Below are 1153433 nucleotides of genomic sequence, written 5' to 3'. Positions count from 1 at the left end.
ATTTTTTGACAGAAAACAGAGCTGTTTTTTGGAAAGTGCCTACCTGTAGATTTTGGCCTCTAGCTCAGCCGGCACCTAGGGAAACCTACCAAACCTGTTCATTTCTGACAACTAGAGACCTAGGGGAATCCAAGATGGGGTGACTTGTGGAGCTCTGACGAGGTTCTGTTACCCAGAATCCTTTGCAAACCTCAAAATGTGGCTATAAAAAGACGTTTTCCTCACATTTCGGTGACAGAAAGTTCTGGAATCTGAGAGGAGCCACACATTTCCTTCCACCCAGCGTTCCCCTAAGTCTCCCGATAGAAATTATACCTCAATTGTGTGGGTAGGCCTAGCGCCCGTGACAGGAAATGCCCCAAAACACAACGTGGACATATCCCATTTTTTGACAGAAAACAGCTGTTTTTTGTAAAGTGCCTACCTGTAGATTTTGGCCTCTAGCTCAGCTGGCACTTAAGGAAACCTACCAAACCTGTGCATTTTTTAAAACTAGAGACCTAGGGGAATCCAAGATGGGGTGACTTGTGGGGCTCTGACCAGGTTCGGTTACCCAGAATCCTTTGCAAACCTCAAAATGTGGCTAAAAACACGTTTTCCTCACATTTCGGTGACAGAAAGTTCTGGAATCTGAGAGGAGCCACAAATTTCCTTCCACCCAGTGTTCCCCCAAGTCTCCCGATAAAAATGATACCTCACTTGTGCGGGTAGGCCTAGCGCCCACGACAGGAAATGCCCCAAAACACAACGTGCACACATCCTATTTTTTGACAGAAAACAGAGCTGTTTTTTGCAAAGTGCCTACCTGTAGATTTTGGCCTCTAGCTCAGCCGGCACCTAGGGAAATCTACCAAACCTGTGCATTTTTTAAAACTAGAGACCTAGGGGAATCCAAGACGGGGTGACTTGTGGGGCTCTGACCAGGTTCTGTTACCCAGAATCCTTTGCAAACCTCAAAATGTGGCTAAAAAAATACATTTTCCTCACATTTCAGTGACAGAAAGTTCTAGAATCTGAGAGGAGCCACAAATTTCCTTCTACCCAGCGTTCCCCCAAGTTTCCCGATAGAAATGGTACCTCACTTGTGTGGGTAGGCGTAGCACCCGCAACAGGAAATGCCCCAAAACACAACGTGGACACATCCCATTTTTTGACAGAAAACTGAGCTGTTTTTTGCAAAGTGCCTACCTGTAGATTTTGGCCTCTAGCTCAGCCGGCACCTAGGATAACCTACCAAACCTGTGCATTTCTGAAAACTAGAGACCTAGGGGAATCCAAGATGGGGTGACTTGTGGGGCTCTGACCAGGTTCGGTTACCCAGAATCCTTTGCAAACCTCAAAATGAGGCTAAAAAAATAAGTTTCCCTCACAATTCAGTGACAGAAAGTTCTAGAATCTGAGAAGAGCCACAAATTTCCTTCTACCCAGCGTTCCCCCAAGTTTCCCGATAGAAATGGTACCTCACATGTGTGGGTAGGCCTAGCACCCGCGACAGGAAATGCCCCAAAACACAACGTGGACACATCCCATTTTTTGACAGAAAACAGAGCTGTTTTTTGCAAAGTGCCTACCTGTAGATTTTGGCCTCTAGCTCAGCCTGCACCTAGGGAAACCTACCAAACCTGTGCCTTTCTGAAAACTAGAGACCTAGGGGAGTCCAAGATGGGGTGACTTGTGGGGCTCTTACCAGGTTCTGTTACCCAGAATCCTTTGCAAACCTCAAAATGTGGCTAAAAAAACACATTTTCCTCACATTTCAGTGACAAAAAGTTCTGGAATCTGAGAGGAGCCACAAATTTCCTTCCACCCAGCGTTCCCCCAAGTCTCCCGATAAAAATGATACCTCACTTGTGTGGGTAGGACTAGCGCCCGTGACAGGAAATGCCCCAAAACACAACGTGGACACATCCCATTTTTTGACAGAAAACAGAGCTGTTTTTTGCAAAGTGCCTACCTGTAGATTTTGGCCTCTAGCTCAGCCGGGCACCTAGGGAAACCTACCAAACCTGTGCATTTTTGAAAACTAGAGACCTAGGGGAATCCAAGATGGGGTGACTTGTGGGGCTCTGACCAGGTTCTGTTACCCAGAATCCTTTGCAAACCTCAAAATGTGGCTAAAAAAATAAGTTTTCCTCACATTTCAGTGACAGAAAGTTCTAGAATCTGAGAGGAGCCACAAATTTCGTTCTACCCAGCATTCCCCCAAGTTTCCCGATAGAAATGGTACCTCACTTGTGTGGGTAGGCCTAGCACCCGCGACAGGAAATGCCCCAAAACACAACGTGGACACATCCCATTTTTTGACAGAAAACAGAGCTGTTTTTTGGAAAGTGCCTACCTGTAGATTTTGGCCTCTAGCTCAGCCGGCACCTAGGGAAACCTACCAAACCTGTGCATTTCTGAAAACTAGAGACCTAGGGGAATCCAAGATGGGGTGACTTGTGGAGCTCTGACCAGGTTCTGTTACCCAGAATCCTTTGCAAACCTCAAAATGTGGCTATAAAAACACGTTTTCCTCACATTTCGGTGACAGAAAGTTCTGGAATCTGAGAGGAGCCACACATTTCCTTCCACCCAGCGTTCCCCTAAGTCTCCCGATAGAAATTATACCTCAATTGTGTGGGTAGGCCTAGCCCCCGTGACAGGAAATGCCCCAAAACACAAAGTGGACACATCCCATTTTTTGACAGAAAACAGAGCTGTTTTTTGTAAAGTGCCTACCTGTAGATTTTGGCCTCTAGCTAAGCCGGCACCTAGAGAATCCTACCAAACCTGTGCATTTTTGAAAACTAGAGACCTAGGGGAATCTAAGATGGGGTGACTTGTGGGGCTCTGACCAGGTTCGGTTACCCAGAATCCTTTGCAAACCTCAAAATGTGGCTAAAAAACACGTTTTCCTCACATTTCGGTGACAGAAAGTTCTGGAATCTGAGAGGAGCCACAAATTTCCTTCCACCCAGCGTTCCCCTAAGTCTCCCGATAAAAATGATACCTCACTTGTGCGGGTAGGCCTAGAGCCCACGACAGGAAATGCCCCAAAACACAACGTGGACACATCCCATTTTTTGAGAGAAAACAGAGCTGTTTTTTGCAAAGTGCCTACCTGTAGATTTTGGCCTCTAGCTCAGCCGGCACCTAGGGAAATCTACCAAACCTGTGCATTTTTGAAAACTAGAGACCTAGGGGAATCCAAGATGGGATGACTTGTGGGGCTCTGACCAGGTTCTGTTACCCAGAATCCTTTGCAAACATCAAATGTGGCTAAAAAAATAAGTTTCCCTCACATTTCAGTGACAGAAAGTTCTAGAATCTGAGAAGAGCCACAAATTTCCTTCTACCCAGCGTTCCCCCAAGTTTCCTGATAGAAATGGTACCTCACTTGTGTGGGTAGGCCTAGCACCCGTGACAGGAAATGCCCCAAAACACAACGTGGACACATCCCATTTTTTGACAGAAAACAGCTGTTTTTTGTAAAGTGCCTACCTGTAGATTTTGGCCTCTAGCTCAGCTGGCACCTAAGGAAACCTACCAAACCTGTGCATTTTTTAAAACTAGAGACCTAGGGGAATCCAAGATGGGGTGACTTGTGGGGCTCTGACCAGGTTCGGTTACCCAGAATCCTTTGCAAACCTCAAAATGTGGCTAAAAACACGTTTTCCTCACATTTCGGTGACAGAAAGTTCTGGAATCTGAGAGGAGCCACAAATTTCCTTCCACCCATTGTTCCCCCAAGTCTCCTGATAAAAATGATACCTCACTTGTGCGGGTAGGCCTAGCGCCCACGACAGGAAATGCCCCAAAACACAACGTGCACACATCCCATTTTTTGACAGAAAACAGAGCTGTTTTTTGCAAAGTGCCTACCTTTAGATTTTGGCCTCTAGCTCAGCCGGCACCTAGGGAAATCTACCAAACCTGTGCATTTTTGAAAACTAGAGACCTAGGGGAATCCAAGACGGGGTGACTTGTGGGGCTCTGACCAGGTTCTGTTACCCAGAATCCTTTGCAAACCTCAAAATGTGGCAAAAAAAATACATTTTCCTCACATTTCAGTGACAGAAAGTTCTAGAATCTGAGAGGAGCCACAAATTTCCTTCTACCCAGCGTTCCCCCAAGTTTCCCGATAGAAATGGTACCTCACTTGTGTGGGTAGGCGTAGCACCTGCGACAGGAAATGCCCCAAAACACAACGTGGACACATCCCATTTTTTGACAGAAAACAGAGCTGTTTTTTGCAAAGTGCCTACCTGTAGATTTTGGCCTCTAGCTCAGCCGGCACCTAGGGAAACCTACCAAACCTGAGCATTTCTGAAAACTAGAGACCTAGGGGAATCCAAGATGGGGTGACTTGTGGGGCTCTGACCAGGTTCGGTTACCCAGAATCCTTTGCAAACCTCAAAATGTGGCTATAAAAACACGTTTTCCTCACATTTCGTGTGACAGAAAGTTCTGGAATCTGAGAGGAGCCACACATTTCATTCCACCCAGCGTTCCCCTAAGTCCCCCAATAGAAATTATACCTCAATTGTGTGGGTAGGCCTAGCACCCGCGACAGGAAATGCCCCAAAACACAACGTGGACACATCCCATTTTTTGACAGAAAACAGAGCTGTTTTTTGCAAAGTGCCTACCTGTAGATTTTGGCCTCTAGCTCAGCCGGCACCTAGGGAAACCTACCAAATCTGTTCATTTTTTAAAACTAGAGACCTAGGGGAATCCAAGATGGGGTGACTTGTGGGGCTCTGACCAGGTTCTGTTACCCAGAATCCTTTGCAAACCTCAAAATGTGGCAAAAAAAAACACATTTTCCTCACATTTCGGTGACAAAAAGTTCTGGAATCTGAGAGGAGCCACAAATTTCCTTCCACTCAGCGTTCCCCCAAGTCTCCCGATAAAAATGATACCTCACTTGTGTGGGTAGGACTGGCACCCATGACAGGAAATGCCCCAAAACACAACGTGGACACATCCCATTTTTTGACAGAAAACAGAGCTGTTTTTTGGAAAGTGCCTACCTGTAGATTTTGGCCTCTAGCTCAGCCGGCACCTAGGGAAACCTACCAAACCTGTGCATTTTTGAAAACTAGAGACCTAGGGGAATCCAAGATGGGGTGACTTGTGGGGCTCTGACGAGGTTCTGTTACCCAGAATCCTTTGCAAACCTCAAAATGTGGCTATAAAAACACGTTTTCCTCACATTTCGGTGACAGAAAGTTCTGGAATCTGAGAGGAGCCACACATTTCCTTCCACCCAGCGTTCCCCTAAGTCTCCCGATAGAAATTATACCTCAATTGTGTGGGTAGGCCTAGCCCCCGTGACAGGAAATGCCCCAAAACACAAAGTGGACACATCCCATTTTTTGACAGAAAACAGAGCTGTTTTTTGTAAAGTGCCTACCTGTAGATTTTGGCCTCTAGCTAAGCCGGCACCTACAGAAACCTACCAAACCTGTGCATTTTTGAAAACTAGAGACCTAGGGGAATCCAAGATGGGGTGACTTGTGGGGCTCTGACCAGGTTCGGTTACCCAGAATCCTTTGCAAACCTCAAAATGTGGCTAAAAAACACGTTTTCCTCACATTTCGGTGACAGAAAGTTCTGGAATCTGAGAGGAGCCACAAATTTCCTTCCACCCAGCGTTCCCCTAAGTCTCCCGATAAAAATGATACCTCACTTGTGCGGGTAGGCCTAGCGCCCACGACAGGAAATGCCCCAAAACACAACGTGGACACATCCCATTTTTTGACAGAAAACAGAGCTGTTTTTTACAAAGTGCCTACCTGTAGATTTTGGCCTCTAGCTCAGCCGGCACCTAGGGAAATCTACCAAACCTGTGCATTTTTGAAAACTAGAGACCTAGGGGAATCCAAGATGGGATGACTTGTGGGGCTCTGACCAGGTTCTGTTACCCAGAATCCTTTGCAAACATCAAAATGTGGCTACAAAAATAAGTTTCCCTCACATTTCAGTGACAGAAAGTTCTAGAATCTGAGAAGAGCCACAAATTTCCTTCTACCCAGCGTTCCCCCAAGTTTCCCGATAGAAATGGTACCTCACTTGTGTGGGTAGGCCTAGCACCCGTGACAGGAAATGCCCCAAAACACAACGTGGACACATCCCATTTTTTGACAGAAAACAGCTGTTTTTTGTAAAGTGCCTACCTGTAGATTTTGGCCTCTAGCTCAGCTGGCACCTAAGGAAACCTACCAAACCTGTGCATTTTTTAAAACTAGAGACCTAGGGGAATCCAAGATGGGGTGACTTGTGGGGCTCTGACCAGGTTCGGTTACCCAGAATCCTTTGCAAACCTCAAAATGTGGCTAAAAACACGTTTTCCTCACATTTCGGTGACAGAAAGTTCTGGAATCTGAGAGGAGCCACAAATTTCCTTCCACCCATTGTTCCCCCAAGTCTCCTGATAAAAATGATACCTCACTTGTGCGGGTAGGCCTAGCGCCCACGACAGGAAATGCCCCAAAACACAACGTGCACACATCACATTTTTTGACAGAAAACAGAGCTGTTTTTTGCAAAGTGCCTACCTGTAGATTTTGGCCTCTAGCTCAGCCGGCACCTAGGGAAATCTACCAAACCTGTGCATTTTTGAAAACTAGAGACCTAGGGGAATCCGAGACGGGGTGACTTGTGGGGCTCTGACCAGGTTCTCTTACCCAGAATCCTTTGCAAACCTCAAAATGTGGCAAAAAAAATACATTTTCCTCACATTTCAGTGACAGAAAGTTCTAGAATCTGAGAGGAGCCACAAATTTCCTTCTACCCAGCGTTCCCCCAAGTTTCCAGATAGAAATGGTACCTCACTTGTGTGGGTAGGCGTAGCACCCGCGACAGGAAATGCCCCAAAACACAACGTGGACACATCCCATTTTTTGACAGAAAACAGAGCTGTTTTTTGCAAAGTGCCTACCTGTAGATTTTGGCCTCTATCTCAGCCGGCACCTAGGGAAACCTACCAAACCTGTGCATTTCTGAAAACTAGAGACCTAGGGGAATCCAAGATGGGGTGACTTGTGGGGCTCTGACCAGGTTCTGTTACCCAGAATCCTTTGCAAACCTCAAAATGTGGCTATAAAAACACGTTTTCCTCACATTTCGTGTGACAGAAAGTTCTGGAATCTGAGAGGAGCCACACATTTCATTCCACCCAGCGTTCCCCTAAGTCCCCCGATAGAAATTATACCTTAATTGTGTAGGTAGGCCTAGCGCCCGTGACAGGAAATGCCCCAAAACACAAAGTGGACACATCCCATTTTTTGACAGAAAACAGAGCTGTTTTTTGTAAAGTGCCTACCTGTAGATTTTGGCCTCTAGCTAAGCCGGCACCTAGAGAAACCTACCAAACCTGTGCATTTTTGAAAACTAGAGACCTAGGGGAATCCAAGATGGGGTGACTTGTGGGGCTCTGACCAGGTTCGGTTACCCAGAATCCTTTGCAAACCTCAAAATGTGGCTAAAAAACACGTTTTCCTCACATTTCGGTGACAGAAAGTTCTGGAATCTGAGAGGAGCCACAAATTTCCTTCCACCCAGCGTTCCCCTAAGTATCCCGATAAAAATGATACCTCACTTGTACGGGTAGGCCTAGCGCCCACGACAGGAAATGCTCCAAAACACAACGTGGACACATCCCATTTTTTGACAGAAAACAGAGCTGTTTTTTGCAAAGTGCCTACCTGTAGATTTTGGCCTCTAGCTCAGCCGGCACCTAGGGAAATCTAACAAACCTGTGCATTTTTGAAAACTAGAGACCTAGGGGAATCCAAGACGGGGTGACTTGTGGGGCTCTGACCAGGTTCTGTTACCCAGAATCCTTTGCAAACCTCAAAATGTGGCTAAAAAAATAAGTTTCCCTCACATTTCAGTGACAGAAAGTTCTAGAATCTGAGAAGAGCCACAAATTTCCTTCCACCCAGCGTTCCCCCAAGTCTCCCGATAAAAATGATACCTCACTTGTGCGGGTAGGACTAGCGCCCGTGACAGGAAATGCCCCAAAACACAACGTGGACACATCCCATTTTTTGACAGAAAACAGAGCTGTTTTTTGCAAAGTGCCTACCTGTAGATTTTGGCCTCTAGCTCAGCCGGCACCTAGGGAAACCTACCAAACCTGTACATTTTTGAAAACTAGAGACCTAGGGGAATCCAAGATGGGATGACTTGTGGGGCTCTGACAGGTTCTGTTACCCAGAATCCTTTGCAAACCTCAAAATGTGGCTAAAAAAATACGTTTTCCTCACATTTCAGTGACAGAAAGTTCTAGAATCTGAGAGAAGCCACAAATTTCCTTCTACCCAGCGTTCCCCCAAGTTTCCCGATAGAAATGGTACCTCACTTTTGTGGGTAGGCCTAGAACCCGCGACAGGAAATGCCCCAAAACACAACGTGGACACATCCCATTTTTTGACAGAAAACAGAGCTGTTTTTTGGAAAGTGCCTACCTGTAGATTTTGGCCTCTAGCTCAGCCGGCACCTAGGGAAACCTACCAAACCTGTTCATTTCTGACAACTAGAGACCTAGGGGAATCCAAGATGGGGTGACTTGTGGAGCTCTGACCAGGTTCTGTTACCCAGAATCCTTTGCAAACCTCAAAATGTGGCTATAAAAAGACGTTTTCCTCACATTTCGGTGACAGAAAGTTCTGGAATCTGAGAGGAGCCACACATTTCCTTCCACCCAGCGTTCCCCTAAGTCTCCCGATAGAAATTATACCTCAATTGTGTGGGTAGGCCTAGCGCCCGTGACAGGAAATGCCCCAAAACACAACGTGGACATATCCCATTTTTTGACAGAAAACAGCTGTTTTTTGTAAAGTGCCTACCTGTAGATTTTGGCCTCTAGCTCAGCTGGCACCTAAGGAAACCTACCAAACCTGTGCATTTTTTAAAACTAGAGACCTAGGGGAATCCAAGATGGGGTGACTTGTGGGGCTCTGACCAGGTTCGGTTACCCAGAATCCTTTGCAAACCTCAAAATGTGGCTAAAAACACGTTTTCCTCACATTTCGGTGACAGAAAGTTCTGGAATCTGAGAGGAGCCACAAATTTCCTTCCACCCAGTGTTCCCCCAAGTCTCCCGATAAAAATGATACCTCACTTGTGCGGGTAGGCCTAGCGCCCACGACAGGAAATGCCCCAAAACACAACGTGCACACATCCTATTTTTTGACAGAAAACAGAGCTGTTTTTTGCAAAGTGCCTACCTGTAGATTTTGGCCTCTAGCTCAGCCGGCACCTAGGGAAATCTACCAAACCTGTGCATTTTTTAAAACTAGAGACCTAGGGGAATCCAAGACGGGGTGACTTGTGGGGCTCTGACCAGGTTCTCTTACCCAGAATCCTTTGCAAACCTCAAAATGTGGCAAAAAAAATACATTTTCCTCACATTTCAGTGACAGAAAGTTCTAGAATCTGAGAGGAGCCACAAATTTCCTTCTACCCAGCGTTCCCCCAAGTTTCCAGATAGAAATGGTACCTCACTTGTGTGGGTAGGCGTAGCACCCGCGACAGGAAATGCCCCAAAACACAACGTGGACACATCCCATTTTTTGACAGAAAACAGAGCTGTTTTTTGCAAAGTGCCTACCTGTAGATTTTGGCCTCTAGCTCAGCCGGCACCTAGGGAAACCTACCAAACCTGTCCATTTCTGACAACTAGAGACCTAGGGGAATCCAAGATGGGGTGACTTGTGGAGCTCTGACCAGGTTCTGTTACCCAGAATCCTTTGCAAACCTCAAAATGTGGCTAAAAAAATACATTTTCCTCACATTTCAGTGACAGAAAGTTCTAGAATCTGAGAGGAGCCACAAATTTCCTTCTACCCAGCGTTCCCCCAAGTTTCCCGATAGAAATGGTACCTCACTTGTGTGGGTAGGCGTAGCACCCGCAACAGGAAATGCCCCAAAACACAACGTGGACACATCCCATTTTTTGACAGAAAACTGAGCTGTTTTTTGCAAAGTGCCTACCTGTAGATTTTGGCCTCTAGCTCAGCCGGCACCTAGGATAACCTACCAAACCTGTGCATTTCTGAAAACTAGAGACCTAGGGGAATCCAAGATGGGGTGACTTGTGGGGCTCTGACCAGGTTCGGTTACCCAGAATCCTTTGCAAACCTCAAAATGAGGCTAAAAAAATAAGTTTCCCTCACAATTCAGTGACAGAAAGTTCTAGAATCTGAGAAGAGCCACAAATTTCCTTCTACCCAGCGTTCCCCCAAGTTTCCCGATAGAAATGGTACCTCACATGTGTGGGTAGGCCTAGCACCCGCGACAGGAAATGCCCCAAAACACAACGTGGACACATCCCATTTTTTGACAGAAAACAGAGCTGTTTTTTGCAAAGTGCCTACCTGTAGATTTTGGCCTCTAGCTCAGCCGGCACCTAGGGAAACCTACCAAACCTGTGCATTTCTGAAAACTAGAGACCTAGGGGAGTCCAAGATGGGGTGACTTGTGGGGCTCTGACCAGGTTCTGTTACCCAGAATCCTTTGCAAACCTCAAAATGTGGCTATAAAAACATGTTTTCCTCACATTTCGGTGACAGAAAGTTCTGGAATCTGAGAGGAGCCACACATTTCCTTCCACCCAGCGTTCCCCTAAGTCTCCCGATAGAAATTATACCTCACTTGTGTGGGTAGGCCTAGCGCCCGTGACAGGAAATGCCCCAAAACACAACGTGGACACATCCCATTTTTTGACAGAAAACAGAGCTGTTTTTTGTAAAGTGCCTACCTGTAGATTTTGGCCCCTAGCTCATCCGGCACCTAGGGAAACTTACCAAACCCATGCATTTTTTAAAACTAGAGACCTAGGGGAATCCAAGATGGGGTGACTTGTGGGGCTCTGACCAGGTTCGGTTACCCAGAATCCTTTGCAAACTTTGCCAACCTCAAAATGTGGCTAAAAAAACACGTTTTCGTCACATTTCGGTGACAGAAAGTTCTGGAATCTGAGAGGAGCCACACATTTCCTTCCTCCCAGCGTTCCCCCAAGTCTCCCGATAAAAATGGTACCTCACGTGTGTGGGTAGGCCTAGTGCCCGCAACAGGAATGGATCACACAAGGGTCAATGGTTGTCCTTGCATGAGGGCTACTGTTAACCCTGGAGTGATTCATTCCTGAAGCAGGCACTAGGCGCAGGCACACAAGCGGGGTGTGTTTTCATCAGGACTCGTGGGGAAACACTGGGTGGTAGGAATTTTGAGGATCCATGCACATTCCTGTAGTTTCTGTGATAAAAAAGAAAGGAAAAATAGTGGTTTTTAATCAACGTTTCACTTTTGCAGGGTATTCTGGTAAGAAAACGTTGTTAAATCCAAACACAGCACATTTACGTGGGCTGCCTTGGGTGTCTAGTTTTCAGAAATGTCTGTGTTTGGTAGGTTTCCCTACATGGCTGCCGAGCCCAGGACCAAATACTTAGGTGACTGTCTTAAAAAACGAGGCTGTTTTGTGGTAGGTAATTTTAATGGCTCCCTACAGATCCCTGGACTTCTGCCCATTGGAATGCAAGGCAAATGTGTTTTTTAAGCACATTTTGTGATTTCAAGGGGATTCTGGGTGAAGGAAAACTGTTGAGAGCCACGCAAGTCCCGCACCCTTGGACTCCCCTGGTACTAGTTTGTTAAAGTTAACCCACTACTCACACTGGTTGGTTTTAGCACCTCCGGAAATTATGGTTTCAAAGCATGAATACTTATCAAAGTATCTGAATATTGAAACCAAGCCTTCTGAAGGTGGGCCATAAAGCCGCGTCCAGGCACCAACCTCTGTATGGTCCATTCACACGCCATTCACGCACAACAAACAACCCTTTCATATCGCCAGCCACGGGCCCAATCCAACCAATCACTGCACTCACATTAACTTACCGCTGCCAGACAAGGGCCCATCACATTCACACGCCACAGAACGGAATAAGTTTGACTACATTTTACCACCAAGTAACTGCCTCCTTCTTCCTTAACATTACCAAATGCATGCGTAACAAACCTTTACTAATGACTCCTGTGACAGCCACCTGAGGCTCAGGAAGGCATGTTTTTCATGCACCTTTAACGCACTCTCTGTGCTAAATCCAACTCCTTCCAGTTTGTGGATGCAAGTTGGGGGTGTCCAAGTATGCCGTACAAAGCGATTCCTCGAACCGAGTGAGCATATCTACCTTTGAAACTATGGGAGACATGCTGGGGATTTCTCATGATGTTCCCTAAAGAAAAGGTCATAGGCTATGAAAAAGGGTAGTGTTTGGTACATAGGGGAGTCCATGAGAACGTAGCATATGTCCCAGCCAACATTATGTGCAGTGATGTGACTGTAATGCACTTATACAGCAAACTGAACATCTAAGTTCTGATGGAGGATGAACATGAAAAGCAGGTCAAACACTGACCTATACAAGTCATTCTCCTTCAGTGCTGGGATGGCACCAATGGGTTTGAATCCATAGGTGTAGATGATTTACATCTGTACTACCTTTACTATCTGCCTTCTACCTGTGCAATAACCCTATGAAGGCACTCCTACCATTAGCTTTCCTTACCCATTCATGTCTCTGTTCTCATCAGAGTTCTGGCTAATCCTGTATAATTGCTGAGTGAACCTATACTAGTTTGTGGATGCAAATTGGGGGTTTCCAAGTATGCCGTACAAAGTGATTCCTCGAACTGAGAGAGCATATCTACAGTTGAAAGTAAGGTAGACATGCTGGTGAAGAAAGGGTACTCCGTGACAATGTGGCATATGTTCTGTCCACTAGTATATGCAGTAGGGGGAATATAATGCATGTTAATTGAACAGAACACCGACCAAGTTCTGACGGTGGATTTAGCTCTCAAGCAGTCCAAAAGGAAGTCCAGGATGAAGTAAAAATTCTGTGGCTCCTTGCCTAACGAAGCAGTGGCCCATGGACATTCGGTATCCATGCACTGCCACTGAAAGGATTACCCAACGGCAGCTCAACCTCAGTCGATTTCCCAGAACTTTGCTTTAGTAAGATACAACGTAAAGCAAGTAGGGATACAGAGGCCTGGTTGTGATGGACACTGGGGACAGTAATACCGACTCTCCTGCCGCTTTCCATGCTTCGAGCACACTTTAAAGGGACAACATGGACAATCCTTTTTGGGTGTTTTAGAAATGCGATCAGCAAAGTGTCGCTCCTGCAGCCTTGCCACATCCTCCAGAACATATGAGGTGGAGGCTGCTGCTGCTTCTGTAACAGCAGTGAGGCTTTCAATTACAGACATCTGGAAGTCAAGGAAAGTCATGAGTCTTCCTGTGGTTGTCTGACGGTAAACAACATACTCATTATATGTTGCCATCTGAATCAGGTGGGTAAACAGTTTCTTGTACCAAGTGCGAGTTTTACGACACGCATTGTATGGTTGAAGAACCTGGTTGTTCTTGTCCACTCCGCCCATGTACTTATTGTAATCAAGTATACATATGGGCTTGTGGACTTCGGCCATCTGACCCCAAACCGTGATGGGAGAAGTGCTCTCATCATGAAATGTAGTAGGCACGTATACATCACGCCTATCTAAGAACTTGACTGCGAGCAGTTCGTAAGAACGCAATGCAGTACTCTCTGATTTCTGGAGCTTCTTGCAAACAAGCTCCTGTGGGAATCCTTTGCGGTTACAACGAACTGTACTGCAGGCCACAGTGCCAGCTTTGTAGAGCTCACTGAACAGCTCCACTCCTGTATAGAAATTGTCCACATAAAGGTTATAACCTTTGTAAAGAAGTGGCTGGACAAGTTCCCATACAATCTTACCTGTGACCCCTAACGCGGGAGGGCAACCTACAGGGTTTAGGGTAGAATCCTTCCCTCTATACACTCTCAAGCTGTACACATAGCCAGAAGAGCTCTCACACAGCATGTACAGTTTTATGCCATAGCGAGCTCTTTTGCTCGCAATGTACTGTCTGAAAAGCAGCTGTCCTTTGTACAGGATCAAGGACTCATCGACTGCTATATTCTTTTCAGGAGTATAGATCTCTGGAAACCTGGCAGACAAATATTCCACGACAGGCTGAATTTTGAACAACCTGTCATGATCTGGATGGTCCCGGGGCAATGCAGCAGAATTGTCATTGAAATGCAGCATGCGCTGCAGTAGCAAAAAACAATCTCTGCTCATGTATGGTGTGAAGATGGGAGTTACCCAAACCATGCAAGTAGTCCAGTAGGACTGCAAGGTGGGTTTCTGCACTAACCCCATTTTGAGTGTAAGGCCCAAAAATATCTTCAACTCCGCCAGCGAAGTGGGAGTCCACTGGCGTGCCCTAGAACGGGGCCCTAGAGTGCCTCAGCGCTCCCTCAGAAATTGGTCTGCACGCAAATTTGTTTGCTGCACATTTCTGAAGGAAGTCAACATCCTAAAATAGATAGATGTAGTAGACTGGCAAACAGTTAGCTGTATCGACTTTACATCCAGCGTCACCAGTAAAAGGTGGAATTTGGGGCTGAACTAAACAGGGTGGCTGCCAAGAGAGCACTCTCTCTGTGCTTGCGGCCGCAAGCACGTTCTCTCTGGGTTCGGCTAACCCAATGTGGTCCCACTGCCCAGAATGTGCTTGCGAAGGGACAGCACGGCTGTCGTCATTGTCTCCTTCAGACTCACTGGAAGAGGTGTCGTCGGATGGGACTCCGCCGACTGAAAAATCACTCCCAGATTCTGCCCCATTGTCCTCTCCCTCAGATGCTGTCTCAGTGTCTGCTGTCTCAGTCTCTGAGCCTACATCAGAACTGTTCTCCATAACCCGAGTTTGGGCTTGATCAGCAGTCATCCAATGAGACGCCATTCCTGCTACTGGCTAAACTGTCCCTCAAAATTACTAGCCTCCGTAGAAGGCAGATAGTCACAAAATTGCTCGTGGGTATATTTGTTGTGTACAATAGGAAATGTTGTCACCTTACCTTCGCTTCTTCTCCAATTCTGCAGATTCTCTGTAAACACTGAAAAAAACAAAAAAAGGTATTACTGCACCTTACCACATACCAATCATCAGAGCCTTCAGCGCTGGTGGCACCCAGTGCAACAGTCATTTTTGGTGCTCTGCCTCCCATTACCTCGTCTTCTAATTCCCTCAGTACTACCCAGCAAAAGTGCCACTCATATCTCCAAAGTCCCCCTGGCATAACATTTGTTTTAAAGCGCAGGTAACGCTTGCCTTTACTAATCCACTCAGCTAAATACATATAAATGTATATCCTTTGCAGCAGGACAATAAACCATCTGCGCTACTTTATGGCAACTGCCACTACAGAAAAGACATACATGCATGCATATATATATATATATTTTGTGAACAAGAATCTCACCGCACTCCATGAGGTTCAAATTGGCATGTTTTATTTCAAGCAACATCCATCTACGCGTTTTGACTCTCAAGGAGTCTGGATCACGGTAAATGAGTCCCTCTTTTCTTTCATTTTTTATGCTTGCAATAAAACATGTCAATTTGAACCTCGTGGAGTGCGGTCAGATTCTTGTTCACAAAATATTTTCGAGGTTGCTCTCCTTCGTCACCGAGCACCGGCAGTGGAGTGCGCGGCGCAACGAGGTACAAATAAACGTGTATTTTGATGCAGTCAATAACCACCAGCGCGTTTCGACTCACCTAGGAGTCTTGATCACCGTCCTCGTGGAGTGCGGTTAAATTGTTCGCCATTTTATATATATATATATATATATATATATATATATATATATACATATATATATATATATATATAACTTTTATGTATATGTGTGGTTTCCCTGGGGGGCCAATTGTGGCTCCCAGAAAACAACACACAAAAGAAAAACAAGCATTTACAATGCAATGGGTCCCGCATCTGCTCAAGTTAGAGCTATTAGCGTTATAAACTCCTAACCCGACTTTTCTTGCCACATAAATTGAAAATTTAAAGTTAAACACTTTCACATAAGAGAGCCGATTCACAGTGCCACGGCCACCATGAGCATCAGGTGAAAAGATACACAAAAGGAAAAGAAGTTTGCTCGCAGTTAAACGTAACGGCAAAAGTGCAATTTGCCATGTACCAGGGGCGATGGCCAAGGCGGTAACAAAGCCTCCCCAAGGAGGGACAAAGGTAAACCATTTACCAATGTAATCAAAGGATTTTTGAAGGGCAAGCCCACGAACGAGTGGTAGTGATGGGCGTGAGGTGGGCGTTGTTAAAAGCCCAGATACACACCAACACGTCAGAAAAGCAGCGCATGCGCGCTGCAATGCTCGACCTGAAAAAAGAAAAAAAAATATATATATATATGTGTATATATATATATATATATATATATATATATAGAGAGAGAGAGAGAGAGAGAGAGAGAGAGAGAGAGAGAGAGAGAAAGCAAGACACTAATTTTACATAACTTTTTTTTTCATACATGAGTGCTTTCCCTTGGAAAAGCACTCATGTATAAAAAAAAAAAAATGGCCCCATAGATGGTCACCCTAAGGGCTGACCACCAACAATTTGATTTTTTAAATTTTTTTATTACAATTTAGTTTTCCCTGGGGGGGCGATCGGCCCCCGAGGGAAAACTAGATTTTTTTTTTACCCCCAGGGGTCGGCCCGTGTTCTGAGGGCCGACCCCGCCATTTTGTTTTTCTTTTTTTAATTTTTTTTTCTTTTTTTAAAACAAAATTTAAATCTGGGGGGCACGATCGCCCCCCAAAACAGTACCGACCCCCCCAAAGAAGATCCCTGGTGTCTAGGGGCGTTTCCTGGCCATGGATCTCAGCCGCGCTGCGATCCATGGCCAGGAAACGGTGCCAGGGAGGCATCGATGGAAAGGGGAGGCCGTTTAGGCCTTTTTTTCCCCACCAGAGCATAAGAGGACTCTTACCTGATCCGCTTCTGCTCCGGTTGGGAAAAAAAGTGACGTCAGCGCGCGTCACAATGGGGCAGGAGGGGGGCGGGATGGAGACGCAGAAGTTGTTCAGCGTCTCCAAGGGGGAAAAAAAAGAAAATCCTCTGGTGACCCGCACCAGGGAGGGAGTGTGGGCGTCAGCCAGTGGCCGACTCCCGCACTTATAGGGTTAATATATAATTCTGGTAATCCTAAAAAATCATCATGTCATTTTTAGTTACTCTTGATGATGAATGTGACAAGGAGGACATCAAAATCATTATTGTTATTATTTGTACAGTAGACTGCGATACAGCCCAAGTGGGCAAATATTGCAACTGGCTGTTGGGACGTTTCTCACTCCTAATGCTACAATCCATGAAACTCAGATGTCCTCCTCCTATCTCCAGTGAAATGAAACAAACAAAGTGGATTGGACCAAATTATCAAAACAATCCTTGTGAAAAAACCTTAAGACTAGTCTAAACTCAAAAACGTATTTAAAAAAAATGTTTTTTACATTTATATCCTTTGCAATGGTACCATTTATACCAAGAGACCTGAGGGAATGGTGGTTGGAAGGAAGTTTCTGGCTCCCTACAGATTCCAGAACTTTCCATAACAGAAATGTGAGGAAAATATGTTGTTTTAGTAAAATGGTGTGGGTTTGCAAGGGTTTCTGGGTAAAATAAATGTGGAGTGAGCCACGCAAGTCAACCCACTCTAGATACCCCTAGGTGACTAGTTCTCAAAAATGTTGGCTAGGTTTCCCTAAGTACCAGCTGAGCTAGGATCCAAAATCTTGAGCTACCCACATTTGAAAAATGGATCAGTTTTCAGTGGAAACAATGTGCTGCCTCCTGAAGGAAAGTATCACCTTTCTTGGCATGTTACCCCCAATTTCTACCTGTATGTCAGTATGTTTTGCCTGTCTCACTGGGATCCTGCTGGTCAGGACCCCACTGCTCATAGTTTGTGGCCTAATGTGTGTATTAACTGTGTCACTGAAGTTCTGCTAACCGGAACTTCAGTGCTTATGCTCTCTCGACTTCCAAATGAGTCACTATAGTTTAGTGACTTCATTTACCAATTCAAATTGGCACACTGGACTCCCCTTATAAGTCCCTAGTATATGGTACCTAGGTACCCAGGGCATTGGGGTTCCAAGAGATCCTTATGGGCTGCAGCATTTCTTTTGCCCTCCATCAGGAGCTCAGACAAACCCTTTCGCAGGACTGCCACTACAGCCTGCGTGAAATAGAGCACACACTATTTCACAGCCATTTTCACTGCCCTTAAGTAACTTATAAGTCACCTATATGTCTAATCTTCATTTACTGAAGGCTAGGTGCAAAGTTACTATGTGTGAGGGCACCCTTGCACTAGCAAAGGTGCCCCCACACTGTCCAAGGCCAAATCCTCAGACTTTGTGAGTGCGGGGACACCATTACGTGCGTGTACTACATATAGGTCAATACCTATATGTAGCTTCACAATGGTAACTCCGAATATGGCCATGTAAGGTGTCCAAGATCATGGAATTGTCCCCCCATTCCAAATATGGTATTGGGAGTCCAATCCCATGCATCCTGGGGGCACCACCATGGACCCCAGTACTGCCAAACCAGCTTTCTGAGGCTTGCACTGCAGCTACAGCTGCTGCCACCTCACAGACAGGGTTCTGCCCTCCTGGGGACTGAGCAGCTCAGTCCAGGAATGCAGAACAAAGCATGTCCTTTGGGAGGAGAGTGTTACACCCTCTCCCTTTTGGATATAGGTGTTACAGGCTTGGAAGGAGTAGTCTCCCAGAGCCTCTGGAAATGCTTTGAAGGGCACAGATGATGCCCTCCTTGCTTAAGCCAGTCTACACTGGTTTAGGGATCCCCAGTCCCTGCTCTAGCGTGAAACTGGACAAAGAAAAGGGGAGTGACCACACCCCTGTCTATCACCACCCCAGGGGTGGTGCCCAGAGCTCCTCCAAAGTGTCCCTGGCATTAGCCATCTTGTTTTCTGAGGTGTGTGGGACATTCTGGAGCTCTCTGAGTGGCCAGTGCCAGCAGGTGACGTCAGAGACTGCTCCTGATAGGTGCATACCTGGTTAGGTAGCCAGTCCCCCTCTCAGGGCTATTTAGGGTCTCTCCTGTGGGTTCCTCATCAGATTCAGCTTGCAAGTTTCCACCAGGAATCCGCTGCAACTCCTGCTTCACCCTCTGACCACGGATCAACCGCAGACTGCTCCAGGAACCGCTGTAATTGCAACAAAGTATCCAGAAAGGCTACTGCAACTCTGCAACTCCAGCTCCAGCTAGCAACTGCAACAGTTTCCACTGTGTGCACGCTCTGGGGATCCCCTGTCTTCACCCTGCACCACAAGGAATGAAGAAATCTCCTGTGAAGTGACAGAGTCACTTCCCTGCTCACACAGGCACCTTTTAAGATGACGACCGGTTCTCTGAGACTCCTCTCCTGACGATGAGCGTGCTCCTTGGAACACAGGTGGTGGACCCCTTTGACACAGACTGTCCTAAGGTCCAGTTATCAAAATTTGGAGGAGGTTAGAGCTTCCCTTCCCCGTTTGCGACAGTACCCCTGTGCACCATGTCATCTTCACCTCCTGAGGCCTCTGTGCACTATCTGTAAGAATCCTTTAAGCAAAGCCTGGCCCACGTCCCCAGCACTCCTCGCTAAATTGTTCTCCAGCGGCGTGGGACCTTCTTTTGTAGTGCTGCAGCAACTGCAATTTGCGTCTTTTTTGTCCCCGTGTCCTGGGACCTCGTGGGTGGTGCCTGGTCATCTGTGGGTTCCCTTCAATGTTGGGAGCCCACTCTGCCTCCTCAGTCTAAGTTAAGGCCCCCAGGTCCCCCCTGGCTCCAGACAGTGCCATTTTGACGCAATATGAGACATTGCTTGAACCAAGGCTTGTTGGGGGAATCCCGAGCTGCAACTCACCTACAACGAACATCTCCACGTGGGACATCCTTTGCATCATGCAGGAACCCGCAGCCATCTTCTTTGGTGCTCTTCTGCAGACTTCTTCCAATCGGAGAATCCTCTTTTGCACCATCTTCTAGGTTGGCAGGTGCTCCTGTCCTTCTTGGAATTTTCTGCGACTGCTGGACTTGGTCTCCTCTCTTTACAGGTCTTCAGGTCCAGGAATCCACCATTTGTTGATTGCAGCCTTGCTTGGTTCTTGCAATACCTCTAATCACAACTTGCAGTGTGTCCTGAGGAAAGTTGCAGTATTTACTCCTACTTTCCTGGGCTCTGAGGTGGGGTATTTTACTCACCTTTGTGGTTTTCTCACACTCCCAGCGACCCTCTACACACTACCCTTGCCTAGGGGGGAATTTGTGGTTCGCATTCCACTTTCTTAGTATATGGTTTGTGTTGCCCCAGGCCTATTTCTTCCCATTGCATTCTATGGTATTTTCTATTGTTTGCACTATCCTATGACTATTTACTTACCTGATTTTGGTCTCTAGTGTATATATTGTGTATAATACTTACCTCCAGAAGGAGTATTGCCTCTAAGATATTTTTGGCCTTGTGTCACTAAAATAAAGTACCTTTATTTTTGGTAATACTGAGTATTGTCTTTTATTGTGTATTGCATGTCTCCTAGTTCAGCCTAAGCTGCTTTGCTACAGTGACCTCTAACAGCCTAAGCTGCTAGAACACTACTACATTTCACTAATAAGGGATAACTAGACCTGGTATAAGGTGGAAGTACCTAAGGTACCCACTACAAGCCAGGCCAGCCTCCGACACCTCCATGTTGCGTTTGGTCCGTTTCCTGTTGAGGGTACTAGGTCTACAGATACAAGTGAGGAACCAATTTAATCAACAAATTTTGTTTGCAGTTGCGCCTTTCAAGTGTAAGCCAGTGCATAAGAAATATGAGATTTTGAAAAATACCCCCCAAATCGTACCCTAGTGCAGGTATACACAAATTCGGAGACGTAGAAATAACCACTGCTCTTAAACTCCATATCTTGTGCCCATTTCAGAAATACTTAATTTTCCTTGATATCCATTTTTTACTCTGCCTATTTTGTTATAAGATTTGGTCTATACTCTGTACTTAATGAAAAACCATTGTACGGTGCAGCTCAGTTGTTGGCTCTGGATACCTTGGGTTCTTGGAGAACCTACGAACCATATATATCCTCACAGTGAGAAGGGTCTATCAGATGTAAGTATATATTGCTTTTGACAATCTGCCATTGTAACAAAAAGTTACAGATGAAAATGTTGTTACAAATGCCCATTTTTTCCAATTCATTTTCAAAGTTTCTTTATTTGAACAGTTATTTTCCTTTGTAAGACCTTAAGGGATCTACACATATGATGCCTTGCTGAATTTGGAATTTTGTTTAGCCTTTACAAATCTATAGCCTTCCTGTGTCACCCATGGGTGTCACGCTGGTTTCCACGAAAAACTGGAAGTAGGTTGAGAGCACACAAAATAGGGAAAATAGGCAACATCTTAGAAAAATGCCAAAATTGTGGTAAAAAATTAGGTAATTAGATTCAGCTCTGGATATTCCTGAAAGTTGGGGAGAAAGTGACAATAGGTACAGCAAACCGTTTGTGGATGCCATTGGGGACAAAGGAGGTGCAAATTGCAGTTGGTGCAGCACTACAAAGGAGGGTCCCATGCCACCGGAGGTCAACTCAGCGAGTTGAGCATCGCAGGAAGAGTGCTGGGGACCTGGGCCAGACTATGAACGAAGGAATTTTGCAAATAGTGCTCAGAGGCCTCAGGAGGTGAAGAAGACGCAGTGCATAGGGGTACCGTCGTACTCGGGGAAGGCAAGCTCTCACCTCCTCCAAATTGGGACAGCAGGACCTCAGGACAGTCTGTCAGAGGGGTCCACCACCTGTGTTCCAAGGAGCACAATCGTCGCCAAGAGAGGAGTCCAAGAGAACTGGTTGTCAAGTTAGAAGGTGCCTGCGTGAGGAGGGAAGTGATTCTGTCATTTCACGGGAGATTTCTTCTGTCCTTTTGTTGCAGGGTGAAGAAAGGGAGTCCTCGTAGCGTACACACTGTGGAAACAGTTGCAGTTGCTGGCTGGAGCTGAACTTGCAGAGGAAAAGTAGCCCTTCTGGATACTTTGTTGCTGTTACAGTGGTTCCTGGAGTAGTCTGCGATCGATCCGAGGTCAGAGGATGAAGTAGTAGTTGCAGAGGATTCCTGCTGGAAACTTGCAAGTAGAATCTGAAGAGAAACCCACAGGAGAGACCATAAATAGCCCTGGGAGGGGGATTGGCTACCTTATCAGGTATGGACCTATCAGGAGGGGTCTCTGACATCACCTGCTGGCACTGGCCACTCAGAGGCCTCCAGAGTGTCCCCACACCTTGGGAAGCAAGATGGCTGAAGTCTGGGACACACTGGAGGAGCTCTGGGCACCACCCCAGGGGAGGTGATGGACAGGGGAGTGGTCACTCCCCTTTCCTTTGTCCAGTTTCATGCCAGAGCAGGGACTGGGGGTCCCTGAACCGGTGTAGACTGGCTTATGCAAGGAGGGCACCATCTGTGCCCTTGAAAGCATTTCCAGAGGCTGGGGGAGGCTATACCTCCCAAGCCTCTTACATCTATTTCCGAAGGGACAAGGTGTAACACCCTCCTTCCAAAGGAAATGCTTTGTTCTGACATCCTGGGACTGAGCTGCTCAGACCCTAGGAGGGCAGAACTCTGTCTGTGATGTGGCAGTAGCTGTAGCTGCAGTGCAAGCCTCAGAGAGCTGGTTTGGCAGTACTGGGGGTCCATGGTGGAGCCCCCAGGATGCATGGGATTGGTCCCCCCAATACCAGATTTGAAATGGGGGACAATTCCATGATCTTAGACACCTTGCATTGCCATATTTGGAGTTACCATTGTGAAGCTACATAAAGGTATTGACCTATATGTAGTGCACGTGTGTAATGGTGTCCCCGCACTCACAAAGTCCAGGGATTTGGCCCTGGACATCGTGGGGGCACCTTTGCTGTGCAAGGGTGCCCTCACATTTAGTAAGGCAGAACAAAGGATTTCCTCTGAGAGTAGTCAAGTTGTGTTCAAGTGTGTTTATTGTAGTGCTAAGAATTTGAGGGAAAAGTGCAATGGAATGGGGTGATGATGGAGGAAAGTCCAGGGTATGGTTCCCGTCTGTTTGGAGCATGAGTGCAGTGTCCAAGGGGCCATAGGAAGAGGAGCAAAGGCAGTTCAAAGTGGACAAGGTGACAGAGAGGGACACAAGGGGGACAATCAGGAGAGTCTAATTTCCAGGCAGTGGTTTTGGCAAGTGTCTCTGGCTTTTGCCTGGTTCGCAGGGAACATTTGTGGGGTAGTTCACCTTCTGTAGGGGGAGGCAGTTCTGGTGGCCTATGGGTCCTGTGGCGGGGCCTCCTGCTCACTAGCTGCAGCGGAAGTGGAGGGCTGGTCAATATACTGGCTATTGGTAAGGGCCCACTGGTGTGCTGTTGCATCCCTCATGATGTTGGCCATGTCTGCCAGCACCCCTGCTATGGAGATCAGGGTGGTGTTAATGGCCTGCAAGTCCTCCCCGATCCCCTGATACTGTCCCTCATGCAGCCACCTGTTCTCCTGCACGTTGTCAAGGATCTGGCCCATTGTGTCCTGGGAATGTTGGTAGGCTGCCAGGATCTCGGAGAGTGCCTCATGGAGAGTCGTTTCCATGGTCCTGTCCTCCACCTGATGCACAGCACTCCTCCCAGTGTCTCTTATGGCCTGTGCCTCTGTCCCCTGAATGACGTGCCCACTGCCACTGACCCCAGGTCCCTGATTGTCTGGGGTATGAGTTGTGGACTAGGGTCCCTGTAGAGGTGGGCACACTGCTGATTGACGTGTCCTGGGGACAGAGGTGTGGGTGAGCTGGGTGAGTGCTGTGGTGTTGGATACTGATGGGGGAGGCTCTGTGGTGGACTGTGATTGGGCTTGGGTGACCGGCTGTCCAGTGGTCCCTGATGGACCAGGTAGTTCATCCAGATCCTGAAGTCCAGAGTTACTGTCATCACTGGGGGCATCTTCTGTTGGGGGACTGGATAGTCGTGGCACCTCCTCTCCAATGACATTGGCTGGGGTACCGGTGGGGATGTAAGTGATGTATTATGCTTCATATGTGTGACTTATTGTACATCCCTGGCTTACCCTCTATCATTGGTGTTGCCTTGCCAACTTTTGCTTGTTTATGGTGATGTATTGTGTGATTGTTAGTTTCCCTATGCTGTGTATGCTTTTGTGATGGGTGTCCATGCAGGACTGGGAGGGCTGTTCATGCATTGGTATGGCATGCAGGTCTTTGCATTGTGGTTAGTCATATGTGTAGGTTCAGTGTGTGGGAAGGAGGGGAGTGATGGGAGTTAGACGTTGTGATGCCATGCAGGTATGAGGGGTGATAAGTAGTAAATGTTGACTTACCAGTGTCCAGTCCTCCAGCAACTCCAGTGAGTCCCTCAGGATGCAGTGAAGCCAGTACTTGCTCCTCCCATGCTGTGAGCTGTGGGGGAGGAGGTGGAGGTCCACCACCAGTCCTATGTATGGCGAGCTCTTGCCTTACTGCTATGGAATGTACCTTCCCCCGTAGGTCATTCTACCTCCTCCTGATGTTGTCCCTTGTTCTTGGATGCTGTCCCATGGCATTCACCCTGTCCACAATTCTCTGCCAGTGCTCCATCTTCCTTGCAATGAATATCTGCTGTACCTGTGCTCGAAACAGCGGTGGCTCTATCCTGACTATTTCCTCCACCATGACCCTTAACTCTTCATCAGTAAAACAGAGGTGCCTTTGTGGGGACATGGGTGTTGTGTGGTGTGTGTTGGTGAAAGTCTGTTGAGTAATGTGGTGGGGTGTTGTAAGCAGGGTGCGTGGGGGATGTATGGGTGTAAGTGGTGTGTGTGTGTAGTTGTCGCAGTGGTCTTGTTGTCAGTCTGGTGGCAATGATTTGCATTCGTAAAGGGTTGTGGGTAATGTGGGTGGGTGTTTTATAGTGGTGTGGGTGTGTGTGTGTGATGTGTGTATGAGTGTCAGGTGTGTGTCTTTAGTATTGGTCAATGTGGTGTTGTTTTGATTGTGGGAGTCCATTCTGAGCGTGGCAGTATGTACCGCCAATGGTTTACCACTGTTGAATGTCCGCCGTGGTGATTCATGGGTCATGATGTGGTCGGCGTTGTTTTGTTGGCATAACGGTATGGGTGTTGGTACCGCCACTTTATCACTGACCTTTTGGCTGGCGGATTTGTGTATGTGGCTGTATTCTGTCAGATTGGTGTGTGTGTGTCACATTATGGTGAACGGATATTTGCCAACGCAGTGGTATGTTGGCAGCCCATCACTGCAGTGGTAAGCGGGATTTACCGCCAATGTCATAATAAGGGCCAACGTGTTATATATACAGTTGACCATTGGTTTACACATGTCTCTTCCAGCTTGCTGTGTCATTACAAATGTTGACCATGCCCTGAAACTTTGGACACTTCTACATGCTGACTTTCATGTTCAGGCAGCAGAATACTGTGAGAGGTATTTTGAAATGTTGTTAACCTCTCTGTCTTATGTGCACTCACTACATGTGCAAAGTAACAAAGCAGTGATCTGTTTTTCGGTCATTTATTCAACAGTAGGTAGGTTTGTACAGTGCCAACCTGTTTGACACTCACACATACATGTCCTTTTCACATATCTGATTTTGTTGCTTGCCTACATGTCTGTAGACGGGTCTTGGAGACCGCGTCTTCCCTACCTAGGATCCGCCATTATTCGGCAGGCTCCCTCGAGACGGCGTTGCGTTCCCCTGGCAACGAGGGGACGCCGCGCCGCAACAGCTGCATCAACTTCCGGGTTCCGGAACTTGAAAAGGGGAAGGACGGCGATCCTAGGGCGCGGAACGCCACAGAGAGAACGCCGACCGCAGGAGCAGCTACACAGACAGCCAAACCGAAGACACAGGAGCCCGACACCAGAGTGGGTGAAAAGACGCTGGAAACGGAAAAAGGAGAGACACCGAGGACGCGAGAATCCGCCACGACCCCGGAGGGTCGTGGCTTCGGAAGGTACGGTCCCTCCTAGGGACACGAGGGTCACGGGGAACCACGAGCACTGGGGAAGGGCACCAGGGAGGCGGGAGGAAGGGAAGGGAGGGTTATTGAGTCACAAAGGACGGGGAAGGAAAGGAGCCAGGAACTGCACAGACACCAGGAACCCCAACCCCCCCGTGACACATCCTCACCGACCCACCCTGCTTGCTACCTTTCCCTGTATGAGGACAATAAACAGAACCCGTTCCCACAGAAGGACTTACCCGTTTTCTTTCTTTCCTTCATGCTCCCGGAATCTGAGTGAGGGGTCCGTATCTTCCACCATCAGGACAGACCAGAGGGAGAGGAAACCTAAGGAAGAAAGAAGAAATTAAGGAGGACAGAAAACCCGAGTCTTACCAGAAACCTATAAATACCGAACAAGTGAATATCCTGTGAAAAGAAAACAGAGAATAAAACTTAAAGCATAAGACCCATATACCACTTCTCCGACTCTGCTTTATCCGCTCGTATATCAGCCTACCACAGTGGTGTCAGAAGTGGGATAGGAATTCCCTGGTGGGCTCACGAGCGAGATACATCATGAGTGAATCCCCATCCCTGGAGGATATGATTAAGCAACTTGCAGAAGGACAAAGACATCTGCAGTTGGTGTGGGAAGCACACCAAAGAGAGGCCAAGGAAGACCGGGAGGCCTTACAATCAGCCTTAAAGAGTCAGGCTACGATTTTAGCCAGTAACCAATTAGTACATGAAACCGCATTACAAAAGTTAACCGATACAATAGCGGCCAGTAAGGTTCATCCAAACGTCCCTTGTTCAGTCCTTCAAAAATACCAAGAGGGAGAAGACTCGGATTCTTTTTTTACTAACTTTGAGAGGGTAGCCTCATCCGCTCAATGGCCAGAGGAACGATGGGGTCAGTATGTGGCACCCCTGCTTACTGGATTCCTACAGACAGCATACCAATCCGCCAACCCTGACGGTACTACCCCTTACAAAGATATAAAAAAAAGTATTCTGGCGCGAGTAGGTTATGATACGGAATATTATCGGTTAAAATTTAGGAAAATAAAGTCGAGTACGAACGAAGACCCTCGCTCCTTCTACTTCCGGGTAAAGGACTTGGCTCTAAAATGGCTGGGACCCATAGGGACAACCAGGGAGGATGTCATTAAGACAATCATTTTAGAACAGTATTTGGATTCCTTGCCTCCTAGTACCAAGAACTGGATCAGACAACACCCAAAGGTGGACACTGAGGTTGCTATTGATTTGGCTTGTGCTTACCATCGCTCCGCAGAAATCAAACCCTTATCACCAAGATCCTTCCAAAAAACTCCCACACCGCCACCAAAACCAGTTCCCAGACATTTCCCGGAGGAATCCCTGTTCCCTAAACCCATAGAACATCACCCTATGCAGTCCCCACAATGTTTTCACTGCTGGGAATGGGGCCATATTGCAAGAATATGTCCTAGGAAAGCAGAAGGACCTGAACCCATGGAAATTGGGGTCACTCGGCGTAGGGTTCTCTGTACAGGGAAAGGGAATGAAAAATGTAAACACGTTGTCACAATAAATGGACGTGCCATCTCTGCATTAATCGATTCAGGATGTAGCCAATCGGTAGTCCGGAAAGATCTAATCCATCTTGATACTTCAACCACAGATCAGTGGGTCTCCATCTGCTGTATACATGGAGACAAAGGAAATTATCCCCTTGCACTAGTTAAAGTTGAATGAGGTCCCTTTCAGGATCTGGTCCCAATAGGGGTTATGGATCGATTAATCGAGGACTGCACTATAGGAACTGACTATGCTCGATTCTACGATCTCTTAGACCAAATCCGCGCCCCTACCGTAATCCCAGACTGGTGGACCGAAGCCCCTTTTTCCAATTCTACCATTGAAGACCCTCCCAACCGGAAGAAACTCACGCAAAACGAGAAAAGACGCGAGAAAATCCGATATCAGGAAACCCGAGAGACCAAGGGAGACCCTAAGATAGTAGCAGAAATTAGCAGCATGCCCATCTCCTTCCGAGCCAGCCAGAGAGAAGACCCTACCCTTTCCCACGCCTGGAGCTCGGCCAAAACAGAGATCACCAATGAGGTGGGTCCTTATTTTCTTGTCAAGAAAAACCTCCTTTACCGAATAACTACGACTGTTACAGGAGAAACCAAGCAACAATTAGTAGTCCCTGAACCATTTCGAGCCCAAGTACTGTTTTTAGCCCATAACCAACCCGGGGGAGGTCATTATGGCCGGGAAAAAACAGAAGAATATCTTATGCGTAGATTTTATTGGCCCGGAGTTTATGCCCAGATACGCAGATATTGTTCCCAATGTCCTAGATGCCAATTAACTGAACCAGGAATGCCCAGAAAAGCACCTCTATACCCTTTACCCATTTTTGACATCCCCTTTAAATGGGTGGGTATGGACCTAGTCGCCCCCCTGCTTCCCTCCTCTAAAGGACACACCTACATTTTAGTCATAGTAGACTATGCGACTAGATACCCCGAAGCCATTCCCTTGTCCAGTATGACAACCAAAACAGTAGCACAAGCCATGATAACAGTGTTTTCCCGAATAGGTTTTCCCCAGGAAATACTGACAGATCAAGGTACACCCTTTATGTCAAAACTCATGAAACAAATATGTCAGATATTAGGAATTACCCAACTAAGGACCACAGTCTACCACCCCCAAACAGACGGGTTGGTAGAACGATATAACCGCACCATAAAGACACTGTTGCGGAAAACTGTAGAGGAATCCGGTCGCGACTGGGATCAGAAGCTTCCCTTGGTCCTGTATGCCATACGAACCCACGAACAGTCTTCTACGGGACACAGTACTTTTGAATTAGTTTTCGGGAGACAACCTTGTTGTCTCCTAGATATGGCTGCTGAGACGTGGGAGGAAGAACAGGAAGAAGGGAAAACTCTGATTGACTATGTTCACCAACTAAAAAGTCAATTACAGAACCTCTGGGAAGACGTCCATAGTCATTTAGTAACGGCTCAAACACAACAAAAAACCTACTATGACAGGGGAAGCAAAATACGCTCTTTTCTCCCAAATGACCAGGTCCTCATCATGCGGCCTACGTCTGATCATAAACTGATTGCTAAATGGCAAGGACCCTATAGGGTTATTAGAGCAGTCTCTCCTGTTACCTACCTCCTAGAGATAAATACCTGCCTGAGGAAAACACAAATTTACCATATAAATTTACTAAAACAATGGAGATCTACAGAGGAGACTGAGGGACAAACAGCCACTGGTTGTTTCGTCTCACCATCCAAAGAACTGGAAATAGACCTATGCCCTTTAAGAATAACAAATCCAGAAGGAAAACCCGGTATTAATAAGGAGCTAACCGAAACTGGAATAAATCAGTTATACGCACTTATAGAACAACATCCCCAATTTTTTTCAGAAATACCGGGAAAAACTTCCTTGATACACCACCATATTAAAACACCTGTAGGACACATAGGGGGTCATTCTAACCCTGGCGGTAAAAACCGCCAGGGCGAATGACCGCGGTAGCACCGCCAACAGGCTGGCGGTGCACCGCTGGGCATTCTGACCGCGGCGGTTCACCCGCGGCCAGAATCGGAAAGTCGGCGGTGTACCGACGACTTTCCGCTGCCCGTGAGAATCCTCCATGGCGGCGGAGCGCGCTCCACCGCCATGGGGATTCTGACACCCCCTACCGCCATCCTGTTCCTGGCGGTTCTCCCGCCGGGAACAGGATGGCGGTAGGGGGTGCCGCGGGGCCCCTGGGGGCCCCTGCAGTGCCCATGCCAATGGCATGGGCACTGCAGGGGCCCCCGTAAGAGGGCCCCAAAAGGAATTTCAGTGTCTGCCTAGCAGACACTGAAATTTGCGACGGGTGCAACTGCACCCGTCGCACCTTCCCACTCCGCCGGCTCAATTCTGAGCCGGCGTCCTCGTGGGAAGGGTGTTTCCCGCTGGGCTGGCGGGCGGACTTTCGGCGGTCGCCCGCCAGCCCAGTGGGAAACCCAGAATGACCGCCGCGGTCTTTTGACCGCGGTACGGTCTTCTGGCGGTTCCCGCTTGGCGGGCGGCTACTGCCGCCCGCCAAGCTCAGAATCACCCCCATAGTACGTCTTCATCCTTATCGCATCCCTGAAGCACGGAAACCCATAATCGAAAACAAAATCGAAAAAATGTTGGCACTAGGTGTCATTGAACCCTCTAACAGTCCCTGGAATTCCCCTGTAGTGTTGGTTCCCAAACCAGACGGGTCGATTAGATTTTGTATTGATTTTCGCAAACTTAATGAGATCTCCCTATTCGACACATACCCTATCCCCAGAGTAGATGACATCCTAGAGAAATTAGGGAAGGCCCGTTACTTATCCACCCTTGACTTGACAAAGGGGTATTGGCAGATCCCCCTTTACCCCGACGCCAAAGAAAAAACAGCCTTCTCAACCTCATCCGGTCTCTATCAATTCACAGTTTTACCTTTTGGTCTTCACGGTGCTCCCTCGACTTTCCAGCGCCTGATGGATCAAATCTTAAAACCCTTCCAGACCTTTACCGCAGCCTACCTAGACGACATTATTATTTTTAGCGAAACCTGGCACGATCACTTACTGCATCTTCATACGATCTTTTCCGCATTAACTGAGGCCGGTTTAAACTGCCAACCCTAAGAAATGTATACTCGGTAACACTGAAGTCTCATACCTAGGTTACGTAATAGGGAACGGCACTCTGCAACCGCAGAAAAAACAAAGTTGAGGCCATACTCCAAGCAGCTAGACCAAGAACGAAGAAAGACTTACGATCATTCCTGGGCTTAGTAGGATACTACCGACGATTTATCCCCAGTTATTCGACCATTGCAGCCCCTCTGACTGACCTCTTGACTAAACAGAGCCCCACGAAACTTGCCCCATTCACCGACACCCAAAACTGTACTTTTGAACGATTAAAACAATCCCTTACCACAGACCCAATACTAAAATGTCCCGATTTTTCAAAAAGTTTTCACCTATATACTGATGCTTCCGACGTCGGTCTCGGGGCTGTACTCACCCAGCCCGGTGAGGGGGGATTCGATCACCCCGTGGTTTTTTTAAGTAGAAAACTGTTTCCGAGAGAGACCCATTACCCGACTATCGGAAAAGAATGTCTCGCCACCAAAAGGGCGGTTGACTCCTTACAGTATTATCTTTTAGGCAGATCCTTCGTCCTATATACTGACCATGCCCCTCTAACCTGGCTTGCCTCTCACAAAGACTCTAACTCTAGGATATTGAGATGGTTCCTAGAACTGCAACCATTTACGTTCCAGGTACGCCACATTCCTGGCTCCCAACAGGGTCCCGCCGACTACCTCTCCCGGTTTCCTCCCTCATCCTCCTCGGTCCTCGAGCAGTCCCGATCATGGCAAGGGGACTGTACACGGGTCTCGGAGACCGTGTCTTCCCTACCTAGGATCCGCCATTATTCGGCAGGCTCCCTCGAGACGGCGTTGCGTTCCCCTGGCAACGAGGGGACGCCACGCCGCAACAGCTGCATCAACTTCCGGGTTCCGGAACTTGAAACGGGGAAGGACGGCGATCCTAGGGCGCGGAACGCCATGGAGAGAACGCCGACCGCGGGAGCAGCTACACAGACAGCCAAACCGAAGACACAGGAGCCCGACACCAGAGGGGGTGAAAAGACGCTGGAAACGGAAAAAGGAGAGACACAGAGGACGCGAGAATCCCGCCACGACCCCGGAGGGTCGTGGCTTCGGAAGGTACGGTCCCTCCTAGGGACACGAGGGTCACGGGGAACCACGAGCACTGGGGAAGGGCACCAGGGAGGCGGGAGGAAGGGAAGGGAGGGTTATTGAGTCACAAAGGAAGGGGAAGGAAAGGAGCCAGGAACTTCACAGACACCAGGAACCCCAACCCCCCCTGTGACACATCCTCACCGACCCACCCTGCTTGCTACCTTTCCCTGTATGAGCACAATAAACAGAACCCGTTCCCACAGAAGGACTTACCCGTTTTCTTTCTTTCCTTCATGCTCCCGGAATCTGAGTGAGGGGTCCGCATCTTCCACCATCAGGACAGACCAGAGGGAGAGGAAACCTAAGGAAGAAAGAAGAAATTAAGGAGGACAGAAAACCCGAGTCTTACCAGAAACCTATAAATACCGAACAAGTGAATATCCTGTGAAAAGAAAACAGAGAATAAAACTTAAAGCATAAGACCCATATACCACTTCTCCGACTCTGCTTTATCCGCTCATATATCAGCCTACCACAGTGATGTCAGAAGTGGGATAGGAATTCCCTGGTGGGCTCACGAGCGAGATACATCATGAGTGAATCCCCATCCCTGGAGGATATGATTAAGCAACTTGCAGAAGGACAAAGACATCTGCAGTTGGTGTGGGAAGCACACCAAAGAGAGGCCAAGGAAGACCGGGAGGCCTTACAATCAGCCTTAAAGAGTCAGGCCACGATTTTAGCCAGTAACCAATTAGTACATGAAACCGCATTACAAAAGTTAACCGATACAATAGCGGCCAGTAAGGTTCATCCAAACGTCCCTAGTTCGGTCCTACAAAAATACCAAGAGGGAGAAGACCCGGATTCTTTTTTTACTAACTTTGAGAGGGTAGCCTCATCCGCTCAATGGCCAGAGGAACAATGGGGTCAGTATGTGGCACCCCTGCTTACTGGATTCCTACAGACAGCATACCAATCCGCCAACCCTGACGGTACTACCCCTTACAAAGATATAAAAAAAAGTATTCTGGCTCGAGTAGGTTATGATACGGAATATTATCGGTTAAAATTTAGGAAAATAAAGTCGAGTACGAACGAAGACCCTCGCTCCTTCTAATTCCGGGTAAAGGACTTGGCTCTAAAATGGCTGGGACCCATAGGGACAACCCGGGAGGATGTCATTAAGACAATCATTTTAGAACAGTATTTGGATTTCTTGCCTCCTAGTACCAAGAACTGGATCAGACAACACCCAAAGGTGGACAGTGAGGTTGCTATTGATTTGGCTTGTGCTTACCATCGCTCCGCAGAAATCAAACCCTTATCACCAAGATCCTTCCAAAAAACTCCCACACCGCCACCAAAACCAGTTCCCAGATATTTCCCGGAGGAATCCCTGTTCCCTAAACCCATAGAACATCACCCTATGCAGTCCCCACAATGTTTTCACTGCGGGGAATGGGGCCATATTGCAAGAATATGTCCTAGGAAAGCAGAAGGACCTGAACCCATGGAAATTGGGGTCACTCGGCGTAGGGTTCTCTGTACAGGGAAAGGGAATGAAAAATTTAAACACGTTGTCACAATAAATGGACGTGCCATCTCTGCATTAATCGATTCAGGATGTAGCCAATCGGTAGTCCGGAAAGATCTAATCCATCTTGATACTTCAACCACAGATCAGTGGGTCTCCATCTGCTGTATACATGGAGACAAAGGAAATTATCCCCTTGCACTAGTTAAAGTTGAATGGGGTCCCTTTCAGGATCTGGTCCCAATAGGGGTTATGGATCGATTAATCGAGGACTGCATTATAGGAACTGACTATGCTCGATTCTACGATCTCTTAGACCAAATCCGCACCCCTACCGTAATCCCAGACTGGTGGACCGAAGCCCCTTTTTCCAATTCTACCATTGAAGACCCTCCCAACCGGAAGAAACTCACGAGAAACGAGAAAAGACGCGAGAAAATCCGATATCAGGAAACCCGAGAGACCAATGGAGACCCTAAGATAGTAGCAGAAATTAGCAGCATGCCCATCTCCTTCCGAGCCAGCCAGAGAGAAGACCCTACCCTTTCCCACGCCTGAAGCTTGGCCAAAACAGAGATCACCAATGAGGTGGGTCCTTATTTTCTTGTCAAGAAAAACCTCCTTTACCGAATAATTACGACTGTTACGGGAGAAACCAAGCAACAATTAGTAGTCCCTGAACCATTTTGAGCCCAAGTACTGTTTTTAGCCCATAACCAACCCGAGGGAGGTCATTATGGGCGGGAAAAAACAGAAGAATATCTTATGCGTAGATTTTATTGGCCCGGAGTTTATGCCCAGATACGCAGATATTGTTCCCAATGTCCTAGATGCCAATTAACTGAACCAGGAATGCCCAGAAAAGCACCTCTATACCCTTTACCCATTATTGACATCCCCTTTAAACGGGTGGGTATGGACCTAGTCGCCCCCCTGCTTCCCTCCTCTAAAGGACACACCTACATTTTAGTCATAGTAGACTATGCGACTAGATACCCCGAAGCCATTCCCTTGTCCAGTATGACAACCAAAACAGTAGCACAAGCCATGATAACAGTGTTTTCCCGAATAGGTTTTCCCCAGGAAATACTGGCAGATCAAGGTACACCCTTTATGTCAAAACTCATGAAACAAATATGTCAGATATTAGGAATTACCCAACTAAGGACCACAGTCTACCACCCCCAAACAGACGGGTTGGTAGAACGATATAACCGCACCATAAAGACACTGTTGCGGAAAACTGTAGAGGAATCCGGTCGCGACTGGGATCAGAAGCTTCCCTTGGTCCTGTATGCCTTACGAACCCACGAACAGTCTTCTACGGGACACAGTCCCTTTGAATTAGTTTTCGGGAGAAAACCTCATTGTCTCCTAGATATGGCCGCTGAGACGTGGGAGGAAGAACAGGAAGAAGGGAAACCTCTGATTGACTATGTTCACCAACTAAAAAGTCAATTACAGAACCTCTGGGAAGACGTCCATAGTCATTTAGTAACGGCTCAAACACAACAAAAAACCTACTATGACAGGGGAAGCAAAATACGCTCTTTTCTCCCAAATGACCAGGTCCTCATCATGCGGCCTACGTCTGATCATAAACTGATTGCTAAATGGCAAGGACCCTATAGGGTTATTAGAGCAGTCTCTCCTGTTACCTACCTCCTAGAGATATATACCTGCCAGAGGAAAACACAAATTTACCATATAAATTTACTAAAACAATGGAGATCTACAGAGGAGACTGAGGGACAAACAGCCACTGGTTGTTTCGTCTCACCATCCAAAGAACTGGAAATAGACCTATGCCCTTTAAGAATAACAAATCCAGAAGGAAAACCCGGTATTAATAAGGAGCTAACCGAAACTGGAATAAATCAGTTATACGCACTTATAGAACAACATCCCCAATTTTTTTCAGAAATACCGGGAAAAACTTCCTTGATACACCACCATATTAAAACACCTGTAGGACACATAGGCCCTCATTCTGACCCTGGCGGTCTTTGACCGCCAGGGCGGAGGACCGCGGGAGCACCGCCGACAAGCCGGCGGTGCTTCAATGGGGATTCCGACCGCGGCGGTAAAGCCGCGGTCGGACCGGCACCACTGGCGGGGTCCCGCCAGTGTACCGCGGCCCCATTGAATCCTCCGCGGCGGCGCAGCTTGCTGCACCGCCGCGGGGATTCTGACCCCCCCTACCGCCATCCAGATCCCGGCGGTCGGACCGCCGAGATCCGGATGGCGGTAGGGGGGGGTCGCGGGGCCCCTGGGGGCCCCTGCAGTGCCCATGCCACTGGCATGGGCATTGCAGGGGCCCCCGTAAGAGGGCCCCTAAATGTATTTCACTGTCTGCTGCGCAGACAGTGAAATACGCGACGGGTGCAACTGCACCCGTCGCACAGCTTCCACTCCGCCGGCTCGATTCCGAGCCGGCTTCATCGTGGAAGCCTCTTTCCCGCTGGGCTGGCTGGCGGTCTGAAGGAGACCGCCCGCCAGCCCAGCGGGAAAGTCAGAATTACCGCCGCGGTCTTTCGACCGCGGAACGGTAACCTGACGGCGGGACTTTGGCGGGCGGCCTCCGCCGCCCGCCAAGGTCAGAATGAGGGCCATAGTACGTCTTCGTCCTTATCGCATCCCTGAAGCACGGAAACCCATAATCGAAAACGAAATCGAAAAAATGTTGGCACTAGGTGTCATTGAACCCTCTAACAGTCCCTGGAATTCCCCTGTAGTGTTGGGTCCCAAACCAGACGGGTCGATTAGATTTTGTATTGATTTTCGCAAACTTAATGAGATCTCCCTATTCGACACATACCCTATCCACAGAGTAGATGACATCCTAGAGAAATTAGGGAAGGCCCGTTACTTATCCACCCTTGACTTGACAAAGGGGTATTGGCAGATCCCCCTTAACCCCGACGCCAAAGAAAAAACAGCCTTCTCAACCTCATCCGGTCTCTATCAATTCACAGTTTTACCTTTTGGTCTTCACGGCGCTCCCGCGACTTTCCAGCGCCTGATGGATCAAATCTTAAAACCCTTCCAGACCTTTACCGCAGCCTACCTAGACGACATTATTATTTTTAGCGAAACCTGGCACGATCACTTACTGCATCTTCATACGATCTTTTCCGCATTAACTGAGGCCGGTTTAACTGCCTACCCTAAGAAATGTATACTCGGTAACACTGAAGTCTCATACCTAGGTTACGTAATAGGGAACGGCACTCTGCAACTGCAGAAAAACAAAGTTGAGGCCATACTCCAAGCAGCTAGACCAAGAACGAAGAAAGACTTACGATCATTCCTAGGCTTAGTAGGATACTACCGACGATTTATCCCCAGTTATTCGACCATTGCAGCCCCTCTGACTGACCTCTTGACTAAACAGAGCCCCACGAAACTTGCCCCATTCACCGACACCCAAAACTGTAGTTTTGAACGATTAAAACAATCCCTTACCACAGACCCAATACTAAAATGTCCCGATTTTTCAAAAAGTTTTCACCTATATACTGATGCTTCGGACGTCGGTCTCGGGGCTGTACTCACCCAGCCCGGTGAGGGGGGATTCGATCACCCCGTGGTTTTTTTAAGTAGAAAACTGTTTCCGAGAGAGACCCATTACCCGACTATCGAAAAAGAATGTCTCACCACCAAATGGGCGGTTGACTCCTTACAGTATTATCTTTTAGGCAGATCCTTCGTCCTATATACTGACCATGCCCCTCTAACCTAGCTTGCCTCTCACAAAGACTCTAACTCTAGGATATTGAGATGGTTCCTAGAACTGCAACCATTTACGTTCCAGGTACGCCACATTCCTGGCTCCCAACAGGGTCCCGCCGACTACCTCTCCCGGTTTCCTCCCTCATCCTCCTCGGTCCTCGAGCAGTCCCGATCATGGGAAGGGGACTGTAGACGGGTCTCGGAGACCGTGTCTTCCCTACCTAGGATCCGCCATTATTCGGCAGGCTCCCTCGAGACGGCGTTGCGTTCCCCTGGCAACGAGGGGACGCTGCGCCGCAACAGCTGCATCAACTTCCGGGTTCCGGAACTTGAAAAGGGGAAGGACGGCGATCCTAGGGTGCGGAACGCCATGGAGAGTATGCCGACCGCAGGAGCAGCTACACAGACAGCCAAACCGAAGACACAGGAGCCCGACACCAGAGGGGGTGAAAAGATGCTGGAAACGGAAAAAGGAGAGACACCGAGGACGCAAGAATCCCGCCACGACCCCGGAGGGTCGTGGCTTCGGACGGTACGGTCCCTCCTAGGGACACGAGGGTCACGGGGAACCACGAGCACTGGGGAAGGGCACCAGGGAGGCGGGAGGAAGGGAAGGGAGGGTTATTGAGTCACAAAGGAAGGGGAAGGAAAGGAGCCAGGAACTTCACAGACACCAGGAACCCCAACCCCCCCCTGTGACACATCCTCACCGACCCACCCTGCTTGCAACCTTTCCCTGTATGAGCACAATAAACAGAACCCGTTCCCACCGAAGGACTTACCCGTTTTCTTTCTTTCCTTCATGCTCCCGGAATCGGAGTGAGGGGTTCGCATCTTCCACCATCAGGACAGACCAGAGGGAGAGGAAACCTAAGGAAGAAAGAAGAAATTAAGGAGGACAGAAAACCTGAGTCTTACCAGAAACCTATAAATACCGAACAAGTGAATATCCTGTGAAAAGAAAACAAAGAATAAAACTTAAAGCATAAGACCCATATACCACTTCTCCGACTCTGCTTTATCCGCTCGTATATCAGCCTACCACAATGTCATTAACACAGGCTTTGATTTGTTCACTTAATTTAGCATGGTACTTTTCTGACTACATGCATTTGCATTTCCTACAAGTGATGTGGATAGGTATACATTTTATTGTCAGCCTTCAGCTAATGCTTATTGTCAGACAAGTTGTCATGCTGAAATTAGATTGACTCATAGGGATGACAATGTGGGCCATTTTTATGTAGGACACACTGATGTAGATACAAATAGCTTTCTCTACAGACTTGGATACAATACTTTAGGTTTTAACATATATGTGTATGATCCTAACTTTTAGGTGATTCTGTACTTCTATGCCTTGATTCTTTCATCATTGACGTGGCAAGAGTCTGTTGAGATTGGGATCCTGAGTACACTGTGATACCTTGCCTTGGTTGCATTTCATTCTTTATTAGTTACTGGTGTATGACTTGTTTGATAGAATTCTGTTTGAGTTTGTGAATGTAACATTGATGGTTTCATATGCAGGGAATTTCAACAGCTTGTACCACAAAACTGGTGATCTATCACGTTTGTTACAAATGTTAATGTGGCTTGATACCTATGGGTATGTGTGTGTAGCTAGACTAGTATGGCTGAGACATATGTGTGTTTTGTACTGTTGTTATCTCAATGGTACAAAACATTGACATTTACACATGAATGGGACCAACACTTTAATTGCATGACACAAATGGAATTTACAACTCCTGCTTCCAGTGTTGCTCCAGAACCTTTGGCCAACATACAGGTATACTTCATGTGTGACACATTTACTGATGAAAACATGATTTGTTCACACACCATTGATTTAGTGGATGTTTAACTGATACCAAAATTATGTATGCCATTGAGATAAGTTTCATCTCACACTTAACCATTATGTGTCCTTTGTGTTCATTTTGAGTTGTCTTGTGTGCCACATGATTTTTGTCTTAATTTGTTAACCAGTGCAGACGATGTGGTTCAGTCCATTCACACAGTGTGAGATGAAACAATACTATGTACAGATGTTATATTTCTACTGCGATTACAGGAGTAGTGAATGAATGAAAAATCATTGTCTACATGTTGTAGTAAGTTACCTTTGGGAAAGGGTAGGAATAAACAGTATTAAGCCATTCAGCATATTCCTGTCCTTTCACCCTGTGCTGTCATACAATGTGTTGCCTAGCCAAAACACAGACACCCTTGCATGAAAGTGGCTTTGCATGTCCTCAAAAATTTGACTTAGAGATTTAAATCACACATGTACCATGATGCATGGTGCAAACATGAGGCACACCTCTCGTAAATATGCCCCTAGCTCCATAGACAAGCAGAGATGGCTATTACGTCATACATTAAAAAAAATTGGTTAGTATGTTCTTTATTTCATTAATTGATGATACTGTGCCGGAAGATGTAGGCATCATGCGCACATCCTGGGTATTTGGCCAGCACAGTGATGAACATCTCCAGATGGTCCACTATGGCCTTGACATTGATGGAATATGTGTTCTTCTGGATTCTGTACAGGTATGTTTCAGCAGGGGAAACCAATTGCACATTTGTGCAAACCCTTGCACCTAAGACATGGGGAAATCCTGTAATGGCATAGAAGCCTTGCTTCGTGTCCAGTTGTTGTTGTTGGTTCTTGGGGAAGAGGAGGGACTGGGGTATGAGCCTGATTATGGCATCCAGGACAGAGGATAGGAAGGCAGAAAATGATGCCTGTGAGTTCCCTGCCACTCGGGCTGTTATTATCTGAAAGGAACTTGATGCAGCATGTGGAGCATAGCCACCCGTTTGACCCGTCGAGGAATGTTAGAGGGCTTGGCAGTTGGAGGCTGGCCCATTCTTGAGGGGCAATCCATTGATAGACTCCCTCCAGAGTCTTTAAAATGTGATGACCTCCTCCTCCCTAAGGTCAATGAGTAGACTTTGATGACCTCCTCCTCCCTGTGGTCAATGAGGGATATGGGCGGCTGGAACACACGCTCCCTCCTCCTTCGCTGCCTATGTGGTGGTGGTGGTCTCCTCGCAACTCTTAGCTGCAGATTCACAACTTCCATGGCATGGTTAAGCTTGCCAAAGTGTTTTATGATGCTTAGGTTTTTATACCACAACCACTGCGTCATTTCTTACCTCGGGGTTGTCGATGTTTTCTTGCTCAATTCAGGCTTTGCGAGGCGCATCCCAACGATGCATCACGCATTGTCAAACCCAAAAATAGCACTGCGTTAGGTTTATGTTAGATTTTGAACGGGAACCCCTACCTTGCATATTTTAATTTGTGAAGGCGTAGCTGGTTTAGGCGTAGCTTTTGACTGATGCAATCTTTCAAAAATGACACATTTTGGCAAATGCATTGTCTTATAAATATGGAATACTGCTTGTGTCACTGTTGCGTCAAAATTCACGGAGTAACGCCAGTGCAAGCCTCTCATAAATATGCCACTAACAGAACAAATTAACAAATTCACCAGAGCTCCTCATCCACCTCTGCCAACAAGGTATCACACTGACATTGAGCTTGGTGTGATGCACTCAGAGATGCTGCATTGATTCTTCAAGACAACTAAAGGTGCCAAATCAGGATTCACTAGTGATGCAGGAAGACAACAGAAGGGAAGTGGTATAATGTGGTGCTGTAGTCCTGCAGCTGGTCTTCTCCTCTATAGATTAAGGTGTGCAAAAACTTTTTTTGTGCAAGTGAAGACTTTCATAGGTACTGACTATCAGATGCAGAGGTTACTATTGTGTCACTTGTATTCCTTAGCATAGTCATGTCCTGAACACTGGGAATTTTGCCAATCACTTGCTAATTGCCGCTGGGAATAGGTGCTCTCTTTCCTCTTGACATATCGTTTGTCTTTGAAACTTTGAAACTGGAGGGATGTTTTTTGCACGTTTTCCATGAAATTTCATGAAAGTCTCAATTTTAGTGTGAAAAGCCACATGCAGAAAAAGTTTGGGAACTTTGGTAAATGATCAATAATTTCAAGGTGAATAGAAGAATAGAAGAAGAAAGAAAGAATATCTTCACCACCTGGCTCGCCTCTGTTATAGATTAGACCTGTGCAGAGATCTCCACAATGTGATAGAGACTACTAGTTGCAGATTTTTTACCTTAGTATTATCCCCAGGCATCAGACTGGATCTGAAAGCTTTTCGAGCAGTACCTCTGCATGCCAGTAGGTTATGTTGTTCGGATCCACTTCCACATCGTCTACACCAGAAGTGGCATATGCGGTGCCTCTTTGGATGCCAATCCAGTATTCTGACGTAAGTTCAGTTCTTTCAGCCCCAGTCAGCACAGATCGGAGAGAGTTACCACCAGTCACTTTTTTATCGATTTTTTTTCCTTAATGTTTTGTCAAAGCCATTTTTGAGATTTTGTCTTCTGGTGTGCTAGGGATGTCCCCCAAGAAACCAGCAGATTTCAAACCTTGTGGTGCATGTCACAGGCAGATGTCTGTGATGAACCATACCTGGTTTACCCATGGTGCTTGGAGTGGGACCAAGACTTCAAGGACTGAGAGGACTGCTTTGCCATGCACCCACAGGCTTTTCAGGAACACTCCTGGAATCTCCTCAGCACTTGACATCAGACAACCCGACAAAGCTCAAGATCCCAGCAAGGTCCTGGGATCGCTTTTAACAGTCACAGTCTCAGTCAGTCACTAGGTTAAGTCCCACAAAAAGAAAAAGTCAAAGAAATCAAAGCACTCTTTGACTTCACCACTCTGTAACTTGACTACACAGGTTAAGACCCCTCTAGAGCATCTTTGGGCCCCCTGGGTTTGGGGGGAGTTCTGCTGGATTCCCACCATCAGGTTTTCCCTTGTGTCAGTTGGCACTCTTGGATCTCAAGATCTGGAGCAGCTCAAGCCGCAAGACTGCGACCTTCCACGAGCCCGTCCCAGTGCTGACATTTCCAGCACTGCTGATGCCCGGCGCTGGCACCGACCCTCTCGTCATACCGGACACTAGATAAGCATCATCCGATACTAACTTTGACGCCAGCCGGAACCATGCCCTATGAGTCAGAGCCAGGTCTGGTTTCCTCTGATATGCCTGAGAGGGAGATAATGTGGAGGGGCTGCAGGGCCTTTATGGTTACATTAATCCTCTAGATAAGCCCAAGGACAACTAGTACAAGGAACTGGCTGTTGTCAGTGGTTTGGACACCTCACTAGAAATTGGTGTGATGTCTACTCCCACCATAACTATGGAGCAAGGGGTCTCTTTTGTAACTGTGGTGTACAGGGTGGCTGAGGTCCTGGACCTTCGGCTGCTCTCTGGGGCATTGAAATTCTTGACAGAGGTGCTTCAGCTCAGAGTTTCTCCCTCTGAAACGCTCCTCCCATTTAATGCAGGCCTTACAGGTGTCTTGCTTGGGGCCTGGTTCAAGCCCTGCACAGGGGCTTCTGTGCACAGAACAATCGCCTGCCATCACATAGCTTCTGGTGAACCCAGTTTTCTGACTCTGCATCGCACCCCAAAAAGCTTGGTGGTCAAAAGTTAAACCTGCAGTGTCCCTACAACTCCACTGGATAGAAATTCTAAAAGGCTTTCTACCTTTGGCAAGATGATGTTCTCTTTCGCCAGTCTACCACTGTGGTGTAGGAAAGTACCATCTTGCCTGACATGTTACCCCCATTTTTACTTGCATGTCAGTTTTTTTTTGCCTTTCTCACTGGGACCCTGCTAGCCAGGGCCCCAGTGCTCATAGTTGTGGCCTGAATGTCTTCCCTGTGTGGTGCCTAACTGTGTCACTGAGGGTCTGCTAACCAGAACCTCAGTGCTTATGCTCTCTCTGCCTTTAAAATTGCGACTGCAGGCTAGTGACCATTTTTTCCAATTCTGATTGGCACACTGGAACACCCTTATAATCCCCTACTATGTGGCACCTAGATACCCAGGGTATTGGGGTTCCAGGAGATCCCTATGGGCTGCAGCATTTCTTTTGCCACCCATAGGGAGATCAGACAATTCTTACACGGGAAAGCCACTCAGCCTGTGAAATAACGTCCACGTTTCACAGCCATTTTACACTGCACTTAAGAAACTTATAAGTCACCTATATGTCTAACCCTCACTTAGTGAAGGTTAGGTGCAAAGTTACTAAGTGTGAGGGCACCCTGGCACTAGCCAAGGTGCCCACACATAATTCAGGGCAATTTCCCTGGACTTTGTGAGTGCGGGAACACCATTACACGTGTGCACTACATATAGGTCAATACCTACATGTAGCTTCACAATGGTAACTCTGAATATGGCCATGTAGCATGTCTAAGATCATGGAACTGTCCCCCCATGCCAAATCTGGTATTGGGGTGCCAATCCCATGCATCCCGGGGCTCCAGCATGGACCCCGGATACTGCGAAACCAGCTCTCTGGGGTTTTCACTGCAGATACCACTGCTGCCAACCCACAGACAGGCTTCTGCCCTCCTGGGGTCTGGGCAGCCCAGTCCCAGGAAGGCAGAACAAAGGATTTCCTCTGAGAGAGTGTGTTACACCCTCCCCTTTTGGAAATAGGTGTTAAGGGCCTTAGAGGAGTAGCCTCTCCTGGCCTCTGGAAATGCTTTGAAGGGCACAGATGGCACCCTCCTTGCATAAACCAGTCTACACTGGTCCAGGGATACCCCAGCCCTTGCTCTGGTGCAAAACTGGGCAAAGGAAAGGGGAGTGACCACTCCCCTGTCCATCACCACCCCAGGGGTGGTGCCCAGAGCTCCTCCAGTGTGCCCCAGACCTCTTCCATCTTGAAAGCAGAGGTGTGAGGGCACAATGGAGGCCTTTTAGTGGCCAGTGCCAGCAGGTGACCTCAGAGACCTATCGTGGTAGGTGCTTACCTGACTAGGTGGCAAATCCTCCTCTGAGGGCTATTTAGGGTCTCTCCTGTGGGCTTCTCTTGAGATAACGAATGCAAGAGCTTACCAGAGTTCCTCTGCATCTCCCTCTTCGACTTCTGCCAAGGATCGACTGCAGACTGCTCCAGGAAGCCTACAAAACTGCAACAAAGTAGCAAGAAGACTACCAGCAACATTGTAGCAACTAATCCTGCCAGCTTTCTTGACTATTTCCTGGTGGTGCATGCTCTAGGGGCTGTCTGCTTTCACCCTGCACTGGAAGCCAAGGAGAAATCTCCTGTGGGTCGACAGAATCTTCCCCCTGCTAACACAGGCACCAAACTTCTGCTTCACTGGTCCTCTGGGTCCCCTCTCATCGTGACAAGCTTGGTCCCTGGAACACAGGAGCTGGATCCAAGTGACTCCGACAGTCTAGTGGTCCATCTGTGCAAATTGGGTGGAGGTAAGTCCAGACAGTAATCCTGTGTACTGCATGAACTGCAGCTGCTAGGGCTTCTATGCAATTTTGCAAGAAATCCTTTGTGCACGCACAGCCCAGGTCCCCAGCACTCCGTTCTGCGTTGCTCAACTCACTGAGTCGACCATCGAGTTTGTGGAACCCTCCTTTGTAGTGTTGGGATGACCGCCATGCTCAGTTTCCTTGAATCCATGTTCAAGTACTTCTGCGGGTGTTGCCTGCTTCTGTGTGGGCTTTCTGTGTTGCTGAGCAGCCCTTCTGTCTTCTCTTCCAAGGGGCAACCTCCTGGTCCTTCCTTGGCCCGGGCAGCACCCATTTTCTTCAACAGCAACCTTTGCAGCTAGTGAGGCTTGTTTGCAGTCTTTCTGTGTGGAAACAACTCTGCATCCACAAGCACGCCATGGGACATCTTTTGTGTAAAGGAGACGTTCCTAGCATCTTCTGTTGTTGCAGAATCTTCAGCTTCTTCCACCTGGAGGCAGCCATTTTGCACCTTCATCCGGGGTTTAGTGGGCTCCGGCCCTCCCTGGACACTTTCATGACTCTTGGACTTGGTCCCCTTCCTTTGCATGTCCTCAGGTCCAGGAATCCATCTTCAGTACTTTGCAGTCTGTTGTGGTCTTTGCAGAATCTCCTATCAAGACTTTAGTGTGTTTCTGGGGAAGTAGGGTAACTTTACTCCTACCTTTCAGGGTCTTGTGGTGGGGTATCATTGACACCCTTAGTGTTTTCTTACACTCCCAGTGACCTTCTACACACTACACTAGGCCTGGGGTCCCTAAGTGGTTTGCATTCCACTTTCTTGGTATATGGTTTGTGTTGCCTCTAGGCCTATTGCATTCTATTGTATTCTACAGTGTTTGCACTACTTTTCTAACTGTTTACTTACCTGATTTTGGTTTGTGTGTATATTTTGTGTATTTTACTTACCTCCTAAGGGAGTACATCCTCTGAGATATTTTTGGCACATTGTCACTAAAATAAAGTACCTTTATTTTTAGTAACTCTGAGTATTGTGATTCTTATGATATAGTGCTATTTGATGTAAGTGGTGTAGTAGGAGCTTTGCATGTCTCCTAGTTCAGCCTAAGCTGCTCTGCTATAGCTACCTCTATCAGCCTAAGCTGCTAGAACACTACTAATCTACTAATAAGGGATAACTGGACCTGGCTCAAGGTGTAAGTACCATCAGGTACCCACTATGAGCCAGGCCAGCCTCCAACATGTGGTCAGTGAAGACTGCATGCCTTTTGGACCGATACACCCACACAGTTTGGGATTCAATTGTGCAAATGCTTCCCATGGTCTTGCCCATGGTCTTGCAGGAGGCCCAAGCCATACTGTCACATGCAGAGATACAGCAGGATTCACTATTCGCTGCAGACTGGACACAACTCACTCTCTAGGCAGAGTAATTGTGTCATCAGTGGCACTTAAACACCACACCTGGTTGAGAACCACTGACTTTTCGGGGGATGTTCTAGCTTCCCTTATAGACATGTACTTTGATGGCTCCTGCCTTCTAGGAAAAAAGGCAGACTCAGAGCTGGAGCACATTTAGGCTAGCCAGGCTACTGCCAGATCCTGTGCAAACTACTAGGTGACAAGCCTACCAGGAATAAATGAGTATAAAACACATTGTTGTGTTAGGAAAAAACATGTATAATTCACCACTAAAAAAAGTCTAGGGGGCGAGGTCAAAATGATTGGTGGGTAAGACATCTCCATCTCTCCATCCACGCCACATTAATGCTTCGCATTAGCGCCCTATCCACAGCTCCGCTCAGCCCCAGTGAAAGGGGAACCTGTAGTGACCGACTCGAAGCACAGGCACAGCTAGCTGGTCTCCTTTAAAAGCAGTACTGAGGCGAATTTGGAGACCCGAGCACCCCAGCCTGACACCACAAAGCTCCAGATGGCAGACAGCGTGGCCGGCTACTCTGCTTGGAGCCCTTCCTGAATAGGCCACTAGCCTGAACCTGCATCAGAGGCGACATGGCCCTATTAACTGCCTTCAAGTGGACTCCTAACTGGCCTAGCTCTCCAGCAGACACTGGAAAGAGTCTTTGCCTGTGGGTCCCCCCACCTTTTGAGGCCTTGTGGTGGCTGGAGCTGCTGTGCGGGCTCTCTGCTCTGAACTGCGCCCTCAGGGTGATGGCCCGGTCCATGAACCATCACCACTGGGTGAGTCGGCCTATGGGTCCCAGCCCTCAAGTCTCCTGCCTCTGTTCTCTATATTGTTCGGGAGTCTGAGGTTCCCATGGGGCGTGACATTCATTGACTTTTGCCGTGGCACCTTTCCTCTGCATCTTTGTACTGACCGGCATGGGCAGAGCCAACTCACAGCAGACTGGCCAGGTACAGGCCGGAGCCCTTGGGACCTGAAATTAGACAGAACAAACAAAGGTGATGGGATACAGCTCATAGGGTACCCCTCTGAGCAGAGGCGGTTTGTGGAGGCCCCTCCTCTCTCAGGTGGTGGACTGAAAGGGATACAGTCCTGGATGCAGCAATACCTCCAGCAACTCAACACCTGGTTCTTGCTCAACATTGCTGCGCCTCAGCATGTTTGGGAGTCCTGAACGACCACTTGATGCCACAACAAGTAAAACAAGTGCTGCTGAGACACCCTCTGGCAATTGATCCTTGGGGCTTCCATACCCTTGTCAGGAGAAGTCCCCCCTAGGCACCAGGCTACGGGCACATTACTCACAATACCTGAAATAACCAGCCAACCACTTCATCTCCTCTTGCTACATCACTGTTAGACCCCACACAATGAGTGCCTAGGGGAGGTCTCATAGTGCCTTGATCGCGGATGGACATTGCCTTTGCCTAGCGACTACTCTCCTGGCTGGTCTGTGCTGGTCAGGTAAAACGCACCCCCCCCCCAACTGCCTCTCAGGGCTCCCTGGTGACTGCGTGACACTTCACGTGTGCCTGCCTCAGCCATGTTGGCACTGAGGAATAGAAGGATCGATCCCTCAAGGATATGATAACCAGGACTCTTGTAGGCCCCGTAGGAGAAAAGCCTCCCTCCGCAGGCTCTGACCACATGCAGGACTCCAAAGATGCAGAATATGCTGTCAGACGGTGTAGCTGGTGTACCTTGTGGTACTTGCACCTTGTGCCAGGTCCAGTTATCCCTTATTAGTATATTAGTAGTGTTCTAGCAGCTTAGGCTGATAGAGGTAGCTATAGCAGAGCAGCCTAGGCTGAACTAGGAGACATGCAAGTGTCCGGGGGGGGGCAAAAGCCCACTAAACCCCGGATGAAGGTGCAAAAGGGCTGCCTCTGGGTGTAAGAAGCCAAAGATTCTGCAACAACAGAAGGTGCCAGGAACTTCTCCTTTGGTCAGAAGATGTCCCATGACGTGCTGGAGGATGCAGAGTTGTTTCCATACAGAAAGACCGCAAACAAGCCGTGCTAGCTGCAAGAGTCGCGGTTGAAGGTTTTGGGTGCTGCCAGGGTCCAGGAAGGACCAGGAGGTCACCCCTTGGAGGAGGAGACAGAGGGGGCTCTCAGTAACATGGAGAGCCCACGCAGAAGCAGGCAGCACCCACAGAAGCTCCTGAACAGGTGCTTAGAAGATCTGAGGACGGCGGCGACTCAGCGCAACAAAAGGGAGTCCCACGAGGTCGGAGTCCAACTCAGCGAGTTGTGCAATGCAGGACGGAGTGCCGGGGACCTGGGCTAGGCTGGGCGTTATTTCACTCAGGCTGCAGTGGCAGTCCTGTGTAAGAATTGCCTGAGCTCCCTGTGGGTGGCAAAAGAAATGCTGCAGCCCATAGGGATCTCCTGGAACCCCAATACTCTGGGTACCTAGGTACCATATACTAGGGAATTATAAGGGTGTTCCAGTGTGCCAATAAGAATTGTTAAAATTAGTCACTAGCCTGCAGTGACAATTTTAAAAGCAGAGAGAGCATAAACACTGAGGTTCTGGTTAGCAGAGCCTCAGTGATACAGTTAGGCACCACACAGGGAACACATACAGGGCATATTTTATGAGCATTGGGGGCCTGGCTACCAGGATCCCAGTGACACAGGCAAAAACAAACATACATACAGTAAAAATGGGGATAACATGTCAGGCAAGATGGTACTTTCCTACAGACTGTCTTTTCTGGAGGAGCTCTTTTCCTCCCTCCACGCGGGCCTATAGACAGTCAAAAAAGACCTCTCTTCAGATCTTCGGTAAGTCCTGCGTGAGTTGGACAGTGTTGGCAAAAGAATGGTAGCCTTAGAAGTTAAGGATGATAAACGCAGTGAAGAGATCAAATGGCTCCATCAGGATATTATTTGGCTACAGGAGCAGCAAATTGACCTCCAATCACAGGCCGAGGACCTTGAGAACCGATCGAGATGGAACAACATTTGTATCCCAGGGGTTCCCACAGCCTCCATGGGTTCCAATTTGGGGGAGTATGTAGATGCCCTCTTCCGCCACATGCCGGTAGACCCAGGGAACATGGAGCTAAAACTGGACTTGCTTCATCACGGCAGTGGTCATCAACCTGCCAGTGCCCCCCCTGTGGACATTCTAGTCTGTGTGCATGACTTTGAGATCAAAGAATCGATCTTACTCAAAGCTCTAGATCAACATCCACTCCATTTCCTGGGCCATATGCCTATGCTCTACCAAGATCTAGTGGCCATCATCTTGCAAAAGACAAGGAACTTTAAACCAGTAACAGCCCCTTTGAAGAAGAAGCGGTCTCATATTTGTGGGGCCACCCCTTTTGGATCATCTTCAGACTTGATGGAAAACTCTTCCAGATCAGGTCGCTCATTGATGCATGCCGTCCGGGCAGTCCACAAAATCGATTATCACATAAACGGCTGTGTGGAGAGAAGCCCCACAGTGACCTGACCTGGCGGCCATGGCTTCAGCGAGTCAAGCAGCCATAGATGCGCTTTCTGAATACTCTGACAAGTCTGGAGCCCCATGATGGCGGGGGCTGTTCTGCGCTATGGAAATCTAAGTGGATGGGGTTCTTAAGGGCGGGGATGGGAAACAGTGATTCCCAAGATTCCACCCTACTACACCATGCCTTCCTGTACAGGCTGTATCCTCTCGATGGGGCTCTTTTCCACTTCTCACTTCACCCACCAAACTCACACTCCTTAACAACTATCCATGTTCTATGGACTGATGCCTGAAGTTGTATCTCTTCTTTGTTTGTTGTTTAATTTTGTTCTGCACAAGATAAATTGGCTCTATTGTACAACAAGATCCCTCCCATACTATATGATCTTTCAGTGGCCAGTAGCCCATCACCGACATCCACCCCCCTCACACACTGTCATGGATCTTAAGATTGTCAGCTTTCTTTTTCGGGAACTAGCGACTTATTTATCCTCCTGTGCAAAAATGGTGCACGGGAGTGAGGCGGGCCTAAATAATGGCGCTAAGCGTGCTTAGCACCACTATTTAATGCCTGGTTCAGGGCAGGCTTTAGGGGACCTGTGGACCCATTTCCATGGTCAAACACCATGGAAAGAGCCCACAGGTGCCCTCCCCAAGCCCCAAGAACACCCCACCCACACCAGAGGATGGGGGAACCCAACCCAGGTATGTATATAGGTAAGTAGAGGTAAGTATCTTTTTTTCCAAGGTGCCAATGGGGGCCCTGAAATGCCCCCCCATGGCACTGGGTGCAGTGCACATGCCCAGGGGACCCTTGTCCCCTTTGCTGGCCATTGGGGTGATGGGAATGACTCCTGTCTTTTATAAGACAGGAGTCATGTGTTATGGATGGTTTTGCATCAACAAATGACGCTAGGATGGTTAGAATCATTTTCATTTTTACTCTAAACAGCCTAACGTCACTTTTTGGTGCAAAACCCCCTTCTCCCATACCGCCACTCCCACCAGGCTAACGTCATTTTTTTTTACTCTAGCTCAACCTTTGCCCCGGATTGTGTAATTCTATTAATATGGTGCCCAGCTGGCGCTCTGGAATGATGGAGTTTGCATCAAAAAGTATAAATAAGGGCCTTACTCTATAGGGCCACCCACAGAATGCGCTCCTGATGGTTCTCACAGCAGCTCTGTTCCTCCTGTTCTGTAAAGAAGGATGGAGTGGCCATTCCCTTTCACGTAGATTTGACTGAGAAATCTTATGCACATTAGCTGACATTAAGACACTATCAATCTGTCTCAGGGTGGGAGCCTTCTTTTTTACACTGGAGAATGTATAGGCGCCTAAGGAGCATCAAGAGGTCTTCGTTATGAGCTCCTTAGCTATGGTACTCCAGACCTCTGATGTGGGTGTTCTAGTGGGAGGTGAGCTGAATCTGGTCATGGATAGTGACATAGGCCATTCTGGACAACAGTCGGCGCAAGCAGAGGCCTTACGACATCCAGCTTGTGCTGGCTCTCTGACGTGGGACTCTACGATGTGTGGCACAAACTGCATCCATCATCTAGGAACTACACATTCTCCTAAGCTGCCCATAAGACACATGTCCGAATCGTCCATTTTTTAGCAACTCCAGCCCTGCAGAACATGGACACGGAGGCATCCATTGTCCCCTGTTCACTATCAGTCCATGCACCATCGTCCCTTTCTCTTAGGTTGTTCTTGCCTAGACCTTGATCTTCCCAGTGGTAGTTATGCGACGATATGCTGCAGACTCCGACAACTGTAGCCTCCATTAACATGGCAATAGCGTCATACATCCAAATCAATGACGATGGGGAGACCTTCCGTCCCTCTGTAAAGGAAAACCTGAAGCTAGCAGTCTGCCGTGAGCTACTGGCAATCTCTGTGACTGAGAATCAGCTCCGTTGAGAGCAAGGAGGTGCCCTTGAGCAAAAGGTAGCTGTGCTTGAAACCATATACAAGAGTATGGGAGCCCTTAGGGTATGGAGGGAGCTTGAGCGTTCCTGGCTTCTCCTCTAGCATCTCGATCTAGACAGAGCAGAGTACACCATGGTATGCCTTAAACACAAATTATTTTTGAGCGGCAACAGATGTGACCGCATGCTAATGCATCTACTTCACAACAATGTATATTCAGGGTCGGTAAAAACAATTCATACTGGCCCGCACACCAAAATATGCCCTGCAGATGGAATCGCATCAGCTTTTTGGGACTTCTATGGTTCCCTCTACGCTAATACAGATAGTCCCGGTAGTCTACCAGCACGTTATCTTCTGGATATTCCTGTCATTGCTCTCCCCACAAGCTAAGCCTCAGCTCTGAAGCAACCATTCCTCATACATGAGGTGATCTCAGCCGTAGTTAGGCTGATACTGTGGAAATCTTCAGGACTGGCGGCTTTAACTCACTCTTCTACAAAGTCTTCTGCCAGGAGCTGGCCCCCATTCTCACACGCTTGTATAATTTCATTGCTGAATGGCCCCTATCTGACTCCATGTTGGAGGCTGTCATCTCAGTTATCCCAAAACCAGGCAAAGACCCGGCACTCTGAGGGTCATACAGACCCATTTCACTTTTTAAAATAGATTCAAAGTTATTTGCCAGCATTTCCACCCACCGTCTCAGCCCCTTGATGCCTGGTTTGATTGATCTAGACCAGGCAGGCTTCATTCCCACCAGCCAATGCAGGAATAACACTAAACGACAGCTCCACCTAATAAAGTCCGGTGGTCAAGGATGGAAGCTTTGCTCCTATCCATCAATGCAGAAAAAGCTTTCAACCACATTCACTGGCCTTATCTCCTAGTGGTGCTCTGAAACATCAGGTTTGGAGAGCGGTTCTATAAATGGGTCAGTAATGTCTACAGCAATCCACGGGCCTTCATTAGGGTTAATGGTATATCAACACCACCCTTTCCCGTCCAGAGGGGCACACGGCAGGGTTGCCACCTGTCCCCCCTCCTCTTTGCCCTCTACATGGGACCATTCACACAACGTGTGAGGGACAGCCCAATTTTTTCAGGGATCCCATTCGGAGTGGAACATCACCTGATAAGCCTCTATGTGGATGATGCCATCTTGTCCATAGCAGACCCGGAGAAATCACTCCCAGCCTTGATAGACGAGCTCCACGCTTTTGGACAGCTCTCAGGCTGTAAAGTAAACATGCAAAAATTACAGATTTTGAACCTCACTGTAGGTCCAGTGCTTGAAGCAACCTTCTGATTGCTCTTCCCCTTTGCATGGTCAGCAGATACTATTCCATACTTAGGCACTGAATTAGTCCACTCTGTATCCAAAACAGCAACTGTTACTTATACAGCTCTGCTACTGCAGATCCACAAAGACTTGGAGTCATGGTCCTGCCTTTTGCATGTCGTGGATGGGCAGGGTTGCAGCAGTAAAGATGACAGTGCTGCCACTCATACTTTATGTCTTTCAGACCTTGCCGCTGGTGCCGCTGGTGCCACCCCGGTCCACGATCCGCTGGCAGTAAATATGTTTATTTGGGATGGGAAAAAACCCCAGCTGCACAGACATTTGTTATCCTGGCTGAAAGAGGAGGGTGGACTGGCAGTTCCTCATCTGCTCCGGTATTATAGGGCAGCCCAACTTTGTTTTATTGTGGAATGGACCCGTCCACTCTCAGAAAAGCATTGGACATTTAGGGATCAAGCCATCGCCACTTCCCACATATGAAAGGAGGTCTGGCTTCCTTGCTGGCACAGGGAGTGGACCTTTACTCCTCCCCAGTGACCCACTTTACATTGCAAGTGTGGGGCATAGTTTCAATCAAAGCAGGACTAACAACATTCCCTTCTCCCATGACACCCCAGATTTCCTGCGTGAGTTGCATAGTTCCAAAGATGGTGGGACGGAGGATGCAAGCAAGTGGGCTCTCTTTTCGACCACTTGGGGATAATTCCCCACGATCAACTCAAAGATGATTACTCCCTACATGACGCTGTTCAGGTTCACTACCTTCAACTGCCTCACTGGATGATGAGGTCCTAGATGAGGCAGAATGTGGGGCAAAAAACAACCCCCTGTGAGAAATGGGTGCTTCTTAAAAGTGACAATAGATGCCTTATATCAGAAGTGTGCTCTCTCCTGAATCTGGAGCACCTCCCACCCAAATCTAAAGTGCACTTTCGCTGGGAAGCTGAATTGGGTAGAGCCCTCTCCACTACAGAATGGGCGGACATCTTCTACATGGTACACCACATGGCACACAGTATTTCTAGTGATAAAACGGAATGCAAGATTGCTTCTTATTGGTACCTGACCCCGGCGAGATTGCAGGGGTGGAAACCAGATTGTCGGTGAGGCTTTGGTGGTACCAAGACTCTACTACATCTCTTATGGCACTGGTCCAAGGTTATGTGATACTGGGATGAAGACCTCCATGACATTAAAACCTCAATTCTGAAATTCTCAACCTATACTATATTAGGTCTACCGAACCCCCAGACTTACCCATTTGCTCACACAAAGGCAGACAAATGACACTAGCTCTAGGTTCAGCACATCAAAGAAACCTATCTCTATGGGGCACAGATAAAATTCCTGACCACATATCGTGGTTACGCAGATTATGGAACATTTTAGGAATGGGGAAACTGTCTCTCACAATGGAGCTCAGCTGAACTGGATATGTGGCACTGTGGGCGAGTTAGACTTGGCATCATTGGCATGGTCTCCCCTAACTTTTTGCCTCTACTTCCCAGGTTGCTTCTGTGTGCTGGACTCTGTTTTTGGTGTTTTGTTTGCTCTGGACATTTTACCACTGCTGACCAGTGCTAATGTGAAAGTGTTCCCTGTGTAAATTGTATGCGTACATTGTTTTATCCATGATTGGCATATTTGAATTACTAGTAAGTCCCTACCAAGTGCTAAGGGCCTGAATATCAAATGCTACCAGTGGGCCTGCACCACTGGTTGTGCCACCCACGTTAGTAGCGCTGTAAACATGGCTCAGACCTGCCACTGCAGTGTCTGTGCGTGTAGTTTCAAACTGCCAATTCGACTTGGCAAGTGTACCCATTTGTCAGGCCTAAACCTTCCCTTTTTATACATGTAAGGCACCCCTAAGGTAGGCCCTAGGTAGCCCCATGGGCAGGGTGCATTGTATGTTGAAGGCGGGACATGTACTTATGTGTTTTACCAGTCCTAACAGTGAAACACTGCCAAATTCGTATTTTTACTTTTGCAAAGCCTGTCTCTCTCATAGGTTAACATGGGGGCTACCTTTAAATATCATTAAAGTGCAGATTCCCTTTGGGAGCAGAAAGAAATAAGGAGTTTACGGTCTCTGAAATCACAATTTAAAAATACTTCTTTTAGTGAAGTTGGTTTTTAGATTGTGTGTTTGAAAATGTCACTTACACAAAGTAGACACTTTCTTGATTAAACCATTCTGAGACTCTGCCTGTTTGTGGATTCCCTGTCTGGGTCAGTTTGACAATTGGGATGTTTGAACCTCTCCTCTAGACAGTGACACAAAGGGATCTGGGGTGTAGTGTGCATATCCTGATGGGCCATCTGGGCTGAGGGGAGGGGAGGAGTGGTCACCTACACCTGACAGGGCTGTGCCTGCCTCACACAAGGCAGTCTCCAACCCCCTGGTGTGTGTGTGTGGGGGGCATGGCCTGGGCAAGGCAGGATCTTGAAAACAACAGAGACTTCTCTTTGAAGTAGGCCTACATCAAAGTCAGAAAGGGGTATAAGAAGAGCACCCAAAACCCCTGAAAGTCAGATTACCTCTGGAACCAAAAGGTACCTCTGCCTGGAAAAAAGAGCTGGAGAAGCTGGAAGAGGAGTACTGCCCCTTTACCTGTGACTGTGCTGGGTTGGCCTGCAGTAGCTGCTTCTACCTGAGAGAGGGCAAAGACTGACGTTTGTGTGACTTCCCACTAGTGAAGAATCTCAAAAGGCTTGAGCTGAGGTTACCTCCTGTTGTTGAGGTCTCAGAGACAACAAAGACTTCTCTCTGCCAGCACTTGGGCTTTCTCCTGAGAGTCCTGCCTGCCAAGTGGTGCCATAACCTGTCTCTGGGCCCTTGAAAGGTGCAGCTGGTGGAAAAGGATAGAAATCCACACAAAGACTGTCATGCGGGGAAACTTTCAACTCTCCACTGCATCGTGGCTGGGAGATCGATACAACAACACTAGAGAAACGACGTGCAACACCCGCAGTGGCTGCTGTTAATGATGCACGCCCCCACGTAGCGTGGTTTCTTGACACCGTGCAACAGGATTTCAACGCAACATCGCTGGGCGTGGAAAATCAATGCAAAGCCTGCCCGGACCCGGGGTGCCCATCTCGAGATCGACGCATCACTGTCTTGCGGGAGAAAAGAAATGATTCATGCCGACCCGACCGGAGGAGGAATGACACACGGTCTTGCTTGTAAGTGAGAAATCGACGCATTGGTGGCCTTTTTTTCCGATGCACACTTGTCTGTGCAGCTTTATTTTGACGCTACCAAGGTACTTTTGTGCAATAATAGCGTTCTCACTGTTTTCTGAGGATTAAGACTTTTTTTTTTTTTGTAAATTCATAACTTGACTTATGTATGTCAGATTTTTGTTGTTTTAGTCTTGTTTTGTTTAAATAAATATTACCTATTTTTCTAAACCTATGTTGTGTTAGTTTGTAGTGTTTTCACTAGGTTACTGTGTGTGTTGCTACAAATACTTTACACATTGCTTCTGAAGTTCAGCCTGCCTGCTGGTGCCAAGCTACTAAGGTGGTGAGCGGGGGTTAACTAAGGGTGATTCTCCTTTACCCTGACTTGAGTGATGGTCCTTGCTTGGACAGGGGGGTAACCTGACTGCCAACCAAAGACCCCATTTCTAACAGCCCCCTTCATCCACTTGCTCTTAATTGAATTCTGGAAACTGACATGCCTGGCATACCTGAGAGAACTACATCTGATTCCAGACGCACTCCACTAGTTACTTAGGGAATCCCCCACCTACATGCATACTCACAACTACGTATTAATTGCCTTACGTCTGCTGAAACCGACCCTTTTGCTACACTTAGCTGGAGCCATAGGGGGGAGGCCATTTAAGGAGAGTTTTGATTTGTAAGTTATGCCTTTGTCTAAATGCCTCTCAGATGCTGCCAGCCTCGAGGTTGCAGGCAGAAGCTGTGTATACAATGTTTCTTATGCTTTGTTAGCCACCACAGCCGGCCCCCGGGCCATATGCAAGTATGCTGTGTATGTAACCGCAGGCTGTTAAATTAATAGAAAGAATTGTTCCAAAAAAAAGTCTGAGTTAAAAACGTTAAAGCTTAAAGGGAGACCAAACTCAGGCTATGTAACACTGGTGCCCAAAAAGAGTGGAGGTCTATTCCATAACTACGCCATCTCAACTTCTCCCTGAAGAAGGAGAAGCTCATGATGTTCACTTTAGCTTAGGTCCTGTCTGCTCTCATTCTAAGAAACTGGGTGGTAGTGCTAGACTTGTAGGACAACTTCTTCCTTATCCCCTCTTGCCTGCCTGCAGGTGTTACATGAGGTTCACATTGGGCTATGAGCACTTTCAGTTCACTGTGCACCCCTTTGGCCTTACCAGGGTCTCTTGGTGTTCATCCAGGTGATGGGGTGGTTACAGCTCTAGGAGGCTGGCCTGGTTTTTAGTGGGTACCTAAGATGCTTACACCTTATACCAGGTCCAGTTATCCCTTATTAGTGAAATGTAGGCAGTGTTCTAGCAGCTTAGACTGTCAAGGGGTATCTGTAACAGAGCAGCCAAGGCTGAACTAGGAGACATGCAAAGCTCCTGCAATACCGCTATATTTTCACGGTACTTATACACAATAAAAGACAATACTTAGGCCCTCATTTCAACCCTGGCGGTCATGGACCGCCAGGGTGGAGGGACACGGAAGCGCCGCCAACATGCTGGCCGTGCTTCCAGGGCCATTCTGACCGCGGCGGTAAAGCCGCGGTCAGAAAAGGGGATCCGGCGGTTTCCCGCCGGTTTTCCCCTGGCCCGGTGAATCCTCCATGGCGGCGCTGGTGATTCCGACCCCCTTCCCGCCAGCCTGTTTCTGGCGGTTTACACCGCCATAAACAGGATGGCGGGAACGGGTGTCGTGGGGGCCCTGGGGGCCCCTGCACTGCCCATGCCACTGGCATGGGCAGTGCAGGGTCCCCCTAACAGGGCCCCATAAAGATTTTCACTGTCTGCTTTGCAGACAGTGAAAATCGCGACGGGTGCAACTGCACCCGTCGCACCCCTGCAACTCCGCCAGCTCTATTCGGAGCCGGCTTCCTTGTTGCAGGGTCTTTCCCGCTGGGCCGGCGGGTGCCCTTTTGGCGGTCGCCCACCGGCCAAGCGGGAAAGTCGTAATGACCCCCGCGGTCTTTTGACCGCGGAGCGGTCTTCCGACGGGGTTACTTTGGCGGGCGGCCTCCGCCGCCCGCCAAAGTCAGAATGACCCCCTTAGTGTTACCAATAATAAAGGTACTTTATTTTAGTGACACAAGGCCAAAAATATCTTAGAGGCAATACTCCTTCTGGAGGTAAGTATTATACACAATATATACACTAGTAACCAAAATCAGATAAGTACACACAGAAAATAGTACAAACAGTGAAAAACAAACTAGATTGCAATAGGCCTATGGGCAACACAAACCATATTCTAAAATAGTGGAATCGAATAACAAATTCCTTCCTAGGAAAGTGTAGTTTGTATTGGGGCGCTGGGGGTTTAAGAAAATACCAAAGGTAAGTAAAATACCCCAACCCAGGGCCCAGAAAAACAGGAGTAAAGTACAGCAAGTTTCCTCAGGACACACTAGAAGTCATGATGAAGAATTATGCAAGAACCAAGCAAGACTGCAAGCAACCAATGATGGATTCCTGGATCTGAAGACGTGTGGAGAGAGGATACCAAGTCCAGAAGTCAATGAAGAGTCCAGGAAGAAGGTGCAAAAGTGGATTCTCCGGTTGAGAGAAAAGTACAGAATTGCACCAAAAAAGATAGCTGTGGGTTCCTGCTTGGTGCAGATGTCCCATGTTCAGTTGTTGGATGCAGGCTTTTTCCGTCACTGGATTCTGCCAATAAGCCTTAGTTCAAGCAAATACGTGGTTTGCATCAAAGAGGATCTGCCCAGACCCAGGAGGGACCTGAGGGTCTCAACTCAGACTGAGGACACAGAGGGGGCTCTCAGCACATCAGACAGCTCTCAGAAGACCAGGGAGCACTCACGGGAGTCCCAGAACACGGGGACAAAGAAAATGCAAAGTGTGGTCCTCACAGCACTACACTGGAGGATCCCACGACGCTGCAGAACAACTCAGGGAGGTGGGTGTTGCAGGATTGAGTGCTGGGGGCCTGGGCTACGCTGTGCCAAAGGACTTTTGGAAGAAGTGCACAGAAGCCCAAGGAGCTGCAGAAGATGCAGTGCACAGGGGTACTGTCGCAGCACAGGAATGCAAGCTCTTACCTGCACCAAATTTGGACAGCTGGACCTTTGGACAGTCTGGGTCACTTCAGTCCACCACCTGTGTTCCAGGGATCACGCTCGTCGCCAGGAGAGGAGTCCCAGAGTACCGGTTGTCATCGCAGAAAGGTGCCTGCTGAAGCAGGGAGGTGACTCTGTCACTGCATTGGAGATTCCTTCGGTTCCTCTGGTGCAGGATGAAGACAGGCAGTCCTCAGAGCATGCACACCTTGGAAACTGTTGCAATTGCTGGCTCGAGCTGAAGTTGCAGGTCAGAGTAGCCTTCTTTGATACTTTGCTGCAGTTACAGTGGTTTCTGGAGCAGTCTGCGGTTGATCCGACGGTCAGAAGCTGAAGCAGAGGATGCAGAGGAGTCCTGGAGGCGTCTTGCTAACCAAATCTGAAGAAACACCCAGAGGACAGACCCTAAACAGCCCTGAGAGGGGGATTGGCTCTCTACCCAGGTATGCACCTATTAGGAGGGGTCTCTGACGTCACCTGCTGGGACTGGCCACTCAGAGATCTCCAGAGGGGCCCCACACCTTAGAATCCAAGATGGCTAACGCGAGAGACACTCTGGAGGAGTTCTGGGCCCCACCCGTGGGGTGGTGATGGACAGGGGAGTGGTCACTCCTCTTTCCTTTGTCAAGTTTCACGCCAGAGCAAGGACTAGGCGTCCCTGCATCAATGTAGACTGGATTATGCAAGGAGGGCACCGTTTGTGCCCTTCAAAGCATTTCCAGAGTCTTTGGGATGATACCCCTCCCATGCCTGTAACACCTATTTCCAATGGGAGAGGGTGTAACACCCCTCTCCTAAAGGAAATGCATTGTTCTGGCTTTCTGGGACTGAGCTTCTCAATCCCCAACAAGGCAAAAACCTGTCTGTGAGATGGCAGCAGCTGGGGCTGCAGTGTAAACCTCAGAGAGATGGTTTGGCAGTAATGGGGGTCCATGGTGGAGCCCCCAGGGTGCATGGTATTGGCCCCCAATACCAGTTTTGGATTGGGGGGTCAATTCCATGATCTTAGACACCTCACATGGCCATATTCGGAGTTACCATTGTTAAGCTACATATATGTATTGACATGTATGCAGTGCACGCTTATAATGGTGTTTCCGCACTCACGAAGTCTGGGGAATTGGCTCTGGACAACTTTGGGGCACCTTTGCTAGTGCAAGGGTGCCCTCACACACAGTAACATTGCACCTAGCCTTAAGATAAATAATGGATAGATATATAGGTGACTTATGAGTTACTTTAGTGCAATGAAAATGGTTGTGAAATAGTGTGCACTATTTCTCTCAGGCTGCAGTGGCAGTCCTGAAAAAAGGTTTGTATGAGCTACTTATGGGTGGCAAAAGAAATGCTGCAGCCCATAAGGATCTTCTGGAACCCCAAAGCCCTGGGTACCTAGGTACCATATACTAGGGACGTATAAGGGGGATCCAGTGTGCCTAATAAAATTGGAATATGGAGTCACTAAACTCTAGTGACAACTTTGGTAAGTGGAGAGAACATAGTGCTGGTTAGCAGAACTTCAGTGACACAGGCAAGCATACTGACAACACATATAGGCCACACACTATGAGCACTGGGGTCCTGCCTAGCAGGATCCCAGTGAGGGAGGCAAAACACACTAACAAACAGGTAGAAATTGGGGGTAACATGCCAAGAAAGATGGTACTTTCCTACAGCAGCACATCTGTGGAGTTTGGGGGTTCTAGTCCTTTCTCAAGGGCTGGCTGTTGAAGGCAGGCTTGCCCCAGAAAGCTGTCTCATCTCCTGATTCCAGAGCCAGTGCTGAGTGTTGATCATGGCTGAAGCAGCCAAGTCTGTACTGGCTCCCAAGAAGGGTTCCAAGAAAGCACTCCCGAAAATGCCCAGAAAGGAATGGGAAGGAGGACAAGAGGAGCTTGAAGGAGAGCTATGGCATCTATTTTTAAAAGTGTTGAAGCAAGTGCACCGTCATGTGGTCCTGCAACAAACAGGGCTGGAAGGGTCATGAACCCGGTGCAAGAAGACCTGCACCTCTAGATACTGCTGGAAAGTCAGTGCTTTTCACTGTGGGTTAACATCTGGCAGGATCGCTGAATGCCAGAACGAACTCTGCTGTTGATGCCTAGCAGAGCACAAATGGTGTCTCCATCCAGAGATGGTGCAAGGTCTCTTTCTAGACTGGAGAAAACCTTGGTTAGACCTATTTACCACTGCCGAGAACTAGCCATGTTGGCACTTCTGCATGCTGGAATTTCCAAAACAACTCTTGCTTGGAGATGCTTTTCCTCTCAAGTAGAGATCAGGCCCTTGTATGCCTTTCCACTGATACCACTCCTGCCCAGAGTTCTCAAGAACATCAGGAACGACTGTTCTCCAATCATTCTTGTGGCTCTAGATAGAGCATGGAGAGTATGATATCATAAAACCCCTGAGCATTCCCATCAGCCGTTTGATCAGGATGCCCTTTTGGGAAGATCTTCTATCATGGTGTAGGAGGCTGGCCTGGCTTGTAGTGGGTACCAGAGGTACTTACACCTTGTGCCAGGTCCAGTTATCCCTTATTAGTGTAGAAGAGGTTTTTCTAGCAGCTTAGTCTGATAGAAGGTAGCTATGGCAAAGCAGCTTAGGCTGAACTAGGAGACATGTAAAGCTACTATACCACTGTTGTCATATGCACAATATCATAAGAAAACACAATACACAGAAGTACTAAAAATAAAGGTACTTTATTTTTATAACAATATGCCAAAAGTATATCAGTGAGTACCCTCAGTATGAGGATAAGTTATATACACAAGATATATGTACACTAACCACAATTATGCAGGTAATAGCAAGAAAAATAATGCAAGCAGTGTAAAATTACAGTAGATTGCAATTGGAGCACATAGGTATTGGGGCAACAAAAACCATATACTCCAAAAGTGGAATGCGAACCACGAACGGACCCCAAACAGATGTGAGCTTGTAGAGGGTCGCTGGGACTGTAAGAAAACAGTGAGGGTTAGAAAAATAGCCCACCCCAAGACCCTGAAAGGTAGGTGTAAAGTGCACCTACTACCCCCAGAGAGTACAGAAGTCGTGATAGGGGGATTCTACAGGCAGAGCAAACACCAGCAATGCAAAAACAGTGGATTTCCTGACCTGAGTACCTGTAAGACAAGGGGACCAAGTCCAATAGTCGCAACAGTGTCGAGAGTGGGCAGGAGCCCAGGAAATACCAGCTGAGGGTGCAAGGAAGCTGCCAATGGATGGAAGAAGCTTGGGGTTCTGCAAGAAAGAAGAGAGCTAGGGACTTCTCCTTTGGAACACAGATGTCACCTGTCGCGATGAAGCTTGCAGAGGTGTTCCCACGCAGAAAGACCGCAAACAAGCCTTGCTAGCTGCAAGGGTCGCTGTAGAGGTTTTTGGGTGCTGCTGTGGCCCAGGAGGGACCAGGATGTTGCCACTTGATGGAAGAGACAGAGGGGGTGCCCAGCAACTCAGGGAGACCTCACAAAAGCAGGCAGCACCCACAGAAGTACCTGAACAGGCACTTGGAAGAAGAGTGAACCGAAGTCCATGCGAAGACACAAAAGGGAGTCCCATGACGGCGAACGACAACTCAGAAGGTTGTGCACTGCAGGAATGAGTGTCAGGGACCCAGGCTTGGCTGTGCATGAAGGAAATCCTAGAAGAGTGGGAGCAGCTTAAAATCACGCTGTACCCAGCAATGCAGTCTAGTGTGGGGAGGCAAGGACTTACCTCCACCAAACTTGGACTGAAGAGTCACTGGACTGTGGGAGTCACTTGGACAGAGTTGCTGAGTACCAGGGACCATGCTCGTCAGGATGAGAGGGGACCCAGAGGACCAGTGATGCAGTCTTTTGGTGCCTGCGTTAGCAGGGGGAAGATTCCGTTGACCCACGGGAGATTTCTTCAGAGCTCCTGGTGCAGGGAGGATGCAGGCTACCCCCAGAGCATGCACCACCTGGAAACAGTCGAGAAAGCCGGCAGGATAAAGCGATACAAGGTTGCTAGTAGTCATCTTGCTATTTTGTTGCAGTTTTGCAGGCGTCCTGAGCAGTCATCAGTCGATCCTTTGGCAGAAGGTGAAGAGGGAGATGCAGAGGAACTCTGGTGAGCTCTTGCATTTTTTATCTGGTGAGAACCCCAAAGCAGAGACCCTAAATAGCCAAAAAAGGAGGTTTGGCTACCTAGGAAGGAGGTTTGGCTATCAAGAGAGGTAAGATCCTATCAGAAGGAGCCTCTGACATCACCTGCTGGCACTGGCCACTCAGAGCAGTCCAGTGTGCCACAGACACCTCTGTTTCCAAGATGGCAGAGGTCTGGGACACACTGGAGGAGCTCTGGGCACCTCCCATGGGAGGTGCAGGTCAGGGGAGAGGTCACTCCCCTTTCCTTTGTCCACTTTCATGCCAGAGCAGGGCTGGGGGATCCCTGAACCGGTGTAGACTGGATTATGTAGAGATGGGCACAATATGTGCCCATCAAAGCATTTCCAGAGGCTGGGGGAGGCTGCTCCTCCCCAGCCTTCACACCTATTTCCAAAGGGAGAGGGTGTTACACCCTCTCTCAGAGGAAGTCCTTTGTTCTGCCTTCCTGGGCCAGGGCTGCTTGGAACCCAGGAGGGCAGAAACCTGTCTGAGGGGTTGGCAGCAGCAGCAGCTGCAGTGGAGACCCCAGAAAGGCAGTTTGGCAGTACTTGGGTTCTGTGCTAAAGACCCGGGGGATCATGGAATTGTCCCACCAATGCCAGAATGGAATTGGTGTGACAATTCCATGATCTTAGACATGTTACATGGCCATGTTCGGAGTTACCATTGTGACGCTGTACATAGGTAGTGACCTATGTGCAGTGCACACGTGTAATGGTGTCCCCGCACTCACAAAGTCTGGGGAATTTGCCCTGAACGATGTGGGGGCACCTTGGTTAGTGCCAGGGTGCCCACACACTGAGTAACTTTGCACCCAAACTTCACCAGGTGAAGGTTAGATATATAGGTGGCTTATAAGTTACTTAAGTGCAGTGGTAAATGGCTGTGAAATAACATGGATGCTATTTCACTCAGGCTGCACTGGCAGGCCTGTGCAAGAATTGTCAGAGCTCCCTATGGGTGGCAAAAGAAATGCTGCAGCCCATAAGGATCTCCTGGAACCCCAATACCCTGTGTACCTCAGTAACATATACAAGGGAATTATATGGGTGTACCAGTATGCCAATGTGAATTGGTAAATTTAGTCACTAGCCTGTTAGTGACAAATTTGGAAAGCAGAGAGAGCATAACCACTGAGGTTCTGGTTAGCAGAGCCTCAGTGAGACAGTTAGGCATCACACAGGGAAGACATACAGGGCACATACTTATGAGCACTGGGGCCCTGCCTGGCAGGGTCCCAGTGACACATAGACTAAAACAACATATATACAGTGAAATATGGGGGTAACATGCCAGACAAGATGGTACTTTCCTACACACACCCCCCCCCCAAACGAAGGACAATAAGACTAGCCATGACCTGATGAGTCTTCATTGTCTAAGTGGAAATATCTGGAGAGTCCATCTGCATTGGAGTGGGTACTCCCAGGTCTATGGCCCTCATTCTGACCTTGGCGGGCGGCGGAGGCCGCCCGCCAAAGTCCCGCCGTCAGGTTACCGTTCCGCGGTCGAAAGACCGCGGCGGTAATTCTGACTTTCCCGCTGGGCTGGCGGGCGGTCGCCTTCAGACCGCCAGCCAGCCCAGCGGGAAAGAGGCTTCCACGATGAAGCCGGCTCGGAATCGAGCCGGCGGAGTGGAAGCTGTGCGACGGGTGCAGTTGCACCCGTCGCGTATTTCACTGTCTGCGCAGCAGACAGTGAAATACATGTAGGGGCCCTCTTACGGGGGCCCCTGCAATGCCCATGCCAGTGGCATGGGCACTGCAGGGGCCCCCAGGGGCCCCGCGACCCCCCCTACCGCCATCCGGATCTCGGCGGTCCGACCGCCGGGATCTGGATGGCGGTAGGGGGGGTCGGAATCCCCGCGGCGGTGCAGCAAGCTGCACCGCCGCGGAGGATTCAATGGGGCCGCGGTACACTGGCGGGACCCCGCCAGTGGTGCCGGTCCGACCGCGGCTTTACCGCCGCGGTCGGAATCCCCATTGGAGCACCGCCGGCCTGTCGGCGGTGCTCCTGCGGTCCTCCGCCCTGGCGGTCAAAGACCGCCAGGGTCAGAATGACCACCTATGTCCCACTGTATAGTCCATTTTCTGTAGAGATATGGACCACTTCAACAATTTAGGATTTTCACCTTTCATTTGTTTTAGCCAAAGTAGAGGTTTGTGGTGTGTCTGAACAATAAAGTGAGTGCCAAACAGGTATGGCCTCAACTTTTTCAGTGCCCAGACCACAGCAAAGGCCTCCCTCTCAATGGCAGACCAACACTTTTCTCTAGGGGTCAACCTTCTGCTGATAAAAGCAACTGGTTGATCCTGGCCCTCAGAATTCAGTTGTGACAAGACTGCCCCTACCCCTAATTCAGATGCATCAGTTTGAACAATGAATTTCTTGGAGTAACATGGGCTTTTTAGGACAGGTGCAGAGCACATGGCATGTTTGAGCTCCTCAAAAGCTTTCTGACAGCTAGCTGTCACAATACCTTTTTAGGCATCTTCTTACTTGTGAGATCATTAAGTGGGGCTGCTATGGAGCCATAATTTTTAATGAATCTCCTGTAATACCCATTGATGCCTAAGAAGGCTCTCACCTGGGTCTGTGTTGTAGGGGGAACCCAATCCATGATTGTCTGGATTTCCCCCTGCAGTGGTGCAATCTGTTCTCCACCTACCAGGTGTCCCAGATAAACCACCTTTCCCTGCCCTATCTGGCACTTTGAGGCCTTGATAGTGAGGCCTGCCTTTTGCAGGGCCTCCAAAACTTTCCAAAGGTGGACACGGTGCTCATCCCAGGTGGAGTTAAGGACAGCTATATCATGTAGATATGCTGCCCTAAAAGCCTCCAACCCTTGCAGGACTGTGTTCACCAACCTCTGAAAAGTGGCAGGTGCATTCTTCAAACCAAAGGGCATCACTGTGAATTGGTAGTGCCCTCCTATAGTTGAAAATGCAGTTTTAGGTTTAGCATCCTCAGCCAATTTGATCTGCCAATACCCTGCAGTCAAATCAAAGGTGCTTAGATACTTGGCAGATGCCAGTGTATCTATGAGGTCATCTGCCCTGGGTATAGGGTGTGCATCAGTTTTTGTTACCTGATTGAGACCTCTGTAGTCTACACAAAACCTCATCTCCCTTTTTCCATCTTTTGAGTGAGGCTTTGGTACAAGCACCACAGGACTCACCCATGGGCTTTCAGAAGGTTCAACCACTCCTAGATCAAGCATTTTCTGAACCTCTTGTTTTATGCAGTCCCTGACATGGTCAGGCTGCATATAGATTTTATTTTTCACAGGCATGCTGTCTCCAGTATCAATTGTGTGTTCACACCAAAATGTGGTGCCTGGCACAGTTGAGAAGAGTTCAGAAAATTGTCCAAGGAGATTTATGCAGTTGTCTTTCTGTTCTGCAGTCAGACAATCTGCCAAAACTACTCTCTCCACTAAAGCATCCTCTTCAGTGGAGAAGAGAACAGGGAGAGGGTCCCTCTCTTCTTCCTGTCCCTCATCTTTTGCCATGAGCAGGGTGAGATCAGACCTGTCATAGTAGGGTTTTAGGCGGTTGACACGAATCACCCTAAGGGGACTCCTGGCAGTGCCCAGGTCTACCAGATAGGTATCCTGACCCTTTTTCTCGACAATTAGATGGGGTCCACTCCATTTGTCCTGGAGTGCTCTTGGGGCCACAGGCTCCAATACCCACACCTTCTATCCTGGTTGGTACTGGATCAGAACAGCCTTCTGGTCATGCCATTGCTTCTGGAGCTCTTGGCTGGCCTGAAGGTTTTTACTGGCCTTTTTCATGTACTCGGCCATTCTGGATCTTAGGCCAAGTAGATAGTCCATTATGTCCTGTTTGGTAGCTTTTAAAGGTTGTTCCTAACCCTCGTTCACAAGTGTTAGTGGACCTCTTACAGGGTGTCCAAAGGGGAGTTCAAAGGGACTGAAGCCCACTACTTTCTGGGGTACCTCCCTGTAAGCAAAAAGGAGGCAAGGTAACAGGATATCCCATTTCCTCCTGAGTTTTTCAGGGAGTACCATTATCATACCTTTGAGAGTTTTATTAAACCTCTCTACCAGTCCATTAGTCTGTGGATGATAAGGAGTGGTGAATTTGTAGGTTACACCACATTCCTTCCACATAGCTTTCAAGTATGCAGACATAAAGTTGCTACCCCTGTCTGATACCACCTCTTTTGGGAAACCCACCCTGGAAAGGATTCCCAGGAGGGCCTTTGCCACTGCAGGAGCTGTAGTGGTCCTTAGAGGAATTTGGTTAAGGATATCTTGTGGCATGGTCCACAACCACCAAGATAAACCTGTTGGCTGAAGCAGTAGGAGGGTCAAGGGGGGCAAATATGTCAACCCCTACCCTTTCAAAGGGGACCACAACCACAGGTAGTGGAATAAGGGGATCCTTTAGTGTGCCACCAGTCTTGCCACTGGCTTGGCAGGTCACACAAGACTTACACAAATATTTTGTGTCCTCTGACATCCTAGGCCAGTGAAACAGGGGGACAAGCCTTTCCCATGTTTTTATCTGGCCCAAAAGCCCCGCCAAAGGAATGTCATGTTCAAGAGTTAGGAGGAACTCTCTGTACTGCAGGGGAATGACCAATCTCCCGGCTGCTCCATGTTTTGGGTCCCTTGCCTCCGTGTACAAGAGGTTGTCCTCCCAGTAAACTCTATGTGAGTCACTGACATCCCCATTTTGCTGTTTGACAGCTTGCTGTCTGAGACCCCCTAATGTGGGACAGGTTTGCTGTGCCACACTCAGCTCTTCCCTGGCAGGCCCCCCTCCACCCAAAACCTCAGAAGTGTATGCAGCCAGCTCATCTGGTGAAGGTTCTGCACAGGGAGGAATTTCTTCTTCCTCAGAAGGAGAATCATCTGCAGAGGGAGGGATAGTGGGTAGGGATTTGCCCTTGCTACCCCTATCTTTAGGGAGCACTTGGTCCATTGCTCCAGGATCTAAGTTACCCTGTCCTTTTTGCTTTTTGGCCTGAGCCCTTGTCATAGCAAAAAGATGCCCAGGAGTGCCCAGGATTGCTGCATGAGCCTCAAACTCCACTTCTGCCCAAGCTGATGTCTCTAAATCATTTCCTAGTAGACAGTCTACAGGTAAATCAGAAGCAACCACAACTTTCTCTGGAGCAGTAACCCCCACCCCCGCAGTTGAGATTCACAACAGCCATGGGGTGGCTAAGAGTGTTGTTATGAGCGTCTGTCACTTGGTACTGCTGACCAAGTAGGTGTTGTTCAGGTTGCACCAGTTTCTCTATCACCATGGCAACACTGGCACCAGTGTCCCTGTAGGCCTGAACCTCAATACCATTTATTAGGGGAAGTTGCTTGTACTTATCCATATTAAGGGGACATGCAACCAAGGTGGCCAAATCAATGGCACCTTCAGAGACTAACACAGCCTCTGTGGTCTCCCTAACAAGACCAACCCCAACTAAATTACCAAAAGTGAGACCAGCTACTCCCTTGGATTGGCTATTAGTAGGTTTGCTCCCAACACCACTGCTATTACTAGGGGCACTAGAATTTGCAGTAGGGGTTGTTGTAGTGGGAGGTTTGGTGTTTTTCTTTGGACAACTGGCATCAGTTGTCCAATGGCCTTTGACTTTACACAAATAACACCAAGGCTTTTTAGGTTGATTATTGGAAGAGGATTTGGACCCACCACCCCAAACCAGAGGATTTGTGTGGGCCTGATGAAGACTCAGTTTTACTTTTGTCCCCACCCTTGTCAGAAGACTTACCAACCTTCTTCTTGCCATCCTTGTCAGCACCTGTATGGACTTTTCTGTTCACTCTTGTTCTGACCCATTTGTCTGCCTTCTTCCCCAATTCTTGGGGAGAGGTCAGATCTGAGCCCACTAGATATTGGTGTAACAAGTCAGACACACAGTTATTCAGAATTTGCTCTCTCAGAATAAGATTATACATGCTTTCATAGTCAGAAACTTTACTGCCATGTAACCACCCCTCCAAGGCCTTCACTGAACAGTCAACAAAGTCTATCCAGTCTTGTGAGGACTCTTTTCTGGTGTCTCTGAACTTAATCCTGTATTGTTCAGTGGTTAAGCCAAATCCATCCAACAGTGCATCCTTCAAAACTGCAAAATTGTTCGCATCACTTTCTCTAACAGTAAGGAGCCTATCCCTACCCTTTCCATTGAAAGATAGCCACAATATAGCAGCCCACTGCCTTTGAGGGACCCCCTGTACCATACAGGCCCTCTCAAGTACAGCAAACCACTTGTTGATGTCATCCCCCTCCTTGTAAAGGGGGACTATCTTGTGCAGATTCCTGGAATCATGCTCTCTAACAGGATTACTATCAGGAATACTGCTGGTGCCACCATGGGGTCCTAACCCCAATTTCTGTCTCTCCTTCTCCAGGTCTAGTGATTCCCTATCTAAGGCCAGGTGTTGGTGTTTAAGCTTCAGTCTGGTCTCTTCAACCCTCAACTTTTTGAGTTCCCTTTCTAACATGTTGTCTTCAGGGTGGGTGGGTTGGGAATGCTTTGACACAGAAGATAAATTGGAAACAACAGAGGGGGATCTGTCCCTAACTGACAGAACCCTAACAACTTGGCCTCCAGGAATAAAGACTCCCCTACTATGATGGGAACCTCCATTACTACCAACATTACTAGGTGTCATGCTAGGGGGCAGATCTGGTTCAGAACCCTCCCCACCTCCCTCAAGGAGGTCCCCTGAGTCAGAATGGGAACCTTCTATTAACCTCTCATTTGAAGTGCCTGCTTGGGACTCATCATTCACAATAAGCATGTTATATAGAAACTCTTTTGTTGGGTTCTTTCATATCACTAAACCTCTATCTAAGCAGAGACTCCTTAGGCTCTTATAATTCAAATGTTCATAAGTAGTATTGACCATTTTAAGAGTAGAGTCTTCTACAGACATGATAGTAAAAGGTTTCGAGACAGTGAGAAGGAAGAAAAAGTTTCAGAACTTTTTGAAGAACAGAGAAAAACTTTTTCTAACTTTTAGGAAACTTTTAGAAGTTTTAGAATACTTTTGAGCACTTAGTAGAAAGTGTAAGAGGAGAAAAACAAAACTTTGTGGTTAGGTGTACATACACTGAACTTGTTTATATATTATTCTCTTATGAAAAGTACACAATGACAAAGTGGTAAATAGTTACAAGTACTTATCCCACCACTGCCAACCAATGTAGGAGGATGGCCTGGCTTGTAGTGGGTACCAGAGGTACTTACACCTTGTACCAGGTCCAGTTATCCCTTATTAGTGTAGAAGAGGTGTTTCTTGCAGCTTAGGCTGATAGAAGGTAGCTATGGCAAAGCAGCTTAGGCTGAACTAGGAGACATGTAAAGCTCCTACTATACCACTGGTGTCATATGCACAATATCATAAGAAAACACAATACACAGAAGTACTAAAAATAAAGGTGCTTTATTTTTATGACAATATGTCAAAAGTATATCAGTGAGTACCCTCAGTATGAGGATAAGTTATATACACAAGATATATGTACACTAACCAAAATTATGCAGGTAGTAGCAAGAAAAGTAATGCAAGCAGTGTACAATTACAGTAGATTGCAATAGGAGCACATAGGTATAGGGGCAACACAAACCATATACTCCAAAAGTGGAATGTGAGCCATGAATGGACCCCAAACCTATGTGAGCTTGTAGAGGGTCGCTGGGACTGTAAGAAAACAGTGAGGGTTAGAAAAATAGCCCACCCCAAGACCCTTAAAGGTAGGTGTAAAGTGCACCTACTACCCAGAGAGCACAGAAGTCGTGATGGGGGATTCTGCAGGCAGAACAAACACCAGCAATGCAACAACAGTGGATTTCCGGACCTGAGTACCTGTAAGACAAGGTGACCTATTCCAATAGTCGCGACAGTGTCGAGAGTGGGCAGCAGCCCAGGAAATGCCAGCTGAGGGTACAAGGAAGCTGCCACTGGATGGAAGAAGCTTAGAGTTCTGCAAGAAAGAAGAGAGCTAGGGACTTCTCCTTTGGAAAACGGATGTCCCCTGTCGCGATGAAGCTTGCAGAGGTGTTCCCACACAGAAAGATGGCAAACAAGCCTTGCTAGCTGCAAGGATCACTGTAGAGGTTTTTGGGTGCTGCTGTGGCTCAGGAGGGACCAGGATGTCACCACTTAGAGGAGGAGACAGAGGGGACGCTTAGAAACTTAGGGAGCCCTCACAGAAGCAGGCAGCACCCACAGAAGTACCTGAACAGGCACTTGGAAGAAGAGTGAACCGGAGTCCATGCAAAGTCACAAAAGGGAGTCCCATGACGCCGGAGGACAACTCAGAAGGTTATGCTCTGCAGGAATGAGTGGTGGCGACCCAGGCTTGGCAGTGCACAAAGGAAATCCTGGAAGAGTGCACAGGAGACGGAGCAGCTGCAAATCACACGGCACCCAGCAATGCAGTCTAGCGTGGGGAGGCAAGGACTTACCTCCACCAAACTTGGACTGAAGAGTCACTGGACTGTGGGAGTCAGTTGGACAGAGTTGCTGAGTTCCAGGGACCATGCTCGTTGTGCTGAGAGGGGACCCAGAGGACCAGTGATGCAGTCATCAACACATAGCTTTATTCTGTTACTTTCAACCATAAAAGCAAAACAACCAACAATTGAATGAAAAAGGAAATAGGAATTAAGTTAGAAAAGGATAAGAATAAAATAAAAACATATATTTCAGCCTTAAAACACATAAAATTATTTTCCTTAGAAAAAGCACCTAACCCCCTAATACCTTACATTTAAAATAAATATGGGGTTTTATTTCAGTCTAGGTGTTTAGTTAAAATTTAACAACTAAAACACTTTGGCCCGTATTTATACTTTTTTTAGCGCCGCATTTGCGCCGCTTTTTGACGCAAAACGGCGCATACCTACAAAATACAATGGTATTTTGCAAGTTTGCGCAGTTTTTGCGTCACAAAACGACGCAAATGCGGTGCAAAAAAAGTATAAATACGGGCCTTTTTAAAAAAAAAAATTAAAAAAATTTGGTCCTCATCATCATTTTTTCCCCAGAAAATTAGTACGTATATGCCAAGCAGCTACAATATACTTGCTAACCGCACAAGATAGAGGGAGAGAAGTTTCCCTCATCATGATCCTTAAGGCAACAATACAATGTCTTACCCCCATGTTCCTGCACACAGGTCGTAACCACTTCCGTCGCGTAATCAAATAAGCAGGGCATATAAACATAAAATGTACAATAGATTCTAAAATGTGATTACAACTCGGACAAATATCAGGACTTGGGGTCGCACTCCGTGTACTGCCATAGGATTTAAGAGGCAGACAACCATATCTGAACTGAATATATAGACTCTTACTTAATGGGTCAAGAATTGTATCCATAAATGGTTCCAGATACGGGTACCATTTGAAATCAAAAAATTGTGAAGTCAATCTGCCGTGTGTTGAGCACAGCAGGTAGTTTTCCCTGACATATATCCAGTAAACAATTTTCAAATGATTCTTCTGATCCTTCCTTATACTTTCTGGATGACTCCAAAACTCACTAAGACCCAATCTGTGAAACCATTTTGAGATGTGGTTAAACCAGGGAATGGTAAGTACATTTGGTCTATCTAGAATGTCTTGAATAGACTCCTTGTATGTGGATAGCTCTGGGGTGGTCCATACACGGACCCAGAAAAGCAATGGTCGTAGGGCAATTACATCAGAGATGCGTGAAAGGCCAAGGTCCCAGAACATAGGCAGCAGTGGGGTACTGCGAGGACAGGCCAAAGTTGACCTTACAAAGTTGTTTTCCCCCACTGCAAGCTTGCCAGTGTTCGAGGACCCCCAAATTTCAGACCCGTAGACCGCAGCGCTCTGTGCCTTTGCTCAGTAAATTTTAATAGTTGAAGTAATCACTCTCTCAGAGGTAGACTTGTGAAAGCGTAAAATGGCCCCAGATCTCTGTGCCAGAATAGCTAAACTTTTATCGATTTGGGCCCCCCAATGCAGATTGTTGCTAATTCTCACCCCCAAATAATCTATGGAGCTTACCATACCTAGGGGGGTACCATTATAAAAAATTGAGTATCTCTTAGTGGGGCCACAACCCAGGGTCATAAGTTTAGTTTTGCTATGGTTGAGTTCAAATCCATAGTCACCACAAAACGAACTAAACTTATCCACAAGTACCTGGAGACCCATAGGAGTTCTGGAGATCAGGAGGGAGTCATCAGCAAATAGCAAAATTGGAATTTTATGGTTGTTCAAGGATGGAGCATCATTTTGGCAGTTGGTAACGACTTGCACCACCCCGTTGATAAACAATGTAAATAGTGTTGGGGCAAGAACACAACCCTGGCATACTCCTCTCCTAATATCTATTTTGTCGGTGAGTTCCCCCTGCTTACCTAAATCTATGCCTAAAATTTGCTTCTGGAAGAATACTCTTCCAGTAGAAAGCCAGTGCTAGATGTCACACACACCCTTGAATGCCTAAAGTGCGATATCGCCAGGGTAGTGGTTAAAGAAACATAGACATAGGCCCTCATTATGAACATGGTGGTCCAGACCGACATGCCGGCAGCAGCATGGCGGTCTGGACCTCCATATTATGAACGCAGGGGGGACTGCCACAGGCGGCCCTCCGTCACTGACAGTCTACCACCACCAGGCAGCCTGACGATGGAGGAGTTCTCTATCCGACAGGGCAGCACTGCAAGCAGCTCTGGCTTCCGGATAAAGAACCTGTGTTCCGCCAACCATTCCCTGGCGGTTTCACCCGCCAGGGAAAAGCTGGCAGAAGGGGTGCTCTGGGACCCCCGTGCACAGCCCCGTCACGCAGGTCACTGCCTGATTTACGGGCAGTGATATGCACGACGGGTGCTACTGCACCCGCAGCACTGCGGCATTGACGAAGGCTCCATGTGGAGCCATCAGCAATGTCCAGGCCCAGCAGTATGCTGGTAATACGGTCTGCGGGGTCATCAACGGGCTGGCAGTCTGGGTTCAGACTGCGGGCATGAACACGGCGGGGATTCCCACTGTGTTCATAATGAGGCCCATTGAGTTGTGACACAATGCAGTACAGCAACTTTGGTGTTGTGCTGGATCAAATGTCACTAGATTTGGCCCACACAGTTCTATAAAGTCCTTCATACATTTTGAAATAGTTATAATTACCATTATTGAGAAAAACCTTCAGAGAGATTCTCTTTTCTTGGTGGAGATTTTAAATATTGCAGCAACTCTATTTGCTTAATAAGTTCATCATTCATATTTCAGATTGGAAACCATTGTCGGTGCTCTTCAAGCTTTTAATTAGCATGTTCAGTGTATGAAGTTCTGTTTTTAGCCACACATAGCACAGCTATCAACTTACCTTTGACATCCCATTTAAAAATTTCCTTTGGTGACAAGGATGCTGCACTTTCCACATAAGTGTTATGGTCTTGTCTCAGCACAATAGAAGAACAATATGCCTTGACAATCAAAGGAGCGCAATCTGAAGGAACTACATTGTCAACTCTAGTCTATATACTGCTAAATGGTGTGCTTGTCAATCGAGGATAAGGTGAATCAATTGAGCACAAAGAAATAAAAAGATGAGTCTTTTGCTACTGTGGTGTTTTTTATTCTCCATACGACTAGTATAACCATGGTTTTGCTGAACTATTGAGTTTTAATCTAAAGAATGCACAAAAGAGCTCCTCTCTAACAGTGAGTCAGGCGTTGCCTTCAATTATAAGGTTTCCTACATGAACTGTTGTAAAGCCATCCCATTTCATCAGACAACGTTTTTGACTTTTTAGCATGGTAAATAATATTTTTTAGAGCAGTTTGTGTTCCTGTTTCTTTAGAAACCCATGTCTACCTTCTGAAACGTGTACCTTCTGCCCATTGTCAACTCTTATTTTTTATAAAATAGTATATAGTTATCCATCATCACTTACTTGAATAACAACTCTGTGAGTCTTGGTGAAGCCTAACTCCTTTTTTCGTTTTGTTTAATTGCCTCACAATCCGTTGGATGTGTTTTCTGTAGCCTGGCTTCATCATCTTTTGAGTTTTTCAAAAGTTGCAGTACATGGTGCCATTGCTGATTTCATTCACATTTTAAGATGTTACACTAAGGCCCATGTTTATACTTTGTTAGCGCCGCATTTGCACCACTTTTTAACGCAAAAGCGGCGCAAACTTACAAAATACAATTGTGCGAGAGGTGATGAGTGGAGTTGATTTAGGAAAAGCAAAATAAAGCACAAGAAGATAAATTACACAAACAATAGTACTGTAGTAGATGTGAGGCATTAACATTTATGTAATTATTTTTGATGTTATCGCTACATTTGTTAATCTCAGGTAAAGTAATTCTTTACTGCCATAGAGGATGAATTCTGTGTATCAACTCTGTAAACTCCACTTAGATAAAATAGGTGATTATCTTATTTGTCACAATTGATCCTAGTGCTATTCTGTAATGAGCTTTTTGGATATCAACTGGCCTGTAATAATAGTCTGAGTAGGTGTCAATTGAGATCAGTGGACTCCAACCATAGATGTATAAGCAAATTAGGTTAAATTATTCATAGAGTTTTATATCATGATAAGACAAAATACACAACAAGAGGGGTAGCTCTTAACCTATGCCGCTTTTTGTAGTCAGGATAACTTTCACCAGAAGATTGTGACCTGCAGTGGGCAGAGTGGGCTAAACTTTCTTTAGGGGGAAGTCAGGAATCCCCTTCTACTTTCATCAGGGCAAAGTTTCATGACTTTGTGGGAAAAGTTCTAGGTTTTGCCCAGTTCTTTCTGTGACCTGCACGAGGGCCTCAACTCATTGAGCACTTATTAAACCCATTTCCTTATTTTTTAGATTTAGGACTATATGCTGAAATTGGTAGGGTGTAAAGAACTTGCTCATGTGGAAGATGTTATTTTCCAATCACCTAAATTTGACAAATGTCAAAAACATTGAGGGGCATATTTATACTCTGCACTGAATTAGCGTAATTTTTTTTAATCTAATTCGGTGCAAAACTAATTCCATATTTATACTTTGGTGGTAGACCCATATAGCGCCAAATTTATGAAGTTAAAGTCATTTGTTGGAAGAGGAAACCTACCTTGCCTTAATGAGATGCAAGGTAGGCGTTCCCGTGCCAAAAATGACTCTATGGCTTTAACGCCATATTTATACTCCAGTGCAAAAATGGTGCACGGGAGGGAGGAGGGGTCAAAAAATGGTGCAAAGCTTGCTTTGCCCCATTTTTTAATGCCTGGGTCAGGGCAGGCGTTAGGGGACCTTTGGGCCTATTTACATGGTGGAAATAAGCCCACATATCCCCTCCCCAGGCCGCAGGGGCACCCACACCCACACCAGAGAAACTGCGGAGGATGGGGGACCCCATCCCAGGTAAGTACAGCTAAGTATTGCATTTGATTTTTTAAAGTGCCATAGGGGGCCCTGAAATGGGCCCGCATACATGGCACAGGGTCTCCTGTGCTGGCCATTAGGGTGGTGGGCATGACTCCTGCCTTTTCTAAGGCAGGAGTCATGTGGTATGGTAGGTTTAGTGTCAAAACAATAACGCTAATCTGGTTAGAGTAATTTTTTTTACTTTAACCTGCCTAAAGTCATATTTTGGTGCTAAACCCCCTTCTTCCATACCGCCAGCCCCACCCGGCTAAAGTCTTTTTTTTTTACTCTAGCATACCCTTTGCACTGGCTTGCACTATTCCATAAACTATCCCATAAATATGGTGCCCAGCTGGTGCTAAAAAATGGTGAAAGCCGGTGCAAAACGTTTTGGTGCAAAACTGCAATAAGGCCCAAAGTTTTGTAACTAATGTGCTGGCACAAACAACCCCTCACACACTCTATTTTAAGATTAGTGCAGTCATAAGACCATTTTTTGTCCTTGAAAGATGTATGTCTAAGCTTGTAATAGTAATTTGTGTGATGCCCAATGCTTTACACTTTATTTATTTCACTGCAGGTAAACGCATATGTCCTGGAGAAAATCTTGCAAGCATGGATCTGTTCATCTACTTGACCACCATCCTGCAGAACTTCACGTTGAAACCACTCACCAGTCCCGAAGAACTTGATGCACGCCCAATAGGAATCTTTTTGGGGAATATACCCCGCCCATACAAGTTTTCTTTGATCCCACGCTAATCTCTATGATTGCTAAGCATTATGATCGGTGGTCAAAATGTGCATAATGCTTTAAGTCAATATCTTCAAAGAGGAACAGCATTCTCCTAAAACTACATTTGGTTCCAGTGTTAACCATCTAATGCTTTACTGACCCATGTTCCAGTGCTTTTATGGAAGTAGGCCTGTACATAAATTGACTCAGTATCAATTCAGAAACAGGGCTCACAGGGCTTTGCTAGACAGCGAAGAAAAGATGATATAAGAATTATTCCTTCCTCACGCAGTTATGGTAGGGTGCTGGGGTTAAGGTGACTTAGAAGGTATACTAGTGGCCTTATTTGGTGTTTATCAGAACAGATACTCTGTCAAAACATGACTAATATACCATCTGCCATATTACATGTGCCGTATACTGTAATTCATATGTAATACATGAAGGACTGGACATCCTCCACATTTATAATGGAGCATCCTGTTCATCACACTCTAAATAAGACCACAAGGGGCAGATTTAAGAGCCCCTAGCGCCTCCTTGCACCACATTAACGTCATTTTTTTATGCTAATGTGGCCCAAAGAGGCCAAAATTGCAACGCCAAATTTACAAAGTTGCTCAATGCATGCATTTGTAACCCTTTGCGCTACATTATGCCTGTGCCAGGCATAATGTATGGAAAGGGGCGTCCCCCCGTTAGGGGGGCCGAAAAAATGGCACAAAGAAATGTAAGAGATTTCTTTGCATCATTTTTTTGCCACTTTTAATGCCTGTTCAGAGCAGGCATTAAAAGGAGGCTGCGTGTAGCTGTCCGGAGGGGAATTTCTCCTTACGGACTAGGTGGTATCACACACTATATAGTGTCATGCTTCATCATTTGACTACCTAGCCCCATCCAGGTCGGATAGTACCACCTGGATGTACTCAACCTCAGTAGGGGGTAGCCCAATAGTGGTAATGGGAACAAGGGCCTACTTGTGGAGTACTTGACCACAGAAGCCCACACACGGTCAGGGAGGGGTTCTGACTAGGCGCACACACAAGCGCTAGCCTTTGAAGTATGTGTGACTATAAGGGGACACTTCCCCTCCTCTGGACCCGGGGCGAATTGTCCTGCAATGATAGGGCTTCCGTGGTCAAGTACTCCACAGGTAGGCCCTTGTTCCTATTACCCCTCCGGACAGCTACACGCAGCACGCAAACAAACCTTGTAGTTCAAGATATACAAAGATTCCAGGGCAACTCCTTTGCACTTGCTACCCTAAACACCCCATACACCTTGTGTACGTTGTGTAACTTGGGGAGATAGTGTGGTTTCTTGTCCCCGACTCTCCCTTTTGTGTTAAGATTAAAAGGAGTCTCTCATTGGCTTCAATGTGCCTCTCCGTGATTTGCAGGATTAGTGTCAGAATCTTTTACGCTAATCCTGCAAAGCGTCCAAGTAGTGTCAAACATTCTGACGCTACTTCCTTAACTACTGCCATGGTGTGCCATATATTAAATACGGCACACACATGGTTGCGTTAGGGGGCGCTAGAGGGCACAAGAAAAGTGGCACTGCACTAGGTGCAGTGCCACTTTTCATAAATCTGCCCCTAAATTCTTAATGCACACCTTTAGATTGAGATTGGTTTCTGAACTAGGATGTGGTGAAGGCAAGTATCAAAAAGTAGGAGACAAGGCAGCTGGAGCAGTGATGAGCAGAAAATATTCATAGGAAGTGAGGGGGTTTGGCATTTCTGTACATTATAGGGCTTCTGGTCCTCAAGGAGGAAATGCTGGTGGCCTAAATAAACAGTGTCTGGGACGAATGACTGATATGCAATTCATGGATTGGCATTTTGTGTAACGTTTTCTCACAACTAATTGGTGTATTGGTCCTACTGACACAGTGCTAAACTCTGAACAATGTTTTTTATATTGTAGTAAGCATAACAAACACCCCTATCTTTTCTCGATTGGATTCAGGATGACCATATTTAATATTCAATTTTAAACATTTATGCATTCTTTCATGCACTCAGAAAGTGTGCTCGCATTAGTAAATGCCTCTCAACAACAATCATGAAATGAACCGCTGTTGCTATAAAATATTGCCCCAAAATACATGTTACATTGATAAGGAATGAACAATTAATTTCTCATATATCATTGTGAAAAAAGACACACCCACAATCATCATTTAATTCCCGTAAAACTATGAATAATCACCCCTCATCAGATATTAAGGTTAGCAATGTTCCAGCAAGCAAACGAGTTTTCTTGTTCTACTTTCTTTTGCATCACTGTTTTGGCTGGTACAACAAACACTGGACTGCTCTAAAACGATTGTTAAGCTGGATGTAGAACTAAATATGCTACAGGAACACATAGGCCCTCATTATGTCTTAAGACCACCAAACTCTGGGTGGCGGTCGGACCACCGCAGCAGTGGCGGTCCTACCACCACATTACGACTGTGGCAGAGCTGCCACGGTCCGACCGCCCACACCTCCAGGTTGCCACCAGTTGACAGCCTGGTGGTCTCGGCGGTTGTAATCTGCCAGGGTGGCGCTGCATGCAGCACCTCCCTGGGGATTTCGACTCCCCAATCCGCCAGCCTTTTCATGACGGTTGGACCGCTATGGAAAGGCTGAAAGAATGGGGGCATCGGGCCCCCTGGGGGCCCCTGCATTGCCCATGAAATTGGCACGGGCATAGCATGGGTCCCCATGGTCAGCCCCGTCGCACTTTCCATTGCCCGAATTATGGGCAGAGGAAAGCGCTGCGGGTGCTACTGCACCCAGCCTACCGCCACATTGCCGCTGGCTCGATTACAAGCCAGCATCAATGTTAAGGCCCTGTTTCCTGCTGGGCTGGCAGGCGGAAATGATGTTTCCACCTACCGTCCCAGCGGGAAACTTGTAATAGGGCTGGCGGTGTTCTGGCTGCACTGGTGGTCAGATGGTGGGACGAGTTTGGCAGGCGGCCTCTGATGCCCGCCAGTTTTGTAATGAGGGCCATATTCTTAACACTGACTGTTTCCCATCAATGCTCATTTTCCAGTTTATGTGCAAAGTTGCGCCTTTCGATGACACGCATTCTTGCCCATTAATATAAAGTATGTGCTTAATTTGTGCCAGTGGTTACCGATGCTCAGCACCTGCACTTAATTTTGAACATCAGCACATATTTGTGACAGTCCACCACAAGGTGGCACTCTCTATTTTTGGGCATTTATCAATTTGCTGTACAGTAAAAAATATAACCAGTGCATCTAAGATATTGTTACAACTTTCTGTGAACTGAAATGGTCACAGGTGAAAGGGTATGATGCCACTTTGGAATAGCTGGAAGAGGCAGTGGGTGATGTAAGTGACAGTGGCCTCAGGAAAAATACCATAGGCCCTGCCTCCTTTATTTCTACAAATTAACCACTGACAATACTATCATTTATGTTGGATATCGCTGATGGTGATACACATATAGCCACATCCAGAGAACTGCCATCAATGTCATGAAGACATGCACTATTCCCATGGCTGTTATGATGTTTTGAGAAAAATAAGTGATGAGCGGAATTCTCAGACATCCGTGTACATTTCCTTTGAGTGCATTCAATTTTATTGTTATACACTCACTGCGACAAAAAACAACGATATCGAAATAAGCACTTTCTCTGTGGTTATGTCGTGACAGTGACTGGCCATCCCCTGTCCAAAAAATATAATGCTGCTGTGCATGCAGTGTTCAACCTTATTTTTTTCCTGTACCAGTTCACAAGAATACCGAAGCAAGCATCTTATTAAACTGGAAGTAGATCTAGAAAACATCTGAGATCATATAGTAAATGGACAGTAATACTTATTGATAATGAGTGTTATTTACAACTGAAGGCGTTTCGTGGCATGTGGAGGTAACTTCTTTGTAATACTCAGCAATTCTCCATGCCAGGATTTACTTTTGCATTAAAAATAAAATTAAATACCCGTAGTTTACCCAATTTAAACATTTTGTATTTGCTTTTGATGTACAATATGTCAATCCTTTAAAATAGCACAACACCTCTCCAACCTACCCAAATGCCAGCTTCTTGATGCAAGACAATCAGGATTTAGAGCACAGCAGGGAAACTGCCCTAATAGCAGCAATGGATGTCATCGGGATGATCTTCAACAAAGGGCAAACTGCAGCTCTCCTCCTTCTAGAACTATCAACAGCCTTTGACACCATATCCCACTCCATTGTAATACAACAACTCCACGAAGCACACAGCCAGGGATACGCCCTCAAATGAATTTGCTTCTTCTTCACCCTGAGAGCCTAAACAGTCAACATGCCCCCCTACTATTCTGAAGCATGAGAACTAATAGGAAGAGTGCTTCTCGCTCAGCCCCAAACTCTTCAATATCTACATAACTCCGGTGGCTGATATCATGTGGGCTCACAACATAAACATCCCCACATATTGAAATGACATGCAATTTATACTGTCCCACTGGGACAAATCACCAGGAAAATGTTCACCACATGCATCATCAAAGGGGCCACCTGGATGAAATCCAACTGCCTCAAACTGAACTCAGACAAGACCGAAATAATGGTGTTTGGAAAAGATGCTTTACCAACAGATTCCACTTGGTGGCCAACAGGCCTTGTACCTTCTATCACTCTGCTCAGAAGTGAGAAGCATCAGAATCATCATAGACAACAAACTAGACATGACCGCCCAAGTCAATGCAGTTGTCTTGTCATTGTCCTGTTCCAATACCCCAATGATGCTAAAGAAAAATTTCAAGTGGCAACTAGACAACACCAGGAAAACGATCACCCAAGCCCTTATCACCAGCAGTCTAGACTATGACACCCTGTATAACCAACCAGCTCACAAGAAGACAGCAGTCAAACTAGTCCCCAACCTCCCATGCCAAACCCATATCACACTACACATTAGGGAACTTCACTGGCTAATAATGCCCAAGTGCACATAGTTAAAACTTCTCCCACACCTACAAACTATTCCACAATGCATATCCTGCCTCCCGGAACAGCCAGATTAATTTCCACTAACCTTCCAGATACCTTCGATCCGCCTATCTCTCAGGAGCAGAGTAGAAGGCTGTGCTTTCTCATATATGGCTTGTGAAATCTATAAGGACCTTATACAATGCATCAGAGCCTCCTCCTGTCTTCTTGACTTTCACATAAGGATGAAGGCCTGGCTTTCCAATTATGCCCTTCAGAGCAGGCCCCACACACAGAACACATGGATGTTGAGTGGGTGAGTAGTGCACTATAAAAACACCAAATACATAACATAGCAAAAAAGCAGGCTTGCCCTTTCTTAAATGCTAACAAACTTGAGTACAGGAGTAGACTGCCAGGAGAGGCCAGCCAACACACAGTGTGAGAATCTAGGATAATAAGGGGGTACCTACTGCGCAATGGCACAAAGAAAATGCTGTTGGTTGTAGTGTAGTTTTGAGCCCTGCCCATGAAAGCCCCAGACAGCACCCATAAGATTTAATAAAGTTGTTCCCTTCCAGACCTTTATTTGGGAGCTATGTACCCTTAAGCTATTCTTAAACGTATACAGTGTGAATGTTCTCCCCCACACTAGGGCATGCCCAAAGCCAAGTGACATGAAGGGAAACTAGGTAGACTCCTTAGAACCACTGCCAAAACCTTCATCCCTCTGCTCTGCCTCACACCAATAGTCCCACAAGTTCCATAACCCTGGATTGCGAAGCACCAGGCAATGATGGGATACAGAATATAGCTATTACTTTGCCTCTGCCCATTCTGGCTTGGCACCTCTGCCGCCAATAATCTTTTTCTTAAAATAAAATCGCTGATTTTGTAAATGTCATACCAGTCACAAAACAGCAGCCGAAAAAACATTTTGAGAAATCGTTTGGGTCGCTGACTTGCTCTGTATTGACTATAGACATAGTGGATGTTCCTAAGGCAGGCCTCAAAAAAGTGCTCTGATGATGGGTGTTACTTCGGTCCCAGAAATCCAGGACATGTGAATTATCACAGAAGTATAAAATGCTGAGTCTCCTTATAGAAACTCACTCTTGGCACAGATGTGTGCAGTAACATTGGTACCTGTCATCTGGGTTGACTCCGGAAAGAGCAGAGTCGAGGGACGAAAACTAAGGAGTGTCTGAGGAAGGATAATAGGCAGGCAGTAATAAGAAGCAAAGAGAATGGAAAAGGAAGTAGGAAAGAGGGAGACGAGGAAGGAGAGAATACATTAAGGTGTTAACAAGGAAATTTAAGAAGAAAGGAAAGTAGCAAAAGAAAAAAGGAGAAGCAAAGGGAGGGAGTCAAGATAGAAAATAATGAAAGGGATAAAGGGAAAAGTATGACGAAAGTAAGTACTTTATGGTTTGTATGACGGGAAGGAAAGCGATGAATGAAGAGGAGGAAGGAATGGGGGAGACAAACATCTATTGTAGAGGGAGGGTGACCAGTGATAGTGTCTAGTAGCTGGAGTCATACCCGATTTTCAGGCCATTAACGAAGAATATACTGTATACATATACAACAAATGTAATTTGGAAACATTTGAATAGTCAGTGGTTATTGTTAAAATCTGTCATAGGCTGGTCTTCATTGACCAACGTCAGAAACAATTGGTGTTAGACAAAAGAGGTGTCTGAAATAACTGGTGTAAAAAGATTATACCTTTCCAGTACATCAGTCCTGAAAATTGAGAGCGTGTTAAAACACAGGCTAAAAAATACCAGATACTCGTACCGCAACCAACGGAGTTGAGAAAAATGCCCTCGTAGAAGCCAGCATTTTCTATGCATGTGCATTCTTTGTCCTTATATTCCACTATGATCAATTCAAGTCATTTGTCACTACCAGTTTTTTAAATTTCAATGTAAGGGTAGCTGAGAAATAATGCCTCCTCAAATCGTCCCTTGTCTCAGTTCTTACAATTGTGAGGTGCCTCGCCTCCTTCAAGGGCGCACACGATCTAGCCTTTAGGAAAAAAAAAACTTCCTCTACCTATACTCCACTGGCTTTATTCCCCTTGCCCCACCTCTTGCCTGCAGCCCTGAGGGAGATAAGGACCCAAACATGTCCCGTCATCATCTAGCACAGGTAATCAAGGGGGCAACAAAAAGAGGGAACGAAGGATAAACTTACTGAGATGAGGAAGAATAATTCGAATTATGAAGATTTGTGGTAAGTCATTGTACATTGTACAAATACAAATACACTGATTGTCAATCCTAGTAGCAATTTTTTATAATATCCATCGACAAAAAAATAAAAACACATGATTACATACATTTCAGCAATTGCATAAAATTTACTTATAATAAACATAACAACAAGCAAAATACTACTTAATTCATCAATATTTCCAAATTAAATTATTATCTCAGGCATTACAGTTACCAGGATTTCCCAAAGCGGGGCTTGTGACTCCATTTATTTACTAGCGGCTAGATCACAATTCGCAAGATTGTAATTATTTGCCCGGGTAAGGGTAATCGGAGTAATAAAGATTACTGCTAGTCAGCACATTGTAATTGTAATTGTAATAGTATTTATATAGCGCTTACTACCCCTGATGAGGTGTTGAAGCGCTTTTCGGTGAGTAGCAAGCTACTCCGGAACCCAGCAAGAATTAGTGATGGATTAATATCAGGAAATATGAGTACAGTTTTAGTATTATTATGAGTTCATTTGAGCCGTGGACATGAGAGTTTGTTAGTTAGATTGACTGGAATAATGGAGGGGTGGAGGAGGAAAGAAATCCAGAAGTGTTAATTGGGAGTATATCCCTCGTTTACTCATCCCAAAGGCTTGGGATGAGTAAAGGGGGATGGAGGAGGGAAGAGTCTGTGGATTGGTTAGGGAGATCATAGTAGCAGGGTGAGATAAATGAGGGAGAATTTAGTAGGGTTGTTTGGGAGGTCATGGTAGTAGAGTGAGGTTAGGTGAGTTAGATGTGGAAGCGGAGGGAAGAGTTTAGGCAGAGTTATTTAGGAGATGAAAGTAGTAGAATGGATTTGGGATGAGTCAGAGTGGGAATGGAGGATAGATTGATAGAGACATGACATATGATGATGGATAGATAACTGTGATAAGATGAAAGCAGGGGTTCATAGATATCTAGTATTAAAACCCACGCAGGAGCCATGCAGTAACCCACGAACATGCCAACCACAGAACAACATACACACATACATATATATATATATATATATATATATATATATATATATATATATATATATATATATGCACACATACACACATGAATACACACACATATATGTACATACAATACATAATTAGAACCATGGGTAAATATACTTAGTCAAACAGGTTTAAAGAGTGTGTGTGTATTTTATTGTTATGACATAGTAGCAATAAATATTTTCTAAAGAACTATACATAACTAGAAATAGACACATAATCAGAAAAAAACATTTGTCAACATAGGCATATGCAGTCCATGGTTGTTTGAATATGGTGGTTATGAAGGAAAGAGCCAACTCTTGAGTAGTTTTCTGAAGACAAGAAAGTTGCCTGTGGCTCTTATAGTTGGGGGTAATGAACTCCACAGTTTGGCTGCTTGAACGGAGAATGTACCACCTATAGTCTTTTTCTTGTATGGTAGTGTTTTATGGCGGGGTGCCAATCTTAAGCGGAGGTTTCTTTGTTGGATGAATTTGGTTATTTTGTTTCTGATAAAAAGCAGTCCTTTCCCATGTACAGCTTTGTGGGTAATACAAAGCAGCCTGAAAGTGTATCTTCTGGCAACGGGTAACCAGTGTAGTGCTCTCAAGGCAGGGGAGATGTTGGCTTGCAGCTTTACATGTAATAGTAGCCTGGCTGCGGAGTTCTGAATCCGTTGTAGTTTTTTCATAATAGATAGAGATGATCCATGGTAGAGGCCATTGGCATAATCCAGTTTGGATAGTACAAGCGAGATAGTAGCTTGCACTTTGTGTGGAAATCTGAGGTGGGGAAGATGCGTCGTAGAGTCTTCAAGGTGATGAAGCTTGTTTGTGCTAATTTGTCCACTTGGGCACTCATAGTTAACTTGGAATCCATAGTGAGTCCAAGGTTTTTAACTTCCTTGGATAATTGAAGAGGTGGTCCAAGATCATCCGGCCAGACGCACAGAGGGTCATAATTTTTCCAGTCACCACATATGAGTATTTCTGTTTTGGAGGTATTTAGTTTGAGATGGCTCCAGGTCATCCACTGATCAACGGCTCTGAGGCAACTGAAGATTTCCGAGTTTTCAATGTTTTTGGGGCATTCTAATTTAAGTAGTATTTGTGTGTCATCTGCATAGTTGTAGCATGTGAGATGGAAATCATTGATCAGTTCTGGCAATGATATCATGTAGATGTTGAAAAGCAAAGGTGAGATGATTGATCCTTGGGGGACCCCTGCTTTTGTAGGGTTTGGACGAGAAGGGAGGCGAGTAGATGATATTAGATCTTTTTTGAAGATAGGAAGTAATCCAGTCGAGAGCAGTCCCTTGTATGCCGGCTTCATGGAGTATTTGAATTAGGGTGTTATGGTCAACCGTATCAAAGGCAGCCGAGAGGTCCAAGAGAAGTAAGGCAGCAACTCCATTGAGGTCGACTGTGTTTTTAAGATCATCCCAGATTGCTATGAGTGCCGATTCAATGCCTCTTCCTGGGCGGAATCCATTTTGGAAGTCTGAAAGTATAGAATTGTCTTCAATGAATTGTGACATCTGGGCGAATGCTGCTCTTTCTATCAATTTGCCCAGAAAAGGTCCATTTGTGATTGGTCTGTAGTTGTTGGGGTCCTGCGGGTCTAGGTTTGTTTTCTTTAATAATGGTCGTATGTATGCCTTTTTCAGGTCTACAGGAAAAGTTCCTGTAGTTAAAGAGTTGTTGATGATTCTTCTTACAGGTCCGGCAACAGAAGTAGATTGTAAGTTTGCCTTCAATTCCATTTTCATTAATGTGTTTTCTTTCTGACACGTTTCTTCACATCGTGGAGGCAGGCCTAGCAGCAGATGTCCAGTGTTTCTGAACTCTCCAGAGACGCTTGTTTGGAATTTACCACACCTGAGTGAAAGTGAGTGATATGAATTGCTACTGGTAAGAGGCAGCTATACAGAGGCCCAGAGACAAGTGAAAAAAGAACCACATGTAACCCGTCTTTTTTCAGCCTCTTGTTTATTTCTGGTTTTAAAATAGAGGAATACATTTATTTGCTGTGAATATCAGAGCACTGAGATCATTCAGACATTTGCAGTGGAAAGTTTAGCTCTAGCCCCTTAGTCTTAAACTAGTTTGTGACACAATGCGTACATCTGGCTGCAGTGGGACCCCCTATCAGGGCAGTTAGGTAAGGAAGAATGGATGGTGACAGAGCCCCTTCCCTGCTTCTCTCTACCTACTGGTCTCCAGGAACTACCGATGCTCAGCCTGCCTGTCTAATAGTCCCAGACTGAGAACAGTACAGCACATCAGATCAGGGGGTTACTCTCTGCATATTATTATATATACAGAAAGTATTAACTTATGAAAAAGTGGCCATTGGACAAAAAGCGCTATACATTTATATGTTGAATACTATTACTATTACGGTATCATAACATTATATGTAGTTTGAACAAATAGTAAAAAGCCAGTCTGTATCTGCTAGCAAAAATAATCATTTTTCTTCCTTGAGACTCACTGCTAATGCGGAATTAAAAGAAAAGCAACATTCCAAATGGCGATTATATTTAGGGAAGTGAAGAGACAGTCATTGGAAGGCGACAGCAATCTGCTTACTGGCATAGCAGTGCGCCATCTTCGTGCTCATAGGTAAAAAGGCCTGATGCATTCTTTGAATGCAGGTGGAAATGAAGCCTACACTAGGAAGTATTGGTGACACATCCCTTTATGACTATTTATTACACATCAGGAGTCGTTTTAGGCCAATGAATCTTTTGACCCAGTTGAGAGACACCTTAGGACGAAATAGCTATTCAACATGTCAATCAATATGTCAATAATGTCATCAATACTTATCACAACAATGCATTTCACTTTCGTCAATGACATTTAATTAACTCAAGACGACACCATGATCTTTCAGTCGTGAATAACCACACCAGTTTAGTATAATTTTAGTAAGATTTATTCCATATTAGTTACAATACTACTAGCATAGTCATTAATCTCAAAACCAATAGGCACAATAGCACAGCCACGATATGGCAACTTTGATAAGACTTCATCAATACAGGAATCACAAACATCAGAACATAGCAGAGTGTGAGCTTAGGCTATCCTTAACAGAGTATTGTCAATAAAGCATTAATTTAGTCGTTTGTCTATTTGCGTCTGTTTAATGAACCCCTCTCGACTAACCTCTAATTAGCATTGGCATGTTTGGACTTCATGCAAAACAATTTAAAACACCAATTTGGAAAACATCTAGCTACGGTCCCTGTCAAAAGAGAAGCAGTTGTTACCTAGAAAGGAAAAGCAAACAGACAATCACAATTTCATTGTCATATAGTTACCCTCCAAGATTTTAGGTCAGCACTCAGGTTCAGTCTTCCTCATCAGGACATCAGTTGACTCGCCATCAGTCAGGAACTCAGCTCTCAGGCAAGGGGCACTTCCCTCAAAAGGAGGTAAAGTGTAAATGTGCAATCTAAGGGCAAGGATGGTTCTAAATAATTCAGCCAGTCACTAATAAAAGTGACAAAGTTTCTGGATCATAAAATATAGCTTCAGCATTTCCCCCTCTCCTAGTCTCCTACTCCCTAATTCTAATTCACTTCCTGATGATAGGGGTTTTTATCCCCTTTTCGTTGTACATTCCCCTAAAATTTGGTTAGACAAAAGTTGCACCCCACTATCTTTAACCAATTAAAAACACATTAGGTCATTAAATCTTTCACCCCCCATTAGTTCTCAAGCAGTTTATTGGTCCATATGATTGACGTCTTCAGAGGAAGAATGTCCGGTATGATTTCATCCTTTTGTAATTCTTTGCGCATCTTCAGTCAGTAGCTCCATTGTCTGTACCGGTTTGGTCGACCTTGTATTTAATATTAGTCTACACTGTTGCATTTAGTTAGTACATTTCTACAAGCAATATGAATTTTCATGAGAACGGATCTACTATAGTTACATTCAGCTTCTAGTTTGAAGAAAAAACAAGAGTTCATGTCCTTTAGCGAGTCAGCACACTGCACGTTTAGAAAAACACATTTAATATGAGAGCCAGGCAGCTAGGCCTTGACTCATGCTAACTAAGGCCTACAAGATTTGTTAGCAAACTTTAATAACATATTCATTAATAATTAGTATAAAATCATTCTTTAATATAATATTTCATCAACATTAGTCATTTTTATTAGTCCCCGTATATGTTGGCGGCCACTCCCCGTGGGCACATTTGAAGCTCACGTTTTAGCAAAAACATATTAATACATTTTCTATGCGGCATTATTATACATTGGTTTATAAACATTTCAGGTTAATATAGATTATATAAGCTACGCTCTCTCAGTATGTTGATATGAAATTGATACTGAAGACTGAATGGGCCTGGCCCTAACGAACCACCGGCTAAAGGGGACTGACCCTAAACCCCTCTTTGTTCATTATAGATTACATAGGGTCTTCGGCAGTGCCAGGCCTAAACATAGGATTTAGTAATATACAAGATTAATGAGTAATATGCTATGTTTTCATTTAGATAATTTAGTTTTTAGCACTAATCATTAATTTAGGTTTTTGTGTATTATGAAAGAGGGTGTTTTAGTATTTCAATACATTATGTATGTACTTTTACTAATTGGATTTGTCTTCCTTTAAAATGTATACTCTCTGATTGTTGTGGTTTTATTTGGTATAAATCGATAAATGTGTTGTTTAATGGAACCTGAATCTACACTAAAGCTTGCAGTGCACTACTCATAACTAGACTAGTCCATTCTCCCTCACACTACCTCACACTTTTCCAAACTTCGCCTTGCTCGCTTTGGCATTTTAACAATATTTATATCTACCATGAAATCAGCATTGACAATTATGTGCTTCACCTGATATTGTTAGACATATTTGATCAATAAATAGTAGTGCAGTAAGGAATGGATTTAGATAATAATCATTTTCTCAAGTTTGTTTATAATTTTCAAGATGTAAAAAGCAAATACAAAAGGCGTAGACACTGTGAAACCTTCTAACAGGTTACTAAGTACAGAAACAGTTAACTCGTGACTCGAGTCAACATCGCACAGAGAATATAGTCTGAAACTAAATATGATATCTAGCAATTAAAAATAGTGTTTCTGTTGGAAAGCTAGTAACACCAACAGCATACACGTCTCAGCTATGCTGGTATCCTATGTGACTGTTTGTTTTACAACTTTGAATGTGTGAATGGACTAGTGCATCCATGCACAACAATCATTAATATCTGGTGCATCCGTATCTTAAAGTATTTAAAAAGCACAATGATCAAGCCAACAGTTATGACTTTGAAATAAGTGAAAGTATTTTTTCATTGACTGATGAGTTTTTGTATGTGGTTGTGTAGATGAATAAAAATGGGATTAAGTAAATCGGTGGAGGAATGAAGGCATATAATGAAGAATAAAGGGTGAGTGCATGGATGTTGAAATGTGCAAGTAAGAGCATGGATGGATGTCTTGGTGAATGAATGGTGATTGAGTATAGGATGAGTAAGTTAATGACTAGATACATGGAAGAGTGTATGAATGGCGACCGAAGTCCGAGAGAAAGGCAACCATGCAATGAAGGGAGAGAAGATGCCGCAGGTGGAACTCTGCAGCCGTGATCTACAGGCATGCACAGCAGCTAAGCAACAGCAAACTCCTGTGTCACAGTATCAAGATATCACAGCCAATGAACAACTGAAAAATATTCTCCCAAACAATCTGAAGACGCCGTACCATCTGCGCAACCTCTCAGCCAACAACATATAACAGAACCCCTGGATAGCCCTGTATGAGGCTGGCCTGGCTTGTAGTGGGTACCAAGGGGTACTTACACTCTGTACCAGGTCCAGTTATCCCTTATTGGTGTAGAAGAGGTGTTTCTAGCAGTTTAGGCTGATAGAAGGTAGCTATAGCAGAGCAGCTTAGGCTGAACTAGGAGACATACAAAGCTCCCACTATACCACTGGTGTCATATGCACAATATCATAAGAAAACACAATACACAGATATACTAAAAATAAAGGTACTTTATTTTTATGACAATATGCCAAAAGTATCTCAGTGAGTACCCTCAGTATGAGGATGCCCAATATACACAAGATATATGTACACAATACCAAAAATATGCAGTAATAGCAAAAGGAAGTAATGCAAGCAGTGTAAAGTTACAATAGATTGCAATAGGAGCACATAGGTATAGGGGCAACACAAACCATATACTCCAAAAGTGGAAGGCGAACCACGAATGGACCCCAAACCTATGTGAGCTTGTAGAGGGTCGCTGGGACTGTAAGAAAACAGTGAGGCTTAGAAAAATAGCCCACCCCAAGACCCTGAAAAGTAGGTGTAAAGTCCACCTATGTTCCCCAGAGAGCACCGAAGTCGTGATAGGGGAATTCTGCAAGGAAGACCAACACCAGCAATGCAACCAAAGTGGATTTCCGGACGAGAGGACCTGTGGAACAAGGGGACCAAGTCCAAGAGTTGTGACAAAGTCGAGATTGGGCAGATGCCCAGGAAAAGACCAGCTGAGGGTGCAAAGAAGCTGCCAACGGATGGTAGAAGCTGTGGATTCTGCAAGAACGAAGAGGGCTAGAAACTTCCCCTTTGGAGGATGGATGTCCCACGTCGTGATGAAGCTTGCAGATGTGTTCCCATGCAGAAAGACCGCAAACAAGCCTTGCTAGCTGCAAGGGTCACGGTTAGGGTTTTTGGATGCTGCTGTGGCCCAGGAGGGACCAGGATGTCGCCACTTGGATGAGTAGATAGTGGGGGCGCCCAGCAAGTCAGGGAGCCCTCACAGAAGCAGGCAGCACCAGCAGAAGTGCCAGAAGAGGCACTTCGAAGAGGAGTGAATCAGAGCTCACCTGAAGACACAAAAGGAAGTCCCACGACGCCAGAGGACAACTCAGGAGGTTGTGCACTGCAGGTTAGAGTGTTGGGGACCCAGGCTTGGCAGTGCACAAAGGAAATCCTGGAAGAGTGCACAGGGGCCATAGCAGCTGCAAATCACACGGTACACAGCAATGCAGTCTAGCGTGGGGAGACAAGGACTTACCTCCACCAAACTTAGACTGAAGATTCACTGGACTGTGGGAGCCACTTGGACAGAGTTGCTGTGTTCCAGGGACCACGCTCATCGTGCTGAGAGGGGACCCAGAGGACCGGTGATGCAGTCTTTTGTTGCCTGCGGTTGCAGGGGGAAGATTCAGTTGACCCACGGGAGATTTCTTCAGAGCTCCTAGTGCAGAGAGGAGGCAGGCTACCCCCACAGCATGCACCACCAGGAAACAGTCGAGAAGGCGGCAGGATCAGCAATACAAGGTTGCAGTAGTCGTCTTTGCTACTTTGTTGCGGTTTTGCAGGCGTTCTCAGCAGTCAGCGGTCGATCCTTTGGCAGAAGGTGAAGAGAGAGATACAGAGGAACTCTGATGAGCTCTTGCATTCGTTATCTAAAGAATTCCCCAAAGCAGAGACCCTAAATAGCCAGAAAAAGGAGGTTTGGCTACCTAGGAAGGAGGATAGGCTAGCAACACAGGTAAGAGCCTATCAGGAGGAGTCTCTGACGTCACCTGCTGGCACTGGCCACTCAGAGCAGTCCAGTGTGCCAGCAGCACCTCTGTTTCCAAGATGGCAGAGGTCTGGAGCACACTGGAGGAGCTCTGGGCACCTCCCCTGGGAGGTGCAGGTCAGGGGAGTGGTCACTCCCCTTTCCTTTGTCCAGTTTCGAGCCAGAGCAGGGCTGGGGGATCCCTGAACCGGTGTAGACTGGCTTATGCAGAGATGGGCACCATCTGTGCCCATCAAAGCATTTCCAGAGGCTGAGGGAGGCTACTCCTCCCCAGCCCTGACACCTTTTTCCAAAGGGAGAGGGTGTAACACCCTCTCTCTGAGGAAGTCCTTTGTTCTGCCTTCCTGGGCCAAGCCTGGCTGGACCCCAGGAGGGCAGAAACCTGTCTAAGGGGTTGGCAGCAGCAGCAGCTGCAGTGAAACCCCGGGAAAGGCAGTTTGGCAGTACCCGGGTCTGTGCTAGACAGGGTGCCCACACACTAAGTAACTTAGCACCCAACCTTTACCAGGTAAAGGTTAGACATATAGGTGACTTATAAGTTACTTCAGTGCAGTGGTAAATGGCTGTGAAATAACGTGGACGTTATTTCACTCAGGCTGCAGTGGCAGGCCTGTGTAAGAATTGTCGGAGCTCCCTATGGGTGGCAAAAGAAATTCTGCAGCCCATAGGGATCTCCTGGAACCCCAATACCCTGGGTACCTCAGTACCATATACTAGGGAATTATAAGGGTGTTCCAGTATGCCAATGTGAATTGGTGAAATTGGTCACTAGCCTGTTAGTGACAATTTGTAAAGAGAGAGCATAACCACTGGGGTTCTGGTTAGTAGAGCCTCAGTAAGACAGTTAGGCACCACACAGGGAACACATACATATACGCCACAAACATATGAGCACTGGGGTCCTGGCGGCTAGCAGGGTCCCAGTGACACATAACAAACATACTGAAAACATAGGGTTTTCACTATGAGCACTGGGTCCTGGCTAGCAGGATCCCAGTGAGACATTGAAAACACCCTGACATATGCTCACAAACAGGCCAAAAGTGAGGGTAACAAGGCTAGAAAGAGGCTACTTTCTCACAAGCCCTAATCTTTCGAGAATTATAACACTTCTTTACCATTACTATTCAACAAGGCATTAAGGTAGCAGCAGGGGCGTAGCTTCGGTGGAGAGGGATGGGGCGGAGTTTGCATTGTTATATCCCCCCCTAATAAATTAATTTTCTTATAAGTAGTTGGATAAAGGTGCTTTCAGTCAGGTATTGTGAGATATCAGTCGGATCTCAGCAAGTATTTTTTACATACTCACAGACAAAAAACATGCATGCACTGTGTGAACGTTACCAGAGCACCTTAGGTTGTCTGAACAGTTACTCTTACATGGGGATTACACGAGAATAAGTTGCTGCTTTAAAAAAATTGTCACCTTGAAAAAGTCACATGACGTGATGAACCACATGTTGACTGTTGATGTATGTAATTGTAATGTGGAGTGATGTCTGTTGACTTCACATGAAGACATGGCAATCATCAATTAAAAAATTGGACCAGACTTGAATCTTCATGATTTCTTTTCTTACAAACATATTAAAACTGGACTTCTATTGAGTGCTGTGTTTCCACCCTATTGGAGTATATCAGTTGTACACTGTTCAGTACATGGTTTATGCCTTGGGGTAGTAGGGCATAAGTAACCGTTCAGCACTACCCCTATTGTGTCTGGTTGAATACAATTATCATATTATCCATATTACTTTACGACACTCATAGGATGTGGGGTTGATGTAACCACTACTACCCTTCTTTTTGTTGTATACTTTACAGAATATTATGTTTTCTCTCATACTACTCCTACGAAACCAAATTTTTCTCCCTTTCCACTGCCTCTGAGGGCCAATTCATGCACCTTGCTTGTCCTATCATATATTTAACATTGTGGGGGTCATTTTGACCTTGGCGGTCTTTTTTAAAGACAGCCGAGGGACCGCCGTGCAGAAGACCGCCATTGGTGGCGGTTTGCCGCTCGGCCTATTATGACCGTTGTCAGCTCTCCGTCCTTTTATAGAGGGAGAGCCGCCAACAGCCATATTGGACAAACTACACCTCGTGATATGGATTATTACAGTAACCAACCAAGTCTGCAAACAGCAACTGCTGGATCCTGGTCCTGAAGATCTGCAAAAGAAGGGGACCAAGTCCAGAAGTCAAAAGAAGTTCCAGGAAGGCCAGGAGCTCCTGCCAACCTAGAAGAGGGTGCAAAAGAAAAGTCCCCAGTTGGACGAAGACTGCAGTAATGCACCCTAGGAAGATGCCAGCAGGTTTATGCATGACGCAAAAGATGTCCTGTAGGAGGCTGGCCTGGCTTATAGTGGGTACCTTGTGGTACTTACACCTTGTGCTAGGTCCAGTTATCCCTTATTAGTAGAATAGAGGTGTTTCTAGCAGCTTAGGCTGATAGAGGTAGCTATGGCAAAGCAGCTTAGGCTGAAGCAAAGCTCCTACTTTACCACTTATATCATATAGCACAATATCACAAGAAAACACAATACTCAGAGTTACTAAAAATAAAGTTACTTTATTTTAGTGACAATATGCCAAAAGTATCTCAGAGGATACCCTCACTTAGGAGGTAAGTAATATGCACAAATTATGTGTACACAAACCCAAATCAGGTAAGTAACAGTAAGAAAAGTAGTGCAAACAATGTAGAATCACAATAGGATGCAATAGGTAGAAATAGGCCCAGGGGCAACACAAACCATATACTCCAAAAGTGGAATGTGAATCACAACTGGACCCCAGGCCTATGGTAGGTTGTCGAGGGTCGCTGGGACTGTGAGAAAAAAGTACGTGTGTCCAAAATATCCCAACTCAAGACCCTGAAAAGTAGGAGTAAAGTTACCCTACTACCCCAGAAAGACAGTATATTCGAGATAGGGGATTCTGCAAGAACCACAACTGCGACCAAAGCACTGAAGACGGATTCCTGTACCTGAGGACCTGTAAAGGAAGGGGACCATGTCCAAGAGTCACGCAAGTGTCCAGGGGGGGCAGGAGCCCACTAAACCCCAAAAAAGGTGCAAAAGGGCTGCCTCCGGGTGGAAGAAGCCAAAGATTCTGCAACAACGGAAGGAGCCAGGAACATCTCCTTTGGTCAGAAGATGTACCACGGCGTGCTTGAGGATGCAGAGTGTTTCCATGCAGAAATACCGCAAACAAGCCTTGCTAGCTGCAAAAGTTGCGGTTGAGGATTTTGGGTGCTGCTGGGACCAGGAAGGACCAGGATGTGCCCCTTGGAAGAGGAGACAGAGGGGGTACTCAGCAACTCAGAGAGCCCCCACAGAAGCAGGCAGCACCCACAGAAGTACCAGGACAGGCACTTAGAAGAACTTAGAACAGCAGTTGACTCAGAGTCACAAAGGAGGGTCCCACGACGTCGGAGTCCAACTCAGCGAGGTGGGTAATGCAGGACAGAGTGCTGGGAACCCAGGCTAGGCTGTGCACAAAGGAATCCTTGGAAAAGTGCACAGAAGCCGGAGCAGCTGCAGATCACGCAGTACACAGGATTACTGTCTGGCATGGGGAGGCAAGGACTTACCTCCACCAAATTTGGACAGAAGGGCCACTGGACTGTGAGAGACACTTGGACCCAGCTCCTGTGTTCCAGAGACCACACTCGTCAGGATGAGAGGGGAACCAGAGGACCGGTGATGCAGAGGTTTGGTTCCTGCCTTAGCAGGGGGAAGATTCCGTCGACCTACAGGAGATTTCTTCTTAGCTTCCAGTGCAGGGGGAAGGCAGACAGCCCTCAGAGCATGCACCACCAGGAAACAGTTGAGAAAGCTGGCAGAATGAGGCGCTACAATGATGCTGGTAGTCGTCTTGCTACTTTGTTGCGCTTTTGCAGGTGTCCTGCAGCAGTTAGCAGTCGATCCTTGGCAGAAGTCAAAGAGGGAAGTGCAGAGGAACTCTGGTAAACTCTTGCATTCGTTATCTGAGGAATAGCCCAGAGGAGAGACCCTAAATAGCTCAAAAAGGAGGTTTGGCTCCTAAGAAAGGAGGCTTGGCTACTGAAAGAGATAAGCACCTATCAGGAGGGGTCTCTCACGTCACCTGCTGGCACTGGCCACTCAGAGCTGTCCATTGTGCCCCAACACCTCTGAATCCAAGATGGCAGAGGTCTGGGACACACTGGAGAAGCTCTGGGCACCTCCCCTGGGAGGTGCAGTTCAGGGGAGTGGTCACTCCCCTTTCCTTTGTCCACTTTCGCGCCAGAGCAGGGCTGGGGGATCCCTGAACCGGTGTAGACTGGCTTATGTAGAGATTGGCACCATCTGTGCCCATCAAAGCATTTCCAGAGACTGGGGGAGGCTACTCCTCCCCAGCCCTTCACACCTATTTCCAAAGGAAGAGGGTGTAGCACCCTCTCTCAGAGGAAATTCTTTGCCCCGCCTTCCGGGGCTGGACTGCCCAGCCCCCAGGGGGGGCAGAAACCTATCTGAGGGGATGGCAGCAGCAGCAGCTGCAGGGGAGACCCCGGAAAGGCAGTTTGGCAGTACCCGGGTTCTGTGCTAGAGACACGGGGATGCATGGAATTGTCCCCCCAATACCAGAATGGTATTGGGGTGACAATTCCATGATCCTAGACATGTTACATGGCCATGTTCGGAGTTACCATTGTGACGCTACATAGAGGTAGTGACCTATATGTAGTGCACACATGTAATGGTGTCCCCACACTCACAAAGTCCAGGGAATTTGCCCTGAACAATGTGGGGTCACCTTGGCTAGTGCCAGGGTGCCCAAACACTAAGAAACTTGGCACCTAACCTTCACCAAGTGAGGGTTAGATATAGAGGTGACTTACAAGTTACTTATGTACAGTGAACAATGGCTGTGAAATAACGTGGACGTTATTTCACTCAGCTGCAGTGGCAGTCCTGTGTAAGAATTGTCTGAGCGCCCTATGGGTGGCAAAATAAATGCTGCAGCCCATAGGGATCTCCTGGAACCCCAATACCCTGGGTACCAAGGTACCATATACAAGGGAATTATAAGGGTGTTCCAGTGTGCCAATGAGAATTGGTAAAATTAGTCACTAGCCTGCAGTGACAATTTTAAAGCAAAGAGAGAGCATAAACACGGAGGTTCTGGCTAGCAGAGCTTCAGTGATACAGTTAGGATCCACACAGGGAACACATACAGGGCATTCATTATGAGCACTGGGGTCCCGCCTGACAGGATCCAAGCGACACATAGGCAAAAACAAACATACATAAAGTGAAAATGGGGGTAACATGCTAGGCAAGCTGGTACTTTCCTACAAACCCCCCCTGAACGAAGGACAATAAGACTAGCATTGTCCAGACGAGTCTTCATTGTCTAAGTGGAAATATCTGGAGAGTCCATCTGCATTGGAGTGGGTACTCCCAGGTCTATGTTCCACTGTATAGTCCATTCCCTGTAGGGGTATGGACCACTTCAACAATTTAGGGTTTTCACCTTTCATTTGTTTTAGCCAAAGTAGAGGTTTGTGGTCTGTCTGAACAATAAAGTGAGTACCAAACAGGTATGGTCTCAACTTTTTCAGTGCCCAGACCAAAGCAAAGGCCTCCCTCTCTATGGCAGATCAACACTTTTCTCTAGGGGTCAGCCTTCTGCTGATAAAAGCAACATGTTTATCCTCGCCCTCAGAATTCAGTTGTGATAATACTACCCCAACCCCTAATTCAGATGCATCAGTTTGTACAATTAATTTCTTGGAGTAAGAAGGGCTCTTAGGACAGGTGCAGAGCACATGGCCTGGTTGAGCTCCTCAAAAACTTTTTGACAGCTAGCTGTCCACAATACCTTCTTAGGCATCGTCTTGCTAGTGAGATAATTAAGAGGGGCTGCAATGGAGCCATAATTGTTTATGAATCTCCTATAGTACCCTGTGAGGCCTAAAAGGCTCTCACCTGGGTTTGAGTTGTAGGGGGAGCCCAATCCATGATAGTCTGGATCTTCCCCTGTAGTGGTGCAATCAGTTCCCCACCTACCAGGTGGCACAGATAAACCACTTTCCCCTGCCCTACCTGGCACTTTGAGGCCTTGATAGTGAGGCCAGCCTTTTGCAGGGCCTCCAAAACTTTCCCTAACTGGACCAGGTGATCATCCCAGGTTGAGCTAACAACATCAATATCATCTAGATATGCTGCACTAAGAGTTTCCAACCCTTGCAGGACTGTGTTCATCAACCTCTGAAAAATGGCAGGTGCATTTTCAAACCAAAGGGCATTACTGTGAATTGGTAGTGCACTCCAATGGTTGAAAATGCAGTCTTGGGTTTAGCATCTTCTGATAACCTAATCTGCCAATACCATGCAGTTAGATCAAAGGTGCTTGGATACTTGGCAGAAGCCAGTGTATCTATAAGCTCATCTGCCCTGGGTATAGGGTGAGCATCTGTCTTGGTTACTTGATTGAGCCCTCTATCATCCACACAAAACCTCATCTCTCTTTTTCCATCTTTGGTGTGAGGTTTTGGTACAAGCACAACTGGGCTAGCCCAGGGGCTTTCTGAAGGCTCAATCACCCCTAAGTCCAACATTTTCTGCACCACTTGTTTAATGCAGTCCCTGACATGGTCAGGCTGCCTATGAATTTTACTTTTGACAGGCAAGCTGTCTCGAGTATCAATTGTATGTTCACAGCAGGAAGTAGTACCTGGTATAAGTGAAAAGAGGTCAGAAAACTGACTTAAGAGATTGACACAGTTGTCTTTCTGTTCTGCAGTAAGACAATCCGCTAAGACCACTCCCTCCACTAACCCATCAGCTTCAATGGTGGAGAAGAGATCAGGGAGAGGGTCACTCTCTTCTTCCTGTCCCTCATCTGTTGCCATGAGCAGGGTGAGATCAGCCCTGTCATAGTAGGGTTTTAGGCGGTTGACATGAATCATCCTAAGGGGACTCCTGGCAGTGCCCAGGTCTACCAAATAGGTAACCTCACCCTTCTTTTCAACAATTAGATGGGGCCCACTCCATTTGTCCTGAAGTGCTCTTGGGGCCACAGGCTCCAATACCCACACCTTCTGTCCTGGGTGTTACTGAGTCAGGACAGCCTTCTGGTCATGCCATTGCTTTTGCAGCTCCTGGCTGGCCTGAAGGTTTTTACTGGCCTTTTACATATACTCAGCCATTCTTGATCTTAGGACAAGTATATAGTCCACTATGTCCTGTTTAGGAGCTTTTAAAGGTTGTTCCCAAACCTCCTTCACAAGAGCAAATGGACCTCTCACACGGTGCCCAAATAGGAGTTCAAAGGGGCTGAAGCCCACTCCTTTTTGGGTTACCTAGCTGTAAGCAAAAAGGAGGCAAGGTAACAGGGCATCCTCTCTTCTTCTAAGTTTATCAGGGAGTCCCATTATCATACCTTTGAGAGTTTTATTAAACCTCTGAACCAGACCATTTGTTTGTGGATGGTAAGGGGTGGTAAACTTGTAGGTTACACCACACTCCTTCCACATTGCTTTGATGTATGAAGGCATGAAGTTACTACCGCTGTCTGACACCACTTCCTTAGGGAAACCCACCCTGGAAAAGATTCCCAGGAGGGCCTTTGCCACTGCAGGAGCTGTAGTGGTCCTTAAGGGGATGGCTTCAGGATATCTAGTGGCATGGTCCACTACCACCAGGATGAATCTATTGCCTGAAGCTGTTGGAGGGTCAAGGGGGCCAACTATGTCAACCCCTACCCTTTCAAAGGCCACCCCAACAAGTGGAATTAAGGGGGCCTTTGGAGTGCCACCATTTGTGCCACTGGCTTGGCAGGTCACACAAGAGCGACAAAACTCTTTTGTGTCCTCTGACATATGAGGCCAGTGAAACAAGAGGACAAGTCTTTCAGAAGTTTCGTCTGGCCAAAATGCCCAGCCAAAGGAATGTCATGTGCCAGGGTAAGAAGAAACTCTCTGTACTGCAAGGGAATGACCAATCTCCTGGCAGCTCCAGGTTTAGGGCCCCTTGACTCTGTGTACAAGAGGTTATCTTCCCAAATCACCCTATGGCTATCACTGACATCCCAATTCTGCTGTTTGACATCTTGCTGTCTTAAACCCTCTATTGTTGGACAGATTTGCTGTGCCACACTCAGCTCTTCCCTTGCAGGACCCCCTGCACCCAAAAGCTCAGCAGTGTCTGCTGCCGGCTCCTCTGGTGTAGGCTCTGCACAGGGAGAGGATTCCTCTTCCTCAAAAGGGGAATCATCTCTAGAGGGAGGGATAGTGGGCAGGGATTTACCCTTTCTACCCCCAGTTTCTGGGAGCACTTGGTCCATTGTTCCAGGATCTAAGTTTTCCTGTCCTTTTTGCTTTTTGCTCTGAGCCCTTGTCAAAGCAAAAATATGCCAAGGAATGCCTAGCATTGCTGCATGAGCCTCCAACTCCACTTCTGCACAAGCTGATGTTTCCAAATCATTGACCAGTAAGCAATCTACAGGTAATTCAGTGGCTACCACAACTTTCTTTGGACCAGTTACCCGCCCAGTTGAGATTCACAACAGCACTGGGGTGGCTAAGAGTATTGTTATGAGCATCAGTCACTTGTTACTGCTGACCAAGTAGGTGTTGATCTGGGTGGACCAGTTTTTCTATCACCATAGTTACACTGGCTCCTGTGTCCCTGTAGGCCTCAACCCCATTGATTAGGGGTAGTTGGTTGTACTTGCCCATATTAAGGGGACAAGCAACCAAGGTGGCAACGTCAACGCCACCATCAGAGACTAAAACAGCCTCTGTGGTCTCCCTAACAAGACCAACCCCAACTACACTGCCAATAGTGAGCCCAGCTACACCCTTGGATTGGCTATGTGTAGTAGATTTCCCTCCACCACTGCTATTACTAGGGGCACTAGAGGTTGCAGTAGGGGTTGTGGTGGTGGGAGGTTTGGTGTTTTTCTTTGGACAAGTGGAATCACTTGCCCAACGGCCTTTTACTTTACATGAATAACACCAAGGCTTTTTCTGATTGTTAGAAGAGGATTTGGACCCACCACCACCAGGGGATTTTTAATGTCCTGATGAAGACTCAGAGGGGGTGATTCTCATTACCGCCGCCCGCCTCGCGGGAACCGCCATATGGCCGATCCGCGGTCGAAAGACCGCGGAGGCCATTCAGGCTTTCCCGCTGGGCTGGCGGGCGACCGCCAGGAGGCCGCCCGCCAGCCCAGCGGGAAACCCCAACCCACGAGGAAGCCGGCTCCGAATGGAGCCGGCGGAGTGGGTATGTGCGACGGGTGCAGTTTGCACCCGTCGCGTATTTCAGTGTCTGCATTGCAGACACTGAAATACACAGTGGGGCCCTCTTACGGGGGCCCCGCGGCACCCCCTACCGCCATCCTGTTCCTGGCGGGAGACCCGCCAGGAACAGGATGGCGGTAGGGGGTGTCAGAATCCCCGTGGCGGCGGAGCGCGCTCCGCCGCCATGGAGGATTCCTCCGAGCAGCGGAAAGTCGGCGGGAGACCGCCGACTTTCCGCTTCTGACCGCGGCTGAACCGCCGCGGTCAGAATGCTCGTGGGAGCACCGCCAGCCTGTTGGCGGTGCTCCCGTGGTCGGTGGCCCTGGCGGCCACCGGCCGCCAGGGTCAGAATGACCCCCAGAATGTTTACTTTTGTCCCCACTCTTGTCAGAAGACTTACCATCTTTCTTCTTGCCATCCTTGTCACCCCCTGCATGAACTTTTCTGTTCACTCTTATTCTGACCCATTTGTCTGCCTTCTTTCCCAATTCTTGGGGAGAGGTCAGATCTGAGTCTACCAAGTACTGGTGCAACAAATCCGACACACAATTGTTAAGAATATGCTCTCTCAGGATACGATTATACAGGCTTTCATACATAGTCAGATACTTTACTGCCATGTAACCAACCCTCCAAGGCCATCACTGAACAGTCAACAAAATCTGTCCAGTCTTGAGAGGACTCTTTTCTGGTGTCTCTGAACCTAATCCTGTATTGTTCAGTAGTTAAGCCAAATACATCCAAGAGTTCATCCTTCAAAACTTTGTAATTATTGGCATCACTTTCTCTGACAGTAAGGAGCCTATCCCTATCCTTTCCAGTGAAAGATAGCCACAAGATAGCAGCCCACTGCCTTTGAGGGACCAGCTGTAGCATACAGGCCCTCTCAAGTGCAGCAAACCACTTATTAATGTCACCACCCTCCTTGTAAGGGGGGATTATCTTATGCAGGTTTCTGGAATCTTGCTCTCTAACAGGATTACTGTCTGAAACACTGCTGCTACCACCATGGGGACCTAACCCCATTCTCTGTCTTTCCCTCTCTATATCTAGGGATTCCCTTTCTAAGGCCAGCTGCTGCTGTTTAACCTTCAGTCTGGTCTCTTCCAACCTCAGTTTTCTGAGTTCCCTTTCCATTTTGTTATCCTCAGGGTGGGAGGGTTGGTAATGTTTGGTTACAGAGGAGATTTGGGAATTGGCAGAGAGAGACCTGTCCCTAACTTGCTGGATCCTAGTAACCTGGCCTTTAGGAGTGAAAGATGCTCTAATAATGTGTGAACCTCTCCCACTACCAGTGTCTCTAGGGGGCCTGCTAGAGGGCAGGACTTTGTCAGAACCCTACCCAGCATCTTCAGGGACCTCCTCTGAGTCTGACTGGGAAGCCTCCCCATTTTCCTCTCTTTCTTGAGATGCGCCAGACTGATTCTAGTCATCCTGTAAGAGCAGGTTAAAGAGAAACTCTTTTGTTGGATTCTTGCCTATGCTTCAACCTCTATCGAGGCAGAGACCCCTCAAACATTTGTTTAAACTCTCATAAGTTGCCTGAACAACTTTGGGAGTGACCTCTACTAAAGACATGATAGAAAAAGATTTAAGGACAGTGGGAGAAAAGGTTTTAGAACTTTTGAAAGTACAGAGAAAAACTTTTTCAAACTTTAGAAAACTTTTAAAAGTTTTCAAAACTTTTCAGAAACTTAGTAAAAAGTTTTAGAGCAGAAAAGTAAGCTGTTTTGGTTAAATGTACATATACATATAGCGACCCTTGACCCAAGGGTAGGTCGCTCCCCCTGCCGCTGCAGCTCCTCCAGCTCCTCCTGCCCAGGTTCCTGAGACCTCCAAGCAAGCCCAGCTACCTCGCAGTAAGTAGCCCCCACCTCCCACCTCCCAGCCCCTCGCCCTGCCCTGCGCTACTCACCCTCTCTCCTGCTTCTTTTCTTCTTCTCTGTTCTTCCTCTGCGCTCTCCCTCTGCAGTCATCATCTGTACTCTTCTGTCCCTCCTGCTCCACGTCTTCTCTCTTCATCTGTGTGCTTCTCTCTCTCTCCTTCGCACCGCGACCTGCGTGTGCCTCTTCTTCTTTATCTTCTTCTGTGGTCTTTGTCCTCTGTTCTTCGGCTCCTCTTCTTCTGTACCTTCTTTTGTGGTCTTCTGTTCTTCGTCTTCTGTACCTTCTTTTGTGGTCTTCTGTCTTCTGCTCTTCGTCTTCAGTCTTCTGTCTTCTGTTCTTCGTCTTCTGTACCTTCTTCTGTGGTCTTCTGTCTTCTGCTCTTCGTCTTCTGTCTTCTGTCTTCTGTTCTTCGTCTTCTGTCTTCTGTTCTTCCCGCGCCTGTCCTCCTGCTCCTGTCTCGTCTCTCTCCCTCACTCGCCTCCCCCTCTGTATCACCCTATCTACCCCTATCGCCATCTGCCTCCCTCACTCCTCCTATCTACCTATCTCTCTATCTTTCCCCCCCACTCGCCACCCCCTCTGTTACCACCCCTATCTTCCTATCCTTTCACTCTACCTCTCACCCTCACCCACCTCTACAACCCCCCTCCCCTATCTTCCCAACCTCACTCCTATCTCTCTCCCTAAACTCCTAATCTTCCTAAAACTCTCCCCACCACCCTTAAACGCCCCTCCCCCAGCTCTTCTCCCCTCTACCTGTCCCCCCTCCCTCCGTTTTCCCGCCGCCACCTCCTGCACGCCCCCGCCCCCCCAGCTCCCATTCGCCACCATCTGACCCCTCCCCCCCCTCCTCCCTCTTATGGCGGCCGCTGCCCGACAGTGGTAGCGACCCTTGACCCAAGGGTAGGTCGCTCCCCCTGCCGCTGCAGCTCCTCCAGCTCCTCCTGCCCAGGTTCCTGAGACCTCCAAGCAAGCCCAGCTACCTCGCAGTAAGTACCCCCCACCTCCCAGCCCCTCGCCCTGCCCCGCGCTACTCACCCTCTCTCCTGCTTCTTTTCTTCTTCTCTGTTCTTCCTCTGTGCTCTCCCTCTGTAGTCTTCTTCTGTCCCTCCTGCTCCACGTCTTCTCTCTTCATCTGTGTGCTTCTCTCTCTCTCCTTCGCACCACGACCTGCGTGTGCCTCTTCTTCTTTATCTTCTTCTGTGGTCTTTGTCCTCTGTTCTTCGGCTCCTCTTCTTCTGTACCTTCTTCTGTGGTCTTCTCTCTTCTGTTCTTCATCTTCTGTACCTTCTTCTGTGGTCATCTGTCTTCTGCTCTTCGTCTTCTGTCTTCTGTCTTCTGTTCTTCGTCTTCTGTACCTTCTTCTGTGGTCTTCTGTCTTCTGTCTTCTGTTCTTCGTCTTCTGTCTTCTGTTCTTCCCGCGCCTGTCCTCCTGCTCCTGTCTCGTCTCTCTCCCTCACTAACCTCCCCCTCTGTATCACCCCTATCTACCCCTATCGCTATCTGCCTCCCTCACTCCTCCTATCTACCTATCCACCTATCTCTCTATCTATCTCCCTCACTCACCACCTCCTCCTATCTACCTATCTCTCTATCTTCCCCCCCACTCGCCACCCCCTCTGTTACCAACCCTATCTTCCTATCCTTTCACTCTACCTGTCACCCTCACCCACCTCTACAACCCCCCCTCCCCTATCTTCACAACCTCAATCCTATCTCTCTCCCTAAACTCCTAATCTTCCTAAAACTCTCCCCCCACCACCCTTAAACCCCCCTCCCCTGCTCTTCTCCCCTCTACCTGTCCCCCCTCCCTCTGCTATCCCGCCGCCACCTCCTGCACGCCCCCGCCCCCCAGCTCCCATTCGCCCCCAGCTGACCCTCCCCCCCCTCTCTTATGGCGCCCGCTGCGCGACAGTGGTAGCGACCCTTGACCCAAGGGTAGGTCGCTCCCCCTGCCGCTGCAGCTCCTCCAGCTCCTCCTGCCCAGGTTCCTGAGACCTCCAAGCAAGCCCAGCTACCTCGCAGTAAGTACCCCCCCCACCTCCCAGCCCCTTGCCCTGCCCCGCGCTACTCACCCTCTCTCCTGCTTCTTTTCTTCTTCTCTGTTCTTCCTCTGCGCTCTCCCTCTGTAGTCTTCTTCTGTACTCTTCTGTCCCTCCTGCTCCACGTCTTCTCTCTTCATCTGTGTGCTTCTCTCTCTCTCTTTCACACCGCGACCTGCGTGTGCCTCTTCTTCTTTATCTTCTTCTGTGGTCTTTGTCCTCTGTTCTTCGGCTCCTCTTCTTCTGTACCTTCTTCTGTGGTCTTCTGTCTTCTGTTCTTCGTCTTCTGTACCTTCTTCTGTGGTCTTCTGTCTTCTGCTCTTCGTCTTCTGTCTTCTGTCTTCTGTTCTTCGTCTTCTGTACCTTCTTCTGTGGTCTTCTGTCTTCTGCTCTTCGTCTTCTGTCTTCTGTCTTCTGTTCTTCGTCTTCTGTCTTCTGTTCTTCCCGCGCCTGTCCTCCTGCTCCTGTCTCGTCTCTCTCCCTCACTCGCCTCCCCCTCTGTATCACCCCAATCTACCCCTATCGCTATCTGCCTCCCTCACTCCTCCTATCTACCTATCCACCTATCTCTCTATCTCTCTATCTATCTCCCTCACTCACCACCTCCTCCTATCTACCTATCTCTCTATCTTTCCCCCCCACTCGCCACCCCCTCTGTTACCACCCCTATCTTCCTATCCTTTCACTCTACCTCTCACCCTCACCCACCTCTACAACCCCCCCTCCCCTATCTTCCCAACCTCACTCCTATCTCTCTCCCTAAACTCCTAATCTTCCTAAAACTCTCCCCCACCACCCTTAAACCCCCCTCCCCCAGCTCTTCTCCCCTCTACCTGTCCCCCCTCCCTCCGCTTTCCCGCCGCCACCTCCTGCACACCCCCGCCCCCCAGCTCCCATTCGCCCCCAGCTGACCCCTCCCCCCCTCCTCCTTCTTATGGCGGCCGCTGCGCGACAGTGGTAGCGACCCTTGACACAAGGGTAGGTCGCTCCCCCTGCCGCTGCAGCTCCTCCAGCTCCTCCTGCCCAGGTTCCTGAGACCTCCAAGCAACCCCAGCTACCTCGCAGTAAGTACACCCCCCACCTCCCAGCCCCTCGCCCTGCCCCGCGCTACTCACCCTCTCTCCTGCTTCTTTTCTTCTTCTCTGTTCTTCCTCTGCGCTCTCCCTCTGTAGTCTTCTTCTGTACTCTTCTGTCCCTCCCGCTCCACGTCTTCTCTCTTCATCTGTGTGCTTCTCTCTCTCTCCTTCGCACCGCGACCTGCGTGTGCCTCTTCTTCTTTATCTTCTTCTGTGGTCTTTGTCCTCTATTCTTTGGCTCCTCTTCTTCTGTACCTTCTTCTGTGGTCTGCTGTCTTCTGTTCTTCGTCTTCTGTACCTTCTTCTGTGGTCTTCTGTCTTCTGCTCTTCGTTATCTGTCTTCTGTTCTTCGTATTCTGTCTTCTGTTCTTCCCGCGCCTGTCCTCCTGCTCCTGTCTCGTCTCTCTCCCTCACTCGCCTCCCCCTCTGTATCACCCCTATCTACCCCTATCGCTATCTGCCTCCCTCACTCCTCCTATCTACCTATGCACCTATCTCTCTATCTCTCTATCTATCTCCCTCACTCACTGTAGGAAAGTACCATCTTGCCTGGCATGTTACCCCCATTTTTCACTGTATATATGTTGTTTTAGTTGTATGTGTCACTGGGACCCTGTTCACCAGGAACCCAGTGCTCATAAGTGTGCCTGAATGTGTTACCTCTGTAGTGACTAACTGTCTCACTGAGGCTCTGCTAATCAGAACCTCAGTGGTTATGCTCTTTCATTTCTTTCAAATTGTCACTGACAGGCTAGTGACCAATTTTACCAATTTACATTGGCTTACTGGAACACCCTTATAATTCCATAGTATATGGTACTGAGGTACCCAGGGTATTGGGGTTCCAGGAGATCCCTATGGGCTGCAGCATTTCTTTTGCCACCCATAGGGAGCTCTGACAAATCTTACACAGGCCTGCCACTGCAGCCTGAGTGAAATAACGTCCACGTTATTTCACAGCCATTTTACACTGCACTTAAGTAACTTATAAGTCACCTATATGTCTAACCTTTACCTGGTAAATGTTAGGTGCAAAGTTACTTAGTGTGAGGGCACCCTGGCACTAACCAAGGTGCCCCCACATTGTTCAGAGCCAATTCCCTGAACTTTGTGAGTGCGGGGACACCATTACACGCGTGCACTACATATAGGTCACTACCTATATATGTAGCTTCACAATGGTAACTCTGAATATGGCCATGTAACATGTCTATGATCATGGAATTGCCCCCTCTATACCATCCTGGCATAGTTGGCACAATCCCATGATCCCAGTGGTCTGTAGCACAGACCCTGGTACTGCCAAACTGCCCTTCCTGGGGTTTCACTGCAGCTGCTGCCAGCCCCTCAGACAGGCAGCTGCCCTCCTGGGTTCCAGCCAGGCCTGGCCCAGGATGGCAGAACAAAGGACTTCCTCTGAGAGAGGGTGTTACACCCTCTCCCTTTGGAAAATGGTGTGAAGGCAGGGGAGGAGTAGCCTCCCCCAGCCTCTGGAAATGCTTTGTTGGGCACAGAGGTGCCCAATTCTGCATAAGCCAGTCTACACCGGTTCAGGGACCCCTTAGCCCTGCTCTGGCGCGAAACTGGACAAAGGAAAGGGGAGTGACCACTCCCCTGACCTGCACCTCCCCTGGGAGGTGTCCAGAGCTCCTCCAGTGTGCTCCAGACCTCTGCCATCTTGGAAACAGAGGTGCTGCTGGCACACTGGACTGCTCTGAGTGGCCAGTGCCACCAGGTGACGTCAGAGACTCCTTGTGATAGGCTCCTTCAGGTGTTGCTAGCCTATCCTCTCTCCTAGGTAGACAAACCCTCTTTTCTGGCTATTTAGGGTCTCTGTCTCTTGGGATTCCTTAGATAACGAATGCAAGAGCTCATCCGAGTTCCTCTGCATCTCTCTCTTCACCTTCTGATAAGGAATCGACTGCTGAGCGCGCTGGAAGCCTGCAAACCTGCAACATAGTAGCAAAGACGACTACTGCAACTCTGTAACGCTGATCCTGCCGCCTTCTCGACTGTTTTCCTGCTTGTGCATGCTGTGGGGGTAGCCTGCCTCCTCTCTGCACCAGAAGCTCTGAAGAAATCTCCCGTGGGTCGACGGAATCTTCCCCCTGCAACCGCAGGCACCAAAAAGCTGCATTACCGGTCCCTTGGGTCTCCTCTCAGCACGACGAGCGAGGTCCCTTGAATCCAGCAACTCTGTCCAAGAGACTGCCACAGTCCAGTGACTCTTCAGTCCATGTTTGGTGGAGGTAAGTCCTTGCCTCCCCACTCCAGACTGCATTGTTGGTAACCGCGACTTTTGCAACTTCTCCGGCCCCTGTGCACTTCCGGCGGAAATCCTTTGTGCACAGCCAAGCCTGGGTCCACGGCACTCTAACCTGCATTGTACGACTTTCTAAGTTGGTCTCCGGCGACGTGGGACTCCTTTGTGCAATTTCGGCGAGCACTGTTTCATGCATCCTCGTAGTGCCTGTTTCTGGCATTTTTCCGGGTGCTAACTGCTTCAGAGAGGGCTCCTTGTCTTGCTCGACGTCTCCTCTCTCTCCAGGTCCAATTTGAGACCTCCTGATCCCTCCTGAGCCTCAGCAGCATCCAAAAACACTAACCGCACGATTTGCAGCTAGCAAGGCTTGTTGGCATTCTTTCGGCAGGAAAACACTTCTGCACGACTTTCCACGGCAAGCGGTATCCGTCCACCAAAGGGGAAGTCTCTAGCCCTTTTCGTTCCTGCAGAAACCTCAGCTTCTTCTGTCCAGTAGAAGCTTCTTTGCACCCGCAGCTGGCATTTCCTGGGCATCTGCCCATCTCCGACTTGCTTGTGACTTTTGGACTTGGTCCCCTTGTTCCACAGGTACCCCAGATTGGAAATCCAGCATTGTTGCATTGTTGGTTTGTGTCTTTCCTGCATTATTCCTCTAACACGACTTCTTTGTCCTTAGGGGAACTTTAGTGCACTTTGCACTCACTTTTCAGGGTTTTGGGGAGGGTTATTTTTCTAACTCTCACTATTTTCTAATAGTCCCAGCGACCCTCTACAAGGTCACATAGGTTTGGGGTCCATTTGTGGTTCACATTCCACTTTTGGAGTATATGGTTTGTGTTGCCCCTATCCCTATGTGTCCCCATTGCATCCTATTGTAACTATACATTGTTTGCACTGTTTTCTAAGACTATACTGCATATTTTTGCTATTGTGTATATATATCTTGTGTATATTTCCTATCCTCTCACTGAGGGTACACTCTAAGATACTTTGGCATATTGTCATAAAAATAAAGTACCTTTATTTTTAGTATAACTGTGTATTGTGTTTTCTTATGATATTGTGCATATGACACTAAGTGGTACTGTAGTAGCTTCACACGTCTCCTAGTTCAGCCTAAGCTGCTCTGCTAAGCTACCATTATCTATCAGCCTAAGCTGCTAGACACCCTATACACTAATAAGGGATAACTGGGCCTGGTGCAAGGTGCAAGTACCCCTAGGTACTCACTACAAGCCAGTCCAGCCTCCTACACTCACCACCTCCTCCTATCTACCTATCTATCTTCCCCCCACTCGCCACCCCCCTCTGTTACCACCTCTATCTTCCTATCCTTTCACTCTACCTCTCACCCTCACCCACCTCTACAACCCCCCCTCCTCTATGTTCCCAACCTCACTCCTATCTCTCTCCCTAAACTCCTAATCTTCCTAAAACTCTCCCCCCACCACCCTTAAACCCCCCTCCCCCAGCTCTTCTCCCCTCTACCTGTCCCCCCTCCCTCCGCTTTCCCGCCGCCACCTCCTGCACGCCCCCGCCCCCCACCTCCCATTCGCCCCCAGCTGACCCCTCCCCCCCCTCCCTCTTATGGCGGACGCTGCGTGACAGTGGTAGCGACCCTTGACCCAAGGGTAGGTCGCTCCCCCTGCCGCTGCAGCTCCTCCAGCTCCTCCTGCCCAGGTTCTTGAGACCTCCAAGCAAGCCCAGCTACCTCGCAGTAAGTACCCCCCCCCACCTCCCAGCCCCTCGCCCTGCCCCGCGCTACTCACCCTCTCTCCTGCTTCTTTTCTTCTTCTCTGTTCTTCCTCTGTGCTCTCCCTCTGTAGTCTTCTTCGGTACTCTTCTGTCCCTCCTGCTCCACGTCTTCTCTCTTCATCTGTGTGCTTCTCTCTCTCTCCTTCACACCGCGACCTGCGTGTGCCTCTTCTTCTTTATCTTCTTCTGTGGTCTTTGTCCTTTGTTCTTCGGCTCCTCTTCTTCTGTACCTTCTTCTGTGGTCTTCTGTCTTCTGTTCTTCGTCTTCTGTACCTTCTTCTGTGGTCTTCTGTCTTCTGCTCTTCGTCTTCTGTCTTCTGTTCTTCGTCTTCTGTACCTTCTTCTGTGGTCTTCTGTCTTCTACTCTTCGTCTTCTGTCTTCTGTCTTCTGTTCTTCGTCTTCTGTCTTCTGTTCTTCCCGCGCCTGTCCTCCTGCGTCTGTCTCGTCTCTCTCCCTCACTCGCCTCCCCCTCTGTATCACCCCTATCTACCCCTATCGCTATGTGCCTCCCTCACTCCTCCTATCTACCTATCCACCTATCTCTCTATCTCTCTATCTATCTCCCTCACTCACCACCTCCTCCTATCTACCTATCTCTCTATCTTCCCCCCACTCGCCACCCCCTCTGTTACCACCCCTATTTTCCTATCCTTTCACTCTACCTCTCACCCTCACCCACCTCTACAACCCCCCTCCCCTATCTTCCCAACCTCACTCCTATCTCTCTCCCTAAACTCCTAATCTTCCTAAAACTCTCCCCCACCACCCTTAAACCCCCCTCCCCAGCTCTTCTCCCCTCTACCTGTCCCCCCTCCCTCCGCTTTCCCGCCGCCACCTCCTGCACACCCCCGCCCCCCAGCTCCCATTCGCCCCCAGCTGACCCCTTCCCCCCCCCTCCTCCCTCTTATGGCGGCCGCTTCGCGACCGCGCAGCTGGCAAGCCCGTCTGCGCCTGTCCGTGCCTGGCCCGCACCCAGCGCCACGACCCCTGGTCCTCAGCACTCCCAAGCCCCACTGCTCCGCTACGACCCCACCACCCTCCACGCCCTCAACCCAGGACGCTCCAACACCTGCTTCCAAGCTAACCCAAAACGTACCCATGGACCTTTCGCCTGCCACTCCTGCAAACGTATTTTCCACCACGCAACCACCATGACCACCAGCCCACGCGCCATCAACCACCTCAAATGCATCCTGGTCAACACCCGATCCGTCCACAAGCACGCCGTTGAACTCTGGGACCTCCTGGACTCCACAGCACCGGACGTCGCCTTTTCACATTCCGACGCGAGACCCGCCACCTCCGCACTCAACCCATCCCTCGTCGACAGTGGAACAAAATCCCTGAAGAACAGCTCTTCTCCGCGCTCACCATCAGCCAACCCATCCTCACCACCGACGACTCCAACGACGCAGCCCTCAGCCTCACGAACTGGATCACCAACTGCGTAGACAACCTTGCACCCCTCAGACGCACGCATCGACAGGCCAACACCAAAAAACCTCTCTGGTTCTCTGACACCCTTAAGGAATCGAAGAAAACCTGTCGCGCCCTCGAGAGAACCTGGCACAAGGACCACACCGCTGACAACATGGCGGCCCTCAAGAACGCGACCCGCGAACACCACCACCTGATCCGCGCAGCCAAAAGGAATTTCTTCACCGACAGACTAGACAAAAACAGCCACAACAGCAGAGAACTCTTCAGCATCGTTAAAGAGTTCTCCAACCCCAATGCCAACGCCAACGCCATCACGCCCTCACAAGACCTGTGCGACTCCCTTGCAACCTTCTTCCACCGCAAGATCGCCGACCTCCACAACAGCTTCGGACACCAGACCCAGCCAAGCAACACCGAACCCACACCTCCCGCCATCACCCTCAACGCCTGGACCCACGTCAACACTGAAGAGACCAAAACCACCATGAACTCTATCCACTCCGGCGCCCCCTCGGACCCCTGCCCTCACTTCATCTTCAATAAAGCCGACGAAATCATCGCCCGCACCTCCAGAACATCATCAACTCCTCATTTTCTTCTGCTACCTTCCCCGAAAGCTGGAAACACGCCTAAGTCAACGCCCTGCTAAAGAAACCTACGGCTGACCAAGCGACCTGAAGAACTTCCGCCCCATCTCGCTCCTCCCCTTCCCTGCCAAGGTAATAGAGAAGACCGTCAACAAACAGCTTACCAACTTCCTGGAAGACAACAACCTTCTCGACCCTTCACAATCCGGATTCCGAACCAACGACAGCACTGAAACCGCCCTCATCTCAGTCACAGACGACTTCAGAACCCTGATGGACAACGGTGAAACAGTCGCCCTCATCCTCCTCGACCTCTCGGCTGCCTTCGACACCGTCTGTCACCGCACCCTAATAACCCGCCTCCGCTCCACTGGGATCCAAGGCCAGGCCCTGGACTGGATCGCCTCCTTCCTCTCCAACCGCTCTCAAAGAGTCTACCTCCCACCTTTTCGCTCAGACCCCACCGAGATCATCTGCGGCGTCCCTCAAGGCTCTTCGCTCAGCCCGACACTCTTCAATGTCTACATGAGCCCCCTCGCCGACATCGTACGCAAGCACAACATCATCATCACCTCCTACGCCGACGACACTCAACTTATACTTTCCCTCACCAAGGACCCCGCCAGCGCTAAGACCAACCTACAAGATGGCATGAAGGACGTCGCAGACTGGATGAGGCTCAGCCGTCTAAAACTGAACTCTGACAAAACGGAAGTCCTCATCCTCGGCAACACCCCGACCGCATGGGACGACTCCTGGTGGCCCACGGCCCTTGGCACCGCACCGACCCCCTCAGACCACGCCCGCAACCTCGGCTTCATCTTGGACCCCCTTCTCACCATGACCAAACAAGTCAACGCCGTGTCCTCCTCCTGCTTCCTCACCCTCCGCATGCTCCGCAAGATCTTCCGCTGGATCCCCACCGACACCAGAAAAACGGTGACCCACGCCCTAGTCACCAGCCGCCTGGACTACGGCAACACCCTTTATGCTGGGACCACCGCAAAACTCCAAAAACGTCTGCAACGTATTCAAAACGCCTCCGCCCGCCTCATCTTCGACGTACCCCGCAACAGCCACATCTCCGCACACCTGAGACACCTGCATTGGCTCCCAGTCAGCAAAAGGATCACCTTCCGACTTCTCACCCACGCACACAAAGCCCTCCACGACAAGGGACCTGAATACCTCAACCGACGCCTCAGCTTCTACGCCCCCACCCGTCTCCTCCGTTCCACCGGCCTCGCGCTCGCTGCCGTCCCTCGCATCCGCCGCTCCACGGCGGGTGGGAGGTCTTTCTCCTACCTGGCAGCCAAGACCTGGAACACCCTCCCCACCAGCCTCAGGACCACACAGGACCACTCCGCATTCCGGAGACTCCTCAAGACCTGGCTTTTCGAGCAGCAGTAATAGCGCCTTGAGACCCACACGGGTGAGTAGTGCGCTTTATAAATGTTAATGATGATAATGATGATGATACTGAACTATTTGGGATAAGATTTTCTTATGAAAAGCACCAAATGACAAAGTGGTAAAGCAGTTACAAGTACTTATCCCTCCGCTGCACCACCAATGTAGGAGGCTGGCCTGGCTTATAGTGGGTACCATGTGGTAGTTACATCTTGTGCCAGGTACAGTTATCCCTTATTAGTAGAATAGAGGTGTTTATAGCAGCTTAGGCTGTTAGAGGTAGCTACGGCAAAGCAGCTTAGGCTGAACTAGGACACATGCAAAGCTCCTACTATACCACTTATATCATATAGCACAATATCATTAAGAAACACAATACTCAGAGTTACTAAAAATAAAGGTACTTTATTTTAGTGACAGTATGCCAAAAGTATCTCAGAGGATACTCTCACTTAGGAGGTAAGTAATATACACAAACTATATGTACACAAACCCAAAACAGGTAAGTAACAGTAAGAAAAGTAGTGCAAACAATGTAGAATCACAATAGGATGCAATAGGTAGAAATAGGCCTAGGGACAACACAAACCATGTACTCCAAAAGAGGAATGCGATTCACAAATGGACCCCAGGCCTATGGTAGTTTGTAGAGGGTCGCTGGGACTGTGAGACAACAGTAAGGGTGTCCAAAGTACCCCACCCCAAGACCCTGAAAAGTAGGATTAAAGTTACCCTACTACCCCAGAAAGACAATATAGTCGACATAGGGTATTCTGCAAGAACCACAACTGCTACCAAAGCACTGAAGACGGATTCCTGGAACTGAGGACCTGTAAAGACAGGGGACCCAGTCCAAGAGTCACGCAAGTGTCCAGTGGGGGCAGGATCCCACTAAACCCCGGATGAAGGTGCAAAAGGGCTACCTCCGGGTGGAAGAAGCCGAAGATTCTTTAACAACGGAAGGTGCCAAGAACTTCCCCTTTGGTCAGAAGATGTCCCATGGCATGCTGGAGGATGCAGGAGTGTTTCCACGCAGAAATACCGCAAAGAAGCCTTGCTAGCTGCAAGAGTCGCATTTGAGGATTTTGGGTGCTGCTGGGGACCAGGAAGGACCAGGAAGAGGAGACAGAGGGGGCGCTCAGCAACTCAGAGAGCCCCACAGAAGCAGGCAGCACCCGCAGATGTGCCGGAACAGGCACTTAGAAGATCTTAGGACAGCGGTCGACTCAGAGTCACAAACGAGGGTCCCACGACGTCGGAGTCAAACTCTGTGAGTTGGGCAATGCAGGACGGAGTGCTGGGGACCCAGGCTAGGCTGTGCACAAAGGAATCCTTGGAAAAGTGCACAGAAGCCAGAGCAGCTGCAGATCACGCAGTACACAGTATCACTGTCTGGCGTGGGGAGGCAAGGACTTACCTCCACCAAATTTGGAGAGAAGGGCCACTGGACTGTGGGTGACACTTGGACCCAGCTCCTGTGTTCCAGGGACCACACTCGTCAGAATGAGAGGGCACCCAGAGGACCAGTGATGCAGAAGTTTGGTGCCTGTGTTAGCAGGGGGGAGATTCCGTCGACCCACAGGAGATTTCTTCTTGGATTCCAGTGCAGGGTGAAGGAAGACAGCCCTCAGAGCATGCACCACCAGGAAACAGTCGAGAAAGCCGCCAGGATGAGGCGCTACAATGTTGCTGGTAGTCGTCTTGCTACTTTGTAGCGGTTTTGCAGGCGTCCTGGAGCAGTCAGCTGTCGATCCTTGGCAGAAGTCAAAGAGGGAAGTGCAGAGGAACTCTGGTGAGCTCTTGCATTCGTTATCTGAGAAATAGCCCAGAGGAGAGACCATAAATAGAAAAGAAGAGGAGGTTTGGCTACTAAGAAAGGAGGCTTGGCTACTGAAAGAGGTAAGCACCTATCAGGAGGGGTCTCTGACATCACCTGCTGGCACTGGCCACTCAGAGCTGTCCATTGTGCCCCAACACATCTGAATCCAAGATGGCAGAGTCTGGGACACACTGGAGGAGCTCTGGGTACCTCCCCTGGGAGGTGCAGGTCAGGGGATTGGTCACTCCCCTTTCCTTTGTCCAGTTTCACGCCAGAGCAGGGCCGGGGGATCCCTAACTGGCTTATACAGAGATGGGCACCATCTGTGCCCATCAAAGCATTTCCAGAGGCTGGGGGAGGCTACTCCTCCCCAGTCCTTCACACCTATTTACAAAGGGAGAGGGTGTAACACCCTCTCTCAAAGGAAATCCTTTGTTCTGCCTTCCTGGGACTGGGCTGCCCAGAAACAGGAGCAGAAACCTGTCTGAGGGATTGGCAGCAGCAGCAGCTGCAGTGGAGACCCCAGAAAGGCAGTTTGGCAGTACCCAGGTTCTGTGCTAGAGACCAGGGTATGTATGGAATTGTCCCCCGAATACCAGAATAGTATTGGGGTGACAATTCCATGATCCTAGACATGTTACATGGCCATTTTCGGAATTACCATTGTGATGCTACATAAAGGTAGTGACCTATATGTAGTGCACGCGCGTAATGTTGTCCCCGCACTCACAAAGTTTGGTGAATTTGCCCTGAACAATGTGGGGGCACCTTGGCCAGTGCCAGGGTGCCCACACACTAAGTAACTTGGCACCTAACCTTCACCAAGTGAGGGTTAGACATATAGGTGACTTGTAAGTTACTTATGTGCAGTGAACAATGGCTGTGAAATAACGTGGACGTTATTTCACTCAGGCTGCAGTGGCAGTCCTGTGTAAGAACTGTCTGAGCTCCCTATGGGTGGCAAAAGAAATGCTGCAGCTTATAGGGATCTCCTGGAAACCCAATACCCTGGGTACCTAGGTACCATATACAAGGGAATTATAAGGGTGTTCCAGTGTGCCAATGAGAATTGGTAAAATTAGTCACTAGCCTGCACTGACAATTTTAAAGCAAAGAGAGAGCATAAACACTGAGGTTCTGGTTAGCAGAGCCTCAGTGATACAGTTAGGCACCCTACAGGGAACACATACATGGCAAAAATTATGAGCACTGGGGTCCTTCCTGGCAGGATCCCAGTGACATATAGGCAAAAACAAAACATACATACAGTGAAAATGGGGGTAACATGCCAGGCACGATGGTACTTTCCTACAGAACACCCCCCCCAAAACAAAGGGCAAGAAGGCTAACCTTGCGCAGATGAGTCTTCATTGTCTAAGTGGAAATATCTGGAGAGTCCATCTGCATTGGAGTGGGTACTCCCAGGTCTATGTTCCACTGTATAGTCCATTCCCTGTAGGGATATGGACCACCTCAACAATTTAGGGTTTTCACCTTTCAGTTGTTTTAGCCAAAGTAGAGGTTTGTGGTCTGTCTGAACAATAAGGTGAGTACCAAACAGGTATGGTCTCAACTTTTTCAGTGCGCAGACCACAGCAATGGCCTCCCTCTCTATGGCAGACCAACGCTTTTCTCTAAGGGTCAACCTTCTGCTGATAAAAGCAACTGGTTGATCCTGGCCCTCAGAATTCAGTTGTGATAGCACTGCCCAAACCCAAATTCAGATGCATCAGTTTGTACAATGAATTTCTTGGAGTAACAAGGGCTTTTTAGGACAGGTGCAGAGCACATGGCCTGTTTGAGCTCCTCAAAGGCTTTTTTGACAGCTAGTTGTCCACAATACCTTCTTAGGCATCTTCTTGCTAGTGAGATCATTAAGAGGGGGTGCAATGGAGCCATAATTCTTTATGAATCTCCTATAGTACCCTGTGAGGCCTAAAAAGGCTCTCACCTGGGTTTGAGTTGTAGGGGGAGCCCAATCCATGATAATCTGGATCTTCCCCTGTAGTGGTGCAATCTGTCCTATATCTACCAGGTGGCCCAGATAAACCACTTTCCCCTGCCCTATCTGGCACTTTGAGGCCTTGATAGTGAGGTCTGCCTTTTACAGGGCATCCAAAACTTTCCATAGGTGGACCAGGTGATCATCCCAGTTTGAGCTAAAGACAACAATATCATCTAGATATTCTGCAGTAAAAGCTTCCAACCCTTGCAGGACTGGGTTCACCAACCTCTGAAAATTGGCAGGTTCATTTTTCAAACCAAAGGGCATTACTGTGAATTGGTAGTGCCCTCCAATGGTTGAAAATGCAGTCTTGGGTTTAGCATCGTCTGATAACCTAATCTGCCAATACCCTTCAGTTAGATCAAAAGTGCTTAGATACTTGGCAGAAGCCAGTGAATCAATAAGATCATCAGCCCTGGGTATAGGGTGAGCATCTGTCTTGGTTACTTGATTGAGCCCTCTATAATCCACACAAAACCTCATCTCTCTTTTTCCATCTTTGGTGTGAGGTTTTGGTACAAGCACAACTGGGCTAGCCCAGGGGCTTTCTGAAGGCTCCATCACCCCTAAGTCCAACATTTTCTGCACCTCTTGTTTAATTCAGTCCCTGACATGGTCAGGCTGCCTATGAATTTTACTTTTGACAGGCAAGCTGTCTACAGTATCAACTGTATGTTCACACAAAGAAGTAGTACCTGGCATAAGTGAAAAGAGGTCAGAAAACTGACTTAAGAGATTGACACAGTTGTTTTTCTGTTCTGCAGTAAGACAATCTGCTAAGACCACTCCCTCCACTAAGCCATCAGCTTCAGTGGTGGAGAAGAGATCAGGGAGAGGGTCACTCTCTTCTTCCTGTCCCTCATCTGTTGCCATGAGTAGGGTGAGATCAGCCCTATCATAGTAGGGTTTTAGGCGGTTGACATGAATCACCCTAAGGGGACTCCTGGCAGTGCCCAGTGTAGAAAGTACCATCTTGCCTGGCATGTTGCCCCAATTTTTCACTGTATGTATGTTTGTTTTTGCCCTTGTGTCACTGGGATCCTGCTAGGCAGGACCCCAGTGCTCATAGTGTATGCCCTGTATGTGTTCCCTGTGTGGTGCCTAACTGTATCACTGAGGCTCTGCTAACCAGAACCTCAGTGTTTATGCTCTCTCTGCTTTTAAAATTGTCACTGCAGGCTAGTGACTAATTTTAACAATTCATATTGGCACACTGGAACACCCATATATTTCCCATGTATATGATACTTAGGTACCCAGGGTATTGGGGTTCCAGGAGATCCCTATAGGCTGCAGCATTTCTTTGGCCACCTATAGGGAGCTCAGACAATTCTTACACAGGCCTGCCACTGCAGCTTGAGTGAAATAACATCCACGTTATTTCACAGCCATTTTTCACTGCACATAAGTAACTTATAAGTCAGCTATTTGTCTAACCCTCACTTGTTGAAGGTTGGGTGCCAATTTACTTAGTGTGTGGGCACCCTGGCACTAGCCAAGGGGCCCCCACATCGTTCAGGGAAAATTCCCCAAACTTTGTGAGCGTGGGGACACCATTACACGTGTGCACTACACATAGGTCACTACCTATGTGTAGCGTCACAATGGTAACTCCGAACATGGCCATATAACATGTCTAAGATCATGGAATTGTCACCCCAATACCATTCTGGTATTGGGGGGACAATTCCATGATCCCCCGTGTCTCTAGCACAGAACCCAGGTACTGCCAAACTGCCTTTCCGGAGTTTCCACTTCAGCTGCTGCTGCTGCCAACCCCTCAGACAGGATTCTGCCCTCCTGGGGTCTGGGCAGCCCACTCCCTGGAAGGCAGAACAAAGGATTTCCTCTGAGAGAGGGTGTTACACCCTCTCCCTTTGGAAATAGGTGTGAAGGGCTGGGAAGGAGTAGCCTCCCCCAGCCTCTGGAAATGCGTTGATGGGCACAGATGGTGCCCATCTCCGCATAAGCCAGTCTACACTGGTTCAGGGATCCCCAGCCCTGCTCTGGCGTGAAACTGGACAAAGGAAAGGGAAGTGACCACTCCCCTCACCAGTACCTCCCAGGGTAGGTGCCAAGAGCTCCTCCAGTGTGTCCCAGACCTCTGCCATCTTGGATTCAGATGTGTTGGGGGCACACTGGACTGCTCTGAGTGGCCAGTGCCAGCAGGTGATGTCAGAGCCCCCTCCTGATAGGTGCTTACCTCTCTTGGTAGCCAAACCTCCTTTCTTGGTAGCCAAATCTCATTTTCTGGCTATTTAGGGTCTCTCCTCTGGGCTCTTCCTCAGATAACTAATGCAAGAGCTCACCAGAGTTCCTCTGCACTTCCCTCTTTGACTTCTGCCAAGGATCGACAGCTGACTGCTTCAGGACACCTGCAAAACCGCAACAAAGTAGCAAGACGACTACCAGCAACATTGTAGCACCTCATCCTGACGGCTTTCTCGACTGTTTCTTGGTGGTGCATGCTCTGAGGGCTGTCTGCCTTCACCCTGCACTGGAAGCCAAGAAGAAATCTCCCTTGGGTCGACGGAATCTCCCCCCTGCTAATGCAGGCACCAAAAGACTGCATCACCTGTCCTCTGGGTCCCCTCTCATCCTGATGAGCGTGGTCCCTGGAACACAGGAGCTGGGTCCAAGTGTCTCCCACAGTCCAGTGGCCCTTCTGTCCAAATTTGGTGGAGTTAAGTCCTTGCCTCCCCACGCCAGACAGCAAACCTGTGTACTGCGTGATTTGCAGCTGCTCCGGCTTATGTGAACTTCTCCAAGGATTCCTTTGTGCACAGCCTAGCCTGGTTCCCGAGCACTACGTCCTGCAGTGCTCAACCCACTGAGTTGGACTCGACGTCGTGGGACCCTCCTATGTGACTCTGAGTTGACCGCTGTCCTCAGATCTTCCAATTGCCTGTTCTGGTACTTCTGCGGGAGCTGCCTGCTTCTGTTGGGGCTCTCTGAGTTGCTGAGCACCCCTTCTGTCTCCTCCTCCAAGGGGCAACATCATGGTCCTTTCTGGTCCCCAGCAGCACCCAAAAACCTTTACAGCGAGCCTTGCAGCTAGCAAGGCTTGTGTGCAGTATTCCCGCGTGGAAACACTTCTGCAACCTCCAGCACGCCGTGGGACATCTTCCATCCAAAGGAGAAGTTCCTAGTCCTTTTTGTTGTTGCAGAATCTTTGGCTTCTTCCACCCCGAGTCAGCCCTTTTGCACCTTCATCCGTGTTTTCCTGTGCTCCTGCCCCCTGACATTATCACGACTCTTGGACTTGGTCCCCTTCCTTTTCAGGTCCTCAGGTGCACTAATCCGTCTTCAGTGTTTTGCTGGTGCTTGTGGTTCTTGCAGAATCCCCCTATCACGACTATTGTGTCTTTCTGGGGTAGTAGGGTAACTTTACTCCTACTGTCTAGGGTCTTGGGATGGGGTATTTAGGACACCGTTACTGTTTTCTCACAGTCCCAGCGACCCTCTACAACCTCCCATAGGCCTGGGGTGCATTTGTGATTCGCACTCCACTTTTGGAGTATATGGTTTGTATTGCCCCTAGACCTATGTTTACCTATTGCATCTTATTGTGATTCTACATTGTTTGCACTACTTTTCTTACTGTTACTTACCTGTTTTGGGTTTGTGTACATATAACTTGTGTATATTACTTACCTTCTAACTGAGGGTACTCACTGAGATACTTTTGGCATATTGTCATAAAAATAAAGTACCTTTATTTTAGTAACTTTGAGTATTGTGTTTTCTTCTGATATTTTGCTATATGATATAAGTGGAATAGTAGGAGCTTTGCATGTCTCCTAGTTTAGCCTAAGCTGCTTTGCCATAGCTACCTTCTATCAGCCTAAGCTGCTAGAAACACCTCTATTCTATTAATAAGGGATAACTGGACTTACCTTCACCAAACTTGGACTGAAGGATCACTGGACTGTGGTGGTCACTTGGATCTAGCTCCTGTGTTCCAGGGACCAAGCTCATCAGGATGAGAGGGGACCCAAAGGACTGGTGATGCAGTCTTTTGGTACCTGCATTAGCAGGGGGAAGATTCCATCGACCCACAGGAGACTTCTTCTTGGCTTCCAGTGCAGGGTGAAGGCAGACAGCCCTCAGAGCATGCACCACCAGGAAACAGTTGTGAAAGCCGGCAGGATGAGGCACTACAATGTTGCTGGTAATCATCTTGCTGCTTTGTTGCAGTTTTGCAGGCGTCCTGGGGCGGTCAGCGGTCGATCCTTGGTAGAAGTCGAAGAGGGAGATGCAGAGGAACTCTGGTGAGCTCTTGCATTCGTTATCTGAAGAATTCCCCAAAGCAGAGACCCTAAATAGCCAGAAAAGGAGGTTTGGCTACCAAGGAAGGATGATTGGCTACCAAGACAGGTAAGAGCCTATCAGAAGGAGTCTCTGACGTCACCTGCTGGCACTGGCCACTCAGAGCAGTCCAGTGTGCCCCCAACACCTCTGTTTCCAAGATCGCAGAGGTCTGGGACACACTGGAGGATCTCTGGGCATCTCCCCAGGGAAGTACTGGTCAGGGGAGTGGTCACTCCCCTTTCTTTTGTCCAGTTTCGCACCAGAGCAGGGCTGGGGGATCCCTGAACCAGTGTAGACTGGCTTATGCAGAGATGGGCACCATCTGTGCCCATCAAAGCATTTCCAGAGGCTGGGGGAGGCTACTCCTCCCCAGCCCTTCACACCTATTTCCAAAGGGAGAGGTGTAGGAGGCTGGACTGGCTTGTAGTGAGTACCAAGGGGTACTTGCACCTTGCACCAGGCCCAGTTATCCCTTATTAGTGTATAGGGTGTCTAGCAGCTTAGGCTGATAGATAATGGTAGCTTAGCAGAGCAGCTTAGGCTGAACTAGGAGACGTGTGAAGCTACTACAGTACCACTTAGTGTCATATGCACAATATCATAAGAAAACACAATACACAGTTATACTAAAAATAAAGGTACTTTATTTTTATGACAATATGCCAAAGTATCTTAGAGTGTACCCTCAGTGAGAGGATAGGAAATATACACAAGATATATATACACAATAGCAAAAATATGCAGTATAGTCTTAGAAAACAGTGCAAACAATGTATAGTTACAATAGGATGCAATGGGGAAACATAGGGATAGGGGCAACACAAACCATATACTCCAGAAGTGGAATGCGAACCACGAATGGACCCCAAACCTATGTGACCTTGTAGAGGGTCGCTGGGACTATTAGAAAATAGTGAGAGTTAGAAAAATAACCCTCCCCCAGACCCTGAAAAGTGAGTGCAAAGTGCACTAAAGTTCCCCTAAGGACAAAATAGTCGTGTTAGAGGGAAAATGCAAGGAAAACACAAATCAGCAATGCAACAACGATGGATTCCTGACTGAGGGTACCTGTGGAACAAGGGGACCAAGTCCAAAAGTCACAAGCAGCTCGGAGATGGGCAGATGCCCAAGAAATGCCAGCGGTTGGTGCAAAGAAGCTCTTACTAGGCTGAAGAACTGTGAATACTGCAAGAACGACAAGGGCTAGAGACTTCCCCTTTGGAGGATGGATCCCACACGCCTTGGAGAGTCGTGCAGAAGTGTTTTCCCGCCGGATGGACGCCAACAAGCCTTGCTACACGCAAATCGTGCGTTTGGCGTTTTTGGACGCTGCTGGGGCCCAGGAGGGACCAGGAGGTCGCAAATTGGATCTGCAGAGAGAGGGGACGTCGAGCAAGACAAAGAGCCCTCACTGAAGCAGGTAGCACCCGGAGAAGTGCCAGAAACAGGCACTACGAGGATGCGTGAAACAGTGCTCGCCGAAGTTGCACAAAGGAGTCCCACGTCGCCGGAGACCAACTTAGAAAGTCGTGCAATGCAGGTTAGAGTGCCGTGGACCCAGGCTTGGCTGTGCACACAGGATTTCCGCCGGAAGTGCACAGGGGCCGGAGTAGCTTGCAAAGTCGCGGTTCCCAGCAATGCAGCCCAGCGAGGTGAGGCAAGGACTTACCTCCACCAAACTTGGGCTGAAGAGTCACTGGACTGTGGGGGTCACTTGGACGGTGTCGCTGGATTCGAGGGACCTCGCTCGTCGTGCTGAGAGGAGACCCAAGGGACCGGTAATGCAGCTTTTTGGTGCCTGCGGTTGCAGGGGGAAGATTCCGTCGACCCACGGGAGATTTCTTCGGAGCTTCTGGTGCAGAGAGGAGGCAGACTACCCCCACAGCATGCACAAGCAGGAAAACAGTCGAGAAGGCGGCAGGATCAGCGTTACAGAGTTGCAGTAGTCGTCTTTGCTACTATGTTGCAGGTTTGCAGGCTTCCAGCGCGGTCAGCGGTCGATTCCTTATCAGAAGGTGAAGAGGGAGATGCAGAGGAACTCGGCTGAGCTCATGCATTCGTTATCTAAAGTTTCCCCAGAGACAGAGACCCTAAATAGCCAGAAAAGAGGGTTTGGCTACCTAGGAGAGAGGAAAGGCTACTAACACCTGAAGGAGCCTATCAGCAGGAGTCTCTGACGTCACCTGGTGGCACTGGCCACTCAGAGCAGTCCAGTGTGCCAGCAGCACCTCTGTTTCCAAGATGGCAGAGGTCTGGAGCACACTGGAGGAGCTCTGGACACCTCCCAGGGGAGGTGCAGGTCAGGGGAGTGGTCACTCCCCTTTCCTTTGTCCAGTTTCGCGCCAGAGCAGGGGCTAAGGGGTCCCTGAACCGGTGTAGACTGGCTTATGCAGAATTGGGCACATCTGTGCCCAACAAAGCATTTCCAGAGGCTGGGGGAGGCTACTCCTCCCCTGCCTTCACACCATTTTCCAAAGGGAGAGGGTGTCACACCCTCTCTCAGAGGAAGTTCTTTGTTCTGCCATCCTGGGCCAGGCCTGGCTGGACCCCAGGAGGGCAGCTGCCTGTCGGAGGGGTTGGCAGCAGCAGCAGCTGCAGTGAAACCCCAGGAAGGGCAGTCTGGCAGTACCAGGGTCTGTGCTACAGACCACTGGGATCATGGAATTGTACCAACAATGCCAGGATGGCATAGAGGGGGCAATTCCATGATCATAGACTTGTTACATGGCCATATTCGGAGTTACCATGGTGAAGCTACATATAGGTAGTGACCTATATGTAGTGCACGCGTGTAATGGTGTCCCCGCACTCACAAAGTTCAGTGAATTGGCTCTGAACAATGTGGGGGCACCTTGGCTAGTGCCAGGGTGCCCTCACACTAAGTAACTTTGCACCTAACCTTTACCAGGTAAAGGTTAGACATATAGGTGACTTATAAGTTACTTAAGTGCAGTGTAAAATGGCTGTGAAATAACGTGGACGTTATTTCACTCAGGCTGCAGTGGCAGGCCTGTGTAAGAATTGTCAGAGCTCCCTATGGGTGGCAAAAGAAATGCTGCAGCCCATAGGGATCTCCTGGAACCCCAATACCCTGGGTACCTCAGTACCATATACTAGGGAATTATAAGGGTGTTCCAGTAAGCCAATGTAAATTGGTAAAATTGGTCACTAGCCTGTTAGTGACAATTTGAAAGTAATGAGAGAGCATAACCACTGAGGTTCTGGTTAGCAGAGCCTCAGTGAGACAGTTAGGCACCACACAGGGAACATATACATGCACACCTATGAGCACTGGGGCCCTGTGTGACAGGGTCCCAGTGACACATACATATAGGCCACAAACCTATGAGCACTGGGGTCCTGACCAGCAGGATCCCAGTGACACATAACAACCATACTGAAAACATAGGCCCTCATTCTGACCTTGGCGGGCGGCGGAGGCCGCCCGCCAAAGTCCCGCCGTCAGATTACCGTTCCGCGGTCGAAAGACCGCGGCGGTAATTCTGACTTTCCCGCTGGGCTGGCGGGCGGTCGCCTTCAGACCGCCCGCCAGCCCAGCGGGAAAGAGGCTTCCACGATGAAGCCGGCTCGGAATCGAGCCGGCGGAGTGGAAGCTGTGCGACGGGTGCAGTTGCACCCGTCGCGTATTTCACTGTCTGCGCAGCAGACAGTGAAATACATGTAGGGGCCCTCTTACGGGGGCCCCTGCAATGCCCATGCCAGTGGCATGGGCACTGCAGGGGCCCCCAGGGGCCCCGCGACCCCCCCTACCGCCATCCGGATCCCGGCGGTCCGACCGCCGGGATCTGGATGGCGGTAGGGGGGGTCGGAATCCCCGCGGCGGTGCAGCAAGCTGCGCCGCCGTGGAGGATTCAATGGGGCGGCGGTACACTGGCGGGACCCCGCCAGTGGTGCCGTTCCGACCGCGGCTTTACCGCCGCGGTCGGAATCCCCATTGGAGCACCGCCGGCCTGTCGGCGGTGCTCCCGCGGTCCTCCGCCCTGGCGGTCAAAGACCGCCAGGGTCAGAATGACCACCATAGTGTTTTCACTATGAGCACTGAGGCCTGGCTATCAGGATCCCAGTGAGACAGTGAAAACAGTGACAAACATCCTGACATACCCTCACAAACAGGCCAAAAGTGGGGGTAACAAGGCTAGAAAGAGGCTACCTTCTCACACAACCCCCCCCCAAACGAAGGACAATAAGGCTAACCTTGGCCAGTTGAGACTTTATTGTCTAAGTGGTGATAAGTAGAGAGTAGCTCTGCAATAGACTGGTTACTCCCTTTATCATCCACTATATGGTTACTTCCCTGTGGGGATGTAAACCACCCTGTTTGAAGTTTTTTTAGCTAACCAACAATGTGAAGATGTATTTTCAGAGTTTCTATCAGTAAGTTTTAGTTTAGAGCAGTGGGAATTATCCACTGAACCTATTTGTAATGATGGAAATGCCAGACAGGGATGCTGTCTCAGTAAAGCCATAGCTGGACAAAAACTTTGTCCATTTGGCTGGAAGAGAGAACAGGGATGCTGTTTCTCTTGAGTTGGAGCAGGGCAGGGATGCTGTCCTATGAGCTCCACACTAGGGCAGGGATGCTGTCCTAAGTGTTGTGAGGTAGTGCAGGGTTTCTGCACTAAAGTTTCTCTGGGAGGGTTGGAGGGATGCTCCATGTTAACTAAAATGGTGCTGTTTTTCTCACCAATGTTAGTTATCCCACAGAGAGGTACTTCCACCTCAGGGAGTCCAGCTTTTCCAGCTGATGATTCCCTTGGAACAGGTGCCACCCCAGGAGAGGTTTCTCCCACCACAGGAATAGTATCCTGAATGGTAGGGTGGTTAGGGGATACTGTGATACCCTTTTTACCTGTTGATGGAGAGGGATCCTGAGTTTTCAGGCCTTCTCTCCTTTGCTTTTTCATTTCATTTGAAATGAGAGGGAACAATTCCTCAGGGATGCCCAGCATGGCTGCATGGGCATAAAACTCTACATCAGCCCAACCTGAGGCCTCTAGGTCATTACCTAAGAGACAGTCTACAGGTAAGCTAGGTGATACCACCACCTGCTTAGGGCCAGTAACTCCACCCCAACTAAACTGAATTATAGCTAAGGGAAGAAACTTAGTGGAGTTATGGACATCAATAATCTTATACTGTTGTCCAATGATGTGTTGTTCAGGAGGCACTAGGTTTTCAGTCACCAAAGTGAAACTGGCACCTGTGTCCCTGTAGGCCAAGGCCTCAACACCATTTATTGAAACTGTCTGCCTGTACTTATCCATTGTAAGGGGACAAGCAGCCAGTGTGGCAAGGCCAATGCCACTAGGTGTGACAGAAACTGTCTTGGGACTGATTACATCAGTTTCCACTATGGACCCATAAGTGAACCCAACTACACCCTTTGCTTGACTGTTGCCAGCAGTCCCACCACTAGTACCACTACTGCTAGGGGCACTAGAGCTTGATGTATTAGTGGTGGTAGGCTCAGGGGGTTTACCTGGACAGGACTTATCCCCTGGCCTATGGCCTCTGTTTTTACACACAAAGCACCAAGGCTTTTTAATGTGTGCATGTTGGGAAGAAGAGGAAGAATTTGTTTTATCCCCACCCTCTGAAGAGTGTTTAAGATTTGAAGTGGGATCTTTGGTTTTACCCTTATCCCCATGCTTATCTTGAGATTTTTCACCATCTTTCTTCTTATTGCCATCTTTGTCACCCCCTGTATGAACTTTTCTGTTCACCCTTGTTCTGACCCATTTGTCTGCCTTCTTTCCCAATTCTTGGGGAGAGGTCAGATCAGAGTCTACCAGGTACTGGTGCAACAAATCAGACACACAATTATTAAGTATATGCTCTCTCAGGATTGTGTTATACAGGCTTTCATAATCAGTAACTTTACTGCCATGTAACCACCCCTCCAAGGCCTTCACTGAATGGTCAATGAAATCAACCCAGTCTTGTGAAGACTCCTTTTTGGTCTCTCTGAACTTTATCCTGTACTGTTCAGTGGTTAAGCCATAACCATCCAGGAGTGCATTCTTAAGAACTGTAAAATTATTGGCATCACTTTCTTTCACAGTAAGGAGCCTATCCCTACCTTTTCCACTAAATGATAGCCATAGGATAGCAGCCCACTGCTTTTGAGGGACATCCTGTACAGCACAGGCCCTCTCAAGTGCAGCAAACCACTTGTTAATGTCATCCCCCTCCTTGTAAGGGGGAACTATCTTATGCAGATTCCTGGAATCATGCTCTTTTGCAGGATGACTATGGGGAATACTGCTGCTGCCACCATGGGTATCTAAACCCATCTTCTGTCTTTCCCTCTCTATTTCTAAAGACTGTCTATCCAAATCCAGCTGTTGCTTCTTGAGCTTCAGTCTGGTTTGCTCCACTCTCAATCTATTGAGCTCCCTTTCTAACAATCTGTCATCAGGGTGGGTGGGAGGGACATTTCTAGATACAGAGGTATGATGGGAATGAACAGAAGGAGACCTGTCCCTTACCAAGGGCACCCTAACAGCTTGGCTACCAGCATAATGTGAGAGCACATCATCAGTATGATGTGATTCAACCTCTGTACCAACTATGCTAGACTGTCTAGTAATGGGCAGGCTGAGAAGTTTCTTTCCTGAACCTTTTCCTGGGGGAGTCCCTGGATCAGATTGCGAACCATTAGCTACTTTTTCTACAGATTGGGCACTTATGGCCTTATCCTGTACTCTAAGCATATTAATTAACAGTTCTAAGGAAGGATTCTTCCCTACACTCAAACCTCTCTCTATGCAGAGACTCCTTGCTCCTTTCCAGCTAAGGTGATCATATGCAAGTTTGGACAGTTCAACTTTTTGGCCTGTGCCAGACATTTTTTAGAGAGAGTTAAAGTGATAGACAAAGAGAAAAAAGTTTTCAGAACTTTTTGGAAAGACAGAAAAAACTTTTTAAACTTTTAAGAACTTTTTGAAAGTTTAGAAGTACTTTTCAGCACTTAGAAAAGAGTGAAAAGAGGAAATGCAAAACTTTTTGGCTATGTGTATATACACTGACCTTGTTTTGTATATTTTTCTCTTATGAAAAGTACAATGACAAGAGTGGTAAGTAGTCTCAAGCACTTATCCCACCACTGCACAACCAATGTAGGAGGCTGGACTGGCTTGTAGTGAGTACCAAGGGGTACTTGCACCTTGCACCAGGCCCAGTTATCCCTTATTAGTGTATAGGGTGTCTAGCAGCTTAGGCTGATAGATAATGGTAGCTTAGCAGAGCAGCTTAGGCTGAACTAGGAGACGTGTGAAGCTACTACAGTACCACTTAGTGTCATATGCACAATATCATAAGAAAACACAATACACAGTTATACTAAAAATAAAGGTACTTTATTTTTATGACAATATGCCAAAGTATCTTAGAGTGTACCCTCAGTGAGAGGATAGGAAATATACACAAGATATATATACACAATAGCAAAAATATGCAGTATAGTCTCAGAAAACAGTGCAAACAATGTATAGTTACAATAGGATGCAATGGGGAAACATAGGGATAGGGGCAACACAAACCATATACTCCAGAAGTGGAATGCGAACCACGAATGGACCCCAAACCTATGTGACCTTGTAGAGGGTCGCTGGGACTATTAGAAAATAGTGAGAGTTAGAAAAATAACCCTCCCCCAGACCCTGAAAAGTGAGTGCAAAGTGCACTAAAGTTCCCCTAAGGACAAAATAGTCGTGTTAGAGGGAAAATGCAAGGAAAACACAAATCAGCAATGCAACAACGATGGATTCCTGACTGAGGGTACCTGTGGAACAAGGGGACCAAGTCCAAAAGTCACAAGCAGCTCGGAGATGGGCAGATGCCCAAGAAATGCCAGCAGTTGGTGCAAAGAAGCTCTTACTAGGCTGAAGAACTGTGAATACTGCAGGAACGACAAGGGCTAGAGACTTCCCCTTTGGAGGATGGATCCCCCACGCCTTGCAAAGTCGTGCAAAAGTGTTTTCCTGCCGGATGGAAGCCAACAAGCCTTGCTACTCGCAAATCGTGCGTTTGGCGTTTTTGGACGCTGCTGGGGCCCAGGAGGGACCAGGATGTCGCAAATTGGACCTGCAGAGAGAGGGGACGTCGAGCAAGACAAAGAGCCCTCACTGAAGCAGGTAGCACCCGGAGAAGTGCCAGAAACAGGCACTACAAGGATGCGTGAAACGGTGCTCGCCGAAGTTGCACAAAGGAGTCCCACGTCGCCGGAGACCAACTTAGAAAGTCGTGCAATGCAGGTTAGAGTGCCGTGGACCCAGGCTTGGCTGTGCACACAGGATTTCCGCCGGAAGTGCACAGGGGCCGGAGTAGCTTGCAAAGTCGCGGTTCCCAGCAATGCAGCCCAGCGAGGTGAGGCAAGGACTTACCTCCACCAAACTTGGGCTGAAGAGTCACTGGACTGTGGGGGTCACTTGGACGGTGTCACTGGATTCGAGGGACCTCGCTCGTCGTGCTGAGAGGAGACCCAAGGGACCGGTAATGCAGCTTTTTGGTGCCTGCGGTTGCAGGGGGAAGATTCCGTCGACCCACGGGAGATTTCTTCGGAGCTTCTGGTGCAGAGAGGAGGCAGACTACCCCCACAGCATGCACAAGCAGGAAAACAGTCGAGAAGGCGGCAGGATCAGCGTTACAGAGTTGCAGTAGTCGTCTTTGCTACTATGTTGCAGGTTTGCAGGCTTCCAGCGCGGTCAGCGGTCGATTCCTTATCAGAAGGTGAAGAGGGAGATGCAGAGGAACTCGGCTGAGCTCATGCATTCGTTATCTAAAGTTTCCCCAGAGACAGAGACCCTAAATAGCCAGAAAAGAGGGTTTGGCTACCTAGGAGAGAGGAAAGGCTACTAACACCTGAAGGAGCCTATCAGCAGGAGTCTCTGACGTCACCTGGTGGCACTGGCCACTCAGAGCAGTCCAGTGTGCCAGCAGCACCTCTGTTTCCAAGATGGCAGAGGTCTGGAGCACACTGGAGGAGCTCTGGACACCTCCCAGGGGAGGTGCAGGTCAGGGGAGTGGTCACTCCCCTTTCCTTTGTCCAGTTTCGCGCCAGAGCAGGGGCTAAGGGGTCCCTGAACCGGTGTAGACTGGCTTATGCAGAATTGGGCACATCTGTGCCCAACAAAGCATTTCCAGAGGCTGGGGGAGGCTACTCCTCCCCTGCCTTCACACCATTTTCCAAAGGGAGAGGGTGTCACACCCTCTCTCAGAGGAAGTTCTTTGTTCTGCCATCCTGGGCCAGGCCTGGCTGGACCCCAGGAGGGCAGCTGCCTGTCTGAGGGGTTGGCAGCAGCAGCAGCTGCAGTGAAACCCCAGGAAGGGCAGTCTGGCAGTACCAGGGTCTGTGCTACAGACCACTGGGATCATGGAATTGTACCAACAATGCCAGGATGGCACAGAGGGGGCAATTCCATGATCATAGACATGTTACATGGCCATATTCGGAGTTACCATGGTGAAGCTACATATAGGTAGTGACCTATATGTAGTGCACGCGTGTAATGGTGTCCCCGCACTCACAAAGTTCAGTGAATTGGCTCTGAACAATGTGGGGGCACCTTGGCTAGTGCCAGGGTGCCCTCACACTAAGTAACTTTGCACCTAACCTTTACCAGGTAAAGGTTAGACATATAGGTGACTTATAAGTTACTTAAGTGCAGTGTAAAATGGCTGTGAAATAACGTGGACGTTATTTCACTCAGGCTGCAGTGGCAGGCCTGTGTAAGAATTGTCAGAGCTCCCTATGGGTGGCAAAAGAAAGGCTGCAGCCCATAGGGATCTCCTGGAACCCCAATACCCTGGGTACCTCAGTACCATATACTAGGGAATTATAAGGGTGTTCCAGTAAGCCAATGTAAATTGGTAAAATTGGTCACTAGCCTGTTAGTGACAATTTGAAAGTAATGAGAGAGCATAACCACTGAGGTTCTGGTTAGCAGAGCCTCAGTGAGACAGTTAGGCACCACACAGGGAACATATACATGCACACCTATGAGCACTGGGGCCCTGTGTGACAGGGTCCCAGTGACACATACATATAGGCCACAAACCTATGAGCACTGGGGTCCTGACCAGCAGGATCCCAGTGACACATAACAACCATACTGAAAACATCGTGTTTTCACTATGAGCACTGAGGCCTGGCTATCAGGATCCCAGTGAGACAGTGAAAACAGTGACAAACATCCTGACATACACTCACAAACAGGCCAAAAGTGGGGGTAACAAGGCTAGAAAGAGGCTACCTTCTCACAAGAGGGTGTAACAGCCTCTCTCAGAGGAAATCCTTTGTTCTGCCTCCCTGGGCCAGGGCTGCCTGGACCCCAGGAGAGCAGAAACCTGTCTGAGGGGTTGCAGCAGCTGAAGTGGAAACCCCGGAAGGGCAGTTTGGCAGTACCTGGATTCTGGGCTAGAGACCCGGGGGATCATGGAATTGTCTCCCCAATACCAGAATGGTATTGGGGTGACAATTCCATGATCTTAGACATGTTACATGGACATGTTCGGAGTTACCATTGTGACACTATACATAGGTAGTGACCTATGTGCAGAGCACGCGTGTAATGGTGTCCCTGCACTCACAAACTCTGGGGAATTTGCCTTGAACAATGTGGGGGCACCTTGGCTAGTGCCAGGGTGCCCACACACTAAGTAACTGGGCACCCAACCTTCACTAAGTGAAGGTTAGACATATAGGTGACTTGTAAGTTGCTTATGTGCAGTGGTAAATAGCTGTGAAATAACGTGGACGTTATTTCACTCAGGCTGCAGTGGCAGGCCTGTGTAAGAATTGTCAGAGCTCCCTATGGGTGGCAAATTAAATGCTGCAGCCCATAGGGATCTCCTGGAACCCCAATACCCTGGGTACCTCAGTACCATATATAAGTGAATTATATGGGTGTACCAGTATGCCAATGTGAATTGGTACATTTAGTCACTAGCCTGCAGTGACAAATTTGGAAAGCAGAGAAAGCATAAACACTGAGGTTCTGGTTAGCAGAGCCTCAGTGATACAGTTAGGCACCACAGAGGGAACACACACAGGGCACATACTATGAGCACTGGGGTCCTGCCTGGCAGGATCCCAGTGACACAAGGACTAAAACAACATACATACCGTGAAATATGGGGGTAACATGCCAGGCAAGATGATACTTTCCTACAATTGTCACTAGCCTGCAGTGACAATTGTGAAAAGCAGAGAGAGCATAAACACTGAGGTTCTGGTTAGCAGAGTCTCAGTGATACAGTAAGGCACCACACAGGGAACACATATAGGCCACAAACCTATGAGCACTGGGGTCCTGGCTAGCAGGTTCCCAGTGACACATATCAAACACACTGACAACATAGGGTTTTCACTATGGCCACTGGGCCCTGGCTAGCATGATCCCAGTGAGACAGTAAAAACACCCTGATACATACTCACAAATAGGCCAAAAGTGGGGGTAACATGGCTAGAAAGAGGCTACCTTCCTACAGTGTCTTACCTGTGTGTCACTGAAAGTAGTGCTGTATTATGTTTGTTCTGTTGTCAACATCTTCTTTCTCCTCTGCGTCCTCTTCCTCACTGTACACAGGCTCCACTGCTGCCACAAGACCATCTCCAGGCTCATCCTCCTGCAGAAAAGGCACCTGGTGTCTCAAGGCCAGGTTGTGCAACATACAGCATGCCACGATGATGTGGCACAGCTTCTTAGGTGAGTAGTACAGGGATCCACCAGTCCGATTGAGGCACCTGAACCAGGCCGAAGGTCCTCTCAATTATCCTTCTTGTATGCCCACGTGCCACATTGTAACTTTCCTTTGCCCTTGTCCTGGTATTCCTCACTGGGGTCAGTAGCCATGAGAGGTTGGGGTAACCAGAGTAACCTGCAAATATCGAGGGATATCTGTTAGACACACACTTACCCTTAGGGACAACCCCACACCCAGACACCTACTAATTCTGTGTGGTGACCGTGGGCTCGCCTATAAACCACACCCGGTGCCTCTGGAGTTGGCCTATCACATATGGGATGCTGCTATTCCTCAAGATATATGCGTCATGCACAGAGCCAGGATACTTGGCATTCACATGGGAGATGTACTGGTCCGCCAAACACACCATTCGCACGTTCACCGAGTGATAGCTTTTTTTTTATTCCTGTTCATTTCTCCAGGGGGGACAAATGCCACATGTGTACCATCAAGGGCACCAATGATGTTGGGGATATGTTCCAGGGCATAAAAGTCATCTTTCACTGTGGCCAAATCCTCCACCTGGGTGTAGGAAAGTACCATCTTGCCTGGCATGTTACCCCCGTTTTTACTGTATGTATGTTTGTGTTTTGCCTGTCTATAGCAGGCTGGCCTGGCTTGTAGTGGGTACCAAGGGTACTTACACTCTGTACCAGGTCCAGTTATCCCTTATTAGTGTAGAAGAGGTGTTTCTAGCAGCTTAGGCTGACAGAAGGTAGCTATAGCAGAGCAGCTTAGACTGAACTAGGAGACATGCAAAGCTCCTACTATACCACTGGTGTCATATGCACAATATCATAAGAAAACACAATACACAGATATACTAAAAATAAAGGTACTTTATTTTTATGACAATATGCCAAAAGTATCTCAGTGCGGGGCATATTTATACTCCGTTTGCGCCGAATTTGCGTCGTTTTTTTCGACGCAAATTCGACGCAAAACTAACTCCATATTTATACTTTGGCGTTAGACGCGAGTTAGCGTCATTTTTTTGCGTGAACACCTTCCTTGCGTTAATGATATGCAAGGTAGGCGTTCCCGTCTTAAAAAATGACTGCGATGCATATGCGTTGTATTTATACTCCCGGGCAAAAATGACGCCCGGGAGTGGGTGGGTCTAAAAAACCCGCATTTGCGCCGGATTTTAGCGCCTGGGTCAGGGCAGGCGTTAAGGGACCTGTGGGCTCAAAATGAGCCCAGAGGTGCCCTCCCCTGCCCCCAGGGACACCCCCTGCCACCCTTGCCCACCCCAGGAGGACACCCAAGGATGGAGGGACCCACCCCAGGGACATTAAGGTAAGTCCAGGTAAGTATTATTATTTTTTTTTTTTGTGGCATAGGGGGGCCTGATTTGTGCCCCCCTACATGCCACTATGCCCAATGACCCTGCCCAGGGGACAGAAGTCCCCTGGGCATGGCCATTGGGCAAGGGGGCATGACTCCTGTCTTTGCTAAGACAGGAGTCATTTCAATGGGGGATGGGCGTCGTAAAAAAATGGCGCAAATCGGGTTGTGGCGATTTTTTTGCCTCAGCCTGACTTGCACCATTTCTGGACACCCATACGACATTTTCCCCCTACGCCGGCGCTGCCTGGTGTACGTCGTTTTTTTTAACGCACACCAGACAGCGCCGGCGGCTAACGCCGGCTAACGCCATTCAATAAATACGGCGCCCGCATGGCGCTTCAGAATGGCGTTAGCCGGCGCTAATTTTTTTGACGCAAAACTGCGTTGGCTCAGTTTTGCGTCAAAAAGTATAAATATGGGCCTGAGTACCCTCAGGATGAGGATGCCAAATATACACAAGATATATGTACACAAAACCAAAAATATGCAGTAATAGCAAAAGGAAGTAATGCAAGCAATGTAAAGTTACAGTAGATTGCAATAGGAGCACATAGGTAAAGGGGCAACATAAACCATATACTCCAAAAGTGGAATGCGAACCACGAATGGACCCCAAACCTATGTGAGCTTGTAGAGGGTCGCTGGGACTGTAAGAAAACAGTGAGGGTTAGAAAAATAGCCCACCCCAAGACCCTGAAAAGTAGGTGTAAAGTGCACCTATAACCCCCAGAGAGCACCGAAGTTGTGATAGGGGGTTTCTGCAAGGAAGACCAACACCAGCAAAGCAACAACAGTGGATTTCCGGACTTGAGTACCTGTGAAACAAGGGGACCAAGTCCAAGAGTTGCGACAATGTCGAGAGTGGACAGATGCCCAGGAAATGCCAGCTGAGGGTGCAAAGAAGCTGCACTGGATGGTAGAAGCTGTGGATTCTGCAAGAACGAAGAGGACTAGGAATTTCCCCTTTGGAGGATGGATGTCCAATGTCGTGAAGAAGCTTGCAGAGGTGGTCCCACGCAGAAAGACCGCAAACAAGCCTTGCTAGCTGCAAGGGTCGCGGTTAGGGTTTTTGGATGCTGCTGTGGCCCAGGAGGGACCAGGATGTCGCCACTTGGGTGAGGAGACAGAGGGTGCGCCCAGCAAGTCAGGGAGCCCTCACAGAAGCAGGCAGCACCCGTAGAAGTACCAGAACAGGCACTTGGAAGAGGAGTGAACCGGAGTCCACCTGAAGACACAAAAGGGAGTCCCACGATGCCGGAGGACAACTCAGAAGGTTGTGCACTGCAGGTTAGAGTGTCGGGGATGCAGGCTTGGGTGTGCATGAAGGAAATTCTGGAAGAGTGCACAGGAGCCGGAGCAGCTGCCAATCACGCAGTACCCAGCAATGCAGTCTAGCATGGGGAGGCAAGGATTTACCTCCACCAAACTTGGACTGAAGAGTCTCTGGACTGTGGGAGTCACTTGGACAGAGTTGCTGAGTTCCAGGGACCACGCTCGTCGTGCTGAGAAGGGACCCAGAGGACCGGTGATGCAGTCTTTTGTTGCCTGCGGTTGCAGGGGGAAGATTCTGTCGTCCCACAGGAGATTTCTTCAGAGATCCTGGTGCAGAAAGGAGGCAGGCTACCCCCAGAGCATGCACCACCAGGAAACAGTCGAGAAGGCGGCAGGATCAGCAATACAAGGTTGCAGTAGTCGTCTTTGCTACTTTGTTGCGGTTTTGCAGGCGTCCTGAGCAGTCAGCGGTCGATCCTTTGGCAGAAGGTGAAGAGAGAGATGCAGAGGAACTCTGGTGAGCTCTTGCATTCGGTATCTGAAGAATTCCCCAAAGAAGAGACCCTAAATAGCCAGAAAAGGAGGTTTGGCTCCCTAGGAAGGAGGATAGGCTAGTAACACAGGTAAGAGCCTATCAGAAGGAGTCTCTGACATCACCTGATGGCACTGACCACTCAGAGCAGTACAGTGTGCCAGCAACACCTCTGTTTCCAAGATGGCAGAGGTCAGGAACACACTGGAGGAGCTCTGGGCACCTCCCCTAGGAGGTGCAAGTCAGGGGAGTGGTCACTCCCCTTTCCTTTGTCCAGTTTCGTGCCAGAGCAGGGCTGGGGATCCCTGAACCAGTGTAGACTGGCTTATGCAGAGATGGGCACCATCTGTGCCCATCAAAGCATTTCCAGAGGCTGGGGGAGGCTACTCCTCCCCAGCCCTTCACACCTATTTCCAAAGGAAGAGGGTGTAGCACCCTCTCTCAGAGGAAATTCTTTGCCCCGCCTTCCGGGGCTGGGCTGCCCAGCCCCCAGGGGGGCAGAAACCTATCTGAGGGGATGGCAGCAGCAGCAGATGCAGTGAAACCCCGGGAAAGGCAGTTTGGCAGTACCCGGGTCTGTGCTAAAGACTCGGGGGATCATGGAATTGTCTCCCCAATGCCAGTATGGCATTGGGGTGACAATTCCATTATCTTAGACATTTTACATGGCCATGTTCGGAGTTACCATTGTGACGCTATACATAGGTAGTGACCTATGTATAGTGCACGCGTGAAATGGTGTCCCCGCACTCACAAAGTCCGGGGAATTTGCCCTGAATGATGTGGGGGCACCTTGGCTAGTGCCAGGGTGCCCACACACTAAGTAACTTAACACCCAACCTTCACCAGGTGATGGTTAGACATATAGGTGACTTATAAGTTACTTAAGAGCAGTGGTAAATGGCTGTGAAATAACGTGGACGTTATTTCACGCAGGCTGCAGTGGCAGGCCTGTGTAAGAATTGTCAGAGCTCCCTATGGGTGGCAAAAGAAATGCTGCAGCCCATAGGGATCTCCTGGAACCCCCATACCCTTGGTACCTCAGTACCATATTAGGGAATTATAAGGGTTTTCCAGTATGCCAATGTGAATTGGTGAAATTGGTCACTAGCCTGTTAGTGACAATTTAGAAAGCAGAGAGAGCATAACCACTGAGGTTCTGGTTAGCAGAGCCTCAGTGAGACAGTTAGTCATCACACAGGGAACACATACAGGGCACACTTATGAGCACTGGGGCCCTGGCTGGCAGGGTCCCAGTGACACATACACTAAAACAACATATATACAGTGAAATATGCGGGTAACATGCCAGGCAAGATGGTACTTTCCTACACTGTGTCACTGGGATCCTGCCAGCCAAGGACCCCAGTGCTCATAAAGTTTGCCCTGCATGTGTTCCCTGTGTGGTGCCTAACTGTATCACTGAGGCTCTGCTAATCAGAACCACAGTGTTTATGCTCTCTCTGCTTTTAAAATTGTGACTGCAGGCTAGTTACTAATTTTACCAAATCTTATTGGCATTCTGGAACACACTTATAATTCCCTAGTATTTGGCACCTAGGTACCCAGGTGTTCGAAATGGGGTTTTTGGTTGGCAGTCAGGTTGCCCTCTGTCCAACCAAGAACCATCACTCTAGTCAGGGTAAGTCACACACAATCCAAAATCAGCCTGTGCCCACCCTCTGGTATCTTGGCACGAGCAGTCAGGCTTAACTTAGAAGGCAATGTGTAAAGCATTTGTGCAATAAATCATACAATACCATAATATAGCACCACAAAAATACACCACATAGTGTTTAGAAAAATATATAATATTTATCTGGGTATATGCAGCTCAAAACGATCAAAGATGCAATATGAATTTGTAAAGATATCACTGAAAAGTGATATAAAGTGTCTTAAGTCTTTAAAAAGCAAACAGAGTGTCTTTCAAGCACAAAGTACCTGGTTTCTGGTGGAAAATCTCCGCAAAGGGCCGCAGAAGAAGAGATACGTTGAAAACTAGTGTGTGTGTCGATTTCTCCCCAGCACACACGGACTTGCGTCGTTATTTTTCACGCGGGGAAGTCGTGCGTCATTTTCCGGCGCGCGGACAGTCTTTTTCTATGGGTCGCGGGGATTACCAGATGTCCCGGGTCTGTGCGTGGATTCTCCTGCTTGTTTTCCGGCTGTGCGTCGTTCCCCGGGGCTGTGCGTCGAAGTTTCGCTCTCACGGCAGGCGTCGCGCCGATTTCTCTTTTGGAAGTAGGGCGGCGTTGTCCTTGCGAGGCCGTGCGTCGAAGTTCCGGTCGTCCCGAAAGCATTGCATCGATCAGCGTTGGTGTGCGGCGTTTTTCTTGCCGCGGAACAAGCTGTGCGTCGAAAATTTCGGCGCACGAAGCGTCCAAGTGAAAGAGAGAAGTCTTTTTGGTCCTGAGACTTCAGGGAACAGGAGGCAAGCTCTATCCAAGCCCATGGAGAGCACTTTTACAGCCAGACAAGAGTTCAGCAAGGCAGCAGGCCAACAGCAAGGCAGCAGTCCTTTGTAGAAAAGCAGACAGGTGAGTCCTTTGAGCAGCCAGGCAGTTTTTCTTGGCAGGATGTAGTTTCTGGTTCAGTTTTCTTCTCCAGCAAGTGTCTGATGAGGTAGGGCAGAGGCCCTGTTTTATACTAAGTTGTGCCTTTGAAGTGGGGGTGACTTCAAAGAGTGTCTAAGAAATGCACCAAGCCCCCTTTCAGTTCAATCCTGTCTGCCAGAGTCCCAGTAGGGGGTGTGGCAGTCCTTTGTGTGAGGGCAGGCCCTCCACTCTCCCAGCCCAGGAAGACCCATTCAAAATGCAGATGTACGCAAGTGAAGCTGAGTACCCTGTGTTTGGGGTGTGTCTGAGTGAATGCACAAGGAGCTGTCAACTAAACCTAGCCAGACGTGGATTGAAGGGTACAGAAAGATTTTAGTGCAAAGAAATGCTCACTTTCTAAAAGTGGCATTTCTAGAATAGTAATATTAAATCCGACTTCACCAGTCAGCAGGATTTTATATTACCATTCTGGCCATACTAAATATGACCTTCCTGCTCCTTTCAGATCAGCAGCTGCCATTTCAACAGTGTATGAGGGCAGCCCCAATGTTAGCTTATAAAGGGAGCAGGCCTCACAGTAGTGTAAAAACGAATTTAGGAGTTTTACACTACCAGGACATATAACTACACAGGTACATGCCCTGCCTTTTACCCACATGGCACCCTGCCCTAGGGGTTACCTAGGGCACACATTAGGGGTGACATATGTAGAAGAAGGGGAGTTCTAGGCTTGGCAAGTACTTTTAAATGCCAAGTCGAAGTGGCAGTGAAACTGCACACACAGACCTTGCAATGGCAGGCCTGAGACAAGGTTAAGGGGCTACTGAAGTGGGTGGCACAACCAGTGCTGAAGGCCCACTAGTAGCATTTAATCTACAGGCCCAAGGCACATGTAGTGCACTCTACTAGAGACTTATAAGTAAATTAAATAGCCAAACATGGATAAACCAATCAATAGTACAATTTACACAGAGAGCATTTGCACTTTAGCACTGGTTAGCAGTGGTAAAGTGCCCAGAGGTCAAAAGCCAACAACAACAGGTCAGAAAAAATAGGAGGAAGGAGGCAAACAGTTTGGGGATGTCCCTGTCAAAAAGCCAGGTCCAACACCAGGGTATTGGGGTTCCAGGAGATCCCTATGGGCTGCAGCATTTCTTTTGGCTCCCATGGGAAGCTCAGACAATTCTTACACAGGACTGCCACTGCAGCCTGAGTGAAATAACATCCACGTTATTTCACAGCCATTTTACACTGCACTTAAGTAACTTATAAGTCACCTACATGTCTAACCCTCACTTAGTGAAGGTTAGATGCAAAGTTACTTAGTGTGTAGGCACCCTGGCTCTAGCCAAGGTGCCACCACATTGTTCAGGGCAAATTCTCTGGACTTTGTGAGTGCGGGGACATCAGTACACGCATGCACTACATATAAGTCAATACCTATATGTAGCGTCACTATGGCAACTCCGAACATTGGCCATGTAACATGTCTAGGATCATGGAATTGTCACCCCAATACCATTCTGGTATTGGGGGGACAATTCCATGCATCCCCGGGGCTCCAGCATAGAGCCCGGGTACTGCCAAACTAACTTTCCGGGGTTTTCTCTGCAGCTACCGCTGCTGCCAACCCACTGACAGGTTTATGCCCTCCTGGGGTCCAGGCAGCCTCGGCCCAGGAAGGCAGAAGAAAGGATTTCCTCTGACAGAGGGTGTTACACCCTCTCCCTTTGGAAATAGGTGTGACGGGCTGGGGAGGAGTAGCCTCCCCCAGCCTCTGGAAATGCTTTGATGGGCACAGATGGTGCCCATCTCTACATAAGCCAGTCGGCACCGGTTCAGGGATTCCCTAGCCCTGCTCTGGCGCGAAACTGGACAAAGGAAAGGGGAGTGACAACTCCCCTTACCAGTACCTCCCAGGGGAGGTGCCCAGAGCTCCTCCAGTGTGTCCCAGACCTGTGCCATCTTGGAAACAGAGGTGTTGGGGGCACACTGGACAGCTCTGAGTGGCCAGTGCCAGCAGGTGACGTCAGAGGCTCCTTCTGATAGGCTCTTACCTCTCTTGGTAGCCAATCCACCTAACCTGGTACCCAAACCTCCTTTTCTGGCTATTTAGGGTCTCTGCTTTGGGGAATTCTTCAGATAACGAATGCAAGAGCTTACCAGAGTTCCTCTGCATCTCCCTCTTGACTTTCTACCAAGGATCGACCGCTGACTGCTCCAGGACGCCTGCAAAACCGCAACAAAGTAGCAAGAACACTACTAGCAACATTGTAGCGCCTAATCCTGCCGGCTTTCTCAACTGTTTCCTGGTGGTGCATGCTCTGGGGATATCCTGCCTTCACCCTGCACCAGAAGCTCCAAAGAAATCTCCAGTGGGTCGACGGAATCTTCCCCCTGCTAACGCAGGCACCAAAAGACTGCAACACTGGTCCTCTGGGTCCCCTCTCATCCTGACGAGCCTGGTCCCTGGAACACAGCAACCATGTCCAAGTAACTCCCACAGTCCAGTGACTCTTCTGTCCAAGTTTGGTGGAGGCAAGTCCCTGCCACGTGATTTGCAGCTGCTCTGGCTCCTGTGCACTTTTCCAGGATTTCCTTTGTGCACAACCAGGCCTGCATCCCCGGCACTCCATCCTGCAGTGCACAACTTTCTAAGTTGTCCTCCGGCGTCTTGGGACTCTCTTTTGTGACTTTGCATGGACTCCAGTTCACTTTTCTTTTAAGTGCATGTTGGCGTACTTCTGCGGGTGCTGCCTGCTTCTGTGAGGGCTCTCTAAGTTGCTGAGTGCCCCGTCTGTCTCCTCCTCCAAAAGGCGACCTCCTGGTCCTTCCTGGTCTTCAGCAGCACCCAAAAACCTAGACTGCGACCCTTGCAGCTAGCAAGGCTTGTTTGCAGTCTTTTTGCGTGGGAACACACCTGCAAGCTTCAACGCGACGTGGGACATCAGTCTTCCAAAGGAGAAGTCCCTAGACCTCTTCTTTCTTGCAGAACTCCAAGCTTCTACTAACCGGTGGCAGATTCCTTGCACCTTCAGCTGGGGTTTCCTGGGCTCCTTCCCCCCCGGACATTGTCGCGACTATTGGACTTAGTCCCCTTGTCTTACAGGTACTCAGGTCCAGAAATCCATTGTCAGTGCACTGCTGGTGTTTGTTCTTCCTGCAGAATCCCCCTATCACGACTTCTGTGCTCTCTGGGGTTAGTAGGTGTATTTTACTCCTACTTTTCAGGGTCTTGGGGTGGGGTATTTTTCTAACCCTCACTGTTTTCTTACAGTCCCAGCGACTCTCTAGAAGCTCACATAGGTTTGGGGTCCATTTGTGGTTCGCATTCCACTTTTGGGGTACAGGTTTGTGTTGCCCCTAGACCTATGTGCTCCTATTGCAACCTATTGTAATTCTACACTGTTTGCATTACTTTTCTTGCTCTTACTTACCTAAGTTTGTTTTGTGTACAACTTGTGTATAGTACTTACCTTCTTACTGAGGGTACTCACTGAGATACTTTTGGCATGTTGTCATAAAAATAAAGTACCTTTATTTTTAGTAACTCTGTGTATTGTGTTTTCTTATGATATTGTGCATTTGTTATAAGTGGTATAGTAGGAGCTTTACATGTCTCCTAGTTCAGCCTAAGCTGCTTTGCCATAGCTACCTTCTATCAGTCTAAGCTGCTAGAAACACCTCTTCTACACTAATAAGGGATAACTGGACCTGGCACAAGGTGTAAGTACCTCTGGTACCCACTACAAGCCAGGCCAGCCTCCTACATTGGTTGTGCAGCGGTAGGATAAGTACTTGTAACTACTTACCACTTTGTCATTGTGTACTTTTCATATGAGAATCATATACCAAACAGTTCAGTGTATGTACAATTAATCAAAAAAGTTTGCTTTTCTTCTCTAAAACTTTTTACAAAGTTCTGAAAAGTTTCTTAAAACTTCTAAAAGTTTTCTAAAAGTTAGAAAAAGTTTTTTTCTCTGTGCTTTTTAAAGTTATGAAACTTTTTCTCTCTTCTCACTATCTCTAAACCTTTTGCTATCATGTCTGTGGTAGATTTTGCTCCTAAAACTGTCAATCCTACTTATGACATTTTGAATTACAAGAGGTTAAGGAGTCTCTGCCTAGATAGAGGTTTAGTTATAGGAAAGAACCCTGCAAAAGAGTTTCTGTTCAACTTGCTTATGGTAGATGATGAGACACAAGCTGGCCCATCAAATGAGAGGTTAGAACATATAGAAACGTCCCAGTCTGACTCAGAGGAACACCTTGAGGAAGGTGGGGAGGGTTCTGAACAGGGTCTGCCCCCTAGCAGGACACCCAGTAATGTTGGTAGTAATGGAGGTTCCCATCACAGTAGGGCATCCTTTATTCCTAGAGGCCAAGTTACCAGGGTCCAGACATCTAGGGACAGGTCCCCCTCTGTAGTTTCCAACTTGTCTTCTGTGTCAAAGCATTCCCAACCCACCCACCCTGAGGATAACTCGTTAGAAAGGGAACTCAAAAAATTGAGGGTTGAAGAGACCAGACTGAAGCTTAAACAGCAACAGCTGGCCTTAGATAGGGAATCCCTAGACATTGAGAAGGAAAGACAGAGGCTGGGGTTAGGACCCCATGGTGGCAGCAGCAGTATTCCTGATAGTAATCCTGTTAGAGAACATGATTCCAGGAATCTGCACAAGATAGTCCCCCCTTACAAGGAGGAGGATGACATTAACAAGTGGTTTGCTGCACTTGAGAGGGCCTGTATGGTACAGGGGGTCCCTCAAAGGCAGTGGGCTGCTACTTTGTGGCCATCTTTCACTAGAAAGGGTAGGGATAGGCTCCTTACTGTTAGAGAAAGTGAAGCTAACAATTTCACAGTATTGAAGGATGCACTCTTGGATGGATTTGGCTTAACCACTGAACAATACAGGATTAAGTTCAGAGACACCAGAAAAGAGTCTTCTCAAGACTGGACAGATTTAGTGGACTGTTCAGTGAAGGCCTTGGAAGGGTGGTTACATGGCAGTAAGGTATCTGACTATGAAAGCCTGTACAATCTTATTCTGAGAGAGCATATTCTGAACAACTGTGTGTCTGACTTGTTGCACCAATACCTAGTGGACTCGGATCTGACCTCTCCCCAAGAATTGGGAAAGAAGGCAGACAAGTGGGTCAGAACAAGGGTGAACAGAAAAGTTTATACAGGGGGTGACAAGGATGGCAAGAAGAAGGATGGTAAGTCTTCTGACAAGGGTGGGGACAAAGATAAAAATACTGAGCCTTCATCAGGCCCACAAAAGTCCTCTGGTGGGGGTGGTGGGTCCAAATCCTCTTCCAATAATCAACCTAATAAGCCTTGGTGTTATTTGTGTAAAGTCAAAGGCCATTGGGCAACTGATTCCAGTTGTCCAAAGAAAACACCAAACCTCCCACCACCACAACCCCTGCTGCAAATTATAGTGCCCCTAGTAATAGCAGTGGTGGTGGGAAACCTACAAATAGCCAATCCAAGGGTGTAGCTGGGCTCACTATTGGCAATGTAGTTGGGGTTGGTCTTGTTAGGAAGACAACAGAGGCTGTTTTAGTCTCTGAAGGTGCCATTGATTTGGCCACCTTGGTTGCTTATCCCCTTAATATGGATAAGTACAAGCAACTTCCCCTAATAAATGGTGTTGAGGTTCAGGCCTACAGGGACACAGGTGCCAGTGTTACTATGGTCATAGAGAAACTGGTCCACCCTGAACAACACCTACTTGGTCAGCAGTACCAAGTGACAGGCGCTCATAAAAACACTCTTAGCCACCCCATGGCTGTTGTGAATCTCTCGGAATCTCAACTGGGGGGTGGGGGGGGGTTACTGGTCCAAAGAAAGTTTCGGTTGCCTCAGATTTATCTGTAGACTGTCTACTAGGGAACGATTTAGAGACATCAGCTTGAGCAGAAGTGGAGTTGGAGGCTCATGCAGCAATGCTGGGCATTCCTGGGCATATTTTTGCTTTAACCAGGGCTCAGGCAAAAAAGCAAAAAGGAAAGGGTAACAGGGATCCTGGAACAATGGACCAAGTGCTCCCTAAAGCTAGGGGTAGCAAGGGTAAATCCCTACCCACTATCATTCCCTCTACAGATGATTCTCCTTCTGAGGAATAAGAATTTCCTCCCTGTGCAGAATCTTCACCAGATGAGCTGGCAGCAGACACTGCTGAGCTTTTGGGTGGAGGGGGCCTGCCAGGGAAGAGCTGAGTGTGGCACAGCAAACCTGTCCCACATTAAAGGGTCTCAGACAGCAAGCTGTCAAGCAGCAAAATGGGGATGTCAGTGACTCACATTGAGTTTACTTGGAGGACAACCTCTTGTACACCGAGGCAAGGGACCCAAAACCTGGAGCAGCCAGGAGATTGGTCATTCCCCTACAGCACAGTTCCTCCTAACTCTGGCACACGACATTCCCTTGGCTGGACATTTGGGCCAGATAAAAACATGGGAAAGGCTTGTCCCCCTGTTTCACTGGCCTAGGATGTCAGAGGACACTAAAGATTTTTGCAAGTCTTGTGTGACCTGCCAAGCCAGTGGCAAGACTGGTGGCACTCCAAAGGCTCCCCTTATTCCACTACCTGTGGTTGAAAGGGTAGGGGTTGACATAGTTGGCCCCCTTGACCCTCCTACTGCTTCAGGCAATAGGCCTATCTTGGTGGCTTCGGACCATGCCACAAGATATCCTGAAGCAATTCCTCTAAGGACCACTACAGATACTGCAGTGGCAAAGGCCCTCCTGGGAATCTTTTCCAGAGTGGGCTTCCCTAAGGAAGTGGTGTCAGACAGAGGTAGTAACTTCATGTCTGCATACCTCAAGGCAATGTGGAAGGAGTGTGATGAAACACACAAGTTCACTACTCCTTATAATCTACAAACAAAAGGGCTGGTTGAGAGGTTTAATAAAACTCTCAAAGGTATGATAATGGGACTCCCTGAAAAACTCAGAAGGAGATGGGATGTCCTGTTACCTTGCCTCCTTTGTGCTTAAAGGGAGGTACCCCAAAAAGGAGTGGGCTTTAGCCCCTTTGAACTCCTCTTTGGGCACCCTGTGAGAGGTCCCCTTGCACTTGTTAAGGAGGGTTGGGAACAACCTTTAAAAGCTCCTAAACAGGACACTGTGGACTATGTACTTGGCCTAAGATCAAGAATGGCTGAGTACATGAAAAAGGCCAGCCAGGAGCTGCAAAAGGAATGACATGACCAGAAGGCTGTCCTGACTCAGTACCACCCAGGACAGAAGGTGTGGGTATTGGAGCCTGGGCCCCAAGAGCACTCCAAGACAAATGGAGTGGACCCCATCTAATTGTTGAAAAAAAGGGTGAGGTTACCTACTTGGTAGACCTTGGCACTGCCAGGAGTCCCCTTAGGGAGCTCCATGTCAACCGCCTGAAACCCTACTATGACAGGGCTGATCTCACCCTGCTCATGGCAACTGATGAGCGACAGGGAGAAGGAGTGACCCTCTCCCTGATCTCTTCTCCACCACTGAGGCTGATGGCTTAGTGGAGGGAGTAGTACTGGCAGATTGTCTTACTGCTGAGCAGAAAGATAACTGTGTAAATCTTTTAAGTCCGTTTTCTGAACTCTTCTCACTGATACCAGGTACCACTACTTGGTGTGAGCATACAATCGACACTGGAGAGAGTTTGCCTGTCAAAAGTAAGATTTATAGGCAGCCTGGCCATGTCAGAGACTGCATAAAACAAGAGGTACAGAAGATGTTGGATCTGGGAGTGATTGAGCCTTCTGAAAGCCCATCGGCTATCCCAGTGGTGCTTGTGCGAAAACCTCACACCAAAGATGGAAAGAGGGAGAAGAGGTTTTGTGTAAACTACAGAGGTCTCAATCAGGTAACAAAAACTGATGCTCACCCTATACCCAGGGCAGATGAGCTCATTGATACACTGGCATCTGCCAAGTATCATAGCACCTTTGATTTGACTGCAGGGTATTGGCAGATCAAATTGGCAGAGGATGCTAAACCAAAGACTGCCTTTTCAACTATAGGAGGGCACTACCAATTTACAGTGATGCCCTTTGGTTTGAAAAATGCACCTGCCACTTTTCAGAGGTTGGTAAACACAGACTTGCAAGGGTTGGAAGCTTTTAGTGCAGCATATCTAGATGATATTGCTGTCTTTACCTCCACCTGGGATGAGCACCTGGTCCACCTTTGGAAAGTTTTGGAGGCGCTGCAAAAGGCAGGCCTCACTATCAAGGCCTCAAATTCCTAGATAGGGCAGGGTAAAGTGGTTTATCTGGGACACCGGGTAGGTGGAGAACAGATTGCACCACTTCAGGGGAAAATCCAGAAAATCATGGATTGGGTTCCCCCTACAACTCAGACTCAGGTGAGAGCCTTCTTAGGCATCACAGGGTATTACAGGAGATTCGTTAAAAACTATTGCTCCATAGCAGCCCCTCTTAATGATCTCACAAGTAAGAAAATGCCTAAAAAGGTATTATGGACAGCTAGCTGTCAGAAAGCTTTTGAGGAGCTCAAACAGGCCATGTGCTCTGCACCTGTCCTAAAAAGCCCATGTTACTCCAAGAAATTCATTGTTCAAACTGATGCATGTGAATTAGGGGTAGGGGCAATCTTATCACAACTGAATTCTGAGGGCCAGGATCAACCAGTTGCTTTTATCAGCAGAAGGTTGACCCCTAGAGAAAAGCGTTGGTCTGCCATAGAGAGGGAGACCTTTGCTGTGGTCTTGGTACTGAAAATGTTGAGGCCATACCTATTTGGTACTCACTTTATTGTTCAGACAGACCACAAACCTCTACTTTGGCTAAAACAAATGAAAGGTGAAAGCCCTAAATTGTTGAGGTGGTCCATATCTCTACAGGGAATGGACTATACAGTGGAAGATAGACCTGGGAGTACCCACTCCAATGCAGATGGACTCTCCAGATATTTCCACTTAGACAATGAAGACTCATCAGGTCATGGCTAGTCCTATTTTCCTTCGTTTGGGGGGGGGTTGTGTAGGAAAGTACCATCTTGCCTGGCATGTTACCCCCATATTTCACTGTATATATGTTGTTTTAATCTATGTGTCACTGGGACCCTGCCAGACAGGGCCCCAGTGCTCATAAGTATGTGCACTGTATGTGTTCCCTGTGTGATGCCTGTCTCACTGAGGCTCTGCTAACCAGAACCTCAGTGGTTATGCTCTCTCTGCTTTCCAAATTTGTCACTAACAGGCTAGTGACTCAATTTACCAATTCACATTGGCATACTGGTACACCCATATAATTCCCTAGTATAAAGTACTGAGGTACCCAGGGTATTGGGGTTCCAGGAGATCCCTATGGGCTGCAGCATTTTTTTTGCCACCCATAGGGAGCTAAGACAATTCTTACACAGGCCTGCCACTGCAGCCTGAGTGAAATAACGTCCACGTTATTTCACAGCCATTTACCACTGCACATAAGTAACTTATGTCTAACCTTCACCTGGTGAAGGTTGGGTGCAAAGTTACTTAGTGTGTGGGCACCCTGACACTAGCCAAGGTGCCCCCACTTCGTTCAGGGCAAATTCCCCAGAATTTGTTAGTGCGGGGACACCATTACACGCATGCACTATACATAGGTCACTACCTATGTATAGCGTCACAATGGTAACTCCGAACATGGCCATGTAACATGTCTAAGAATATGGAATTGTCACCCCAATATCATTCTGGTATTGGGGGGACAATTCCATGATCCCCCGGGTCTCTAGCACAGAACCCGGTTACTGCCAAACTGCCTTTCCGGGGTCTCCACTGCAGCTGCTGCCAACCCTTCAGACAGATTTCTGCCCTCCTGAGGTCCAGGCAGCCCTGACCCTGGAAGGCAGAACAAAGGATTTCCTCTGAGAGAGGGTGTTACACCCTCTCCCTTTGGAAATAGGTGTGAAGGGCTGGGGAGGAGTAGCCTCCACCAGCCTCTGGAAATGCTTTGATGGGCACAGATGGCGCCCATCTCTGCATAAGCCAGTCTACACCGGTTCAGGGATCCCCCATCCCTGCTCTGGCGGGACACTGGACAAAGTAAAGGGAAGTGACCACTCCCCTGACCAGTACCTCCGAGGGGAGGTGCCCAGAGCTCATCCAGTGTGTTCCAGACCACTGCCATCTTGGAAACAGAGGTGTTGGGGGCACACTGGACTGCTCTGAGTGGCCAGTGCCAGCAGGTGACGTCAGAGGCTCCTTCTGATAGGCTCTTACCTCTCTTGGTAGCCAATCCTCCTAACCTGGTAGCCAAACCTCCTTTTCTGGCTATGTAGGGTCTCTGCTTTGGGGAATTCTTCAGATAACGAATGCAAGAGCTCACCAGCGTTCCTCTGCATCTCCCTCTTCACCTTCTACCAAGGATCGACCGCTGATTGCTCCAGGATGCCTGCAAAACGCAACAAAGTAGCAAGACGACTACTAGCAACATTGTAACGCCTAATCCTGCCGGCTTTCTCGACTGTTTCCTGGTGGTGCATGCTCTGGGGGTAGCCTACCTTCACCCTGCACCAGAAGCTCTGAAGAAATCTCCAGTGGGTCGACGGAATGTTCCCCCTGCGAACGCAGGCACCAAAAGACTGCAACACTGGTCCTCTGGGTCCCCTCTCATCCCAACGAGCGTGGTCCCTGGAACACAGCAACTCTGTCCAAGTGACTCCCACTGTCCAGTGACTCTTCAGTCCAAGTTTGGTGGAGGTAAGTCCTTGCCTCCCCACGCTAGACTGCAAAGCTGTGTACCTTTGTGATTTGCAGCTGCTCCTGTGCACTCTTCCAGGATTTCCTTTGTGTACAGCCAAGCCTGGGTCCCCAGCACTCCTTCCTGCAGTGCACAACCTTCTGAGTTGTCCTCCAGCATCGTGGAACTCCCTTTTGTGACTTTGCGTGGACTCCGCTTCACTTTTCTTCTAAGTGCCTGTTGGGGTACTTCTGCGGGTGCTGCCTGCTTTTGTGAGGGCTCTCTGAGTTGCTGAGCGCCCCCTCTGTCTCCTCCTCCAAAAGGCAACATCCTGGTACTTCCTGGTCCTCAGCAGCACCCAAAAACCTCTACCATGACCCTTGCAAGTAGCAAGGCTTTTTTGCGGTCTTTCTGCGTGGGAACAGCTCTGTAAGCTTCATTGCGACGTGGGACATCAGTCTTCCAAAGGAGAAGTCCCTAGTCCTCTTCTTTCCTGCAGAACTCCAAGCTTCTTCCAACTGGTGGCAGCTTCCTTGCACCTTCAGTTGGGGTTTCCTGGGCTCCTGCCCCCCGGGCACTGTCGCGACTATTGGACTTAGTCCCCTTGTCTTGCAGGTACTCAGTTCTGGAAATCCGTTGTCAGTGCACTGCTGGTGTTTGTTCTTCCTGCAGAATCCCCCTATCACGACTTCTGTGCTCTCTGGGGGTAGTAGGTGTATTTTACTCCTACTTTTCAGGGTCTTGGGGTGGGGTATTTTTCAAACCCTCACTGTTTTCTTACAGTCCCAGCGACCCTCTACAATCTCATATAGGATTGGGGTCCATTCGTGGTTCGCATTCAACTTTTTGAGTCTAGGGTTTGTGTTGCCCCTATGCCTATGTGCTTCTATTGCAACCCATTGTAATTCTACACTGTTTGCATTACTTTTCTTGCTCTTACTTACCTAATTTTGGTTTGTGTACATATGACTTGTGTATAGTACTTACCTTCTTACTGAGGGTACTCACTGAGATACTTTTGGCATATTGTCATAAAAATAAAGTACCTTTATTTTTAGTAACTCTGCGTATTGTGTTTTCTGATGATATTGTGCATATGATATAAGTGGTAGAGTAGGAGCTTTACATGTCTCCTAGTTCAGCCTAAGCTGCTTTGCCATAGCTACCTTCTATCAGTCTAAGCTGCTAGAAACACCTCTTCTACACTAATAAGGGATAACTGAACCTGGCACAAGGTGTAAGTACCTCTGGTACCCACTACAAGACAGGCCAGCCTCCTACAGGGGGTCTCGGCCTTGCTTATGGAGGACCACGATTATTGCTTCCCGCTGTGAGTCTGAGAGGTGTCCTATCTTGTATGCCTGTTGTAGCATTGTTAAATAAGGCGTAAGCATCTTATTCAGTAATGTTTGATAGTACTCGATTGGTATTCCGTCCCCCCCGGTGCTTTGTTATGAGCTAATTGTCATAAGGCCTGCTGCATTTAGTCCATATCCATGGGTCTATCTAGATTTAATAACTGTGCATCCGTTAGGCGGGTTAGTGGGATGCCTGAAGGAAGTCTCGTAACTGTGTTGGGGATGGGGTTATCCCGGCCGCATATAGAGTTTCGTAGTATTGTTTGAAAGCGTCATTTATTTCTGATTGGGTGGTTACTATTATCCCTGAGTCCAGACGAATAGCCCTGACAGGGGAGTGCAACTGTTCCCCTTTTGCGATCCAGGCCAATAATCTGCTGATCGATCTCCCTCAGAATGTAGTCGCGCCGTGTAATGGCGATACTCAAATTTCCTTAAGCGGGCTTCAGCTTCCCTTCATTGTTTTTTAAGGGTAGTTACTTCTCCACGAGCATCACTGTCTGTCACTGCCCTGCACTCTGATTTGCCTAGTTTTTCCTCGAGGTCGCATAATTCTAGAGTAAGCGCATGCCAGACACACCCTGCCATTGATATACAGATGCCCCTGATCACCACCTTGTGTCCGTCCCACTCAATTGCACGTCATGATTCCGAGCGGTTATTTATTTAAAAATAGGATTCTATATTTTCTGCCAATTTTTGGCGAAAAGGGGGGTCACGTAGTAGAGTAGGCTGTAAACGCCATGTTGGGATGCGTGTGTTTTGTCTGCCCCATTGCAATGCGATTATGAGGGGGCAGTGATCCGATAGGGTATTAGCTGCGTATGATGAGCTGTGTATTAAGTGTGTAATCGTGTCAGAGCATAATACTAAGTCGATTCGTGTGTGAAGTTGATTTACTGGGGGGTAGAAAGAGTACTCTCTGTCGATAGGGTGTAGGTCTCTCCAGGTGTCATGTAGTCTCCATTCGAAGATCCAGGACCGCAGCATCTGAGATAACTTTCTATTGTGAGCACCCTCAAGCGGGGGGTGGGATCTATCTAATGAAATGTCGGGAATACTATTAAAATCCGCCCCCCCCCCCAGTGATAGGCACTGATGGGTCACGCATCACCTGTGTGGATATAGCTCGGACGAAATCCCCTTGCCCTGTATTTGGTGCATATATACCAGCTATAGCCAGCTGTTTACCATCTAGTTCGCCGATTAAATAGACATATCTGCCATCTGCATCTATTTGTGTGTCTTTGATCGAGTAGGGTACACAAGGGGCAATCCATATGAGTACCCCCTTCGCATATGCTGATGCTGCTGTGCCATGGATTGTGCCCGACCATCGTTTACCAATATTACCCAGCGTGGTATTAGTCATATGGGTTTCTTGGAGTATAGCTATATGTATGTTATGGCTTTTAAGGTAGGTTTACACCCTGCGGCTTTTAGTGACATTAGACAGGCCTCTTACGTTCCATGTCACAATGTTATAAGTCGTCATTTTGCTTTGGGAATATGGTCTTGGGTTGTGAACCTTCCTGTAGGATCCCATCACACCTAGGGTCCCACCCCTCATAAGCCCCCCCCCCAGTCACCGACCATCCCACGAGCATAGTGGAAATAATGTGTAATAGGGAGATAAATAGCAGTGAAGATATAAGATAACGTGACTTACAGTGATTAATAAAACGATATACATCGGGGCACAACTGGTGCCAACACAAACATCAATACAAACTGAGTCCATTCGGTGACCCATTTGGGTTAGGGTGGGAACCGAGATGCGGTCTGTGGCGACTTGGTGTCCCGGACCCATGCGAGTGCTCTTGTTCCCTTACGAGCTCCTATGTTGCTGCATCCAGTCCACTTTTGCTGGTGATGTGTTGGTCAGCACGGTGGTTTGTCACAGACATATGCGCTTTCCGGGTTTGTGAGCTTGAGTGGACAGCAGAGACTATATAGCTCTAACCGGTGAAGAACCTAGCTGGCCGAGAGCATCTGCAGCCATTGACATGTGTTGAGATTTTTCAACAGTGCGAGAGTGGTACATGGTGGTACATGGTGTGCTTGCTGCCTTAGAGATCGTCAGCCGTGCATGGTGTGATCGTTGGGCCAGAAGTCAAGGGCGATAAGAGAGGACTGTGTGGGGCTTCCAGTGATTCTGAGTCTGTGGTGCTGGCTCCATTTCCAGCTGGCGTACGCATGATCGCGAACATATTAGCTTTCCTCAGGGCCTGGGCCTGTTCAGCTGCCGCTTGCGATTTATTTGGACGTGACTTGGTCCCTTTGCTTGGTCTTTTCTTCCTGCGAGGGTGCTGGGTGAGCCACTCCTTCTGTTCCGAGTTCTCCTCGACCGGGTCTGGCAGACCCTTAGCATGAAGCCATGTCCACGCGTCCTCCGAGGTCGGGAAGATATGTGTTCTGTCGCCGTCCACTACTCGCAGTCTAGCCGGGTACATGAGGGAGAATGATATATTATTATCACGTAGCACTTGCTTTGCTTTGGCAAACGTGGCGCGTTTGCGCTGTACCTCAGTGGTGTAGTCCGGGTAGGCCGTGATTTGTGCATTCTCTATATTTATGGGGCCTTTGGTTTGGAAGCACCGCAGTACTTGATCCCTGTCTCGGTAGTTTAGAAATCTCGCAATCAGATCCCCCAGGTATCCGTTGCGCTCGCTCCACCAATAGGAAAGGGGTCTGCCCTTGTGGTATCACAGTGTCTTTCAACCACCGCTCTAAAAATGTTTCTGTGTTGGGGAGCCCTACACGCTCGGGCAAGCCCAGGAATCTGACATTATTGCGGCGCGAGCAACCTTCCACATCTTCAGCTCGCTTTTGTAGTGTTAATATTTCATTCTCCTGGCGATGGAGTTGGGCTTTCATATCTGCTAGATCGGGCTAAGCCTCTTTCAGGGCCGACTCATTGGTGGTGACCCCGTCCGCTAGTTTGCAGTGTTCTACTCGGATGAAATTGACTTACGCCACCACCTAGTCGATGTTCTGGTTTCCAACATCTCCTGCAAGACTTTATCGAACTGCTGAGAGTGGGTGGCCAGGGTTTCTGACATTTTGTGCAGGGTGTCAGCTGGAGCATCGGTGTTCATGTTCAAAAGTGTAGGTTCAGCTCTAGACTCAAGGTGCTCCTTTGGGATTTTGGGTTTGACCATAGCTTCCCTTTTTATTGTTGTTCTTACATTGGTTATGGGTTGCTTGTCTTTGAAGTCTCACTGCCGCGCACTATGGGGGTCATTACAACATTGGCGGTAAAAGCCGCTTACCGCCGTGCAGGAGACCGCCAATACACCGCCGCAGCCGCGGAATTCCGCCACAGCTATTATGACCCACATCTCGAAATCCGACAAAATTCAGACACCCACACAAGTCCGCCACACCAAAGGTCAGTGATAAACTGGCGAAAACAAAACCTCCACCGTCACGCCAACAGAAATACGCCCATGCTATCACGACCCACGAATCCGCACACATCTCCAAAACACCGCCACATTGGACAATTCCAAATACACACACCTGATACACATACACACACCACTCCCACACAATCAATACTATATAAAACACACACCCACATTACCCACAAACCCCTATGACCCAAAATTTTGACGAAGGCCAGAGAGACAGCACAGCATAGACAACCCCACCACACAGAGGCGCACAACACCATCACCCACACTACATCCTCGCACAAAACACCACACACCACTACATATCACCACACTCTTCACCACATACACTACCCCACACATCACCTACACCACCCCATGGCACGGCAAAGACACCCCAGGTTCTCGGAGGAGGAGCTCAGGGTTATGGTGGAGGAAATCGTATGGGTAGAGCCACAGCTATTTGGATCACAGGTGCAGCACACCTCCATAGCTAGGAAGATGGAGCTATGGCGCAGAATAGTCGACAGGGTCAACGCAGTGGGACAGCACCCAAGAAATCGGGACGACATCAGGAAGAGGTGGAACGACCTACGGGGGAAGGTGCGTTCCGTGTTCTCCAGGCACAACATCGCGGTACAGCGGACTGGCGGCGGACCCCCACCTCCTCCCCCACAACTAACAACATGGGAGGAGCAGGTCTTGGCCATTATGCATCCTGAGGGCCTCGGAGGAGTCGGTGGAGGAATGGACTCTGGTAAGTCAAATCTTAACTATCATATCCCCCACCCTACCTGCATGCTATCACAGACCCCCACCCTCACCCCCTCCCCTATCACTCCAACTCCTCACATATGTACTACTAACACAAACCACCCATCCCAACACCAAGCCCTGCATGACACAACAAAGCATGGACGCCCATCACTAAACCATGCCCACTGCACATACCCATAACACCCCCCAACCATAATCACACAAGCCCCCACACAGGAATGCTAGCACTGGGGTACACGGTCACCCACCCATTGCACACCATGACACACACAGATGCAATAATAATGCCTTTACACCCCTGCGGGACCACTACCCAACGTCACCAGACAGGAGGGTCCAGACATCTCTACCCCACCCACAGAAGAGGCCTACAGTGATGACAGCAGCTCTGTCCAACTGGATCCAGATGACCAGCCCGGACCATCGTTAGCCTCGGGACAGTCGGTTCCCCACACCCAGTCACAGGCCACCACAGATCTTCCACCCTCTGGTAACACCAGCACAGCACCCACCCCACGGGCCCATACCTCCGTACCCAGGACACATCAACCAGCTGTGTGTCCACCACTACAGGGGACCCAGGATAACCCATCACCCCAACAACAACAGGGACCTGGGGGCAGTGGTAGTGGGCACACGGTCCAGGGGACGGAGGCACAGGAACACAGGGGAACTGGGAGGGCTGCTGTGCAACAGGGGCGGACAGGCCTAGGGAACCCACTCTCCACGAGGACCTCTCCTCCATCATGGGAGCATACCGCCACTCCCAGGAGACGATGGCAACGGTACTGGCCAAGTTTCAGGAGACCCAGCGCCTGCAGGAGGAACAGTATTTGGGCTTCAGGGAGGAACTCAGAACCATCAGCACCACCCTGGGCACCATCGTAGGGGTGCTGAAGGAAATACACAACACCAGGAGGGACATCGTGGCACTCCAAGGGGCCCCTGACACTAGCATGGATGATGAACTGCCCACCAGCTCCGCCGGCGCTAGTGGACAGGAGGCACCGCCACAGGACCACCACACCAGCACCCCACTCCCTGCAGACGGAGAACCACCCCGCAAGCGGTCCCTGAGATCCAGGAACAGGACAGAGCACGATGCCAAGAAATTAGACCACCATGATTGTCATCCTACTGTCCCACTATGTAACCCTGTCCATATTGGAACTGCCCCAGCTCCACTTCCTATGCCCATATGGGCAGTGCACCTGTGAGACTAATAGACTGGACTCTGCCATGGATATTCCTCCACCATAACCCCTCACCATTTTACCACCCCCCTCCAATATTTAGCATTTCAATAAACACACTTGAACCACAAAACAATTTGGAGTCAGTCTGTGATTTTGAAAATGTGTATTACCAATGACACTGACAAAATCCGTTCTCAAATGTAATGTCAATGTACCAATACACACACATTCCCATGGATGGGCATTTGGGCCAAAGTAAAACTTGGGACAGGCTTCTTCCCCTGTTTCACTGGCCTCATATGTCAGAGGACACTAAAGAGTTTTGTCTCTCTTGTGTGACCTGCCAAGCCAGTGGCACGACTGGCGGCACACCAAAGGCCCCCTTAATTCCACTTCCTGTGGTTGGGGTGCCCTTTGGAAGGGTAGGGGTTGATATAGTTGGCCCCCTTCACCCTCCAACAGCTTCAGCCAATAGATTTACAGCTCCTGGAGTGGCAAAGGCCCTCCTGGGAATCTTTTCAGAAAGCCCAAGGGCTAGCCCAGTGGTTCTGGTTCCAAAACCTCACAGTAAGAATGGAAAAAGAGAGATGAGGTTTTGTGTTGACTATAGAGGGCTCAACCAAGTAACCAAGACAGATGCTCACCGTATACCCAGGGCAGATGAGCTGATTGATACACTGGCTGCTGCCAAGTATCTGAGCACTTCTGACTTAACTGCAGGGTATTGGCAGATTAAGTTATCAGAAGATGCAAAAAACCTTAAACTGCATTCTTAACCATTGGAGGGCACTATCAATTCCCTGTGATGCCCTTTGGTCTGAAGAACGCACGTGCCATTTTCAAAGGTTGGTGAACACAGTCCTGCAAGGGTTGGAAGCTTTTAGTGCAGCATGTCTGGATGAAATAGCTGTCTTTAGCTCCACCTTGGATAATCACCTGGTCCACCTGTTGAAAGTTTTAGAGGCCCTGCAAAAGGCAGGCCTCACTATCAAGGCCTCAAAGTGCCAGATAGGGCAGGGGAAAGTGCTTTATCTGGGCCACCTGGTAGGTGGGGAACAGATTGTACCACTGAAGGGGAAGATCCAGACCACTAGGGAATGGGCTCCCCGTACAACTCAAACCCAGGTGAGAGCCTTTTTAGGGATCACAGGGTACTATAGGAGGTTTATTAAGAATTATGGCTCCATTGCAGCTCCTCTTAATACCCTCACTAGTAAAACAATGCCTAAAAAGCTATTGTGGACAGCTAGCTGTCAAAAAGCTTTTGATGAGCTCAAACATGCCATGTGCTCTGCACCTGTCCTAAAAAGCCCTTGCTACTCCAAAAAGTTCATAGTCCAGACTGATGCTTCTGAATTGGGGGTTGGGGCAGTGCTATCACAGCTTAATACTGAGGGCCAAGATCAACCTGTTGCTTTCATCAGCAGGAGGTTGACACCTAGAGAAAAGCGTTGGTCTGCCATAGAGAGAGAGGCTGTATTCTGGGCACTGAAAAAGTTGAGACCATACCTGTTTGGTACTCACTTTAATGTTCAGACAGACCACAAACCTCTACTTTGGCTAAAACAAATGAAAGGTGAAAACCCCTAAATTGTTGAGGTGGTCCATATCCCTACAGTGAATGGACTATAAGTGGAACATAGACCTGGGAGTACCCACTCCAATGCAGATGGACTCTCCAGATATTTCCACCTAGACAATGAAGACTCATCTGGACAAGGTTAGCCTTATTGTCCTTTGTTTGGGGGAGGTTGTGTAGGAAAGTACCATCTTGCCTGGCATGTTACCCCCATTTTCATGCGCTGTCTCTCGGACTGTTGTAATTGCTCTGTGGGCTCTATGCCCACCTACTGGCTTCTTATTGGCTGTGAGCTTGTTCTAATAGTATTCTGTTGTTGCTATTGGTTTCTGGCATGCACTTGGTATGCCTCCTTTTGTGTTTATCTCTCCCAAAGTGCAGCGACCAAGTACAATATTCTAACACAGGTTACCTTTTTGTAACTTTTTTATTTTACTATTTGTAGTGGCACTGTAGCGATTAGTCTGTTTAGTGTTGGTGTAATGTTAGTAATTTTTTTTAACATGCTTAAAGATAGCAGTGCGGGTGTTGGATTATTGTTGTTATTTTTAAACGCGCTTAAAGATAGCAGTGCACGCGTTGGTTTATTGTTGTGATTTTGAAAGGTGCTTAAGGATAGCAGTGCTTGAGTTTTTATTTTATTTTAACGTGCTTAAAGATAGCAGTGGGGTTGTTGGATTATTGTTGTTATTTCTAAGCGTGCTTCAAGATAGCAGTGCACGCGTTGGTTTATTGTTGTTATGTACTGTTTGCACAGTTTCTGTATTTAATTACTTTGCAGCGACATGAAGCAAAGTTTACGTGCATTTACATTGGACCTCATAACACATACATGCTTTGTCTCACATACACTCTGTCACACAAATACACACCACATAGAAGTGCTCTCTTTTACACACACGTACTGTGTGATACACACATCACTCACAGAGACATTGAGATAAAATTTATTTAGCATTTACAGCATGTTAGGTCAACATCCCAGTGTGGTCTTTGGTTGATATTTTGAAGATTTTGTTTTTTCGTTTACTAAATTGAAGAACGTACTGAACCCCTTCTGTGCCTTGGATGAGGTGATCTCGTCCAAGGCACTGGTTCCCGCGCTCCCCCCATGGAAAACCCACCCACACCCCCCGGTCGTGGATGGAACGGGAATCCCTTCCACTTCCACACCCGACCCCCCCCCCGTGACGTCAGCATGAATCGCGCGCTGATTGTCACAGAGGCCTCCTCCTTCGCGCTGGAAGCTCAGCTTCCAGCATGCTCGGAAGAGAAATGCAAAGCATTTCTCTTCCCATCACATGGAGGAGGCTCGGAGAGGCTTCAAAGGGAAGGAAATGTATTTCCTTCCCTTTGAAGTCTCTCTCAGCATTTCAAAAGCCGGATTGTAAAGCAATCCGGCTTTTGAAATGCCCACTAGACACCAGGGATTTTATTTTTATTTGGAAATTGGCATAAGGGAGCGACCCCTTGGGCAAGGGTCGCTCCCAGGGGGGGCTTTTTTTTTTTAAGGCCTTTTCTGCACCCCCTAGGGTCAGATCGGCCTAATAATAGGCCGATCTGACCCTAGGGGGGGCAGAAATCTCTAGGCACCAGGGATCTTTTTTTGTTTTGTTTTGTTATTGTTTTTTTTTTGTTTTTTTAGAGGTGGGGAGCGACCCCTTAGGCAAGGGTCGCTCCCCTAGGGGGCAAATTACATTTAGGCCATTTCTGCCCCCCCTGGGGGCAGATTGGCCTATTTTTATGAGGCCAATCTGCCCCCAAGGGGGACAGAAACCACTATACACCAGGGATTTTTTTTTTATTTGGAAATTGGCATAAGGGAGCGACCCCTTGGGCAAGGATCGCTCCCAGGGGGGGCATTTTTTTTAAGGCCTTTTCTGCCCCCCCCGGGGGCAGAAACCTCTATGCGCCAGAGATCATTTTTAGTGTGTTTTTTTTTGTTTGTTTGTTTTTTTAGAGATGGGGAGCTACCCATTAGGCAAGGGTCGCTCCCCTGGGGGGCAAATTGTATTAAGACCATTTCTGCCCCCCTTGGGGGCAGATCAGCCAATTTTACGTCAATCTGCCCCCAAGGGGGCAGAAACAACTAGGCACCTGTTTTTTTTTTTTACGCCAATGTCACGCAAGGGGAGCGACCCCGTAGGCAAGGGTCGCTCCCGGAGGAGCTTGAGGGGCAAATTTGTTTTAGGCCATTTCTGCCCCTCCTGGGGGCAGATCGGCCTATTGTTGTAAGGACGATCTGCGCCCAGAGGGGGAAGAATCCTCTAGGCACCAGGGGTAATCTTTTTTTGTGTTTTTTTTATTTGTTTGTTTTTTTAGAGATGGGGAGCGACCCATTAGGCAAGGGTCGCTCCCCTGGGGGGCAAATTGTATTTAGACCATTTCTGCCCCCCTTGGGGCCCCCCTATTGTTATTAGGCCGATCTGCCCCCAGGGGGGGGGCAGAAACCTCTAGGCCCCTTAGGGCTAATTTTTTTGGGGGTGTTTTTTTTTGTTTGTTTGTTTGTTTTTTAAGAGATGGGGAGCGACCCATTAGGCAAGGGTCGCTCCCCTGGGGGGCAAATTGTATTAAGACCATTTCTGCCCCCCTTGGGGCAAATCGGCCGATTTTAGGTCAATCTGCCCCCAAGGGGGGCAGAAACAACTAGGCACCGGGGATCTTTTTTTTTGCGCCAATGTCACGCAGGGGGAGTGACCCCGTGGGCAAGGGTCGCTCTCTGGGGGAGTTGGGGGGGCATATTTATTTTAGGCCATTTCTGCACCCCCAGGGCCGGCTGAGCTAGAGGCCAAAATCCACAGGTAGGCACTTTGTAAAAAACACCTCTGTTTTCTGTGAAAAAATGTGATGTGTCCACATTGCGTTTTGGGCCATTTCCTTTCGTGGACGCTAGGCGTACCCACACAAGTGAGGTATCATTTTTATCGGGAGACTTGGGGGAACGCTGGGCTGAAGGAAATTTGTGGCTCGTCCCAGATTCCAGAACTTTCTGTCACCAAAAAGTGAGGAAAATGTGATTTTTTTACCCAAAGTTTGAGGTTTGCAAAGGATTCTGGGTAACAGAACCTGGTCAGAGCCCCACAAGTCACCCCATCTTGGATTCCCCTAGGTCTCTAATTTTCAAAAATACACAGGTTTGGTAGGTTTCCCTAGGTGCCGACTGAGCTAGAGGCCAAAATCCACAGGTAGGCATTTGTAAAAAACACCTCTGTTTTCTGTGAAAAAATGTGATGTGTCCACATTGTGTTTTGGGCCATTTCCTGTTGTGGACGCTAGGCCTACCCACACAAGTGAGGTACCATTTTTATCGGGAGACTTGGGGGAACGCTGGGTGGAAGGAAATTTGTGGCTTGTCTCAGATTCCAGAACTTTCTGTCACCGAAATGTGAGGAAAATTTTTTTTTTAGCGAAAGTTTGAGGTTTGCAAAGGATTCTGGGTAACAGAACCTGGTCAGAGCCCCACAAGTCACCCCATCTTGGATTCCCCTAGGTCTCTAGTTTTCAAAAATGCTAAGGTTTGGTAGGTTTCCCTAGGTTTCAGTTGTTATTTTCTGTAGGAACCCTTGTAGGATCTACACAAATTACCCCTTGCTGAATTCTGAATTGCTGAATTCAGAATTTTGTCTACTTTTCAGAAATGTTTAGGTTCCTGGGATCCAGCATTGGTTCCATGCCCATTTCTGTCACTGACTGGAAGGAGGCTGAAAGCACAAAAATTCATAAAAATGGGGGTATGTCCCAGTAAAATGCCAAAATTGTGTTGAAAAAATGGGTTTTCTGATTCAAGTCTGCCTGTTCCTGAAAGCTGGGAAGCTGGTTATTTTAGCACCGCAAACCCTTTGTTGATGCCATTTTCAGGGAAAAAACCACAAGCCTTCATCTGCAGCCCCTTTTTCCAATTTTTTTGAAAAAAACAACATTTTGACTGTATTTTTGGCTAATTTCTTGGCCTCCTTCAGGGGAACCCACAAAGTCTGGGTACCTCTAGAATCCCTAGGATGTTGGAAAAAAAGGACGCAAATTTGGTGTGGGTAGCTTATGTGGAAAAAAGGTTATGAGGGCCTAAGCGAGAACTATTCCAAATAGGCAGAAAAAGGCCTGGCACAGGAGGGGGAAAAGGCCTGGCAGCGAAGGGGTTAAATATAGCAGTGCACATATTAGCAACACACTCTCATGGACATACACACATTCTCTTTTATACATAATCAGTTTTTCATTTCTCTTTCACACACAAACTCATTTTTTTGTTTTCGTTCTCACTTTTTAAATCATACAGCGCTCTCTCTCATTCTGTTTCTCTCTTTCCCTCTCTCACACACTGCAATAACTTTTTCACACGCAGACTGTCTTCCTCTCTCACTTTATTTTCCCTCTTTCTTTCACACACACACACATGCGCTGTCTTACCTATACATGCTTTTACGCACATACAAACATTGTTTTTCAAATACACACGCGCTCTCTGTTACACACACGTACTCTGTCTCACCCACATCACTCACAGAGACATTTATATATATTTTTTTCGACGTTTTGACCATGTCAGCTTAATACTGCAGCACCTGCTTTGAATTTATGTTATATTTGTACAGTTTTGTTATGAATTACCTCACTGCCATTTTATGCTGACTTTTCGTTCTGTTAATTGACAAATCTCTACAGTGTCAGCACAGTTTTTATTATACACTTACACATTTTAAAACCTTAGCATTGTGCCTGCTTAATTATTTGGCATGTTTTGAAATTTAAAAGCCTACAAGTGCTACTGTCCACTTGTATTTTACTTCTGCAAAGTTTAAAATAGGAGCAGTTACCGTTTAGTTGTACCTCTCTAAAATGTATTACTTCTTAACATCTAGTTAAAGCCCATCACTGACAATTTTGTTTTTGATCCTTAAAGGCATCTGCTACTTTGTTGCAAGGGACAAAAGCAATTTAGCCACAAATAAAGAGTCTGCAGTGGGCAGACAGGGGTCTGTAGTTTGTTTCGGTGTTGCGAAAGAGATTACCAACCTTCCAAAGGGAGAGAACTTGCATAGCTATAAAGATCGATATCGTGAACCTAACCAGCATATGTGGATCTGGATGTTGACGTTACAAGTATGCTAATTCGTTTTCCACTGAAGACGAGTGGTAACTTTCATGGATACAGCCTTGTGTTTTCAAACATTCACACCACTCCAGACTTTTGGCTCAGCTTCTGTTAGTAATTTCAGAAAGGTTCCTAAATATAGCACTGTGAGCGTGGCCTTTTCTTTGTGTTTGCACATTTTTAGATTTCACTTTACAAATTATGCCTAAATTTTGCACCAGCGATTTTTGTTTTAAGTAAGGTATGCACAGCTTTAGTTAAGAAAATTTGCAACATGTTTAATATAGCATTTAGCACATTGTTTTTCACTTCTGTTTGACCAGTTTTACATTTTATATATCTTGCAGTAATCACACGCAAATTTGCTGTGCTTTTCCATTGGTCCTTATAACACACATATGCTCTCTCACACATATACAGTCTCATAGACAGACACTTTTTGCTTTTCCACATACACAATATTTCTCTTTTTCTTACTTACACACTCTTTGTCTTTCTTTATCTCTGGCTATCTTAAACTCCTTCATTTATACAACATTTTCTCTGTTTCTCCCACACCTTACTCACACACAGTACTATCTCTCTCACACCCACCCAATCTTTCATACTTTATCTTCTCTCTCTCTTTTACACAGTTACACACTTTTTAACACCTACAACCTCTCACACACATACACACATCCTGTCTCCGACACAGAAGCGCTCTGTTTTACACACACGCACTCAAATGATACACATTAGTTAATAGATATTCACATACTTTTTTTTAGAAAGTCTGTAGTAGGTCACTACAACCCCGCAGCGTGCGCTTTGCCTTTATCTCCAGGTTGCACAGTTATTTTCGAAATTATTTATTTAAACGTGCTTAAATATAACACACCGTTCGTTGCTTTTCATCTTAGGGTTTCACACTTTCTATTCTTAATTACCTTGCAGCGATATTAAGCACACGTCTATGCTGCTACATTGCTATTAATAACACACACACGCTCTTCCATGCAAATATGGTCTCACAGAATACACACATTCTCTCTCCAACACATAACTTTTTTTCACTCTCTATAATACATACATTTTCTGTTTTTCGTTTTTTATGTCTCATCTCTCTTATTTACATAGCACTCTCTCTTTTTCTCTCTCTTTTGCCCTCCCTCCTTTACAACCAGCACTATTTCTCTTACACAAACACTGTCTCTGTTTTTGATTTTATCCTCTCTCATTCTTTAACAGATACACACACACTGTCTCACACATACAAGCTTTCACGCACATACACACAACCTTTCGCTTATACAAACGTGCTTTCTTTTACACACACGTACTGTGTCTCACCAACATCAGTCACACAAACATTCACATACATTTTATTCACAAGTTACACTGTCAGCTTAACATCGCAGTGTGCGCTGAGCTTTTCATCTCATGTTTTCAGTCTTTTTGTTGAATTATTTTAAAGATTTTTACAACTTTTATTTGGTGTATGCAGTATTACTTCTGTTAGTAATTCTCAAAATGTACTTACATTTAGCAGTGCGTGCATTTTTTTTTATCGGGTTTGCGCAGTGTTAATTATGGTTTAGCTCGCAGCTACATTATTAAAAATTTCCGTGCCGTTACATTGGCTTCATAACACACACACGCTCTCTCACATATACACGCTCTCACAGACATACACACATTCTGTCTTTTACACAATCTGTTTTTATCACTCTCTCACATACAAATGTTTTTTTTAAAAATTCTTTTTCACTTTCTTATTCACATTGCACTCTCTCTGTCTCTCTCTATCTCTCTCTCTTTCCCTCTTTCACACACTGCATGAACATTTTCACATACAGACTGTCTCCCTCTCTCACTTTATCTTCCCTCTTTCTTTCATACACACACACATACGCTGTCTTACCTATACAAGCTTTTACGCACATACATACATCATTTTTCAAATACACACGCGCTCTCTGTTACACACACGTACTCTGTCTCACCAATATCACTCACAGAGACATTCATATAGATTTTATTCGACGTTTTGCCCATGTCAGCTTAATACGGCAGCACCTGCTTTGACTTTTATGTTATATTTGTATAGTTTCTGTTATTAATTACCTCGCTGCCACTTTATGCTGACTTTTCATTCTGTTAATTGACAAAATTCTACAGTGTTAGCACAGTTTTTATTATACACTGACACATTTTAAAACCTTAGCAGTACAGGCTTAGTTGTGTCTGCTTAATATTTTGGTATGTATTAGCATTTAAAAGCCTACAAGTGCTAATGTCCACTTGTATTTTACTTCTGCACAGCTTAAAATAAGAGCAACTACCGTTTAGCTGTGCCTCTTTATGATGTATTACTTATTAACATCAAGTTAAAGCCCATCACTGACAATTTTGTTTTTGATCCTTAAAAGAATCTGCTGCTACTTTGTTGCACGGGACAAAAGCAATTGAGCCACAAATAAAGAGTCTGCAGTGGGCCGACAGGGGTCTGTAGTTTGTTTATGTGTTGCGAAAGAGATCACCTAGCTTCAGTAGGAAGAGAATTAGCATAGCTATAAAGATTGATATCATGAAACTAAACATCATCTGTGGATCTTGAGGGTGATGTTTACAAGTATGCTAATTCGCTCCTCACTGAAGACGAGTGGTATCTTTAATGGATACAGCCTTGTTTTGCAAATGTTTACACCACTCCAGACTTTTTGGGCGTACCATTCTTATTAACAACAAGGTGTGCTTGCATTACACCTAAGTGCTTAAAGTAGGCTAAAAAAATTTTTTAACCTTTAGAGCCAATTACAACTTTGTTTTCTTTTTAGCCAATATGAATACACGTTTTTAACATTCCTTCATTTTTATTTGCTACTTTATTTAGCTTTTGTTAACTTTTATCAGCCTTGCTGATATTTAAACACTGTATATTGCTAAAACTAAGCAGTCTCATTTTTTGGGGGTTCAGATTTTTACAAAGCTAGAGATCACGCAAAGCATATTGATTGTTTCTTTTCAACTTCGGTAAGTGTTCTATATGCTTGTTTTAAAATTAACTAATTACTACTGTGGGAAAAAATTATATTCATTTATTTAGGTAGTTGTACAACTGTATGCCAATTTAAGCAGATTATTGTTATAAAACACTCTTTTTCTCTCTCTCATACACACTGTTTTTCTTCTTCTATGTGTGTCTGCTGCTCTTTCACAAAGGACTGCTCTTTTTCTCTCTCTCTTCCTCCCTTCTACACTAGTTTTGACAAAGCTGTGTCTCTTTAAACTTTTATTATTCATTGCCACTGAATTTTATTTGAAAGGTGCACTCTTAGCTTTTGACATGCATGTGTAACCTTTACATTCTATTGAAGTCAACTTAACTTGGCATATTTTGTTATCGTGAAAATTAGGACCACATCTATTGTTTAACAGTAACCGTTTTCCACAGTTTTAACACCTAGTACTGTCGGCTCAATTTAACATCGCATAGGTATGTATTTTAGTATATTTTATTAGTGTCCACTTTTGTTTCATCACGCATGTGCACTGTTTTAACATAGCAGTGTGTGCGTTGTCTTTTATCTGTTACCACAGCTTCAGTTTGTAATTTTGTTTATGTGCTTACATATAGCAGTGCACGTGTTACCTTTTATCTCCTGTTTGCACATTTAGGGGGTGATTCTGACCCCGGCGGTACAAGACCGCCGGGGCCAGGGTCGGCGGGAGCACCGCCGACAGGCCGGCGGTGCCCCGCAGGGCATTCTGACCGCGGCGGTTCGGCCGCGGTCAGAAGAGGCAAACCGGCGGTCTCCCGCCGGTTTACCGCTGCCCTTAGAATCCCCCATGGCGGCGCAGCTTGCTGCGCCGCCATGGGGGATTCTGACACCCCCTACCGCCATCCTGTTCCTGGCGGTTCGCCCGCCAGGAACAGGATGGCGATAGGGGGTGTCGCGGGGCCCCTGGGGGCCCCTGCCGTGCCCATGCCAATGGCATGGGCACGGCAGGGGCCTCCGTAAGAGGGCCCCGCAAAGTATTTCAGTGTCTGCTAAGCAGACACTGAAATACGCGACGGGTGCAACTGCACCCGTCGCACCCCTGCAACTCCGCCGGCTCAATTCTGAGCCGGCGTCCTCGTTGCAGGGGCATTTCCTCTGGGCCGGCGGGAGCTCTTTTGGAGGGCGCCCGCCGGCCCAGAGGAAATGTCTAAATGGCCGCCGCGGTCTTTTGACCGCGGTGCGGTCATTCAGCGGCGGTACCTTGGCGGACGGCCTCCGCCGTCCGCCAGGGTCATAATCAGGCCCTTAGTTCTGTTACAAAATTTATACACATGCTTAAATATAACAGGACGCGTTTATTATTATCTCATGTGCACTGTTGCTTCCATTTGTAAATTTGAAATTTTGCTTAAATGTAGCTCAAAACGCATTTGCTTTCATCTCCTGTTTCCACAATTTTGATTACTAATTACCTAGCATCTATATTAAGCAAAGCTTCCGTACCAGTACATTAGTCCTAATAATACACACATGCTGTCTCACATATACACGCTGTCATAGACATATGCACATCTTTTCTCTCACACAAAAGCGCTCTCTCTTAACAACGTACTCTGTGTTACTCACATCAGTCACAGAGACATTAAGATAGTTTTTTTTCTGCATTTACAGCATGTCAGGTCAACATCGCTGTGCGGCCTTTGGTTTATATTTCGTGTTTTTCGTTTTGGCATTTAGTAATTTTAAGAATGTACTTAAATATAGCAGTGCGAATAATAGCTTTGAGGTGGTGTTTGCAGTCTTACATTCCGTTAGTAAACTTTAAAATAGACTTAAATATAACAGTGCATGCATTTGTTTTTATCAGGTGTGCGCAGTGTTAATTATTAGATAGCTCACAGCTTTAGTTTTCCAAATTGCCGTGCTGTTACATTAGCTTCAAAACACACACGCGCTCTCTCACATATACACGCTCTTACGCACATTCACACATCCTGTCTCCGACACAGAAGCGCTCTCTTTTACACACACGCACTTGCATCATACACATTAGTTAATATATATTCACAAACTTTTTGGGGAAAGTTTTAAGTATGTCACTTTAACCTCACAGTGTGCGCTTTGCCTTTATCTCCGGTTTGCCCAGTTATTTTCGAAAGTAATTTATTAAACATGCTTAAATATAGTTCTGCCTGCGTTGTTTTTTATGTTATGTTTACAAACTTTCTATTACTAATGACTTTGCAGCGATATAATTCACACCTTTGTAGGAGGCTGGCCTGGCTTGTAGTGGGTACCAGAGGTACTTACACCTTGTGCAAGGTCCAGTTATCCCTTATTAGTGTAGAAGAGGTGTTTCTAGCAGCTTAGGCTGATAGAAGGTAGCTATAGCAGAGCAGCTTAGGCTGAACTAGGAGACATGCAAAGCTCCTACTATACCACTGGTGTCATATGCACAATATCATAAGAAAACACAATACACAGATATACTAAAAATAAAAGTACTTTATTTTTATGACAATATGCCAAATGTATCTCAGTGAGTACCCTCAGTATGAGGATGCCAAATATACACAAGATATATGTACACAATACCAAAAATATGCAGTAATAGCAAAAGGGAGTAATGCAAGCAGTGTAAAGTTACAATAGATTGCAATAGGAGCACATAGGTATAGGGGCAACACAAACCATATACTCCAAAAGTGGAATGCGAACCATGAATGGACCCCAAACCTATGTGAGCTTGTAGAGGGTTGCTGGGATTGTAAGAAAACAGTGAGGGTTAGAAAAATAGCCCACCCCAAGACCCTGTAAGGTAGGTGTAAAGTGCACCTACAACCCCCAGAGAGCGCAGAAGTCGTGATAGGGGGATTCTGCAAGGAAAACCAACACCAGCAATGCAACAACAGTGGATTTCCAGACCTGAGTACCTGTAAGACAAGAGAACCAAGTCCAAGAGTCGCAACAGTGTCGAGAGTGGGCAGGAGCCCAGGAAATGCCAGCTGAGGGTGCAAGGAAGCTACCACCGGATGGAAGAAGCTTAGTGTTTTGCAAGAACGAAGAGGACTAGGAACTTCCCCTTTGGAGGATGGATGTCCCACGTCGTGAAGAAGCTTGCAGAGGTGTTCCCATGCAGAAAGACCGCAAACAAGCCTTGCTAGCTGCAAGGGTCGCATTTAGGGTTTTTGGATGCTGCTGTGGCCCAGGAGGAACCAGGATGTCGCCACTTGGATGAGGAGACAGAGGGGGCACCCAGCAAGTCAGGGAGCCCTCACAGAACCATGCAGCACCCGCAGAAGTACCAGAATAGGCACTTAGAAGAGGAGTGAACCGGAGTCCACCCGAAGTCAGAAAAGGGAGTCCCACAATGCCGGAGGACATCTCAGAAGTTTGTGCACTACAGGTTAGAGTGTCAGGGGCCCAGGCTTGGCTGTGCACAAAGGAAATCCTGGAAGAGTGCAAAGGAGCTGGAGCAGCTGCAAATCACGCGGTACCCAGCAATGCAGTCTAGCGTGGGGAGGCAAGGACTTACATCCACCAAACTTGGACTATGGGAGTCACTTGGACACAGTTGCTGAGTTCCAGGGACCATGCTCGTCGTGCTGAGAGGGGACCCAGAGGACCGGTGATGCAGTCTTTTGTCGCCTGCAGTTGCAGGGGGAAGATTCCGTCGACCCACAGGAGATTTCTTCAGAGCTCCTGGTGCAAGAAGGAGGCAGGCTACCCCCAGAGCATGCACCACCAGGAAACAGGCGAGAAAGCCGGTAGGATGAAGCGATACACGATTGCAGTAGTCGTCTTTGCTACTTTGTTGCGGTTTTGCAAGTGTCCTGAGCAGTCAGCGGTCGATCCTTTGGCACAAGGTGAAGAGGGAGATGCAGAGGAACTCTGGTGAGCTCTTGCATTCGGTATCTCAAGAATTTCCCAAAGCAGAGACCCTAAATAGCCAGAAAAGGAGGTTTGGCTACCTAGGAAGGAGGATTGGCTACTAAGAGAGGTAAGAGCCTGTCAGAAGGAGTCTCTGACATCAGCTGCTGGCACTGGCAACACAGAGCAGTCCAGTGTGCCAGCAACACCTCTGTTTCCAAGATGGCGGAGGTCTGGGGCACACTGGAGGAGCTCTGGGCAGGTGCAGGTCAGGGGAGTGGTCACTCCCCTTTCCTTTGTCCAGTTTCGCACCAGAGCAGGGCTGGGGGATCCCTGAACCAGTGGGGACTGGCTTATGCAGAGATGGGCAGCCTCTGTGCCCATCAAAGCATTTCCAGAGGCTGGGGGAGGCTACTCCTCCCCAGCCATCACACCTATTTCCAAAGGAGATGGTGTTACACCCTCTCTCAGAGGAAATCCTTTGTTCTGCCTTCCTGGGCCAGGGCTGCCTGGACCCCAGGAGGGCAGAAACCTGTCTGAGGGGTTGGCAGCAGCAGCATCTGCAGTGGAGACCCCGGAAAGGCAGTTTGGCAGTACCCGGGTTCTGTGCTAGAGACCCGGGGGATCATTGAATTGTCTCCCCAATGCCAGAATGGCATTGGGGTGACAATTCCATGATCTTAGACATGTTACATGGCCATGTTCGGAGTTACCATTGTGACGCTATACATAGGTAGTGACCTAAGTATAGTGCACGCGTGTCCCCGCACTCACAAAGTCCGGGGAATTTGCCCTGAACAATGTGGGGGCACCTTGGCTAGTGCCAGGGTGGCCACACACTAAGTAACTTTGCACCCAACCTTCAACAGGTGAAGGTTAGACATATTGGTGACTTATAAGTTACTTAAGTGCAGTGGTAAATGGCTGTGAAATAACGTGGATGCTCTCCCTATTGGTGGCAAAAGAAATGCTGCAGCCCATAGGGATCTCCTTGAACCCCAATACCCTGGGTACCTCAGTACCATATACTAGGGAATTATAAGGGTGTTCCAGTATGCCAATGTGAATTGGTGAAATTGGTCACTAGCCTGTTAGTGACAATTTGGAAAGCAGAGAGAGCATAACCACTGAGGTTCTGGTTAGCAGAGCCTCAGTGCGACAGTTAGTCATCACACAGGGAACTCATACAGGGCACACTTATGAGCACTGGGGCTCTGCCTTGCAGGGTCCCAGTGACACATAGACTAAAATAACATATATACAGGGAAATATGGGGGTAACATGCCAGGCAAGATGGTACTTTCCTACAACCTTGTATACTGTTACATTGCTATTGATAACACACACATGCTTTTTCACACAGACATGCTCTCACAGACATACACACACTCTCTCTCCAACACATACGTTTTTTCTCTCTCTCTATAACACATACATTGTCTGTTTTTCTTTGTCTGTGTCTCATCCATCTCTCTTATTGACATAGCACTCTCTCTTTTTCTCTCTCTTTTTCCCTCCCTCTTTTACACACCGCACTATTTCTCTCACACAAACACTGTCTCTCTTTTTCATTTTATTCTCCCTCTTTTTAAACAGATACACACACACTCTCTCACACATACACGATTTCACGCACATACACACATCCTTTCTCTCATACACACTCGCTCTCTTGTACTCACACATACTGTGTCTCACCAAAATCAGTCACACAAACATTCACATAGATTTTACACTAAAGTTGCACCGTTAGCTTAACATCGCAGTGTGTGCTGTGCTTTTCATCTCGTATTTTCAGTCTTTTTGTTTACAAATTTATAAGAATTATAAAATATACATAAATAAAACACTGGGCGCATTAACTTTTATTTGGTGTTTGCAGTATTACTTCAGTTATTAATTCTAAAAACGTACTTAAATATTGCTGTGCGTGCATTTCTTTTTATCAGATTTGCACAGTTTTGATTAATAATTAGCTTGCAGCTATATTATTTAAAGCTTCTGTGCTGTTACATTAGCTTCATAACACACACGCTCTCTCATATATACAGTCTCTCACGAATATACACACATCCTGTCTTCCACACAACCGTTTTTTATCTCTCTCACACACACAAACTCTTTTTCTTTTTTTTTCTTTCTCACTTTCTCATTTATACAGCACTCTCTCTCTTTCTCTCTTTCTCTCTCTCACACACTGCACTAACTTCTTCACATACACTGTCTCTCTCTCTCACTTTATCCTCCCTCTTTCTTTCACACACACACATAGCTTTCTTACTTATACAAGCTTTTATGCACATACATACATCCTTTTTCAAATACACACTCGCTCTCTGTTACACACACGTACTCTGTCTCACCCACATCACTCACAGAGGCATTCATATAGATTTTATTCTAAGTTTGGACCATGTCAGCTTAATACTGCAGTGCATGCTTTAACTTTCATGTTATCTTTGTACAGTTTCAGTTATTAATTACCTCGCTGCCATATTATGCTGACTTTTCGTGCTGTTAATTGACACATTTTAACAGTGTTAGCACAGTTTTATTTTAACTGGCACAATTTGAAACCCTACCAGTTCAGGCTTTGTTGGGCCTGCATAATATTTTAGTATGTATTGACATTTTTAAAAGCCCACAAGTGTTATCGTAAACTTTTATTTTACTTTCGCACAGCTTCAAATAACACCAGTTACAGTTTAGTTGTGCCTGTTTAAAATGTATTATTTATTAACATCAAGTTGAAGAACAACTTTGTTTTTGATCCTTTAAGGCACCTGACGCTACTTTGTTGCAAGGGACAAAAGCAATTTTGCCACAATGAATCTGCAGTGGGCAGAAAGGGGTCTGTAGTTTGTTGCTGTGTTGCAAAACACATCACCTAGCTTCAGTAGGGAGAGAATTAGCATAGCTATAAAGATCGATATCATGAACCTAACCACCATATGTGGATCTGGATGGTGATTTTTACAAGTTTGCTAATTCGCTTTTCTCTAAACACAAGTAGTATCTTTGATGAATATTACCTTTTTTTTTTCAAAAAATCACACCACTCCACACTTTTGGCTCAGTTTCCGTTAGTAATTTTATAAATGTTCCTAAATATCGTACTGTGTGCATTGCCTTTTTATCGTGTTTGCAAATTTTTAGATTTAACATTGGCAATCATGGCAAAATTTTGCTTTGCACGATTTGTGTTTTATGTAAACTATGCACAGCTTTAGTTAAGAATTTTCACAACATGTTTAAATATAGCATTCCACGCATTGCCTTTTTACTTCTATTTGCCCTACTTTAAATATTAATTATCTTGCTGCAATCTCATGCGAAGTTTTGTGCTGTTACATTGGTCCTCATAATACACATACACTGTCTCACACATATACGCTCTCACAGACACACAGACAGACACTTTTTTCTTTTCTAAACATACGCTATTTCTCTTTCTCTTACGTATACACTCTGTGTATTTCTTGCTCTGTCTATCTTTAACTCTCTCATTCATACGGCATTTTCTCTCTTTCTCGCATACCTTACTGACACACAGCACTATCTCTCTCACACACACTCACTATATTTTTAACTTTATCCTCTCTCTCTCTTTTACACACATACACCGTTTCTTACACATACAACCTCTCACACACATAGTCATCCTGTCTTTATACAGAAGCACTCTCTTTTACACACACATACTCGTATCACACACATTACTTATAGATATATACAGTTTTGATTGAAAATTTTGATTATGTCACTGTCACATTGCAGCGTGCGCTATACCTTTATTTCCTGTTTGCATAGTTATTTTTTAAAGCAATTTATAAAACATGCTTAAATATAGCACTGCGTACGATGCTTTTTATCCTATGTCTACACACTTTCCATTATTAATTAGCTTGCAGCAATATTATGCACACTTTTCATGTTGTTACATTACTATTAAAAGCACACAAAAAATCTTTCACACATATATGCTCTCACAAACATACACACATTCTCTTTCTAACACATACTTTTTTTCTCTCTCTTCATAACACATACACTCTCAGTTTTTCTTTCTCTCTATCTCATTCATCTCTCTTATTTACTCACCACTCTCTCTCTTTCTCTCTCTTATGCCCTCCGTTCTTTACACACAGCACTATTTCTCACACAAGCACTGTCTCTTTTTCCATTTTATCCTCCCTCTTTCTTTAACAGATACATCCACGCCCTCTCACACATACAAGCTTTTACACACATACACATCTACTTTATATCATACACACGCGCTCTCTTTTACACACACGTACTGTGTCTCACAAACTTCACTCACACAAACATTCACAAAGATTTTATTCTACATTTACACTATCTCTGTTTGCATTGTTACTTTCATTAGTAATTTTCAAAATGTGCCTAAATATAGCTGTACACGCATTAGTTTGCATTTCCTGTTTACACAGTTTTCATTATTAATTACCTAGCAATTATATTATGCCAAGTTTCCGACCAGTACATTAGTCCTTATAACACACACACACGCTATCTCACCTATACACGCTAGCATCGACATACACACATCCTCTCTCCCACACTATTAGTTTTGCTCTCTCTCCCACACACTCTATTTTTCTCTCTCTCTCTCACTCATACAAACTCTCTATCTCTCTCCGTCTCTCTCCCTCTCTCTCATTCACACAGCACTCTTTCTCTTTCTCTTATTCTCTTTACCTCTCTCACATACACACTGTCTCCTTTTTTCATCTTATCCTCCCTGTCTTTCATACACACATATTTTCTCTCACATACAAGCTTTCATGCACATACACACATCGTTTCTCCCACACACCCACTCTTTCTTATACACACGTACTGTGTCACACACACATCACTCACAGACACATTCACATATATTTTATTAAAAGTATTAAACATCTTACGTCAACACTGCATTGTGCACTTTGCCTTTCATCTCCTATTTGCATAGTTATTTTAGTAAATAATTTCTTAAACATGCTTACATATAGTAGTGCGTACATTAGCTTTCATCTCGTGTTTCCACAGTTTAAATTATTAATTACCTCAAAGCAATAACATGCAAAGTTTCCAGGTTGTCACATTCGTCCTAATAACACACACACACACAAACATGCTCTCATGAACATACACACATCTTAAATCACACACATAAACTTTTTATCACTCACTCTCTTTCTTACATACACACATATCAACACAACTTTAAATTTCAATATTACACATTCAACTTTACATCATAATTCTCTATATTACAAAACTCACTAAAGACGGCTTAAGTTTATATGTTGAGTTATTGTTAAAATAAGCATTGTCTCTCACACACATTTTCTCTCTTTTTTTCTCTTTCTCTTGTTCAAACACTCACACACCACTCTATCTGTTTCTCTCTCTCTCTCTCTCTTCACACACAGCACTCTTTCTCACACACATACACTGTCCCTCTTTTTCACTTTATCCTGCCTCTTTCTTTCCCACACACACAAACACACATACTTTGTCTCACACACACACAAACTTTCTCACACATACACACTCTCAAACACATACATATATTATCTTTAAAGCTAATTACAACTTCATTTTCTTTTTAGCCAATAAAAATACATTTTCCAACAGTTATTTCATTTTTATTCATTACTTTATCATAGCTTTTCTTAACTTTCATGATCCTTCATAATATTTAAACACTGTATATAGCTAAAACAAACCAGTCTTCTTTTTTTTAGAATCCTACAAATCTAACTATCAAGCCTACTACATTGGTTGTTACTTAAAAACGTAGGTAAGTCACTTATATATGTCTTTTTTAAACTAATTAGTTACTACTACTAGACAAAATTATATTAATTTAGTTATGTAGTTTAGCCATTTACATTATTCTGTATGTTTTAATGCATTGCATTTTATCTCCTATTTGCAGAGCTTTGGTTACTAATTTCTTTAACATGCCTATTTCTATTAGTGTGTGTGTTGCCTTTTATTTGTGTTGGCAGAGCTTTAATTACTAATTTCATAAACATGCCTAAATATCACTGATGGCAAGTTGTGTGTGTTCAGCATTGTTTTATGTTTTATTTTTACCTGTAATGTTTAATGAATTCCTAAAGCTGCAAAACTACAAACAAGCTAAATCTACTTCCCTTCAATAGGATAAAAGCAGCTAATTCCAAACAATTTTACCACACTCCAATACAATGCAACCCACTCCAGTCCAATCCAGCACAATGTACTCCACTCTAATACACAACATAACAATTCAAGCTAATTCAATTTCAAACCACTACATCCTGAACCTATTTTACACCCTCCAATCCAATACATAGCATTCAGTACAATCCACAACACCACAGAATTTAACACACTCATTCTAATACACTACAATACATTCCATTCTATAACAATACACCCAACATCAATACAAAACATTCTATTACATACAATACAATCTAGAATAATCCATCCCAATACATCATAAACTAATGTACTCCATTCCAAACAAATACATCTCACTACAATCTACCATATACCAATACATAACACTGCACTGTATTACATTCCAATCTAATCCAAAACACTGCAGTATAAGCCACCCTACTCCAATGAAACACACCCCAGCCCACTCCAATACAACCCACTCCACTCCAATTATCCCACTCCCACTCGAATCATTTAAAACCACTCCAAACAAACCTAACCTACTGTAATCCAACACACTACATTCAAATAAAATCTATCCAGCACAAAACAATTCTAATGCTACCCAGCCCACCTCACTCTAATATAATACACTACAATCCATTCCACAAACTCCTACCTACTCCACATTAATGCATCCTACTCTAATTAAATCTACTGCATTCTAAACTACGTTCATCTGTTCCACTTCAATACAATACAATACAACACTCTTAAATAAAACCATTGCACTTCAAACTATTCCATTCCACTCCTAATTTCTCATGCCAATACAATTCACCCAATCACAATCCATCCTACTCTAATCAACCCAACACCAAATCAAACCACAATCTACAATACTCCACAATCTACAACCACATTAATCCAAATCTACAACACTCTTAGTTACCTCACTACACTCTAACATAGTCCAAACCACTGTATCCTAAATTAGTGCACCACATTACAATACAATTCTATTCAACTCACCCCACTTAAATCGCCCCCATTTTAATACAATCTACTACAACCCCCACACTACTAATCACAGCACTGTAAGCAAATTCATTAGCTCTATTCCAGTTCATCCCAAACAACTAAAATACAAACCACACCACAATACATCCAACTACAATACAAAACAATATGTTTAAATCTATTCTTTTTATGTTTTGCAGGAAAAAAAAGTCAACAAAGTAAGTAACAAATGTATTACAAGTTTATACAATTTTAACAGCTACATCAGCTTAAAGGATAATAACAGTAGAGTAACTAACTTTAAACAATTTAACAAAAGCACATAGCATACTAGCAAAATAATTAATTACAATACATACAACTGCTCCTTTTCAACCATTCTACAACCACCACAATAAAACACAGTGGCCCTCATTCCGACCCTGGCGGTTTGAAACCGCCAGGGTGGAGGGCAACGGAAGCCAGTTGCGTAGATTGGGGGGTGCAGGGGGGGCCGGCCGCACCGGGAGCAACATCTGGGTGGGGGCGCGCTCGCACTCGCGAGTGCTAAAATCCACGGGTTAGGGGGCGCAAATTACTTGCCTTGCCCCGGGTGCTGACAACCCACGCTACGCCACTGACGGAAGCACCGCCAACAGGCTGGCGGTGCTTCCAGGGCTATTCTGACTGCGGCAGTAAAGCCGCGGTCAGAAAAGGGGAACCAGCGGTTTCCCGCCGGTTTTCCCCTGGCCCAGGGAATCAGCGCCGCCATGGGGATTCCGACCCCCTTCCCGCCAGCCTGTTCCTGGCGGTAAAACCCGCCAGGAACAGGATGGCGGGAACGGGTGTTGTGGGGCCCCTGGGGGCCTCTGCACTGCCCATGCCACTGGCATGGGCAGTGCAGGGGCCCCCTAACAGGGCCCCACCATGATTTTCACTGTCTGCTATGCAGACAGTGAAAATCGCAACGGGTGCTACTGCACCCGTCGCACCCCTGCAGCTCCGCCGGCTCCATTCGGAGCCGGCTTCCTCGTTGCAGGGGCTTTCCCGCTGGGCCGGCGGGCGATCTTCTGGAGATCGCCCGCCGGCCCAGCGGGAAAGTCAAAATGACCCCCGCGGTCATTTGACTGCGGTGCGGTCTTTGGGCGGTTTCCGCCCGGCCGGCGGCGCCCGCCGCCCGCCGGACTCGGAATGAGCCCCAGTATATCTAAAACACATTGCAAACCCAGTAACTTTTTATAAGTAACACATACACACAAAACAATAACATTTACATATTTTAAAAAATAACAAATATCTACAAATAGTTAATATGAATACAATTCTAAAAGCTAGTTATCATCGAGGCAATGAAACATTTAATATAAGATCAAGGGGAAAACAATGCCTACCAAATAGTACTTTTGCAATATTACATAACTACTAATAACCTGCACAAAACTGGGATCAAAATGATTTACACTATATTATGGATCTAGGAGATAATTTATATACTCAAATGAATTCTATTAATCATGAAATGCATATGCATCCAGATGATTTACCAAATTATATACAACATAATAATACAATATATTCACTTAAACTAGGAATACCTTATTATGGTGACATACTGCATTGTATTGATCCTTTATATCCTGATTTAAAAACTGCAATAAATATAACAATAAATCTGCATTCTGGAATAATACTGTGCATGAACACATATACAATTTCAATTTTTAAAAGTGCACATACTTATTTTATTTTTGATTCACATAGCCGAGATAGCAAAGGAATGCCTCATCCAAATGGAACATGTATCACTATTGAAATAATGAGCTTTGAAGTCTAATTCAATATATTTACGAACTTGCAAACAGTATTAAAGTTCCAAATGAGAATTATGTTGCTTTTGAACTAACTCCCATAAGTATAAATACAATAAAAAAACACACTTCAAGATGCACACAGAAAATACAAAAAAAGCCTAGAAAATATTACTACCAAAACATTATTTGCACATCAGACACATAAATATAACACAGAAAATGCTTTGTATACTAATATTGGCTTTAATATGTTTACAGACTTAAATATAGCAACAACACCAACCTCTATATCACAAACAAATCTACAGACAATTCCATTTAATATTTTAAATGAAAACACATTTGCACAGTCATTTAAAAGAAAACAAAATATTTTGCCATTGGATAAATTAAATCCCTCTAAAAAAATACCTATGGACAAAAACAACATATGCAACTTAACAAATAGTGAGTTAAACATTGAACAAATCATGGAAACAACAAATAATATAATTAGCAATTTCCATAAGGAAATATTTTATGGTCCAGAATACATTTGTACTATTTGTAATCAATTATGGCATAAACAATCATTAAAAAAATAAACAACAATATCCCAAATCCCAAATTCATACAATTTAATATAACACCAAATCAAACAAACAATATATGCAGCACTTGTTATGCACACGTTAACAGCAATAAAATACCACCCTGTTCATTTGTAAATGGGATGAGGTTTCCAAATATCCCAATACAATTACATTTGCATAATTTAGAAGAAAGATTAGTTTCACCAAGAATTCCCTTCCTCCAAATAAGAACTTTGCCTCGTGGCTTTCAGAAATAATTATCAGGTACTGTAGTTAATGTACCTGCAGATGTTATGACCACAGTTACAATATTACCAAGGAAAATTTATGATGACATGACAATTCCTATAAAATTAAAAAGAAAATTAGCTAATAAATTGTATACACATTTTGAAAATGTCAGACCAAATAGAGTAAAACAAGCAGCATTATGGTCAGCAATACATAGTAACATGTTCAAAGAATATGGAATCACTGTTAATCCAGATTGGAAGTATAAACCACACGAAAGACATGATTATAGTGAAACACCAGAAACAAATGATTCTTCAGATACTTCAGATAATATAGCAGGTGGAAATCTAAATACTATGTTAACAAACGAAACTATTATTAATGATGGTATTAATGTATTAAGTTTAGCACCTGCAGAACATAGCACACCGAGAGGTTTATATGAAGACAAAGATTCTGAATTTTTAGCTTTTCCAACAATTTTTTGTGGAGAACGAAGACCCAATAATAAAAATAGACTTGTACCTGTACATTACAGTACAATATGTCAATGGGAATTAAGAAGCTGTGATAGAAGAGTGGCAAAATCAATTACTAATATTTTCTTTAAACTAAAAAAATTACATATAAAACAAATTCAAGGTAAAATTAACATATCACAAAAAAAACATTTTAACAATGGAAAATGTATAACTGCAAGAGACATAAAATATAATTTAGAAAATATATTACAATACAATGAAGGATATAAAATACTAAAAACTATTCGCAGTTCTCCACCATATTGGGAACATTGCAAAAAAGATATTTTTGCTATGATATGACAACTAGGAATACCAACATTTTTCCTCACTTTATCTGCAGCAGAAACAAAATGGCACCATTTAATAAATATACTGCTAAGAGTACAACAATTAAATGAATACACAGAAGAAGAGTTTGAAAATATGCCTTGGGAAACAAAGTGTACATTAATACAACAAGATCCAATTACATGGGCAAGACATTTTGACTTTCAAGTTCGAAAGTTATTTAATTGCATTTTATTGCATGAAAGTAACCCTATTAGTAAAATAAAAGACTACTTTTACAGGGTAGAATTTCAACAACGAGGTTCACCACATGTCCATGCTTTATTATGGATAGAAAATGCTCCACAGTATGGCGAAACAAACCTAAAAGAAGGAATTCAATTTATTGATAAATATATCACATGTGGTAAATCACAAGATCCACAACTTCAACGTTTAATACCACTACAAAAACATGCACACACAAAAAATTGCCGACAGAAAAACAAAAGAACATGCAAATATCAATATCCTAAATATCCAATGCCAGAAACATTTGCAACAAAGCATTAAAAACATTCACGAAATTATGAATACACCAGATTTTCATACTTTAATTTTTGAATTATTTAAAAAAAAACTTTTAGATATAGGACAATACATTATTTCTATAAGATCAATGTTAGAAACCTTACAATCTTGGAAAGCAAATATAGGGGGTTATTACAACTTTGGAGGAGGTGTTAATCCGTCCCAAAAGTGACGGTAAAGTGACGGATATACCACCAGTCGTATTACGAGTTCCATAGGATATAATGGACTCGTAATACGGCTGGTGGTATATCCGTCACTTTACCGTCACTTTTGGGACAGATTAACACCTCCTCCAAAGTTGTAATAACCCCCATAGACTTACAATTGTATTGGATGCTTACGCTTGTGCTGTCTACATAATTTCATATATTAGTAAATCACAAAGAGGAATGAGCAAAATAATAGCACAAGCAGCCAAATAAGTATATTATAATACCAATATAAAAGAACAGTTGAAGCACATAGGCAACACATTTCTAAACTGTACAGAAATATATGCTCAAGAAGCTGCTTACCTTATTCTTCAAATTCCATTGCGTAAAGGTTCTCGGTCATTTATATTTATTAATACTAAAACTCCAGAAAAAAGAACATATTTAATGCAAAACATAGAAACTATAAATTCTTTACCAGATACATCAACTAATGTACAATATGACAATATTATTCCAAAATATAGCAAGCGACCAAAAGCATTAGAAAATTGTACATTAGCAGACTATGCTTCATTGTATAATCATAAAAGCACAAGTAAACAAAGAAAAACACAAAATGACAATGAACATTTACTCACAGAAACAAATTTCTACAGCTCAGATGAAGAGGAAATTGAAATAGACAACTTAAATCACATAAAAGACATAAATATGGAAATAACCAATACATTAATTACACGCAAATCTAAGAAGATTATACGCTACTGCAGATTTCACAAGAACAATGACTCTGAAAATTATTATAGAGAGCTATTAATGCTATACAGTCCATGGAGAGAAGAAAAAAAAAAAAAATTGAATAACAAAACATACTTTGAAAGAGATATTCAAGTTAACCCCTTCGCTGCCAGGCCTTTTCCCCCTCCTGTGCCAGGCCTTTTTTTGCCTATTTGGAATAGTTCTCACTTGGGCCCTCATACCTTTTTGTCCACATAAGCTACCCACGCCAAATTTGCGTCCTTTTTTTCCAACATCCTAGGGATTCTAGAGGTACCCAGACTTTGTGGGTTCCCCTGAAGGAGGCCAAGAAATTAGCCAAAATACAGTGAAAATGTAATTTAAAAAAAATAAAAAATGGGAAAAAAAGGCTGCAGAAGAAGGCTTGTGGTTTTTTTCCCCTGAACATGGCATCAACAAACGGTTTGCAGTGCTAAAATCACCAGCTTCCTATCTTTCAGGAACAGGCAGACCTGAATCAGAAAACCCAATTTTTCAACACAATTTTGGCATTTTACTGGGACATACCCCATTTTTATGATTTTTTGTGCTTTCAGCCTCCTTCCAGTCAGTGACAGAAATGGGTGTGAAATAAATGCTGGATCCAAGAAACCTAAACATTTCTGAAAAGTAGACAAAATTCTGTATTCAGCAATGGGTAATTTGTGTAGATCCTACAAGGGTTTCCTGCAGAAAATAACAACGGAAATAAAAAAATATTGAAATTGAGGTAAAAAACTGCCATTTTTCTCCACGTTTTACTCTGTAACTTTTTCCTGCAATGTCAGATTTTTTAAAGCAATATACTGTTACGTCCGCTGGACCCTTCTGGTTGCGGGGATATATAGGGCTTGTAGGTTCATCAAGAACCCTAGGTACCCAGAGCCAATAAATCAAGAAAACCTTTGCATTTCCAAAATAGGCACAAGATAAGGTGTTGAGGAACAGTGGTTATTTGCAAATCTCTGAATTCTGGGGTGCCCATACTAGCATGTGAATTACAGGGCATTTCTCAAGTAGACGTCTTTTTTACACACTGTCTTATATTTGGAAGGAAAAAATGTAGAGAAAGAAAAGGGGCATTAACACTTGTTTTGCTATTCTATGTTCCCCCAAGTCTACCGATAAAAATAGTACCTCACTTGTGTGGGTAGGCCTAGTGCCTGCAACAGGAAATGCCCCAAAACACAAGGTGGGGACATCACATGTTTCCACAGAAAACAGAGGTGTTTTTTGCAAAGTGCCTACCTGTAGATTTTGGCCTATAGCTCAGCCGGCACCTAGGGAAACCTACCAAACCTGTGCATTTTTTAAAACTAGAGACCTAGGGGAATCCAAGACGGGGTGACTTGTGGAGCTGTCCCCAGGTTCTGTTACCCAGAATCCTTTGCAAACCTCAAAATTTGGCTAAAAAAACACCTTTTCCTCACATTTCGGTGACAGAGAGTTCTGGAATCTGAGAGGAGCCACAAATTTCCATCTTCCCAGTGTTCCCCCAAGTCTCCAGATAAAAATGGTACCTCACATGTGTGGGTAGGCATAGTGCCCGCAACAGGAAATGCTCCAAAACACAACGTGGACACATCACATTTTTCTACAGAACACAGAGGTGTTTTTTGCAAAGTGCCTACCTGTGGATTTTGGTCTCTAGCTCAGCCGGCACCTAGGGAAACCTACCAAACCTGCGCATTTTTGAAAACTAGAGACCTAGGGGAATCCAAGATGGGTGACTTGTGGGGCTCTCCCAGGTTCTGTTACCCAGAATACTTTGCAAACCTCAAAATTTGGCTAAAAAAACACTTTTTCCTCAGATTTCGGTGACAGAGAAATCTGGAATCTGAGAGGAGCCACAAATTTCCTTCCCCACAGTGTTCTCCAAAGTCTCCCGATACAATGGTACCTCACTTGTGTGGGGAGGCATAGTGCCCGTGACAGGAAATGCTCCAAAACACAACGTGGACACATCACATTTTTCTACAGAGCACAGAGGTATTTTTTGCAAAGTGCCTACCTGTGGATTTTGGACTCTAGCTCAGCCGGCACCTAGGGAAACCTACCAAACCTGTGCATTTTTGAAAACTAGAGACCTAGGGTAATCCAAGACAGGGTGACTTGTGGGGCTCTCACCAGGTTCTGTTACCCAGAATCCTTTGCAAACCTCAAAATTTGGCTAAAAAACAATTTTTCCTCACATTTCGGTGACAGAGAGTTCTGGAATCTGAGGGGAGTTACACATTTCCTTCCACCCAGCGTTCCCCCAAGTCTCCTGATAAAAATGGCACCTCACTTGTGTGGGTAGGCCTAGTGCCCGCGACAGGAAATGCCCCAAAACACAAAGTGGACACATCACATTTTCTCAAAGAAAACAGAGGTGTTTTTTGCAAAGTGCCTACCTGTGGATTTTGGCCTCTAGCTCAGCCGCCACCTAGGGAAACCTACCAAACCTGGGCATTTTTTAAAACTAGAGACCTAGGGGAATCCAAGATGGGGTGATTTGTCGGGCTCTCACCAGGTTCTGTTACCCAGAATCCTTTACAAACCTGAAAATGTGGATAAAAAACACTTTTTCCTTACATTTCGGTGACAGAAAGTTCTGGAATCTGAGAGGAGCCACCCAGCGTTCCCCAAAGTCTCCCGATAAAAATGGTTCCTCACTTGTGTGGGTAGGCCTTGTGCTCGCAACAAGAAGTGCCCCAAAACACTATCTGGACACATCGAAATTAGCAAATAGAAAACTACCTGTTTTTGCGGGGGCATCTGCGTTTTTGGTCCTGGCCTCAGCAGCCATCTAGGGAAACCTACCAAACCCAGGCATTTCTGAAAACTAGACACCAGAGGGAGTCAAGGGAGGTGTGACTTGCGTGGATCCCCCAATATTTTCTTACCCAGAATCCTCAGCAAACCGTAAATCTAGCTAAAAAATAAAAACATTCCCACATTTCTGTGTGGGATCACTGCACCGGGACAAATTTCCTATCACCCAACGCTCCCCTCAGTCTCCCGGTAAAAATGATACCTCACTTGTGTAGGTGGGCCAAGTGTTTGTGACAGGAAAGAGCCAAAAACACGTCGAAATTGAGGGGGAACCAAAGTGGGTCCAAAAGGGCAGTTTGAAAAAAAAACATTTTTAGGCTGACAAGTGCAGCAGAAATTTTATTGGTATAGATGAGACAATGGTGGGTGGTAGGAATTTTGTGGATTACTGCTGATTCCGGAAGGTTCCATCACAAAAATGTGGGAAAAATGTGTGCTTTCCAGCAAAGTTGCAGGTTTGCAGGGCATTGTGGGTAAGGAAATGGAGTGGGGTGCATGTGAAGGACACCACCCTGGAATCAACTAGATGTTTAGTTTTCAGATGTGTCTAGGTCTTGTGGATTTTTGTACATGGCAGCGTCCCAAAGTAAAAAAAAGTGCAGCCCTCACCATTCCAAGTGGGACGATTTTGAGAGTTAGCAAGCTCTCATGGCCCAAATGTAAAACAAAAGCCCCAAATAATCAAATGTCCTCTTGCTTGCCATGGGATAAGATGTTTTAGTGTGCGGGGGAGAGCTGAAAGACTGTTAGCCCCTTCAGTTCGGGTGGGGGAATAAACTAGGCCCATACTGGTTGGTAGCCACCACCCCACTATTTTCTTTTATTTTTTTTATTACCCGGCATCTAGTAGACTTTCTGTCCCCCCGGGGTGTGGATCGGGAGTAATTGCCCAATCTGCCCACTGGTGGGCAGAACAACTTTGGCCCCATTTATTTGGGGTGGTGGTATGGCCATACCCCCAACCTCTTATTTTGAAAAAAAAATCTTCCCTGGTCTCTGGTGGGCTTTCTGCCCCCCTTGGCGGCAGATGGGCATTCCAAAATAGGCCAGTCTGCCCCCAAGGGGGGCAGTTATGGCCAACAGTAATGTGCCCCTATGGGGAGAGACCCTTGCCCAAGGGGCTGGCCCCTCCAAACAAAACACACACATACACACACACCAATCCATGGTGTTTAGAGGTTTCTGCCCCCTTTGGGGGCAGATTGGTCTAACAAAAATAGGCTGATCTGCCCCCAAAGGGGGTAGAAATGGCCTAAATACAATTTCCCCCCCAGGGGAGCGACCCTTGCCTAAGGGTCGCTCCCCATCCATAAAAACATAATGTAAATAAAAAGAAAATATATATCCCTGGAGGCAGATCCACCTAATTATATAAGTACGATCTGCCTCCAGGGGGACAGAAAAGGCCTACAAATATTTTGCCACCCACCCCCCTCGGGAGGTGCCCTTGCCAAAGGGGCTGCTCCCCTTATGTGTTAGAAGAAAAAGAAAAAGAAAATCCCTGGTGTCTTGTGGTTTCTGCCCCCGGGGGGGCAGAAATGGCCTAATAATAATTTGCCCCCCAGGAGCGACCCTTGCCTAAGGGGTCATTCCCCAAACATAAAAAAATAAAAGTAAACAAAAAAATTTGCCCTGGTTTCTAGTGGTTTTCTGCCCCCCCGGGGGCTGATCGGCCTTATAATATTAGGCCAATAAGGGGGGGGGGGGCAGAAATGGCCTAGAAATATTTTGCCCCCCCGAGGAGCAGCCCTTGCCCAAGGGGCCACACCCCTTACTTGAAATAGCCCACAAAAATACATATTTCCGGATGTCTAGTGGTTTCTGCCCCCCCCTGGGGGCAGATCGCAAGGCCAATCTGCCCCCAGGGGGGGCAGAATTGGCCTAATAATAATTTGCCCCCGCTGGAGCTACCCTTGCCCAAGGTGTGGCTCCCCAAACATAAAAAAAACAACAACAAAAAATAACATTTTCCCTGGTGTCTAGTGGATTTCTGCCCCCCATGGTGGCAGATCAGCCTAATAATTTTAGGCCGATCTGCCCCCAGGGGGGCAGAAACAGCTGTAAAATTATTTGCCCCCCTGGGGAGCAGCCCTTTCCCAAGGGGGCGCTCCCCTTATGTGTCCATATAAATAAAAAAAAAAACTAGTGTCTAGTGGTTTCTGCCCCCCTTGGGGGCAGATTGGCCTAATAAAAATAGGTGGTGGAGGTGGTGCTGGTGCGGCTGGTGGTGGTTGTGGGGGAAGCTCCTGCCCATCACCTGCAACCTCAGACGGCTGCACAACCATGGTTGATGGTGTGGGCTCCGATTGAGTCCCAGCACCAGGTCCCTTGTCCTTTCTGCCTGCGGGTGCAGGCCCCTTGCCCTTCCTGGCAGCAGCTGGTGATGGCTCATTGCCCTTCCTGGCAGCAGCTGATGATGGCTCCTTGCTCCTCTTGGCAGCAGCTGGGGATGGCTCCTTGCTCCTCTTGGCAGCAGCTGGGGGTGGCACCTTGACCTTCCTGGCAGCACTTGGGGCAGGCACTCTTTCCGTGTGACTGCATGATGCCCGGGATTCCTTCCCACCACGAGTTCCTGGGGATACTACTGGGCTTGTGGCCTGGGTGGCCGAGGTGCTTGCCTGGGTTTTTCACACCCTGGCCAGACTTGAAGGACTTGGGAGGGGTAGGGAAGAGGTCAATGGTGGAGAGGAAAAGCTGCTTAGGGACATTGGGGTGGGAAGAGTGAGAAGGTCTGGGAGTAGAGGAAGAGGGAGTGGTTGTAGGAGGTGTCTATCCGCTGCGTTTGGGTGCAGGTGCATGGGCTGGGTCTGTTGTGAGGTGGAAGGCTGTTGGGTGTCTGAGTGCTTGCGTTTGTGTACTTTGAGAGCAGGGGGGCACAGACACAGTGGGAGAGGACACAGGGACAAGTGCATGGATGTTGGGATAGTGACTGCCATTGAGGTGTGTGTTCTGATAGATGTGCTGGTGTTGGAGGCAGTGGATGAGGATGTAGTGCATGCAGGTGTGAGTGTTGACGAAACTGGGAGGGAGGTGGAGGGCAAGAAGGAGGCGGCCACAGTGGAGGCAGTGGATGTTGGAATGTCTGCATCTGGATGGTGTTTGTGTAAATGCCTATTGGAGGATGTGTGGTGCCTGTATTTGCCTGTGCCACTCTTGTGTGTTGTCTTGTGTGCATGCTCATCTGCCTGTGTGCTTGGGATAGGTTGGGGTTGAGGGGAATGGAATCGGGTAGAGGAGGTTGGAGGGCAGAGGATGGAAACAGGGACAATGGCTGCCGTCAGAAAGGAGGCCAGAGCCTGGATTGATCTCTGATGGGCCGCCAAGCCAGTGTGAATGCCCTCCAGAAATGCATTGGACTGTTGCATTTGGGCTGCCAGCCCCTGGATGGCATTCACAATGGTTGACTGCCCAACAGAGATGGATCTCATTAGGTCAATAGCCTCCTCATTCAGGGCAGCAGGGCTATCTGGGGCAGGGCCTGAAGTGCCTGGGTTGAAGGAGATGCTCACCCTCCTGTGTGAGCGGGCACGGGCAATTCACTGAGGGGCTGCTGGGAGGGGAGTGCTGGTATGGGGTGGCGGCTGTAGCTGGGTTGGGCATAGAGGTGTCCACCACCACCAGGGAGCTTCCATCGGAGGAGGTATCTGTGTCCGAACTGTCCCCTCCAGTCTCTGCCATGGTGCTCCCCTCGCCCTCACCGTCGGTGGACTCTGCCTCCTTGGTCCTGTGGGATGCAGCTTCCCCCATCGCCGGTACCTCTGTTCATCCGCCACATGATGCTAATGCACATAAGGACAGAATGACAAAACAAAAAGGGGGTGGGGAAGAGGCAAAAGATACACTGGGTCAATGGCTGCACCAACACCACCGTTGGTGTACACAGCACCCTCACACACAGGGAACAGCCCTACACACTATGCAATGCACTACCAGTAACAATGCTAGTCACCAGGGCATGGGGAGGGACACATACCGCCCACTGCAGCATACATGGGACACACACACCCCTGCCCATAAGTGGATGCCTACTAGCTGGTTTGGAGGAATATCACATCAGAACCCTGCCCAACATGGGACCTACACTGCAATGTCAGCCCTGGAATAGGGGCACCCACAGGCACACTTACCCCTCCCGGATACCACCTCACCAGGCGTAAGTAATAATGATGGGCACTGTACTCACCCCCTTGTTGTTGCTGTGATGCCCCCAATGCCCATCCAGCTCCGCATAGGTCACCGCCAGTATGCGGGCCATCAGAGGGTTCAGGGTTCTAGAGGCACCCCTTTCTCGTTGGGAGGCCATCTCCAGCTGGGCCTCCACCATCTTCTGTGCCCCGCATCTCAGATCCTCCCACCGTTTCCGACAGTGGGTGCTCCGCCTGCCGTAGACCCCCCAGGGTCCACACGTCCTTGACAATGCAATGCCATATACCCTTTTTTGATGTGCACTGACCTGCAGGGGAAATACACAGAGGGAAAGGTATTATTTAGACCATCCTGCCTGTTACACTCCTTGCCTACCATAGCCCTCCCATCCCCTTACATACAGACATGGGCCAGCATACATGCTGGAAGCTGCCCAGGGCCCATCCACCAACCCCCCTACACAAGGCCTTCAAACACACTGCTCCATGCATTCATGCCCCATGCATCGCGCTCGCAGTGTACTCACCTCTTGGTCTGGAGGCCCATACAGCAGTCCGTACTGGGGTAGGACCCCATCCACTAGTGTCTCCAACTCCACCAACGTGAAGGCAGGGGCCCTTTCCCCAATCACACGGTCCATGGTAGGTTCCAGACACAGGTCACAGCAGCATATGCAGTGTAGGTCCTCTCCTGTTGAAGGTCAAGTAGCAAGTGAGTGAACAGATAGAAAGTGGCAGTGATGTCAGCGGCAGTGCATACCTTCACTGCCGTTGTACATCACCATTGGCCACTGTACCCCATAGGGCCCAATAGTAACCAATGAGGAGTTGCATGGTGGTTCCCGACCGCCTCCCGCAATGGTGCACAACGTCAGCAGAATGACCTCACTTTCACCTGTCCCTCCATACAGGACAGGCGGATGCCATTTCGGAGGGGGGGGAGGACCATGGATTGTAACAGTGTCACAGATCACAATTGTACATTCAAGACATATGCCACTAATACATTAAAAAATCACATCATGTATTGAACTGTAGTGGCTACAATGTACAGATTATGACCGGGTCCTCACTCTTTTGCCCCATAGATTGCAACCGCCGGGGATGAATCCGAGATGGAGACATTCCCCTGTGTACAGACCCCTGGTGGACTTGGCGACAATGGAGGACAGGCTCATTATCCTCACCTGCAGACTTGACAGGGCCACAATCATGGAGCTGTGTGCCCAACTGCAGCCTGACCTGATATCTGCTATCCGTCACCCCACTGGGATCCCCCCTCTTATGCAAGTGCTATCAGTTCTCCATTTCTTAGCAACTGGTTCTTTCCAAGTGACAGTGGGCTTGGCAGCAGGAATGTCACAGCTGATGTTCTGAATAGGGCTGACCAGGGTGTTGTCTTCCCTGATTAAACACATGTGAAGCTACATTGTTTTCCCCCAGGTGGAGGATTTGGCCACAGTGAAAGCTGACTTCTATGCAATGGGACATATCCCCGATGTCATTGGGGCAATTAATGGAACAGATATTGCATTTGTCCCCCTCCAGAAAAATGAACAGGTCTTCACTCGATAAATGTGCAGATAGTGTGCTTGGCGACCAGTACATCTCCCATGTCAATGCTAAGTATCCAGGCTCGGTGCATGATGCTTTTATCCTGAGGAATAGCAGCATCCCAAATGTGATGGCCCAACTACAGAGGCACAGGGTGTGGCTAATAGGTCAGCCCTGGTTCCCACCCAGTGGATGTTGGTGTATGGGTATGGTGTGGCCATATGGCATAGTGTGTGGCTAACAGTTGTCCCTCGATATTTGCAGGTGACTCTGGTTACCCCAACCTCTCATGGCTACTGACCCCTGTGAGGAATGCCAGGACAAGGGCCGAGAAACGTTACAATGAGGCACATGGGCGAAAAAGAAGGATAATAGAACGTACCTTCGGCCTCCTGAATGCCAGGTTTCAATGCCTCCATCTAACAGGTGCTACTCACCCAAGACGGTCTGCCAGATAATCATAACATGCTGCATGTTGCACAACCTTGTCTTGAGACGCCATGTGCCTTTTCTGCAGGAGGAGGAGGCTGGAGATGGCCGTGTGGCAGCTGTGGACCCTGTGGACAATGAAGATGAGGAGGCAGAGGATGAGGATGAGGACAATAGAACTGCAGAGATTAGACAATATTTCAAATGACACACAGGTAAGACAGTGTAACTTCATAGTTAATTGGCGGTTTTGTGTTTGACATTGTCACTGGCAGGCTGTAAATTTCCACTTCTATACCCACTTACTGTACCCTTTGGCAACTCTTTTTGCAGATGTTAGTGCCCCACTATCGCTCCTGGTGTGTTTCCTGCAGCCAACTACAGGTCTTTCCAATGTATACGTAACTGTACAGTTGAATTGCAATGTTTAAACTTTGTTAAACAAATACATACTTAAATCATTTTACATACTCCATACTTGTATTTTTTCAAAGTGTGTTTATTGCAGTGCTCTGAAGAAAAGTGGGAAGTGCAATGAGCTGGGTTGATGATGGAGGAAAGTCCAGTTTAGAGTCCAGTCTATTGGCAGCACAGGTGCATTGCCCAAGGGGGCATAGGAAGGGGAGCAATGGCAGTTCAAGGTGGACAGGGTGACAGAGTGGGATACAATGGTGACAATCAGGAGAGTCTTATTTCCTGACAGGGGTATTGGCAATAGACTCTGGCTTCTGTCTGGATTGCAGGGGGAGGGGTGCTGATGGCCTATTGGTCATGTGGCAGGGCCTCCTGTCCGCTAGCGGCAGAGGAGGTGGAGGGCTGTTTAGTAGTCTGGCTAGTGGCAGGGGCCTGCTGGTGTGACACTACTTCCCTCATAATGTTGGCCTTGTCTGCCAGCACCCCTGCTATGGAGACCAGGGTGGTGTTAATTGACTTCAAGTCCTCCATGATCCCCTGGTACTGTCCCTCCTGCATCTGCCTGTTCTCCTGCACATTGTCCAGGTTCTGGCCCAGTGTATCCTGGGAATATTGGTATGCTCCCAGGATCACGGTGACTGCCTCCTGGAGAGTCGGTTCCCTGGGCCTGTCCTCCCCATGGTGAACAGTAGTCCTCCCAGTTTCCCTGTTGTCCTGTTCCTCTGTCCCCTGAACTGTGTGCCCACTGCCACTGACCCAAGGTCCCTGATTGCCTTGGGTTTGTGGTGTGCCCTGGGGACCCTATAGTGGTGGACACACTGCTGATTGACATGTCCTGGGGACAGAGGTATGGGTATGCTGGCTAGGTGCTGCAGTGGTGTTTCCTGAGGGTAGAGGCTCTGTGGTGGTGTGTGACTGTGCCTGGGTAACTGACTGTCCGGAGGTCTTTGATGGGCAGGGTTGGTCATCCAGATCCAGGCGAGCAGATTCGCTGTCATCACTGTGGGTCTCTTCTGTGGGGGGACTGGATGTTGCTGGCGCCTCTTCTCAGGTGACATTGGCTGGGATTCCTGTGGGGATGTATATGCAATGTTATTATTTCTGTGTGTGACATATTGTGCATGGGTGGGTTGCCCTCTATGGTTTTTATTGCCCTGGCAGCTTTTCCTTGTGTGAGTTGTTAGGTGGTGGGCTAGGTGATTCTCTAGTGTGCATGCTTTACTGATAGGTGTCCATGCAAGGCTGTGAGTGGTGTCCATGCATTGGTGGTGCATGCTGGGCTTGGCATTTGGATGAGTGGGTTGTGATGGTGGGGTGTCTGGGAGGTGGTGGAGTGAAGGGAGTGAGGGTGAGGGCAGGGCATGTGTTGGCTTGCAGGTAGGGGGGTGATAGTAATAGAGAGTTGACTTACCAGACTCCAGTCCTCCTGCTACTCCTGCCAGGCCCTCAGGAAGCATGATTTCCAAGACTTGCTCCTCCCATGTTGTTACTTGTGGGGGAGGAGGTGGGGGTCCACCACCAGTCCTCTGTACTGCGAGCTGGTGTCTTGCTGCAATGGAACACACCTTCCCCCATAAGTCGTTCCACCTCTTCCTGATGTCATCCCTTGTTCTGGGGTGCTGTCCAACGGCGTAGACCCTGTCCACGATCCTCTGCCATATCTCCTTCTTCCTAGCAATGGATATCTGCTGCACCTGTGATCCAAATAGCTGTGGCTCTACCCGGATGATTTCCTCCACCATGACCCTTAGCTCCACCACTGAGAATCTGGGGTGTCATTGTGGTGCCGTGGGTGTATTGTGAGTGGTGTGGGTGAGGGTGTGTAGGGTGATGTGTTGGGGTGTGTGATGTAAGGTGCGTGGGTGGTGTATAGGTGATGGTGGTCCATGGCTCTGGTTGCGTGAGTGCTCTTGCTATCTCTGTCTATAGGAAATGGTTTGTAGTCATAAATGCTTGCGGGTACTGTGGGTGGGTGTTTTATAGTGGTGTGGGTGTGTAGGTGTGGTGTGTGTATGGGTGTCAGGTGTGTGTAGTTTGAATTGTCCAATGTGGTGTTGTTTTGTATGTGTGTGTGTATTTTGAGCACGGCGGTATGTACTGCCAACGGTTTACCACTATTGAATGTCGCTGTGGTGATTGGTGGGTCATAATGTTGTGGGTGTTGTTCTGTTGACGTAACTGTGTGGGTTTTGGTACCACCAGTTTATCACTGACCTTTCGTGTGGCGGACTTGTGTCTGTGGCTGTATAGTGATGGATTGGTGTGTGTGTGTCATAATATGGCCATGGCAGCGGTATGTTGCCAGCAGTCATCATGGCGGTAAGTGGAATTTACTGTGAATGTCATCGTGAAGGCCTTTTTGTTTGCTGATACCACTTTTACAATTGTGTCAACACATGAGTAAGTCTCCAAGTTGTCTTTTAGATAATTGTTTTAGATTTTTCTAATTGACTAACATTTTTCACAAATTTCTAAAAGTAATTATTAGGGCCCTGGCTAGGTCCCTACAACTTTAGAAAAAGTTCAAAAGTCTTTGCTTTGGTTGTTTATCCAAAAAGGGGAGTTCTAAATTCCAAAAAGCTCTCAACTTTAGTAAGATAGAAAATGTCTGATTCGGAGTCCAGAAACCAGGAGCTCAACCTGGAACCTTATGAGGCATATAGCTATGACCAATTAAGGAAACTGCAGATTTTACAAAATTCAAACTGGAAAAAGCCCCAAAACAGCAAAACTTACGTTTCTGATGGTCCAGTATGAAAAAGATCATCCCCCAGCTGATGATGATGACTCTGAGGTGGATGAAGATCCTATAGGTAATGGAGATGAGGGTAACTCCTCTTCTCACACAAGCTCTATAACACCCACAGACACAGACCTGGAAACTGCCAGGCTGGCCAAAAGACCAGCTTTAGAAAGTCAGCTTTTGGAGATAGAACAAAAGAGAAAAGAGTTGGGCTTGGCACCCATCTCTGGTGGCAGCATACAAGGGTTGAAAGAAAAAGCTTCTGACACTGAATGGCAGATTCTAAATCCTATGACCTCATTAAGGGTGCCGTAATTGAGGCCTTTGGATTTATAACTGAAGAGTGCAGGATGAAGTTCAAGAAGGCAAGAATCCCAGAGCCAAACCTGGGTTGACTTTGTGTACTATTCAATAAAAGTGCTGGGTGGTTGGTTAGCTGGGAACAAGGTACAAGATTACGATGGGCTGTATAATTTATTCATGAAAGAGCATCTGTTGAGTAATTGTTCCAATGATAGACTACATCAACCTCTGGTAGACCTGGGTCCACTTTCCCCTCAAGAGCTGGGGAGGAAGGCAGACCATTGGGTCAGAACAAGGGTTACCAAAACTACCACTGGTGGGGGAGACCAAAAGAAAGAGGCCAAAAAGCTCCCCACCGAGGGAAAGATGTGAGCTAGGGTAAAAACAACAAAGATTCTTCTCAAGGCCCCCAACAATCTTCACAGGAGAGTGGGCCCAGAGACTACTCAAAGACCAGGGGAGGGTACAAAGGGAAACACTTTTACCCCACCAAGGCTTGGTGCTCAGACTGTAAGATAAAAGGTCACCCAACTGGAGACTCTGGCTGTAAACACAAAATGAATGCCTCTAGTAAATGCAGTTACCAATATCCAGATGGGGTCAGAGGTGTGGCCTGACTATGCCAGTGTCCCCACAGCGGCAACCTTAGTCACTGAGCATGGGGTAGAATTATCCTGTGCTGCTTGGCCAAGTAATATGTCCAACTACAAGCAGCACCCTGTGATTAATGGAGAGAAAATAGAAGCTTTGAGGGATAGAGGGGCTAGAATCACTATGGTGACTCAGAACCTGGTACTCACAACTCAGTTCCTAGTAGGGAGGTCTTATCCTGTCACCAATGCTGACAGTGAGACCAAGGGCCTTATTTATACTTTTTGGTGCAAAACTGCACTAAGGCATTTTTGCCCCAAAAAGTTTTGCACCGGCTTGCACCATTTTTTAGCACCAGCTGGGCATCATATTTATGGAATGGTGCAAGCCGGTGCAAAGGGTAGGCTAGCTTAAAAAAAAATTACGTTAGGCAGTTTTGAGTCAAAATAAATGATTCTGACTAGATTAGCATCATTTTTTGACGCTAAGGGGCATATTTATACTCTGATTGCACTGAATTAGCGTCATTTTTATTTTACTCTAATTCAGTGCAAAACTAACTCCATATTTATACTTTGGTGCTAGACCCGTCTAGCACCAAATTTATGGAGATAAAGTCATTTTTTGGAAGTGGAAACCTACCTTGCCTTAATGAGATGCAAGGTAGGCGTTCCCATGCAAAAAAATGACTCTATGGCCTTAACACCATATTTATACTCCCATGTAAAAATGGTGCAAGGGAGGGAGGAGGGGTCAAAAAATGGAGCAAAGCTTGCTTTGCCCCATTTTTTAAGACCTGGGTCAGGGCAGGTGTTAGGGGACCTGTGGCCCTATTTCCATGGTGGAACACCACGGAATAAGCCCAGAGGTGCCCTCCCTAGGCCCTAGGGGCACCCCCACCCACACTAGAGGGACTGCGAGGATGGGGGAGCCCATCCCAGGTAAGTACAGGTAAGTGCATTTTATTTTTGAAAGTGCCATAGGGGGCCCTGAAATGGGCCCCCATACATGGCACCGGGTGCAATGGCCATGCCCAGGGGACCCCTGTACTCTGTGCTGGCCACTGGGGTGGTGGGCATGACTCCTGCCTTTTCTAAGGCAGGAGTCATGTGGCATGGTAGGTTTAGCACCATAAAATTACGCTAATCTGGTTAGAGTCATTTTTTTTTACTCTAACCCGCCTAAAGCCATTTTTTGGTGCTAAACCCTCTTCTTCTATACTGCCAGCCCCACCCGACTAAAGTCATTTTTTAAAACTCTAGGCCAACCCTTTGCACCGGCTTGCACCATTCCATAAATATGGTGCCCGGCTGGTGCTCAGAAATGGTGCAAGCCGGTGCTAAACTTTTTGGTGCAAAACTGAGTTAGTGCAGTTTTGCAGCAAAAAGTATAAATAAGGGCCAATATTTTGTAAGTTTGCGCCACTTTTGTGTCATAAAATGACATGAATGCGGTGCAAAAAAAGTTTAAATCAGGGCCTTGGTGCTAGATGGGTCTAGCACCAAAGTATAAATATGGAGTTAGTTTTGCACCGAATTAGAGTAATAGAAAATGACACTAATTCGGTGCAAACAGAGTATAAATATGCCACAGAGTATAAATATGCCCCTAAATATGGCGTTAAGGCCATAGAGTCATTTTTTGCATGGGAACGCCTACCTTGCATCTCATTAAGGCAAAGTAGGTCTCCACTTTCAAAAAATGACTTTAACTCCATAAATTTGGTGCTAGAGGGGTCCAGCACCAAAGTATAAATATGGAGTTAGTTTTGCACCAAATTAGAGTAAAAAAAAATGACACTAATTACACAGAGTATAAATATGCACCCAAGTTCCACTCCATGACTATTTTAAACTTTGAGTGGGGAGGAGTAGCAGTGCGGAAAGAAGTGGTTGTGTCCTCATCCATCCCTCTAGATTGCTTACTTTGTAAGGACATGGAGTATTCCCCCTGGACTGAGGTACAGCTAAAGACCCATGCAGCCATGCTTGGAATCCCTAAGTGGGTTTGTGTCAAGACTAGACCACAGAGCAAACTTCAGACAGATAAAGGAGAGCTGGATCTTAAAATAGTGGGCCAGCCTCCCAAGACAAAAGGGACCAGCTTCACAACAGATCCCAAGACAGGAGCCTTCTCCTCAGGAGGAGAAGGAGTCACCCTCTTTCAATGGTACTGAACCTGAGGAGCCTGGGCCTTACCACCCTCTATTGTCACTAAAATAAAGCACCTTTATTTTTAGTAACTCTGAGTATTGTGTTTTCTTATGATTTAGTGCTATATGATATAAGTGGTATAGTAGGAGCTTTGCATGTCTCCTAGTTCAGCCTAAGCTGCTCTGCTATAGCTACCTCTATCAGCCTAAGCTGCTAGAACACTACTAATCTACTAATAAGGGATAACTGGACCTGGCACAAGGTGTAAGTACCATCAGGTACCCACTATAAGCCAGGCCAGCCTCCTACATTGGTGGCAGCAGAGGGATAAGTACTTGTAACTGTTTTACCACTTTGTCATTGGTGCTTTTCATAAGAAAAACATATACCAAATACTTCAGGATATACACAGTTAACCTAAACAGTTTAACTTTCCTTCTCTAAACTTTCTAAAAAGTTCTAGTAAAGTTTTGAAAAGTTTTGAAAAGTTTTAAAATGTTTTTCTCTTTTCCCTAAAAGTTTCTAAACTTTTTTCTCTCTATCTTACACTCAGTCTAACAATCATGTCTGCAGTAGAACTTACTCCCACAGTTGTCCAGGCAACCTATGGTAGTTTAAACTTTAAAAGTTTGAGAGGTCTCTGCATTGAAAGAGGTTTATGCATTGGTAAGAATCGTACAAAAGATATTCTCCTTAGCCATCTCCTGGAAAGTGACCAGAACCAGTCTGGCCCATCCCAGGCTCAGGAGGTAGAGGAGGGGGGTACCCAGCCAGACTCAGAGGAGTCCCCTGAGGATGCTGGCAAGGGTTCTTCCAAAGACCTGTCAGCTAACAGGCCATCTATTGACACTGGTAGTGGGAGGGAGTCACATACTAGTAGGGCACCTTTCACTCCTAAAGGCCAGGTTACTAGAGTCCAGCCATTTAGAGACAGGTCTCAATCTGCCAATTCCCACATTTCTTCTGTGTCTCAAAATTCCCAAGCCTCCCTCCCTGAGGATAACATTATGGAAAGGGAACTCAGAAATCTGAGGTTGGAAGAGGCAAGGCTGAAGCTAAAACAGCAGAAGCTGGCCTTAGAGAGGGAATCCCAGGATTTGGAAAGGGAAAGGCAGAGGTTGGGGTTAATTCCCCATGGTGGCAGCAGCAGTGTTTTTGATAGCAATCCTGTGAGAGAACAAGATTCCAGAAACCTGCATAAGATAGTCCCCCCTTACAAGGAGGGGGATAACATTAACAAGTGGTTTGCTGCACTTGAGACGGCCTGTATGGTACAGTTGGTCCCTCAAAGGCAGTGGGCTAATATCTTGTGGCTATCTTTCACTGGTAAGGGTAGGGATATGCTCATTACTGTCAGAGAAAGTGATGCTAATAACTAAAAAGTTTTGAAAGATGCACTCTTGGATTTGTTTGGCTTAACCAATGAACAATACAGGATTAAGTTTAGAGACACCAGAAAAGAGTCCTCTCAAGACTGGACAGACTTTGTAGACTGCTCAGTGAGGGCCTTGGCGGGTTGGTTACATTGCAATAAGGTGACTGACTATGAAACGCTGTATAATCTAATCCTGAGAGAGCATATTTTGAACAATTGTGTGCCTGATTTGTTCCACCAGTACTTGGTAGACTAAGCGCTGACCTCTCCCCAAGAATTGGGAAAGAAGGCAGACAAATGGGTCAGAACAAGAGTGAACAGAAAAGTTCATACAGGTGGTGGCAATGATGGCAAGAAGAAGTATGGTAAGTCTTCTGACAAAGGTGGGGGAAAAGATAAAAAACATTCTGAGTCTTCATCAGGCCCAGAAAAATCCTCTGTGGGTGGTGGGTCCAAATCATCTTCTCAAACTCAGAAAAAGCCATGGTGTTATTTATTTAAAGTAAAAGGCCATTGGGCAAGTGATTCCACTTACCGAAAGGAAAACACCAAGGCCCCCACTACCACAATCCCAACTTCAACCTCTAGTGCCCCTAGTAATAGCTGTGATGGTGGGAAGTCTACTACAAATAGCCAATCCAAGGGTGTAGCTGGGCTCACAACTGGCAGTGTAGTTGGGGTTGGTCTTGTTAGGGAGACCACAGAGGCTGTTTTAGTCTCTGATGTTGGCATTGCCTTTGCAACCTTGGTTGCTTGTCCCCTTAATATGGGTAAGTACAAGCAACTTCCCCTAATCAATGGTGTTGAGGTTGAGGCCTACAGGGATACAGGAGCCAGTTTAACTATGGTTATAGAGAAACTGGTTCGCCCTGATCAACACCTACTTGGTCAGCAGTACCAAGTGACCAGATTACCTATAGATTGCTTACTAGGCAATGATGTGGAGACATCAGCTTGGGCTGAAGTGGAGTTGGAGGCTCATGCAGCAATGCTGGGCATTCCTGGGCATATTTGTGCTTTGACAAGGGTTCAGGCCAAAAACCAAAAAGGACAGGGAAACTTGGATCCTGGAACATTGGACCAAGTGCTCCCAAAAGCTAGGGGTAGTAAGGGTTAATCTTTGCCTACTATCCCTCCCACACCACAAGATTCCCCTTTTGAGGAAGAGGAATCCTCTCCCTGTGCAGAACATACACCAGAGGAGCTGGCAGCAGACACTGCTGAGCTTTTGGGTGCAGCGTTGCCTGCTATGGAAGAGCTGATTGTGACACAGCAGACCTGTCCCACACTAGAGGGGTTTAGACAGCAAGCTGTCAAACAGCAGAATGGGGATGTCAGTGATATCCATAAGGTGAATTGGGAAGACAACCTCCTGTATACTGAGTCAAGGGACCCTAAACCTGGAGCTGCCAGGAGATTGGTCATCCCTTTGCAGTACAGGGGGTTTCTTCTTACCTTGGCACATAACATTCCTTTGGCTGGGCATTTTGGCCAAAGTAAAACTTGGGACAAGCTTGATCCCCTGTTTCACTGGCCTCATATGTCAGAGGACACTAACGAGTTTTGTCACTCTTCTGTGACCTGCCAAGCCAGTGGCAAGACTGGTGGCACAACAAAGGCCCCCTTAATTCCACTTCCTGTGGTTGGGTTGCCATTTGAAATGGTAGGGGTTGACCTAGTTGGCCCCCTTGACCCTCCAACAGCTTCAGGCAATAGGTTTATCCTTGTGGTAGTGGACCATGCCACTAGGTATCCTGAAGCAATCCCCTTAACGATCACTACAGCTCCTGCAGTGGCAAAGGCCCTCCTGTGAATCTTTTCCAGAGTGGGTTTTCCTAAGGAAGTGGTATCAGACAGAGGTAGTAACTTCATGTCTGCATACCTCAAATCAATGTGGAAGGAGTGTGGTGTAACATACAAGTTCACTACTCCTTCTCATCCACAAACAAATGGTCTGGTTGAGAGGTTTAATAAAACTCTCAAAGGTATGATAATGGGACTCCCTGAAAAACTCAGAAGGAGATGGGATGTCCTGTTACCTTGCCTCCTTTTTGCTTATAGTGAGGTACCTCAGAAAGGAGTGGGCTTTAGCCCCTTTGAACTCCTCTTTGACACCCTGTGAGAGGTCCCCTTGCACTTGTTAAGGAGGGTTGGGAACAACCTTTAAAAGCTCCTAAACAGGACATTGTGGATAATGTACTTGGCCTAGGATCAAGAATGGGTGAGTACATGAAAAAGGCCAGTAAAAAGTTTCAGGCCAGCCAGGAGCTGCAAAAGCAATGGCATGACCAGAAGGCTGTCCTGACCAAGTACCACCCAGGACAGAAGGTGTGGGTATTGGAGCCTGTGGCCCCAAGAGCACTCCAGAACAAATGGAGTGGACCCCATCTCACTGTTGAGAAAAAGGGTGAGGTTACCTACTTGGTAGACCTGGGCACTGCCAGGAGTTCCCTTAGAGTGTTCCATGTCAACCGCCTAAAACCCTACTATGACAGGGCTGATCTCACCCTGCTCATGGCAACTGATGAGGGACAGGAAGAAGAGAGTCACCCTCTCCCTGATCTCCTCTCCACCACCGAAGCTGATGGCTTAGTGGAGGGAGTAGTACTTACAGATTGCCTTACTGCTGAGCAGAAGGACAACTGTGTAAATCTCCTAAGTCAGTTTTCTGAACTCTTCTCACTGATACCAGGTACCACTACTCGGTGTGAGCACACAATCAATACTGGAGACAGTTTTACCTGTCAAAAGTAAGATTTATAGGCAGCCTGACCATGTCAGGGACTGCATTAAACAAGAGGGACAGAAGATGCTGGACTTAGGAGTGATTGAGCCTTCAGAAAGCCCATGGGATAGCCCAATAGTGCTCGTCCCAAAACCTCACAGTAAGGATGGTAAAAGAGAAATGAGGTTTTGTGTTGGCTATAGAGGTCTCAATCAAGTAACCAAGACAGATGCTCACCCTATACCCAGGGCAGATGAGCTGATAGGTACACTGGCTTCTGCCAAGTATCTGAGCACTTTTGATTTAACTGCAGGGTATTGGTAGATTAAATAATCAGAAGATGCTAAACCTAAAACCTCATTCTCAACCATTGGAGGGCACTATCAATTCACTGTAATGCCCTTTGGTCTGAAGAATGCACCTGCCACTTTTCAAAGGTTGGTGAACACAGCTGTGCAAGGGTTGGAAACTTTTAGTGCAGCATATCTAGATGTATAGCTGTCTTTAGCTCAACCTGGGATGATCACCTGGTCCACCTGTGGAAAGTTTTGGAGGCCCTGCAAAAGGCAGGCCTCACTATCAAGACTTCAAAGTGCCAGATAGGGCTGGGGAAAGATGTTTATCTGGGCCACTTTGTAGGTGGGGAACAGCTAGCACCACTGCAGAGGAAGATCCAGCCCGTTATGGAATGGGCTCCCCCTACAACTAAAACCCAGGTGAGGGCCTTTCTAGGCCTCACAGGGTACTATGGGAGGTTCATTAAGAATTATGGCTCCTTGGCAGCTCCTCTTAATGACCTCACTAGTAAGAAGATGCCTAAAAAGGTATTATGGACAGCTAGCTGTCAAAAAGCTTTTGATGAGCTCAAACAGGCCATGTGCTCTGCACCTGTCCTAAAAATCCCTTGCTACTCCAAAAAGTTCATAGTCCAGACTGATGCTTCTGAATTGGGGGTTGGGGCAATGTTATCATAGCTTAATACTGAGGGCCAGGATCAACCTGTTGCTTTCATCAGCAGGAGGTTGACTCCTAGAGAAAAGCGTTGACCTGCCATAGAGAGGGAGGCCTTTGCTGTGGTCTGGGCACTGAAAAAGTTGAGAGCATACCTTTTTGGTACTAACTTTGTTGTTCAGATAAACCACAAACCTCTACTTTGGCTAAAAGAAATGAAAGGTGAAAACCCTAAATTGTTGAGGTGGTCCATTTCCCTACAGGGAATGGGCTATACAGTGGAACATAGACCTGGGAGTACCCACTCCACTTCAGATGGACTCTCCAGATATTTCTAATCAGGCAATGAAGACTCATCTGGGCAAGGTTAGCCATATTGTCCCTCGTTTGGGGGGGGTTGAGTAGAAAAGCACCATCATGCCTGGCATGTTACAACCCATTTTTACTTGTGTGTCAGTTTGTTTTTGCCTGTGTCACTGGGATCCTGACAGCCAGGACCCCAGTGCTCATAGTTGTGACCTATATGTGTTCCCTGTGTGGTGCCTAACTGTATCACTGAGGCTCTGCTAACCAGAACCTCAGTGTTTATGCTCTCTCTGCTTTTAAAATTGTCACTGCAGGCTAGTGACCATTTTCGCCAATTTTGATTGGCACACTGGAACACCCTTATAATTCCCTAGTATATGGTACCTAGGTCCCCAGGCCATTTGGGTTCCAGGAGATCCCTATGGGCTGCAGCATTTCTTTTGCCACCCATACAGAGCTCAGACAATTCTTACACAGGACTGCCACTGCAGCCTGAGTGAAATAACGTCCACGTTATTTCACAGCCATTTTACACTGCACTTAAGTAACTCATAAGTCACCTATATGTCTAACCCTCAATTAGTGACGGTTAGGTGCAAAGTTACTAAGTGTGAGGGCACCCTGGCACTAGCCAATGTGCCCCCACATTGTTCAGGGCAATTTCCCCGGACAGAACTGATGTGACCATGCTCATGGTCACAGATGAGGGACAGGAGGATGAGAGTGAACCTCTCCCTGATCTCTCGAGCAATCCACAAGATGGTTCTGTAAATGGAGTGATCGTATCAAACACCCTCTCAGGAGAACAGCAGACTAATTGCAGGAAAGTACTAAACAAGTATGCTGGACTTTTCTCTCTGACCCCCTGGGAAGACAAACTGGTGTACCCATGATGTAGACACTGGTGACAGCCTGCCTGTCAAGAACAAAATTTACAGACAATTTGACCATGTCAGAGAAAGCATAGAAGCTGAAGTTAAGGAAGTGCTGGATTTGGGTGTCATTGAACCCTCACAGATCCCCTGGGCCAGCCCAGTAGTGTTAGTCTCCAAACCTCATTCCAAGGGTGACAAGAAAGAAATGAGGTTTTGTGTGGACTACAGGGGCCTCAACTTAGTAACCAAAACTGAAGCACACCCAATTCCAATAGCTGATGAGCTCATAGACACACTAGGGGCAGCCAAATATCTGAGTACTTTTGATTTAACATCAGGGATTGGCAGATTCGCCTGACCCCCGGAGCAAAAGAGAGGCCAGCATTCTCTACTCCTAGTGGGCATTATCACTTCACTGTTATGCCCTTTGGACTCAAGAACGCACCTGCCACCTTCCAGAGGTTGTTGAATCAAGTCCTGGCTGGGCTGGAAACGTTTAGTGAAGCTTACTTAGATGATAAAGCTGTCTATATTTCCACTTGGCAGGATCACCTGATCCTCCTGGGAAATGTCATTGAGGACCTGCAGAAGGCAGGACTCACTATCAAGGTCAGTATGTGCCATATAGGGCAGGGAAAAGTTGTGTACCATGGCCACCTGGTTGGTGGAGGGCAGGTACAACCTCTACAACCCAAGATTCAGACTATTCTGGCTTGGAAAGCTCCTGCAACCCAGACCCAAGTCAGGGCATTCCTTGGCTTGACTGGATTTAATAAGAGGTTTGTGAAGGATTATGGCACCATACTCGCCCCCCTCACAGAGCTTACCTCCAAGAAGATTCCCAGAAAGATCAACTGGACAGTGAGTTGTCAAGAGGCCTTTTACAATCTGAAGAAAGCTATTTGCTCTGCTCCAGACTAGTCAACGGAATTCATAGTCCTGACAGATGCTTCAGAGTTGGGGACAGGAGCAGTCGTCTTGCAAAGGAATGATGATTGACGTGACCAGCCAGTTGCTTTTATTAGCAAGAAGCTACTCCCTAGGTAACACAAATGGAGTGCCATAAAGAGGAAAGCCTTTGCTGTGGTTTGGGCTCTGAAGAATTTGAGGCCATACCTGTTTGGCTCGCACTTCACTGTTCAGACTGACCACAGGCCTCTCAGGTGGATCCAACAAATGAAAGTTGAAAATCCCAACTTGCTTAGGTGGTCCATCTCCCTACAGGGAATGGCCTTTAAAGTGGAACACAGACCTGGGACTGCCCATGACAATGCAGATGGCCTCTCCAGGTTCTTCCACTTAGAAGATGAAGATTTACTAGGGAAAGGGTAGTCTCATCCTCTTTCGTTTGGGGTGGTAGTGTGAGAGGAGGCCTCTTTTTACATAGTTAGCCCCCACTTTTTGCCTCATGTGCTAGAAGTTGGTAGTGCCCATGGCCCCTGCTAAACAGGTTCCCTGGGCCAGATCTCTTTCATTAAAACTGTTGTTATGCTTGGCACAATTGGTTGTTCTCTTAAATACCTCTGTACGTTCCTAGTAAATGGGTACGCCAGTACCCAGGGCAAGAGTTATTGAGAGTAGGCCCTGGGGGCAGCAGCACTGATTGTGCCACCCCCAAGGGCCATGCACCCAAATGCACCCAGCATTGCCATTGCAGGCTGAGTGTACTGGGGCAACCCTAAAAAGATAAATTCGACATGGCACACTGCATATATTATGGGTAAGTCACCCCTCTAGCAGGCCTTTCAGCCCAAAGGCAGGGTGCACCATACTCTATGTGAGGGCATAGTTGCATGTGCAATATGCCCCCACTGTGTCCTTACTAAACCTTGGACATAGTCAGTGAACAGAGCAGCCGTTTGAATGTATGTACTGGACACTGGTCAAACGCAAGTTCCCCAACTACATAATGGCCACTCTGTACCCTGGGTTGCTTGGTATCAAACAACTCAGAATATTAAACCCAAACTCATACCAGTATTGGATTTAACCTTAAATGTACCCAGCGGCCACCTTAGAGGTGCCCCCTGCAAAGGCTAACCCTAACTGGCAGAGTTTCTGGCTGGTTCCATCCAGCTGCCACTCCAGACAGCCAATATACAAACCTGGGGGAGAGCCCTGGCTCTCTGGTTTGTAAGACAATGTCCTTCCTGGGTGGAGGAGCTAACTTTCCCTCCCTCAGGAAAGCGCAACACGCTGGCGGTGAGCTTCAAAGGGCTACAGCCCCTGAAACTCGAGCCTTCAGGCCTGCTGCTAGCAGCAGAGGGCTTCCCCCTTTGCAAACCCCCACTTTTGGTTGAAGCGAAGGCGGGAAACCAAATAAAGGGTAGGATGAGTGGCCTCACTGAGCATGCACCACCCCTAGGGGCATACATGCGAAGTGGACCCTCTGATTCAGATTTCTCCATCTTGGAATGGAGAGAAACAGCCAATGAGGTTTAGGGAAGTGACCCTTCCCACAGGAAATGGTTATTGTAGTGGGTGTAGTCACCCTAGGGTAAGTTCCCCATTGGACACTTCCAGATTTCCCCTAAAATGCCCACTAAATTCAGTATTTAGTGGGCTCCCCAGACCAAGATTTTGGATTTGAAAAGGACTCAAAGAAGATTCCAGGAAGACAAGAAAACCAGCACCAGAGAAACCGCCAGGACAAGAACTTAAGACCTGCTGCACCAGAAGAGGCGTCAAAACCCCTGCTTGCTGCACCAGAGTCCCGACAGTCACGACAGAGGAGGAACTGAACACTGTACTGACCCCAAGAAACCCAGGGGATCTCCAGGCTTTAAAGATCTCCCTAGATCTCCCTCCTGAGTGAAGGCATCATTCAAGAAAAGCAAGTAAACTGCAAAAGACCAAGAAACCAGTGAAAGACACTTCACTAAATCGCTGATAGCTCTGCGAACGGAAGTCGCAGCTGGACTTAACGACACACAGACGACAGTCCAGAAGTGCCCCCCAACTGTACCAAGTTTGGTGGTGCTGCAATCCCTGGTGGTCGAAATAGAATAATGCCCTCAGTCCTGGTCAGCTGACGTCGGACCAGGAGAAAACCAGCTCCCCCAGAGCTAACAAAGGATCAGGAGAAAGCCCCAGTCAAGGGACTTCAGTAACACCCTGGACCTCCGACCTCCAACCAGAGTGCCTCCGTTGTCCTGCAAACAATCCCCAAAGAGACTTACCTCCAGCTCCAGAGGACTCAGTTGCACACAGACCCCAAGACCTCTAAAACGCCCTGCACCTGGCCATCCTGGGCCTTGCATTGCGGATTCTGCTGTTTGCCCCGGGTCCCCAACCCCTTATGATTACAACATCCAAAGGGGACCCCCAGGTACCACTTTGAATTTGTAAACTAGCTCCTTTTCTAAGTGGCCCATCCGGGTGGCCCTGTGCCAAGAACTTTGCTAATGCTGCTGCCACCAAAACCGGGAACTTTCCGAAGCTCTCCAGCTGGCACAAGGTGCCCACCTACCTCTGCGACCACCCTACAAAAGAAGAGACTGGTAACTCAACGTACGATTTTTAGTGCATTTTTAAAAGTTACTGCCTGTTCATTCCAATGGTGTGTAATTACGCACAGAAAGACTAATTTTGCTAAAACTTTAAAAAGCCATAACAAGAAAAGTATTTAACCTATTCTAAAGATTTTGGTCTCAAAAATTATAAAAACTTCTGAAGTTTTTTTTAAATAAAATCTGGTCTTGAGTTATTCATTGAGTGTGTGTGGTGCATGATTGGATTTGTGAGTACAGCAAATACTTAGCACATCTCCTGGATTAGCCTAACTGTTTGACCAGCTACCTTAAAAATTAGGGCCAGCCTCCCACAGAGAGGTTGTGTGGTGCTTGTGCTGGTGTGAGGAGTGTTGGACTTATATTGTTTTGTGATGTGTCCTGTCTGTGTCTTGTTCATCTTGTGCATTTTGTAATTTTATTGGATTTGTTGTCCTGTTATTGTGTAAGTATTGTTGGGTGTCGTCTTGGGGTAGTTAAGTTTGTTGGGTTAGTTGGGGTATAGTTTTCTTATTTTGGGGGTAATTCGGTTCAAGTGGAGGGAAACTGCAAGATGTCAGGGAAAGGAAGATGACTGGTGATGAATTGGGAGGTTTCACATAGTTGGTGTGCCCCAACCTCCACAACATGGTGGCTATGGGTGGCCGTGTGATCATGGGCTACCCAACTGAGGCAAGGAAGCTGTGCTGGGGTAAGGTGCTTTACCAGCTGCGACACATCTTCTTGGTGGAGCACATGGACCACCAGTTGAAGCACTGGTGGGCAGACCTCATTGCCCGTGAAAGAGATCTCCTGGATCACCTGGTGATTCGGTCTGGTGGAACTGTTGGTAAGTGCCCTTTGTAGATAGCAACATCCTTATTTGCATGACAGAAGGACATTAGGAGGACTGCAGCATGTCATGACAAAGGTGAGGCCAGCAAGTTTTGTGTCTCAGCCAACCTGCATTCATGAGAGGTCAGCAATGCACTGGTTTCAGACAATTTGCACATTTTTCTCTTTGTACATTATCTATTGCAAATACATATTGAAGTGCAGAGAATGGAACACTTATGTGCAATGGTGCAGGGGTTCATGTTTCCCAGGCACAAATGTAAATGTCCATCATGGGCTTCACAACTGTAGAAATTTGTAAAGTAATGTTTAACTGATGACAAACATGATGCTGGAGTATTGTATGTGTAAAATTGTGCAACGCAAGCACTGTGGCTGTTTTAAACCCAGGTGCCACATGATGCCTGTGCCAGGCGTGATGAATGCAAGGTCTGTATTCCTGCATTAGGAGCTACCCAAAAAATGGGCATTTAAATCTACTAGTTACCACTGCGCCTTGCTTCGAGTGAACTTGAATGCGTGCCTAAGGCAGGTTGGTTAAATGACAGTCCTATTGTTCTCAGTATGCCTAATTTCACTTAGCAGGTTTGACACTTTCATGTATGATGCAAAGCATGCTAAGTGCCAACATGATGTCATAGTTTACAATGTCAGTGTCCTAACATGCACCATGGTGTGCCATATGTCAGATATGTGGAGTTATGTGGTGGTAGAAGGGGGTTGAAAAGTCATACATCTGAGTGCTTCCTCCATTTCCACATAGATATACTGCAAAGTACTAAACTTCTGTTAATTGACAGTATCCTGTCCCACGAAATTGTAACGTATGTATCTGAGACATGTATATATGGGTGAATCCCATGTCTGTAAATGTTTTTGTGGGCTATGTCTGTCTGACTGACATGTTATAGATAACAGTTGGTTATTTCTAAAACTAAGTTGACTAGTTTACTCAGCAAAACAAGTGGAATGTGTACCAGTTGTCCATGCTTTTCTTTGTTCAACAATCAACAATCACACAGCTTTGTCTTCCTGTCATGTCTTGCATGTGGACCTCCACTCTACAATATTGGTGAGGTTTCCCCTTTTTGAAGACACCGATGCAGCAGTAAGTGTTTCCTTGTATGTCACATGTGTAGATCAAGGGTTGTGTGTGAGAGAATGTGATTTGTGCAATAGCCAACAAAAGAAAGGGTACCCTGAATAGTAAATGGAGGGGCAAGGCAGGGACACAAATAAACAAGAAAAGAAAAGAAAAATAAATCACACCTCCTGAATAGGTTCTATTAATGGAATCCTTACAGTGATACTATAGCATTGGGCAAGTCAAAGTGTACATATATACATAATAATAATAGCAATATAAATCAATACCTTTGATGTCAAAATGTATTATTCATCCATAATTATTGTATTTTAATTCAAAAAATTTATGGACACAATACAAAGACTCCATCTCAATTATTATTCATACCCACATGCTCAGCTCACCCTCATCAATTAAAAACCACAATATAGAAACATTGCTGACCTAGTAGTTGTTATTTTGCAAATGTTCCATAAAGGTGGAGAGACCATCCTCCATAATCAAATATGATGCACTCAAATAATTTACTTGATGATTTGGGCTTCCTATTTGTAATAATTGGTTTTATTTTTTTTCAAGAAGCACAGCTAACATGATCGGGCAAGGGGGTACACCCACTAGTTTTGATATCTAACCCCATCTGTTTTCTTATTATATCTCTGTACTAGTTAATTAAGGGGTTGTAACCATTTTGCACATTTTGATATGCATGTATACACACTCAGGGTGCAGGAACGCTCAATGAGTGGATGACTGTATTTAGGAATAATATAACATCAGATGTATTCTACTAACACACCGGGTGTGTGATGCAATTTTCAAGTCAGATTGTAGATTGAGCATTCTGTGACATTTGGATTCTCTACATTGATTTATCTACAGATAGTCTTCAATGTACATGACCTCTCTGTATGCATTTTTTATTCAACCATGATGGATTAATATGTTCCCTGAGGAAGGTGTATGACCAGTTGGCCACTTGACACCAAAACGTATGTCGGCATGATCGTGGGACAGAAGTTTGCCTAGATGTTCCTTTGGTGGAGTTCGATGTACATCTTGGGGGTCATTATGACCCTGGCGGAAGGTGGAAAAGCGGCGGTAAGACCGCCAACAGGCTGGCGGTCTTTTTTTTTGTATTATGACCATGGCGGTTACCGCCATGGTCATCCGCCGGTTCTCCGTTCCGCCCGCCAGGGCGAAGATGACCGCCAGGCTGGAGACCTGGGTCTCCAGCCCGGCGGCCGTCACAATACCGCTGGCGGTATTTTGACCCAGCTTACCGCCGTGGATTTCCTGTGGTTGGAACCGCCATGAAATCCATGGCGGTAAGCACTATCAGTGCCAGGGAATTCCTTCCCTGGCACTAATAGGGGTCTCCCCCACCCCCCACCCCCACCCCGACTCCCTCCCCTACACCCCCCACCACCCCTGCCACCCCCCAAAGGTGGCAGGGCCCCCCTCTCCACCCCAACCCCCAACATCACAGAAACTCACACACACACGACACGCACGCACGCAGGCACCACCAACACACACACGCACACACACTGACATACATACCTACATCCACACACACTGTCAGACACGCACACCCACATACAAACATACACACACACATCCATATAGACATACCCACAGACATACACACACTCATTCCCAAAACACGCAACACCCCCGCAAGCATACACGCACTTACACACCCCCTCTACATACACAGAGGCACACCCCCATGCACCCACACAACACACAACATCCCCCCACCCCCCTCCCCTAACAAACGATCGACTTACCTGTTCCGTCGATCCTCCAGGAGGGGACGGGAGCCATGGGGGCTGCTCTGCCGACACCACACCGCCAACAGAACACCGCCACGCCGAATCACATGACATGATTCGGTGGGCGGTGTTCTGTTGGCGTGGCGGTGGAGGTGGAGCAACCTCCACTTCCCCGCTGCCCGCCAGGATGGCTGTTGGCGGCTCTCCGTCCGAAAAAGGACGGAGAGCAGCCAACAGTCATAATACGCTGAGCGGCAAACCGCCACTACTGGTGGTCTTCCGCAAGGCGGTCCCTCAGCGGTCTTGTAAAAAGACCGCCAAGGTTGTAATGACCACCCTTGTATTTAATACACATACTGGAAGAAGATACATTTAAGGATTAAACAATGTAACACAATAGACACTTGGGTGGTCATTACGACCCTGGCGGATTACTTCCGCCAGGGCCGCGGGACGCGGTGGCACCGCCGACAGGCCGGCGGTGCCCCGCGGGGCATTCTGACCGCGGCGGCTTAGCCGCGGTCAGAGAAGGGAAACCGGCGGTCTCCCGCCGGTTTCCCGCTGCCCCCAAGGAATCCTCCAAGCCGGCGCAGCTTGCTGCGCCGGCTTGGGGATTCCGACTCCCCCTCCCGCCATCCAGTTCCTGGCGGTTCTCCCGCCAGGAACCGGATGGCGGGAGGGGGAGTCGCGGGGCCCCTGGGGGCCCCTGCAGTGCCCATGCCAACGGTATGTGCACTGCAGGGGCCCCCGTAAGAGGGCCCCAAAATGTATTTCACTGTCTGCCTTGCAGACAGTGAAATACGCGACGGGTGCAACAGCACCCGTCGCACCTTCCCACTCCGCCGGCTCGATTACGAGCCGGCTTCATGGTGGGAAGGTCGTTTTCCCCCTGGGCTGGCGGGCGGCCTTTCGGCGGCCGCCCGCCAGCCCAGGGGAAAACTTGGAATACCCTCCGCGGTCTCTGGACCGCGGAGCGGTATTCCTGACGCGCAACATTGACGGGCGGCCTCCGCCGCCCGTCAATGTTGGAATGAGGGCCTTGATGTATTCACTATCTGAAGATTCAAATTAGCGACTGTATAATAAACATTTGGATTTTTGGTAATTATTTTAGTGCATCATATTTGATTATGGAGGATGGTCTCTCCACCTTTATTGAACATTTGCAAAATAACTACTACTAGGTCAAGAGTCTATGTATATTTTTTTAATTGATGAGTGTGTGCTGAGCAGGTGGGTACGAACGAGGCTTGAGAGAGGGTCTTTGTGTTATGTCCATGAATTTTTGATTTAAGGTACAATAATGATGGATGAATAATACATTTTGACATCAAATGTATTTATTTATATTGCTATTATTATGTACCTATGTACACTTTGACTTGCTCAACGCTATAGTATCACTGTAAGGATACCATTACTGGAACCTATACAGGAGGTGGGGGGGTTCTTTTCTTTTCTTGTTTAGTTATGATTTGCGCAGTGCCATATTTCCGAATGGTATGTGAGTCAATTAAGACACTATCATCTGTCCTTGGGTATCAACATCCTGGCTGATGGTATGTTGACAATTTGGATTGAGTTAAATGATGCACAGGTGCCAACGTGTGCTGCAATGGATTTGTGAGTCTTTGGAAAATGTTATTATGCCCACAAACACAGTGATGACAGTCAAGATATGTGTCAGAGGTGCTGGCTTTCAGAAGTGTATGGATGTTGCCAACATATAAGTCACAGCACATGTTACTGCACTGTGTGTCACACATTGCACAAATGTACTCTGGACATGGTACAATTTATGTATATGTGTTGAGATCTCCAAGGGGCTTATCAATGAGACAGTTGAACCACCAGTGCTTCACTACTCTCTAGAAATGAAGAGAGACACTGGCCGTGCAAGGAGTTTTTTGAGAAGGCCAACAGCCAGTTAAGTACACATAGAGATTTCATCTCTTCTTCAGATGGTTGTGGGACATGTCTATGGATTGTAGAAAACAAGATGTGTGCAGAAGAACCTTCATGATCTACCCATCATGATGAAAGTGAGGGAGCATGGTCACATCACGTATGTATGAGATGTGCATGGTGAGTGTTTACCTGGTCCTTAGGAGATGTATCAAGCTTGTGCACAGATAGAGATATATTTAAGAGCCTCTAGCGCCACTGCAGGGACACTTTTAGTAAAGCTCCAGTGGTGCTATGCGCTGCACCATATTTACAGGGTGGCGTTAAGCCACTTTTTGTGGCTTAATGCCACCTTGTAAATATGTCCCCTTCATACACAGCACTTTGAGTGGAAGGTGTGTGCAATGGGTAGTGCTGTGGGTGTGCCACTGCAACACCCATTGCATTTTAACACTGCCCCAGATTTACAAGTTTTCATAAACCAGAAGCAGTGCCAAAATGTAACGCCACCGAGGCGTTAGCAAATACTTTTATTTCTCCTGATTATTTGCTCTTTCTATGTGTGCTGAATCCTGCAGCACACATAGAAAGACCAAATCACCATTTAAGATTGTTTTTGTGCAGGAAGGTGTTCCTTTCTGCACAAAACAATCTCCCCCTCAACGCAGTCATCCTTGCACTATGGTGCAATGGTTGATGCATTGGTGCACAGCAGCATATTTAGCACCAGAGCAGGGGGTAACACAGGGGTGCGCCATATTATAATAAGTACGGTGTATGCCTGTGTTTTGAAAATGATGGTGCACAACGCTGCCAAATTTGGCGCAGCATTGTGCACGTCATTTTCTCTTAAATGTGGCCCATAGTGTGCATCATTGGATAGCCGTTATCCCTGCGACATGAACAATATATCGTAGATGCTTGGGAGGCAGATTGGTATACATTTGTATATTAACATTGCTTTAGGATGTCTGGTGGACAACATGTGTCAACTGAAGATGCTGTTTCCATTGCATGCTTGTTCTTCCTCTACCCAACGCAGTTTTTGATGACACGTTTTCCTCATGTTTTAGCTGCCACAATGTCTCCAGCACAAAGGCATGCCTTTAAAAAGAGGGCAGAGCAATTCAGGCACATCTGAGATGTCTAGAGAGGGTACCTCAGGATGGCCAAAAGGTACAGAAGGGAGAAGACATTGGGGCAGTGGCAGGCATTTCCATATGGGGGACCTACAAAACAGCCTGCAACAATCGCCAAGAAGAGTGTGACCTCAACGCAGAGGGTCAGAGGTGCCTCAGCAGGTCCCGCCCCCTCCACATCAACGGCCCATACAACACCAGCATTCCAGTAACAGCCACCATCAGTTGCCACTGGCTCAACCTTTGAAGCAGAAATGCGCAAGGACATGGTGGAGGACAAAGCAATGTTAGCCAAACTGGAGGAGAACAATGCACAGAACTAAAAACCTTTGAAATACATCAAGAAGAAGCTGAAGAAGCTCTGAGTGTGGACAGTGTCCTCTTCCCAGTACCTTCCTTTCCCCTAGAGTCCATTGTAAATAGTTTTTGTGCATTTTAAGTGAGTAGGCATAGCTTAGGTAGCATAGAGTATAGTTGTAGGACATAGTTAGTATAGTTGGGGGGTGGGATTTAGGAATCTTTTTTGTTTTGGGGTGTTGGAGGGGTTATGTATAGGGGTATATTTAAAAAAAAAAGTTTAATAAAAAATACAATAGGTTTAGTTAGTCTATGTTTAGCTTAAGTTCATGTTGTCCTACTCGTCTATTGTCACTTAAGGCGGGTGGGGGCCAATGTTTATTGTGTGGCTTTACATGTATAAGATAAGTTTAGATTAGGATAGATAGCTGTAGGGATAAGTTAAGATAAGTTAGTATAGGTTAGTTTAGTGGAGGTTAGTGTGTAGTTCAGGTTTTTTATAGGTTGTGTTTCTTAGTAAAAGTAAATCTTGTAAGTTTTCTACAATATGGTGTCCATGATGATTGACTGTCTGTGAGAAAGTAGCCTCTTTCTAGCCTTGTTACCCCCACTTTTGGCCTGTTTGTGAGTGTATGTCAGGGTGTTTTCACTGTCTCACTGGGATCCTGCTAGCCAGGGCCCAGTGCTCATAGTGAAAACCCTATGTTTTCAGTATGTTTGTTATGTGTCACTGGGACCCTGCTAGTCAGGACCCCAGTGCTCATAAGTTTGTGACCTATAAGTATGTGTTCCCTGTGTGATGCCTAACTGTCTCACTGAGGCTCTGCTAACCAGAACCTCAGTGGTTATGCTCTCTCTTTACAAATTGTCACTAACAGGCTAGTGACCAATTTTACCAATTTACATTGGCATACTGGAACACCCTTATAATTCCCTAGTATATGGTACTGAGGTACCCAGGGTATTGGGGTTCCAGGAGATCCCTATGGGCTGCAGCATTTCTTTTGCCACCCATAGGGAGCTCTGACAATTCTTACACAGGCCTGCCACTGCAGCCTGAGTGAAATAACATCCACGTTATTTCACAGCCATTTTACACTGCACTTAAGTAACTTATAAGTCACCTATATGTCTAACCTTTACCTGGTAAAGGTTGGGTGCTAAGTTACTTAGTGTGAGGGCACCCTGGCACTAGCCAAGGTGCCCCCACATTGTTCAGGGCCAATTCCCCGGGCTTTGTGAGTGCGGGGACACCATTACACGTGTGCACTACATATAGGTCACTACCTATATGTAGCTTCACAATGGTAACTCCTAATATGGCCATGTAATATGTCTATGATCATGGAATTGCCCCCTCTATGCCATCCTGGCATAGGTGGCACAATCCCATGATCCCAGTGGTCTGTAGCACAGACCCTGGTACTGCCAAACTGCCTTTCCCGGGGTTTCACTGCAGCTGCTGCTGCTGCCAACCCCTCAGACATGCTTCTGCCCTCCTGGGGTCCAGCCAGGCTTGGCCCAGGATGGCAGAACAAAGGACTTCCTCTGAGAGAGGGTGTTACACCCTCTCCCTTTGGAAAATGGTGTGAAGGCAGGGGAGGAGTAGCCTCCCCCAGCCTCTGGAAATGCTTTCATGGGCACACATGGTGCCCATGTCTGCATAAGCCAGTCTACACCGGTTCAGGGACCCCTTAGCCCTGCTCTGGCACGAAACTGGACAAAGGGAAGGGGAGTGACCACTCCCCTGACCTGTACCTCCCCTGGGAGGTGCCCAGAGCTCCTCCAGTGTGCTCCAGACCTCTGCCATCTTGGAAACAGAGGTGCTGCTGGCACACTGGACTGCTCTGAGTGGCCAGTGCCATCAGGTGATGTCAGAGACTCCTTCTGATAGGCTCCTTCAGGTGTTGCTAGCCTATCCTCTCTCCTAGGTAGCCAAACCCTCTTTTCTGGCTATTTAGGGTCTCTGTCTCTTGGGATTCCTTAGATAACGAATGCAAGAGCTCATCCGAGTTCCTCTGCATCTCTCTCTTCACCTTCTGCCAAGGAATCGACTGCTGACCGTGCTGGAAGCCTGCAAAACTGCAACATAGTAGCAAAGACGACTAGTGCAACTCTGTAACGCTGATCCTGCTGCCTTCTCGACTGTTTTCCTGGTGGTGCATGCTGTGGGGGTAGTCTGCCTCCTCTCTGCACTAGAAGCTCCGAAGAAATCTCCCGTGGGTCGACGGAATCGTCCCCCTGCAACCGCAGGCACCAAAGAACTGCATCACCAGTACCTTGGGTCTCCTCTCAGCACGACGAGCGAGGTCCCTTGAATCCAGCAACTCTGTCCAAGTGACTCCCACAGTCCAGTGACTCTTCAGTCCAAGTTTGGTGGAGGTAAGTCCTTGCCTCCCCACGCCAGACTGCATTGCTGGGAACCGCAACTTTTGCAGCTACTCTGGCCTCCGTGCACTTCCGGCAGAAATCCTTTGTGCACAGTCCAGCCTGGGTCCACAGCACTCTAACCTGCATTGCACGAACTCCTAAGTTGTTCTCCGGCGACGTGGGACTCCTTTGTGCGACTTCGGGTGAGCACAATTTCACGCATCCTCGTAGTGCCTGTTTCTGGCACTTCTGCGGGTGCTGCCTGCTGCTGAGAGTGCTCCTTGTCTTGCTCGACGTCCCCTCTGTCCCCTGACGCAATTGGCGACATCCTGGTCCCTCCTGGGCCAAAGCAGCATCCAAAAACCCTAACCGCACAATTTGCAGCTAGCAAGGCTTGTTGGCGGTCTTTCGGCAGAAAAACACTTCTGCACAACTCTCCACGGCGTGAGGGATCCGTCCTCCAAAAGGGAAGTCTCTAGCCCTTGTCGTTCTTGCAGAAACCTACGCTTCTACTGTCCAGTAGCAGCATCTTTGCACCCACAGCTGGCATTTCCTGGACATCTGCCCATCTCCGACTTGCTTGTGACTTTTGGACTTGGTCCCCTTGTTCCACAGGTACCCTCGACTGGAAATCCATCGTTGTTGCATTGTTGGTTCGTGTCTTTCCTGCAGAATTCCCCTATCACGACTTCTATGTCCTTTGGGGAACTTTAGTGCACTTTACACTCACTTTTCAGGGTCTTGGGGTGGGCTATTTTTCTAACCCTTACTATTTTCTAATAGTCCCAGCGACCCTCTACAAGGTCACATAGGTTTGGGGTCCATTCGTGGTTCACATTCCACTTTTGGAGTATATGGTTTGTGTTGCCCCTATCCCTATGTGTCTCCATTGCATCCTATTGTAACTATACATTGTTTGCACTGTTTTCTAATACTATTACTGCATATTTTGGTATTGTGTAGATATATCTTGTGTATATTTGCTATCCTCATACTGAGGGTACTCACTGAGATACTTTTGGCATATTGTCATAAAAATAAAGTACCTTTATTTTTTAGTATATCTGTGTATTGTGTTTTCTTATGATATTGTGCATATGACACTAAGTGGTACTGTAGGAGCTTCACTCGTCTCCTAGTTCAGCCTAAGCTGCTCTGCTAAGCTACCATTATCTATCAGCCTATGCTGCTAGACACCCTATACACTAATAAGGGATAACTGAGCCTGGTGCAAGGTGCAAGTATCCCTTGGTACTCACTACAAGCCAGTCCAGCCTCCTACATTGGTTGTGCAGCGATGGGATAAGTGCTTTGAGACTACTTACCACTCTTTTCATTGTACTTTTCATAAGAGAAAAATATACAAAACAAGTTCAGTGTATGTACACATAACTAAAAAGTTTTGCATTTCCTCTTTTCACTCTTTTCTAAAGTGCTGAAAAAGTACTTCTAAACTTTCTAAAAGTTCTTAAAAAGTTTTAAAAGTTTTTTTTTCTGTCTTTCTAAAAGCTCTAAAAACTTTTTTATCACTTTTTCTGTCACTTAAACTCTTTCTAAAAATGTCTGGCACTGGCCAAAATGTTGATCTGTCCAAACTTGCATATGACCACCTTAGCTGGAAAGGAGCAAGGAGTCTCTGTGTAGAAAGAGGTTTGAGTGTAGGGAAGAATCCTTCCTTGGAATTATTGCTTAACATGCTTAGAGAACAAGATAAGGCCAGAAGGGCCCCATCTGTTGAAAAAGTAGCTAATCGTTCCCAATCTGATCCAGGGACACCCCTAGGAAAAGATTCAGGAAAGAAACTTCAGAGCCTGCCCATTACTAGACAGTCTAGCATAGTTGGTACTGAGGTTGAGTCACACCATACAGATAGTGTTGTCTCACATCATAGCAAAAGTATTGTTTCTCACCATAGTAGAAGTGATGTTTCTGTTAACCAAGCTGTTAGGGTGACTTCTGTAAGGGACAGGTCTCCTTCTGTCCATTCTCACCACACTTCTGTTTCAAGGAATGTCCCTCCCACCCACCCTGATGACAGATTGTTAGAAAGGGAGCTCAATAGATTGAGAGTGGAACAAACCAGACTGAAGCTCAAGAAGCAACAGCTGGATTTGGATAGACAGTCCTTAGAAGTAGAGAAGGAAAGACAGAAGTTGGGATTTGAAACCCATGGTGGCAGCAGCAGTATTCCCAATAGTCATCCTGCAAAAGAGCATGATTCTAGGAATCTGCACAAGATAGTTCCCCCTTATAAGGAGGGGGATGACATTAACAAGTGGTTTGCTGCACTTGAGAGGGCCTGTGTTGTACAGGATGTCCCTCAAAGGCAGTGGGCTGCTATCCTATGGCTATCATTTAGTGGAAAGGGTAGGGATAGGCTCCTTACTGTGAAAGAAAGTGATGCCAATAATTTTACAGTTCTTAAGAATGCACTCCTGGATGGTTCTGGCTTAACCACTGAACAATACAGGATAAAGTTCAGAGAGACCAAAAAGGAGTCTTCACAAGACTTGGTTGATTTCATTGACCATTCAGTGAAGGCCTTGGAGGGGTGGTTACATGGCAGTAAAGTTACTGATTATGACAGCCTGTATAACTTGATCCTGAGAGAGCATATACTTAATAACTGTGTGTCTGATTTGTTGCACCAGTACCTGGTGGACTCTGATCTGACCTCTCCCCAAGAATTGGGAAAGAAGGCAGACAAATGGGTCAGAACAAGGGTGAACAGAAAAGTTCATACAGGGGGTGACAAAGATGGCAATAAGAAGAAAGATGGTGAAAAATCTCAAGATAAGCATGGGGATAAGGGTAAAACCAAAGATCCCTCTTCAAATCTTAAACACTCTTCAGAGGGTGGGGATAAAACAAATTCTTCCTCTTCTTCTCAACCTGCACACATTAAAAAGCCTTGGTGCTTTGTGTGTAAAAACAGAGGCCATAGGCCAGGGGATAAGTCCTGTCCAGGTAAACCCCCTGAGCCTACCACCACTAATACATCAAGCTCTAGTGCCCCTAGCAGTAGTGGTACTAGTGGTGGGACTGCTGGCAACAGTCAAGTTAAGGGTGTAGTTGGGTTCACTTATGGGTCCATAATAGAAACTGGGGTAGTCAGTCCCAAGACAGTTTCTGTCACACCTAGTGGCATTGGCCTTGCCACACTGGCTGCTTGTCCCCTTACAATGGATAAGTACAGGCAGACAGTTTCAATAAATGGTGTTGAGGCCTTGGCCTACAGGGACACAGGTGCCAGTATCACTTTGGTGACTAAAAACCTAGTGGCTCCTGAACAACACATCATTGGACAACAGTATAAGATTATTGATGTCCATAACTCCACTAAGTTTCTTCCCTTAGCTATAATTCAGTTTAGTTGGGGTGGAGTTACTGGCCCTAAGCAGGTGGTGGTATCACCTAGCTTACCTGTAGACTGTCTGTTAGGTAATGACCTAGAGGCCTCAGGTTGGGCTGATGTAGAGTTTTATGCCCATGCAGCCATGCTGGGCATCCCAGAGGAATTGTTCCCTCTCATTTCTATTGAAATGAAAAAGCAAAGGAGAGAAGGCCTGAAAACTCAGGATCCCTCTCCATCAACAGGTAAAAAGGGTATCACAGTATCCCCTAACCACCCTGCCATTCAGGATACCATTCCTGTGGTGGGAGAAACCTCTCCTAGGGTGGCACCTGTTCCAATGGAAGCATCAGCTGGCAAAGCTGTACTCCCTGAGGTAGAAGTACCTCTCTGTGGGATAACTAACATTGGTGAGAAAAAGAGCACCATTTTAGTTAACATGGAGCATCCCTCCAACCCTCCCAGAGAAACTTTAGTGCAGAAACTCTGCACTGCCTCACAACACTTAGGACAGCATCCCTGCCCTAGTGTGGCGCTCATAGGACAGCATCCCTGCCCTGCTCCAACTCAAGAGAAACAGCATCCCTGTTCTCTCTTCCAGCCATATGGACAAAGTTTTTGCCCAGCTATGGCTTTTCTGAGACAGCATCCCTGTCTGGCATTTCCAACACTACAAATAGGTTCAGTGGACAATTCCCACTCCTCTAAACTAAAACTTACTGATAGAAACTCTGAAAATACATCTTCACATTGTTGCTTAGGTAAAAAACTTCAAACAGGGTGGTTTACATCCCCACAGGGAAGTAACCATATAGTGGATGATAAAGGGAGTAACCAGTCTGTTGCAGAGCTACTCTCTAGTTATCACCACTTAGACAATAAAGTCTAAACTGGCCAAGGTTAGCCTTATTGTCCTTCGTTTGGGGGGGGGGGGTTGTGTGAGAAAGTAGCCTCTTTCTAGCCTTGTTACCCCCACTTTTGGCCTGTTTGTGAGTGTATGTCAGGGTGTTTTCACTGTCTCACTGGGATCCTGCTAGCCAGGGCCCAGTGCTCATAGTGAAAACCCTATGTTTTCAGTATGTTTGTTATGTGTCACTGGGACCCTGCTAGTCAGGACCCCAGTGCTCATAAGTTTGTGACCTATAAGTATGTGTTCCCTGTGTGATGCCTAACTGTCTCACTGAGGCTCTGCTAACCAGAACCTCAGTGGTTATGCTCTCTCTTTACAAATTGTCACTAACAGGCTAGTGACCAATTTTACCAATTTACATTGGCATACTGGAACACCCTTATAATTCCCTAGTATATGGTACTGAGGTACCCAGGGTATTGGGGTTCCAGGAGATCCCTATGGGCTGCAGCATTTCTTTTGCCACCCATAGGGAGCTCTGACAATTCTTACACAGGCCTGCCACTGCAGCCTGAGTGAAATAACATCCACGTTATTTCACAGCCATTTTACACTGCACTTAAGTAACTTATAAGTCACCTATATGTCTAACCTTTACCTGGTAAAGGTTGGGTGCTAAGTTACTTAGTGTGAGGGCACCCTGGCACTAGCCAAGGTGCCCCCACATTGTTCAGGGCCAATTCCCCGGGCTTTGTGAGTGCGGGGACACCATTACACGCGTGCACTACATATAGGTCACTACCTATATGTAGCTTCACAATGGTAACTCTGAATATGGCCATGTAATATGTCTATGATCATGGAATTGCCCCCTCTATGCCATCCTGGCATAGTTGGCACAATCCCATGATCCCAGTGGTCTGTAGCACAGACCCTGGTACTGCCAAACTGCCTTTCCCGGGGTTTCACTGCAGCTGCTGCTGCTGCCAACCCCTCAGACAGGCTTCTGCCCTCCTGGGGTCCAGCCAGGCCTGGCCCAGGATGGCAGAACAAAGGACTTCCTCTGAGAGAGGGTGTTACACCCTCTCCCTTTGGAAAATGGTGTGAAGGCAGGGGAGGAGTAGCCTCCCCCAGCCTCTGGAAATGCTTTCATGGGCACACATGGTGCCCATTTCTGCATAAGCCAGTCTACACCGGTTCAGGGACCCCTTAGCCCTGCTCTGGCGCGAAACTGGACAAAGGGAAGGGGAGTGACCACTCCCCTGACCTGTACCTCCCCTGGGAGGTGCCCAGAGCTCCTCCAGTGTGCTCCAGACCTCTGCCATCTTGGAAACAGAGGTGCTGCTGGCACACTGGACTGCTCTAAGTGGCCAGTGCCATCAGGTGACGTCAGAGACTCCTTCTGATAGGCTCCTTCAGGTGTTGCTAGCCTATCCTCTCTCCTAGGTAGCCAAACCCTCTTTTCTGGCTATTTAGGGTCTCTGTCTCTTGGGACTCCTTAGATAACGAATGCAAGAGCTCATCCGAGTTCCTCTGCATCTCTCTCTTCACCTTCTGCCAAGGAATCGACTGCTGACCGCGCTGGAAGCCTGCAAAACTGCAACATAGTAGCAAAGACGACTACTGCAACTCTGTAACGCTGATCCTACCGCCTTCTCGACTGTTTTCCTGGTGGTGCATGCTGTGGGGGTAGTCTGCCTCCTCTCTGCACTAGAAGCTCCGAAACAAATCTCCCGTGGGTCGACGGAATCGTCCCCCTGCAACCGCAGGCACCAAAGAACTGCATCACCGGTACCTTGGGTCTCCTCTCAGCACGACGAGCGAGGTCCCTTGAATCCAGCAACTCTGTCCAAGTCACTCCCACAGTCCAGTGACTCTTCAGTCCAAGTTTGGTGGAGGTAAGTTCTTGCCTCCCCACGCCAGACTGCATTGCTGGGAACCGCGACTTTTGCAGCTACTCCGGCCTCCGTGCACTTCCGGTGGAAATCCTTTGTGCACAGTCCAGCCTGGGTCCACGGCACTCTAACCTGCATTGCACGACCTCCTAAGTTGTTCTCCTGCGACGTGGGACTCCTTTGTGCGACTTCGGGTGAGCATCATTTCACGCATCCTCGTAGTGCATGTTTCTGGCACTTCTGCGGGTGCTGCCTGCTGCTGAGAGGGCTCCTTGTCTTGCTCGACGTCCCCTCTGTCCCCTGACGCAATTGGCGACATCCTGGTCCCTCCTGGGCCACAGCAGCATCCAAAAACCCAAACCACACTATTTGCAGCTAGCAAGGCTTGTTGGCGTTTTTTTGGCGGGAAAACACTTCTGCACGACTCTCCACGGCGTGCGGGATCCGTCCTCTAAAGGGGAAGTCTCTAGCCCTTGTAGTTCTTGCAGAAACCTATGCTTCTACTGTCCAGTAGCAGCATCTTTGCACCCACAGCTGGCATTTCCTGGGCATCTGCCCATCTCCGACTTGCTTGTGACTTTTGGACTTGGTCCCCTTGTTCCACAGGTACCCTCGACTGGAAATCCATCGTTGTTGCATTGTTGGTTCGTGTCTTTCCTGCAGAATTCCCCTATCACGACTTCTATGTCCTTTGGGGAACTTTAGTGCACTTTGCACTCACTTTTCAGGGTCTTGGGGTGGGCTATTTTTCTAACCCTTACTATTTTCTAATAGTCCCAGCGACCCTCTACAAGGTCACATAGGTTTGGGGTCCATTCGTGGTTCACATTCCACTTTTGGAGTATATGGTTTGTGTTGCCCCTGTCCCTATGTGTCTCCATTGCATCCTATTGTAACTATACATTGTTTGCACTGTTTTCTAATACTATTACTGCATATTTTGGTATTGTGTACATATATCTTTGCTATCCTCATACTGAGGGTACTCACTGAGATACTTTTGGCATATTGTCATAAAAATAAAGTACCTTTATTTTTAGTATATCTGTGTATTGTGTTTTCTTATGATATTGTGCATATGACACTAAGTGGTACTGTAGGAGCTTCACTCGTCTCCTAGTTCAGCCTAAGATGCTCTGCTAAGCTACCATTATCTATCAGCCTATGCTGCTAGACACCCTATACACTAATAAGGGATAACTGGGCCTGGTGCAAGGTGCAAGTACCCCTTGGTACTCACTACAAGCCAGTCCAGCCTCCTACACTGTCTGGGTGTTATCATGTCTGCAGTGGCCACTTTAGACAAATGTCTTTGGGTATGCATTCAGTATTAATTGGCATGTGTGACTATGTGTATCTCCTATGACCAAGTACCTGTCTGATTGGCAGCAGTATGACATCAGCCACTTAATACACTTTTCAGTGCAGTTCCTGGCACTCGGATTGTGTATGGATATAAATTCTAAGACAAGTAATCATGCAACATCTATTGTCTGTGCTAAGTTGTGTAACATTCAGTCTTGAAAAGTTAAGCACATTGCACTCCACCTCGTTTGGGGAATGGATACTGGCACACACGGCTGCCCCTTAGTCTTACATAAGCTCATTTTGTTGGTCACATCATTGTTGTAATGGTACAATCATCAGGATACTTCGAGGCACTTGTGTTCTGAACCACACATTCCATATGTGAACTTGCATGGTACCTGTTTATCACATTCTTGGAAGACTCAGACATTTTATCATAGTTCACAATGCTATCAGTCACCTTAATCATGTTTGGACCTATGTGTGTGGCTTTGTGTCAAACAGAAAGCCACACATATCCTTTTGTTCTGTGGTCATTGTCCTAGCGTCACACAATGCATACATGTGAAACAGTTGATGGATCACAGCAAAATACAGTACATATGTGATTATGGTAATTCTTTTACATGTGCAAGTTTTGTACCAGAAGATGTACAATGTACAGTTCACTGGCCCCATGAGAGATCCCAAGCCACTGAATGTTCTGTCAGAGTCCAGTGGTGAGGGACACGTCATAAGACATGTGTAGGAGAGGTGATCATCAGTGAGGAGGTGTCCAATTTCACAATCGGTTGGAATTGAGACTATGGCAGTCTAGGCATGATGCGTCAACAGTGGTAGAGTGAAGAGGCAACATTGTGAGCTGTCACTACACTGGCATGCTCTTAAGCACAGAACTAAAGGGATACTGTCCATGTCGTCAGACTGTAGCCACCAGGTGGTTTCGCTAGTGAATGGTGTTCCTTCCACATCTTCATCCTCTGATGTGTGTGGTGCCTCCTGTGCCATGGGTGGTATTGTTGTTGAAGTTAAGGGGAGCACACACACATCAGGGGATAGAGAAGTGGAAACAAAGGTCCCCGCAGCTGCCTTTTGTGGGAAAGTGAAAGGCATCAATGCAGCAAGAAGGAACTGCTGGTTTCGCAACACATCAGCTACATCACAGTGTTAGGCAGCCATATTTTCAAGGAGGAAGGGCTAATTCCACAGCATGGACTCCAGGACATTTTTAATGGCCCTAACCTGTTGTCAATCATGCTGTTGCCACTTTAGGAGGGCAGTTATTCCACTCTCTGCCTCAGGACAGCAGCTATGTCCACCAGGGACTGCTGGAGTCCACACAGCGGAGAGTCAGTGCCTCTGTTGGCAGCAGAGTTGTCCTTATTTGGACTGAGGCATCTCTGCAGTCCCTTTAGGCTGCCTGGCACGTTCTCCATCTTCACATACACCTGCTGTGTCTAGGAGGCTGAGCTGGTTTGTAGTGGGTACCTTGGGTACATACACCTTATACCATGTCCTGTTATCCCTTATTAGTGAAATGTAGTAGTGTTCTAGCAGCTTAGCCTAACAGAGATAGCTATAGCAAAGCAGCTTAGGTAGAACTAGGAGAAATGGAAAGCTCCTACAATACCACTTATAGTTACACAGTACTTTTACACAAGTAAAGACAATACTCAGTGTTACCACAAATAAAGGAAGTTTATTTTAGTGACACAAGGCCAAATATATTTTAGAGGCAATACTCCTTATGAAGGTAAGTATTATACACAATATATAAACTAGAAGCCAAACTAAAGTAAGTAATTAGACAACGGATAGTACAAACAATAGGAAATGCAATGGGAGAAAATAGGTCTAGGGGCAACACAAACCATATACTAAGAAAGTGGAATGCGAATCACGAATTCCCCCCTAGACAAGTGGAGTGTGTAGAGAATCGCTGGGAGAGTAAGAATACAGCAAAGTTAAGTAAAATACTCTACCCCAGAGCCCAGAAAAGCAGGGGTAAAGTACTGCAAGTTTCTTTAGGACACACTACAAGTCATAATTAGAGTTATTGCAAGAACCAAGCAAGACTACAAAAAACAAATGGTGGATACCTGGACCTGAAGACCTACAAAGGAAGGAGACCAAGTTCAGAAGTCGAAAGAAGATCCAGGAAGGAAAGGAGCCCCTGCCAACCCTGAAGAGGGTGCAAAAGAAGAGTCCCTGGTTGGACGAGGACTGCAGAAATGCACCCAAGGAAGATGTCAGCGGGTTCCTGCATGATGCACTGGATGTCCCACAAAGAGAAGTTGGACGCAGTCGAGTTTTGGTGCTGAATTCCTCCAATAAGCCTTGGTTCTGGCAAATTCGCCTTTTGCATCAAAGTGGCGCTGTCTGGACCCAAGAGGGACCTGAGGGCCTCAAGTCTGCGTGAGGAGGAAGAGGGGGCTTGCAGCACTTCAGAGAGCCCTCAGAAGATCAGACAGCACCCACGGGAGTACCAGGACATGGGGACAAAGGAGAGGCAAAATGTGGTTGGTGCAGCACTACAAAGGAGGGTCCCACGCCGCCAGAGGTCAACTCAGCAAGTTGAGCACTGCAGGATAGAGTGATGGGGACCTGGGCCAGGCTTGCATGAAGAAATTTTGCAAGTAGTGCACAGAGGCCTCAGGAGGTGAAGAAGACACTGTGCACAGGGGTACTCTTGTTCTCAGGAAAGCAAGGTCTTACCTCCTCCAGATTGGGACAGTAGGACCCCAGGACAGTCTGTGTTGAAGGGCCCACTCTCTGTGTTCCAAGGAGCATGCTTGTCACCAGGAGACGAGCCCAATAGAACCGGTCATCGACTTAGAAGGTGCCTGCTTGAGCAGGGAAGTGACTCTCTCACTCCACTGAAGATTTCTTCAAACCTTCTGGTGCATGGTGAAGACAGAGAGTCCCCAGAGTGTGCACACACCATGAAAACTGTTTCAGTTGCTGGCTGGAGCTGAAAATGTGGAAGAAAAGTAGCCCTTCTGGATACTTTGTTGCAGTTACAGTGGTGCCTGGAGCAGTCTGCGGTCGATCTGAGGTCAGAGGATGAAGTAGTAGTTGCAGAGGATTCCTGCTGGAAACTTGCAAGTAGAATCTGAAGAGAACCCAACAGGAGAGACCCTAAATAGCCCTGAGAGGGGGATTGGCTACCTTATCAGGTTTGGACCTGTCAGGAGGGGTCTCTGACATCACCTGCTGACACTGGCCACTCAGAGGCCTCCAGAGTGTCCCCATACCATGGAAAACAAGATGGCTGAAGTCTGGAACACACTGGAGGAGCTCTGGGCACCACCCCTAGGGTGGTGATGAAGAGAGGAGTGGTCATTCCCCTTTCCTTTGTCCAGTTTCGTGCCAGAGCAGGGACTGGGGGACCCTGAACCGGTGTAGACTGGTTTATGCAAGGAGGGCACCATCTGTGCCCTTCACACATTTTCAGAGGCTGGGGGAGGCTACCCCTCCCCAGCCTGTAACTCCTACTTCCAAAGTGAGAGGGTGTAACACCCTGCTCCCAAAGGAAATGCTTTGTTCTGACTTCCTGGGACTGAGCTGCTCAAACTCCAGGAGGGCAGAACCCTGTCTGTGAGGTGGCAGCAGCTTTAGCTGCATTGCGAGCCTGAGAGAGCTGGTTTGGCAGTACTGGGGGTCCATGGTGGAACCCCCAGGATGCAAGGAATTGGCTCCCCAATACCGTATTTGGAATGGGGGACAATTCCATGACCTTAGACACCTTACATTGACATATTTGGAGTTACCATTGTGAAGCTACATATAGGTATTCATTAAATGAAGGTTAGACATATAGGTGACTTATAAATTATTTAAGTGCAGTGAACATGGCTATGAAATAGTGTGTGCACTATTTCACACAGGCTACAGCGGCAGTCCTGTGAAAGTGTTTGTCTGAGCTCCTTATGGGTGGCAAAAGAAATTCTGCAGCCCATAAGGATCTCCTGGAACTCCAATGCCCTGGGTACCTAGGTGCCATATACTAGGGACTTATAAGGGGGGTCCAGTGTGCAAATTAGAATTGGTAAATGAAGTCACTAGCCTATAGTGACAAATTTAAAAGCAGAGAGAACATAACACTTTGGTTCTGGTTAGCAGAGTGTCAGTGACACAGTTAAGCCCTACTGACAACACACACATAAGGCCAGAAACTATGAGCACTGGGTTATTGGCTAGCATGATCCAAGTGAGACAGGCAAAACACACTGACATATAGGTCTTTATCTATGAGCACTGGGGTCCTGGCTAGCAGGATCCCAGGGACACAGTAAAACCACACTGAGACACAAACACAAACAGGCCAAAAGTGGGGGTAACCATGCTGTAAAGAGGCTACTTTCTCACATAACCCCCCCCCCCCCCCACCACCAAAATGAAGGACAATAAGGCTAACCTTGGTCAGTTGAGACTTTATTGTCTAAGTGGAGATAAGTGGAGAGTAGATTTGCAAAAGAGTGCTTACTCCCTTTATCATCCACTGTTTGGTTACTTCCCTTTGGGGATGTAAACCACCCTGTTTGGAGACTTTTACCTAACCAACAGTGTGAGAGTAAGTTCTCAGAGTTCCTATTAGTATGTTTTAAAGTTGGGCAGTGGAATTGCTTCACTGGGCCTTTGTCAAATGCAGTAAATGCTAGACAGGGATGCTGTCACAATAAAGCCATAGCTAGGCAAAAACTTTGTCCATGTGGCTGTAAGAGAGAACAGGGTTACTGTTTCTCTTGAGTTGGAGCAGGGCAGGACTGCTGTCCTATAAGCTCCACACTAGGACAGGGATGCTGTTCTAAGTGTTTAGAGGCAGTGCAGGGCTGCTGCACTAAAGTTTCTCTCGGAGGGCTGCTCCATATTTACTAAAATGGTGCAATTTTGCACATCTGGATTAGTAGTTCAACAGACAGGTACTTTTACCTCTGGGAGTCCAGCTGTGGTTGCTGACGGCTCCTTTGGTTCAGACTCCACCCCAGAAGAGGTTTCTCCCACAACAGGAATGGTATCCTTAGTGGCAGGGTGGGGAAGGGATACATTGATATCCTTTTTACCTGTTGGTGGTGAGGAATCCTGAGATTTCAGGCCTTTTTCTCTCCTTTGCTTTTTCATTTCACCAGAATTGAGAGGAAGCAATTCCTCATGGATACCCTGCATGGATGCATGGCTCCTAAACTCTACCTCAGTCCAACCTGAGGCCTCTAGGCCATTCCCTAAGAGACAAATTACTTTATGGTACTCAGAGAAATGTATAAAACCTCACTGCAAACTGATGTACATTGAGGGACAGTACTCAGACCCTGGTTCTGTAACTGCTCTCCCAGTCGTAATGTTTAGTTAAACAAACTGTTTGGCCAGGCGTCTCTTGTCTTTTGTTTTTGAAGATAAATTAACATTCAAGCAACATGAGTTATCAAGAAAGGTACACGACAACACGTTTCACAATAGATGTTGTTTAAACAATTCGGACTTGACATTGAGGAAGTTAGAGAAGGGATAAAAAGGAGAAGTATTAGTAGGAAGCCTTAATGTTTTAAAAAATTATGCTGACAGAACAATCATGTCATTAATGCTGTCTAAAAACCATTGCTCCATTAGAGTTGATAATGTAAAATCCACACCAAAGGGATGATATTTTAGTAAACCATATGTAGGACTCACTTCCTATATGCTAAGACATTTTTTCCAGTAGTCATTTAGGATGCCACTTCCTTCAGCACTTTTTCATCATGAAATTCAGGATGGGATGAAGGTGTAGATCTCAAATGAGTTTAAAAAGACAGATTAAAATACATCGATGGGTCTGATGATGTTTTAGAGAACATAATGCATGATAAAAGGTTAATACATGCGAGGCAGAAACAGAAGAAAATTAAAAGACAGGAGGAAGAGCAGCAAAATAGAGGTGGAAAGAAAAATGGAGCTTTCACTACGTAAATTAAGAATAATGAAAGGGAAGTGTTAACAGTAAAGGGAAGGTAAATGACAGGAAAATTAAATTTGAAAGAAGGTTTTGATTTCAATACTTTAATTTGAAGTCAAGCTCAGAATTGCATTTAAAAAATAACTATAAGGTTTAGTTGAGATAGGTTAAGTTGGGGATGATGAAGGTCTTGAGCTTTTTGAAATTGTTGCCTTTTTTCACTGCTTTCTTTTTCCGTAATGCCCTACTTTGCTTATTCTTTGGCTTATACTGAATTATTTTATTTTCCACTTTTTAAAATAAATGAGACACACACAGAAAATACATTTCAACCTACACACAAGACTGCAAGAAAACGATATATATTTCATGAGGAAACAAGGTGGACTTACCTAGATCCTAATAAAAGAAACAACATTTTGTTTTCAAAGACAGTGTTATATATTAGGCATGTAATTTCTTCAATTTAGGTAGCGCTTCCAGCAGCTAATTACATCTATAGTAGAAAGTCAAAATAAACTTATGACTCATGCCTAGTAGCTTCCATGCTCAGTATCTTTTAGGGAGTAATAGAATAGGTATTTCGCCAACATTCATAAGCACAGCGTGTTTTTGATTGCAGCAGTTAAGACACTTTCGTTCAAGTCATTCCTTGCCTGTAAGTTACTGCACAAAGGTTCCAGTATATCTTAGCAGTTATTAAAAGAGGCTTGTTGCAGTCCTTGGAGTATTATCATCTCACAAATGCATGGAACTGGGCTTTCCATCATATCCTGTTTCCTGATCAAAGAAATGGAGAAAACAAATTGCAAATCTAACTGATGCAGGTTCTGGACTGAGTGCACCCCAAATTGTTTGGTAGGAAGCTCCCAAGAAAAAAAATTGCATTCAGCAATTTTCTAAAAATTAAGGACATTTAGCTGCACAGAGGGAGAATGAGCTGCCTGGAATTTGTAGTAAACGTCACCTGTATTCTTAAACTGAAAAATAATAAAGAAACTGAAAGGTCATGAAAAAGGCTTTAGGCTTAAGCAGGTGAACTTAAGAGTGATTGATCAATTGTATCAGGAATGCAAATCAGTTTGGCCAAATCATAAAGAATTATTAGAATGGGTGGCTGCTGGTTCCATGTTCAATAATTACAAATGTTGTTCCTTGGCATGGCCATTGGACCCAATGGCATGTAAGGGGACCCATTTCAGGACCCCCAATGGCACTTAAAAAAAAAAAAGTACCTGTACTTACCTATAGTTACCTAGACTTACCCATCCTCCGCTATCCCTCTGATGTGGTTGGGGTGTCCCTAGGGCCTGGGGAGGGCACCTGTGGGCTTATTCCATGGTGTTCCACCATGGAAATAGGCCCACAGGCCCCTTAACGCCTGTCCTGACCCAGGCGTTAAATAATGGTGCAAAGCAAACTTTGCACCAATATTTGACCCCCTCCTCTCCTCCGTGCAAGATTTTAGCACAGGGGATAAATATGGCGCTAAGGCCATAGAGTCAGTTGTGCAAGGGAACGCCTACCTTGCACTTCATTGATGCAAGGTAGGTTTCCATGTCCAAAAAATGACTTTAACTCCATATCTTTGGTGCTAGAGTTAGTTTTTGCATCGAATTTGCGTTAAAAAAAAGACACAAATTCGGCACAAGACAAGTATAAATATGCCCCTTAGACCAAAAGATTAAAATTAGACCAAAAGTTTAACTTTATTCATTGTAAAGTTAGGCTTTAGGTCTAAACTTAGGGGCATATTTATACTTTTGGTGCAAAACTGCACTAACGTAGTTTTGCACCAAAACGTTTAGCGCCGGCTTGCTCCTTTCCTGAGCACCAGCCGGGCGCCATGTTTATGGAATGGTGCAAGCTGGTGCAAAGGGTGGGTTAACGTTAAAAAAAATGGCGTTAGCCGAGTGGGGCTGGTGGTATGGGAGAATGGGGTTTTGCACCAAAACGTGGCTCTAGGCTGGTTAGAGTAAACAAAAAAAATACTCTAAACAGCCTAGTATCATTTTCTGATGCAAAACCATCCATACCACAAACCTCCTGTCTTAGAAAAGACAGGTTTCATGCCCACCACCCCAATGGCCAGCACAGGGGACCAGTTTTCCCCTGGGCATGGCCATGGCACCCTGTGCCATGCAGGGGTCCCCTCGTTGAAATAACACCTAATTATTAACTTAATGATGATGGTAAATACAACATAAATGTTCTTTAGTATTGTGATATAATTTCAAATCAGAAAAAAATGACATATTGAACCGTAGATTCCTAATCAATTCCATTTCTGACAAAAGTGGTGTGAGACCCCCCCCCCCCAGAACAATGGTTTGGTTGTACCCAGCGTTTCCTTAGTCTCACTGTAACTCCTCATCTTTTCGCTTAGTCAACTGTGTTGGATGACAAACATTTTTTTCAGTTCTGTGATAATGTGTATGTGATCCAAATTAACACAGGAAAAATATGATTGGAAATTAAGTATGGGCTGTGCATAAAAACAGACATTTAGCACCCTTATTTTCCTAACTACTACAACACTGAAGCACTGTTTTCCTACCAATAATCACCCCAACATATACACACACAGTTTTATGCAGGAGTATATTGGCTGAAAAGGAGGAGGCATTATGAATTATATTGAGTTGTGTATCATAATCTATTCTCTATCAAAAGGTGTTGGATTGTTGCATACGATTTATTGCTTTGTTGCACCAGAATATTTGTAGTTTACTCAGTCAAACAGTTATACAATCATATAATTAGCTTTAAATTCTGCAGATTTCTATCCATTTGCATATCCCTCCCGGGGTGACCACCTCTCTCCAGCTCCTTAGGGACACTCTTTCTAGTCCTAGACTTTTGTGTTATAGCCTAGGGCATTCTTGGTATGGTAGTGTTATTATGTTTTTTTAACCAATTGGACAAATACACCTGATATCAATGATTTGCAGGTAAAAAGCTCCAGAATACACAATGTGTGTAAAGACCAGAAGTGAACCGCTCACTCAAATTCCTTCTGAGTTTTATATCATTCACGACTTCTAAAAGATGTTTCAGGCATACATGTTTACAAGTGTACCCTTAAGAATAATAAACGACTATGGCGTAGGCAGCTTTTCTGTCTCAAATAAGAAAAGCCTTTCAGAGCTGGACTGAGTGTTCTAGGAGAGTTCCCACTAATATGTTTCAGGGTCTACATGCATTTCTATCAAGCAGCCTAACTCTGCACAAAGGGTGTATTTATAAGTAGAAGTCCACACCTTAATCAGAACACAAACTGAAAGTTTATTCTTGTGTTTTTTCGAGATAGTGTCAATGAAAATATATCATCTTTGGCACAGATTTGCAAAACAATGACATCTGTGTCGCTTTGGCTATTACCTATCTTCTCAGCAATCTTTACTGTATACTGTTGAATATAAGTGAAGCAAATCAATGATAGAAAGAAAGACTCAGTATCTTGGTTAAACATTTTAGAGGAGAGACACAGATTCATCAGCGAGGAACGATGCAGCACTTGTAAGAGACTGGCACATTTCCGAGTCCGCTGCCTACTGGTTCGATGTCAATTTTCTCTGGGAGCACCAGGGGCTTAAAGGTGAAGTTCTGCATGATGGTAGTAAAATACAGAAATAGCTCCATTTTGGCCAGACTCTCCCCTGGGCATATCCGCTTCCCTAAGGAGACACGAAAAGAAAAGCAATGCACGTTTTATTCATTGATATAGCTGAAGAGAGACCAATGGTGGTGAATTTAACGGCGTGGTTAATTCGGTTGGTAACTAAGGGTGGTGTAAAGATGGATAAAGTAAGCAAGGAGTAGTGATTTCAGGTTTAGTTGACCACCTCTCTATGTAATTATTCACACGGTTTCCAGTCAGATCTTTTGTATGATGGCATGATGCATTCTGGCTATTGTACTCTTGTTTTGCTTCCATTTAAATCAATCAATCAATCAGGAATGTGTAAAGCGCAGTACTCACCCGTGAGGGTCATTTAACTAATTAGAGTAAAACACCTGATCTTAATGAAATGGTCAGCAATAAAGACTATGTCCATATAGACTTGAAGGTAGTGATATGAGATTATAAATTAAAAAAATAACAGGGCATAGAGCAAAAAAGACACTGCAGAAGAAAGGACTTTGTGTTCAATTGAAATGGGCTTCTGCATTATAAAATTAAACACCGAATTGAGCGTTATTTAGCCTACTTGATACACAGAGAGTTATTATAGAGTGCAATGCTACATGCTAAAGGTACAACTGAACAGCAACCTATTTGATGGCGTCAACCAAAGTCATGTGTTCGTTTAGTTACTTTAATCTGGTTTAGGTAAGACAATTGTTTGCGAAGGAGTGGCCTATTCCCTTCCACCAACACCTCACTCATCCCACAGATAAATAAAGAATATGGTAGCCTCACAGAGGACATTAAATTATTATTAAAACTGCCTTTTGTTCACTGGGTTGTGCCGACAGTTGCTGTAGATAAATACATGCAAGGTTTGACAAAGCTAACAGTCGTCCTATTTATTGTAATTGAAAGAGCTTTTTCTTTTATTGACAAATGTGTGTGTAGTTGTGTGGATAGGTGAATAAGAGAATCAGCAATAGAACTGAGTGGGTCATTAAATAGAAAAGTGGATTAAAGAGTTGGTGAGAAGAAGCATCGATGGCTGGATGCATAGATAAATGCATTACGTGATGAATGGATGAGTGGGTGCATAGACAGATGAATGAATGTTGAATGTGAGTACATGGAATGGTGAATGTGTAGGTACGTAGAGTGAAAAAGCATAACATAGATCTCTGGCAGCAGTAGTAGAAACTCCAGAAGGAAATCACCATTTGGAATTATGTTCTCCAATCAAAGAACATAGGCAACCCTAAAAAGAAGCTGTGAACAAGTCACAACCAAACGACCAATAGAACTGTCTAAAAGGCAAAGACTAAGGGGCTGGTTTAGAATTTGTTGTAAACTGTCCCAATGGCAATGGAATATTCACCCCACAAAGCAAAATCCTGCCTGCCTCATTTAGAGCCAGCTGTAAATCCAGAGCTAGATTTATGGAGCCCTTGTGCCGTTCCAACGTCACGTTAGCGTCTTTTTTTTACACTAATGTGGCATTGGAAAGGGAAAACGATGTGGTATATTTACAAAGTGGCCCAATGCATGCATTACGCCACTTTGTAACCCCTTGCGCCACATTATACCTGCATAAGGCATAATGTATGCAAGGGAGGATTCCGGCGCTAGGGGGCGCTGAAAAAATGGTGCAAAGGATTCTATGAGATTTCTTTGCCCCAGTTTTATCTTGCTAAGTGCAGGTGTTAGAAAGAGGCTCTCATTGATTACAATGGGACTATGGGTGCTTTGCAGGATTAACATCATCATTTTTGACACTAGTCCTGCAAAGCGCCAGACTAATATAAACAATTATGACATTAGTCACCCTCACTACCTCCATGGTGCGCCGTATAATAAATACGATGCTACCATGGTGGCATTAGGCAGGCGCTAAGTAACGCAAGAAAAGTGGCGCTGCACTAGGTGCAGTGCCACTTTTCATAAATATGCCCCTCAGTATTTAGACAGAGGAGACTACACCGTCCCCACCACCTACAATCACCTCCAACGGCCCAGTGGAGTAAGGGCTGTTGGTGGTTTGGCAGTTTATTTGCCCACTCTGTTTAAGTGGGTGAACACATGTCCATTTTTCACTCTCTGTCACCACCAGATAAAACCTTGTGGTAATAGGCAGTGAGAACTTTAAAATGACCCCCATGGCGAGGGAAGCATTTGGTTTTATTTTCTAAAAGAAAATACTGTGTTGGGGTTTTCTTTTTGATAATAAAAAAATTAAAAGTTTTACCTATAGCTCCCTCATGTTGAAGGAAAGTCCGTCAAACTTTCAGTGCCATTACAGTAACTGCCATAACAGCAGTTCCTGTCAATGCAAGAGATGCTCGCTGGGCTGACAGACATCTCTAAATTTGGCAGGGTTTACGCCTTTAGGAGGATGGAGTACTCTCCCATCTGCCAAACTATAAATCAAGCTCTAACAGAGCAATGCACACTACAAAAGTATGCTGTTTGGATAACGGGTCTTTAATCATCTGCACAATAGTGCGAATCCAAAGGTTATCTAATGCCCTTGGCTAGTGTTCAGTTTTCATCTTGACATTGATGAAGACTACAGAGAACCTTACTTTGGAAAAGAAGGAAACGGGGGCATGGGTAAGTGTGAGAAAGTAGCCTCTTTCTAGCCTTGTTACCCCAACTTTTGGCCTGTTTGTGAGTGTATGTCAGGGTGTTTTCACTGTCTCACTGGGATCCTGCCAGCCAGGGCCCAGTGCTCATAGTGAAAACCCTATGTCTTCAGTATGTTTGTTATGTGTCACTGGGACACTGCTAGCCAGGACCCCAGTGCTCATAAGTTTGTGACCTATATGTATGTGTTCCCTGTGTGGTGCCTAACTGTCTCACTGAGGCTCTGCTAACCAGAACCTCAGTGGGTATGCTCTCTCTGTACAAATTGTCACTAACAGGCTAGTGACCGATTTCACCAATTTACATTGGCATACTGGATCACCCTTATAATTCCCTAGTAAATGGTACTGAGGTACCCAGGGTATTGGGGTTCCAGGAGATCCCTATGGGCTGCAGCATTTCTTTTGCCACCCATAGGGAGCTCTGACAATTCTTACACAGGCCTGCCACTGCAGCCTGAGTGAAATAACGTCCACTTTATTTCACAGCCATTTACCACTGCACTTAAGCAACTTATAAGTCACCTATATGTCTAACCTTTACCTGGTAAAGGTTGGGTGCTAAGTTACTTAGTGTGTGGGCACCCTGGCACTAGCCAAGGTGCCCCCACATTGTTCAGGGCAAATTCCCCGGACTTTGAGAGTGCGGGGACACCATTACACGCGTGCACTACACATAGGTCACTACCTATGTGTAGCTTCACAATGATAACTCCGAATATGGCCATGTAACATGTCTATGATCATGGAATTGCCCCCTCTATGCCATCTTGGCATTGTTGGCACAATTCCATGATCCCACGGGTCTCTAGCACAGACCTGGGTAGTGCCAAACTGCCTTTTCAGGGGTTTCACTGCAGCTGCTGCTGCTGCCAACCCCTCAGACAGGTTTCTGCCCTCCTGGGGTCCAGCCAGGCTTGGCCCAGGAAGGCAGAACAAAGGACTTCCTCAGAGAGAGGGTGTTACACCCTCTCCCTTTGGAAAAAGGTGTTAAGGCAGGGGAGGAGTAGCCTCCCCCAGCCTCTGGAAATGCTTTAATGGGCACAGGTGGTGCCCATTTCTGCATAAGCCAGTCTACACCGGTTCAGGGACCCCTCAGCCCTGCTCTGGCGTGAAACTGGACAAAGGAAAGGGGAGTGACCACTCCCCTGACCTGCACCTCCCCTGGGAGGTGCCCAGAGCTCCTCCAGTGTGCTCCAGACCTCTGCCATCTTGGAAACAGAGGTGCTGCTGGCACACTGGACTGCTCTGAGTGGCCAGGGCCAGAAGGTGACGTCAGAGACTCCTTCTGATAGGCTCCTTCAGGTGTTGCTAGCCTACCCTCTCTCCTAAGTAGCCAAACCCTCTTTTCTGGCAATTTAGGGTCTCTGCTCTGCGGAATTCCTTAGATAACGAATGAAAGAGCTCATCAGAGTTCCTCTGCATCTCTCTCTTCACCTTCTGCCAAGGAATCGACTGCTGACCGCGCTGGAAGCCTGCAAAACTGCAACAAATTAGCAAAGACGATTACTGCGACACTGTAGCGCTGATCCTGCCGCCTTCTCGACTGTTTTCCTGGTGGTGCATGCTGTGGGGGTAGTCTGCCTCCTCTCTGCACTAGAAGCTCTGAAGAAATCTCCAGTAGGTCGACGGAATCTTCCCCCTGCTACCGCAGGCACCAAAGAACTGCATCACCGGTCCTCTGGGTCTCCTCTCAGCACGACGAGCGAGGTCCCTTGAACTCAGCAACTCTGTCCAAGTGACTCCCACAGTCCAGTGACTCTTCAGTCCAAGTTTGGTGGAGGTAAGTCCTTGCCTCTCCACGCCAGACAGCATTGCTGGGAACCGCGTCTTTTGCAGCTACTCCGGCTCCTGTGCACTTTTCCAGGATTTCCTTTGTGTACAGCCAAGCCTGGGTCCACGGCACTCTAACCTGCATTGCACGACCTCCTGAGTTGTCCTCCGGTGGCGTGGGACTCTCTTGTGCAACTTCGGGTGAGCACCCTTTCACTCCACTTTGTAGTGCCTGTTCTGGCACTTCTGCAGGTGCTGCCTGCTTTTGAGAAGGCTTCTTGTCTTGCTGGACGCCCCTTCTGTCCCCTCACACAATTGGCGACCTCCTGGTCCCTCCTGGGCCACAGCAGCATCCAAAAACCCTAACCGTGAGCTTTGCAGCTAACAAGGCTTGTTTGCAGTCTTTTGGCGGGAAAACACTTCTGCATGACTCTTCACGACGTGGGACATCCATCCTCCAAAGGGGAAGTTTCTGGCCCTTGTCGTTCCTGCAGAATCCTCAGCTTCTACCTTCCAGTAGCAGCTTCTTTGCACACACAGCTGGCATTTCCTGGGCATCTGCCCACTCTCGACTTGATCGTGACTTTTGGACTTGGTCCCCTTGTTCCACAGGTACTCTAGTCTGGAAATCCATCGTTGTTGCATTGCTGGTGTTGGTCTTTCCTGCAGAATTCCCCTATCACGACTTCTGTGCTCTTTGGGGAACTTCAGTGCACTTTGCACTCACTTTTCAGGGTCTTGGGGTCGGCTTTTTTTCTAACCCTCACTGTTTTCTTACAGTCCCAGCGACCCTCTACAAGGTCACATAGGTTTGGGGTCCAGTCGTGGTTCGCATTCCACTTTTGGAGTATATGGTTTGTGTTGCCCCTATCCCTATGTACCCCCATTGCATTCTATTTTGACTATACATTGTTTGCATTGTTTTCTATTGCTATTACTGCATATTTTGGTATTGTGTACATATATCTTGTGTATATTTGCTATCCTCATACTGAGGGTACTCACTGAGATACTTTTTGCATATTGTCATAAAAATAAAGTACCTTTATTTTTAGTATATCTGTGTATTGTGTTTTCTTATGATATTGTGCAAGTGACACTAGTGGTACTGTAGGAGCTTCACTCGTCTCCTAGTTCAGCCTAAGCTGCTCTGCTAAGCTACCATTTTCTATGAGCCTAAGCTGCTAGACACCCCTATACACTAATAAGGGATACCTGGGCCTGGTGCAAGGTGTAAGTACCCCTTGGTACTCACTACAATCCAGTCCAGCCTCCTACAGTAAGCGACCTACATAACACAGAGAAAATGAGTATGAAGGAATTGTCTGTTCCTTGGCTGTGTGCCAAATGGTTGACCTTTGTTAGAATGGGCACTTCTGTTAGGATCTCTACCTAACAGTTTTGATACTAGGTGGAATTTGGAGGTCATTTTCACCTCTGTCATTGTTCGGTCCTCAGATGGCAATAGTGACAAAGGAAACCCCTTTCAAATATATAATCTCTTGCAAATATGCCCGTAGCTGATGTACCCTATTCCAACGCCATGGACCAAGAGACCGCTACATTATTTATTTTTTTAATGCAGTAAGCGAAAATGTGGCCAAGCACATTCACAAAGGAAATGGATTAAGTTTCACATTTTTTAAAGCAAGCACGGGGAGATTGTGTAATTCTTCCAGAGCCACATTATTTCAAGATGAAACTGGGATTTGAGCCTGGTTCCTCAGTTTCAAGGTGTGCAGATCTAGCCACTAGACCAGACTACCTCAGCCTCTCTATATTATTGAACATCTCTCAGCACCAGGGGTCTTGTCAGGCTCAGGCGTATTGTCTCAGCACAGAACAGAGTGGCTGTTTCATTTTTCTCTAGGGCATCTACATTTTTTATACATGTAGCTTGGAATTTCTCTGAGTGAATGCATGAACTTGAAACAGAACAAGTGAGAAACAGAGAGATGCAATCTCTGCTCACCACTTCTGACGTGTTCTGTTTCAAACTCATACATTAACGCACAGAAATTCTGAGTTACATATATAAACTCGAGACGCCTCACGTGAAAAAAAAATACTAATGCTGGTTCAACGCTGACTCTGTCCAGCTTCTAATTTGTAAAACAATAAACATAAGTCAGCGCTCAACGTTTTGCTCAGAGGCCCAAAGACTATGCTGTTGAAGATCGGGGTGCTGAATACCAAGGCTGCGTTGTCTTTAGACCATCTCAAGCCACTTTGTTTTCCACCACTAGTGCTTCCCTGCTCAATTATCTCAAACTTGCAGGTTCTTGCTTTCGCCTTTTGTCACATTTTTCCATCCTTTTTTTCCTCCTTCCTCCCACTTGTATTTTTTTCCTCTTTTTGGTTTGGGTCAAATACGTGCTGGTAATCAAAAAAGGGTGCCCGTGGGACCACCTGCAACCACCGACTCAAATTAAACACTGAGTCTGCCTTGTTCAGGAGACAGTCCCTAGGGCCGTATCATGATGCGCTCCATTGCCTCAGCATATAGCGAAGCACCTGCAGTGTGTAAAGTCAATTCATGCCACTCAATATTGCTTGGAGTTACTTAGAACAGCAAGTCTCCGAAAGAGGACGAAGAAAACCTCTTTCAGTCTTTCCAAGCTGTAATTTCTGAAAATGAATCAATATCCCAAAGAAATATTGGTTTAAATGCATTGATTTTAGGTGTATAGGAACCGTTCTCATCATTACACAAAGGCAGCATAGTCCATAATGCTATGGCCCTTTATGTGGTCTATAAACTGTTCAGAATTATGCAGTACTAGTATGCTCTAATCTGCACAAATCTCCATGTGTATCCAATTACTGGAAGACTTGGGTTGGATACGGGTGGAAAACAATTAAAGCTAATAGTACTTTGGGTAGAATGGGTGGGTATTCAATGGCAGGCACCTATTTAATTACTAATATAAAAAGATTATTTTATAGTGAACATACACCCCAATTAAATATTTAGGCATGTTTATTCAGGAGATTTGATCAGCACAAATAATTAAAACACTCAGGTTTTGAGTTTTTTTCTGCCTTTAAGGTGGTCTGATTGCAACCCAGATCAAAATGTACGTTTTTCCAATTTCTCATATTTGAAATGTGCACAGGAAACAACCAAAGTGAACCTGATCTTCAGAAAGGGTGGGTGTAACTAGTGTAGTTCTCTCTAGCATAATTACTCGTAATTACCAAAAAAAATACTTGTAATCATGTGTAGTTACATGGGAACAGTAATACAGCATTAGAACTATTTTCTTTGTGCAAAATGCACCCTCGCATTCAAAATGGGCCCAAGGATGGAGTTTGCGCTAAGAAAATAGCTCTAAATGCTACAGGACATAAACAGCAGGTCAGCAGTCCCTTGCTTTCTTTTAGTTCGTTGTTCCTGTACTCCTGCAGATGGATTTGTGTACCAAATTACTCCTTATTAGTCAAAGTAGCGTAATTGCATAACTTCTGTAATTTTGCATCACAAAAGTAATGCCTAATAACTGGAATTACTTTGTTTAATCCAGCGTAATTAACATTTTGCCCAGGCCTAATATTAAGGAGTGGCCAATGGTATTTATGGAGAAGATCTTTGCTAACAGTATGTGCCCTGATTACAGACGATCTCATGCATAATGTATGGTGTTTTAATAATGATCCTCTTCTGAATCTTTAGCCATTGAAGCGGATGTATGTTTTGCAATTTGAACAGAACTACTACTCCTGAGTTTTGTATGTATTTACTTTTACCAAGTACGCAAGCGCTCCCCGATCAGAATTTGATCTAAAATTGTGCATTTCCAGTGCACTGTGAATGACACCGAGGAACGATGTTGGTCCTGCAACTCATTTTTTTATTTTCTATTTTATATACATGAACGTTTGTTTGATCTAGATTTGAACCTATCTACATGCTCATTGCAACTATCTGTTTGTGAACTTGAAATATACACTATTGTTCCAGGGCTATTTATGTTTTCTTCCTTATTTTAAATTTTAGTTTCCTTTACAAAAAAGAATAATAATAATCCTTTGGTACAAGTATCCCTGTAATGAAGCAATGGTTCCAGACCGCAAACACATCACCTAGTAACAGCATATGATGCTTGATCCTTAAAGTTCATTGAAGCTACTGCCTGTCAGAACTCCTCAAAGTGGCGGAATTCCATGCCACACTTTTGTAACCACCTAATAGGGGGTTATGGTAATGCATCCACGTACTTCAGTAATGGTTCCGGGCCTCAATACACCACATATTTACAATGTTAGAACTGCCTGCTGATGTACCCACTAAAGGTCATACCCATGTATGCATTTGCAAGCCTTATGCATTTTCCAGCATTCTCTAGCCAGTGGCTGAAGTGCAAAATGCAGTAGTGCAAAGTTCGATGGGACATGGAATGCTAGGCACAGGGCGCTGGAACAGGAAACATGCAATTAGGGCATGCAACCTAGACTCCGGAAACAACAAGCACTGACTGTAAAGTGGAGATGAACAGACAGCAGGGAGGTGGACATTCTGTATTGGCTCAATCTGCATGCATAAAAGTGTTCTGCATCGCCATGGTCCCATAAATCTAAGGAACCAATGATATAACAGCATGACTGTAAAGAAGAACTACTGCTTTGAGCAGAGCCTACCAAGCAATGGTTTGATAGCCATCCTGCCAAATCCAGAGTTGAAAAAAAAAGAGTTGAGATTGGACATTTCAGCAGAGGTTCATAAAATGGGGCCCTTGAGTTGGATTGACTAGTCGCAAGTTGTTTCCAACAACAGAGCAAGCTTATGTGCCACAATCACAAACTCGATCAAGTGGGAGAACTAAGCGAATAGCACATCTATTGGTTTACTGCGGATGTTCCATTTTCATCAATCTAAATTATTTTCTTAGTGTTTGGCAACTTTTAACCTATCTCTTATGGAGCTAGAGTATGATAAACCACAGCTTATTGCCTTATTGCTTTCTTGTTAAGACTGTTCTCAGGCCCTGAAAAAACGCTGCATCTATGGTCGATGCTTATTTGTCCATAAGAGCTTTTGTAGTGGATAGTTTGACGGATTATGCCATTAGTTGCAATGGAAAACAATGAACCCGGGAATCATCCTTGGTTTAATAATGAGGATTTTTGTACAAAACGAGTACTGCACAAGGGCCTAAGGAAAGTCTCAGCTGTCAATTTCGTACCCCAGTTATGGGTTTCTACTTTACACAGTACCTATAAGCAGCTAATTCTCAGTAAGAAGTCAGATGCTTTTGAGTAAGGCAGCTATGACCTAAAGACCACTGATATTAGAAAAATAAACACATTTGGTCACTGGTCACCTGTAGGAGAAAGGACATGTGACATGACCCACATCTATAACTGGGTCTGTCTGGGCCAAGGATTTTGCAGCTACCTGTGAGTAATCGTTGGTTGAATCATGCTGAAGCGGGTACGAATTTAAGCTCTATTCTAAAGGCAACTCTAATTTTGATGGGGTACTAGCCCTGAGAACAGGCTAACGCGTTGCCACATAAGACCCAACAAGGACTCAAACAAGGTGCCTGGTGTAGACTGTGCTTTTTGTATTGCTGATATCCACTCCTGGGGCCCAATACTGTTGGTATTCTCCACTGACATTCATACTTCGGAGAATATATTAACATACTGGAATGGTGGAATGATTCACAAAGATTAACATAATGTACCTATAAATAATTGCCCTGTCTGCTATATTAAAGACACAGCAAAAGATGTTTGTAAGATGTTGCTTACTTTTCTTTAACTTTAATACCATCGCTCAAGGAGATTATGGCCCTCATTCTGACCTTGGCGGTCTTTTCGCAAGACCGCCGAGTTACCGCCGCGGTGAAGACCGCCGACCGCGGCGGTATGCCGCTGTGCGCATTCTGACCGCTGGGAGCGTACCGCCGGAAAACCGCCAGCAGCCACACTGGCGGTCGGCGGGAAAGTGGAGACTGGTCAACCTCCACCGCCACGCCAGCAGAACACCGCCCACAGAATTACGACCCACATTTCTGTGTGGCGGTCTTCTGTTGGCGGTCACCTCCCCATGGCTCCTGTCACCTCCCGGAGGACCAACGCACAAGGTAAGTTGATCGTCCGTGAGGGGAGGGGGTGGGGGGGTGTTGTGTGATGTGTGCGTGCATGGGGGTGTGCGTGGGAGTGTGTAGAGGGGGTGTGTGAGTGCGTGCATGCGGGCGGGGAGTGCTGCTGTGCCTATGGGCAATGTGTGTAGTTCGGCGGGTGCGCATGTCGGCATGTATGTGTGCGGGTATGTGTCCCCGTTGTGTATGTGTGTGTGTAGGGGGTGTGTATATGTGCATGTAGGGGGTGTGTGCATGTCGGGGTGCGTGTATGTGCATGTCGGGGTGGGGGGGGGGATGGGGTTCGTACCACCTCTGGGGGGTGGCAGGGGGGTGGAGGGTGTGGGGGGAGGACTCGGGGGGGCAGTGGGGGGTGGGGGAGACCCCTATCAGTGCCAGGGAAGGAATTCCCTGGCCCCGATAGTGCCTACCGCCATGGTTCGCATGGCGGTTCCCGACTGCCAGAAACCGCGGCGGTAAGCAGGGTCATGATACCGTTGGCGGTCTTGGGTCGACCGCCGGACCGGAGTGCGCAGACTCCAGCCCGTCGGTCATGACCGCCGTGGCTGTCGGAGTGGGGAAGTGGCGGTCGGTCGCGACGGTGACCGCCGCGGTCAGAATGCCATTTTTAATACCGCCGGTCTGTTCGCGGTCCGACCGCCGTCTCTCCGCCGACCGCCAAGGTCAGAATGAGGGCCTATGTCTGGTTTTGGGACAAGTGATCAGTGCGTTGACTTCCCACTTTGGATCATGACATAATGCTCTAAACAGGGGGCAACTCCCCTCCCTTTTCCCAGACCAGGGGCTAATTGCTCTTCCCTTATAGGGTAAGAGATCAAGTCCCTATGTGTCTTATATAGGGCCCTAACATGAGCCTTGTGTAGCATTATCTCTACAGCAATAGCATTTGCATGGTTGTATGTGTCAACCATGGTTTTCACAATTTGTGTGCAGTGGTTTGCAGTGATTACCCACACGCACCGTGTGCATGCCGTGTCTTGATTTATCCCACTATTTTCTCTCCCTTATAGGCCTTCCTAACTGAGTTTTCCCTCGGGTAGGCCCAGTGTGCATTTTAACGATTTTGCTCACTTTCTAGCTTAGCCAGCCACTCCTGCATATAGGAGGGATCCTAGGCCCTGACAAATGCCCCACACCAGCTAGGCAATAGGAGAGGGCAGAAACATGTTGGCCATATAGATTTAGACAACACCTTGAACCATTATAATCAGGAGGGTCCCAATTGCTTTCAATCTTACCAACAAACACCGTCATTAAAGGAATAGGATACACAGGTGATTTATTAGGTAATCTTAGCTTATAGTCTCACTCAACTAGATCCACGCTTTATCCAGAAAGATATCATTTTTGCACTCCCTCAGAGTTCCTTTAACAATGAAGTTGAGTCCACCCAGGTGGTACCATCTTACCTGGGTGGGGATAGGTGGTCAAATGATGAAGTATGACACTATAATGTGTGTGAGACCACCTATTCAGTAAGGAGAAAACACCCCCACCCCTTATAGAGCACACAGCTACCACCACCACACCCCATGCTGATAATTAGATCACCATGGGCCAGATGTACCAAAGGATTTTACCCATTCTGTGTCTATGGGAAAAAGCTTTCGTACATATGGCCCCATGTTTGTGATTTGATGACTAGTTGAACAGGCCAGACTAGCCTGTTCACTATGTCCTACCTTAAACATGCACTGCACCCTTCCCATGGGGCTGCCTAGCACTCACCTTAAGGGTGCCTCACATGTATGAAAAGGAAAGGTTTAGGCCTGGCAAGTGGGTACATTTGCCAAGTCGAATTGGCAGTTTAAAACTGCACACACAGACACTGTAGTGGCTGGTCTGAGACATGTTAACAGGGCTACTAATGTGTGAGGCACAACCAGTGCTGCAGGCCCACTAGTAGCATTTGATTTACAGGCCCGGGGCACTTCTAGTGCAATGTACTAGGGACTTTCTGGTAAATCAAATACACCACTCATGGAAAGCCAATTACATATAGATTTTACATAGGAGAACGTGTGCTTTAGCACTGGATATCAGTGGTAAAGTGCACAGAGTATCTAAAACAGCAACAACAGAGTCCAGCCCACATCAACAACCTGGGAAACAGAGGCAAAACGTTAGGGGAGCCACACCAAGGATGCCAAGTCTAACAGACACCATAGATAAGTTTGGAGTTCTAAAATCCTCTACTGTTCCCTGAGTCAGCTTGTCAAATTCCCATGCCACTGACCATAACTTTCTTTCTTCCTTGAGAAGTTTTAAGAATCCTCAAGCAGACTTAGAACCTTGAGTCTGTCACCTCAATATATGGATCAGAGAACTGAACTTGAAATATATTTTGGAGTCGCAGGTAACTGTGCTGCCCCATGATAACTCAATAATGAAGGCAGCATATTGATCTACTTGTGAAATTTGAAGCATTTAAAAAAATGATGATGATACTAACAGCAGGCCAAATTTCAGTGGCCACGTGAGTCAGTTCTTAAAGAATTACTTCTCAATCAAATGAGGAGTCAGCAAGTCGTATGTTATAGGTGGATGTCTTTATGTTACACTTGGCAAAACATTTACAATTCAATATTTAATATTTTTCTTATCCATTTGTCTTTGTTTGTAAGAAAGTTTCAGAAAACAGAAATTAACCAAAAAGTAGGAATTATTGACTAAACATGTCAAAGAAACAAAGGAAGTTCTTGTTTGTTAGGGCCCTAAGATGACCTTAGGTGAAAGTGTTGGGTAAAAAGTCTGTAAAACTATTTGGGCTAATACAGTCTACTGAATGCATGGCCATCAAGTATTAGGTGAGCAAATTAAGCCTGCTGACTAGGAAGACTATGTTCTAAATGATATGCAATCCGATTATAAGGTTAACCTCCATCTTATTTTACCTGCAGCAAAGGGCATCAAGGCATCATTCTTCTTAAAAGATCCATCTTCATATAGAAAATGTCCAGGGTCAAAGGAATATGGGTTTTTGAACTTTGTAGGATCATAATGGACTGATGTCAGCAGAGGAATTACATGAGTGCCCTGAAATCAAGGAGAGAGTTGATGTCAATGAATTTGCAATTAAAGATACAAGATTTATACAAAATGTGTATTACTATATGATAAAACAGATATGACATTATCATTATGAATTCCAGATATTCCTGAAAGATGTAACCCCTTGAGTTAAGCTTTGAGCTTCAGGTTAAGTAGACTGAAATGGCTGCTTATGACACATGATTGAACTGAGATAGGTATAAACCAACCCTAGGCAAAATAGAAACCACTGTAACATCGGCTTGATGTATGAGGAGGAGGGCAAGTGTGGCAGGCTTCTTTTTCAATGGTGAGAGCTTGCTACTGACTTATGGTAGGTCAATAACGGTTATATTTCAAAATGTCAAGGTCAATAGTATCAATATACACCTATACATACTTCAGAGTTTAGACTGCTAACATATTGTGAAATGAAACTTTCAAAGAGAGGTGTGGTGCTACACACATTGAGGATTCATTGGTATACACTACTTTGGAGTCAATCTAAATACAAGCTGATATAAAAAAAAAATAATTCGGTAGTGCAGGAAAGTACCATCTTTCTTGGCATGTTACCCCCAATTTTACATGTATGTCACTATGTTTTTGCCTGTCTCACTGGGATCCTGCTAGCCAGGACCCCAGTGCTCATAGTTTGTGGCCTAAATGTGTATGCCTGTGTAGTGCCTAACTGTGTCACTGAGGCTCTGCTAATCAGAACCTCAGTGCTCATGCTCTCTCTGCCTTTAAATGTGTCACTATAGGCTAGTGACTACATTTACCAATTGGCATACTGGACCCCCCTTTTAAGTCCCTAGTATATGGTACCGGGGAACCAGGGGATTGGGGTTCCATGTGATCCATATGGGCTGCAGCATTTCTTTTGCCACTCATTGGGAGCTCAGACAAGCCCTTACACAGGACTGTCACTGCAGCCTGCGTGAAATAACGCACACGTTATTTCACAGCCATTTTCACTGCACTTAAGTAACTTATAAGTCACCTACATGTCTAACCTTCACTTGCTGAAGGTTAGGTACAAAGCTACTAAGTGTGAGGGCACCCTTGCACTAGCAAACATACCCCCACATAGTTCAGGGCCATTTCCACAGACTTTGTGAGTGCGGGTATACCATTACACACATGCACTACATATAGGTCAATACCTATATGTAGCTTCACAATGGTAACTCCGAATATGGCCATGTAACATGTCTAAGATCATTGAATTGTCCCCCCCATGCCAAATCTGGTACTGGGGGGCCAATTCCATGCATCCTGGGGGCTCCAATATGGACCCCCAGTAATGCCAAACCAGCTCTCTGAGGCTTGCACTACAGCTACAGCTGCTGCCACCTCACAGACAGGGCTTTGCCCTCCTGGGGTCTGGGCAGCCCAGTCCCAGGAAGGCAGAACAAAGCATTTCCTCTGAGAGCAGGGTGTTACACCCTCTCCCTTTGGAAATAGGTGTTACAGGCTAGGGAGGGATAGCCTCCCCCAGCCTCTGGAAATGCTTTGAAGGGCACAGATGGTGCCCTCCTTGCATAAGCCAGTCTACATCGGTTTAGGGCACCCCAGTCCCTGCTATGATGAGAAACTGGACAAAGGAAAGGGGAGTGACCACTCCCCTGTCCATCACCACCCCAGGGGTGGTGCCTAGAGCTCCTCCAGTGTGACTTAGACCTCTGCCATCTTGTTTTCAGAGGTGTGGGGGCACTCTGGAGGCCTCTGAGTGGCCAGTGCCCTCAGATGATGTCAGAGACCCCTCCTGATAGGTGCATACCTGGCTAGGTAGCCAATCCTCCTCTGAGGGCTATTTAGGCTCTCTCCTGTGGGCTTCTTATCAGATTACGACTTGCAAGAATCCAGCAGGACTCCGCTGCACCTCTCTCTGTGACTTCTGCCAAGGATCGACCGCTGACTGCTCCAGGATGTCTGCAAAACTGCAACAAAGTAGCCAGAAGACTACCAGCGACATTGTAGCACCTAATCCTGCGGCTTTCTTGACTGTTTCCGGGTGGTGCATGCTCTGTGGGCTGCCTGCCTTCGCCCTGCACTGGAAGCCACAAAGAAATCTCCTGTGGGTCGACGGAATCTTCCCCGTGCTTCAGCAGGCACCAAACTTCAGCTTCACCGGTCCCCTCTCGCCCTGACGAGCGTGGCCCCTGGAACACAGGTGGTGGACCCAAGTGACCCAGACTATCCAGAGGTCCAACTGTCTGAATTAGGAGGAGGAAAGTCCTTGCCTCCCCTCCCCAGACAGTAATCCTGTGCACCGCGTGATCTGCAACTACAAGGGCTTCTGTGCACATTTCAAATAAATCCTGCATGCACAGCTGGGCCTAGGTCCCCAGCACTCCGTCCTGTGATGCTCAGCTCCCTGAGTTGACCTCGGTGTCGTGGGACCTCTCTTTGCAGTGTTGAGATGACTGTCATGTTCAGTCCTCTTCAACCCATGTTCAAGGACTCCTGCAGGTGCTTCCCTCCTTTCAATGGGCTCTCTACATTTCTGAGGGCCCCCTCTGTCTCCTCACTTGAGTGGTGACATCCTGGTCCTTCCTTGGCCTGGGCAGCACCCTTTTTCTCCAAACACGACTCTTGCAGGTAGCAAAGCTTGTTTCCGGTATTTTGCCAAGGAAACTACTCTGCATCCTCCAGAACAGAGTGGGGCATCTTGTGCACAAAGCAGAACTTACTACCTCCCTTCGTTGGTGCAAAACCACCATCTTCTTCAAACCGGAGGCAGTCATTTTGCACCTTCATCTGGGGTTTAGAGTGTTCCTGCCCAACCCTGGACACTTTAGCGACTCTTGGACTTGGTCCTCTTCCTTTGCAGGTCTTCAGGTCCAAGAATCAGTCTTCAGTGCTTTGCAGTCTGTTGTGGTCCTTGCAAAATCCTTTATCACGACTCTTGTAGGAAAGTACCATCTTGCCTGGCATGTTACCCCTATATTTCACTGTATATATGTTGTTTTAGTGTATGTGTCACTGGGACCCTGCCAATTCCCTAGTATATGGTACTGAGATAGCCAGGGTATTGGGGTTCCAGGAGATCCCTATGGGCTGCAGCATTTCTTTTGCCACCCATAGGGAGATCTGACAATTCTTAGAGAGGCCTGCCAGTGCAGCTTGAGTGAAATAATGTCCACATTATTTCACAGCCATATAGGCTGTATATGTACTTAAGTAACTTAAAAGTCACCTATATGTCTAACCTTCACCTGTTGAAGGTTGGGGGCAAAGTTACTTAGTGTGTGGGCACCCTGGCACTAGCCAAGGTGCCCCCACATCGTTCAGGGCAAATTCCCCGGACTTTGTGAGTGTGGGGACACCATTTCACGCGTGCACTATACATAGGTCACTACCTATGTATAGCGTCACAATGGTAACTCCGAACATGGCCATGTAACATGTCTAAGATCATGGAATTGTCACCCCAATGCCATTCTGGCATTGGGGAGACAATTCCATGATCCCCCGGGTCTCTAACACAGAACCCGGGTACTGCCAAACTGCCTTTCCGGGGTCTCCACTGCAGCTGCTGCTGCTGCCAACCCTTCACACAGGTTTCTGCCCTCCTGGGGTCCAGGCAGCCTTGGCCCAGGAAGGTAGAACAAAGGATTTCCTCTGAGAGAGGGTGTGACACCCTCTCCCTTTGGAAATAGGTGTGATGGCTGGGGAGGAGTAGCCCCCCCAGCCTCTGGAAATGCTGTGATGGACACAGATGCTGCCCATCTCTGCATAAGCCTGTCTACACCGGTTTAGGGATCCCCCAGCCCTGCTCTGGCGCGAAACTGGACAAAGGAAAGAAGAGTGACCACTCCCCTGACCTGCACCTCCCAGGGGAGGTGCCCAGAGCTCCTCCAGTGTGCCCCAGACCTCTGCCATCTTGGAAACAGAGGTGTTGCTGGCACACTGGACTGCTCTGAGTGGCCAGTGCCATCAGGTGACGTCAGAGACTCCTTCTGATAGGCTCTTACCTTTTTTACTAGCCTATCCTCCTTCCTAGGTAGCCAAACCTCCTTTTCTGGCTATCTAGGGTCTCTGCTTTGGGGAATTCTTCACATACCGAATGCAAGAGCTCACCAGAGTTCCTCTGCATCTCCCTCTTCACCTTCTGCCAAAGGATCGACCGCTGACTGGTCAGGACTCCTGCAAAACGGCAACAAAGTAGCAAAGACGACTACTGCAACCTTGTATCGCTTCATCCACCGGCTTTCTCGACTGTTTCCTGGTGGTGCATACTCTGGGGGTAGCCTGCCTCCTTCTTGCACGAGGATCTCTGAAGAAATCTCCTGTGGGTCAACGGAATCTTCCCCCCTGCAACCGCAGGCAACAAAAGACTGCATCACCGGTCCTCTAGGTCCCCTCTTAGCACGACGAGCGTGGTCCCTGGAACTCAGCAACTCTGTCCAAGTGACTCCCACAGTCTAGTGACTCTTCAGTCCAAGTTTGGCGGAGGTAAGTCCTTGCCTCTCCACACTAGACTGCATTGCTGGGTACCGCGTGATTTGCAGCTGCTCCGGCTCCTGTGCACTCTTCCAGGATTTCCTTCGTGCACAGCCAAGCTTGGGTCCCCGACACTCTAACCTGCAGTGCACAACCTTCTGAGTTGTCCTCCGGCGTCGTGGGACTCCCTTTTGTGACTTCGGGTGGACTCCGGTTCACTCCTCTTCTAAGTGCCTGTTCTGGTACTTCTGTGGGTGCTGCCTGCTTCTGTGAGGACTCCCTGACTTGCTGGGCACCCCCTCTGTCTCCCCATCCAAGTGGCGAGATCCTGGTCCCTCCTGGGCCACAGCAGCATCCAAAAACCCTAACCGCAACCCTTGCAGCTAGCAAGGCATGTTTGTGGTCTTTCTGCGTGGGAACACCTCTGCAAGCTTCTTTACGACGTGGGACATCCATCCTTCAAAGGGGAAGTTCCTAGTCCTCTTCGTTCTTGCAAAACACTAAGGGGGTCATTCCGACCCTGGCGGTCATAGACCGCCAGGGCCGGGGCCGCGGATGCACCGCCAACAGGCTGGCGGTGCATCCAGGCCAATTCTGACCACGGCGGTAAAGCCGCGGTCAGAAAAGGGAAACTGGCGGTTTCCCGCCGGTTTTCCCCTGGCCTGAAGAATCCTCCATGGCGGCGCTGCAGGCAGCGCTGCCATGGGGATTCCGACCCCCTTCCCGCCAGCCTGGTTCTGGCGGTTTTGACCGCCAGAACTTGGCTGGCGGGAACGGGTGTCGTGGGGCCCCTGGGGGCCCCTGCAGTGCCCATGCCAATGGCATGGGCACTGCAGGGGCCCCCTAACAGGGCCCCACAAAGATTTTCAGTGTCTGCATAGCCTCCTATAGGTCTCCTTTACACCCTAGGTGTTTTCTCACACTCCCAGCAACCCTCTACACACTACACTTGCCTAGAGCTGGAGTCGTGGTTCGCATTCCACTTACTTTAACTTCAGGAACTTTTCCTGTAGACCTGAAAAAGGCATACATGCGACCTTTATTAAAGAAAACAAACCTAGACCCGCAAGACCCCAACAACTACATACCAATCACAAATGGACCTTTCCTGGGCAAATTGATAGAAAGAGCAGCATTCACCCAGATGTCCAATTCATTGAAGACAATTCTAGACTTTCAGACTTCCAAACTGGATTCCGCCGAGGAAGAAGCACTGAATCGGCACTCATAGCAATCTGGGATGATCTTAAAAACACAGTCGACCACAATGGAGTTGCTGCACTACTTCTCTTGGACCTCTCAGCTGCCTTTGATACTGTTGACCATGACACCCTAACTCAAAGACTCCACGAAGCCGGCACACAAGGGATTGCTCTCGACTGGATTACTTCCTATCTTAAAAAAAGATCTAATATTATCCACTCGCCCCCCCTTCTCGTCCGAACCCCGTCTCACAAAAGCAGGGGTCCCCCAAGGGTCAATCATCTCACCTTTGCTTTCCAACATCTACATGATATCTTTACCAGAACTGATCAATGATTTCCATCTCACATGCTACAACTATGCAGATAACACAAAAATACTACTTAAATTAGAATGCCCCAAAAACATTGAAAACTCACAAATCTTCAGTTGCTTCAGACCCGTTGATCAGTGGATGACCTGGAGCCATCTCAAACTAAATACCTCCAAAACAGAAATACTCATATGTGGTGACTGGAAAAATTATTACTCTGTGCGTCTGGCCTGACGATCTCGGACCACTTCCTCAATTATCCAAGGAAGTTAAAAACCTAGGAATCACCATGGATTCCAAGTTAACTATGAATGCCCAAGTGGACAAATTAGCACAAACAAGCTTCATCACCTTGAAGACTTTACGACGCATCTTCCCCCACCTCAGATTTCCATACAAGGTGCAAGCTACTATCTCGCTTGTACTATCCAAACTGGATTATGCAAATGGCCTCTACCATGGATCATCTCTATCTGTTATGAAAAAACTACAACATATCCATAATTCCGCAGCCAGGCTACTATTACATGGAAAGCTGCAAGCCCACATCTCCCCTGCCTTGAGAGCACTACACTGGTTACCCGTTGCCAGAAGATGCACTTTCAAGCTGCTTTGTATCACCCACAAAGCTATACATGGAACAGGACCGCTTTTTATCAGAAACAAAATTACCAAATACATCCAATAAATAAACCTCTGCTGAAGATTGGCACCCCGCCTTAGAACACCACCATACAAAAAAAAGACTATAGGTGGTACATCATTCTCTGTTCAAGCAGCCAAACTATGGAATTCATTAACCCCAACTATAAGAGCCACATATAACTTTCTTGTCTTCAGAAAACTACTCAAGAGTTGTCTCTTTCCTTCATAACCATCATATTCAAACAACTATGAACTGCATATGCCTATGTTGATAAAAAAAAAATTCAGATTAAGTGTATATTTCTAGGTATTTATAGTTTCTTTAGAAAACATGTATCGCTACTATGTCATAACAATAAAATACACACACACTCTTTAAACCTGTTTGACTAAGTATATTTTACCCATGGTTCTAATTATGTATTGTATTTGCATATGTGTGTGTGTATTCATGTGTGTGTATATATATATATATATATATATATGTATGTATGTATGTGTAGGTGTTGTTTCTGTGCTTGGCATGTTCGTGGGTCATTGCATGGTTCCTGGGTGGGTTGTTATACTAGATATCTATGAATTCCTGCTCTCATCTTATCACACTTATCTACCCATCATCATATGTCATGCCTCTCTCAAACTATCCTCCATTTTCACTCTGACTCATCCCAAATCCTTTCTACTACTTTCATCTCCTAAATAACTCTGCCTAAGCTCTTTCCTCCACTTCCACATCTAACTCACCAAACCTCACTCTACTACTGTGACCTCCCACACAACCCTACTAAATTCTCCCGCATTTATCTCACCCTGCTACTATGGTCTCCCTAACCCTTCCACATACTCTTCCCTCCTCCACCCCCCCTTTACTCATCTCAAGCCTTTGGGTTGAGTAAATTAAGGATATACTCCCAATTAACACTTCTGGATTTCTTTCCTCCTCCACCCCTCCATTACTCCAGTCAATCTAACTAACAAACTCTCATATCCGCAGCTCAAATTAACTCATAACAATACTAAAACTGTACTCATTATTTCCCAATACTAATCCATCTCTTGTTGGGTTCCAGAGTAGCGTGCTACTTACCGAAAAGCACTTCAACGCCTCATTAGGGGTAGTAAGCGCTATATAAATACGATTACAATACAATACTTAGTATATGGTTTTTGTTGCCCCTAGGCCTATTGCATCCTATGTGTTTTACAGTGTTTACACCGCTTTCTGACTGTTTTACTTACCTGATTTGGTTAGTTGTGTATATTTTGTGTATGTTACTTACCTCCTAAGGGAGTATATCCTCTGAGATATTTTTGGCACATTGTCACTAAAATAAAGTACCTTTGTTTTTTAGTAAGTATGAGTGTTGTCTTTCTTATGAAATAGTACCTATATGATATAAGTGGTATTGCATGAGCTTTGCATGTCTCCTAGTTCAGCCTTGGCTGCTCTGCTATAGCTACCTCTATCAGCCTAAGCTGCTAGAACACTACTACACTCTACTAATAAGGGATAACTGGACCTGGTATAAGGTGTAAGCACCATTGGTACCCACCACAAGACAGGCCAAACTCCTACATTGGTGGTGCAGCGGTGAGATAAGTACTTGTAACTGCTTTACCACTTTGACATTGGTGCCTTTCATAAGAAAATCATATTCCTAATACTCAAAAATATACACAAGTAAACTTAACAGTCTTACTTTCACTCTAAAAAAGTTCCTAAAAAGTTTGAAAAGTTTTTTCTCTCTGATCTTGAAAGCGCAAAACTTTTCTTCTTCCCCATAACCTCTTTCTTTTCACCATGTCTATGGTAGAGGCTACTCCCCAAGTTGTGAAACCATCTTATGACAATCTTAACTTTAAAAGTTTGAGGGGCCTCTATACAGAAAGAAGTTTAGGGATTGGTAAGAACTCTACCAAGGATCTCCTTCTTAACCTTCTTGAAAGTGACCAGAATCAGAATGGTCCAACCCAGGATCAGGAGGTAGAGGAGTTGGGTACCCAGATAGATTCAGGGGAGGGTCCCCAGAACTCTGGGGAGGGTACTTCCAAAGACCTTTACTTAGCAGGCCATCTAGTGAAGCTGATAGTGGGAGGGGGGTCGCACAACAGTAGGACACCTTTCACTCCTAAAGGCCCGGTCACTAGGGTTCCAGCAGTCAGAGAAAGGTCCACTTCTACACATTCTCACATTTCCTTTGTATCAGAGACTTCCCAAACCTCCCACCCTGAGGATAACACCCAAGATAGGGAACTTAGAAAGCTGAGGTTGGAACAGGCCAGGCTGAGGCTAAAGCAGCAACAGTTGGCCATAGATAGGGAATACTTAGATGTAGAGAGAGAAATACAGAAGTTGGGGTTAGTTCCCCATGGTGGCAGCAACAGCAGCAATCTTGATAGGCATCCTGTTAGAGAAACAGATTCAAGAAACCTGCATAAGATTGTTCCCCCTTTCAAGGAGGGGGATAACATGCACACGTGGTTTTCTGCACTTGAGAGGGCCTGTATGGTACAGTTGGTCCCTCAAAGGCAGTGGACTGCAGTATTGTGGCTATCTTTCACTGGCTAAGGTAGGGACAGACTCCTTACTGTCAGGGAGGGTGATGCCAACAATTACAAAGTTTTTAAAGATGCACTCTTAGATGGATTTGGCTTAACCACTGAACAATACAGGATAAAGTTCAGAGATGCCAGAAAAGAATCTTCTCAAGACTGGACAGACTTTGTAGACTGTTCAGTGAAGGCCTTGGAGGGATGGTTACATGGCAGTAGGGTGACTGTTTATGAAAGCTTATATAATCTAATTTTGAGAGCGCATATCTTGAATAATTGTGTGTCGGACTTGTTGCATCAATACTTGGTAGACTCAGATCTGACCTCTCCCCAAGAATTGGGAAAGAAGGCAGACAAATGGGTCAGAAGAAGGGTGAGCATAAAAGCTCATACAGGGAGTGACAAGGATGGCAAGAAGAAGGATGGTAAGTCTCATGACAAGGGTGGGGACAAAGACAAAAATAATTCTGAGTCTTCATCAGGCCCACAAAAATCCTCTGGGGGAGGTGGGTCCAAATCCTCTTCTCACAATCAAAAGATGCCACTGTGTTATTTATGTAAAAGTAAAGACCATTGGGCAAGTGATCTCACCTGCCCAAAGAAAAACACCAAGGCTCCCACCACCACAACCCCAACTGCGTCCACTAGTAATAGCAGTGGTGGTGGGAAGAACACTACAAATAGCCAGACAAAAGGTGTAGCTGGGCTCACCATTGGTAATGTAGTGGGGGATAGTCTAGTTAGGGAGACCACAGAGGCTGTTTTAGTCTCTGATGGTGGTATTGATTTTGCCACCGTAGTTGCTTGTCCCTTTAATATGGGTAAGTACAAGAAACTACCCCTAATTAATGGTATTGAGGTTGAGGCCTACAGGGACACAGGAGCCAGTGTCAGCATGGTGATGGAGAAACTGGTTGCCCCTGAACAACACCTACTTGGTCAGCAGTACCAAGTGACTGATGCTCATAACAACATTCTTAGCCACACCATGGCTGTTGTGAATCTCAACTGGGGGGGTTACTGGCCCAAAGAAAGTTGTGGTAGCCACTGATTTACCTGTAGACTGCTTACTAGGAAATTATTTGGACACATCAGCTTGGGCTGAAGTGAAGTTGGAGGCTCATGCAGCAATGCTGGGCATTCCAGGGCACACCTTTGCTCTCACAAGGGCTCAGGCCCAGAAGCAAAGAGGACAGAGAAATGTGGATCCTAAAAAAATGGACCAAGTGCTCCCAAAAGCTTGGGGTAGAAAGGTTAACTCCTTGCCCGCTATCCCTCAATCTCCAGAAGATTCCCCTTTTGAGGAAGAGGAATCTTCTCTCTGTGCAGAACCTACAGCAGAGGAGCTGGCAGCTGACACTGCTGAGATTTTGGGTGCAGGGGGGCCTGCTAGGGAAGAGCTGAGCTTGGCACAGCAGACCTGTCCCATACTAGAGGGTCTAAGACAGCAAGCTGTCAAACAGCAAAATGGGGATGTCACTGATACCCACAAAATCTATTGGGAAGACAACCTCCTGTATACTGAGTCGAGGGACCCTAGACCTGGAGCTGCCAGGATATTGGTCATCCCTTTGCAATACAGAGAGTTTCTTCTTACCTTGACCCATGACATTCCTTTGGCTGGGCATTTGGACCAAAGTAAATCTTGGGACAGGCTTGTTCCTCTGTTTCACTGGCCTTATATGTCAGTGGACACTAAAGAGTTGTGTCACTCTTGTGTGACCTGCCAAACCAGTGGCAAGACTGGTGGCACCCCAAAGGCCCCCTTAATTCCACTTTCTGTGGTTGGGGTGCCCTTTGAAAGGGTAGGGGCTGACATTGTTGGCCCCCTTGACCCTCCAACAGCTTCAGGAAACAGATTCATCGTAGTAGTAGTGAACCATGCCACTAGGTATCCTTGTGCCATACCCTTAAGGACCACTACAGCTCCTCCAGTGACAAAAGCCCTGCTAGGAATCTTTTCTAGAGTGGGTTTCCCTAAGGAAGTGGCATCAGACAGAGGTAGTAACTTCATGTCTGCGTATCTCAAAACAATGTGGAAGGAGTGTGGTGTAACATACAAGTTCACTACTCCTCATCATCCACAGACAAATGGTCTGGTTGAGAGGTTTAATAAAACTCTCAAAGGTATGATGATGGGACTTCCTGAAAAACTCAGAAGGATATGGGATGTCCTGTTGCCTTGCCTCCTTTTTGCTTAAAGGGAGGTACCCCCGAAAGGAGTGGGCTACAGCTCCTTTGAACTCCTCTTTGGACACCCTGTAAGAGGTCCTCTTGCTCTTGTGAAGGAGGGTTGGGAACAACCTTCAAAATCTCCCAGACAAGATATAGTGGACTATGTGCTTGGCCTCAGATCAAGGATGGCTGAGTACCTGAAAAAGGCCACTAAAAGCCTTCAGGCCAGCCAAGAGCTCCAAACGCAGTGGCATGACCAGAAGGCTGTCCTGACACAGTACCATCCAGGACAGAAGGTGTGGGTATTGGAGCCTGTGGCACCAAGAGCACTCCAAGGCAAATGGAGTAGACCCCATCTAATTGTGGAGAAAAAAGGTGAGGTCACCTATTTGGTGGACTGACCTGGGCACTGCCAGAAGGCCCCTTACGGTGCTTCATGTCAATCACCTTAAACCTTACTATGACAGGGCTGACTTAACCCTGCTTATGGCCACAGATGAAGGGCAGGAAGGAGAGAGTGACCCTCTCCCTGACCTCTTCTCCACCACTGACGCTGATGGCTTAGTGGAAGGAGTTGTACTAGCAGATTGCCTACTGCGGAGCAGGAGGACAACTGCATCAATCTCCTTGGACAATTTTCTGACCTCTTCTCACTAATTCCAGGAACAACTACCTGGTGTGAGCACACAATTGACATTGGAGACAGTTTACCTGCCAAAAGTCAAATGTATAGACAGCCTGACCATGTCAGGGACTGTATCAAACAAGAGGTATAGAAAATGCTAGACCTTGGAGTGATTGAACCCTCTGAAAGCCCCTGGGCCAGCCCAGTGGTGCTTGTCCCCAAACCACATAGTAAAGAAGGAAAGAAAGAAATGTGGTTTTGTGTGGACTATAGGGGTCTCAATCAATTAACAGAAACTGATGCTCACCCTATACCCAGGGTATTGGCAGATTAAGGTATCAGAAGATGCAAAACCAAAGACAGCATTTTCAACCATTGGGGGGGCATTATCAGTTCACAGTTATGCCCTTTGGATTGAAAAATGCACCTGCCACGTTTCAGAGGTTGGTGAATACAGTCCTCCAAGGATTGGAAGCCTTTAGTGCAGCATATCTAGATGATATTGCTGTCATTAGCTCCACCTGGGATGATCACCTGGTCCACCTGTGGAAAGTTTTGGAGGCCCTGCCAAAGGCAGATTTCACTATCAATGCCTCAAAGTGCCAGATAGGGCAGGGGAAAGTGGTTTATCCGGGACACCTGGTAGGTGGAGAACAGATTGCACCACTTCAGGGGAAAATCCAAACTATCATAGATTGGGTTCCCCCTACAACTCAGACCCAGTCGAGAGCCTTCCTAGGCCTCACTGGGTACTACCGGAGGTTCATCAAGAATGATGGCACTATAACTGCCCTTCTTAATTACCTAAAATCAAAGAAGATGCCTAAAAAGGTATTATGGACAGCTAGCTGTCAAATGGCTTTTGATGAGCTGAAACAGGCCATGTGCACTGCACCTTCCCTTAAAAGCCCTTGTTACTCCACAACATTCATAGTACAAACTGATGCTTCTGAATTAGGGGTAGGGGTAGTTCTATCACAGCTAAACACAAAGGGCCAGGATCTACCTATTGCTTTCATCAGTAGGAGGTTGACCACTAGAGAAAAGCCTTGGTCTGCCATAGAGAGGGAGGCCTTTGCTGTGGTCTGGGCCTTGAAAAAGTTGAAACCATACCGGTTTGATACTCACTTTATTGTTCCAACAGGCCACAAACCGCTATTATGGCTTAAACAAAAGAAAGGTGAAAACCCTAAATTGTTGAGGTGGTCCATCTCCCTACAGATGGACTCTCCAGATATTTCCACTTAGACAATGAAGACTCATCTGGGCAAGGTTAGCCTTATTGTCCCTCGTTTGGGAGGGGCGGTTGTGTAGGAAAGTACCATCTTTCTTGGCATGTTTCCCCCAATTCTACATGTGTGTCAGTATGTTTTTGCCAGTCTCATTGGGATCCTGCTAGCCAGGACCCCAGTGCTAATAGTTTGTAGCCTAAATGTGTTTGCCTGTGTAGTGCCTAACTGTGTCACTGAGGCTCTGCTAATCAGAACCTCAGTGCTCAAGCTCTCTCTGCCTTTAAATTTGTCACTATATGCTAGTGATTACATTTACCAATTCCAATTGGCATACTGGACCCCCCTTATAAGTCCCTAGTATATGGTACCTAGGTACCCAGGGCATTGGGGTTCCAGGAAATCCACATGGGGTGCAGCATTTCTTTTGCCACCCATAGGGACCTCAGACAAACCCTTACACAGGACTGCCACTGCAGCCTGCATGAAATAGCGCACAGATTATTTCACAGCCATTTTCACTGCACTTAAGTGACTTATAAGTCACCTAAAGGTCTAACCTTCACTTGCTGAAGGCTAGGTGCAAAGTTACCTAGTGTGAGGGCACCCTTGCACTAGCAAAGGTACCCCCACATAGTTCAGGGCCATTTCTCCGGACTTTGTGATTGCGGGGATACCATTATGCGTGCACTACATATAGGTCAATACCTATATGCAGCTTCACAATGGTAACTCAGAAAATTGCCATGTAACATGTCTAAGATCATGGAATTGTCCCCCCATTCCACATCTGGGATTGGGGAGCCAATTCCATGCATCCTGGGGGCTCCACTATGGACCCCCAGTACTGTCAAATCAGCTCTCTGAAGCTTGCACTACAGCTACAGCTGCTGCCACCTCACAGACAGGGTTCGGCCCTCCTGGGGTCTGGGCAGCCCAGTCCCAGGAAGGCAGAACAAAGCATTTCCTCTGAGAGCAGGGTGTTACACCCTCTCCCTTTGGAAATAGGTATTACAGGCTGGGGAGGGGTAGCCTCTCCCAGCCTCTGGAAATGCTTTGAAGGGCATAGACAGAGCCCTCCTTGCATCAGCCAGTCTACACCAGTTTAGGGAACCCTTGTCCCTGCTCTGGCACAAAACTGGACAAAGGAAAGGGGAGTGACCACTCCCCTGTCGATCACAACCCCAGGGGTGGTGCCCAGAGCTCCTCCAGTGTGTCTCAGACCTCTGTCATCTTGTTTTGAGAGGTGTGGGGGCACTCTGGAGGCCTCTGAGTGGCCAGTGCCCGCAGGTGACATCAGAGACCCCTCCTGATAGGTGCATACCTGACTAGGCAGCCAATCCTCCTCTGAGGGCTATTTAGGGTCTCTCCTGTGGGCTTCTCATCAGATTACAACTTAGAAGAATCCAGCACGACTCCTCTTCACCTCTCGTTTTGACTTCTGCCAAGGATTGACCGCTGACAGCTCCAGGACGCTTGCAAAACTGCAACAAAGTAGCAAGAAGACTACCAGCGACATTGTAGTGCCTAACCCTGCCGGCTTTCTCAACTGTTTCCTGGTAATGCATGCTCTGGGGGCTGCCTGCCTTCACCCTGCACTGGAAGCCACAATGAAATCTCCTGCGGGTCGACAGAATCGTCCCCCTGCTTCAGCCAGCACCAAACTTCAGCTTCACCGGAACTCTGGTTCCCCTCTCATCCTGACAAGCGTGGCTCCTGGAACACAGGTGGTGGACCCAAGTGACCCAGACTGTCCATAGGTCCAACTGTCTGAATTTGGAGGAGGTAAGTGTAGGAGGCTGGACTGGCTTGTAGTGAGTACCAAGGGGTACTTGCACCTTGCACCAGGCCCAGTTATCCCTTATTAGTGTATAGGGTGTCTAGCAGCATAGGCTGATAGATAATGGTAGCTTAGCAGAGCAGCTTAGGCTGAACTAGGAGACGAGTGAAGCTCCTACAGTACCACTAGTGTCACTTGCACAATATCATAAGAAAACACAATACACAGATATACTAAAAATAAAGGTACTTTATTTTTATGACAATATGCCAAAGTATCTCAGAGTGTACCCTCAGTATGAGGATAGCAAATATACACAAGATATATGTACACAATACCAAAAATATGAAGTATAGTCTTAGAAAACAGTGCAAACAATGTATAGTTACAATAGGATGCAATGGGGACACATAGGGATAGGGGCAACACAAACCATATACTCCAAAAGTGGAATGCGAACCACAAATGGACCCCAAACCTATGTGACCTGGTAGAGGGTCGCTGGGATTATTAGAAAATAGTGAGGGTTAGAAAATTAGCCCACCCCAAGACCCTGAAAAGTGAGTGCAAAGTGCACTAAAGTTCCCCAAAGGACATAGAAGTCGTGATAGGGGAATTCTGCAGGAAAGACACAAACCAGCAATGCAACAACGATGGATTTCCAGTAGAGGGTACCTGTGGAACAAGGGGACCAAGTCCAAAAGTCACAAGCAAGTCGGAGATGGGCAGATGCCCAGGAAATGCCAGCTGTGGGTGCAAAGAAGCTGCTACTGGACAGTAGAAGCTGAGGATTCTGCAGGAACGACAAGGGCTAGAGACTTCCCCTTTGGAGGATGGATCTCCCACACCGTGGAGAGTCGTGCAGAAGTGTTTTCCCGCCGAAAGACCGCCAACAAGCCTTGCTAGTTGCAAGTCGTGTGGTTAGCGTTTTTGGATGCTGCTGTGGCCCAGGAGGGACCAGGATGTCGCCAATTGCGTCTGGGGACAGAGGGGGTGTCGAGCAAGACAAGGAGCCCTCTCAGAAGCAGGCAGCACCCGCAGAAGTGCCGGAACAGTCACCCAAAGTTGCACAAAGGAGTCCCACGTCGCCGGAGACCAACTTAGAAAGTCGTGCAATGCAGGTTAGAGTGCTGTGGACCCAGGCTTGGCTGTGCACAAAGGATTTCTGCCGGAAGTGCACAGAGGCCGGAGTAGCTGCAAAAGTCGCGGTTCCCAGCAATGCAGTCTGGCGTGGGGAGGCAAGGACTTACCTCCACCAAACTTGGACTGAAGATTCACTGGACTGTGGGAGTCACTTGGACACAGTTGCTGGATTCAAGGGACCTCGCTCGTCATGCTGAGAGGAGACCCAGGGGACCGGTGATGCAGTTCTTTGGTGCCTGCGGTAGCAGGGGGAAGATTCCGTCGACCCACAGGAGATTTCTTCGGAGCTTCTAGTGCAGAGAGGAGGCAGACTACCCCCACAGCATGCACCACCAGGAAAACAGTTGAGAAGGCGGCAGGATCAGCGTTACAGAGTTGCAGTAGTCGTCTTTGCTACTTTGTTGCAGTTTTGCAGGCTTCCAGCACGGTCAGCAGTCGATTCCTTGGCAGAAGGTGAAGAGAGAGATGCAGAGGAAACTCTGATGAGCTCTTGCATTCGTTATCTAAGGAGTCCCAAGAGACAGAGACCCTAAATAGCCAGAAAAGAGGGCTTGGCTACCTAGGAGAGAGGATAGGCTAGCAACACCTGAAGGAGCCTATCAGAAGGAGTCTCTGACGTCACCTGGTGGCACTGGCCACTCAGAGCAGTCCAGTGTGCCAGCAGCACCTCTGTTTCCAAGATGGCAGAGGTCTGGAGCACACTGGAGGAGCTCTGGACACCTCCCAGGGGAGGTGCAGGTCAGGGGAGTGGTCACTCCCCTTTCCTTTGTCCAGTTTCACGCCAGAGCAGGGCTAAGGGGTCCCTGAACCGGTGTAGACTGGCTAATGCAGAAATGGGCACCATGTGTGCCCATGAAAGCATTTCCAGAGGCTGGGGGAGGCTACTCCTCCCTTGCCTTCACACCATTTTCCCAACGGAGAGGGTGTCCTTTGTTTTGCCATCCTGGGCCAAGCCTGGCTGGACCCCAGGAGGGCAGAAACCTGTCTGAGGGGTTGGCAGCAGCAGCAGCTGCAGTGAAACCCCGGGAAAGGCAGTTTGGCAGTTCCAGGGTCTGTGCTACAGACCACTGGGATCATGCGATTGTGCCAACTATGCCAGGATGGCATAGAGGGGGCAATTCCATGATCATAGACATGTTACATGGCCATATTCGGAGTTACCATTGTGAAGCTACATATAGGTAGTGACCTATATGTAGTGCACATGTATAATGGTGTCCCCGCACTCACAAAGTCCGGGGAATTTGCCCTGAACAATGTGGGGGCACCTTGGCTAGTGCCAGGGTGCCCTCGCACTAAGTAACTTTGCACCTAACCTTTACCAGGTAAAGGTTAGACATATAGGTGACTTATAAGTTACTTAAGTGCAGTGGTAAATGGCTGTAAAAATAACATGGACGTTATTTCACTCAGGCTGCAGTGGCAGGCCTGTGTAAGAATTGTCAGAGCTCCCTATGGGTGGCAAAAGAAATGCTGCAGCCCATAGGGATCTCCTGGAACCCCAATACACTGGGTACCTTAGTACCATATACTAGGGAATTATAAGGGTGTTCCAGTAAGCCAATGTAAATTGGTAAAATTGGTCACTAGCCTGTTAGTGACAATTTGTACAGAGAGAGCATAACCACTGAGGTTCTGGTTAGCAGAGCCTCAGTGAGACAGTTAGGCACCACACAGGGAACGCATACATATAGGCCACAAACTTATGAGCACTGGGGTCCTGACTAGCAGGGTCCCAGTGACACATAACAAACATACTGAGAACATAGGGTTTTCACTATGAGCACTGGGCCCTGGCTAGCAGGATCCCAGTGAGACAGTGAAAACTCCCTGACATACACTCACAAACAGGCCAAAAGTGGGGGTAACAAGGCTAGAAAGAGGCTACTTTCTCACAGTAAGTCCTTGTCTCCCCTTCCCAGACAGTAATCCTGTGCACCACGTGATCTGCAGCTACAAGGGCTTCTGTGCACATTTCCAAGAAATCCTGCATGCACATCCAAGCCTAGGTACCCAGCACTCCGTCAACCGATGCTCAGCTCCCTGAGTTGACCTCCTGTGTCGTGGGACCTCTCTTTGCAGTGTTGAGACAACCATCTTGTTTAGTCTTCTTGAACATGTGTTCAAGGACTCCTGCAGATGCTTCCCTCCTTTCAGTGGGCTCTCTACGTTGCTGAGGGCTCCCTCTGTCTCCTCACCTGTGTGACAACATCCTGGTCCTTCCTGGACCCAGGCAGCACCCTTTTTATCCAACCGCAGGTAGCAAGGCTTGTTTGTGGTATTTTGCCAAGGAAACAACTCTGCATCCTCCAGCACGCTGTGTGACATCTTTTGCAGAAAGCAGAACTTCCTACCTCCTTTCGTTGGTGCAAAACCAGCATCTTCTTCCAACCGGAGGTAGTCATTTTGCCCTTTCATCTGGGATTTAGTGGGCTCCTGCCCCCCGGACACTTTAGTGACTCTTGGACTTGGTCCCCTTCCTTTGCAGGTCTTTAGGTCCAGGAATCTGTCTTCAGTGCTTTGCAGTCTGTTGTGGTCCTTGCAAAATCCTTTATCATAACTTTTGTGTGTTTTGGGGAAATAGTAGTACTTTACTCCTGCTTTCCTGGGTCCTGGGTTGGGGTCTCCTTTACACCCTTGGTGTTTTCTCACACTCCCAGCGACCCTCTATACATTACACTTGCCTAGGGGTGCAGTTGTGGTTCGCATTCCACTTACTTAGGAAATGGTTTGTGTTGCCCCTAGGCCTATTGCATCCTATTGTGTTTTACAGTGTTTGCTCTACTTTCTGGTTTTACTTACCTGATTTGGTTAGTTGTGTATATTTTGTGTATGTTACCTCCTAAGGGAGTATATCCTCTGAGATATTTTTGGCACATTGTCACTATAATAAAGTACCTTTATTTTTAGTAACTATGAGTATTGTCTTTCTTATGATATAGTACCTATAAAGTGGGATTGCATGAGCTTTGCATGTCTCCTAGTTCAGCCTTGGCTGCTCTGCTATAGCTACCTCTAACAGCCTAAGCTACTAGAACACTACTACACTCTACTAATAAGGAATAACTGGACCTGATATAAGGTGTAAGTACCATTGGTACCCACCACAAGCCAGGCCAGCATCCTACAGGTAGAACACCACCACCAGCAGGCAAACCATCTCTCAGGGGGTCATTTTGACCCCAGTGGTAAAAACTGCCTACCGCTGAGGCGACGGCCGCCAAAAGACCGTCGCCGTGGCTTCCAGCCGTCTGCTGGATTATGACAGACAGCTGGATATCTGCTATGAGGGTGGCAGAAATCCGGCTGTGGCCATGCCGGCTGAGGCGGTAAGGTGGCGCTGCTGCCAGCAGCAGCACCACGCCACCAGACCGTATCATGACACATGATACAGCCTGGCAGTGTTATGCTGACGGTCGCTGCTGCTGGTAGCAGTGCCCTGTCCCGTCGCCTGCCGGAGTACCCCCTGACAACAGGTAAGTCGGGTGCTCTGACAGGGGTGGCGGTGGGGGTCTGTTGTGTGTGTGTATGTCTGTGCGTGTGTGTGTTGCGTGTTGTATGTGTGTGCATGTATAGATGTGTGAATACGTGTATGTTGTTTTGTGTGAAAGCGTGTGTGCTTGTATGTATGTCAGTGTGTGTGGATGTGTGTGTGAATGGATGTATGCATGCGTGGATGAATATGGGAATGAGTGTGTGTATGCGTGTGTTCATGTGTACATGAAGGTGCATGTGTGAAGGGGGGTCTGGAGAGGATGGGGGAATTTGTGCAGGGGAAGGGGGCGGGGAAGACCCCTATTAGTGACAGGGAAGAGATTCCCTGCCACTGATAGTGCCTACCGCCACAAAAACCATAGCAGTAGGTGGGGTCATAATCCCGCAGGTGGGGAAGTGACGGCCGCCAGGCTGGAAAGTGAAGTCTCCAGCCCAGCGGTCATTACCGCCGTGGCGGTCTGTGTGGTGCATTGGCGGTTTGGCAAACTGCCAATGTCTTAATATGGAGAAAAATATCGCCAGCCTTTTGGCAGTACTTTCCTCCATATTAACGTCATAATGACCCCCTCATTGTTAGAATGGCGTCCTCTGACTTTCTAAAATATCGGGCAGTAATTTTGATTCTCTAGTTAAATACCTTATTTTCCACTCTACACACTTCAAATTATATACAAGGGGGATGTTAAAAGGAAAACTTTGCCTTTTAGTAATGTCCTTATTACATTTTCCTACATTTCCTTTCCCATCAACTACTAGTTTCTGTGATCTGATTTTTGCTGGATCTATGTAAAAGTTTGTAGAGGAGCGGTACTATAAATAAGTTGCTTACTAAAATCTGAGTACAACATATCCAGCTTAAACAAATATTAACCCCTTGTGTGTTGAGGACTGCTTCGAGCCATCGTCAGCCACAGTGGCCTTGTGCTGACGACAGCTCGGAGCCATCCTTGCACACACCAGTGTTACAAATGCTGGTGCTCCCTCCACAGGCACCTCCACCACAAGGCTCTATTGGGGATGCCAGCAGAAGTGTTTCCGATGCCACCCCAATGTCCCCAAAAGCTGCCAGGGATGCGCTGGAAGCCATTTGCTTCCAGCACTTCGGAGAGATGACCTAGCAAAGGTAAGTCATTCTCTAGGGGGCGGGTGGGTTTGGAAAAAAGACACAGGGGGAAATGAAAGAGTTTTTCAATTCCACCTGTGTGTGTTTGGAGCAGGAATCCACATGACTGGACCACCAGGGATTTCTTCTGTTTTGGGGGAATGACCCATTGGGCAAGGGTTGTTACCCAAGTGGGCATTTATTTATTCATGTTTCACTACCCCCTCTTCGGGATGTAATTGCAGCTATTTTTTCAGCTGATTTACCCCCTGGAAGTCGAAATCCACTAGATGCCAGGGATTTCATTGTCATGATAAATAGGGGGAGCAACCCCTTATACAAAGGTTGCTTCCCTTGGGGCATGAGTTTCTTTTTGTATTCCACCCCTCACCTGTGCAGATCGGCTGTTTTAAGGCCAATCTTCCTTCTTGGGGGTGGAGGACCACTAGACACCAGGGAATAATGTTTTAAAGGGGAGTGACCCCTTGGGCAAAGGTGCTCTCCTTGGGATCCATATTTATTTTTATTCCGCCCTCAGCTGAGGGATGATTTTTAGGCCAATCTGCCCTCTGTGGTGTGATTCTGCCACTGAAAGGCAGATTTTTTGTCTTTTTTTTAAATGGATTGAGCCTCAGGTTTTGGTGGTAACTATGTTGTGGGAGATTTGCTTCTGGGATAAGGTTTACTTCCATCTGATGGTATTTGTTTTGCCTTTATCAGGCCACTTTTTGGGGGATCGCCAGTGTATTTTGATTGTTATTTTGTAATCATTTTTATTTGTGTTTTCATTTTCTTTTCTTTTTATTGTAGAGCCAATCATTTCCTTTGTCTTGTTGGTGAATTGTGTTTGCGGTGCAGCTTCAACAGATATGTAGTTTGTGGAGTTGTGGTTGGCAACTTATTTTATAATCTTTTCATCTAATGTACATCCTTCAACTGTTGTATAATTTGTTTTGTTAACTTTTTGTGTGATTGTCTTACAAAGTAATGTATTGATTTGTGCCTATTATTTACAGCCTTGTGATGTTTTTTTCTTTTCATTGGTACTTCTTTAGTGCTTGCTGTGCCTGTGCAGTTGATCCTCAGTCTTTCTGTCTCTGTTAAGTCCATGGTATTGTTTTGGAGTATATAGGCCTTTTCTGCTTTGTACTGATTGAAATTTACTTCCAGAATACTATGTGCCAGTAGTTTTGCTTTCTGTTTGACAAAGCCACAAATTATTACTTAGTTGGCACAGTGTTAGTTATTGTTGACTAATTTGTTGTGTTACTTTTATTAGAAAGGATTATGGCTAGACGCAGTATTACTGCTCAGCAGGTTGCTAGCCTGCATTTTTTCTGACCATGGTTCTGAGACAGACCCTAAATCAGATGAGAAAGTCCAAGATTCTGGAAGTGAAATCTCCATCAGAAAGAAACCATCTGATGAGGAAGTCATTTTCAGTGTGAAGGAAGTGCCTCTTTTAGAGGAGGGCACTGATATGCTGATAGTACAGCAAGAGGCATCTGTATTGCAGTCTGGGACTGAAAGGCCACCCCCATTGGAAGAGTTAAATTCTAGGTTGCCCCAAACATGGTGCAGCTTGCATTGCCTGCATTTTAGCAGTTCTATAGGGTGTGGAGTGAGTACTGAACATTTTCTGCATATAAATATATTTCAGTTGTTTATGGATGATGTATTTTTGGATAAAATTGTTGACTCTGCCAATTTGTATGCTGAACAGTATTTGATGGACAACACTGCCAGACTTAAGCAACAATGCAGAGGAAGCCGGTGGACTTCCACAAATCTGGATGAGTTGAAGAAGGTATTAAGTTTAACTTTTTTGATAGGCTTGATTAGGAAGTTGTCGCTGTCTTCATATTGGTCTACTAGTCCCCTGATGGTAACAGCTATATTTTCTACAACCATGAGTCATGATCAGTATTTGCTTCTGCTTTGGATGCTGCATTTTGTTGATAAGGCTTCAGCATTGCCACAAGATCACCCTGATTGTGACTGTCTCTTCAAGATTTGGCCTTTCCTTGATCATTTTGTAGATTGCTTTCCAAAGATTTGTGCTATAGGAAAATAAAAATTTGTGGATGAGTTTTTGGTCCTGTTGAAAGGCTGTTCAAGGCAGTACATTCCTAGCAAGAGGGCATATTATAGAACTAAGATGTATATGCTGTCTGGTCTGACAATAGTAGTGGACATGTCTATAATTTCAGGGTGGCCACTGGTACGGATTATTCTATTGACCCCCCTGGTAGTATGACAACTTTTGGAGTCAGGGAGAAAATTGTGTGATAACTTGGTAGATTACTTTTTAACAAAGGTCACCACTTACACGTAGATAACTTCTAAACTGGTGTGCAAATGTTCAAGGTGGACACTGTTGCTTGTGGCACAAACCACCCTCACCATAAAGGGTACCCTAAAGAGCTTGCATGTAAAAAGCTTTAGAGGGGACAGTGCAGTGCCTTGTGTAGTGATAAACTTCTAGCTGTGAATTTTTCAGACAGGAGAGATGTCCACATGCTGACCACCATTCACACTAAAAGTATTTCACCTGTGACTGTTTGGGTCATGTTGCTGAAGTGCTCAAACCTGTGTACATTTTAGACTACTATAAGAACATGGGTGATGTAGATAGAGAAGATCAGAGGTTGAAGCCTTACACAGCAGTTCGTAAGGCTTGCATTTGGTATAAGAAATTGGCTTTCCATTTGTCTTATTTAGCAACCTTCAATGCTTTTATTGTATTCAATCATTGTTCTCCAGATTCAAAGATGACTTTTGTTGAGTTTCATCAGCCTGTGATAGGCAGCTTTGTTGCAGTGTAGCAGGTGATTGTTCCTAGAGCTGGTGTGGTGGAGAATGTGGATAGATTGAGAGACCACCATTTTCCTGATTACATTCGTCCCATCCCCAAAAAAATTTGCCTAGAGGAGATGTAGAGTCTGTGTCCGAAGAGACTTGCAAAAGAAGAATTGTGTGTACTCCCCCGAATGTCCTTCTAATCCTGGGCTTAGTGTGACCGCATGTTTTAAGTTGTAGCACATGCAATGGAATTATTGGGACCAACCATGAGCATAAAAGTGAACTAATTAGTCTGTATAATTTTATATTTTTTGTTCAGTTTCATGGTTGGCAGTAGTTTGATGTATTGGTTGTGTTTGAGGTCATAGTTGGAATTTCATCTCCTTTAAGTTGGTTTGTGATTTTTATTGTTAAAAAATAGGTTATGGTAATATGTGTGCAGTGGCACCTGGCTGGTGGTGTGTGTGGAGTGGTGATTTGCTGGCTGTGTGCATGGACTGGCACCTGGCTGGCAGTGTGTGTGGACTGGTGCTTGGCTGGTGGGGTACATTGACTAGAGCTTTGTTGGTGGTTTGTGAGGCCTGGTGCTTGGCTGGCGGTGTGCATGCACTGGTGCTTGGCTGGCGGTGTGCATGGACTAGGGTCTCGCTGGCAGTGTGTGTGGACTGGTGCTTGGCTGGTGGTGTATGTGAGCTGGCATTTGGCTGGTGGTGTGTATGTAGTGGTTTGCTGCTGGTCACTCAGCACACATTACCAGCCAAACACCAGACCATACACTCTGTCAGCCAGGGTCATTACTGTGTCAGTAATGTGGCATATGAAAGTGATGGGCCCTTGAATGGCACTGTCTGTTGATGTGAGTGTTGTAATGTGCTGGGCCCGCAGCTGGTGGTGTGAATGATTTTGTGTGCGTGTTTAAAAATGGGGTCTCTGTGTGGCAGTCAGTTTGTACTACGTCCAAGCAGGGACCCTCACTCTAGTCAGGGCATTGGAGATACACACTTAGATAACCCCTGCTCACATCCTTGGTAGCTTGGCACAAGCAGTCAGGCTTATCTCAGAAGCAATGTGTAAAGTATTTGCACTAACACATAAAGTAATACAGTGAAAACACTACAAAATGGACGACACTCCAGTTTAGAAAAGTAGGTAATATTTATCTAAATCAAACAAGACCAAAATGACAAATATCCGACAGAGACAAGTTAAGATATGAATTTTCAAAAGCATAAGAGTCTTACTCCATAGAAATTCATGGAAATGTTGATTTTACAGAAAGTACCTGGTTTACGTCCAAAATAAAGCTGCACGAGCGCGCGTGCATCGGAAAAGTCAGCGATGCATCGATTCCTTACTCTCAAGTGAGGCCGTGTGTCATTTCTTCTCCGGTGAGGTAGGCGATGTGTTGTGTTGTTTTTCTCCCTCGCAAGAGAGCGATGCGTCGATGTCTGGACAGAGCACCTCGGATCCGCGCAGGTTCACAATGACTTTGACGTCCAGTGATGATGCGTGTGAAATCCGGTTGCACAGTGTTGGAGACCGCGCTGTGTGGGGTTTGCATCGTTATCAGCAGCCCCATGCAGATTGTTTCTCCAGCCATGATGGATCGATCTACCAGTCCGATGCAGGTAGAGAGTCGATTTCACACGCGAAGCGGGTGGCGCGTCGTTTATCAGCCACGTTGCAGATGGTGCGTCAAACATTTTCCCGAACGGTGTTCTCTGCATGGATTTCAGTCCTTGTTCTGCCAACTTCACCTTTTAAGGGCCCAGGGACTGTATAGAGCACCACTTGGCAGGGAAGGGGTCTCAACAGAGAGTCTAGATGCTCGCAGAGGAAGTCTTTGATGGTCCTGAGAATTCAAAACAGGAGGCAAGCTCAGTTCAAGCCCTTGGAGATTCTTCTCAAGCAGGAATGCACAACTAAGTCCAGTCGTTGTCACCTTTCACAGGCAGAAGCAGCAACTGCAGGATAGCCCAACATAGCACAGTTACAGACAGGGGAAGCACTAATCCTCAGGTATTCAGCTCTTCTCCTGGGCAGAAGTTCCTCTTGGTTCCAGAAGGAAATCTGACAATCTGGTGCTTTGGGACCACTACTTATGCCTCTTACTCCCTTTGAAGCAGGCAAATTTCAAAGGAAAGTCTCTGTTATTTACAAGATCCTGCCTTGCCCAGGCCAGGCCCCAGACACACACCAGGGAGTTGGAGACGGCATTGTGTGAGGGCAGGCACAGCCCATTCAGGTGTAAGTGACCAGTCCTCCCTTCACTCTAGCTCAGATGGCTGATCAGGATATGTAGGCTACATGTCAGCTCCCTTCTTGTCACTATCTGTAGGAGATTCACAAACAGTCCCACTGTCAGTTTCACCCAGAAAGGCAATACACAAACAGGCAGTCACAGAATGGTTAAAGCAAGAAAATGCCTACTTTCTAAAATTGTCATTTTCAAAGTAACAATCTAAAACCAGCTTCACTAAAATATGTATTTTTAGATTGTGAGTTCAGAGACCCCAAACTCAGAATCTCCATCTGCTCTCAAAGGGAATCTGCACTTTAATAATAGTTAAAGGCAGCCCCCATGTTAACCTATGAGATAGATAGGCCCAGTAGCGGCTCACGGCGTGTGGCCGGGGCGGATGAAAAATAATAATAAATTTAAAGAATGTACCTGAATGCACCTGCCACCACCACCATCGCGCAGCTCCTTTTGCCTTTGCTGCAAGTACAGGCTTCCGGCCTGCCCTGCAGCCAATCTGCTGGCAGCATGACAGCAGAGTTCAGATTGGTCGGAGCGCTGAGCCTAGGCAGACTTGGAGAGTCTACCTGCTCTCTCCAACCTGGCAATGCAGTTCTGGGTTGGACAGAACTTAGTGTGCATGTATGTTTGGCCGGCCTGAGACATCCAGCCAAACATACATGCATACTGAGGGGGAGTGCTGAGCACTCCCCCCTGTGCTCGTCACCGCCTGTGGCCCTGCCACTTCTACAATACAACGATAATAAACATAGTTTATTATTGTTGCATTGTAGATGTTTGGCAGCTGCTGCTGATGGTGGGGTGGGAGGTTGACGCTCCTCAGCCCAAATGTAGGAGCCGCCCCTGGATAGGCCATGTGTTGGAAATGGCCTTTCTGCAGGGTCATCCCCAAACTTTTTGCTTTCCTCCTTCTCTTTTTCTTACCTAATTTTTGCTGGCTTTAGGACTCTGCACACTTTGTCACTGCTAATCAGGGCTAAAGTGCATATGTTCACTGCTTAAAACATGGTGACATTGGCCCATACCCAATTGGCTTATTTAATTTACTTGTAAGTCCTTAGTCAAGTGCACTACATGTGCCCAGGGCCTGTAAATTAAATGCTACTAGTGGGCTGCAGCACTGGTTGTGTCACCCACATAAGTAGCCCCCTCACCATGTCTCAGGCCTGCCATTGCAGGGCCTGTATGTGCAGTTTCACTGCCACTTTGACTTAGCATTTAAAAGTAAATGCAAGCCTTAGACTGCCCTTTTTCTACATATATGTCACCCCTAACATAGGCCCTAGGTACCCCATAGGGCAGGGTGCTATGTAGGTAAACGGCAGGACATAAACATGTGTGTTCTATATGTCCTGGTAGTGAAAAACTCCTAAATTCGTTTTACCCTGATGTGAGGCCTGCTCCTTTCATAGGATAGCATTAGGGATATCCTCATATACTTTTTGAGTGGTAGATCCTGATCTGAAAGGAGTAGTCAGGTCATATTTAGTATGGCCAGAATGGTGATACAAAATCCTGCTTAATGGTGAAGTTGGATTTTATATTACTATTTTAGAAATGCTACTTGTGAGAAAGTGACAATTTCTCTACACTCAAATCCTTCTGGGCATTCAGATCCACGTCTGGCTAGGTTTGGTTGACCGGTCCCTTGTGTATTCACTCAGACAACCCCAAACACAGGATGCTCAGTCACACTTGCATACATCTGCATATTGAATGGGCCTTCCTGGGCTGGGAGGGTGGAGGGCCTGACACTTACATGTCAAAGGACAGTAGCCTGCCTTCATACAAAGGACTGCCACACCCCCTACTGGGACCCTGGCAGACAGGATGGAACTGAAAGGGGACCTTGTGCGCTTCTAAGCCACTCTTTGAAGGCTCCCTCACTTCAAAGGCACATTTGGATATTTAAGCAGGGTCTCTGGCCCTACCAACGCTGACACTTCTACTTTACAAGACACTTCTGAAGTCAGACACTTCTGGACAAGATACCACTGGAGAAGAAACCCTGAACCAGAACCTGCAACCTGCCAGGAGGAACTGCCTGGTTACCCAAAGGACTCACCTGACTGCTTTTCTGCAAAGGACTGCTGCGTTGCTGTTGCTCTGCTGCCCTGCTGTCCTCTGGCTCTGCTGAGAAGTGCTCTCCAATGGCTTGGAAAGAGCTTGCCTCCTGTACCTTGAAGTCTCAGGACCAAAAAGACTTCATCTCTGCAAATAACTCCTTCTGGTCGAAAATCGACGCACATCCTGAAAGAAACGACGCCCAGCCTGTATCGCAGTGAAAGATTCACTGCACGCCAAACCGGAATGACGCAACCCGACTTTGTAGGAGGCTGGCCTGGTTTGTAGTGGGTACCAAGGGGTACTTACACTCTGTACCAGGTCCAGTCACCACTTATTAGTGTAGAAGAGGTGTTTCTAGCAGCTTAGGCTGATAGAAGGTAGCTATAGCAGAGCAGCTTAGGCTGAACTAGGAGACATGCAAAGCTCCTACTATACCACTGGTGTCATATGCACAATACCATAAGCACAATACCATAAGAAAACACAATACACAGCTATACTAAAAATAAAGGTACTTTATTTTTATGACAATATGCCAAATGTATCTCAGTGAGTACCCTCAGTATGAGGATGCCAAATATACACAAGATATATGTACACAAGACCAAAAATATTCAGTAATAGCAAAAGGAAGTAATGCAAGCAATGTAAAGTTACAGTAGATTGTAATAGGAGCACATAGGTATAGGGGAAACACAAACCATATACTCCAAAAGTGGAATGCGAACCACGAATGGACCCCAAACCTATGTGAGCTTGTAGAGGGTCGATGGGGCTGTAAGAAAACAGTGAGGGTTAGAAAAATAGCCCACCCCAAGACCCTGAAAGGTAGGTGTAAAGTGCACCTATATTCCCCAGAGAGCACAGAAGTCGTGATAGGGGAGTTCTGCAAGGACGACCAACACCAGCAATGCAACCAAAGTGGATTTCCGGACGAGAGTACCTGTGGAACAAGGGGACCAAGTCCAAGAGTCGCAACACAGTGGAGAGTGGGCAGATGCCCAGGAAATGCCAGCTGAGGGTGCAAAGAAGCTGCCACCGGATGGTAGAGGATGTGGATTCTGCAAGAACGAAGAGGGCTAGAAACTTCCCCTTTTTAGGATGGATGTCCCACGTCGTGTAGAAGCTTGCAAAGGTGTTCCCACGCAGGAAGACCGCAAACAAGCCTAGCTAGCTGCAAGGGTCGCGGTCAGGGTTTTTGGATGCTGCTGTGGCCCAGGAGGGACCAGGATGTCGCCACTTGGATGAGGAGACAGAGGGGGCGCCCAGCAAGTCAGGGAGCCCTCACAGAAGCAGGCAGCACCCGCAGAAGTACCGGAACAGGCACTTGGAAGAGGAGTGAACCGGAGCTCATCCAAAGACACAAAACGGGGTCCCACGACGCTGGAGGACAACTCAGGAGGTTGTGCATTGCATGTTAGAGTGTCGGGGACCCAGGCTTGGCTGTGCACAAATGAAATCCTGGAAGAGTGCACGGGAGCCGGAGCAGCTGCAAATCACGCGGTACCCAGCAGGATCAGCGATACAAGGTTGCAGTAGTCATCTTTGCTACTTTGTTGCGGTTTTGCAGGCGTCCTGAGCAATCAGCGGTCAATCCTTTTGCAGAAGGTGAAGAGAGAGATGCAGAGGAACTCTGATGAGCATTTGCATTCGATATCTAAAGAATTCCCCAAAGCAGATACCCTAAATAGCCAGAAAAGGAGGTTTGGCTACCTAGGAGGATAGGCTAGTAACACAGATAAGAGCCTGTCAGAAGGAGTCTCTGACGTCACCTGCTGGGACTGGCCACTCAGAGCAGTCCAGTGTGCCAGCAGCACCTCTGTTTCCAAGATGGCATAGGTCTGGAGCCCACTGGAGGAGCTCTGGACACCTCCCCTGGGAGGTGCAGGTCAGGGGAGTGGTCACTCCCCTTTCCTTTGTCCAGTTTCGCGCCAGAGCAGAGCTGGGGGATCCCTGAACCAGTGTAGACTGGCTTATCCAGAGATGGGCAACATCTTTGCCCATCAAAGCATTTCCAGAGGCTGGGGGAGGCTACTCCTCCCCAGCCCTGACACCTTTTTCCAAAGGGAGAGGGTGTAACACCCTCTCTCTGAGGAAGTCCTTTGTTCTGCCTTCCTGGGCCAGGCCTGGCTGGACCCCAGGAGGGCAGAAACCTGTCTGAGGGGCTGGCAGCAGCTGCAGTGAAACCCCGGGAAAGGCAGTTTGGCAGTACCCGGGTCTGTGCTAGAGACTCGGGGGATAATGGAATTGTCTCCCTAATGCCAGAATGGCACTGGGGTGACAATCCTATGATCTTAGACGTGTTACATGGCCATGTTCGGAGTTACCATTGTGACGCTATACATAGGTAGTGACCTATGTATAGTGCACGCGTGTAATGGTGTCCCCGCACTCACAAAGTCCGGGGAATTTGCCCTGAACGATGTGGGGGCCCCATGGCTAGTGCCAGGGTGCCCACACACTAAGTAACTTAGGACCCAACCTTCACCAGGTGAAAGTTAGACATATAGGCGACTTATAAGTTACTTAAGTGCAGTGGTAAATGGCTGTGAAATAACGTAGACGTTATTTCACTCAGGCTGCAGTGGCAGGCCTGTGTAAGAATTGTCAGAGCTCCCTATGGGTGTCAAAATAAATGCTGCAGCCCATAGGGATCTCCTGGAACCCCAATACCCTGGGTACCTCAGTACCATATACTAGGGCATTATAAGGGTGTTCCAGTATGCCAATGTAAATTGGTAAAATTGGTCACTAGCCTGTTAGTGACAATTTGGAAAGCAGAGAGAGCATAACCACTGAGGTTCTGGTTAGCAGAGCCTCAGTGAGACAGTTAGTCATCACACAGGGAACACATACAGGGCACGCGTATGAGCACTGGGGCCCTGGCTGGCAGGGTCCCAGTGACACATACACTAAAACAACATATATACAGTGAAATATGGGGGTAACATGCCAGACAAGATGGTACTTTCCTACACAACCCCCCCCCCAAACAAAGGACAATAGGACTAGCCATGACCTGATGGGTCTTCATTGCCTAAGTGGAAATATCTTGAGAGTCCATCTGCATTGGAGTGGGTACTCCCAGGTCTATGTTCCACTGTATAGTCCATTCCCTGTAGAGATATGGACCACCTCAACAATTTAGGGTTTTCACCTTTCATTTGTTTTAGCCAAAGTAGGGGTTTGTGGTCTGTCTGAACAATGAAGTGAGTGCCAAACAGGTATGGCCTCAACTTCTTCAGTGCCCAGACCACAGCAAAGGCCTCCCTCTCTATGGCAGACCAACTCTTTTCTCTAGGGGTCAACCTCCTGCTGATAAAAGAAACAGGTTGATCCTGGCCCTCAGAATTGAGTTGTGATAAGACTGCCCCTACCCCTAATTCAGATGCATCAGTTTGAACAATGAATTTCTTGGAGTAACATGGGCTTTGTAGGACAGGTGCAGTGCACGTGGCCTGTTTGAGCTCCTCAAAAGCTTTCTGACAGAAGCATTTTCTTGGAAGTGAGGTCATTAAGTGGGGCTGCTATGGAGCCATAGTTCTTAATGAACCTCCTGTAATACCCAGTGAGGCCTAAGAAGGCTCTCACCTGGGTCTGAGTTGTAGGGGGAACCCAATCTATGATAGTTTGGATTTTCCCCTGAATTGGTGCAATCTGTTCTCCACCTACCAGGTGTCCCAGATAAACCACTTTCCCCTGCCCTATCTGGCACTTTGAAGCCTTGATAGTGAGGCCTGCCTTTTGCAGGGCCTCCAAAACTTTCCATAGGTGGACCAGGTGATCATCCCAGGTGGAGCTAAAGACAGCTATATCATCTAGATATGCTGCACTAAAAGCCTCCAACCCTTGCAGGACTGTATTCACCAACCTCTGAAAAGTGGCAGGTGCATTTTTTAAACCAAAGGGCATTACTGTGAATTGGTAGTGCCCTCCAATAGTCGAAAATGCAGTTTTTGCTTTAGCATCCTCTGATAACTTGATCTGCCAATACCCTGCAGTCAAATCAAAGGTACTTAGATACTTGGCAGATGCCAGTGTATCTATGAGCTCATCTGCCCAGGGTATAGGGTGAGCATCAGTTTTAGTTACCTGGTTGAGACCTCTGTAATCTACACAAAACCTCATCTCTCTTTTCCCATCTTTTGAGTGAGGCTTTGGTACAAGCACCACAGGAGAGGCCCATGGGCTTTCAGAATGTTCAACCACTCCCAGTTCAAGCATTTTCTGAACCTCTTGTTTTATGCAGTCCCTGACATGGTCAGGCTGCCTATAGATCTTACTTTTGACAGGCATGCTGTCTCCAGTATCTATAGTGTGCTCACACCAAGAAGTGGTGCCTGGCACAGTAGAAAAGAGTTCAGAAAACGGACCCAGGAGATTTATGCAGTTGTCCTTCTGCTCAGCAGTAAGACAGTCTGCCAAAACTACACCTTCCACTAGAGCATCTTGTTCTGTGGAAGATAAGAGATCAGGGAGAGGGTCACTCTCTTCTTCCTGTCCTTCATCTGTTGCCATGAGCAGGGTGAGATCAGCCGTGTGATAGTACGGTTTTAGGCAATTGACATGGAGCACCCTAAAGGGACTCCTGGCAGTGCCCAAGTCAACCAAGTAGGTGACTTCTCCCTTCTTTTCAACAATGATGTGGGGTCCACTCCATTTGTCCTGGAGTGCCCTTGGGGCCACAGGCTCCAAAACCCACACCTTCTGTCCTGGTTGGTACTGAATCAGAACAGCCTTCTGGTCATGCCATTGCTTTTGGAGCTCTTGGCTGGCCTGAAAGTTCTTACTGGCCTTTTTCATGTACTCAGCCATTCTGGATCTTAGGCCGAGTACATAGTCCACTATGTCTTGCTTAGGAGCTTTTAAAGGTTGTTCCCAACCCTCCTTCACAAGTGTTAGGGGACCTCTTACAGGGTGTCCAAATAGGATTTCAAAGGGGCTGAAGCCCACTCCTTTTTGGGGTACCTCCCTGAAAGCAAAAAGGAGGCAAGGTAACAGGACATCCCATCTCCCCCTGAGTTTTTCAGGGAGTCCCATTATCATTCCTTTGAGAGTTTTATTAAACCTCTCTACCAGTCCATTTGTTTGTGGATGATAAGGTGTGGTGAATTTGTATGTTACACCACATTCCTTCCACATGGCCTTCAAGTATGCAGACATAAAGTTGCTACCCTAGTCTGATACAACCTCTTTTGGGAAACCCACCCTGGAAAAGATTCCCAGGAGGGCTTTTGCCACTGCAGGTACTGTAGTGGTCCTTAGAGGAATTGCTTTAGGATATCTTGTGGCATGGTCCACTACCACCAAGATAAACCTATTGCCTGAAGCAGTAGGAGGGTCAAGGGGGCCAACTATGTCAACCCCTAACCTTTCAAAGGGAACCCCAACCACAGGCAGTGGAATAAGGGGAGCCTTTGGGGTACCACCAGTCTTGCCACTGGCTTGGCAGGTCACGCAGGACTTACAAAAATGCTTTGTGTCCTCTGACATCCTAGGCCAGTGAAACAGGGGGACAAGCCTTTCCCATGTTTTAATCTGACCCAAATGTCCTGCCAAGGGAATGTTGTATGCCAGAGTTAGGAGGAACTCTCTGTATTGCAGGGGAATGACCAATCTCCTGGCTGCTCCAGGTTTTGGGTCCCTTGCCTCTATATACAAGAGGTTGTCCTCCCAGTAAACTCTATGTGAGTCAGTGACATCCCCATTTTGCTGTTTGACAGCTTGCTGTCTTAGACCCTCTAATGTGGGACAGGTTTGCTGTGACACACTCAGCTCCTCCCTGGCAGGCGCCCCTCCACCCAAAAGCTCAGCAGTATCTGCTTCCAGCTCCTCTGGTGAAGGTTCTGCACGGGGGGGAAATTCTTCTTCCTCAGAAGTTGAATCATCTGTAGAGGGAGGGATAGTGGGTAGTGATTTACCTTTACTAACCCTAGCTTTAGGGAGCACTTGGTCCATTGTTCCAGGATCCAAGTCACCCTGTCCTTTTTGCTTTTTGGCCGGAGCCCTTGTCAAAGCAAAAATATGCCCAGGAATGCCCAGCATTGTTGCATGTGCCTCCAACTCCACTTCTGCCCAAGCTGATGTCTCTAAATCATTCCCTAGTAGACAGTCTACAGGTAAATCTGAAGCAACCACAACTTTCTTTGGACCAGTAATCCCCCCCATTTGAGATTCACAACAGCCATGGGGTGGCTAAGAGTGTTGTTATGAGCGTCTGTCAATTGGTACTGGTGACCAAGCAGGTGTTGTTCAGGGTGTACCAGTTTCTCTATTACCATGGTAACACTGGCACCTGTGTCCCTGTAGGCCTGAACCTCAACACCATTGATTAGGGGAAGTTGCTTGTACTTATCCATATTAAGGGGACAAGCAACCAAGGTGGCCAAATCAATGGCACCTTCAGAGACTAGCAAAGCCTCTGTGGTCTCCCTAACAAGACCAACCCCAACTAAATTACCAGAATTGAGCCCAGCTACTCCCTTGGATTGGTTATTAGTAGGTTTGCTCCCACCACCACTGCTATTACTAGGGGCACTAGAGGTTGCAGTAGGGGTTGTGGTAGTGGGAGACTTGGTGCTTTTCTTTGGACAACTGGCATCAGTTGTCCAATGGCCTTTTACTTTGAATAAATAGCACCATGGTTTATTTACTTGATTAGAAGAGGATTAGGACCCACCACCCCCACCAGAGTGTTTTTATGGGCCTGATGAAGACTCATTTTTAGAGTTGTCCCCACCTGTGTCCCTGTAGGCCTGAACCTCAACACCATTTATTAGGGGAAGTTGCTTGTACTTAACCATATTAAGGGGACAAGCAACCAAGGTGGCCAAATCAATGGCACCTTCAGAGACTAACACAGCCTCTGTGGTCTCCCTAACAAGACCAACCCCAACTAAATTACCAAAAGTGAGCCCAGCTACTCCCTTGGTTTGGCTATTAGTAGGTTTGCTCCCACCACCACTGCTATTACTAGGGGCACTAGGTGTAGCAGTAGGGGTTGTGGTAGTGGGAGGCTTGGTGCTTTTCTTTGGACAACTGGCATCAGTTGTCCAATGGCCTTTTACTTTACATAAATAGCACCATGGTTTCTTTACTTGATTTGAAGAGGATTTGGGCCCACCACCCCCACCAGAGTGTTTTTGTGGGCATGATAAAGACTCATTTTTAGATTTGTGCACACCCTTGTCTGAAGACTTACCATCCTTCTTCTTGCCATCCTTGTCACCCCCTGTATGAACTTTTCTGTTCACTCTTGTTCTGACCCATTTGTCTGCCTTCTTTCCCAATTCTTGGGGAGAGGTCAGATCTGAGTCCACTAGATATTGGTGTAACAAATCAGACACACAGTTATTCAGAATATGCTCTCTCAAGCTTAGATTGTACAGGCTTTCATAGTCAGAAACTTTACTGCCATGTAACCACCCCTCCAAGGCCTTCACTGAATAGTCAACAAAGTCTACCTAGTCTTGTGAGGACTCTTTTCTGGTTTCTCTGAACTTAATCCAGTATTGTTCAGTGGTTAAGCCAAATCCATATAAGAGTGCATTCTTCAAAACTGTAAAATTATTGGCATCACTTTCCTTCACAGTAAGGAGCCTATCCCTACCCTTTCCACTGAAAGATAGCCATAGGATAGCAGCCCACTGCCTTTGAGGGACCCCCTGTACAATACAGGCCCTCTCAATACTGCTGATGCAACCATGGGGTCCAAACCCCAACCTCTGTCTTTCTTTTTCTAAGTCTAGAGATGTCCTGTCTAGAGCCAGCTGTTGCTGTTTAAGCTTCAGTCTGGACTCTTCCACTCCCAATCTATTGAGCTCCCTTTCTAACAGTCTGTCATCAGGGTGGGTGGGTTGGGAATGTTTTGACACAGAAGAATGATGTGAATGAACAGAGGGGGACGGGACCTGTCCCTAACAGTTGGCACTCTAGCAACCTGGCCTACAGGAATAAAATCATCCCTACTGTGATGTGAGCTTAAATTACTACCAGCTATGCTAGGTGGTCTGCTAAGGGCCAGGTTAGGAAGGTCACCCTCTAACACTCTTACTGGGGGCTCCCCTGAGTCAGAGTGTGAGCTATCTCCTAACTTCTCTATTGAAATGCCAGCTAAGGCCCTATCATTTTCAATAAGCATGTTAGACAATAAATCTCTAGAGGGGTTCTTTCCCACCACTAAACCTCTATCAATGCAGAGACTCCTCAAACCCTTCCAGTTAAGGTGGTCATAAGCTGAGCTGACCAGATTAAGAGAAGTTCCTACATCAGACATGATAGAAAAAGGTTTAGGGACAGATAAAAGACAGAAAAAGTTTCAGGACTTGTTAAGGAAACAGAAAAAACTTTTTCAACTTTTTAGAAACTTTTTGAAAGTTTAAGAGTACTTTTCAGCACTTAGCAGATAGTGTAAGAGAAGAGAAGCAAAACGTTTTGGTTAGGTGTACATATACTGAACTTGTTTGTATATTATTCTCTTATGAAAAGTACACAATGACAAAGTGGTAAGTAGTTGCAAGTACTTATCCCACCGCTGCACAACCAATGTAGGAGGCTGGCCTGGTTTGTAGTGGGTACCAAGGGTTACTTACACTCTGTACCTGGTCCAGTTATTCCTTATTAGTGTAGAAGATGTGTTTCTAGCAGCTTAGGCTGATAGAAGGTAGCTATAGCAGAGCAGCTTAGGCTGAACTACGAGACATGCAAAGCTCCTACTATACCACTGGTGTCATATGCACAATATCATAAGAAAACACAATACACAGATATACTAAAAATAAAGGTACTTTATTTTTATGACAATATGCCAAAAGTATCTTAGTGAGTATCCTCAGTATGAGGATGCCAAATATACACAAGATATATGTACACAATACCAAAAATATGCAGTAATAGCCAAAGGAAGTAATGCAAGCAATGTAAAGTTACAGTAGATTGTAATAGGAACACATAGGTATAGAGGCAAAACAAACCATATACTCCAAAAGTGGAATGCGAACCACGAATGGACCCCAAACCTATATGAGCTTGTAGAGGGTCACTGGGACTGTAAGAAAACAGTGAGGGTTAGAAAAATAGCCCACCCCAAGACCCTGAAAAGTAGGTGTAAAGTGCACCTATATTCCCCAGAGTGCACAGAAGTTGTGATAGGGGAGTTCTGCAAGGAAGACCAATACCAGCAATGCAACCAAAGTGGATTTCCGGACGAGAGTACCTGTGGAACAAGAGGACCAAGTCCAAGAGTCTCGACACAGTCGAGAGTGGGCAGATGCCCAGGAAATGCCAGCTGAGGGTGCAAAGAAGCTGCCACCAGATGGTAGAGGCTGTGGATTCTGCAGGAATGAAGAGGGCTAGAAATGTCCCCTTTGGAGGATGGATGTCCCACGTCGTGTAGAAGCTTGCAAAGGTGTTCCCACGCAGAAAGACCGCAAACAAGCCTTGCTAGCTGCAAGGGTCTCGGTTAGGGTTTTTGGATGCTGCTGTGGCCCAGGAGGTACCAGGATGTCGCCAAATGGATGCAGAGACAGAGGGGGCGCCCAGCAAGTCAGGGAGCCCTCACAGAAGCAGGCAGCACCCGCAGAAGTACCGGAACAGGCACTTGGAAGAGGAGTGAACTGGAGCTCACCCGAAGACACAAAAGGGGGTCCCACGACGCCGGAGGACAACTCAGGAGGTTGTGCACTGCAAGTTAGAGTGTCGGGGACCCAGGCTTGGCTGTGCACGAAGGAAATCCTGGAAGAGTGCACAGGAGCCCGACAGCTGCAAATCACGCAGTACCCAGCAATGCAGTCTAGCGTGGGGAGGCAAGGACTTACCTCCACCAAACTTGGACTGAAGAGTCGCTGGACTGTGGGAGTCACTTGGACAGAGTTGCTGAGTTCCAGGGACCACGCTCGTCATGCTGAGAGGGGACCCAGAGGATTGGTGATGCAGTCTTTTGTTGCCTGCGGTTGCAGGGGGAGGATTCCGTCGTCCCACAGGAGATTTCTTCAGAGCTCCCAGTGCAGAGAGGAGGCAGGCTACCCCCAGAGCATGCACCACCAGGAAACAGTCGAGAAGGCGGCAGGATCAGCGATACAAGGTTGCAGTTGTCGTCTTTGCTACTTTGTTGCGGTTTTGCAGGTGTCCTGAGCAGTCAGCAGCCGATCCTTTGGCAGAAGGTGAAGAGAGAGATGCAGAGGAACTCTGATGAGCACTTGCATTCGTTATCAGAAGAATTCCCCAAAGCAGAGACCCTAAATAGCCAGGAAAGGAGGTTTGGCTACCTAGGAAGGAGGATAGGCTAGTAACACAGGTAAGAGCCTATCAGAAGGAGTCTCTGACGTCACCTGCTGGCACTGGCCACTCAGAGCAGTCCAGTGTGCCAGTAGCACCTCTGTTTCCAAGATGGCAGAGGTCTGGAGCACACTGGAGGAGCTCTGGTCACCTCCCCTGGGAGGTGCAGGTCAGGGGAGTGGTCACTCCCCTTTCCTTTGTCCAGTTTCGCGCCAGAGCAGGGTTGGGGGATCCCTGAACCGGTGTAGACTGGCTTATGCAGAGATGGGCACCATCTGTGCCCAACAAAGCATTTCCAGAGGCTGGGGGAGGCTACTCCTCCCCAGCCCTGACACCTTTTTCCAAAGGGAGAGGGTGTAACACCCTCTCTCTGAGGAAGTCCTTTGTTCTGCCATCCTGGGCCAGGCCTGGCTGGACCCCAGGAGGGCAGAAACCTGTCTGAGGGGTTGGCAGCAGCAGCTGCAGTGAAACCCCGGGAAAGGCAGTTTGGCAGTACCCGGGTCTGTGCCGGAGACTCGGGAATCATGGAATTGTCTCCCCAAGCATTGGGGTAACAATTCCATAATCTTAGACATGTTACATGGCCATGTTCGGAGTTACCATTGTGACGCTATACATAGGTAGTGACCTATGTATAGTGCAAGCGTGTAATGGTGTCCCTGCACTCACAAAGTCTGGGGAATTTGCCCTGAACGATGTGGGGGCACCTTGGCTAGTGCCAGGGTGCCCACACACTAAGTAACTTAGCACCCAACCTTCCCCAGGTGAAGGTTAGACATATAGGCGACTTATAAGTTACTTAAGTGCAGTGGTAAATGGCTGTGAAATAACGTGGACGTTATTTCACTCAGGCTGCTGTGGCAGGCCGTGTAAGAATTGTCAGAGCTCCCTATGGCTGGCAAAAGAAATGCTGCAGCCCATAGGGATCTCCTGGAACCCCAATACCCTGGGTACCTCAGTACCATATACTAGGGCATTATAAGGGTGTTCCAGTATGCCAATGTGAATTGGTGAAATTGGGCACACTTATGAGCACTGGGGCCCTGGCTGGCAGGGTCCCAGTGACACATACACTAAAACAACATATATACAGTGAAATATGGGGGTAACATGCCAGGCAAGATGATACTTTCCTACAGACTTCCCGAAGGAGATCGGCACAGCACCAGCGTTGCGACCAGAACTTTGACGCACGGTCCACTGAATCGATGCAAAGCTGACCCAGAATGACGCAACTAAATTTCCTGAGAGGAATCAACGCAGCACCTGCTGTGTGACAGAAATTTCCATGCAACGCCAACCGGATCGAAGCAGCTACTGTGACTTCGTCCTGTAAGCCCCGGATGTCAATGCATCGTCCTCGGGCGTCTGAAAACACCGCAACCCAAAGAGTATCCAAGTACGCACCACAGAAATCGCCGCAAAGCCTTCTCTGCGCGGAAAATAAACGACACATCGTCTGTGTGCGACCTGAGAAATTGACACACACCTCCCCGTTTTCCATGCAGCTCCACCTCTGTGGTCCCTTGCAGAGAATTTTAACAGAAACCAGGTACTTTGTGCTTTCAAGAGACATTTGTTGCTTTTTAAGACTAAAGACACTTTATATCATTTTTACAGTGATATTTCAACATATACTTATTGGTTCTTGATTGTTTTGACCTGCATCTTATCAGATAAATATTATATATTTTTTTATACACTGTGTGGTGTATTTTTGTGGTGTTCTACTGTGTTATTGCATGGTTTATTTCACAAATACTTTACACATTGCCTTCTAAGTTAAGCCTGACTGTTTAGTGCCAAGCTACCAGAGGGTGGGTACAGGATAATTTGGATTGTGTGTGCCTTACCCTGACTAGACTGAGGGTCCTTGCTTGGACAAGGGGTAACCTGAATGCCAACCAAAGACCCCATTTCTAACAATGGTGATCAGTGGTGAGGATAGGACTTGTATTTGAGCAGCAACATGCAATTGCTATGTGTACACTACCTACCCCCAGTTAAAGATCATTACGAGTTGTTTCTTCTGCTCCTCTTTTCTCTCCATTTGGTCATTTTTTTCAAATTTGAATCCTACCTCTCCTTCATAAACGTGGAACTTTGTGTTGTGCCTATGATACCTTAGAACAACTTGAAAATGGATTCTAGCTTCACAGAAGACTAAGACGAGTCAGACCTTGTCCCTGTTGAAACCCTCACCAAGGCTGAGTTGAGGGAGCTTTGCAAAGATAGAGGACTTACTGTGTCAAAGAGATCCACTAAGCAGGAACTGAAGCATGCCTTTGTAGCCTTTGAGGAAGCATGTTGGGAAGAGGAACGTGCAGCAAAGAATGAAAGGGGTGATGGCCCTGAGAAGGGTAATGAGGAGGAGGAGAAAATGACGTAGCAGTTGCTCCAGAGGAGAAAAGGGAACCCACATAAAGTGAGTCCCTTACCGGATCATATGAGGGAAGCAGTGTCTCCTCCTGTTCCCTGTCCCCTGAGGAGCTGAGGGACAGACAGGCTGAGAGGGACCTGAGGCTGCAGCTAGCTCAACTGGCTGCAGGGGAGAGAAGAGCTGAGGCTGACAAAGCCCTAGCAGAGGAAAGAAGAGCTGAGGCTCAGAGGGCTTTAGCAAAAAACAAATCTTGTTGGCTCATGAACTGAGTCTGAAAAGCACGGCAAGTAGAGTCCAGTGGTGGCAGCAAAACTGCAATGTCCAGTGCAGAGAAAGAGGTCAACCTACCCAGAGATTTGGTACCTGACTTCAGAGAGGGGGGACATAGACAGGTAGTTTGAGGGGTATGAGGTCATCCTAGTAGTGCACAGGATCCCTGAGGAGGACTGGGGGGGTGTCCTATGGGGGCATATACCTGATAATGGGAGGGATGCCCTTCTGGCCCTGGATGGGAGAGACAGATTGAGGTATGCAACCATTAAGGAGACCCGTGTCAAGAAATATGGCTTCACCCCAGAGGAGTGCAGGTTGAGATTCAGGGGCAGTAGGAAACTGCCTCACCAGTCATGGGGGGATTTTGTGGGACACTTTTGTAAGGCATTGGATGGCTAGGTGAAGGGTAGTATGTTAAACAATTTTGAGGGGCTGTACAGTTTGATAGCCAGAGAGCACATGTTCAGTCACTGTTTTCCAGGGCTACGCGAACACTTGGAAGAACTTACTTCTTTGACCCCAGGGAACTTGCAAAGGATTGCATTTGGGAGTGATCCTAAGGAGAGTGGTTTAGGTTCCCCTCAACAGAGTGGGGGGGAGGTACACAATGACCCAGATAGGTCCCATAATAGTAAGGGAGGAAAAGGGTCCCATGTCCCTTCTCAAGGTAGGAAGAGAGGTGGGGGTGGGCAGAGGCCCAGGATGTCCTATTCCCAGCCCCAGTGCTTGGACTGTTCCCACAAGGGACCCAAGCATGGTAACCCAATTTGCACCGAAAGACCACCTGGTGAGCTGAGAGGGGTGACCCCTAAGGGCACCCTCACAGTTCAGCTGTCTGGCAGTACCACTTTTCAGAGGAGGGCACGGAAGTCCAGAGGGAGGGGTAAGGTGAGGGTACCAGTGTCAGGGTACCACACCTGAACTGGTGAGAGGTAGAATGGAGAAGGGGTGCGAGACCCATGGGGCTACTGCCCCCCATTCTGAGATGCCTCAAGAGCCCCTTTTAAGCTCCCTACCAGCCCCTGAGCTGGAGGAGAAGCTCCTCCAAAGGCCCCCACTCAGGGTCTCCACTTAGCAGTGCATGGTCTGGGGCCTGGCTCCTGACACTGACAGCTGTCAGTGGCATCTTTTGGTTACTATCCTTGTGGACAGAGTTTTCCCTGGGTTGGGGACAGAAGTCAGACCCAAGGGTTGGAACGGGCCACATCATTTTGTTGGCCATGGTGGTACTGTCTGCATCTGTGAGCAAATTAAAGTTAGGAGCTTCACAGATGGGGTCCTCAGATGAGGAGAAGGGTTCCACCATGGTTCAGTTCAGTGGCCCCAGAGAGTATAGACAGAGGAGCCTCACAGAGTTCAGAAAGGCAGTGGCCATGTTTACAGGGCTACTTATGTGGGTGGCACAATCAGTGCTGCAGGCCCACTAGCATCTGATTTACAGGCCCTCTGAACCTCTAGTGCACTTTACTAGGGACTGTAGGAGGCTGGCCTGGCAGATAGTGGATACCCTGTGGTACTTACACCCTGTGCCAGGTCCAGTTATCCCTTATTAGTAGAATAGAGGTGTTTCTAGCAGCTTAGGCTGATAGAAGGTAGCTATGACAAAGCAGCTTAGGCTGAACTAGGAGACATGCAAAGCTCCTACTATACCACTTATATCATATGCACAATATCATAAGAAAACACAATACTCAGAGTTACTAAAAATAAAGATACTTTATTTTTTTGACAATATGCCACAAGTATCTCAGTGACTACCCTCAGTAAGAAGGTAAGTAATGTACACAAGTTATATGTACACAAACCCAAAACAGGTAAGTAAGAGTCAGAAAAGTAATGCAAACAGTGTAGAATTACAATAGGTAAACATAGGTCTAGGGGCAACAAAAACCATATACTCCAAAAGTGGAATGCAAATCACGAATGGACCCCAGACCTATGGGAGCTTGTAGAGGGTCGCTGGGACTGTAAGAAAACAGTCAGGGTGTCCAAGATACCCCACCCCAAGACCCTGAAAAGTAGGAGTAAAGTACACCTACTACCCCAAAAGAGCACAATAGTCGTGATAGGGGGATTCTGCAAGAACAACAAACACCAGCAGTGCACTGAAAACGGATTCCTGGACCTGAGGACCTGCAAAGCAAGGGGACCAAGTCCAATAGTCGCGACAGTGTCCGGGGGGGCAGGAGCCCAGAAAACCCTGGATGAAGGTGCAAGGAAGCTGCCTCCGGATGGAAGAAGCTTTGAGTTCTGCAAGAACGAAGAGGAATAGGAACTTCTCTTTTGGATAAAAGATGTCGCACGTCGCGATGAAGCTTTCAGAGGTGTTCCCAGGCAGAAATACCACAAACAAGCCTTGCTAGCTGCAAGGGTTGCAGTAGAGGTTTTTGGGTGCTGCTAAGGACCAGGATGTTGCCTCTTGGAGGAGGAGACAGAGATGGCACTCAGCAAATCAGAGAGCCCCCACAGAAGCAGGCAGCACCCCCAGAAGTACCTAAACAAGCACTTAGAAGATTGGTGAAACAGAGTCCATGCAGTGTCACAAAGGAGAGTCCCACGACGTCGGAGGCCACCTCAGAGGGTTGAGCACTGCAGGACGGAGTGCTGGGGACCCAGGCTAGGCTATGCATGAAGGAAATCCTGAAAGAGTGCTCAGGAGCCGGAGCAGCTGCAAATCACGCATTACACAGGTTTGCAGCCTAGTGTGGGGAGGCAAGGACTTACTTCCACCAAACTTGGTTGGAAGGATCACTGGACTGTGGGAGTCACTTGGATAGAGTTCCTGTGTTCCAGGGACCACGCTCATCAGGATGAGAGGGGACCCAGAGGACTGGTGATGCAGTCTTTTGGTGCCTGCGTTAGCACGGGGAAGATTCCGTCGACCCACGGGAGATTTCTTCTGTGCTTCTGGTGCAGGGTGAAGGCAGGCGACCCCCAGAGCATGCACCACCATGAAACAGTCAAGAAAGCCGGCAGGATGAGGCGCTACAATGTTGCTGGTAGTCATCTTGCTACTTTGTTGTGGTTTTGCAGGCGTCCTGGAGCAGTCAGCGGTCGATCCTTGGTAGAAGTCGAAGAGGGAGATGCAGAGGAACTCTGGTGAGCTCTTGCAGTCGTTATCTGAAGAATTCCCCAGAGGAGAGACCCTAAATAGCCAGAAAAGGAGGTTTGGCTACCAAGAAAGGAGGATTGGCTACCAAGAGAGGTAAGAGCCTGTCAGAGGGGGTCTCTGATGTCACCTGCTGGCACTGGCCACTCAGAGCAGTCCAGTGTGCCCCCAACACCTCTGTTTCCAAGATGGCAGAGGTCTGGGACACACTGGATGAGCTCTGGACACCTCCCCTGGGAGGTACTGGTCAGGGGAGTGGTCACTCCCCTTTCCTTTGTCCAGTTTCATGCCAGAGCAGGGCTGGGGGATCCCTGAACCAGTGTAGACTGGCTTATGCAGAGATGGGCACCATCTGTGTCCATCAAAGCATTTCCAGAGACTGGGGGAGGCTACTCCTCCCCAGCCCTTCACACCTATTTCCGAAGGGAGAGGATGTAACACCCTCTTTCAGTGTAAATCCTTTGTTCTGTGTTCCTGGGCCAGGGCTGCCTGGATGCCAGGAGGGCAGAATCCTGTCTGGGGGGTTGGCAGCAGCAGCCGCTGCAGTGGAAACCCCGGAAAGGCAGTTTGGTAGTACCCGGGTTCTGTGCTAGAGACTCGGGGATCATGGAATTGTCCCCCCAATACCAGAATGGTATTGGGGTGACAATTCCATGATCTTAGACATGTTACATGGCCATGGTCGGAGTTACCATTGTGACGCTATACATAGGTAGTGACCTATGTATACTGTACGGGTGTAATGGTGTCCCCGCACTCACAAAGTTCAGGGAATTTGCCCTGAACGATGTGGGGGCACCTTGGCTAGTGCCAGGGTGCCGACACACTAAGTAACTTGGCACCCAACCTTCACTAAGTGAGGGTTAGACATATGGGTGAATTATAAGTCACTTATGTGCAGTGAAAAATGGCTGTGAAATAACGTGGACGTTATTTCACTCAGGCTGCAGTGGCAGGCCTGTGTAAGAATTGTCAGAGCTCCCTATGGGTGGCAAAATAAATGCTGCAGCCCATAGGGATCTCCTGGAACCCCAATACCTTGGGTACCTCAGTACCATATACAAGGGAATTATATGGGTGTACCAGTGTGCCAATAAGAATTGGTAAATTTAGTCACTAGCCTGCAGTGACAAATTTGGAAAGCAGAGAGAGCATAAACACTGAGGTTCCGGTTAGCAGAGCCTCAGTGATACAGTTAGGCACCACACAGGGAACAGATATAGGCTACAAACCTATGAGCATTGGGGTCCTGGCTAGTCTGATCCCAGTGACACATAACAAACACACTGACAACATAGGGTTTTCACTATGAGCACTGGGCCCTGGCTAGCAGGATCCCAGTGAGACAGTGAAAACACCCTCACATATACTCACAAACAGGCCAAAAGTGGGGGTAACAAGGCTAGAAAGAGGCTACCTTCCTACAGGGACTTACTATTAAATCAAATGTGCCAATCAGGTAAAATCCAATTACTCATACAATTTCACATAGAGAGCATTTGCACTTTAGCACTGGTCAGCAGTGGTAAAGTGCCCAAAGTAAAAACAACAGCAAAAACAGAGTCCAGCACACAGCAACAATCTGTGAAGCAGAGGCAAAAAGTTAGGGGAGGCCACGCCAAGGATGCCAGATCTAACAGTGTGTCATGCATGAAAGACGTGTGAATGGCCTTTAAAGCAGTTGGTGTCTTGTCGCAGCTTTACAGCTCACAAGATGTCCTTGGTTCAGTTTTTTGAATTTTCAGCTATTAGCAGTGTTTTTCATTTCTGTGAAATCTCTTGTTAATAAACTTTACATTTTAAACCTTTCACTCACCCTCGTGTCAAATCCAACCAGCATCTGTGGGTACTTGAGGAATACATGGTTGTGCAGCAGTATTTGTCTTTCCTGTCTAAGGAAAATCTACCAAGTTTAGATATGTTCATAAACTAGACTCCCAAGGGAGCACGGGGTAGTGTGCCTCTCATGGATCACAACAGGTTTTCTAACTCAAACTTCACAATTTGACTAAACTCACATATTTTCCTTTCATTTCTGAACCATATTGTTCCAGAATCAGAAAGAAACCACACAGTTCCTACCACCATGTTTTTTTCCACCTGTCCCAATCAAAGTGCTGCCCCACTTGTGTGGCTGGGTCTAGTGCTCACGACAGGAAAGGATCAAACTAACATAATTGGGAGTCCTTGTGAAAGGGACCCTCATTGACCTTAGTTTGGGTTGTTCTATTGCAGGCACTAAGCCCAGCCACTCAAGAGAGGTAATATTTTTATCAGAAGACTTAGGGGAAGGAAGTTTGCGGCTCCCCACAGATTCTAAAACCTTCCATCACAGAGATATGAGAAATATTTGTTTTTTCATTCAAAGTTTGAGGTTTACAATGGATTCTGGGTAACACAAGCAGATGAGAGCCTTGCAAATCACTCCATCCTGTATTCCCCTAGTTATCTAGTTTTAGAAAATGTACATGTTTTCTACATTTCCCTAGCTTCCGACTGAGCTAGGGCCCAAAATCCACAGCTAGGCACATTGCAAAAAAGGGTCAGTTTTCAATGGAAAAATGTGATGTGTCTATGTTGCATTTTGGGCCATTTCTCGTTGCGGGCACTAAGCCTACCCACACAAGTCGAGTACCATTTGTATCATTAGACTTGGGAGAATGCTGGACGGAAGTTTGTGGGTCCTCCCAGATTTCAGAGCATTCCATCACAGAAATGTGAGGAAGACATGTTTTCAGTCAAGGTTTAAAGGTTTGCAATGCATTGTGGGTAACACAGCTTGGTGACAGCCACGCAAACCACCCATCCTGGATTTCCCTAAGTGTCTAGTTTATTAAAATGTACAGGTTTGGTACATTTCTCTAGTTGCCTGTTGACCTATGCCCCAAAATCCCCAACTAGGCATGTTGCAAAAATGTCAGATTTCAGTGGAAAATTTGATAAGTAAACGTAGAAATTTGGTCTGTGTCCTGTCATGGGCACTAGGCCTACTCACACAAGTAAGGTACCGTTTTTATCTGAAGACTTGGTGGAATGCTGCTTGGAAGTAAGTGTGTGGCTCCCCTCAGATTCCGGAACTTTTCATTACAGAAATGTGAGGAAAATCTATTTTTTGTCAAATGTTTTGATTTGCAGGGGATTCTGAGTAACACAACTTGGTGAGAGCCACACAAGTCACATCATCCTGGATTTCTCTTGGTGTCTAGTTTAAAATAATGTTCATTTTTGCTAGGTTTCCCTAGATGACGGCTGAGCCAGGGCCCGAAATCCACAGCTAGGCACATTGCAAAAATAGGACAGTTTTCAGTGCACAAATGCTATGTGTCCACATTGCGATTTGGGCCATTTCCTGGCCTGGGAACTAAGCTTACCCACACAAGTGAGGTACCATTTTAATCAGAAGTCTAGGGAGAGTGCTGGGTGGAAGGAAGTTTGTGGCTCTCCACAGATTTCAGAACTTTCTGTCACAGAAATATAATGAAAATGTGTTTTTAGTCAAATTCTGAGGTTTGCAAATGATTCTGGGTAACAGCCTAATGATAGCCATGCAAGTCACATAATCCTGGGTTCCTCTATGTGTCTAGTTTTCAGAAATGTATACGTTTGCTAGGCTTCTCTAGGTGCCAGCTGAGCTAGGGCCCAAAATCCACAGCTAGGCACATTGGGGAAAAAAGGGTCAGTTTTCAGTGGAAAAATTTGATGTATCCATGTTGTGTTTGGGTTATTTTCCAATGCGGTAACTAAGCCTGCCCACACTAGTAACATACCATTTTCATCAGAAGACTTGGGGAAGTGCTGAGTTGAAGGAAGTTTTTGACTTCTCACAAATTCCAGAACTTTCCATCACAAAAATGTGACGAAAATTTATTTTTAGTCAAAGTTTGAGGTGTGCAAGGGATTCTGGGTAACACAACCTAGTGAGAGTCATGCAAGTCACCCAATCTTGAATTTACCTAGGTGTCTAATTTTCAAAAATGTATAGTTATGCTAGGCTGAGATAGGGCCCAAAACCCCACAGCTAGGCACTTTGAAAAATGAAGGTCAGTTTTCAGTGGAAAAATGTACAGTGTCCATGGGCTGTTTCCTGTTGTAAGCACTAGACTTACCCACACAAGTGAGATACCATTTTTATAAGGAGACTTCGGGTATACAGAATAGTAGAAAAGTGTTATTACCAACAGTATTTCTCTGCATTTGCACCTTCTAAATGTAAGACATTGTGTGAGAAGTCATTTTGAGAAATGTCCTTTAACTCACATGCTAGCATGGGTACCCACAAACTCAGGAATGTGCAAATAGCCATTGATTCAAATCTCCATATCTTGTGTCCATTTTGGAAATACATAGAAGTAATGGTATATTTCTTTTGTAAATCAGTCATTGTGATGAGAAGTTACAAATGAAATTGTGACAAATGCCCATTATTTCCTACCAATTTTCAATATGTTTGTTATTTCAGCACTTAGGGCCAGATTTAGGAAACGTGGCGCTGCACCCAGTGCAGCACCTCTTTTCTTGTGCCCCTTAGCACCTCCTTAATGCCACCATGTGTGCTCTGTATCTAGGATACGGTGCACCATGGCAGTAGTTAGGGAACTAGCGTCATCATTTTTTACACTGGTTCGGAACTTTGTAGAATTAGCGTCAAACATTTTGATGCTAATCCTGCAAAGAACATTGAGACCAATTGTAAACAATACTGTGCCTCCTTTTAATGCCTACTCTGAGCAGGCACTAAAAGTGAGAAACAAAATAACACAAAGAAATCTCTTACATTTCTTTGCGCCATTTTTTCATCCACCCCTAACGGGAGGATGCCCCCTTTCCATACATTTTGCCTGCCAAAGGCATAATGTAGCGCAAAGGGTTACAAAGTGGCTCAATGCATGCATTGTGCCACTTTGTAAATTTTGGCACAGTGATTTAGGCCCCACTGGGCCACACTGGCATAACTAAAATGACGCTAATGTGGCACAAAGAGGTGCTAGGGGCTCATAAATCTGCCCCTTAGTTCCTTTAAGAAAACCTTGAAGGATCTACAAAATTGACCCCTTGCTGAATTCAGACATTTTGTCTATGTATAGCTTTCCGGGATACACCATGGGTTTTAAACCCTGTTTTCACCATAAACTAGAAGTAGGTTGAAAGCACAAAAATTGGAAGAAGGCACAGGCCAAAACAGTGCTAAAAAAGTTGGTTTTCTGAATCAAGTCTGCCTGTTCCTGATAGCTCAGAAGATGGTGATTTTAGCACCACAAGCCTTTCATTGACACTTTTTTCTGCAGCACCTTTTCCCATTTTCTCCCCCTAAAGAAAACAAAATGTAGCTACATTTTAACTAATTTCTTGGTCACTTCAGGGCAATCCACACACCCTGGCTACCTTTAGGATCACCAGGATGTTGGAAAAAAGGACACAAAATAGCCAAACAAAGGCCTAGCATTGGGGGAAAAGGCCTACCAGTGAAAGGGTTAAGGGCCTGATCTAGCATTTGGTGAGTAGCACAGTAACCCACAGGGTCATATAAGGCCTTTGCCTCCCCCAAATGGGTGATTAACCTCCCCTGATGCAGTAGATGTACTGTAGGCATAGCTGAATGGCATTATTTTTTACTCCAACTCAGTCCTAATTTTATTATTCCCAAACAATAACTACAAATCAGAAGTTATTTTGGAATAAAAAAAACTATGGAAATTTGATCCTAGGGCATCAGGCCATTGATTGTTTTAATTGCAGAGAAGCACTAAGATTACTTACCACAAAGACAAACAATTACTCACCACAAAGATAAACTTACACTTTTGTGTAAGTTTACTCTTTTTTGATATTCACAAACTGTAGGAGGCTGGCCTGGTGTGTGGTGGTACCTATGGTACTTAAACCTTATACCATGTCCAGTTATCCCTTTTTAGTGTAGTGTAGGTGTAGGAGGCTGGCCTGGTTTGTAGTAGCCACCAAAGGTACTTACACCTTATACCAGATCCAGTTATCCCTTATTAGTGAAATGCAGGCAGTGTCTAGAAGCCAGGCTGTCTAGGGGTAGCTGTAGCTGAGCAGCCAAGGCTTATCTAGGAGACATGCAAAGCTCATGCAATACCACTGCAGTCACACAGTACTTACACATATGAAAGAAAATACTCAGTGTTACAAAAATAAAGGTACTTTATTTTGGTGACACAATGTCAAAAATACCTTAGAAACTATACTCCCTTAGGAGGTAAGTAATATACACAGTATATTCACTAGAATGCAGTAATAGCTGTAAAAACAGCTACACAACAGTGCAAATAGTGATAATCACAATAGATAGCAATGGGCCTAGGGGGAACACAAACTGTATACTAAAATAGTGAAATGCAAAAGTCAGTTTCCCACCTAGGTAAGTGTAGTATCTAGAGGGGTGCTGGGAGTGTAAGAAAACGCCAAAGGTAAGTAATTGAACCCACCCCTGAGCCTAGGAAAGCAGAAGTAAATCAGAGTAAGTTTCCAAGAACACACAATAACACGTGATAGAAGATTATTGAGAGACTGAAAGACACCAACAATGCTTTTCTGGACCTGAAGACCTGTGGAAGAAGGGGACCAAGTCCAAGAAGCACTCAAGAGTTCAGGGAGAACAAGAGCCCCTGCTAACCCGGATGAAGGTGCAAAAGAAGAACCACTGGTGAAGAAGAACAGTCAATACTGCACCCAAGAAAATGGAGGCGGATTCCTGGCTGGTGCAGATGATGTCCCATGCCGGATGGATGATTGCAGTCTGGTTTGCATTGCTGGATTCCACAAACAAGCCTTGGTACAGGCTGGGACCAGGAGGGACCTGGTGGCCTCTCCCAGGAGGGGGAGACAGAGGAGGCTCTCAGCAACTTGGAGAGCCCTCAGAGGACCAAGCAGCACGCACAGGAGTCCCACAGCACGGGGACAAAGAAGGTGCAAAAGGAGTCCCACGCAGCACTACTCAAAGGACTCCCACCCCACCGGAGAGTGACGCAGGAGACTGTGCGTCGCAGGAATGAGGGCTGGGGGCTACAGCTACACAGTGGATGAAGAACTTCATGGAAGGATGCCAACAAGCCTTGACAACTGCAAAACACACTGTGCATTGGGGTACTGTCTTGCATGGCGAGGCAAGCTGCTACCTCCACGAAAGTTGGACAGTTAGACCTTTGGATCGTCAGAACCACTTCAGTCTACAACCCGTGTTGCTGGATCCATGCATTTCTTCAGGAGAGGGGACCCACGCCACCAGTCATCGCTGCAGAGGAGTGCCTGCTGAATCAGGGAAGTGACTCCTTCACTTCAAGGAAGATTCCTTCATTCTTCTGGTGCGGGCTGAAGACAGGCAGTTCCACATAGGATGCACTACCTGGAAACAATCGCAGTTGCTGGCAGGAGCTGAAGATGCAATGTTGCAGAAGTCGTCTTTGCTTCTTTGTTGCAGTTTGTAGAGTTCCTAGAGGGTCCAGATGCTGCTTCGTTGGTAGAAAATGAAGTAAAAGATGCAGAGGATTCCTGCTGGAATCTTGCAATCGGAATTTGAGGAAACACCCAGCGGAGAGACCCTTAATAGCTCTGAAAGTGGGATTGGTCAGCTACACAGGTAAGCACCTATCAGAGGAGGGTTCTGACATCACCTGGTGACACTGGCCACTCAGATGTTCCCAGAGTGCCCCACCACCTTGGAATCCAAGGTGACAAAACCCAGGTCACTCTGGAGGAGCTCTGGGCACCACCCCTGGGGTGGCGATGGAAAGGGGAGTGTCCAGTTTCACGCCAGAGCAGGGACTGGGGGTCCCTGAACTGGTGTAGACTTGATTATGCAAGGAGGGCAATATCTGTGCCCTTCAAGGTATTTCCACAGGCTCTGGGAGGCTAATCCTCAAATGCCTGTAACACCTATTTCCAAAGGGAGAGGGTGTAACACCACTCTCCCAAAGGAAATGATTTGTTCTGCGCTCCTGGGCTCGAGCTGCTTGAGAAACAGGAAGGCAGAAACCTATCTATGAGGTGGCAGCAGCTGGGGCTGCCTGGAAAACATCAGAAGGGTGGTATGGAAATACTGGGGTGTAGGAGGCTGGCCTGGTTTGTAGTGTGTACCTTGGGTACTTACACCTTACACCAGGTCCAGTTATCCCTTGTTAGTGAATGTAGTAGTGTTCTAGCAGCCTCGGCTGATAGAGGTAGCTATAGCAGAGCAGCTTAGGCTGAACTAGGAGACATGCAAAGCTCATGCAATACCACTTACAGTTACACAGTACTTATGCACAAGTAAAGACAATACTCAGTGTTACCAAAAATAAAGGTATTTATTTGGGTGACACAGTACCAAAAATATCTTAGAGACAATACTTCTTCTGGAGGTAAGTATTATACATAATATATACACTAGACACCAAAATTAGACAAGTAAATAGTCATAGAACAATGCAAAAAGTAGGAAATCCTATAGAAGGCAATGGGAGAAAATAGGTCTAGGGGCAACACAAACCATATATGAAAACAAAGTGGAATGTGAATCACAAATCCCCCCCTAGACAAGTGTAGTGTATGCCGAATCACTGGGAGAGTAAGAATACAGTAAAGGTAAGTAAATTACCCCACCCCAGAGCCCAGAAAAGCAGGAGTAAAGTACTGCAATGTTCCTTAGAACACAACAGCTCATTTTGGGGGATTTTGCAGCAGCCAACCAAGTCTGCAAAGAACAACTGCTGGTTTATTGGACCTGAAGACCTGTAAAGGAAGGGGACCAAGACCAGAAGTCCAAAGAAGTTCCAGGAAGGACAGGAGCCCCTGCCAACTCAGAAAAGGGTGCAAAAGAAGAGTTCCCGGTTAGCAGAAGACTGCAGAAATGCACCCTAGGAAGATGCCAGCGTGTTTCTGCATGATGCAAAAGATGTCACACGGTGTGAAGATCGTTGCAGATGAGATTTCATGTTGGACGGTGCCAACAAGCCTTGGCTACGACAAAAGTACATTTTTCATCAAAATGGCCCAAGATGGACGCAGGAGGGACCTGGGGGCCTCAACTCTGTGTGAGGAGGAAGAGGAAGATCTCAGCACTCTAGAGAGCCCTCAGGAAGCCATCCAGCACCCACAGAAGCTCCAGGTTCTGGGTTCAAAGGAGGTTCAAAATGCAGATGATGCAGCACAACAAAAAAAGGTCCCACACTGCTGGAGAACATCTCAGCATGTTGAGCATCACAGGGTGGAGTGCTGGGGACCTGGGCCAGGCTGTGCATGAAGACATTTTTCAAAGAGTGCACAGAGGCCTCAGGAGGTGAAGAAGACACAATACCCAAGGTGTACCGTCATTCTCAGGGAAGGCAAGGTCCTACCTCCTCCAAACTGCATCAGCAGGACCTCAGGACAGTCTATGTCAACGATGTCCACCCTCTGTGTCCTTAGGTGCACGCTCGGCACCGTGAGATGAGTCCCATGGAACCAGTTGTACCCTTGGAAGGTGCCTGCTTGGAGCAGAGGAGTGACTCCATCACTCCATTGGAGATTTCTTCAGTCCTTCTGATGCAGGATGAAGACAGGGAGTCCCCAGAGCAAGCACAGAGTGGAAACTGTTGCAGTTGCTGACTTTGAGCTAAGGGTGCTGAAGAAAAGTATCTCTTGTAGACATTTTGATGCAGTTACAGCTTTTCTTGGAGGAGGCGGCGGCTGATCCGAGGTCAGAAGAGTCTGAAGTTGTTGCAGAGGATTCCTGAAGGAAACTTGCAAGCAGAATCTGAAGAGAACCCAGAGGAGAGTCCCTAAATAGCCATGAGAAGAGGATTGGCTACCTTATCAGGTATGGACCTATCAGGAGGGGTCTCTGACGTCACCTGCTGGCACTGGCCAATCAGAGCCCTCCATAGTACCCCCACACCTTGCAAAGCAAGATGGCAGAAGTCTGGGACACACTGGAGGAGCTCTGGGCACCAACCCGGGGTGGAGATGGACAGGGGAGAGGTCACTCCCCTTTCCTTTGTCCAGTTTCCCGCCAGAGCAGGGGAGAAGGGGTCCCTGAACCAGTGTAGACTGGTTTATGCAAGGAGGGCACTGTCTGTGCCCTTCAAAGCATTTCCAGAGGCTGGGGAGGCTACCCCTCCCCAGCCTGTAACACCTATTTCCAAAGGGAGAGGGTGTAACACCATGCTCTCAGAGAAAATGCTTTGTTCTGCCTTCCTGGGACTGGGCTTCCCAGACCCCGGGAGGGCAGAACCCTGTCTGTGAGGTGGCAGCAGCTGTAGCTGCAGTGCAAGCCTCAGAGAGCTGGTTTGGCAGTACTAGGGGTCCATGGTAGAGCCCCCAGAATGCATGGAATTGGCTCCCCAATCCCAAATTTGGAATGGGGGGACAATTCCATGATGTTAGACATGTTACATGGCCATATTCGGAGTTACCATTGTGAAGCTACATAAAGGTATTGACCTATATGTAGTGCATGTGTGCAATGGTGTCCCCGCACTCACAATGTAGGGGAACCTTTGCTAGAGCAAGGGTGCCCTAATACTTAGTAACTTTGCACCTAACCTTCAGCAAGTGAAGGTTAGACATATAGGTGACTTATAAGTTACTTGAGTGCAGTAGAAATGGCTGTGAAATAGTGTGTGCACTATTTCACGCATGCTGCAATTGCAGTCCTGTGTAAGAGTTTGTCTGAGCTCCCTATGGGTGGCAAAAGAAATGCTGCAGCCCATATGGATCTCCTGGAACCCCAATGCCCTGGGTACCAAGGTACTATATACTAGGGACTTATAAGGGGGGTCCAGTATGCCAACTGGAATTGGTAAATGTAGTCACTGGCCTGCAGTGACAAATTTAAAAGCAGAGAGAGCATAAGCACTGAGGTTCTGATTAGCAGAGCCTCAGCAACATAGTTAGGCACTACACAGGCATACACATTAGGCCACAAACTATGAGCACTGGGGTCCTGGCTAGCAGGATCCCAGTGAAACAGGAAAAAAAACACTGACATATGTGTTTTTATCTATGAGCACTGGGGTCCTGGCTAGCAGGATCCCAGTGACACAGTAAAAACACACTGACACACACTCACAAACAGGCCAAAAGTGGGGTCAACCATGCTAGAAAGAGGCTACTTTCCTACATGGGGGTCCTCTAAGGAGCCCCCAAAGTGCATGGAATATACAACCAATGCTTGCAAAAGCCTTAGGGAATGATTCCAACATATTTGATACCAAACATGCCTATGTTCGGAGTTACCATTATGTAGCTGGACATAGGTAGTGACCTATGTCCAGTACAAGCGTAAAATGGTGTCCCCCCACTCACGAAGTCTGGGAAAATGGGCCTGGAGTTTGTGGGGGCACCTCTGCTAGCCCTCACACACAGGTACTTTCCACCCTGCCCTCTGAGCTGGAAGGGTTGCCAAAGGGGTGACTTATAAGTGACCTGGTGTAGTTAAAATGGCAGTGAAAGGGTGCTTGCACCTTTTCATGCAAGCTGCAATGGCAGTCCTACAGAACCCTTTGCATGGGCTCCCTATGGGTGGCAAAAGATATGCTGCTGCCCATAGGGATCCCCTGTAACCCCAATGCCCTGGGTACCTAGGGACTTATAAGGGGGGCACCAGTATGCCAATTGTGGATGAAATACTGTGATAACAGTAACCAACTACTAATTTTAAGGGAGAGCGCATAACTACTGGGATCCTGGTTAGCAGGATCCCAGTAGACACAGTCAAACACACTGACAAACTGGCCAAAGGTGAGGGTAGCCAAGCTATAAAGAGGCAACTTTCCTACACAAACTAAGATTTAATAGTAACTTTAAGACTGTGGACAAAAGACCTATCTTTTTATGTGTAGAGTTCTCTGCCCCAACTGTGAAAATTCCACAGTCATAAGGATACTATTAAATCATAGTTTGTGAATACTGAAAAAGAGTAAACCCACACAAAAATGAAAGTTTAGGTTTGTGAATCAGGCATGGGCATTTTTATAAAGTACTGCAAGCCCCACCACATAACAACATTCAAAATATTTTTCTATATTTAATATTGACTTAGTCACTTATGTACGGTATATTACATTACAAAACTCATTCTCAAGGGCCTGATGTACAAAGAGTCCTAATAGTAATTCATAAATTGCACCTAATAACGGTTTGCATTTGTGATTTCCTATTAGGAATCGACTAAAATGGATTCAGTAGAAGCAGGATCTATTTGCACATCAATTTTTATCAATTACATTGGTATTTTGTGAACCAACCTATGTATTACTAACTTGGTTCACAAAATACCAATTCATAGTTATACCAATTCATAATCGCAATTCAACCTGTCTCATGAATATGCATGAGGTAGGTAGCAGATTATGAGCCACTATGATTGGTTAGCATCACATGCATGGGGACCTGCTGGGGTCAGCAGATTACCATGTCTGTGATTGCTTTTGAAGAAAGCATTTTTTTTATTACAGCCCTTTTTCCTGAAAAGCAAATAGTACCCACTCAAAAAATAAATACTTTTTCAAACATTTTTTAGGAGCAATTAGTGGTCCTAGGGATCACTGCTTCTCATAAAAATGCTTTTGTTGACAATCACAAACAGAAAGGAGTACCTTGGTGACCCCTTCCTGTTCAGGTGTGGTTATCACCAATTTTGAATTGGTGGTAAAAAAGTAATGTTTTGCTACTAGATGCTGGTTGAAAAACATCAATACATAAGATTAAAATCAGTATTTGGAAAGGTTACCCTTTACATGCCCCTTCCAAATACTGTTTCTACATTAATTCTAAAATAAATTGAAAACTGTGATTCACTAATGTGTTACTGAATCACAATTTGGGCTTTGAAAATTTAATAAAGCTGTTTTGTGGTTGCAATGCTCAAACTTGAGCTTTGTATCTGTAAAACCGCTTGGTACATCAGGCCTGGAATGCGTTAGCAACTCTATACAGTTTTCAAGTGCAGTGTCAAGTGCAGCATGTTTCAGCTGAAATTCATGACTTGTGTATAGGCACTACTTAAGGGTGTCGGCTGTCTGATGTAGAGAACATGAAATATGAGGGAGATGAAGCATACTCTTTGAGAGATTCCTTAACCACAGATCTACCGCTAGTGTACTGGAAAATGAGTTTCTGTCTGCTTCCAGATTAGAAAAATGTCTGTGACATTGTAAACATTAAACATAATCAGCGGGCCCCTGAGCACAGTGATGAAAGCTCATAACCTGAGGCAGAACGCAGTTAACTCAAAACCTCATTGACGAGACTAAACAGTACATCAACTGAACTGGAATTGCCTTGGGTGGGTGTTACCTAGAACCATGGCAAGCAATAGAGACACACTCTAGACGGTTGGGACCCAGGGACCACCACCTAAGGGCTGCATTACTTCTTTGTGACTACCATGTTAAGCTACAGGAATCGTACCTACAGATTTGTATGGGGGTGAATCTTATGATAATGCTTGAAGCCCCACGACTCTCTACCAACAAGACTATCCTGAAGTTACTGTTTAGGAACAAATTCATGGTCTCATTATCTTTTTGGATGAGGGCTAGGGCAATGGGAATGATTTTACCAGCTTTATTTGCAGAATTGCATCAATATACTGTATTCTTTGAAATTTGTTGTGTGATGTTGTGTAGTTCACAGAAAATCAAATATTCAAAAAGGTTCCGAAGTGAAAGGCTACTTTGCTTAAAGTCAGAGCTGTGGAAGATGGCTGTACCAGACAATGGTCCAGATAAGGGTATAGGTAACTCTTATGCAAAGAGTGAAATTCCAAAGCAGGACTTAGACTAGTTCTAAAGATTTGTAGGACTAAATTGAACTGAACGACATCATTTTATTTAGACAGTGTTAGTTTCTAGTTGTAGGAGGCTGGACTGGCTTGTAGTGAGTACCAAGGGGTATTTGCACCTTGCACCAGGCCCAGTTATCCCTTATTAGTGTATAGGGTGTCTAGCAGCATAGGCTGATAGATAATGGTAGCTTAGCAGAGCAGCTTAGGCTGAACTAGGAGACGTGTGAAGCTACCACAGTACCACTTAGTGTCATATGCACAATATCATAAGAAAACACAATACACAGTTATACTAAAAATAAAGGTACTTTATTTTTATGACAATATGCCAAAGTATCTTAGAGTGTACCCTCAGTGAGAGGATAGGAAATATACACAAGATATATATACACAATAGCAAAAATATGCAGTATAGTCTTAGAAAACAGTGCAAACAATGTATAGTTACAATAGGATGCAATGGGGAAACATAGGGATAGGGGCAACACAAACCATATACTCCAAAAGTGGAATGCGAACCACGAATGGACCCCAAACCTATGTGACCTTGTAGAGGGTCGCTGGGACTATTAGAAAATAGTGAGAGTTAGCAAAATAACCCTCCCCAAGACCCTGAAAAGTGAGTGCAAAGTGCACTAAAGTTCCCCTAAGGACAAAAGAGTTGTGTTAGAGGAATAATGCAAGAAAGACACAAACCAGCAATGCAACAACTGTGGATTTCCAATCTAGGGTACCTGTGGAACAAGAGGACCAAGTCCAAAAGTCACAAGCAAGTCGGAGATGGGCAGATGCCCAGGAAATGCCAGCTGCGGGTGCAAAGAAGCTTCGACTGGACAGAAGAAGCTGAGGTTTCTGCAGGAACGAAAAGGGCTAGAGACTTCCCCTTTGGTGGACGGATCCCTCTCGCCTTGGAGAGTCGTGCAGAAGTGTTTTCCCGCCGGAAGGACGCCAACAAGCCTTGCTACACGCAAATCGTGCGTTTGGCGTTTTTGGACGCTGCTGGGGCCCAGGAGGGACCAGGAGGTCGCAAATTGGACCTGCAGAGAGAGGGGACGTCGAGCAAGACAAAGAGCCCTCACTGAAGCAGGTAGCACCCGGAGAAGTGCCAGAAACAGGCACTACGAGGATGCGTGAAACGGTGCTCGCCGAAGTTGCACAAAGGAGTCCCACGTCGCCGGAGACCAACTTAGAAAGTCGTGCAATGCAGGTTAGAGTGCCGTGGACCCAGGCTTGGCTGTGCACGAAGGATTTCCGCCGGAAGTGCACAGGGGCCGGAGTAGCTGCAAAGTCGCGGTTCCCAGCAATGCAGCCCAGCGAGGTGAGGCAAGGACTTACCTCCACCAAACTTGGGCTGAAGAGTCACTGGACTGTGGGGGCCACTTGGACAGAGTCGCTGGATTCGAGGGACCACGCTCGTCGTGCTGAGAGGAGACCCAAGGGACCGGTGATGCAGCTTTTTGGTGCCTGCGGTTGCAGGGGGAAGATTCCGTCGACCCACGGGAGATTTCTTCGGAGCTTCTGGTGCAGAGAGGAGGCAGGCTACCCCCACAGCATGCACAAGCAGGAAAACAGTCGAGAAGGCGGCAGGATCAGCGTTACAGAGTTGCAGTAGTCGTCTTTGCTACTATGTTGAAGGTTTGCAGGCTTCCAGCGCGGTCAGCGGTCGTTTCCTTATCAGAAGGTGAAGAGGGAGATGCAGAGGAACTCGGATGAGCTCTTGCATTCGTTATCTAAAGTTTCCCCAGAGACAGAGACCCTAAATAGCCAGAAAAGAGGGTTTGGCTACCTAGGAGAGAGGAAAGGCTACTAACACCTGAAGGAGCCTATCAGCAGGAGTCTCTGACGTCACCTGGTGGCACTGGCCACTCAGAGCAGTCCAGTGTGCCAGCAGCACCTCTGTTTCCAAGATGGCAGAGGTCTGGAGCACACTGGAGGAGCTCTGGACACCTCCCAGGGGAGGTACAGGTCAGGGGAGTGGTCACTCCCCTTTCCTTTGTCCAGTTTCGCGCCAGAGCAGGGGCTAAGGGGTCCCTGAACCGGTGTAGACTGGCTTATGCAGAATTGGGCACATCTGTGCCCAACAAAGCATTTCCAGAGGCTGGGGGAGGCTACTCCTCCCCTGCCTTCACACCATTTTCCAAAGGGAGAGGGTGTCACACCCTCTCTCAGAGGAAGTTCTTTGTTCTGCCATCCTGGGCCAGGCCTGGCTGGACCCCAGGAGGGCAGCTGCCTGTCTGAGGGGTTGGCAGCAGCAGCAGCTGCAGTGAAACCCCAGGAAGGGCAGTCTGGCAGTACCAGGGTCTGTGCTACAGACCACTGGGATCATGGAATTGTACCAACAATGCCAGGATGGCACAGAGGGGGCAATTCCATGATCATAGACATGTTACATGGCCATATTCGGAGTTACCATGGTGAAGCTACATATAGGTAGTGACCTATATGTAGTGCACGCGTGTAATGGTGTCCCCGCACTCACAAAGTTCAGTGAATTGGCTCTGAACAATGTGGGGGCACCTTGGCTAGTGCCAGGGTGCCCTCACACTAAGTAACTTTGCACCTAACCTTTACCAGGTAAAGGTTAGACATATAGGTGACTTATAAGTTACTTAAGTGCAGTGAAAAATGGCTGTGAAATAACGTGGACGTTATTTCACTCCGGCTGCAGTGGCAGGCCTGTGTAAGAATTGTCAGAGCTCCCTATGGGTGGCAAAAGAAATGCTGCAGCCCATAGGGATCTCCTGGAACCCCAATACCCTGGGTACCTCAGTACCATATACTAGGGAATTATAAGGGTGTTCCAGTAAGCCAATGTAAATTGGTAAAAATGGTCACTAGCCTGTCAGTGACAATTTGGAAAGAAATGAGAGAGCATAACCACTGAGGTTCTGATTAGCAGAGCCTCAGTGAGACAGTTAGTCACTACACAGGTAACACATTCAGGCACACTTATGAGCACTGGGGCCCTGGGTTACCAGGGTCCCAGTGACACATACAACTAAAACAACATATATACAGTGAAAAATGGGGGTAACATGCCAGGCAAGATGGTACTTTCCTACACAACCCCCCCCCCAAACGAAGGACAATAAGACTAGCCATGACCTGATGAGTCTTCATTGTCTAAGTGGAAATATCTGGAGAGTCCATCTGCATTGGAGTGGCTACTCCCAGGTCTATGTTCCACTGTATAGTCCATTCCCTGTAGGGATATGGACCACCTCAACAATTTAGGATTTTCACCTTTCATTTGTTTTAGCCAAAGTAGAGGTTTGTGGTCTGTCTGAACAATGAAGTGAGTGCCAAACAGGTATGGCCTCAACTTCTTCAGAGCCCAGACCACAGCAAAGGCCTCCCTCTCAATGGCAGACCAACGCTTTTCTCTAGGGGTCAACCTCCTACTAATAAAAGCAACAGGTTGATCCTGGCCCTCAGAATTAAGTTGTGATAGGACTGCCCCTACTCCTAATTCAGATGCATCAGTTTGGACATAGAATTTTTTAGAGTAACAAGGGCTTTTCAGGACAGGTGCAGAGCACATGGCCTGCTTGAGCTCCTCAAAAGCTTTCTGACAGCTTGCTGTCCACAATACCTTTTTAGGCATTTTCTTGGATGTGAGGTCATTAAGAGGGGCTGCAATGGAGCCATAGTTCTTAATGAACCTCCTGTAATACCCAGTGAGGCCTAGGAAGGCTCTCACCTGAGTCTGAGTGGTAGGGGGAACCCAATCAATAATAGTTTGGATTTTCCCCTGAAGTGGTGCAATCTGTTCCCCACCAACAAGGTGTCCCAGATAAACCACCTTACCCTGCCCTATCTGGCACTTTGAAGCCTTGATAGTGAGGCCTGCCTTTTGCAGAGCCTCCAAAACTTTCCATAGGTGGACCAGGTGATCATCCCAACTGGAGCTAAAGACAGCTATATCGTCCAAATATGCTGCACTGAAAGCTTCCAGCCCTTGCAGGACTGTGTTCACCAACCTCTGAAAAGTGGCAGGTGCATTTTTCAAACCAAAAGGCATTACAGTAAACTGGTAATGTCCTCCAATGGTAGAAAATGCAGTCTTAGGTTTAGAACTTCTGACAATTTGATCTGCCAATACCCTGCAGTCAAATCAAAAGTGCTTAGATACTTGGCAGATGCCAGTGTATCTATGAGCTCATCTGCCCTGGGAATAGGGTGAGCATCAGTTTCGGTTACCAAGTTGAGACCTCTATAGTCTACACAAAACCTCATTTCCTTCTTTCCATCTTTAGAATTGGGTTTTGGTACCAGTACCACAGGAGAAGCCCATGGACTGTCAGAGTGCTCAACCACTCCTAGTTCCAACATTTTCTGAACTTCTTGCTTTATGCAGCCCCTGACATGGTCAGGCTGCCTATAGATCTTACTTTTGACAGGTAAACTGTCTCCAGTATCTATAGTGTGCTCATACCAAGAAGTGGTGCCTGGCACAGTAGAGAAGAGTTCTGAAAATTGTCCTAGGAGATTTATGCAATTATCTTTCTGCTCAGCAGTAAGACAATCAGCCAAAACTACACCTTCCACAAGAGCATCTTGTTCTGTGGAAGAGAAGAGATCAGGTAGAGGATCACTGTCTTCTTCCTGTCCCTCATCAGTTGCCATGAGCAGGGTGAGATCAGCCCTGTCATAGTAGGGTTTCAGGCGGTTGACATGGAGCACCCTAAGGGGACTCCTGGCAGTGCCTAAGTCAACCAAGTAGGTGACTTCACCCTTCTTTTCAACAATTGTGTGGGGTCCACTCCATTTATCTTGGAGTGCTCTTGGGGCCACAGGCTCCAAGACCCACACTTTCTGCCCTGGTTGGTACTGAACCAAAACAGCCTTCTGATCATGCCATTGCTTCTGGAGCTTTTGGCTGGCCTGAAGGTTTTTACTGGCCTTTTTCATGTACTCAGCCATCCTTGATCTGAGGCCAAGTACATAATCCACAATATCCTGCTTAGGAGCTTTTAAAGGTTGTTCCCAACCCTCCTTTACAAGTGTGAGTGGACCCCTAACAGGGTGTCCAAAAAGAAGTTCAATGGGGCTGAAGCCCACTCCTTTCTGGGGTACCTCCCTGTAGGCAAAAAGGAGGCATGGTAGAAGGATATCCCATCTCCTGCGGAGTTTTTCAGGGAGTCCCATAATCATGCCTTTGAGAGTTTTATTAAATCTCTCCACCAGTCCATTTGTTTGTGGATGATAGGGTGTTGTGAACTTGTAAGTTACACTACACTCTTTCCACATGGCCTTTAAGTATGCAGACATGAAATTGCTTCCTCTGTCTGATACTACTTCCTTTGGGAAGCCCACCCTGGAAAATATTCCCAGGAGGGCCTTTGCCACTGCAGGAGCTGTAGTGGTCCTTAAAGGAATAGCTTCAGGATATCTTGTGGCATGGTCCACTACCACCAAGATAAACCTATTGCCTGAAGCAGTAGGAGGGTCAAGGGGGCCAACTATGTCAACCCCTACCCTTTCAAAGGGAACCCCAACCACAGGCAGTGGGATAAGGGGTGCCTTTGGAGTGCCACCTGTCTTGCCACTGGCTTGACAGGTTTCACAGGACTTACAAAATTCCTTTGTGTCCTCAGACATCCTAGGCCAATGAAACAATGGAACCAATCTGTCCCAAGTTTTCATTTGACCCAGGTGCCCAGCTAGGGGAATGTCATGTGCCAGTGTTAGGAGGAACTTTCTGTACTCCTGAGGAATCACTAATCTCCTGGCAGCTCCAGGTTTAGGATCCCTATGCTCAGTGTACAAGAGGTTGTCCTCCCAGTAAACTCTGTGAGAGTCACTGACATCCCCATTAGCCTGTTTGACAGCTTGCTGTCTGAGACCCTCTAATGTGGGACAGGTTTACTGTGCCACACTCAGCTCCTCCCTGGCAGGCCCCCCTTCACCCAAAAGCTCAGCAGTGTCTGCTTCCAGCTCCTCTGGTGTAGGTTCTGCACAGGGAGGGAATTCTTCTTCCTCAGAATTAGAATCCACTGTAGAGGGAGGGATAGTAGGAAGTGGTTTGCTTCTACTAGCCCTAGCTTTAGGGAGCACTTGGTCCATTGTTCCAGGATCCAAGCTTCCCTGTCCTTTTTGCTTTTTGGCCTGAGCCCTGCCCTGGGATGCCCAGCATTGCTGCATGGGCCTCCAACTCCACATCTGACCAAGCTGATGTCTCCAAATCATTCCCTAATAGACAGTCTACAGGTAAATCTGAAGCTACCACAACTTTCTTTGGACCAGTTACCCCCCCCCAGTTGAGATTTACAACAGCCATGGGGTGGCTTTGTGTTATGTTGTGAGCATCGGTTACTTGGTACTGGTGTCCAAGTATGTGTTGTTCAGGGTGCACCAGTTTCTCAATCACCATTGTGACACTGGCACCTGTGTCCCTGTAGGCCTGGACCTCAACACCATTTATTAGGGTTAGTTGCTTGTACTTCTCCAAGTTATGGGGGCAAGCAACCAGAGTGGCTAAATCAATAGCCCCTTCAGAGACTAAAGTAGCCTCTGTGGTCTCCCTAATCAGACCAACCCCAACTAAATTACCAAAAGTGAGCCCAGCTACTCCCTTGGATTGGCTATTAGTAGGTTTGCTCCCACCACCACTGCTATTAGTAGGGACACTAGGTGTAGCAGTAGGGGTTGTAGTGGTAGGAGCTGTGGTGCCTTTCTTTGGACAACTGGGATCTGTTGTCCAATGGCCTTTTATTTTACATAAATAGCACCATGGTTTCTTTTCCTTGTTCTGATTAAAGGAGGATTTGGACCCACCACCCCCACCAGAGTGTTTTTGTGGGCCTGATGAAGACTCATTTTTAGATTTGTCCCCACCCTTGTCAGAAGACTTACCATCCTTCTTTTTGTTGCCATCTTTGTCACCCCCTGTATGAACTTTTCTGTTCACTCTTGTTCTGACCCATTTGTCTGCCTTCTTTCCCAATTCTTGGGGAGAGGTCAGATCAGAGTCCACCAAGTACTGGTGCAACAAATCAGACACACAATTATTAAGAATATGCTCTCTCAGGATTAAGTTATACAGGCTGTCATAATCAGTAACTTTACTGCCATATAACCACCCCTCCAAGGCCTTCACTGCCTGGTCAATGAAATCAACCCAGTCTTGTGAAGACTCCTTTTTGGTCTCTCTGAACTGTATCCTGTACTGTTCAGTGGTTAAGCCATAACCATCCAGGAGTGCATTCTTAAGAACTTGGAAATTATTAGCATAATTTTCTTTTACAGTAAGGAGCCTATCCCTTCCTTTTCCACTAAATGATAGCCATAGGATAGCAGCCCACTGCTTTTGAGGGACATCCTGTACAGCACAGGCCCTCTCAAGTGCAGCAAACCACTTGTTAATGTCATCCCCCTCCTTATAAGGGGGAACTATCTTGTGCAGATTCCTGGAATCATGCTGTTTTGCAGGATGACTATGGGGAATACTGCTGCTGCCACCATGGGTATCTAAACCCAACTTCTGTCTTTCCTTCTCTAATTCTAAAGACTGTCTATCCAAATCCAGCTGTTGCTTCTTGAGCTTCAGTCTGGTTTGTTCCACTCTCAATCTATTGAGCTCCCTTTCTAACAATCTGTCATCAGGGTGGGTGGGAGGGACATTTCTAGATACAGAGGTATGATGGGAATGAACAGAAGGAGACCTGTCCCTTACAGAGGGCACCCTAACAGCTTGGCTACCAGTATAATGTGAGAGCACACCATCAGTATGGTGTGATTCAACCTCTGTACCAACTATGCTAGACTGTCTAGTAATGGGCAGGCTGAGAAGTTTCTTTCCTGAACCTTTTCCTGGGGGAGTCCCTGGATCAGATTGAGAACCATTAGCTACTTTTTCACCAGATTGGGCACTTATGGCCTTATCCTGTACTCTAAGCATATTAATTAACAGTTCTAAGGAAGGATTCTTCCCTACACTCAAACCTCTCTCTATGCAGAGACTCCTTGCTCCTTTCCAGCTAAGGTGATCATATGCAAGTTTGGACAGTTCAACATTTTTGCCTGTGCCAGACATTTTTTAGAGAGAGTTAAAGTGATAGAAAAAGAGAAAAAAGTTTTCAGAACTTTTTGGAAAGACAGAAAAAACTTTTTAAACTTTTAAGAACTTTTTGAAAGTTTTAGAAGTACTTTTCAGCACTTAGAAAAGAGTGAAAAGAGGAAATGCAAAACTTTTTGGCTATGTGTATATACACTGACCTTGTTTTGTATATTTTTCTCTTATGAAAAGTACAATGACAAGAGTGGTAAGTAGTCTCAAGCACTTATCCCACCACTGCACAACCAATGTAGGAGGCTGGACTGGCTTGTAGTGAGTACCATGGGGTACTTGCACCTTGCACCAGGCCCAGTTATCCCTTATTAGTGTATAGGGTGTCTAGCAGCATAGGCTGATAGATAATGGTAGCTTAGCAGAGCAGCTTAGGCTGAACTAGGAGACGTGTGAAGCTACCACAGTACCACTTAGTGTCATATGCACAATATCATAAGAAAACACAATACACAGTTATACTAAAAATAAAGGTACTTTATTTTTATGACAATATGCCAAAGTATCTTAGAGTGTACCCTCAGTGAGAGGATAGGAAATATACACAAGATATATATACACAATAGCAAAAATATGCAGTATAGTCTTAGAAAACAGTGCAAACAATGTATAGTTACAATAGGATGCAATGGGGAAACATAGGGATAGGGGCAACACAAACCATATACTCCAAAAGTGGAATGCGAACCACGAATGGACCCCAAACCTATGTGACCTTGTAGAGGGTCGCTGGGACTAATAGAAAATAGTGAGAGTTAGCAAAATAACCCTCCCCAAGACCCTGAAAAGTGAGTGCAAAGTGCACTAAAGTTCCCCTAAGGACAAAAGAGTTGTGTTAGAGGAATAATGCAGGAAAGACACAAACCAGCAATGCAACAACTGTGGATTTCCAATCTAGGGTACCTGTGGAACAAGGGGACCAAGTCCAAAAGTCACAAGCAAGTCGGAGATGGGCAGATGCCCAGGAAATGCCAGCTGCGGGTGCAAAGAAGCTTCGACTGGACAGAAGAAGCTGAGGTTTCTGCAGGAACGAAAAGGGCTAGAGACTTCCCCTTTGGTGGACGGATCCCTCTCGCCTTGGAGAGTCGTGCAGAAGTGTTTTCCCGCCGGAAGGACGCCAACAAGCCTTGCTACACGCAAATCGTGCGTTTGGCGTTTTTGGACGCTGCTGGGGCCCAGGAGGGACCAGGAGGTCGCAAATTGGACCTGCAGAGAGAGGGGACGTTGAGCAAGACAAAGAGCCCTCACTGAAGCAGGTAGCACCCGGAGAAGTGCCAGAAACAGGCACTACGAGGATGCGTGAAACGGTGCTCGCCGAAGTTGCACAAAGGAGTCCCACGTCGCCAGAGACCAACTTAGAAAGTCGTGCAATGCAGGTTAGAGTGCCGTGGACCCAGGCTTGGCTGTGCACGAAGGATTTCCGCCGGAAGTGCACAGGGGCCGGAGTAGCTGCAAAGTCGCGGTTCCCAGCAATGCAGCCCAGCGAGGTGAGGCAAGGACTTACCTCCACCAAACTTGGGCTGAAGAGTCACTGGACTGTGGGGGCCACTTGGACAGAGTCGCTGGATTCGAGGGACCTCGCTCGTCGTGCTGAGAGGAGACCCAAGGGACCGGTGATGCAGCTTTTTGGTGCCTGCGGTTGCAGGGGGAAGATTCCGTCGACCCACAGGAGATTTCTTCGGAGCTTCTGGTGCAGAGAGGAGGCAGGCTACCCCCACAGCATGCACAAGCAGGAAAACAGTCGAGAAGGCGGCAGGATCAGCGTTACAGAGTTGCAGTAGTCGTCTTTGCTACTATGTTGCAGGTTTGCAGGCTTCCAGCGCGGTCAGCGGTCGTTTCCTTATCAGAAGGTGAAGAGGGAGATGCAGAGGAACTCGGATGAGCTCTTGCATTCGTTATCTAAAGTTTCCCCAGAGACAGAGACCCTAAATAGCCAGAAAAGAGGGTTTGGCTACCTAGGAGAGAGGAAAGGCTACTAACACCTGAAGGAGCCTATCAGCAGGAGTCTCTGACGTCACCTGGTGGCACTGGCCACTCAGAGCAGTCCAGTGTGCCAGCAGCACCTCTGTTTCCAAGATGGCAGAGGTCTGGAGCACACTGGAGGAGCTCTGGACACCTCCCAGGGGAGGTGCAGGTCAGGGGAGTGGTCACTCCCCTTTCCTTTGTCCAGTTTCGCGCCAGAGCAGGGGCTAAGGGGTCCCTGAACCGGTGTAGACTGGCTTATGCAGAATTGGGCACATCTGTGCCCAACAAAGCATTTCCAGAGGCTGGGGGAGGCTACTCCTCCCCTGCCTTCACACCATTTTCCAAAGGGAGAGGGTGTCACACCCTCTCTCAGAGGAAGTTCTTTGTTCTGCCATCCTGGGCCAGGCCTGGCTGGACCCCAGGAGGGCAGCTGCCTGTCTGAGGGGTTGGCAGCAGCAGCAGCTGCAGTGAAACCCCAGGAAGGGCAGTCTGGCAGTACCAGGGTCTGTGCTACAGACCACTGGGATCATGGAATTGTACCAACAATGCCAGGATGGCATAGAGGGGGCAATTCCATGATCATAGACATGTTACATGGCCATATTCGGAGTTACCATGGTGAAGCTACATATAGGTAGTGACCTATATGTAGTGCACGCGTGTAATGGTGTCCCCGCATTCACAAAGTTCAGTGAATTGGCTCTGAACAATGTGGGGGCACCTTGGCTAGTGCCAGGGTGCCCTCACACTAAGTAACTTTGCACCTAACCTTTACCAGGTAAAGGTTAGACATATAGGTGACTTATAAGTTACTTAAGTGCAGTGAAAAATGGCTGTGAAATAACGTGGACGTTATTTCACTCCGGCTGCAGTGGCAGGCCTGTGTAAGAATTGTCAGAGCTCCCTATGGGTGGCAAAAGAAATGCTGCAGCCCATAGGGATCTCCTGGAACCCCAATACCCTGGGTACCTCAGTACCATATACTAGGGAATTATAAGGGTGTTCCAGTAAGCCAATGTAAATTGGTAAAAATGGTCACTAGCCTGTCAGTGACAATTTGGAAAGAAATGAGAGAGCATGACCACTGAGGTTCTGATTAGCAGAGCCTCAGTGAGACAGTTAGTCACTACACAGGTAACACATTCAGGCACACTTATGAGCACTGGGGCCCTGGGTTACCAGGGTCCCAGTGACACATACAACTAAAACAACATATATACAGTGAAAAATGGGGGTAACATGCCAGGCAAGATGGTACTTTCCTACACTAGTGTTGAATCAAAATAACTGATTTGGGACTTGCTAGAATGGAACATAAAATGATGCAACCTAAAGGTCCATAGTGTGGTGTAATCGGCCATTAGTCTGAACTGCTTCCAGGACCCGAATATCTGTAGATAGAAAGACAGATTTAGATAATATATATCAGATATCAGGACACTCTCACCTTCCAACTTAATGTGCAACTGTGCAGTTAAAACAGGTTAACATATGAACTGATTACAAAATTGCTATAAATATTAGGGCCTGATTTAGAGTTTGCAGTAAGGATTGTACTCCATCATGGCAATGGAGTAAAATACTCAGTCACCCTGAGAGAGTACCTTTAATTTAAATTTAAATGTGTTCGCTAGCCCAGCGGACATCTCTATTCATTGACTGAAGCCGTGGTCATTACGGTTCCTGTCAATGAGTTAAAAGGTTGATGGAAGTACCGTAAAATTGATGGTACCATCCTTCAATTTTTTAACTTGTCTTATATTTCAGAAACAAAATAAATCCGAAAGCAGAATTTCGTTTTTGAATACACAGAACCTAATGGCCTCTACACCATGGGAGTTTTCATCTATGGTACAGGAGTCATTTAACATTGCTGTCCCATCAGCCAGGTTTTCATGGCAGTAGGGGAAAGTAACTAGGCATTCAACTGCCCACTATAAATCAGATGGGCAGTCGAATGGCCAACTTCTGAGAACCTTGCCCTGTTATGCCATCAGAGGAGTAGGTCAGCAACGGAGGCAGAATAGTCTCCTTCAATGACATACTTAAGGTACGCCTGACTGTAAATTAGACTGGCGGACATTCAGGTTGGCAGAGAAGGTACTCTGCTGCAACAGCAATGGAGTACCATCTATGCCAAACTCTAAATCAACCTCTTAGCCTGTACATAACAAGTCAGTTTGGCCTTGTAATATAAGAATGCAGAACTGTTAGCACGTCAAGTAGCAACTTACACATCTGTGCATTTAATGATTCATCAATAACAATTTAATAGAGTATGTGAGCTGGCTTAGGATCATCTTGATTTACTTTCATTACAAAACCCATATGCAAATATTGGAAAAAGCCTTTTTTATCATGTACTAAATTGTATTAGTTGTGCACCAACTTCTTGCAGAATCATTATGCAATACCTTTGGGATTGTATAACCTCTGAATTTGGTCTCACGAGTAACAGCACGTGGAAGACTAAGGGGAATGACATCTGCAAACCTCTGGATCTCATGGATGACTGCCTCTGTGTAGGGCATCTTGCTTCTGTCTTCAAAATTTGGGCTACGGTTTGGGCCAACCACACGGTCAATTTCAGCATGCATTTTTTCTGTTGAGAAAAACATAAAATGGCAAGCATAAGTCTTTGTACAAATATCTTCTGCTACCATGCCTTATTAGCCACTGTAGTTTTGGGAGCATCATGCTTGTCATGTTTAAAAGCTTTGAGAGGGTATTCCGGAGGACAACCAGGAACCTTTCTTCATGACGTGCTTTTCCAAAGAAGACATTCTGATTGAGGCAGTCTTCTTTAATGAGCTGGGAATTGTCTTGGAGTGTGTGGCAGATATTTAAGTATTTTTGTGTTGGGGATTGCCATGGTTTACATGGCAGTCCTAGACAGAAAAAGCAACTATAGACCTGGCATTAGAATCTTTCTCTAAGTAGGAGGGGTTCATCAGATGCCAGTCTGATTTCCATTGACTCTGCTCTGTGGTTTTCCTGAAACTTGAGCCATTGTCATGTCCTCGATGATCAAGAGCTCATTCTCCCACTTCTAAATAAGTAGGTTCAATTCACAGACACTCACCTGCATGCTCCTCAACATCCGCTCACTCACCAAACACACCACAGAGATCTGGAACCCCTAACCTACCTTTCCTCACAGAAACCTGGGTGAACCATGCATTGGCACCTGACATCGTCATCCCCTGGCTACAAAATTGCCAGGTAAGACAGGCTTCACAAGCTCGGAAGCTAAATCTACACAATCCATTAGCTGCATCACATCCACAAACATATCATCATCCAACAAGGAATGCCTGTCATTCAAGCTCCACGTCACAGTCAACTTCACCGTAAGTGGCACTCTCATTTACAGACCACTGGGACTGTGCATCAACTTCATCTACACCATCACAGACTTTGTTGTACCACTCTCCCTCGATGCTAGCAATTACATAATATTTAAAGACCTGAGCTTCCACTCAAACTCAAGAACACTCACTGAAGCCCTTGGGAGCCTGGGCCTCACCTAATGAGTAAAAGGACCTACCCACATCACTGGACACCTCCTGCACCCTATTTCTACCTACTTTCATAACATCAAAGTCAATGCGCGCGCACCAGTCTCCTGGACAGATCATATCCTCATCAAGCTCAGCATTCCTATCACGGTCTAACACACATGCACCACCACCAGACTAGCCCACTAAAACTGGAGCAGCATCACTGACAAGGACTGGAAACACTGCTCCCAACACCACCCGATCCGAACACAGCAACAGCCTCCCCAAAGCCATCAAGAATTTCAGTATTTGGATCACCTACTGTGCCAGCTCCCTGGTCCCTCTCAAACAGAGCAATACAATAAGATCCAGACCCCAGGCCAGTTGGTCGATAGAGGAACCCAGACCAACCAAACATCACTGCAGACAACTGCAGTGCAAATGTGTAGGAAAGTACCATCTTGCCTGGCATGTTACCCCCATTTTTACATGTATGTCAGTTTGTTTTTGCCTGTCTCACTGGGATCCTGCTAGCCAGGACCCCAGTGTTCATAATTGTGGCCTGAATGTGTATACCTGTGTAGTGTCTAATTGTGTCACCGAGGCTCTGCTAATCAGAACCTCAGTGCTTATGCTCTCTCTGCCTTTAAAATTGTCACTATATGCTACTGACCATTTTCACCAATTTTAATTGGCACACTGTGTAGGAAATTACCATCTTGCCTGGCATGTTACCCCCATTTTTACTTGTGTGTCAGTTTGTTTTTGCCTGTCTCACGGGGATCCTGCTAGCCAGGACCCTAGTGCTCATAGTTTGTGGCCTAAATGTGTTCCCTGTGTGGTACCTTACTGTGTCACTGAGGCTCTGCTAACCAGAACCCCAGTGCTTATGCTCTCTCTGCTTTTAAAATTGTCATTGCAGGCTAGGGACCATTTCACCAATTTTGATTGGCACACTGGAACACCCTTATAATTCCCTAGTATATGGTACCTAGGTAACCAGGTATTGGGGCTCCAGGAGATCCCTATGGGCTGCAGCATTTGTTTTGCCACCCATTGGGAGTTCAGACAATTCTTACACAGGACTGCCACTGCAGCCTGAGTGAAATAATGTCCACGTTATTTCACAGCCAGTTTACACTGCACTTAAGTAACTTATAAGTCACCTATATGTCTAACCCTCACTTAATGAAGGTTAGGTGCAAAGTTACTAAGTGTGAGGGCACCCTGGCACTAGCCAAGGTGCCCCAACATTGTTCAGGGCAATTTCGCCAGACTTTGTGAGTGCGGGGACACCATTACACGCGTGCACAACATATAGATCAATACCTATATGTAGCTTTACAATGGTAACTCCGAATATGTCCATGTAACATGTCTAAGATCATGGAATTGTCCTCCCATGCCAAATCTGGTATTGGGATGCCAATCCCATGCATCCCCGGGGCTCCAGCATGGACCCCGGGTACTGCCAAACTAGCTCTCTGGGGTTTTCACTGCAGCTACTGCTGCTGCCAATCCACAGACAGGTTTCTGCCCTCCTGGGGTCTGGGCAGCCCAGTCCCAGGAAGGCAGAACAAAGGATTTCCTCTGAGAGAGAGTGTTACACCCTCTCCCTTTGGAAATAGGTGTTCAGGGCCTGAGAGGAGTAGCCTCTCCTGGCCTCTGGGAATGCTTTGAAGGTCACAGATGGTGCCCTCCTTGCATAAACCAGTCTACACCGGTTCAGGGATCCCCCAGCCCCTGCTCTGGCGTGAAACTGGACAAAGGAAAGGGGAGTGACCACTCCCCTGTCCATCACCACCCCAGGGGTGGTGCCCAGAGCTCCTCCAGTGTGTCCCAGACCTCTGCCATCTTGAATGCAGAGGTGTGAGGGCACAATGTAGGCCTCTGAGTGGCCAGTGCCAGCAGGTGACGTCAGAGACCCCCCCAATAGGTGCTTACCTGATTAGGTGGCCAATCCTCCTCTGAGGGCTATTTAGGGTCTCTCCTGTAGGTTTCTCTTCAGACAACGAATGCAAGGGCTCAACAGAGTTCCTCTGCATCTCCCTCTTCGACTTCTGCCAAGGATCGAACGCTGAGTGCTCCAGGACACCTGCAAAACCGCAACAAAGTAGCAAGAAGACTACCAGCAACATTGTAGCGCCTAATCCTGCTGGCTTTCTTGACTGTTTCCTGGTGGTGCATGCTCTGAGGGATGTCTGCCTTCACCCTGCACTGGAAGCCAAGAAGAACTCTCCCGTGGGTCGACAGAATCTTCCCCCTGCTAACACAGGCACCAAACTTCTGCATCACCGGTCCTCTGGGTCCCCTCTCATCTTGATGAGCATGGTCCCTGGAATACAGGAGCTGGATCCAAGTGACCCTGGCAGTCCAGAGGTCCTTCTGTCCAAATTTGGTGCAGGTATGTCCCTGTCTCCCCACACCAGACAGTAATCCTGTGTACTGCTTGAACTGCAGCTGCTAGGACTTCTGTGCACTTTTGCAAGGAATCCTTCATACACATCATAGCCCAGGTCCGCAGCACTCTGTCCTGTATTGTTCAACTTGCTGAGTTGACAACCGGCTTCGTGGGTCCCCCCTTTGTAGTATTGAGATGACAGCCGTGCTCAGATTTCTTAAACACCTGTTCAAGTGCTTCTACGGGTTCTACCTGCTTCTGCCTGGGCTCTCTGTCTTGCTGAGCACCCCCTCTGTCTCCTCCTCCAAGGAGCGGCTTCATGGTCCTCTTCCTTTACAGGTCCTCAAAAAAAAAATGACGCAAATGCGGCGCTAAAAAAGTATAAATATGGGCCTTAGTGTTTTCTAACACTCCCAGCGACCCCTTACACACTACACTAGGCCTGGGGTCCCTAAGTGGTTTGCATTCCACTTTCTTAGTATATGGCTTGTGTTTCCCCTAGGCCTATTGCATCCTATTTTATTCTGAAGTGTTTGCACTACTTTTCTAACTGTTTACTTATCTGATTTTGGTTTGTGTGTATATTTTGAGTATTTTACTTACCTCCTAAGGGAGTATATCCTCTGAGATATTTTTGGCACATTGTCACTAAAATAAAGTACCTTTATTTTTAGTAACTCTGAGTATTGTGATTCTTATGATATAAGTGCTATATGATATAAGTGGTATAGTAGGAGCTTTGCATGTCTCCTAATTTAGCCTAAGCTGCTCTGCTACAGCTACCTCTATCGGCGTAAGCTGCTAGAACACTACTAATCTACTAATAAGGGATAACTGGACCTGGCACAAGGTGTAAGTACCATCAGGTACCCACTATAAGCCAGGACAGCCTCCTACAAAATGGAAAATGAGTCGGAACAAATCGTGCAGGAACATGTTCAACTTCACCCAAGACGCTAACAGCAAATAATCTGGCCCACAAACATGCAGCTCTGGTGGACTACATTGATGCCAGCACCAACAGAAGCAAATAAATATTCACCATTGTGAACTATCACCTTCATTTTGGCCACTTCCAGCTCCATTACCTTCTCGTGGTACATCTGTACATCTGTACCAATCTCTCTCAGTTCTTCAGCAACAAAATCAATGCGAATTACAGCATCTTCAGCGTGCAACTTGTTCCCACTGACCTCACCAAAATCTCCTGATCTCATCCAAAGAACTAATGCTAACCACGTGACCCCTCATAACCGCAGAAAAAACTGGAGCCACTATGAGGTCTATCCACTGAGGCGCCCCATCTGTACCCTGCCTCCGCCACACCTACTCCAGAGGACTGAAACCCATTTGAGCCATGCTTACACCCTTCCCAGATACTTGGACACATTGCTAAAGAAGCCTTCAGCAGAAACTTCAACTCCCCGACATCACTCATTCTGGTTTCAGACCCAAACACGTCATGCTGCCACTGATGACATCTGTGTGACTCTGGACAGAGGAGACACACCTGGACCTCTCCACAGCATTTGACACAGTCTCCCATCGCATCCTCATCCACTGCATACATGTCATTGGAATCCAATGTCACTAATTCTGATGAATCTGCTTCTTCCTGACAGAATGTAGTCAGTCAGTCAACTGGCATCATATACCTCGGATGCCCATGACCTCATCTCTGGAGCTTCGCAAGGATCCTCCCTGAACCCAACCATCTTAAGCACATACATGATCCCTCTAGGCAGCATCATCTGCTCTAATGACATCAACATGATCTCCTATGAGACAACACGCAACACATTCTCTGCTTCACGTACAAGATGTCAAGTACCCAGATTAAGTTCAATGCCTGCATCACTGAAAACATTTACTGGATAAAGGCCAACTCTCTTAAGCTAAATGCCGACAAGACTGAAATTGTGATCTTTGGTAAAGCATATCACCATGGGACTCTACCTGGTGGCCAACAGAGCCAGAAGCAACACCCACCCCCACCACCCAGGCCAAGAGCCTCGGCTCGTCATCAACAGCAAATGCAACATCACCACCCAACTTGATGCTATCAGCGCCTCATGCTTCTACACCCAAATGATGCTGAGGAAGAATTTCAAATAACTCCCAATCAGCACCCGAAAAACTGTCACACACACCAGGGTCACAAGCCAGCTTAATTACAGGAACATCCCCTAGGCCGGGACCCACAAAAACTCACCAGAATGCCGCAAGCTATTCAGAACTTGGCAGCTAGAATTTCCCTGAACCTTCCACGCCCGACTCACATCACAGCAGACATGAAGGAGTTCCACTGGCTCCCCATTCACACAATTCAAACACCTTACCCACACCTTCAAGGCACTATACAACACTGGCCCAGCATACTTCAACAAGCCCATCTTCTTTCACAAACCTTTTAAACACCTCCACTCATAGGAACTCTTACTTGCACAGATCTCACGCATACAGAAAACCCGACCCGGCAGTAGGGACTTCTCCCATATCGCTCATAAAGCATGGAATGACCTGCCGCTAGACATAAGAGCCTCACTTTTTGAATCCACCAAGAAGCTAAAGACCTGGGGTTTCGAGTAGTCTCACTAGGCCAGTCGGGTTTTTAGTGACATAAATAAAATGACATTAAAGATGGAAGAGCCCAAACTACATACCTGGTAGCCATCGCAACTGTTTTGCCGCTACAAGACATTGGGCACTTCGACTGGCAATTTGGTAATACCCAGAAGTTGCTCCCAAGTCTGATGGATACTTGGGTGTTGGTTGTGACCGGATACGTCTACCCCAAGGGACACTAGCCCCCTCCAAATGTTTGCAACATGACTATTGTGTTGCAAGAACGAAAAGTCAGCATCAGAAGCCCATAAATCCTGCAAAAAGGACTTCATGGCACCTGAGATCTGTGCCTGGAGTCGTGCCTACTCACTTGTGGACCGAGGACTCGGCCGGACTTCACCCCCGTGGACTGCACAGCATCGGGAGCATCTATTGAGCATCAATAATGCCAAATTTTGGTTGCGCTATCACCTGTTTCAGAATTGATATAACAATGTATTTGACAATACATATATTATGTGGTTTAGCTATAATAAAGTTAAGCGCAGCGCGTAAATGAAATTATTGAAAGTGAATTCACAGAAGAGAATGAGAAATTTATATATAAATAAGCCCTCTAATTTTTGTCTTTAACATGCTAAAATGTAGTACGCATAGGGATTTATATTTATTTACTTAGATTATGGTATTATGATGAAATTTCACATAATCACGATTCATTTTGTATTCTTGTTCCATGTATAATTGTAAAATGCACTTATAATCATGTATTCAAAATGTGCATTCAATGTCTTATTAAGTTAGCATAACCAAAGGCATGAAATGGAAGATTTCTTGTATTTAGCCTTCACCGTGGAGTTTTGCTCGTGTTGCAATATTCTTTCTTTACAGATGCATTTATCAAGTCTACAGTAAATGAAAGTCATGTTGTGTGTCAAAGTGGGATAAGCGAGGATACTTTGGCAAGGACAAAGAAGCGCTAACAAGCTGAGAAGAAAAGACTTCTGTTTGAGTACCAGACACCCTGAGACTTTTAATGCCACTCTTATGTTGGATTTGTGGGATGAGAGACCTGAGGGGAGTTGCCAATTTCAACTGTGCACAGAATATGTAAAACTACTGGTGTTGATGATGTGGACTTCTGGAAGGTTTAGTAGGTTTAATTGGTATTCATCTAATTAGACGAGAGCAGATTCCCTTGAGACGTGGAGGGGTACAAACCTCTCTACTCTTCATTCCTTTGTGTGGCTTTATGCCATACTCCACTTCTCTATTAGAGCTTCTAATAAGGTTTCTGTCATGCTGACATTTTCCTATACTTCCTGAGACTTTATTAGGATTTCCCTATATCTTAGTTTACGTTATTTAGATTAACTTAGATTCTCCAATGATTAGGCAAGAGGATCGTGACTTTTATAATGACCATCAGATTCTGTTTCTCATCTTCGGTATCACTTCAACTGAAATTCTTGTATGCCTTATGCTTATACAAGTTAATCTTGGGCGATGTTTTACTTCACTTTAGGTGACTTTGTACTTATATAGCATGTTCTTGAGATTCATTTTCATCACTTGGGCTCTTAATTTGTAATAAACATTTGAGCTTTATCCTCCTCCTCCTGGATTTAATGTGTGACAAAATAGGTTACTCTGTAAATTAAATTGAAAGGTTGATTTTAACCCTCCTTTACTTCTCTAGCATCCTAAAAACGTATGCTGGAAGAATTAAAATAGAAATATGAAGAATGCCTTGTCTAAAAGTAATGAGAGCTAGAGCCCTTTATTTTAGATCGGTTAGTCCCCAAAGCCCAGTCCCTAGTGCTCATGTCCAGAAATTGGAAGCTCAGCGGAGCTACAGAGATTCTGAAAAAAATCTTGTCAACAGAGGAGTGAGTATCAATAGGGTTATGAGTTACAGTAGTTCATGGTTAGCTAGCAGTGCTTTGTGGAGTTTGGATGGTGTTTTGCAGAGGTGTTTTGAATGTTATGTGAGTGTGGTGTTTCGTAAAAGAAGCTGAAGTTGTTATTGAGTCTGTCGAGATGTAAGATCCTGCGATAGTATTAAGAAGTGTAGAAGACACTATATTGTAATTTTCTGGTAAGTTTGGGTCTTGTAGTGAGACGTTGTCAATGGCACAATTGAGATAGGGACCTATATTGTTCTGCGAATGTAAGAACTGGTTGGTATAGTGGATCCTAATGCAAACTGAATGATACCCCGCAGGTCGAGGTTTTATTCGAAGTGCTTATGACTCTTGTGTGATTGGATACTGTCATTTCTTTAGAGGAGCAGAGAAAGGTTATTTATTTTACAATGTGTGTCCAATGCTAAGAAGAGTGCATGTGTGCAGATTGAAAATGAAGGTGAACCACTGCAAGGAGTGAGATTGATGTCACAGCGTGCAGCCATGGTGTTGGTTGGTTGGTGTAGTGCCACTTCGGTACTGGTTGTCTACAGCACAAGGGGTCGTACTGCTATTAGTTGTTGCTGCTGAATGAGATTTTATTGAAAAATGAATTGTTTCAAGGTCATAAGAGATTTCTTTAGAGGAGATATGCCTGTACCTATTAGAGAAGGAGAAAATGGATCTCCTGCAGATACCCCAGGTCATTATATGGCAATAAATGTAGGGCTTCACAAATGTATTTAGCTTGGTCAGTGGCACAAGAGGAAGGTTCATTGAGATTTCCACTTTAAGGCACATTTAGGTGGTCATTACAACATTGGCGGTAAAAGCTGCTTACTGCCGTGCAGAAGGCCGCCAACATACAGCCGCGGCCGCGGAATTCCGCCACAGCTATTATGACCCACATCTCGAAATCCGACAAAATTCAGACACCCACACAAGTCCGCCACACCAAAGGTCAGTGATAAACTGGCGAAAAAAAACCTCCACCTTCACGCCAACAGAAATACGCCCACGCTATCACGACCCACGAATCCACGCGGCGGTCTTTCAACCGCGGTATTCCATTGGCGGTACACACCGCCGCGCTCAAAATACACACACATTTACAAAACACAGCCACATTGGACAATTCAAAATACACACACATGATACACATACACACACCACTCCCACACATCCATTACAATATAAAACACACACCCACATCACCCACAAACCCCTACGACAGAAAATCTTGAAAGAAGGCCAGAGAGAGACACCACCATCCACAAACTAGCATCCACAGGCACTCAACACCATCACCCACACAACTTCCACGCACAAAACACCACACACCACTACATATCACCACACTTATCACCACACACACCACCCCACACATCACCTACACCAGCCCATGGCATGGCAAAGACACCACAGGTTCTCGGAGGAGGAGCTCAGGGTCATGGTGGAGGAAATCGTCCGGGTAGAGCCACAGCTATTTGGAGCACAGGTGCAGCACACCTCAATTGCAAGGAAGATGGAGCTATGGTGAAGAATAGTCGACAGGGTCAACGCAGTGGGACAACACCCAAGAAATCGGGATGACATCATGAAGAGGTGGAACGACCTATGGGGGAAGGTGCGTTCCGTGGTCTCCAGACACCACCTGGCGGTTCAGCGGACTGGCGGCGGACCCCCACCTCCTCCCCACAACTAACAACATGGGAGGAGCAGGTCTTGGCGATTCTGCATCCTGAGGGCCTCGCAGGAGTCAGTGGAGGAACGGACTCTGGTAAGTCAAATCTTTACTACTATATCCCCCACCCTTCCTGGATGCCATCACAAACTCCTACCCATACCCTCACCCTCATCACTCCACCACCTCACATATACCCCACTATCACAAACCACCCATCCCAACACCACGCCCTGCATGCAACACCAACGCAAGGACACCCATCACTAAAGCATGCCTGCTGCACATACCCATACACCCCCCAAACCATCATCACACAAGTCCCCACATAGGAATGCAAGCACTGGGGTACACGGTCACCCACCCATTGCCCACCATGACACACACAGATGCAATAATTAAGCTTTTACACCCCTGCAGGACCACTACCCAATGTCACCAGATAGGAGGGTCCAAACATCTCCACCCCACCCACAGAAGAGGCCCACAGTGATGACAGCAGCTCTGTCCAACTGGATCCAGATGACCAGCCTAGACCATTGTGGGCCTCGGGACAGTCGGTTCCCCTCACACAGGCACAGGCCACCACAGACCTTCCACCCTCTGGTAACACCAGCACAGCACCCACCCAGCGGGCCCATACCTACATCCCCAGGACACGTCAATCAGCTGTGTGTCCACCACTACAGGGAACCCAGGATAACCCACCACCCCAACAACAACAGGGACCTGGGGGCAGTGGCAGTGGGCACACGGTCCAGGAGATGGAGGCACAGGGGAACTGGGAGGGCTGCTGTGCGACAGGGGGCGGACAGGCCAAGGGAACCCACTCTCCACGAGGCCCTCTCCTCCATTATGGGAGCATACCACCACTCCCAGGAGACGATGGCAACGTCCTGGCCAAGTTTCAGGAGACCCAGCGCATGCAGGAGGAACAGTATTTGTGGTTCAGGGAGGAACTCAGAACCATCAGCTCCGCCCTGGGCACCATCGTAGTGGTGCTGAAGGAAATACTCAACACCAGGAGGGACACTGTGGCACTCCAAGGGGCCCCTGACACTAGCATGGACGATGAACTGCCCACCACCTCCGCCGGCGCTAGTGGACAGGAGGCACCGCCACAGGACCACCACACCAGCACCCCACCCCCTGCAGATGGAGAACCACCCCGCAAGCGGTCCCTGAGATCCAGGAACAAGACAGAGCACGATGCCAAGACCCCCGCCAAGAAATGAGACCACCCTGATTTTCAACCCACTGTCTCACTTTGTCACCCTGTCCATATTGGAACTGCCCTAGCTCCACTTCCTATGCCCATATGGGCAATGCACCTATGAGACAAATAGACTGGACTCTGCCATGGACACTCCTCCGCCATCACCCATCCCCATTTAACTTCCCCTTCCAATATTTTGTATGTAAATAAACACACCTAAAGCACCAAAGGATCTGGAGTCTGTCTGTGAGTTTGAAATAGTGTATTTGCAATTACAGTGACAACATTTCCAGGAAATAGTAATGTCAACATACTTATGTCACACAGCTCTAGTCCATGAGGAATCTAAGCAGATGACACACGTTGGAACCCACACCTGTGAAACCGTAAGGGAAAGTGACAACTCTGTGACCATACACTGGGTGAAATCGACAGACAGGATAGAGGTAGAAGTGTAAAAGTACTTGTAGTAGGCAGGAATGTATTCTCACCTGTGTTTCACTGGAAATATTGCTGGATGACTGAGTCCCTGTTGTCAATGTCTTCTTCCTCTGCTTCCTCCTCATCACTGTCCACAGGCTCCACAGCTGCCACAACACCGCCATCTGGACCATCCTCCTGCAGAAAAGGCACCTGTCGTCGCAAAGCCAAATTATGAAGCATACAGCAGGCCACGATGATCTGACACACCTTCTTTGGTGAGTAGAATAGGGATCCACCTGTCATATGGAGGCACCTAAACCTGGCCTTCAGGAGGCCGAAGGTGCGTTCGATCACCCTCCAAGTCCGCCAGTGGGCCTCATTGTAGCGTTCCTCTGCCCTGGTCATGGGATTCCTCACTGGGGTCAGTAGCCATGACAGGTTGGGGTAACCAGAGTCCCCTAGTAGCCACACCAGGTGCCTCTGTAGTTGACCCATCACATAAGGGATGCTGCTATTCCGAATGATGTAGGCGTCATGCACTGAGCCAGGGAACATGGCATTCACATGGGAGATGTACTGTTCTGCCAAACATACCATCTGTACATTCATGGAATGATAACTCTTCCTGTTCCTGTACACCTGTTCACTCCTGTGGGGGGGACCAAAGCCACATGGGTCCCATCAATGGCACCTATGATGTTGGGGATATGTCCAAGGGCATAGAAGTCACCTTTCACTGTAGGCAAGTCTTCCACCTGAGGGAAAACGATGTAGCTCCACATGTGTTTCAGCAGGGCAGACAACACTCTGGACAACACGTTGGAAAACATCGTCTGGGACATCCCTGATGCCATGGCCACAGTTGTTTGAAAACACCCACTTGCAAGGAAATGGAGCTCTGATAGCAACTGCACTTGTGGGGGGATTCCAGTGGGATGGCGGATTGCAGACATCAGGTCTGGCTCCAACTAGGTACACAGTTCCTGGATTGTGGCACGGTCAAACCTGTAGGTGATGATCCAATTTCTTTCCTCCATTGTCGACAGGTCCACCAGCGGTCGGTACACCGGAGGATTCCCCCATCTCCTCACATGTCCCAGCGGACGGTGCCTATGAAGGACAACAGCGAGTACAGAGTGAAACAACTCAGAGGTATGTACCCACAGTCTATACAGAACACCAATCATACACAAAATCTGGCCTGTATGTGTGTTGAGAGTAGGCCTAGGTATGTGTGACGCAGTTGGTAATTAGGCCATGTGGGCCCCTGAAATGGTGGCTGTCTGACCTCTAAAGCGGGACAATGGGATGTGAGGTAACTGCGCTGGCATTGTACACCGTCGCAGTAGGCGGTCGAAGACCACGGCGCAATGCTGCATTGGTTAACATTGGACCCTATGGGTCCCAGGAGCCAATGACTATGTACGCCGGCGGTGATGGTACGCACCGCCGCGGACGTGACCGCCGCGGACGTGACCGCCATTTTCTAACTGTTTAATCACTCGATACCTGATCTTCGACAGGAGAGGACCTACACTGCAAGTGCTGCTGTGACCTCGGTCTGGAAGAGACAATGGCTTGTGCGTCTGGGGAAAGGGCCCCTGCTTTCACTGCAGAGGAGTTAGAAAAGCTCGTCGACAGGGTCCTCCCCCAGTACACGCTACTCTACGGTCCTCCAGACCAACAGGTAAGTACACAGGGAGCATGTTGTATGGGCTATGCCTGTGTGGAGAGGGCTGGTTGTAAGAAGGAAGGGGGCAGAGTTCTGCGTGCATGAAAGACGGTGAATGCATGTGCCACATGGTAAGGGTAGGGATGTGGGCTTCTCACTTTGACGGTACAGTTGGTAATGACTTCTCTTCTTCCCCTGTACATTTCATGTAGGTCAGCGCCCACCAGAAGAAGGATATTTGGCGTGCCATCGCCAAGGACGTCAGGACCCTGGGGGTCCACCACAGACAGAGCACCCACTGCCAGAAGAGATGAGAGGACATTCGCCACTGGAGCAAGAAGACGGCGGAGGCTCAGCTGGGGATGGCCTCCCAACATGGGAGGGGTGCCCGTCGAACCATGACCCCCCTGATGGTCTGGATTCTGGCGGTGGCCTACCCTGAGTTGGATAGGCGCTTGAGGGCATCACAGCAGACACAAGGGGGTGAGTACACTATCATTCAGCTGACTTTGCGCGCAGTGAAGGTGTCTGGGTGGGGGAGGAGGGCTGTGGGTTCCCCTAGGCTAGGGCGAGTTCCATAGGCTAGGCCCATTCGTAAGGCATTGCCCTGTGGCCCCCACCCCACCTCTGTAGAGTGCCAAGTACAGCAATTCATGCCCCAGGGTCATCTATGTGTGCAGATGTTGTCCATAGCCTTGCAGGCCATTTTCCAGGAATTGCACTGTAGAGCCCAACAGCGCGACGTAGTGCAGGGGGCTGCTGTGTCTGTATTGTCCGCCAACTGTAGTGGTAAGCCATGCACTCAACCTGTCTTTCTTCTGTCCACCACCCTTTTCTTTGCGGTCTCCCTGTTCTTGTGTGCATTGGCATCATCAGGCGGAGGTACAGTGGCACCGGAGCACGAGGGAGCTGCATCCCACATGGGCATGGAGGCCCATACTACGGTCTCTGAATACACCAGTGGGACGGAGGGGAGCGCCACGGAGGTCACAGGATCTGCAACCAGCGACACGGACTCGTCCTCCGATGGGAGCTCCCTTGTGGTGGTGGCAACATCTGTGCCCCCCACTTCAACAGGTACAGCCGCCACCCCCGCTACCAGCACCGCCTTCCCAGTAGCCCCTCAGCCTTCGCCCTGTGCCCGCTCACCCAGGAGGGTGTGCATCACCTTCGCCCCAGGCACCTCAGCCCCTGCTCCTGTCCCCTCTGCTGCCTTCAGTGAGGAGGCCATTGACCTCCTCAGGTCACTCACTGTTGGGCAGTCTACCATTTTGAATGCCATCCAGGGTGTAGAAAGGGAGTTGCAACACACAAATGCATTCCTGGAGGGCATTCATTCTGGTCAGGCTGCCCTTCATCGAACCCTTCAAACTCTGGCCTCAGCACTGATGGCAGCCATTGTCCCTGTGTCTAGTCTCCCCCCTCCAACTTCCTCCACCCAGACCCAATCCCCTGTACCTCTGCCTATCCCAAGCACACCATCGGACCAGCCTGCACATATCTCACCACACAAAGGAAACTCAGGCAAACATAAGCACCACACATCCCCTAGGCACTCATGCAAGCATCACACACATACAGACACACCAACATCCACTGCCTCCACTATGTCCCCCTCCTCGTCGTCTCCCTCCTCCCTCCCAGTCTCGTCTACACTCACACCTGCATGCACTACCACTACAGCCACTACGTCCCGCACCAGCAGACCCACCACCACACCCCACTCACGTGCACTCACCACCCCACTACCATTTGCACGTCCCCTGTGTCCTCTCCCAGTGTGTCTGTGACGCCCCCTCCGAAGATATACAAACGCAGGCACACACCCACCAAACAGCCATCCACCTCACAACAGCCTCCAGCGCATGCACCTGCACCCAAATGCACAAAAAGTTACACCTCCTACAACCACCACCTCTTCCTCCACTCCCAAACCCCCTCCAGCTACCCGTCCCAGTGTGTCCAAACAACTTTTCCTGTCCCCCCTTAACCTATTTCCCACCACCCCCCCAACTCATAGGTCCCGTACTAGCACCTCAGCCCAAAAAATCTCCGGGACCGGTGGTGCCTGTTGTTACAGGTATGTGGAGTGCACCGGGCACCAGGCCAGCCAGTCTGTCACAGAGCCACAGCACAGCCAGTCCCCCCCCTGTGAAGCACCAGAAGTTGGACAGTGCCCAGCGGAAGAGGGGGAAGACTCCAGCCAGCCAAGCCGCTCACAGGGGTCACGGGGGGAGTGTGAACTCAGCTGTGACTCCTCCCAAGGTGGGGAATGGGCAGAAGAAACCTGCAAAGTCTGGGAGGAGCAGCACGGCGGAGATGACCACCAACATCCCCGCTGGCCAGGAGGCCACCGCCAGCCCCATTGTCGCTGCCCAGGAGGCCACCGCCAGCCCCATCGTCGCTGCCCAGGAGGGCCCCGCAAGCCACAGCCCAGCTGACCCATGAAGGACTGCCAGCCACAGCCCAGCTGGGCAATGATGGACCGCAAGGGCAAGGACCACTGAACAGGGCAAGCACCACTGAACAGGGCAAAGACCGCCATTGCAAGCACCGCTGAATAGCGCAAGGACAGCTGAACAGGGCAAGTACCGCTGAACAGTGCAAAGACCGCCATGGCAAGCACCGCTGAACAGGGCAATGACCTCTATGGCAAGCACCGCTGAACAGGTCAGAGACTGCCAACTCAAGCACCTCTGAACAGGGCAAGGACCACTGAATAGGTCAGAAACTGCCAACTCAAGCACCGCTGAACAGGGCAAGGACCGCTGAACAGGTCAGAGACTGCCAACTCAAGCACCGCTGAACAGGGCAAGGACCGCTGAACAGGTCAGAAACTGCCAACTCAAGCACCGCTGAACAGGACGAAGACCGCCATGGCAAGCACCGCTGAACAGGGCAAGGACCGCTATGGCAAGCACAGCTGAACAGGTCAGAGACTGCCAATTCAAGCACCGCTGAACAGGGCGAAGACCACCATGGCAAGCACCGCTGAACAGGGCAAGGACCACTATGGCAAGCACCGCTGAACAGATCAGAGACTGCCAACTCAAGCACCGCTTAACAGGGCAAGGACCGCTATGGCAAGCACCGCTGAACAGGTCAGAGACTGCAAACTCAAGCACCGCTGAACAGGGCAAGGACCGCTATGGCAAGCACCGCTAGCTCATTAGCGGCAGGGGCAGTGACGCAACTGGGACTGTCACGGGGTGAGTGCTGGACTCTGGGCACCAGTCCCCCTCCAGAACCAGTGGAGACATGCATCCACTCCGTCTGTCCTGCATATGATGAAGCACTCTGAGCACCAGTCCCCCTCCAGAACCAGTGGAGACATGCATCCACTCAGTCTGTCCTGCACAGGATGAAGCACTCTGGGCACCAGTCCCCCTCCAGAACCAGTGGAGACATGCATCCACTTGAGAGACTGTGGCTTTACACTCCCCAGGATGGAACAGTGGGCAACCCACCCACTGTAGAGACTTGAGAGACTGTGGCTTTGCACTCCCCAGGATGGAACAGTGGGCAGCCCACCCACTGTAGAGACTTGAGAGACTGTGGCTTTGCACTCCCCAGGATTGAACTGTGGGCAACCCACCCACTGTAGAGACTTGAGAGACTGTGGCTTTGCACTCCCCAGGATGAAACAGTGGGCAACCCACCCACTGTAGAGACTTGAGAGACTGTGGCTTGCACTCCCCAGGATTGTACAGTGGGCAAACCACCCACTTGTTAGACTTGAGAGACTGTGGCTTTGCACTCCCCAGGATATGGCAGTGGGCAACCCACCCACTGTAGAGACTTGAGAGACTGTGGCTTTGCACTCCCCAGGATGGTACAGTGGGCAACCCACCCACTGTAGAGACTTGAGAGACTGTGGCTTTGCACTCACCAGGATACATCAATGGGCATAGTACCCCCTCGTGGATCTGGCGTTGTGCACTCATCCAGGTGAGGTGCCCCCCCTTCCCTTCCCTGATGCCCCTGCAGTGTTCTCTCCGTCATGTTCGGGTATCTTGTGTGGGCGTTGCCCATGCATTTTGGGCCCAGTGGTCCACGGACTATGAATGATGCAACATCTGGACTACTAATCGTGGCATATATTTTGTTTATAGTGTATATATATATATATGTATATTTTTGCTTACTGATTTTTGCTATATTACAATAGTTACACTCATTTCCTTTTGTCTTTGCATTCTTCCAGGGGGGTTGGGGGTTGTTACTGTAATGTATAGATATGCATTGGTGTGTGTGTTGTAGTGGGTGAGGGTCGGGTGGGGGTTGGAGTGTTGAGTGTGTGTGTCCCTGTTTTTTGCCTCCCCCCGCCCCTATGTCGTAGGTACAGTACTCACCGTGGTCTTCGCCGCCGGCGTTGGTGCTCCTCGTAGAAGAACAGGAAGACTAGCGCTGGGAGAATATGAAGTTCTTGGTCCATGCTGTCCTCCTTCCTCGTGGAGTGTGTAGAGGTGAGCGTTTTTCCTTCGAAATGCCTGTTTCCGCCGTGTTTTTATCCACGGTGAATCCACCCCGGAAAAGGTGGCGGATTGGCCTGTCATAATAGTGTGGGCGGTACATTGTCTCCCGCCTGTCTGTTGGCGGTGACCGCCGAGCTGTTTGTTTGTACCGCTGTGGCGGTCTGAGTGTTAAAGTGGCTGTCTTTGTTGGCGGTTTCCATCACGGTCGTAATTGCAAAATTTTTACTGCCGGCCTGTTGGCGGTTTTACCGCTTTAACACCGTCCGCCAGGGTTGTAATGACCACCATAAACTGAGAATTATTGAAAACTTGAGTAGGGTATAGGGTTATAGGAGATAAAACCATCTTCTACACCTGCATAGTGTGAGGCACTGAACGCTTGGGAATTTGCTGTTCATGCTAGAGAGAAAGAGAAGTATCAGGGAAGAGCTTGAAAAGCAGTGCATACTTCTGCTAATGCTAGATGGGATGCTGAACAAAAGAAGTGACGATCTGACATGATAGAGGGAGTTATATTGCACCTAGCTTTGAAGAGCAAAGCATTCAAGAAAAAGAAGGAAAAGCAAAAGAACAAGAACTTGAAGGATTGCAAGTGAACGGAGGCAGGTGATGTGAGAGAAATCAGTGACTGATTCTGGTAATAGCCTTTTAGATGCATTATTGTCAGAACATCCACCTCTGTATAATGAAACCCGAGTGGAGAGAGGAGATAGCACAAAAGGTGGTGCGCAATATAAGATTAGATACTGCTCCAATAAATGTGAAACATGGTTCAGTGAGAGTTACCGGTGAATGTACATCATGAAATAGGAGAAGGTTCAGGAAATAGTTTTCCTGCTAACCCTGCTATCCCAAACACTGTTGTTGCTCTTACTGTCCCAATTACTATTGACCCTTTGGTCCCCATGTACAAGCCTGATTTCCCAGGAAAGACAACTTATGTTTTGGCTGTCCCTAGCACAGCAAGTGCTTTAGGTAGCACTGCTGCATGTCTCGATACAAGAAAATGTGTCCCTGTAGACCCAAGCTCTCAGTGTGTGGCAAGTGCAGATTTGACTTTGTGAATCTTACTGGGTGCAGTTCCATAGGTACATATCAGAGTTTGCCAACTTCCGATGTACCGGTATGGGAGCCACCTTTAAATTCCAGTACCAGTACCATGAAGATGGGGATATGTCTCAGCTTCCTGTAGTGTCACAGAGTCTCAGTGCTAAGGAAATAGACAAGTGTGTGAACGCTTTTAATACCAATATTACTTTGAGTGTCAGCAGGAGTTCCGAGTTGAGCCAGTGAAAGATTCAGTTACATGTGAGAGAGAACTTGGTGGATGTGGCTAAACTGAAATTAGAATTGGACAAGATGATTAGCTGGAATCTTAAACTGATTTGTTTAGATTATCACCATGAAAATGAGATAGTATTCATTTGTAGGGATGTTACCAGACATGCAGGGCAAGTCTATGACAAACTGTCTGAGTTGGCTCAAAAATATGAAATGGATTAGAACAAGACCAAAGCTTTGCAGAGGAGTCACCATTTATGTTTTAATAAAAAAGACAAGACCTGTATAAGAAATTCAGGGATGAAAATACAAATTCAAGAATGAATTCAGAACATTTGGAAATTGAACAAGTTAGACAAATAGGAAAGTTCATGGGTGAGAAAGAAAGAGTTGAAAAAACAGGCAGGCGAACCACCTCCTCCTGTAGTAGGAGGGGCAAACACATCAACATTTCTCACTGAGAAAAGGGCCAGGTGGAGGTTACGTTCATGTGTCTTAGAGTGGAAGTGATTTTGCATCATTCACAAACGACTTTCTGAAGCTGAGGGAAAAACCAATAGAGTGGTACAAGCAGGTTGAGCGATTTGTGATGATTTCACAAGTATTGTGGATTGATTTGAATACACTATTCAACATTGTGGTTCTGAGTGACTTGTGGGCAGAATGTAAGAGAGCCATAGAGTGGCGTGAATCAGAACTGCCTAGTGAGGAAAGGCCCTTAGCCGCTGTTGATGAAAACATATCAGCAGGTGTTGACATTTTTAAAGTCAAAAGTGCCACCCAAAGATATTGATTGAATCAAAATTGACAGAATGACTCGAGAGTCAATTCATATTTATTATGAAAGATTTTTGCAGGCGTTCAAACAGTAGAGTGGAATAGAGATTCTTGAACCAAAGGATTTTGGACATTTTAGGTCGAGGTTTGTGACAGGATTAAGAACTGAAATTAGCATGATGATTCTGCAGCATTTCATTTGTTGGCAGAGTAAATCAGTTTATGACATTTTGAGTTATGCAATCTACTGCAGTGATGAAATAGAGATGAAACAGAAGAAACTAAGGGCAGATTTAAGAAATGTGTTGCTGCACCCAGTGCAGTGCCACTTTTCTTGCGGCCCTTAGCACCCCCCTAACACCATCATGTGTACAAAACCTTTTGAGCTAATCCTGCAAAGCCCATTGAGGCCCATTATACAGCCTCCACTAATGGGGGAACGCCCCCTTTGTATACATTATGCCTGGTGCAGGCATAATGTAGTGCAAAGGGTTAGAAAGGGTTTGTAAATATGGCACAGGGAAAAGGCCACCTTGGCATCAAAAAAGTATGCTAAGGCAGCACTAAAGTGGCTCTAGGCCCTCTTAAATCAGGGCCTAAAGGAGAAGTTAATGGTTGCTCAGATGAGGGCTGCTCAGAGAAATAGTCAGATCCATCCTTTTGTAGGGAATGTAGGTGCTATGTAATGAGTGTATCAGCAGGGATCTACTGCGATGCAGGGTAGAGGTTGAGGTGTCTCAGTTGATCCTAGTACAGGAGTGGATGTTGGTAGACTGAAGAAGACAACCCCATGTCATTGTTGCCACACAGTGGGGTACTGGAAGCTTAATGTAATCTTAAACCATGTAATCAACTCCAGAATTTAAGGTTTGTACCGCCCCTGGTAAATAACCCAAAAAATATGCAAAATGTGCAGAGACAGAGAGTGCAGGCTTTTGACTTCCCACAAGCTCCAATGATGCAGGTTACACAACCCCAGATACCACAACAAACTGCGAATGGCTCTAGATTGAATTCTGTTCACATTCCAGACCTGAACTCAAATGCATTGCAAGATAAAAATCCCTTTCAACCCATGTTCAAAACTTCTGAGAGCTATGGCTCCGATCAGTACGCCTGATGGTGGCTGAGGGGAAGGAAGATAGCATACTTGGGGCAGACTTGGAGGTAGACCAGAGAGATCTATTTATAGATGGTGAAGTGAATGGCCACCCTGTGTCATTTCTGGTTGACACTGGTCCTACCAGTTCTACTCTGAGAACAGTACAAGTCCCAAACCTAACGCTCTAGGGAAAAAAATGATCCAAATTATAGGAGTTGGGAATAAACAACTAACAACCCCAGATACAACAGCTGTACCTGTAAAAATGTGGTCTTTTGAAGAGAATCACCGACTTGTGGTGTGTGATTCTAGTCCAATGAGTCTCTTGGGGAAAGATCTCCTTTGCAAGCTCAAGGTGTCATGTATTGTACGCAGAAAGGCAAGGAAATGTAAACTCATGATGTGGGTGTCTCATTCAAACTGGTGAATGATGGATCTTACACTGCATTGTTTACCATGATGACAATTCATGACTTGCCACCAGACCTTAAAGACGCAGTCAGGGCTGAGGTTGGGGATTTTTCAGGAAAAGACATTGGGTTGATCAAAGGTATTGAACCCATTTGAATTACAGTGAAACCAAATTAGGAATATCTGAGAACTCCCCAATAAAATTTGAATCTTGAAACAATTACTGGGCTTACTTCAGTAATTGAATCTATGATCCAACAAGCCATCATTAAGGAGATTATGCGGAGTCCATAAAATTCACTCATTTTGGGTTTACAGACTCGAAGTGGAAAATATTCCATTGTTCAAGACTTGAGGAAAGTGAACAACCCTGTCCCATGGTGTAGGAGAGTACCATCTTGCCTGGCATGTTACCCCCATATTTCACTGTATATATGTTGTTTTAGTGTATGTGTCACTGGGACCCTGCCAGCCAGGGCCCCAGTGCTCATAAGTGTGCCCTGTATGTGTTCCCTGTGTGATGACTAAGGGGGTCATTCTAACCCTGGCGGTCGGTGATAAAGCGACGGCCAACCCGCCAACAGGCAGGCGGTCCAAAAAATGCAATTCTGACCCTGGCGGGAACCACCAACACAGCCCGCCACTTTAACAGTCCGACCGCCACGGCGGGACCGACAAACAGCGCGGTGGTCACCGCTAACAGGCAGGCGGCAGACAATGTACCGCCCACCCTATCACAACTCACCAATCCGCCACCTTTTCCGGGGCGGGAGCCCGCCGATAAAAACACGGCGGAAACAGACTACGAACGGGAAAACGCTCACCTATACACACTCCACGAGGAAGGAGGACAGCATGGAGCCCGAATTACACATCCTACTGGCTATTGTCTACCTGCTCATCTACCAGGAGTACGAACGCCGGCGCAGACGACAACGGTGAGTACTGCACCTACGACACAGGGGAGGGGGGAGGAGGAAAGGTTACGTGCACACACATACGCGATACACCCACCCCCCCAATACCTACACACCAATACAGAGCAACAAGTCAGAGTGACACCCCCCAAACCCCCCGGAAGAATGCAAAGACATAATTAAAATGAAGTGTAAAATTTATGTATAAAATAGGTTCATTGAAGTCATGGTAAATATGCCATATGAAATATCCAAAAGAAATAATGAACATAGTGCAAAGTATAAACATAGTCAATAAGTCCTGCACAGTCCGTTAAATATCCATAGTCCGTGGGCCAATGTGTACAAACACATGGGCAAAGCCCACACAGGAGACCGGATACCATTGGAGAGAACACTGCAGGGGCATCAGATGATAAAACAACAGGCACCTCAGGGGGAAGGGAAAGGGGGGCACCTCAGCCACATGAGTCCACGACGCCAGATCCACGAGGGGCCTCCATGCCCACTGTACCATCCTGGGGAGTGCAAAGCCACAGTCCATCAGATGGATAACCGACTCCACTGGTATTGGAGAAGGCATGGTGCACAGAGTGCTTCGTGAACATCTGCTCGACACAGAACCGGCACTGTCAATGGACCAGCGGTGCTTGAGACGGCGGTGCCCAGCGGAGCGGTGCTTGAGAGGAAGGCCCCAGCGGAGCGGTGCTTGAGACGGCGGTGCCCAGCGGAGCGGTGCTTGAGATGAAGGGCCCAGCGGAGCGGTGCTTGAGATGAAGGCCCCAGCGGAGCGGTGCTTGAGACGGCGGTGCCCAGCGGAGCGGTGCTTGAGATGAAGGGCCCAGCGGAGCGGTGCTTGACAGGAAGGGCCCAGCGGAGCGGTGCTTGAGATGAAGGCCCCAGCGGAGCGGTGCTTGAGATGAAGGGCCCAGCGGAGCGGTGCTTGAGATGAAGGCCCCAGCGGAGCGGTGCTTGAGATGAAGGGCCCAGCGGAGCGGTGCTTGACAGGAAGGGCCCAGCGGAGCGGTGCTTGAGATGAAGGCCCCAGCGGAGCGGTGCTTGAGATGAAGGGCCCAGCGGAGCGGTGCTTGAGATGAAGGGCCCAGCGGAGCGGTGCTTGACAGGAAGGGCCCAGCGGAGCGGTGCTTGAGATGAAGGGCCCAGCGGAGCGGTGCTTGACAGGAAGGGCCCAGCGGAGCGGTGCTTGAGATGAAGGGCCCAGCAGAGCGGTGCTTGAGATGAAGGGCCCAGCGGAGCGGTGCTTGAGATGAAGGGCCCAGCGGAGCGGTGCTTGAGATGAAGGCCCCAGCGGAGCGGTGCTTGAGATGAAGGGCCCAGCGGAGCGGTGCTTGACAGGAAGGGCCCAGCAGAGCGGTGCTTGAGATGAAGGCCCCAGCGGAGCGGTGCTTGAGATGAAGGGCCCAGCGGAGCGGTGCTTGAGATGAAGGGCCCAGCGGAGCGGTGCTTGACAGGAAGGGCCCAGCGGAGCGGTGCTTGAGATGAAGGGCCCAGCGGAGCGGTGCTTGAGACGGCGGGGCCCTATTCAGCGGTGCCTGTCTTGGCAGGGCCCTGTTCAGCGGTGCTCTTCACGGCGGGGCCCTGTTCAGCGGTGCCTGTCTTGGCGGGGCCCTGTTCAGCGGTGCTCTTCGCGGCGGGGCCCTATTCAGCGGTGCCTGTCTTGGCGGGGCCCTGTTCAGCGGTGCTCTTCACGGCGGGGCCCTCTTCAGCGGTGCTCTTCACGGCGGGGCCCTGTTCAGCGGTGCCTGTCTTGGCGGGGCCCTGTTCAGCAGTGCTCTTCACGGCGGGGCCCTGTTCAGCGGTGCTCTTCACGGCGGGGCCCTGTTCAGCGGTGCCTGTCTTGGCGGGGCCCTGTTCAGCGGTGCTCTTCACGGCGGGGCCCTATTCAGCGGGGCCTGTCTTGGCAGGGCCCTGTTCAGCGGTGCTCTTCACGGCGGGGCCCTCTTCAGCGGTGCTCTTCACGGCGGGGCCCTGTTCAGCGGTGCCTGTCTTGGCGGGGCCCTGTTCAGCGGTGCTCTTCACGGCGGGGCCCTATTCAGCGGTGCCTGTCTTGGCGGGGCCCTGTTCAGCGGTGCTCTTCACGACGGGGCCCTATTCAGCGGTGCCTGTCTTGGCGGGGCCCTGTTCAGCGGTGCTCTTCACGGCGGGGCCCTGTTCAGCGGTGCCTGTCTTGGCGGGGCCCTGTTCAGCGGTGCTCTTCACGGCGGGGCCCTCTTCAGCGGTGCTTGTCCTGTCTTTCAAGGCAGCCAGACCTGGCCAAGACTCCCCGCTTAGTCGCCCTCCGATCTTGCGGTAGCGGGGCCCTCCTGTGATGGAGTCTTGGGTCCGTGGGTGTCGTCCGTCACACCCGGTATGGGGCTGGTGTGGCCCTCCTGGTGCGCTCGGTTGCTGCATGTCTTCTCCGCCCTGCTGCCCTTGCCCTCCTTCGCTGCAGCTCTCTGGCCCTTGCCTCCCTTAGATGATGTGGCAGGTGACGTGGCAAGGCCACTCTCCTTGGTGGCAGCCGTCTCAGGCTTTTCGCGCCGGCCCTTAATTTTTCTTGTCCTCTTCCCAGGGGGTGGGCTGGCTGTCCCCTTGCTGCTGGCCGATGTTCCTTCCCTAGGAGCTGGTGGACTGCAATAGCCCTGCACTATGGTGATAATAGATGCAGGGCTGGTGGTGGCTGAGGTGCTCTTTGGACTCTTACCAGATGGAGGGGGTGGGTCAGGTGATGCAAAGAGGTTAATTTTGGAGAGGAAAAGTTTCTTAGGAGCAATGGGAAGGGTAGGTGCAGTGGGTATGGGAGTGGAGGAAGAGGATGTGGTTGTACGAGAGTCAAGTGTGCTGTCTTTGGGTGCAGGTGCTTGGGCTGGAGGCTGTTGTGAGGTGGATGGCTGTTGGGTGGGTGGCTGCCTGCGTTTGTGTGGTTTGGAAGAGGGGGTGACAGACACAGTGGGAGAGGACAAAGGGGACGTGTAAATGGCAGTGGGGGTGGTGACTGCACGTGTGCTGACTGTAATGGAGGGTGTGCTGGTGATGGAAGTACTGGCTGATGGTGGTGTGCATGCAGGTGTGAGTGGAGACGTCACAGGGAGGGAGGAGGGAGACGAGGAGGAGGGGGACACAGAGGTGGTAGTGACTGTTGGCATGTCTGCATCTGGATGTTGTTTGTGTGAATGCTTGTGGGATCTGTGGTGTTATGTCTGGATGAGCTGCCCTTGGGTGTTGAGGTGTGTGCAGGCTGGTCTGATGGTGTGGATGGGATAGGCTGAGGAGCAGGAGACTGGGACTGGGTGGAGGGAGTTAGAAGAGGGAGGCTGGAGACAGGGACAATGGCTTCCGTCAGTGCTGAGGCCAGAGCATTGAACGATCGCTGATGGGCAGCCTGACCCGAATGAATGCCCTCCAGGTATGCATTGCTCCGATGCACCTCCCTTTCTACACCCTGGATGGCATTCAAAAGGGTAGACTGCCCAACAATGATGGTCTGGAGGAGGTCAATGACCTCCTCACTGAGGGCAGCAGGGGTAACTGGGGCAGGGCCTGAGGTGCCTGGGGCGAAGGAGATGCCCACCTTCCTGGGTGAGCGGGCACGGAGCGAAGGCTGAGGGGCTGCTGGAAGGGCGGGGCTGGTGCGCTGGGTGGCGGCTGTACCTGTTGTGGCGGTGGGCACGGATGTTGCCGCCACCGCAAGGGAGCTCCCTTCCGAGGACGTGTCGGTGTCGCTGACGTCTCCACGGGTCCCCGTTGTGGAGCTCCCCTCGCCCTCCGTCTCACTGGTGAACTCGGAGTCGGTTGCATGGCCCTCCGGGGCCATGTGAGATGCAGCTCCCTCGTGCGCCGATGCCACTTCTCCTCCGCCTGATGATGCTAATGCACACATGCACAGGAAGAAAAAGAAAATGGGTGGGGGGGAGAAATGAAGACAGGTTGAGTGCATGCATTGGCAACACCGTTGGCGGAGAGGACAGACACAGAAGCCCCCTGCACTACGCTGCGCAATCGGGGAACACTACTCAGTTCTTGTGACTAGGCCTAGAGGTCTATGGACGACAAATGCACACATGGGTGATGCAGGACCATGGATAGCTGTACTTGGCACCCTACAGAGGTGGGGGGCGGGGGCACAGGGCGATGCCTAACGGAGGGGACTAGCCTACAGAAAGCGCCCTGGCCTTGAGTTACCCACAGCCCTCCTCCCCAACCCAGACACCTCCACTGCGCGCAAAGATAGCAGAATGTGCAGATACTCACCCCCTTGTGTCTGCTGTGATGTCCTCACGCGCCCATCCAAATCGGGGTAGGCCACCGCCAGGATCCGGGACATCAGGGGGGTCAATTGGCGGCTGGCACCCCTCCTACGTTGGGAGGCCATCCCCAGCAGAGACTTGGCGTCTTTCTGGTCCCGCGGCGGATGTCCTCCCACCTCTTTCGGCAGTGGGTGCCCCGTCTGTTGTGGACCCCCAGGGCCCGGACATCCTTGGCGATGGCACGCCAAATGTTGATCTTCTGATGGGCGCTGACCTATTTGACATGTACAGGGTGGGAAAGGAAATATCATCACTTTTCTGCATGGTAGATGTGAGTGGCCCCCCCTCCCCAACCTTGCCATGTGGCACATGTTCCCATCTGTCGTGCGTTGCACTCCTCATTCGCTCCCCTCCCCACCATCTTACATACACCCCACTCAACACAGGCATAGCCCTTTCAGCGTGCACTCTGTGTACTAACCTGTTGGTCTGGAGGACCGTAGAGTAGCGCATACTGGGGGAGGACCCCATCAACAAGTTTCTCCAATTCTTCGGAAGTGAAGGCAGGGGCCCTTTCCCCAGTCGCAGCAGCCATTGTATCTCCCAGACCGAGGTCACAGCAGCACTTGCAGTATAGGTCCTCTCCTGTGGATGATCAGGTCTCGACTGATTAATCAGATAGAATATGGCGGTCACGCCCGCGGCGGTGCGTACCGCGGCGGTGCGTACCCCGACCGCCGGCGCACATCGTCATTGGCTCCTGAGACCCATAGGGTTCAATGTTAACCAATGCTGCTTTGCGCCGCGGTCTTCGACCGCCTACCGCCACGGTGTGCCACGCCAGCGCAGTGACCTCACATCCCACTGTCACACTTCACAGGTCAGGCAGCCGCCATTTCAAGGGCCCACATGGCATGATTTCTACTGCGTCACACAGGCCTAGGCCTTGCATTGCCACTCATACAAGCCGTTCCATGCATAGCGATTCGTGTACTGTGCAAGCTGTGTGAACGAACCTGTGGGTTGCTTGACTCTGTGCTCCATGTTGTCCTTCCTAGGCACTGTCCGCTGGGACTTGCGAGGAGAAGGATGAATCCTCCCGTGTACCGACCGCTGGTGGACCTGTCGACAATGGAAGAACGACATATCATACTTACATACCGGCTTGACAGAGCAACTATACATGAACTATGGGCCCAGCTGGAGCCAGACCTGATGTCTCCCATCCGCCAACCCACAGGGATTCCCCCTCTGGTGCAGGTTCTGTCAGTACTCAATTTTTTGGCAAGTGGGTCGTTTCAGACAACAGTGGTCATATCATCTGGGATGTCTCAGCCTATGTTTTCTAAGGTTTTATCCAGAGTGTTGTCTGCCCTGATGAAATACATGCGGAGCTACATTATTTTCCCTGAGGTGGGCGAATTGGCTACAGTGAAGGGTGATTTCTATGCCCTTGGACATATCCCCAACATCATTGGGGCCATTGATGTGACCCATGTGGCTTTGGTTCCCCCCAAAGACAGTGAGCAGGTGTACCGAAACAGAAAAAGTTATCATTCGATGAATGTCCAGGTGGTCTGTTTGGCTGACCAGTACATCTCCCATGTAAATACCAAGTTCCCTGGGTCAGTGCATGACGCGTATGTCATGCGAAATAGCAGCATCCCTTATGTGATGGAACAGCTACAGAGACACCGTGTGTGGCTAATTGGTGACTCTGGTTACCCCAACCTGTCGTGGCTACTGACCCCAGTGAGGAATCCCCGGACCAGGGCAGAGGAACGGTACAATGAGGCCCGTGGGCGATCTAGGAGGATCATAGAAAGGACCTTCGGGGTCCTGAAGGCCAGGTTTAGGTGCCTGCATATGACAGGGGGATCCCTCATATACTCACCAAAGAAGGTGTGCCAGATCATCGTGGCCTGCTTTATGCTTCACAATCTTGCATTGCGACGCCAGGTGCCTTTTCTGCAGGAGGATGGTCCAGATGGTGGTTTTGTAGCAGCTGTGGAGCCTGTGGAGAGTGAAGAGGAGGAAGACGACGGGGACGACACGGACAACAGGGATACAGTAATACAACCATATTTTCAGTAGCACACAGGTAAGAATCAGCCATCCCATTTTACATTTACTTAAGGCCTCATGCGTCTCCACTGTCTGTGTTTCCCCCCAGTTCCTGTTGACTGATTTGTGAATTTCCCTTCCCTTTTCAGAGCTGTATGACCCACTGCCTGACTTCTGCTTTCTTTGCCCATGGACTAAAGCTTATTGAAATTGGTATGTTGTCATCACAAAGTAACTGGACATTATTGAACCGTTATGTGTAATACATTTGTTAAGAATACAAGCAGACTCCTGTTTATTTAAGTGGAATAAGTGATTTATTTTAAGTGCTACATATAGGTAAATGATTGGAAAGCGGGGATGGGTGGGGGTGGAGTAATGTCCATGGCAGAGTCCAGTTCTCAGTCGCACAGGTGCATTGTCCATATGCCTGTGGAAGGATGGAGCAGGGGCAGTTCAAGGTTGGACAGGGTGACAATGTGGGACAGTGGGATGACATCAGGGGGTATCTTAGGCTGGCGGGGGTCTTGCAATCCTACTCTGTCTTCTTGTGAGATCTCAGGTTCCGCTTGTGGGGTGGTTCTTCTTCTGCAGGAGGTGGGGTTCTGGTGGCCTGTCGTTGTGTGGGGGCCTCCTGTCCACTGGCGCCGGCGGAGGTGGTAGGCTGTTCCTCGCCTGGGCTAGTGACAGGGGCCCTTTGGGGTGCCACATGGTCCCGCAATGTGGTGACGATCTGGGTAAGGGCCAGGACGATGGTCCCCATTGCGGAACCGATGTTCCTCAGTTCCTCCCTGAACCCCATGTACCGTTCCTCCTGCAGTTCCTGGATCTCCTGGAACCGGGCCAGTACCGTCGCCATCATCTCCTGGGAGCGGTGGTATGCTCCCATGATGGAGGAGAGGGCCTCTTGGAGAGTCGGTTCCCCGGGCCTGTCCCCCCCCGTCGCACAGCAGCCCTCCCAGTTCCCCTGTGTTCCTGGGCCTCTGTCCCCTGGCCGGTGTGCCCACTACCACTGCCCCCAGGTCCCTGTTGTTGTTGGGGTGGGGGGTCAACCTGGGTGCCCTGTAGTGGTGGACACACTGCTGATTTACGTGCCCTGGAGACAGAGGCATGGGCCCGCTGGGTGGGAGCTGTGCTGGTGTTCCCAGAGGGGGTTGGGTCTGGTGTAGCCTGTGGCTGTCTGTGGGGAACCGACTGTCCAGAGGTCCCCGATGGGCCGGGCTGGTCGGGAGACAGAGCTGCTGTCATCGCTGGGGGCCTCTTCTGGGGGTGGGATGGACATCTCTGGACCCTCCGTGGCGGTGTGGTGGCGTTCGGGTCCTGCAGGGGTATAAAGGTATGGTTATTGCTTCTGTGTGTGGGATTTTGTGTGATGGGTGGGTGTCCGTGTACCCATGTGTAGGCATTTCCTTGTGGCGGCAATTGTGAGGGTGGCTTGTGGGGGTGATGTGTGTGTGCAGTGGGCATGCTTTGGTGATGGGTGTCCATGCTTTGGGGTCGCATGCAGGGCTTGGTGTTGGGATGGGTGGGTTGTGATGGTGAGGCTTTTGCTAGGGGTTGGTGTGATGGGGGAGGGGGTGGGGGTGGAGGTATGATTTGGCATTCAGGTGGGGTGGGGGTGGGAAGCAGTAGTGAAGATTTGCCTTACCAGAGTCCATTCCTCCGCCTACTCCAGCGAGGCCCTCAGGATGCAGGATGTGCAAGACTTCCTCCTCCCACGCAGTAAATTCTGGGGGAGTAGGTGGGGGTCCGCCGCCAGTCTTCTGCACCGCTATGTTGTGCCTTGATACCATGGAACGCACCTTCCCCCGTAGGTCGTTCCATCTCTTCCTGATGTCCTCCCGATTGCGTGGATGCTGTCCCACCGCGTTAACCCTGTCCACTATCCTTTGCCATAGCTCCATCTTCCTGGCAATTGTGGTGTGCTGCACCTGTGCCCCGAAGAGCTGGGGCTCTACACGGACTATTTCCTCCACCTTGACCCTGAGTTCGGCGTCACTGAACCTGGGGTGTCTTTGGGGTGCCATGGGGTGGTGTGGTTGAGGTGTGGGGTGGCGTTTGTGGTGATGAGTGTGGTGCGTGTGGTGGTGTGTGGTGTTTGGTGCGTGGATTCTGTGTGGGTGATGGTGTTGTGTGCCTCTGTGTTGTGGGATTCTCTATTCTGTGCTCTGTCTCAAGCCTTCGTCAATGATTTCGGGCGTAGGGGCTTGTGGGTGATGTGGGTGTGTGTTTTATTTTGTGTTGGGTGTGTGGGAGTGGTGTTAGTATGTGTATCAGGTGTGTGTATTTCGAACTGACCAATGTGGCTGAGTTTTCTATGGGTGTGTGTATTTTGACCGCGACGGTGTGTACCGCCAATGGAATACCGCGTTTGAAAGACCGCTGCGTGGATTTGTGGGTCGGAATGGTATGGGCGTATTTCTGTTGGCGTGACGGTGGAGGTTTGGTCAGCGCCATTTTTTCACTGACCTTTGGTGTGGCGGATTATTGAGGATGTCGGGTTTTCGGCGGTTTGGCAGTTGCGGGTCAGAATGACCGTGGCGGTTTGCCGCGGCGGTGTTTTGGTGGCCTTCTGGCCGGCGGTAAGCGCCATTTACCGCCAAGGTCAGAATGACCCCCTAAGTGTCTCACTGAGGCTCTGCTAACCAGAACCTCAGTGGTTATGCTCTCTCTGCTTTCGAAATTGTCACTAACAGGCTAGTAACCAATTTTGCCAATTCACATTGGCATACTGGAACACCCTTATAATTCCCTAGTATATGGTACTGAGGTACCCAGGGTATTGGGGTTCCAGGAGATCCCTATGGGCTGCAGTATTTCTTTTGCCACCCATAGGGAGCTCTGAAAATTCTTACACAGGCCTGCGACTGCAGCCTGAGTGAAATAACGTCCACGTTATTTCACAGCCATTTACCACTGCACTTAAGTAACTTATAAGTCACCTATATGTCTAACCTTTACCTGGTAAAGGTTGGGTGCTAAGTTACTTAGGGCCATATGTACGAACACATTTTCCCATTGACACAGAATGGGACAAACCCTTTGCTACATCTGGCCCTTAGTGTGTGGGCACCCTGGCACTAGCCAAGGTGCCCCCACATCGTTCAGGGCAAATTCCCCGGACTTTGTGAGTGCGGGGACACCATTACACATGTGCACTGTACATAGGTCACTACCTATGTACAGCGTCACAATGGTAACTCCGAACATGGCCATGTAACATGTCTAAGATCATGGAATTGTCCCCAAACCCGGGTACTGCCAAACTACCTTTCCCAGGGTTTCACTGCAGCTGCTGCTGCTGCCAACCCCTCAGACAGGTTTCTGGCCTCCTGGGGTCCAGCTAGGCTTGGCCCAGGAAGGCAGAACAAAGGACTCCCTCAGAGAGAGGGTCTTACACCCTCTCCCTTTGGAAAAAGGTGTCAGGGCTGGGGAGGAGTAGCCTCCCCCAGCCTCTGGAAATGCTTTGATGGGCACAGATGGTGCCCATCTCTGCATAAGCCAGTCTACACCGGTTCAGGGATCCCCCAGCCCTGCTCTGGCGCAAAACTGGACAAAGGAAAGGGGAGTGACCATTCCCCTGACCTGCACCTCCCAGGGGAGGTGCCCAGAGCTCCTCCAGTGTGCTCCAGACCCCTGCCATCTTGGAAACAGAGGTGCTGCTGGCACACTGGACTGCTCTGAGTGGCCAGTGCCAGCAGATGACATCAGAGACTTCTTCTGATAGGCTCTTACCTGTGTTGCTAGCCTATCCTCCTTCCTAGGTAGCCAAACCTCCTTTTCTGGCTATTTAGGGTCTCTGCTTTGGGGAATTCTTTAGATAATGAATGCAAGTGCTCATCCGAGTTCCTCTGCAACTCTCTCTTCACCTTCTGCCAAAGGATCGACCGCTGACTGCTCAGGACGCCTGCAAAACCGCAACAAAGTAGCAAAGACGACTACTGCAACCTTGTATCGCTGATCCTTCTGCCTTCTCGACTGTTTTCCTTGCAGTGCATGCTCTGGGGATCGCCTGTCTCCTCTCTGCACTAGGAGGTCTGAAGAAATCTCCCGTGGGTCGACGGAATCTTCCCCATGCAACTGCAGGCACCAAAAGACTGCATCACCGGTCCTCTGGGTCCCCTCTCAGCACGACGAGCGTGGTCCCTGGAACTCAGCAACTCTGTCCAAGTGACTCCCATACTCCAGTGAGTCTTCAGTCCAAGTTTGGTGGAGGTAAGTCTTTGTCTCCCCATGCTAGACTGCATTGGTGGGTACCGCGTGATTTGCAGCTGCTCCTGTGCACTCTTCCAGGATTTCCTTCGTGCACAGCCAAGCCTGGGTCCCCGACACTCTAACCTGCAGTGCACAACCCCCTGAGTTGTCCTCCGGCGTCGTGGGACTCCCTTTTGTGTCTTCAGGTGAGTTCCGGTTCACTCCTCTTTGTAGTGCCTGTTCTGGCACTTCTGCAGGTGCTGCCTGCTTCTGTGAGGGCTCCCTGACTTTCTGGGCACCCCCTCTGTCTCCTCATCCAAGTGGCGACATCCTGCTCCCTCCCGGGCCACAGCAGCATCCAAAAACCCTAACCGCGAACCTTGCAGCTAGCAAGGCTTGTATGCGGTCTTTCTGCGTGGGAACACCTCTGCAAGCTTCTTCACGACATGGGACATCCATCCTCCAAAGGGGAAGTTTCTAGCCCTCTTATGTTCTTGCAGAATCCACAGCTTCTACTATCCGGTGGCAGCTTCCTTGCACCCTCAGCTGGCATTTCCTGGGCATCTGCCCAATCTCGACTTTGTTGCGACTCTTGGACTTGGTCCCCTTGTTCCACAGGTACTCTCGTCCGGAAATCCACTTTGGTTGCATTGCTGGTGTTGGTCTTCCTTGCAGAATTCCCCTATCACGACTTCTGTGCTCTCTGGGGAATAAAGGTGCACTTTACACCTACTTTTCAGGGTCTTGGGGTGGGCTATTTTTCTAACCCTCACTGTTTTCTTACAGTCCCAGCGACCCTCTACAAGCTCACATAGTTTTGGGGTCCATTCGTGGTTCGCATTCCACTTTTGGAGTATGTGGTTTGTGTTGCCCCTATACCTATCTGCTCCTATTGCAATCTACAGTAACTTTACATTGCTTGCATTCCTTCCTTTTGCTATTACTGCATATTTTTGGTATTGTGTACATATATCTTGTGTATATTTGGCATCCTCATACTGAGGGTACTCACGGAGATACTTTTGGCATATTGTCATAAAAATAAAGTACCTTTATTTTTAGTATATCTGTGTATTGTGTTTTCTTATGATATTGTGCATATGACACCAGTGGTATAGTAGGAGCTTTGCATGTCTCCTAGTTCAGCCTAAGCTGCTCTGCTATAGCTACTTTCTATCAGCCTAAGCTGCTAGAAACACCTCTTCTACACTGGACCTTGTACAGAGTGTAAGTACCCCTTGGTACCCACTACAAGCCAGGCCAGCCTCCTACATTGGTTGTGCAGTGGTGGGATAAGTACTTGCAACTTCTTACCACTTTGTCATTTTGTACTGTTCATAAGAGAAAAAAATATACAAAACAAGTTCAGTGTATGTACACCTAACCAAAACGTTTTGCTTTTCTTCTCTTACTCTATTTGCTAAGTGCTGAAAAGTACCTCTAAACTTTCAAAAAGTTTCTAAAAAGTTGAAAAAGTTTTTTTTTCTGTTTCCTTAAAAAGTCCTGGAACTTTTTCTTTCTTTTATCTGTCACTAAACCTTTTTCTATCATGTCTGGTACAGGTCCTACTCTTGATCTGGCCAGCTCTGCTTATGATAACCTTAGCTGGAAAGGGTTGAGGAGTCTCTGCATTGATAGAGGTTTAGGGGTAGGGAAGAATCCATCTAGAGAATTGTTAAATAACATGCTCATTGAAAATGATAAGGCCTTAGCTGGCACATCAGTTGAGAAGTTAGGAGATGGTTCACACTCTGATTCTGGGGCACCCCCAGTAAGAATGTTAGATGGTATCCTTCCCAACTTGCCTCTTAGCAGACCACCTAGCATAACTGGTACTAATGTGAGCTCTCATCACAGTAGGGATGTCATTCCTGCAGGCCAGGTTGTTAGGGTGCCAACTGTTAGGGACAATTCTCTCTCTGTTCATTCACACCATTCTTCTGTGTCAAAGCATGCCCAACTCACCCACCCTGATGACAGAATGTTAGAAAGGGAGCTCAATAGATTGAGAGTGGAAGAGTCTAGGCTGAAGCTTAAACAGCAACAGCTGGCTCTAGACAGGGAATCTTTAGACTTAGAAAAAGAAAGACAGAGGTTGGGGTTTGGACCCCATGGTGGCAGCAGCGGTATTCCAGATAGTAATCCTGTGAAAGAGCATGATTCTAGGAATCTGCATAAGATAGTTCCCCCTTACAAGGAAGGGGATGACATTAACAAGTGGTTTGCTGCACTTGAGAGGGCCTGTGTTGTACAGGGGGTCCCTCAAAGGCAGTGGGCTGCTATCCCATGGCTATCTTTCAGTGGAAAGGGTGGGGATAGGCTCCTTACTGTTAAGGAAAGTGATGCCAATGATTTTACAGTTTTGAAGAATGCATTCTTGGATGGATTTGGCTTAACCACTGAACAATACAGGATTACGTTCAGAGAAACAAGAAAAGAGTCCTCACAAGACTGGGTAGACTTTGTTGACTATTCAGTGAAGGCCTTGGAGGGGTGTGTAGGAAAGTACCATCTTGCTTGGCATGTTACCCCCATTTTTCACTGTATATATGTTGTTTTAGTTGTATGTGTCACTGGGACCCTGTTCACCAGGGCCCCAGTGCTCATAAGTGTGCCTGAATGTGTTACCTGTGTAGTGACTAACTGTCTCACTGAGGCTCTGCTAATCAGAACCTCAGTGGTTATGCTCTCTTATTTCTTTCCAAATTGTCACTAACAGGCTAGTGACCATTTTTACCAATTTACATTGGCTTACTGGAACACCCTTATAATTCCCTAGTATATGGTACTGAGGTACCCAGGGTATTGGGGTTCCAGGAGATCCCTATGGGCTGCAGCATTTCTTTTGCCACCCATAGGGAGCTCTGACAATTCTTACACAGGCCTGCCACTGCAGCCTGAGTGAAATAACGTCCACGTTATTTCACAGCCATTTTACACTGCACTTAAGTAACTTATAAGTCACCTATATGTCTAACCTTTACCTGGTAAAGGTTAGGTGCAAAGTTACTTAGTGTGAGGGCACCCTGGCACTAGCCAAGGTGCCCCCACATTGTTCAGAGCCAATTCCCTGAACTTTGTGAGTGCGGGGACACCATTACACGCGTGCACTACATATAGGTCACTACCTATATGTAGCTTCACAATGGTAACTCCGAATATGGCCATGTAACATGTCTATGATCATGGAATTGCCCTCTCTATGCCATCCTGGCATAGTTGTCACAATCCCATGATCCCAGTGGTCTGTAGCACAGACCCTGGTACTGCCAAACTGCCCTTCCTGGGGTTTCACTGCAGCTGCTGCTGCTGCCAACCCCTCAGACAGGCATCTGCCCTCCTGGGGTCCAGCCAGGCCTGGACCAGGATGGCAGAACAAAGAACTTCCTCTGAGAGAGGGTGTGACACCCTCTCCCTTTGGAAAATGGTGTGAAGGCAGGGGAGGAGTAGCCTCCCCCAGCCTCTGGAAATGCTTTGTTGGGCACAGATGTGCCCAATTCTGCATAAGCCAGTCTACACCGGTTCAGGGGACCCCTTAGCCCTGCTCTGGCGCGAAACTGGACAAAGGAAAGGGGAGTGACCACTCCCCTGACCTGCACCTCCCCTGGGAGGTGTCCAGAGCTCCTCCAGTGTGCTCCAGACCTCTGCCATCTTGGAAACAGAGGTGCTGCTGGCACACTGGACTGCTCTGAGTGGCCAGTGCCACCAGGTGACGTCAGAGACTCCTTGTGATAGGCTCCTTCAGGTGTTGCTAGCCTATCCTCTCTCCTAGGTAGCCAAACCCTCTTTTCTGGCTATTTAGGGTCTCTGTCTCTGGGGAAACTTTAGATAACGAATGCAAGAGCTCAGCCGAGTTCCTCTGCATCTCTCTCTTCACCTTCTGATAAGGAATCGACTGCTGACCGAGCTGGAAGCCTGCAAAACTGCAACAAAGTAGCTAAGACGACTACTGCAACTCTGTAACGCTGATCCTGCCGCCTTCTCGACTGTTTTCCTGTTTGTGCATGCTGTGGGGGTAGTCTGCCTCCTCTCTGCACCAGAAGCTCCGAAGAAATCTCCCGTGGGTCGACGGAATCTTCCCCCTGCAACCGCAGGCACCAAAAAGCTGCATTACCGGTCCCTTGGGTCTCCTCTCAGCACGACGAGCGAGGTCCCTCGAATCCAGCGACTCTGTCCTAGTGACCCCACAGTCCAGTGACTCTTCAGTCCAAGTTTGGTGGAGGTAAGTCCTTGCCTCACCTCGCTGGGCTGCATTGCTGGGAACCGCGACTTTTGCAGCTACTCCGGTCCCTGTGCACTTCCGGCGGAAATCCTTTGTGCACAGCCAAGCCTGGGTCCACGGCACTCTAACCTGCATTGCACGACTTTCTAAGTTGGTCTCCGGCGACGTGGGACTCCTTTGTGCGACTTCGGGTGAGCACTGTTTCACGCATCCTCGTAGTGCCTGTTTCTGGCACTTTTCCAGGTGCTACCTGCTGCTGAGAGGGCTCTTGGTCTTGCTGTACGTCCCCTCTCTCTCCTGGTCCAATTTGCGACCTCCTGGTCCCTCCAGGGCCACAGCAGCGTCCAAAAATGCTAACCGCACGATTTGCAGCTAGCAAGGCTTGTTGGCGTTCTTTCGGAGGGAAAACACTTCTGCACGACTCTCCACGGCAAGAGGAATCCGCCCACCAAAGGGGAAGTCTCTAGCCCTTTTCGTTCCTGCAGAAACCGCAGCTTCTTCTGTCCAGTAGAAGCTTCTTTGCACCCGCAGCTGGCATTTCCTGGGCATCTGCCCATCTCCGACTTGCTTGTGACTTTTGGACTTGGTCCCCTTGTTCCACAGGTACCCTAGATTGGAAATCCACAGTTGTTGCATTGTTGGTTTGTGTCTTTCCTGCATTATTCCTCTAACACGACTTCTTTGTCCTTAGGGGAACTTTAGTGCACTTTGCACTCACTTTTCAGGGTCTTGGGGAGGGTTATTTTTCTAACTCTCACTATTTTCTAATAGTCCCAGCGACCCTCTACAAGGTCACATAGGTTTGGGGTCCATTCGTGGTTCGCATTCCACTTTTGGAGTATATGGTTTGTGTTGCCCCTATCCCTATGTTTCCCCATTGCATCCTATTGTAACTATACATTGTTTGCACTGTTTTCTAAGACTATACTGCATATTTTTGCTATTGTGTATATATATCTTGTGTATATTTCCTATCCTCTCACTGAGGGTACACTCTAAGATACTTTGGCATATTGTCATAAAAATAAAGTACCTTTATTTTTAGTATAACTGTGTATTGTGTTTTCTTATGATATTGTGCATATGACACTAAGTGGTACTGTAGTAGCTTCACACGTCTCCTAGTTCAGCCTAAGCTGCTCTGCTAAGCTACCATTATCTATCAGCCTAAGCTGCTAGACACCCTATACACTAATAAGGGATAACTGGGCCTGGTGCAAGGTGCAAGTACCCCTTGGTACTCACTACAAGCCAGTCCAGCCTCCTACATTGGTTGTGCAGCGGTGGGATAAGTGCTTTGAGACTACTTACCACTCTTGTCACTGTACTTTTCATAAGAGAAAAATATACAAAACAAGGTCAGTGTATATACACATAGCCAAAAAGTTTTGCATTTCGTCTTTTCACTCTTTTCTAAGTGCTGAAAAGTACTTCTAAACTTTCAAAAAGTTCTTAAAAGTTTAAAAAGTTTTTTTCTGTCTTTCTAAAAAGTTCTGAAAACTTTTTTCTCTTTTTCTATCACTTTAACTCTCTCTAAAAATGTCTGGCACAGGCCAAAATGTTGATCTGTCCAAACTTGCATATGATCACCTTAGCTGGAAAGGAGCAAGGAGTCTCTGCATAGAGAGAGGTTTGAGTGTAGGGAAGAATCCTTCTTTGGAATTATTGCTTAACATGCTTAGAGAACAAGATAAGGCCATAGGGGCCACATCTGTTGAAAAAGTAGCAAATGGTTCCCAATCTGATCCAGGGACTCCCCCAGGAAAAGATTCAGGAAAGAAACTTCCTAGCCTGCCCATAACTAGACAGTCTAGCATAGTTGGTAATGATGGAGAGCCTCACCACACAAATAGTGTTGTCTCACATCATAGCAAAAGCATTTATTCTCACCATACTGGTAGTGATGTTTCTGTTAGCCAAGCTGTTAGGGTGGCTTCTGTAAGGGACAGGTCTCCTTCTGTTCATTCTTCTGTGTCTAAGAATGTCCCTCCCACCAACCCTGATGACAGAATGTTAGAGAGGGAACTCAATAAGTTGAGAGTGGAACAAACCAGACTGAAGCTTAAAAAGCAACAGCTGGATTTGGATAGACAGTCTTTTGAACTAGAGAAAGAAAGACAGAAGTTGGGTTTAGATACCCATGGTGGCAGCAGCAGTATTCCCCATAGTCATCCTGCAAAAGAGCATGATTCCAGGAATCTGCATAAGATAGTTCCCCCTTATAAGGAGGGGGATGACATTAACAAGTGGATTGCTGCACTTGAGAGGGCCTGTGTTGTACAGGATGTCCCTCAAAGGCAGTGGGCTGCTATCCTATGGCTATCATTTAGTGGAAAATGTAGGGATAGGCTCCTTACTGTGAAAGAAAATGATGCTAATAATTTCCAAGTTCTTAAGAATGCACTCCTGGATGGTTATGGCTTAACCACTGAACAATACAGGATAAAGTTCAGAGAGACCAAAAAGGAGTCTTCACAAGACTGGGTTGATTTCATTGACCATTCAGTGAAGGCCTTGGAGGGGTGGTTACATGGCAGTAAAGTTACTGATTATGACAGCCTGTATAACTTGATCCTGAGAGAGCATATTCTTAATAATTGTGTGTCTGATTTGTTGCACCAGTACTTGGTGGACTCTGATCTGACCTCTCCCCAAGAATTGGGAAAGAAGGCAGACAAATGGGTCAGATCAAGGGTGAACAGAAAAGTTCATACAGGGGGTGACAAAGATGGCAACAAAAAGAAGGATGGTAAGTCTTCTGACAAGGGTGGGGACAAATCTAAAAATTAGTCTTCATCAGGTCCACAAAAACACTCTGGTGGGGGTGGTGGGCCCAAATCCTCTTTTAATCAGAACAAGGAAAAGAAACCATGGTGCTATTTATGTAAAATAAAAGGCCATTGGACAACAGATCCCAGTTGTCCAAAGAAAAGCACCAATGCTCCTACCACTACAACCCCTACTGCTACCCCTAGTGTCCCTACTAATAGCAGTGGTGGTGGGAGCAAACCTACTAATAGCCAATCTAAGGGAGTAGCTGGGCTCACTATTGGTAACTTAGTTGGGGTTGGCCTTGTTAGGGAGGCCACAGAGGCTGTGTTAGTCTCTGAGGGGGCTATTGATTTAGCCACCTTAGTTGCTTGTCCCCTTAATATGGATAAGTACAAGCAGCTACCCCTAATAAATGGTGTTAAGGTTCAGGCCTACAGGGACACTGGTGCCAGTGTGACTATGGTCATAGAGAAACTGGTCCACCCTGAACAACACCTACTTGGTCACCAGTACCAAGTAACCGATGCTCACAACAACACACTTAGCCACCCCATGGCTGTTGTTAATCTCAACTGGGGGGGGGGGGTTACTGGTCCAAAGAAAGTTGTGGTAGCTTCAGATTTACCTGTAGACTGTCTATTAGGGAATGATTTGGAGACATCAGCTTGGTCAGATGTGGAGTTGGAGGCCCATGCAGCAATGCTGGGCATCCCAGGGCATATTTGTGCTATGACAAGGGCTCAGGCCAAAAAGCAAAAAGGACAGGGAAGCTTGGATCCTGGAACAATGGACCAAGTGCTCCCTAAAGCTAGGGCTAGTAGAAGCAAACCACTTCCTACTATCCCTCCCTCTACAGTGGATTCAACTTCTGAGGAAGAAGAATTCCCTCCCTGTGCAGAACCTACACCAGAGGAGCTTCAAGCAGACACTGCTGAGCTTTTGGGTGAAGGGGGGCCTGCCAGGGAGGAGCTGAGTGTGGCACAGCAAACCTGTCCCACATTAGAGGGTCTCAGACAGCAAGCTGTCAAACAGGCTAATGGGGATGTCAGTGACTCTCACAGAGTTTACTGGGAGGACAACCTCTTGTACACTGAGCATAGGGATCCTAAACCTGGAGCTGCCAGGAGATTAGTGATTCCTCAGGAGTACAGAAAGTTCCTCCTAACTCTTGCCCACGACATTCCCCTAGCTGGGCACCTGGGTCAAATGAAAACTTGGGACAGACTGGTTCCATTGTTTCATTGGCCTAGGATGTCTGAGGACACAAAAGAATTTTGTAAGTCCTGTGAAACCTTTCAAGCCAGTGGCAAGACAGGTGGAACTCCAAAGGCACCCCTTATTCCACTGCCTGTGGTTGGGGTACCCTTTGAAAGGGTAGGGGTTGACATAGTTGGCCCCCTTGACCCTCCTACTGCTTCAGGCAATAGGTTTATCTTGGTGGTAGTAGACCATGCCACAAGATATCCTGAAGCTATTCCTTTAAGGACCACTACAGTACCTGCAGTGGCAAAGGCCCTCCTGGGAATATTTTCCAGGGTGGGCTTCCCAAAGGAAGTGGTATCAGACAGGGGAAGAAATTTCATGTCTGCATACTTAAAGGCCATGTGGAAGGAGTGTGGTGTAACGTACAAGTTCACAACACCCTATCATCCACAAACAAATGGACTGGTGGAGAGATTTAATAAAACTCTCAAAGGCATGATTATGGGTCTCCCTGAAAAACTCCGCAGGAGATGGGATATCCTTCTACCATGCCTCCTTTTTGCCTACAGGGAGGTACCCCAGAAAGGAGTGGGCTTCAGCCCCTTTGAACTTCTTTTTGGACACCCTGTTAGGGGTCCACTCACACTTGTAAAGGAGGGTTGGGAACAACCTTTAAAAGCTCCTAAGCAGGATATTGTGGATTATGTATTTGGCCTCAGATCAAGGATGGCTGAGTACATGAAAAAGGCCGGTAAAAACCTTCAGGCCAGCCAAGAGCTCCAGAAGCAATGGCATGATCAGAAGGCTGTTTTGGTTCAGTACCAACCAGGGCAGAAAGTGTGGGTCTTGGAGCCTGTGGCCCCAAGAGCACTCCAAGATAAATGGAGTGGACCCCACACAATTGTTGAAAAGAAGGGTGAAGTCACCTATTTAGTTGACTTAGACACTGCAAGGAGTCCACTTAGGGTACTCCATGTAAACCGCCTGAAACCCTACTATGACAGGGTTGATCTCACCCTGCTCATGGCAACAGATGAGGGACAGGAAGAAGACAGTGATCCTCTACCTGATCTCTTCTCTTCCACAGAACAAGATGCTCTTGTGGAAGGTGTAGTTTTGGCTGATTGTCTTACTGCTGAGCAGAAAGACCACTGCATAAATCTCCTGGGTCAGTTTTCTGAACTCTTTTCTACTGTGCCAGGCACCACTTCTTGGTGTGAGCACACTATAGATACTGGAGACAGCATGCCTGTCAAAAGTAAAATCTATAGGCAGCCTGACCATGTCAGGGACTGCATAAAACAAGAGTTTCAGAAAATGCTTGAACTGGGAGTGGTTGAGCACTCTGAAAGTCCATGGGCCTCTCCTGTGGTGCCTGTACCAAAGTATCACTCTAAAGATGGAAAAAGAGAGATGAGGTTTTGTGTAGATTACAGAGGTCTCAACCAGGTAACTAAAACTTATACTCACCCTATACCCAGGGCAGATGAGCTCATAGATACACTGGCATCTGCCAAGTATCTAAGCACCTTTGGTTTGACTGTAGGGTATTGGCAGATCAAGTTATCAGAGGATGCTAAAGCAAAAACTGCATTTTCTACTATTGGAGGGCACTACCAATTCACAGTAATGCCCTTTGGTTTGAAAAATGCACCTGACACTTTTCAGAGGTTGGTGAATACAGTCCTGCAAGGGTTGGAGGCTTTCAGTGCAGCATATCTAGATGATATAGATGTCTTTAGCTCCACCTGAGATGATCACCTGGTCCACCTATGGAAAGTTTTGGAGGCCCTGCAAAAGGCAGGCCTCACTATCAAGGCTTCAAAGTGCCAGAAAGGGCAGGGGAAAGTGGTTTATCTAGGACACCTAGTAGGTGGAGAACAGATTGCACCACTTCAGGGAAAATTCAAACTATCATAGATTGTGTTCCCCCCACAACTCAGACCCAGGTGAGAGCCTTCTTGGGCCTCACTGGGTATTACAGGACGATCATAAAGAACTATGGCTCCATTGCAGCCCCTCTTAATGACCTCACTTCTAAGAAAATGCCTAAAAAGGTATTGTGGACAGCTAACTGTCAGAAAGCTTTTGAGGAGCTGAAACAGGCCATGTGCACTGCACCTGTCCTAAAAAGCCCATGATACTCCACGAAATTCATTGTTCAAACTGATGCATCTGAATTAGGGGTAGGGGCAGTCTTATCACAACTCAATTCTGAGGGCCAGGATCAACCTGTTGCTTTTATCAGCAGGAGGTTGACCCCTAGAGAAAAGCATTGGTCTGCCATAGAGAGGGAGGCCTTTGCTGTGGTCTGGGCACTGAAGAAGTTGAGGCCATACCTGTTTGTCACTCACTTCATTGTTCGGACAGACCACAAACCTCTTCTTTGGCTAAAACAAATGAAAGGTGAAAACCCTAAATTGTTGAGGTGGTCCATATCTCTACAGAGAATGGATTATACAGTGGAACATAGACCTGGGAGTACCCACTCCAATGCAGATGGACTCTTCAGATATTCCCACTTAGACAATGAAGACTCATCAGGTCATGGCTAGTCTTATTGTCCTTCGTTTGGGGGGGGGGGGGGGGGGGGGGGGGTAGGAAAGTACCATCTTGCCTGGCATGTTACCCCCATATTTCACTGTATATGTTGTTTTAGTGTATGTGTCACTGGGACCCTGCCAGCCAGGGCCCCAGTGCTCATAAGTGTGCCCTGTATGTGTTCCCTGTGTGAGGACTAAGGGGGTCATTCTGACCCTGGCGGTCTATGACCGCCAGGGTCGTGGATGACTGAAGCACCGCCAACAGGCTGGCGGTACTTCAAAGCCCATTCCGACCGCGGCGGTAAAGCCGCGGTCGGAAAACCGGGTCCTGCGGTTTCCCGACGGATTTCCCCCGGCTGGGCTAATCCTCCATGGCGGCGCCGCCATGGGGATTCCGACCCCCTTCCCGCCAGCCTTTTTCTGGCAGTTTTCACCGCCAGGAAGAGGATGGCGGGAATGGGTGTCCTGGGGCCCCTGGGGGCCCCTGCACTGCCCATGCCACTGTCATGGGCCACTGGCATGGGCAGTGCAGGGGCCCCTAACAGGGCCCCAGCATGCTTTTCACTGTCTGCCTAGCAGACAGTGAAAAGCGCGACGGGTGCAACTGCACCCATCGCACGCCTGCAACACCGCCGGCTCCATTCGGAGCCGGCTTCAGTGTTGCAGGCCTCTTTCCCGCTGGCCCGGCGGGCGCTACCTTGGGTAGCGCCCGCCGGCCCAGCGGGAAAGTTGGAATTGCACCAGCGGTCTTTTGACCGCGGTGCGGCCAAATGGCGGTTCCCGCCAGGCGGGCGGCAACCGCCGCCCGCCGGGGTCAGAATGACCCCCTAAGTGTCTCACTGAGGCTCTGCTAACCAGAACCTCAGTGGTTATGCTCTCTCTGCTTTCCAAATTGTCACTAACAGGCTAGTGACCAATTTCACCAATTCACATTGGCATACTGGAACACCCTTATAATTCCCTAGTATATGGTACTGAGGTACCCAGGGTATTGGGGTTCCAGGAGATCCCTATGGGCTGCAGCATTTCTTTTGCCACCCATAGGGAGCTCTGACAATTCTTACACAGGCCTGCCACTGCAGCCTGAGTGAAATAACGTCCACGTTATTTCACAGCCATTTACCACTGCACTTAAGTAACTTATAAGTCACCTATATGTCTAACCTTTACCTGGTAAAGGTTGGGTGCTAAGTTGCTTAGTGTGTGGGCACCCTGGCACTAGCCAAGGTGCCCCCACATCGTTCAGAACAAATTCCCCGGATTTTGTGAGTGCTGGGACACCATCACACGCGTGCGCTGTACATAGGTCACTACCAATCATCAACATCGACCTTAGTCCATAAATGTCTTGACCCACGATGTCACTTCCTCTTTCTTTGCTGTTCCGCAGCAGATAAGTACACATATTTTCATTTTCTAATATGACCTTTGCTTGCATGTTCCTAGCATTTTCTTGTTATAAGCTGTATTAGAGACGCAATTTTGTGCCCTTTGTATTACCCTTTGCAGCACTCCTCGCGCTGTGTTTTATTCAGTGTTTTCCCTATTTATTTGCCCATTTTTTATTTGGTGGAGCGGACTACGTGTGGATCACTTAGTCCTTCGTCTATTTCTACTCCTCGCACCCTCGCGCGTCGGAGACGAGACGATCCTCAGTTTTTATTACTTCTGAAAGATCGGCTCGTATATCCTACACACGCTGGACAGGAACCCTGTTTTGTTGTGTTTCCCATGCTCCCTGACGCCCAGCTATAAGGAAATAGCGTGGGCTGTAAAATAAAAGAGGCCCAGCCTAGAGTGCTTCACAGGCAGCTCCCTCCACACTTTATATTGGGCTCTATTATTGCCTGTGTGGGGTTTTTGCACTCCCTCTACTTTTTGGGACAGTTTTGGTCCTTTATATTATACATTATATTATACTTTATTTTGTTCATTCTTTATAATGGTTCAGTGGAATGACCAAGAGCCAGAATATGACACTGATGAGTTAGGTAACCAACTGGAGGTCAACCTAGTGGACGCCCTTAATACTAGAGTTCAACAGTCTGTGAATGATGCCCTGGTGAGAGCCTTAGGACCCTTTTCAGGTCAGCTTTTTGATTATGCATGTTCCCAGGGTTGGATTCAAGGCCAACACTCACAACCCAAAGGAACAAAAGTAAAATCTAAAGCAAAAAATGTAGAAGACTCACTCACAGGTTATAGTGAGGTTCACGCCGACGCTTTTGATAAACTGCGCAAGAAACGTGGTGTGGAACACAACTATAGTTCCAAGAAAGATGCTTCCTTTTCCCCTTCCTCCTCGGATAAGGATTCTTCTTCCAATGACTCGGATGCTCCGGGTCCCAGCAAAAAAGCGAAAAAGATGGATCCACCTTGCCAAGTTTTGGATTTTGACCCTACTGAAATTATGCATTCTAAAGCTTCCAATTGGGTTCCTTCTCCTTAGGTGGCCCAATATGTCCAGTCTAATATTAGGAAAAGCTTTGACAAAGAGGTAAGGTCTCGCCTTCGGGCGGAATGCCCCAGACCAGATCTAGAATGTAAGGTCTCTGATACCCCAGAGATTGATCCCACTATGGTTACGTTCATGAGAAAGTTTGCAAAAGATCCTAAAAAGGGTTTGGATAGATCATGGCGTAATTGTCAAGACAAACTTCTGGACTTGACGGGCCCTTTGACGAAAATTCTCGAGATGGCCTTTCTGGCGACAGAGTCAGACTCTCCGGTAGACACGGATGTTCTAATTGGCTGGGCCCAGAGAGCCATTTGTCAACTTGGTAACACTAACTGTGCTATATCATCAGAACGCAGGAAATCCATACTGATGCACATTGATCATAAACTGTCTGATTTAGCTTCCTCTGAAGCTGGCCCTTCTGTCAATGGTCTTCTTTTTGGGTCTTCCTTTATTAAAGAGCTGGCCAAGTTCTGTTCCACTTTTTCCTCCCTGGACAAGGCCCAGGTGTCTCTTAAGAAAGTGTTTAGACGGGCCTTTTTGTCAGGGCCGGTCGTTATGGAGGACGTATTCAATGATCCTCAGAACTATTACCCCAGAGGCAGAGGAGGTTGGTATGGAGAGCAAGACTCCACCTTCTACCCTACATGCCCCAGAGGAGGTCGTCCTTGTTTCCGCAGAGGTTCCTGCAGAGGACAACAAGGAGCAATACAAGACACAAGTAACTCAGGTGAACATTATTCCTTTCTCACAAGTGACTCTTGGGGGCAGAGTGGGATTGTTTTTAAAAAATTGGAGGAAGATCACTGGAGATCCTTGGGTTCTCCAAACTGTTTTGGGTTTTCACCTAGAGTTTATCAGTACGCCCAAGCAACACAACCCTCCTCTCCAGATGTGTTTTTCCCTAGCAAATCAAGATTTTATAGACAAAGAGGTTCAGGCTTTACTGGACAAAGGTGCCGTACAGTTCTCCACCCCTCACCCTTCCGGTTTCCTCAGCCCCATTTTTGTAGTAGACAAAATAGGGGGAGGTCATCATCTAGTCTTGAATTTAAAGGCCTTCAATCATTGGATTCTGTACAGACACTTCAAGATGGAGGGAATTCACATGTTGAGAGATATTCTATTAGAAGGAGACTGGATGGTACGCCTGGACCTAAAAGATGCATATCTGTCGATCCCAATTTTCCCTCCTCACAGGAGATTTCTGCAGTTCCTGTGGAAAGGTCATTGCCTGGAGTTTCTTGCTCTTCTGTTTGGTCTTTCATCAGCCCCTTGGTGCTTCACGAAGCTACTGAGACCGGTGATGGAATGGTTAAGATCCAAGGGAGTCCGTCTGATCACATACATGGACGATATTTTACTGGCTCAGTCTCCCCAATCCCTTCTAATTTATTTGAACTGGACCATCAATCTTCTGCAAGATTTAGGTTTCCTTATCAATGTGCAGAAGTCATTATTGAAACCGACTCAGGTAATAGACTTCCTGGGTTTCCAGATAGACTCAGTCCTATGTCAACTAATTCTTCCCTCTCAAAAAGTTTGCAAAATCAAGAGGGAATCGAGATCTGTTCTGGCCAGTCCGACTGTATCTTTGAGGAACATTGCCAGGATAGTGGGACTTCTAGCCTCGTCTATTGAGGCAATCTTCCCAGCCCCTTTACATTACCGTGCTCTGCAGAGACTCAAAATCAGACATCTTCAACAGGGTCTGTGTTACTTGGAACAGATTCTATTGACTGTCGAGGTGAAATCTGAGATTCAATGGTGGCTCCATCACATAGAAGCCTGGAATGGCAGAGCGATTTTCGGTTCTCACCCAGAGGTGGTGATCGAGTCCGATGCCAGTCACTGAGGGTGGGAAGCCCGTTGCAACTCTCTAGTGACAGGAGGTTGATGGTCAGAATGGGAACAAACCCTGCACATCAATTGCCTGGAACTACTAGTGGGCTCTTTTGCCATAAAGAGTCTTTCCGCGCAGAAGACAGATTGTTGCATTCTATTAAGGATGGACAATGTCTCAGCAGTGAGATATGTCAACAAGCTGAGGCAGACGAAATCCAGAATTTTGGTAGAAATTGCCAAGGATTTTTGGCATTATTGTCTAACTCAACACCTGGTGGTCATAGCGGAATATCTCCAGGGAGACCAGATCACAATAGCAGATTGGAATTCCAGGTACCTGACAGATCCCAGCAACTGGAAACTAGATCCAGTGATATTCTCTCAGATAATCAAGGAGTGGGTGTAGGAGGCTGGACTGGCTTGTAGTGAGTACCTAGGGGTACTTGCACCTTGCACCAGGCCCAGTTATCCCTTATTAGTGTATAGGGTGTCTAGCAGCATAGGCTGATAGATAATGGTAGCTTAGCAGAGCAGCTTAGACTGAACTAGGAGACGAGTGAAGCTCCTACTGTACCACTTAGGGGGTCATTCTGACCTCGGCGGTAAAAGGCCCTTACCGCCGGTCAGAAGTCCGCCATTCTACCGCCGCGGCCGCGGTAAACCGCCACGGTCATTCTGACCCGCAACTGCCAAACCGCCGAAAACCCGACATCCTCAATAATCCACCACATCAGCGGGCCGCGGAAAACTGGAGATGACCAAACCTCCACCATCACGCCAACACAAACACGCCCATGCCATTCTGACCCACGAATCCACGCGGCGGTCTTTCAACCGCGGTATTCCATTGGCGGTACACACCGCCGCGGTCAAAATACACACACAGCTCCAAAACCCAGCCACATTGGACAATTTGAAATACACACACCTGACACACATACAAACAACACTCCCACACATCCAACCAACTATAAAACACACACACACATCACCCACAAACCCCTACGACCGAAGATCATAGACGAAGGAGAGAGAGACACATCACAGAACAGAGAGCTACATCACACAGAGGCACACTACACCATCACACACACCACATAGAAGCACAAAGCACCACACACCAACACACTCTTCACCATATACACCACCCCACACCTCATCCACACCACCCCATGGCACCCCAAAGGCACCCACGCTTTTCGGACCAAGAACTCCGGGTCATGGTGGAGGAGATCATAAGAGTCGAACCCCAGCTCTTCGGCTCACAGGTGCAGCACACCACTATAGCCAGGAAGGCGGAGCTATGGCAGCGGATCGTGGACAGGGTCAACGCGGTGGGACAGCATCCCAGAAATCGAGAGGACATCCGCAAACGTTGGAACGACTTACGGGGAAAGGTGCGCTCGATGGTCTCGCGACACAACATCGCAGTGCAGAAGACTGGCGGGGGACCCCCACCTACACCACCCGAATTCACAGCATGGGAGCAAGAGGTACTAAACATCCTGCATCCTGATGGCCTCGCTGGAGTACACGGAGGAATGGACTCTGGTAAGTACAATCTCAACTACTTCACCCCCCCCCCCCCAGCATGCCAACCCCCACCACCACCCTCACCCCCAACCCCCCATCACACATCCTCCCTGAGAATGTCTCCCCAGCACAACCCACCCAACACCAACCCCTGCATGCCACCACAAACTATGGACACCCATCACCTAAGCATGACCACTGCACATACCCCCCCCCAACACCCCACAACACCTCCCCCAAGGGAATGACAGCACTGGGGGACAAGGGCACCCATAAATCGCACACAATAGCACACACAGAAACAATAACCATACTCTCTTACCCCATGCAGGACCCGAACGCCAACACACCGACCAGGAGGGTCCAGAAATGTCCACCCCCCCCCCCCCGGAAGAGGCACCCAGTGATGACAGCAGCTCTGTCGACCTGGAACCTGACGACCAGCCCGGACCATCGGGGACCTCTGGACAGTCGGTTCCCCACACACAGGCCACAGCAGACCCAACCCCCTCTGGGAACAACAGCACAGCTCCCACCCAGCGGGCCCATGGCTCAGTCTCTAGGACAGGTCAATCAGCGGTGTGTCTGCCACTACAGGGCCCCCAGGCTAACCCACCACCCCCACAACAACAGGGACCTGGGGGCAGTGGTAGTGGGCACACCGTCCAGGGGACAGAGTCCGGGGGAAACAGGGCAACTCGGAGGGCTGCTGTGCGACAGGGGGGGGAGGAGAGGACCAGGGAACCGACTCTCCAAGAGGCCCTCACCACCATCATGGCAGCCTACCACCGCTCACAAGAGACGATGGCGACGGTACTGGCCAGGTTCCAGGAGATCCAGGCACAGCAGGAGGAACGCTACATGGGGTTCAACAATCATCTCACCCACATCTCTACCGCCATGGGGAGCCTAGTCCAGGCCCTCCACCGGATAGAAGACACGTTGCGGGACCATGTGGCACCACACAGGGCCCCTGTCACTAGCCCGGACCAGGAACAGCCTACCACCTCCGCCGGCGCTAGTGGACAGGAGGCCCCACCACAACGACAGGCCACCAGAACCCCACCTCCTGCTGAAGAACAACCACCCCGCAAGAGGAGCCTGAGATCCAAAAAAAAGACAGAGTAGGATGTCAAGACCCCCGCCAGCATGAGATACCCCCTGAAGTCATCCCACTGTCCCACATTGCCACCCTGTCCAACCTTGAACTGCCCCTGCTCCATCCTTCCACAGGCATATGGACAATGCAGCTGTGAGACTGAGAACTGGACTCTGCCATGGCCATTACTCCACCCCCACCCATCACTGTGTGAATATCATGTACCATTATCTAGCACCAAAAATAAATCACTCAATGCACTGAAATCATGCTGGAGTCAGGCTGTATTATTTACAAATGTAAAACACATTACCGATCAATTATGTTCTGTAAACTTTGTGCTGAACACATACCGAGATCAATAAGCATTAGTCCATGGGCTAACCAAGCAGAAGTCACGCAGTGGGTCATACAGCACTGAAAAGGGAAGGGAGAATCAAACATCAGTTTCAAATAACTGGGGGGTCATAGACAAAGTTGAGAAAAACGAGGCAGTCAGGAAAATTAAAATGGCGTGTGTGATTCTTACCTGTGTGCTACTGAAAATACTGTTGGATAACTCTGTCCCTGTTGTCTGGGTCGTCCTCTGAGTCTTCCTCCTCTTCACTCTCCACAGGCTCTACAGCTGCTTCAACACCACCATCTGGACCATCCTCCTGCAGGAAAGGCACCTGACGTCGCAATGCCAGATTGTGAAGCATACAGCAGGCCACGATGATCTGGCACACCTTCTTTGGTGAGTACATCAGGGATCCCCCTGTCATATGCAGACACCTAAACCTGGCCTTCAGAACCCCAAAGGTCCTTTCTATGATCCTCCTAGTTCGCCCATGGGCCTCATTGTACCGTTCCTCAGCCCTGGTCCGGGGATTCCTCCCTGGGGTCAATAGCCAAGGCAGGTTGGGGTAACCAGAGTCACCTATTAGCCACACACGTTGTCTCTGTAGCTGTTCCATCACAAAAGGGATGCTGCTATTACGCATCACATACGCGTCATGCACTGAACCAGGGAACATTGCATTCACATGGGAGATGTACTGGTCAGCCAAACAGACCACCTGGACGTTCATAGAATGGTAACTCTTCCTGTTTCTGTACACCTGCTCATCGTCTTTTGGGGGGACTAAGGCTACATGGGTCCCATCAATGGCACCAATTATGTTGGGAATATGTCCAAGGGCATAAAAATCACCCTTCACAGTGGGCAAATCAACCTCCTCTGGGTATATAATGTAACTCCGCATGTGTTTCGTCAGGGCAGACAACACTCTAGACAAAACCTTTGAAATCATTGGCTGAGAAATTCCAGATGACATGGCCACTGTTGTCTGGAATGAGCCACTTGCAAGAAAATGGAGGACTGACAGCACCTGCACCAGAGGGGGAATTCCTGTGGGTTGGCGGATGGGGGACATCAGGGCTGGCTCCAGCTGGGCACACAGTTCATGGATGGTGGCACGGTCAAGTCGGTATCGTAGTATGATGTGGCGTTCTTCCATTGTCGACAGGTCCACCAGCGGTCGGTACACACGAGGATTCATCCTTCTCCTCGTAAATCCCAGCGGACGGTGCCTAGGAAGGACAACATGGAGCACAGAGTCAAGATAATCACTGGTACGTTCACCACTGCTTGCATGGCACACGGTTATCTAGGTATTGAAAGGCGTGTATGTGTGGCAATGCCAGGCCTAGGCCTGTGTGTCGCAGTAGAGATTATGCCATGTGGGCCCTTGAAATGGCGGCTGCCTGACCTGTGAAGTGGGACAATGGGATGTGAGGTCACTGCGCTGGCGGAGCACACCGTGGCGGTAGGCGGTCGAAGACCGCTCTACGGAGCCGCATTGGATAACATTGAAGCCTATGGGTTTCAGGAGCCAATGACGATGTGCGCCGGCGGTCGCGGTACGCACCGCCGCGGTACGCACCGCCGCGGGCGTGACCGCCATTTTCTATCTGCTTAATCACTCGAGACCTGATCATCCACAGGAGAGGACCTATACTGCAAGTGCTGCTGTGAACTCGGTCTGGAAGTGACAATGGCTGCTGCGACTGGGGAAAGGGCCCCTGCCTTCACGTCTGAAGAGTTGGAGAAGCTCGTGGATGGGGTCCTCCCCCAGTATGCGTTACTCTACGGTCCTCCAGACCAACAGGTGAGTACACCGGGTGCACATGGAATGGGCGATGCCTGTGTGGAGTGGGGTGGATGTAAGTTGGTGGGGTGGGGGGCGAATGAGGAGTGCAACGCACGACAGATGAGAGCATGTGCTATATTTCAAGGTTGGGGAGGGGGGGCCAATCACATCTAACATGCAGTAAGTTGATGATTGTTTCCTTCCCACCCTGTACATGTCACATAGGTCAGCGCCCATCAGAAAGTCGGGATTTGGCGTGCCATCGCCAAGGAAGTCCGGGCCCTAGGGGTCCACGTCAGACGGGGCACCCACTGCCGCAAGAGGTGGGAGGACATCCGTCGCGGAACCAGGAAGACCGCTGAGTCACTGCTGGGGATGGCCTCCCAACCTAGGAGGGGTGCCAGTCGTACCCTGACCTCCCTGATGTCCCGGATCCTGGCGGTGGCCTACCCTGATTTGGATGGGCGCTTGAGAGCATCACAGCAGACACAAGGGGGTGAGTATCAGCACATTCAGCTATCTTTCTGCGCAGTGGAGGCGTCTGGGTGGGGGAGGAGGGTTGGTGACATTACGCCAGGGCGCTTTCTGTAGTGTAGTCCTCTCCCTTAGGCATGGCCCTGTGCTCTCGGCCCCCACCTCCGTAGGGTGACAAGTCCAGCTATTGATGGTCCAGCCTCACACATGTGCACGCTTGTCGTCTCCTGACCTGTTGTCCGAGTCAGAAATACTGAGTAGTGTGCCCCGAATGCGCGGCTTAGTGCATGCGGCTCCTGTGTCTGTCGTCTCCGCCAACGGTGTTGACATTGCATGCACTCAACCAGGTCTTCTCTTTCTCCCCCCACCCTTCTTCTTCATCTTCTTGTGCATGTGTGCATTAGCATCATCAGGCGGAGGAGATTTGGCATCGGAGCACGAGGGAGCTGCAAGCCACAAGGCCCCGGTGGGCACAGGAACAGACACTGAGGGCCCAAGTGAGCCGGAGGGCGAGGGGAGCACCACGACGGGGACCGCTGGTGAGAGCAGCGACACGTCCTCGGATGGGAGCTCCCTAGCGGTGGCGGCAACATCCGGGCCCCCCGCCTCTACAGGTACAGCCGCCACCCAGCGCACCAGCCCCGCCCTCCCAGCAGCCCCTCAGCCTACGCTCCGTGCCCGCTCGCCAAGGAGGCGGGCGTCTCCTTCGCCCCAGGCACCTCAGTCCCTGCCCCTGTTACCCCTGCTGCCCTCAGTGAGGAGGTCATTGATCTCCTCAGGACACTCATTGTTGGGCAGACTACCCTTTTGAATGCCATCCAGGGGGTAGAAAGGGAGGTGCAACGGAGCAATGCCTACCTGGAGGGCATTCATTCGGGTCAGGCTGCCCATCAACGATCGTTCAATGCTCTGGCCTCAGCACTGACGGCAGCCATTGTCCCTGTTTCCAGCCTCCCTCTTCTGACTGCCTCCACCCTGTCTCTGTCTCCTGTTCCTCAGCCTATCCCATCCACACCATCTGACCAGCCTGCACACACCTCAACACCCAAGGGCAGCTCATCCAGACACAAGCACCACAGATCCCACAAACACTCACCCAAGCAACACACAGATGCAGACATCCCAACAGTCACTACCACCCCTGTGTCCCCCTCCTCCTCGTCTCCCTCCTCCCTCCCTGTGACGTCTCCACTCACACCTGCATGTACACCAACATCAGCCAGTGCTACCATCACCACCACACCCTCCTGTACAGTCCGCACGCGTGCAGTCACCACCCCCACTGCCATTTACACGTCCCCTGTGTCCTCTCCCACTGTGTCTGTCACCACCCCTTCCAAGACACACAAACGCAGGCAGACACCCACCCAACAGACATCCACCTCACAACAGCCTACAGCACCTGCACCTTCACCCAATGACAGCACACCTGACTCTCCTACAACCACATCCTCTTCCTCCACTTCCATCTCCACTTCTACCTTTTACCTTGGCCCTAAAAAGCTATTCCTGGCTAATCTTGACCTCTTCCCCTCCGATGACCTACCCCCTCCATCTGCAAAGAGTCCCAAGAGCACCACAGCCACCACCAGCCCAACTTCGGGTGTCACTGTTGTGCATGGGTTCTGGAGCCCACCCTTTGCCAGCAGTGACACCTCCATCAGCAGCAAGGACACATCCAGCCCCCCCCCGGCAAGAGGACCAGGAAACACAAGGGCCGCCGTGCGAAGACTGACACGGCTGCCCCCAAGGAGCAGAGTTCGCCCACTTCACCAGCCACAACGTCTAGGGGAGGCAAGGGCCCGAGAGCCCCATCTAAGGAGCGTAAGGGCAGCAGGGCGGAGACGTCAGCCAGCAGGAGCGCGGAGCAGGTGGGCCCCACATGCCACATCCCAGCTGTAAAGGAGGACACCAAAGGGCCCAGGACTCCGTCACCGAAGGGCCCAGGAACATCACAGCCGGAGGGCGTCTGAGCACGGAGTCCAGGCCAGGTCTGGCTCCCTTGACTTGAACCTACTGGATGTGCACCGCTGAACAGGGCCCGCCGTGCAGAAGAGCACCGCTGAACAGGGCCCGCCGTGAAGATAGGCACCACTGAACAGGGCCCGCCGTGCAGAAGAGCACCGCTGAACAGGGCCCGCCGTGCAGAAGAGCACCGCTGAACAGGGCCCGCTGTGAAGATAGGCACCGCTGAACAGGGCCCGCTGTGCAGAAGAGCACCGCTGAACAGGGCCCGCCGTGAAGATAGGCACCGCTGAACAGGGCCCGCCGTGAAGATAGGCACCGCTGAACAGGGCCCGCCGTGCAGAAGAGCACCGCTGAACAGGGCCCGCCGTGAAGATAGGCACCGCTGAACAGGGCCCGCTGTGAAGATAGGCACTGCTGAACAGGGCCCGCCGTGCAGAAGAGCACCGCTGAACAGGGCCCGCCGTGAAGATAGGCACCGCTGAACAGGGCCCGCCGTGAAGATAGGCACAGCTGAACAGGGCCCGCCGTGCAGAAGAGCACCGCTGAACAGGGCCCGCCGTGAAGATAGGCACTGCTGAACAGGGCCCGCCGTGCAGAAGAGCACCGCTCCGCTGGGCCCTTCCTGCCAAGCACCGCTCCGCTGGGCCCTTCCTGTCAAGCACCGCTCCGCTGGGCCCCGCCGGGTCCAGCACCGCTCCGCTGGGTCCCGCCGGCTCCAGCACCGCTCCGCTGGGCTCCTTCATCTCAAGCACCGCTCCGCTGGGCCCCGCCGTCTCAAGCACCGCTCCGCTGGGCCCCTTCATCTCAAGCACCGCTCCGCTGGGCCCCGCCGTCTCAAGCACCGCTCCGCTGGGCCCTTCCTGTCAAGCACCGCTCCGCTGGGCCCCTTCATCTCAAGCACCGCTCCGCTGGGCCCCTTCATCTCAAGCACTGCTCCGCTGGGCCCTTTCATCTTCAGCACCGCTCCGCTGGGCCCCTTCATCTCCAGCACCGCTCCGCTGGGCCCCGCCGTCTCAAGCACCGCTCCGCTGGGCCCCTTCATCTCAAGCACCGCTCCGCTGGGCCCCGCCGGCTCCAGCACCGCTCCGCTGGGCCCGCCGTCTCAAGCACCGCTCTGCTGGGCCCCTTCATCTCAAGCACCGCTCCGCTGGGCCCGGCCGTCTCAAGCACCGCTCCGCTGGGCCCCGCCATCTCAAGCACCGCTCCGCTGGGCCCTTCATCTCAAGCACCGCTCCGCTGGGCCATTCATCTCAAGCACCGCTCCGCTGGGCCCCGCCGGCTCCAGCACCGCTCCGCTGGGCCCCGCCGTCTCAAGCACCGCTCCGCTGGGCCCTTCCTGTCAAGCACCGCTCCGCTGGGCCCCTTCATCTCAAGCACCGCTCCGCTGGGCCCCTTCATCTCAAGCACCGCTCCGCTGGGCCCCTTCATCTCCAGCACCGCTCCGCTGGGCCCCTTCATCTCCAGCACCGCTCTGCTGGGCCCCTTCATCTCAAGCACCGCTCCGCTGGGCCCCGCCGTCTCAAGCACCGCTCCGCTGGGCCCCTTCATCTCAAGCACCGCTCCGCTGGGCCCCGCCGTCTCAAGCACCGCTCCGCTGGGCCCCTTCCTGTCAAGCACTGTTTATGGTTCACTGTGCCCACCATGCCTCCTCCTTGACCAGTGGAGACTGTCATCCACCTGATGGACTGTGGCTTTGCACTCCCCAGGATGGCAGAGTGGGCAACCCACCCACTGTAGAGACTTGAGAGACTGCGGCTTTGCACTCCCCAGGATGGCAGAGTGGGCAACCCACCCACTGTAGAGACTTGAGAGACTGTGGCTTTGCACTCCCCAGGATGGCAGAGTGGGCAACCCACCCACTTTAGAGACTTGAGAGACTGTGGCTTTGCACTCCCCAGGATGGTACAGTGGGCAAGCCACCCACTGTAGAGACTTGAGAGACTGTGGCTTTGCACTCCCCAGGATGGTACAGTGGGCAAGCCACCCACTGTAGAGACTTGAGAGACTGTGGCTTTGCACTCCCCAGGATTGAACTGTGGGCAACCCACCCACTGTAGAGACTTGAGAGACTGTGGCTTTGCACTCCCCAGGATGAAACAGTGGGCAACCCACCCACTGTAGAGACTTGAGAGACTGTGGCTTGCACTCCCCAGGATTGTACAGTGGGCAAACCACCCACTTGTTAGACTTGAGAGACTGTGGCTTTGCACTCCCCAGGATGGCACAGTGGGCATGGTGGCCCCTTCGTGGATCTTGCGTCGTGGACTCATGTGGCTGTGGTGCCCCCCCCTTCCCTTCCCCCTGAGGTGCCTGTAGTATTTTCATCAGATGCCCCTGCAGTGTTCTCTCCAAAGGACTCAGGTCTCCTGTGTGGGCTTTGCCCTTGTGTCGCTACACTGTAGCCCACGGACTGTTCCATTTGACTTGGATGTAGCGGACTAATTGCCTCGGTTTGCCATGGCAGTGTGTATAGTATTATTTTGTTATGGATATTTTGCATAGTTGCCGATACGTCTCAGAGTCTATTTTTTATATAAAAATTTGGTTCAAAATTTAATTATGTCTTTGCATTTTTCAGGGGGGTTTGGGTGGTGTCACTGTGCATTGTTGCTCTGCATTGGTGTGTACATAGTTTGGGGGGCTGGGGGTCGCATATGTGTGTGCCCGTAACCTTTCGTCCTCCCCCCTCCCGTGTGTCGTAGGTGCAGTACTCACCGTTGTCGTCTGCGCTGGAGTTCGTACTCGTGGTAGATGAGCAGGTAGACGAGTGCAGGTAGGATGTTTAATTCGGGTTCCATGCTGTCCTCCGTACTCGTGGAGTGTGTTTTGGTGAGCGTTTTCCCGTCCGTAGTCTGTTTCCGCCGTGTTTTTATCGGCGGGGCTCCCGCCCCGGAAAAGGTGGCGGATTGGTGAGTTGTGATACTGTGGGCGGTACATTGTCTGCCGCCTGCCTGTGGGCGGTGACCGCCGCGCTGTTTGTCTGTACCGCGGTGGCGGTCGGAGTGTTAATGTGGCGGGCTGTGTTGGCGGTTCCCGCCAGGGTCAGAATTCCATTTTTTGGACCGCCGGCCTGTTGGCGGGTTGGCCGCCGCTTTATCACCGACCGCCAGGGTTAGAATCACCCCCTTAGTGTCATATGCACAATATCATAAGAAAACACAATAAACAGATATACTAAAAATAAAGGTACTTTATTTTTATGACAATATGCCAAAAGTATCTCAGTGAGTACCCTCAGTATGAGGATAGCAAATATACACAAGATATATGTACACAATACCAAAATATGCAGTATTAGTATTAGAAAACAGTGCAAACAATGTATAGTTACAATAGGATGCAATGGAGACACATAGGGATAGGGGCAACACAAACCATATACTCCAGAAGTGGAATGCGAACCACGAATGGACCCCAACCCTATGTGACCTTGTAGAGGGTCGCTGGGACTATTAGAAAATAGTAAGGGTTAGAAAAATAGCCCACCCCAAGACCCTGAAAAGTGAGTGCAAAGTGCACTAAAGTTCCCCAAAGGACATAGAAGTCGTGATAGGGGAATTCTGCAGGAAAGACACAAACCAATAATGCAACAACGATGGATTTCCAGTCGAGGGTACCTGTGGAACAAGGGGACCAAGTCCAAAAGTCACAAGCAAGTCGGAGATGGGCAGATGCCCAGGAAATGCCAGCTGTGGGTGCAAAGATGCTGCTACTGGATAGTAGAAGCATAGGTTTCTGCAAGAACGACAAGGGCTAGAGACTTCCCCTTTGGAGGACAGATCCCTCACGCTGTGGAGAGTCGTGCAGAAGTGTTTTCCCGCCGAAAGACCGCCAACAAGCCTTGCTAGTGGCAAATCGTGCGGTTGGTGTTTTTGGATGCTGCTGTGGTCCAGGAGGGACCAGGATGTCTCAAATTGCGTCAGGGGACAGAGGGGGCGTCGAGCAAGACAAGGAGCCCTCTCAGCAGCAGGCAGCACCCAGAGAAGTGCCAGAAACAGGCACTACGAGGATGCGTGAAACGATGCTCACCCGAAGTCGCACAAAGGAGTCCCACGTCGCCGAAGAACAACTTAGGAGGTCGTGCAATGCAGGTTAGAGTGCCGTGGACCCAGGCTGGACTGTGCACATAGGATTTCCGCAGGAAGTGCACGGAGGCCGGAGTAGCTGCAAAAGTCGCGGTTCCCAGCAATGCAGTCTGGCGTGGGGAGGCAAGGACTTACCTCCACCAAACTTGGACTGAAGAGTCACTGGACTGTGGGAGTCACTTGGACAGAGTTGCTGGATTCAAGGGACCTCGCTCGTCGTGCTGAGAGGAGACCCAAGGTACCGGTGATGCAGTTCTTTGGTGCCTGCGGTTGCAGGGGGACGATTCCGTCGACCCACGGGAGATTTCTTCGGAGCTTCTAGTGCAGAGAGGAGGCAGACTACCCCCACAGCATGCACCACCAGGAAAGCAGTCGAGAAGGCGGCTGGATCAGCGTTACAGAGTTGCAGTAGTCATCTTTGCTACTATGTTGCAGTTTTGCAGGCTTCCAGCGCGGTCAGCAGTCGATTCCTTGGCAGAAGGTGAAGAGAGAGATGCAGAGGAACTCGGATGAGCTCTTGCATTCGTTATCTAAGGAATCCCAAGAGACAGATACCCTAAATAGCCAGAAAAGAGGGTTTGGCTACCTAGGAGAGAGGATAGGCTAGCAACACCTGAAGGAGCCTATCAGCAGGAGTCTCTGACGTCACCTGATGGCACTGGCCACTCAGAGCAGTCCAGTGTGCCAGCAGCACCTCTGTTTCCAAGATGGCAGAGGTCTGGAGCACACTGGAGGAGCTCTGGGCACCTCCCAGGGGAGGTACAGGTCAGGGGAGTGGTCACTCCCCTTTCCTTTGTCCAGTTTCGCGCCCGAGCAGGGCTAAGGGGTCCCTGAACCGGTGTAGACTGGCTTATGCAGAAATGGGCACCAAATGTGCCCATGAAAGCATTTCCAGAGGCTGGGGGAGGCTACTCCTCCCCTGCCTTCACACCATTTTCCAAAGGGAGAGGGTGTAACACCCTCTCTCAGAGGAAGTCCTTTGTTCTGCCATCCTGGGCCAGGCCTGGCTGGACCCCAGGAGGGCAGATGCCTGTCTGAGGGGTTGGCAGCAGCAGCAGCTGCAGTGAAACCCCGGGAAAGGCAGTTTGGCAGTACCAGGGTCTGTGCTACAGACCACTGGGATCATGGGATTGTGCCAACTATGCCAGGATGGTATAGAGGGGGCAATTCCATGATCATAGACATATTACATGGCCATATTCGGAGTTACCATTGTGAAGCTACATATAGGTAGTGACCTATATGTAGTGCACGTGTGTAATGGTGTCCCCGCACTCACAAAGTCCGGGGAATTTGCCCTGAACAATGTGGGGGCACCTTGGCTAGTGCCAGGGTTCCTACACACTAAGTAACTTAGCACCCAACCTTTACCAGGTAAAGGTTAGACATATAGGTGACTTATAAGTTACTTAAGTGCAGTGTAAAATGGCTGGGAAATAACGTGGACGTTATTTCACTCAGGCTGCAGTGGCAGGCCTGTGTAAGAATTGTCAGAGCTCCCTATGGGTGGCAAAAGAAATGCTGCAGCCCATATGGATCTCCTGGAACCCCAATACCCTGGTTACCTCAGTACCATATACTAGGGAATTATAAGGGTGTTCCAGGAACGCAATGTAAATTGGTAAAATTGGTCACTAGCCTGTTAGTGACAATTTGAAAGAAATGAGAGAGCATAACCACTGAGGTTCTGATTAGCAGAGCCTCAGTGAGACAGTTAGTCATAACACAGGTAACACATTCAGGCACACTTATGAGCACTGGGGCCCTGACTAGCAGGGTCCCAGTGACACATACAACTAAAACAACATATATACAGTGAAAAATGGGGGTAACATGCCAGGCAAGATGGTACTTTCCTACAGTGGGGCAATTGCAAAGTGGATCTTTTTGCTTCTCGGCTCAACTTTCAGATCCCCAAATTCTACAGTTGGTGCCCAGATCCTTATGCACTGAAGACAGATGCATTTCTCCAAGATTGGGCTCAGTTTCGGGGGTATGCTTTTCCGCTGTTTCTGATGATTGCCAGGGGACTGTCTCAGGTATGGAGACAGAAGGCTGAGATCGTTCTAGTGACACCTTTCTGGAGACCTCAACCTTGGTTCCCAATAGCTCTGCAGTTGGCTTGTGCCCCTCCTCTTCTCATTCCTCCCCGTCAGAATCTTCTATTGAATCCAGAGGGCCTTCAACATCCAATGATCTCATCAGAGAAGTTAACTCTGTTGGCTTGGTTGATTTCAGGTCAAGATGGAGTACCCCAGGCATTTCGCAACAGGCAACGGACTACATTAAACAGGCTTGGGCCTGTAGCACCCATAAAAGATATTCCTCTGCATGGCATAGATGGAATAGTTGGTGTGATGGAAGAGGTGTCAATCCAGTGGAAGCACATATTGAATTGATTGTTAATTTCCTGGTGATATTAGCAGGTGCAGGTTTGGCTTATCAGACGATCAATAATATCAGATCAGCCATTTCAGCTGGCCATATTCTTATTGGGGGTAAACCTGTTGGTGAACATCCTTTGATCTGTAAACTGTTGAGGGTTATCCGTTTATCCAAACCTCCTCAAGCAAAGTATACTGTGTTATGGGATGTTAACATTATTTTAAAATTCTTAGATTCTTGGCCTTCCAATAGATACTTGTTTCACAAACATATTTCAGCTAAGCTGACCATGTTATTATGTCTGATTTCTTGTAAGAGGGTGTTGGATGTTAAAGCTCTAGATTTAGCTGGTAGAGTGTATTCTCCTGAAGGGGTTACCTTTACGGTGACCAGAAGGACAAAAACGAATTACAGGTCAGTATCATATTCAATGTATCCAGATAATTCAAAGTTATGTGTGATTCAATGTTTGAAGGAGTATGAAGCGGTTACAGAAGAATTTAGACAAGATATTAATGGTCAATTATTGATTTCCTTGCAAAAACCTTTCAAACCTGTTATGTCAGCTACTATATCTAGATGGATGAGATGGTTAATGAATGAAGCGGGCATAGATACCAAACATTTTGGGGCTCATTCTGCTAGAGGGCCTATGGCCGCCAAATAATATGCTTTAGGATCTCGTCTAGAAGACATTATGAAGGCAGCTGATTCATCTTCAGAAAGTACTTTTCGTAAGTTTTATCACAAGCCTGTGTTGGATGTAGCTACTGTGGTAATGGAACAGCTTTAAACTAGCATAATCGGAGCCTCCGGTCCTGACATAGAATAAAAACTTTTCTAGCTTACGTGTCAAGAATTTTCAATTCTATTAAGGACACGGAGGCGAGGATTATCCCGCCCATAGGAAGAGTTGTTTAGTTGACTCAAAAGTATCTGTTAATTTGATTGTATTTGATTATTATTTATTACCCACCCGTTTTGATTACACTGAACGATTATCAGTTTTATTGAAATTTGTTCAATTATTTGGATATTACCTACCTTTTTTATGTTATCTAAAGGGTCTGATCAGAAAACGTCCTGAATCTCCTGTGCTTTTTGATGAGGATTCCTTTACTTGATTTCTTCCTGGGAGATTTTCCCCACAAGTTTGGGCTCTTGTTGAGTTCTTGTGACATTTGGTTGGAGTTGTTGTTCCTGACTCCTGGTTTCAAGCCTATGTAAGAAGTTTCGATTTCAATTTGAACATCATCTGATTTTACCAAAGAAAGAGGAAGTGACATCGTGGGTCAAGACATTTATAGACTAAGGTCGATGTTGCTTATTGGACCATGTGACTAAATGTAAAGCATCATGGGATGTGTCGTTTTTTCATTTACTGTATTTTGATTGGTTGCTGTTTAGGTCAGTAAAGAGAGAGATAGCATAATCCTCACCTCTGTGTCCTTAATAGAATTGAAAATTCTTGACGGGTAAGCTAGAAAAACATTTATCCCCCTCACAGGGCAATTTAGGGTCTCTCCTGTGGGTTCTCTTCAGATTCTACTTGCAAGTTTCCAGCAGGAAGCCTCTGCAACTATTACTTCATCCTCTGACCTCGGATCAACCACAGACTGCTCCAGGAACTGCTGTAACAGCAACAAAGTATCCAGAAGGGCTACTTTTCCTTGGCAACTTCAGCTCCAGCGAGCAACTGCAACAGTTTCCAAGGTGTGCACACTCTGAGGACTCCCTGTCTTCACTCTGCACCAGAAGGACCGAAGAAATCTCCTGTGGACTGACGGAGTCACTTCTCTTTTAAGTTGACGACTGGTTCTTTTGGCCTCCTCTCCTGGTGACGAGTGTGATCCTTGGAACACAGAGGGTGGACCCCATCGACACAGACTGTCCTGAGGTCCTGCTGTCCTAATTTGGAGGAGGTAAGACCTTGCCTTCCCCGGAAACGACAGTACCCCTGTGCACAGCGTCTTCTTCACCTCCTGAGGCCTCTGTGCACTATTTGAAAAATTCCTTTGTGCTCAGCCTGGCCCAGGTCCCAGCACTCTATCCTGTGACACTCAACTTCCTGAGTTGTACCCTGGCGGCGTGGGACCTTCCTTTGTAGTGCTGCATCAACCACATTTTGCACCTCCTTTGTTCCCATGTCCTGGTACTCCTGTGGGTGCTGTCTGATCTTCTGAGGACTCTCTGAAGTGCTGAGAGTCCCCTCTTACTCCTCACACAGAGTTGAGGCCCCCAGGTCCCTCCTGGGTCCAAACAGCACCACTTTGATGCAAAATGTGACTTTGCTGAAACCAAGGCTTGTTGGAGGAATCAAGCACCAAAACTCGCCTGCATCCAACTTCTCTTCGTGGGACATCCAGTGCAGCATGCTGGAACCCGCTAACATCTTCCTTGGGTGCATTTCTGCAGTCTTCGTCCAACCGGGCACTCTTCTTTTGCACCCTCATCTGGGTTGGCAGGGGCTCCTGTCCTTCCTGGAACGTCTTCCGACTTCTGGACTTGGTCTCCTTCCTTTGCAGGGCTTCAGCTCCAGGAATCCACCATTGTTGTTTGCAGTCTTGATTAGTTCTTGCAATTACTCTAATCATGACTTGTAGTGTGTCCTCAGGAAACTTGCAGTACTTTACTCCTGGTTTTCTGGGCTCAGGGTTGGGATAATGTATTTATCTTTACTGTATTCTTACTCTCCCAAAGATTCTCTACACACTAAACTAGTCTAGGAGGGAATTCATGATTTGCATTCAACTTTCTTAGCATATGGTTTGTGTTGCCCCTAGACCTATTTTCTCCCATTGCATTCTATAGCACTTCTTATTGTTTGCACTATCCTATGACTAATTACTTACCTTATTTGGTGTCTAGTGAATATATTGTGTATAATACTTACCTCCAGAAGGAATATTGCCTCTAAGATATTTTTGGCCTTGTGACACTGAATATTGTCTGTACTTGTGTAGAAGCACTGTGTAACTATAAGTGGTATTGCAGGACGTTTGCATGTCTCCTAGTTTAGCCTAAGCTACTCTGCTATAGCTACCTCTACCAGAGAAAGCTGCTAGAACACTACTACATTTCACTAATAAGGGATAACTGGACCTGGTATAAGGTGTAAGTACCCAAGATACCTACTACAAACCCGTCCAGCCTCCTACAGTGGTGGTGGGATTAGTATTTGTAATTGCTTTACCACTTTCTTGCTAGTGCTTTTCACAAGAAAAGCTTGCTCCAATACTTAGAGCTATACATAATATATGCCTAGAAGTAATTTCTAACTTTCTAAAAAGTTCTTTAAACTTTGCAAAAGTTTTACAAAGTTTCTGAAAAGTTTTCTTCTTTACTCTATAAGGTTAGCTCTGTTATTCTACTTACTTTTTACTCACTTTCCTAAACTTTTTCTCTTTCAATATGTCTACATTGGTGGTGCAGCGGTGGCATTAGTACTTGCAATTGCTTTACCACTTTGTTACCTGTGCTTTTCACAAGAAAAGCTTGCCCCAATACTTAGAGCATATATATTATATACCTAGAAACAATTTTCAAACTTTCTTAAAAGTTCCTTAAACTTTGCAAAAGGTTTTACAAAGTTCTGAAAAGTTTTCTTATTTTCTCTAAAAAGTTAGCTCTGTTATTCTACTAACTTTTTACTCACTTTCCTAAACTCTTTTCAATATATCTTCTGTAGAAGCCACCACTGGAGCTGTCAAGACTACCTATGACAATTTAAACTGTAAATGCTTGAAGGGGCTCTGCATTGAAAGAAGTTTAGGGATTGGGAAGAACCCCAATAAGGAGTTCCTCTGAAATCTCCTCCTGAAGGATGACCAGGGACTCAGCACTGGTCAGGATCAGTCAGATGGGGGAGGTGAAGGAAGAATCCTACCAGGCAGGCTTAGAGGAGCACACTGATAATCCTGGGGAGTGTCCATCCACTGATCTGTCGGTTAATAGGCCCTTTAGTACAACTGGGAGTGGGAAGGGTTCACACACTAGTAGGGCTCCCTTCACACCTAGAGGCCAGGTCAATAGGGTGGCTCAAGTTAGGGACAGATCAGCCTTTGCAAATTCCAATGTTACTTCTGTCTCAGAAGTATCCCACAATTCTAACCCTAAGCACCAGTCCCTAGATAGGGAACTCGGAAAGCTGAGGTTAGAGGAGGCCAGACTGAGGCTACAGCAGCAACAGTTGGCCTTAGACAAGGAATCCCTGGCTGTGAAAAAGAAAAGTCAGGGTTTGGGATTAGTTCCCCAATGTGGCAGCAGCAGTTTCAGGAATTCTGATGTTAGGGAACTCTCATTTGATTTCAGAAATCTGCATAAAGGTGTCCCTCCTTACAAGGATGGAGATGACATATACAAGTGGTTTGCTGCACTTCAGAGGTCCTGTAAAGTTCAGAGGGTTACTTAAGTCCAGTGGGCTGCTATCCTGTGGCTATCATTCTCTGGCAAGGGGAGAGACAGACTCCTTATTGTCAGGGAGGAAGATGCATATAATTACCACATTCTTAAAAGTGCACTCTTAGATGGTCTGGGCTTAACCTCTGAACAATACACAATAAAGTTCAGAGAGACCAGAATGGAGTCATCACAGGATTGGACAGACTTTGTAGACTGTTCAGTGAAGGCCCTAGAAGGTTGGTTAAATGGCAGTAAGGTGACTGACTATGAAAGCCTATATAAATTGATTCTGAGAGAGCATAAATTGAATAATTGTGTCTGACTTCTTGCATCAGTATCCCGTGGACTCAGATCTGACCTCTCTCCAAGAATTGGGAAAGAAGGCAGACAAATGGGTCAGAACAAGGGTAAACAGAACAGTTCATACAAGGGTGACAAGGACAGCAAGAAGAAGGATGGTAAGTCACATGACAAGGGTGGGGACAAAGACAAAAAATCATCAGAGTCTTCATCAGGCACACAAAAATCCTCGGGTGGTGGGTCCAAAACCTCTTCTCACAATCAGAAAAAGCCATGGTGTTATCTCAGTAAAGCCAAAGGTCATTGAGCAAGGGACCCCACTTGTCCAAAAAGAAACACCAAACCTCCCACCACCACAACCCTCACTGCTTCCATTAGTGCCCCCAGTAATAGCAGTGGTGGTGGGAAGAGCACTACTAATAGCCAGTCAAAGGGTATAGCTGGGCTCACCATTGGTAATGTAGTGGGGGTTGGTCTAGTTAGGGAGATCACTGAGGCTGTGTTAGTCTCTGATGGTGGCATTGACCTTGCCACCTTAGTTGCTTGAACCCTTAATATGGATAAGTACAAGCAAATACCACTAATAAATTGTGTTCAGGTTGAGGTTTACAGGGACACAGGTGCCAGTGTCACTATGGTGAAGGAAAAACTGGTTGCCCCTGAGCAGCATCTACTCGGTCATCAGTACCAAGTGACAGGCACCCATAGCAACACTGGTAGCCACCCCATGGCTGTTGGTAATCTCAACTGGGGGGGGGGGGGTCTGGTCCACAGAAAGCTGTGGTATCCACTGACTTGCCTGTAGAATGTCTGCTAGGCAATGATTTGGAGACTTCAGCTTGGGCTGGAGTGGAGTTGGAGTCCCATGAAGCAATGCTGGACATTCCTGGGCATATCTTTGCTCTTAATAGGGCTCAGGTCAAGAAGCAAAGACAACAGGGAAAGTTGGATCCTGGAACGATGGACAAAGTGCTCCCAAAAACTAGGGGTAGGAAGGGCAAACCCTTGTCCACTATCTCTCCCACTCCAGATGATTCCCCTTTTGTGGAAGAGGAATCCTCTGCCTGGGCAGAACCTACACCAGAGGAGCTGCAAGCTGACACAGCTGAACCTTTGGGTGCAGGGGGCCTGCCAGGGAGGAACCGAGTGTGGCACAGCAGACCTCTCCCAACAGTGGAATGGGGATGTCCATGACAGCCACAGAGTTTACTGGGAGAAAAATCTCCTCATACTGAAGCAAAGAACCCTAAACCTAGTGCCACCAGGAGAATGGTCATCCCCCTTCAGTACAGGGAATTCCTTCTGACTCTAGCTCATGACATTCCCTTGGCTGGGCACTTAGACCAGAGTAAAACATGGGACAGACTTGTTCCACATTTTCACTGGCCCCATATGTCAGAAGACACAAAGGAGTTTTGTCGCTCCTGTGTCACCTGCCAAGACAGTGGCAAGACTGGTGGCACCCCAACAGCCCCCTTAATTACACTGCCACTGGTTAGAGTGCCCTTTGAAAGGGTAGGGGTTGATATTGTTGGCCCCCTTGACCCGCCAACAGCTTCTAGGAATAGATTCATCCTTCTGGTAGTAGACCATGCCACAAGGTATCCAGAAGCTATCCTTCTAAGGACCACTGCAGCACCTGCAGTGGCAAAAGCCCTCCTGGGAATGTTTTCCAGGGTGGGTTTCCCTAAGGAAGTTGTTTCAGACAGAGGTAGTAACTTCATGTCTGCATACCTCAAGGCAATGTGGAAGGAGTGTTGTGTAACCTACAAGTTCACCTCCCCTTATCATCCACAAACTAATGGATTGGTTCAGAGGTTTAATAAAACTCTGAAAGGCATGATCATGGGACTCTGAGAAACTCAGAAGGAGATGGGATGCCCCAAAAAGGAGTGGGCTACAGCCCCTTTGAGCTCCTCTTTAGTCAACCTGTTAGTGGTCCCCTTGCTCTTGTTAAGGAGGGTTGGGAACAACCTTCAAAAACTCCAAAGCAAAACATTTTGGACTATGTACCTGGCCTAAGATCTAGAATGGCTGAGTACATGAAAAAGGCCACTAAAAACCTTCAAACCAGCCAACAGCTCCAAAAGCAATTGCAAGACCAGAAGGCTGTCCTGACAGAGTACCAACCAGGACAGAAGGTGTGGGTATGGGAGCCTGTGGCCCTAGGAGCACTCAAGGACAAATGGAGTTTACTCCATCTCTTTGTGGAAAAGAAAGGTGAGGTCACCTATCTGGTGGACCTGGGCACTGCCAGAAGCCCCCTTAGGGTGCTTCATGTCAATCGCCCAAAACCCTACTATGACAGGGCTGACGTAACCTTGCTCATGGCTTCAGATGAGGGGCAGGAGGAAGAGAGTGACCCTGTCCCTGAGCTCTTCTCCAACACTGAAGCTGATGGCTTAGTGGAAGGAGTTTTGCAGTGTTCCTCACTGCTGAGCAGAGGGGGTCTGCAAATCTCCTAGGACAGTTTTCTGACCTCTTCTCTCTCATACATGGTACATCTACCTGTTGTGAACATGCAATTGACACTGGAGACAGTTTACCTGTCAAAAGTAAAATTTACAGTCAGCCTGACCATGTCACAGATTGCATAAAAACTGAGGTCCAAAAAATGTCTAATCTAGGAGTTATTGGGGCCTCTGATAGCCGCTGGTCCAGCCCAGTGGTACGTGTCCCAAAACCGCATAGCAAAGAAGGAAAGAGAGAAATGCGATTTTGTGTGGACAATAGGGGTCTTAATATTGTAAGTAAAACTGATGCTCACCCTATATTCAGGGCAGTTGAGCTAATAGATACACTGGGTTTTGCCAAGTATCTAAGCACCTTTGATATGACTGCATGTAGGAAGGTACCCTCTTTCTAGCCTTGTTACCCCCCACTTTTGGCCTGTTTGTGAGTATATGTCAGGGTTTTTTTAATGTCTCACCGGGATCCTGCTAGCCAGGACCCCCATGCTTTGAAGGGTACAGATGGTGCCCTCCTTGCATAAGCCAGTCTACACAGGTTCAGGTATACCCAGCCCCTGCTCTGGCACAAAATTGGACAAAAGAAAGGGAATTGACCACTTCCCTGTCCATCACCACCTCAAGGGTGGTGCCCAGAGCTGCTCCAGTGTGTCCTATACCTCTGCCATCTCGAATGAACAGGTGTGAGGGTGCAGTGGAGGCCTCTGAGTGGCCAGTGCCAGCAGGTGATGTCAGAGACCCCTCCAGATAGGTGCTTACCTAGTTAGGTGGCCAATCCTCCTCTGAGGGCTATTTAGGGTCTCTCCTGTGGGTTTCTTGTGAGTTAACGAATGCAAGAGCTCATCAGAGTTCCTCTGCATCTCCCTCTTCGACTTCTGTCAAGGATCGACTGCTGACTGCTCCAGGACGCCTGCAAAACCGCAACAAAGTAGCAAGACTACTACTAGCAACATTGCAGCGCCTAATCCTGCCAGCTTTCTTGACTGTTTCCTGGTGGTGCATGCTCTGAGGGCTGTCTGCCTTGGAAGCCAAGAAGAAATCTCCTGTGGGTTGACGGAATCTTCCCCCTGCTAACGCAGGCACCAAACTTCTGCATCACCGGTCCTCTGGGTCCCCTCTCATCTTGACTAGCGTGGTACCTGGAACCCAGGAGCTGGATCCAAGTGACCATGACAGTCCAGAGGTCATTCTGTCCAAATTTAGTGGAGGTAAGTCCTTGCCTCCCCACGCCAGACAGTAATCCTGTGTACTGCGTGAACTGCAGCTGTTAGTGCTTCTAGCCCAGGTCCCCAGCACTCCGTCGTGCATTACTCACCTCGCTGAGTTGACCACCGGTTTCGTGGGACCCTCTTTTGTAGTGTTGAGACAACTGCCATGCTCAGATTTCTTTAATGCCTGTTTAAGTGCTTCTGCGGTGGGTGCTGCTTCTGCATGTGCTCTCTGTGCTGCTGAGCACCCCCTCTGTCTCCTCCTCCAAGGGGCAATCTCCTGGTCCTTCCTGGGCCTGGGCAGCACCCATTTTCTTCAACCTTGACTTTTGCAGCTAGCAAGGCTTGTTTGCGGTCTTTCTGCGTGGAACCAACTCTGCATCCTCCAGCATGCCGCGGGACATCTTCTGACTAAGGGAGAAGTTCCTGGCATCTTCCGTTGTTGCAGAATCTTCAGCTTCTTCCACCCAGAGGCAGCCATTTTGCACCTTCATCCGGGGTTTAGTGGGCTCCTGCCCGCACCTGGACACTTTCGTGACTCTTGGACTTGATCCCCTTCCTTTGCAGGTCCTCAGGTCCAGGAATCCATCTTTAGTGCTTTGCAGTCAGTTGTTGTCTTTGCAGTATCTTCTATCACAACTTTAGTGTGTTTCTGGGGAAGTAGGGTAACTTTATTCCTACTTTTCAGGGTCTTAGGGTGGGGTATCTTGGACACCCTTAGACCCATATTTATACTTTTTGACGCAAACCAGTGCCAGCGCTTGTTTGCGTCAAACATTTTACCGCCGGCTAACGCCATTCCTACGCGCCTTGCGGGTGCCTTATTTAAGGAATGACATTAGCCGGCGCTGCGGACTTGTCGGAGTAAAAAAAAGTGACTCAAACCAGTCAGTGCCAGCATAGGAGAAAATGGGGGTTGTGCGTCTGGGGGCCTCAACTCAGACTGAGGAGGCAGAAGGGGCTCCCAACACTGGAGGGAACCCAAAGATGACCAGCAAGCACCCACGGAGGTCCCAGGACACGGGGACAAAGAAGGTGCAAATTGCGGTTGTTGTAGCACTACGAAAGAAGGTCCCACACTGCCAGAAAACTATCCAGCAAGTTGAGCGTCACAGGAGAGAGTGCTGAGGACCTGGGCCAGGCTATGCATGAAGGATTCTTGCAAATAGTACACAGAGGCCTCAGGAGGTGAAGATGACGCGGTGCACAAGGATACTGTCACAAACGGGGAAGGCAAGCTCTTACCGCCTCCAAATTCAGACAGCAGGACCTTAGGACAGTCTGGGGGTCATTCTGACCCCCGCGGGCGGCGGGAGCCGCCCGCCTGGAGGGAGCCGCCATATGGCCGCTCCGCGGTCGAAAGACCGCGGAGGCCATTCTGGCTTTCCCGCTGGGCTGGCGGGCGACCGCCAGAAGGCCGCCCGCTAGCCCAGCGGGAAACCCCTCCCCACGAGGAAGCCGGCTCCGAATGGAGCCGGAGGAGTGGGTATGTGCGACGGGTGCAGTGGCACCCGTCGCGTATTTCAGTGTCTGCAAAGCAGACACTGAAATACAAAGTGGGGCCCTCTTACGGGGGCCCCTGCAGTGCCCATGCCATTACCATGGGCACTGCAGGGGCCCCCAGGGGCCCCACGACACCCCTCACCACCATCCTGTTCCTGGCGGTCGGAGCCGCCAGGAACAGGATGGCGGTGAGGGGGTCGGAATCCCCCATGGCGGCGCAGCAAGCTGCGCCGCCATGGGGGATTCCCAGGGCAGCGGAAAACCGGCGGGAGACCGCCGGTTTTCCTCTTCTGACCGCGGCCAAACAGCCGCGGTCAGAATGCCCTGCGGGGCACCGCCAGCCTGTTGGCGGTGCTCCCGCATCCCCGGCCCCGGCGGTCCTTGACCGCCGGGGTCGGAATGACCCCCTCTGTGTCGAAGGGGTCCACCACCTGTGTTCCAAGGAGCAGGCTCGTTGCCAGGATAGGTTTCCAAGAAAACTACTCATCGCCTTAGAAGGTGCCTGCTGGAGCAGGCACGTGACTCCGTCACTCCACAGGAGATTTCTTCGGTCCTTCTGGTGCAGGGTGAAGACAGGGAGGCCCCAGAACGTGCACACCATGGAACCTGTTGCAGTTGCTGGCTGGAGCTGAAGTTGCAGAGTCGAAGTAGCCCTTCTGGATACTTGGTTGCAGTTACAGTGGTTCCTGGAGCAGTCTGCGTCGATCCGAGGTCAGAGGATGAAATAGTAGTTACAGAGGATTCCTGATGGAAACTTGCAAGCATAATCTGAAGAGAAACCCACAGGAGAGACCCTAAATAGCCCTGAGAAGAGGATTGGCTACCTTATCAGGTATGGACCTATCAGGAGGTGTCTCTGGTGTCACCTGCTGGCACTGGCCACTCGGAGGCCTCCAGTGTGTCCCCCACCTTGCAAAACAAGATGGCTGAAGTCTGGGACACTTGAGGAGCTCTGGGCACCACCCCTGGGATGGTGATGGACAGGGGAGTGGTCACTCCCATTTCCTTTGTGCAGATTTGTGCCAGAGCAGGGACTGGGGGTCCCTGAACTGGTGTAGACTGGCTTATGCAAGGAGGGCTCCATCTGTGCCCTTCAAAGCATTTTCAGAGGCTCTGGGAGGCTACCCCTCTCAAGCATGTAACGCCTATTTCCAAAGAGAGAGGGTGTAATACCCTCCCCCCAAAGGAAATGCTTTGTTCTGCCTTCCTGTGACTGAGCTGCTCAGACCCCAGGAGGGCAGAACCCTGTCTCTGAGGTCGCAGCAGCTGTAGCTGCAGTGCAAGCCTCAGAGAGCTGGTTGGCCAGTAGTGGGGTCCATGGTGGAGCCCCCAGGATGCATGGAATTGACTCCCCAATACCAGATTTGGAATGGGGGGACAATTCCATGATCTTAGACACCTTACATGGCCATATTCGGAGTTACCATTGAGAAGCTACATATAGTAATTGACATATATGTAGTGCACGCATTTAATAGTGTTGCTGCACTCACGAAGTCTGGGCATTTGGCCCTAGATTGCGTGGGGGCACCTTTGCTAGTGCAAGGGTGCCCTTACACTTAATAACTTTGCACCTAGACTTCATTAAATGAAGGGTAGACATATAGGTGACTTCTAAGTTACTTAAGTGCAGTGAAATGACTGTGAAATGGTGTGTGCACTATTTCACGTAAGTTGCGGTGGCAGTCCTGTGAAAGGGTTTTAGCTCCTTATCGGTGGAAAAAGAAATGTTGCAGCCCATAACAATCTCCTTGAACCCCAATGCCCTGGCTACCTAGGTACCATATACTATGGACTTATAAAGGGGTCCAGTGTGCCAATTGGAATTTGTAAATGAAGTCACCAGCCTATAGTGACTAATTTGGAAGCAGAGAGAGCATAAGCACTGAGGTTCTGGTTAGCAGAGCCATGCACATTAGGCCACAAACTATGAGCACTGAGGTCCTGGCTAGCAGGATCCCAGTGAGACAGGCAAAACACACTGACACACACTCACAAACAGGCAAAAAGTGGCGGTAACCATGCTAGAAAGAGGCTACTTTCTCACAGGCAGGATGACTGTCCCTGGGATCGTATGTGAAGACAGGGCTTCTGTCCTAAGGATTGCAATGCTAGTCAGGAGGGCCGTCTTAGCAAGGCCAGAGCAGGGCAAAACAATATTCCCCATGCTCTAAGAGAGGACAGGGTTGCTTTCCCTCTTGGGTTGGAGCAGGACAGGGTTGCTGTCCTAAAGGTTCTTGTGAGGGTTGCTCTAAATTTACTAAGACAGGGCAGGTATGCTTGTCTATTTTAGTGTTCCCACAGAGAGGGACTTTTACCTCTTGGAGTTCAGCTGTGGTAGCTGTTGACTCATTTGGTACAGGTTCCACTCTAGGAGAGGTATCTCCCCCCACTGGAATGGTATCCTTAGTGGTAGGGTAGGTAAGGGATACTTTGATACCCTTTTTACCTGTGGGGCGAGGAGGATCATGGGGCTTCAGGGCTCCTTCCCTACTTTGCTTTTTCATCTCACTTGAAATGAGAGGAAGCAATTACTCAGGGATACCCAGCATGGATGTATGGGTCCTAAACTCTACATCAGTCCAACCTGAGGCCTCTAGGTCATTACCTAAGAGACAGTCCACAGGTAAGCTAGGTGACACCACCACCTGCTTAGGGCCAGTAACTCCTCCCAACTAAGTTCCACTACAGCTAGGGGAGAGACTGAGTGGCGTTGTTGACATCATTAACATGGTACTTTTGTTGAAGGAGGTGTTGTGCAGGTGACACCAAGTTTTCAGTCACTACAGTGATACTGGCACCTGTGTCCCTGTAGGCCTGGGCCTCAACACCATTTATTTCAATTGACTGCTTGTACTTGTCCATATTAAGGGGACAAGTAGCCAAGGCGGCAAGGCCAATGCCACCAGTGTGACAGAAACTGCCTTAGGTGTTTCTATACCTACCCCAGTTTCTATGATGGACCAAAAAGTGAACCCAACTACACCTTTTGTTTGACTATTGCCAGTAGTCCCACCACTATTACTACCTCTACTAGGGGCACTAGAGTTTGAAGTGGATGTATTAGTGGTGGTAGGCTCAGGGGCTTTACCTGGGCAGGACTTATCCCCTGGCCAATGGCCTTTACCTCTGCACACATAGCACCAGGGCTTTTTACTGTGTAGAGTGAGAAGAAGAGGAAGACGATTTATCCCCGCCCCCAGAGGAGTGTTGTGGACCTGAAGAAGGATCTTTGTGTTTACTTTTATCTCCATGCTTGTCCTGAGACTTCCCAACATCTTTCTTCTTTTCTTTGTCACTCCCTGTATGAGCTTTTCTACTCACATTTGTTCTGTCCCATTTGTCTGCCTTCTTTCCCAATTCTTGGGGAGAGGTCAGATCTGAGTCCAGCAAGTGTTGGTGTAACACGTCAGACATATAATTGTTCAGAATATGCTCTCCTGAGATCAGATTATATAAACCTTCATAATCAGTCACTTTGCTGCCATGTAACCAACCTTCTAAGGCCTTCACTGAACAGTTCACAAAGTCGGTCCAATCTTGTGATGACTTTTTTCTGGTTTATCTAAACTTTATTCTATTTTGCCCAGTGGTTAAGCCAAATCCATCCAAGAGTGCTGTCTTCAAAACATTGTACTTGTCTGCATCATCTTCTCCAACAGTAAGGAGTCCATCTCACCCCTTGCCAGAGAAGGACAACCAAGAAATGGCAGCCCACTGCATTTGAGGGACCCTCTGAACCTTACAGGCCCTCTCAAGTGCAGCAAACCACTTGTAGATGTCATTCCCCTCCTTGTAAGGGGGACCAATTTTATGCCGGTTTCTATAATCAAATGTGTTTTCTTTGACATTATAACTTCTAAAACTGCTGCTGCTGCTGCCACCATGCCCAACTAACCCCAACCCTTTCTTTCCCTTTCCACAGCTAGGCATTCCCTATCTAAGGCCAACTGTTGCTGTTGTAGACTCATTCTGGCCTCCTCCAACCTCAGGTTTCTGAGTTCCTTATCTAAGGACTGGTCCTCAGAATTGGATGTGTGGGACACCTTTGAAACAGAAGTGACATGGGAGTGTGCAGAGGTTGAGCTTTCCCTAACTTGTATAACCCCTGTGACCTGGCCTCTAGGTGTGAAGGGTGCCCTTCCTGGGTATGACCTCTTCCCACTATCAGCTACACTAAAAGGTATGTTAATGGAAAGATCTGTGGAAGGACCCTCCCATTCTTCTTCAGGACCCTCTCCTGAATCAACCAGGTCAGACTCCCCCTCTAGCTTCCCCTCTGGTTCAACATGATTACCAGATTGCTCCTGATCATCTTGCAAGAGGAGATTTAAGAGGAAATCCTTTTTGGGGTTCTTCCCAATCCCTAAGCTTCTCTCTAAGCAAATCCCCCTCAGACTTTCAAAGTTAGGGTTCTCATACGTTGCCTTGATAACGCTAGGGGTAGCCTCAGTAGAAGACATAGTGATAGACAAAGTTAGAGTAAAGTGAAAGTAGTATTAAACCTACTTTATCTAACTTTTAGAGAATTGTTTTTTTAAGAGAATTGTGTTTAGAGTGAAAGTGAGACTGCTAGGTTCACTTGTATATAACTCTAAGTATTAGAGTACACTGCCTTGTGGAAAGCACCAGTGACAGAGCGATAAGGCAATTGCAAGTTCTTATCCCACCACTGCACCACTAATGTAGGAGGCTTGCCCGGTTTGTAGTGGGTGCTCAAGGTACTTACACCTTATACCAGGTCCATTTATCCCATATTAGTAAAATGTAGGCAGTGTCTAGCAGCTTAGGCTGCTTAGGGGTAGCTGTATCTGAGCAGCCAAGGCTGAAATAGGAGACATGCAAATCTCTTGCAATACCACTGTAGTCACACACTACTTACAAACAAGAAAGACAATACTCAGTGTTACCAAAAATGAACGTACTTTATTTTAGTGACACAATGCCAAAAATATCTTAGAGGCTATACTCCCTTAGGAGGTAAGTATTATACACAATATAATAACTAGTAACCAAAATCAGGTAAGTAAACAGTCATAAAATAGTGCAAACAGTGAAAAACACAATAGGTTGCAATGGTCCTAGGAGGAATACAAACCATATAGTAAAATAGTGGAATGCGAATGTCAGTTTCCAACCTAGGCAAGAGTAGTGTGTAGAGGGGGGCTGGGAGTGTACGAAAACAATAAAAGGTAAGTAAAATACCCCAACCCAGAGCCCAGGAAAGTAGGAGTAATGTATAGCAGGTTTCCTCAGAACACACTACAAGTCGTGATGAATATTAATGCAAAAACCAAGCAAGACTGCAAGACACCAACCATGGATTCCTGGACCTGAAGACCTGTGGAGAGAGGAGACCAAGTCCAAGATTCAATGAAAAGTCCAGGAAGAACAGGAGCCCCTGCTAACCCAGATGAAGGTGCAAAAGTGAAAGCTCAGGTTCGAAGAAAAAGTCAGAAATACACCAAAGAAGACAGCTGCGGGTTCCTGCTTGGTGCAAGAGATGTCCCACATCAAGTAGAAGAATGCAGGCTATTTTTTGTCGGTGGATTCCACCAACAAACCTTGGCTCACGCAAGAATGCTTTTGTGGGAAAAGGTGCTGCCCGGGCCCAGGGGGGACCTAGGGGTCTCAACTCAGTATGAGGAGAGAGAGGGGGATCTCAGCACTTTAGAGAGCCCTCAGAAGACCAGGCAGCACCCACAGGAGTCACAGAACATGGGGACAAAGGAGTTGCAAATGGTGGTCATCGCAGCACTACACAAAGGGATCCTACGCTGCTGGAGAACAACTCAGTGAGCTGAGCATCGCAGGAAAGAGTGCTGGTGACCTTGGCTACGCTGTGAATGAAGGATTTCTGAAGGAAGTGCACAGAAGCCCTAGGAGCTGCAAAATACGTGGTGCACAGGGGTACTGTCTGTCACGGGGAGGAAAGATCTTACCTCTACTGAATTTGGACAGCTGGACCTTTGGACAGTCAAGGTCACTTCAGTCCACCACCTGTGTTCCAGGGATCACACTCGACGAGATGAGAGGGGACTCAGAGTACCGGTTGTCGCTGCAGAAGGGTGCTTGCTGAAGCAGGGAAGTGACTCTGTCACACCACAGGAGATTCCTTCAATTCTTCCAGTGCAGGATGAAGACAGGGAGCCTTCTGAGGATGCACAACCTGGAAAGTGTTGCAGTTGCTGGCAGAAGCTGAAGTTACAGAGCTGCAGTAGTCACCTTGGATACGTTGTTGCAAGTTGTAGTGTTCCTGGAGCAGTATGCAGTTGATTCTACAGTAGTTGCTGAAGCAGAGGATGCAGAGGAGTCCTGTTAGAATCTTGTAATCCAAATCTGAGGAAACACCCAGAGGAGAGACCCTAAATAGCCCTGAGTGGGGGACTGTTCCCTAACCAAGTATGGACCTATCCGGAGGGGTCCCTGACGTCACCTGATGGCATTGGCAACTCAGATGCTCCCAGAGTATCCCAACACCTTGGAATCCAAGATGGCTAAACCCTAGTACACTCTGGAGGAGCTCTGGGCATCACCCCTGGGGTGGTGATGGACAGGGAGTGGTCACTCCCTTTTTATTTTTTCGGTTTTATGCCAAAGCAGGGATTGGGGTCCGTGAACTGGTGTATACTGGATTATGCAAGGAGGGCACCATCTGTGCCCTTCAAAGCACTTCCAGAGGCTCTGGGAGGATACCCCTCCCATGACTGTAACACCTATTTTTAAAGGGAGAGGGTGTAACACCCCTCTCCCAAGGGAAATGCTTTGTTCTGCCTTCCTGGATTTGGGCTGCCCATAATCCTTTATTTCCTCTACTAGATCATTCTTTTTGCATAATCTTAGACTATAAACATTTAAACAGTCATACACAGACATTTGCTATCCAAAATTCCCATAGTACAGTTTTAATGAACAATATTGTTTGTAAAAAGAACAAAACTACATTGGACATCACCAATGGGTTTCTCTGTCAAAATGTAGCACCTGTAAGAAGGGATTTAACAGCTTTTACTGCTTTAGGAACCCAGAGACGTTTCTTTAGGCTTCTATGGACATATAAGAATAGTCCAGGTCTGTTTGCTGCCTGTGTAACATCAATTTTACAAGAAACTGACTCAGAGGGGTTGTTCTACATTGATGACATTTACTTTACAGATGATGTTTTAAATACACATTTGGCCAGACTGGATCGAATAATTATTGGATTTGCTCACCATGGCTATAAATTCAATTTTTCAAAATCAAAACTTGCTTTTCTCAGTGTCTTGTTTCTGAAATATTAATTATCAAATGAAGGCAGAAGCCTTGTGCCACACATCTTAGAGAAGTGTGAGCTCTTACAACCACCAAATACCTTGAAAAAGCTTCTATCTCTTTCAAGCTTTCTAAACTTTGGTGGAAATACATACCAGATTACACACAACTGGTTAAACCATTGCATGGTTTCATTTGTCCTGACTTCCAGTCAACAAAGGACTACTGAATTTACTACTACCCTCAGAACATTATAGACAGACATGCTTGCCTCTCAACAGTTACATACTCATGTCAACACTACTAATTTAGTGATCTCCATAATTGTGGATTTTATTGGATACACATGTCACCTTTAATGAAGGTAAAACTGATGGGTTACCCCAGCCCATGGTTGGTACTAAGCATAAGTAGTTGGCAGCATGAGTAATATGAAAGATGTAATATTCCAGCCACAAATAAATATACAGAAAGTTTGGGGGACTGTACCGCTCAGCTGGTTGAATTGAAAGCTCTGGTTCTGGCACTGAAGAATTCCCCACACTTATAGTGTGTGATTCTTATTACCATGTCTAGTTTTTTAATGGTAATTTACAATATTGGTGCTTGATTGGATTTAGACAATCCAAAGGCAATGCAATCAAGTGTAATTTGCTTTGGGAAAAGGTGACAAATTATTCTAAGGGTCATGTCATTCACACATTGAGGCCCTCATTATGACTTTGGCGGTGTTTTTTGAAGACCGCCGAAGCCAATGCAGCTAATAGACAGCGAGTGTTGGTTGTCTGCTGACCGCCATATTATGAGTCCTGAAAGGAGTTCCACCCATGTACAGGCAGAGATCTGCCTGGCTGACGGAGTTAAAGAGACAGTTACACCACCAGCACTGCCACGGCAACAAGACTCTGCCCGCCATATTCTGATACGTAATACGGTGTGGCGGCGTCCTGTATGTCCGTGCGGTGCTGGCAGTGGAAAATGCCAAGACCCATCCCCTCCCGGACCACCACCACACCTAGATAGGTAGGTGTACTGACCAAAAGGGGTGTGTGTGTGTGTGTTTGTATGTGTGGAGGGGGAGTGTGTATATGAATGCGGAGGATGGGTGGGTGACTGTCAGTGTGAGAGGGCCTAGAAGTGTTTGTATGTATGCGTGCGATCTGGTGGGGGGCTGTACGCAAGTATGTGGATGGGAGTGGAGGTGTTGTGTGCATGTGAGTGCTTGTATGTATATGTGTGGCAGTATGGGTGTGTGTGAGTGTGTGTGTGTGTATATATGTGTGTGTGGAGGCTGTGTGTGTCTGCATGTAGGGGGCAGAAGAGGGGATTCTGTCAGGGTGCGAGTGAGTAGGTGTGTGTATTGTGATGCATACGAGTTGGGGTGTATGTGTGTAATTCTGCGACTGAGTGTGAGTGTCTGTATGGATGTGTATGGTTGGGTGGAGGTATTCGTATGGAACTGTGCAGACAAGGGTGTGTGTGTATGTGAATGTATGGATTTGTGACGGGTGGAGGTGTGAATGTTTGCGGAGGAGGGTTGTGTATGTCAGTGTGAGAGAGGGTGGGGGTGTTAGTAATGATGTGTGCAGTTGAGTTTTTTTTTGGAAGTGTGTGGGCGGGTGGGGGGGTGTCTGCATGTGTGTGGATGTGTGGGGGTGCATGTGCCAGCAACAGGAATAGGGATTCCTGTCATCGGATGCGTTACCACCAAGGTTTTCATGGCAGGACGACTGCCGTGAAAAGCCTGGCAGTGTGCTGCCTTGTAATGAGGATGGCAGCCTGCCACCAGTCTGGAGGAGTTCACCGCCGGCCGTGTCAGTGCGACAACATAAATTATAGTCTAGTTATTAATAGTCTTAATAAACAGGAGTCATGCCCACCACTCCAGTGTCCCCTGGGCATGGCCATTAGACCCAGTGCCATGCAGGGGGGCCCATGTTAGGAGCCCCCAATGGCGCAAAAATGTTTTTTAATAAATACTAAATTAAATAAATACTTACCGTTACTTACCTATACTTACACAGTATGGGGTCCCCATCTTCTGGTATCCCTCATTTGTGGGTGGGTGTTCCTGGGGCATGGGCTGGGCACCTGTGGGCCCATTCCATGGTGTTTGGCCTTGGAAATGGGTCCACAGGTACCTTAACACCTGGTTTGACCCAGGCGTTAAATAATGGCGCTAAGCAGGCTTAGTGCCATTATTTAGGCTCGCCTCCCACCAGTGTGCCATTTTTGTACGAGGGATAAATATGGCGCTATGGGCTTAAAATCATTTTTTGGATGGGAACACCTACCTTGCATCTCATTGACATAAGGTGGATTCACGCATCTAAAAAATTGAGCTAACTACAATATTTTGACTCTAGACATGTCTAGCGTCAAAATATAAATATAAAGTTAGGTTTGCACAGTTTTAGCATACAAAATGATGCTAAAATGGTGGAAAAAGAGTATAAATATGCCCCTACTTGTCCAATGTTAAAATTTTAAATACCCCTAGTATTCCCTCTGTTGCATGGTTTGGTGACTGGCAACATGTTATTAAATACACAGAACAACAGTTAAATGAGGTGGCGCAGAATGGTACATACCACTCTTTATTTTCTGGTTCTGACAAGTGGTTGGTGTGGCCTGTAGACACAAATGGATGCAATTCACACCTTTTAACCTCCTCCACATGGATTAAAGCAACCAGATCAGGCTCCTGGTATATTCAGTCACAACACTCAAGTCTAGTAACTTCTTATATTGTAGGAAAGTTATGCCAGCAATGATAAGAACATTCCACCTTATCCATAGGTAAACAACACTTATCTCTTCTTTCTGAAACATGGATTTACAAGATTTTTTGCGAGATCCCAGATCTCCTTGTCCTAAGCATTTCATATATGCCAATTAAAATAAAATTTGGAAAGCTTCTCAATAGGAAGGTGCTGAATGGTTGAGACAAATTGATAAGGAAAATTTTGAAAAAGCATTGGCTGTTGTTGATAATGGCATGACTATATTGTCCACTCATTTTTATTCGCTGAATAATATTGTTTCATTTGCATGTGATATCATACAAAATGACATGCCAATGCTTCAACATAGTCACAGTCTGTTAAAATTCATTTTGCAATTGAGTTGGACATTGCAGGTTTTATAATCAAACAGAATGCCATAGAAATATTTGAATGCAACTTAATTGTTTTTGCCATCTAATTAGTCAAACATTCAACAGCTAATGGTGAAAAAGATGCGACCTACACCATGCTTAATATAGAGCACTTACAGAAACTACCTTTTTCTGTAGCTGAAACACTATTTGTCATTTGACAGTCCTGGTTTCATCTCGTTACCAATCTCTACATTTCATATCACATCATGTCTGAAACATTTTTAAGTTGTCAGATACGAACATATGGGTAGAGATCTTCTACATGAAGCTTGGTTTTTTCCTTCAAATACAGGTGTGTAAGTAGGGACAAAGAGGTTTTTATTGGTGAACAAACAAATGTGGAATTTCTTTGGGCCATTCATTTATCTGTGAAGAGAAAACACTTCATGGAGTTTGTAATCCATCCATGACTAACTTAGCGTATTATTTGAAGGGAGTTCCAGGGAATTCCCATACCCTTGATGAAGTCAGTATTTCTGTTACTTTCTAATGGAAGGTACTTGAATTTAAATGACCAAGGTTGCTGCAGAATGAAACCAGGTGTCCCATATGTAGTTACTGTTTCCAAGGTTATGACTTGCTTTATGAATATCTTGTAGCCTCCTACAAACACGACTGTGGAAGTTACCTTGTGTACAACAGTCCCTATTTATAAAATTAACTTTGCTAATTTAAGACAACTGAAAGCCTTATTGTTTAAAAAATACATGGCATTAGCATCTGTCAGAGGAACATTTGACCTCCAAGTTTCCCATCTTCTGCAGAAGTGCAGTCTCTTTTGCACACTAACTTGCCAGAGTTTTTCAGTGAACTTGTGCGCTGTGTTTTTAATGCTTATAACACAGCTAACATGGTATATTTTTTTACAGTGATTGGTTCAGGATTTGTCTCTGTGTTTCAAACTGTAATGGGAGTGATTCCATCATTCATAGATTCTTTGTTTTCAAGCATTTTTTGAGGCATTCTGCTTGTGTTATTCCTCTTGATTGCTTTAGTGGTTCTAGTTTTGCTGCTCCACAATGGATGTTCCACATCTTCAGTGCTGTAAACACGTGGTACAGTACTTTGTAGTGTCCTTGTAACAGGAATTGAATGGGAACTTGTCTTTCTATTTTCGGGCTGTGAAGTTTTTGAGTGCCCAGCATGTATTTTTACTGTCCATGGGGCTATTTTGAGGATAGTATACACTAGACTTGTGCCTTACCACACAGTGGTCACAGTCTACAGATATGAATATGCTTGTGCATCCTTTGGGGGTACACTAACAGTGTGTCCTATGTTGCTTCTTCTGCTGTTGGATACCTATTATGAGTCACCTTCACCAATTTAGATGGATGCTTCCGTTACAGTTTCTGTAGCGTCTGGCTTCTGCTGAATAGACTGGTAATGACTGTGGTTGTTCAATGGAACTTCATGCCTCTCTGGATCTGTCTGCGAATGCAAGTCCCTTCCTGAATCCCAAAGACTCTATTCACACAGCGAACATTTAAAGGATGCTGTCCTATGATCTGGGTGCCTCCTAGTCCTTTTAATTTGGCCTTTGTATTTACATTTGTCTTATTCATTTTTTTAATAGCTTGCATGTTTTTTTTTTAAATTTGGCAATTTTTATGGCTTTCAGTATCTGCTTGGATTATCGAAGTGTTTTATTGTGTAATATTAGGCTTTTTATATTCCTTTAGTACTACTATATTTTCTGGAGTAGTCTCCTTTCCTCCTTTCTGACCAAGGAGAGGATGTTGTTGAGCTCGCGCAAAATCTCCATGTTAGGTTTCGTTTTAGCTTGGCATCTTTTTAATGACAACTTTCAATGTGTTTTTCCATTAACACAGGAATATGGTTTATACACATTCGTAATCAAACTCACCCTGTAGTCTTCACATCTAGTCCAGGGGCATACAATCAGAATGCAATGCCCTTGTTTTTATTTTTGTACTCATTAGGGGACAACCTGTTTATGCTAGACAAACCAGAGTAGCTGTTCTTCATCTCTACCACAGTGTGATAAGGACAGTGTTTTGTCATATAAAAAGCATTCAAGCTACACTTGATGAGAGGAGCACTTCATGCTGGGATTATCATGAAATCACTGTGAACTGTGACAGAGATGCAGCCCTGCTGACCCCAATCTCCATCCTGCAAAGGTTGCATGCACAGACCACCTGTCTGGCACCCAGGACCAGGGTATGGGGGTCAAACTATCCCAATAGATCTGGAAGAAGGTACTCCCACTATGCTCTCTTTAGAATGTTAATAGTACCAGGAGTAGATTAATATTAGTACCAATTACCATGGTTGAATTGTTTGTGTTGTTAACCATTCTAATAACGTGCATCACAGTAATATGTTTCACCTGTCTAGTAATCACAGCTCATGTTTTCTTTGCAAGAATATGATGGTTTTGATAAATGTTTTGAAAGTCAATTTTTTCATATCTTTCTTATGTGTACGTTGGGAATGCAAGAGTAATAAACAAAAGGTTTAGATCTGTTTCAACAAATTGGTTGGGAATCAGAGTGGTCATGTTCAAGGTTACCAATAACAATCATGATATGTGTAGGCTGAGCCAATATATTGTGAAGCTCTTGCTGACACATACACAGTCCTACTAAACTCATAGGGACCCTATAACAGTCTTTGCTACCTTTATATAAAAATATATTACTTTAATCATCAGTATAATTTGCAAGGAAAGCTCGCCTCATGGAGCACCTGCATCTCCATAAATTAACAGACAAAGGAAGAAAATTACTGGAAGGAGAAATGTCAGAGGAAAAATTTGTGTAAGACATCTCTGACCACCATGCAACAAAGTGATGGCAAAGGAAGGCTTCTCAAGTAAGCTCTAGAGAATAGGCAAACCGAGTATCATAAAGATGTTACACAAGATTTTCAAGGAGGCCAAATCAGCAGAATGTACACACAAACTCTCTAGTAAATGTAGGAAAGTACCATCTTGCCTGGCATGTTACCCCCATTTTTCACTGTATATATGTTGTTTTAGTTGTATGTGTCACTGGGACCCTGTTCTCCAGGGCCCCAGTGCTCATAAGTGTGCCTGAATGTGTTACCTGTGTAGTGACTAACTGTCTCACTGAGGCTCTGCTAATCAGAACCTCAGTGGTTATGCTCTCTCATTTCTTTCAAATTGTCACTGACAGGCTAGTGATCAATTTTACCAATTTACATTGGCTTACTGGAACACCCTTATAATTCCCTAGTATATGGTACTGAGGTACCCAGGGTATTGGGGTTCCAGGAGATCCCTATGGGCTGCAGCATTTCTTTTGCCACCCATAGGGAGCTCTGACAATTCTTACACAGGCCTGCCACTGCAGCCTGAGTGAAATAACGCACACGTTATTTCACAGCCATTTTACACTGCACTTAAGTAACTTATAAGTCACCTATATGTCTAACCTTTACCTGGTAAAGGTTGGGTGCTAAGTTACTTAGTGTGAGGGCACCCTGGCACTAGCCAAGGTGCCCCCACATTGTTCAGGGCCAATTCCCCGGACTTTGTGAGTGCGGGGACACCATTACACGCGTGCACTACATATAGGTCACTACCTATATGTAGCTTCACAATGGTAACTCAGAATATGGCCATGTAATATGTCTATGATCATGGAATTGCCCCCTCTATACCATCCTGGTTTAGTTGGCACAATCCCATGATCCCAGTGGTCTGCAGCACAGACCCTGGTACTGCCAAACTGCTTTTCCCGGGGTTTCACTGCAGCTGCTGCTGCTGCCAACCCCTCAGACAGGCAGCTGCCCTCCTGGGGTCCAGCCAGGCCTGGCCCAGGATGGCAGAACAAAGGACTTCCTCTGAGAGAGGGTGTTACACCCTCTCCCTTTGGAAAATGGTGTGAAGGCAGGGGAGGAGTAGCCTCCCCCAGCCTCTGGAAATGCTTTCTTGGGCACAGATGTGCCCAATTCTGCATAAGCCAGTCTACACCGGTTCAGGGGACCCTTAGCCCTGCTCTGGCGCGAAACTGGACAAAGGAAAGGGGAGTGACCACTCCCCTGACCTGCACCTCCCCTGGGAGGTGTCCAAAGCTCCTCCAGTGTGCTCCAGACCTCTGCCATCTTGGAAACAGAGGTGCTGCTGGCACACTGGACTGCTCTGAGTGGCCAGTGCCACCAGGTGACGTCAGAGACTCCTTGTGATAGGCTCCTTTAGGTGTTGCTAGCCTATCCTCTCTCCTAGGTAGCCAAACCCTCTTTTCTGGCTATTTAGGGTCTCTGTCTCCTGGGATTCCTTAGATAACGAATGCAAGAGCTCATCCGAGTTCCTCTGCATCTCTCTCTTCACCTTCTGCCAAGGAATCGACTGCTGACCGCGCTGGAAGCCTGCAAACCTGCAACATAGTAGCAAAGACGACTACTGCAACTCTGTAACGCTGATCCTGCCGCCTTCTCGACTGTTTTTCTGGTGGTGCATGCTGTGGGGGTAGTCTGCCTCCTCTCTGCACTAGAAGCTCCGAAGAAATCTCCCGTGGGTCGACGGAATCTTCTCCCTGCAACCGCAGGCACCAAAAAGCTGCATTACCGGTCCCTTGGGTCTCCTCTCAGCACGACGAGCGAGGTCCCTCGAATCCAGCAACTCTGTCCAAGTGACTCCCACAGTCCAGTGACTCTTCAGTCCAAGTTTGGTGGAGGTAAGTCCTTGCCTCACCTCGCTAGACTGCATTGCTGAGAACCGCGACTTTTGCAGCTACTCCGGCCCCTGTGCACTTCCGGCGGAAATCCTTCGTGCACAGCCAAGCCTGGGTCCACGGCACTCTAACCTGCATTGCATGACTTTCTAAGATGGTCTCCGGCGACGTGGGACTCCTTTGTGTAACTTCAGGTGAGCACCGTTTCACGCATCCTTGTATTGCCTGTTTCTGGCACTTCTCCGGGTGCTACCTGCTGCTAAGAGGGCTCCTTGTCTTGCTCGACGTCCCTTCTACCTCCTGGTCCAATTTGCGACCTCCTGGTCTCTCCTGGGCCACAGCAGCGTCCAAAAACACTAACAGCACGATTTGCAGCTAGCAAGGCTTGTTGGCGTTTTTTGGCAAGAAAACACTTCTGCACGACTCTACAAGGCAAGAGGGATCCGTCCTCCAAAGGAGAAGTCTCTAGCTCTTTGCGTTCCTGCAGAAACCGCAGCTTCTTCAGTCCAGTCGAAGCTTCTTTGCACCCGCAGCTGGCATTTCCTGGGCATGTGCCCATCTCCGACTTGCTTGTGACTTTTGGACTTGGTCCCCTTGTTCCACAGGTACCCCAGATTGGAAATCCAGCGTTGTTGCATTGTTGGTTTGTGTCTTTCCTGCCTTATTCCTCTAACACGACTACTTTGTCCTTAGGGGAACTTTAGTGCACTTTGCACTCACTTTTCAGGGTCTTGGGGAGGGCTATTTTTCTAACCCTTACTATTTTCTAATAGTCCCAGTGACCCTCTACAAGGTCACATAGGTTTGGGGTCCATTCGTGGTTCGCATTCCACTTCTGGAGTATATGGTTTGTGTTGCCCCTATCCCTATGTGTCCCCATTGCATCCTATTGTAACTATACATTGTTTGCACTGTTTTCTAAGACTATACTGCATTTTTCTGGTATTGTGTATATATATCTTGTGTATATTTCCTATCCTCTCACTGAGGGTACACTCTGAGATACTTTGGCATATTGTCATAAAAATAAAGTACCTTTATTTTTAGTATAACTGTGTATTGTGTTTTCTTATGATATTGTGCATATGACACTAAGTGGTACTGTAGTAGCTTCACACGTCTCCTAGTTCAGCCTAAGCTGCTCTGCTAAGCTACCATTATCTATCAGCCTAAGCTGCTAGACACCCTATACACTAATAAGGGATAACTGGGCCTGGTGCAAGGTGCAAGTACCCCTTGGTACTCACTACAAGCCAGTCCAGCCTCCTACATTGGTTGTGCAGCGGTGGGATAAGTGCTTTGAGACTACTTACCACTCTTGTCATTGTACTTTTCATAAGAGAAAAATATACAAAACAAGTTCAGTGTATATACACATTGCCAAAAAGTTTAGCATTTCCTCTTTTCACTCTTTTCTAAGTGCTGAAAAGTACTTCTAACTTTCTAAAAAGTTCTAAAAAGTTTTAAAAGTTTTTTTCTCTGTCTTTCTAAAAGCTCTGACAAACTTTTTTATCTTTTTCTATCACTTTAACTCTCTCTAAAAATGTCTGGCACAGGCCAAAATGTTGATCTGTCCAAACTTGCATATGATCACCTTAGCTGGAAAGGAGCAAGGAGTCTCTGCATAGAGAGAGGTTTGAGTGTAGGGAAGAATCCTTCCTTGGAATTGTTACTTAACATGCTTAGAGAACAAGATAAGGCAAGAAGTGCCCCATCTGTTGAAAAAGTAGCTAATGGTTCCCAATCTGATCCAGGGACTCCCCCAGGAAAAGATTCAGGAAAGAAACTTCCTAGCCTGCCCATTAATAGACAGTCTAGCATAGTTGGTAATGATGTTGAGTCACACCATACAAATAGTGTTGTCTCACATCATAGCAAAAGCATTTATTCACACCACAGTGGTACTGATGTTTCTGTTAGCTAAGCTGTTAGGGTGAACTCTGTAAGGGACAGGTCTCCTTCTGTCCATTCTCACCATACTTCTGTTTCAAGACATGTCCCTCCCACCCACCCTGATGACAGATTGTTAGAAAAGGAGCTCAATAGATTGAGAGTGGAACAAACCAGACTGAAGCTCAAGAAGCAACAGCTGGATTTGGATAGACAGACTTTAGAAGTAGAGAAGGAGAGACAGAAACTGGGTTTAGAAACCCATGGTGGCAGCAGCAGTATTCCCCATAGTCATCCTGCAAAAGAGCATGATTCCAGGAATCTGCATAAGATAGTTCCCCCTTATAAGGAGGGGGATGACATTAACAAGTGGTTTGCTGCACTTGAGAGGGCCTGTGCTGTACAGGATGTCCCTCAAAGGCAGTGGGCTGCTATCCTATGGCTATCATTTAGTGGAAAAGGTAGGGATAGGCTCCTTACTGTAAAAGAAAATGAAGCTAATGATTACAAAGTTCTTAAGAATGCACTCCTGGATGGTTATGACTTAACCACTGAACAATACAGGATAAAGTTCAGAGAGACCAAAAAGGAGTCTTCACAAGACTGGGTTGATTTCATTGACCATTCAGTGAAGGCCTTGGAGGGGTGGTTACATGGCAGTAAAGTTACTGATTATGACAGCCTGTATAACTTGATCCTGAGAGAGCATATTCTTAATAATTGTGTGTCTGATTTGTTGCACCACTACTTGGTGGACTCTGATCTGACCTCTCCCCAAGAATTGGGAAAGAAGGCAGACAAATGGGTCAGAACAAGGGTGAACAGAAAAGTTCATACAGGGGGTGACAAAGATGGCAACAAGAAGAAGGATGGTAAGTCTTCTGACAAGGGTGGGGACAAATCTAAAAATGAGTCTTCATCAGGCCCACAAAAACACTCTGGTGGGGGTGGTGGGCCCAAATCCTCTTCTAATCAAAACAAGGAAAAGAAACCATGGTGCTATTTATGTAAAATAAAAGGCCATTGGACAACAGATCCCAGTTGTCCAAAGAAAAGCACCAAGCCTCCTACCACTACAACCCCTACTGCTACACCTAGTGTCCCTACTAATAGCAGTGGTGGTGGGAGCAAACCTAATAATAGCCAATCCAAGGGAGTAGCTGGGCTCACTATTGGTAACTTAGTTGGGGTTGGTCTTGTTAGGGAGACCACAGAGGCTATACTAGTCTCTGAGGGGGCTATTGATTTAGCCACCTTAGTTGCTTGTCCCCTTAATATGGATAAGTACAAGCAGCTACCCCTAATAAATGGTGTTGAGGTTCAGGCCTACAGGGACACTGGAGCCAGTGTGACTATGGTCATAGAGAAACTGGTCCACCCTGAACAACACCTACTTGGTCACCAGTACCAAGTAACCGATGCTCACAACAACACACTTAGCCACCCCATGGCTGTTGTAAATCTCAACTGGGGGGGGGTTACTGGTCCAAAGAAAGTTGTGGTAGCTTCAGATTTACCTGTAGACTGTCTATTAGGGAATGATTTGGAGACATCAGCTTGGTCAGATGTGGAGTTGGAGGCCCATGCAGCAATGCTGGGCATCCCAGGGCATATTTTTGCTTTGACAAGGGCTCAGGCCAAAAAGCAAAAAGGACAGGGAAGCTTGGATCCTGGAACAATGGACCAAGTGCTCCCTAAAGCTAGGGCTAGTAGAAGCAAACCACTTCCTACTATCCCTCCCTCTACAGTGGATTCTACTTCTGAGGAAGAAGAATTCCCTCCCTGTGCAGAACCTACACCAGAGGAGCTTCAAGCAGACACTGCTAAGCTTTTGGGTGAAGGGGGGCCTGCCAGGGAGGAGCTGAGTGTGGCACAGCAAACCTGTCCCACATTAGAGGGTCTAAGACAGCAAGCTGTCAAACAGGCTAATGGGGATGTCAGTGACTCTCACAGAGTTTACTGGGAGGACAACCTCTTGTACACTGAGCATAGGGATCCTAAACCTGGAGCTGCCAGGAGATTAGTGATTCCTCAGGAGTACAGAAAGTTCCTCCTAACTCTTGCACACGACATTCCCCTAGCTGGGCATCTGGGACAAATGAAAACTTGGGACAGACTTGTTCCCTTGTTTCATTGGCCTAGGATGTCTGAGGACACAAAAGATTTTTGTAAGTCCTGTGAAACCTGTCAAGCCAGTGGCAAGACAGGTGGCACCCCAAAGGCACCCCTTATTCCACTGCCTGTGGTTGGGGTTCCCTTTGAAAGGGTAGAGGTTGACATAGTTGGCCCCCTTGACCCTCCTACTGCTTCAGGCAATAGGTTTATCTTGGTGGTAGTGGACCATGCCACAAGATATCCTGAAGCAATTCCTTTAAGGACCACTACAGCACCTGCAGTGGCAAAGGCCCTCCTGGGAATATTTTCTAGGGTGGGCTTCCCAAAGGAAGTAGTATCAGACAGGGGAAGCAATTTCATGTCTGCATACTTAAAGGCCATGTGGAAGGAGTGTGGTGTAACTTACAAGTTCACTACACCCTATCATCCACAAACAAATGGACTGGTGGAGAGATTTAATAAAACTCTCAAAGGCATGATTATGGGTCTCCCTGAAAAACTCCGCAGGAGATGGGATATTCTGTTACCATGCCTCCTTTTTGCCTACAGGGAGGTACCCCAGAAAGGAGTGGGCTTCAGCCCCTTTGAACTTCTTTTTGGACACCCTGTTAGGGGTCCACTCACACTTGTAAAGGAGGGTTGGGAACAACCTTTAAAAGCTCCTAAGCAAGATATTGTGGATTATGTACTTGGCCTCAGATCAAGGATGGCTGAGTATATGAAAAAGGTCAGTAAAAACCTTCAGGCCAGCCAAGAGCTCCAGAAGCAATGGCATGATCAGAAGGCTGTTTTGGTTCAGTACAAACCAGGGCAGAAAGTGTGGGTCTTGGAGCCTGTGGCCCCAAGAGCACTCCAAGATAAATGGAGTGGTCCCCACACAATTGTTGAAAAAAAGGGAGAAGTCACCTATTTAGTTGACTTAGGCACTGCCAGGAGTCCCCTTAGGGTGCTCCATGTCAATCGCCTGAAACCCTACTATGACAGGGCTGATCTCACCCTGCTCATGGCAACTGATGAGGGACAGGAAGAAGACAGTGATCCTCTACCTGATCTCTTCTCTTCCACAGAACAAGATGCTCTTGTGGAAGGTGTAGTTTTGGCAGATTGTCTTACTGCTGAGCAGAAAGACCATTGCATAAATCTCCTAGATCAATTCTCTGAACTCTTCTCTACTGTGCCAGGTACAACTTCTTGGTGTGAACACACTATAGATACTGAAGACAGTTTACCTGTCAAAAGTAAGATCTATAGGCAGCCTGACCATGTCAGGGACTGCATAAAGCAAGAGGCGCAGAAAATGTTAGAGCTAGGAGTGGTTGAGCACTCTGAAAGTCCATGAGCTTCTCCTGTGGTACTTGTACCAAAACCCCATTCCAAAGATGGAAAGAAGGAAATGCGGTTTTGTGTAGACTATAGAGGTCTCAACCTTGTAACCAAAACTGATGCTCACCCTATACCCAGGGCAGATGAGCTCATAGATACACTGGCATCTGCCAAGTATCTAAGCACTTTTGATTTGACTGCAGGGTATTGGCAGATCAAATTATCAGAAGATGCTAAACCTAAAACTGCATTTTCAACCATTGGAGGACATTACCAGTTCACAGTAATGCCTTTTGGATTGAAGAATGCACCTGCCACTTTTCAAAGGTTGGTGAACACAGTCCTGCAAGGGCTGGAAGCTTTCAGTGCAGCATATTTGGACGATATAGCTGTCTTTAGCTCCAGCTGGGATGATCACCTGGTCCACCTATGGAAAGTTTTGGAGGCCCTGCAAAAGGCAGGCCTCACTATCAAGGCTTCAAAGTGCCAGATAGGGCAGGGGAAGGTGGTTTATCTGGGACACCTTGTTGGTGGGGAACAGATTGCACCACTACAGGGGAAAATCCAAACTATTATAGATTGGGTTCCCCCTACCACTCAGACTCAGGTGAGAGCCTCCTAGGCCTCACTGGGTATAACAGGAGGTTCATTAAGAACTATGGCTCCATTGCAGCCCCTCTTAATGACCTCACATCCAAAAAGATGCCTAAAAAGGTATTGTGGACAGCTAGCTGTCAGAAAGCTTTTGAGGAGCTGAAGCAGGCCATGTGCTCTGCACCTGTCCTGAAAAGCCCTTGTTACTCTAAAAAAATCTATGTCCAGACTGATGCATCTGAATTAGGAGTAGGGGCAGTCCTATCACAACTTAATTCTGAGGGCCAGGATCAACCTGTTGCTTTTATTAGTAGGAGGTTGACCCCTAGAGAAAAGCGTTGGTCTGCCATTGAGAGGGAGGCCTTTGCTGTGGTCTGGGCTCTGAAGAAGTTGAGGCCATACCTGTTTGGCACTCACTTCATTGTTCAGACAGACCACAAACCTCTACTTTGGCTAAAACAAATGAAAGGTGAAAATCCTAAATTGTTGAGGTGGTCCATATCCCTACAGGGAATGGACTATACAGTGGAACATAGACCTGGGAGTAGCCACTCCAATGCAGATGGACTCTCCAGATATTTCCACTTAGACAATGAAGACTCATCAGGTCATGGCTAGTCTTATTGTCCTTCGTTTGGGGGGGGGTTGTGTAGGAAAGTACCATCTTGCCTGGCATGTTACCCCCATTTTTCACTGTATATATGTTGTTTAGTTGTATGTGTCACTGGGACCCTGTTCTCCAGGGCCCCAGTGCTCATAAGTGTGCCTGAATGTGTTACCTGTGTAGTGACTAACTGTCTCACTGAGGCTCTGCTAATCAGAACCTCAGTGGTTATGCTCTCTCATTTCTTTCAAATTGTCACTGACAGGCTAGTGACCAATTTTACCAATTTACATTGGCTTACTGGAACACCCTTATAATTCCCTAGTATATGGTACTGAAGTACCCAGGGTATTGGGGTTCCAGGAGATCCTTATGGGCTGCAGCATTTCTTTTGCCACCCATAGGGAGCTATGACAATTCTTACACAGGCCTGCCACTGCAGCCTGAGTGAAATAACGCACACGTTATTTCACAGCCATTTTACACTGCACTTAAGTAACTTATAAGTCACCTATATGTCTAACCTTTACCTGGTAAAGGTTGGGTGCTAAGTTACTTAGTGTGAGGGCACCCTGGCACTAGCCAAGGTGCCCCCACATTGTTCAGGGCCAATTCCCCGGACTTTGTGAGTGCGGGGACACCATTACACGCGTGCACTACATATAGGTCACTACCTATATGTAGCTTCACAATGGTAACTCCGAATATGGCCATGTAATATGTCTATGATCATGGAAATGCCCCCTCTATACCATCCTGGCATAGTTGGCACAATCCCATGATCCCAGTGGTCTGTAGCACAGACCCTGGTACTGCCAAACTGCTTTTCCCGGGGTTTCACTGCAGCTGCTGCTGCTGCCAACCCCTCAGACAGGCAGCTGCCCTCCTGGGGTCCAGCCAGGCCTGGCCCAGGATGGCAGAACAAAGGACTTCCTCTGAGAGAGGGTGTTACACCCTCTCCCTTTGGAAAATGGTGTGAAGGCAGGGGAGGAGTAGCCTCCCCCAGCCTCTGGAAATGCTTTCTTGGGCACAGATGTGCCCAATTCTGCATAAGCCAGTCTACACCGGTTCAGGGGACCCCTTAGCCCTGCTCTGGCGCGAAACTGGACAAAGGAAAGGGGAGGGACCACTCCCCTGACCTGCACCTCCCCTGGGAGGTGTCCAAAGCTCCTCCAGTGTGCTCCAGACCTCTGCCATCTTGGAAACAGAGGTGCTGCTGGCACACTGGACTGCTCTGAGTGGCCAGTGCCACCAGGTGACGTCAGAGACTCCTTGTGATAGGCTCCTTCAGGTGTTGCTAGCCTATCCTCTCTCCTAGGTAGCCAAACCCTCTTTTCTGGCTATTTAGGGTCTCTGTCTCTTGGGATTCCTTATATAACGAATGCAAGAGCTCATCCGAGTTCCTCTGCATCTCTCTCTTCACCTTCTGCCAAGGAATCGACTGCTGACCGCGCTGGAAGCCTGCAAACCTGCAACATAGTAGCAAAGACGACTACTGCAACTCTGTAACGCTGATCCTGCCGCCTTCTCGACTGTTTTCCTGGTGGTGCATGCTGTGGGGGTAGTCTGCCTCCTCTCTGCACTAGAAGCTCCGAAGAAATCTCCCATGGGTCGACGGAATCTTCCCCCTGCAACCGCAGGCACCAAAAAGCTGCATTACCGGTCCCTTGGGTCTCCTCTCAGCACAACGAGCGAGGTCCCTCGAATCCAGCAACTCTGTCCAAGTGACTCCCACAGTCCAGTGACTCTTCAGTCCAAGTTTGGTGGAGGTAAGTCCTTGCCTCACCTCGCTAGACTGCATTGCTGAGAAGGCGGCAGGATCAGCGATACAAGGTTGCAGTAGTCGTCTTTGCTACTTTTTTGCGATTTTGCAGGCGTCCAGAGCAGTCAGCGGTTGATTCCTTGGCAGAAGGTGAAGAGAGGGATGCAGAGGAACTCTGATGAGCTCTTGCATTCGTTATCTAAAGAATTCTCCAAAGCAGAGACCCTAAATAGCCAGAAAAGGAGGTTTGGCTACCTAGGAAGGAGGATAGGCTAGCAACACAGGTAAGAGCCTATCAGAAGGAGTCTCTGACGTCACCTGCTGGCCCTGGCCACTCAGAGCAGTCCAGTGTGCCAGCAGCACCTCTGTTTCCAAGATGGCAGAGGTCTGGAGCACACTGGAGGGGCTCTGGGCACCTCCCAGGGGAGGTGCAGGTCAGGGGAGTGGTCACTCCCCTATCCTTTGTCCAGTTTCGCGCCAGAGCAGGGCTGGTGGATCCCTGAACCGGTGTAGACTGGCTTATGCAGAGATGGGCACCATCTGTGCCCATCAAAGCATTTCCAGAGGCTGGGGGAGGCTACTCCTCCCCGGCCCTGACACCTTTTTCCAAAGGTAGAGGGTGTAACACCCTCTCTCTGAGGAAGTCCTTTGTTCTGCCTTCCTGGGCCAAGCCTGGCTGGACCCCAGGAGGGCAGAAACCTGTCTGAGGGGTTGGCAGCAGCAGCAGCTGCATTGAAACCCCGGAAAAGGTAGTTTGGCAGTACACAGGTCTGAGCTAGAGACTCGGGTGATCATGGAATTGTCTCCCCAATGCCAGAATGGCATTGGGGTGACAATTCCATGATCTTAGACATGTTACATGGCCATGTTCGGAGTTACCATTGTGACGCTATACATATGTCGTGACATATGTATAGTGCATGCGTGTAATGGTGTCCCCGCACTCACAAAGTCCGGGGAATTTGCCCTGAACAATGTGGGGGCACCTTGGCTAGTGCCAGGGTGCCCACACACTAAGTAAATTAGCACCCAACCTTTACCAGTTAAAGGTTAGACATATAGGTGACTTATAAGTTACATAAGTGCAGTGGTAAATAGCTGTGAAATAACGTGGACGTTATTTCACTCAGGCTGCAGTGGCAGGCCTGTGTAAGAATTGTCAGAGCTCCCTATGGGTTTCAAAATAAATGCTGCAGCCCATAGGGATCTCCTGGAACCCCAATACCCTGGGTACCTCAGTACCATTTACGAGGGAATTATAAGGGTGTTCCAGTATGCCAATGTAAATTGGTGAAATTGGTCACTAGCCTGTTAGTGACAATTTGGAAAGAAATGAGAGAGCATAACCACTGAGGTTCTGGTTAGCGGAGCCTCAATGAGACAGTTAGTGATAACACAGGTAACACATACAGGGCACACTTATGAGCACTGGGGTCCTGGCTGGCAGGGTCCCAGTGACACATACAACTAAAACAACATATATACAGTGAAATATGGGGGTAACATGCCAGGCAAGATGGTACTTTCCTACAACCGCCATAGGCCGGCGGTAAAAAGTTTGCAATTATGACCGTGGTGGAAACCGGCAACAAAGACATCCACTTTAACACTCCGACCGCCACGGTGGTACAAACAATCAGCGTGGCGGTAACCGCCAACAGACAGGCGGAGGAGAATGTACCGCCCACACTATTATGACAGGTCAATCCGCCACCTTTTCAGGGGCGGATTCACCGTGGATGAAAACACGACAGAAACAGGAATCCCAAAGGGAAAACGCTCACCTCTACACACCCCGCGAGGAACGAGGACGCCATGGACCCGGAACTTCAAATTCTTCCTGTAATAGTCTTCCTGCTCCTCTACCAGGAGCACGAACGCTGGCGGCGAAGACCACGGTGAGTACTGCACCTGCGACACAGGGGAGGGGAGGGAAAAAACAGGGACACACACACGCAACACCCCCACCCACTACAACACACACACTAATACAGCATGAAACATTACAGTTACACCCCCCAAGCCCTCCGGAAGAATGCAAAGACAATAGAAAATGAGAGTAACCATTGTAATATATGAAAAGCAAGTAGGCGGAAATAGATATATACACCATGTATATAATATATACCAAGCAAAGTAGTCCAGGTAGTGTTCTAAGAAAGTCCGTGGAACACTGGGACCACACGGTATGGGCGAGACCCACACAAGATCCCCGACCATGACAGAGAGAACACTGCAGGGGCATCAGACAGCAACTAAACAGGCATCTCAGGGGGAGGGAAAGGGGGGCACCTCAGCCGCTTGAGTGCACGACGACAAATCCACGAGGGGGCCACATGCCCACTGTTACATCATGGGGAGTGCAAAGCCACAGTCTCTCAAGTCTCTACAGTGGGTGGGATGCCCACTGTTCAATCCTGGTGAGTGCAAAGCCACAGTCTCTCAAGTCTCTACAGTGGGTGGGTTACCCACTGTTACATCCTGGGGAGTCAAAGCCACAGTCTCTCAAGTCTCTACAGTGGGTGGGTTGCCCACTGTTCAATCCTGGGGAGTGCAAAGCCAAAGTCTCCCAAGTCTCTACAGTGGGTGGGTTGCCCACTGTTACATCCTGGGGAGTGCAAAGCCACAGTCCCTCAAGTCTCTACAGTGGGTGGGCTGCCCACTGTTCAATCCTGGGGAGTGCAAAGCCACAGTCTCTCAAGTCTCTACAGTGGGTGGTTTGCCCACCGTTACATCCTGGGGAGTGCAAAGCCACAGTCTCCCAAGTGGATGCCTTCTCCACTGGTTCTGGAGGGGGCTTTGTGCCCAGAGAGCTTCATCCTGCTAAGGAGGGCTTTGTGCCCAGAGTGCTTCATCCTGCTAAGGACAGAGGGAGTGGATGTATCTCTCCACTGGTTCTGGAGGGGGCATGGTGCCCAGAGTGCATCATTCACCCCGTGATGGACTCAGTTGCGTCAGTGCCCTTGCTGCTCATGGGCCAGCGGTGCTTGAGACGGCGGTGCTCTGTGCAGCGGTGCTTGAGATGGCGGTGCCCTGTGCAGCGGTGCTTGAGATGGCGGTGCCCTGTTCAGCGGTGCTTGAGATGGCGTTCTCCATTGCAGGGTCTCAGCTGCTGGCGGTCCTTCATGGCCCAACGGGGCTTTTGCTGGCGGTCCTTCATGGCCCAATGGAGCTTTTGCTGGCGGTCCTTCATGGCCCAACGGGGCTTTTGCTGGCGGTCCTTCATGGCCCAACGGGGCTTTTCCTGGCGGTGGCCTCCTGGGCAGCTGGGCTGGTGCTGGCGGTGGCCTCCTGGGCAGCAGGGCTGGTGCTGGAGGTGGTCTCCAGGGCAGCAAGACTGGTGCTGGCGGTGGCCTCCTGGGCAGCAGGGCTGGTGCTGGCGGTGGCCTCCTGGGCAGCTGGGCTGGTGCTGGCGGTGGCCTCCTGGGCCGCTGAGCTGGTGCTGGCGGTGGTCTCCTGGGCAGCTGGGCTGGTGCTGGCGGTGGCCTCCTGGGCAGCGAGGATGATGGCGGTCTTCTCCGCTGTGCTGCTCTTCCCAGACTTTCCGGGTTTCTTGTGGCCCTTTCCCACCTTGGAAGGTGTCACAGCTGACTCCACATTCCCACCGGGACCCATGGGAGCGGCTTTGGTGGCTGGAGTCTTCCCCCTCTCCCGCCAGGCACTGGCCAACTTCTGATGCTTCACAGGTGGGGGACTGTTTGTGCTGTGCCTCCGTGCCACACTGGCTGCCCTGGTGGCCGGTGCACTACAGATTCCGGTGACTACAGGCACCACTGGTCTTGGAGATGTTGTGGCTGAGGTGCCAGTTCTGGACCTATGAGATGGACGGGGTGGGGGAGGTGTGGGAAAGAGGTCAAGGGTGGACAGGAACAGTTTTTTGGACACACTGGGACGGGCAGCTGGAGGGGGTTTGGGAGTGGAGGAAGAGGTGGTGGTTGTAGGAGGTGTACGTTTGGTGACTTTGGGTGAAGGTGTATGCGCTGGAGGCTGTCATGAGGTGGATGGCTGTTGGGTGGGTGTGTGCCTGCGTTTGTGTATCTTGGGAGGGGGCGTCACAGACACACTGGGAGAGGACACAGGGGACATGTGAATGGTAGTGGGGGTGGTGACTGCACGTGAGCGGGGTGTGGTGGTGGGTGTGCTGGAGAGGGAAGTAGTGGCTGTAGAGGTAGTGCATGCAGGTGTGAATGTAGACGTCACTGGGAGAGAGGAGGGAGATGAGCAGGAGGGAGACACAGTGGAGGCAGTGGATGTTGGTGTGTCTGAATGTGTGTGATGCTTGCGTGAATGCCTTTGGGATGTGTGGTGCTTATGTTTGCCTGACTACTCTTGGGTATTGACGTGTGTGCATGTTGGTCTGTAGGTGTACTTGGGATGGGCTGAGGTAGAGGGAATTGGGTCTGGGTGGAGGAAGTTGGAGGAGGGAGGCTAGAGACGGGGACAATGGCTGCCATCAGTGCTGAGGCCAGAGTCTGAAAAGCTTGGTGAAGGGCTACCTGACCAGAATGAATGCCCTCCAGGAATGCATTAGTTTGTTGCAACTGCCTCTGTACACCCTGGATGGCATTCAAAATGGTAGACTGCCCAACAGTGAGGGACCTGAGGAGGTCAATGGCCTTCTCACTGAGGGCAGTAGGGGTGACTGGGTGCAGGGCCTGAGGTGCCTGAGGCGAAGGTGATGCCCACCCTCCTGGGTGAGTGGGCACGGGGCAAAGCCTGAGGGGCTGCTGGAAGGGCGGTGCTGGTGGGGGGGTGGCGGTTGTACCTGTAGATGCGGTGGGCACAGAGGGTCCCGCCACCACAAGGGAGCTCCCATCAGAGGAGGAGTCGGTGCCGCTGGTCTCAGCTCCTGTCCCCGCTGTGGAGCTCCCCTCGACCCGCCATCCCACTGGTGAATTCGGAGTCCGTAGTGTCACCCTCCAGGGCCATGTGGGATGCAGCTCCCTCCTGCTCCGGTGGCACTGCTCTTCCACGTGATGATGCTAATGCACACAAGAACAGGGAGACCACAAAAAGGGGGGGAAAGAAAGTAGGAAGACATGTTCAGTGCATGCAATAACGCTACAGCTGGCGGACACAACAGACACAGCAGCCCTCTGCACTACGCCATGCACTTAGAGTTCCCTAATTATTCACAGGGCCATATGGTACAAGGCCTATGCCCGATTGTGGCACAAATGGAAGTCACAGGAGCCTGACTAGGGGTAGATGGCACTGGTGGGGTGGGGTGCCACATGGCCTGCCTTACGAAGGGACCTTGCCTACAAAACTCGCCCTGGCCTAGGGGTACCCACAGCCCACCTCCCCCACCCAGACACCTCCCATGCGCGCTGAATCAGATGAATGTGACTGTACTCACCCCCTTGTGGCTGCTGTGATGCCCTCAAGTGCCCATCCAACTCCGGATACACCACCGCCAGGATCCGGAACACCAGGGGGGTTATGGTGCGATGGGCACTCCTCCCACATTGGGAGGCCATCCCCAGCTGGGCCTCCGCCGTATTCATGCTCCAGCGGCAAATGTCCTCCCATCTTTTCCGGCAGTGGGTGCTCCGTCTGTGGTGGACCCCGAGGGTCTGGACTTCCTTGGCGATGGCATGCCAAATATCCTTCTTCTGGTGGGCGCTGACCTACAGGAATAGTACAGGGGAAAAGGAGAAGATATAACCGTCCGGACCGTCACAGTCATTGGCCCACATTCCTACCCTTGCCATGACGCACAATCACTCACCGTTGTTTTATGCACGCCTCATTCCCCCCCCCCAATCTCCCATCCACACCACTCCAAACAGGCATTGCCCGTACAGCATGCTCACAGTGTACTCACCTGTTTGTCTGGAGGACCGTAGAGCAGCGTGTACTGGGGGAGGACCCCATCCACTAGTTTGTCCAACTCCTCTGATGTGAAGGCAGGGGCCCTTTCCCCAGACACTTGAGCCATTGTCGCCTCAAGACTGAGGTCACAGCAGCACTTGCAATGTAGGTCCTCTCCTGTTCAAGATCAGGTATCAAGTGAGTGAACAGAGAGAAAATGTCGGTCACGTCCACGGCGGTGCGTACCGTCACCGCCGGCGTACATCGTCATTGGCTCCTGGGACTCATAGGGTCCAATGTTAACCAATGCAGGATTGCGCTGCGGTCTTCGTCTGCCTACTGCGACGGTATACAATGCCAGCGCTGTTACCTCATAACCCCTTGTCCCACCTTAAAGGTCAGGCAGCTGCCATTTCAGGGGGCCACATGGCATTAATTGTAAATGCGTTACACATATCTAGGCCTTGCATACACACTAAGACAGGCACATAGTGGATTGACAAATGTGTGGAATAAAGTTGTGTTTTCATACTTCAGTGTTGGCTCACCCTCTGCTCTCTGTTCTCATCCATAGAGCACGTCCGCTGGGGCAGATGAGGAGATGGCGGCATCCTCCGGTGTACAGAGCGCTGGTGGACCTGTCGACAATGGAAGAGCGACATGTAATTGTCACCTACAGACTTGACCGTGCCACAATCCATGAACTGTGTGCCCAGTTGAAGCCAGACCTGATGTCAGCTATCCACCATCCCACAGGTATCCCCCCTCTAGCGCAGGTCCTGCCAGTACTCCATTTCCTGGCGAGTGGGTCTTTTCAAACTACAGTGGCCATAGCATCAGGGATGTCCCAGCCTATGTTCTCAAACGTGTTGTCCAGAGTGTTGTCTGCCCTGCTGAAACATATGCGCAGCTACATCGTTTTCCCTCAGGTGGATAATTTGCCTACAGTGAAAGGTGACTTCTATGCTTTGGGACATATCCCCAACATCATAGGTGCCATTGATGGGACATATGTGGCCTTGCTCCCCCCGCAGGAGAGAACAGGTGTACAGAAACCAGAAGAATTACCATTTGATGAATGTGCAGATGGTGTGTTTGGCCGACCAGTACATCTCCTATGTGAGTGCCAAGTTTCCTGGCTCAGTGCATGACGCTTACATTCTGAGGAATAGCAGCATCCCTTATGTGATGGAGCAACTCCAGAGGCACCATGTGTGGCTATTAGGTGAGGACTGTAGGAGGCTGGACTGGCTTGTAGTGAGTACCAAGGGGTACTTGCACCTTGCACCAGGCCCAGTTATCCCTTATTAGTGTATAGGGTGTCTAGCAGCTTAGGCTGATAGATAATGGTAGCTTAGCAGAGCAGCTTAGGCTGAACTAGGAGACGTGTGAAGCTACTACAGTACCACTTAGTGTCATATGCACAATATCATAAGAAAACACAATACACAGTTATACTAAAAATAAAGGTACTTTATTTTTATGACAATATGCCAAAGTATCTTAGAGTGTACCCTCAGTGAGAGGATAGGAAATATACACAAGATATATATACACAATAGCAAAAATATGCAGTATAGTCTTAGAAAACAGTGCAAACAATGTATAGTTACAATAGGATGCAATGGGGAAACATAGGGATAGGGGCAACACAAACCATATACTCCAAAAGTGGAATGCGAACCACGAATGGACCCCAAACCTATGTGACCTTGTAGAGGGTCGCTGGGACTATTAGAAAATAGTGAGAGTTAGAAAAATAACCCTCCCCAAGACCCTGAAAAGTGAGTGCAAAGTGCACTAAAGTTCCCCTAAGGACAAAATAGTCGAGTTAGAGGAATAATGCAGGAAAGACACAAACCAGCAATGCAACAACTGTGGATTTCCAATCTAGGGTACCTGTGGAACAAGGGGACCAAGTCCAAAAGTCACAAGCAAGTCGGAGATGGGCAGATGCCCAGGAAATGCCAGCTGCGGGTGCAAAGAAGCTTCGACTGGACAGAAGAAGCTGGGGTTTCTGCAGGAACGAAAAGGGCTAGAGACTTCCCCTTTGGTGGACGGATCCCTCTCGCCTTGGAGAGTCGTGCAGAAGTGTTTTCCCGCCGGAAGGACGCCAACAAGCCTTGCTACACGCAAATTGTGCGTTTGGCGTTTTTGGACGCTGCTGGGGCCCCGGAGGGACCAGGAGGTCGCAAATTGGACCTGAAGAGAGAGGGGACGTCGAGCAAGACAAAGAGCCCTCACTGAAGCAGGTAGCACCCGGAGAAGTGCCAGAAACAGGCACTACGAGGATGCGTGAAACGGTGCTCGCCGAAGTTGCACAAAGGAGTCCCACGTCGCCGGAGACCAACTTAGAAAGTCGTGCAATGCAGGTTAGAGTGCCGTGGACCCAGGCTTGGCTGTGCACAAAGGATTTCCGGCGGAAGTGCACAGGGGCCGGAGTAGCTGCAAAGTCGCGGTTCCCAGCAATGCAGCCCAGCGAGGTGAGGCAAGGACTTACCTCCACCAAACTTGGGCTGAAGAGTCACTGGACTGTGGGGGTCACTTGGACAGCGTCGCTGGATTCGAGGGACCTCGCTCGTCGTGCTGAGAGGAGACCCAAGGGACAGGTAATGCAGCTTTTTGGTGCCTGCGGTTGCAGGGGGAAGATTCCGTCGACCCACGGGAGATTTCTTCGGAGCTTCTGGTGCAGAGAGGAGGCAGGCTACCCCCACAGCATGCACAAGCAGGAAAACAGTCGAGAAGGCGGCAGGATCAGCGTTACAGAGTTGCAGTAGTCGTCTTTGCTACTATGTTGCAGGTTTGCAGGCTTCCAGCGCGGTCAGCGGTCGTTTCCTTATCAGAAGGTGAAGAGAGAGATGCAGAGGAACTCGGCTGAGCTCATGCATTCGTTATCTAAAGTTTCCCCAGAGACAGAGACCCTAAATAGCCAGAAAAGAGGGTTTGGCTACCTAGGAGAGAGGAAAGGCTACTAACACCTGAAGGAGCCTATCAGCAGGAGTCTCTGACGTCACCTGGTGGCACTGGCCACTCAGAGCAGTCCAGTGTGCCAGCAGCACCTCTGTTTCCAAGATGGCAGAGGTCTGGAGCACACTGGAGGAGCTCTGGACACCTCCCAGGGGAGGTGCAGGTCAGGGGAGTGGTCACTCCCCTTTCCTTTGTCCAGTTTCGCGCCAGAGCAGGGGCTAAGGGGTCCCTGAACCGGTGTAGACTGGCTTATGCAGAATTGGGCACATCTGTGCCCAACAAAGCATTTCCAGAGGCTGGGGGAGGCTACTCCTCCCCTGCCTTCACACCGTTTTCCAAAGGGAGAGGGTGTCACACCCTCTCTCAGAGGAAGTTCTTTGTTCTGCCATCCTGGGCCAACCCTGGCTGGACCCCAGGAGGGCAGCTGCCTGTCTGAGGGGTTGGCAGCAGCAGCAGCTGCAGTGAAACCCCAGGAAGGGCAGTCTGGCAGTACCAGGGTCTGTGCTACAGACCACTGGGATCATGGAATTGTACCAACAATGCCAGGATGGCATAGAGGGGGCAATTCCATGATCATAGACATGTTACATGGCCATATTCGGAGTTACCATGGTGAAGCTACATATAGGTAGTGACCTATATGTAGTGCACGCGTGTAATGGTGTCCCCGCACTCACAAAGTTCAGTGAATTGGCTCTGAACAATGTGGGGGCACCTTGGCTAGTGCCAGGGTGCCCTCACACTAAGTAACTTTGCACCTAACCTTTACCAGGTAAAGGTTAGACATATAGGTGACTTATAAGTTACTTAAGTGCAGTGTAAAATGGCTGTGAAATAACGTGGACGTTATTTCACTCAGGCTGCAGTGGCAGGCCTGTGTAAGAATTGTCAGAGCTCCCTATGGGTGGCAAAAGAAATGCTGCAGCCCATAGGGATCTCCTGGAACCCCAATACCCTGGGTACCTCAGTACCATATACTAGGGAATTATAAGGGTGTTCCAGTAAGCCAATGTAAATTGGTAAAAATGGTCACTAGCCTGTCAGTGACAATTTGGAAAGAAATGAGAGAGCATAACCACTGAGGTTCTGATTAGCAGAGCCTCAGTGAGACAGTTAGTCACTACACAGGTAACACATTCAGGCACACTTATGAGCACTGGGGCCCTGGGTTACCAGGGTCCCAGTGACACATACAACTAAAACAACATATATACAGTGAAAAATGGGGGTAACATGCCAGGCAAGATGGTACTTTCCTACACAACCCCCCCCAAACGAAGGACAATAAGACTAGCCATTACCTGATGAGTCTTCATTGTCTAAGTGGAAATATCTGGAGAGTCCATCTGCATTGGAGTGGCTACTCCCAGGTCTATGTTCCACTGTATAGTCCATTCCCTGTAGGGATATGGACCACCTCAACAATTTAGGATTTTCACCTTTCATTTGTTTTAGCCAAAGTAGAGGTTTGTGGTCTGTCTGAACAATGAAGTGAGTGCCAAACAGGTATGGCCTCAACTTCTTCAGAGCCCAGACCACAGCAAAGGCCTCCCTCTCAATGGCAGACCAACGCTTTTCTCTAGGGGTCAACCTCCTACTAATAAAAGCAACAGGTTGATCCTGGCCCTCAGAATTAAGTTGTGATAAGACTGCCCCTACTCCTAATTCAGATGCATCAGTTTGGACATAGAATTTTTTAGAGTAACAAGGGCTTTTCAGGACAGGTGCAGAGCACATGGCCTGCTTTAGCTCCTCAAAAGCTTTCTGACAGCTTGCTGTCCACAATACCTTTTTAGGCATTTTCTTGGATGTGAGGTCATTAAGAGGGGCTGCAATGGAGCCATAGTTCTTAATGAACCTCCTGTAATACCCAGTGAGGCCTAGGAAGGCTCTTACCTGAGTCTGAGTGGTAGGGGGAACCCAATCAATAATAGTTTGGATTTTCCCCTGAAGTGGTGCAATCTGTTCCCCACCAACAAGGTGTCCCAGATAAACCACCTTACCCTGCCCTATCTGGCACTTTGAAGCCTTGATAGTGAGGCCTGCCTTTTGCAGAGCCTCCAAAACTTTCCATAGGTGGACCAGGTGATCATCCCAGCTGGAGCTAAAGACAGCTATATCATCCAAATATGCTGCACTGAAAGCTTCCAGCCCTTGCAGGACTGTGTTCACCAACCTCTGAAAAGTGGCAGGTGCATTTTTCAAACCAAAAGGCATTACAGTAAACTGGTAATGTCCTCCAATGGTAGAAAATGCAGTCTTAGGTTTAGCATCTTCTGACAATTTGATCTGCCAATACCCTGCAGTCAAATCAAAAGTGCTTAGATACTTGGCAGATGCCAGTGTATCTATAAGCTCATCTGCCCTGGGTATAGGGTGAGCATCAGTTTTGGTTACCAAGTTGAGACCTCTATAGTCTACACAAAACCGCATTTCCTTCTTTCCATCTTTAGAATTGGGTTTTGGTACCAGTACCACAGGAGAAGCCCATGGACTGTCAGAGTGCTCAACCACTCCTAGTTCCAACATTTTCTGAACTTCTTGCTTTATGCAGTCCCTGACATGGTCAGGCTGCCTATAGATCTTACTTTTGACAGGTAAACTGTCTCCAGTATCTATAGTGTGCTCACACCAAGAAGTGGTGCCTGGCACAGTAGAGAAGAGTTCTGAAAGTTGTCCTAGGAGATTTATGCAATTATCTTTCTGCTCAGCAGTAAGACAATCAGCCAAAACTACACCTTCCACAAGAGCATCTTGTTCTGTGGAAGAGAAGAGATCAGGTAGAGGATCACTGTCTTCTTCCTGTCCCTCATCAGTTGCCATGAGCAGGGTGAGATCAGCCCTGTCATAGTAGGGTTTCAGGCGGTTGACATGGAGCACCCTAAGGGGACTCCTGGCAGTGCCTAAGTCAACCAAGTAGGTGACTTCACCCTTCTTTTCAACAATTGTGTGGGGTCCACTCCATTTATCTTGGAGTGCTCTTGGGGCCACAGGCTCCAAGACCCACACTTTCTGCCCTGGTTGGTACTGAACCAAAACAGCCTTCTGATCATGCCATTGCTTCTGGAGCTCTTGGCTGGCCTGAAGGTTTTTACTGGCCTTTTTCATGTACTCAGCCATCCTTGATCTGAGGCCAAGTACATAGTCCACAATATCCTGCTTAGGAGCTTTTAAAGGTTGTTCCCAACCCTCCTTTACAAGTGTGAGTGGACCCCTAACAGGGTGTCCAAAAAGAAGTTCAAAGGGGCTGAAGCCCACTCCTTTCTGGGGTACCTCCCTGTAGGCAAAAAGGAGGCATGGTAGAAGGATATCCCATCTCCTGCGGAGTTTTTCAGGGAGACCCATAATCATGCCTTTGAGAGTTTTATTAAATCTCTCCACCAGTCCATTTGTTTGTGGATGATAGGGTGTTGTGAACTTGTACGTTACACCACACTCCTTCCACATGGCCTTTAAGTATGCAGACATGAAATTGCTTCCCCTGTCTGATACCACTTCCTTTGGGAAGCCCACCCTGGAAAATATTCCCAGGAGGGCCTTTGCCACTGCAGGTGCTGTAGTGGTCCTTAAAGGAATAGCTTCAGGATATCTTGTGGCATGGTCCACTACCACCAAGATAAACCTATTGCCTGAAGCAGTAGGAGGGTCAAGGGGGCCAACTATGTCAACCCCAACCCTTTCAAAGGGAACCCCAACCACAGGCAGTGGGATAAGGGGTGCCTTTGGAGTGCCACCTGTCTTGCCACTGGCTTGACAGGTTTCACAGGACTTACAAAATTCCTTTGTGTCCTCAGACATCCTAGGCCAATGAAACAGTGGAACCAATCTGTCCCAAGTTTTCATTTGACCCAGGTGCCCAGCTAGGGGAATGTCATGTGCCAGTGTTAGGAGGAACTTTCTGTACTCCTGAGGAATCACTAATCTCCTGGCAGCTCCAGGTTTAGGATCCCTATGCTCAGTGTACAAGAGGTTGTCCTCCCAGTAAACTCTGTGAGAGTCACTGACATCCCCATTAGCCTGTTTGACAGCTTGCTGTCTGAGACCCTCTAATGTGGGACAGGTTTGCTGTGCCACACTCAGCTCCTCTCTGGCAGGCCCCCCTTCACCCAAAAGCTCAGCAGTGTCTGCTTCCAGCTCCTCTGGTGTAGGTTCTGCACAGGGAGGGAATTCTTCTTCCTCAGAAGTAGAATCCACTGTAGAGGGAGGGATAGTAGGAAGTGGTTTGCTTCTACTAGCCCTAGCTTTAGGGAGCACTTGGTCCATTGTTCCAGGATCCAAGCTTCCCTGTCCTTTTTGCTTTTTGGCCTGAGCCCTTGTCAAAGCAAAAATATGCCCTGGGATGCCCAGCATTGCTGCATGGGCCTCCAACTCCACATCTGACCAAGCTGATGTCTCCAAATCATTCCCTAATAGACAGTCTACAGGTAAATCTGAAGCTACCACAACTTTCTTTGGACCAGTTACCCCCCCCCAGTTGAGATTTACAACAGCCATGGGGTGGCTTTGTGTTATGTTGTGAGCATCGGTTACTTGGTACTGGTGTCCAAGTATGTGTTGTTCAGGGTGCACCAGTTTCTCAATCACCATTGTGACACTGGCACCTGTGTCCCTGTAGGCCTGGACCTCAACACCATTTATTAGGGTTAGTCGCTTGTACTTCTCCAAGTTATGGGGGCAAGCAACCAAAGTGGCTAAATCAATAGCCCCTTCAGAGACTAAAGTAGCCTCTGTGGTCTCCCTAATCAGACCAATCCCAACTAAATTACCAAAAGTGAGCCCAGCTACTCCCTTGGATTGGCTATTAGTAGGTTTGCTCCCACCACCACTGCTATTAGTAGGGACACTAGGTGTAGCAGTAGGGGTTGTAGTGGTAGGAGCTGTGGTGCCTTTCTTTGAACAACTGGGATCTGTTGACCAATGGCCTTTTATTTTACATAAATAGCACCATGGTTTCTTTTCCTTGTTCTGATTAAAGGAGGATTTGGACCCACCACCCCCACCAGAGTGTTTTTGTGGGCCTGATGAAGACTCATTTTTAGATTTGTCCCCACCCTTGTCAGAAGACTTACCATCCTTCTTTTTGTTGCCATCTTTGTCACCCCCTGTATGAACTTTTCTGTTCACTCTTGTTCTGACCCATTTGTCTGCCTTCTTTCCCAATTCTTGGGGAGAGGTCAGATCAGAGTCCACCAAGTACTGGTGCAACAAATCAGACACACAATTATTAAGAATATGCTCTCTCAGGATCAAGTTATACAGGCTGTCATAATCAGTAACTTTACTGCCATGTAACCACCCCTCCAAGGCCTTCACTGCCTGGTCAATGAAATCAACCCAGTCTTGTGAAGACTCCTTTTTGGTCTCTCTGAACTTTATCCTGTACTGTTCAGTGGTTAAGCCATAACCATCCAGGAGTGCATTCTTAAGAACTTGGAAATTATTAGCATCATTTTCTTTCACAGTAAGGAGCCTATCCCTACCTTTTCCACTAAATGATAGCCATAGGATAGCAGCCCACTGCCTTTGAGGGACATCCTGTACAACACAGGCCCTCTCAAGTGCAGCAAACCACTTGTTAATGTCATCCCCCTCCTTATAAGGGGGAACTATCTTGTGCAGATTCCTGGAATCATGCTCTTTTGCAGGATGACTATGGGGAATACTGCTGCTGCCACCATGGGTATCTAAACCCAACTTCTGTCTTTCCTTCTCTAATTCAAAAGACTGTCTATCCAAATCCAGCTGTTGCTTTTTAAGCTTCAGTCTGGTTTGTTCCACCCTCAACTTATTGAGTTCCCTCTCTAACATTCTGTCATCAGGGTTGGTGGGAGGGACATTTCTAGAAACAGAGCTATGATGGGAATGAACAGAAGGAGACCTGTCCCTTACAGAAGCCAACTTAACAGCTTGGTTTACAGAAACATTACTACCAGTATGGTGAGAATAAATGCTTTTGCTATGATGTGAGACAACACTATTTCTATGGTGTGGCTCATCATCATTACCATCTATGCTAGATTGTCTAGTAATGGGCAGGCTAGGAAGTTTCTTTCCTGAATCTTTTCCTGGGGGAGTCCCTGAATCTGATTGGGAACTATTAGGTACTTTTTCAACAGATGGGGCACCTATGGCCTTATCCTGTTCTCTAAGCATGTTAATTAATAGTTCTAAGGCAGGATTCTTCCCTACACTCAAACCTCTCTCTATACAGAGACTCCTTGCTCTTTTCCAGCTAAGGTTGTCATATGCAAGTTTGGACAGATCAACACTTTGGCCTGTGCCAGACATTTTTTAGAGAGAGTTAAAGTGATAGAGAAAGAGACAAAAGTTTTCAGAACTTTTTGGAAAGACAGAAAAAAACTTTTTAAACTTTTAAGAACTTTTTGAAAGTTTAGAAGTACTTTTCAGCACTTAGAAAAGAGTGAAAAGAGGAAATGCAAAACTTTTTGGCTATGTGTATATACACTGACCTTGTTTTGTATATTTTTCTCTTATGAAAAGTACAATGACAAGAGTGGTAAGTAGTCTCAAGCACTTATCCCACCACTGCACAACCAATGTAGGAGGCTGGACTGGCTTGTAGTGAGTACCAAGGGGTACTTGCACCTTGCACCAGGCCCAGTTATCCCTTATTAGTGTATAGGGTGTCTAGCAGCTTAGGCTGATAGATAATGGTAGCTTAGCAGAGCAGCTTAGGCTGAACTAGGAGACGTGTGAAGCTACTACAGTACCACTTAGTGTCATATGCACAATATCATAAGAAAACACAATACACAGTTATACTAAAAATAAAGGTACTTTATTTTTATGACAATATGCCAAAGTATCTTAGAGTGTACCCTCAGTGAGAGGATAGGAAATATACACAAGATATATATACACAATAGCAAAAATATGCAGTATAGTCTTAGAAAACAGTGCAAACAATGTATAGTTACAATAGGATGCAATGGGGAAACATAGGGATAGGGGCAACACAAACCATATACTCCAAAAGTGGAATGCGAACCACGAATGGACCCCAAACCTATGTGACCTTGTAGAGGGTCGCTGGGACTATTAGAAAATAGTGAGAGTTAGAAAAATAACCCTCCCCAAGACCCTGAAAAGTGAGTGCAAAGTGCACTAAAGTTCCCCTAAGGACAAAATAGTCGTGTTAGAGGAATAATGCAGGAAAGACACAAACCAGCAATGCAACAACTGTGGATTTCCAATCTAGGGTACCTGTGGAACAAGGGGACCAAGTCCAAAAGTCACAAGCAAGTCGGAGATGGGCAGATGCCCAGGAAATGCCAGCTGCGGGTGCAAACAAGCTTCGACTGGACAGAAGAAGCTGGGGTTTCTGCAGGAACGAAAAGGGCTAGAGACTTCCCCTTTAGTGGACGGATCCCTCTCGCCTTGGAGAGTCGTGCAGAAGTGTTTTCCCGCCGGAAGGACGCCAACAAGCCTTGCTACACGCAAATCGTGCGTTTGGCGTTTTTGGACGCTGCTGGGGCCCCGGAGGGACCAGGAGGTCGCAAATTGGACCTAAAGAGAGAGGGGACGTCGAGCAAGACAAAGAGCCCTCACTGAAGCAGGTAGCACCCGGAGAAGTGCCAGAAACAGGCACTACGAGGATGCGTGAAACGGTGCTCGCCGAAGTTGCACAAAGGAGTCCCACGTCGCCGGAGACCAACTTAGAAAGTCGTGCAATGCAGGTTAGAGTGCCGTGGACCCAGGCTTGGCTGTGCACAAAGGATTTCCGCCGGAAGTGCACAGGGGCCGGAGTAGCTGCAAAGTCGCGGTTCCCAGCAATGCAGCCCAGCGAGGTGAGGCAAGGACTTACCTCCACCAAACTTGGGCTGAAGAGTCACTGGACTGTGGGGGTCACTTGGACAGTGTCGCTGGATTCGAGGGACCTCGCTCGTCGTGCTGAGAGGAGACCCAACGGACCGGTAATGCAGCTTTTTGGTGCCTGCGGTTGCAGGGGGAAGATTCCATCGACCCACGGGAGATTTCTTCGGAGCTTCTGGTGCAGAGAGGAGGCAGGCTACCCCCACAGCATGCACAAGCAGGAAAACAGTCGAGAAGGCGGCAGGATCAGCGTTACAGAGTTGCAGTAGTCGTCTTTGCTACTATGTTGCAGGTTTGCAGGCTTCCAGCGCGGTCAGCGGTCGTTTCCTTATCAGAAGGTGAAGAGAGAGATGCAGAGGAACTCGGCTGAGCTCATGCATTCGTTATCTAAAGTTTCCCCAGAGACAGAGACCCTAAATAGCCAGAAAAGAGGGTTTGGCTACCTAGGAGAGAGGAAAGGCTACTAACACCTGAAGGAGCCTATCAGCAGGAGTCTCTGACGTCACCTGGTGGCACTGGCCACTCAGAGCAGTCCAGTGTTCCAGCAGCACCTCTGTTTCCAAGATGGCAGAGGTCTGGAGCACACTGGAGGAGCTCTGGACACCTCCCAGGGGAGGTGCAGGTCAGGGGAGTGGTCACTCCCCTTTCCTTTGTCCAGTTTCGCGCCAGAGCAGGGGCTAAGGGGTCCCTGAACCGGTGTAGACTGGCTTATGCAGAATTGGGCACATCTGTGCCCAACAAAGCATTTCCAGAGGCTGGGGGAGGCTACTCCTCCCCTGCCTTCACACCGTTTTCCAAAGGGAGAGGGTGTCACACCCTCTCTCAGAGGAAGTTCTTTGTTCTGCCATCCTGGGCCAGGCCTGGCTGGACCCCAGGAGGGCAGCTGCCTGTCTGAGGGGTTGGCAGCAGCAGCAGCTGCAGTGAAACCCCAGGAAGGGCAGTCTGGCAGTACCAGGGTCTGTGCTACAGACCACTGGGATCATGGAATTGTACCAACAATGCCAGGATGGCATAGAGGGGGCAATTCCATGATCATAGACATGTTACATGGCCATATTCGGAGTTACCATGGTGAAGCTACATATAGGTAGTGACCTATATGTAGTGCACGCGTGTAATGGTGTCCCCGCACTCACAAAGTTCAGTGAATTGGCTCTGAACAATGTGGGGGCACCTTGGCTAGTGCCAGGGTGCCCTCACACTAAGTAACTTTGCACCTAACCTTTACCAGGTAAAGGTTAGACATATAGGTGACTTATAAGTTACTTAAGTGCAGTGTAAAATGGCTGTGAAATAACGTGGACGTTATTTCACTCAGGCTGCAGTGGCAGGCCTGTGTAAGAATTGTCAGAGCTCCCTATGGGTGGCAAAAGAAATGCTGCAGCCCATAGGGATCTCCTGGAACCCCAATACCCTGGGTACCTCAGTACCATATACTAGGGAATTATAAGGGTGTTCCAGTAAGCCAATGTAAATTGGTAAAAATGGTCACTAGCCTGTCAGTGACAATTTGGAAAGAAATGAGAGAGCATAACTACTGAGGTTCTGATTAGCAGAGCCTCAGTGAGACAGTTAGTCACTACACAGGTAACACATTCAGGCACACTTATGAGCACTGGGGCCCTGGGTTACCAGGGTCCCAGTGACACATACAACTAAAACAACATATATACAGTGAAAAATGGGGGTAACATGCCAGGCAAGATGGTACTTTCCTACAAGGACATGGACCCTATACAGTGTGAATATTTGTCTGGGTCTGGGGTTGTCCCTAAGGGTTAGTGTGTGTCTAACAGTTGTCCCTCGATATTTGCAGGTGACTCAGGCTACACCAACCTGTCATGGCTACTGACCCCAGTGAGGAATCCCAGGACAAGGGCAAAGGAACGCTACAATGAGGCACATGGGCGAACTAGGAGGGTTATAGAGAGGACCTTTGACCTCCTGAAGGCCAGGTTCAGGTGCCTCCATATGACAGTTGGTTCCCTATTCTACTCACCAAAGAAGGTGTGCCAGATCATCGTGGCCAGCTGTATGCTGCGCAACTTGGCTTTGCGACAACAGGTGCCTTTTGTGCAGGAGGATGGTCCTGAAGGAGGTGTTGTGGCAGCTGTGGAGCCTTTGGACAGTGAAGAAGAGGAGGCAGAAGAAAGAGATATCGACAACAGAAACACCATGATTCATCAATACCTCCAGTGAGACACAGATAAGAAGACATCACTGCCTCCTACATCTGATACACTCGTTCTACCTCTCATCTGTCAGTCACTTTCACCCAGTGTATGGACCCTGAGTTGTCACTTTCCCTTTTGATTTCACAGATGTGGGCCCCACTGTGTGACCTCTGCTATGTTACCTCATGGACTAGAGCTGTGTGACATAGGTATATTGACAATACAATGGACATTGCTATTTCCCTCAGTTATTGTAAATACATATTTGTGAAAGCACGGACTGACTCCAGATAGTTTTGTGATTTAAGGGTGTTTATTTAAGTGCTAAATAGTGGAGGGTGTTGTAAAATGGTCAGGGGTGATGGTGGAGGAATGTCCATGGCAGAGTTCAGTCTATTAGTCTCACAGGTGCATTGTCCAAAAGGGCATAGGAAGTGGAGATGGAGCAGTTTAAGGATGGACAGGGTGACAAAGTGGGACAGAAGGATGACAATCAGGGTGGTCTCATTTCTTGGCGGGGGTCTTGGCATTGTTCTCTGTCTTTGTCCTGATTTTCTCAGGAACCGCTTGCGGGGTGGTTCTCCATCTGCAGGGGGTGGGGTGCTGGTGTCGTGGTCCTGGGGCGGTGCCTCCTGTCCACTAGGGCGGGCGGAGGTGGTGGGCAGTTCATCGTCCAGGATAGTGTCAGGGGCCCCTTGTTGTGCCACAGTGTCCCTCCTGGTGTTCACGAGTTCCTTCAGCACCCCTACAATGGTGCCCAGGGTGGTATTGATGGATTTGAGTTCCTCCCTGAACCCAAAATACTGTTCCTCCTGCAGCCGCTGGGTCTCCTGAAACTTGACCAGTACCGTTGCCATTGTCTCCTGGGAATGGTGGTGGGCTCCCATGATGTTGGAGAGGGCCTCGTGGAGAGTGGGTTCCCGGGGCCTGTCCTCCCCTGTCGTACAGCAGCCCTCCCAGTTCCCCTGTGTTCCTGGGCCTCTGACCCCTGAACCGTGTGCCCACTACCACTGCCCCAGGTCCCTGCTGTTCTTGGGGTGGTGTGTTAGCCTGGGTTCCCTGTAGTGGTGGACACACTGCTGCTTGACGTGTCCTGGGGACAGAGGTCTGGGCCCACTGGGTGGGTGCTGTGCTGGTGTTTCCAGAGGGGGAGGCTCTGTTGTGGCTTGCGCCAGTGTGAGGGGAACCGACTGTCCTGAGGTCCCGGATAGGCCGGGCTGGTCATCTAGATCCAGTTGGACAGAGCTGCTGTCATCACTGTGGGCCTCTTTTGTGGGTGGAGTGGACACGTCTGGAACCTCCTGTCCGGTGACGTTGGGTAGGGGTCCTGCAGGGGTGTAAAGGCATGATTATTGCATCTGTGTGTGTCATGGTGTGCAATGGGTGGGTGACCCTGTACCCCAGTGCTTCCATTCCTGTGTAGAACCTTGTGTGCTAATTGTTTAGGGGTCTGTGTAGGTATGTGTAGTGGCCATGCATTGGTGATGGATGTCCATGCTTTGTTGTTGCATGTAGGGCTTGGTGTGGGGATGTGTGGTTTGTGATAGTGGGACATATGTGAGGAGTGAGTGATGGGGGTGAGGGCGAGGGTGGGGGTATGTGATAGCATGCAGGTAGGGAGGGGAATGTAATAGTTAAGAGTTGACTTACCAGAGTCCATTCCTCCAGCTACTCCTGCGAGGCCCTCAGGATGCAGTATAGCCAAGTCCTGCTGCTCCCATGTTGTTAGTTGAGGGGGAGGAGGTGGGGGTCTGCCGCCAGTCCTCTGAACAGCGATGTGGTGTCTTGAGACCACGGAACGCACCTTCCCCTGTAGGTGGTTCCACCTCTTCCTCATGTCATCCTGTGTTCTTGGGTGCTGTCCCACTGTGTTGACCCTGTCCATGATTCTGCGCCATAGCTCCATCTTCCTAGCTATGGTGCTGTGCTGCACCGGTGATCCGAATAGCTGTGGCTCTACCCGGATGATTTCCTCCACCATGACCCTGAGCACGTCCTCAGAAAACCTGGGGTGTCTTTGCAGTGCCATGGGGTGGTGTGGGTGATGTGTGAGGTGGTGTGTGTTGTGATGTGTGGGGTGATGTTTAGGGGTGTTTAGTGTTCAACACCTTTCCCAAATTGATATAGACTGGAGTGAGAATAGTAAATGTCATCCCTTCAGTGTCCAACACCTCCCCAAAGTGGTTTAAATTGGAGTGGGGATAGTAAACGTCAACCTTTTCTTGTCCAACACCGTCCCCAAATTCGTACAGATTGGAGTGAGAATAGTAAGTGCAACCTTTCTAGTGTCAAACAACTTCCCCAAATTGGGTTAGATTGGAGTGGAAATAGTAAATGTCACCCCTTTAGTGTCCAACGCCTTCTCCAAATTGGTATAGATTGGAGTGGGAATACTAAATATCGTCCTTTTAGTGTTATTTAATTAGTATTGTGCATGTTTAAAAAGCAAATAAAAAAATACAAAATTAGATGTTAGTAATAAATATTATGAATTACTCATTTTTAAAGACTAAGTACATGTAACAATTATTAAAATTTAATTTATGTTTTCAAATTTAAATGTAATGTATATTTGTGTATTTTTAAACAAATATATGTCAACTTAAATGTAAACATTTATTCATAGATAAATAAATGAAACCATTTTAATACATTTTTGTTAAAAAAGTAAATCTTATTTGTATGGTACTTTATGCTGTTCATTTTCCACTTTTTTCATCATTTTATATTTTTAACCTGTCTTAAATTGTTTTATGTATATATTTCCAACATCATTTTAACATAAGTTTTTTCAGTATCAATCAATCGTTTATTCAGTCTAAGATTAGACCATTTCAAAAGATAAAAGTGACCATACATACAGAGAAATAGAGATCATAACCATCACAAAAAAAGGAAGCATTAACAGTTGGTACACTGCTTGTCCAGCGGGCCAGAAGTTAAATAAAACTCCTCAGTTTGTACTTACTAGCTAAATAAATATCATTTGCCAAAACAGTTACAAAAAAACAGATAATATGCCAAATCCTTCAAAAAAGTACCTATGAAAACTATTCTAGAGCAAATTATACTTGAGAAATGGTTCATAGTACTTCATAGAGGATTTCATAAACAATTAAAAACCAAACAATTAAAATGGTACCATAGAGTCTTAAATGAGCTGATCAAGGAGATTAAATCTTACCATTTGCAAAATGCTATGTGCTAAGATAATATAAATCGATTTAAAACAAATAGTATACCAAATCTTTTCTAATGATGTCTATAAAAACTATTCTAAAACAGATTTATACATGCAAATAGATCATCAAACTACATAAATTGGTTCCTGTTTGCGAAAGTTAAAAACCAAGCAATAAAAATAGATCATAAAACTTCATAAAATGGTTCCTACTTATAAAAGTTAAAAACCAAGCAATGAAAAAGGGTACCCTGAAATTAGCCTCATCTCTTAAATAAATTGATTAGGGGAATTAGATCTTGCAGTTTGCGAAGTCCTATATGCTAAGATACTATAAACCGATTTAAATGGAGAAACCCACTAGAAAACATACACAGGGGTGCAATCTAATATCATGGATAGATCAGCACTAGTAGTCATATTTAAGATCCCTCTCTATTGAGACAGTCCTCGTCTGCTAACTGCTAGACCATTCCTCAGCCAGTGGATTAAGATCTAAAATAGTCCTACTGCGGATTGTCCATGCTGCTGATAGGTATTTAGAAACAGAATTTACTATCAGCATGGAAGTATCATATTTGCATCATCTATAGGCACTGATTCGGTTTTGTAATAACAGTGCTTTGCACAAGGGAATAATCCACTTTCCGCTGGGGCATTTATACAAGGGGCAAAAAATAGGATATGCTCAGGAGTTTCCTTGCATAAATGGCAGTTTATACATTTGTCAGACATAGGACTATTGGACGGCCACCGAGCCGTAAAGCTGTTGACCGCCAATGTTCCGTATCTGAACTGAAGGAGTAACGTTCGGGCGCGTGCTGGTATGGGGAGATCCAGGAAACTTTCAGGCCAGGGTTCATGCTTGACTAGCAGAAACTCTGCTGTCAGCCGACCTGGCCCATTTGAGCAAAAAAACTCCTCATAGATTTTCCCCCAATATCGTTCTTTGATCAGCAATCTGGCATTAGCAGGAATCATCTCAGGATTCTCCCAAAAGTGGGAGAAGCCCAACTTGACCCAAACTGATTTCATCTCCCTCAACCAGCGAACTTTTTCCCATCCCTGGAAAGGTGGTATTAGATCTTTGACTGCTGTCCTAAAGGGTTCGAGTTCTTCCGTTTTCCATAGTCGAACCCAGTATAGAAGTGGCCTTAAGTATGCTATATCTTTGATGCTATTTATACCCAGGTCTAATCTTTGGGGGAGCATCGGCGTGCCCTTCCCTAGTCTAGATATGGAAATTGTTTTCTTTAGTTTGGAGGGTGTCCAGTTGTCTGTATGAACCCCAGAGTTCCGCTCCATACAGGGCAGCGGCACGGATTTGGACTTTATAAATTTCGGAAATAAGAATCAAAGGGGGGCTTACTGCAGTACTGGCCTTCCGTTCTAGCACTCAGCTTCTTTGGCTGATGGTAAGCGCCCCTTTCCTTATGGCTGCGTCCCAGCTGCCCTTGTCAGATAATCTAATGCCCAAGTAATCGTATTCCATTACCCTCTCCAAGAGGACTGAATCCATCATTATATTTGCTTTGAGCTTCTTGTTCTGGGCACTATATATCATAAGTTTTGTTTTCTTAGCATTGATGTCCAGCCCGTAATCTCTACAAAATACACAAAACTGGTTAACCAGATTTTGGATTCCCATGGGTGTTTTGGCCAGCAGGATAGTATCATCCGCATAAAGTAGGCATGGCACTTTGTTCCCGGGAAACTTTGGGGAATCATTAGTACAATTTGCTAAATAATTGATACAATTATTTATGTATAGGAGAAAAAGGGTAGGGTCTAAGACACAGCCTGTCTGACTCCTCTCTCAATGGCCACTGGATCTGTTAGATCGCCATCCTTACCTCTCCTAATTTGTGCGTAGGTGTTCTCATGTAATCGGGCATAAGTTTCAAAAGACCATTTGGGATGCCCATGTTGGCTAATGTCAGCCATAACTGGTTCCTGGGGACCAGATCAAATGCGGCTCTAAGATCAACGAAAACTACAAATAGATTACCCCCTCCTGCTTCCACAGTCTTCCATTTGATTGTTAGAAATCTTAAGACTTGGTCTATGGTACTGACTGCTGGCCTAAACCCTGCTTGCAAGTCGGAAATAGCATTAGTTTCCAGAATCCATTCTTCTAGATGAAACAGGATTTGCTTTGCAAACTTTTTGGGAAATTATCAAGTAAGGAGATTGGGCGGTAGTTGGCAGGGTCAGAGGGGCTGCCTTTCTTGAAAATGGGGACTATCTCTGCTCCCAAACCAGGAGCTCGGGACAGGCGCTCCTGCAGCTACTGCATTAGAGACCAGGTTCAGGTATGGGGCCCATATATCTGGACTTGTCTTTTACAGGTCACCTGGAATTTTATCAAGGCCAGGGGCCTTTCCCCATTTCAGTGAAGCAATCGCAGCCTTGGTTTCTGCCAGGGTAAATTCGATTGGGAGGATCTCAGAGGACATAATATGGTTCAATTCTCTGGTAGTAATGCCTGAGGTCCCAGAGTATAATCAGCCAAAATGATCTGTCCACTCTACAGGGAGTATTGAGGCACCAGGCGAATGGTTAGGTTCTTCTCTAGCATCAGCCACCAGTTTCCAGAATTTCGAAGTATAATTCGCTGTTGCAGACTCCAGGAGGGAGGCCCATCTGGATTCATCCCATCTCCTGCGGGCTCTACTTAGTTCCTGTTTGTAATCTTTCCTTGCTTTCCTTATATGCTCTGTCTGGCCCCCTCCTAAAGCTCTCAGTAGTTTGTGCTGTGCTTCCCTGCATGAGGCACTGAACCACCTTGCGTTGCACTTCTTTCTTGCTTTTTTGGCAATCTCTTTGGTAAAAAGGTGTTTTAAAGAATTGAATAGTTGTGTGTGGGCTGCTATAAGCCCTTCACTATTTTCTGAAAGCAGGGGTATGCGCTCCATATGGTCAGCCAACTGGCTGTACACAGATGTCATTATACCTGTGTCAGTGCTTGCAAATTCCCATTTAACGTTTCGTCTATTATTGGTCAATGCGAGCTGCTGCTCGTAAATCTTGGGGCAAGGGACTTCAAGTAGGGGTAATAGACTCCTAAGTGATAAAGTCAGTGGCTCATGATCACTTTCCTCGTGTTCTACAATGTTCATGTCAACCATATGACCCCACAGCCGGATATCAAGCAAAATATAGTCTTTCTGGCTCTTCTGTGTTCCACGCCTAAATGTAGGATAAAGATCGAGGTCCGAGCGGGAACGACCGTTACAGTCCCGAAGGCCATGTGCCAGTGTAATGTCCACAACTTGATGTGTTAGTCTGTTCATTCTCGGTCTTTTGCTTGACACCAGTTGGGGAATACCCCAATAGGCGTCCTCTTCTTTGTATAGTTCCTGGGCCAGCGAGTAAGGTTCAAAGGTAACATTAAAATCCCCTGCGATAAGAATAAAATGGGAGGATGATTTACAGGAGAGGAAGCTATCCAAAATAGTCAATGCGTCTGACTCATATTTACTACCCAAGCTCCTATTATAGATGTTAATTATTAGGAGCGGTTTCTCCTTAAGGGATGGTATTGATAAACCCATCAAATCGGGACAGCCCATGTCAATTATTTCAATCCGGCATTTAAGGGAGCAGCTAAGCCATATAAGCAGCCCACCTGAGGGTCTCCCGGAGTTTGCCTTACTTGCTGGGACCCAATAACTTTTGAAACCAATTCTGTATTTGGGCTCCAATGCCCACGTTTCTTGAAAAAGGCATATTTTATGTTCATCTATAAATTTGCCCCATTCAGGGATACTCATTTTATTCTCCAACCATGCAATATTCCAGCTAAGAACTGTGTCTAGGCCGTCTAATTTGTCTTGGGGAGCTTTGGCCGTAGAGTTCCCTCTTACAAATGGAGTGCCGTGGGGAGGTTTAATACCCCTTTCAATCGTAACTAAACCGCCCTCAGTTGGGATTCCCACTACGTTGTCGCCCAAGATATTACTTACCCCGTTTGGAACAGGGCATGGCATAGTCAATTCGGATGCCTGGACTGGTGGAGAGGACCCGTGATTGCTGGGGCCTATTAAATCTGGGGCTAGGTTGGTCTCATTCGCCTTACCCTCCTTACTGGTTCCCCAAAAACAGGTCTCCAAACTCTGATCACAGAAGGAAAGAGGGGGACTGTTTTCCATCCTAGAGGGTTCTAGCTGGGCTAGTGTAGGGGTTAACGTGTAATCTCTGATGTCTACAGTAAGAATCTGATCGGCCTCAGGACTACCTAATCCCATTTCGTGTGTTTCAATGTTTCCGGCTATAGGATACTTCTTATCCCAATTTTTAAACCCTTGGGGTTTGGGTGAGCCATGCACAGGGCTGATTTTTAGTCAATCAATTTCAGAAAGCGAAAGGGAGCTACGTCCCAAATGGGAGTCAGGCTGCATCTGCAAACTGGTGGCACCTCTGGGTGGCATTTGCGCCCCCTTAGTAGCTGGTAAAACTTTATGAGGGTAAAAAGCCTGAAGTCTGCACAGGGATATTTCTTCCCCTAGAGGGTTAGATTGGCACACATTCAAAGAGAGCTGCTGGACGAGGATAGGTGAATCAAAATTGATAACGATACAATGTCCCGTGCCGGGGTTCTTGAGTGGACCCACCCAACCCACCCTCCTCACCATTAATATTGAGGGTACCATATGAAAAGCGAATCTAGCGTTTCTGTGTAGCCAATGAATAACCTTATTTTTCAGTTCTGTAAATGTTTCAGAGATGTTGGTTTTAAGTTTGGGAACACTTGTGATAACAAGCACATAAGGGCAAGCTTCCGGCAGTAGATGTAAAGTTCTCGGATTGGTTCCTTGATCCCTATGCGTCCGATCTACTGATGGATGGGTCTGATCAGGGGTATCTTTGTGGGATTTTGTGCCCATATTATTGGAAAAAGCAGCTCCGTCACTCCCCCTTGGAAATAGAGAAGCAGTCTTAGAACACTTGGCTTTTGAGGCATTGACCAGTCTAACAGTTGGAGCCCTCACCGGTTGGTATAAACGATCAGGGCAGTTCGTTAGAGGGTTATGATCCATGCTCAGTGATAGGGGAGGGCTACTAGCACTGTTGCCTGGAGGGCTCGGGGGAAAATTGTGGCGGGAATACTGCAAATCTGGAGAGGGAAAGATGGTCATCTGCTTGAACTTGATGAGACCATCTAGTTTCTCCTCAATGGCTGATAGGCGAGTTGTTATAGGGTGTAGCCTTTTAGAGAGCTCGTCTTTTATATGTTCAATTATATAATACATTTCTGGACGGTTGTTGTTAGGTGCTTGGGCTGATATATGGTCCTTGGTCCGAGTTGATGCGACATGATTGGGGGAGTTCAAAATGCGGGCCTGTTTGTTCCTTAGGTTTGCCTCCCCTCGTTTTCTTTTACCCTTTATGTTGTACTCTGAGATGGGTACTGACCTATCTGGGAGGGGCTGTGCAAGTTCTGGAGGCTGTATAACATTTTCCAGAGTCTCCACAGCGAACTCTTGGGTAGTTAGAGGTGAGATAGCCGGGGCAGGCTGAGAAACGGGTGGATGGAGGGATTGTGCTGGAGTTTGCGGTGGAGCCCCCATGGCTGATGGGGGGGGGCAGTTAGACGGCGCTCCACCATTTCAAATTCCTTTTCTAGTGCCCCAACCGCTTACTGGAGAAAACCATCTAGGGTCTTGTTGTTACCGGCCTTTTCCAGGGGTACCCCCCCTTCCATTTACCCATCTTGACTATTTAGACTCTTTTTATCCAGCCGGAATTTTGACAGTCTTTTCCTGTAGGTGCTTTTCCTCACCTGTTCCCACCCTATTTCCGCCCCACTGGGGCCTTGCTGGAGAGGCTAGAACGACAGAAGGGCACTAATGTGCTGCTCACCTACGGTCGTATGGTGTCCTGGCGATTGCAGTGTGTTCGACCGCTAGTCGCCGGCCTCAGTCTCAAGATGAAAATGGTGTGGCCCAGCCTTCTCTGGTTGCCGACGGGCGCAGGACGGGCCCGCCCTTGGCCCAGGCTTCGCCCGGGCACCGCCCGCGCGCGTCCCGCGATGCGGGAGCGCTGTTGAAGATTTAAAGGGCTCCTGCCCTAGTGGAAACAAATGTTGCCGCCCTCCGTGCGCGTCCCGCGAAGCGGGAGCGCTGTTGAGGATTTAAAGGGCTCCTGCCCTAGTGGAAACAGATGTTGCCGCCTCCAGCCGCCCACCGTGCGCGTCCCGCGAAGCGGGAGCGCTGTTGAAGATTTAAAGGGCTCCTGCCCTAGTGGAAACAAATGTTGCCGCCTCCAGCCGCCTTCCGTGCGTGTTTTTTCAGTATATATTTAATAATTGTATATATTTTATAGTATTATTTAATGTATACTTGTAGGAGGCTGGCCTGGCTTATAGTGGGTACTTGATGGTACTTACACCTTGTGCCAGGTCCAGTTATCCCTTATTAGTAGATTAGTAGTCTTCTAGCAGCTTAGGCTGATAGAGGTAGCTATAGCAGAGCAGCTTAGGCTGAACGAGGAGACATGCAAAGCTCCTACTATACCACTTATATCATATAGCACTATATCATAAGAAACACAATACTCAGAGTTACTAAAAATAAAGATACTTTATTTTAGTGACAATATGCCAAAAGTAACTCAGAGGATATATACTCCCTTAGGAGGTAAGTAAAACACACAAAATATACACACAAACCAAAATCAGGTAAGTAAACAGTTAGAAAAGTAATACAAACACTGTAGAACACAATAGAATGCAATAGGACACAATAGGCCTAGGGGCAACAAACCATATACTCCAAAAGTGGAATGCGAACCACGAAGGGACCCCAGGCCTAGTGTAGTGTGTAGAGGGTCACTGGGAGTGTAAAAAACACTAAGGGTGTCCAAGATACCCCATCCCAAGACCCTGAAAAGTAGGAGTAAAGTTACCCTACTACCCCAGAAACACACTAAAGTCGTGATAGGAGATTCTGAAAAGACCACAACAGACTGCAAAGAACTGAAGATGGATTCCTGGACCTGAGGACCTGTAAAGGAAGGGGACCAAGTCCAAGAGTCACGAAAGTGTCCAGGGGGGCAGGAGCCCACTAAACTCTGGATAAAGGTGTAAAATGTCTGCCTTGGGGTGGAAGAAGCTGAAGATTCTGCAACAACAGAAGATGCCAGGAACTTTTCATTTGCACAGAAAATGTCCCACGGCGTGCTGGAGGAGGCAGAGTTGTTTCTATGCAGAAATACCGCAAACAAGCCTTGCTAGCTGCAAAAGGTCGCGGTTGAAGAAAAAGGGTGTATCCTGGGCCCAGGAAACACCAGGAGGTCGCCACTTGGAAGAGGAGACAGAGGGGGTGCCCAGCAACACAGAGAGCCCATGCAGAAGCAGACAGCGCCCACAGAAGTAATTGAACACAGGTTCAAGAAAACTGAGCATGGCGGTCATCTCAACACTATAAAGGAGGGTTCCACGAAGCCAGAGGTCAACACAGCGAGTTGAGCAATGCAGGATGGAGTTCTAAGGACCTGGGCAGTGCTGTGCATGAAGGATTCCTTGCAAAAGTGCACAGAAGCCCTAGCAGCTGCAGTTCAGTCAGTACACAGGATTACTGTCTAGCATGGGGAGGCAAGCACTTACCGCCACCAAATTTGGACAGATGGACCACTGGACTGTCGGGGTCACTTGGATCAAGCTCCTGTGTTCCAGGGACCACGCTCGTCAAGATGAGAGGGGACCCAGAGGACCGGTGAAGCAGAAGTTTGGTTCCTGTGTTAGTAGGTGGAAGATTCCGTCGACCCACGGGAGATTTCTTCTTGGCTTCCAGTGCAGGGTGAAGGCAGATAGCCCCCAGAGCATTCACCATCAGGAAACAGTTGATAAAGCCAGAAGAAGGGCAGAAGCCTGTCTGTGGGTTGGCAGCAGCGGGTGCTGCAGCGAAGACCCCAGAGATATAGTTTGGCAGTACCCGGGGTCCATGCTGGAGCCCCGGGGATGCATGGGATTGGCACCCCAATACCATATTTGGCATGGGGAAACAATTTCATGCTTTTAGACATGTCACATGGTCATATTCGGAGTTACCATTGTGAAGCTACACTTTGGTATTGACCTATATGTAGTGCACGTGTGTAATAGTGTCCCTGCACTCACAAATTCCGGGGAAATTGCCCTGAAATATGTGGAGGCACCTTGATTAATGCCAGGGTGTCCTCACACTTAGTAACTTTGCACCTAACCTTTACTAAGTAAGGGTTAGACATATAGGTGACTTATAAGTTACTTAAGTGCAGTGTAAAATGGCTGTGAAATAACACAGACGTTATTTCACTCAGGCTGCAGTGGGAGTCCTGTGTTAGAATTGTCTGAGCTCCCTCTGGGTGGCAAAAGAAATGCTGCAGCCCATAGGGATCTCCTGGAACCCCAATACCCTGGGTACCTAGGTACCATATACTAGGGAATTATAAGGGTGTTACAGTGTGCCAATCAGAATTGGTCAAAATGGTCACTAGCCTGCAGTGACAGTTTTAAAGACAGAGAGAGCATAAACACTGATGTTATGGTTAGCAGAGCCTCAGTGACACAGTTAGGCACCACACTGGGAACTTATTCACGCCACAACTATGAGCACTGGGGTCCTGGCTAGCAGGATCCCAGTGAGACAGGCAAAAACAAACAAACATATATGTAAAAATTGGGGGTAACATGCCAGGCAAGATGGTACTTTCTTACAATACTTTCCAATTTTTTAAACTTATTTCACAATTGTTTTACATGTTTAATATTTTGTAAAATGTTTTAATATACTTATTCAACATTTTTACATTTTTTTCCATTCATTTCAATAGGGAGATTGTCTTTCATTAGTTTCATTTATCAGCCATGGTTTTACCGCAACCTTCAATTTGTAGCATGTGTCATTTTTAGTCCATTTTCCGGGATCTAGGATGCAATAAGGTGCTGCTGTTTGTTAGAACAGGTAAATCCTTTTTAAATGTTTTTCAAGGTTTCTATGGTAGAGAGATCTTGGGGGAAGTTAGTCATAGTGTTGATTGTGGGTTTCTTGAACATTTAGGGCCTGATTATGAGTTAGGGAGTCTTTGGACCACCATATCAGAAGCTGTCTGACTGCCGCAAGCTAGACGGTCTGACCACCAGATTATGAACCTGTTGGAAAGCCTGTTCCAAGACCACAGCAGGACCCCGGCCACTGCCAAGTCTCCTGCGACAGCTGCCACAGCGGTCCAGTACGTAGCAGCTGCAGGAGGCTGTACCAGTGTGGTTGCCGCTGTCCAAGCCACAACTTGCTTTTTCAGCAGAGCTGTCAGCGGCTGTGGGAAAGCCATGCAAAGGTCAGTGGAAAGGTAGGAAAAGGGGTCTGGTGTCCGACTGCCAAACTTGTAATTGGGCCCTTAGTTGTATTATTAGTAGTGTTTTTCACTAGTGTGTAGATTAGGGTTTTTGTACTTTTTTAAATAATGTATTATTATGTTATGTTACATTGTGTTATGCTACTTGTTTTATGATGATTAAGTGTAATGCATATGTACTTTTGGAAGTACAATATGTTTTGTAGGTGGGTTTTGTTGTTTACATGTTTTTGTCAAAGAATGTGTTCTATGGACACAGGGAGTTACTGGGTTGCTTTTTTAAGGAAATCACTTTTGGTTTATAGTAAGCCAATATTTTTAACTTCATTTCTGTTTATTTGATTTTCCAGGAGTGTTTTTCTTTTAAACACCTTTACGGGTTTTCTGTGGTTCCTACTTTGGATTGTTTTGAGGGATATCTATTGGATTTATTTTATTTTTACATTTTCCTTGGGCATTTTGAAAAATATTTTTCCTGTTTGTAGTGGATTAATTATTTTTGACTATGTGAATACAGAGAATGATTTGCTGGTACAGAACAGTAAGTCATATTCATTTTATTAAGGTTGGTTGGGAAATGTTATTTTATCGTTTGTTTAAATATTATCTGATTTATATTTGGAAATGCGTGGTTTATGTGTTTTATTTAGATTTAATTTATTTTACGTGATGGATTGAGTTTGTTCTTTTAACTTTTTGGTTGACGAGGTTTACATTTTTCAATTAAATAATTGTCATTTTTTTATTAACTCAGTCTTGTTTAACATTAAAGTTTTAGTTCATTTTTAGACCGAAGTAATAAAATATTATGTTTAATATTTATATAAAAAAGATTGTCATGTTGATTCAAATTTTGTGACAGTTTTATGGTAATTGGTAGGTTAATATTTATTTTATAATATGCTTCTGCCTATTATTTTCACATATTCATTTCCTTTTTTGTTAATGAACATGTTGTCTTTTCATTGCAGCGTGTTGCATATTCTTTTAGTCTGTATGCTAAGTTTAGATGCAATTTGGTTTACACATTGCTCCATTCGTAGTTGTTTGTAGCTTTCCTCTTTTTTAATGCTTCGAAATTTATAGAGTGTAGGTTGGATTCTGCTTGGTGTGGTTTGGAAGGCATTGGGCCATCCTTCCACTTTGTTCTTTGTTTTAACTTCCTGTGTCAAGGTGCTGTCATAGATATTCCACCATGTAATTTGGAATTTGGGTTGGCATCTGTGTCCAGAGGGATCCAGTATGCCAACCCCAATGACTTCAACATAGCCCATAATAATAATATAAATAATAGGAATATTAAGAAATAAATATATATTCACTGAAAAACAAAGGCTACAGGGACATTATAGTTAGGTTCTGAATTTACTTGCACAAAACCAGAGAAATTTAGCAGTTATTAACAATAACTCACACCCTGAGGTAACTATAACTTTTGCCCCCCATAAACAGTTTTTTCTCATTAATAATTTAATTGCAAATGTTGCAGTAACAATATAAAAGATGTGATAGAAGTTGTCATCAATGATGTAATATGTGGAGTAATTAACTATGCATGGCGAAGGCACAAGGTATAGTTATCTTAGGGCGCAAGTTATAGTTACTGTAACCTTTGTTTTTTCAGTGAATGTCCATGTTTTTTTTAGCAAGCACAGACATAAATATAACCAGCACCTAAGGCCAGGCACGGGGCCAACCCTCCTGCATGCACCCACACACAAGCTGTGCATGGCCTTAGGGTGTGCGCAGCATGAGGTTGGATGCAGTAGTCGTTTTTTGCCCCAATTTTTCTCTGGATCCATGGATCCACCAGTAGATCCGTAAGTCCACGGATCCTTGGATCCACCTGTGGATCCACAGATCAGATAAAAAAATAATTGGGCTTTTTTTGCCCATGAGGGGTCCCTAATGAACCCCTGTATATGTCCTACGGCTTAGGATCCCTGTATCCTGACACCTTATGTGTTTTTTCATTCTTGTTTTCCCACCCCGAGCTGATGCGACAAACAAAATGGCAGCTGCAACTTCTCTGTCAGGTTGTGGACAGCCAATCACTGCCTTGCTTTTTCCCCAGACAGATCTGTGGGTCCGGACCCACGGAGGAGCCGCCTCACTATATATCTATATTTTGTAAACTCTAATATCTCAGAAACTACTGAATGGATTTACTTCAACACAAAAAGCATGCTTTCTGGACAAAGAGCTAGCTTTCTGCCAAATTTGGTGTAATTGCCTTTATTGGTTCAAGCTGTAGTCGTGTTCAAACATTTGAAAAATTCCATTGACGTAGAATAGGGAAAAGTGTTTTGGGACCCCCCTTTTTCTCGGCCCCTGCTTGACGGATCACCCCAAAACTTTCAAGACAGCAGCTAAACTGCTATCAAGTTCCTGACTACTTCATTGGATAAATTGCATGAGCATCTGTCTGCAAACTACCAAACCTAATTTCCTGGACCATCTGGTAGTCAGTCCGTCAATTTAATTTTGGATTTTCTATATTTTCCTTAAGAACAACGACTATAAGGTTCTGATGATCATTTTAGATTGATTTAAATTCAATACCCCTATATAATATGGACTCTGTTCAATATTGAAACATCACAAATTTGTGAATGAAGCCACATATTTGTAAATATTTTAAAAACGAGTCCTCGGTGACCCAAATTTTCCTTAAGATCTACAAATGTGTGCATTGTTCAATTAAAAAAAGCTGACTCATTGCATATATGCCACAGATTTTCCACATATTGCAGGCTGGATCACAGAAGATGCCTGAGTAGGAAATGTCTTACTATGGTTGTATGTAGCAAAAATAATATTTTTAAATAAAAAACGTACATCAGCCAAATCGCTCAAATCTGTACTGCAGCATATACTATTTTGAATTTTACCTCTGCAATGTGGTTGGGATTGTATAGCCTAAGAAAACACAACTTAGCATTTACACTAAAACAAATGTCATAAAATAAAGGGGCATCTTGGTTCATAGAGGTAGTGACTAAAAATTCAATTATCTTCCCTATTCTGTCTCCCACAGCACCCTGCAGCAGCCATAACCAGAATTCAACATGACGAACATGCACAATAGCCCATCATTTTATTATCAGCAACCTCATTCAACTGTAAATCTTAACTTACGAAAAGATTTCCAATGTAACAATTCACAGAAACAACACTGTGAAACCTCCAAAGGACAGATGAGAAGAAGGCAAAGTACAGAAACAGAGAGAAAAGAGCATTTTGATATCTAAAACCTTGTATCCCACAACGTTTCCCCTTCTGGAGAATGATCACCAACATAACAACGCCAATCTCCTGGAACTACCAAACCCAACCACAGCGTGAGCAAAACAAGGTAGCATTCACCCATAGTCCAAAAGCAACCCCTCCAAAAGGGATCTAGTTGACTCTGCCTCTAAAAGGATGTATAATTTTCTCTGATGCTTGACCCTCAATCTCACTAGGAGCCCATAGAAGCAGTTAGCTCTCCCTTGACCACCAACAGTCTTAATCGCCAAAGTGTCTGAATGGGGACCTGCAAGAAAAGGAATCTGGCTCAGTATCTCTCTCCCCTCTCCAACCCAGTTGGTCCCTCTTCAAGTCCTCAGGAAAGTCCTTACGCTGTGGTCATTAATGGTTGATTAACCATGTTTGCATTTCCAATGGCAGTTCCTAGTTCTACACTCAGTTTCACCTCCTTATTTGTGGCCAATACAGCTAAGGATTAGATTGACCTGAAGCTCTAGTTGCACATATAGCTTCAGCAGATTTGTGACAGGGCAAAACTTGAAGGCGGTGAGGTCTTCCTCATTAGATTTTGCCCACTTCCTCAGTAAACTTTGCACACGCCTACTTCACAGTGTTGATGTCTTGCTGTGTCAAGAATCCGCTTCACCTTTGTCACAAAGCTAGACATCCCGTCAAATATTTGTTATATTATCTGAACTGTGATTCTGGCTATCACATCTGCATGTAAGATGTTAATGAAATTTAGCAAGGTTTTCTCCCCTACAGAGAGCACTACTCCAACATCAGCGTCCTCCACTCCTTCTTTCTGCTGCTTCCTGCTAGAGGTAGAGCAGGAACCAAAATAATACTTCTTTCTATTTTGTTTATTCTGATCCTTTCAGACACAAGCCACTTCTTTACTTTGAAGGGTTGTTTCTTTGATCTCCGCTTGTCTTAACTTGTCAAAGGCCTGTTCAGTATAGCATCTCAGGGAAGCACACATATCCTGCATGCGTTCTACAATGGGCTGGTCTATATTGTGCCCCAGTGAGAAGAGACACTGTAGGGACCAACCCACCATTGAGGATCAGTACTATTACTAATCTCTGCAGTGACTGACTGCTGCATCTCTGGTTCTTCCACTGCCCTCAGGTAGGTCCTTAACCTCACCTTTCATTTAACTCAACCACTTCAGAGGATTTAAAACCACTGACCACATCCAATCACTACTCTGTGGGGACTGTGAGGATCGGCTTGCCACCATGGTCAACATCATGCTGACTGCACACAGTTGATAGGCCACACCACCTGAGGAAGAGCACTGTCTCTCCTCTTTTTGGATCAGCCCTGGAAAGTGTTCTCCATCATTCCTCCAGGCTCCCTGCTGCTTCCCCCATCCACACAGCTGCTATGATCCACATATGGTTATCACCAGGAGACACAGTGGGCGGATAAGGGATGAAATATCCAAACCCAAGACTAGGCAGCCATCTTGGGCCCTGATCAGTCACAGCCCTCTTTAACCTGTTAATCTTTTAAAAGACAGTCCATCAAAACTCCACTCACTTTCCCCTCCCTCAAGAGGTGCACTAACACAAAAAGACAACACAGAGATGCAAATTACTATAGCAATTCTAAAAAATAAGTGCCCTCCTGGACGGACCAGTTGAAGGGCCTACAGAAAGACCAGAATATACATTCAACTTCTCACCCTTCTCTCCACCTTGATGCCCTCGTCCTCTTATCCTACATCTTAGGTATGACTTTATCTCTATTCATACCCATTTTTTGACTGAAGTTGGTGGTAACTGACTCAGACTGTGCCCTGGGCACAGCTAACCAGGCGCAGGGCCAACGCTCTGAATAAAAAGGTATATGGAAATGAGATATAATTAGAGATGCCGGAGACTAACCCCAAGGGGTTTCAAACTACCTATAAGTCCCTAATATATAATAGGGCAGGGAGGTTTAGAGGTCCAGTAGATTTCCTGTACTGGAATGTGCACTGCTCTGTTGCCTGCTGTCATGTTTAAGACAGCTCTGCTTTGCAGTCTGTCTTTAAAAGTAAAATGTAAGCAAACTCGACTTTGGAATTAGTGGAAATCTACCTTATTTTTACATATGTCACATCTAAGGGTTTCCCTAGGTGCCCGAGGTTTGGTTGCTGTGTAGCTATAAGCAGGGATATTATAAAAGATGTTTTACATGCCCTTTTGGGAGAAAAACTGTCCGTTTCATTTTTCCCCATTGTAGATGCTAAGCTCCATTGGCTAGCATTGGAATATTTTATTTAAGAATCAATATTGCTTGGAAGGAGCTACAAATGTCATTTGAAGACTTAAAAGATTGTAATGAGAAATCCAACTCCTTGACACTGTTGTACCTAGTACAGAAGAAAGGTTATAGGAATTTATTTTCTGCAAGCCTAAATCTAGCCTTCTAGCAGCCTCTCCTGATTGGTCTCCCTTAACAGGCTTAGCCAAGCTGCTTTGTTGAGGTGATAAATGGTCTGCACAGAGCAGAGATTGACTGATAGTTGGAGCTCTGCATCTGCAATGAGCAGATCAAAAAGGGGGTTGGGTACATCAAACTGGGCTTCAAAGAGAGCAGAACAGTAAGGGATGCCAGCCAGGCCTACACCCTCTTCCTTTACGCTCCTGCCGGATGGCAGACCAATGAATGGAATTCCCAGAAGGTCTGGAGAGGGGTGTTAGTGGAAATGAGCCACACCAGTAGGTTGGTTTAGCCAGGTCTTTGTCTCCTGGAGAGGAATACCCCATCCTGAAAGTTAAAGTGCAGTGCTTATGGGACAAGAATATGCTGCACTTTGAAAGAAGCTGTCTTGTTTTTGGGTGGCAGTCTCTACCTCATTGGACAGGGGTGTCCCTCGCTTGTCACCCCAAATCATTGACTACATATGTGAAAGCTGCATAACAAGTCAGATTCACTGCCTGAAACTACAAGGAGAAGAAGGACTGCCCTGCTGGAACTCTGGTCGGCACCCCAAAGGATTGCACTCTAGAGGACTGCTCCTGCTGTACACTGGGAACTACAGTCCTAAGGATTTTGCCTTTCTTCCAAAAGGATCAAGGAGAAGACTCCCTGAAAGTAACAGGTTAACAGAGCTTCCCTGCACCATCTCCCTCAAGAAGCCCCTAGCCTGGAATGCATCCAGTGGCCTTTTTAGGATTTGGCAAGGTGCATTGTGGGAACTGTAGTTGTAAAGTTCAAAGGACCATCTCAGAGCTTCTAGACCCTTGGATTTGTGTTTTGGACACCTTGAACCATCATGGGGACTTTAAGGAAGAAGTTCCAGAAGTTTGGGGAAGTCTGGAGCAACTTTGGGAAAAAGCTCTATAAGTGGACTGACCCGACATCAAGAATCAAGCTGAATACCTTCAACTGCAGCCTGGCACGGATTGCAGGTTCATCCCACTAGAAGTTCCGGAGCTCCAGACTTCCAGGATTTAACTGGACCTCACGGAGGAGCAAACCAATGATGTTGCATTGAAATCAACCTGCACGAGGGGACTACACGACGTTGAGAGAAAATCTTCCAGACAGGTTTCTAAGTCCAAAGGTACAATTTTGACCGGGCCCTCCTGCTTAGTGTATCCAGTCAGAGCTCCATTGTGGTCAGCCTCAAACTTTAAATTTGTACCGGTCAAGCAAGATCAGATGTCCCAAGTTGGCGCTATAGGTTTTTAAGCACTAGAAAGTGTTTAATCTTTAAAAATTCATACCTTCTGTTCCCTATATGGGATTTTTGTCTTTTTTATGTCATTTTAAAGATAGAAATATTTCTTATTTTTATAAATTAGTGTGGGATTTTTATTGTGTGTTGTGTCTCACTTATTTAATGTATTGGTGTTTTTAAATGCTTTGCATACCTGTATCCTGAATTTAGCCTGCCTGCTCACAGTCAGCTACCAAGGGTTTAGCCAGGGGCTATGGTATTGATACCTTGACCGGAACTTTATATTGCGTTGGTGGCCTCATTGCTAGTGGTAGGTGCATACTTACCCCTGCTAATAATCCACCTTCCAACAGACTGGCATACTTCCCAATTATGGATTCAGTAGCTTCTGACCATCCCGATTTCTACTTTCAGATAGATAATGTTTAGACAAATAATGCCTACTCCTCAAGCGACATAGCTTAATTGTATATTGCCTAAACCTCGTAAAATACAGAATACAATGCACCAGGACGCACATGAGAATATTGCAAACTTTATCGAATGAACCAATCTGAGTTCAAATAAAATTAAAGTTTGTAGCATCTTCGGTGATGTACCGAAGAATATTTAACCATTTTCTCCAAAATCAAATGAATAAATGTTTTTAAAAGATAGGAAGCAATTGTATTTAGACTCCAGATGGTTATAGCACTTTTCTTGCTATTCACCTCAGAGGATTCAATGAGTCTTATCTCTTTGCCACAGTGTCATTTTTTCTACATAAGGATTTGTGATGCGCAAATAATTGCATCATTTGTATTTATTTCCATTTGCAAAAAAGCATCAAATACAAAAACCAAACCGTCCTTAAAAGTTAAAAGCGCTGGCAACACAGAATGCAAAGTTACATAAAAAGTAATATGGGCAATAAATCCAAATGACAAGTTAACAGTCAATTAAAAATGTACAACATAAAAAGTCATCAAAGATATCTGGCTCTTCCTTACAACCCATTAACCATCCTGCTTCTCAGTTTGTCTTTGAAAAATGTAAGTTTAAAGGAATTTTTCTATTCGCAGTAGAGGGACTCTAGCTGGTGTTACCTCTTTTTGCCTGGTTTTATGTAGCAAATATGCTTTATAAAAGTTCAATGTTTGCTAAACAAACATTTAAAAAAAATCTTACTTGTTGGAAACGGGAACATTCAATCACAGTATTATGAATGTTCTTCGTATTTAATTTACCTGCTATTTTTGGATATTTCATCAAAATCAAGAATCCATATCTCAGGGTGGTGCTGACAGTTTCTGTCCCGCCAAACAGCAAATTCTGCATGCTCATTAACAAGGCCAAGTCATAAAATGCAGTTGAGGGGTTATCCTTTTCCTGAAAATGAAACACAGGATTTAATAGTACAGGAATAGCTTTCATACTACTTTGATAAACATTCTTTTTAATCTTGCCTTGGAATAAGCTTCCCCATATCAAGAGTCGGTGGATTTTGCTCTCATGTAGGGGTGAGGCGTAAGTAAACTCTGCTCTGCCGGCAGACTTTGCAAAGTTTTGCTAACTCTCCCACTCCGTGCTCCAATTTGAGCAAGACTTTTGGTTTACTGCCCACCCCTTTTTATACCAATTAATGCAATTAATCACAAGCAAACAATATTATTTTAGTTAGGGTTTTCATTCTTTTGTATCCTATAAAGAAGCTTATTAGCACCAAAAGCAAGCTGCAAATTTATTGAATATGTATTTTAAGAGATGTGCCCATACCGTACACATTTTGCGCTGCTGCTTTTCCTGCACACACTCTGTACAGTCTTCGGAGGCAGCGCGCAGAGTAGGGACTAAAGGGGGTGAAGTGTAATATTCGGTAGTTGCTGAAAAAGGGACGGATGGAGCGCTAAATGTTAGTTGTTATGATTGTGACTTAAGTATAAACTAAATGGCTTTCAGCAGCAGGACTCAGATCGGACCTGCTGCAATGATAGTGCCACACAAACTGAAGTGTCTACTCACCTGTAGTGCTGATGGGTCACCGTTTTTAGGGTCGAGCCTGCGTCGCATGCACTTGCGCATGTGTTTCGCTTGCAAGACGCTTTAGGAGTTAGAAAAGGGCTCGGAGCCCTGTCCACGTCACGTCAGTGTCTTTCATTGGTTCGTGGGCTTGCCTGTTAAAATCTGCTTCCTTTCATTAGTGGAAGGCACGCATACGTCATGCCTTTTCCGATGGTTAGCCCTCCTCCAGCACAGCAACCAAGTACGGAAAACATGCGAGGCTCGCTGTTTTCCGTCCGGTTAGTGCAGAGGTCTTCAAAGTGGGGGGCGGGCCCCCTTAGGGAGGGGCCTCACGTGATCCGAGAGGGGGAGCGCCAGACTCTGCCCAAAAGAAGCGTTATACAGATAACAGTGCTTTGTTTTGAGCAGAAACATCATACTGCATTTTTTAAAAGGTAACAATACTGAACTGCAATGTTTAAATAAGTCTAGACATATTTAAACATTGCCATCTTTATAAAATAATTGTGAAAAATTCTGAGGGGGGTCCATTGATTTTTATTTTTCATCTGGGGGGGCGCAGCATTAAGAAGTTTAAAGACCACTGGGTTAGTGAACTACTTTTTATCTTTTGTTCACAGCGCGACCTCGATTGGCAGAAGTCGAGCCCTTTCCATTACATCGACTATGTTACATAGTTAATTGCACTTTTGCCGGTTACTTAGATATTTGCACTTTTGCCGATAGGTTTCACAACGAGTGAACTGTAGCAGCGCGATCGCGCAGTTTTTTTCCATTCAATGTGGTAAAAAAAATCCGGTAGGGAGTTTACAACTGCTAATAGCTGTAACTCGTTTCTTCTGTGAGTCTCCTTCACACTTATGCTCATCGCGGCGCTTAGAATCAGATCCCACCGCCTTCTGTCCCCACCGCCCCTCGGCCGTCCCTCAGTTTCCTGTTCGTGCCATCCCCACAAACCCTCCTACCGCATTCCTTGTGTTTTTTCCCCTGTAAATTGTGTGCTTTTTCACCACCTCCCTACAGGATTGGTTAGTGTTTTAGTGCAGCAAACTTATGCATTAGGGACCACTGAGCTGTTTGTTCTGGGCCTTTTATTGGACTGCTTGTGAACGTAATTGCTTTCGGAAGTCTGCTGCATGTTTTCCTCGCTTATTTAATTGAAGCTATGCTCTCTGGCTCGGCTCTTCAGAGGCTGAGGTTTCATTTTTCCTCAGCAATTTGGTTCCTCTTAGGGCCAGTCACAGGCTCTGACATGTTTTCCTTGGATAAGATGGTTTTAGGGGCTGCTGGGTCCTGCTTCCTTGTGGTGGTCTTTTGTTTGCACCCACGAAGATGTCTGCGAAAATCTTTGTTGCTTTATTCCCCTAAAGACTTTGAGAAAAGCTGTAATCAAAGCACAAGAGTAGGAAAACACCTAATCGATTTAACTGACGGTGTGACCATATCTGTTGAGGGATCATAAGTGGTGCTTTAATTGCCCAGGTACTACTAGTTACTCAGTACCTGCACTTCTTTCATTTGTAAGGAATAGCAGCAGTGCTCCTGTGCTTTTAATCAGGGCACATCCACGTTTCTCAGCAACAAACAGGTGTTTCGGAAAAGGAGTACCTGCTTTTCTATATTTCTATTTCAAGCACTTCCCAGAACTACGAAATTTGTAAAGTGGAAGCTGTCCTTAAGGGAAAAAATGCACTCTGTGTGTGTGGTGCCTGCATGGATATGAGAGAGTGGGCATCAATCTTATGTACTGGTGATGCTTCCGCTCATGGCCCTTTTTCAATACGCTGTTTTTCAGGCACTTTGCAGAAGCTGAAGTCTGCTGCCCTTGGAGGCATGCTCCCTCACTTCAGCCTCACCCATCTGGAAGGATATTCAGAGGAAGTCTGCCTCTTGAATATTAATTAAATATAATTTCTGCAAATCCGTGTAAACTGCTTCTTTATATTGCTCTAGATTAGTGCATCAGGTAAAACAAAAAAAAGTGGCCATCACATGGCAGATCCTGTGCAAAGACAGAACTGCGCTGCAGCCCTGCCAGTTGTGCTTTTGCCTCTACAGTGTTGTAGAAGTGTGTTTTATCAGGGAAATTATTATTATGATTATTATTAATAGTATCATTATTATTATTATTATTAGGGTGGTGAAAGTGTTATTCTATTGGAATTAGCATGGCAGATTTAAATTAGGATGCTAAATGGCAACATTTTCCATTTTTCACTGTAGATAGATGAAGAAGTTGGCAGTGCTTTAATTACAGGCAGGGCCACGGGAATGGGGTGGCAGGAAAATACCTTATTATGATGCAGGGTTAACCATTTTATATGGCAAGAAAAGTCCAGTTATGAATGTACAACGTCAGTAGCTCTCACTCAGTTAACAACATTTGGATAGCTAGTGTGTGAATCTTAATTCAATAAGAAAGAAGTTGTGATGTACAAATATAAGGGCCTTTGTGAATATAAGTCAGGCGTTGCACTAATTGGCTCAAAGGATTTCTGTGAACACTAGGGTCCTCACTTGCAAGGCCTTTAGTGCAGGGCAGCGCAGCAAGTGCCTTGCTGCACTGCCCTGCACCACCGGGAAAGGGCAGAAATATGCTGTATCTACAAGATACGGCGCATTTCTGTCCTTTGCCCCTGCGTTCCTCCTGCACACAAATTGCTGCCATGCACCAACGCAGGCACCCTTGCACCATGGTGCAAGGGTGGCTGTGTGGTGGGGATGATTGAAGGCACACCTTCCTGCACAAAAGCAATCATAAGGGGTATTTTCCACTTTCTATGTGTGCTGCAGAATGCAGCACACATAGAAAGAGAAAAAATCAGGGAGAAATAGAGATATTTCTCCCCGTTGAGTCACTCTTATGCTACCCCTGAGGGGATGTAGGATTCTGGCAGATTCCTAGACTTGTAAATCTGGGAATGCGTCAGATTCCTTTGGGTTCTATGGGTGTTGTGTGGGAAAACCTCAAGCAACACCCATGGAATGTCCCTTTAGTAGGAGGCTGGCCTGGCTTATAGTGGGAACCTGATGGTACTTACACCTTGTGCCAGGTCCAGTTATCCCTTATTAGTAGATTAGTATTGTTCTAGCAGCTTAGGCTGATAGAGGTAGCTATAGCAGAGCATCTTAGGCTGAACTAGGAGACATGCAAAGTTCCTACTATACCACTTATATCATATAGCACTATATCATGAGAATCACAATGCTCAGTGTTACTAAAAATAAAGGTACTTTATTTTAGTGACAATGTGCCAAAAATATCTCAGAGGATTTACTCCCTTAGGAGGTAAGTAAAATACACAAAATATACACACAAACCAAAATCAGGTAAGTAAACAGTTAGAAAAGTAGTGCAAACACTGTAGAATGCAATAGACCTAGGTGCAACACAAACCATATACTAAGAAAGTGGAATGCGAACCACTTAGGGACGCCAGGCCTAGTGTAGTGTGTAGGGGGTCACTGGGAGTGTTAGAAAACACTAAGGGTGTCCAAGATACCCCACCCCATGACCCTGAAAAGTAGGAGTAAATTTACCCTACTTCTCCAGAAACACACTTAAGTCGAGATAGGAGATTCTGCAAAGGCAACAACTGACTGCAAAGCACTGAAGATGGATTCCTGGACCTGAGGACCTGCAAAGGAAGGGAACCAAGTCCAAAAGTCACGCAAGTGTCCAGGGGGGCAGGAGCCCACTAAACCTCGGATGAAGGTGCAAAATGGCTGCCTCCGGGTGGAAGAAGCTGAAGATTCTGCAACAACGGAAGATGCCAGGAACTTCTTTGCACAGAAGATGTCCAATGGTGTGCTAGAGGAAGCAGAGTTGTTTCCACACAGAAAGATCGCAAACAAGCCTTGCTAGTTACAAAGGTTAGGGTTAAAGAAAATGGGTGCTGGCCGGGCCCAGGAAGTACCAGGAGGTCGCCCCTTTGAAGAAGAGACAGAGAATGCACTCATCAAGACAGAGAGCCCATGCAGAAGCAGGCAGCATCCGCAGAAGCACTTGAACAGGTGTTCAAGAAATCTGAGCATGGCGGTCATCTCAACACGACAAAGGAGGGTCCCAAGAAGCCGGCGGTCAACTCAGCGAGTTGAGCAATGCAGGACGGAGTGCTGGGGACCTGGGCTGTGCTGTGCATGAAGGATTCCTAGCAAAAGTGCACAAAAGCCCTAGCAGCTGCAGTTCATGCAGTACATAGGATTACGGTCTGGTGTGGGGAGGCAAGGACTTACCTCCACCAAATTTGGACAGAAGGACTACTGGACTGTCGGGGTCACTTGGATCAAGCTCCTGTGTTCCAGGGACCACGCTTGTCAAGATGAGAGGGGACCCAGAGGACTGGTCATGCAGAAATTTGGTGCCTGCGTTAGCAGGGGGAAGATTCCGTCGACCCATGGGTGATTCCTTCAGGGCTTCCAGGGCAGGGTGAAGGCAGACAGCCCTCAGAGCATGCACCACCAGGAAACAGTCAAGAAAGCCAGCAGGATTAGGCCCTACAATGTTGCTGGTAGTCGTCTTGCTACTTTGTTGTGGTTTTGCAGGCATCCTGGAGAAAGTCAGCGATCGATATTTGGCAGAAGTTGAAGAGAGAGATGAAGAGGAACTCTGGTGAGCTCTTGCATTCGTTATCTGAAGAGAAACCCACAGGAGAGACCCTAAATAGCCCTCAGAGGAGGATTGGCCACCTACCCAGCTAAGCACCTATCAGGAGGGGTCACTGACGTCACCTGCTGACACTGGCCACTCAAAGGCCTCCATTGTGCCCTCACACCTGTGCTTTCAAGATGGCAGAGGTCTGAAACACACTAGAGGAACTCTGGGCACCAGCCCTGGGGTGGTGATTGGCAGGGGAATGGTCACTCCCCTTTCCTTTGTCCAGTTTCGCACCAGAGCAGGGGCTGGGGGATCCCTCAACCGGTGTAGACTGATTTATGCAAGGAGGGCACCATCTGTGCCCTTCAAAGCATTCTCAGAGGCCCAGAGAGGCTTCTCCTCTCAGTCCCTTAACACCTATTTCAAAAGGGAGAGGGTGTAACACCCTCTCTCAGAGGAAATCCTTTGTTATGCCTTCCTGGGACTGGGCTGCCCAGACCCCAGGAAGGCAGAATCCTGTCTGTGGGTTGGCAGCAGTGGTAGCTGCAGTGAAAACCCCAGAGAGCTAGTTTGGCAGTACCGGGGGTCCATGCTGGAGCCCCGGGGAGACATGGGATTGGCACCCCAATACCAGATTTGGCATGGGGGGACAATTCCATGACCTTAATATGTTACATGGCCATATTCAGAGTTACCATTGTGAAGTGCACCCGTGTAATGGTGTCCCCACACTCACAAAGTCTGGGAAATTGCCCTGAACAATGTGATCTCACACTTAGTAACTTTGCACCTAGCCTTCACTAAGTGAGGGTTAGACACATAGGTGACTTATAAGTTACTTAAGTGCAGTGGAAAATGGCTGTGAAATAACGTGGATGGTATTTCACTCAGGCTGCAGTGACAGTCCTGTGTAAGAATTGTCTGAGCTCCCTATGGGTGGCAAAAGAAATGCTGCAGCCCATAGGGATCTCCTGGAACCCCAATACCATGGGTACCTAGGTACCATAGACTAGGGAATTATTAAGGTGTTCCAGAGTGCCAATCAGAATTGGTAAAAATGGTCACTAGCCTGCTGTGACAATTTTAAAGACAGAGAGAGCATAAGCACTGAGATTCTGGTTAGCAGAGTCTCAGTGACACAGTTAGGCACCAGACAGGGAACACATTTAGGCCACAAACTATGAGCACTGGGGTCCTGGCTAGCCAGATCCCAGTGAGACAGGCAAAATCAAACTGACACTCAAGTTAAAATGGGGGTAACATGCCAGGCAAGATGGTACTTTCCTTCACCTTTCACGCAGTGTATTGCAGAAACGTGGTCTATATTTGCAAGGCCATGTGTGGCTTTGTGTGGCGTGGTAAATATGGGCTGGCCCAATGAAAGAGACAGGAGCCAATGTGACTACTGGGAAGTGTCACCTGGTGTCTAAAGAGCAGGTAGTTCCCTGTGTACTTCACTAAGTAGTTGCAGTAGATAATTCAGAGTGCCTCTTAAAAGTGGTGCAGGTTTCCTTTGAGTGTGGGGGGTCTCAGGTTCCTTGAGAGTAGCTGTGAGTCCAACCAGGCCTGCTGACTGTCTGCTAGGCAATATCCTGGAGGATTCCCCTTGGAGTGAGGTGAAACACCGGTCTCACTTGGAGATGTTGGGTCTGCCTGGGTGGGTGTGTGTGACCACCAGGTATACTGCAGCCCGTCAGGGTTATCAGGAAGCCCTGAAGCCTGAAAGAATGGCCCAGGTGCCTGCCAGAAAGGGGAAGGGCAAGGAGGGCTTGAAACCCACCCAAGGAGTTCCCACAGTCTGGGAGGAGGCTGACCCTGGGGGGGGAAGCCCTGGTTCCTACAGGGGAACAAGTGGCTGAATTGGGGGAGGTGCTGAAGAGGTGAGTAGTGGGTACCTTTGGTACTTACACCTTATAACAGGTCAAGTTATCCAATACTAGTGAAGTGTAGGTGGTGTCTAGAAGTCAGGCTTTCTAGAGGTAGCTGTGGATGAGCAGCCAAGGCTTATCTAGGAGACATGAAAAGCTCATGCAATGCCACTGTAGTCACACAGAACTCACACACATGAAGGAAAATACTCAGTGTTACAAAAATAAAGGTACTTTATTTTGGTGACACAAATACTAAAAATACCATAGAGACTATACTCCTTTAGAAGGTAAGTAATACACAAATTTTATGCACTAGTATGCAGAAATAGGCATAAAAACAGTTAGAATACAGTGCAATTAGTGAAAATCACAATAGATAGAAATGGGCTTAGGGGGAGCACAAAAGGGGGAGCACAAAACATATACTAAGAAAGTGGAATGCGAAAGTCAGTCTCCCACCTAGCAAGTGTAGTGTGTAGAGGGGAGCTGGGAGTACTAGAAAACCCCAAAGTTAAGTACCAGAACCCACCTCATTGACCAGAAAAGCAGGAGTAAAGCAGGAGTAAATCGCAGTAACTTTCCAAGAACACACACAGAAACGAGAAGAATAACTATGCAAAACTCAAAAGAGACTGCAAGACACCAACAGTGGATTCCTGGAAAAGAAGATCTGTGGAAGAAGGGGACCAAGTCCAAGAAGCACAGAAGAGTCCAGGAAGAGGAGCCTCAGCTAGCCTGGATGAAGGTGCAAAAGGAGAGAACCACCAATGATGAAGAAAAGTCAGCACTGCACCCAAAAAGACGAAGTCGGGTTCCTGGAGGATGAAACTGATGTCCCATGCCAGATGGAGGATTGCAGTTGAGTTTGCGTCGTTGGAGTCTGCCAACAAGCCTTGGCACATGCAAAGCTTGTGGTTAACGAAAAATGGTGCTGTCCGGGACCAGGAAGGACCAGGTGGACTCTAGCCAGGAGGGGGAGTCAGAAGGTGCTCTCAGCAACTCAGAGAGCCCACAGAAGACCAGGCACAACACACAGGGATCCCACAGCACGGGGACAAGAAAGTTGCAGAAGAGGCCCATGCAGCACTATGGCAAAGGCTCCCACACCGCTAGAGAACCACTCAGGAAGCTGAGCATCGCAGAACAGAGTGCTGGGGGCTGGAGCTACAAGATGCATGGAGGACTTGGAGGAAGGATGCCAACGAGCCTTAGCTAGTTGGAAGAGAGGACCATCAGAACCACTTTAGTCTACCACCCGTGACGCAGGATCCACGCAGCTCAGCAGGAGAGGGGATCCATGCATCTGGTAGTCATTGCAGTTGGTGCCTGCAAAAGCAGGGGAGTGACTCCTTCACCCTAATGGAGACTACTTCGCTCTTCTGATGCAGGCTGAAGACGGGCTGTCTTCAGAGGATGCATGACCAGGAAACAGTTCCAGTTGCTGGCAGGAGCTGGAGATACAATGTTGCAGAAGGCGTCTTGCTTCTTTGTTCTAGCTTGTAAAGTTCATGGAGGGTCCAGACGCAGTTTTTTCAGTGGGACGTCGAAGTGGAGGATCTGGAGGGTTCCTGCTGGAGTCTTGCTATCCGAACCTAAGGAACCACCGAAAGGACAGACCCTAAATAGCCCTGAGAGGGGGATTGGTCACCTAACCACGTATGGACCTATCAGGAGGGGGTCTCTGACATCACCTGCTGGCACTGGCCACTCAGACCCTCCCAGAGTATCCCACCCTCTTGGAATCCAAGATGGCAAAACCCAGGGACACTCTGGAGGAGCTCTTGGCACCACCCCTGGGGTAGTGACAGACAGGGGAGTGATCACTCCCCTTTCCTTTGTCCAGTTTCACACCAGAACAGGGACTGGGGGTCCCTGAACAGGTGTAGACTGGATTATGCAAGGAGGGCACCATTTGTGTGTGTGTGTGTGCAGCATTTCTAGAGGCTCTGGGAGGCTACCCCTCCCATGCCTGTAATACCTCTTTTGAATGCGAGGGGTTGCAACACCCCTCTCCTAAAGGAAATGCATTGTTCTGCCTTCCTGGGATTGAGCTGCTCAATCCCCAGGAGGGCAGAAACCTGTCTATGAGGTGGCAGCAGCTGGGGCTGCAATGGAAACCTCAGAGAGCTGGTTTGGCAGTACTGGGGTAAATGATGGAGCCCCCAAGGTGCATGGAATTGGCCTCCCCAATACCAGATTTTGATTGGGGGTTAAATTTCACAATGTTAGACACCTCACATGGCCATATTCGGAGTTACCATTGTGATGCTACATATATGTATTGACATATATGTAGGCACATTTATAATGGTGTCCACGCACTCACGAAGTCCGGGAAATTGGTCCTGGATAATGTGGGGGCACCTTTGCTAGTGCAAGGGTGCCCTCACACACAGTAACTTTGCACCTAACATTCAGGAAATGAAGGTTAGACATATAGGTGACTTATAAGTTACCTAGTGCAGTCAAAATGGCTGTGAAATAGTGTGTGCACTATTTGACACAGGCTGCAGTAGCAGCCCTGAAGAAAGGTTTTTATGAGCTCTTTATTGATGGGAAAAGAAATGAGGCTGCCCATAAAGATCTCCTGGAACCCAAAGGCCCTCTGTACCTAGGTACCATATACTAGGGACTTATAAGGATGGGTCCAGGGTGTCAATCAGAATTGGAATATGGAGTCACAGGGATGTGGAATTCCTATCGCCTGATGCCTGGGACATCTTGTTTGGGGTCAAGGGCAACAAGTTTTTATGTTTACTTTGTTCTTGGGACAAGTAGGCCCAACCCCCTGCAGCACAAACCCTTTGGCTGCCTGTTTACAGAGAGTTGAACTCTCTGCAGTTGAGGTAATGTGTTTCCAAAGGACAATGCTGTTCAAACTTGTATTTATGGTTCATTATTTGAAAGCCTTCATTATTAGGGTACGTGCTGTAAATAAATGTTTTAAGGTCACACTTCACTACTGACGTTGGTTCCAGTACAAAAAAAAAAAAAAACGTGTACACACATGTTTGAAAAGTTTAGGCTAAGAGGCTAAGTATAATGCTCCCAGAATGCTCTCTGATTATATGCAAATGAAGTGTCATTTAGTAAAATGTGTTGATGCATGCTAGTATTTCCCAAAAATATTTCTAATGGAAAATCAGTGTAACCATTTTCAACACGATTATGGGAAGCATGAAAATAAACAAACACTGACAAAGCCAACTGATCGGACATATTTTTATAAGTCTTTTAGTTTCATCAATGCGTGTCTTGTTTTGACATGGCTTTTGTAACACTTTATTGTTGTGGGAGCTACCAGGCCCTCAACATTGTAACAAACATTGGCAAAACCCCCCCAAAAAGTTTTTGAACTCTTAAAGCACACGTTGCCACCAGCGGCATAACAAAGGCCCCGCAGCCGCCCTCCAGGGGGCCCCGTCAGCCCAGCACCTGCCCTGAATGAGTCTGGAGAGGGGGCTCCTCCATGTTCTTTGCAAAGGGGCACCCTCCAGTTTCGTTACGTCACTGATTGCCACTGTAGTTCCTGACACTGAACAAAACTACTTTGTGTGGCAATATGCTCCTTGTGGAAGAGCAGAATGCGATCACTCACAGTAAAGCCAGCCGAAAGAGAGAGAAATAGAAGTTTAATAAAAACAAAATGTCTTTGTTAACACCAGACCTAATTAGGGACCAAGACCCACATGTAGGTAGCTTTTTGCATGTCGCAAACAGCGACTTTCGCTGTTTGCGACGTGCAAAAAGCACATTGCGATGCACAAACCCAGTTTTGCGATTCAGTAACCTGGTTACCGAATCACAAAACGGGTTTGCGACTCGCAATTAGTAAGGGGTGTTCCCTTCCTAATTGCAACTCGCAGTGCAATGTAGGATTGTTTTGTGACCGCGAACGCGGGCGCAAACCAATCGCAGTTTGCACCCATTTCAAATGGGTGCTAACACTTTCGCAAAAGGGAAGGGATCCCCATGGGACCCCTTTCCCATTGTGAATGTCACTGTAAACATTTTTTCAGAGCAAGCAGTGGTCCTGTGGACCACTGCCTGCTCTGAAAAAATGAAACGAAAACGTTTCATTTTTCGTTTTTGTTATGCATCTCGTTTTCCTTTAAGGAAAACGGGCTGCATTACAAAAAAACCTGCTTTATTGAAAAACAGTCACAGACATGGTGGTCTGCTGTCTCCAGCAGGCCACCATTCGTGAGGGGGTCGCAAATTGCGACCCACCTCATGATTATTCATGATGTGGGCATTTGCGAAGCCCTTGCGAATCACAGATGGTGTCAAGGACACCATCCTACATTCGGATTTGCGACTCGCAATTTGCAGGTCACAAATCAGAACCTACCTACTTGTGGCCCCAAATTCTTAAAGAAAGTCACAAAAGTGCACCCATGGTATATGTCGTACCCCTATAAAATATTTGTGAACTGTATTTTAGCGTGGGTAAATACGATGTGTAGATTTGCTCATGTGAAAATCTATTGAGCATTTGCAAGTTCATTTTCCCTCCAGCCACTTTCTTCCCAACCCTGGAAGAAGTTCTAATTCTGCCATTGTCAGGAGTAAATGTCCAACCTTTCTTATTATGGGAAAATATTAGAGAGAAGCTGGTAAAAATCTTTAAAACATGCAGGTTAGTAGGTTTGCAGACTCAAAGGCATTCCAGCCCTGGAACTATTGCTTACTGCTTCCTCCAGCCCCAGTATGCAGATCTGCAGAAAGGTGGCAAAATAAGGAAATTGCTACAGTAGGGATTGAAACTCCAAGTATTCAAGCCCTACTATGGTAGTAGCCCTGGCATAATCAGAGAGGCTATTAATTGCTGCCATAATTTGTCGCCACACTACATGGCACCAAAGGGACAAGTAGATCTTTTTACAGGACAAGTAGTTTTGAGAAGCAACCTGTACCCTGGACAAGTAGATATTTTAATAAATTCCACACCCCTGAGTCACTAAACTATAGTGACACATTTGGTACAGAGAGAGAGCATAAGCACTGGAGTTCTGGTTAGCAGAACTCCAGTGACCCAGTCAAGCATACTGACAACACTCATAGGCCACAACTATGAACACTGGGGTCCTGGCTAGAAGGATCACAGTGAGACAGTAAAAATACACTAATGAATAGGTCTCAAACTATGAGCACTGGGGTCCTGGCTAGCAGGATCCCAGTGAGACAGTAAAAACACACTGACAAACAGGCCAAAAATGAAGGTAACCATGATAGAAATAGGCTACTTTTTCACAGAGGTGGCCTACAAGTTCACTACTCCTTACCACCCACAAGGAAATGGTTTAGTTGAGAGGTTCAACTGAACCCTGAAGGGCATGATTATGGGTCTGTCAGAGCCCATGATGCATAAGTGGGACGTCCTCTTGCCATGTGTTCTGTTTGCTTATAGGGAGGTACCATAGAAGGGACTTGGTTTTAGTCCCTTTGAACTGTTGTGTGGCCACCCTGTGAGGGGACCTCTGAGTCTGGTAACAGAGGGCTTGCGGAAGGCCTTGAGTAAGAACCCCCAAGATGTGTTTAGTTAGATGCTGGCCTTTAGAAAACAGACAGCCCGCTTTAGGAGACTCGCTCAGGAGAACCTAGAAGCAAACCAGGAGGACATGAAACTCTGGTATGAGCAGAATGCCACTCTGGTAGTGTTTCAGCCTGGCCAGAAACTGTGGGCCATGACCCCAGTAGAGCCTTGTGCTCTCCAGGATAAGTGGACTGGGACTTTTGAGTTGGTGGAGCATAAGAGTGATGTCACCTACCTGGTGAACTTGCACATTCCTGGGAACCCCTTAAGGGTCCTACATGTGAACCGCCTCAAACCTCACTTTGAGAAGTCTGAGCTAACAATGTTCTTGGTGACAGATAATGGGGTGGAGGAGGAGAGTGATCCTCTTTCAGACCTCTTGTCTCTCCAGGAGAAAGATGAGTCTGTGGAGGGTGTGAACCTATCCCCCACAGTGACCTCAGAGCAACAGAAGGACTGTCACCAGTTGTTGGGGCAGTTTGCCTCCTTGTTTTCCTTAACCCAATGGGTCATTCATCTGTGTATACATGATTTGGACACTGGGAACAGTCCACTTGTAAACACAAACGATTTACATGGTGACTGACAAGGTCAGGGCTAGCATCAAGGATGAGATTTCCAAGATGTTGGTGTAAGGAGTATTGAGTTCTCCAGCACTCCTTGGGCCAGCCTAGTGGTCTTGGTCCTAAAGGTTGCTGCCCCCTTTGCTACCCCAGAACTTAGGTTCTGTGTGGACTAGCATGGACTCAACGCCATCATGAAGACTGACGTGCATCCCATCCCTAGAGCTGAAAAGCTTATGGATTGGTTGGAAGCTGCCAAGTTCCTCAGCACATTTGACTTCATTTCGGCGTTCTGGCAGATTGCCTTAACTGATGGGGCAAAGGAGAGGTCAGCATTTCCCACCCCAGATGGGCACTACCAGTTCCGGGTTATGTCCTTTGGGATGAAAAGTGCCCCTGCCACCTTTCAGAGGTTGGTCAGCCAGGTTTTGGCTGTGGTGGAGGATTTCAGTGCAGCCTACCTGGATGATATTAAAGTGTTCAGCTCCAGCTGGGAGGGACACCTGCGGCACCTCTGTGAAGTGTTGAAGGCTCTGCAGAAGACAGGACTCACTATTAAGGTTAGTAAATTGGAAATCAGGCAGGGATCAGTGGTTAACCTGGAACACTAGGTGGGGATTTGTCACGTGGCACCCCTGCAACCAAAGATTGATACCATTCTGGCTTGGTAGCCTCCCAAGACCCAGACAGAGGTGAAAGGCTTTCTAGGTCTCACAGGATACTACAGGAGGTTTGCCAAGGGGTACGGCACTATTGTTGCCCCCTCAACTGAGTTGACCTCTAAGAAACATCCCAAAAAGATTATGTGGACTGAGGCCTGCAAGACTGCTTTTGATGGCCTGAAGACAGCCATGTGCACGACACCCGACTGCTCCAAGGAATTCGTTGTGCAGACTGATTCTTCAGAGGAGCCTCTGCCAAAGAGAAGAGCTGAAGAGTTAGAGGAGGAGTACTGCCCCTTTGCCTGTGACTGTAATTTGCTGGGTTGGCCTGCAGTTGCTGTTTCTGCCTGACAGAGGACAAAGACTGGACTTTGTGGTATATTCCTACTTGTGAACTGTCTCCAAGGGCTTGGACTGAGCTTGCCTCCTATCTTGAAGTCTCAGGGCCATCAAACACTTCCACTGCCAGCACCTGGACTCTCTTGCTGAGATCCTACCCTGCCAAGTGGTGCCCACTCCAGTCACTGTGCCCTTGAGATTGAAGCTGGTAGAGCCATGACTGAGATCCACGCACAGGAGCCGTGCTTGAAAGACTTTGAGGCACCCCCTTCAACACGACTGTAAAAATGATGCACCACCTGCATCGCGGCTCAGAAATCAACACACTTCCTTCATCACGGCTGAGAAATTGATGCATCACTTGCATCCCGGCTCGAGAAACAACGCAACACCCACTTGCGGCTGTTAAAATCAACGCAACCCCTATGCAGCGCAGTTCCTCATCACTGTGTGGCCGGATTTCGCAAGCATTGTTGGTGGGTGTCAAAATCAATCTAAACCTCTGTGGAACCGAGGTGCCCAACTAGAAATCGACGTATCACTCTCTTGCGGAAGAGAAAAACTACGCATCACCTACCCGACCAGAGAAGAAACAACGCACGGCCTCAGTTGCGAGAAAGGATTTGATGCATCACTGACTTTTCCGACTCACGTTTGCAGGTGCGGCTTTATTTTTTACGCAATCCAGGTTGCTTTGTGTGACATCCACACATCCATTGTTTTCAATCGAGTAAGACTCTTTTTACTCTAAAAATTCATAACTTTACTTGTGTGTGTTGGAATTTTGTCGTTTTGGTCTTGTTTGATTTAGATAAATATTAGGTATTTTTCTAAACCTGTGCTGTGTCTGTTTTGTAGTGTTTTCACTGTATTACTGTGTGTGTTGGTACAAATACTTTACACATTGCCTCTGAGATAAGCCTTGTGCCAAGCTACCAAGGGGGTGAGTAGGGATTATCCTAGGTGCATATCTCCCTTGCCCTGACTAAAGTGAGGGTCCCTGCTTGGACAGAGAACAAACTGACTGACAACCACCCTTCCAAAAGTGGTGCCACCAAAGGCAGTGGTATAAGAGGAACTAATGGCTTGCTACCTGCTTTGCCACTGGAGTGGCTGGTAACATAGGAATGACAAATCTCCTTTACTTTCTCTGATATCTGAGGCCAGTAAAAGTGACTGATCTGCCTGTTCCAGGTCTTGGTATGTCCTAGATGTCTAGCTAAAGGGTTTTGATGGACTAGGTTGAGGATAAATTATCTGTACTGTTGGGAATCTACCACTCTCCTGGTTTCCCCTGGTTTGGGGATCGCTTGCTCACTATACAGGATTTCCTCCTCCCAGTATACCATTTAGTTACCACTGACATAATATTCCTCCTGCTTGACAGCTAACAGTCTCAGGCCCTCAAGATCTGAACAGGTCTTTTTTCCCCTTGCTCAAGTCCGCTCTGTAGGAAACATCTGTTTCCTTGAGCTTTGCCAGGTCAGGCAAATCTCTCAAGGAAGAACCCTCCTGCTCACAGACCATGGCCCTCCCTCTGAGGGTTAGGATCCTTCTGGTCCTGTGGACATTTGGAAGTGACATTGCCAGACTTCCTACCTCTTCTCTTGGTACTAGGGCTTTAGGCCATTTTTTCAGGCTCCAAAGTCTCTTGACTTTCCCTTAAAGCCTTTTGAGCTCTAGTGGATACCCATACCCATTCAGGGTGACCCAGCATTGCTAGCTGATTCTTTCTTTCCACCTCTGCCAAATCAGTAATTTCTAGGTTGTTTCCCAGTAGACATTCCACTGGTATGGCAAGGGGCACAGCTACTTTCTTAGGGACAGCAACCCCTCTCCACTTAAGCCTACCACAGCTATGGGATGTGAAACTGTTACATTGTCAGAGTTGACTATCTGATGCATCTCCTCAGGAATGATCTGACCTTGGGAAACCGGCATAGCAAAGAACATGCTGGCCCTTGTATCCCTCAAGGCCTGAACTGTTGTACCATTTATTCTTGACCACTGTCTGTACCTTTCTATACTGGCAGGCCAGAGGGCCAAGGGTTCAACTTCCTCTCACACCATGGAGACTAAGGTGGCTTAAGTTTAACCCCTGCAGCCCCCAGGGACCATTTCCACCCCTTCCCCACATTGGCAATACCCTTAGAATTGTCACATTTGGGTGACATATCAGTTTATGCAGCATTTTCCCTCTTGTGCCCTGTCTGTTTACAGACATAGCACACCCCATCCTTTGTTGGATCATAATTCTTTCCTAGGCACCCCCTCCACTTTGACTAGGATATGGTCTGTTCTCCCCTCCTATGGCATATTTTGGGATCTCTTTGGAAGTTACTGACTTTTTAAACTTGGCCCCATCTTTCCCCTGAAGGGGGGTTGTCTTCCTTTCTTGTGTTCACCACCTTTGAACTACTTGGGCACCTTGGAGCGTCCCCATTGTTCAGATATGTTCCCCAGCTCTCTCCGGCTAGACAGCTTAAAATCTAGCAGATGCTGGTGTAACTTCCGTGAGCTACAATTTGTAAGTATATGCTCTTTTACCACTAAATTGTAGAGCCCCTCATATGTATCTAGCCTGTTACCTTTAATCTAACCTTCCAGTGACTTCACAGAGGTATCTGAAAAAGTCTACCCATGTCTGATTTGACCCTTTGTGTGCATTCTTAAACGTTTGTCTATACTCCTCTGGAGTGAGATCAGATAGCTCAAGGAGTGTCTCCTTCATGTGGGTGTACGATTCTGCCACCTCATCCTCAAATGTCAGCAGCCTACCTCTCCGTACTATTGGTATGAGCTCCCACAACTAGGGACCCCAATGTTGTGCACCCACTCTTCTCATTCCAAGAGGTCTCTCATGATGCCAGCCTTTTGGCTATGCCGTCCTGCTTTACATACTTAGGAACACTATGCTTTGGCAACCTGAGATCATAGGCATCCTCTGCAGTCACCTCTGGTTCCTTGCTGCTGCCACCATTGCCTTGAGGACCCATCCCCAGTCTGATTCTCTTCTTTTCTAGGGCCATTCTCCTTACTTCTAGAGCTTCCTCTCCTGAATCTTTAGGAGTCTGAACTTGGGTCTCCTCACTCTCAGATAGGAAGTTATGCTTTGAACAAATTTGGGGGGCCACACTCTCCTGGTTCCCCTCTGCTTCAAAGAGATCTGTGCCATCATCCTCATCCCTACTGTCATAGGTGATCTTTCCCTCCACCTGAGCTTGAGTTCTCCTTGATTTTTCACAGGTTCTGAGGGCTTTCTTGAGATCTTCTATTTTGGCAATGATTCTTGGAAAGATGTTCCTGTCCCTGCACAAAATTCTCATTGCCTTTGGAATTACAGAAGTTGACACTTGTGAAACACATTGCTCAATGTTGATTTAGCAGGTTCTCTTAGTGGTTGCTAATATATTAATTGTCTAGTACAGCTAAACACAAGTATCCCATCGCTCTGTACCAATGCAAGGATTTGGGTATATTATATGGCTGTGCAGTCTTATCATGGAATACACTTTTACAAACTGTCTTAGGTCCAGAAAGGCTTGTTTGAAAGCCTTAAGCTCAATCTGGGTAGTTATAGCGTTCGAGCAGCAAGGCCTACACAAAAGAAATGAGTGCAAAACATTTAAAAATAGACTATATTAATGAATTGTTAGAGTCCAAGATGAGCCAAATCTACCAGAGGATTCCGGCGATACCAATGTTTAAAGAGTGTTTCACTTTATAACACAAGCGCAAACAAGCACTGGTCAATCAAAAGTTTGGAAACTTTTCAACAGGTTGTAAAAGTTAGTTCAGCTACTCTGGAACAGCGTGGACGACCAAATCCAACAGGATGAATTTCTGGGGGGCAAAATAGTAGATTCGGGCAGATGCGTGGCAACTATAGCATTTTGTAGTCCAGTTCCAAACTTTACAGCATGGCTGCCATAGATTATAATGGAAGGTTCCTGTTGCTGGGGATACAGGATGAAAAAATGCTGAAAGACGGTCTGGTTGAATCATGGTCAACTGGGGTGTCTTCGTGGTGATCACTCGGTCCACGGATGATGTGGGGCAACTTTGGCCACAGAGGTCGGAGTCCCATTAGGTCCTCTTTGAGACAATGGAAGGTCAGTTGAGGCTGGGGTACTGGTCTCCAGACACAGCGGTCAGAGCAAAACCCTTTAGTGGAGGCTTGTGTCCCTCTTGAGTAACCAATCTGGACTCAGACGTCACTCCCTGCTGACTAACAGAGCTGTGGGTAACTGTGGGCTACATGCCCACTGAAAACTGGTTTAAGCGCTGGTTTCCCCTCTGTAGAACTACCCATCATCCATACTTTTCGTCCCAGTTCTTACTTCCTTGGGGCTTGTGTGAGAAAGTAGCATCTTTCTAGCATAGTTACCCTCACTTTTGACCTGTTTGTGAGTGTTTGTCAGTGTGTTTTTACTGTGTCACTGGGATCCTGCTAACCAGGACCCCAGTGCTCATAGATAAAAACCTATATGTCAGTGTGTTTTGCCTGTCTCGCTGGGATGCTGCTAGCCAGGACACCAGTGTTCATAGTTTGTGGCCTAATGTGTGTTGTCAGAAGTGCTTGACTGTGTCACTGAGGCTGTGCTAACCGGAACCTCAGTGCTTATGCTCTCTGCTTTTAAATTTGTCACTGTAGGCTAGTGACTTAATTTACTAACTTCAATTGGCACACTGGACCCACCTTATAAGTCCCTAGTATATGGTACCTATGTACCCAGGGCATTGGGGTTCCAGGAGATCTTAATGGGCTGCAGCATTTCTTTTGCCACCCATAAGGAGCTCACACAAACCCTTTCACAGGACTGCCTCTGCAGCCTGCGTAAAATAAAGCACACATTATTTCATGGCCATTTTCACTGCACTTAAGTAACTTATAAGTCACCTAAATGTCTAACCTTCACTTGCTGAAGGTTAGGTGCAAAGTTAGTAAGTGTGAGGGCACCCTTGCACTAGCAAAGGTGTCCCCACATAGTTCAGGGCCATTTCCCAGGACTTTGTGAGTGCGGGGACGCCATTACATGCGTGCACTACATATAGGTCAATACTTATATGTAGCTTCACAATGGTAACTCTGAGTATGGCCATGTAAGGTGTCTAAGATCATGGAATTGTCCCCCCATTCCAAATCTTGTATTTAGGAGCCAATTCCATGCATCCTGGGGGCTCCACTATGGACCCCCAGTACTGCCAAACCAGCTCTCTGAGGCTTGCACTGCAGCTACAGCTGCTGCCACCTCACAGACAGGGTTCTGCCCTCCTGGGGTCTGAGCAGCTCAGTCACAGGAAGGCAGAACAAAGCATTTCCTTTGGTAGCAGGGTGTTGCACCCTCTCCCTTTGGAAATAGGTGTTACAGGCTGGGGAGGGGTAACCACCCCTGGCCTCTGGAAATGCGTTGAACGGCACAGAAGGGTGCATAAAGCCAATCTACATGGGTTCAGGGACCCCTTGTCCCCTGCTCTGGCATGAAACTGGACAAAGGAAAGGGAGTGACACACTCCCTTGTCCATCACCACCTTAGGGGTGGTGCCCAGAGCTCCATCAGTGTGTCCCAGACTTCAGACATTTTGCTTTGCAAGTTGTGGGGGCACTCTGGAGGGCTCTGAGTGTCCAGTGCCAGCAGGTGAGGTCAGAGACCCCTCCTGATAGGTCCTCACCTGATAAGTCACCCTCCGAGGGCTATTTAGGGTCTCTCCTGTGTTTTTTTTTCAGATTCTACTAGCAAGGTTCCAGCAGGAAACCTCTGCAACTACTACTTCATCCTCTGACCTCGATCAACCGCTGACTGCTCCAGGAACCGCTGCAACAGCAACAAAGTATCCACAAGGGATACTTTTCTTCTGCAACTTCAGCTCCAGCCAGCGACTGCAACATTTTCCACAGTGTGCATGCTCAGAGGACTCCCTGTCTTCATCCTGCACCAGAAGGACTGAAGAAAATCTCCTGTGGGGTGACGGAGTCACTCCCCTGCTCACGCAGGCACCTTCTAAGTCGATGACTGGTACTCTTGGACTCCTCTCACAGCAACGAGCGTGCTCCTTGGACCACAGAGAGTGGACCCCATCAACACAGACTGTCCTGGGGTCCTGCTGATGCAATTTGGAGGATGTAAGACCTTGCCTTCCCTTAGAGCAACAGTAACCCTGTGCCCAGCGCCTTCTTCACCTCCTGAGGCCTCTGTGCACTATTTGCAAAATTCCTTTGTGCACAGCCTGGCCCAGGTCCCCAGCACTCTATCCTTTGACGCTCAACTCACTGAATTGACCTCCGGCGGCGTGGGAACCTTCCTTGCAGTGCTGCACCAACCGTGTTTTGCGCCTCCTTTGTCCCCATATCCTGGGACTCCTGTGAGTGCTGTCTGGTGTCCTCAGGGCTCTCTAAAGTGCTGAGAGACCCCTCTTCCTCCTCATACAGAGTTGAGGCCCCCATATACCTCCTGGGTCCAGCCAGTGGCATTTTGATGCAAAATGAAACTTTGTTGTAACCAAGGCTTAGTGGGAATTTCCAACACGAAATCACATCTGCATCCATCTTCACGTCATGGGACATCCATTGCATCATGCAGGAACCCGCTGGCATCTTCCTAGGGTGCATTTCTGCAGTCTTCGTCCAACTGGGGACTTTTCTTTTGCACCCTGTTCTGGGTTGGCAGGGGTTCCTGTCCTACTTGGAACTTCTTTTGACTTCTGGACTTGGACCCCTTCTCTTGCAGGTCTTCAGGTCCAGGAATCCAGCAGTTGTGTTTTGCAGACTTGGTTGGTTATTGCAATAATCCCAATCATGAGGTGTAGTGTGTCCTAAGGAAACTTGCAGTACTTTACTCCTGCTTTTCTGGGCTCTGGGTGGGGTTATTTACTTACCTTTACTGTATTCTTACTCTCCAGCGATTCTGCACACACTACACTACAGGGAGTGCAGAATTATTAGGCAAATGAGTATTTTGACCACATCATCCTCTTTATGCATGTTGTCTTACTCCAAGCTGTATAGGCTCGAAAGCCTACTACCAATTAAGCATATTAGGTGATGTGCATCTCTGTAATGAGAAGGGGTGTGGTCTAATGACATCAACACCCTATATCAGGTGTGCATAATTATTAGGCAACTTCCTTTCCTTTGGCAAAATGGGTCAAAAGAAGGACTTGACAGGCTCAGAAAAGTCAAAAATAGTGAGATATCTTGCAGAGGGATGCAGCACTCTTAAAATTGCAAAGCTTCTGAAGCGTGATCATCGAACAATCAAGCGTTTCATTCAAAATAGTCAACAGGGTCGCAAGAAGCGTGTGGAAAAACCAAGGCGCAAAATAACTGCCCATGAACTGAGAAAAGTCAAGCGTGCAGCTGCCACGATGCCACTTGCCACCAGTTTGGCCATATTTCAGAGCTGCAACATCACTGGAGTGCCCAAAAGCACAAGGTGTGCAATACTCAGAGACATGGCCAAGGTAAGAAAGGCTGAAAGACGACCACCACTGAACAAGACACACAAGCTGAAACGTCAAGACTGGGCCAAGAAATATCTCAAGACTGATTTTTCTAAGGTTTTATGGACTGATGAAATGAGAGTGAGTCTTGATGGGCCAGATGGATGGGCCCGTGGCTGGATTGGTAAAGGGGTGAGAGCTCCAGTCCGACTCAGACGCCAGCAAGGTGGAGGTGGAGTACTGGTTTGGGCTGGTATCATCAAAGATGAGCTTGTGGGGCCTTTTCGGGTTGAGGATGGAGTCAAGCTCAACTCCCAGTCCTACTGCCAGTTCCTGGAAGACACCTTCTTCAAGCAGTGGTACAGGAAGAAGTCTGCATCCTTCAAGAAAAACATGATTTTCATGCAGGACAATGCTCCATCACACGCGTCCAAGTACTCCACAGCGTGGCTGGCAAGAAAGGGTATAAAAGAAGGAAATCTAATGACATGGCCTCCTTGTTCACCTGATCTGAACCCCATTGAGAACCTGTGGTCCATCATCAAATGTGAGATTTACAAGGAGGGAAAACAGTACACCTCTCTGAACAGTGTCTGGGAGGCTGTGGTTGCTGCTGCACGCAATGTTGATAGTGAACAGATCAAAACACTGACAGAATCCATGGATGGCAGGCTTTTGAGTGTCCTTGCAAAGAAAGGTGGCTATATTGGTCACTGATTTGTTTTTGTTTTGTTTTTGAATGTCAGAAATGTATATTTGTGAATGTTGAGATGTTATATTGGTTTCACTGGTAATAATTAATAATTGAAATGGGTATATTTTTTTTGTTGTTAAGTTGCCTAATAATTATGCACAGTAATAGTCACCTGCACACACAGATATCCCCCTAACATAGCTAAAACTAAAAACAAACTAAAAACTACTTCCAAAAATATTCAGCTTTGATATTAATTAGTTTTTTGGGTTCATTGAGAACATGGTTGTTGTTCAATAATAAAATTAATCCTCAAAAATACAACTTGCCTAATAATTCTGCACTCCCTGTAGTCTAGGAGGGAATTCGTGATTCTCAATCAACTTTCTTAGTATATGGTTTGTGTTGCCCCTAGACCTATTTTCTCTCATTACATTCAATAGCATTTCCTATTGTTTGCACTATCCTATGTCTAATGACTTACCTTATTTTGGTGCCTAGTATATATATTGTGCATAATACTTACGTCCAGAATTAGTATTGCCTCTAAGATATTTTTGGTACTGTTTCACCCAAATAAACCACCTTTGTTTTTGGTAAAACTGACTATTGTCTTTACTTGTGTATAAGTACTGTGTAACTATAAGTGGTATTGCATGAGCTTTGCATGTCTCCTAGTTCAGCCTAAGCTGCTCTGCTATAGCTACCTTTTTCAGCCTAAGCTGCTAGAACACGACTACATTTCACTAATAAGGGATAACTGGACCTGTATCAGGTGTAAGTACCCAAGGTACCCACTACAAACTAGGCCAGACTCCTACAGCTTGCCTCCTCGAACAAGTTGTTTCCCCTCCTTAACCCTGTTACCAGCCCATCTATCTGAACAAAGGGCAGTCCCTCAAGAGTGTGATCACGTTTTGCCAACCAAAGCTACCTTCCTCTTTAAAGCTCGCCTTTCGGGCTAATACCCTTCATGGCTTCCTGCAGAGGGGAGGTAACACCTCGTCCTGCAGCAGGCTGCTATTGTTCCTAAGCCTGGGAGTTGTTCACATAAATCACCAAGTTTCAGAAAACTGTCTGCTGGCAAGTGCCCATGTGAGGCTAACGGACCAGCTACGTCACAGCGTATCAATTTTCCAAAAGTGTAATTCCTTTAATAGTGGCATTAAATTTAACCTGAACATCAGCTTGGGTTTAGTGCCACAATGAATTTGATACCTTGTAGTACTCAGTTAGGTAGTTCCATTCAGAAGTTAGCCGGCTGGGGTGCCAGCCAGTAACCTTTTCTAGTCAATGGGGCTACTAACCGTTCTGCAGCAAAACAATTTGGAAGTAATGCTGCTAAGACATATATAAAAATTATAAGTCCTAGTTAACAGTCTACAGCTCCAGGCATAGGGCTCTATAGGCCTTTCCTAGGGGAGATCTACATATGTTGCTAAGGGAAGTGGTGGCTTTGCTATTGGTTTGAATGGCAAAGTCGAACTAGAAGTGTGACCCCTGCTCTTCCAGTCTGCAGTAACAAATGCAAAAACAACAGATGATGGACGGACTGCAGAGCAAATCAAGCATTCACCCCCAGTCACAGATCTGGGTTTAATCCATTCGTTTTTTTGCTTGGCATGCCATTCCAGTTTGGACCCAGCCATATGCAAATCAGTCTTGACCCTGTTCCCCATGGGAACAGTCCCACCCGAACTGCCAGGCCAGGTCTTCCCTGGACCAGAAACAAGCATCCTGGGACTGGTTGCAGGGCATCAGCCAGGATAGCTTGAATCTGGTGGCATAACAAGCACAGGCCCACATCTGGGCATACCCTTCCCACTTGGGGCAACAAATGCAAAGACAACAGATGATGGAAGGAATGCAGAACAAATCAAGCATTCACCCCAAGTCACAGATCTGGGTTTAATCCATCAGCTTTTTTTGCTTGCCATGCCATTCCAATTTGGACCCAGCCATATACAAATCAGTCTTGACCCTGCTCCCCATGGGAACAGTCCAACCCGAACTGCCAGGCCAGGTCTTCCCTGGACTAGAAACAAGCATCCTGGGACCGGTTTCAGGGTTTCACCCCTCATCAGCTAGGCTACCTTGAATCTGGTGGCATAGCAAGCACGGGGAACACATCTGGGCATACCCTTCCCACTAGGGGCAACAAATGCAAAGACAACAGATGATGGACGGAATGCAGAACAAATCAAGCATTCACCCCCAGTCACAGATCTGGGTTTAATCCATCAGTTTTTTTGCTTGCCATGCCATTCCAGTTTGGACCTAGCCATATACAAATCAGTCTTGACCCTGTTCCCCATGGGAACAATCCAACCCGAACTGCCAGGCCAGGTCTTCCCTGGACCAGAAACAAGCATCCTGGGACCGGTTTCAGGGTATCACCCTTCATCAACCAGACTAGCTTGAATCTGGTGGCATAACAAGCACGGGACCCACGTCTGGGCATACCCCGCCCACTTGGGGCAACAAATGCAAAAACAACTGATGATGGACGGAATGCAGAGCAAATCAAGCATTCACACCCAGTCACAGATCTGGGTTTAATCCATTGTTTTTTTTTGCTTGCTATGCCATTCCAGTTTGGACTCTGCCATAATCAAATCAGTCTTGACTCTGTTCCCCATGGGAACAGTCCAACCCGAACTGCCAGGTCAAGTCTTCCCAGGACCAGAAAGAAGCATCCTGGGAACGGATTCAGGGTATCACCCTTCATCAGCCAGGCTAGCTCGAATATGGTGGCATAGCAAGCACAGGGCCAAAGTCTGGGCATACCCTTCCCACTTGAGGCATACAAATGCAAAAACAACAGATGATGGACGGAATGCAGAGCAAATCAAGCATTCACCCCCAGTCACAGATCTCGGTTTAATCCATCAGTTTTTTTGCTTGCCATGTCATTCCAGTTTGGACCCAGCCATATGCAAATCAGTCTGGACCCTGTTCCCCATGGGAACAGTCCAGCCCGAACAGCCAGGCCAGGACTTCCCTGGACTAGAAACAAGCATCCTGGGACCGGTTTCAGGGTTTCACCCCTCATCAGCTAGGCTACCTTGAATCTGGTGGCATAGCAAGCATGGGCCCCTCATCTGGGCATACCCTTCCCACTTGGGGTAACAAATGCAAAGACAACAGATGATGGACGGCATGCAGAACAAATCAAGCATTCACCCCCAGTCACAGATCTGGGTTTAATCCATCAGTTTTTTTGCTTGCCATTCCAGTTTGGACCCAGCCATATACAAATCAGTCTTGACCCTGTTCCCCATGGGAACAGTCCAACAAGAAACTGCCAGGCCAGGTATTTCCTGGACCAGAAACAAGCATCCTGGGACCGGTTTCAGGGTATCACCCTTCATCAGCCAGGCTAGCTTGAATCTAGTGGCATAGCAAGCACGGGACCCACGTCTCAAAGAGTGGCACAATCAGTGTGAAGCCCTGGGTGGGCACTCTGCCTTACATGCCCTTGGTACCCTGGGTACCATATACTAGGTACTTGTGTATTTCAGTACTTGCCAATCTGGGATGACCAATTCGACACATACTTGATGAGGGGTTAGAACACTTGCACTGAGGACTAGATAGCAGGCCTGAGTGCACTCTCAGAGTCGAAAAAACGTCTGCATCAATTAAACAATGTAGGGGTGAACAAGCACCAACAGACATTTCTTTACAACTATGAAGTGACATTGATCCTAAATAAAATAGTTCAGCTCGGAATGTGTACATTCCTGACAACATCAGAATACTCTGATTTGGCCCTGCCTGTATATGTAAGATATTATCTTCAAATATATTTTATTTATACGTTTTTTATCTCTCCCCTTACACCCCAACTTTGCCTTTTCTTACACAAAAAATTGCTTCCTACCTCTGCCATCTTGGTGATGAAACAGTCCATAATGTCTCTGGGACAGCTGGGATCATGTGTTTCCAGATGGGATTTTAATTCACCTAGAATCACTTCTGACAAACTATTAAAGTTTGTAAAGATATGTTGGTGTTGTCCTGGGAGGTAGTTCATGATCTCTGGGTAGATATTGTACATCTGCAACATGAAAACAAAAGGGATTAGACATTAATTGAAGGTAAATTTGTTATGTGGAAAAAGGCAAGTACAGCACAAAAAATAAGTATTAGATCATTGCTATTGTCTCTAAGATCACAGAGTATTCTACAACCAGTTCACAAACCTCTTTGGCACCTCATCAGAGAGGTGTTGAGGGCAATACAATATATTATAAAAGTTCCTAATTGTGTGAAGCATACCCCTCAACCCAAAACACACATCTTCAACCGCTACATATTCAGTTGACCTGCATATATAAGGAACTGCACTGTGAGTGTGCATGACATATATTGCACAATGCGTACCACAGCATGAAAACTACATGAGAAACTAACACCTAAGCTTAACTAAATAATGAAAACATGCCTCCCTCTGAAAATCACTTCTGCAAAGCATCACATAAAGTAAGCACCATATATGTAGCCATTCCATACATCAAATCACACCATACAGATTCTTGGTGTCTGTGTATTTCCTGTTCCAGTGTTGGTGTGGTTCCAACATTAAGTATGAAAACGTATAGGGGCAATTGGTTATTGCTCTCTACCCTTAATCAATACATTTATAGACCAAGTGATATCTGTAGGAGGCTAGCCTGGTTTGAAGTGGGTACCTAGGGTACTTGCACTATCTATCTAGGAGACATGCAAAGCTCATGCAATAAGACTGTAGTCACACAGTACTCACACACATGAAAGAAAATACTCAGTGCTACAAAAATGAAGGAACTTTATTTTGGTGACAGAAAATGCAAAAAATACCATAGAGACTATACTCCCTGCTAGCCAGGACCCCAGTGCTCATAGTTTGTGGCCTATATGTGCTCCCTGTGTGGTGCCTAACTGTATCACTGAGGCTCTGCTAAACAGAACCTCAGTGTTTATGCTCTCTCTGCTTTTTAAATTGCCACTGCAGGCTAGCGACCATTTTCACAAATTCTGATTGGCACACCGGAACACCCTTATAATTCCCTAGTAGATGGTACCTAGGTACCCAGATTATTGGGGGTCCAGAGATCCTTATGGGCTGCAGCATTTCTTTTGCCACCCATCGGGAGCTGAGACAATTCTTACACAGGACTGCCACTGCAACCTGAGTGAAATAATGTCCACGTTATTTCACAGCCATTTTACACTGCACTTAAGTAACTTATAAGTCACCTATATGTCTAACCCTCACTTAGTGAAGGTTAGGTGCAAAGTTACTAAGTGTGAGGGCACCCTGGCACTAGCCAAGGGGCCCCCACATTCTTCAGGGCAATTTCCCCAGACTTTGTGAGTGTGGGACACCATTACATGCGTGCACTACATATAGGTCAATACCTATCTGTAGCTTCACGATGGTAACTCCGAATATGGCCATGTAACATGTTTAAGATCATGGAATTGTCCCCCCCATGCCAAATCTGGTATTGGGGTGCCAATCCCATGTATTCCCGGGGCTCCAGCATGGACCCGGGTAATGCCAAACCAGCTCTCTGGGGTTTTCTCTGCAGCTACCGCTTCTGCCAACCCTCAGACCGGTTTCTGCCCTCCTGGAGTCTGGGCAGCCCAGTCCCAGGAAGGCAGAACAAAGGATTTCCTGTGAGAGAGGGTGTTACACCCTCTCCCTTTGGAAATAGGTATTAAGGGCTGGGGAGGAGTAGTCTCCCCCAGCCTTTGGAAATGATTTGAAGGTCACAGATGGTGCCCTCCTTGAATAAGCCAGTCTACACCGGTTCAGGGATCCCCCAGCCCCTGCTCTGGCACGAAACTGGACAAAGAAAATGGGAGTGACCTCTCCCCTGTCCATCACCACCCCAGGGGTGGTGCCCAGAGCTCCTTCAGTTCATCCCAGACCTCTGCCGTCTTGAATGCAGAGGTGTGAGGGCACAGTTGAGGCCTCTGAGTGGCCAGTGCCAGCAGGTGATGTCAGAGACCCCTCCTGACAGATGCTTACCTGGTTAGGTGGCCAATCCTACTCTGAGGGCTATTTAGTGTCTCTCCATTGGGTTTCTCTTCAGATAATGAATGCAAGAGCTCACCAGAGTTCCTCAGCATCTCTCTCTTCAACTTCTGCCAAGGATCGACCGCTGGCTGCTCCAAGACGCCTGCAAAACCGCAACAAAGTAGAAAAACGACTACCAGCAACATTGTAGCGCCTAATCCTGCTGGCTTTCTCAACTGTTTCTTGGTGGTGCATGCTCTGAGGGCTGTCTGCCTTCAACCTACACTGGAAGCCAAGAAGAAATCTCCTGTGGGTCGACAGAATCTTCCCCCTGCTAACGCAGACACCAAACTTCTGCATCACTGGACCTCTGGGTCATCTTTCATCTTGACAAGCGTGGTCCCTGGAACACAGGACCTGGATCCAAGTGACCACGACAGTCCAGTGGTCCTTCTGTCCAAATTTGGTGGAGGTAAGTCCTTGCTTCCCCCCGCCAGACAGTAATCCTGTGTAATGCGTGATCTGCAGCTGCTAGGGCTTCTGTGCACTTTTGCAAGGATTCCTTCAGGCAAAACACAGCCCAGGTCCCCAGCACTCTGCCTGCATCGTTCAACTTGCTGAGTTGACCACCGGCTTCGTGGGACCCTCTTTTGCTGTGTTGAGACAACTGCTGTGCTCAGATTTCTTGAATGCCTGTTCAAGTGCTTCTGCGGGTGCTGCCTGCTTCTGTATGGACTCTCTCTGTTGCTGAGCACCCCCTCTGTCTCCTCCTACAAGGGGCGACCTCTTGGTCCGTCCTGGGCAGCACCCATTACCATCAACTGCAACTCTTGCAGCTAGCAAGGCTTGTTTGCAGTCATTCTGCATGGAAACAACTCTGCATCCTCCAGCACACCGTGGGACATCTTCTGACCGAAGGAGAAGATCCTTGCACCTTCCGTTGTTGCAGAATCATTGGCTTCTTCCACCTGGAGGAAGCCCTTTTGCACCTTCATCTGGGGTTTAGTGGGCTCTTCTCCCCGGACACTTGCGTGACTCTTGGACTTGGTCCCCTTCCTTTGCAGGTCCTCAGGTCCAGGAATCCGTCTTCAGTGCTTTGCAGTCAGTTGTTGCCTTTGCAGAATCCCCTATCTCGACTTTACTGTCGTTCTGGGGTAGTGGGGTAACTTTACTCCTACTTTTCAGGTTCTTGGGGTGGGGTATCTTGGACACCCTTAGTGTTTTCTTACACTCCAAGCGACCCTCTACACACTACACTAGGCCGGGGGTCCATTTGTCGTTTGCATTCCACTTTTGGAGTATATGGTTTGTGTTGCCCCTAGTCCTATTGTGTCCTGTTGCACCCCATTGTATTCTACAGTGTTTGCACTACTTTTCTAACTGTTTACTTACCTGATTTTGGTTTGTGTGTATATTTTGTGTATTTTAGTTACCTCCTAAGGGAGTATTTCCTCTGAGATACTTTTGGGATATTGTCACTAAAATAAAGTACCTTTATTTTTAGTTACTCTGAGTATTGTGATTCTTATGATATAGTGCTATCTGATATAAGTGGCATAGTAGGAGCTTTGCATGTCTCCTAGTTCAGCCTAAGCTGCTTTGCCATAGCTACCTTCTATCAGCCTAAGCTGCTAGAAACACCTCTATTCTACTAATAAGGTATAACTGGACCTGGCACAAGGTGTAAGTACCACAAGGTACCCACTATAAGCTAGGCCAGTCTCCTACAGTAATTTCCTACAATATCTGTGTTAGAGAGTGGGCCGAATGACAGGGAGGACAGAGTAAGAGGAGAGGGACCTTCTTTGGTGGTGGAAGTCAGACCTTGGCATGGTGTGATAAAGAAGAAGTCAGGGCTAGAAGTCACAGTAAACTACTGACGTAACTTCTCTGGGGAGGTCCTACTTTTGAAACAGGATGATAACCATTTCTTATAAAATATATGTGAAAATAAAAGATACATGGTCATCATTTAGGGGTCACATCTGCAACGTCTGGCTTGCCCCTTGTGACCCCAGCAGTGCTTCATTTGTGCTTGTTGTTTCCGGTGCTGAGCACCAGCACTTATTGTTGAGGGCCGGCACTTATTCTTCGCCCCAAAGCATTTGCTGCGAGCAAAAGACACATATGGGAAAGACGGAGGAAGAGAAAAATGAAAAAGCTTCACAATCGGAGAAAGCAGAAAGCTGCAAAAGTGAGCTGAAGTGGCAGGGAGTGGTTTTAAATGAAATGCAGTGGCCCGAGATGGCTTCAGGATTACGCTATCTCAATATTCCATGTTCCCATATTTAATTGCAACAGCCGCGAGCTTTGAGCACCGGCACCTTGTTATTTACAAATTAAGCATTGGACCCCAGGCAAGTCTTTTCTGACCCGCGACCATACAGGTGGCAAAAGGGTGAGTAAAAATGAGTGTGAGGGAGTGGCAGAGTGTGTGAGTGAGAATGAGTGAACAACAATGAGTGAGCGTCATTGTGAGTGAGGACGAGCAAGAATAACAGTGAGTGCAAGTGATTGTAAGTGACAAAGTATGAGTGAGCTCGATTAAAAGTGAATGCAAGTTTGAAATAATGAGGAAGCATGGGTAAGTGAGACTGAAAATAAGTGACAGTGGATGTAGGAAAGTACCATCTTGCCTGGCATGTTACCCCCATATTTCACTGTATATATGTTGTTTTAGTGTATGTGTCAATGGGACCCTGTCAGCCAGGGCCCCAGTGCTCATAAGTGTGCCCTGTATGTGTTCCCTGTGGGATGACTAACTGTCTCACTGAGGCTCTGCTAACCAGAACCTCAGTGGTTATGCTCTCTCTGCTTTCTAAATTGTCACTAACAGGCTAGTGAGCAATTTCACCAATTCACATTGGCATAACGGAACACCCTTATAATTCCCTAGTTTATGGTACTGAGGTACCCAGGGTATTGGGGTATCAGGAGATCCCTATGGGCTGCAGCATTTCTTTTGCCACCCATAGAGAGCTCTGACAATTCTTACACAGGCCTGCCACTGCAGCCTGCGTGAAATAACGTCCACGTTATTTCACAGCCATTTACCACTGCACTTAAGTAACTTATAAGTCACCTATATGTCTAACCTTCACCTGGTGAAGGTTGGGTGCTAAGTTACTTAGGGGGTGATTCTAACCCTGGCGGTCGGTGATAAAGCGGCGGCCAACCCGCCAACAGGCCGGCGGTCCAAAAAATGGAATTCTGACCCTGGCGGGAACCGCCAACACAGCCCGCCACATTAACACTCCGACCGCCACCGCGGTACAGACAAACAGCGCGGCGGTCACCGCCAACAGGCAGGCGGCAGACAATGTACCGCCCACAGTATCACAACTCACCAATCCGCCACCTTTTCCGGGGCGGGAGCCCCGCCGATAAAAACACGGCGGAAACAGACTACGGACGGGAAAACGCTCACCAAAACACACTCCACGAGTACGGAGGACAGCATGGAACCCGAATTAAACATCCTACCTGCACTCGTCTACCTGCTCATCTACCACGAGTACGAACTCCGGCGCAGACGACAACGGTGAGTACTGCACCTACGACACACGGGAGGGGGGAGGACGAAAGGTTACGGGCACACACATATGCGACCCCCACCCACCCAAACTATGTACACACCAATGCAGAGCAACAATGCACAGTGACACCACCCAAACCCCCCTGAAAAATGCAAAGACATAATTAAATTTTGAACCAAATTTTTATATAAAAAATAGACTCTGAGACGTATCGGCAACTATGCAAAATATCCATAACAAAATAATACTATACACACTGCCATGGCGAACCGAGGCAATTAGTCCGCTACATCCAAGTCAAATGGAACAGTCCGTGGGCTACAGTGTAGCGACACAAGGGCAAAGCCCACACAGGAGACCTGAGTCCTTTGGAGAGAACACTGCAGGGGCATCTGATGAAAATACTACAGGCACCTCAGGGGGAAGGGAAGGGAGGGGCACCACAGCCACATGAGTCCACGACGAAAGATCCACGAAGGGGCCACCATGCCCACTGTGCCATCCTGGGGAGTGCAAAGCCACAGTCTCTCAAGTCTCTACAGTGGGTGGCTTGCCCACTGTACCATCCTGGGGAGTGCAAAGCCACAGTCTCTCAAGTCTCTACAGTGGGTGGGTTGCCCACTCTGCCATCCTGGGGAGTGCAAAGCCACAGTCTCTCAAGTCTCTACAGTGGGTGGGTTGCCCACTCTGCCATCCTGGGGAGTGCAAAGCCACAGTCTCTCAAGTCTCTACAGTGGGCGGCTTGCCCACTCTGCCATCCTGGGGAGTGCAAAGCCACAGTCTCTCAAGTGGATAACAGTCTCCACTGGTCAAGGAGGAGGCATGGGGAGCACAGTGAACCATAAACAGTGCTTGAGATGAAGGGGCCCAGCGGAGCGGTGCTTGAGACGGCGGGGCCCAGCGGAGCGGTGCTGGAGATGAAGGGGCCCAGCGGAGCGGTGCTGGAGATGAAGGGGCCCAGCGGAGCGGTGCTTGACAGGAAGGGCCCAGCGGAGCGGAGCTTGAGACGGCGAGGCCCAGCGGAGCGGTGCTTGAGATGAAGGGGCCCAGCGGAGCGGTGCTTGAGATGAATGGCCCAGCGGAGCGGTGCTTGAGATGAAGGGCCCAGCGGAGCGGTGCTTGAGACGGCGGGGCCCAGCGGAGCGGTGCTTGAGATGAAGGGGCCCAGCGGAGCGGTGCTTGAGATGAAGGGGCCCAGCGGAGCGGTGCTTGACAGGAAGGGCCCAGCGGAGCGGTGCTTGAGACGGCGGGGCCCAGCGGAGCGGTGCTTGAGATGAAGGGGCCCAGCGGAGCGGTGCTTGAGATGAATGGCCCAGCGGAGCGGTGCTTGAGATGAAGGGCCCAGGGGAGCGGTGCTTGAGACGGCGGGGCCCAGCGGAGCGGTGCTTGAGATGAAGGGGCCCAGCGGAGCGGTGCTTGAGACGGCGGGGCCCAGCGGAGCGGTGCTTGAGATGAAGGGGCCCAGGGGAGCGGTGCTTGAGACGGCGGGGCCCAGCGGAGCGGTGCTGGAGCCGGCGGGGCCCAGCGGAGCGGTGCTGGAGCCGGCGGGGCCCAGCGGATCAGTGCTTGACAGGAAGGGCCCAGCGGAGCGGTGCTTGACAGGAAGGGCCCAGCGGAGCGGTGCTCTTCTGCACGGCGGGCCCTGTTCAGCGGTGCCTATCTTCACGGCGGGCCCTGTTCAGCGGTGCTCTTCTGCACGGCGGGCCCTGTTCAGCGGTGCCTATCTTCACGGCGGGCCCTGTTCAGCGGTGCCTATCTTCACGGCGGGCCCTGTTCAGCGGTGCTCTTCTGCACGGCGGGCCCTGTTCAGCGGTGCCTATCTTCACGGCGGGCCCTGTTCAGCGGTGCCTATCTTCACGGCGGGCCCTGTTCAGCGGTGCTCTTCTGCACGGCGGGCCCTGTTCAGCGGTGCCTATCTTCACGGCGGGCCCTGTTCAGCGGTGCCTATCTTCACGGCGGGCCCTGTTCAGCGGTGCTCTTCTGCACGGCGGGCCCTGTTCAGCGGTGCCTATCTTCACGGCGGGCCCTGTTCAGCGGTGCTCTTCTGCACGGCGGGCCCTGTTCAGCGGTGCCTATCTTCACGGCGGGCCCTGTTCAGCGGTGCCTATCTTCACGGCGGGCCCTGTTCAGCGGTGCTCTTCTGCACGGCGGGCCCTGTTCAGCGGTGCCTATCTTCACAGCGGGCCCTGTTCAGCTGTGCTCTTCTGCACGGCGGGCCCTGTTCAGCGGTGCTCTTCTGCACGGCGGGCCCTGTTCAGCGGTGCCTATCTTCACGGCGGGCCCTGTTCAGCGGTGCTCTTCTGCACGGCGGGCCCTGTTCAGCGGTGCTCTTCTGCACGGCGGGCCCTGTTCAGCGGTGCCTATCTTCACGGCGGGCCCTGTTCAGCGGTGCTCTTCTGCACGGCGGGCCCTGTTCAGCGGTGCACATCCAGTAGGTTCAAGGGAGCCAGACCTGGCCTGGACTCCGTGCTCAGACGCCCTCCGGCCGTGATGTTCCTGGGCCCTTCGGTGACGGAGTCCTGGGCCCTTTGGTGTCCTCCTTTACAGCTGGGATGTGGCATGTGGGGCCCACCTGCTCCGCGCTCCTGCTGGCTGACGTCTCCGCCCTGCTGCCCTTACGCTCCTTAGATGGGGCTCTCGGGCCCTTGCCTCCCCTAGACGTTGTGGCTGGTGAAGTGGGCGAACTCTGCTCCTTGGGGGCAGCCGTGTCAGTCTTCGCACGGCGGCCCTTGTGTTTCCTGGTCCTCTTGCCGGGGGGGGGCTGGGTGTGTCCTTGCTGCTGATGGAGGTGTCACTGCTGGCAAAGGGTGGGCTCCAGAACCCATGCCCACAGTGACACCCGAAGTTGGGCTGGTGGTGGCTGTGGTGCTCTTGGGACTCTTTGCAGATGGAGGGGGTAGGTCATCGGAGGGGAAGAGGTCAAGATTAGCCAGGAAAAGCTTTTTAGGGCCAAGGTAAAAGGTAGAAGTGGAGATGGAAGTGGAGGAAGAGGATGTGGTTGTAGGAGAGTCAGGTGTGCTGTCATTGGGTGAAGGTGCAGGTGCTGTAGGCTGTTGTGAGGTGGATGTCTGTTGGGTGGGTGTCTGCCTGCGTTTGTGGCCTAATGTCACCCCCAACCCTCCTCCCCCACCCAGACGCCTCCACTGCGCAGAAAGATAGCTGAATGTGCTGATACTCACCCCCTTGTGTCTGCTGTGATGCTCTCAAGCGCCCATCCAAATCAGGGTAGGCCACCGCCAGGATACGGGACATCAGGGGGGTTAGGGTACGACTGGAACCCCTCCTAGGTCGGGAGGCCATCCCCAGCAGTGACTCGGCGGTCTTCCTGGTTCCGCGGCGGATGTCCTCCCACCTCTTGCGGCAGTGGGTGCCCCGTCTGACGTGGACCCCCAGGGCCCGGACTTCCTTGGCGATGGCACGCCAAATCCCGACTTTCTGATGGGCGCTGACCTATGTGACATGTACAGGGTGGGAAGGAAACAATCATCAACTTACTGCATGTTAGATGTGATTGGCCCCCCTCCCCAACCTTGCAATATAGCACATGCTCTCATCTGTCGTGCGTTGCACTCCTCATTCGCCCCCCACCCCACCAACTTACATCCACCCCACTCCACACAGGCATCGCCCATTCCATGTGCACCCGGTGTACTCACCTGTTGGTCTGGAGGACCGTATAGTAACGCATACTGGGGGAGGACCCCATCCACGAGCTTCTCCAACTCTTCAGACGTGAAGGCAGGGGCCCTTTCCCCAGTCGCAGCAGCCATTGTCACTTCCAGACCGAGTTCACAGCAGCACTTGCAGTATAGGTCCTCTCCTGTGGATGATCAGGTCTCGAGTGATTAAGCAGATAGAAAATGGCGGTCACGCCCGCGGCGGTGCGTACCGCGGCGGTGCGTACCGCGACCGCCGGCGCACATCGTCATTGGCTCCTGAAACCCATAGGCTTCAATGTTATCCAATGCGGCTCCGTATAGCGGTCTTCGACCGCCTACCGCCACGGTGTGCTCCACCAGCGCAGTGACCTCACATCCCATTGTCCCACTTCACAGGTCAGGCAGCTGCCATTTCAAGGGCCCACATGGCATAATCTCTACTGCGACACACAGGCCTAGGCCTGGCATTGCCACACATACACGCCTTTCAATACCTAGATAACCGTGTGCCATGCAAGCAGTGGTGAACGTACCAGTGATTATCTTGACTCTGTGCTCCATGTTGTCCTTCCTAGGCACCGTCCGCTGGGATTTGCGAGGAGAAGGATGAATCCTCGCGTGTACCGACCGCTGGTGGACCTGTCGACAATGGAAGAACGCCACATCATACTACGATACCGACTTGACCGTGCCACCATCCATGAACTGTGTGCCCAGCTGGAGCCAGCCCTGATGTCCCCCATCCGCCAACCCACAGGAATTCTCCCTCTGGTGCAGGTGCTGTCAGTCCTCCATTTTCTTGCAAGTGGCTCATTCCAGACAACAGTGGCCATGTCATCTGGAATGTCTCAGCCAATGTTTTCAAAGGTTTTGTCTAGAGTGTTGTCTGCCCTGACGAAACACATGCGGAGTTACATTATATTCCCAGAGGAGGTTGATTTGCCCACTGTGAAGGGTGATTTTTATGCCCTTGGACATATTCCCAACATAATTGGTGCCATTGATGGGACCCATGTAGCCTTAGTCCCCCCAAAAGACGATGAGCAGGTGTACAGAAACAGGAAGAGTTACCATTCTATGAACGTCCAGGTGGTCTGTTTGGCTGACCAGTACATGTGAATGCAATGTTCCCTGGTTCAGTGCATGACGCGTATGTGATGCGTAATAGCAGCATCCCTTTTGTGATGGAACAGCTACAGAGACAACGTGTGTGGCTAATAGGTGACTCTGGTTACCCCAACCTGCCTTGGCTATTGACCCCAGTGAGGAATCTCCGGATCAGGGCTGAGGAACGGTACAATGAGGCCCATGGGCGAACTAGGAGGATCATAGAAAGGACCTTTGGGGTTCTGAAGGCCAGGTTTAGGTGTCTGCATATGACAGGGGGATCCCTGATGTACTCACCAAAGAAGGTGTGCCAGATCATCGTGGCTTGCTGTATGCTTCACAATCTGGCATTGCGACGTCAGGTGCCTTTCCTGCAGGAGGATGGTCCAGATGGTGGTGTTGAAGCAGCTGTAGAGCCTGTGGAGAGTGAAGAGAAGGAAGACTCAGAGGACGACCCAGACAACAGGGACAGATTTATCCAACAGTATTTTCAGTAGCACACAGGTAAGAATCACACACGCCATTTTAATTTTCCTGACTGCCTCGTTTTTCTCAACTTTGTCTATGACCCCCCAGTTATTTGAAACTGATGTTTGATTCTCCCTTCCTTTTCAGTGCTGTATGACCCACTGCGTGACTTCTGCTTGGTTAGCCCATGGACTAATGCTTATTGATCTCGGTATGTGTTCAGCACAAAGTTTACAGAACATAATTGATCGGTAATGTGTTTTACATTTGTAAATAATACAGCCTGACTCCAGCATGATTTCAGTGCATTGAGTGATTTATTTTTGGTGCTAGATAATGGTACATAATATTCACACGGTGATGGGTGGGGGTGGAGTAATGTCCATGGCAGAGTCCAGTTCTCAGTCTCACAGGTGCATTGTCCATATGCCTGTGGAAGGATGGAGCAGGGGCAGTTCAAGGTTGGACAGGGTGACAATGTGGGACAGTGGGATGACTTCAGGGGGTATCTCATGCTGGCGGGGGTCTTGACATCCTACTCGGTCTTTTTTTTGGATCTCAGGCTCCTCTTGCGGGGTGGTTGTTCTTCAGCAGGAGGTGGGGTTCTGGTGGCCTGTCGTTGTGGTGGGGCCTCCTGTCCACTAGCGCCGGCGGAGGTGGTAGGCTGTTCCTGGTCCGGGCTAGTGACAGGGACCCTGTGTGGTGCCACATGGTCCCGCAACGTGTCTTCTATCCGGTGGAGGGCCTGGACTAGGCTCCCCATGGCGGTAGAGATGTGGGTGAGATGATTGTTGAACCCCATGTAGCGTTCCTCCTGCTGTGCCTGGATCTCCTGGAACCTGGCCAGTACCGTCGCCATCGTCTCTTGTGAGCGGTGGTAGGCTGCCATGATGGTGGTGAGGGCCTCTTGGAGAGTCGGTTCCCTGGGCCTCTCCTCCCCCCCCCTGTCGCACAGCAGCCCTCCGAGTTGCCCTGTTTCCCCCGGACTCTGTCCCCTGGACGGTGTGCCCACTACCACTGCCCCCAGGTCCCTGTTGTTGTGGGGGTGGTGGGTTAGCCTGGGGGCCCTGTAGTGGCAGACACACTGCTGATTGACCTGTCCTAGAGACAGAGCCATGGGCCCGCTGGGTGGGAGCTGTGCTGTTGTTCCCAGAGGGGGTTGGGTCTGCTGTGGCCTGTGTGTGGGGAACCGACTGTCCAGAGGTCCCCGATGGTCCGGGCTGGTCGTCAGGTTCCAGGTCGACAGAGCTGCTGTCATCACTGGGTGCCTCTTCCGGGGGGGGGATGGACATTTCTGGACCCTCCTGGTCGGTGTGTTGGCGTTCGGGTCCTGCATGGGGTAAGAGAGTATGGTTATTGTTTCTGTGTGTGCTATTGTGTGCGATTTATGGGTGCCCTTGTCCCCCAGTGCTGTCATTCCCTTGGGGGAGGTGTTGTGGGGGTGTTGGGGGGGGTATGTGCAGTGGTCATGCTTAGGTGATGGGTGTCCATAGTTTGTGGTGGCATGCAGGGGTTGGTGTTGGGTGGGTTGTGCTGGGGAGACATTCTCAGGGAGGATGTGTGATGGGGGGTTGGGGGTGAGGGTGGTGGTGGGGGTTGGCATGCTGGGGGGGGGTGAAGTAGTTGAGATTGTACTTACCAGAGTCCATTCCTCCGTGTACTCCAGCCAGGCCATCAGGATGCAGGATGTTTAGTACCTCTTGCTCCCATGCTGTGAATTCGGGTGGTGTGGGTGGGGGTCCCCCGCCAGTCTTCTGCACTGCGATGTTGTGTCGCGAGACCATCGAGCGCACCTTTCCCCGTAAGTCATTCCAACGTTTGCGGATGTCCTCTCGATTTCTGGGATGCTGTCCCACCGCGTTGACCCTGTCCACGATCCGCTGCCATAGCTCCGCCTTCCTGGCTATAGTGGTGTGCTGCACCTGTGAGCCGAAGAGCTGGGGTTCGACTCTTATGATCTCCTCCACCATGACCCGGAGTTCTTGGTCCGAAAAGCGTGGGTGCCTTTGGGGTGCCATGGGGTGGTGTGGATGAGGTGTGGGGTGGTGTATATGGTGAAGAGTGTGTTGGTGTGTGGTGCTTTGTGCTTCTATGTGGTGTGTGTGATGGTGTAGTGTGCCTCTGTGTGATGTAGCTCTCTATTCTGTGATGTGTCTCTCTCTACTTCGTCTATGATCTTCGGTCGTAGGGGTTTGTGGGTGATGTGGGTGTGTGTTTTATAGTTGGTTGGATGTGTGGGAGTGTTGTTTGTATGTGTGTCAGGTGTGTGTATTTCAAATTGTCCAATGTGGCTGGGTTTTTGAGCTGTGTGTGTATTTTGACCGCGGCGGTGTGTACCGCCAATGGAATACCGCGGTTGAAAGACCGCCGCGTGGATTCGTGGGTCAGAATGGCATGGGCGTGTTTGTGTTGGCGTGGCGGTGGAGGTTTGGTCATCTCCAGTTTTCCGCGGCCCGCTGATGTGGCGGCCTTCCTTGGATGTCGGGATTTTGGCGGTCCCGCCGTTGTGGGTCAGAATGACCGTGGCGGTTTGCCGCGGCGGTAGAATGGCGGACCTCTGACCGGCGGTAAGGGCCTTTTACCGCCGAGGTCAGAATGACCCCCTTAGTGTGTGGGCACCCTGGCACTAGCCAAGGTGCCCCCACATCATTCAGGGCAAATTCCCCAAGCTTTGTGAGTGCGGGGACACCATTACACGCGTGCACTATACATAGGTCACTACCTATGTATAACGTAACAATGGTAACTCTGAACATGGCCATGTGACATGTCTAAGATCATGGAATTGTCACCCCAATGCCATTCTGGCATTGGGGAGACAATTCCATGATCCCCCGAGTCTCTAGCACAGACCCGGGTACTGCCAAACTACCTTTCCCGGGGTTTCACTGCAGCTTCTGCTGCTGCAAACCCCTCAGACAGGTTTTTGCCCTCCTGGGGTCCAGCCAGGCCTGGCCCAGGAAGGCAGAACCAAGGACTTCCTCAGAGAGAGTGTGTTACACCCTCTCCCTTTGGAAAAAGGTGTCAGGGCTGGGGAGGAGTAGCCTCCCCCAGCCTCTGGAAATGCTTTGATGGACACAGATTGTGCCCATCTCTGCATAAGCCAGTCTACACCGGTTCAGGGATCCCTCAGCCCTGCTCTGGCACGAAACTGGACAAAGGAAAGGGGAGTGACCACTCCCCTGACCTGCACCTCCCAGGGGAGGTGCCCAGAGCTCCTCCAGTGTGCTCCAGACCTCTGCCATCTTGGAAACAGAGGTGCTGCTGGCACACTGGACTGCTCTGAGTGGCCAGGGCCAGTAGGTGACATCAGAGACTCCTTCTGATAGGCTCTTACCTGTGTTACTAGCCTATCCTCCTTCCTAGGTAGCCAAACCTCCTTTTCTGGCTATTTAGGGTCTCTGCTTTGGGGAATTCTTTAGATAACGAATGCAAGTGCTCATCAGAGTTTCTCTGCATCTATCTCTTCACCTTCTGCCAAAGGATCGACCGCTGACTGCTCAGGATGCCTGCAAAACCGCAACAAAGTAGCAAAGATGACTACTGCAACCTTGTATCACTGATCCTGCCGCCTGCTCGACTGTTTTCCTGGTGGTGCATGCTCTGGGGGTAGCCTGCCTCCTTCTTGCACCAATAGCTCTGAAGAAATCTCCTGTGGGACGACGGAATCTTCCCCCTGCAACCACAGGCAACAAAAGACTGCATCACCCATCCTCTGGGTCCCCTCTCAGCACGACGAGCGTGGTCCATGGAACTCAGCAACTCTGTCCAAGTGACTCTCACAGTCCAGTGACTCTTCAGTCCAAGTTTGGTGGAGGTAAGTCCTTGCCTCCCCACGCTAGACTGCATTGCTGGGTACCGTGTGAATTGCAGCTGCTCCGGCTCCTGTGCACTCTTCCAGGATTTCCTTTGTGCACAGCCAAGCCTGGATCCCCAACACTCTAACCTGCAGTGCACAACCTCCTGAGTTGTCCTCTGGCGTCGTGGGACTCCCTTTTGTGTCTTCGGGTGAGCTCTGGTTCACTCCTCTTCTAAGTGCCTGTTCTGGTACTTCTGCGGGTGATGCCTGCTTCTGTGAGGGCTCCCTGACTTGCTGGGCACCCCCTCTGTCTCCTCATCCAAGTGGCGACATCCTGGTCCCTCCTGGGCCACAGCAGCATCCAAAAACCCTAACCACGACCTTTGCAACTTGCAAGGCTTGTTTGCGGTCTTTCTGCGTGGGAACACCTCTGCAAGCTTCTTCACGACGTGGGACATCCATCCTCCAAAGGGGAAGTTTCTAGCCCTCTTCGTTCTTGCAGAATCCACAGCTTCTACCATCCGGTGGCAGCTTCTCTGCACCCTCAGCTTGCATTTCCTGGGCATCTGCCCACTCTCGACTTTGTCGCGACTCTTGGACTTGGTCCCCGTATTCCACAGGTACTCTCGTCTGGAAATCCACTTTGGTTGCATTGCTGGTGTCGGTCTTCCTTGAAGAATTCCTCTATCACGACTTCTGTGCTCTCTGGGGGTAGTAGGTGCACTTTACACCTACTTTTCAGGGTCTTGGGGTGGGCTATTTTTCTAACCCTCACTGTTTTCTTACAGCCCCAGCGACCTTCTACAAGCTCACATAGGTATGGGGTCCATTCGTGGTTGCATTCCACTTTTGGAGTATATGGTTTGTGTTGCCCCTATACCTATGTGCTCCTATTGCAATCTACTGTAATTCTACATTGCTTGCATTACTTCCTTTTGCTATTACTGCATATTGTTGGTATTGTGTACATATATCTTGTGTATATTTGGCATCCTCATACTGAGGGTACTCACTGAGATACTTTTAACAATTTGTCATAAAAATAAAGCACCTTTATTTTTAGTATATCTGTGTATTGTGTTTTCTTATGATATTGTGCATATGACACCAGTGGTATAGTAGGAGCTTTGCATGTCTCCTAGTTCAGCCTAAGCTGCTCTGCTATAGCTACCTTCTATCAGACTAAGCTGCTAGAAACATCTCTTCTACACTAATAAGGAATAACTGGACCTGGTACAGAGTGTAAGTACCCCTTGGTACCCACTACAAGCTAGGCCAGCCTCCTACAGTGGGAATGAGTGTGAATGGGTGATAACGTTTGAGTGGGTCATACTGAGAATGAGTGTGAATGAGTGACAATGAATAGGACTGAGTGAGTGCAAGAGTGAGTGAGAACAAATGAGTGTAAGTGAGGGTAAATAAATGAGAGTTATTGCACTGGCATTCTGCAGACAATTCTTAGCATGACGTGTCTGTCACAAAATACTGACACCGGCATACTGGTGGTATTTCTTGGCATAATGAGCACTAATGGTAAAATTATAGTAAAGGCATACTAGTGATGATTCTTGATATACGGGGCACCCTCTGAAAATGACAGGTCCTGGTATATTGGAGGTAATTTGTGTCATAACGGAGGATAACTGTGGCATATCGGAGGGGGCAACCATGACAAAATGTTGGCCCTTAGATACTACAGGTAATTTCGGACATAAGGGTCACCCATGACATTTAGGTGACATTAATAGAACATTTCTGGCACTGGCATACTTCATGTGATTTTTAGCATTAGAGGCATCCATGGCATATGAAGAGCACCCATGACAAAAGTGGGACCTGGCACAATGAAGGACGTTTTTGACATACAGTGGCACCCAGATCAAAGTTTGTAAAAAGAGAGTCCATTCCTGAGGAGCATCAGGTTTCATTCTCTGGGCACACCATGAAAAGAGTTGAATGAATACGTAATGAAAGGCCCATTCAAAACCTGTGGCTTTTTTTGGTACTTTATGGAAAAATTGTGCTTTAAATGCACTGTATGACCTCTTTTTTTCTAAATGTTCTCATGTAACAGTACCCTGGAGCCCACCCAGAAGAGGCCTGGCTCACTCATTTAACTTGTTCCTTACAAATCAGGGAGATTATTACTCACCACCACTTTCAAAGATCATGTCAGCACCCTAACATATGTTACATCTTATACAGATATTTGTCTGTTTTGTGTTGTCATATGAATCCTTCAGTTATTATGGAACTTCAGTAACGTCAATTATTGTAGTATCATCAGGATCATGTGGCCTAACTTTTGGGGATGAGTCGGGGGTCATAGGTCATATTATGTCATTTCCATTGATGTCATCAAGGTCAAAGTGTTTCTAATGTCCCTTTCGCTAGCTCTCCCATTTTGGTGAATTGATGTTCATGCAAGGGTAGTGACAGCAAGCTATCTTTCTCAGGGCCAGCTCACCTCAACACACTCACAAAATGTATCTGGTGTCTGTGGTGACTGGATTACACTATGAGGTATTGCTGTGTTTCCATATCTTGAAGACTATCTTTCATGTGATTCTTCTTTTTCTAAGGCAGAGCAAGATGTGGAATTAGTGTGCAGTCTTCTTCAAGACTTGGGACTGATCATCAATCCGAGAAACCCAAATTGTTACCTTAACTAGTGACATTTTTAGGGCCAGTGATCGACACACAAGAGGGTGAATGTTCCTCCCTTACAAGACGATAATGACTTTCACAGCCTATTGTCAGCCCAAACAGTTCCAGCCAGGAAGTGGTTGTAGGTCCAAGGGTTCATGGCGGCATTCATAGCAGTGATGCCTTGGGCAATGTTCCATTTGAAACCCATTCTGGATTATATTCTACAGCATTGTCCCAAGTGCCTCAGGACTTCGTGGTCGTATTCCCTGTCAGACCACAAATAGTTCAGAATCTACAGTGGAGGTTGGTGGAGGAGACCTTCATGAGGGACATTCCATTTGATCTGCCCACTCCACTGATACTCACTAGAAATGTGAGCCTTTGGGGATGGAGAGCAGTTCTCCAGAGTCAGAAGGTGAGGGGTCAATTGACCAAGGGAGAGAGGGTGCACTTTTCCAGTTGGAAAAAATTGGTGGTGATTTGGGAGGCTTTTCAAACTTTCCACTCTCAGTTGGAGGGAACAAATCTGTCAGTGAGAACAGACAATAGAATTGCCAGATTTACCTCAACTGGCAAGGAGGGACAAGGATCAGCAGCTGAACGAATTGTCAAAGGAGATTTTCTGCTGGGCAGAGCGACATCTCCTATCTGTGAAGGCAGTTTATTTTCAAGGCAAACTCAATCATCAGATAGATGCTCTCAGTCGGGGTTTACTGTCATCAGTCAATTATCACATCTCTTGCTTTTACTTCAATTTAGTTTGTGCTCATTTTGGGAATCCCAAGTTCAAACTCTTTTCTTCACCACAGAATGCTAGGCTTACCATGTTTTATTTGGAGATCCCAGCTCCTCAGTCTCCTGAGGTGGATGCTTTTTCTGTCCTGTGGCCCTAGGTGAATCTGTATGCTTTCCCTCTGAAGCCCCTCCTCCTGAGGGTGCTACAGAATATTTGGTAGGAGAAGCATACAGTGATTCTGATTGCCCCATTTTGTACTCATAGGGTCTGGTCTTCTCACCTGTTTCAGTTGCCAGTGGGTGATCCTTTTATTTTTCCACTGTGTTATCCTCTTCAGTTTTCACAATCTCTCATTGGAGGTCCTTCACCGTTTCAGTCTGGTGGCCTGGAAATTTAGAGGACAGGGCTAGAGAAATTGGGATGTTCTCAGCAGGTAGCAATAGATATACAGTCATCTTGGAAAACGTCCACTCTCAAGTCATATTCTGAACACTGGATGATGTTTCCCTCTTGGCATTTGAAATCTGATTCTATTAACCTCTTTAAGGTTTTAGAAATTTTACATGAGGGTTTCTTGAAGGGCTTAGTCCAACAACTTTGTGGGCCCAGTGGTCTTCAATCTCAGCCTTTCTTCTTCTGATGATGATATGTCTCAGGTAACCCTGGTGGTTTGTGCGCTCCTTAGGAGCTTTAGACTCACATGACCGGTAGTTCCTTGTTTGGTTCCAACTTGAGATCTTTCAGTTATCCTGAAGGGCCTTCTGGAAGTCACTTTTAAGCCTTTATAGCTACCTCAGTTTTCATGTCTGTCAGTTAAGGCTGACCTCCTCATCAGTAACCCGTCATCGAGGAGATGGGAGTAATCAAGATCTTTAGCCATCGCTCACCCTTACTTGAGATTTTTTTTCCAAACAGGGTAGACCCAAAACTTGTCCTGAAAGTTGACTCAAAATTTAATCTGTCTCAAGAAAATGTTCTTTCAATTTTTTCTTCGGAGGTACATTCTGATGAACCGTCCTCTCTGAATGTCAATAAGCCTCTTTGGATTTATTTGGACCATAATCTGCCTTTTCAAGTCTTCAGCTCACTGTTTGTATTTTTTGGTATGACTAATTAAGTGCCAAAATATCTACCCATACTGCTAGTAGGTTGGTAAAGTTGGCAATAGTCCAAGCATAGCGTTCAGTGCAGATGGATCGACAAAGTGATGTCCAGCGTAGGTCTACAGGATCCATTTCAGCTACCTCGGTGGAGGAAATATGCAGGTCAGTGACAAGGTCTTGCCCAAAAACTTTTGTGAATTGTTGTGCATTGGATTAGTCTCTCTCAGCAGAAAAAAAATTGGGGCTGTGGTTTTGGGTTCTGCAATTTTCACCCTAATAAATTCTGTGTCCAGCAAGATAAAGTTGTTGCAAATTCTTATAGTGTGTTTTACCTGCTGTATCTTCAAGGAAGTAGGACTGGGACGAGGAGGACGGATGATGGATAATGAACACATTACTTACCATTAATCTTGATTACCCTGAATCGTAGTCCTCCTCTCCCTCATCCCTCAATTAGCTCCTCTTCAGAGCTGCCAAGTTTTCAGTTTGCCCATGTGTGAGCGTTTCATATTTTCAGAATGCCTATGTTTGACAATTTACTTCATTATATGTGACACTTTGAGTTGATGCTTTACCAGAGCACTGGGGAGGAGCAGATTGATAGGGACTGACAGCACAGGGAAATAGCCAAGGTGGCAATGATCTAAGTGGACAAAAATATGGAGCTAGAGGACCGAAATGCATAGGGATAAATGTAGTACTGGGCAAAGAGCAGGGTGAGCTTCGAGGAAAAGAGTACAAAGCATTATGGAAGGGGATATAGGTTGAGGGCTGAAAGCATGGGTAATATAAAGCATGAGAGCAGAGAGCACTAAGGCAGATAAGAGGGACAGGGAGTAAAGGGAGGAGAAATAATGGAATAGTATCCATAGAGCCTACATATCACACTTACCCTGGAGCTAAAACCACCCTGTATTGTTGCCTGTGGCCCTTGTTGCTCCTGATTCTGTTGGCACCTCAGTGCTCCTTGATGCTCTCTGCTATGCCAGGCAGTGGGCAAAGCTGAAATAGGACCATGAGAACAGATAGGGTGGAGGGAGAGAGCCCCCAATCTCCACAATAGAAACTCCCTGGATCGTCAGCTCTGTCAGAGGGTCTCAAGTGGTGCCAGTTTGCAGATTTATACAGCACCGAGCAGAAATTTGTGAGGGTGGGAATATTAAAGAAGTTTACTGCCATTATTTTTAGTTTTTTTTTTAGTCAGGCTATGTTGAAAGCCCAAACACTCTAGGGAACAAAAGACTGCGGTCTCCATGGCAACCTGAACTCTCCATGAACCCAGGCTTACCTGGGCACCTGTCAGCAGCAGGCTGCAGGCTATATTTAAACACACTACTCTGTGAAGTGCCTCAAACTATTCCAAATGTAAAGAGGAGCTCCAATTGCATGACTAATGCATTTCAGTTAGGGAATGCGGGGACAAGCACTGAAATCCATTAGTCTAACTCAAGATGCGTGGCACTTGGCAGATATGCCTTCTTGCTTCTGTTTTAGCTTGTAAAAACAGGAGGAAGGAAGGGGAGGATACAATATTATTCCTCTGGGTTAATGGGAATAGAAAGGGGACTCTCTTGTTTCTTAGAAAGTATTTTCATTATGATCTGTGCTAGGAGTCAAGCCTCAAGGAAGTAAGGACTGGGATGAGAGGGACTACGATTCAGGGTGACGAAGACTACTTCTGAGTAATTTGTTCCTTAGCTACATTAAATCATCTTTGTATGATGTCAGCTTAGCAGTAAAATCTATTTGCATGAACTCTTTCAAACATTTATCTCAGAGTCTGCAATAATAGTTCTGTCAAATGAACAAGCATGACATGGGGTAGAGTGTATCTCTATTGTAATTATTTGAGCAGTATCCTTCAGTGAATGATTAACAGACAAAGAAGCTTTCAGTGATTATATAACGTTATAATTTGATTAATACATGATTTACCAGACTCCATTTTCCTTCCTTCTTCCTGACTTGTTCTTACTGCTGTTAATCCTCAGTTAGTAAACAAAGGTTTGGATCAGGCCAAAGACTTGACCAATTAAATTGATTGATAGCACATTCTGAGAAAGTTAATGAGTCCATGTGAAATTATACATTAATAGAGACAATAGCGTGGCATTCAGGTTTGAGGGGTGAAAACCTAATTATATGTTTTACAGTATGCTTGGGCAGAGCTTGTGTACCAACCGTTCCCCAGGTGTTGCTCATGATCCTAAAGTTATCATTGATTGTGTTGACGATGGTCAGAAGTCTCTTGTCCTCGTAATCAAATCGGCTTCCAAAGACGATGGAGCAGATAATATTAGAAACTGTGCGGCTGAAGAAGACCGTAGGGTCAACGGGTGCCACTGTGAAAAGAAAGGTACAAAGATCTCAAACAGACATAAAAGTAAATTTAAGACATATAATGGCTGACTTGTACATTTAAAGTGATTGGGTCACTTCAATGGCAAACAGTAAAAATAAAATCTTCAGGAATTATTCACACACTTGCTCCATGGAAAAACAAGAACGTGATTTTCCAACAGGAAAAGTTTTATATTGTATATATTGTCTCTAAAACTATAAAAACAACAATATACCAGGTCATTTTAACTGTCAGTCCTGGTTGTCGTGTTACCTACCTCTGGCATCAAAAATACTCACTCTTTGTGTTCTTAAATTCTTTGACCAAATACTGGGCCTCTTCCTGAATTCTCTCCTCAGCACTTCTTTTCCCCATCCCAAAATTCCTCAGAGTCAAGAGGGCGAACCTGCGGCGATCCTTCCATTTTTCACCATTGCTAAAACCGACTCCTGAAAAAAGGGATTATGATAAAATTCATGTTTATGTGTTGTAGGACAACAAACAGGACCAGCTTGTAGCTGGTAGAACCTGGTGACTTCGTTTTTTTTGGTGCCCCCTTCAGTGACCTTCTACATGGGTTCCCATACTACCATCCTCCAACAGTACCCCTCATCTCTCCATTGCACCTCTCTTGCATGTATTTTATTTATTTTAAAGCGGTACTCATACCGTTGGAGAGTGTCCTAGCACTCTACGTCACACACATTATACAGAGATAGTGAACCATACGTGTGTAAATCAGTCTGTAGGAAATATTAAATAAGACAAGGAGGATTACAAGGTGTAGGAATTACATTTTATCCATATTAATAGACAGTATTTTTAAAGAGTGTTTGGTCTGGAAAAACATCAACCCTGGAATTAAAAAGTACCACAGTGGTTGTCTGTAGAAAAAAAGGTGTATTCTACCCAAAGTAACCCTTTTAACAGTGTTAGGATAATGAAAGACAGGGGATAACACAAGGTGCCAATCTTATTCCTTGCAGTTAGCATACAGCTTTTTAATGTGCTATACTATGATTGTATATTATGAACTGCAAGTAACACAAGAATCTCTGTGACAAAAGCAGTAATTAACAGAGCTATCCACATAAAAGTACAGTTCTGTGATGCATGATCCCCCTTCTTTTCAGTAAGCATATTAACCTTCTGTAGTACTTTATGATAAGTCAAAACTGCCACTAGACAATACTCATTTTCTCTTCAGCAGGGACATTAATCACAAGGGTTATCCTGACATTTTTATTGTTACCTGAAAACTGCCTGACACACAAAACACAGTGGGTGGTTTTAACCCCAAAAATTATTTGTAAACATAGATGAGAGGTCATCACTAGGTGCGGCAACCCTTTAGAGATGGCCTTGACAACAGTCTTTGCAAAATCACAGAGCTTTCAAACTTACGGACGGTTCTTAAACAACTTAGGATAATTTGGCCACTTAATCATCTCAATGTAAGTGACGTCACATGATGTTTGATTCAATCGAATAATAGAAAGTAAGCTATCAAGAGTTGTAGGTGATAAATATGTAAAACATGAACTAAATAGAAACCTGAAATTAAAAAAAAATCACTTTTCAAATAGGCACGTAAACTGAAACCGCATTTAGTGCATAATACCTTGAGTTTTATATAGCACTATGGACTTTAGCTGTTTTTAAGCACTGTAAACTGCAGTGCTTGAATGATTTTAGAGTGTGTGTACTGGCCATTAATGTCAACACGCTAAAGTCACAGGGGATGTGAAAAGAAGTGTATTTAACGCGATCATCTCCTAGAGGATAAAGTTACTGTGGAGGGTCGAGGGGTACATGTTGAAATGCATTTACCCAACTATATGGCTCAAACTTATGTGGCGAAGGTGTAGGAAAGTACCATCTTTCTTAGCATTTTACCCCCAATTTTACCTGTATGTCACTATAATTTTGCCTGTCTCACTGGGATCCTGCTGGTCAGGACCCCAGTGCTCATAATTTATGGCCTAATGTGTGTGGTGTGTTTAATGTTTGACTGTGTCACTGAGGCTCTGCTAATCAGAACGTCAGTGCTTATGCGCTCTCTGCTTTTAAATTTGTCACTATAGGCTAGTGACTTCATTTACCAATTTCAATTGGCACACTGGACCCCCCTTATAAGTCCTAGTATATGGTACCTAGGCACCCAGGGCATTGGGGTTCCAGGAGATCCTTATGGGCTGCAGCATTTCTTGTGCCACCCATAAGGAGCTCAGGCAAACCCTTCCACAGGCCTGCCACTGCAGCCTGCGTGAAATAGTGCACACACAATTTCACAGCCACTTTCACTGCACTTAAGTAACTTATAAGTCACCTATATGTCTAACCTTCAGTTGCTGAAGGTTAGGTGCAAAGTTACTAAGTGTGAGGGCTCCCTTGCACTAGCAAAGGTGCACCCAAATAGTTCAAGGCCATTTCCTGGGACTTTGTGAGTGCGGGTACGCCTTACACATGTGCACTACATATAGGTCAATACCTATATGTAGCTTCACAATGGTAACTCTGAATATGGCTGTGAAAAAGTAGCCTCTTTCTAGCATGATTACCCCCACTTTTGGCCTGTTTGTGAGTGTGTGTCTGTGTGTTTTTACTGTGTCACTGGGATCCTGCTAGCCAGGACACCAGTGCTCATAGATAAAAACCTATATGTCAGTGTGTTTTGCCTGAGTCACTAGGATCCTGCTAGCCAGGACCCCAGTGCTCATAGTTTGTGGCCTGTTATGTATGTCTGTGTAGTACCTAACTGTGTCACTGAAGCTCTGCTAACCAGAACCTCAGTGTTTATGCTCTATCTGCTTTTAAATTTGTCACTGTAGGCTAGTGACTTAAATGACCAATCTCAATTAGGATACTGGCCCCCCCTTATAAGTCCCTAGTATGTGGTACCTAAGTACCCAAGGCATTGGGGTTCCAGGAGAGCCATATGGGCTGCAGTATTTCTTTTTCCACCCAAAAGGAGCTCAGACAAACCCTTACACAGGACTGCCATTGCAGCCTGCGTGAAATAGTGCACACACGATTTCACAGCCATTTTCACTATACTTAAGTAATTTATAAGTCACCTATATGTCTAAACATCACTTGCTGAAGGTTAGGTGCAAAGTTACTGGATGGGGATCACCCTTGCACTAGCAAAGGTGCCCCCACATTGGGGGCCATTTCCCTGGACTTTGTGAGTGCGGGACGCCATTACATGTGTGCACTACATATAGGTCAATACCTATATGAAGCTTCACAATGGTAACTCCGAATAGGGCCATGTAACATGTCTAAGATCATGGAATTGTCCCCCATTCCAAATATGGTACTTAGAAGCCAAATCCATGCATCCTGGGGGCTCCACCATGGACCCCCAGTACTGCCAACCCAGCTCTCTGAGGCTTGCACTGCAGCTACAGCTGCTGCCACCTCACAGACAGGGTTCTGCCCTCCTGGGGTCTGGACAGTCCAGTCCTAGGAAGGCAGAACAAAGCATTTCCTCTGAGAGCAGGGTGTTACACCCTCTCTCTTTGGAAATAGGTGTTACAGGCTGGGGAGGGGTAGCCTCCCCCAGCCTCTGGAAATGCTTTAAAGGGCACAGATGATGCCCTCCTTGCATAAACCAGTCTACACTGGTTCAGGGACCCCCTTCTCCCCTGCTCTGGTCTGAAACTGGACAAAGGAAAGGGGAGTGACCACTCCCCTGTCCATCACCACACCAGGGGTGATACCCAGAGCTCCTCCAGGGTGCAAGGTGTGGGGGCACTCTGGAGGGCTCTGAGTGGCCAGTGCCAGCAGGTGACACCAGAGACCCTTCCTGATAGGCCCATACCTGATAAGGTAGCCAATCCTCCTCTCAGGGCTATTTAGGGTCTCTCCAGTGAGTTCTCTTCAGATTTTGCTTGCACGTTTCCTTCAGGAATCCTCTGCAACAACTTCAGACTCCTCTGACCTCGGATCAACCACAGCCTGCTCCAAGAAACGCTGTAACTGCTACAAATTGTCTACAAAAGACACTTTTCTTCAACAACCTCAGCTCCAAGTCAGCAACTGCAACAGTTTCCATGGTGTGCACGCTCTGGGCACTCCCTGTCTTCATCCTGCAACAGATGAGCCGAAGAAATCTCCAGTGGGGTGACGGAGCCACTCCCCTGCTCCAAGCAGGCACCTTCAAGATGACGATTGGTACCCTGGGACTCCTCTCATAATGACGAGCGTGCTCCTAAGGACACAGAGGGTGGACATCATCAATATAGACTATCTTGAGGTGCTGCTGATGCAGTTTGGAGAAGGTAAGACCTTGCCTTCCCTGAGAGCGATGGTACCCCTGTGTACTGTGTCTTCCTTGCCTCCTGAGGCCTCTGTGCACTCTTTGCAAAATTCCTTCATGCACAGCCAGGCCTAGGTCCCCAGCACTCCATCCTGCAATGCTCAACTCGCTGAGTTGTTCTCCAGCGGCGTGGGACCTTCTTTTGTTGTGCTGCATCAACTTTATTTTGCATCTCCTTTGAAAACTGTGGCTCCTGGGAGTGCTGGCTGGCATCCTGAGGGCTCTCTAAAGTGCTGAGAGCCCCCTCTTCCTCCTCACACAGAGTTTAGGCGCCCTGGTCCCTCCTGGGTCCATTCAGTGCCATTTTGATGGAAAATGCACTTTTGCCGTAGCCAAGGCTTGTTGGCACCTTCCAACACGAAATCTCATCTGCAACGATCTTCACACCGTGGGACATCTTTTGCATCATGCAGGAACCCGTTGGCATCTTCCTAGGGTGAATTTCTGCAGTCTTCGACTTACCAGGGACTCTTCTTTAGCACCCTCATCTGGGTTGGCAGGGGCTCCTGTCCTTCCTGGAACTTCTTTCGACTTCTGGACCTGGCCCCCTTCCTTTGCAGGTCTTCAGGTCCAATAATCCAGCAGTTGTTCTTTGCAGACTTGGTTGGCTGCTGCAAAATCCCAAAAACGAGGTGTAGTGTGACCTAAGGAAACTTGCAGTACTCTACTCCTGCTTTTTTGGGCTCTGGGGTGGGGTAATTTACGTACTTTTACTGTATTCTTACTCTCCCATCGATTCTGCACACACTACACTTGTCTAGGGGGGAATTCGTGATTCACATTCAATTTATTTAGTATATGGTTTGTGTTGCCCCTAGACCTTTTTTTCTCCCATTGCATTCTATAGGATTTCCTACTGTTTGCATTGTTCTATGACTATTTACTTGTCTAATTTTGGTGTCTAGTTTGTATATAGTGTATAATACTTACCTCCAGAAGGAGTATTGTCTCTAAGATAGTTTTGGTACTGTGTCACTGTAGGAGGCTAGACTGGCTTGTAGTGAGTAACAAGGGGTACTTGCACCTTGCACCAGGCCCAGTTATCCCTTATTAGTGTATAGGGTGTCTAGCAGCATAGGCTGATAGATAATGGTAGCTTAGCAGAGCAGCTTAGGCTGAACTAGGAGACGAGTGAAGCTCCTACAGTACCACTAGTGTCACTTGCACAATATCATAAGAAAACACAATACACAGTTATAATAAAAATAAAGGTACTTTATTTTTATGACAATATGCCAAAGTATCTCAGAGTGTACCCTCAGTAAGAAGATAGCAAATATACACAAGATATATGTACACAATACCAGAAATATGCAGTATAGTCTTAGAAAACAGTGCAAACAATGTATAGTTACAATAGGATGCAATGGGGACACATAGGGATAGGGGCAACACAAACCATATACTCCAAAAGTGGAATGCGAACCACGAATGGACCCCAAACCTATGTGACCTTGTAGAGGGTCGCTGGGACTATTAGAAAATAGTAAGGGTTAGAAAAATAGCCCACCCCAAGACCCTGAAAAGTGAGTGCAAAGTGCATTAAAGTTCCCCAAAGGACATAGAAGTCGTGATAGGGGAATTCTGCAGGAAAGACACAAACCAGCAATGCAACAACAATGGATTTCCAGTCGAGGGTACCTGTGGAACAAGGGGACCAAGTCCAAAAGTCATAAGCAAGTCGGAGATGGGCAGATGCCCAGGAAATGCCAGCTGTGGGTGCAAAGAAGCTGCTACTGGACAGTAGAAGCTTAGGTTTCTGCAGGAACGACAAGGGCTAGAGACTTCCCCTTTGGAGGACGGATCCCTCACGCCGTGGAGAGTCGTGCAGAAGTGTTTTCCCGCCGAAAGACCGCCAACAAGCCTTGCTAGCTGCAAATCGTGCAGTTAGTGTTTTTGGATGCTGCTGTGGCCTAGGAGGGACCAGGATGTCGCCAATTGCGTCAGGGGACAGAGGGGGCATCGAGCAAGACAAGGAGCCCTCTCAGCAGCAGGCAGCATCCGGAGAAGTGCCAGACACAGGCACTACGAGGATGCGTGAAACGGTGCTCACCCGAAGTCGCACAAAGGAGTCCCACGTCGCCGGAGACCAACTTAGAAAGTCGTGCAATGCAGGTTAGAGTGCCGTGGACCCAGGCTTGGCTGTGCACAAAGGATTTCCGCCGGAAGTGCACAGAGGCCGGAGTAGCTGCAAAAGCCGCAGTTCCCAGCAATGCAGTCTGGCATGGGGAGGCAAGGACTTACCTCCACCAAAGAGTCACTGGACTGTGGGAGGGACCTTGCTTGTCGTGCTGAGAGGAGACCCAGGGGACCGGTAATGCAGTTCTTTGGTGCCTGCGTTTGCAGGGGGAAGATTCTGTCGACCCAATGGAGATTTCTTCGGAGCTTCTAGTGCAGAGAGGAGGCAGACTACCCCCACAGCATGCACCACCAGGAAAACGGTCGAGAAGGCGGCAGGATCAGCGTTACAGAGTTGCAGTAGTCGTCTTAGCTACTTTGTAGCAGTTTTGCAGGCTTCCAGCGCGGTCAGCAGTCGATTCCTTGGCAGAAGGTGAAGAGAGAGATGCAGAGGAACTCGGATGAGCTCTTGCATTCGTTATCTAAAGAATCCCCAGAGACAGAGACCCTAAATAGCCAGAAAAGAGGGTTTGGCTACCTAGGAGAGAGGATAGGCTAGCAACACCTGAAGGAGCCTATCAGAAGGAGTCTCTGACGTCACCTGGTGGCACTGGCCACTCAGAGCAGTCCAGTGTGCCAGCAGCACCTCTGTTTCCAAGATGGCAGAGGTCTGGAGCACACTGGAGGAGCTCTGGACACCTCCCAGGGGAGGTGCAGGTCAGGGGAGTGGTCACTCCCCTTTCCTTTGTCCAGTTTCGCGCCAGAGCAGGGCTAAGGGGTCCCTGAACCGGTGTAGACTGGCTTATGCAGAAATGGGCACCAAATGTGCCCATGAAAGCATTTCCAGAGGCTGGGGGAGGCTACCCCTCCCCTGCCTTCACACCATTTTCCAAAGGGAGAGGGTGTAACACCCTCTCTCAGAGCAAGTCCTTTGTTCTGCCATCCTGGGACAAGCCTGGCTGGACCCCAGGAGGGCAGAAACCTGTCTGAGGGGTTGGCAGCAGCTGCAGCTGCAGAGAAACCCCTGAAAAGGCAGTTTGGCAGTACCAGGGTCTGTGCTACAGACCACTGGGATCATGGGATTGTGCCAACTATGCCAGGATGGCATAGAGGGGGCAATTCTATGATCATAGACATGTTACATGGCCATATTCGGAGTTACCATTGTGAAGCTACATATAGGTAGTGACCTATATGTAGTGCACGCGTGTAATGGTGTCCCCGCACTCACAAAGTCCGGGGAATTGGCCCTGAACAATGTGGGGGCACCTTGGCTAGTGCCAGGGTGCCCTCACAGTAAGTAACTTTGCACCTAACCTTTACCAGGTAAAGGTTAGACATATAGGTGACTTATAAGTTACTTAAGTGCAGTGTAAAATGGCTGTGAAATAACGTGGTCGTTATTTCACTCAGGCTGCAGTGGCAGGCCTGTGTAAGAATTGTCAGAGCTCCTTATGGGTGGCAAAAGAAATGCTGCAGCCCATAGGGATCTCCTGGAACCCCAATACCCTGGGTACCTCAGTACCATATACTAGGGAATTATAAGGGTGTTCCAGTAAGCCAATGTAAATTGGTAAAATTGGTCACTAGCCTGTTAGTGACAATTTGAAAGAAATGAGAGAGCATAACCACTGAGGTTCTGATTAGCAGAGCCTCAGTGACACAGTTAGTCACTACACAGGTAACACATTCAGGCACACTTATGAGCACTGGGGCCCTGGCTGACAGGGTCCCAGTGACACATACAACTAAAACAACATATATACAGTGAAAAATGGGGGTAACATGCCAGGCAAGATGGTACTTTCCTACAGTCACCCAAAAAAATATCTTTATTTTTGGTAACACAGAGTATTGTCTTTACTTGTGTATAAGTACTGTGTAACTATACGTGGTATTGCATGAGTTTTGCATGTCTCCTAGTTCAGCCTACACTGCTCTGCTGTAGCTACCTCTATCAGCCTAAGCTGCTAGAACACTACTACTTCACTAATAAGGGATAACTGGACCTGGTATAAGGTGTAAGTACCCAAGGTACCCACTACAAACCAGGTCCGCCTCCTACAATGGCCATGTAAGGTGTCTAAGATCATGGAATTGTACCCCAATTCCAAATATGGTAGTGTGGAGCCAATACCATGCATCCTGGGGGCTCCACTATGGACCCCCAGTACTGCCAAACCAGCTCTCTGAGGCTTGCACTGCAGCTACAGCTTCTGCCACCTCACATAGAAGGTTCTACCTTTCTGGGGTCTGAGCAGCTCAGTCCCAGGAAGGCAGAACATAGCATTTCCTTTGGGAGTAGGGTGTAACACCCCCTCCCTTTGGAAATAGGTGTTACAGGCTGGGGAGGGGTAACCTCCCCCAGCCTCTGGGAATGCTTTGAAGGGCACAGATGGTGCCCTCCTTGCATTAGCCGGTCTACACCGGTTCAGGGACCCCTTGTTCCCTGCTCTGGCGTGAAACTGGACAAAGGAAACGGAAGTGACCACTCCCCTGTCCATCACCACCCCAGGTGTGGGGCCCAGAGCTCCTCCAGTGTGTCCCAGACCTCTGACATCTTGAATGCAGAGATGTGAGGGCACAATGAAGACCTCTGAGTGACCTCTCCCCTGTCCATCACCACCATAGGGGTGGTGCCCAGAGAACTCCTCCAGTGTGTCCCAGACTTCAGCCATCTTGCTTTGCAAGGTGTGGGGACAATCTGGAGGGCTCTGAGTGGCTAGTGCCAGCAGGTGACGTCAGAGACCCCTCCTAATAGTTCCTTATCTGATAAGGTAGCCAATCCCCTTCTCATGGCTATTTAGGTTCTCTCCTGTGGGTTTTCTTCAGATTCTACTTGCAAGTTTCCATCAGGAATCCTCGGCAACTACTACTTCATCCTCTGACATCGGATCAACTGCAGTCTGCTCAAGGAACCACTGTAACTGCAACAAAGTATCTAGAAGGGATACTTTTCCTCTGCAACTTCAGCTTCAGCCAGCAACTGCAACAGTTTCCACAGTGTGCACGCTCTGAGGACTCCCTGTCTTCACCCTGCACCAGAAAGACTGAAGAAATCTCCCGTGGGTAACGGAGTCACTCCCCTGCTCACGCAGGCACCTTCTAAGTTGATGACTGGTTCTCTTGGACTCCTCTCCTGGTGACAAGCATGCTCCTAAAAACAGAGAGAGTGGACCCCATCGACACAGACTGTCCTAAGGTCCTGTTTTCCCAATTTGGAGGAGGTAAGACCTTGCCTTCCCCCAGAATGACAGTACCCCTCACGCATCGCATCTTCTTCATCTTCTGAAGCCTCTGTGCACTACTTGCAAAATTCCTTTGTGCACAGCCAGGCCCTGGTCCCCAGCACTCTATCCTGCAATGCTCAACTCACTGAGTTGTTCTCCGGTGGCATGGGACCTTCCTTTGTAGTGCTGCTCTAACCGCATTTTCCACCTCCTTTGTCCCCATTTCCTGGGACTCCTGTGGGTGTTATCTGGTACCCTGAGGGCTCGCTGATGTGCTGAGAGCCCCCTCTTCCTCCTCACACAGAGTTGAGGCTCCAGGTCCCTCCTTTGTCCAGATAGCGCCTAGTTGATGCAAATTGCGACTTTGCTAGAACCAAAGCTTGTTTGAAGAATCCACCTCCAAAACATGCCTACATCCAACTTCACCACGTGGGACATCCATTGCATCATGCAGGAACCTGCAGCCATCTTCTTTGGTGCTCTTCTGCTGTCTCCTTCCAACCGGAGAATCCTCTTTTGCACCATCTTCTAGGTCGGCAGGGGCACCTGTCCTTTATTTTTGGTAACACTGAGTATTGTCTTTTATTATGTATAAGTACTGTGTAACTATAATGGTATTGCCGGAGCTTTGCATGTCTCCTAGTTCAGCCTAAGCTGCTCTGCTACAGCTACCCCTATCAGCCTACGTTGCTATAACACTACTACATTTCACTAATAAGGGATAACTGGACCTGGTACAAGGTGTAAGTACCCAAGGTACCCACTACAAACCAGGCCAGCCTTCTACACCAACCCATCCCAAGCACACAGGCAGACGAGCATGCACACAAGACAACACCTAAGAGTAGCAAACACAAGCACCACACTTCATGCCACAGGCACTCACACAAACACCATTCAGTTGCAGACACAACAACATCCACTGTCTCCACTCTCTCCCCCTCCTCCTCCTCCCCCTCCTACCCAGTTACACCCACACTCACACCTGCAAGCACTACATCAATATCCACTACCAGCATCATCATCACATCAAGCAGAACACACACTTCACTGTCAGACACCTCCACAACATCCATGCACGCGTCCCCTGTGTCCTCTCCCACTGTGTCTGTCACCCCCTTCTAAAGGACACAAGCGCAAGCACACACCCAACAGCCATCCACCTCACAACAGCATACAGCCCATGCACCTGCACCTGTACCCAAATCCAGCAGACATACACCTCCGAAGACCACTCCCTCATCCTCCGCTCCCATAACTCCTCCCTACTCCCGCCCCAACGTCCCTAAAAAACTTTTCCTTTCCCAGATTGACCTCTTCCCTACCCCATCCCCAGTCCTTCACGTATGGGCAGCGTACCAAAGACCCAGCCCAGCACTTCAGCCAAACAGTCTATGGGGACAGTGGTAGCACCACCTGCTCGTGGTGGTAGGGATACTAGCACAACAACACTGTAGGGGAAGAAGGCAGCACAACCTGGGATGAAAAGGAACAGTCCAGCTCCAGCTGTGAGGAAGGGGAAGGAGCCTGCACCAGCTGTGAAAAAGGGGAAGGAGCCTGCACCAGCTGTGAAGAAGAGGAAGGAGCCTGCACCAGCAGGCAGAGAGGGGAAGAGCCCGTCCACCTCTTCCAGGAAGGGTAAGGGATCCCCAAACCATGACCAGGAGGACAAGAGGCACTCTACGCCAGCGGAAGCTGTCAGGCAAACACTGCCACCACGAGCAGCTGTCATAGGGCCCCCCACCGCCAGCCTTAGATGTATTGACATCACAGAGGGCAGGGGCTGCCCAGGCGCCTCCCCCAACCACCACCAGTATGCAGCCATCACAGAGTGCAGGGGCTGCCTAGAAGCCTCCCCCAAACACCACCAGCATGTAGCCATCACCGCCGGCAGGTGCAATGTAGTCCATCCTCCAGTGGTTACTGTGCGAGCTGCCCCCTCCAGAACCAGTGGGGTATTCACCCACTTGAGAGACTGTGGCCTTGCACTCCCAAGGACAAAGCAATGGGCATGTTGCCCCCTCCAGAACCAGTGGGCAAGTAACCCGCTTGAGAGACTGTGGCCTTGCACTCCCCATGACAAAGCAAGGGGCATGTTGCCCCCTCCAACACCAGTGGGGCATTCACCCACTTGAGAGACTGTGACCTTGCACTCCCAAGGACAAAGCAATGGGCATGTTGGCCCTTCAAGAAGCAGTGAGCAAGTCACCCACCTGAGAGACTGTGGCCTTGCACTACCCAGGACAAATAATGGGCATGTTGCCCCCTCCAGAACCAGTGGGCAAGTCACCCGCTTGAGAGACTGTGGCCTTGCACTCCCCAGGACAAAGCAAGGAGCATGTTGCCCCCTCCAACACCAGTGGGGTATTCACACACTTGAGAGACTGCAGCTTTGCACCACCAGGATAGAGCAATGGGCATGTTGCCCCTTCTAGAACCAGTGGGCTTGATCCCGCATCTGGCTGAGGTGCCCCCCCTCCCTCTGAGGTGCCTGCCTATTTGCAAACTGATGGCCCTGCAGTGTTCTATCCGGATGTGCTCAGGATTCGAGTTGGGCATTGGATTGTGCCCTGTGCCAATGTGGGCCCTTTGAACTTTGGACTGGGTAGTGTCCCTTTTTTATACAAGTGTACATATCTGTTTCACGGCCAAATCGGATTATTAATTTTGATGTTGAACTGATTACAATCACTTTCATCAATTCCTGTTGTCCTTGCATTATTTTGCAGATGTTCTGGGTCAAATTGTTTTTGTAGTGCAGCTGGTTGTGTGTGTGGTGTGTGTGTGAATGGTGTGTGTTGTTCGAACTTGTAGCTCAGGTTCCATGGCAGCGTCATTCTTCCCTGTGTCTCCAATGGGGAGTCCTTTGACTTTTGTGCTCTGTTTCTGCCAGGCTTTTGTTGGCGTTGGTACCGCACCGGAAAAGGTGTCGGTTTGCAGGGTCTTAATATGGTGGGCTGAACTTTGACTTCCGCCTGGCTGTAGGCGGCTACCGCTGTGGTGGCTGTTGTTTCTGTCCTGGCAGTTGGTGTGGTACATTGGCTGTCTATCGGAGATATCACCGCCATGGTCATAATTTGGCTGTACTTACCGCCAACCTGTTGGCAGTGTTACTGTCAGTTTATCACCCACTGCCAGGGTCATAACGAGGACCTAAATCTCCGGCTACAATAACTTTAGCCCTGTGCTGGTGTATTTCAGTTGACTCATCTAGTTGTGTTGTAACTGGAGAGTCGCATCCAGCAGGCATTGACCTCGCATGAAAATTTATGAAGACCAGCAACACCCCAGTTTGAGCCGAAGGCCCAGTAAGTCAAGGGAGTCAATATGCAGTAATTCATGGTGGCATACAATGTCGCATTTGAACAGAGCCATCAGCCCACCCATGGCCCATCCAGATTTTTTGGGCACTTCTGCTTCCACACTGTAAGTGGCAAAGCCATTAATGAAAACATTTCAATTGCCTAAGTCTCTTGAAACAGAGATACATCATACTGCTGTATAAAAGCTACCTAGTCTTTACTAATCAACTTAGATTTAAGCCCAGCAATGTTCCACGAAATTAGACTAAAGCCCTCTTGCGGGACTTGTGGCTGCAGGAGAGTGCTGGTAACACCTGCTAGATTGGAGTTTGACACAAAACAGCCATGGGGTGCAATAGTATATAGAGTGCAATTAATTATGTATGCAAAATTGTCTATGCATGAATGCTATTTAACTTTTATATTTTTTCTCCATGGTGAAAATATTTTCTCCCCTTAAAAAACTCATTTGGTATGTCATCAGTGATGTCATCAGTGATGTCATGAATATATCTTGAGTGATGTAATATGTGAGATCATAAGCAGTGAATTGTGGAGGAACAAGTTATAGCTAGTTTACTGAACTATAGCTGGCAAATTCTGATGTTTTAAGGTGTTACAAGGGCCTTATTTGTATCCATTTCAACACCTAAAGATAACATCACTATATATATATCTCCGTGGGTGTCACTGTGATAAAACAACTACTGGAGTGTCAAATTTGCAAGGAGAATACTATGGAAATTAAATTGAAAACAGTTAGAATATAGATAATGGATGTGATGCTGGTGGTTAACATCTAAGACTAATTATCCAATGAGAGTGACTATAGGTGTTATCAAATTGCATGTCATGTGACTTTAAGCTCAAATGACCGCCATTGAGAAAGTCAGTGAGTGCTGAAACATGTCTCAAGATGCTGAAAATCTTCATTTTCCCTACCTGTGAGTGCTCCATTTTGTCTTTGCTGCAATATAAAATGTGAACTGCCACTTACACTTCAGAGGCACCCGTAACTATGGAGTTTGGCAGTGCAGTGGCTTTTGGTGTATATATATATTTATAAATATATATATATATTTATAAATATATATATATATATATATATATATATATATATATATATATATATATCGAGACAAGCAGCTCCACTGAAAGCCGGCTATATCCACCATGCGAGGCTGGTGCTGACCAACAATTTGACATTCCTGCCACCTTAGCAGAAAAAAGTCGCACCCAATGTGTCAGCTTCTCATCCAAATTCTTTATTTGACTTGGCTACACGTTTCAACACCGAAGTGTCTTCATCATGGCCCAATCGAACAAATTTGTGCCCAATCACCCTTATACTTAAATACACTCAGTTCATGGACATTAAAGAAATACTAACATGAACAGAGGCAAAAACAAAAAACAACAAAAAAGTTTCACATTATTATTTGTACTTCCCCAATTTATCAAAAAGAATCAAAATGTTATCAATAGGTGTAGAAATAAAATAATGACTACCAACACAACAACAAACTAGTCATTTATCAATTCCTACTGCGATGAACAGATCTATAATTCCTTCAAATCTTATTACAACTAAACTAATTCCATGATATCGTTTACATGAAATGTATTTAATTAAATATCAGGTCAGTGGCCAATCAACCACAAAAATATATAATTAAAATAAATAAATATATTGAATAAATCATGGATTACATAGATTTAATAATTCATAGCACTAATAATATCATAATACATTGACAAAACAAATAATCTGTCATCATAATGGAAGATCCACACCCACCCCATGAAACTTTTACATGTGAAAATAAATAAGAAACCCCACAAATGTTATTCAATTCCAATATTCAAACTAATGACAGCGCGAAATGGAGATACTCTTAAAGACCTATATATCAATAATTTAATCACATCAAACCAACATGTACATGAAGTTCCTCGTCCTTGTTCAGGCTCCCGGGTGATTTGCTCCCAAGGAAGATAATAAATTCTGATTCCCTCACTCTTAAAAGCCTTTCTCGATCACCTTCAGGTATAGTCCTTTCAATTCTATCAACACCAAAAAATACCAAACACATCCCGATTGGGTGTTTTCACCTAATGTCTGGCAACTGGATAAGAAATATCACAATTCTTGATCACCCTATAATGGTCTAAAATCCTCTTTTTCACAGGGCCAATAGTGCTACCAACATATTGTAATCTACAGGGACATTGTAATACAGTAATGCAGTGATCTGAACCACAGGAGTGTTTTAGTCACTTTCTCACTGGCTACTCGCAATATTTTATTTGGATACCCTCTTGCTCTAAATCATTTAATCATCCACTCTTCCTTCCTCCTCTTTATAGAATTCAAGAGTACTACAATTCCTTCTAGCCCTAAGTAATTTACCATATGGGATGTTCTATCTCATATTAGTAGGATGATAACTTAGCATGCAGGATACTGTTGCCCACTGTGCCTCTGAAATATAGCCTTGTCTGCAACTTCATATCCTGTACTTCTAATAACAAATCTAGAAACTCCATTCTCGTAGAGTATATCTTCCTAGTAAATCTCAAAATTAAAGTGTTTCGAGAAATATGATCCAAAAATTCATCCAATTCCTGATATGTACCCTCCCAGATCATGAAAAGATCGTCAATGTATCTTGTCCAAATAGAAATATGTCTGGTCCATTTCTCATTCTCCTCCACCCACACCTGTGTGGCCTCCCACCAGCACATAAAGATCCCAGCATAACTAGGAGCAAAGCAGCTTCCCATCACAGTCCCGGCCAATTGGCGATACCATGTATCCTTAAAAATGATTTTTTTTTTATTTAAACACAATTCCAACATTTCTAGTAACATCGTAGAATGATCGTACTTACTAAGTAATCTATCACGAAAGAAAAATCTGCACGCCTGAATCCCCATGTCATGCTGGATACAGGTATATAAGGACTCAACATCCAAAGTAACTAATAAAAAATGTGGGTCCCAAGGGATCCCCTCAATCTTAGAGATACAATTCATACTATCTCTACAATAAGAGGGTAAGGCCAACACATATGGGAGAAATAAAAAATCCAAGTACATGGATGTACGTTCCAAACGATTATTTGCAGAGATAATGGGTCTACCTGGTGGATTGTTATAATTCTTATGTACTTTTGGTAACATATAAAAACAAGGTACAGTATTCATCTGTAATGGGTAACCCCCTATCTCTCCAATCAAACAAATTAATATGATATTGACATACCGATCTATTATAATTTTGAATAAATGTCACTTCACAATTCCCAGTATTATTCAATTGTCTCACTGCTTCATTACAGCACTTGTTAACATCCTGAAAAACAACATTTCCTCCTTCGTCTGAGGGTTTAATAACAATACTCTGATCCATAAGAGTTTTTAAGGTTTAAGGCATTTTTTTGTTCATTGCTAAGATTCAATACATAGGGGGTCATTCTGACTCCCGCCGGCTGGGGTAACTGCAGGGGCAGCGGGAGCCGGCGAATGACCGCACCGCGGTCAAATGACCGCGGTGGCCATTCTGGCTTTCCCGCTGGCCTGGCGGGTGACCGCCAGAAGGCCGCCCGCCAGCCCAGCGGGAAAGCGCCTTCAACGAGGAAGCCGGCTCCGAATGGAGCCGGCGTAGTTGAAGGCGTGCGACGGGTGCAGTGGCACCCGTCGCAATTTTCAGTGTCTGCTTGGCAGACACTGAAAATCTTAGTGGGGCCCTGTTAGGGGGCCCCACGACACCCGTTACCGCCATCCTGTTCCTGGCGGTGAAAACCGCCAGGAACAGGATGGCGGTAAGGGGGTCGGAATCCCCATGGCGGCGCTGCTGAGGATTCTCTGGGGCAGTGGGAAACTGGCGGGACACCGCCGGTTTCCCGTTTCTGACCGCGGCTGTACCGCCGCGGTCAGAATGCCCATGGATGCACCGCCAGCCTGTTGGCGGTGCATCCGCGGTCCCCGGCTATGCTTGGCCTTATGGCAGACTTCAAAAAGATCACGAATAACAACCTCTTGAAACATATCAATGGAGTCATGGATAGTACGTGGGTTAAACCTAGACTTTAATTTAAATGGAGTAGTTTCCGACCTATCCAGTTCTGAATCCAAAGACTCAAGAAACTCACGCTCACTCATACCAGTGGTTTCAACTTCCTCCAATTCAGCCAAAGTTAGTAGCCCCTCTATATCACTCAAACATAACTCAGGTGATGCAGAATTAATTACATCTGAAGTGATATCTAATTCAGCATGTCTCCTCTTGTTTTCTTGTTGTAAAAATAACTTTCTCAATTTTAATTTACGTATAAAGAGGAATAAATCAATTCTAGTTCTACAAAAATCAAAGTCAGCCTTAGGGCAAAAAGATAGACCAAGTTCCAATAGTGATTGTTCTGCTGCAGTTAGTTGATGTCCAGACAAATTAATCACTGTAAGTGAACCATCACCGTTCATTTCTTCTCCGCTTGTCTTGTAAGTCTCCCTCGAGATGTTGTATCTTTGGCCACTGCAATTGCCCCTTCGTACCCTTTTTCGCCTACGTTGCTTCCTCCTCTTCCTCTTGAGGGTCTGCCCCATGCAATCTGATTTCTTTGTAAAAAAACTATATTCATCCAACAAAGTAAAAGGAAGAGGGTCCTTACAAGCCATTGTCTGGGCATCGTCATAAACTGATGAATGATTTTCAGAACTAGATTCCGATGTTGCCAATTCTTGTTTCCTCAAAGAGCCCACCTGTTTATACTGCTTGATAGCTTCATCAAATCTGCGCCTAAAAGTGAAAATTCTCCCCTTGGCATAGTCCTGTCTATCCCTTAAAAACTTTCGTCTCTTCCTATGTTTAATATCTTCCTCATATTTTTCCAGTCTTTTTTTCCATTTGGCTCAAACAATTATTTATTACCTCTTGTTCCGGATGTTTGTCTAAAATTTGCTTAATTTTAGGTAATTCTTCTGTGACCTGATCTAAATCCAAGGACGCATATTTCACCAACAATTTCAACATTGACTTGCATGCATCTGCCATCAATTTAGACCATTCCTCCAGAAATTTAGGGTTGGGGTTCTGCTACGTAGGAGTAATAAGGATCCAAAGGCCTCGTGGAACCCTCCCTACTTCAATATAATTCTCCAATTATATCACTTCCCAACTTTTATTGATTTCCTTTTTAGATCATTTCTCATAAAGTGTCCGTTGTTGCTTAATTGTCCTCACTGCAGTTTCATCACCTTGAGTTAAAGTTCCCAAATTATTCAGGGATGATTCATCAGTTTCGTCGAAAAGATCTCTAGCAGCTCCTAAACGTTTTTGATGAATTCCACTCATTTTGTACACCTACCCTATCACGAATTTCTCCACAGAGCTCCCAAAAGAAACATAACTATTCTATAAAAAAAAGAGAAGCAAAAGGACACGTTTCACCTTAAACCTGTAATAAGACAGGTGACGCCTCTGCTGTTTGCAGCATTCACTTATTATCCTGATGCTTTAACAATGTGCTTCATAATGGGCCTCAAAATCCTCATAAATCACTTAAAAAAATAAACTGATGTATTATAAATTTGCAAAAAAGAAGAAAGAAGTATGTATTAGCTCACCACAACTTTGAGGCTAATCTTCGTGTTCCCGTAGTGGATTCCTTAAGAAGCGGTGATTCAAAGAACCAACAGCGTCTCAGACACGTTTGTCACTGCTGACGCAGAGTTTAGTCAGCGCTCGTGTCACTGCTGACGTTGACACTTCCAGGGACTACAACTCCCAGGGATCCTCAAACACATCCGTCAGCGTCAACTCCAAGACCTGTCTAGGATGAACCGAAACGTACTCCAGACACCGTTGCCACCTCATGGAAACATTTAGTAAGTCCTTAAGAAACCAAATCTGATAGAGGATGCAGGCACCATTAAAAAAATATAATAAAGCACAAGTCTATGACGGCAGCGGGAGCCGGAAATAGTATGTTGAAACAAACAGTTCCACTGAAACATACACCATGCGAGGCTGGTACTGACCAACGGTCGGGCCCCCGTTGAAAAATCAATTTTATATTCCTGCCACCTTATTTCATATAGCAGAAAAAAGTCACACCCAAAGTGTCAGCTTCTCAGTCCAAATTCTTTATTTGACTTGGCTACGCATTTCAAATTTGTGCTCAATCACCCTTAGACTAAGCCATTAGTCTAAGGGTGATTAAGAACAGATTTTTTCGATTCGGCCATGATGAAGACACTTCTGTGTTGAAACGTGTAGCCAAGTCAAATAAAGAATTTGGATTGAGAAGCTGACACGGGTGTGTCTTTTTTCTGCTATATGAAATAAGGTGGCAGGAATATCAAATTGTTATGTATCTATATATATATATGTAGCCACCCAAGGGTAAGTGTCACATTGGACATTACCAGGTTCCCCCTAAAAATGCCCACTAAATTCAGTATTTAGTGGGCTCCCCTAGATCACAAATTTAGATTGAACAGGAAGAAATAATGCAGCACCAAAGAACCCGCCAGGATGAGAACAGAGGACAAGCTGCACCAAGAAAAGGCTCCCAGACCCCTGCTAGCTGGACCAGAGTCCAAACAATCATGACTGTGGAGGAGCTGACCACTGGACCAACCTCAAAAGCCCCAGAGGACCTCCAGGCTTCACAAATAGCCTAAATCTCCCTCCTGAGTGGAGGCACCACTCAAGAAATGCAAGAAACCTACAAAGGACCAACATACCAGTAAAGGTCACTTCACTGAGTCATGGATATCTCCGTTACTGGAAGTCTCAGCTGCACCCGATAACACACCGATGAACAACCAGAAGTACCCTACAACTTTGCCAAGTTTGGTGGCACTGCGCCCTCTGGTGGCCGACATACAGCAATACCCTGGCACTGGTCAGCTGACATCGGACCAGCAGAAAACCACCTCCCCCCGAGCTGAAAAAGTATCAGGAGGAAGCCCCAGTCAAGGTACTTCAGGAACACCCTGGACCTCTGACCAGAGTGCCCCCGTCGTCCTGTAAGCCGTCCTCCAAGATACTCACCTCCAGTTCCAATGGACTCCGTTGCGCACAGCATCCAAGACCTCCAAAAAGCCCTGCACCTGGCTGCCCTGGGGTTTGCATCGCGGGATCTGCTGTGTGCCCAGGGTACCCAACCCCTTGCAACCTCAACAGCTCAAAGGGACCACCAGGCAACAACTGTAAATCTGCAAACCAGCATCTTCTCCAATTACGCACAGAAAGACTAACTTTGCTAAAACTTTAAAAAGTCATAACAAGAAAAGTACTTAACGTATTCTAAAGATTTTGCTCTTAAAATGTATATAAAAGTCTTAAGTATGTGTGTGGTGCATGATTGGATTTGTGAGTACAGCAAATATTTAGCACATCTCCTGGATTAACCTAACTGCTCGACCAGCTACCATAAAAATTAGGGCATAAGGTGGTCTGATTTTCACCTCTGGAAACCAATGTGTGGTTGCCTGAACCCTCTACATAGTGTGCTTGGGTTTGCACATTGCATAGAGGGCCAGCCTCCAACATTTGTTGTATAAGCGGTGGGATAAATACTTTTGTGTTTGCTGATACCACTTTTACAATTGTGTTAACACACAAATAATTGTCAAAATTGTCCTTTAGTTAATTGTTTTAGATTTTTCTAATTGACAAACATTTTTCACAAATTTCTAAAATATTTGTCATGGTCCTGGTTAGGTCCCTACAACTTAGATGTTTTTAAAAGTCTTTGCTTTAGCTGGTTATCCAAAAAGGGGAGTTCTAAATTGCAAAAGGTTCCAACTTTAGTAAAATATAAATGTTTGATCCAGAGTCCAGAAACCAGGAGCTCAGCGTGGAACCTTATAGGCATATAGCTATGACCAATTAAGGAAACTCTGCAGACTATACAAGATTCATACTGGAAAAAGCCCCAAAACAGAGAAACCTAGGTTTCTGGTGGCTCAGTATGAAATAAATCATCCCCCAGCTGATGATGATGAGTCTGAGGTGGATAAAGATCCTGTGGTGAATGGGGACGAGGGTAGCTCCTCTTTCCCCACAAGCTCTATAGCACCCACAGACACAGACCTGGAACTTACCAGGCCGACCCAAAAACTGGCTTTAGAAAGTCAGCTTTTGGAGATAGAACAGAAAATAAAAATGTTGGGCTTGGCACCCATCTCTGGTGGCAGCTCCAAGTGTTAGAAGAAAATGCTTTTAGCATCAAACTCCCAAAATGAGTTTTCCCTCCCTTCACTGAAGGGGATGATATAGTGAAATGGTTTTCTGCCTTTGAAAGAGCCTGTATAGGAGGGGAAATTGAAAAGACACACTGGGGCACACTCCTGAGGGAGTTATTCTCAGGGAAGTGCAGGGATAGGCTGCTGACACTGAATGAGGCAGATTCTAAATCCTATAACCTCATGAAGGGTACCCTAATTGAGGCCTTTGGATTTACAACTGAAGAGTACAGGGTAAAGTTCATGGAGGATCGAAAATCCCAGAGCCAGACCTGGGTTGACATTGTGGACTATTCAGTAAAAATACTGGGTGGTTGGTTAGCTGGGAACAAAGTACAAGATTCTGATGGCCTCTATAATTTATTTCTGAAAGAGCATCTGTTGAGTAATTGTTCCAGTAGTAGGCTACATCAACATCTGGTAGACCTGAGTCCACTTTACCCTCAAGAGTTGGGGAGGAAGGCAGACCACTGGGTCAAAACAAGGGTTACCAAAACTTCCACTGGTGAGGGAGACCAAAAGAAACAGGCCAAGTAGAACTGCCAAGGGAAAGATAGGAGCCAGGTAAAAAACTACAAAGAGTCTTCTCAAGGCCCCCGAAATTCTTCACAGGAGGGTGGGCCCAGAGACTACTCACAGTCTAGGGGAGGGTACAAAGGGACATGATCACTCCATCCACAGAACCATCTTGGGGATTGCTGGAGAGGAGATCAGGGAGAGGTTCACTCTCATCTTCCTGTCCCTCATCGGTGACCATGAGTATGGTCACATCAGCTCTGTCAAAGAAGGGTTTTAGGCGGTTGACATGAATGATAGTTTTGGGGTTTTTTGCAACTGCCCAGGTCCACCAGATAAGTGACCTCCCCTTTTCTTTCGAGAATCGGATAGGGCTTGGACCATCTGTCCTGGAGGGCCCTTGGAGTAACAGGCTCCAACAACCAAACTTTCTGCCCTGGTTGGATCTCCACCATAGCAGCTTTTTGGTCATACCAAAGCTTTTAAATTTCTTGGCTGGCCTGAAGATTTTTGCTGGCATTCTCCATGTACCCAGCCATCCTGGAATGTAGGTCAAGCACATAGTCCACAATGTCCTGCTTGGGCTCTTTGGGAGTTCTCTCCCAGCCTCCCCTGACAAGACTCAGTGGTCCCCTAACAGGATGCCCAAATAAAAGTTCAAAGGGTGAAAAACCCACTCCCTTTTGAGGCACTTCTCTGTAGGCAAACAGCAGGCAAGGAAGTAGGACATCCCATCTCCTTCTGAGTTTTTCAGGGAGTCTTTCAATTATGCCTGTTAGGGTCTGGTTGAACCTTTCCACCAGCCCAATGTCCTGTGGATGGTATGAGGTAGTGAATTTATAAGTCACTCCATATTCCTGCCACATGTGTTTTAAGTATGCAGACATGACGTTTGACCCCCCCCACTGATACTACCTCCATAGGGAACCCCACACTGGTAAAGACACCCAGGAGGGCTTTTGCCACTGCAGGTGCAGTGATGGTCCTAATGGGAATAGCCCCAGGATACCTAGTGGCATGATCCACTACCACTAGAATGTATCTATGTCCTGATGCTGTTGGAGGGTCAAGGGGGCCAACAATGTCAACCCATAACAACCACAGGAAGTAGAATTAAAAGGACCTTTAAGTGCTCACCCGCTTTGCCAATGGATTGTCAGGAGGGACAGGACTGGCAAAAGTCCTTCACTTTTTGAGACATATCTGCCCAGTAGAAGTGGTTAACTAACCTACTCCATGTCTTGTTCTGGCCCAGATGCCCTGCTAGGGGGATGTCATGGGCTAAAGTGAGAAGGAAGTCACTGAACTTCTGTGGCACTACCACCCTCCTGATTGCACCTTGCTTGACGTCTCTGTTCTCAGTGAACAGGAGCCCCTCCTCCCAGTAGAGCCTGTGGGTACCACTGACAATTCCTATCTCCTCCTGAGCAGCTTGCTGTCTCAGGCCTTCGAGAGTGGGACACTCTCTTTGTCTTTGGCACAGATCTTCCCTAGAGGGTCCCCCCAGGCCCAAGAGCTCTGGGTGGTAAGGCCCAAGTTCCTCAGGCTCAGTTCCCTCTAAGGTGGGTGACTCATCCTCCTGAGGATAGGGGTCCTGTCTTATGATCTGTTGTGAAGCTGGTCCCCCAGTCTTCTTGCCTTTTCTCTTGGGAGGCTGGTCCACTATTTCAGGATCCAGCTCTCCTTTTTCTCTCTGATGCTTTCTCTGTGCCCTCGTCTTGACACAAGCCCACTCAGGGATTCCAAGCATTGCTGCATGGGTCTTTAGCTCTACCTAACCCCAGGGGGAATGCTCCAGATCATTACCAAGTAGACAATCTACAGGGATGGATGAGGACACAACCACTTCTTTCTACCCTGCTAATCCTCCCCATTCAAAGTTTACCATAGCCATGGGGTGGAACTTGGTCTTATTGTCAGCATTGGTGACAGGGTAGGACTTCCCTGCTAGGAATTGAGTTGTGGGGACAAGGTGTTGAAACACCATAGTGATGCTAGCCCCTGTATCCCTCAGAGTTTCTATCTTTTCCCCATTAATCACAGGGTGCTGCCTGTATTTGGTCATATTACTTGGCCAACCAGCACAGGATAAATCTAACCACCCTCAGTGACTAATGTCACCTCAGGGAGGACACTGACATGGTCCGGCCCCACCTATGACCGCATCTGGATGTTGGCAACTTCATTTACTTCAGGTTGACTAGAGGCATTCTTTTTGTTTTTACAGCCAGAGTCTCCAGTTCGGTGCCCTTTTGTTTAACAGTCTTGACACCAAGGCTTGCTGGTGTCAAAGTGGACAGCAGACTGATTGCAGGAAAGTGCTCAACCAGTATGCTGGGCTTTTTTCTTTGACCCCTGGGAAGACAAATTGGTGTACCCATGATGTGCACACTGGTGGCAGCCTGCTTGTCAAAAACAAAATTTACAGACAGTCTGACCATGTCAGAGAAAGCATAGAAGCAGAAGTCAAGAAGATGATGAACTTGGGTGTTAATGAACCCTTAGAGAGCCCCTGGGCCAGCCCAGTATTGTTAGTCCCCAAACCACACCCCAAGGGTGACAAGAAAGAAATGAGGTTTTGTGTGGACTACAGGAGACTCAGCTCAGTAACCAAGACAGATGCACACTCAATTCCAAAAGCTGATGAGCTCATTGACAGATTAGGGGCAGCCAAATACCTGAGTCCTTTTGATTTAACACCAGGTTACTAGCAGATTGGTCTAACCTCAGGAGCAAAAGAGGGGTCACCGTTTTCTACTCCTAGTGGGACTTATCAGCTCACTATGATGCCCTTTGGACTAAAAACTACACCTTTGAAATTTTGGTAAACCAAGTCCTTGCTGGGTTGGAAACTTTTAGTATAGCTTACTTAGATGACATAGCTGTCTATAGTTCCACCTGGCAGGATCACCTGATCCACCTGGGAAAGGTCCTTTAGGCCATGCAAAAGGCAGGACTCACTATCAAGGCCAGTAAGTGCAGATAGGGCAGGAATAAGTTGTGTACCTGGGCCACCTGGTTGGTGGAGGCCAAGTACAACCTCTACAACCCAAGATTCAGATTATTCTGGCTTGGGAAGCTCCTACAATCCAGACACAAGCCAGGGCATTCCTTGGCTTAACTGATTATTACAAGAGGTTCGTGAAGGATTATGGCACAATAGTTGCCCCTCTCACAGAACTTACCTCTAAGAAGATTCCCAGAAAGATCAACTGGACAGTGAATTGTCAAGAGGCTTTTGACACTCTGATGATAGCAATGTGTTCTGCTCCAGTACTACAAGCACCAGACTATTCAAGGGAATTCATAGTCCAGACAGATGCTTCAGAGTCAGGAATGGGAGCATTCCTCTCCCAAAGAAATGATGATGGATATGACCAGCTAGTTGCTTTTATCAACAAAAATCTACTCCCTGGGAAACAAAAATGGAGTGCCATAGAGAGGGAAACCTTTGCTGTGGTTTGGGCCCTAAAAAAATTGAAGCCATACTTGTTTGGCTCTCACTTTACTGTTTAGAATGACCACAGGCCTCTCAGATGGCTACAACAAATGAAAGGTGAAATTTCCAAACTGCTTAGGTGGTCCATCTCCCCACAGGGAATGGACTTTAAAATGGAACACAGACCTGAGACTGCCCATGCCAATGCACATGGCCTCTCCAGGTTCTTCCACTTAGAAGATGAAGACTCATTAGGGAAAGGGTAGTCTCATGCTCTTTCGTTTGGGGGGGTAGTGTCGGAGGAGGCCTATTTTTGCATGGTTAACCCCCACTTTTTGTCTGATGTTGATGTGTTCCAGAAGTTGGTAGTGCCCAGGGTGCCTGCTAAACTGGTTCCTTGGTCCAGAGCTCTTTCCATAAATCTACTGTGATGCCTGGCACAATTGGATACACTCTTCAGAGTAGATCCCTGAGGGCAGCAACACTGATTGTGCAACCCCCAAGGGTCCTGCCCCCTGATGCACCAAGCACTGACATTGCAGACTGAGGGGGTCATTACGACCCCAGCGGTTGGTCTAATAGTGGGGATAGTACTGCAAACAGGCTGACGGTCCATACCACCATATGACTGTAGGAGGCTGGCCTGGATTATAGTGGGTACCTACTAGTACTTACACCTTGTGCCAGGTCCAGTTATCCCTTATTAATAGATTAGTAGTGTTCTAGCAGCTTAGGCTGATAGAGGTAGCTATAGCAGAGCAGCTTAGGCTGAACTAGGAGACATGCAAAGCTCCTACTATACCAATTATATCATATGGCACTATGCAGGTCATTCTGAACCTGGCGGGCGGCGGGAGCCGCCCGCCTGGCGGGAACCGCCAAATGGCCGCTCTGCGGTCAGAAGACTGCGGAGGCCATTCTGGCTTTCCTGCTGGGCCGGCGGGCGACCGCCAAAAGGGCGCCCGCCGGCCCAGCGGGAAAGACCCTGCAACAGTGAAGCTGGCTCCGAATGGAGCCGGCGGAGTTGCAGGGGTGCGACGGGTGCCAGTGGCATGGGCAGTGCAGGGGCCCCACGACACCCGTTCCCGCCATCCTGTTCCTGGCGGTAAAAAATGCCAGGAACAGGATGGCGGGAAGGGGGTCGGAATCTCCATGGCGGCGCTGCTTGCAGCGCCGCCATGGAGATTCAGCCCATGCAGGGGAAACCGCCGGATTCCCTTTTCTGACCGTGGCTTTACCGCCGCGGTCAGAATGGGCTGGGAAGCACCGCCAGCCTGTTGGCGGTGCTTCCGTGGTCCCCGGCCCTGGCGGTCTTGGACGGCCAGGGTCGGAATGACCCCCATAGACTAAAACAACATATATACAGTGAAATATGGGGGTAACATGCCAGGCAAGATGGTACTTTCCTACAGGAGTTAGCTCCCCAACCCAGGAAGGGCATTGTCTTACAAACCAGAGACCCATGGCTCTCCCCCAGGTTTGTATATTGGCTGTCTGGAGTGGCAGGCTGGATGGAACCAGTCAGCAACTCTGCCAGTCAGGGTTAGCTTTTGCAGGGAGCACCTCTAAGGTGACCTCTGGCTACATTTAGGGATACATCCAATACTGGCACCAGTTTGGATTTATCATTCTAAGTTGTTTGATGCCAAACAACCAAGGGTGCAGAGTAGCCATCATGTAACTGGGAAACTCGTGTTTGACCAGTGCCCAGTACATGTATGTAAAATGGCTCCTTTGTTCACTCACCCTGTCTTGGGTTTGTCAAGGACACAGTGGGGGCATATTGCTCATGCAGCTATGCCCTCACAAAGTATGGTGCACCCTGCTTTGGGCTGGAAGGCCTGCCAGAGGGGTGGCTTACCCATAATATATGCAGTGTAGTGTGGACAGGGCACACAGAGGGTGTGCCATGTTGAATTTGTCTTTTTAGGTCTCCCCCAGTACACTCAGGCCTTCATTATGACAAAGGTGGTATATGCTGCCTACCGCCACGGCGACGGCCGCCAAAAGACCACCTCCCTGGCTACCTACCTTCTGCCATATTAAGACCGTAGCTGGAATTTCGCCAGAAGGCTGGTGGAATTCCAGCTACGGTCATGTCGGTGGACAACAGTAAGGTGCACTGCTGCCAGCAGCAGCGTCATGCCAGAAGACCGCCACAGACCGTATCATGACCCATGATATGGTCTGGTGGTGTTCTGCTGGTAGGCGCTGCTGCATCGCGTCTCCTGCCGGAGGACACTCTGCAAGCAGGTAAGTCGGGTGCTCCGACAGGGGAGAGGGGTGGATAGTATTGTGTGTGTGTGGGGGTGGGGGTGTTTGTGTCTGTGTGGTTGCATGGGGGTGTGTGGTGTATGTAATGCGTGTGCGCATGAATGAATGTGAGTGTGCGTATATGTTGTGGTGTGTGAATGCGTGTGTGCTTGTATGTATGTCAGTGGGTGATAGTGTGTGTATGCATGCATGAGTGAATGTAGTTATGCGTGTGTGTATGCGTGTGTATATCTGTGTGTGTAGGTGTGTGTATGTTGGGGGATGGAAGGGGGAGGGGAGAATGGGGGGAATCTGAGGAGGGGTGCATGGGAGACCCCTATCAGTGCCAGGGAAGGAATGTCCTGGCACTAATAGTGCCTACCGCCAATGTTTTTGTGGTGGTAAAAAAGCCATGGAAACCATGGCGGTGGGTTGGGACATATTACTGTGGGCAGCCTAGTAACGGCCACCGGGCTGCAGACTGTAGTATCCAGCCTGACGGTCATTACTGCCATTGCGGTCGGTGTGGTACATTGGCGTTTTGGCTTTTGCCAACCACCAATGTCATTGTAGGAAAGTACCATCTTGCCTGGCATGTTACCTGCATTTTTACTTGTGTGTCAGTTTGTTTTTGCCTGTGTCACTGGGATCCTGCTAGCCAGGACCCCAGTGCTCATAGTTTGTGGCCTATATGTGTTCCCTGTGTGGTGCCTAACTGTATCACTGAGGCTCTGCTAACCAGAACCTCAGTGTTTATGCTCTCTCTGCTTTTAAAATTGTCACTGCAGGCTAGTGACCATTTTCACAAATTCTGATTGGCACACTGGAACACCCTTATAATTCCCTTAGTATATGGTACATAGGTACCCAGGGTAGTGGGGTTCCAGGAGATACCTATGGGCTTCAGCATTTCTTTTGCACCCATAGGGAGATCTGACAATTCTTACACAGGCCTGCCAGTGCAGCCTGAGTGAAATAACATCCACGTTATTTCAAAGCCATTTACCACTACACTTAAGTAGCTTATAAGTCACCTATATGTCTAACGTTCACCTGGTGAAGGTTGGGTGCAAAGTTACTTAGTGTGTGGGAACCCTGGCACTAGCCAAGATGCCCCCACATTGTTCAGGGCAAATTCCCCGGACTTTGTGAGTGCGGGGACACCATTACACGCGTGCACTATACACAGGTCACTACCTATGTATAGCGTCACAATGGTAACTCCGAACATGGCCATGTAACATGTCTAAGATCATGGAATTGTCACCCCAAAGCCATTTTGGCATTGCGGAGACAATTCCATGATCCCCCGGGTCTCTAGCACAGAACCCGGGTACTGCCAAACTGCCTTTCTGGGGTCTTCACTGCAGCTGCTGCTGCTGCCAACCCCTCAGACAGGTTTCTGCCCTCCTGGGGTCCAGGCAGCCCTGGTCCAGGAAGGCAGAACAAAGGATTTCCTCTAAGAGTGGCTGTGACACCCTCTCCCTTTGGAAATAGGTGTGATTGCTTGGGAGGAGTAGCCTCCCCCAGCCTCTGGAAATGCTTTGATGGGCACAGATGCTGCCCATCTCTGCATCTGCCAGTCTACACCGGTTTAGGGATCCCCCAGCCCTGCTCTGGCGCGAAACTGGACAAAGGAAATGGGAGTGACCACTCCCCTGACCTGCACCTCCCAGGGGAGGTGCCCAGAGCTCCTCCAGTGTGCCCCACACCTCTGCCATCTTGGAAACAGAGGTGTTGCTGGCACACTGGACTGCTCTGAGTGGCCAGTGCCAGCAGGTGACGTCAGAGACTCCTTCTGATAGGCTCTTACCTTTCTTACTAGCCTATCCTCCTTCCTAGGTAGCCGAACCTCCTTTTCTGGCTATTTAGGGTCTCTGCTTTGGGGAATTCTTCAGATACCGAATACCGAAATAACATAAACCATATATGCACACACACAGAGTGTACACCTAGTGTCATTTGCTTTACATTTTGAAACTACATCCTGCTGGCACTGCTCCCTGGAGAGGCCCAGTGGTGCAGCAAAGAAGCCATGGGCTGTGGTAACAGCAAGAAATATATGGCCTCTGTCCACTGGATGAATATGAAAAGAAAGCCAGAGTGTGAGCGCATTGGGTCACTACTACCCCTGAGTACTGGCGCCACTGCACCTGCTAAAATATTGAAAGCAATGCCCCTATATAAGCTTTTTTCACTTCTCTACCCGCTGAGCATCACCTTGCCTGCACCCAAAGCTTTTTCCCTGCTGGGAGAGAAAACAACACAAGGCCCAGTCCAATAGGGTGCAGTCTCATGCTGTCCTTTCTGTGTCCCACATATTAACTTTGACCAGGGCTCCCTTCAGGAAAATCTGTCAGCATGAACTGTGATTCCTTTTATTTTTGACTACTATTCATTTGTAAATCAGTCACCTCATGCCCCTGCTGGGACTAATGTGGCCGCTTTAGCAAATTAAATACTTGCATTTCAAACATAAAATGAAAATAATTATCCAGATACTACTATGAGCCAGGCAAGGGGCCTCTTGGGAAGAACAAAGCAAGACGATGTGGCAGTGGCCCCCTTCACCCTCCTATTAGCTCACCCACTGCTTGTTTTGGACATTCTTTGAAAAGTAGACTGGTTGGCATATCTGGGTTAGAAAGATCCACACTCTGGAGTGCCAAACAGGGAGCCACATCATTGGTTTTGTCAATTTCTGTGAGGCGGGAAGATGTGGGAATTTACCTGACTGCCATTCAGCTTATTGTCTGCCCCATAGTGCTTCACTAAAGTGTTGAAACATGGGTACCTTTCTGAGGTCCAGAGGGGTCAGCATGATCCTTGAAATGGAAGACTTGCTGTTCATAGCTCAGAACAATTGCATAATGCAACAGCAGGTGGATATGGTGATATCACTGTTACAGTATTTAGGTTTTGTGATCAATTGGGAAAATCAATCCTGTGCCCCACTCTGGAGATGGAGTTTTTAAGCTTAAATATAGATTCAACTGAGACTTTCTTGAGATTTCTTCAGAAATAAATCTGATTCCTCCGAAAAGAGATCAGGAGAACCAAAGAAAAGGTTGATGAACCTAAACAAAATAGGGGCAAGCTGACTGCATCAATGCAGGCAATGCACCGAGACCTCTGCATTAGTGAGCCTTACAAAGAATTAAGATTTTCCATTTGAAAAGAGGGTTCTCATAAGTGGACAAGGTACTCTGGTCCCTCGAAGGCGCATATTTTGTGGTGGCTCAGTCACATGGAGATTTGGAATAGCTGAGCCATCTTTGGTTTCAAACCAAACATGGTGATAGATTCAGACACCAGCTGTCTAGGCTGTGGGGCACATTGGATTAAAATATCGACAGGAGGTTCATAATCAGAATTAGAGATGAAGCTGCATATCAATTGCCTAGAGTTATTTGCTGTAGGATAGTACCATCTTTCTTGGCATGTTACCCCCAATTTTACTTGTTTGTCAGTATGTTTTTGCCTGTCTCAGTGGGAGCCTGCTGGTCAGGAAACCAGTGCTCACAGTTTATGGCCTAATAGTACACACACTATTTCACAGCCATTTTCACTGCACTTAAGTAACTTAGAAGTCACCTATATGTCTAACCTTCACTTTGCTGAAGGTTAGGTGCAAAGTTACAAAGTGTGTGGGCTCCCTTGCACTAGCAAAGGTGCCCCCGCATAGTTCAGGGCCATTTCCCGGGACCTTCTGAATGCAGGGACGCCATTACATGTGTGCACTACACATAGGTCAATACCTTTATGTAGCTTCACAATGGTAACTCCGAATATGGCCATTTAAGGTGTCTAAGATCATGGAATGGTCCCCCCATTCCAAATGTGGTATTGGGGAGCCAATTCCATGCATCCTAGGGGCTCCACAGTGAACCCCCAGTTCCCCCAAACCAGCTCTCTGAGGCTTGCACTGCAGCTATAGCTGCTGCCACCTCACACACAGGGTTTTGCCCTCCTGGGGTCTGAGCAGCTCAGTCCCAGGAAGGCAGAACAAAGCATTTCCTCTGAGAGCAGGGTGTTACACCCTCTCCCTTTGGAAATAGGTGTTACAGGCTGGGGAGGGGTAGCCTCCCCCAGCCTCGGCATATGCTTTGAAGGGCACAGATGGTGCCCTCCTTGCATAAGCCAGTCTACACCGGTTCAGAGACCTCTTGTCCCCTGCTCTGGTGCGAAACAGAACAAAGGAAAGGGGAGTGACCACTCCCCTGTCCATCACCACCCTAGGAGAGGTGCCCAGAGCTCCTCCAGTGTGTCCCAGACTTCAGCTATTTTGCTTTGCAAGGTGTGGGGGCACTCTGGTGGGCTCTGAGTGGCCAGTGCCAGCAGGTGACATCAGAGACCCCTCCTAATAGGTCCATACCTGATAAGGTAGCCAACCCCCCTCTCAGGGCTATTTAGGGTCTGTTCTGTGGGTTCTCTTCAGATTCCACTTGCAAGTTTCCAGCAGGAATCCTCTGCAGCTAGTACTTCATCCTCTGACCTCGGATCGACAGCAGACTGCTCCAGGAACCGCTGTAACTGCAACAAAGTATCCAGAAGGGCTACTTCGACTCTGCAACTTCAGCTCCAGCCAGCAACTGCAACAGTTTCCATGGTGTGCACGGTCTGGGAACTCCCTGTCTTCACCCTGCACCAGAAGGACCAAAGACATCTCCAGTGGAGTGACAGAGTCACTTTCCTGCTCCAGCAGGCACGTTCTAAGACGAAGACCAGTTCTTTTGGACTCCTCAACTGGCGACAAGCTTGATCCTTGGAGCACAGGTGGTAGACCCCTTCGACACAGACTGTCCTAAGATCCTGCTGTCCAAATTTGGAAGAGGTAAGAGCTTGCCTTCCCCGTTTGTGACAGTACCCCTGTGCACCACGTCATCTTCACCTCCTGAAGCCTCTGTGCACTATTTGCAAGAATTCTTCATGCCCAGCCTGGCCCTGGTCCCCAGAACTCTATACTGTGATGCTCAACTCGCTGAGTTGTTCTCCGGCGGCATGGGACCTTTTTTTGTAGTGCTGCAACTACCGCAATTTTTACCTTCTTTGTCCTGGTGTCCAGGGACCTCCGTGGGCGCTGCCTGTTCATCTGTGGGTTCCCTCTAGTGTTGGGAGGCCCCTCTGCCTCCTCAGTCTGAGTTGAGACCCCCAGGTCCCTCCTGGGACCAGGCAGCGCCATTTTTATGCAAACCGCAACATTGCTTGAACCAATTCTTGTTGGACGAATTCAACGCTGCATCTCACCTGCATCCAACATCTGCACGTAGGACATCCTTTTCATCATGCAGGAAACCGCAGCCATCTTCTTTGGTGCTCTTCTGCAGACTTCTTCCAACCGGAGAGTCCTCTTTGGCACCATCTTCTAGGTTGGCAGGGGCTCCTGTCTATCCTGGAATGCTCTGCAACTTCTGGACTTGGTCTCCTCTCTTTACAGGTCTTCAGGTCCAGGACTCCACCATTTGTTGCTTGCAGTCTTGCTTAGTTCTTGTAATAACTCTAATCACGACTTGTAGTGTGTCCTAAGGAAACTTGCAGTACTTTACTCCTGCTTTCCTGGGCTCTGGGGTGGGGTATCTTACTCACCTTTGTGGTTTCTTACTCTCCAGTGACTCACTACACACTGCACTTGTCTAGGGGGGAATTTACGATTCGCATTCCACTTTCTTAGTATATGGTTAGTGTTGCCCCTAGACCTATTTCTTCTTATTGCATTCTGTGGTATTTTCTATTGTTTGCACTATCCTATGACTAATTGCTTACCTTATGTTGGTGTCTAGTGTATATATTGTGTATAATACTTACCTCCAGAAGGAGTATTGCCTCTAAGATATTTTTAACATTGTGTCACTAAAATAAACTACCTTTATTTTTGGTAACACTGAGTATTGTATTTTATTTTGTATAATTACTGTGTAACTATAGTGGTATTGCAGGAGCTTTGCATGTCTCCTAGTTCAGCCTAAGCTGCTCTGCTACAGCTACCTCTATCAGCCTAAGCTGCTAGAGCACTACTACATTTCACTAATGAGGGATAACTGGACCTGGAATAAGGTATAAGTGCCCAAAGTACCCACTACAAACCAGCCCAGCCTCCTATCCAGGCTTCTTTACTTTGAAGACTTTCACCAAAGACACGAACCAATGTCGTGTCCTTCTGACGATGGACATCTCATCAGTGGTGAACTACATCAATCACTAAGGGGGCAGAAAATCAAAGATATTGGCTGATCAGGCAAAGTATTTCTGGCATTTTTGCCCGAGTCATGAGATCTCAAAGAAGGCAGAATATCTACATAGTCTGTGCAACCAGATGGAATCTGTGAATTAAGATACCTGGTAAATTCAAGCAACTGGAGATTGAAGTTGTTGCTGAAAAAACAATTACAGACTCTCTGGGGTCCAGGCCTTTCCACATCCAGACTGAAGTGTCACTTGGAGACACAACCAATGGCTCTATCTATTTATGCCTTAACGCAGGATTGGGAAAACTAGCTAAATTATACAATTCCATTATTTGGATGATCTCAAGGACAATTGTTCAGCATAAGTGTTGGAGCAAATTGTAATCACTCTGTGGAAGACAACACATATCCTCATGTAAAATACATATTGGTGCAACAGCGTCTTTTACAACTAATGGCCTGGAGGTCTTCAGGGAAAGATGGGTATCAGAGAATGTTAGGAACTCGCTACCAGATTCTTCAAGAAATCTGGGCTAAATGGTCTGGCTGGTGTTTGGAGTGACAGATGGATCCCACTTCCATAGCTGTAGATCAATACTGAATTTCCATTTGGAGTTAGCTGAAAGGAGATAGGGCTGAAAAATAATTTATATATATATATATATATATATATATATATATATATATATATATATATATAAATATATATTGGACCTGGCCCTTTTTGCAGGGTTATCCCCAAATGTTTTGCCTTCTTTTTCCTGCTTTTTCTGACTTGTTTTTGTTGGCTTTAGGACTCTGAGCACTTTACCACTGCTGACCTGTGCTAATGGTGCTCTATTTGACCCTTCCTTCCCCCCATGCATGATGATTTTAGCACAGGGGATGAATATGGCACTATGGCCATAGAGTCATTTTTTGCACTGGAGCGCCTACCTTGCATCTCATTGACGCATTGTAGGTTTCCACGTCCAAAAAAATGGCTTTAACTCCATAACTTTGGTGTTAGATGGGTCTAGCACCAAAGTATAAATATGGAGTTAGTTTTGCACCGAATTTGCGTAAAGAAATGACGCAAATTTGGTGCAAAACAATTATAAATAGGCCCCTTAATTTACTAGTAAGTCCCTAGTATAGTGCACAATGTGTGTCCAGGGCCTGCAAATCAAATGGTACTACTAGGTCTGCAGCACTAATTGTGCCACCAACATGAGTAGCCCTGTAAACATGTCTCAGAAGAGCCACTGCACTGTATATGTGGGCAGTTTTGAACAGCTATTTCAACCTTGCAACTGCACCCACTTGCTAGGCCCAAACCTTCTCCTTTACTACATGTAAGTCACCCCTAAGGTGGGCCAAAGGCAACTCCATGGGGAGGGTGAAGTGTATTTGAAAGGTGGGACATATGCTGGTGTGTTTTCCATGTCCTTATAGTGAAATACTGCTAAATTTAGTTTTCACTATTACAAAGCCAATCTCTCCCATAGGTTAACATGGGGATTTCCTTGAAATATCTTTTTTGGGTGATTTTCCATTGGAAGCACATAGAGATGTGGAGTTTGGGGTCTCTGAACTCACAATTTAAAAATACATTTTTGGGTGAAGTTGATTTTTAAATTGAAAATTTGAAAATGCCACATTTAGAAAGTGAGCATTTTCTTGCTTAACCATTATATGCTTCTGCCTGGCTGTGAAATATACATCTGCGCCAGGATGACAGGTGGGCTCTTTGTGAATTCACTCTAGAGAGTCACACAAAGGGAGCTGAGGTGTGGCCTGCATATTCTGATGGATCTTCCTGAGCTAGATTGGTAGGAAGAGCTGACACTTGCACCTGAATAGGGCTGTGTCTGTCCTTACACAAAGCAGTCTCCAACCCCCTGGAGTGTGCCTGGTGCCAGGGTAGGAAAGGCAGGATCTTGTGCACTACAAAGACTTCCCTTTGAAGTTTGCCTACTTCAAAGGCAGAAATTAGTATAATTATTGGACCTCTGAGACCACAACTTTAGACCACTTCTCGACTGAGACCAGGAATAAGAGTTAGGTGCTGTAGGAGGGACTGCCACTCTGCCTGTTGCTTTGCTGTGCTGGCCTGCTGCTTGATGCTTGTGTCCTGGGAGTGAAACATCTTTGTTTCCTTGTTTTCCAAGATGCCGTGCCTGGGGTCTGTGCGACTCCATGACTGGCCTGCATTACCTCGCAAGTGGTGTCGGACTGTTTGGGAATGACTCCGTCAAGACGTCTTGATAGCCCTAGTTGGAGCTATTGCGTTTCTAAGTGCTTCACTAAGATTTAGCTCTTCATTATGACCCTGGCGGTCTACTGACCGCCAGGGCCACAGTGGCAGTGAAGACTGCCAAATTATGAGTGTGGCGGGTTGGCAGAGGCCAACCCGCCACATCTCCAATCATACCACTAGGGCAGTCGACCCACTGGGCCGGAGATGAGTATCTCCAACCCCGTGGTCCACAGCAGGCTGCCGGCTGTATTAGGAGCCGCCTTTCCAACAGGATTTCTGCTGCGGTAGCACAGCCAGAAAACCCTGGCAGAAGGGCTACCAGTGACAATTTCTTCCTGTCACCGGCAGACGACTGCCCAACCCCGCTAGCACAATACTCCCCCTGTCCCCATCCAGGTACAGCGCCCCCCTCCAGGTACAGCATCAACCCTCCCCCCACCATGACTCCCTCTCTGGGTACAGCACCCCCCTCCCCCACCCCCTCTCCAGGTACAGCATCCCCCTCCCTGCATACATGCACACGCACACAGACACCCACATGCACACTGCATACACTCATTCACCAGCACTGCCATACACTCACATGCATCTATACACACATTCAGTTCAACACTTATTCTCTCATTCACCACAACACTCACACTAGCATTCACCACAACATTCATTCTCACATGTGCACATGCATACACACATGCATTCATACACGCATACACACACACATACACACTTACATTCACACATGCAGACAACACCCACACACACACACACACACACACACAACACCCCCAACACCCCCCACCCTCCCACCCCCCTCCTCTGTTGGACGATCAACTTACCTGGTCCGGGGAGGAGGTCGTCCGGCAGAGAATGGGATCGGGCTATACCACTTCCGGCACAGCCCCACCATCAGGACACCGCCGGCCATAATACAGGTCATAATACGGCTAGCGGAGTCCTTTTGGTGGGGCGGGGCCGGTGGTGGTACCGCCCCAGCACCTCTGATCACCAGCACGATTACTGCTGGATTTCCACCCAAAATGTGGTGGAAAGCCAGCAATACTCGTAATATGGTGGGCGGAAGACTTATGGCGCCCATGGCTTTGGCGGTCTTGCACAAAGACTGCCAAAGTCTAATGAGGGCCTATATCTTTAAAAAAATCTCATCTTATCTTTGCTTGGGTTTGCTGGGTTTTTGCTGTTTTGGTCACGTTAAATATTGGATGTTTTTCTAAACTGGTGTGGAGTACTTTTGTGTTGTGTGTTCACTGTGTTACTGTGTGTGTGTGTACAAATACTTTACACATTGCCTCTGAGATAAATCTGACTGCTCGTGCCAAGCTACCCAGGGGGTGAGCAGGGGCTAGAGGGAGGGTCCCCACTTGGACAGGGTGCAAACCACTGCCAACTATAGACCCCGTTTCTAATAATATAAATTAGCATTTCCTGCAGCTCACATTTACATAGTTGGAAGTCCTGTGGGAGAGCATCATTGGGTTTGTTGTCTATTGAAGAGAATTAAGATGCAGGTGTCCCTCAACTGCTTGACAATAAATAGTGCCATGAATGAGGTATTACATATGTTTATCAGTGTCTAGATAATGAGACTCTGTCTTTCAGTAACTTGTCAAGTAAATTAGTAATGCTCCTGTGTATGATATCATGGAAATAGGAGTCAGTGTACGGGCATTGTATGGGTCATGCTGTTCTTTTTATTTAGAAAGGGATACCTTTATGGTGGCTAGAGGAATGAAGACACATTCAAGGTTGGTTCCTTATTTAGCTTTTCCCTTGCAAACCAAATTTTTCAAGGTATGTTGTCCTAAGGAATATGAAAGACGTTTGAAGGATTTGAGACTTTAAGATGTGATATAACTGTTTAATGCACAAAAGCCTCCTCATCAAGGAGTAGCCTCTCATATTCTGGCATGGTCCGTTAAATGGATTATGAATGAGACTTGTGTTGGTGTGTTAGCACTTGGCTCACTCTCAGAGGTGTAATGCTTTCAAAGGTGCACCAGGCAGGTACGTATCAAGCATTCATTATAAAAGCTGATGAATTGTCTGGAGACCCAGTTTTAAAGGAATTTTACTGCAAATCAGATGAAGGAATGTATGTATATATAGTGAATAAGCTTTTAAAAAGCATTAAAGTAGCCTCTATATATTGCTATAGAACTGGGAGTTTCAGAATTATGTTAAAGAAAGACTTGATTCTATTAAAGACACTAGCTGAGTGTTTGATTAATTCTGTGGTGTGTATTACAGATTCATGGGATGCAGCTTTTTGAATAAATATGTTTAAGTTCTTGCTTGCTGCTAGTGAGTAGTACATATTTGAGACCATTATACTGCCCTCAATGATTATGATAGAATCCAGAGTTTCTTTAAAGTAGTCCAGAAACTCTTGATTGTGCTGTTTGACCAGAAGTGTAGTATGAGTGAGTGAAGATGTACTGAGCACTTATGCTGCAGAATGTGTTTCTCAAAGCCCTTTATATCTTACAGTTGGTGACAGGTAGATTCAGAGACTGCAGTATTTGAATTCTAAACACGTGGTAGTCTAAACTGATGTGTAACATATAACTGTAATGAACCAGCCTACATTTGTACCTCTCTATGCAGGCCACTTCTTTTCTTTGACAACAAAGATGAGCATGTGCCAATGTTAAGATGAAACTCACTGCAGGCAAGAGAAATATGTCTGGAGAAGAGATAGAAAATGTAAACCGCTTGCTAGGGTTACCAAAGAGAATTGGCCATCAAGATGATTACATCGAATTTTGTCTGGGCAATGGAAAAAAACATTTTTGATGATATGGAAGGTTGTGGAAAGAGAACCAATGTCCCTACTTGTGTTAATCAGGACACCTGTATAATGCTGGTGACTTGGGTAAGTCTTGGGACTTGGAATGAACTGAGTGAACAATATGGGACAAAATATCTGTTTGCTATCAATCTTTACAAGACATTGTTGGAGAATTTTGGCACCTTGATGAAGGATACTGATGTTAGACACATACACATAGGGACAGTTATAGGAAATGTAGAAAATGCACATGAAAATATGACGCAACAAAAGACATTGGCAGAAAGCGTTATGCAGATTTAAGGATTAAAAAAACACAGCAGGCCAAATCCAATGCTGACCAGAATAAGGTGAAAAGTTCAATTGAGGACACTGAAATAAGTTACTTGAAAGAATTGTCGTTAAAAGCTAACTTGTGTTTAGGAAACATGTAGGTATTTACGACTTTAGGCATGCAGGCTCAATGGCACATATTTCCTGTTTCCAAATAGATTATAAAACTGATTAGACAATGAGTGCAGGAAATCTAATCAGCTCAGACTACACAGAGGTCTTAGGGTTACAATGATAAGTCACACAAGGTATTAAAATTGTATTTGCTGTAGAAATTTATGTATTCAAGCATGAAGAATGGTTAGTTTGCCCAGCATTGTTAAACCCACAAGTGAAGAATGTGCAGAGGATTGGTTTAGAGTTAAGGGGTTACAATGTCACAGGTGTTCATTTTGTTTCTGTTTCAATCTATGACTGGCCATTCAAACATTATTTACTGTCATGTAATAAAGTATTATGTGATTTTGTATATAAGAGGCTGTCTGTGCCACAGCATTTTGAGACGAGCTTCCTGCCTGTGTGAGGAGGGTCAATCTCCATGTCGTGACATTAAAGGACTGTCTTTTCATTGCCAAAGTAGTTTGTCTTTTTTTCTATTTTGTATTTTTTATTTGCCCAACAATACTTGGTGACCCAGTATAGGAGGTCTCATTCTTGTTTTGACATGACTGCTGCACCAAAGGACCACCCACCCCCACCTGCGTAGATTATTGCACATCTTTGACTGGGTAAGCAGATGCCACGGTTTCTGAAGTTCACAGAGATTGGGAAAGAGCCCAGGAACTGCTGTCTTTTAAAGGTGAGGGCAAATGTGGACTATCGTTCCATGCTATCTATTTACTATAACGCTTAATTTCCTTGCCAATGGTAAACACATGTGTAGAAATATATGGTTATAAGCGCTATAAGGCTATTGCATGCAAGATTGTGTACATGTGTTGTACAATATTAGGAAAGGCACTACATAACTGGTTCACTTGTTGTTCTTAGTGACGAGCTAGAAGTGGTCAATGTGGGTGATTTGAAATTCGGAGGGAGCCAAAAACATGTTTTGTGTTGACAGAGAGGGACAGCGAAAAGCTGATGTCACTAAACTTTACATCCAGATAAGACCTAAACACTCAAATTGCTGTCCTGGTCCTAATGTCTGGAAGTCATTCTGTGGGCTGAGAGATGCACAGTTTGAAAAGGTTACCTTCTCTGAACGAGGAGAAAAGTGACCAGGGGTGATCAGTGGCATTTACTATTTTAGAATAGAATAATGTTGATTAATTTGGCGCAACATAACAGGTTAACTTGTTATTCCTAACAACAAGTTAGATGTAGTCAATTTGGGTAATTTGAAATTGGGGATTGCCAAAGCATGTCTTTTGATTTGACATAGAGGGACAGAAGGAAGGCTAAAGCTGTTAAACTTTACCTCTAAATGCAATCTGGACACTCAATTTACCACCATGGATCTAATATCCAGAAGTCACTCTATGGTCTGAGAGACGCATAGGCCCATATTTATACTTTTTGCTGCAAAACTGCGCTAATGCAGTGGTGTGGCCCATTCCAACCCTAGAATGTGACTCCTGTACCCCCCCGGGACAACTCTGTCCACCAGGACAGCAACCCACAGTGGCCACTGACAGCTGTCAGGGATGAGAGCCAGGCCCTTGGCCTTTCAGGTCTCTCTAGCCACTGTGACTTTGCAGAGTGGAGGGCTGTAGTCCAAATAAATCAAAAATGCCAATCATGGATAAACCAATCACCAATACAATTTACACTGAGAGCATTTGCACTTTAGCACTGAATAGCAGTAGTAAAGTGTCCAGAGTCATAAAGCCAACACAAACAGGTCAGAAAAACATAGGAGGAAGGAGGCAACACGTTTGGGGGATGACCCTGGAAAATGGGCCAGCCTCAACAATGAGCTGATTGTGTTGGTATTAGGAGAAAAAGAGAAGGATTCCACAGTTAGGAAAGCTCGAGTGCTAGTATCGCATAGGCTCTCAATATTCTAATGAGACTACAGGATTTGAGCGGCAAAATGGTCTGTGGTGTGGGGGACTGAGTCTTAACCCACTACAGGTGACACCTGTTGCCCCAATCCCGGTTTTGCTCAGTCTAACTATCAGTGCCTCATCTCTACCCAAGAGCAGAGATGATTGGGCAGTGGAGCGCATTACATAATTGACTCCTCAAGGAAATCGTGGTAACTCAGGTATCATCTGTTTTCTCTCAGTTACATTAGTCTCACATACACAATGACAAAACAGAGGTAGTATATGTTTCAATAAGGTTTTAATGAAGCAACTGCATCTTAGATAACAAAGCGTGTGCTGCAATAACCCGGAAGATACAACATGACAGAATTAGAATTGTGACAAGAGAGTGAAGCATAGAAATAATGCTACCATATTGTCAGTAGAGTCAATAGACTAATTCCTACCTAGGATATAATTGAGCACAGCATGTTAAGCTCTAGTTCTGCCCTTCAGGTACCCCTGGGAAGACATCATCCCTCATACCTGAGCAAGGGACTGAAGTCTGCATAAGCAGCTGTAGCGAAGCATTCTGCAATCAGCATACAGTTGTGGTCCTCTGGTTGGAATCTCCCTCTAATGTGTAAGGTACAAGGAAGTGTTTTTATAATAAAACAGCTGATGTTCTGAGAAAATGTCCCTATGCAAGGATGTGTATTTTTCCATGAATACCAGAGACAAAACTTTTACCTCGTTCACCGGCAACCTATCTTACTGCAGCCTTAAAAACAAGCACAGAGTGAACAAGAATGTCTTGTTTGATAACATAGTGCTGGCCTAGGCAAAAACAGCTAGACAGAGAGGAATAAAACAAGCCTGCAAACTTGGCTATTGTTAAAATAATAAATACGCAGAATAAAATATTTCAAGGTTAAAGTGCACAGCAGCAGGCCTAGTGTGCTAAAATAACGTGCATTGAGCTATAACTAAAATGACTACACAACAATAGAGCTTAAGAGATTGCAATTTCAGGGAACCCATGGCCAACCAGACTCAGGGATGTGATCTTGTGAAGCTAAGGGAGGACTGACACTACATGATAGATCAGTACAGCGCATGAGTATTCAATCAGCTTTGTACAGTACAGATCTCACCCCTAGTGAGATAGTGGCAAAAGGAGAGAATAGTGTTATGCCACACGTTAAGAATTTAATGGATTGGATTGAACAACTAGAATCACAGATGAGTCCATGGCCACAAAACAAATCTTTTGATCCGGACAAAATGGCAAATGCAGGAGAAGGCATTATTTTGGGGAAGGAGATCCAGACTGGGATTATCCCTACATGCAGAAGTGTTTGCGTGTATGGCAGAAATATGCTAGACAGCATAATCCCTTACATACATTGTTTTTCAAAAAGCTTGAATGAGAAATGGTACCCGTCATTGAATCTAGATATGATGGGTATGTATTGAATTTACTAAGAACAGTGATTTGGGATCAGTTGAGGAACAGGTATTCTGAGAGGCCAGATATTGGATCTCTTACGGCTCAGTCAATGCAGTCAAGGGAGACACCTGCTCAGTTCCTTATTAGCATGAAAGAGAAAGGAATCTAAGAAGTAGGTCAGGGATTAGATGTAACAGGAGGGAACGCTGTATTATTTTATAATGTGGTGAAAAAAAGGTTACTCTCCGATGTTTAGGATTTCCTAGATAATATTGTGGCATTAGAAGCCACACACTGGACAGAGATACAGGTGCATATATTTCATTTTTGTAAAAGGAAACACGAAATAGAGAGAAACAAACAGGAAGTGAAAGAGAAAGCAACAGCCAAATTAGTATAGGAAACTTTGGCAAAGAAAGAAGCAGTGGAAGGAACTGTAAGGGCAGCTGCCACTCAGATGATTGCAATATCTATAGGATCGGTTCCAGGGAGTACTCAACAACAATACCCACAGCAACAGCACATTATAGGGATACAGGGAAGTAGTAGAGGAGGACAAGAAGTAATAGGAAGAGATAGGGTGGGTCCTCAAAGACTGAATTAGCTATGTCACTATGTTCAGATATACAGAGATTTTATTTGAGATTGTAGAACTAAGTGATGGGATGCACAAAATGGAAGGGTAGACGTTTATAATCAGCCAGGAAATACAGCGGTACAGTCACAACCTAATCCGCAAATCGCATATGTTCCTCAGGCACCATCACAAAATTGCAGCCACCAGTAATGCCACAAGCACAACAGGTGGTGCCTCAGCAAATTTATTGGACACCCCAATGGTGATTCCACCTCAAAGTGGACAGAGAGTTGTAGTTGTGAGAGGAGGGGATCCTTTTCAAATGAATTCTGTGGGAGGATATGAACAATCAAGGTGCCTGCAGAACATTTGAATGTGTCCAGTATTGACCATGACACACAGGCCAGGGGAGGAACCCACTGTGCCGGCTATCAATGACAAAAGGTATGCATTTCTCATAGATAGAGGAACAACTAGATCCTGTATTAAAGTGGGGGGGCCTAACGATTTGTAACAGATCAATGGACACACAGGGATTCTCAGGGGAAGTAATGATGGTTCCTTTCACCAAACCAGTGGAGATGGAAGTAGGAGGGAAGTACATTGATCGCTGTTTATTGTTTTCTCCAGCAGCCCCAGCTAATTAACTAGGAAGAGATTTTATGGCCAAATTAAATATGACTATTCATTTTGAATCTGATGGTACCATGATTTGTTTCACCTTCCAAGGTGATGAGAGTAACAGTAGATTCCTCCACTGGAGACCAAATCAAAACATGACCTCTTGTTGTGGAGGAATTTACAACAATGGTGTATACAATCAAAGCAGAGACATCAGAGTTATTGGGAAAAGAGGTTCAGTTACCTGAAGAATTTCTTTTTCAGCTACAAGGGAAAGTCTCTTAGGTGCTTGACACTGAATTAATATTGCAAATAGAGGCCTTAGACATAATATCAATCTAGTGTGCTGTGATAGCCAGTGACTACAATAATGTCTTATGGACATGATTTATTTTGATAAAACCAGGAAAATGGTTAGAGGCATATTGGATGGATGACCAACTGTTTTGTGTTGACAGTTCTAAGAAAACAGTTGTGGTTTTTCAAAGTGACATACCATTGAGCACAGTGTTGGAAGTGAGGACGCCCACAACGGGAAGATCTTTCGATTCTGTTAAGGAAGCAGATCTGTTCCAAGTACCATACATTTTATGGACTTAGGGTCCTCATGATGTAGTCCCTATATGTACTGTTGCCCTATTCTGAATTACTTTAAAGGAGTGCTGTCTTACCCAGAGTGAGACAGTATCCTCTTTCTAAGGAAGCAAACAAGGTAATTGCCCCTACTATACAGGCCTTGTTACAGCAAGGAGTTATTTACCCTGGAGTGTCTGTGAGAAAGTAGCCTCTTACTAGCATGGTTACCCCTACTTTTGGCCTGTTTGTGAGTGTATGTCAGTGTGTTTTTACTGTGTCACTGGGATCCTGCTAGCTAGGACCCCAGTGCTCATAATTTGTGGCCTAATGTGTGTGTTGTCAGTAGTGCTGGACTGTGTCACTGAGGCTCTGCTAACCAGAACCTCAGTGCTTATGCTCTCTCTGCTTTTAAATTTGTCACTGTAGGCTAGTGACTTCATTTACCAAATTCAATTGGCACACTGGACCCCCCTTATAGGTCCCTAGTATATGGTACCTAGGTACCCAGGACATTGGGGTTCCAGGAGATCCTTATGGGCCGCAGCATTTCTTTTGCCACCCATAAGGAGCTCAGACAAACCCCTGCACAGGATTGCCGTTTCAGCATGCGTGAAATAATGCACACATTATTTCACAGCCATTTTCACTACACTTAAGTAACTTATAAGTCACCTATATGTCTAACCTTCAATTGCTGAAGGTTAGGTGCAAAGTTACTAACTGTGAGGGCACACTTGCACTAGCAAAAGTGCCCCCACATAGTTCAGGGCCATTTCCCGGGACTTTGTGAGTGCGGGATGCCATTACACACGTGCACTTCATATAGGTCAATACCTAAATGTAGCTTCACAATGGTAACTCAGAATATAGCCATGTAACATGTCTAAGATCATGGAATTGTCCCTCCATTCCAAATGTGGTATTGGGGAGCCAATTCCATGCATCCTGGGGGCTCCACTATGGACCCCTAGTACTGCCAAACCAGCTCTCTGAGGCTTGCACTGCAGCTACAGCTGCTGCCACCTCACAGACAGGGTTCTGCCCTCCTGGGGTCTGAGCAGCTCAGTCCCAGGAAGGCAGAACAAAGCATTTCCTCTGAGAGCAGGGTGTTACACCCTCTCCCTTTGGAAATGGGTGTTACAGGCTGGGGAGGGATAGCTTCCCCAGCCTCTGGAAATGCTTTGAAGGGCACAGATGGTGCCCTCCTTATATAAGCCAGTCTACACCGGTTCAGGGACCTCTTGTCCCCTGCTCTGGCGTGAAACTGGACAAAGGAAAAGGGAGTGACCTCTCCCTTGTACATCATCACCCTAGGGGTGGTGCCCAGAGCTCCTCTAGTGTGTCCCAAACTTCAGCCATCTTGCTTTGCAAGGTGCGAGGGAACTCTGGAGGGCTCTGAGTGGCCAGGGCCAGCAGGGGATATCAAAGACCCCTCTTGATAGGTCCATACCTGATAAGGTAGCCAATCCCCCTCTCAGGGCTATTTAGGGTCTCTCCTGTGGGTTCTCTTCAGATTCTGCTGGCAAGTTTCCTTTAGTAATCCTCTGCAACTACTACTTCATCCTCTGACCTCGAATCAACCGCAGCCTGCTCCAGGAACCGCTGTAACAGCAACAAAGTGTCCATAAGGGATACTTTTCCTCTGCAACTTCAGCTCCAGCCAGCAACTGCAACAGTTTCCTCAGTGTCATTCTCTGGGGACTCCCTGTCTTCATCCTGCACCAGAAGGACCGAAGAAATGTCCCGTGGGGTGACAGAGTCACTCCCCTGCTCACGCAGGCACCTTCCAAGACGACGACCGGTACCCTTGGTCTCCTCTCACAGTGACGAGCGTACTCCTATGGACACCTACGGTGGACCCCACCGATATAGACTGTCCTGAGGTCCTGCTGATGCAATTTGGAGGAGTAAGACCTTTCCTTCCCTGAGAGCGATGGTACCCCTGTGTGCTGCGTCTTCTTGACCTTCTGAGGCCTCTGTGCACTATTTGCAAAATTCCTTCATGCACAGCCTGGCCCATATCCCCAGCACTCCATCCTGCGACGCTCAACTCACTGAGTTGTTCTCTGGCAGCGTGGAATCTTCCTCTGTTGTGCTGCACCAACTGCATTTTGTACCTCCTTTGTCCCCGTGTCCAGGGATTCCCATTGGTGCTGCCTGGCATCCTGAGGGCTTTCTAAAGTGCTGAGAGCCCCCTTTTCCTCCTCACACAGAGTCTCTCCTGGGTCCAGCCAGCGCCATTGTGACGCAAAACGCATATTTGTCGTAACCAAGGCTTGTTGGTGACTTCCAACACAAAATAACATCTGCATCCATCTTCACGTTGTCGGACATCTTTTGCATCATGCAGGAACCCACTGGCATCTTCCTAGGGTGCATTCCTGCAGTCTTCGACTAACCAGGGACTCTTCTTTTGCACCCTCTTCAGGGTTGGCAGGGGCTCCTGTCCTTCCTGGAACTTCTTTTGACTTCTGGACTTGGTCCCCTTCTTTTGCAGGTCTTCAGGTCCAGGAATCCAGCAGTTGTTGTTTGCAGACTTGGTTGGTTACTGCACTAATCCATATCACGAGGTGTAGTGTGTCCTAAGGAGACTTGCAATACTTTACTCCTGCTTTTCTGGGCTCTGGGGTGGAGTAATTTACTTACCTTTACTGTATTCTTACTCTCCCAGCGATTCTGCACACACTACACTTGTCTAGGCGGGCATTTGTGATTCACATTCTACTTTCTTAGTATATGGTTTGTGTTCCTCTTAGACCTATTTTCTCCCATTGCATTCTATAGCATTTCCTATTGTTTGCACTGTTCTATGACTACTTACTTGTCTAATTTTGGTGTCTACTGTATATATTGTGTATAATACTTTACTCCAGATGGAGTATTGTCTCTAAGATATTTTTGGTGCTGTGTCACCAAAATAAATACCTTTTTTTTGGTAACACTGAGTATTGTCTTTGCTTGTGAATAAGTACTGTGTAACTATAAGTGGTATTGTATGAGCTTTGCATGACTCCTAGTTCAGCCTAAGCTGCTTTGCTATAGCTACCTCTAACAGCCTAAGCTGCTAGAACACTACTACTTCACTAATTAGGGATAACTGGACCTGCTATATGGTGTAAGTACCCAAGGTACCCACTACAAACCAGGCAAGCCTCCTACAGTGTCTCCTTGCAACATCCCAATTTACCTGCTTAAGAAGTCTAGGGGCAATAATTGGTGCATGGTTCAAGACCTGAGCTCCCTGAATGATGTAATGGTACCAGAGTTTCCAATTGTTCCTGATCCATCTATCATTTTGACAAATATTCTGCAGTTTGCTAAGTATTTTTCCATTATTGATCTGAAGAATGCATCCCTCTTCATCCAATCACTATTTGACAGCGTTCTCTTATCACAGGACTCAAGGTCATATTCTCATTTACCCCAGGGGTATTTTGAGTCCCAGACTATTTTTAACAGAGTGGTAAGAAAAGGTTTGTCAAATTTTCAGTGTGACAGCACCTTGTTGTAATATGAAAATGATTTACTGATTTATAGCCCTACAAAGCAGCTGTGCAGAAAGAACTCTATATTTATCTTAGTTAATCTTGCACAAAGATGATACAAAGTAGAGCCATATTCATTATAATTACTCTTAAGAAAATCAGTAAAAGAAAAGAAAGCAAATAGATTGATTCATATAAAGACACAAACACTACATTTCAAACAAATATGTAATTAGGTACAAAGAGAGTTAATTAACAGTAATCTTTTTACAACTTAGGGTACCACATTTTCAAAGTGCATAAGTGCATAAAGTGCTTATGACAATTACAGTGCTAGTGCCTTTCAAAATTCGGACTTTTTTGGATCAATACAAAGCACGTTTTCAAAGTGCATAGGTGCATTAAAAAACAGAGTTCAGAATTTGTTTATGAAATCATCATCTCAAATGGAGTCCAAATGTATTTAAATTCATGCAAGTTGCCAGTTCTCCTAGCATATGCCTTCTCAAATAATTCTACTCACTTCAACTTTGTCAACCACTCCTGTGAGGTAGGCACTAGTGTTGTACATCAGCATTGAAGAATCAGTGACATTGCAACAGCTATTGGTGATGCGATGAAACCTCTGCCCAGCTTCTTCAACTGTTTGATTATGATCATGTCTACAGCCATTTAATTCTGTAATTAGAGCATTATGGGTTTGATCAAGGGCCTTTTGAAGTTCATTGATGTGTGGTTCCCTGACCTGTTGTTGAACAGATTTATGAATAATGACTTGGCCATATAATTCTGCTTTGAATGACTCCCATACTGAAAATGGGGAAGCTGCACCTTGATTGACTTAGAAAAACTCCAGAGTTTTTTTTGTATTATTTATTTATCGAGTTTTAGTACATAATAGCAATAACATACACAATACGAACATTCAGACACCAGTGAATAGTATACTTTGGCAGTAATACCGTTTTCAGCCTTCCTTCGCGGCCATCCCCTTATCATGACAGGAGACTGACTACCCCTTTCACATCTTTAAATGAATAATGCATATAACAATTCTGTTTTTGTCTTTGCCCTGTACCCCATCCGTGCGGTGCAGCACAACCCGTCTTTTGCTGCAAAGTGTGAACAGTCTATAACAATTTACATAATTCAAACATTGACCCCCATCTCCCCTTCATCAAAACCTTTGCATGTGATGCGGGTGTGGCAGATTGCCCTATCGCAGCTAAGGAGCCCAGTACCCTAGGGCCCCCTGCTCCTGTTCAATGAGTACACCACCCGCTCCTCGCCCCTGCTCCTGCCTCTCAGAGTAAGTCTAGAAGGGGCCCCAAATATCCCTTGGACGGCTGCAGCTGGGAAGGAGTTCACCATATACATCAGACTGCAGACTGCAGTAATTCATATCCCTTGTCCACTCCCCCATCGTTGGTGAAGGAACGTAGCCACTCGTCTCTTTGCCAGAAGGAGCCCCACAGCTATTAATCGTTTAGTCATGGGTGGTAATCGCTTATCATAACCTATCAACGCCAGCATGGAGTCTGGCTCCATCAACACATTAGTGATGAAACCCAACTCTCGGAAGAGCGCCTGCCAGAAAAGCTACATGCCCGGACAAGCCCATGCCTCATGTAAGAATCTGGCTGCATCCTCTGAGTATCTAGAGAACTGTGCATTGTCTCAGAAGCCCCACCTGTGTAACCGGGATGGGGTATAATAAACCTGGTTAAGGTATTTGAAGTGCATGAGCCTATGGCATCCATTAAGGGAAATGGTTTTAGTTGCTGAACAACAATATTTCCATTGCTTATCATCTATAATAATTCCCAAGTCCCACTACCATGGCAGTCGAGCCCTAAACAATTCTGTTCTATGCGCTTGATATAACGTGACCTGGTGCAGAGTACTGCAGCAGCGACATCAGAGCGAGGACTGGAGAAGGCTCGAGGAGCTCATCCCCCAATATTTCCCGCAGCCCAGCACGTGCTCTATAATAATAGAACCTAGTCAGAGGTGTAATATTGGCCTTGTCTTATTGCACCTCTTTCCAGCCCTGTAAATTACAACTTCAACAGTAACAATGGCCAAATCCTGTAACACTTTAACAGCGTCCCGTTCCCGCAACATCAGGAACCAAGCACCCCACTCCAGAGGCATGGCTGGTGAGTATAGCAAGGACCCCGCCTGACTCTCCATTAATTTCTGTCAGGCGAATGATGTTGTATTGAGCGAGTCCAACATCCCGTACCGGCTTTGGTCTGTCAAACAGAACCCAAGGCAATTTGGCTGGTGCTGCCATTCCCTTCTCCAGCCGAACATGAGGCAGATCTGCCGGTCTGTTTACCCAATAATGCACAAACTGTGCTTGCGCAACTTGGTAATAGACTTCTAGATCTGGAGCACCCAGACACCCATATCATACCGGAGACTCGAAGTCTGCCATCTTACTCTAGGCTGTTTTCCCACCCATGTCAGGCTGCTCAAGAGATTTTTTAACCTATCAAAAATGGTGCGGGTGAGGATAATCAACAGAAAGAGGCACCACCATTTTCATAATTGCCACTCTCCCAGTGAGGGAGAGAGGAAGCCCAATCCAGTGCTCAACTGCTTTGTGCAGCCGCTGCACCACTGTGCTATAATTATCTTGCAGCACTACGGCTGGGTCAGAGTGAATCTTGATCCTCAAGTAGCGAACAGAATCAACTGTCCACTGTAGTGGATACTCCATTGTCACCGGGCCAGGACTCCAAGTAAGGGGGAACACCATTGATTTATCCCAGTTTACGCAGAGTCCAACATGAGACCTAAACAGTAGCACTTCATGCAACACTGGAGCAAGGATCCCTTCTTGATCCCTGACATATAGCAAGGTGTCATCCGTATACATGCCGACACTATCAGGGTATAATATGGAAAGCTCAATCCTCTGTATGAATGGTATTCCCTGAGCGTGCATAATAACGGCTCTGCAACTAATGCATACAATAGGGGAGAAAGGGGGCATCTCTGCCTTGTTCCTCTCCTATTAGAGATAGGGGGAGCCACTATGCCATTCAACAACAGTTTAGTAACTCGCTGAGTGTACAGTACCCTGACCAGTTTTATAAAAATGTGTTCACAGGGAGGTGGTGGTCCCTGGAGCCCACGGGGTTCCTTGTGGCCACGCTTTACAAATATTACCAAAAGCCCTGGGGAGGTGGTGGTCCTTGAGGCATGGGGGTCTGCGTGGCCCCCCCAACATAGTTTATAAAATGTAGCCCTGAGGAGGTGGTGGTCCTGTGGTACATGGTGTCCATCCGTGTGACCCCCATATATATTTTTTTATGTTGTCCTGTGGAGGTAGTGGGCCCTGGAACCCAGGGGCGGGGTTCACATGGCTCACTGCATAGTTTTAAACATTTTTCAAAAGGGAGGTGGTAGTCCATGGGGCTCAGGGGTGTCTGTGTCCCTGGTACCTAGGGTGTCTGCATGCCCCCTCCTATGATTTTTCATTATGTAACCCAAGGGAGCTGGTGGTCCCTGGGGGTCTGCATACCCCTAATTTTTTATTATGTAGGCCTGGGGAGGGGGTGATCCAGGGGCACAGGGGGGTCTAGGCGCCCCCAATATACTTTTTCAAAATTGTCCAAAGGAGGTGGAGGTCCCCGGGACCTGGTGGAGTCTGCACTGCCACCCGTAAGTTTTTTTTAAATATGTAGCCCCAAGGAGGTGGTAGTCCCCAGGGCCTGAGGGGTTCTGTGCAGCCCCCATATATTTATTTAGGGTAGCCTGGGGGGTAGTGGTCCACAGGTTCCAGGGGGGCCGTGCTTCCCCCCCAAAGACATATATTTAATGTTGCCCCTTTTAAGCTCCAAATCCCTTTGGCCGTGCTTGGTGCAGGGTTTGGTGGTTGTATGGGTGTGTGAATAGGTGTGTGAGTGGTTGTATAGGTGTGTGAGAGGTTTTGTAGGTATGTGACTGGGTGTGTGAGTGGCTGTGTGGGTATGTGAGTAGTTTTGTGGGTATGTGAGTGGGTGTATGAGTGGATGTGTGGGGGTGTGAGCGGGTGTGTCAGCAGTTGAATGAGTCTGTAAGTGGGTGTGTGGGTGGTTGTTTGGATCTGTGAGTGGGTGTGAGTGGTTGTGTGTGTGTGAGTAGTTGTGTGAGTGGATGTGGGAGTAGTTCTATTGATGATGTCATCAGTGATTGTAGGAGGCTGGCCTGGCTTGTAGTGGGTACCAGAGGTACTTACACCTTGTGCCAGGTCCAGTTATCACTTATTAGTGTAGAAGAGGTGTTTCTAGCAGCTTAGACTGATAGAAGGTAGCTATAGAAAAGCAGCCTAGGCTGAACTAGGAGACATATAAAGCTCCTACTATACCACTGGTGTCATATGCACAATATCCTAAGAAAACACAATACACAGAGTTACTAAAAATAAAGGCACTTTATTTTTATGACAATATGCCAAAAGTGTCTCAGTGAGTACCCTCAGTATGAGGATAAGATATATACACAAGATATATGTACACAAACCAAACTTAGGTAAGTAACAGCAAGAAACGTGATGCAAGCAGTGTAGAATCACAATAGGTTGCAATAGGAACACATAGGTATGGGGGCAACACAAACCATATAGTCCAAAAATGGACTGCGAACCACAAATGGACCACAAACCTATGTGAGCTTGTAGAGGGTCACTTGGACTGTAAGAAAACAGTGAGGGTTAGAAAAATAGCCCACCCCAAGACCCTGAAAGGTAGGTGTAAAGTGCACCTACTACCCCCAGAGAGCACAGATGTCGTGATAGGGGGATTCTGCAGGAAGAACAAACACCAGCAATGCAACAACAGTGGATTTCCAGACCTGAGTACCTGTAAGAGAAGGGGACCAAGTCCAAGAGTCGTGACAGTGTCGAGAGTGGGCAGGAGCCCAGGAAATGCCAGCTGGGGGTGCAAGGAAGCTGCCACTGGATGGAAGAAGATTGGAGTTCTACAATAAAGAAGAGAGCTATGGACTTCTCCTTTGGAAGACGGATGTCCCACGTCGCGATGAAGCTTGCAGAGGTATTCCCACGCAGAAAGACTACAAACAAGCCTTGTTAGCTGCAAGGGTTGCAGTAAAGGTTTTTGGGAGCTGCTGTCGCCCAGGAGAGACCAGGATATCGCCACTTGAAGGAGGAGACAGAGGGGGCGCCCAGCAACTCAGGGAGCCCTCACAGAAGCAGGCAGCACCCACAAAAGTACCTGAACAGGTACTTGGAAGGAAAGTGAACCGGAGTCCACGCGAAGTCACAAAAGGGAGTCCCACGACGCCAGAGGACAACTCAGAAGGTTGTGCACTGCAGGAAGTAGTGTCGGGGATCCAGTCTTGGCTGTGCATGAAGGAAATCGTGGAAGAGTGCACAGGAGCTGGATCAGCTGAAAATCACACAGTTCCCAGCAATGCAGTCTAGCGTGGGGAGGCAAGGACTTACCTCCAACAAACTTGGACTGAAGAGTCACTGGACTGTGGGAGTCCCTTGGACAGAGTTGCTGAGGTCCAGGGACCATGCTCATCAGTCTGAGAGGGGACCCAGAGGACCAGTGATGCAGTCTTTTGGTGCCTGCATTATCAGGGGGAAGATTCCGTCGACCCACAGGAGATTTCTTCAGAGCTCCTGGTGCAGGGTGAAGGCAGGTTACCCCCAGAGCATGCACCACCTGGAAACAGTCGAGAAAGCCGGCAGGATGATGCAATACAATGTTGCTAGTAGTCGTCTTGCTACTTTGTTGCTGTTTTGCAGGCGTCCTGAGCAGTCAGCGGTCGATCCTTTGGTAGAAGGTGAAGAGGGAGATGCAGAGGAACTCTGGTGAGCTCTTGCATTCGTTATCTGAAGAATTCCCCAAAGCAGGGACCGTAAACAGCCAGAAAAGGAGGTTTGGCTACCAAGGAAGGAGGATTGGCTACCAAGAGAGGTAAGAGCCTATCAGAAGGAGTCTCTGACGTCACCTGCTGGCACTGGGCACTCAGAGCAGTCCAGTGTGCCCCCAGCACCTCTAAATCCAAGATGGCAGAGCTCTGGGACACAATGGAGGAGCTCTGGGCACCTCCCCTGGGAGGTGCAGGTCAGAGGAGTGGTCACTCCCCTTTCCTTTGTCCAGTTGCGCGCCAAAGCAGGGCTGGGGGATCCCTGAACCGGTGTAGACTGGCTTATGCAGAGATGGGCACCATCTATTCCCATCAATGCATTTCCAGAGGCTGGGTGAGGCTACTCCTCCCCAGCCCTCACACCTATTTCCAAAGGGAGAGGGTGTTACACCCTCTCTCAGAGGAAGTCCTTTGTTCTGCCTTCCTGGGCCAGGGCTGCCTGGACCCCAGGAGGGCAGAAACCTGTCTGAGGGGTTGGCAGCAGCAGCAGCTGCAGTGGAGACCCTGGAAAGGAAGTTTGGCAGTACAATTACATGATCTTAGACATGTTACATGGCCATGTTCGAAGTTAACAATGGGACGCTATACACAGGTAGTGACCTATGTATAGTGCATGCGTGTAATGGTGTCCCTGCACTCACAAAGTCCGGGGAATTTGCTCTGAACGATGTGGGGGCACCTTGGCTAGTGCCAGGGTGCCCACACACTAAGGGGGTTATTCTAACTTTGGAGGAGTGTTAATCCGTCCCAAAAGTGACGGTAAAGTGACGGATATACCACCAGCCGTATTACGAGTTCCATAGGATATAATGGACTCGTAATACGGCTGGTGGTAAATCCGTCACTTTTCCGTCACTTTTGGGACGGATTAACACCTCCTCCAAAGTTAGAATAACCCCCTAAGTAACTTTGCACCCAACCTTCACCAGGTGAAGGTTAGACACATAGGTGATTTATAAGTTACTTAAGTGCAGTGGTAAATTGCTGGGAAATAACTTGGACGTTATTTCACTCAGGCTGCACTGGCAGGCCTGTGTAAGAATTGTCAGAGCTCCCTATGGGTGGCAAAAGAAATGGCGCAGCCCATAGGGATCTCCTGGAACCCCAATACCCTGGGTACCTCAGTACCATATACTATGGAATTATATGGGTATACCAGTATGCCAATGTGAATTGGTAAATTTAGTCACTAGCCTGTTAGTGACAAATTTGGAAAGCAGAGAGAGCATAACCACTGAGGTTCTGGTTAGCAGAGCCTCAGTGAGACAGTTAGGCATCACACAGGGAACACATATAGGCCACAAACTCATGAGCACTGGGGTCCTGGCTAGCAGGGTCCCAGAGCCACATTAAAAATATACTGACAACATAGGTTTTTCACTATGAGCACTGGGCACTGGCTAGCAAGATCCCAGTGAGACAGTGAAAACACCCTGACATATACTCACAAACAGGCCAAAAGTGGGGGTAACAAGGCTAGAAAGAGGCTACTTTCTCACACAACCCCCCCCTCAAACTAAGGACAATAGGGCTAACCTTGGCCAGTTGAGTCTTTATTGTCTAAGTGGTGATAAGTGGAGAGTAGCTCTGCAATAGACTGGTTACTCCCTTTAACTTCCACTATATGGTTACTTCTCTGTTGGGATGTAAACCACCCTGTTTAAAGTCTTTTAGCTAACCAACAATGTGAAGATATATTTTCAGAGTTCCTATCAGTAAGTTTTAGTTTAGAACAGTGGGAATTGTCCACTGGACCTATTTCTAGTGATGAGAATGCCAGACAGGGATGCTGACTCAGTAAAGTCATAGCAGGCCAAAACCTTGTCCATATGGCTGTAAGAGGGAACAGGGATGCTGTTTCTCTTGTATTGGAGCAGGGCAGGGATGCTGTCCTATGAGCTCCACACTAGGGCAGGGCTGCTGTCCTAATGGTTTTGAGGCAGAGCAGGGTTGCTGCACTAAAGTTTCTCTGGAAGGGTTGGAGGGGAGCTCCATGTTAACTACAATTGTGGACTTTTTCTCACCAATATTAGTTATCCCACAGAGAGGTACTTCCACCTCAGGGAGTACAGCTGTGCCAGCTGATGGTTCCCTTGGTACAGGAGCCACCCCAGGAGAGGTTTCTGCTACCACAGGAATGGTATCCTGAATGGCAGGGTGTGTAGGGGATACTGTGATGCCCTTTTTACCTGTTGTTGCCATTCAACCACAGTTTAGCAACTCGCTGAGTGTACAGTACCCTAACCAGTTTTATAAAAATGTGTTCACAGGGAGGTGGTGGTCCCTGGAGCCCACGGGATTCTTTGTGGCCGTGCTTTAAAAATATTACCAAAAGCCCTAGGGAGGTGGTGGTCCTTGAGGCATGGGGGTCTGCGTGCCCCCCCCACATAGTTTATAAAATGTAGCCCTGAGGAGGTGGTGGTCCCGTGGTACATGGTGTCCATCTGTGTGACCCCCATATATATTTTTTTATGTTGTCCCGGGGAGGTGGTGGGCCCTGGAACCACGGGGCGGGGTTCACATGGCTCACTGCATAGTTTTAAACATTTTTCCCAAGGGAGGTGGTGGTCCATGGGGCTCAGGGGTGTCTGTGTCCCTGGTACCAAGAGTGTCTGCATGCCCCCTCCTAAGATTTTTCATTATGTAACCCAAGGGAGCTGGTGGTCCCTGGGGGTCTGCATACTCCTAATTTGTTATGATGTAGGCCTTGGGGGGGTGATCCAGGGGCACAGGGGTGTCTAGGCGCCCCCAATATACATTTTCAAAATTGTCCAAATGAGGTGGAGGTCCCCGGGACCTGGTGGAGTCTGCACTGCCACCCGTAAGTTTTTTTAAATATGTAGCCCCAAGGAGGTGGTAGTCCCCAGGGCCTGAGGGGTTCTGTGCAGCCCCCATATATTTATTTAGGGTAGCCTGGGGGGTAGTGGTCCACAGGTTCCAGGGGTGCCGTGCTTCCCCCCCAAAGACATATATTTAATGTTGCCCCTTTTAAGCTCCAAATCCCTTGGGCCGTGCTTGGTGCAGGGCTTGGTGGTTGTATGGGTGTGTGAGTAGGTGTGTGAGTGGTTGTATAGGTGTGTGAGAGGTTTTGTAGGCATGTGACTGGGTGTGTGAGTGGCTGTGTGGGTGTGTCAGCAGTTGAATGAGTCTGTAAGTGGGTGTGTGGGTGGTTGTTTGGATCTGTGAGTGGATGTGAGTGGTTGTGTGTGTGTGAGTGGTTGTGTGAGTGGATGTGGGAGTAGTTCTATTGATGATGTCATCAGTGATTGTAGGAGGCTGGCCTGGCTTGTAGTGGGTACCTGAGGTACTTACACCTTGTGCCAGGTCCAGTTATCACTTATTAGTGTAGAAGAGGTGTTTCTAGCAGCTTAGACTGATAGAAGGTAGCTATAGAAAAGCAGCCTATGCTGAACTAGGAGACATATAAAGTCCTACTATACCCCTGGTGTCATATGCACAATATCCTAAGAAAACACAATACACAGAGTTCTTAAAAATAAAGGTACTTTATTTTTATGACAATATGCCAAAAGTGTCTCAGTGAGTACCCTCAGTATGAGGATAAGATATATACACAAGATATATGTACACAAACCAAACTTAGGTAAGTAATAGCAAGAAACGTAATGCAAGCAGTGTAGAATCACAATAGGTTGCAGTAGCAACACAGAGGTATGGGGGCAACACAAACCATATAGTCCAAAAGTGGAATGCGAACCACGAATGGACCCCAAACCTATGTGAGCTTATAGAGGGTCGCTGGGACTGTAAGAAAACAGTGAGGGTTGGAAAAATAGCCCACCCCAAGACCCTGAAAGGTAGGTGTAAAGTGCACCTACTACCCCCAGAGAGCACAGATGTCGTGATAGGGGGATTCTGCAGGAAGAACAAACACCAGCAATGCAACAACAGTGGATTTCCAGACCTGAGTACATGTAAGAGAAGGGGACCAAGTCCAAGAGTCGCGACAGTGTCGTGATTGGGCAGGAGCCCAGGAAATGCCAGCTGGGGGTGCAAGGAAGCTGCCACTGGATGGAAGAAGATTGGAGTTCTACAATAAAGAAGAGAGCTATGGACTTCTCCTTTGGAAGACGGATGTCCCACGTCGCGATGAAGCTTGCAGAGGTATTCCCACGCAGAAAGACTACAAACAAGCCTTGTTAGCTGCAAGGGTTGCAGTAGAGGTTTTTGGGAGCTGCTGTCGCCCAGGAGAGACCAGGATATCGCCACTTGGAGGAGGAGACAGAGGGGGCGCCCAGCAACTCAGGGAGCCCTGTAGGAAAGTACCATCTTGCCTGGCATGTTACCCCCATTTTTCACTGTATATATGTTGTTTTAGTTGTATGTGTCACTGGGACCCTGGTAACCCAGGGCCCCATTGCTCATAAGTGTGCCTGAATGTGTTACCTGTGTAGTGACTAACTGTCTCACTGAGGCTCTGCTAATCAGAACCTCAGTGGTTATGCTCTCTCATTTCTTTCCAAATTGTCACTAACAGGCTAGTGACCATTTTTACCAATTTACATTGGCTTACTGGAACACCCTTATAATTCCCTAGTATATGGTACTGAGGTACCCAGGGTATTGGGGTTCCAGGAGATCCCTATGGGCTGCAGCATTTCTTTTGCCACCCATAGGGAGCTCTGACAATTCTTACACAGGCCTGCCACTGCAGCCTGAGTGAAATAACGTCCACGTTATTTCACAGCCATTTTACACTGCACTTAAGTAACTTATAAGTCACCTATATGTCTAACCTTTACCTGGTAAAGGTTAGGTGCAAAGTTACTTAGTGTGAGGGCACCCTGGCAATAGCCAAGGTGCCCCCACATTGTTCAGAGCCAATTCCCTGAACTTTGTGAGTGCGGGGACACCATTACACGCGTGCACTACATATAGGTCACTACCTATATGTAGCTTCACAATGGTAACTCCGAATATGGCCATGTAACATGTCTATGATCATGGAATTGCCCCCTCTATGCCATCCTGGCATTGTTGGTACAATTCCATGATCCCAGTGGTCTGTAGCACAGACCCTGGTACTGCCAAACTGCCCTTCCTGGGGTTTCACTGCAGCTGCTGCTGCTGCCAACCCCTCAGACAGGCATCTGCCCTCCTGGGGTCCAGCCAGGCCTGGCCCAGGATGGCAGAACAAAGAACTTCCTCTGAGAGAGGGTGTGACACCCTCTCCCTTTGGAAAATGGTGTGAAGGCAGGGGAGGAGTAGCCTCCCCCAGCCTCTGGAAATGCTTTGTTGGGCACAGAGGTGCCCAATTCTGCATAAGCCAGTCTACACCGGTTCAGGGACACCTTAGCCCCTGCTCTGGCGCGAAACTGGACAAAGGAAAGGGGAGTGACCACTCCCCTGACCTGCACCTCCCCTGGGAGGTGTCCAGAGCTCCTCCAGTGTGCTCCAGACCTCTGCCATCTTGGAAACAGAGGTGCTGCTGGCACACTGGACTGCTCTGAGTAGCCAGTGCCACCAGGTGACGTCAGAGACTCCTGCTGATAGGCTCCTTCAGGTGTTAGTAGCCTATCCTCTCTCCTAGGTAGCCAAACCCTCTTTTCTGGCTATTTAGGGTCTCTGGGGAAACTTTAGATAACGAATGCATGAGCTCAGCCGAGTTCCTCTGCATCTCTCTCTTCACCTTCTGATAAGGAATCGACTGCTGACCGCGCTGGAAGCCTGCAAACCTGCAACATAGTAGCAAAGACGACTACTGCAACTCTGTAACGCTGATCCTGCCGCCTTCTCGACTGTTTTCCTGCTTGTGCATGCTGTGGGGGTAGTCTGCCTCCTCTCTGCACCAGAAGCTCCGAAGAAATCTCCCGTGGGTCGACGGAATCTTCCCCCTGCAACCTCAGGCACCAAAAAGCTGCATTACCGGTCCCTTGGGTCTCCTCTCAGCACGACGAGCGAGGTCCCTCGAATCCAGCGACTCTGTCCAAGTGACCCCCACAGTCCAGTGACTCTTCAGTCCAAGTTTGGTGGAGGTAAGTCCTTGCCTCACCTCGCTGGGCTGCATTGCTGGGAACCGCGACTTTGCAGCTACTCCGGCCCCTGTGCACTTCCGGCGGAAATCCTTTGTGCACAGCCAAGCCTGGGTCCACGGCACTCTAACCTGCATTGCACGACTTTCTAAGTTGGTCTCCGGCGACGTGGGACTCCTTTGTGCAACTTCGGCGAGCACCGTTTCATGCATCCTTGTAGTGCCTGTTTCTGGCACTTCTCCAGGTGCTACCGGCTTCAGAGAGGGCTCCTTGTCTTGCTCGACGTCCCCTCTCTCTGCTGGTCCAATTTGCGACCTCCTGGTCCCTCCTGGGCCTCAGCAGCGTCCAAAAACGCTAAACGCGAGATTTGCAGCTAGCAAGGCTTGTTGGCGTTCTTTCGGCGGGAAAACACTTCTGCACGACTCTCCACGGCGAGAGGGTTCCGTCCACCAAAGGGGATGTCTCTAGCCCTTTTCGTTCGTGCAGAAACCTCAGCTTCTTCTGTCCAGTAGAAGCTTCTTTGCACCCGCAGCTGGCATTTCCTGGGCATTTGCCTGTCTCCGACTTGCTTGTGACTTTTGGACTTGGTCCCCTTGTTCCACAGGTACCCTAGATTGGAAATCCACAGTTGTTGCATTGCTGGTTTGTGTCTTTCCTGCATTATTCCTCTAACACGACTTCTTTGTCCTTAAGGGAACTTTAGTGCACTTTGCACTCACTTTTCAGGGTCTTGGGGAGGGTTATTTTTCTAACTCTCACTATTTTCTAATAGTCCCAGCGACCCTCTACAAGGTCACATAGGTTTGGGGTCCATTCGTGGTTCGCATTCCACTTTTGGAGTATATGGTTTGTGTTGCCCCTATCCCTATGTTTCCTCATTGCATCCTATTGTAACTATACATTGTTTGCACTGTTTTCTAAGACTATACTGCATATTTTTGCTATTGTGTATATATATCTTGTGTATATTTCCTATCCTCTCACTGAGGGTACACTCTAAGATACTTTGGCATATTGTCATAAAAATAAAGTACCTTTATTTTTAGTATAACTGTGTATTGTGTTTTCTTATGATATTGTGCATATGACACTAAGTGGTACTGTAGTAGCTTCACACGTCTCCTAGTTCAGCCTAAGCTGCTCTGCTAAGCTACCATTATCTATCAGCCTAAGCTGCTAGACACCCTATACACTAATAAGGGATACCTGGGCCTGGTGCAAGGTGTAAGTACCCCTTGGTACTCACTACAAGCCAGTCCAGCCTCCTACATTGGTTGTGCAGCGGTGGGATAAGTGCTTTGAGACTACTTACCACTCTTGTCATTGTACTTTTCATAAGAGAAAAATATACAAAACAAGGTCAGTGTATATACACATAGCCAAAAAGTTTTGCATTTCCTCTTTTCACTCTTTTCTAAGTGCTGAAAAGTACCTCTAACTTTCTAAAAAGTTCTAAAAAGTTTTAAAAGTTTTTTTCTCTGTCTTTCTAAAAGCTCTGACAAACTTTTTATCTTTTACTATCACTTTAACTCTCTCTCAAAATGTCTGGCACAGGCCAAAATGTTGATATGTCCAAACTTGCATATGATCACCTTAGCTGGAAAGGAGCAAGGAGTCTCTGCATAGAGAGAGGTTTGAGTGTAGGGAAGAATCCTTCCTTAGAACTGTTAATTAACATGCTTAGAGTACAGGATAAGGCCATAAGTGCCCAATCTGTAGAAAAAGTAGCTAATGGTTCTCAATCAGATCCAGGGACTCCCCCAGGAAAAGATTCAGGAAAGAAACTTCCTAGCCTGCCCATTACTAGACAGTCTAGCATAGTTGGTAATGATGATGAGCCACACCATATAAATAGTGTTGTCTCACATCATAGCAAAAGCATTTATTCTCACCATACTGGTAGTGATGTTTCTGTTAGCCAAGCTGTTAGGGTGGCTTCAGTAAGGGACAGGTCTCCTTCTGTCCATTCTCACCATACTTCTGTTTCAAGGCATGTCCCTCCCACCCACCCTGATGACAGATTGTTAGAAAGGGAACTCAATAGATTGAGAGTGGAACAAACCAGACTGAAGCTCAAGAAGCAACAGCTGGATTTGGATAGACAGACTTTAGAAGTAGAGAAGGAGAGACAGAAACTGGGTTTAGAAACCCATGGTGGCAGCAGCAGTATTCCCCATAGTCATCCTGTAAAAGAGCATGATTCCAGGAATCTGCACAAGATAGTTCCCCCTTACAAGGAGGGGGATGACATTAACAAGTGGTTTGCTGCACTTGAGAGGGCCTGTGTTGTACAGGATGTCCCTCAAAGGCAGTGGGCTGCTATCCTATGGCTATCATTTAGTGGAAAAGGTAGGGATAGGCTCCTTACTGTGAAAGAAAATGATGCTAATAATTTCCAAGTTCTTAAGAATGCACTCCTGGATGGTTATGGCTTAACCACTGAACAGTACAGGATAAAGTTCAGAGAGACCAAAAAGGAGTCTTCACAAGACTGGGTTGATTTCATTGACCAGGCAGTGAAGGCCTTGGAGGGGTGGTTACATGGCAGTAAAGTTACTGATTATGACAGCCTGTATAACTTGATCCTGAGAGAGCATATTAATAATAATAATTGTGTGTCTGATTTGTTGCACCAGTACTTGGTGGACTCTGATCTGACCTCTCCCCAAGAATTGGGAAAGAAGGCAGACAAATGGGTCAGAACAAGGGTGAACAGAAAAGTTCATACAGGGGGTGACAAAGATGGCAACAAAAAGAAGGATGGTAAGTCTTCTGACAAGGGTGGGGACAAATCTAAAAATGAGTCTTCATCAGGCCCACAAAAACACTATGGTGGGGGTGGTGGGCCCAAATCCTCTTTTAATCAGAACAAGGAAAAGAAACCATGGTGCTATTTATGTAAAATAAAAGGCCATTGGACAACAGATCCCAGTTGTCCAAAGAAAGGCACCAAGCCTCCTACCACTACAACCCCTACTGCTACACCTAGTGTCCCTACTAATAGCAGTGGTGGTGGGAGCAAACCTACTAATAGCCAATCCAAGGGAGTAGCTGGGCTCACTATTGGTAACTTAGTTGGGGTTGGCCTTGTTAGGGAGGCCACAGAGGCTGTGTTAGTCTCTGAGGGGGCTATTGATTTAGCCACCTTAGTTGCTTGTCCCCTTAATATGGATAAGTACAAGCAGCTACCCCTAATAAATGGTGTTGAGGTTCAGGCCTACAGGGACACTGGTGCCAGTGTGACTATGGTCATAGAGAAACTGGTCCACCCTGAACAACACCTACTTGGTCACCAGTACCAAGTAACCGATGCTCACAACAACACACTTAGCCACCCCATGGCTGTTGTTAATCTCAACTGGGGGGGGGTTACTGGTCCAAAGAAAGTTGTGGTAGCTTCAGATTTACCTGTAGACTGTCTATTAGGGAATGATTTGGAGACATCAGCTTGGTCAGATGTGGAGTTGGAGGCCCATGCAGCAATGCTGGGCATCCCAGGGCATATTTTTGCTTTGACAAGGGCTCAGGCCAAAAAGCAAAAAGGACAGGGAAGCTTGGATCCTGGAACAATGGACCAAGTGCTCCCTAAAGCTAGGGCTAGTAGAAGCAAATCACTTCCTACTATCCCTCCCTCTACAGTGGATTCAACTTCTGAGGAAGAAGAATTCCCTCCCTGTGCAGAACCCACACCAGAGGAGCTGGGAGCAGACACTGCTGAGCTTTTGGGTGAAGGGGGGCCTGCCAGAGAGGAGCTGAGTGTGGCACAGCAAACCTGTCCCACATTAGAGGGTCTCAGACAGCAAGCTGTCAAACAGGCTAATGGGGATGTCAGTGACTCTCACAGAGTTTACTGGGAGGACAACCTCTTGTACACTGAGCATAGGGATCCTAAACCTGGAGCTGCCAGGAGATTAGTGATTCCTCAGGAGTACAGAAAGTTCCTCCTAACACTGGCACATGACATTCCCTTAGCTGGGCATCTAGGACAAATGAAAACTTGGGACAGGCTTGTTCCCCTGTTTCATTGGCCTAGAATGTCTGAGGACACAAAGGAATTTTGTAAGTCCTGTGAAACCTGTCAAGCCAGTGGCAAGACAGGTGGCACCCCAAAGGCACCCCTTATCCCACTGCCTGTGGTTGGGGTTCCCTTTGAAAGGGTAGGGGTTGACATAGTTGGCCCCCTTGACCCTCCAACTGCTTCAGGCAATAGGTTTATCTTGGTGGTAGTGGACCATGCCACAAGATATCCTGAAGCTATTCCTTAAAGGACCACTACAGCACCTGCAGTGGCAAAGGCCCTCCTGGGAATATTTTCCAGGGTGGGCTTCCCAAAGGAAGTGGTATCAGACAGGGGAAGCAATTTCATGTCTGCATACTTAAAGGCTATGTGGAAGGAGTGTGGTGTAACGTACAAGTTCACAACACCCTATCATCCACAAACAAATGGACTGGTGGAGAGATTTAATAAAACTCTCAAAGGCATGATTATGGGTCTCCCTGAAAAACTCCGCAGGAGATGGGATATCCTTCTACCATGCCTCCTTTTTGCCTACAGGGAGGTACCCCAGAAAGGAGTGAGCTTCAGCCCCTTTGAACTTCTTTTTGGACACCCTGTTAGGGGTCCACTCACACTTGTAAAGGAGGGTTGGGAACAACCTTTAAAAGCTCCTAAGCAGGATATTGTGGACTATGTACTTGGCCTCAGATCAAGGATGGCTGAGTACATGAAAAAGGCCAGTAAAAACCTTCAGGCCAGCCAAGAGCTCCAGAAGCAATGGCATGATCAGAAGGCTGTTTTGGTTCAGTACCAACCAGGGCAGAAAGTGTGGATCTTGGAGCCTGTGGCCCCAAGAGCACTCCAAGATAAATGGAGTGGTCCCCACACAATTGTTGAAAAGAAGGGAGAAGTCACCTATTTAGTTGACTTAGGCACTGCCAGGAGTCCCCTTAGGGTGCTCCATGTCAACCGCCTGAAACCCTACTAAGACAGGGCTGATCTCACCCTGCTCATGGCAACTGATGAGGGACAGGAAGAAGACAGTGATCCTCTACCTGATCTCTTCTCTTCCACAGAACAAGATGCTCTTGTGGAAGGTGTAGTTTTGGCTGATTGTCTCACTGCTGAGCAGAAAGACAATTGCATAAATCTCCTAGATCAATTCTCTGAACGCTTCTCTACTGTGCCAGGTTCCACTTCTTGGTGTGAGCACACTATAGATACTGGAGACAGTTTACCTGTCAAAAGTAAGATCTATAGGCAGCCTGACCATGTCAGGGACTGCATAAAGCAAGAGGTCCAGAAAATGTTAGAACTAGGAGTGGTTGAGCACTCTGACAGTCCATGGGCTTCTCCTGTGGTACTGGTACCAAAACCCCATTCCAAAGATGGAAAGAAGGAAATGCGGTTTTGTGTAGACTATAGAGGTCTCAACTTGGTAACCAAAACTGATGCTCACCCTATACCCAGGGCAGATGAGCTCATAGATACACTGGCATCTGCCAAGTATCTAAGCACTTTTGACTTGACTGCAGGGTATTGGCAGATCAAATTGTCAGAAGATGCTAAACCTAAGACTGCATTTTCTACCATTGGAGGACATTACCAGTTTACTGTAATGCCTTTTGGTTTGAAAAATGCACCTGCCACTTTTCAGAGGTTGGTGAACACAGTCCTGCAAGGGCTGGAAGCTTTCAGTGCAGCATATTTGGACGATATGGCTGTCTTTAGCTCCAGCTGGGATGATCACCTGGTCCACCTATGGAAAGTTTTGGAGGCCCTGCAAAAGGCAGGCCTCACTATCAAGGCTTCAAAGTGCCAGATAGGGCAGGGTAAGGTGGTTTATCTGGGACACCTTGTTGGTGGGGAACAGATTGCACCACTTCAGGGGAAAATCCAAACAATTATTGATTGGGTTCCCCCTACCACTCAGACTCAGGTGAGAGCCTTCCTAGGCCTCACTGGGTATTACAGGAGGTTCATTATGAACTATGGGTCCATTGCAGCCCCTCTTAATGACCTCACATCCAAGAAAATGCCTAAAAAGGTATTATGGACAGCAAACTGTCAGAAAGCTTTTGAGGAGCTGAAGCAGGCCATGTGCTCTGCACCTGTCCTGAAAAGCCCTAGTTACTCTAACAAATTCTATGTCCAAACTGATGCATCTGAATTAGGAGTAGGGGCAGTCCTATCACAACTTAATTCTGAGGGCCAGGATCAACCTGTTGCTTTTATTAGTAGGAGGTTGACCCCTAGAGAAAAGCGTTGGTCTGCCATTGAGAGGGAGGCCTTTGCTGTGGTCTGGGCTCTGAAGAAGTTGAGGCCATACCTGTTTGGCACTCACTTCATTGTTCAGACAGACCACAAACCTCTACTTTGGCTAAAACAAATGAAAGGTGAAAATCCTAAATTGTTGAGGTGGTCCATATCCCTACAGGGAATGGACTATACAGTGGAACATAGACCTGGGAGTAGCCACTCCAATGCAGATGGACTGTCCAGATATTTCCACTTAGACAATGAAGACTCATCAGGTCATGGCTAGTCTTATTGTCCTTCGTTTGGGGGGGGGGGGGGTTGTGTAGGAAAGTACCATCTTGCCTGGCATGTTACCCCCATTTTTCACTGTATATATGTTGTTTTAGTTGTATGTGTCACTGGGACCCTGGTAACCCAGGGCCCCAGTGCTCATAAGTGTGCCTGAATGTGTTACCTGTGTAGTGACTAACTGTCTCACTGAGGCTCTGCTAATCAGAACCTCAGTGGTTATGCTCTCTCATTTCTTTCCAAATTGTCACTAACAGGCTAGTGACCATTTTTACCAATCTACATTGGCTTACTGGAACACCCTTATAATTCCCTAGTATATGGTACTGAGGTACCCAGGGTATTGGGGTTCCAGGAGATCCCTATGGGCTGCAGCATTTCTTTTGCCACCCATAGGGAGCTCTGACAATTCTTACACAGGCCTGCCACTGCAGCCTGAGTGAAATAACGTCCACGTTATTTCACAGCCATTTTACACTGCACTTAAGTAACTTATAAGTCACCTATATGTCTAACCTTTACCTGGTAAAGGCTAGGTGCAAAGTTACTTAGTGTGAGGGCACCCTGGCACTAGCCAAGGTGCCCCCACATTGTTCAGAGCCAATTCCCTGAACTTTGTGAGTGCGGGGACACCATTACACGCGTGCACTACATATAGGTCACTACCTATATGTAGCTTCACAATGGTAACTCCGAATATGGCCATGTAACATGTCTATGATCATGGAATTGCCCCCTCTATGCCATCCTGGCATTGTTGGTACAATTCCATGATCCCAGTGGTCTGTAGCACAGACCCTGGTACTGCCAAACTGCCCTTCCTGGGGTTTCACAGCAGCTGCTGCTGCTGCCAACCCCTCAGACAGGCATCTGCCCTCCTGGGGTCCAGCCAGGCCTGGCCCAGGATGGCAGAACAAAGAACTTCCTCTGAGAGAGGGTGTGACACCCTCTCCCTTTAGAAAATGGTGTGAAGGCAGGGGAGGAGTAGCCTTCCCCAGCCTCTGGAAATGCTTTGTTGGGCACAGAGGTGCCCAATTCTGCATAAGCCAGTCTACACCGGTTCAGGGACCCCTTAGCCCCTGCTCTGGCGCGAAACTGGACAAAGGAAAGGGGAGTGACCACTCCCCTGACCTGCACCTCCCCTGGGAGGTGTCCAGAGCTCCTCCAGTGTGCTCCAGACCTCTGCCATCTTGGAAACAGAGGTGCTGCTGGCACACTGGACTGCTCTGAGTGGCCAGTGCCACCAGGTGACGTCAGAGACTCCTGCTGATAGGCTCCTTCAGGTGTTAGTAGCCTATCCTCTCTCCTAGGTAGCCAAACCCTCTTTTCTGGCTATTTAGGGTCTCTGTCTCTGGGGAAACTTTAGATAACGAATGCATGAGCTCAGCCGAGTTCCTCTGCATCTCTCTCTTCACCTTCTGATAAGGAATCGACTGCTGACCGCGCTGGAAGCCTGCAAACCTGCAACATAGTAGCAAAGACGACTACTGCAACTCTGTAACGCTGATCCTGCCGCCTTCTCAACTGTTTTCCTGCTTCTGCATGCTGTGGGGGTAGTCTGCCTCCTCTCTGCACCAGAAGCTCCGAAGAAATCTCCCGTGGGTCGACGGAATCTTCCCCCTGCAACCGCAGGCACCAAAAAGCTGCATTACCGGTCCCTTGGGTCTCCTCTCAGCACGACGAGCGAGGTCCCTCGAATCCAGCGACTCTGTCCAAGTGACCCCCACAGTCTAGTGACTCTTCTGTCCAAGTTTGGTGGAGGTAAGTCCTTGCCTCACCTCGCTGGGCTGCATTGCTGGGAACCGCGACTTTGCAGCTACTCCGGCCCCTGTGCACTTCCGGCGGAAATCCTTTGTGCACAGCCAAGCCTGGGTCCACGGCACTCTAACCTGCATTGCACGACTTTCTAAGTTGGTCTCCGGCGACATGGGACTCCTTTGTGCAACTTCGGCGAGCACTGTTTCACACATCCTTGTAGTGCCTGTTTCTGGCACTTCTCTGGGTGCTAGCGGCTTCAGAGAGGACTCCTTGTCTTGCTCGATGTCCCTTCTCTCTGCTGGTCCAATTTGCGACCTCCTGGTCCCTCCTGGGACTCAGCAGCGTCCAAAAACGCTAAATGCACAATTTGCAGCTAGCAAGGCTTGTTGGTGGTCTTTTGGCGGGAAAACACTTCTGCACGACTCTTCACGACGTGTGACATCCATCCTCCAAAGGGGAAGTTTCTAGCCCTTGTCGTCCCTGCAGAATCCTCAGCTTCTACTGTCCAGTAGCAGCTTCTTTGCACCCACAGCTGGCATTTCCTGGGCATCTGCCCATCTCCGACTTGCTTGTGACTTTTGGACTTGGTCCCCTTGTTCCACAGGTACCCTCGTTTGGAAATCCATCGTTGTTGCATTGCTGGTTTGTGTCTTTCCTGCAGAATTCCCCTATCACAACTTCTGTGCTCTTTGGGGAACTTTAGTGCACTTTGCACTCACTTTTCAGGGTCTTGGGGTGGGCTATTTTTCTAACCCTCACTGTTTTCTTACAGTCCCAGCGACCCTCTTCAAGGTCACATAGGTTTGGGGTCCATTCGTGGTTCGCATTCCACTTTTGGAGTATATGGTTTGTGTTGCCCCTATCCCTATGGGTCCCCTTTGCATCCTATTGTAACTATACATTGTTTGCACTGTTTTCTAAGACTATAATGCATATTTTTTGTATTGTGTACATATGTCTTGTGTATATTTGCTATCCTCATACTGAGGGTACTCACTGAGATACTTTGGCATATTGTCATAAAAATAAAGTACCTTTATTTTTAGTATATCTGTGTATTGTGTTTTCTTATGATATTGTGCAAGTGAAACTAGTGGTACTGTAGGAGCTTCACTCGTCTCCTAGTTCAGCCTAAGCTGCTCTGCTAAGCTACCATTATCTATCAGCCTAAGCTGCTAGACACCCTATACACTAATAAGGGATACCTGGGCCTGGTGCAAGGTGTAAGTACCCCTTGGTACTCACTACAAGCCAGTCCAGCCTCCTACATTGGTTGTGCAGCACTGGGATAAGTACTTTGCAACTACTTACCACTTTTGTCACTGTACTTTTCATAAGAGAAAAATATACAAAACAAGTTCAGTGTATGTACACCTAACCAAAAAGTTTTGCATTTCCTCCTTTCACTTCTTTTCTAAGTGCTGAAAAGTACCTCTAAACTTTCTAAAAGTTCTTAAAAAGTTTTAAAAGTTGTATTTTCTGTCTTTCCAAAAGTTCTGAAAAACTTTTTCTTCACTTTTTCTTTCACTTAAACACTTTCTAAAATGTCTGGCACAGGCCAAACTGTTGATCTGTCCAAACTTGCTGATGATCACCTTAGCTGGAAAGGAGCAAGGAGTCTCTGCATAGAAAGAGGTTTAAGTGTAGGGAAGAATCCCTGTAGAGAACTGTTGGTTAACATGCTTGTTGAACAGGATAAGGCCAGAGGTGGCACTTCTGTTGAAAAGTTAGCTGATGGTTCCCAATCTGATTCTGGGGCACCCCTAGCAAAAGATTTAGAAGGGAAACTTCCTAGCCTGCCCATTAGCAGACAACCTAGCATAGTTGGTACCGATGTTGAGTCACATCATACAGAGAGTGTGGTCTCACATCACAGTAAGAGTATTCCTTCTCATCATAGTAGAAGTGCTGTTTCTGTTAGCCAAGTTGTTAGGGTGCCATCTGTTAGGAACAGGTCTCCTTCTGTTCATTCTCACCATACTTCTGTTTCTAGGCATGTCCCTCCCACCCACCCTGATGACAGAGTGTTAGAAAGGGAGCTCAATAGATTGAGAGTGGAGGAATCCAGACTGAAGCTCAAGAAGCAACAGTTGGATTTAGATAGGCAGTCCTTAGAGATAGAAAGGGAAAGACAGAAAATTGGGTTTGAACCCCATGGTGGCAGCAGCAGTATTCCCCATAGTCATCCTGCAAGAGAGCATGATTCTAGGAATCTGCATAAGATAGTTCCCCCTTATAAGGAGGGGGATGACATTAACAAGTGGTTTGCTGCACTTGAGAGGGCCTGTGTTGTACAGGATGTCCCTCAAAGGCAGTGGGCTGCTATCCTATGGCTATCATTTAGTGGAAAGGGTAGGGATAGGCTCCTTACTGTGAAAGAAAGTGATGCCAATAATTTTACAGTTCTTAAGAATGCACTCCTGGATGGTTATGGCTTAACCACTGAACAGTACAGGATGAAGTTCAGAGAGACCAAAAAAGGAGTCTTCACAAGACTGGGTAGACTTTGTTGACCATTCAGTGAAGGCCTTGGAGGGGTGGTTACATGGCAGTAAAGTTACTGATTATGAAAGCCTGTATAACTTGATCCTGAGAGAGCATATTCTTAATAATTGTGTATCTGATTTGTTGCACCAGTACCTGGTGGACTCTGATCTGACCTCTCCCCAAGAATTGGGAAAGAAGGCAGACAAATGGGTCAGAACAAGGGTGAACAGAAAAGTTCATACAGGGGGTGACAAAGATGGCAATAAGAAGAAAGATGGTAAGTCTTCTGACAAGGGTGGGGACAAATCTAAAAATGAGTCTTCATCAGGCCCACAAAAACACTCTGGTGGGGGTGGTGGGCCCAAATCCTCTTCGAATCAAAACAAAGAAAAGAAACCATGGTGCTATTTATTTAAAATAAAAGGCCATTGGACAACAGATCCCAGTTGTCCAAAGAAAAGCACCAAGCCTCCTACCACTACAACCCCTACTGCTACACCTAGTGTCCCTACTAATAGCAGTGGTGGTGAGAGAAAACCTACTAATAGCCAATCCAAGGGAGTAGCTGGGCTCACTATTGGCAACTTAGTTGGGGTTGGTCTGATTAGGGAGACCACAGAGGCTGTGTTAGTCTCTGAGGGGGCTATTGATTTAGCCACCTTTGTTGCTTGTCCCCTTAACATGGATAAGTACAAGCAACTTCCCCTAATAAATGGTGTTGAGGTTCAGGCCTACAGGGACACTGGTGACAGTGTTACAATGGTAATAGAGAAACTGGTCCACCCTGAACAACACCTACTTGGTCACCAGGACCAAGTAACCGATGCTCATAACAACACCCTTAGCCACCCCATGGCTGTTGTGAATCTCAACTGGGGGGGGGGAGTTACTGGCCCAAAGAAAGTTGTGGTTGCCTCAGATTTACCTGTAGACTGTCTATTAGGGAATGATTTAGAGACATCAGCTTGGGCAGAAGTGGAGTTGGAGGCTCATGCAGCAATGCTGGGCATTCCAGGGCATATTTTTGCTTTGACCAGGGCTCAGGCCAAAAAGCAAAAAGGACAGGGTGACGTGGATCCTGGAAGAATGGACCAAGTGCTCCCTAAAGCTAGGGGTAGCAAAGGTAAATCAGTACCTACTATCCCTCCCTCTACAGTGGATTCTACTTCTGAGGAAGAAGAATTCCCACCCTGTGCAGAACCTACACCAGAGGAGCTGGAAGCAGACACTACTGAGCTTTTGGGTGAAGGGGGGCCTGCCAGGGAGGAGCTGAGTGTGACACAGCAGACCTGTCCCACACTAGAGGGTCTAAGACAGCAAGCTGTCAAACAAGCAAATGGGGATGTCAGTGAACCTCACAGAGTTTACTGGGAGGACAACCTCTTGTACACTGAAGTAAGGGATCCAAAACCTGGAGCTGCCAGGAGATTGGTGATTCCTTAGGAGTACAGAAAGTTCCTCCTAACTCTTGCTCACGACATTCCCTTAGCTGGACATTTGGGGCAAATGAAAACTTGGGACAGGCTTGTTCCCCTGTTTCATTGGCCTAGAATGTCAGAGGACACAAAGGAATTGTGTAAATCCTGTGAAACCTGTCAAGCCAGTGGCAAGACAGGTGGCACTCCAAAGGCACCCCTTATTCCACTTCCTGTGGTTGGGGTTCGATTTGAAAGGGTAGGGGTTGACATAGTTGCCCCCCTTGACCCTCCTACTGTTTCAGGCAATAGGTTTATCTTGGTGGTAGTGGACCATGCCACCAGATATCCTGAAGCAATTCCTCTAAGGACCACTACAGCTCCTGCAGTGGCAAAGGCCCTCCTAGGAATCTTTTCCAGGGTGGGCTTCCCGAAAGAGGTGGTATCAGACAGGGGAAGCAATTTCATGTCTGCTTACTTAAAGGCCATGTGGAAGGAGTGTGGTGTTACATACAAGTTCACCACACCCTATCATCCACAAACAAATGGACTGGTGGAGAGATTTAACAAAACTCTCAAAGGCATGATTATGGGACTCCCTGAAAAACTCCGCAGGAGATGGGATATCCTTTTACCATGCCTCCTGTTTGCTTACAGGGAGGTACCCCAGAAAGGAGTGGGCTTCAGCCCCTTTGAACTCCTCTTTGGACACCCTGTGAGAGGTCCCCTAACACTTGTTAAGGAGGGTTGGGAACAACCTTTAAAAGCTCCAAAGCAAGACATAGTGGACTATGTACTAGGCCTCAGATCAAGGATGGCTGAGTACATGAAAAAGGCCAGTAAAAACCTTCAAGCCAGCCAAGAGCTCCAGAACCAATGGCATGACCAGAAGGCTGTTTTGGTTCAGTACCAACCAGGGCAGAAAGTGTGGGTCTTGGAGCCTGTGGCCCCAAGAGCACTCCGAGATAAATGGAGTGGACCCCACACAATTGTTGAGAAAAAGGGTGAAGTCACCTGCTTAGTTGACTTAGGCACTGCCAGGAGTCCCCTTAGGGTGCTCCATGTCAATCGCCTGAAACCCTACTATGACAGGGCTGATCTCACCCTGCTCATGGCAACAGATGAGGGACAGGAAGAAGACAGTGATCCTCTCCCTGATCTCTTCTCTTCCACAGAACAAGATGCTCTAGTGGAAGGTGTTGTACTGGCAGATTGTCTTACTTCTGAGCAGAAAGACCACTGCATAAATCTCCTGGGTCAGTTTTCTGAACTCTTCTCTACTGTGCCAGGTAGCACTTCTTGGTGTGAGCACAATATAGACACTGGAGACAGCTTGCCTGTCAAAAGTAAGATCTATAGGCAGCCTGACCATGTCAGAGACTGCATAAAGCAAGAAGTGCAGAAAATGTTAGAACTGGGAGTGGTTGAGCACTCTGAAAGTCCATGGGCCTCTCCTGTGGTACTTGTACCAAAACCTCATTCCAAGGATGGAAAGAAGGAAATGCGGTTTTGTGTAGACTACAGAGGTCTCAACCAGGTAACCAAAACTGATGCTCACCCTATACCCAGGGCAGAGGAGCTCATAGATACACTGGTATCTGCCAAGTATCTAAGCACTTTTGACTTGACTGCAGGGTATTGGCAGATCAAATTATCAGAAGATGCAAAAGCTAAAACTGCATTTTCAACCATTGGAGGCCATTACCAATTCACAGTAATGCCTTTTGGGTTGAAAAATGCACCTGCCACTTTTCAAAGGTTGGTGAACACAGTCCTGCAAGGGCTGGAGGCTTTTAGTGCAGCATATCTGGACGATATAGCTGTCTTTAGCTCTAGCTGGGATGATCACCTGGTCCACCTATGGAAAGTTTTAGAGGCCCTGCAAAAGGCAGGCCTCACTATCAAGGCTTCAAAGTGCCAGATAGGGTAGGGGAAGGTGGTTTATCTGGGACACCTAGTTGGTGGGGAACAGATTGCACCACTACAGGGGAAAATCCAAACTATTTTAGATTGGGTTCCCCCTACTACTCAGACTCAGGTGAGAGCCTTTTTAGGCCTCACTGGGTACTATAGGAGGTTCATAAAGAGCTATGGCTCCATTGCAGCCCCTCTTAATGACCTCACTTCAAAGAAAATGCCTAAAAAGGTATTATGGACAGCAAACTGTCAGAAAGCTTTTGAGGAGCTGAAGCAGGCCATGTGCTCTGCACCTGTCCTGAAAAGCCCTTGTTACTCTAAAAAATTCTATGTCCAAACTGATGCATCTGAATTAGGAGTAGGGGCAGTCCTATCACAACTTAATTCTGAGGGCCAGGATCAACCTGTTGCTTTTATCAGCAGGAGGTTGACCCCTAGAGAAAAGCGTTGGTCTGTCATAGAGAGGGAGGCCTTTGCTGTGGTCTGGGCACTGAAGAAGTTGAGGCCATACCTGTTTGGTACTCACTTCATTGTTCAGACAGACCACAAACCTCTACTTTGGCTAAAACAAATGAAAGGTGAAAATCCTAAATTGTTGAGGGGGTCCATATCCCTACAGGGAATGGACTATACAGTGGAACATAGACCTGGGAGTACCCACTCCAATGCAGATGGACTCTCCAGATATTTCCACTTAGACAATGAAGACCCATCAGGTAATGACTAGTCTTATTGTCCTTCGTTTGGGGGGGGGGTTGTGTAGGAAAGTACCATCTTGCCTGGCATGTTACCCCCATTTTTCACTGTATATATGTTGTTTTAGTTGTATGTGTCACTGGGACCCTGCCAGCCAGGGCCCCAGTGCTCATAAGTGTGCGTGAATGTGTTACCTGTGTTATGACTAACTGTCTCACTGAGGCTCTGCTATCCAGAACCTCAGCGGTTATGCTCTCTCATTTCTTTCCAAATTGTCACTAACAGGCTAGTGACCAATTTCACCAATTTACATTGGCATACTGGAACACCCTTATAATTCCCTAGTCTATGGTACTGAGGTACCCATGGTATTGGGGTTCCAGGAGATCCCTATGGGCTGCAGCATTTCTTTTGCCACCCATAGGGAGCTCTGACAATTCTTACACAGGCCTGCCACTGCAGCCTGAGTGAAATAACATCCACGTTATTTCACAGCCATTTACCACTGCACTTAAGTAACTTATAAGTCACCTATATGTCTAACCTTTACCTGGTAAAGGTTAGGTGCAAAGTTACTTAGTGTGTGGGCACCCTGGCACTAGCCAAGGTGCCCCCACATTGTTCAGGGCAAATTCACCGGACTTTGTGAGTGCGGGACACCATTACACGTGTGCACTACACATAGGTCACCACCTATGTGTAGCTTCACAATGGTAACTCCGAATATGGCCATGTAACATGTCTATGATCATGGAATTGCCCCCTCTATGCCATCCTGGCATAGTTGGCACAATCCCATGATCCCACGGGTCTGTAGCACAGACCCTGGTACTGCCAAACTGCCTTTTCAGAGGATTCACTGCAGCTGCTGCTGCTGCCAAACCCTCAGACAGGTTTCTGCCCTCCTGGGGTCCAGCCAGACTTGGCCCAGGATGGCAGAACAAAGGACTTCCTCTGAGAGAGGGTGTTACACCCTCTCCCTTTGGAAAAAGGTGTTAAGGCAGGGAAGGAGTAGCCTCCCCCAGCCTCTGGAAATGCTTTCATGGGCACAGATGGTGCCCATTTCTTCATAAGCCAGTCTACACCGGTTCAGGGACCCCTCAGCCCTGCTCTGGCGCGAAACTGGACAAAGGAAAGGGGAGTGACCACTCCCCTGACCTGCACATCCCCTGGGAGGTGCCCAGAGCTCCTCCAGTGTGCTCCAGACCTCTGCCCTCTTGGAAACAGAGGTGCTGCTGGCACACTGGACTGCTCTGAGTGGCCAGGGCCAGCAGGTGACGTCAGAGCCTCCTTCTGATAGGCTCCTTCAGGTGTTGCTAGCCTATCCTCTCTCCTAACTAGCCAAACCCTCTTTTCTGGCTATTTAGGGTCTCTGCTCTGGGGAATTCCTTAGATAACGAATGCAAGAGCTCATCAGAGTTCCTCTGCATTTCCCTCACCACCTTCTGCCAAGGAATCGACTGCTGACCGCGCTGGAAGCCTGCAAAACTGCAACAAAGTAGCAAAGATGACTACTGCAACTCTGTAACGCTGATCCTGCCGCCTTCTCGACTGTTTTCCTGGTGGTGCATGCTGTGGGGGTAGTCTGCCTCCTCTCTGCACTAGAAGCTCTGAAGAAATCTCCCGTGGGTCGACGGAATCTTCCCCCTGCTACCGCAGGCATCAAAGAACTGCATCACCGGTCCCCTGGGTCTCCTCTCAGCACGACGAGCGAGGTCCCTTGAATCCAGCAACTCTGTCCAAGTGACTCCCACAGTCCAGTGACTCTTCAGTCCAAGTTTGGTGGAGGTAAGTCCTTGCCTCCCCACGCCGGTCTGCATTGTTGGGAACCGCGTCATTTGCAGCTACTCCAGCCTTTGTGCACTTCCGGCTGAAATCCTTTGTGCACAGCCAAGCCTGGGTCCACGGCACTCTAACCTGCATTACACGACTTTCTATGTTGTCCTCCGGCGGCGTGGGACTCCTTTGTGCAACTTCGGGTGAGCACCATTTCACTCCTCTTTGTAGTGCCCATTCCGGCACTTCTGCGGGTGCTGTCTGCTACTGAGAGGGCTCCTTGTCTTGCTGGGCACCCCCTCTGTCCCCTGACGCAATTGGCGACATCCTGGTCCCTCCTGGGCCACAGCAGCATCCAAAAACCCTAACCACACGATTTGCAGCAAGCAAGGCTTGTTGGCGGTCTTTCGGCGGGAAAACACTTCTGCACGACTGTGATGCTATTAGTTATGTTTGACCAATGACTTTGTGTTTCACCACTGCGCATATTAGTTGCTCAATGTTCACCAGTAGCACATTGTATGTTTTGTTCAGCCTAGCCGCCTATTGGCTTTGACATTGCATTAGCCATTAGAATCTGTATTCTGCCTATTGGCTTTGACATGCTGTATTCAGTTTAGCTGCCTATTGGCTTTGACATGATATTAGACATTACATTTTGTATTCAGCTCAGTTGCCTATTGGCTTTGACATGATATTAGATATTGCATTTGATATTTAGGTTAGCTGCCTATTGCCTTTAACGCGGAGTTAGACATTGCAGTTGAGAATCCAAGCTGTATTTTTCCAAGCTGTGTTTTTGCACAAGATGAACCAAGATGTTTTCTTCAAACCAACCTAGACCTGATAAGAGAGAGTACATTTGGTGTTTTCCTTTCTGCTCAGGCTTGGGAAGAGGAGAAGTCTAGGAGATCTGGCCAGTCTCCAAAGGCTTGCGTAGTTTTCCCGAGTCTGAGAGGAGGGGGCACGCTTTTGTAAAGGATGACTCGGGCTTCAGAGAATTAGATTCGAATCTGCTTGACTTCGGGCTGGAACTTGGTGCCAGTTGCCAGTCTCCCGTGTGGGTAGATAATCTCTTTCTCGCAGTTGACCGGAGTCATCAACTTGCAGACCCCAGAAAGATGAAGCTGTAAATAGTTTCTCACACGGTTAAGTATTTGATTGTATATGCTTTGCATTCAATATCTTATAAATATAACCTGCTGTGTACATTGCAACTGAGAAGTACTGTGATATATTTTGTTTTCATTGCTGCAATACTTTTACTCATTTGAACGTGTGCTTGAAATCTATTAATTCGTCCCTCAAGAACTTGTGGGTGGGGAGGAATTAACAACAATAAAGGTCTTCTTTGAACTCAGAAGTGCATTCTTGATATGTTCTGTAAGCTCTGATACGAGATAAGAAGGAAAGCAGAAAATTTTTGTACCAAGAGTGGGGTAGGGTCGAATTATAGATTTCTACGTGCACAATTTAAAAGTGTAATTGTCTTTTGTTGTTTGGAGAATGTCAGAAGCACGGCAGACCATGTTTGAAAATGCATGTGTAGTTAAACTGCCTGATGGTGCTGTGAGAAACATGTTTTGTTGTGATAAAGCATATTTAGAAAATGTGCCTTTTGGAAGCAATGATGTTCCTTTTGTTTTTGACAGAAGGGTTTGGATACTTTTATCTGCTTACAGAGAAATGCAGGAGAGATGTTGGCAGTTAGAACATGAAAATAAGAATTTACGTGAGCAAATTAGCCAGAATATATTAATGCAAGATAATGCTGAAAGTTACAAAACTGTTGTTTTAGAAGAATCTGTCTTTTCCCATTCCAGTAATGAGGGAGTTAAGACAGCTGTGAGCCACTCTGAGCCGTGTGAGCCAGTTTTTTTGGCAGTCAAAGTGCATTCTTTAACTGATAACACGGAGAGAGCTCAGAATTTGATTTACTTGCAAAATGAAGTAAAACGAACGATTTTAGAGTTTCTTACTGTTTGCATTAAGCAAGAGACACCGAGTTTCATTAGCTTGTTTGATTTTTGGAAACAGAATAGCCCTCATTTGAGTGAAATCTTAACACTTTGGTATAGGGTCACTGGAAAAATTATATGCAGCTGCGCGCTTGTGATTTGGCAAATGAAATAATTCAGACTTTAGGTTTCTGCGCAGTGCAAGAGGGAACACTGATTTACATGTAAATCATGAACAGGGGAAGAAAAGAGTGCCCCTAGCTAGGATCATACACTGGATCTGGTACTTGCAAGACAGGGCTAGAGTACCAAAGGTAAAAGAGTCACCAGTGAAATTGGGTTCACCATTTGAATTCGTGTCCACTGAGGATAAAAAGCATGTTTGTTTGACTAATGATTTATTGACAGAAATGTTGTTTTCTGGCACAGGAGAAGGAACAGTATTGTACAATGTGTGTCGGATTTTAAAGCAAGAGCTGCTTGAGATGTGTCATTTTTACACTGATTCTTGGTTCACTGCCAATGGTTTAGCCGTTTGGTTTTCCACATGGCTTGTGCTTAACTGGTTCAATTCCTTTGCAGATGTTAAAGAGAAAAATTCAGAGAGAGAAGTGTTCACCCAGAATTCTGACTTAGTGGGGATGGCTAAGTGGGTGCACCAGAAATGTGAACAGCTGGGAGAAAAAGCCACTTACAGGTGGGCAGAGAGGAGTGAGATGCACATTCCTCTAGATTTGATAAAAACTGTGCAGCACGCACAAAAGCAATCTGTCATGCAAGCAGTCACAGAGCAGTTGGGGAGAGGAAAGTTACCGGAACAGAAATGGCAAATTGATCAGGTTTTAGGGGGAGTGATTGCTGCAAATTACCAAGAAGAAATCAAAATGATGCTGATAACTAGAAAATAATCTGATTCATTTATACAAATTGGAGACAGAATGGCCCAACTTGGCAAAAATGCAGTGAATGGAGGTTTGGTAAAGAATCAGTCTGCCCCAGCCCTTCTGACAGTGCAAGAAAGGGGAAGCTGTAGTGCAGCAGATAAAAACCTCAGTGTTGAGGTGTGGGTTGAAGCCCCAGATGACCCTCCAGAACCTGCAGAAATAATAACAAAGGGCCCTAAAAACGTCCTGCTGATTATAAAACAGGGAAAGAAAGAGGAAGGGTACATTTCAAATGACAAATGTTATTTGCAAGAAAAGTCATACTTTTTTCTTTTGCAGATCCTACCACGTTTCGCCACTGTCCCTGAGTGTGCTGTGTGGTCCCCCTTCGGGTGTGTGCGTGTGGGGTCGGGGAAGGGACCGAACCCCCAACCTGAACCTGACTGAGTAAAGTACAAGCACCATGGATCCATTTTGCGCAAATGGCGCCTTCAGTTCAAGTTCAACTTGTTTGATTGCATTCTTCCACTGGAACTAAGCAACCTTAACAGTTAACTGTCTGTGTTTTTTCGTGTGGAACTCTGACTTTCACTTACCTTCCAGCAAACCTTTCAGGTGGACCGTGCACCTTTACATGAGTAGTACATCAAATTGCTATTTTAGAGACAACTATCATCTCATTCAAAGTATAAAAGTTTCAGTCTTTTCTGTGTAGATGTATCTGATGTGAAAGGTTATGAGATCAATGTGTTAATCCACTTCCATTGCTTTACAGGGATTGCTTTGATCATTCAAATCTGATTTGCTTACAATGTATTATTTTTTTTTTTTTGTGCTGATGTTTTTTTTTTGTTTGAAACAAGAGATATGTGAAACAAAAATTCATTGGTCATAGGGTGGAATGTGATGCTATTAGTTATGTTTGACCAATGACTTTGTGTTTCACCACTGCGCATATTAGTTGCTCAATGTTCACCAGTACCACATTGTATGTTTTGTTCAGCCTAGCCGCCTATTGGCTTTGACATTGCATTAGCCATTAGATTCTGTATTCTGCCTATTGGCTTTGACATGCTGTATTCAGTTTAGCTGCCTATTGGCTTTGACATGATATTAGACATTACATTTTGTATTCAGCTCAGTTGCCTATTGGCTTTGACATGATATTAGATATTGCATTTGATATTTAGGTTAGCTGCCTATTGCCTTTAACGCAGAGTTAGACATTGCAGTTGAGAATCCAAGCTGTATTTTTCCAAGCTGTGTTTTTGCACAAGATGAACCAAGATGTTTTCTTCACACCAGCCCAGACCTGATAAGAGAGAGTACATTTGGTGTTTTCCTTTCTGCTCAGGCTTGGGAAGAGGAGAAGTCTAGGAGATCTGGCCAGTCTCCAAAGGCTTGCGTAGTTTTCCTGAGTCTGAGAGGAGGGGGCACGCTTTTGTAAAGGATGACTCGGGCTTCAGAGAATTAGATTTGAATCTGCTTGACTTCGGGCTGGAACTTGGTGCCAGTTGCCAGTCTCCCATGTGGGTAGATAATCTCTTTCTCGCAGTTGACCGGAGTCATCAACTTGCAGACCCCAGAAAGATGAAGCTGTAAATAGTTTCTCACACGGTTAAGTATTTGATTGTATATGCTTTGCATTCAATATCTTATAAATATAACCTGCTGTGTACATTGCAACTGAGAAGTACTGTGATATATTTTGTTTTCATTGCTGCAATACTTTTACTCATTTGAACGTGTGCTTGAAATCTATTCATTCGTCCCTCAAGAACTTGTGGGTGGGGAGGAATTAACAACAATAAAGGTCTTCTTTGAACTCAGAAGTGCATTCTTGATATGTTCTGTAAGCTCTGATACGAGATAAGAAGGAAAGCAGAACAACGACTCTCCACGGCGTGGGGGATCCATCCTCCAAAGGGGAAGTTTCTAGCCCTTGTCGTCCCTGCAGAATCCTCAGCTTCTACTGTCCAGTAGCAGCTTCTTTGCACCCACAGCTGGCATTTCCTGGGCATCTGCCCATCTCCGACTTGCTTGTGACTTTTGGACTTGGTCCCCTTGTTCCACAGGTACCCTCGTTTGGAAATCCATCGTTGTTGCATTGCTGGTTTGTGTCTTTCCTGCAGAATTCCCCTATCACGACTTCTGTGCTCTTTGGGGAACTTTAGTGCACTTTGCACTCACTTTTCAGGGTCTTGGGGTGGGCTATTTTTCTAACCGTCACTGTTTTCTTACAGTCCCAGTGACCCTCTACAAGGTCACATAGGTTTGGGGTCCATTCGTGGTTCGCATTCCACTTTTGGAGTATATTGTTTGTGTTGCCCCTATCCCTATGTGTCACCATTGCATCCTATTTTAACTATACATTGTTTGCACTGTTTTCTAAGACTATAAGTGGCCACAAGAGCACTCCAAGACAAATGGAGTGGATCCCACATAATTGTTGAAAAGAAGGGTGAAGTCACCTACTTAGTTGACTTAGGCACTGCCAGGAGTCCCCTTAGGGTGCTCCATGTCAATCACCTGAAACTCTACTATGACAGGGCTGATCTCACCCTGCTCATGGCAACAGATGAAGGACAGGAAGAAGAGAGTGACCCTCTCCCTGATCTCTTCTCTTCCACAGAACAAGATGCTCTAGTGGAAGGTGTAGTACTGGCAGATTGTCTTACTGCTGAGCAGAAAGACAACTGCATAAATCTCCTGGGTCAGTTTTCTGAACTCTTCTCTACTGTGCCAGGCACCACTTCTTGGTGTGAGCACACTATAGATACTGGAGACAGCTTGCCTGTCAAAGTAAGATCTATAGGCAGCCTGACCATGTCAGAGACTGCATAAAGCAAGAGGTGCAGAAAATGCTTGAACTAGGAGTGGTTGAGCACTCTGAAAGTCCATGGGCCTTTCCTGTGGTACTGGTACCAAAACCTCATTCCAAAGATGGTAAAAGGGAAATGAGATTTTGTGTTGACTACAGAGATCTCAACCAGGTAACCAAAACTGATGCTCAACCTATACCCAGGGCACATGAGCTAATAGATACACTGGCATCTGCCAAGTATCTAAGCACTTTTGATTTGACTGCAGGGTATTGGCAGATCAAGTTATCAGAAGATGCAAAAGCAAAAACTGCATTTTCAACCATTGGAGGCCATTACCAATTCACAGTAATGCATTGTGGGTTGAAAAATGCACCTGCCACTTTTCAAATGTTGGTGAACACAGTCCTGCAAGGGCTAGAAGCTTTTAGTGCAGCATATCCAGATGATATAGCTGTCTTTAGCTCCAGCTGGGATGATCACCTGGTCCACCTATGGAAAGTTTTGGAGGCCCTGCAAAAGGCAGGCCTCACTATCAAGGCTTCAAAGTGCGAGATAGGGCAGGGGAAAGTGGTTTATCTGGGACACCTGGTAGGTGGAGAACAGATTGCACCACTTCAGGGGAAAATCCAAACTATTATAGATTGGGTTCCCCCTACAACTCAGACTCAGGTGAGAGCCTTTTTAGGCCTCACTGGGTACTACAGGAGGTTCATAAAGAACTATGGCTCCATTGCAGCCCCTCTTAATGACCTCACATCTAAATGCCTCAGAAGGTATTGTGGACAGCAAACTGTCAGAAAGCTTTTGAGGAGCTGAAGCAGGCCATGTGCTCTGCACATGTCCTGAAAAGCCCCTGTTACTCCCAAAAATTCATTGTCCAAACTGATGCATCTGAATTAGGGGTAGGGGCAGTCTTATCACAACTTAATTCTGAGGGCCAGGATCAACCTGCTGCTTTTATGAGCAGGAGGTTGACCCCTAGAGAAAAGCGTTGGTCTGTCATAGAGAGGGAGGCCTTTGCTGTGGTCTGGGCACTGAAGAAGTTGAGGCCATACCTGTTTGGCACTCACTTCATTGTTCAGACAGACCACAAACCTCTACTTTGGCTAAAACAAATGAAAGGTGAAAACCCTAAATTGTTGAGGTGGTCCATATCCCTACAGGGAATGGACTATACAGTGGAACATAGACCTGGGAGTACCCACTCCAATGCAGATGGACTCTCCAGATATTTCCACTTAGACAATGAAGACTCATCAGGTCATGGCTAGTCTTATTGCCCTTCGTTTGGGGGGGGGGGGTTGTGTAGGAAAGTACCATCTTTAGTTGTATGTGTCACTGGGACCCTGCCAGTCAGGGCCCCAGTGCTCATAAGTGTGCCCTGTATGTGTTACCTGTGTTATGACTAACTGTCTCACTGAGGCTCTGCTATTCAGAACCTCAGTGGTTATGCTCTCTCATTTCTCTCCAAATTGTCACTAACAGGCTAGTGACCAATTTCACCAATTTACATTGGCATAATGGAACACCCTTATAATTCCCTAGTATATGGTACTGAGGTACCCAGGGTATTGGGGTTCCAGGAGATCCCTATGGGCTGCAGCATTTCTTTTGCCACCCATAGGGAGCTCTGACAATTCTTACACAGGCCTGCCACTGCAGCCTGAGTGAAATAACATCCACGTTATTTCACAGCCATTTACCACTGCACTTAAGTAACTTATAAGTCACCTATATGTCTAACCTTTACATGGTAAAGGTTAGGTGCAAAGTTACTTAGTGTGTGGGCACCCTGGCACTAGCCAAGGTGCCCCCACATTGTTCAGGGCAAATTCACCGGACTTTGTGAGTGCGGGACACCATTACACGCGTGCACTACACATAGGTCACCACCTATGTGTAGCTTCACAATGGTAACTCCGAATATGGCCATGTAACATGTCTATGATCATGGAATTGCCCCCTCTATGCCATCCTGGCATAGTTGGCACAATCCCATGATCCCACGGGTCTGTAGCACAGACCCTGGTACTGCCAAACTGCCTTTTCAGAGGATTCACTGCAGCTGCTGCTGCTGCCAACCCCTCAGACAGGTTTCTGCCCTCCTGGGGTCCAGCCAGACTTGGCCCAGGATGGCAGAACAAAGCACTTCCTCTGAGAGAGGGTGTTACACCCTCTCCCTTTGGAAAAAGGTGTTAAGGCAGGGAAGGAGTAGCCTCCCCCAGCCTCTGGAAATGCTTTCATGGGCACAGATGGTGCCCATTTCTGCATAAGCCAGTCTACACCGGTTCAGGGACCCCTCAGCCCTGCTCTGGCGCGAAACTGGACAAAGGAAAGGGGAGTGACCACTCCCCTGACCTGCACATCCCCTGGGAGGTGCCCAGAGCTCCTCCAGTGTGCTCCAGACCTCTGCCCTCTTGGAAACAGAGGTGCTGCTGGCACACTGGACTGCTCTGAGTGGCCAGGGCCAGCAGGTGATGTCAGAGCCTCCTTCTGATAGGCTCCTTCAGGTGTTGTTAGCCTATCCTCTCTCCTAACTAGCCAAACCCTCTTTTCTGGCTATTTAGGGTCTCTGCTCTGGGGAATTCCTTAGATAACGAATGCAAGAGCTCATCAGAGTTCCTCTGCATTTCCCTCACCACCTTCTGCCAAGGAATCGACTGCTGACCGCGCTGGAAGCCTGCAAAACTGCAACAAAGTAGCAAAGATGACTACTGCAACTCTGTAACGCTGATCCTGCCGCCTTCTCGACTGTTTTCCTGGTGGTGCATGCTGTGGGGGTAGTCTGCCTCCTCTCTGCACTAGAAGCTCCGAAGAAATCTCCCGTGGGTCGACGGAATCTTCCCCCTGCTACCGCAGGCATCAAAGAACTGCATCACCGGTCCCCTGGGTCTCCTCTCAGCACGACGAGCGAGGTCCCTTGAATCCAGCAACTCTGTCCAAGTGACTCCCACAGTCCAGTGACTCTTCATTCCAAGTTTGGTGGAGGTAAGTCCTTGCCTCCCCACGCCGGTCTGCATTGTTGGGAACCGCGTCTTTTGCAGCTACTCCGGCCTCTGTGCACTTCCGGCTGAAATCCTTTGTGCACAGCCAAGCCTGGGTCCACGGCACTCTAACCTGCATTACACGACTTTCTATGTTGTCCTCCGGCGGCGTGGGACTCCTTTGTGCAACTTCGGGTGAGCACCATTTCACTCCTCTTTGTAGTGCCCATTGCGGCACTTCTGCGGGTGCTGTCTGCTTCTGAGAGGGCTCCTTGTCTTGCTGGGCACCCCCTCTGTCCCCTGACGCAATTGGCGACATCCTGGTCCCTCCTGGGCCACAGCAGCATCCAAAAACCCTAACCACACGATTTGCAGCTAGCAAGGCTTGTTGGCGGTCTTTCGGCGGGAAAACACTTCTGCACGACTGTGATGCTATTAGTTATGTTTGACCAATGACTTTGTGTTTCACCACTGCGCATATTAGTTGCTCAATGTTCACCAGTAGCACATTGTATGTTTTGTTCAGCCTAGCCGCCTATTGGCTTTGACATTGCATTAGCCATTAGAATCTGTATTCTGCCTATTGGCTTTGACATGCTGTATTCAGTTTAGCTGCCTATTGGCTTTGACATGATATTAGACATTACATTTTGTATTCAGCTCAGTTGCCTATTGGCTTTGACATGATATTAGATATTGCATTTGATATTTAGGTTAGCTGCCTATTGCCTTTAACGCGGAGTTAGACATTGCAGTTGAGAATCAAGCTGTATTTTTCCAAGCTGTGTTTTTGCACAAGATGAACCAAGATGTTTTCTTCAAACCAACCTAGACCTGATAAGAGAGAGTACATTTGGTGTTTTCCTTTCTGCTCAGGCTTGGGAAGAGGAGAAGTCTAGGAGATCTGGCCAGTCTCCAAAGGCTTGCGTAGTTTTCCCGAGTCTGAGAGGAGGGGGCACGCTTTTGTAAAGGATGACTCGGGCTTCAGAGAATTAGATTCGAATCTGCTTGACTTCGGGCTGGAACTTGGTGCCAGTTGCCAGTCTCCCGTGTGGGTAGATAATCTCTTTCTCGCAGTTGACCGGAGTCATCAACTTGCAGACCCCAGAAAGATGAAGCTGTAAATAGTTTCTCACATGGTTAAGTATTTGATTGTATATGCTTTGCATTCAATATCTTATAAATATAACCTGCTGTGTACATTGCAACTGAGAAGTACTGTGATATATTTTGTTTTCATTGCTGCAATACTTTTACTCATTTGAACGTGTGCTTGAAATCTATTAATTCGTCCCTCAAGAACTTGTGGGTGGGGAGGAATTAACAACAATAAAGGTCTTCTTTGAACTCAGAAGTGCATTCTTGATATGTTCTGTAAGCTCTGATACGAGATAAGAAGGAAAGCAGAAAATGTTTGTACCAAGAGTGGGGTAGGGTCGAATTATAGATTTCTACGTGCACAATTTAAAAGTGTAATTGTCTTTTGTTGTTTGGAGAATGTCAGAAGCACGGCAGACCATGTTTGAAAATGCATGTGTAGTTAAACTGCCTGATGGTGCTGTGAGAAACATGTTTTGTTGTGATGAAGCATATTTAGAAAATGTGCCTTTTGGAAGCAATGAAGTTCCTTTTGTTTTTGACAGAAGGGTTTGGATACTTTCATCTGCTTACAGAGAAATGCAGGAGAGATGTTGGCAGTTAGAACATGAAAATAAGAATTTACGTGAGCAAATTAGCCAGAATATATTAATGCAAGATAATGCTGAAAGTTACAAAACTGTTGTTTTAGAAGAATCTGTCTTTTCCCATTCCAGTAATGAGGGGGTTAAGACAGCTGTGAGCCACTCTGAGCCGTGTGAGCCAGGTTTTTTGGCAGTCAAAGTGCATTCTTTAACTGATAACACAGAGAGAGCTCAGAATTTGATTTACTTGCAAAATGAAGTAAAACAAACAATTTTAGAGTTTCTTACTGTTTGCATTAAGCAAGAGACACCGAGTTTCATTAGCTTGTTTGATTTTTGGAAACAGAATAGCCCTCATTTGAGTGAAATCTTAACACTTTGGTATAGGGTCACTGGAAAAATTATATGCAGCTGCGCGCTTGTGATTTGGCAAATGAAATAATTCAGACTTTAGGTTTCTGCGCAGTGCAAGAGGGAACACTGATTTACATGTAAATCAGGAACAGGGGAAGAAAAGAGTGCCCCTAGCTAGGATCATACACTGGATCTGGTACTTGCAAGACAGGGCTAGAGTACCAAAGGTAAAAGAGTCACCAGTGAAATTGGGTTCACCATTTGAATTCGTGTCCACTGAGGATAAAAAGCATGTTTGTTTGACTAATGATTTATTGACTGAAATGTTGTTTTCTGGCACAGGAGAAGGAACAGTATTGTACAATGTGTGTCGGATTTTAAAGCAAGAGCTGCTTGAGATGTGTCATTTTTACACTGATTCTTGGTTCACTGCCAATGGTTTAGCCGTTTGGTTTTCCACATGGCTTGTGCTTAACTGGTTCAATTCCTTTGCAGATGTTAAAGAGAAAAATTCAGAGAGAGAAGTGTTCACCTAGAATTCTGACTTAGTGGGGATGGCTAAGTGGGTGCACCAGAAATGTGAACAGCTGGGAGAAAAAGCCACTTACAGGTGGGCAGAGAGGAGTGAGATGCACATTCCTCTAGATTTGATAAAAACTGTGCAGCACGCACAAAAGCAATCTGTCATGCAAGCAGTCACAGAGCAGTTGGGGAGAGGAAAGTTACCGGAACAGAAATGGCAAATTGATCAGGTTTTAGGGGGAGTGATTGCTGCAAATTACCAAGAAGAAATAAAAATGATGCTGATAACTAGAAAATAATCTGATTCATTTATACAAATTGGAGACAGAATGGCCCAACTTGGCAAATATGCAGTGAATGGAGGTTTGGTAAAGAATCAGTCTGCCCCAGCCCTTCTGACAGTGCAAGAAAGGGGAAGCTGTAGTGCAGCAGATAAAAACCTCAGTGTTGAGGTGTGGGTTGAAGCCCCAGATGACCCTCCAGAACCTGCAGAAATAATAACAAAGGGCCCTAAAAACGTCCTGCTGATTATAAAACAGGGAAAGAAAGAGGAAGGGTACATTTCAAATGACAAATGTTATTTGCAAGAAAAGTCATACTTTTTTCTTTTGCAGATCCTACCACGTTTCGCCACTGTCCCTGAGTGTGCTGTGTGGTCCCCCTTCGGGTGTGTGCGTGTGGGGTCGGGGAAGGGACCGAACCCCCAACCTGAACCTGACTGAGTAAAGTACAAGCACCATGGATCCATTTTGCGCAAATGGCGCCTTCAGTTCAAGTTCAACTTGTTTGATTGCATTCTTCCACTGGAACTAAGCAACCTAAACAGTTAACTGTCTGTGTTTTTTCGTGTGGAACTCTGACTTTCACTTACCTTCCAGCAAACCTTTCAGGTGGACCGTGCACCTTTACATGAGTAGTACATCAAATTGCTATTTTAGAGACAACTATCATCTCATTCAAAGTATAAAAGTTTCAGTCTTTTCTGTGTAGATGTATCTGATGTGAAAGGTTATGAGATCAATGTGTTAATCCACTTCCATTGCTTTACAGGGATTGCTTTGATCATTCAAATCTGATTTGCTTACAATGTTTTTTTTTTGTTTTTTTTTGTGCTGATGTTTTTTTTTTTGTTTGAAACAAGAGATATGTGAAACAAAAATTCATTGGTCATAGGGTGGAATGTGATGCTATTAGTTATGTTTGACCAATGACTTTGTGTTTCACCACTGCGCATATTAGTTGCTCAATGTTCACCAGTAGCACATTGTATGTTTTGTTCAGCCTAGCCGCCTATTGGCTTTGACATTGCATTAGCCATTAGATTCTGTGTTCTGCCTATTGGCTTTGACATGCTGTATTCAGTTTAGCTGCCTATTGGCTTTGACATGATATTAGACAATACATTTTGTATTCAGCTCAGTTGCCTATTGGCTTTGACATGATATTAGATATTGCATTTGATATTTAGGTTAGCTGCCTATTGCCTTCAATGGAGAGTTAGACATTGCAGTTGAGAATCCAAGCTGTATTTTTCCAAGCTGTGTTTTTACACAAGATGAACCAAGATGTTTTCTTCACACCAGCCCAGACCTGATAAGAGAGAGTACATTTGGTGTTTTCCTTTCTGCTCAGGCTTGGGAAGAGGAGAAGTCTAGGAGATCTGGCCAGTCTCCAAAGGCTTGCGTAGTTTTCCCGAGTCTGAGAGGAGGGGGCACGCTTTTGTAAAGGATGACTCGGGCTTCAGAGAATTAGATTTGAATCTGCTTGACTTCGGGCTGGAACTTGGTGCCAGTTGCCAGTCTCCCATGTGGGTAGATAATCTCTTTCTCGCAGTTGACCGGAGTCATCAACTTGCAGACCCCAGAAAGATGAAGCTGTAAATAGTTTCTCACACGGTTAAGTATTTGATTGTATATGCTTTGCATTCAATATCTTATAAATATAACCTGCTGTGTACATTGCAACTGAGAAGTACTGTGATATATTTTGTTTTCATTGCTGCAATACTTTTACTCATTTGAACGTGTGCTTGAAATCTATTCATTCGTCCCTCAAGAACTTGTGGGTGGGGAGGAATTAACAACAATAAAGGTCTTCTTTGAACTCAGAAGTGCATTCTTGATATGTTCTGTAAGCTCTGATACGAGATAAGAAGGAAAGCAGAACAACGACTCTCCACGGCGTGGGGGATCCATCCTCCAAAGGGGAAGTTTCTAGCCCTTGTCGTCCCTGCAGAATCCTCAGCTTCTACTGTCCAGTAGCAGCTTCTTTGCACCCACAGCTGGCATTTCCTGGGCATCTGCCCATCTCCGACTTGCTTGTGACTTTTGGACTTGGTCCCCTTGTTCCACAGGTACCCTCGTTTGGAAATCCATCGTTGTTGCATTGCTGGTTTGTGTCTTTCCTGCAGAATTCCCCTATCACGACTTCTGTGCTCTTTGGGGAACTTTAGTGCACTTTGCACTCACTTTTCAGGGTCTTGGGGTGGGCTATTTTTCTAACCGTCACTGTTTTCTTACAGTCCCAGTGACCCTCTACAAGGTCACATAGGTTTGGGGTCCATTCGTGGTTCGCATTCCACTTTTGGAGTATATTGTTTGTGTTGCCCCTATCCCTATGTGTCCCCATTGCATCCTATTTTAACTATACATTGTTTGCACTGTTTTCTAAGACTATAAGTGGCCCCAAGAGCACTCCAAGACAAATGGAGTGGATCCCACATAATTGTTGAAAAGAAGGGTGAAGTCACCTACTTAGTTGACTTAGGCACTGCCAGGAGTCCCCTTAGGGTGCTCCATGTCAATCACCTGAAACTCTACTATGACAGGGCTGATCTCACCCTGCTCATGGCAACAGATGAAGGACAGGAAGAAGAGAGTGACCCTCTCCCTGATCTCTTCTCTTCCACAGAACAAGATGCTCTAGTGGAAGGTGTAGTACTGGCAGATTGTCTTACTGCTGAGCAGAAAGACAACTGCATAAATCTCCTGGGTCAGTTTTCTGAACTCTTCTCTACTGTGCCAGGCACCACTTCTTGGTGTGAGCACACTATAGATACTGGAGACAGCTTGCCTGTCAAAGTAAGATCTATAGGCAGCCTGACCATGTCAGAGACTGCATAAAGCAAGAGGTGCAGAAAATGCTTGAACTAGGAGTGGTTGAGCACTCTGAAAGTCCATGGGCCTTTCCTGTGGTACTTGTACCAAAACCTCATTCCAAAGATGGTAAAAGGGAAATGAGATTTTGTGTTGACTACAGAGATCTCAACCAGGTAACCAAAACTGATGCTCAACCTATACCCAGGGCACATGAGCTAATAGATACACTGGCATCTGCCAAGTATCTAAGCACTTTTGATTTGACTGCAGGGTATTGGCAGATCAAGTTATCAGAAGATGCAAAAGCAAAAACTGCATTTTCAACCATTGGAGGCTATTACCAATTCACAGTAATGCATTGTGGGTTGAAAAATGCACCTGCCACTTTTCAAATGTTGGTGAACACAGTCCTGCAAGGGCTAGAAGCTTTTAGTGCAGCATATCCAGATGATATAGCTGTCTTTAGCTCCAGCTGGGATGATCACCTGGTCCACCTATGGAAAGTTTTGGAGGCCCTGCAAAAGGCAGGCCTCACTATCAAGGCTTCAAAGTGCGAGATAGGGCAGGGGAAAGTGGTTTATCTGGGACACCTGGTAGGTGGAGAACAGATTGCACCACTTCAGGGGAAAATCCAAACTATTATAGATTGGGTTCCCCCTACAACTCAGACTCAGGTGAGAGCCTTTTTAGGCCTCACTGGGTACTACAGGAGGTTCATAAAGAACTATGGCTCCATTGCAGCCCCTCTTAATGACCTCACATCTAAATGCCTCAGAAGGTATTGTGGACAGCAAACTGTCAGAAAGCTTTTGAGGAGCTGAAGCAGGCCATGTGCTCTGCACATGTCCTGAAAAGCCCCTGTTACTCCAAAAAATTCATTGTCCAAACTGATGCATCTGAATTAGGGGTAGGGGCAGTCTTATCACAACTTAATTCTGAGGGCCAGGATCAACCTGCTGCTTTTATGAGCAGGAGGTTGACCCCTAGAGAAAAGCGTTGGTCTGTCATAGAGAGGGAGGCCTTTGCTGTGGTCTGGGCACTGAAGAAGTTGAGGCCATACCTGTTTGGCACTCACTTCATTGTTCAGACAGACCACAAACCTCTACTTTGGCTAAAACAAATGAAAGGTGAAAACCCTAAATTGTTGAGGTGGTCCATATCCCTACAGGGAATGGACTATACAGTGGAACATAGACCTGGGAGTACCCACTCCAATGCAGATGGATTCTCCAGATATTTCCACTTAGACAATGAAGACTCATCAGGTCATGGCTAGTCTTATTGCCCTTCGTTTGGGGGGGGGGGGTTGTGTAGGAAAGTACCATCTTTAGTTGTATGTGTCACTGGGACCCTGCCAGTCAGGGCCCCAGTGCTCATAAGTGTGCCCTGTATGTGTTACCTGTGTTATGACTAACTGTCTCACTGAGGCTCTGCTATTCAGAACCTCAGTGGTTATGCTCTCTCATTTCTCTCCAAATTGTCACTAACAGGCTAGTGACCAATTTCACCAATTTACATTGGCATACTGGAACACCCTTATAATTCCCTAGTATATGGTACTGAGGTACCCAGGGTATTGGGGTTCCAGGAGATCCCTATGGGCTGCAGCATTTCTTTTGCCACCCATAGGGAGCTCTGACAATTCTTACACAGGCCTGCCACTGCAGCCTGAGTGAAATAACATCCACGTTATTTCACAGCCATTTACCACTGCACTTAAGTAACTTATAAGTCACCTATATGTCTAACCTTTACCTGGTAAAGGTTAGGTGCAAAGTTACTTAGTGTGTGGGCACCCTGGCACTAGCCAAGGTGCCCCCACATTGTTCAGGGCAAATTCACCGGACTTTGTGAGTGCGGGACACCATTACACGCGTGCACTACACATAGGTCACCACCTATGTGTAGCTTCACAATGGTAACTCCGAATATGGCCATGTAACATGTCTATGATCATGGAATTGCCCCCTCTATGCCATCCTGGCATAGTTGGCGCAATCCCATGATCCCACGGGTCTGTAGCACAGACCCTGGTACTGCCAAACTGCCTTTTCAGAGGATTCACTGCAGCTGCTGCTGCTGCCAACCCCTCAGACAGGTTTCTGCCCTCCTGGGGTCCAGCCAGACTTGGCCCAGGATGGCAGAACAAAGGACTTCCTCTGAGAGAGGGTGTTACACCCTCTCCCTTTGGAAAAAGGTGTTAAGGCAGGGAAGGAGTAGCCTCCCCCAGCCTCTGGAAATGCTTTCATGGGCACAGATGGTGCCCATTTCTGCATAAGCCAGTCTACACCGGTTCAGGGACCCCTCAGCCCTGCTCTGGCGCGAAACTGGACAAAGGAAAGGGGAGTGACCACTCCCCTGACCTGCACATCCCCTGGGAGGTGCCCAGAGCTCCTCCAGTGTGCTCCAGACCTCTGCCCTCTTGGAAACAGAGGTGCTGCTGGCACACTGGACTGCTCTGAGTGGCCAGGGCCAGCAGGTGACGTCAGAGCCTCCTTCTGATAGGCTCCTTCAGGTGTTGCTAGCCTATCCTCTCTCCTAACTAGCCAAACCCTCTTTTCTGGCTATTTAGGGTCTCTGCTCTGGGGAATTCCTTAGATAACGAATGCAAGAGCTCATCAGAGTTCCTCTGCATTTCCCTCACCACCTTCTGCCAAGGAATCGACTGCTGACCGCATTGGAAGCCTGCAAAACTGCAACAAAGTAGCAAAGATGACTACTGCAACTCTGTAACGCTGATCCTGCCGCCTTCTCGACTGTTTTCCTGGTGGTGCATGCTGTGGGGGTAGTCTGCCTCCTCTCTGCACTAGAAGCTCCGAAGAAATCTCCCGTGGGTCGACGGAATCTTCCCCCTGCTACCGCAGGCATCAAAGAACTGCATCACCGGTCCCCTGGGTCTCCTCTCAGCACGACGAGCGAGGTCCCTTGAATCCAGCAACTCTGTCCAAGTGACTCCCACAGTCCAGTGACTCTTCAGTCCAAGTTTGGTGGAGGTAAGTCCTTGCCTCCCCACGCCGGTCTGCATTGTTGGGAACCGCGTCTTTTGCAGCTACTCCGGCCTCTGTGCACTTCCGGCTCAAATCCTTTGTGCACAGCCAAGCCTGGGTCCACGGCACTCTAACCTGCATTACACGACTTTCTATGTTGTCCTCCGGCGGCGTGGGACTCCTTTGTGCAACTTCGGGTGAGCACCATTTCACTCCTCTTTGTAGTGCCCATTCCGGCACTTCTGCGGGTGCTGTCTGCTTCTGAGAGGGCTCCTTGTCTTGCTGGGCACCCCCTCTGTCCCCTGACGCAATTGGCGACATCCTGGTCCCTCCTGGGCCACAGCAGCATCCAAAAACCCTAACCACACGATTTGCAGCTAGCAAGGCTTGTTGGCGGTCTTTCGGCGGGAAAACACTTCTGCACGACTGTGATGCTATTAGTTATGTTTGACCAATGACTTTGTGTTTCACCACTGCGCATATTAGTTGCTCAATGTTCACCAGTAGCACATTGTATGTTTTGTTCAGCCTAGCCGCCTATTGGCTTTGACATTGCATTAGCCATTAGAATCTGTATTCTGCCTATTGGCTTTGACATGCTGTATTCAGTTTAGCTGCCTATTGGCTTTGACATGATATTAGACATTACATTTTGTATTCAGCTCAGTTGCCTATTGGCTTTGACATGATATTAGATATTGCATTTGATATTTAGGTTAGCTGCCTATTGCCTTTAACGCGGAGTTAGACATTGCAGTTGAGAATCCAAGCTGTATTTTTCCAAGCTGTGTTTTTGCACAAGATGAACCAAGATGTTTTCTTAAAACCAACCTAGACCTGATAAGAGAGAGTACATTTGGTGTTTTCCTTTCTGCTCAGGCTTGGGAAGAGGAGAAGTCTAGGAGATCTGGCCAGTCTCCAAAGGCTTGCGTAGTTTTCCCGATTTTGAGAGGAGGGGGCACGCTTTTGTAAAGGATGACTCGGGCTTCAGAGAATTAGATTCGAATCTGCTTGACTTCGGGCTGGAACTTGGTGCCAGTTGCCAGTCTCCCGTGTGGGTAGATAATCTCTTTCTCGCAGTTGACCGGAGTCATCAACTTGCAGACCCCAGAAAGATGAAGCTGTAAATAGTTTCTCACATGGTTAAGTATTTGATTGTATATGCTTTGCATTCAATATCTTATAAATATAACCTGCTGTGTACATTGCAACTGAGAAGTACTGTGATATATTTTGTTTTCATTGCTGCAATACTTTTACTCATTTGAACGTGTGCTTGAAATCTATTAATTCGTCCCTCAAGAACTTGTGGGTGGGGAGGAATTAACAACAATAAAGGTCTTCTTTGAACTCAGAAGTGCATTCTTGATATGTTCTGTAAGCTCTGATACGAGATAAGAAGGAAAGCAGAAAATTTTTGTACCAAGAGTGGGGTAGGGTCGAATTATAGATTTCTACGTGCACAATTTAAAAGTGTAATTGTCTTTTGTTGTTTGGAGAATGTCAGAAGCACGGCAGACCATGTTTGAAAATGCATGTGTAGTTAAACTGCCTGATGGTGCTGTGAGAAACATGTTTTGTTGTGATGAAGCATATTTAGAAAATGTGCCTTTTGGAAGCAATGAAGTTCCTTTTGTTTTTGACAGAAGGGTTTGGATACTTTTATCTGCTTACAGAGAAATGCAGGAGAGATGTTGGCAGTTAGAACATGAAAATAAGAATTTACGTGAGCAAATTAGCCAGAATATATTAATGCAAGATAATGCTGAAAGTTACAAAACTGTTGTTTTAGAAGAATCTGTCTTTTCCCATTCCAGTAATGAGGGGGTTAAGACAGCTGTGAGCCACTCTGAGCCGTGTGAGCCAGGTTTTTTGGCAGTCAAAGTGCATTCTTTAACTGATAACACAGAGAGAGCTCAGAATTTGATTTACTTGCAAAATGAAGTAAAACAAACGATTTTAGAGTTTCTTACTGTTTGCATTAAGCAAGAGACACCGGGTTTCATTAGCTTGTTTGATTTTTGGAAACAGAATAGCCCTCATTTGAGTGAAATCTTAACACTTTGGTATAGGGTCACTGGAAAAATTATATGCAGCTGCGCGCTTGTGATTTGGCAAATGAAATAATTCAGACTTTAGGTTTCTGCGCAGTGCAAGAGGGAACACTGATTTACATGTAAATCAGGAACAGGGGAAGAAAAGAGTGCCCCTAGCTAGGATCATACACTGGATCTGGTACTTGCAAGACAGGGCTAGAGTACCAAAGGTAAAAGAGTCACCAGTGAAATTGGGTTCACCATTTGAATTCGTGTCCACTGAGGATAAAAAGCATGTTTGTTTGACTAATGATTTATTGACTGAAATGTGATTTTCTGGCACAGGAGAAGGAACAGTATTGTACAATGTGTGTCGGATTTTAAAGCAAGAGCTGCTTGAGATGTGTCATTTTTACACTGATTCTTGGTTCACTGCCAATGGTTTAGCCGTTTGGTTTTCCACATGGCTTGTGCTTAACTGGTTCAATTCCTTTGCAGATGTTAAAGAGAAAAATTCAGAGAGAGAAGTGTTCACCCAGAATTCTGACTTAGTGGGGATGGCTAAGTGGGTGCACCAGAAATGTGAACAGCTGGGAGAAAAAGCCACTTACAGGTGGGCAGAGAGGAGTGAGATGCACATTCCTCTAGATTTGATAAAAACTGTGCAGCACGCACAAAAGCAATCTGTCATGCAAGCAGTCACAGAGCAGTTGGGGAGAGGAAAGTTACCGGAACAGAAATGGCAAATTGATCAGGTTTTAGGGGGAGTGATTGCTGCAAATTACCAAGAAGAAATAAAAATGATGCTGATAACTAGAAAAGAATCTGATTCATTTATACAAATTGGAGACAGAATGGCCCAACTTGGCAAAAATGCAGTGAATGGAGGTTTGGTAAAGAATCAGTCTGCCCCAGCCCTTCTGACAGTGCAAGAAAGGGGAAGCTGTAGTGCAGCAGATAAAAACCTCAATGTTGAGGTGTGGGTTGAAGCCCCAGATGACCCTCCAGAACCTGCAGAAATAATAACAAAGGGCCCTAAAAACGTCCTGCTGATTATAAAACAGGGAAAGAAAGAGGAAGGGTACATTTCAAATGACAAATGTTATTTGCAAGAAAAGTCATACTTTTTTCTTTTGCAGATCCTACCACGTTTCGCCACTGTCCCTGAGTGTGCTGTGTGGTCCCCCTTCGGGTGTGTGCGTGTGGGGTCGGGGAAGGGACCGAACCCCCAACCTGAACCTGACTGAGTAAAGTACAAGCACCATGGATCCATTTTGCGCAAATGGCGCCTTCAGTTCAAGTTCAACTTGTTTGATTGCATTCTTCCACTGGAACTAAGCAACCTTAACAGTTAACTGTCTGTGTTTTTTCGTGTGGAACTCTGACTTTCACTTACCTTCCAGCAAACCTTTCAGGTGGACCGTGCACCTTTACATGAGTAGTACATCAAATTGCTATTTTAGAGACAACTATCATCTCATTCAAAGTATAAAAGTTTCAGTCTTTTCTGTGTAGATGTATCTGATGTAAAAGTTTATGAGATCAATGTGTTAATCCACTTCCATTGCTTTACAGGGATTGCTTTGATCATTCAAATCTGATTTGCTTACAATGTGTTTTTTTTGTTTTTTTTTGTGCTGATGTTTTTTTTTTTGTTTGAAACAAGAGATATGTGAAACAAAAATTCATTGGTCATAGGGTGGAATGTGATGCTATTAGTTATGTTTGACCAATGACTTTGTGTTTCACCACTGCGCATATTAGTTGCTCAATGTTCACCAGTAGCACATTGTATGTTTTGTTCAGCCTAGCCGCCTATTGGCTTTGACATTGCATTAGCCATTGGATTCTGTATTCTGCCTATTGGCTTTGACATGCTGTATTCAGTTTAGCTGCCTATTGGCTTTGACATGATATTAGACATTACATTTTGTATTCAGCTCAGTTGCCTATTGGCTTTGACATGATATTAGATATTGCATTTGATATTTAGGTTAGCTGCCTATTGCCTTTAACGCAGAGTTAGACATTGCAGTTGAGAATCCAAGCTGTATTTTTCCAAGCTGTGTTTTTGCACAAGATGAACCAAGATGTTTTCTTCACACCAGCCCAGACCTGATAAGAGAGAGTACATTTGGTGTTTTCCTTTCTGCTCAGGCTTGGGAAGAGGAGAAGTCTAGGAGATCTGGCCAGTCTCCAAAGGCTTGCGTAGTTTTCCCGAGTCTGAGAGGAGGGGGCACGCTTTTGTAAAGGATGACTCGGGCTTCAGAGAATTAGATTTGAATCTGCTTGACTTCGGGCTGGAACTTGGTGCCAGTTGCCAGTCTCCCATGTGGGTAGATAATCTCTTTCTCGCAGTTGACCGGAGTCATCAACTTGCAGACCCCAGAAAGATGAAGCTGTAAATAGTTTCTCACACGGTTAAGTATTTGATTGTATATGCTTTGCATTCAATATCTTATAAATATAACCTGCTGTGTACATTGCAACTGAGAAGTACTGTGATATATTTTGTTTTCATTGCTGCAATACTTTTACTCATTTGAACGTGTGCTTGAAATCTATTAATTCGTCCCTCAAGAACTTGTGGGTGGGGAGGAATTAACAACAATAAAGGTCTTCTTTGAACTCAGAAGTGCATTCTTGATATGTTCTGTAAGCTCTGATACGAGATAAGAAGGAAAGCAGAACAACGACTCTCCACGGCGTGGGGGATCCATCCTCCAAAGGGGAAGTTTCTAGCCCTTGTCGTCCCTGCAGAATCCTCAGCTTCTACTGTCCAGTAGCAGCTTCTTTGCACCCACAGCTGGCATTTCCTGGGCATCTGCCCATCTCCGACTTGCTTGTGACTTTTGGACTTGGTCCCCTTGTTCCACAGGTACCCTCGTTTGGAAATCCATCGCTGTTGCATTGCTGGTTTGTGTCTTTCCTGCAGAATTCCCCTATCACGACTTCTGTGCTCTTTGGGGAACTTTAGTGCACTTTGCACTCACTTTTCAGGGTCTTGGGGTGGGCTATTTTTCTAACCGTCACTGTTTTCTTACAGTCCCAGTGACCCTCTACAAGGTCACATAGGTTTGGGGTCCATTCGTGGTTCGCATTCCACTTTTGGAGTATATTGTTTGTGTTGCCCCTATCCCTATGTGTCCCCATTGCATCCTATTTTAACTATACATTGTTTGCACTGTTTTCTAAGACTATAAGTGGCCCCAAGAGCACTCCAAGACAAATGGAGTGGATCCCACATAATTGTTGAAAAGAAGGGTGAAGTCACCTACTTAGTTGACTTAGGCACTGCCAGGAGTCCCCTTAGGGTGCTCCATGTCAATCACCTGAAACTCTACTATGACAGGGCTGATCTCACCCTGCTCATGGCAACAGATGAAGGACAGGAAGAAGTGAGTGACCCTCTCCCTGATCTCTTCTCTTCCACAGAACAAGATGCTCTAGTGGAAGGTGTAGTACTGGCAGATTGTCTTACTGCTGAGCAGAAAGACAACTGCATAAATCTCCTGGGTCAGTTTTCTGAACTCTTCTCTACTGTGCCAGGCACCACTTCTTGGTGTGAGCACACTATAGATACTGGAGACAGCTTACCTGTCAAAGTAAGATCTATAGGCAGCCTGACCATGTCAGAGACTGCATAAAGCAAGAGGTGCAGAAAATGCTTGAACTAGGAGTGGTTGAGCACTCTGAAAGTCCATGGGCCTTTCCTGTGGTACTTGTACCAAAACCTCATTCCAAAGATGGTAAAAGGGAAATGAGATTTTGTGTTGACTACAGAGATCTCAACCAGGTAACCAAAACTGATGCTCAACCTATACCCAGGGCACATGAGCTAATAGATACACTGGCATCTGCCAAGTATCTAAGCACTTTTGATTTGACTGCAGGGTATTGGCAGATCAAGTTATCAGAAGATGCAAAAGCAAAAACTGCATTTTCAACCATTGGAGGCCATTACCAATTCACAGTAATGCATTGTGGGTTGAAAAATGCACCTGCCACTTTTCAAATGTTGGTGAACACAGTCCTGAAAGGGCTAGAAGCTTTTAGTGCAGCATATCCAGATGATATAGCTGTCTTTAGCTCCAGCTGGGATGATCACCTGGTCCACCTATGGAAAGTTTTGGAGGCCCTGCAAAAGGCAGGCCTCACTATCAAGGCTTCAAAGTGCGAGATAGGGCAGGGGAAAGTGGTTTATCTGGGACACCTGGTAGGTGGAGAACAGATTGCACCACTTCAGGGGAAAATCCAAACTATTATAGATTGGGTTCCCCCTACAACTCAGACTCAGGTGAGAGCCTTTTTAGGCCTCACTGGGTACTACAGGAGGTTCATAAAGAACTATGGCTCCATTGCAGCCCCTCTTAATGACCTCACATCTAAATGCCTCAGAAGGTATTGTGGACAGCAAACTGTCAGAAAGCTTTTGAGGAGCTGAAGCAGGCCATGTGCTCTGCACATGTCCTGAAAAGCCCCTGTTACTCCAAAAAATTAATTGTCCAAACTGATGCATCTGAATTAGGGGTAGGGGCAGTCTTATCACAACTTAATTCTGAGGGCCAGGATCAACCTGCTGCTTATATGAGCAGGAGGTTGACCCCTAGAGAAAAGCGTTGGTCTGTCATAGAGAGGGAGGCCTTTGCTGTGGTCTGGGCACTGAAGAAGTTGAGGCCATACCTGTTTGGCACTCACTTCATTGTTCAGACAGACCACAAACCTCTACTTTGGCTAAAACAAATGAAAGGTGAAAACCCTAAATTGTTGAGGTGGTCCATATCCCTACAGGGAATGGACTATACAGTGGAACATAGACCTGGGAGTACCCACTCCAATGCAGATGGACTCTCCAGATATTTCCACTTAGACAATGAAGACTCATCAGGTCATGGCTAGTCTTATTGGCCTTCGTTTGGGGGGGGGGGGTTGTGTAGGAAAGTACCATCTTTAGTTGTATGTGTCACTGGGACCCTGCCAGTCAGGGCCCCAGTGCTCATAAGTGTGCCCTGTATGTGTTACCTGTGTTATGACTAACTGTCTCACTGAGGCTCTGCTATTCAGAACCTCAGTGGTTATGCTCTCTCATTTCTCTCCAAATTGTCACTAACAGGCTAGTGACCAATTTCACCAATTTACATTGGCATACTGGAACACCCTTATAATTCCCTAGTATATGGTACTGAGGTACCCAGGGTATTGGGGTTCCAGGAGATCCCTATGGGCTGCAGCATTTCTTTTGCCACCCATAGGGAGCTCTGACAATTCTTACACAGGCCTGCCACTGCAGCCTGAGTGAAATAACATCCACGTTATTTCACAGCCATTTACCACTGCACTTAAGTAACTTATAAGTCACCTATATGTCTAACCTTTACCTGGTAAAGGTTAGGTGCAAAGTTACTTAGTGTGTGGGCACCCTGGCACTAGCCAAGGTGCCCCCACATTGTTCAGGGCAAATTCACCGGACTTTGTGAGTGCGGGACACCATTACACGCGTGCACTACACATAGGTCACCACCTATGTGTAGCTTCACAATGGTAACTCCGAATATGGCCATGTAACATGTCTATGATCATGGAATTGCCCCCTCTATGCCATCCTGGCATAGTTGGCACAATCCCATGATCCCACGGGTCTGTAGCACAGACCCTGGTACTGCCAAACTGCCTTTTCAGAGGATTCACTGCAGCTGCTGCTGCTGCCAACCCCTCAGACAGGTTTCTGCCCTCCTGGGGTCCAGCCAGACTTGGCCCAGGATGGCAGAACAAAGGACTTCCTCTGAGAGAGGGTGTTACACCCTCTCCCTTTGGAAAAAGGTGTTAAGGCAGGGAAGGAGTAGCCTCCCCCAGCCTCTGGAAATGCTTTCATGGGCACAGATGGTGCCCATTTCTGCATAAGCCAGTCTACACCGGTTCAGGGACCCCTCAGCCCTGCTCTGGCGCGAAACTGGACAAAGGAAAGGGGAGTGACCACTCCCCTGACCTGCACATCCCCTGGGAGGTGCCCAGAGCTCCTCCAGTGTGCTCCAGACCTCTGCCCTCTTGGAAACAGAGGTGCTGCTGGCACACTGGACTGCTCTGAGTGGCCAGGGCCAGCAGGTGACGTCAGAGCCTCCTTCTGATAGGCTCCTTCAGGTGTTGCTAGCCTATCCTCTCTCCTAACTAGCCAAACCCTCTTTTCTGGCTATTTAGGGTCTCTGCTCTGGGGAATTCCTTAGATAACGAATGCAAGAGCTCATCAGAGTTCCTCTGCATTTCCCTCACCACCTTCTGCCAAGGAATCGACTACTGACCGCGCTGGAAGCCTGCAAAACTGCAACAAAGTAGCAAAGATTACTACTGCAACTCTGTAACGCTGATCCTGCCGCCTTCTCGACTGTTTTCCTGGTGGTGCATGCTGTGGGGGTAGTCTGCCTCCTCTCTGCACTAGAAGCTCCGAAGAAATCTCCCGTGGGTCGACGGAATCTTCCCCCTGCTACCGCAGGCATCAAAGAACTGCATCACCGGTCCCCTGGGTCTCCTCTCAGCACGACGAGCGAGGTCCCTTCAATCCAGCAACTCTGTCCAAGTGACTCCCACAGTCCAGTGACTCTTCAGTCCAAGTTTGGTGGAGGTAAGTCCTTGCCTCCCCACGCCGGTCTGCATTGTTGGGAACCGCGTCTTTTGCAGCTACTCCGGCCTCTGTGCACTTCCGGCTGAAATCCTTTGTGCACAGCCAAGCCTGGGTCCACGGCACTCTAACCTGCATTACACAACTTTCTATGTTGTCCTCCGGCGGCGTGGGACTCCTTTGTGCAACTTCAGGTGAGCACCATTTCACTCCTCTTTGTAGTGCCCATTCCGGCACTTCTGCGGGTGCTGTCTGCTTCTGAGAGGGCTCCTTGTCTTGCTGGGCACCCCCTCTGTCCCCTGACGCAATTGGCGACATCCTGGTCCCTCCTGGGCCACAGCAGCATTCAAAAACCCTAACCACACGATTTGCAGCTAGCAAGGCTTGTTGGCGGTCTTTCGGCGGGAAAACACTTCTGCACGACTGTGATGCTATTAGTTATGTTTGACCAATGACTTTGTGTTTCACCACTGCGCATATTAGTTGCTCAATGTTCACCAGTAGCACATTGTATGTTTTGTTCAGCCTAGCCGCCTATTGGCTTTGACATTGCATTAGCCATTAGAATCTGTATTCTGCCTATTGGCTTTGACATGCTGTATTCAGTTTAGCTGCCTATTGGCTTTGACATGATATTAGACATTACATTTTGTATTCAGCTCAGTTGCCTATTGGCTTTGACATGATATTAGATATTGCATTTGATATTTAGGTTAGCTGCCTATTGCCTTTAACGCGGAGTTAGACATTGCAGTTGAGAATCCAAGCTGTATTTTTCCAAGCTGTGTTTTTGCACAAGATGATCCAAGATGTTTTCTTCAAACCAACCTAGACCTGATAAGAGAGAGTACATTTGGTGTTTTCCTTTCTGCTCAGGCTTGGGAAGAGGAGAAGTCTAGGAGATCTGGCCAGTCTCCAAAGGCTTGCGTAGTTTTCCCGAGTCTGAGAGGAGGGGGCACGCTTTTGTAAAGGATGACTCGGGCTTCAGAGAATTAGATTCGAATCTGCTTGACTTCGGGCTGGAACTTGGTGCCAGTTGCCAGTCTCCCGTGTGGGTAGATAATCTCTTTCTCGCAGTTGACCGGAGTCATCAACTTGCAGACCCCAGAAAGATGAAGCTGTAAATAGTTTCTCACATGGTTAAGTATTTGATTGTATATGCTTTGCATTCAATATCTTATAAATATAACCTGCTGTGTACATTGCAACTGAGAAGTACTGTGATATATTTTGTTTTCATTGCTGCAATACTTTTACTCATTTGAACGTGTGCTTGAAATCTATTAATTCGTCCCTCAAGAACTTGTGGGTGGGGAGGAATTAACAACAATAAAGGTCTTCTTTGAACTCAGAAGTGCATTCTTGATATGTTCTGTAAGCTCTGATACGAGATAAGAAGGAAAGCAGAAATTTTTTGTACCAAGAGTGGGGTAGGGTCGAATTATAGATTTCTACGTGCACAATTTAAAAGTGTAATTGTCTTTTGTTGTTTGGAGAATGTCAGAAGCACGGCAGACCATGTTTGAAAATGCATGTGTAGTTAAACTGCCTGATGGTGCTGTGAGAAACATGTTTTGTTGTGATGAAGCATATTTAGAAAATGTGCCTTTTGGAAGCAATGAAGTTCCTTTTGTTTTTGACAGAAGGGTTTGGATACTTTTATATGCTTACAGAGAAATGCAGGAGAGATGTTGGCAGTTAGAACATGAAAATAAGAATTTACGTGAGCAAATTAGCCAGAATATATTAATGCAAGATAATGCTGAAAGTTACAAAACTGTTGTTTTAGAAGAATCTGTCTTTTCCCATTCCAGTAATGAGGGGGTTAAGACAGCTGTGAGCCACTCTGAGCCGTGTGAGCCAGGTTTTTTGGCAGTCAAAGTGCATTCTTTAACTGATAACACAGAGAGAGCTCAGAATTTGATTTACTTGCAAAATGAAGTAAAACAAACGATTTTAGAGTTTCTTACTGTTTGCATTAAGCAAGAGACACCGAGTTTCATTAGCTTGTTTGATTTTTGGAAACAGAATAGCCCTCATTTGAGTGAAATCTTAACACTTTGGTATAGGGTCACTGGAAAAATTATATGCAGCTGCGCGCTTGTGATTTGGCAAATGAAATAATTCAGACTTTAGGTTTCTGCGCAGTGCAAGAGGGAACACTGATTTACATGTAAATCAGGAACAGGGGAAGAAAAGAGTGCCCCTAGCTAGGCTCATACACTGGATCTGGTACTTGCAAGACAGGGCTAGAGTACCAAAGGTAAAAGAGTCACCAGTGAAATTGGGTTCACCATTTGAATTCGTGTCCACTGAGGATAAAAAGCATGTTTGTTTGACTAATGATTTATTGACTGAAATGTTGTTTTCTGGCACAGGAGAAGGAACAGTATTGTACAATGTGTGTCGGATTTTAAAGTAAGAGCTGCTTGAGATGTGTCATTTTTACACTGATTCTTGGTTCACTGCCAATGGTTTAGCCGTTTGGTTTTCCACATGGCTTGTGCTTAACTGGTTCCATTCCTTTGCAGATGTTAAAGAGAAAAATTCAGAGAGAGAAGTGTTCACCCAGAATTCTGACTTAGTGGGGATGGCTAAGTGGGTGCACCAGAAATGTGAACAGCTGGGAGAAAAAACCACTTACAGGTGGGCAGAGAGGAGTGAGATGCACATTCCTCTAGATTTGATAAAAACTGTGCAGCACGCACAAAAGCAATCTGTCATGCAAGCAGTCACAGAGCAGTTGGGGAGAGGAAAGTTACCGGAACAGAAATGGCAAATTGATCAGGTTTTAGGGGGAGTGATTGCTGCAAATTACCAAGAAGAAATAAAAATGATGCTGATAACTAGAAAATAATCTGATTCATTTATACAAATTGGAGACAGAATGGCCCAACTTGGCAAAAATGCAGTGAATGGAGGTTTGGTAAAGAATCAGTCTGCCCCAGCCCTTCTGACAGTGCAAGAAAGGGGAAGCTGTAGTGCAGCAGATAAAAACCTCAGTGTTGAGGTGTGGGTTGAAGCCCCAGATGACCCTCCAGAACCTGCAGAAATAATAACAAAGGGCCCTAAAAACATCCTGCTGATTATAAAACAGGGAAAGAAAGAGGAAGGGTACATTTCAAATGACAAATGTTATTTGCAAGAAAAGTCATACTTTTTTCTTTTGCAGATCCTACCACGTTTCGCCACTGTCCCTGAGTGTGCTGTGTGGTCCCCCTTCGGGTGTGTGCGTGTGGGGTCGGGGAAGGGACCGAACCCCCAACCTGAACCTGACTGAGTAAAGTACAAGCACCATGGATCCATTTTGCGCAAATGGCGCCTTCAGTTCAAGTTCAACTTGTTTGATTGCATTCTTCCACTGGAACTAAGCAACCTTAACAGTTAACTGTCTGTGTTTTTTCGTGTGGAACTCTGACTTTCACTTACCTTCCAGCAAACCTTTCAGGTGGACCGTGCACCTTTACATGAGTAGTACATCAAATTGCTATTTTAGAGACAACTATCATCTCATTCAAAGTATAAAAGTTTCAGTCTTTTCTGTGTAGATGTATCTGATGTGAAAGGTTATGAGATCAATGTGTTAATCCACTTCCATTGCTTTACAGGGATTGCTTTGATCATTCAAATCTGATTTGCTTACAATGTTTTTTTTTTGTTTTTTTTTGTGCTGATGTTTTTTTTTTTGTTTGAAACAAGAGATATGTGAAACAAAAATTCATTGGTCATAGGGTGGAATGTGATGCTATTAGTTATGTTTGACCAATGACTTTGTGTTTCACCACTGCGCATATTAGTTGCTCAATGTTCACCAGTAGCACATTGTATGTTTTGTTCAGCCTAGCCGCCTATTGGCTTTGACATTGCATTAGCCATTAGATTCTGTATTCTGACTATTGGCTTTGACATGCTGTATTCAGTTTAGCTGCCTATTGGCTTTGACATGATATTAGACATTACATTTTGTATTCAGCTCAGTTGCCTATTGGCTTTGACATGATATTAGATATTGCAATTGATATTTAGGTTAGCTGCCTATTGCCTTTAACGCAGAGTTAGACATTGCAGTTGAGAATCCAAGCTGTATTTTTCCAAGCTGTGTTTTTGCACAAGATGAACCAAGATGTTTTCTTCACACCAGCCCAGACCTGATAAGAGAGAGTACATTTGGTGTTTTCCTTTCTGCTCAGGCTTGGGAAGAGGAGAAGTCTAGGAGATCTGGCCAGTCTCCAAAGGCTTGCGTAGTTTTCCCGAGTCTGAGAGGAGGGGGCACGCTTTTGTAAAGGATGACTCGGGCTTCAGAGAATTAGATTTGAATCTGCTTGACTTCGGGCTGGAACTTGGTGCCAGTTGCCAGTCTCCCATGTGGGTAGATAATCTCTTTCTCGCAGTTGACCGTAGTCATCAACTTGCAGACCCCAGAAAGATGAAGCTGTAAATAGTTTCTCACACGGTTAAGTATTTGATTGTATATGCTTTGCATTCAATATCTTATAAATATAACCTGCTGTGTACATTGCAACTGAGAAGTACTGTGATATATTTTGTTTTCATTGCTGCAATACTTTTACTCATTTGAACGTGTGCTTGAAATCTATTCATTCGTCCCTCAAGAACTTGTGGGTGGGGAGGAATTAACAACAATAAAGGTCTTCTTTGAACTCAGAAGTGCATTCTTGATATGTTCTGTAAGCTCTGATACGAGATAAGAAGGAAAGCAGAACAACGACTCTCCACGGCGGGGGGGATCCATCCTCCAAAGGGGAAGTTTCTAGCCCTTGTCGTCCCTGCAGAATCCTCAGCTTCTACTGTCCAGTAGCAGCTTCTTTGCACCCACAGCTGGAATTTCCTGGGCATCTGCCCATCTCCGACTTGCTTGTGACTTTTGGACTTGGTCCCCTTGTTCCACAGGTACCCTCGTTTGGAAATCCATCGTTGTTGCATTGCTGGTTTGTGTCTTTCCTGCAGAATTCCCCTATCACGACTTCTGTGCTCTTTGGGGAACTTTAGTGCACTTTGCACTCACTTTTCAGGGTCTTGGGGTGGGCTATTTTTCTAACCGTCACTGTTTTCTTACAGTCCCAGTGACCCTCTACAAGGTCACATAGGTTTGGGGTCCATTCGTGGTTCGCATTCCACTTTTGGAGTATATTGTTTGTGTTGCCCCTATCCCTATGTGTCCCCATTGCATCCTATTTTAACTATACATTGTTTGCACTGTTTTCTAAGACTATAAGTGGCCCCAAGAGCACTCCAAGACAAATGGAGTGGATCCCACATAATTGTTGAAAAGAAGGGTGAAGTCACCTACTTAGTTGACTTAGGCACTGCCAGGAGTCCCCTTAGGGTGCTCCATGTCAATCACCTGAAACTCTACTATGACAGGGCTGATCTCACCCTGCTCATGGCAACAGATGAAGGACAGGAAGAAGAGAGTGACCCTCTCCCTGATCTCTTCTCTTCCACAGAACAAGATGCTCTAGTGGAAGGTGTAGTACTGGCAGATTGTCTTACTGCTGAGCAGAAAGACAACTGTATAAATCTCCTGGGTCAGTTTTCTGAACTCTTCTCTACTGTGCCAGGCACCACTTCTTGGTGTGAGCACACTATAGATACTGGAGACAGCTTGCCTGTCAAAGTAAGATCTATAGGCAGCCTGACCATGTCAGAGACTGCATAAAGCAAGAGGTGCAGAAAATGCTTGAACTAGGAGTGGTTGAGCACTCTGAAAGTCCATGGGCCTTTCCTGTGGTACTTGTACCAAAACCTCATTCCAAAGATGGTAAAAGGGAAATGAGATTTTGTGTTGACTACAGAGATCTCAACCAGGTAACCAAAACTGATGCTCAACCTATACCCAGGGCACATGAGCTAATAGATACACTGGCATCTGCCAAGTATCTAAGCACTTTTGATTTGACTGCAGGGTATTGGCAGATCAAGTTATCAGAAGATGCAAAAGCAAAAACTGCATTTTCAACCATTGGAGGCCATTACCAATTCACAGTAATGCATTGTGGGTTGAAAAATGCACCTGCCACTTTTCAAATGTTGGTGAACACAGTCCTGCAAGGGCTAGAAGCTTTTAGTGCAGCATATCCAGATGATATAGCTGTCTTTAGCTCCAGCTGGGATGATCACCTGGTCCACCTATGGAAAGTTTTGGAGGCCCTGCAAAAGGCAGGCCTCACTATCAAGGCTTCAAAGTGCGAGATAGGGCAGGGGAAAGTGGTTTATCTGGGACACCTGGTAGGTGGAGAACAGATTGCACCACTTCAGGGGAAAATCCAAACTATTATAGATTGGGTTCCCCCTACAACTCAGACTCAGGTGAGAGCCTTTTTAGGCCTCACTGGGTACTACAGGAGGTCATAAAGAACTATGGCTCCATTGCAGCCCCTCTTAATGACCTCACATCTAAATGCCTCAGAAGGTTGTGGACAGCAAACTGTCAGAAAGCTTTTGAGGAGCTGAAGCAGGCCATGTGCTCTGCACCTGTCCTGAAAAGCCCCTGTTACTCCAAAAAATTCATTGTCCAAACTGATGCATCTGAATTAGGGGTAGGGGCAGTCTTATCACAACTTAATTCTGAGGGCCAGGATCAACCTGCTGCTTTTATGAGCAGGAGGTTGACCCCTAGAGAAAAGCGTTGGTCTGTCATAGAGAGGGAGGCCTTTGCTGTGGTCTGGGCACTGAAGAAGTTGAGGCCATACCTGTTTGGCACTCACTTTATTGTTCAGACAGACCACAAACCTCTACTTTGGCTAAAACAAATGAAAGGTGAAAACCCTAAATTGTTGAGGTGGTCCATATCCCTACAGGGAATGGACTATACAGTGGAACATAGACCTGGGAGTACTCACTCCAATGCAGATGGACTCTCCAGATATTTCCACTTAGACAATGAAGACTCATCAGGTCATGGCTAGTCTTATTGCCCTTCGTTTGGGGGGGGGGTTGTGTAGGAAAGTACCATCTTTAGTTGTATGTGTCACTGGGACCCTGCCAGTCAGGGCCCCAGTGCTCATAAGTGTGCCCTGTATGTGTTACCTGTGTTATGACTAACTGTCTCACTGAGGCTCTGCTATTCAGAACCTCAGTGGTTATGCTCTCTCATTTCTCTCCAAATTGTCACTAACAGGCTAGTGACCAATTTCACCAATTTACATTGGCATACTGGAACACCCTTATAATTCCCTAGTATATGGTACCAAGGTACCCAGGGTATTGGGGTTCCAGGAGATCCCTGTGGGCTGCAGCATTTCTTATGCCACCCATAGTGAGATCTGACAATTCTTACACAGACCTGCCAGTGCAGCCTGAGTGAAATAACGTCCACGTTATTTCACAGCCATTTACCACTGCACTTAAGTAACTTATAAGTCACCTATATGTCTAACCTTTACCTAGTAAAGGTTGGGTGCTAAGTTACTTAGTGTGTGGGAACCCTGGCACTAGCCAAGGTGCTCCCACATTGTTCAGGGCAAATTCCCCGGACTTTGTGAGTGCGGGGACACCATTTCACACATGCACTATACATATGTCACGACATATGGATAGCGTCACAATGGTAACTCCGAACATGGCCATGTAACATGTCTAGGGTCATGGAATTGTCACCCCAATGCCATTCTGGCATTGGGGAGACAATTCCATGATCCCCTGAGCCTCTAACTCAGACCTGGGTACTGCCAAACTACCATTCCCGGGGTTTCACTGCAGCTGCTGCTGCTGCCAACCCCTCAGACAGGTTTCTGCCCTCCTGGGGTCCAGCCAGGCTTGGCTCAGGAAGGCAGAACAAAGGACTTCCTCAGAGAGAGGGTGTTACACCCTCTCCCTTTGGAAAAAGGTGTCAGGGTTGGGGAAGAGTAGCCTCCCCAGCCTCTGGAAATGCTTTTATGGGCACAGATGGTGCCCATCTCTGCATAAGCCAGTCTGCACCGGTTCAGGGATCCCTCAGCCCTGCTCTGGTGCGAAACTGGACAAAGGAAAGGGGAGTGACCACTCCCCTGACCTGCACCTCCCCTGGGAGGTGCCCAGAGCTCCTCCAGTGTGCTCCAGACCTCTGCCATCTTGGAAACAGAGGTGCTGCTGGCACACTGGACTGCTCTGAGTGGCCAGTGCCAGCAGGTGACGTCAGAGACTCCTTCTGATAGGCTCCTTCAGGTGTTGCTAGCCTATCCTCTCTCCTAGGTAGCCAACCCTCCTTTTCTGGCTATTTAGGGTCTCTGCTTTGGGGAATTCCTTAGATAACGAATGCAAGAGCTCATCAGAGTTCCTCTGTATCTCTGTCTTCACCTTCTGCCAAGGAATCGGCTGCTGACTGCGCTGGAAGCCTGCAAAACTGCAACAAAGTAGCAAAGACGACTACTGCGACCTTGTAACGCTGAGCCTGCCGCCTTCTCGACTGTTTTCCTGGTGGTGCATGCTGTGGGGGTAGTCTGCCTCCTCTCTGCACTAGAAGCTCCGAAGAAATCTCCTGTGGGTCGACAGTATCTTCCCCCTGCAACCGCAGGCACCAAAGAACTGCATCACCGGTCCTCTGGGTCTCCTCTCAGCATGACGAGAGAGGTCCCTTGAACTCAGCAACTCTGTCCAAGTGACTCCCACACTCCAGTGACTCTTCAGTCCAAGTTTGGTGGAGGTAAGTCCTTGCCTCCCCACGCGAGACTGCATTGCTGGGAACCACGTGTTTTGCAGCTACTCCGGCTCCTGTGCACTCTCCGAGGATTTCCTTGTGCACAGCCAAGCCTGAGTCCCCGGCACTCTAACCTGCATTGCACAACCTCCTGTGTTGTCCTCCGGCGGCGTGGGACACCCTTGTGCAACTTCGGGTGAACACCTATTCACTCCAATTTGTAGTGCCTGTTCCGGCACTTCTGCTGGTGCTGCTTGCTTCTGAGTGGGCTCTGTGTCTTACTGGACGCCCCCTCTGTCTCCTCACGCAATTGGTGACATCCTGGTCCCTCCTGGGCCACAGCAGCATCCAAAAACCCTAACCGCAGGTTTTGCAGCTAGCAAGGCTTGTTTGCAGTCTTTCTGCAGGAAAAAACTTCTGCCCGACTCTTCACAACGTGGGACATCCATCCTCCAAAGGGGAAGTTTCTAGCCCTTGTCGTTCTTGCAGAATCCTCAGCGTCTACCATCCGGTGGCAGCTTCTTTGCACCCACAGTTGGCATTTCCTGGGCATCTGCCCACTCCCCACTTGATCGTGACTTTTGGGCTCGGTCCCCTTGTTCCACAGGTAATCTCGTCTGGAAATCCATCGTTGTTGCATTGCTGGTGTTTGTCTTTCCTGCAGAATTCCCCTATCACGACTTCTGTGCTCTTTGGGAACATAGGTGCACTTTGCACCCACTTTTCAGGGTCTTGGGGTGGGCTATTTTTCTAACCCTCACTGTTTTTTTACAGTCCCAGCGACCCTCTACAAGGTCACATAGGTTTGGGGTCCATTCGTGGTTCGCATTCCACTTCTAGATTATATGGTTTGTGTTGCCACTATCCCTATGTGCCCCCATTGCATTCTATTGTGACTATACATTGTTTGCACTGTTTTCTATTGCTATTACTGCATATTTTTGGTATTGTGTACATATATCTTGTGTATATTTGCTATCCTCATACTGAGGGTACTCACTGAGATACTTTGGCATATTGTCATAAAAATAAAGTACCTTTATTTTTAGTATATCTGTGTATTGTGTTTTCTTATGATATTGTGCAAATTATACTAGTGGTACTGTAGGAGCTTCACTCGTCTCCTAGTTCAGCCTAAGCTGCTCTGCTAAGCTACCTTTTCTATCAGCCTAAGCTGCTAGACACCCCTCTACACTAATAAGGGATACCTGGGCCTGGTGCAATGTGTAAGTACCCCCTGGTACTCACTACAAACCAGTCCAGCCTCCTACACTGGGTGTCTTGTTAGAGGGCAAATGCTGATCAGAACCCTCCCTACCTCCCTCAAGGAGATCCCCTAAGTCAGATTGTGAACCTTCTATTAACCTCTCATTTGATGTGCCTGCTAGGGACTCAACATTTACAATAAGCATGTTAAACAGAAACTCTTTTGAAGGGTTCTTTCCTATCACTAAACATCTTTCTAAGCCGAGACTCCTTAGGCTCTTGTAATTCAAATTGTCATAAGTAGTATTGACCATTTTAAGAGTAGAGTCTTCTACAGACATGATAGTAAAAGGTTTAGAAATAGTGAGAAGGAAGACAAAGTTTCAGAACTTTTTAAACAACAGAGAAAAACATATTTTTCTAACTTTTAGAAACCTTTTAGAAGTTTTAGAAAACTTTTCAGAACTTTGTAAAAAGCTTAAGAGGAGAAAAACAAAACTTTCAGAACTTTGTAAAAAGCTTAAGAGGAGAAAAACAAAACTTTTTGGTTAGGTGTACATACACTGAACTGTTTTGTACATTATTCTCTTATGGAAAGTACACAATGACAAAGTGGTTAGTAGTTACAAGTACTTATCCCACCGCTGCACAACCAATGTAGGAGGCTGGCCTGGCTTGTAGTGGGTACCAGAGGTACATACACCTTGTGCCAGGTCCAGTTATCCCTTATTAGTGTAGAAGAGGTGTTTCTAGCAGCTTAGACTGATAGAAGGTAGCTATGGCAAAGCAGCTTAGGCTGAACTAGGAGACATGTAAAGCTCCTGCTATAGCACTGGTGTCATATGCACAATATCATAAGAAAACACAATACACAGAGTTACTAAAAATAAAGGTACTTTATTTTTATGACAATATGCCAAAAGTATCTCAGTGAGTACCCTCAGTATGAGGATAAGATATATACACAAGATATATGTACACAAATCAAACTTAGGTAAGTAATAGCAAGAAAAGTAATGCAAGGAGTGTAGAATCACAATAGGCTGCAATAGGAACACATAGGTATTGGGGCAACATAAACCATATACTCCAAAAGTGGACTGCAAACCACGAATGGACCCCAAACCTATGTGAGCTTGTGGAGGGTAGCTGGGACTGTAAGAAAACAGTGAGGGTTAGAAAAATAGCCCACCCCAAGACCCTGAAAGGTAGGTGTAAAGTGCACCTACTACCCCCAGAGAGCACAGAAGTCGTGATAGGGGGATTCTGCAGGAAGAACAAACACCAGCAATGCAACAACAGTGGATTTCCGGACCTGAGTACGTGTAAGACAAGGGGACCAAGTCCAATAGTTGCAACTGTGTCGAGAGTGGGCAGGAGCCCAGGAAATGCCAGCTGGGGGTGCAAGGAAGCTGCCATCGGATGGAAGAAGCTTGGAGTTCTTCAAAAAAGAAGAGAGATAGGGACTTCTCCTTTGGAAGATGGATGTCTCACGTCACGATGAATCACGCAGAAAGACTGCAAACAAGCCTTGCTAGCTGCAAGGGTTGCAGTAGAGGTTTATAGGTGCTGCTGTGGCCCAGGAGGGACCAGGATGTCGCCACTTGGAGGAGGAGACAGAGGGGGCGCCCAGCAACTCAGGGAGCCCTCACAGATGCAGGCAGCACCCGCAAAAGTACATGAACAGGCACTTGGAAGGAAAGTGAACTGGAGTCCACGGGAAGTCGCAAAAGGGAGTCCGACGACGCCGGAGGACCACTCAGAAGGTTGTGCACTGCAGGATAGAGTGTCGGGGACCCAGGCTTGGATGTGCACTAAGGAAATCCTGGAAGAGTGCACAGGAGCTGGAGCAGCTGCAAATCATGCGATACCCAGCAATGCAGTCTAGCGTGGGGAGGCAAGGACTTACCTCCACCAAACTTGGAATGAAGAGTCACTGGAGTGTGGGAGTCACTTGGATAGAGTTGCTGAGTTCCCGGGTCTACGCTCGTCAGGCTGAGAGGGGACCCAGAGGACCAGTGATGCAGTCTTTTGGTGCCTGCGTTAGCAGGGGGAAGATTCCGTCGACCCACGGGAGATTTCTTCAGAGCTCCTGGTGCAGGGTGAATGCAGGCTACCCCCAGAGCATGCACCACCTGGAAACAGTTGAGAAAGCCGGCAGGCTGAGGCGATACAAGGTTGCTAGTAGTCATCTTGCTACTTTGTTGCAGTTTTGCAGGCGTCCTGAGCAGTCAGCGGTCGATCCTTTGGTAGAGGGTGAAGAGGGAGATGCAGAGGAACTGTGGTGAGCTCTTGCATTCGTTATCTGAAGAATTCCCCAAAGCAGAGACCCTAAATAGCCAGAAAAGGAGGTTTGGATACCAAGAAAGGAGGATTGGCTACCAAGAGAGGTAAGAGCCTATTAGAAGGAGTCTCTGACGTCCCCTGCTGGCACTGGCCACTCAGAGCACTCCAGTGTGTCCCCAGCACCTCTAAATCCAAGATGGCAGAGGTCTGGGACACACTGGAGGAGCTCTGGGCACCTCCCCTGGGAGGTGCTGGTCAGGGGAGTGGTCACTCCCCTTTCCTTTGTCCAGTTTCGCACCAGAGCAGGGCTGGGTGGTCCCTGAACTGGTGTAGACTGGCTTATGCAGAGATGGGCACCATCTGTGCCCATCAAAGCATTTCCAGAGGCTGGGGGAGACTACTCCTCCCCAGCCCTTCACACCTATTTCCAAAGGGAGAGGGTGTAACACCCTCTCTCAGAGGAAATCCTTTGTTCTGCCTTCCTGGGACTGCGCTGCCCAGACCCCAGGAGGGCAGAAACCTGTCTGAGGGGTTGGCAGCAGCTGCAGTGGAAACCCCGGAAAGGCAGTTTGGCAGTACCCGGGTTCTGTGCTAGAGACCCGCAGGATCATGGAAATGTCCCCCAATACCAAAATGGTATTGGGGTGACAATTCCATAATCTTAGACATGTTACATGGCCATGTTCTCATTTACCATTGTGACGCTACATATAGGTAGTGACCTATATGTAGTGCAAACGTGTAATGGTGTCCCCGCACTCACTAAGTCCGGGGAATTTGCCCTGAACAATGTGGGGGCACCTTCACTAGTGCCAGGGTGCCCACACACTAAGTAACTTGGCACCTAACCTTCACCAAGTGAGGGTTAGACATATAGGTGACTTGTGAGTTACTTATGTGCAGTGACAATGGCTGTGAAATAACATGGATGTTATTTCACTCAGGCTGCAGTGGCAGTCCTGTGTAAGAATTGTCTGAGCTCCCTATGGGTGGCAAAAGAAATGATGCAGCCCATAGGGATCTCCTGGAACCCCAATACCCTGGGTATCTAGGAACCATATACAAGAGAATTATAAGGGTGTTCCAGTGTGCCAATGAGAATTGGTAAATTTAGTCACTAGCGTGCAGTGACAAATTTAGAAAGCAGAGAGAGCATAAACACTGAGGTTCTGGTTAGCAGAGCCTCAGTGATACAGTTAGGCACCACACAGGGAACACATATAGGCCACAAACCTATGAGCACTGGGGTCCTGGCTAGCAGGATCCCAGTGACACATATCAAACACACTGACATCATAGGGTTTCCACTATGAGCACTGGGCCCTGGCTAGCAGGATCCCAGTGAGACAGTAAAAACACCCTGACATATACTCACAAACAGGCCAAAAGTGGGGGTAACAAGGCTAGAAAGAGTCTACCTTCCTACAGCGTCTTAGGGTCAAATTGTGCAGCATGCATCATACCACAACAATCTTGCCGGGAGTAGCATAGGGATACATCTGTCAGATGGAGGCACCTGAACCTGGCTTTCAGGAGACCAAAGGTCCGTCAACAATCCTCCTGGTACGCCCATGAGCATCATTGTACTTATTTTCAGCCCCTGTTCTCAGATTCCTAACAGGGGTCAAGAGCCAGGACAGGTTTGTGTAGCCAGAGTCGCCTGGAAGAAGTGTGGGAAAACACATTAGCCTTGCACAATGGCATGGGGTGTGACTCCTGTAGGCATACACTCACATACATTGGGTGGGGACCCAGGCTCACCTATAAGCCACACTCTGTGCCTCTGTAATCGTGCCATCAGCTGTGGGACGCTGCTATTCCTCAGGACATAGGCATCATGCACAGACCCAGGATACTTGGCAGTGACTTGTGAGATATACTGGCCTGCAAGGCACACCATCTGGACATTGAGTGAGTGGAAACTTTTCCTATTCCTTCAAACCTGTTCATTGGCCCAGGGGGGGGAGGGGACCAAAGCAATATGGGTCCAGTCAATGGCCCCATCGCATGTGGTATGTGTCCCATTGCGTAGAATCCAGCCTTCAAAGTGGGTAAATCATCAACCTGGGAGAATGCGATGTAGCTGCACATGTGTCTGAGCAAGGTAGCCAGAACCCTTGCAAGCACACTAGAGAACATTGGCTGTGACATTCCTGCACCCAAGCCCACTGTCACCTGGAAAGAACCTGTTGCCAGGAAATGGAGCACTGAAAGTACCTGCACAAGTGGGGGTATTCGCTGTGGTGCAATGGAGTGCAGGTAGCAGATCAGTCTCCAATTGTGCACACAGCTCTGTGATTGTGGCCCTGTCCAGAGGATAGGTGAGTATGAAATGCCTGTCCTCCAGTGTAGCCATGTCCACAAGGGGTCTGTACACGGGTGCTTGCCTCCTCCTCCTATTCCTCCATAGTGGTTTGTACCTAAGGGTCCCAAAAGTTAAAAGGGAGTGACAACAGGACCTATGGACACACAACATCAGAGTACAGGGAGCATGTATGTATGATAGACACTAGAATTGTCTAGCTGTGTACATTCAACACCAATGACACACTTTTTAATTAAACACATGATTACTAGCAGTAGAAAATGGCACAAGCCTTTCCTGTATGCAGGGACAGGTGGAAGGAACCTCACTCCGCCGCATTAGGTGTCATGGCAGTAGGCAGTCTGCACCGCCGTACAATTCCTTATTGGATAACATGGGGCTCTATGGAGTATAGGAACCAATGATGATCCATGCCGGCGGTGACGGTGTTCACCGCGGCAAACGTGACCACCATTTTCTACCTACTACTTCACTTGATTCCTGACTTTCCACTGGACTACATCTCCACTGCGTGTGCTGCTGTGACCTGTGTCTGGTACCGCCCATGGCCCGTGCTATAGGGGAAAGGGCCCCAGCCTTCACGTTGGAGGAGTTGGAGAGGCTCGTGGATGGGGTCCTACCCCTGTATGGGCAGTTGTATGGGCCTTCACAGCAAAAGGTGAGTACATCATGGGTATGTTGCATGTGACATGGCTGCATGTAGATGCATATGGGTACTGGCAGTCTGTCATTTAGGGGGGTATGGCTGCAGGCAATGTGAATGAAGAGGTACCTGTGTGTGCCTGATGAGGGACAAATGCTGTATGTAGGCCATTTGTTTGACAGGCTAGATTGTCTGGTTTATGGTGTCCCTCTGTCTGTGTTTCCTCTGCAGGTCAGCGCCCATCAGAAGGGGTTGTTGTGTGCCATTGCCAAGGACGTGCGGAACCTGGGGGTCCATAGCCAGCAGAGCACCCACTGGAGGAAACAGTGGGAGGACTTTAGACACTGGGCCCCGAAGACCGCGGAGGCCCAGCTGGAGATGGCCTCCCAACGAGGAGGGGTGCCCATCGGAGCCTCACCCCCCTAATTGCCTGCATACTGTGGTGGCCTACCCAGAGCTGGATAGGCGCTTGAAGGCAGCACAGCAGCCACAAGGGGGTGAGTATAGTGTGAGAAACATTCATCATTTGTAGCCTGGCATGGGCATTGGGTGCAGGGTTCTAGTCAGTGGATGCCCCAATATGCCAGTTTAGACATTGCTGTGTGGTTTACCTTAGGTATTTGGGTGGTATGCATCTTTTAATTGCTATGTAGCTGGCTTTCATTGGCAGACAGGGCTTAGTTGGTCCTAGTAGGTGTGCAGATGTCAGTGTTTGGCTCCTACCTGCAGTTGTACCTAGCCAATGGTATGCCATTGGAGTTCATACAGCCCATTCTTAGTCCCAGTTAGTGATAGTGATGTGTATGACATCTGTGAAGTTAGTGATGTAATTGACCCTGTGCTCCCTTTATTTCTACCCCCCTCTCCTTTTGTCATCCTGTCCATGTGTGCATTAGCATCATCTGGCGAAGGAGCAGGGGCACCGGCGAGTGAGGGAGCTGTAGCCCACGGGACCCAGGAGGCTGAGGGGACCAGTGGGATGGAGGGGGAGGGAAGCACCGGAGGGGCAGGAGCTGATACAACTGACTCTGATTCCTTCTCCGATGAGAGCACCCTGGTGGTGGCAGACCCCTCTGGGACCAGCCCAAATACTTCATCTTCCACCACCCCTGTACCAGCACCGGCCTCCCAATAGCCCCCCACCAAGTTGCCCATGCCCACTCACTCAGGAGGGTGGGCGTCTCCTCAGCCCCAGGCACCTCAGGCCCTGCCCCAGTCAGCCCTGCTGCCCTCAGCAAGGAGGCTATTGACCTCCTGAGATCCATCTCTGTCGGGCAGTCAACCATTGTGAATGCCATGCAGGGGCTGGTATCCCAGATGCAGCAATGCAGTGCCTTCCTGGAGGGCATTCACAGTGGCCCTACAGAGATTGTTTCAGGCTCTGGCCTCCTCTCTGACAGCCGCAAGTGACCCTGTTTCTTTCGTCCCCCCTTCAACCACATCTTCCCAGTCCCAATATCCTCTCCCCAAACTCATCCCACGCACACATTATTACAAGCGTGCAACCAAAACAAGACAAGACTCGCACAGTCAAACACAGGCAGCACACTTCAGTCCACAAGCACACACACAATCAACACACAAATGCACACACATCAGCCACTGCCTCTACTGTCTCCCCCTCTTCCGCCCTCACAGTAACATCCGCACTCACACCTGCATGCACAACATCAACAGTCCCCAATACTGCCACCTGCACAGCTTTTCCCACAGTTGTCAAAACAGCAGACCCACAGACATGCACCCCGCACACCACATGCACAGTCACCACCACCACCATCACCACCTCATGCAGCACACCCACCTCACTTGTGGACACCACCACAACATTTATCCACAAGTCCTGTTTGTCCTCCTCTACCCTGTCTGCCCCCCTAAGACACACAAATGCTCGCACTCAGACCCCCAACAGCCATCCACCTCACACATGCACACTGTCCATGCACATGCACCCAAGTCCAGCACACCTCCTCCTCCAACAACCACTACATCTACCTCCACTCCTGTTCATCCTCCCACAGCCAGCCCCATTGGTCCTAAGAAGCTTTTCCTTTCCCGCCGTGACCTCTTCCCTCCCCCTCCCCCATCCCAATACCTCAAGCACAAAATCAAGCCCTGTTCCTCCCCCTGATACTTCTGCTGCCACTAAGGGGTACAAGAGTGGCACTCCGGCCCCCCACCCCATGCCCACACCTCAGTCACCTAAACAGAAGAACAAGGACCAGCCCCCTCCAAAAACTAAGCCCAAGGACGCCCGGCGAAGAAACCTCCCACTGCCCCCTGCCCCCAGTGATGTCTGACGACCATTTCCACAATGCCCCTGCCCAGTGGAGTGACTGGGCTGTCAGGAGTCAAGTTGGGTTTTGGAGGTTGCCCTTTCTGTACGTATTAGTATTTCAAGGTCACTCATTCTACAATTGTGGTCGCTGTTCCCACATAATTAAAGTGGTTGCACCAAAGGTATGTGTCCTGGCTTTCTTTGCTCCTGGGTTCTGTTGCTGTTGTTTTACTCTGCAGATTGTTCTGGGTGTGTGGTATATGTGCTTGGTGTGTGTTGTGCGTGTGCCACACTCCCCTCCCTCCCTTGTGTGCTAGGTGGTTGTACTCACAGTCATCGTTGGTGCTCCTGGACAGCCATGGCGTGGTACAGCATCGGGAAGACTTGCAGTTCTGGTTTCATGATGGCAGCAGACTCCTCTGTGTCTCTGGAGGTGAGTGTCTCCTTTTATATGATGTGTTTCCACCAGGCTTTTGGTGGCATTGCTAATGCCTTGGAAATCCTGGTGGTGGTGTAATAATATGGTGGGCGGATCTTTGCCTTCCGCCTGCCTGGAGATTGCTACTGTTGTGTTCAGTGGTCGTACCGCACTGGCAGTTGGGGGATAGTTTGGCTGTCTATTGGAGGGATCACCACCATGGTCATAATTTGGCCCCCCATCGCCAGCGTGGCAGTCAGCTGACTGCCAATATCATAATGAGGGCTTCAGTGTTACAAAATAAAAGGTACTTTATTTTGGTGACACAAATTCCAAAAAATACTATAGAGACTATACTCCCTTAGGAGGTAAGTAATACACAAATTATGTACACTAATATGCAGAAATAGCTATAAAAAGGTTAGAAAACAGTGCCAATAGTGAAAATCACAATAGTTAGAAATGGGCCTGGGAGAACACACACCATATACGAAGAAAGTGGAATGCGAATGTCGGTTTCCCAACTAGGCATTTGTAATGTTGTAGGAAAGTACCATCTTGCCTGGCATGTTACCCCAGTTTTTACTTGTGTGTATGTTTGTTTTTGCATGTGTCACTGGGATCCTGCTAGCCAGGACCCCAGTGCTCATAACTTGTGCCCTTTATGTGTTCCCTGTGTGGTGCCTAACTGTATCACTGAGGCTCTGCTATCCAGAACCTCCGTGTTTATGTTCTCTCTGCTTTTAAAATTGTCACTGCATGCTAGTGACTAATTTTACCAAGTTTGAATGGCACACTGGAACACTCTTATAATTCCCTAGTTAATGGTACCTAGGTACCCAGGGTATTGGGGTTCCAGGAGATCCCTATGGGCTGCAGCATTTCCTTTGCAACTCATAGGGAGCTCAGACAATTCATACACAGCAGCCTGAGTGAAATAACGTCCACATTATTTCACAGCCATTTTAGACTGCACTTAAGTAACTTATGAGTCACCTATAGGTCTAACCGTCACTTGGTGAAGGTTAGGTGCAAAATAAGTAAGTGTGAGGGCACCCTGGCACTAGCAAAGGTGCCCCCACATTGTTCAGGGCAATTTTCCCGGACTTTGTGAGTGCGGAGACACCAGTACATGTGTGAACTACATATAGATCAATACCTATAGGTAGCTTCACAATGGTAACTCCAAACATGGCCATGTAACATGTCTAAGATCATGGAATAGTCCCCCCAATACCAATATGGTATTGGGGTGCCAAACCCATGCATCCCCGGGGCTCCAGCATGGACCCCGGGTACTGCCAAACTAGCTCTCTGGGGTTTTCTCTGCAGCTACCATTGCTGCCAACCCTCAGACAGGTTTCTGCCCCCCTTGGTCCTGGGAAGCCCAGTCCCAGGAAGGCAGAACAAAGGATTTCCTCTGAGAGAGGGGGTTACACCCTCTCCCTTTGGAAATAGTTGTTAAGGGCTGGGGAGGAGTAGCCTCCCCCAGCCTCTGGAAATGCGTCGAAGGGCACAGATGGTGCCCTCCTTGCATAAGCCAGTCTTCACCGGTTCAGGGAGCCCCCAGCCCTGCTCTGGTGTAAAATTGGACAAAGGAAAGGAGAGTGACCACTCCCATGTCCATCACCATCCCATGGGTGGTGCCCAGAGCTCCTCCAGTGTGCCCCAGACCTCTGCCATCTTGAATGCAGAGGTGTGAGGGCACAATGGAGACCTCTGAGTGGCCAGTGCCAGCAGGTGACGTCAGAGACCCCTCTGGATAGGCTCTTACCTGGTTAGGTAGCCAATCCTCCTCTGAGGGCTATTTAGGGTCTCTCCTGTGGGTTCCTCTTCAGATAACAAATGCAAGGGCTCACCAGAGTTCTTCTGCACTTCCCTCTTCGAATTCTGCCAAGGATCTACCGCTGACTGCTCCAGGACGCCTGCAAAACCACAACAAAATAGCAAGAAGACTCACAGCAAGATTGTAGTGCCTAATCCTGCCAGCTTTCTTGACTGTTTCCTGGTGGTGCATGCTCTGAGGGTTGTTTGCCTTCACCCTGCACTGGAAGCCAAGAAGAAATCTCCCGTGGGCCGACAGAATCTTCCCCCTGCCAACGCAGGCACCCAACGTCTGCATCACTGGTCCTCTGGGTCCCCTCTCATCTTGACGAGTGTGGTCCCTGGAACACATGAGCTAGATCCAAGTGACCCTGACAGTCCAGTGGTCATTCTGTCCGAATTTGGTGGAGGTAAGTCCTTGCCTCCCCACGCCAGACAGTAATCCTGTGTACCTCGTGATCTCCAGCTGCTAGGGCTTCTGTGCACTTTTGCAAGACTTCCTTTGTGCACATCACAGCCCAGGTCCTCAGCACTCCATCCTACATTTCTCAACTTGCTGAGTTGACCTCCGACTTCGTGGGACCCCCTTTTGTTGTGTTGGGATGACCGCGGTGCTCAGATTTCTTGAACTCCTGTCCAGGTACTTCTGCAGAAGCTTCCTGCTTCTGCGTGGGCGCTCTCTGTTGCTGAGTGCCCCCTCTGTCTCCTCTTCAAAGGGGCGACCTCCTGGTCCTTCCTGGGCCCTGGCAGCACCCAAAATCTTCAACCGCGCCTCTTGAAGCTAGCAAGGCTTGTTTGCGGTCTTTCTGCGTGGAAACAACTCTACATCCTCCAGGATCTCGTGGGACATCTTCTGACCAAAGGAGAATTCCTAGCACCTTCCGTTGTTGCAAAACCTTCAGCTTCTTCCACCCAGAGGCAGCCCTTATGTACCTTCATCCGGGGTTTAGTGAGCTCCTGCCCCCTGACACTTGCGTGACTCTTGGACTTGGTCCCCTTTCTTTGCAGGTCCTCAGATCCAGGAGTCCGTCCTCAGTGCTTTGCAGTCAGTTGTTGCCTTTGCAAAATCTCCTATCTCGACTTTACTGTCTTTCTGGGGTAGTAGAGTAACTTTACTCCTACTTTTAAGGGTCTTGGGGTGCGGTATCTTGGATACCCTTAGTGTTTTCTTACACTCCCAGCGACCCTCTACACACTACACTAGGCCTGGGGTCCAGTTGTGGTTCGCATTCCACTTTTGGAGTATATGGTTTGTGTTGCCCGTAGGCCTATTTTCTCCTCTTGCATTCTATTGTGTTCTACAGTGTTTGCACTACTTTTCTAAGTGTTTTACTTACCTGATTTTGGTTTGTGTGTATATTTTGTGTATTTTACTTACTTCCCAAGGGAGTATATCCTCTGAGATACTTTTGGCATATTGTCACTAAAATAAAGTACCTTTATTTTGAGTAACTCTGAGTATTGTGTTTTCTTATGATATAGTGCCATATGATATAAGTGGTATAGTAGGAGCTTTGCATGTCTCCTAGTTCAGCCTAAGCTGCTCTGCTATAGCTACCTCTATCAGGCTAAGCTGCTAGAAAACTACTAATCTACTAATAAGGGTTAACTGGACCTGGCACGAGGTGTAAGTACCATCAGGTACCCACTATAAGCCAGGACAGCCTCCTACATTGGTGATGAAGTGGTGGGATAAGTACTTGTAACTGCTTTACCACTTTGTCATTGGTGCTTTTCATAAGAAAAACATATACCAAATACTTCAAAATATACACAGTAACCTAAAGGGTTTAGCTTTCCTTCTTTAAAACTTTCTAAAACGTTTCTGAAAAGTTTCTGAAAACTTTCAAAAGTTTTCAAAAGTTTGAAAAAGTTTTTCTCTGTTCTTTAAACAGTTCTAAAAACTTTTTTCTCTCTCTGTCCTAACCTTTTTCTGTCATGTCTGCAGTAGAGCTTACTCCCACAGTTGTCCAGGCAGCATATGGGAATCTAAACTTTAAAAGTTTGAGGGGTCTCTGCATTGAAAGACGTTTAGCAATCAGTAAGAATCCTACAAAAGATCTCCTTAGCGTTCTCCTAGAAAGTGACCAGAACCAGTCTGGCCCATCCCAGGATCAGGAGGTGGGGGTTTGGGGGTTACCAGCCAGACTCAGAGGTTGCCCCTGAGGATGCTGGGGAGGGTTCTTCCAAGGACCTGTCAGCTAGCAGGCCATCTAGTGACACTGGTAGTGGAAGGGGGTCACACACTAGTAGGGCACCTTTCACTCCTAAAGATAAGGTTACTAGAGTCCAGCCAGTTAGGGACAGGTCTCTCTGTGCTAATTCCCATATTTCTTCTGTGTCTCACAATTCCCAAGCCTCCCACCCTGAGGATAACTTAATGGAAAGGGAACTCAGAAAGCTGAGGTTGAAAGAGGCCAGGCTGAAGCTTAAACAGCAGCAGCTGGCCTTAGACAGGGAATCTCTGGATGTGGAAAGGGAAAGGCAGAGGTTGGGCTGAGTTCCCCATGGTGGCAGCAGCCGTGTTTTTAATAGCAATCCTGTTAGAGAGTAGGATTTCCAGAAACCTGCATAAGATAGTCCCCCCCTCACAAGGAGGGGGGTGACATTAACAAGTGGTTTGCTGCACTTGAGAGAACCTGTATGGTACAGTTGGTCCCTCAAAGGCAGTGGGCTGCTATCTTGTGGCTATCTTCCACTGGTAAGGGTAGGGATAGGCTCCTTACTGTCAGAGAAAGTGATGCTAACAATTACAAAGTGTTGAAGGATGCACTCGTGGATGGATTTGGCTTAACCACTGAACAATACAGGATTAAGTTCAGAGACACCAAAAAAGAGTCCTCTCAAGACTGGACAGACTTTGGAGACTGTTCAGTGAAGGCATTGGAGGGTTGGTTACATGGCAGTAAGGTGACTGACTATGAAAGCCTGTATAATCTAATCCTGAGAGAGCATATTTTGAACAATTGTGCCTGATCTGTTGCACCAGTACTTGGTAGACTCAGATCTGACCTCTCCCTAAGAATTGGGAAAGAAGGCAGACAAATGGGTAAGAACAAGATTGAACAGAAAAGTTCATACAGGGGGTGACAAGGATGGCAAGAAGAAGGATGATTAGTGTTCTGACAAGGGTGGGGACAAAGATGAAAAAAAAAAATCTTAGTCTTCCTCGGGCCCACAATAATCCTCTGGAGTTGGTGGGTCCAAATCCTCTTCTCACAATCAGAAAAAGCCATGGTGTTATTTATGTAAAGTAAAAGGCCATTGGGCAAGTGATGCCACTTGTCCAAAGAAAAACACCAAGGCTCCCACTATCACAACCCCAACTGCAACCTCTAGTGCCCCTAGTAATAGCAGTGGTGGTGGGAAGTCTACTACAAATAACCAATCCAAGGATGTACCTGGGCTCACTATTGGCAGTGAAGTTGGGGTTGGTCTTGTTACGGAGACCACAGAGGCTGTTTTAGTCTCTGATGGTGGCATTGACTGTGCCACCTTGGTTGCTTGTCCCCTTAATATGGGTAAGTACAAGCGACTACCCCTAATTAATGGTGTTGAGGTTGAGGCATAGAGGGACACAGGAGCCAGTGTAACTATGGTTATAGAGAAACTGGTTCATCCTGATAAACACCTAGTTGGTCAGCAGTACCAAGTGACTAATGCTCACAACAAAACACTTAGCCACCCCATGGCTGTTGTGAATCTCAAATGGGGGGGGGGTTACTGGTCCAAAGACAGTTGTGGTAGCCACTGAATTACCTATAGATTGCTTACTAGGCAATGATTTGTAGACATCAGCTTGGGCTGAAGTGGAGTTGGAGGCTCATTCAGCAATGCTGTGCATTCCTGGGCATATTTTTGCTTTGACAAGGGCTCAGGCTAAAAAGCAAAAAGGACAGGGAAACTTGGATCCTGGATCAATGGTCCCAAAAGCTAGGGGTAGGAAATCCTTGCCCACTATCCCTCCCTCACCAGATGATTCCCCTTTAGAGGAAGAGGAATCCTCTCCCTGTGCAGAACCTACACCAGAGGAGCTGGCAGCAGACACTACTCAGCTTTTGAGTGCAGGGTGGCCTGCTAGGGAAGAGCTGAGTGTGGCACAGCAGACCTGTCCCACACTTAGGGTTTGAGACAGCAAGCTGTCAAACAGCAGAATGGGGATGTCAGTGATAGCCATAAGGTGTATTGGGAAGACAACCTCCTATATACTAAATCAAGGGACCCTAAACCTGGAGCTGCCATGAGATTGGTCATCCCTTTGCAGTACAGGGAGTTTCTTCTTACCTTGTCACATGACATTCCTTTGGCTGAGCATTGGGGCCAAAGTAAAACTTGGGACAGACTTGTTCCCCTGTTTCACCGGCCTCATATGTCAGAGGACAACAAACAGTTTGGTCGCTCTTGTGTGACCTGCCAAGCCAGAGGCAAGACTGGTGGCACTCCAAAGGCCCCCTTAATTCCACTTGCTATGGTTGGGGTGCCCTTTGAAAGGATAGGAGTTAACATAGTTTGCCCCTTTGACCCTCCAACAGCTTCAGGCAATAGGTTTATCCTTGTGGTAGTGGACCATGCCACTAGGTATCCTGCAGCTATTCCCTTAAGGACCAGTACAGCTCCTGCAGTGGCAAAGGCCCTCCTGGAAATCTTTTTCCAGGGTGGGTTTCCCTAAGGAAGTGGTGTCAGACAGAGGTAGTAACTTTGTCGCGTGGGCTCTCATTATCCTAAATGAGACTACTGGATTTCTAGGCAGCAGGATCGTTCACGGTGTGGGAGACTGAGTCTGACCCACTTGGAAGGACCTCTGTCACCCTAAACCCGGTCTTGCTCCGGCTAACTAGCAGTGCCTCATTTCTCCAACAAAGAGGAGATGATTGGGCAGCCGAGCGCATGACATCTTTGGAACTTCTCAGGGAAGTCGTGGTCACTCAGATCCAAACCAGTTCTCTCATTTACAGTATGATCTCATATACAAATGACAAAGGCAGTATAAGTTTTAATAAAACAACTGCATTTTAGATAATAAGGCGTGAGCCGCAATAACCAGAACCATACAACACAGTAGGATTGAAATAGTCACGAGGAGAGTGAAACATAAGAACAACGCTATCATGGTGTTTAATAATTTCTACTCTCCCTCAGCTAGTTCTATTTTGAGCACAGCATGTTAAGCTTCTAACTTGCCTTTCTGAATCCCTTGGGAGACATCAGCCCTTATACCTGAGCAAAGGCCTGTGATCTGTTTCAGCATCTGCAACAAGGCAGTCAGCGTCTAGTTGTGGTTCCCTGGTCGGAATCTCCCTCTTGCGTGTATTGGGATAAGGAAGTGTTTTTATAACTAACATGTCAGCTTGATCACAAAATGTCCCTACGCAGGAATGCCAAAGACTAAACTCCTACCACGTCTATCGGCAATGTACCAGACTGTATCCTTGACAGAAGCACAGAGTGAACAGGAATGTGTTATGGAGAACTTCAGTGCTGAAGTAGGCTAAACAGTGCGATATGAAATATAAAACAAGACCGTAGAACTGGCTATTTGAAAAATAACAGTACGAAGCCGAATAAAAGCATTTAGAGCAAAGTGCACAGAGGCTCTAAGCTGCGAGCAAAGGAATAAAATACATCCAGGGCAAAATGCACAAAGGCCTAAAGCCTGAAGCTAATGCGCAAAGGATACGTAAAACTGACCACACTACAACTTCATGTCTGCATACCACAAAGCTATGTGCAAGGAGTGTGGTGTAACATACACGTTTGCTACTCTTATCATCCACAAACAAATGGTCTAATAAAAAGGTTTAATAAAACTCTGATAGGTATGATAATGAGACTCTCTGAAAAACTCAGAAGGAGATGGGATGTCTTGTTAACTTGCCTCGTTTTTGCTTACAGGGAGGTACCCCAAAAAGGAAGGGGTTTTAGCCCCTTTGAACTCCTCTTTGGGCACCCTGTGAGAGGTCCCCTTGCACTTGTTAAGAAGGGTTGGGAACAACCTTTAAAAGCACCTAAACAGGAGATTGTGGACTAAGTACTTGGCCTAAGATCAAGAATGGCTGAGTACATGAAAAAGCCCAGTGAAAATCTTCAGGCCAGACAGGAGCTACAAAAGCAATGGCATGACCAAAAGGCTGTTCGACCCAGTACCACCCAGGACAGAAGGTGTGGGTATTGAAGCCTGTGGCCCCAAGAGCACTCCGGGAGAAATGGAGTGGACCTCATCTAATTGTTGAGAAAAAGGTGAGGTTACCTACTTGGTAGACCTGGGCACTGCCAGGCGTCCCCTTAGGGTGCTCCATGTCACCTGCCTAAAACCCTTCTATGACAGGGCTGATCTCATCCTACTCATGGCAACTGATGAGGGACAGGATGAAGAGAGTGACCCTCTCCCTGATCTCTTCTCCACCACTGAAGCTGATGGCTTAGTGGGAGGAGTAGTGCTTGCAGATTGCCTTACTGCAGAGCAGAAGGACAACTGTGTAAATCTCTTAAGTCAGTTTACTGAACTCTTCTCACTGATACAAGGTACCACTACTTGGTGTGAGCACACAATCAATACTGGAGACAGCTTACCTGTCAAAAGTAAGTTTTATTGGCAGCCTGACCATGTCAGGGACTGCATAAAACAAGAGGTTCAGAAAATGTTGGAATTAGGAGTGATTGAGCCTTCAGAAAGCCCATGGGCTAGCCCAGTGATGCTTCTCCCAAAACCTCACAGTAAGAATGGTAAAAGAAAGATGAGGTTTTGTGTTGACTATAGAGGGCTCATCCAAGTAACCAAAACAGATGCTCACCCTATACCCATGGCAGATGAGCTGATAGATACACTGGCTTCTGCCAAGTATTTAGCACTTTTGATTTAACTGCAGGGTTTTGGCAGATTAAATTATCAGAAGATGCTAAACCCAAGACTGCATTTTCAACCACTTGAGGGCACTATCAATTCACTGTGATGCCCTTTGGTCTGAAGAATGCACCTGCCACTTTTCAAAGGTTGGTGAACACAGTCCTGCAAGGGTTGGAAGCTTTTAGTGCAGCATATTTGGATGATATAGCTGTCTTTAGCTCCACCTGGGATGATCACCTGGTCCACCTGTGGAAAGTTTTGGAGGCCCTCCAATTGGCAGGCCTCACTATCAAGGCCTCAAAGTGCCAGATAGGGCAGGGGAAAATGGTTTATCTGGGCCACATGGTAGGTGGGGAACTGATTGCACCACTGCAGGGGAAGATCCAGACTATTAAGGAGTGAGCTCCCCTATAACTCAAACCCAGGTGAAAGCCTTTTTAGGCCTCACAGGGTACTATAGGATGTTCATCAAGAATTATGGCCCTCATTACAACCTTAGCGGGAGGCTGAGGCCGCCCGCCAAGGTTGAACCGCGGGGCAGCCGCCAATGCGGGCGCACTCCCGCTGGGTCTATTATGAGATCTCCGCTGGGCTGGCGGGTGGAAACCTGGTTTCTGCCCACTGGCCCCGGTGGGGATCTCGGCCGCAGCACAAGAGCCGGCTCCAAATGGACCCGGCAGTGTTGCGGCTGTGCGACGGGTGCAGTTGCACCCGTCGCGCTTTTCACTGTCTGCATAGCAGACAGTGAAAAGCTCCATGGGGCCATGGCAGGGGGGCCTCTGCAACGCCCATGCCTGCGGCAGGGGCCCCTCGACTCCCCTATCCGCCAACCTTTTCATGGTGTTTCAAACCGCCATGAAAAGGCTGTTGGGAGGGGGACTCGTAATCCCCTCGGACAAAAGTGGCGGAAAACCGCCAGTCCTGGCGGTGCAACCGCAGCGCTTCCACTGCAGTCGTAATCCCCCATGGAAGCACTGCTAGCCTGTTGGCGGTGCTTCCTCCAAAACAGCCCTGGCGGTCAAAGACCATCAGGGTTGTAATGACCCCCTATGTCTCCATTGCAGCTTCTCTTAATGACCTCACTAGTAAAAAGATGACTAAAAAGGTATTGTGGACAGTTAGCTGTCAAAAAGCTTTTGATGAGCTCAAACAGGCCATGTGCTCTGCACCTGTCCTAAAAAGCCCTTGCTACTCCAAAAAGTTCATAGTCCAGACTGATGCTTTTGAATTGGTGGTTGGGGCAGTGCTATCACAGCTTAATACTGAGGGCCAGGCTCAACCTGTTGCTTTTATCAGCAGGAGGTTGACCCCTAGAGAAAAGCGTTGGTCTACCATAGAGAGGAAGGCCTTTGCTGTGGTCTGGGCACTGAAAAAGTTGAGACCATACCTGTTTGGTACTCACTTTATTGTTCAGACAGACCACAAACCTCTACTTTGACTGAAACAAATGAAAGGTGAAAACCCCTAAATTGTTGAGGTGGTCCATAGACCTGGGAGTACCCACTCCAATGCAGATGGACTCTCCAGATATTTCCACTTAGACAATGAAGACTCACCTGGGCAAGGTGAACCTTATTGTCCCTCGTTTGGGGGGGGCTTGTGTAGGAAAGTAACATCTTGCCTGGCATGTTATCCCCATTTATTCTTGCGTGTATGTTTGTTTTTGCCTGTGTCACTGGGATCCTGCTAGCCAGGACACCAGTGCTCATAACTTGTGCCCTGTATGTGTTCCCTGTGTGGTGCCTAACTATATCACTGAGGCTCTGCTATCCAGAACCTCAGTGTTTATGCTCTCTCTGCTTTTAGAATTGTCACTGCAGGCTAGTGACTAATTTTACCAAGTCTGATTGGCACACTGGAACACCCTTATAATTCCCTACTATATGGTAGCTGGGTCCCCACGGTATTGGGGTTCCAGGAGATCCCTATGTGCTGCAGCATTTCCTTTGCCATCCATAGGGAGCTCAGAAAATTCTTACACAGGACTGCCACTGCAGCCTTATTGAAATAACATCCACTTTATTTCACAGCCATTTTACACTGTACTTAAGTAACTTATAAGTCACCTATATGTCTAACCCTCAGTTTGTGAAGGTTAGGTGCAATGTTACTAAGTGTGAGGGCACCCTGGCACTAGCCAAGGTGCACCCACATTGTTCAGGGCAATTTCCCCGGACCTTGTGAGTGCAGGGACACCATTACACGCGTGAACTACATATAGGTCAATACCCATGTGTAGCTTCACAATGATAACTCTGAACATGGCCAAGTACCATGTCTAAGATCATGGAATTGTCCCCCCAATACCAATGTGGTATTGGGGTACCAATCCCATGCATCCCCGGGGCTCCAGCATGGACCACGGGTACAGCCAAACTTGCTCTCTGGGGTTTTCTCTGCAGCTACCATTGCTGTCAACCCTCAAACAGGTTTCTGCCCTCCTGGGGTCTGGGCAGCCGAGTCTCAGGAAGGCAGAACAAAGGATTTCCTCTGAGAGAGGGTGTTACACCCTCTCCCTTTGGAAATAGTTGTTAAGGGCTGGGGAGGAGTAGCCTCCCCCAGCCTCTGGAAATGCGTCGAAGGGCACAGATGGTGCCCTCCTTGCATAAGCCAGTCTACACCAGTTCGTGAAGACCCCAGCCCCTGCTCTGGCATGAAACTGGACAAAGGAAAGGAGAGTGACCACTCCCCTGTCCATCTCCACCCCAGGGGTGGTGCCCAGAGCTCCTCCAGTGTGTCCCAGACCTCTGCCATCTTGAATGCAGAGGTGTGAGGGCACAATGGAGACCTCTGAGTGGCCAGTGCCAGCATGTGACGTCAGAGACCCCTCTTGATAGGCTCTTACCTGGTTAGGTAGCCAATCCTCCTCTGAGGGCTATTTAGGGTCTCTCCTGTGGGTTCCTCTTCAGATAACGAACGCAAGAGCTCACCAGAGTTCCTCTGCACTTCCTTCTTCGACTTCTGCCAACGATCGACAGCTGATTGCTCCAGGACGCGTGTAAAACCACAACAAAGTAGCAAGAAGACTACCAGGAACATTGTAGCGTCTAATTCTGGCGGCTTTCTTGACTGTTTCCTGGTGGTGCATGCTCTGAGGGCTGTCTGCCTTCACCCTGCACTGGAAGCCAAGAAGAAATCTCCTGTGGGTCGACAAAATCTTCCCCCTGGCAACGCAGGCACCAACCTTCTGCATCCCCTCTGGGTCCCCTCTCATCTTGACAGGCATGGTCCCTGGAACATAGAAGCTGGATCCAAGTGACCCCGTCAGTCCAGTGGTCCTTCTGTCAAAATTTGGTGGAGGTAAGTCCTTGCTTCCCCACGCCAGACAGTAATCCTGTGTACTGCGTGATCTGCAGCTGCTAGGGCTTCTGTACACTTTTGCAAGATTTCCTTTGTGCACAGCACAGCCCAGGTCCCCAGAACTCCGTCCTGCATTGCCCAACTCACTGAGTTGACCTCCAACTTCGTGGGACCCACTTTTGTTGTGTTGGGATGACCGCCATGCTCAGATTTCTTGAACGCCTGTACAGGTACTTCTGCAGGGGCTGCTTGCTTCTGCGTGGGATCTCTCTTTTGCTGAGCATCCCCTCTGTCTCCTTCTCCAAGGGGCGACCTCCTTGTCCTTCCTGGGCCCTGGCAGCAACCAAAATCTTGAACCGTGACTCTTGCAGCTAATAAGGCTTGTTTGCGGTCTTTCTGCGTAGAAGCAACTCTGCATCCTCCAGCGCACCGTGGGACATCTTGTGACCAAGGAGAAGTTCCTAGCACCTTCAGTTGTTGCAGAATCTTCGGCTTCTTCCACCCGGAGGCAGCCCTTTTGCACCTTCAACCGGTGATTAGTGGGCTCCTGCCCACCCTGGACACTTGCGTGACTCTTGGACTTGGTCCTTTTCTTTTGCAGGTCCTCAGGTCCAGGAATCCATCTTCAGTACTTTGCAGTCAGTATATGGTTTGTGTTTCCTCTAGGCCTATTTTCTCGTGTTGCATTCTATTGTGTTCTACAGTGTTTGCAATACTTTTCTAAGTGTTTTACTTACCTGATATTGGTTTGTGTGTATATTTTGTGTATTTTACTTACCTCCTAAGGGAGTATATCCTCTGAGATACTTTTGGCATATTGTCACTAAAATAAAGTATCTTTATTTTTAGTAACTCTGAGTATTGTGTTTTCTTATGATATAGTGCTATATGATATAAGTGGTATAGTAGGAGCTTTGCATGTCTCCTAGTTCAGCCTAAGCTGTTCTGCTATAGCTACCTTTATCAGCCTAAGCTGTTAGAACACTACTAATCTACTAATAAGGGATAACAGGACCTGGCACAATGTGTAAGTACCATCAGGTACCCACTATATGCCAGGCCAGCCTCCTACAAATGTGTAGAGGGACGCTGGGAGTTTTAGAAAACACCAAAGGTAAGTAATAGGACCCACCCCAGAGCACAGGAAAGCAGGAGTAAATCACAGTAACTTTCCTAGAACGCACAAGAACACGAGAAAGAAGATTATGCAAGAACCAGAAGAGAATGCAAGACACCAGAAGAAGGGGACCAAGTCCAGGAAGCACAGAGGAGTTCAAGGAGAACAGGAGCCCCTGCTAACCCGAATGAACGTGCAAAAGAGGAACCACCGGTGAAGTACAACAGTCAGTACTGCACCCAAGAAGATGGGTGTGGGGTTCCTGGTTGGTACAGATGATGTCCCACGCCAGGTGGATGATTGCAGTCTGGTTTGCGTTGCTGGATTGTGCCAACAAGCCTTGGCACATGCAAAGCTTGCGGTTAGCAGAAAATTGCGCTACCCGGGACCAGGAGGGACCTGGTGGAATCTACCCAGGAGAGAGAGTCAGAGGGGGCTCTCAGCAACTCAGAGTGCCCTCAGAAGACCAGGCAGCGTGCACAGGAGTCCCACAGCATGGGGAGAAAGGAGATGCAAAAAAAAAAGAGGCGCATGTAGCACTACAACAAAGGGTCCCATGCCACCGGAGAACCACGCAGACAGCTGTACATCACAGGATAGAGTATTGGGCGCCAGAGCTGCATGGTACATGAAGAACTTCATAGAAAGATGCCAACAAGCCTGTGCAACTGCAAAAAATGTTGTTCACGGGGATACTGTCTTCTCTGGGGAGGCAAGCTCTTACCTCCACCAATGTTGGACAGTAGGACATCAGTACCACTTCAGTCTACCACCTGTGACGCTGGGTCTAACCAACTCATCAGGTGAGAGGTTCCACACCACCGGTCATCGCTGTAGAGAGGTGCCTGCTAAAGCAGGGGAGTGACTCCTTTATTTCAAGACAAATTCCTTAATTCTTCTGATGCAGGCTGAGGACAGGTTGTCCTCGGAGGATGCACAACCTTTAAAACAGTTGCAGTTGCTGGCAGGACCTGAAGATACAATGTTGCAGAAGTTGTCTTTGTTTCTTTGTTGCAGTTTGTAGGTTCCTGGAGGGTCCAGATGCAGTTTCTTCGGTAGAAAGGTGAAGTAAAGGATGCAGAGAATTCCTGACGGAGTCTTGCAATCCGAATCTGAAGAACCATCCAAGAGAGAGACCCTAAATAGCCCTGAAAGGGGGATTGGCCAGCTAAACAGGTAAGCACCTATAAGATGAGGGCTATGACATCACCTGCTGGCACAGGCCACTCAGATGCACCCAGAGTGCCCTGCCAACTTAGAATCCAAGATGGCAAAACCCAAGGACCCTCTGGAGGAGCTCCGAGCACCACTCCTGGGGTGATGAAGGACAGGGGAGTGGTCACTCCCCTTTCCTTTGTCCAGTTTCGCGCCAGAGTAGGGACTGGGAGTCCCTGAACCGATGTAGACTGGATTATGCAAGGAGGGCACCAAATATGCCCTTCACACCATTTCCAGTGTCTTGGCAAAGCTTTCCCTCCCAAGCCTGTAACAACTATTTCCAAAGGGAGAGGTTGTAACACCCCTCTCCCAAAGGAAATCCTTTGTTCGGCCTTCCTGGGCTTGAGCTGCTTAAACAGCAGGAGTGCAGAAACCTGTCCGAGAGGTGGCAGCAGCTGGGGCTGCCTGGAAAACCTCAGAAGGCTGGAATGGCAATACAAGGGGTCCTCTAAGGAGCCCTCAGAGTGCATGGAATCATACTACCAATGCTTGCAAAAGTCTTGGGGTATGATTCCAACATGTTTGATACGAAGCATGCCTATGTTCGGAGTTACCATTATGTAGCTGGAAATAGGTTGTGACCTATGTCTAGTACACGTGTAAAATGGCGTCTCCGCACTCATGAAGTCCGGGAAAATGGTCCTGGAGGTAGTGAGGGCACCTCTGCTAGTGCAGGGGTGCACTTACGCACATGTACTCTGCACCCTGACCTCAGGGCTGAAGGGCCTGCTATAGGGCTGACTTATAATGACCTGGTGCAGAGTAAATGGCAGTGAAAGGGTGCATGCACCTTTTTACACAGGCTGCACGGGCAGTTCTGCAGAAGCCTTTGCATGTGCTCCCTATGGGTGGCAAAATAAATGCTGCAGCCCGAGGGATCCCCTGGAACCCCAATGCCCTGAGTACCTCAGTACCATATAATAGGGACTTATAAGGGGGCATCAGTACGCCAATTGTGGGTGCAATACTGGATTATCAGTATGGAATAACTATAATTTAAGGGAGAGAGCATAACTACTGGAGTCCTGATTTGCAGGGTCCCAGTAGACACGGTCAAACACACTGACAAACAGGCCAAAAGTGGGGGGAACCAAGTTAAAAAGAGGCTACTTTCCTGTACCTGCCTGTCCCTCTTTCTCACTGCATTCCCTGGGCTCTCAGCCCTGTTGCCTGCCTGTACCTCCTTCTCACTGCTTTTCCCGGCTCTCAGCCCCATTGTGTGTGTGCCTGCTGCCTGCCTGTCCCTCCTTCTCACTGCTTTCTCTGGGCTTTCAGCTCCTTTGTGTGTGTGAGTGCTGCCTGCCTTCCTTGTTTGGGACCATGTGTTGAACCTTAAGGCCCCCATTGCCCCAACTGGCTCCACTCCTCCTGCGGGAGCCAGCATTGCTCACACAAGCAGGGAGCTGGTGAAACTGCAGCTTCCTGAGTGCAGGAGCAATACTTTCATCGATTTCCCTGCCTGCATGCCTAGGGGCAGGGAAAGAGATGGAAGCTCTGCTCCAGCAAGCCGGAGCATTTTGGCAGCTCCCACTGACCAGAAGTGGAGTGTGTGCTTTTGTTTGGCGGCAGCTGTCACAGCTCCTGCCAAGCAAAAGCAAACAGCTGGCTCCTGAGGTGCCTACCCTCAGGAGTATTACCCTTTTTTGGCCCTGCCACTACGCAAAAGCAGAATGTTCGATCTCACAACTCATGACTTCATTGATATTGATAAAGTGAAGAGAAGTCATGTATTGAGGTCATTGTACTCCTACAGAGAATTGTTTGAGCTTGATGTTTTTGACTGCTAAGGGGGTTTAGATTTTCATTAAATTATGTAATATGAGATGTCATCAGTGATGTCATAAATGATGTCATAGAACATGCCATGAGTGATGTCATATGTGGGGATATGAGCAGAGCATGGGAGCTCAAGTTATATAGTCAGTGCTGCTAACTATCACTGGTGATTTTCTGTGGGTTTTTTAAAGTTCAAAACGTTAACTTTGTCACTGACAAATTTGCGTAACCGTAATGTTACTTTCACCTTTGTTTTTTTCTGTGTGTTTGTGTGCATGCATGCTTGGTTACATGCGTGTGAGTGTGTGCATGTGTGTGTGTGCCAAAGCTGGTCTGCGTAACGATTGGATGGTAAGTGGAAAATCCTGCAATTTCATGAAGACATGCCAACAGGAGGAGAATTCAGTGGTGGAGTTTCCTCCATCATAAGGATAGTACGGAAGTGGCAATTCAGCCAGTGTATTTTTCTCCTATTATAACATTTCTGCCAAAATTAAAGGATTTTTCATTATGACAACTCTAAATCAAGGTGAGTGACTTATTTTATTAGTCTTACAAGTGTCCATTAAGGAACAGCGATCAATTACCAAACTTACCATGCCCTTTTGTGCAGCTGAGAAACACGGGATAGTCTCCACGGTCAGCAAACTCTTCTGCTTGATCGATCAGGGCCTCCTTCATTGCATCATAACCGCAGATTACCAAACATGGTTTGTTTCCCAAGTAAATTGTATAGACGGGACCATACTTTTTATGTAGCTGTAAAATAACATAATAGTCAGCACCGGTGATGACAGACAAACATTCCAGAGCAACAAAGAAATCTTGAGATTATAATCAAAGTTGAGCACCATACAAACCACAAAAATAAATAAGAATAAAATTACCCAAATACTGTGCTGCAAAATAAATGCAGATTACAAAATGTGGCTTATTTTAAGAAAATGTGTTGATAAATCAAAATAACACTGCATGGCCAGCAATATTTTGTTTTTTAAACAAATTCCAAATTTCTTCTGAAAACTATACAGCTAGGTTATCTACAGAACAATTATGCAACTACATTAACTGAAAGTGTCTGTACATTTTGCTATTAAAGTTCTTTCATTCTTCCAAATTTGTCATTTTTTTCATTTCTAGCAGGCATGATTTAGTATTGCCAACAAATAAGTAACATTGCTGTCTTTATTATTAAAATGAACAACATGGCTGGACAGTTTGCTACTTTGCAGGAGTGAATGCCATTTTGCCAAAATTAAGAATTCGCAAACAAGAGCTCAGATCAGGTTAAGAATTTGCAGACATATAGGCACACAGGCATCTGGTCTAATTTTTGTGCATTTGATCAGTTATAACGATGTTTTTTTTTTAAAGACGATCTCTGTTAATGACAGCATATTACTTAGTAAAGGAAGGCTGAACTTTCATTGTGTATGTCATCTGCTATAAATCTTGTGAGATTTCCTCTTTGAAATAAATAAAAGATAATCCACAATCGATGGGGTGATATTTTTGATATTTAGGATATGCTATTAAAGAAAGACCATATTTTTGTATAGTATATTCTGAGAGACCACTCACTTGTTGGAAGTTAGACTTGGCATAATCCACAAGCCACAAAAGAGTCACTGAGTACTTGATTTTTTTCCGTACTTGCTATAATCTTACTGTCATGGAGAGAAAAATATCCTTCCACTAATTGGCAATGAGATGCCAAAAAGAGACATTTTAATGTAGCATCTAAGGTGTCATTGCTTAATTACAACTTGTTACTGTAGTGTGCTCTAAGTGTCCTGAAAAGAAGTAGGAGTATTTGTCCAGAATGAGTAAGAAGAAAGATCCAGATTTACAAGTCTTTGCACTGCTGTGCATTACTCTGTGTCAAGGGGTTGTTCCATGGGTGGTACATGTGCTTCCCCATGCAAACTCCCATGGCTTTTGATGCAAATCCCTGTCTACTAACAATAGTTGACAGGGTTTTGGAACAAAAAGTAATGCCACTTTGAAGCAGGGATTAAAAAGGAGAAATGCTTTTATTTCTCCTATCTTCTCCCACCTTGTATGGTACAAAGGTATGTGCGAGGGACTCAGCAGCATGATTCTGCGGCAACGCTAGGGAGAGGCAAGGTGAGTGTCATATCTCTGCAAATATGCACGTCCCGGTTCTCTTCCTGTCAAGCAATGATGTATTGAGCAACAGTTTGCTGAATCTTTGCAATTGACTAAAAAAAGAAAAATAACTTGGCATTAGGTTGGTATGTGACAATTACCAGGTTTACATTATCACTAAAGTTGCAGGCATGAAGAGTCTTGTACAATGTAATTTTACTCCCAATGCAACTGTATGAAACATGATTGGAACTCACATAATGATAGTATTTTATAATACATGGGATTCTGTAATCCCTGTTAACCCGATTATCTAATTTCTTTATAATCAGTGACTTGTAATGCATCCAGTCACCGATTATACAGAAAAGATTTCAGAGCTCATCTATTGTAAGGTATTACAGTCGAGTTCTTATGTCACAATGCCTGCTGCAGGCGTGAGCAGCAGAGGTGAAAAGCAAGTCAGGTGACAGAGGAAAATTGAAGCATCTGTTTAAAGCAACAAAAATGGAATGTTGCTTCTGCTCTATTTTAAGAGCTTACAATGACAAGCAGAGAGAATATGTTTATTTCTCCGCACTTCTTAAGTACAGAAAAGCTATAATCTTTCTGCATGTTTCTACTCATTCCAAGCTACTGCAGCTTTGTATAAAAAAAACTGACTTGTATTGAACTGTTTCTAATAAGTGTTTGCCATAAATATCTAACAGGTTTTTGATGTGTTTAATTTTGCACTAATGGTTTTATGTTTATTCTTCATGTTTGCAAAAGTGGATGTTCTTTCAAATAAAAAGAGCTGCGCACCTAGGGCCAGATTTACAAGAAAGTGGCACATCAACTTTTCTTACGCCCCCCCCTGCAAGCCCTAACGACACCACATGTGTGCTGTGGTTACAATACAGTGCACCATGGCGCTCATTTCCACAATAGCATAATAATGTATTACGCTATTATGGCGCTTTGCTGGATTAGCGCCATAAATTATGGTGCTAATGTAGCAAAGCACTAGGGAGGCCCATAGGCTACTACGGGCCCATCAGTTTAACACCTGCCACGAGCAGGCGTTAAAATGACTGAAAAAATGTTACAGTGAAATCTTGTAGATTTCACTGTGCCATTTTTTGCGGCCTCCCTCCATGGGAATGCCCCACTTGCATATATTACACCTGGTGCAAGTATAATGGTGGGCAAGGGGTTACAAAGTGGCACAATGTTAGCATTGCACCACTTTGTAAATCTGGTGAAGGAGAATAGTCTCCTTAACGCCACATTAGCGTAAAACAAAGTACACTAATGCCGACCAAATACCAGAGTTGGTGACCAGTTACGAAAGATGTAGTGAGATTGCATGTGTGCCCCCTGTTTGTCAGGGACACTTATATTCACAGACATCTAAACTCAGAAAAGCGTACACACACCTACACATGCACACACACACGTGCACACACACACACATACTGCTAGGCACATAAAAACATTAGAACACATAAACACACACATAGAGACAGGCACAAACTCACACACAGACCACATGTAGATAATGGACTCCTATTTAACTCAGTGCAGCCACTTTTTCACTAAGGATCTCATTACGAGGTTGGCGGATCAACCGTCAGCCCACCAGCCCTGTGGAGAGGAGTCCGCTGCAGAGTTGGCGGTCTCCTCTGGCCCAATTACAAGGTTTCCACTGGGCTGACTAGTGGAAACCTCAGAAAACTGAGGTTTCCGTTGGTCAGCCCAGTGACAACTATGTGGCGGTATTGGCCTTGGCTCCCAATGGAACCGAGGCTAATGCCTCACACAGAGTCCCTCGGATTGCACACTGTCTGCCATAGCAGACAGTGTGTATTCTGAGGGTGCTGGGCAGGGGGGCTCATGCACTGCCCATTCCCATGGCATTCATGGGCCCCCCTGTGACCCCAAGCACTGGGTTTCTGCCAGCCTTTCCATGGCGTGGTCCCCACCATGGAAAGGCTGGCGGAAACAGGAGTCATGATCGGTTCTGCACTGAGTTCAGCACCACCATGGATGACTACGAGTCCAACCGCTATCAGCCCCTTCGGGAAGCATGGACCCTGTTGTGACAGCGGTCCCCTGGTGGTTCGACTCCTAGGGTCGTAATGTGCAGATGTCAAGGAGTGCGGCGGTCTGACCTCCACTGCAAGTTGGTGGTCTTTGAACCACCAGACTCCTAATTAGGCCCTAAGCTTTTGAAATATCAACAAGGCACGGATACAAGAGTCAAACTTCACTGAGACATGGCATAGACAACTTATGCACATTTGTGCACATCATTGCTCATATGCTATAGTACATTAACTCAATGCTTGTTGTCAGTGTGTTTGAGGTCCCCATTTACCATTTCCACCTTCAATTTAACACTGGGGAGGCAGGTCAGGATCAGGATTTCAAAGCTGAGAAGAAATCAACAGAATCCAATTTGAAAGTGAAGAAATGTGAGTAAGTTTTCTTTTTTTAATGAAAATCAGGCCCAATGTAGATCGTGTATTATTAGAGTAGATGCAATGCTGATGAAAGCTGTTGACCAATAGTAAAGGTAAAGGTAAGGGTGTGTGAGTGTCTTCATCTTCTTACTATTGGAGGCTGAAATCTTCTGTAAAATGTGATTAGGAGTGTATACGGGTTGGTCATTCATTTAATTAAGGAAACCATCAAAAAAGTGTTTTTTTGCTACGTGGGGGGACATAAAATGCTAAGCCTCAGTTGTTTAGGAGGCATGTTTACAATCTCCACATTGAGGCACCGAATTCAGACATTTATTGAGTTATGATGTTGTGTTTTACGGATTCTTGATGCATAAAGTTTATCTCCACTAGGTTTTTTCTCTTAACAATACTGATGAAAATAAAATACCTGACATCTGGAACTTGCAACTGCCCAGTTTCCAGCTTTCAGTTTTATGCCTCAGTGTTGCATGAAACAGGAGAGAGCTGTGTGCGTGTTCCAAGGGTCAATAGATCTCCAGAAGCTCCAATTGTGCTTGCACAGTAAGTTAGGTAACTAAAACAATTCATGTGTTTATAAATGAAAGTGAGTGAACGTGAATATGAGTGAATTACAAAGAGGAAGTAAGAATGAGTGAGAGTGAGCATGAGTGAAAGTGAGAATGAGTGAATGAGAGTAAGATTGAGTAGATGTGGTTGAGAGCGAGTGAGTGAGTGAGAATGAGTAAAAGTGAGTGACAATGAGTGTGAATGTGAAAAGCACTTTTGGGATAGATGTGAGTAAAAATGAGTGAGTCAGAGTGAGTGAAAAAACATGAGATAAGTGAGCCCGAGAAAGAGTGAATAATAATAAAAATGAGTGCAAGTTAGCGTGGGTGAGAATGTTACATTATTACTAAAGCCTAAATTGTTGCCATAAGACTAAGGTATCCTTATTAGCGAGTATAGGAGTGAGTGCACTTGAGAGTGAGTAAGAATGAGTGTGACTGAATGGGTGGAAATACATTCGGAATAATGGAGACTTGCTGAATGAGAGTGAATGCGAATCTGGTGCTATGTTTGTGACTTTACCCTTGTCCCTGACTAATGGCAGCTTATTATTAACTTACAGAGGCTCACATGGCAACATGATGGTACTGGCATACTGATGGTAATGCTTTACATAAGAGACATCTGTGATTAAATACTAAGACTGGCATAGTAGAGGCAATACTTGGTTGATGGAACACCAATGCCAAGATGCTGGTGCTACTATACTGAAGGTAATTCTTGGTTAATGACCAATAGAGCAAAATACTGGCACTTGCATGCAAGGGGTAATTCTTAGCATATGGGGTACCTGTTGACAAATGCTTGTGCTGGCATATTAGAGGGAATTCTTGACATATGGGGAGCATGTAGCAAAAGTCTGTTGCTGATATATTGGGGGTAAATCTTGGGAGGACACTCACATTTTATCCACAGCATACCTTAATGTGAGTAAAAGTCAATTTTATAGCTAAGCTACAGGAAAGAGTGAAAACGTACTTGAGACTTATTTTCCACTTTTTATCAAAAATGAATTTAAGTGTGAAAGTAATGTTTTGGTATCTGTGAGTGAAAATCACATTTCAAAAAGTATACTTTCTGTTTTCTACAAGTCAACCAGTACTAAACCAATTCTGCAGGATGCCTTTCCTCCAAGTTTGCTATTAGGATCTCAATTAGAAACGAAGTTCAAAACTGCCAGAAAACAATCTAGCCTAATTTAAAGTCTTAACAATTGACGTAGTGCAACCACTGACCGTTTAGCTGCAATGAGCTACATAACCTGAGCCATCAAGAACAGATGATATCAATCAAAAAGGAATGCAGCAACACCCTCTCCTTCATTTGAACATCTCAAATAGGAACCTTATTGTCAGAAACTGTTCCATCAAGAAGGGTCTCTCACACATTTGGCTCTACCAATAGCAAGTAGGAAGTGCTGTCCCGCAATAGGGAGGGAGGGAGGGGGGTTTCCTAGGAGGCAACCTGGCTAGTGCCATCTTGAATGTAAGGCTCAGGAATGTTTACTGTAAGGTAAAAGAGGAAGCGCTGCAAAAGGAGGTTGACATTTACTAGGAATCCTGACAACATTGTGCCCAGGACATTTTCCAGTCACTTGCTAGTGCCCTCAAAATAATGCACTCATTACATGCTCAGAATATTAATGGGCCTGGATGACCAACTGAAGGAAAGAAGTATTCTTGATACCTGTGGTATAAATCTAAAAAATGTCATTATCTCCCAAGGACTAGGACTGCTCTCCAAAGGGCACTTGCCTGGTCTATGACTCACTACCATTGGGATGCAAAATGCAGAGAAAATGTTGTTCATTGCAGGCAATCCAATTGGCCTGTTGTTAGTGGACTATATTGGAACTAGTGAAAGTTTTGGTTGGAGGACGAACATGTGCCTATAAGCCTGCTCTAGTGACATGAGGACTGAAGGAATGTCTAGGCACAAACTTTCCAGCATCAAGAATTAGAAAGATGCAGTATCTTTTAACTTCCAGATGGCTGGGATGATGCTGTGAGTTTAACCCAGTGAGTGTGGTCCCTTTGCTGTCCAGAATTCCAGATTTGTCCCACTCTAACTTCACGGTGGAGTTGTCTAGCATTGAGGCGCCCTACTCAGCCTCGTCTTCCACTTTTCCTCCTCAGGGGATTTTGAGAACCACACATTTTCATAGGCAAAACTTGGGACCACATACGTTGGCATATATAACCTAGATTTGCTCCAATTATGCCAACAAAACTGAAGGGTTTATCATGAATCCTATAACAGTGTGTCCACCTTTGTGATATCCTCACTAGTGTGAACCACTTGCCTCACTTCTGTAAAACATTCTAAGAACCAACCAGAAAATGTAATTTGTTTACCAATCAATCAATCCCTGGACCATCGTGGTCCATCGTGGTCTGGCTGAAATTGGGCCTTGGTCCCAATCTACCACAAGCATTGACATTGAATAGTGATTTTTCAATTCATTAGTACTTATTTGCTTAAAACCATCTTAGCCTATACCTCTGGTTCCCTTTGTCTGCTTTTAATTGTTTGTACCATTTTGTTTTTTAATTTTTAGTTTTTATAAATGTGCTTGAGAATTTTATTGCATTGTGTATGGAGCCTAGTCTGAGGCAATGGGATAGGTCACTGAATATGGTTTTTGAGTCTGGCCCCCAGGGCTGATTCAAGGATATCTCACTGTGAGAAACACTCCGACACGTATTTTCCTTCAACTAGCCTCCTGGGATGAGAAGGCTGCATCGCTGGTCCTTCTATTCCCTCTTCCCTGTACTCAGTTTGTTCTTGAAGTCACCCTTCTCCAGAGCCTCTTGCCTACCTCTCGGAAGGGTAGTGTCACCTCGGGGGCAAGCCATGCTCTGGAACTGCTCCACTTTCCATGGGCTGTTTCATTTTTATGTTTATGTGGGAGCTTCACCATGTCATTCACCTTATTTTACATGACGTATCCCCCAACCCCTCAAATATTTTTATGTAATAATTCTCCACATCTTTGCATGTCATTGTGAAGCCCAGAGCGGGGGTTATCTGAGGCAATGCAGAATGCACGGACAAGGCTATATCCTCTCAGGGCTCAAACCCTGTGGTGTTTGAGGGTAGTTGTGCATATGCCAGGGGAGAAAGAATTTCTGAAGTTTTGTTTTATGTACCTTGGAGTCTCCTCCAATATTAAACACATTTTCGATTAGGTGGCAGTTATATTATCAACTACAAAAAGTAGGCATGTTATCTTGAGAGGAAAATTCAATAAGGGAGCTCCACAAGCATGAAGATGTAGTCCACCACTCACTACAGTGAGAAAATATTCTAGTAACATCTCACATTCATTGTAAAATGTATGCATCAGTATGACCTTATATTTGGTTGACTTGACGGCACATTTGACAGCATATTGGTGCAAGCTTACCTTTGTAGAAATAGTGCCAATTGCAAGAAAACTATAGAAACACAAAAACAAATTCATGTTCAAAATATACCTTTTAGGTGCAAAATTATTTTAGGTGCACAATCACCACTGTTTCAAAGCACACAGGTGTGTGGTATTACATATAGGAGCAAACTTCTTTTTTGCCCATTAGTATTAGTTCATCAAATTTAATTACAGTGATTCCAGGAAGCAAGAATCTCTGACCCAAAGTGGAAATAACCTGTGGACATGTGAATACCCTTTCCACAGGTTTTTCCCCGATCCAGGGGGATTATCATGCCCAAATCACTCTCATTTTCTGCCTGCTTGGAGCAACGGTAAGTTGTGTCAGAAGTATTTGTGAGGGTAAATATGTGCATGGCAAGAGTGTGGCAAAAGGGGTGACAGGAGAGCTGCAGGAGCTTTTGCTGCACTCCCTATTAAATATGCGAAAGGCAGGGTGGGGCACTGCTCAGCAGCTATCCACAGTCCCATTGAATCACACATTGTTCTGCAATGGTATTTCCAAGCCTGAGATTGTTAGGTAAAATGTGTTCCAATTCAGCAATCCCAAGATTGTATGCACCAAGCTACTTAGCAACGGAGCATGGGCTACAATAGTGTCCTGGTATAGAAATTCTGCTCTAGGCCACTCATTATCAGGGTGATAAGTGCAAATCGAATTTCAGTATATATCTACCCATGATTAAATATCAATAGGAGTGTGGAAACACATTTAGCAGCACAAATCACAACTAGGAAGAAAAATACAATAGGTTGCTAAAGCACATATCAGCATGGTACAACATCACATTGAGGTTCAAATTCACCCTGTAACAACATTAGCAAGAATGTGAAAAACTTTTAGGAGCACTAATAATATTTGTTTTGTGCAAAACCGTTGTATGTCACATTTAGCTGCTGGTACGGCATCAACTGTAATTTATAGACACTTTTGGGATCACAAATTACATTTAGAATGCAAAATACATTTATATATTGCACAGAATCAAATGACGGTGCATTAACACATTTAGGTGCAAAAGCACACAATGCAAAGCCAAGAATGCAATAGCACATTTAGGTGCAAAACCACGATGCGCAAATCAAAATGTGTAGAAGAATGATGCCATATGACAAGGGTAAAGTGGTACATAAGAGTTGGTTGACAAGACACTGAGGTGTAAAATCCCTCTTGGCATAAAATTGCATTTGTATGAAAAACATTAAGGGCCAGATGTATCATTCTTCACAATAGCGATTACCTAATTGCGATTTTTTGCAAATCGCAATTAAGTAATCGCTATTGGAATGCATGAAACTCCAGGAGTTTCATACTGCGATTCGCAAGGGCTCGCAAATGGACCTACCTCATTAATATTCATGAGGTAGGTCGCAATTTGAGAGCCATTGCGAATGGCTACGATCACAGGGATTTTCAATCAAGCAATCTTTTTTTTTTTTTTTTAAATGCAGACTGTTTTCCTTAAAGAAAACCGGGATGCGTTTAAAAATGAAAAATTTCTTTTCATTTTTTAAGAGTAGGCAGTGGTCCGTGGGACCACTGCCTGCTCTAAAAAACGTTTTCGCATGTATTCACAAAGGGGAAGGGGTCCATTGGAGACCCTTTCCGCTTTGTAAATGGGTTACCAGCAATTTGAAATTGGTGGTAACTGGGATTGTTTTGCTACTGCGTTCACGGTCACAAAACAATCATACATATCTCTGCGATTCAGTATTAAGAAGGTACGCCCTTGACACGCCCCTTACAAATACCGAATCTGTATGTAGTCGCAAATACAATATGAGATTTGGTAACAAGTTACTGAATCGCAAATTGGACATGTTACATACCAAAATGCATTTTTGCGATTGCAAACATTTTTTATACATCTGGACCTAAGAAACACATTGCAGTAAGGTGTAAATTAACTTTTAGGTAAAATATTACTTTCAGGTGCAGAAAAAAACTTGTGCAAGCAAGCAAAATCATAGGTATGTGCAAAAATTATATTAAGGTGAAAAATCTGTCTTCGTACAACAGCATCACGAGTGTGGAAGCATTTAGGAGTAAAAATGATATAAATATGTTTCTAATTATATTGTTATAACATGATATTTTATAAGGAATTCTATCCTCTTGGGTACTGAGGATGTGCTGAAGTCATTCAATACACCAGTGCATAGGTGGCAAGGACAGCTCCAGCATGTGGCAGCAAGAATGCACCACTAGACCCCAGGGATGCCTTTTTGCAACAGGGAGCAGCCCATTGAGCAAAGGTCACTCACCATTTATTGGGATATATGTTTGGACCAATGTTTGACCCCTTGGAGGTAAATTGGCAATTTTGCAGGTTGTTCTGCCCCCAAACATGGCAGAAAACCACTAGACACCAGGGAATCATTGCACAGGCTTATCAATGAGTAGCCCCATGGTCAAGGGTCGCTCACCATGTTGAAAAAGGTATGTTATTTGTTTGCACCATCTGGGGCAGATAGGCCATTTTTATAGGTGGATCTTCCCCTGAGTGTGGAATACCAATAGACACCAGGAATGTTATTGATATATGTTGGTAAAGCAGTCCCTTGAGCAATGGCAAATCCCCAGTATTGCCCACACAATGTTCTTTGTTTCCACTCCCCCAGGGGCATATCAGATTTTCTATTAGGCCAATCTGCCAGCAAGGGTGACTGGAAACCAAAAGATACCAAGGTATAAGTTTGAGGGGGGGTGGGTGTGTGTATGTGTGTGTGTGTGTAAACTCTGGTTTGGCTGGCTGTGTGTACACTGCCATTCGACTGATGGTGTGTGTGGATTGGTGTCTGGCTGGGGGGGTGTTTGGCTGCCGTTTGGCTGGTGGTCTGTGTGAACTAGTGGTTGGCTTGCATTTGTCTGGCAGCTGAGGAACGGGTGAATCTCCTCTGAGGTGCTAATTTTATTTCTCTTTAATTTGTGCCCTGTTTGGAATCAGATTAGACAGTCACATTGTCAATCTGCCCCCAGGTGCAGACTTAATTGTCTTTTGTAATGTTAACTGTTTTATTTCTTGCCATAATTTGGATTTTTTAACTTAATGCTTTATTTCTTCTTTTAAATGTGGTGCAATGCTTTTGAATTTCTTGGTGGTGATGTTTACTTGAGGTTTCAGCATTGGTAGATCTGCAGTTTGTGTAGTTGCAGGTGTTTGGAAAGGAAACTTTTTTGTGATATTTACTTCAAATGAATATTATTGCCCTGCATTAACTGTTGTGGTAAATGTAGCATATTTAGCTTCTGTTTTATCATGATTCAAACTCTTGTTTGGATTTGTGCAAGATGTGTATTGTGTTGTCTTGTGTATAGTGTTTTTTAGTTTTCCTTTCCAGTGGGATGTCATTGGTGCTCACAGTGTCTGTTCATACTAGGTGCGGTTGATCCTCAGTTTAGCTGTCTGTAGCAAGTGAGAGATATTATTGGGAGTATAAAGTTCATTGCATGTTTTTATTGATAGTTTTTGCTAGGTCTTTATATGTCAATCATTATATTTACTGTTTGATACAACCACAGTTTGTTGAGTTTGAATGTGACACAGTGTTGTTTATTGTTGTTTTGTTGTTGTGATAGTTTCATTAGTAAGCAGTTGATTGCCCATAGGATCACCCCCCAGCAGTCTGTTGGTTTGCTGTTTGAATCTGTTTCTGAACATGGCTCTGAGACTGACTCTGCATCTGTGGCAGGGGACCAAGTTGAAGATTCTGGTAGTGAATTTTCAGGCCGACAGAAATCACTTAATGATGAATCCTGTATTAGATGGAGTGCCTAATATGCTGATAGTGTTGCAAGAGCAAGCTGGATTGCATTTAGGGGCTGGAAAGCTTCCCATTGGAAGTGCTTAACCCTGGGTAACCCCTAACATCATGCTGCCTAGGGATATATGTGGAGATCTATGTGTAAGAGTATTTGGTCCTCTTTCAAGGCTGTTTGGCACTTGGTTTTTAAACACTACAATTCAGCAAGAGAACACATTATGGTTTGATGCTGTGTATATTGTGCAAAAGTGCCACTGGATATGTGTATAATTTCTGGGTGTACACTGGTCTAAATTCTTCAATTAACCCCCACTCCCCGGTCACCTTCCAGTTTTGGAGTAAGTGAAACAATTGTGTTGGAAATTGCCAGAGGTCTTTTCAATAACGGTCACCATTTCTACGTGAACAATTTCTATATATGTGCAATTTTTTTAAAGAATTGATAAAAGTGGGCCCTGTGGCATGTGGCACAATCTGCGCTAACCATAACAGTTACCCTAAAGAGCGTATATGTATAACACTTGAAAGGAGACAAAGCTGTGCTTTGCATAGTAGTGAAAATCTTGTATGGAAATTTTCAGACAGAAGAAATGTCCACATGCATGCTCACAACTGTTCATGATGAAAGCACTTCACCTGTGACTGCTTGGGTGCAATTAGCTCAAACCCAGGTGCATTTTAGACTACACAAGCACATTGGAGGTGTAGATAGGGTAGATCAAAATTGGAGACTTACAACTCGGGATGGGTGTAGCTCGTGTAATTCAGTATTGCGTAATCATTCAGAATTTCCTAAAAGTTCCATGAGATTACACTTGATTAAAATGAGAAGAGTAATTCTGCATTTAGCGCTATTTACTAGCACAAAAAGGCCCCTCTCCATTCCAAAATGGACCTGGTGATGTATTTTGCACTACGTGATAGCACTAAATGCATTAGAAATAAATAGTGAGCTCTCCCTAAAAGTGCTGCTGGGGTAGGGTTTTCCCCAATTCACTACCGAAATTTAGCACTATTTCTTTAGCGCAAAATGTTCCCTTCGGTCCAAGATTGATGCAAATATGCTTTTTGCACTAAGAAACTGTGCTAAATATAGCAGAATGCAAATACCAAGTGGGCACTCGCCATTGCTAAATGTGCTCTTGTATCGGGATTTTGTTCCCGTAATTACTCTTAATTGCACAAGGAGGAGTAATTGTGTTATTATCAGTAATTTTGTGTAAAAAAATAATGCAGATGTTCTGAAATTACTCCAATTATTCAGGCATAATTAAAATCTCACCAGGTCTATTTATAATGTTGTTCAAACGTAATACATCTAGAACAAGAAGTTGGTTGTTCATGTGTTTCATTTGGCATCCTACAATTCTTATGTTGTTTTCAAATATTGTTCTCCAGATTCAAAGATGAGTTTTGTTCAGTTTCAGCAGTCTGTAATAGGCAACCTTGTAACAGTTGAACTGGCAAATGTTTCCAAAATCGGTGTGGTGGAGGATGTGATAGATGAAAGATTGCCACTCTACTGAATACATTACCGCAACACCTAAAAAAGACTTTTCTTGTCAAATGTGTAGAGTCTGCATCCAAAGAGGAGTAACAAAGGACAGGTGTATGTACTGCCCCGAGAGTCCTTCTAATCCTGGCCTTTATGCACCAATATGTTTTAAATTTCACTGTATGTAAATCAAGCATTGGGAGCAATCATGAGAGTAAAAGGGAACTGACTGTGGGCTGCATTGCAATATAATTTCTGTTCTGTTCAGATGCCTGGTTGGCAGTAATGTGATGTGGTATCTTACTCCTGTGGTATATGTAGTTATAGTTGCTATTTCATCTTCTGCCAATAGATTGGTTCTTTCTATTTAAAAAAATGTACTATTTTTAGTTGATTGCTTTTTTTTCCTGACTGTGATTTGCGCGTGTATTCTGTTGATTGTGGGAGTGTTTTAAGAAATGGAAATGGTGTGGCGCTTCAGGTGATGTCTGAGTGGCGTTTGGCTGACAGTGAGTATGCACTGTCATCTGGTTGGTTGTGTGTGGGTGGCTCATTTCTGGCAGGCGATGTGTGTATGAATTGCATTTGGCTGGTGGTTTGTGTATGAACCGGCATTTGACTAGCAGTGTTTGGGGTCTGGTGTCTGGCTGGTGGTGTGTGTGAACTGGTGTTGGCTGGTGGTGTATGCAGACTGGCAGCTGGCTGGGAGTGTGCATGTGCAGTGACTTGCTGCTGGTCTCTACACACACACACTGGAAGCCAAATGCCAGTCCATACACACCATCAGACAAATTCTAGTTCACACATTTCACCAGCTGCCAGGTGGTGTGATTGTGAGTTAGCCCTTTGAGCGTATGAAAGTGATGGGGCCATGATTGGCACCGTTTAATGATGTGAGTCTCGTAATGTGCTGGGGTCGAGCCTAGTGGAATGAGTTCTACATTTTCATTTTTGTGAAATCTTTTGTTCATAAAATTTACATTTTCAACTTTTCACTCATCCTCATGCCAAATCCAAACAGTATTTGTTTGCTGTCCCTCTTGTGTGGCTGGTCTTAATGCTTGAGACAGGAACAGATCAAACTAAGGCCAATGAGAGTCCTTGCAAAGGAACTCTTATTGACCTTGGTTTGATCTGTTCTTGTAACAAGCACTAGATCCAGCCACAAAGGTAGGACAGGGTTTTTACTGGGAGAAGTGGAGCTCCACTGGGTGGTAGGAATTTTGTGGATGCCTGCTGATTCCGGAAGTTTACGTCATGGAAATGCAAGAAAAATATGTGATTGTAGGCTTCTAAGTCATTGTGGGTAAGAAAGGCACACCACCCTGGACTCCTCTGGGTGTCCTCTGTTAAAAACTGTCTGGGTTTAGTATGTTGCCCTGGGTTTCTTTCAATCCCTAGTAAAAAAAAAACGCAGCTATCCCCACTGCCAAATCAGGTGGTTTTTGTGACAGAAAATATTGATGCCTTGTATTTTGGGTCCTTTCCTATTCTTATTACGGCACTAGGCCTACCTGCACAAGTGAGGTATCATTTTTATCCGGAAACGAGGGGTAATGCTGCAGATTCCAAAGGTTCCACTTGCAGGATATGTAAGGAAAATGTGTGTTTTTAGCCAAGGTTTGAGGTTTCCAAGAGCTTCTGGGTACAAACATTATGATGTGTCAATGTTGAATATTAGGTGCTTTTCTTTTATGGTCAATAGGCCTATCCACACGAGTGATGTATCGTTTTTATCAGGAGATTTGGGGGAATGCTATGTCATAGGAAATTTGTGGTTCCCCACAATTCTATAACAATCCATCAAAGGAATGTGAGGAAAATGTGTTTATTTAATCAAAGTTTGAGGTTTGCATGGGCTTCTGGTAAGAAAACCTGGTGAGAACCACGCAAGTCACCCTCCTTGGATTCCAGTTGGGTATCTACTTTTAAAAAATGTGTAGGTTTGCTATGTTTCCCTAGGTGCCAGCTGAGATAAGGCCCAAACTTCATAGCTACCCACATTACAAAAAAGGGTCAGTTTTCAGTGGAAAAAATGTGATGTGCCCTTGTTGCCTTTTGTGTCCAATTCTTGTTGCAGACACTTGGCCAACTCACACAAGTGAAGTATCATTTGTATTGGGAAGCTTGGTGGAACTCAGAGTAGTAGAAAATGTGTTATTATCAATTAGATTTCTGTGCCTTTGTGCCATCTAAATGTAAGCCAGTGTGTGAGTGTGTGAGAAAGTAGTCTCTTTCTAGCCTTGTTACCCACACTTTTGGCCTGTTTGTGAGTAGATGTCAGGGTGTTTTCACTGTCTCACTCGGATCCTGCTAGCCAGGGCCCAGTGCTCAGAGTGAAAACCCTATGTTGTCAGTATGTTTGTTATGTGTCACTGGGACCCTGCTAGCCAGGACCCCAGTGCTCATAGGTTTGTGGCTTATATGTGTTCCCTGTGTGATGCCTAACTGTCTCACTGAGGCTCTGCTAACCAGAACCTCAGAGGTTATGCTCTCTCTGCTCTTTCTGCTTTTGAAATTTGTCACTAACAGGCTAGTGACTAAATTTACCAATTCACATTGGCATACTGGTACACCCATATAATTCTTTAGTATATGGTACTGAGGTACCCAGGGTATTGGGGTTCCAGGAGATCCCTATGGGCTGAAGCATTTCTTTTGCCACCCATAGGGAGCTCTGACAATTCTTACACAGACCTGCCAGTGCGGCCTGAGTGAAATAACGTCCAAGTTATTTCCCAGCCATTTACTTATAAGTCACCTATATGTCTAACCTTCACCTGGTGAAGGTTGGGTGCAAAGTTACTTAGTGTGTGGGCACCCTGGCACTAGCCAAGGTGCCCCCACATCGTTCAGGGCAAATTCCCCGGATTTGTGAGTGTGGGGACACCATTACACGCATGCACTATACATAGGTCACTACATATGTATAGCGTCACAATGGTACCTCCGAACATGGCCATGTAACATGTCTAAGATCATGGAATTGTCCCCCCAATGCCATTCTGGCATAGGGGGACAATTCCATGATCACCTGCGTCTCTAGCATAGTACCCGGGTACTGCCAAACTGCCTTTCCGGGGTCTCCACTGCAGCTGCTGCTGCTGCAAACCCCTCAGACAGGTTTCTGCCCTCCTGGGGTCCAGGCAGCCCTGGCCCAGGAAGGCACAACAAAGGACTTCCTCTGAGAGAGGGTGTAACACCCTCTCCCTTTGGAAATAGGTGTGAAGGCTGGGGAGGAGTAGCCTCCCCCAGCCTCTGGAAATGCTTTGATGGGCACAGATGGTGCCCATCTCTGCATAAGCCAGTCTACACCAGTTCAGGGATCCCCCAGCCCTGCTCTGGCGCGAAACTGGACAAAGGAAAGGGGAGTGACCACTCCCCTGACCTGCACCTTCCAGGGGAGGTGCCCAGAGCTCCTCCAGTGTGTCCCAGACCTCTGCCATCTTGGAAAAAGAGGTGTCTGTGGCACACTGGACTGCTCTGAGTGGCCAGTGCCAGCAGGTGACGTCAGAGGCTCCTTCTGATAGGCTCTTACCTCTTTTGGTAGCCAATCCTCCTTCCTAGGTAGCCAAACCTCCTTTTTTTTTGGCTATTTAGGGTCTCTGCTTTGGGGATCTCAGCAGATAACGAATGTAAGAGCTCACCATAGTTCCTCTGCATCTCCCTCTTCACCTTCTGCCAAAGGATCGACCGCTGACTGCTCAGGACGCCTGCAAAACCGCAACAAAGTAGCAAGACGACTACTAGCAACCTTGCATAGCTTCATCCTGCCGGCTTTCTCAACTGTTTCCAGGTGGTGCATGCCCTGGGGGTAGCCTGCCCCCTCTCTGCACCAGGAGCTCTGAAGAAATCTCCCGTGGGTCGACGGAATCTTCCCCCTGCAAAAGTAGGCACCAAAAGACAGCATCACTGGTCCTCTGGGTCCCCTCTCAGCATGACGAGCATGGTCCCTGGAACTCAGCAACTCAGTCCAAGTGACTCCCACAGTCCAGTGACTCTTCAGTCCAAGTTTGGTGGAGGTAAGTCCTTGCCTCCCCAAGCTAGACTGCATTGCTGGGTACCGTGTGATTTGCAGCTGCTCCGGCTCCTGTGCACTCTTCCAGGATTTCCTTTGTGCGCAGCCAAGCCTGGGTCCCCGACACTCCTTCCTGCAGTGCACAACCTTCTGAGTTGCCCTCCGGTGTCGTGGAACTCCCTTTTGTGACTTTGGATGGACTCCGGTTCACTTTTCTACCAAGTACCTGTTCAGGTACTTCTGCAGTTGCTGCCTGCTTCTGTGAGGGTTTCCTAAGTTGCTGAGCGCCCCCTTTGTCTCCTCCTCCAAGTGGCGACATCCTGGTCCCTCCTGGGCCACAGCAGCACCCAAAAACCTCTAACGTGACCCTTGCAGCTAGCAAGGCTTGGTTGCGGTCTTTCTGCGTGGGACCACCTCTGCAAGCTTCATCGCAACGTGGGACATCCATCCTCCAAAAGAGAAGTTCCTAGCTCTCTTTTTTCATGCAGAACTCCAAGCTTCTTCCAACAGGTGGCATCTTCCTTTCACCCTCAGCTGGCATTTCCTGGGCTCCTGCCCACTCTCGACAATGTCGCATCTATTGGATTTGGTCCCCTTGTCTTACAGGTACTCAGGTCTGGAAATCCACTGTTGTTGCATTGCTGCTGTTTGTTCTTCCTGCAGAATCCCCCTATCACGACTTCTGTGCTCTCAGGGGGTAGTAGGTGCCTTTTACACCTACCTTTCAGGGTCTTGGGGTGGGCTATTTTTCTAACCCTCACTGTTTTCTTACAGTGCCAGCGACCCTCTACAAGCTCACATAGGTTTGGGGTCCATTCGTGGTTCGCATTCCACTTTTGGAGTATATGGTTTGTGTTGCCCCTATACCTATGTGCTCCTATTGCAATCTACTGTAATTTTACACTGCTTGCATTACTTTTCTTGCTATTATCTGCATAATTTTGGTTTGTGTACATATATCTTGTGTATATAACTTATCCTCATACTGAGGGTACTCATTGAGATACTTTTGGCATATTGTCATAAAAATAAAGTACCTTTATTTTTAGTACTTCTGTGTATTGCGTTTTCTTATGAAATTATGCATATGACACCAGTAGTATAGTAGGAGCTTTACATGTCTCCTAGTTCAGCCTAAGCTGCTTTGCCATAGCTACCTTCTAACAGCCTAAGCTGATAGAAACACCTCTTCTACACTAATAAGGGATAACTGAACCTGGCACAAGGTGTAAGTACCTCTGGTACCCACTACAAGCCAGGCCAGCCTCCTACAGAGTGACAGAAAGTACCATATTTCCTGGCATGTTACCCCCAATTTCTATCTGTTTGTCTGTGTGTTTTTACTGTCTCACTGGGGTCCTGCAAGTCAGGACCCCAGTGCTCATAGTTGTGGCCTATATGTGTTGTCAGTATGCTTGATTGTGTCACTGAAGTTCGGCTAACCAGAACTCCAGTGCTTATGCTCTCTCTACTTACCAAATTGGTGACTATAGTTTAGTGACTCCATATTCCAATTCTAATTAGCACACTGGACCCCCCCTTTATAAGTTCCTAGTATATGGTACCTAGGTACCCAGGGCAATGGGTTTCCAGGAGATCCTTATGGGCTGCAGCATTTCTTTTGACACCCATAAGGAGCTCATACAAACACTCTTTCAGGACTGCCACTGCAGCCTGAGTGAAATAGTGCACACACTATTTCACAGCCATTTTCACTGTACCGGGTAACTTATAAGTCACCTATATGTCTAACCTTCAGTTACTGAAGGCAAGGTGCAAAGTTACTGTGTGTGAGAGCACCCTTGCACCAGCAAAGGTGCCACCACATTGTCCAGGACCAATTTCCCAGACTTCGTGAGTGCGGGGACACCATTATAAGCGTGCACTACATACATGTCAATACATATAAGTAGCTTCACAATGGTAACTCTGAATATGGCCATGTGAGGTGTCTGTGATTGTGAAATTGAACCCACAATCCAAATCTGGTATTGGGGGGCCAATTCCATGCACCCTGGGGGCTCCATCATGGACCCCCAGTACTGCCAAACCAGCTCTCTGAGGTTTCCACTGCAGCCCCAGCTGCTGCCACCTCACAGACGGGATTCTGCCCACCTGAGGATTGAGCAGCTCAGACCCAGGAATGCAGAACAATGTATTTTCTTTAGGAGATGGGTTTTACACCCTCTGCCATTGGAAATAGATGTTACAAGCATGGGAGGGGTATCCTCCCAGAGCCTCTGAAAATGCATTGAAGTGCACAAACTGTGCCCTCCTTGCATAAGCCAGTCTACACCGGTTCAGGGATCCCCCAGCCCTGCTCTGGCACGAAACTGGACAAAGGAAAGGGGAGTGACCACTCCCCTGACCTGCACCTTCCAGGGGAGGTTCCCAGAGCTCCTCCAGTGTGTCCCAGACCTCTAACATCTTGGAAAAAGAGGTGTCTGTGGCACACTGGACTGCTCTGAGTGGCCAGTGCCAGCAGGTGACGCCAGAGGCTCCTTCTGATAGGCTCTTACCTCTTTTTGTAGCCAATCCTCCTTCCTAGGTAGCCAAACCTCCTTTTTTTTGGCTATTTAGGGTCTCTGCTTTGGGGATCTCAGCAGATAACGAATGTAAGAGCTCACCAGAGTTCCTCTGCATCTCCCTCTTCACCTTCTGCCAAAGGATCGACCGCTGACTGCTCAGGACGCCTGCAAAACCGCAACAAAGTAGCAAGACGACTACTAGCAACCTTGCATAGCTTCATCCTGCCGGCTTTCTCAACTGTTTCCAGGTGGTGCATGCCCTGGGGGTAGCCTGCCCCCTCTCTGCACCAGGAGCTCTGAAGAAATCTCCCGTGGGTCGACGGAATCTTCCCCCTGCAAAAGTAGGCACCAAAAGACAGCATCACTGGTCCTCTGGGTCCCCTCTCAGCATGACGAGCATGGTCCCTGGAACTCAGCAACTCAGTCCAAGTGACTCCCACAGTCCAGTGACTCTTCAGTCCAAGTTTGGTGGAGGTAAGTCCTTGCCTCCCCAAGCTAGACTGCATTGCTGGGTACCGTGTGATTTGCAGCTGCTCCGGCTCCTGTGCACTCTTCCAGGATTTCCTTTGTGCGCAGCCAAGCCTGGGTCCCCGACACTCCTTCCTGCAGTGCACAACCTTCTGAGTTGCCCTCCGGTGTCGTGGAACTCCCTTTTGTGACTTTGGATGGACTCCGGTTCACTTTTCTACCAAGTACCTGTTCAGGTACTTCTGCAGTTGCTGCCTGCTTCTGTGAGGGTTTCCTAAGTTGCTGAGCGCCCCCTTTGTCTCCTCCTCCAAGTGGCGACATCCTGGTCCCTCCTGGGCCACAGCAGCACCCAAAAACCTCTAACGTGACCCTTGCAGCTAGCAAGGCTTGGTTGCGGTCTTTCTGCGTGGGACCACCTCTGCAAGCTTCATCGCAACGTGGGACATCCATCCTCCAAAAGAGAAGTTCCTAGCTCTCTTTTTTCATGCAGAACTCCAAGCTTCTTCCAACAGGTGGCATCTTCCTTTCACCCTCAGCTGGCATTTCCTGGGCTCCTGCCCACTCTCGACAATGTCGCATCTATTGGATTTGGTCCCCTTGTCTTACAGGTACTCAGGTCTGGAAATCCACTGTTGTTGCATTGCTGCTGTTTGTTCTTCCTGCAGAATCCCCCTATCACGACTTCTGTGCTCTCAGGGGGTAGTAGGTGCCTTTTACACCTACCTTTCAGGGTCTTGGGGTGGGCTATTTTTCTAACCCTCACTGTTTTCTTACAGTGCCAGCGACCCTCTACAAGCTCACATAGGTTTGGGGTCCATTCGTGGTTCGCATTCCACTTTTGGAGTATATGGTTTGTGTTGCCCCTATACCTATGTGCTCCTATTGCAATCTACTGTAATTTTACACTGCTTGCATTACTTTTCTTGCTATTATCTGCATAATTTTGGTTTGTGTACATATATCTTGTGTATATAACTTATCCTCATACTGAGGGTACTCATTGAGATACTTTTGGCATATTGTCATAAAAATAAAGTACCTTTATTTTTAGTACTTCTGTGTATTGCGTTTTCTTATGAAATTATGCATATGACACCAGTAGTATAGTAGGAGCTTTACATGTCTCCTAGTTCAGCCTAAGCTGCTTTGCCATAGCTACCTTCTAACAGCCTAAGCTGATAGAAACACCTCTTCTACACTAATAAGGGATAACTGAACCTGGCACAAGGTGTAAGTACCTCTGGTACCCACTACAAGCCAGGCCAGCCTCCTACAGAGTGACAGAAAGTACCATATTTCCTGGCATGTTACCCCCAATTTCTATCTGTTTGTCTGTGTGTTTTTACTGTCTCACTGGGGTCCTGCAAGTCAGGACCCCAGTGCTCATAGTTGTGGCCTATATGTGTTGTCAGTATGCTTGATTGTGTCACTGAAGTTCGGCTAACCAGAACTCCAGTGCTTATGCTCTCTCTACTTACCAAATTGGTGACTATAGTTTAGTGACTCCATATTCCAATTCTAATTAGCACACTGGACCCCCCCTTTATAAGTTCCTAGTATATGGTACCTAGGTACCCAGGGCAATGGGTTTCCAGGAGATCCTTATGGGCTGCAGCATTTCTTTTGACACCCATAAGGAGCTCATACAAACACTCTTTCAGGACTGCCACTGCAGCCTGAGTGAAATAGTGCACACACTATTTCACAGCCATTTTCACTGTACCGGGTAACTTATAAGTCACCTATATGTCTAACCTTCAGTTACTGAAGGCAAGGTGCAAAGTTACTGTGTGTGAGAGCACCCTTGCACCAGCAAAGGTGCCACCACATTGTCCAGGACCAATTTCCCAGACTTCGTGAGTGCGGGGACACCATTATAAGCGTGCACTACATACATGTCAATACATATAAGTAGCTTCACAATGGTAACTCTGAATATGGCCATGTGAGGTGTCTGTGATTGTGAAATTGAACCCACAATCCAAATCTGGTATTGGGGGGCCAATTCCATGCACCCTGGGGGCTCCATCATGGACCCCCAGTACTGCCAAACCAGCTCTCTGAGGTTTCCACTGCAGCCCCAGCTGCTGCCACCTCACAGACGGGATTCTGCCCACCTGAGGATTGAGCAGCTCAGACCCAGGAATGCAGAACAATGTATTTTCTTTAGGAGATGGGTTTTACACCCTCTGCCATTGGAAATAGATGTTACAAGCATGGGAGGGGTATCCTCCCAGAGCCTCTGAAAATGCATTGAAGTGCACAAACTGTGCCCTCCTTGCATAAGCCAGTCTACACCGGTTCAGGGATCCCCCAGCCCTGCTCTGGCACGAAACTGGACAAAGGAAAGGGGAGTGACCACTCCCCTGACCTGCACCTTCCAGGGGAGGTTCCCAGAGCTCCTCCAGTGTGTCCCAGACCTCTAACATCTTGGAAAAAGAGGTGTCTGTGGCACACTGGACTGCTCTGAGTGGCCAGTGCCAGCAGGTGACGCCAGAGGCTCCTTCTGATAGGCTCTTACCTCTTTTTGTAGCCAATCCTCCTTCCTAGGTAGCCAAACCTCCTTTTTTTTGGCTATTTAGGGTCTCTGCTTTGGGGATCTCAGCAGATAACGAATGTAAGAGCTCACCAGAGTTCCTCTGCATCTCCCTCTTCACCTTCTGCCAAAGGATCGACCGCTGACTGCTCAGGACGCCTGCAAAACCGCAACAAAGTAGCAAGACGACTACTAGCAACCTTGCATAGCTTCATCCTGCCGGCTTTCTCAACTGTTTCCAGGTGGTGCATGCTCTGGGGGTAGCCTGCCTCCTCTGTGCACCTGGAGCTCTGAAGAAATCTCCCGTGGGTCGACGGAATCTTCCCCCTGCAAAAGTAGGCACCAAAAGACAGCATCACTGGTCCTCTGGTCCCCTCTCAGCACGACGACCATGGTCCCTGGAACTCAGCAACTCTGTCCAAGTGACTCCCACAGTCCAGTGACTCTTCAGTCCAAGTTTGGTGGAGGTAAGTTCTTGCCTCCCCAAGCTAGACTGCATTGCTGGGTACCGTGTGATTTGCAGCTGCTCCGGCTCCTGTGCACTCTTCCAGGATTTCCTTTGTGCGCAGCCAAGCCTGGGTCCCTGACAATCCTTTCTGCAGTGCACAACCTTGAGTTACCCTCCGGCGTCGTGGGACTCCCTTTTGTGACTTCGGGTGGACTCCGGTTCACTTTTCTACCAAGTGCCTGTTCAGGTACTTCTGCAGGTGCTGCCTGCTTCTGTGAGGGTTTCCTAAGTTGCTGAGCGCCCCCTTTGTCTCCTCCTCCAGGTGGCGACATCCTGGTCCCTCCTGGGCCACAGCAGCACCCAAAAACCTCTAACGTGACCCTTGCAGCTAGCAAGGCTTGGTTGCGGTCTTTCTGCGTGGGACCACCTCTGCAAGCTTCATCGCAACGTGGGACATCCATCCTCAAAAAGAGAAGTTCCTAGCTCTCTTTTTTCTTGCAGAACTCCAAGCTTCTTCCAACAGGTGGCATCTTCCTTTCACCCTCAGCTGGCATTTCCTGGGCTCCTGCCCACTCTCAACAATGTCGCAACTATTGGACTTGGTCCCATTGTCTTACAGGTACTCAGCTCTGGAAATCCACTGTTGTTGCATTGCTGGTGTTTGTTCTTCCTGCAGAATCCCCCTATCACGACTTCTGTGCTCTCAGGGGGTAGTAGGTGCCTTTTACACCTACCTTTCAGGGTCTTGGGGTGGGCTATTTTTCTAACCCTCACTGTTTTCTTACAGTCCCAGCGACCCTCTACAAGCTCACATAGGTTTGGGGTCCATTTGTGGTTCGCATTCCACTTTTGGAGTATATGGTTTGTGTTGCCCCTATACCTATGTGCTCCTATTGCAATCTACTGTAATTTTACACTGCTTGCATTACTTTTCTTGCTATTATCTGCATAATTTTGGTTTGTGTACATATATCTTGTGTATATAACTTATCCTCATACTGAGGGTACTCATTGAGATACTTTTGGCATATTGTCATTGTAGGAAAGTACCATCTTGCCTGGCATGTTACCCCCATTTTTCACTGTATATATGTTGTTTTAGTTGTATGTGTCACTGGGACCCTGTCATCCAGGGCCCCAGTGCTCATAAGTGTGCCTGAATGTGTTACCTGTGTAGTGACTAACTGTCTCACTGAGGCTCTGCTAATCAGAACCTCAGTGGTTATGCTCTCTCGTTTCTTTCAAATTGTCACTAACAGGCTAGTGACCAATTTTACCAATTTACATTGGCTTACTGGAACACCCTTATAATTCCCTAGTATAGGGTACTAAGGTACCCAGGTTATTGGAGTTCCAGGAGATCCCTATGGGCTGCAGCATTTCTTTTGCCACCCATAGGGAGCTCTGACAATTCTTACACAGGCCTGCCACTGCAGCCTGAGTGAAATAACGTCCACGTTATTTCACAGCCATTTTACACTGCACTTAAGTAACTTATAAGTCACCTATATGTCTAAACTTTACCTGGTAAAGGTTAGGTGCAAAGTTACTTAGTGTGAGGGCACCCTGGCACTAGCCAAGGTGCCCCCACATTGTTCAGGGCCAATTCCCCGGACTTTGTGAGTGCAGGGACACCATTACACGTGTGCACTACATATAGGTCACTACCTATATGTAGCTTGACAATGGTAACTCCGAATATGGCCATGTAACATGTCTATGATCATGGAATTCCCCCCTCTATACCATCCTGGCATAGTTGGCACAATCCCATGATCCCAGTGGTCTGTAGCACAGACCCTGGTACTGCCAAATTATCTTTCCTGGGGTTTCACTGCAGCTGCTGCTGCTGCCAACCCCTCAGACAGGTTTCTGCCCTCCTGGGGTCAAGCCAGGCTTGTCCCAGGATGGCAGAACAAAGGACTTCCTCTGAGAGAGGGTGTTACACCCTCTCCCTTTGGAAAATGGTGTGAAGGCAGGGGACGAGTAGCCTCCCCCAGCCTCTGGAAATGCTTTCATGGGCACATTTGGTGCCCATTTCTGCATAAGCCAGTCTACACCGGTTCAGGGACCCCTTAGCCTTGCTCTGGCGCAAAACTGGACAAAGGAAAGGGGAGTGACCACTCCCCTGACCTGCACCTCCCCTGGAAGGTGTCCAGAGCTCCTCCAGTGTGCTCCAGACATCTGCCATCTTGGAAACAGAGGTGCTGCTGGCACACTGGACTGCTCTGAGTGGCCAGTGCCACCAGGTGACGTCAGAGACTCCTTCTGATAGGCTCCTTCAGGTGTTGCTAGCCTATCCTCTCTCCTAGGTAGCCAAACCCTCTTTTCTGGCTATTTAGGGTCTCTGTCTCTGGGGAAACTTTAGATAACGAATGCAAGAGCTCATCCGAGTTCCTCTGCATCTCTCTCTTCACTTTCTGCCAAGGAATCGACTGCTGACCGCGCTGGAAGCCTGCAAAACTGCAACATAGTAGCAAAGACGACTACTGCAACTCTGTAACGCTGATCCTGCCTCCTTCTCGACTGTTTTCCTGGTGGTGCATGCTGTGGGGGTAGTCTGCCTCCTCTCTGCACTAGAAGCTCCGAAGAAATCTCCCGTGGGTCGACGGAATCGCCCCCCTGCAACCGCAGGCACCAAAGAACTGCATCAACGGTCCCTTGGGTCTCCTCTCAGCACGACGAGCGAGGTCCCTTGAATCCAGCAACTGTGTCCAAGTGACCCACACAGTCCAGTGACTCTTCAGTCCAAGTTTGGTGGAGGTAAGTCCTTGCCTCCCCACGCCAGACTGCATTGCTGGGAACCGTGACTTTTGCAGCTACTCCGGACTCTGTGCACTTCCGGTGGAAATCCTTTGTGCACAGCCAAGCCTGGGTCCACGGCACTATAACCTGCATTGCACTACTTTCTAAGTTGGTCTCCGGCGACGTGGGACTCCTTTGTGCAACTTCGGGTGAGCACCATTTCATGCATCATCGTAGTGCCTGTTTCTGGCACTTCTGTGGGTGCTACCTGCTGCTGAGAGGGCTCATTGTCTTGCTCGACGTCCCCTCTGTCTCCTGACGCAATTTGCGACATCCTGGTCCCTCCTGGGCCACAGCAGCATCCAAAAATACTGCCTGCATGATTTGCAGCTAACAAGGCTTGTTGGCGGTCTTTCGGCGGGAAAACACTTCTGCACGACTGTCCACGGCATGAGGGATCCGTCCTCCAAAGGGGAAGTCTCTAGCCCTTGTTGTTCCTGCAGAAACCTAAGCTTCTACTGTCCAGTAGCAGCTTCTTTGCACCCACAGCTGGCATTTCCTGGGCATCTGCCCATCTCCGACTTGCTTGTGACTTTTGGACTTGGTCCCCTTGTTCCACAGGTACCCTCGACTGGAAATCCATCGTTGTTACATTGCTGGTTTGTGTCTTTCCTGCAGAATTCCCCTATCACGACTTCTATGTCCTTTGGGGAACTTTAGTGCACTTTGCACTCACTTTTCAGGGTCTTGGGGTGGGCTATTTTTCTAACCCATACTATTTTCTAATAGTCCCAGCAACCCTCTACAAGGTCACATAGGTTTGGGGTCCATTCGTGATTCGCATTCCACTTTTGGAGTATATGGTTTGTGTTGCCCCTATCCCTATGTGTCCCCATTGCATCCTATTGTAACTATACATTGTTTGCACTGTTTTCTAAGACTATACTGCATATTTGTGGTATTGTGTACATATATCTTGTGTATATTTCCTATCCTCTCACTGAGGGTACACTCTGAGATACTTTGGCATATTGCCATAAAAATAAAGTTCCTTTATTTTTAGTATAACTGTGTATTGTGTTTTCTTATGATATTGTGCAAGTGACATTAGTGGTACTGTAGGAGCTTCACTCGTCTCCTAGTTCAGCCTAAGCTGCTCTGCTAAGCTACCATTATCTATCAGCCTATGCTGCTAGACACCCTATACACTAATAAGGGATAACTGGGCCTGGTGCAAGGTGCAAGTACCCCTTGGTACTCCCTACAAGCCAGTCCAGCCTCCTACATTGGTTGTGCAGCGGTGGGATAAGTGCTTTGAGACTACTTACCACTCTTGTCATTGTACTTTTCATAAGAGAAAAATATACAAAACAAGTTCACTGTGTGTACACATAACTAAAAAGTTTTGCATTTCCTCTTTTCACTCTTTTCTAAAGTGCTGAAAAGAAGTTCTAAACTTTCAAAAAGTTCTTAAAAGTTTACAAAGTTTTTTTTCTGTCTTTCTAAAAGCTCTGACAAACTTTTTATCCTTTTTCCATCACTTTAACTCTTTCTAAAAATGTCTGGCACAGGCCAAAATGTTGATCTGTCCAAACTTGCATATGACCAACTTAGCTGGAAAGGAGCAAGGAGTCTCTGAGTAGAAAGAGGTTTGAGTGTAGGGAAGAATCCTTCCTTGGAATTGTTGCTTAACATGCTTAGAGAACAGTGTAGGAAAGTACCATCTTGCCTGGCATATTACCCCCGTTTTTCACTGTATATATGTTGTTTTAGTTGTATGTGTCACTGGGACCCTGGTAACCCAGGGCCCCAGTGCTCATAAGTGTGCCTGAATGTGTTACCTGTGTAGTGACTAACTGTCTCACTGAGGCTCTGCTAATCAGAACCTCAGTGGTTATGCTCTCTCATTTCTTTCCAAATTGTCACTGACAGGCTAGTGACCATTTTTACCAATTTACATTGGCTTACTGGAACACCCTTATAATTCCCTAGTATATGGTACTGAGGTACCCAGGGTATTGGGGTTCCAGGAGATCCCTATGGGCTGCAGCATTTCTTTTGCCACCCATAGGGAGCTCTGACAATTCTTACACAGGCCTGCCACTGCAGCCTGAGTGAAATAACATCCACGTTATTTCACAGCCATTTTTCACTGCACTTAAGTAACTTATAAGTCACCTATATGTCTAACCTTTACCTGGTAAAGGTTAGGTGCAAAGTTACTTAGTGTGAGGGCACCCTGGCACTAGCCAAGGTGCCCCCACATTGTTCAGAGCCAATTCCCTGAACGTTGTGAGTGCGGGGACACCATTACACGCGTGCACTACATATAGGTCACTACCTATATGTAGCTTCACAATGGTAACTTCGAATATGGCCATGTAACATGTCTATGATCATGGAATTGCCCCCTCTATGCCATCCTGGCATATTTGGCACATTCCCATGATCCCAGTGGTCTGTAGCACAGACCCTGGTACTGCCAAACTGCCCTTCCTGGGGTTTCACTGCAGCTGCTGCTGCTGCCAACCCCTCAGACAGGCATCTGCCCTCCTGGGGTCCAGCCAGGCCTGGCCCAGGATGGCAGAACAAAGAACTTCCTCTGAGAGAGGGTGTGACACCCTCTCCCTTTGGAAAATGGTGTGAAGGCAGGGGAGGAGTAGCCTCCCCCAGCCTCTGGAAATGCTTTCTTGGGCACAGATGTGCCCAATTCTGCATAAGCCAGTCTACACCGGTTCAGGGACCCCTTAGCCCCTGCTCTGGCGCGAAACTGGACAAAGGAAAGGGGAGTGACCACTCCCCTGACCTGCACCTCCCCTGGGAGGTGTCCAGAGCTCCTCCAGTGTGCTCCAGACCTCTGCCATCTTGGAAACAGAGGTGCTGCTGGCACACTGGACTGCTCTGAGTGGCCAGTGCCACCAGGTGACGTCAGAGACTCCTGCTGATAGGCTCCTTCAGGTGTTAGTAGCCTATCCTCTCTCCTAAGTAGCCAAACCCTCTTTTCTGGCTATTTAGGGTCTCTGTCTCTGGGGAAACTTTAGATAACGAATGCAAGAGCTCATCCGAGTTCCTCTGCATCTCTCTCTTCACCTTCTGATAAGGAATCGACTGCTGACCGCGCTGGAAGCCTGCAAACCTGCAACATAGTAGCAAAGACGACTACTGCAACTCTGTAACGCTGATCCTGCCGCCTTCTCGACTGTTTTCCTGCTTGTGCATGCTGTGGGGGTAGCCTGCCTCCTCTCTGCACCAGAAGCTCCGAAGAAATCTCCCGTGGGTCGGCGGAATCTTCCCCCTGCAATCGCAGGCACCAAAAAGCTGCATCACCGGTCCCTTGGGTCTCCTCTCAGCACGACGAGCGAGGTCCCTCGAATCCAGCGACGCAGTCCAAGTGACCCCCACAGTCCAGTGACTCTTCAGCCCAAGTTTGGTGGAGGTAAGTCCTTGCCTCACCTCGCTGGGCTGCATTGCTGGGAACCGCGACTTTGCAGCTACTCCGGCCCCTGTCCACTTCCGGCGGAAATCCTTTGTGCACAGCCAAGCCTGGGTCCACGGCACTCTAACCTGCATTGCACGACTTTCTAAGTTGGTCTCCGGCGACGTGGGACTCCTTTGTGCAACTTCGGCGAGCACCATTTCACGCATCCTCGTAGTGCCTGTTTCTGGCACTTCTCCGGGTGCTACCTGCTTCAGTGAGGGCTCTTTGTCTTGCTCCACGTCCCCTCTCTCTTCAGGTCCAATTTGCGACCTCCTGGTCCCTCCTGGGCTCCAGCAGCGTCCAAAAACGCCAAACGCACAATTTGCGACTAGCAAAGCTTTTTAGCGTCCTTTCAGCAGGAAAACACTTCTGCACGACTTTACAACGTGAAAGGGATCCGTCCACCAAAGGGGAAGTCCCTAGCCCTTTTCGTTCCTGCAGAAACCTCAGCTTCTTCTGTCCAGTCGAAGCTTCTTTGCACCCGCAGCTGGCATTTCCTGGGCATCTGCCCATCTCCGACTTGCTTGTGACTTTTGGACTTGGTCCCCTTGTTCCACAGGTACCCTAGATTGGAAATCCACAGTTGTTGCATTGCTGGTTTGTGTCTTTCCTGCATTATTCCTCTAACACGACTACTTTGTCCTTAGGGGAACTTTAGTGCACTTTGCACTCACTTTTCAGGGTCTTGGGGAGGGTTATTTTTCTAACTCTCACTATTTTCTAATAGTCCCAGCGACCCTCTACAAGGTCACATAGGTTTGGGGTCCATTCGTGGTTCGCATTCCACTTTTGGAGTATATGGTTTGTGTTGCCCCTATCCCTATGTTTTCCCATTGCATCCTATTGTAACTATACATTGTTTGCACTGTTTTCTAAGACTATACTGCATATTTTTGCTATTGTGTATATATATCTTGTGTATATTTCCTATCCTCTCACTGAGGGTACACTCTAAGATACTTTGGCATATTGTCATAAAAATAAAGTACCTTTATTTTTAGTATAACTGTGTATTGTGTTTTCTTATGATATTGTGCATATGACACTAAGTGGTACTGTAGTAGCTTCACACGTCTCCTAGTTCAGCCTAAGCTGCTCTGTTAAGCTACCATTATCTATCAGCCTAAGCTGCTAGACACCCTATACACTAATAAGGGATAACTGGGCCTGGTGCAAGGTGCAAGTACCCCTTGGTACTCACTACAAGCCAGTCCAGCCTCCTACATTGGTTGTGCAGTGGTGGGATAAGTGCTTGAGACTACTTACCACTCTTGTCATTGTACTTTTCATAAGAGAAAAATATACAAAACAAGGTCAGTGTATATACACATAGCCAAAAAGTTTTGCATTTCCTCTTTTCACTCTTTTCTAAGTGCTGAAAAGTACTCCTAAACTTTCAAAAAGTTCTTAAAAGTTTAAAAAGTTTTTTTCTGTCTTTCCAAAAAATTCTGAAAACTTTTTTCTCTTTTTCTATCACTTTAATTCTCTCTAAAAAATGTCTGGCACAGGCCAAAGTGTTAATCTGTCCAAACTTGCATATGACAACCTTAGCTGGAAAAGAGCAAGGAGTCTCTGTATAGAGAGAGGTTTGAGTGTAAGGAAGAATCCTTCCTTGGAACTGTTACTTAACATGCTTAGAGAACAGGATAAGGCCATAGGTGCCCCATCTGTTGAAAAAGTACCTAATAGTTCCCAATCTGATTCAGGGACTCCCCCAGGAAAAGATTCAGGAAAGAAACTTCCTAGCCTGCCCATTACTAGACAATCTAGCATAGATGGTAATGATGATGAGCCACACCAAATAAATAGTGTTGTCTCACATCATAGGAAAAGCATTTATTCTCACCATACTGGTAGTAATGTTTCTGTAAACCAAGCTGTTAGGGTGCCTTCTGTAAGGGACAGGTCTCCTTCTGTTCATTCCCATCATAGCTCTGTTTCTAGAAATGTCCCTCCCACCAACCCTGATGACAGAATGTTAGAGAGGGAACTCAATAAGTTGAGGGTGGAACAAACCAGACTGAAGCTTAAAAAGCAACAGCTGGATTTGGATAGACAGTCTTTTGAATTAGAGAAGGAAAGACAGAAGTTGGGTTTAGATACCCATGGTGGCAGCAGCAGTATTCCCCATAGTCATCCTGCAAAAGAGCATGATTCCAGGAATCTGCACAAGATAGTTCCCCCTTATAAGGAGGGGGATGACATTAATAAGTGGTTTGCTGCACTTGAGAGGGCCTGTGTTGTACAGGATGTCCCTCAAAGGCAGTGGGCTGCTATCCTATGGCTATCATTTAGTGGAAAAGGTAGGGATAGGCTCCTTACTGTGAAAGAAAATGATGCTAATCATTTCCAAGTTCTTAAGAATGCACTCCTGGATGGTTATGGCTTAACCACTGAACAGTACAGGATAAAGTTCAGAGAGACCAAAAAGGAGTCTTCACAAGACTGGGTTGATTTCATTGACCATTCAGTGAAGGCCTTGGAGGGGTGGTTACATGGCAGTAAAGTTACTGATTATGACAGCCTGTATAACTTGATCCTGAGAGAGCATATTCTTAATAATTGTGTGTCTGATTTGTTGCACCAGTACTTGGTGGACTCTGATCTGACCTCTCCCCAAGAATTGGGAAAGAAGGCAGACAAATGGGTCAGAACAAGAGTGAACAGAAAAGTTCATACAGGGGGTGACAAAGATGGCAACAAAAAGAAGGATGGTAAGTCTTCTGACAAGGGTGGGGACAAATCTAAAAATGAGTCTTCATCAGGCCCACAAAAACACTCTGGTGGGGGTGGTGGGTCCAAATCCTCCTTTAATCAGAACAAGGAAAAGAAACCATGGTGCTATTTATGTAAAATAAAAGGCCATTGGACAACAGATCCCAGTTGTCCAAAGAAAGGCACCACAGCTCCTACCACTACAACCCCTACTGCTACACCTAGTGTCCCTACTAATAGCAGTGGTGGTGGGAGCAAACCTACTAATAGCCAATCCAAGGGAGTAGCTGGGCTCACTTTTGGTAATTTAGTTGGGGTTGGTCTGATTAGGGAGACCACAGAGGCTACTTTAGTCTCTGAAGGGGCTATTGATTTAGCCACTTTGGTTGCTTGCCCCCATAACTTGGAGAAGTATGAGCAACTAACCCTAATAAATGGTGTTGAGGTCCAGGCCTACAGGGACACAGGTGCCAGTGTCACAATGGTGATTGAGAAACTGGTGCACCCTGAACAACACATACTTGGACACCAGTACCAAGTAACCGATGCTCACAACATAACACAAAGCCACCCCATGGCTGTTGTAAATCTCAACTGGGGGGGGGGAACTGGTCCAAAGAAAGTTGTGGTAGCTTCAGATTTACCTGTAGACTGTCTATTAGGGAATGATTTGGAGACATCAGCTTGGTCAGATGTGGAGTTGGAGGCCCATGCAGCAATGCTGGGCATCCCAGGGCATATTTTTGCTTTGACAAGGGCTCAGGCCAAAAAGCAAAAAGGACAGGGAAGCTTGGATCCTGGAACAATGGACCAAGTGCTCCCTAAAGCTAGGGCTAGTAGAAGCAAACCACTTCCTACTATCCCTCCCTCTACAGTGGATTCTAATTCTGAGGAAGAAGAATTCCCTCCCTGTGCAGAACCTACACCAGAGGAGCTGGAAGCAGACACTGCTGAGCTTTTGGGTGAAGGGGGGCCTGCCAGAGAGGAGCTGAGTGTGGCACAGCAAACCTGTCCCACATTAGAGGGTCTCAGACAGCAAGCTGTCAAACAGGCTAATGGGGATGTCAGTGACTCTCACAGAGTTTACTGGGAGGACAACCTCTTGTACACTGAGCATAGGGATCCTAAACCTGGAGCTGCCAGGAGATTAGTGATTCCTCAGGAGTACAGAAAGTTCCTCCTAACACTGGCACATGACATTCCCTTAGCTGGGCACCTAGGACAAATGAAAACTTGGGACAGGCTTGTTCCCGTTTCATTGGCCTAGGATGTCTGAGGACACAAAGGAATTTTGTAAGTCCTGTGAAACCTGTCAAGCCAGTGGCAAGACAGGTGGCACCCCAAAGGCACCCCTTATCCCACTGCCTGTGGTTGGGGTTCCCTTTGAAAGGGTAGGGGTTGACATAGTTGGCTCCCTTGACCCTCCTACTGCTTCAGGCAATAGGTTTATCTTAGTGGTAGTGGACCATGCCACAAGATATCCTGAAGCAATTCCTTTAAGGACCACTACAGCACCTGCAGTGGCAAAGGCCCTCCTGGGAATATTTTCCAGGGTGGGCTTCCCAAAGTGTGAGAAGGTAGCCTCTTTCTAGCCTTGTTACCCCCACTTTTGGCCTGTTTGTGAGTGTATGTCAGGGTGTTTGTCACTGTTTTCACTGTCTCACTGGGATCCTGATAGCCAGGCCTCAGTGCTCATAGTGAAAACACCATGTTTTCAGTATGGTTGTTATGTGTCACTGGGATCCTGCTAGTCAGGACCCCAGTGCTCATAGGTTTGTGGCCTATATGTATGTGTCACTGGGACCCTGTCACACAGGGCCCCAGTGCTCATAGGTGTGCATGTATATGTTCCCTGTGTGGTGCCTAACTGTCTCACTGAGGCTCTGCTAACCAGAACCTCAGTGGTTATGCTCTCTCATTACTTTCAAATTGTCACTAACAGGCTAGTGACCATTTTTACCAATTTACATTGGCTTACTGGAACACCCTTATAATTCCCTAGTATATGGTACTGAGGTACCCAGGGTATTGGGGTTCCAGGAGATCCCTATGGGCTGCAGCATTTCTTTTGCCACCCATAGGGAGCTCTGACAATTCTTACACAGGCCTGCCACTGCAGCCTGAGTGAAATAACGTCCACGTTATTTCACAGCCATTTTTCACTGCACTTAAGTAACTTATAAGTCACCTATATGTCTAACCTTTACCTGGTAAAGGTTAGGTGCAAAGTTACTTAGTGTGAGGGCACCCTGGCACTAGCCAAGGTGCCCCCACATTGTTCAGAGCCAATTCACTGAACTTTGTGAGTGCGGGGACACCATTACACGCGTGCACTACATATAGGTCACTACCTATATGTAGCTTCACCATGGTAACTCCGAATATGGCCATGTAACATGTCTATGATCATGGAATTGCCCCCTCTATGCCATCCTGGCATTGTTGGTACAATTCCATGATCCCAGTGGTCTGTAGCACAGACCCTGGTACTGCCAGACTGACCTTCCTGGGGTTTCACTGCAGCTGCTGCTGCTGCCAACCCCTCAGACAGGCAGCTGCCCTCCTGGGGTCCAGCCAGGCCTGGCCCAGGATGGCAGAACAAAGAACTTCCTCTGAGAGAGGGTGTGACACCCTCTCCCTTTGGAAAATGGTGTGAAGGCAGGGGAGGAGTAGCCTCCCCCAGCCTCTGGAAATGCTTTGTTGGGCACAGATGTGCCCAATTCTGCATAAGCCAGTCTACACCGGTTCAGGGACCCCTTAGCCCCTGCTCTGGCGCGAAACTGGACAAAGGAAAGGGGAGTGACCACTCCCCTGACCTGCACCTCCCCTGGGAGGTGTCCAGAGCTCCTCCAGTGTGCTCCAGACCTCTGCCATCTTGGAAACAGAGGTGCTGCTGGCACACTGGACTGCTCTGAGTGGCCAGTGCCACCAGGTGACGTCAGAGACTCCTGCTGATAAGCTCCTTCAGGTGTTAGTAGCCTTTCCTCTCTCCTAGGTAGCCAAACCCTCTTTTCTGGCTATTTAGGGTCTCTGTCTCTGGGGAAACTTCAGATAACGAATGCATGAGCTCAGCCGAGTTCCTCTGCATCTCCCTCTTCACCTTCTGATAAGGAATCGACCGCTGACCGCGCTGGAAGCCTGCAAACCTGCAACATAGTAGCAAAGACGACTACTGCAACTCTGTAACGCTGATCCTGCCGCCTTCTCGACTGTTTTCCTGCTTGTGCATGCTGTGGGGGTAGCCTGCCTCCTCTCTGCACCAGAAGCTCCGAAGAAATCTCCCGTGGGTCGACGGAATCTTCCCCCTGCAACCGCAGGCACCAAAAAGCTGCATCTCCGGTCCCTTGGGTCTCCTCTCAGCACGACGAGCGAGGTCCCTCGAATCCAGCGACACCGTCCAAGTGACCCCCACAGTCCAGTGACTCTTCAGCCCAAGTTTGGTGGAGGTAAGTCCTTGCCTCACCTCGCTGGGCTGCATTGCTGGGAACCGCGACTTTGCAAGCTTCTCCGGCCCCTGTGCACTTCCGGCGGAAATCCTTCGTGCACAGCCAAGCCTGGGTCCACGGCACTCTAACCTGCATTGCACGACTTTCTAAGTTGGTCTCCGGCGACGTGGGACTCCTTTGTGCAACTTCGGCGAGCACCGTTTCACGCATCCTTGTAGTGCCTGTTTCTGGCACTTCTCCGGGTGCTACCTGCTTCAGTGAGGGCTCTTTGTCTTGCTCGACGTCCCCTCTCTCTGCAGGTCCAATTTGCGACCTTCTGGTCCCTCCTGGGCCCCAGCAGCGTCCAAAAACGCCAAACGCACGATTTGCGTGTAGCAAGGCTTGTTGGCGTCCATCCGGCGGGAAAACACTTCTGCACGACTCTCCAAGGCGTGGGGGATCCATCCTCCAAAGGGGAAGTCTCTAGCCCTTGTCGTTCCTGCAGTATTCACAGTTCTTCAGCCTAGTAAGAGCTTCTTTGCACCAACCGCTGGCATTTCTTGGGCATCTGCCCATCTCCGAGCTGCTTGTGACTTTTGGACTTGGTCCCCTTGTTCCACAGGTACCTTCAGACAGGAATCCATCGTTGTTGCATTGCTGATTTGTGTTTTCCTTGCATTCTCCCTCTAACACGACTATTTTGTCCTTAGGGGAACTTTGGTGCACTTTGCACTCACTTTTCAGGGTCTTGGGGAGGGTTATTTTTCTAACTCTCACTATTTTCTAATAGTCCCAGCGACCCTCTACAAGGTCACATAGGTTTGGGGTCCATTCGTGGTTCGCATTCCACTTCTGGAGTATATGGTTTGTGTTGCCCCTATCCCTATGTTTCCCCATTGCATCCTATTGTAACTATACATTGTTTGCACTGTTTTCTAAGACTATACTGCATATTTTTGCTATTGTGTATATATATCTTGTGTATATTTCCTATCCTCTCACTGAGGGTACACTCTAAGATACTTTGGCATATTGTCATAAAAATAAAGTACCTTTATTTTTAGTATAACTGTGTATTGTGTTTTCTTATGATATTGTGCATATGACACTAAGTGGTACTGTAGTAGCTTCACACGTCTCCTAGTTCAGCCTAAGCTGCTCTGCTAAGCTACCATTATCTATCAGCCTAAGCTGCTAGACACCCTATACACTAATAAGGGATAACTGGGCCTGGTGCAAGGTGCAAGTACCCCTTGGTACTCACTACAAGCCAGTCCAGCCTCCTACATTGGTTGTGCAGTGGTGGGATAAGTGCTTGAGACTACTTACCACTCTTGTCATTGTACTTTTCATAAGAGAAAAATATACAAAACAAGGTCAGTGTATATACACATAGCCAAAAAGTTTTGCATTTCCTCTTTTCACTCTTTTCTAAGTGCTGAAAAGTACTACTAAACTTTCAAAAAGTTCTTAAAAGTTTAAAAAGTTTTTTCTGTCTTTCCAAAAAGTTCTGAAAACTTTTTTCTCTTTATCTATCACTTTAACTCTCTCTAAAAATGTCTGGCACAGGCCAAAAAGTTGAACTGTCCAAACTTGCATATGATCACCTTAGCTGGAAAGGAGCAAGGAGTCTCTGCATAGAGAGAGGTTTGAGTGTAGGGAAGAATCCTTCCTTAGAACTGTTAATTAATATGCTTAGAGTACAGGATAAGGCCATAAGTGCCCAATCGGTAGAAAAAGTAGCTAATGGTTCTCAATCTGATCCAGGGACTCCCCCAGGAAAAGGTTCAGGAAAGAAAATTCTCAGCCTGCCCATTACTAGACAGTCTAGCATAGTTGGTACAGAGGTTGAATCACACCATACTGATGGTGTGCTCTCACATTATGCTGGTAGCCAAGCTGTTAGGGTGCCCTCTGTAAGGGACAGGTCTCCTTCTGTTCATTCCCATCATACCTCTGTATCTAGAAATGTCCCTCCCACCCACCCTGATGACAGATTGTTGGAAAGGGAGCTCAATAGATTGAGAGTGGAGCAAACCAGACTGAAGCTCAAGAAGCAACAGCTGGATTTGGATAGACAGTCTTTAGAAATAGAGAGGGAAAGACAGAAAATGGGTTTAGATACCCATGGTGGCAGCAGCAGTATTCCCCATAGTCATCCTGCAAAAGAGCATGATTCCAGGAATCTGCATAAGATAGTTCCCCCTTACAAGGAGGGGGATGACATTAACAAGTGGTTTGCTGCACTTGAGAGGGCCTGTGTTGTACAGGATGTCCCTCAAAAGCAGTGGGCTGCTATCCTATGGCTATCATTCACTGGAAAAGGTAGGGATAGGCTCCTTACTGTAAAAGAAAATGATGCTAATAATTTCCAAGTTCTTAAGAATGCACTCCTGGATGGTTATGGCTTAACCACTGAACAGTACAGGATAAAGTTCAGAGATACCAAAAAGGAGTCTTCACAAGACTGGGTTGATTTCATTGACCAGGCAGTGAAGGCCTTGGAGGGGTGGTTACATGGCAGTAAAGTTACTGATTATGAAAGCCTGTATAACACAATCCTGAGAGAGCATATACTTAATAATTGTGTGTCTGATTTGTTGCACCAGTACCTGGTAGACTCTGATCTGACCTCTCCCCAAGAATTGGGAAAGAAGGCAGACAAATGGGTCAGAACAAGGGTGAACAGAAAAGTTCATACAGGGGGTGACAAAGATGGCAATAAGAAGAAAGATGGTGAAAAATCTCAAGATAAGCATGGGGATAAGGGTAAAACCAAAGATCCCACTTCAAATCTTAAACACTCTTCAGAGGGTGGGGATAAAACAAAGTCTTCCTCTTCTTCCCAACCTGCACACATTAAAAAGCCTTGGTGCTTTGTGTGTAAAAACAGAGGCCATAGGCCAGGGGATAAGTCCTGTCCAGGTAAACCCCCTGAGCCTACCACCACTAATACATCAAGCTCTAGTGCCCCTAGCAGTAGTGGTACTAGTGGTGGGACTGCTGGCAACAGTCAAGCAAAGGGTGTAGTTGGGTTCACTTATGGGTCCATAGTGGAAACTGATGTAATCAGTCCCAAGACAGTTTCTGTCACACCTAGTGGCATTGGCCTTGCCACACTGGCTGCTTGTCCCCTTACAATGGATAAGTACAGGCAGACAGTTTCAATAAATGGTGTTGAGGCCTTGGCCTACAGGGACACAGGTGCCAGTTTCACTTTGGTGACTGAAAACATAGTGCCTCCTGAACAACACATCATTGGACAACAATATAAGATTATTGATGTCCATAACTCCACTAAGTTTCTTCCCTTAGCTATAATTCAGTTTAGTTGGGGTGGAGTTACTGGCCCTAAGCAGGTGGTGGTATCACCTAGCTTACCTGTAGACTGTCTCTTAGGTAATGACCTAGAGGCCTCAGGTTGGGCTGATGTAGAGTTTTATGCCCATGCAGCCATGCTGGGCATCCCTGAGGAATTGTTCCCTCTCATTTCAAGTGAAATGAAAAAGCAAAGGAGAGAAGGCCTGAAAACTCAGGATCCCTCTCCATCAACAGGTAAAAAGGGTATCACAGTATCCCCTAACCACCCTACCATTCAGGATACTATTCCTGTGGTGGGAGAAACCTCTCCTGGGGTGGCACCTGTTCCAAGGGAATCATCAGCTGGCAAAGCTAGACTCCCTGAGGTGGAAGTACCTCTCTGTGGGATAACTAACATTGGTGAGAAAAACAGCACCATTTTAGTTAACATGGAGCATCCCTCCAACCCTCCCAGAGAAACTTTAGTGCAGAAACCCTGCACTACCTCACAACACTTAGGACAGCATCCCTGCCCTAGTGTGGAGCTCATAGGACAGCATCCCTGCCCTGCTCCAACTCAAGAGAAACAGCATCCCTGTTCTCTCTTCCAGCCAGATGGACAAAGTTTTTGCCCAGCTATGGCTTTTCTGAGACAGCATCCCTGTCTGGCATTTCCATCACTACAAATAGGTTCAGTGGACAATTCCCACTGCTCTAAACTAAAACTTACTGATAGAAACTCTGAAAATACATCTTCACATTGTTGCTTAGCTAAAAAACTTCAAACAGGGTGGTTTACATCCCCACAGGGAAGTAACCATATAGTGGATGATAAAGGGAGTAACCAGTCTATTGCAGAGCTACTCTCTACTTATCACCACTTAGACAATAAAGTCTCAACTGGCCAAGGTTAGCCTTATTGTCCTTCGTTTGGGGGGGGGGTTGTGTGAGAAGGTAGCCTCTTTCTAGCCTTGTTACCCCCACTTTTGGCCTGTTTGTGAGTGTATGTCAGGGTGTTTGTCACTGTTTTCACTGTCTCACTGGGATCCTGATAGCCAGGCCTCAGTGCTCATAGTGAAAACACCATGTTTTCAGTATGGTTGTTATGTGTCACTGGGATCCTGCTAGTCAGGACCCCAGTGCTCATAGGTTTGTGGCCTATATGTATGTGTCACTGGGACCCTGTCACACAGGGCCCCAGTGCTCATAGGTGTGCATGTATATGTTCCCTGTGTGGTGCCTAACTGTCTCACTGAGGCTCTGCTAACCAGAACCTCAGTGGTTATGCTCTCTCATTACTTTCAAATTGTCACTAACAGGCTAGTGACCATTTTTACCAATTTACATTGGCTTACTGGAACACCCTTATAATTCCCTAGTATATGGTACTGAGGTACCCAGGGTATTGGGGTTCCAGGAGATCCCTATGGGCTGCAGCATTTCTTTTGCCACCCATAGGGAGCTCTGACAATTCTTACACAGGCCTGCCACTGCAGCCTGAGTGAAATAACGTCCACGTTATTTCACAGCCATTTTTCACTGCACTTAAGTAACTTATAAGTCACCTATATGTCTAACCTTTACCTGGTAAAGGTTAGGTGCAAAGTTACTTAGTGTGAGGGCACCCTGGCACTAGCCAAGGTGCCCCCACATTGTTCAGAGCCAATTCACTGAACTTTGTGAGTGCGGGGACACCATTACACGCGTGCACTACATATAGGTCACTACCTATATGTAGCTTCACCATGGTAACTCCGAATATGGCCATGTAACATGTCTATGATCATGGAATTGCCCCCTCTATGCCATCCTGGCATTGTTGGTACAATTCCATGATCCCAGTGGTCTGTAGCACAGACCCTGGTACTGCCAGACTGACCTTCCTGGGGTTTCACTGCAGCTGCTGCTGCTGCCAACCCCTCAGACAGGCAGCTGCCCTCCTGGGGTCCAGCCAGGCCTGGCCCAGGATGGCAGAACAAAGAACTTCCTCTGAGAGAGGGTGTGACACCCTCTCCCTTTGGAAAATGGTGTGAAGGCAGGGGAGGAGTAGCCTCCCCCAGCCTCTGGAAATGCTTTGTTGGGCACAGATGTGCCCAATTCTGCATAAGCCAGTCTACACCGGTTCAGGGACCCCTTAGCCCCTGCTCTGGCGCGAAACTGGACAAAGGAAAGGGGAGTGACCACTCCCCTGACCTGCACCTCCCCTGGGAGGTGTCCAGAGCTCCTCCAGTGTGCTCCAGACCTCTGCCATCTTGGAAACAGAGGTGCTGCTGGCACACTGGACTGCTCTGAGTGGCCAGTGCCACCAGGTGACGTCAGAGACTCCTGCTGATAGGCTCCTTCAGGTGTTAGTAGCCTTTCCTCTCTACTAGGTAGCCAAACCCTCTTTTCTGGCTATTTAGGGTCTCTGTCTCTGGGGAAACTTCAGATAACGAATGCATGAGCTCAGCCGAGTTCCTCTGCATCTCCCTCTTCACCTTCTGATAAGGAATCGACCGCTGACCGCGCTGGAAGCCTGCAAACCTGCAACATAGTAGCAAAGACGACTACTGCAACTCTGTAACGCTGATCCTGCCGCCTTCTCGACTGTTTTCCTGCTTGTGCATGCTGTGGGGGTAGCCTGCCTCCTCTCTGCACCAGAAGCTCCGAAGAAATCTCCCGTGGGTCGACGGAATCTTCCCCCTGCAACCGCAGGCACCAAAAAGCTGCATCTCCGGTCCCTTGGGTCTCCTCTCAGCACGACGAGCGAGGTCCCTCGAATCCAGCGACACCGTCCAAGTGACCCCCACAGTCCAGTGACTCTTCAGCCCAAGTTTGGTGGAGGTAAGTCCTTGCCTCACCTCGCTGGGCTGCATTGCTGGGAACCGCGACTTTGCAAGCTTCTCCGGCCCCTGTGCACTTCCGGCGGAAATCCTTCGTGCACAGCCAAGCCTGGGTCCACGGCACTCTAACCTGCATTGCACGACTTTCTAAGTTGGTCTCCGGCGACGTGGGACTCCTTTGTGCAACTTCGGCGAGCACCGTTTCACGCATCCTCGTAGTGCCTGTTTCTGGCACTTCTCCGGGTGCTACTTGCTTCAGTGAGGGCTCTTTGTCTTGCTCGACGTCCCCTCTCTCTGCAGGTCCAATTTGCGACCTTCTGGTCCCTCCTGGGCCCCAGCAGCGTCCAAAAACGCCAAACGCACGATTTGCGTGTAGCAAGGCTTGTTGGCGTCCATCCGGCGGGAAAACACTTCTGCACGACTCTCCAAGGCGTGGGGGATCCATCCTCCAAAGGGGAAGTCTCTAGCCCTTGTCGTTCCTGCAGTATTCACAGTTCTTCAGCCTAGTAAGAGCTTCTTTGCACCAACCGCTGGCATTTCTTGGGCATCTGCCCATCTCCGAGCTGCTTGTGACTTTTGGACTTGGTCCCCTTGTTCCACAGGTACCTTCAGACAGGAATCCATCGTTGTTGCATTGCTGATTTGTGTTTTCCTTGCATTCTCCCTCTAACACGACTATTTTGTCCTTAGGGGAACTTTGGTGCACTTTGCACTCACTTTTCAGGGTCTTGGGGAGGGTTATTTTTCTAACTCTCACTATTTTCTAATAGTCCCAGCGACCCTCTACAAGGTCACATAGGTTTGGGGTCCATTCGTGGTTCGCATTCCACTTCTGGAGTATATGGTTTGTGTTGCCCCTATCCCTATGTTTCCCCATTGCATCCTATTGTAACTATACATTGTTTGCACTGTTTTCTAAGACTATACTGCATATTTTTGCTATTGTGTATATATATCTTGTGTATATTTCCTATCCTCTCACTGAGGGTACACTCTAAGATACTTTGGCATATTGTCATAAAAATAAAGTACCTTTATTTTTAGTATAACTGTGTATTGTGTTTTCTTATGATATTGTGCATATGACACTAAGTGGTACTGTAGTAGCTTCACACGTCTCCTAGTTCAGCCTAAGCTGCTCTGCTAAGCTACCATTATCTATCAGCCTAAGCTGCTAGACACCCTATACACTAATAAGGGATAACTGGGCCTGGTGCAAGGTGCAAGTACCCCTTGGTACTCACTACAAGCCAGTCCAGCCTCCTACACAAAGGAACTAGTATCAGACAGAGGAAGCAATTTCATGTCTGCATACTTAAAGGCCATGTGGAAGGAGTGTGGTGTAACGTACAAGTTCACAACACCCTATCATCCACAAACAAATGGACTGGTGGAGAGATTTAATAAAACTCTCAAAGGCATGATTATGGGTCTCCCTGAAAAACTCCGCAGGAGATGGGATATCCTTCTACCATGCCTCCTTTTTGCCTACAGGGAGGTACCCCAGAAAGGAGTGGGCTTCAGCCCCTTTGAACTTCTTTTTGGACACCCTGTTAGGGGTCCACTCACACTTGTAACGGAGGGTTGGGAACAACCTTTAAAAGCTCCTAAGCAGGATATTGTGGATTATGTACTTGGCCTCAGATCAAGGATGGCTGAGTACATGAAAAAGGCCAGTAAAAACCTTCAGGCCAGCCAAGAGCTCCAGAAGCAATGGCATGATCAGAAGGCTGTTTTGGTTCAGTACCAACCAGGGCAGAAAGTGTGGGTCTTGGAGCCTGTGGCCCCAAGAGCACTCCAAGATAAATGGAGTGGACCCCACACAATTGTTGAAAAGAAGGGTGAAGTCACCTACTTGGTTGACTTAGGCACTGCCAGGAGTCCCCTTAGGGTGCTCCATGTCAACCGCCTGAAACCCTACTATGACAGGGCTGATCTCACCCTGCTCATGGCAACTGATGAGGGACAGGAAGAAGACAGTGATCCTCTACCTGATCTCTTCTCTTCCACAGAACAAGATGCTCTTGTGGAAGGTGTAGTTTTGGCAGATTGTCTTACTGCTGAGCAGAAAAACCATTGCATAAATCTCCTAGGACAATTTTCAGAACTCTTCTCTACTGTGCCAGGCACCACTTCTTGGTGTGAGCACACTATAGATACTGGAGACAGTTTACCTGTCAAAAGTAAGATCTATAGGCAGCCTGACCATGTCAGGGACTGCATAAAGCAAGAAGTTCAGAAAATGTTGGAACTAGGAGTGGTTGAGCACTCTGACAGTCCATGGGCTTCTCCTGTGGTACTGGTACCAAAACCCAATTCTAAAGATGGAAAGAAGGAAATGCGGTTTTGTGTAGACTATAGAGGTCTCAACTTGGTAACCAAAACTGATGCTCACCCTATACCCAGGGCAGATGAGCTTATAGATACACTGGCATCTGCCAAGTATCTAAGCACTTTTGATTTGACTGCAGGGTATTGGCAGATCAAATTATCAGAAGATGCTAAATCTAAGACTGCATTTTCTACCATTGGAGGACATTACCAGTTTACTGTAATGCCTTTTGGTTTGAAAAATGCACCTGCCACTTTTCAGAGGTTGGTGAACACAGTCCTGCAAGTGCTGGAAGCTTTCAGTGCAGCATATTTGGACGATATAGCTGTCTTTAGCTCCAGCTGGGATGATCACCTGGTCCACCTATGGAAAGTTTTGGAGGCCCTGCAAAAGGCAGGCCTCACTATCAAGGCTTCAAAGTGCCAGATAGGGCAGGGTAAGGTGGTTTATCTGGGACACCTTGTTGGTGGGGAACAGATTGCACCACTTCAGGGGAAAATCCAAACTATTATTGATTGGGTTCCCCCTACCACACAGACTCAGGTGAGAGCCTTCCTAGGCCTCACTGGGTACTACAGGAGGTTCATTAAGAACTATGGCTCCATTGCAGCCCCTCTTAATGACCTCACATCCAAGAAAATGCCTAAAAAGGTATTATGGACAGCAAACTGTCAGAAAGCTTTTGAGGAGCTGAAGCAGGCCATGTGCTCTGCACCTGTCCTGAAAAGCCCTTGTTACTCTAAAAAATTCTATGTCCAAACTGATGCATCTGAATTAGGAGTAGGGGCAGTCCTATCACAACTTAATTCTGAGGGCCAGGATCAACCTGTTGCTTTTATTAGTAGAAGGTTGACCCCTAGAGAAAAGCGTTGGTCTGCCATTGAGAGGGAGGCCTTTGCTGTGGTCTGGGCTCTGAAGAAGTTGAGGCCATACCTGTTTGGCACTCACTTCATCGTTCAGACAGACCACAAACCTCTACTTTGGCTAAAACAAATGAAAGGTGAAAATCCTAAATTGTTGAGGTGGTCCATATCCCTACAGAGAATGGACTATACAGTGGAACATAGACCTGGGAGTAGCCACTCCAATGCAGATGGACTCTCCAGATATTTCCACTTAGACAATGAAGACTCATCAGGTCATGGCTAGTCTTATTGTCCTTCGTTTGGGGGGGGGGGGTTGTGTAGGAAAGTACCATCTTGCCTGGCATATTACCCCCATTTTTCACTGTATATATGTTGTTTTAGTTGTATGTGTCACTGGGACCCTGGTAACCCAGGGCCCCAGGGCTCATAAGTGTGCCTGAATGTGTTACCTGTGTAGTGACTAACTGTCTCACTGAGGCTCTGCTAATCAGAACCTCAGTGGTTATGCTCTCTGTGAGAAAGTAGCCTCTTTCTAGCCTTGTTACCCCCACTTTTGGCCTGTTTGTGAGTGTATGTCAGGATGTTTGTCACTGTTTTCACTGTCTCACTGGGATCCTGATGGCTAGGCCCCAGTGCTCATAGTGAAAACACTATGTTTTCAGTATGTTTGTTATGTGTCACTGGGACCCTGCTAGTCAGGACCCCAGTGCTCATAAGGTTGTGGCCTATATGTATGTGTCACTGGGACCCTGTCACACAGGGCCCCAGTGCTCATAGGTGTGCATGTATGTGTTCCCTGTGTGGTGCCTAACTGTCTCACTGAGGCTCTGCTAACCAGAACCTCAGTGGTTATGCTCTCTCATTACTTTTAAATTGTCACTAACAGGCTAGTGACCAATTTTACCAATTCACATTGGCTTACTGGAACACCCTTATAATTCCCTAGTATATGGTACTGAGGTACCCAGGGTATTGGGGTTCCAGGAGATCCCTATGGGCTGCAGCATTTCTTTTGCCACCCATAGGGAGCTCTGACAATCCTTACACAGGCCTGCCACTGCAGCCTGAGTGAAATAACGTCCACGGTATTTCACAGCCATTTTACACTGCACTTAAGTAACTTATAAGTCACCTATATGTCTAACCTTTACCTGGTAAAGGTTAGGTGCAAAGTTACTTAGTGTGAGGGCACCCTGGCACTAGCCAAGGTGCCCCCACATTGTTCAGAGCCAATTCCCTGAACTTTGTGAGTGCGGGGACACCATTACACGCGTGCACTACATATAGGTCACTACCTATATGTAGCTTCACAATGGTAACTCCGAATATGGCCATGTAACATGTCTATGATCATGGAATTGCCCCCTCTATGCCATCCTGGCATAGTTGGCACAATCCCATGATCCCAGTGGTCTGTAGCACAGACCCTGTGTACTGCCAAACTGCCCTTCCTGGGGTTTCACTGCAGCTGCTGCTGCTGCCAACCCCTCAGACAGGCATCTGCCCTCCTGGGGTCCAGCCAGGCCTGGCCCAGGATGGCAGAACAAAGAACTTCCTCTGAGAGAGGGTGTGACACCCTCTCCCTTTGGAAAATGGTGTGAAGGCAGGGGAGGAGTAGCCTCCCCCAGCCTCTGGAAATGCTTTCTTGGGCACAGATGTGCCCAATTCTGCATAAGCCAGTCTACACCGGTTCAGGGACCCCTTAGCCCCTCTGCCATCTTGGAAACAGAGGTGCTGCTGGCACACTGGACTGCTCTGAGTGGCCAGTGCCACCAGGTGACGTCAGAGACTCCTGCTGATAGGCTCCTTCAGGTGTTAGTAGCCTATCCTCTCTCCTAGGTAGCCAAACCCTCTTTTCTGGCTATTTAGGGTCTCTGTCTCTGGGGAAACTTTAGATAACGAATGCATGAGCTCAGCCGAGTTCCTCTGCATCTCTCTCTTCACCTTCTGATAAGGAATCGACTGCTGACCGCGCTGGAAGCCTGCAAACCTGCAACATAGTAGCAAAGACGACTACTGCAACTCTGTAACGCTGATCCTGCCGCCTTCTCGACTGTTTTCCTGCTTGTGCATGCTGTGGGGGTAGCCTGCCTCCTCTCTGCACCAGAAGCTCCGAAGAAATCTCCTGTGGGTCGACGGAATCTTCCCCCTGCAACCGCAGGCACCAAAAAGCTGCATTACCGGTCCCTTGGGTCTCCTCTCAGCACGACGAGCGAGGTCCCTCGAATCCAGCGACTCTGTCCAAGTGACCCCCACAGTCCAGTGACTCTTCAGCCCAAGTTTGGTGGAGGTAAGTCCTTGCCTCACCTCGCTGGGCTGCATTGCTGGGAACCGCGACTTTGCAGCTACTCCGGCCCCTGTGCACTTCCGGCGGAAATCCTTTGTGCACAGCCAAGCCTGGGTCCACGGCACTCTAACCTGCATTGCACGACTTTCTAAGTTGGTCTCCGGCGACGTGGGACTCCTTTGTGCAACTTCGGCGAGCACCGTTTCACACATCCTCGTAGTGCCTGTGTCTGGCACTTCTCTGGGTGCTACCTGCTTCAGTGAGGGTTCTTTGTCTTGCTCGACGTCCCCTCTCTCTTCAGGTCCAATTTGCGACCTCCTGGTCCCTCCTGGGCCCCAGCAGCGTCCAAAAACGCCAAATGCGCAATTTGCGTCTAGCAAGGCTTGTTGGCGTCTTTTCGGCAGGAAAACACTTCTGCACGACTCGCAAAGGCAAGTGGGATCCGTCCACCAAAGGGGAAGTCTCTAGCCCTTTTCGTTCCTGCAGAAACCTCAGCTTCTTCTGTCCAGTCGAAGCTTCTTTGCACCCGCAGCTGGCATTTCCTGGGCATCTGCCCATCTCCGACTTGCTTGTGACTTTTGGACTTGGTCCCCTTCTTCCACAGGTACCCTAGATTGGAAATCCACAGTTGTTGCATTGCTGGTTTGTGTCTTTCCTGCATTATTCCTCTAACACGACTATTTTGTCCTTAGGGGAACTTTAGTGCACTTTGCACTCACTTTTCAGGGTCTTGGGGAGGGTTATTTTTCTAACTCTCACTATTTTCTAATAGTCCCAGCGACCCTCTACAAGGTCACATAGGTTTGGGGTCCATTCGTGGTTCGCATTCCACTTTTGGAGTATACGGTTTGTGTTGCCCCTATCCCTATGTTTCCCCATTGCATCCTATTGTAACTATACATTGTTTGCACTGTTTTCTAAGACTATACTGCATATTTTTGCTATTGTGTATATATATCTTGTGTATATTTCCTATCCTCTCACTGAGGGTACACTCTAAGATACTTTGGCATATTGTCATAAAAATAAAGTACCTTTATTTTTAGTATAACTGTGTATTGTGTTTTCTTATGATATTGTGCATATGACACTAAGTGGTACTGTAGTAGCTTCACACGTCTCCTAGTTCAGCCTAAGCTGCTCTGCTAAGCTACCATTATCTATCAGCCTAAGCTGCTAGACACCCTATACACTAATAAGGGATAACTGGGCCTGGTGCAAGGTGCAAGTACCCCTTGGTACTCACTACAAGCCAGTCCAGCCTCCTACATTGGTTGTGCAGTGGTGGGATAAGTGCTTGAGACTACTTACCACTCTTGTCATTGTACTTTTCATAAGAGAAAAATATACAAAACAAGGTCAGTGTATATACACATAGCCAAAACGTTTTGCATTTCCTCTTTTCACTCTTTTCTAAGTGCTGAAAAGTACCTCTAAACTTTCAAAAAGTTCTTAAAAGTTGAAAAAGTTTTTTTTCTGTCTTTCCAAAAAGTTCTGAAAACTTTTTTCTCTTTTTCTATCACTTTAACTCTCTCTAAAAATGTCTGGCACAGGCCAAAGTGTTGATCTGTCCAAACTTGCATATGACAACCTTAGCTGGAAAAGAGCAAGGAGTCTCTGTATAGAGAGAGGTTTGAGTGTAGGGAAGAATCCTTCCTTGGAACTGTTACTTAACATGCTTAGAGAACAGGATAAGGCCATAGGTGCCCCATCTGTTGAAAAAGTACCTAATAGTTCCCAATCTGATTCAGGGACTCCCCCAGGAAAAGATTCAGGAAATAAACTTCCTAGCCTGCCCATTACTAGACAATCTAGCATAGATGGTAATGATGATGAGCCACACCAAATAAATAGTGTTGTCTCACATCATAGCAAAAGCATTTATTCTCACCATACTGGTAGTAATGTTTCTGTAAACCAAGCTGTTAGGATGCCTTCTGTAAGGGACAGGTCTCCTTCGGTTCATTCCCATCATAGCTCTGTTTCTAGAAATGTCCCTCCCACCAACCCTGATGACAGAATGTTAGAGAGGGAACTCAATAAGTTGAGGGTGGAACAAACCAGACTGAAGCTTAAAAAGCAACAGCTGGATTTGGATAGACAGTCTTTTGAATTAGAGAAGGAAAGACAGAAGTTGGGTTTAGATACCCATGGTGGCAGCAGCAGTATTCCCCATAGTCATCCTGCAAAAGAGCATGATTCCAGGAATCTGCACAAGATAGTTCCCCCTTATAAGGAGGGGGATGACATTAACAAGTGGTTTGCTGCACTTGAGAGGGCCTGTGTTGTACAGGATGTCCCTCAAAGGCAGTGGGCTGCTATCCTATGGCTATCATTTAGTGGAAAAGGTAGGGATAGGCTCCTTACTGTGAAAGAAAATGATGCCAATAATTTTACAGTTCTTAAGAATGCACTCCTGGATGGTTATGGCTTAACCACTGAACAGTACAGGATAAAGTTCAGAGAGACCAAAAAGGAGTCTTCACAAGACTGGGTTGATTTCATTGACCATTCAGTGAAGGCCTTGGAGGGGTGGTTACATGGCAGCAGAGTTACTGATTATGAAAGCCTGTATAACACAATCCTGAGAGAGCATATACTTAATAATTGTGTGTCTGATTTGTTGCACCAGTACCTGGTAGACTCTGATCTGACCTCTCCCCAAGAATTGGGAAAGAAGGCAGACAAATGGGTCAGAACAAGGGTGAACAGAAAAGTTCATACAGGGGGTGACAAAGATGCCAATAAGAAGAAAGATGGTGAAAAATCTCAAGATAAGCATGGGGATAAGGTTAAAACCAAAGATCCCACTTCAAATCTTAAACACTCTTCAGAGGGTGGGGATAAAACAAATTCTTCCTCTTCTTCCCAACCTGCACACATTAAAAAGCCTTGGTGCTTTGTGTGTAAAAATAGAGGCCATAGGCCAGGGGATAAGTCCTGTTCAGGTAAACCCCCTGAGCCTACCACGTCTAATACATCAAGCTCTAGTGCCCCTAGCAGTAGTGGTACTAGTGGTGGGACTGCTGGCAACAGTCAAGCAAAGGGTGTAGTTGGGTTCACTTTTGGGTCCATAGTAGAAACTGGGGTAGTCAGTCCCAAGACAGTTTCTGTCACACCTAGTGGCATTGGCCTTGCCACACTGGCTGCTTGTCCCCTTACAATGGATAAGTACAGGCAGACAGTTTCAATAAATGGTGTTGAGGCCTTGGCCTACAGGGACACAGGTGCCAGTTTCACTTTGGTGACTGAAAACCTAGTGCACCCTGATCAACACATCATTGGACAACAGTATAAGATTATTGATGTCCATAACTCCACTAAGTTTCTTCCCTTAGCTATAATTCAGTTTAGTTGGGGTGGAGTTACTGGCCCTAAGCAGGTGGTGGTATCACCTAGCTTACCTGTAGACTGTCTCTTAGGTAATGACCTAGAGGCCTCAGGTTGGGCTGATGTAGAGTTTTATGCCCATGCAGCCATGCTGGGCATCCCTGAGGAATTGTTCCCTCTCATTTCAAGTGAAATGAAAAAGCAAAGGAGAGAAGGCCTGAAAACTCAGGATCCCTCTCCATCAACAGGTAAAAAGGGTATCACAGTATCCCCTAACCACCCTACCATTCAGGATACTATTCCTGTGGTGGGAGAAACCTCTCCTGGGGTGGCACCTGTTCCAAGGGAATCATCAGCTGGCAAAGCTGGACTCCCTGAGGTGGAAGTACCTCTCTGTGGGATAACTAACATTGGTGAGAAAAACAGCACCATTTTAGTTAACATGGAGCATCCCTCCAACCCTCCCAGAGAAACTTTAGTGCAGAAACCCTGCACTACCTCACAACACTCAGGACAGCATCCCTGCCCTAGTGTGGAGCTCATAGGACAGCATCCCTGCCCTGCTCCAACTCAAGAGAAACAGCATCCCTGTTCTCTCTTCCAGCCAGATGGACAACGTTTTTGCCCAGCTATGGCTTTTCTGAGACAGCATCCCTGTCTGGCATTTCCATCACTACAAATAGGTTCAGTGGACAATTCCCACTGCTCTAAACTAAAACTTACTGATAGAAACTCTGAAAATACATCTTCACATTGTTGCTTAGCTAAAAAACTTCAAACAGGGTGGTTTACATCCCCACAGGGAGGTAACCATATAGTGGATGATAAAGGGAGTAACCAGTCTATTGCAGAGCTACTCTCTACTTATCACCACTTCGACAATAAAGTCTCAACTGGCCAAGGTTAGCCTTATTGTCCTTCGTTTGGGGGGGGGGTTGTGTGAGAAAGTAGCCTCTTTCTAGCCTTGTTACCCCCACTTTTGGCCTGTTTGTGAGTGTATGTCAGGATGTTTGTCACTGTTTTCACTGTCTCACTGGGATCCTGATGGCTAGGCCCCAGTGCTCATAGTGAAAACACTATGTTTTCAGTATGTTTGTTATGTGTCACTGGGACCCTGCTAGTCAGGACCCCAGTGCTCATAAGGTTGTGGCCTATATGTATGTGTCACTGGGACCCTGTCACACAGGGCCCCAGTGCTCATAGGTGTGCATGTATGTGTTCCCTGTGTGGTGCCTAACTGTCTCACTGAGGCTCTGCTAACCAGAACCTCAGTGGTTATGCTCTCTCATTACTTTTAAATTGTCACTAACAGGCTAGTGACCAATTTTACCAATTCACATTGGCTTACTGGAACACCCTTATAATTCCCTAGTATATGGTACTGAGGAACCCAGGGTATTGGGGTTCCAGGAGATCCCTATGGGCTGCAGCATTTCTTTTGCCACCCATAGGGAGCTCTGACAATCCTTACACAGGCCTGCCACTGCAGCCTGAGTGAAATAACATCCACGGTATTTCACAGCCATTTTACACTGCACTTAAGTAACTTATAAGTCACCTATATGTCTAACCTTTACCTGGTAAAGGTTAGGTGCAAAGTTACTTAGTGTGAGGGCACCCTGGCACTAGCCAAGGTGCCCCCACATTGTTCAGAGCCAATTCCCTGAACCTTGTGAGTGCGGGGACACCATTACACGCGTGCACTACATATAGGTCACTACCTATATGTAGCTTGACAATGGTAACTCCGAATATGGCCATGTAACATGTCTATGATCATGGAATTGCCCCCTCTATGCCATCCTGGCATAGTTGGCACAATCCCATGATCCCAGTGGTCTGTAGCACAGACCCTGGTACTGCCAAACTGCCCTTCCTGGGGTTTCACTGCAGCTGCTGCTGCTGCCAACCCCTCAGACAGGCATCTGCCCTCCTGGGGTCCAGCCAGGCCTGGCCCAGGATGGCAGAACAAAGAACTTCCTCTGAGAGAGGGTGTGACACCCTCTCCCTTTGGAAAATGGTGTGAAGGCAGGGGAGGAGTAGCCTCCCCCAACCTCTGGAAATGCTTTCTTGGGCACAGATGTGCCCAATTCTGCATAAGCCAGTCTACACCGGTTCAGGGACCCCTTAGCCCCTGCTCTGGCGCGAAACTGGACAAAGGAAAGGGGAGTGACCACTCCCCTGACCTGCACCTCCCCTGGGAGGTGTCCAGAGCTCCTCCAGTGTGCTCCAGACCTCTGCCATCTTGGAAACAGAGGTGCTGCTGGCACACTGGACTGCTCTGAGTGGCCAGTGCCACCAGGTGACGTCAGAGACTCCTGCTGATAGGCTCCTTCAGGTGTTAGTAGCCTATCCTCTCTCCTAGGTAGCCAAACCCTCTTTTCTGGCTATTTAGGGTCTCTGTCTCTGGGGAAACTTTAGATAACGAATGCATGAGCTCAGCCGAGTTCCTCTGCATCTCTCTCTTCACCTTCTGATAAGGAATCGACTGCTGACCGCGCTGGAAGCCTGCAAACCTGCAACATAGTAGCAAAGACGACTACTGCAACTCTGTAACGCTGATCCTGCCGCCTTCTCGACTGTTTTCCTGCTTGTGCATGCTGTGGGGGTAGCCTGCCTCCTCTCTGCACCAGAAGCTCCGAAGAAATCTCCCGTGGGTCGACGGAATCTTCCCCCTGCAACCGCAGGCACCAAAAAGCTGCATTACCGGTCCCTTGGGTCTCCTCTCAGCACAACGAGCAAGGTCCCTTGAATCCAGCGACTCTGTCCAAGTGACCCCCACAGTCCAGTGACTCTTCAGCCCAAGTTTGGTGGAGGTAAGTCCTTGCCTCACCTCGCTGGGCTGCATTGCTGGGAACCGCGACTTTGCAGCTACTCCGGCCCCTGTGCACTTCCGGCGGAAATCCTTTGTGCACAGCCAAGCCTGGGTCCACGGCACTCTAACCTGCATTGCACGACTTTCTAAGTTGGTCTCCGGCGACGTGGGACTCCTTTGTGCAACTTCGGTGAGCACCGTTTCATGCATCCTTGTAGTGCCTGTGTCTGGCACTTCTCCAGGTGCTACCTGCTTCAGTGAGGGCTGTTTGTCTTGCTCAACGTCCCCTCTCTCTGCAGGTCCAATTTGCGACCTCCTGGTCCCTCCTGGGCCCCAGCAGCGTCCAAAAACGTGAATCGCGCGATTTGCGTCTAGCAAGGCTTGTTGGCATCCTTTCGGCCGGAAAACACTTCTGCACGACTCTCCAACGCGAGTGGGATCCGTCCACCAAAGGGGAAGTCTCTAGCCCCTTTCGTTCCTGCAGAAACCTCAGCTTCTTCTGTCCAGTCGAAGCTTCTTTGCACCCGCAGCTGGCATTTCCTGGGCATCTGCCCATCTCCGACTTGCTTGTGACTTTTGGACTTGGTCCCGTTGTTCCACAGGTACCCTAGATTGGAAATCCACAGTTGTTGCATTGCTGGTTTGTGTCTTTCCTGCATTATTCCTCTAACACGACTATTTTGTCCTTAGGGGAACTTTAGTGCACTTTGCACTCACTTTTCAGGGTCTTGGGGAGGGTTATTTTTCTAACTCTCACTATTTTCTAATAGTCCCAGCGACCCTCTACAAGGTCACATAGGTTTGGGGTCCATTCGTGGTTCGCATTCCACTTTTGGAGTATATGGTTTGTGTTGCCCCTATCCCTATGTTTCCCCATTGCATCCTATTGTAACTATACATTGTTTGCACTGTTTTCTAAGACTATACTGCATATTTTTGCTATTGTGTATATATATCTTGTGTATAATTCCTATCCTCTCACTGAGGGTACACTCTAAGATACTTTGGCATATTGTCATAAAAATAAAGTACCTTTATTTTTAGTATAACTGTGTATTGTGTTTTCTTATGATATTGTGCATATGACACTAAGTGGTACTGTAGTATCTTCACACGTCTCCTAGTTCAGCCTAAGCTGCTCTGCTAAGCTACCATTATCTATCAGCCTAAGCTGCTAGACACCCTATACACTAATAAGGGATAACTGGGCCTGGTGCAAGGTGCAAGTACCCCTTGGTACTCACTACAAGCCAGTCCAGCCTCCTACACTCTCTCATTTCTTTCCAAATTGTCACTGACAGGCTAGTGACCATTTTTACCAATTTACATTGGCTTACTGGAACACCCTTATAATTCCCTAGTATATGGTACTGAGGTACCCAGGGTATTGGGGTTCCAGGAGATCCCTATGGGCTGCAGCATTTCTTTTGCCACCCATAGGGAGCTCTGACAATTCTTACACAGGCCTGCCACTGCAGCCTGAGTGAAATAACGTCCACGTATTTCACAGCCATTTTTCACTGCACTTAAGTAACTTATCAGTCACCTATATGTCTAACCTTTACCTGGTAAAGGTTAGGTGCAAAGTTACTTAGTGTGAGGGCACCCTGGCACTAGCCAAGGTGCCCCCACATTGTTCAGAGCCTATTCCCTGAACTTTGTGAGTGCGGGGACACCATTACACGCGTGCACTACATATAGGTCACTACCTATATGTAGCTTCACAATGGTAACTCTGAATATGGCCATGTAACATGTCTATGATCATGGAATTGCCCCCTCTATGCCATCCTGGCATAGTTGGCACAATCCCATGATCCCAGTGGTCTGTAGCACAGACCCTGGTACTGCCAAACTGCCCTTCCTGGGGTTTCACTGCAGCTGCTGCTGCTGCCAACCCCTCAGACAGGCATCTGCCCTCCTGGGGTCCAGCCAGGCCTGGCCCAGGATGGCAGAACAAAGAACTTCCTCTGAGAGAGGGTGTGACACCCTCTCCCTTTGGAAAATGGTGTGAAGGCAGGGGAGGAGTAGCCTCCCCCAGCCTCTGGAAATGCTTTCTTGGGCACAGATGTGCCCAATTCTGCATAAGCCAGTCTACACCGGTTCAGGGACCCCTTAGCCCCTGCTCTGGCGCGAAACTGGACAAAGGAAAGGGGAGTGACCACTCCCCTGACCTGCACCTCCCCTGGGAGGTGTCCAGAGCTCCTCCAGTGTGCTCCAGACCTCTGCCATCTTGGAAACAGAGGTGCTGCTGGCACACTGGACTGCTCTGAGTGGCCAGTGCCACCAGGTGACGTCAGAGACTCCTGCTGATAGGCTCCTTCAGGTGTTAGTAGCCTATCCTCTCTCCTAAGTAGCCAAACCCTCTTTTCTGGCTATTTAGGGTCTCTGTCTCTGGGGAAACTTTAGATAACGAATGCAAGAGCTCATCCGAGTTCCTCTGCATCTCTCTCTTCACCTTCTGATAAGGAATCGACTGCTGACCGCGCTGGAAGCCTGCAAACCTGCAACATAGTAGCAAAGACGACTACTGCAACTCTGTAACGCTGATCCTGCCGCCTTCTCGACTGTTTTCCTGCTTGTGCAGGCTGTGGGGGTAGCCTGCCTCCTCTCTGCACCAGAAGCTCCGAAGAAATCTCCCGTGGGTCGACGGAATCTTCCCCCTGGAATCGCAGGCACCAAAAAGCTGCATCACCGGTCCCTTGGGTCTCCTCTCAGCACGACGAGCGAGGTCCCTCGAATCCAGCAACACTGTCCAAGTGACCCCCACAGTCCAGTGACTCTTCAGCCCAAGTTTGGTGGAGGTAAGTCCTTGCCTCACCTCGCTGGACTGCATTGCTGGGAACCGCGACTTTGCAGCTACTCCGGCCCCTGTGCACTTCCGGCGGAAATCCTTTGTGCACAGCCAAGCCTGGGTCCACAGCACTCTAACCTGCATTGCACGACTTTCTAAGTTGGTCTCCGGCGACGTGGGACTCCTTTGTGCAACTTCGGCGAGCACAGTTTCATGCATCCTCGTAGTGCCTGTTTCTGGCACTTCTCCGGGTGCTACCTGCTTCAGTGAGGGCTCTTTGTCTTGCTCGACGTCCCCTCTCTCTTCAGTTCCAATTTGCGACCTCCTGGTCCCTCCTGGACCCCAGCAGCGTCCAAAAACGCCAAACGCACGATTTGCGACTAGCAAGGCTTGTTGGCGTCCTTTCGGCGGGAAAACACTTCTGCACGACTCTCCAAGGGGAGAGGGATCAGTCCATCAAAAGGGAAGTCCCTAGCCCTTTTCGTTCCTGCAGAAACCTCAGCTTCTTCTGTCCAGTCGAAGCTTCTTTGCACCCGCAGCTGGCATTTCCTGGGCATCTGCCCATCTCCGACTTGCTTGTGACTTTTGGACTTGGTCCCCTTGTTCCACAGGTACCCTAGATTGGAAATCCACAGTTGTTGCATTGCTGGTTTGTGTCTTTCCTGCATTATTCCTCTAACACGACTACTTTGTCCTTAGGGGAACTTTAGTGCACTTTGCACTCACTTTTCAGGGTCTTGGGGAGGGTTATTTTTCTAACTCTCACTATTTTCTAATAGTCCTAGCGACCCTCTACAAGGTCACATAGGTTTGGGGTCCATTCATGGTTCGCATTCCACTTTTGGAGTATATGGTTTGTGTTGCCCCTATCCCTAATTGTAACTATACATTGTTTGCACTGTTTTCTAAGACTATACTGCATATTTTTGCTATTGTGTATATATATCTTGTGTATATTTCCTATCCTCTCACTGAGGGTACACTCTAAGATACTTTGGCATATTGTCATAAAAATAAAGTACCTTTATTTTTAGTATAACTGTGTATTGTGTTTTCTTATGATATTGTGCATATGACACTAAGTGGTACTGTAGTAGCTTCACACGTCTCCTAGTTCAGCCTAAGCTGCTCTGCTAAGCTACCATTATCTATCAGCCTAAGCTGCTAGACACCCTATACACTAATAAGGGATAACTGGGCCTGGTGCAAGGTGCAAGTACCCCTTGGTACTCACTACAAGCCAGTCCAGCCTCCTACAAACAGGATAAGGCCAAAAGTGCCCCATCTGTTGAAAAAGTAGCTAATGGTTCCCAATCTGATCCTGGGACTCCCCAAGGAAAAGATTCAGGAGAGAAACTTCCTAGCCTGCCCATTACTAGACAGTCTAGCATAGTTGGTACTGAGGTTGAGTCACACCATACAGATAGTGTTGTCTCACATCATAGCAAGAGCATTCATTCTCATCACAGTAAAAATGATGTTTCTGTTAGCCAAGCTGTTAGGGTGCCCTCTGTAAGGGACAGGTCTCCTTCTGTTCATTCTCATCATACTTCTGTATCTAAGAATGTCCCTCCCACCCACCCTGAAGACAGATTGTTAGAAAGGGAGCTCAATAGATTGAGAGTGGAACAAACCAGACTGAAGCTTAAGAAGCAACAGCTGGATTTGGAGAGACAGACTCTAGAAGTAGAGAAGGAGAGACAGAAACTGGGTTTAGAAACCCATGGTGGCAGCAGCAGTATTCCCCATAGTCATCCTGCAAAAGAGCATGATTCCAGGAATCTGCACAAGATAGTTCCCCCTTATGAGGAGGGGGATGACATTAACAAGTGGTTTGCTGCACTTGAGAGGACCTGTGCTGTACAGGATGTCCCTCAAAGGCAGTGGGCTGCTGTCCTATGGCTATCATTTAGTGGAAAAGGTAGGGATAGGATCCTTACTGTGAAAGAAAATGAAGCCAATGATTACAAAGTTCTTAAGAATGCACTCCTGGATGGTTTTGGCTTAACCACTGAACAATACAGGATAAAGTTCAGAGAGACCAAAAATAAGTCTTCACAAGACTGGGTTGATTTCATTGACCATTCAGTGAAGGCCTTGGAGGGGTGGTTACATGGCAGTAAAGTTACTGATTATGACAGCCTGTATAACTTGATCCTGAGAGAGCATATTCTTAATAATTGTGTGTCTGATTTGTTGCACCAGTACTTGGTGGACTCTGATCTGACCTCTCCCCAAGAATTGGGAAAGAAGGCAGACAAATGGGTCAGAACAAGGGTGAACAGAAAAGTTCATACAGGGGGTGACAAAGATGGCAACAAGAAGAAGGATGGTAAGTCTTCTGACAAGGGTGGGGACAAATCTAAAAATGAGTCTTCATCAGGCCCACAAAAACACTCTGGTGGGGGTGGTGGGCCCAAATCCTCTTCTAATCAAAACAAGGAAAAGAAACCATGGTGCTATTTATGTAAAATAAAAGGCCATTGGAGAACAGATCCCAGTTGTCCAAAGAAAAGCACCAAGCCTCCTACCACTACAACCCCTACTGCTACACCTAGTGTCCCTACTAATAGCAGTGGTGGTGGGAGCAAACCTACTAATAGCCAATCCAAGGGAGTAGCTGGGCTCACTTTTGGTAACTTAGTTGGGGTTGGTCTTGTTAGGGAGACCACAGAGGCTATATTAGTCTCTGAGGGGGCTATTGATTTAGCCACCTTAGTTGCTTGTCCCATTAATATGGATAAGTACAAGCAGCTACCCCTAATAAATGGTGTTGAGGTTCAGGCCTACAGGGACACTGGTGCCAGTGTGACTATGGTCATAGAGAAACTGGTCCACCCTGAACAACACCTACTTGGTCACCAGTACTAAGTAACCGATGCTCACAACAACACACTTAGCCACCCCATGGCTGTTGTAAATCTCAACTGGGGGGGGGTTACTGGTCCAAAGAAAGTTGTGGTAGCCACAGATTTACCTGTAGACTGTCTACTAGGAAATGATTTGGAGACATCAGCTTGGTCAGATGTGGAGTTGGAGGCCCATGCAGCAATGCTTGGCATCCCAGGGCAAATTTTTGCTTTAACCAGGGCTCAGGCCAAAAAGCAAAAAGGACAGGGAAGCTTGGATCCTGGAACAATGGACCAAGTGCTCCCTAAAGCTAGGGCTAGTAGAAGTAAAGCACTTCCTACTATCCCTCCCTCTACAGTGGATTCTACTTCTGAGGAAGAAGAATTTCCACCCTGTGCAGAACCTACACCAGAGGAGCTGGAAGCAGACACTGCTGAGCTTTTGGGTGAAGGGGGGCCTGCCAGGGAGGAGCTGAGTGTGGCACAGCAAACCTGTCCCACACTAGAGGGTCTAAGACAGCAAGCTGTCAAACAGGCTAATGGGGATGTCAGTGACTCTCACAGAGTTTACTGGGAGGACAACCTCTTGTACACTAAAGCAAGGGATCCTAAACCTGGAACTGCCAGGAGGTTAGTGATTCCTCAGGAGTACAGAAAGTTCCTCCTAACTCTAGCCCACGACATTCCCCTAGCTGGACATCTGGGACAAATGAAAACTTGGGACAGACTTGTTCCCTTGTTTCATTGGCCAAGGATGTCTGAGGACACAAAGGAATTTTGTAAGTCCTGTGAAACCTGTCAAGCCAGTGGCAAGACAGGTGGCACTCCAAAGGCACCCCTTATTCCACTGCCTGTGGTTGGGGTTCCCTTTGAAAGGGTAGGGGTTGACATAGTTGGCCCCCTTGACCCTCCTACTGCTTCAGGCAATAGGTTTATCTTGGTGGTAGTGGACCATGCCACAAGATATCCTGAAGCAATTCCTTTAAGGACCACTACAGCACCTGCAGTGGCAAAGGCCCTCCTGGGAATATTTTCTAGGGTGGGCTTCCCAAAGGAAGTAGTATCAGACAGGGGAAGCAATTTCATGTCTGCATACTTAAAGGCCATGTGGAAGGAGTGTGGTGTGACTTACAAGTTCACCACACCCTATCATCCACAAACAAATGGACTGGTAGAGAGATTTAACAAAACTCTCAAAGGCATGATTATGGGTCTCCCTGAAAAACTCCGCAGGAGATGGGATATCCTGTTACCATGCCTCCCTTTTGCCTACAGGGAGGTACCCCAGAAAGGAGTGGGCTTCAGCCTCTTTGAACTCCTCTTTGGACACCCTGTTAGGGGTCCACTAACACTTGTCAAGGAGGGTTGGGAACAACCTTTAAAAGCTCCAAAACAAGATATTGGTGATTATGTACTTGGCCTCAGATCAAGGATGGCAGAGTATATGAAAAAGGCCAGTAAAAACCTTCAGGCCAGCCAAGAGCTCCAAAAGCAATGGCATGACCAGAAGGCTGTTTTGGTTCAGTACAAACCAGGGCAGAAAGTGTGGGTCTTGGAGCCTGTGGCCCCAAGAGCACTCCAAGATAAATGGAGTGGACCCCACACAATTGTTGAGAAAAAGGGTGAAGTCACCTATTTAGTTGACTTAGGCACTGCCAGGGGTCCCCTTAGGGTGCTCCATGTCAACCGCCTGAAACCCTACTATGACAGGGCTGATCTCACCCTGCTCATGGCAACTGATGAGGGACAGGAAGAAGACAGTGATCCTCTACCTGATCTCTTCTCTTCCACAGAACAAGATGCTCTTGTGGAAGGTGTAGTTTTGGCTGATTGTCTTACTGCTGAGCAGAAAGACCATTGCATAAATCTCAAGGGTCAGTTTTCTGAACTCTTCTCTACTGTGCCAGGTACCACTTCTTGGTGTGAGCACACTATAGATACTGGAGACAGCTTGCCTGTCAAAAGTAAGATCTATAGGCAGCCTGACCATGTCAGGGACTGCATAAAGCAAGAGGTGCAGAAAATGTTAGAACTGGGAGTGGTTGAGCACTCTAAAAATCCATGGGCTTCTCCTGTGGTACTTGTACCAAAACCTCATTCCAAGGATGGAAAGAAAGAAATGCGGTTTTGTGTAGACTACAGAGGTCTCAACCAGGTAACCAAAACTGATGCTCACCCTATACCCAGGGCAGATGAGCTCATAGATACACTGGCATCTGCCAAGTATCTAAGCACTTTTGATTTGACTGCAGGGTATTGGCAGATCAAATTATCAGAAGATGCTAAACCTAAAACTGCATTTTCAACCATTGGAGGACATTACCAATTCACTGTAATGCCTTTTGGATTGAAAAATGCACCTGCCACTTTTCAGAGGTTGGTGAACACAGTCCTGCAAGGGCTGGAAGCTTTCAGTGTAGCATATTTGGACGATATAGCTGTCTTTAGCTCCAGCTGGGATGATAACCTGGTCCACCTATGGAAAGTTTTGGAGGCCCTGCAAAAGGCAGGCCTCACTATCAAGGCTTCAAAGTGCCAGATAGGGCAGGTTAAGGTGGTTTATCTGAGACACCTTGTTGGTGGGGAACAGATTGCACCACTTCAGGGGAAAATCCAAACAATTATTGATTGGGTTCCCCCTACTACTCAGACTCAGGTGAGAGCCTTCCTAGGCCTCACTGGGTATTACAGGAGGTTCATTAAGAACTATGGCTCCATTGCAGCCCCTCTTAATGACCTCACATCCAAGAAAATGCCTAAAAAGGTATTATGGACAGAAAACTGTCAGAAAGCTTTGGAGGAGCTGAAGCAGGCCATGTGGTCTGCATCTGTCCTGAAAAGCCCTTGTTACTCTAAAAAATTCTATGTCCAGACTGATGCATCTGAATTAGGAGTAGGGGCAGTCCTATCACAACTTAATTCTGAGGGCCAGGATCAACCTGTTGCTTTTATTAGTAGGAGGTTGACCCCTAGAGAAAAGCGTTGGTCTGCCATTGAGAGGGAGGCCTTTGCTGTGGTCTGGGCACTGAAGAAGTTGAGGCCATACCTGTTTGGCACTCACTTCATTGTTCAGACAGACCACAAACCTCTACTTTGGCTAAAACAAATGAAAGGTGAAAATCCTAAATTGTTGAGGTGGTCCATATCCCTACAGGGAATGGACTATACAGTGGAACATAGACCTGGGAGTAGCCACTCCAATGCAGATGGACTCTCCAGATATTTCCACTTAGACAATGAAGACTCATCAGGTCATGGCTTGTCTTATTGTCCTTCGTTTGGGGGGGGGGGGTTGTGTAGGAAAGTACCATCTTGCCTGGCATGTTACCCCCATTTTTCACTGTATATATGTTGTTTTAGTTGTATGTGTCACTGGGACCCTGTCATCCAGGGCCCCAGTGCTCATAAGTGTGCCTGAATGTGTTACCTGTGTAGTGACTAACTGTCTCACTGAGGCTCTGCTAATCAGAACCTCAGTGGTTATGCTCTCTTATTTCTTTCAAATTGTCACTAACAGACTAGTGACTAATTTTACCAATTTACATTGGCTTACTGGAACACCCTTATAATTCCCTAGTATATGGTACTAAGGTACCCAGGGTATTGGGGTTCCAGGAGATCCCTATGGGCTGCAGCATTTCTTTTGCCACCCATAGGGAGCTCTGACAATTCTTACACAGGCCTGCCACTGCAGCCTGAGTGAAATAACGTCCACGTTATTCACAGCCATTTTACACTGCACTTACGTAACTTATAAGTCACCTATATGTCTAACCTTTACCTGGTAAAGGTTAGGTGCAAAGTTACTTAGTGTGAGGGCACCCTGGCACTAGCCAAGGTGCCCCCACATTGTTCAGGGCCAATTTCCCGGACTTTGTGAGTGCGGGAACACCATTACACGCGTGCACTACATATAGGCCACTACCTATATGTAGCTTCACAATGGTAACTCCGAATATGGCCATGTAACATGTCTATGATCATGGAATTGCCCCCTCTAGATCATCCTGGCATAGTTGGCACAATCCCATGATCCCAGTGGTCTGTAGCACAGACCCTGGTACTGCCAAACTGCCTTTCCTGGGGTTTCACTGCAGCTGCTGCTGCTGCTGCTGCCAACCCCTCAGACAGGTTTCTGCCGTCCTGGGGTCAAGCCAGGCTTGTCCCAGGATGGCAGAACAAAGGACTTCCTCTGAGAGAGGGTGTTACACCCTCTCCCTTTGGAAAATGGTGTGAAGGCAGGGGAGGAGTAGCCTCCCCCAGCCTCTGGAAATGCTTTCATGGGCACATTTGGTGCCCATTTCTGCATAAGCCAGTCTACACCGGTTCAGGGACCCCTTAGCCCTGCTCTGGCGCGAAACTGGACAAAGGAAAGGGGAGTGACCACTCCCCTGACCTGCACCTCCCCTGGGAGGTGTCCAGAGCTCCTCCAGTGTGCTCCAGACCTCTGCCATCTTGGAAACAGAGGTGCTGCTGGCACACTGGACTGCTCTGTGTGGCCAGTGCCACCAGGTGACGTCAGAGACTCCTTCTGATAGGCTCCTTCAGGTGTTGCTAGCCTATCCTCTCTCCTAGGTAGCCAAACCCTCTTTTCTGGCTATTTAGGGTCTCTGTCTCTGGGGAAACTTTAGATAACGAATGCAAGAGCTCATCCAAGTTCCTCTGCATCTCTCTCTTCACCTTCTGCCAAGGAATCGACTGCTGACCGCGCTGGAAGCCTGCAAAACTGCAACATAGTAGCAAAGACGACTACTGCAACTCTGTAACGCTGATCCTGCCTCCTTCTCGACTGTTTTCCTGGTGGTGCATGCTGTGGGGGTAGTTTGCCTCCTCTCTGCACTAGAAGCTCCGAAGAAATCTCCCGTGGGTCGACGGAATCGCCCCCCTGCAACCGCAGGCACCAAAGAACTGCATCACTGGTCCCTTGGGTCTCCTCTCAGCACAACGAGCGAGGTCCCTTGAATCCAGCAACTGTGTCCAAGTGACCCCCACAGTCCAGTGACTCTTCAGTCCAAGTTTGGTGGAGGTAAGTCCTTGCCTCCCCACGCCAGACTGCATTGCTGGGAACTGTGACTTTTGCAGCTACTCCGGCCTTTGTGCACTTCCGGTGGAAATCCTTTGTGCACAGCTGAGCCTGGGTCCACGGCACTCTAACCTGCATTGCACGACTTTCTAAGTTGGTCTCCGGCGACGTGGGACTCCTTTGTGCAACTTCGGGTGAGCACCATTTCACGCATCCTTGTAGTGCCTATTTCTGGCACTTCTCTGGGTGCTACCTGCTGCTGAGAGGACTCCTTGTCTTGCTCGACAACCCCTCTGTCTCCTGACGTAATTTGCGACATCCTGGTCCCTCCTGGGCCACAGCAGCATCCAAAAACACTAACTGCACGATTTGCAGCTAGCAAGGCTTGTTGGCGGTCTTTCGGCGGGAAAACACTTCTGCACGACTGTCCACGGCGTGTGGGATCCGTCCTCCAAAGGGGAAGTCTCTAGCCTTTGTCGTTCCTGCAGAAACCTAAGATTCTACTGTCCAGTAGCAGCTTCTTTACACCCACAGCTGGCATTTCCTGGGCATCTGCCCATCTCCGACTTGCTTGTGACTTTTGGACTTGGTCCCCTTGTTCCACAGGTACCCTCGACTGGAAATCCATTGTTGTTACATTGCTGGTTTGTGTCTTTCCTGCAGAATTCCCCTATCACGTCTTCTATGTCCTTTGGGGAACTTTAGTGCAATTTGCACTCACTTTTCAGGGTCTTGGGGTGGGCTATTTTTCTAACCCTTACTATTTTCTAATAGTCCCAGCGACCCTCTACAAGGTCACATAGGTTTGGGGTCCATTCGTGATTCGCATTCCACTTTTGGAGTATATGGTTTGTGTTGCCCCTATCCCTATGTGTCCCCATTGCATCCTATTGTAACTATACATTGTTTGCACTGTTTTCTAAGACTATACTGCATATTTTTGGTATTGTGTACATATATCTTGTGTATATTTCCTATCCTCTCACTGAGGGTACACTCTGAGATACTTTGGCATATTGTCATAAAAATAAAGTACCTTTATTTTTAGTATAACTGTGTATTGTGTTTTCTTATGATATTGTGCAAGTGACATTAGTGGTACTGTAGGAGCTTCACTCGTCTCCTAGTTCAGCCTAAGCTGCTCTGCTAAGCTACCATTATCTATCAGCCTATGCTGCTAGACACCCTATACACTAATAAGGGATAACTGGGCCTTGTGCAAGGTGCAAGTACCCCTTGGTACTCACTACAAGCCAGTCCAGCCTCCTACATTGGTTGTGCAGCGGTGGGATAAGTGCTTTGAGACTACTTACCACTCTTGTCATTGTACTTTTCATAAGAGAAAAATATACAAAACAAGTTCAGTGTGTGTACACATAACTAAAAAGTTTTGCATTTCCTCTTTTCACTCTTTTCTAAAGTGCCGAAAAGTAGTTCTAAACTTTCAAAAAGTTCTTAAAAGTTAAAAAAGTTTTTTTTCTGTCTTTCTAAAAGCTCTGACAAACTTTTTATCCTTTTTCCATCACTTTAACTCTTTCTAAAAATGTCTGGCACAGGCCAAAATGTTGATCTGTCCAAACTTGCATATGACCACCTTAGCTGGAAAGGAGCAAGGAGTCTCTGTGTAGAAAGAGGTTTGAGTGTAGGGAAGAATCCTTCCTTGGAATTGTTGCTTAACATGCTTAGAGAACAGGATAAGGCCAAAAGTGCCCCATCTGTTGAAAAAGTAGCTAATGGTTCCCAATCTGATCCTGGGACTCCCCAAGGAAAAGATTCAGGAGAGAAACTTCCTAGCCTGCCCATTACTAGACAGTCTAGCATAGTTGGTACTGAGGTTGAGTCACACCATACAGATAGTGTTGTCTCACATCATAGCAAGAGCATTCATTCTCATCACAGTAGAAATGATGTTTCTGTTAGCCAAGCTGTTAGGGTGCCCTCTGTAAGGGACAGGTCTCCTTCTGTTCATTCTCATCACACTTCTGTATCTAAGAATGTCCCTCCCACCCACCCTGAAGACAGATTGTTAGAAAGGGAGCTCAATAGATTGAGAGTGGAACAAACCAGACTGAAGCTCAAGAAGCAACAGCTGGATTTGGAGAGACAGACTCTAGAAGTAGAGAAGGAGAGACAGAAACTGGGTTTAGAAACCCATGGTGGCAGCAGCAGTATTCCCCATAGTCATCCTGCAAAAGAGCATGATTCCAGGAATCTGCACAAGATAGTTCCCCCTTATGAGGAGGGGGATGACATTAACAAGTGGTTTGCTGCACTTGAGAGGACCTGTGCTGTACAGGATGTCCCTCAAAGGCAGTGGGCTGCTATCCTATGGCTATCATTTAGTGGAAAAGGTAGGGATAGGCTCCTTACTGTGAAAGAAAATGAAGCCAATGATTACAAAGTTCTTAAGAATGCACTCCTGGATGGTTTTGGCTTAACCACTGAACAATACAGGATAAAGTTCAGAGAGACCAAAAAGAAGTCTTCACAAGACTGGGTTGATTTCATTGACCATTCAGTGAAGGCCTTGGAGGGGTGGTTACATGGCAGTAAAGTTACTGATTATGACAGCCTGTATAACTTGATCCTGAGAGAGCATATTCTTAATAATTGTGTGTCTGATTTGTTGCACCAGTACTTGGTGGACTCTGATCTGACCTCTCCCTAAGAATTGGGAAAGAAGGCAGACAAATGGGTCAGAACAAGGGTGAACAGAAAAGTTCATACAGGGGGTGACAAAGATGGCAACAAGAAGAAGGATGGTAAGTCTTCTGACAAGGGTGGGGACAAATCTAAAAATGAGTCTTCATCAGGCCCACAAAAACACTCTGGTGGGGGTGGTGGGCCCAAATCCTCTTCTAATCAAAACAAGGAAAATAAACCATGGTGCTATTTATGTAAAATAAAAGGCCATTGGAGAACAGATCCCAGTTGTCTAAAGAAAAGCACCAAGCCTCCTACCACTACAACCCCTACTGCTACACCTAGTGTCCCTACTAATAGCAGTGGTGGTGGGAGCAAACCTACTAATAGCCAATCCAAGGGAGTAGCTGGGCTCACTTTTGGTAACTTAGTTGGGGTTGGTCTTGTTAGGGAGACCACAGAGGCTATATTAGTCTCTGAGGGGGCTATTGATTTAGCCACCTTAGTTGCTTGTCCCCTTAATATGGATAAGTACAAGCAGCTACCCCTAATAAATGGTGTTGAGGTTCAGGCCTACAGGGACACTGGTGCCAGTGTGACTATGGTCATAGAGAAACTGGTCCACCCTGAACAACACCTACTTGGTCACCAGTACCAAGTAACCGATGCTCACAACAACACACTTAGCCACCCCATGGCTGTTGTTAATCTCAACTGGGGGGGGGGTTACTGGTCCAAAGAAAGTTGTGGTAGCCACAGATTTACCTGTAGACTGTCTACTAGGAAATGATTTGGAGACATCAGCTTGGTCAGATGTGGAGTTGGAGTCCCATGCAGCAATGCTGGGCATCCCAGGGCATATTTTTGCTTTAACCAGGGCTCAGGCCAAAAAGCAAAAAGGACAGGGAAGCTTGGATCCTGGAACAATGGACCAAGTGCTCCCTAAAGCTAGGGCTAGTAGAAGTAAAGCACTTCCTACTATCCCTCCCTCTACAGTGGATTCTACTTCTGAGGAAGAAGAATTTCCACCCTGTGCAGAACCTACACCAGAGGAGCTGGAAGCAGACACTGCTGAGCTTTTGGGTGAAGGGGGGACTGCCAGGGAGGAGCTGAGTGTGGCACAGCAAACCTGTCCCACACTAGAGGGTCTAAGACAGCAAGCTGTCAAACAGGCTAATGGGGATGTCAGTGACTCTCACAGAGTTTACTGGGAGGACAACCTCTTGTACACTGAAGCAAGGGATCCTAAACCTGGAACTGCCAGGAGGTTAGTGATTCCCCAGGAGTACAGAAAGTTCCTCCTAACTCTAGCCCACGACATTCCCCTAGCTGGACATCTGGGACAAATGAAAACTTGGGACAGACTTGTTCCCTTGTTTCATTGGCCTAGGATGTCTGAGGACACAAAGGAATTTTGTAAGTCCTGTGAAACCTGTCAAGCCAGTGGCAAGACAGGTGGCACTCCAAAGGCACCCCTTATTCCACTGCCTGTGGTTGGGGTTCCCTTTGAAAGGGTAGGGGTTGACATAGTTGGCCCCCTTGACCCTCCTACTGCTTCAGGCAATAGGTTTATCTTGGTGGTAGTGGACCATGCCACAAGATATCCTGAAGCAATTCCTTTAAGGACCACTACAGCACCTGCAGTGGCAAAGGCCCTCCTGGGAATATTTTCTAGGGTGGGCTTCCCAAAGGAAGTAGTATCAGACAGGGGAAGCAATTTCATGTCTGCATACTTAAAGGCCATGTGGAAGGAGTGTGGTGTGACTTACAAGTTCACCACACCCTATCATACACAAACAAATGGACTGGTAGAGAGATTTAACAAAACTCTCAAAGGCATGATTATGGGTCTCCCTGAAAAACTCCGCAGGAGATGGGATATCCTGTTACCATGCCTCCTTTTTGCCTACAGGGAGGTACCCCAGAAAGGAGTGGGCTTCAGCCCCTTTGAACTCCTCTTTGGACACCCTGTTAGGGGTCCACTAACACTTGTCAAGGAGGGTTGGGAACAACCTTTAAAAGCTCCAAAACAAGATATTGTGGATTATGTACTTGGCCTCAGATCAAGGATGGCTGAGTATATGAAAAAGGCCAGTAAAAACCTTCAGGCCAGCCAAGAGCTCCAAAAGCAATGGCATGACCAGAAGGCTGTTTTGGTTCAGTACAAACCAGGGCAGAAAGTGTGGGTCTTGGAGCCTGTGGCCCCAAGAGCACTCCAAGATAAATGGAGTGGACCCCACACAATTGTTGAGAAAAAGGGTGAAGTCACCTATTTAGTTGACTTAGGCACTGTCAGGAGTCCCCTTAGGGTGCTCCATGTCAACCGCCTGAAACCATACTATGACAGGGCTGATCTCACCCTGCTCATGGCAACTGATGAGGGACAGGAAGAAGACAGTGATCCTCTACCTGATCTCTTCTCTTCCACAGAACAAGATGCTCTTGTGGAAGGTGTCGTTTTGGCTGATTGTCTTACTGCTGAGCAGAAAGACCATTGCATAAATCTCAAGGGTCAGTTTTCTGAACTCTTCTCTACTGTGCCAGGTACCACTTCTTGGTGTGAGCACACTATAGATACTGGAGACAGCTTGCCTGTCAAAAGTAAAATCTATAGGCAGCCTGACCATGTCAGGACTGCATAAAGCAAGAGGTGCAGAAAATGTTAGAACTGGGAGTGGTTGAGCACTCTGAAAGTCCATGGGCTTCTCCTGTGGTACTTGTACCAAAACCTCATTCCAAGGATGGAAAGAAAGAAATGCGGTTTTGTGTAGACTACAGAGGTCTCAACCAGGTAACCAAAACTGATGCTCACCCTATACCCAGGGCAGATGAGCTCATAGATACACTGGCATCTGCCAAGTATCTAAGCACTTTTGATTTGACTGCAGGGTATTGGCAGATCAAATCATCAGAAGATGCTAAACCTAAAACTGCATTTTCAACCATTGGAGGACATTACCAGTTCACTGTAATGCCTTTTGGATTGAAAAATGCACCTGCCACTTTTCAGAGGTTGGTGAACACAGTCCTGCAAGGGCTGGAAGCTTTCAGTGCAGCATATTTGGACGATATAGCTGTCTTTAGCTCCAGCTGGGATGATCACCTGGTCCACCTATGGAAAGTTTTGGAGGCCCTGCAAAAGGCAGGCCTCACTATCAAGGCTTCAAAGTGCCAGATAGGGCAGGGTAAGGTGGTTTATCTGGGACACCTTGTTGGTGGGAAACAGATTGCACCACTTCAGGGGAAAATCCAAACAATTATTGATTGGGTTCCCCCTACTACTCAGACTCAGGTGAGAGCCTTCCTAGGCCTCACTGGGTATTACAGGAGGTTCATTAAGAACTATGGCTCCATTGCAGCCCCTCTTAATTACCTCACATCCAAGAAAATGCCTAAAAAGGTATTATGGACAGCAAACTGTCAGAAAGCTTTTGAGGAGCTGAAGCAGGCCATGTGCTCTGCACCTGTCCTGAAAAGCCCTTGTTACTCTAAAAAATTATATGTCCAGACTGATGCATCTGAATTAGGAGTAGGGGCAGTCCTATCACAACTTAATTCTGAGGGCCAGGATCAACCTGTTGCTTTTATTAGTAGGAGGTTGACCCCTAGAGAAAAGCGTTGGTCTGCCATTGAGAGGGAGGCCTTTGCTGTGGTCTGGGCACTGAAGAAGTTGAGGCCATACCTGTTTGGCACTCACTTCATTGTTCAGACAGACCACAAACCTCTACTTTGGCTAAAACAAATGAAAGGTGAAAATCCTAAATTGTTGAGGTGGTCCATATCCCTACAGGGAATGGACTATACAGTGGAACATAGACCTGGGAGTAGCCACTCCAATGCAGATGGACTCTCCAGATATTTCCACTTAGACAATGAAGACTCATCAGGTCATGGCTTGTCTTATTGTCCTTAGTTTGGGGGGGGGGGGGTTGTGTAGGAAAGTACCATCTTGCCTGGCATGTTACCCCCATTTTTCACTGTATATATGTTGTTTTAGTTGTATGTGTCACTGGGACCCTGTCATCCAGGGCCCCAGTGCTCATAAGTGTGCCTGAATGTGTTACCTGTGTAGTGACTAACTGTCTCACTGAGGCTCTGCTAATCAGAACCTCAGTGGTTATGCTCTCTCATTTCTTTCAAATTGTCACTAATAGGCTAGTGACCAATCTTACCAATTTACATTGGCTTACTGGAACACCCTTATAATTCCCTAGTATATGGTACTAAGGTACCCAGGGTATTGGGGTTCCAGGAGATCCCTATGGGCTGCAGCATATCTTTTGCCACCCATAGGGACCTCTGACAATTCTTACACAGGCCTGCCACTGCAGCCTGAGTGAAATAATGTCCACGTTATTTCACAGCCATTTTACACTGCACTTAAGTAACTTATAAGTCACCTATATGTCTAACCTTTACCTGGTAAAGGTTAGGTGCAAAGTTACTTAGTGTGAGGGCACCCTGGCACTAGCCAAGGTGCCCCCACATTGTTCAGGGCCAATTTCCCGGACTTTGTGAGTGCGGGGACACCATTACACGCGTGCACTACATATAGGTCACTACCTATATGTAGCTTCACAATGGTAACTCCGAATATGGCCATGTAACATGTCTATGATCATGGAATTGCCCCCTCTATACCATCCTGGCATAGTTGGCACAATCCCATGATCCCAGTGGTCTGTAGCACAGACCCTGGTACTGCCAAACTGCCTTTCCTGGGGTTTCACTGCAGCTACTGCTGCTGCCAACCCCTCAGACAGGTTTCTGCCGTCCTGGGGTCAAGCCAGGCTTGTCCCAGGATGGCAGAACAAAGGACTTCCTCTGAGAGAGGGTGTTACACCCTCTCCCTTTGGAAAATGGTGTGAAGGCAGGGGAGGAGTAGCCTCCCCCAGCCTCTGGAAATGCTTTCATGGGCACATTTGGTGCCCGTTTCTGCATAAGCCAGTCTACACCGGATCAGGGACCCCTTAGCCCTGCTCTGGCGTGAAACTGGGCAAAGGAGAGGGGAATGACCACTCCCCTGACCTGCACCTCCCCTGGGAGGTGTCCAGAGCTCCTCCAGTGTGCTCCAGACCTCTGCCATCTTGGAAACAGAGGTGCTGCTGGCACACTGGACTGCTCTGAGTGGCCAGTGCCACCAGGTGACGTCAGAGACTCCTTCTGATAGGCTCCTTCAGGTGTTGCTAGCCTATCCTCTCTCCTAGGTAGCCAAACCCTCTTTTCTGGCTATTTAGGGTCTCTGTCTCTGGGGAAACTTTAGATAACGAATGCATGAGCTCAGCCGAGTTCCTCTGCATCTCTCTCTTCACCTTCTGATAAGGAATCGACTGCTGACCGCGCTGGAAGCCTGCAAACCTGCAAATAGTAGCAAAGACGACTACTGCAACTCTGTAACGCTGATCCTGCCGCCTTCTCGACTGTTTTCCTGGTGGTGCATGCTGTGGGGGTAGTCTGCCTCCTCTCCGCACTAGAAGCTCCGAAGAAATCTTCCGTGGGTCGACGGAATCGTCCCCCTGCAACCGCAGGCACCAAAGAACTGCATCACCGGTCCCTTGGGTCTCCTCTCAGCACAACGAGCGAGGTCCCTCGAATCCAGCAACTGTGTCCAAGTGACCCCCACAGTCCAGTGACTCTTCAGTCCAAGTTTGGTGGAGGTAAGTCCTTGCCTCCCCACGCCAGACTGCATTGCTGGGAACCGCGACTTTTGCAGCTACTCTGGCCTCTGTGCACTTCCGGTGGAAATCCTTTGTGCACAGCAAAGCCTGGGTCCACGGCACTCTAACCTGCATTGCATGACTTTCTAAGTTGGTCTCCGGCGATGTGGGACTCCTTTGTGCAACTTTGGGTGAGCACCATTTCACGCATCCTTGTTGTGCCTCTTTTTGGCACTTCTACGGGAGCTACCTGCTGCTGAGAGAGCTCTTTGTCTTGCTCGGCGTTTCCTCTGTCTCCTGACGCAATTTGAGACATCCTGGTCTACAGCAGCATCCAACAACACTAACTGCATGATTTGCAGCTAGCAAGGCTTGTTGGCGGTCTTTCGGCGGGAAAATACATCTGCACAACTCTCCACGGCGTGCGGGATCCGTCCCCCAAAGGAGCAGTCTCTAGCCCTTGTTGTTCATGTAGAAACCTAAGCTTCTACTGTCCAGTAGCAGCTTCTTTGCACCCACAGCTGGCATTTCCTGGGCATCTGCCCATCTCCGACTTGCTTGTGACTTTTGGACTTGGTCCCCTTGTTCCACAGGTACCCTCGACTGGAAATCCATCGTTGTTGCATTGCTGGTTTGTGTCTTTCCTGCAGAATTCCCCTATCACGACTTCTATGTCCTTTGGGGAACTTTAGTGCACTTTGCACTCACTTTTCAGGGTCTTGGGGTGGGCTATTTTTCTAACCCTTACTATTTTCTAATAGTCCCAGCGACCCTCTACAAGGTCACATAGGTTTGGGGTCCATTCGTGATTCGCATTCCACTTTTGGAGTATATGGTTTGTGTTGCCCCTATCCCTATGTGTCCCCATTGCATCCTATTGTAACTATACATTGTTTGCACTGTTTTCTAAGACTATACTGCATATTTTTGGTATTGTGTACATATATCTTGTGTATATTTCCTATCCTCTCACTGAGGGTACACTCTGAGATACTTTGGCATATTGTCATAAAAATAAAGTACCTTTATTTTTAGTAGAACTGTGTATTGTGTTTTCTTATGATATTGTGCAAGTGACATTAGTGGTACTGTAGGAGCTTCACTCGTCTCCTAGATCAGCCTAAGCTGCTCTGCTAAGCTACCATTATCTATCAGCCTATGCTGCTAGACACCCTATACACTAATAAGGGATAACTGGGCCTGGTGCAAGGTGCAAGTACCCCTTGGTACTCACTACAAGCCAGTCCAGCCTCCTACATTGGTTGTGCAGCGGTGGGATAAGTGCTTTGAGACTACTTACCACTCTTGTCATTGTACTTTTCATTAGAGAAAAATATACAAAACAAGTTCAGTGTGTGTACACATAACTAGAAAGTTTTGCATTTCCTCTTTTCACTCTTTTCTAAAGTGCTGAAAAGTAGTTCTAAACTTTCAAAAAGTTCTTAAAAGTTAAAAAAGTTTTTTTTCTGTCTTTCTAAAAGCTCTGACAAACTTTTTATCCTTTTTCCATCACTTTAACTCTTTCTAAAAATGTCTGGCACAGGCCAAAATGTTGATCTGTCCAAACTTGCATATGACCACCTTAGCTGGAAAGGAGCAAGGAGTCTCTGTGTAGAAAGAGGTTTGAGTGTAGGGAAGAATCCTTCCTTGGAATTGTTGCTTAACATGCTTAGAGAACAGGATAAGGCCAAAAGTGCCCCATCTGTTGAAAAAGTAGCTAATGGTTCCCAATCTGATCCTGGGACTCCCCAAGGAAAAGATTCAGGAGAGAAACTTCCTAGCCTGCCCATTACTAGACAGTCTAGCATAGTTGGTACTGAGGTTGAGTCACACCATACAGATAGTGTTGTCTCACATCATAGCAAGAGCATTCATTCTCATCACAGTAGAAATGATGTTTCTGTTAGCCAAGCTGTTAGGGTGCCCTCTGTAAGGGACAGGTCTCCTTCTGTTCATTCTCATCATACTTCTGTATCTAAGAATGTCCCTCCCACCCACCCTGAAGACAGATTGTTAGAAAGGGAGCTCAATAGATTGAGAGTGGAACAAACCAGACTGAAGCTCAAGAAGCAACAGCTGGATTTGGAGAGACAGACTTTAGAAGTAGAGAAGGAGAAACAGAAACTGGGTTTAGAAACCCTTGGTGGCAACAGCAGTATTCCCCATAGTCATCCTGCAAAAGAGCATGATTCCAGGAATCTGCACAAGATAGTTCCCCCTTATAAGGAGGGGGATGACATTAACAAGTGGTTTGCTGCACTTGAGAGGGCCTGTGCTGTACAGGATGTCCCTCAAAGGCAGTGGGCTGCTATCCTATGGCTATCATTTAGTGGAAAAGGTAGGGATAGGCTCCTTACTGTGAAAGAAAATGAAGCCAATGATTACAAAGTTCTTAAGAATGCACTCCTGGATGGTTATGGCTTAACCACTGAACAATACAGGATAAAGTATAGAGAGACCAAAAAGGAGTCTTCACAAGACTGGGTTGATTTCATTGGCCATTCAGTGAAGGCCTTGGAGGGGTGGTTACATGGCAGTAAAGTTACTGATTATGACAGCCTGTATAACTTGATCCTGAGAGAGCATATTCTTAATAATTGTGTGTCTGATTTGTTGCACCAGTACTTGGTGGACTCTGATCTGACCTCTACCCAAGAATTGGGAAAGAAGGCAGACAAATGAGTCAGAACAAGGGTGAACAGAAAAGTTCATACAGGGGGTGACAAAGATGGCAACAAGAAGAAGGATGGTAAGTCTTCTGACAAGGGTGGGGACAAATCTAAAAATGAGTCTTCATCAGGCCCACAAAAACACTCTGGTGGGGGTGGTGGGCCCAAATCCTCTTCTAATCAAAACAAGGAAAAGAAACCATGGTGCTATTTATGTAAAATAAAAGGCCATTGGAGAACAGATCCCAGTTGTCCAAAGAAAAGCACCAAGCCTCCTACCACTACAACCCCTACTGCTACACCTAGTGTCCCTACTAATAGCAGTGGTGGTGGGAGACCTACTAATAGCCAATCCAAGGGAGTAGCTGGGCTCACTTTTGGTAACTTAGTTGGGGTTGGTCTTGTTAGGGAGACCACAGAGGCTATATTAGTCTCTGAGGGGGCTATTGATTTAGCCACCTTAGTTGCTTGTCCCCTTAATATGGATAAGTACAAGCAGCTACCCCTAATAAATGGTGTTGAGGTTCAGGCTTACAGGGACACTGGTGCCAGTGTGACTATGGTCATAGAGAAACTGGTCCACCCTGAACAACACCTACTTGGTCACCAGTACCAAGTAACCGATGCTCACAACAACACACTTAGCCACCCCATGGCTGTTGTAAATCTCAACTGGGGGGGGGGGTTTACTGGTCCAAAGAAAGTTGTGGTAGCCACAGATTTACCTGTAGACTGTCTACTAGGAAATGATTTGGAGACATCAGCTTGGTCAGATGTGGAGTTGGAGGCCCATGCAGCAATGCTGGGCATCCCAGGGCATATTTTTGCTTTAACCAGGTCTCAGGCAAAAAAGCAAAAACGACAGGGAAGCTTGGATCCTGGAACAATGGACCAAGTGCTCCCTAAAGCTAGGGCTAGTAGAAGTAAAGCACTTCCTACTATCCCTCCCTCTACAGTGGATTCTACTTCTGAGGAAGAAGAATTTCCACCCTGTGCAGAACCTACACCAGAGGAGCTGGAAGCAGACACTGCTGAGCTTTTGGGTGAAGGGGGGACTGCCAGGGAGGAGCTGAGTGTGGCACAGCAAACCTGTCCCACACTAGAGGGTCTAAGACAGCAAGCTGTCAAACAGGCTAATGGGGATGTCAGTGACTCTCACAGAGTTTACTGGGAGTACAACCTCTTGTACACTGAAGCAAGGGATCCTAAACCTGGAACTGCCAGGAGGTTAGTGATTCCTCAGGAGTACAGAAAGTTCCTCCTAACTCTAGCCCACGACATTCCCCTAGCTGGACATCTGGGACAAATGAAAACTTGGGACAGACTTGTTCCCTTGTTTCATTGGCCTAGGATGTCTGAGGACACAAAGGAATTTTGTAAGTCCTGTGAAACCTGTCAAGCCAGTGGCAAGACAGGTGGCACTCCAAAGGCACCCCTTATTCCACTGCCTGTGGTTGGGGTTCCCTTTGAAAGGGTAGGGGTTGACATAGTTGGCCCCCTTGACCCTCCTACTGCTTCAGGCAATAGGTTTATCTTGGTGGTAGTGGACCATGCCACAAGATATCCTGAAGCAATTCCTTTAAGGACCACTACAGCACCTGCAGTGGCAAAGGCCCTCCTGGGAATATTTTCTAGGGTGGGCTTCCCAAAGGAAGTAGTATCAGACAGGGGAAGCAATTTCATGTCTGCATACTTAAAGGCCATGTGGAAGGAGTGTGGTGTGACTTACAAGTTCACCACACCCTATCATCCACAAACAAATGGACTGGTAGAGAGATTTAACAAAACTCTCAAAGGCATGATTATGGGTCTCCCTGAAAAACTCCGCAGGAGATGGGATATCCTGTTACCATGCCTCCTTTTTGCCTACAGGGAGGTACCCCAGAAAGAAGTGGGCTTCAGCCCCTTTGAACTCCTCTTTGGACACCCTATTAGGGGTCCACTAACACTTGTCAAGGAGGGTTGGGAACAACCTTTAAAAGCTCCAAAACAAGATATTGTGGATTATGTACTTGGCCTCAGATCAAGGATGGCTGAGTATATGAAAAAGGCCAGTAAAAACCTTCAGGCCAGCCAAGAGCTCCAAAAGCAATGGCATGACTAGAAGGCTGTTTTGGGTCAGTACAAACCAGGGCAGAAAGTGTGGGTCTTGGAGCCTGTGGCCCCAAGAGCACTCCAAGATAAATGGAGTGGACCCCACACAATTGTTGAGAAAAATGGTGAAGTCACCTATTTATTTGACTTAGGCGCTGCTAAGAGTCCCCTTAGGGTGCTCCATGTCAACCGCCTGAAACCCTACTATGACAGGGCTGATCTCACCCTGCTCATGGCAACTGATGAGGGACAGGAAGAAGACAGTGATCCTCTACCTGATCTCTTCTCTTCCACAGAACAAGATGCTCTTGTGGAAGGTGTAGTTTTGGCTGATTGTCTTACTGCTGAGCAGAAAGACCATTGCATAAATCTCAAGGGTCAGTTTTCTGAACTCTTCTCTACTGTGCCAGGTACCACTTCTTGGTGTGAGCACACTATAGAAACTGGAGACAGCTTGCCTGTCAAAAGTAAGATCTATAGGCAGCCTGACCATGTCAGGGACTGCATAAAGCAAGAGGTGCAGAAAATTTTAGAACTGGGAGTGGTTGAGCACTCTGAAAGTCCATGGGCTTCTCCTGTGGTACTTGTACCAAAACCTCATTCCAAGGATGGAAAGAAAGAAATGCGGTTTTGTGTAGATGTAGGAAAGTACCATCTTGCCTGGCATGTTACCCCCATTTTTCACTGTATATATGTTGTTTTAGTTGTATGTGTCACTGGGACCCTGGTAACCCAGGGCCCCAGTGCTCATAAGTGTGCCTGAATGTGTTACCTGTGTAGTGACTAACTGTCTCACTGAGGCTCTGCTAATCAGAACCTCAGTGGTTATGCTCTCTCATTTCTTTCCAAATTGTCACTAACAGGCTAGTGACCAATTTTACCAATTTACATTGGCTTACTGGAACACCCTTATAATTCCCTAGTATATGGTACTGAGGTACCCAGGGTATTGGGGTTCCAGGAGATCCCTATGGGCTGCAGCATTTCTTTTGCCACCCATAGGGAGCTCTGACAATTCTTACACAGGCCTGCCACTGCAGCCTGAGTGAAATAACGTCCACGTTATTTCACAGCCATTTTACACTGCACTTAAGTAACTTATAAGTCACCTATATGTCTAACCTTTACCTGGTAAAGGTTAGGTGCAAAGTTACTTAGTGTGAGGGCACCCTGGCACTAGCCACGGTGCCCCCACATTGTTCAGGGCCAATTCCCCGGACTTTGTGAGTGCGGGGACACCATTACACGCGTGCACTACATATAGGTCACTACCTATATGTTGCTTCACAATGGTAACTCCGAATATGGCCATGTAACATGTCTAGGATCATGGAATTGCCCCCTCTATACCATCCTGGCATAGTTTGCACAATCCCATGATCCCAGTGGTCTGTAGCACAGACCCTGGTACTGCCAAACTGCCCTTCCTGGGGTTTCACTGCAGCTGCTGCTGCTGCCAACCCCTCAGACAGGCATCTGCCCTCCTGGGGTCCAGCCAGGCCTGGCCCAGGATGGCAGAACAAAGAACTTCCTCTGAGAGAGGGTGTGACACCCTCTCCCTTTGGAAAATGGTGTGAAGGCAGGGGAGGAGTAGCCTCCCCCAGCCTCTGGAAATGCTTTCTTGGGCACAGATGTGCCCAATTCTGCATAAGCCAGTCTACACCGGTTCAGGGGACCCCTTAGCCCTGCTCTGGCGCGAAACTGGACAAAGGAAAGGGGAGTGACCACTCCCCTGACCTGCACCTCCCCTGGGAGGTGTCCAGAGCTCCTCCAGTGTGCTCCAGACCTCTGCCATCTTGGAAACAGAGGTGCTGCTGGCACACTGGACTGCTCTGAGTGGCCAGTGCCACCAGGTGACGTCAGAGACTCCTTGTGATAGGCTCCTTCAGGTGTTGCTAGCCTATCCTCTCTCCTAAGTAGCCAAACCCTCTTTTCTGGCTATTTAGGGTACCTGTCTCTGGGGAAACTTTAGATAACGAATGCAAGAGCTCATCCGAGTTCCTCTGCATCTCTCTCTTCACCTTCTGCCAAGGAATCGACTGCTGACCGCACTGGAAGCCTGCAACACTGCAACAAAGTAGCAAAGACGACTACTGCAACTCTGTAACGCTGATCCTGCAGCCTTCTCGACTGTTTTCCTGGTGGTGCATGCTGTGGGGGTAGTCTGCCTCCTCTCTGCACTAGAAGCTCCGAAGAAATCTCCCGTGGGTCGACGGAATCTTCCCCCTGCAACCGCAGGCACCAAAAAGCTGCATTACCGATCCCTTGGGTCTCCTCTCAGCACGATGAGCGAGGTCCCTCAAATCCAGCAACTCTGTCCAAGTGGCCCCCACAGTCCAGTGACTCTTCAGTCCAAGTTTGGTGGAGGTAAGTCCTTGCCTCACCTCGCTAGACTGCATTGCTGGGAACTGCGACTTTTGCAGCTACTCCGGCCTCCGTGCACTTCCGGCGGAAATCCTTTGTGCACTGTCCAGCCTGGGTCCACGGCACTCTAACCTGCATTGCACGACCTCCTAAGTTGTTCTCCGGCGATGTGGGACTTCTTTGTGCGACTTCGGGTGATCACCGTTTCATGCATCCACATAGTGCCTGTTTCTGGCACTTCTCTGGGTGCTACCTGCTGCTAAGAGGGCTCCTATTCTTGCTCGATGTCCCCTCTACCTCCTGGTCCAATTTGCGACCTCCTGGTCCCTTCTGGCCCACAGCAGCATCCAAAAACGCTAACCGCACGATTTGCAGCTAGCAAGGCTTGTTGGCGTTCTTTCGGCGGGAAAACACTTCTGCACAACTCTACAAGGCGAGAGGGATCCATCCTCCAAAGGGTAAGTCTCTAGTCCTTTGCGTTCCTGCAGAAACCGCAGCTTCTCCTGTCCAGTAGAAGCTTCTTTGCACCCGCAGCTGGCATTTCCTGGGCATCTGCCCATCTCCGACTTGCTTGTGACTTTTGGACTTGGTCCCCTTGTTTCACAGGTACCCCAGATTGGAAATCCACAGTTGTTGCATTGTTGGTTTGTGTCTTTCCTGCATTATTCCTCTAACACGACTTCATTGTCCTTAGGGGAACTTTAGTACACTTTGCACTCACTTTTCAGGGTCTTGGGGAGGGTTATTTTTCTAACTCTCACTATTTTCTAATAGTCCCAGCGACCCTCTACAAGGTCACATAGGGTTGGGGTCCATTCGTGGTTCGCATTCCACTTTTGGAGTATATGGTTTGTGTTGCCCCTATCCCTATGTTTCCCCATTGCATCCTATTGTAACTATACATTGTTTGCACTGTTTTCTAAGACTATACTGCATATTTTTGCTATTGTGTATATATATCTTGTGTATATTTCCTATCCTCTCACTGAGGGTACACTCTGAGATACTTTGGCATATTGTCATAAAAATAAAGTACCTTTATTTTTAGTATAAAGGTGTATTGTGTTTTCTTATGATATTGTGCATATGACACTAAGTGGTACTGTAGTAGCTTCACACGTCTCCTAGTTCAGCCTAAGCTGCTCTGCTAAGCTACCATTATCTATCAGCCTAAGCTGCTAGACACCCTATACACTAATAAGGGATAACTGGGCCTGGTGCAAGGTGCAAGTACCCCTTGGTACTCACTACAAGCCAGTCCAGCCTCCTACATTGGTTGTGCAGCGGTGGGATAAGTGCTTTGAGACTACTTACCACTCTTGTCATTGTACTTTTCATAAGAGAAAAATATACAAAACAAGTTCAGTGTATATACACATAGCCAAAAAGTTTTGCATTTCCTCTTTTCACTCTTTTCTAAGTGCTGAAAAGTACTTCTAACTTTCTAAAAAGTTCTAAAAAGTTTTTAAAGTTTTTTTCTCTGTCTTTCTAAAAGCTCTGACAAACTTTTTTCTCTTTTTCTATCACTTTAACTCTCTCTAAAAATGTCTGGCACAGGCCAAAATGTTGATCTGTCCAAACTTGCATATGATCACCTTAGCTGGAAAGGAGCAAGGAGTCTCTGCATAGAGAGAGGTTTGAGTGTAGGGAAGAATCCTTCCTTGGAATTGTTACTTAACATGCTTAGAGAACAAGATAAGGCAAGAAGTGCCCCATCTGTTGAAAAAGTAGCTAATGGTTCCCAATCTGATCCAGGGACTCCCCCAGGAAAAGATTCAGGAAAGAAACTCCCTAGCCTGCCCATTACTAGACAGTCTAGCATAGTTGGTAATGATGATGAGTCACACCATACAAATAGTGTTGTCTCACATCATAGCAAAAGCATTTATTCTCACCACAGTGGTACTGATGTTTCTGTTAGCCAAGCTGTTAGGGTGCCCTCTGTAAGGGACAGGTCTCCTTCTGTCCATTCTCACCATACTTCTGTTTCAAGGCATGTCCCTCCCACCCACCCTGATGACAGATTGTTAGAAAGGGAGCTCAATAGATTGAGAGTGGAACCAACCAGACTGAAGCTCAAGAAGCAACAGCTGGATTTGGATAGACAGACTTTAGAAGTAGAGAAGGAGAGACAGAAACTGGGTTTAGAAACCCATGGTGGCAGCAGCAGTATTCCCCATAGTCATCCTGCAAAAGAGCATGATTCCAGGAATCTGCACAAGATAGTTCCCCCTTATAAGGAGGGGGATGACATTAACAAGTGGTTTGCTGCACTTGAGAGGGCCTGTGTTGTACAGGATGTCCCTCAAAGGCAGTGGGCTGCTATCCTATGGCTATCATTTAGTGGAAAAGGTAGGGATAGTCTCCTTACTGGTAAAGAAAATGAAGCTAATGATTACAAAGTTCTTAAGAATGCACTCCTGGATGGTTATGGCTTAACCACTGAACAATACAGGATAAAGTTCAGAGAGACCAAAAAGGAGTCTTCACAAGACTGGGTTGATTTTATTGACCATTCAGTGAAGGCCTTGGAGGGGTGGTTACATGGCAGTAAAGTTACTGATTATGACAGCCTGTATAACTTGATCCTGAGAGAGGATATTCTTAATAATTGTGTGTCTGATTTGTTGCACCAGTACTTGGTGGACTCTGATCTGACCTCTCCCCAAGAATTGGGAAAGAAGGCAGACAAATGGGTCAGAACAAGGGTGAACAGAAAAGTTCATACAGGGGGTGACAAAGATGGCAACAAAAAGAAGGATGGTAAGTCTTCTGACAAAGGTGGGGACAAATCTAAAAATGAGTCTTCATCAGGCCCACAAAAACACTCTGGTGGGGGTGGTGGGCCCAAATCCTCCTTTAATCAAAACAAGGAAAAGAAACCATGGTGCTATTTATGTAAAGTAAAAGGCCATTGGACAACAGATCCCAGTTGTCCAAAGAAAAGCACCAAGCCTCCTACCACTACAACCCCTACTGCTACCCCTAGTGTCCCTACTGATAGCAGTGGTGGTGGGAGCAAACCTACTAATAGCCAATCCAAGGGAGTAGCTGGGCTCACTATTGGTAACTTAGTTGGGGTTGGCCTTGTTAGGGAGGCCACAGAGGCTGTGTTAGTCTCTGAGGGGGCTATTGATTTAGCCACCTTAGTTGCTTGTCCCCTTAATATGGATAAGTACAAGCAGCTACCCCTAATAAATGGTGTTGAGGTTCAGGCCTACAGGGACACTGGAGCCAGTGTGACTATGGTCATAGAGAAACTGGTCCACCCTGAACAACACCTACTTGGTCACCAGTACCAAGTAACCGATGCTCACAACAACACACTTAGCCACCCCATGGCTGTTGTTAATCTCAACTGGGGGGGGGGTTACTGGTCCAAAGAAAGTTGTGGTAGCCACAGATTTACCTGTAGACTGTCTACTAGGAAATGATTTGGAGACATCAGCTTGGTCAGATGTGGAGTTGGAGGCCCATGCAGCAATGCTGGGCATCCCAGGGCATATTTTTGCTTTGACAAGGGCTCAGGCCAAAAAGCACAACGGACAGGGAAGCTTGGATCCTGGAACAATGGACCAAGTGCTCCCTAAAGCTAGGGCTAGTAGAAGCAGACCACTTCCTACTATCCCTCCCTCTACAGTGGATTCAACTTCTGAGGAAGAAGAATTCCCTCCCTGTGCAGAACCTACACCAGAGGAGCTTCAAGCAGACACTGCTGAGCTTTTGGGTGAAGGGGGGCCTGCCAGGGAGGAGCTGAGTGTGGCACAGCAAACCTGTCCCACATTAGAGGGTCTAAGACAGCAAGCTGTCAAACAGGCTAATGGGGATGTCAGTGACTCTCACAGAGTTTACTGGGAGGACAACCTCTTGTACACTGAGGACAGGGATCCTAAACCTGGAGCTGCCAGGAGACTAGTGATTCCTCAGGAGTACAGAAAGTTCCTCCTAACTCTTGCCCATGACATTCCCCTAGCTGGGCATCTGGGACAAATGAAAACTTGGGACAGACTTGTTCCCTTGTTTCATTGGCCTAGAATGTCTGAGGACACAAAAGATTTTTGTAAGTCCTGTGAAACCTGTCAAGCCAGTGGCAAGACAGGTGGCACCCCAAAGGCACCCCTTATTCCACTGCCTGTGGTTGGGGTTCCCTTTGAAAGGGTAGGGGTTGACATAGTTGGCCCCCTTGACCCTCCTACTGCTTCAGGCAATAGGTTTATCTTGGTGGTAGTGGACCATGCCACAAGATACCCTGAAGCAATTCCTTTAAGGACCACTACAGCACCTGCAGTGGCAAAGGCTCTCCTGGGAATATTTTCTAGGGTGGGCTTCCCAAAGGAAGTAGTATCAGACAGAGGAAGCAATTTCATGTCTGCATACTTAAAGGCCATGTGGAAGGAGTGTGGTGTAACTTACAAGTTCACTACACCCTATCATCCACAAACAAATGGACTGGTGGAGAGATTTAATAAAACTCTCAAAGGCATGATTATGGGTCTCCCTGAAAAACTCTGCAGGAGATGGGATATCCTTCTACCATGCCTCCTTTTTGCCTACAGGGAGGTACCCCAGAAAGGAGTGGGCTTCAGCCCCTTTGAACTTCTTTTTGGACACCCTGTCAGGGGTCCACTCACACTTGTAAAGGAGGGTTGGGAACAACCTTTAAAAGCTCCTAAGCAGGATATTGTGGATTATGTACTTGGCCTCAGATCAAGGATGGCTGAGTACATGAAAAAGGCCAGCAAAAACCTTCAGGCCAGCCAAGAGCTCCAGAAGCAATGGCATGATCAGAAGGCTGTTTTGGTTCAGTACCAACCAGGGCAGAAAGTGTGGGTCTTGGAGCCTGTGGCCCCAAGAGCACTCCAAGATAAATGGAGTGGACCCCACACAATTGTTGAAAAGAAGGGAGAAGTCACCTATTTAGTTGACTTAGGCACTGCAAGGAGTCTCCTTAGGGTACTCCATGTAAACCGCCTGAAACCCTACTATGACAGGGCTGATCTCACCCTGCTCATGGCAACTGATGAGGGACAGGAAGAAGACAGTGATCCTCTACCTGATCTCTTCTCTTCCACAGAACAAGATGCTCTTGTGGAAGGTGTAGTTTTGGCTGATTGTCTTACTGCTGAGCAGAAAGACCATTGCATAAATCTCCTAGATCAATTCTCTGAACTCTTCTCTACTTTGCCAGGTACCACTTCTTGGTGTGAGCACACTATAGATACTGGAGACAGTTTACCTGTCAAAAGTAAGATCTATAGGCAGCCTGACCATGTCAGGGACTGCATAAAGCAAGAGGTGCAGAAAATGTTAGAACTAGGAGTGGTTGAGCACTCTGAAAGTCCATGGGCTTCTCCTGTGGTACTTGTACCAAAACCCCATTCCAAAGATGGAAAGAAGGAAATGCGGTTTTGTGTGGACTATAGAGGTCTCAACTTGGTAACCAAAACTGATGCTCACCCTATACCCAGGGCAGATGAGCTCATAGATACACTGGCATCTGCCAAGTATCTAAGCACTTTTGATTTGACTGCAGCGTATTGGCAGATCAAAATGTCAGAAGATGCTAAACCTAAAACTGCATTTTCAACCATTAGAGGACATTACCAGTTTACTGTAATGCCTTTTGGTTTGAAAAATGCACCTGCCACTTTTCAAAGGTTGGTGAACACAGTCCTGCAAGGGCTGGAAGCTTTCAGTGCAGCATATTTGGACGATATAGCTGTCTTTAGCTCCAGCTGGGATGATCACCTGGTCCACCTATGGAAAGTTTTGGAGGCCCTGCAGAAGACAGGCCTCGCTATCAAGGCTTCAAAGTGCCAGATAGGGCAGGGGAAGGTGGTTTATCTGGGACACCTTGTTGGTGGGGAACAGATTGCACCACTTCAGGGGAAAATCCAAACAATTATTGATTGGGTTCCCCCTACCACTCAGACTCAGGTGAGAGCCTTCCTAGGCCTCACTGGGTATTACAGGAGGTTCATTAAGAACTATGGCTCCATTGCAGCCCCTCTTAATGACCTCACATCCAAGAAAATGCCTAAAAAGGTATTATGGACAGCAAACTGTCAGAAAGCTTTTGAGGAGCTGAAGCAGGCCATGTGCTCTGCACCTGTCCTGAAAAGCCCTTGTTACTCTAAAAAATTCTATGTCCAAACTGATGCATCTGAATTAGGAGTAGGGGCAGTCCTATCACAACTTAATTCTGAGGGCCAGGATCAACCTGTTGCTTTTATTAGTAGGAGGTTGACCCCTAGAAAAAAGTGTTGGTCTGCCATAGAGAGGGAGGCCTTTGCTGTGGTCTGGGCTCTGAAGAAGTTGAGGCCATACCTGTTTGGCACTCACTTCATTGTTCAGACAGACCACAAACCTCTACTTTGGCTAAAACAAATGAAAGGTGAAAATCCTAAATTGTTGAGGTGGTCCATATCCCTACAGGGAATGGACTATACAGTGGAACATAGACCTGGGAGTAGCCACTCCAATGCAGATGGACTCTCCAGATATTTCCACTTAGACAATGAAGACTCATCAGGTCATGGCTAGTCTTATTGTCCTTCGTTTGGGGGGGGGGTTGTGTAGGAAAGTACCATCTTGCCTGGCATGTTACCCCCATTTTTCACTGTATATATGTTGTTTTAGTTGTATGTGTCACTGGGACCCTGGTAACCCAGGGCCCCAGTGCTCATCAGTGTGCCTGAATGTGTTACCTGTGTAGTGACTAACTGTCTCACTGAGGCTCTGCTAATCAGAACCTCAGTGGTTATGCTCTCTCATTTCTTTCCAAATTGTCACTAACAGGCTAGCGACCAATTTTACCAATTTACATTGGCTTACTGGAACACCCTTATAATTCCCTAGTATATGGTACTGAGGTACCCAGGTTATTGGGGTTCCAGGAGATCCCTATGGGCTGCAGCATTTCTTTTGCCACCCATAGGGAGCTCTGACAATTCTTACACAGGCCTGCCACTGCAGCCTGAGTGAAATAACGTCCACGTTATTTCACAGCCATTTTACACTGCACTTAAGTAACTTATAAGTCAGCTATATGTCTAACCTTTACCTGGTAAAGGTTAGGTGCAAAGTTACTTAGTGTGAGGGCACCCTGGCACTAGCCAAGGTGCCCCCACATTGTTCAGGGCCAATTCCCCGGACTTTGTGAGTGCGGGGACACCATTACACGCGTGCACTACATATAGGTCACTACCTATATGTAGCTTCACAATGGTAACTCCGAATATGGCCATGTAACATGTCTAGGATCATGGAATTGCCCCCTCTATACCATCCTGGCATAGTTGGCACAATCCCATGATCCCAGTGGTCTGTAGCACAGACCCTGGTACTGCCAAACTGCCCTTCCTGGGGTTTCACTGCACTGCTGCTGCTGCCAACCCCTCAGACAGGCATCTGCCCTCCTGGGGTCCAGCCAGGCCTGGCCCAGGATGGCAGAACAAAGAACTTCCTCTGAGAGAGGGTGTGACACCCTCTCCCTTTGGAAAATGGTGTGAAGGCAGGGGAGGAGTAGCCTCCCCCAGCCTCTGGAAATGCTTTCTTGGGCACAGATGTGCCCAATTCTGCATAAGCCAGTCTACACCGGTTCAGGGGACCCCTTAGCCCTGTTCTGGCGTGAAACTGGACAAAGGAATGGGGAGTGACCACTCCCCTGACCTGCACCTCCCCTGGGAGGTGTCCAGAGCTCCTCCAGTGTGCTCCAGACCTCTGCCATCTTGGAAACAGAGGTGCTGCTGGCACACTGGACTGCTCTGAGTGGCCAGTACCACCAGGTGACGTCAGAGACTCCTTGTGATAGGCTCCTTCAGGTGTTGCTAGCCTATCCTCTCTCCTAAGTAGCCAAACCCTCTTTTCTGGCTATTTAGGGTCTCTGTCTCTGGGGAAACTTTAGATAACAAATGCAAGAGCTCATCCGAGTTCCTCTGCATCTCTCTCTTCACCTTCTGCCAAGGAATCGACTGCTGACCGCGCTGGAAGCCCGCAAAACTGCAACATAGTAGCAAAGACGACTACTGCAACTCTGTAACGCTGATCCTGCCGCCTTCTCAACTGTTTTCCTGGTGGTGCATGCGGTGGGGGAAGTCTGCCTCCTCTCTGCACTAGAAGCTCCGAAGAAATCTCCCGTGGGTCGACGGAATCGTCCCCCTGCAACCGCAGGCACCAAAGAACTGCATCACCGGTCCCTTGGGTCTCCTCTCAGTACGACGAGCGAGGTCCCTTGAATCCAGCAACTGTGTCCAAGTGACCCCCACAGTCCAGTGACTCTTCAGTCCAAGTTTGGTGGAGGTAAGTCCTTGCCTCCCCACGCCAGACTGCATTGCTGGGAACCGCGACTTTTGCAGCTACTCCGGCCTCTGTGCACTTCCGGCAGAAATCCTTTGTGCACAGGCAAGCCTGGGTCCACGGCACTCTAACCTGCATTGCACGACTTTCTAAGTTGGTCTCCGGCGACGTGGGACTCCTTTGTGCAACTTCGGGTGAGCACCGTTTCCCGCATCCTCGTAGTGCCTATTTCTGGCATTTCTCCGGGTACTACCTGCTGCTGAGAGGGCTCCTTGTCTTGCTCGACGTCCCCTCTGTCTCTTGACGCAATTTGCGACATCCTGGTCCCTCCTGGGCCACAGCAGCATCCAAAAACAGTAACTGCACGATTTGCAGCTAGCAAGGCTTGTTGGCGGTCTTTCGGCGGAAAAACACTTCTGCAGGACTCTCCACGGCGTGAGGGATCCGTGAGGGATCCGTCCTCCAAAGGAGGACGTTCCTGCAGAAACCTAAGCTTCTACTGTCCAGTAGCAGCTTCTTTGCACCCACAGCTGGCATTTCCTGGGCATCTGCCCATCTCCGACTTGCTTGTGACTTTTGGATTTGGTCCCCTTGTTCCACAGGTACCCTCGACTGGAAATCCATCGTTGTTGCATTGCTGGTTTGTGTCTTTCCTGCAGAATTCCCCTATCACGACTTCTATGTCCTTTGGGGAACTTTAGTGCACTTTGCACTCACTTTTCAGGGTCTTGGGGTGGGCTATTTTTCTAACCCTTACTATTTTCTAATAGTCCCAGTGACCCTCTACAAGGTCACATAGGTTTGGGGTCCATTCGTGATTCGCATTCCACTTTTGGAGTATATGGTTTGTGTTGCCCCTATCCCTATGTGTCCCCATTGCATCCTATTGTAACTATACATTGTTTGCACTGTTTTCTAAGACTATACTGCATATTTTTGGTGTTGTGTACATATATCTTGTGTATATTTCCTATCCTGTCACTGAGGGTACACTCTGAGATACTTTGGCATATTGTCATAAAAATAAAGTACCTTTATTTTTAGTATAACTGTATATTGTGTTTTCTTATGATATTGTGCAAGTGACATTAGTGGTACTGTAGGAGCTTCACTCGTCTCCTAGTTCAGCCTAAGCTGCTCTGCTAAGCTACCATTATCTATCAGCCTATGCTGCTAGACACCCTATACACTAATAAGGGATAACTGGGCCTGGTGCAAGGTGCAAGTACCCCTTGGTACTCACTACAAGCCAGTCCAGCCTCCTACAGTCATAAAAATAAAGTACCTTTATTTTTAGTACTTCTGTGTATTGCGTTTTCTTATGAAATTGTGCATATGACACCAGTGGTATAGTAGGAGCTTTACATGTCTCCTAGCTCAGCCTAAGCTGCTTTGCCATAGCTACCTTCTATCAGCCTAAGCTGAAAGAAACACCTCTTCTACACTAATAAGGGATAACTGGACCTGGCACAAGGTGTAAGTACCTCTAGTACCCACTACAAGCCAGGCCAGCCTCCTACAGATTGACGGAAAGTACCATATTTCCTGGCATGTTACCCCCAATTTCTATCTGCTTGTCTGTGTGTTTTTACTGTCTCACTGGGGTCCTGCAAGTCAGGACCCCAGTGCTCATAGTTGTGGCCTATATGTGTTGTCAGTATGCTTAATTGTGTCACTGAAGTTCTGCTAACCAGAACTCCAGTGCTTATGCTCTCTCTTCTTACCAAATTGGTGACTATAGTTTAGTGACTCCATATTCCAATTCTAATTAGCACACTGGACCCCCCTTTATAAGTTCCTAGTATTTGGTACCTAGGTACCCAGGGCATTGGGTTTCCAGGAGATCCTTATGGGCTGCAGCATTTCTTTTGACACCCATAAGGAGCTCATACAAACATTCTTTCAGGACTGCCACTGCAGCCTGAGTGAAATAGTGCACACACTATTTCACAGCCATTTTCACTGTACCGGGTAACTTATAAGTCACCTATATGTCTAACCTTCTGTTACTGAAGGCTAGGTGCAAAGTTACTGTGTGTGAGAGCACCCTTGCACCAGCAAAGGTGCCACCACATTGTCCAGGACCAATTTCCCAGACTTCGTGAGTGCGGGGACACCATTATAAGCGTGCACTACATATATGTCAAGACATATAAGTAGCTTCACAATGGTAACTCTGAATATGGCCATGTGAGGTGTCTGTGATTGTGAAATTGAACCCACAATCCAAATCTGGTATTGGGGGCCAATTCCATGCACCCTGGGGGCTCCATCATGGACCCCCAGTACTGCCAAACCAGCTCTCTGAGGTTTCCACTGCAGCCCCAGCTGCTGCCACCTCACAGATGGGATTCTGCCCTTCTGAGGATTGAGCAGCTCAGACCCAGGAATGCAGAACAATGTATTTTCTTTAGGAGATGGGTTTTACACCCTCTGCCATTGGAAATAGATGTTACAAGCATGGGAGGGGTATCCTCCCAGAGCCTCTGGAAATGCTTTGAAGTGCACAAACTGTGCCCTCCTTGCATAATGCAGTCTACACCGGTTCAAGGACCCCCTGTCCCTGCTCTGGTGCGAGACTGGCCAAAGGAAAGTGGAGTGGTCACTCCCTTGTCCATCACCACCCAGGGGTGGAACACAGGGCTCCTCCAGAGTGTCCCTGACGTACCACCAGACGCGAAACATGTAGACCCGATCACTAGAGGCACCATAATTGGTTCAATCCTCTTGTATAAGTGTTGGGAGTACGTGAGCATTACCACTCACTTATTTTGACTCCCCTTCCATTTTTAATCTTGGTCTCCATCTTATTGGTACTGATTAAACTTATGATTAATATTATTTGATGGATAACCAATTTTAATATTTCTCTCTCTCCTTGATTGCTCGGATACTTGAAATTTTCCTTCTGTATGATCTGATTCCACCTGCTACTATTAGAGCAATACGGTTAAGAGCCCCCCTCGGGGAGCCCGTTAGGCATTGCAACACCAGCCTAACGAGGAGCTCTCCCAATGATGAAGCCAGTCATCCAGTGTGATGCTTGAGGGTTCTCGCTGTTGTTGAATTAGGTCTCCCTTCTTTCTTCTTCTTATTGATTGGAACAGTGTACCTTTAATTTCTTTGGAATTTGTCCCTGACGTTAGCCATCTTAGATTCCAAGGTGTGGGGACCTCTGGGAGCATCTGAGTGGCCAGTGCCAGCAGGTGACATCAGAGACCTCTCCTGATAGGTGCATAGCTGGGTAGGTAGCCAATACCCCTCTCAGGGCTGTTTTGGGTCTCTCCTCTGGGTGTTACTTCAGATTTGGTTTGCTAGACTCCTCTAGGACTTCTCTGCATCCTCTGCTTCAGCTTCTGACCGGCGGATCAACCGCAGACTGCTCGAGGAACCACTGTAACTGCAACAAAGTATCCAGGAAGACTCCTGTGACCTGCAACTTCAGCTCCAGCCAGCAACTGCAACAATTTCCAAGGTGTGCACACTGAGGAATGCCCGTCTTCATTCTGCACCAGAAGAACCGAAGGAATCTCCAGTGGAGAGATGGAGTCACTTCCCTGCTTCAGCATGCACCTCTCTGTGATGATGACCGGTACTCTGGGACTCCTCTCCTGTCGACGAGCGTGATCTCTGGAACACAGGTGGTGGACTGGTGATCCTGACTGTCCAAAGGTCCAGCTGTCCAAGTTTGTTGGAGGTAAGAGGTTGCCTCCACATGCCACAACAGTAATCCTGTGCATCGCGTCTTCTGCAGCTCCTTGGGCTTCTGTGCACTTCTTCCAAAAGTTCTTTGCGCACAGCACAGCTCAGGTCCCTAGCACTCTATCCTGAAACACTCAGCTTCCTCAGTTGTTCTCTGGCGGTGTGGGACCCATCTGTGTAATGCTGCAGCAACGGCAATTGGCAACTCCTTTGTCCCCATGTCCTGGGACTCCTGCAGGTGCTACCAGGTCTTCTGAGGGCTCTCTAAAGTGGTGAGAGCCCCATCTGTCTCCTCAGTTGGAGTTGAGACCTCCAGGTCCCTCCAAGCCCTGGGCAGCGCCTCCCTGATACAAAAAGTGTATTTGCATGAACCAAGGCTTGTTTGCGGAATCCAGTGATGCAAACTGCCTTCATTCAACGACTCAATGTGGGACATCTCCTTCACCAAGCAGAAACCCGCAGCTATCTTCTTTAGTGCATTTCTGTACTTTTCTTCCAAACGGAGAATCCACTTTTGCACCTTCTTCTAGGTTGAAATGGGATCCTGTTCTTCCTGGGCTCTTCATCGTCTTCTGGACTTGGTCTTCTCTCTCCACAAGTATTTAGCTCAAGGAATGCATTGTTGGTTTCTTGCAGTCTTGCTTAGCTCTTGCATTATCTTCTATCTCGACTTCTAGGTTGTCCTGAGGAACCTTGCTGTACTATACTCCTGTTTTCCTGGGCTCTGGGGTGGGGTACTGTAGGAAGGTAGCCTCTTTCTAGCCTTGTTACCCCCAATTTCTCTCTGCCTTTGAAAATGGTCACTGTAGGCTAGTGACCATTTTTACCAATTCTTATTGGCACACTGGAATACCCTTATAATTCCCTAGTATGGTACCTAAGTACCCAGGGTATTGGGGTTCCAGAAGATCCCTATGGGCGGCAGCATTTCTTTTGCAACCCATAGGGAGCTCAGACAGTTCTTACACAGGACTGCCATGGCAGCCTGAGTGAAATAACGTCCACGTTATTTCACAGTCATTTTACACTGCACTTAAGTAACTTATAAGTCACCTATATGTCTAACCGTTACTTAGTGAAGGTTAAGTGCAAAGTTACTAAGTGTGAGGGCACCCTGGCACTAGCCAAGGTGCCCGCACATAGTTCAGGGTAATTTCCCCAGACATTTTGAGTGTGGGGACACCATTACACGCATGCACTACACATAGTTCGATACCTATATGTAGCTTCACAATGATAACTCCAAATATGGCCATGTAACATGTCTAAGATTATGGAATTGTCCCCCCATTCCAAATCTGGTATATTGGGGTGCCAATCCAATGCGTCCCTGGGGCTCCAGCATGGCCCCCGGGTACTGCCAAACCAGCTCTCTGGGGTTTTCACTGCAGCTACCGCTGCTGCCAACTCACAGACAGGATTCTACCCTCCTGGGGTCTGGGCAGCCCAGTCCCAGGAAGGCAGAACCAAGGATTTCCTCTGAGAGAGGGTGTTACACCCTCTCCCTTTGGAAATAGGTGTTAAGGGCCTGAAAGGAGTAGCCTCTCTTGTCCTCTGGGAATGCTTGAGGGGTACAGATGGTGCCCTTCTTGCATAAACCAGTCTACACCAGTTCAGGGATCCCCCAGCCCCTGCTTTGGCGTGAAACTGGCCAAGGAAAGGGGAGTGACCAATCCCCTGTCCATCACCACCCCAGGGGCGGTGCCCAGAGCTCCTCCAGTGTGTCCCAGACCTCTGTCATCTTCAATGCAGAGGTGTGAGGGCACAAAGGAGGCCTCTGAGTGGCCAGTGCCAGCAGGTGATGTCAGAGACCCCTCCTGATAGGTGCTTACCTGACTAGATGGCCAATCCTCCTCTGAGGGCTATTTAGGGTCACTCCTGTGGGCTTCTCGTCAGATGACGAATGCAAGAGCTCACCAGAGTTCCTCTGCATCTCCCTCTTCGACTTCTGTGAAGAATCCACTGCTGACTGCTCCAGGATGCCTCCAAAACTGCAACAAAGTAGCAAGAAGACTACCATCGACATTGTAGCACCTAATCCTGCCGGCTTTCTCAACTGTTTCCTGGTGGTGCATGCTCTGGGGGCTGTCTGTCTTCACCCTACACTGGAAGCCAAAAAGAAATCTTCAGTGGGTCGATGGAATCTTCCCCCTGTTAACGCAGGCACCAAACATCTGCATCACCGGTGTAGGAGGCTGGCCTGGCTTGTAGCCGGTACCAAGAGGTACTTACACTCTGTACCAGGTCCAGTTATCCCTTATTAGTGTAGAAGAGGTGTTTCTAGCAGCTTAGGCTGATAGAAGGTAACTATAGCAGAGCAGCTTAGGCTGAACTAGGAGACATTCAAAGCTCCTACTATACCACTGGTGTCACATGCACAATATCATAAGAAAACACAATACACAGATATACTAAAAATAAAGGTACTTTATTTTTATGACAATATGCCAAAAGTATCTCAGTGAGTACCCTTGGTATGAGGATGCCAAATATACACAAGATGTATGTACACAATACCAAAATGATGCAGTAATAGCAAAAGGAAGTAATGCAAGCAATGTAAAGTTACAGTAGATTGCAATAGGAGCACATAGGTATAGGGGCAACACAAACCATATACTCCAAAAGTGGAATGCGAACCACGAATGGACCCCAAACCTATGTGAGCTTGTAGAGGGTCGCTGGGACTTTAAGAAAACAGTAAGGGTTAGAAAAATAGCCCACCCCAAGACCCTGAAAAGTAGGTGTAAAGTGCACCTATATTCCCCAGAGAGCACAGATGTCGTGATAGGGGAATTCTGCAAGGAAGACCAACACCAGCAATGCAACCAAAGTGGATTTCTGGACCAGAGTACCTGTGGAACAAGGGGACCAAGTCCAAGAGTCGCGACAATGTCGAGAGTGGGCAGATGCCCAGGAAATGCCAGCTGAGGGTGAAAAGAAGCTGCCACCAGATGGTAGAAGCTGTGGATTCTGTAAGAACGAAGAGGACTAGGAACTTCCCCTATGGAGGATGGATGTCCCATGTCGTGAAAAAGCTTGCAGAAGTGTTCACTCGCAGAAAGACCGCAGACAAGCCTTGCTAGCTGCAAGGTCGCAGTTAGGGTTTTTGGATGCTGCTGTGGCCCAGGAGGGACCAGGATGTTGCCACTTGGATGAGGAGACAGGGGGGGCGCCCAGCAAGTCAGGGAGCCCTCACAGAAGCAGGCAGCGATACAGAAGTACCAGAACAGGCACTTGGAAGAGGAGTGAACCGGAGTCCACCCGAAGACACAAAAGGGAGTCCCACGACACCGGAGGACAACTCAGAAGGTTGTGCACTGCAGGTTAGAGTGTCGGGGACCCAGGCTTGGCTGTGCACGAAGGAAATTCTGGAAGAGTGCACAGGAGCCGGAGCAGCTGCAAATCACGTGGTACCCATCAATGCAGTCTAGCGTGGGGAGGCAAGGACTTACTTCCACCAAACTTGGACTGAAGAGTCATTGGACTGTGGGAGTCACTTGGACAGAGTTGCTGAGTTCCAGGGACCACGCTCGTCGTGCTGAGAGGGGACCAAGAGGACCGGTGATGCAGTCTTTTGTTGCCTGCGGTTGCAGGGGGAAGATTCCGTCGTCCCACGGGAGATTTCTTCAGAGCTCCTGGTGCAAAAAGGAGGCAGGCTACCCCCAGAGCATGCACCACCAGGAAACAGTCGAGAAGGCGGCAGGATAAGCGATACAAGGTTGCAGTAGTCGTCTTGGCTACTTTGTTGCGGTTTTGCAGGCATCCTGAGCAGTCAGCGGTCGATCCTTTGGCAGAAGGTGAAGAGAGAGATGCAGAGGAACTCTGGTGAGCTCTTGCATTCGGTATCTGAATAATTCCCCAAAGCAGAGACCCTAAATAGCCAGAAAAGGAGGTTTGGATACCTAGGAAGGAGGATAGGCTAGTAACACAGGTAAGAGCCTATCAGAAGGAGTCTCTGATGTCACCTGCTGGCCCTGGCCACTCAGAGCAGTCCAGTGTGCCAGCACACCTCTGAATCCAAGATGGCATAGGTCTGGGGCACGCTGGAGGAGCTCTGGGCACCTTCCCATGGGAGGTGCAGGTCAGGGGAGTGGTCACTCCCCTTTCCTGTTTCCAGTTTCACGCCAGAGCAGGGCTGGGGGATCCCTGAACCGGTGTAGACTGGCTTATGCAGAGATGGCCACCATCTGTGCCCATCAAAGCATTTCCAGAGGCTGGGGGAGGCTACTCCTCCCCAGCCCTGACACCTTTTTCCAAAGGGAGAGGGTGTAACACCTTCTCTCTGAGAAAGTCCTATGTTCTCCCTTCCTGGGCCAGGCCTGGCTGGACCCCAGGAGGGAAGAAACCTGTCTGAGGGGTTGGCAGCAGCTGCAGTGAAACCCCGGCAAAGGTAGTTTGGCATTACCCAGGTCTGTGCTAGAGACTCGGGGGATCATGGAATTGTCTCCCCAATGCCAGAATGGCATTGGGGTGACAATTCCATGATCTTAGACATGTTACATGGCCATGTGCGGAGTTACCATTGTGACGCTATACATAGGTAGTGACCTATGTATAGTGCACGCGTGTAATGGTGTCCCCGCACTCACAAAGTCCGGGGAATTTGCCCTGAACGATGTGGGGGCACCTTGGCTAGTGCCAGAGTGCCCACACACTAAGTAACTTAGCACCTAACCTTCACCAGGTGAAGGTTAGACATATAGGTGACTTATAAGTTACTTAAGTGCAGTGGTAAATGGCTGTGAAATAACATGGACGTTATTTCACTCAGGCTGCAGTGGCAGGCCTGTGTAAGAATTGTCAGAGCTCCCTATGGGTGGCAAAAGAAATGCTGCAGCCCATAGGGATCTCCTGGAACCCGATACCCTGGGTAACTCAGTACCATATACTAGGGAATTATAAGGGTGTTCCAGTATGCCAATGTGAATTGGTGAAATTGGTCACTAGCCTGTTAGTGACAATTTGGAAAGCAGATAGAGCATATCCACTGAGGTTCTGGTTAGCAGAGCCTCAGTGAGACAGTTAGTCATCACACAGGGAACACATACAGGGCACACTTATGAGCACTGGGGCCCTGGCTGGCAGGTTCCCAGTGACACATACACTAAAACAACATACATACAGTAAAATATGGGGGTAACATGCCAGGCAAGATGGTACTTTCCTACACAACCTCCCCTCCAAACGAAGGACAATAAGACTAGCCATGACCTGATGAGTCTTCATTGTCTAAGTGGAAATATCTGGAGAGTCCATCTTCATTGGAGTGGGTACTCCCAGGTCTATGTTCCACTGTATAATCCATTCCCTGTAGAGGTATGGACCACCTCAATAATTTAGTGTTTTCACGTTTCATTTGTTTTAGCCAAAGTAGAGGTTTCTGGTCTGTCTGAACAATGAAGTGAGTGCCAAACAGGTATGGCCTCAACTTCTTAAGTGCCCAGACCACAGCAAAGACCACCCTCTCTATGACAACGCTTTTCTCTAGGGGTCAACCTCCTGCTGATAAAAGCAACAGATTGATCCTGGCCCTCAGAATTGAGTTGTGATAAGACTTCCCCTACCCCTAATTCAGTTGCATCAGTTTGAACAATTAATTTATTGGAGTAACATGGGCTTTTTAGGACAGGTGCAGTGCACATGGCCTGTTTCAGCTCCTCAAAAGCTTTCTGACAGCTAGCTGTCCATAATAACTTTTTAGGCATTTTTTTGGAGGTGAGGCCATTAAGTGGGGCTGCAATGGAGCCATAGTTCTTAATGAACCTCCTGTAATACCCACTGAGGCCTAAGAAGGCTCTCACCTGGGTCTGAGTTGTAGGGGGAACCCAATCTATGATAGTTTGGATTTTCCCCTGAAGTGGTGCAATCTGTTCTCCACCTACCAGGTGTCCCAGATAAACCACTTTCCCCTTGCCCTAACTGGCACTTTGAAGCCTTGATAGTGAGGCCTGCCTTTTGCAGGGCCTCCAAAACTTTCCATAGGTGGACCAGGTGATCATCCCAGGTGGAGCTAAAGACAGCTATATCATCTAGATATGCTGCACTAAAAGCCTCCAACCCTTGCAGGACTGTATTCACCAACCTCTGAAATGTGGCAGGTGCATTTTTCAAACCAAAGGGCATTACTGTGAATTGGTAGTGCCCTCCAATAGTCGAAAATGCAGTTTTTGCTTTAGCATCCTCTGATAACTTGATCTGCCAATACCCTGCAGTCATATTAAAGGTGCTTAGATACTTGGCAGATGCCAGTGTATCTATGAGCTCATCTGCCCTGGGTATAGGGTGAGCATCAGTTTTTGTTACCTGGTTGAGACCTCTGTAATCTACACAAAACCTCATCTCTCTTTTCCCATCTTTTGAGTGAGGCTTTGGTACAAGCACCACAGGAGAGGCCCATGGGCTTTCAGAATGTTCAACCACTCCCAGTTCAAGCATTTTCTGAACTTCTTGTTTTATGCAGTCCCTGACATGGTCAGGCTGCCTATAGATCTTACGTTTGACAGGCATGCTGTCTACAGTATCTACAGTGTGCTCACACCAAGAAGTGGTGCCTGGCACAGTAGAAAAGAGTTCAGAAAACTGACCCAGGAGATTTATGCAGTTGTCTTTTTGCTCAGTAGTAAGACAGTCTGCCAAAACTACACCTTCCACTAGAGCATCTTGTTCTGTGGAAGAGAAGAGATCAGGGAGAGGGTCACTCTCTTCTTCCTGTCCTTCATCTGTTGCCATGAGCAGGGTGAGATCAGCCCTGTCATAGTAGGGTGTTAGGCGATTGACATGGAGCACCCTAGGGGGACTCCTGGCAGTGCATAAGTCAACCAAGTAGGTGACTTCTCCCTTCTTTTCAACAATGATGTGGGGTCCACTCCATTTGTCTTGGAGTGCTCTTGGGGCCACAGGCTCCAAGACCCACACCTTCTGTCCTGGTTGGTACTGAATCAGAACAGCCTTCTGGTCATGCCATTGCTTTTTGAGCTCTTGGTTGGCCTGAAGGTTTTTACTGGCCTTTTTCATGTACTCAGCCATTCTGCATCTTAGGCCGAGTACATAGTCCACTATGTCTTGCTTAGGAGCTTTTAAAGGTTGTTCCCAACCCTCCTTTACAAGTGTTAGAGGACCTCTTACAGGGTGTCCAAATAGGAGTTCAAAGGGGCTGAAGCCCACTCCTTTCTGGGGTACCTCCCTGTAAGCAAAAAGGAGGCAAGGTAACAGGACATCCCATCTCCTCCTGAGTTTTTCAGGGAGTCCCATTATCATTACTTTGAGAGTTTTATTAAACCTCTCTACCAGTCCATTTGTTTGTGGATGATAAGGTGTGGTAAATTTGTATGTTACACCACATTCCTTCCACATGGCCTTCAAGTATGCAGACATAAAGTTGCTACCCCTGTCTGATAAAACCTCTTTTGGGAAACCCACCCTGGAAAAGATTCCCAGGAGGGCTTTTGCCACTGCAGGTGCTGTAGTGATCCTTAGAGGAATTGCTTCAGGATATCTTGTGGCATGGTCCATACCACCAAGATAAACCTATTGCCTGAAGCAGTAGGAGGGTCAAGTGGGCCAACTATGTCAACCCCTACCCTTTCAAAGGGAACCCCAACCACAGGCAGTGGAATAAGGGGAGCCTTTGGGGTGCCACCAGTCTTGCCACTGGCGTGGCAGGTCACACAGGACTTACAAAAGTCTTTTGTGTCCTCTGACATCCTAGGCCAGTGAAACAGGGGGACAAGCCTTTCCCATGTTTTGATCTGACCCAAATGTCCAGCCAAGGGAATGTTGTGTGCCAGAGTTAGGAGGAACTCTCTGTACTGCATGGGAATGACCAATCTCCTGGCTGCTCCAGGTTTTGGGTCCCTTGCCTCTGTGTACAAGAGGCTGTCCTCCCAGTAAACTCTATGTGAGTCACTGACATCCGCATTTTGCTGTTTGACAGCTTGCTTTCTTAGACCCTCTAATGTGGGACAGGTCTGCTGTGCCACACTCAGCTCCTCCCTGGCAGGCCCCCCTCCACCCAAAAGCTCAGCAGTGTCTGCTGCCAGCTCCTCTGGTGAAGGTTCTGCACAGGGGGGACATTCTTCTTCCTCAGAAGTTGAATCATCTGTAGAGGGAGGGATAGTGGGTATGGATTTACCCTTACTAACCCTAGCTTTAGGGAGAACTTGGTCCATTGTTCCAGGATCTAAGTCACCCTGTCCTTTTTGCTTTTTGGCCTGAGCCCTTGTCAAAGCAAAAATATGCCCAGGAATACCCAGCATTGCTGCATGAGCCTCCAACTCCACTTCTGCCCAAGCTGATGTCTCTAAATCATTCCCTAGTAGACAGTCTACAGGTAAATCTGAGGCAACCACAACTTTCTTTGGACCAGTAACCCCGCCCCCCAGTTCAGATTCACAACAGCCATGGAGTGGCTAAGAGTGTTGTTATGAGCGTCTGTCACTTGATACTGGTGACCAAGTAGGTGTTTTTCAGGGTGTACCAGTTTCTCTATTACCATGGTAACACTGGCACCTGTGTCCTGTAGGCATGAACCCCAACACCATTGATTAGGGGAAGCTGCTTGTACTTATCCATATTAAGGGGACAAGCAACCAAGGTGGCCAAATCAATGGCACCTTCAGAGACTAAAACAGCCTCTGTGGTCTCCCTAACAAGACCAACCCCAACTAAATTACCAAAAGTGAGCCCAGCTACTCCCTTGGATTGGCTATTAGTAGGTTTGCTCCCACCACCACTGATATTACTAGGGGCACTAGAGGTTGCAGTAGGGGTTGTGGTAGTGGGAGGCTTGGTGCTTTTCATTAGACAACTGGCATCTGTTGTCCAATGGCCTTTTACTTTACATACATAGCACCATGGTTTCTTTACTTGATTAGAAGATGATTTTGACCCACCACCCCCACCAGGGTGTTTTTGTGGGCCTGATGAAGACTCATTTTTAGATTTGTCCCCACCCTTGTCAGCAGACGTACCATCCTTCTTCTTGCCATCCTTGTCACCCCCTGTATGAACTTTTCTGTTCACTCTTGTTCTGACCCATTTGTCTGCCTTCTTTCCCAATTCTTGGGGAGAGGTCAGATCTGAGTCCACTAGATATTGGTGTATCAAATCAGACACACAGTTATTCAGAATATGCTCTCTCAGGATTAGATTGTACAGGCTTTCATAGTCAGAAACTTTACTTCCATGTAACCACCCCTCCAAGGCCTTCACTGAATAGTCAACACAGTCTACCCAGTCTTGTGAGGACTCTTTTCTGGTTTCTCTGAACTTAATCCTGTACTGTTCAGTGGTTAAGCCAAATCCATCCAAGAGTGCATTCTTCAAAACTGTAAAATTATTGGCATCACTTTCCTTAACAGTAAGGAGCCTATCCCTACCTTCTCCACTGAAAGATAGCCATAGGATAGCAGCCCACTGCCTTTGAGGGACCCCGTGTACCATACAGGCCCTCTCAAGTGCAGCAAACCACTTGTTAATGTCATCCCCCTCCTTGTAAGGGGGAACTATCTTATGCAGATTCCTAGAATCATTTTGTCTCACAGGGTTGCTATCTGGAATACTGCTGCTGCCACCATGGGGTCCAAACCCCAACCTCTGTCTCTCTTTTTCTAAGTCTAGGGATTCCCTGTCTAGAGCCAGCTGTTGCTGTTTAAGCTTCAGTCTGGACTCTTCCACTCTCAACTTATTGAGTTCCCTTTCTAACATCCTGTCATCAGGGTGGGTGGGTTGGGAATGTTTTGACACAGAAGAATGATGAGAATGAACAGAGGGAGACCTGTCCCTAACAGTTGGCACCCTAGCAACCTGGCCTGCAGGAACAAAACCATCCCTACTTTGATTGGAGCTTCTAATACTACCAGCATTGCTAGGTGGTCTGCTAAGGGGCAGATTAGGAAGGGCACCCTCTAACACTTTTACTGGGGTTTCCCCTGAGTCAGAGTGTGAGCTATCTCCTAACTTCTCAATTGAACTGCCAGCTAAGGCCTTATCATTTTCAATAAGCATGTTAGAAAATAATTCTCTAGAGGGGTTCTTTCCTACCACTAAACCTCTATCAATGCAGAGACTCTTTAGGCCCTTAAAGTTAATGTGGTCATAAGCTGTACTGGCCAAATTTAGAGGAGTTCCTACATCAGACATGATCGAAAAAGGTTTAGAGACATATAAAAGAAAGAAAATATTTTAGGACTTTTTAAAGAACAGGAAAAAAAACTTTTTCAACTTTTTGAAACTTTTAGAAAGTTTAGAAGTACTTTTCAGCACTTAGCAGATAGTGTAAGAGAAGAAAAGCAAAACTTTTTTTTTTTGTTAGCTGTGCATACACTGAACTTGTTTTGTATATTTTTCTCTTATGAAAAGTACAATATGACAAAGTGGTAAGTAGTTACAAGTACTTATCCCACCGCTGCACAACCAATGTAGGAGGCTGGCCTGGCTTGTAGTGGGTACCAAGGGGTACTTACACTCTGTACCAGGTCCAGGTATCCCTTATTAGTGTAGAGGGGTGTCTAGCAGCTTAGGCTGATAGAAAAGGTAGCTTAGCAGAGCAGCATAGGCTGAACTAGGAGACGAGTGAAGCTCCTACAGTACCACTAGTGTCATATGCACAATATCATAAGAAAACACAATACACAGATATACTAAAAATAAAGGTACTTTATTTTTATAACAATATCACAGTAAGAGTGTTGCTTCGCATCACAGTAATAGTGTTGTTTCTCATCACAGTAAAAGTGTCACTTCTGTAGGCCAGAATGTTAGTGTGACATCTGTTAGGGCCAGGTCTCCCTCTGTTCATTCCCACCACTCTTCTGTCTCAAGACATGCCCAACCCACCCACCCTGATGACAGAGTGTTAGAAAGGGAGCTCAATAGATTGAGAGTGGAACAATCCAGGCTGAAGCTCAAGAAGCAACAGCTGGATTTAGATAGGCAGTCCTTAGAGATAGAAAAAAAAAGACAGAAATTGGGCTTAGAAACCCATGGTGGCAGCAGAAGTATTCCAAATAGTCATCCTGCAAAAGAGCATGATTCTAGGAATCTGCACAAGATAGTTCCCCCTTACAAGGAGGGGGATGACATTAACAAGTGGTTTGCTGCACTTGAGAGGGCCTGTGTTGTACAGGATGTCCCTCAAAGGCAGTGGGCTGCTATCATATGGCTATCTTTCAGTGGAAAGGGAAGGGATAGGCTCCTTACTGTAAAAGAAAGTGAGGCCAATGATTTCAAAGTTCTTAAGAATGCACTCCTAGATGGTTATGGCTTAACCACTGAACAGTACAGGATGAAGTTCAGAGAAACCAAAAAGGAGTCTTCACAAGACTGGGTAGACTTTGTTGACCATTCAGTGAAGGCCTTGGAGGGGTGGTAACATGGCAGTAACGTTGCTGACTATGAAAGCCTGTATAACTTAATTCTGAGAGAGCATATTCTTAATAATTGTGTGTCTGATTTGTTACACCAGTACCTGGTGGACTCTGATCTGACCTCTCCCCAAGAATTGGGAAAGATGGCAGACAAATGGGTCAGAACAAGGGTGAACAGAAAAGTTCATACAGGGGGTGACAAAGATGGCAAGAAGAAGGATGGTAAGTCTTCTGGCAAGGGTGGGGACAAATCTAAAAATGAGTCTTCATCAGGCCCACACAAACACTCTGGTGGGGGTGGTGGGCCCAAATCCTCTTCAAATCAAAACAAAGAAAAGAAACCATGGTGCTATTTATGTAAAATAAAAGGCCATTGGACAACAGATCCCTGTTGTCCAAAGAAAAGCACCAAGCCTCCTACCACTACAACCCCTGCTGCTACACCTAGTGCCCCTAGTAATAGCAGTGGCGGTGGGAGCAAACCTACTAATAGCCAATCCAAGGGAGTAGCTGGGCTCACTTTTGGTAACTTAGTTGGGGTTGGTCTTGTTAGGGAGACCACAGAGGCTGTGTTAGTCTCTGAGGGGGCTATTGATTTAGCCACCTTGGTTGTTTGTCCCCTTAAAATGGATAAGTACAAGGAACTACCCCTAATAAATGGTGTTGAGGTTCAGGCCTACAGGGACACAGGTGCCAGTGTTACCATGGTAATAGAGAAACTGGTCCACCCTGAACAACACCTACTTGGTCACCAGTTCCAAGTAACCAATGCTCATAACAACACTCTTAGCCACCCCATGGCTGTTGTGAATCTCAACTGGGGGGGGGGGGGGGGGTTACTGGTCCAAAGAAAGTTGTGGTTGCCTCAGATTTACCTGTAGACTGTCTATTAGGAAATGATTTAGAGACATCAGCTTGGGCAGAAGTGGAGTTGGAGGCTCATGCAGCAATGCTGGGCATTCCAGGGCATATTTTTGCTTTGACAAAGGCTCAGGCCAAAAAGCAAAAAGGACAGGGTGACTTGGATCCTGGAAGAATGGACCAAGTGCTCCCTAAAGCTAGGGTTAGTAGAGGTAAATCACTACCTACTATCCCTCCCTCTACAGTGAATTCTACTTCTGAGGAAGAAGAATTTCCACCCTGTGCAGAACCTACACCAGAGGAGCTGGAAGCAGACACTGCTGAGCTTTTGGGTGAAGGGGGGCCTGCCAGGGAGGAGCTGAGTGTGGCACAGCATACCTGTCCCACACTAGAGGGTCTAAGGCAGCAAGCTGTCAAACAAGCAAATGGGGATGTCAGTGACTCTCACAGAGTTTACTGGGAGGACAACCTCTTGTACACTGATGCAAGGGATCCAAAACCTGGAGCAGCCAGGAGATTGGTGATTCCTCAGGAGTACAGAAAGTTCCTCCTAACTCTAGCCCACGACATTCCCTGAGCTGGACATTTGGGGCAAATGAAAACTTGGGACAGGCTTGTTCCCCTGTTTCATTGGCCTAGAATGTCAGAGGACACAAAGGAATTTTGTAAGTCCTGTGAAACCTGTCAAGCCAGTGGCAAAACAGGTGGCACTCCAAAAGCACCCCTTATTCCACTACCTGTGGTTGGGGTTCCCTTTGAAAGGGTAGGGGTTGACATAGTTGGCCCCCTTGACCCTCCTACTGCTTCAGACAATAGGTTTATCTTGGTGGTAGTGGACCATGCCACCAGATATCCTGAAGCAATTCCTCTAAGGACCACTACAGCTCCTGCAGTGGCAAAAGCCCTCCTGGGAATCTTTTCCAGGGTGGGCTTCCCAAAAGAGGTGGTATCAGACAGGGGAAGCAATTTCATGTCTGCTTACTTAAAGGCCATGTGGAAGGAATGTGGTGTGACATACAAGTTCACCACACCCTATCATCAACAAACAAATGGACTGGTGGAGAGATTTATCAAAACTCTCAAAGGCATGATTATGGGACTCCCTGAAAAACTCCGCAGGAGATGGGATATCCTGTTACCTTGCCTCCTTTTTGCTTACACGGAGGTACCCCAAAAATGAGTGGGCTTCAGCCCCTTTGAACTCCTATTTGGACACCCTGTGAGAGGTCCTCTAACACTTGTCAAGGAGGGTTGGGAACAACCTTTAAAAGCTCCAAAGCAAGACATAGTGCACTATGTACTTGGCCTAAGATCTAGGATGGCTGAGTACATGAAAAAGGCCAGTAAAAACCTTCAGGCCAGCCAAGAGCTCCAAAAGCAATGGCATGACCAGAAGGCTGTTTAGGTTCAGAACTAACCAGGGCAGAAAGTGTGGGTCTTGGAGCCTGTGGCCCCAAGAGCACTCCAAGATAAATGGAGTGGACCCCACATAATTGTTGAGAAGAAGGGTGAAGTCACCTACTTAGTTGACTTAGGCACTGCCAGGAGTCCCCTTAGGGTGCTCCATGTCAATCGCCTGAAACCCTACTATGACAGGGCTGATCTCACCCTGCTCATGGCAACAGATGAGGGACAGGAAGAAGAGAGTGACCCTCTCCCTGATCTCTTCTTTTCCACAGAACAAGATGCTCTAGTGGAAGGTGTAGTTTTGGCAGATTGTCTTACTGCTGAGCAGAAAGACCACTGCATAAATCTCCTGGGTCAGTTTTTTGAACTCTTCTCTACTGTGCCAGGCACCACTTCTTGGTGTGAGCACACTATAGATACTGGAGACAGCTTGCCTGTCAAAAGTAAGATCTATAGGCAGCCTGACCATGTCAGAGACTGCATAAAGCAAGAAGTGCAGAAAATGGTTGAACTAGGAGTGGTTGAGCACTCTGAAAGTCCATGGGCCTCTCCTGTGGTACTTGTACCAAAACCTCATTCCAAGGATGGAAAGAAGGAAATGCGGTTTTGTGTAGACTATAGAGGTCTCAACCAGGTAACCAAAACTGATGCTCACCCTATACCCAGGGCAGATGAGCTAATAGATACACTGGCATCTGCCAAGTATAAAAGCACCTTTGATTTGACTGCAGGGTATTGGCAGATCAAGTTATCAGAGGATGCAAAAGCACAAACTGCATTTTCAACCATTGGAGGCCATTACCAATTCACAGTAATGCCTTTTGGATTGAAAAATGCACTTGCCACTTTTCAAAGGTTGGTGAATATAGTCCTGCAAGGGCTGGAAGCTTTTAGTGTAGCATATCTAGATGATATAGCTGTCTTTAGCTCCAGCTGGGATGATCACCTGGTCCACCTATGGAAAGTTTTGGAGGCCCTGCAAAAGGCAGGCCTCACTATCAAGGCTTCAAAGTGCCAGATAGGGCAGGGGAAGGTGGTTTATCTGGGACACCTGGTAGGTGGAGAACAGATTGCACCACTTCAGGGGAAAATCCAAACTATTATAGATTGGGTTCCCCTACAACTCAGACCCAGGTGAGAGCCTTCTTAGGCCTCACTGGGTATTACAGGAGGTTCATAAAGAACTATGGCTCCATTGCAGCCCCTCTTAATGACCTCACATCTAAGAAAATGCCTAAAAAGGTATTGTGGACAGCTAGGTGTCAGAAAGCTTTTGAGGAGCTGAAGCAGGCCATGTGCTCTGCACCTGTCCTAAAAAGCCCCTGTTACTCCAAAAAATTCATTGTCCAAACTGATGCATCTGAATTAGGGGTAGGGGCAGTCTTATCACAACTTAATTCTGAGGGCCAGGATCAACCTGCTGCTTTTATCAGCAGGTGGTTGACCCCTAGAGAAAAGTGTTGGTCTGCCATAGAGAGGGAGGCCTTTGCTGTGGTCTGGGCACTGAAGAAGTTGAGGCCATACCTGTTTGGCACTCACTTCATTGTTCAGACAGACCACAAACCTCTACTTTGGCTAAAACAAATGAAAGGTGAAAACCCTAAATTATTGAGGTGGTCCATATCCCTACAGGGAATGGATTATACAGTGGAACATAGACCTGGGAGTACCCACTCCAATGCAGATGGACTCTCCAGATATTTCCACTGAGACAATGAAGACTCATCAGGTCATGGCTAGTCTTATTGTCCTTCGTTTGGGGGGGGGGGTTGTTTAGGAAAGTACCATCTTGCCTGGCATGTTACCCCCATATTTCACTGTATATATGTTGTTTTAGTTGTATGTGTCACTGGGACCCTGCCAGCCAGGGCCCCAGTGCTCATAAGTGTGCCCTGTATGTGTTACCTGTGTTATGACTAACTGTCTCACTGAGGCTCTGCTAATCAGAACCTCAGTGGTTATGCTCTCTCACTTCTTTCCAAATTGTCACTAACAGGCTAGTGACCAATTTACCAATTTACATTGGCATACTGGAACCCCCTTATAATTCCCTAGTATATGGTACTTAGGTACCCAGGGTATTGGGGTTCCAGGAGATCCCTATGGGCTGCAGCATTTCTTTTGCCACCCATAGGGAGCTCTAACAATTCTTATACAGGCCTGTCACTGCAGCCTGAGTGAAATAACGTCCACGTTATTTCACAGCCATTTTACACTGCACTTAAGTAACTTATAAGTCACCTATATGTCTAACCTTTACCTGGTAAAGGTTGGGTGCTAAGTTACTTAGTGTGTGGGCACCCTGGCACTAGCCAAGGTGCCCCCACATGGTTCAGGGCCAATTCCCCGGAATTTGTGAGTGCGGGGACACCATTACACGTGTGCACTACATATAGGTCACTACCTATGTGTAGCTTCGCAATGGTAACTCCGAATATGGCCATGTAACATGTTTAAGATCATGGAATTGCCCCACCAATGCCATCCTGGTATTGGGGAGACAATCCCATGATTCCCCGGGTCTCTAGCACAGACCCGGGTACTGCCAAACTACCTTTCCCGGGGTTTCACTGCAGCTGCTGCTGCTGCGAACCCCTCAGACAGGTTTCTGTCCTCCTGGGGTCCAGCCAGGCTTGGCCCAGGAAGGCAGAACAAAGGACTTCCTCAGAGAGAGGGTGTTACACCCTCTCCCTTTTGAATAAGGTGTCAGGGCTGGGGAGGAGTAGCCTCCCCCAGCCTCTGGAAATGCTTTGATGGGCACAGATGGTGGCCATCTCTGCATAAGCCAGTCTACACCAGTTTAGGGATCCCTCAGCCCTGCTCTGGCGCGAAACTGGACAAAGGAAAGGGGAGTGACCACTCCCCTGACCTGCACCTCCCCTGGGAGGTGCCCAGAGCTCCTCCAGTGTGCTCCAGACCTCTGCCATCTTGAAAACAGAGGTGCTGCTGGCACACTGGACTGCTCTGAGTGGCCAGGGCCAGCAGGTGACGTCAGAGACTCCTTCTGATAGGCTCCTTCAAGTGTTGCTAGCCTATCCTCTCTCCTAAGTAGCCAAACCCTCTTTTCTGGCTATTTAGGGTCTCTGCTTTGGGGAATTCCTTAGATAACGAATGCAAGTGCTCATCAGAGTTCCTCTGCATCTCTCTCTTCACCTTCTGCCAAGGAATCGACTGCTGACCGCGCTGGAAGCCAGCAAAACTGCAACAAAGTAGCGAAGACGACTACTGTGACCTTGTAACGCTGATCCTTCCGCCTTCTCGACTGTTTTCCTGGTGGTGCATGCTGTGGGGGTAGTCTGCCTCCTCTCTGCACTAGAAGCTCCGAAGAAATCTCCCGTAGGTCGGCGGAATCTTCCCCCTGCAACCGCAGGCACCAAAGAACTGCATCACCGGTCCTCTGTGTCTCCTCTCAGCATGACGAGCAAGGTCCCTTGAACTCAGCAACTCTGTCCAAGTGACTCACACAGTCCAGTGACTCTTCAGTCCAAGTTTGGTGGAGGTAAGTCCTTGCCTCCCCACGCCAGACTGCATTGCTGGGAACCGCATGTTTTGCAGCTACTCCGGCTCCTGTGCACTCACCGAGGATTTCCTTTGTGCACAGCCAAGCCTGGGTCCACGGCCCTCTAACCTGCATTGCACAACCTCCTGAGTTGTCTTCGGGTGGCGTGGGACTCTCTTGTGCAACTTCGGGTGAGCACTGTTTCACTCCACTTCGTAGTGCCTGTTCTGGCACTTCTGCGGGTGCTGCCTGCTTCTGAGAGGGCTCTTTGTCTTGCTGGACGCCCCCTCTGTCCCCTCGCACAATTGGTGACATCCTGGTCCCTCCTGGGCCACAGCAGCATCCAAAAACCCTAACCGCAAGCTTTGCAGCTAGCAAGGCTTGTTTGCCTGGTCCCCTTCCTGTGCAGGTCCTCAGTTCCAGGAATACGTCTTCAGTGCTTTGCAGTCAGTTGTGGTCTTTGCAGAATCTCCTATCACGACTTTAGTATGTTTCTGGGGAAGTAGGGACACTTTACTCCTACTTTTCAGGGTCTTGGGGTGGGGTAACTTGGACACCCTTAGTGTTTTCTTACACTCCAAGTGACCCTCTACACACTACACTAGGCCTAGCGTCCCTAAGTGGTTCGCATTCCACTTTCTTAGTATATGGTTTTTGTTGCCCCTAGGCCCATTGCAATCTATTGTGTTTTTCACTGTTTGCACGATTTTCTGACTGTGTACTTACCGGATTGTGGTTACTAATGTCCATATTGTGTATAATACTTAACTCCAGAAGGAGTATTGCCTCTAAGATATTTTTGGCCTTGTGTCACTAAAATAACGCAGTGTTACCAAAAACCTTTATTTTTGGTAACACTGAGTATTGTCTTTTATTGTGTATGTGTTGGGTGACTATAGTGATATTGCAAGAGCTTTGCATGTCTCCTAGTTCAGCCTTGGCTGCTCTGCTACAGCTACCCCTAGAAAGCCTAAGCTGCTAGACACTGTCTACATTTCACTAATAAGGGATAACTGGGCCTGGTATAAGGTGTAAGGACCTTAGGTATCCACTACAAACCAAGCCAGCCTCCTACAGTGAGCAAGAAGACATTTTGAAAAATGCCCTCTAAACTAAATGGTAGTAGGAGTACCCACAAAACCCGAGATGTACAAGTATCCATTGATTTTAACCTCAGTATCTGATGTACATTTCCGAAATACTTATGTTTGCTTCTTACACATTTTTCAATCTTTATATTTCACCATATGGATTTCTGTATAGTCGGTACACAATAAAAAACCATTGTGAGGTGCAGCTCAAATGGTGGCTCTGGGTACATCGGGCTCTTGGAGAACTTACAAATCCGATATGTCCCCTTGACTAGAGTGGTCTACTGGACGTAACAGTAGATTGCTTTTTGTAAATCTCCCATCATTACAAGAAGTTACAGATAAAAGCATTGTATTAAACAGCTGTTTTTTCCTACTCATTTTAAAAATGTTTTCATTTTTACAGTTCATTTGAGAAAACCTTCAAGGATCTTCACAAATGCCCCTTGCTGAATTCAGAATTGTGCCTACTTCTCAGAAATCTATAATTTTCTGTGATCACCCATGATTTTCACACCCTTTTCCCCTACAAACGGGGTTGAAAGCACAAGTTTTTTTTGATTGAGCTCTGCATTTAGCTGAAAGCTGGGTAGATAATGACACTAGTACAGCAAACCTTTCATTGATGCCATTTTCAGAAAAAATACACTTTTTGCAGAGCACTTTTTCCTATTTTTCCCCAAAACACAAAGGGACATATTTATGAGCCCCTAGCACCACTGGAGTGTCACTTTATGTGACGCTCCGGTGGTGCTAACCTCTGCTCCATATGTACAAGGAGATGTAACACCACTTTTTGTTATCTGCGTCAGAGGGGCGTGCAATGGGTGTTGCTGTTGGCGTTTTCCATTTTGACGCTGCCTCAGATCTACAACATTTTGTAAACCTGAGGCAGTGCCAAAATCTAACGCCACCCATGGGGGTGGCGTTAGCAAGGCACAACAAGGAGGAATACTTTTATTCCTCCTAATTTGGGGCTTTTTTCTATGTGTGCTGCATTCTGCAACACGTATAGAAAGAGCAAAATGCCAAAAATTATTGTTTATATGCGGGAAGGTGTCCCTTCCTGAACATAAACAATCATTAGAAAATTACGCTTTGGCACTTCTGTGTGTGCTGCATTGTGCAGCACACACAGAAGTGCCAAAGCGCATTAGTGATTTTTATATGCAGGAAGTGACACCTTCCCGCATATAAACAATCACACCCCTCAACACAGACATACTTGAACGATGGTCAAGGATGCCTGCGTTGGCGCTGGGTGCTAAATTTAGCACCAGTGCAGGGGACTACACAGGGTTGCGCCGTATGCCACTTTTGGAGAAGAATCACGCTCTGTCATTTTCCCATAAATATGGGCCAAAATTTCAAAAATATTGTGATTATTTTCTCATACCCCTCCAGGCACCTAAAAACCTTTGGAATCCCCAGGATGTTGGGAAAAAGGCCACACTTTTGTTGTGGCTAGCTTAGGTGGAAAACATTATTGAAACGTAATTGTGAACTGCCTCAAATAGCCCAAAAAGTAGGGGTGGGTGATAAACTCTGTTTCGCAGGTGGAGTTTGCATATACGTTACGCATGTAAGACAGAGTTTCATCCAAACTTCACTGGCTTCCGTGTGGGGGAGTTCTTTCTCAAGTGTGACTCGCCAACGGTTAGTTGGTGAGCGCAAGTGAGAATCAGCATCCCCTAATGCATTTTCTGGGAACTAGGAAGGCACCTGGGGAGATTTTCCCAACACGGGCAGTCATGACCGTTCACTTTGGGAAAGCTACCACTTAAGTAGAAAATCTATTCGAGTAGAGGTAAAACCAACTCGAGCAGCAGTGCCCTTTGGCACACAACGTGGTGCTATTTGTACTGATTTCTCAGGGCAGAACAATCCCCAGGCGCTCACAGAGATTTTATGTAACTCTGCAGAATCCACAGAGTGAAACTCTGTGAGGTCCACCCACCCCCATAAAAAAGGGCTTAGCATTCTAGGGGTAACAGTTTAGCAGCCAAGGGGCTAAAGGAATACCTCTAACCTCCTCTCTGTGTATGTTTTTTATGTTGATATGATATACCAGACATAAAAACTGCATTTTCTCATGCGTGTAATCGTAACTGATAGGTGAAAACATTGAAAGCAACCACACATTTGTAACCTTCTTTCTTCCCAGTTCCTCTGGCAACAGTACTTTAAATCTTTCTGAACAGGACTTGTGAGCTTAAAATATGTACTAGAAAAAGAATAAAGTATTTGAGTAAGTGGATCTAGGGGTACACTATGGAAGACAGATAGGGTATTGTTTACTGTGTTTCTCACAAAACATTCAGCAATGCTTTAGCAATATCCTTGCTAAATGCACACTAATATAATTATCCAAACCTCCACAGATTCCAAACACCATCAATGAGAGATAAATAACGAGTTTGATCAGACACTAGTTGGAAATGTTGAGAATAAGTGAGAAGAAAAAGCATTTCAGACAAGTGGAGCTGTTCCACCTGACTCAATTTGTTTCTTGTTTATGTAATAGATTTTTCAGGATTTCAGGATTTGCTGTAGTTGCAAATTGATCAAATAAATCTGTACTGCAAAAACCTCCACGTATTTTCAGTATATATTTTCAAAATACATTCTTTGCAGAGCTTCATGGTGTGGAGATAAATAAGTCATTTTGAATGGTCTCTGTTTGTTTTAGTGAGTTTTTGATTGATTGATTGATTGATTGATTATGCAATTTATAAAACACATAGCTACCCATCGGGTTTCCCAGCACTAGCCAAAATTATGATAGTCAGCAACCAGATCTCCCAGGACTATATCGTCGGGAACAACCATGTTTTCAGCAGTGAACGGAATTCCAGAAGGAAATTGCAGTTTTTCAGACATAACGGGAGGTTATTCCACAATTTAGGTCTAAGAACACAGAAGGAACATTCACCTTGTCGGACCCTCCTGGCTCTAGGGACAACAGCTAGGTTCTGATAACTTGATCTGAGAGTACGCTGCAGCACATAGTAGGTGATTTCAGTGCTCAAGTAGGAGGGGCAATGTTGTGGAGACATTTATACATGAAGAAAAGTGCTTTAAAATGCACCTGTATTTCCATAGGCAACCAATGGAGAGATTTTAGCTCTGAGCTGTAAATGGAATACAGGGGAGAATTCTTTCCAGCCATTTTAAGATGCCAAAACAGGCGGCAGCCACCTTAGTTATCTTTTGCCTCATTGACAGCTCCTGATCCAGCCACACTCCCAGACTCTCTATCGATGCAAAAGGGAGTGGAGGAGTGCCCAAATATGTCAGCCAGAGATGTGGGCCCAATTATGAAGGGGATTTACCAACCAATAGTAATTCAGTCTTGTTTCCATTCAGCTTCAGAACATTTCTGGACATAGAGTCTGCCACCTGCTGAAGACAGAGTAGAGGTGCAGCCACGGTTGACTGGTTCTTAGATAACAGAGAGACAACAATTTGGGTATCATCCACGTAGGAAAAGAGAGTAAGGCCAAAACTCTCAACAATATTAGCCAATGGTCTCACACAGAGATTAAATAGTAAAGGGCTCAAAATAGAAACCTGAGGCACTCCTGATATAAGAGCATATGACTTAGATCTGCATTGGTTTGAATGAACCTGAAAGAAACAACCCTTCAAAAAGGATTCTATCCAGGCGAGTGCTTTGTCCCGTACACCCAAGCCATAAAGTCTCCTAAGTAATATATCTTGTTTGACAGTATCGAAGGCTGCGCTCAAGTCTAAAAACAGGAACGCAGCTGCCCCTCCATCATTTTGGAAGATAAAATCAGGCGCAGTACTACAATCAACGCAGATACTGTATTATGAATTTTCTAAAAAAATCAGTGAGTATAATTTACAAATCATTTTGTGTAATGTTTTGTGTCATACTTGTTGCACAAAATTCCCAGAATTCCACTATAATGCCGCTCCACGTAATTATGTGCCATTTGTGCCAATAATTTAAAGCAAACTCACAAGAATAAAAAGAACATTCAAAATATGCCGCTGTCTGTTTGCGCTACCGGTGTTTTTTTTCATTATCTTTAACTGTGAAATGCTGCTTGTATTTCATGTATGGACAATTTTGTATGAGGTTCACCAAATGTTTACACAGTTATGGAAATGAAGGGCCTTTCCCACACCCTGATTTAAGTGGGAGGGACCTGGATGGAGAAGCATGGGACAGTTCACACATGTTGCACCAGGACAGGAGGGATACTTGGACTACCTGTGCTACATCTAGCATGGACATGCACATTTAGCCATCACTGATATATACCTAGTAAAATCTAATGAGGTAAAAAGACTTACCTCCATTAAGGATCGAACAATGTCTCCGAGCTTCAGCTGTAGAAGATTACCAATCAGTGGTAGGGGCATCGGGCCTGGTGGCAATTCTCGTTTTTCTGTCAGCATTTTGACATAGGTAAGTATCAGAAAGGTGATAGCAAACACCAACAAAAGTATGGCCGTAGTGCTGAAATCCATTTTAGTGACTGATATTGGTGTGTTGGTGTCTTGTTATTCAATACTGCAGTCGCAAATGATGATGTTTAGCTGGAGACAAAAAAGTAAAAAGTTAATTCATGAAGAGTTGTTCAATCTTTACATTGCTGTTCAAGTACGCTCAATAAACAAGGGCCCTTATTTATGTTTTTTTTATGCAGAACAGATGATGAACGGAATGCGGAACAAATCAAACATTCACCTCCACTCACACATCTAAGTTAATCCAATGTTATTTTTGCTCACCATGCCAGTTTGGACCCAGCCATATGCAAATTACTCTTGACCCTGCTCCCCTTGGAAACAGTACAGCCCTAACCGCTAGGCTAGGTTGTCCTTGGACCAGAAACAAGCATCTTGGGACCAGATTCGGGGTATCACCCCTTATCAGCATGGCTAGCTTGAATTCAGTGGCACAGTGAGCATGAGACCCTCACCTGGGCATACACTTTCCACTTAGGGTGACAAGAGCAAAAAAGAACAGATGATAAACGGAGTGCTGAACAAATCAGACATTCACCCCCAGTTACACATCTGCATTTAATCCATCTTTTGTTTGCTCATTATGCCACCCTACCCAGCCATATGCCAATCAGTCTTGACCCTGCTCCCCATGTGAACAGTCCAGCCTGAACTGCCAGGCTAGGTCCTCCCTGGACTGAAAACAAGCATCTTGGGACCGGTTTCAGTGTATCACCCCCCATCAGCCATGCTAGCTTAAATCCAGTGCACAGTGAGCACTGGACCCACGTCTAGGCATACCCTTCCCACTTAGGACAACAAAAGCATAAAGAACAGATGATGGACTCAATACAAAAACAAATCAAACGTTCACCACCAGTCACAGATCTGGGTTTAATCCATCTTGCTGTGCTACCCTACGCCAAAGTGAAAGGGGGAATGCACCGTATTTGTGCAATGCAGCAGCACCAACGTAGGAACCCTTGCACCATGATGTAAGTGTGCCTGTTTTGCATGCAGGATTGTTTTTGTGCAGGGAAGGGCATAATGCAGCACACATGCAAAGAGGAAAAAACAAGGAGAAATACAAATATTTCTCCTTGTTACATCTCACTTCAGGAGGCGCCACGTGTTAGCACTTCCCCAGGTTTACGTGATTAAGCAAATCTGGGGCAGCATTAAAATCCATGGGTCTTGTGTGGGAAAACCCACTGGAATGCCCATGAAACACCTCCCTGGCTCAAAGTAAGGCAACACAGTGACTTGTGCTGCTTTGCCTTATTTCACATCTATGGGGCCATTCAAAGGCATATAAAGTGGCTTTGTGTGGCCTCATAGATATGGTTAAGAGGGTTGCACCACCAAAGAGTCACAAAAAGTGATGTGTCGTCAGTGCAAAACTCTCATAAATAAGCCCCAAGATGTGAACCCTCGGTAAAGCAGTTAGATCTAATGGCATCTACGCAAAGGGTGACAAACTTAGGCATTTGCTTTTGTACTGTGTGTTTATAACCAGCAGATAGACAATTCATGTAGTCCCGCTATGGTGTTGCTATATCTGTATTTAAACAAAACTGTGAGCCTGAAAAGTGATGCTGAAAAGTGGCGCTGCACCCAGTGCAGAGCCACTTTTCTTGTGCCCCTTAGCTTCCCCCTAACACCACAATGTGTGTTCTGTATCTAAGATACGGGGCACTATGGTGGTAGTTAGGGGAACTAGTGTAAAAATGTATGATGCTAGATTGGAGCTTTGCAGGATTAGCATAAAAAATGTTGATGCTAATCCTTCAAAACCCATTGATGCCTATTGTAAAAAATGGTGTACCTTCTTTTAGCACTTGCTCTGAGCAGGTGTTAAAGGTGCCTCTAAAATTGACGCAAAGAAATCTTTTAGATTTCTTTGTGCATTTTTTCCAACCCACCTAATGGGGGAATGCCATCTTTGCATACCTTATGCCTTGCACAGGCATAATGTAGCTCAAAAGTTTACAAAGTGGCGCAATGCATGCATGGAGCCACTTTGTAAATTTGGTGTGGAGATTTTGGCCTCGTTGGGCCACATAAATCTGCCCCTGTATGTTTAGTCTGGGAGCTCCCACAAATTGTTTACTATAGATGAGCAAGATTTGGATCCATATATCCAATTAAAATTGTATAAAAACTAATAGTCTCATAATGTATGAAACAAACAAACTTGAAATCCATACCAGAAACATGAATGTCTAGCATCACAAATACAAGGTACGGAAACAACTTGCCACTGAAGAACAAATTTTTGTTGTATGCTGGAAAAAGTTGTGGAAGTATCAGTTTTTGTACCAAACTGTGTTAAACACCTAGAAAACAGACTGTTTCAATGTGGTTTCAGTAGATCACACTGAAGTGCCTGTTAGCATTGGGTGCAATGCAAATTCCACTGGACTTCATTATTGTATTCACGTATTACATCATTTTAGGTACACTTTTGTTTCTTCTGATAAACTGATGGATCAATTAAAGCCTGCACACTTTGCTAAGTGTTTTCTGCCTTTGTGTACTCCAGTATGTTATTAAAGGAGATGCAAGCACATACTAAATATATCACTGAAAGGCCCATTTCCCCCCACACGTTTTACAACAGCATATACTATTACTATACACATTTAAAAAAAAAAATCAAAGAATATTACAAGAAAATAAATATTAGAAACACACATACAAAATAAAAAAAATACATTTGCCATTTAAAATATAGTATTAATCCAACAATCCAACAAATACACATAAAAAGATAACAAAATCTCATAATTTTATCACAGAAGAAACTTAACAGCTACATGAAAATGACACTCAGCTAGGCTACACAAAGAAAGGCCAGAAAGAAGACTTCAACAAATAATCAGCCACATTCAAAGGTGAGTTTAAAAATGAACGTATCTGCAATGCAACCCAAGATAATTGTAAAACACAAATATTTAAACAAATTACTCTCTTTTTTGTCCATAAAAATTCTTAAATACTGAAGAAATACTTCAGCAAAATTGAAGTACTGCACACCAAAACCTCCTACTGCACACTAGTTAACCTAGACAATGGTACGTTCAAATTAAGTAAAATAAAAACAGCTATAAAAGTAAAACAAGGATGTACATTAAACTTACATAAAACTTAAATGTAAACTCTGCCATCCCCAAAAATGATCAAACCTGTATTTTAAACATAATTCTAAAACAAATATTTTCTCACTAACAGGAAAGGAAAGCCTGTCTGACCTAAATCTCAACTATATGAAAGAAAAGCCACAGCACATATATAAGTATAAATTGCAAAATGTTTGAAACCATGTTTAAATTATGTTAACAAACATTATAAATGTTTTTACAAATGTATTAATAAAATTATACTACTTGTGGACACATATATCTCATCAGGGAAAGGCAAACAATTGCTTTCTCACAATTTTATTCATATACAGTGAAAAAAGCACAAAGGACGAGATCATGAATTGGAAGTGTACTCATTTTGATGCAAATGCTTGTTATGGAAGTTCTACAATGAAAAACAATATTGTAATTAATGGTAAACACCTGGAAGAACGAGTCCGGAACCACGAGGTTGTGAAAAACGAAAGCAAAACAACTCTTTCGTTTTCCACGACTTCCTGGTTTTGGTACCTTAACCACGCATGTCTGAACAACGTACATGCGCGGTTAAGGTACAGAAGAAGGGAGTCAGAGTGGACACGGTGAAGGAGGAGGTAAGTTGGGCTGGGACTGGGGCTGTTTTTTGGGGGGGTGGGGGGGCTCTGGTGATTAGGGTTTGGGGGTAGGGTTTAGGCTTAAGGAGTGGGCTGGGGGGTTTAGGTTTTAGGGGCGGTGTGGGGACTCAGGGTATTTTTAGTTTTTGGGGTGGGGGGTTGGGGTTGATTAGGGTTTGGGGAGGGGTGGTCATGGTTTAGGTTTAAGGGGTGGGGTGGGGGGCTGGGGTGAAAACATGCTGGATTGTGCATGCTGATTGGTAATGCCTTTACCAGGAATGCGTTTACAACGGTAAAATCGTTGTAAATGCATTTGTGGTAAAGGCATTAGTGGTAAAAATGAGGTCGTTGTTCCGACCTCGTTGTTGAGCCACGGGTGGTTTAGGCACCCGTGGTTCTGAGATATAACCGCAATTAACTGTAAGGAAAAACAGGCTTCTTGCGGGTCTCACCTTCCACCCAGCACACTTTTTGCACCCAGTTGGACTGGTAGGCAGGTGTTTTGGCTTTGAGATTGCGCTGAGGCCTGCTCACTAGATCCTAGTGCTAGTGTTATAATCCCCTACAATATGTATGTCGAATTAGCTATCCATTGGCAAGGACTGACTTACTTATAAGTCCCTAGTACATGGTAACAAGACCATGTAAGGCAGAGGGTCCAACCAGGGCTGCAGCACTGATTGTGCCACCTTGTATGTGATAAAGTACAAAATGTCTCCCAGACTGCAGACCGGGAGCGCAGTGGTCACACTGCTTGTTCGACTTTGATAGTCCAACTAATGGCAATACTACCCTTTCCCTTATCAATATGTGTAAGTGTCCTGTAAGGAAGGTCAATGGTCCCTATGGTGGGGAGCTATTTAATATTAAGTAGGACATTTTTTATATATATGTCTTAGAAGCAACACCTCTCAATTGTTATTTTGCTGTGGAATGGCTAGTAGCCTATTGTCTAACACAGGGTTACTAGCTGACCCCTCAGCCTGACTAACTTCTGAATTGCTAATTGCATGCCACTCCTGGTTAGGCGTATAATATGGAGTTCCTGTATTTGTCAATACACTAAAGTGTTATAAGTGGAGCGGCATTACTGATCTATTAATAGCACAAAAATGGAAAATGAGGAATGCATTGAATTGCCACATTTAAGGGTTGAATACAACACATGCAGGAATGTAGGAGTTAAAAAATTGTATGCCACTCCTTGTTAAGATGTATTATGTTGGATTAATGTATTGGGTGCCACACTAAGGTGATACTGCTCTATTGGCACCATAAAGATGGAAAATGGTGAGCTCATTGGGTTACTGCATTTAAGGGTTAGCTGCCTAGTTGTTGAATACAAGCCAAACAGCATGCAGTGTCACACACGGATAAATGTAGAATTTAACAAGCATTGGCAAAGCCAATAGGTCTCACCTATGCATGAGCTTTTGGCTTTGCCAATGTGTTTTAGCTATGTTTTACCCTTGCATCGCTGCTGTTCAGCATTGCTAAAAGTTAATGGTGTTGAGGAGAGTGTCATAGCGTGTCATAGGGTTGAATGGTGAAGAGTGGAATAGAGTCTTGTAGAGTGGAATGGCAGAGAGTGTGTGGGAGCGGCATAGTGTGGATTCCAGTAGAGTGGCATACACTGGAGTGGCATAGAGTAGAGTGGACTGGTGTAGTGTGCATTGGTGCAGAGTGCTGTAGTGTATAGCACATAGAGTGCAGTGGTATTGAGCGCAGTCACATTTAATTCAGTGGCATACAATACAGTGTCATAGAATGTGGTGGCACAGATTAGAGTGGTGCATACTATGGTGCAGTGGTATAGAGTGTAGTGTCACAGAGTAGAGTGGCACAGAGTGGAGTGGCACAGAGTAGAGTGGTACAGAGTAGAGTACAGTGGCATAGAGTACAGTGGCATGAGGTGCAGTGGAGCAGAGTGGCATAGAGTGTGCAGAGTGGAGTGGCATAGAGGTGAGTAAATCAGAGGGCAATGGGGCAGAGTAGAGTTGAGTGGCATGGAGGGCAGTGGTATAAGGGGCAGAGTAGAGCTGAGTGGCATAGAGTGCAGGGGTGCAGAATAGAGTAACAGAGTGGTGCAGAATAGAGTATAGTGTCATGGAGAGCAGTAGCATAGAAAGCAATTGCATAACGTTGAGTAGTGCAGAATAGAGTGGCATAGACTGCAGTGGCCTACAGTAGAACAGAGTGGTGAGGAGTGGAGTGGTGTAGAGTTGAGTGATGCAGAGGGCAGTGCAGCAGAGTAAAGTTGAGTGGCATAGAGTGCAGTGGTGTTAGAGTGGTGCAGAGTAAAGTATAGTGCCATAGAGTGCAGTGGCATAGAGTGCAGTGGTGTAGAGTGGAGTAGCATAGAGTGGAGTAATGCAGAGTAGAGTGACGTAGAGTGGAGTAGAGTGGTATAGAGAGCAGTGGCATAGAGTGCAGTGATGCAGAGTAGAGTGCAGTGGCATTGAGTGCAGTGACATAGAGTGCAGATATGTAGAGTGCATTGGGCAGAGTGAGAGGTTAAGAATAGAGTGGCATAGAGTGAGGTGCCACAGAGTGGAGTAGAATTGCATAGAGTGCAGTGGCATAGAGTAGATTGTTTCAGAGTACAGTGAAGTGGCATAGAGTGGATTGGTGCAGGGTAGAGTGCAGTTATGTAGAGTGGCAAAAAGTGTAATGGTGTAGAGTAAAGTGGTGTAGAGTGCAGATCGATTAGAGCTGCGTACAGTGGATTGGCATATAGTGCAGTTACATAGAGTTGAGTGTTACAGAGTACATATACTCCTAAGGGAGGGTAGCTCGGACAGGTCTAATAAGTGTGAATTTACTATGTTTTGACAACAGCTCTATGAAATGAAGCTTTCATATGTGAAGTGCTGCTTTCACAGACTTTCCCTATTATTGTGATCTCTTAACTAGTCAGTGATAGGTTGGAAGGTATACTGATTCTTTGTTCATGCAAAATGCTGAGAAATTGACCAGCTGAATATATCCATGCTGCCAATTACTTATGCACTTTAAACACGTAGGGCCTGATTTTAGAAAAGTGCTCCTTAGCGCCCCCTTAATGTCACCATGTGTGCGCCATATCCGAGATACGGCACACCATGGCAGTAGTTAAGGAAAACTGTTGACGCTAGTTCAGAGCTTTGCAGGATTAGCATAAAAAATCTGATGTTGCTCTGAGCAGGCGTTAAAATGTGCCGAAAGAAATGATGCAAAGAAATCTCTTAGACTTCTTTGCACCATTTTTTCCATCCCCCTAGTGGGGGAATGCCCCCTTTGCATACATTATGCCTGGCACAGGCATAATGTAGTGCAAAGGGTTGCATTGTGCCACTTTATAAATTTGCCACACCGATTTTGGCCTCGTTGGACCATATTAGCTTAAAAAAATATATGTTCATGTGGAGCCAGGAGGCACTCTTAAACCTGACCCTTATTCCTACACAAATGGATTAGTCTTTGCAGGATCTGAAGTTGCCCAGTTCTGGGTTGTACTTATAGAAATCATGTTTGCACAATGTATTTGGCTGCTATACAACTCACACTTTAAATATCTGCTGCTGCGGTTTGTAATCTAATTTATGTAAGAGTGCTTAATATTGATCCGCACAAGACACTTTGGGGGTCATTCTGACCCTGGCGGCCGGTGGCCGCCAGGGCCACCGACCACGGGAGCACCGCCAACAGGCCACGAGCATTCTGACCGCGGCGGTTCAGCCGCGGTCAGAAGCGGAAAGTCGGCGGCTCCCGCCGACTTTCCGCTGCTCGGGGGAATCCTCTCCGCCGCCATGGGGATTCTGACACCCCCTACCGCCATCCTGTTCATGGCGGGAAACCCGCCATGAACAGGATGGCGGTAGGGGGTGCCGCGGGGCCCCTGGGGGCCCCTGCAGTGCCCATGCCAATGGCATGGGCACTGCAGGGGCCCACGTAAGAGGGCCCCGCAAAGTATTTCAGTGTCTGCTTTGCAGACACTGAAATACGCGACGGGTGCAACTGCACCCGTCGCACCCCTGCAACTACGCCGGCTCAATTCTGAGCTGGCGTCCTCGTTGCAGGGGCATTTCCTCTGGGCCGGCGGGCGCTCTTTTGGAGACCGCCCGCCGGCCCAGAGGAAATGTCTGAATGGCCGCCGCGGTCTTCTGACTGCGGTGCGGTCATTTGGCGGCGGTACCTTGGCGGACGGCCTCCGCCGTCCGCCAAGGTCAGAATCAGGGCCTTTGTCATTTACTATCTGCCACGTCAAAATCTTCTCGGCTGAAATGTATGCAGATTTTTCAATTATCTGTTATGTGGAGAAAATGTCCAGTTGAATATGGGCGGCTGCCATATACTTATGCACTTCATATATTCATGGTTACACAAGTGGACTAGTCTTCACAGTGTATTGGAGTCTGGGATGTATTTTAAAGACACTATTTTTGCACAATCTATATGGCTGCTATATGTTCTGCATCTCAGGTATATGCTGCTGCGGTTTAGGACTGGACTTAACTCAAGTTGTTTAATATTGGGTTGTACAAGGTATTTTGTTTTTTATCACTGGGCATTTTAAGAACTTCCTCTGTGTTTATCTTTAGTCTAAATGGTCTTTAGTTTTTGCGTTGTCTATATAACGTATGTTTTCCACATCCAGCTCAAAAAAAGGAATGTTATAGAGTAAAGTGCATTGGCGTACAGAGTACTGGCATAGAGATCAGTGATGTAGATAGAGTGGAGCCATGAAGAGTAGCTTGGTGTGGCCTAGATTGGAGTGGTGTAGAGTGCAGTGATGAAGAGTGAAGTAGTGTAGAGTACAATGGCGAAGAGTGCATTGGCACAGCATAGAGTGGTAAAGGGTAGAGTAGTAAGACGTAGCATGAAGTGACGGAGAGTGCAGTGGCAAAGAGTTGAGTGGTGCAGAGTGCAGTGGCGCGGAGTGGCATAGAGTGAAGTAATGTAGATAGAGTGTCGTGGTGTGGAGTGGTGCAGAGTAGAGTGGAGTGGGGTAATAGCAAATTTTTATTTAAAATGACCACTACCCTTGCACAGACATACAGGGGGATATTTACAAGGATTTTGCGCTGCCCTTGCACCATTTTTTGTGTGCAAAAGCAGTGCTAACCGAGCGTGGCGCTAGTCCTGTCTAGCCGATTTTTCCTAGATGCCAGTAATTTTTTAGTTGCTCTGCTTTACTCTGCGCCGACTAATGACAATGGTATGGAAGGTAGGTGTTCCCTACTAAAAAATTATACTATCCCGCTAGTGACATATTTACAAGCCTGCCGCAAAAAGACACATGCCTAGGAAAAATGGCGCTAACCATGATTAGCATCAACATTTTAATGCTTTGTCAGACCAGGCGTTAAAATGAAGCTCAAGCACTGCTACATAGGGAAAACACACACAAGGCACTCTGGCAACCAACAGAAGAACATGGACCTGTTACTGCTCCAGCTAGGCAACCGGCGGCGATGATGCCAAGCAGCACCAGCACCACAACAGCACCCTCCATCAATACAACAGCAGCTACAAACACAGCACAGAAGAGAGTGGGTATATCGCCAACAGGCCACCATCTTTGGCCTCAGGGAAGAAGAGTGCATCCGATACTATCATCTGAAGTATACATGCCCCTTAGTGTGGATACATGCCCCTTAGTATGGAAGGAGTATGCAATAAGTTTTGCAATGGGCATGCTACTGCAACATACTTTTCATTTTGGTGGTACCCCACATTTACAACAATTAAACCTGAGGCAGCACCAATAAACAATGCCACCCTAGGTGTGGGATTACCACGGTCCAGTGAACAAAAGAAATTGAGGCTCTCTTCATGAACACTTTTTCTATGTGTGATGCATTCTGCAGCACACTCTAAAGAGGAAATTGCCATCATTGATTGGTTGTGCACAGGTAGGGACACCTTACTGCACAGGAACAATCACCCCTGCAATGCAGGCATCACTGTACCATACTGCAAGGGTGCTGATGTTGCAGCCTGGCAGCTGACTTTCTGCCAGCACACTGGTAGAGGACAGAAATGCACAATATCTAGTAGACAAAGTACTTCACTAGCCTTTACCAGTGTTGCAGGGCAATGCAGCAAAACACTACCTGGGCTGTCCTGTGCTTCAGGGGCATGTAAACTAGCCAGATACATGGTAACACATCTGAAGTTACTATGCCACACTTAGCATTATGTCTACAGGCCCACATGCATGCTAGCAAGGAAATATAGATGGCAGGGCTATGTACATGGGAGGTGTACCATGTACAGTGAGGGGTTCCACATGCAACACAAAGGGCACAACACCCATCTCATGACACACACCATAAAAACCAGGTTTAACTCAGATAATATGGCACATTGGCAGGTCAAATGTGACAGGAAAAATGTAAACTAATCTGCAATATCAGACAGCTCCTGCATGGGTGGGGTGTCATGCCAACAAAATCACACAATCACCACACCACTGAAGCTGTACCCCTGACTAGAAGGTCATCAAAACACAACAATACAATTGTGCATGCAAACAGGAACGCACACAAGCTAAGATGCAAATAAGAGTTTCTACATCATTGACAAACACTGTGCAAAGCCAGTTGGGAGGAAACACAAGGGCAACTATGACTCTGTCTCTCTTTCCCCATTGCAACGGATCAAGGATATGGCACCAGCCATCCATAAGTGATGACACCTTATGGGAAGCCACACACTGATGCTGAGAAGGCATAAAATGAGACACACAGAAGAACAAGGAATGTGGTTGAGAGGACATTTGGCATCCATAAGTCCTGGTTCAGATACCTTGATTTATCAGAGGAGACTGTTATATGTACCACCCCTTGTGTGCATAATCATACTAGTTTGTGCAATATTGCATAACATTTGAGGTAGGACCAATGTTCCCTGGGATGAACAGGTGGAGGACCCAAGGAGGAGGATGGGGACAATGACGATCCATCTCAGGAGGGAGATGCACAAAATACTCCTGTGGGGGCACGCAGAGGGACAAATATTATGCAAAACGTCTTTGCCTAAACATTGTACCCAATTACACACTGTGCACCAATATCTCAATAAAATCACTTGACCACACATTTGTCCTAGAGCATTTGTCAGATTCAAATACATCAACAACTCAACCACAGCTTGGAAATCATGACTATGCCACAACAGTTGGAAATCAAGTAAGAGCACACTCAGGAAGTACCGAAAACTACAACAATGCACTGATATATTAATGTGCATGTGTAATGTTTGCTTTGCCAGTTGAGCACATATGCAACGTAGCAACACACATATCACATAAGTCTGTCTGGTTGAAATTTGACAGCAGACAAATTGTGAATCCATATGATGAAAGCTGTACATAAGTCTGGCCTTGGACTTGTGAGTAGTCAGTACCTACAAAAGAATGTCAGTGTCAGCTATGTGACAACTCAGTGTCTGAATGCCACAATCACAAGTGATAACTTAGAACATGTCCCTCAGTGACACACACATATATGACATATCGGCCCTGATTTATACTTTTTTTGTGCCGCATTACTGTCATTTTCTGACGCAGCAGCGGCGCAAACTTACAAAATTCAATTGTATTTTGTAAGTTTGCGCCACTTTTGCATCAATAAATGACAGTAATGCTGCACAAAAAAGTATAAATCAGGGCCATAGTGAGTAAACTACAGAGGATACTGCATCTGCAAGCCCCTTCCTGTCACACTCATTTCAGCTGTCATCTTCCATGTATGCCAAAAGATGACATTGCATGTCTCAAAACTTTGCTAAACAGCAGGTGGCAATCAAGACACAGACATGTGAACACATGCATGTTGTAATCATGGTTGTCGGAACAAACCACTCAATCAACCCACACATATTGTGCATCTGACAAAGGATGTTGGCTGCAGCTGTGTGAGTGCCCATGGAAACCACACACATGTTGAAGGATAGCTGAGATACTTGTCTACTCACCTGGCCCAGCCACTTTGTGGACGTGGCTCACTGACTACACAAGTGCTGTGACTGGAGTCTGGAAATGTGTGGGTGTCAGTCACTCATCCTGCATATAGTGGTCATGATACAGAAAATAGGGCTTGACCAGTAGAAGAGCAAATGTCCATTTACAAATGTCACATGGTCCAGATACTGTGACGAACATGAAGGACTGGACAGCGACGATGATGAAGATGAGGAGCAAGTACAAATTGCCCAAACACTGCCAGCAATAGGGCACCTGAAGCCCACAATACACAATCTGGTTACATTGTGTGGGAATGTAAACACAATGTCAAACACTCACTTAAAAAAAGACTGAAACTATGGAAGGCAATACACATAAGCGCACACACTGTGTAGGCCAATGAACATCCCAGTCACACTGTCAGCAAGTCCCCCTGTGTACCTGACCACCACAAACAAGTATAAGTGATGCATGTTGGAACTAACACCATCTGTAACCTAGGTCTGCAGGCATGTCCCTTTCACACTTCCTCTCAATAAAGTACCAATGCTTAAAAGGAACAAATACCATCCTTAAACACAGTTTCATGTAAGTCACTAGTAGATAATAGAACAAAGCTGACATTAACAACCTGTAAGTCTCTAGTAGATAATAGGGCAAGGCTGACAATAAGAACCTGTAAGTCCCCAGTAAATAATAGGGCATGGGATTAATTTGCACAGTTGGATTACTGCACATGACTGTGCACTGATGTGTAGCCTACCATCCCTGTATGACGGCTGGCCTGCCATGCAGACTCTGTGCTAAAGGAAGAGGTGTATGTGCAAGGAACATTGTCACAAAATGCAAACTCAATGTACCCCCTAGGTATCCCAGTTTGTGTAGAACGCAAATTTGAATATGGACAAATGCAAATATGCATCATGGGGCCTGGTGTTTGGGAAAATAACCTCTTAACACTTACATATCATAGAGATATATCAACAGAGGGTAAAGTTGTTCACCAACATAAGCAAAAATATTGCTCTGAAGGAGGTATATGTTCCATTAATGTATTTGAAGGGTTGTTAAAGTCATATCCCAGGACAGATGCTGAAAATATAACGCATGAAGAACACTTGTATGCATGTCATGTAAATAAGCACATTCATGACAAATGTGGGTTTACCACATCACAAAAATTGCCTGCACAGGGAAGAGTAAGTTAAACATGTTAAGTGACAGCCTGATGTATGCCCCTTGGGACACACGTCAAATTGTCACACTAGTGCACTGCCATAGGGGTGGGTAATCTGCCTACAATCCAGTGAAAGTCATCAGCATCCCTGGATATAGACTTAGCAAGGGTATGATGTACATAAACATGTTGTGCAGATGGGCCACATATCTCAAGCTGCAAGGCTACACAAACCAACCAAAAGCCCTCTGCGTAGTGTGATTCTAATAATGCATGTACCCTCACATCTGTACACTCACAGTACACATATTGTGCACATGGCAAGACATGAAGTTGGGAAACAGTAATGCTCCTCTGGTGCTAGCGGTTTGTAAATGAGACCTGAAGTATCACAGCACTTGCCTGCAGCACACATTGTCACCACCCCCCTCACCTCGGTCCCATATTGTTTGACATGTGCGCAGTCCTACATGTGGGTGCACAGACCACATTCCATGGCTAGTCCATGGTATCCCTGGGGCTAAAGTAAGCAATGCATAGATCGGCCAGCACTTAAGGCCATATTTACAAGAAAGTGGCTCATCAGCTTTGATTCTCCACCTTTTCTTGCGTCTCCACACCATCGTAACGACACCATTTGTGCACCGTATTTGCAATACTGCTCACCATAGCACACTTTAGGGCAGTAACTTCATAATTTATGATGCTGTTGTGATACTTTGCAGGATTAGCACCATAAATTGTGGCACCAATCCTGAAAGGTGAAGGAAGGACGATTGAAAGTAATGTGCAACTCATTTTAATGCCTGCCTTGGGGGGGCATTAAAAATGACTAAAAATGATGCAGTGAAATGTTGTCAATTTCACTGTGCCATTTTTACGGGCTTCCCTGCGTGGGAACGCCCCCACGTGCATACATTATGCCTGCCGCAGGCATAATGTGGCACAAGGGGTTACAAAGAGGCACAATGCACTGTGAAATTTTGTAAAAATTACAAAGGGTAATGGCCTCTTTAACACCATACTAGCATTGAAAAAATGATGCCAGTGTTGCATTAACAGGCTCTAGGGCCTTGTAAATCTGGCCCATAGTTTGCACATGAGGCAACCCTCAGAAATTGTAATTTCCATGGAGTATATGAAATCATATTGTCTAATCCTTGTAAGGCATGTACCATCACCCATATATACTCACAACACATACATTTTACACATTTCATGGGATGAGTATGTGCAACACCAACATTGACAGGCAAGACAACAATCCACATCTTGGTGAAAATGTATACATGTGTTACACATGACAACATACATCTTCACACCTATGACAGACATTGCATGCATTTTCACAATGCCTGTTTTTTTAAAGCACTGCGTTTGCCAAAAATGACCCATACATGCGACGCATATGAACGTCCTCATGCTGCATTGTCATGCAACATAAAAAAGATGTATTGGCCCGTTGCGTCAGAAAAAAATGACACATTGCAAAAAAAGTGCAGCATCACAGGAAGTGAGGTAATGGAGCTGCCATGCTGCACCATCAGGAACTACAAAGTAGGTTTCACTTTCTGCTACAGTCAGTCTTTTTGTCTGTCTTGGAGTAAGGGCCAGACTAGTGTTGTGTGTTGAATAGTCATGAATATGTGATGAGAAAAGTGGTGCAGGAGTAAAAGGAGTCATGGCTGAGTGTCCTGTGACCCATGTATGTCCAGAGTGCCATTACAATTAGCCATGCTTGAAAAATGTTGCAGAAGGAGTTCATCTGCAAAATTTAAATACTGCAGCTGAGATGTGTATGCATGGGTCCAGCACATATATGTACAGGTAAACTTGCCTTACCAATGTATGTCACAGAGACATGTCAAACGACCTATTTGAGCACTCACCAACCACCATTGTGATGCACTGTCCGATACTCTGTGTTATATGTTGTTACATTGCCAACCCATGTCAACCTCACAGAACTTGACATGTGTGATTGACCTGAGGGATGCCCGTGCAACATTGTCATTCGACATACTATCACTCAATACATCATCAGGTAGTGGTGGTCATGACAATGTCCATGATGTGATGCAAACAGCTTCATACAATGTACAGCATTAGCCATTGCTGTTCCAAAATCCTTGAGCAGATAAGGGGTAGGGTATGCATGCACCCACATATGTGATGGTGGTGCTCTGTGCTGGGGAGCAACATACTGACCAGATTTCTGGACACATATTAAGGCAATGGGCAGCATAGTGAGACACATCAAGTGGCTCGGGGCTATGCATAATGCCATGGCACAACTCACCAGGTACTGGCCTGTGTGGTCATGAGAATAGTATCACGCACCTCTGTGTGAAAAGGATGACTGCTCTACGCTCCATTTCAACATATGATACCTGTCACATCCATTTTCCATGTAGCAATGTCACCCAAATAGCCATCTGCCCCCAGCACCCACACAGCAGGAAAGTCTCAGGCCTCACACACACACCAGTATCTACAGGGGAAGGACAATCCACTGCAGCCCCAGGACCATCATTACCAGCTGCATCCATGAGCGCTGCTAGCACATCCCAGGTAGTCCAGCAGTACATAGAGCCCCCTTTTGTGAATTCAGAAGAGAGCTTGCTGACCAGAAATACAGGATTTCAAGGTTGGAACACCGGACTGAGCAGATCATGGTAATGCTCTGTAAAATAAAGGCCCACATCACCAAAATATTAGGGGTGGGCAGAGCTCATGGAGTTCTACTCCGTGTATTCTGCGGAGTTGGCTTACAGCTCCTTGGAATTCCGTGGAGTTCTGCGTGCTGCAGAGTGGCAGCAGCCCAATGTGGCACCCTGGCCCGAATGTGCTTGATCTCAGAAGTGCTAAGCAGGGTCGGGTCAGGTTAGCCAGACCTGATCCTGTTTAGTGCTTTAGAGATCGGGCACATTCAGGTCAGGTCCCTAGGCAGCAAAAGATTCTGTTATAGGCCTCTTGTGCTGACACAGCCCACCGGCCTGGAGCCAGCTGTTCTCACACGTACACATGTCCCTTCACAAACTGCCCTCCTTCACAAACTTGCTACAGAGGGCCAAGCACACTCTCTGTCTTGCATCAGCCTTGAAATCACTTTGTCAGCACTTACATCCAGCCTCAGACTGCCCTTTCTTTAGGGACCAGCACTAGTGGCAGCAAACCAGCTCACCACCAGCAGCCTGGTATTTTCACAAAGTGCACAGCCTTGCTTAGCACTGGGCTCTAAGGCACTCTCTCAGGCCACACACATCTCTATCCGGTGGGGGCTGCCGGACTATCACTCACTTGGTCACCAGCTCTTTCTGCTGACCTCAGCACCATACCCTATAACACTGCTTCCTTTCACAGGGACTCTGGGGAGACAGGTTCTTTTTAACTGGAGCTCTCATGGGACCCACCCACGCCCACCCTCCTCATATGCAAATACTCTCCATACCCAATGACGGCCTCCGTGCACATAAAAGAGAAAGTGAAACGAAGGTTGTACCTGGGTACAGCGTCCAGGGGGCGTGGACTGCCACTCTGTCTCCTTCTTCCTCCTGCTCCCAGGCTGCTCAGGAGAGTGAAAGGAGGCAGGAGAGAGGCCTGGCCCTGGATCCAGAGCTGGCACCAGTGCAGCCCCTTGTAGCAGCTCAATGCCACAGCTGACGATGTGACATCTGCATTTAGGGCAGAGTGTAAAGTGCAGCCCAGTTATGAGCCACACAGAGCAAGCACAGACTGTCTGACTCTCCGCAGGGATATCATAATACAGTGGTCAGGGTGCTGCTGTTTTCTGGACCACCAATGCAGCTGGCTGGCAGTAAAACAGCTGAAGTCATAATCAGGTCCTTCTCTTTTTGGGAAGCTGAAAAATCTTCAGCAGGACAAGACATAGGGCTGCATCCACGGCAGTTCTACAAGGCCACATTCACCTTGGCAAAGGAGCACTGAACAGGAATTGCTACTGTGGAGAAGAACGTAGCAGGAGCAGCCACAAAGACAATCCAATTGGTGCGTAGGCGAGGAGATTGGTCCCAGTATCTTTCTAATTCCCCGGGCAGTTTTTGAGAAAATATATTTTAAGTCCTCATTTTGTGTTTTGGGAAATCTGGGAACATTTAGAACAACAAAAAAGGGTCCATTACTGGTGAGATACCACTATGGGGTTCAGGGCTCACTTAGGCTGGGTCCAGGTGAAGGTACAAGGTGGTGGGAACCCTTTGTTTCCCTGTAGCTCAGAACAGGAGGTCAGCAAGCTAGCCCTGAGAGTCACTCTGGTAGTTCTGGATTCTGGTGAAGATGCAGAGCTCAACAGCAGGCCTTCCCTTTGAAGGTTCAAGGCAGCTACCAAGGAGCAAAGCAGTTGTTCCAGGTACAGCAAGGCAGTATTATAGAGTGCACTGCAGGTCACAGTAGCAAGCAGTCCCCTGAGTGTATTTTCATAGGCCCAGGAGTGAACCGAAGAGGTGATGTCTGAGGTCCTATTTTCATACCCTGGTGTTCTTCTTCTGGAAGATGGGAGAAACTTCTAGACAGTGGCTTTGAAGCGCAAAGAATTTCCAGACTCCTCTGCCCTGGCTCCAGGTTGGCTGCAGTGACATGGTAGAGGTGATAGGTCCTCTGTGTGAAGGCAGAGCAACTTCTATTCAGTTGCAAGTGGGTCTGTCCTCAGCTTGGTCCCCCATCCTGCCACCAGATGGCCCCTTCAGCACACCTAATCCCTCCAACATGTGACTGTTAGGAAGCAAAGTCTAACTGTCAGTTACACTAGTCATGTGACTCAAAAATGGTAAGGGCAGAAAAATGCGGACTTTCTAAAAGTCGTATTTTCAAAATTGTAATTCAAAATTGACTTTACCATTAAATAGGGGCTTTCTTCACAATTCCAAAGACACCAAACATGAGACAGCTATCAGATCCCAATTGGAAAATACAGCTTGTAATAGGGAATATCCAATGTTATCCTATGGGAGGGATAGGCCTCACAGTAGTGAAAAATGAATTTAGGGTTTTTTCACTACCAGGATAACTAAAAATAAAAGGTACATGTGCAACCATTCAATTACAAGGCACCCTGTCCTATGTACTAGATTAACTACTTCCACCCCAATTTAAACTTTTTTGGGGGAAGTTGTTAGACACTAAAGAGATCACATGTAGTAATTCCCAATCCAATCAAAACCATTTTAGGAAGGTGTTAGACACTAATGACTTATATTTACTATTTCCACTACAAACTAATCCATTTTGGAGAAGATGTTGGACACTAAAGGGGTCACATTTACTATTCCCACAACACTGTATATTATTTTACAAACCCATTAACACCAGTAAAATAACAATAATTGTTATTTAGACTAAATGCTTATAATTTGCATCCATGCTCTAAACATTAAATATTGCAAAATAAGAAATAGAACATAACAGGCAATATTAACAACATTTAGAAATAAAAAATAAAAAATCCTAAAAAATGTGTAAATAAATGTTTAAAAAAATCAACTCATAACATTGATATAGATTAAATATTCCTAAAATACAAGGTTGTACATTTATGAAACATGTGTACTAATAATGTAAATATTATAAACATGACATGTTTATATAATAACCTAAACATTGAGATTCATTTTTTAAAGAAAATAAAATGAATAATAATTTTAAAATGACGTAAAACATTTAGAAAGTGATGAAATGTAAATAAAGATAAAGTCAATATAGGCAAGCAATAACTACACATATACATAAAATTTAAATGAAATATGAATGGAGTTCAAATCTTAAAAAAATATTCTAAATGTAATCATTTTAACAGTAATTTATTTAAAGTTATACTAAAACTTTAACAATTACCAAGCAAAAAATAAGTTTTCAGTGTTAAATATTACATTTCAAAGTGTTTTGTTTTAACAAATTACAAATACAAAGCTTACAATCTCAATCTAAAAGATGAAGTAAAATATAAATAGTAAAATAAATACTTGAATATCCAGTCACCATTTCCCCATATAAACCCAAAATCCAAATATTAAAAGTGATATGAAACATTTTGTTTATTTTAAACAATCATACAATCAAAACACATGACAAAAATGTTCACTTTAATATTTATTAACTACACATTGAGTATTTATCAAAAAGAAATTAAAAGTATACAATTTATAAAAAGTACAAGGAAAAACCAAAATAATGGCCCTCATTACAACATTGGCGGTAAAAGCCACTTACCGCCGTGCAGAAGACCGCCAAAACTCCGCTGCGGCCGCGGAATTCCGCCACAGCTATTATGACCCACAGTTCTGAATCCCCCAAAATCTAGACACCCACACAAGTCCGCCACACCAAAGGTCAGTGATAAACTGGCGAAAACAAAACCTCCATCGTCACGCCAACAGAAATACGCCCACACTATCACGACCCACGAATCCACGTGGCGGTCTTTCAACCACGGTATTCCATTGGTGGTACACACTGCTGCGCTCAAAATACACACACATTTACAAAACACAGCCACATTGGACAAATCGAAATACACGCACCTGATACACATACACACACCACTCCCACACACCCAATACAATATAAAACACACACCCACATCACCCACAAACCCTTACGACAACAAATCACGAACGAAAGCCAGAGAGAGACAGCACCAGCAAGAACAACAGCATCCACAGGCACACAACATCATCACCCACATAACTTCCACGCACCTCACACAACACCCCACTACATATCAGCACACTTATCACCCTACACTCCACCCCACACATCACCTACACCACTCCATGGCACGGCAAAGACACCCCAGGTTCTCGGAGGAGGAGCTCAGGGTCATGGTGGAGGAAATGGTCCGGGTAGAGCCACAGCTATTCGGATCACAGGTGCAGCACACCTCAATTGCAAGGAAGATGGAGCTATGGTGAAGAATAGTGGAGAGGGTCAACGCAGTGGGACAGCACCCAAGAAATCGTGAAGACATCAGGAAGAGGTGGAACGACCTACGGGGGAAGGTGCGTTCCGTGGTCTCAAGACACCACCTGGTGGTTCAGCGGACTGGCGGCGGACCCCCACCTCCTCCCCCACAACTAACAACATTGGAGGAGCAGGTCTTGGCGATTCTGCATCCTGAGGGCCTCGCAGGAGTAGGTGGAGGAATGGACTCTGGTAAGACAAATCTTATCTATTACATTCCCCACCCTACCTGCATGCCAGCACATACCCCCACCCTCACCCCCAGCACTCCAACTCCTCACATATGTCCCAACATCACAAACCACCCATCCCAACACCAAGCCCTGCATGCAACAACAAAGCATGGACACCCATCACTAAAGCATGCCCACTGCAAATACCCATACACCCCCCAAAACCTCATCACACAAGGTCCCACACAGGAATGCTGGCACTGAGGTACACGGTCACCCACCCATTGCACACCATGCCACCCACAGATGTAATAAACATCCTTTTATACCCCTGCAGGACCCCTACCGAACGTCACCTGACAGGAGGGTCCACACATGTCCACACCACCAACAGAAGAGGCCCACAGTGATGACAGAAGCTCTATCCAACTGGATCTAGATGACCAGCCCCGTCCATCGGTGACCTCTGGACAGTCGGTTCCCATCACACAGTCACAGTCCACTACAGAGCTTCCCCCCTCTGGAAACACCAGCACAGCACCCACCCAGAGGGCCCATACCTCCGTCTCCAGGACACGTCAATCAGCTGTGTGTCAACCACTACAGGGAACCCAGACTAACCCACCATCCCAACAACAACAGGGACCTGGGGGCAGTGGCAGTGGGCACACGGTCCAGGGGACGGAGGCCCAGGAACACAGGGGAACTGGGAGGGCTGCTGTGCGACAGGGGGTGGACAGGCCAAGGGAACCCACTCTCCACGAGGCCCTCTCTTCCATCATGGGAGCCTACCACCACTCCCAGGAGACGATGGCAACGGTACTGGCCAAGTTTCAGGAGACCCAGCACCTGCAGGAGGAACAGTATATGGGCTTCAGGGAGGAACTCAGAACCATCAGCTCCACCCTGGGCACCATCGTAGTGGTGCTGAAGGAAGTACTCAACACCAGGAGGGACACTGTAGCACTCCAAGGGGCCCCTGACACTAGCATGGACGATGAACTGCCCACCACCTCTGCCGGCGCTAGTGGACAGGATGCCCTGCCACAGGACCATCACACCAGCACCCCACCCCCTGCAGACGGAGAACCACCCTGCAAATGGTCCCTGAGGTCCAGGAACAAGACAGAGCACGATCCCAAGACCCCTGCCAAGAAATGAGACCACCCTGATTGTCATCTTACTGTCCCACTTTGTCACCCTGTCCATACTTAAACTGCCCCAGCTCCACTTCCTATGCCCATTTGGGCAATGCACCTGTGAGACTAATAGACTTGACTCTGCCATGGACATTCCTCCGCCATCACCCCTCACCATTTTACTACCCCCTCCAATATTGAGCACTTAAATAAACACACTTAACGCACAAAACAATCTGGAGTCTGTCTGTGATTTCGAAATAGTGTATTAGCAATTACAGTGACAAAATGCTCTTTCAATTGTAATGTCAACATACCTATGTCACACAGCTCTAGTCAATGAGGAATCTAAGCAGATGTCAGACAGTGGGACCCACATCTGTGAAATCGTAAGGGAAAGTGACATCTCAGTGACCATACACTGGGTGAAAACAACACACAGTAGAGAGGCAGTAATGTATATATTCCTCACTGGGGTCAGTAGCCATGACAGGTCGGGGTAACCAGAGTCACCTGCAAATGGTGCGGGACAACTGTTAGACACACACTAACCTGTAGGGATATCCCATTCACATGGGAGATGTACTGGTCTGCCAAACATACCATCTGTACATTCATTGAATGATAACTCTTCCTGTTTCTGCACACCTGTTCACTCCTGTGGGGGAATACCAAAGCCACATGGGTCCCATCAATGGCACCTATGATGTTGGGGATATGTCCCAGGGCATAGAAATCACCTTTCTCTGTAGGCAAATCCTCCACCTGAGGGAAAACGATGTAGCTCCGCATGTGTTTCAGAAGGGCAGACAACACTCTGGACAACACGTTGGAAAACATAGGCTGGGACATCCCTGATGCTATGGCCACTGTTGTTTGAAATTAGCCACTTGCAAGGAAATGGAGCACTGACAGCACCTACACTTGAGGGGGGATTCCTGTGGGATGGTGGATTGCTAACATCAGGTCTGGCTCCAACTGGGTACACAGTTCCTGGATTGTGGCCTGGTCAAGCCTGTATGTGATAATCACATGTCTTTCCTCCATTGTCGACAGGTCCACCAACGGTCGGTACACCGGAGGATGCCGCCATCTCCTCACATGTCCCAGGAGACGGTGCCTATGAAGGACAACAGCGAGCACAGAGTCAAACTACTCAGATGTACGTACCCACAGTTTACACAGATCACCATTCATACTCAAAAAGTGGCCTGTATGTGTGTTGAGTCTAGGCCTAGGTATGTGTGACACAGTTGAAAATGAAGCCATGTGGGCCCCTGAAATGGCGGCTGCCTGACCTCTAAAGTGGGACAATGGGATGTGAGGTAACTGCGCTGGCGTTGTACACCGTCGCAGTATGCCGTTGAAGACCGAGGCGCAATGCTGCATCGGTTAACATTGGACTCTATGAGTCCCAGGAGCCAATGGCGATGTACGCCGGCGGTGACGGTACGCACCGCCGCGGACATGACCGCCATTTTCTATCTGTTGAATCACTCGATACCTGATCTTCGACAGGAGAGGGCCTACACTGCAAGTGCTGCTGTGACCTCGGTCTGGAAGAGACAATGGCTCGAGTGTCTGGGGAAAGGGCCCCTGACTTCACATCGGAGGAGTTGGAGAAACTCGTGGATGGGGTCATCCCCCAGTACACGCTACTCCATGGTCCTCCAGACAAACAGGTAAGTACACAGGGAGCATGATGTATGGGCTATGCCTGTGTGGAGAGGGCTGGATGTAAGAAGGAAGGGGGGAGAATGCTGCGAAGGAAGGGGGGTGCATGAAATGACAGTGAATGCATGTGCCACATGGCAAGGATAGGGATGGGGGCCAAAAACTTTGATGGTACAGTTGGTAATAACTTACTCTTCCCCCTGTACATTTCATGTAGGTCAGCACCCACCAGAAAAAACATATTTGGCGTGCCATCGCCAAGGACGTCCGGACCCTGGAGGTCTACCACAGACTGAGCACCCACTGCCGGAAAAGATGGGAGGACATTCGCCGCTGGAGCAAGAAGACGGCGGAGGCTCAGCTGGGGATGGCCTCCCAACGTGGGAGGGGTGCCCGTCACGCCATGACCCCCCTGATGTTCAGGATCCAGGCGGTGGCCTACCCGGAGTTAGATGGGCGCTTGAGGGCATCACAGCAGCAACAAGGGGATGAGTGCGCTCTCATTCTGCTGACTTTGCACTCAGTGGAGGGGTCTGGGTGGGGGAGGTGGGCTGTGGGTTTCCCTAGGCCAGGGCGAGTTCCGTAGGCAAGGTCACTCCGTAAGGGAGGCCATGTGGCACCCCACCCCACCTCTGTAGAGTGCCAAGTACACCTAGTCATGCCCCTGTGTCATCTATGTGTGCAGATGTCGTCCATAGCCTTGTAGGCCATTTCCCAGGAATTGAACAGTGGAGCCCAAGAGCGTGGAGTAGTGCAGGGGGCTTGTGTGTCTGTTGTTTCCGCCAACGGTAGCAGTAATGCATGCACTCAACATGTCTTTCTTCTGTCGTCCCCCCCCTTTTTGCGGTCTCCCTTTTCTTGTGTGCATTAGCATCATCAGGTGGAGGAGCAGTGGCACCGGAGCACCAGGGGGCTGCATCCCACATGGCCATGGAGGGCCACACTATGGACTCGGACTTCACCAGTGGGACGGAGTGTGAGGGGAACTCCACGGCGGGGACAGGAGCTGAGACCAGTGACACGGACTCGTCCTCTGATGGGAGCTCCCTTGTGGTGGCGGCAACCTCTGTGCCACCCCCATCTACAGGTACAGCCGCCACAGCCCCTTCCAGCACCGCCTTCCCAGCAGCCCCTCAGCCTTTGTTCCGTGCCCGCTCACCCGGGAGGGTTGGCATCCCATTCGCCTCGGCACCTCAGGCCCTGCCCCAGTCACCCCTGCTGCCCTCAGTGAGGAGGCCATTGACCTCCTCAGGTCCCTCACTGTTGGGCAGTCTACCATTTTGAATGCCATCCAGGGTGTAGAAAGGCAGTTGCAACAAACAAATGCATTCCTGGAGGGCATTCATTCTGGTCAGGCGGCCCTTCAGCGAGCTTTTCAGACTCTGGCCTCAGCACTGATGGCAGCCATTGTCCCTGTGTCTAGCCTCCCCCTTCCAACTTCCTCCACCCAGAGCCAATCCCCTGTACCTCAGCCTATCCCAAGCACACCTACAGACCAGCATGCACACACGTCAACCCACAAGGGAAGCTCAGGCAAACATAAGCACCACACATCCAACAGGCACTCACGCAAGCATCGCACACATGCAGACACACCAACATCCACTGCCTCCACTGTGTCCCTCTCCTCCTCGTCTCCTTCCTCCCTCCCTGTCTCGTCTACACTCACACCTGCATGCACTACCTCTACAGCCACTACGTCTCTCTCCAGCACACCCACCACCACACCCCGCTCATGTGCAGTCACCACCCCCACTACCATTCACACGTCCCCTGTGTCCTCTCCCAGTGTGTCTGTGACGCCCCCTCCAAAGATACACAAACGCAGGCACACATCCACCCAACAGCCATCCACCTCACGACAGCCTCCAGCACATGCACCTTCACCCAAAGTCAGCAAACAAACACCTCCTACAACCACAACCTCTTCCTCCACTCCCAAACCCCCTCCAGTTACCCGTCCCAGTGGGTCAAAAAAACTTTTCCTGTCCAACCTTGACCTCTTTCCCACACCTCCCCCACCCCGTCCGTCTCATAGGTCCCGAACTAGCACCTCAGCCACAACATCTCCGGGACCAGTGGTGCCTGTAGTCAACGGAATCTGGAGTGCACCGGCCACCAGGGCAGCCAGTGTGGCACGGAGCCACAGCACAGACAGTCCCCACCTGTGAAGCATCAGAAGTTGTCCAGTGCCCGGCGGGAGAGGGGGAAGACTCCAGCCACCAAAGCCGCTCCCAGGGGTCCCGGTAGGAGTGTGGAGTCAGCTGTGACACTTTCCAAGGTGGGGAAGGGCCACAAGAAACCCGGCAAGTCTGAGAAGAGCAGCACGGAGGAGAAGACCGCCATCATCCCCACTGCCCAGGAGGCCACCTCCAGCACCAACCCAGCTGCCCAGGACAGGACCGCCAGCACAAGCCCACCTGCCCAGGACAGGACCGCCAGCACCAGCCCACCTGCCCAGGACAGGACCGCCAGCACCAGCCCAGCTGCCCAGGACAAGACCACCAGCACCAGCCCACCTGCCCATGACAGGACCGCCAGCACCAGCCCAGCTGCCCAGGACAGGACCGCCAGCACCAGCCCACCTGCCCAGGACAGGACTGCCAGCACCAGCCCAGCTGCCCAGGACAGGACCGCCAGCACCAGCCCACCTGCCCAGGACAGGACCACCAGCACCAGCCCACCTGCCCAGGACAGGACCGCCAGCACAGGCCCAGCTGCCCAGGAGGCCACCGCCAGCACAGGCCCAGCTGCCCAGGAGGCCACCGCCAGCACAAGGCCCACTGGGCCATGAAGGACCGCCAGCACAAGCCCTGCTGGGCCATGAAGGACCCCAGCACAAGCTCTGCTGGGCCATGAAGAACCGGCAGCAAAAGCCCCGCTGGGCCATGAAGGACCTCCAGCAAAAGCCCCGCTGGGCCATGAAGGACCGCCAGCAAAAGCCCTGCTGGGTCATGAAGGACCACCAGCACAAGCCCCGCTGGGCCATGAAGGACCGGCAGCAGCTGAGTCCCTGCAATGGAGACCGCCACCTCAAGCACAGCTGCACAGGGCACCGCCGCCCTTAAGCACAGCTGAACAGGGCACTGCCGTCTCAAGCACCGCTGAACAGGGCACCGCCGTCTCAAGCACCGCTGAACAGGGCACCGCTGTCTCAAGCACCGCTGGCCCATGAGCAGCAAGGGTACTGACGCAACTGAGTTCATCACGGGGTGAATGATGCAGTCTGGGCACAAAGCCCCCTCCGGAACCAGTGGAGACTGTCATCCACTACCTCTGTCCTTAGCAGGATGAAGCACTCTGGGCACAAAACCCCCTCCAGACCCAGTGGAGACTGTCATCCACTACCTCTGTCCTTAGCAGGATGAAGCACTCTGGGCACAAAGCCCCCTCCAGAACCAGTGGAGTATCACATCCACTACCTCTGTCCTTGGCAGGATGAAGCACTCTGGGCACAGAGCCCCCTCCAGAACCAGTGGATATTGCCATCCACTACCTCTGTCCAAAGCAGGATGAAGCACTCTGGGCACCATGCCCCCTCCAGAACCAGTGGAGACTGTCATCCACTTGAGAGACTGTGGCTTTGCACTCCCCAGGATTGAACAGGGGGCAACCCACCCACTGTAGAGACTTGAGCGACTGTGGCTTTGCACTCCACAGGATTGAACAGTGGGCAAACCACCCACTGTAGAGACTTGAGAGACTGTGGCTTTGCGCTCCCCAAGATTGAAAAGTGGGCAACCCACCCACTGTAGAGACTTGAGAGACTGTGGCTTTGCGCTCCCCAGGATTGAACAGTGGGCAAACCACCCACTGTAGAGACGTGAGAGACTATGGCTTTGCACTCCCCAGGATTGAACAGTAGGCAACCCACCCACTGTAGAGACTTGAGAGACTGTGGCTTTGCACTCCCCAGGATAGAACAGTGGGCAACCCACCCACTGTAGAGACTTGAGAGACTGTGGCTTTGCACTCCCCAGGATGGAACAGTGGGCATGTGGCCCCCTCGTGGATTTGGCATCGTGCACTCAACCGGCTGAGGTGCCCCCCCTTTCCCTCCCCCTGAGGTGCCTGTTTACTTACTCTCTGATGCCCCTGCAGTGTTCTCTCCGTCATGGTCGGGGATCTTGTGTGGGCCTCGCCCATACCGTGTGGTCCCAGTGTTCCACGGACTTTATTAGAGCACTACCTGGATTACTATGCTTGGTATATATTTTGTACATGGTGTATATATATATTTCTGCCTACTTGCTTTTAATATATTACAATGGTTACACTCATTTTCTATTGTCTTTGCATTCTTCCGGGGGGTTTGGGTGGTGTAACTGTGATGTATTGATATGCATTAGTGTGTGTGTTGTAGTAGGTAAGGGTGGGGGTGTTGTGTGTGTATGTCCCTTTTTTTTCCCTCCCCCCTCCCCTGTGTCGTAGGTGCAGTACTCACCATGGTCTTCGCCTCCGGCGTTCGTGCTCCTGGTAGAGGAGCAGGAAGACTATTGCAGGTAGAATTTGGAGTTCCTGATCCATGGCGTCCTCGTTCCTCGTGGGGTGTGTAGAGGTGAGCGTTTTTCCTTCGGTATTCCTGTTTCCGCCGTGTTTTTATCCGTGGTGAATCCGCCCCGGAAAAGGTGGCGGATTGGCCTGTTGTGATACTGTGGGCGGTACATTGTCCTCCGCCTGTCTGTTGGCGGTGACCGCCAAGCTGTTTGTTTGTACCGCCGTGGCGGTCGGAGTGTTAAAGTGCCTGTCTTTGTTGGCGGTTTCCGCCACGGTCGTAATAGCAATTTATTTTTCGACGCTTCATCACCGCCAAAGAGGTTTAAGCATTGGTAAGAAACCTACCAAAGATTTTCTACTTAGCATTCTCCTAGAAAGTGACCAGAAACAGTCTGCCCCATCCCAGGATCAGGAGGTAGAGGAGGGGGGTACCTAGCAAGACCCAGGGGAGTCCCCTGAGAATGCTGGGGAGGATTCATCCAAAGACCTGCCAGCTAACAGGCCTCCTAGTGACACTGGTAGTGGGAGGGGGTCACACACTAGTAGGGCACCTTTAACTCCAAAAGGCCAGGTTACTAGAGTCCAGACAGTTAGAGACAGGTTCACTTCTGCCAATTCCCACATCTCCTCTTTGTCTCAGAATTCCCAAACCTCCCACCCTGAGGATAACACTATGGAAAGGGAATTCAGAAAGCTGAGGTTGGAAGTGGCCAGACTGAAGCTAAGACAGCAACACTTGGCCTCAGACAGGGAATCTCTAGATGTAGAGAGGGAAAGGCAGAGGTTGGGGTTAGTTCCCCATGGTGGCCGCAGCAGTGTTTTTTATAGTAATCCTGTAAGAGAACAAGATTCCAGAAACCTGCATAACATAGTCCCCCCTTACAAGGAGGGGGATGACATTAAAAAGTCGTTTGCTCCACTTGAGAGGGCGTGTATGGTACAGTTAGTCCCTCAAAGGCAGTGGGCTGTTATCTTGTGGCTATCTTTCACTGGTAAGGATAGGGATAGGCTCCTTACTGTCAGAGAAAGTGATGCTAATAATTACAAAGTTTTGAAGGATGCAATCTTAGATGGATTTGGCTTAACCACTGAACAATACAGGATAAAGTTCAGAGATACCAGAAAATAGTCCTCTCAAGACTGGACAGACTTTGTAGACTGTTCAGTGAAGGACTTGGAGGGTTTGTTACATGGCAGTAAGGTGACTGACTATGAAAGCCTGTATAATCTAATCCTGAGAAAGCATATTTTGAACACTTGTGTGTCTAATTTTTTGCACCAGTACTTGGTAGACTCAGATCTGACCTCTCCCCAAGAATTGGGAAAGAAGGCAGACAAATGTGTCAGAACAAGAGTGAACAGAAAAGTTCATACAGGGGGTGAAAAGATGGCAAGAAGAAGAATGGTAAGTCTTCTGACAAGGGTGGAAACAAAGGTAAAAAACATTCTGAGTCTTCATCAGGCCCACAAACATTCTCTGGGGGTGGTGGGTCCAAATCCATTTCCCACAATCAAAGGAAGCCATGGTGTTATTTATGTAAGAATAAAGGCCATTGGCAAGTGATTCCACCTGTCCAAAGAAAAACACCAAGGCTCCCACTACCACAACCCCAACTGCAACCTCTAGTGCCCCTAGTAATAGCAGTGGTGGTGGGAAGTCTACTACAAATAGCCAATCAAAGGGTGTAGCTGGGCTCACAATTGGTAGAGTAGTTGGGGTTGGTCTTGTTAGGGAGACCGACACAGGCTGTTTTAGTCTCTGATGGTGGTATTGACTTTTCCACCTTGGTTACTTGTCCTTTTAATATGGGTAAGTAAAAGCAACTTCCCCTAATAACTGGTGTTGAGGTTGAGGCCTACAGGGATACAGGAGCCAGTGTAACTATGGTTATTGAGAAACTTGTTCACCCTGATCAACACCTACTTGGTCAGCAGTACCGAGTGACCAATGCTCATAGCAACACTCTTAGCCACCCCATGGCTGTTGTGAATCTCAACTGGTGGGGGGGGTTTACTGGTCCAAAGAAAGTTGTGGTAGCCACTGATTTACCTGTAGATTGCTTACTAGGCAATGATTTGGAGACATCAGCTTGGGCTGAGGTGGAGTTGGAGGCTCATACAGCAATGCTGGGCATTCCAGGGCATATCTTTGCTTTGACAAGGGCTCAGGCCAAAAAGCAAAGAGGACAGGGAAACGTAGATCCTGGAGCAATGGACCATGTACTCCCATAAAACTTGTGGTGGAAAGGGTAAATCCTTGCCCACTATACCTCCCTCTCCAGAAGATTCCCCTTTTGAGGAAGAGGAATCCTCTCCCTGTGCAGAACCTACACCAGATGAGCTGGCAGCAGACACTGCTGAGCCTTTGGGTGCAGGGGGCCTGCTAGGGAAGAGGTGAGTGTGGAACAGCAGACCTGTCCCATACTAGAGGGTTTAAGACAGCAAGCTGTCAAACAGCAGAATGGGGATGTCACTGATAGCCATACGGTCTATTGGGAAGATAACCTCCTATATACTGAGTCAAGGGGCCAGAAACCTGGATCTGCCAGGAGATTGGTCATCCCTTTGCAGTATAGGGAGTTTCTTCTGACCTTGGCACATGACATTCCTTTGGCTGGGCATTTGGGGCCAGAGCAAAACTTGGGACAGACTTGTTCCATTGTTTCACTGGCCTCACATGTCAGAGGACAATAAAGAGTTGTGTTGCTCTTGTGTGACCTGCCAAGCCAGTGGCAAGACTGGTGGCACAACTAAGGCCCCTTAATTCCACTCCCAGTGGTTGGGTTGCCCTTTGAAAGGTTAGGGGTTGACATAGTTGGCTCCCTTGACCCTCCAACAGCTTCAGGCAATAGATTCGTCCTTGTGGTAGTGGACCATGCCACTAGGTATCCTGGAGTAATTCCCTTAAGGACCACTACAGCTCCTGCAGTCGAAAAGCCCCTCCTGGGAATCTTTTCCAGAGTAGGCTTCCCTAAGGAAGTGGTGTCTGGTGTCAGACAGAGGTAGTAACTTCATGTCTGCATACCTCAAAGCTATGTGGAAGGAGTGTGTTGTAACATATAAGTTCACTACTCCTTACCATCCAAAGACAAATGGTCTGTTTGAGAGGTTTAATGAAACTCTCAAAGGTATGATTATGGGACTCCCTGAAAAACTAAAAGAAGGAGATGAGATGTCCTGTTGCCATGCCTCCTTTTTGCTTACAGGGAGGTACCCCAAAAAGGAGTGGGCTTTATCCCCTTTGAACTCCTCTTTGTGCACCCTGTGAGAGGTCCCATTGCACTTGTGAAGGAGGGTTGGGAACAACCTTTAAAAGCTCCAAAGCAAGATATTGTGGACTATGTACTTGGCCTAAGATCTAGAATGGCTGAATACATGAAAAAGGCCAGTAAAAACCTTCAGACCAGCCAAGAGCTCAAAAAGCAATGGCATGACTAGAAGGCTGTCCTTACCTAGTACCACCCAGGACAGAAGGTATGGGTATTGGAGCCTGTGGCCCCAAGAGCACTCCAGGACAAATGGAGTGGACCCCATCTCATTTTTGAGAAGAAGGGTGTGGTTACCTACTTGGTAGACCTGGGCACTGCCAGGAGTCCCCTTAGGGTGTTCCATGTCAATCACCTAAAACCCTACTATGACAGGGCTGATTTAACCCTGCTCATGGCAACTGATGAGGGACAGGAAGAAGAGAGTGACCATCTCCCTGATCGCTTCTCCACCACTGAAGCTGATGGCTTAGTGGAGGAAGTGGTGCTTGCAGATTGCTTTACTGCTGAGCAGAAGGACAACTGTGTAAATCTCCTAGGCCATTTTTCTGACCTCTTTTCACTGATCCCAGGTACCACTACCTGGTGTGAGCACACAATCATTACTGGAGACAGTTTACCTGTCAAAAGTAAGATTTATAGGCAGCCTGACCATGTCAGAGATTGCATAAAACAAGAGGTACTGAAGATGCTGGACTTAGGAGTGATTGGGCCTTCAGAAAGCCCATGGGCTAGCCCAGTGGTGCTTGCCCCAAAACCTCACAGTAAAGATGATAAAAGAGAAATGAGGTTTTGTTTTGACTACAGAGGTCTCAATCAAGTAACCAAACATTTTGCTCACCCTATCCCCAGGGCAGATGAGCTAATAGATATATTGGCTTCTGCCAAGTATCTAAGCACTTTTCATTTAACTGCATGGTATTGGCAGATTAAATTATCAGACGATGCTAAACCCAAAACTGCATTTTCCACCATTGGAGGGCGTTACCAGTTCACTGTTATGCCCTTTGGTTTGAAAAATGCACCTGCCACTTTTAAGAGGCTGGTGAACACAGTCCTGCAAGGTTTGGAAGCTTTTAGTGCAGTATATCTAGATGATATAGCTGTCTTTAGCTCCACCTGGGATGAGCAAATGGTCCACCTATGGAAAGTTTTGGAGGCTCTGCAAAAGGAAGGCCTCACTATCAAAGCTTCAAAGTGCCAGATAGGGCAGAGGAAAGTGGTTTATCTGGGCCACCTGGTAGGTGGGGGACAGATTGCACCACTGCAGGGGAAGATCCAGACCATTATGGAATGGGCTCCCCCTATAAAACTTAAACCCAGGTGAGAGCCTTCTTAGGCCTCACCGGGTACTATAGGAGGTTCATTAAGAACTATGGCTCCATTGCAGCTCCTCTTAATGACCTCACTAGTAAGAAGATGCCTAAAAAGATATTGTGGACAGCTAGCTGTCAAAAGGTGTTGGTCTGCCATAGAGAGGGAGGCCTTTGTTGTGATCTAGGCACTGAAAAAGTTGAGACCATTCCTGTTTGGTACTCACTTTATTGTTCAGACAGACCAAAAACCTCTATTATGGCTTAAACAAATGAAACTTGAAAACCCTAAATTGTTGCACACTGGCCATTCCTGCACCGTATAAAGACTTCCATGATGTCTTTAGTTAACAGAAGGCCACCCAGCTGCCACCACTTAGGTCATTCGATTGTCGTATAGACTTCATTCAAGGGGCAACATTACCATGTAGTAGGATATATGCTCTATCTGAGCCTAGGAATCGATATCTGTGAGACTACCTGGATGATCTATTAGCTAAGGGTTTTATTCGCCATTCAACGTCACCAGTATCGTCATCTTTGTTCTTCGTGCCCAAGAAGAATTGCGAGCTGTGCGGCTGTATAGATTATCACCTAGAGAACAAAGTGACCATAAAAAATTGGTATCCAATTCCGTTAGTCCCGGTACTTTTAGATCAGGTACGTTAGTCGACCATTTACACTAAACTCGACCTCCGAGGCGCCTACCACTTGATCCGAGTGATGAAGGGGGATGAGTGGAAGACGGAGTTCCGAACTAAATTTGGGCTCTTCGAGTACACAGTGATGCCCTTCGGGTTGTGTAACGCTCCTACAGCGTTTCAATTTTTCATCAATGAAGTTCTGCAGGAGTTTCTGGATATCTGTGTAGTGGTATACATAGACGACATTTTGATCTATTCATCTTCCACTGAGGAACATATAGGGCATGTAAGAGTGGTATTACAAAGGCTTTGTGAGCATCATCTCTTCGCCAAGCTGGAAAAATGTGGTTTTCACACAACAACTGTAGAATTCCAGGGATATGTGATCACTTCCGATGGAATTTCCATGGATAGGTCCAAGGTACAGGCCATCCTGGATTGGGTAGCCCCAAGATCCATCAAGTAAGTGCAACAGTTTTTCGGCTTTGCAAATTTTTATCAGAGATTTATACCCCACTTTTCTACTGTGGTACCTCCCATAACTCATCTCCTACGAAAGAGGGTTAAGTTCCTCTGGGATGCAGAAGCTGAGAAACCCTTCCAACATCCTAAAAACACATTCACTGAAGCACCCATTCTCCATTATCCCGACCCGGCTCAGCCATTTTTCGTGGAAGCAGACGCTTCCCAAATGGCAGTGGGTGGTGTCTTGTCCCAACACGATTCTGAGTCTGGGCATTTCCATCCAGTACCTTACTTCTCAAAAAAATTGCTACACGCAGAGCAAAATTACACGGTGTCGGAGCGGGAACTTCTGGCCATCAAGCTTGCCTTCCAGGAATGCCGTCACCACCTACTAGGAGCTAGACACACCATAACTATTTACACAAATCACCATAATTTACAGTTTTTTCAAGCGACCAAACCCCTGACACCTCATCAATTACTCTGGCTGCTGTTCTTTAACGAGTTTGACTTCATAATCACCTATAGGCCGGGTACTACACAATAAAAGGCAGACACATTGTCTAGGATGGGTTTCTCCTCTGATGTGGCGCTAGAACAGGTCAGAAGCATTATAACCCCAGAAAGAATCGTGGCTGTGTGGACTTCCGAAGAGTTCCTTGAGAAAATACGGGTAGCCCAACACAAGTTTCCCTGTTCAAATGATGTGTTTGAAAAAGAGGGTTTACTATACCATGCTGATCAGTTGTACGTCCCTACCAAAGAATTACAGGATACAGTGTTACATTGGGGACATGATTCTGTTGACGCAGGTCACCCGGGTGAGAAAAAGATGTTAGATCTCTGTCAAAGATGGTTTTGGTGGCACACACTTGTGCAGGATGTCAGAAGCTACGTCCAGACTTGTTCCACCTGTGTTCGGGCTAAAACCCCACATACTCCAGCCACAGGATTGTTACTTCCCATGCCAATTCCGGTGGCCCCATGGCATACCATAAGTATGGATTTTATTTCTGATCTCCCAGCTTCCAATAGACGCACTGTCATATGGGTGGTTGTAGATTACCTAACTAAAATGGCTCATTTTGTTCCATTAAAATGCCTCCCTACAGCTTCCAAGCTCTCTGATTTGTTTGTCCAACACATTGTACGGCTTCATGGGTTGCCCACCACAATTGTTTCTGATTGTGACCCCCAATTTATATCAAGGTTTTGGCATAGCTTCTATTCTTCTGTTGGTATGGACTTCCGCTTGTCCTCTGCATATCATCCACAAACGGATGGGCAGACGGAACGTGCCAAACAATCGCTGGAGCAAATCCTGAAATGTTACATTGACACATGGTCTACTGAGTGGGATAAGGCTTTACCTCTTGTTGAATTTGTATATAACAACAGTGTCCACATAGCTACAATAGTATCCCCATTTTACTGTTTGTTTGGTCTGCATCCAAGAATGCTATCTATAACTGGGTCCCAAACATCCACAAGAGTCCCATCAGTACAGAAACACCATAAAGAGTTACAGGAGATTCAAAAACAAGTACAACACCATTTAAAATCTACCAAGCTCAAGTAAAAAAACTAGCAGACAAAAGAAGGAGACCTGCTCCCTCTTATCAGGTAGGAGATCAAGTGTGGCTCTCATCAAAAAATCTCCATCTTGCAGGATCCAGAAAATTAAACCCCTGATTTCTAGGCCCCTTTCCTATTGCTAAAATCATTAATCCTGTGGTAGTAGAACTGACATTGCCAGATGATTTCAAGGTACACCCCGTGTTTTATGTGTCGTTACTCCGTCCCTATTCCTCTGATACCCCCGATGCCCCACCACCTCCCCCGGTAAAAGTACATGGGGAATGGGAATTTGAAGGGGCCAAAACTCTTGACTCCAGGCGCATCTGTGGTGTTCTACACTATTTATTAGCTTGGAAAGGCTATGGACATGAGGACAATTTGTGGGAACCCACGTCCACAGTTCATGCTCCACGTCTTACTAAGAAATTCCATCTCCTGCACCCTCCAAGCCCCGCCCTTTGAGAGGGTCCTTGGTCGGGAGGACTGTCAGGAATCCCCAAGGTGCCTCCTGCGTTATCTGTCAGCATCCCCAGGGATTAGGGTTAAATCATATCTCTGTTCTTGGTTAAACCATCATGTTTCGAAGTAAACATAATGTGCTGTGTTATACCATTGGTTTTATCAAATGCTTGTTTTACCAATGCTTGTTTGCTAATGTGAGCAGGTGTAGACATGTGCTTCTAATTGGGTGTGGTGTGGACATGTGCTTCTAATTGGGTGTGGTGACTCATCCACATGTTGAACTCAACTACTTTCCTGATTGGCTATAAATAGCAGAGTGAAGTATGCCTCCCTGCTTGGCTTTGTTTTGCTTCCTGATCTCAGCATCTGATTTGGCAGTCCAGACCCTGCTGTCATCCTCGTATACAGGACTTTTGAGGCAATTATTTTCTTTGTTCCTGTACCAGCTGACACCGGGCTTTCCTCCAGCTCTTTGGAAAAGACTACAGCTAAGTGACTAGTATTCTCCATGGAGTTTGTTCTTTGAGTGCCGCGCTTTCCTAGAACAGCTGGTATATGTCAGACCTCGTATTTGGCAGAGTACTTATCTTGAAGAGACAAATGCATTTCTGAACATTCTACATTATTATTGTAGTTACTTGCCTAAATGTGCTTCAGGAAATCTGCTTGAGCTCAAGTACCACAAAAAGTGACAGTGCAATTTTAAAAGAGCATTTACGTGACTTTTCTTTCTCTAATAGCATAACTCTTGGATTTAAATTGTGTCATTCATGCCTGTGTTTCAGGTTTGAGGAATTTGCTTTTGAAGGGTTTTTCACACACATAGTGAAACCAAATCAAACTGTGCCACCCTAACTGTTTCAACCCAGAGTGGACATTTGTTTTTCTTGGACTGTTTTTGTTCCTTTTAGTTTAACCCTTTGCATGCAGGAAAGTTCTACGTGATATAATTAATGCCCTTGTCTTTCTTGTGCATGATAAGTACAACCACAGTTCTAATTGTAGTGTGCAACAGTTAATCTCTCTGAAGCCAGCCCTAGTGTCGCACTACTTATTGTTATGATACTCAGTTTGGGTTTTTGATAATGCAGTATTAGTAAGTGGGCCAACAGTTATTATTATCCAAGAAAAGTGCTGGAGCATCCCAGTGTTCTTCTACCGCTCCCGTGCCCATATCAGAAAGAGAGATTCAGTTTCAAGGAAGTTGAGTGCACTAACTCTACTATCACTCTGTCAACAACGACCTGCCCCCCGAAGATACAGGGTGGCTAGCTGGACCGGCAATACGTGGCAGTCTTTTATCTCTTTCTCTTCCACTCGCCCTTTCCTACTGGGACACCTGCGGGGTTTCTGTGTCCACCAGGAAATGCCAAGAGGTGTTCCAGGAGGTCAGGGGCACACCATCGCCCCTGCAGACATCCTGCTTTTCAGGTGAGTGGCCCATCTCGACACATGCCACCTAGTACATATGGGGCATGGCATTGTGCCACCTGAGCCTCACCAAGAGTTCCACTCAGATGACACTTGAGGCACCTACATATGCCCATAAATACCTTGGGGCATATTCATGAGCCACAAGCGCCACCAGAGCATCACTTTTCAGGATGCTCCGGTGGCGCAATGCCTGTGCTGTTTTTACAAGGTGCTGTTAAGCCACTTTTTGTGGGTTAATGCCACCCTGTAAATATGACCCCTTCACATCCAGCACTTTGTGTGGAAGGGATGTGCAATGGGTATTGCTGTGGGCATGCCTCAGCAACACCCTTTACAGTTTGTCTCTGCCTCAGATTTACGAGTATTAGTAAAGCTGAGGCTGCGCCAAAAAACTTACACCAGCCCAGGGGTGGTGTTAGCAATGCGCAACGAAGAGGTAAACTTTTATTCCCACTCGTTTTTTCATTTTCTATGTGTGCTGCAAAATGCCAGGCATGATTGTTAGTGTGGGAAGGTGTCCATTCCTGCAAATAAAATATCATAAAAAATATGCTTTGGCACAACTGCACTCTACAGCACACATATAAGAGCCAAATCGCCATGAGTGATTGTGTATGTGCAGGAATGGACACCTTCCCACACATAACCAATCAAACCTTTCAACAAAGACATCCTTGCATGATGGTGCAAGGATGCGTGCATGGCGCTAAGCAGTTCTATTTAGTGGCAGCGCAGGGAACAACACAGGAGTGCAGTGTATGCAAATGAATAAGGGACATCCCTGTGTTGTGAAAATGACTGAGTGGGGTGCTGCCACTTTTAGCGCAGCATTGCGCTCTGTTATTTTCCATTACTAGTGAGCTTGACTCATCTGTGATGCACAATCCTACACATAAGTACAACCATAATCTTGGGTCAGTGACATGTCACTGAGCCTCCAGTGGCAAATACATGATGTTCCATGTCAACAGTCAATACAATTGAATATTGATTTTACACTCTCTCATTTGAGAGAATGGTGGCTCACCTCCTGCCTACCTGCCTGTCCTAGATTTTCCTGATGACATGGAGGACCAGTGCCAACCCTCAAAGAATAGACTCTCCAGGATGTCCTAGGAGCACTCCATACACCACCTTCAGTCACAGGGAGGAGACACAGCGTTGCAGGGTCTCCATGTGCACCACCCAGCCACCAACACACACCACCAGCCAGTACTCGCACGGCCCTGGATTCTGAGGACCCAGAGATCAGCTTTCAGAGGACAGTGGTAGGAGTCTAGCGGGAGCTAGCAAAGCAGGTTCAGGTGGGGATCGAGACCATGGCAGGCAGGCGAGAGGGAATGCGGACGTCCCTCAGTCCAAATAAGGACAACTCAGCTGCCATCAGAGGCACCTACTCCCTGCTACATGGACTCCAGTAGTCTCTGGTGGACATAGCTGCAGAAGTGAAGCAGAGAATACAACAAATGCCCTCCCAAATGCCAGCAGCATGCAGAATACCCTGGAGTCAATATAGTGGAAAGTGGCCTCCCTCAGGGAAAACATGGCTGCCTACCACCATAATGTTGCTGCTGTTTTGAAAAATCTGCAGTTTCTTCTTGCAGCAGTGATGCCTTATGTGTTGCTACAAATGGCAGCTACCGGGACCTTTGTTTCCACATCTCTATACCCTGAAGTGTGTGTGGCCCCCTCTACTTCTACAGCAGCATCAGCTATGGCTCAGGAGGCACCACACACATGAGAGGATGAAGATGTTGAAGGAATAACATTCACAAGGAAAAGCACCCGGTAGCACCAGTCTGTCCCACGTGGACAGTTTCTCCTTAGTTCTGGGCTTAAAATCATGTCAGTATTGTGACAGTAGGAAATGTGCTGTCATTGTCTCTTCCATATCAATTGGCAATTTTATGCACACCTCACTAACACACACTACTCCTAACCATGTCTCATGACATGTCCCTCAACCCTGGACTCTGATTGTGCTACATATGGCAAACTTTCACTCAGGGGTCTGTGAAATTGGATTTGTAAATTAATCACAATTACAATTGCACCTGTAAATAAAGCATCTTGTACATATTTAGCATTTCTACGTTTACTGTGATCCATCTACTCAGCTAAAAGATAGCATTATGTCAATCTATGTTAATGTGTACAGAATATCAGTACATGAGTGCATGACTGTCAGACACAAAGCCACACACTAGGATCTGAACAAGGAAAAGCTGAATGATGGTGTAGCCAGCTACAACCAACTTACTGTGTAAACCAAATGATGTTGAACCCATATCCTTTGAAGTAGACATATGACATGTATGGCTCTGAACCCAATCACAGGTAATTTACACAGATGGGAGTACCAGTACAACTTATTTGTGTGGAATTAGAAAAAGCTAACCATGTCAATGATGGCCACTTGTCAGTGTTGCAAGATACAGTTCTAAATTTGCCTGTTGTCAGATGTACCACACTTGCCAACACTTAAATAGCAGGACCCCACCAATGACATGTGAAGGACCATATTTAAATGTCCAGGATAAAGAATACATACACATTGTGAATGCCTGGAACACTGGATGGCAAATGTATGCACTAATGGACAGGATGTAGCAGCCATTCTGACAGCTCCTTGGACATAGGGGATGCATATTGGAAACCTGGGAAATCAAAACACTAAGCATACCCTAGGCCATTACCCCAATTTGCCCACTGTACTCATGAGACGCCCTAGACTGTATGAGGCTGCTCCTCTATGTAGTGTGCAAAACTAGACACACTGTGCAGGGGGTCCAGGGAACCACACGGTTTCCAGAGGCAAAAACTAGATCACCTAATGCTCTAATTCTTGAGGTAACTTGGTCGAGTAGTTAGGCTAATCTTGAAGAAGTGCAAAGCATTTGCTATACTTACAGTATCAATCATGCACCACACACACTCAAAGGAATACCTCAAGACCAAGGGCCAGATGTATCAAACATTTTTGCGATCGCAAAAATGCATTTTAGTTTGTAACAAGTCCAACTTGTGATTTGGTAACTTGTTACCAAATCGCAACTTGGATTTGCGACTACATACCGATTCGGTATTAGGAAAGGGCATGTCAAGGGCGTCCCTTCTTAATACTGAATCGCAGAAGTATGTATGATTGTTTTGTGACCGTGAATGCGGTTGCGAAACAATCGCAGTAACAACCAATTTCAAATTGGTGGTAACCCATTCGCAAAGAGGAAGGGTCCCCATGGTCATTGGCTGTCTGGAGGTGGCAGGCTGGCTGGACCCAGTCGACATCCATTCCAGGTTAGTTAGCCTTTGCAGGGGTCACCTCTGAGGTGACCCCTGAGTACATTTTTTAATAGATCCAGTCCTGTTACCAGTTTGGATTTATCATTCTGAGTTGTTTGATACCAAACAACCCAGGGTTCAGAGTAGCCATCATGTAGCTGGGAAACTCATGTTGACCAGTGTCTAGCACATATATTAAAATGGCTGCTCTGTTCACTCACTATGTCCCAGATTTGGCAAAGACACAGTGGGGGCATATTGCTCATGCAGCTATGCCCTCACATATAACATAGAGGCACCCTGCCTTAGGAAAGGCCTGCTAGAGGAGTGACTTACCTCTATGGTATGGCAGTGCTGGGTGCATCTGGATGCATGACTGTACAGGGTGGCACAATCAGTACTGCTGCCTTCAGGGGCCTATTCCTAGTACCTCATGCCCTGGGTACCTAAGTACCATTTACTAGGGACTTATAGTGGCAGCTAAAGGTGTTTCCAATTACCTTTGCAATTTTAGGGAAAGAACACTGGTACAGGGAACCTGGTTAGCAGGATCCAAATGCACTCCAGTCCAAGTTGCATTCAGAAACCAGGCAAAAAGTGGTGGGGGGGCACAGCAACAAGGTGCCAGTTTCCCACAAAGACACTCAATCACATTAAAAAACTTATTAGGTTAAGATGAACAGGAATTATTTCAAAACCATATACCAAGAAAATACCTAAAAACCTACCCAATGCTAAACTAACCTATACTAACTATACTTAATTAACATCTACACCTATCTAACCTATTCTAAACTTATCTTACGCATGTAACACAATACTGTAAACATTGGTTCCCACCTCCCTGAAGAGACAAGATACAAGTAGGACAGCATAAACTATGACTACACATGTACTATGACCTAAACAAATATATAGGCCCTCATTTCGACCAAGGTGGTAAATTACCGCCAGGGCAAACGCGGCGGTAGTACCGCAGACAGGCCGGCGGGTAATCCGCCGTGTTTTTCGACTGTGGCGGAAGCACCACGGTCTTACCGCCGGGACCGGCGGTTTCCACCACGGATGTCCTGGAGATTTGGCTCTGCCTTACCGCCAGCCTGTCTGTGGCGGTAGATACTGCCATGGAAAGGCTGGTAGTAAGGGGGGTCATGGGGCCCCTGCACTGCCCATGCACTTGGCATGGGCAGTGCAGGGGCCCCTAGGCACAGCCCCACCCTGCTTTTCACTGTCCTCACAGCAGACAGTAAAAAGCGCAACGGGTGCAGCTGCACCAGTTGCACGCCCGCAACACAGCCGGCTCCATTAAGAGCAGGCTGCAATATTACGGCTGACATCCCCGCTGGGCCGGCGAGGATGTTGAAATGCGGCTGGCGAGTTTGCGGCCGCATAGGCGTCTGCTTGGCGGTTCACCCTTGGCAGGCGGCCTGACGCCCGCCAAGGTTGTAATGAGGCCCATTGTTTTTTGATTTTTTTAATGTTATTTTTTTTTTCATACACAAATACCCCAACATGACCCCCCAGCCAACCCCCAACAATACAATAATGTAGGAGAACCCATCCTCCACTATACTTAACATAACCTATGCCTACCCTACACTAACCTAAAGCTACACATCTAAAACCCAATATAAAACTATGTTAACCAGTAAAAGGGAGGGGAAGGAACTGGGAGGTTGCACAATATTAAAAAGTTCACTTCCTGCTTTTCTAAATCTTCTTGATGTATCGCAACATCCTCTGTTTCTCTGTTGATTCCTCCTCAAATGTTTTCCATCCGTCTAAAATCTTGCCAATGTCCCTTCTCATGTCCTGTTCGAACTGGCTCAGGACTACTGCTGCAGGTGGCTGTACTTGTAGCTGCGTGATGACCGCTGTAGCTGACATGGATGGCCTTGGTCCAGCTGTGGCCCCCTGCCCCCCTGATGGCTTTGCTCCAGTGTCCTTGTGTGGCTGCAGTGGAGGTCCACCATGGTCAAACGCTCGCCATTGTCTTGATGCTTTTTCACTCCTCAACCTCCTGCCCATTCAGAGGTATCCAACCTCAATATCCAATATGTGGAGTTAGCGTTCAGCCCTCTTGTGGAATGCTCCCCCCTGTTCATGTGTCATGTTGGCAGATGAACTATGAGAAGCAAGCATCAGTATGAGCATTGGGTGGATGTTGTACAAATATATAATGTACACTGCAACTGCCGGTAACACATACAGTCCAACACACAATCCTCAACAATCACTTACTCCTCCTCTATGACTGTTTCCTACCACCCATCAACAGTATCATGTACATGTCAGTGAGATGACGACAATCCATTGCTAACCAACAGGGCCCAGAGCTGATTGGACAAATTTGTCCATGATCAACATTTGTGTCTTCTAACTTGTGAGGATCACGTGCCCCAACAAGTCTGGATTTCCTGTGTCCCTGTGCATAAGGGGAGCTGTGTATGCAATCCATCACCTCGACACCCCTGTTGAAAAATCAAGGCTTGCCTAGTCATCATGGAAGCAAGGTGTGGGCCATGTGATAGGGAGTATGGTAACTTCCCACCTGCTACTCTAAGGTTTGGCAAATCAACATTAATGTGTCCTGGTGTAATACCTGGCCTGAGCCTACGTTACAAGGGGGCATGCCATTGCCTATGATGTGGCCACATGTACAACTGATGCAATGTCCCCAGAAAGTTTGGCCAAAGCCTGAGCTGCACATCAAAGTTGTCAACACATTACAGAACTGAAGCCTCCTACCCTGTGCTGTGTATTGCTACGTGTTAAACGGCACACACATTGTGGCTGTATGGGTGCCCTTAGGCCCACACTGAGTTTGGCACTGCACTGGGTGCTGCAACAATATCCAGAAACATTGTACATCATTTGCACATGCATTTCAGATATCATCAAAGTTCCAGGTACGCACACAGTATTCACATCATATGCATATGTGATGTTACCTACATTACTCACAAATATCATGGTGGCAGGACCATGTTGTGAAAACTGCTGAGATCTGGCGTGGGAAGAATTATAGACTTTTCACACAACCATCTGGAGCTTAGTTGTCTACTAATTGTGTACACTACTGACTGTTGTACAGCACAATATGGCTTGCAGTACTATAGACTCATTGTATATGAAGGGTACTAAGGGACGTGTGGTGTATTTGTCTCCTACATAAGCCACATGGTGCTGTGACAAAGGATTGTGACAAAGGCATGCCATGTACATAAACTGCTGCCCTGAGACCTATCATGGTAGACATCAATGAATAAGTGGCCACCCATTACAATTCCTATTTCACACAATTCCAGCACAGCACATGTTGCAACTTGAACTACAAGCAAGCCATTATTATTGCACAGCATTTCAACATACATGATGTCACCATCCATTCTCCAATTAAATCATATCATTGGTCAGGCAAAACCAACTTTCATAGCGTTCCACACTTCAGACTGACTCACACCAAACCCTGGATTAGCACATATGACACACAAGATAAAACTTACTGGTTGCATCTGGGTCTTCAAATCGGGCGACCTCTCTTACGATGTAGGTGCAGGTCCACCTGCAAGACATGAATGGAAAACATTGCTTACTGTAATTTTTAAATATCAGTTAATGGACAACATTGTTCACTGTTAATGTGTTAGGCTGAGTGAGCAAGTCATCCTACTGGTAGATCAGAGCAACTGACAAACAACTATGATCAGTCAATCACACATAGTCTCAGATGTTGTAGACCCACATATCTACAAACCATCACTGTCCCTGATACTCCTGTGGCACTTCTCACTGCACCATTTATACATGGAATTGTCATGCAGGTGTCTGTTAGCTCTACACTTCCATGACCATATGGGACTGCTTGACACTGTATATTGCATCAGAGGGGATTGTGATGCTTGTTGCAGTAGCTGTCCCATTGTCACACCCAAAGCATTTGAGCCTGCCTCAAATGTTGTAGATATCTACCTCATTGTCACAAAAACCTGACAAACCACAGTCCAGGGATTGTGTGGGTATTCCAAGGTGTTGAGGAATGGCGTGATACATCCTTCACTGAAGTGAGTGATATGTGTGTGCCATCCCAAGGCACACACATGAGCAATAATGCTGTGAGAGTATACTCATGAGAAGATAGTTGTACCTACCTGCACTTTAACTGATTGAAATTATGGCTGTATTGCCAATACTGTGTGGCAAGCCATTGTTTCCATGGTATATCATTATTTGTCCAGGGAGGGATAAGAACATGTGCATAGAAATATGCTTCAACACAGAAACACTTGCTCTGTGGTCCAAGGATGCATTTGATGGTGCAGGTTATTGAATGATGTGCCAGTTTTGGAGCAGATGCAGGGCAGCCCCATACTGTCAGTGAGATGTGGCAGTCCTGTGGAACTGAGTCTGCACATATGTGAGGTAATAAAGATAGGATAGGGTATACACAATGAACTGGAACAGGGAAGTGTTAGTAGTCTGAACCCAGTGCATGGTCATGCTCTCTTACACAGCCTTGGCCAATGACACAAAGGGGCCGATAGAAAAACAGGGGTGCAGCACCAATTGCATCTATACAGTCCTTGTGACCCTAAGTGCACCCCTTATCCCCACCATGTGAGCGTGTAATGAGAATTAAGACACAGCATCATACAGGTAGCATCCAACTGCATCTATTTCTGTGTAGGTAAATGATGTACTCAGCAGGAGTTGCAACAGATCATCACAACTTCTGCTAAGTACATGGGGGCCCATCTCACACGTTTGTATGCCCACATAACACACCTGCTTTCAGTAGCCATTCAGAGTGCATGAAATGAGGGATTTCTCATTTTACTCAGTGTCTTATACATTTGCCTCCCAATGTTTTGTGACCCCCTTCCATAACTGATGCATGGTGCAGGCTTCATTTGGTGATGCTCATTTCCGAGTTGACCTATGCATTCGTAATGGTTGTGCAGAGAAAATGGTACATCTGGCAAGCATTGGCTTCATTTTTGTACATTAGAATTGCAGGCCTGAGTTGGCGCTGGGACTCTTCATACAGGTAGCATACAACATGTCCAGATCCACAACCATTACATGCAGCACTCGATCGTATCTGCAACTGTCAAGGACATGCAAAAGTAAGGACTTTGTATGGAAATAGGAAACTTACCAACTTCTCCACCAATCTCTATGCCCAGATGATCCAGCAGATCCTGCTCCCTTGTCACGAGATCTGCCCAGCGAAGCTTGAGTTGGTATTCATTCCTTCCTGTCCCAAAGATCCATGAGAGGTAGTGAAGCACCTTGGCCCACCGCAGCCACCTTGCCTCTGTGGGGTAACCAAGAATGACACAGCCACCCAGTTGGAGCATCATGGGGAGGTAGTGCTGAACAGGCCAGATGAACCCCCAGCTCACCGGCCAAAATCCGCACCATCCTCCCTTTACCAGACATACTGGACTGCAAATGCAGTTCACCCAAAACACACAAAAAAATATTCCTAACACCTAACCCAACTACCCCAACTACTATACTACCCTAGACAAACACCCCACAATACAGAGACAAAAACAGTACACTTGCAATACAAAAGACAAGTTTAAAGACAAAGAAAGCACACCACCTACAACACCACTAGGGGCACATGTGAGGTGGCACTGGAGTAGGTGCTGCCTCATTTCTCATGATTCTGCCCCATGGTCTTTAATGTCAGATATTTTTGTATATGTATGTGTATGACACAATACAGCAGAGAGGATAATGTGCACACTACAGGTATGCCAGGTATGTGAACATGATGTGTAGTTGGTTATGGCACCACTTCGGTGGCATTTGATTTAGGGTCTGCCAGAGGCTTGCACACCATGATTTACTTGGGACTCTGCCTTTGTGTGACTTACTCAAAATGACCATGGCCTATGCCATTGATATCCCTGGGCGCGTCTTTGTTTGGCATAATATGTGTGTGTGATCTGTATTTAATTGTCAACTCTGTGGACACTTGTAGTGGTTTGTGAGGAGCTTCTGTATGCAAAGGGGACTTGGCTCCACCTGTCCACATGTGGTGTGCCAGTCAGTGAGTGTCTGTGTTATCTACATGTCGGCGTATGTGTTTGTGAAGTGCACTGTATGCAGTGTAGTGTGGCATATTGCATATGTGTTGTTGCCTGTACATCTATGTGGCCCTACCCATGAGTATTTAGTGTGGTGTTTGTTTTGTTTGTCCTAGATGGTTAGTGTGTTGTGTGTTATGATTGATATGGTGACTTACCTATGAGTAGTCCAATGCCATATTGTCCATCCTGGAACCGCTCGTTGATGGTGCAATGGTGAAATATGTATGCATCAAGGACGCTGCAGGGATATTTAGCAAGAATGTTGGTGAAGAGGCCACAGTGGTCCACGATGGCCTGCACATTGATAGAATGTGTGTGCTTGCGGTTCCTATATTGGTATTCCGTTACTGCTGCTGGCAGCAGTTGCACATGGGTGCAGTCCATTGCACCCAGCACATGCGGAAACCCAGTAATTTGATAGAAACCTTGCTCGGTGTCCTGCTGCAGATGCTGGGTGTTTGAGAAGCAGATGTGGTGGGGTGTGGGCATAGAACAGCGTCCAGGACCTTAGGTAGAATGACGTAGAAGGATGACTGGGAGATATCAGACACTTGTGCACCCGTTATCTGAAATGAACGAGATGCCAGCATATGGAGGACAGCAAGAAGTTTGGTCATGGGTGGAATGTTAGTGGGAGTTTGCACCCTTGCTGTAATGTGTGGCGCAATATGGTGCAGCAGGCGTACAATGGACTCCCGGTTGAGTCTGAACATCCGGATCACATCTCGTTCTTTCAGTCGAAGGATGGTTGTGCGCTATCTGAAGATCCTCTCTGTCCTTCTGCGCTGCCTTTGTGGCTGCTGTAGTGGTGTTTGGGGTTGCTGTGGTGGTGGTGATGGAGGGACCTGCTGTCTTCACTGACATCTGCGGCGTGTGCCAAGCTGGAGCAGTACCACTTCCAAGTTCTCCTGGAGGTTTCAAAAGCTCCTTCTGTGTGTTTTCCTTGTGTTGTGATGTGTGGGCCTCTTTTTAACGCCTGGTCTGACCAGGTGTGAAACTTTGACGCTAATCAGACTTAGGGCCATTTTTTAAGTCTGCTTAGTTGGTTTTTGTGTCGGTAGGAAGATATGGTGCTAGAGGGCTAGCATCATTTTTTGGAAGGGAACGCCTACTTTCATCTCATTGTCGCAATGAGGTGCAAGGTGGTTTAGCACCCCCTTAAAATGTGTCTAACTTCAAAAATTTTACGTTAGACGAGTCTAGGTCAAAATATAAAAATGAAGTTATTTTTGCACTGCTTTAGCATAAAAAAAATGACGCTAAGGCGGCCCAAGCATTTCATAAATATGGGCCATAGTACAATAATCCCTACTGAGTAACAAACACCAGCAAGCAGCTTTTGCACATTTGGTATTGCCTTGTTTGAGTGGACTTTTTCTGGCATTTAATGTGGCTAATATGAATGTAGCTATTTTCTGAGGGTCACTTGGATCCATATGTATCATGCATACGCTTTTGCTGTGAGCCACATAACAAAATGTGCTTGGGTTACGCTTGCCTAACAAATGTTGTGATGACTTGGGTTTGTCAGTTAATTAGATAAGCATATGGGATTAGTGCTACTCATATGAAGCACCCATTAGTCCCTCTGTTAAAAACAACATTTTGATGGTAAACGCAGCCCTTATTATCTCTAGCCCATGGCATTTCTGATCTTCGTTGCGGAACTATTGTAGTCTAAAACCTAATTCCAGTAATATACCCCTACTGTAAATCCATAATTATGCAGAACCCCCCCGGCAGTGAAGCCACATAATTCTAGTGGCACTGGGCTGCAAGGAGTGGAGTTTCCTGCCCAGCAACTGTACCACCTCCCCTGCCATCTGGCAAGGAGCTCACACTACAATATAAGAGAGCTTGATTGGTGCACCTAGAAGGGTGGGCATTGCCAAAGCGTAATTCTGTATACAAACACAGACAGACATCAGTGATTGTATCGCTACTTGTACAAACACACCTTGAATACATCTATGCCAAACCATTGCCCTCTGTATTCACACCTGCTCCATCACCTGCACTCACCGTGCCAGCCTCCTTCATGATGATCTTCACCAGCATGATGCGGGCCCCGGGGGCTGTGACGCTTCTTGTCAGGGCTCATGCTACCTCCATGGTTCGGTGTGCCAGGCCGCTGCTGGTGTTGATGGTGGGGAGGCGGCACCTAATCTGATGGAGTGCACTGCAGTTTCTAAGGCCCTGGGCTCTGGTCCATTGCTGACAAGCACACCAATCCCTGTCCCTCTGTCGTAGTTTGGACTCTTGCTCTGGGCAAGACTGCTGGTTAAAGAATGACAGTACTTTTGCTTGTAGGGGACTACGCCTTTCCTACAAGTCGCAACTGTTGTCCCAACCTTACCGGCTCACTAGCAGCACCTCACCAGAAACACAATAGTAAAAGGTGATTTGTGGCAGCCTTTACGCATGGACTCGAGAATAAGACATCTCAGGGAGTGTCGTGGTTAAACGGAGATTACCCCTTTCTCACAGATATATCATGTCTCATTCAAACACAGGCAATAACAAAGATGCAGTAGAGTTTCAATAGTTTTTATTTAACATAACTGCAATTTGCGATAAGTTGCATGGGCTGCAATGATTAGGATAATGAATAATGCAAGGAACAGAATTGTGAAGACGAGAGTCATTATTACAAAGACCTACACCATCTTACAATGCATAAAAAAGACATACAAGATGTTATATGCCCTGATACCCTAATGTGAGAGGCCTAACCCCCTACCTAAAGGAGAGCTGGGTTTGCTATACCTAATCTGCCAATGCCATGTCCATGAGAGGAGCCCCCAACCCTCGTTACCTTGGAATGAGGTCTCTATCTCAGACTCCGCAGGGACACGAAGACTGGGTCAGCGTCAAGACGACTGCAGCATCGATATCAGCGATGGTGGCGATGCCCTCTGGTCGGAATCCCTCTGATTATCTGTCTAAAGTGCGATGTATTTGTACAGATCCACAAGGACCCCTGATGTAGGTGTGTTCCCAAACAATAGATAACAGACATGCTTGGGACGGCAATTAATATAAACAATCCCTTGAAAGTATAGAGAGGGAAAATCCCTAAGTGTGAACACCTACTGTTTGTTTGTCTTTGTTGCTTGATCTTGACGCCTTAGCGCAGTGACACTGATAATGCAAAGCATAACAAGTGGCCTAACTATAAACAAGGCAGCCATCTTAGAAGAATTAAACAATTAAATGGGCTAAGACAGAGCAAGCTAAGTAGGTTAAAAGTCACTAGGTGACAGGGGCAAGAGTCTGCAAGCCAGAGGCTAAGCTCACTCCTGCTATCCCATTAAAATGAACTAGGATTCACTACACCTCTACCTCCTCCAGTGCAGATTAACAGCTCCTGAGGAAGAGGCCATCAGCGCTCGGGCACAACAGTGGGCTCCTTAGAACTTCTCCTTTTGAAGTTCGGAGTGGCTGGGACTCCTGCTCAGGTTAGCAGGATTGGCTGACATCCTCCCTGCTCTCATTGGTTGCTGTTGAGGGCAGCGCATGCTCGGATTGGCTAGCAAATCACCTGCTCCCATTGATTGCTGCCTGTTGAGGGCAGCGCAGGTGGGGTGAGCTCGAGCATACCTGCCAAACTCTGTTCTGCCGGCAGTAGGCGGAGTTTTTTGCCAAAGTTGGAGCGTGGAGTAGCAAAAACTCTGAGAACTCTGCTGGCTGAGAGGAATTTGACACCCACCCCAACTTTTATACCATTTTACAGACAGTACATATGAGTCCTCTTTTGAGATTTTTGTGGTTATATTCTCTTGAAAATCTAAGTTTCTGACTGTAGCTCTGACACAGCCTTTGTGCTCTCACAGCAGTAGCAATAGTGATGGCTCCAAGCAGGAGTATATAAGACCAGGACACAATAAAGTGAAAAATCTTAGCACCTGGCTATCATTAGTCTTTCTGAGCAGTCATCAGGCACAGACAAAATGGCAGGCCCTGGTTAGAAATGATGTCGCCTTTAATTAAAGAAACCTCTAAACTACCTCTCACGCTTACCATCTCCCCAAGAAATAATGAGAAGAACATTGCTAACAAGGACCTCACTATATGTATCTGGGTAGCCTTTTCAACATACTCTCTCACTTTAGTGTCTGAGGCTCCACCCTCCAGCCACAGGTATGCAGTACTTACACATACACTGTATGAATCTGTAGCTACTCTCCGTCACATGACTTGCTACACCAGGGGTCACCCTAAGTCACAGATCTAGGTTTAATCCATCATATTTTACTCTCCACATCACCCTAGATTAGACCTAGCCATAAACAATTTATTCTTGACCCTGCTCCGCATGGGAATAGTCAAGCTCAAACTGACAAGTCAGGTCCTTCCTGGACTGGAAACAAGCATGCATGGACCAGATTCAGGGTGTCCCCCTCATCAACAGGGCTAGCTTGAATCCAGTGGTGCAGAGAGCAAAGGACCCATGTCTGGGCATACCCTAGCTACTTAGGGTGTATAGCAACAACACAAGATAAAATGATTAACGAAGTGTTGAAACTTTTCAAACAGTCACCCCAGTCACAGATCTGGGTTTAACACATCATTGTTTTGCCTGCCCCCATCACCCAATTTTGGACCCAACCATTTGCCAATTAGTTTATACCCTGATCCCATGGGAAAAGTCCTGACAGAACTGCCAAGCTAGGGTCTCCATGGATCGGAAACAAGCATCCTGCAACTGGTTTCAGAGTATCATCCCTCATCAGCCAGGCTATCTTGAATTCAGGGGTACAGCGAGCAAGGGACCCACGTCTCGCATACCCTAGCCACTTAGGGTGCACATAGCAATGCCACAAAATAAAATGATGGACGGAGTGCTTAAACTTTAAAAAAACTCAGCCACAGTCACAGATCACAGGATGCTTGTTTCCGGTCCAGGGAGGACCTGGCCTGGCAGTTTGGGCTGGACTTTCCTAATGGGGAGCAGGGTCAAGACTTATTTGCATATGGCTTGGTCCAAACTGGAATGACATGGGTAGCAAAAAAATTATTGATTTAGGCCCAGGTCTCTGTATTGGGGGTGAATGTTTGACATGGTTCAGCATACTGTCCATCACTTGTTTTTTTTTGCATTTATTGCCCTAAGTGGGATGATTATGCCCAGACGTGGGTCCTGTGCTCCCCTTACCACTGGAGTAAAGTTAGCCTGGCTGATGACGGGGTAATACCCCGATACTGGTCCTAGGATGCTTGTTTTCAGTCCAGGGAGGACCTGGCCTGGTAGTTCAGGCTGGACTGTTCCCATGGGGTGCTGGGTCAAGACTGATTTGCATATGGCTGGGTCCAAACAGAATGGGATGGGTAGCAAACAAGTGATGGATTTAGGCCCAGATTTATGTACAGGGGGTGAATGTTTAACATTTTCATTATTCGGCATTCTGTCCATCCATTGTTCTTTTTCCATTTGTCGCTGTATGTGGGACAGGTATGCCCAGACCTGGGTCTTGTGTTCCCAATGCCACTGAAGTCAAACTACTCCGGCTGATGAGAGGTGATACCCCAAAACTGGTGGCAGGATGCTTGTTTCCAGTCCAGGGAGGATCGGGTCTTGCAGTTCAGGCTGGACTATGTTGGTCATTATGAACATGACGGGAAAGACCGCCGACCGCCGTGTCTGTGGTGAACAGAATCCCGTCGTTGGCGGCGAATGGAAACCTGCCATATAATGATTGAAAAGCCCAACCCGTCAAAAATTCCCAGACCACCACTCCCCGCCAGGACCCTGTCGGTGGGTATCCCGGCCCAGCCCACCGCCAAGCACACCCACATCCCACCCTGCAAATAATGATGCACAAATCACCTCGGCGGACAGTGGAGGACGGACGACCATTGGCGGCTGCGACCGCCACGGGCGGCAAGTGGACACAACAGCAACAAGTGCACACATTGGATAGGCGTATCACCTACACACCTGACACACAGCCAGAACCCCATAAAACACCCCCAGACACACCCCACAATCCCTTGCAACGAAACCAGGACCAGAAGACGGAGAGCACCAGAGCCAGACAGCAAACGCCAGCATACAGGACACGCATATCCAGCCACACAGGAGCACCCCTACCCCGTCCCCAGTTCCCACACCATCCACCACACTCACCATGTCCCCCCCAAAAAATCCATGCTTCACCGAAAGGGAGCCAAGGACCATGGTGGATGAGATCCTGAAGGTGGAGCCACAAATATTTGGGTCTGAGGTGCAGCACACACCCATCGCGTGGAAATTGGAGCTGTGGCAGACCTTTGTGAACAGGTGAATGCGTTGGGACACCATCCACGCACCTGGGACGACATCCGGAAGAGATGGAATGACCTGTGGGGGAAGGTCAGGGCCCTGGCATCTAGGCACCACATCGCAGTGCAGAAGAATGGGGGAGGACCACCACCAACACCACCGACTACACCGACTGGGAGGAGAAGGTACTTGCCATCCTGCACCCAGAGGAACTTACTGGAGGAATGGACTCAGGTAAGTCATCTACAATTACCCCATATACAACACATCTGCAATGCATGCACCACCCCACCCACACCCACCTCAACCTACACCCCACCCAGCCATTACCCACCACATCTACCACCCAGCATGACCTACAACCCACTAACAGGCCCACATCACTCCTACTGTGCACAGCCATCCACCCCTGCACGTACCCACAATGGAATAATACCCCCACCACAATGCAACCCCACCACTGCCACTAAATGCAATGTCCACCTCACAAAGGCACCCTGGAAGGCCACTGAAAGTAACACCAGCACAAAATAGCCCAGTTCTGTACACCTCAAACCTTCAGGCATATGTAACAGACATGTCTATGTCCCCCAACAGGCACCACCACCAATGCAACCCTAATGGAGGGGACAAGGCGTGTCACAACCCTCCAGGGAGACAGAGCACATCACAAGACCTTGGCGAAGGATCCCTGGACACTGATGAGCAGGCAGGCCCCTCACACAGTCCTGGATTCTCACCATGCAGCAGCCCCACCCAGGAAACCACTGTCACCCCTAACACCCAGTCAAGACCAGCAGGCCAGGTGAGGCGTACTCACACCAGTGTACCCAGGGCACAGACTGGTGGAACACAGCTACAGAGGCCACAGTCTCCCACTCCCAACATGCAGGAAGGCGAGGGCTCCAGTACAAGTGGCATGTCAAGACCTGCGCAGGGGACACTGGCACAGTGTGCTAGGGCAAGTTCAAGTGTCCCAGTGGGTCAGGGGGTAGGGCACCGGATGGATGCGGCAGCCCAGGATGTTATTGCAGAGGTATTGGGCGCCTATCAACATACCCAAGACAGGTTGCCACAGATTGTGTCCACCCTGGAGCAAAGTCAGAGGATGCAGCTGGAACAACACCAACAGGCCATGGAGCAGTGGAAAGAGCACAATGGCCACCGTTGCTGGAGAACTGCTGCAGTTGGTAAACAAACAGTCTGACACCCACACCGGACAAGAGGCCCCCCCAAAAGCACTGGACAACCAGCAGCAGATGACCCAAGCAGCATAAAAACAGCACAGGAAATACCCTCCCAGGAATCACAAGGGCCAACCATGCCACCTCAAGAAGCTCCACAGCAGGCGCCCAAACGTAGTCTTAGGCCAAGATATGGCACTGGAAACCCAGCTAAGAACAAGCCCCCGTCCAACAACTGACACTGCTATTAATGCAAAGCAACCATCCCACCCATTCACCAACAACACTTAGCTGAGGGCAAATTGAAGTACTATTCTACAAAATGGACCCATCTAAGACATCCAACAGGGCTGGCACCAAGTAGGTTTTGAGGACACCCAACCCTTACGACTCCCATCATTGTATATAGCAGAATTCTCTCTATTCTACCAATAACACACATTTCACACCTGTAACACTGTCTCCTGTCTTCAATGTTGAACAAAGTGGAGTATGGATGCAACTGGCAGAGAACAACTTTATTGTCAATTTGTGCTTGATGGTGGTACGGTGTGTTTTAAATTAGGCAAGGATGGAATGCATTTATTGTCTGTCAGTACCATGCAGAAGTGGTCCATGTATCGCCTATCATGACCAATCCCCCCTATATGACAGAGCACACTGACAGTATCAGTCACTATCCCCAATGACAGGCTTAAGTTCCACACAGTTATTGGAAGTAGAGTTGTATCAGTTGGTTCCTAGAATGTAGACACCAGAATCTACCCTTCAGGAGACCTATAGTATGCTCTATCACCCTCCTAGTACGTCTATGGGCCACATTGTATTTCCTCTCTGCATCCGTCCTGGGATTCCTCACTGGTGTCAGGAGCCAACGCAAGTTTGGATATCCAGAATCACCTAGAAAATGGTTCAATACAGAGTCATCATTGTAATGTCCCTTAGTCAGACAGGCTGGTTTTCTGCAATGTGTCAGTTAGTGACAAGCAAACTTACCTATGATCCACCCTCTCTCCTGTTGTAGTTGTTCCATCTTCTGTGGCACACTACTATTCCTCAACATAAATGAATCATGGACTGAACCAGGAAACATTTCATTCACATGGGAAATGTACTGGTCTGCAGTACTCACCAATTGGGTGTTTATTGAGTGAAAGCTCTTCCTGTTTCTGTACACCTGTTCACTCACTCTTGGGGGGATGATGGGTATGTGTGTGCCATCGATGGCACCTATGACAACGGGAATGTTTGCAAAGGCATAGAAGTCAGACTTGATGGCAGGGAGGTCAGCACTTTGGGGGAATCGCACATAGGATTGGAGATGTTGTACAAATGCATTCAGAAATCTTGTCAGTACCTGGTTCAACATTGGCTGTGAGAAACCAGCACCCATGCCCACTGTCACTTGAAAAGAGCCTGTGGCCAGGAAATGGAGTGCGGAGAGCACCTGCACCTCAGTTGGAAAGGAATGGCATGGTGATTACAATTTCCGGGAGTTAGTGCAGGATCCAGTAATGCACCTTGGTCCTGAATAGTTGCACGTGTGAGTCTGTAAGTGATAATGATCTGACGCTCCACCATGGTCCCCATATCTACAAGTGGTCTGTACACCGATGGTGCCCTTCCTCACCACAAGGGTCAGTACCAACGAAGGTTACAAAAGGAGTGATGTGCACACATACATAGGCAAAATCTGCAAAATATATGCACTGCATTGTTCATAGTAGTGTCTGTACAATAACTGCTACCTGACAGATGTACATGTACATCACTAGTAGGGAACAGAGTAATTCATGTGTGCTACTATACGGAATGGATAGAGGCCTAGGTGCTTCATGCGGCTAGTAGGCCCTGCATTGTGAGTAGTAGGAATTTCAAGATGCGTAGGTGATGGCAAAATGTCTGCTCACTGTAGTTCTGCCCCTTCGTTGTGGAAGTGACCTAATACCGCTAGCGGATGTTGTCACAGCGTATGGCGGTGTTGACCGCTGTTCGCACCCTCATTGGCTAACATGGATGCCAATGAGGAATCCTGGTGTATCATGATCGCCGCCGGCGGTGACGGTGCATACCACCACGGAACGTACGCGCATTTGTCATCGTTTGATCACTTGACTCCCTGATCTCGTGCGGGCAGGTACTCCACTCTGTGTACTGTTGTGGCCTGCCACTGGCTATGGATGTTCCACGTGGTGCAGGGGAAAGGGCCCTGGCCTTCACCCAGGAAGAACTGGAGAAGCTAGTGGAAGGGGTCCTGCCCCTGTACAGCAGATTCTACGGACGGCCAGAGGTACAGGTGAGTCTTGGTTTGGGGGGCACTGTGTGAGTAATGGATGGTGTGGATTGCACATATGTGTGCTCCTCTGAGCCTGGATGGGCCATGGTGCATGGAATGCTGCCTGCCACTGTCCTGCATGTCTGAGAGTACTGTCAGTCCTATGTTGGACAATCTGCCAGCTGTTCCTATCGTGGAAGTGCCTGACCTCTGTTTTCCATTTCTGTGCCACCCTTCTAGGTCAGCGCCCACCAGAAGAGGGCACATTGGCATGCCATCGCCAAGGAGGTACGGACCCTGGGGGTCTACAACCGGCAGAGCAACCACTGTCGAAAGAGGTGGGAGGACCTGCGGTGCTGGGCGCGAAAGATCACTGAGGCCCAGCTGGGGAAGTCCTCCCAACGTGGAAGGGGTGCGTGTCGGGCACTGACCCCCCTCATGCAACGGATCCTGGCGGTGGTGTACCCAGATCTGGATGGGCGCTTAAAGACTGCACAGCAGTCACAAGGGGGTGAGTACTCACTGACCATACTTCAGTCTGGGAGGATGACTGTGGGCGCGATAGGGCTCATGCTGCTAAGAGCAGTGAATTTGACTGGTGTCCATCTACTGTATGTTCCCCAAAGGGTGTAGGGGTGTCCCTGTCAGGTTTCACCTACCTCAGCTCCAGGGGATGATTGTAGGGGATGGTTGTAGATCAGTATTCTGGTCAGTAGTCAGGGGCATGGGCATGGGCATACTGCACAGTGCTGCCTGTTGGGTGTGTTTGCTGGGTGGGTGTATGTCTGGCCATTGTGTATCAGCATCCAGCTATTTGCAAGTGTCTCTCCTGTTTTATCTCCCCATCATCTCTTGTGTTGGTTTGGTACAGCATCAACATCAGGTGAGGGACTGAGGCATCGGCAAGTGGGGAGGCAGCGGCCCACAGATCCTCCGAGGCAGAGACAACGGACACCCAGGGGACAAATCGGTGAGAGGGCAAGGAGACTTCCACGGGGGGAGGATACTACCACAGGAGGTAGTGACTCTGAGACCTCCTCTGATGGGGATCCTCCGGCGGTGGTGGACCTTAGTGCACACACCACTATCGTGAGATCTTCCGCAACCACCCATACCATCACTGCCCTCCCTACTGCTCCCCACTGAGTTGCCTGTGCCCGCCAACCCAGAAAGGTTGGTGTCTCCTTCGCCCTATGCACCTCCTCCCCTGCCCCAGTCAGCCCTGCTGCCCTCACAGAGGAGGCTATTGACCTCCCGAGAACCACCTCTGTAGGGCAGACAACCATCGTCAAAGCCATCCAGGGCCTGGCATCAGAGGTGCAGCAGACCAGTGCCTATATGGATGGCATTCACGGTGCCATGTCTGCCCTACAGAGATCTTTTCAGGCTCTGGCCTCCTCTCGGATGACAGCCAGTTACCCTGGCCATTCCGTCCCCCCTCCAACCTCCTCTACCCCTTCCAGAACCGCACTCCCTTCACCCATCCAAAGCACATAATCAGACCTGCTTACAGGCACATCAACACACAAGAAGCACACTTCAAAAAACAAGCACCACACCTCCCACCACAAGCATTCACGCAGCCAACAGACACCTGCACACACAACAACGTCCACTTCCCCCAGTGTGCCCACCTCTTCCGCCTCCCTGTCTGTTCCCTCGACATCCACACCCTCATGCACTGCACCTTCACTCACTGTTACTGCTCCTCTTCCTGCACTCACCACAATAGCAGACAGCCATACATGCACCCCATACACCACACCTGCACTCACCACCTCTACTATAGTTGACACATGCAGGGCATTTACCAGGCTTGAGACACCCACCCAACATACATCCACACCAGCTGTCTGTCTTCTCCCACTGTGTCCACCCCCACCTCCCAAAACACACAAATGCACAAAGACACCCACCCATCAGACATCCACCACACCACAGCATACTGAGCAGCCATCTGCACCCACTATATGCAAACCTACACCCCATACATCAACTCCCTCTGCCTCCACTTCCACGCCCTCATCCACGCCCACCCCAATTGCTCCCCAAAAACTTTTCCTCTCCCGTGCTGACCTCTTCCAATCCACTGACCCACCCCGTCACAGCCCACCCCGGTCCAGCCTTCCCATTCCCGTGCACCTTACCCGGTGAAGAAGAAGGCCCGGTCAGAGCCTAGGCCATCCAGCTCCACCCGAGCCAAACAGCCCCCACCCCCTTCAAAGGGGAAGCCAACCCCCCTCCAACCTCCACAAGAAAGTCAAAGTCCCACCTCCGTCGAAAATCCCCACCCCTCCACCCCCTTCTGTGCGGTGCCTGGATCCCCACATGGTGCCCCGTTCTGTGGAGTACCCGGCACTTGTGGGAGTCAGGTGTGGCCATTTGTGGCACAGGACAATGTACATTTTATGGACTGGCCATTGGCCCTTTTAGCATTGTTTGGCTCAGTGAGCTAATAATTAAAGTTTCTGTGTGGCCTGTGTTTGGGCTGCACGCAGTTACACCCTGGTGTTTGTTTTAATTTTTTATGGGTGTGGGGCTATTGTATGTACTATGGTCAGGTTGCAGTGGCGTTCGGTCAGGTACGTACCTCTTGGTGTGGGGTGTCTGACTTGTGCTGCTGAGAAGGGTTGGGAGGGCGTTGCAGCGTTGGTGGGGTGGGTGGGTATGTAACTGTGCCTTTTCCTCCCTTGTGTCTTAGGTTGCGGTACTTACCGTCGTCGTCTTCGACGGCGGTCTCGGTCGTGTAGATATATGGCAAGGAGCAGGGCTGGCATGATCAGCAGCTCTCTGTCCATGGCTGCCGCTGCACGTTCTGTGGAAATCCGGTGAGTGTTTCCTTATATTTGGTTCATTTCCGCCTGGCTTTGTGTGGCAGCGGTTCCCGCCCCGAAACTGGCGGCGGAATGGTGGTTTATAATTTGATGGGCGGGTTGGGCCTTTCCGGCAGCCTGTGGGTGGACTCTGCCGTCGTTGGCGGGAATCCTTTCCTGGTGGTAGGTGGTTTGCGGGATGCGTGTGTTTCGTTTGGATCCTTATTTGGTGGTCCGGACCGCTCCTCTGTTGGCGGTTTCTACCGCCGGCGTAGCGGAACGGACCGCCATGTTCATAATGAGGGCCTATGTTTATGGGGGGGCAGGGTCAAGACTGATTTGCATATGCCTGGGTCCAAACTGGAATGGCATGGATAGGAACAAAACTGTGGGTTTAGGTCATTTTTCAGCTTTCCGTCGATCACTTGTTCTCTTTGCATTTGTTGCCCTAGGTGGGACTGGTACACCCAGACCTAGATCCTGTGCTCCCCATTCCACAGGAATCAGGCTAACCTGGCTGATGAGGGTTGATACCCTGAATCCAGTCCAAGGATGCTTGTTTCCAGTCCAAGGAGGACCTGGCCTGACAGTTTGGGCTGGACTGTTCCCATGGGGAGCAGGGTCAAGACTGATTTGCATATGAACTGGGTTCAACCCGGAAAGTCATGGGTAGCAAAAAATTATGGATTTATGCCCAGGTCTCTCTACTGGCAATGAATGTTTGACATTGTTCAATATTCCATCCATCACTTGTCCTTTTTGTGTTTGTCTTCCTAAGAGGGACGAATATGCCTAGACGTAGGTTCCATGCTCCCCCATACCACTGCAGTCAAGTTAGCCTGGTTGTTGAGGGTTGATACTCTGAAACGGGTCCCAGGATGCTTGTTTCTGGTCCAGGGAGTACTTGACCTGCAGTTTAGGCCGGACTGTCCCAATGGGAGCAGGGTCAAGACTGATTTGCATGTGGTTTGGATATGATCCTGCAGAGAGGGCCAAGTCCAATATTATCCTCCTGGCTATGTTTCTTCAGTCCCTAGTCTCACTTCCTTGTCCTTCTGATCATTACCATCCTGTTCTTGCTATTCATCATCCTCATCCTTCTAGTGATTATGTGCTCACTGGCCCTAATTATCTTAGTCATTATAGTTTGGGATCTCCTATGCCTAGTTCTCTTGAACCTGGTCCATCAGCCATATTAGTCACAGTCTCCTAGGTTCAGCTCATCCTGGTCCTTCTTGTTCTATTGTGCTGGTTATCCCAATCTGGCACTTCTTGTTCTCCCCAGTTTTGGCCAATCCTGGTCTAGTTCCTTTGTGGATATTTTGGCTCTAGTCACTCTGTCCTTGTTCTCCTCATCCCGAACCTCCTAGCTCTGGTAATGCAACCTCTGGCCCTACTGGTATCCTTGGTCCATCAGGGCTCCTGTGTCCCGACCATCTTAGTGTTTGTCTCCTGGTTTCAGTTGTCCTGGTCTTCCTGGATTTGATCCTTGTCCTCTAGGTCCGTCTAGCACTGCAGACACAGGTCTTGGCCCACTTGATCCATGTCCTTCTTGTTACTCTTAAGCCTGGTAATTTTGGTCCTGGTCCCCTGGGTCACCATTGTCCATATTGTCAGGTCCTCTTGGTCTTCAAGATTGTAGTTGGCCTTCTTACTTGTGATCCTCCTGACCCTGATACTGCTACACAAGATGATTGCTTCTCCCTACTTAGTAGTCAAATCCCTGGTCCGTGGTCCTGACTTTATTACTTTCCTAATTTTGGTTTGTGTGTATATTTTGTGTATTTTAATTACCTCCTAGGGGAGTATATCCTCCCAGATACTTTTGGCACATTGTCACTAAAATAAAGTACCTTTATTTTTAGTAACTCTGAGTATTGTGATTCTTATGATATAGTGCTATATGATATAAGTAGTATAGTAGGAGCTTTGCATGTCTCCTAGTTCAGCCTAAGCTGCTCTGCTATAGCTACCTCTATCAGCCTAAGCTACTAGAACACTACCAATCTACTAATAAGGGATAACTGGACCTGGCACAAGGTGTAAGTACCATCAGGTACCCACTATAAGCCAGGCCAGCCTCCACCACTCAGGACAGTTAGTGTCAATGGTGTCCACCCTCTGTGTTTCCAGGAGCACGCTCGTTGCTGTGCAAGGAGTTCAGGAGTACCGGTCGGTGCCTTCGTGAGCAGGGGAGTGACTCCGTCACCCCACAGGAGATTTCTTTGGTCCTTCTGGTGCAGGATGAAGACAGCGAGTCCTCTAAGCGTGCACACCGTGGAAACTTGCAGTTGGTAGCTGGAGATGAAGTTGCAGAGGAAAGTATCCTTTCTGGATACTTTGTTGCTGTTACAGCAGTTGCTGGAGCAGGCTGCGGTTGATTCGAGGTCAGAGGATGAAGTAGTAGTTGCAGAGGATTCCTGCTGGAAACTTGCAAGTAGAATCTGAAGAGAACTCACACCTAAATAGCCCTAGGAGGGGGATTGGCTACCTTATCAGGTAAGGACCTATCAGGAGTGGTCTCTAACATCACCATCTAACAGCACTTGCCACTCAGAGCCCTCCAGAGTGCCCCCTTAACTTGCAAAGCAAGATGGCTGAAGTCTTTGACATACTGGAAGAGCTCTGGGCACCAACCCTAGGGTGGAGATGGACAGGAGAGGGGTCACTCCCCTTTCCTTTGTCCAGTTTCGCACCAGAGCAGGGGACAAGGGGTCCCGGAACCGGTGTAGACTGGCTTATGCAAGGAAGGCACCATCTGTGCCCTTCAAAGAATTTCCAGAGGCTGCGGGAGGCTACCCCTCCCCAGCCTGTAACACTTAGTTCTAAAGGTAGAGGTGTAACACCCTGCTCCCAAAGGAAATGCTTTGTTCTGCCTTCCTGGGACTGAGCTGCTCAGACCCCAGGAGGGCAGAACCCTGTCTGTGAGGAGGCAGCAGCTGTAGCTGCAGTGCAAGCCTCAGAGAGCTGGTTTGGCAGTACTGGGGGTCCATGATGGAGCCCCCAGGATGCATGGAATTGGCTCCCCAATACCAGATTTGGAATAGGGGGACAATTTCATGATCTTAGACACTGTACATGGCCACATTTGGAGTTACCATTGTGAAGCTACGTATAGGTAGTGACCTATATGTAGTGACCGTGTGTAATGGCGTCCCTGCACTCACAATGTCCAGGGAAATGGCCCTGAACTATGAGGGGGCACCTTTGCTAGTGCAAGGGTGCCCTCACACTTAGTAACTTTGCACCTAACCTTCAGCAAGTGAAGGTTAGGCATATAGGGGACTTATAAGTTACTTAAGTGCAGTGAAAATTGCTGTGAAATAAAGTGTGCATTATTTCATGCAGGCTGCAGTGGCAGTCCCATGAAAGGGTTTGTCTGAGCTCCTGATGGGTGGCAAAAGAAATGCTGCAGCCCATAAGGATCTCCTGGAACCCCAATGCCCTGGGTACCTAGGTACCGTATACTAGGGTCTGATAAGGGGGTTCCAGTGTGCCAATTGAAATTGGTAAATTAAGTCACTAGCCTATAGTGACAAATTTAAAAGTGCAGAGAGGATAAGCACTGAGGTTCTGATTAGCAGAGCCTCAGTGTCACAGTTAACATTATACAGACACACACAATAGGCCATAAACTATGAGCACTGGGGTCCTGACCAGCAGGATCTCAGTGAGACAGGCAAAAACATACTGACATACAGGTAAAATGGGGGGTAACATGCCAAGAATGTTGGTACTTTCCTACAATTGTATGTTTGATCCTTCTCTGTCCGGTCTGCTGGTGCTCATCTGACTGGCCTTTGTTTCTCTAGCTTTCGAAGTCTTCCGGTCCTCTTGCTCCATCCTAGTCGTAATAGTCCTCCTGTGCTGCCTGTTCCACCTTGCTCTTGTTCTACTGTCCCTGGTCACCTGTGTCATGGATCTCTTAGTAATGATTCTCCTGACTTGTTCTTCTTTATTTCTGTGGCACTGGTCCTCATAGTTCCCATGTTGTGGGTCACCCTAGTTCATATAGCCCTTGTCACCATAGTTGAGGGTCCCCCAGAGTTTGACCTTCAAGATCCTTCTGATGCTGTTTCCACTGGACCAGGACATCCTGGCTCATAATATTCCACATGGTCCTACTACCCTTGGTCCATTCTAGTCATGGGCCCATATCTACAAGAAAGTGATGCATAATAGATGATGCACCACTTTTCTTGCGCCCCCCCCTACGGGCACCTAATGACACCATGATTGCGCCGTATTTATGATATGGCACACCATGGCAGTCGTTAGCACAATAGCATCAACATTTTTGGCGCTTTGCTACTCTAGCTTAAAATTTTTTGACTTTAGTGTAGCAAAGTGCAGGGAGGCCCATTGATTACAATGGGTGCACCATTTGAACACCTGCTCTAAGCAGGCATTAAAAATGACGTAAAAAATAGCGCAGTGAAATCTTGTAATGCTTGCATTGCGCTACTTTGTAAACCTGGTGCTGCAGAAAAAAACACCTTAACGTAAAAAAAATGCTGTTATGGAGCAGCTAAGGTGGCACAAGGGGCTTGTAAATAGGCCCCATGTTCTTTTTAGTCCTGTACAATTCGCTTTTGATCTAATCTCTGTGGTTTTGGTCCTCCTGTATCTGGTCCTCCTTTCCATTGTTCTTCTGGTACTGGTCCTCTTTGGACTTTCCACCTTGGTCTGCTATTCCTGGCCCTGGTCAGCCTCATGCCTATGGCCCCGGTTGGTGTCCTCAGGCCCTCGTACCCCTTCTTATTGGGGACTTCTGATACCAGGGACTTCTGATACTACCCCCTCTAGTCTTATTTTTCCTTGTTCCTTTTCTTCTCATCTGTTTGTTCTTGGTCCGCTATGGCCTTGGCATCCCTGGCCCTTGTGAATTAAGGGCCATATTTATGACCCAGGCTGCAACACTTTTGAACCATGCGCCGTGGTGCAAGAGTGATGCAAACCTTAAGTCATATTTTTGAAGCCACAGAAAGCCACATTGCGTGGCTTTTCAATGGCTTAAAACACCTAGAGTAATGCAACGCAGCGCAAAGTGCTGCATTGCATTACTCTCCACTTGGGAGGCATTCCATGGGCATTGTGATCCCACCAACTCCCATGGTTTTTTATTCATTTCCATATTTACCAAACTGGGTAGACCTGGGAATGTGCCAAAAATATATGCCTCCCCAGGAGAGGCGCAGTGAGAAATATATTTATTTCTCCTTGTTTTTTCATCTACGTGTTCTGTATTCTGCAGCACACATATAAAGAGGAAAAATACTCTCAGGATTGGTTTTGTGAAGGAAGGTGCCCCTTCCTGCACAAAAACAACCATGTCTACAACACAGACACCCTTTTTCCTATAGTGCAAGAGTGCCTGTGTTGGGGCTAGGCTGCCAAAATCACGCCAGCACAGGGGAAAAGGACAAGAATGTGCTCTATTGGATAAATATGGTGCATTCCAGCCCTTTCTCTGTGATGCAGGGCAGCATAGAAAGGAGACTTTCTGTGCTGCTCTCCACCACAAAAGCCATAACTAGCACCAAGGTCTCACTGGTTCATCTTGTCCTGTCTTCATGACTCTGGTCGTCTTAACCCTCCTGCTTGTCCTCCTTCTGGTACTTATTCATACTTCCTCTCCTATGGTCTTACCTCTTCTTACAACAGGTCCTCTCCACAATTACTTTATTTTCAGCCATGTACAGCCTCTAAGACTGTTACTCAGATTTCTTTATTTTTTGTCTTCCAGTTTTCTTTTCCTGAGACAACACTGTCAAGGACAGAAATTGAGCGCCCAGGAGCACAGGACTTAAAAATCTGTTTAGCATGTTAAAAATTAAACTTCTATTTTATGGTACATTATTAGGGGTGATTCAAAATGTATGTTTAACTGAAGGAACTACTCATGACAAGAGACGAATGAACCTCTATGCTTGGTAAGTAGTATGGAAAAGAGAATTGTTTCAACTGGCAGATGAGTGAATAGATATTCCTCTTGTGAATTCTCCTGATGCATTACATACCTGTTGTAGGAAAGTACCATCTTGCCTGGCATGTTACCCCATATTTCACTGTATATATGTTGTTTTAGTTGTATGTGTCACTGGGACCCTGCCAGCCAGGGCCCCGGTACTCTTAAGTGTGCCCTGTATGTGTTACCTGTGTTATGACTAACTGTCTCACTGAGGCTCTGCTATTCAGAACCTCAGTGGTTATGCTCTCTCAATTCTTTCCAAATTGTCAATAACAGGCTAGTGACCAATTTCACCAATTTACATTGGCATACTGGAACACCCTTATAATTCCCTAGTATATGGTACTGAGGTACCCAGGGTATTAGGGTTCCAGGAGATCCCTATGGGCTGCAGCATTTCTTGTGCCACCCATAGGGAGATCTGACAATTCTTACACAGGCCTGCCAGTGCAGCCTGAGTGAAATAACGTCCACGTTATTTCACAGCCATTTACCACTGCACTTAAGTAACTTATAAGTCACCTATATGTCTAACCTTTACCTGGTAAAGGTTGGGTGCTAAGTTACTTAGTGTGTGGGCACCCTGGCACTAGCCAAGGTGCTCCCACATTGTTCAGGGCAAATTCCCCGGACTTTGTGAGTGTGGGGACACCATTACATGCGTGCACTATACAAATGTCACGACATATGTATAGCGTCACAATGGTAACTCCGAACATGGCCATGCAACATGTCTAGGATCATGGAATTGTCACCCCAATGCCATTCTGGCATTGGGGAGACAATTCCATGATCCCCCGAGTCTCTAGCTCAGACCCGGGTACTGCCAAACTACCTTTCCCGGGGTTTTACTGCAGCTGCTGCTGCTGCCAACCCCTCAGACAGGTTTCTGCCCTCCTCGGGTCCAGCCAGGCTTGGCCCAGGAAGGCAGAACAAAGGATTTCCTCTGAGAGATGGTGTTACACCCTCTCCCTTTGGAAATAGGTGTGAAGGGCTGGGGAGGAGTAGCCTCCCCCAGACTCTGGAAATGCTTTGATGGGCACAGATGGTGCCCATCTCTGCATAAGCCAGTCTACACCGGTTTAGGGATCCCCCAGCCCTGCTCTGGCACAAAATGGACAAAGGAAAGGGGAGTGACCACTCCCCTGACGAGTACCTCCCAGGGGAGGTGCCCAGAGCTCCTCCAGTGTGTCCCAGACCTCTGCCATCTTGGAAACAGAGGTGTTGGGGGCACACTGGACTGCTCTGAGTGGCCAGTGCCAGCAGGTGACGTCAGAGACCCACTCTGATAGGCTTTTACCTCTCTTGGTAGCCAATCCTTCTTTCTTGGTAGCCAAACCTCCTTTTCCGGCTATTTAGGGCCTCTCCTCTGGGGAATTCTTCAGATAACGAAGGCAAGAGCTCACCAAAGTTCCTCTGCACTTCCCTCTTTGACTTCTCCCAAGGATCGACCGCTGACTGCTTCAGGACGCCTGCAAAACCGCAACAAAGTAGCAAGAAGACTACCAGCAACATTGTAGCGCCTCATCCTCCCGGCTTTCTCGACTGCTTCCTGGTGGTGCATGCTCTGGGGGTCATCTGCCTTCACCCTGCACTGGAAGCTAGGAAGAAATCTCCTGTGGGTTGACGGAGTCTTCCCCCTGCTAATGCAGGCACCAAAAGACTGCATCACCGGTCCTCTGGGTCCCCTCTCATCCTGATGAGCATAGTACCTGGAACACAGGAACTCTATCAAAGTGACTCCGACAGTCCAATGATCCTTCAGTCCAAGTTTGGTGGAGGTAAGTCCTTGCCTCCCTACGCTAGACTGCAAACCTGTGTACTGCGTGATTTGCAGCTGCTCCGCCTTCTGTGCACTCCTCGAAGGATTCCTTTGTGCACAGCCTAGCCTGGGTCCCCAGCACTCCATCCTGCAGTGCTCAACCCTCTGAGTTGGACTATGACATGGTGGGACCCTCCTTTGTGACTCTGAGCCTGCTCCAGTTCACAAATCTTCTAAGTGCCTGTTCAGGTACTTCTGCGGGTGCTACCTGCTTCTGTGGGGACTTCTCTGAGTTGCTGAGCTCCCCTTCTGTCTCCTCCTCCAAGGGGTGATATCCTGGTCCTTCCTGGTCCCCAGCAGCACCCAAAAACCTCTACTGCAACACTTGCAGCTAGCAAGGCTTGTTTGCAGTATTTCTGCGTGGGAATACTTCTACTACCTTCAGCACACCGTGGGACATCTCTCATCCAAAGGAGAAGTTCCTAGCTCTCTTCGTTGGTGCAGAATCTTAAGCTTCTTCCATCCAAAGGCAGCTTCCTTGCACCTTCATCCGGGGTTTCCTGGGCTCCTGCCCCCCTGGACACTATTGCGACTCATGGACTTGGTCCCCTTGCTTTGCAGGTCCTCAGATCCAGGAATCCATCTTCAGTGCTTTGCTGGTATTTGTGGTTCTTGCTGAATCCCCCTATCACGACACATCGTGTTCTTTTGGGGTAGTAGGTGTACTTTACTCCTACTTTTCAGGGTCTTGGGGTGGGGTATCTTGGACACCCTGACTGTTTTCTTACAGTCCCAGCGACCGTCTACAAGCTCCCATAGGTCTGGGGTCCATTTGTGATTCGCATTCTACTTTTGGAGTATATTGTTTGTGTTGCCCCTAGACCTATGTTTGCTTATTGCATCCTATTGTAATTCCACTCTGTTTGCATTACTTTTCTAACTCTTACTTACCTGTTTTGGGTTTGTGTACATATAACTTGTGTATATTACTTACCTTCTTACTGAGGGTACTCACTGAGATACTTGTGGCATATTGTCCTAAATAAGTACCTTTATTTTTAGTAACTCTGAGTATTGTGTTTTCTTATGATATTGTGCCATATGATTTAAGTGGTGTAGTAGGAGCTTTGCATGTCTCCTAGTTCAGCCTAAGCTGCTTTGCCATAGCTACCTTCTATCAGCCTAAGCTGCTAGAAACACCTCTATTCTACTAATAAGGGATAACTGTGTTGTAATTTAATAGCGATTAGATTAAGCATTAGCAGAAGACATCTTGTATTTAGCAACTATTGTGAACATTTTGTGGAATCCATTTTGTATTGATGGCAGCCATTTTCTCTGCCATGTGCTCGCCATGTGCTCTGTCCTACCTTTCTGTTAACTACTCTTGAAAATCTGTCTAGTGACAAGTTATATTTAGCATCTCCCACTTTTGCACATGCCCAGTAAGATCTACAGCTGTTAGTAATCAGTAACAGACAGTAATGTGTCAACTAGTCCTTGAAAACTGTTAGCCCCTCCTACCTGTCGACTGTGCATTTCCATATGACCTTATATGTATATAAGTCTTGCTTCTATAATTGTACCACCTTCTTTTACCCCCTTCATGGGTATAAAAGGACCATGCTCTCTTAGTTCAGTGTGCTACTTCAAACATTACCGAAGGGTGCTGTTTGAACTGTAGTACCACCTCATGAGGTTTAATAAACTTTGACTTTTATTTCAGATTCTGTGCCAACTTCTTCCTATATGGTCTGAGCACTTTGCGAAGAGAAGGGCGAACCCCTTGCACTAGTAGGCCTTGCTGAGGCTTACTTTGATAAATTGGCGCCCGAACAGGGACTCATCGGCGAATCGGACGCCCGACAGATTGGTCGCGACGAAGGATTGGGAACTCGCTGCAGACGATCAATGCCTGAGGACACCCGAGTCTTGGCAACCACAGCGTTTTTCCCTTCTTTCTGATTTGACCATCCAGGTGGCGCCGGTCCTCGACTGAGATCCTTTTTGTTCATTCATCATGCAGTGACCATTTGGTTGATTTTAGAACTTGGCAGTTGGAACCTGGACGCCCTGTGATTAGTAAGAGCCGTTTTACGGCACTTGATGTGGGTTTTGATGCCTTTGTTTGGTAATGAAGTTTAGCACCACTTACTGTGGCTCTCGTGTTTTGGGTGACTAGTCAATTTGTGTCCTTTGAATTGATATATAAATTGCAATTTATATAGGCAGGTAATGAGGAGAATTTTCGCCTATTTAATTTTGATTTGAACGGCACCTTAAGTGCTACTTTGATTATAATATTGCATATTCTGCACTATTTTTGGCATGCCTGTTTTTAGCGCACTTCGTAGGATGTGTTGCTTTTGTAATGGTACCAATTTGAGACAGGAAGAATCGCAACCGGCACCCCCGGAGGGGACGCCCAATAGAGATATGTATGTTAAACATGGTCTTTCTTCTATAATGTACAGCACATTATGGAATAAATACACTTGCGCGGATCCTGAGTTACGTTGGCCTATGCATGGTTCATTTGATTTGCGAAAGATTGAGCATGTGGAACAATGTATGTGTAAGCGAAGGTCTAGGCAAGATATGTTTGACTGTGTACGAATGTGGGAGAAAAAAGTGCGTGGACGAGTGAAGCGTGAGCAAGCCTTGCTTGAGAAAGAGCAGCGGAAGAATGTATATGTGAAAGCACTGGAAATGAGAAATGAATAAATAAATGACTTAAAGGAGCTAGAAGAGAAAGAACGTAAATTACAGGTAACTGGCCAATACACTGTTAGGCAACCTCTCTATCCTATCCTTAATAAACCACACAATGATTTTTTGTTACCAGATCGCCCTCCACCTCCGTATGTCGTTCCTTCTGCCCCTCATGAGTTAGCTGAGGTCTCCGGTTCGGAGCAACAGAAGATACGAGACAGTCGCTCTATGTTGCCTGCTAACCGTGCGTCTGAGCTTAGATCTATAGCTCGTAAAACAATTCGTAGCGTTGTCTCTGCTTCTGAAGTTTTAGACAACATGAAAGGGTGGAGGGAAAAGGAGCAGCTATATTTTACTGAGGCATTTGGCACAGAAGTTATTGAACTATTTCGGAAATATTCTGATGAGTTAGAGCCCGATGATGTGGCAGCTGATCATAAGCAAATGCGTGATGGTCTTTTTGTTTTCTCCCAGGTGGCTGATGCAATCAGGCATTATGTGAAATTATGTGTTGTGGCAGTCAGTTTGCAAGAGGAGAAAAGGGCCGTGGACATAGTTGCACGGACATCTCAGACCGGCGGGATGCAAGGTTTCATCTTCGGAACAGATAAGACTATGATAGTTCACGCGAAACCAATGCGGGAGGCTGCGCCTTCGTATGTTCCTCCTAAAGGATTGGGTACAAATGATGATAAAACTTCTGTTGATGCTAAGGGTAATTTTATTTATAATAGGGTGTATGCTCCTTGGAATAGGGCAGATGTAATGGCAGTTAAAACAGCATTACCTGACCCGCGGAAAAATCCAGCCGCCTTTTATGAGGAAGTTGAGGGAGCAATTAGTTCTTGTACTATGACTTTGGCTGATGTTGATTTATTTTTCGGATTGATATTACTGCCAGATATGTGGAGAACTGTTCGTAAAGTTGATGATTGTGTAGTTTTTGGGGCTTCATGGAAAGAATTAGAGCAGATGGACGAGGATAGGCAACCTGCGAAAAAGCCATATCAGTTGATTCTAGATCTTCCCGCAGCCATATTAGTTAAGTTAAAAACGATTATTCCCCCTAAAAAGATAGATTGGACTGTTTTAGCGTCTTGTAAGCAAAAGGCAGATGAATCGGTCTCTGATTTCTGTACACGCTTTGAAGAAGCATTTCATGATTTTAGAGGCCAGTTATTGTCAGATGATATGGGCAGACATTTGTTTGTCGATAAATATGTCGCAAATCTGTTACCAGGAATATCTAGTCGTCTAAAAGCTAGTGAAAGTTCATGGACTACCTCTACTCCAGTTTCTCTTTTGACTATGGCTCAGTATTATGAACGTCAGGAATTAGAAGCAAAAGGTAGCGAGGATAAAAAGATTAAAGAATTAAAGACGAAGGTTATGTTGGCTCAAGCTTATGGTCCGCCTTTTAGAGGTAGTGATAGAGGTGGACGTGGATCTTATGGTTCTTCTTACACTCGTTCCAATTTGTGTGTTGATCAGTGTGCGTATTGTAAGAAATTTGGGCATTGGGCTGCCAATTGTCCAGCACTACGTGTTCAGCAGTGTTCATGTGGTCGGGGACAAATGAGAAATCGCTCAGGATATTCAGGGCCTAGAAGAAGCACGAATGATCATGCTAGGGTTGATGCTAATGTACGAGGGCAGGATGGGTTTAACACTTTTGATAGACGGAACCAATACCAGATGTCTAACTATGTGCAGCCTGATTTCCAAGATTCTGCATATGCATAGGATTGCCTAGGATGGGGTAAGGAATCAGTTGAAGTTCCAGTAGATCAGAGGGGTCCCTATGTTACAGCACATGTTTTGGGTTCTACTGACCAGTTTCTGGTTGATACAGGAGCTACTCATAGCGCCTTGTCTAAACAATTGATTCCAAGGGCTCCCCTGTCTGGCTTAACCATTACATCAATAGGTTTCGATGGAACACCTTTCCCTAGCCCATTGTCACAACCACTTGCATTCCATGTTGATAAATTTACTGCTCCATGTCCATTTTTGCTTTCTCCAAATACACCAGACAATATTGTGGGTCTTGATATGCTCAAGTATTTCAGGGCTACAATACGATGCTCTCCTGAAGGGGTGTGTGTTATTTTGAATGATAATCATCCTGTGATGGAAAGAGTTTGTCTTGTTAAAGAGGATATTGCATTAGCTTCACTCCCTAGTACTTTGTGGGCTACTTCAGATACTGATGTGGGACAAATGATTATTCCACCGGTACATATTAGTGTCAAGGAGGGAGCTGTATTGCCACGTTTGCCTCAATAAAAAATTTCACAGGAGGGCGAAGAAGCACTCACGAATTGTGCATGATCTTATTGCAGTTTGAGCTGTTGAGAAAGTTCTGTATAATGTTTGTAACAGTCCGATTCTTCCTATTCTGAAAAAGGATACTGATACTAGGATTTACCGATTCATTATTGATTTACAAGAAGTCAAAAAGATTGTGGTACCACAATATCCTGTGGTATCTGACATCACAACACTTCTTACTTTGGTTCCCCCGACAGCAAGTACGTTCTCTGTGATAGACTTGAAGAATGCTTTCTTTTCGATCCCTATTCATCTTGACAGCCGAAATTTGTTTGGTTTTACTTTGAATAAACGATCATTTAGATTTTGCAGAGTTCCTCATGGCTATACTGAGAGTCCTAGTATTCATAGTCAAGCGTTAAAATGACAACTTGATTCTTTTGTTTTGCCTGAAGGTGTGGCTCTCATACAATATGTTGATGATATTTTGTTGGCAGCTGATACCCCTGAGCAATGTGAAAAGTGCACTTTGTCCTTACTTTCTTTTCTTGCTTCACACCATCATAAAGTGTCACGAAAGAAATTGCAATATTGTAGACCAAAGGTAACCTATTTAGGTCACCTTTTGTCTAATGAGGGCCGTGCACTTACATCAGATCATATTCAAGCAATTTTAGACACACCAGTACCCTCTACTCAGAAAGATGTTCGTGCATTCCTTGGTCTTACTTCTTTTTGTAGGCAATGGATATTAGGGTTTTCACAATTGTCAAACCTTTGCTAGCACTTTTGACTAAAGATACTCCAATGCCCCTCCCATGGGCAGATAAATGTGAGACTGCTTTCCGGCAGCTACGACAAGGCCTTTGCTCAGCACCAGTGTTAGGTATTCCAGATTACACAAAGCCTTTTGCACTTTACATACTTGAGAAAGATGGATGTGCATTGTCAGTTTTAGTACAGACACATGGCGATAAGCAGCGTCCCTGTGCACATTTTTCAGCAGTACTTGATCCTGTCGCTCGAGCGTTGCCTGGGTGTTTTCGTTCAGTTGCCGCAACAGCTGTGTCAATACGTCAGAGTGAAGGGATAGTTTTGTCACATAAGCTGTTGGTGTTAGTACCCCATGCGGTTGATGCTCTTTTAAATCAAACAAAGACGCAACATTTAACTAATTGTTGCCTGACGGGATATGAATTGACATTGCTGGCTCCTCACATTACACTGAAGAGATGTGCAACACTAAATCCAGCAACTTTGTTGCCATTTCCTGTGACTCAGCCTCAGACACAAGAAACACACGATTGTATATTCTTTACCGAAGAACAGATAAAGGGTTGTATTGATTTACAAGATACGCCCCTTCCAGATGTAGACAGGGAATTGTTTGATGTTGCCAGATGGTACGACCTCAGCTGCATAGGCAATCACCACAATACACACGGTAGTGGAGACAGCTCGTATACCACAGAAGTCCGCTCAAGCAGCTGAACTAATAGCTTTGACACAAGCATGTGAGCTTAGTACTGACTTATGTGTGAACATTTATACAGACAGCCACTATGCTTTTGGAGTGGCTCATGATTTTGGTTTGCTTTGGAAGGAGAGAGGCTTTCTCACATCCCACGGGATGCAGATAATGCACAGAGAATTAGTGCATAACCTCTTGACTGCATTGACATATCCAAAGAAACTAGCTATTGTGAAAAGTAGTGCACACAAGAAAGTGACAGATAAGATAGGGCAAGGTAATGCCCTTGCGGACCGCGTAGCACGTGAGACTGCGATGCAGTGAAGTACTACTTCTATGTATGTAGTGAAGTCACAAGCTGAACATTGGCATAATGCTAGACAAGACGTATTAGATACACAGAAATCTGCTTCTGGGAAAGAACGTGAGCAATGGTCTGAAGAAGGAGAATTGGATGATGAGGGCTGTTGGCAGAATAAGCAGATGGATAAATGGAAATTGCCTATAGCTTTTGTACAACCTATGGTTCAGAGTCACATGGGTTGCCACATGTTGGAGCTTCAACAATAATGAAGTTGCTTACACAAGTTTGGGAGCATCCAGAAATTTCCATAACAGCTAAGAGAGTAGTACAGTCTTGTTTGATCTGTTTACAATACAATCCTGGAAAAGGGACACGAACTCCTGTGGGAGGGTTTGCTACACCAACTGCACCTTTCGAAGTTCTACAAATGGATTATATTCAGCTTGAACACTGCAACAATTTAAAGTATGTCTTGGTGGTGGTATGTGCCTTCAGTAAATGGATAGACGCGTACCCCGCAAAGGATAATACTGCCATTACCACAGCAAAGGTGCTTTTGAAATAATTTTACCCTAGATTTGGTGTTTGCAGACTTTTATGGAATGATAACAGACCTCATTTTGTTGGGGAAGTTACTAAGTATGGCCTGAAAGGATTAGGGATCAAACAGAAGTTCCATGCGGTTTTCCACCCACAATCAGCAGGGTTGGTGGAAAGGTATAATGCTACTTTGAAGCTGAAGTTAGCGAAGATACAGGCTTCCACATCTTTAACTTGGCCAGATGTATTACCGTTGGCATTATTGTCTATTAGGTCAGTGCCACACTCTCGAATAGGCCTTACCCCATATGAAATAGTGTTTGGAAAGCCAATGAACATTTGGGGAGTTCCTAAGCCAAATTCTGTATATGATGTACCTTGTGTTCTGATGAATGATTATTTGGCACAGTTAACCGACAATTCGGTTTCTATTCATCAACAGGTTCGAGAAGCACATCCTGACAGATCTACAGGTGAAGGCCATGAACTCCGACCTGGTGACCAGGTGATGATTAAGTCCTTTGAAAGATCAAGCAGCTTGGAACCAAGGTGGAGAGGCACAGAGCAGGCGCTCCTTGCGACAAGGACAGCATTTCGAGTGACGAACCGAAAGAATTGGGTCCATAGTACTCACTGCAAGAGATTGCTACCTACCTTGGTGGTACCTGCTGTGCTGACCGATCAATGAGAGATTTTGACTACAGAGAATGACCATGCTATATCACCTGACGAATCTGCAGAGTTCTTTCCGGACCATACGATTTCTGGAGTGTCGCGATATAATTTGAGACCGAGGAAAGACCCCGTAGTGCTGGAGAAAACTGGTTGAGCTACCGCCCTGGGTTAGTGAAACGGAGAGCCAATGTGGCAAGGGGGGGATCAGCCATGCATTAGAGTAGTGACATCCGTCTTGGCCCGTGGTGAAGAAATCAGCAGCTGTCCAGGGATAAGAGCTCCAACGATTGTTTTTAATTAATTTCTGAAAGGGTCGATTATCACTGTTGCTAAAATGAATAACAAACTGATCATTAGTACTATGGGGTTTGTTATTGTTTTGGTGGTTAAAGCAATAATCACCTGGTTTGTTGAAAAGAAGGCTCCTGCTTGTGAGTTTTTTGTTGCCACTACTCCAGCACCAGAGGATCACTATTACTTTACGCTTCCCTATGAGGAGCAGAAGCACCGTCAATCGTACTTCAATAATACTTTCATTCAGATGTTGCATCATACTCATAATACTACAAATACTACTAACTGTTGGGTATGTGGAATGATACCTGCGCATCTAAAGAAAGGAGGAGCACCTTTCATTCCTCTTCCTTTTTTTTTTTGATAAAGAATTTTTATTGATTTTTGCAAGAAAAAGAAAAACCATGATACAAACGTCAAAACACGATGCCAACGGGCATCCAACATTGGTCGAACCTGTGATCCCAGACAGCACATTTTATTAGAGATGACATGTTATTCAGGAGCCTAGTGCGGCATCCCATTTCCCCCATATCCTATTGTATTTATTCGGACATCCTCTAGCCTCATATACAAGTTTTTCACTCTGCGCGCACCAATCCACTCCCCGTCTCCATTTAGCCAATGATGGGGCACTCTTGGCCTTCCAGTTTGCCACTATATCCCTCTTAGCCATTAAGCACGCCACCCCGAGGAAAATTCGATCTGGTCTCCTTAGCTCGGTGTCACCCATAATCCCAAGGAGGAGGGGCAGAGGCTCTCTCTCTATATTCTCCTGCAACACCTCTGAAACCTCCCCCAAGACAGCTCCCCAATAGGCTACCATGGCCGGGCAGGTCCATACCATGTGGAAGAAGTCAGCTGTAGGGTTTCTGCAGCGGGGGCACTCCGCAGTGGGGCGGAGGCCCGCTCTGTGTAGTTTGTCGGGTGTGAGGTATGCTGTGTGCAAAAAATAAGTTTGTATCAGTCTAAGGCGGGTAGCGATCACCAGGGCACGTGGGGCCATTAGCGCCTCACCCCATTCCCTCTCCTCCATGGGGCCCACCCACCCCTCCCATCTCTGGCGAAGTACCCCCAGGGAACCCGAGGTGCCGGAGACCAGGGTGCGATATATCTGGGAAACACCTCCCCTGCCCAGGCCCCCCATCAATGCCTTGGCCTCCATGAGGCTGCATTCGGGTATGGTTTCTCCCACTCGGATATGTACTGATAAGGCATGCCGGAGCTGGAGGTATCTGTGGAACTGTGTCTTATTTAATTAAAAGTTTTTCTGAAGATCTTCGAAGGGCCGCATGTGTGACCCGTTCCAGACATCGCCTAGTGTGGAGATGCCTATGTTATCCCAGTTCTGAAACCCATCCAGGCCCGCCACCTCCACTAATTGCCTCCCATGCCACAGTGGGGTCTGTTGGGTAAGTCGTCCCCACCACCCCGTCGATTTTTGAGCCGTCCGCCATCCCTGCAGAACCACCCTGGTCACATCTGGGACGTCTCGAGAGATCGGACCTCCATAGAGGGTGTCCAAAATCCGTGGGTAACCCATCGTTTGGAGCTCCAGTCAGTATGCCGGGTCTGTCCACCCACCCCCCATCCAGTCATTAATCACAAGTACTTGTGACGCGAGGTGGTAGCAGTGGACACTGGACATGCCCAAACCTCCATCATATACATCTCTCTGGCAAGTTTTGAGCGCTAACCGTGGACGGGCTCCGCTCCATATAAATTGGCGCGCCAATGATTCCATTTCCCCAAACCATTTCCTAGGGATGGGATGGGGAAAATTTTGTAGGAGATAGAGGAGCCTAGGAAGGATCATCATCTTGTAGAGCGCTATTCTACCAAGCAGGTTAAGAGGGAGTGTCCTTCAGTGTAGGAGATCACTTCTGATTTTTCTGGTTAACGGTGTAATGTTAAGTTCCCACGTCAACTCAGGGAGAAGTGAAATATATATTCCCAGGTATTTAAAGCTGTTTCTTCGTATTGGAATATTCCACTGCCAGTCCACACAATCTCCGGAGCGGTGTAGGGGGACCAATAGGGACTTGGCGGGGTTCAGGATCAACCCCGAGGCCTCTGCGAAAAGGCCCAGGATCTCTAGCACGCGGGGCCACTTTTAGCCAGGTTGGAGATGTATAGGAGGACATCGTCTGCGTATAGCGCCACACGGTCCTCTGCACAAGCGGGCCAGGACCAGACTTCGATCAGGGGATCTCCTCGCAGCAGTATCGCAAGAGGCTCTATCATTAATGCGAAGAGCAGTGGGGATAGCGGGCAACCCTGTCGGGTTCCGCGGCCAATAAGGAACGGGTCGGAGACCACTCCATTCACCCGGACTTGAGCTGTCGGTTTGGAGTACAGGAGTCTCACCAGGCCTCGGAATCTGGGACCAAGCCCATTTTTCTGCAGGACCAGTTCAAGGTAGGACCAATCCACTGTGTCAAAGGCTTTTTCAAAGTCTAGTAAGAGTAAAGCCAAGGGTGCGTGTGACAGAATCTTGCGATGTATCAGAGCCAGATGCAACCGCCTAATGCAGTGCCTGGTACTACGAGTGGGCATAAAGCCACATTGGTCAGGGTGCACTAGTGTGGGCATTATCTCTTTCAATCTAGAGGCCAGGGTCGAGGAAAGCACTTTGATCTCAATATTTAGAAGTGAGATAGGTCGGTACGCCGAACAATGCCGCGATGGGGGTTGGGTTTTGGGGAACACTACTATCGTAGCTTGGTCGACCTCGGTGGGCAATCGGCCTAGTTTCTCGGCTTCTCCATACATGTTGAGTAAGTGGGGACCCAATATATCACTGCATTTGCTATATAGCTCTGCCGGGAGTCCGTCAGGGCCTGGGGTCTTGCCCGGTGCCAGGTTGGAAATTGCACTGGTGATCTCTGCAAGGCTAATAGTTTCATCCAGCCTATCTCTTGTCTCCAGGGAGATCCTGGGGAGAGTGACCTCATTCAAGAGGGGAGTCTCTTTCTCAATGGCAAGACGGGGGTGCATTGCATAGAGGCGGGCATAGTAGGAGGCAAAGCTTTGTGCAATTTCAGCAGGTGTCCTGGAGAGGGAGCCCGAGGGCTCTAAAATCTCAGGTATAACCCTGCTGGCCAGAGGGCGAGCGGCCAGCCAGTGCAGGAGCTTCCCATTTTTATCCCCCCAGCCATATATACGGGCTACCAAAGCTCTCCAAATGCACCTAGCCGAATCCAGCATTATGTGTTTAATTTCTTCTCTAACCATAGTCAGCTGCCTCAGGGCAGCGGCAGACGAAGAGGTCGCTTGTTGGCGTTCCAGTCTCAGGGCCCTGGCCTCCAGGTCAGAGATCTGGGAGTTCCTGTCCCGCTCGCGGGAGCGGAGAAGGTGCTTGGCATGCCCTCTGAGGGTAGCCTTACAGGCGGCCCATGATGTTCCCGGGGACCGGACCGACCCCATATTCAGATCAAAATATTGAGTTAGTTGATTTCTGATCTCCTGGGTATAGTCTTTGTCTTGTAAGTACCATGCGTTTAGGCGCCATACTGGGCGTCTGGAGGGATCTGCTCCACCCAGGTGGACCCGCACTGGTGCGTGGTCCGAGACTCCCCGGGGGAGTATCTCTGCCCCTGTGACGCTCGAGAGGTCCAGAGCGGACATGAATACCAGATCTATTCTGGATTGCGTCCGGTGGGCGGCCGACGTGTGGGTGTATCGATGATCCCTAGGGTGCCAGGTTCTCCATACCTCGCAAAGGCCAAGGCTCTCGGTCCAGCTAGTAAGAGCCGAAGCCCTGGCTAATCTACTGGCCGTAATCTCGCCGGATACATCCAAATCGGGATCGAGAACCGCGTTGAAGTCCCCTCCCAGCAGGGTGGTCCCCTGGGGCAATCCCACAACCACTCGGCGAAGCAAGTGCAGGAAGGCATCAAGTCTCACCGGGGGGGCATACGCAGATATAAAATTTATCGGTGTTCCATGAAGAGTCCCTGTGGCCACTACAAATCTGCCCTGTGGGTCGGCCTGCATGGCTGTGATCACCACAGGCAGAGAGCGGTGAAGTAAAATGGCTACCCCTCTAGAGCCCCTGGAGAAGCCCGCGTGGTATACTCTGTCATATCCTCCCCGTATGAGCATGGGGCACCTAGACCCAAGGAGGTGGGCTTCCTGCAAGAGGGCTACTAAGGGGGAATATCTGCGGAGAGTGTTAAATACTGCTGACCTCTTAATCTTGTCCAACAGGCCATTTACGTTCCAGGAAAGGACCTGAGTTAATGAGTGCCAGGCATGAGTTGCATAAGTGTTGTATAGAGCTGAGTATCAGGCTGTGGACCCAGGGACGACCATTCCAAACATAACAGTGAAGTAATAAGGAAGCTAACCAACTTATTCCTATCTAGGCTTACTTCAAAAACCCATCCCCCCAACCACCCCCCTCCCCAGACTCCCACCCCGGAAGCATCTGTCGCCCAAATACCCAACCAGAACCAGCCAGCCAGCAGGACTGTCCTTGGGGTGGAGTGGTGGACCCCTCCATATAATCGAATCAATTACAATTGGTGGTAACCTGCCAAGTCTCGGGTGCCATATAGTAGAGAGGCTTGACGCCTTCTGTTGTGACCCTTGTAAGGTCTGCATAGGTAAGTCGGACATCCCAAGTCTTTTGGACTCCCATCAGCGGGTGTCAAATGTGTCATATTAACCGAGGGCCGGGGACTGGCTCAAGCTGTTGTCATCTGTCGTTTGGCTTGAGGTCTGAGGCCCAGAAGGGTCCGCGGGTTTCCTCTCTGTTTGTGAGCCAGAGTCTCGGATTTCCTCATTATTTGCCAAAGTGTTTGTGTCTTTCGGTCTCCCTCTCCGGGATCTGGTGCGCCTCCGGCTCCGACCCGAGGGGCCCTCTCCGTGTGTCCCAAGGGCAACCCGCGGGCTCCGATGCCCTCCTCCGTCAGCCAGTCCCAAGCCTCTTCAGGTGTTTCAAAAAAGTGCGCTCACCCGGCCAAGAGGACCTTGAGCTGTGCGGGGAAGAGGAGCATGTATGAAAGTTGCATCGCTCTAAGTTTCTGCTTAACGTGTTCGTACGACCGCGGCGGATCTGGACCTCACGGGTGTAGTCTGGGAAAATAAGGATTTTGTGGTTCTCCCATTGAAGATCTTCTGATCTCCTAGCCTCTTTAAGGATATTGGCCCTCATTCCAACCCTGGCGGTCATAGACCGCCAGGGTGGCTGTCCACGGAAGCACCGCCAGCAGGCTGGCAGTGCTCATGTGGTATTCCGACCGCGGCTGTAAAGCCGCGGTCGCCCAACCGGGTCCGGCCGTTTCCCGCCGGATTAGCCCCGGCTGGGAGAATCCTCCATGGCGGCGCTGCAAGCAGCACCGCCATGGGGATTCCGACCCCCTTCCCGCCAGCCTGTTTCTGGCGGTTTTCACCGCCAGAAACAGGATGGCGGGAACGGGTGTCCTGGGGCCCCTGGGGGCCCCTGCACTGCCCATGCCACATGTCAGAATGACCCCCTATGTCCCTTGCACGTTTGTTGTTACTACGGTTACAAAGAGGGCGTGGGGAGAGGCTTTCAGGCCCAAGTTGTGGTCTTCCCCACCTTTGGGATCCGGTGACTCCACGATGAGTCCAGCTCCGTCCCGGCCCAGCTGCTAACTGCCATTAGATATTAAATGTTAAGGGGGGGGTAGGGCATCTTCTCTCCCTAACTCCTCTCCCCTCCCCCACCCCGTTCTCACTTCGTGCCGGTACCTTCAATAGGGCCTCGACCGGCCCTGGTGTTGATTACGCTGCTTCAGTGACGCCACTAGGTCACTCAAGGCTCTCGCCCTCCGTTAGGTCAGATCGGGTTTGTTTCCCGGTGTGGCCGCGGTCCGCGGCGGGCCTGCTCAGATCAGGGACTCGGAGAGGGTGGCCCCAAGTCTCTCCATTCAATTGCTGGTTATTCGGTCGTGCCGGTATCCTCAGAACGGCCTCATCTTGCCCCGGTGTCTCCGCTGCACTCCGTGGACCCCCAACATGCCTCTGTCGTCACTCAAGGCACCAGGGAGTCCCTCTCCGCAACCGCCTTTCCGCCGCCTCAGCCCCGGCCAGCGGGGTCTCCCTCGGATGCAGCGCAGCCGCTCAGCTCCCTCCGGCCGATGTCATCGAGCCGGCGCACGGCCGCAGCCTCATCCACACGGCGCTCTCTCCCCCCGGACGCAGCAGCGCTGCTCCTACATGCCGCAGGGACCGTGTTTGGAGCGCAGCCTCAGCCCCCTCCAGGGTTCTCTCCTTACCCCGTCACACCCCTGTTCCAGCGCGGCCGCGTCGGGAGGGATCGCCGGTCCGGCCCCGGTTCAGCCTCAGAAGACAGCCCCGGCCGCCATTTTGTTTTCAGGGACGGGACAGGTGCGTCTCGAGTATGGGGCCGCTTTCATTAAGCGCTCACCGCCGGAGATTCCCGGGGATCCAGGGGTCGCAAGAACTGTCAAGACGACGTCCTCAGCTCGGTCAGGCCACTCTAACTGCGGGCAGATGACGGAGGGGTCCAGAGCACTCTCAGAGTGCGACCGCCATCTTGACGCCCGAAGCCACGCCCCCTCCTCTTCCTTTTTTACACAATGGTTCAAAACTTTTACCGCCGGCTAACGCCATTCCAAAGCGCCATGCGGGCGCATGATTTATTGAATGACGTTAGCCGGCGCTGCGGACTGGTGTGCGTAAAAAAAAATGACTCACACCAGGCTGCGCCGGCGTAGGGGAAAATGGAGCTTGGGCGTCAAAAAATGGGGCAAGTCAGGTCTGAGGCAAAATTCAGGCCTCAACCCAATTTGTGCCATATTTTTTGACGCCCAACCCCCATTGAAATGACTCCTGTCTTAGCAAAGACAGGAGTCATGCCCCCTTGCCCAATGGCCATGCCCAGGCGACTTCTGTCCCCTGGGCATGGTCATTGGGCATAGTGGCATGTAGGAGGGCACAAATCAGGCCCCCCTATGCCACAAAAAAAATACGGAAGAAAAACTTACCTGAACTTACCTTAACTTCCTTGGGATGGGTCCCTCCATCCTTGGGTGTCCTTCTGGGGTGGGCAAGGGTGGCAGGGGGTGTCCCTGGGGGCATGGGAGGGCACCTCTGGGATCCTTCTGAGCCCACAGGTCCCTTAACGCCTGCCCTGACCCGACGTTAAAAAACGGCGCCCATCAGGCTGGGCGCCGTTTTTTAAGGCCTGCCCCCTCCTATGCGTCAAAATGAAGTCACAGTATAAATAAGGCGCACAGGCCTTAAAGTAATTTTTGGGAAGGGAATGCCTACCTTGCATATAATTAACGCAAGGCTGGTTCCCCCTTCCAAAAAATGACGCACATGGTGGAACTTTGACGCCCGCGGGGTCGGACGTCAGAGTATAAATATGGGGCAGGGTTTGCACCGATTGTGCGTCAAAAGTTTTGACGCACATTCGGTGCAAAGAGAGTATAAATATGCCCCCTTGTATTTAGCAACGATTGTGAACATTTTGCGGAATCCATTTTGTGTTCATGGCAGCCATTTTCTCTGCCATTTGCTCGCCATGTGCTCTGTCCTACCTTTCTGTTAACTACTCTTAAAAATCTGTCTAGTGACAAGTTATATTTAGCATCTCCCACTTTCGCACATGCCCAGTAAGATCTGCAGCTGTTAGTAATCAGTAACAGACAGTAATGTGTCAACTAGTCCTTGAAAACTGTTAGCCCCTCCTACCTGTCGACTGTGCATTTCCATATGACCTTATATGTATATAAGTCTTGCTTCTATATTTGTACCACCTTCTTTTAGCCCCTGCGTGGGTATAAAAGGACCATGCTCTCTTAGTTCAGTGTGCTTCTTCAAACATTACCGAAGGGTGCTGTTTGAACTGTAGTACCACCTCATGAGGTTTAATAAACTTTGTCTTTTATTTCAGTTTATGTAATGGGCAGGGTTTGCATTTTGGAATGAGGAGACTTTGCATATCTGTTTATTCCTAGTCCAGTAAGTCCATACCAAAAGGTAGTTACGGGGTGTTTAAATACCTGTAAGGTGAACTTTCCAGTATTTTGTGACATTGTAAACATAATTTCAGGCTGTGCCTCTCATCTGTAAAGTGACAAAAATGTGAAGGAAGAATTTGACCTGGATTAAAGCATTATGGGGGTCATTACAACATTGGCAGTAAAAGGCGCTTACCGCCGTGCAGAAGACTGCCAACACACCGCCGTGGCCGCGGAATTCCGCCACAGCTATTATGACCCACATCTCGGAATCTGACAAAATTCAGACACCCACACAAGTCCGCCACACCGAAGGTCAGTGATAAACTGGCGAAAACAAAACCTCCACTGTCATGTCAACAGAAAAACGCCCACACTATCACGACACATGAATCCACACGACGGTCTTTCAACCGCCACATTGGACAATTCGAAATACACACACCTGATACACATACACACACCACTCCCACACACCCAATACAATATAAAACACACACCCACATCACCCACAAACCCCTACGACCACAATTACAGAGAGAAGGCCAGGGAGAGACACCACCATCAACAAACTAGCACCCACAGGCACACAACACCATCACCCACACAACTTCCACGCACAAAACACCACACACCACTACATATCACCACACTTATCACCACACACAGACACCCCAGGTTCTCGGAGGAGGAGCTCAGGGTCATGGTGGAGGAAATCGTCCAGGGTAGAGCCACAGCTATTTGGATCACAGGTGCAGCACACCTCAATTGCACGGAAGATGGAGCTATGGCGAAGAATAGTCGACAGGGTCAATGCAGTGGGACAACACCAAAGAAATCTGGAGGACATCAGGAAGAGGTGGAACGACCTACGGGGGAAGGTGCGTTCCGTGGTCTCAAGACACCACCAGGCGGTTCAGCGGACCCCCACCTCCCCACCCACAACTAACAACATGGGAGGAACAGGTCTTGGCGATTCTGCATCCTGAGGGCCTCGCAGGAGTCAGTGGAGGAATGGACTCTGGTAAGTCAAATCTTAACTATTACATCCCCCACCCTACCTGCATGCTATCATATACCCCCACCCTCACCCCCACCCCTATCACTCCAACTCCTCACAAATGTACCAATATCACAAACCACACATCCCAACACCAAGCCCTGCATGCAACAACAACGCATGGACACCCATCACTAAAGCATGCCCGCTGCGCATACCCATAAAACCCCCTAAACCATCATCACACAAGCTCAACACACAGGAATGCCAGCACTGGGGTACATGGTCACCCACCCATTGCACACCATGACACACACAGATGCAATATTCATGCCTTTCCACCCCTGCAGGACCACTACCCAACGTCACCAGACAGGAGGGTCCAGGCAATGTCCACTCCACCCACAGAAGAGGCCCACAGTGATGACAGCACCTCTGTCCACCTGGATCTAGATGACCAGCCCAGACCATCGGGGGCCTCGGGACAGTTGGTTCCCCTCACACAGGCACAGGCCACCACAGACCTTCCCCCCTCAGGAAACACCAGCACAGCACCCACCCAGCGGGCCCATACCTCCGTCCCCAGGACACGTCAATCAGCTTTGTGTCCACCACTACAGGGAACCCAGGATAACCCACCACCCCAACAACAACAGGGACCTGGGGGCAGTGGGCACACGGTCCAGGGGACGGAGGCCCAGGATTACAGGGGAACTGGGAGGGCTGCTGTGCGACAGGGGGCAGACAGGCCAAGGGAGCCCACTCTCCACGAGGCCCTCTCCTCCATCATGGGAGCCTACCACCACTCCCAGGAGACGATGGCAACGGTACTGTCCAAGTTTCAGGAGACCCAGCGGATGCAGGAGGAACAGTATTTGGGGTTCAGGGAGGAACTCAGAACCATCAGCTCCACCCTGGGCACCATCGTAGGGGTGCTGAAAGAAGTACTCAACACCAGGAGGGACACTGTGGCACTACAAGGGGCCCTTGACAGTAGCATGGGCGATGAACTGCCCACCACCTCTGCCGACGCTATTGGACAGGAGGCACCGCCACAGGACCACCACACCAGCACCCCACCCCCTGCAGACGGATAACCACCCTGCAAACGGTCCCTGAGATCCAGGAACAAGACAGAGCACGATGCCAAGACCCCCGCCAAGAAATTAGACCACCCTGATTGTCATCCCATTGTCCCACTTTGTCACCCTGTCCATATTGAAACTGCCCCAGCTCCACTTCCTATGCCCATATGGGCAATGCACCTGTGAGACTAATAGACTGGACTCTGCCATGGACACTCCTCCGCCATCCCCCCTCACCATTTAACTTCCCCCTCCAATATTTTGTATTTAAATAAACACACCTAAAGCACCAAAAGATCTGGAGTCTGTCTGTGATTTCGAAATAGTGTATTTGCAATTACAGTGACAAAATGTTCTTGAAATAGTAATGTCAACATACCTATGTCACACAGCTCTAGTCCATGAGTAATCTAAGCAGATGACACACGTTGGGACCCACACCTGTGTAACCGTAAGGGAAAGTGACAACTCAGTGACCATACACTGGGTGAAAAGGACAGACAGGATAGAGGTAGAAGTGTAAAAGTACATGTAGTAGGCAGGAATGTATTCTCACCTGTGTTTCACTGGAAATATTGCTGGATCACTGAGTCCCTGTTCTGCACGTCTTCTTCCTCTGCTTCCTCCTCATCACTGTCCACAGGCTCCACAGCTGCCACAACACTGCCATCTGGACCATCCTCCTGCAGAAAAGGCACCTGTCGTCGCAAAGCCAAGTTGTGAAGCATACAGCAGGCCACGATGATCTGGCACACCTTCTTTGGTGAGTAGAATAGGGATCCACCTGTCATATGCAGACACCTGAACCTGGTCTTCAGGAGGCCGAAGGACCGCTTGATCATCCTCCTAGTTCACCCATGGGCCTCATTGTAGCGTTCCTCTGCCCTTGTCCTGGGATTCCTCACTGGGGTCAGTAGACATGACAGGTTGGGGTAACCAGAGTCCCCTAATAGCCACACACGGTGCCTCTGGAGTTGACCCATCACATGAGGGATGATGCTATTCCGCAGGATGTAGGCGTCATGCACTGAGCCAGGGAACATGCATTCACATGGGAGATGTACTGGTCTGCCAAACATACCATCTGTACATTCATGGAATGATAACTCTTCCGGTTCCTGTACACCTGTTCACTCCTGTGGGGGGGGACCAAAGCCACATGGGTCCCATCAATGGCACCTATGATGTTGGGGATATGTCCAAGGGCATAGAAGTCACCTTTCACTGTAGGCAAATCCTCCACCTGAGGGAAAACGATGTAGCTCTGCATGTGTTTCAGAAGGCCTGACAACACTCTGGACAATACGTTGGAAAACATAGGCTGGGACATCCCTGATGCCATGGCCACAGCTGTTTGAAAAGACCCACTTGCAAGGAAATGGAGCACTGATAGCACCTGCACTTGAGGGGGGATTCGGATTGCTGACATCAGGTCAGGCTCCAACTGTGTACACAGTTCCTGGATTGTGGCACAGTCAAACCTGTAGGTGATAATAACATTTCTTTCCTCCATTGTCGACAGGTCCACCAGCGGTCAGTACACCGGAGGATTCCGCTATCTCCTCACATGTTCCAGCGGACAGTGCCTATGAAGGACAACAGCGAGCACAGAGTCAAACAACTCAGAGGTATGTACCCACAGTCTACACAGAATACCATTCATACACAAAATGTGGGCTGTATGTGTGTTGAGACTAGGCCTAGGTATGTGTGACGCAGTTGGTAATTAGGCCATGTGGGCCCCTGAAATGGCGGCTGCCTGACCTGTAAAGTGGGACAATGGGATATGAGGTAACTGCGCTGGCGTTGTACACCGTCACGGTAGGCAGTCGAAGACCGCGGCGCAATGCTGCATTGGTTAACATTGGACCCTATGGGTCCCAGGAGCCAATGACGATGTACGCCGGCGTTGATGGTACGCACCACCGCGGACGTGACCGCCGCGGACATGACCGCCATTTTCTATCTGTTGAATCACTCGATACCTGATCTTCTACAGGAGAGGACCTACACTGCAAGTGCTGCTGTGACCTCGGTCTGGAAGAGACAATGGCTCGTGCGTCTGGGGAAAGGGCCTCTGCCTTCACATCGGAGGAGTTGGAGAAGCTCGTGGATGGGGTCCTCCCCCAGTACACGCTACTCTACGGTCCTCCAGACCAACAGGTAAGAACACAGGGAGCATGTTGTATGGGCTATGCCTGTGTGGAGAGGGCTGGTTGTAAGAAGGAACGGGGCAGAGTTCTGCATGCATGAAAGATAGTGGGTGCATGTGCCACATGGCAAGGGTAGGGATGGGGGACACTCACTTTGACGGCGCAGTTGGTAATGACTTCTCTTCTTACCCTGTACATTTCATGTAGGTCAGCGCCCACCAGAAGAAGGATATTTGGCGTGCCATCGCCAAGGACGTCAGGACCCTGGGGGTCCACCACAGACGGGGCACCCACTGCCGTAAAAGATGGGAGGACATTCGCCGCTGGAGCAAGAAGACGGCGGAGGCTCAGCTGGGGATGGCCTCCCAACGTGGGAGGGGTGCCCGCCGAACCATGACCCCCATGATGTTCAGGATCCTGGCGGTGGCCTACCCGGAGTTGGATGGGCGCTTGAGGGCATCACAGCAGACACAAGGGGGTGAGTACACTCTCATTCAGCTGACTTTGCGCGCAGTGGAGGTGTCTGGGTGGGGAGGAGGGCTGTGGGTTTCCCTAGGCCAGGGCGAGTTCCATAGGCTAGGCCCCTCCGTAAGGCATGGCCCTGTGGCCCCCCACCCCACCTCTGTAGAGTGCCAAGTACAGCTATTCATGCACCTGTGTCATCTATGTGTGCAGATGTCGTCCATAGCCTTGTAGGCCATTTCCCATGAATTGCACTGTAGAGCCCAACAGCGCGACGTAGTGCAGGGGACTTCTGTGTCTGTCTTGTCCGCCAACGGTAGCGGTAATCCATGCACTCAACATGTCTTTCTTCTGTTCCCCCCCCTTTTTTGTGGTCTCCCTGTTCTTGTGTGCATTAGCATCATCAGGCAGAGGAGCAGTGGCACTGGAGCACGAGGGAGCTGCATCCCACATGGCCATGGAGGGCCACACTACGGAATCAGAATACACCAGTGGGACGGAGAGCGAGGGGAGCACCACGGCGGGGACAGGAGCTGAAACCAGCGACACGGACTCGTCGTCCGATGGGAGCTCCCTTGTGGTGGCGGCAACATCTGTGCCCCCCGCATCTACAGGTACAGCCGCCACCCCCCCTACCAGCACCGTCCTCCCAGCAGCCCCTCAGCCTTCGCCCCGTGCCCGCTCACCCAGGAGGGTGGGCATCACCTTCGCCCCAGGCACCTCAGCCCCTGCCCCTGCCACCCCTGCTGCCCTCAGTGAGGAGGCCATTGACCTCCTCAGGTCCCTCACTGTTGGGCAGTCTACCATTTTGAATGCCATCCAGGGTGTAGAAAGGCAATTGCAACAAACCAATGCATTCCTGGAGGGCATTCATTCTGGTCAGGCGGCCCTTCACCGAGCCTTTCAAACTCTGGCCTCAGCACTGATGGCAGCCATTGTCCATGTGTCTAGCCTCCCCCCTCCAACTTCCTCCACCCACACCCAATCCCCTGTACCTCTGCCTATCCCAAGCACACCATCAGACCAGCCTGCACACACCTCACCACACAAGGGAAGCTCAGGCAAACATAAGCACCACACATCCCACAGGCACTCACACAAGCATCACACACATACAGACACACCAACATCCCTGCCTCCACTGTGTCCCCCTCCTCGTTGTCTCCCTCCTCCCTCCCAGTCTCGTCTACACTCACACCTGCATGCACTACCTCTACAGCCACTACGTCCCGCACCAGCACACCCACCACCACACCCCGCTCACGTGAAGTCACCACCCCCACTACCATACACACGTCCCCTTTGTCCTCTCCCAGTGTGTCTGTGACGCCCCCTCCAAAGATACACAAAAGCAGGCACACACTCACCCAACAGACATCCACCTCACGACAGCCTCCAGCGCATGCACCTGCACCCAAAGCCACAAAACGTACACCTCCTACAACCACCACCTCTTCCTCCACTTCCAAACCCCCTCCACCTACCCGTCCCAGTGTGTCCGAACTACTTTTCCTGTCCAGCCTTAACCTATTTCCCACACCCCGTCCCAAACTTGCACCTCAGCCACAACATCTCTGGGACCAGTGGTGCCTGTGGTCACAGGTATGTGGAGTGCACCGGCCATCAGGACAGCCAGTGTGGCACGGAGCCACAGCACAGCCAGTCCCCCCCCTGTGAAGCACCAGAAGTTGGCCAGTGCCCGGCGGGAGAGGGGGAAGACTCCAGCCACCCAAGCCACTCCCAGGGGTCCCGGTGGGAGTGTGGACTCAGCTGTGACTCCTCCCAAGGTGGGGAAGGGCCACAAGAAACCCGGCAAGTCTGGGAGGAGCAGCACAGCGGAGAAGACCGCCATCATCCCCGCTGCCCAGGAGGGCCCCGCCAGCCCCATCCTCGCTGCCCAGGAGGCCACCGCCAGCCCCATCCTCGCTGCACAGGAGGCCACCGCCCGCCCCATCCTCGCTGCCCAGGAGGGCCCCGCCAGCCACAGCCCAGCTGCTCAGGAGGCCACCTCCAGCCCCACCCTCACTGCACAGAAGGCCACCGCCAGCTTCATCCTCGCTGCCCAGGAGGGCCCCGCCGACCACAGCCTAGCTGCCCAGGAGGCCACCGCCAGCCCCATCCTCGCTGCCCAGGAGGGCCACACCAGCAACAGCCCAACTGCCCAGGAGGCCACCGCCAGGCCCATCCTCCCTGCACAGGAGGCCACCGCCAGCCCTATCCTCGCTGCCCAGGAGGGCCCCGCCAGCCACAGCCCAGCTGCCCAATGAAGGAACGCCAGCCCCAGCCCAGCTGGGCAATGAAAGACAGCCAACTCAAGCACCGCTGAACAGGGCACCGCCAACTCAAGCACCGCTGAACAGGGCACCGCCAACTCAAGCCCCGCTAGCCCATGAGCGGCAGGGGCACAGACGCAACTGCATTTTAATATATTCCAGTGGTTACACTCATTTCCTTTTGTCTTTGCATTCTTCCGGGGGGGTTGGGGGTGTTACTATAATGTATAGATATGTATTAGTGTGTGTGTTGTAGTGGGTGAGGGTGGGGGTGTTGCGTGTGTGTCTCCCTGTTTTTTGCCTCCCCCCTCCCCTGTGTCGTAGGTGCAGTAATCACCGTGGTCTTCGCCGCCGGCTTTGGTGCTCCTGGTACAAGTGCAGGAAGAGTATCGCGGGTAGGATTTTGAGTTCCTGGTCCATGGTGTCGTCGTTCCTCGTGGAGTGTGTAGAGGTGAGCGTTTTCCCTTCGAAATTCCTGTTTCCGCCATGTTTTTATCCCCGGTGAATCCGCCCCGGAAAAGGTGGCGGATTGGTAGGTTGTGATACTGTGGGCGGTACTTTCTCTTCCACCTGTCTGTTGGCGGTGACCGCCAAGCTGTTTGTCTGTACCGCCGTGGCGGTCGGAGTGTTAAAGTGGCTGTCTTTGTTGGTGGTTTCCGCCACGGACGTAATTCCATTTTTTTTACCGCCGGCCTGTTGGCGGTCTTACCGCCGCTTTAACACCGACCGCCAGGGTTGTAATGACCACCTATGTGTTATACAATACATTGGCAAACATGCTATTCAGGTTGCAAGTGCTTGCATGATTCAAAGTGTGTTGGTGTGCTCCCCACACAAAGTGTATGTTCCTCACTGTCCTCTGCACCCACATCGCTCTTTCCTGCATATTGAGCGCAGACTTTTTAAGGCCTTGGCAGGGTGGACTCTGCCCCAGGGCACCAGCCTTTCAGGTGGCTCCGTGATAGAGCCAACTCTGTTTTGCAGATTACCTTTGGCCTGATGACCTTGAATAATTCTTAAACATATCATTTTGAACACTGCTTCCCCTTAATATATTTTTTAATGTGAGTGATGTGTGAGAATCTGTTACAGACATTTTTCAGAGAAAGGTTGTGTTTATGTTTCATGCAACATCAATAAAAGAGTTTATTTTACATCCAAAAAGGACCTCACATGTGAGAAATGAGAGGGTGTCACATCACAGAGATTATATGCAATAACATTACTGAGCTGCTGCTGTGATACAATACTGAAACACACATCGATAGCCCGGAGTATTAGATGTAACAAATTTATATTTCAGATGAGTGCCTGTGCACTCCTAGGGCCAAATTTAATAGAAAATGATGGTGTGCGGTGCTGTGCCAAATTTGGCAGCGTATCGCACTGTCATTTTCAAAACAAAGGGAGATGCACTATTTACTAGGATACGGTGCACCCTGTGTTTGCCCTGCAGAGGCGCTAAATTTGCTGCTGTGCACCAACGCAGCAACCCTGGCACCATAGTTCAAAGATAGCTGCGTTGAGGGTGAAATTGTTTTTGTTCAGGGAGGAACACCTTCCTGCACAAAAACAATCTTAAATGGTGATTTGCTCTTTCTATGTGTGCTGCAGAATGCAGCACACATAGAAAGAGCAAAAAACGAGGAAAACTGAAAACATTTAACCTCGTTGCCCCTTGCTAACGCCACCCCTGGGGTAATGTTAGATTTTGGCGCAGCCTCAGGTGTACGAAAACTCATAACTCTAAGGCAGTGTCAAAATACAATGGGTGTTAAATGCAATGGGTGTTGCTGTGGCACTCCCACATCAACACCCATTGCAAGCCCCTTCCACACAAAGTGCTGCATGTGAAGGGGGCGTATTTTCGCCACCTTGTAAATACAGCACAGGGAATTGCGCCACCAGAGCGTCACACAAAGTGATGTTTCGGTGGTGATAGGGCCTTTTAAATCTGGCCCTTAGTAACCTCATCAAAAAGGGCTTGAAAGAAATGAAACTGGATCATAAATTCAAAGCTGTTCCGAACAAGTGTCTCAAAAATACATTCTGCCCCCAGGTCACCAAAATCCTCAAGATGTCCCTGATTGAACCCCACGATTGCGTGTACACTGAATCATCTATGGTTACTGTTTAAATCATCATGTAATCCTAATAATAACACTAGTATAAACAAAAGTACAATTTTGCAGCACACTTACTAACCTTGTTTATCTCTAACATACAGTAATCATAAAACATTCTATTCCTTTTTAGGTCTCATTAAGCAGTTTTAGCTTTCTGCTAGAGCTCATGTCACTACTGTAAAAAACATAGGGGCATATTTAAAAGGAACTGGGGCATCGGCTCTGATGCACCAGTTTACTTGCGTCACCCTATGCCTCCCTAACGACACCATGGTAGCGCTTTATTTACAATACCATGCACCATGGCACTTGTTAGCACAATAGCGTCAAAACTTTGGATGCAAGTGTGGTACTTTGCTGGACTAGCTACAAAAATGTTGATGCTAGTCCAGCAAAGCTCAGGGAGGCCCTTGGGAAAGAGTCTAGCGTCACTTTAACGCATGCCCTGGGCAGGCGTTAAAAAATTATGCTGTTATGGTGCAGTGAAATCTTCTCAATTTTATTGCGCCAATATTTTGGGCCTCCCTGAATACATTATACCTGGGGCAGGTATAGTGAGGCACAAGGGTTTACAAAGTGGTGCAATGCTAGCATTGTGCCACTTTGTAGATATGGTGCAGGGCGAGGACCTGTTTAGCGCCGCTGTACAGTCAAAAACAATGGCTCACGGGGCTTGTAAATATGCCCCACAGTACAATGGATTACAGAGGAGTAGACATCGCTCACCTCCGTGATTTGGTGTCTCTTGTCCCCCGCCCCCTCACTCCTCCACCTCGGGACTGCTTGCATTAAAATGCGTGATGGACTATTGTACACCTCAAAACTACAATAATCCGTACCCCACTTGTCACACAAAGATTCTAAATACAAAGCATTAATGTTTTCACTGCAGCACATGAAACAAAGGTATTTATGTAATGTTTTTGTCAGGGCTAAAGCCGGTGAGTGACTCTAACATGGTTCTCTAATAGCTTTTATTTCTGCAGATTGGGATTTGACTCCAGGAAGGTCACGAGACATCTCACAAGATCAACAACAGTAGCAACAATCTTGCCCGGTTTTGGAGATACAATCGCGATATCAATGGGGAGAACTCTCCACATGCTTTTGAGTTCTGCGGGTTTACAAACTTCTATACGTGGGCTATGGCTGCAGAACATCGCAACTCATGCACTCCCTGGAGGATCGTTGTGTTGTTGTGCCAAGTTGTACAAATACGTGTGTATTTCTGTAACTCATCATAATCATTAAATCTACGAGCTCAAGCTTTGTCGTTTCTATCACATTAACCTATAAGTCACTGTATTGGGTTAACGCATGCAGAGTAATACACGTCAATGTCTGGACTATCATTTCTTCTCTCATTCCTCACCTTAGTGGCTCGTGCTATGGACACAAGCAGATCCACTAACCCCATTCCCTCTTCACTCCAGTCTAAACAAGCCTTGGAAAAGCCAATAGGTCTCGCCTCTCGGCTTTGTCAATATATATTTAGCTATGATATACAGCAGCTTTGCAGCATAGCGGAAAGAAAAACGAAAGTGACGTAACTCAGCTAGTGCTGGGCGTCATAGCTCTTTTTTCATATGTTATAATACAGCACAGTGCTATTTTGAAATAATATTCACCCATGCAACGGGACAAAAAATGTATGGGGAAAGCGCTATGACGGCAGTGTTAGAGGGGGTAAAGCAGCATGAAAATGTGAGTAGTAGGGGGTAAAGCCCTTCATGTCATTATAGATGTAAGTAGTGTGCCAAATGCCGGTTATGTTGTGTGAACTGCAGAACTTAATTATTACCGCAGAAAACACAAAAAACTTGTGTTGCGTTTACTTGTCACCGTCCAATCTGATAGTTATCCTTTCAATATAGAGCCTAGCCCTTGCCTCCCCCAAAACCGCTCTTCTCTTTCATAGTTGCACCTCCCATGTTTTGTGACCTCAGTCGACCTTTCATACGAGAGTGCTTTCAGTATAATTCCAGCAGATGGTGATGTTGCCGTTTTTTAACGAACCTTATCGACATACTACAGTACATTTGGGGCCGTATTTATACTCTGGTTGCGCCGAATTTGCGTCGTTTTTTTCGACGCAAATTCGACGCTAAACTAACGCCAACTAACGCCATATTTATACTATGGCGTTAGAGGCGAATAGCGCCAAAGTTCCCGGAATGTGCGTCATTTTTTAGCGTGAACCCCTTCCTTGCGTTAATGATATGCAAGGGAGGCGTTCCCGTCTAAAAAATGACTCCCAGGCCTTTACGTGGTATTTATACTCCCGGGCAAAAGAGACGCCCGGGAGTGGGCGTTGCTAAAAACGGCGCATTTGCGCCGCTTTTTAACGCCTGGGTCAGGCATGGCGTTAAGGGACAAGTGGGCTCAAAATGAGCCCAGAGTGCCCTCCCCTGCCCCCAGGGACCCCCCCTGCCACCCTTGCCCACCCCAGGAGGACACCCAAGGCTGGACGGACCCACCCCAGGGACATTCAGGTGAGTATTTTTTTTATTTTTTTTAAATAATTTTTGGTGGCATAGGGGGGCCTGATTTGTGCCCCCCTACATGCCACTATGCCCAATGACCATGCCCAGGGGACAGAAGTCCCCTGGGCATGGCCATTGGGCAAGGGGGCATGACTCCTATCTTTACAATGATAGGAGTCATGTTGATGGGGGATGGGCGTCGAAAATAAATGGCGCAAGTCGGGTTACGACGATTTTTTCGACGTAACCTGACTTGCCCCATTTTAAGACGCCCATGCGCCATTTTCCCCCTACGCCGGCGCTGCCTGGTGTACGTGGTTTTTCTCGCGCACACCAGGCAGCGCCGGTCTGCTTGCGCCGGCTAACGCCATTCAATAAATACGGCGCCCGCATGGCGCTGCAGAATGGCGTTAGCCGGCGCAAAACTTTTTGACGCTAAACTGCGTTAGCGCAGTTTAGCGTCAAAAAGTATAAATATGGGCCTTGATGGTTTAGTAAATTAGAACGCCTGTAGACATGACATTGTCCTGCGCTTTAGGGACAATATGTTACTTATGAAAATATACTGTAAAATTAAGTTGAATATGTACGTTGTGATTGTGAGCACTCTCATAGTATAAAATGAAGTTGGATATATACGATGTGAGCACTCTGATGGGAGATGTATTATGATAGTGCTTTTTCATAGCGCTATAATGCAGCACAGCACTATTTTTCATAACTTTCAAACATTCAGCAAGGCTAATCGTTTTAGGAAAGCGCTAACACCGTGGGGTTGGAAGGGGTAAAGAAACACGAAAAATGGAAAGATTAACTGAATTATAGGATGATCATCGGAGGGACACTGATTAAGGTAAATATATCTGTGTTTGGTCCTTGCTCAACGGAACAACATACATTTAGTCCAAAGCACACCCTGACTCAATAGGTGGCAGCAAATGGTGCCAATTTAACCAACGAATGGTGAGCAATTGTCAGGATGCAAAACTTTTATATCGCAAGCGAGAGCACATGCGCTCACGCAGGCTCGATGTTAAAAAAAGCAGACCCTTGTATTGGCTGTGTTCCTAAGCCACTCTCTCTGCTTTTTTCGGTGAGCCTCCACACTCCCATTTTTGTAAAAAGTTGCCAGGAATTCTACGGCTGTCATACCATTACTTCTATTTCAGTATGAAGCTTTGTTTGCTTATCTAACTTACATCCCCAAAAGTAGACTTACTGTTTTAGTGTCCGAAAGCCTCTGCAGATGCGTTCGGATGAAGGAGATGGTGAAGGGTTCTGGATTTCAGAATGGGAAGTGCTGCAAAGGCTGTGCCTCTCTTTGTACTGGAGCCTCACTTGCTCTCCCTCTGCAGGGATTTCGAGGGATTTTGTCAGATGAGATTGTAACTCCACCCTACCTGCAATTTTATGTTTAACCCTTTCTTATCATTGCACACGTTCTCCAGTTCCAGCTGTCAGCGTCCCTCTTTCTTCCTCCACTTGTACACCGTCTCAATTTAGAGGGAGGCACCAAAGCAAATGAAGGTATGAAGAAAGGTAAAATATATTTAAAAAAATGTGATTGCTGACAAAATACTGCAGTAAATAATTATAGATTTAACGTGAGCACATTCTGTTAGGCCATACTGCCATGAGAAAATAGATATATTACTAGAGACCATTCGTTGGATTACTTTTTAGGTCTCTCAACAGACAGTTTTAGGTGTTAGGGCCACCTATTGTTACCCGTACTTTAATACATACTTTGGTTGGCCGTTGAGACTGCTTCTTGTTCATGCTTCAATGGCCTTGTTCAGCTTTCCACACAGTTCTTGTGCTCGTCCCACTTCTGTTTTTTTTCAGTTTCACTGTATTTTGATGGAATTAGTTCTATCCTTCAACTGCTCACATAAGAAACCAACTTTTCCCCATATATGTATTTATAGCATTTGACATTTAGGTCTCCTTGGTAATGCATGTACTTTCCTTTACCTCTCAGTAGTTGGCTGTTGTCGCTCTCTCCACAGCAGGACATTAACATCATAACTCACCCCCCACAGAGTCTCATTACTCATCCATCTCTGTGTCAACCCCGATAGATACTATCTTGCACATTTAAGGAAACAGCTGAAGAGATATTCCATTACACGGGTGCTGTACAGACAAGTGACTGGTTCAACCTCTCTATTGTAGGGTGGCTTTTCCAAAAACATCAATTTTTACTCATCACCTCAGTAATGACTGTCATCATCAAAACCTAGAATTAGGACATATATTAGGGCCATTTCACTGGTGAACTCACACAGTGCAGAGCAGCAAGTAACCTTGCTGTGCTGCACTTTGTCACTGGGAAAGGACAGGAGTGTGCCAAATTTAAGGCAATACAGCGCATTCCTCGCTTTCCACTGTGTTGGAGCACTTTTGGCTTCCTAGCCCCAACATACACACCCTTGCACCATGGTGCAAGGGCGCCTGCATTACATGCAGTTTAAACACCAATGAAGAAGGTCCAAATTTCCCTTCCTTTGGAATGCCCAAAAGTGTTGATTTGAAAAGTGGGTAGTCAGGTGGGGGTTTGGACCAGTTTTCCCCAGGAGAAACAAGCATCTGTAAATACTAGAGTTGAGAACCCACTTAGGTCATTTTAAGAGTTGTGGTACAATTTCAGATTGCATGCAGACAATAATATATCAGATCCACGTTTTTTAGTTCAGGTGCATTTATTAATTCCCGACATGGGAAAAATCTTGAAAATTGCAAGAAGAGACAGCCGACACGTGTTTCACCCCTTGTGGTGTGTTCACCTAGGGCTTTCTCATATAGTATTTTCTACAAATATTTTTACTGTACAGTAATTATAGATGGTAAACATATTTTAAACATGTATATAATATTTAAACATACTTGTCTAACCAAAAGTAAACAAATTAGCTATATTTGTGATAGTTAAAACATTAAAATAATATATATACATCCACATTTATATAAAGAAACACATTTAGGCCCTCATTACACCCCTGGCGTTCCAAGAGGGGATTACGACCGCAGCGGTAGTGCCGCGGTCGCACCGCCGGGGCCGGCGGTTTCCCGCCACATTTGCCCCTGTTGTGATTAATCCTCCAGGGCAGCGCTCCTTGCAGCGCTGCCCAGGGGATTACGAGTCCCCCTACCGCCAGCCTTTTCCTGGCGGTTCAAGGCTGGCGGTACGGGGAGTCGCGGGGCCCCCTGACAGGGCCCGTGCAGCTTTTCACTGTCTGCATAGCGGACAGTGAAAAGCGCGATGGGTGCAACTGCACCCGTCGCACGGCCGCAACACCGCCGGCTCCATTTGGAGCCGGCTCCCATGTTGCGTCCCACATCCCCGCTGGACCGGCAGGCAGAAACTCTGTTTCCGCCCGCCGGCCCAGCGGGGATGTCATAATGGGCACTGCGGTAGTGCGGCCGCATTGGCGGCGCCGCCCACCAATGTTGTAATGACCCCCTTAGTATTTTAAAAGGAGTATTTTATTAATAAATTTACATTGATCATAGTATATAAATGTTATTAGATACCTTTTAAAATATTATACATGAGTAAAAAGCAAAAAATTAACAAATATTAAGTTAGAAATGGGGTCTCTGGTTGACAGTCAGTTTGCATTCTGTTCAGGCAGGGACCATCACGCTAGTCAGGGCAATGGAGATACACACTCAAGATAAACCCTGCTCACCCCCTTTGTAGCTTAGCACAAGCAGTCAGGCTTATCTCAAAGGCAATGTGCAAAGTATCTGTACCAACACAAACATAGTAATACAGTGACAATACTACAAAATGGACGCCACACCAGTTTACAAAAATAGGAAATATTTATCCAAATCAAACAAGACCACAACATCAAAAATCCAACATGGACAAGTCAAGATATTGATTTAAAAAAAAATAAGAGTCTTGCTCCATAGAAAACAATGGAAATGTTGATTTTACACAAAACACCTAGTTTGCGACGAAAATAAAGCCGTACGGACAAGCGTGCATCGGAAAAGTCAGCGATGCATCGATTTCTTACTTGCAAATGAGACCGTGCGTCAATTGCTCTCCGGTCGGGTAGGCTATATGTCGTTTTTCTCTCCCACAAGAGAGTGATGCGTCAATTTCCGGACAGGGCATCTCGGATCCAAGCAGGTTCACAATGACTTTGATATCCAGTGACGATGCATGTGAAATCCGGTTGCACGGTGTTGGAAAACCATGCTGCGTGGGGGTATGCATCATTATTAGCAGCTGCAAGTGGGTGTTACGTAATTTCTACAGCAGCGATGAGCTGATCTACCAGCCGCGTTGCAGGTGGTACGTAAAAAATGTTCCCATACAGTGTTCTGTGTGTGGATTTCAGTCCTTGTTCTGCCAACTTCTCCTTTCAAAGGCCCAGGGACTGGATGGGGCACCACTTGGCACGGCAGGAGTCTCAGCAGAGAGTCCAGGTGTTGGCAGAGGAAGCCTTTGTTGGCCCTGAGACTTCAAAACAGGAGGTAAGCTCAGTCCAAGCCCTTAGAGATTCTCCTCAAGATGGAATTCGCAACCAAGACCAGTCTTTGTCCTCTTTCAGGCAGAATCAGCAAATGCAGGCCAACCCAGCAAAGCACAGTCACGGGCAAAGGTGCAGTACTCCTTCTCCATCTCTTCAGCTCCTCTCCTTGGCAGAGGGTCCTCTTGATTCCAGAAGTAATCTAAACATCTGAAGTTTTTGGTCCCCTACTCATCCTCCTTTCTGCCTTTGAAGTAGGTAAACTTCAAAGGAAAGTTTCTGTTGTTCACAGGATCCTACCTTGCCCAGGCCTGGCCCCAGACACACACCAGGGGGTTGGAGACTGCATTGTGTGAGGGCAGGCACTGCTCATGCAGGTGTAAGTGACTACTCCTCCCTCCACTCTAGCTCAGATGGCTCATCAGGATATGCAGGCTATACCCCAGCTCCCCTTGCCTCACTGTCTAGAGGGGATTCACAAACAGCCCAACTGTCACTCTGGCTGAGACAGAGAATCCACAAACAGGCAGTGTCACAGAATGGTTTAAGCAAGAAAATGCCCACTTTCTAAAAGTGGCACTTTCAAACAAACAATTTAAAAAAACTTTACCAAAATATGTATTTTTAAATTGTGAGTTGAGGCACCAAACTCCACATTTCTGTCTGCTCCCAAAGTGAAACTGCACTTAAAAGATATTTAAAGGCAGCACCCATGTTAACCTGTGAGAGAGATAGGCCTTGCAACGGTGAAAACTGAATTTGGCAGTATCCCACTGTTAGGACATGTAAAACACATCAGTATATATCCCACCTTTAGCATACACTGCACCCTGCCCATGGGGCTACCTAGGGCCTACCTTAGGGGTGCCTTACATGTTTAAAAAGGGAAGGTTGGGGCCTGGCAAGAGGGAACACTTGCCAGGTAGAACTGGTAGTTTAAAACTGCACACACAGACACTGCAGTGGCAGGTCTGGGTCATGTTTACAGGGCTCCTTATGTGGGTGGCACAACCAATGCTACAGGCCCACTAGTAGCATTTTATTCACAGGCACCGGGCACCTCTAGTGCACTTTACTAGGGACTTACTAGTACATCAAATATGCCAGTCATGGAAAAGCCAATTACACACACAATTTACACAGGGAGCACTTGTACTTTAGCACAGGTCAGCAGTGGTAAAGTGCCCAGAGTACCAAAAACAGAGTTCAGCACACAGTCAACCTGGGAATCAGAGGCAAAAAACACAGGAGAGACCACGCCAAGGATGCCAGGTCTAACACCAATAAATATAACATTCTGATAACATTTTAAATCAAACTAAGCTTCTAAAAATGCATTGTCAACATTTATTAAACTATTGCTAATAATGTGAACGATGTGTAAATCAATTCATAAATATTTCTAATTCTTACATCAATTACATCAAAGTTTAAAACGAAATTCTAAAATGTAATGCTAAAAAAGTAAACAAAGTACAAAAAATAGTTTTTAAATAAAACTCTACACACAGCATCAAAAAATTATATAGTTCAATGTAGACATGTGATTTGCTATTCTATCTCTAATCTTACAAACATTTGGAAAAGTACATATAATATGGAAAGTAATATTCTCACTGAAGGCTTACTTTAACATTACATTTATATTTGTAAAAAAACTAAATAAAAAAAACCGATGTTTTAAATATATTGTTTTAAATCGTACACACCATAAAACTGCATTCCAAATATATATTCTAAAGATTTTTACGTTTTTTAAAACCAATTATTATGACGGCTACAAGATCACCAGGAGAGATCGCACCAACCAAGTCGGAGGAGGAATCACCATCATATTCAAGGACTCCATCAACGTCACCACTTTCACCGAAGACACCCCCCTCCCCACCGAACACTTGCACTTCCAGATCCACACCGACCCCAGGACAACCCTCAGAGGAACTCTCATCTACAGACCCCCTGGACCACGCGCCCTCTTTAGCGAATCCATCACTGACTTCATCTCCCCGCACGCCCTAGCCTCGCCGGACTACATCCTCCTTGGAGACCTCAACTTCCACCTGGAGCAGAACAACGACCCCAACACCACCACCCTGCTCGACAACCTCGCCAACCTCGGTCTCAAGCAACTGGTGAACACCCCCACCCACATCGCCGGACACACGCTCGACCCCATGTTCTCTGCCAGCAACCACGTATCCTTCAGCCACTCATCCGTAATACACTGGACCGACCACAGATGTGTCCACTTCACCTTCAGACGCAAGACTCTCCACCTCCGCACACAACCCATCCCACGCAGACATTGGAACAAAATCCCCACGGAACAGCTACTCTCCACTCTCAGCGACAACCAACCCACCTTCTCCACCAACCCCAACAACGCAGCCCTCAACCTCACTCATTGGATCACCAATTGCGCGGACAACCCGCACCCCTCAGATGCCCCCCAAGACAGACCAACACCAGGAAACCTCAATGGTTCACCGACACCCTCAAGGAATTAAAAAAAAACTGCCGTACCCTCGAGAAAGCTTGGTGCAAAGATTACACCGTAGGAAACATGTCTGCCCTCAAAAACGCCACCCGCGAACACCATCAGCTGATCCGCGCCACCAAAAGAACTTCCTTCACAGACAGACTGGACAAGAACACTCACAACAGCAAAGAACTCTTCAACATCGTCGAAGAGCTCTCCAATCCTAACGCCAACTCCAACTCCATCACGCCCTCACAAGATCTCTGCAACTCCCTCGCTATCTTCTTCCATCGAAAGATCACCGACCTTCACGACAGCTTCGGTCATCAGTCCCAGCCAACCACCACAGAACCTACTACCCCAGCCATCACCCTCAACGCCTGGACTCACATCAGCGCGGAGGAGACCAAAGCTACCATGAACACCATCCACTCCGGTGCCCCCTCGGACCCCTGCCCCCACTCCATCTTCAACAAAGCCGACGACATCATCGCCCCGCATCTCCAGACCATCTTCAACAGCTCGTTTGCTTCTGCCACCTTCCCCGAGAGCTGGAAAATACGCGGAAGTCAATGCCCTCCTGAAGAAACCTACAGCGGACCCCAGCGACCTGAAGAACTTACGCCCCATCTCGCTCCTCCCCTTCCCTGCCAAAGTCATCTAGCAACTGACCAACTTCCTTGAAGACAACAACCTACTCGACCCCTCCCAGTCTGGATTCCGAGCCAACCACAGCACAGAAACCGCCCTCATCGCATTCACAGATGACATCAGAACTCTGATGGACAACGGAGAAACAGTCGCCCTCATCCTCCTCGACCTCTCGGCGGCCTTCGACACCGTCTGCCACCGAACTCTAATATCCCACCTCCGCTCCACCGTTATCCAAGGACAGGCCCTGGACTGGATCACTTCTTTCCTCTCTAACCGCTCCTAAAGAGTCTACTTGCCTCCGTTACGCTCAGACCCCACCGAGATCATCTGCGGCGTCCCACAAGGCTCCTCGCTCAGCCCGACTCTCTTCAATGTCTACATGAGCCCCCTCTCTGACATCATACGCAAACACAACATCAACATCACCTCCTACACCGACGACACTCAGCTGATACTTTCCCTCACCAAGGACCCCACCAGCGCCAAGACCAACCTGCAAGACGGAATGAAAGACGTTGCAGAATGGATGAAACTCAGCCGTCTGAAACTGAACTCAGACAAAACGGAAGTCCTCATCCTCGGAAACACCCCGTCCGCTTGGGACAACTCTTGGTGGCCCACAGCCCTTGGCACCGCACCAACCCCTTCAGACCACGCACGCAACCTCGGATTCATCCTGGACCCAATTCTCACCATGACCAAACAAGTCAACGCCGTATCATCTTCCTACTTCCTCACTCTCCGCATGCTCCGAAAGATCTTCCGCTGGATCCCCGCCGACACCAGAAAAACGGTGACCCACGCCTTCGTCACTAGCTGTCTGGACTACGGAAACACCCTATATGCAGGAACCACCACAAAACTCCAAAAACGTCTTCAGCGAATACAAAACGCCTCCGCCCGCCTCATCCTCGACATACCCCGCAACAGCCACATCTCCGCCCACCTGAGACACCTGCACTGGCTTCCCGTCAACAAAAGGATCACCTTCTGGCTCCTCACCCACGCACACAAAGCCCTCCACAACAAGGGACCCGAATACCTCAACCGTCGCCTCAGTTTCTACACACCCACCCGTCAACTTCGCTCAGCCAACCTTGCACTCGCCGCTGTCCCTCGCATCCGCCACACTATGGCAGGTGGGAAATCCTTCTCCTACCTAGCGGCCAAGACATGGAACTCCCTCCCCGCCAACCTCAGGACCACCCAGGACCACATCGCATTCCGGGGGCAGCTCAAAACCTGGCTCTTCGAGCAGCAGTAACCCTCCTCCCCTAGCGCCTTGAGACCCTCACGGGTGAGTAGCGCGCTTTATAAATGTTTTGATTGATTGATTGATTGATGCATGTATAATATATAAGTTTGTATTCAACTATAACTCACCATTGTAAAATGTAGTGTGTTAAGGCAAATCATATAATTTCACGTCATAAGTGGTGTTATTAATGCAGTGATTTCACATTCTATAATGTCTCTAATATGGAAGGGTATCGGAACTGGATGGAGAAGGGACAAGTTATATTTAAACTAGCATGGTGAGTGATGTGAGAAGACTGTGTACAGAGGTGCATGAGTTATGTGCATTTTAGGATGGTGCATAAGTTAATTGTTAGTTCTGAGTATGACGTATATTAGTGTGAAAGCGGTGCTTAAATGATAAATTTAACATGTAACTATAACTGTACTTGCATGCATTGCACCACTTTTTAAATATGGCGCAGAAAATTAGGCCTTGTTGGGCCACATTAGCATCATAAAAACTGACGCTAATGTGGTGCAAGGAGGTGATAGGCCCTTTCAAATCTGAACTATAATGTCTTACAGTGTATTTCCAATTCTTTTTAAAAAATGTTTTTTGTTTTTGCGCTACTTCAGTACCACTGCAAAATTCTTTTAATCAACATATATATAAACTTATATATATTTTCCATACCTATTACCGCTTTAATACAGTGGTGACAGGCAGGGGAAAAATACCAAATCTAGTACTTATCCATATTGAATGGAATAACACAGAACACAGGGAAACCCGAGGTAAAAAGAAGATGGCTGCATTTAACTTTTGTAAGGGCAGTCTTTAGGTAATCAGCTAATGACTAGTCATCTCTATATACCTTTGGAGTACTGTGGTACTACTGCAGTCACAGATATAACTAAATAAAAATACTTACAATTTAAAAAATGCTTACCCCATTTACCTGTAGTGCCACTCAGAATCATCTGCGCACCACTAAAATACAACTCTTCCAAATTTTGACCAAATTTGACTGATGGGTTTTGCGCTACGCAAAATACAAAAGTTTATGTAAAATTTGTTGGATTTCATGCCTGTTTTGGGACCGCCTTCGTTTCTTTGTACCTCTTTGCCAAAATGCCATGAAACTTTCAGGACTCTAAGAATGAAACGGGGCAGTAGTTTGTTAAAGTTTTACTGGTGCAAATGGGTGCAAAGTTATGAAGGAGCAAATATAAAAAGAAATCCCTATTTCTGCTCACCCTAACTATAACTACAAAGCGGTTACCGCCACTCTGTAGAGCACACAGAAGCGTGATTTTATGCTCCTATCTGATGGACTTTTTTCTTTTGATTGAGATACAAAGAGTAGTTAATGATAATAAACAATTCAATCCCCTGCGTCACCCATTTGGCCCCACAAAAAGGACCAGGAATCGGTGTTTGAAGTTAAGTCGATTTATTCCTGATCAATAATTAATTGAATGTATATGCATGTCATGTAAATATTAAGACAATACAGGATTACAGCTGGCAAGCTAAAATATTGCAATCGAGTCAATCTCAACTGATTTAGATATAAAGCAAAAACAACCACAGCATTACTGAAACTGAGAATTAGAAATAGGTGTTCCATAAATAAACTCCCATTCTCTTTCCTAAACATGAAACAATTGTAAGCCATCTAGTCAGGGTTTAAAATTGGAATGAGGATGATTGGAATAAGGCTTAAGGATGCTTTGGAAGAGGTCTTAGGGAAATTTGTAAATACGAGAAAGTGTCAGCATAGTGAAGAATTCAGTAGAAATATTCCAAAAATTTAGCATTAAGCTTCACACTTGCACATACGAAGGAAGCAGAGAGGTCTGTGCCCCTCGAAGTCTAGGTTTATCTGCCTTAACGTTTCACAGCATAAGCATTAAGTAAATAAGCAGAAACTCTAAAATCAGTAGAATTTCCCCCTCCCTTTCAGGAACAAATCGGCTTCTCAGTCATCAAGTGAAGTTGTAACATCATCAAGATTTCTCAAGTCCACGAGACCAAAGGTCAGTGATAAAATGGCGATAGCAAAAACCACACCATTATGCCAACAGGAATACGCCCACAGTATCACGACCCACAAATCAACAAGGCGGTCTTTCAACCGCTGTAAACCATTGGCGGTGCACAAAATACACACACATTTACAAAACTACACCACATTGGACAATTCAAACTACACACACTTGACAGACATACACACACCACACCCACACCACTGTAAAACACACACACACAATACCCACAACCCACGTCAATCAGCAGTGTGTCCACCACTACAGGGACCCACACCACTCTAAAACACACACACACAATACCCACAACCCCTTTCAATCAAAAAAATATAGCTAACTGAGAGAGACAAGCCAGGAGCATCCACTCAACCTGAGCCACAAAACACCATCACCCATACACCATCCACGCACATCACAGCATACACAACAATACATCACCCCACATATCACCCCACACATCCTCACACATATCACTCACGCCACATCCATGGCACCCCAAAGACACTCCATGTTTTCTGAGGAGGAGCTAAGGGTAATGGTGGAGGAAATCATCCGGGTAGAGCCACGGATCACAGGTGCAGCAGACGACCATTACTAGGAAGATGGAGCTATGGTCGAGAATCGTGGACAGGGTCAACGCTGTGGGACAGCACCCAAGAACCAGGGATGACATCAGGAAGAGGTGGAACAACCTACGGGGAAAGGTGCGTTCCATGGTATCAAGACACCAGATTGCTGTACAGAGGACTGGTAGTGGACCCCCACCTCCTCCCCCACAACTAACAACATGGGAGGAGCAAGTCCTGGCGATCATGCATCCTGAGGGCCTCGCAGGAGCAGCAGGAGGACTGAACTCTGGTAAGTCAAATCTTACCTACTTCATCCCCCCACCCTACCTGCATGCCATCAAAAACTCCTACCCCTACCCTCACCCCATCACTCGACCAACTTGCATATACCCAACTAGCACAACCCACCCAAGCCAAAACCAAGCCCTGCATGCACCACCAATGCATGGACACCCATCACAGACCTGCATGGACACCCATCACCCCAGCATTCCCAATAGAGAGACTCACCCAGCCCAAAAATCACCACCCACACAAGGCCAAGCCGAAAGGGAAATCACAATCATAGAGGGAAACACACCCATGCACAAGATGGCACATGCAGATGCATTAGCATTGCATTTGCATCCCAACAGGACCCCTACCCAACAACACCGGACAGGAGGTGCCAGCTACATCCAGTAGCCCCCCAGAAGAGGCCCACAATGATGACAGCAGCTCTGCACGCCTGGATCAGGATGACCAACCTGGCCCATCAGGGACCTCTGGACAGTCGGTCCCCCTGCCACAGTCCCAACCCACCACAGAGCTTCCCCCCTCAGGAAACACCACCACAGCGCCCACCCAGCGGCCCCATGCCACTGTCCCCAGGACACATCAATCAGCAGTGTGTCCACCAATATAGGGACCCCAGGCAACCCCACAAACCAAGGATGATCAGGGACCCGGGGTCAGTGGCAGTGGGCACACGGTTCAGGGGACAGAGGCACAGGACAACAGGGAAGCTGGGGGGTCTGCTGTGCGACAGGGGGAGGACAGGCCCAGGGAACCCACTCTCCATGAGGCACTCTCCAACATCCTCGGAGCATACCATCATTCCCAGGAGACCATGGGCCAGGTACTGGCCAAGTTGCAGGAGACCTAGCGGCTGCAGGAGGGACAGTACCTGGGGATCAGGGACAAAAATATACACCATCCTGGTCACCATTGCAGGTGTGCTGGCTGACATGGGCAAGACCATGAGGGAGGCAGTGGCACAACAAAGGGTGCCTAACACTAGCCAAACCAAGGAACAGCCTTCCATCTCCTCCGGCACTAGTGGACAGGAGGCCCAGCCACAGGACCAACAGGCCACCAGCACCCCACCAACTGCAGAAGGAGATCTACCCCGCAAACGGTCCCTGCGATCCAGGCAGAAGACAGAGAACATTGCCAAGACCCCCACCAAGAAATAGGACTCTCCTGATAGTCACCCTTCTGTCCCACTCTGTTACCCAGTCCACAATGAACTGCCATTGCTCCCCTTCCTATGCCCCATTGGACAATCCACCTGTGATACCAAGAGACTGCACTCTAACTGGACATTCCTCCACCATCACCCCAGCGCCTTGCACACACCCCTATACTTATTGGCACAAAAATAAACACACTTGAAACAAACCATACTCGAGTCAGTGTAATTAATCTCAAATGTATTCTTACAACATTATCAAAGCATTGCAACATATATGTACAGTGAAATATACTACAGGAGGACCTTTGGTGGGCAGCAGTACATATAGCAGGAGCCAGAATGGAGCACACAGCTCTGAAAATAGTGAATCCAAAGGGAACAGTCAGTGGCCATAGACATAGGGTAAGAGGCTGCCATGTACAATGTCAAACAGATTCCTGAAATGTTAAGTGGAGTTACAGTCGCTTACCTGTGTGTCACTGGAGGTACTACTGTATTATGTTTGTTCTGTTGTCCACATCTTCTTCCTCTGCCTCCTGTTCATCACTGTCCACAGGCTCCACCGCTGCCACAAGACCATCTCCAGGCTCATCCTCCTGCAGAAAAGGCACCTGGCATCTCAAGGCCAGGTTGTGCAACATTCAGCATGCCACGATGATCTGACACACCTTCTTGGGTGAGTAGTACAGGGATCCACCAGTCAGATGGAGGCACCTGAACCTGGCCTTCAGGAGGCCGAAGGCTCTCTCAATTATCCTCCTTGTACACCCATGTGCCTCACTGTAACGTTCCTCTGCCCTTGTCCTGGCATTCCTCCCTGGGTCAGTAGCCATGAGAGGTTGGGGTAACCAGAGTCACCTGTAAATATCGAGAGACAACTGTTAGAAACACACTAACCCTTAGGGCCAACCCCAAACCCAGACACCTACTTATACTGGGTGGGGACCTTGGGCTCACCTATTAGCCACGCCCAGTGCCTCTGGAGTTGGCACATAACATATGGGATGCTGCTATTCCTCAAGATATAGGCGTCATGCACAGAGCCAGGGTATTTGCTATTCACATGAGAGATGTACTGGTCCGCCAAACACACCATCTGCACATTCATCAAGTGATAGCTTTTTCTATTCCTGTAAACCTGTTAATTTCTCCGGGGGAGGAACAAATTCCACTTGTGTACCATCAATGGCACCAATGATGTTGGGGATATGTCACAGGGCACAGGGCATAAAAGTCAGCCTTCACTGCGCATGTGTTTCAGCAGGGCAGACAACACTCTGGTCAACACATTGGAGAACATTGGCTGAGACATTGGCTGAGACATCCCTGATGCCATGGCCACTGTAGTTTGAAAGGAACCACTTGCCAGGAAATGGAGCACTGAGAGGACCTGCACTAGAGGTGGGGATTCATGTGGGCTGCTGGATAGCTGACATCAGGTCTGGCTCCAATTGGGCACAGAGGTCTTGGATTGTGGCACGATCAAGTCTGTATGTGTTGATAATGTGTCTGTCCTCCATTGTCGACAGGTCCACCAGGAGTCTGTACACCGGAGGATGCCGCCATCTCATAATTTGCATCAGCGGTTGTAGCCTATGGAGGAGAACGGTGAAAGAGGGTCATATTTCCACATAGATCGCACTAATGTTGCTGAATTTACCTCACAGAAGCAGTATGTGAAGTCGAGAGTCAGTTGATGTGCCAATATATGCTGTGACGCAGTTAGGTGCCATGCCATGTGCCCCCCTGAAATGGCGGCTGCCTGATCTGTGAGGAGGGACAAGTGGAAATGAGGTAATTGCACTGGCGTTGTGCGCCGTCGCGGTAGGTGGTCGATGACTGCAGCGCAACTTCGCATTGGTTATCATTGGGCCCTATGGGTTCCAGGAGCCAATGGCGATGTACGCTGGCGGTGACGGTACGCACCGCCGCGGACGTCACCGCCATTTTCTAACTATTCACTCACTTGCTACCTGACCATCAACAGGAGAGGACCTCCATTGAAAGTGCTGCTGTGACCTGAGTCTGGAAGCGACAATGGCTCATGTGTCTGGGGAAAGGGCCCCTGCCTTCACTGCGGAGTGTTGGAGAAACTTGTGGATGGGGTCCTACCCCAGTACACATTGCTCTACGGTCCTCCAGACAAACAGGTGAGTACACTGTAAGCATGATGTGTGGGCAATGCATGTTTGGAGTGGTGTGGATGTAAGCCACATGTTGGGGGGTGCTGAGGCGTCCTAGCCTGAGTGCTGCATGAGAGGTGGTCAGTTTATGTGCATCAGGGCATGGGTGTGAACTGGTGGGCAATGGGTATGCCAGTCCGGACAGGTGAGTGATTTTCTTTTCTGCTGTCTTTTCCCTCCAGGTCAGCGCCCACCTGACAAAAGGATGTTTGGCATGCCATTGCCAAGGAGGTGCGGACCCTGGAGGTCTATCACAGGCAGAGCACCCACTGCCGCAAGAGATGGGAGGACCTGCACCGCTGGACCAAGAAAACGGTGGAGGGCCAGCTGGGGCTGGCCTCCCAATGTGGAAGGGGTGCCCGTCGCACCATGACCCTCTGTTGTTCCTCATCCTGGCGGTGGCCTATCTGGAGTTGGATGGGCGCTTGAGGGCATCACAGCAGCCACAAGGGGGTGAGTACAGATTCAGATTCATGACTGTGCGCGCTTTAGGAGGTAGCTGGGTGGGGGATATGGGCTGTGGGTGCCCCTAGGCCAGGGCGATCGTGGCAGGGTAGGTCCCTTGTGTGCAGGCTCTGGCGCACTCCTACCCCTATGGTGTAAGTGGCCATATACTACTGTGCAGGGTCCTGTGGGCGTCAGGTGGGCAGATGCTGGTGCTAGGCATTGTACCCCATGGGCTTAGTGATTGGTTGGGCATGGTCTAGTGCATAGGACAGCTCACTGTGTGTTGTGTACGCCAACAATAGTGTTGTTGCTGGCATTGACCAAGTGTATCCTCTGTCTCTCCTCCCCATTTTTGTTTTGTTACCCTGTCCTTGTGTGCTTTAGCATCATCTGGCAGAGGAGCAGAGGCAGGGGCAATGGAGGGAGCTGCATCCCACATGGGCCTGGAGGCCGAATTCACCGAGGGTGAAGGCACCAGTGGGACGGAGGGCGAGGGGATCTTCACGACAGGGACAGGAAGGGACACCACTGACAGCGACTCCTCCTCCGATCGAAGCTCCCTGATGGTGGCGGACACTCTGTGCCCACCCCAACAACAAGTACAGCCGCCAGCCCCCCTACCGGCACCACCCTCCCAGCAGCCCCTCACCGTGTTTCCCGTGCCCGCTCACCCAGGAGGGTGGACATCTCCTTCGCCCCAGGCATCTCAGGTCCTGCCCCAGTCAGCCCTGCTGCCCTCAGTGAGGAGGCTATTGACCTCCTGAGATCCCTCTCTGTTGGGCAGTCAACCATACTGAATGCCATCCAGGGTCTAGCAGCGCATTTGCAACAAACAAATGCATACCTGGAGAGCATTCACTCTGGCGTGGTTGCCTACCAGAGAACATTTCAGGCTCTGGCCTCTGCACTGATGGCAGCCATTGTCCCTGTTTCCAGCCTCCCCCCTCCAACTTTCACTACCCAGACCCAATTCCCTCTACCTCAGCCTATCCCAAGCACACCTTCAGACCATGCACCCAAATCACCACACAAAAGTGTCTCAGGCAAACATAACCACCACACCTCATTTCACAGGCACTCACACAAGCACCATGCCCATGCAAACACACCAACATCCACTGCCTCCACCGTGTCCCCCTCCTCCACCTCCCTACCTGTAGCATCTACACTCACACCTGCATGCAGTACATCTTCATCCACTACCTCCATCACCAGCACGCCCATCACAACACAGCCCACAGGAGCAATCACCACCCCACAACCATGCACACATCCCCTGTGTCCTCTCCCAGTGTGTCTGTGACCCCTCCTCCCAAAGTACACGAACGCAAGCACCCACCCACCCAACAGCCATCCATGTCACAACAACATCCAGTCCATTCACCTGCAGTCAAACTCAGCAGACGTACACCTCCTACAATCACTCCCTCTTCCTCCACTCCCAAACCCTTTCCATCTTCCCATCCCAGTGTGTCTAAAAAACATTTCCTGGCAAACATTGACCTCTTCCCTGTGCCTTCCCCCCGTCCTTTCCCTCGGGCCAGGGTGTCAAGATCCCACTCCAGCACCTCAGCCACCATGTCGGCATCCGCTGTGGTACCTGTAAGTCCCAGAGGATCAAATGGGGCACCTGTCAGGGCAGCCAGTGTGCCACCGACCCCTGCAAAGGACCAATCCATTCTGCCACCTGCCAAGGTGAAGAAGGGGCCAGCATGCAGCACGGCCAAGAAGCACGACCCACCCAGCAAGCCCTCCTCCAAAACTCAAGCTGCCAGTGCCAAGGTCCCAGCAGCATCTGCCAAGGTGGGGAAGGGGAAGAAAACCCAAGGCAAGGCACTTCAGGCCTCAGAGGCTCCAGATGAGGGACTGGTGCCCAACATCGGTACCGACAGCACAACAACCTGTACCGCGGAAAGCACCGTTGGGGGCATCGCCACTTGCACCACCACCTGCACCGCCACTGCCACAACAACTGTCAGCAGCATCATCCCCAGTAGGCAGCTGTCCGAGGCACCAAGAGACAGCCTGGTGTCTCCCTCCACCTCTACCAGCACCTGCACCACGGCCAGTACCGGCAGCATCCCCGCCGCAGACACTGCCGCAAGCACCGCCTCCTGTACTGCCATCAGCACCGCCACATGCCCAGCCGGTGCCACAACAACTGTCAGCAGCAGCATCCCCGGTGGGCAGCCATCTGGGCCTGCAGTAGCCGGCCTGGACCCTCCCACCACCACTTGAAGCACCCCCACCAGCACCGGCACTACTACCAGTTTGCAGCCTTAGTCACCGCAGGATGGAGTCTGGCCCTGCCTCCATGGAGTATCATGCTATCTGTTCCCTGAAAATCTCGTGCCTCAGACACCCAGGTGAGGGAATGTGTACTGCCACACCCCAAGTGCAGCATCACTGGGCACAAAGCCCCTCCAGAACCAGTGGAGAGATGCATCCACTATAACTATCCTTGGCAGGATGAAGCAGACTGGGCACAAGGCCCCCTCCAGAACCAGTGGAGAAATACATCCACTATCACTATCCTTGGCAGGATGAAGAAGACTCGGCACAAGGCCCCCTCCAGAACCTGGGCACAAGGCACCCTCCAGAACCAGTGGAGAATACATCTACTATCACTATCCTTGGCAGGATGAAGCAGACTGGGCACAAGGCCCCCTCCAGAACCAGTGGAGAAGCCATCCAGCAGAGAGACTGTGGCTTTGCATTCCCCAGGACCAAGCAGTGGTCAAACCACCCACTTGAGAGACTGTGGCTTTGCACTCCCCAGGACCAAGCAATGGGCAAACCACCCACTTGAGAGACTTGAGAGACTGTGGCTTTGCACTCCCCAGGACCAAGCAGTGGGCAAACCACCCACTTGAGAGACTTGAGAGACTGTGGCTTTGCGCTCTCCAGGACCAAGCAGTGGGCAAACCACCCACTTGAGAGACTTGAGAGACTGTGGCTTTTCTCTCCCCAGGACCAAACAGTGGGCAAATCACCCACTTGAGAGACTTGAGAGACTGTGGCTTTGCACTCCCGAGGACCAAGCAGTGGGCAACCCACCCACTTGAGAGACTGTGGCTTTGCACTCCTCAGGACATCGCTGTGGGCATGTTTCCCCCTCCAGGAGCAGTGGCGTGGTACCATCTTCCGGCTGAGGTGCCCCCCACTTCCCCCTGAAGTGCCTGTGTGTTTACGACCTGATGCCCCTGCAGTGTTCTCTCTGTTTTGAGGCAGGGGTCAAGTGTGGGCTTCGCCAATGACATTTTGGCCCAGTGGGGATTTGCAACAGACAGTGTACGGCCTTCTGTACATATTGTAAATATTTGTATATACTGTTTTTCTAATCGTTAACTATATCTGCATGCTTCAAAATATCACTTTTTGAACTCAATTCCTTTTGTCCTTGCGTTCTTCCAGGGGGTTACGGGCTGTAAATGTAATGTTGCTGCATGTTTTTGTGTGTATGGTGTTGTGGGCGAGGGTGGGGGAGGGGTTTTGCATGTTGGGTGTGTGTGTCACTCTCTTTTTCCTCCCCTCTCCCCTGTGTGCTAGGTGCAGTACTCACTGTGGTCATCCCCGCCACCTTTGATATCCGTCATTTATGAGAAGATACACCAGCATGGGGAACACCTGTAACTCGGGCTCCACTGCGTCCTGGTTCTTAGTTGCTTGTCGAGAGGTGAGTGGTTTCCTTTCCATACACTGTTTCCGCTGTGCTTTTGATGTCAGTGGTACCGCCCTGGAATAGCTGGCAGATTGGCAGGTTGTGATAGGGTGGGCGGTACATTGTCTTCTGCCTGTCTGTTGGCAGTGACCGCCGCAGTGTTTGTTGCTACCGCAGTGGCTGTTGGAGTGTTAAAGTGGCTGTCTATGTTGGCGGTTTCTGCCGTTGTCGTGATCCCATTTATTTACTGCTGGCCTGTTGGGGGTATTACCGCCGCTTTAACACCGACCGCCAGGGTTGTAATGAGGGCCATAATGTGCATTTCGAATACATGATTATACATGTGCAGATGTTAAGCTTTTTGTAATGAATGCAAACATATATTTAAAAAAGCATGTTACTTCAACATAAGCAACTTACGATATAAATGTTGGGCTTCCTCCATCATGGAATGAAGCTATTATCCCAATTATTCTAAAACCATGTAAAGACCCCTAAAAATGTAAGTCATACTGCCCAATATCCCTTTTAAATAGTGATTATAAAATCTTGGCAAAAGTGTTGGCAGGTAGGCTGGCGGGAGGGTTTGGGAAAGTTAATTCATACAGACCAGAAAGGATTTTTAAAGGGAAGATACATGCATTAATTGACTCACAGGTTGATATGTTCAATTGGCTATGCCACTACATGTCAAACACAGCTGGCGGTTGCAATGGTTGATGCTACAAAGGTGTTTGATAGGGTAATTGGACCTATTTAAATGAGGTGCGTGAGGCTTATAAACTGGATAGTCAGTTTATAAAGACATTATTAAAAATTTACCACGATCCGTGTGCTAGAATTTTGGTTAATGGTTCACTTAATCCTTCATTTAAGACAGAAAGGGGAACGAGACAGGGGTGCCCGTTATCTCCACTCTTGTTTGATCTATATAGTGAACCATTGGCTAGCAGTATTAGAAGGGACCAGAGGATTCCCCCATTCACGTGTAGGAAGCTATCTAGGAAAGTTTTGCTATATGCAGACGATTTGATGGTATATACGTCTAACTTGAGCCAGGCTATGCCGGCACTGGACGAATTGATGGTGAAGTTTGGGGAAATATTGGGTTATGCGGTTAATAATCAAAAGACAGAGGTTATGGCATGGAGTATGGTTACAAGTACCCCTATAGTTAATAAGCAGGTGTTTACTTAGGGGTTATTACTTAGGGGTTATTATATCACAGGATATAAGTAAATTAGCGGATACAAACTTTATAAAAGTGATGAGAGAAGTAGATCAGTTAATGAGAAAATGGACCATTCTTGACCTAACTATTATAGAACGGGTAAATGTAGTTAAAATGGTAATAGTGCCTACATTTAAATTTATTTTTACCTCAATACCATTAATGTATAACCAAGACTGTTTTAGGAAACTCTAAGGGAAAATAAGTAGTTTTATCTGGGCTTCTTAGTAAGTTTGTCTTTCCTGGAAAAAGCTGAGAAGGAAAAAAGAGAAAGGAGGATTGGAAATATTACGTGTGTGCTTTTTTTCTGAAAATGCAAGGGAATTTTTTAATCAATCAGGATACTCGGATGTGGGGCAGATCTTGACAGTAATGATGGAGGAAAAGTATGAACAGCAGAAGAGTTTTTTATACAAATTTGGAGACCCCACATTTTTCGAAATAATCCGATTTAAGTTGCTGCAGGATCTAGCAAAACTCTGGTATAAGGTTAGGAGGATTACAAATCTATCCTATTATAGCGAACATGCACCTGTTTGGGACTCACCTGGCTCACCTGAATGGACAAAAGATGCTTTGGCAACCCCGTTAAGAGAAGCTGGATAGTTGGAATGGCGACAGTTTTGTTACAATGGAGAAATAAGGTCATATGAAAATTTGAATGGAGAGGCAAGGGGTAATTTGTCTAAATTTAAATATCTTCAGATAAAAAGTTGGGTTAATCATCAAAATAAGGAAGTGGGAGGTACGAGCAGTCTGAAAGAATTGATGCAGCGGGTAGCCGTTCTGAAGAAAGAAGTGGCCAGATGGTACTGGCCGATTCCAGACATTGTGGACGGTGAATTTACTTTCCCAGAAGAGTTATGGAAAGAATGCTTACCAGAGTCACAGCAAAAGGATTTATGGCAAGTATCTGTTACACTTTTGTATAATATGGTTAAATCAGCTGCTTTAAGAAGGAATCATTTGTTTTCTATTGATAGAGTCTTCTGGCCCTCAGAAAACCTCTCCAGACTGGATTGGAACATCACGGTTAGTTGCAGAAAATGCAGAGTGGAATCCACAGACGATTTACATATGTTTGTAGAATGCCCAAGGCTTAGTAAGTTTTGGGAAGAGGTAGGTGCAGCAATTAAGGAAATACTTCCTCGGAGCCCCAAGGTATGCATGTCATTAGTCATCTTTGGATGTCAGCATAAAGTAGCCAAGATATATAAGGATGATGCTAAACTGTTCTTTTACATGATGCTGGTGGTAAGGAGAGAAATATTTAAAAAGTGGATCAGTGTCCTCTCTCCCATTTTTTTGGAGTGGAAAGACTCTGTGATGTATAACTGGAGACTTGGTGTGAGGGTGGATAGTAAGAGATGCAGGTTTTTGGACCCCCTGAAACAATTGTTGGATACTAGAATGGATATGGGAAGGCAGTAAGTTAGGGATTATGTGTACATCCGGACATCACTACGCCGTATTCCGATGACTGTTGGAAATGTGGTTATAGTGGAGATCAGATACATTCCAGACAAGTATGGCTCTTAGGATGTGAGCTATAAGGAAAAGATGGAACCCCCCCTCTTTTTCGGAAGTGGAATGTCAGAAGATTAATGAGGACCAAAAACTATATATATATATATATATATATATACATATATATATATAAATGTTGAATGTAAAAAATGAATACATGTAGGCATTTTAAATGAACATTAATGTGCATGTTTATAAAGCTTCGATCTTTCACTGGTCACACTTCATTAATGCATCAGGATATACACACATGTTAATAATAATACAAGTAAATATAATGTCAAACATGAATGTGTATTTGCACAATGGTCAACGTGTGAAGGATGGAGTCTAAATTGGTCTACTCCAGGCCCCCGTCTGATGCCGATGTACGCCATCACATTCACACACTTGTGAATCCATATCAGGTGAGATCAAGACAAAGCCTTGAATTTTCAGCAACTTTTGTCAGGTATTCTCCAGATGTTTCATGTCATCTTAAAATCTACACTGACTCAATTTCCATATCTCTTCTAGTTTTTTTCAATTCCTTCAAATGTTGTTTTCCTTTCTATAAAGCATGACGTATTAGGTGTGTAAGACTTCTTTTTCCATAAAGGAATGACACCCTAAGTAAGAGGAAAGTAACTTCCTGTAGCTCACCTCAGTGGAGGTAGTCCCAGTATATGGGTAAAAAGGAGAAACAAAATAAACTCTGTCAAACTCTTACAGTCACATTTGGTTGTGTTTTTTTTAATGAGGTATGTATTCAAAATATGATTATGTGCCATAAACTCTCTCAAACTCAGACACTTCTTTTAGGAGTAGCTCCTTCTTGGATTCAGACAGTGAAATGAGGAGGGTGGACGCCAGAGAAAAGGGAAGAGGTGGGGTCAACAAGGCTTCTTTAATCCTCAGGAGTTTTCTGGGTTCCCACCTCCCCAGAATGACAGCATGTTGGGTTGGGCATCCAATTTTGGGGTCCCACCGGGCTATGGAATGACCCAGTTCCAGCCCCCTCAGAATCAGCCTTTGTTCTATCTGAATTGGCCTCCTTCTTTTTTAGAGAGAAGGAGAGGAAGAGGCAAAAGAATAGGAGTGACATGGGAGAGCAAGAGCATGCCACAAGAGCTGATGCATTTGGGAGATGCAGCTCCAAGAATGCAGGGCCTAAAAGTACTGTAAAAAACAACAGCAAACACGTGTTAGACGAGGCAGAGACCAGAGTTTTGAATAAAGGTCTAGATATCGTCCCCACTCCAAAAAGTGATGTTTTCAAATTAGAAATAGAGACAGCACAGTTTCTGTGCAAAATAGGGTTAAGGCAGTCATTATGAACATGGCGGGCCACACCGCCATATAATGTACCCCATGAGGGCTGCCATCGGCACCTCTCACTCACCGCCAGGCTGCCTCCGTCAGGCATCCTGGCGGCAGTCGGAAACATTATCCGACAGGGCAGTGGTGCTGCCCCTCAGATAATGTTTCCTCAGCCACCAGCCTTTCCCTGGTGGGTTTTCCCACCAGGGAAAGGCTGATGGAAGGGGTACACCGGGGTACCCCTGGGGGCCCCTGCACTGCCCATGCACTTGGCATGGGCAGTGTAGGGGCCCCGGTGCATTGCCCCATCACGCAGGTCACTTCCTGATTTTCGGGTAGTGATCTGTGTGACGGGTGCAGCTCCATCCGCCGCACAGAGGCATTAGCGGCGGCTCCATGTGGAGCCGCCGTCAATGTCTCGGCTAGGCCTTCCTGTGGACCGGCAGGCAGAAACAATGTCCACACAGGAATGTTCCTAGTATGGCCGGCGGGGATCCGGGACGCTGGCGGTCAGTGTTTTGACCGCCAGCATGAACACAGCGGTTTTTACCACTGTGTTCATAATGAGGGCCTAAGAGTGTTATTTCAAGACAGACGCAGTCCTGAACAAGAAAAAGACACAGGACTGCAGCTGAAATCCACCTTCCTATGGCTACCTCAGAGATGTCTCCAGAGGTATTGGTCTTTGAAAATTCGGTCCACAGGGACCCTTATAAGCTGGGGGGAGACCCCCATAACCAATTTTGTTACATGAGTAATGAGAAGAAAAGACCTCTGTATGCACTGTCAACAGACAAGTCAATTGTAAAAAAAAACAGCAGACAAGGGGGGAGCACCTGTTATCCTCTCGGGGGAAATGTATAGGTCTGAGTGCTTAAACCTGCTGAATGACAATCGGAACCATAAGCGTCCGACAAAAGATTAGACTCTAGAGGTGTGGGAAGAGATAGCCTTCCTAGTAACAAAAGACCTGAGCAATGATTGGATTATCAAACATGAGGGGAGGGGGATTTGCTTCACCCAGAAACAGTACCTCATTTTTATATATTACTCAAGGTGCATAAAACAAATTCCCTCCCCCAAGGAAGACCAATTGTATCAGGTACTGGTTCTCTGTTAGAACCTGTGTCACAGTTTTGTGATTTTTTTCTTCGGCCTTTGGTGAGAAAAATGGGAACTTACCTACAGGACACAAAGGATGTCCTCAATTTGTGAAAGACCTAATCCTTTGATGACACGAGGGAGCTGTTGATTAGTTTGGACGTTGAATCCCTATATAAGAATATACCACAGTAAGCAACTCTACAAGACTCTGTACTCGATCTGGCCCACTTGGCACTAACACAGAACTTTTTAGAGTTTGAGGGAGAGTTTTTCCTTCAGGTCTACAGTACATCTAGGGGGAGAACATTTGCTTCCAGTCTGGCATACCTTTATGTGCACTCCTTTGAGTCAGAGGACATCTTGCATGATTCCAATGCCTTCAGCAAAAAGATTCCTCAGTGGAAACTTTACTTTGACGACATACTCCTGATCTGGACAGGGACCCAGTAGGAAGAGGGTACTTTTGCAGAATGGTTAAATGTACTGAACCCTTATCTACATTTTACGGCAACGGTGGGAGGTAATGAGCTACATTTTCTAGATCCATTGATCAGGGAAAAAAATGGGCACCTGGAGACTGAGGTGTTCTAAAAGCCTTAAAGATTGCAATAGCCTTCGAAGGTTTGATATCTTCCATCTACGTGCATAGCATCAGAATTTTCCTGTAGATCAGTTCTTATGCCTGAGATGCAATTGCTCTGATATAGCATTGTATGAAGTACATGCAGAGAGATTATACGATATGAAGTGGGTTGTCCAGGCGAATCTATGGAAAACATGCCCTGACATGACAAGACCATTGCTAATTTTCTAACAATGCTGGATCTACAAGCTGCGTACAGACCTCTATGGGCTCAATGATGAGGTCCCGTGGGGGACCATGGATGCATGACAAAAAGGACATTTTAATATTCTGCTAGGTGGATGATTGTGTCAACTCCCATCCCCCTAATAGTTCATTTTTTTCTGCCAAAAGTCTTTGCTCTGTGTGGACATCAAACACACTGGCTCCGTTCCATGACATCAGGAAGGGTGCACCTTTAAGTTTTCGATTGTTTCAAATAGAGCGTGTGCCCCTATGGGGTAATACGAGTATAGAACCCATGCTGAGTGATGGTTGTTGTGGAATGATAGAACTGTCAGCCGTTTCAGGTATGAAGTGATTTGATGCAGCAATGAATGTTAAGATTTGGCATACTCCATAAATGTGTCTCTCAACTGGCATTTTTGTGTAGGGTGAAATGTCTATTAACTACCACACATAGGGGGTCATTCCGACCCTGGCAGGCGGCGGGCGCCGCCCGCCGGGCGGAAACCACACAAACACCGCGGTCAAATGACCGCGGCGGTGATCACAACTTTCCCGCTGGGCCGGCGGGCGATCTCAAGCAGATTGCCCGCCGGCCCAGTGGGAAAGCCCCAGCAAAGATGAAGCCGGCTCCGAATGGAGCCGGCGGATTTGCTGGGGTGCGACGGGTACAGTGGCACCCGTCGCGATTTTCAGTGTCTGCTTTGCAGACACTGAAAATCTTAATGGGGCCCTGTTAGGGGGCCCCTGCAGTGCCCATGCCACCGGCATGGGCACTGCAGGGGCCCCCAGGGGCCCTACAACACCCATTCCCGCCAGCCTCTTCCTGGCGGTGTAAACCGCCAGGAACAGGCTGGCGGGAAGGGGGTCGGAATCCCCATGGTGGCGCTGCATGCAGCGCCGCCATGGAGGATTCCCTGGGGCAGGGGAAAACTGGTGGGAAACCGCCGGTTCCCCTTTTCTGACTGCGGCTGAGCCGCGGTCAGAATTGCCCCGGAAGCACCGCCAGCCTGTTGGCGGTGCTTCCTCTGCCCTCTGCCCTGGCAGTTACAAACCGCCAGGGTCAGAATGAGGGCTTAATCTTTGGAAGAGCGACTTTTGGCTTGTTTGTAAATGACTTTTGGGCTTATGAAATCTTCACCTCTAGATCAGCCCACGATGGGACTTCATGTCCCAGAATCTTTCTGGAGTATCCCTGGGGCAATTCTTGGGATGTGTGCACTCATGTGGGAATGCACACATTGACTCTAATGTCTGGGACATACTCACACTCCACTATGGTAATAAAGGTCACAACACCCAATGTATTATACCTAATTACAAACCTTTTATGCGCTTTCTCCTGTGGGAACATACTGAGTGTAGCTTTGGACTGATGGTCAGCTTTTAACATAGCCTTGTGTTGAATCTACATTTCCCAGCATCCCCTGTAGGCGCACCCAGATGAGGTAACACACCTGGGCCCATATTTATACTTTTTTAGCGCCACTTTTGCGCCACTTTTTGATGCAAATGCGGTGCAAAAAGAGTATAAATATGAGCCTAAGTATCGGTATTGAGGAATTGAAACAGGTCAAAGTAGTCGCATGTGTATTTAAGGCTGCCTTGGTAGTGGCACGCATACTGTTCGGCAATGACAGGCAGCATGAAAGTTTCCAGCTCATGGGCCTTTTGGAGTTGTGAGTAAAATGAGTTCCCTTTTGGGGGCAAAGGGTTTGAGAGTGCGAAATGCTGGGGGCCGATGCCGAGGTCACAGAATGTTTTGGGCATCATGTATGATTATGATCGAAGCGTCAATGGGTCTTTTGGTGTTAGATGCTGCATAACTGTAAATGCCCAAAGAAGTGATGAGTCCCAGTCTCGATTATCACTATTTTAAGGATCTAAGGGGCAGATTTATGAAAAGTGGCACTGCACCTAGAGCAGTGTCACTTTTCTTGTGCCCCTTAGCGCCCCTTTAACGCCACCATGTGTGAGCCGTATTTAAAATATGGTGCACTATGGTTGTAGTCAGGGGTACTAGCGTCATAATTTTTTACGCTAGTCTAGTGCTGTTGGAAAATGGGTTATTGGTAAGGGCAGATAAGTACCTACACTTAGCAATATGCCACTAACCTCCACTTAGGTCCAGTGAGGTGTCAATAAATTAAACCCAGCTCAACCCTTGGTAGCTTGGCAACGAGTGACAAGGCTTAACTTAGGAGACAAAATGTAAAGCATTTAAAAATCACAAATCAGTAAATAAGTAAAAGACAAAATACAATAAAAATCCAATACCAATTTGGCAATTAGACTATATTTTTATCTTTAAAATGACACCAAAACGATTAAAATTGGCTAAGGGGAACCAGAGATATACATTTTTTAAGAATTAATGTTTTCTAGTGCATAGAAGCAACCAGCACTTAAAGGGTTAAAAAAGGTCACAATGGAAAGGAACAAAGTCCAGAGTTAAGTCCACCCGCGAGGTAACACTGTCACACTTTGTGAGAAAACAGGGATTTATTATAACAATTCATCTGATACCAAACTTGTTGTATCTGTAACTTAAGGGGATTTTAAAAATTAAAATCAAGTCTCCCCATTCTAGCCTATGGAGGCCATTCGCTACAATGAGGGAAAAACAAATTTGGCTGTTTTACCTCACCAGGGCTTAAAAAACTATTTTTATACGGTCCTTGCTTATCGTTACATGGCACTCAGTCCTAGGGGCACATAGGGCTCACCTTAGGGGTGACATATGTAAAAATAAGGTAGTTTAGCTTTGGAACTATTTTTAATTCTAAAGTTGAATTTGCATGTAACTTTAATTTAAAAGCAACCAACAAGGCAGACCTGCCCTTAAAATGACACTGGGCACCTGAGCAGTGCACCCATGGGTGCACTACCTATGCTGGGGTCCCTAAAAATACATGCCCTACCATATACTAGGGACTTATAGGTAGGCTGACTTAGCCAATTATAATTAGCTTAATTTGCATACTCATTTAATACAGAGCACGGGCCCTGGGACAGGTTAGCAGTGCACAGGGCACCCTCAGAGTCAAGAAAACACCAGCAAAAAGTGAAAAATAGGGGCAAAAAGTCAGAAGGTCTCTGCAATCAGCCCTGTCTTCTGTCGAGACGGGGCCACACACCTGAAAAGCAGAATGTCTGCAGGGGTGATGGTATGCCCCGACCTCCTGGAACACCTCTCAGCACTTCCTGGTGGAAACATAAACCCCGGCAGGTGTAACAAAAGGAAAGGGGGAGTGGAAGAGAAAGAGACAAAACACTGCCACGTCTTGCCGGTCCAGCCAGGCACCCTGTATCTTCGGGGGGCAGGTCGTTGTTGACAGAGGGACAGTAGAGTTAGTGCACTCAACTTCATTGAAACTGAATCTCTCTTTCTGATATGGGCACAGGAGCGGTAGAAGAACACCGGGATGCTCCATCACTTTTCTTGGATAATAAAAACTGTTGGCACAATTACTAACACTGCTTTACCATAAACCCAAACTGAGTACCATAACAATAAGTACTGCGACACTTGGGCTGGCTTCATAGAGAATCACTGTTGCACACTACAATTAGAACTGTGGTTGCACTTATCATGCACAAAAAAAGACAAACAAGGGCATTAATTATATCACGTGTAACTTTCCTTCATGTATAGGGTTAAACTAAAAGGAACAAAAACAATCCAAGAAATACAAATGTCCACTCTGGGTTTAATCAGTTAAGCTGGCACAGTTTGGTTTGGTTTCACTGTGTGTGTGAAAAACCCTTCAAAAGCAAATTCCTCAAACCTGAAACACAGGCATGAATGACACAATTTAAATCCAAGAGTTATGCTATTAGAGAAGAAAAAGTCATGTAAATGTTCTTTTAAAATTGCACCTTTTGTGGTACTTGAGCTCAAGCAGATTTCTTGAAGCACATTTAGGCAAGTAACTACAAAAATAATGTAGAATGTTCAGAAATGCATTTATCTCTTCAAGATAAGCACTCTGCCAAAATACAAGGAATTAAATACACCAGCTGTTCTAGGAAAGCGCGGCGCTCAAAGAACAAACTCCATGGAGAATATTAGTCACTTAGCTGCAGTCATTTCTGGAGTGCTGGAGGAATACCTGGGGCTGGACTGCCAAATCAGATGCTGAGATCAGGAAGCAAAACAAAGCCAAGCAGGGAGGCATGCTTCAGTCTGCTATTTATAGCCAATCAGGAAAGCAGTTGAGTTTCCACATGTGGATGAGTCACCACACCCAATTAGAAGCACATGTCTACATCACACCCAATTAGAAGCACATGTCTACACCTGCTCACATTAGCAAACAAGCATTGGTAAAACAAGTATTGATAAAACCAATTGTATAACACAGCATATTATGTTTACTTAGAAACATGAAGGTTTAACCAAGAACAGAGATATGATTTAACCCTAATCCCTGGGGATGCTGACAGATAATGCAGGAGGCACCTTGGGGATTCCTGACATTTTCTCACATAAGTGCCCCCAGCCCACACGCCCAGGAGACTCAGCCCAACCCTGGGAGAGTCTTCCTGGCTTGTCAGGCGAGGAAGACAGTGAAGAAAACAGGGTGTCGCTTTGCAGGGCCTTCTCTGCCTTACAACCTCCTGTCAGGGTAACTCCCTCTGGGTAGTGAACCCATCCCAATAGTGAAAGGACCCATTTTAAACTGAAATTTCCCTCTAAGGGGGTCTTCCTCCTCTCTCTCTGCCAACCTAGGTAGGAATGTGCCCACCTCCCCATCCCTAACTTTGCTAGGGCAACACCTAGCTTACCCAAAGAGATCACCCAACACTTGAGCAACCCTACCATGACCAACACGGTCAGGGGGCCTACTTTGCTTTGGCCCTCGGTTCTGCCTCCCAGGCCAAGTGCAGTGCTGTCATAAAGGCAAGCACCCAACAGAGGCTACTGACAGCTGTCAGCACCCGGAACCACACCCTAAGCTCTCCACTGGCAGGTGGCTGAGCTGCTTTCAGGGCAACTGGGGGCCCTGAACCTCCGCCACTGCCATAACCCTAAAACCTACTCTGTCCTAAAACTATCCACTCCGTCCTAAAAACTACCCTGACCCCTGCTCTCAACCTTAAAACCTACCAGGTCCCAAAAACTACCCCACCCTGTCCTAAAAACTGCCCGACCCCACCCTAAAACCTAAAGCATACTGTATCCTAAAAACTACCCCACCCAGTCCTAAAATCTACCCAACCCTCCACCCTAAACCCTAAAACCTACCTTATCCCTTCCTAAAAACTACCCTGACCCCTGCTCTGCCCTAAACCCTAAAACCTAACACTCCCTGTCCTAAAATCTACTGCCCCTTGTCCTAAAAACTACTCCGACCCCCTGTCCTTACCCTAAACCCCAAAACCTACCACCTTAGACCCTGCACTAAACTTTAAAACTTACCTTGTTCTATCCTAAAAATAACACTGACCCCCTCCCCCAAACCCTCAAGCCTACCCCACCCTGTCCTAAAACTACCCTGACCCAGTCCCTGCCCTAACCCTAAACCCTACCCCGTCCTAAAAGCTAACCCACCCTGTCCTAAAAACTATCCCAACCCCAACCCTAAACCCAAAAAACCTACCCTATCCTAAAAATGTACCCCACCCTGTTCTAAAAACTACCCTGACCTTCCCTACCCTAAACCCTAAAATCTACCATATCCTAAAAATGACCCCACCCTGTCCTATAAACTACCCTGCCTCCAACCTGTACCCTAAAACCTACAAGTCCAAAAAACTACCCCACCCTGTCCTAAAAATTAACTAACCTCCCACCCTAAACCTTAAAACCTACCTTGTCCTAAAAACTACCCTGACACCCGTCCTGAAACCCTAAAACCTAACCTGTCCTAAAAACTACCCCACCCTGTCCTAAAAACTACCCCGACCCCTGCCCAAAACCCTAAAACCTTCCCTGCCTTGTCCTAAAAATTACACTGACCCCTGCTTCACCCTAAACCCTAAAACCTACCCCACCCTGTTCAAAAAAATGACTCCACCCTGTCCTGAAAACTACCTGGACCCCCTACCTACCCTAAACCCAAAAACCTACCCTGTCCTAATAACTACCCCACCCTGTCCTAAAATCCAACCCAACTCCCTGCCCTAAACCCTAAAACCTACCTTGCCCTGTCCTAAAAACTACACTGACCCTTGCCCTGCCATAAAACCCTAAAACCTAACCGACCTGTCCTAATAACTGCCCTGCCTTGTCCTAAAAACTACAGCGACCCCCTCCATCCTTACCACTAAACCATAAAACTTTCCCTGCCCTGTCCTAAAAACTACCCTGGACCCTGCCCTAAACTTTAAAACGTATCCTGTCCTATCCTAAAAACAACACTGACCCCCTCACCACCCTAAACCCTCAAACCTACCCCACCCTGTCCTAAAATACCCTGACCCCCATCCCTGCCCTAACCCTAAAAACTACCATACCCTGCCCTAAATGTTAAAACGTATCCTGTCCTATTCTAAAAACAACACTGACCACCTCCCCACCCTAAACCCTCAAACCTCCCCCACCCTGTCCTAAACTACCCTGGCCGCCCATCCCTTCCCTAACCCTAAAAACTACCCTGTCCTATTCTAAAAACAACACTGACCCTTCCCCACCCTAAACCCTCAATCTTACCCCATCCTGTCCTAAACTACCCTGACCCCCATCCCTGCCTTAACCCTAAAAACTAACATACCCTGTCCTAAAAACTACCCCACCCTGTCATGAAAACAACTCTGACCCCCTTGTCCTAAACCCTAAGACCTAACCTGTCCTAAAAACTACCCCACCCCTGCCCAAAACCCTAAAACCTAATCTGCCATGTCCTAAAAACTATACTGACCCCTGCTTCCACCCCAAACCATAAAACCTACCCCACCTCCTAAAAACGACTCCACCCTGTCCTAAAAACTACCCAGACCCCCTACCCGCTCATAACCCGAAAACCTATTGTAGGAGGCTGGCCTGGCTTATAGTGGGTACCCTGCAGTACTTACGCCCTGTGCCAGGTCCAGTTATCCCTTATTAGTAGAATAGAGGTGTTTCTAGCAGCTTAGGCTGATAGAAGGTAGCTATGGCAAAGCAGCTTAGGCTGAACTAGGAGGCATGCAAAGCTCCTACTATACCACTGATATCATACAGCACAATATCATAAGAAAACACAATACTCAGAGTTACTAAAAATAAAGGTACAAACCTACAAACGTTTGAGGGGTGTCTGCTTAGAAAGAGGTTTAAGCATTGGTAAGAATCCTACAAAAGATTTCTCTTTCACCTGCTCTTAAAAAGTGACCAGAACCAGTCTGGCCCATCTCAGGAAGAGGGGGTAGGAGGGGAAGGTACACAATCAGACTCAGAGGAGTCCCCTCAAGAGATTGGGGAGGGTTCTTACAAAGACCTGCCATCTAGCAGGCCACCTAGTGACACTGGTAGTGTTAGAGGGTCACACATTAGTAGGGCATCTTTCGCTCCTAGAGGCCAGGTTACTAGGGTCCAGCCAGTTAGGGACAGGTCTCTCTCTGCCAATTCCCAAATCTCCTCTGTGTCCAAACATTCCCAAGCCTCCTACCCTGAGGATAACTTAATGGAAAGGGAACTCAGAAAGCTGAGGATGGAAGAGACCAGACTGGAGCTTAAACAGCAGCAGCTGGCCTTAGACAGGGAATCCCTGGATATAGAGAGGGAAAGACAGAGATTGGGGTTAGTTCCCCATGGTGGCAGCAGCAGTGTTTCAGATAGTAATCCTGTTAGAAAGCAAGATTCCAGAAACCTGCATAAGATAGTCCCCCCTTACAAGGAGGGGGGTGACATTAACAAGTGGTTGCTGCACTTTAGTGGGCCTGTATAGTACAGTTGGTCCCTCAAAGGCAGTGGGCTGCTATATTGTGGCTATCTTTCACTGGAAAGGGCAGGGATAGGCTTCTTACTATCAGAGAAAGTGATGCCAATAACTACAAAGTTTTGAGAGATGACCTCTTGAATGGATTTGGCTTAACCACTGAACAATACACGATTAAGTTCAGAGACACCAGAAAAGAGTCCTCTAAAGACTGGACAGATTTTGTTGACTGCTCAGTGAAGGCCTTGGAGGGTTGGTTGCATGGCAGTAAAGTTTCTGACTATGAAAGCCTGTATAATCTTATCCTGAGAGAGCATATTCTTAACAATTGTGTGTCTGATTTGTTGCACCAGTACGTGGTAGACTCAGATCTGACCTCTCCCCAAGAATTGGGAAAGAAGGCAGACAAATGGGTCAGAACACAGGTGAACAGAAAAGTTCATAAATGGGGTGACAAGGATGGCAATAAGAAGGATGGTAAGTCTTCTTACAAGGGTGGGGACAAAGTAAGCATTCTGAGTCTTTATCAGGCCCACAAAAATCCTATGGGGGAGGTGGGTCCAAATCCTCTTCAGACAATCAGAAAAATCCTTGGTGTTATTTATATAAAGTAAAAGGCCATTGGACAAGTGATTCCACTTGTCCAAAGAAAAACACCAACCACCCACCACCACAACCCCAACTGCAACCTCTAGTGCCCCTAGTAATAGCAGTGGAAGAGGGACGTCTACTACTAATAGCCAATCCAAGGGTGTAGCTGGGCTCACTATTGGCAGTGTAGCTGGGGTTGGTCTTGTTAGGGAGACCACTGAGGCTGTTTTAGTCTCTGATGGTGGCATTGACTTTGCCACCTTGATTGCTTGCCCCCTTAATATAGGTAAGTATAAGCAACTACCCCTAATCAACGGTGTTGAGGTTGAGGCGTACAGGGACACGGGAGCCAGTATAACTATGATGATAGAAAATCTGGTCCACCCTGATCAACACCTACTTGGTCAGCAGTACCAAGTGACTGATGCTCATAACAACACTCTTAGGCACCCCATGGCTGTTGTGAATCTCAACTGGGGGGGGGGGGGTTACTGGTCCAAAGAAAGTTGTGGTAGCCACTGAATTACCTGTAGATTACTTACTAGGCAATGATTTGGAAACATCAGCTTGGGCAGAAGTGGAGTTGGAGGCTCATGCAGCAATGCTGGGCATTCCTGGGCATATTTTTGCTTTGACAAGGGCTCAGGCCAAAAATTCAAAAGGACAGGGAAACTTGGATCCTGGAACAATGCACCAAGTGCTCCCAAAAGCTAGGGGTAGAAAGGGTAAATCCTTGCCCACTATCCCTCCCTCTCCAAAAGATTCCCCTTTTGAGGAAGAGGAATCCTCTCCCTGTGCAGAAACCTACACCAGAGGTGCTGGCAGCAGACACTGCTGAGCTTTTGGGTGCAGGGGGGCCTGATAGGGAAGAGCTGAGTGTGGCACAGCAGACCTGTCCCACACTAGAGGGTTTAAGACTGCAAGCTGTCAAGCAGCAGAATGGGGATGTCAGTGATAGCCATAAGGTATATTGGGAAGACAACCTCATGTACACTGAGTCAAGAGACCCTACACCTGGACCTGCCAGGAGATTGTTCATTTCCTTTCAGTACAGAGAGTTTCTTCTTATCTTGGCACAGGACATTCTTTTGGTTGGGCATTTGGGGCAGACGATAACTTGGGAGAGACTTGTACCCCTGTTTCACTGGTCTCATATGTCAGAGGACACTAAAGAGTTTTGTCGTTCTTGTGTGACCTGCCAAGCCAGTGGGAAGACTGGTGGCACTCCAAAGGCCCCCTTAATTCCACTTCCTGTGGTTGGGGTGCCCTTTGAAAGGGTAGGGGTTGACATAGTTGGCCCCCTTGACCCTCCAACAGCTTCAGGCAATGGATTTATCTTAGTGGTAGTGGACCATGCCACTAGGTACCCTGAAGCCATCCCCTTAAGGACCACTACAGCTCCTGCAGTGGCAAAGGCCCTCGTAGGAATCTTTTCCAGAGTGGGTTTCCCTAAGGAAGTGGTGTCAGACAGAGGAAGTAACTTCATGTCTGCATATCTCAACTTAATGTGGAAGGAGTGTGGTGTAACTTACAAGTTCACAACTCCTTACCATCCACAAACAAATGGTCTGGTTGAGAGGTTAAATACAACTCTCAAAGGTATGATAATGGGACTCCCTGAAAAACTCAGAAGGAGATGGGATGTTCTGTTACTTTGCCTCCATTTTGCTTACAGGGAGGTCCCCCGAAAAGGAGTGGGCTTCAGCCCCTTTGAACTCCTCTTTGGGCACCCTGAGAAAGGTCCTCTTGCTCTTGTTAAGGAGGGTTGGGAACAACCTTTAAAAGCTCCTAAACAGGACATAGTGGACTATGTACTTCACCTAAGATCAAGAATGGCTGAGTGTATGAAAAAGGCCAGTAAAAACCTTTAGGCCAGCCAGGAGCTGCAAAAGCAATGGCATGACCAGAAGGCTGTCCTGACTCAGTACCACCCAGGACAGAAGGTGTGGGTATTGGAGCCTGTGGCCCCAAGAGCACTCCAGGACAAATGGAGTGGACCCCATCTAATTGTTGAAAAGAAGGGTGAAGGTACCTATTTGGTAGACCTTGGCACTGCCAGGAGTCCCCTTAGGGTAATTCATGTCAACCGCCTCAAACCCTACTATGACAGGGCTGATCTCACCCTGCTCATGGCAACTGATGAGGGACAGGAAAAAGAGAGTGACCATCTGCCTGATCTCTTCTCCACCACTGAAGGTGATGGCTTAGTGGAGGGAGTGGTCTTAGCAGATTGTCTTACTGCTGAACAGAAAGACAACTGTGTTAATCTCTTAAATCAGTTTTCTGAACTCTTTTCACTTATACCAGGTACTACTTCTTGGTGTGAACATACAATTGATACTGGAGACAGCCTGCCTGTCAAAAGTAAGATTTATAGGCAGCCTGACCATGTCAGGGACTGGATTAAACAAGAGGTACAGAAAATGTTGGACTTAGGGGTGATTGAGCCTCCAGAAAGCCCCTGGGCTAGACCAGTTGTGCTTGTCCCAAAACCTCACACTAAAGATGGAAAAAGAGAAATGAGGTTTTGTGTTGATTATAGGGGGCTCAACCAAGTAAACAAGACAGATGCTCACCCTATACCCAGGGCAGATGAGCTCACAGATACACTGGCTTCTGCCAACTGTCTAAGCACTTTTGATCTAACTCCAGGGTATTGGCAGATTAGGTTATCAGAAGATACTAAAGCCAAGACTGCATTTTCAACCATTCGAGGGCACTACCAATTCACAGTAATGCCCTTTGGTCTGAAAAATGCACCTGCCACCTTTCAAAGGTTGTTGAATACAGTCCTGCAAGTGTTAGAAGTTTTTAGTGCAGCGTATCTAGATAATATTGCTGTCTCTAGCTCAACCTGGGATGATCACCTGGTCCACCTATGGAAAGTTTGGAAGGCCCTGCAAAAGGCAGTCCTCACTATCAAGTCCTCAAAGTGCCAGATAGGGCAGGGGAAAGTGGTTTATCTGGGTCACCTGGTAGGTGGGGAACAGATTGCACCACTACAGGGGAAGATCCAGACTATTATGGACTGGGCTCCCCCTACAACTCAAACCCAAGTGAGAGCTTTTTTAGGCCTCACAGGGTACTATAGGAGATTCATCAAGAATTATGGCTCCATAGCAGCCCCTCTTAATGATCTCACTAGCAAAAAGATGCCTAAGAAGGTATTGTGGACAGCTAGCTGTCAAAAAGCTTTTGAGGAGCTCAAACAGGCCATGTGCTCTGCACCTGTCCTAAAAAGCCCTTGTTACTCCAAGAAATTAATTGTACAGAATGATGCTCCTGAATTAGGGGTTGGGGCGGTGCTATCACAGCTGAATACTGAGGGCCAGGATCAACCTGTTGCTTTTATCAACAGCAGGTTGACCCCTAGAGAAAAGCATTGGTCTGCCACAGAGAGGGAGGCCTTTGCTGTGGTCTGGGCACTGAAAAAGTTGAGACCATACCTGTTTGGTACTCACTTTATTGTTCAGACAGACCACAAACCTCTACTTTGGCTAAAACAAATGAAAGGTGAAAACCCTAAATTGTTGAGGTGGTCCATATCCCTACAGGGAATGGACTATACAGTGGAACATAGACCTGGGAGTACCCACTCCAATACAGATGGACTCTCTAGATACTTCCACTGAGACAATGAAGACTCATCTGAGCAAGGTTAGCCTTATTGTCCTTCGTTTGGGGGGGGTTGTGTAGGAAAGTACCATCTTGCGTGGCATGTTACCTCCATTTTTCCTGTATGTATGTTTGTTTTTGCCTATGTGTCACTGGGATCCTGCTAGGCAGGACCCCAGTGCTCATAATATATGCCCTGTATGTGTTCAATGTGTGGCGCCTAACTGTATCACTGAGGCTCTGCTAACCAGAACCTCAGTGTTTATGCTCTCTCTGCTTTTAAAATTGTCACTGCAGGCTACTGACTCATTTTACCAATTCTCATTGGCAACTGGTACACCCTTATATTTCCCTTGTATACGGTACCTAGGTACCCAGGGTATTGGGGTTCCAGGAGATCCCATTGGGACGTAGCATTTATTTTGCTACCCATAGGGAGCTCAGACAATTTTTACACAGGACTGCCACTGCGGCCTGAGTGAAATAACATCCACGTTATTTCACAGCCATTTTTCACTGCACATAAGTAACTTATAGGTCACCTATGTGTCTAACCCTCACTTGGTGAAGGTTAGGTGCCAAGTTGCTTAGTGTTTGGGCACCCTGGCACTAGCCAAGGTGCCCCCACATTGTTCAAGGCAAATTCCCCGAATTATGTGAGTGCGGGGACACCATTACATGCGTGAACTACATATAGGTCACTACCTATATGCAGCGTCACAATGGTAACTCCGAACATGGCCATGTAACATGTCTATGATCATGGAATTGTCACCCCAATACCATTCTGGTATTGGGGGGACAATTCCATGCATCCCTAGCACAGAACCCGGGTACTGCTAAACTGCCTTTCCAGGGTCTCCACTGCAGCTACTGCTGCTGCCAACCCCTCAGACAGGTTTCTGCCCCCTGGGGCCTGGGCAGCCTGGTCCCAGGAAGGCAGAACAAAGGATTTTCTCTGACATAGGGTGTTACACCCTCTCCCTTTGGAAATAGGTGTGAAGGGCTGGGGAGGAGTAGCCTCCCCCAGCCTCTAGAAATGCTTTGATGGGCACAGATGGTGCCCTCTCTGCATAAGCCAGTCTACACCGGTTCAGGGATCCCCCAGCCCTGCTCTGGTGTGAAACTGGACAAAGGAAAGGGGAGTGACCACTCCCCTGACCAGCACCTCCCAGGGGAGGTGCCCAGAGCCCCTCCAGTGTGTTCCAGACATCTGTCATCTTGGATGCAGAGGTGTTAGGGCACAATGGACAGCTCTGAGTGGCCAGTGCCAGCAGGTGACATCAGAGACCCCTCCTGATAGGTGCTTACCTTTCTCAGTAGCCAATCCTCCTCTTTGGGCTATTTAGGGGTCTCTCCTGTGGGTATCTCACCAGATAACGAATGCAAGAGCTCAACAGAGTTCCTCTGCACTTCCCTCTTCGACTTCTGCTAAGGATCGACCGCTGACTGCTCCAGGACGCCTGCAAAACCGCAACAAAGTAGCAAGAAGACTACCAGCAACATTGTAGCGCCTCATCCTGCCAGCTTTCTTGACTGTTTCCTGGTGGTGCATGTTCTGAGGGCTGTCTGCCTTCACCCTGCAGTGGAAGCCAAGAAGAAATCTCTTGTGGGTCAACGGAATCTTCCCCCTGCCAACGCAGGCACCAAACTTCTACATCACCAGTCCTCCGGGTCCCCTCTCATCCTGACGAGCATGGCCCCAGGAACACAGGAGCTGCGTCCAAGTGCCTCTCACAGTCCAGTGGCCCTTCTGTCCAAATTTAGTGGAGGTAAGTCCTTGCCTCCTCACGCCAGACAGTAATCCTGTGTATTGCGTGAACTGCAGCTGCTCGGGCTTCTGTGCATTTTTGCAAGACTTCCTCCGTGCACAGCCTAGCCCAGGTCCCCAGAACTTTGTCCTGCATTTCCCAACTCGCTGAGTTAGACTCCGACGTCGTGGGACCCTTCTTTGTGACTCTGAGTTCACCGCTGGCCTCAGATCTTCTAAGCGCCTGTTTTGGTACTTCTGTGGGTGCCCCCTGGTCCTTCCTGGGCCTTAGCAGCACCCAAAACCCTCAACCGTGACTTTTGCAGCTAGCAAGGTTTGTTTGTGGTCTTTCTGCGTGGAAGCAACTCTGCATCCTCCAGCATGCCGTGGGACATCTTTTGATCAAAGGAGAAGTTCATGGCACCTTCCGTTGTTGCAGAATCTGTGGCTTCTTCAACCCGGAGGCAGCCCTTTTGCACCTTCTTCCGGGGTTTAGTGGGCTCCTGCCCCCCCGGACACTTACATGACTCTTGGACTTGGTCCCCTTCCTTTACAGGTCCTCAGATCCAGGAATCCGTCTTCAGTGTTTTGCTTGCAGTTGTTGTCCTTGCAGAATCCCCTATCTCGACTTTACTGTCTTTCTGGGGTAGTAGGGTAACTTCACTCCTACTTTTCAGGGTCTTGGGGTGGGGTATCTTGGACACCCTTAGTGTTTTCTTACACTCCCAGCGACCCTCTACAACGTACACTAGGCCTGGGGTCCATTTGTGGTTCACATTCCACTTTTGGAGTATATGGTTTGTGTTGCTCCTAGGCCTAGTTCTACATATTACATTCTATTGTGATTCTACATTGTTTGCACTACTTTTCTAACTGTTACTTACCTGTTTTTGGTTTGTGTACATGTAATTTGTATATATTACTTACTTCCCAAGGGAGTGTATCCTCTGAGATACTTTTGGCATATTGTCACTATAATAGTAACTCTGAGTATTGTGTTTTCTTGTGATATAGTGCTATATGATACAAGTGGTATAGTAGGAGCTTTGCATGTCTCCTAGTTCAGCCTAAGCTGCTCTGCTATAGCTACCTCTATCAGCCTAAGCTGCTAGAACACCTCTATTCTACTAATAAGGGATAACTGGACCTGGCACCAGGTGTAAGTACCACAAGGTACCCACTATAAGCCAGGCCAGCCTCCTACACCATGATCCCACCCTAAACCCTAAAACCTACACTGCCCTGTCCTAAAAAGTACCTTGACCCCTGCCCTAAACCCAAAACCTACCCTACCCTTTCTTAAAAACTACCCCGATCCCCTGCCCAGCCCTAAACCCTAAAAGCTACCATGTCCTAAAAACTAGCCTGACCCCCACCCTAAACTCTTAAACCTACTCTTGTCCTAAAACCTACCCCGCCCTAAACCCTAAAACCTACCCTGTCTAAAAAACTGCCCCTACCTGTCCTAAAAACTACCCAACAACCCACCTTAAACCCTACAACCTACCCTGTCCTACAAACCACCCCACCTTCTCCTAAAAACTACCCCCTCCCCATCCTAAACCCTAAAACCTACTCTGACCTAAAAACTATCCCACTCTGTCCTAAAATCTACCCTGACCAGGCCCTAAACCCTAAAACCTACCCTGTCCTAAAAAGTACCCTGACCCCTGCCTTAAATCCAAAACCTACCCCACCCTGTCTTAAAATCCGCCCTGATCCCCTGCCCAGTCCTAAACCCTAAAGCCTACCCTGTCCTTAAAACTAGCCTGACCCCCCACCCTAAACCCTAAAACTTACCCTGTCTTAAAAACGACTCTACCCTGTCCTAGAAATGACCCTCACCCCACCGCCCCTGCCCTAGATGCTAAAACCTACTTTGACCTGTCCTAAAAAACACCCAAACACCCACTCTGCACCCTAAACCAAACCCTACCCCACCCTGACCTATAAACTACCCTGACACCCCGCCCTGTTCTAAAAACTACTCCAACCTCCACCCTCAAGCCTGGCCTCACTTACCTCTCTCTCATCTGCTCTCTCCTCCTTCCTGTTCCGCCCAGACATCTAGACCACTTTCTCTGACGTTATCATGCATATGCGTAGTAAATGCATGCGTGGTAAACACATGCATAGTAAACACATATGTGTGATAAAGGCCGCGTGGTCAATGCATAGCGTTGCATTGACAGCGCTGTAAATGATGTTTCCCGCCCTGTACTAGTGGGTTGTGTATAAGTTATAAGTGAACTGCTTCCTGTGTCCCAGGTATTTAGAACGCTATCTGGAATTGATTTCAGAAGGTGTCTGCAGCCACTATTTGGATACCAAAAATGTTGGAAGGCTTGAGGTTGGATGATGATGAAATATCAGCTATCCTGGCTGCACCCTACATGCTGGAGGATACTACAATTTCCCAGACTATTTCTCAACTAGTTGACTGGGATGAGCTAGTGGAAATAAAAAAGAGCCAAGTGAAAATAGCCTTACAAGGGGCAGTCCTGACAGAATGTTTACGGGCTAATAAAGCCTTGACTGGACTGCTTGTTCCTAATGAACCAAGGATGTCAGTTAGTGGAGGCAAGATGGCGGCCACAAGTTGCTAGCGGCTCTCTCCCCCTCGCGGCTCCGATGTTTGATTGCTCGCGCTCGCAGAGGAACGAGAGCAGATGATGCGGCAGGATGACGCCGCGGTTCTGGGAGGTGTTGCTCTTTTCAGTTGCTGAGCTTTATTCTGCAATGCGGTAAGCCGGGCTGTCGAAGTAAGCCTCAGCAAGGCCTACTAGTGCAAGGGGTTTGCCCTTCTCTGCACAAAGTCCTCAGACCATATAGGAAGAAGTTGGCACAGAAACTGAAATAAAAGACAAAGTTTAATAAACCTCAAGAGGTGGTACTACAGTTCAAACAGCACCCTTCGGTAATGTTTGAAGTAGCACACTGAACTAAGAGAGCATGGTCTTTTTATACCCATGCAGGGGCTAAAAAGAAGGTGGTACAATTATAGAAGCAAGACTTACATACATATAAGGTCATATGGAAATGCACAGTCGACAGGTAGGAGGGGCTAACAGTTACTGTCTGTTACTAATTACTAACAGCTGCAGACCTTACTGGGTATGTGCGAAAGTGGGGGATGCTAAATATAACTTGTCACTAGACAGATTTTCAAGAGTAGTTAACAGGAAGGTAGGACTGAGCACATGGCGAGCACATGACAGCATGTGGCAGAGAAAATGGCTGCCATGAATACAAATGGATTCAGCGAAATGTTCACAATAGTTGCTAAATACATGGGGGCATATTTATACTCCGTTTGCGCCGGATTTGCATTGTTTTTTTTTACGCAAATTCGACGCAAAAAGAACTCCATATTTATACTCTGGCGTTAGACGCGTCTAGCGCCAAAGTTCATGGAGTTTGCGTCATTTTTTAGCGTGGACACCTACTTTGCGTTAATGATATGCAAGGTAGGCGTTCCCGTCTAAAAAATTGACTCCGAGGCATGTGCGCCGTATTTACACTCCCGGGCAAAAATGACGCCCGGGAGTGGGCGGGTCAAAAAAAATGACATACAGCCGCTTTTGCGTCATTTTTTAGCGCCTGGTCAGGGCAGGCGTTAAGGGACCTGTGGGCTCGGAAGGAGCCCAGAGGTGCCCTCCCATGCCCCCAGGGACATCCACTGTCACCCTTGCCCACCCCAGGAGGACACCCAAGGATGGAGGGACCCATCCCAGGGAACTTAAGGTAAGTTCAGGTAATTTTTTTTTTTTTTTTTTTTTTTGTGGCATAGGGGGGCCTGATTTGTGCCCCCCTACATGCCACTATGCCCAGGGGACACAAGTCCCTTGGGCATGGCCATTGGGCAAGGGGGCATGACTCCTGTCTTTGCTAAGACAGGAGTCATTTCAATGGGGGTTGGGAGTAAAAAAAAATGGTGCAAATCGGGTTGAGGCGAAAATTTTGCCTCAGCCTGACTTGCCCCATTTTTTGACGCCCAAGCTCCATATTCCCCTACGCCGGCGCTGCCTGGTGTACGTCATATTTTTTTGACGCACACCAGGCAGCTACGCCGGCTAACGCCGGCTAACGTCATTGAATAAATACGGCACCCGCATGGCGCTTCAGAATGGCGTTAGCCGGCGTTAGATTTTTTGACGCACCACTGCGTTGGCGCAGTTGTGCGTCGAAAAGTATAAATATGGCCCAAGATGTCTTCTGCTAATGCTTAATCTAATCACTACTAAATTACAACAGGGCTAGCCGTGGAAACCTCTCCGGCCACCACGTTTGTAGCAGCAACAGCTTGGAGGCCCTTTGTGTTTTCAGGAGGCGGCGGCTGTTGTGAGGGCAGGAGCCCTTTAAACCCATTTCCATCGCTCCCACCCCGCGGGTCGCGCTTTCAGGAGGCGGCGGCTGTTGTGTGGGCAGGAGCCCTTTAAACCCATTTCCAGTGCTCCCGCCCCGCGGGACGCGCTTTCAGGAGGCGGCGGCTGTTGTGAGGGCAGGAGCCCTTTAAACCCATTTTCAGCGCTCCCGCCCCGCGGGACGTGCTTTCAGGAGGCGGCGGCTGTTGTGAGGGCAGGAGCCCTTTAAACCCATTTCCAGCGCTCCCGCCCTGCGGGACGTGCTTTCAGGAGGCGGCGGCTGTGGTGTGGGCAGGAGCCCTTTATAACCATTCCAGCGCTCCTGCTGTGCGGGACGCACGCGGGTGGCGCCCGGGCAAACCCCGGGCCAAGGGCGGGCCCGTCCTTCGCCCGTCATCGACCGGAAGAAGCTGGGCTGGGCCCCCCCTCTAACGTTTCCTCTTCCCGTTTGGTGGTAATTTCTCTTGGAAGTTGTTAAAGGTGCTGTGGGAGATCGTCATCTAAAATGGGGAAGAGAAAGATTAACTTGCAAAAGGGGGAAGGTGGGCCCAGCTCTATTCAGTCCTCTATTACCAGCTATTTATCTTCTTTGATGGGGGCCATTGAATCTGAACTAGAGCAAGTAGAAGAAAGGATTGGGGCTGTTCGAAATACTGTTCAGCAGCCCCCTTTGGAACCTATTGTCCACATAACTACTAAATCAAAGGATGGGTTACCTCCATTGGCTTAGCCTATCAACATAACACAATCTGCTCAATGGAATATGCCCCCTCCAGTTTTACCCAAACTTTCAGTCCAAAGTGTTAACTCGTCCCTGGAATGCTCCCCGGCATTTTCTCCACCATCGAAGAAGAGGAGGGCGGGTAAAAAGTCCAAGAATACAAAAAAGACGTTAGGCTTAAAAAATCGTTCACATATTTTACTGGCACTTAGTCTTAATGAATCACTTGTTTTGGTTTCAACGAACGATCATCCTAAAAGAAATTATGCTTATAGCAACCCTTTTGATGTAATAGACTCCATACTTAAATCTTTTTGTGCTACTCTAGAGGAAAAACTTACTATCATGATAACCAAAAAACTAGATTGTTTTTGCGATAGCGTTCTTAGTACCCTTACTCAGTTACCAAATCCAGAAGTACTGACAAAGGAAATGGTACCGAGCTGGGTTGTGGCAGCAAATGCCAAACCAATTACCCATATTGACACCTTATGATGCCGGCTTACCTATGACCAGACCTTTGGCTATACCGGGCCTAGGTAATGCTGCAACTAGTTTGCCACAAGCAACTCCTAAAGAAGCCACATTCCCTGGCCCAAATCGTCCATCGCCGAATAACTTTACAAATCAAGAACATGTACTGCATCTTCCTCCGGATTGTATTCCATATGTTTTGGTGTTATCAAATGTACCTCCTCTAGACAGTAACAAAAAAGAAGACACCCAGGCTTTGATTAGGAAGTCTGCCCGCTGGCTGAAATCTAAATTTAAGGCCAAATGTCATCCGAATAATAAGATCCTTATGGCACGTAGAGTGAGGCAGGTGGACCATCAAAGAAACAGGGACAATGGAGACTGTGTCGTAATTAATTTTGCTAACCTGTGCTCAGTTGATCATCTCTTGGCAAATTTAGATTGTTCTTATTCCCCAGATAAAGGGATACAAATCCATTCATTTTGCCATTTTTACGACCATTCTCTTTTTTCCCAGCGTACTAGCGCCGTCCCTAGCTCTTATAGCTTAGCCCCGTTTAGGCCATACGCGCTTGTAAATGTTCCCACCAGCAATTATCCTCTGTCTTCTAATTTTCTTGACGAAAATGATTGACTAAAGGTTATTGACAGTCCGGGTCACAAAAACCTGTTGAGATCAATGACTGATGATGACTGTGACGAACTTGTTCAGGGAGTTAGAGTGAGGATTCCAGACAGCTCCCATTTGAACAATATTGATAGTTTGGTGCCTCACTCAGGATTAAAACCTTTATCCCTGATTAGTTGCAATATTGCGGGGCTTCGATCTAAAATAAGTAATCCGGACTGAGTGAGTATTATATCATCCTTTGACATAATCTGCCTACAGGAAACTTGGTCCCAAGATATGCTTTTTTTGGACTGGTATACAACTCTTTACCAGCCGGCAGAAACTTCTACAATGGGAAGAGCACGTGGAGGTCTTTTAATGTTCATATCATTACGTTTACCATCATTGAAGGCTTCCTTAATTTGGTCCTCTCCTTATTTTATGATTGTTTTATTATCTATTAGGGGGTGTAAAGGCATTTTGATCTTAAATTTGTATGATAATGTCCAACGCGGCCTCCTTAAAGGAACATTAGAGGACGTTGTGGATTTCATTAATTCCTCTATTAAACTGCAGGACGAAGAGTTAGTAGTCTTGTGGGTCGGCGATTTTAATACCTCCTTATGCTATCAGGAAAATCTAGAATTGTGCGCTATTCCTACTGAAGGCAGAGAATCGTTAATTCATTTTACTCACTCACCTGAAGGAGAAGCTTTGAACTCCTTCTTATGTAATTTTGATCTGGTTCATGTTAGGGAGAAAATGGCACTAGATTCCCTAAATGTCCCAACGTTTACAGGGAATGTGAAAGGGAGCACTATTGATTTTATTCTTATTGGCTCCCCAGATTATCATTTAATTTGTGATTTTAAAATAATCCCTCATTGTGCCAGTGACCACAACCCTCTGTGTATCAACCTAGACTTAATTATAGATCAGGTACCTAGGGATAAGGGTTTGAGAAGAAATACTACTTTTCATGTAAACTCCGGTTTACGCTTGAAGTGGGATAGAATAAACTATCATAATTTTTAATCAAGAAATCATAAGATCTTGATTTGATTCCATTAACATACGTTTATCTCAGCAGCTTGATCATGACCATATTGTTCAAGAATTTGAAATTCTAAGTAATGCCATTTCACATGCCCTGGTGGTGGACAGGCCTACCAAGGGCTTGCCTGGCCATAAATGGTTTGATTCTGCAAGTTCTATTGCCCATAAAAAATTAAAGGATACCCTTAAATCAGTTCCTTCTTCTCGTCACTTAATTAAATCTGTCAGGGCCGAGTATAAGGCCACTTTGTTAAAAAGGAAATCAGAGATAAGGTCTAAGGCATGGGAAGAGCTTCAGGCCGCATCCAATCTGAAGGACTCTTCAAAATTCTGGAAAGTGGTCAATCATTCCTATTTTACGGATAGTAACATTAAGGTTGATGACTGTTTTATTGTAGAGTAAGTGTGGTTGAACCACTTTAGGAAAGTATTTGATCCAGAAAATGATCTCCACATCAGGGAGGATAACATCAATAACCGGACTAATATACACCCCAATATTAATACCTTAGATATTTCTTTTGACCTACATGAGATCCTTGGAGCCATAACCCGCTCAAAACAAGGGAAGGCCCCCTGCCCTGATGGTGTCCCCATTGACATTTTTAAATCCATGCCCAATCTCTGGGGCCCTTTAGTAACAAATGTTTTAAGAAATGTTGTCAAAACTAATATACCTTCTTCTTGGAAACTGGCAATTATTATCCCTATTTTTAAAAAGGCAATAGGCAAGACCCTTCCTGCTACAGACCTATATCTTTGATTGACTCCACAGCTAAGATTTTGGGTAGTGTGATTTTATCTCGCCTGGAGGATTGGGAGCTACAGACACAGATTTTGTCTCCAATTCAATTTGGTTTTCGACCCGGTTTGGAACAGTCGAGCAAGTATTAAATCTGCATCTCATTCTTAACAAATATGTAACTGCCAAAAGGGAGGCAATTCATATGGCTTTTATTGATTTATCCAGCGTCTTTGACTTGGTAAACAGGGAGAAGCTGTGGCAAATCATGGAAACTCTGGGATGCGATGTGACTCTACTGGATCTCACAAAGCGCCTTCATATGGATTTAAAGGTGTCAGTTCAGTATGGCCCATCGGGACAGAGAACTGCCCCCATTTCCTCTTTTATGTATTTTGGCCCCCTTTCTTTTTCTGATATATATTAATGGGCTTTATGTTTTTGTGACAAAAAAACGGGAAGGACGTGCCAAAGATGGGTCAGAGATTGCTCCAAGTTTTACTATATGCAGATGATGCTGTACTTATTGCACGTACTGCAAATGGTTTACAAGGCCTGTTGGATCTTTTTTTGGACTTCATGTTGGAGTTAGATTTAAAAGTTAATTATTCGAAGACATTTGTTATGACATGTGGCCCTGAAATACAAAATCTAAAACATTTACTATGGGGGGCAATATAATTAATAAGGTGAGGGATTTCTGTTATTCAGGCAAGCATATAAGCTCTACTATGCTTTGGAACACTCACCTCAAATTTAAGACTCAGCAAATGTCAAGGAATATTGAAGCAATCTTTAGTTTTACTAGTAAACTAGGCCATAGACCGTCTTCTCAGATTATGACGCTATAGAACTCAAAGTGTGTCTCAGCAGCCTTTTATGGGGCTGGAGTTTGGGGTTACATTAAAATACCCACTCTCCAATGTACTGAAAATAAATTTAATGCCAGACTATTGATGGTACCTAAGTGTATAGCAAACATCATTATCCACGAGGAAGTAGGCCAATGCTTTTTAGAGGACTCGGTCTCAATTGCCCTCCTTCTGTTGTGGATTAGATGTTGGACGAATCCAGTGGCTAGTCTTGTGCGGGAATGTATTACGGAATGCACTCAATTGGCTAACTCAAACAGGATCCCATGGCTTTCGTATTTGCGATCATCTTTTGATAAGCTGGGGCTAAGGCATATGTATGAGGAACCGATAATGCTAACTAATACTGTAAAGCCCCTGTTGAAAGCACGGCACTCTGAGCATACTTTTCACAAAAGACTTTATAGCTGTCTTAACTTGAAATCTTTAGATTCTTATATTCAGATTGCTACGGTTTTATAGATTGAACCTTATTTGACTTGGTTTTCATGCCCAAAAATATATTCTCTTCTAACTTCTTTTAGACTAAATTTGATTCAATTTAAGGTGGCCTTTCCCAAGCAGTGTATTTGGCAAAAAGATTTACCGCCCTGCCCTTGTGATGCCAGCTCAAAACAAAGCACTTCTAATTTTTTCTTCTTTTACTCTCTTTATGCCTCCCCTAGAAATTCTTTCATTTTACCTATTTTACGTACTTTAAGACCAATCCATTATAAGGAAGCTTTGATATATTTTCAGAAATTACCAAATGATAAAATTAGCTATCAGGTTTTAAATTTGATTAAGTCATCTATTGCTATTAGGAACCGGTATTAACATTTTGTAATATTTATTAATTTTATTCCATGCTGATTTTAAAATCTTATTCTTAATTTCAGAATTCTCTACCCTATATATGTGGTTTAGTATAGCTTGTATTCGAGTGGAAGAAAGGTTTTTATGATATTTTATGGTATTTGAACAGTTTTTTTAGTATTATATTGCATGAAACTAGTAAACGCTTTGATAAGAATATTGGAATATTTGTGAAAGAGGAACTTTGATAAGATTATTCTGCCATCCTTTTCTTTGACAATATATGTAAGATGTGTTTTCACTTTTTTTCATCTGTTTGTTTTTCGGAAATCTGATCTAAATTTGTACTTTTATGGCAATTGCCGAATAAAGTTCTTTGACTGACTGACTGACTAATTACTAACAGCTACAGACCTTACTGGGCATGTGCAAAAGTGGGGGATGCTAAATATAACTTGTCACTTGACAGATTTTCAAGAGTAGTTAACAGGAAGGTAGGACAGAGCACATGGCGAGCACATGGCAGCATGTGGCAGAGAAAATGGCTGCCATGAATACAAATGGATTCCGTGAAATGTTCACAATAGTTGCTAAATACAAGATGTCTTCTGCTAATGCTTAATCTAATCGCTACTAAATTACAGCAGGGCTGGTCATGGAAACCTCTCCGGCTGCCACGTTTGTAGCAGCAACAGCTTGGAGGCCCTTTGTGTTTTTTGTGCTCTGGTGCTTTCCCGCTCCTCTCTGTTTCAAGCAGGCCTACAAGCAGCCATGGCCCCTAAGGCTGTGCGTGGGAGCTGAGTGAAGCTGGGAACGCAGGATCGGCGTCTCTCTCGTCTTCCGTCTCGAGGAGGCGCTTCCAGGAGTAGTAGCAATGGCAGTACTGGGGGACAAGCTACAACAAGAGCTGAGGGGGCTCAGGAGGCCACGGAAAGTAACCACACAGTGACGAACCAAAACCGTAAGTCGAGAAGTGAGGCCAGCTTGGTTGGTACGCATGGGGGGGTAATAATCCCCTTAATGTTCAAAGCCCCACAAACCATGGAAGCCTTAGTGGGCAACATAGATAGAAAATCTCCTAACTCCGATCCTCTACAGGCAAGGCTTGCAGCTGTGACCGAGGCGACTGGTGATAGTATCTACACAGTATCCACAGTGTCCACAGTTCTTGAAGATAGAGTAGTGCCCCAGATTGATGGTATTAGTGAGGGAAACAGACCTCTGGGCCAAAGTAATTCTGTGAGGGGCTTGTCTCTGGATTCCTTATGTGTCTCTATGTCTAACACCAGTGGCAATAAGCAACGAGCATTGTCTGAGGGAAAAATTCACCAAAAGCTGCAAGGCATTTCCGCTATAGATACCTTGAAGCAGCCTCAGAACTCGCAGGTTGTGCATCAGTGCCTGATGGTGACAGAGGCGGCAAGAATCGTAATAACTGAGGAGAATCTGGCTACTTCAGCATGTACCCTCCTGGCTCCCCGCAACCCATGCAATCTTCAGCAGGGGAAAGAGGATTATCACGTGGCGGGTGAGGGTGGTGAGAATTTTTATTCTCTCTCGGACCTGGCCAGAGACTCACATGACCCTGGTAGTAGTTTTTCCACAGATTCAGAAACAGGGAATAACCCTTCTGCTCCTCCTCCCATGCTAAGACAGACTGCGATTAAGTGCCCTGGAAGGTGAGGCGATGGAGATGTGGAGAAAATGGAAAAAAAGGCAATAAAGAGAAAGGTGCGGGGGGCGAGAGAATGTCTTGGGACTATTCGGGAACACAACAAATCCTAATGATGGATGAGCTTCTAGAAAGCCCAGGTGGTCATGAGAAAGATGCTACGAAGTTACAGGTGACTTCCCCCTCGCTTGCTCTTATTTACGAGACTATCATGGTGCAACCTAAACAGACAAAGGGGGACAGCAAAAAAGTCAGAGTGGCCACAAAGCAACTACAAGTAGCAGTCAGTAAGATAGCAAAGTCCTGTTCAGAAATTGGTGAACGGATTGCCACGATTGAGGCTCGCTCTGATGCCCTGGAAACAGATCTGGGAGCGGTGACGCAACAAGCCGCTATGCACGACACCCAGCTCGTTGACATTCAATGGAAAATTGAGGACTTTGAAAACCGGCAACGCCACAACAACCTACGTATCTTGGGGATAGAAGAAGGAATAGAAGGGCAAGATGCAAGGGTCTATATAATCAGGCTGTTTAAGGCAGAATTTCCAGAACAGTCTGGCTGGGACTGGGAGAAGGAGATCCAAAGAGCCCATAGGTTCCATGTGAAGAAACAGATGAGTACAGGAGGAGCTGGGTCAAGTTTGCAGCAACCTAGAGCCCTTATTGTCTATTTTGGCAATTACTTGCTGCGGTAGATAGCTTATGAAAAGGCTCTTCCTAACTCTAAGATAAGCTGTGAGGGCTGTACCTTTTTTTCTCGCCCTGACTTTTGTAATGCAACAGTAAAGAGACGTTGGCGTTTGAGACAACTGATCAGCTCCTTCCAGGGCAAGGGAGCCGAAGCATTTTTGCTGGCCCCGGCTCGACTTAAGACAGTATTTAAATGCACCGCGCAAATGTTTACATCAGAGAACAAAGCTAAAGAATGCCTGTAGTCTTTGACTTAACAAGGGAGAGGGAAAGGATGGAATGGGGTGGAGGTGGTATAAATATATAAAGAACCACATGGACAAGTAAGCTGTAGAAGAGGCAGGGTGATGAAAGGAGGGGTAAAGTGTGGGATAGAATCAGGGAAAATGAGCGGCGATATGGGTTGCACTATCTTGGTGCTTGAAAGAAATTATTTTTTTGATGTGGTGTTTTTCTCTCATCTGCAGCATGATGTAGTGGATATTATATTTTTTTTATTAGGGGGATAGTCCTAGGAGCCTAGGAGGGGTGAGCGCCCTGTCCATCTTACAGACTTAGTCTGACTGCCTCATTTGGTAGGGCATTAGGGGGAGGGGGGTCGAGTGGGGGTGCATTTTAGGGGGATTTGGGGGGGTTTGGGAGGTTGGGGGGGCAGGGGTTGGGCTCAGGGAAGTATGTTGGCTTTGAGGATCCATACAATTAAGTACAAGAAGGTACTGAAGTTTTCTCCATGCATTATTAGGCTTGGTTTAATTATGGGAGTATGTGTCAGTTTTTCAAATGGGGCACTGTAACACTTTTCGGTTTGCTACGATTACTATTTGTGGCCTGAACGATACGTCGAAAAGGTGCTTGGCTAATCAGGGGTTAAAGATGTTAAAAGCAGACGTAATCTGCTTGCAGGAGACGCATGTTGCACCATCAAAAAAGCATTTTTTGAATTTTCAGGGTCTGCAAGTGCTAGCTTATACAACCCAAACTACAACAACAAGAGGGGTTGCGGTACTCGCTCGCCGAGATTTGCTTAGGGTGGCAAAAAAAAGGGTTGATAGACTGGGTCGCTGGGTTATATTGGCATGTATACTGGGGGAGTTTCGCTTTACCCTGTGCTCCATTTATGGGTCTAATTTAGCTGACCTTGATATTATAGATAGTTTGAATGTGGAGTTGGCTGCCTGGCCTATTCTGTTGGTTATATGTGGTGACTTGAATATACACATTGAGGCGGGTACCCTATTGCAGAATCAGGACTCATGCGGGAAGAAAGCCGAAGGTCCACCGTGCTGTGCAGTTTTTAGTCCAGAGTCATGGACTTGTGGACGCTTGGCAGCATGATGCGCCATTTATCCGGGGTCCACCTTCTTCTCCTACCCGTATCGGAAATCTGTTCGATTGGATTATTTTTTCTTGTCATCATCTCTGTATGAGGGACTGTCTATAGAGAAGTTTCCTAGGGTTATATCTGATTATAATCCTCTGGTGGTGCAATTTTCAGTTCAATGCAATGTGCGGCATCAAAGACCCTGGTCTTTTGACCGGGGCTTACTTTTAGACCCTGCCTATGTATCTCTAATGAAAAGATGAATTCCGGAGTTTTTAGGTTTTAATCGGGCACAGCTTCACCTGGGATGCTCTGGGACACCTAAAAGGCAACTGTTCTAGGGGAAACTTTAAGTTATGCCTTAAAGCAGGAAAAACAACGTCGCTCAGTTTTGTCAGTGGCGTTGGAGGACTTAGCTTCTCTGGAGCGACAGATTGGGTGGTTGAGTGTGAATAGTCAGTCCTTACAGAGTATCCTGAGTAAGATAGCGGCCACGAAAGCTAGGGTTATGCAGCTGTATGTAAATCAAGATTTTATCAAGTTTCAGACGTGTGGGCAGGAGTCCTATGAGCTTAGTGAGAAGGTAGGCAAATTGCTTGCTTATAACATTAGGCAGAGAGTGACCGGGGTATTATTCCTGCTATTAAGGATACTCAGGGGCAGATTGTGCAGGGGGACTTGGCGATATTGGACGTCTTTAAAGATTATTATTCGGTGCTGTATCAGCAGGAGAACTTACCTGGTAGGGATCAAGCGGAAAAGATTAGTCAGTATTTGATGGAAAATCCTGGCCCTAGACTATCATTAGATGAAGGCTGCCAACTGGCTGCTCCTATTTTGATTGATGAGATTATAGCAGCAGTAGCCTCTCTGCCTAATGGGAAAGCCTCTGGGCCGGGTATGATACCACTGGAAATTTATAAAACTTTTTTTGATCAATTAAAAGACATATTCAGGCACTATTTGTGTCAGTTCAGGATGGCGGGCAAGCGCCAGGTTCGTGGCTAGAAGCCAACATTGCGTTTTTTTTAAAGAAGGAAAGGTACCCACTGTTGCCAGGCTCCTATTGCCCTATTTCTCTGATAAATGCAGATGCGAAACTGTATGCAAATATTTTCACAACCAGATTGAATAGAATAATTGGTGGGCTTGTCTCTCCGTGGCAGCATTGGTTTATTCCTGGACATGGGACGGCCGACCACATTAGGCAGATCATTGCTATGCTGGACGCATCTCAAGCTGCAGCATCCCCAATGTCATTAATTTTGTTAGATGCTGAGAAAGCTTTTGACAGAGTGAGATGGGAGTATCTTTGGGCAGTGTTGATGAAAGCTAATATTGGACCTGGTTTTATTAGGGCTATTCAAGCCCTATATCAGAAATCTACGGCTCGGATTTATATATCTGAGGTAGCATCCAATATTATATATATCACAAGGAGTACGAGAGAGGGCTGTCCCTGTTCACCTTTGCTTTTTGCCCTCTACGTTGTTCCTCTAATTAGGAGGCTTCTTCATAGCAACTTCATTCCGCCTATGAATACTGTTGAGGGCACGTTGAAAATCCTGGCGTTTGTGGATGATATAGCCATTACTACACCTGATCCTGGGCTGGCTATTGCAGAACTAGAAATGTAAATGGCAGATTTTGGTGTGGTATCAGGCTATTTATTAAACAGGGCTAAGAGTCAAATAATGGGGAACGAGTGGATTTCTATGATTCATAATAGAAGGGTTGAACAAGTCACTTACCTGGGAATTAGGTTAACGACTAAATTGGAGCAGATTGTGAAAAAAAACATCACCACCGTAATTGCTAAGTCCAGGAAAGAGCAGCGCCTCATGACTAATTTACATTTAACGATTGTAGGGCGCTGTAATATTATTAAAATGCTATTTTTACCTAGGGTCCTATATCTTTTCCGTACTATTCCACTGGAAATCAGGAAAGATTGGTTTAAATACATGGAAAACTTAGCAAACAGTTTCATATGGTCCTTTTCTAACCTCGGCGGGCATACAAGTACTTGGTGCTTCTAAGAGAGAAAGGTGGCTGGGCTGCCCCTAATTTTCTATTCTATTATTGGGCGATAGTTTTACAATTTATTCAACCCTTAATTATTCATGAGTTGGATAGGGATGGTGGTGGGGCGACATGTATGTGTCCGTGTCCATCTATTTATAATATGATCGGGGCAATTATGCTAGCACACCCTTGATGAGGAATACTGAGCCCAGTTATTTCAAAAAAGTCAAATTCAAGACTGTCTGGGCGGCTTATAGGGTGTGGACCAGAATTAAAGCCTGTATGGGAATAGAACGCATAAATTCTTACACTCCGATTATGAACTCATCTATACTCCCCGATATTTTTAGGGATAAACAGAGTGCCAAATGGATACAACAGGTTGTTTGTAATATTGGTGATTTCTATGTAAGAACCCACATTAAAAAGTTTGAAGAGCTGAGGACGGAATTTAAACTTGACATTAGAGACTTTTTAAAATATCTACAAATAAGGGACTTCTTGTTGAAAACGCCAGCGCATGTCAGTGGCTCAATGGGGGGTAGAATTCCTATATGACAGGCTAGTTCTCTATATCCACTTTTTCTGGAAACATTAGTGGATGATTTAGGCAATCATGTTGTGAGGTGGGCCCAAAGCATCGGGGCATCTGAGTCTACTTTCTTGACTTCTCTAGACATAGGTCAGCACCTTTTGCTCGCGGCCGGCCCTCCAGCACAGCATTATAAAACGCTATTTCAATTATATTACACACCGGCCAAGTTAGCTAAATGGGGTAGCTCAAGGGGGGTGGTATACCCCCGCTGTAAGAGCGAGATGGCTGCCCTGGAACACATGTTTTTTGGTTGCGGTAGACTGCAAGAATTTTTTTAAGATGTGGCTAATTTTGTCTCTAGCCTTTGCCGGCAGGTGGTGGTGGTCACCCCCCAGCTTGTACTGCTTGCGTCGATGATGCTGAGTATTCGCTGAAGCTGCAGAGGTTTTTGTTTTTATCCATGTCAGTGGCTCGTTGTTGTATTACATCGGACTGGCTAGAGCCGGCATCTCCATCATTTAATCGATGGCTAGCCCGCTTAAGCTCGATGTATTATTTTAAGAAGTGCTGTTATGCGATTAAGGGAGTTACTCGAAGGCGGATCAGCAACTCTATTTGGGCTCCACTTGCATGATGGCTCGAAGCTAGCACGGTATGAACTTTAGCCGATCTATATTAGGCTTCATTTTGCACTTTATAAACTTTATTGAATTTAAATATTAACTGTTGTTTATTATATATGGAGGGATTATTGTACTGTATTTGCATCTATTTGTAGTTATATGTCTTCAAAAAAACATAAATAAAAAATTAAAGAAAAAAAAGATGATCCAAGGATCTTTTTGGAAGATGTAAAGTTTAAAAAGGACTGGGCCTCTTAGCATGGCAAAGGACATGGGATTGGTTAATCTTTTTTAACAAGATTGCAAAAAGGCTAGGAGATGCTATGCTGTTTAAAATTAAGACCGGTGAGAGTAATTTGAAAACAGGTCTGAGTGCCACTTTGTTCAAGAAAAAACTTGAAAAATCAGATACGACGATACCGAGTATAAGAATATTTAACACAACAAATAGAGAAGTTTGAGAAAGACCTTAAGAAATTCTCCCATGAGAAGGTGTACCCCTGTTCAAAGAATGATTATGTGCCAAAACTCTCTCAAACTCAAACACTTCTTCTAGGAGTAGTTCCTCCTCGGATTAAGGCAATGAAATGAAGAGTGGTAGCCACCAGAAAAAGGGGAAGAGTTGAGGTCTGTGACAAGGTCAGAGCAATGGAGGCAGAAAGGCGGTACCTTGGTTTGTGATTTCTTTATTTCTGTGGTATAAATATGGTACAGGCTGCGTTATACAAGTATCTATTCTTCTTTCTTTTCTCTCTCTCTTTTCCCTTGCACGATCTTCACCCTCTTGATTTCGGTTTATCTTCTTTTACAGGTGGGGACTCAGGAGGCGCATAGGAGGAAAGAAGAACATATAACGGTGGTTTTAGGAGGTAGGTATTAGTGGTGTTACCCTCTCTCTTTCTCTCTCTCCTTTCTGACTTGTCTGCCCCTTTTCTTCCTGCCTTCCTACATTTTTCTTCTCTTTCTTTGGTTTTATGTTTTCCATTTCTGTTCTAGGCTGGTTAAAGTCTCCTCTCGTTTGTCCTTTCTCTTCTCTATGTTTTTCTGTCTTTCTTTCTCTGTTTCTTTGGTGCAAGGATGTCTGGATATCTTCTGTCTTTTCTCTCTTATTTTACTGGCCTGGTCTCTCTTTTCTTTTCTTTTGTAGGTGTGAACCTGTCTTTTCTTTTGGTTCTGTTTTATATCTGTTCTGTGTCTCTAGTCCCTCTAGTGACCAATTATGCGTGGCAAGTGGAAGGAAAAACCCAAAGGAAAAGCAAACATATTAGGGAAACTAAATCATGGCTATGCACAGGTTACACACTATACCGTTTCTCCTTCCTCTTCCCCTTGATGAAGGTGCAACCCACTCTCCCTGTTATCCCCAGTCCCCATTTTGGGTTTGGACCGTACCTGACGGGGCCATGCTCTTCCTAGAGCTTGGCCGGTCCGCTCACTTCATCTCTCCTCCTGACACTCTCTCTCTCCGGCTCCTCTGCAGGTTGTTTGACTCCTCCGCACCGCGTCCTCTCCTCCGTTCCGTGCACGGCTTCAGCCTCAGGGAAAACTGCTCCTCCACCAGTTCCATCGCTCCGGGTTTAAAAACCCCTCCTTCATCCGCAATCGTTCCGTGTTGCTTAGCAGACGCCCTTCCCACGTCTTCTGGGTCAGGTTTACCATACGCGGAGGTGCCCCAGGGGTACGTCCGGTCCACATCTCCAGTTCCCGGACTACTACATCCACTCACCCTAGATAGTGGCTGATGGAGCCACTGGTCAGTGGGATATCTAGGGAGATAATCCGCATTGGGAAGAAGGGAGCCCAGTGAATGTTGCACCTGGAAGGAAAAGGATTGTAGGAATAAAAACCACAGGATAACTCTTGCGTTAGTGTCTTTGTGCCGTGCCAACCAGGTCAGGAAAGCATGATCCATGAATAATGTAAAGGAACGGCCCGCTAAGTAATATCGCAGGGATTCAATAGCCCATTTTATCGCAAGACATTCTTTTTCAATGGTGGGATAATGTCCTTTGCAGGGGAAGAGTTTTCTGCTAAGGTATACAACAGGATGATAGTGACCCTCCCTGTCCCTTTGAGACAAAACCGCTCCTGTACCTTGTTCTGAAGCGTCGGTTTGAACCTGAAAGGATTTTTGAAAATCAGGGGAACGTAACACTGGTTTGGCTGTCAGAAGGTGTTTCAAACGTACAAACCGCTCTTTCGCTACATCAGTGAGGTGGGTGATCTGATTAGGTCTGTTTTTCCCTAGTAGGTCAGTAAGGGGGGCGCGATCTCCGAAAAATGAGGGATGAACCATCTATAATACCCTACCATCCCTAAGAAAGCTCTAACATCCTTTTTCCGTCAAGGGAAAGGGATCTGGGTGACAGCATATACCTTTTCTGTCTGAGGCTTCAACATTCCATGTCCTATCACATATCCTAGGTAGTTAATGGTATCCTGTCCTAGCCAGCATTTTTCTGGATTTGCTGTAAGTCCTGCCTGTCTAAGTGCTTGTAAATCTTTGATATAATGGATGTATGGTCTTCCCAGGTCTCACTATAGATGACAATGTCATCTAAGTATGCAGCCGCAAACTCCTGAAAAGGTCGCAATACCATATCGTTGGAAGGTAGCGGGTGCACCATGTAGACCAAATGGAAAAACAGTAAACTGGTATAAACCTTATGGTGTGGAAAACACTGTTTTTTCTTTGTCCTCCTCCTCAAGAGGAATCTGCCAATAACCCTTAGTTAGGTCTAACGTGGTCATGTATTTTGCCTTCCCCAATCGTTTGAGTAAGTCATCAATTCTAGGCATGGGATACGTATCAAAGTGTGAGAGTGCATTTACTTGTCTGAAATCTATACAATGGCGAATAGAACCATCCAGTTTTGGGACCAAGACTATGGGAGAGCACCAAGGACTAGAGGAGGGCTCAATAACCCCTGCCTGTAACATTTCCCTCACTTTCTTCTCCACCATCTGTTTTCTCACCTCTGGTATCCGATAGGGTCTTTGTCGTGACACTCAGTTACCTATGGTACAGATGTGATGTGTAATTAAATGGGTTCTTCCTGGGTTTTTTGTAAATACATCGGGGTTAGAATGAACTATACTGTGCAACTGGGAATACTGAGTTGGGGAGAGTGAGGTACCTAATTGGGGCATAGGCCCCTCTTGGTCTTGTCTCGTCTCAGTGGGATATAGAGGTATTTCAGGTTCAGAACCAGAGGAAATAAAGAGATTACTGTTATGACTTTCTGAGTCATGCCATAGATTTAGCAAAGATTGATGTGATATATCTGTTCTCGATCTCACCCGATGGGTATTTCAATTTTGTATGTTACAGGAGTAACCTTTTCTAGAACAGTAAGGGTCCCTGCCAGTGGGCGAGTAATTTTTTATCTGTCATTGGTAATAGGACTAATACTCATTGTCCTATTACTAACTGTCGGGGTTTGCTCTGGGTATCGTAATAAGCTTTCTGTCTTTCTTGTGCTTCTTTCAAACTTTTGTGGGCTTCCTCCCAAATGCTGTGTAAATTTTCCTTTTGTTCCCTGTTGTGGGTCAACACATCTTTGATTTCTTCATCTGTCTCTTCCCACTGTTCTGCTAACATTTCTAACAAGGTACGTGGTTGTCTCTCAAAGAGAAGCTCAAAGGGGCTGTGTCCCGTGGCTAATTGTATGTGAGTCCCTTCCCAGATTCATTAATGATTTTGCGTAAGAGGTTTTTGATAGTTTTGTTATAGTGCTCAACAAGGCCATCAGTTTGGGGATGGTATACAGAAGTACGGATTTGTTGGACTCCCAATGCTTGACACACTTCTGCCATCAACCGGGACATAAAAGGAGTCCCTTGTTCCGTAAGGATCTCTCTGGGGGACCCAACTCTGGAAAAAAACTCTATCATAGCTTATGTTATAGTTTTTGCAGTCATACTGGCTAATGGAATGGCCTCCGGATATCGTGTAGCGTAGTCAACTAGTGCTAAAAGGTATTGATGACCTTTTGTAGATAGGATCAGGGGTCCCACCAGATCCATGCCAACCCACGTGAAGGGAACTTCTATGATGGGTAGGGGATAGAGAGGGACTCTTAGATTTGTGGATGGATTTATCAGTTGACACTTGGGACATGACTGACAATGTTTTCAGATATTGCCATAAACCCCTGGCCAATAGAATATTTTGATTATGGATTACTCTGTTTTTTCCCTTTCTAAATGTCCTTCACCACTATCTCCATGTGCTAGATGAAGTACATGTTCTCTATATTCCTGGGGAATCACCAACTGATGTCCTCTGTTGTTGGACAAAGGACATATTCTATGCAATATGGACCCACTATAAGCCAGGCCAGTCTCCTACACAGTGTGCCAATCAGAATTGGTCAAATTAGTCATTAGCCTGCAGTGGCAATTTTAAAAGCAGAGAGAGCATAAACACTGAGGTTCTGGTTAGCAGAGCCTCACTTACACCTTGTGCCAGGTCCAGTTATCCCTTATTATTAGATTAGTAGTGTTGTAGCAGCTTAGGCTGATAGAGGGAGCTATAGCAGAGCAGCTTAGGCTGAACTAGGACACATGCAAAGCTCTTAGTATACCACTTACATCATATAGCACTTTATCATAAGAATCACAATACTCAGAGTTACTAAAAATAAAGGTACTTTATTTTAGTGACAATGTGCCAAAAATATCTCAGAGGATATACTCCCTTAGGAGGTGAGTAAAATACACAAAATATACACACAAACCAAAATCAGGTAAGTAAACAGTTAGAAAAGTAGTGCAAACACTGTAGAATACAATAGGATGCAATAGGCCTTGGGGCAAAAAAAAACATATACTAAGAAAGTGGAATTCGAACCACTTAGGGACCCAGTCCTAGTGTAGTGTGTAGAGAGTCACTGGGAGTGTAAGAAAACACTAAGGGTGTCCAAGATACCCCACCCCACGACACTGAAAAGTAGGAGTAAAGTGTCCCTACTACCCCAAAAGGACACAATAGTCGTGATAGGGGGATTCTGCGAGCACCAGCAAAGCACTGAAGATGGATTCCTGGACCTAAGGACCTGCAAGGCAAGGGGACCAAGTCCAAGAGTTGTGATAGTGTCCAGGGGGCGCTCAGCAGCTCAGAGAGCCCCCACAGAAGCAGGGAGCTGGCTCAGAGTCACAAAGGAGGGTCCCACGACGTCGGAGTCCAACTCAGAGGGTTGAGCACTGCAGGATGGAGTGCTGGGGACCCACGCTAGGCTGTGCACGAAGGAATCCTTGGAGGAGTGCACAGAAGCCGGAGCAGCTGCAAATCACGCAGTACACAGGTTTTCTGTCTGGCGTGGGGAGGCAAGGACTTACCTCCACCAAACTTGGACTGAAGGATCACTGGACTGTGGGAGTCACTTGAATAGAGTTCCTGTGTTCCAGGGACCACGCTCGTCAGGATGAGAGGGAACCCAGAGGACCGGTGATGCAATCTTTTGGTGCCTGCGTTAGCAGGGAGAAGATTCCATCTACTTATGGGAGATTTCTTCTTGGCTTCCAGTGCAGGGTGAAGGCAGGTGACCCCCAGAGCATGCACCTCCAGGAAACAGTCGAGAAAGCCGGCAGGATTAGGTGCTACAATGTTGCTGGTAGTCGTCTTGCTACTTTGTTGCGGTTTTGCAGGCTTCCTGGAGCAGTCAGCAGTCGATCCTTGGCAGAGGTTGAAGAGGGAACTGCAGAGGAACTCTGGTGGGCTCTTGCATTCATTATCTGAAGAATACCCCAGAGGAGAGACCCTAAATAGCCAGAAAAGGAGGTTTGGCTACCAAGAAAGGAGGATTGGCTACCAGAGGGGGTCTCTGACGTCACCTGCTGGAACTGGCCACTCAGAGCAGTCCAGTGTGCCCCCAACACCTCTGTTTCCAAGATGGCAGAGGTCTGGGACACACTGGAGAAGCTCTGGGCACCTCCCCTGGGAGGTACTGGTCAGGGGAGTGGTCACTCCCCTTTCCTTTGTCCAGCTTCACGCCAGAGCAGGGCGGGGGGATCCCTGAACCTGTGTAGACTGGTTTATGCTGAGATGTGCACCATCTGTGCCCATCACAGCATTTCCAGAGGCTGGGGAGGCTACTCCTCCCCAGCCCTTCGCACCTATTTCCAAAGGGAGAGGGTGTAACACCCTCTCTCAGAGGAAATCCTTTGTTCTGCCTTCCTGGGCTGGGGCTGCCCAGACCCCAGGAAGGCAGAATCCTGTCTGAGGGGTTGGCAGCAGCAGCAGCTGCAGTGGAAACCCCAGAAAGGCAGTTTAGCAGTACCCGGGTTCTGTGCTAGAGACCCGGGGGATCATGGAATTTTCCCCCCAATACCAGAATGGTATTGGGGTGACAATTCCATGGTTTTAGACATGTTACATAGCCATGTTCGGAGTTACCATTGTGACGCTATACATAGGTAGTGACCTATGTATTGTTCACGCGTGTAATGATGTCCCCGTACTCACAAAGTCCAGGGAATTTGCCTTGAACGATGTGGGGGCACCTTGGCTAGTGCCAGGGTGCCCACACACTAAGTAATTTGGCACCCAACTTTCACCAAGTGAGGGTTAAACATATAGGTGACTTATAAGTTACTTATGAGCAGTGAAAAATGGCTGTGAAATAAACGTGGACCTTATTTCACTCAGGCTGCAGTGGCAGAGCTGTGTAAGAATTGTATGAGCTCCCTATGGGTGGCAATAGAAATGCTGCAGCCCATAGGGATCTCCTGGAGCCTCAATACCCTGGGTACCTAAGTACCATATACAAGAGAATTATATGGGTGTACCAGTGTGCCAATGAGAATTGGTAAGTTTAGTCACTAGCCTGCAGTGACAAATTTAGAAAGCAGAGAGAGCATAAACACTGAGGTTCTGGTTAGCAGAGCCTCAGTGATACAGTTAGGCACCACACAGGGAACACATATAGGCCACAAACGTATGAGCACTGGGGTCCTGGCTAGCAGGATCCCAGTGACACATATCAAACACACTGACAACATAGGGTTTCCACTATGAGCACTGGGTCCTGGCAAGCAGGATCCCAGTGAGACAGTAAAAACACCCTGACATATACTCACAAATAGGCCAAAAGTGGGGGTAACAAGGCTAGAAAGAGGCTACCTTCCTACACAACCCCCCCCAAATGAAGGACAATAAGGCTAACCTTGGCCAGTTGAGTCTTTATTGTCTAAGTGGTGATAACTAGAGAGTAGCTCTGCAATAGATTTATTACTCCCTTTATCATCCACTACATGGTTACTTCCCTGTGGGGATGTAAACCACCCTGTTTGAAGTTTTTGATCTAGCCAACAATGCGAAGTTATATTCTCAGAGTTCCTATTAGTATGTTTTAGTTTAGAGCAGTGGGTATTGTCAACTTAACCAGAACTGATCAATGATTTCCATATCACATGCTACAACTATGCAGATGACACACAAATACTACTTAAATTAAAATGCCCCAAAAACATTGAAAACTCACAAATCTTCAGTTGCCTCAGAGCCGTTGATCAGTGGATGACCTGGCGCATCTAAAACTGAGGGGCATATTTATACTCCGTTTGCGCCGAATGTGCGTCAAAAATTTTGACGCACAATCAGCGCAAACGTTGCCCCATATTTAAACCCTGACGCCCGAGGCCGTGCACAAGCAAAATCTGCAGTGTGCGCCGTTTTCTGGAAGCGGCACCCCGCCCTGCGTTAATGATATGCAGGGTAGGCGTTCCCGTCCAAAAAACGACGCACACTGCCGCGCGTCGTATTTATGCTTCCAGGCATAAAGGACTCCCGGCCGGTAGGCGGAGCAAAAAAATGACGCAAAACCCGATGTGCGTCAAAATTTACCGCCTGGGTCAGGGCAGGCGTTAAAATGGGGCAAACACACCTGTATTTAATCAGAACACACAGAACAAACAACAGAGCAGCAGAGCAGCAGAGCAGCAACAGGGAGACATGGAGGTGATTTTTATTCAGCGTGCACGTAGACGCAGAGCCCTGCAGCAACAACAGCAGCCACAACAACAACAGCAGGGACCCCAAAGACAGCGCAGAAGGCAGGAGAGGATATTCCACCCAAGAACAACCCTGCATGGCCTCAGGGAACACGACATCATCCAGAGGTACCGGTTGAACTGGCAGGCCATTCAGCAGCTGCTCAGAAATATCGAACAGCAGTTGGCCCCCACTTTGGTGACACCCCGCACCATACCAACAGAAACAAAGCTGCTTGCCGTACTTCACCTGCTGGCAAGTGGCTCGTTTCAGACAACTGGTGCCCTGGTTGGTGGAATATCACAACCATCATTCTCCGCATTCCTGCCAAAAGTACTGGATGCCATCATTCGCCTGACACCCCGCCACATCTGCTTCCCTAACACACTGCAGAAGCAGCAGGAAACTAAACAGGGGTTCTACGCCATCAGTGGCTTCCCACACGTCCTTGGTGCAATCAACTGCACACACGTACGCCTTGTGCCACCTGCTGCTACAGAACACCTCTACCGCAACAGGAAACACACACATTCAATCAACGAGCAGGCCATAGTCGATCACCAAGTACTGATCAGCAACATCGTGGCTAAATATCCTGGGAGTGTACATGACACATTCATCTTCCGCCACAGCACCATCAACCAACACTTCCAGGATGGACGGTCTGGCAATGGACTACTTGTTGGTAAGGACAAAAATCGAACTCTTATACACACTGCACAGCAACCCTCTAGGACAAACAACACACACCACAATAGCAACACCTAGCCTGGAACACACTGAGGTACTCACATCACTAGCCATGTGTCAGAAGTCACCATTGAACCTGTCGCACATTGGAATGTACTCCACAGCTTAATGTGAAGACATGAATGAGTGTGGTTGCCTAAATGTCACCTTGCAAATTGGAAGTGTCACAATAACCTGTACATTAACACATTGCATAAGTCTTAAGGTATGGGGTGTCCAGGGTACTTTCATATGAACGTTTCAAATACACTTTCATGTTTTAACTCTGCATTGAACTATCATCTCACCCCCAGTGAAGACACACGGACACCTGTATCACAAGTCACAATGCAAGGGAGGGCACACTGTTATTTAAAAAAAAATACAGACTGCTGACAAAAGGCTAGCTAACAAACACTTGCTCAGCCAAGGAAAAAACCCAATGCTAAACTTTTACCCTACAAGTATAGGTTGTCACATTAGTACACAAAAGAGTCACAGACAACACAAGACAACTACTGCAATCAGAGGTCTGTACAAGAGTGCTTACTACATCTAATTGATCCCATTCTGTGTTTCTATTTCAGCTGCTCAGGGGTATGGCATCCAGCCTTGGCTAATGACACCATATGGGAACCCCACTACTGCTGCAGAGCGGGCATACAACGACGCCCATAAGAGGACACGCAGCATTGTTGAGCGGACCTTTGGGATCCTAAAGTCAAGGTTCCGCTGCCTTGACATCACTGGTGGTAGCCTACTCTATTCCCCAGAGATGGTCTGTAAGATCATACTCACTTGTGCCATATTGCACAACATTTGTGTAAACAGGAACATTCCCCTCCTTGAAGCAAACCCAGACATGCCTGAAGATGACGAAGATGAGGATGCTGGCCTGCAACAGGAGGGGGAACAACAAAACACGGCAGCAGGAGTGCGTAGGCGCCAACAGCTTGTCAATAATTTTTTTTCTTAATTTTTTATATCAACACTTATAGCACAATTGTAAATAAACACCGATAACAAACACCACATCATGCTTTGGCCTATTCATTTCTGACCACCTTTAGTTCTAAATTGCTGAAAAAGGATGTCGTCTCATTGAGCAATAATGATAAAATACTCATCACACAAAAAAAAAAAACATCACAAATGTCTGCACAGAGGGTAGGATGTTACATGATACATTACCATCCACCGAGGCCAACAGGAGTACCAAAGTGCCAATTACACATGCCTGATCCAGACACCTGAAAAAGTCTCTCACTCAGACCAAACATGTAGATCATTTGAAAGTCCCATTTCATGTGTTCAGTGACAGGGTGGGACCATCCATGTGTACGTGACCATGTCCTCAATGGCTTCTCTCAAGTTTTTGATATAAACAATACCCAATCGGAACAACATTAGCTGCCACTAACTCATGAGGAGACCTTGAAGTTACAGTGACAACATACACCCAGACACGTGATAGTGGATCCACATTCCCACACACATATAACCATATGTCATCCAATCAACCAAATATTTGCAAGCTGCCCATCACAGTAGTGTCCCAGTTCAAACCTAGCAGGCAAAATTTAACATACCACTAAACCAGGTAATGCATAAAGGGCCACATACATCAACAACCTATTTGTCATCAGCACATGAGGAACGCTGAGAGTTTGCAAACATAGTCATTGGAAAATGGTATGTCAGATTGCTCCAAATCAACAATAGTGCAAACGTCAAATGGGCAAATGAGATGAATGAATGGCCAACAGTGATTCATACCCTATGGCCTTACATTAGCCTGCTGCTGCAGGTTTTGCATAACCGAATAAATGAAAGCCATGGATAAATCAGCAAATCTGGAAGGGCAATGCGTAGGGTGCTGGGGGCCTAAGTCCACCTCTACCGGCCCCCAAATATACAAGAATCATGTACTTGTGAAGTAAACACATGCATAAGGCGCATATGTGGCCTACATGTCAAAAGTCAAACACAAATCAGATACACAAAATCATAATAGGACATGGTTAGCCCCATAAAAAATGTAAGTGACTATTGCACTGCCTGTTTGGAATATAGATATATGCATTACGATGAAAATTGTGGGCACATTTTAGAGAAGGAATACATCATGGTATACCATTCATCATTTGAAAATAGCTATCAGCAATTACCCCAAATATGTGTACAAATATGGTTAATACATTTTCTGAAGGTATCATAATTATTACAGTGTGAATGCCATCTATACATCCAATAAGGGACATGTGTCATAGCTAACCACAAATGTGTATCACATAGCACCGTTTGGCCATGACAAATTTCCTTCCCCAACTGTAAAAAATGAAGACATCATTTAATAATGCGGCAAAATTCCACGCATACAGCATGGGCGTCATAATTTTTCCACGTACAGGAGTGCACAGAATGCAGAGTCAAAAAATCAGAGATGAAAATTAATAAATTAATAAGCTACAGTACATGTCCACCATATTGTGTATGAAGCGTCAAATTTCCGCGCAGACAGCATGGGCGTCATAATATTTTCACATACAGGAGTGCACAGAATGCAGAGTCAAATATAAATGGTCATATATGTTTCACATATTTGCCAGAAAATTATAATTCTGCTCTAGAACTGTAAACTCAGCCTCACACAGAAATGTAAGGGAACAATGAAGAAATTACTTTTGACTCTGCATTATGTGCAATGTTATGCGTCAAAAAATATGACGCACAATGTGTATGCGTGAAAATATGACGCAAAACGGAAAAATAAAAACGGCGGCCATTTTATGCAGGAAGTGATGTAATAGGATATCCTGTTTACAAAATCTGTACTGTGAGTTAACTTTCACTTTCACTTTGCAGTCTCAGATCTTTTCTAGAATGTGTGGTTGTGTTGAAAGTGTAGTCCTGTGTTTAACTGCTTTTGTGTCCTGTGTACCTTGTATTTTGTCTTTTTGTGTTCCTAGTCTTGTTGTGTAATATTGTCTTAGTCTGTTTAGTGTACTTTTGTCCAATCCTGTTTTTGTTTGTATTGTCTGTGGGAGTCTGTTCTGGGTAGTTTAACTTTGGGGTTAGTTGGGCTATTTTTATTAAGTTTCATTTTTCCTTCACTACTCTACCTTTCCCCATTTCCCACTTTTACTTGTCTATCTCATTTTTCTCCTTTAAATTACTAAATATGTCAGATAGGCCTCGGCTTGCCAGGATGGGTGAGGAGGAATTGGGGGGATTTATTTGGCTCGTTTGCCATTTCCTCCCACTCATGCTGGAGGCTGGGGGCCGTGTGATACAGGGGTATTACACGGAGGCACAGAAAGTCCGGTGGGGGAAGGTGCGCCATCACCTGGTCCGGGTCTACGGGAGCATGAGGAATGAGCATCAACTGAAGCACCGCTGGGCTGATCTCATATCCAGGGAGCAGGACCTGCTGGACCACCTGGGAATCAGTATTGGTGGCCATGTTGGTGAGTACAAATAAATTACATGTGAATAAATGAAATCTGTGTGGGGACATGTGGTGATTGTTACCCAATCTGCTAGATAAGTAGCTGACTGTGTATAATGCTAGGGAAACCTAGGGCCATATTTATACTCCGTTTGCGCCGGATAGGCGTCTTTTTTTTTACGCAAATTCGACGCAAAACTAACTCCATATTTATACTCTGCCGTTAGACGCGTCTAGCGCCAAAGCTTTTTAGCGTGGACACCTACTTTGCGTTAATGATATGCAAGGTAGGCGTTCCCGTCTAAAAAATTGACTCCGAGGCATGTGCGCCGTATTTACACTCCCGGGCAAAAATCACGCCCGGGAGTGGACGGGTCAAAATAAATGACGTCCAGCTGCTTTTGCGTTGTTTTTTAGCGCCTGGTCAGGGCAGGCGTTAAGGGACCTGTGGGCTCGGATAGGAGCCCAGAGGTGCCCGCCCATGCCCCCAGGGACCCCCCCTGTCACCCTTGCCCACCCCAGGAGGACGCCTAAGGATGGAGGGACCCATCCCAGGGAACATAAGGTAAGTTCAGGTAAGTAATTTGTATTTATTTTTTGTGTGGCATAGGGGGGCCTGATTTGTGCCCCCCTACATGCCACTATGCCCAATGACCATGCCCAGGGGGACAGAAGTCCCCTGGGCATGGCCATTGGGCAAGGGGGCATGACTCCTGTCTTTGCTAAGATAGGAGTCATTTCAATGGGGGTTGGGAGTTTAAAAAAATTGCGCAAATCGGGTTGAGGCGAAAATTTTGCCTCAGCCTGACTTGCCCCATTTTTTGGCGCCCAAGCTCCATATTCCCCTACGCCGGCGCTGCCTGGTGTACGTCATTTTTTTTCACGCACACCAGGCAGCTCCGCCGGCTAACGCCGGCTAACGTCATTGAATAAATACGGTGCCCGCATGGCGCTTCAGAATGGCGTTAGCCGGCGTTAGATTTTTTGACGCACAACTGCGTTGGCGCAGTTGTGCGTCGAAAAGTATAAATATGGCCCCTAATGTGTATTTGTTGCAGAATGTGTCGGAAGACCAATGCTAGCAGTCAGATGGCTCATGTTTTCAACACATACCGGATGCCTGTAGCTGTATGTAATGTAGTGTTGCCTTTGTGTCAGACAAGCGACACGTTAATGCCTCTATCTTAAACCTAAAGGTCAGATTGGCCAGTGAGAAAGTCATGTAGAAACAACATACCTACATATGTTGATGCCATAGCTAGACAGAAAATTGTATACCCATGATGATGCTATAAATGTGTGCTGGCTTCACGTCACATGAAGTCAGCTATGTTGTCCACACATATGTCACATGTGTGTCTGGATGCTGTGTGTTGAAAATGTCCACCTAGCCTGTTTCATTGTGAGGGGTCATGCAGTCCTCAAGTAACCATCTTTTGGATGTCTCTCTGGGATGCACATGATGAAATGTATGCAAGCCATAATTGTTGGGGCATACTAATGGAGGGGTATCTTTGACAACACCTGACTGTCCTGGCCACTGCATGTGTGTAGTAGGGTCTGTAACTGTAGTAGGAGACTCATCCAATGTTAATGTTTATAAAAAATCATCCATGCAGTATGAGTATGTGGGAAAGTGTATTATTACCATGTCATATTCACACAGTGTCATAGTAACTGCAATCATTTGTCAGAGCATCGAGTCTGAGTATATTCTTCCTTTCATGCTTTACAGGTGGACCAGCACCGTACACCGTGGGAGAGGTGGCACATTTTGAGGACCCCGATACCTACAGTGAGTGTGGCCTGAGTGCTATGTTTAATTTTGTGCTAGTGATGCATGATGGACTACTGTGGGCCTGATTCTAACTTTGGAGGACAGTGTTAAACCGTCCCAAAAGTGGCGGATATACCACCTACCGTATTACGAGTTCCATAGGATATAATGGACTCGTAATACGGTAGGTGGTATATCCGCCACTTTTGGGACGGTTTAACACCGTCCTCCAAATATGAATCAGGCCCTGTGTGTTCAACAAAATTCATGATTTGATGCGCTGCCCGTTCATTGGCATTGTTGCTTTAGTGGGATTTCAAATATCACTTCTGTTTCTGTAGACCAATACTTAGCCATCTCTCAGATTTAGGGGCTGTAGGTCATTCCAGTTGGGCCGCAATGGGGAATGGGATGAGTCATGTGGAATACACTGGTTAATGTAAGACTTGCTCTGGGACTTGGCTTGAACTGAGTCTGCATATCAGACTGACATTCTCCCAGATAGCCTTGGCAAATGGCTTTGATGAAATGTGCATCTTCCTAGTTGAGGATGCACTGTGTACACTGTAGGTTGGATCTTCCGGGGGCATGTACTTCCACTAGTTGAACTAGAAGTGTGTGTGACTAGAGTGCAATGGCCTAGGTGTTCTGTCGACTCATGATCATGGGTGTTCTAGCTCCTCTGTATGTGTTGTAAAACATGCCTCACTGATAGTATGTGATGTTGGCCTAAGTCAGAGCATTTTGACATGGTTGGACCTTGGATGTGACAATGTTTGGCTGACTCCAACGTCTTGCTAGCCCTTCATAGGTGTTGTGTGTGAAGGCACATACTTGTTGACCTTTCTATACACTCCTGGGTGTGCATTGAACATGGGATTGTTGGTTGTTCTTCCCACCCTACCCTCAAAGACTGCCATGTTAATGGGAAACAGGGTACCTAGGACTGTAGCAACCAGTATGTTACACGTACTTGTGACCTTTAGCAACTTTGTTTAGAACCCAGGGCCAGATGTAGCAAACAGTTTTCAAGTTGCAAATGGCATAAATTGCTCTTTGTGAGTCGCAAACGTCTGTTTGCTATGCAGAAATGTATTTTGTGATTCTGAACATACTTGCAAAATGCATTTCCGACTCGCAAATAGGAAGGGGTGTTCCCGTCCTATTTGCGACTCGCAGTGGTATGCAATTCCATTTGCGACCGAGTACGTGGTCGCAAAGGGAGTCGCAGTTACCATCCACTTGAAGTGGATGGTAACCCACTCGCTAACTGGAAGGGGTCCCCATAGGAACCCTTCCCCTTTGTGAGTGGACCCAATTTTTTTTTCCAAAACAGCCAGTGGTCCAAGGGACCACTACCTGCCCTGAAATAATCCAAAACTAAAGATTTTGTTTTTTTTTCTCAGTGCAGCTCGTTTTCCTTTCAGGTAAACGGGCTACACTTGGGAAAAAATAACCGGCTTTATTTCAAAGCAGTCACGGCCATGGAGGTCTGCTGTTCCCAGCAGGCCTCCATCCCCGTGAGTGCCCATAGTCGCTAAAGGGGCGCAAATTAGGACCCACATCATTGATGTTAATGAGGTGGGTCTTAGCGACCCCATAGCGACTCGCAGACGGTGTCGGAGACACCGTTCTGCATAGCAAATTGCAAGTCGCAATTTTCCATCTTCCTACATCTGGCCCCTAGTGTACACATTCGGTTATGGCCCATGGGTTCAATATTAGCACACAACATATTACAAATGGCATTGAGTGAGGATTGTGATAGTTATCACATAGAGTGACATATGTAGTGAAGTCAGTATGCGGAAGAGGTGCAGCCATAATGTCAGATGCCTTAGGCATAATTTGGATGAGTAGTTTAGGGTGATGTCATCCATCATGTAGAGACATGGATATGCTAGGTGTGAGATGCCCTTATGTATGCAGGCTTCACATGTACTTCCTCTGAGCCTTTAAGTGAACTATGTTGTGACAATTGCTGCAACAAATACATTACTAGTAATGTACAAATAACCCATTGTGCTATTCCACCCAATGCAATTCCAAAGGAAAATATTTGCCTTTTCTCTTCACAGCTGCAAACATGAGTGCCGCAGATAGACACCAATTTGAGAGGCGTGGCATGCGATACAGGCACATCCTGCAGGTGCAGTCTGGGTACCGGAGGATGGCCCGCAAATATCACTCGGATCGGGCCTCCGGGGCATGGTGGGCCTCACCACAGGGTCGGCCTACATTGCCCACAACAGCCACCAACACCACATCCACCAGGTCTCCCCAAGTGGCCCCAGCAACGTCGGGAACAGTAGACCCTGGCTCATCCTCAAGACCTGGACCCAGCCATGTTCTACAACCAGGACAGTCCAGTGGGCAGTCAACTCCTGGCACAAGCTTAACCTCGGCCGGCACACAAACTACATCAGCCCCTCCTGTGGACCCAGCCGCATTCCTGGCATTGAGTAGAAAATTGGACAAGCTGTTCAATAAGGTGGACAACCTGAGCCAGGATGTGGCCTATATAAAAAAAAGGGTCAGCTCCATCAGGCGGACCCTACGGATGGCGAACCTCTAGGACTTTTGCCCTGTTGAACTTTTACCCCTCCCCTCTCTCCTCTTTTCTACTGATAGTTGGGTTTTGGGGATTAGTATTAGGTTAGTATAGGTAATTAGCTTAGTTAGTGTTAGGGAAGAGGGTGGGGGGTCCTTATTCTTTCTATCTTTATTTTTTGTGTGGGTGGGTGGGTGGGGGGCAATGTTGGGATTCCTGTTATTTAAAAACAAAAAACAAAAAACAAAAAAATTATAAAAAATATACAAAAATTTACAAAAAAATATATGTTTGTTTAGGATAGTATAGTATGTGTGTAGGTTAGTAAGTGTTGTCCTGCATGTGTCCTGTCTCATAATGGTGGGTGGGGGTTTGATGTTTAGATCGTTTAGTGACATGTGTAGAGTAAGTTTAGCTTAGGTTAGTTAGGGACAGTTGTGGGTTAGTAGTAGTCAGGTTAGATTAGTGTAGGTATTACCTTTCCCTTAGTTGCCTCTTGTGTTAATAAATAGTAATAAATATATAGTTAACCCTTTACATGATGCGTTAGGTGCTACTTTATCATGGCCTTGACATCAGTGTAGCTGAAGATTTTTGTATGACATTTGTGTCCTATGCTCGCCATCCCCAGGAAATTGAGGTTTAACATGCCAGCTACCCGTGTGCTAACTTGGTAAGTATCCACCATTTGGGAGACCCACCATTGGTAGTTTGCATTGATCACCAAGGTTTTGTGTTGGTGAGTATGTATTCTACTTCACAAAGTGTGCTTCCAGACTTGTTATTGTGGGTAATTTAATAGGTCGGACTGCAGTGTGAAGTTCAGGGAGATCTTTGTAGATGAGGAGTTGTTAACACTCTTGTCTTGTTGCCTTCATTGCTGACCTACATCATGTGTGTACTAATTCAGCATGACTTTCCTTCATGGAAGTATACTCAGAAAGGGTGATTGATGCAGTGTAATTTGTTAATGTTTCCTTACATTTTGCAGCATAATTTCATGTTTTAGTATTGCATGGTGCCTACATTTCTCAGCCACCATTAGTTGACTAGAATAGCTATAGATGGTGCATCATTCTGTCCAACACAGCATGATTGTGTGTGGTTAGTCCCTTCATCAGTTATTCTCCTCAGTATGGTAAGGCTATGATGCAATCCTGGCCACTGCACAGATGTTTCAGACTACATGATATCAGGACAGTTGTATTGACAATCTACATGGTTGCCACACAGGCACTTTGGAGTTATGTACTGCACAGTTGAAGTGTGAAATAACACAGAGACATGATAGGTGTGCAAGTGCTATTTATATATAGGTGCTGTATTGCAAAATGTCCATTGTCCATGTTTGCTGGGTCAGTTCTGGTGCATTCTTACATGGTGATCCTACAGAAGGGGTGTGGATGATGCTCCTGACATGCTGGGGTGATGTCACGGACAGTGAAGAGGGACAGGAATTGGCAAATAGTAGGAGAGAGACATTCACTGGCAATGGTGACAAGTCATACAGTGGATTGCAGAACAGTCATTGAGTGTAGTTGTAGTGAGACTGGGATTTGACAAAACGTAGGACCTTGGTGAAAGTAGGCTATGGTGCAGGGACTAGTGCTTCCGGGTACTCTTCCGTGAGAATGTTATCTGTTCCATGTCTTCTTCTTCTGATGTGTGTGTTGCCTGGTTTGTCCTTGTTGTTGTTGTTTGTGAAGGGGCAACACACACCTCAGTGTTAGAAGACGTGGAGGCAGACATCCCGGGGGCTGCTCCCTGTGGAGTTATTAAGGGCAGTACTGCAGCAAGGAGGGCCTGCTGGTTTTTGAGAATGGCAGCCACATCACGATGGTAGGCAGCCAGGTCGGCCTTGAGGGGTTCAATGTTGCATTCGTGCACACGTTGAATGGATTGCAGTTGTAGATGTTGTGTCAACTGGATGACAGCTGTGCTGATTTCCTTCTGTGTTTTGGCAAGTTACTGCAAGAGAGATGTTAGGGCTTGCATAGCAGCTGCCTGATCAGCAGAAGACATCATGCACGAATGCACCCCCTCAAGGCTGGCTGCCATAGTTTGCATCCCCACCCGCACCTCCTTGGCCAGCTCCCGCTGTACCCCAACAACGGTTCTTTCGAAGCTGGTGCCAGTGTCGTCAGAGTCCTCAGCTGTGTTGGAGCTGGCAGGTATTACAATTGGGGTGGCGGGTGGTTCTACTGTGGTGGCTGCTTCTTCTGTGCTCCTCCTTGTGACTGAAGGTGGGGTTTGGAGGCTTTCAAGGACCATTTGGATGGTCTCCTGTGGAATGTTTATGGGCTCATCATCCATGTCATCAGGGAAATCAGGGACAGGCATATCGGCAGGAGATCCATGTTCCTCTTCAATGAAACAGGGTACAATTAGTGTATCTGTGTTGTGACAATTTTGCAATCAGATACAAGCCTTTGGATGCCTTAACTTTGTGCTCTGTGTTTGTCTTGGTATCTGCTGTCCTTCATATGGGCATTGTTGTAGGCCTATGGCCCACCTATGTGTCACATGTATGATATAGAGCTATCAGACTTGTCTGCCTAATTGCCTCTAGGTGTTGCTTTGTAACAATTTAGGAATAGCCATCTTTTTGTCCTACTCGTCCCTCCGTGTTTAACTATTCTTATGGAGAGACATTTTGTTGGGTGGGCTCTCATTATCCTACTTGAGATTACTGGCTTTCTAGGCAGCAGGATAGCTAATGGTGTGGGGGACTGAGTCTGACCCACTTGTAAATAACTCTGTCACCCTGATTCTTTCTTTTTGCTCTGGCTAACTAGCAGTGCCTCATGTCTCCCACGGCAAAGTAATGATTAGACATCCGAGCGCATGACATCTTTGGAACTTCTCAGGGAAGTCGTGGTCACTCAGATCCAAACCAATTCTCTCTTTTCCAGTATGATCTCATACACAAATGACAAAGACAGTATTTGTTTATATGATGATTTCATTGAACAACTGACTTGTAGATATTTAGGTGTGAGCCACAATAACCCAAACAATACAACATGGTAGAATTGAAATAGTCAGCAGGAGAGTAAAACATTAGTACAAAGCTATCATGGTGCCTAACTGTTTCTACTATCCCTCTGCTTGTTCTATTTAGAGCACAGGATGTTAAGCTTCGAGCTTGCCTGTCTGAATCACTGGGGAGACATCATCCCTCATATCTGAGCAATGGCCTGTGATCTGGTTCTGCATCTGCAGCAAGGCAGGCAGTGTCTAGTTGTGGTTCTCTGTTTGGAAACTCCCTCTTGCGTGTCTTGGGACAAGGAAGTGATTTTATAAGTAATATGTCATCGTGATGACAAAGTGTCCCTACGCAGGAATGCCAAATCTTAACCCCTACCACATCTATCGGCAATGTACCAGACTGTATCCTTGACTGGGGCACAGAGTGAATATGTTCTGGCGAACTCCAGTGCTGAAGTAGGCAAAACAGTGTGATTTGACTAATAAACAACACCGTAGGACTGGCTATTTGCAAAATTAACTGATAGGAAGCCTAATAAAAAGCATTTAGTGCAAAGTGCTCAGAGGCTCTTAGATGTGAGCAAATGCGTAAAAGTACATTCAGGGCAAGGTGCACAAAGGCCTAAAGCCTGAAGCTAATGCGCAAAGTATACGTAACACTTACCACACTACACTTTGACTGGCTGTGGGTGTTGTGAATGCCCTTGCAGCACACTTGCCTCTCAGGACCTGCCCCAAACACTTTTAATTCACATTGCCCGAAATGTACATGTAATGTGGCATATCCTATGCATGTCAATGTTAGGATGTGGTATGGATGTAAACATTATTGATGTTTGGAGATGATGTTGGGTCATGTGTGTTTAATTGGATTGCCCTGTTTATCGTATCAAGGTCCTATTTGGTTGTCAGACTGTGCAGGTGTGTTTCAGTGACCAGTTGCCTGTGTCCCCTCCTCAATGTTGTTGTCTGAGCAGTATGACATTAGTGATGTTGCCTTGTTAGCCAGGCACGTGAGGGACCCTGACGTATGCAGCATGTGTGTGTCCTTAGTGCTGTGTGGCTCCTATTGCTGTTTACTTTGGCTGATGTATGTGTCAAGTATGGGCATTGGCATTTGAGTGTACTGGTGCCTTTGTCTTATTTCTATAAATAGTTGCAGATGTCATCCTCACCCCCTAATTTAGGTATGTATGTTCCATGGGGAGGTTCCTGCCATTTGCTACTATAGCTGCACAGAGATGAGAGGTGTTATTGTCAACTGTTGTCGCAGTTACATTGCAGTTGTTGTTTTGGCTACTGGATTACTGATAGGGATAGGGATAGTTGATGTAGGATAGATTTTGACAGACAAGTGCCTGGATGTGAGTTTGACGTAGTGGCCTTCCCACCTGTCGCTGCTTTCCCTTGGCTCTATTGTTGTAATTACAGGATGGCCCCATGGGACTGTTGTTGGTGCTGTATATTGTCGTGCCCCACCTTCAGTCTGTGCTGGCCATGCCCCCCTGCCGTGCCCCTTTACCCATGCCACTTCATATATATGCTGAGTTACATGCATTGTGTAGTAGGTATTCCCCCCCCCCCGGTTGCAGTTATCATTATTGTATTATGATTCCCCATGCGACTTACCCTGCATGTGCATTGTGTCGTGGTAGTCTGCGCTGTCCTGTCCTTGAATCCCTGTGACGATCTCCTCAGGGATGACGGCTGCGACCATCTCCTCCATGTGGTCCAGGGCCTCCTGGTGTGCTGGACTCCCCCCTCCAGTCTGCAGTGCTGCCTTCCTGTTCCTGGCCATTTTTTCTTTTGTCCTACGTTTGCAGTCATGCCAGCGTTTCTTACACTCTGTGACTGTCCTGCGTTCTTTAGCCACACTGTTGATCTTGTCCACAATTTTTTGCCATATGGCCTCTCTCCTACTGATTGGCAATTTAGAGGTGATGAACAATTGGTGCTGTTGTTCCGTCACCTCTTTAACCAGGATTTCCTGCTCCTCTGCACTGAAGCTACACTTTCTTTTTTTTCTGAAAATTTCCTGGTTCCGGTATGGGTCCTCCTGGCTGGTTCCTGGTCTGCTGTCATCTTCCTGGGGTCTGTAGTGGCATCTGGGATCCATTTTGGCTCTCCTCTGCTGAAAGGGCAGTGTTCGCGGGTAAATTTGACGCTATTGCGTCAAACAAAACAGCGCTTTCCAGGTTGCGCTGTCGTAAATCGACCCACAGTGATGTGCGTCGCGTAAACGTTGGTTTTCTTTACGACTTGACGCCGCTGTGTGCGTCACGAAATAATGACTCCCACCTGCTGTTTGCGCCGCCGTGCGTCAAAGTATAAATTTGACGCCCGCACGGCGCATCGAAATGGCGTTAGCCGGCGTTAATATTTTTTACGCAAAGCTGCGCCGGCGCAGCTTTGCGTCAAAAAGTATAAATATGGCCCTAAGTACCTCCAAAACAGAAATACTCATATGTGGTGACTGGAAAAGTTATGACCCTCTGTGCATCTGGCCTGACGATCTCGGACCACCTCCTCAGTTATCCAAGGAAGTTAAAAACCTAGGAATCACCAGGGATTCCAAGTTAACTATGAATACCCAAGTGGACAAATTAGCACGAACAAGCTTCATCACCTTAAAGACTTTACGACGCATCCTCCCCCACCTCGGATTTCCACACAAGGTGCAAGCTACTATCTCGCTTGTACTGTCCAAACTGGATCATACCAATGGCCTCTACCATGGATCATCTCGATCTGTTATGAAAAAACTACAATGTATCCAGAATTCCGCAGCCAGGCTACTATTACATGTAAAGCCGCAAGCCCACATCTCCCCTGCCTTGAGAGCACTACACTGGTTACCCGTTGCCAGAAGATGCACTTTCAAGCTGCTTTGTATCACCCACAAAGCTATACATGGAACAGGACCGCTTTTTATCAGAAACAAAATAACCAAATACATCCAACAAAGAAACCTCCGCTCAAGATTGGCACCCCGCCTTAGAACACCACCATACAAGAAAAAGACTATAGGTGGTACATCCTTCTCCATTCAAGCAGCCAAACTATGGAATTCATTACCCCCAACTATAAGAGCCACAGATAACTTTCTTGTCTTCAGAAAACTACTCAAGAGTTGGCTCTTTCCTTCATAACCACCATATTCAAACAACTATTTGCCTATGTTGATAAATAGTTTTTTCAGATTATGTGTATATTTCTAATTATGTATAGTTTCTTTAGAAAATATGTATCACTACTATGTCATAACAATAAAATACACACACACACTCTTTAAACCTGTTTGACTAAGTATATTTTACCCATGGTTCTAATTATGTATTGTATGTGCATATGTGTGTGTATTCATGTGGGTGTGTATGTATATATATATATATATATATATATATATATATATGTATGTATGTATGTGTATATGTTGTTTCTGTGCTTGGCATGTTCGTCTGTCATTGTATGGCTCCTGGGTGGGTTGTTATACTAGCTATCTATGAATTCCTGCTCTCATCTTATCACACTTATCTACCCATCATCATATGTCATGTCTCTATCAAACTATCCTCCATTCTCACTCTGACTCATCCCAAATCCTTTCTACTACTTTCATCTCCTAAATAACTCTGCCTAAGCTCTTCCCTCCGCTTCTACATCTAACTCACCAAACCTCACTCTACTACCGTGATCTCCCACACAACCCTACTAAATTCTCCTGTATTTATCTCACCCTGCTACTATGCTCTCCCTCATCCCTCCACATACTCTTCCCTCCTCCATCCCCCTTTACTCATCCCAAGATTTTGGGTTGAGTAAATTAAGGATATACTCCGAATTAACACTTCTGTATTTCTTTCCTCCTACACCCCTCCATGACTCCAGTCAATCTAACTAACAAACTCTCACATCCGCGGCTCAAATTACCTCATAATAATACTAAAACTGTACTCATTATTTCCCGATACTAATCCATCACTAATTCTTGTTGGGTTCCAGAGTAGCGTGCTACTCACCGAAAAGCGCTTTGACGCCTCGTCAGGGGTAGTAAGCACTATATAAATACGATTACAATACAATACAATACAGTATCAAATGATGAGAATGCCAGACAGGGATGCTGTCTCAGTAAGGCCATAACTGGGCAAAAACTTTGTCCAAATGGCTGTAAGAGAGAACAGGGTTGCTGTTTCTCTTGAGTTGGAGCAGGGCAGGGATGCTGTCCTATGAGCTCCACACTATGGCAGGGCTGTTGTCCTAAGTGTTGTGAGGCAGTGCAGGGTTGCTGCACTAAAGTTTCTCTGGCAGGGTTGGAGGGATGCTCCAGGTTAACTAAAATGGTGCACTTTTTCTCACCAATATTAGTTATCCCACAGAGAGGTACTTCTACCTCAGGGGGTACAGCTGTGTTAGCTGATGATTCCCTTGGTACAGGTGCCAACCCAGGAGAGGTTTCTCCCACCACAGGAGTGGTATCCTGAATGGCAGGGTGGGTAGGGGATACGTTGATACCCTTTTCACCTGTTGTTGGAGAGGGATCCTGAGTTTTCAGGCCTTTTTCTCTCCTTTGCTTTTTCATTTCAGCTGAAATGAGAGGAAGCAATTCCTCAGGGATACCCAGCATGGCTGCATGGGTATTAAACTCTACCTCAACCCAACCTGACACATCTAGGTCATTACCTAAGAGACAGTCTACAGGTAAGTTAGGTGATACTACCACCTGCTTAGGGCCAGTAACTCCACCCCAACTAAACTGAATTATAGCTAAGGGAAGAAACTTAGTGGAGTTATGGACATCAATAATCTTATACTGTTGTCCAATGATGTGTTGTTCATGAGACACTAGGTTTTCAGTCAACAAAGTGATACTGGCACCTGTGTCCCTTTAGGCCTGAGCCTCAACACCATTTATGGAAACTGTCTGTCTGTACTTATCCATTGTAAGGGGACAAGCAGCCAGTGTGGCAAGGCCAATGCCACCAGGTGTGACAGAAACTGTCTTGGGACTGACTACCCCAGTTTTTATGATGGACCCATAAGTGAACCCAACTACACCATTATGTTGACTGTTGCCAGCAGTCCCACCACTATTACCATTACTGCTAGGGGCACTAGAGTTTGATGTATTAGTGGTGGTAGGCTCAGGGGATTTACCTGGACAGGACTTATCCCCTGGCCTATGACCTTTATTTTTATACACAAAGCACCAAGGCTTTTTGATGTGTGTGTGTTGTGAAGAACAGGAAGAATTTGATTTCTCCCCACCCCCTGAAGAGTGTTTAGGATTTGAAGAAGGATCTTTGGTTTTACCCTTATCCCCATGCATATCCTGAGATTTGTCCCCATCTTTCTTCTTGCCATCCTTGCCAACTCATGTATTAACTTTTCTGTTCACTCTTGTTCTGACCCATTTGTCTGCCTTCTTTCCCAATTCTTGGGGAGAGGTCAGGTCTGAGTCTATCAAGTACTGGTGTAACAAATCAGACACACAACTGTTAAGAAAATGCTCTCTCAGAATAAGATTGTACAGGCTTTCATAGTCAGATACTGTAGACGGGTCTCCTCGACCGCTTCCCGTGACTCTCAGAACTGGCGCCGTTCGCACGCCTCGCTCAATCCACTTCCGCGTCCCCATGTTATCATGGGAACGCCGTCGGACGCCTCAGAGACGGATTTCCGGATAGGGGATTGAAAAGCAACGACGGACTGTACAGAAGGCGCGCGTTGTATGGAGCCGAGGAAGACGGAGGAGAAACAACCACCGGACGCCAAGAGGGAGCTTCCTGGTCCTGCCCAGACGCCGGAGACCCGCGAGGCAGCTTCCACTGGAACACGAGACACAACGGTCTACGAATCCCGCCACGACCCCGGAGGGTCATGGCTCTACAAGGTACGGTCCTTCCTAGGACAGAAAACCCACAGAAAGACAACAGGGGCACAGGGGAGGGGAACCGGGGAGGTGGGCCAGGAGAAAGGGACCACCGGGGAAACACTGGAGAGCACTTTGGGGCACAGCTCTGAATGAGAAAAGGACAGAGCGTGTCAAAAGTACCCGAGTCCCACATCCTCACAGCTGAGCACCCTTCACCGCCAAAACCCTGAGAACCCTCTTTCCCTGCATGCACCCCTAAAGAAACCCAGATAAATATCCCACAACAAACTTACCTTTGGTATCTCCTCTGTTTGTTTTCCGGTAACCGCGGGAGACAAGAAGACCCGACGTCCGCCGAGCCTAAAAGAAGAGTAAAGACAAGACGATTAACAGCGAACAGAGGAATCCACAAGACGTACGAACTACACAATACCTGTAAAGCACTTGAATTATACTAGATCACAAACTAAATAAAAACAAATCATTCACCCTATCTAAGTCTCTGACTCCTCTGTACCACCAGGAGCCTACCACAGATCCCTTACTGCCATGTAACCACCCTTCCAAGGCCTTCACTGAACAGTCCACAAAATCTGTCCAGTCTTGAGAAGACTCTTTTCTGGTGTCTCTGAACTTAATCCTGTATTGTTCAGTGGTTAAGCCAAATCCATCCAAGAGTGCATCTTTGAAAACTTTGTAGTTATTGGCTTCACTTTTTCTAACAGTAAGGAGCCTATCCTTACCCTTTCCAGTGAAAGATAGCCACAAAATAGCAGCCCACTGCCTTTGAGGGACCAACTTTACCATACAGGCCCTCTCAAGAGCAGCAAACCACTTATTAATGTCATCACCCTCCTTGTAAGGGGGGACTATCTTGTGCAGATTCCTGGAATCTTGCTCTCTAACAGGATTGCTATCAGGAATACTGCTGCTGCCACCATGGGGAACTAACCCCAACCTCTGTCTTTCCTTCTCTATGTCTAGGGATTCCATATCTAAGGCCAGCTGCTGCTGTTCAAGCTTCAGTCTGGTCTCTTCAACCCTCAACTTTTTGAGTTCCCTTTCTAACAAGTTATCCTCAGGGTGGGTGGGTTGGGAATGCTTTGGCACAGATGAAATATGGGAAGTTTCAGAGGGGGACCTGTCCCTAACTGTCTGGACCCTGGTAACCTGGCCTCTAGGGATAACGGATACCCTACTGTTATGGGAACCACTATCACTACCAGCATCACTAGGTGCCCTGCTAGGGGGCTGGCCCTTGTCATAACCCTCCCCAGCTTCTCCAGGGGACTCCTCTAAATCAGACTGGGAAGCTTCTCCCTTTTCTAACCTCTCATGTGATGGTCCAGACTGGTTCTGGTCCTCTACAACAAGCATGTTAAAGAGAAACTCTTTTGTAGGGTTCTTTCCTATACTCAAACCTCTATCCAGGCAGAGACCCCTCAAACTTTTATAGTTTAAACTCTCATACGTTGCATTAACAGTTTTCGGAGTGGGCTCTACAACAGACATGATGGCATAGGTTTAAGGATAGTGAGAAAGAAAAAACTTTTAGAACTTTAGAAAGCACAGAAATAAATGTTTTCTAACTTTGGGAAAACTTTTAGAAGTTTTCAAAAACTTTTCAGAACTTTGTTAAAAGTTTTAGGATAGAAAAGTAAACTTTTTTGGTTAAGTGTACATATACTGAACTATTTGGTATATGATTCTCTTATGAAAAGTACAAAATGACAAAGTGGTAAAGCAGTTGCAAGTACTTATCCCACCGCTGTACCACCAATGTAGGAGGCTGGCCTGGCTTCTAGTGGGTCCCCTGTGGAACTTACACCTTGTGCCAGGTCCAGTTTTCCCTTATTAGTAGATCCGTAGTGTTCCAGCAGCTTAGGCTGATAGAGGTAACTATAGCAGAGCAGCTTAGTCTGAAATAGGAGACATGCAAAGCTCCTACTATATCACTTATATCATATAGCACCGTATCATAGGAAAACACAATACTCATAGTTACTAAAAATAAAGGTACTTTATTTTAGTGATAATATGCCAAAGTATCTCAGAGGATATACTCCCTTAGGAGGAAAGTAAAATACACAAAAAATACACACAAACCAAAATCAGGTAAGTAAAACACTTAGGAAAATAGTGGAAACACTGTAGAACACAATAGAATGCAATAGGAGACAATAGGACTAGGGGCAACACAAACCATTTACTCCAAAAGTGGAATGTGAACCACGAATGGACCCCAGGCCTAGTGTAGTGTGTAGAGGGTCGCTGGGAGTTTAAGAAAACACTAAGAGTGTCCAAGATACCCCACCCCAAGACCCTGAAAAGTAGGAGTAAAGTTACCCTACTGCCCCAGAACGACACTAAAGTCGAGATCGGGGATTCTGCAAAGACAGCAAATGGCTGCAAAGCACTAAAGACGGATTCCTGGACCTGAGTGTAGGAAGGTACTATCTTGCCTGGCATGTTACCCCCATATTTCACTGCATATATGTTGTATTAGTCTATGTGTCACTGGGACCCTGCCAGGCAGGGCCCCAGTGCTCATAAGTATGTGCCCTGTATGTGTTCCCTGTGTGATGCCTAACTGTCTCACTAAGGCTCTGCTAACCAGAACCTCAGTGGTTCTGCTCTCACTGCTTTCCAAATTTGCCACTAACAGGCTAGTGACTAAATTTACCAATTCACATTGGCATACTGGTACACCAATATAATTCCCTAGTATATGGTACTGAGTTACCCAGGGTATTGGGGTTCCAGGAGATCCCTATGGGCTGCAGCATTTCTTTTGCCACCCATAGGGAGCTCTGACAATTCTTACACAGGCCTGCCAGTGCAGCCTGAGTGAAATAATGTCCACGTTATTTCACAGCCATTTACCACTGCACTTAAGTAACTTATAAGTCACCTATATGTCTAACCTTCACCTGGTGAAGGTTGGGTGCAAAGTTACTTAGTGTGTGGGCACCCTGGCACTAGCCAAGGTGCCCCCACATCGTTCAGGGCAAATTCCCCGGACTTTGTGAGGGCGGGGACACCATTACACGCGTGCACTGTACATGGGTCACTACCTATGTACAGCATCACAATGGTAACTCCGAACATGGCCATGTAACATGTCTAAGATCATGGAATTTTCACCCCAATGCCAATTCCATGATCTCCCGGGTCCCTAGCACAGAACCCGGGTTCTGCCAAGCTGCCTTTCCGGGGTCTCCACTGCAGCTGCTGCTGCTACTAACCCCTCAGACAGGTTTCTGCCCTCCTGGGGTCCAGGCAGCCCTGGCCCAGGAAGGCAGAACAAAGGATTTCCTCTGAGAGAGCGTATAACACCCTCTCCCTTTGGAAATAGGTGTGAAGGCTGGGGAGGAGTAGCCTCCCCCAGCCTCTGGAAATGCTTTGATGGGCACAGATGGTGCCCATCTCTGCATAAGCTAGTCTACACCGGTTTAGGGATCCCCCCAGCCCTGCTCTGGCGCAAAACTGGACAAAGGAAAGGGGAGTGACCACTCCCCTGACCAGTACCTCCCAGGGGAGGTGCCCAGAGCTCCTCTAGTGTGTCCCAGACCTCTGCCATCTTGAATGCAGAGGTGTGAGGGCACAATGGAGACCTCTGAGTGGTCAATGCAGGCAGGTGATGTCAGAGACCCCTCCTGATAGGCTCTTACCTGGTTAGGTAGCCAATCCTCCTCTGAGGGGTACTTATGATCTCTCCTGCGGGTCTCTAATCAGATAACGAATGCAAGAGCTCACCAGAGTTCCTCTGCACTTCCCTCTTTGACTTCTGCCAAGGATCGACCGCTGACTCCTCCAGGAAGCCTGCAAATCCGCAACAAAGTAGCAAGAAGACTACCGGCAACATTGTAGTACCTCATCCTGCTGGCTTTGTCGATTGTTTCCTGGTGGTGCATGCTCTGAGGGCTGTCTGCCTTCACTCTGCACTGGAAGCCAAGAAGAAATCTCCTGTGGGTCAACGGAATCTTCCCCCTGCTAATGCAGGCACCAAACTTCTGCATCACTGGTCCTCTGGGTCCCCTCTCATCTCGACGAGTGTCATCACCTGCCTGCATTGACCACTCAGAGGTCTCCATTGTGCCCTCACACCTCTGCATTCAAGATGGCAGAGAACTGGGACACACTGGAGGAGCTCTGGGCACCACCCCTAGGGTGGTGATGGACACTGGAGTGGTCACTCCCCTTTCCTTTGTCCAGATTTGTGCCAGAGCAGGGGCTGGAGGCTCTCTGAACTGGTGTAGACTGGTTTATGCAAGGAGGGCACCATCTGTGCCCTTCAAAGCATTTCCAGAGGCCAGGAGAAGCTGCTCCTCTCAGTCCCTTAACACCTATTTCCAAAGGGAGAGGGTGTAACACCCTCTCTCAGAGAAAATCCATTGTTCTGCCTTCCTGGGACTGTGCTGCCTACACCCCAGGAGGGCAGAAACCTGTCTGAGGGTTGGCAGCAGCAGTAGCTGCAGAGAAAAACCCAGAGAGCTAGTTTGGCAGTACCCGAGGTCCATGCTGGAGCCCCGGGGATGCATGGAATTGTCACCCCAATAGCAGAATGGTATTGGGGTCACAATTCCATGATCCGAGACATGTTACATGACCATGTTCCCAGTTACCATTGTGAAGCTACACATAGGTATTGACCTATATGTAGTTCACGTGTGTAATGGTGTCCCCGCACTCACAAAGTCTGGAGATTTTGCCCTGAACAATGGGGGGGGGACCCTGGCTAGTGCCAGGGTGCCCTCACACTAAGTAACTTTGTACGTCACCTTCACTCAGTGAGTGTTAGACATATAGGTGACTTATAAGTTACTTAAGTGCAGTGTAAAGTGGCTGTGAAATAGCGTGGACGTTATTTCACTCAGTCTGCAGTGTCAGTCCTGTGTAATAATTTTCTGAGCTCCCTATAGGTGGCAAAAGAATTGCTACAGCCCATAGGGATCTCCTGGAACCCCAATACCCTGGGTACCTAGGTACCATATACTAGGGAAATATAAGAGTGTCCCAGTGTGCCAATGAGAATTGGTAAAATTACTCACTAGCCTGCAGTGACACTTTTAAAAGCAGAGAGAGCATAAACACTGAGGTTCTGGTTAGCAGAGCCTCAGTGATACAGTTAGGCACCCCACAAGGAACACATACAGGGCACACTTTATGAGCACTGGGGTCCTGGCTGGCAGGATCCCAGTGACACAGGAAAAAACAAACATATACACAAGTAAAAATGGGGGTAAGATGCCAGGTAACATGGTACTTTCCTAGAGGTGGTGGGTCCAAATCCTCTTCCCACAATCAAAAGAAGCCATGGTGTTATGTTTGTAAATGTAAATGCCATTGGGCAAGTGATTCCACTTGTCCAAAGAAAAACACCAAGGCTCCCACTACCACAACCCCAACTGCAACCTCTAGTCCCCCTACTAATAGCAGTGGTGGTGGAAAGTCTACTACAAATAGCCAATCTAAGGGTGTAGCTGGGCTCACCATTGGTAGTGTAGTTGGGGTTGGTCTAGTTAGGGGGACCACAGAGGCTGTTTTAGTCTCTGATGGTGGTATTGACGTTGCCACCTTGGTTGCTTGTCCCGTAATATGGGTAAATACCAGCAACTTCCCCTAATAAATGGTGTTGAGGTTGAGGCCTACAGGGACACAGGAGCCAGTGTCACCATGGTGATTGAGAAACCGGTTCACCCTGATCAACACCTACTTGGTCGGCAGTACCAAGTGACTGATGCTCACAATATCACTCTTAGCCACCCCATGGCTGTTGTGAATCTCAACTGAGTGGGGGGGGGAGGTTACTGGTCCAAAGAAAGTTGTGGTAGCCACTGATTTACATGGAGAGTGCTTACTAGGCAATGATTTGGAGACATGAGCTTGGGCTGAAGTGGAGTTGGAGGCTCTTGCAGCAATGCTGGGCACTCCAGGTCATATCTTTGTTCTCACAAGGGCTCAGGCCCAGAAGCAAAGAGGACAGGGAAATTTGGATCCTGGAACAATGGACCAAGTGCTCCCAAAAGCTAGGGGTAGAAAAGAGAAATCCTTGCCCACTCTCCCTCCCTCTCCAGAAGATTCCCCTTTTGAGCAAGAGGAATCCTCTCCCTGTGCAGAACCTACACCAGATGAGCTGGCAGCAGACACTGCTGTGGTTTTGGGTGCATGGGGGCCTGCTATGGAAGAGCTGAGTGTGGCACAGGAGACCAGTCCTACCCTAGAGGGTTTGAGACAGCAAGCTGTCAAACAGCTGAATGGAGATGTCATAAGGTGTATTGGGAAGACAACCTCCTTTATACTGAGTCAAGGGACCCTAAACCTGGAGTTACCAGGAGATTGATTGTCCCTTTGCAGTAAGGGAGTTTCCTCTAACCTTGGCACAAGACATTCCTTTGGCTGGGCATTTGGGCCAGAGCAAAACTTGGGACAGGCTTGTTCCATTGTTTCACTGACCTCATATGTCAGAGGACACTAAAGAGTTGTGTTGCTCTTGTTTGACCTATCAAGCCAGTGGCAAGACGGGTGGCACACCAAAGGTCCCCTTAATTCCACTCCCTGTGGTTGGGGTGCCATTTGAAAGGGTAGCGGTTGACATAGTTGCCCCCCTTGACCCTCCAACAGCTTCAGGCAATAGGTTTATCCTAGTGGTAGTGGACCATGCCACTAGGTATCCTGAAGCAATTCCCTTAAGGACCACTACAGCTCCTGCAGTGGCAAAGGCCCTTCTGGGAATCTTTTCTAGGGTGGGTTTCCATAAGGAAGTGGTGTCAGACAGAGGTAGTAACTTCATGTCTGCATACCTCAAAGCTATGTGGAAGGAGTGTGGAGTAACTTACAAGTTCACTACTCCTTATCATCCACAGACAAATGGTCTGGTTGAGAGGTTTAATAAAACTCTCAAAGGTATGATTATGGGGCTCCCTGAAAAACTCATAAGGAGATGGGATGTCCTGTTGCCATGCCTCCTTTTTGCTTATAGGGAGGTACCCCAAAAAGCAGTGGGCTTTAGCCCCTTTGAACTCCTCTTTGGGCACCCTGTGAGAGGTCCCCTTGCACTTGTGAAGGAGGGTTGGGAACAACCTTTAAAAGCTCCAAAGCAAGACATTGTGGACTATGTACTTGGCCTGAGATCCAGAATGGCTGAGTACTTGAAAAAGGCCAGTAAAAACCTTCAGGCCAGCGAAGAGCTCCAAAAGCAATGGCATGACCAGAAGGCTGTACTGACCCAGTACCACCCAGGACAGAAGGTATGGGTATTAGAGCTTGTGGCCCCAAGAGCACTCCAGGACAAATGGAGTGGACCCCCTCTCATTGTTGAGAAGAAGGGTGAGGTTACCTACTTGGTAGACCTTAGGGTGCTCCATGTGAAGCGCCTAAAACCCTACTATGACAGGGCTGACTTAACCCTGCTCATGGCAACTGATGAGGGACAGGAAGAATAGAGTAACCCTCTCCCTGATCTCTTCTCCACCACTGAAACTGATGGCATAGTGGAGGGAGTGATACTTGCAGACTGCCTTACTGCTGAGCAGAAAGACAACTGCATAAACCTCCTAGACCAATTTTCTGACCTCTTCTCACTGATACCAGGTACAACTACCCGGTGTGAGCATGCAATGAATACTGGAGACAGTTTACCTGTCAAAAATAAGATTTATAGGCACCCTGGCCATGTCAGGGATTGCATAAAACAAGAGGTACAGAAAATGCTGGACTTAGGAGTGATTGAGCCTTCAGAAAGCACATGGGTTAGCCCAATGGTGCTTGTTCCAAAACCTCACAGTAAAGATGGTAAAAGAGAAATTATGTTTTGTGTTGCCTGCAGGGGTCTCAGTCAAGTAACCAAAACTGATGCTCACCCTATTCCCAGGGCAGATGAGCTGATAGATACACTGGCTTCTGCCAAGTATCTAAGCACTTTTGATTTAACTGCAGGTTATTGGCAGATTAAATTATCCGAAAATGCTAAACCTAAACCTGAAACAGGTTGGTGAACACAATCCTGCAAGGTTTGGAAGCTTTTAGTGCAGCATATCTAGATGATATAGATGTCTTTAGCTCCACCTGGGATGAACTCCTGGTCCACTTATGGAAAGTTTTAGAGGCCCTGCAAAAGGCAGGCCTCACTATCAAGGCTTCAAAGTGCCAGATAGGGCAGGGGAAAGTGGTTTATCTGGGTCACCTGGTAGGTGGAGAACAGATTGCACCACTGCAGGGGAAGATCCAGACCATTATGGAAAGGGCTCCCCCTACAACTCAAACTCAGGTGATAGCCTTTCTAGGCCTCACAGGGTACTATAGGAGGTTTATCAATAATTATGGCTCCATTGCAGCTCCTCTTAATGACCTCACTAATAAGAAGATACCTAAGAAGGTATTGTGGACAGCTAGCTATCAAAAGGCTTTTGATGAGCTCAAACAGGCCATGTGCTCTGCACATCTCCTAAAAAACCCTTGTTACTCCAAGAAGTGCATAGTCCAGACTTATGCTTCTGAATTAGGGGTTGGGGCAGTGCTATCACAGCTTAACACTGAGGGCCAGGATCAACCTGTTGCTTTTATCAGCAGGAGGTTGACCCCTAGAAAAAAGCGTTGGTCTGCCATAGAGAGGGAGGCCTTTGCTGTGGTCTGGACACTGAAAAGGTGAGACCCTACCTGTTTGGGACTCACTTAATTGTTCAGACAGACCACAGACCTCTATTATGGCTTAAACAAAGAAAGGTGAAAACCTTAAATTCTTGAGGTGGTCCATACTCCTACAGGGAATGGATTATACAGTGGAACATAGACATGGGAGTAACACTCCATTGCAGATAGACTCTCCAGATATTTCCACATAGACAATGAAGACTCATCTGGGCAAGGTTAGCTTTATTGTCCCTCATTTGGGGGGGTTGTCTAGGAAAGTACCATATTGCCTGGCATGTTACCCCTATTTTTACTTGTGTGTCAGTTTGTTTTTGCCTGTCTCACAGGGATCCTGCTAGTCAGGACACCAGGGCTCATAGTTTGTGTCCTAAATGTGTTCCATGTGTGGTGCCTAACTGTGTCACTGAGGCTCTGCTAACCAGAATCTCAGTGCTTATGCTCTCTCTGCTTTTAAAATTGTCACTGCAGGCTAGTGCCTATTTTCACCAATTCTGATTTGCACACTGGAACACCCTTATAATTCCCTAGTATATGGTACCTGGGTACCAGGGGTATTGGGGTTCCAGAAGATCCCTATGGGCTGCAGCATTTCTTTTGCCACCCATAGGGAGCTCAGACAATTCTTACACAGGACTGCCACTGCAGCCTGAGTGAAATAACGTCCACGTTATTTCACTGCCATTTTACACTGCACTTAAGTAACTTATAAGTCACCTATATGTCTAACCCTCACTTAGTGAAGGTTAGGTGCAAAGTTACTAAGTGTCAGGGTGCCCTAGCACTAGCCAAGGTGCCCCCACATTGTTCAGGGCAATTTCCCCGGACTTTGTGATTGCGGGGACACCATTACAAGCGTGCACTACATATAGGCCAATACCTATATGTAGCTTAAAAATGGTAACTCCGAACATGGCCATGTAACATGTAGAAGATCATGGAATTGTCCCCCCATGCCAAATCTGGTATTGGGGTGCCAATACCATCCATCCCCGGGGCTCCAGCATGGACCCCGGCGACTGCCAAACTAGCTCTCTGGGGTTCTCACTGCAGCTACTGCTGCTGCCAACCCACAGACAGGCTTCTGCCCTCCTGGGGTGTGAGCAGCCCAGTCCCAGGAAGGCAGAACAAAGGATTTCCTCTGAGAGAGGGTGTTACACCGTCTCCCTTTGGAAATAGGTGTTAAGGGCCTGAGAGGAGTAGCCTCTTCTGGCCTCTGGGAATGCTTCGAAGGGCACAGATGGTGCCCTCCTTGCATAAACCAGTCTACACCGGTTCAGGGATCTGCCAGCCCCTGCTCTGGCGCGAAACTGGACAAAGGAAAGGGGAGTGACCACTCCCTTGTCCATCACCACCCCAGTGGTGGTGCCCAGAGCTCCTCCAGTGTGTCCCAGACCTCTGCCTTCTTGAATGCAGAGGTGTGAGGGCACAATGGAGACCTCTCAGTGGCCAGTGCCAGCAGGTGATGTCAGAGACCCCTCCTAAAAGTCCTTACCTGGTAAGGTGGCAAATCCTCCTCTGGAGGCTCTTTAGGGTCTCTCCTATGGGTTTCTCTTCAGATAACGAATGCCAGAGCTCACCAGAGTTCCTCTGCATCTCTGTCTTTGACTTCTGCCAAGGATCGACCGCTTATATGCTCCAGGACGCCTGCAAAACTGCAACAAAGTAGCAAGACGACTACCAGCAACATTATAGCACCTAATCCTGCCAGCTTTCTCAACTGTTTCCTGATAGTGCATACTCTGAGGGCTGTCTGCCTTCACCCTGCACTGGAAGCTAAGAAGAAATCTCCTGTTGGTCGACGGAATCTCCCCCCTGCTAACACAGGCACCAAACTTCTGCATAACTGGTCCTCCGGGTCCCCTCTCATCTTGACGACCGTGGTCCCTGGAACAGAGGAGCTAGATCCTAGTGACCCCGACAGTCCTGAGGTCCAACTGTCCAAATTTGGTGGAGGTAAGTCCATGCCTTCCTACGCCAGACAGTAACCCTGTGTACTGCGTGAACTGCAGCTGCTAGGGCTTCTGTGCACTTTTGCAAGGAATCCTTCATGCATTGCATAGCCCAGGTCCCCAGCACACTGTCCTGTATTGCTCAACTCGCAGAGTTGACCACCGACTTCGTGGGACCCTACTTTGTAGTGTTGAGATGACCGCCATGCTCAGATTTCTTGAATGCTTGTTCAAGTACTTCTGTGGGTGCTGCATGCTTCTGCATGGGCTCTCTGTAATGCTGAGCATCCCCTCTGTCTCCTCCTCTAAGGGGCAACCTCCTGGTCCTTCCTGGGCCCAGGCAGCACCCATTTTGTTCAACCATGACCTTTGCAGATAGCAAGGCTTGATTGTGGTCTTTCTGCGTGGAAACAACTCTGCATCCCCCAGCTCTCTGTTAGACATCTTCTGTGCAAAGAAGAAGTTCCTGGCGTCTTCTGTTGTTGCAGAGTCTTCAGCTTCTTCCACACAGAGGCAGCCATTGTGCACCTTCATCCGGGGTTAAAAGGGGTTCCTGCCCAACCGGACACTTTTGTGACTTTTGGACTTGGTCCCCTTCCTTTACAGGTCCTCAGGCCCAGGAATCCGTCTTCAGTGCTTTGCAGTCTGTTGTGGTCTTTGCAGAATATCCTATCAGGACTTTAGTGTGTTTCTGGGGAAGAAGGGTCACTTTACTCCTACTTTTGAGGGTCTTGGGGTGGGGAATCTCGGACACCCTAAGTGTTTTTTAACACTCCCAGTGACCCCTACATACTACACTAGGCTTGGGGTGCCTAAGTGGTTGGCATTCCACTTTCTTAGTATATGGTTTGTGTTGCACCTAGGCCTATTGCATCCTATTGTATTCTACAGTATTTGCACTACTTTTCTAACTGTTTTACTTGCCTGATTTTTGTTTGTTTGTATATTTTGTGTATTTTACTTACCTCCTAAGGGAGTATATCCTCTGAGGTATTTTTGGCACATTGTCACTAAAATAAAATACCTTTATTTTTAGTAACTCTGAGTATTGTGTTTCTTATGATATAGTGCCACATGGTATAAGTGGTATAGTAGGAGCTTTGCATGTCTCCTAGTTCAGCCTAGGTTGCTCTGCTATAGCTAACTCTATCAGCCTAAGCTGCGAGAACACTAGTAATCTACTCATAAGGGATAACTGGACCTGGCACAAGGTGTAAGTACCATCAGGTACCCACTATTAGCCAGGCCAGCCTCCTACAGGAGGGACCTCTTACATGTCCATCACCACCCCAGGGATGGTGCCCAGAGCGCCTCAGTGTGTCCCAGACCTCTGCCATCTTGAATGCAGAGGTGTGAGGGCACAATGAAGGCCTCTGAGTAGCCAGTGCCAGCAGGTGTTCTCAGAGACCCCTCCTGATAGGTGCTTGCCTCACTAGGTGGCAAATCCTCCTCTGAGGACTATTTAGGGTCTCTCCTGTGGGCTTTTCTTCAGATAATGACTTGCAAGAATTCACCAGAGTTCCTCTGCACCAATCTCTTCGACTTCTGCGAAAGGATTGACCGCTGACTGCTCCAGGACGCCTGCTAAACTGCAACAAAGTAGCAAGAAGACTACCAGCGGCATTGTAGCACCTAATCCTGCCGGCTTTCTCAACTGTTTCCTGGTGGTGCATGCTCTGAAGGCTGTCTGCCTTCACCCTGCACTGGAAGCCAAGAAGAAATCTCCTGTGGGTTGACAGAATTTTCCACCCGTTCCAGCAGGCACCATACTTTAGCATCACCGGTACTCTGGGACTCCTCTTATCCTGCCGAGCATGGTCCCTAGAACACAGTTGGTGGACCCAGGTGACCCAGACTGTCCAGTGGTCCAACTGTCTAAATTTGGAGGAGGTAAGTCCTTGCCTCCCTTTTCCAGACAGTAATCCTCTGCACCAAGTGAACTGCAGCTGCTAGGGCTTCTGTGCACTTTTGCACGGAATCCTTTGTGCTCAGCCTAGCCCAGGTCCCCGGCACTCTGTCCTGCATTGCTCAACTCGCTGAGTTGACCACCGGCTTCATGGGACCCACTTTTGTAGTGTTGAGATGACCACCATGCTCAGATTTCTTGAACCTGTGTTCAAGTACTTCTGCGGGTGCTGCCTTCTTGTTCGTGGGCTTTCTGTGTTGCTGAGGGCCTTCTCTGTCTCCTCTCCCAAGTGCCGACATCCTGGTCCTTCCTGGGCAGCACCCTTTTCTTCAACCACAACCTTTGCAGCTAGCAAGGCTTGTTTGTGGTCTTTCTCCAAAGAAACAACGCTGCATCCTCCAGCACTCCATGTGACGTATTCTGCCCTAAGGAGAAGTTCCTAGCTCCTTTTGTTGTTGCAGAATCTTCAGCTTCTTCCATTCAGAGGCAGACATTTTGCGCCTTCATCCGGGTTTAAATGGGCTCCTGCCCCCTCGCACACTTTCGTGACTCCTAGACTTTGTCCCCTTTCTTTGCAGGTCCTCAGGTCCAGGAATCCATCTTCAGTGCTTTGCAGTCTGTTGTGGTCTTTGCAGAATCCTCTATCACAAGTTTAGTGTGTTTCTGGGGAAGTAGTATCACTTTACTCCTACTTTTCAGGGTCTTGGGGTGGGGTATCTTGGACCCCCTTACTGTTTTCTTACACTCCCAGTGACCCTCTACACACTCCACTAGCCTAGGGGTCCATTTGTGGTTCGCATTCCACTTTCCGAGTATTTGGTTTGTGTTGCCCCTAGGCCTAGTGTATCCTATTGTATTCTACAGTGTTTGCACTAATTTTCTAACTGTTTTACATACCTGATTTTGGTTTGTGTGTATATTTTGTGTATTTTACTTACCTCCTAAGGGAGTATATCCTCTGTGATATTTTTGGCACATTGTCACTTAAACAATGTACCTCTATTTTTGGTAACTCTGAGTATTGTGTTTCTTATGCTATAGTACATATATATGATATAAGTGGTGTAGTAGGAGCTTTGCATGTCTCCTAGTTCAGCCTAAGCTGCTCTGCTATAGCTACCTCTATCAGCCTAAGCTGCTAGAACACTACTAATCTACTAATAAGGGATACCTGGACCTTGCACAAGGTGTAAGTACCATCAGATACCCACCATAAGCCAGGCCAGCCTCCTACAGGCATTTACACTTCATGCCATGCCAGGTATCTCTTATTAGTGTAGTGTAGTCAGTGACTAGAGGCTAGGCTCTTTAGAGGTAGCTGTGGATGAGCAGCCAAGGCTTATCTAGGAGACATGCAAATCTCATGTAATGCCACTGTAGTCACACAGTATTTACACGCATGAAAGAAAACACCCAGTTTTACAAAAATAGAGGTAGTTTATTTTGGAGGCATAAATACCAAAAATACCATAGAGGCTATACTCCCTTAGGAGGTAAGTAATACACAAATCATATACACTAGTATGCAGAAATAGGCATAAAAATAGTTAGAAAACTGCAATTAGTGAAAATCACAATAGAGAGAAATAGGCCTTGGGGAGCACAAACCATCCACTAAACAAGCATTTTCAATGCAATAGGTCTCGCATTTTAAAATATTTGAGCTATTGGTAATGTAATTGCTTAATGTGTTTGTATGTGCAATAAATTTGGGTTATTTGTGAACAAATTTGTTTTGTGAGATATAAGTGTATTGAATTTGTATATAATGTAAGCATTTTGTTATGTGCCGTAAAATATGAATATGGTGTTTTTTTGTATTGTAATGTAAAATGGTATGTAACTGAAAATTGAATGCCACTTTAATGTCGGCAGCGCATCGGTTTGGCAGAACTGTTTGTGTCTGGGTTTTGTGATGTTTAAGTAAGGTAAAAGAGATAAAATCAACCAAGGAATTGAAAGCAAACAAAGGAACTATTTTTTATAGAGGATAGAAACATATGTGCATTTAACTTCAAAGAGGTATAAAGTGGGGTAACAGCAAGGTGTTAAAAGGAGTTTGTGTTATTTGTGTGAATCATGGAGGCAGTGGTGCATTTAAACAATGAAAAGATGGTTAAGTAGATAGCAGTGGGTTGAGGACGAGTCAGCAACCTTAAATATGTCAATGTATTTTTACCACCAGGAAGCAATTCTAAATGAAAGTTAAGATTAGGCTATGTGAATAGTAGTAAAAATGTTTTGTATTTTATATTAGCTTAAAGAAGCTAAACATGCAGTGTGGCACTGAGGTATGTCGGACAGAAAGCGAGCTGGAGGGAGCATTTCACAGAGAGACAGATGCAGAGAGGAGTTTATTGAATCACGTTATAAATAGATTAGATACCATAAGGGCCGTGTGCTGCTGGTTTGGAGCCCTGCTGCTAAAGCACGCAGGAAGGTAGACGCCATTGTAATAGTATTTGCTGTAGCTTGCAAGTTAAATGTTATGAAAGAAATAAACACAGGGGGTCATTACAACATTGGTGGTAAAAGCCGCTTACCGCGTGCAGAAGACCGTCAACACACCGCCGCGGCAGCGGAAATCCGCCACAGCTATTATGACCCACAGCACGGAATCCGCCAAAATTCAGACACCCATACAAGTCCGCCACACCAAAGGTCAGTGATAAACTGGTAAAAACAAATCTTCCACCGTCATGCCAACAGAAATAAGCCCACACTATCATGACCCACGAATCCACGCGGCAGTCTTTCAACCGCGGTATTCCAATGGCGGTACACACCGCTGTGCTCAAAATACACACACATATGCAAAACACTACCACATTGGACAATTCAAAATACACACACCTGATACACATACACACACCACTCCGACACACCCAATACAATATAAAACACACACCCACATCACCCACAAACCCCTACGACCACAATTACAGAGAGAAGGCCAGAGAGAGACACCACCATCAACAATACTAGCATCCACAGGCACACAACACCATCACCCACATAACTTCTACGCACCTCACACTACACACCACTACATATCAGCACACTTATCACCCCGCACACCACCCCACACATCACCTACCCCACCCCATGGCACGGCAAAGACACCCCAGGTTCTCAGAGAAGGAGCTCAGGGTCATGGTGGAGGAGATCGTCCAGGTAGAGCCACAGCTATTCGGAGCACAGGTGCAGCACACCTCCATAGCTAGGAAGATGGAGCTATGGCAAAGAATAGTGGACAGGGTCAACGCAGTGGGACAGCACCCAAGAAATCGGGAGGACATCAGGAAGAGGTGGAAAGACCTACGGGGGAAGGTGCATTCCGTGGTCTCAAGACACCACCTTGCGGTTCAGCGAACTGGCGGCGGACCCCCACCTCCTCCCCCACAACTAACAACATGGGAGGAGCACGTCTTGGCGATTCTGCATCCTGAGGGCCTCGCAGGAGTAGGCGGATATAGGAGGCTGGCCTGGCTGGTAGTGGGTACCAGAGGTACTTACACCTTGTGCCAGGTCCAGTTATCACTTATTAGTGTAGAAGATGTGTTTCTGGCAGCATAGGCTGATAGAAGGTAGCTGTAGCAGAGCAGCTTAGGCTGAACTAGGAGACATGCAAAGCTCCTACTATACCACTGGTGTCATATGCACAATATCATAAGAAAACACAATACACAGAGATACTAAAAATAAAGGTACTTTATTTTTATGACAATATGCCAAAAGTATCTCAGTGAGTACCCTCAGTATAAGGATGCCAAATATACACAAGATGTATGTACACAATACCAAAAATATGCAGTAATAGCAAAAGGAAGTAATGCAAGCAGTGTAAAGTTACAATAGATTGCAATAGGAGCACATAGGTATAGGGGCAACACAAACCATATACTCCAAAAGTGGAATGCGAACCACGAATGGACCCCAAACCTATGTGAGCTTGTAGAGAGTCGCTGGGACTGTAAGAAAACAGTGAGGGTTAGAAAAATAGCTCACCCCAAGACCCTGTAAAGTAGGTGTAAAGTGCACCTACAACCCCCAGAGAGCAAAGAAGTCGTGATAGGGGGATTCTGCAAGGAAAACCAACACCAGCAAAGCAACAACAGTGGATTTTTCAGACCTGAGTACCTGTAAGACAAGGGGACCAAGTCCAAGAGTCGCGACAGTGTCGAGAGTGGGCAGATGCCCAGGAAATGCCAGCTGTGGGTGCGAAGAAGCTGCAACCAGATGGAAGAAGCTGGGTGTTTTGCAAGAAAGAAGAGGACTAGGAACTTCCCCTTTGGAGGATAGATGTCCCACATCGTGAATAAGCTTGCAGAGGAGTTCCCACGCAGAAAGACCGCAAACAGGCTTTGCTAGCTGCAAGGGTCGCGGTTCGTGTTTTTGGATGCTGCTGTGGCCCAGGAGGGGCCAGGATGTCGCCACTTGGATGAGGAGACAGAGGGGGCACCCAGCAAGTCAGGGAGCACTCACAGAAGCAGGCAGCACCCGCAGAAGTACCTGATCAGGCACGTAGAAGAGGATTGAGCCGGAGTCCACCCAAAGTCAGAAAAGGGAGTCCCACGACGCCGGAGGATAACTCAGAAGGTTGTGCACTGCAGGTTAGAGTGTCGGGGACCCAGGCTTGGCTGTGCACAAAGGAAATCCTGGAAGAGTGCACAGGAGCCGGAGTAGCTGCAAAACACGCGGTTCCCAGCAATGCAGTCTAGCGTGGGGAGGCAAGGACTTACCTCGACCAAACTTGGACTGAAGAGTCATTGGACTGTGGGAGTCACTTGGACAGAGTTGCTGAGTTCAAGGGACCTTGCTCGTCGTGCTGAGAGGAGACCCAGATGACCAGTGATGCAGTCTTTTGGTGCCTGCGGTTGCAGGGGGAAGATTCCGTCGACCCACAGGAGATTTCTTTAGAGCTTCTAGTACAGAGAGGAGGCAGACTACTCCCACAGCATGCACCACCAGGAAAACAGTCGAGAAGACGGCAGGATCAGCGTTACAAGGTTGCAGTAGTTGTCATTACTACTTTGTTGCAGTTTTGCAGGCTTCCAGTGCGGTCAGCAGTCGATTCCTTGGCAGAAGGTGAAGAGAGAGATGCAGAGGAACTCTGATGAGCTCTTGCATTCGTTATCTAAAGAATTCCACAAAGCAGAGACCCTAAATAGCCAGAAAAGGAGGTTTGGCTACTTAGGAGAGAGGATAGGCTAGCAACACCTGGAGGAGCCTATCAGATGGAGTCTCTGACGTCACCTGCTGGCCCTGGCCACTCAGAGCAGTCCAGTGTGCCAGCAGCACCTCTGTTTCCAAGATGGCAGAGGTCTGGAGCACACTGGAGGAGCTCTGGGCACCTCCCAGGGGAGATGCAGGTCAGGGGAGTGGTCACTCCCCTTTCCTTTGTCCAGTTTCGCGCCAGAGCAGGGCTGGGGGATCCCCGAACCGGTGTAGACTGGCTTATGCATAGATGGGCACCATCTGTGTCCATCAAAGCATTTCCAGAGGCTGGGGGAGGCTACTCCTCCCCAGCCCTGACACCTTTTTCCAAAGGGAGAGGGTGTAACACCCTCTTTCTGAGGAAGTCCTTTGTTCTGCCTTCCTGGGCAAAGCCTGGCTGGACCCCAGGAGGGCAGAAACCTGTCTGAGGGGTTGGCGGCAGCAGCAGCTGCAGTGAAACCCCGGGAAAGGTAGTTTGGCAGTACCCGGGTCTGTGCTAGAGACTCAGGGGATCATGGAATTGTCTCCCCAATGCCAGAATGGGACCTCCTTTTGTGACTTCGGGTGAGCTCCGGTTCATTCTTCTTCATAGTGCCTGTTCCGGCATTTCTGCGAGTGCTGCTTGCTTCTGAGTGGGCTTTTTGTCTTGCTGGACGCCCCCTCTATCTCCTCACGCAATTGGCGACATCCTGGTCCCTCCTGGGCCACAGCAGCATCCAAAAACCCTAACTGCGACCCTTGCAGCTAGCAAGACTTGTTTGCGGTCTTTCTGCTTGGGAACACCTCTGCAACCCTTTTGGCATATTGTCATAAAAATAAAGTACCTTTATTTTTAGTATATCTGTGTATGTGTTTTCTTATGATATTGTGCATATGACACTAGTGGTATAGTAGGAGCTTTGCATGTCTCCTAGTTCAGCCTAAGCTGCTCTGCTAAGCTACCTTTTCTGTCAGCCAAAGCTGCTAGACACCTCTTCTACACTAATAAGGGATACCTGGACCTGGTGCAGAGTGTAAGTACCCCTTGGTACTCACTACAAACCAGGCCAGCCTCCTACACTAGGGAATTATAAGGGTGTTCCAGTGTGCCAATTAGAATTGGTGAAAATGGTCTTTAGCCTATAGTGAGAATTTTAAAGCCAGAGAGAGCAAAAGCACTGAGGTTCTGGTTAGCCGAGTCTCAGTCACACAGTTAGGCACTACACAGGGATACACAAACAGGCCACAAAATATGAACACTGGGGTCCTGACTAGCAGGGTCCCAGTGAGACATATAAAAAAACACTTACAGTTAGGGTTTTCACTACGAGCACTGGGGTCCTGGCTTGCAGGATCCCAGTGAGATAGCAAAAACACACTGACATTTACTCACAAACAGGCCAAAAGTGGGGGTGCTAGAAAGAGGCTACCTTCCTACAGGTGTCCAGTGTATATATTGTGTATAATACTTACCTCCAGAAGGAGTATTGTCTATAAGATATTTTTGGTACTGTGTCACCCGAATAAATACCTTTATTTTTGGTAACACTGAGCATTGTCTTTACTTGTGTATAAGTACACTGTAATTATAAGTGGTATTGCAGGAGCTTTGCATGTCTCCTACTTCAGCCTAAGCTGCTCTGCTAAAGCTACCTCTATCAGCCTAAGCTGCTAGAACACTACTACATTTCACTAATAAGGGGTAACTGGACCTGGTATAAGGACCCAAGGTACCCACTACAAACCAGGCCAGCCTCCTACATTGGTGGTGCAGCTTTACCACTTTGTTACCTGTGCTTTTCACAAGAAAAGCTTGCTCCAGTACTTAGAGCATATATAATATATACTTAGAAACCATTTTCTGACTTTCTAAAAGTTCTGAAAAGTTTTCCTCTTTTCTCTAAAAACTTAGCTCTGTTATTTTACTAACTTTTTACTCACTTTCCTAAACTTTTTTCTTTCAATATGTCTTCTGTAGAAGCTACCTCTAGAGGTGTCAAGACTACCTATGAGAATCTAAACTTTAAGAAGTTTGAGGGGTCTCTGCATTGAAAGAGGTTTAGGGATTGGGAAGTTTCTCTTAAATCTTCTACTCCAGGATGACCAGGGACTCAGCACTGGTCCATATCAGACAGGGGAAGAGGTAGAGGATGACTCTAACCAGGAGTGCTCAGAGGAGCAAGATGACAATCCTGGCGAGGGTCCTTCCACAGACAAATCTGTCAACAAGCCCCCTAGTATAACTGGAAGTGGGAAGGGTTCACACTCAAGTAGGGATCCTTTCACCCCTAGAGGCCAGGCCACTAGATTGGCCCCTGTCAGGGATAGGTCTGCCTCTGCAAACTCTCATGTTACTTCTGTTTCGGATTCTTCACATAATTATAACCCTGAGGAACAGCCCCTATATAGGGAACTCAGAAAGCTGAGGTTAGAGGAGACAAGACTGAAGGTAATGCAGCTGCAGTTGGCCTTAGACAGGGAATCCCTGACTGTGGAGAAAGAGAGTCAGGGTTGGGGTTATTTCCCCATGGTGGCAGCAGCAGTTTTAGGAATACAAATGTTAGGGAACCTTCATTTGATTCTAGGAATCTGCACAAAGTTGTCCTTCCTTACAAGGAGGGTGATGACATCAACAAGTGGTTTGCTGCACATGAGAGCGCCTGTAAAATTCAGAGAGTCCCTTGTGTACAGTGGGCTGCTATCTTTTGGTTATCCTTCTCTGGCAAAGGGAGAGACAGATTTCCTATTGTCAGAGAGGATGATGCAGATAATTACCAAATTCTTAAGAATGCACTCTTGGATGGCCTGGGATTAACCACTGAACAGTACAGACTTAAATTCAGAGAAACCAGAAAGGAGTCATCACAGGACTGGACAGACTATGTAGACTGTTCTGTGAAGACCCTAGAAGATTGGTTACATGCTAGTAAGGTGGCTGATTATGAAAGCCTATATAATATGATTCTGATAGAGCATATCTAAAATAATTGTGTTTCTGACTTGTTCCATCATATCTTGTGGACTCAGATGTGACCACTCCCCAAGAATTGGGAAAGAAGGCAGACAAATGGGTCTGAACAAGGGTGAGCAGAAAAGCTCATACAGGAGAGTGACAAGGATGCCAAGAAGAAGGATGGTAAGTCACATGACAAGGGAGGGGACAAAGATAAAAAATCATCAGAGTCTTCATCAGGCCCTCAAAAATCCTCTGGGGTGGTGGGTCAAAATCCTCCTCTCACAAAGATAAGAAACCTTGGTGTTATATGTGTACAGCTAAAGGCCATTGGACAACTGATCCTCATTGTCCAAAGAAAAACACAAAAAATCCCACCACCACAACCCCAACTGCAACCACTAGTACCCCTAGTAATGTAGTAGTGGTGGGAATAACACTACTAATAGCTAGTCAAAGGGTGTAGCTGGGCTCACCATTGGTTTTGGAGTTGGGGTTGGTCTAGTTAGGGAGATCACTGTAGGAAAGTACCATCTCGCCTGGCATGTTACCCCCATTTTCACAGTATGTATGTTTGTTTTAGCCCTTGTGTCACTGGGATCCTGCTAGGCAGAACCCCAGTGCTCATAGTATGTGCCCTGTATATGTTCCCTGTGTGGTGCCTAACTGTATCACTGAGGCTCTGCTAACCATAACCTCAGTGTTTATGCTCTCTCTGCTTTCTAGATTTGTCACTGCAGGCTAGTGACTAAATGTACCAATTCTCATTGGCACACTGGTACACCCATATAATTCCCTTGTATATGGTACTGAGGTACCCAGGGTATTGGGGTTCCAGGAGATCCCTATGGGCTGCAGCATTTCTTTTGCCACCCATAGGGAGCTCAGTCAATTCTTACACAGGCCTGCCACTGCAGCCTGAGTGAAATAACGTCCACGTTATTTCACAGCCATTTTTCACTGCACTTAAGTAACTTATAAGTCATCTATATGTCTAACCCTCACTTGGTGAAGGTTGGGTGCCAAGTTACTTGGGGCCAGATGTAGCAAAGGGTTTTTCCCATTCTGTGTCAATGGGAAAATGTGTTCGTACATATGGCTCTTAGTGTGTGGGCACCCTGGCACTAGCCAAGGTGCCCCCACATTGTTAAGGGCCATTTACCCGGACTTTGTGAGTGCGGGGACACCATTCCACTTGTGCACTATACATAGGTCACTACCTATGTATATCGTCACAATGGTAACTCCGAACATGGCCATGTAACATGTCTAAGATCATGGAATTGACACCCCAATACCGTTCTGGTATTGGGGTATTGACAATTCCATGATCCCCCGGGTCTCTAGCACAGAACCCGGGTGCTGCCAAACTGCCTTTCCGGGGTTTCCACTGCAGCTGCTGCCAACCCCTCAGACAGGATTCTGCCCTCCTGGGGTCTGGGCAGCCCCAGCCCAGGAAGGCGGAACAAAGGATTTCCTCTGAGAGAGAGTGTTACACCCTCTCCCTTTGGAAATAGGTGTGAAGGGCTGGTGAGGAGTAGCCTCCACCAGCCTCTGGAAATGCTTTGATGGGCACAGATGGTGCCCATCTCTGCATAGGCCAGTCTACACCGGTTCAGGGATCCCCCAGCCCTGCTCTGGCGCGAAACTAATCAAAAGGAAAGGGGAGTGACCACTCCCCTGACCAGTACCTCCCAGGGGAGGTGCCCAGGGCTCCTCCAGTGTGTCCCAGACCTCTGCCATCTTGGAAACAGAGATGTTGGGGGTACACTGGACTGCTCTGAGTAGCCAGTGCCAGCAGGTGACATCAGAGACCCCCTCTGATAGGCTCTTACCTCTCTTGGTAGCCAATCCTCGTTTCTTGGTAGCCAAACCTCCTTTTCTGGCTATTTAGGGTGTAGAATTACAATAGGATGCAATAGGTGAACATAGGTCTAGGGGCAACACAAACCATATACTCCAAAAGTGGAATTCGAATCACGAATGGACCCCAGACCTATGAGAGCTTGTAGATGGTTGCTGGGACTGTAAGAAAACAGTCAGGGTGTCCAAGATACCCCACCCCAAGACCCTGAAAAGTAGGAGTAAATTACCCCTACTACCCCAATAGGACCCCATAGTTGTGATACAGGGATTCTGCAAGAACCACAAACACCAGCAAAGCACCGAAGACGTATTCCTGGACCTGAGGACCTGTAAGGCAAGGGGACCAAGTCCAAGAGTCGCGATAGTGTCCTGGGGGAGCAGGAGCCCAGGAAACCCCAGATGAAGGAGCAAGAAGGCTGCCTCCGGGTGGAAGAAGCCAAGGATTCTGCAACAACGAAAAGGGCTAGGAACTTCTCCTTTGGATGGAAGATGTCCCACTGCATGCTGGATGTTGCTGAAGTGTTTCCACGCAGAAATACTGAAAACAAGCTTTGCTAGCTGCAAGGGTTGCCGTGGAGGTTTTGGGTGCTGCTGGGGACCAGGTAGGACCAACGATGTTGCCCCTTGGAGGAGGAGACAGAGGGGGTGCTCAGCAACTCAGGGAGCCCCCCACAGAAGCAGGCAGCACCCGCAGAAGTACTGCAGCAGGCACTTAGAAGACTTGTGAATCGGAGTCCACGCAGAGTCACAAAGGAGGGTCCCACGATGTCAGAGTCCAACTCAGTTGGTTGAGCACTGCAGGACAGAGTGCTGGGGATCCAGGCTAGGCTGTGCACAAAGGAATCCTTGGAGAAGTGCACAGAAGCCGGAGCAGCTGCAAATCATGCAGTACACAGGTTTGCAGTCTAGCGTGGGGAGGCAAGGACTTACCTCCACCAAACCTGGACTGAAGTATCACTGGACTGTGGGAGTCACTTGGATATAGCTCCTGTGTTCCAGGGACCACGCTCGTCGAGATGAGAGGGGATCCAGAGGACTGGTGATGCAGAAGTTTGGTGCCTGCGTTAGCAGGGGGAAGACTCCTTCAACCCATGGGAGATTTCTTCAGGATTTCCAGTGCAGGGTGAAGGCAGGCTACCCCCAGAACATGCACCACCTGGAAACAGTTGAGAAAGCCGGCAGGATGAGGCGCTACAATGTTGCTAGTAGTCGCCTTGCTACTTTGTTGCGGTTTTTGCAGGTGTCCTGAGCAGTCAGCGGTCGATCCCTTGGTAGAAGGTGAAGAGGGAGATGCAGAGAAACTCTGGTGAGCTCTTGCATTCGTTATCTGAAGAATTCCCCAAAGCAGAGACCCTAAATAGCCAGAAAAGGAGGTTTGGCTACCTAGGAGGGAGGATTGGCTACCAAGAGAGGTAAGAGCCTATCAGAAGGAGCCTCTGACGTCACCTGCTGGCACTGGCCACTCAGAGCAGTCCAGTGTGCCACAAACACCTCTGTTTCCAAGATGGCAGAGGTCTGGGACACATTGGAGGAGCTCTGGGCACCTCCCTGGGAGGTGCAGTTCAGGGGAGTGGTCACTCCCCTTTCCTTTGTCCAGTTTCGCGCCAGAGGAGGGCTGGGGGATCCCTAAACCGGTGTAGATTTGCTTATGCAGAGATGGGCACCATCTGTGCCCATCAAAGCATTTCCAGAGGCTGGGGGAGGCTACTCCTCCCCAGCCCTGACACCTATTTCCAAGGGGGAAAGGGTGTTAAACCCTCGTTCAGAGGAAATCCTTTGTTCTGCCTTCCTGGATCAGGGCTGCCTGGACCCCAGGAGGGCAGAAACCTGTCTGAGGGGTTGGGAGCAGCAGCAGCTGCAGTGGAGATCCCAGAATGGCAGTTTGGCAGTACCCGGGTACTATGCTAGAGACCCGGAGGATCATGGAATTGTCCCCCCAATGCCAGAATGGCATTGGGGTGACAATTCCCTGATCTTAGACATGTTACATGTCCATGTTGGGAGTTACCATTGTGATGCTGTACATATAGGTAGTGACCTATGTACAGTGCACACGTGTAATGGTGTCCCCGCACTCACAAAGTCCGGAGAATTTGCCCTGAACGATGTGGGGGCACCTTGCCTAGTGTCAGGGTGCCCACACACTAAGTAACTTTGCACCCAACCGACACCAGGTGAAGGTTAGACATATAGGTGATTTATAAGTTACTTAAGTGCAGTGGTAAATGACTGTGAAATAACGTGGACGTTATTTCACACAGGCTGCAGTGGCAGTCCTGTGTAAGAATTGTCAGAGCTCCCTATGGGTGGCAAAAGAAATGCTGCAGCCCATAGGGATCTCCTGGAACCCAAATACCCTGGGTACCTCAGTACCATATACTAGGGAATTATATGGGTGTACCAGTATGCCAATGTGAATTGGTAAATTTAGTCACTAGCCTGTTAGTGACAAATTTGGAAAGCAGAGAGAACATAACCACTGAGGTTCTGGTTAGCAGAGCCTCAGTGAGACAGTTAGGCATCACACAGGAAACACATACAGGGCACATAACTATGAGCACTGGGGCCCTGCCTGGCAGGGTCCCAGTGACACATAGACTAAAACAACATATATACAGTGAAATATGGGGGTAACATGCCAGGCAAGATGGTACTTTCCTACATAACCCCCCCCAAACAAAGGACAATAAGACTAGCTATGACCTGATGAGTCTTCACTGTCTAAGTGGAAATATCTGGAGAGTCCATCTGCATCGGAGCGGGTACTCCCAGGTCTATGTTCCACTGTATCGTCCATTCCCTGTAGAGATATGTACCACCTCAACAATTTAGGGTTTTAACCTTTCATTTGTTTTAGCCAAAGTAGAGGTTTGTGGTCTGTCTGAAAAATAAAGCGAGTGCCAAACAGGTATGGCCTCAACTTTTTCAGTGCCTAAACCACAGCAAAGGCCTCCCTCTCAATGGCAGACCAACGCTTTTCTCTAGGGGTCAACCTTCTGCTGATAAAAGCAACTGGTTGATCCAGGCCCTCAGAATTCAGTTGTGATAAGACTGCCCCTACCCCTAATTCTGATGCATCAGTTTGAACAATTAATTTCTTGGAGTAACATGGGCTTTTTAGGACAGGTGTAGAGTACATGGCCTGTTTGAGCTCCTCAAAAGCTTTCTGACAGCTAGCTGTCCATAATACCTTCTGGGGCATTTTCTTGCTTGTGAGATCATTAAGAGGGGCTGCTATGGAGCCATAATGTTTAATGAGTCTCGTGTAGTACCCTGTGGGGCCTAAAAAGGCTCTCACCTGGGTCTGAGTTGTAGGGGGAACCCAATCCATGATTGTCTGGATTTTCCCCTGTAGTGGTGCAATCTGTTCCCCACCTACTTTCCCCTGCCCTATCTAGCACTTTGAGGCCTTGATAGTGAGGCATGCCTTTTGCAGGGCCTCCAAAACTTTCCAATGCTGGACCAGGTGCTCATCCCACGTTGAGCTAAAGACAGCAATGTCATCAAGATATGCTGCACTGAAAGCCTCCAACCCTTGCAGGACTGTGTTCACCAACCTCTGAAAAGTGGCAGGTGCATTTTTCAAACCAAAGGGCATCACTGTAAATTGGTAGTGCCCTCCTATAGTTGAAAATGCAGTCTTTGGTTTAGCATCTTCTGCCAATCTGATCTGCCAATACCCTGCAGTCAGATCAAAAGTGCTAAGATACTTGGCAGAAGCCAGTGTATCAATGAGCTCATCTGCCTTGGTTATAGGGTGAGCATCAGTTTTTGTTACCTGATTGAGACCTCTGTAGTCTATACAAAACCTCATCTCCCTCTTTCCATCTTTGGTGTGAGGTTTTGGTACAAGCACCACTGGGCTAGCCCATAGGCTTTCAGAAGGTTCAATCACTCCCAGATCCAACATTTTCTGCACCTCTTGTTTAATACAGTCTCTGACATGGTCAGGCTGCCTATAAATTTTACTTTTGACAGGCAGGCTGTCTCCAGTGTCAATTGTGTGTTCACACCAGGATGTTATACCTGGCACAATTGAAAAGAGGTCAGAAAATTGTCCAAGGAGATTGATGCAGTTGTCTTTCTGTTCTGCAGTCAGTCAATCTGCTAAAACTACTCCCTCCACAAAGGCATCTGCTTCAGTGGTGGAGAAGAAATCAGGGAGAGGGTCACTCTCTTCTTCCTGTCCCTCATCTGTTGCCATGATCAGGGTGAGATAAACCCTGTCATAGTAGGGTTTCAGGCGGTTGACATGAATCACCCTAAGGGGACTCCTGGCAGTGCCCAGGTCTAACAAATAGGTAACCTCACCCTTCTTCTCAACAATTAGATGGGGTCCACTCCATTTGTCTTGGTGTGCTCTTGGGGCCACAGGCTCCAATACCCAAACCTTCTGTCCTGGTTGGAACTGGATCAGAACAGCCTTCTGGTCATGCCATTGCTTTTGCAGCTCCTGGCTGGTATGAAGGTTTTTACTGGCCTTTTTCATGTACTCAGCCATTCTGGATCTTAGGCCAAGTACACAATCCACTATGTCCTGTTTAGGAGCTTTTAAAGGTTGTTCCCAACCCTCCTTCACAAGAGTGAGTGGACCTCTTACAGGGTGCCCAAAGAGGAGTTCAAAGGGGCTGAAGCCCACTCCTTTCTGGGGTACCTCCCTGTAAGCAAAAAGGAGGCAAGGTAACATGACTTCCCATCTCCTCCTGAGTTTTTCAGGGAGTCCCATTATCATATCTTTGAGAGTTTTACTAAACCTCTCTACCAGTCCATTAGTCTGTGGATGGTAAGGGGTTGTGAACTTGTAGATAACATCACACTCCTTCCGCATTGCTTTCAAGTATGTAGACATGAAGTTGCTACCTCTGTCTGATACTACCTCTTTAGGAAAACCCACCCTGGAAATGATTCCCAGGAGGGCCTTTGCGACTGCAGGGGCTGTAGTGGTCCTTAGAGGAATTGCTTCAGGACATCTTGTGGCATGGTCCACAACCACCAAGATAAACCTATTGCCTGAAGCAGTAGGAGCTCAAGGGGGCCAACTATGTCAACCCCTACCCTTTCAAAGGGCACCCCAACCACTGGAAGTGGAATTAGAGGGGCCTTTGGAGTGCCACCAATCTTGCCACTGGGTTGGCAGGTCACACACAACTTGCAAAAATCTTTGGTTTCCTCTGACATACTAGGCCAGTGAAACAAGGGGACAAGTCTTATTCACGTTTTTATCTGGCCCAAATGCCCAGCCAAAGGAATGTCATGTGCAAGAGTGAGAAGAAACTCTCTGTAGTGCAGGGGAATGACCAATCTCCTGGCTCCTCCAGGTTTTGGGTCCCTTGCCTCTGTGTACAAGAGGTTGTCTTCCCAGTATACTCTATAACTGTCACTGACCTCCCCATTTTGCTGTTTGACAGCTTGCTGTCTGAGACCCTCTAATGTGGGACAGATTTGCTGTGCCACACTCAGCTCTTCCCTGGCAGCCCCCCTGCACCCAAAAGCTCAGCAGTGTCTGTTACCAGCTCATCTGGTGAAGGTTCTGCACAGGGAAGAAATTCCTCTTCCTCAGAAGGGGAATCATCTGTCGAGGGAGGGATAGTGGGTAAGGATTTACCCTTGATACCCATAGCTTTAGGGAGCACTTGGTCCATTGTTCCAGGATCCAAGTTACCCTGTCATTTTTGCTTTTTGGTCTGAGCCCTGGTTAGAGCAAAAATATGCCCAGGAATGCCCAGCATTGCTGCATGAGCCACTAACTCCACTTCTGCCCAAGCTGATGTCTCTAAATCATTCCCTAGTAGACCTTCTACAGGTAAAGCTGAGGCAACCACAACTTTCTTTGGACCAGTAACCCCTTCCCGCCCAGTTGAGATTCACAACAGCCATGGGGTGGCTAAGAGTGTTGTTATGAGCGTCTGTCACTTGGTACTTCTGACCAAGTAGATGTTGTTCAGGGTGGACCAGTTTCTCTATCACCATAGTTACACTGGCTCCTGTGTCCCTGTAGGCCTGAACCTCAACACCATTTATTTGGGGAAGTTGCTTGTACTTATCCATATTAAGGGGACAAGCAACCAAGGTGGCCAAATCAATGGCACCTTCAGAGACTAAAATAGCCTCTGTGGTCTCCCTAACAAGACCAACCCCAACTACATTGCCAATAGTAAGCCCATCTACACCCTTGGATTGGCTATTAGTAGGTTTCCCATCACCACTGCTATTACTAGGGACACTAGAATTTGCAGCAGGGGTTGTGGTGGTGGGAGGTTTGGTGTTTTTCTTTGGACAACTGGAATCAGTTGCCCAATGGCCTTTGACTTTACACAAATAACACCAAGGCTTTTTAGGTTGATTATTGGAAGAGGATTTGGACCCACCACCCCCAGAAGATTTTAGTGGGCCTGATGAAGACTCAGCATGTTTACTTTTGTCCCCACCCTTGTCAGAAGACTTACCATCCTTCTTCTTGCCATCTTTGTCACCCCCTGTATGAACTTTTCTGTTCACCCTTGTTCTGACCCACTTGTCTTCCTTCTTTCCCAATTCTTGTGGAGAGGTCAGATCCGAGTCCACTAGGTATTGGTGCAACAAGTCAGACACACAGTTGTTTAGAATATGCTCTCTCAGAATAAGATTATACAGGCTTTCATAGTCAGGTACCTTACTGCCATGTAACCACCCTTCCAAGGCCTTCAGTGAACAGTCCACAAAATCTCTCCAGTCTTGAGAGGACTCTTTTCTGGTGTCTTTGAACTTAATCCTGTATTGTTCAGTGGTTAAGCCAAATCCATCCAAGAGTGCATCCTTCAATACTGTGTGGTTGTTAGCTTCACTTTATCTAACAGTAAGGAGCCTATCCCTACCCTTTCCAGTGAAAGATAGCCACAAAATAGCAGCCCACTGCCTTTGAGGGACCAACTGTACCATACAGGCCTTCTCAAGTGCAGCAAACCACTTAATAATGCCATCCCCCTCTTTGTATCTAGTGCAGATTCCTGGAATCATGCTCTCTAACAGGATTACTATCAGGAATACTGCTGCTGACACCAGGGGGTCCTAACCCCAACCTCTGTCTTTCCTTCTCAGTGTCTAGGGATTCCCTATCTAAGGCCAGCTGTTGCTGTTTAAGCTTCAGGCTGGTCTCTTCAACCCTCAACCTTTTGAGTTCCCTTTCTAATAAGTTATCTTCAGGGTGGGTGGGTTTGGAATGCTTTGACACAGGTGACAAATTTGAAACTTCTGAGGGGGACCTGTCCCTAACTGTTTGGACCCTGGTAACCTGGCCTCTAGGAATAAATGATGCCCTACTGTGATGGGAACATCTATCACTACCAGCATTACTAGGTGCCCTGCTAGGGGGCATACCCTTATCAGAACCCTCCCCAGCTTCCTCAAGGGGTTCCTCTGAATCAGACTGGGAAGCTTCTACTAACCTCTCATTTGATGGGCCAGACTGGTTCTGGTCATCCACCATAAGCAAGTTAAACAGAAACTCTTTTGTAGGTTTCTTTCCTATAACTAAACCTCTATCTAATCAGTGACTCCCTAAGCTCTTGTTGTTCAAAATGTCATAAGTAGCATTGACAGTTTTGAGAGTAGAATCTACCACAGACATGATAGTAAAAGGTTTAGAGATAGGGAGAAGAGAAAAAAAGTTGTAGAACTTTTGAAAGCACAGAGAAAAAAACTCTTTCTAACTTTTAGAAAACTTTGAGAAGTTTTAAGAAACTTTTCAGAACTTTGTAAAAAGTTTCAGGATAGAAAAGCAAACTGGGTTAAGTGTACATACACTGAACTGTTTGGTATATGATTCTCTTATGAAAAGTACCAAATGACAAAGTGGTAAAGCAGTTGCAAGTACTTATCCCACCGCTGCAACCAATGTAGGAGGCTGGCCTGGCTTGTAGTGGGTACCAAAGGTACTTACACCTTGTGCCAGGTCCAGTTATCCCTTATTAGTAGAATAGAGGTGTTTCTAGCAGCTTAGGCTGATAGAAGGTAGCTATGGCAAAGCAGCTTAGGCTGAACTAGGAGACATGCAAAGCTCCTACTATACCACTTATATCATATGCACAATATTATAAGAAAACACAATACACAGAGTTACTAAAAATAAAGGTACTTTATTTTTATGACAATATGCCACAAGTATCTCAGTGAGTACACTCAGTAAGAAGGTAAGTAATATACACAAGTTATATGTACACACACCACAAATAAGTAAGTAAGAGTAAGAAAAGTAATGCAAACAGTGTAGAATTACAATCGGTTGCAATAGGCAAACATAAGTATAGGGGCAACACAAACCATATACTCCAAAAGTGGAATGCAAATCACGAATTGACCCCAGACCTATGGGAGCTTGTAGAGGGACTGTAAGAAAACAGTCAAGGTGTCCAAGATACCCCACCCAAGACCCCGAAAAGTAGGAGTAAAGTACACCTACTACCCCAAGAGAGAACAATAATCGTGATAGGGGGATTCTGCAAGAACCATAAACACCAGAGGTGCACTGAAAATGGATTCCTGGACCTGAGGACCTGCAAAGCAAGGGGACCAAGTCCAATAGTCGGGACAGTGTCCAGGGGGGCAGGAGCCCAGAAAACCCCGGATGAAGGTGCAAGGAAGCTGCATCTGCTTGGAAGAAGCTTGGAGTTCTGCAAGAACGAAGAGGACTAGGAACTTCTCCTTTGGAAGAAAGATGTCACACGTCGCAATGAAGCTTGCAGAGGTATTCCCATGCAGAAATACCGCAAACAAGCCTTGCTAGCTGCAAGGGTTGCAGTAGAGGTTTTTGGGTGCTGCTGAGGCCCAGGAAGGACCAGGATGTCACCACTTGGAGGAGGCAAGAGAGGGGGTGCTCAGCAACAAAGAGAGCCCTCACAGAAGCAGGCAGCACCCGCAGAAGTACCTGAATAGGCACTTGGAAGATTTGTGAACCGGAGTCTATGCAGAGTTACAAAAGAGGGTCCCACGACGTCGGAGGCCAACTCAGCGGGTTGTGCACTGCAGGACGGAGTGGTGGAGTCCCAGGCTAGGCTGTGCACAAAGGCAATCCTGGGAGAGTGTACAGAAACCGGAGCAGCTGCAAATCACGCATTACACAGGTTTGCAGTCTAGCATGGGGAGGCAAGGACTTACCTCCACCAAACTTAGACTGAAGAGTCACTGGACTGTGGGAGTTAGTTGGACAGAGTTGCTGTGTTCCAGGGACCATGCTCGTCAGGATGAGAGGGGACCCAGAGGACCGGTGATGCAGTCTTTTGGTGCCAGAGTTAGCAGGGGGAAGATTCCGTCGACGCAGGGGAGATTTCTTCTGAGCTTCTGGTGCAGGGTGAAGGCAGGCTACCCCCAGAGCATGCACCACCTGGAAACAGTTGAGAAAGCAGGCAGGATTAGGCATTCCAATGTTGCTGGTAGTTGTCTTGCTACTTTGTTGCGGTTTTGCAGGCATCCTGGACAGTCAGCGGTCGATCCTTGGTAGAAGTCGAAGAGGGAGATGCAGAGGAACTCTGGTGAGCTCTTTCATTCGTTATATGCTGCGAGACCCTAAATAGCCAGGAAAGGAGGTTTGGCTACCATGGAAGGAGGATTAGCTACCAAGAGAGGTAAGAGCCTATCAGAGGGAGTCGCTGACGTCACCTGCTGGCACTGGCCACTCAGAGCAGTCCAGTGTGCCCCCAACACCTCTGTTTCCAAGATGGCAGATGTCTGGGACACACTGTAGGAGCTCTGGGCACCTCCCCTGGGAGGTACTGGTCAGGGGAGTGGTCACTCCCCTTTCCTTTGTCCAGTTTTGCGCCAGTGCAGGGCTGAGGGATCCCTGAACCGGTGTAGACTGGCTTTTGCAGAGATGGGCACCATCTGTGCCCATCAAAGCATTTCCAGACGCTGGGGGAGGCTACTCCTCCCCAGCCATTCACACCTATTTCCAAAGGAAGAGGGTGTAACACCCTCTCTCAGAGAAAATCCTTTGTTCTACCTTCCTGGGCCAGGGCTGCCTGGACCCCAGGAGGGCAGAAACCTGTCTGAGGGGTTGGCAGCAGCAGCTGCATTGGAAACCCCTGAAAGGCAGTTTGGCATTACCCAGGTTCTGTGCTAGAGACCCAGGGGATCATGGAATTGTCCCCCCAATACCAGAATGGTATTGAGGTGACAATTCCATGATCTTAGACATGTTACATGGCCATTTTCGGAGTTACCATTGTGACGCTATACATAGGTAGTGACCTATGTATAGTGCACGTGTGTAATGGTGTCCCCGCACTCACAAAGTCCAGGGAATTTTCCCTGAACGATGTGGGGACACCTTGGGTAGTGCCAGGGTGCCCACACACTAAGTAACTTTGTACCCAACCTTCACCAGGTGAAGGTTAGACATATAGGTGACTTATAAGTTACTTATGTGCAGTGTAAAATGGCTGTGAAATAACGTGGACTTTATTTCACGCAGGCTGCAGTGGCAGGCCTGTGTAAGAATTGTCTGAGCTCCCTATGGGTGACAAAAGAAATGCTGCAGCCCACAGGGATCTCCTGGAAACCCAATACCCTGGGTACCTCAGTACCACATACAAGGGAATTATATGTGTGTACCAGTGTGCCAATGAGAATTGGTAAATTTAGTCACTAGCCTGCAGTGACAAATTTAGAAAGCCGAGAGAGCATAAACACTGAGGTTCTTGTTAGCAGAGCCTCAGTGATACAGGTAGGCACCACACAGGGAACACACACAGGGCACATACTATGAGCACTGGGGCCCTGCCTGGCAGGGTCCCAGTGACACAAGGACTAAAAATAACATACATACAGTGAAATATGGGGGTAACATGCCAGGCAAGATGGTACTTTCCTACACAGAGGTGCCTCCATGACCTACAAGACCATATTCCCGGACTTCGTTAGTACGGGGATGCCATTTTGTGCGTGCACAGAACATAGGTCACTACCTATGTCCAGCTTCACAATCGTAACTCCGAATATGGCTATGTTTGGTATCAAACATGTTAGAATCATAACCCAAGGCTTTTGGAAGCATTGGATGTGTGATTCAATGCACTCTGGGGGCTCCTTAGATGACCCCCAGGATTGTCATTCCAGCCTTCTGAGGTTTTCCAGGCAGCCGCAGCTGCTGCCACCTCTTAGACAGGTTTCTGCCCTCCTGTTGCTCAGAGCTCCTCAAGAGGGTCCCTGGGTTTTGTCATCTTGGATTCCATGTTGGCAGGGATCTCGGCGAGCACCTGAGTGGTCAGTGCCAGCAGTTGTCATCAGAGTCTCCCCCGATAAGTGCTTATCTGTTTGGCTGACCAATCCCCCTTTCAGGGCTATTTAGGGTCTCTCTTGGGTGGTTCTTCAGATTCGGATTGCAAATATCTATCAGGAATCCTCTGCATTCTTTATTTCTCCTTCTTACCAAATAAACTGTATCTGGATCCTCTAGGTACTGTAAAAACTGCAACAAAGAAGCAAAGACGAGTTCTGCAACATTGTATCTTTAGCTCCTGCCAGCAACTGCAACTGTTTCCCGGTCGTGCATCCTCGTCCAACTTTGGTGGAGGTAATTGCTTGCCTTCCCACGCAAAACAGTACCCTCTTTCAGCGCATGTTTTGCAGTTCACATGAAGTACTCTAAGAGGACTTCCAGGAGTGCCTACGTCCACTAAATAAGTGACCTCACCCTTTTTCTCCACTATGATGTGTGGTCCACTCCATTTGTCCTCGAGAGCCCTGGGTGCCACATGTTCCAGTACCCACACCTTCTGTTCTGTTTGGCACACATTCAAGACTAACTTCTGGTCATGCCATTGTTCCTGTAACTCCTGGCTTGCCTGAAGGTTTTTAGTGGCCTTTTTCACATACTCAGCCATTCTAGATCTTAAGCCATGCACATAGTCCACTATATGTTGCTTAGAGGGCTTCAAGGCTTGCCCCCACCTCTCTTTCAGAAAAGCTAATGGACTCTTAACAGGGTGACCACAAAGGAGTTTAAATGGCTGTAGCCCACTCCCTTCTGGTGTACCTCCCTGTAGGCAAAAAGGAGACATGGTAACAGGACATCCCATCTCCTTCTGAGCTTTTCAGAGTCCCATAATCATACCTTGTAGGAGGCTCCTCTGGTTTGTAGTGGGCACCAAAGGTACTTACACCTCATACCAGGTCCAATTATCCCTTATTAGTGAAATGTAGTCAGTGTCTAGCAGCCAGGCTAAGAGGAGCTGCAGCTGATCTAGGAGACATGCAAAGCTCTTGCAATACCACTGTAGTCACACAGTACTCACACATGAAAGAAAATACTCAGTGTTTAAAAAAAAAAGGTACTTTCTTTTTAGTGACACAATGCCAAAAATTACTGAGAGACTATGCTCCCTTAGAAGGTAAATAATATACAAAGAATATTCACTAGTGTGCAAATAGTGAAACTCACAATAGGTTGCAATGGGCCTAGGGGGGACACAAACCATATACTAAAATAGTAGAATGCGAAAGTCAGTTTCCAACCTAAGCAAGTGTAATAAGTAGAGTGGTGCTGGGAGTGTAAGAAAACACCAAAAGTAAGTAATTGGACCCTCCCCAGAGCCCAGAAAAACAGGAGTAAATCACAGTAAGTTTCCTGAAACACACAAGAAGTCGTGATAGACGTTTATGCAAAAACAAGAAGAGACTGCAAGACACCAATCATGGATTCCTGGGCCTGAAGACCTGTGGAAGAAGGGGACCTGTTCCAAGAAGCATTGAAGAGTCCAGGGAGAACAGGAGCACCTACTAACCCAGATGAAGGAGCAAAAGAAGAACCACCTCTGAGAAGACAAAGTCAGTTATGCACCCAAGAAGACAGATGCGGGTTCCTGGTTGGTGCAGAAGATGTCCCACGCCGGATGGATGATAGCAGTCTGTTTTGCGTTGCCAGATTCTGCCAACAAGCCTCGGCACACGCAAAGCTCGTGGTTAGCAGAAAATGGCACTGCCTGGGACCAGGAGGGACCTGTGGCCTCTTCCTCAGAGGGGGAGGCAAAGGGGGCTCTCAGCAACTCAGAGAGCCCTCAGAAGACCAGGCAGCACGCACAGGAGTCCCACAGCAGGGGAACTGTAAGGGCACCGAATACGTGGGAAGAGGTCTATAAGGGTGTTTTCAATTGGTAGGCTCTTTCTTTTCTTTTCATCACTGTCTCTTCTAAACAAAAAATAATAACTTGAACATAATAATTGGCTTAGGGCTGTCACTCTCTTAACCCATCTTTTCTTTCTCTTTGGTAGCTTTCTAGAGGGAGGCCCCGTGAACTGTTTTGGCTGGTCCTGGGTCATCGGTCTTCCTGAGGACTTCCCTCAAACAAAATACAGAAAGGACAGTATCAGGTAAGTGTCCACTTAGGAATATCATAGGGGTATCTCTCCAGGGTGCCAGGGGGTGTAGGAGGTGAGTGAGGGTGAAAATAGTACTGCTCAAATGCACACACAGTGATTTACCCCTACAATATTGAAGTCAACTACTTGGTAGTGCATGCAAGGAAGCCAGTTTCTCCCCCTTATTACTGAAGGTTTTCTCCTGTCTCTCCCTCCCCTGGTCCTCTGAAATGCCTTTGAGCTGCTGCCCGACCCTCCTTCCAACAAGCCTGTACCTTGTGCAGCCACGCTCCTCCTGGAACGTAGCCGGGCTGCTTCGCCATGTCCTTTTTCTGGGATGGAGCCGGATTCTTCATATGCTCCCTCAGCGACTCCTCCTCCTTCTACTTGCTTCCCTGCACATCATCCCGGTGTCTTTCTTGTCCCACGTCACATTCCTCTTCTGGATCTTCTTACTCGATGATCCTGTTCATTGGGGAGAGAGCCACGTCTCTCCCGATCTCCTTTTCTTCCGGCGTGGTGCTCACCGAAAGGTTGCGACTCCGGAAATGCTCTGCATCCTGTGAGGCAGAGATTCTTTTTAAAGTGCCCCAGGGCACTCCATGGGGAGTTCTTTGCATGCGTCGTGGTCAGGCGTGGGGGTCAGGCTATGACGGGGACAAAGGAGATGCAAAAGGAGGCCCATGCAGCACGACACAAAGGGACCCCATGTCGGCAGAAAAGCTGTGGGTTGCAGGATGGAGTGCTCTTGGCCTAAGCTGTGCTGTGCTGTGCATGAAGAACCTCAGGAAGGTTGCACACAAGCCTTGGCACCTACAAGTCACGTGGTGCATGGGGGTACTGTCTTGCGTGGGGAGGCAAGCTCTTACCTCCAACAAAGTTGGGCAGCTGGACCTTGGGACTGTCAGGGTAACTTAAATTCACCACCCGTGTTGCTGGATCCACGCTCGTTGTCTGGAGAGGGGGCCCACGCCACAGGTCATCGCTGCAGAAAGGTGTCTGCTGAAGCAGGGAGGTGACTTTGTCACTCCATGGGAGATTCCTTCGGTTCTTCTGGTGCAGGCTGAAGATAGGCAGTCCTCGGAGATGCACAACCTGAAAACAGTTGCCATCAGGAGCTGAAGATACAATGTTGCAGAAGTCGCCTTTGCTTCTTTGTTGCAGTTTGTAGAGTGCCTGGAGGGTTCAGCTGTGGTTCCGTCGACAGAAGATGAAGTAAAGGATGCAGAGGATTCCTGCTGCAGTCTTGCAATCTGAATCTGAAGAAACACCCATGAGAGAGACCCTAAATAGCCCTAAAAGGGGGATTGCTAGCTAAACAGGTAAGCACCTATCACGGGAGGGCTCTGACATCACCTGCTAGCACTGGCCACTCAGATGCTTCCAGAGTGCCCCACAAACTTGGAATCCAATACGGTAAAAGTCAGGGACACTCCGGGGGAGCTCTGGGCACCACCCCTGGGGTGGTGATGGACAGGGGAGTGGTCACTCCCCTATCCTTTGTCCAGTTTCGCGTCAGAGCAGGGACTGGGGGTCCCTGAACTGGTGTAGACTGGAATATGCAAGGACGGCACCATCTGTGCTCTTCAAAGCATTTCCAGAGGCTCTGGGAGGCTACCCCTCCCATACCTGTGACGCCTATTCCCAAAGGGATGCAGTGACAAAATTTAAAGGAGGGACAGCATAATCACTGGGGTCCTGGTTAGCAGGATCCCAGTGAACACAGTCAAGCACACTGACATCAGGCAGAAATTGGGGGTAACATGCTAAAAAGAGGATACTTTCCTACAGTCCAGAGGGGGGCCCTCAATGTACCTTGCATGGGGCTCCATCCAGTTTCATTACATCACTGAACATAACGGGCACATCCACCTCAGTCTCCAACCATCACTGACTCCTGCCCTTTGTGGTGGCAGACTACTTTTTCCTGTACCTTGACAGTTCCCTGTTTCACATCCTCCAACTGAGACATATGTGGCATGGTGAGACAGTTCCCCTTCAGACTCTCTCCTGCCACATGCTACGCTACATCCAGGACACATGACATGTAGGATGTTGTGCCCCTATTGACTCTCTTCTCTCATCTGTTCCCAGCTACAACAAGGGTGACACTGTCAGACACAGCAGTGCATGTGTATTGGTCAGGCTCCCTTGCAGGACACATATCCATTTTGACCTCCTTGCTGTGCAATCTCTACCCATTCAGACAGAGTAGCAGTTCAAGCTACTCAGTCAGCAATTACAATGTACTTCACAACCAGGGGCCTACTGGGGCCAGATACCATCTTTAGTTTCAACACACATGAGGCCAGATGTATCAGGGTTTTTTGCATTCGCAAACAATGTGAATGCCCGTTTGCGAATGCAGAAAGCCAGTTCAGAATGTATGAAAGACATTCTGAACGCAATTTTAAGGAATCACGATTCCTTAAAATTGCGACCCTGTTTAGAGAGTCACAAATTGCGACTCTCTAAATAAGAAATCGCAACTAAGGATTCCTTATTTGCGATTTGTTAGCACATGTATGAAGCCATTCCTAAATGCGATTTGGGCATTTAGGAATCGCTATTTACCACCAGGTTGAACCTCGTGGTAACCATGTGCAAAATTTAAAAATGCACTTAAAATGCATTTTTAAAATGTACATGTAAAGCACACATGTCCTTTTGGCATGTGTGCACCATACATGTCCCCAAAATTCAAATGTGGGGGTGCAGCAGAGGGTGCCTTAGGCCCCCAGCACCCTGGGGTTTTGCATTTCCAAAATTGCAATTTCTGGTTAAGAAATTGCAATTTTGGAAATGCTAAAGATTTGCAGATATGGGTTAACAGGCATTTGCATTCACATTTGCGATTTTTAAGAAATCGCTATTACCGAATCGCAAAAATCATACATACCGTTTTGCATTTCTGAAATAGCGATTTCTTAAAAATCGCTATTTGAGAATCGCAAATCGGTTGTATGATACATCTGGCCCATGGTCCTCTGGTGTGCATCACTTGCATTCACCCACACCCAGTCTGATTTAGTACATGGCATAAGTTCTGGTGGTCCCTACCATGGCAGCTGACACCTGTGTGGTCTCACCCGCACGTCGGGACAGTTGTGTGCTATGTAGTGTCATGCCAGTTAATATACACATAGCTCTTGGCATGTTCCTATGTGTTGATACTTCACATGCCCCACACCTGCCCCCCCTTTCATATGAGCTGTTTCTGGTACGATACGCCCATTCCATTCCATTGCTTTACATTCCAGATCTGTGTGCATAGGCCCAAGTAAGACACAGTGGCCATTAAGTCGTGCAGTGTTCTTGTGTCCATGCACATGGTGTTGTTTCAGTCCCTTTACATTGTGGGACTGGTAGTTTTGTTGGCTCATGTTGTACGTTCCATTGCATGTGCCAGTATTCAAAGGTGGACCAGGACTAGCGCTGTACTTAACACATACAATGAAGAAATGTGACAGAGGAGAGAGAGCATAATCACTGGGGTCCTGGTTAGCAGGATCCCAGTGAACACAGTCAAGCACACTGACATCAGACAGAAAATGGGGGTAACCATGGCAAAAAGAGGGTACTTTACTACAACAAGGCAGAGTGCGATAGTGTACAGTGTGAAAGCGAGATGTTAGGATCACAAATAATTCTTGACCAGACCCACATCACCTGCACAGGAGCTGTGGGCTGAATACTGGCCACAGGTAACGCAGGCACCTTGGGGATCAGGTGCAATGTGCACAGTAGTGGTGTCAGCATGTCTAAACATAATCAGCATTATGAAAATGAGTGCAAATCACAATGGTAGATGTGAACCTGGCCTCTTTACATACATGTAGGAATAGTTGGCCCTGTGAGCTGTGTAACTCTGTCACAATATGTGTCATGACACAAAAAGTCACACAGTGGTTGTATGACTAATGCAGAGATACTGCAATCTGAAAGGCATTTATAGTGCAACTTGGACTCGATACCTCAGTATAATAGACATCCTACACAGCAATGTAGTATTGAAAGTCTAATAGTAGCAAGTCAGATTGTCAATCAGATTACTCATGTCAACAGCTAACACAGTACGCCACTAACATATCTCTATCTCATTGCAGAGGATGTACCTAAGCCCCCGACAACCTGCCTGTCTGGGATGAGGATCTTGATAAGGATGGCAGCCTGTCAACCCTTGACCAAGACACCCTCCACTAAATCCTGGCCTCCTTTTTTACACCATCTCTGTTTGAGTGGAAGGGCCGACAGCATTGCCAGAGGGCCAGAGGACCCACTCATCCCCCAACAAAAAACACCTGCCAGCCTACCACCAACCGTTGACTCAGAGGACCTCCAAGTAGAATTCCAATGTTGTGTGGTAGGAGTCCAGCAGGAGAGGTTGGATGTGGTATGGGTGGGGATGGAGACCGTGGCAGATACCCTAGAGGCAGTCTGTAGGTGCATCAGTCCCAATAAGGACACATCACCAGCTATAAGAGGCACCTACCCTCTGCTCTGTGGCCTCGAAAAGTCCCCGACCGACATTGCTGGTATCATGAGGCAGAGGGACAAGAAACTACCCTGCAAAAGTGGCACCAGCCAGGTTGCCAACCAGCTGGAGGCAATCTACAACATCCTGGAGTCCACGGAGCAGAAGCAGGACACATTCATAGCTAAAATGGGTGCCCTAACACCATGACGTAGGTGCTGGCAAACCAGCAGGCCCTTCTTAATGTAGTGCTGCCTCACTTTTTGACAGAGAGAGTTGGAGCTGCGGACAGGGAATCCACACCTTCAGCGCCTGATGTGTGTGTGCCTCTGTCACCTCCGGCACCAACAACATACCACTTATGGGAAGCATCACACACATCAGAGCAGGAAGATGTGGACTTCACCTCTTTCCACCGAAAAATTGCCCAGCAGCATTTCTCTGTGCCAAATGGTCAGTTTCTCCTTTGCCCTCTGCTGATGACCATGCCAGTGTACTTCCCAACCGCTATTGTACTCAATTTGCCCTCCCACCTATTGATCTCACCCATTTGTGGACTGTTGATTTGGCCTATCTACCCCATTGACAATTTCCTCCTCCTCTTTCTCACCGAAACACTCCTCTCCTGCACATGTCCCATGCAATGTATCTCCCATTGACTCTGTCTGGACTTCCTGTGGCTTGAAAAATCTGTTAGGTTTGTTGCAGAAAGAACTGTGCCTGTGGTCATAAACAAATGTACACATGTAAATAAATGTACTTAGTTCAACCTGTATGTTGTATGTCTATTGGTGTCTGAACTAAGTAGACCATGGTGGATGTTGTACCCCAAAGACACCAACTACTACCCAAAGGGATGTGTGTCATAGAACCATGGGCAAAGTTACACGGTCCAAGGGAAATATATTTGGCAAACCCTATGTGTATCAAGACCAGAAAGTAGTTACTCAAAGTCACAAGCATGGAGTCCAACAAGTGGCATTCAGTAAATGTTAAATGTGAATTCCAGCACTGGTGGGGAGCACATCCATTGATACTAGACAGCAAACAACACTACTGTGACAAACAAGTTATGTAAGGGTGAGTGTGTAAGTAACTGGCATTAGTGTGTGGGCCAAAACCGCACAGAAGAATGACAATAGTTTGACATGAGCAAATATCTAATGCATGTGGCACAGCTCACACGCACACTGCAACAGTATTGGAATACCTCTTTTGCTCTGTGTGTCCATTCACAGCAGGAATGCCACTTACATCATTTAATCATGTGTGAGGATCCCTTATGTCAATCCATTGCACACCTCACTGGATCTGGTCCGTAGGTATTCCACCTAGTCACACATGGAAACAAACACTTCTTGGAAAACCCGCAGCATGTGTCTAACACCACCTTACAATACATGTCAGCACCTACACGATTAATCAAAGTATCAAACACATTTTATTGATATCTAAAACTAACTATCCTAATTTATCCTACCTATCCTAACTTAAATAATCCTAAACTAACCTAACCCATTTAATCTACACTAATTTATCCTAAAACTATCTTATTCTACCTACACTTAATTTATCTAATTGCTACACATATTCCACACCAGACATATTACACATGAACCTCCCACCACCTTTAAAACACATAGGGGGTCATTACAACCCTGGCAGACGGTGTTAAAGCTGCGGTAATACCGCAAACAGGCCAACGGAAAAAAAAAGGGAATTATGACCCTGGCGGAAACCGCCAACAAAGACAGCCACTTTAACACTCCGACCGCCACGGCGGTACAGACAAGCAGCGCAGCGGTCACCGCCAACAGACAGGCGGAAGACAATGTACCGCCCATAGTATCACAACCCGCCAATCTGCCACCTTTTCCGGGGCGGATTCACCGTGGATAAAACACGGTGGAAACAGCTTTTGCAAAGGGAAAACGCTCACCTGAACACATCCCACGAGGAAGGAGGACTCCATGGAGCCGGAATTACAAATACTCCCTGCCCTTGCGTTTCTGCTCCTCTACGACCAACATCTACGTAGGCGCCGAAGACAACGGTGAGTACTGCACCTACGACATAGGGGAGGGGGGAGGCAAAAGTTAGGGGGACACCCACCAAACACCCCCACTCCCACCCCCAACCTCACATAATACAACATACACCCCAATGCATTCCCAAAAATCACAGTAACAACCCACAATCCCCCCGGAAGAATGAAAAGACAAAACGAAATTCGGTCAATCATTGTAATGTGGCAATATACATGTCATAAAAAAATATACAAATATAGATGAAAATCAGCCATAATTATATACAGTACGAGAAGTAGTGCAGATATGTACATAACAATGTCCGTGCGCCAACAGTCCAAAAATGCATGGGCGAGGCCCACAAAGGATACCTGACCACAATCGGAGAGAACACTGCCGGGGCATCAGATAGAAATACTACAGGCACCTCAGCCGGATTACTGCAAAGCCAGATCCATGACGGGGCTCCATGCCCATTGATGTATCCTGGGGAGTGCAAAGCCACAGTCTCTCAAGTCTCTACAGTGGGTGGGGTGCCCACCGTGCCATCCTGGGGAGTGCAAAGCCACAATCTCTCAAGTCTCTACAGTGGGTGGGGTGCCCACCGTGCCATCCTGGGGAGTACAAAGCCACAGTCTTTCAAGTCTCTACAGTGGGTGGGGTGCCCACCGTGCCATCCTGGGGAGTGCAAAGCCACAGTCTTTCAAGTCTCTACAGTGGGTGGGGTGCCCACCGTGCCATCCTGGGGAGTGCAAAGCCACAGTCTCTCATGTAGGTGCAGGTCTCCACTGGTACTGGGGGGGGACTGGTGCCCAAACTGGATGAGTCCCAGCTGTACATGGGATAAGGATGCCTGATGTGGCGGTCTATTAATTTCTGCCCGGTGCTTGCCCTGTTCAGCGGTGTTTTGCCATGGCGGTCTTTGCCCTGTTCAGCGGTGTATTGCCATGGCGGTCTTTGCCCTGTTCAGCGGCGCTTTGCCATGGCGGTCTTTGCCCTGTTCAGCGGTCTTCACCATGGTGGTCTTTGCCCTGTTCAGCGGTGCTTAGCCATGGCGGTTCTGGACTGTTCAGCGGTGTTTTGCCATGGCGGTCTTTGCCCTGTTCAGCGGTCTTCACCATGGCGGTCTTTGCCCTGTTCAGCGGTGCTTAGCCATGGCGGTTCTGGACTGTTCAGCAGTGTTTTGCCATGGCGGTCTTTGCCCTGTTCAGCGGTCTTCACCATGGCGGTCTTTGCCCTGTTCAGCGGTGCTTTGCCATGGCAGTTCTGGACTGTTCAGCGGTGTTTTGCCATGGCAGTCTTTGCCCTGTTCAGCGGTGCTTTGCCATGGCGGTTCTGGACTGTTCAGCGGTGTTTTGCCATGGCGGCCTTTGCCCTGTTCAGCGGTGCTTTGCCATGGCGGATCTGGACTGTTCAGCGGTGTTTTGCCATGGCGGTCTTTGCCCTGTTCAGCGGTGCTTTGCCATGGCGGTTCTGGACTGTTCAGCAGTGTTTTGCCTTGGCGGCCTTTGCCATGTTCAGCGGTGCTTTGCCATGGTGGTTCTGGACTGTTCGGCAGGTGCTTTGCCATGGCGGTTCTGGACTGTTCAGCGGTGCACTGACATGGCGGTTCAGGTACGGACATTGGTGTGTGGCATGACGTTCCCTACACTGGGCATTGGTGTGTGGCATGACGTTCCATCATAACCCACCTGGGCTGTGGCAGCCGGGGCCCTCCTGGGCACTGACTCCGGCGGTGGCGGTGGTCTCCTGACCAGTGACGATATTTGGGCCCTCCTGCGCTGTGACTCTGGCGGTGGTCTCCTGACCAGTGACGATACTTTGGCCCTCCTGGGCTGTGACTCCGGCGGTGGTCTCCTGACCAGTGACGATACTTGGGCCCTCCTGGGCTGTGACTCTGGCGGTGGTCTCCTGACCAGTGACGAGGCTTGGGCCCTCCTGGGCTGTGACTCTGGCGGTGTTCTCCTGACCAGTGACGATACTTGGGCCCTCCTGGGCACTGACTCCGGCGGTGGTCTCCTGACCAGTGATGATACTTGGGCCCTCTTGGGCTGTGACTCTGGCGGTGGTCTCCTGACCAGTGATGATACTTGGGCCCTCCTGGGCTGTGACTCTGGCGGTGGTCTCTGGACCAGTGACGATACTTGGGCCCTCCTGGGCTGTGACTCTGGCGGTGGTACCTGGACCAGTGACGATACTTGGGCCCTCCTGGGCAATGACACCGGCGGTGGTCTCCGGACCAGTGACAACGGTGCTGGTGGTTGTGTCTCGACCGTCGGAAATGATGGAGCACTTCTCCGCCGTGACACTCACAACAGGCTGGGCAGACTGTCTCTGGCCCTTCCCCACCTTTGGTGGAGTCACAGCTGACTCTCCAATCCCCTTGGAACCCATGTCAGTTGTTTTCCCACCAGGAGTCTTCACACGGTCCCGTCGTCCACTCTCCAATTTTAAAGCCTTTACAGGGGGTGGGCTGCCAGTGCCTTGGCTCCGGGTCACACTGCCTGCCCTGGTGGCCGGTGCACTCCACAAACCTTAAACAGGCACCACTGGTATTGGAGGCGCTACGACGGGACTGATGAATTGTAGGGGGGTGGGGGCAAAAAGGTCTACTTTACAGAGGGACAGTTTCTGACGAACACTGGGATGGGTAGTTGGAGGGGGTCTGGGAGTGGAGGAAGAGGAGGTGGTTGTAGGAGGTGTCACTTTAGGTGTTTTGGGTGCAGGTGCAGGTACTGGAGGCTGTCGTGAGGTGGATGGATGTTGGGTGAGTGATTGCCGGCGTTTGTGTACTTTGGGAGGGGGCGTCACAGACACACTGGGAGAGGACACAGGGGACGTGTAAATGGCAGTGGAGGTGGTGAGTGCAAGTAAGCGGCTTGTGGTGCTGGGTTTCCTTGTGCGATTCGTGGTGCCTGTAGATGTGGTGCATGCAGGTGTGTGTGTAGACGAGACTGGGAGGGAGGAGGGAGAAGAGGAGGAGGGGGACACAGTGGAGGCAGTGGATGTTGCTGTGTCTGTACATGGGTGAGGCTTGCGTGAGTGCCTGTGGGTTGTGTGGTGCCTATGTTTGCTTGAGCTACCTGTGTGTGCTGACTTGTGTGCATGCTGGTCTGTAGGTGTGCTTGGGATGGGCTGGGGTACTGGAGATTGGGTCTGGGTGGTGGAGGTTGGAGGGGGAGGCTAGACACAGGGACAATGGCTGCGATCAGTGCTGAGGCCAGAGATTGCAGGGTTCGCTGAAGGACAGCCTGACCAGAATGAATGCCCTCCAGGAATGCATTACCGTGTTGCAACTCTCGTTCTACACCCTGGATGGCATTCACAATGGTAGACTGCCCAACAGTGAGTGACCTGAGGAGGTCAATGGCCTCCTCACTGAGGGCAGCAGGGGTGACTGGGGCAGGGCCTGAGGTGCCTGGGGAGAAGGTGATGCCCACCCTCATGGGTGAGCGGGCACGGGGCGAATGCTGAGGGGCTGCTTGGAGGGCGGTGCTGGTAGGGGAGGTGGCAGCTGTACCTGTAGAAGTGGGGCGCACAGATGGTGCCGCCACCACAAGGGAGCCCCCATGTCGCTGCTTGGTGATCCGGTGGCCGACGTGAAGCTCCCCTCGCCCTCCGTCCCACTGGTGCATTCAGAGTCCGTGGTGTGGCCCTCCATGGCCATGTGGGATGCAGCTCCCTCGTGCTCCGCTGCCACTGTACCTCCACCTGATGATGCTGATGTACAAAAGGACAGGGAGAGCAGAAAAAGGAGGGGAGACATAAGAAAGAGAGTTTTAGTGCATGGCATACCCCTACTGTTGGCGGACAAGACAGACACAGCAGCCCCCTGCAATACGCCATGCTCCTGCCCTCTGCACATGCAATTTCTGGGATATGGCCCACATGGCAATGTTGGACATCTCCGCACATGGATGCCACAGGGGCAACTATACCTCAACTTGGCACTCTGCTGAGGTGGGGTAGAGTGCCACATGGCCTACATTACGGAGGGGCCTTGCCTACCGAACTCGTCCTGGCCTAGGGACACCCACAGCCCACCTCCCCCACCCAGACACCTCCACGGCACGCATAGTCAGCAGAATGAGAGTGTACTCACCCCCTTGTGTCTGCTGTGATGCCCTCAAGCGCCCATCCAACTCCGGGTAGGCCACCGCCAGGATCTGGAACATCAGGGGGGTCATGGTGCGACGGGCACCCCTCCCACGTTGGGAGGCCATCCCCAGCTGAGCCTCCGCCATCTTCTTGCTGCAGCGGCGAATGTCCTTCCATCTCTTACGGCAGTGGGTGCCCCGTCTCTGGTGGGCCCCCAGGGTACGGACCTCCTTGGCGATGGCACGCCAAATGTCCCTCTTCTGGTGGGCGCTGACCTGCATGACATGCACAAGGAAAGAGGAACAGTCATTACCAACTGCACCGTCGTTGTAAGTGGCCCCCTCCCTACTCTGGCCCATTCATTCCCATGCATTAATGTTCTATGAACTGTGCCCCCTTCCCTCTTCCAACCAGTCCTCTCCACCCAGGACTAGCCCATACAACGTGCTCCCTGTGTACGAACCTGTTGGTCTGGAGGACTGTAGAGTAGCGTGTGCTGGGGGAGGACCCCGTCTACCAGTTTCTCCAACTCCTGAGCAGTGAAGGCAGGGGCCCTTTCCCCAGACGCAGTAGCCATTGTCGCTTCCAGACCAAGGTCATAGCAGCACTTGCAGTGTAGGTCCTCTCCTGTCGAAGGTCAGGTATCTAGTGATTGAACAGATAGAAAATGGCGGTGACGTCCGCGGCGGTGACGTCCGAGGCGGTGACGTCCGAGGCGGTGTGCATCATCACCGCCGGCGCACCTGTTCATTGGCTCCTGGGACCCATAGGGTCCAATGTTAACCAATGCAGCATTGCGCAGCGGTCTACGACCGCCTACCGCGACGGTGTGCAACGCCAGCGCAGTTACCCCACAATCCCATTGTCCCAGTTTAGAGGTAAGGCACCCACCATTTCAGGGGCCCACATGGCTTGATTTACCTCAGCGTCACACATAGCTAGGCCTACACTCAACACACATACAGGAAGGGTTTTGTGAGTGGTGTAGTCTTGTGTGTAACTGTGGGTACATACCTGGAGGAATAATGACTGATTTGTCGCTGTTGTCCTTCGTAGGCACCGTCAGCTGGGACATTTGAGAAAATGGCAGAATCCTCCGATGTACCGACCGCTGGTGGACCTGTTGACAATAGAAGAAGGACATGTCATCGTAACCTACCGGTTTGACCGTGCCACAATCCAGGAACTATGTACCCAGTTGGAGCCAGACCTGATGTCACCAATCCGCCATCCGACAGGAATCCCCCCTGACGTGCAGGTGCTGTCAGTGCTCCATTTCCTTGCAAGTGGGTCTTTTCAGACAACAGTGGCCATGGCATCAGCGATATCCCAGCCTATGTTTTCCAACGTGTTGTCCAGAGTGCTGTCTGCCCTGCTGAAACACGTAAGGAGATACATCATTTTCCCTGAGGTGGCAGATTTGCCTACAGTGAAAGGTGACTTCTATGCCCTTGGACATATCCCCAATGTCATAGGTGCCATTGATGGGACCCATGTAGCTCTGGTCCACAGGAGTGAACAGGTGTACAGGAACAGGAAGAGTTATCATTCAATGAATGTCCAGATGGTATGTTTGGCAGACCAGTACATCTCCCAAGTGAATGCTATGTTCCCTGGCTCAGTGCATGACGCCTACATCCTGCGGAATAGCAGCATCCCTGATATGATGGCTCAACTCCAGAGGCACCGTGTATGGCTATTGGGGGACTCTGGTTACCCCAACCTTTCCTGGCTATTGACCCCAGTGAGGAATCCCAGGACCAGGGCAGAGGAACAGTATAATGAGGCGCATGGGCGGACTAGGAGAGTGATCGAACGCACCTTCGGCCTCCTGAAGGCCAGGTTCAGGTGCCTCCATATGACAGGTGGATCCCTATTCTACTCACCGAAGAAGGTGTGCGACATCATCATCGCCTGCTCCATGCTCCATAATTTGGCTTTGCGACACCAGGTGCCTTTTCTGCAGGAGGATGATCCAGATGACGGTGTTGTAGCAGCTGTGGTGCCTGTGGAGCCTGTGGACAGTGATGAGGAGGAAGCTGAGGAAGAAGACAACGACAACAGGGAGTCAGTCATACAGCAATATTTCCAGTGACACAGGTGAGAACATTTTCACGTTTAACATTACATTAACTTTCACACGTCTACCTCTATCATGTCTGTCAGTTTCAACCACTATTTGGTAACTGAGTTGTACCTTTCGATAACTGTTTCACAGGTGTGGTTACCAACGTGTCATCTGCTTGCATCCTTCAAGGACTTGTGATGTGTGACATAGGTATGTTAGCTTTACAATAGGTAACGCATTATCACACTATCATTGATAATACATATTTACTAAGTCACAGACTGACTCCAGATTGTTTTGTGTTTCAAGGGTGTTTATTGAAGTGCTAATTATTGGAGGGGGTGGTAAAATGGTGAGGGGTGATGGTGGAGGAATGTCCATGGCAGAGTCCAGTCTATTAGTCTCACAGGTGCACTGCCCATCTGGGCATAGGAAGTGGAGCTGGGGCAGTTTAAGTATGGACAGGGTAACAAAGTGGGACAGTGGGCGGACAAAGAGGGTGGTCTCATTTCCTGGCGGGGGTCTTGCCATCTTGCTTTGTCCTGTTCCTGGATCTCAGGGACCGCTTGCGTGGTGGTTGTCCGTCTGCAGGGGGTGGGGTGCTGGTGTGGTGGTCCTATGGCGGGGCGTCCTGTCCACTAGCGCCGGCAGAGGTGGTGGGCAGTTCATCATCCTGGCTAGTGTCAGGGGCCCCTTGGAGTGCCACGGTGTCCCTCATGGTGTTCTGTATGTCCTTCAGCACCCCTACGATGGTGCACAAGGCGGAGCTGATGGTCCTGAGCTCCTCCCTGAACCCCAAATACTGTTCCTCCTGCAGGCACAGGGTCTCCTGCAACTTGTCCAGGACCGTCGCCATCGTCTCCTGGGAGTGGTGGTATGCTCCCATGATGGAGGATAGGGCCTCGTGGAGAGTGGGTTCCCTTGTCCTGTCCGCCCCCTGTCGCACAGCAGCCCTCCCAGTTCCCCTGTGTTCCTGTGCCTCCGTCCCCTGGACCGTGTGCCCACTAACCACTGCCCCCAGGTCCCTGTTGTTGTTGGGGTGGTGGGTTCTCCTGGGTTCCCTATAGTGGTGGACACACCGCTGATTGACCTGTCCTGGGTAGGGAGGTTTGGGCCCGCTGGTTGGGTGCTGTGCTGGTGTTACCAGAGGGTGGAAGGTCAGTGTTGGGCTGTGCCTGTGCAAGGGGAACCGACTGTCCCGAGGCCCACGATGGTCCGGGCCGGTCATCAGGATCCAGTAGGGCAGAGCTGCTCTCGTCACTGTGGGCCTCTTTTGGGGGTGGAGTGGTGTTGTCTGGACCCTCTGGTGTGGTGACGGTCCTTCGGGTTCCTGCAGGGGCATAAGAGCATGATTATTGCATGTGTGTGTGTAATGGTGTGCAATGGGTGGGTGTTTGTGTACTCCAGTGCAAGCATTCCTGTGTGTGGGTTTGTTTGATGATGGTTAGGGGGTTGTTCTGGGTATGTGCAGTGAGCATGCTTTAGTGCTGGGTGTCTATGCTTAGTTGTGTCATGCAGGGCTTGGTGTTGGGATGTGTGGTTTGTGTTCTTAGTACATTAGTGAGGAGTTGGAGTGATAGGGGAGGGGGTGAGGGGAGGGGTGTGTGATAGCATGCAGGTAGGGTGGGGGATATGATAGTTAAGATTTGACTTACCAGTGTCCCATCCTCCACCGACTCCTCCGAGGCCCTCTGGATGCATGATGGTCAAGACTTGCTCCTCCCATGTTGTTAGTTGTGGGGAAGGAGGTGGGGGTCCGCCGCCAGTCCGCTGCACTGCGATGTTGTGCCTGGAGACCGTTGAACGCACCTTCCCCGTAGGTCGTTCCACCTCTTCCTGATGTCCTCCCTATTTCTTGGGTGCTGTCCCACGGCATTGACCCTGTCCACTATTCTGCGCCATAGCTCCATCTTCCTGGCTATTGATATGTGCTGTACCTGTGAGCCAAATAGCTGTGGCTCTACCCGGATGATTTCCTCCACCATGACCCTGAGCTCCTCCTCGGAGAAGCGGGGGTGTCTTTGGCGTGACATGAGGTGGTGTGTGTGATGTGTGGGGTGGTGTATGTGTTGATGAGTGTGGTGATGAGTAGTGGTGTGTGGTGTTTGCTGCGTGGATGTTGTGTGGGTGATGGTGTTGTGTGCCTCTGTGTGATGGGGTTGTCTATTCTGTGCTCTCTCTCTGGCCTTCGTTCTCAATTTTGGTCGTAGTTGTTTGTGGGTGATGTGGGTGTGTGTTTTATATTGTATTGGGTGTGTGGGAGTGGTGTTTGTATGTGTATCAGGTCTGTGTATTTTGAATTGTTCAATGTGGTGGTGTTTTGGTGATGTGTGTGTATTTTGAGCGCGGCGGTGTGTACTGCCAATGGAATACTGCGGTTGAAAGACCGCCGCGTGGATTCGTGTGTCGTAATAGCATGGGCGTGTTTCTGTTGGCGTGGAGGTGGAGGTTTTGTTATCGCCAGTTTATCACTGACCTTTGGTGTGGCGGAGTTGTGTGGGTGTCTGAATTTTGTCGGATTCCGAGCTGTGTGTCATAATAGCTGTGGCGGAATTCTGCGGCAGCAGCGGTGTATTGGCGGTCTTCTGCACGGCGGTAAGCGCCTTTTACCGCCATATTCACACATATCATCAACATAAATTACTCCTACAAACAAGATAAGTGTGTATATAATTCTGAACAGATATATATTTTTTGTATTTTTTTTAAACTGGTGTTTTTTTATTTTTTGAAAACATATAAGAAATATAACCCCACATCACTTAACAAACTACCCAGCCATATCCCCATCTAACAAGATGCAAGCTATAAAATCTAAAACATCACTTACACTACACAATGCTAAACTATCCCTATGCTAATGTCTAACCTAACCTAAAATACAAAGAGTATAAAATAAAGAAAAGAAATGGGGAAGGGTAGGAATAAAAGCAATCTCTTAAATTTGGGTAGCTATCCTGTCTATCATCTGCTGCACACTGTTAATGTTGCACATTATGATGTTCAATTGCTGCTCAATCCCACCTACATTGCATTTCAGTTCGTCTAGGTCATTCATGGTCTGCAGCTTAAATGATGGCTGTCCTGGGGTTGGTGCGTGTGACTGGGTCAAAGGCACAGTTGGCCCTAAAGGGGTGCTGGGTCCTGATCCATCAGCACCACCTTGGGGAACATTATTAGCATGGCAGGATCCAGCCTTTGCTTGTCGTAGGTGGATAGGGGGTTCGTTATCCCAAGTGCCAGTAGACCTTTCCTTCACATATCATTGACCTATCCTCCGGTAGGCCCAGGCAACATGTCTGAGGTAGCGGTAGCATTCCAGCCTGATCCCATGGGCCTTGGCCTGGTCCGGGGTCATGTTGTCTGTTAGAGAGGATTGAAATAAGTATCAGACTAAGCTGGACTGTACACCTTAGATTTAAGATTTGTCTTTGGTCAAAAAAAACATCACATGTGCCATATCCTGACCCAAAGTGACCCTTATGATAGTAAAAAGGACAAGGACTCTTTAGAGATGTAAACTTCCCCACATGTAATTATGCAAAGGTACTCATGATTCAAAATTGTAGGAATATAAATTGGCAGTTTATGACTGAATATACCTGACACCTAACATTACTGAGACTGCTTTGTAAATGTAATGTAGTGTACACAGGGAATGGCACACATGGTCACACAAGTTACTCCCTGGGGTGATTCAATCAGGATGTAATGGTGTGGAGATATAGATGAAGGGTGGTTAGGTATTCTCATCTCATGCTGGCCTGTTGGACACATCTACAATTTTGACACGTGTAAATACATGGAACCATATAAAAAGATCAATGGACTGAAATACAAAAAAAACATGTGGCCTCATACAGATCCTAGTATCTAGCAATACAAGTTAGTTTGTATTGCCCCCTGATGGACATAATCTCAACCCACAGTCATCTGATTAGTGTGTGCATGAATGCTGTAGTTCTCATATGTATAAGTATTCCGTGCTGTAATTTGCATGTCTTGGCCTACAGTTCATCAAGGATGACATTTTTTAAAGTGGCCCGGTATGGGTAACACCAGCAGTAGTTGGACTGTGTAATGGCCTATATGCTGCCCACACAGTGCAGACATGCATGTGGTCTTCTACAAATGTTCTACTCACTTACACAAACATTAAAATTGTGTGGTCATAAGTTGCTAATATGTCATTGGGCCCAAGAGGACAAGAGTCAGGTCTTTACATGCATTACCCTTGGTGGATTAGTGACATGTGCCATATCTAAGCATGCCAAATTTGTCTGCACTGAGGTACGAATCCTCCCATCCTGTGTGGCCTTGACCTAGTAAAATACTATACATTTCCATGTGTATTACTACACTAGTAACATGCAATAGACAGGCTGATTGCAAATGACCCATACGAAGGCAGGTTCACATGTTGGACATCCATCCTCTGTTGCCTTCCAACATTTCGCTAATATGTAGCAATGTGAGGGATGGTCTGCTTCTGCACAATGACAGATCACATTTATCAGGATACATGACACTAATGTGGCGTTGGAATGGCGCTAGGAGTTCTTAAATATGCCCCGTTATTGTCTTTCCTTTTGCGGTTGGTGCTATTGCTGTTGTGTTTTTAACCTTAATAGAGCTAGCCATTGATGAAGATTGTTTGAGGATTGCTGTGTTATGATAGTTAACCATTCTTCTCCATCTTTTAAATGGTTTGCGGGATATATTTACACAGCAGCACAACTGCTTTATTCTTAATTAGAACAATTATAGTTACATGGTACAGCCTGAAACCCTCCTGCATATCTTTGGTTCCCTATAGCTAGCTGGACCTCGTAGATTTGGGCTGGCCCCCTCACCTTGCGATATTGAGCATCTGGTGGCAAACGTTCTCTCATATAGTTTATTCTTTCTTTCTTCCGAAGGATTGGGTCTCCGTGCTAATGAAAAGATTCCTCCCCTTGGTCTCTTTTGCCTAAAATCATTCCACGTTTGATGCTATAATCATACCTGAAGAATTGCTCTTCTTGTTTGCTGTTTACCAGATAGGTTAGAATGTGTTTAAAAGAAAGCTACTGAGAGACATTCCTGTCCTGAGCCCCTGTGAAATATATGGCAATTGACTGTATGCTGGAAAGAGCCATAAGAGTGGTTAATGCTAAAATTGAGTTGTCTGAGATAAGGCTATATGTGGGCCTGGATACTGCCCCTTTTGGTGCCTCGCCCATATGGGAAAATATTCAAGCCATGACCGGCACCTGCAAGTGTCTTAATTCTTTATGTCAGAAACTGCAAAGGACTAAGATAACCAGGTACAAGCCCCTCTTTATGAAAAAAGACTGTGGACCTTAATCGAATTATAGCTAAAGGCAAGAGTCAAAAAGTACGTAGTCGGGCACAGCAGAGGAAGACCAGGGCAGTAAACAAAGATCTAGTAAATGGCACAGTTACATTACAAGCTGCTGGGGGCAATCTGGAATCTAGCTGTCCCAATCAAGGTTTTATGCATCTGTTCTTAGAAAAAAGCAGAGTGTCTTAGAGAAGTTATTAAGCAGGAACTAGTCCCCTTATTTGCTCTTCTACAGATCATGGAGGCTCAATTTTTGGTATTAAAAGATATGATTAAAGTAATGCAGTGAGGGTTGTGGGCAAGATGACGGGTGGCTAGGACATGTTTTGCTACGCTCCATCACGGCCACCCACTATGAAAGCCTGAATAATCTAATCCTGAGAGAGCATATTTTGAACAATTGTGTGTCTGATTTGTTGCACCAGTACTTGGGAGACTCAGATCTGACCTCTCCCCAAGAATTGGGAAAGAAGGCAGACAAATGGGTCACAACAAGAGTGAACAGAAAAGTTCATACCGGAGGTGACAAGGATGGCAAGAAGAAAGATGGTGAGAAATCTCAGGATAAGCATGGGGATAAGGGTAAAACTAAAGATCCTTATTCAAATCCTAAACACTCTTCAGGGGGTGGGGATAAATCAACGTCTTCCTCTTCTTCACAATCCACACACATTAAAAAGACTTGGTGCTATGTGTGTAAAAATAAAGGCCATAGGCCAGGGGATTAGTCCTGTGCAGGTAAACCCCCTGAGCCTACCACCACTAATACATCAAACTCTAGTGCCCCTAGCAGTAGTGGTAATAGTGGTGGGACTGCTGGCAACAGTCAAAATAAGGGTGTAGTTGGGTTCACTTTTGGGTCCATCATAGAAACTGAGGTAGTGAGTCCCAAGACAGTTTCTGTCACACCTGGTGGCATTGGCCTTGCCACACTGGCTGCTTGTCCTCTTACAATGGATAAGTACAGGCAGTCAGTTTCAATAAATGGTGTTGAGGCTCAGGCCTGCAGGACACAGGTGCCAGTATCACTTTGGTGACTGAAAACCTAGTGTCTCTTGCACAACACATCATTGGACAACAGTACAAGATTATTGATGTCTATAACTCCACTAAGTTCCTTCCCTTAGCTATAATTCAGTTTAGTTGGGGTGGAGTTACTGGCCCTAAGCAGGTGGTAGTATCACCTAGCTTACCTGTAGACTGTCTCTTAGGTAATGACCTAGAGGCCTCAGGTTGGGCTGAGGTAGAGTTTAATACCCATGCAGCCATGCTGGATATCCCTGAGGAATTGCTTCCTCTCATTTCAGCTGAAATGAAAAAGCAAAGGAGAGAAAAAGGCCTGAAAACTCAGGATCCTTCTCCAACAACTGGTGAAAATGGCATCAAAGCATCCCCTACCCACCCTGCCATTCAGGATACCATTCCTGTGGTGGGAGAAACCTCTCTTGGGGTGGCACCTGTGCCAAGGGAAACATCAGCTGGCACAGCTGTACTCCCTGAGGTGGAAGTACCTCTCTGTGGGATAACTAATATTGGTGAGAAAAAGTGCACCGTTTTAGTTAACATGGAGCCTCCCTCCAACCTTCACAGAAAAACTTTAGTTCTGCAACCCTGCACTGCCTCACAACACTTAGGACAGCAGCCCTGCCCTAGTGTGGAGGTCATCGGACAGCATCCCTGCCCTGCTCCAACTCAAGAGAAACAGCAACCCTGTCCTTTCTTACAGCCATATGGACAAAGTTTTTGCCCAGCTATGGCTTTACTGAGACAGCATCCCTGTCTGGCATTCTCCTCACTTGAGATAGGTCCAGTGGACAATTCCCACTGCTCTAAACTTAAACATTACAATAGGAACTCTCAGAATATAACTTCATATTGCTGGCTAGCTAAAAAACTTCAAACAGGGTGGTTTACATCCCCACAGGGAAGTAACCCTGTAGTGGATGATAAAGGGAGTAATCAATCTATTGCAGAGCTATTCTCCAATTATCACCACTTAGACAATAAAGACTCAACTGGCCAAGGTTAGCCTTATTGTCCTTCATTGGGAGGGGGGGGGCTGTAGGAAGGTAGCCTCTTTCTAGCCTTGTTACCCCCACTTTTGGCCTGTTTGTGTGTATATGTCAGGGTGTTTTTACTGTCTCACTGGGATCCTGCTAGCCAGGGCCCAGTGCTCATAGTGAAAAACCCTATGAGGTCAGTACGTTTGATATGTGTCACTGGGATCCTGCTAGGCAGGACCCCAGTTCTCATAAGTTTGTGGCCTATATGTGTTCCCTGTGTGGTGCCTAACTGTATCACTGAGGCTCTGCTAACCAGAACCTCTGTGCTTATGCTCTCTCTGCTTTTAAAATTGTCACTGCAGGCTAGTGACCAATTTTACCAATTCTGATTGGCACACTGGAACACCCTTATAATTCCCTAGTATATGGTGCCTAGGTACCCAGGGTAATGGGGTTCCAGGAGATCTCTATGGTCTGCAGCATTTATTTTGCCACCCATAGGGAGCTCAGACAATTCTTACAAAGGACTGCCACTGCAGCCTCAGTGAAATAACATCCACGTTATTTCACAGCCATTTTACATTGCACTTAAGTAACTTATGAGTCACCTATATGTTCAACCCTCACTTAGTGGAGGTTAGGTGCAAAGTTACTTAGTTACTGGCACTAGCCGAGGTGCCCCCACATTGTTCAGTGCATTTTCCACAGACTTTGTGAGTGCGGGGTCACCATTACACGCATGCACAACATATAGGTCAATACCTATATGTAGCTTCACAATGGTAACTCCGAACATGGCCATGTATCATGTCTAGGATCATGGAATTGTCCCCCCAATACCAGAATGGTATTCCATGCATCCCTGGGTCTCAGCATAGAGCCCAGGTACTGCCAAACTAACTTTCCGGGATTTTCTCTGCAGCTACTGCTGCTGCCAACCCTCAGACAGGTTTCTGCCACCCTGGGGCCTGGGCAGCCCAGTTACAGGAAGTCAGAACAAAGGAATACCTCTGATAGCGGGTGTTACACCCTCTCCCTTTTGAAATAGGTGTGAAGGGCCTGGGACGATTAGCCTCTCCTGGCCTCTGGAAATGCTTTGAAGGGCACAGATGGTGCCCTTCTTGCATAAGCCAGTCTACACCGGTTCAGGGACCCCTTCTCCCCTGCTCTGGCACGAAACTGGACAAAGGAAAGGGGAGTGACCACTCCCCTGACCAGCACCTCCCAGGGGAGGTACCCAGAGCTCCTCCAGTGTGTCCCAGACCTTTGCCATCTTGGATGCAGAGATGTGAGGGCACAATGGACAGCTCTGAGTGGGCAGTGCCAGCAGGTGACGTCAGAGACCCCTCCTGATAGGTGCTTACCTTTCTCTGTAGCCAATCCTCCTCTCAAGGCTATTTAGGGTCTCTCCTGTGGGTATCTCACCAGATAACGAATGCAAGAGCTCGCCAGAGTTCCTCTGAACTTCCGTCTTCGACTTCTGCCGAGGATCGACCGCTGACTGCTCCAGGACGCCTGGAAAACCGCAAGAAAGTAGCAAGAAGACTACCAGCAACATTGTAGCGCCCCATCCTGCCGGCTTTCTCGACTGTTTCCTGGTGGTGCATGCTCTGAGGGCTGTCTGCCTTCACCCTGCACTGGAAGCCAAGAAGAAATCTTCCATGGGTCGACGGAATGTTCCCCCTGCCAACGCAGGCACCAAGCTTCTGCATCACTGGTCCTCTGGGTCCCCTCTCATCCTGACGAGCGTGGTCCCTGGAACACAGGAGCTGGGTCCAAGTGTCCCCGGCAGTCCTGTGGCCCTTCTATCCAAATTTGGTGGAGGCAAGTCCTTGTCTCCCCACGCCAGACAGTAATCCTGTGTACTGCGTGAACTGCAGCTGCTTGGGCTTCTGTGCACTTTTGCAAAACTTCCTTTGTGCACAGCCTAGCACAGGTCCCCAGCACTGCATCCTGAATTGCCCAACTCACTGAGTTGGACTCCGACGCCGTGGGACCCTCTTTTGTTGTTCTGAGTTGACTGTTGTCCTCAGATCTTCTGTTCAGGTACTTCTGCAGGTGCTGCCTGCTTCTGCGTGGGCTCTCTGTGTTGCTGAGTGCCTCCTCTGTCTCTTTCTCCGAGGGGCGACCTCCTGGTCCTTCCTGGGCCCTGGCAGCACCCTAAATCCTCAATCGCAACTCTTGCAGCTAGCAAGGCTTGTTTGAGGTGTTTCTGCGTGAAAGCAACTCTGCATGCTCCAGCACGCCGTGGGACATCTTCTGACCAAAGGAGAAGTTCCTGGAACCTTCCGTTGGTGAAGAATCTTTGGCTTCTTCCACCCAGAGGCAGCCCTTTTGCATCTTCATCCAGGGTTTAGTGGGCTCCTGCCCCCCCTGGACACTTGCGTGACTCTTGGACTTGGTCCCCTTTCTTTGCAGGTCCTCAGGTGCAGGAATCCGTCTTCAGTGTTTTGCAGTCATTTGTTGTCCTTGCAGAATCACTATCTCGATGTTACTGTCTTTCTGTGGAGTAGGGTAACTTTAGTCCTACTTTTCAGAGTCTTGGGGTGTGGTATCTTGGATACCCTTAGTGTTTTCTTATACTCCCAGCGATCCTCTACACACTACACTAGGCCTGGGGTCCATTCGTGGTTTGCAGTCCACTTTTGGAGTATATGGTTTGTGTTGCCCTTAGGCCTATTTCTCCCTATTGCATTCTATTGTGTCCTACAGTGTTTGCACTACTTTTCTAACTGTTACTTACCTGATTTTGGTTTGTGTGTGTATATTTTGTGTATTTTACTTACCTCCTTAGAGAGTATATCCTCTGAGATACTTTTGCCATATTCTCGCTAAAATAAAGTACCTTTTTTTTTAATAACTCTGAGTATTGTGTTTTCTTATGATATAGCACTAAGTGATATAAGTGGTATAGTAGGATCTTTGCATGTCTGCTAGTCCAGCCTAAGCTGCTCTGCTATAGCTACCTCTATCAGCCTAAGCTGCTAGAACACCTCTAATCTACTAATAAGGGATAACTGGACCTGGCACAAGGTGTAAGTACCACAAGCCAGTCCAGCATCCTACAGGTGTCAAAAGTCATCGCAGTCCTGCGCTTATCCTAGGTGCCTATCATGAAATCGCTGTTTTGCGGGAGAGAAAAACGATGCAGCGCCTACCTCACCGGAGGAGAAAATAATGCACGGTCTCGCTTGCGAGTGAGAAATCGACATATCGCTGACTTTTTTGACGCACGCTCTCCTGTGCGGCTTTATTTTTTAAGCAAACCAGTTACTTTGTGTAAAATCAACGTTTCCATTGTAAGACTCTTATTCTTTTGAAAATCCATATCTTGACTTGTGTTGGATTTTTGTTGTTTTAGTCTTGTTTGATTTAGTTAAATATTCCATATTTTTCTTTACTGTTGTGGTGTCCATTTTGTAGTGTTTTCACTGTATTACTGTGTGTGTTGGTACAAATACTTTACACATTTCCTTTGAGATAAGCCTGACTGCTTGTGCCAAGCTACCAAGGGGGTGAGCAGGGGTTATCTTGAGTGTGTATCTTCATTGCCCTGACTAGAGTGAGGGTCCCTGCTTGGCAGAGTGTAAACTGACTGCCAACCAGAAACCCCATATCTAACATTGGTGATCAGCGGTGAGGATAGGACTTGTATTTGAACTTGACATATAGGGGGTCATTCTGACTCCCGACGGGCGCGGTCACCGCGCGCCCGGCGGGAGCCGCCAAAATACCGTACTGCGGTCGGAAGACCGCGGCGGGTATTTTGAGTTTTCCCCTGGGCTGGCGGGCGGCCTTCAAAAGGCCGCCCGCCAGCCCAGGGGAAAACGACCTTCCCACCATGATCGTAATCGAGCCGGCGGAGTGGGAAGGTGCGACGGGTGCTACTGCACCCGTCGCGTATTTCACTGTCTGCTATGCAGACAGTGAAATACAAGCGGGGCCCTCTTACGGGGGCCCCTGCAGTGCCCATGCCATTGGCATGGGCACTGCAGGGGCCCCCAGGGGCCCCGCTACACCCCCTACCGCCATCCTGTTCCTGGCGGCCGAACCGCCAGGAACAGGATGGCGGTAGGGGGTGTCAGAATCCCCAAGGCGGCGCAGCATGCTGCGCCGCCTTGGAGGATTCTGACGGGCAGCGGAAAACCGGCGGGAGACCGCCGGTTTTCCTGCACTGACCGCGGCCAAAGCGCCGCGGTCAGAATGCCCTAAGGGGCACCGCCAGGCTGTTGGCGGTGCTCCCGTGGTCGGTGGCCCTGGCGGCCACCGGCCGCCAGGGTCAGAATGACCCCCATAGTGATTAAGTGTACACTGCTGTTTTTAGTGCAGACTACTGTGAAGAAAAGGTGCCAAAGGTGGGCTCTTGAGACAGTGCTGTTTCAGTATGAGATGAAACACTGGGAAGCAACGATACCAGATGATTCTGAGGAGAAGGACTACTCTGATGAGGAGGGCAGTGGCCCTGAAAGGGGACATGTGAGAGAGGGATGGTTCCCAGCTCAGGAGCAGAGGCTGAGAGAGTGAGATAAAGAGCTTGCGAGGGCTGAGGCTGAGAGAGCCTTAGCCCTGGAAAAATAATTGTTTGTAGCTCATGAGCTGACCTGTAAAGAGCTGAAGATGGAAGCCAGGAGGACTGAGACCAGTTCTGATGGTGGCAGCAAAAGTGTTACATCCAGTACTGATGAAGAAGTGCACATGCCCAGAGACTTGGTGCCCAACTTGAAGGAGGGTGTTAACATACACCAGGAGGTTCAGGGGTATGGGGTAGCTCTAGTGGTGTGCAGGGTCCCTGAGGTGGATTGGGGAAATGACATGGAGAGTCATATTCCTTGTGGTGGAGGGACACTCTACTGGCTCTAGGTGACAGTGACAGGGAGAGGGGTTCCCCCCAGGTAGAGTACCTGGTTGTGGAGTGTAGAGACACCCCAGAAGAGTGTTAAGGAGAGCCAGGTGCTGTCGCACCAGTCTCAGAAGGGTGATGTGGGGTACTTTTTCATGGCTGAAGCACTAGATGGTTGGGTAAAGGGAAGTTTGGTTAACACATGTGAGGGGCTGTGTGATGTGATTGCTGGAGAATATATATCCAGTCCTTGTCCAGTCCTTTTTTTCCAGAACTATGCCAATACCAGGTGGAGTGTGAGTTCACTAACCGCAGGGAACTCGTACTGGAGGCAGACCTCTGGGTGAGTGCCAGAGAGTCTGAAGAGGAATATGGGGGGGCTCCTGAAGGGAGTGGTCTAGGTATTTGCCACCCAGGTGAGGTGGGAAAAGCTTGCAGTGTCCCAGGTAGGTCCCAGAGTAGTGGGATGGGTGAGGAACCCCATGTCCTGTCTCAGAGGAGAGGGAATGGGGGTGGGCTGAGTCCCAAGGTGCCCAAGATCCAGTCCCAGAACCTGGAGGGTTCAATGAGTGAACGCCAGGAGGGGAGCCGCACCTGTACCATAGGGCCATCCACTGAGAGAGACCCCATGGTGTCAGGAGAACTTGAGGGGGGGGGTCGGCTGTAGCCAACATCCCACCAGTTCTGGTGTCTGGCAGTACCACTCCTGGTGAGGGGGTGCAGAAGTCCAGACAGAGGGGTGAGAGGGGGTTGCGGGCCCCAGGGGAGAGCCTGGAGAGTCGTGGGTCAGCTCTGAGGTCAGATCCCCCCAGGAATGACCTTGGTGATACCATTTCTGGGCTGTGGGGATCCAGGCTCTGCCAGGTGGGCAGAGGTCAGGGGCCAGTACCAGCCCGACTCGCAGGCATGGTTTTCTATCACCATGCGGCCAGATTTCACACGCATCATCACTGGGCATCAAAAGTCAATGCAAGCGTGCTCGGATCTGAGGTTCCAGTTTGGAAATCGATGCACTGCTCTCATGCGGGATAGAAAATCGATGTAGCGATTACCCGACCGGAGGAGAAAACAACACTTGCAAGTGAGAAAGTGTTGCATTTCTGACTTTTTGGACGCACGCTCGCCCTTGCGGATTTATTTTTGAAGCAAACCAGGTACTTTGTGTAAAATCAATCTTTCAATTGTTTCTATGGAGTAAGACTCTTATTCTTTTGAAAATCCTTATCTTGACTTGTGTATGTTGGATTTTTGTTGTTTTGGTCTTTTTTGATTTAGATCAATATTACCTGTTTTTCAAAACTGGTGTGGTGTCCATTTTGTAGTGTTTTCACTGCATTACTGTGTATGTTGGTACAAATACTTTACACATTGCCTTTGAGATAAGCCTGACTGCTTGTGCCAAGATACGAAGGGGGGAGCAGGGATTACCTTGAGTGTGTACCTTCATTGCCCTGACTAGAGTGAGGGTCACTGCTTGGACAGAGTGTAAAGTGGCTGCCAACCATACACCCCATTTCTAACAATTGACATACATTTTCATTCAATAGCACTATTCAGTATATATTCTACCCTCTTTTATCAGCAAATTAGAAATAAATGTGTCTGGATTATTTTCTCCTTGGGTAGATCCTGCTCCTGTTTCTGCACATATTTCATGCACAGGATGCACATCCATTGACTTTGCTCTAGGGCAAACATGATGCTGGAGAAAACCTTGAAACCAGATACATTTTGTGAGAGTGTGGATGTTAGCTGGCCCCGAGAATGATAGCTTGCTGTCACTATCTCTTCATGGATGTCCTTTCACCAAAATGCTAGGGTTAGCGGAAGTGACACCAGTCACTTTGACATTGATGACATCAAAGGAAACAACATCATGTGACTTTCGACCCCTGACTCTTCCCAGAAAGTGAGGTCACATGTCTTTAATTCTTATGATGCTACAATCATTGGCATTGCTGAAGTTCCAGAATAACTGAATAATTAATATGATAACACAACACAAACAAATGTCTGGTTAAGATACCACCTATGTTTGGGTGCTGACATTATCTTTGAACGTGGTGGAAAGTAATACTTGCCCTGATTAATAAGAATGAGTGAAGTGAGTGAGCCACACCATTTCTGATTGGGCTCAAGAGGGTTCTTCCATGAGAACATTTTGAAATGTGTGCCCAGCCAATGAAACCTGATGCTCGTCAGGAGTTGACTCAGTTTTTTTCAGACTTTGTTTTTGGAGACGCTGTATGTGAAAAAATAACCTCCATTGTTCCAGGTGCAGCTTTTTGTCATGGGTGCCCCTCACACACCATGAATGTCCCTAATTCCAAAACCCACTTGCAGTATGCCTGTGCCAGAACTTTTCTATTAATGTAATCTAAATATCATGCGTGACCCTTATTTTCAACATTACCTTTAGTATCTGTGGGCCAGCTTTTTTTCATGGTTTCCCCCTCAATACACCATGGATGTCCTCTCTTATGACATGAATTACCTCCACTGTGCTAGAAAAAGTATTTCTCAATGGATGCCTCTTATGCCAAGAATCACTGCTAGTATGCCATCACTAGTATTTTAACATGGGTGCCCGTTATGCAACATAATACAACTAGTATGCCAGTATCAGTAGTTTGTGACAGGTGCATATCATGCTAAGAACTGTATGCAGCATACCTGTGCCAGAATTATCCATGGGTGTCTCCATAGATTAAGAATAAACTTCAGTATGCTACAGCAATGGTAGGCTTGCAAGCATAACACTATATTCTTACTAATCCCCTCTTACATTCACTCACTCTCACTCATTCTCACTCACTCATTTATTTTCAGTCACTTGAACGCATTCATTCTCACTCACTCTTTTGCACTTACTCATTCCCACTCATTCTCACTCATTCTTACTCTGACTCACTCATACATCCTCACTCACTCATACTCCCGTTCCTTCATTCATACTCACTTTCACGTATTTTCAGTCTGACTCACTCATTCTTCCTCATTATTTCAAACTCACATTCACTTTAAATCTTGCTCTCTCATACTTTATCCCTTACAATCACTTTCACTCACTGTTACTGATTCTCTCACACAATGACACACTCAATGTTGCTCAGTCATTCTCACTTGCATGTTCTAACACTCCCTCACACTCATTTCCTCTCATCCAATCTCACTCATCTACTCACACTCACTTGCAAATATATTTACTCTGGCTCACTCATTCTCATTTAGTATGACTCCTTAAACTTATTTGCTGAACCTCAATCTCACTTGTTCTCACTCACCACCTGGCACCGACCTTTACCCACTCATTTTACTCATGCACAAATGCTCACATGTACAGACAAGCAGGCTTGCACATGCACATTGTGTCCTTCTCACACAAACACACTCTCAACTGCAGTCACTCACAGTACATACATTTCAAAGTATTTTTCTACATACAATTCCGGCCAGCAAAGCTCCTGTTCCACCTCCCGGTGGTTCATTTTATATTACAATAATAGTAAAAAGTTTAATGGGTAGTATATACATAGACAGCAGAGCGCCAAAGACAAAAAGAGTGAGCTGCCAAGTCTTCTTGGCATTAACTTTTCCACATCTGGGGTCACAAAAGAATTGCCAGGGCTCACATGGGGCAAGTTAGGAGTTACAGCTGCGACCCATAATAACCCCTAAAATGACCTTTTTATTTTTGGCATATATATTACAAGAGATGATTATCATCCTGTGTAAAAAGTAGGACTTCCCCCAGAGAAGTTACATCAGTAGGTTGCAATGAGGTTTAGTCCAGACTTATGCTGGATCACATCGTGCCAAGTTATGACTTTCACCTTCAAAGATCCCTTTCCTCTCACTCTCTCCTCTCTGTCTTACCACCGACTCTCTAACACAGATATCACTTGGGATATAAATGTACTGATTAAGCATAGAGATCATTAACCAATCGTCCCTGTTGTAGCATCTCCCCCAGCCTCAGTACCAACCAATAACAATGCCACGCATGGAGCTGTGTACTACACACCTTTATTCACCACGATCTAACACTTGAGTCACAGGTCTACGCAGTCCTTCAGGAGCCATAGAGTTCTGACATTCATAAATCAACTTGACACTACATCTCCCCCTCTGTTAAATAAAAAATTACAATGTTTTACAAACATATACAAAATCATAAGACTTCAAAGCGCCTTAATCCATTACGACAACACAGAAGCGACAAGAGTCTGGGTTTTTTCAATTGCCCTTTCTGATGCCATTCTGTATGTTGATGTCAGTTTCTGATGAGTGATAAGTCACATGTTTGAAATGTGGGGAATCTTGTGTAATGTATTTCTCTGGATGTTTGGCAGTCACTATGGGGGTCATTAGGACCCCGGCGGTCGGTGATAATGTGGCGGTAGTACCGCCAACAGGCTGGCTATATATGCAGCCACATTATGACATTTGTGGATTGGCTGAAGCCAATCCGCAAATATATCACTCCGACCGCCATGGTGGTAGCAGCCACCGGGCCGGAGATAACAATCTCCATCCCGGCAGCCGCTAATGTACCGCCGCCGGCATTTTGACCCTGCTATCTGCCATGGTTTTCATGGTGTTCGTAATGCCACGAAAACCACAGCGCTAGGCCCTACCAGAGACAGGGAATTCCTTCCCTGTCACTGGTAGGAGGCCCACCCACCCCCCAACACTTCCCAGACGCCCAACCCCATCCATCCATGCTCTCCCCCTTCCAATCCCCCACCCCCCATACACCCACACTCACAGCATGCACCACGCATACACACACTCACTTACATAGGCATACACACATTCACACATGCATGCATCCATTCATTCTCGCACACATCTGTACACATTCACACTGACACGCATTCACATTTCCATTCATACATGCATTCTCACACATGCACACACACACGCAAAGAACACTACCCACACATTTGCTGTCACGCACACACTTACACATTCATACACATTCCCCCCCCTACACACACACAACAGCCCCCACCTCCCTCCCCTGTCAGAAATCCAACTTACCTGCATCCAGGGGGTCTTCCGGCAGGGGACGAGGCGCTGCTACCCCCAGCAGCACCCACCAGCAGAACACCACCAGGTGTATTTTTTGTCATATTACAGCTGGAAGCGGTCTACTTAACACTATCTGCCAGTATGGCCACAGCCGGATTTCCGCCCTTCTTGTGGCGGCAATCCAGCTGTGGTCATAATTTGGTGGATGGATGTTAGCCCCGGCAACGGTCTTTTGGCAGCTGTCACTGCGGCAGTAGGCGGCATTTACCGCCAATCTCAAAATGAGGGCCTATGTGTCCTTTGCTGTCTATTACATGGAATAGCTCAGTATCGAAGGGAGTATCAGACTTATGTTTTCTTGGCTGATGGATATCCTCTTGTGAAATCAATGTCTTATGCATGTCGCCTCCTGTCTGCATAGGCCTTCATTTTACTTTTACAAACAAAGGTGCTTATTTACAACCCCCTTGCGCTGCCGTAGCATAATTGTTTTCTGATACAACGGCGGTGTAGAACAGTCCTCCGCCCGCACAATATTTACAAACTGGGGTAATGAGACCATTGTGCCAGTTTGGAAACCCTTACGCCACATTATACCTGCGCCAGGTATAATGTATGCAGGGGAGGCGTTCCCCCTCAAGGAGGTCCTTAGAAATGGCACAGTTAAATCTAAAAGACTTCACTGAATCATTCTAATGTCATTTTTAATGCCTGCTCATGGCAGACATTAAAGTGCACTGTGCTTTTTTTTTTAATGGGCCTTCCCGCGCTTTGCTGGACTAGCATCAAAAAGTTGTACACTGGTCTAGCAAAGCACCAAATTCTGATGCAGCTGTGCTAAAGAGCACCATGGTGCGCTGTATTGTAAATGCAGCACTACATGGAGTTGTTATGGGGTTGCAGGGTGGTTCAATCAAACTGGTGCATCGTGAGTGATGTAGTAATAGGAGTTTGTAGTAAATGAGGCCCCACGTCTTTAGTACAGGCATCTTCCTCAGTCCTTGATTTTGTATTGATCCATTGAGGTAACTTGGTCCTCATAGCTCTCCCGTACATCAAAGTTGCAGGGCTTTCATCTGTGGTTGTGTTAGGAGTCAAATGGTAAGCTTGTAGGGAACAATTCAAGACAGTTTTAATGTCAATCTTTTCCAGTGCAGCACTCTGAACACCTTACTTCAACCTTCTCCTGAAACATTTAACAAGGCCATTAGCCTGTGGCCAAACAGGTGTGCTCTTATGATGCTTCAAGTTAAGATGAGTGAGGAAGTATTTCAACTGTTGAAAGGTGAGCCATTGCCATATTTTCAAAATCGCAGTAATGCCCCAAACATGCCACCTAGCCTCTTGGTGACTCTGTCTTGAGTAATAGATGAAAAAGGGAGCATTCATCAACAATCACAATCAATTTATGCCCATTGTTAAAAGGACTAAGAAATTCAACAGCAGTTTTTTCCCACACATGCTTTGACAACTCTGACATGCGTAAGGGGTGTTGAGTAATTTTTTATGATAGGCAGTTACATAGATGACATGCTTTCAACTCTCTATAAATTCTTTCATCAAGATGAGGAAACCAGACTCAGGCGGTCGCCGCCCGCCATGCGGTTACCGCCGAATGACCGCACTGCGGTCAAAAGACCGCGGCGGTCATTCCAACCGGCCGCCCGCCAGCCCAGCGGGAAAGCCCCTGCAATGAGGAAGCAGGCTCCGAATGGAGCCAGCGGAGTTGCAGGGGTGCGACGGGTGCAGTGGCACCCGTCGCGATTTTCACTGTCTGCAAAGCAGACAGTGAAAATCTTGGTGGGGCCCTGTTAGGGGGCCCCTGCACTGCCCATGCAAGTGGCATGGGCAGTGCAGGGGCCCCCAGGGGCCCCACGGCACCCGTTCCCGCCATCCTGGTTCTAGCGGTGGACAGGGGGTCGGAATCCCCATGGCGGTGCTGCAAGCAGCGCCGCCATGGAGGATTCCCTGGGCCAGGGGAAAACCGGCGGGAAACCGCCGGTTCCCCTTTTCTGACCGCGGCTTTACCGCCGCGGTCAGAATAGCCCAGGAAGCCCTCTGCCACGGCGGTCATGGACCGCCAGGGTCAGAATGACCCCCTCAGTCTTGGAGAGCTTATTTTGTAGCAACGATTCCACGATGTCTTTCATGGGCTGCTTCAATTATCTGTTGGCACAGTCTCTCCCGGTTTAAAGTTTTCAACCTTTCAGGATAATGCCTTCTTGAGTCACAGACAGTTCATCATTGACATTCTTTAACGTCTGGTATTTACTGTCACTGGTAAGAGGTTGAGTGTGCTGGTTCCATAACTGTTGTGTAATAATGTCTTTCAGTGGTAACATATCACAATCTTGACTCATGTCAGTGACAATTTTCTCCAACAAAATGGCAACTGGTGTGTTTGATTTCACAATGAAGTTTATCTAGGCTTTAGCCATTATGGAAGGGGTACCAGGACACTGTATGGGCACTCTGGAGAAGTAGCTGCCCTGGTTGATGCACAATTGTATAGTTGTACTCTTGTAATCATAGACTCCAAAGTTCAATGTGAGGAGGCATTTGGATTGCCAAAGAAGGCCAGCAATGCTTGATGATCAGTCACATAAAAATGTAAAAGGCTTTCTGTATAAGAACATGTGGAATTGTTCACAAGCCCACACCACTGCTAAACATTATTTTTCAGGTTGTGAATAAGCAAGTTCAGTCTGGGACAAACTTTTGCTTGCATATGCCACAATATGTCTTCGAGCATTTGGGTGTCCACTGTTCTGTGCAAAGATTGCGCCTAACCTCACTGGGCTAGTGTCCATTATGACCTCTGTATGGAGCTTTGGTTTGAAATATGCTATATCAGTAGCGTTTTCAATAGCTTGTTTGATTCCCTTAAAGCTTTGATCACATTTATGTGACCAATTAAATTGAATATTTTTTTTTTCATTAAGTCTCTCAATAGAGCACTCACAATGGCAAAGTCTTGTAGGTCTCTGGAACTGTAACTGGTCATGCAAAGGAATGAAAGTAAAATGGAAACATCTTGTGTGGGGCTTGCTGTTGGCAATGCTTGCACTTCATCTGGATCTGGTGTCATTCCCCCATCAGAAAAGATATGACCAAAAAATGTTAGTTTGTCTTATTGAATTCACATTTCTCAGTATTCAAGTCAAACCTGTATCAACAAGTAAACGGCACACTTGCTTGAGAGCTTTATTATGCTCATTCTGTGTAGCTCCGAAAACTAATATGTCATTGCTGTAGTTGAAAGCATTTATGACAGGCTGTATGATGTGTCAAATTACATCTTGAAAAATCTCTGCAACTGATGACGTAGTGGCACTTAGGGGGTCATTCTGACCTCGGCGGTAAAAGGCACTTACCGCCGGTCAGAAGACCGCCATAACACCGCCGCGGTCACGGTAAACCGCCACGGTCATTCTGACCCGCAACTGGCAAACCGCCAAAAACCCGACAACAACAAAAGTCCGCCACACCAACGGCCAGCGAAAAACTGGCGATGACCAAACCTCCACCGTCACGGCAACAGAAATACGCCCATGCTATTCCGACCCACAAATCCCCGCAGCGGTCTTTCAACCGCGGTATTCCATTGGGGGTACACACCGCGGCGCTCAAAATACACACACTCTTACAAAACACAGCCACATTGGACAGCTCAAAATACACACACCTGAGACACATACACACACCACTCCCACGCACCCATTACAATATAAAACACACACCCACATCACCCACAAACCCTTACGACCACAATTGCGACTGAAGGCCAGAGAGAGACAGCACAGAATAGAGTACACCATCACACAGAGGCAAATCACAACATCACCCACACAATATCCACGCACAAAACACCATACACCACCACCCTCACCACACTCTACAACACATACACCACCCCTCACCTCATCCAGACCACCCCATGGCACCCCAAAGACACCCCAGGTTTTCGGACGCAGAACTCAGGGTCATGGTGGAGGAAATAGTTCGGGTAGAGCCCCAGCTGTTCGGGACACAGGTGCAGCACACCACCATTGCCAGGAAGATGGAGCTATGGCAAAGAATAGTGGACAGGGTCAACGCTGTGGGACAGCATCCACGAAATCGGGACGACATCAGGAAGCGGTGGAATGACCTACGGGGGAAGGTGCGTTCCATGGTATCAAGGCACAACATTGCGGTGCAGAAGACTGGCGGCGGACCCCCACCTACTCCCCCAGAATATACAGCATGGGAGGAGCAAACATTGCACATCCTGCATCCTGAGGGCCTCGCAGGAGTAGCTGGAGGAATGGACTCTGGTAAGTCAAATCTTCACTACTTCATTCACCCCAACCCCACCTGCATGCCAAATCATACCCCCACCCTCACCCCGACCCCCATCACACCAACACCTTGCAAATGACTCACCATCACAACCCACCCATCCCAACACCCAGCCCTGCATGCGTCCACAAAGCATGGACACCCATCACCAAAGCATGCCCACTGCACATATCCATCTTCCCCACAAGCCACCGTCACAACAGCCCCCACAAGGGAATGCCAACACTGGGGTCCACGGCCACCCACCCATTGCACACTATGGCACACACAGAAGCAATAACCATACTCTTATACCCCTGCAGGACCCGAACGCCACCACACCGCCCAGGAGGGTCCAGAAATGTCCATCCCACCCCCAGAAGAGGCCCCCAGTGATGACAGCAGCTCTGTCTCCCTGGACCCAGATGACCAGCCCGGCCCATCGGGGACCTCGGGACAGTCGGTTCCCCTCACACAGCCACAGGCCACAGCAGACCTACCCCCCTCTGGGAACACCAGCACTGCTCCCACCCAGCGGGCCCATGCCTTTGTCTCCAGGACACGTCAATCAGCGGTGTGTCCACCACTACAGGGCACCCAGGTTGACCCACCACCCCAACAACAGCAGGGACCTGGGGGCAGTGGTAGTGGGCACACGGTCCAGGGGACAGAGGCCAGGGAAACAGGGGAACTGGGAGGGCTGCTGTGCGACAGGGGGGGGACAGGCCCAGGGAACCCACTCTCCACGAGGCCCTCTCCTCCATCATGGGAGCATACCACCGCTCCCAGGAGACGATGGCTACGGTACTGGCCAGATTCCAGGAGATCCCGGTACTGCAGGAGGAACAGTACATGGGGTTCCGGGAAGAACTCCGAGCCATTAGTTCCGCAATGGGGACCATCGTCGTGGCTCTTACCCAGATTGTCACCACATTGCGGGACCATGTGGCACCACAAAGGGCCCCTATCACTAGCATGGACCAGGAGCAGCCTACCACCTCCGCCGGCGCTAGTGGACAGGAGGCCCCCACACAACAACAGGCCACCAGAACCCCACCTCCTGCAGAAGAAGAACCACCCCGCAAGCGGTACCTGAGATCTAGGAAGAAGACAGAGTAGGATGCCAAGACGCCCGCCAGCAAAGGATACCCCCTGATGTCATCCCACTGTCCCACATTGTCACCCTGTCCAACCTTGAACTGCCCCTGCTCCATCCTTCCACAGGCATATGGACAATGCACCTGTGAGACTGAAAAGCTGGACTCTGCCATGGACATTACTCCACCATCACCCATCACCGATTTTCAACCATGTCCCTAAATTTAGCACTTAAATAAAATCACATATTGCACTAAAATTATCTGGAGTCTGCTTGTATTTTGAACAAATGTATTAGACATAACGGTGCCAAAATGATCAGTTACATTGTGATGACAACATACCACTGTCACACAGCTGTAGTCCATAGGCAAACAAAGCAGAGGTCACGCAGTGGGGCCCACATCTCTGAAAACGGAAGGGAAAGTCACAACTCAGTTAACATAAACTGGCGGGAAACAGAGACAGTAGAGAGGCAGGAGACTGTAAGTACATGTAAAATGGCGGTGTTGATTCGTACCTGTGTGTTATTGAAAATACTGTTGTATCACTGTGTCCCTGTTGTCTGTGTCGTCCCCGTCGTCTTCCTCCTCTTCACTCTCCACAGGCTCCTCAGCTGCCACAACACCACCCTCTGGACCAACCTCCTGCAGGAAAGGCACCTGGCGTCGCAAAGCCAGGTTGTGAAGCATACAGCAGGCCACGATGATCTGTCACACCTTCTTCGGTGAGTACATTAGGGATCCACCTGTCATATGCATGCACCTAAACCTGGCCTTCAGGAGGCCGAAGGTTCGCTCGATCACCCTCCTAGTCCGCCCATGGGCCTCATTGTACCGTTCCTCTGCCCTGGTCCGGGGATTCCTCACTGGGGTCTGTAGCCACGACAGGTTGGGGTAACCAGAGTCACCAATTAGCCACACACGGTGTCTCTGTAGCTGTTCCATCACATAAGGGATGCTGCTATTTCGTATGATGTACGCGTCATGCACTGACCCAGGGAACTTGGCATTTACATGGGAGATGTACTGGTCAGCCAAACAGACCACCTGGACATTCATAGAATGATAACTTTTTCGGTTCCTGTACACCTGTTCACTTTCACTGGGGGGAACCAAAGCCACATGGGTCCCATCAATGGCACCAATGATGTTAGGAATATGTCCAAGGGCATAGAAATCACCCTTCACTGTAGCCAAATCGCCCACCTCAGGGAAAATGATGTAGCTCTGCATGTATTTCATCAGGGCAGACAACACTCTGGACAAAACCTTAGAAAACATGGCCGCTGTTGTTTGGAATGATCCACTTGCCAAAAAATGGAGTACTGACAGAACCTGCACCAGAGGGGGAATCCCTGTGGGTTGGCGAATGGGTGACATCAGGTCTGGCTCCAGCTGGGCACACAGTTCCTGTATAGTGGCTCGGTCAAGTCTGTATGTCAGTATGACATGTCTTTCTTCCATTGTCGACAGGTCCACCAGCGGTCGGTACACGGGAACATTCCTCCATCTCCTCGCAAGTCCCAGCGGACGGTGCCTAGGAAGGACAACATGGAGCACAGAGTCAAGCAAACCACAGGTACGTTCCCACAGCTTGCACAGTACACGAATCGATATGCATTCAATGGCTTGTATGAGTGGCAATGCAAGGCCTAGGCCTGTGTGACGCAGTAGAAATTAAGCCATGTGGGCCCTTGAAATGGCGGCTGCCTGACCTGTGAAGTGTGACAATGGGATGTGAGGTCAATGCGCTGGCGTGGCACACCGTGGCGGTAGGCGGTCGAAGACCGCGGCGCAAAGCCGCATTGGTTAACATAGAACCCTATGGGTTTCAGGAGCCAATGACGAAGTGCGCCGGTGGTCGCGGGACGCACCGTCGCGGGACGCACCGTCACGGTACGCACCGCCGCGGGCGTGACCGCCATTTTCTCTCAGCTTAATCACTCGAGACCTGATCATCCACAGGAGAGGTCCTATAATGCAAGTGCTGCTGTGACCTCGGTCTGGAAGAGACAATGGCTGCTGCGACTGGGGAAAGGGCCCCTGCCTTCACTTCTGAAGAATTGGAGAAACTCGTGGATGGGGTCCTCCCCCAGTATGCGCTACTCTACGGTCCTCCAGACCAACAGGTTAGTGCACTGGGACTATGCTTGGTGGGCAATGCCTGGGTTGAGTGGGGTGAATGAACGAAGGTGCGGAGGGGAGCGTATGAGGCATGCATCAAACGACAGATGAGAGCATGTGCCACATGGCAAGGGTGGGGATGGGACATCGAGCATGCAGAAAATGTTGATATTTTGTTTTCTCTCCCTGTACGTGTCACATAGGTCAGCGCCCATCAGAAAGTCGACATTTGGCGTGCCATCGCCAAGGACGTCCGGACCCTGGGGGTCCACAACAGACGGGGCACCCACTGCCGCAAGAGGTGGGAGGACATCCGCCGCGGGAGCAGAAAGACCGCGGAGGCTCTGCTGGGGATGGCCTCCCAACGTAGGAGGGGTGCCACTCGTCTATTGACCCCCCTGATGTCTCGGATCCTGGCGGTGGCCTACCCAGATTTGGATGGGCGCGTGAGGACATCACAGCAGACACAAGGGGGTGAGTACAAGCACATTCTGCTATCTTAGCGCGCAGTGGAGGTGTCTGGGTGGGCGAGGAGGGATGTGCGTATCCCTAGGCCAGGGCGATTTATGTAGGCTAGTCCGCTCCATAAGGCATGGCCCTGTGCCCCGCCCTCCAGCTCTGTAGGGTGCCAAGTACAGCTATCCAAGGCTTGTGTCACCTATGTGTGCAGATGTCGTCCATTGGCTTGTAGGCCAAGTCTCACTGATTGAGTAGTGTACCCCAAGTGCGCTGCACAGTGCAGGGGACTTCTGTGTCTGTCCTCTCCGCCAACTGTGTTGCCAATGCATGCACTCAACATGTCTTTATTTCTCCCCCCCCCTTTTTTTGTCTGCTCTTCCTGTTCATGTGTGCATTAGCATCATCTGGCGGAGGAGAAGTGGCATTGGAGCACGAGGGAGCTGCATCTCACATGGCCCAGGAGGGCCATGCAACGGACTCTGATTTCACCAGTGAGACGGAGGGCGAGGGGGGCTCCACAACGGGGACACGTGGAGACATCAGCGACACCGACACGTCCTCGGAAGGGAGCTCCCTTGTGGTGGCGGCAACATCCGTGCCCACCGCAACTACAGGTACAGCCGCCACCCAGCGCACCAGCTCCACACTCCAAGCAGCCCCTCAGCGATCGCCCCGTGCCCGCTCGCACACCAAGGCGGGCATCTCCTTCGCCCCAGGCACCTCAGGCCCTGCCCCAGTTACCCCTGCTGCCCTCAGTGAGGGGGTCATTGACCTCCTCCGGACGCTCATTGTTGGGCAGTCTACCCTTTTGAATGCCATCCAGGGGGTGGAAAGGGAGGTGCATCGGAGCAATGCATACCTGGAGGGCATTCATTCGGGTCAGGATGCCCATCAGCGATCGTTCAACGCTCTGGCCTCAGCACTAACGGCAGCCATTGTCCCTGTCTCCTGCCTCCCTCCTCCAACTCCCTCCACCCAGTCCCACTCCCCTGTCCCTCTGCCTATCCCAGACACACCTACAGACCAGCCTGCACACACCTCAACACCCAAGGTCAGCTCATCCAAACATAAGCACCACACATCCCACAAGCATTCACACAAGTAACATCCACATGCAGACATACCAACAGCCACTGCCTCCTCTGTGTCCCCCTCCTCCTCGTCTCCCTCCTCCCTCCCTCTGACGTCTCCCTCACACTTGCATGCACCACTTCATCAGCCACTACGTCCATCACCAGCACACCCACCAGAACACTCCGGACACGGGCAGTCACCACCCCCACTGCCATTTACACGTCCCCTGTGTCCTCTCCCAGTGTGTCTGTCACCCCGTCTTCCAAACCACACAAACGCAGGCAGCCACCCACCCAACAGCCATCCACCTCACAACAGCCTCCGTCACAAGCACCTGCACCCAACGACAGCACACTTGACTCTCCTACAACCACATCCTCTTCCTCCACTCCCATACCCACTGCACCTACCCTTCCCATTGCTCCTAAAAAGTTTTTCCTCTCCAAACATAACCTCTTTCCATCACCTGACCCACCCCCTCCATCTTGTAAAAGTCCAATCAGCACCTCAGCCAGCACAAGCCCTGGACCTACAAGGACCATAGTCCAGGGATATTGGAGTCCACCACCTTCGAGGGCAGCTACATCGGCCAGCAGCAAAGGGACAGCCAGCCCACCCCCTGGGAAGAGATCCAAAAAAGGCAAGTGCCGGCACGAGAGGACAGAGACGGCAGCCTCCACAGGCACCACCCTGGCACCGTCAGGAAGTGGGGTGCCACCTGGCACATCTCCAAAGGGAGGCAAGGGACACAGAGGATCAGGCAAGGATGGCAAGGGCAGCATGGCCGACAAGTCCGGAAGCAGGCGAGCTGCCCAGGAGGGCACCACCAGACCCATTCCGGGGGTGAAGGAGGACACCCACGGGCACGGAACACCAGCACAGGAGGGCCCCGCAAGCGAGAAGTCGGATGGCGAGTGAACACCATATATTGGCTAGATCTGGTGCCCTGGAGACACATGTGAAGAACCGCTGAACAGGGCCCCGCCGTCACAAGCACCGCTGAACAGGGCCCTTCAAGACAAGCACCGCTGAACAGGGCCCTTTAAGACAAGCACCGCTGAACAGGGCACCGCCGTCTCAAGAACCGCTGAACAGGGCCCTTCAAGACAAGCACCGCTGAACAGGGCACCGCCGTCTCAAGAACCGCTGAACAGGGCCCTTCAAGACAAGCACCGCTGAACAGGGCACCGCCGTCTCAAGAACCGCTGAACAGGGCCCTTCAAGACAAGCACCGCTGAACAGGGCACCGCCGTCTCAAGAACCGATGAACAGGGCCCTTCAAGACAAGCACCGCTGAACAGGGCACCGCCGTCTCAAGCACCGCTGAACAGGGCCCCGCCGTCTCAAGCACCGCTGAACAGGGCCCTTCAAGACAAGCACCGCTGAACAGGGCCCTTCAAGACAAGCACCGCTGAACAGGGCACCGCCGTCTCAAGAACCGCTGAACAGGGCCCTTCAAGACAAGCACCGCTGAACAGGGCCCTTCAAGACAGGCACCGCTGAACAGGGCCCTTCAAGACAAGCACCGCTGAACAGGGCCCTTCAAGACAAGCACCGCTGAACAGGGCACCGCCGTCTCAAGCACCGCTGAACAGGGCCCTTCAAGACAAGCACCGCTGAACAGGGCCTTTCAAGACAAGCACCGCTGAACAGGGCCCGCCGTCTCTGCACCGCTCCGCTGGGCCCTTCCTCTCAAGCACCGCTCCGCTGGGGCCCGCAGTCTCTGCACTGCTCCGCTGGGCCCTTCAACTCAAGCACCGCTCCGCTGGTCCCTTCCTCTCAAGCACCGCTCCGCTGGGCCCTTCCTCTCAAGCACCGCTCCGCTGGGCCCTTCCTCTCAAGCACCACTCCGCTGGGCCCTTCCTCTCAAGCACCGCTCCGCTGGGCACCGCCGTCTCTGCACCGCTCCGCTGGGCCCTTCAACTCAAGCACCGCTCCGCTGGGCTCTTCCTCTCAGGCACCGCTCCGCTGGGCCCTTCAACTCAAGCACCGCTCCGCTGGGCACCGCTGTCTCTGCACCGCTCCGCTGGGCCCTTCAACTCAAGCACCGCTCCGCTGGGCCCTTCCTCTCAAGCACCGCTCCGCTGGGCCCTTCCTCTCAAGCACCGCTCCGCTGGGCCCCGCCGTCTCTGCACCGCTCTGCTGGGCCCTTCAACTCAAGCACCGCTCCGCTGGGCCCTTCCTCTCAAGCACCGCTCCGCTGGGCCCTTCCTCTCAAGCACCGCTCCGCTGGGCACCGCCGTCTCTGAACCGCCGTCTCTGCACCGCTCTGCTGGGCCCTTCAACTCAAGCACCGCTCCGCTGGGCCCTTCAACTCAAGCACTGCTCCGCTGGGCCCTTCCTCTCAGGCACCGCTCCGCTGGGCCCCGCCATCTCTGCACCGTTCCGCTGGGCCCTTCAACTCAAGCACCGCTCCGCTGGGCCCTTCCTCTCAAGCACCGCTCTGCTGGGCCCTTCCTCTCAAGCACTGCTCCGCTGGGCCCTTCAACTCAAGCACCGCTGACACATTGGCAGAAGGGGCAGGCCCGGATCCGTGTCCGACAGGGCTGCACGATACACTCTGGGCACCAAGACTCCTCCAGTACCGCTGGAGTCTGTCATCCACTTGTGAGACTGTGGCTTTGCACTCCCCAGGATGGCACAGTGGGCAAGCCACCCACTGTAGGGACTTGAGAGACTGTGGCTTTGCACTCCCCAGGATGGCACAGTGGGCAAGCCACCCACTGTAGGGACTTGAGAGACTGTGGCTTTGCACTCCCCAGGATTGAACAGTGGCCATGGAGGCCCCTCGTGGATCTGGCATCGTGGACTCATGTGGCTGAGGTGCCCCCCCTTCCCTTCCCCCTGAGGTGCCTATAGTTTTCCTATCTGATGCCCCTGCAGTGTTCTCTCCAATGGATTCGGGTCTCATGTGTGGGCTTTGCCCATGTGTTCAGGACCATTGGCCCACATACAATGACAGAAAGCCAATTTTGACGGGACAATGTACATATGTGTATATAGTTATGGGATGTTCGACTTACTTATTTACTTAGCCTTACAATATATTTGAATTCCAATAACATATTATTTTGTCTTTGCATTCTTCCGGGGGGTTTGGGGGGTGTCACTCTGAGTTGTTGCTCTGCCTTGGTGTGTAGGTAGTTGGGGGGGGAGGGGGTGTCACGTATGTGTGTGCCCGTATTCATTTCTCCTCCCCCCTCCCCTGTGTCGTAGGTGCAGTACTCACTGTTGTCTTCTGCGCCGGCGTTCGTGCTCCTGGTAGAGGAGCAGGTAGACAATTGCTGGTAAGATGTGTAGTTCTGGTTCCATGCTGTCCAGATTCCTCGTGGAGTGTGTAGGGTGAGCGTTTTCCCGTTCGTAGTCTGTTTCCGACGTGTTTTTATCGGCGGGGCTCCCGCCCCGGAAAAAATGGCGGATTGGTGAGTTGTGACAGGGTGGGCGGTACATTGTCTGCCGCCTGTCTGTTGGCGGTGACCGCCGCGCTCTTTGTTTGTCCCGCGTGGCGGTCAGAGTGTTAAAGTGGTGGTCTGTGTTGGCGGTTCCCGCCAGGGTCAGAATTCCATTTTTTGCACCGCCTGCCTGTTGGCGGGTTGGCTGCCGCTTTAATACCGCCCGCCAGGGTTGGAATGAGGTCCTTAGTCTTTTATATCGGAACAGACAAACATGTGTGGAAAAGATTGCAATGTACCTGCTATTCTCCTCGAGTTCCAACTCATGATATCCTTTGTTTGAAAAAAAGGTGAAAAAATACTTTTACACCATTCAATTGTGTTATCATGTCAGCAATGTGTAGAACTGGATGTCCTTCTCTTTCAGTCACCTTGTTCGCCTGGTGTATGTCCACACATATGCGTACAGCCCCTTTACTGTCTTTTTTTGGGAATACCACTATAGGAGAAGCCCATGTAATCAGATCAGTAAAACACTCAATGACATCATGTTTGGGTAATGATTCAAGTTCCTTTTCAACAGCTTCATGTAAATGAAATGCAATTCTTTTGTGTCTTTGAGCAACAGGATGGACGTCTTCACTAATTTACATTTTTACTTTCATAGTCGTAAGCTTTCCTAACCCATGAAACAACAAAGGGACTGAGATCAGTCCCATATCAACAGCTGTGCTGAAATTGAGTAAACAGGCACTTAACGCTGTACCTTGAAGTCCATGAATGGGCACTTGCACGTTTGTCTTCTTGTGTTTCATTGTCGCTACGAATAAAACTTTACTTATGATTTGCATTGGTAAAGCCCATGTGTATACTTTAGTTTTCTAAGGCGTCAGTCAGGGCACTGGAGATAGTTAATTATATTTCTTCTCAGACATAATATGTATTGATGCATAACTGTTGATTATGAAAGGTCTTGAACAACCGTTTATTTTCAGTGTAATCTTCAGATAATGTTTGAATGACTTTGGTGCTTTTGCATGGTGACTTTTCTTTCCCTGGTATTTTTCCTCACAAGCTGCCAGCCTAACATGTGCACATTTTTCTGAGGTAAACATTGACAATGAGCAATCATCTTCTTCATTTTTACTTGATGTTGATACTAAAGAACTTGTTCACAATTATTTAGATAACGATCAACTTTGTTTGGTGTTGATTAGTCTCAATTGGTGATGTTGCTTGGCCTTGTGGGCATGCGTTTAATATCACTTCTGAAAAAGTCTACTTCCACTTTCTCTTCCCGCAATGACTCACTTTCTTTTCACTTCACCCTACAAACCATTGCAAAATGGTTGTCCTGCCACAGCTGTGTCACGTGCCATTCTGTTGGCCACAGTTGTATTCTAAACACAAAACATTTCTTTGTTACTGCAGCACATGACATGGATATTTTTTATGTCTTTGTCTAGACTCAAATGCGAACCAGACATTAACATGGGATAGTCTAATGCCAAAATTGCCACCCAAATTCTCACAAGACCAACAATAAAAGCAGCATGCCAACGGAGGCACAGTTTCTCAGTGCAACTTGGGTTTTTCTGTACCTCTGATGACTATGAACTGTTTTTTATTCCCAAGGTGTATTGTGGGCAAGTTACACTAACACAAGTATTCTGTGTGAATATTGTCAAACGTACCATTGCTCCTTTCCATAGACAATGTAAGTGGGTAAGGGGCAGAATCATGAAAGTTGCTGCGCAGGGAAGCGCAGCAAGTCACCGTGCTCCTCTGCCTTGCATCGCAGGGAAACAGCAGGGAAACAGCAGAAGTGCACCATATTTAACTAATATGGCACATTCCTGTTTTTGTGCAGGAAGAGACACCTTCCTTGCACAAAAACAATCCTGCAAGGCTTTTTCCTCTTCTTATGTATGCTGCAGAATACAGCACAAATAGAAATAGGAAAAAACGAGGAGAAATAAAGATGTTTGTCCTTGTTATGCCTCACCTGGGGAAGTGTAGGGTTTTGATGCAGTCACAGGTTTACCAGGGCTGGAAAATATGGGATTCATCAAAAAACATGAGAGTTGCATGGAAAGACCCATGCAACGCCCATGGAATGCCTCCGTTGTGCAAAGTAAGGCAACGCAGCGATTTGTGCTGCCTTGTCTTACAACACGCAAGGAGGCTTTGTGTGGCTTCAAAATTATGATTTAGTGGTCTGCGTCATGCGTGTACCACATTGTGTGTTGCAAGCAAGAGGGTTGCTTTTCCTTTTATGAATCCTGAACCAAGGGTACAAGCCTTCTGCGTAAAGATAGTACTGCCATTTATGCAACATCCACAAAAATCACACTAGAACAGAAATAAACATTATACATGCTGTTAAGCTGTCAGTAAATAGTAATAATAAATACAGCAAATGAATGTGTGATACACATACTTGGTCACTTGGAGATACATGCAGGTCCTACAATAAAACAATAATTTGGCATGTGCCAAGAACAATAACAGAAATCACAATCACAGAAAAGTTTAAGACACAATTTGGTGACTTGCCCCTATGACTAAAATCTGTAGATACCTGGTTGAAGCTTCCTCAAGTACCCCTAAATCTATAGAAACATATTTCAAAATCTTTTAAAGCAAACCCTAAAATGCCCGCGAGGTAGAGTACCTTTGTCCTATTTCAATGATCAGTTTATCAAAGATTTATTAGATATAAGAAGACACTAATTGCTAGCCTAATTTGAGCAACACACATTGATTTCCATGCATTCAGATACTATTAAAAAAGTCACCCAACCACACACACATATCCCATACCAGTCATGACATACAAATAAGTGCATACAAAACTAGGGGTGGGCAGAACTCGTGGACTTTCACTCTGCAGAAATCCACTGAGTTATATGATAACTCAGTCAGATTCTGCATAGATCAGCGAACCAGCGGAAGTCGGCACATCGCACTGCTCAACCTAATGTTTAGCCCTGGGAGCTCGTTCCGCATTGAAAAATCAGTGTCAATAGCACCTCACAGTACACCAGAGGTGTAGGAGGCTGGCCTGGCTTGTAGTGGGTACCAGAGGTACTTACACCTTGTGCCAGGTCCAGTTATCCCTTATTAGTGTAGAAGAGGTGTTTCCAGCAGCTTAGGCTGATAGAAGGTAGCTATGGCAAAGCAGCTTAGGCTGAACTAGGAGACATGTAAAGCTCCTACTATACCACTGGTGTCATATGCACAATATCATAAGAAAACACAATACACAGAGTTACTAAAAATAAAGGTACTTTATTTTTATGACAATATGCCAAAAGTATCTCAGTGTGTACCCTCAGTATGAGGATAAATTATATACACAAGATATATGTACACAAACCAAACTTAGGTAAGTAATAGCAAGTAAAGTAATGCAAACAGTGTAGAATTACAATAGATTGGAATAGGAGCACATAGGTATAGGGGCAACACAAACCATATACTCCAAAAGTGGAATGCGAACCACGAATGCACCCCAAACCTATGTGAGCTTGTAGAGAGTCGCTGGGACTGTAAGAAAACAGTGAGGGTTAGAAAAATAGCCCACCCCAAGACCCTGAAAGGTAGGTGTAAAGTGCACCTACTACCCCAGATAGCACAGAAGTCGTGATAGGGGGATTCTGCAGGAAGAACAAACACCAGCAATGCCACAACCGTGGATTTCCAGACCTGAGTACCTGTAAGACAAGTGGACCAAGTGCAATAGTTGCGACAGTGTTGAGAGTGGGCAGGAGCCCAGGAAATGCCAGCTGAGGGTGCGAGGAAGCTACCACCAGTTGGAAGAAGCTTGGAGTTCTGCAAGAAAGAAGAGAGCTAGGTACTTCTCCTTTGGAAGACCAATGTCACACGTTGCGATAAAGCTTGCAGAAGTGTTCCCACGCAGAAAGACCGCAAACAAGCCTTGCTAGCTGCAAGGGTAGTGGTAGAGGTTTTTGGGTGCTGCTGTAGCCCAGGAGGGACCAGGATGTCGCCACTTGGAAGAGGAGACAGAGGGGGCACCCAGCAAAGTAGGGAACCCTCACAGAAGCAGGCAGCACCCGCAGAAGTACCTGAACAGGAACTTGGAAGAAAAGTGAACCGGAGTCCACCCAAAGTCACAAAAGGGATTCCCACAACGCCGGAGGACAACTCAGAAGGTTGTGCACTGCAGGAAGGAGTGTCGGGGACCCAGGCTTGGCTGTGCATGAAGGAAATCCTGGAAGAGTGCACAGGAGCTGGAGCAGCTGCAAATCACACAGTAACCAGCAATGCAGTCTAGCGTGGGAAGGCAAGGACTTACCTCCACCAAAGTTGGACTGAAGAGTCACTGGACTATGGGAGTAACTTGGACGGAGTTGCTGAGATCCAGGGACAACGCTCATAGTGCTGAGAGGGGACCCAGAGGACCAGTAATGCAGTTTTTTTGTCCCTGCGGTTGCAGGGGGAAGATTCCGTCGACCCACGGGAGATTTCTTCAGAGCTCCTGGTGCAGGGAGGAGGCAGGCTACCCCCAGAGCATGCACCACCTGGAAACAGTCGAGAAAGCCGGCAGGATGAGGCGATACAAGGTTGCTAGTAGTCGTCTTGCTACTTTGTTGCGGTTTTGCAGGCGTCCTAAGCAGTCAGCGGTCGATCCTTTGGTAGAAGGTGAAGAGGGAGATGCAGAGGAACTCTGGTGAGCTCTTGCATTCGTTATTTAAAGAATTCCCCAAAGCAGAGACCCTAAATAGCCAGAAACAGAGGTTTGGCTACCAAGGAAGGAGGATTGGCTACCAAGAGAGGTAAGAGCCTATCAGAAGGAGCCTCTGATGTCACCTGCTGGCACTGGCCACTCAGAGCAGTCCAGTGTGCCACAAACATCTCTGTTTCCAAGATGGCAGAGGTCTGGGACGCACTGGAGGAGCTCTGGGCACCTCCCCTGGGAGGTGCAGGTCAGGGGAGTGGTCACTCCCCTTTCCTTTGTCCAGTTTTGCGCCAGAGCAGGGCTGGGGGATCCCTAAACTGGTGCAGACTGGCTTATGCAGAGATGGGCACCATCTGTGCCCATCAAAGCATTTCCAAAGGCTGGGGGAGGCTACTCCTCCGCAGCCATCACACCTATTTCCAAAGGGAGAGGGTGTTACACCTTCTCTCAGAGGAAATCCTTTGTTCTGCCTTCCTGGGCCAGGGCTGCCTGGACCCCAGGAGGGCAGAAACCTGTCTGAGGGGTTGACAGCAGCAGCAGCTGCAGTGGAGACCCCGGAAAGGCAGTTTGGCAGTATCCGGGTACTATGCTAGAGACCCGGGGGATCATGGAATTGTCCCCCCAATGCCAAAATGGCATTGGGGTGACAATTCCATGATCTTAGACATGTTACATGGCCATGTTCGGAGTTGCCATTGTGACCCTATACATAGGTAGTGACCTATGCATAGTGTACGCGTGTAATGGTGTCCCCGCACTCAAAAGGTCCGGGGAATTTGCCCTGAACGATGTGGGGGCACCCTGGCTAGTGCCTGGGTGCCCACACACTAAGGGCCATATTTATACTTTTCGATGCACAACTGCGCCAACGCAGTTGTGCGTCAAAAAATCTAACGCCGGCTAACGCCATTCTGAAGCGCCATGCGGGCGCCGTATTTATTCAATGACGTTAGCCTGCGGAGCTGCCTGGTGTGCGTCAAAAAAAATAACGTACACCAGGCAGCGCCGGCGTAGGGGAATATGGAGCTTGGGCGTCAAAAAATGGGGCAAGTCAGGCTGAGGCAAAATTTTCGCCTCAACCCGATTTGCGCCATTTTTTTTTACTCCCAACCCCCATTAAAATGACTCCTGTCTTAGCAAAGACAGGAGTAATGCCCCCTTGCCCAATGGCCATGCCCAGAGGACTTATGTCCCCTGGGCATGGTCATTGGGCATCTTGGCATGTAGGGGGGCACAAATCAGGCCCCCCATGCCACAAAAAAAAATGTAAAAAAATACTTACCTGAACTTACCTTAAGTTCCCTGTGATGGGTCCTTCCATCCTTGGGCGTCCTCCTGGGGTGGGCAAGGGTGACAGGGGGTGTCCCTGGGGGCATGGGAGGGCACCTCTGGGCTCCTTTCGAGCCCACAGGTCCCTTAACGCCTGCCCTGACCAGGCGCTAAAAAACTACGCTAAAACGGCTGGACGTCATTTTTTTTTACCTGCCCACTCCCGGGCGTCATTTTTGCCCGGGAGTGTAAATACGGCGCACATGCCTCGGAGTCATTTTTTAGACGGGAACGCCTACCTTGCATATCATTAACGCAAAGTAGGTGTCCACGCTAAAAAATTACGCAAACTCCATGAACTTTGGCGCTAGACGCGTCTAACGCCAGAGTATAAATATGGAGTTCGTTTTGCGTTGAATTTGCGTAAAAAAAATGACGCAAATCCGGCGCAAACGGAGTATAAATATGCCCCTAAGTAACTTTGCACCCAACCTTCACCAGGTGAAGGTTAGACATATAGGTGACTTATAAGTTACTTAAGTGCAGTGGTAAATGGCTGTGAAATAACGTGGACGTTATTTCACTCAGGCTGCACTGGCAGGCCTGTGTAAGAATTGTCAGAGCTCCCTATGGGTGGCAAAAGAAATGCTGCAGCCCATAGGGATCTCCTGGAACCCCAATACCCTGGGTACCTCAGTACCATATACTAGGGAATTATATGGGTAACCAGTATGCCAATGTGAATTGGTAAATTTAGTCACTAGCCTGTTAGTGACAAATTTTAAAGTAAAGCGCAAGCATAACCACTGAGGTTCTGGTTAGCAGAGCCTCAGTGAGACAGTTAGGCATCACACAGGGAACACATATAGGCCACATACTTATGAGCACTGGGGTCCTGGCTAGCAGGGTCCCAGCGACACATAACAAACATACTGACAACATAGGGTTTTCACTATGAGCACTGGGCCCTGGCTAGCAGGATCCCAGTGAGACAGTGAAAACACACTGACATATACTCACAAAAAGGCCAAAAGTGGGGGTAACAAGGCTAGAAAGAGGCTACTTTCTCACAAGATGGTGTTGTCTTTTGAGTTGCTTTTGCTGCAGTTAAAAGAGATTTACTACTTGAATGGCTGCTTTCTCACTGTGAACGGCTGCGACCGCCTGTGTTGGGAAAATCTCTCCTGGTACCCGCCTGAAAATCATGCTTGATGATGCCAATTCTTACCGTTGGCGAGTGCCGCATGAGAAAAAACTCTGCTATTTGGTAGTTGGTTGAATTTGGCCTCATCTCTGCATCACAAGTATAATGCGGAGTTGCAAAATTTCCCCCAACTCCACTGGCGGAGCTGAATTTATCACTCACAACTATACATAAGCACATTCTCACAGAGTACTTACTTGGCATGGACATATTTGTCCCCTTAGCATCACAACATGTTTTTCGGCCACAGCTAAGCACAAAACAAAAAATGATGCTACAGCTACAAAGTCGCGCCGAAGAATATCTGGAAGACGTAAATGCAAAACTGCAGAGGCAAAAATTCCATGGAACAGTGACTGACAGAGCAAATATACCATTGAGGACAACAGTGCATAACGTCAGTGATTACTCATTCAATTGACTGAGGTATTGATCTCAGGAGCATGGACTCTTTGTAGCAATGTCTTGAACTCACATTCTTACACCAAATCTTCCTGAAATAGATATCATTCAAGGAATTTCGCTATAAATGTTATTTTTGTGGGTGAAAACTTTAGCTACCATGGGAAACTTTCCATGAATTTTTAAACATTGCGATTTTCTCCAGTCATTTTTCATTCACGTGATCGTGGCATCTTATCACTCAAATCAATACAGAAATGGCTTATTTTTCATTTATGTGCATCTGGTGTTCCCATAGTCACTCAAGAAGACAGTGAATCTCATCTTCCCCGTCACATGCAATTATGCCCCCATAACCTCAAAATCCTCTCTTATTGCTAATGTTCACCTATCTCAGATGAAGAACCCTCCCCATTCCCTCTTTTCAAAGAGGTCGCTGAACTGCATCACCTGGAGGGCAGAGCTGTGTCATATCCTTAAAGAAATGGTGCAGCTCTGCTCTGTCCGTGCATTGGCGCACTTTCTGACTGTGTAGCACCACTGCAGGAACCCTTGTGCCACAGTGCATGAGGGTTTGCATTGTGGTCAAGGTAGGTTTTGTGCAGGAGGGCGTACCTTCCTGCACAAACACTACTGCTGTATCGATTTACAAATTGACATTTGGTTGGCTTTGTAAATACCAAAAAGGAATTTGTGTAGGAACTGTGTCATAAAAGTGACACAACCCAGAAGCAAAATCTTTGTTAAAGATAGGCCAAAGTGATGCAATGCAGTGCAGAAACCTTTCTTGATCCACTGGACTGCACCACTTCTTTGTAAGTATGCCCCCTAATTCAGTGCTTCCCAAATGCTTTAGAACCACATCCTAAAGTTTTGAAAGACAACCTTTTGTGACCCACCCAGCTTTAATGCAAATGAGGCTGGGGTGTTTTTTTAAATACAATAGTAAACATGCTTTCAACATGCTGTGAATTACCAAAATACTATGCACACTTTTTGTATTACTTTCTTTTTATTTATTTATTTTTTAATATTTATTTATTGATTTTCATGAATTCAACAAGCTTAAGCCTAACAAAGGAAGGTCAACAATGTCAAAGTGAACAACTTGCATATTGATTTGAGACAGAGAGATTTTACATATAAAGCATAAAAAAGAGGCACAAACATATGCTTCATTGATTCACCTGCCTCGTCCATTTACATCCTACACCTACCTCCAAAATTGCTTTTCATGTTTTACTAACCATCACCAATTTCTAACCCATATCACCAATGAGAAGTAGTAACCTTTCAAGAATCAGACATCCGTATGGTCAGACATTATTATAGTGCATATCCCTTACAGCATTCTCAGGAATCCCTAGCTTGCTCAGCATCCATTTGATATAGGGTACCTCATAGTGGATTGCATGCAGATTGATGGCTGGCCGAGTGAGCAAAAGGGCATCTGGATGAGACAGCAGGTATGGACACAGGGGGTCCCAGACATCCCTGGGCCCAGAGTTCAGGGGCAAGGGTTCCGCATACAGTGATAGTTGGACATTACAATAGACAAGGTCATTTGACCATTCCTTAAATTTAGGAGCTCATTGAGGTACTGGGTTTTTCAGAACCGGTACTGATCCGGTAACCCAGCGGTGCCAGGGTACACCCAAAGACCTCGGGTACTTTCCTGATTCAGACTACAGAAACTCAGAGTCTTCTAGGTGAAGTCAAAGATCGAATTTATTGGCTGCAACCAATTGACAAGTGTCCTAGAAGTACAACAGCACGATTTGTATGTTCTCAGTAGACTGTGTGTCAATGCAAAATCAGGTTTCCTTATATACAGTTTTTTAAGCTTCAGGCAAACATTCTTGACATTTTGGTTGGTCATTCACATGTTTTCACTACAAAGGAAAAACCAGTGTCATGATGAAACCTCATATTTCATGTCATCCAGCCCATAATAAATTACCCGGCAAGGCCTAGAATTTCACATCAGATAAGTGTGGACCCCCAATAAAAACGGGCACCTCCCCCTCGTAAAGTAAGAAGAAGAAAAGAGCAGGTGCAGGTGTGAGCAAGTTAGGCAGGGTGTGTGAGCGATAATAAGGGTTTTATGGCCTGGTGTGCCTTGATGCTATCTGATTCGCCCACTGGGAGAGGGACTGACCAAACAGGTTTGGCCTGAGGCAATGGTTCCAGCTTGCCCAGGTCAGAGAAAAGTCAATCAAGGTGTACGTGTCCTTGGAATCAAATCTGACTGTATTATAAGCCTATGTGAGGGCAACTTTTAAAAATGGCTGCCGTGTATAAAATGGGAGCCACGAGTGCAGGACGAAAATGGCGATTTCGAGGTGAAAACGCTGCTGGAATTGAGCGAAAATGCTCATGCTTAGTGTACTAGTCATTATCGGTCTTTTGATACTAAAATCGTACTGCTGTGGCAAAGTAAATTACATGGGTCCAGAATTTTTAGAACCACATCATCCCCTCCTCTATCAACATTTAATTCTCCGTTTGGCCAGTAGCAACACCAGTGATATAAACAGGGCTCGAGCTACTGTGAGTATCCCAGTAGGTTTAGTAAGGGAGTGAGCATAGGAGATGAGTCCGTCATATCCCTCAGAGCCTTTTCTATACCACGCCAATATTCTCCAATACACCCGTCTTTCCATGCTAAGTGGAGGAAATCAGCCCTCCCCGCTTTACAACGTTGCCATCTGTCATCTTTTGGCAGCCCATATTGGTATAATCTACGCGGAGTATAGATAGCTCTGTGTAAGTATTTATTGTGTATAATGCGGAGAAGACTACTGGAGACAACCCTCCAAGTATGGGCACAACATTCCAACCAGATGTCATCCGTCAGTTCCACTCAAAGCTTGGCCTGCCATCTATCATGGGCTCGGATGCCTCTGGTGTGGCCTCCCTTTGTATAGTGCAATAAAGAGCAGAAACCAGCTGCCGCTGCGATTCTGCCTGCAGTAGTGTGTGTAGTGTGTTCAGTGTTTGTGGTTCCTCAGGGAAACTGTTGGTGACAGCTTTAATACTGTATCTAATCCTAATTTATAGGAATGTATCTAGTGGAGCTGGCTCACCTTCTGCAAAAAAATGCTCTTTTATTTTGAGTTTGCCATTTTCATACAAGTTGCTCCAGCTGGAGCAGCCTATCCGCCTCAGGAGTGTCCGGCAAGTCTGCTGAATCTAGAAAATGCAGTACTGTGCCTAGTTAGGCTGTTGGAGGGAGTTGGCTCATATATCCCTCCTCCACAGCTGGGTGCGGCAGGTATGGGGTGGATTTTAACCAATGTATAGAGTAATGGGCTTGTGCACAGTGATAATATAATTCAAACTTTGACGCCTCAAAGCCACATTTTGAGAAGGGAAGGGTAAGAATATCCCATCCAATTCGAGCCCGCCCTTCCCCCCATGCTAATCGGACCATTTGAGTGCAGGGGCCTGAAAAAAGGTGGGCCTGGGCCGGCATGGTATGTTTAAATAGAGGCATAGGAGCTTAGGAAGTATGATAATCCTCATAAGGCCTGTATGGACTGCTTAGGACAATGGCAGGGATATACACCTAGTAACACTATCAGTAATATTTGTTAGTGCCACCCCATAGTTAGCCCTAAGCCTTTCCTCTGTGTTTAAAGTAATCCTCACTCCTAAATATTTGAGGTCAGTGGAGCACCATTGCAGCAGGTAGTCTGGGGTGAAGGACTGCATATGGGGCATCAATGGAAAAATATGAGATTTTCCCCAATTTATCTCTATGCTGGCTAGCTCCCCAAAATGATTACATTCCCGAAGCACACCATTCACGCTAATCTGCAGTTCCTTCAGGTACAGAGTGATGTCATCCCCATAGAGTGACATCAGAAGATATCTCAAAGGGGTAGTAACGGGCATATTCTCAGTGGTTTTGCAGGAGCTTTGCAGCCAGGGGGTCCCCCGCTAGCACAAAAAGAAGTGGCAACAGTGGACACCCCTGTCTGGTGCCCTTAGAGATTCACATTGGATCAAAGAGCAAGCCATTTATCCACATTCTTGCTGTGGGTTGTGTGTATAAGAGGGCTATCCAGTCCAAGGAGCCTCCACGGAGGCCCATGTGACGCAGCGCTGCCATCAAGTAATCCCCCTCAAGGGAATCAAAGTAGCATCTAAAAAGATAGCCGCCACGTCCAAATCAACATCTAAATCCGGCATGAATGCGAACACTGTTCTCAGATTATGTGAGGTTGATTTTCCTAGGACAAATCCAGACTAATCTGGCTGAACCAGAAATGGGAGGAGCAGGGAGAGGCGATTTGCAAGCATTTTCACTAGTATTTTAGCATTGCAATTGACAGGAGACAGGTCTATATGAATAGCATTTATTAGGAGATTTGCTAGGTTTCAGTAGGGCTAGGATCAGCGCCTCCTGCATATTGGGGGACAGCCCTCCGCTTTCTCTTGACTCATTGTATAACTTATTTATTATGGGTATCAAGAACTCTACATACGCTTTATAAAAGTCTGCATAGAGGCCATCGGGCACTGGGGCCTTTATCATTTACAACTGCACAATTGCCTCATGTATTTCCTCTTCTGTGAAGCCTACAGCTAGGAATTCATGCTGTGTATCACTACTCCAGCCTAACACTACATTATCAAAGTACAGAGAGAAACCAGGTTGCAACACCCTGTATGAACCATAAAGATTCTCATAGAAGCGTGCAAATGTTAGGAATATGTTTACTGTGTCTCTGCAAGTAATCCCCTCTGGTGTCTTGATTTCGAGAATGTCATTGACTGCCAATGTTTTGCAAGTCATAGTTGCCAAGGTGTGGCCTGGTCTTTCTCCTTCCCCATAAGCACGGGCCTTGGCATATTTATCTCAATATGGGCGCTCCTTCTCTGCCTGCTCCTTGTCCTCTGAGAGAGTTGCCCATATAGTGGCCAGTGCCTCAGGATCAGCAGTGGTATTTTGGAGTGGTTTGAGGCATTTAAGTTTTGCCTCTAATTTTTGGAGGTCAGTGCAAAGGGCACACTGCACCCCATAGCTCCTTGCGAGGCAAATATCTCTAATGGTAACTTTAAAGACCTCCCAAACTGTATTAATACTTGGGACAGAATCTATGTTTCTGCTCAGGAATTCTGCAATTTGCTTTCTCAGCTCCTCTCAGAATGGTGTGTCTAGAAGTATTTCTGGGGCACATTCAGTATTAGTGGAATGATGATCATAATATATATTCTCGCAAGATGCTGGCCTCCCGGATCAAGGGACCCACTCCCCTCGAGACAAGCCAGTAATCTATATTGTACCAGCTATTGTGTACACCCGAATAGTACATACCCTATAGAACTTCTGGATTAGCATGCCTCCGAGCATCTAGTATGTAATTTTTCTCCATGATATCAGCAACATGCATTGTTGCCACACTACATCAGGAGTAGGTTGGCCCTGATCTATCGGCAACAGCGTTTAATGCAAAATTGAAGTCTCTTCCCTTATAGTATAAAGGAGGGATCAATATCTGAGATCAACCCCCACAACTTATCATAAAAAGTAGGATCATCTATGTTAGATCCGTAGCAATTTGTTATTACGTGGTGGGATCTCAGCTTGCCCCAAATTATAGTGTATCGACCTTGATCATCATTAGGTGAACCCTGAGATTGGAAAGGCACCCACTGCACATAATGGTAATTGCCCCACGCGCGTATAAGGAGTATGTCGAAATCTGCTGACATGCAGCCCATCTAGCAGCAAATGTCACTCCTGCCTTGGGGGCAAAGTGCATCTCCTGTAATAGACTAATGTAGATGTCATGTCTTTCTAGGTAGGCTATTATGGGGGTCATTCTGACCTCGGCGGTAAAAGGCCCTTACCGCCGGTCAGATGTCCGCCATTCTACCGCCGCGGCCGCGGTAAACCGCCACGGTCATTCTGACCCACAACGGCGAAACCGCCAAAATCCCGACATCCACATCAGCGGGCCGCGGAAAACTGGAGATGACCAAACCTCCACCGTCACGCCAACACAAACACGCCCATGCCATTCTGACCCACGAATCCACGCGGCGGTCTTTCAACCGCGGTATTCCATTGGCGGGACACACCGCCGCGGTCAAAATACACACACAGCTCCAAAACCCAGCCACATTGGACAATTTGAAATACACACACCTGACACACATACAAACAACACTCCCACACATCCAACCAACTATAAAACACACACCCACATCACCCACAAACCCCTACGACCGAAGATCATAGACGAAGGAGAGAGAGACACATCACAGATTAGAGCTACATCACACAGAGGCACACTACACCATCACACACACCACATAGAAGCACAAAGCACCACACACCAACACACTCTTCACCATATACACCACCCCACACCTCATCCACACCACCCCATGGCACCCCAAAGGCACCCACGCTTTTCGGACCAAGAACTCCGGGTCATGGTGGAGGAGATCATAAGAGTCGAACCCCAGCTCTTCGGCTCACAGGTGCAGCACACCACTATAGCCAGGAAGGCGGAGCTATGGCAGCGGATCGTGGACAGGGTAAACGCGGTGGGACAGCATCCCAGAAATCGACAGGACATCCGCAAACGTTGGAACGACTTACGGGGAAAGGTGCGCTCGATGGTCTCGCGACACAACATCGCAGTGCAGAAGACTGGCGGGGGACCCCCACCCACTCCACCCGAATTCACAGCATGGGAGAAAGAGGTACTAAACATCCTGCATCCTGATGGCCTCGCTGGAGTACACGGAGGAATGGACTCTGGTAAGTACAATCTCAAATACTTCACCCCCCCCCCAGCATGCCAACCCCCACCACCACCCTCACCCCCAACCCACCATCACACATCCTCCCTGAGAATGTCTCCCCAGCACAACCCACCCAACACCAACCCCTGCATGCCACCACAAACTCTGGACACCCATCACCTAAGCATGACCACTGCACATACCCCCCCCCCCAACACCCCCACAACACCTCCCCCAAGGGAATGACAGCACTGGGGGACAAGGGCACCCATAAATCACACACAATAGCACACACAGAAACAATAACCATACTCTCTTACCCCATGCAGGACCCGAACGCCAACACACCGGCCAGGAGGGTCCAGAAATGTCCATCCCCCCCCCGTAAGAGGCACCCAGTGATGACAGCAGCTCTGTCGACCTGGAACCTGACGACCAGCCCGGACCATCGGGGACCTCTGGACAGTCGGTTCCCCACACACAGGCCACAGCAGACCCAACCCCCTCTGGGAACAACAGCACAGCTCCCACCCAGCGGGCCCATGGCTCTGTCTCTAGGACAGGTCAATCAGCGGTGTGTCTGCCACTACAGGGCCCCCAGGCTAACCCACCACCCCAACAACAACAGGGACCTGGGGGCAGTGGCAGTGGGCACACCGTCCAGGGGACAGAGTCCGGGGGAAACAGGGCAACTCGGAGGGCTGCTGTGCGACAGGGGGGGGAGGAGAGGCCCAGGGAACCGACTCTCCAAGAGGCCCTCACCACCATCATGGCAGCCTACCACCGCTCACAAGAGACGATGGCGACGGTACTGGGCAGGTTCCAGGAGATCCAGGCACAGCAGGAGGAACGCTACATGGGGTTCAACAATCATCTCACCAACATCTCTATCGCCATGGGGAGCCTAGTCCAGGCCCTCCACCGGATAGAAGACACGTTGCGGGACCATGTGGCACCAGACAGGGCCCCTGTCACTAGCCCGGACCAGGAACAGCCTACCACCTCCGCCGGCGCTAGTGGACAGGAGGCCCCACCACAACGACAGGCCACCAGAACCCCACCTCCTGCTGAAGAACAACCACCCCGCAAGAGGAGCCTGAGATCCAAAAAAAAGACAGAGTAGGATGTCAAGACCCCCGCCAGCATGAGATACCCCCTGAAGTCATCCCACTGTCCCACATTGCCACCCTGTCCAACCTTGAACTGCCCCTGCTCCATCCTTCCACAGGCATATGGACAATGCACCTGTGAGACTGAGAACTGGACTCTGCCATGGCCATTACTCCACCCCCACCCATCACCGTGTGAATATCATGTACCATTATCTAGCACCAAAAATAAATCACTCAATGCACTGAAATCATGCTGGAGTCAGGCTGTATTATTTACAAATGTAAAACACATTACCGATCAATTATGTTCTGTAAACTTTGTGCTGAACACATACCAAGATCAATAAGCATTAGTCCATGGGCTAACCAAGCAGAAGTCACGCAGTGGGTCATACAGCACTGAAAAGGGAAGGGAGAATCAAACATCAGTTTAAAAGAACTGGGGGGTCATAGACAAAGTTGAGAAAAACGAGGCATTCAGGAAAATTAAAATGGCGTGTGTGATTCTTACCTGTGTGCTACTGAAAATACTGTTGGATAACTCTGTCCCTGTTGTCTGGGTCGTCCTCTGAGTCTTCCTCCTCTTCACTCTCCACAGGCTCTACAGCTGCTTCAACACCACCATCTGGACCATCCTCCTGCAGGAAAGGCACCTGACGTCGCAATGCCAGATTGTGAAGCATACAGCAGGCCACGATGATCTGGCACACCTTCTTTGGTGAGTACATCAGGGATGCCCCTGTCATATGCAGACACCTAAACCTGGCCTTCAGAACCCCAAAGGTCCTTTCTATGATCCTCCTAGTTCGCCCATGGGCCTCATTGTACCGTTCCTCAGCCCTGGTCCGGGGATTCCTCACTGGGGTCAATAGCCAAGGCAGGTTGGGGTAACCAGAGTCACCTATTAGCCACACACGTTGTCTCTGTAGCTGTTCCATCACATAAGGGATGCTGCTATTACGCATCACATACGCGTCATGCACTGAACCAGGGAAAATGGCATTCACATGGGAGATGTACTGGTCAGCCAAACAGACCACCTGGACGTTCATAGAATGGTAACTCTTCCTGTTTCTGTACACCTGCTCATCGTCTTTTGGGGGGACTAAGGCTACATGGGTCCCATCAATGGCACCAATTATGTTGGGAATATGTCCAAGGGCATAAAAATCACCCTTCACAGTGGGCAAATCAACCTCCTCTGGGAATATAATGTAACTCCGCATGTGTTTCGTCAGGGCAGACAACACTCTAGACAAAACCTTAGAAAACATTGGCTGAGACATTCCAGATGACATGGCCACTGTTGTCTGGAATGAGCCACTTGCAAGAAAATGGAGGACTGACAGCACCTGCACCGGAGGGGAAATTCCTGTGGGTTGGCGGATGGGGGACATCAGGGCTGGCTCCAGCTAGGCACACAGTTCAAGGATGGTGGCACGGTCAAGTCGGTATCGTAGTATGATGTGGCGTTCTTCCATTGTCGACAGGTCCACCAGCGGTCGGTACACGCGAGGATTCATCCTTCTCCTCGCAAATCCCAGCGGACGGTGCCTAGGAAGGACAACATGGAGCACAGAGTCAAGATAATCACTGGTACGTTCACCACTGCTTGCATGGCACACGGTTATCTAGGTATTGAAAGGCGTGTATGTGTGGCAATGCCAGGCCTAGGCCTGTGTGTCGCAGTAGAGATTATGCCATGTGGGCCCTTGAAATGGCGGCTGCCTGACCTGTGAAGTGGGACAATGGGATGTGAGGTCACTGCGCTGGCGGAGCACACCGTGGCGGTAGGCGGTCGAAGACCGCGATACGGAGCCACATTGGATAACATTGAAGCCTATGGGTTTCAGGAGCCAATGACGATGTGCGCCGGCGGTCGCGGTACGCACCGCCGCGGTACGCACCGCCGCGGGCGTGACCGCCATTTTCTATCTGCTTAATCACTCGAGACCTGATCATCCACAGGAGAGGACCTATACTGCAAGTGCTGCTGTGAACTCGGTCTGGAAGTGACAATGGCTGCTGCGACTGGGGAAAGGGCCCCTGCCTTCACGTCTGAAGAGTTGGAGAAGCTAGTGGATGGGGTCCTCCCCCAGTATGCGTTACTCTACGGTCCTCAAGACCAACAGGTGAGTACACCGGGTGCACATGGAATGGGCGATGCCTGTGTGGAGTGGGGTGGATGTAAGTTGGTGGGGTGGGGGGCGAATGAGGAGTGCAACGCACAACAGATGAGAGCATGTGCTATATTGCAAGGTTGGGGAGGGGGGGCCAATCACATCTAACATGCAGTAAGTTGATGAATGTTTCCTTCCCACCCTGTACATGTCACATAGGTCAGCGCCCATCAGAAAGTCGGGATTTGGCGTGCCATCGCCAAGGAAGTCCGGGCCCTGGGGGTCCACGTCAGACGGGGCACCCACTGCCGCAAGAGGTGGGAGGACATCCGCCGTGGAACCAGGAAGACCGCGAGTCACTGCTGGGGATGGCCTCCCAACCTAGGAGGGGTGCCAGTCGTGCCCTGACCCCCCTGATGTCCCGGATCCTGGCGGTGGCCTACCCTGATTTGGATGGGCGCTTGAGAGCATCACAGCAGACACAAGGGGGTGAGTATCAGCACATTCAGCTATCTTTCTGCGCAGTGGAGGCGTCTGGGTGGGGGAGGAGGGTTGGGGGTGACATTAGGCCAGGGCGCTTTCAGTAGTGTAGTCCTCTCCCTTAGGCATGGCCCTGTGCTCCCGGCCCCCACCTCCGTAGGGTGACAAGTCCAGCTATTGATGGTCCAGCCTCACACATGTGCGCGCTTGTCGTCTCCTGACCTGTTGTCCGAGTCAGAAGTACTGAGTAGTGTGCCCCGAATGCGCGGCTTAGTGCATGCGGCTCCTGTGTCTGTCCTCTCCGCCAACGGTGTTGACATTGCATGCACTCAACCAGGTCTTCTCTTTCTCCCCCCACCCTTCTTCTTCATCTTCTTGTGCATGTGTGCATTAGCATCATCAGGCGGAGGAGATTTGGCATCGGAGCACAAGGGAGCTGCAAGCCACAAGGCCCCGGTGGGCACAGGAACAGACACCGAGGGCCCAAGTGAGCCGGAGGGTGAGGGGAGCACCACGACGGGGACTGCTGGTGAGAGCAGCGACAGCGACACGTCCTCGGATGGGAGCTCCCTAGCGGTGGCGGCAACATCCGGGCCCCCCGCCTCTACAGGTACAGCCGCCACCCAGCGCACCAGCCCCGCCCTCCCAGCAGCCCTTCAGCCTACGCTCCGTGCCCGCTCACCCAGGAAGGCGGGCGTCTCCTTCGCCCCAGGCACCTCAGCCCCTGCCCCTGTTACCCCTGCTGCCCTCAGTGAGGAGGTCATTGATCTCCTCAGGACACTCATTGTTGGGCAGACTACCCTTTTGAATGCCATCCAGGGGGTAGAAAGGGAGGTGCATCGGAGCAATGCCTACCTGGAGGGCATTCATTCGGGTCAGGCTGCCCATCAACGATCGTTCAATGCTCTGGCCTCAGCACTGACGGCAGCCATTGTCCCTGTTTCCAGCCTCCCTCTTCTGACTGCCTCCACCCTGTCTCTGTCTCCTGTTCCTCAGCCTATCCCATCCACACCATCTGACCAGCCGGCACACACCTCAACACCCAAGGGCAGCTCATCCAGACACAAGCACCACAGATCCCACAAACACTCACCCAAGCAACACACAGATGCAGACATCCCAACAGTCACTACCACCCCTGTGTCCCCCTCCTCCTCGTCTCCCTCCTCCCTCCCTGTGACGTCTCCACTCACACCTGCATGCACACCAACATCAGCCAGTGCTTCCATCACCACCACACCCTCCTGTACAGTCCGCACGCGTGCAGTCACCACCCCCACTGCCATTTACACGTCCCCTGTGTCCTCTCCCGCTGTGTCTGTCACCACCCCTTCCAAGACACACAAACGCAGGCAGACACCCACCCAACAGACATCCACCTCACAACAGCCTACAGCACCTGCACCTTCACCCAATGACAGCACACCTGACTCTCCTACAACCACATCCTCTTCCTCCACTTCCATCTCCACTTCTCCTACCTTTTACCTTGGCCCTAAAAAAGTTTTCCTGGCTAATCTTGACCTCTTCCCCTCCGATGACCTACCCCCTCCAACTGCAAAGAGTCCCAAGAGCACCACAGCCACCACCAGCCCAACGTCGGGTGTCACTGTTGTGCATGGGTTCTGGAGCCCACCCTTTGCCAGCAGTGACACCTCCATCAGCAGCAAGGACACATCCAGCCCCCCCCCGGCAAGAGGACCAGGAAACACAAGGGCCGCCGTGCGAGGACTGACACGGCTGCCCCCAAGGAGCAGAGTTCGCCCACTCCACCAGCCACAACGTCTAGGGGAGGCAAGGGCCCGAGAGCCCCATCTAAGGAGCGTAAGGGCAGCAGGGCGGAGACGTCAGCCAGCAGGAGTGCGGAGCAGGTGGGCCCCACATGCCACATCCCAGCTGTAAAGGAGGACACCAAAGGGCCCAGGACTCCGTCACCGAAGGGCCCAGGAACATCACGGCCTGAGGGCGTCTGAGCACGGAGTCCAGGCCAGGTCTGGCTCCCTTGAACCTACTGGATGTGCACCGCTGAACAGGGCCCGCCGTGCAGAAGAGCACCGCTGAACAGGGCCCGCCGTGAAGATAGGCACCGCTGAACAGGGCCCGCCGTGCAGAAGAGCACCGCTGAACAGGGCCCACCGTGCAGAAGAGCACCGCTGAACAGGGCCCGCCGTGAAGATAGGCACTGCTGAACAGGGCCCGCCGTGCAGAAGAGCACCGCTGAACAGGGCCCGCCGTGAAGATAGGCACCGCTGAACAGGGCCCGCCGTGCAGAGGAGCACCGCTGAACAGGGACCGCCGTGCAGAAGAGCACCGCTGAACAGGGCCCGCCGTGAAGATAGGCACGCTGAACAGGGCCCGCCGTGCAGAAGAGCACCGCTGAACAGGGCCCGCCGTGCAGAAGAGCACCGCTGAACAGGGCCCGCCGTGAAGATAGGCACCGCTGAACAGGGCCCGCCGTGCAGAGGAGCACTGCTGAACAGGGCCTGCCGTGCAGAAGAGCACCGCTGAACAGGGCCCGCCGTGCAGAAGAGCACCGCTGAACAGGGCCCGCCGTGAAGATAGGCACCGCTGAACAGGGCCCGCCGTGCAGAAGAGCACCGCTGAACAGGGCCCGCCGTGAAGATAGGCACCGCTGAACAGGGCCCGCCGTGCAGAGGAGCACCGCTGAACAGGGCCCGCCGTGCAGAAGAGCACCGCTGAACAGGGCCCGCTGTGAAGATAGGCACCGCTGAACAGGGCCCGCCGTGCAGAGGAGCACCGCTGAACAGGGCCCGCCGTGCAGAAGAGCACCGCTGAACAGGGCCCGCCGTGAAGATAGGCACCGCTGAACAGGGCCCGCCGTGCAGAAGAGCACCGCTCCGCTGGGCCCTTCCTGTCAAGCACCGCTCCGCTGGGCCCCGCCGTCTCAAGCACCGCTCCGCTGGGCCCCGCCGTCTCAAGCACCGCTCCGCTGGGCCCTTCCTGTCAAGCACCGCTCCGCTGGGCCCCGCCGTCTCAAGCACCGCTCCGCTGGGCCCCTTCATCTCAAGCACCGCTCCGCTGGGCCCTTCCTGTCAAGCACCGCTCCGCTGGGCCCTTCCTGTCAAGCACCGCTCCGCTGGGCCCTTCCTGTCAAGCACCGCTCCGCTGGGCCCCGCCGTCTCAAGCACCGCTCCGCTGGGCCCCTTCATCTCAAGCACCGCTCCGCTGGGCCCTTCCTGTCAAGCACCGCTCCGCTGGGCCCTTCCTGTCAAGCACCGCTCCGCTGGGCCCTTCCTGTCAAGCACCGCTCCGCTGGGCCCCGCTGTCTCAAGCACCGCTCCGTTGGGCCCCGCCGTCTCCAGCACCGCTCCGCTGGGCCCCTTCTTCTCAAGCACCGCTCCGCTGGGCCCCGCCGTCTCAAGCACCGCTCCGCTGGGCCCCTTCATCTCAAGCACTGTTTATGGTTCACTGTGCCCACCATGCCTCCTCCTTGACCAGTGGAGACTGTTATCCACTTGAGAGACTGTGGCTTTGCACTCCCCAGGATGGCACAGTGGGCAACCCACCCACTGTAGAGACTTGAGAGACTGTGGCTTTGCACTCCCCAGGATGGCACAGTGGGCATGGTGGCCCCTTCGTGGATCTTGCGTCGTGGACTCATGTGGCTGTGGTGCCCCCCCCCTTCCCTTCCCCCTGATGTGCCTGTAGTATTTTCATCAGATGCCCCTGCAGTGTTCTCTCCAAAGGACTCAGGTCTCCTGTGTGGGCTTTGCCCTTGTGTCGCTACACTGTAGCCCACGGACTGTTCCATTTGACTTGGATGTAGCGGACTAATTGCCTCGGTTCTCCATGGCAGTGTGTATAGTATTATTTTGTTATGGATATTTTGCATAGTTGCCGATACATCTCAGAGTCTATTTTTTATATAAAAATTTGGTTCACAATTTAATTATGTCTTTGCATTTTTCAGGGGGGTTTGGGTGGTGTCACTGTGCATTGTTGCTCTGCATTGGTGTGTACATAGTTTGGGGGGGTGGGGGTCGCATATGTGTGTGCCCGTAACCTTTCCTCCTCCCCCCTCCCGTGTGTCGTAGGTGCAGTACTCACCGTTGTCGTCTGCGCCGGAGTTCGTACTCTTGGTAGATGAGCAGGTAGACGAGTGCAGGTAGGATGTTTAATTCGGGTTCCTTGCTGTCCTCCGTACTCGTGGAGTGTGTTTTGGTGAGCGTTTTCCCATCCGTAGTCTGTTTCCGCCGTGTTTTTATCGGCGGGGCTCCCGCCCCGGAAAAGGTGGCGGATTGGTGAGTTGTAATACTGTGGGCGGTACATTGTCTGCCACCTGCCTGTTGGCGGTGACCGCCGCGCTGTTTGTCTGTACCGCAGTGGCGGTCGGAGTGTTAATGTGGCGGGCTGTGTTGGCGGTTGCCGCCAGGGTCAGAATTCCATTTTTTTGGACCGCCGGCCTGTTGGCGGGTTGGCCGCCGCCTTATCACCGACCGCCAGGGTTAGAATCACCCCCTATGTGTCTGTACTTATATGGATCCCCAGACCCTGTACATTCCACGTGAGACACCTCAGTGGCTCATTAGTGGTGTCCGTACGTGAATCTGTGTTTTGTTGTCTACTTTGACTAGGCATGAGTGCAATATATTATAATGGAATGGTTAGGATAGTGCCCAGTCCAAAGATTTACTCCCTGATGTGACCTTTGCCAAACATAGTAGAAATAATCAAAACTTAGTAACTTCCCCATACCCCTCCCTCACGGTTCCTAGATCCACCAATCTTCACACAGCAGATCTCAGCACATCCTCAGGTGCAGTTCAGAAAGCGACAGAGCTCTCTAGATTCAGTTGCACACTTGTGTCTGTCAGCAGGTTCCCTTCTCAGTTTGCGGATCGGCCCAGGCTCTGGGCAGCCACCATCTTGAGCCACCAGTGAGTCTCCTGGTTTCCTCATGTTTTTATGCTTACTTTCGAGCAGCTGACTCTCCATTCCTCTCCCATCAGGTGGTGGTAAATTGAGGGAAGCTTACTTTAGTCACAAAATGCTGACGATTATGGTGGATTGTGCTCCCAGGCCACAGGAGTCTCACATAAGTGCAGCCATCTTGCATTCCGGCTCTATGGTGCCCTCCATTGTGTTCCTTTCAACCAGCAATTGCTTGTAAATGTCACACCCCTGACCACACCCTTCAATATGTTTTTATTGGACTATGGCCAAGATATTGATCCACCCATAATCGTGGCAAATAGTGAATTGCACTGAATCTGGAACACTTTTCAGATTGAGGGGCTGGCCTGTGGCATCTGTTCACTAAATCACAAAGCTTCTGGAAAAACCTTGGTGTTGATATGTGGGAAAGTGGGTTATTAGTAGTGATAAGTAGGGACCTGCCACTAGTAAAAAGCAACAAGCACAATAAAAGGTTCAGTCAGAATCTCAGTACATTAATCTCTTGCTCAACTTCTTGTAACAGGCAGGCAGGCTTAACTTAGGAAAAATGTGTGGAATGCATGTAAAAACACCAATACATGAAATAAGTAGGACACAGCACTGTAGGAGGCTGGCCTGGTGTGTGGTGGGTACCGATGGTACTTACACCTTATACCAGGTCCAGTTATTCCTTATTAGTGTAGTGTAGGCAGTGTCTAAAAGCCAGGCTCTCTAGAGGCAGCTGTGGATGAGCAGCCAAGGCTGATCTAGGGGACATGCAAAGATCATGCAATACCACTCTAGTCACGCAGTACTCACACACATGAAAGAAAATACTCAGTGTTACAAAAATAAAAGTACTTTATTTTGGTAACACAAATACCGAAAATACCATTGAGACTATGGCCCTCATTATGACCCTGGCGGTGAGTGATAAAGTGGGGGTAAGTCAGCCAACAGGCTGGTGGTAAGTTCCACCAAATTATGACCATGGTGGTGATAACTCCCATAGACAGCCACTGTACCACACCAACCTCAAGGGCGGAAACAACACTCACCACGGCTGTAGCCGCCAACAGCCATGCGGAAGACAAAGTACTGCCCACCATATTAAGACACAGCAAACCTCCACCTTTTCAGGGGCGGTACCCACCATAACAAAAGCCTGGCAGTAACAGAGATCAGAAGTGAAAGGACTCACCATTGGAGACACAGGGAAGAAGTACGCTGCCATGGAACCCAAACTGAAAGTTTTCCAGATGATCTTTTAGGTAATGCTTCACCTGGAACACCAACGCCAACGAAGACGACAATGGTGAGTACAGCCGCCTAGCACACAAGGGAGGGTGGGAGGAAAACGAGAGTGACACACACATGCATGAAACACACCCGACCCACACACACACACCATACACAAACCAATGGTACACAACACACAGCATAATAAAACAATGACCAGATTGCTGAAGCACTGACAATGTATTAGCATAGCAAAACCTACCACACAAACCAAATATTTTTACAGGTATACATGAAGGACCAATGCACAGTCCAAAGTCACAAGGGCACCCAAGGCCACAGGCCAAAGTCCAAGGCCCAACCTGTATCCTGACACATCTGGAGAGAACACTGCAGGGGGATCATTTTGCAAGTGGGAAGACACCTCAGGAGGATGGGGGGATTCAAATCAGCCAAATACGGGAACTTGGGAAGTGCAGTCTGATGGCTGCACTTCCCCAGCTGATGGTGGGGGCCCGTGACAGCTGGTGTTGGTGGAGGTGACAGCCTCTGCTGGCGTATAGTGCTTCGTCTCCTCCAGTACATGGGGCGTGGATCCCTTACCCTTCCTGGCAGGTGTGTGTGGGATCTTCTCCTCTCTGCCTGGTGGAGCAGGCTCGTTCCCCTTCTTTCCAGGTGGTGCAGGCCCCTTCCCCTTCTTTCCAGGTGGTGCAGGCTCCTTCCCCTTCTTTCCAGGTGGTGCAGGCTCCTTCCCCTTCTTTACAGGTGGTGCAGGCCCCTTCCCTTTCTTCCCTGGTGGTGCTGGCTGCTTCCCCTTCTTTGATGGAGGTGTGGTAAACTTACCACCAGGAGTAGGTGGTGCTACCACTGTCCCCATGGACTGTTTGCCTGAGGTGCTGGGCTGTGTCCTTGGTACCCTGCCCATACGGGCAGGACGGGAGGAGGGGTAGGGAAGAGGTCCAATTGGGAAAGGAAAAGCTTTTTAGGGATGGCGGGCGGGAGGAGGGAGGAGTAATGGGAGTGGAGGATGAGGGAGTGGTTGTTGGAGGTGTATGTCTGCTGGACTTGAGTGCAGGTGCATGGGCAGTATGCTGATGTGAGGTGGATGGCTTTTGAGTGTGTGAATGCTTGCGTTTATGTCCTTTAGGAGGGGGGGGACAGACAGGGTGGGAGAGGACAGAGGGGACACTTACATAGCTGTTGTGGACGTGTCTGCCAGTGAGGTGTCTGTTCTGCTTGGTGTGGTGATGCTGATAGTGGATGTTAATGTAGTGCATACAGGTGTGAGTGTGGACGTGACTGGGAGTGAGGTGGTGGAGGAGGAGGAGGGGGAGACAGTGGAGGCAGTGGATGTTGTCGTGTCTGCAACTGTATGGTGTTTGCGTGAGTGCTTGTGGGATGAAGTGTGGTGCTTGTGTTTCCCTGTGCAACTCTTGGGATGGGTTGGGGTTGAGGAGAATGGGACTGGGAAGTGGGAGTTGGAGAGGGGATGGTAGAAACAGGGACAATGGCTGCCATCAGAGAAGAGGCCAGAGCCTGAATCGATCTCTGTTGGGACGCTAATTCACAGTGAATGCCCTCCAGGAATGTGCTGCATTGCTGCCTCTGGGATGCCAGCCCCTGGATGGCATTCACTATGGTTAACTGCCCTACAGAGATGGATCTCAGGAGGTCAATAGCCTCCTCAGTCAGTGCAGCAGCGATGACTGGGGCAGGGCCTGAGGTGCCTGGGGCAAAGGAGATGCCCAACCTCCTGGGTGAGCGGGTGGGGGCAACTCGCTGAGGGGCTACTGGGAGGGTGGTGCTAGAATGGGGGGTGGCAGCTGTACCTGCAGCTGGGGTGGTCACAGATGTGTCCTCACATCGGAGGAGGTATCAGAGTCTGTGTTTTCTCCTCCAGTCTCCGCCTTGGTGCTCCCCTTGCCCTCCATCAAACTGGTTCCCTCTGTGTCGGTGGACTCTGCCTCCTGGGTCCTGTGGGATGCAGCTCCCTCTGTCGCCAGTGCCCCTGCTCGTCCGCCAGATGATGCTAATGCACACAAGGACAGGATGACAAAACAAGAAAGGGGGGGAGACAAAGGATACACTTGGTCAATGACTGCACCAACACCACCATTTGCATGCACATCACCATCACACACAGGAAACAGGCTTAAGCACTATGTATTGCACTACCAGTGAAATGGCTAGTCACTAAGGCAAGATGAGGACTACACACCGCCCACTGCAGCACACCTGGGACCCACGATGTCCTGCCTGAAATGGACTATTAACAAGCTAGGTTACCTGTATTTGCCAAGCAACCATTACCCTATAGATGACTCACGCTGCAATGTCTGACCTGGCCTGTCCTTAGGGGCACCCACTAACACACATCCACCAGCCGGATACCACCCCAGAAGCAAAATTATGTCAACAAAACCCACAGTACTCACCGCCTTGTGGCTGCTGTGATTGCCTCAAGTGCCCATTCAGCTCAGGGTAGGCCACCGCCAGTATGCTGGCCATCAGGGGTGTCAGGGTCCGATGGGCACCCCTTCCTCATTAGGAAGCCATCCCCAGCTGGGCCTCCGCCTTCTTCCGTGCCCACCGTCTCAGGTCCTCCCACTGTTTCCGACAGTGGGTGCTCCGCCTGCCATAGACCCCCAGAGTCTGCACTTCCTTGCCGATGGCACGCCATAATCCTTTCTTTTGATGGGCGCTGACCTGCAGAGGTAATACATGCAGGAGAACTGCATTAATCAAACAGTCCAGCCTGTCATGGCCCACCACACCCGATTCCATCACCATTGACACACACATAGGTCCTCTTCACAGCATGTTCACCACCAACAGACAATCATCCCACCCTTACACGATGCCTTCACACACATCTTCATGCATCCATACCACATGCATTGTGCCCAAAGTGTACTCACCTGTTGGTCTGGAGGCCCATACAGCTGTCTGTACTGGTGTAGGACCCCATCCACCAGTCGCTCCAACTCCTCTGAAATGAAGACGGGGGCTCTTTCCTCAGTCACACGGGCCATAGTAGGTTTCAGACACAGGTCACAGAAGCCCACGCAGTGTAGGTCTTTGCCTGTTGATGGTCAGGTCAGGCGGTTGCCAGTTTAGGGGGGGGGGGGGGGCAGGCCTATCGACAGTTTCTGCTTCACAGGTTAAAAAGGGACATACTTTGACATTTACACTGTCCCAATACATAAGTGCACCATGTTGTCTGATGTTGTGGTTTAGTTGTTCAGATTGTGACAGCCTACTCACTCTTGTGCCTCTTAGATACCTGCCACTGCGGATGAATAGGAGGTCGAGACAAACCCCCCATGTAAAGACCCCTGGTGGACTTAGCTACACTGGAGGACAGCAACATTATCCTCACCTATCGACTGGATAGGGCCACAAACACAGAGCTGTGTACCTAGTTGGAGCCTGACCTGATATCTGCTATCCGTCATCCAACTGGGATCCCCCTTCTTGTGCAAGTGCTATCAGTGCTCCATTTCCTGGCGACACGTTCTTTCCAAGTGACAGTGGGCTTGGCAGCAGGAATGTCACAGCCAATGTTCTCAATTGTGCTGGCAAGAGTGTTGTCTGCCCTGGTAAAACACATGTGCAGCTACATAGTTTTCCCCAAGGTGGAAGATTTGGCCACAGTGAAGGCCGAATTCTATGCAATGGGACATATCCCCAATATTATTGGGGCGACTGACAGGACACATATTGCGTTTGCCCCTCCCCACCAGAATGATCAGGTGTACAGGAATCGTAAGAGTTTCCACTTCGTGAATGTGCAAATGGTGTGCCTGACGGACCATTACATCTCCCACATCAATGCCAAGTATCCTCGGTCAGTGCATGATGCCTTTGTCCGGAGGAATAGCAGCATCCCAAATGTGATGGCCCAACTACAGAGGCACAGGGTGTGGCTAATAGGTGAGCCTTGGTCCCCACCCAGTGTATGCCTCTGGTGTTGACCTCATAGTATAGTGTGTGGCTAAATGTTGTCCCTCAATACCTGCAGGTGACTCTGGTTACCCAAACCTATCATGGCTGCTGACCCCTGTGAGGAATGCCAAGACAAGGGCTGAAGAAAGTTATAATGAGGCACATGGGTTAACCAGAAGGATCATCGAGAGAACCTTTGGCCTCCTGAAGGCCAGGTTCAGGTGCCTCCATCTGACAGTTGGATCCCTGTGCTACACACCCGACAAGGTCTGCCAGATAGTCATGGCATGCTGCATGTTGCACAACCTAGCTCTCAGATGCCATGTACCTTTTCTGCAGGAGGAGGGGACTGGAGATGCCCCTGTGGCTGCAGTAGACCCTGATGACAGTGAGGATGAGGAGGCTGAAGAAGAGGATGAGGACAACAGAACCACAGTTATCCGTCAGTACTTCCAAAGACACAGAGGTGAGTCAGTGCAACTTCACATTTCAATGACTATTGGTGTATCCTGTGTGGCTGTGGCATGATGGCATTACCCACCTTTTACCTCTACTTACTGTCACTTATGGATTATCATTTTACAGATGTTGGTGCAATGACAAATGTGTACTGATGTGCTGACTACAGCCAGCTACAGGTCATTATTTCTATGCTCTCAGACTGGACAGCTCATTTGCAACGGATGTAACTGTTTCAACACATGACATACAAGTATTTAAGTTGTGTTCAAGGGTGTTTATTGTAGTGCTAAGAAATTGCGGGGAAAGTGCAATAGAATGGGGGGATGATGGAGGAAAGTTCCAATCAGTTCCAGTCTGTTTGTAGCACAGGTGCAGTGTCCAAATAGCCATTGGAAGGGGAGCAAAGGAAGTTCAAGGTGGACAAGGTGACAGTGTGCGGCACAAGGGGGACAATCAGGACAGTCTCATTTCCTGGTGGTGGTCTTGGCAATTATCTCTGGCTTCTGTTTGGATCGCAGGGAACGTTTGTGGGGTGGTTCACCTTCTGCAGGGGGAGGGATGCTGGTGGCCTGAGGGTTCTGTGGCGGGGCATTCTGGCCACTAGCGGTAGCGGAAGTGGAGGGCTGTTCAGTTGACTGGCTAGTGGTAGGGTCCCACTGATGTGCTGTTGCCTCCCTCATGATGTTGGCCATGTCTGCCAGCACCCCTGTGATGGAGATTAGGGTGGTGTTGATGGCCTGCAAGTCCTCCCTGATCCCCTGATACTGTCCCTCCTGCAGCTGCCTGTTCTCCTGCACGTTGTCAAGGATCTGGCCCATGGTATCCTGGGAATGTTGGTAGGCTCCCAGGATCTCTGAGAGTGCCTCCTGGAGAGTCGGTTCCCTGGTCCTGTCCTCCCCCTGGTGCACAGCAGTCCTCCTAGTGTCCCTGTTGGCCTGTGCCCCTGTCCCCTGAACGGTGTGCCCACTGCCACTGAGCCCAGGTCCCTGATTGTCTTGGGGGCGAGGTGTGGCCTGGGGTCCCTGTACAGGTGAGCACACTGCTGATTGACATGTCCTGGAGACAGAGGTGTGGGTACGCTGGGTGGGTGCTGTGGTGTTGGCTCCTGATGGGGAGGCTCTGTGGTGGACTGTGATTGTGCTTGGGTGACCAGCTATCCAGTGGTCCCTGATGGGCCAGGTGTGTCCTCCAGATCCTGAAGTGCAGAGTTACTGTCATCACTGGGGGCATCTTCTGTTGGGGGGCTGGATAGTCATGGCACCTCCTCTCCACTAACATTGGCTGTGGTACCTGTGGGGATGTTAATGATGTATTATGCTTCATGTATATGATATATTGTACATCCCTGGCTTCCCCTCTATCGTTGGTGTTTCCCTGCCACCTTTTGCTTGTGTATGGTGATGTATCGTGGGAATGTTAGTTTCCCTATGCTGTGCATGCTTATTGATGGGTGTCCATGCAGGGATGGTAGGGCTGTCCATGCATTTGTATAGCATGCCGGGCTTGGCATTGTGGTTAGTCAAATGTGTAGGTGCAGTGTGTGGGATGAAGTGGAGTGATGGGAGTGAGGGGTGTGATGGCATGCAGGTATGGGGGTGATAAGTGTTAAATGTTGACTTACCAGTGTCCAGTCCTTCTGCTACTCCAGCAAGTCCCTCAGGATGCAGTAATGCCAGTACTTGCTCCTCCCATGCTGTGAGCTGTGGTGAGGGAGCTGGGGGTCCACCTCCAGGCCTCTGTATGGCGAGCTGGTGCCTTGCTGCAATGGAACATACCTTCCCCCGTAGGTCGTTCCACCTCTTCATGAAGTCATCCCTTGTGTTTGGGTGCTGTCCCATAGCATTCACCCTGTCCACGATTCTCAGCCAAAGCTCCATCTTCCGGGCAATGAATATTTGATGTACCTGTGCTCCAAAAAGCTGTGGCCCTACCATGACAATTTCCTCAACCATGACCCTTAACTCTTCCCCAGTGAAATGGGGGTGCCTTTGTGGTGCCATGGGTGTTGTGTTGTGCGTGTTGGTGAGAGTGTGTTGAGTAATGTGGTGGGGTGTGTGATGTGGAGTGCATGAGGGATGTATGGGTGTGAGTGGTGTGTGTGTCTAGTTGTCTCTGTGCTGTTCGTGTCAATCTCCTGGCAGTAATCGTTGTTGGTAAAGGGTTGTGGGTAATGTGGGTGGGTGTTTTATAGTGATGTGGGTGTGTGGGTGTGGTGTGTGTGTGGGTGTCAGGTGTGTGTCTTTGGTATTGGCCAATGTAGTGTTGTTTTGTATGCGGTTGTCCATTCTGAGCACGGCGGTGTGTACCGCCAATGGTTTACCGCCGTTGAATGTCCTCCATGGTGATTCGTGGGTCATAATGTGATGGGCATTGTCTTGTTGGCGTAACGGTATGGGTGTTGGGTCTGCCACTTTATCAATGACCTTTGGTATGGCAGATTTGTGTATGTGGCTGTATTCTGTCGGATTGGCGTGTGTGTGTCATAATATGGAAAACGGACCGCAGTGTTATGTTAGCGGCCGTCAGCTCGGCGGTAAGCGGGATTTATCGCCAATGTCATAATGAAGGCCTATATTCCCTGAGGAGGTAAGTAACACACAAAAGATATACACTAGCATGCAGAAATAGGCATAAAACAGTTAGAAAACAGTACAATTATTGAAAATCACAATAGTTAGAAATGGGCCAACGGGGAGAACAAACCATATACTGAGAAAATGGAATGCGAAAGTCGGTCCCCCACCTAGGCAACTGCAGTGTGTAGAGGGGAGCTGGGAGTACCAGAAAATCCTAAAGGTAAGTACCACAATCCACCCCAGCTACCAGGAAAGCAGTAACTTTCACAGAACGCACACACAAACGAGAAGAAGAATTATGCAAAACTCAGAAGAGACTGCAAGGCACCAACAGTGGATTTCTGGACAAGAAGATGTGTGGAAAAAGGGGCCAAGTCCAAGAAGCACAGAAGAGTCCCTGCTAACTCTGATGAAGGTGGAAAAGAAGAACCACCGGTGGAGATGAAAAGTCAGTACTGCACCCAAGAAGATGAAGTCGGGTTCCTGAAGGGTGAAAGTGATGTCCCACACCTGACGGAGGATTGCAGTCAGGTTTGCGTCGTCGGAGTCTGCCGACAAGCCTTGGCACATGCAAATCTTGCGGCTAGCGGAAAATGGTGCTGCCGGGGACCAGAAAGGACCAAGTGGACTCTGCCCAGGGAGGAGGAGTCAGAGGGGGTGCTCAGCAACACAGAGTGCCCACAGAACACCAGGCAGTACACACGGGAGTCACACAGGACGGGGACAAGAAGGTTGCAGAAGATCCCACGCAGCACTACGATAAAGACTTCCACGCCGCCGGAGAACCACTCAGGAAGCTGTGCATTGCAGGATAGAGTGCTGGGTGCTGGAGCTACAAGATGCATGAAAGACTTGGAGGAATGATGCCAACAAGCCTTGGCACCTGCAAAAGACGCGGTGCACAGGGGTACTGTCTTGCGTGGGGAGGCATAGCCTTACCTGCACCAAAGTGGGCAGCTGGAAGAGAGGACTGTCTGGACCACTTCAGTCCACCACTCGTGATGCAGGATCCACGCAGCTCAGCAGGAGAGGGGATCCACGCATCCGGTCGTCATCGCAGTTGGTGCCTGCAGAAGCAGGGGAGTGACTCATTCACCCCAAGGGAGATTCCTTCTTTCTTCTGTTGCAAGCTGAAGACAGGTTGTCTTCAAAGTATGCTCGACCGGGAAACTGTTGCAGTTGCTGGCAGAAGCCAGAGATACAGGCCCTCATTCTGACCTTGGCGGGCGGCGGAGGCCGCCCGCCAAAGTCCCGCCGTCAGGTTACCGTTCTGCAGTCGAAAGACCGCGGCGGTAATTCTGACTTTCCCGCTGGGCTGGCGGGCGGTCGCCTTCAGGCCGCCCGCCAGCCCAGCGGGAAAGAGGCTTCCACGATGAAGCCGGCTCGGAATCGAGCCGGCGGAGTGGAAGCTGTGCGACGGGTGCAGTTGCACCCGTCACGTATTTCACTGTCTGCCAAGCAGACAGTGAAATACATTTAGGGGCCCTCTTACGAGGGCCCCTGCAATGCCCATGCCAGTGGCATGGGCACTGCAGGGGCCCCCAGGGGCCCCGCGACCCCCCCTACCGCCATCCGGATCCCGGCAGTCGGACCGCCGGGATCTGGATGGCGGTAGGGGGGGGTCGGAATCCCCTCGGCGGCGCAGCAAGCTGCGCCGCCTTGGAGGATTCAATGGGGCGGCGGTACACTGGCGGGAGCCCGCCAGTGTTGCCGGTCCGACTGCGGCTTTACCGCCGCGGTCGGAATCCCCATTGGAGCACCGCCGGCCTGTCGGCGGTGCTCCCGCGGTCCTCCGCCCTGGCGGTCTTTGACCGCCAGGGTCAGAATGACTGCCACAATGTTGTAGGAGGCATCTTGCTTCTTTGTTGCAGCTTCTTGGTTCCTGCAGGGTTCAGTTGCAGTTTCTTCAGTGAGAAGTCGAAGTGGAGGATGAAGAGAATTCCTGCTGGAGTCATGCAATCTGAATCTGAGGAACCACCCAAAGGAGAGACCCTAAATAGCCCTGAAAGGGGGATTGGTCACTTAACCAGGTAAGCACCTATCAGGGGTGGTCTCTGACGTCACCTGCTGACACTGACCACTCAGATGCTCCCAGAGTTCCCTGCAAACCTTGAATGGCAATACCGGTGGTCCTCTAAGGATCCCCCAGAGTGTATGGAATCATACAACCAATGATTGCAAAGGCCTTGGGGAACGATTCCAACATGTTTGATACAGAACATGCCTATGTTTGGAGTTACCATTATGTAGCTGGGCATAGATAGTGACCTATGTCCAGTACACGCATAAAATGGCATCCCCCCATACTCATGAAGTATGGGAAAATGAGCCTGGAGTCTGTGGGGGCACCTCTCCTAGTGCAGGGGTACCCTCACACATAGGTACTTTGTCCCCTGCCCTCAGGGATGAAGGGCCTGCTATAGGGATGACTTCCAAGTGATCTGGGGGCAGTGAAAGGGTGCTTGCACCTTTTCACGCAGGCTTCAATGGCAGTCCTGGAGAAGCCTTTGCACAAGCTCCCAGTGGGTGGCAAAATATATGCTGCAGCCCATAAGGATCCCCTGAAACCCCAATGCCCTGGGTACCTGGGTACTAGGGACTTACAAAGGGACACCAGTATGCCACTTGTGGGTGAAATACAGACTTTTGGGAGAGAGAGCAAAATCACTGGGGTCTTGGTTAGCAGGATCCCAGTGAAGACAGTCAAACACATTGACATCAGGCAGAAAATGGGGGTAACCATGCCAAGAAAGAGGGTACTTTCGTACAAGCACACAATGAAAATCCAACACCAATTTGAAGAGGTATGAAATACGATTATCTTTACAACAACCCCAAAACAACAAGCATCCAATTTAGGGAACCTGAGATATAAATTTCTAAAGAATAAATCAAAAAGTGTGTTTTCTAGTGCTTTAAAACCAATAGCCCCAACCGGGGACATCTGGTCACGCTTGACTGGGACCAAATCACAATTTAAGACTGACCGCAATGAAGCCCTGGTTGGATAAACTGAGAGGGAGGCCTCGTCCAAAGGTTTACCTGTAAACTTAGTTGTTTTTTTCTGAAGCTTTTCCTTTGTCGTCGGCAAGGCTCCTTGTCAGGCCAAGATCTGATGCACGTCGTCAGCTTCACCCAGCGCAAGTTCCTGGTCAACTACTGAAAGTCTTGTGGAGAAGGTAAAACTCCAGATCTTCAGCGGGGCAAACCTGAATTTCAGGCCAGGTGGCAGTCCGACATAGGTGGCTTGACTCTTGTTGATGAGTCGGTCACCTTATGGAGATTTTTTGCAAACGTTCTCCAATCTTCCGAGTCTCCTTCCAGAAGTCTGCCTTTGGGACTCCAGTGGTCCTCAGCACCAATCCAGGCGTCTTGAATCTCTGAGATGGTCCTTGAGAATGAAGTCCAGTTGAAGGTGGTGAGCTGGGCTCTTCTTGGTGGGGATGTTGCAAGTGAACCTCTTTTAACCTGTTGCTTTCAAGGACTCCACTGCTTCACTCTCCTGAAGCCAGGCAAAGTCCTTATAGCTGTAGTTCCTTAATGTGCAGCAGGTGCAGTCATGCAGAGGGAAGTCCTTTAGGGTGCAGACCAGGGTCCCAGCAGGGCAGTCCTTCTTCTCCTTGTAGTTCAGGCAGTGATCTGAGTTGATGGAGAACTCTCCCATATTTATTCAGTATTCCTGATGTGGCAAGCAGTGGGGTACCCCTGATCAATGGGGTGTAAGTTGACACCCTCTGGTGTGACCGCTTTCTGCGAAGTGTGGCAAAAATCAATCCCAGTAAACACCATTCTTCCAAAATCCAAGATTGAGGAAATTTCTCCTTGAGATTAAGATCTGTCTAAGCCATCTCACTGGTGTGGCTTATTTTCCTTAATACCCCCCCTCCAGCCCCTCTGCTAATCTAATCACTAGGGCTCCCATCTGACTGAGGTGGAAGAAAGTGGGAGCTAGCCTGTGTGCTGTTTTAAGTGCCATTGTCCCTTTGAAGACCAGTTAAGGTACTCAGCCCCCTTCCTGCCTTTTGCTCTGCAGCATGCAGATCTCCCCTCACCGGATGTCCCATTGTCTCAATGCAGGCCACTTGGCACCTCATTAAGGCAGCTTGGCTCAGCCTAGCAGAGGCTGGGAAATTAGAGGAGAGCTGCTGCAAAGTTGGATTGTGTCTCACAGAAAAAAGTTATATAACTTATTTTCTGTTGTATTTATGATAAATCTAACAGCGGCAAATTGTTTGAATTATTCTAACTATTATTTTAAGTTAATGAATGAAAAATGTAGCCCTTTCCTTGTGATAGTTATACTTTAATGAAGTTTTCCTGTGTTAGCCTATGGAGCTACTGTACTACCGTGGGAAACACGAAATGTGCTATTTTCCACACCAGGGCAAATAAAACATATGTTATACTGGCCCTGCTTATGGCTATAAGGCACCCAGGGGAGACCTAAGGGGTGACATATGTAAACCTAAGATAGTTTGAGACTTTGGAGGTACTTTTATTTCCAAAGTCGAAGTTGCATATAATTTACTTTTAAAAGGAGCCTGGAAATCAGGGTTGCCTATAAAATGATAGCAGGCACTACAGCAGTGCACACTAGAGTGCATTAAAACCACTGGGCCTCTAATCCTCCATGCCCTATTATATACAAAGGACTTATAGGTAGGCTGTCATAGCCAATTATAATTATACCTAATTTTCATATTCCTTTTACACCGAGCAGTGGCCCTGGGTCTGGTTAGCAGAGCCCAGGGCACAGTCAGAGTCAGTAACCACCTGTATCAGTCACAAAAAAATGGGGGTGATCAGGGCAAAAGGATGACTTTCTCACAAAATACCAGTGATTTTAGGAAATATGAGAAAAAACTCCTTCTGTAGCGGAATATCGGGTAAGGCCTCATATCCATTTTTATGTTCAATTGGTGCATTCTGGGCCCTATATATGTAGATATACATGTTTCAGTTTTATACAGCAAGGGCATTGGAAAGCTTTACATGAGCCCCACATGAATTCACTTAAGCTCTGATTCATTTTGTTTTAAGAACAGGAGATTAAGTAATACACAAGTCATCCACAAATGGGACAATTGTGTGTGATTACCTATTGGAAGCACGTTGTCGGTGGACATGCCTTTGTGAAGAGAACAAACAGCAGTTAAAAATACTGGTAGGTTTACCTGGAGTCCTGCTTGGGAATATTTGCAAGGTTTTGTTTTAAAACTTGACTTAGAAGCATAGTTCAGTACCTTTCCACTAGTGGTGCTGGAACAATTTTCAAAATGGGGAAGCTGACATCATTGTTACATCACTGAAGTAATAGGGATTGTGAAATATCTTTGTTTCACACAACTTATACCAATGTATTCAACAGTAGAGTGGTGAGGGTGCAGTATGTAGCAGGTGATGCATTTTTTAGCACACTTTCACAAATATATTTCTAAAACATGGGCCCAGAAGATTAAATAGGGCCTAGCGTCATTCAAATGCCATAGTAGCGTGATTTCTTTTACGCTAATGTGGCTTTGGAAGGCCAAAAACAGCACACCATATTTACGAGGTAGCACAATGCTTGCATTACACCACTTTGTAACCCCTTGCGCCACGTTATACCTGCACCAGGCATAATGTATGCAACGTGGTGTTACGGCACCAGGGGGCTGGAAAAATGGCCCAAAGAACTCTATAGGATTTCTCTGGGTAATTTTTATCAGCATTTTGCTGTTAAGAGCCGGCGTTAAAGGGAGGCTCCCATTGTTTTCAATGGGCCTCTGGGTGTTTTGCAGGATTAGCTTCATAATTTTTTATGCTAATCCTGCAAAGCACCAGACTAGCATAAAAAATTATGACGCTAGTAGCCCTGACTACTACCATGGTGCGCACTTTTCATAAATCTGACCTTTGTGTGGTAGAGCACTTTCATTTACAAGCAGCACATTTTCCTTTGCAATAGCCACTATGGGGCATATTTATACTTTTTGACGCAAAAAGTTTACCATTGGCTAGCACCATTCCTGGACGCTGGCCGGGCATCATATTTATGGAATGGCACTAGCAGACGGAAAGGCCTGGCTAGCGTCTTTAAAAAGGACGCTAGCCGGGTGGGGGAGGCGTAAGGGGAACGGGGGTTTAGCGTCAAAGAATGACGCTAGTACAGGCAGAGGCATAAATATCCCCTGACCATACTAGCGTCATTTTGGGACGTTAAAACCCAATGGGCATGACTCCTGTCTTAGTGAAGACAGGAGTCATGCCTCTCAGCCAAATAGCCAGGCTCAGGGGACTTATGTCCCCTGGGCATGGCCATTGGGTACAGTGCCATGTAGGGGGGAGGGGCAAGTTAGGCCCCCCCATGGCACTTCGTAAGTTTTTAAAACAATTACCTGTACTTACCTCACTTACCTGGGATGGGGTCCCTCATCCTCTGCTGTCCCTCTGGTGTGGGTTGGTGTGTCCCTGGGGCCAGGGAAGGGCACCTGTGGGCTCTTTCCATGGTTTTTGACCATGGAAAAAGGCCCACAGGCCCCATAACACCTGCACATACCCAGGTGTTAACTAATGGCGCTAAGCAAGCTTAGTGCCATTATTTAAGGGCCCCCGTGCTTGTTTTTAGCACGGGGGAAAATATGGCGCTAAGGCCATATGGTCATTTTCTACACGGAAAGCCTACCTTGCATCTCATTGACGCAAGATAGGTTTCCATGTCCAGAAAATGACGTTAACTCTATAACCTTGGTGTTAGACATGTCTAGCGCCAAAGTTTAAATATTGAGTTAAGTTTGCGCTGGATTATTGTGAAAAAAATTATGCTAAACCAGTGCAAAGTAAGTATAAATATGCCCCTACATATGATTCACATGATAATGTGTGTGCTTCACCAAGTAAAAATGTCTTAATTTGTTTTGATCGCATTGAAATCCTTGTTTCCATAACACTTCAGAATTACAAAAAAGTGTTTAATGTGTGCTTTCCTAACTGTTGATATATTTCTGAAATAGGTATGCAGTTTATTTACAGGTTATACATTTTGTTGTGTTTTACAAAAAATGGCATTCTACAGCCTTTCCTTTCACACTGTAATTACTTCATCAAGAGTGTCACATAATTTACTTACAAACTACTCTCACTCTGTAGTCAGAGAGTGAAAAGTAACCACCAATTCCCATGTTCAAATATGGAGCAATTTGTCAAAAGACATAGGGGCATATTTCAGAAAAGTCACGCTGCACTCATGCAACTCCACTTTCCTTGCGCCCCTTAGTGCCCCCTAATGCATCCATTTGTGCCCTGTATTTAACAAACGACCCACCATGGTGGTAGTTAGGAACTAGCGTCAACATTTTTGACACTAGTTTGGCGCTTTGCCAGATTAGCGTCAAATATTTTGCGAAGTACCTAGAGGCCCATTGAAAAGAATGTGCACCCCTCGCATGCATTATGCCTGGCGCAGGCATAATGTGGTGCAAGGGGTCAAAAGTGGTGCAATGCATGCATTCTGCCACTTTGTAAATATGGCGTGTGGAAAAAGCCACTTTAGCGTTGTCCTAGCGCCAAAAAAATGACACTATGATGGCGTGCTAAGGTGGCACTAAGGACTCTTAAATATGCCCCTTAGCCTGATATTTGACCTCTGTCTTTGAATGTCTCTGTCTTTGAATGGACAGAAATTGTGAGAAGTTAAATACAAATTGTAAAGGCATCTTTATTTATTGCTCTTTCAAGATCCACCAGAAATTGGCTGGTGAGCCACCAGTGGGTCGCAACCCACAGTTTGTGAAATGCTATCCTAGTGAATTCACCAGCTGATAGATGCTCAGCAGCCTAGTATCTCATCTGAGGGTTAACCTGCCCAACTACAAACTCTATGCTTTGCTTCACCTCTTTCCTGGGTCTGTTTCTTATTATTTGAATGATGTATCTTTGGCTGGTCTAAAAGGCTTAAAAGAAAGGAATATTTGAAAAGTATTTACATGGAGACCCTGGTGGATGGTCCTCAAGTTTGCCTGCGAGGGTGGAGATCATGACCTCCACCAGCGTGGTGGAGGACCATCTGCAATATTTAGAGATCCTGATCTAGCTGATGGCTTTCTCAGTGCTGCAAAGGATTCTGCTACCATTATAGGTCCCTTCACAGGATTGAAAGCTTGCAAGTGGGTGACGTGTATAAAGTGTCTGCCTGATTTTTTTTTGTTAAAGAAAAACAAACTGCCAATGTGGGAGTTTGTTTTGCTTTCACTAAACGGAAATGAGATGTTCCCGGCATGTAGAGACATCTTCCCTGAATGTGTGTGTGTGGGGGTGGCATTTAAAATGTTCTTGCCCTGTTTCCACCATGACACATGGCAAATAAGAGCAGGGAAAGTGAGTGATGGTTATCCTGCCCTCAGCTGGGGTAAAACAACCATCACTGTGACCCAGCAGTGCTGTGGAGGAAGGACTGCTGGGTAATGTGATGCCACTGGCCCAGCAAACGGAGAATCTCCCAATGTATCCCAACATTTCCCTTGATTCTCTGATTCTAGATATAGTGACTACCAACCCACCTCAGCTGGAGTAAACAATCAAATATATAATTGACTGACACTTTCATCATGAAAAGTCTCTTCCGTTCAAAGTGGCACAATATAAATGACACTTCAACTATCAAATGGTTGAAGTAGGATGATGCAGATCTCTTTTCTGTGCATATTTTGATTTTGTTCTAATATTTATTCTGGATTTTCTGTGGTTACTGAAGTTCCAGGCAAATGCTAAAGTTATTTTAACCAGGCCTTAAAACCATGACTGATTAATCTGCTCACGCTTGAAAAGGCCAGTTTGAGCTTCTATAATTTCTCCATGTCTTGACTTACTGCACAGCAATATATGACCCTGGCTAGTGGCACCCTGTGTTCTTTGCATTACCCTGAGGGCCCAAAATGCAAACAGACATGCACCCTTGAACTTAATATTATCCATTGCTCGCTGATGTACAACACCCTCATTTCCCTTGCTGCACTGCACTCAATGCTGTCACGCACGCATATCACCTAGTGCTCCCATGAGGGCCCTCATGCATTGCTCCACCAAAGAGCACCACACATCACACGGTGCTCGCCTTCAGTGAATCGCCCGTTGCTTTTGTGGTATTTGGTTAATTTACATTAATTTGTAAGGGGGTATGTTAGAGGTTTGATGGACCTTTTGCCTGCGCTTCGAGTAGTTCCCACCATAGGGCTCAGTATCAATACAAATCAATAGAAATGACAATCAATAACATCAATAATCTTAGAAGTCAGTAACTTGCACTCACCATGACCTTTCGATCGTGAAAAACCACATCTTTATGTAAAAGTTAGAATGTTCATTTCCCTAAATTATCAATCCTTATATCACGTAACTTAGGCCCTCATTACAACCCTGGTGGTAAATCCCACTTTCCGTCATGCAGAAGACCGCTAACATACCGCTGCGGCCACGGAATTCCACTACAGGTATTATGACCCACAGCTCGGAATCTGCCACAATACAGACACCCACACAAGTCCGCCACACCAAAAGTCAGTGATAAACTGGTGATACCAAAATCGACACGTCACACCAACAGGAATATGCCCACACTATCACGACACACAAATTAACGCGGCGGTCTTTCAACCGCGGTATTCCATTGGCGGTACACACCGCCACGCTCAAAATACACACACATTTAAAAAACACAACCACATTGGACAATTCGAAATACACATACCTGCTACACATACACACACCACTCCCACACACCCAGTACAATATAAAGCACACACCCACATCACCCACAAACCCTTACAACCAAAATTTTGAAAGAAGGCCAGAGAGAGAGACTACCTAAAATAACACCAGCATCCACAAATACACAACACCATCACTTACACAACATCTGCACACCTCAAACAACACACACCAACACATCCCCTCACACATAACAAGAGACACCACCTCACACATCACCCACACCACATCGTTGGTACCTCAAGACACCCCAGGTTCTCTGAGGAGGAGCTCAGGGTCATGGTGGAGGAAATCGTCTGGGTAGAGCAACAGCTATTCGGATCACAGGTGCAGCAGACATCCATAGCAAGGAAGATGGAGCTATGGCGCAGAATTGTCGACAGGGTTAACGCAGTGGGACAGCATCCAAGAACACAGGATGACATCAGGAAGAGGTGGAACGACCTACGGGGGAAGGTACGTTCCGTGGTTTCCAGACACCAGATTGCTGTACAGAGGACTGGCGGTGGAACCCCACCTCCTCCCCCACAACTAACAACATGGGAGGAGCAAGTCTTGGCAATTATGCATCCTTAGGGCCTTGCAGGAGTAGCAGGAGGAATGGACTCTGGTAAGTCAAATCATTACTACCTAATCCCCGACACCCCACCTGCATGCCATCACATCCCACCACCCTTACGCTCACACCCATCATCCACACAACCCACACATCTCAAAATCAAGCCCTGCATGTAACACCAATGCATGGACACCCATCACCAAAGCATGTCCAGTACAGAGACTCACTCATGCCCCAAAATCACCAAACACACAAGTACCAAGCCAATAATGCAAGCACAGGAGTATAGGGTCACTCACCCATTGCACAAGATGGCACACACAGATACAATAACTATGCATTTATACCCCAACAGGACCCATACCCAACATCACCGGACAGGAGGTGCCAGACATAACCAGTCCTCCCACAGAAGAGACCCACAGTGATGACAGCAGCTCTGCATGCCTGGATCAAGATGACCAGCCCGGCCCATCAGGGACCTCGGGACAGTTGGTTCCCCTGACACAGTCACAAACCACCACTGAACCTCCCCCCTCAGGAAACACCACCACAGCACCCACCCAGCGGGCACATTCCTCTGTCCCCAGGACACTTCAATCATCAGTGTGTCCATCACTACAAGGAACCCAGCAACCCCACTAACACAGGACGATCAGGGACCTGGGGGCAGTGGCAGTGGGCACACGGTTCAGGGGACAGAGGCACAGGATAACAGGGAAGCTGGGAGGACTGCTGTGCGACAGGGGGAGGACAGGCCCAGGGAACCCACGCTCCACGAGGCACTCTCTAACATCATGGGAGCTTACCACTATTCCCAGGAGACCATGGGCACGGTAATGGCCAACTTGCAGGAGACCCAGCAGCTGCAGGAGGAACACTACCTGGGGATCAGGGAGGACTTGAAGTCCATCAACACCACCCTGGTCACCATTGCAGGGGTGCTGGCAGACCTTCTCAACACCAGGAGGGACACAGTGGCACACCAACTGGCCCCTGACACTAGCCTGGACAATGAACAGCCCTCCACCTCTGCTGGCGCTAGTGGACAGGAGGTACCACCACAGGAGCAACAGGACACCAGCACCCCACCCCCTGCAGATGGAGAACTACCCCGCAAACGGTCCCTGAGATCCAGGAACAAGACAGAGAACATTGCCAAGACCCCCACCAGGAAATAAGAACCCCCTGAATGTCACCCTTCTGTCCCACTATGTCACCCTCTTCATTCTTAAACTGCCATTGCTCCACTTCCTGTGCCCCTGTGCACCCGTGAAACAAATAGACTGGACTCTGCCATGGACATACCTCCACCATCACCCCAGCCCATTTCACAACCCCCTCTACATATTTGCACAGGAATAAACACACTTCAATCACAAAATAATCTGGAGTCAGTTTGTGCTTTCACAAATGTGTAATTGCAATATCTATGGAATATAGCAATGTTAATGTACTTATTCACATACCAATGTAACACAGCTGTAGGCCAGGAGTAAACATAGCAGAGGGCACAAAGTGGGACCAAGATCTGTGAAATGGAAAGCCAAAGTGTCAAGTCAGTGTCCATACACTGAGTGAAAAATACAGACTTATGCTAGCTCCAACAATAGTATGAGTTGTGAGAAGCAGTTACATCTTCTTACCTGTGTCTCACTGGAAATATTGCAGGATGATGATGTTTCGGTTGGCCACAGGCTCCACAGCTGCCACAAGACCACCATCTGGCCCATCCTCCTGCAGAAAAGGCAATTGGTGTCGCAAAGCCAGGTTGTGCAGCATACAGCAGGCCACGATGATCTGGCACACCTTCTTCGGTGAGTAGTATAGGGCACCAACTGTCATATGGAGGCACCGGAATCTGGCCTTCAGGAGGCCAAAGGTGCGTTCGATTATCCTCCTAGTTCGCCCATGTGCCTCATTGTAGCGTTCCTCTGCTCTTGTCCTGGGATTCCTCACTGGCGTCAGTAGCCATGACAGGTTGGGGTAACCAGAGTCACCTGCAAATGTCGAGGGACAACTGTTAGACACACACTAACCATTAGGGACAACCCCATACCCTGACACCTATGTCAACTGTATTGGGACATTGGCCTCACCTATTAGCCACACACGGTGCCTCAGGAGTTGCCCCATCACATAAGGGATGCTGCTATTTCTGAATATGTAAGTGGCATGCACAGAGCCAGGATACTTGGCATTGACATGGGAGATGTACTGGTCTGCCAAACACACCATCTGCACATTCATCGAATGGTAGCTCTTCCGGTTTCTGTACACCTGTTCATTCCTGCGGAGGGGTACAAATGCCACATGAGTACCATCAATGGCACCAATGATGTTGGGGATATGTCCCAGGGCATAGAAGTCACCTTTCACTGTGGGCAAATCCTCCACTTGAGGTAAAACGATGTAGCTGCGCATTTGTTTCAGCAGGGCAGACAACACTCTGGACAGCAAATTAGAGAACATTGGCTGGGACATCCCTGATGCCATGGCCACTGTTGTTTGAAAGGAGCCACTGGCCAGAAAATGGAGTACAGACAGGACCTGCACTAGAGGGGGTTTCCCTGTGGGATGGCGGATAGCTGACATCAGGTCCAGCTCCAACTGGGCACACAGTTTCAGGATTGTTGCACAATTGAGTCCGTATGTGATTATGATGTGTCTCTCTTCCATTGTCGACAGGTCCACCAGGGGTCTGTACACCGGAGGATGCCGCCATCTCATCACCTGCCCCAGCGGACGTGCCTTATGGAGGAGAACAGCGAGCAGAGAGTCAACCAACACTGAGGTATCACAATATGTTATTTGCAGAAACGTTATTAATCCGCAATGTGCCGGTATCTGTCTGTATTCCCGGCCTAGATAGGTGTGACGCAGTTTTTATCCATCCCATGTGGCCCCCTGAAATGGTGGCTGCCGGACCTGTAAGGTGGGACAAGGCGATATGAGGTAACTGCGCTAGCGTTGTACACCGTCGCGGTGGGTGGTCGAAGCCCGCAGCACAATTTTGCATTGGTTAACATTGGGCTCTATGGGTCCCAGGAGCCAATGACGATGTACACCGGTGGTGACTGTATGCACCGCCGCGGACGTCACCGCCATTGTCTGTCTGTTCACTCACTTGATATCTGACCTTCAACAGGAGAGGACCTACACTGCCAGTGCTGCTGTGACATGTGTCTGGAAGCGACGATGGCTACAGTGTCTGGGGAAAGGGCCCTTGCCTTCACTTCGGAGGAGTTGGAGAAACTAGTGGATGGGGTTCTCCCCCAGTACACGCAACTGCACGGTCCTCCAGACAAACAGGTGAGTACACTGTGAGCATGCTGCATGGTCAATGCATGCTTTGAGTGGTGTGGATGGAAGATACATGGGGTGGGGGGCTGAGGCCTGCATGTGCGGATGGGGAGTGTATTTGTGTCAGGGCATGGGTGGGAACTGGTGGGCAATGACTATAATGGTCTGGACGGGTGAGTAATTTCCTTTCCCCCTGTACCAATTCCTCTAGGTCAGCGCCCACCAGAAGAAGGGTATTTGGCGTGCCATCGCCAAGGACGTCCGGACCTTCGGGGTCTACCACAGATGGAGCAACCACTGCCGTAAAAGATGGGAGGACCTGCGCCACTGGACCAAGAAGATGGCAGAGGCCCAGCTGGGTATGGCCTCCCAACGTGGAAGGGGTGCCCATCGCACCATGACCCCCCTGATGTCCCGGATCCTGACGGTGGCATATCTGGAGTTGGATGGGCACTTGAGGGCATCACAGCAGCCACAAGGGGTGAGTACAGTCTCATTCAGCTGACTCTGCACGCATAACGAGGTGTCTGGGTGGGGGAGGTGGGCAGTGGGTTCCCCTAGGCCAGGGCGAAGTTGGTAGGCAAGGTCCCTTGTGAGGCAGGCTATGTGGCACCCCAACCCCACAAGTGGTAATAGCCATCTACACCTAGTCAGGCTCCTGTGACATTCAGGTGTGCAGGAATTGGGCTTAGGCCTCCTACCCCATGGTCATCTGAAATTTCTAGGAACTGTTAGTGCATGGCGTAATGCAGAGGGCTGCTCTATGTGTGTTGTGTCCGCCAACGGTAGTGGTGTTGCATGCACTGAACATGTTTTTCTTCTGCCTTTCCCCCCTCTTTTTGTGGTCTCACTGATCTTGTGTGCAATAGCATCATCAGGCGCAGGAGAATTGGCACTGGAGCAGGAGGGATCTGCAACCCACTTGGCCCTGGAGGGTGAAGCAACGGAGTCTGAAGCCACCAGTGGGACGGAGGGCGAGGGGATCTCCACGATGGGGACAGGAGCATACACCAGTGACAGCGACTCCTCCTCTGATGGGAGCTCCCTTGCTTTGGCGGGCACCTCTGTGCCCACCACATCAACAGGTACAGCCGCCACCCCCCCTACCAGCACCACCCTCCCAGCAGCCCCTGAGCGTGTGTCCCGTGCCCGCTCACCCAGGACGGTGGGCATCTCCTTCGCCCCAGGCCCCTTAGGCCCTGCCCCAGTCAGCCCTGCTGCCCTCAGTGAGGAGGCTATTGACCTCCTGAGATCCCTCACTGTTGTGCAATCTACCATTGTGAATGCCATCCCATCCAGGGTGTTGAGAGGCACTTGCAACAAACAAATGCATACCTGGAGGGCATTCATTCTGGGCAGGCAGCCCAACAGAGAGCATTTCAGGCTCTGGCCTCGGCACTGATGGCAGCCATTGTCCCTGTGTCCAGCCTCCTCCCTCCAACTTCAGCCACCCAGACCCAATCCCCTGAACCTCAGCCTATCCCAATCACACCATCAGACCAGCATGCACACACATCAACACACAAGAGTGGCTCAGGCAAACATAAGCACCACACATCCCACAGGCACTCACACAAGCCCCATCCCCATACAGACACAGCAACATCCACTGCCTCCACTGTGTCCCCGTCCTCCACGTCCTCCTCCTCCATCCCTGTCTCGTCTCTACTCACACCTGCATGCACTAAATCCTCAGCCACTACCTCCATCACCAGCACGCCCATCACCACACACCGCTCACGTGCACTCACCACCCCCACCACCATTCACACATCCCCTCTGTCCTCTCCCAGTATGTCTATGAGCCCTCCTCCCAAAGTACACAAACGCAGGCACACACCCACCCAACAGCCATCCACCTCACAACAGCCTCCGGCCCATGCACCTTCACCAAAATTCAGCAGACGTACACCTTCTACAACCACTACCTCTTCCTCCACTCCCAAACCCCCTCCATCTTCCCGCCCCAGTGTTTCTAAAAAACTTTTCCTGTCAAACTTTGACCTCTTCCCTTCACCTCCTCCCCCCGTCCTTCCCCTAGGGCAAGGCTTTCCAGGTCCCAGCTTAGCACCTCAGCCACCAAATCCACAGGCACAGTGGTGCCAGCAAGTGCAGGATCATCGAGTGCGCCACCCATCAGGGCTGCCAGTGTGCCACGTAGTGAGGGCAAGGACATTCCGCCACCTGCCAAGGTGAAAAGGTGTCCACATCCCAGAGGGAGAAGCCAAAACTACCAGCCACCAAGGGCTCAGCAAAAATAAAAGGGGATAGTGGCAAGACAACTGTGGCATCATCAAAGATGGGGAAGGGCCAAAAGCAGAAGAGCAGGTCAGGAGAGGGCATGGTGGCACCAACTGAGGGACCAGTGTCACAACTTCTGTTCACGACAACATTGCACCGCCACCTGCACCGCTACCTGCACTGCCACCGACCTCAGCGACAGTCCCCAGCCTCTTCCCCAGTGGGCAGCCGTCCCTCAGGAGGTGCTGACCCATGCACCGAAGCAAGCACCGCCGCCACAGACACCGCCACAAGCACCGCCACCGGCCCCGCGACGTACTGGGAAAGTGGCACCACTGCTGACATGTCTACCATCCCCAGTGGTCAGTCTTCTGAGGCTGGAGGAGAGTTCCTGGACCCTGGGCAGCTTCCATGAGGCATGACTTCCATCATTGTTTGCACCTGCAGGTGGAAGGCAAAGCTGCAGCAGTGTGGGGTATGTCTCTGCCTCCATGGCGTATCATGCTACCTGTACCTCGCCAATCTCGTGGCACACACATCCAGGTGAGGGAATTGTACCGGCCACACTGCACGTGGAGCACTCTGGGCACAAAGCCCCCTCCTGAACCAGTGGAGAGATACATCCACTACCTCAGTCCTTGGCAGGATGAAGCACTCTGGGCACAAAGCCCCCTTCAGAACCATTGGAGAATGACATCTACTACCTCAGTCCTTGGCAGGATGAAGCACTCTGGGCACAAAGCCCCCTCCAGAACCAGTGGAGAAAGGCATCCACTTGAGAGACTGTGGCTTTGCACTCCCCAGGATACAGTAATGGGCATGGAGCCACCTCGTGCAGCAGTGTTGTTGTGCGTTCATCTGGCTGAGGTGCCCCCCTCCCCCTGAGGTGCCTGTATATTTTCGAACTGATGCCCCAGCAGTGTTCTCTCCGTTTCCAGTCAGGTATCTAGTGTGGGCTTCACCCATGCATTTTGGGCCCAGTGGTCCACAGACAATGATTGGTACACTATCTGTACTTGTGTAGTTGGTGTACATATTTGTATATACTGAATTTTGATTTTTGACTATCAGCTTTTTCATGATTACACTGGTTACAATCATTTCCTTTTGTCCTTGCGTTCTTCCAGGGGGTGGGGGGGGGTGTATACGTAATGTTGCTGCATGTATTTGTGTGTATGTTGCTGTGGGTGAGGGTGGGGCTGGGGGTGTTGCATGTTGCATGTGTGTGTCACTCTCTTTTCCCCCTCCCCTGTGCTGTAGGTGCAGTACTCACCATGGTCGTCGCCACCGCCGGTTGTATTCCTGAGAAGATACTCCAGATTGGGCAGGACGTGTAGTTCGGGCTCCATGGCGTCCTGGTTCCTCGTTGGGTGTCGAGAGGTGAGTGTTTTCCCTTCTGTGTACTGTTTCCGCCATGCTTTTGATCACGTTGGTTCCGCCCCAGAAAAGGTGGCAGATAGGCGTCTTGAAATACAGTGGGCAGTACTTTGTCTTCCACCTGTCCGTTGGTGGTGTTTGTTTCTACCGCCGTGGCGGTCGGAGTGATAAAGTGGCGGTCTGTGTTGGTAGTTTCCGCCATGGTCGTGATTCCATTTCTTTTTCCGCCGGCCTGTTGGCAGTATTACCGTCGCCTTAACACCTACCGCCAGGGTTGTAATGAGGGCCTTAGTCTCAAAATCAAATGTTAAGCATACAGAACAATATTGGCTGCCCAAATCTTCTAAAGAATCACAGTTTAATCAAGGCTTGGACCACTACACATTCTGAGGTTACAGTACAAATCAGAAACAAGAATAATGGCGCAAGACAAATGCCATACATTTAGATTGAGCAAAGAAAAGACATGAACTGTTATTAGAGGTAGGGAGCATCATCAGTGAATATCCTAACTAACCTTCAGATTAGAATAGCATGTTTGGACTTCATGCAAAACAATTTAGTCAACACAAATTTGGAAAGACATCTAACTATGGCTCTATCAAAATTAACGGTTGGTACCTAGGAACAAAAATAAATAGACATAGCAATCAGTACCATCGTCTTATACATTCCCTCAGTATGGGTCAGCAAGCTGAGACAGTCTTCATCAATTAGACATCTGTTCGGTCAGCAAGGCATCGGAATTCAGCATTAAAGTTCAGGAAAGCAAAGTCTCTTCATGGAGGTCGGAAAGAATAATATTTAAGCGCTCAGGATGATTAAGAAGAATATAGCTAAAAAGCTCTCTGGACAGTTTGAAAGAATAGGGCTAATGGTCTATCTCCTCTTGGTGAAGTCTGGCTAAGTTGGATTCCCTATAACTTCTTTCCACGTTGCTATTGGTCGAAGAATGGTATGTTTACGTTAAGTCCAATGAAAGTAGAACTCCGAATATAAAAATGTACTAAACCACTGTTCACATGTCGATGATTGGCTCCTCTTCTCCTGTTCCCATCATTGAGCTCGTCAGGTAACAAATTTGTATCAGCTTATACGCCAGTCAGTGCATCCATTGTCTGCTCCTGGCAAGGTCATCTTTCATACACTAAATTATACAAAGTATCCTTAGCTAGTACAACATATTCTAGCAAGGAGTTCTCATAGGAAAGAATTCTAGTTACTAACATTCGGTCCATGCAAAGGAAAATCACAATTTATTTCTATTAAGCAGCTATTTTATAATTCGCCTAAGTAATGCAGCTTGACATGAGGCTGTGCAACTAGGCCCAAAACCTCGCTAAATCACAGTCTATGATTAAGAAACCAAGTACATAATACATGACCTTTAATAAGACATACTACAACATTAATCCAAACATAAGCTTGACATTTTACATTAATAAGCTGTTAATAAGTACACTTCATGATTATTGATGGTCACTCAAATAGGCACATTTTCAAATGTGTGTATTATTTTCCTACGTTAACTCATTTGCTATGCGGATTCAACACTCAAAATACATGACTATTCATTAGTGAAAGTTCAGCGTTAACAATCCCTCCTCTGATGACTAAATATATCATCACATCTACATCTTCCCCCACAAAGTTTCTGCTTCCGCTAAAATTTGTCAGCCCTACTGGAGGAAAGTACCATCTTCCTTGGCATATTACCCCCATTTTTACCAGTATGTCAAAATATTTTTGCCTGTCTCACTGGGATCCTGCTGGTCAGGAACCCAGTGGCAATAGTATATGCCTAATGTGTGTGTCTGTATACTGCTTGACTGTGTCACTGAGGCTCTGCTAACCAGAACCTCAGTGCTTATGCTCCCTCTGCTTTTAGATTTCTTACTGTAGGCTAGTGACTTCATTTACAAATTTCAGTTGTCACAATGGACCCCCTTATAAGTCCCTAGTATATGGTACCTAGGTACCCAGGACATTGGGGTTCCAGGAGATCCATATGGGCTGCAACATTTCTTTTGCCACCCATAAGAAGCTCAGACAAACCCTTACACAGGCTTGCCATTGCAGCCTGTGTGAAATAACGCACATGTTATTTCACAGCCATTTTCACTGCACTTAAGTAACTTATAAGTCACCTATATGTCTAACCTCCACTTGCTGAAGGTTAGGTGCAAAGTTACTAAGTGTGAGGGCACCCTTGCACTAGCAAATGTGCTCCCACATAGTTCAGGGCCATTTCCCGGGACTTTGTGAGTGCGGGAACGCCATTACACGCATGCACTACATATAGGTCAATACCTATATGTAGCTTCACAATGGTAACTCTGAATATGGCCATGTAACATGTCTAAGATCATGGAATGGATCCCCCATTCCAAATATGGTATTGGGGAGCCAATTCCATGCATCATGGGGGCTCCACTATGGACCCCCGGTACTGCCAAACCAGCTCTCTGAGGCTTGCACTGCAGCTACAGCTGCTGCCACCTCACAGACAGGGTTCTGCCCTCCTGGGGTCTGGGCAGCCCAGTCCCAGGAAGGCAGAACAAAGCATTTCCTCTGAGAGCAGGGTGTTACACCCTCTCCCTTTGGAAGTAGGTGTTACAGGCTGGGGAAGGGTTTCCTCCCCCAACCTCTGGAAATGCTTTGAAAGGCACAGATGGTGCCCTCCTTGCATAAACCAGTCTACACCAGTTCAGGGACCCCTTGTCCCCTGCTCTAGCACGAAACTGGACAAAGGTAAGGGGAGTGATCACTCCCCTGTCCATCACCACCCTAGCGGTGGTGCCCAGAGCTCCTCCAGTGTGTCCCAGACTTCAGCTATCTTGCTTTGCAAGGTGTGGTGGCACCCCGGAAGGCTCTGAGTGGCCAGTTCCAGCAGGTGATGTCAGACACCCCTCCTGATAGGTCCTTACCTGATAAGGTAGCCAATACCCCTCTCAGGGCTATTTAGGGTCTCTCCTGTGGGTTCTCTTCAGATTCTGGTTGCAAGTTTCCCTCAGGAATCCTCATCAACTACTCCTTCATCCTCTGACCTCAGATCAACCACAGCCTGCTCCAGGAACCACTGTAACAGCAACAAAGTATCCAAAAGGGATAATTTTCCTCTGCAACTTCAGCTCCAGTCAATATTTATTGTATTATTTTCTATATTATCCCTTTCCCAATGTTGCTGAGCCAATTTCCCACTGAAGTAAATCCTTTGCCAACTTCATTCTTTCAGCTCTTTTAAATCAGCACTTTCATTAGTCAGATTAGTAAGTAAGCTTCTAATTTCTTGGCTACTATCAGGAATATTTGAACCACAATGCTTCAAAGTAAGCATTTTGCAAACTCCACCATCCTTTGCTAAAAGAATGTGTACAGCAAGACGGTTATGAAGAGTCATAGATCTTACCACAGCTATTTCTGTATCAATTAGGATCATGGCTCCTGAAAAATTAGTCAACATGTTATCCATAATAGTACACAACTTTTGAATCTTTATAGACTTCAGGACAACTCCTACTGAAGGAATTATTTCTCCAAATGTATCTTCTACTATACTAGAAGGAGACTCTCTCTTTTGTTTAAGGTGATGTAACTCAGTCATTTACGGTAAACTTTCCAAGTCCTCAAGTTGAAATATTTTGAGAAAACTATCCCCAAGTAAAAAGTGCCATTCCATCCTCTTGGAAGACGGTAATAAGCATTTGGCCCACCGATGTAATGTATTCCAGGAATTGCTGGATTCTGTCCATCCAACTTAAATGTCCATTTACTCTGAAACAAATGTTTACATTCACTCGTTCCCACAAACAACGTGTCAGTACTAGATTTAGGCCTATATACACAAAGCTTCCCTACGTATTGCACATCTAAAGCTAAACTCCCTTGTGTTTTTATTTCACTTATTACATGATAATTTCTAAAAGTCCTTTTCTCCAAACCCTTTTCTGACTTCTCCTTTAATGCCTTTCTCCTGTCATCGGTCTGATCCAAGAAGATCTTTTCTAATGGTGTAAGCAAGCATGTCAGGTTATTTCTATGCACATATGCAGTGCCAAAAATTAGTAACTACACAGCAAAAATCAAGAACAAAATCTTCAATCTTCTTTCAGCAATTATTTACAACTTTCAGTCTTACTTCCGGGGTCCTTTTGTCAAAATCGGCAAAGGTTGTCAAAATCAGTTTAGCAGCTTGTCAAATCAGGTTATCTTCTCAAATCAGGTTATCAAAAGTATTCCAGTTACTTTCAACAGTCCCTTTTTCTTCTTTGTACTTTTCTCAGCTTGTAGTTTCCACAGTTTAGTTCATTGATTTCCTTCAAGTGCCAAAATTTTGACCTTGAATGTCTTGATTAAAACAAAAGGACAAAAATTATCTTTTATTAACCTGTTGTTGCATATGCCCATTCAGGACCTGTGTACCTTTGACTTGCAATTCTTTTTCTTTTCAACTTTCAATCTCCATTCAATTCTCCTTGATTTTCTTTCAGATCTTCTCTCCTTGTCATATCTATATCCTCTTCAATTGCTGTCACTGCAACTGCTTCCTTTCTCTCTGCTTGTGACTCTGGCCACTTATCTCATTTCAGTGGACCCTTTCTCAATGCTCTTTTCAGTGTTGAACTTGAAACTTCTTCTTGCCATGCAGGATTTTCTCTTGACGGACCTGCGACTGGTTCCAGGGGGAGTCAGACCACATTGGCCTTGATCCGCCTCAACTGCTTCCCCTTCGGGGTCTGGCATATGCTCTGTTTGTCCCTCAAAATCGTATACTTCTGAGAGAGCCCTCCTCTGACTAGACTCTCCTGCTGCCTCAAATGAGATTGGCTCACTGTCACTCTCCTGTAGCTCTTCTCATTTGTCTCTCACAGCAGTGACTGAACCGTTCTCAATGTGCTCAGATCCGGCCTCAGTTCCTCTTTCTCCTGCTCCTTGATTTTGAGACGTTTGCAGTGTAGTGACTTCCACCTGATGAGAGAAAGAGCAAACCACATCAGCCAGACCCTTGCAGTAGTCCAACACCATATCATCTGTTATGTTCACAAGAGCATTTGTAGGAACCGCTTGAAACCTCATTGCTCTGCCCATGAGGATCTCATGCGGTGACAATCCCGTCTTCCTGTCAGGTGTGTTTTTCATTGTCATTAGAACTAACAGTAGTGCGTCTGGCCCGTTCAGATTCATGGATGCACACATTTTCACCATTCTTGATTTCAAGGTACCATTCATCTGTTCCACCAGTCCTGATGCTTCAGGGCGATAACTACAATGCAACTTCTGCTCAATGTTTAAGGCTGCAGATAGTAATTTAACTGCTTCATTGGTGAAGTGCCTTCCTCTATCTGATTCTAAAGAGATTCGAAACCCAAAATGTAGTATCAGTTCCCTAAGCAGTAGTTTCGCTACTGTGGGGCTGTCATTTCTTCGTGTAGGATAAGCTTCAATGCAATGACTAAAGGTACAGACAATCACCAACACATGTCTCAATCCACCACACACAGGCTTCTTAATAAAATCCATCTGTGTTCTGCTGAATGGACCTCCTGCTCTTCCATTGTGGCTCAAATTGACCACTGTCCCTTTTCCCGTGTTCATTTTTTGACAAATGACACAACAATGGCAAACTGCTTCAGCAACTCGGATTGAACCAATTCTGTCTGAACAATCAAATCATTGCATCCCTCCCAACATGTGCTTGACCATGATAATATCTAGCCATTTGAGTCAACAAACTGTTTGGCAGTACTAATTGACCCTCTTCTGAAGCCCACAATTCATCCTGTTGCTGTAGGAAGGTAGCCTCTTCCTAGCCTTGTTACCCCCACTTTTGGCCTGTTTGTGAGTATGTCAGAGTGTTTTCACTGTCTCACTGGAATCCTGCTAGCCAGGGCCCAGTGCTCATAGTGAAAACCCTATGTTGTAAGTGTGTTTGTTATGTGTCACTGGGATCCTGCTAGCCAGGACCCCAGTGCTCATAAGTTTGTGGCCTATATGTGTTCCCTGTGTAATGCCTAATTGTCTCACTGAGGCTCTGCTAACCAGAACCTCTGTGGTTATGCTCTCTCTGCTTTCAGGCTAGTGACTAAATTTACCAATTCACATTGGCATACTGGTACACCCATATAATCCCCTTGTATACGGTACTGAGGCACCCAGGATATTGTGGTTCCAGGAGATCCCTATGGGCTGCAGCATTTCTTCTGCCACCCATAGGGAGCTCTGACAATTCTTACACAGGCCTGCCAGTGCAGTCTGAGTGAAATAACGTCCACGTTATTTCACAGCCATTTACCACTGCACTTAAGTAACTTATAAGTCACCTATATGGGTGCAAAGTTACTTAGTGTGTGGGCACCCTGGCACTAGCCAAGGTGCCCCACATCGTTCAGGGCAAATTCCCCAGACTTTGTGAGTGCGGCGACACCATTACACGCGTGCACTATACATAGGTCACTACCTATGTATAGCGTCACAATGGTAACTCCAAACATGGCCATGTAACATGTCTAAGATCATGGAATTGTCACCCCAATACCATTCTGGTATTGAGGGGACAATTCCATGATCCCCCGGGTCTCTAGCACAGAACCCGGGTACTGCCAAACTGCCTTTCCAGGGTCTCCACTGCAGTTGCTGCTGCTGCCAACCCCTCAGACAGGTTTCTACCCTCCTGGGGTCTAGGCAGCCCTGGCCCAGGAAGGCAGAACAAAGGATTTCCTCTGAGAGAGGGTGTTACACCCTCTCCCTTTGGAAATAAGTGTGAAGGGCTGGGGAGGAGTAGCCTCCCCCAGCCTCTGGAAATGCTTTGATGGGCACAGATGGTGCCCATCTCTGCATAAGCCAGTCTACACCAGTTCAGGGATCCCCCAGCCCTGCTCTGGCGCGAAACTGGACAAAGGAAAGGGGAGTGACCACTCCCCTGACCTGCACCTCCCAGGGGAGGTGCCCAGAGCTCCTCCAGTGTGTCCCAGACCTCTGCCATCTTGGAAACAGAGGTTTTGGGGGCACACTGGACTGCTCTGAGTGGCCAGTGCCAGCAGGTGATGTCAGAGACTCCTTCTGATAGGCTCTTACCTCTCTTGGTAGCCAATCCTCCTAACCTGGTAGCCAAACCTCCTTTTCTGGCTATGTAGGGTCTCTTCTTTGGGGAATTCTTCAGATAACTAATGCAAGAGCTCACCAGAGTTCCTCTGCATCTCCCTCTTCACCTTCTACCAAAGGATCGACCGCTGACTGCTCAGGACGCCTGCAAAACCGCAACAAAGTAGCTAGACAACTACCAGCAACATTGTAGCGCCTAATCCTGCCGGCTTTCTCGACTGTTTCCAGGTGGTGCATGCTCTGGGGGTAGCCTGCCTTCACCCTGCACCAGGAGCTCTGAATCTCCTGTGGGTCGACGGAAACTTCCCTCTGCTAACGCAGGCACCAAAAGACTGCAACACTGGTCCTCTGGGACCCCTCTCATCCTGACGAGCGTGGTCCCTGGAACTCAGAAACTCTGTCCAGGTGACTCCCACAGTCCAGTGACTCTTCAATCCAAGCTTGGTGGAGGTAAGTCCTTGCCTCCCCACGCTAGACTGCATTGCTGGGTACCGTGTGATCTGCAGCTGCTCCGGCTCCTGTGCACTCTTCCAGGATTTCCTTCCTGCACAGCCAAGCCTGCGTCCCCGACACTCCTTCCTGCTGTGCATAACCTTTCTGAGTTGTCCTCCGGCGTCATGGGACTCCCTTTTGTGACTTCGCGTGGACTCCGATTCACTTTCCTTCCAAGTGCCTGTTCAGGTACTTTTGCGTGTGCTGCCTGCTTCTGTGAGGACTCCCTGAGTTGCTGGGCACCCCCTCTGTCTCATCTTCCAAGTGGCGACATCCTGGTCCCTCCTGGGCCACAGCAGCACCCAAAAACCTCTATTGCGATCCTTGCAACTAGCAATTCTTGTTTGCAGTGTTTCTGCATGGGAATACCTCTGCAAGCTTCATTGCGATGTGTGACATCCATCTTCCAAAGGAGAAGTTCCTAGTTCTCTTCTTTCTTGCAGAACTCCAAGCTTCTTCCAACCTGTGGCAGCTTCCTTGCACCCTCAGCTGGCATTTCCTGGGCTCCTGCCCACTCTCAACACTGTCGCTACTATTGGACTTGGTCCCCTTGTCTTACAGGTACTCAGGTCCAGAAATCCACTGTTGTTGCATTGCTGGTGTTTGTTTTTCCTGCAGAATCCCCCTATCACGACTTCTGTGCTCTCTGGGGGTAGTAGGTGCACTTTACACCTACCTTTCAGGGTCTTGGGATGGGCTATTTTTCTAACCCTCAAAGTTTTCTTACAGTCCCAGCGACCCTCTATAAGCTCACATAGGTCTGGGGTCCATTCGTGGTTCGCATTTCACTTTTGGAGCATATGGTTTGTGTTGCCCCTATACCTATGCGCTCCTATTACAATCTATTGTAATTCTACACTGTTTCAATTAATTTTCTTGCTATTACTTACCTAATTTTGGTTTGTGTACATACATCTTGTGTATATAACTTATCCTCATACTGAGGGTACTCACTGAGATACTTTTGGCATATTGTCATAAAAATAAAGTACCTTTATGTTTAGTAACTCTGTGTATTGTGTTTTCTTATGATAGTGTGCATTTGACACCAGTGGTACAATATGAGCTTTACATGTCTCCTAGTTCAGCCTAAGCTGCTTTGCCATAGCTACCTTCTATCAGTCTAAGCTGCTAGAAACACCTCTTCTACGCTAATAAGGGATAACTGGACCTGGCACAAGGTGTAAGTACCTTTGGCACCCACTACAAGCCAGGCCAGCCTCCCACAGTTGCTGTACACATTTCATTTTCCCCCATGATCATTTTTCCTCCCTGTCGACATTATTCTGCAGTGCTCTCAGTTCTTCCAAGGTATCTATAACATGCCATGCATAATTCGGTCATGTCTCATCTTCTTCAGGTAACAATACCCACTTATCCTTGAATGATATACAGTTCAATTTGTAGAACCTTGTGACTTGATCCGCATATCCATTTCCCATAGACACAAAATCTTGCGATTTCAGATGTGCACTGCATTTCACCACTGCAATCATTTCAGGCATCTGGATAGCCTGCAACAACTCTTGAATTCTCTCACCATTTCTTACTGGTTAACCAAAAGAGGTCAAGAAACATCTCTGAGACCACACTGGCCAAAATAGTGCACTAACCCAAATCCATACTGGCTATCCATATAGATAGTAACTTTAAAATGTACAGAAACATGGCATACTCTAGTAAGGGCTACCAGTCTGCTACTTGTGGAGAGTATAGTGCTCGAAGCCAGGACTCTTCAAGTATACCAGAAATTGTGCACACAGCATATCCTGCTCTCAGTGATCCCGTATTGTCCCTTAGACAGGGACCATCAACAAAGATAATTTGGTCACTTTCTTCCAATCTGGTGTCTCTAATATCAGGTCTCGGTTTTGTGCACAGATCAGTTACTTCAAGACAATCATGTTCAATATCTTCCACTTTTTCAATCTCAACAGTCTCATTCTGGAGTAAGGTTGCCGGGTTAAGCACTGTACATCTTTTTAGTGACACATTAGGTGACCCCAAGATGCTTGTCTCATAGCGAGTCAATCTGGCACATGTCAGGTATTGCGTCTTGGTCCTTGTAAGTAAAACGTCAATAGAGTGACCATAATAGTCAGGGGATGTCCTATCACAATGCCTTCACACTGTGCGAGGCTCTGTACAACAACTGCAACAGAAGGCAAGCAGCCTGGTAAAGCTGCTGCAACTGGGTCCAAAGTAGCTGAAAAATAGGCTACTGGGAGGTTTACACCTCCATGGACTTGAGTCAAGACAGACAAAGAATATACATCATGCTTGTGACAGAACAACGTGATGGGTTTTGTGTAGTCAGGCATTCCCAAAGCCAGAGCTTTGCACAAACTCTCTCTCAATTCAAAAAATGCTTTCATACATACCTGATCTAACAATAGGGGATCAGTGACTTCTTTGCGAGTCAGCTTCTGCAATGGCTTTGAAATGACTGAAAAGTTGGGAATCCATTGGCGACAGTAACCTACCATTCCCAAAAACATCTGACATCTCTCTATGTGGCTGGGGGACTCATCTGCAATTTAACAGTGACCCTTTATCTGGATATTTTCCCTTCTCTATCTGGTGACCTAAATACTTCACTTCTTTTTGACAGTATTATTATTTAAGTGGAGACACTTTATGACCATTCTTTCCCAAATGGTTCAGTAAAGCAATTGTGTCATATTTGCAGTCTTCCTTCATTTTGGATGCAGTCAACAAATCTTCAATGTACTGTACCAATGTCGATTGGGAAGGCATTTCCAGTGACTCCAGTTTTTTTTCAAGATCTAGTTGAATATGGAAGGTGATTCTGAAAACCCTGAGGAATTCTACACTAACAGTAAACTTGATCTAAAAATTTGAAACAGAAGAGAAATTGACTATCCTCATGAAGAGAAACAGAAAAGAAGGCTTGTGACAAGTCTATGACGGTAAACCATTCAGCATCGCATGGAATCTAAAATAAAATCACTGCTGGATTTGGAACTATGGGACAACATTTAATGACAATGTCATTTATTTTTCTCAAATCCTGGAAAATCCAAATTTTCCCAGAGGGCTTTCGCAATCCCATCATCAGTGAATTACATGGACTGCTCAACACTTCTTTCAAGACCCCTTGGTTTAAAAATTCTGCAATTATGGGAGCAACCTTCTCAATGATGTCCTGTGTCATGTGGTACAGGGGAATCTGGGTAAAACTTGTGTTCGGCTTCAGTGGAACTTTAACTGGCTCAACTCCCTTTATCAGGCCAATCCTTTACCTGTCAAAACCTACACTCTCTCTTTAACAGTTCCCTGTAAGTTAGGAGGAAGATCCTTTATTGTAAAAACTGAAAAGAAACAATCAGGGCCTACCCCTTGATGTACTGGGTTTTTCAGAACCCAGTGGTGCCAGGGAACACACCCTAAGACTTCGAGTCCTTCCTGTTTCAGACTACAGAAACACAGAGTCTTCTTGGTGAAGTCAAAGATCTTGTTTATTGGCTGCAGCCAGTAACAGGTATCCTAGAAGTACAACACGGTGTATATTCTTAGGAGACTGCTTCTCTTGCAAAGCTAACCTTCTCTTTTATACAAAATATTATGCTTTAGGCAAACATTCCTTATTTTACAGTTGACCATTCACATATTTTCACTACAAAGAAATAGCAGGTTTATGATGACAAGCCCATATTCCAGTTTGTCCAGCCCTCAATCAATTACCCGGCAAGGCTTAGTACTTTCATCAGATATCGACGGACCCCCAATATAAACGGGCACCTCCTCCTTGTAAAGCAAGTCATAAAGAAAGAAACAGGGACAGGTGTGTGTAAGATTAGGCATGGTTTGTGTGTGATGAAAGGTTTATGATGTGTTATGCCTTGATACTAATCTCATTCGGCCACTGGGAAAGAAACTGGCCGAACAGGTTTGGCTTCAGGCAGTGGAGTCAGCTTGCCCAGGTCACAGAGGAGTCAGCAAAGATGTACGTGTCCTTCAGACTCGTTTTCAGCATTAGACATTGGCCTATGGGAGGGCAATCATAAAATGGCTGTCGTTTAAATGGAACACGAGGGTTCAGGACGGAAACTCTGATATTCGGGTGATTTTGTTACCCGAATATGAATACAATGCTTGTGCATACTATTCTAATCATTCCCGGTCTGCTGATACTAAAATCGTTGTGATACGACGATGTTTATAACACGGGTCCAGAATTTTCAGTACCACAGACCCTCCTTTTGCCCTTACATAGGCAATAACCTATACTCATGCTAATCTGAGTCCAGGTCTATATTCATAAAGCCGTTGAGATGTTTCTGTAGCATCATCCTATTACTTAGCTCGTCCCATGATACAGGCTTCCTTACACACGATGTAGCACAGAGGCCATATATTGCAAGAGCACACTGTACACACAGACAGGACAGGAAAAAAATGGCTAAGATCATCCCAATGACTACCAGAGTCTTCCATCCCCAGGCGGATATCAGCTCCCAGAACCACCCCATCAATGACCAATCTCCTTTATCCACGTGAATAGATTCGGAGATCTTATGCAGTTTGGAAATGGCCTGGTAGACTGTCGGAGCGTCATCTGGGATGAAAACACAGCAACTTGATTAGATCACTTTACATACCCCACCTCGGTCTGCAAGTATGACGTCTAATGCGACCCTGTTCTGAAGAGTCATAAGGCGATCCGACTGGAGCTCAGCAGTCAAATTACTAAGGGCACCGGCGGTTTCAACTACCGTGGATTCAACCACCCTTGTCAATTGCCTTATGTTCCTGCTGTTAACCATAGGGCCCCAAAACGGCAGAAAACCCTTTACGAAATCTCCAAATTCTTGTCCTGTAGTGTCTTCTTTACTTATGACACCTCTAACTATCCTTGTCTTATGGTAATCTGCCGCGGCCGTGTGGGTGGGAGGTAACAGGAACGAAACGAAACATGTGCCTGAGAAGTCAGGAGGCAACCATGTATAGGCTCTATTATGGCAGATGAAATAGGTACCCTTAGCTGCTAAGAACGAAGGAGAAGTCTGAGACGCAAAAACATATGTTTCAGTGCAGATACTTTTCCCTAACTGAGCTCTGGGATTCTTGCCATTACCTTGCAGACATAGGTGACCCTGATGGGGTACAATCCAAATCGGGGAGGATCTCTTTGCTCACTGGTTCCCACTCAGAGTAACTCCATATCCTATTATGTTCCATCCAATATATGGTAGTGTCTCATCTCTCGGGATAGTCTCATAGGAAATATCTTCCCTAATCATATCTACTATACCCTTAGCTAGAGCACTATTCTTAGGATTATCTTTCACAGAACGTAGGGGGTTGGCTTCATACGCGTATATGAACACCGTTCTATATGCCCATACAGAACCATTATGGCTGAAAGGCAGGACCAGATAAGGGATACCTTTATCAGTAGTATGAGGCATAAGACCACACACCCAACAGTTAGTTGTGTTCACTACTAATTGGTGTTGGTGTAGAAGCTGAATGAATGAATTGTTGACAAATTCTAATCTTCTGGCAGACTCGTGTTCAGGCAGGGGGTGAAAAGAATGCGAGGAAACAGTAGAAGGAGGTATGGGCTGTGTAATGGGTGCAAATATCACTTGAAAAGAGAATAAAACATATCCTATTAAAAACGTCATTACACTAAGCAACATGAAAATACATAATATCAAAAATCGTTTCTTTGTCATTATTATACCCATTCTGGCTTTAAAGTCCATCTGTCTGGCAGGTCTCTCATTCTTGAAAAACTCCATCCTCTCTAATTGCTGCTCGTGGTGGTAGGGTGTTCTATGCTAGGGAATGCTTCTGTCAGTCTAGGGCAACTCCCTTAGACCGACCAGAATTGTCGACCTAACGTCTTCAGCTGCACTCCAAAGACTTGGGCAACCATGACCCTACAGCTGAACCCGGATGGCGGTTCGAAAAGAAAAAACAAAAATAAGAAAGTTTCTCAGATGAGAGAGCCGCACTTAAAAAAAAAAAAATAGCAAAGGAACGGAAAAAAATTATTTGTCCTTAGTTCTTGGTCTCAAATTATAACGGTTTTTCCCAGGTACTGTCTGGTTCTGGAACAAGAGTTCAGGCTCCGTAGTGTTCAATCGAATTGACGGTGGCACAGCTTCTTGCAAATCATTGTCACTTTCTTGTTCAGAAATTGTTCCTTTTACACGTGCATCGCTAAATGGCAAAAAACGAGGCACAGTCTCAGTCTCAGAGTCAGCGATCCCCTCCTGGACCCACCGGTCGTACGGTAGAGGAAAAGGGACCCTCTTGCAGTGTACGCCGTGGATCCAGTTCTTTTTCCCTTCCACTCGAACAGCTGATCTTATTGAGAGAAGGACGAGGTGGGGGCCGGTCCAACAGGGCTGGTCATTCCTTGTCCGCTGGAAGTTTTTGACCAGCACCCATGATCCAGGATCGATAAGATGTCCTGGAGCTTCAGAGACCTGAGGCAGAGTATCGTGAACCTGTTGGTGTAGAACACGCAATTTAGCCGTCAATTCATACAAATAATCAAGCAGTACAGGGTGTTCGATCTCACTGAATTTTGTTGGTCTTGGCACTCCCCATATGTTGGCCGGGCGGCCGAACACAATTTCATAGGGACTAAGTCCCACTCGCGAATGCACAGTCATTCTTGTTGATAGGAGTGCTAGAGGCAGAGCGTCAGGCCATCTAATACCAGAGCTCGCTTGTATCTTTGCCAACTTCAGTTTTAGCGTGCCAATATAGCACTCTACTAGTCCAGCTGATTGGGGGTGATTTGCAGCGTGAAATTTTTGCTGGATACCTAGCCCTTCAGATACTTTTTTCATCACTCGACCCACAAATTCACTCCCATTATCACTCCAGACCATTCTCGGCATTCCAAACCTAGGGAAGAATTCTTTAGCAAGGGCTTTAGCTGTGGATAAGGCAGTGTTGTCTTTTAAGGGATATGCTTCTACCCATCTTGAAAAAGCACCAACAACAACAAGTACGTATTTCAGATTGTTGCACCTTTCCATGTGGATGAAATCTAGCTGCAAAACCTCGAATGGATACGTTGGAGGCGCAAAATGACCAGCTGGAGTTGGAGTTCCCCTACCAGGATTGTATTTCAGACACACCATGCAATTCTTGACCACATTCTCTGCACATTTAGGAATTCCAGCATTTTCCCATACTGGAGCCAACAACTTACAAATCCCTTTCACACTGATATGGGCCATTCCATGAGCCATTGTCACCACTGCAAGCACATACGCATCGGGTAACAACCATCGCTGATGTTCTGACAAGTCAACCCAACAACCATTTTCATCCAATTTACCCGTACTCTCTTTCCACACGCTCAATTCTTTCTCTGAAGCTTCAGCTTGAAGAGACTTCACACCCTCTATCGTATCTTCACATATTCCAACGTTACCAACCCATCTTGCGGGGCCTGCAACATACATTCGATTCATCACATCTTTTGCTGTTTCTTTTGCGATTTCGTCAGCAGATGCATTGCCACGACCGACATCATCAGTAACCTTCTTGTGTGCACTGCATTTCACTATCGCAACTTGTAATGGCAAGGTCAGTGATTCAAGAAGCTCATTCACCAACTGACCATGCTGAATTTTAGCTCCATGCGAAGTCAGGAACCCACGTTCTTTCCACAATCGTCCAAAACTATGGGCCACACCAAACGCATACTGGCTGTCGGTATATATGGTCACTTTCATTCCTTTCGATAACACACACGCTCTCGTAAGTGCAATCAGCTCTGCTGCTTCAGCTGAATTATGTGGTATACGTGCAGCTTCAACAATCATATGCAAAGTTGTGACAGCATATGCTGCAGTCGTATCACCATTCGGAAGCTTGAAGCATGAACCATCCACCCATAAGGTACCATCACACTTTACAAGAGGAGTATCTTTAAGATCTACTCTCCCTTTCGTTTCTTCTTCTGTCCTAAGAAAACAATCATGTTGTTCAGCATCATCTGTCTCTACTGAAATCGGCAATAACGTGGCTGGATTTAACGTATTGCACCTCTTTATGTGCACATGACTCGCTAACAGTGTCAACTCATAACCTGACAATCGAGCACTAGTTAAATGCTGTGTCTTGGTCCTGTTTAACAACGTGTCCACTGCATGTGGAACCATCACAATCAACGTATTATTCATCACTAACCCAGCAGACTGTCGAATAGAAACAGCTGCTGTCGCTGTGGCTCTCAAGCAACTCGGCAATGCTTTAGCTACCGGATCCAAAGTTGGCGAAAAATATGCGCATGGGCGCTGCTTGTCTCCAAAAGACTGCGTCAGCACTGACAATGCACAACCCTCTTTCTCATGGACATACAGTGTTAAGGGCTTACTGTAGTCAGGAGTACCCAACACAGGAGCCGAACACAATGCATTACGCAATTCGGAAAAACTTTTCTGACAATCTTCAGACCACGGAACGGGGTTCGGTGTATCTTTATAGGTCAATGCTACCAAAGGTTTGGCCAGCAAAGAAAAATTCGGTATCCATTGTTTGTAGTATGATGTAATGCCCAAGAAAGCACGTACTTCTCTCTGTGTCTTTGGCACACTCAATTTTGCAATTGCCTGAATTCTTTCTGAGGTCAGTTTCCTTCCCTCCTTCGATAAGAGATGACCTAAGTAGGTCACTTCTTGTCGACAATATTGCAGTTTTGAAAGGGACACTTTGTGATGTAAATCAGACAAATGACGCAACAACAACAAGGTTGCTTCTTTACAAATCTCTTCAGTATCTGTAGCGACTAGCAAATCATCAATGTACTGAATAAGGGTAGCGCCGTCAGGTAAAACAATTGCATCAAGCTGTGTTTTTAACCCCTTCGCTGCCAGGCCTTTTCCCCCTCCTGTGCCGAGCCTTTTTTGGGCTATTTGGAGCAGTTCGCGCTTAGGCCCTCATAACTTTTTGTTCACATAAGCTACCCACGCCAAATTTGCGTCCTTTTTTTCCAACATCATAGGGATTCTAGAGGTACCCAGACTTTGTGGATTCCCCAGAAGGAGGCCAAGAAATTAGCCAAAAAACAGTGAACATTTTGTTTTTTTCAAAAAAATTGGAAAAATGGGCTGCAGAAGAAGGCTTGTGGTTTTTTCCCTGAAAAGGGCATCAACAAAGGGTTTGCAGTGATAAAATCACCAGCTTCCCAGCTTTCAGGAACAGGCAGACTTGAATCAGAAAACCCAATTTTTCAACACAATTTTTGCATTTTACTGGGACATACCCCATTTTTACGATTTTTGTGCTTTCAGCCTCCTTCCAGTCAGTGACAGAAATGGGCATGAAACCAACGCTGGATCCCAGAAACCGCAACATTTTTGAAAAGTAGACAAAAATCTGAATTCAGCAAGGGGTCATTTGTGTAGATCCTACAAGGGTTTCCTACAGAAAATAACAACTGAAAAAGAAAAATATTGAAATTGAGGTGAAAAAAACATCAATTTTTCTCTACGTTTTACTCTGTAACTTTTTCCAGCAATGTCAGATTTTCGAAAGCAATATACCGTTACGTCTGCTGGACTCTTCTGGTTGCGGGGATAAATAGGGCTTATAGGTTCATCAAGAGCTCTAGGTACCCAGACCCAATAAATGACCTGCACCCTGCAGTGGGTTTTCAATCTATGCAGGGTATACAGCAATTCATTTGCTGAAATATAAAGAGTAAAAAATAGCTATCAAGAAAACCTTTGTATTTCCAAAATGGACACAAGATAAGGTGTTGAGAAGCAGTGGTTATTTGCACATCTCTGAATTCCGGGGTGCCCATACTAGCATGGGAATTACAGGGCATTTCTCAAATAGACGTCTTTTTTACACACTGTCTTACATTTGGAAGGAAAAAATGTAGAGAAAGACAAGGGTCAATAACACTTGTTTTGCTATTCTATGTTCCCCCAAGTCTCCCGATAAAAATGATACCTCACTTGTGTGGGTAGGCCTAGCGCACGCGACAGGATATGCCCCAAAACACAACGTGGACACATCACAGAAAACAGAGGTGTTTTTTGCAAAGTGCCTACCTGTAGATTTTGGCCTGTAGCTCAGCCGCCACCTAGGGAAACCTACCAAACCTGTGCATTTCTGAAAACTAGAGACCTAGGGGAATCCAAGATGGGGTGACTTGTGTGGCTCGGACCAGGTTCTGTTACCCAGAATCCTTTGCAAACCTCAAAATTTGGCTAAAAAAACACATGTTCCTCACATTTCTGTGGCAGAAAGTTCTGGAATCTGAGAGGAGCCACGAATTTCCTTCCACCCAGCGTTCCCCCACGTCTCCCGATAAAAATGATACCTCACTTGTGTGGGTAGGCCTAGTGCCCGCGACAGGAAACGCCCCAAAGCGCAACGTGGACACAGCCAAATTGGTGAAGGAAAACAGAGGTGTTTTTTGCAAAGTGCCTACCTGTAGATTTTGGCCTGTAGCTCAGCCGCCACCTAGGGAAACCTACCAAACCTGTGCATTTCTGAAAACTAGAGACCTAGGGGAATCCAAGATGGGGTGACTTGTGTGGCTCGGACCAGGTTCTGTTACCCAGAATCCTTTGCAAACCTCAAAATTTGGCTAAAAATACACATGTTCCTCACATTTCTGTGGCAGAAAGTTCTGGAATCTGAGAGGAGCCACGAATTTCCTTCCACCCAGCGTTCCCCCATGTCTCCCGATAAAAATGATACCTCACTTGTGTGGGTAGGCCTAGCGCCCGCGACAGGAAACGCCCCAAAGCGCAACGTGGACACAGCCAAATTGGTGAAGGAAAACAGAGGTGTTTTTTGCAAAGTGCCTACCTGTAGATTTTGGCCTGTAGCTCAGCCGCCACCTAGGGAAACCTACCAAACCTGTGCATTTCTGAAAACTAGAGACCTAGGGGAATCCAAGATGGGGTGACTTGTGTGGCTCGGACCAGGTTCTGTTACCCAGAATCCTTTGCAAACCTCAAAATTTGGCTAAAAAAACACATGTTCCTCACATTTCTGTGGCAGAAAGTTCTGGAATCTGAGAGGAGCCACAAATTTCCTTCCACCCAGCGTTCCCCCACGTCTCCCGATAAAAATGATACCTCACTTGTGTGGTTAGGCCTAGCGCCCGCAACAGGAAACGCCCCAAAGCGCAACGTGGACACAGCCACATTTTTGAAGGAAAACAGAGGTGTTTTTTTCAAAGTGCCTACCTGTAGATTTTGGCCTGTAGCTCAGCCCCCACCTAGGGAAACCTACCAAACCTGTGCATTTCTGAAAACTAGAGACCTAGGGGAATCCAAGATGGGGTGACTTGTGTGGCTCGGACCAGGTTCTGTTACCCAGAATCCTTTGCAAACCTCAAAATTTGGCTAAAAATACACATGTTCCTCACATTTCTGTGGCAGAAAGTTCTGGAATCTGAGAGGAGCCACGAATTTCCTTCCGCCCAGCGTTCCCCCACGTCTCCCGATAAAAATGATACCTCACTTGTGTGCGTAGGCCTAGCGCCCGCGACAGGAAACGCCCCAAAGCGCAACGTGGACACATCCAAATTTTTGACGGAAAACAGAGGTGTTTTTTGCAAAGTGCCTACCTGTAGATTTTGGCCTGTAGCTCAGCCGCCACCTAGGGAAACCTACCAAACCTGTGCATTTCTGAAAACTAGAGACCTAGGGGAATCCAAGATGGGGTGACTTGTGTGGCTCGGACCAGGTTCTGTTACCCAGAATCCTTTGCAAACCTCAAAATTTGGCTAAAAATACACATGTTCCTCACATTTCTGTGGCAGAAAGTTCTGGAATCTGAGAGGAGCCACGAACTTCCTTCCACCCAGCGTTCCCCCACGTCTCCCGATAAAAATGATACCTCACTTGTGTGGGTAGGCCTAGCGCCCGCGACAGGAAACGCCCCAAAGCGCAACGTGGACACAGCCAAATTGGTGAAGGAAAACAGAGGTGTTTTTTGCAAAGTGCCTACCTGTAGGTTTTGGCCTGTAGCTCAGCCGCCACCTAGGGAAACCTACCAAACCTGTGCATTTCTGAAAACTAGAGACCTAGGGGAATCCAAGATGGGGTGACTTGTGTGGCTCGGACCAGGTTCTGTTACCCAGAATCCTTTGCAAACCTCAAAATTTGTCTAAAAATACACATCTTCCTCACATTTCTGTGGCAGAAAGTTCTGGAATCTGAGAGGAGCCACGAATTTCCTTCCACCCAGCGTTTCCCCACGTCTCCCGATAAAAATGATACCTCACTTGTGTGGGTAGGCCTAGCGCCCGCGACAGGAAACGCCCCAAAGCGCAACGTGGACACAGCCAAATTGGTGAAGGAAAACAGAGGTGTTTTTTGCAAAGTGCCTACCTGTAGATTTTGGCCTGTAGCTCAGCCGCCACCTAGGGAAACCAACCAAACCTGTGCATTTCGGAAAACTAGAGACCTAGGGGAATCCAAGATGGGGTGACTTGTGTGGCTCAGACCAGGTTCTGTTACCCAGAATCCTTTGCAAACCTCAAAATTTGGCAAAAAATACACATGTTCCTCAAATTTCTGTGGCAGAAAGTTCTGGAATCTGAGAGGAGCCACGAATTTCCTTCCACCCAGCGTTCCCCCACGTCTCCCGATAAAAATGATACCTCACTTGTGTGGGTAGGCCTAGCGCCCGCGACAGGAAACGCCCCAAAGCGCAACGTGGACACAGCCAAATTGGTGAAGGAAAACAGAGGTGTTTCTTGCAAAGTGCCTACCTGTAGATTTTGGCCTGTAGCTCAGCCGCCACCTAGGGAAACCTAGCAAACCTGTGCATTTCTGAAAACTAGAGACCTAGGGGAATCCAAGATGGGGTGACTTGTGTGGCTCGGACCAGGTTCTGTTACCCAGAATCCTTTGCAAACCTCAAAATTTGGCTAAAAATACACATGTTCCTCACATTTCTGTGGCAGAAAGTTCTGGAATCTGAGAGGAGCCACGAATTTCCTTCCACGCAGCGTTCCCCCACGTCTCCCGATAAAAATGATACCTCACTTGTGTGGGTAGGCCTAGCGCCCGCGACAGGAAACGCCCCAAAGCGCAACGTGGACACAGCCAAATTGGTGAAGGAAAACAGAGGTGTTTTTTGCAAAGTGCCTACCTGTAGATTTTGGCCTGTAGCTCAGCCGCCACCTAGGGAAACCTACCAAACCTGTGCATTTCTGAAAACTAGAGACCTAGGGGAATCCAAGATGGGGTGACTTGTGTGGCTCGGACCAGGTTCTGTTACCCAGAATCCTTTGTAAACCTCAAAATTTGGCTAAAAATACACATGTTCCTCACATTTCTGTGGCAGAAAGTTCTGGAATCTGAGAGGAGCCACGAATTTCCTTCCACCCAGCGTTCCCCCACGTCTCCCGATAAAAATGATACCTCACTTGTGTGGGTAGGCCTAGCGCCCGCGACAGGAAACGCCCCAAAGCGCAACGTGGACACAGCCAAATTGGTGAAGGAAAACAGAGGTGTTTTTTGCAAAGTGCCTACCTGTAGATTTTGGCCTGTAGCTCAGCCGCCACCTAGGGAAACCTACCAAACCTGTGCATTTCTGAAAACTAGAGACCTAGGGGAATCCAAGATGGGGTGACTTGTGTGGCTCGGACCAGGTTCTGTTACCCAGAATCCTTTGCAAACCTCAAAATTTGGCTAAAAATACACATGTTCCTCACATTTCTGTGGCAGAAAGTTCTGGAATCTGAGAGGAGCCACGAATTTCCTTCCACCCAGCGTTCCCCCACGTCTCCCGATAAAAATGATACCTCACTTGTGTGGGTAGGCCTAGCGCCCGCAACAGGAAACGCCCCAAAGCGCAACGTGGACACATCACATTTTTTCATTGAAAACAGTGCCTACCTGTAGATTTTGGCCTCTAGCTCAGCCGGCACCTAGGCAAACCTACCAAACCTGTGCATTTCTGAAAACTAGAGACCTAGGGGAATCCAAGATGGGGTGACTTGTGTGGCTCGGACCAGGTTATGTTACCCAGAATCCTTTGCAAACCTCAAATTCTGTCTAAAAAAACACATTCTCCACACATTTCGGTGACAGAAAGTTCTGGAATCGGAGTGGAGCCACAAATTCCCTTCCACCCAGCGTTTCCCCAAGTCTCCCGATAAAAATGATACCTCACTTGTGTGGGTGGGCCAGGTGCCTGCAACAGAATAAGGCCCAAAACTTGTAGAGATAGAGGGGATAGCACAGCAAGTTTATAAGGACATATTCTTTTATACATCTTTAGACTGACTCTGCTTTGGGGACCCACATAAGTGAGGTGTCATTTTACTTGGGAGGCTGAGGGGAACACTGGGGAGTAGGAATTTTGTGCTGCAGTGGTGATCCTACGAAGAAAAGTCAGGAAAATATGCTTATTTTAAGCACATTGAGGTTTACAGAGGAGTCTGGGTAAGAAAATGTTGTGGGATCCACGCAAGCCACACCTCCCTGGACTCCTTGCGGTGTCTAGTTTTATAAAATGTCTGGGTTTGGTAGGTTTCCCTAGATGAAGGCCGCACACAGGACCAAAAACATAGGTGCCCTCTCCCCCCCAAACACATGTAGTTTTGTAATATATCGTTTTGATGTGCCCACATACGTCCGTGATGTGCCAAACACTAAAATTTTGAAAAGAAACACAGTTAGGTTATGTGAAAAAGACCCCTCACCCACCAACCAAGTTGGTGGCATGCTTCATCATCGGGGTCCCACCTGAGACACCTAGCGTGTCACAGGTGTGCTGCGACGCCTGATTACAGCGGAGCAGGTTTTGTCATTTTTACCACACATACTGGTTGGATTTGGCACGAGGGTGAGTGATGGTTCAGTGGATCAAATTTTACTAACAAGAGCTTTCACAAAAATGAAATGCACCGTTAGTAACTGAAAGGCAAAAAACTGAACCAATGACTCACAGCTTGTGAGCTTTAAAGCCGCGACAAGGCACCAACCGCTTTACAGTCCATTCACACAACTTACATACATGAAACACACAAGGCCATTCACACCGCCAGCCACGGGCCCAGCACATTACAACACTCACATCGACAGACAGCGCCACTCAAGGGCCCATCACTTACATACGCCCACGTGCCTGATACAACAATCACACCAGCTAATGGGAGTGTGTGGACTGGTGTTTGGCTGGCAGTGTGTTGCAGTAGCCAACAGCAAGTCAATATGTACACTCTCAGCCAAGCCCCACTCCACCCACAATGGCATCATTTTTTTTTTTTTTTTTTTAACAGAGGAACCCCTAACTAAGTAGAAAGAATTACAAAACTACAAACACAAAAGCTCTAACTAAGAACATGACAGAAATGCTAACCATGAAACTAAACACATGAAAATACAAAACAGACATGAGTTTACACTCATGGTTGTTCCCAGAAATTCTTCTGGGTGTGGTAATTCTTAAAACAAGCACCGACACACAGCCCAGGCTTTGAAGGACAATCCGGGCAGTACATTCGAGACTCCCTCCGGATACCTCTTCGAAAACACACTCTACATTTCTTAGCTGGAAAGTCTTTTTTGGGTGTGGGAGGAATGTGCTCAGCAAAGTGGCGATCTTTCAATCTAGCCACATCCTCCACCACTGCTTCTCTAGGAACTCTGGCCTGTTCCACCACAATAAGGCTCTCTATCACTGACTCCTGAAATTTCACAAATGTCATCTTTGCCTCTGGAGACCTATCCCTAAACACAATAAAAGCATTGAAGGTTGCTAAGTGGAAGAGGTGAAGTGCTAACTTCTTATACCAAACGTAAGACTTACGAATAGCAGTATAAGGTTCCAACCTCTGATCAACTCTATCTACACCTCCCATGTGCTTATTATAATCTAAAATGCACACAGGTTTGCGCACTTCAGCAACCTGGCCCCAAACAGTCACAGGGGAAGTACTCTCATCATGGATGGTACTTAGCATGTAGACATCCCTCTTATCTGAAAATTTCAAAGCTAGCAGCTCCTCGTTCCGCAAGGCACAGCACTGTCCTCTCTCAAGTTTTTTACAGACAAGCTCCCTTGGATAGCCTTTCCGGTTAGAACGGATTGTGCCACAAGCAACTGTGTCCACTCTAAACAATTCCTTGAGCAATTGCACACCAGTGTAGAAGTTATCTACATACAAATGGTGACCTTTGTTGAACAGTCGTCTACCAAGATCCCACACAATTTTCTCAGTAACTCCAAAAGTGGAAGGACAACCAGGGGGGTCAATATTGGAATCCCTACCAGCGTACACACGGAAACTATACACATATCCTGTCCTACTTTCAGACAGCATATACAATTTAATTCCATATCGTGCCCTTTTGCTAGGAATGTACTGCCTAAAAACCAAACGACCCTTGAAGAGGACCAAAGACTCGTCCACACTTAACTCTTTGCCTGGAACATAGACCTCCGAAATCCGATCTACAAAATGATCAAGGACAGGCCTAATCTTAAAAAGACGGTCAGAATCTGGGTGATCTCGTGGCAAGGCTAATGCATTGTCAACAAAATGCAGCATCCTAAGAAGAAGCAAATACCGATTACGACTCATGGTCGCTGGAAATATAGCTGTTGCCATCAAGGGACTAGTAGACCAATAAGAAGCCAGTGACGGCTTCCTTATCAACCCAATCAAAAAAGTCAAACCCAAAAACTTTTTTAACTCCTCCAAATTTGTGGGAATCCACTGGGCAGCTCTAGAGTGTGGCCTAAGTCTAGCAGCGTTGTCCCTCAAATGCTGCTCCGCATACAAATTAGTCTGCTCAACAATCTCTTCCAAAAACACATCATCCATGAATAACTCAAAGAAATTGATAGGCATAAAGTTCTCTGTATTGGCGTTACACCCCGGGAGACCAGTAAAGGCAGGCAACTCTGGCTGCTCTATGTTTGGGGCAACCCAGACATCAGGTCTTATAACGGGAAACCTTTCAGCCCCAGGTTGCTGCACTATTGGAACATCAATGTCCTCCTCTAAAACAGGCCCTTCATCTGCACTGAGTGTGGCTTCATCATCAGAAGATTCCCCTCCAAGAGAAACATCACTGCCAGAATCTCTGACTTCCTCCTCTGCCTCAGATGCAGAGTCTGTCTCATAGTCATGATCAGACTGTGACTCAAAAAGCATACCAACCACCTGCTGAGCGGTCATCCTGCGGCTAGCCATGATATCTCCTGCTAAAATTAACTGGACAAATTCACCATCAACAACCAGCACTGTGTAAGACAAGTGACAAAGTGTAGCTTTGTTAGTAAGAGTTATAAACTCAAAAACTATACCGCTCACTTGCCTGAAAAAGCTTGTTTCACCAGCAACTACACAGCAATCACCAATGATATCCCACTAAAAATAAATAAAGAAAGGCAAATTAGAAATAAGACAAAACAAATATCATTGTGCACAAACCTAAGGACAATTTCACACACAATCCTGCATTTAGTACACCCCCTACAAACATGTCATTCATGCATGGCAACAATACTCCTTTGGAGTAAATTGTTTTTACTTACCTAAAACATGCAACTGTGCAAACTGCAGGTCAACCACCGCCAAAACCGCAAGGAGCCACAGCAAATAAAGCAAAAGCTTTGAACTAGAACAAAAAGGAGGAAAACATTTTTTATCACAAATGCAAAGACTTCTTCAGTTGACAAACACCCCACCATCAAACATTTAGAAATTGGTGCCTAAGTGGATTCTGCCATAGGGGCAGATGGGCCTACTAATAAAATAGACCTGTCTACCCCAAGGAAGCCAGAAAATACCTTTAGTAGTGTGTCCCCATGGGGAGCGACCCTTGCCAAAGGGGACAGCCCTCAAAAAAAAAAAAACAACAAAAAAAAAAAACACACACAACACTATCCCTGGTGCCTAAGTGGCTTCTGCCCCCCTTGGGGGCAGGTGGGCCTAAGAAAATAGGCCCATCTGCCCCCAGGGGGTGTAGAAATGGGCAACAGGTCAATGCCCCCCTTGGGGGGGCACCCCGTGACCAAGGGGACGCCCCCCCACAAAAATAAACAAATAAAAAAAAACCCTGGCGTTCTAGTAGTTTCTGCCCCCCTTGGGGGCAGACCAGCCTAAAAATAATAGGCTGATCTGTCTCCAAGGGGTGCAGAAATGGCCTGGGTACATGTGCCCCCAAAGTGGGGAGCGACCCTTGCCCAAGGCCCCACCCATCCACTAACACACACACACACACACACACACTATCCCTGGTGCCTAAGTGGCTTCTGCCCCCCTTGGGGGCAGGTGGGCCTAAGAAAATAGGCCCATCTGCCCCCAGGGGGTGTAGAAATGGGCAACAGGTCAATGCCCTCCTTGGGGGGGCGCCCCGTGACCAAGGGGACGCCCCCCCACAAAAATAAACAAATAAAAAAAAATCCCTGGCGTTCTAGTAGTTTCTGCCCCCCTTGGGGGCAGACCAGCCTAAAAATAATAGGCTGATCTGTCTCCAAGGGGTGCAGAAATGGCCTGGGTACATGTGCCCCCAAAGTGGGGGGCGACCCTTGCCCAAGGCCCCACCCATCCACTAACACACACACACACACACACACACATACACACACACACTATCCCTGGTGTCTAAGTGGCTTCTGCCCCCCCTTGGGGGCAGGTGGGCCTAAGAAAATAGGCCCATCTGACCCCAGGGGGTGTAGAAATGGGCAACAGGTCAATGCCCCCCTTGGGGGGGCGCCCCGTGACCAAGGGGACGCCCCCCCACAAAAATAAACAAATAAAAAAAAATCCCTGGCGTTCTAGTAGTTTCTGCCCCCCTTGGGGGCAGACCAGCCTAAAAATAATAGGCTGATCTGTCTCCAAGGGGTGCAGAAATGGCCTGGGTACATGTGCCCCCAAAGTGGGGGGCGACCCTTGCCCAAGGCCCCACCCATCCACTAACACACACACACACACACACACACACACTATCCCTGGTGTCTAAGTGGCTTCTGCCCCCCTTGGGGGCAGGTGGGCCTAAGAAAATAGGCCCATCTGCCCCCAGGGGGTGTAGAAATGGGCAACAGGTCAATGCCCCCCTTGGGGGGGCGCCCCGTGACCAAGGGGACGCCCCCCCACAAAAATAAACAAATAAAAAAAAATCCCTGGAGTTCTAGTAGTTTCTGCCCCCCTTGGGGGCAGACCAGCCTAAAAATAATAGGCTGATCTGTCTCCAAGGGGTGCAGAAATGACCTGGGTACATGTGCCCCCAAAGTGGGGGGCGACCCTTGCCCAAGGCCCCACCCATCCACTAACACACACACACACACACACACACACACTATCCCTGGTGTCTAAGTGGCTTCTGCCCCCCTTGGGGGCAGGTGGGCCTAAGAAAATAGGCCCATCTGCCCCCAGGGGGTGTAGAAATGGGCAACAGGTCAATGCCCCCCTTGGGGGGGCGCCCCGTGACCAAGGGGACGCCCCCCCACAAAAATAAACAAATAAAAATAAATCCCTGGCGTTCTAGTAGTTTCTGCCCCCCTTGGGGGCAGACCAGCCTAAAAATAATAGGCTGATCTGTCTCCAAGGGGTGCAGAAATGGCCTGGGTACATGTGCCCCAAAGTGGGGGGCGACCCTTGCCCAAGGCCCCACCCATCCACTAACACACACACACACACACACACACACACTATCCGTGGTGTCTAAGTGGCTTCTGCCCCCCTTGGGGACAGGTGGGCCTAAGAAAATAGACCCATCTGCCCCCAGGGGGTGTAGAAATGGGCAACAAGTCAATGCCCCCCTTGGGGGGGCGCCCCGTGATCAAGGGGACGCCCCCCCACAAAAATAAACAAATAAAAAAAAATACCTGGCGTTCTAGTAGTTTCTGCCCCCTTTGGGGGCAGACCAGCCTAAAAATAATAGGCTGATCTGCCCTCAAGGGGGGCAGAAATGGCCCTAAAAGACATGCCCCCCAAAGGGGAGCGACCCTTGCCCAAGGGGGCGCCCCCCCATCCACTACACACACAATCCCTGGTACATAAGTGGCTTCTGCCCCCCTTGGGGGCAGATGGACCTAAAAAAAATAGGCCGATTTTGCCCCCGAGGGGGGCAGGAGAGTCCAAAAGTTTCCTGCCCCCTTGGGGGGGCGCCCCTTGCCCAAGGGGGCACCCCCCCCACATAAATACACATAAAAATAAAAAACCCTGGTGATCTAGTGTTTTCTGCCCCCCTTGGGGGCAGATCTGGCTAAAAAGTAGCCAATCTGCCCTCAAGGGGGGCAGAAATGGCCCGAAAAGACATGCCCCCCAAAGGGGAGCGACCCTTGCCCAAGGGGGCGCCCCCCCCATCCACTACACACACAATCCCTGGTGCCTAAGTGGCTCCTGCCCCCCTTGGGGGCAGATGGACCTAAAAAAAATAGGCCTATCTGCCCCCAAGGGGGGCAGAAAAGGCCAACAGTTCTCTGCCCCCTTGGGGGGGGGGCGCCCCTTGCCCAAGGGGGCACCCCCCCCCACATAAATACACATAAAAATAAAAAACCCTGGTGATCTAGTGTTTTCTGCCCCCCTTGGGGGCAGATCTGGCTAAAAAGTAGCCAATCTGCCCTCAAGGGGGGCAGAAATGGCCCTAAAAGACATGCCCCCCAAAGGGGAGCGACCCTTGCCCAAGGGGGCGCCCCCCCATCCACTACACACACAATCCCTGGTGCCTAAGTGGCTTCTGCCCCCCTTGGGGGCAAATGGACCTAAAAAAAATAGGCCGAACTGCCCCCAAGGGGGGCAGAAAAGGCCAACAGTTCTCTGCCCCCTTGGGGGGGCGCCCCTTGCCCAAGGGGGCACCCCCCCACACATAAATGCACATAACTATATACATCCCTGGTGATCTAGTGTTTTCTGCCCCCCTTGGGGGCAGATCTGGCTAAAAAGTAGCCAGATCTGCCCCCAAGGGGGGCAGAAATGGCCGTAACTAATTGCCCCCCAAAGGGGAGCGACCCTTGCCCAAGGGGCCGCTCCCCGCGTGCCAGAAACAGGTAAGTAAACAACAACAAAAAAAATCCCTGGTGTCTAGTGGGCATTCCTGCTGCCCGATCGCAATGCGATCGGACAGCAGGAATGCTCAAAGAGACACCGGGGAAAAGGAAAAGCCTTTCCTTTTCCCCGGTGCCTCTTTAGCCCCAATCCCCCACCCACCGGGAAGAGATTCTTACCTCTTCTCTCGTCGCCGCACAGGAAGCAAATGGCTTCCTGTGCGGCGAGGATCCCATAATGAAGTCAGCGCGCGATCGCGCGCTGACGTCATTATGGGGGGGTGGGGGGGTCGGGGGTGGAAGGGGAAGGGCTTCCCCTTCCATCCCCGACTTTGGGGGGTGGGAGGGAAGCACACAGAGGGAGCGAGAGCGCTCCCTCTGGGCTGTGTGCCGAGGACGTAGTGGTTACGTCCTCGGCACAGCAGCACTGTGCCGCGGGACGTAACCACTACGTCCGCGGCACAGAATGGGTTAAAGCCTGACTATATATTGATGGACTTTCACAGTAGCCTTGTGGAGCGCGTTTGAAGCGGAAACTTCGGCCTCCTAAACTGAAGCCAAAAATATCCCTGCTCTCCTTTGCAATCGGGATGCTGAAGAAAGCATTCTTTAAGTCAATCACCGAGAACCAGGTGGCGGAAGCTGGAATCATAGTCAATATGGCAGTGATATCAGGAACAACTGGAAACTGCGGCACAACTGTTTTATTTACCTCTCTAAGATCAATCACGAGCCTGTAAACAGGTGGCTTAGATGGGTCAGTACGTTTCAAAACAGGTTAGAACAGGACTGTTACAAACGTTGCCTCTTGTCTCTTCAATTACATCTTTTTCAATTAAATCATAAATGATCGCTAGCAACGCCTTTTCACCTTCACTAGAGATCTTGTATTGTTGAATGCGTGGTAATTTAACATTGGCTTTCAATGTCACAACATAAGGCGGTATTTCCAACAGACCCACGTCATTAGGACCAGTAGCCCAAATGGTATCAGGAAGAAACGACAATTCGGTCGGAAGTTTATCCTTTGACAAATACATTGGAGAGACCATTTTCCTACCCAGTGTAAGTTGTACTCCTGAAGGTGAACAATATAATGTTGCATACAATCTTTTCAACAAATCCAATCCTAACAAGTTTTCACCACAACCTGTTGTCAGAATAAGGGGTGCTTCCAATTCACAAGGTCCAACAGAAAGGGACATAGGACTAGAAATCGGGTTCCTAACCGGGGCGCCAGAAAAACCTACTGAAACATTCATCTCGCCAGACAAAGGTGCGCCAGGGAGCTTTGAGTGCATAATAGAACTCTTTGTAGCACCAGTATCCAACAGAAAAGGCTCCGACACACCTGATGTAATCACCTTAACATAAGGTCCATTCTGATCTACTGGAACTAAAAAAACTCCCTCTCTTCGTCTATGGCTGTCCTAGCAATTATTACCTTCCAGATTCTCATCTTCTGCATAGTAGTCATCAGCATAGTACTGAGCCGTCCTACCAGACGCGTTATGTTGCTGGTCAAAACTATTCATTGAGTTTTGAGACAGAAAGGAACGCGTGTTCTGGGGGAAACTTCCACGTCCTCTACCTCTAGGAGCTTGTTGAACACCTCGACCTCTTGCGCCAGAAGCACCATTCGTACGCTGTAACAAAATAGGACAACTATACTTGAAATGACCCTCTTCTTTACAATATGAACACTGATTTGGACCTACAGGAACACGTGGTTGAGAAAACTCGAACCTTTGCGAGTTTCTCTGGAACTGTTGAGGTTGCTGACAGTTACTCTGACCACCACGTGGTGGATACGCCTGTTGTAAAAGAACCTTCGGCTTCAATTCTTTAGTTTTCTTGTCTGCTCTATCCTTCTCATCTTTATCCCTATTTTCGTAGTACTGTGCAGTAGCCAATATTTGTGCTGAAGAGGAAACGGCCCAAGAACTCTCTAAATCCTTCAATTTCTTACACAGCTCGGCAAGCAAATTGTGCACAAACTTGTCGACGAACAACCGTTGACCACCTTCTGTACTCATATCTTGACCACTGTGGTCGATAAACGTTTCCTCAAACCTGGTGAAGAAATCAGACACTGTTTCATCTTTCTTCTGCTTACACGCAGACAATTTATCCCAATTCACACGCATCGCAGGCATTAAAGTCTTCATGTAAGTAATGATCCTAGCAGGCAGTTCTGCTACCAAAGGCTCAGGCTTGGCACCACCAACTTGTCTATCATTTGCAGCACTAATATTAGCCCATGAGTCACCTAACTCTTGTGCATGATCTGTATGGCGAATCAATCCCCACAAAGGCTGTGGAACAACATTCCCAAATAACATGTCTATGTCGGCTAAATTCATAATGCATGAGTCTGCAGTCTGTGATAATTCCGTATAATACCCTGCAGGGTTTTTACGGGGATCAGGCAAAGTCTGCTTAAGGGCTAAAACTTCAGCTCGCTTCCACGGAACATGTACCCAAACACGCTGAAAATGAGCTGGGACAGCATCAATTTGATTAGCAACATCAGCCGCAACGGCGTCCTTCCATACCGGAGGGACTTCTCTCATTGGGTACTGTCGCACCTTTTTTTTAACAGAGGAGTCATGTTGGAACAATTACTGAGAAGGATCCTTTTTCCTAAAGGACAACAACGTCACAACTGCTGTCTCAACATCCGAACCCACAATCGTGCCCTTTGCAAATACAAACCGTACACGGCACAAATCAGGCGGATTTGTTTCCAAATCATTATCCTCCAATTCCTCACAAAGGAAAGCACACATTTTCTCAAAAACGTATCTTTGTTTCGGTGCTTCCCATTGGCGGAAGACATCCATAACAGACTCTACATCGTATCTTAAAGGGTAAACAACCCATTTACGTGCCATACGGTCAAACATTTCTCTCTCTTGAGAATTAGGCAGTTGACTACGCGACTGCTTACGCTCCGAATCTGGGGTCACACCAGACGACCCAAAGAGAGGAAATATAAGGCTGGCAACAGTATCTGTCATTCTCTGTCGGACAGAAGGAGAAGTTGATGAAAGAACAGGAGGAAAAACAGAGGGAGGCAAGGCAGACGCAAAGGCAGACGCAGAGGCAGTATCAGGAAGAACACCAGAAGAGGCAGTTGATGTAGTACATAAAGTCACAGGAGGTACAGATGGAGCAGGTAGTGAAGTCGGCGGCCCTTGAAGGGGCTGCGCCATAGTAGTAGGAGCCAACTGAAGAGGAGCTGGCGGCTGTGGAAGAACCTGAGGCACAATAACCAGAGGTTGCACAGCTAAAGGTTGCGGGGGTGCTGTAGCATTCTGCGCATAAGGGGGTGGCGAACTCAACAAGTGTGACATTAAAGGATCTTTCTCAAGTTCTTTTGCTGCATCTTGCTGAAGAAGCGGAAAAACTGGATAACATTTACCGGTCACCAATTTACGTTGCCTGTGCAACTGCTCATTCATCTGTTCTTCTTCATCATCTTTAAACTGCATGGCAGCTTGCATTATCGAGATACCCTCTTCCCTCTTATTTCTCTTTGCTAATTTAATTTCCTTCTGTTTGGCTTCCTTACGCCATAGGCGGAAAGAGTTAAACATCGCCGGCCGGGCTTTCTTCTTAAAAAGTTTAACCTCCAGATTATCCAGAATCTCTGTGTCAAAACTACCATATTGGGGCCATTTTAAAACACCATCTTTCCTGGTGTATTGGATCCATACTTCATTATATGTGATGGGGCCTATGCCATGTTTCACATATAGTTCATAGTTTGGAGTTCCAATCGGAGGAACCGGACACGAGTCCTCCAATCGGGAATCCCTATTATAACCAAGACAAAACAAATTTCCATGTCTGCTAAGACCAGGCATCTTCGCTCTCCAGTCTAGTTTCAAACTTCAAAGGATTATCGAATACGATAGTCTTGTGAATACACGAATCCCTCGGTTTTGGTACTTGCAAGTTCCAAATCAAAGATCCCAAGGGGATACCAATCTAAGAACCAAACTAAGGACTGGGAGACGCTCCACTTATACTTAACTGAGGTATCGATGATGTCACCAGAAGACTCGTTTATCGTTTCGCTCTACCAAATCATCAAGGGTCCAAAACAGGGCGATAGTCAGGGCAGCAGTCCTTCGTAGCCGTCGGAAAGCGGGGAACCTCGCAGCAAAGACTTTCGGACCACGTCGACATGCAGGGGTCGATGAAGTGGCGGCCTCCCTCCAGAATTTCCACACGAAGCTCCTCATGAACCTCTGGCTTGGACTGGTACCGCTGAAATCGCCCCACGTTGGGCGCCAACTGAAGTACTGGGTTTTTCAGAACCCAGTGGTGCCAGGGAACACACCCTAAGACTTTGAGTCCTTCCTGTTTCAGACTACAGAAACACAGAGTCTTCTTGGTGAAGTCAAAGATCTTGTTTATTGGCTGCAGCCAGTAACAGGTATCCTAGAAGTACAACACGGTGTATATTCTTAGGAGACTGCTTCTCTTGCAAAGCTAACCTTCTCTTTTATACAAAATATTATGCTTTAGGCAAACATTCCTTATTTTACAGTTGACCATTCACATATTTTCACTACAAAGAAATAGCAGGTTTATGATGACAAGCCCATATTCCAGTTTGTCCAGCCCTCAATCAATTACCCGGCAAGGCTTAGTACTTTCATCAGATATCGACGGACCCCCAATATAAACGGGCACCTCCTCCTTGTAAAGCAAGTCATAAAGAAAGAAACAGGGACAGGTGTGTGTAAGATTAGGCATGGTTTGTGTGTGATGAAAGGTTTATGATGTGTTGTGCCTTGATACTAATCTCATTCGGCCACTGGGAAAGAAACTGGCCGAACAGGTTTGGCTTCAGGCAGTGGAGTCAGCTTGCCCAGGTCACAGAGGAGTCAGCAAAGATGTACGTGTCCTTCAGACTCGTTTTCAGCATTAGACATTGGCCTATGTGAGGGCAATCATAAAATGGCTGTCGTTTAAATGGAACACGAGGGTTCAGGACGGAAACTCTGATATTCGGGTGATTTTGTTACCCGAATATGAATACAATGCTTGTGCATACTATTCTAATCATTCCCGGTCTGCTGATACCAAAATCGTTGTGATACGACGATGTTTATAACACGGGTCCAGAATTTTCAGTACCACACCCTCATTTATTACTTAACACTCTGCCTCTGGAGCTGGGTCATCCTTACTATTGCTGTTCTTCTGTATCTTGATTCCATCATTTGTGCAAGTAATCAGCATCTTGTTTTACACAGCAAGTCCCTTCCCAGAAGGGATACCGGACTTGCATCACAGACTACGAATTTGTGTAATCCTTTTAAGTTTCCAATTTTGACCTGAACTGGTTCTGTGATTGGGTTGGTCAAATACTGATTCGCTACTCCTACAACCTGGATCATTTTCCCTGAAAGGGCAGATTTGGAACTTGTGCAGTTCTTACTGTAGAGTGTAGAATATGTAGCTCCTGTGTCGATCAAAAAGGAAACTTTATGACCCATCACTTTTCTCTTCACACATGGACCTTTCTGATCTACTTCCAAAGAAGCTGCAAGCACACGTTCTTCTTCATCAGAACTCTCGCTCACCCAAACATTGTTTATTCCATTCTCACTGTGTAACAGGAATTAGTGTAATGTGTTATTACTCTGATTAAGCCTTTGACCTGTGACCTATTGAGGAAGCATCACCTGCTGCTGTTCCATTGGGACTTGAGGTATTTGGATTTGCTGTCTAGGTACCATTTGAACCTGCTGTGGCATTGGATGTGACTGTGCCATCTGCACATGCTGCATTTGCACCTGTTGCATGGGTTGAGAATTTTACATCTGTTTCACATTGTTCTGGAAATTTGGATTATGACATCTCATTCTTGGTCCTCTCATATTTTCGAATGAATTGATGTCACTTGTTTGCTGAACAACACCTTCCTGTACCATCATTGGACACTCCCGCTTCCAATTTCCGATCCCTCCGCAGGCGTGACAAGGCGACTATCTCTTCATTCCCTGCACATTATTCTGAACCACTACAGTACTCAAATCGGGACTACGGTTTCCCTTTCCATTTCTTCTGCAACCTCTGCCTCTTAACTGCTTTTGAAATACCACATTTCCCTGTTGTTTCTGCTGTTGTGGAAAATTTTCCTGCATCCCTGTTTGTGCTGCTCTAATCTGAATCACCATCGACTTTTCTTTCATTTTTCTCTGCTTCAACTCAATCTCGTCACTACAGTACTTTGTATACTGCAATACCTCATCAATTGGCTTTGCTTGCCAGCAAATCAAATGACTCCTAATAATCTGGCTAATTTCAGGTCTCAACCCTTCCACAAATCTAAACACAAAATTAATCATGTATTTCGGCTCAATTGTCTACTGTAATGCTTAAATGCCTGTAACAATCTTTCATAATACACATGTATTGACTCTTTTGCTTCCTGAGCTGTCCTGTCTATTCTCTGCCAGTCAATGTTTTTGGGCAAAACTCTAATTTTCAAAAATTCAATAACTTTGTAGTAGTATTTCATTACCTCAGGGGATGGTGCCCCTGTAATCGGATCCCTTTCTGGTTCCTTTATTGGCCAACTTAAACTCCTCTTGCACTCCATCCATAAATCATCTGGAAGTACTATCTCTAATAGTGTGTTCAAAACCTCCTACAGGCATTTTGCAAGTTTCACAAACCTGTCTGTCTGCTGGTACCATTCTACTGGTTTCTCTCTCAACCTAAGAAAGTCGTTTATAAAGGATAGAGTGTCACTTCTGCTCCAAGGGACATTAACAAAATTTCCTCCTGGAATCTTTCTTATTGATAAATATTTTACTGGGTCCTCAACCTGCTGCACATTTGTAGTAAGAGTTGCAGAATCCCTTTACTTCTTGTCTCTTTTCTTCACCCATCTGACTTCCCACTTGTCTAATGCTCCCAATGTCTGTACACTTTGAAGCAACTCCCTAAGATGTACTTTCATTCCTGCAGCTCTCATGTGTTCAAAATCTTTTGTGTCAAAATCTAACCCGTAACTCCACTTCAAGTGTTTGTTTTTTCTATCTCTATGCCATATTTCTCTGCCAAATCTGCTAGCTTCTGATGTATCTTGCTTGCCTCTCGTAATTTTCGGACACAAGTTCATCAATTTTGCTTCAGTGTAAGATTCAAGTTTGTCCATAGTTCATTCAATGCGCTCACCAGCTTCCATCCCTAGTCTTGTATACTTCAAGTACTCATCTCTCCCTAGGAGCACTCTGTGGGGTATTCAGCTTATCTAACCATTCAGTCAATTGTTAGGCAGTCAAACCTTGCAGCAAAATGTTTGTTGGTCTGAGTATTTGGCAACAGCTGTACAACTAGATTTGGAGACTGCAGTGTCAGTAATTTCAGGGTATGACTGATGTTTGACCCTGTTCCAGTATTCAGAGGAACTCCAAAGGGACTAAGGTCTAGCAATGATCTGGTTCCATCAAATGGCTGTCCCACAGGAAAAACTCCTATGGCACCTCCATTGAGTTCTCCCCTCATTGAATTCTGACTCAGGGCTACCTGTCCATTTGTACACAGCGTAGGAACTTGGTCTAACATTCAGGTTCTGTAGGTGCGAAATTCCTGTATTCTGACTCATCATGACAGACAAATCTCTCTGTGTCCCTGTTATAGGAGTGTACTTTGGCATTGCTTGTGACTGCACTTGAGGCATTAAGAGTGGAGTTGGTTCTGTCTGAACCAATGTCGGTTTTGGGAAAACCTGTCCTGTTGGCACTACTAGATTTGTGGCAGTTTCCACAATGGATATGTCAGGGTAAATTGTGGCATCTGATTTTGTGCTGTTGGTGTAGTAGGCAGGCTACGACTGCTCTGCATTGGACTCTGTGTCATGTTAGGATTAATCTGCACTGGACTCGTCGTCATGTTAACCGGTGTCGGTGCCAAAGGGTTTACACTAGTGTTCAGACCGCTCTCTTGTGCTGTATATGGTGAGGGACAATTTCTCAATAATTGTAAAATAAACTCATCATCATCTGACTCTTCCTCAAATGATAAAGATCTCCTAGACTCTTTTGATCTCCATTCCCTACTATCGGAAGGGCCTCTGTTTGTCTTTCTGGTGGCTTTCCTTCCTTCTCTCTCTCGCTGTCCTGTGTAATTGCCAGAAACAATTAAATTTCCTGTAAAGTCTTGGTTCTCTAAATTTTCTGATTGCTGTCCCCTCTAGCCTCCGCTGGTGTATTTTCTGCCTTTCTCATCCTCTTCTCAAACTTCTGTTGCTGTTGCTGTCTGGCTACTAATTCCCAGATTGCTAATGCCTCGAGCTGTGCTGGTCTTGGAGGAGGATTCAAGTCATACAGCACCCTCCTTAAATTCTCTAAGCTCCTCAAGTTAAATGTTCCGTGGGCAGGAAACGCTAAGCTCCCATCTTTCTCTGTCACTTTGCACCATTGTTTCAGCCAAAGACATGGCACAGCACCCTTTTCTTTGATTACAATGTAAGCAGGTGTACCTTCTGGCGGTGCAATATCTCTTATACTTGTTGTAATGTATGTTTCTCCCCTTAGGGTACTCTTTAAAGCTTTGAAAGTGTTCATTTCTGCAACCTTTATGTTATTCTTAATTAAATCAGGAAGTGACTTTTAATCTCAGAATCCTTTTCAACAACTTCCTCAACCAATTGCGCCTCACAGTTGTCCTTTCCCAGCACGGCTCCAATGGCGTCACACCTTACACGTACAGCGGCTGACAAAGTCTTGCGGCTTGTCCTTCTAAACTCAGATTCACATGAAACTAATGCAAAGCTATTGCGAGCACTAAACAAAATCAAAACCCAATTTGTCCGTTTACTACAGGTAGGGTAACACAATCGCTTCAGGAACCTTACGGATTTTTCACTGCCGACTTTCGCTCTAGCAGCTACTCCTTCTTTCTCGGTTTCCCTGATTCACAAGCAAAATTCGACCCGCAAATTTTACTCTCAACTGATCAATGGGTCTGTTCTGGTGCACATAGGACTCGCCAGATTTCAGTCAAAAAACTCTTTCCCTCACTTTGACTCACAATCTGACTTTTCGATCACGCCCGATTGACCTATTAAACCAGACAAATTACGACAAAAACCAAGTGTCTCATACACTTTTCAATATACTCCAGAGTCTTAAAACTCGCAGCGCCCGTTTAGCAACAACCACATGGACAATTTTTTAGCACAAAGGGCCACACACATGTGAAGTTTAACGACTTCCCTACTTTCACACTTTGGAGTATGCACACTCCTTCTAAAACTTCATTTGGAGTACGCAAACTCCCTAAACCCTCACAAACATCACAATTCACCTGCGATTTGCAAAAGCTGTGCAAGCGCAAAACCTATTTAATTCACCCTGTCACTAGAATGCCGGGAACATCCTCAAACTATCATTGGCAGGCTCCAAGGTTCTGGCAAAGTCATTCTAAGTACTTAGGGGCACATATTATTTTCACTTTGTATCATTGAATCTGAAAAACATAAACTTTCTGTGAATTTTCTCTTAGGGGCCACCCATGTACGGGGCCTCTATGATGGGATCTTAAGGAGACTAACCATCATACTTTGCTATCATCTCTGTTAGCACGCCTGACCTTATTTGGTTAATTTACATTAATTTATAAGGGGATGTATTACAGGTTCGATGGACCTTTTGACTGCACTTAGAGTAGTTCCCACCATAGGGCTCAGTACCAATACAAATCAATAGAAATGACAATCAATAACATCAATAATCTTAGGAGTCAGTAATTTCCACTCACCATGACCTTTCGGTCATGAATAACCACACCTTTATGTAAAAGTTAGAATGTTTATTTCCCTAGATTAACAATGCTAATATCACATAACTTAGGCCCTCATTTTAACCTTGATGGTAAAAACTGCCTACCGCGGTGGCGACGGCCGTTAAAAGACCATTGCCACGGCTACCAGATGTCTGCCATATTATGACCACAGCCAGATTTCCTCCACAAGAAGGGCAGAAATCCGGCTGTGGCCGTGCCGGCGGATGGCGGTAAGGTGGCGCTGCTACCACCAGCAGCGACACGCTAGTAGACTGCCGCCAGGCGTATTATGACCGATAATACGGCCTAGTGGTGTTCTGCTGATGGGCCCTGGATCTAGGTAAGTCAGGTCTCCGACAGGGGAGAGGGGGTGTTGTGTGTGGGGGTGTGTGAATGTATGTGTGTGCGTGTATGCAGGTGTGTTTTGAGTGTTGAACGCATGTGTGCATGTATGGAAGTGTGAGTGCGTGTATGTTGTGAATGTGAATGGGTGTCTGCGTGTATGTTTGGAAGTGTGTGCGGATGTGTGTGTGATTAGATGTATGCATGCGTGTATGTATGTGTAAATGAGTGTGTGCATGCATGTGTGTGTGAAGGGGACATGAATGTAGGGGGGTTGGGGGGCTTTGGAGAGGTGGGGGGTATCTGGAGAGGGAGGGGAGGAGACCCCTATCAGTGACAGGGAAGGAATTCTCTGTCACTGATATGGCCTACCACCATGGTTTTCGTGGCATTACAAATGCCACAAAACCATAGCGGTAGGCTGGGTCATAATCCAGCAGGCTGAACAATGGCGGCCGCCGGGCTGGAAAGGGATATCTCCAGCCTGGCTACCGTTACCGCTGTGGCGGTCGGAGTGGTACTTTGGCGGGTTGGCTTCAGCCAACCCGCTAATGTCATAATATGGCAGTAAGTACCGCCAGCCCATTGGCAGTACTTACCGCCACATTATCGCCCACCACTGGGGTCATAATAACCCCCTTAGTCTCAAAATAAAATGATAAGCATACAGAAACAATACTGACTGCCAAATCTTCTAAAGAATCGCAATTTAAGCGAGGCTTGGACCACTACACATTCTAAGGTTACAGTACAAATCAGTAGCAAGAATAATTGCGCAAGAGAAATGGCATACATTTAGATTCAACAAAGAAAGGACATCAACTGTTAGGTAGCGAGCATCATCAGTGAATATCCTAAATAACATTCAGATTAGAATAGCATGTTGGACTTCATGCAAAAGAATTTAGTCAACACAAATTTGGAAAGACATCTATCTATGGCTCTATCAAAATTAGCGGTTGGTACCTAGGGACAAATGCAAATAGACATAACAATCAGTAACATTGTCTTATACCTTCCCTCAGTATGTTTCAGCAGGCTGTGACAGTCTTCATCAATTGAACATCTGTTCAGTCAGCAAGGTATCAGAATTCAGCATTAAAGTTCAGGAAAGCAAAGTCTCTTCATGCAGTTCGGAAAGAATATTTAAGTGCTCTGGACGATTAAGAAGAATATAGCTAAAAGGCTCTCTAGGCAGTTCGTAAGAAAAGGGCTAATGGCGTATATCCTCTCGGTGCAGTCTGGCTAAGTTAGATTCCCTATAATTTCTTCCCACGTTGCTATTAGTCGAAGAATCATACGTTTACGTTTAGTCCAATGAAAGTAGAACACCAAGTCTAAGAATTTACTAGACCACTGTTCACCTGTTGATGACTGGCTCCTCTTCTCCTGTTCCCATCATTGAGCTTGTCAGGTAACAAATTTGTATCAGCTTATACTCCAGTCAGCGCATCCATTGTCTGATCCTGGGAAGGTCATCTTTACACACACTAAATTATTCAAAGTATCCTTAGCGAGTACAACATATTCTAGCAAGCAGTTCTCATGGGAAAGAATTCCAGTTACTAACCTTCGGTCCATGCAATGGAAAATCACAATTTAATTCTATTAAGCTGTCATTTTATAATTTGCCTAAGCAATGCAGCAAGGCTCAAGACCTCGCCAAATTAAGGCCTGTGATTAATAAAGCAAGTACATAATACATGACCTTTAATATGGCATACTACTACATTAATCCAGACATAAGATTGACATTTTACGTTAATAAAGAATTAATAAGTACACTCCGTGATTATTTTCCTACGTTAATTCATTTTCTATGCAGAATCAACACTCAGAATACATGAATATTCATTAGTAAAAGTTCAGCATTAACATACCTCACTAATTCTCATCTGCTACACATCATACTTTGCCCCATGGTGTACTTCACCATATTCTCCCTGAAGCACACAAGGTTTTTGCCCTTTGTTGTGCCGGCTAATGTACACTATTCTGCTGTTGCTATTCAGTGATATTCATGTCTATTGATCTGTGTACATTTAAGCCCGTATGTCTGGGTTGGGTTCTGTGAATGGGTGTCTGTATGTCTGCTATACTGTATTTAAATAGGTCGTTATAGATCTGCTGAGCTTTAGAACATAAAAACATTAGGCTCTGCGTATGAGTTAGGCAGAGCAGAATTAGCACTTGGTATTATGCTCTACCTTATTCAGAGTCGCCCAATGTTCCTCCAGCCAGTTTTCTCAGGTGTGGGAACACCACACTGAATTTTTCTGACCAGGTATTTTGCCCAGAAAATGTGTTTTAGGTTTTAGTTGCAGCAGCAGATCAGCCTCATTCAACATATTCTTCTGGTAGGATAAAGCATATATTCCTCCCCCTTCCAGAACTCAACTTTTCTATTCCCTTCCCTACACGAGAACAGGTGGTAAATGTATGCATGATTATATCCCACGGAACTGGGGATTCTATGGAGTCTTATGACTGGTAAATTTGGTTCCCCATTGTAATTCCCATACTATGTACTTGCACAGTACTGTTGTGGATTTACTCCACAGTAATGGATACAATTCTCTGCTCACCAATAGTGTGAATATCGGAATTAAGGCCTTAGAGAATATTATCTTATTGGTTCAGTTCTATTAATTGGCCCGAGTTTCCGAAAATTTGTGGAGGATTAATATTGACAACATCTTTCATGGTGGTACCTCAGATACATAAGTAAAATACCAGGGGAAAGAGGGGCAAGTGCTTAGGTTGGAGGGGTGTTCCTGAAATTTCAATTTAAAAATCAACATCGAATCCTTCACACACCGAGAGTGCCACCATAAGAGCAAAGTGCTTCCATCCTAGATATGGGGAACTTATTTCATGGCAAAATGAATGAGAATGTTTATCAAATACTATTAAAGCTATTCCTGTACTATTAACCCCTTTGTGTTTAATCGTCAGGAAAAAGATAACCCCTCAACTGGGTTTTTATGACTTGGCCTTGTTAATGAGCGTGCAGAATCTACTGTTTGGTGGGACAGAAACTGTCAGCAAAACCCTGAGATATGGATTCTTGATTTTGATGAAATACCCCAAAATTGCAGGTAAATACGAAGAACGTTAGACATACTGTGATGATCTCGTTTCCAACAAATAAGATGTTTTTGTTATTCTTGTTCAGCAAACTTCTTTCTATTTTAATAAAAAAAAAATACTGCATAACACCGTGCAAAAACATGTAAGGCCAGCTAGCGTCTCTACCGTCAATAGTAAAATACCTTTAAAGTTAAATCTTTCAGAGGCAGAGAGACACATAGTTAATGACATACCAGGCAGAACCAGATGCTTTTGATGGCTTTTTATGGTGTACATTTTTAATTGACTATTGTCATGTCACTTACATTTATTGCCACGTTATATTTTGATTATCTGAAATTATATTCTGTGTTGCCAGTGACTTGAAGCAGGTGTGGTCTTTGCATTTTCCATCTTTTGTACATTTGTATGCTTACAACGTGCAAGTTGCTGCCCCCACTGGAAAGCCTCCCAAGGAGAGAGACAACTTCGATTATGGTGATATAACCAAGATGTAGCCTTTTATTCACACAGTATCAGCAAGAAATGTAAACCATAGTTAAGTAGACATTAGTTTATAAGAATACAGGCGGCAAGATCAGCAAATAGCTCACAGATTATGCAAGCAAATACAACAATTATCCCCACTTTTCCATTACAGCACAACTCTACAGAATGCATCGCACTAGGAGGCCTCTATGTTTAATACTTCACCAAGGCCCTCCACCAAGGACATCAGAGATTTTTTTGGCAAGCATACATTAGTGACAGCTTCCCTTCCACCTCACAAAGGGATTCCAGACCAACACATACAATAGGGCACCACATAGCGCTCTGTCCCTGCTGAGGTACCTGTCACCAGATGAAGACACCAAAGTGTTCAACTCCAGGCATCCTGGGGTGGGTCAGAAAGGCCCAGGACCAACAGCAGGTGAGTCACTCCTCCTTCCAGCCCAGTGCCCACACCAATCAAAAGCCCTGCAAAGGGTCAGTCCTGTAAAAGATTCTAAATTCTTGGGGAGCTCCCTTTTTTTGCTGCTAGAAATTCCACCACAGGGCAAAGAGTTAATTGGAAACCTCACACTCCCCCCTGCCACCGCTAGAGGGTTTCAGTAATGGCCCCCAAGATTGTGTAAATAAAGAGCTTGTGGCCCCTGGGCAACAAATTACCCCAACCTTAAGAAACAGCTCTGCCCTGGGGAGACGAATTCGATTGTGACGGATCGTGGCCTTAAAAGAGCTGGCAAGAATTTTCTGTACTGAGTGATTGAGCTTCTTCACAGAGTGATCCATTTCCCTTGTGGGACATCCCCCCCAGTCAAACTGACCTCAATATGACCTCTGACCACAGAATCGTGACTCGTGGGAGCCACTTTCTCACCTTAGACAGGACTGCACATCCTGCCTCCTCAATCGGACCATATGGTTGCCCCCAGCACAGTCCAGAATATTGAGGGAGGGCAATCCCACCTCCTAAAGTGCCACTTGCAGGTGCCCAATCAAAGTCTCAAATTTTAATCTACTGATACCCATCCAATGATGCTTGATTCCTGCCACAAGTTGAGCACTCTCCAGCCTGGAACCTCAAAACTGCTCACCTGCTCCGCAGACAAAGGAATAACCACACCAGCAAACCTTCACCAGCTTTCCATTGAAGGCTGTGGAAAAAGACAAGAAACAATTGTTACTGGTGCAAACTCTACCAGTAGCAAGGTATGTGCTGGTTCCTTTACACCAAATGCGGCCTTATGTACCATTCAAATCATGCTGACCTCCATCTGCCCAGCCCTTTAATGGCTTAGGGAGTCAAACCCAAAGCTGCTGCTGTAGTGGATGCACCAATACCGAATTAAGTGCTTTGCTCCAAAAAGGGCCAATGTGAGTTTGCATAACCATGTAAATTGGAAACGCATGAGTGGGGCACCATCTGTATGTACCAACAGATTGGAAAGGCTGCTTTAGGAATGGCAGTGGAGATAGTCCTGCATTAGGGCCACCAAGCAATAGGCAGTTCCTGGAGCTGCTAAGAGGTGCACCCACACCCCTTTCCCCAATAGATCTGTTTTTTCTTCAGCCACTCAACAACATTATATCCCTCATTACAACCCTGGCGGTAAATCCCGCTTACTGCCGTGCAGAAGACTGCCAACATAAAGCTGCGGCCGTGGAATTCCGCTACAGGTATTATGACCCACAGCCCGGAATCCGCCGCAATACAGACACCCACACAAGTCCGCCACACCAAAGGTCAGTGATAAACTGGTGATAACAAAACTGACACCGTCACGCCAACAGGAATACTCCCACACTATCATGATCCACAAATCAACGCAGTGGTCTTTCAACCGCGGTAATCCATTGGTGGTACACACCGCCGCGCTCAAAATGCACACACATATACAAAACACAACCACATTGGACAATTCGAAATACACACACCTGATATACATACACACACCACTCCCACACACCCAATCCAATATAAAGCACACACCCACATCACCCACAAACCCTTACTACCAGAATTTTGAAACCACGCCAGAGAGATACACTACCAAAAACAACACCAGCATCCACAGACACACAACACCATCACTTACACAACATCCACGCATCTCAAACAACACACACCAACACACCCCCTCGCACATCACAACAGACACCACCTCACACATCACCCACACCACATCATGCCACCTCAACGACACCCCAGGTTTTCTGAGGAGGAGCTCAGGGTCATGGTGGAGGAAATCGTCCGGTTAGAGCCACAGCTATTCGGATCACAGGTGCAGCAGACCTTCATTGCAAGGAAGATGGAGCTATGGCTCAGAGTTGTTGACAGGGTCAACGCAGTGGGACAGCATCCAAGAACTAGGGTTGACATCAGAAAGAGGTGGAATGACCTACAGGGTAAGGTGCGTTCCGTGGTCTCCAGACACCAGATTGCTGTACAGAGGACTGGCGGTGGACCCCCACCTCCTCCCCTAGATCTAACAACATGGGAGGAGCAAGTCTTGGCTATACTGCATCCTGAGGGCCTCGCAGGAATAGCAGGAGGACTGAACTCTGGTAAGGCAAATCTTTACTACTATATCCCCCCACACTACCTGCATGCCATCACATACTCACACCCTTACCCTCACATCCATCACCCCATTACCCCAACAACCCACAGATACCCCACCACACAACCCACACATCCCAAAACCAAGCCCAGCATGTGACACCAATACATGGACACCCATCACCCAAGCATGTCCACTACAGAGACTCACTCATGCCCCAAAATCACCAATCACACAAGGACCAAGCCAATAATGCAACCACTGAAGTACAGGGTCAACCGCCCATTGCACACAATGGCACACACACATACAATAATTATGCCTTTACACCCCAACTGGACCCCTACCCAACGTCACCGGACAGGAGGTGCCAGACATATCCAGTCCCCCCACAGAAGAGGCCCACAGTGATGACAGTAGCTCTGCACAACTGGAACAAGATGACCAGCCCGGCCCATCTGGGACCTGGGACAGTTGGTTCCCCTGACACTGTCACAAACCACCACAGAGCCTCCTCCCTCAGGAAACACCAGCACAGCACCCACCCAGCGGGCCCATCCCTCTGTCCCCAGGACACGTTAATCAGCAGTGTGTCCACCACTACAGGGCACCCAGGCAAACCCACCAACCCAAGAAAATCAGGGACCTGGTGACAGTGGCAGTGGGCACACGGTTCAGGGGACAGAGGCACAGGATATGAGGGAAACTGGGAGGACTGCTGTGCGACAGGGGGGAGAACAGGCCTAGGGAACCCACTCTCCACGAGGCACTCTCCAACATCATGGGAGCTTACCATAATTCCCAGGAGACAATGGCAACGTACTGGCCAAGTTTCAGGAGACACAGCGGCTGCAGGAGGAACACTACCTTGGGATCAGGGAGGACTTGAAGTCCATTAACACCACCGTGGTCACCATTGCAGGGGTGCTGGCAGACCTCGCCAACCACAGGAGGGACACAGTGGCACAACAAGGGGCCCCTGACACTAGCCTGGACAATGAACAGCCCTCCACCTCCGCTGGCGCTAGTGGACAGGAGGCACCGCCACAGGAACAACAGGACACCAGCACCCCACCCCCTGCAGATGGAGAACCACCCCGCAAACGGTCCCTGCAATCCAGGAACAAGACAGAGAACATTGCCAAGACCACCGCCAGGAAATGAGACCCCCCTGAATGTCACCCTTCTTTCCCACTATGTAACCCTGTCCATCCTTAAACTGCCATTTCTCCACTTCCTATGCCCCTTAGGACAATGCACCTGTGAAACAAATACACTGGACTCTGCCATGGACATTCCTCCACCATCACCCCAGCCCATTTTACAACCCCCTCCACTTATTAGCACAGGAATAAACACACTTCAATCACAAAACAATCTGGAGTCAGTCCGTGCTTTCACAGATGTGTAATTGCAATAACTATGGAATATAGCAATGTCAATTTACTTGTTCACATACCAATGTAACACAGCTGTAGGCCAGCAGTAAACATAGAGGAGGGCACAAAGTGGGACCCAAATCTGTGAAATGGAAAGTCAAAGTGACAAGTCAGGGTCAATACACTAAATGAAAATGACACACTTATGCTAGTTCCAACAATAGAATGAGTTGTGGGAAGCAGTGGCATCTTCTTACCTGTGTCTCACTGGAAGTATTGCCTGATGATGTTGTTTCGGTTGTCGATATCCTCTTCTTCTCCCTCCTCTTATTCACTGTCCACAGGCTCCACTGCTGCCACAAGACCACCATCTGGCCCATCCTCCTGCAGAAAAGGCACCTGATGTCGCAAATCCAGGTTGTGCAGCATAATGCAGGCCACGATTATCTGGCACACCTTCTTCGGTGAGTAGTAGAGGGATCCATTTGTCAGATGGAGGCACCGGAATCTGGCCTTCAGGAGGCCAAAGGTGCGTTCGATCACCCTCCTAGTTCCCCCATGTGCCTCATTGTAGCGTTGCTCTGCCCTTGTCCTGGGATTGCTCACTGGGGTCAGTAGCCATGACAGGTTGGGGTAACCAGAGTCACCTGCAAATGTCGAGGGGCAACTGTTAGACACACACTAACCCTTAGAGACAACACCATACCCAGACACCTATGTTAACTGTATTTGTACCTTGACCTCACCTATTAGCCACACACGGTGCCTCTGGAGTTGGCCCATCACATAAGGGATGCTGCTATTCCTCAAAATGTAAGCATCATGCACAGAGCCAGGATACTTGGCATTAACATGGGAGATGTACTGGTCTGCCAAACACACAATCTGCACATTCATCGAATGGTATCTCTTCCGGTTTCTGTACACCTGTTCATTTCTGCGGGGGGGACAAATGCCACATGTGTCCCATCAATGGCACCAATGATGTTGGGGATATGTCCTAGGGCATAGAAGTCACCTTTCACTGTGGGCAAATCCTCCACCTGAGGGAAAACGATGTAGCTGCGTATGTGTTTCAGCAGGGCAAATAACACTCTGGACAACACATTTGAGAACATTGGCTGGGACATCCCTGATGCCATGGCTACTGTTGTTTGAAAAGACCCACTGACCAGCAAATGGAGTACAGACAGACCTGCACTAGAGGGGGTATCCCTGTGGGATGGCTGATAGCTGACGTCAGGTCCGGCTCCAACTGGGCACACAGTTCCTGGATTGTTGCACGATCAAGTCTGTATGTGACCAGGATGTGTCTCTCTTCCATTGTCAACAGGTCCACCGCGGGTCTGTACACCGGAGGATGCCGCCATCTTATCACCTGCCCCAGCGGACGTGCCCTATGGAGGAGAACAGTGAGCAGAGAGTCATCCAACAATGAGGTATCACAATATTTAATTTTCAGAAATGTAATTAATCTGCAATGTACCGGTGTCTGTCTATGTTCCCGGCCTAGATAGGTGTGACGCAGTTGACATCCATCCCATGTGGCCTCCTGAAATGGTGGCTGCCTGACCTGTAAGGTGGGACAAAGGGATATGAGGTAACTGCGCTGGCATTGTACACTGTTGTGGTGGGCGGTCGAAGAACGGGGTGCAATTCAGCATTGGTTAACATTGGCCCTATGCCTCCCAGGAGCCAATAACGATGTACGGCGACGGTGACGATACGCACCGCCGCGGACGTGAACGCCATTTTCTGTCTGTTCACTCACTTGACACCTGACCTTCAACAGGAGAGGACCTACACTGCAAGTGCTGCTGTGACCTCAGTCTCGAAGTGACGATGGCTCATGTGTCTGGGGAAAGGGCCCCTGCCTTCACTTTGAGGAGTTGGAGAAACTAGTGGATGGGGTCCTCCCCTAGTACACGCAACTGTACCGTCCTCCAGACAAACAGGTGAGTACACTGTGAGCATGCTGCATGGGCAATGCCTGTTTTGAGTGGTGTGGATGGAAGATACATGGGGGGGGCTGAAGCCTGCATGTGCAGATGGGGAGTGTATGTGCATCAGGGCAAAGATGGGAACTGGGGGGCAATGAGTATGACTGTCCTGACGGGTAAGTCATTTCCTTTTCCCCCTGTACTATTCCTCTAGGTCAGCACCCACCAGAAGAAGGGTATTTGGCGTGCCATTGCCAAGGATGTCCGGACCCTGGGGGTCTACCACAGACGGAGCACCCACTGCCGTAAAAGATGGGAGGACCTGCATGCTGGAGCAAGAAGATGGTGGCGGCCCAGATGGAGATGGCCTCCCAACGTGGGAGGGGTGCCCATCGCACCATGACCCCCCTGATGATCCGGATCCTGGCGGTGGCGTATCCGGAGTTGGATGGGCGCTTGAGGGCATCACAGCAGCCACAAGGGGGTGAGTACACTCTCATTCAGCTGACTCAGCACGCATTAAGAGGTGTCTGGGTTGGGGAGGTGGGCAATGGGTTCCCCTAGGCCAGGGCGAAGTTTGTAGGCAAGGTCCCTTGTGAGGCAGGCTATGTGGCACCCCAACCCCACCAGTGGTAAGAGCCATTTACATCCAGTCAGGCTCCCGTGACTTCCAGGTGTGCAGCAATTGATCTTAGGTCTCGTCCCCCGTTGTCAGCTGAAATGTCTAGGAACTATTAGTGCATGGCGTAGTGCAGAGGGCTGCTCCCTGTGTGTTGTGTACGCCAACGGTAGTGGTGTTGTTTGCAATGAACATGTCTTTCTTCTGTCTCCCCCCCCTTTTTGTGGTCTCCCTGTCTTGTGTGGAATAGTATCATCAGGTGGAGGAGCATTGGCACCAGAGCAGGAGGGAGCTGCAACCCACTTGGCCCTGGAGGGCAAAACAACAGAGTCTGAAGCCACCAGTGGGATGGAGGGCGAGGGGAGCTCCATGGTGGGGACAGAAGCAGACAGCAGTGACAGCAACTCCTCCTCTGATGGGAGCTCCCTTGCGGTGGCGGGCACCTCTGTGCCCACCGCATCAACAGGTACAGCCGCCATCCCCCCTACCAGCATTGCCCTCCCAGCAGCCCCTCAGCGTGTGTCCAGTGCCCGCTCACCCAGGAGGGTGGGCATCTCCTTCGCCCCAGGCCCCTCAGGGCCTGCCCAAGTCAGCCCTGCTGCCTTCAGTGAGGAGGCTCTTGACCTCCTGGGATCCCTCACTGTTGGGCAATCTACCATTGTGAATGCCATCCAGGGTGTAGAGAGGCATTTGCAACAAACAAATGCATACCTGGAGGGCATTCATTCTGGGCAGGCAGCCCAACAGAGAGCATTTCAGGCTCTGGCCTCAGCACTGATGGCAGCCATTGACCCTGTGTCCAGCCTCCCCACCCCAACTTCCTCCACCCAGACCCAATCCCCTGTACCTCAGCCTATCCCAAGCACACCATCAAACCAGCATGCACACTCATCAACACACAAGAGTGGCTCAGGCAAACATAAGCACCACACATCCCACAGGCACTCACAAGCACCATACCCATGCAGACACAGCAATATCCACAGCCTCCACTGTGTCCCCCTCCTCCACGTCCTCCTCCTCCCTGTAGGAAAGTACCATCTTGCCTGGCATGTTACCCCCATATTTCACTATATATATGTTGTTTTAGTCTATGTGTCACTGGGACCCTTCCAGGCAGGGCCCCAGTGCTTATAAGTATGTGCCCTGTATGTGTTCCCTGTGTGATGCCTAACTGTCTCACTGAGGCTCTGCTAACCAGAACCTCAGTGGTTATGCTCTCTCTGCTTTCCAAATTTGTCACTAACAGGCTAGTGACTAAATTTACCAATTCACATTGGCATACTGGTACACCCATATAATTCCCTAGTATATGGTACTGAGGTACCCAGGGTATTGGGGTTCCAGGAGATCCCTATGGGCTGCAGCATTTCTTTTGCCACCCATAGGGAACTCTGACAATTCTTACACAGGCCTGGCAGTGCAGCCTGAGTAAAATAACGCCCTTGTTATTTCACATCCCTTTACCACTGCACTTAAGTAACTTATAAGTCACCTATATGTCTAACCTTTACCTGGTGAAGATTGGGTGCAAAGTTACTTAGTGTTTGGGCACCCGGGCACTAGCCAAGCTGCCCCCACATCGTTCAGGGCAAATTCCCCGGACTTTGTGAGTGCGGGGACACCATTACACGCGTGCACTATACACAGGTCACTACCTATGTATAGCGTCACAATGGTAACTCCGAACATGGCCATGTAACATGTCTAAGATCATGAAATTGTCACCCCAATACCATTCTGGTTTTGGGGGGACAATTCCATGATCCCTCGGGTCTCTAGCACAGTACCCGGGTACTGCCAAACTGCCTTTCCGGGGTCTCCACTGCAGCTGCTGCTGCTGCCAACCCCTCAGACAGGTTTCTGCCCTCCTGGGGTCCAGACAGCCCTGGCCCAGGAAGGCAGAACAAAGGGCTTCCTCTGAGAGAGGGTGTAACACACTCTCCCTTTGGAAATAGGTGTGAGGGCTGGGGAGGAGTAGCCTCCCCCAGCCTCTGGAAATGCTTTGATGGGCACAGATGGTGCCCATCTCTGCATAAGCCAGTCTACACCGGTTCAGGGATCCCCCAACCTTTCTCTGGCACGAAACTGGACTAAGGAAAGCGGAGTGACCACTCCCCTGACCTGCACCTCCCAGGGCAGGTCCCCAGAGCTCCTCCAGTGCGTCCCAGACCTCTGCCATCTTGGAAACAGACGTGTTGGGGGCACACTGGACTGCTCTGAGTGGCCAATGCCAGCAGGTGACGTCAGAGGCTCCTTCTGATAGGCTCTTACCTCTCTTGGTAGCCAATCCTCCTTCCTAGGAAGCCAAACCTCCTTTTCTGGCTATTTAGGGTCTCCGTTTTGGGGAATTCTTTAGATAACGAATGCAAGAGCTCACCAGAGTTCCTCTGCATCTCCCTGTTCACCTTCTACCAAAGGATGATCGACCGCTGACTGCTCAGGACGCCTGCAAAACCTCAACAAAGTAGCAAGACGACTACTAGCAACATTGTAGTGCCTCATCCTGCCGGCTTTCTCAACTGTTTCCAGGTGGTGCATGCTCCGAGGGTAGCCTGCCTTCACCGTGCACAAGAAGCTCCGAAGAAATCTCCCGTAGGTCAACAGAATCTTCCCCCTGCTAACGCAGGCACCAAAAGATTTCAACACTGGTCCTCTGGGTCCCCTCTCATCCTGACAAGCGTGGTCCCTGGAACTCAGCAACTCTGTCCAAGTGACTCCCACAGTAAAGTGACTCTTCAGTCCAAGCTTGGTGGAGGTAAGTCCTTGCCTCCCCACGCTAGACTGCATTGCTGGGTACCGTGTGATTTGCAGCTGCTCCGGCTCCTGTGCACTCTTCCAGGATTTCCTTCGTGCACAGCCAAGCCTGCATTACTGACACTCTATCCTGCAGTGCAAAACCTTCTGAGTTGTCCTCCGGCGTCGTGGAACTCCCTTTTGTGACTTCGCATAGACTCCAGTTCACTTTCCTTCCAAGTGCCTGTTCAGGTACTTTTGCGTGTGCTGCCTGCTTCTGTGAGGGCTCGCTGAGTTGCTGGGCGCCCCCTCTGTCTCCTCCTCCAAGTGGAGACATCCTGGTCCCTCCTGGGCCACAGCAGCACCCAAAAACCTCTACAGCAACCCTTGCAGCTAGCAAGGCTTGTTTGCGGTCTTTCTGCATGTGAACACCTCTGCAAGCTTCACTGCGACGTGTGACATCCGTCTTCCCAAGGACAAGTCCCTAGCTCTCTTCTTTCTTGCAGAACTCCAAGCTTCTTCCATCCAGTGGCAGCTTCCTTGCACCCTCAGCTGGCATTTCCTGGGCTCCTGCCCACTCTCGACACTGTCGCGACTATTGGACTTGGTCCCCTTGTCTTACAGGTACTTAGGTCTGGAAATCCACTGTTGTTGCATTGCTGGTGTTTGTTCTTCCTGCAGAATCCCCCTATCACGACTTCTGTGCTCTCTGGGGGTAGTACGTGCACTTGACACCTACCTTTCAGGGTCTTGGGGTGGGCTATTTTTCTAACCCTCACTGTTTTCTTACAGTCCCTGCGACCCTCTACAAGCTCACATAGGTTTGGGGTCCATTCGTGGTTCACATTCCACTTTTGGAGTATATGGTTTGTGTTGCCCCTATTCCTGTGTGCTCCTCTTGCAATCTATTGTAATCCTACATGGTTTGCATTACTTTTCTTGCTATTACTTACCTAATTTTGGTTTGTGTATATATCTTGTGTATATAACTTATCCTCATACTGAGGGTTCTCACTGAGATACTTTTGGCATATTGTCATAAAAATAAAGTACCTTTATTTTTAGTAACTCTGTGTAGTGTGTTTTCTTATGATATTGTGCATATGACACCAGTGGTATTGTAGGAGCTTTACATGTCTCCTAGTTCAGCCTAAGCTGCTTTGCCATAGCTACCTTCTATCAGCCTAAGCTGCTAGAAACACCTCTTCTACACTAATAAGGGATAACTGGACCTGGCACAAGGTGTAAGTACCTCTGGTATCCACTACAAGCCAGGCCAGCCTCCTACATTGGTTGTGCAGCGGTGGGATAAGTACTTGTAACTACTTACCACTTTGTCATTGTGTACTTTTCATAAGAGAATAATATACAAAACAGTTCAGCGTATGTACACCTAACCAAAATGTTTTGCTTTTCTCCTCTTGAACTTTTTACAAAGTTCTGAAAAGTTTCTCTAAACTTCTAAAAGTTTTCTAAAAGTTAGAAAAAGGTTTTTTCTCTGTTCTTTAAAAAGTCCTGAAACATTTTCTTCCTTCTCACTATTTCTAAACCTTTTACTATCATGTCTGTAGAAGATTCTACTCTTAAAATGATCAAGACTACTTATGACATTTTGAATTACAAGAGCCTAAGGAGTCTCTGCTTAGATAGAGTTTTAGTGATAGGAAAGAACCCTACCAAAGAATTTCTATTTAACATGCTTATTGTAAATGATTAGTCCCAAGCAGGCACATCAAATGAGAGGTTATTAGAAGGTTCCCAATCTGACTCAGGGGATCTCCTTGAAGGAGGTAGGGAGGGTTCTGAACAGGATCTTCCCCTTAGCAGGACACCCAGTAATGTTGGTAGTAATGGAGGTTCCCATCATAGTGGGGACGTTTTTATTCCTAGAGGCCAAGTTGCTAGGGTCCTATCAGTCAGGGACAGACCCCCCTCTGTTGTTCCAAACTTGTCTTCTGTGTCCAAGCATTCCCAACCCACCCACCCTGAGGATAACTTGTTAGAAAGAGAACTCAAAAGGTTGAGGGTTGAAGAGACTAGACTGAAGCTTAAACAGCAACAGGTGGCCTTAGATAGGGAATCCCTAGACATTGAGAAGGAGAGACAGAGGGTGGGGTTAGGACCCCATGGTGGCAGCAATAGCAGTATTCCTAATAGCAATCAAGTTAGAGAGCATGATTCCAGGAATCTGCACAAGATAGTCCCCCCTTACAAGGAGGGGGATGACATCAACAAGTGGTTTGCTGCACTTGAGAGGGCCTGTTTGGTACAGGGGGTCCCTCAAAGGCAGTGGGCTGCTATTTTGTGGCTATCTTTCACTGGAGAGGGTAGGGATAGGCTCCTTACTGTTAGAGAAAGTGAAGCTAACAAGTTTACAGTTTTGAAGGATGCAGTCTTGGATGGATTTGGCTTAACCACTGAACAATACAGGATTAAGTTCAGAGACACCAGAAAAGAGCCCTCACAAGACTGGACAGACTTTGTGGACTGTTCAGTGAAGGCCTTGGAGGGGTGGTTACATGGCAGTAGAGAATCTGACTATGAAAGCCTATATAGCCTTATTCTGAGAGAGCACATTCTGAACAACTGTGTGTCTGAATTGTTACACCAATATCTAGTTGACTCAGATCTGACCTCTCCCCAAGAATTGGGAAAGAAGGCAGACAAATGGGTCAGAACAAGAGTTAACAGAAAAGTTCATACAGGGGGTGACAAGGATGACAAGAAGAAGTCTTCTGTCAAGGGTGGGGACAAAAGTAAAACTGAGTCTTCATCAGGCCCACAAAAATCCTCCGGTGTGGGTGGTGGGTCCAAATCCTCTTCCAATAATCAACCTAAAAAGCCTTGGTGTTATTTGTGTAAAGTCAAAGGCCATTGGACAACTGATGCCAGTTGTCCAAAGAAAAACACCAAACCTCCCACTACCACAACCCCTGCTGCAAATTCTAGTGCCCCTAGTAATAGCAGTGGTGGTGGGAGCAAACCTACAAATAGCCAATCCAAGGGAGTAGCTGGGCTCACTATTGATAATGTAGTTGGGGTTGGTCTTGTTAGGGAGACCACAGAGGCTGTGTTAGTCTCTGAAGGAGCCATTGATTTGGCCACCTTGGTTGCTTGTCCCCTTAATATGGATAAGTACAAGCAACTTCCCCTAATAAATGGTGTTGAGGTTCAGGCCTACAGGGGCATGGGTGCCAGTGTCACCATGGTAATAGAGAAACTGGTACACCCTGAACAACACCTACTTGGTCACCAGTACCAAGTGACAGACGCTCATAACAACACTCTTAGCCACCCCATGGCTGTTGTGAATCTCAACTGGGGGGGGGTTACTGGTCCAAAGAAAGTTGTGGTTGCCTCAGATTTACCTGTAGACTGTCTACTAGGAAATTATATAGAGACATCGGCTTGGGCAGTAGTGGAGTTCGAGGCTCATGCAGCAATGCTGGGCATTCCTGGGCATATTTTTGCTTTGACAAGGGCTCAGGCCAAAAAGCAAAAAGGACAGGGTAACTTGGATCCTGGAACAATGGACCAAGTGCTCCCTAAAACTAGGGGTAGCAAGGGTAAATCCCTACCCACTATCCCTCCCTCTACAGATGATTCTCCTTCTGAGGAAGAAGAATTTCCTCCCTGTGCAGGAACCTTCACCAGATGAGCTGGCAGCCGACAATACTGAGCTTTTGGGTGGAGGGGCGGCTGCCAGGGAAGAGCTGAGTGTGGCACAGCAATCCTGTCCCACATTAGAGGGTCTCAGACAGCAAGCTGTCAGACAGCAAAATGGGGATGTCAGTGACTCACATAGAGTTTACTGGGAGGACAACCTCTTGTACACAGAGGCAAGGGACCCAATACCTGGAGCAACCAGGAGATTGGTCATTCCACTGCAGTACAGAGAGTTTCTCCTAACTCTGGCACATGACATTCCTTTAGCTGCGCATTTGGGCCAGATTAAAACATGGGAAAGGCTTGTCCCCCTGTTTCACTGGCCTAGGATGTCAGAGGACACAAAATATTTTTGTAATTCTTGTGTGACCTGCCAAGCCAGTGGCAAGACTGGTGGCACACAAAAGGCGGCTCCCCTTATTCCACTACCTGTGGTTGTGGTCCCCTTTGAAAGGGTTAGGGTTGACATAGTTGGCCCCCTTGACCCTCCTACTGCTTCAGGCAATAGGTTTATCTTGGTGGTTGTGGACCATGCCACAAGATATCCTGAAGCAATTCCTCTAAGGACCACTACAGCACCTGCAGTGGCAAAAGCCCTCCTGGGAATCTTTTCCAGGGTGGTTTTCCCAAAAGAGTTTGTATCAGACAGGGGTAGCAACTTTATGTCTGCATACTTGAAAGCTATGTGGAAGGAATGTGGTGTAACATACAAATTCACCACTCCTTATCATCCACAGACTAATGGCCTGGTAGAGAGGTTTAATAAAACTCTCAAAGGAATGATAATGGGACTCCCTGAAAAACTCAGGAGGAGATGGGATGTCCTGTTACCTTGCCTCCTTTTTGCTTACAGGGAGGTACCTCAGAAAGGAGTGGGCTTCAGCCCCTTTGAACTCCTCTTTGGACACCCTGTAAGAGGTCCATTAACAATTGTGAAGGAAGGTTGGGAACAACCTTTAAAAGCTCCCAAACAGGACATAGTGAACTATGTACTTGGCCTAAGATCCAGAATGGGCGAGTACATGAAAAAGGTCAGTAAAAACCTTCAGGCCAGCCAAGAGCTCCAGAAGCAATGGCATGACCAGAAGGCTGTTCTGATTCAGTACCAACCAGGACAGAAGGTATGGGTATTGGAGCCTGTGGCCCCAAGAGCACTCCAGGACAAATGGAGTGGACCCCATCTCATTGTTGAAAAGAAGGGTGAGGTTACCTATCTGGTAGACCTGGGCACTGCCAGGAGTCCCCGTAGGGTGATTCATGTCAACCGCCTAAAACCCTACTATGACAGGGAGGATCTCACCCTGCTCATGGCAACAGATGAAGGAAAGGAAGAAGAGAGTGACCCTCTCCCTGATCTCTTCTCTTCCACTGAAGAGGATGCTTTAGTGGAGGGAGTAGTTTTAGCAGATTGTCTGACTGCAGAACAGAAAGACAACTGCATAAATCTCCTTGGACAATTTTCTGAACTCTTTTCAACTGTGCCAGGCACCACATTTTGGTATGAACACACAATTGATACTGGAGACAGCTTGCCTGTCAAAAGTAAAATCTATAGGCAGCCTGACCATGTCAGGGACTGCATAAAACAAGAGGTTCAGAAAATGCTTGATCTAGGTGTGGTTGAACCTTCTGAAAGCCCATGGGCGAGTCCTGTGGTGCTGGTACCAAAGCCTCACTCAAAAGATGGAAAAAGAGAGATGTGGTTTTGTGTTGATTACAGAGGTCTCAATCAGGAAACAAAAACTGATGCTCAACCTATACCCAGGGCAGATGAGCTCATAGATACACTGGCATCTGCCAAGTATCTAAGCACCTTTGATTTGACTGCAGGGTATTGGCAGATCAAATTGGCGGAGGATGCTAAACCTAAAACTGCATTTTCAACTATAGGAGGGCACTACCAATTTACAGTGATGCCCTTTGGTTTGAAGAATGCACCTGCCACTTTTCAGAGGTTGGTGAACATAGTCCTGCAAGGGTTGGAGGCTTTTCGTGCAGCATATCTAGATGATATAGCTGTTGTTAGCTCCACCTGGGATGAGCACCTGGTCCACCTTTGGAAAGTTTTGGAGGCCCTGCAAAAGGCAGGCCTCACTATCAAGGCCTCAAGGTGCCAGATAGGGCAGGGAAAGATGGTTTATTTGGGACACCTGGTAGGTGGAGAACAGATTGCACCTCTTCAGGGGAAAATCCGGACAATCATGGATTGGGTTCCCCCTACAACACAGACCCAGGTGAGAGCCTTGCTAGGCCTCACAGGGTATTACAGGAGATTCATTAAAAACTATGGCTCCATAGCAGCCCCACTTATAGATCTCACCAGTAAAAAGATGCCTAAAAAGGTATTGTGGACAGGTAGCTATCAGAAAGCTTTTGAGGAGCTCAAACAGGCCATGTGCACTGCACCTGTCCTAAAAAGCCCATGTTACTCCAAGAAATTCATTGTTCAAACTTATGCATCTGAATTAGGAGTAGGGGCAGTCTTATCACAACTGAATTATGAGGGCCAGGATCAACCAGTTGCTTTTATCAGCAGAAGGTTCACCCATAGAGAAAAGTGTTGGTCTGCCATAGAGAGGGAGGCCTTTGCTGTGGTCTGGGCACTGAAAAAGTTGTGGCCATACCTGTTTGGCACTCACTTTACTGTTCAGACAGACCACAAACCTCTACTTTGGCTAAAACAAATGAAAGGTGAAAACCCTAAATTGTTGAGGTGGTCCATATATCTACAGGGAATGGACTATACAGTGGAACATAGACCTGGGAGTACCCACTCCAATGCAGATGGACTCTCCAGATATTTCCACTTGGACAATGAAGACTCATCAGGTCATGGCTAGTCTTATTGTCCTTCGTTTGGGGGGGGGGGTTGTGTAGGATAGTTGCCTGGCATGTTACCCCCATATTTCACTGTATATATGTTGTTTTAGTCTATGTGTCACTGGGACTCATAACTATGTGCCCTCTATGTGTTCCCTGTGTGATGCCTAACTGTCTCACTGAGGCTCTGCTAACCAGAACCTCTGTGGTTTTGCTCTCTCTGCTTTCCAAATTTGTCACTAACAGGCTAGTCACTAAATTTACCAATTCACATTGGCATACTGGTACACCCATATAATTCTTTAGTATATTGTACTGAGGTACCCAGGGTATTAGGGTTCCAGGAGATCCCTATGGGCTGTAGCATTGCTTTTGCCACCCATAGGGAGCTCTGACAATTCTTACACAGGCCTGCCAGTGCAGCCTGAGTGAAATAACGTCCACGTTATTTCACAGCCATTTACCACTGCACTTAAGTAACTTATAAGTCACCTATATGTCTAACCTTCACCTGGTGAAGGTTGGGTGCAACGTTACTTAGTGTGTGGGCACCCTGGCACTAGCCAAGGTGCCCCCACATCATTCAGGGCAAATTCCCCGGACTTTGTGAGTGCGGGACACCATTACACGTGTGCACTGTACATAGGTCACTACCTATGTACAGCGTCACAATGGTAACTCCGAACATGGCCATGTAACATGTCTAAGATCATGGAATTATCACCCCAATGCCATTCTGGCATTGGGGGGACAATTCCATGATCCCCCCATGATCCCCCGACTACTAGCAACCTTGTATTGCTTCATCCTGCCAGCTTTCTCAACTGTTTCCAGGTGGTGCATGCTCTGGGGGTAGCCTGCCTCCTTTCTTCACCAGGACCTCTGACGAAATCTCCCATGGGTCGACGGAATCTCCCCCCTGCAACCACAGGCAACAAAAGACTGCATCACCAGTCCTCTGGGTCCCCTCTCAGCACAACGAGCGTGGTCCCTGGAACTCAGCAACTCTGTCCAAGTGACTCCCACAGTCCAGTGACTCTTCAGTCCAAGTTTGGAGGAGGTAAGTCCTTGCCTCCCTACGCTAGACTGCATTGCTGGGTACCGCGTCATTTGCAGCTGCTCCGGCTCCTGTGCACTCTTCCAGGATTTCCTTCATGCACAGCCAAGTCTGGGTCCCCAACACCCTAACCTGCAGTGCACAACCTTCTGAGTTGTCCTCCGGCGTTTTGGGACTCCCTTTTGTGACTTCGCATGGACTCCGGTTCACTCTTCTTCCATGTGCCTGTTCAGGTACTTCTGCAGGTGCTGCCTGCTTCTGTGAGGGCTCACTGACTTGCTAGGCGCCACCTCTGTCTCCTCATCCAAGTGACGACATCCTGGTCCCTCCTGGGCCACAGCAGCATCCAAAAACCCTAACGGCGAACCTGGCAGCTAGCAAGGCTTGTTTGTGGTCTTTCTGCGTGAGAACACCTCTGCAAGCTTCTTCCCAACGTGGGACATCCGTCCTCCAAAGGGGAAGTTCCTAGTCCTCTTCGTTCTTGCAGAACACCAAGCTTCTTCCAAGAGGTGGCAGCTTCCTTGCACCCTCAGCTGGCATTTCCTGGGCTCCTGCCCACTCTCGACACTGTCACGACTCTTGGACTTGGTCCCCTTGTCTTACAGGTACTCAGGTCCGGAAATCCACTGTTGTTGCATTGCTGGTGTTTGTTCTTCCTGCAGAATCCCCCTATCACGACTTCTGTGCTCCCTGGGGGTTGTAGGTGCACTTTACACCTACCTTTCAAGGTCTTGAGGTGGGCTATTTTTCTAACCCTCACTGTTTTCTTACAGTCCTAGCGACCCTCTACAAGCTCACATAGGTTTGGGGTCCATTCGAAGTTCGCATTCCACTTTTGGAGTATATGGTTTGTGTTGCCCCTATACCTATGTGCTCCTATTGCAATCTATTGTAATTTTACACTGCTTGCATGACTTTTCTTGCTATAACCTGCATAATCTTGGTTTGTGTACATATATCTTGTGTGTATATCTTATCCTCATACTGAGGATACTCACTGAGATACTTTTGGCATATTATCATAAAAATAAAGTACCTTTATTTTTAGTATATCTGTGTATTGTGTTTTCTTATGATATTGTGCATATGACACCAGTGGTATAGTAGGAGCTTTACATGTCTCCTAGTTCAACATAAGTTGCTTTGCCATAGTTACCTTCTATCAGCCTAAGCTGCAAGAAACACCTCTTCTACACTAATAAGGGATAACTGGACCTGGCACAAGGTGTAAGTACATCTGGTACCCACTACAAGCCAGGCCAGCCTCATACACTAGGGAATTATAGGGGTGTACCAGTATGCCAATGTGAATTGGTCAATTTAGTCACTAGCCTGTTAGTGACAAATTTGGAAAGCAGAGAGAGCATAACCACTGAGGTTCTGGTTAGCAGAGCCTCAGTGAGACAGTTAGGCATCACACAGGGAACCCATACAGGGCAGATACTTAAGAGCACTGGGGCCCTGCCTGGCAGGGTCCCAGTGGCACATAGACTAAAACAACATATATACAGTGAAATATGGGGTAACATGCCAGGCAAGATGGTACTTTCCTACAGAGTACATCACAGTAACTTTCCCAGAACACACACAAAAACGAGAAGAAGAATTATGCAAAACCCAGAAGAGACTGCAAGACATCAACAATGGATTCCTGGACAAGAAGACCAGTGGAAGAAGGGTACCAAGATCAAGAAGCACAGAAGAGTCAAGGAAGAGTAGAAGCCCCTGCTAACCCAGGTGAAGGTGCAAAAGGAGAACCACCGCTGGAGAAGAAAAGTCAGTACTGCACCCAAGAAGGTGAAGTTGGGTTCCTGAAGGGTGTAAGTGATGTCCCACGGCGGATGCAGGATTGCAGTCGGGTTTGCGCCGGAGTCTGCCAACAAGCCTTGGCACATGTGAAGCTCACGTTTGGCGAAAAATGACGCTGCCAGGGACCAGGAAGGAGCAGGTGGACTCTACCTAGGAGGAGGAGTCAGAGAGGGTACCCAGCGACAAGAGAGCTCACAGAACACCAGGCAGTGCACACAGGAGTCCCAGATGACGGGCCAAGAAAGTTGCAGAAGAGGCCCACAAAGCACTACGACAAAGGCTCCCACACCGCTGGATAACCACTCAGGAAGCTGTGAATCACAGGATAGTTAGTGCTGGGGGCCAGAGCTACAAGATGCATGAAAGACTTGGAGGAGGAATGGCAACAAGCCTTGGCAGCTGTAAAAGACCTGGTGCATGGGTGGGCTGTCTTGCGTGGGATGCAAGGTCCTACCTCCACCAAAGTGGGACAGCTGAAAGAGAGAACCGTTGGGACCACTTCAGTCCACCACCCGTGATGCAGGATCCATGTGGCTCAGCAGGAGAGGGGAGCCATGAAGCTGGTCATTGTCATAGTTGATGCCTGCAGATGCAGGGGAGTGACTCTTTCACCCCAAGGGAGATTCCTTCTTCCTTCTGATGCAGGCTGAAGACGGGATGTCTTCAGAGAATGCACGACTGGGAAACTGTTGCAGTTGCTGGCAGGAGCCGGAGATATAATGTTGCAGGAGGCATCTTGCTTCTTTGTTGCAACTTGTAGGTTCCTAGAGGGTCCAGATGCAGTTTCTTCAGTGAGAAGTTGAAGTGGAGAATGCAGAGGATTTCTGCAGGAGTCTTGCAATCCGAGTCTGAGGAACCACCCAAACGAGAGACCCTAAATAGCCCTGAAAGGGAGATTGGTCACCTAACAAGGTAAGCACCTATAAGGGGTGGGCTCTGACTTCCCCTGCTGGCACTGGCCACTCAGATTCTCCCAGAGTTCCCTGTCAACCTTGAATCCAAGATGGCAAAAAACAGGGACCTGCTGGAGGAGCTCTGAGCACCACCCCTGGGGTGGTGATAGACAGTGAAATGGTCACTTCCCTTTCCTTTGTTCAGTTTCACGCCAGAGCAGGGACAGGGGGTCCCTGAACCGGTGTAGACTGGTTTATGCAAGATGGGCACCAAATGTGCCCTTCAAAGCATTGCCAGTGGCTTGGGAGGCTACCCCTCCCCAGCCTGTAGCTCCAATTTCCAAAGGTAGAGGGTTTAACACCCCTCTCCCAAAGGAAATCAGTTGTTTTGCCTTCCTGGGCTCTAGCTTTTCAAGCAACAGAAGGACAGAAACCTGTCTCAGGTGGCAGCAGATGCGGCTGCCTGGAAAACCTCAGAAGGCTGAAATGGCAATACTGGGGGTCCTCTAAGTAGCCCCCAGAGTGCATGGAATCATACAACCAATGCTTACAAAATCATTGGGGTATGGTTCCAACATGTTTGATACCAAACATGCCTATGTTTGGAGGTACCATTATGTAGCTCTACATAGGTAGTGACCTATGTCCAGTACACTCATAAAATGGCATCCCCGCACTCAGGAAGTCCAGGAAAATGGGCCTGGAGTTCTTGGGGGCACCTCTGCTAGTGCAGGGATGCCCTCACACACAGGTACTTTTCACCCTGCCCTCAGGGCTGGAGGTCCTGCTATAGGGGTGACATATAAGTGACCTGGTGCACTGAAAATGACAATGAAAGGGTGCTTGCACCTTTTCACGCAGGCTGCAATATCAGTCCTGCAGAAGCCTTTGCATGAATCCCAGTTCTGCTCGCAAATCAAGCCCTGCTGTTTGAAACTTCCTTTTAATCTCTACTTAGCATTACTTGCCCCCATGGAGCAAAGACATGAGTTCTACTCCTTGAATACCACTAATCGAGTGCTAATTCCTCCAGGTCTGTAAAACAAGAAGAGCACTCTAAATTTATGTGCTATTATTTTCTGCCCAACCCCTCATAATAATAAAATGTATATGCTAGCAACAAATGTTCCCCAAAAAATAGAGTTTCATAAATGTCTCTATTCTTATTTAAATTGAAGGAGAAAGGAGAAACTATGCTTCCTACTGAGCTAATCTGGGTATCTTAAACTAGGGCATTGGTGAAGTAATTCAATAATCTTTCCCTTTAAATTGCTAGCCAAAATCGAGCTGGCTTAATAATTAAAATGTCCCCAGTTTGTTAGCATACAAACCCACAATACCCAATTTCAGCAGGTCTCTCGAAGTCTCGGATAAAACGCACTTATCTCTCTCATAAGAAAATCTCCACTGAGTGTCCATCAGTTGATTCTGTCAGCTGGTCTGTTTTATTTCAGGCCATGTATTTCTTTTGTGTATCAGGCTCTTCTATAGTTGCCAATCATCTGGGATGGACTAGCCCATAGGTATGTTAAAACTGCCCTGATTTACAAATCTGGGACACTTTTTGTAGCTATCTCGTTTGCTCATGGAGGCACTTTTATGGTGCCCGGGCTTATTTTCTATTCCATTTTGACCATGTCAATCATTACACCTCACTGACCATCTTTGAAAGGCTATTCTGTTTATTGAAATAATCTCAAAACAGAGTCTCAACCCTCACAGTTTTCTCGAAAAACTATTGAATGTTGATTTGATTAGCGATTCCACTTGTAAGCCTAATACAATGTAAAATTAGTTATTGGTTGCGTGGAGCTTTAATTGTGTCTGTATAGACACTTAGGCCCTGGTTATGAGTTGCTTGGTATATGCCAATCCATACGTAAACCCTTCTTTATGCATGTTACGGAATTATGGGTTTGAAGATATTTTGCGCATCTGCTAATTATCGTGTACGTTAAATAATAACCATCAGTAATTTTCCACAGGTCAAACGTGATGAAATTTAACAGGGGAAAAACATACGTTATTTGCTGTATCATGTTGATTTTAGTGTGCTAAACACCAATAAAGGTGATAGGTGTTCTTTATCGTACCCAATAAAAACCGTACCCTGTGGTATTATTATTTATCAGGGACGATATATAATGCCTAAACTTGTAATCAGGACTGTAGGGCTTAATTATGAGTGGCTTATTAAATTCCATGCCAACGTAAACCCCTGTTTATGGATTGGACGGAATTACGAGTGTGGTTTTATTTAACACATCCGATATTTATTTTATGCGTTAGATAACCCAACATTCGTTAAATTTCAAGTCAAACCCGCCAAAATTTTACAGGGGAAAACATACGGTATGGACAGTATCATGCGACTTTTGGTGCGGTAAATACCGAAATATGCATGTAATTCCCCATACACTCATATAATGTGTTAATTATCACACCTGGTAAACAATGTACCTCGCGGTATTGTTATTAATCAGGGTGTTATAAATAATGCCTCAACTCATTATATGGCTCTCAAAGGTATTCAAAGCATATGATAACATTCCGGTATGTTAAATACCCCAAGCTTCGTTGAATTTCAGCAGGTCACCTGCTGCAATTTAACAGGGAAAATGTGTATAGAATTTACTGTGCAATGGAAATTTTTGTGCTTTAAATACCAAAAACTGCATGTTAGTCCCCTATAAATCATAATAGGTATTATTTACTGCACCCAATAAATAATGTACCCCGTGGTATTGTTATTTATCACAGGCGATAAATAACAGCTAAACTCACGTAATCAGAGTCATAGTCCATCATTAAGAGCTCAGGTCTAAATCCCACAAGGATCAGAATTATAAATTGTGTGATAATTACACACCCTCCCTGTTTTTCCCTGATAAATTCTGGCAGACCAAACCTACAGATGTTTATCGTGGGAAAAGTCCCAGAAAAACACAGACAAAACATGCGGAATTGCGCGAGTTAAAAACCGATCCCTTGTGTTAATGCCTCATTTTCCTGTTGCAACCTCGGAATAACACGTGTGTTAAATACTCCACTTTGGAGTAATTGTACTTACCACCTGTGCTAAATATCCCACACAATTTCGACAAACTTGTAATGGGCGCTATACGATTGCAGTACGATTAGACCGTATTCGAATAATGTAAGTGCCCAACCTGCTGGTGAATTTGTGAATTAAGGAAGAAGGAATTGTATATGTTTACCACAGTGTCTTTTTCAAACTGCGAAATTAATGCTTTAATTAAACAAAAAAAAATCCATGTCTAACTCACGGTTAAGTACATAATTACATTTACATAATAAGTATTTATTTAATAGAATTTAAGGACATTAATTGTATTATTTGAGAAGGTAACCGTGTAATGTTTTGTCAGATTTAGAGTGCCCGAATGCCCACATGATAACTAAGCCTCATGTTTGGTACCGCATTTTGAATAGGACAGCTGGTGACCTGTATATTCGGTTTCTCCTTAGCCGCCTAATCTTTTAAAATACCATGGCACAAACAATGCGTGGATTAATACACTACGGTGTGGGATTTTTATGCACGGTCAAGAAACACTTCTCGTCACCTGAGGGGCGTTGCAGACAGTATTAACCAGAATCTTCCTGGAATATTTGCCACATTATCTGAAGGGCTCAACATCCTCACATATCGTGAAGAACTGTTCTACCCTGCCTTTTTCAGTTTTCTGTATGATGCTCTATGTCTTCTCCTGAAAAACCCGAAATGGTCAATCACTTGTAGGCTGTTGTTTTTTGGCTTGTTTTAGTATTATGCATACAATATTAATTAGTAAGGATAGACTCAAGGAGTCTCCTCACCCATAGTGAACGGAGCCTACCTCCGCCTCAAAAGGCCACCTAAATATTGAGCATTGATGATATTTGTGCTACTGCTGTAGCGCCCCTTATTATCTGTTCCCTTTGGAGAGCATCCACTGCCCCCTCATTAAAAATCTGTTCAGTCTCCTGTAACTTGGCTTCACTCCCCCTTCAGTGTAGTTGGTGTAGGAGGCTTGCCTGGCTTGTAGTGGGAAACAATGGTACTTTGCCAGGTCCAGTTATCCCTTATTAGTAGAGTGTAGTAGTGTTCTAGTAGCTTAGGCTGATAGAGGTAGCTACAGCAGAGCAGCCAAGGCTGAACTAGGAGACATGCAAAGGTCATGCAATACCACTTATATCATATAGGTAGTATATCATAAGAAAGACAATACTCATAGTTACTAAAAATAAAGGTACTTTTTTTAAGTGACAATGTGCCAAAAATATCTCAGAGGATATACTCCCTTAGGAGGTAAGTAACATACACAAAATATACAAAACTAACAAAATCAGGTAAATAAAACAGTCAGAAAATAGTGCAAACACTGTAAAACACAATAGGATGCAATAGGCCTAGGGGCAACACAAACCATATACTAAGTAAGTGGAATACGAACCACAAATGCACCCCCAGGCAAGTGTAGTGTGTAGAGGGTCACTGGGAGTGTGAGAAAACACTAAGGATGTAAAGGAAACCCCACCCAAGGACCCTGGAAAGTAGGAGTAAAGTACTACTATTTCCCCAAAACACACTAAAGTCGTGATAAAGGATTTTGCAAGGACCACAAGAGACTGCAAAGCACTGAAGACGGATTCCTGGACCTGAAGACGTGCAAAGGAAGGGCACCAAGTCCAAGAGTCACTAAAGTGTCCAGGAGGGGCAGGAGCCCACTAAACCCCAGATGAAGGTGCAATATGCCTACCTCTGGTTGGAAGAAGATGCTGGTTTTGCACCAACGAAAGGAGGTAGGAGGTTCTTCTTCATGCAGAAAATGTCCCCCAGCATGCTAGAGGACGCAGGGTTGTTTCCTTGGCAAAATACCACAAACAAGCCTTGCTACCTGCAAGAGTCAAAGTTAAAGAAAAAGGGCGCTGCCCAGGCCCAGGAAGGACCAGGATGTGGCCAATTAGGAGAGGAGACAGAGTTGGCCCTCAGCAAGGTACAGAGCCCATGGACAGGAAGGAAGCACCCGCAGAAGTCCTTGAACACAGGTTCAAGAAGACTGAACACAGCAGTCGTCTCATCACTGCAAAGAGAGGTCCCACGACACCTGAGGTCAACTCAGGAAGCTGAGCGTCACAGGACAAAGTGCTGGGGACCTAGGCTCAGCTGTGCATACAGGATTTCTTGGAAATGTGCACAGAAGCCCTTGTAGCTACAGATCACATGGTGCACAGGATTACTGACTGGGGAGGAGAGGCAAGGACTTACCTCCTCCAAGTTCGGACAGTTGGACCTCTGGACAGTCTGGGTCACTTGGGTCAACCACCTGTGTTCCAGGGGCCATGCTCGTCAGGATGAGAGGGGACCCAGAGTACTGGTGAAGCTGAAGTATGATGCCTGCTGAAGCAGGGGGAAGATTCCGTTGACCCACTGGAGATTTCTTCATTGCTTCCAGTGCAGGTTGAAGGCAGGCAGCCCCCAGCGCATGCACCACCAGGAAACAGTCGAGAAAGCCAGCAGGATTAGGCACCACAATGTCGCTGGTAGTCTTCTGGCTACTTTGTTGCAGTTTTGCTGGCGCCCTGGAGCAGTCAGCGGTCGATCCCTGACAGAAGTCAAAGAGAGAAGTGCAGAGGAGTCTTGCTGCATACTTGCAAGTTGTAATCTGATGAGAAGCCCACAGGAGACACCCTAAATAGCCCTCAGAGGAGAATTGGCCACCTAGTCAGGTATGCACTTGTCAGGAGGGGTCAATGGCATCACCTGCTGGCACTGGCCACTCAGAGACCTCCAGAGCGCCCCCCAACCTCTAAAAACAATATGGCAGAGGTCTGAGACACACTGGAGGAGCTCTGGGCACCACCCCTGTGGTGGTGATGCATAGGGGAGTGGTCACTCCCCTTTCCTTTGTCCAGTTTCATGCCAGAGCAGGGACTGGGGGTTCCCTAAACCAGTGTAGACTGGCTTATGCAAGGAGGGCACCATCTGTGCCCTTCAAAGCATTTCCAGAGGCTGTGAGAGGCTACCTCTCCCTAGCCTTTAACACCTATTTCCAAAGGGAGAGGGTGTAACACCCTGCTCTCAGAGGAAATGCTTTGTTCTGCCTTCCTGGGACTAGGCTGCCCAGACCCCAGGAGGGGAGAACCCTGTCTGTGGAGTGGCAACAACTGTAGCTGCAGACAAAAAACCCCGGAGAGCTGGTTTGGCAGTGCTGGGGTCCATAGTGCAGCCCCCAGAATGTATGGAATTGGCTCCCCAATTCCAGATTTGGAATAGGGGACAATTCCATGATATTAGACATGTTACATGGCCATATTCCGAGTTACCATTGTGAAGCTACATATAGGTGTTGACCTATATGTAGTGCACGCGTGTAATGGTGTCCCCGCACTCACAAAGTCCGGGGAAATGGCCCTGAACTATGTAGGGGCACCTTTGCTAGTGCAAGGGTGCCCTCACACTTAGCAGCATTGCACCTAACCTGCAGCAAGTGAAGCTTAGACATATAGGTGACTTATAAGCTACTTAAGGGCAGTGAAAATGGCTGTGAAATAACGTGTGCGTTATTTCAAGCAGGCTGCAATGGCAGTCCTGTGTAAAGGTTTGTCTGAGCTCCCTATGAGTGGCAAAAGAAAAGCTGCAGCCCATATGGATCTTCTGGAACCCCAATGCCCTGGGTACCTAGGTACCATGTACTAGGGACTTAGAAGGGGGGTCCAGTATGCCAATTGAAATTGGTAAGTGTAGTCACGAGCCTATAGTGACAAATTTAAAGGCAGAGAGAGTATGAGCACTGAGGTTCTGATTAGCAGAGCCTCAGTGACACAGTTAGGCACTACACAGGCATGCACATTAAGGCCACAAACTATGAGCACTGGGGTCCTGGCTGGAGGAGGCTGGCCTGACTTATAGTGGGTACCTTGTGGTACTTACACCTTGTGCCAGGTCCAGTTATCCCTTATTAGTAGATTAGAGGTGTTCTAGCAGCTTAGGCTGATAGAGGTAGCTATAACAGAGCAGCTTAGGCTGAACTAGGAGACATGCAAAGCTCCTACGATACCACTTATATCATATGGCATTATATCATAAGAAAACACAATACTCAGAGTTACTAAAAATAAAGGTACTTTAATTTAGTGACAATATGCCAAAAGTATCTCAAAAGATATAGGGGGTGATTCTAACTCTGGCGGGCGGCGGAGGCCGCCCGGCAGAGTTCCCCCCTCCAGAATACCGCACCGCGGTCAGAAGACCGCTGCGGTGATTCTGGGTTTCCCACTGGGCTGGCGGGCGACCGCCAAAAGGCCGCCCGCCAGCCCAGTGGGAAACACCCTTCCCACGAGGAAGCCGGCTCCGAATGGAGCCGGCGGAGTGGGAAGGTGCGACGGGTGCAGTTGCACCCGTCGCGAATTTCAGTGTCTGCAAAGCAGACACTGAAATTCTTTGTGGGGCCCTCTTACGGGGGCCCCTGCAGTGCCCATGCCATTGGCATGGGCACTGCAGGGGCCCCCAGGGGCCCCACGACACCCCATACCGCCATCCTGTTCCTGGCGGGCGAACCGCCAGGAACAGGATGGCGGTATGGGGTGTCTGAATCCCCATGGCGGCGCAGCAAGCTGCGCCGCCATGGAGGATTCAGAAGGGCAGTGGAAACCCGGCGGGAGACCGCCGGTTTTCCTCTTCTGACCACGGCCAAACCGCCGCGGTCAGAATGCCCTGCGGGGCACCGCCAGCCTGTTGGCGGTGCTCCCGCCGACCCTGGCCCCGGCGGTCCAGAATCACCCCTATACTCCCTTAGGAGGTAAGTAATATACACAAAATATACACAAACCAAAATCAGGTAAGTAATAGTTAGAAAAGTAGTGCAAAGAATGTAGAATCACAATAGAATGCAATAGGGAGAAATAGGCCTAAGGGCAATAGAAACCATATACTCCAAAAGTGGAATGGGAACCACGAATGGACCCCAGGCCTAGTGTAGTGTGTAGAAGGTCGCTGGGAGTGTAAGAAAACACTAAGAGTGTTCAAAATACCCCACACCAAGACCTTGAAAAGTAGGAGTAAAGTTACTCTACTACCCCAGAAAGACAGTAAAGTCGAGATAGTGGATTCTGCAAGGACAACAACTGACTGCAAAACACTGAAGACAGATTCCTGGACCTGAGGACCTGTAAAGGAAGAGGACCAAGTCCAAGAGTCACGTAAGTGTCCAGTGGGGGCAGGAGCCCACTAAGCCCCGGATGAAGGTGCAAAAGGGCTGTCTCTGTGTGGAAGAAGCTGAAGATTCTGCAACAACGGACTGTGGCAGGAACTTCTCCTTTGGTCAGAAGATGTCCCACGGCATGCTGGAGGATGCAGAGTTGTTTCCACACAGAAAGACCACAAACAATCCTTGCTAGCTGCAAGAGTCACGGTTGAGGATTTTGGGTGCTGCCAGGGCCCAGGATGGACAAGGAGGTCGCTTCTTGAAGGAGGAGACAGAGTGGGCACTTAGCAACACAGAGAGCCCACACAGAAGCAGGCAGCACCTGCAGAAGCACCTGAACAGGCACTTAGAAGATCTGAGGACAACGGTCGACTCAGAGCCATAAAAGAGGGTCCCACGACGTCGGGGTCCAACTCAGCAAGTTGGGCAATGCAGGACGGAGTGCTGGGGACCTGGGCTAGGCTGTGCACAAAGGAAGTCTTGCAAAAGTGCACAGAAGCCCGAAGAGCTGCAGTTCACGGGTTACTGTCTAGCTTGGGGAGGCAAGGACTTACCTCCACCAAATTTGGTCAGGAGGGCCACAAGACTGTCGGAGACATTTGGACTCAGCTCCTGTGTTCCAGGGACCATGATCGTCAGTATTAGAGGGGACCCAGAGGACCGGTGATGCAGAAATTTAGTGTCTGCGTTAGCAGGGGGAAGATTCCATCAACCCACAGGAGATTTCTTCTTGGCTTCCAGTGCAGGGTGAAGGCAGAGAGCCCTCAGAGCATGCACCACCAGGAAACAGTCGAGAAAGCCGGCAGGATGAGGAGCTACATTGTTGCTGGTAGACTTCTGGCTACTTAGTTGCGGTTATCCAGGCGTCCTGGAGCAGTCAGCGGTCGATCATTGGCAGAAGTCGAAGAGGGAAGTGCAGGGGAACTCTGGTGAGTTCTTGCATTCGTTAGCTGGTGAGATGCCCACAGGAGAGATCCTAAATAGCCCACAGAGGAGGATTGGCTACAGAGAAAGGTAAGCACCTATCAGGAAAGGGCTCTCACGTCACCTGCTGGCACTGGCCACTCAGAGCAGTGCATTGTGCCCTCACACCTCTGCATTCAAGATGGCAGAGGTCTGGGACACACTGGAGGAGCTCTAGGCACCTCCCCTGGGAGGTGCTGGTCAGGGGAGTGGTCACTCCCCTTTCCTTTGCCCAGTTTCGCACCAGAGCAGGGCCGGGGGGATCCCTGAACCAGTGTAGACTAGCTTATGCAAGGAGGGCACCATCTGTGCCCTTCAAAGCATTTCCAGAGGCCAGGAGAGGCTACTCCTCCCAGGCCCATCACACCTATTTCCAAAGGGAGAGGGTGTAACACCCTCTCTCAGAGAAAATCCTTTGTTCTGCCTTCCTGGGACCAGGCTGCCCAAGCCCCAGGGGGGCAGAAACCTGTCTGAGGGGTTTGGCAGCAGCGGTAGCTGCAGTTAAGACCCCGGAAAGATAGTTTGGCAGTACCCGGGCTCTATCCTGGAGACCCGGGGATGCATGGAATTGTCACCCCAATACCAATTCCATGATCCTAGACATGTTACATGGCCATGTTCGGAGTTACCATTGTGATGCTACATATAGTTATTGACCTATATGTAGTGCACGCATGTAATGGTGTCCCCGCAGTCACAAAGTCCGGGAAAATTGCCCTGAACGATGTGGGGGCACCTTGGCTAGTGCCAGGGTGCCCTCACACTTAGTAACTTTGCACCTAACCTTCACCAAGTGAGGGTTAGACCTATAGGTGACTTATAAGTTACTTAAGTGTAGTGAAAATGGCTGTGAAATAACGTGGATGTTATTTCACTCAGGCTGCAGTGGCAGTCCTGTGTAAGAATTGCCTGAGCTCCCTATGGGTGGCAAAAGAAATGCTGCAGCTCATAGGGATCTTCTGGAACCCCAATACCCTGGGTACCTAAGTACCATATACAAGGGAATTATATGGGTGCACCAGTGTGCCAATAAGAATTGGTAATATTAGTCACTAGCCTGCAGTGACAATTTTAGAGCAAAGATAGAGCATAAACACTGAGGTTCTGGTTAGCAGAGCCTCAGTGATATAGTTAGGCACCACACAGGGAACACATATAGGCCACAACTTATGAGCACTGGCGTCCTGGCTAGCAGGATCCCAGAGACACATAACAAACATACTGACAACATATGGTTTTCACTATGAGCACTGGGCCCTGACTAGCAGCATCCCAGTGAGACAGTAAAAACACCCTGACATATACTTACAAACACATGGACCTATATCAAGTGATGAAAATGCCAGACAGCGATGCTGTCTCAATAAAGCCATAGCTTGGCAAAAACGTTGTCCATATGGCTGTAAGAGAGAACAGGGATGCTGTTTCTCTTGAGTTGGAGCAGGGCAGGGATGCTGTCCTATGAGCTCCACGCTAGGGCAGGACTGCTGTCCTAAGTGTTGTGAGGCACAGAAGGTTGCTGCACTAAAGTTTTTCTGGGAGGGTTGGAGGGATGCTCCATGTTAACTAAAATGGTGCACTTTTTCTCACCAATATTAGTTATCCCACAGAGAGGTACTTCCACCTCAGAGAGTACAGCTGTGCCAGCTGATGGTTCCCTTGGTTCAGGTGCCACCCCAGGAGAGGTTTCTCCCACCACAGGAATGGTATCCTGAATGGCAAGGTGGGTAGGGGATACTGTGATGCCCTTTTTTATCTGTTGTTAGAGAAGGATCCTGAATTTTCAGGCCTTTTCATCTCCTTTGCTTTTTCATTTCAGCTGAAATGAGAGGAAGCAATTCCTCATGGATACCTAGCATGGCTGCATGGGTATTAAACTCTACCTCAGCCCAACATGAGGGCTCTAGGTCATTACCTAAGAGACAGTCTACAGGTAAGCTAGGTGATACTACCACCTGCTGAGGCCAGTAACTCCACCCCAACTAAACTGAATTATAGCTAAGGGAAGAAATTTAGGGCCATATTTATACTTTTTGACGCAAAACTGCGCAGCGCAGTTTTGCGTCAAAAATATTACCGCCGGCTAATGCCATTTTGGTGCGCCGTGCGGGCATCAAATTTATACTTTGACGAACGGTGGCGCAAACCACAGGTGGGAGTAATTTTTTTTACGCACACCGCAGCGTCAAGTCGTAAAGCAAAATGACGTTAACGTGGCGGAAATGACTGTGGGTCGATTTACGACCCCGCAAACCGGATATGCGCCGTTTTTTGACGCAATAGGGTCAAAAACCTCTGCAAAAACTGCCATTTCAGCAGAGGAGAGCCAAAATGGATCCCAGATGCCACTACAGACCCCAGGAAGATGACATCAGACCAGGAACCAGCCAGGAGGACCCACACAAGAACCAGGACACTTATAAGAAGAAAATAAAGTGTCGCTTCAGTGCAGAGGAGCAGGAAATTCTGGTTAAAGAGGTGACGGAACACCAGCACCAACTGTTTGTCACCTCAAAGTTGTCAATCAGTAGGAGAGAGGCTATATGGCAACAAATTGTTGACAAGATTAACAGTGTGGCAGAAGTACTCAGGACAGTCATTGAGTGCAAGAAACGCTGGCATGACTGCAAGCGCAGGACCAAGGAAAAGATGGCCAGGAACAGGAAGGCAGCACTACAGACTGAAGGTGGGAGTCCAGCACAGCAGGAGGCCCTGGACCACATGGAGGAGATGGTCGCAGCCGTTATCCCTGAGGAGATCGTCACAGGGATTCAAGGACAGGACAGCGCAGACTACCAGGAGACAACGCACATGCAGGGTAAGTCGCATGGGGAATTAAAATGTACTAATGTCAACTGCAACCGGGGGGGGAATACCTACTACACATTGCATGTAAGTCATCATATACATGGAGTGGCATGGGTAAAGGGGCACGGCATGGGGGCATGGCCTGCACAGACAGAAGCTGGGGCACACCATTACACTATACCAACAACAGTCCCATGGGGGCATGCTGTCATGCCAACTATGGAGCAAAGGGAAATCCACGCCAGGAGGGAAGGCCACAACGTCAAACTGACATCCCAGCACACGTCAGCCACCAAACCCCCCACATTAACTAGGGCCCTCTTAACATCCTCTAGCCATACCGACAACTGGAATGTAACTGTAACAACAGTTGCCACTACCACTTCCGCTCTGTGTGCAGCTCAAGTTGCCAATGGCAGTAACCTCCCCATGGATCATGCAACCTAAATTAGGGGGTTGAGGATGACAACTTCAACAATCCCCTAAAACAAGGCAAAGGCTCCAGTCCAGTCAAATGTGAATGCCCATAGTTGCTGCAAACATCAGCCAACTTCAACAACAATAGGAGCTACACAGCACTAAGGACATACCCATGCTGCATATGTCAGGGTCCATCCTGTGCCTGGGTCACAATGTAACATCCCAAATGTCGTACTGCTCAGACAACAGCATTGAGGGGGGGCACATGTAACTGGTCACTGAAATACACCTGCACAGTCAGAGGAGGAAATAGGACACTGCTAAGACGACTATCAAGGCAATGCAATGTACCACACATTCCCCAACATCAGCAGTATACATTACCAATGCCAACATCCATATCGTGTCATAACATTGCTATGCATAGGATATGGTACATGTCAAATACATTTAAGTGGGTGTGAAAGATCAGAGATTGGGGCAGGTCCAGATTGTTAAGTGCGCTGCCAGTGCCATCAGAACACCCACAGCCAGTGAAAGGTCTCACCATGGGAATGGATGTAGACGGAGGGTTGAGTAGGACAAGAAGGTGGCAATTCACTATTTGGCCAAAACCAACACCTAGAGGAGATGATGCCGACAAGTCTAATAATTTAATAACATAAATGTGACATGCAGGTGGGCCATAGGCCTGGGAGAATGCCCATCTGAAGGACTGGAGCAATGAACACGAAACAAGATCACAATGTGAATTCATCACAAGACAGGCATGTCACATCACTCATGGCAGAACACAGACACACTAATTGTACCCTGTTTCATTGCAGAGGAAGATGGATCTCCTGCGGATATGCCTGTCCCAGATTACCCTGATGACATGGATGACGAGCTGATAAACATTCCCCAGGAGACTATCCAAAAGGTCCTTGAAACCCTCCAGACCCCACCTTCAGTCCCAAGGAGGAGCACAGAACAAGCAGCCATTGCAGAGGATCCACCCATCACCCCAATTGTAAGACCTGCCAGCTCCAATACAGCTGAGGACTCAGACAACACAGGCCCCAGCTTTGAGAGAACTGTAGTTGGGGTACAGCGGGAGCTGGCCAAGGAGGTGTGGGTGGGGATGCAAACTATGGCAGCCAGCCTAGAGGGGGTGCGTTCGTGCATGATGTCATCTGCAGATCAGGCAGCAGCTATGCAAGCCCTAACATCTATCTTGCAGGAACAGCAAAAAACCCAGAAGGAAATCAGCACAGCTGTAATACAGTTGACCCAACACCTACAACAGCAATCCTGTCAATGCGTGCACGAATGCAACATTGAACCCCTCAGGGCCGACCTGGCAGCCTACCATCGTGATGTGGCTCCTATTCTCAAGAACCAGCAGATCCTCCTTGCTGCAGTACTGCCCTTAAGACCTTCACAGGTAGCAGCGACCGGGATGTCTGACTCCACGTCTTCTAACACTGAGGTGTGGGTTGCACCTTCACAACCACCACCACCAAGAACAGAGTAGGCAACACACACATCAGAAGAAGAAGACATGGAACAGATCACCTTCACATGGAAAAGTACCCGGAAGCACTAGTCCTTGCCACATGGCCAACTATTACCAAGGTCCTGCGCTTTGTAACATGCCAGTCTTGCAACAACTCTACTTAATGACTGTTCTGCTTAGCACTGTATATCTTGTCAGCCTGCCCAGTGATTGTCTCTCTCCTACTCATTGGCAAATCCTGTCCCTCTGCACTGTCTGAAACATCACCCCAGCATGTCAAAAGCATTTCCGTACCCACCTTACCTACCCTAATCTCCCCTGACTGCTCATTACCCACAACTGTCCCTAACTAACCTAAGCTGCACTTACTTATCACATGTAACGAAACGTTCTAAAAATACACCCCCCACCCGCCTTATGAGACGGGACACATGGAGGACAACACATACTAACCTAAACACATACTATCCTAAACAAATATATATTTTTTTGTATATATTTGTTTTTTTAAATTAAAAACACAAGAACCCCAACATAGCCCCCCACCCACCCACCCACACATGTAAGAAGAAAAAATAGAAACAATCAGGACCCCCCACCCACTAACACTAACTAAACTAACAGCCTATACTAACCTACCACTAAGCCCACTAAGTATAAGAACAAGGAAAGAGGAGGGAGGGGAGGGAATCATGTCCATATCAAAAACAGTCTAGAGGTTGGCCCTGCGGAGGGTCTCTTGATTGACTTCACACGCCGGTTAATGTGGCACACATCCCGGCTCAGGTGGCTTAACTTGCGCAGCACACGGTCCATCTTCCAATCCATGTTGTGGAAGGCTGCAGGGTCAACAGATGGAGCTGGGGCAGTCTGGGTACCGGTGGAGGAGGTCTGTGTGTGTGTGGAGCCAAGGCCAGTGGGCTGTCCTGCGCCTGTAGCAATGCTGGGGCCTGAAAGTCCGGCAGATGTAGGCACAACAGTCCCAGCTGTTGGTGGGGCCACCTGGCTTGGAGTGGTGGTTGTGCTGGTGGTTGCTGTGGTGGGCAAAGTAGGGCCACCCTGTGGGAAGGCCATCCATGCCCCGGAGGCCCGTTCATGGCATATCGACGGGCCATCATCTTGAACCCCGACTCCACCAGCAGGATGTGCTGGTATCTCATGGCCCGCCTCTGGAAATCACTGACCTGGTCTGGAATCATGTTTGCAGCTGTGAATACAAATGCAAATAATTTACATTAGGGACTGCATTGTGTGAAATGGCACAAGAAGATAATCAGGCAATACATCTACTGTACTTGTAACAGCTCATATCACAATACAGATCTTTGAATGTCCCTGAGGAAGTACACGGAGGCCACCCTACAAAGGTCACATCACACATAGCACATCCATAACCTACAAGATGGGTAAGAACTGGCTTTGACTTGCCATCTGAGTTCTGCCAGTTATCAGCTAACAATCATGCTGCATATCCTCCGCCAAGACCTGGGCTACAAATGTCAGTGTACGGAATGCAAAACTAAAGCCACATGGTCTGCAAGTTGTAACAGGACTTGCCTGTATGGTACCAAGTGCCAAACCTGAGTGTGTATAATAGGTTCCAACTGAACAGTCACTTATTCACATGTATGTGTAACATACTGGTAGCATCAGTACTAGGTACCCCATTCACAAACCCATGTCTGTGGTTGAGGCTGGGGGGTGGATAAGCAACTATCAATTTCCAAAAACATGTACACCGAGGAGTGTATAGAAAACTCCACACGTGTTTGGCTCTACACACACACCACAGTTAAGGTCTATCAACAATTAGGAGTCAGCAAACCCTAGACCAATCATAGGGCCACACATGTCAGGAAATGCAGAACTTGGTACACAACATATACTTCCAATAAGGCCTGACTTACATCAGACACAGAGTTGCAAGAACACCCATGATCATGATTAGCATTCACACCTAGGCCATTGCACTCAAGTTCCACATACTTGTAGCACTACATGTGGAAGTGCATGCTGCTAGGAGGTTCTACCTACAGATTAATAAGTACCTTGGTAAATAGGGAAGCAGAAGTCTATTGGAAAGCAATTTGCAGTACCAATCTTGGAGAATAAGAGTCTGACAGGCTGACTAAAACTGAGCTGACTTCCAGTGCGACTCTTGTTGATACAAGTGTCATCCACATGACTCACCCCAGTACTCACTGTGGTGCTTACAGGAATGGCCTACAATCCCTAGATAATACCATAGGATACACATTGGCCAACTCAAAACATTTGAGAAACTGAAATCCCACTCATGGAACAAGACAAATGATTGCCCAACGCATCACACCTTGCTATGTGTTCAACACACAGGAGTCCATAACCAGCAAACACAACACATAACATACATATCAACGCTTACTGGAGTGGTCGAGGTCCTCAAATGTAGCCACCTCTCCCACATTGTAGGGTTCCGGTTCACCTGTAAGGCATGGAAGGAAGAAATGTGCTCAAAATCTGTGCACAGACCAACAATTTCAAAGACATATACAATGTGTAGGCTGAATAAGGAAATGGCAGCCATTCAGACATGATGATACTGCATCTGATATATCACGGCCAGCTTGTACATAGCATGGGTCTCCTGTGACAGTTACACACATATCTGCACACATGCATTGGCCCTAAGTATCATGTGGTGGCAAACATGCCCCGTCATTGGTGACCTGAAAAAAATATGGAGTGTAATCGTCTTATCATGTGCATCCAAGAGAGACATCCAAAGCCTGGTTACTTGAGGACTGTATTACCAGTCAAACATGCTATGTGGCCATGACACATTTAGGACACATAGGTACAATGTACAGAGAGACAGGGACTTTTGTAAGCCCTCATGTTGTTACAGTTTCTTAATTTGATGTGGCCCAGCTATGGTGATTTGCACCAACCATGGAGATGTGAACCCATGTGCATACCTTTGGACTGCCATCCCTAATTGGAATGTGGCACAACTAACTCCAACATACATTCTAAGATGTTAGCTGAGGGCACCTTACACCTTTTCACGATGTTTCCAAATCCAGATCTGACATGTATCCAAAAAGATAAAGGACCACAATAATCCCAAACATTCATAGTACTTCCGTGAACGCTTTCCTTCCACACTCACCAGACTCACATGAGACATATGTCTGAGCCACTTTGCTATAATCAGTTGACGTGAAGCCAGCACTCATTTTCTTGATCATATAGTGATTCTAAAGTCAGTCTAGCTATTGCATCAACAAAGTTAGCCAATATGTTGATACATCTTTACTTCTCTGGCAAAAGTGCCCTATATAGACATGATTGGCTCCTATTTGGTTTGGTTGTCTGACACAAAGGCCGCACCAATTTACTTCACGGAAAAGTATCCTGTAAGTTTGCTGAGTACGTGCTACCTGACAGCTAGCAATTGTGATCCTTCCCATAGTGCATCAATTATCCCAGTATGTTTCCCCAGCATTACACACAGTCAGCAAGTTAGCTGGCAGACATAGTACAAATCATCTAATGTCACTACAGATCATTTAATCGTGCACATTTAGATGATTAGTACTCACCAACAGGGCCACCAATCACGATTCCCAGGTGGTCCAAGAGATCCTGCTCCCTGGTGATGAGGTCAGCCCACCGGTGCTTCAGCTGGTGGTCACTCCTCTGGCTGGCATACACACGCTGCAGGTGATGCAGCACCTTTCCCCACCGGATTCTACGCGCCTCTGTGTGATACCCCTTTATCACCCTGCCTCGATCATCAGTGGCAAGAAATGGCACACAAGCCATATGAAGCCCCCCAACTCCTCTTCACCCATCCTGCCAAGACGTGGCCTACCAGACATTGTGGAAATGTGAAAGGGAATAGGGGTTAAAGAAATAGAAAGGGGAAAAGGGGGAAAGTAGGGGTACAGATACAGAAGAAAAGTAAACTTAACCACTAAAAGAGCCCAACTATCCCCAAACTACCACTACCCACAACAGACTCCCACAAACAACAAAAACAATAGATAAATGGACAAATGTACACAAAACACAGTAGGACAGTATACACCAACAATATTTATTTCACAAATTGACAATAGAGACAGCACACAGGACAAAAAAGCACAAAATCTAAGGATACCACTCTCTACACAGCCACACAGTCTAGAAGAATCATAGACTGCAAAGTGAAAGTGAAAGTACACCCACTGTACATGATCTGTAAACAGGATATCCTATTACATCACTTTCTGTATAAAATGTCCTCCCTTTTTCGCGTTATGCGTAATTGTTTGTCCACCAATACTGTATTTGCGTCATTTCTTTTTACGCACAGGAGTGAAAATTAGCCTGCATCCAAATAATAGTACATGTCCTGTACAATTATCTGGTTGCGGCCTACTGTTCACTCCTGTGCATAAAAGAAAATGATGCAAACACAGTATTGGTGGACAAAAAATGACGCATAACGCTAGGAACGTCAAAATTTCAGTGCATGAACTGGTTTTGGCCATTTTTTCTGTTTTTATGTTATGTTACATTTGGGACACATCAGAGATAGGCTGATGGCACCCACTATGGTGTTGGTGGTGTATGTTCACATGTGTGACATCATACTGCGCGGACCATAATCGCTACTTCCTTCACAGTATTTTTACGGTTGGCTGACGCACTAGATGGCCATATGTGTGGCCTACATATATGTATTGCACAAATTGGGCATGTTTGGCATAAGGAGAGGATAGCAATGTGACACACATATGTACAATTCCTAAATGCCTTTGGCTCAATGTGTGCGCTTTGGCAACTAATGTATTTGTTGACCAAGTGTGTGTGTATCACATGATGCATTATTGCACATATGCTTGTATGAATGTGACGTCCATGTGTCCAATCCTTAGATGCAAGTCATTGTGGAAGTGAGAGAGGACATGTGTTAGTCATACATGTAGCAACATCCGTAATGTGGACTTCCAAGATTTAGGTAACGTAGACACCACATGTGACAAAGCATGCACCAGATAGATGGCAGACGCTTGTTTATGTCAATAGTCTACATTTTCAACATCCTATGTCCTAGAGTTTTGGTAACAGCTTCCTAGGCACTAGTTGGTGAATCCCACAGTGAGTCATACACATGCATTGAGGAAGTGGGTACCATGTTGTTTGCCCAGCCAGACAAAGGTGAATCACAAATGTATGATGACACCACAGTTGAGGTCATAGAAGTGAGCCACAACTCTCAAGTGGCTGTGGTGGACCAGCAGAGGAGGCAGCACGTGTCCACATATTTCCAGTGATCAATTGCATATAGGTGTCTTGTTCATGTATGTGGTCCAATGATGATCCTGTATATTTTTGGGGGTGTAATTTGTCACAGTTCGGTCCAGGACTCATCATGAGTCAGTGGCAGCTATTCCTGTATCTCCTGAGTATCCTTTCTTGATCAATGTGAGTAAAGTGGATGTGGACATGAGAACCTACATGAGGATGGTCCCACCCTGTCACTAAAGACGTGTAATGAGACAGTCAACAGGGCAACCTTGATGTGCTGAGTGAAATAATGTCTCAGGTGTCATGTTCCGGCAGGTGTCATTACAACATTTGGACACAGGTTAGCCTCTGCAATTCCCACTGCATCTGGGAACATCATAGCCTCTGTGCTGATTATTCTCGCAGCTATTCACCACACACGGCCCATCAATATGTTGTGAGCACTGTGATTCTGTGTGTGAACTGTCAGGGTCCTGACATGTGTGGATTTTTCATGGACATTATCAGAGGTTGCTGGTTCTGCTGAAGGCCCCGTACCCAATCCCTGCATATGGCCCTGGGACACTGTCACACTTTGTCATTCATGCATAAATGAGACCCAGACAAGGGATGGGCCATGAATTTTTCTTTTCACAGAGGATTTAACTCATATGGTACAATTAAAAGGCAGATGATGCTATACATTGTATTTGGGTATGCATTGAAGCCCATGTCCAAATACCCCCTGATGAATGAGAGGTTTGCTAACGCAAGTGTGGTACATATGTAGACACACGGATACTTTAGTGTGACACACAGACAGATGCCGGTCAGGCTGACAAAATGCAGGGTGAATCAGGATCCAGCAATTTGACAAGTTACATAATCAGTGGTCTGACTAAGACTGTTTGGAGGACGAACTAGAGAGTTGACATGTCAAACTGCGTATGTCCTGTGTTTTTGAAGGTGACAAATGAACCTAAGGGCTGTGTTATACGGCTTAATTAGTATCAATGCTTAACAGTGTATTTGACAAAATGGCAACACCTATGCTGTTCCAGGCATCAGCAGGGGCAGTGTTTGTTGAAATGGGTGGTGTGCATGGAGGAGATCACAGGTGTGGGCTCCATCTGTTTCTCACAAGTCCTGTAGGTGAGATTTGCATTCTAATGGCCAACAGACATTTTCACACGGGAAGCAATCTACAGGTGCTAACAGGGCTTAGGAACTAGAAGCCAGTGTATTAATTGACCTGACGTCCATGCAGTCAGATGTTCTATGACAATGGCATACCATAGGAAAGGGTGTAGCACACTGGATTGCTATTGAAAGGCTGTGTGTGTAGAGGAGGGAATATCAGGGTACACATCTTAGTATTCCAGGGACCTCTTCAGACAGGTGGGTTGTAACCAGGTGCATGGGTGTGTCAGGAGTTAGGAAATGGGCTGATATGTACATGGAATGTCATGTGCGCAATGCTGCTCATATGTGTGGCACTTGTGCTGTCTATGTACAGCTTCTATAGAACTCTGGTCACAGATAGTCCTTGCAAATATTGGATGCAATTGGACTTACTGCTGTCAAGGGTCTGGTCGGACATTCCTGTTACTGATGCAAAAGCACATCGACTGCCTCATGTATGAGGCTTGTTTTCCCCTTATTGAGTGATGGTGTCTTAGTTGTGTGCCATATGCTGCGTTGGACCTTGATTTCAACATGTATGTGTGAAATAGGTATGGTCCTCTGCTATTGGCCTTCAAAGGAGAAATGAACATGATGTATGTCATTTACAGTGTGTGTGTATGTGACCATTGTATGTTACGCATCACATTAGCTCTGGGATTTTCAGTGTCCTAATCAGTATATCAGCAATGCTCTATGAGGCAACACTCTTATTCTGATAGTTATAGATAAAGGTGTGCAAAAATGATTAGCCAGACCACGATATGGTGATTATTATAGGTGTTTATTTAAATTAGTTCATAAAGTGGTGATGGTGATTATATTTAAAAGAAATTGTTCACAATGTGCTGCCGCCTGCGTATACCAGCGGCCGTGTTCTGTAGTTCCCCCTCATGTTGCAGACCAGCATCCTCCTCTTCCTCCTCTTCAGGCATGTGGGGCTCTGGTTCCAGGAGGGGAAAGTTCCTTTTGATGCAAATGTTGTGCAATATTGCACTTGTTAGGATGATCTTACAGACCATCTCCGGGGAATATAGGAGGCTACCACCAGTGATGTCGAGGCACCGGAACCTTGACTTGAGAATGCCGAAGGTCCTCTCGACTATGGTGCGTGTCCTCCTATGTGCGTCGTTGTAGGCACGCTCTGCTGCAGTACTCGGGTTGCCAAATGGTGTCATTATCCATGGCTGGATGGCATACCTCTGATCAGCTGCAAGAGAAAATGAATGGGATCATGTTGATGTAGCTAGCCCCATTGAAATGACCTTTCATGGCAGTAGTTGTCTTGTGTTGTCTGTGACTCTTTTTTGTTATTATGTCGCATCCTAGGATTGTAGGATGTACCATCTGCATCATGTTGGTTCCTTGGCTGAATGAGTGTTTGGCTGCTGACCATTTGTCAGCAGTATGTTTTGGGATTTGCAGTACAGTGTGCCCTCCCTAGCATTGTGACGTGTGATACAGGTGTCCGTGTGTCTTCACTGGGGGTGAGATGATAGTTCCATATACAGAATCATTTTAACAGTGTTGTTAACACGTTCATATCAGTGTACCCTGGACATCCCAAACCTATAGACTTATGCAATGGATTAATGTAAACGTCATTGGGACACTTACAATTTGCAAGGTGACATTTAGGCAACCCACTCCACACGTTGCAATCTTAGACGTCTTAACATTAGTCTGTACAGTAATTTCAGATGTGTGACAGGTTCAATGGTGACCTAAGAAACATGGCTAGCGATGTAATGACCTCAGTGTGTTCCTGTTCACATGTTGCTGTTGTGGTGTATGTGTTGTGTGTCCTAGAGGGTTGCTGTGCAGTGTGTATATAAGTAGGTTTTGTACTTACCAATAAGTAGTCCATTGCCATACCATCCATCCTGGAAGTGATGGTGCAGTGACGGAAGATGAAGGAGTCATGGACACTCCCAGGATATTGAGCCACGATGTTGGTGATCAATCCTTGGTGATCGACTATGGCCTGCACATTGATGGAATGTGTGTGCTTCCTGTTGCGGTATAGATGTTCAGTTGCAGCAGGTGGCACAAGGCGTACATGTGTGCAGTCGATTGCACCAAGGATGTGTGGGAAGTCACTAATGAGGTAGAACCCCTGTTTTGTTTCCTGCTGCTTCTGCAGTGTGTTAGGGAAGCAGATGTGGCGGGTGTAAGTCCAATAATGGCATCCAGTACTTTGGGCAAAAATGCAGAGAATGATGGTTGTGATATTCCGGCAACCAGGGCACCAGTTATTTGAAAAGAGCCACTTGCCAGCATGTGAAGTACGGCAAGCAGCTTGGTTTCTGTTGGGATGGTGCGGGGTGTCAGCAAAGTGGGTGCCAACTGCGGCTCAATTTTGCGCAGCAGCTGCTGAATGGCCTGCCAGTTCAACCTGTACTTCTGGATGATGTTGTGTTCTCTGATGCCATGAAGGGTTGTTCTGGGGCGGAATATCCTCTCCTGTCTTCTGCGCTGCCTTTGGGGTCCCTGCTGGTGTTGTTGTAGCTGCTGTTGTAGCTGCTGGGCACTGCGTCTGCGTGCACGCTGGATATGAATCACCTACATGTCTCTCTTTTGCTGCTCTGCTGCTCTGCTGTTGCTTCTGTGTGTTCTGATTAAATACAGGTGTGTTTGCCCCATTTTAACGCCTGCCCTGACCCAGGTGTTAAATTTTGACGCAAATCAGGCTGTGCGTCATTTTCCGGGTCTGCCTCCCCGCGTGCGTCATTTTTGCCGGAAAGCATAAATACGCTGTTTAAGTCATTTTTTGGGCGGGAACGCCTACCTTGTATATCATTAATGCAAGGCGGGTTGCCGAATCCAAAAAATGACGCACACGGTGGAATATTGTCGTATGCGGCCTCGGGCGTGAAAGTTTAAATACGGGGCAACGTTTGCGCTCAATGTGCGTAAAAATTTTAGACGCACATTTGGCGCAGACAGAGTATAAATATGCCCCTTAGTAGAGTTCTGGACATCAATAATCTTGTACTGTTGTCCAATGATGTGTTGTTCAGGAGACACTAGGTTTTCAGTCACCAAAGTGATACTGGCACCTGTGTACCTGTAGGCCTGAGCCTCAACACCATTTATGAAAACTGTCTGCCTGTATTTATCCATCGTAAGGCGACAAGCAGCCAGTGTGGCAAGGCCACTGCCACCAGATGTGACAGAAACTGTCTTGGGACTGACTATCCCAGTTTCTATGATGGACTGTAGGGGGCTGGCCTGGCTTATAGTGGGTACCTTGTTGTACTTACACCCTGTGCCATGTCCAGTTATCCCTTATTAGTAGAGGTGTTTCTAGCAGCTTAGGGTGATAGAATGTAGCTATGGCAAAGCAGCTTAGGCTTGTAGGAAAGTACCATCTTGCCTGGCATGTTACCCCCATTTTTCACTGTATATATGTTGTTTTAGTTGTATGTGTCACTAGGACCCTGGTATCCAGGGCCCCAGTGCTCATAAGTGTGCCTGAATGTGTTACCTGTGTAGTGACTATCTGTCTCACTGAGGCTCTGCTAACCAGAACCTCAGTGGTTATGCTCTCTCATTTCTTTCAAATTGTCACTAACAGGCTAGTGACCAATTTTACCAATTTACATTGGCTTACTGGAACACCCTTATAATTCCCTAGTATATGGTACTGAGGTACCCAGGGTATTGGGGTTCCAGGAGATCCCTATGGGCTGCAGCATTTCTTTTGCCACCCATAGGGAGCTCTGGCAATTCTTACACAGGCCTGCCACTGCAGCCTGAGTGAAATAACGTCCACGTTATTTCACAGCCATTTTACACTGCACTTAAGTAACTTATAAGTCACCTATATGTCTAACCTTTACCTGGTAAAGGTTAGGTGCAAAGTTACTTAGTGTGAGGGCACCCTGGCACTAGCCAAGGTGCCCCCACATTGTTCAGGGCCAATTCCCCGGACTTTGTGAGTGCGGGGACACCATTACACGCGTGCGTAACATATAGGTCACTACCTATATGTGGCTTCACAATGGTAACTCCGAATATGGCCATTTAACATGTCTATGATCATGGAATTGCCCCCTCTATGCCATCCTGGCATAGTTGACACAATCCCATGATCCCAGTGGTCTGTAGCACAGACCCTGGTACCGCCAAACTGCCTTTCCTGGGGTTTCACTGCAGCTGCTGCTGATGCCAACCCCTCAGACAGGTTTCTGCCCTCCTGGGGTCAAGCCAGGCTTGTCCCAGGATGGCAGAACAAAGGACTTCCTCTGAGAGAGGGTGTTACACCCTCTCCCTTTGGAAAATGGTGTGAAGGCAGGGGAGGAGTAGCCTCCCCCAGCCTCTGGAAATGCTTTCATGGGCACAGATGTGCCCAATTGTGCATAAGCCAGTCTACACCGGTTCAGGGGACCCCTTAGCCCTGCTCTGGTGCGAAACTGGACAAAGGAAAGGGGAGTGGCCACTCCCCTGACCTGCACCTCCCCTGGGAAGTGTCCAGAGCTCCTCCAGTGTGCTCCAGACCTCTGCCATCTTGGAAACAGAGGTGCTGCTGGCACACTGGACTGCTCTGAGTGGCCAGTGCCACCAGGTGATGTCAGAGACTCCTTCTGATAGGCTCCTTCAGGTGTTGCTAGCCTATCCTCTCTCCTAGGTAGCCAAACCCTCTTTTCTGGCTATTTAGGGTCTCTGTCTCTGGGGAAACTTTAGATAACGAATGCAAGAGCTCATCCGAGTTCCTCTGCATCTCTCTCTTCACCTTCTGCCAAGGAATCGACTGCTGACCGCGCTGGAAGCCTGCAAAACTGCAACATATTAGCAAAGACGACTACTGCAACTCTGTAACGCTGATCCTGCAGCCTTCTCGACTGTTTTCCTGGTGGTGCATGCTGTGGGGGTAGTCTGCCTCCTCCCTGCACTAGAAGCTCCGAAGAAATCTCCTGTGGGTCGACGGAATCTTCCCCCTGCAACCGCAGGCACCAAAAAGCTGCATTACCGGTCCCTTGGGTCTCCTCTCAGCATGAAAAGCGAGGTCCCTCGAATCCAGCAACTATGTCCAAGTCACCCCCACAGTCCAGTGACTCTTCAGTCCAAGTTTGGTGGAGGTAAGTCCTTGCCTCCCCACGCCAGACTGCATTGCTGGGAACCGCGACTTTTGCAGCTACTCCGGCCCCTGTGCACTTCCGGCGGAAATCCTTTGTGCACAGCCAAGCCTGGGTCCACGGCACTCTAACCTGCATTGCACGACTTTCTAAGTTGGTCTCCAGCGACATGGGACTCCTTTGTGTAACTTTGGGTGAGCACCATTTCACGCATCCTTGTAGTGCCTATTTCTGGCACTTCTCCGGGTGCTACCTGCTGCTGAGGGGGCTTTTTGTCTTGCTCGACATCCCCTCTCTCTTCTGACGCAATTTGCGACATCCTGGTCCCTCCTGGGCCACAGCAGCATCCAGAAACGCTTACCACACAATTTGCAACTAGCAAGGCTTGTTGGTGGTCTTTTGGCGGGAAAAGACTTCTGCACGACTCTCCACGGTGTGAGGGACCCGTCTTTCAAAGGGAAAGTCTCTAGCCCTTGTCGTTACTGCAGAAACCTCAGCTTCTTCTGTCCAGTAGAAGCTTCTTTGCACCCACAGCTGGCATTTCCTGGGCATCTGCCCATCTCCGACTTGCTTGTGACTTTTGGACTTGGTCCCCTTGTTCCACAGGTACCCTCAACTGGAAATCCATCATTGTTGCATTGCTGGTTTGTGTCTTTCCTGCAGAATTCCCCTATCTCGACTTCTATGTCCTTTGGGGAACTTTAGTGCACTTTGCACTCACTTTTCAGGGTCTTGGGGTGGGCTATTTTTCTAATCCTTACTATTTTCTAATAGTCCCAGCGACCCTCTACAAGGTCACATAGGTTTGGGGTCGATTCGTGGTTCGCATTCCACTTTTGGAGTATATGGTTTGTGTTGCCCCTATCCTATGTGTCCCCATTACATCCTATTGTAACTATACATTGTTTGCACTGTTTTCTAAGACTATACTGCATATTTTTGGTATTGTGTACATATATCTTGTGTATATTTCCTATCCTCTCACTGAGGGTACACTCTAAGATACTTTGGCATATTGTCATAAAAATAAAGTACCTTTATTTTTAGTATAACTGTGTATTGTGTTTTCTTATGATATTGTGCATATGACACTAAGTGGTACTGTAGGAGCTTCACTCGTCTCCTAGTTCAGCCTAAGCTGCTCTGCTAAGCTACCATTATCTATCAGCCTATGCTGCTAGACACCCTATACACTAATAAGGGATAACTGGGCCTGGTGCAAGGTGCAAGTACCCCTAGGTACTCACTACAAGCCAGTCCAGCCTCCTACATTGGTTGTGCAGCGGTGGGATAAATGCTTTGAGACTACTTACCACTCTTGTCATTGTACTTTTCATAAGAGAAAAATATACAAAACAAGTTCAGTGTGTGTACACATAGCTAAAAAGTTTTGCATTTCCTCTTTTCACTCTTCTCTAAGTGCTGAAAAGTACTTCTAAACTTTCAAAAAGTTCTTAAAAGTTTAAAAAGTTTTTTTTTTGTCTTTCTAAAAAGCTCTGACAAACTTTTTTCTCTTTTTCTATCACTTTAACTCTCTCTAAAAAATGTCTGGCACAGGCCAAAATGTTGATCTGTCCAAACTTGCATATGATCACCTTAGCTGGAAAGGAGCAAGTAGTCTCTGCATAGAGAGAGGTTTGAGTGTAGGGAAGAATCCTTCCTTGGAATTGTTACTTAACATGCTTAGAGAACAAGATAAGGCTAAAAGTGCCCCATCTGTTGAAAAAGTAGCTAATGGTTCCCAATCTGATCCAGGGACTCCCCCAGGAAAAGATTCAGGAAATAAACTTCTTAGCCTGCCCATTACTAGACAGTCTAGCATAGTTGGTACTGAGGTGGAGTAACATCATACAGATGATGTGCTCTCACATTACACTGTCAGCCAAGCTATTAGGGTGCCCTCTGTAAGGGACAGGTCTCCTTCTGTTCATTCCCATCATACTTCTGTGTCTAGGAATGTCCCTCCCACCAGCCCTGACGACAGATTGTTAGAGAGGGAACTCAATAAGTTGAGGGTGGAACAAACCAGACTGAAGCTTAAAAAGCAAGAGCTGGATTTAGATAGACAGTCGTTAGAACTAGAGAAGGAAAGACAGAAGTTGAGTTTAGAAACCCATGGTGGCAGCAGCAGTATTCCCCATAGTCATCCTGCAAAAGAGCATGATTCCAGGAATCTGCATAAGATAGTTCCCCCTTATAAGGAGGGGGATGACATTAACAAGTGGTTTGCTGCACTTCAGAGGGCCTGTGTTGTACAGGATGTCCCTCAAAGGCAGTGGGCTGCTATCCTATGGCTATCATTTAGTGGAAAAGGTAGGGATAGGCTCCTTACTGTGAAAGAAAGTGATGCCAATAATTTTACAGTTCTTAAGAATGCACTCCTGGATGGTTATGGCTTAACCACTGAACAATACAGGATAAAGTTCAGAGAGACCAAAAAGGAGTCTTCACAAGACTGGGTTGATTTCATTGACCATTCAGTGAAGGCCTTGGAGGGGTGGTTACATGGCAGTAAAGTTACTGATTATGACAGCCTGTATAACTTGATCCTGAGAGAGCATATTCTTAATAATTGTGTGTCTGATTTGTTGCACCAGTACTTGGTGGACTCTGATCTGACCTCTCCCCAAGAATTGGGAAAGAAGGCAGACAAATGGGTCAGAACAAGGGTGAACAGAAAAGTTCATACAGGGGGTGACAAAGATGGCAGCAAAAAGAAGGATGGTAAGTCTTCTGACAAGGGTGGGGACAAATCTAAAAATGAGTCTTCATCAGGCCCACAAAAACACTCTGGTGGGGGTGGTGGGCCAAAATCCTCTTTTAATCAAAACAAAGAAAATAAACCATGGTGCTATTTATGTAAAATAAAAGGCCATTGGACAAAAGATCCCAGTTGTCCAAAGAAAAGCACCAAGCCTCCTACCACTACAACCCCTACTGCTACACCTAGTGTCCCTACTAATAGCAGTGGTGGTGGGAGCAAACCTACTAATAGCCAATCCAAGGGAGTAGCTGGGCTCACTTTTGGTAACTTAGTTGGGGTTGGTCTTGTTAGGGAGACCACAGAGGCTGTTTTAGTCTCTGAGGGGTCTATTGATTTAGCCACCTTAGTTGCTTGTCCCCTTAATATGGATAAGTACAAGCAGCTACCCCTAATAAATGGTGTTGAGGTTCAGGCCTACAGAGACACTGGTGCCAGTGTGACTATGGTCATAGAGAAACTGGTCCACCCTGAACAACACCTACTTGGTCACCAGTACCAAGTAACCGATGCTCACAACAACACACTTAGCCACCCCATGGCTGTTGTAAATCTCAACTGGGGGGGGGGGGGTTACTGGTCCAAAGAAAGTTGTGGTAGCCACAGATTTACCTGTAGACTGTCTACTAGGAAATGATTTGGAGACATCAGCTTGGTCAGATGTGGAGTTGGAGGCCCATGCAGCAATGCTGGGAATCCCAGGGCATATTTTTGCTTTAACCAGGGCTCAGGCCAAAAAGCAAAAAGGACAGGGAAGCTTGGATCCTGGAACAATGGACCAAGTGCTCCCTAAAGCTAGGGCTAGTAGAAGCAAACCACTTCCTACTATCCCTCCCTCTACAGTGGATTCTACTTCTGAGGAAGAAGAATTTCCACCCTGTGCAGAACCTACACCAGAGGAGCTGGAAGCAGACACTGCTGAGCTTTTGGGTGAAGGGGGGCCTGCCAGGGAGGAGCTGAGTGTGGCACAGCAAACCTGTCCCACACTAGAGGGTCTAAGACAGCAAGCTGTCAAACAGGCTAATGGGGATGTCAGTGACTCTCAAAGAGTTTACTGGGAGGACAACCTCTTGTACACTGAAGCAAGGGATCCTAAACCTGGAACTGCCAGGAGGTTAGTGATTCCTCAGGAGTACAGAAAGTTCCTCCTAACTCTGGCCCACGACATACCCCTAGCTGGACATCTGGGACAAATGAAAACTTGGGACAGGCTTGTTCCCTTGTTTCATTGGCCTAGGATGTCTGAGGACACAAAGGAATTTTGTAAGTCCTGTGAAACCTGTCAAGCCAGTGGCAAGACAGGTGGCACTCCAAAGGCACCCCTTATTCCACTGCCTGTGGTTGGGGTTCCCTTTGAAAGGGTAGGGGTTGACATAGTTGGCCCCCTTGACCCTCCTACTGCTTCAGGCAATAGGTTTATCTTGGTGGTAGTGGACCATGCCACAAGATACCCTGAAGCAATTCTTTTAAGGACCACTACAGCTCCTGCAGTGGCAAAGGCCCTCCTGGGAATATTTTCCAGGGTGGGCTTCCCAAAGGAAGTAGTATCAGACAGGGGAAGCAATTTCATGTCTGCATACTTAAAGGCCATGTGGAAGGAATGTGGTGTGACTTACAAGTTCACTACACCCTATCATCCACAAACAAATGGACTGGTGGAGAGATTTAACAAAACTCTCAAAGGCATGATTATGGGTCTCCCTGAAAAACTCCGCAGGAGATGGGATATCCTGTTACCATGCCTCCTTTTTGCCTACAGGGAGGTACCCCAGAAAGGAGTGGGCTTCAGCCCCTTTGAACTCCTCTTTGGTCACCCTGTTAGGGGTCCACTAACACTTGTCAAGGAGGGTTGGGAACAACCTTTAAAAGCTCCAAAAGAAGATATTGTGGATTATGTACTTGGCCTCAGATCAAGGATGGCTGAGTATATGAAAAAGGCCAGTAAAAACCTTCAAGCCAGCCAAGAGCTCCAAAAGCAATGGCATGACCAGAAGGCTGTTTTGGTTTAGTACAAACCAGGGCAGAAAGTGTGGGTCTTGGAGCCTGTGGCCCCAAGAGCACTCCAAGATAAATGGAGTGGTCCCCACACAATTGTTGAGAAAAAGGGTGAAGTCACCTATTTAGTTGACTTAGGCACTGCCAGGAGTCCCCTTAGGGTGCTCCATGTCAACTGCCTGAAACCCTACTATGACAGGGCTGATCTCACCCTGCTCATGGCAACTGATGAGGGACAGGAAGAAGACAGTGATCCTCTTCCTGATCTCTTCTCTTCCACAGAACAAGATGCTCTAGTGGAAGGTGTAGTTTTGGCTGATTGTCTTACTGCTGAGCAGAAAGACCATTGCATAAATCTCCTGGGACAGTTTTCTGAACTCTTCTCTACTGTGCCAGGTACCACTTCTTGGTGTGAGCACAATATAGATACTGGAGACAGCTTGCCTGACAAAAGTAAGATCTATAGGCAGCCTGACCATGTCAGAGACTGCATAAAACAAGAGGTGCAGAAAATGTTAGAACTGGGAGTGGTTGATCACTCTGAAAGTCCATGGGCTTCTCCTGTGGTACTTGTACCAAAACCCCATTCCAAAGATGGAAAGAAGGAAATGCGGTTTTGTGTAGACTACAGAGGTCTCAACCAGGTAACCAAAACTGATGCTCACCCTATACCCAGGGCAGATGAGCTCATAGATACACTGGCATCTGCCAAGTATCTAAGCACTTTTGATTTGACTGCAGGGTATTGGCAGATCAAATTATCAGAAGATGCTAAACCTAAAACTGCATTTTCAACCATTGGAGGACATTACCAGTTCACTGTAATGCCGTTTGGATTGAAGAATGCACCTGCCACTTTTCAGAGGTTGGTGAACACAGTCCTGCAAGGGCTGGAAGCTTTCAGTGCAGCATATTTGGACGATATAGCTGTCTTTAGCTCCAGCTGGGATGATCACCTGGTCCACCTATGGAAAGTTTTGGAGGCCCTGCAGAAGGCAGGCCTCACTATCAAGGCTTCAATGTGCCAGATAGGGCAGGGTAAGGTGGTTTATCTGGGACACCTTGTTGGTGGGGAACAGATTGCACCACTACAGGAGAAAATCCAAACAATTATTGATTGGGTTCCCCCTACCACTCAGACTCAGGTGAGAGCCTTCCTAGGCCTCACTGGGTATTACAGGAGGTTCATTAAGAACGATGGCTCCATTGCAGCCCCTCTTAATGACCTCACATCCAAGAAAATGCCTAAAAAGGTATTATGGACAGCAAACTGTCAGAAAGCTTTTGAGGAGCTGAAGCAGGCCATGTGCTCTGCACCTGTCCTGAAAAGCCCTTGTTACTCTAAAAAATTCTATGTCCAAACTGATGCATCTGAATTAGGAGTAGGGGCAGTCCTATCACAACTTAATTCTGAGGGCCAGGATCAACCTGTTGCTTTTATTAGTAGGAGGTTGACCCCTAGAGAAAAGCGTTGGTCTGCCATTGAGAGGGAGGCCTTTGCTGTGGTCTGGGCACTGAAGAAGTTGAGGCCATACCTGTTTGGCACTCACTTCATTGTTCAGACAGACCACAAACCTCTACTTTGGCTAAAACAAATGAAAGGTGAAAATCCTAAATTGTTGAGGTGGTCCATATCCCTACAGGGAATGGACTATACAGTGAAACATAGACCTGGGAGTAGCCACTCCAATGCAGATGGACTCTCCAGATATTTCCACTTAGACAATGAAGACTCATCAGGTCATGGCTAGTCTTATTGTCCTTCGTTTGGGGGGGGGGGTTGTGTAGGAAAGTACCATCTTGCCTGGCATGTTACCCCCATTTTTCACTGTATATATGTTGTTTTAGTTGTATGTGTCACTGGGACCCTGGTATCCAGGGCCCCAGTGCTCATAAGTGTGCCTGAATGTGTTACCTGTGTAGTGACTAACTGTCTCACTGAGGCTCTGCTAACCAGAACCTCAGTGGTTATGCTCTCTCATTTCTTTCAAATTGTCACTAACAGGCTAGTGACCAATTTTACCAATTTACATTGGCTTACTGGAACACCCTTATAATTCCCTAGTATATGGTACTGAGGTACCCAGGGTATTGGGGTTCCAGGAGGTCCCTATGGGCTGCAGCATTTCTTTTGCCACCCATAGGGAGCTCTGACAATTCTTACACAGGCCTGCCACTGCAGCCTGAGTGAAATAACGTCCACGTTATTTCACAGCCATTTTACACTGCACTTAAGTAACTTATAAGTCACCTATATGTCTAACCTTTACCTGGTAAAGGTTAGGTGCAAAGTTACTTAGTGTGAGGGCACCCTGGCACTAGCCAAGGTGCCCCCACATTGTTCAGGGCCAATTCCCCGGACTTTGTGAGTGCGGGGACACCATTACACGCGTGCACTACATATAGGTCACTACCTATATGTGGCTTCACAATGGTAACTCCAAATATGGCCATGTAACATGTCTATGATCATGGAATTGCCCCCTCTATGCCATCCTGGCATAGTTGACACAATCCCATGATCCCAGTGGTCTGTAGCACAGACCCTGGTACTGCCAAACTGCCTTTCCTGGGGCTTCACTGCAGCTGCTGCTGCTGCCAACCCCTCAGACAGGTTTCTGCCCTCCTGGGGTCAAGCCAGGCTTGTCCCAGGATGGCAGAACAAAGGACTTCTTCTGAGAGAGGGTGTTACACCCTCTCCCTTTGGAAAATGGTGTGAAGGCAGGGGAGGAATAGCCTCCCCCAGCCTCTGGAAATGCTTTCATGGGCACAGATGTGCCCAATACTGCATAAGCCAGTCTACACCGGTTCAGGGGACCCCTTAGCCCTGCTCTGGCGCGAAACTGGACAAAGGAAAGGGGAGTGACCACTCCCCTGACCTGCACCTCCCCTGGGAGGTGTCCAGAGCTCCTCCAGTGTGCTCCAGACCTCTGCCATCTTGGAAACAGAGGTGCTGCTGGCACACTGGACTGCTCTGAGTGGCCAGTGCCACCAGGTGACGTCAGAGACTCCTTCTGATAGGCTCCTTCAGGTGTTGCTAGCCTATCCTCTCTCCTAGGTAGCCAAACCCTCTTTTCTGGCTATTTAGGGTCTCTGTCTTTGGGGAAACTTTAGATAACGAATGCAAGAGCTCATCCGAGTTCCTCTGCATCTCTCTCTTCATCTTCTGCCAAGGAATCGACTGCTGACCGCACTGGAAGCCTGCAAAACTGCAACATAGTAGCAAAGACGACTACTGCAACTCTGTAACGCTGATCCTGCCGCCTTCTCGACTGTTTTCCTGGTGGTGCATGCTGTGGGGGTAGTCTGCCTCCTCCCTGCACTAGAAGCTCCGAAGAAATCTCCCGTGGGTCGACGGAATCTTCCCCCTGCAACCGCAGGCACCAAAAAGCTGCATTACTGGTCCCTTGGGTCTCCTCTCAGCACGACGAGCGAGGTCCCTCGAATCCAGAAACTGTGTCCAAGTGACCCCCACAGTCCAGTGACTCTTCAGTCCAAGTTTGGTGGAGGTAAGTCCTTGCCTCCCCACGCCAGACTGCATTGCTGGGAACCGCGACTTTTGCAGCTACTCTGGCCCCTGTGCACTTCCTGTGGAAATCCTTTGTGCACAGCCAAGCCTGGGTCCACGGCACTCTAACCTGCATTGCACGACTTTCTAAGTTGGTCTCCGGTGACGTGGGACTCCTTTGTGTAACTTTGGGTGAGCACCATTTCACGCATGCTTGTAGTGCCTGTTTCTGGCTCTTTTCCGGGTGCTACCTGCTGCTGAGAGGGCTCCTTGTCTTGCTCGACGTCCCCTCTCTCTCCTGACGCAATTTGCGACATCCTGGTCCCTCCTGGGCCACAGCAGCATCCAAAAACGCTTACAGCACAATTTGCAGCTAGCAAGGCTTGTTGGCGGTCTTTCGGCGGGAAAATACTTCTGCACAACTCTCCACGGCGTGAGGGACGCGTCCTCCTAAGGGGAAGTCTCTAGCCCTTGTCATTACTGCAGAAACCTCAGCTTCTTCTGTCCAGTAGAAGCTTCTTTGCACCCACAGCTGGCATTTCCTGGGCATCTGCCCATCTCCGACTTGCTTGTGACTTTTGGACTTGGTCCCCTTGTTCCACAGGTACCCTCGACTGGAAATCCATCGTTGTTGCATTGCTGGTTTGTGTCTTTCCTGCAGAATTCCCCTATCACGACTTCTATGTCCTTTGGGGAACTTTAGTGCACTTTGCACTCACTTTTCAGGGTCTTGGGGTGGGCTATTTTTCTAACCCTTACTATTTTCTAATAGTCCCAGAGACCCTCTACAAGGTCACATAGGTTTGGGGTCCATTCGTGGTTCGCATTCCACTTTTGGAGTATATGGTTTGTGTTGCCCCTATCCCTATGTGTCCCCATTGCATCCTATTGTAACTATACATTGTTTGGACTGTTTTCTAAGACTATACTGCATATTTTTGGTATTGTGTACATATATCTTGTGTATATTTCCTATCCTCTCACTGAGGGTACACTCTAAGATACTTTGGCATATTGTCATAAAAATAAAGTACCTTTATTTTTAGTATAACTGTGTATTGTGTTTTCTTATGATATTGTGCATATGACACTAAGTGGTACTGTAGGAGCTTCACTCGTCTCCTAGTTCAGCCTAAGCTGCTCTGCTAAGCTACCATTATCTATCAGCCTATGCTGCTAGACACCCTATACACTAATAAGGGATAACTGGGCCTGGTGCAAGGTGCAAGTACCCCTAGGTACTCACTACAAGCCAGTCCAGTCTCCTACAAGGCTGAACTAGGAGGCATGCAAAGCTCCTTCTATACCACTTATATCATATAGCACAATATTGGGGGTGATTCTAACCCTGGCGGTCGGTGTTAAAGCGGCGGCCAATCCGCCAACAGGCTGGCGGTAAAAAAAATGGGATTCTGAGCCTGGCGGGAACCGCCAACACAGACAGCCACCTTAACTGTTAGGGTTTGTACACAGCAAAGAGCATGTCCCCTCTCACTGCACTAGTGGGTTCTGTAATAGCTCCCTTTTAAACTTACTATTCAAAGCCTTTCTTGTTATCTCACCTTCCCCCCCCAGGCTTCTGTGTATGTTGTTTAATGTGCTGTTTTGTTTACACATTGGGCCTTGCTTTTACCAAGGCTTCTTTAAAACACTCCTCCCTAGGGCATGTGTTAATCCAACTCATTTGCATAATAACTGAAAGTCTGCACACCTTTCAAGAACATGTGCAGCATGTGAGGACCACACCCAGCCCTTCAAACCACACCCAGCTCTTCGAACCACACCTAGCCCTGTCTATAAAAGGCATCCCCCGAGCCTCACCCAGTGCTTGTGCTCGTCTACCTCCCGCTTACCTGAGAACAGATCCCTCGGCGCTGGCACTCCTGCTCTTTACAGACTTTCTTTGACTTCAATTGGCGCAGCTGCTGGCTCTTCCTTCTTCCGGTTTCCGGTTCCTCCTTGCCTCAGCCTCTCTCCTACGAGTAACCTGCAAAAGAGAAAGAAGACAAGGTTAGACTGATCAGTATCTCTTGCCAGCAACAAGTAAGTGCAAAACTTTTTATTACCTGAGGGAGCTTTGACGGCAATTTCTGGATTCGTGTATAGACAGTTTGAGGCGAAGTGCCTTCCACGAGCATTGTGATTTAGGCTCTTTGTTGCAGGATTATTTTGCAGGACTTTGTGAAGCGGACATTGTTTTTTTTCATGGAACTTTTGGGAATCGAACAGTGGAAACCATTGATAGCAAGGAAAAAAGTAAATCAAGGACTTGCACAAATTACATGCTGTATTTTGATGTAAAAGTACAGTATTTGTTTTATAAAAGATTCTGGAAATATGCGAAAAGTGAGTCTGCTATTGGGAATTTAGGCTTTAGTTATATTATGATGAATGTTTGATATTGGTAATTCTGATAACGGTATTTGTTTAATTTTTTAGAAGCTTAACAGTAATAGAAAACACATCCCAGAGCAGTAACACATTCCAAACCTGGAAACTAGAGCCCAGGATCCAAGAGGTACTTTTAGAAGAGAATTTCCAATAAATAAAGGGATAGTCAGGAACCCATTTAGGAATAGGTTGCACTTATCTGTTCTTTGTTTATGTTTCATTAGGCACCAGTTTCTACAGAAGTCAGAAAGGGCCGCAGATTTGTGCAGCACTTCAACAGTGGAAACGCAAGAACGGTGTTGTCTCTCTTTTTTTTATTTTATCCACTTCCCCCCTTCCCTTGAGCTTCTGTTCTTAGTGCACTGTTTTAAAAACTAGTGTGCTGGAACAAGCAGTTTCAGGGTGGGGTCGGATTGTCTTCAACCTCCATCAGAACTGAACAAGAACTCAGGTGAGCTGGGCTTTGACAGAAGCACAAGCCTTAAAAAAAAAAAATTCAGTTCTGGTGGACGATGAATACCGGGGAAGAAATAGAGGGCATTGACGTCACGGATATGGCGCAGGCCCTAAATGAGGACTTGGCTCATAATGAATCAGTGTCTGGCATCTTGCAACATATGCAAGAGGAAATAGAGAGATTAAAGATGGAGAATACCTCTTTAAAACAGGATTTAAGCAGGTATAAATTTAGGGGATCTCAGTGGAACACAGCTTCTACGCCTTTGTTTAAAACCTCCTCAGAGACAGGGGCGCCATCAAAACATACAACTTTGCCTTCCCCAGTTGAGGTTACTGTTAATGTTCCTAATGTTGTGCCCTTAGCAGCACCTGAACGTTTTCATGGAGATAGTAACAAATTCCATGTTTTTATCAATCAATGTCAATTACACTTCATTTGTAAGCCACAACAGTTCCCTACTGATGATACGAAAGTGGCATTCGTCTTGTCTTATTTGGGTGGCACAGCAGCCAATTGGTCAATTCCTTTCGTGGATAGAGATGATCCCATCCTCCATAATTGGAATCAATTTAAACGTACCATGACCAGCCTTTTTGCAAAACACACTTTCATGCAGGCAAGTGATAATGAGCTTTTAAATCTTAAACAAGGTAACAAGGATTTATTGACCTATCTCACTAGTTTTAATCGTTTACTCACCGAGACACAGTGGCCAGAAGAAAAGCGTGTCTCCCTTTTTTATAAAGGTTTGAGAGACGAGTTAAAAGACGCGCTGGCTCATATCGTTGATTTGCCAAAAGACTATTCAGACTTTGTAGATTTAGTTGTGAAATTAGAACATAGACTAGGAGAAAGAAAGAGAGATAAATACAAACTGGAATCACGGTTAACTTTTATTAGACACGAGAAGAAAGACACAGATAATAAACTCCCTGAACCAGAGCCTATGCAAATAGGGACACTCAGAGGTCCACTCACATCAGAGGAAAAAGAAAGAAGGAGAACATTTCAATTATGTTTATATTGTGGCAGGGCAGGTCACTTTGCCAGAGAATGTCCAGTAAAGCCTAAAACTCCACGAAAGGGTGCTGTTTCCTCCACCTCCTCAACTGAATCGGGAAACGATTAAGCTCGACAAGGGGAGAGGTTACTTGTTCGAGAAAACATCTTAATCAAACCTCTAATGCTGCAGCCTTCAGGGTACCGCACATACCTAGACATTTCATAATTCAGGTCGTTTTAATTGTTACTACCCAAGTGAGGCATTCTCTCCCTGTCCTACTGGACTCAGGCGCGACAGGAAATTTTGTGGATAATAAGTTAGCTGAAATCTTAGGACTTCCTATGTGCCTAAAGCCTTGTCCAGAAGCAGTATGTGCAGTGGATGGGTCAGAATTGACCTCTGGATTAATCACAAAACAAACAAGTCCACTTGTTATGGTCTGTCAGAACGGGCACACAGAGGTGATTAGCTTTGATCTGATAGATACTCCTAATTTTGGTTTGATTCTCGGGGTACCCTGGTTAACAACTCATAACCCAAAAATTGATTGGGTGAATAGAACTGTTACTTTGGATTCCTCTTTCTGTAGAACCAATTGCTATCAAGAAGCAGGTACAGAACAGAGCACAGTATTACACTGTGCTAGTGTTACACAAGATGAACCAAGTCTCCCTCCTGAATGTTCTGACTTTAAAGACGTCTTTGATCCAGTAAAGGCTAGTGTGCTGCCCCCACATCGGTCTTATGACTGCCGTATAGATCTTATCCCAGGGGCCCCTTTACCTAATAACAGAGTATATGCTTTGACTGACGAAGAAACCAAATACTTAAGAACCTACCTAGATGACCTACTACAGTCTGGGTTCATCCGTCATTCCACATCTCCAGTGTCATCTCCACTCTTTTTTATCCCGAAGCCGGATAAATCCCTGCGCGCGTGTATCGATTATAGAGGACTAAATAAGGCTACAATAAAGAATAAATATCCTCTTCCTCTAATACCTGTGTTGTTGGATCAATTAAGACATTCTACTGTATACACTAAACTAGATCTGCGGGGAGCTTACCACCTGGTCCGAGTAAAAGAGGGGGATGAGTGGAAGACAGCTTTCAAGACAAAGTTTGGTTTATTTGAGTACACAGTAATGCCCTTTGGGTTATGTAATGCCCCTGCGGCCTTTCAGTTCTTTATAAATGAGGTCCTACACGAATTCCTGGACGTTTGTGTCATAGTATACATAGACGACATCCTCATTTACTCTAAGAACTCAGAAGAACATACCCAACATGTTCGTGCAGTATTATCAAAGTTAAAAGAAAATCATCTTTTTGCTAAATTAGAAAAGTGTACTTTTAATGTCAACAAGGTGGACTTTTTAGGATACTGCCTGTCACCTCAAGGAATAACTATGGATGTAAAGAAAATCAGTGCTATTGCTGATTGGCCAGAACCATCCTCTGTAAAAGATATTCAGAAATTTCTGGGTTTCGACAATTTTTATAGGAGGTTTATTGCACATTTTGCAGACATTGCAGCCCCAATAACTACCTTGTTGCGGAAAGGGCAACGATTTCTTTGGACTGATGAGGCGGCACACGCCTTTCAACTCCTAAAACAAAAGTTCACTTCAGCCCCAATTCTGAAACATCCTGATCCTGACTTGCCCTTTTTTGTTGAAGCGGATGCTTCACAAGTAGCTTTAGGAGGAGTTCTCTCTCAACGAGATGCAGTAGATGGCCAGTTACATCCTATAGCCTTCTATTCCAAAAAGTTATTACCAGCTGAACAAAATTACACTGTGGCTGAAAGGGAACTACTAGCTATCAAAGTAGCCTTTTCAGAATGGAGGCACCATTTAATGGGAGCCAAGTACCCAGTTACAATCTTTTCTGACCATAAGAACCTACAGTTTTTTGGATCACTTAAAGCACTAACACCACGTCAGATGCGCTGGTTAAATTTTTTTAGCACATTTGACTTTGTTATAACCTATAGACCAGGTGCACAACAAATTCAATCTGATGTGTTATCTAGATACGGACATACCTCAGACATGAAACAAGATAAAATAGGAGAACCCATTATTCCTCCCCAAAAGTTGTTGGCACCAGTACAACAGAAGGATTTCATCACAGATCTATATAATGCACACATGCAAATAGCACCTCAGGATTGGTTAAAGGATTCCCATAACACAATACAACGAGGTTTATTGTATCACGACAACATGCTGTTAGTGCCCACCTCTGAATTACAAACACAGGTGATAATTTGGC

The 1153433-nt window shown here is 47.5% G+C and overlaps 2 protein-coding genes across 2 annotated transcripts in view; one reads left to right on the top strand and one right to left on the bottom strand.

Moving 5' to 3' along the window:
- The window catches only part of LOC138259483 (cytochrome P450 2F2-like), an 883779-nt gene extending 804161 nt beyond the window's left edge, over positions 1-79618 (top strand). Inside the window, exon 10 of the mRNA XM_069207253.1 lies at positions 76815-79618. Coding sequence (XP_069063354.1) covers positions 76815-76996 — 182 coding nt within the window. The 3' untranslated portion in view covers positions 76997-79618. The remainder of the gene's footprint in view (positions 1-76814) is intronic.
- Positions 79619-233495: 153877 nt separating this feature from the next.
- On the bottom strand, positions 233496-845733 carry LOC138259482 (cytochrome P450 2F2-like). Its single transcript, XM_069207252.1, has 10 exons — positions 845597-845733; positions 750281-750526; positions 636308-636470; positions 500045-500194; positions 499586-499746; positions 478224-478400; positions 451864-452005; positions 318027-318214; positions 247804-247945; positions 233496-234436 (listed from the first exon to the last, which is right to left on the bottom strand). The coding sequence occupies exons 2-10, from the start codon at positions 750455-750457 to the stop codon at positions 234255-234257; spliced, it is 1482 nt and encodes a 493-aa protein (XP_069063353.1). The 5' UTR covers positions 750458-750526; positions 845597-845733; the 3' UTR covers positions 233496-234254.
- Between the last annotated feature and the right edge of the window lie 307700 nt (positions 845734-1153433).

Source organism: Pleurodeles waltl, chromosome 9 (assembly GCF_031143425.1).
Source record: "Pleurodeles waltl isolate 20211129_DDA chromosome 9, aPleWal1.hap1.20221129, whole genome shotgun sequence".
NCBI classification, from domain to species: Eukaryota; Metazoa; Chordata; class Amphibia; order Caudata; family Salamandridae; genus Pleurodeles; species Pleurodeles waltl.
Note: the sequence above shows the minus strand (reverse complement) of the source record. Positions and strands in the feature narration are given on the sequence as shown.

Coding starts and splice junctions, on each gene's coding strand:
- LOC138259482 (XM_069207252.1), bottom strand. CDS start 750,457: ATGGATTTCAGCACTACGGCCATACTTTTGTTGGTGTTTGCTATCACC. Junction 500,195..636,307: donor CAGCTGCACAAAAGGGCATG/GTAAGTTTGGTA, acceptor CCCTTTTTTCAG/GAGTCGGTTTTAGCAATGGT. Junction 318,215..451,863: donor GAAATATCCAAAAATAGCAG/GTAAATTAAATA, acceptor TTTTCTCAACAG/AAAAAATGCATGCTGAAATT.